This window comes from Macrosteles quadrilineatus, unplaced genomic scaffold (assembly GCF_028750875.1).
Source record: "Macrosteles quadrilineatus isolate MER2022 unplaced genomic scaffold, UCM_ALF_1.0 Scaffold_3__2_contigs__length_128488019, whole genome shotgun sequence".
Taxonomy (NCBI): domain Eukaryota; kingdom Metazoa; phylum Arthropoda; class Insecta; order Hemiptera; family Cicadellidae; genus Macrosteles; species Macrosteles quadrilineatus.
In genome coordinates this window covers 60,839,024-61,992,456 of record NW_026542596.1, presented here as the reverse complement: position 1 = coordinate 61,992,456, position 1,153,433 = coordinate 60,839,024, and the positions used below count along the sequence as shown (strand labels likewise).

General features: G+C 34.1%; 18 protein-coding genes across 24 annotated transcripts in view; 9 read left to right on the top strand and 9 right to left on the bottom strand.

Moving 5' to 3' along the window:
• Positions 1–10,494, bottom strand: part of LOC128989248 (uncharacterized) — a 16,135-nt gene extending 5,641 nt beyond the window's left edge. Inside the window, exons 1-5 of the mRNA XM_054411121.1 lie at positions 10,277–10,494; positions 7,573–7,967; positions 3,839–3,954; positions 2,432–2,512; positions 303–1,521 (exon numbers count right to left, since the gene is read on the bottom strand). Coding sequence (XP_054267096.1) covers positions 303–1,521; positions 2,432–2,512; positions 3,839–3,954; positions 7,573–7,967; positions 10,277–10,494 — 2,029 coding nt within the window. The remainder of the gene's footprint in view (positions 1–302; positions 1,522–2,431; positions 2,513–3,838; positions 3,955–7,572; positions 7,968–10,276) is intronic.
• Positions 10,495–93,197: 82,703 nt separating this feature from the next.
• Positions 93,198–204,713, top strand: LOC128988803 (ski oncogene-like). Of its 2 annotated transcripts, XM_054410459.1 has the most exons (7): positions 93,198–94,368; positions 142,577–142,624; positions 196,715–196,941; positions 197,973–198,126; positions 198,870–199,014; positions 199,680–199,861; positions 200,696–204,713. In XM_054410459.1, exons 1-7 carry the CDS (start codon positions 93,517–93,519, stop codon positions 200,807–200,809), a joined length of 1,722 nt encoding a protein of 573 aa, XP_054266434.1. In that variant the 5' UTR covers positions 93,198–93,516; the 3' UTR covers positions 200,810–204,713. The 2 variants fall into 2 exon arrangements, with proteins under 2 accessions (XP_054266434.1, XP_054266435.1); XM_054410460.1 differs by lacking the exon at positions 142,577–142,624.
• A 1,202-nt stretch (positions 204,714–205,915) lies between these two features.
• Positions 205,916–216,112, bottom strand: LOC128989907 (26S proteasome non-ATPase regulatory subunit 13-like). Its single transcript, XM_054412035.1, has 8 exons — positions 215,850–216,112; positions 213,218–213,331; positions 212,567–212,756; positions 211,025–211,161; positions 210,101–210,215; positions 207,803–207,991; positions 206,591–206,788; positions 205,916–206,087 (listed from the first exon to the last, which is right to left on the bottom strand). The coding sequence occupies exons 1-8, from the start codon at positions 215,966–215,968 to the stop codon at positions 205,989–205,991; spliced, it is 1,161 nt and encodes a 386-aa protein (XP_054268010.1). The 5' UTR covers positions 215,969–216,112; the 3' UTR covers positions 205,916–205,988.
• Positions 216,113–236,000: 19,888 nt separating this feature from the next.
• LOC128989654 (uncharacterized) lies at positions 236,001–265,112 on the top strand. The gene is made up of 9 exons (XM_054411620.1): positions 236,001–236,374; positions 245,218–245,490; positions 252,344–252,537; positions 253,572–253,740; positions 254,396–254,559; positions 255,475–255,611; positions 255,974–256,096; positions 256,635–256,772; positions 262,780–265,112. Exons 2-9 carry the CDS (start codon positions 245,219–245,221, stop codon positions 264,106–264,108), a joined length of 2,526 nt encoding a protein of 841 aa, XP_054267595.1. The 5' UTR covers positions 236,001–236,374; position 245,218; the 3' UTR covers positions 264,109–265,112.
• Positions 265,113–272,855: 7,743 nt separating this feature from the next.
• Positions 272,856–298,036, top strand: LOC128989247 (uncharacterized). The gene is made up of 12 exons (XM_054411120.1): positions 272,856–272,997; positions 278,809–278,871; positions 279,577–279,663; positions 280,455–280,615; positions 281,595–281,700; positions 287,336–287,424; positions 287,654–287,720; positions 288,535–288,618; positions 291,326–291,436; positions 293,172–293,296; positions 295,234–295,318; positions 296,941–298,036. Exons 1-12 carry the CDS (start codon positions 272,856–272,858, stop codon positions 297,051–297,053), a joined length of 1,233 nt encoding a protein of 410 aa, XP_054267095.1. The 3' UTR covers positions 297,054–298,036.
• A 5,571-nt stretch (positions 298,037–303,607) lies between these two features.
• Positions 303,608–667,285, bottom strand: LOC128988442 (potassium voltage-gated channel protein Shaw-like). The gene is made up of 8 exons (XM_054409725.1): positions 667,150–667,285; positions 367,866–367,951; positions 363,979–364,217; positions 343,648–343,765; positions 321,542–321,736; positions 318,670–319,636; positions 316,711–316,780; positions 303,608–307,279 (listed from the first exon to the last, which is right to left on the bottom strand). Exons 3-8 carry the CDS (start codon positions 364,185–364,187, stop codon positions 307,180–307,182), a joined length of 1,659 nt encoding a protein of 552 aa, XP_054265700.1. The 5' UTR covers positions 364,188–364,217; positions 367,866–367,951; positions 667,150–667,285; the 3' UTR covers positions 303,608–307,179.
• Positions 450,028–455,181, top strand: LOC128989246 (uncharacterized). Its single transcript, XM_054411119.1, has 4 exons — positions 450,028–450,178; positions 450,821–450,960; positions 451,618–452,789; positions 453,402–455,181. Exons 1-4 carry the CDS (start codon positions 450,028–450,030, stop codon positions 455,179–455,181), a joined length of 3,243 nt encoding a protein of 1,080 aa, XP_054267094.1.
• On the top strand, positions 519,920–526,924 carry LOC128988443 (uncharacterized). The gene is made up of 5 exons (XM_054409727.1): positions 519,920–520,009; positions 522,360–522,601; positions 523,661–523,792; positions 524,544–524,814; positions 526,565–526,924. Exons 1-4 carry the CDS (start codon positions 519,982–519,984, stop codon positions 524,637–524,639), a joined length of 498 nt encoding a protein of 165 aa, XP_054265702.1. The 5' UTR covers positions 519,920–519,981; the 3' UTR covers positions 524,640–524,814; positions 526,565–526,924.
• Positions 529,627–533,559, top strand: LOC128989244 (uncharacterized protein K02A2.6-like). Its single transcript, XM_054411118.1, has one exon. It carries the CDS (start codon positions 529,627–529,629, stop codon positions 533,557–533,559), a length of 3,933 nt encoding a protein of 1,310 aa, XP_054267093.1.
• Positions 598,931–600,166, top strand: LOC128989243 (uncharacterized). Its single transcript, XM_054411117.1, has one exon. The coding sequence runs from the start codon at positions 598,931–598,933 to the stop codon at positions 600,164–600,166; it is 1,236 nt and encodes a 411-aa protein (XP_054267092.1).
• A 7,674-nt stretch (positions 667,286–674,959) lies between the features above and the next one.
• On the bottom strand, positions 674,960–801,760 carry LOC128988804 (potassium voltage-gated channel protein Shaw-like). Its single transcript, XM_054410461.1, has 8 exons — positions 801,589–801,760; positions 750,826–751,056; positions 734,717–735,028; positions 732,833–733,042; positions 697,364–697,556; positions 686,611–686,715; positions 680,126–680,247; positions 674,960–675,082 (listed from the first exon to the last, which is right to left on the bottom strand). The coding sequence occupies exons 2-8, from the start codon at positions 750,982–750,984 to the stop codon at positions 674,987–674,989; spliced, it is 1,197 nt and encodes a 398-aa protein (XP_054266436.1). The 5' UTR covers positions 750,985–751,056; positions 801,589–801,760; the 3' UTR covers positions 674,960–674,986.
• Positions 772,075–775,119, bottom strand: LOC128989242 (uncharacterized protein K02A2.6-like). Its single transcript, XM_054411116.1, has one exon. It carries the CDS (start codon positions 775,117–775,119, stop codon positions 772,075–772,077), a length of 3,045 nt encoding a protein of 1,014 aa, XP_054267091.1.
• A 91,280-nt stretch (positions 801,761–893,040) lies between the features above and the next one.
• LOC128989241 (potassium voltage-gated channel protein Shaw-like) lies at positions 893,041–976,542 on the bottom strand. The gene is made up of 4 exons (XM_054411115.1): positions 976,436–976,542; positions 956,862–957,090; positions 893,627–893,759; positions 893,041–893,046 (listed from the first exon to the last, which is right to left on the bottom strand). Exons 2-4 carry the CDS (start codon positions 957,053–957,055, stop codon positions 893,041–893,043), a joined length of 333 nt encoding a protein of 110 aa, XP_054267090.1. The 5' UTR covers positions 957,056–957,090; positions 976,436–976,542.
• A 45,649-nt stretch (positions 976,543–1,022,191) lies between these two features.
• LOC128988924 (disks large homolog 5-like) lies at positions 1,022,192–1,076,993 on the top strand. 3 transcript variants are annotated; one of them, XM_054410707.1, is made up of 31 exons: positions 1,022,192–1,022,489; positions 1,032,900–1,032,980; positions 1,034,055–1,034,169; positions 1,034,407–1,034,605; positions 1,035,082–1,035,249; positions 1,036,219–1,036,392; positions 1,049,436–1,049,678; positions 1,051,901–1,052,085; positions 1,052,450–1,052,604; positions 1,053,878–1,054,094; positions 1,054,212–1,054,347; positions 1,055,378–1,055,508; positions 1,056,924–1,057,074; positions 1,058,404–1,058,526; positions 1,059,602–1,059,781; positions 1,061,196–1,061,431; positions 1,061,890–1,062,086; positions 1,062,814–1,062,836; positions 1,064,155–1,064,306; positions 1,064,899–1,065,078; positions 1,066,999–1,067,143; positions 1,067,720–1,067,843; positions 1,068,212–1,068,389; positions 1,068,835–1,068,996; positions 1,069,778–1,069,902; positions 1,070,081–1,070,303; positions 1,071,112–1,071,332; positions 1,072,017–1,072,087; positions 1,073,653–1,073,817; positions 1,074,127–1,074,346; positions 1,075,584–1,076,993. In XM_054410707.1, exons 2-31 carry the CDS (start codon positions 1,032,938–1,032,940, stop codon positions 1,075,697–1,075,699), a joined length of 4,758 nt encoding a protein of 1,585 aa, XP_054266682.1. In that variant the 5' UTR covers positions 1,022,192–1,022,489; positions 1,032,900–1,032,937; the 3' UTR covers positions 1,075,700–1,076,993. The 3 variants fall into 3 exon arrangements, with proteins under 3 accessions (XP_054266682.1, XP_054266681.1, XP_054266680.1); XM_054410706.1 differs by lacking the exon at positions 1,062,814–1,062,836 and having other exon boundaries at positions 1,036,219–1,036,380; positions 1,061,890–1,062,337; XM_054410705.1 differs by lacking the exon at positions 1,062,814–1,062,836 and having other exon boundaries at positions 1,061,890–1,062,337.
• A 662-nt stretch (positions 1,076,994–1,077,655) lies between these two features.
• Positions 1,077,656–1,079,578, bottom strand: LOC128989240 (ATP-dependent DNA helicase PIF1-like). The gene is made up of 2 exons (XM_054411114.1): positions 1,078,342–1,079,578; positions 1,077,656–1,077,684 (listed from the first exon to the last, which is right to left on the bottom strand). The coding sequence occupies exons 1-2, from the start codon at positions 1,079,576–1,079,578 to the stop codon at positions 1,077,656–1,077,658; spliced, it is 1,266 nt and encodes a 421-aa protein (XP_054267089.1).
• A 4,079-nt stretch (positions 1,079,579–1,083,657) lies between these two features.
• LOC128990369 (protein spaetzle 4-like) lies at positions 1,083,658–1,090,969 on the top strand. The gene is made up of 5 exons (XM_054412715.1): positions 1,083,658–1,083,960; positions 1,086,725–1,086,879; positions 1,087,496–1,087,966; positions 1,088,518–1,088,640; positions 1,090,059–1,090,969. Exons 1-5 carry the CDS (start codon positions 1,083,928–1,083,930, stop codon positions 1,090,291–1,090,293), a joined length of 1,017 nt encoding a protein of 338 aa, XP_054268690.1. The 5' UTR covers positions 1,083,658–1,083,927; the 3' UTR covers positions 1,090,294–1,090,969.
• A 3,266-nt stretch (positions 1,090,970–1,094,235) lies between these two features.
• LOC128990368 (ATP-dependent DNA helicase PIF1-like) lies at positions 1,094,236–1,119,911 on the bottom strand. Its single transcript, XM_054412714.1, has 11 exons — positions 1,119,783–1,119,911; positions 1,108,516–1,109,091; positions 1,105,568–1,105,673; positions 1,105,069–1,105,203; positions 1,103,933–1,104,066; positions 1,099,926–1,100,167; positions 1,098,948–1,099,087; positions 1,097,980–1,098,086; positions 1,097,095–1,097,176; positions 1,096,260–1,096,405; positions 1,094,236–1,094,480 (listed from the first exon to the last, which is right to left on the bottom strand). The coding sequence occupies exons 2-11, from the start codon at positions 1,109,017–1,109,019 to the stop codon at positions 1,094,253–1,094,255; spliced, it is 1,824 nt and encodes a 607-aa protein (XP_054268689.1). The 5' UTR covers positions 1,109,020–1,109,091; positions 1,119,783–1,119,911; the 3' UTR covers positions 1,094,236–1,094,252.
• A 1,380-nt stretch (positions 1,119,912–1,121,291) lies between these two features.
• On the bottom strand, positions 1,121,292–1,153,188 carry LOC128988709 (uncharacterized). Of its 4 annotated transcripts, none has more exons than XM_054410272.1 (8): positions 1,147,498–1,147,701; positions 1,135,036–1,135,140; positions 1,134,333–1,134,489; positions 1,129,201–1,129,326; positions 1,126,603–1,126,758; positions 1,125,305–1,125,422; positions 1,124,456–1,124,713; positions 1,121,292–1,123,810 (listed from the first exon to the last, which is right to left on the bottom strand). In XM_054410272.1, the coding sequence occupies exons 1-8, from the start codon at positions 1,147,593–1,147,595 to the stop codon at positions 1,122,264–1,122,266; spliced, it is 2,565 nt and encodes an 854-aa protein (XP_054266247.1). In that variant the 5' UTR covers positions 1,147,596–1,147,701; the 3' UTR covers positions 1,121,292–1,122,263. The 4 variants fall into 4 exon arrangements, with proteins under 4 accessions (XP_054266247.1, XP_054266251.1, XP_054266248.1 ...); XM_054410276.1 differs by lacking the exon at positions 1,147,498–1,147,701 and adding an exon at positions 1,153,117–1,153,188 and having other exon boundaries at positions 1,121,293–1,123,810; XM_054410273.1 differs by lacking the exon at positions 1,147,498–1,147,701 and adding an exon at positions 1,152,821–1,153,089 and having other exon boundaries at positions 1,121,293–1,123,810.
• Positions 1,153,189–1,153,433: the final 245 nt, after the last annotated feature.

The window sequence follows — 1,153,433 nt, the reverse complement described above, 5'->3', positions numbered from 1 at the left end:
GGAGAAGAGAAGAGAAAGGAAATAAAAATGGCTACGGCGCGTTTGCTTTTGCTTATGTGGAAGTTTTCAGAGTTTAGTACTGAGATTACAGCAAAACGTTAGTTTTGGCGACCCTTTAATTAAATTTCCCTTCAGAGTAAATCACATTTATGGAGGAGTAACACGAGACATCTTACTTGATAAGTTTGTATAAGTTTTTATGTTTAGTTACTGTTTATTTTATATTTCTGATTTTATATTTTTGGAGCAACTACAAATAACATACAAAATAATTGTGATTAGAGAAAACAGTATTATTTTACCTGCACGTTCAGCAAACAGGAGGTGGACATGGGGTGGTTGGACACCAAGAGCTTCAGCACGTTGATTGTTTTCCTCAACTATCTCTCTCATCATCATAAAAGCCTGTGAAAATGGGTTTTGACTTCTCATGACCTCCTCTAAAATCTGTATTAGTTCTTGATTGACGCCTTGATTCATTGGTTCATTCATACGTTCTGCAACGGCTGTTTCCGGGTCAATGAAGTACATTTGGCCATATCTAGGTCTTTCCAAATCACCCTCACTGTTGCTGACTGGCTGAGCCGCCAAATTTAACTTGTGATACACTTGTCCACCAGCAGTAAATGTATAAATACCTTTACTATTGAAAGTCCTGTCATCAGCAACATTGAATGAAGAAAAAGCAAAACAGGCAGAAATATTTCGAATTTTATCGTGGAACTGTTTGGCTAGTCTGTGTTGTTTTGTGTACAGCAATGCCAATTCATTGGGAAACTCTGGCGCAGGTTGTTCAATGCGACCATGAAGGCAACAGTCACCAAACGAATTAGGGTGAATTCTGTTCTGCACTCTCTCTTTTAAAAAATGAACAGCACCACAATGAACACATGCAATGTCAAACATTCCCAAATTGCTGTACTCTACGAGGCTTGAGGCAGCAGCTTTATAGGATTGAAGTCGATTACGCTCAGAATTCTGTCGTATTTCAGCTGTACGACGACGCTGTTCTTCAAGACGTCGAACACGCTCGTCATCGTCTTCGGCGGCTCTGCGAATAGCGGCTGCTTGCCGCAGTTCTTCCAGCCGTCGAACACGCTCGTCTTCGTCCTCGGCGGCTCTGCGGATAGCAGCAGCTTGCCGCATTTCTTCCAGGCGTCGCACACGCTCGTCTTCTTCTTCGGCGGCTCTGCGGGTAGTGGCTGCTTGTCGGAGGTCTTCGAGGCGTCGCGCTCGCTTGTCCTCCTCCTCAGCAGCCCTGCGGTTGACGTCTCTTTGCCGCTGTTCTTCGAGGCGTCGTGCTCGCTTGTCCTCCTCCTCGGCAGCCCTGCGGTTGGTGTCTCTTTGTCGCTGTTCCTCAAGGCGAGTGGCACGAACCTGGCTGTCTTCTGACATTCTTCTTTGCTCAACATAATTTACCTTTTCTTCCACCATAGACTGACTTATTTGAGCACTTACATCTGAAATTATCTCCAGAGCCCTTATCTTCGCACATCTAATGGGTTTGTTGGAAGTCATCAGCTGTACAAATAAAAAATCTGTATCAAGGTTGCGTTAATTTGTAATACTGCAACATTTGTATCCTAGTATACTGAGAGTAAAAATTTTAGCATCACCTGGTCAATTTTAGAATATATTCCTGTCTACACTTAATGCGTTATACTCTTATCATACTCCAATACCAGAATAAGAATAACTAATCATCATGGAAAATAAAAATAAATGTATAACAATTTCAACAAACAATAACAGTAGCTCTATTTGTTTACTAGCAACAGTAAAGATTCATGAAAATATATGAGTATCCTCCTCCTAACCACCATCAACGGTTACTTTGGGCAAACGTTACCTTTTCTATTGCGGTCTTTGGGTAGGTACATAAGCAATTACACTATCCGAAAAATCGAGTACAGTAATGCAATTTTTCACCGTATACAATAACAATAATGACAGATTTTTTTGCGTGTTTAGATTATTTTTTTTTTCTGTTTGAACCAAATTCATACTTTTCTACAGTATACTTTCTACAGTAGTTAAATTATTATTTCAAATATGAATTAAGTTAACCACAAAAAGAACGGTTCAACTTTTTAAAATTATTTATTTGTACAGTACCGTAGCAATGCGGTTCAGGTATAGTTACTCATACTCACATTTTCATCTGATTGATCATTCAACACGCACAATCCATTTGTGACCTGAAATTTAAATATTTGTCTTTTATGCTTGTTGAAAAGGTAATTTTCATTGTAGGCCTATCTAAGTGTAAGCTATAATTTTTCAATGATCGTAAAATTGGTGACTGTTTACTTACTTTTTATTGGTTATTGGTACCTATTATTAATTTATCACAAAATAATATTTATAAACTAAATAAATTAATTGTTTTGAATAATTTTACATTACGGTTGAGATGATAATAAAAACTCACATTTTGTTCAGATTGAACTTCTAAGACACATACACCAGACCCCTCAGGTCCTTCAGGTTCAGGTTCAGGTTCTTTAGCAACCTGAAATAAAAAAAAATGTTTTATCAAAGGAAGTAAATTTAAGCTTCTTTCTAAGGGTCGTAAAAAATGGTAACTAACCCTATAGCGTACCTCTTCCTCCACATGCTACTTACTTACTTTCCGTGTCCAGAAATCAGCTATCGATATGGCTTTGACATTCGCTTGTAAAAGCTCATCTAATAAATGTGCAAGACTGGTCTAGGTGTGGACATCAGTAGATGGCCGGGATCCTGAACAACACCACACGCACACAAGACGTTTTCTTCGTCTTGTAAGAGACCCATTTCTGCATGTTTGTCTTGCATTTTGGTACCTCGACCCTGATTCGATCTAGAGTCTTCCACACCGTGTAATGAAGGCATCCACCAGGAGCCAGTTCCTCTCTGGCTGGTATGGGAGGGTTAGTCAACGTGGCCCCCCACCTTGCCACCCGATTGCTTGAGAGTGATCCATCCAGAACTCGTGTCCGTGATATGAAGCTCTTTTTGGACCGAAGTATGACACTAAGATATATGTGTGTAGGACAATGCTCAAGACGGTCTCCCCACTATGTCACATTCAACTTACGGCCTGCTTCTCTATTGTTTGGGTGAAAAAGGCACAAACTTTTCTACTTAAAACACTCTTGCTACTTCAATAGAACAAATTCCTGAATGATATTAGATTTTACAAATTTATAATTAGATGATAGGCCTAGCTCATACAAAACCATTCTTATCTACAGGTTTTGAAGTATTGAAAACTTTCCTTTAAATTCCTCATGAGCTTGCCTAACTACTTAAATTTATTAGAGAAACTGACATCATTATATTTATTTAACCATAATGACCGGTAAGTTGTGCAAAAGTTAAGAATTCAAATTTTTTAATTAAACAAATAAGTTTATTCCTTAGTTATCCTACCTTTATAGAATTGTTTTAATTCATCCTAAACGAAATATGTAACTATTTCAATGTTAATAATGATGTGTACAAAATTGGAAAAAACTCACATTTTCATCTAGTTTGGACTCTATAACGGTTAGGCTAACCGGGTGTCCATTAGCTTTGTAATTAAATAAAAAAGAATGTTATGTTCTTTGAATCATATACCGTAGGCCTATTTGATATCATATATAATGAGGTACTGGATCAGTTTTAATTAGTTTAATTTTTAACTACCAGTACCAATCATAAAAATTGTCATCCAACTTTTTAACGTGCCTCACACAATGAGCTATAGAGAAATATTCCAATTTATGTATTCGTGGTGTAAGCTAGTAATGACATACCACACGAATTTAATGTATGTAATTAAATTAATAAATGTATATATTTTATAACTTACCTGGTCTTCATCAGCTTTGTGACTTTTAAAGAAATTCCCCAACTTCTTCAAACCTTTATTTGGTGGTCGTCCTCTTTTCATGATGATATCAGATTTTTTGTTGAGTACATTTCCATCTAGTAACGATTTTTTGAGGCAAGATGTTTACAAACAAAACTCTATTGTTGATACGTTAATCACAAACATGTGACTTTTAACCACATGTGCATAATGCAAAGTTTTTATTTCAGTATTAGTTTTGCCATTTTTTTTAGTATTAGTTTTGCCATAACACATAAGACATAATACAATCCAATTGGATTGAGTCGACTCTAGATTTTAAACCAAGTTGGCCACAATAAGAATAAAATATATTCGACTTTTTTCGAGCTAGTGATATAGTAATACACTTTTTACGGTTCTAGAGTTGAGATATAGTTACCAAAGTATGCGCTTGCATAAAGCTCATACAATTGACATACCACTTTTCCATAATTTCATACTACATAAATATATATATACTACCCTTCTCTTAGCATTTAAGCATTGATAGAACATGATAAAACACAGTCCCTTAGTAGATTTCCCATCCTTGTGGAACAGCTTAAGCCAATTTTATTGTTAGTTCTGTCCGGTTTTCTGTAGATGTCGTGTTTTGTTTACAATTTGTTTCTTGTTATTTCAGTCATTTAAACTCTCGTTTAGCCAAATCAAGCTATCTAATCATGAACATCAACTCGTCCCCTAGCTATATAACCTAAAAGTGAGACGCAAATAATGAGAAACTAACCCTAAAATAATAGAAACAAATTGTAAACAAAAACGACATCTACAGAAAACCGGACAGAACTATCAATAAAATTGGCTTCAGCTGTTCCATAAGGATGGGAAATCTACCCGTAGCATTTAAGTATTTTAGATACATTAATCCAACTGCAGCAGCTACACTCCGCACTGCTAGCCTTTACTACAAACATTGTAGGCCTATCCAGTAATCTTCAGTATAATCTTTGCTTAATAGTAACAACTGATGTTTTTGCTTTTGTACTGTATTTTGTAATTTCTAGTATACTGTGGGTAGATGCCTTAATGAACACATGTTTTAACTTACAAGAATTTTGTTTACTTTTCCCTTGTTATTTAATTCTTCCAACGTTCCAACATGGTTACTTAGCAACCCATATAAGACTAATGTTAAAAAAATGTGACTTTCAGTTTCATTTTTCTACGTAATTAGATTTTTGTTGGCAACTGTAACTGTAGTAAACTTGTTTTTAGGCCAAAATTAATCTATTTACAACATTTGAAGAAAATCGTCGGAGCCGTTTTCGAGATCTTGGTACAAGCAAGCATACATACATACAAACATTGCTTGTATTAGAGTATAGGATAGGATACTCAAAATGTGGAGGAAGAAGCAAATTAATACTTAAGGGTGATCTAAACTATGAATCCGCTAAACGTTTAAATAGACCTATTATGTAGAACTATAGTCAATCACGCCTTTAGGAGGAATACCACCACATAAACTTACACTAAAAGTAGTTTCTATTTTCATGTTGGCCAGAAACAAACTAGGGTCAAGTTTAGTCTATGGGATGAATTTACACTAATTTTGTTAACCTTTACAAAATCATTATAGAATTAGAAATAATAACTGGGCCGGCTGAGGGTTGGTTACCTCCCGCTATCTCCGCGTACCGATATCTCCGTGTCCCGTCATCTCCGAATTTCAGAGTGACCCTTTATAATCCTCGGTCACTACCTGCGTTAAGACTTTCCGCGAGGGCGAAGCCCCGCCTCCCTTAAACCCCGCCCACCACCACCCCTTCTTAGCCACTACCTGATACCATTGTCATACACCCCTTCATTCATAAGTTAAACCATGGATAAAACATACTCCCTTAGTAGATTTCCCATCCTTGTGGAACAGCTGAAGACAATGTTAACGTTAGTTCTGTCCGGTGTACTGTAGATGTTGTGTTTTGTTTACAATTTGTTTCTTGTTATTTTAGTCATTTAAAACCCCGTTTAACAATAACACATACTCTAGTTATATGGCCAAACAGTAAAGCACAAACCATGAAATTCACTCTAAAATAATAGAAACACAATTTCGTCGAAGCTAGCCACCAGTGTCGCATTACATGAACTAGACACGAAAAACGAGCTTCAAAATTTACAATGAGATGGGAAGTATACTTGTATTGGTTAGTCTATGGTTAAACATTTAAGAAGTGTATAGTCAATTCGTTAACCCAATATTGGTATTTTTATAAGTAAAAAGAGGAGTCGGCTTGTTTGTATATTGTTAGGCAGTAAAAACTGAGACGCTAGATATACATATAGAATTTCATAACAATAATTTTCATTACTAAAAGACTTATAAGGTTTGTAAACACAACTCTGTAGCAACATATTGAATCTTATTACTAAATGCTCAATGCACATTCATTTATCATTTTGGTTTGATTACAATTGTTTAACTATGGTATAATATACCAGAAAAGTTTGATCACTGTTTTTTCGTGTATGGAGTAGGTTTATACACCATCGATTTCGTGATAACCAATGTCAGAGATTTTGAAATAACTTAAGTTTTAATTTATAGTTTGTTTACTTTTTCTCTGAGTTTATATTTTGATCCTGCCAAATAATTTATAGCAAATATAGAAGAGTTTTTATAAAAATCAATAAGTACAATTGAGATCTGCCTGTATAATTCGCATGGTAAGTGTGTGTAACTGTTTTTAGAATAGATTTCGAGACCTACATATTCTCTAAATCATTCTTTAGAACAACTAGTACTCTAATATTTTAAAACGTAAAAATGAACCTTTTAGTTTGGTATCTTTTTTTATTTAAATCGAAAGTGTAATAATATTCAAATATGTCTCAAATAACACCAGTACAAAGGGAAAAAATCATAATAAAACAAACAAACAAAAAGTTGCATTTACATATATTGAGAAAAACCAAAAGATCTAACGTACACAGCAAAATGATACATACAAAAGAAAAGATAAGAACAAAATAATCTCAGATCGAAAAATAAACTTTGTGAACAAACAATACATAATACATACAACCATTGACTATTGATTGAAGTTTAAATAACACAGGTACAAGGAAAAACCCCTATAAAAACAGACAAAAACTAAAAATCACATTTATATGTTCAGTAAAACAAAAAGAATCTTAGGTCTGAAAGAAACATAATGATGTATACAAAAGAATGTTGGATATAAAAGTAAGAATAGTAAACAAACAACACAACAATAGGCACATACAACAAACGCACTACATACATACATACACACACATACATTCACACATACATACATAAATACATATACAAATGCTATAATCATAAATACATAGTACATTGTGAAGTCTAAAATAACACCGGTACAAAGGAAAAACATCTATTAAAAGCAAAAAAAAACTAAAAGTCGCATTTTTATATGTTGAGAAAGACAACTACAAGAAACATAATGACATAAAAAAGTAAAAAAAGACCAAAAGAATCTTAGATCTAAAAGGAACATAGTGAACAAACAATACAACAATAGGTACATACATAACAAACCTACACACACACATACATACATAACATACACAATAAACATACTCATACACATACATACATACTAACGATACAATGTGAAGAAATATACATTTCTTGTTCTGGTTTTCTACTTCTTAGTCCATTTTGATAACGTAGGACAAATGTTCTAAAAACATCCTTATATTGCCATCCGCATCGTACCTTTGCGTTATTCTCTTTATCCTCTCGTCGATGGAGCGGTACTTTCTCCTCCTCTTTGTACCCTCCAACCCCAAAAACATTCTCTCGATTTTGATGTCAGCCCATTCGGCCTCTTTCTTTAGTCCCATCACTAAATCCCTGATACGAGGATGCGGCCTCATCGCGTGATTTAGTTTTGAATTCCAGCCTTCCACTGGATTGTTGGTGCGGTGACGCCTTCCATGACAATTCCACATCTCGATTGGGATGCTGGGATTGTCAAGCCATTGCTCAACGAAGTAGTCCATGTACTCTTGGAGATGTCCTGGAGCTTGGCTGTAGATTTCCAACCACCCCTCTTCAACGTCGTCAGGCTTGAGAAACGCGAGGGCCACGCACATTCTAAAAGAAAAAAAACCCTTTTTTATATTAAACGTGTCATAATTCAATCAACATTCAATATCTTATATTATACTAGCAGAGTAAAGGTCCTTCGTCCGGTCGTTAGTTTATAAGTCAGTATATGTAGTCAGGCTATGTACTGTATAGTGGTGTTAGTCTACGTGTGTATGTTACTAAATCACGTAACACTACTGAATCGACTGGGATTCAATAAAAATAATTTATAAATAAAAATACTTTTTAAAAATGCCACGTTTTTAAACGCACTAAAAAGTATAAAATAATTTATAAAATGTTGAGAGAATAAATATTTGTAAGATTTAAAACGAAAAACGTGGGGCGCATGCTGATTTACAATTAACTTCACCTATTGAACTATTATGATCCATTGCATGCGCCCCACGTTTTTCGTTTGAAATCTTACAAGTATTTATTCTCTCAACATTTTATAAATTATTTTATACTTTTTAGTGCGTTTAAAAACGTGGCATTTTTAAAAAGTATTTTATTTATAAATTGTTATCTAGTTTTCAGTCTTTAATGTGTAAATATGTTAATAGTTATTTGTGCAACTAGTGAGAAAAGTGAGCAATTGTACTTTGAACTCGAGTTGCACATTATACTTTTCCTACAGTGGTTCCATAAAACAAATAAATTGGTGAAGAAACATAACCTATTTTTGCACAGAAGTGAACTTTTAATATAACATTTAACGTGAAGTGACAAATACAACAGCACAACAGCTGACCAGCTGATTTACAGCCAGTGCTGCCAACGTATTTCGCGCGCATACGACGTTGCCTGCATGCGCGCTCACTAATTCGTGCCTTCACGTTGCAAATCTGGAGTGAGACAAAGTAATTAGAGTGAGACAATGTTAACATTGTCTCACTGATGAGCGAATTGGCCACTTTGCTTTCTCAAATCAGTGAGAGAACATGTACATTGTTAGGTAACTGTAGGAAAATCTATTTTATATAGCCTCTTAATACATAACCAAACCCAAAACCTTATTTTCTGTAATCAGATGTTTTATCTATACTTTGAAATGATTGTTTATTTTAAGAATATATCGGGAGCAGAACCTGTACCTCTTAACCTCTGCTCTTCTAACTGTCAAATTTAAGTGTTTACAGCTGACTTAAAATAATTTATATGTTTACATTCTTTTCAATGTAAACATGGAAAATTGGGAAGCCAAAAGGGCGTAGCCCAAAGGAAATATGAAAATTAAATGATATAATATTGTATTGTCATCCATTTGTGAGCTATGTTTCAAGTTTAAAGTCTCTAGCTCATCGGGAAGTATCAAAATTTGGAAGAAAGCGATTTAATAAAAACAAGCCCATGGGGCGTAGCCCAAGGGAAATATGAAAATTAAATTATATAATATTGCATTGTCTTCCATTTGTGAGCTATGTTTCAAGTTTCAAGTCTCTAGCTCATCAGGAAGTTAGTATAAAATCGATTTCAAAATTTGTACTTGTCAAAATTTGTATTTTCAATGGAAATGTTATAATGTTTACATTAATTGAATAATTAATTATCATATGTTTTCGTTCATAATATTAATATTTTAACATATTTTTGGATTAGGGCACATACCTTTAAAAGTAAAATATCGCTTTCTTATCAATGATATAATTTTATATTTTTGCCAAATCAAGATAAGTATTTTTCACTACATTTAAAATGTTGGTTAATTTTAAATCAATTAATTAATGTTGGTTAATTTTCCCTGAATTTTATGAAATTTATTTTTCATTTGATATGTCACAAGGGGTACCATGCTACATATTTAAAAAAATTAAGTTTTGGGCAGGGGGGAAAGGGGAATGAATGTGAATGTAACGTTGAATTCAAGAAAATTGGGCCCCTACGTCAATAGATGATTCCCGCAAACTGCATATTTCTATCTATTGCGGATTTACATAAATAAAGATGCAAGTTAAAAAAAAACATACTGTATATATATATATGTGTGTGTGTGTGTGTGTGTGTGTGTGTGTGTGTGTGTGTGTGTGTGTGTGTGTGTGTGTGTGTCTGTTAGCACGATAACTCGAGCAACAATGATCCGATTTTGAAGTAATTTTAAAGACAAAACTCCAATATAACGTGAGCGAAGACGTGGCCAAAAGCTAGTTATGCAGTAATTTAATTTACCAACACTTGTTTGGAAACCTGTAAAGATTAGCTTGTAAACTTGTTGGTAGAATGGCAAATATATATTTTTAGGAGTCCTCATATTAATGATAGAATAGTAAGAGAGTAAAAGTGAATAGTAAAAGGTCAGGACTCTATGCACTCACCTTACACACTGCCTCACGTCCGCATTGTTCTTGTATTGGTTCACCAGTCCTAACTCTTGGATCTTCCTCCAGTTGCACTGGGCAAAGTGGAATAAGCATCCATGAAGTGTTGCATTCTCAAATTCTTCACGTATTGCTGCTATTGCTCCCGCTTCAAAATCCAGTGAAATTGTTGCAGGATCCCACGTAGGCACAGCAGTTTTTATTAATTTGAGCATTCTTGTGTACGTTTCCTTTGTTTTGCCTGGTAGAAGAGCGAAAAGCACTGGCGCAACGTTCGTCTCTTCTTCCGTACTGCCTAGGTCCGCATGGATGGAGTAGATTTGCTTGAATTGTTTTGAACAGCTTTTAAAGGTTCCATCGAAAAAAAAGTGTTGCATGAATGCAGGGTATCTCTTCCTTGTTGGCTAGCAAAAATGATGATTCTGTCCCCTTGGGAGTCATCTGCTAAGAGGAATGTTGTCCCATCAGCCATGGATAAAGTTGCAGGGTCTAGGTTGATGTCTTCTCTCCTGGCAGGTTCAGCTTGACCACCCTTCGACTCATTCCGCGCTCTATGTAATGCCGTTTTTAAGTTGCACAACTGCGGAACTCGAGTTACAAACTCATACCCAGCTTGTTGGAGAGGTTGAAATTCTTCTTTGTATATCTGAAAAAAAATTTTATAGAAGTAACGGAAATGGTGAAATTGTGAATTTTTTTAGGTAATGCGAGGGATAAACCCCATTCCACGGTCTGACCGTGCTGGTTCGTGAACAAGATTTGATAAGTTAGGTTATACAATCGAACCAAATTGCATCGAAATCAGGTCCGTGTTTACGGTGTTATTGTTTGGAGCATTTAATAAACTGATATTTGACGTAAGGAATTACATTTCCTAAAACTTTTACATTTGAATATAAAATTATCTGTTTAGCAGAATAATTTATATAATTAAGAAATCGTAAAAAGTAGGTACAGGTTTTAAAGAAACTCTCCACTAACGCTGAAGTTTAAAAACTGTAAACAAACAACTAAACTAATCTTTCTGAAATTTTTATGGCTTATTGGTAGGTTTATTGTTATTATTTTCACGCATTTTCAAAATGTTATTCACAATATTTTGTATGATGCTGTTAATTTTTAAAACGTATGCTAAAATCGGTAATAAGACGCCACATACTTCGTTCAAAAAACTGAACGTGTTTGTCGTGTTTGTCGAGACACAAGAAATAACAGCGATAAGTCAGATTTTAAATGCGTTTGATTAAAAAATATAGGTGGTTCAACACACGGGTAAAAAACCCGATGGTATTTTGAACGAAGTTTGTAGCGTCTTACTGCCGATTTTAGCAGACATTGAGAATGCGTGAAAATGATAACAATAAACCTACCAATAAGCCATAAAAATTTCAGAAAGATTAGTTTAGTGGTTTGTTTACGATTAATTTTTAAACTTCAGCGTTAGAGGAGAGTTTCTTTAAAACCTGCACTTTTTACGATTCTTCATTTATGTAAATTATACTGCTAACCAGTTAATTTTTTACTGTCACCATGTTAAACTAGCTTATATTTAGTTTATGTTTCAACAAAATAAGATAATCCATCTCAGACATATTTGAACTCAAACTCGAGTGCACATATTTATTTCGCCGGCATTAGTCTGCAAGTTTGCTGCGGCGGGGGTATTTACTATCAGAATCAGAATCAGAATCAGAATATGTTTACTATATGATTACTATATGTTTACTATGTTATTATACGTAATTTTTTTTCTAGCAACCCCTTGCATTTTGATACTATCGTGTAAACCCACATTTATTGGAATGAGTTCGCGAACCAGCATAGTCGGACTATAGGAACGGTAGTTTGTATGGGGTACAAATCAGGTTTTCTCGATTTAACCCTAAAAACTTAAAGAAAATTGCAATTCCTTTCCAATATATTTTGTAGACCTTACAAAACAAATAATTTAGTATATTTCAGCGTTGTTGTATGCCTAACGCTTCCGAAAAAATTCTAAAAAAGTGTAAAATTTAACTTTTTTATGCTATTTGAGTAAAAACTAATCAACTTGCGATATTAACTTTTTTTTAATAATGTTTATAAAAGTGTATTGTGTTTCTATGTTTGGTTTCCCAAAGGATAATGTCTGAGCAAAGAGTAGCCTATTAATACTTCTTAGTGGATTACTGATCAAGTCAATAACTTGGATAAAATGAACTAATATTATGTATGTGAAAGTTTATAGTTTACCAATAACGTTAAAACTACTTTACCAATTAGGGTGATTTTTGCCATGAGTAGTGGCAAACATGCAGACTAAGCGAATTTCCATTTATCTTATTGGATTTTCAATGTAATATATTTATATAGCCTAACATTAGGTTGAAGAGGTACCTTCGATTGCTGCTACAGGAAGGGTAGTTAAGTGTGTTTTTAGTAAAATATGAATAGCTTAGTATAAAATAAATAAATTTGTCAAGTAAAATCAACATCACATAAGAGGGAATGAGAGATATGCCAAATTTCAGCCTAATCCGACCAGTAGTTAATGCGTGATTTGTAAATCCAATGATACATACCACAACCATATAACCTAAGGGGGTATGTTTTATCAATAGTACTCAACCTAACCATTTTAGCAAAAATGTAATTTTAATTCAAAATACAGTATATGTAATAAAGTATTTAGTATGCATGTCAAAGTTTTGATTATGTCAATAACGTCAAAAATACTTGTCCAATAAAGCTCTTTCTTTATTCTTTTTTTATTTAGATACTTAATACTGTACTGTGACTATACTGTGACCTAGACATAAATTTCGAAATCACTTTAGTATAATAAAGTTATTTTCCAGGGTACTAACATAGAGTATGGTATCATTTTATTAATGAGGAATGAAGAAGTAGCCCTAAGCAATGAAAATACAGTTTAACGGCTCCCCTTGAATCCAAGTGAGATATCTGTTTCGCCAAAATATATTATACAATATAAATTATATTTAACGTATTGTTTACATACCTGAGCAATTGTTGCGTTATCGTCTTCCCGAGCCCTCTTCTTGGCGTTAGCTATTGCTTTGGTCACTTCCAACTTGGCCACGTCTGGAACACATTGATGTTCCTCTTCTCTCAACACTTGGTCTTCCTTCACTACAACTTTTCCGCGGCACGACTTTTCTTTAACGCACCACCAAACCACTTCCCCCGACTTGTTCTCACGTTTCTTGTAATACCTATAACCATTGTGGATTAGGTTTCGCGCACCTTTTTTACCCGTCGTGAACTCCATGTCGATGTTTAAGCGTCAACAGATCACTCGAAAATGACACTTATGCTAAAGGCTACTCAAAAAGTAAATAACATGCAACTACCCTTTCCGGGAAAGGAGGAAGTCTATGGAATTCATCCCCCGAGATTTCGTGCAGGTCTTAATGCATTCCTAAAAACCCATACCACTGGACGCTTCTTGGCCTTTCCAGGTCAACACCCCTCATAATATTCCAATGCCACCCTCTTTTGTGTCGTTGGTTATAGGACATGGGCAATGGGTAAATGATATAACTCACAAATGAATAAACTATAAAAATAATATTACAGTTATTTTATATCGTCATATATAGTTCGCTAAACGTAAGCTACCTCTAGAGTATTACTTAAGTGGATGCACCCTTTACCCTTTACTATCCAAACTATGCATGTTAGATATTATTTGAACCATTTTTCCTTGGATTACCAGATAGTAACTGGTTGAAATCTCCTCCAAACAATAATATTTTTCCGCCAATTCGAACTCATCATAGTAATTACTTAATGAAAAAATATAGATTGCCAGTATGAATCCATTTCATCTTTATTCCAAAAGTATTTCCTAAGAATAGACGTTAAGGTTATTCACAGAACGATTGTAATCGAAATTTAGTATAACATCATATATATTAAAACGTGACAGGGTTTTTTTTAAATTTTTTATTACATGATTCTGAATAACCACTTAACGGATTTTCAAGAGTTTTGTGTTGAAAGAAAGATCATTTTGAGAACTAGGGAATGTCGAAGCAATAATGTTAGTTTAGGAATTCCGTTTTTTACAAATTAAGTTTTAATTTTTTTAAAGTCTAGCAGCCGACGCTAACATTCTAGACTAAAGCTTTTGCTATAATACCATTTGCTTAACGTAGCAGCTGTAAACATTCAGTGTTTTTTACACATATTCAGCATTTGGATAAATACCCCCGCCGCAGCAAACCTGCCGACTAAGCGACTTTCCATTTGTCTGAATTGATTTTCAATTAAATATATTTAAACAACATTAGGTTTAACGAGTACCTAGGTTTGCTGCTACAAGGAAACTAATAAAGTGTGTTTTTTAGAAAATTATTGATAGCTTAGTAAAAAGTAAATAAAATTGCCAAGTTTTATCAAAATATATCCATAAACAAGCAAACTACAACATTTTACAATATTCTCCATAAGAATAACATGGGAATTTTAAATTTACAATTTCTTTAATTTTCTCCGTTACCATATTGTCTTGAAAGCGTTTTCTTTACAATACATTTTGAACTGCTTAAACTATTTGCTTGGATTAGGAATAGAAATATTGATAAACTATATACAGTTTTAGTGGACTACTCGATTAGGAGGGGCCAACAGGTCGTATTCCTTCGAATTCTGAATAAAATGGGTACAACTCTCATTGCTATAAAATTACTGTTGAAAAGTGATTGTAACTTAAAACAACAGAAAATAGGATTTGTCAAAAAGGCTTGTTCTGATTAAAATCAGCTTTTATCGTCCATATTATTGTAAACATAATAGTGTAACCCCCATTGCTGTAAATATTACGGTTAAAAAGCTATTATAACTTTGTTTTTTTTATTACCAGGAGTCGCAGACAAAGCTTGTGGTACTTATTGAGCCGCACACGGAATTATAATTTTTCAAGGGGGGAGGGGAGGTAATAAGGAGGCGGGGCTTCGCAGCCGTGGATGCAATGACAGCTACCAATGCAGGCAGTGACAGGGGATTATAAGGGTCACTCAAGAATTTGGAGATAGCGGGACAGATTTGGGCTCGGGGATTTCGGTACGCGGAGATAGCGGGAGCACACGGGCTGATTTAGCGGGTTTTACCAAGAACTAAACTTATCTCAATGCACCGGTGTGCAGGGATATATGGACACGGTTCTGAGTTTGTGTAAATCGTTTAAATATTACAATAATTTGATGTACAGTTGAGCTTTTTAGGGACCTATGTCCCTACAAGCCACTAGTATAGTATTAGTTACATAATATCACAATTCGTCAGTGTAGTCAGTACCTGACCAGCGGATACATGAATGTTGAAGTGGCTTTAACAATGCACTTTGAATGCCTTTGACAACGTTTTGAGTGGTTGTAATTGTAATATCACTAATACCAACAGTCCTGTGGGGTAATCGTAAAAGCTGTGGTGCGGTCATGTACAATCTGGGGGCGTCAACACCGCTGAATAAATTGTCAGTAGTACACAATTGAGCTTTCTGCGTCAACAGAGTCAACATGTGAAATTAATTCGATTATCAACCGATATTTTTCGTTAGATAGCTCTGTGGTAAAAAAAATTACCAAATAACTGGAGATCTTTTAAATACTTAAATACTTTTGAAATACTTTTTATTAAAATGGCAACCATACAAAGTAGGTATTTTAAGCCAAGGATGAATGGATATGAGTGTAGTGAATGGCGCGATCTTGTAGTCTTGTTAGTGACTAAAGGCCGACATATTCCTTAGACACAGCTGTTAATTAATAGCCCATACAGCTAATCTATATATTTAATACACAGTTGTAACACTGTTTTCTCAGTAATTACTGGACCGATCTACAAGATTTATGTCTCAAATTAAAGGGGATAGTGTGTAGATTTGCCGAACTTCCTTAAAATTTACGTTTTTTCTAAGGGCTACGACCTACAGCCCTTTAAAGGTCGAGTCAATACAATTCTTATTGAAGAATATAATACACAGTTTATAAATTATTCGTCAGCTGTTTAATGTTTGTCAGACATTTGTTATTATTTTTATAACCTCACTTTCAGTATGCAATTATTAAACTTGGAGTTTCTGTTTATAAACACACGATTTTGATCAAGGAAAGTGTATTTGTTAACTTATTTTTGAAACGTTTTAGTTTTCCTGCAAAGTTATCTGAAGGAAAGTGGTAATTGAGTTTATGTTTGAGTATGGAATGTGAAATAATACCCATAGTCGGGAACTTATTGTTTTTATCAATATAATTTATTCTCTACGGCCACCAGAATAATCATGGGGAAATCCGCTTGCAAGTTGTACATATAATTGCTAATGAGTGGGAAACATACAAACATTTTATAGTAGGTGACGAATCTTACTCAAGATCAGTGTTAGACGGTCAGTGGTATCAAACTTTACCTTCTCGAGATGGCGAGTACGCTGGGATACGTGGAACTACAATATATCAGTGATTTTTTTTTTCAAGTACACAGGGAAGTTGCTTGAGAAACTGTGACTTACCATTCGGTTCTGGCGAAGAAGTATGTATGTGACTTGATGTTTAATGGCAATGTTGACTCGGGTTATTGTAGCGTTATAAAACTTTATCATTAACCCCAGGGTGTGAAAAGTACAAAAAGAAAAAGAAAAGGTAATCATTAACCGGGCGTAAGGAGACATACAGAACGAAAAAAAATTAGAGAACCATCGAACTAAAAAGGTAAAGAGCAGTGTTGGTGTTAAATGTACTCTGGAAGTCCCTACAAAAAAATACCAACTCTTTTGAATTGGGGTCGTTAGATTGGATTTGTCACTAGGCTACTTCAAATCTATGAATTTCGAGTCAGAACAGACTAACTGGGACACAAAAATGTTTTAGTTTTCCTGCAAAGTGATCTGAAGGAAAGTGGTAATTGAGTTTAAGTTTGAGTATGGAATGTAAAATAATACCCATAGTAGGGGACGGAAACTTATTATTTTGATCAATATAATTTATTCTCTATAGCCACCAGAACAATCATAGGGAAATCCGCTTGCAAGTTGTACAGATAATTGCTATTGATTGGTAAACATACAAACATTTTATCGTAAGTGATTAATCTTACTCAAGATCAGTGTTCGACGTCCAAATTTTACCTTCTCGAGATGGCGAGTACGCTGGGATATTTGAAACTACAATTTATTAGTGAACTAGGCCTATACACTAACTATATTTGTTCGAGTAGGCCTACACAGGGAAGTTGCTTGAGAAACTGTGACTTGATTTCGGTTCTGGCGAAGAAGTATCTGACTTGATGTTTAGTGGCAATGTTGACTCGGGTCATCATAGCGTTATAAAACTTTATCATTAACCCCAGGATGTGAAAAGTACAAAAAGAAAAAGAAAAGGTAATCATTAACCGGGCGTAAAGGGACATACAGAACAAAAAAAAAAACATGTAGAGAACCATCGAACTAAAAAAGTAAAGAGCAGTGATGGTGTTAAATGTGCTCTGGAAGTCCCTTCTAAAAATTCCATTTTTTAATTGGGGTCGTTTAGATTGGATTTGTCAGTACTGCAAATCTATGAATTTTGAGTCACAACCGACTAACTGGGACACAAATATATTTTTTCCATATATTGTCACAAGGGGAAGGTAAAATGAACACCTTATCAACATTTTGAATTTAGGCTATGGAAAATCTTATCAACAGCGACTATAAAAAAAGTATTAAGGGTCAAAAGAGACAAAAAACTATTTGAGTAAAATATAATACAAATCTGCATTTGAAATGGCCAGTTTTAAGTCTCACTTGAATCAACATCTTTCTGGTAGTAGTAGTCTACACAGTTTTAAAATCCACTCCTTTTCCTTCAAATTGGACCGTTAATACCCTCTAACATTGAACAAAGTATGCCCAACTTTATATATACGACGTAAACACAGCTTATACTCACAGTATGGGTCAAAGATTCGTGAAATGCGACCAACTGCTGATGCGTGATTTACATGTAGGCTAAGTGACTATCTTTATTCCATACAACAAATGTAATGAAAAAAAAACAACGACGAATATAGGAATATACTTGAGCAAATTATCTTAATATCATAAATAGCTGCTTATTAGGTTATCAGCATTGCCCAGTTCGTATACTATTTATTTTTCAAATGAAACTCGAATTAATATAAAACATTCATTTGGTTAAAATAATATATCGGTTTGATTAACATAAAATAGTTTATACAGGCAAACTATCAGTTCTATTTCATGTAAAAAATTAAACAACCCCTAAATAAAATACAAAGCTAAACAGTATTTGTTAATTATTATTTCTTTTATTGCTGACAATATTCCCGTGGCGGTTAACTAGTAGCAATTAAAGGACCTACAATTTAAAGTGGAATCCGAACCAGATTTTTGCATTGGTATTAACAAATTGGTCTGATTATCAGGATAGTACTGCGGATAGTCGTAGTACTCACTAGTGCGGACGTTAATCCACACCAGGGAGTATCGCATCCACAGTGCATGCCTATAAATATCCACAATTCGTGACGTCCTAGTTCAGTAGCTGGATTACAGGACGACGCGATGGCTTCCCAGTGATGGTCCCAGATCGCAAATAATCCTAGAATCTTTCACCGAGTTAAAATTACTGTTACTTTGGGTAGATAAAAATAGGTAATGTTATCATAAATCTGAACCGATTATAATAATTATATTACTCCAGTAAGTAACGTTAACATAATTATTTGATATGAACTACATTGATCGAACGGCAGAGGAAATATTCAATAGGTGTATTAAAGTATTAAACCAATTAAATTTGCTTAAAAAGCTTTTGTTACGACCAAAATATCAATAAGTGGTTTTGGATTAAGAACAAGTTTAGTCAGAAACAAGGCTATGATGTTAATTCTTCAGCCATGAATGTATCATAGGTCGGCGTTGAATCGGATATGATATAATATGATTGATTCTCTTCTGTAAAAATTCTCTTAAATTGAAAAAAAATATCCAATTATCTACTAGAAACTTTATATTCATGCGAAACAAATCTTTTCATTGCACTAATTGAAGAATCTCTTAAAAGAATGATTTTTTATTGCAACTTTTCCTTTAAAATGCTCTTAAAATGAAAAAATGCGCAAAAACTACTAGAAACATGATATTTTTATAAACAAGGTACATTGCACTCATTGAAGAATCTCTTATAAAAATATTTTTTTAATCGCATATTCTCCATAAAATGTTATTAAACTAAAAAATGTGCAAAAACTACTACAAAACTTGATATTTATGCACAAGGTACGTTTTCATTGCACTCATTGAAGAATCTCTTATAAGAACAGTTTTTTTTTTTTTTTTTTTTTTTTTTTTTTTTTTAATGGACCTGTGATACTTCTAAAACGTTGTAACTGTAACATAGCTGTAACCAAACTATCATAAAATTAGGGACAAGCTACCTCCATGATATTAATGAAATTACTGAAAAATAAAGTTGCATTTCCCCATAGAACTTGTATAAAATACTTCAGTATTATGATATTATGGATATGTTACATCACATCCCAGATGCCAAATTGAGATTGTTATTTTTTTCAATAACCAATCAGCATTGTTTGAACCCTCCCATAATATAAGAGCGAAATATTAATCAGTGAGTGTACATTAACTGAGCTTACAAGGTTCTGCCACTGGGGTCAAGTTCTGTGGTTACTTCGCTTCTGCCCATAAATCCAAAATTGGTTGTCAGATTGGTCCTGAATTTTGGATAAGTGTGTTAGGCTAACTTTGTCTGTTTGGGTGAAATCCCTGATTGAATGTTCCTAAGTCGTAGGATATTAATAAGGGGTTGTTGTAGACATTTGACATCACTGAATAACACAAATAATAAAAATTAAAGCAAACTGCATTAAAATAATGTAATTGTACATATACAACATTATACAAATACAATACCTCCTTGATGGTTTTAACATTTGTTGTTGCAATCGTGTTCTTTCATCTTTTTCGATAGCCCAATTTATTCATCATTCCCTTTTTGATTGAATGATTTTTTTTTACTTCTGACAAATTACAGTAACAACAATGCATGACACAGTTTTCAATAATGCATCATCATCGTAAAGTATACAGGGTGAGTTTCTACTGACCGTGTTAACTTCGCCAGTGGGTTCTACTCACTAAAAGGAACAAAAAGGTTCCTATAAACCCATGTCCGATTTTTTACCTTTTGGCTGTAATAGGGGATTTTGTGTTTTTCTTATTTTATTAGACTTTGCTCCACAATTTATGTAATAAAAACTTAATCAATTACTTTAGAGAGTTGTAGTTAAAATCATTGGAAAGAACATTAAATTTGCTATAAATCAGAGGTTTCATTCAACAATTATACCATTACATAGTCCACGTTATATCCAAAATAAAGTAAAAATGTCATTCAATTAATTAATTACGATAACTTTCATGAGCCTCCTTTGATACATAAACCTGCATTTATGCAATGTTGAAATGCATAAAAAACTTGGCATTTTAATAATCTTTCAAATGATATGCTATTCAATACTATTATTGATATAAACCAGTGAGAAATTACTAATAAACTACAATAAAACACGGTTTACAGATTTTGTTTTTGCACAGTTTTACTGTTAAAAATAATTACTGTATTCATCATGTTGGCATAATCTTGATTGGTAAAAGGCTCCATATTTTAATAAATGTTGAAAAACTCTTAATTGACTTGGAAATATAAAGTTAAAACAGCAAATTACTCAACAAGGTATGTTCAAGCAGCTGAGTTATCTAGCTATAGATGACAAATCAATAAAAGCTGACTTAATCAAGCACAAGGTAAAACTAATTACACAGCATTTAAGAATCAAACACACTACATCTTTGAAAATGTGAAAAACCTTGAGTTTATACATTTTATTAATTCAGATAATTTTAATAAATATTTAAAAGTTAAAATAATGTACAAATTTTATCAGATAGTTCAATAAAATACATCATGGAGTATACAGTAATTATTATTAACAGTAAAACTGTGCAAAAACAAAATCTGTAAACCGTGTTTTATTGTAGTTTATTAGTAATTTCTCACTGGTTTATATCAATAATAGTATTGAATAGCATATCATTTGAAAGATTATTAAAATGCCAAGTTTTTTATGCATTTCAACATTGCATAAATGCAGGTTTATGTATCAAAGGAGGCCCATGAAAATTATCGCAATTAATTAATTTAATGACATTTTTACTTTATTTCGGTTATAACGTGGACTATGTAATGGTATAATTGTTGAATGAAACCTTTGATTTATAGCAAATTTAATGTTCTTTCCAATGATTTTAACTATAACTCTCTAAAGTAATTGGTTAAGTTTTTATTACATAAATTGTGGAGCAAAGTCTAATAAAATAAGAAAAACACAAAATCCCCCAAAACAGCCAAACGGTCGAAAATCGGACATGGGTTTATAGGAACTTTTTTGTTCCTTTTAGTGAGTAGAACCCACTGGCGAAGTTAACACGGTCAGTAGAAACTCACCCTGTATACAAAAAAACGTAAGTACAAAGGTTTATTCATTTATAACCTTTTAAAGATAATCGATCAAAATATGGGTCTTGCACATCTTTATTAAAATAAATTAAAACTACTAAATTTATATTAAAGCATTAATGTACTTAAAGAAATTATTTTCACAAATTTCAAGTGAATTATGACACTAATTAACAGGAGCAAATTTTCCTGTCTACGCTTTTTAAAGTAATATTTCAGTAATTATTTTAATTCTTTTATAATTGACATTTGACTATTCTAGTTAGTTGTTTTCATTTCAGTAGCAGTATTGGTTTTCCTGTTGTTACTTTGTTTGTATGATCTAACCTGTTAGTACTTGTCATAAAAATATGTTCTAGGGTTTTTATTATTTATTTAGTTTTTTATAGGTTATATATACCATATACACCTGAATACAGGGTAATAATACAGATCCAGTAACGGTGTATAGCCATGAACTTAACATTATAAGACAAATTAAACCGATATTCACCGATATTATTTCGATATTTGTTTGTTGGCTATTTCACATAATGCTTATTTTACCAACGTAAGACAGTTGTTCCCTTGTGAGACGTATGCGTATTGAGGAGTTTTTAGTTGTTAGAAAATAATGAGTATGAACATAAACGAGAGGTACGACCAAATTTGGATCATTATTTTACTACCTCAAAATCAAGCTTTGTCACAATTAAGGAAATAGACAGTTTAAGTGCTGGGGGTCTTTCAAAATATCTTATTTGTATAAGTTTTAATTTTTAAAACTGTAACGATTATTGAATTTTATACCCGGTATCTTTGTTCATTAAATTACATGTTCATTAAATATTAAAATTTTATATTTGAATCTTCTCTTTACTTTTATAAAATAATTATAAAATTACAGCATTAAAAACTTTGAAAACACATGCAGTTCGAAAAATTATGGAAACCACAAGACCAATTGTAAGTATAGAAAAACTAAAATCAACAACAAACTGAGACCAATACTTTTGTTCGTCTGAAAGACTGTCGTACAATCTACGATTACAGAACAGCTGATCCGGAGGAGGCCAATTCCAAAGTTATTTCGTCTCCAGCGACAAACAGGGATTGTTTGACCTTAATTGTCCTTGAGTTCCCTCAGAGTTGTGGCTAGGGATTAGGGATTAGGGAATTTGAATTGACACAGTCCATTGGTTCATTGGGGGTGGGTTTAATTTGACTTAACATTAACCAAAGTGTCCATTTCGAAGCCACTGGATATTATAGGTAACGAGGTGTTAGCCCGTCCTACGTACGGGAGTTCAGTAGTCAGTTAAAACCGTGTACAATTCAGATCAGCTAGTTTATACATATAAAGACAAAGTTTCTTGCAGTTTTAATGTGAAAAATCATCTTGTAAACAAATGTTGTGTGACCAAATATGTTTTTATTCCATCATTGGCCTATACGATATGCATTTTAAATCCGATAATTTTACAATAAAACAGCAATTCTGCAATTTTTACGATGTGAAAAGCGTTGAAGTGAGATTTGCAGCCGATTCGCACAGACGCACACTGATTATAAGTAGCCTACAGTAGTGTTGCGGGCTTAACGGGTTCTTTACAATAAAACTTGGCGATTTTATAATAACTATTTATTTACACTAATTATTCTATATTTACAGATATTAGAATTACCTAACACCTAACTAACCCTATCTAAACCTAGCTAAAGCCTATTATAATTTACAATGTTTCTACTTACAGCTAGCCTCTACAGGATTTATCACTTCTGTTACAACACTGTCACTACACTGTCACTAGAGTCACTACACTGTTACTCTCACTGTCACTACACTGTCACTGCCACTAGCACTAGCACCGGTCACTAACACCGACGGGCACTTGCTGCGACGATTCTCGGAAGGCTCGACTCAACTCAACTGCCGTGTGCCGGAAGACGGTCCCTTATATAAGTTTACCGTGGAACATTCTGGAGACTACTCGTAGGCTAGACAAAGCTGTTTACAGATCACCGTAGAAGCTTCTGGTGGATGTCAAAGACCCTATTGACGTAGTCCGTTGACATGGGTCTATTGTCTTTCACTGGCACGTACGGAGAAACCCGTGTAAACAAACAACCCTTTTGAGACGGCGCCTGGCTATTGTTGCGCGGGGCTCCTGACTTGTAACACTACCCCCTCCTTAAGACTGTTCTGCCCCAGAACAGATTTCTCTCGAAGCTTGAGATCTTCTGGACCAATGTCTCCGGTCCCCCACGGGTTGAATACGCAGACCACAATGTCGATGCCAGTGTCCTCGAAAAGTTCCTGCACCATATTTCTTACAATCTTCCATTCCAATCCGTCATAACCACATCCCAGCCTTGGAATAGCCAGCTTTTTGATTCCAATCCGAAGGAGCTTGTCTCGCAGGTCTTGCAGGCTTTTCTTCAAGGATTCGTAGGACGGCTTCTTGTTAGATGTTTCCTTCGTAACGAGGTAGAACAAATGCTGTCCATTGCGCTTCAGGTGAAGGGTTGTGCTAATGGCGGGGCTCTGACGCTCAAGATCTTCGGTACCTCCAAACTTTTTCCTGAAGACTGTGGCTATACCTCGCGACGCTCTCAGGTCTTCTGCTACGCAGTGTGCCAAGGCATATTCCACTGGCAAGGTGAAGAGGTCCTTGTATAACAACCTCAGTCCCTCATTTCCATGTCTCTCAGGCACGACGTCTCTTGGCTCGGTTGAGAGGTTCCGAACTTGTTGTTCCTCTTGTTTGCCGTGATCTCCGTTGTAGGGTGCAAGCCTGTTGAAATGGATTAAAATGAGTTTGCCGTCTGGTTGCCTCTTAATCCGGTAGATGACGTCATTTAGACGGGAAATAACTTCATAAGGTCCTTCCCACGAGTTCTGGAGATTTGGCGAATATCTACGACGCCTTCGGGGATTGTGTAGCCACACGAGGTCTCCAGGTGTGAATCCTCCTTTCTCGGCCTTCACGTCGTACCTCTCCCTCATCCTGTCACTTGCTCCAGATATGTTGTGACGGACTTTCTCGTCCATCATCTTCCCGTTCTTTGACAAGGGGGCCACATCCTGCCACGATGATCTTCCTTTATTGTCCATCTTCCACTGCATAATGTGCCTTAGGTCTGGGTCCCCCTTCCGGTCCTCTGAAAGCTTCTTCTCGTCCTTTTCGTCGTTAATGACGAACCGATGCACTGTAGTCTTCCTTGCGCGCACAATGATTGCCACTGTCTCCACATTGTCTTCTGAAGAGTGCATCCGCCTTCTTATGGCTCGGCCCAGTGCGATTATTTGACTCGAAGTCATACTCCTGCTTCGATCCTGGAGGGATTGAATGAGGCTTAGTCCGGGGACGCCCCATCTCTCCGCAGTTCCAACAGCGTGCCTGCCGGTGACGATTTTTGAGTGCCTCCAGAACTCTCTCTACCAGGTCCTCGATGTTCAGTGGAGTTGTAGGTTCTGCGTCTGCCACACGGACTCGAGCCTGACCTCTCACCGACTGTCGCACAGCCTCGAACTCCAGCGCCTGTGTCAGTGCGTCACTCCGTGTCTTTGGTCTGGCGAGCTTCACTGCCTGTTGAGTCTCGGGTTCACGTAGTCCGTCTAGGAAATTATCCACCGCTAAGCTCTCGTAGACATCATCCGTGACCGATGGATAGGCGTTTCTCACCAGGCGAGCAATGTCGGCTTCGAACTCCTGAAGTGACTCGCTGGGTTTCTGGATCCGGTTCCGCAGTTGAGATCGGTAAAGCTGGTCCATGTGTCGATGCCCGAAGCGCATGTCCAATCTTCTTACTAGTTCAGCGAAATTCTTCCGCTCCGTAATTGGCATAGCATGCAGAACAGCTAACGCATCGCCCCGTAGTGCAAGACACAGCGTCGAAGCCTTTGTTTCCTCGGTCCACCCATGGACCATAGCCGCTGTCTCGAAGAGAAGCATGTAGTCCTCCCAGGGAGTTTTACCATCGAAATGAGGAACGATGTTCTGAGGTACAGCGGCAGCAATGGTGGGCGCTGGCTTGGAGATCGTTTCTGGGGTGTTATCCTGCCGAAGTTCGTCAGTGCTAGCCGATGACGCAGGTGTGAAGCTCCCCGATGCAGCCATCTCCTGTCTAAGCTTATCAACTAACCTATCTTCTAGATTTTTTTCTATACAGTTAACTTTCTCATCGATTTCATTTATCCTACTTTCTAAACTATCAACTTTGCTAGAATATTCACCTAATTTGTTCAGCATTTTTGATTCTACATTTGACATTTTTGTCTCAATGCTAGTTTCTAAGTTTTTGTTATTTTCTGACATCTTTGACTCAATGCTAGCTTCTAAGTTTTTGTTATTTTCTGACATCTTTGACTCAATGCTAGCTTCTAAGTTTTTGTTATTTTCTGACATTTTTAACTCTAATGATTTGCTGTTTTCTAACATTTTAGACTCAATATTTGCTTCTAGGTTTTCTAACGTTTTACTAGTTTCCGACATTTTTGACTCTAGGTTTTTAAGCATTTTATTCATATCAGATGTTTCAAATAAAACATTATCTGGATCTTCACCTGCATCAGTCAAAGCTTGTTTAAGGCGTGCCTGAAGGGCTGATTTAGTTCCATTGGTATCTAGATCACGTTCTTCTAATTCTCTTCTAAGATCAGCTACTTTTAACTCATCAAGTTTCACACCTTTGAAAGCCATTTTTATGAAAAACAATTACAATTATTTTTACAATAAATTGTTATTTTTCAGATGATACAAGCTCAACAATAGCAATAAACTAATTTTTCCGTAAACAAATTTACGACACAAACTACTAATATGAAACAAAATCCCTGATTCTTACTAATCTCTAATACAACTAAAACAAAACTCAATATTTTACAATTAAAATCGCCAAAATAATGCCGCTTTCTGACACCAATTGTTGCGGGCTTAACGGGTTCTTTACAATAAAACTTGGCGATTTTATAATAACTATTTATTTACACTAATTATTCTATATTTACAGATATTAGAATTACCTAACACCTAACTAACCCTATCTAAACCTAGCTAAAGCCTATTATAATTTACAATGTTTCTACTTACAGCTAGCCTCTACAGGATTTATCACTTCTGTTACAACACTGTCACTACACTGTCACTAGAGTCACTACACTGTTACTCTCACTGTCACTACACTGTCACTGCCACTAGCACTAGCACCGGTCACTAACACCGACGGGCACTTGCTGCGACGATTCTCGGAAGGCTCGACTCAACTCAACTGCCGTGTGCCGGAAGACGGTCCCTTATATAAGTTTACCGTGGAACATTCTGGAGACTACTCGTAGGCTAGACAAAGCTGTTTACAGATCACCGTAGAAGCTTCTGGTGGATGTCAAAGACCCTATTGACGTAGTCCGTTGACATGGGTCTATTGTCTTTCACTGGCACGTACGGAGAAACCCGTGTAAACAAACAACCCTTTTGAGACGGCGCCTGGCTATTGTTGCGCGGGGCTCCTGACTTGTAACAGTAGAGAGAGTAATAGTCAATTGAGAAGTGTATAGACCTAGTCAACGATACCACCTTCCATAGCATACCTGCCTCTTCCACAATTATTTTCACAACAATACAACTACTATACACAATTTCCAGTAGGTCTGAATAGAAAAGACCTAAAATAAAACGATAATATCCAATGAAATTCACAGTACACATAATTTAACTTTGGTGCCCTAACATCAAAACTAATCGTCACACCTATCCTTCATATCAATTTCACTGCATTAATTGATAAATAAATAAGCGTAGGTAAACAAAGAAAAGAAAAAACAATAACAGATTGTTTTGAAACAGCTGTTTGGTTCAAATAACAATCATTTGAAAAAAGAACTGGTCACCTGTAGCAGGAATATAAAAAGTAAACACGTTAGTAAAGCTAATGACGTAATTGTCAATGTTTATTATCCATACCGTTATCAGTTCTATCGTTGATAATTAGCCACCCTCATTGAATAAATGTACATCGTAATTCCCCATATTAGTTAATTTAAACTACAGTTGAAATAAATTCACGTTTGGGGGCGCCTATATCAGCGCCCCCAAACGTAACCACAACTGAACACGATTTCATAAAAGGATTGTTTGTCTAATTGCAGTATCCTAGGTCAATGTTGACGTTGTGTTCAATCTATGTCATCCATCTGTTTTCTTTGTATAAACCCGGCTGAGGTTGTGGTGGTATTGGTGGTAATTTAAAATAGTGATTCCTGATTATTCTTGATCTTCTTTTTATGACATCAATATTTCCGGGCCTAATCCAAACAAAGTTAAAGCAGACAAACATTAATTGTAAACAAAAAGCTACCATGAAGAATTAAAACATGTAAACATTGTTATTTTTCTAATCTTTCCTTGAAAAGTGTAGCAGTAAAATAATTTGTATTTGTCCTTTTTTTATTAAGACTCGTGTACAGAGCCTCGATTTGTGCTGTGGTTTAGTTAATTTTGGTTAAAACTGTGGTTTAAACTGTGGTCTAATTAATTATCTCTACTAACCTTACTTATTTCCTATAATCAATGGCAAAATAAGAGTACATAAAATATTCTCATTGTTCCATAGTTTATATTTAACCAGCTGTTGGTTAAAACAAATTATATTGCACTAAAACAAATCGAAGATTATAAAGATTGCTTTAAAAAATAATTTGAACATCCTAGTATTTTACTACGTATATTTGATCAATCTGTCATCCTCTTACATAAGAATTTAACGTATCAATGATTAGCATTACACATAGTATAAATAAGTCAACCCTAAGTATGTCTTTACATTTTTATCCAAATTCTGAATTTGTGACACAAAAGCTGAATGTTTACAGCTGTTATGTTAATCAAATTATTTTATGCCAAAAGCTAGTTTAGAATCTTAGCGTCGACTTTTTAAAAATTAAAACTTAATTTCTAAAAAACTGGGACCCTAAACTAAAATTATGGCTTCGACATTCCCTAGGTCTCAAAATTATATTTCTTTCAACACAAAAATCATGAAAATCCGTCGAGTGGTTGATTCAGAATCGTGAAATAAAAAAACACTGTTTCGTTTTAATATTATAGATTTTTAAGCTCTTAAAATACTTCTAAATAATAATTAACTGGTCAAAATTCCCATGGGAACGCACAGTTTTATCATCAGAAGTTTTAGGTGGCCATAAAGTGGGTCCATGGCACAAAAACATAATAAATAACCTTTTGGTGTAAGAAAATCAGTATAAGGTACACCGAGGGAAAATATAAGGATATATGTGGTGAAAACAAAGCTGTTCTCATATTTATTAGCTTTATTAATGATTCCATAAAAGTCTTTCTAATTAAATAGCAACAGTTTCAACACCAAAGAATGTAAAAGATAGTAGTTCATAAATACAACACACCATATTTTCCAAGGTTACAGCTGTCTTTTATTATTTTTCCAAGGATATACAAAGAAATCAGAAACTTAAAAAAAAAACAATGTGAGCCATCGCAATATCGGTCTAACGACAACCATTTCCGTGAACCGTCGCCATCTCATATACATTGAAAATGCCCATGAAGAGGGGGTTGCCAGGCCACTTAATTGATTAAAAGTAGTTAGGTTTTATAGAGACTAACCTGATTCGCTGTCAGAATGAGTGTAGACATTGGAAAAACCATTTAGACTCTCTAGAAGTACCGAGAAAAATTAATTGTAACATTTTGCATTGTTGAAAATATATTTATTACTGTAAGGCTAAACCCTATGAACTTTTATGAACATTATGTGATTGTTATCTCACATTTATAAGTCAAACAGAGGTTAGGAGCCCTCGGATCCCTTCCTTAATAAAACTTGTCTAAAATTAACAGGAAAGTACAATTACTTTAGAGTTTTGTACCAGGTACAGTACCCTATCCTATCCTATATCTAATATGAGAAAAGTCTGTCCGTCTATCTGTCTGTTTGAAATATATATCTCTGTCACACAGTTATTTGATACATTTACTAAAACATATAATTTTAACATAACTCATGATCTACGTTCAGGTAAGACAAATGGGATTTTATTTTTTTAACTTAACGTCCAATAAATGTATACAATCATTAAAATGTTGTTATCTGACGACCATACTGTATAGAAATGTTTCAACATCACAAAACTCATAAACTTTAACCACTTGCATCTTACACCCCTTGTGTCGTGTTTAATGGTAATAAAAATCAGCAAATCATATAAAATTGCACGCTCACGCCCTTACAGGTTTTGCAGCCCCTCACCCCTAAACTTTTACAGCGTTCATTTTAAACGCTACAATTCTTTTCATCAGTAAATAGCGGCGAGGGAGCTTAGCAGAGTACGCCCGGTTTCCCACATTCTTGGCCCAGCAGTCAAAACTTTATGATCGCTTTAACACTCGCCTTCCCGCACGGAGTTATGAACTGTATTAAACCCTATTGTACGGTTATGTTTACCCGTTTGTTCGTTATTGTTCTCTGCTAAATAACAACTTTGTTATTACTGCAGTATTGTTTGATTATATAACATTTGGACCGTGTTTGCAACAGTGTTTTAGCTTCTAACATAGAGCTGTTGATTTATCGCTCTATGTTCAATGATGTAGCAAATTATAAGCAACATATAAACATTAAGTTATGAATTTTTTAAATTCATTAAATGCATCGTATTAGGTAGGCCTACAGTACAGAGGCAGCTCTCGGTACTGTAGATAAAAAATATTTGAGTATTAATATTTGTTCGACTCTCAAATATTATTACTCAAATATTTTTTATCTGGGTTATAAACTGATTATACTGTAGTTAAATAGGTGAAGCAAAATAATTTCTCTTGGTTCCACAAAACTATAAAAAAGGTAGTACGAAATGCATTCCCTTGATTAAGAATTAAGTAATAGTGTCGAAAAGTAAAAGTATGCCTCTTAAGACTACTACTCTTACAACGCTTAGCAAAAACGGAAAAGTGAGAATATATTTATAACAGTTGGTAAATGGTGAGCTCAATAATATATTTTGTACCTAGGGCCGAAAATGAGGTTTTGCCGGCTCGAGATAGTTTTTAAGTTCGAGACGAAGTTGAGATATTAAAACGATCGAACTGCAAAACCATTTCGGTCCGTGGTACGAACGCTATTTTTCACCACACTATACCCTATTACCACTATTCACCACAATAATAATGCACAGCACACTGATAGTCAACACAACTAAAGCTTTATGATTATGTGAAAAAAAATTAGAGGAATCAGAAAAATAAAAATGAATAGTTGCTAGGCAGAGGTGACATTAAAACAATTCCATTGCAATGCTATGGATACTGATTGTGTATATGCAATCATGTTTTAAGAAAGTAAGTGGGCAGCTGATTTTGCAGCCCTAGGGATGTAAAAACCTGCTCGGTCCCCAAATAACGATGACAGCTGGCACGGCCAGCAAAACGTAACTTTCAGCCACCAATTAACGTATGTAAAACAGCTAAAAACATCATAGTGTGGTGAAAAATATTTTATTTTATATTTTTTTAAATGTTGCTTCGTTTATAAACAATTTTAATGGGGGTTAACATTGAAAAAACAATACAAAAAGACTACTACAATTTGTTTAATGTATTATCGTCAATAAACTATCCCAGCACCATACATGTAGATCAAAGATATGTTTTTTGTAGATTGTTCTTGCTTATAAATCTGCCAAAGACTCTTTTAAGTAATGTTTTGTTGAGTGAATTTTTTCAACATCACAACTATTAAACCCAAAAATAACTATACTTACAATGCTTGTCCTTTGTTGACCAATGAGAAAAATTCCCAAACTGTAGATTGTAGAATGTAGAGTAGGCACTCTGAAAAAGAGAAAAATATTTAGTAAACAGCAACGCAAATAAACGTAACCACATATAAAATACTCACGAAAGCTTCTGATTCTACAGTTAACAATTTTAGTATCCAAAGTCAATGCCGGCACGCATTACGTTTTCTTGCACCCTCATGGTGCAGGTTTTACTTCAAACATACCTTAAAATTGGAATAGTGCGTCTAGTATCCAGCACATAAACTTGGGTTAACATTCCTGAATTTCTACCAATAAAAGAGTTGAAAAAATCTTCTTGCTCTCTGAATCAGCGACTCGGCATTCCTTTTTCTCGATCAACTCGCTACTTCTAAATAAGAGGTCGAGGGGTTGAAATGAAGGGATTAACAGGAAGGGAGAAGACAGTAGCCAGTAGCAATGCTGGTTTGGGGTCCGATTAAGTAGTCGGGTTTCTTTGTGATGTTATCTGGAAGTAAATAGACAGATCCGAGGTCGACCCTTTAGAAACTTTGCGGACTGTTGGATAAATGCGACTTAAACAAGGCTTAGGGGACCGGCGCTACTGGTTTGAATGGGGATTGAGAATAACTCATTTAACCTCGTTTTATATCAAATCATCTTAAATTACATCATAAGTTACTTTTATTGTATATAGCTATTTACATAAAATTCTTTGATTGTTTACTGATAATTATTTATATTGTGGATATAGAAGTTTCCAAAACACTTCAATGTGATGAGTGTTATGGGAGTGCAGTGAGAGTCTAGACTTTAAAAATTACAGACTAATTTCCATCATTTAAATTATAGAGCTGCACAATTTTGTTATACACATTAAGTTACTAAGACTAACATTTTGTATTTAATTATAACACAATCCCCCTTTTTTCTTTATCTCGAGTTCAATTATATTTTAGTTCAGTAATAATATCAGCCATACATCAGAAAAATATCTCAAAATTAATTGTTTTCCGAACCATAAAAATCAAGTAGTTCACGATGTATCGTAAAAAGAGCATTAAAAACTAACAATAGTATCGGCATGCTAGGCACGTTCCTTTTGGCAAACGTGTCCGAGGCGAGGTTTTTGTGGAGTCAAGGGCATATTTAATAGTGCGGCGAATAGTTTCTATGATTAGCGGCCCCGGCGGCTCCGTCGTCGTTTTTGTGTCCAAAAGTCAAAACTGGCAGTTGGTCTAACAAAGGGTTGTGGTCGGAGCCGACCGTGGACTCGCAAATTGTGAAAACCATTGACCATCTGGTAGGCCGAGGTTTTGCTGGTTAGTAATCACCTAGCTCTAGCTAAAGCCCAGTTTAAAACACGCTACGATAAAACGTAACGATTTGTCTGCGACGACAAAACGTTGCATGCAAAACTGAACGTGTAAACTGGAAGTCGTTACGTTTTGTCTGAGTTGGAGTGAGGTTGTAAGGTTGGTGGAAATCTCCACCAATAAGTAGGAGCTTGAACTTTATTTTGAATTGTTTTGTAGTGTATTTATCTGAAGATAAATTAGTGTTACACATGCTGTAGACATGACAAATTTTAGATGAACATGATTTCGTAACTGCCAACTCTCTTTGGTGATCCTTTGAGAGTTGTTTGGAGAATACAATAATCTAACAATACAGGGTTATGAGTGTATAATATACAATATTGCGGGAATCATTTCATTTACAATTTATAAACTTTTCAGTAATTTAGAAAATAATCCAACAATCTGACTAAAGGAGAGCTGTGTAAACATAATCTAACCACAATCCGTTGGTGCTGAAAAAGGCTGGAAAATCTTGGAAGATAATCTAACTGTTTGTACGAAATTCCTGATAATTGTGTAAGAATAATACAACCATCTGAACAAAGAACTAAGAAATTCTAAAGAGTCGTGTATAGAGAATTATGTAGGAAAATCCAAAAATCCGTGTAAAAAGTCTTTTATCAAGAAAAACGAGGAATAATCAAACTAACTATTCGTGTTAAGAAAGTAACAGAATCATCTAAGAATAATAAAATTGTTCAGTGCTGAGAAAGTCCATAAAACCCCTGAAAATACTGTAATCTAGTAACAATCAGGAGTTAAGAAAATCGAAATAATTGTTAGGATTAATCAACAAATCTCGTAAAAAATTATCTTCTATAACAATAGTGTACAAAGGGCGACTAGAGAGTCGTGTAAGAAATATATAGTAAATATTTATGGTTGTTGTTCAGCTCAAATTATAACAATGCTAATTTTCTTTAAGTATTGGTCAAGATTACACTGTCAAGTGTTAGCATGCTCAAATTACACCTTTACACACCATTAGGCCAATATAGAGAAAATTTGCCGATACATATATCTATCTGTATTTGGTGGTAAACAGTTGGAATTTTAGGTACTAACGGGTCCAATTAAAATTAAATTATTTTTTGTAACACAACACCTATGTTAAAGCAAAAATAACTACTGTATACACAAAAAGCAAGAACCCTATTTAAAATATGTTTCCCTCCATCACTTGACAAATTTCTCCCAATATGTCTCACACAAGTTAAGAATTGGGAGGCAAACAGATTTCAATCTTTTCTGAAAAGGGAGAAGCCAAGAAAAATGCGAAGGGTGAATATTGGCGATAAGTCTAGACAGCGGCGTATAAGGAAGTCTACGTCAGCGGTTTATGTCAGGGTGGGGAGGGGTGGGGGAAGTGATAAAAGTGCTGATAAGAGTCGTCCCTGATGACGAGACTTGAGTGGACCCATGGGTGGTGCTGGTGTGGTTTCCAACTTATGTTTTGTAAGGAAATGTGAGGACTTATCTGATTACGGAGAGAATTTATTACAGTTGAGATGCATACGAATCATTTAATGTGCCTTTAGAACATCTCGGTGTTTAAACTCTAATCTAACTTTTAGTTTGATTTTAAATACATTGTGTTTATAAATCTTTCATCTCGCGATCGTCATGATTGTAGCAGATAAAACCGTCTGTGTTATCTTATATGAAACGGGGTTTTCATCACACTATGATGTTTTTAGCTGTTTTACATATACGTTAATTGGTGGCTGAAAATTACGTTTTGCTGGCCATGCCAGCTGTCATCGTCATTTGGGGACCGAGCAGGGTTTTACATCCCTAGGGCCGCAAAATCAGTTGCCCGCTAACTTTCTTAAAACATAAATGCATCTTAAATACACAATCAGTATCAATTAGCATTGCAATAGAATTGTTTTATTGTCACCGCTACCTAGCAACTATTTATTATTATTTTTGCTGATTCCTCAAATTATTTCTTCACATAACCTTAAAGTTGTAGTTGTGTTGACTATCAGTGTGCATTATTGTAGTGAATAGTGGTACTGTAATAGGGTAGATTGTGGTGAAAAATAGTGTTCGTACCACGGACCGAAATGGTTTTGTAGCTCTCGATCGTTTTAAGAAAAAGCCGTTTTAAGAAAATCGATCGTTTTAAAAACTATCTCGAGCCGGTAAAACCTCATTTTCGGCCCTAGGTACGAAATCTTATATATTAAAAAAATTTGGTTTTTCTTTTCCGAGTTCGTTTGGCTCTTCTACCCGACCGATTTTCATGATTGAGGTCTCAAATTGAAGCTATGCACGCACAGATTTGCCATCAAGCATCGGCATATAATTATCTATAGTATCACTCGGTTTATACATAAACGAAATTTGCTCCCCATGTATTTCTTATGGGAGTTAAATTTGGTTTTTCTTTGCCGAGTTCGTTTGGCTCTTCTACCCGACCGATTAACATGATTGAGGTCTCAAATTGAAGGTATGCACGCACAGATTTGCCATCAAGCATCGGCATGTATTTATCTATAATCCCACTCAGTTTATGCGTAAGCGAAATTTGCTCCCTGTGTATTTCTTATGGGAGTTAAATTTGGCTTTTCTTTGCCGAGTTCGTTTGGCTCTTCTGCCCGACCGATTTTCAATATTGAGGTCTCAAATTGAATGTATGCACGCACAGATTTGCCATCAAGCATCGGCATAAATTTATCTATGATCCCACTCTGCTTATACTTAAACAAAATTTGCTCCCTATATATTTCTTATGGGAGTTAAATTTGTTTTTATTTGCCGAGTTCGTTTGGCTCTCCTACCCAACCGATTAACATGATTGAGGTCTCAAATTGAAGGTATGCACGCACGGATTTGCCATCAAGCATCGGCATGTATTTATCTATAATCCCACTCATGTTATGCGTAAACGAAATTTGCTCTCCATGTATTTCTTATGGGAGTTAAATTTGGTTTTTCTTTGCCGAGTTCGTTTGGCTCTCCTACCCAACCGATTTTCATGATTGAGGTCTCAAATTGAAGGTATGCAAGCAATGATTTGCCATCAAGCATTGGTATGTATTTATCTATAATCCCACTCGGCGTATACGCAAACGAAATCACTCCCCATGTATTTCTTATGAGAGTTAAATTTGGTTTCTCTTTTCCGAGTTCGTTTGGCTCTTCTACCTGACCTATTTTCATGATTTAGGTCACAAATTGATGCCATGCACGCAAATATTTCACATCAAGCATCTGCATATATTTACCTACTGTATTACTCGACTAAAAAACATAATTTGATTATTTTCGAATTCTTACACCAATTTTAATATGTATTTTACCAGTTATAATTAAATACTATATATTTTGGTCTAAAAACTTTCAGTGAAATATCGTCTTTCATTTAAGCGATTAAGATACTGTATTATTCAATCACAAATCATAAATTTGATTATTTCTCGCATATGATATTATATTTATTTTAACGCTGCGGAGCAGCATGGGTCCTCTAGTATACTATTAAATTGAAATTTGTTTCTCTAGTAAATACTGCTGCCATACGCAAATGACTGAATTTTGGTACCTAATTAAATGTTTCTTTGGTTAACAAGCTTTTTTTACTTTCAAATGCGTGCTGAAGATAAGCTGAAATGTGCAAGTATGTTGCTGGGTAATTGAGTTATAATGATTCCCATACAAGCGAAAAATCGACAATTCTATCCTGAAAAAAGACTTCTACTTTTGGACTGTTCCAAACTGGACCCAGCTTGATTATTGGGCTAAAAAACAGCTGATCAGTCAAAGTCAACGTCATATAGAATATCTTCTCTTTTCTTTCGCCTATTCTGATTCATCTTCGGTCTCACAATGTATAGGTGAGCAGCATTCGCATAACTTTTTAAAATAATAATAATATTCACAACAATACTTTCATCGGGTTCAAAGTGGAGATTACTTAAGCAGCGGCTACACTTGCCCGATTCGGTCCGGTCCGGTTCGGTTCGGTCCGGCCCGAATTTGTGAGGGGTGGCTACACTTGTACGAATCGTTTCGGTCCGGCCGGAAGAGGTAGCTACACTTGTATGATATTTTGGAAGACACACACGAGCACGGGGCACAAGTACAGCAATACAGAAAGTGTTTAGACAGGACCGATTAACCGAATAGGCACGGTAGTCACGTGCCTAGGGCGCGAGGCAATTGGCTTTTTTGAGGGGTGCCAAAAAATGAAAAATTAAAAGAATTGTGGTTGTACTTGCATTCAATCTCGGTAAACTTCCTATAATCCCTCGCGGCCGTGTAGACATTGTAATCGTCTCCGAATATTGCGACAAAATTCAGACTATTTTCAGCGGTCGTATCTTCTTCCATGATCGAGGCAATATATGAACATAATTGCCTAAATTCTTAGGCCTATATCCTACAAATAACTATTTTTCCTAATTAAGTTCATCACTTTCGTAGCCGAGTGCTCACGGAACCACCCGATCCTCATCCGAAATTCGGGAGTAGGTGGCTACACTTGTCGGATTCGGTCCGGTCCGCCCCGAATGCTTCCGCCAAAATGCGGATGAATGCTCCCTGGACGATTGTTCCGCGCCGAACCGGACCGTACCGGACCGAATCGGGTAAGTGTAGCCGCCTCCATTTAAAAACATGGGAAGCATTGTTCCGCATTTTGGAGGACCGGACCGAACCGGACCGAATCGGGTAAGTGTAGCCGCTGCTTTAGTGTTCGTTAGATCTAAGAAGGTTGTATTTAATTCCAACTGGTGCTCGAATTTTGTCATAACTGTTTAGTGTGCCACAAGCTCTGGCGGATCTACCATACAATAATGTGTAGCACAGAACATTTTGATATTCAACTTTTTAATTTTTTTGTAGCTTTTTAATAGCTTGCCAGCTATTAATTTTCTTATTACTAGGATAAAATTCTAGTTTAGTTTCCCATTTGAAGGAACTATTCCTTACAAATTGCTATAAATTATAGCCATTACTATTAGTGGGTTTGATCGAAAGTTAGTATTGTGCTTTTTTTGGTACTTTCGTATTATACAGATCACGCCGATTAATTAATTTCCAAATAAGATTTTAATTTGTTTAAATAACAAAATCTTCCTAACATAACCTAACCTAAAGGTTTTTAGCGAATTTCCCTATAGGGAAGTAGCTATTACCGTAGGTGGCACGGTAAGACCTAGACCCGGGACCGATTTACTTTTTCATTTTGATGTCCCCAGAGGCCAAAAACACTATTCGTTCAAATTTTTATATATGTATATATATATATATATAGACATATATATATATATATACGTCCGTGAACGCGATAACTTGAGTAATTTTTGTCCGATTTTGATGAAATTTGGTTTAAAGGTGTAAAGCGGGATAAACTTGAATGAGTTCGCGAACCAGCACGATCGGACCATGGGAACGGGGCTTTACGGGGGGTTTTATGGGGTAAAAATTGGTTTTTCTCACTTTTGACCCTCAAAACACAAAATTTCCCAATTTCTCTTTAGGCTTTTTTAAAGAGCTTAAAAAAACAAATAATTTAGTATATAAAAGTATTTTTGTTCAATTATTAGTAACGGAGAAAATTAAAAAAAATTTAAATTTTAAATTCCCATGTTATTCTTATGGAGAATATTGTCAAATGTTGTAGTTTGCTTGTTTATGAATATATTTTGATCAAACTTGGCAAATTTATTTATTTTGTACTAAGCTATCAATATTTTACTCAAAAACACACTTTATTAGTTTCCTTGTAGCAGCAAACCTAGGTACTCGTTAAACCTAATGTTATTAAAATATATTTAACTGAAAATCAATTCAGACAAATGGAAATTCGCTTAGTCGGCAGGTTTGCTGCGGCGGGGGTATATTTATAATACGAAAGTACATTTTTTAGGATTAGAAAGTGCAAAAAACTAAATAATTATGATCAAGGTAAAACAGAAACCACCCAATAGCCTGATCCAATCTAGAGGTAGTGACTTAGTCAGCAGTCAGCAGTCAATACCCCTGTGACATCTGCTGACTAAGTCAGGATGATTGCTTGACACAGGGCCGTGTTTATGACTACTTCACTGTCGGCTTCCGATTGGCTCTCGTCAACCACTCACGACAAACTACCCTGGCGTTCGGTCAACGGTTTAAGTAACTACACGTGTGTAGGAATCAATAAACCTCTTCACTGATGTTGTTTCTCATTGCAAACTTGATCGATGCTAATTAAGAGAATTTCACCGTTAAACAATTTCAAACAAACTTTGCATGTGGTTATTGAAGTATAGTAGTTACGGCCCTAATATTGCAGTTGTTAAATCTCTTCTCTTGGTTTTTTGGCTTAATTAGCGAGCAGATAGGGATTACTGTACGACACCTACACCTACATACCTGAGTGCATCTAAGCAAAGACGACTAAAGGATCGATTGTTGAATGGATTAGTATTAGATGACAGTTTTCTTAGAAAAAATCTTATGATTCTTTAGTTAGGACCATTGATTAGCCCAAGGACATCTGTGTCAAGTTTCGTACCATAAAACAAACTACACTTCTCAGAATCGAACTAGTGCCCTTCTGGACACAGAGTCAGGCAAAAACTATATCCCCTCATCTACCCACAAATCTTATAATTTAAATTGTTATTTATTTATTACGTTGACAGACTCCTATAATTTTAATTATAAAGAACCGGTTTAAGTTTAATAAACAATGTGCAATATAAAATACTCTCGCCATAGAGCAAGTGAAATTTTCCTTTTGCCTACTGTAATTGTATCTTCACTAAAATATCTTATTTAAAAACCTCTTATTTATTCCTATTAAAATAAACCTTATTTAGTCAGTACTTCGGATTCTTGCTACAGGGAAGGTAATAAAGTCTGTTTTTTTTTTATTAAAAATGTACTTAGAAATTAGCTTAGAATAAATAAATTTTCCAAATTTGATCAAAATACGTTCATAGTTCAGCCAACTACAGTACAACAGGTTACTAATTCCCATAAAAATTACACGGGAAATTCTAATTTTCAGTTTTTGAGAATTTTCTCTGAAACAATTTAGAAGTACAACAACTATTCACTATACCAATCTTTTTAAATTTTAAGCTCTTTTTAGTTTGGGAAAACTCCATTTTCACCCCCATGAATCCCTTTTCCCATAGTCCGATAATGCTGGTACACGAACTCGTTCGAATCAACGTAGGTTTGCACGAAAATTGCTTGTAAATTACTTATAAATTTCAGCAAAGTTGGACGAGTTTTACTTGAGGTATGCTAACATAGGCCGGTTTCACACGAACCACAAAACGCCCGACAATCGCGGAACGCCGCTTCTGACTGTTGTGGCGCGCTTGTGGCACGAGAATCGCAACCTGACGCAGAAAAGAAGAGCCCCATTCACTTAAGAGTCTACCGTAATGGAAGCCATGTTGGATTTCTTCCCCATAAGAACAATGTTAACTTTGGGTCCAAATATCTCATCAGCAAATTGTCATATAATGATGGATAAGGAGTTAAATTTAAGGAATTGCGGTCCTCTAGAGATTGACGTTTTTTATTTCACAATTTTTAATTTTTATAATGAATGATTGATTATTAATTAGCTTAAAATTAAGCTAATTATTGAAAGGAAATTAAAATGGATTTTCGAAATTCAAAAACCTCAGTCACGAGTCTATTATGTTAAAAATACAAATTATAAATTTCAAAGCTATATCTTAACAAATAACGCCGTTACGTGTCCACAAAGATGTAATGTTCTAACATTGTTCTTATGGGGAAGAAATCCAACATGGCTTCCACTACGGAAGACTCTTAACATTGGAACGCGGCGTACCTTTCACACGAAGTGGCTTCTTTTTGCGTTTGACGCTAGAACGCGCTGCAATCGCCGGCAGTGGCGCTGTGCTCGACAATTTTGGCGTTTGTAGCTGGTTATTGCCACTCAGACAGTTAAAACAACCAGTCACCCTGTTTTGTTTTGATTTTTTTTACTTTTATAACATTAAGTTATGTATGACTTTGACACAGACCATTTTATCGTAGAAGTATGGTGTAGGCCAGTGTTGTGGGACCAAGAATGTAAAGATTACTCAAATAATTATTCTATGACGTCGTACCACGTCAAGCAATTTAAAAAATAAGCCTTCTTCATCGTCCATTGTAGCACTAAACTGCACTAGTAGTCTTCCCAAGCGGACTGGTGTTTTGGTTTATTTCAGGGAGGTGCGGTAAAAAAGGCGATACACTGATGGAAATCGCGGAATCATGCTTTTGCCATCTGAAATTGAGAATGTAAAAAAAGAATACATTGAGATTTTGATAACCTATGGGGCAAGCCCGAAGAATTTTATTACATACATTGGTGAAAGGTCTATACAAAGTATGCGTAATTTTTAAACATCGTTTGTAAAAATCCGTCCGGAGGAGTAGCGTTTCGTAGAAATCGCCTTCATGAAGTATATATTAGGATTATATTAAAGATGATATTCTTTTTAACCCATAGTTAATTGTAATAAATTATCACAAATAGGAATACAAAAGAGATGTATCAAATATAATATTGATAAGAAACACATTCTAAATCAATACCTTTATTTTATTCTTTTTGCTTGGTAAATGTAAGGACTATCGACATGTGTGACCAACTTAGACGTACACAACTATACTATACATTGTTTTAGTCTTTAACTTTTACAGCACAATAACCTGGTTTAATTTTACTGAGCATATTAAGTAGTATTTCAATAACTTTCCTATTTATCTTTTGGGAATATTTTTGCCCTACTTCGAGTATTCTCTTCTCATATCCCTTACGTTACTTATCGTTGATTTTTACCTGTCCACTCCACACTTTTGTAAAAAGTTTAGTTCATTTCAAAAATTAATATTATTAAATTTTGTACTATTTTAAATACTAAATATCCTAGTTAATTTTAGATACAAAAATATTAATTAATAATTCGTTCTCGGTTGTTTTTTAACATATTGTTTATTGGATACAACAAGTAGTAACCCGTGCAATAAAGATTGTGTATTTTCTGTCAGCGTACCACCACCTACAAGGAATCTGCAGTTAAGTCTTGCTGCATATTTCAATGACTTCTTTACTAGTTGTAACTTTCGAACCAAAGTCCCAATTTATTTTGCAAGTACTTTAGGATAAAGAATTCCACGACATCGCAGGAAACTTCTGGCAGTGAAAAGGGACAGTCTGGTGGTACTCATCAGACCTGTATTGTAGGCTACGAGAATTCCTAGTGCAATTGCTGGTTGTATGCTATGAAAATGGACCATAGCTATCGTTTCCTTCTCCTTCTCCTTCTTCTTCTTCTTCTTTTTCTTCTCTTCTTCTTCTTCTTCTTCGAGATTATCTAGCGGTAATTTCACAGAGTCCCTGAAAGTTATCCACTTGATCCGACGGACTTGACTCCCACTCCTCGCCATGGGCTAGAAAATCCACAGTGATTAGTAAATTGTACACTTATATGAGACCTATGTAAAAATGCATGTAACAAAACTAATTCCCTATCTTGCAATGTAGCCGGAAGAATGGTAACCAACAAATACACAACCTCCTGATTTGAAGCTGAATTTTTTTTGGAAGCTGATAAAATTGTTGGCTATCAGTGTCTAATACTAGAGGTAATTGTCTGGATAACTGACAAATGAACAATATTTTGTTCTACGACGCTGGTTCTTAATATTGCACATGTTGTCAGTTAGCCAAGACAAATGTGTTGACTGCGTTATAATTAAGTGTATATGTGTGTGTGTTCTGATTTGAAGCTGCATTGTTTTTGGAAGCTGATAAAATTGTTGGCTACCAGTGTCTAATACTAGAGGTAATTGTCTGGATAACTGACAAATGAACAATATTTTGTTCTACGACGCTGGTTCTTAATATTGAACATGTTGTCAGTTAGCCAAGACAAATGTGTTGACCGCGTTACAATTAAGTGTATATCGATGGTTATAAGCACAATAGTTGTATGTCCATTTTGGTAAACTTTCGGAAACCGCAAAAACAAAGTTTGTATTATGGGGGAAACTTAAACTAAAACTTTTAAATGTTTGAAATAAATAAATTTTATTGGCCCCATTTATTAAAAATACATCTACATAAATAGTTTTATCTTTATTCAAGCCACATTTTTACAAATAATTTGTAAATCAAACCATGTTGGACATACTATATGTGTGCACTTCTGTACGCGCAGATTTATGGACATGCTACGAGTGTGCAATACAAAAACTGCCCCTAGATGGTTTTAGTAAGGAATGAAAAATTTTAAAAACTGTTATCATGGGCGCCCCCTGGCTAAAAAAATTAGAAATAAATTTAATACACATAATGTTCTGTGATCACTTGGGTTTTAAGGAATTTATAAAAGTATGTTCAAAATGGTCATGTCTAAAAAATGTTTTAAATTGATGTTTAAATCAAATAAGTAGTTGACTTACAGATGTAAAAATCTTTTATACTTTGTATACTTTCATACTTTAACAAAACTATTCAGAAAACAAAACATAAACTTTCTTGGCTGTTATCTAGGCTTTATTCAACTATAATTTTTTTTCTTTATAATTGTTTGGTTAGTTGTTAATGTTGGCATAAAAAACGACGACTCCCTCAGGTGACCGTCCTTGATGCACAATGTACTATTTTGTTTTGGTTGGTTTTATGTATTACAAAGTAGCGTAAAAATATGTTTTAAAACACTATATTTTCAGATTTTTTCCCGGGGAAGGCCCCGAACCCCTGGAGGTTCGTTAGACCTATATATTGCACCCCCTTGTTCCAAATTCTGCGGACGCCCATGACCGTTATTGTCTTACATTGTAGACTACTTTTATTTTTAACATTTTAAAAATAAAAATTACTTGGCCTACCAGCTATTAGAAACTTAAACACAAATAGGCCTAAACGAAACATTAAACTAAGCACGAAATAAATCAGGTAGTGCCTTTTGTAAAATGGTACCTATACAGTACAAACTGTATTTTGTTGAGTCAGTCTTTATGGGGTTTATTCAACAGTGCTGTCCTTTAGACACATTACTTTATTTTCTTATGAAGTTTTAATTTCTTTTATTTTCTCTGGTTTTTTTAGCCTCCTTGGTTTTCTTAAACTCTCTTTACATTACTTCTTTTTCTGGTTTCTTGCCCTATAACATCTCTTCTACTGCGCCTTCCTTCTTTCTTTTTGGTAACTTCAGTGAGAGATTTGTTTCCTTCTTCTTCCTCTATGACGTAAAGTACAATATCTCTTGCCGATGCGGAACTAGGGATTTCAGTGACAAAATGCGTGAATGCTTCTGGGATTACACCCGCTTTAAGTAGGTACATCAAATCCTTTTTCTTGGCGCTGGAAACCGGAATAGGCTCGGTGTACAGTACTTTGGACTGAGAAGTTGTTGTTCCCAGACAAATGGCGTCTCGGAATCCATTCGTACATCAAGAGTCAAAAACTCTATTTCCTTGTTAAGTTCGTACTTGTATAGAATTTCAAAGGGGTTTGCTTTTTAAAACCCAAACCACTTTACCTTTAGCCAATTCACGGATTCTTTTTTGGTGTTATGTTCTGTTGTGCACAGATGCTGTATGTCCTAAACCTAACCTAATTGTAAAATAAAATGTGGACATACTATAAGAGTGCACTTGAGATCATCAGATTTTTGGACATACTACAAGATGAAAAACAAATACCAGAGATAGTAGGCCTTGTATTTTCATGCACAATCATTGCAAGTCCAAAGATACTATATCTGTGATCTAAAGGAGTTTTTCTCTGTTCAGCTGGTACTGCAATCATTGGACATGCTACAAGTGTGCAGGATAAAATTACATCATACCGAAGTGAACACTTTTATTTTGAGAATTTATATTAATTTTTCCTATTGTAATATGGACATACAATATGTGTGATCTGAAAGATGAAGACTACAGCTTTCCAAATATATAAAAATGTCAAAAGTGAAAAAAATTGGACATACAATGTTTGTGCATATAACCATCGATATGTGTGTGTGTGTGTGTGTGTGTGTTCTGATTTGAAGCTGCATTTTTTTTGGAAGCTGATAAAGTTTTTGGCTACCAGTGTCTAATACTAGAGGTAATTGTCTGGATAACTGACAAATGAACAATATTTTGTTCTACGAAGCTGGTTCTTAATATTGCACATGTTGTCAGTTAGCCAAGACAAATGTGTTGACCGCGTTACAATTAAGTGTTGTGTGTGTGTGTTCTGATTTGAAGCTGCATTTTTTTTGGAAGCTGATAAAATTTTTGGCTACCAGTGTCTAATACTAGAGGTAATTGTCTGGATAACTGACAAATGAACAATATTTTGTTCTACGACGCTGGTTCTTAATATTGCACATGTTGTCAGTTAGCCAAGACAAATGTGTTGACTGCGTTACAATTGTGTGTTAATAAAGTTACTTAATGAAAGAAACAGATGAATGCACTTATCTTTCGGCTGTTGCTCCTGCCAATGAACAATTCCCAGCTGAGTTTGGTAATCCTTGACCAACGATGACGTTCAGAATATGGAGTTTCCCTTCGTTGTATCGTTTGAGTGGAGAATCCTCATAGTCCTTTTCCTTTGTATCCGATACACCACCGAGTAGGGTTCTGTGGCCTCTTTGTAGAGCGTGAGTCCATAGGCGTGCTTTGGAATGATCCTTTAGTTCAAAATCTTGATTTCTGCTGTCTTGCTTTTGTATTTGACTCTTTATTTTTCTATTTTTATCAAGAGCAATTTAGTTGTGTCAGTCGTGAAAATTTTAGTTTTTGGTATTTTGTTTCCATGGATACGAAAAAGATTGTTATAACTAAACGAACGTTTCATTGGAGATATTCACTTTAATCCACTAAGATAGATCATGAAGAACCAAACAACACACAATATTGTAGTAATAAAATCAATAACTTTCTATTTTTGTACCTTACCTTTCCGCGATGTTAAGTGATAGAGATGTTCAGAATATTTATTTTATCATAAGAAATGCCTAGTTTTGTATAACAAATACGTCTCTCGATAACTTTTATCGGAACGAATTTGGGGTCCCACGCGATTGAGCGCTACCAGTGGTGCGTTTCTGTCGACGATTGTGGCACGTTTGTGGCTCGTGTGAAACCGGCCTAAAACATAAGGTTACGTGGCGCGAGCGCCGAGTGGTCCGAGCGCCGGGTGACGCGAGCGCCGCGCGGACTACCCGCTACGCTGTGACTGATTTGACAGCGCTAATCAAGTATATACTGTACACTTATAATCGTCAAATTATCCATGTTGTAGATAAATTGTGTCCGTATATGCGAGCTTTTAAAACCTGTTTTAAAACTTTGTGTTTTTAGAGCGTTCTTATACCTAATTATAATAGCATAAACGTTTGCTATTAACCTAACCTAACCTAACCAAACCTAACATAACAGCTGGCTCTCCCTACTTGGACATGTGCCGCGGGGAACCCGAAGTGACCAACGCGTGGAGTTAGGATAAGCCCTTCCACAGAGGCCCATGTTAACCTCGTCACTTCTGCTTCATTGAGCAGACCCTTACAAGATTTATGGCTTCGGCGCTCGCACCACTAATTTAGCCGCGGCGCTCGCGCCACCCGGCACTCGAAGCACGACACCAAAGGGTCGCCGGAATGGTCGCCCCCGGAAACATCACCCCCCAGGCTAAACGTGACGTCACGAAACCAGACAACCAGCTGGTATAAAATCTATGTCCGCGACCGGAATCGTTCCCCCCCAAGGGCTTGACAAGTAATTTATCAAAATCTAGTTGATATGAACTAATTATGTTATTAATTTTAATTCAAACAAGTAGAAACGGAAAGGTCTTCCCCGGCAAGGCATCCCCTATGTACACCCCGGAATCGTCCCCCCCTGAAACACTACCCCTAGTAGGGCTGGGCTGCTCGGCAGCCTACCTGCTGCCCGTCCTCCTGAGTCCATTGTTCTGAGGGTCGGCCGCTAGTTCATTATTATTGTCGCTTGGACAACAGCTTTTCCACAGAAGAAAATTTCAGACGCTGTGGTTGAATATCAATCAGTAGATTTAGATGTGTATGAACTTCAAAGACAACTAAATAATGCGAGCAAAGATTGACTTTAAAAAATGATTCTTTTATACTTAATTCATAACCAACGATAATGCGTAAAGTATAATTTTTTTCTGTTGCATTAAATGGTAGTTATACTTATCAACATCAGTAAATTTACCTTACACCCTATGGTAATTGTTAAGCAACACATTTGTTAAAAATAGAATAATGTATAAATGTATTAAAAATGAATCGCATTGCTTTAGGTTTGGCCCCGATTTAATTAATAATTTGAAAATTAGAAACAGATTATTAAATAAGAATAAACATAATAATATCTTTTAGGGGATTAATCCCTTAAACTTATCGAAATAATTAATTGTTAGTAATTACAAATATGTAAATGATAGGCTACTATTCTAAAGGTTATGCCAAAAAGTACCTTAATTCAGAAACAGCCTAGGCTAGTTTCATATCACTGGAATAGAGTCAAAATATAATGAAAGTATAATCAAAATATCAGAATCACTTTAAATCGAGAAGAGGACTTGCAATCAGTGTTGATATACCAATAAATTAGTTTTGTTATAAGATGTATATGTTTAGAACACCTTTTTGCTACTGAAGTTTGCAAAATTATGTTTCATAATTACTAAAGGGAAAATATACGTGAGTTCAAATTTTTAATATGTAATCAAAATTTGAAATGTTGAGCTGTAAACTTGTATTACATCGCTTAAACGATAGTAACATTCGTATATACTCCAATTAATGTATCACAAAGTGTCAATTATAATTAAAAATACCCCCGACACAGCAAACCTGCAGACTAAGCGAATTTCCACTTGCCTGATTGGATTTACGCTAAAATGTCTCTGTAAAAATATCACATTTATTCCCTATTTAAATAACATTAGTTCAATATATATCAATATCAATATCAATTGATATGGGGACGCCACCTAGGTGCATATTTTAACCCAAATATGAGTGTATCATAGAATGGTGTGAGATGATCTGTGTAGCTTTGTTACTGACTAAGATCAGCTGTTTCATTAGCCAGGACCATTTATTTAAAGCCCAATGATCCGGAACAGCTGGGTCCAGTTTTGAATCATCAAAGTTTAACGAGTACTTAGGTTTGCTGCAACAGGGAGGGTAAAAAGGTGGTTTTTTTTATGATAATAGTTTAGTATGAAATGAATGCATTTTCCAAATTTGATTAAAATATGTATATAAACAAGCAAACTACAACAGTTTACTTATTCTAAGTATAACATGGAAATTTTAAATTTACAGATTTTCGGAATTTTCTCCGTAACCATTAGGCGCATAATTAACGCTTCAATATACTAAATTATTTGTTTTTAAGCTCTACAAAATGGTTTATAAAGAAATTGCGAAATTTTAAGTTTTTAGTGTCAAAAATGGGAAAACCCAATTTTTACCCCATAAACCCCCGTTCCCTTGGTTCGATCATGCTGGTTCGAAACGTAGGTTTACACGCGTGTACCAAATTTCATCAAATTTATGAATTTGAACGGATGGTGTTTTTGGCATCTAGGGACCTCAAAACGAAAAAGTAAATCGGTCCCGGGTCCAGGTCTTACCATGAGTACTACGGTAATAGCTTATTCCCTATAGGGGAAATTCGCTAACACAAATTTAGGATTTTGTAACAAAGTTTGGAAGACAGGTACTTAAATTGAGAAATAAATACACACAATGAGTACTAAATCGTCTATTAGGCCTATACATTTTAATTGTGGAAAGAAAATACAAAAATATACTTACTTACTTGAATACTTGATTCCTTCATCTTTGACCAACAAAAGTTGGATAGACTGCGTAAAAAAAAGAGTAAACTTATAAAAAACTATAAACATATATATATATATATATATATAATTTAATCTGAACTGGTTACAATTACTATAACTGAATAACAATTTAATATTCTACAAAGTGTCAAGGAATTTATACAGTACCGATACAAACTTCATTTACAATATAATTTAAAACAATAAAATATATCAAAATCAAAATCAAGAGCACAAAAAGAATAAAAAAGCATAAAGATATTTTTTTTGTGTTACGCACTTTAAATTTGTGTGTTTCGTTTCTTATTCTTATTTTTATTTCTGTTTATAAATATACATTTTGCTACTGTAGTACCTTTACCTATTTGGTAATGTTTGGACACCTTCTTATATGGGAAAAGGTTGAAAATAATATGTTGATAATATTTCAAATTATCAAATCAAATACTTAGTCATTTTAACTACGTAAAAAATAATGTAAGTAAATAATTAAATATATTTTCTTAAATTGTTTTTGGCAACAAATAAATCATTAAAAACCTGGTAAACATTAAAGACCAAGAGCACAACAAATAAAGAAAGCAAAAAGAAAAATCATTTGTGTCCTAAATGAAAAATGGCTTTAATACAAAAAATAACGTTTTACTAAGTTGTTGAATATGCCTACGGTTATCTGTAAATATCAACCTATGCTCTTATTTAAGATTTCCTTCTGACTCCTTGCGGGATGTCCCCATTATGTGACAGAAAACTGACAGTCTTTAAAACGTTGTTTTTAGGTGTGGTGTTTATGTACCAAATCTTATTGATTTATCTATTGCCGTTTTGAAAATATTAAGCCCATGCGGGACTTTATAAATACACCCTAAATATGTGACCGTGAGCGCGGTAACTCGGGCAACAACGCTGCGAGTTTGATGAGATTTGTTACAAACGTGTAAGCCTAAGTTTATTAGAACGAGTTCGTGAACCAGCATAATCGGACTATGGGAACGGTTGTGTCTGAATTGCGAACACCTCCAAAATGCTGGAGACTGAACATAAGTCGCCAAGATTGCGCACAAATATTCGGAATCGGGGAAAATGGATGAGTCACTATTTCTTGTAATTTATGGAAGATTTAATACAATTGTTTTAAATGTAATGTTTTAAGACTTGACTTGGCATGTACAAAAACGCAAAGAGTGGAAAAGTAAACGGATAAGCAAGAATTCATGTGGGTGGGTTTCATCGATTTCCACTAGAGTGTGCAATTAATTGTGATTTATTATATTTTTAAACGTGACAGAGTTTTTTTTTTCCATTTCAGGATTCTGAATCAACCACTTTCGCGATTTCGTGATTTTTGTGTTGAAATAAATATAATTTTCTAAGGAAGGGAATTTCAATGCCATGATTTCATTTTTTAAAGTTTAATTTTTTTAGTCTAGCAGCCAACGCTAATAATTTAAAGTCGTTTCATTGCTGTTTTAACTAACAGCTGGTTTCAAACTGTCATTGACGTTTTTATGTTACAAGTAGTTTACTTAAATATTGATCGTCGGTGTTTGCCCGCATACTGTTTCAATTTTAAATGTTGTTTTTTCCTACCGTAACGGATCTTCGTATTCAGGATATCTGTAGATTTGATTTGAACTATACATCTACCCTTGGGTAAAATCAAGATTTGTCTGAAATCAAATCTGTGTAAGTAGGCCTATAAGTTTATGCCATGAAAGTTATGTCATGTTTGTAGAATGTGTGTAGTCTATATCGATATACCAAAATTTCGAGGGTTATAAAAATGTGAACCGGTGTAGCAGGTCTCTAGAAAACACTGGGGAAAATCCCCTACAATATTTTGAGCTGATTTTATTGTTAGTGCAACTTTAGAGTATACTTTTTACAAATTACATTAACATTTTCAAAATCTGTTTAAAACTCAATGAGGCGTTCTGTTCACAAATTAACCCCTTCCAAATTAATTAAGTACATAGGCTAGATAACACTGATAAATTATGAATTATATTAATGTACGAATTATGGTAAAAAGATGAAACTGACTTTAGTAAATAACTAACTAAACTTTTCCTTGACTATGTTAAACAAACGTATTTGGCTCAGGTATTCTTGGGAGGGATACCTGAAATGGGGAAGTCTAAGCTATTTTACAAAAAAATACTTCCCGCTATAAATACAGTTGTACTCTACGAATTAATAGTCTGCAAATTACAGACGAATTCCATAAATCAATACTCTGAGAATAGTGGATACTATACTTAGGATTATGTTCTCTTGCAAACTTATAAGTTATACGTATTAATATTCTGCGAACTATAGGTAGATTTAAATGTGTAACTTTCAAAACAATGGGCGACCGTTCATGGAATAACTGTACTACTTCAATGTCAATTTAGTTATTTAATATCAGCAGTGTGAAATCATGAAATAAAGTGAATGTGACACTGTTGCTTGCTTCTCTGTCAACGCAAACGTAAACAGTGTGAGCTTTTTCCTGTTTATTGCCGAAGAAACTAACCAATATTTACTTTCTAAATTCTTTTTACGGGAAAGAGTCCTTCACCAATATCAAAAATCAAATCAGGAATATTCTCAATGCATTTATTTTACCATAAAATCCAGACAATTATTTAAATGTATAAAAATTATATACAGCATTTATTGCTCAATGTTAAAAATTTAAGAATTAGGAAATGTGAAAATATGTTTGTCAAGTGTGTATTGACTGTATTATGATGTTGAGTGGTTGAAGCATGCTCATATTAATACGAGTTGATTCCTTACTTAATTGTCACTATTACTATAAACATTTTATTTCATTTCCACGTGTTTCAAATACATTTTATACGTTGACGGAAAAAAACTATATGTAATTTATACATCATTTGATGTATAAAATTAAGGGGAAATGTCTAGAGAAAGCACAATATCAAAGTGTTAATTTGTATTTATCTTAATATCCACAACATTTGCGTAATAATACCAAATCCTTCCCATTCTTGCGAGTTCAGTCGAGCGGTGGTAATATGGGACAGTCTCTACCCTTGTGAACAATAGCTGGCTCGAGTCACGAGCCCAAGCCCTACAGCAGGTATACCGGGGGAGATCATGGCAGGGGGGGACCGTGTGCTCCCACTATCTCCGCGTTCCGATATCTCCGAACCCAAATCTGTCCCGCTATCTCCGAATTCTTGAGTGACCCTTATAATCCAGTCACTGACTGCGTTGTTAGCTGTCATTGCATCCACGGCTGCGAAGCCCCGTGGATGGAAGATTTGATGAAAATTTAACCCGTGGGTTAGGTTAGGTTAGGTCAGGTTAGGTTAGGTTAGGTTAGGTTAGGTTAAGTTAAGTTAAGTTAGGTTAGGTTAGGTTTGGAAAGTCTAAAAGCAGGAAGTGACCGAGGATTATAGGGGTCACTCTGAAATTCGGAGATAGTGGTACACGGAGATATGGGGACGCGGAGATAGCGGGAGGTAACCGGGGGGGACCTTTCCGGGGTGTGAATTTTGAAAACGATCGGGGTTAACGTATCCGGTTAACACAATCAATTCTAATTAGAAAATCTGGTAATTGTATATGATAAGTGAATATAATTATCTAATTAATGCGCAAACTCAAAAATAACTCGTCATATCGACGAGTGCATGCTGCAACTGAAATTGAGTGTCCGCGGCCGGAAACATCACCCCCCGGTCTCTGACGTCAATATGACGTAGGGGGGTGATGTTTCCGGGGGCGACCTTTCCGCGTCCCCACACCAAACATAAATATGAATTTGAACTGATGGTGTTTTTGGCCTCTGGGGATATCAAAGTAAAAATGTAAATTGGTCCCGGATCTAGGTATTGCCATCAGATCTACGATAATAGCTTATTCCCTATATTGGACATCTGCTAAACAAAACATAGTAGAATTATCAGGAATTGAATATTTTTCAAGATATTTATCAGCCTTGTAAAACAGTTCAAGTACATTTTTTTATTAGTTTATATTCTATACACTTAATTTTACGGATATTGTCTTCGAAGGTATTTTTTAATAAAAAATACAACTAAATAACAACATAAATGTTTGTATACTAACAATTCTATGATAAACAAAAAGTTTAGCACACTATGATTTTTACTTCTATATGAAAGAAACATTAAGTTGACAATGTACTCAAGTTATACATTCCAAATTTTACAATGAGATAAGTCTACAAATATCCCAAATCTATAGTATATATGTTTGGGCAAAGTAAACATCTGAACGTGTACCACAAGGTTTGACAGTAGAGTCTAGGTTTAGTTTGACCCAACACTAAACAGCCCTTGTAACTTTGCCTGCCTCGTGCTGGCATATGTCAATAACATGCAGCCTATTTCAAACACGTGTTTAATTGGGATACGGTAATTTCGATTAATAGTAGGATTTAATGTTGGTTTTACCATACATGTTTCAACACTATTTGCAGGATTGCTTTTAATTAAACGTGCAAGTAAATCCCTGGGATACATAAAAAACAATTGAAAGTAATTGTTTGCATTTTAATTTAGACTAGAGGTTGTCCAGTGGTAGAAAACCCGACCAAAAATATATAATTGGACTTCTCTATTTTCACCCTACGCTGTAAATAAAACATTTGATTGTAATGCCTTCCATTTGTTTTGATATTCTGTTTATATTTTGTCGTTATTTCGTCACCACCATGTCACCTCATAAAGCCCATGTAAAGTTTTTAAATTTAAATTTAATTTTTGTGCTTATTTTTTAGCCTATTAGGGATTCTGCACATCTACAGGAAAATATCTTTCTAACAGTATGCGTACATTTTCCCTGCGATGCACTCGAGCTAAGAAAAAATGATTAATAGAAACATGCTTATAGACGCCTTATAGTAACTGTAGGAAACATATATGTGTAAAAGCGAGTGCAAACTACCTTTGCTGCACTCGAGAAACTTTCCACATTCGCGCTCGTCCGTAAACATTTCCCTCGTGTGCAGCAAAGTGCCACTTCACCCACTCACTACACAAATAACTATACAGTACCAATCAAATTTAGTGAGATTCCATGAAGAGAAAGTAATTCAGTGAACCAGTCAAGTGAACAGCTGTTTAACTCAAGATCTCAATCTCAAGACGTGGTGTCAGTCCCATTGTTTACGTTAGTGGTCTCAAAGTGTCTCAAACATTTCCGTCGTCCAAGACGTCTCTTATCATCGTACGCCAACTCACCGCCCCCCCCCCCCCCACCCGGCTTCTTCACTCTAAAACATCCCTTAAAAAAACTGGCGACTCGTGCAATCAAACCTACAAACTATTTGCTTATTGTGACGCCAGTGCGATTAGAAAATTGTTCGTATTGACACAGTTTAAAAAATCTATAGAATCAAAACTATACTTCTGTTTAAAATTACATGGCTATAATCGAAAACAGTTACTCCGATCCTACAGAATGCAAATGTAAATAAAAACAGTTTACACACTTTCTCTTGGAAACTAAGCACGTGTATAAGGAAGGAGTTTTTAAAAAGTGTCTAATTATTCTTATAAACTGTTGCACTATAACTATGATTAATCATGCCCTTGCGGTATTGTAAAATTATGTGTTGTTATGTTAAGTTTTTTTCTTTCGAAAGAACGAGGTGAGAATAACGAACATTCCAACATCGAATACTGAGTACTTCCTCATTACAATAGGAAAACCCTGTAGACGTTTTCATCATAATCTAAAATTGTATTACCGAAAAAAATTAATGTTAGACATCCCTAATTTTTCGACACATCTAAAAAGTTGATAAAGAATAATGTTTTGAGGTTGAATAGTGGTTCCAAGGAAGCTCAGAAGATAGTTTTAAATACTTGTAAAGATGTCGTGGTGCTTGTGCGTCTTGGCTTCATAACACAAAAAACGTTTTCAAAATAAAATCTGTTAATTCAAAATGCGTGAGTAAATTCGACAAAAGTAGACTGTACAAATTTAGTCTTATTTCATAGAATAGTTTAGTATAATAACTGTTTAAAAACATAATATCGTTTTTAATATTTATCGATTGTATCATTAAAGCTAAGTTTTTATTTTCTAAATTATAGGTGCATCACGTGTCACAAAAAAGGCTTGCATTTTTCAATCCTTACAAGGGCTTCAATACTTTCTCCATTGTTTGGATTTTAAGAGTTTGATACTTTCCTGTACAGATTTTGAGTTAATATGCAAATCATGCGATCATTACAATCTCGTAAAATCACTATAAAATTAAAAACTTATTAATTATTTTCTTGTATGTAATATGATGTAATTTTGATGAGGAAACATTTTGTGGCTTTTTTTGGAACGCAATCATATCCAAAGTCTGCCCCAGCGTCCGCGAAGTGTCTTGTCATCAAGGACGACTCTTATCAGCACTTTTATCACTTCCCCCACCCCTCCCCTCCGTGACATAAACCGCTGACGTAGACTTCCTTATACGCCGCTGTCTAGACTTATCGCCAATATTCACCCTTCAAATATTCCTTCTCCCAGTTGTCCTTTGTCCGGGACAGTACGAGACTGTTTTCCATCTTTTTTTGTTGAAAATTATATAACGAAAGGAAAAGAGTGTGTGTTACTAGTTATTTTGTGATTTTGTAGTGAGATTTTTTATCTATGTTCACTTTATTTTATGTCAACTTGGATAACGTGTTATGCTCTTTAAATTCTCTTCAAAATCTCTCAAACTAAATTTTGGTTTTTCTGAAAGGGATTAGTTGCAGTTTTGATATATTGGTACGGATAAGATAAAACCATGTCCTCTAAGCCTACTTACATTTTTAACTATACATATTTACAAAACTGTAATGATTCCGAGTTGTAGGACTGTTGTTTACTGAGTCTGTTGATGACTCACGACTGGTTGAATTCTGAACACCGATGTTTAAAACCAATTCGTATTATGCTAGTCAAGAGGTTATTTATGTACATATTGTCGTGTAACACATAATAGTTGTCATTTGCCTATTCCTAAAGATAAATTAATTGGTTATACAAACAATAATACCTCCTCGACTACGAGGACTTGGGTTTATTCTGTGGGCTGTTCTACGCTTCATAAGAGATCTAAACCCCTGTGTCGCTGAAATTGTGTAATTTAACACACACGACTGAACTTGACCATTGCAGGATGTCACCTTTATCGTGTGGTAATGTCAGGCTACATTGTTTGGCGAACATATTTGGCGGGAGATGGCTGAAACTCAAAATGCTAGACAAGTGGCTTCTAGAGAATCTATAGTCGAGATGGCCACCTAACCGTTTGTTTGCCCAGAAGTCCAGTAGATAATCAGATATCACGGTCTTTGCTATAACCCCGTGGAGAGATGATTTACTACAAGTACAACTATGGTGATTATAGTGATCACCACTCGTAGAGGAACAGTCTAGGCACGTGCCAGATAACCATCTCTAGGCTGCACACTCTGGCCAGATACACTGGAAAAGTTCTATCTCAACTAACAGGAGTGTCAATAAAATTCTTAGCACACTATGCAGAAGCAGATTCTACATACCGAAATAAATAACTAAGGGTCGGGTAACATATTTAATAGTATAGTCTATTCGTAATCAGCCGGCATTGTATTTTACTAACAAATACCTTTAATTTGATGTGCACATTAATCTATGCTTACATTTAAGATTTTCTTCTGACTACTAGCTGACCGTCCCCCTGAAGAGGTAGTGCATCACTGAATAATGTGTTACAATTATTCTAATTAAATACCAAGTAACCGTGTACAAAGTTTTGAAGCACTATCTTTATTACTTTATGCAATATTTAACCTTCCCGGGACTCTTTTCCACCCTGTATAGTGTGTTGCTTAGGCGTATGCGTTTCGGACTTAGGTGCAAGAGGGAAGAATTCGTTTACCGGTTTATTCACCAACATTTGAGGCATTTGGATAGCTTTCCGAAAGAACATATTTAATCATGAGTTGTACCTTTGAATATTAATACAGCTTCATATATATATATTGGATACTTCAGTATCCAATAGTCAATTGTTGTACTTTAGCTAAGACTATCAAAACTTTTCAAACACAAAATCAGTTCAAAGTTACGTTGCGTCCTCCTCCCCTCCCCTCCAATGGCTAAGTGTTGCGTTGTGAGGTAATAGAAGCAGCTAGGAGTGTAAGTGACAGGACAAGCGGCTCTGGCCCTTCAAAGTGACACGGAGGGGGATTTATAACTCCGCGATGACAAGGCTCTACACACCGTGGACTCCTCGTGTCATTGATTATACATCTTGGGATATATATAATCAATGCCAGTGCTGTGCTAATGACGTCAATGTGAAGTAGCCTGTGTGTTTTCAAAGTGACACCGAGGGGGATTTATAACTCCGCGATGACAAGGCTCTATACACCGTAGACTCATCATGTCATTGATTATACATCTTGGGATATATATAATCAATGCCAGTGCTGTGCTAATGACGTCAATGTGAAGTAGCCTGTGTGTTTTAACAGTGACACCGAGGGGGATTTATAACTCCGCGATGACAAGGCTCTATACACCGTGGACTCATGTCATTGATTATACATCATGGGATATATATAATCAATGCCAGTGCTGTGCTAATGACGTCAATGTGAAGTAGCCTGTGTGTTTACAAAGTGACACAGAGGGGGGTTTATAACTCCGCGATGACAAGGCTCTACACACCATGGACTCCTCATGTCATTGATTATACATCTTAGGATATGTATAATCAATGCCAGTGCTGTGCTAATGACGTCAATGTGAAGTAGCCTGTGTGTTTACAAAGTGACACGGAGGGGGGTTTATAACTCCGCGATGACAAGGCTCTACACACCATGGACTCCTCATGTCATTGATTATACATCTTAGGATATGTATAATCAATGCCAGTGCTGTGCTAATGACGTCAATGTGAATCAGCCTGTGCGTTGAGGCTATGGAGTACGGATACATGGCTATGAAGAGAGGATAATGTATTGATAAAAGAATACATACATATTTTATGGCCTTCACATCCTAGGACGCTAGGCCCTAGCCAGGATGACGTTTTGTTGCGTATTATGTATCTAATTATTTAACCAATTTTAAAAACAATGTTACCAAAACAAAAAGATTTTTTCAATCGATGAGTGGATGGATGGTGGTACAATATTACAACTAAAAGAGCAAAATTTCTCAAAATTGTGTTAAAAAAGAGACGATTCAGTTTTTTATCATTTCACTAAAGGTGAACAACATGAAGCACGATGAAAACATGCTTTATTTTTACAATAGTAGAAAATTTAATTGCACAATTAAAAGGTGGTAAAATGCAATCCCCGTATGTGCCTGCCTGATAATTATTTTGAATCGTGCTGATCTCAACTTTGATTGGCTGTGATTGACGATTTTTAGTGCGTACTGATTCACTTTTAAATAATAAAAAAATAATCCAATTAATAAACAATATCACCATCACCAAATGTAGTAGAGTTTCATAATCCTACATGGAGGGTTTTTTTCATTTAATGTATTCATTTATAGTAAAGTTTATATCCCTAAAATGTTTTTTGGATTAAATCTCCCTAATTTACGATATAAAATCGCATACAATAGAGTAATTACTATAATAAGTGATAAACTAAATGATCCATTAAAATGTACACCACTTTGAAAGATGTATATCACATAGGTGGATAAATGGTACAGACTAGGGAGGGTTAGAAGAGACAGAAAGGGAAATCAAGAGGTGAAGAGTGAAAATGATAAAGAGGATCATAAGAGACTTTTCGAGTGGTCGTGGTGACGTCATGTGCATACAGGGGATGATCCACAGGGTGAAAAATCGTCTGTCCAATGTCAAGCTTAACCCTCTGCAAACTCCGTTGTAAGCAACAAAGCATTCTACTAATATTATAAGTGAGAAAATTTGGATGGATGGATGTTTGTGACAAGTAAACGCAAAAATACTAAACCGACAGGGTTGAAATATTTTGGTATGATGATAGCTCACAATCCCGATTAACATAGAGACATATTCTTACCTCAAAAATCCATTCGGGCTCCGTTCCAGTGTTTCAACTACACAAGTTGGTTCTCTATGATATTAAATAGCATTAAAAAGTTATAAGGCTTACCAACAGGGTGCAGCACCATTATTCTGTGCATTTATGACAACAGCTAATTTGAACCAACTAGCAACAAAAGGTTGTGGTACACAATGAGAACTTTACTTTTTTCTATGGTTTAGGTGCAGTGGTAGAACATTATGGCTATGGTAGATGGAAGTTTTACTGAAACGTTTCCTGTAGAGGGTTTGTTTTAAGCATGTTACAATTTACTAATAAACAATACAGTAGAACCTTGATAACAAGACTCTCACATGGATCATAAAAAAGACTTGTTATCAAGGTTGACTTCTTATCGAGGTTTGCAATAACATGTGATTAGGGGTAAAATAATTTCAAGGGTATTTGAAAATGACCCTTGTTATCAAGGGTGATTTGTTATCGAGGGTCTTCTTATCGAGATTCTACTGTATTACTATGCCATTTAAAGTTTTTTTTTAGAGAAACAAATTTCCCCAAAACAGAGCAAAGCTCAACATATATTGTTTTTAGAAGAAAAATATATATTTCTAGTCCAACAATTAAGTGAATGGTCATTCGCCTAGGGACTTCGCCAATGGATTGTATCTAATTGCTAAAGCCGTAACCCCTAGGTCTAGCCTGAAGTAATGTGAAAAACAATCACGAGCTCGTGCCTAACGTCCTAGGACAAAAAAAATTAAAAAATATTAAAATATTAAGAGGTAATCGTTGGAGCAGTTTCTTAAATCAATAACGTTACTCGTTTTATATTATAGCATATATAACAATACGCTTCAAATGTTACAATGTAATGAATTTACTCGCATGTCCACAACTACACCTCTGAAGTGTACACTTGGTAGAAATCAATTCAAACCAAATTCTAAAGACAAAATTAAATACTGCCCCCTCAAGCTCCGAAGAAATATCGAAACTATCGAACACTTGTAAAAACTACTGCCTACTGACAGGGGGTAATTGGCCACCAACAAGTAACAGATGACCATCTGTGTGGTGGGGGGTAGGGAATGATTTAATGAAACTATCCAGATTATAGTTATTAGGGAACAGATTGCGAATACGAGCACCTGGACTGGGCAGTGGTAGAGGCGCGTGGCGGATATCTGCACATGGTGGAGTCGAAAACAAAGGATATGTGGTCGGTTTCGGAACAGTAACAAAGGTACAATGGCGATATCCTTTCTCAACTTGGTTGAATGAGAGAAAGTAGCAAACATAGATATTATGCAAATTATAGGATAAAATTATTAAATTGGTGAGACGGTAATGTTATACATTAGTGCGTCAACTTGCAAGCCAAGTCACCGTAGGTTTTTGGTTCTCTACCCGATTTCACCACTTAAAATTTGCTATCAGAATCTTTATTCAATGATAGATCTTCAAACGTAGTGCAATAGTTTTTTTTCTTTTCATTTTCCCTCACAATCTTAATTTCTCTCACCAACTGCAATACCTCAGCTAAAAAATAATCCATTGTCAACCCCTGTGGGAGATTTTTTTATGTTTAAACAACCAATCTAACTTACGAAATTGTAATTTAAACGACTCTTGGTATGTTTGGTGTTTCTTAATTGATTGGTTTGGTAATTCAGAAACTCATGGTTTCAAGATTATTTAGATCGGACGACTACGTACAGAATGTATTTCAAAACTAACGTTAAGTAACTCTGTAGCATTTAAATTACCTAACTCGTTTTCTTTTAACAAAAAAATACCTTTTCGCCAAAGACACAAACCCAATCTATTTCAAAACCAACTTAAATTCCACCCTCGTATTTCCTCGCCGAGACTTCCCTTCAGGAGCAGAATGGGAATTAACATTTTCTTCTGATATCGTAATAAAATGTGGACGAAACCCCCAAAACCCAGAGCGGCTTGTCCAGTCCTGCCACGCACAGTTTATCTCCAGCTCCAAAGACCTCTAAACAACGAGTTGCTGATTTGTGGTCCTTGCTTTGATGCAAAGACCGCTAAACCCCACCACGTGGTGTCATGTTACAGATTTCAATCATGGCGGACATGTTTAAGGTGTACATCTCGGGGACGTGCTTACACTTTTAATGGCCGATTTTTGACGACGCGTCGCATTCCCGCGTTTTATGAGTTCCTCGCACCCGCCAAAGCCAGTCTGGTCTAGATGACGTCTGAATTACATTTACTGGGCAGGGTGCGTTTGCTCTAAAATTTTTAAGAATATAATGAAATAATGGGGTTATTTAAATCATCATTGATTTTAAACATTAAATTAGACAGCGAATATTATATTACAAAACTTGATATTATTATTACCAATAATAATAGTTTCAGCGGTTTTGTAAACACTAAAATGTGACTAGCCTCATTCAATGCGAAATCGTAATCGTGTTTGAAAATATAGTTTTTCGCTTGTATTTAATGTCTAGTAAGTAAATAAGTAACTACAATAATTACAGTAAATAAATACGAGTCGGCGTGATCAACGCCTCCTAAGACCCTCGAATGTTTCTGACGTATGCATTATTATACAATCTATATACTGCAGAATACAATAATTATTAGAATTTTCAACTGACTAAACTTTCTGACAATCAGTCAGACCACGTGGAGACCGAGTTATCAGCGTTCAGCAGTATTTCAGCGGAAACAGAGACAACCCGAAACTGGCGCGAGTTGAATTATTTATTTCCCAAACATGTGAGATAAGTGAAATAGGCCTACAGATACGGGTAAATCAGACGCTGCTGCTTTGATCCCTGAGGAGGCGCGCATTAATTCAATCGACCCGATTTATGTGACAGCTGGACTACTGGAAGTATATTTAAGCTGATGTGATCGACTCAATATGTTTCCTTGAGTGTCGGTTTTAGTGTGGTGGAAATTCTTTGTATAAACACTGTCTATCTTGTGTGTAAACACTAATAACTGTCGGGTGTAAATTCAAACTAGTCTAAATGATACTCGTATTATTTTAAGTAATAAATTTGTTTCTTGAAAGGTGTAACGAAATAAAAATATTAATAAATTTTCAAATTCTTCAAAAGGTTTCAATTCTTGAATATTTGAATATAAAAGTAATAACTGATTCCAAAAAAAGTGTAAAATAATTTTGAGCCTGGCATAATTTTATTGCATTATCCCCTACAAGAGACTACGGGATTCCTGTCAATGCATGCCTGGAGGCTATGCGTTTATTTTAGTCTATGATGAATGCGAAGAGGTGATTTGTATGCAAGCTTCCAAAAATGCAATTTCTTAACTGACTTAAAAGGTACAAGAGTTAGATTTATTTTTTAAGTTACCTGTACAGATAGGAAAATCTAAAGTTTTTGAATATCTATGTAATTATAATCAGATTGAAGCAACACACTAAAAATGTAAAATATATACACAAATATTGGGACAGAAATGGGAAAAATTACTATTGTAATTTTATTTTCTTTGTTGTGTGGGAATAATAAATCAATCTAAGGCATTTCCGAATAATATTACACAGAAAACCCCCAACTAATGGGTATTTTTAGTGTGCCTATAGAACGTCGAAAAACTACAGTATTTTTCTGATTATGCTATGATATTGTAACCTAAACATTAAGTTTTTACATTTTAATCAAATATGTCAATTTTTCAACTACATTAATAATTTCCTGACAAAAACAATTCTATACATCTTTTAATGAATATTTTGATCCATAATCACTTGATTATTGTCTTTTGCAACGTTTATTATGTTTCACATTAAACAGGCATGAGTAGATTTTGCCGTCTAAAAAATGTTGAAGTTGTGTTATAAATAATTAATCTACCACATTAGGAAAATAAATATTTTTAAATTATTTTTGAGCCTCTGGATTCTTTATATACAATTGGTATAATGAGGTCTTGCCTTAGCAGTCCTAATGTTGTCGATCCAACGAAATCGATTTCAAAGAAGGTTCATCAGTCGGGATCAAGGTTGACCAAATTTCAAAAGCTGTATCCACCCGAAGGGTTTCGTGTAAGATGAAATTATACTGAATATTGTCTTAAATAAATATTTTGGATTTGACTCGGAACTGGTTTAAAAATTCGGGTTCGATAACAGCTGTAAATTTGTGATTCGGATTCAATGCAGGTTCGATAACAGCTGTAAATTTGTGATTCGGATTCGGCCCGGATTCGACTTGGGATTAATTAAACTATTCAGATTCCATACGGATTCGATATCTGTACAGCTATGATTACGGATTCGGATTCGACCCAAAATTTCTGGATTCGCACAGCTCTTCTGAATACTTTACAATAAAACGAATTTGGTGGAACCAAGGTTTTGTCCCTAATTTATATGTCAAATTGGTATTTGTTGTAAAGTATTCATTGTTTTCATCTTCTACTAAACACTTCGGGTGGGCAACTTTTGAAATTTGGTCAACCTAGATCCCAACTGATATGAACCTTCTTTGAAATAAATTTCGTCGTATCGACATTAGGATTGCAAAAGTAAAACCTCATAATTTCAAATATTTTTTGTTTAAATCATGTTAATGGTATGTTTTAACTTCTACAGGGTGCGTTTCTACTAAGTGCGTTAATTTTTACCAGTTATTCTACTCACTAAAAGGAACAAAAAATGCCAAACGAAAATTTTCCAACCCTACCCGTTAGACTGTAATGGCCGATTATGTGAATTTTTAAAATAACCTGTAGTAGCTTCACTAAAACGAGCATAGAAATCAAACCAATACACGTACATCATTATAACTTAAACCAATGAAAAGAGCGTTAGATTTCCTACAAAATCATTGCAACATCTTTAACATACAACCATAATTTTACCGTCGTATGTCTCACATAACATAAATAAAGAAGTTTGTAAATTACTTCTTTACAACTTCAAAGTGGTGTTACAACTATTAACACTAATGTGATGTTTTGTCAAATTACGTAAAAAACTTTCGCATTTCATGCCCTTTAAAAGGATGTAACCCATAAGGTGATTGCTGTATTTAAAAATCTAAAAATTAGATCAGAACTGCGTCAAGTTCAGTGTTTTCGGAATCAAAACATTGAACCCAATACAGTATCTGTTAATGTCTTTACCATCTTTTAATCAGCTGAGATCTGATCAGCTGGGTGTTACACTTTGTTTACAAAACCATCTGATTTCAATTGTTGGCTTGTAAACATTCAAATTATCAAGAAGTATGTATCTTGATATGATTTTATTTCATGGGTTCTGTTCTCAAATGCGGCTGTATTCTGGCCTGAATACAGTCGTCAGTTTCCTAATAGGTGACTTTAAAATTAACGAAGATTAAAATTAACACCCTGTATACTGAAACACAATTTCATTTATTGATCATTGTTGTACTACAACTTTCAGTTATTTGATGTGTATATGATTGTTTATTGGATTGCGAGGCTCTGAAACCCCGAGTTTTACTGCCACGCGTGATAGATTTACCCTTGTATGGCGTTGTAGTACGTAATAATCGCAGATGCGATAGTTTCGACATCGAGTTTTTGCCGTAACATCTGCATCAAGACTTGTCTCACGTTTTTCCTCGTCTACACAGCTGTTCGTCTCCAGGCGCCAGCACATTATGGCTGTGTCATGGCCGTACTGTGTTTACCAACAAACATACCATCAAACTTACTTCATAGCACGTTTTACACTTATGGATTAGCTGGACTCAATTTTAGGGTATGTTTCTGCATTGATACACAGAAGAGACTTCTCGTCCTCGTGTAATGTAAACATTTGAAGCCTAGAAAATATATGAAGTTCAGGACCTTCTCACCAGGATGCTACTAGTGTATAGTATCATGGCAAACAGCTGATTGATTTATTAAATATTGTCATTGTCATTGGTCGGTAGACCATCTCAACAAATTGAATCAGGTTTTTTGGCTTCAAATGTTTACTGAAACTGTGGGCACTTTTCTGTCTGGTTTGTCTAGGGGGTGTTGGTTATAGTAGTATGTTTTCTGTGGTGTTTTGATTTTCACTATAGTTTTTGTTTCTTGTTATTTTAAAACATTCACTACCGCGTGGCACGATATCGTATACAGACCACAGAGAAGTTTGACGGTTGTAAGAAACGTGTTAACATTATTAGTCTAATAATTAAATTAACAAATATAGTATGTACTATTTTTCCATAAGAAAAGTTGTACAAGATTTTTGTAAATTATTTTAAATAGGAGAGTAACAAAGGACTTAAGCACACTCAAGAGTAACCAAAAAGAAACACTCATTATAATAGAGTTAAGATTTTACAAAAGTATAAAAGTATACTTGCACTATTCAAAGTCAATGGTAGTAGATACTCATTAATCCAACATGTCCAAGACTTTTACAGAAAATATACATAACCTGATAAATGTCGTGGACACAAGATTCCAGATTGGTGGAAACTAAAACTGCAATATGAGTAGTGATAGGTTTATTACTGTTATGCTTGGCAATGATAAGGAACACACACTTCTACGAGTGTCGTTAACACTATTTCCGCGAGTTGTGTACACTACTTTAAAGACCTACGACAGTGAATTAAAAACCACTACTCATAACTTCTAAGAGAGGTTATGTTTTCGTTTTCTCTCATTGTCACTGATAGTGATGCAACGAAACATTGTACCAAACTTTAATTAAGTGCACCACTCAAATTAATTAATTTGATTGGTCAAATTAATTTGACCTGAACAGCTGATTAGTTGAAGTTCAAATGATTACAATTTACTTCTTCTCTCTCAGACCTTAATACTTTAAAAAACGGTCGTAGGTAAACGATATTTACTATCGGTTTATTGCTTCGAAGATTGGGTCATTAATTTTTGTTGTGCTCGCCTTAAAATCTGAATGTTTTTAGGTTAAGTTAGGTTAAAATAGGTTAAGATAGGTTAGGTTAAGATGCCACGTAAACAAGTACCTTTCTTCTACCGACACCTCACTTCTACCTGACTTGGGATTGACGCAACTAAGCAAAATTTGTGAGACCTTTTGAAGGCTTGTCGCAATTCAGAAACTCTTTGGCCTAAATGCACCGCGGGTCAACGTCCAATAGATCTGCAGGTGTGTCACGAGCTAATGTCCGCAGTTACCTTATCTATCTGATGACTGACCAATGGTCTGAGACAGGTTATAGACCTCGACGACGTCACTCTCTCTTGTTTACTACCCTTATCACTTGATAGCGCCAAGTCCCTAAGTATGTTAAGGTCGTTGACTCCGCACTAGGTTTGTTTACATTCATTGTTAACTCACTGAACAATATTCGTCCGGAAAAAATAAACATTGGATAGAGGTTATTGCAAGTCGAGTTAGATGTGTAAGAACTTTTGTGGATAAGGTTGAGGGACTGTTTACCATTTTTAATATTTTATAACGGTTGTTTGTACACAATGCGCTGAGTGGTCAGTGCTTGCCTTAAGGTCGTTCTAAACCACCAGCTGATCTAAAAAAAAACAACAATAAAAACAGCTGATCCTAGTTGGTAAGAAAACTATTCATTGAAACTACTAAGCTTCCATCTTACTTCAGCCTACCCTCATCTTTCGGTCATATTCTGATGACCCAATGTTTATTGTATCGTTGTAGTAGTAATCAATTATTGAGTAACTGTTGTTGACTAAGGTCAATATGGGCAAAAAGCCAAAAACTATTTTGACAGTTGTAAACCAAGCATGGATGATATAATTTTATTCAATGCTAAGTTTTTGTCTGTTAATTCACACCATTATGAAGGTCAGCCGCACTCGCTGAATAATCAAAGTATTGAATATTGCGTTTTTTAACGGAATACCCAAATCCTGGTCTTTTACTAAGGTCAAAATATCATTTGGGTAAAAAATCGTTCCCTCTTAGGATCGAACCAGCCAACTTCACATTCGAATGTAATAACTACCAGAGTCACTCCGATATCCAAATATCCATGAAGCAAGAGCCTTAAAGCTTCTCACACTTAAAATCGCCTTTGTCCACTCACAAAAAGCGGAGCCAATCGACAAAAGCGGCCGCGACAAAGGCCGCCAATAAATGTCAAAACCAAAATCACAAGGTGACAAAATACACGCTTTCATATGTAAAGTACTTTAAAGACCCAGAAAAAACGGGGTAGCCACTGCATAGGCGGGGCGCTATGCTAATATGGGCGTCCGTCAGGGTAGCTTCATATTTATCCTCTTGTTTATCAGAATCAACCCCTTGCTGGATCATCAGACGTCACAAATTACAGACTTTACGAGCTGGGAGGAATTTGTTGAATTGAACGGCGAGCGTATACGAGCGAGTACCCTGTTTACGAGTGTCTAACCAGCTGTCATAATTCTATTTAAATGGCTGACCTCTGCCCAGCTGACTGCAAGCTGCTAGGTTTTATGACTAACGAAACTTTTAAGTAACGTATTCGGAGTACAAAGAAACTATTGACTAGAGATTTTGTACAGTGAAACTGTTTCAGAATTTAAAACAACATTTCATTAACGTTATCACTAATTATAGGACAGCAACGAAACCTAGGTGCATATTGAAAGCTGATTATGATTACAAGAGTGTAGAGAAGAGTTAGATTATGAACTGTATGTGGATTTCATAATAATCATCTGTGTTTTTTGTCTGAACCATTAAATAATCTATATGGTTTTTGTGTTATTTTATGCGGTCATTTTGGTACAATAAGCCATTTACGAAATTCTTTTGAAACTTCCGTTATTGTTAATGGCTTTTTGCGAATCTCGTCATCATATCTTGTAACTTTTACCATAATTTTATTAAAATAAATCAACATATAATTATGTGAGTTTATTTTAATAAAGACACCTTATGAACTAAGTAAGAAGGCACAAAACCTAATGATTAAGGACAATTGTGTACCATCAAAAGCTAGAGGCTGAAGTAGAAAATGTACTGTGTTTATTTTGAAGCAGAAACAAATAGGTTATTTCTGTTATGGTTTTTAATTTCTCTGGTCCGTTGGAATTTCACATTCTCAAGTTCGCTGTACCTAAGATCTAATAAGCTTTTGACTCCATACAGTAGAGAAATTTGATGTTTTCAATACATGCCTTGAGGGGCGAAAGTAGGTTTGTAGCAGTTAGGGGGGATCGGGAATTTTCTCTTTCTTGAAGGCTTCATCTGCTTAAAATAAGTAACATTATATTTTAACGAGGTGTTTATAAATAATCACCGCCTTCTACTTATTCTGTCGCTTGTACTCGTTCAAGTGACAATATTTGAAACGTTTTTCTCGGAATCAGAAGCGAACGTATCAGAAATGTGATCCGTCAGTGTTGAAATGTTCGATTGTACTGTAAAACCTTGCACGTGCCTTGAGGCCCTTTTGTGCTACAAATTCCAAGAACCACCATGTGAACGAACCTTTGCCAATCAATTGCATTGCCTCCTGCCTCGCAATCTGACGATATTTTCCTAAGAATCTCAGAATTGGTTTATTTATATCTTCACGTTTCAAGTCCTAAGGTGTATTTCACCGGTTTCTTTGAAAATGAGATGCGAAACGATATTGAAAATAAATAAATAACGAATGTGGAAATATTTCTTTAAAAACTCGAGAAATGTTTTTACTTTGGAGAGCTGTTATTGTAAAACATCACCTAAATTACAATAGTTGGAAAATTCAGTTTGCTTCTTGTTTTGAAATACAACTCGGATTGACTCATAAAACAGTAACGTTATTATTGTATTTAAGTTTTATTAATTTTATTGTGACGTTTTTATATTTTAATCAATTAAAAATTTATAGAACTCAGTTTTAAACTCTCTATTAATTTATTTGTTAAAAGTTACAACAAGATTTGTTACTCCCTAACCAATGCCAACAACTTTAAAATACCAATCTTGTGATACAAAAATCACCCTTTATTGATTTGCACAAGAACTCGTCCCTTAGTCATTGAGGGATCTTAGTAAACTCAGCCCGTTGAATATGTGAATTTAGAATAAATCGTTATTTTAAAGGTTGAACCAGACGAAACATAAATAAAAGCTAAAAACAGTCGGATCCAGCCAGAACAAGCAAAGCCCTTTTTCGCAGTAACCGAAGGCTACGTTACCATTTGCCCCATTTAACCGGGAAGATTAACGAGTTTCTGTCAGCGGCAGCCGCAACACAGCGCAACACCTGACAGTCGTGTGTAGCGGGTCTGCATCACTCAGCGTGCAGGCGCAGCCCCTGTCCAACACAGACAATGGTTACGTGGACAAAACTACGGTACATTATTGCAATTTTAACATTTTTTTATTAACATAGATGTTATCGCGTGTGGATATAGAGAGCAAATTGATCACGAGAAAAATCGCGGTTTTACTATGTCGTACATCGTACATCACAACGGCGAAGTTCTACTATTCCGCACATACCATGACGCAGCTCTACTGTGCCGTACACCACCTCGACGCAGCTCTACTATGCCGTACACCACCTCGACGCAGCTCTACTATGCCGTACATCACCTCGACGCAGCTCTACTATGCCGTACACCACCTCGACGCAGCTCTACTATGCCGTACACCACCTCGACGCAGCTCTACTATGCCGTACACCACCTCGACGCAGCTCTACTGTGCCGTACACCACCTCGACGCAGCTCTACTATGCCGTACACCACCTCGGCGCAGCTCTACTATCCCATACATCACCAAGACGCAGCTCTACTATACCGCATATGCGATGGCGTAGCTCTACTATGCCGTACATCACCAAGACGCAGCTCTACTATGCCGCACATTCCATGACGCAGCTCTTCCATGCCGTACACCACCTCGACGGAGCTCTACTATGCCGTACATCCGTATATCACCTCAACGCAGCTCTACTATGCCGCATATGCCATGACGCAGCTCTACTATGCCGTACACCACCTCGACGCAGCTCTACTATGCCGCACATCCGTATATCACCTCAACGCAGCTCTACTATGCCGCATATGCCATGACGCAGCTCTACTATGCCGTACACCACCTCGACGCAGCTCTACTATGCCGCACATCCGTATATCACCTCAACGCAGCTCTACTATGCCGCATATGCCATGACGCATCTCTACTATGCCGTACACCACCTCGACGCAGCTCTACTATGCCGCACATCCGTATATCACCTCAACGCAGCTCTACTATGCCGCATATGCCATGACGCAGCTCTACTATGCCGTACACCACCTCGACGCAGCTCTACTATGCCGCACATCCGTATATCACCTCAACGCAGCTCTACTATGCCGCATATGCCATGACGCAGCTCTACTATGCCGCATATGCCATGACGCAGCTCTACTATGCCGTACACCACCTCGACGCAGCTCTACTATGCCGTACACCACCTTGGAGCAGCTCTACTATGCCGTACGTCACCATGACACAGCTCTACTATACCGCACATTCCATGACGCATCTTTTCCATGCCGTTACCACCTCGACGCAGCTCTTCCATGCCGTACACCATTTACATTTTACATTACATTTACATTTGTTGTCATGAGAGCCGAAGCCCCCTGACTGCATACCCGGTACCTATCCTTTAGGACATACCCGGGCCCCATGATGTAGGCCGAAGCTTACGCATCAACCTTTAGCACATCATGGGCGGATGACTTAAGGTCGTCAGGCTCGCCGGCTGCCGAAGCAGACCCTTCGGAAAGAGGGTTGCCCCTCAATCCTAACCAGGGATTCCGGCTGCTTGTTTAAGCGTCACTCCACATGGGTTCCACTAGGTCGGAACCTAGAGGTCCATGGTAGAGCGCCCCGACGCATTTAGTGCAAGCAACACTCGGGACCTATCTAATCCCTGACAGGCAGAACCCGCCATCGATAGCCAGGAGGAAGGGGACCATCAGCACGCTGACGGGGGGAACCCCAACCTCCCATTTACACCGCTGCCCGATCGAGGCCTTACCCATTGCTGGGAAACCAGAGATAACCAGAGCGATAGATCCCCAGATACCCCTGGCGGGCTCGGACCCAGCACCCGATCTACTTCGTTTGCCCGTCAGACCCAACATCACTGCCAGGCCATCAGGGTTTCCCAAAAGGAGGCAGGTATAGAAGTGGGACCCACCCGGATGAACCTATCCACCAGAGGTGGCGACACCCTTGACTCAATTGAGGTTCCGGGAAGAACCCCCCACACTCAAGATAACCATACCGTCCGTGCTCAGAGACAGGGATTGGTTTGCATAAGTACCTACAAACCGTTGCCCTCACACTGCGGAAAGTTACGTTGCCCTTGAGTGTCCCCGTGAGCTGCGGGTACTTGCCCGTTTTCACCTCCAGGAAAGGTTACTTCCAAAGTCGAGGATTTGCCCACTGAATGCTGGTCGCACACAACAAGCAGGCCGAAGCCCAAAGAACCACAGACACAGGTAGGTTAGAGATTATGATGTACTTCCATCTCTCCTAGAGCTAAACACCCCTCCATCCTGGATAAAGGAATGTCACTGGGACCCGATGCCCAGTCGTCCATGTCTGTGGCCAACTTGAAAATGCCGATACCAACACGGAGCATTTACCTCCCCTCTGGGGGCTAGGTATTTCACCTCCCAGGACGAGGCTACTTCCAAAGTCGAGGATATGCCTCACAAAATGTCAGTCGAACACAACAGGTAGGACAGTGTCACAACCACAGTTACAGGTAGATGAGGAGAGGCGGAATTAACGGCGTCACTGAGAGCTAAACACCCCCCCACCCTGAATGGAGGGAATGTCACTGGAGGCTCCCCCTAAGGGGCTGGCGCTTACCAGTCGTCCATAACTGTGGTCTACCTGAAGTGCCGGGTCTGACACCGGGCAGTTACCTCCCCTCTGGGAGGTAACCATGCCGTACACCACCTCGACGCAGCTCTTCCATGCCATACACCACCTCGACGCAGCTCTACTATGCCGTACACCACATCGACGCAGCTCTACTATGCCGCACATCCGTATATCACCTTTGACGCAGCTCTACTATGCCGCACATGCCATGACGCAGCTCTACTATTCCGCACATGCCATGACGCAGCTCTACTATTCCGCACATGTCATGACGCAGCTCTACTATGCCGTACATCACCACGACGTAGCTCTGCTCTGCTATGCCGTACATCACCACGACGCAGCTCTACTATGCCGTACATCACCACGACGCAGCTCTACTATGCCGTACATCACCACGACGGAGCTCTGCTCTGCTATGCCGTACATCACCGTGACGCAGCTCTACTATGCCGTGCATCACCAGGACGCAGCTCTACTATGCCGTACATCACCACGACGGAGCTCTGCTCTGCTATGCCGTACATCACCACGACGCAGCTCTACTATGCCGTGCATCACCAGGACGCAGCTCTACTATGCCGTGCATCACCAGGACGCAGCTCTACTATGCCGTACATCACCACGACGGAGCTCTGCTCTGCTATGCCGTACATCACCACGACGCAGCTCTACTATGCCGTGCATCACCAGGACGCAGCTCTACTATGCCGTACATCACCACGACGCAGCTCTACTATGCCGTGCATCACCAGGACGCAGCTCTACTATGCCGTGCATCACCACGACGCAGCTCTACTATGCCGTACATCACCACGACGCAGCTCTACTATGCCGTGCATCACCAGGACGCAGCTCTACTATGCCGTGCATCACCAGGACGCAGCTCTACTATGCCGTGCATCACCACGACGCAGCTCTACTATGCCGCACATACGATGGCGCAGCTCTACTATGCCGTACATCACCACGACGCAGATCTACTATGCCGTACATCACCAGGACGCAGCTCTACTCTGCCGTACACCCCCTCGACGCAGCTCTACTATGCCGTACATCACCACGTCGCAGCTCTACTATGCCGTACATCACCACGACGGAGCTCTACTATGCCGTACATCACCAGGACGCAGCTCTACTATGCCGTACATCAACAGGACGCAGCTCTACTATGTCGTACATCACCAGGACGCAGCTCTACTATGCCGTACAACACCACGTCGCAGCTCTACTACGCCGTACATCACCAGGACGCAGCTCTACTATGCCGTGCATCACCACGACGCAGCTCTACTATGCCGTACATCACCACGACGCAGCTCTATTCTGCCGTACATCACCGCGATGTGCTATTGTCGTTAGTGGCAACTTGCAACGCCACATTGAGTCTTCTTGGAACCCTCCTATCTGCATTGTTCCATTGTTCTTGCCTGCATTCGCTCAAGATGCACCGAGCTATGCACCGCCCCTTTAATGCACTCCTAAACCGTCATGAGTTAGGTACTTTGCGGTCGATATTTATGGTTTGTTATTAAGTGAATGCTGAGTTATTGAGGCGCTTTTAATTAAATTATGTGCTGTTAGTGTTATTTAATCACCATATGAATTCACTACTTTTCTCAACACTAGAATTATATTTACTTTGAATTATGATGTGAACGAATAAGATTGTGTGTTATGTGTGTACGCCTAAATTCAAAACAAGCTTAAGTAGGGCTATTAAATTGCTTTATAAATCATTTGTTTGGTATTATTCTCTCCGTCAATGAGGTAGCTGAAAGTCTAAAATACAGGTCTAAATCTAATACATTCATCGAAGTTAATACTTGTGCACACAGGTTATTTCCAACTCTTTTAACATTGAAAAGTTGTTAAACCCTGCATTGAAATGAATAGATATAAACAATTCTGCTCTTGTCAGATTCGGGGAGATTACAACATTCTGTATCGACAATGTTATATTGCAAATGACACTGTTATTGTTAAAAACTTCCACGCTGATATACTCATCACGATTGTGAACAACGGCCACTAAGCGTTATTCTATCCGGTGATGGGACAACAAAAGCTTCATTTGGATGTATTATCGAATAAAATCGTTGATGTATCTAGACGTTTTAACCCTAGCAGTGGCTAATGTTAGAAGTGGGGAATGGCCAACCCATTTTGGCGATTTTGCAGACCTTTTTTTGAATAATTTATATGCTGTCACTATAACTGTCACCTATAAATAGACAACTTATTATTTAATGAAGGCTTTCAAGAATGTTTAAAAATGTATTTTCTATTAAATAGCTCTAATGTATAAAAGGTTTATCATGAAAATAATTATTGTAATTTGACACAATAATGCTTCTTGTAAACTGAAGTTGAAACTCAGCTCGTTTTCATCACAAGGAAAATCCAAGCAGAAAATATATTTACTTCTGTAGATGTACAGAATCAGTTCATAAATTAAAATAGGCTTAAAAATAAGCACAAAAAATGTATTTAAAAAATTAACAAATTAACATGGGCTTTATAGGCTGCTATGTTGGTGACGAAATGTAAACAGAAAATCAAAACAAATTGAAGAGATTTCAATCGCATGTTTTATTTACAGCGTGGGTTTAAAATAGAGAAGTCTGTACATTTGACAACTACATTTCAAATTAAAGAGAAAAAAACTAGAGGTTGTCCTGTGGTCGAAATTGAACGACCTCTTAAATTTAAACTGGACTACATCTAGTTTTTTTTTTTAGCTTCCCAATAATTTCTACAACCATTCCAAATCGACCCACTCCTTTCAGCACAGAATAAGGAGGAGACAAAAGAGGAGAGCTTCTTCTATTTATTGTTTACTTTCAAGCAAATCACTGTTAACTACTAGCACTACACTCGTATCTTGATAAACCAACTCCCGCCTTATTCCTACTAATATCCAGTACTAATGCACAAGAGTTCCTTAATTGCACCCTCAAAGGGTCCAAAAAATGTGCCTTCGCTGTGCCAAGACCAAGCCAGGTAGGGGTGAGTTGCCGGCAGAAGGAATGTCCTTCTTGGTGTCCTCCTGATTGTGAACAGTCCTGATTGCGAACAGTCCAGACTGCGAACATGTTTGGGTCTACGAGGAGGGGAGGATTCCTGATTGCGAACACATTTTGAGTGGTCGGGGTTTTCAACCCTTTCATAGAAACCCTTAACAGAATGATAAAGCCTAAATCCCAACTTAAGACTGGTAATATACATAATGGAGAGGATGAATGTTCTTGAAGACACATATATTTATGAGACGTAGTATAATTTTACGGTAAGTCGCTTGTATATTAACAGACAGATTCTTCCAATCTCACAACTCCGTTCAGATAATATTTAAATTGGCTGTTTATTTAAAATTAACATATATGTTTGACTTGAACAAGCAACTACAATAACTAAACAATCTCAGAGTAAAAGAAATAAAACAATCATTTCATATGAAAATTACAGTTTAACATAATTAGCCGAAATAACATGCATTTGCCAATATCACATTCCAAACTCAATCATTACCTAAAAAATAAAACATTGTCAACGAGTAATTTAAATAGCAACTAAAACAAATACAATACTTACATATATCTAATATCCGAAATAACATGTTTATGCATTACACAATACAACATCAATCATTCAATCACATTCCCAACTCAATCATTACCTAAAAACATCAAAAACGAGCAATTAAAACTCACGTTCAACAACGGCGACTAAACCATCTTTACATATAGGCCTACCAAAATATTTGTTCGCAATCTGGACGACTCATATTCAGGTAGTCCACAGCATTATTGAGGTGTTCGCAGTCCGGACGATTTTACCCTTGTTCGCAATCTGGACTGTTCGCAATTAGGACACAACCTCCTTCTTTACGTGCCGTCCTAACATATCCTATCCTAACCTAATCCAACCTAACTTAACCTAACCTAACCTAACCTACTCAATTATACAGTCAAAGAGGGCCACCACTTGGTCCAGTTAGAACGTATTGGGTGGCTCCCTGGAGTAGTTGGCGCAATTCAGGAATACCCGACTACCTGACTCGGTGAGTGCAATTAAATGCCCGCCCGTTTTCATGAACTGTTTCACTACAATTTATATGTGTCCCAATCACCACATCCTACGATGCACTCTTTACATTTCACATAACCAATCCCATAACACGCCTCTGCAGCCTATTTGCATTATTCACAGTGTTAACAAGCCGACAAAGCCACAGTAACCATATACACTGAGCAATTGCAATAAGCACCACACCTTCCGTTGCAAGCAGTTGCAACACGACGACCGACCCACGGCACTTTGCCGAGATAAATCTTCTCCAGGACACAGGCCTGACCTTGCACTTGACCTTGGCCTTGGCTGATAGCGTTATCTGTTATCACCACGTGGCGTAGATAACGCAGTTGTGACGAACGCTGTTAAAATCGCATAAACCGCGGGGAAAATCACCACTCATTGTTGCGTGTTGCTTGGACACGCTCAGTTGAGTGTGGAAAATTGCAGCCACGTGACAATAGATATACAAATACAATGGAAATATTTGTAAGTTAGTACTGTAATTGTTTTATTGATTTAACACTTGGTATGAAATTGTCTGACTACATATTTTAGTACGATAGGCCTAAGAATTAATTTCAATATTGAAAGTTGACATTTTGATCTCGTCCTAATAATGAAATGTGGCCTCTTTTGTTTCTTCGTGAGTAAGAGTCCTTGAAGGCTAGCGGTCATCTTGGATAGTTTCAAACAACTGCCGAGGAGTTATTTATCATCCAAAAGTATTTTTTTAAACACCAGAGTAATTGCGATTTAAATATCTAGTGCACTGTGATATTATAGATTTTCTTTATAGTTTTTAATTGTTTTACGAGTTAGAACGCTAGGCTCCAAGGAATCTTGAGTGTGTTGGAAAGCTCAACGAACACAGTTCTAGATAACCAGAGTATCGCCAATTTAATTAAGAGAAAATCTGTGTCATTCTTTAATGACGCCATCAAGAAAAGTGATGTTGAGTTTGGTATCTTTGTTGATTATTGGGTTTGTAATATACGGTCCTGACTAGAAACAGCGGATCTTTTTGTACTTTTTCGAGTAGAAGCGTTTACAAACCGGTTAAAGAGAAGTCAGTAGGTTGATATCTCGAAAATGGGCCCAGCCGTTCTACTACATCATTCATTGGTTTTAATCAAATATCAGCTGATTTTAGTCAGTAACTAGCTGTGTGCCCGTTCTACGCACGGGGATCTTATAGTAGTCAGTTGAAACCTTCTTATATTAAGATTAAGAGCAGCAATTAGTTTGCATATTTGCAGATATGCTGGCAAAACTATTATATATAAACCTTCGCAAATACAGTATCTGACAGTTCAAGCCAAAATAAATGCTTCGCAATTAAATGTCGCCCGGATCGTGTTGGTCCATATGTCCAATGATTAAACTTAAAAATGTTTTATAGATCCATGAAGCGTAGCCCTAAAGTAGGCCTATAATTGAAAGTTACTTTCCACATCGGTTAACTTAAACGTATTTAAAGTACTACCTCAACCTCACCATTTAACACTTTATTCCGGTTGACATTTTCAGTATCAAAGGTGCTCTTGTCCATTCCGTGAAACACTGAGAAATAAGGACATTAATGCGTTACCAACATACAACAAAACAACACAATACAACAATCCAACAAAGGCCACGAACTATTGATACATAAACAATATAAAGGCGTAAACAATTCATGATGGTTTGCCCAACAAATGTTTTACTCAAATAGGTTATCATTTTCTTAGCATACCGGGTAAGCTAAGATTTGGAATCCAGACAGAAAAAGCAAAACTTATACAGAGTTAAGACATCACTTAAATTGAATACGGACGGCTCTAATAAATAAGGTGCAACACCAACGATATCTAATTTGTAAACTACCGGTTCTAAGGAAAAGAACCAGTACCTACGTAAGAACCTACCTAAGAATTACAGTAAATCGGACCAATTAAATACATTAATATCTAGCTTCGAGGTTATTGATCTCTTGCTTTTGGATTTTCTCGTAAAAAGTTATAGCGTAAACTTATCGGTGTCAGTTTGAAAAAAAAGCAACCTTACCCAAACAACTTTTTGTTATTTAATAGATTACGCATTCTCTAAACAATGATTAGTATATCTATTAACATTAGAAGGAAATGTGACGAAAATCACACAATGTTGGGGTTTTGGTCATTTGTATTTTTATTTTTTAAGTAGGTAGGCCATGTATTCTATGGAAAAGTACCGGTATCAAGGATCGTCGTCAAAAAGGTTGTTATGAATAAATATGTAGGCTTACGTACCCAAGATATGAGCTATGGGCCTATTGGCTGTATGGTCCAGCGATTGCATCACACGGTGAGTAGAAACAGAAAGTGACACATTGGAAAAGCGAGTTTAGCACTTCCTCTGTTAAACCTCTGTTACAATCACCCACTGCAGTTGTGATTTTTTACTTTACACTTAACACAACCGCCATTGAAGCGCCGTCAATGAGTGGAAACCTTTTTTGTAAGCTATTGGCGACGATCATTTCAGTGTCACAGCCCTATACAACACTGATTCAAGGTCTTCTTCTTTCTGGTTGTCAAAACTCAAGAAACATTTTATACTCAAAGAATTTCTGGTTCCGATTTGGACGATGTCTAGTTATTTAATTTCATTTACGGTTACACTATTAGACTATATTATTGCACTTGCGATTAATTAAATCAGTTATGTAAGAAAAACGTTTTTAATCTCACTTGGTTGGGATTTGCTTTCAAAACGTGATTCGAAATAGTTGCGGTATTTGTAAACAGCATTTGTAAACATGTCATTGACAGCTAGAAAAAATAATCTTGATCCGAACAGCTGTTCGTTATTTCATAGACGATTCTGTGATAAAAATTGAACGAAAATTTGACAAAAATTGCACAAAACTGCATTTTTGAACGTCCATAATTTTATTTACAAAGTAGTGAGGCTATATTTAAATCACTAAATGCACTCTCGCCAATCCAGTGAATACATTAAAATGGCTTGGATCTTGATATGTACTCTGGTTTTCACGGAGAAGATTGCGTAAAATGCCATCTTGAGTGTTACAGACAAAGGGACAGACAGACAGACAGAAATTGAGATAAGACTCGTTTCTGCTTCTTTAATGTATAAAACGTAAAAATAACCTAAAAGTATATAATTCTGAGCAATGTACAGACAAAACTCTAATTTTATTTATATAGATGAGGCATTTCATTCATCTCACGAAATTCTTCGTATTCAGGTTAAAATATGCCTTAGTTCCGTCTCCATATTATAAAAATGATAAAAAAGGAATACAGTATTCAATGTCAAATTGTTTTAGATACACATGCCATTTAGCTATCTTCTATCATGGATTCAGGAAAACTAAAAAAATAACAACACAAATTTCAACTGTATTCACTTCTACTGTTAGCATTGACTTTCTACAGCTGTTAGTTAGCCTCTTCAGAATACATACATTGCAATAACGATAAACACCGGCGTTAAACGATGGCTGGCTGCAGCATTAACGATGACGAGTTTCTCAGCACCTCTTGTGTCGTTTACGAGCTCGGAACAGCTGATTTCAGCAGCTCCCATCGAGAATGGCTCGTAATCTTTTTATGTGCCTTTCTTTTACGATAAGGAAAGTCATCGACAAAAACTCCACGTGCATAGGATGTTGTAAAACTGCAAGTAACATATGTTTATCATGATTATTTTGTATTTGGTGAAATATTTATTTACTATCTTTAATATACATCTCATTTAGAAATGTCACACACTGTAGCCACTACTTTTTATCATATAAATACCCCCGCCACAGCAAACCTGCAGACTAAGCAAATTTCCATTTGCCCTTTGAATTTTCAATTAAATCTATTTAAATAACATTACACAGACGAATAGTCTACTTGGGAATTATTTTTCCTGTAAATAACTTACACAATCTGTAACAAACATGTAAAATTATTCAGGAATAAAGAGATTTTGATTTTATTTGATTTATGTTTAACAGGTACCTAGGTTTGCTGATACAAAGAGGGTAATAAAGTGAGTTTTTTAGTAAAATATCAATAGGTTAGTATAAAATAAGTTAATTTGCCAAGTTTGATCAAAATATATCCGTACACAAGCAAACTACAACAGTTTAATTATTTCCTATAAACATATCATGGTAGTTTTAAATTTACGATGTTTTTGAATTTATTCCGTGACCAATAATCGGTAAAAAGCTCTTTAATATACTAGGCTAAATGATTTTTTTAGCTCTTTAAAATTATACCTATTAAAAGTGGGGAATTTTATTGTTTTGAGGGTCAAAAAAAGAAACAAAAAATTCTTACCCTATAAAACCCCATTCCCATGCTGGTTCGCGAACTCATTAAAGTTTATCACGCCTTGCACCTTCGAGCCAAATTTAATCAAAATCGGACCAAAATAACAAGTTATCGCGTTCACTAACACACATACAGTATATACAAATATAAAAATTTGAACGAATTTTTGTTTGCATCTAGGGACATCAAAATGAAAAAGTAACGCACTCTAGTGTGGACGGACATATGGCCGCCAAACTCTAAAAAAACGTAAATTAATGACACCAAGACATAAATTGTGTCTATAATAAGTTCTAACTTCTAACTAAGATTACCTAGCATTAAAAACATGAACAAAAAGAAATGGTGATGAAATCAAACGTTCCTGTACAACATGAGAAAATCTGTAAAATACTCGGTCTTGGAGTCATTTATGTACAAAATCAATTGTAAATTAAACACGATTTATTTTCAATCCGAAAATAATTAATTTTCTTCACTGAAAGCTGAAAGGGCTGGCATTAAGTTGCAGACAAAGAGTGAGCCGTTGTTTTCTAAGCGGCTTACAATGCTCATTACATTGTTGATAGAACTTTGCCAAATCATTAGAACACTTCATCTGATAACTCTATATTACATTAGAGCTGAGTTTGTAGGTATTTTATTAAATAGCATCTTGTCACAAAGGCATTTTATGCTGAAGAACCAGCAACACAAAGCGAACAAATCAAGTTATTTATTTTAGGATTGTTTACAAATTCTGAGAACATTTGAGTGTTTCGGAGATTCAGTTGCTTAAAGCTATTATACTTTGATTCCCGGTTGACTGAATATTCAAAGTTGAATTTTTACCCATTAGTTTTAAATGGAAAAGGAATTAAGTTAAATTGTGCGCTGGAATAAATGGAAAATGTATCCGATACGTAATCTTACAGTATTGGATTCCTTTGGTCCTATAGGACATTTGAAAATTCTTTAAGACTTGGTGTTTTGCAGCTATAACATATATATATACTATAATTACTACTCTGCACATATAAACCGTGTATTTAGGCTGAACACTGTATATGAACTGTATTTACATAATTGGTGCTCACCCGCGTCGTGGTCATAGCCCGAGTCTCCCGACGAACCACACTATCGCGATGGCAACGCGGGAAACCGATAGGTGAGCATTATAAAATGTAAACGGAGCGAACAGGGGGGAATTACACTTGCAAACGAGTCCAGCCAACAAAGAAACACACGATAGCATCGCAGGAAACGGGTCCGTTATATATGTTTACGTTTACATCAAAATGCAAAATGTGCATAGTGACACGGCACGGGTGCATCAACTTTCCCCACAGAAACGTTCTGCAGGTTTGGCCTTAGCCATAGATTAAACATTCACGGATTTTACACACTTGTAATATTGATGTATGTTTTTACTCGTGTATGTAATGTTTAGTTACATTATGTTAAATTACCATTCACTACTTTGGATTCCACAGGATTTAAAGGTACTTACGATTTAATTGGTCTATTTGTAACCTATTCATTGACCTCTGGTAGTGCCAAAGAGTAAATAGAACAATAACATTAGACATTATTTTCTTAATTGATAACTTCTTATGGTTCATTTTTACAATGCTTATATTACGGTGTATTATTTTTCAATTAAGTTGTACAGAATGTTATTATTTGAAGTATAAAAATATTCCTCACAAAATAGAAATCTACCTGCTATTATCAAACAATAAAGGCAGAGGTTACAGAATCCGTGCGGGCTTATATTAAATATGCCTGTTAATTCTGTGCGGGATGTGTATTAAATATATAGTAAACATCGACACACTCCAACTTATTTGACAACAAACGATGAAACAGGTATCGTATTTTTAAATAGAATGACAAATGTAATTAGTCTAGTCTGACGTGATCGTTGGTCTAGTCCCAATATAGGACCCCTACCCATGGTTGAGCCCTGTCTTGATGTGGTAGAGGGTTGTAGTCTGTCATGGGAATGTCTTTTATCATTATTTTTCTTACCTCGTTATCAGCTAGGAAAAGGTTGTCTTTGCTGCCCTCCAGTCTTCGACGATTTGATATTTAGCATTGCCACAACATTGTACTCTATTAACTTGTTATGTTTGATGCAAAATATTTTGAACGTGTAGTGTTTGAACACAAATATTAAATGTTGGATTTGATGCCACAAATATTCTCTCGATGTAATAAAAAAAGCAAGCATATTGACTCAATCTGTTCGAAATAAGCCTATTTTAAACTGTATCTAACATAACAATGCTAATATCACTAAAAAGTAAAAACGTAAATAAAATGTAGATACACATTGTATACCTACTTCTTTTAAACCTAGTACAGTAGTTTGTATTCACGTATCCTTTGAATATTAACAATTCGTACTTTGAGTGATGTAGTGAACAGAAAGGGGACGACATGTATACGAGAGGAGATGACAAAAGCTACTTATGTTAATAGACAGCCGGGGGCCAAGACCACACACACGCACACACACACACACACGCACAAACGTATATACGCCCCATTGACTACAGATCTGCCGAGACGCCAAGATTGCACCTGCACTAAACTGCATAGTTTGGCGACCTCCGCTCAGACACTTTGGGCCCTCTCGGAACCGTTTATACATTCTGAACATCTTCATATCTTACAGTTCTCACTTTGAATATACAGGGTGGTTGATCGCCATTGTTACAAGATGCCGTGCATTAATTGTGCCAAAGAGTTCCTTAATTGCGCAAAATCCTCCAAGGATCCCAAAAAATGTTCCTTAGTTGCCACTTGGCTTAGTTAAGGAACGTATAGGGCTACCTGGGGTAGTTGTTAGCTTCCCAAAGAATTATTTTCGTTATTCTAAAATAACCATGTTTTAAAACACAATTCACCAATTTATCAATTACCTGCAAACGGATTTAATTATATACAAACCTCAATAGTGTAGCATATGGTTGGAAAAATTATAAAATGGCTCAGTTTGACAGTTTTCAACATATCTTGCCACCTTCTTGTATGCAGGGTGTATAAAATGCAAGAAAATGTTTGTTGATCAACGACCTTAATGTTAATCTTTGGAACTATTTACAATGGAGTTTTTATTATTTACCCTCCAACATTTTCAATGATTATTATTCGAAACTTAATGTGGAACACGAAAATAACCTACTCAAATCCGTTTGCAGGTAATTGAGAAATTGCTGTATTGTGTTTATAAACATGGTTGTTTTAGAAACAATTAAAATAATTCTTTGGGAAGCCAATTTTACATTTGGAACCTCTTATATGCATCATCACACTTACTAGTAATTTACTTGTACTTACACAAAAAATGTTGTAACACTCGTGACCAGCCACCATGTTAGAAGTTGTCAGTTATATAGTCAATGGTATTATATACAGCAAGTGATATAGTTTGAATCAGCTAACAGCTGTTATATATTTTATTCTTTGTACTTTTCCTTGCTAAGATTCAATTATGATTTAAATGCTTATTGTTATGAGTTCAATTGTAAATAAAGGTGTTGAAAGTAATAGCTCTCTGTTTTAACGTTATTTAAGCTTTTACCAACATAAATAGAATTCAACCTAATATTGTAGTGAATTCCAACACACCCTGTATACAGTGAATTAAACATCCAAAGGCATACATAGGCCTATCATACCTGTTACTGTGTATGTATATGGTGGCAGTTGTAGAATTATCATATTTTGGATACGTTATCGGTCATCAAACCACGACATTGCGTCTTAAAAAAATTGTTTTATATAAATTGCCAAAAACACCACGGTTGAGAAGTAATGCAGTTCTTCACTCCATAAATTCGGCGCGATTCATTCACGCTTTTGGCGCGAAACACCGAGATTTGTGAAGCGTCGATAATCATGACATATTGCGTGGTTTATTGCAACTCGACGGATAAGAATTGACTTGTTTATAATTGATTTTCCTATATAATAATAGGAGTAAAATTACTACACAGTATGGTTTCTAAAGTCCATAGTGGAAGTAAAGTTTATTTACAACAAATTAATAAACATAGCAATCACATGGCATATAATTAACACATGACAGCTGCTTCTAACTTAGTACCAAGAAGGCAATGAGGAACAAGATTATAAATAAATTCCAACACCCCTCCTTAATCTTGATCCTTCATTGGGGTAAGACCAAGGTCGGTCATGAAACCATCATACTTGATTTTGCCAAGTGATTTTGTCAAAATGTCCGCTACCATCTTGGAAGTTGGAACGTAATTCAGCACAACTAGTTTTCTTCTGACAAATAACTGTTTACGAATTATATGTTTGGTCTTGGTATTCAAGGTTCTCTTCTGCAAAATCTTCATTGCTGGCATGTTGTCACAATGCAAATTTACATGCTCAAAATGTTTCTGAACCATTGCTACAAAATCTGACTCTGTTGAGGAATCAGGCATACATCTCTGTTTCTTACTTCCCCAAGACACAGGTCCTTCACTCAGTTTAAAAACATGTCCCGTACAACTTTTCCCATCGAAGTAGTTTCCATGACTGGCATCAACAAAACCATGTAGAGGTTCTTCATCAGCTTGCTCCTCCACAGCATGCTTCCACAAATTCTTATTCGGATCTTCTATTGCCTCTTGATAACTACTTGGCTCTAGATCCTCACAGGTAACCATGTAGGTAACAAAATCAGGAAACATTTTAGGTTTTCTTACTCTTAGAGGGTACCTACTCCCAACATTGATTTCAACAACTTCCTCATCATTTCCCGAATCCCCTTCAGCGGATCCTCCAGTTCCAACATCGTCACCATCTTGCTCAATGTCGATATTATCAAGAATGAAGCTCTCCTCTTCTGCCTCAGGATTCCTGCAGGGTTCATCGAGTTTGGCGGTCTGGATGCTTACTATGGTCTCGACTGGTTGTATAGTTTCATCACCATTATTTTCTTCACGCCCATTATAAAATAAGTTTTCAAAAAACTTTACATCTCTAGAATAAATCAATCTACGGGGAGACTTAGGATCGACCAATTTGTAACCTTTGACATCCTCACTGTAACCTACAAAAATGTGAGGAACACTCTTATAGTCCAATTTGGTCATTCTCTCCTTAGGCACATGCACATAGCCTATGCACCCGAAAACTCTAAGGTGACTGAGGTCCACTTTCGATCCAGTCCATTTCTCCTGTGGAGTGACTCCAAAAACAGCTTTTGTAGGACTTCGGTTCTTAAGATAAATAGCTGCCTCCACAGCATACTGCCAGTAATCCTTGCTCAAATTTGAGTCACTTAGCATGCTTCTAGCCTTTTCAATAATAGTTCTATTTGCACGCTCTGCTACCCCATTCTGCTCAGGACTATATCGAGTAGTGACCTGGTGCCTTATTCCAAATCTATTACACACTTCTTCTAGTCTCGCATTCATGTAATCCCCGCCTTCATCTGACCTAACAGTTTTTATAGTCTGGTTGGTCTGATTTTCAACTAAAGTCTTAAACTTGAGAAAACAATCAACTACTTCACCCTTTGATTTCAAGAAATAACCAAAGGTCATTCTGGTGAAGTCATCAACAAATATTAGCATGAAGCGATTACCTTGAAGAGACTGAACATTCATAGGCCCACAGACATCCATATGGATTAACTCTAGTTTTGTCTCAGTTCTCTTACTTGGAGTGGTTGGGAAAGATTCTCTCGAGTATTTCCCCTCTACACAGGGAATGCAAGATTCTGGCCTCTGACTAGGAAAATCAACACCCAAAGCCATCCCCTTTTTCAAAACACCCATGCTAACATGATTCAAGTGACCCAACCTTCTGTGCCATAAATTGTGAAGGTCCACACTAACTGACTGGTAAACTTGAGTAGACATAGCTAAATTTCCATCATTTGGATCAATGTTGCATTTACTCTCTGTATCCAACCGATACAGTCCGTTTACATTTGTTCCAGTTCCACAGATTTCACCTCTTACTGAAAACCCATCTTTTATGTAAATATTACACCCTTTGTCATCAAAAACTAAAACTTGCCCTTTACTAGCTATTTTGCTCACAGATAGCAAATTTGTAGATAAATCTGGTACATACGTCACATTCGATATCACTCTCTCACCAAAGTTTTTAAGGTTCACAGAAACTTTCCCAGAACCCGCAGAGTAAATTTTGGTATTATTAGCGACAGTGACCTCTTTAACACCCTCATTCGAGTTAAACGTTTGAAAACTTTCTTTACTTTTAGAAAGATTGTCAGAACAACACGAGTCTAAGTACCAGCTTTCAGGTTCTACCTTTACAGTCAGAGCAGTTATCTAACTCACATTTTTATTTTTGTTTTCACCATCTGACTTACCAATTTTGGAAAATGACCCTATCTTTGAGCTATTACTAATATTAGCTTCATTATTTTCAGGACAATCCCTTATCATATGGCCTGCCTTTCTACATTTGTAACAAGTAGGAATAAAAGGCTTCCTTGTCTTTGAGCTTTTATTAAAATTAGGCCTAGCTTGATTAGTATTTGATTTTGATAGAAAAGGCTTCCCAGTACTGCTTTTAAAAGTTGAAAATACTACAGAGGACTCAGTGGTATCCTTTTCAGCCATGCTATTTAATTTTTCTAGTACTTTACTATATTCTACTTTATCTGTACTCTCGACTGCCATCCTAAATGCCCTGTAAGACTCAGGCAAACCTCTTAGAAGTAGACACGCCTTCATTTCATCGTCTACGGGTTTCTCTATGTCAGCAAGTTGAGCATTGAGGTCAAGAAATTTAGAAATATACTCACTCATGCTGTTGCATACTTCCAACTTCAAATCTAAAAGCTTGTCTAGCAGAAATATTCTCCTGTTTGTGCTCTTGACTTCATACTGCTTTGCTAAAATGTCCCACGCTTCCTTCGCTGATGTGGCCGTCCTGATATGTAGTTTTGGAGCTGCCTCCAGGTGCATGGCAATCTTGGCGAGTGCCCTCTCATCTTTGTCTGGATCCACAGTTAGCGGTGTCGTCTCTGTAGTAGTCCTTCGTGGTTCAATGCAATTCCACAATCCCTCATATTTTAGAGCCATCTTCATGTCAAATTTCCAACTGGCATAGTTGGCTGACCCTTTCAACTTAGAAATTCCAGGGGCTGATGTGGAGTATATAACTTTGTCTCCCATCATAGTAATTAATGTGTTCATCCAATGAAATTTACTATAATATTTCTTAAACACTTCTCTTCAAAAATTAAACTGTTCAAAATAGGCCACAGAGAACATGTTACAGTAAAAGTGAAACTGGGCCCATAACCACTTGTTTATAATTGATTTTCCTTTATAATAATAGGAGTAAAATTACTACACAGTATGGTTTCTAAAGTCCATAGTGGAAGTGAAGTTTATTTACAACAAATTAATAAACATAGCAATCACATGGCATATAATTAACACATGACAGCTGCTTCTAACTTAGTACCAAGAAGGCAATGAGGAACAAGATTATAAATAAATTCCAACAAATTGTCCTTTTATCGACTTTGATTTTAGCTAAATTCCAGCTTGTGCTGTGACTGCTTTCAAGTAGACAATTCGACATTTCCTCCAACTGCTTATTCTGTAAAAAAATGTATTTTGTGTTAGTTTTCCGTCCTGGTGACGTTTTAGTGCGCCACAGAAATATTCCACCCCGCCACAGCAAACCTGCAGAATAAGCGAATTTCTATTTACCTGGCTGGAATTCTACTAAAATATTCCGTTAAAATTGTCAAATTTATTTCCTATTATATTATTTTTTTAATAAGTACTTAGGTTTGCTGCTACAGGGAAGGTTTTGAGATATGTTTTGTATTGAAATGTTGGTAGCTTAGTATGAAATAATCAAAATTGCCAAATTTGATTAAAATATATCGTTAAACAAGCAAACTACAACAGTTTATTAGTTCTCCGTAAGAATAACATGGGAATTTTAAATTTACAATTTTTTAAATTATCTCCGTACTTGTTGGGCATACATAAAACGACGCTTCAATATAGAAAATTATTTCTTTTTTAAGCTCTACAAAATGGTTTGAAGATAAATTATGAAATTTTAGGTTTTCATAATCTCTCTTAATATCTCCCTTAATATTCAACATAAAAATATTTCTTATATATTTGTATCTCTAATTTTTAGTATAATTTAACAATAACAAAAAATCCGAAATCAAATTTTCGACCAAACATCCTTTATAAATTTAGGGGCCAAGGGAAATAAATTACTTTGTGTTTCAGAAACTACAAAAGTTGTATCAGACAAAACGTACATGTTTGGAATTCGGATAGCACTAAACAATGCCACACGGAAATCCACTTCACTTGGTTCAATCAAAAGCTAGTTTTCTCTGATGGCGTCGCCGTCGAAGTCAGCTAGTAAAGTGAGCAAGTGAGCGCCCTAGATTAGCTTCTTATCAACCCCTCCCCTCCCCACCTTCGCCAAACCCCTTCCACTTTTCCTTTCAATTAACTTTCCCTTATCAACTGTAAGATTCCCTCTCTGCTACTTCTTTGTTCTCATCAAATCAAGTCAAACTGTAGACGCCTTGGCACTTAGCTTCCGTATTTATTACAATTATCTGATGGAAGTAAATGGTAAATTAAAAAGAGTTGATTAAGATTAGTAATGCATTAAGGACCCAATACATCATTATCAGGGCACTCCGCTAAAAATAAAATAAAAATGTATTTATGTATGAAATATTTTAGTTTTTACACATTAGTTTTAAGGTAAAAAAAGAAAATTGGGGTTTTATTTTTACCCTTCTTACCCTCCCCCCCTCTTAGGGATGATTTTACTAAATATAAAAAAATATTCACGGGAACAGATCTATCTTAAGAATCTTAATGTAGGTATGAGATATCTTGATGATGTAAATTTTATTTTGTAGAGCACATGTATGTTCAATCAAAAATTATATCTTGATCCACTAGTTATAAATGTAAAAATTATATCACACAATATAAGAATTAATTTTCCAAAATATCGTTTTATAATTAAATGAAAAATATTTCAATACTGAATATGTGTAAATACATGCTACAGTTTGTAGAATACATTATGACATTCGAAATAAATAAATGATTGATTAGATTATCTCACATAGAACCTGAGGTGCATTCGTTTCTGTAAATTAAAATATGTGAAAATCAAACTTTAGGTAATCACCCCGGAAACAAAAGGAAACTCGATTCTGTTAAAGGAAACACCACCAAAATATAAAAATGCTATTACATATTCAACATTTTTTTATTGTTAAAATTTAGAAGTAGGCCTACACCAAAAATAAAATAATAAAATTTTAACAATTTGGCCAAACCTACTTATAGTTACTTCAAACTGTTTAGGAAGAACTGTACGTGTAGAACACTTTTTGGTAAATAACTGAAATTTGATATATTTTTTTTAATTCCTAGTTTTTGTGTGGAGTGCGGACGCAACCTATAATGATATGTGCGCATTTCCAAATATGAGCGAAGGATGAGTCTAGAATGGAGTGTGATGGTCACTGACTGACCAACGATATAAACAACTCTAATACCAGCTGTTTAATTAGTCAATGACCATATAACAATGCAATAATCAAGGTCAGAAAGGTCTAGTTTCTAACCATCAAAAAGCTACATAATTTATCTCGGGGTCAAATCGGCAACCTTTCATGAACCTAAAACCAAATGTAGCAACCAAGATTTTCTAAAAAAGTTTTCTTTCTAAAATTGTATTACGGTGCTTGTAAAACTGATCATAAGACTATGAGTGGCGGGCATTAATTGCACCAACCGACCTCAGACAGGTATTTGGGTATTCCTGAATTGAGCAAACTACTCCAGGGAGCCACCCGATACATTCATTAAATCCACCAAGTGGCCCTCTTTGCCTGTATAATTGAGTAGGTTAGGTTAGGTGATTCTGTTTAACATATTTAAAATGGTTCTAAATGATTGTTTAACATTTCGTAATTTCTGCCGAAAGATCAATACCCTACATTTAGACTGCAATAAATTATCAAACGCCATAAACATCACTGTAAACATATTTCATCGATAGCAAATTCGGGAATAGATATTTTGACGTTTAACAAACTATCCTCCTCCATTGGGGTAAAAGATGGTAAGTTGAGACGTTTTCCGTCTCCCTTTCATACATCAAACCACCTGATATATATCATTTCCAATGTCGAACGAGAGCACAGTTATTTCTCTGACTTTTTATTTGTGCAATGTCGTAAATTGTGATTCACGATTTTGGTTTTCTCTTCATTTGCCAACCAACGGAGTGTGCTCCTGAACCTCAACGGCTGAATTTCGGTATGACTACCTTTGGATATGGATCACTATCGATATGATAGACAACGTACAGTTTCATCGAAGATTTCTAAGGCACTTACGATGTTTTTGTTCTGAGAAGCTTTATGTGGAAAGGATACCAGTGAATTACAATATTTAGTACCTGAAAGTATATTTAGTACGGTAACTCAAGGAAGCACCAGATCTAAAAAATAATAAATATATAAAAAACAATTGCCCGTAGTTATGTAGTGACTATGGCCAATTGTTTTTTATATCTTTTATGAAAGAAATAATATTCCTAAAAAAATATATCGAAGCATATTTTTTTACAGGTAATACATAAGTGATTTATTAGCACAATCTTCATACAGTAATCATATCAATATTAGTTGTTAGTTAACTATACAGATAAGAAGATACTAAGCGAGCTACAAAACAACGATGCTAAAAAAACTCGTTTGTTTTTTTTATTTCCATCCACACAATTGTGATTGTATAAACTGTGTTCCTAAAAAGTGCCAAGATATTAAAAATTGAAATTTTGACATCACGTCGTTTAAATCTAAATCGTCTTTGTGGCGCCTTCAAATCGTGAATACAACCTCAGCACAGACATGTTCGGAGGTAATTGCTTATACTCCGCCTGCAATGTCAGCGTTTATATTTATAAATCTATAAATGTACAATTTATTATTTACTAACAATAACTAATAACTATCCCATTTATAAATCTGCATATTAGGATCCATACAAGAAATCTTGCCCAAACATTTAGTTGTACATTTAACTTTTTATGATTAGTACTTACATTTTAAGGCTATATATATCATACAAGCCGTAGTGTTACGTACAAAATATTTACTAAAACTAAATCATTCAAATAAAACAATATAGTCCATATACCCCATTAGGTCTACTTGTTAAGTAGTCGACCCGTTGGCGCCCGGTCCCAATACATTTGATATAGTGCTATATTTTGTTATTCCGCATAATTCTACTACTCTATGGCGATACACATGATTTATCCCAGCCATTTCCCGCCAAAATGAGCTGCAGGCGCCACCTAGCTCTACTTCCGGAATTACCCGACCCAAACATCCTTTCACTGTCTGTATGTGTGTTGGTTTATCAACAGTACTATTATAGACCTAATGTAATTTATTTTGTGACTCATTTATTCGATATTAAAATACCCTCGCCGCAGCAAACCTGCAGAGTAAGTGAATTACCATTTGATTGGATTTACACTAAAATTTCTCCTTAAAAATATCACATTCATTCCTTATACAAATATAATTACTTAACGAGTACTTAGGTTTGCTGCAACAGGGAGGGTAAAAGTGTGTTTTGTTGTAAAATGTTAATAGTTTAGAAATAAATGCATTTTCCAAATTTGATCATAATATGTTCATAAACAAGCAAACTACAACAGTTTACTTATTCTCCATAAGAATAACATGGGAACATTTTTCTGGAATTTTCCCCGTAACAAGGCGCATAATAACGCTTCAATATACTAAACTATTTGTGTTTTTTTAATCTCTTCAAAATGGTTTGGAAAGAAATTGCAAAATGTTATGTTTTTTGGGTCAAAAATGGGAAAAATCTATTTTTATCCCATTAAACCCCCCATAAACCCCTGTTCCCATGGCCCGATCATGCTGGTTCGCGAACTCGTTCGAATAAAAATGTAGGTTCATACGTTTATACCAAGTTTCATTTAGAAACAAATTTAAACAATCGCGATTGAAAGTCTTGATTTTTTTATCAGTTTTGGGTTTTTACACACTTAGAATATTCCATACGATAGACACAATGTGGGATGAAATAACATTTGTCCACACGTTTCAAATTTCAATAAACTCTCAGTGGAGCTCGGTGGATCTCATTTGAATTTATAACCACGAACATTAGATCACGTTTCGAATCGAAGAATACCTGGAATCTCATCCCGTCTGCATACACTATCCAATTTGGAATTTTTCTCGACAGTTGAAAAAAGGTGTAACCTAGCTAGATCACAAGTGGACGTACTTACAGTAAACAAATGTAAACATTCATTATACAGTGTACTTAGCTGAATTCATCATAGCCATCTATAGTGCAAAGTGCAAGGATAGCCATGGCCATAGCCATTGACTATAGTATAGTATAAAGTCAATGACTTTCTCAATGGCACCAGCACTTCTATTCCTAAACGAATGTGCAATGAACTGTGTATGATTGTGACATGACAAGGACTACGTTCTCGTGATTTCAATAAGGTGAGTGATGCCCAACAAAAATATTATCATACCAGCACTTCTATTTGAACAAGTCAGTAGGTTTACAAAGAAACAGTTTGGATTTTCTGATTACTGTAATCTTCTCCAATTGCTAATATTTAGATATCAGAGGACGAATTCATTATCGCTGTTTACGTGGATTACTTGATCGGTTTCTAGGTTCAACGCGATAGCTGCGCTTCTTAGGGCTGACGTACAATCAAAATCATGTATCATGTACTGGTCTTATTACTGTTACAATAGATTATGATATATTTATGTACAGATGCTGTGTCAGGATATTACATCACATAGAAGTCTATCGCTGAAGTGCTGCTGTAAAGGCCAAGGTGGTCGTGCAGTGCAACGCGTGTTTAACCCAATTCCGCCGACCATACTTGGCTGATCGATTCGAAGAAAGTTAATAAGGTCAACGTCGTCTCTGCTCTGCGGTGCTAGGTGCTACTGTGCTACTGTGCTGCTGTGCTGCTGTGCTGTGCTGTGTTCGGCGACGGTGACGGCGACAGGCAGTTATTTTGACGCGGCTCGCGGTGCCGGGGGGAGGGGTGATGGAGGGGCGAGGGAGGGGAAATGGCAGACAAGTCTGAGAGCGACGTCTGGCGCTGGCTGGCTCAGCCTCACTTGAGTGTCGCGTTCTCCCTGGGACGCACCCTCGGTGTGTGCAGTACGTGTAGTGTCGAGTGTCTAGTGCTTGTGCGGGTGATCGATAGTTCACCGAGAACCGTAAAGCTAGTAGAGCAGTGACGGTGACGCATTTTTGTGGGTCTAGGATCGATCGTTGTGAGCGGCGAGCGCCTGTCGCGCAGTCGCTACCAGCGCCGGCCGCGAGAGCGCTCTAGTGTAGGCTCGGCGGCGGGCGGCCAGACATGTTGTGTACGCGCGCGGTGGTGGCGGGCTGCGAGCCTTGCGTGGTCTGACGTCCCTACGACATGGAGACGCTGATAGGTCAGCAGTACAACCCGCACCTCAAGAAAGTGCTCAAGACTTACCAGCTCAGTGCGGTCAAGAGTCTGCAGGGTCCGAGTACGGTGCTCTCGGAGGAGCCGTCGCGGGTGAAGGTTTCGACGTACTCGCCGGAGCCGACACCTCCTCTGCCGGTCCAGCAGCCGCCCATCCTCACCACCCCGGACCGTTCTCACAGCGAGAGGTCCGAGACCGTACTCGAGGGAGAGAGGATATCGTGCTTCGTGGTCGGTGGCGAGAAGAGACTGTGTTTGCCTCACATACTCAACAGTGTGTTGAGAGACTTCAGTCTGCCGCAGATCAACCAGGTGTGCGACGAGTTGCAGATCTTCTGCTCGCGGTGTAACCCCGAACAACTGGAGGAGTTGAAGGTGTCCGGGATCCTGCCGACGACGGCTCCGTCGTGCGGACTCATCACCAAGACTGACGCCGAACGTCTGTGTTCCTCACTACTGCACAGACAAGCTCCTTCAGCTAAACTACTAGCGGCGGACAAGAGGATCACAGTGCAGATCAAGGTGTACCACGAGTGTTTCGGCAAGTGTAAGGGCGTGTGTATGCCGGAGTTGTACACGGACAGCAGTGCCCGGTGTATAGAGTGTACAGAGTGCCATGGACTGTTCGCACCTCAGACATTCGTCTGTCACGCTCACCGCTATCTGGAGAATAGAACGTGCCACTGGGGCTTCGACTCGTCCAACTGGAGAGCGTACCTGCTGATGGTGGAGGACCAGCCGGACCATGAGCGGAGGGCGAAACTCTTCGAGTACTTCAAGGAACAGTTCACCGAGCCGGAGCTCACAAAGAAACGGAAAGAGGTAAGCTTTTGCCTACAAATACTTACACAAAACTATCTTCTATGAAAGTCTACCGTCATATCTACGCAATACTGTTTGACGTACCGTTTGAGTAGGCCTACGGTGGCAAAATACGAACAAAACTTAACTGTAATCAGTTTTATTTTAAAACAATCATCCTATTTCTATTATGGCCGAAAAAAGTATATCGAGAGAAGCAAAATAGGTATTTCAACTTGTACATGCGAATAGTTGTACAATGTTCAGTAAAAATAGCATATTCGTTTTAACACAATTGGGCAAATGCAATGTAAACATCATGTTGTTTTTAATAATTATGATTAAAAATAATTTCTCGCGATATAAATTTATATTCTACGATTTAAGGATGATTCAAATTAAAGTCACAGGATCAAATTAATTAATACAAGGTACAAAATACATTTCTGTGTTCTTCGTTACAATAGGACTACAATGTGAATCATTTTACTTATCTCCTTGTGTATATCGTAGACGTACGATAACAATCTAAACCAATCCCAAGAGCGGCTCGTGGTCAAAAATATAACTACCCTAGGGATGATATTTTGGCAAAAACACAGGCTAGCAAAATTAAATTTCAAATATGCGCGTACGCGATAAATCGTATTATTGTAGGTCTGAGTGTTTATCCTACATGGAATTATTATTGCAACATAATATTAAAGACCAGAATAGTGAGTTTTAATTATACCTAAGACTTCGAACATCGTAGCGCATTTTTCGTTTACAAATTTGACGCAATAAAACTTGGTCGTTTTATTTTTTTTTTATAAAATGGCATATGCTTATATTTTCACTTATTTGTTTCTAAGGGAGCAAAAAATTTTGATTTACGTCATTCTGAATTGTTTTCAAGTAAGGGCCCACATAATATTGTAGAAATGAAAACCTTTAAAATTTACAATTGATTAGCATTGTTGCTTTGTTTCTCCTAAAAAGTAGTCCTACAATATCATCTAACCAAGTATGTACCTTATGGATTGTGAAGATTTAAGCTTTCTTTAAATTACATTCATAAGATTGATAAATTACACATCACTAAAACATTATTTTTCGAAGTACGCTTTGCTTAGAGCATTGTTTGAAAAAAAAACCTCCTCGAGTCATCCAGTTAGAACATTTCTCCTTACGAATAGTACATTATTGAGGTAAATGTAAAGCATCGGGCTAATTACGCATCTAAGTTGTACGGATTGACGAAATTCCCAACAAGATGAAATTAAAATACTATGAAGAAAAACATGTAGAGCTATTCCGGGGTCGTTGGGATACCCTTTGACTCATTTTACACAAAAAAAAAAGAAGTTGATTAGGGTTTCTGGAATTGAAAAGGTGAACACTAAAACAGTGCAACGATAGCGTAGTTTGCGCAACTGTGTACTATAGCCTACAGTAGAACCTCGATAACAAGTCACATTTGATAACAAGGGTACTTTTCAAATCCCATTGAATTTATTTTACCCCTAATCACATGTTATTGCAAACCGCGAAATAAAGTCAACCTTGATAACAAGTCTTATTTTATAATCCCTATGAGAGTTTTGTTATCAAGGTTCTACTGTATCTACTATCTACTGCTGTCCGTGTAAATGTTACTCACAGTATTGTTGGATAGTCTCTTGTACGTAGTTTATATAGTCACTTATACTTTATGCAGAGGTTCCGTGACCAGCTCACAGACAGCTAATTGTACATGAAATATTCACTCTCGCTTTATAGAATCGCCTCAACTAGGCAATGTCCTTTGTCCTTATCAATTAATCATAATGGGAAAACGTCTGATGTACCTGAGTAAAGGAATTTTCTTGTAAGTTTTTTTTCGAATTAATTACCTACCGGTAAGCGTTTGTGATGTAAGATTACCTGAAAGTTTTGTTGTACAATTAGTTAATTCTGGAGTAGATCCGGAGTAATTGTATACAACTTGAAAATTAAAGACTTCATAGATGAAAAAATGAATGCGCGATATCATAAACAAAAATTCTGAAATAAATAAATGGAATTCTTGATGTAAAGAGGCAGGTAATCTTTGAATCACGTCACTTCTTTCATACTTAATGTACGTATTTTAATCTAAATGTGAGAGGGGTATGCCTACCAAGCTTTGTTACCGACAAAGATTAGACCTTTCTTTAGTCAAGATCATTCTTTAAGCCCAATGATCTATGGCAACTGGGTTTAGTTTCGAACAATCAAAAAGCTACAGACTAATTTTTTTACAAAGACCAGTGATCACACCGTTTTCATACAAAAACGTTAAAATGCGAATGGCGTAAGAAAACTCAAAAACTCAAATTTATGCTACTGTACCGGAGACGAGAAAATTCAAAAGGGGCAACTATATGGTTTTCAGATTCGCCAATCAAATGTCACAACTCACTAAATTTTCCTCCGCAACATTTCCCACCTGAAAATTAGTTCAATAATTTAAATTATTGAGTCACACCTTGTTTGTTATTCCAACGATCGGATTTCAGCTTATAAATCCTCGGTTACGAAATGTAGGCTGTAGATGTCGCATCCGCCTACGGTAGACGACAGTATTGCCCAGTCAGAGTCCGATAGTGGGTTTTATAGGTGCTAAATCAATCTGTTTAGCCACATTCGAAAACCGGTGTATTTTACCCACAGCACAATCGACTTGACGGGACGATTCGAATATAACTCTGTAAACATATAAATGTCGGGTGTATAAACGTAACGATTAAATATCTTTTATGGAGGTGTTTGGTGAGGCGCGCCTAGTGCAAGCCACGCGTCTCCATCTTCTATTGCTATCAAATGTAGAGATCAAAAAGTTTTTTTGTTATTTGGAACAGTTGTGTTTGATTTAATGGGATAACCTGCAAGGTAAAGTCATTAAAAAACGAACTGGTAAAAATATGTCCAGGATTCATAAACCTAGCCTTCTTGAAAATTCGGTAACAATTGTGTAACTTTTTCAACATACTTAATTACTTGGCAAGCGATATTCTTCAAGCACAAACGTGTAGAAGCTAAGATGCCGCACTTGTCTTTGCTAAGGTTACACTAAAGATGATCAAATTTGTTCCCTAGTTATGTTATTTGATCGTTTTATTTATTTTTGGTAGAGTTGGTTAAGGGAAATGCTTATTACCGTACTGTAGTCTTCTATAAGACCAAGACCGAAGTATTTATATAGACTCCGAAAAGCTCAAATAAACTTCTCACCATGATTTAAAATTTAAAGCTCGTTTTGTTTCTTGTTCGAATCGTTTACTTAAAGTGATAGTCCACAATCGAATCATCTCTGATTAGAAAAAACACCCTTTACGGTTTAATTGCAGTTTAGCACAAAGTGGTGTGCAGTAAAACAGTAAACTCTCAGAACTTTAGTTGAAATACAGACTGAAGTGTCAATGAGACTAAGAAATGTTGAAAACCAAAATTATGATAATGAATCCTAATGAATTGTGTGTGAACATTTTGATAGCCTTACACGTTTACATGATACGAGACACAAAACATTTGCAACCTTCTGCATTAGCATCATATAGGTTTTGCATTGTATTGAAGGTTATAAGTAGTTCAAATTCAGAGAAATCTAAATCACTTTACCAACCCTGTACATCTTGCTATTGGCCGAGCAATCTTCGCATTCCGCAGATTTGACTTTGGGGTCGACCCAGCTGCAATGGAGCGGTATTTCTTTTTCTTCGTAAACCACAAATAGCCTCACAGTGGGCCAAAATAGCTGTCATTGGTGTATATTTAACTTGCCCAACTGAGCGCGTGCTCAAGCCAGGCTCTGACAATTAACTTGGAAACGAACACGCTAAATAAATTGGTGGTTTGCAATAACTTTTGACAATATAGAGTCTGAAAACAAGGAAAAGGAAGACTGTTCAGTTTTTGTTAAGAAAACAATTAAATTAGGGTAACGTATACGTGGTTTAAATGAAAATTGGATTACTTGGTGATGCAAAACGTTATATTGGCAATTTGACTTAGCCTACTGATTACTTCAGAAAACCGTAGGCCCTACATTTAAAAAAAGTTTACAAACGTATTTCGATGATTGGGGAAAAATATTACGGTATGCGTAGCTATGAAAAGTTCTTAGGAAATTGTATGACTAGAAAAACGACATGTAAACGTTTTTGAGTCTATCAGCATCTTTACGTGACAAGAATTTGATTTAGGCTATTCTAAAAAATCTATCCATGCAATATTTCTTTAGTTAGGCTAATAAAAAACACACAAAAAATCTCACAAACATAAATATAATTTTTAAATATATCATATATTGTTTTCCCAGCATCAATACTGGTAATGTAATCGTTTAAGTATTTTAGATTCTTACAAGTACCTGAGTATTAAGTCAATGTTTTTACCCTAGCTACATAAGGGTCAGTAGGATACCTTGTTATTAACTGAAAGAAGCCAGATTGAATTAAGAAGGTGCCTCGGCGATTACGGATAGTTGGGCGCACACAATATGGGCAAATAATCCCCCCAGGACTCACAGACACAGGACGACCGGGAAGTGAGGACTGACAGTAGAATCAGCTGATGTCAGATAAGCAGTGACAACAATTACAAAGCCATCACAAACAGCTCAGCTGTGGTCTGTGATATCAATTACGTCGAGATTATATGTAGATCCCATGATTGTCGACCTCGGCGCAATCTCAAACGTGTAATTAAGAAATCATCATGTACAGTTATTGCGTTCAACGTATATTGTCGACAACTTTGCGTTGCTTAAAATATATCTAGATTTCAAGAGAAGATTGTATACTTCACTGCTAAATATGTGAGAATAAATTAAACTGTAGCTTGGTTTGTCTACCTATTGTCAGCATTCTTAACAAAGTGGGTAGATGCTACTGAAAATTCAAGGGGTAAGTCCTGGAAATGTCTGATTGTATGACAGTGAAAGATTTGGGCGGGCATTAATTGCGCCAACTGACCTGAGTCAGGTAGTCGGGTATTCCTGAATTGCGCCAACTACCCGAATTCCATGGAGCTACCCGATACGTGCAACTCACCCCTGCCTGGCTTGGGCTTGGCGCAAGGAAGATTTTTGGGGCCCTTTGAGGGCTTGGTGCACTTAAGGAATTCTTTGGCGCAATTAATACAAGACCAAAGACTTTCCTTTGCGAACTCAAGCAGCAGTGTTAGACTCCATCATCCAGATGAAACAAAGCATGGTGACCTAGGGTCTTTTAATTGCCTGATATGCCTTAGTAAATCTGTCTTTCTGTCTATATTTATTCTGAATAGCCTGAATAAAATCAAATGCCTTCAGTTACCAATGAAAATAAAATTTTCAAGATCCCTGACATTTCAAATCCCACTAAATATTCGATTTCTATGATCAAACTATCAAACAGAGAGTTGTGTCTGTGTTTTAGATCTACGAAAATCGACGAATAATTATTTCGTGTAGAGAAATCCAATACATATTTCATTGAGACTCGAGTGAATCGGCTTATTTACAAATAATGAAAGTGTAGACAGTGGGTGACCAAGCGTGGTCATATGAAGGTCAAACTAATGGCCAGACATGGGACTAGTGTAAACACGACCCATGGCTACTGAACTGCTGTCAACAAACAATATTTATCTACTACTCACGTTGTCAATGACAGTGCTATAAACACTGCACTGGGACCAATCAATGGAACTACGCTCTTCACAGAATAACTTATTTTAAAACACAGTATTGTTAACTTTAGTCAATTTAAATGTATAAAAGACAAGTTGAATAGGCCTATATAGTGAAATAAGCAAAATAACTGTTCGATTAATTGGGCCGATAATTATGTTCTAAAATATTGGAAGTTGTTTTTAGAAATGGTCAGTTCTATTTTTCAGTTTAAGGTACACGAAAGTATTTATTGTTGAAAATGTATTTATGGCACTATCTTGTTAAATTATAGTTGGGGTATGGGTGACTATTTTGAAATATAGAATTTATAGGCCTAACATTATGGAATTAGGTTTCTGTCTATCACGTAAAAATAATTTTACGAATTAACTGAAATTGCGTGAAAGTGAAGCTATTCAAGGAATTTTAGGCCAATAGCAGTATTGTCGTTGAAATATTTTTACTAAGGGCTTATGGGACTTGGTAAAGCAAATATTGAAAGGTCTCCATGGCAACGAAAAGAAAATCGCCATTGTAAGCCGGACGACGTTGGAAATACAAAATCGAACTACAACAAATAAATTAAAAGTATTTATATTTACAAAAATAGCTTAGGCCTATTATGTTGGGAGAATATTACGATTGAAATTGAATTTTTCACAACCACTGATATTAAACATCATCGTTCATTACTTACGTATTTCATACAAGTTTTGGTTACAAATTAAATTAAATTATTTTTAAAATTAGTTTTTTCTGCTCCATGTATTTTGCTACCTAACATAAGTTTCGATCATAATAAAACAATTACTTGCAAATGTAACAGAGTGTCGGCAATAAAATCCTATGTTTCATGATGAAATAATTCAACTTCCTACCCCTAGGAACGTTGGTTGATGCTAGACAGTATTTATCATACAAGCAAATCAAAATATAAATCACATCTTATTTTCTACTACAAGATTTCTCCATTTACTCCAACTGTCTTCGCCGAAGGTTCCATCTCAGGTCGCGGTATGCGGACGGTTGTGAGTTTGTGAGCGCAGAACAGGTTTTGAGCGTAAAAACCAGACATGGCGACAATGACAGAGCCGCAATTAAGGACAATAAAAGTTCGCCCCGCCTGCGTGCGTGCTGGACCAATCCGCACGTCCTCGAGCTCGCGTACACCTCGTGTTGTGATAGAAAATAATTAAATCTATCAGATTGCATCATAGAGTCGTTGCAAGCTGGACACTGGGATTTTCCGTACGTGCATTAATTGTGCCAAAGAGTTCCTTAATTGCGCCAAACCTCCTGGATCTCAAAGAATGTTCCTTAGTTGCGCCAAGCCCAAGGTAGGGGTGAGTTGCCGGATGAAGGAATAACCTTGTTTACGTGTCATCCTAACCTTTCCTAACTTAACCTAACCTAACTTAACCTAACTGAACCTAACCTAACTTAACGTAATCTAACTTAAAACCTATCCTACTCAATTATACAGTAAAAGAGGGCCGCCACTTGCGGCCCCGTTAATGACCTTACCGAGTGGCTCTTTGGAGTAGTTGGTGCAATTCAGGAATACCTGACTACCTGACTCAGGTCAGTTGGCGCAATTAATGCCCGCCCTTTTCCGTGCAAGCACAATTCATATTGAAAACATAAATCCCGAATATTCCGGGAGAAAAAAGTATTAAAAAAGATGCACTGTGTAGCATCTTGTAAAAAAACCCGCATCTGCAGTGTTTCACTTTTGAAATGTTTAAAGGTCTAGAAGGCGATGTTTTGCTGCTGACCGGCGGAAGTCAACATATGGCAGACTGTTTCCGGCACAGGATTGCGAACCATCTGCCGTTTTGACTTGAGACTTGGCCACCCTGACTCTAATGGATTCCCAACCACCGGGTTGTCTCACATAGGTTGTAATCATCTTGTGATGATACCAGTCAAATTCCAATATGTTTGACCAATTATGGGATCGACGGGCCAACCTTTTGTGCACTGTGATGGTTTAACGTTTTGCAAAATCGCGTTCTTCGTTCCAATTTTTTATATTCCACCCATTTGAACATTACTTTGAAACAGTAAACTAAAATTCAACAAAATACTTTTAGCAAAGAAAATGAATGAGTTTATTGGTTCGGTAATAGAATAATTTAATTTTTCTCTATTATACTCAATGATGTAATTCAGAAAGTCCTGGTTAAAGATTTGCTCAAACTCATACGATCCCGTTGTAATTAATAAGCAGGTTGGTGTCAGAGTTAAAGTTGCCAAGTATCACTTAGCTGAGTTTGAAACTCGAGTTGGACTCTCCAACAATCCGGAATATAACTGGGCCATCCGAATGACAGAAATTCACGAGTATGGTATGGAAGAGCAATAGATTCAAAGAAAATGCTTGAACCCAAACCCTTTTGTTAGAGTCTTAATTATTATGAATCGGTGAAAAATCCTGCTTAGCTATATAAAAAGCAACAACAAATTAATTTTAACTCGACAACACTGTAAACATAAACACGATCCTGTAACCTAGTAAAAATCCTAACCGACAACATACCATCTCCAAATTAACGTAAAAACTTTAATTAGTCACTAACCTTATCTGTAATTTGGAGTTACAATATTAAAAGCTCTAATGAATTCTTTACGACGTCGCTAAAATAGTTTGGTTTACGACTCGACAGCTAACTGCTAAAAGGTAGTAAAACATAGAGTTACGAAGTTTACTACTAGCCATTGGCGGGTTATGGCCTGGGTTTCCACACAAATGTGGTTTGGTACACGAATACGCTACATGCATGCCCGAACCGGCTGATTAGGTCCACGTGTAGTTTTATGACGACATGCTCTGTGGCAATTAAACTAGAGCTGTAAACAAAACCCGAGTCTCTTTATGTCCCGTAGCAGAGGGCGTTCAGAAAACAATCAATTTCTCATCTTCTCAGGAAAAAGAAGTAGTTTTCTCATTCGAGGATTGAAGAAAAAGCTACCGTTACTTACCTACGTATCTAAATATGGTTTTGCACTCGAGTACAGCTTGGGTGGAAACATAATTAAAAAGATCTCGTCACTTGAGGCAGTTTGAATGCCAGAAAGGCATGTATGCGCATTATTCCTTGAACTATCATTTTGAGATCAAGAAGAATAGAAGAAAGCCGTCAAGATCTCGTGGTCCATTAATGATATGGGATTTTGTACGATTGTGCACAATGAACTGGTACAATCAACAAGGGATCCTGGCCATAATAGAAAAGTCGAGAGATAAACTCAATGAGTTAAACACGATCATAACATCAAAAGAATATCTCCTCAGACCCTGTGCATTCTTTAATGTTTGATTCCCACAGTGTTTTGGAAAGTCATTGAAAAAAGCAAACACACCGCTAATAAAATCCGACAATAGATCGGCCCAGTTATAAACAACCGGCATTACAATAACAACAGGAATGTCTGCGACCGCCAGCATTGTGTAGAGCCGTAAAACGATTACTAGACTACCCTGGACCCCGCCGAGCGGAGCGAAAAAACAGACAGGGGCTTCTAGGAACCTGAGGCATGTGAGAGGGAATGTTTGCGCCTAGTTCTAGGAAGGGCTCCCAGATGCCGGTGATCATTACTAGGCCCGTTTATCTTTCTCTTTGTCAGGGTGACGGAGACGCGCAGAGGACTCTCCAAAAAACCAACAATCCGCTCCAGTTTCCGAGAATAGCCCCTCCCCCCAGGTACCGTCCGAAATATCCGCAGCGCTCTGCTAGGGGCTAGACGCAGACAGGTCGATGTCAATAAACTACGTCGATTTGTTTGGGTTCGAGGCTCGTCTGCGATCAACAGATACAAAGCTGCAACCTTCGATGTGTTTTGGTTTATGTGCTTATTGGGACCGTTGTTTTCGTCAGTATTCGTTAGAGCCATGTACGTGTACATATTGTAAGATTTCTTGTTTAAAACTTACTATATAGTCGGGTAAAAATAGGATATGACCTTAAAAAAATTGCAAGAAAACGTTTTATAGTTTTATTTTGTAGAGTTGGGTTTGCAGAATGACATACTAAAAGTTGCCAAAAATCGGTGCACGAGAAAACCACTAAAATCACAATTTAAAATGGCGGCTTTTTTCAACATTGGACAAATTAAAAAAACATATTTCACATGTATTTGTTATGCACATTTTTCGAGATATTGACTTGGGACCACCGCCTGTATTTATTGAGTGGTTAGTACTTCATTTTGATAGGGAACATGTTTTTGGCCGCCATCTTGGATCCGCCATATTGGACATAGATAATTTTTATTCAATGTAATGATAGTGTTGTGACACATCATTACCAACTACATTTTTACACTGATTTCAATGCCGAAATCCGTTTTTAAATATCTTTATTCATTTAGAAGATATATACAAAAGAAAACTCTGCACCATACATTTCTTATGGACGTTTCGTAGTTTGATATTTTTTTTTAAATTATTTTTCTTATATCTGCAGTTCTTATTCACGCTTGTAGTTCGTTCTAAGCTTAAAATATTCAGTAATGTAAGGGCTTTCATTTGAGCTCTTGATCATTAAAATCAGACGAGTTAAAGACCTGCTACGAACCTCAGAACAATATTAAATTTAACTTTTTAGAAATATATTTTTATTAAAAGATTTATAACTCGGGTTGTTAATACGTCACCGAGTTCTTTCTGGTCTCAAATTACTCAGTAAATGTTTGGCTTTAATTTTATTTATCATTAAACAAAATCTGACAATTTTAAAATGAGCCATGGACCACAATTTAACATAAGAATGTATTTATATTGAAATTTGTCTTTAGTTAAAGACGTATATTCCTAATTCTAAATAACTCCCAAAACTCTTTATAGTCTTAAATAATTCGCCAAAATATTGACTTTTATTTTAGCTATGAATTACTTTCCAGGAGTGATTAGGGTTTGGGATATATGTCCTTAACTAAAGACAAATTTCAAAATAAATACATTCTAATGTTAAATTATGGTCCATGGCTCATTTTAAAATTGTCAGATTTTGTTTAATGATCAATAAAATTAAAGCCAAACATTTACTGAGTAATTTGAGACCAGAAAGAACTCGGTGACGTATTAACAACCCGAGTTATAAATCTTTTAATAAAAATATATTTCTAAAAAGTTAAATTTAATATTGTTCTGAGGTTCGTAGCAGGTCTTTAACTCGTCTGATTTTAATGATCAAGAGCTCAAATGAAAGCCCTTACATTACTGAATATTTTAAGCCTAGAACGAACTACAAGCGTTAATAAGAACAGGAGATATAAGAAAAATAATTTAAAAAAAAATATCAAACTACGAAACGTCCATAAGAAATGTATGGTGCAGAGTTTTCTTTTGTATATATCTTCTAAACGAATAAAGATATTTAAAAACGGATTTCGGCATTGAAATCAGTGTAAAAATGTAGTTGGTAATGATGTGTCACAACACTATCATTACATTGAAAAAAAATTATCTATGTCCAATATGGCGGATCCAAGATGGCGGCCAAAAACATGTTCCCTATCAAAATGAAGTACTAACCACTCAATAAATACAGGCGGTGGTCCCAAGTCAATATCTCGAAAAATGTGCATAGCAAATGCATGAGAAATATGTTTTTTTAATTTGTCCAATGTTGAAAAAAGCCGCCATTTTAAATTGTGATTTTAGTGGTTTTCTCGTGAACCGATTTTTGGCAACTTTTAGTATGTCATTCTGCAAACCCAACTCTACAAAATAAAACCATAAAACGTTTTCTTGCAATTTTTTTAACGGTCCCTATGTAAGTTTGTTTAGTTTGCCTGGACTAATAATTGATTATCTCCTTCGATTGCATTTGAGTTGTACAATTCTATAGTGCAACAACAGTTGTTGATGATACTTTGCAACAAAACAACGAAACGAACACATCAATATTACGAGTGAAAACTGCCGTTTCAGCCTATCATATATTTCAAATGTAGGAATTAATAACCTCAGTGAAAAAGTTTTACAATTTTAATTTAGCCATACACAATTTATCGTCCGTAACGTTCTCAATATGTTTTCCATTTCAGTTACAAATTCCACAAATACGCCTGATACAAATAGCTGATAAAACACAGACCCGTCTAAATACAAATTATTCCACATGCGATTACTCCATACGGCGCCAAAAATACCTAAATGGCGCTATTTTTCATCCACGACCCCGTTTCTGGGCTACACGCGCGCCCGCTCGGTTGAAGGTCATTTTGGGCGGTTATGAAATCAAAAGCGCGAACACCTTGCCCCCGCTTCCCCTACGCTCATTTTCATTCATACATTTTTTACGATGGCCTACAGTTCATAATGCCATTCAAGGAAGGAAGTCTCGGTCTCAGCTGCAGCGCGTTCACACACTCGACAAAAACTCTTCCTTTGTGTTTTCTAATTGTCAATCTAGTCTGCTCACTAGACCGTTTTCATAGCACTTGTTTCGGCTGTAGACACATGCACCTGCTGAAACGCTCACTGACATTGACAAGTCTAAAATCACTATGTTGTCTTACACATTGTTATGAAATTAAAGCATCGATAGTGGAAAAGATTCGACAAAGATGTGTGCAATTGATACACAAGACATTAGACCAAAAGGTGTCGTTTTGGCGGGAGAGTAGCCAAATTTTATCTCGCATCGGTGAGGCGACATTCCCCTTTGATAAGTCAACAAATGGACTCAGCGATGTGATTCCCGGGAATTACCCAAGTGTTGGCCAGCGTCTAGTTTGGACCCAAGCTGGCGACCGTTCAATCCACTGTGAGATCAGCAGATACTGTTCTGTGACGTGAACTAAAAAATTTCTACATAATAAGCATTAATTTGTAATTTACAATTCTTTATTCGTTAGTTGACCAGAATGAGATTTATTATTTTAGGATAAGGATATTCTATAGCTGAAAATAGTTTTCGGATTGACTGTTTGCACAATTGTTTTAACCTTACAACCCGCTATAGTTGGATTCAGAAATCTGAGCTGAGCCTTTGCCTTTCATTCTTTGCGGGGTCAGAACATACTTTTTGTAGCAAATTATTCGTTTCGAAGATATGCCAGATTGAACACGCATTCGAAGCAGTGTCTTTTGGAAATAGGAATAATGTATTTCAGAGCAGGGAGCAAAGCCTGGCATCGATTTTCACGTAGCTCCGTGCTTAAAAATGGTCATCAGCAAGGAGCCAAGGAGGTAATCATGGTCAGCAACTCATCATGTTGAACTTGTTGATGTGACTTAAGTTTCCCTGATCATCATGACTGTTGTGACAGTTTCTGTGTATTTTCTTTTGATGAAAGGCGCGATTGCAGGCATTTTGGAACAAATTTCAAATTAGTCGTTTAAGTGTTGGTTGGTTTGAATACACCCATTCCAATCTTGAATGAACATTCTTACCAAATACTATTGAAGAGTCAACCTTACTTTTGGCTATGCCAACATCTGTGCTTAACCAACATCCAAGATATTGAAGCTAACAGAGTCATCTAATATGAAGGAACAAATATTTTTTACACAAGTAAATTTAATTTGTACTTAAATGTGGCTGTGTTGAAACCTCGGCGTGATTCAAATCCAGGCTCCTGGACATTATTCCAAACTCTCCCAGAGGCTTGCCCAACGGACCGTGGCGGGACAAGAAAGCGTAGACCGTGGTGTGTATGTCCCTTGGACAGCAGTGGAAGCTTCGTCACGGAGGCTCCTATTACACCCCCGCGCAGGGCTACGCCCACCATGGATATCATTACTGCTAATTTACTGAGGCCCGTTTCCTCGAAAATTTTTGTTTTCTGGTTTCGAGAACAATGGCCTCTCGCGTGAGGCGTGACCTCCGCTAAACAGGCCGATGACTTTGGGTCGCCCTGGATGTTGAATGTAACCAGCTTAGAGAAACTTTAGACCTGGTAGATTTACTTTAGATACAGTCGTAGTGGTAACTAAAACCATAGATAAAACATGGTATGTTATATCTATGCTAAAACTATGTATTCTTGTTACTTACGTTTTATGTCGTCCTATCACACCACATAACTTTGTGCTGAGCAATCCAAAAAAATCCATAACTCGTTAGCCTATCCTTAGAAAGGTATTTATTTATTTTGTGGCTAACTAAAACCCCCTGAAATATAATTATTTGTTTGAAACTTAACACACTTAGGCAATAAATCGTGTTGTGTACACCACTAAATTGTACTGCACTTTTTACCAGCAATTCATCAGCATACAATTGATTTTGGCTTAACGTCAAATTTCTTCTCCCAGCACTTATCGCACTAGGTTCCTCCACGTTTTATCACTTGCTCCCCGGCTTCAACACCCCCAGCCCATGACCTAACCGCACAGTACACAACGATGGCATTCCTATTCCCCAGTGTGCGGTCTCCGATCCTGCGGTCAGAACGAGTTTTGCCAGAGGCGTGTTTATTCAAAGGGTAATTACTCAGGTCGGATTAAAGAATCATGTTTCACCGCAGCCTTGGGCACCCATCATGAGACATTTCAATTTTCGTCGACAGACCTGTCACCTACGTATTGTCCGTCTCCACCCTTTTAAATCCTAACTGACGTTTATTTCATTTGTTTCGTTTCGAGTGGAGGGCCACCGCAACGTTCGGTAATTTAAACTTCCATGTCAACGAAGACGTCAGGACTGGTTTAACGTTTCGAGTTGGATGTGAATAAGGGTTGAATTAGTTTTAATTAGATGTTAATTCCACTACAGAGTGGAGTTACGCGAGGAGGGTGAATTTTGTGTTTCAACTTTATCGCGCTTTTCCAATTATGTAATAATAATATAATCTTTCGTATTAAAAGATAATATATTTTGGCTTCCTCTTAAGATATAAAACTTTTAGAAATTTTGTACACACGTATTGGATCAGCCAAATTTTAGAGGATATTAATTATAAATTAAAGAATCTAACTTTTTAACTTTTCAAGTCTCCCAACCTTTCAAGTATTGGGAAAATAAATAAAATGTATCAGCAATCTGGCACATGCTTTCTCCCATAAGCTTGTCCACAACCTTTATCATGGGTGGTGGGAGTAGCAATGGTATTCAGTGGAAAATCACGTTGCAATAGCTTTTGAATCGTAATTGTTACAGCAATTATTATTGTTGTTACATCTAGTGACTATAGTGTTTATATGATCAATGGTTGAATTAATTGGTTTAAAACTGTATAACACATTAATTTTAATCAAAACCTTTTCTTTCCCTAAAATCCAATTTTTGTTATTTTATGGGGGTTTTAATAGGAAAATAACATAAGTTACAACAAATTTTGAACCGTAATTTATCAAGTCTACCCAGAGTATTGGAAAAAGATGTATATAATTTTAACGAGTATAGAAATGTAGTATGGTGGTCCAATGTCAATGCAACACTCTTCCAAATATAAAGAATGCGTAAGAATTCAGTAGAAGTTACTTTTACTGTATTTACAACTGCTACGGTCCATGCGATAGGATTTCTATGTAAATTCCATTGGTGATTGGCGGGATTTAACCCGGGATCTCGGGGACCGAAGTCCCGCGTTCTAACCACTAGACCAGCTCGCTCCCCCGATGACGTGTTGGATTTAGATTAATACACAAATTTCAATGTGTGGTAACCACTAAACAATTTCCCCAAACCTCAATCCGTATTTCGAAGGCCCAGTTGCCTGAGTTGCGCAAATCCCTTCACATCAAATGAAGGAACCGACCGCTGAAGATAATTAACAAAGTGTCATGTGCAGACGAAGCCACTTTTTTCAACCCCGGGTTGATTATACCACCCGTGAGTGTTTACGTTAATTAGCGCATTGTTTTTGTGCCCCCCCCCCCCCACCGAGACCACCAGGAATTTACTTTGTGAAATCGAGTTGTTCGCGGTGGATATCACGAACCGTCACCGTCACGAGTAGATTAAGATTTATTTACGTTTTAACGAAATTCCTATAAATAAGCTATTACCGTAGTACTCATGGTAAGACCAAGACCCGGGACCGATTTACTTTTTCGTTTTGAAGTCCATAGAACCCACAAACACCATCCATGTGTCTGTTAGCACGATAACTCAAAGATGATTAGATTTTGATGACATTTTGTATAAACGTGTAAACTTACATTTATGAGTTCGCAAACCAGCATGATCGGACTATAGGAACGAGAGTTTATGGGGGTTTTATAGGATAAAAATGGGGGGTTTCCCATTTTTGACCCTAAAAACATAAAATTTTAGTCATATCGTACACCAACCTATACAAGGTTTAGAAGTCTCACTTAGCTGTAAAAAAATAACATTTCCAATGGTCATTGGGCTACGGTAGATTAATGACTCGGAAAAGTCAGCACTAAGTTAGGTACATCTTTGATTTCGATATTATAGCTTGTCCTAACAGGCTATTGTTGTTGTAATTATATGGATTTTAGTTGAGTAATAAAATAGTAAAATAGTCTTATTGAACGCCTTCTACGTACATAAACCAGAGAACTAATTTAAATATTTCACCAGTTTTACGATGACGAATCTGCAAAAGACAATTTAACGTGGTTTTGTGATGACCGAACATCAGAACCCAGTCCACGTCACGGGGTTTCGTTCCAAGTCCGATGACACTTTTTACTGCAGTACTTTTCTTCTCTCCCGCATTCAGATCAAGCTTTTATTTCCTTATTTGCTCGCGACGCGAAAGTCCCCGTAAACAGGTTTACGGCCGAGTCGTTGCCAATTCCCGCGTATAAATTCGGAACGGCGTTTCCAAAACGCGCTGGGAGGACCCTTAAAGTCTATCGCTAATCCGTTTGTTTACAGTCTTGGCTGTTGCACTTTCAACCCAAGAATCTTGTGTTATTTACATCCTCCATGGATTAGGATTAGCGTGTTAAGGTAGAAGGTTATTAGTGTCAGTAATTTACTTTCGCTCAAACATAGTCTAGAAATTTCCCAGGTACGTAGTACAAATCAGACGTTTTAAACAGTTGTAAATTTCGATTGTGAAAATCGTATCGATCAAAATAATTCACCGATTTATTTATTAGGCAACGTTTTAAATATAGTTCACCACACGGGCAAAAGTGTTTTTTTTTACTCTAGCTAATATTCCGACCTCGACTTTGCCTCGATCGTAAAACTTGACCTCGGGTCAAAAAGAGTCAATTAAAGCCCTAGTGACGAAATAGTATATACGAAAACAGTAATTGATCACACCACTCTGTGAACTAATATTAAATAAACATGTATGCATTGAAATTTGAAATCCACCAAAGACCACACTCACAGTCAAATGTCACCCACAATGAAAATGAGAACCGACCCACTTAGCAATGGGGTCGTACTCCCTTCTCATTGTGGAATACAAACTCAATTTGGTATTATAAAAATATTTACCCCAAGTAGCACCTTGTGGTCAACAAGAGAAAGCGTAAAAACACGTGTAGAGTCAACAGTAGGGTCCAGTAGGGGATGGTGGCAACAATAGAGAGTGTTAAACGATTGTTGGGGTGCCTGAGAGGGTGTCAAGCCACAGGATGAAAAACCAATTGAATTAACTTTTTATGTCTAGAAATACAGATACTTCTTGGTGACTGTAAAACTGATGAATTTTAGAGCCTGTCTGTCAATGGGACAAAACAGCAATTTGGAACCTAAATTGGGTTTCTGTGCGTAATTAAACCTGATTTTGCTTGAAGACTGTCTGTCTGTCCACATGAAGAAAAACCAATTGTGGATGTGATTTGAGTATTTGTGAAAGTGGATGCCGATTTAGTTTGCAGACGTGTAAAACAAACCCGTTTTTTCTGAGGGAGTCTGCCTAAGGGATGAAAAGCATTGTGAATGGAAAACAATCTTAATAATCCTTCAAACAACACAAAAAATAAACAAAGCCAAAAATCCTTGGTTAACGTTGCCAAAAATGAACTTCAAACAAAGGAAACGTTTACAGTTGGACAAAAGTAGGGGAGCCTTTTACATCTCATTGACACTATCAACTATTGACAACTCCAACTGGTTACCGCTAACCGGTTAGGGAAGATGCATTGTGTCCAACTATCTGTTTGCCCCCTTGGTCCTCTCTAGGCCGGATCGCCAAAAGAGTTCATTAAAGTGTGCCCTTTCTTTGTACGGAGCTTATCCGGTACCGGGTGAAAAAATATTTGCAAAGGAAATAAATAGTAGGGGTTCGCATGCATGCAGTTGCATCAACGTCTATGCGCCTTTCATTGCCCCCTTCCCTCCACTCCCCTCGGGCTATTCTGCTCTCAATACTTTTGTGCGACGATTGTGATTTTGATTGATGTGGAGGATTATGGGTCGTGGTCTAGTGTGGAATCGTCGGTTGCGTTGGAGCCTTCCCTGCAGCGTAAGGATTTAAACTTCCCAAATCATTGTCGCTTCTGGGTTACCATTTAATTGAATGACATGACTACTTAAATATCATTTACTGTAGAATTCTTGTAAACAAATAGATTTGACCTAAGAATATTTTTAAACTATGGACATCCCCTCAGACTTCAACTCCGCCATAGGTATACACTTTGAACTTGTCCATCGGCGATTCTCTCCTCTTTAACATTTCAAACCCTCATACTTCAACCTGTCCTTTGGCGAGCCTCTCCTCTTTAACATCTCAAACCCTCTGACTTCAACTTGTCCATTGGCGAGCCTCTCCTCTTTAACATTTCAAACCCTCAGACTTCAACTTGTCCATTGGCGAGCCTCTCTTCTTTAACATCTCAAACCCTCAGACTTCAACTTGTCAATTGGCGAGCCTCTCCTCTTTAACATTTCAACCCTCGGCGATTCTCTCCTCTTTAACATTTCAAACCCTCAAACTTCAACTTGCCCATTGGCGATTCTCTCCTCTTTAACATTTCAAACTCTCAGACGTCAACTTGTCCATTGGGATTCTCTCCTCTTTAAGATTTTAAACCCTCATACTTCAACCTGTCCTTTGGCGAGCCTCTCCTCTTTAACATCTCAGACCCTCAGACTTCAACTTGTCCATTGGCGAGCCTCTCCTCTTTAACATTTCAAACCCTCGGACTTACATTGTCCATTGGTGAGCCTCTCCTCTTTCCCATTTCAACCACATACTTCAACTTGACCATTAGCTAGCCTCTCCACTATTCCACCCTCAGGTATAATGTGATGTTGTGACGGTATCCACACCCCACAGTGACGGCTCAGGCTTGGCCACGATCCACGGCTAAATACAGACGTTGCGTAAATCTTGCTCTGGCAGACGCTTCTGCCCAGTGCCGTACATTCTTTACACAATTCTGGACGTTTCAAATACTCTGGTGGAAACAAGTAAATTAAACAATTGCGACCACTAGAGGGATAGATCCGGGTGATTAATAATACAGTCAGGAAGGTGAGACTCCATACTGTGTGTATGAAATACAGAAAATGGCACTCCACCAAGAACGGAGTTTTGCGGTTAATGTACAAGTACAACCTTATTGTGAGTATATGTATTGTGAGCATTTTTTATATCGATTTTCAATATCGAAATATCAGTTTTATACTTAGAGATTTCTAAGTATATACCAACAGAGCAATATTTTCGAGCTTTTCGCCCCGCCATTCTTACTCGTCGATTGAGATTTCTTCGCCCGTCTCTCTCGATACCAACAGAAACTGTAATCTCCATTTCTGGACGGGACTCTTTTTCCTCATTCGGTTTCAAACTGCCAGTACTTTAGAACCTTGCATTCGAAAGTTAATGTTAGGTCGATTGAACAATCAAAAGAATGACTACCTTTATTTACATTGCGATATACTCTTGAGAATAATTTTGGTTTTAATTAAAACCGAGTTTTCTCTGTACCACATTGAGACACGCATACATACTACGTAATTAATGACGTAGAACTCCTCGGTGTGAGGTTGTGTGATTGGTCAGGTCGGTTGCAGTTTCTCCACGGTGAGGTAGGTTGAGGTTGATGACCAGAGATCTGTTTACCCTAATATAGCGGCTTCATCCCACGTTATACAATGTACAACTCCGCAGTCTATTCATAGAACTCCATACATCGTAAAGAGTATGTATTTAGATTTTAGAAAATAAGTTCGTACAAAAAACTAACCTCGCATACACGCGTATAAATCACGGCCTCAAAAAACGCGGGAAGCGACGCACATCGGGATGTGGTCAGCCGTAACCGCAAAGTCAATGACACCGTACGAGACGAACCCGAGTGTAACATCAAAGCATCGAATCTCGTCCATTTGCAAAGATAAATGGGGGTAAATGGCAAGTGTCGCGGCGGGCCGTTTGATCTGTGACGTCATTCAAGATGGCGACTCTAGGCCAGCTGGTGCAATGAATGAGCCGTGTGGGACTCAGGCCCAATTAGGCCAATAACTGTTGGAACGCATCTTGCGAAATGGTGAGTACTCGGTGCGGTGTAATACACCCATGGAATTGAAAGCCGGCGCTATGGGTTGGGGACTCACGGAAGAGTATCTCTTGAAATTTGGGGGGTAAAAGTATATAATCTATCTGGGGTTGTGTAGTGCCTGAGTTCTCATAGGTTACTGATCAATACGATCCTAAAGATGTCAGTGCATTCATCGCTATAGGCTTTAAAAAATAATGACTGATACAAATCCTAATTAGCCATGCTAAGTTAAGCTAACAGGGGTTGTTAGAAGCCTTAGATCGGTAACCAATAAAATAAAATTATACACAAGTCTATGGACTAGGGTTGATTGGTCACTTAACAACTGCTCTAAGTGGTGACCCTCTTCGACTGTATAATTGAGTAGGCTAGTTTAGGTTAGGTTAGGTTAGGTTAGGTTAGGTTAGGTTAATTTAGGTTAGGTTAGGATGACACGTAAACAAGGACACTCTTTTTGCCGGCTACTCACCCATACCTCACTTGGGCGCAACTGAGGAACATCTTTTGGGATCCTTTGAGGGCTTGGAGCAATTAGGAACTCTTTGGTGCAATTAATCCACCACCGACTGAAAGGCTGCCGAAGTGAGTTGTACGTGCACGTCAGCGGTCAGTGTTGCTGAATTACAGACGCTACCTCAGAATTTATCACGCGTGTGCCGTGTCGTCGCGCAGCTCGTATCCCGCTATACATCACGGGCCACGCGTCGGGCTATACGTTATTTTTAATGAATTCATCTTGAAAATAACAACGCGCGAGTCCGGTGCGAATAAATCAATAACCGGAATTGATAACAATTTTAAATTATGACCCGGTTTTACAGAAACCCTAGCGATAGCCATCTACGAGGCGAGGGTGCGGTGAGTTGTGCCTTGGCCACATAATGATATGACAACGCGATTTATGAGTTAATTAACCCATTTTCTAACAATTGATTTGTATGGTTTTCCCTGGAACGGCCTGGAGTCATGATTTGGATTTTTGACTCTTTAAAAAACCCTTGATAATTTCAAACGAATCCTTTATGGTTTGATAAAAGTGGCCATAAATAAAATACGTGGTTTTGACTTTTGACTGCAACCCATCCAACCAGAAACCTTACATGGACTTTTCGTCTGAATTACCATTAACCACCATACAACTAATTACTATCCAAAAGACATTTTTTCATATATCTTCCCGAACGGTGAATGTTGAGAATCCTTCATTTCTCTCCACGCATCAACCAATGTACCTAAAGCACCATTAGTAAAAGGAATTAATTAATCTTAAAGTGTTTTCCTAAGTAAAACTACTTGTTTGAATTCATAAAGGACAACTTTTTCATTTACTCAGAAGGGCGAATGCTAAAAACCTTCATTCGATAACCGATGTATCTAAAGCGTCATTCGGTGTAAGTGAAAGCTGCCATGAGTACAGGGACAGAAATAATGGGTTCGAAGTAGGAGAGGAGACGTATGTGTGTGTACGGGCGCGTATGTGTGTGTGAGGCCAGTGACATCGGCATTTGAAAACAAGATATTTTTGAGACGCGATGAAATTGGCTACGCGAAAACGATACGCACCTACGTACGAACGCGTGCGTACGACGACGGTGACCGCACGCTGAGTGTCTTTGTCTAGCAGACGGCTGTGCTCGTCCCTGGGCTATTTCAGGGGCGAAGCGACGTGTGGGGTAGTGCTTGGTCCTATTACTGTCGAGTATGGAAGAAATTACCAATTAATTAAAACTATTCCAACCAAAATACCGGTTTTTATAATCTATTGATTGATCAATGGAAGGGTAAAGACATCGTAGAATCGACCCTGAAATAATAGAAAAATACAAACAAATATAGTCCACACCAACTCCAAACCCTCACTAATCATGAAACTAAAATAAAATAGGCTTCAGACTTTTCAATAGGATAAGAAGTATTCTTGAAATATTTCAAGTACAATAGATAATTAGTTAACAAAGTATGTTTTCCCATACAACGTGAAAAGTTTTATTTAAGTATGCTTTATTGCACATTGTATACCTTGACCTGGTGTGTACGTCTATAACACTATCACTATAGTATTGAGTTGTACCATTACATGTTTCTTCAATACCATCAATCAGTCTATTTATGTAATAAATATATTTTCTCTTTTACAGGTAAGCAGAACCCACCTATGTGTCATTGGTAAATATACAGTATTTTATATCAACTACACTAGACGTAAAAGTAATTTTACCACAACTCTTACATACTTTGGCTGAAGCCACTCAACATAATCTACGCAGACAAGATAAAGATGAGGCAAGGTACTTGACTATACACCCCTTAACCTACCTCAATGTCTGATAACGCTAGTTAATGCAATGTAGGCGGACCTCTCCCACTACGAGTGGTGCAATCACCAACAGCGGGTGTGGGACTCGGTGTCCATTGTCTGTCAAAGGCTGTCTACGAGCTCAAATGAAAACAGAAGTCGATGTGATGTTGCAGTGGCGATGTTGGGTAATGAAAGTGCGATGAATACTTTGTTAGTCCTTCGAGTCGGATTGAATATTTTGTTTCCATACTTAAAATAAACGTGTACTACCGTTTTATAAAAAATACAATTATGTTGTATAATTTAATGTTAGTCATTTTGTAACGTTTCTTGAGTGTACGTAGTTCAATGCATGTCATTTGCGCATCCTTTAAATGATCAAATGAAAACGTGAAGTGTGTGATGTTGAGTAGTAAAAAACTGTAAAGCACTGAAGGCCCGGGAAGTCGATATATTGTGATGTTGCATATAAGTGGAGATGTTGGGTAATGAAAGTGCAATAAATACCCCCTGAACAAAAAAAGTGAAAAATGGTCCTTTGAGACGGATTCAATATTGTTACATATCTGTAATACCGTTTTACAAAAACTACAATTATGTTGTATAATTTAATGTTAGTCATTTTGTAACTTTTCTTGAGGGTAAGTGGTTCAAGTATGTTATGTTGAGTAGTAAAGTTGTGAAACTGAAGGTCCTTCGAGCCGGATTGATTCTCTACCGAATATTGATGTTTCTGTTTATGAAATGAAGAAAATGAAGGAAATATAGTTAGAAATTAATTATAATTCCTGTTTGGGTTTTACAATGTTTACAGGCATTTTAGAAGGTTTCGTTGGAGGTAACTGAATCCTGAAGTGACTTCAACGATTTAACCGGGTTTGTAGGAACAGTTCATGATAAATAGAACTCTTCTGGTATACAGTTTTACCTAGGTACGACACTGGCGTTCTTTATTCTTCAAAAGTATACTTGTAGTCTCTACTTGACACTGCCTCTACTTGAATACCTATTCAATTTCTAAGGTACAATGGGAGTATGGAACTATGGAAACTGAAATTGTATCGGAAAAGATCAACTTTCTGCATCCCCGCCCGTGAAGGGAAGATCATTTGAATCTCCACTATATCTATTCCTATTCTGCTGCCTCCTCCAACTAACCTACTTACATTCACCGTAGATCCTTGTCCCGATAGTCCGTGTGACAAGAGATAACTCTGCTGTCTCTGGCGCCACTCGTCTGACCCCTCTCTCTGCCTTATCTGATAACGGACAGAATTAGGTTAAGTTTACCTCCAAACTCCCAATTTATCACCTGGTGCTGATTTTTCTTCAACACCGTTGTCCATTAAATTTGTCCAGATTAATTTAGAACTACTAAATTAGTCTATGAATATATATATATATATATATATATATATATATATATATATATATATATATATATATATATATATATATATTAACTTTCGGAGTAAATTTTGAGGAGTGGCTGTATTTTACGTCTTATAATCAAATTTGTGTTATAAATGTTTTAGAATTATTTCAATATACAGGAATTGGAAGAACTATTAATGTATAATACACTGATTTGTTACGTACGAAATTGGGTTTCTTATGGACTACCAAACACTAATAATGTGTACGTGATAAAACCAATTACGCTTGTAAATGAATGAACGTATGTTCGCTTCATTATGCGTTGTCAAACCACTGATCCGATCGCCAAACGTTAGGAAGTTGTCCTAAGCGTCCGGGGATGTTTGTGTAAAATAAATTGTTGAAAACTCTATAGGTTTTAAATTTTATATTGCTCCACGTTTATAATATTAACCTTATGGGGAGTAAGTTTGGAGTTTGTTTACAGGCGAAGTATAGGAAAACAGTTCAGAGTTATTCGTTATGCTTTGTAGACGAGTTTTTAACCCTAAAGGTGCAATTCTCCCTCGTTAATACATAGTCTAGCTTACCATGACAGATTTCGAATTCACCTAATATTTTAATATATTTAACTAAATTCTACACTGACCTACCCTACAAACCCTTTTATCAATCTAGCTGTGACAGCAACACAACTTTTTGAAGAGTTTACTATCCTCAAAAAACATCCAGTACTACCAAAGCGACTGTGTCAGACAGTTGTGACATAACCAAATCATTCACGTAAGTGGTGGTCGGTTTCCATGGATTGGCAGAATTGGACCTCAACAATTGGCGGCGCGGGCGTCCTAGCGTGATACGTCCAATTATTGTCAATTTGAGAGCATTGTGGCGGCGGCGCGGGGTCAACGGCCCCAGAAAGGTCACGACCTTAGCCTTGACCTCAATGTGTACCGGGCAATACTATGGATCTGCGATTGATGTTTTATTGCTTCGGATTGCCTCGTGAGTTCCTTGTTTCTTATTAGTGATTCTCGGTTATTAGTGTGTAATTGAATTTGCAATTTGCACAACAATGGAAATCCCAGAACAAACTCGTAGGTTTTTTTTAAGAGACTTTTGGCTGTTGACCACCTAACTAGTCTACTTTTGTATTTTAATTAAAGATTATTGAGTCGGTGGGTCAATTAATTGGTAGTGCACCAGACTGTACCAAGGCAGCGATGTCGTGGGTTCGCATCCAGGAGTCACTATCAATTTATCAGTACAACTTGAACGTACCAGATCACAACTTGTTTATTTTGATTCGTTTCCCGCAACGATTCTTGAGACCGTGAACGGGTAAATACAAGGAATGAAACAGATTTAAAAAATATATCTGGCAACGTGGCAACTCACTCGCCGACGGCATATGCCGATCTCTCAAAAACTATACCGAAAAATCTTCATAGGGGGCCAATAAAGGAAAAACTAGTCTATTATTGATACTAGAAATTGCTGCCACATTCTGACTAGGTTACTCCTCTTAAACAGAATAACTGTTTGTAAACCATTAACCAGCAAAAAATCACTCCATAATAATACTGTAACGTTGTAAAATCCTTCATAAATCTTATTGGCTTTTAGCCTACGGTTCGTTGTACATGACTCATCCGTCCACTGACTAGAGACTAGGGATTAGTGACTAGTGACTCCTGACTAGTGGTTAGTGACTAGTGACTAGTGAGTCGCTGCGGTTGCGGGTGATGAATGAGCGGGAGTGTCGGTTTGGCAGAGGTCGACAGCAGAAATAGCTGCAAGGGTCTGCGAATAGCCGCGCGCCGGGAGACCGTCCCTGGCATCCGCAGTCTGCAGTCCACCGTCCACTATCGTCCACTATATCCCTTTCACCATCCGTCCACAATTCTACGGCCCACGATGTATGTATTTCGCCATCCAACCGACGTCCACCATCCTCTGTCTACTATCCGCAGTCCACCATACAACAATCCGCCGTTCATCTTCCATCATGCAAACCGTACTGTTTAGATTATTAATTTTAAAATCCATCTTCTCGTTATTTTGATCGTAATTTAAGTGATAGTGAAGATAAATTCAGCGTGAGTTTTTATTTAATAAACACACGAAAACTCACTTACGCAAATTTAAAACAAAATCAGTAAAAATATCGTTATCGCTACAATTCACTTGAGAACCTATAGGTACGCCTTTGAATTTTTGATGATTTCCTTTTGCCATATCGTCTGTATAACCTTATCCAACTATCGTCTGAATCTATAATTTGTAAACTTAAAAATCCCTAAACGTCTAAAAATACTACAAACAATAGTTGATTAAAATCCAAATATTCAAAACGACTTAATAATCCAAAACTATCCTTTCTTAACAAAACAAAACCCGACAATATCACGATTGATCACAACACATGTTATGTGCGCAGTCCACATTGTCGTTCCCCAGAGAAGCAAAGAAATGTCAACTCCCGTGGTGAGTTCGCGATGCAGTCTCTCAGAAAGACGAAAGAGCACCACCAAATGTTAATGACTTGGTAATGTTTAACAGTAATGCCAAGGAAATAACACCTTGGGAGTCTTTTAGCGTTAGTGTTCGTCTAAGTGTTAACTTTATGACTCTTTTACTCCACCTCTGAAATGTGCGTTAGGTAGCTTGAGGTCTAATGTGTTTCTTTCCTTAGTTGCCATGTAAGATCGTGAGAGTGCACATTAAACCATCGATGCAAGATATCCAAGATAACCATTTATTTAGTTAACCTGAAAACTGACGATTTAAACCTCTAATTTTAAAATTGTTTAGATACCTACTCGGAGTGATTCTTGGTTGCTGTAGTGGCAAGTTTCGGTTCATGGATGAAATTTTACATATACAGTACGAAAAACGAACACATCACACAAACGCAGTATAGGCAAACTTCAGGCCGGTTGCATCACTATTATTACGTCCTCTTCGTTTTTTATGTATAATTTTATTCCGTTCGTGTGTGTTTATGTTAGTTTTTGCGTAATAGTTTTTAATTGGTGCTGATTCCTTGCAGGCCTGAAGATGGTTCAATGAACCATATAGGTAATTAAACCACATAAAACTTAAAACAGTAATACGAAGGCTACACAACTATTTTGAAAATTACGATTTAAAATCCCTAATAATTACATTTCTCTAATACAAATTGGAGAAATGTAATTATTAGTAGCGCCAATTAAAGTTTTCTCACCCCAAACAACACACAGACTCCAGATGTGAAAGTCCGCGACGGCGGTGTCTGGGGCCGGAGCCAGGCGGGCGAAGACCTTGTCCAGCGCTCGCGGCAAGGCTGCTATTTGGGAGTGTATCGGGGTCGCCTTGCTCCATTATAGTGATGCGGCTACCTCACTGGTTAGATCTCCATTCTGCTTCTATTGCCTTTGGTTTGAGGTCAGACCACGTGGCGTTGTCGGGTTATTGTCCTCAGAAACAGTTAGTTCAATCATCGGCAGTGCGTACTGCGTTTCGATACGATCCATCGAGGTGAACACTTTTTGTGTTCCACTGCGCAAATATGTTTTGATTCTATTATGTCGTCGACGTTTGATAGCGTACTTAGTTGCCTAATGACAATGTTTCTGGGTCCAGGATCGATCTTGCTTGGAATTGAACCAGTTACCTTCAGATTTGCTACTCTTAATGAGAAACAGTTGTCTTCAGATTTGGTCATCTCAGTCAGAAACAGTTACCTTCAGATTTGGTCCTCTCAGTGAGAAACAGTTACCTTCAGATTTGGTCCTCTCAGTGAAAAACAGTTACCTTCAGATTTGGTCCTCTCAGTGAGAAACAGTTACCTTCAGATTTGGTCCTCTCAGTGAGAAACAGTTACCTTCAGATTTTGTCCTCTCAGTGAGAAACATTTACCTTCAGATTTGGTCCTATCAGTGAGAAACATTTACCTTCAGATTTGGTCCTCTCAATGAGAAACAATTACCTTCAGATTTGGTCCTCTCAGTGAGAAACAGTTACCTTCAGATTTTGTTCTCTAAGTGAGAAACATTTACCTTCAAATTTGGTCCTCTCAGTGAGAAACAGTTACCTTCAGATTTTGTCCTCTCAGTGAGAAACATTTACCTTCAGATTTGGTCCTCTCAGTGAGAAACATTTACCTTCAGATTTGGTCCTCTCAGTGAGAAACAGTTACCTTCAGATTTGGTCCTCTCAGTGAGAAACATTTACCTTCAGATTTGGTCCTCTCAGTGAGAAACAGTTACCTTCAGATTTTGTCCTCTCAGTGAGAAACAGTTACCTTCAGATTTGGTCCTCTCAGTGAGAAACAGTTACCTTCAGATTTGGTCCTCTCAGTGAGAAACAGTTACCTTCAGATTTGGTCATCTCAGTGAGAAGCAGTTACCTTCAGATTTGGTCATCTCAGTGACAGCCAGTTACTTTCAAATTTGGTCCTCTCAAACAGTTACCTTCAGATTTTGTCCTCTCAATGAGAAACAATTACCTTCAGATTTGGTCATCTCAGTGTGAACCAGTTACCTTCAGATTTGGTCATCTCAGTGTGAACCAGTTACCTTCAGATTTGGTCATCTCAGTGAGAGCCAGTTACTTTCAAATTTGGTCCTCTCAAACAGTTACCTTCAGATTTGGTCCTCTCAGTGAGAAACAATTACCTTCAGATTTGGTCATCTCAGTGAGAACCAGTTAACTTGTGTTTGTTCCAGCATTGCGTTTCGATATGATTACTCATAGAGATGGACACTTGTTGTGTTTGTAACGTTATTGAAATTAATTGTTAGGGAAGAATCCAAATCCTTCTCGTTGGGTCTATTAACGTTTATTATTTGATACATTGCCCAAAATCACGCTTGAAAATGATCAATCTACCAGATTGGAAGGCACTATTGCCACTTTCCTTCCAGACAGTGAGTCTTTGAAAAGAGTTGTTACACAATTAAAATAGAAAACCCTCCAACTAATAGTTGAGGTTTTGGAAACGGAAAGGAGCCTGATACAGTGTTACCCAGAATGGGAATTTTATTTAAGAATTCTTTATTATTCAATTTTTACAATATTACAAACAGAACAATTGACAATAGTCTGAAAGTATACAGTTGATGTGTAGTACTAGAACAATGGAAATTCGTAAACCCTATATGACTTTCGATTGTACGTAAAGGTCTGCTTTTTACAAGGAACTAACCTCGGCCAGTAGAGTAGAGGAATAACCGAAAGGCATACAACTATCTAGCGTCTAGCCCGATCTCTGTGAAGGTAGTTGCCCTTGGAAGTTCTAGCGTGGGCTAACAGGGCAGGTCTAAATTCTATGCCATTCTCTTCACGCGAACTCACCTATTGAACGACCTGTTGCCTGCCGCCTCACACCGTGTTTGCCATCTTTATGTTTAAATTATGATACCGCTAGTTTCCGTACGCTTGTTCAGCGGCAAGTTTATAGGTCAATGCTGTTTAGAATTGATAACCGATATCGAGCAACTGTGGCGGGTGGCTCCCGTCGTGTGAGACCTAGAGAATCGTTTCGACTAAACGAACAAAAAGTGCACTTAGATGAATGAGCTTAAATCATTCATGTGTATTGCAGTGGGAGCAATTGATATAGGGTTTACAGGATTTATTTTACAGCTATAGAAATGTTGTATAAGTTAAAGCTAACGGGAATGCTGTATAAGTTGCGCCTCATCACTGTTAAAAAGAGAAAATTAATTACTATAGGTTCAATCTACATCTACGTGCGTTCTACAATAGTTATATCTTGATGTTTCTTGTGTAGGATTGCAACGTCTTGTCCTCTTAACCGGGAAAGTTCATGTGAGAAAATCAGTGATTACTAAACCGATTGATTGGAAGGGGAACAGGTTAGGTTATCTTTTAGGCTCGTTTAGGTTCGGTAATGTTAGGTTTGGTTAGATTCTTTTAGTTATCGAAAGTGCGGACTCTTGTGTCCAAACATGGCAACCATAGCTTAATGTATTCTTGATTGGAAGGGGTACAGGTTAGATTAGGCTTGTTCACAATTACACATAATCTTTATCATATTTACGCCACCTTTCACCCTTTGTATCGGGTGGCCCTCTCGAGTGGTTGAATGTTGTTCATAGTAGTGGTGTAAGACTAGTTATTTGTAGCAGTGAGTGTGGGGCCAGGCGGTCTGCCTGTTTCTCGTACTATTGTCATCCTATCAGGCTAGCCAAGTGGTCACCAGCCAACATCTTCTGGCCCCAGGTTACACTATACACAAGCTTCGCACGGATGTCTTACCAAGGTTAAGAACGGTAGATTTGTCACAAAAATCGCCTAAAATATTGTTCACGTAATTAACAATTTTTTCACAATATAAAACGAACTTCTAGTTACATGAAAAATTTAACACGGTGTGGTTGTATCAACAAAATATAGCAGTTAAACATTTGAAAACAATTATTTTTTACTGTTTAATTGATTTAAAATACAGAAATCTTGTCACGGATGCTACAGGAATTGTTATATTTCATACGTTTTTACCTAGAAATCGAATTTTAAAATTACTTAGAATCAAACTTTCCTAACAATCGGAAATATCTGAAAAATGCATCTGTGAAATTAAGAATAAAATTTCATGAAAAAATAACACATTAAGTTAAATTTTCAGAGCTTATCAAAGCTGCATTTCCAATACCAAATAACTTTAATGCTCCCCAAAAATTAATCAAATGTTGTTAAATCTACGCGTTTGCTCAAGAATATTAACACATTTTACACAAAGCAAAAATAATTTTCCGAAGTGGCATTCATGAACGCGGAAGTACAATATCTTGACCTGGGACGATAAGGAAGTCATATTTTACATTCTAGTCTGCATTCGACACTTCTATTATCAGTTTACCCATAAATTAAACCGAGTGTATATTCCATACATAATCCAGAAATATTGCAGTCTTTGAAAGGCATTTTCCAACTGTTATATTGAGTTACTGTTCGACATTACCACAAGCTGATCAGCAAGTCTCTTTAGGGCAATTTGTTATTCTTTTTGTTTCCCTCACAAACCACACAACATGGTCGATTTGCTACTCGTTTTGTCTGGTTTTATTGTTGGTTTCATTGTTCTATCTGTTTGTTTTCCAAGCAGAGTTGTGGTAGATACTACAGCACACATCATTGCATGTACAACTTACTAATCTATCCCTACCGGAGAGTAGTTTTTTTTTTCTGCTTGCACCGCAACACACTTAATTGGATGTTGTAGGCTACGACTACAAAGCGTTACTTTTTAGTTTATTTCTCCAATTTTCTTCCTCACCAAACTACGTATGCAGTACATTATTGGAGAGTGGAATGTATCTATTCTACAGCGTAGATCGTCCAAGTCCAATGACATGTTTCCCCCCTCCCCTCCCGCCAGCGACGAAGGATCAATACGAGTCACCTGACCCAATTTTGGGCCTGAACCCAGCCAGACGTCGCTACCGCCAGGTGTGTAGACAGACAGACAGACAGTGCTGACGTCACTGTCACTTCAACTGCAGACAATCTGCAGTGTGTCATTGGATTGTGTGACAAAGAAAAATTATATTTTGATGAAGAGGTGCAGTAGTTAGTACTGAAATTTCGATCTGAAAAACCCGTACTTATTTCCTTTGTATAGCCTATAGTGGATAATGTAATGCTAATTCAATTTTGTTTTTTATTCAATTCTGTTAGTGTGATAGTTCTGCAAATTTGTGAAGGTTTCCGCACAGTCTTACAATTTGAAGGGAGTGGTTATGAACCAGCGAACGCGTTAAATTCATTTTTAACCTTGCCAAATATTAATGCAACATTTCTAAAATTAGTGCGTGCCTACATTGCGGGCATCGCAGTCAAATTGGCTGAACTTGTATGGAACGAACCTTGGTTAAGCACTGAGTGACGCAATGATGAATTTTGCTTTTACCGACAACGAAAGGTCACATTGACCCGTACCTCGTGTAGATTTTATATTCACATTATACATAAAATAAGGGGTCGACCTTCTGTCAGGGAGCTTGGAACCTGTGCCCTGGAGGCCTTTGTTCGAATCCTGCCAATCGCCAGTGGTTTTTATCCATATGATAATTGCATATAGTTCGAATGCCACCCGAAGTTTTATGTCCACCTAGCTAGTAACAAAAAGATGGTCTTTCGGGATATTTTATACAAGGGAACATCACGTTGGAAGGTCTACAAAGCCTACTACAGTGCTATAAAAGTTTTGTGTACTCTACTGTATATACTCCCGGTTTGTCTGTTTTCTGTAGTATGTTTACTGTTGTCTGCAGTATTTACTCTATGTACTGTTGTCAGTAGTCAATGTTCTGCTGTCTGCAGTCTATACCCTGTTTTCTGTTGCCTGCAGTATTTACTCTGTGTACTGTTGTCAGTAGTCAATGTTCTGTTGTCTGCAGTCATTGCCCTGTTTTCTGTATTATGTTTACTGTTGTCTGAAGTCTTCAACCTGTTATCTGTACTGTTGTCAGTAGTCAATGTTCTGTTGTCTGTAGTCCTTACCTACCCCGTTCGTAGTATTTACCCGCCTTTCTGTTTTCTGTAGTATGTTTACTGTTGTCTGAAGTCTTCAACCTGTTGTCTGTAGGTCTACTGTTGTCAGTAGTCTATGTTCTGTTGTCTGTAGTCCTTACCTACCCTGTTCGTAGTATTTACCCACCTTTCTGTTTTCTGTAGTACTGTTGTTGTCTGCAGTCTCTGCCCTCCCTGTAGTGCCCGTCTCCACCAAGGTAGGTTTAGAAAGTGCGTCAATGTGGCACACGTTGCCGTTGCTGGTCCGCGTCTCTCCCCAGTCTAGACTCGACAGTTCGCTAGACCGTCAACCTTGGCCTGGTTCCCTTATCAGATCTCTCTGTCTACTCACCACTCACCGTGCGGTCTTTGACTACATACGACTATGATCATCTGATTACAGCATATGCCCGAATATGTATAGTTAAACCACGCCACAGTCACACCATTTTCAGCACTGCGTCACTATGTTCTGTTATTATTTATTTTCCAAAACAGTACAACCAATTTTGTTTGTTTCAACGCCATGGTGTTTTATTATTCAATGGTACATCGATCTGTATGGCCATAGTCTTTTCCGATGATAAAATAAACTAAGAGTATTCGTCAGTCGCTTATCGTTCAAAAGTTACACAAAATTTCGCATTACATACTTTTATCAACCAACATTTTTTTCATATTAAAGCCTAACCTTGTTAAACTCAACATTCTAGGTAGTTTAACGATGCGAACGTGTGTTTGGACAGCCGAAAACCGAAAAGAACAAAGTAAACGCCCAGGCAATTTTCCTACCGTAATGAACTAACTGTAAACTCGGACTGTTTTCTTCTCTGGTGATGAAACTGTTCCCTAATCATCATTAATCAACAGACCCAAATGTCAATTGAGTTTATATGAAACTAACGCCACGGTTATTTTATTCGTCTGTATTTGTTATTTCACCATAATGACCAGAAGAGTTGAATAAATCTCCTTTAGCACAGAGTTTATTTAAATCTTACTGCTCCATTCAATGTTTGAACACCTAGCAAGGTTAACTAACCACATTGAGAAACCCCTTGGATAGTAACCGCTCTGTGGCACGTTCAAGTTGTTTTGACTGAGGTTATTTTCGGCTGTTATCACACGTTATCAAACTCCCGACTTGCGCAATCGTAACAGCCTTGGCAGCCTCTCACACAAGGCACTCCAGGCCGACTGTTCAGTGCTCAGTGTCGAAACTGTTGCTACTGCTTGCTGCTGAACACACGGTCGTGCATTAATCGCGCCAAGCCCTCAAAGGGTCCCAAAAAATGTTCCTTAGTTGCGCCCATCGATGTATATAACCTGAAATATACATCGATGGTTGCGCCAAGCCCAAGACACTAGGGTTGAGTTGCCGGTGAGAAGGAATGTCCTTGTTTACGTGTCATCCTATCTTCTCCTATCATAACCTAACCTAACCTAACCAAACCTAACGTAACCTAACCTAACGTAAACCTAACCTATCAAAACCTATCCTAACCTACTCAATTAAACAGTAAAAGAGGGCCGCGACTTGGTGTCTCCCTGGAGTAGTTGACGCAATTCAGGAATACCCGACAACCTGACTCAGGTCAGTTCCATTACACAGGTGACTATAGTATCAGCTGTTCCCTTATCATTTCACCTACGATTCACATTTTAGGACTTCCATCACCAAAACTTACGAAAGAAATTATCAGCTGATTCAACCGGCAAAGCCTTTAAACCAAGTGATTTACTTTACTGGGCCAATGTTGCCCGGAGTGTACAAGATTAGCCGTATCTTGTGTGACGTCACGCCAGAGCTGGTCGGTGTAGATGAAAGTGCCTTTTGTTTGACGAGATTAGGCACGTAGTTGCATGGAGTATGTTTGTTGGGAGTCTCTGCCTTTACATCTGAGATGCGCGCCTTTTCCAACATTCTATTTTCCTATTTTCATAGAGAAGTTCGTTGTTTTTTTAAGGCTTAGCCAGTATTGCGACTGATAAATTGAAGGCAACTACGGCTTGGGTTTACTTCCCAATGCTGTCACTTGTCAATAATTGTACAGTTAATTCTTGTACTGTACCGGCTCATCTCTTGCTCTGCGTGATTCCTTCAACACATAGACGTGGGTCCCATGTGGACAAGCGAATCTATTTCCAGAAAATAAACTTACCCTCAGAAAATATTAATTCACATTTCAGTCCAGTTTTTCTCGGCAGTTTACACGTGATAATTTATTCCACGGAGTCTTCGAACCACCAATTGGTCCCCGCCTTTTCACCCTAATTTCACTCTAATTCTGTTATCAGCTGCCGTGTATTTAATCTTCTAATCGCCACTCTTCGTCACGGCATCGCTGGCCGCGTAGTCTGTAATTTGCGTGGCGCTCGTGCCCGCGCCGGTGCGTGCGTCGGTCTCTAATTTCACCTCTGGAATGAAGCTAGAATCGCACATAGTGGTGATCAAAGACTGACCTCGGAGAAATATCAAGAGTTTGCCTTCCGTGATGATCACTGAGTTTATTTAGAAACATATTTACATTATGAACTTGCCTCGCAATGCTCTGCGTGAAAACGTCATAACAAGACACCACAGTCACGTGACCTGATGACGTCATTGTCTTTGTGTGTGACACATCAACAGAGTCGGCACCGTCGCTGTCAAAATTGCGCCAAAGAATTCCTCACCTCAAAGGGTACCAAAAATGTCTTTTAGTTGCGCCAAGCCCAAGCCAGGTAGGGGTGAGTTGCCGGCAGAAGGAAGCCTTGTTTACGTGTCATCCTAACCTAACCTAACCTAACCTAACCTATGATTATTATTATAATTATATTTACCAAAGACGCAGCCAAAGACGGCCGCCACTTGGCTTGAGCGGGCTTGAGTTTAGGAACGTATCGGATTCCCTGGAGTAGTTGGCGCAATTTTTAATGACCTGAGGGAAGGTACAGACTTAAAATCAGGCATGTTAAAATTTAATACCAGAGTAGTGAAGCGAAAATTCAAAAAGTATGAGATTTGTGTTTGGGATTATATAAGGCAGTCTTTGTGTCATAATTATGTTTGTCTAACTAACAGAAAATTTAGAGATATTTATATATGTAGGCATACAGGCTAGGAAAAGTAAGAATATTATTAATTTTAATAATCTTCACATGTATCTCTAGCTTTGAGAGAATGGATTATCTAAATAGTTTTTGTAATTTAAATACCATTATTCTTTTGTCATTGTCCCAAAAAATGATTCCATCACACAATGAATTTTAAAATCTCCGCAGTTAAAATGAGTCCGCGTTTCTTGATCCCAGGGAAGGGTGAGTGTTCGCAAAGCGGGATTTATTTGATATAAAACTCGGCAAACGGATCAGCAAACGTAGAGAACTGATATGATGTATGCTAAGCGTCGAGAGGGTGAGGGGAGGGGGGGAATCAGGTGAGATCCGTCTTTAGGCGTTCCTATCTCCTGTACATTTGTATGCTTAGCACGCACCCATCTGCTTGGATCGTGTGTGTTGTGTGTACATTTGGATATGTACCAGATGACAAAAACCTGAGGGATTTGTCCACGAAATTTACAAAAAAAATATTTAAGTTTGCGTAACAATAAGAATAGCAATTGGGCTCAAGCATACGACAATTTAAATATATTTTCTGAACGCTTAGCCGATGCTGTAATTAAATAAACTGTAAGTTAATAAAATAAAAATAAATACTACACTCGGTGAGTATTTCGATTTGGCATTGGATTTTAAATACTGAAGTAGGTATCCCATTTATGAATTAGCTGTCAATAATTTTGTAATAAAAATAAATTAAATAAGCCGCCCACACTGTATGCTACGATTAAAAATTACATTTCAGCGAATTTCCCATATAGGGAATAAACTATTACCGTAGTACTCATGGTAAGACCTGGACCCGGGACCGATTTAATTTTTCGTTTTGAGGTCCGTTTTGTAGAGCTTAAAAAAAGAAATAATTTAGTATATTGAAGCGTTTTTGTATGACTAACGGTCACGGAGAAAATTTTAAAATAGTTTAATTTAAAATTCCCATGTTATTCTTTTGTAGAAAATTTAAACTATTATAGTTCTCTTGTTTATGGATAGATATTGATAAAATTTGGCAAATTTATTTATTTCATCTTATACTATTGACATATGGTCAAAAAACATATTTTACCTTCCCCGTAGCAGCAAACCTATGCACTCGTTAAATCTAATGTTACCTATTTAAATTGGAAATTGATATGTCTTATTTATGGAAATATTTGTGTAAAAATGTAATCAGACAAGTTGAAATTTGCTTAGTCTGCAGGTTTGCTGCGGCGGGGGTATTTTTTATTTGCTTTGTTTCGTGGTGGAATGTGAAATAATAATACTTATAGTTTACTTACAGGTTGTCCTTAATTTTTGGTGGGAAATTTGACATATTAGAGAATTAAGTATTCAACATCAGCGCAGTCAGCTACTGAACAAATAATTTACCTATGTTCATTTTTATTCTAAAACTCTTAGCATGATTCCCATAGTAAACGGTTTTACCACAGTTTCACCCTACATTAACTAACCCCAAAATGTTCAACAAAACTTTCCCCGTTAATGCTCACGCGACACATAAAACATGCACCAACACCGACGCACGCTAAACTCGTCGCATTACAAAAATATAGCGAGGGCACGGGTAATTCCCAAGAAATAAAAAGTTGAACGGCAGAGCTGCATGGGCACGACATGACGCCTAGACAAAGCTGAAATGTTTCTTTGCCCACCTACCCTGTGCTAGTGTGCCTGGCTTTGTTGTTCCACTTTTCATCTATCGTTCCCTGTGATTTATGTAACCGTTCCTGGAAGGGTTGTAGATGTCGTTGTAGCCGTGGCCACTATTTCACAGGTGTCCTGTTCACAGGATGATATATAGAGTGTGAACTGTATTGTAGTTCCCTTGAAGATAGACGAAAGCAATTACTAATGATGTATTGGTTTTGTTGTGCCATTTGTTACAAAATTACGTAATTATACTAGTATTTTATTTATATGATGAATAGATGCACGATAAATTTTATATTTTCTTTTTTAGTGTTATCTTTTAGAAATTCCATCCCATGTTAAGTTTGTAGCCAGATTTTTTTTCAAAATCATCGTAGTTGATGTGAGCCACCTACAGATTGCGCTGATCTAAATTACTAAATTCTTTCGCATACACAAACTGTTTTACCAAGTCAAGCTTAGGGAACGACATATGGTTCTATAGCAACTGTTTTGACCCATCAACCTGGTCAGCAACAAAAAATAAGGTATAAAGTATAATTTTACACACTAGCACATTCTGTGACTGGCTCACACAATTACGTTATTTGTTTTTTTATTGGCTGCAGCTGGTCCATATAGATGGGAAGTGTAGGTGTTATTTACAGTGAAAATAGAAAAAAAATCAAAGCACACACATAATACGACACAAGCCACTAAAATATTGTAGTTAGCACACATCCAATTGCAATTTGTTAAAGACACTTACTTATATAGGCCTACTCATGCTGTAACTTCTTACTTCTTTGGCATTTTTATCAATTAGCATACATCTTATAGTTGTTAAATGTAATTTATCGTTTCACGTAAAAATGTATGAAACCATAAATAACTATAAACTATAACTATAAATGGCCAATACCGGCGAAACAAAATTAATTGGCCCCACTGCGGACGCCGTCTTGAGTACCTATTAAATATTAACCGCAAGTTAATAGATGAATCCTATCGTCAACAATTTTTTGTCTCAAGGAAAAAAATACGGACGTTTTAAACATTTACGCATTTAACATAGTGCTCAGAAAACGCACTACGCATTTATCCTAAGAGTTCAGCCATACGAAAAAAATCGGACATACAATTAATTGTTCCAACATTGCGCTAATTCGTGTAAAACATACCCTCACTGTCTCTGTAATGCATGGGCATACTTTACCTTAGTCATAAAGCGCGTGGCGTCAAAACGCACAAACGCATGTTTTTATGCGCGCACGCGTTCGCCCAACAAAGATGTCGCCCATTGGTCACAGACTCGCGTGGCGGATCGCACATGCTCTGACAAAGAGTGCCTTTTCACTGCACCCAGATTTGAATACGAATAGGACGCCCCACAACTGTCGCAACTACCCCACAACTCTTTGTAAAAGGGTCATTCGCAATTCTTCGCCACGTGGAATCTTGGTAACTATTGCTTTCCGTTGAGTGTCTTCGCCCTTTACTACTTGTTGTGAAATATTTGGAAGGTGTATTTCTATGTACGTATAAGTAAAGGCGTTTTTAATAACCATTGACTTTGGGTATAGTCATCTCTCTTAAGTGGACCAAATGTATGTTTTTTTTTATCAAACATGTCATAGTTGTCCTCGCCCTTTCATATTTGTTGTTTTGAAACTCTCGTGAAGATTGGAAAGTAAATATATAATCAATGAATAATTGAATTTTGGTACTAAGTTGTCATTCCATAATGAACTACATGCAGCAGCTTTTATTGAGAGACAGTATATTTAAAAGATTCTCGTTCAGTATACTTCTAGGATTGATCAATTATTTATTCATGCAAGTTGGAGGAGATGTAAGTTGCTATGGTTTCCAATTCTAATAAAAAAAGTAGGGGTTAAAATTTTATACAGGGCGATTCTAAATTATGTTTACACTTTTCAAACTCTATAAATGAAAAACCATACAACCTATCATCACAGGGTGAAAATCAATTAAAGAGGAGATTCTAATGTTTGACACCACTTTGGTAAACATGGCTGAAAAATTAGCCTCTACAGACATTTTTAGATTTTAACTACGATTTAAAATTAATTAAATTAACACACTTTTACCTCTCCTCTGAATCTCTAAGTTATGTGTTTTAGAGTTTCATTTATGTTAAATGATGTAGTTAATTTAAAATCGTAGTTAAAATCTAAAAAGTCTGTAGATGCTAATATTTAGAGTTTCATTTATGTTAAATGATGTAGTTAATTTAAAATCGTAGTTAAAATCTAAAAAGTCTGTTGATGCTAATATTGCAACTGTTTACCAAAGTGGTGTCAAACAAAACTTTAGAAATTCCTCATTCAATTTATTCTCATCCCGTGATGATAGGTTGTACAGTTTTTCATTTATAGCGTTTCAAAAGTGTAACAATCATTTAGAATCACCCTGTATTGTGTATTTCATAGAATCAGCCTTCAAACAACTAAACAAAATCGTATTTTTCTTAAAGCTTCCTACTATCGACTTGAAAGTAAGAACATTCGGGACAGAATCACACTGCAATTGCATTTCAGCTGATCTAGAGTGACACAGGGAGTGGATCTAAACTTTAACATGGGAATTGGTTTACCTCACGATGGTGTAACTAAAGTTAACCAGTCGCAAATTTCCACAATGGACACAGTTGTTTAACAGCCAAGTCCCAGCTGATGTTTCTGTCGTGTTCATGTTCTCTTCCCCAAGCTCGGCGGACCCACCCAAGCATGAAGCACGCACCAACCTTATTTCTTTTTACGCAAACACCTTTACGTGACACACACTCCTTACTCTCTTTTATCTCAGATTTTCTTTTATCTAATTTCCTTTTTCTCTCGTACACGTTCACTCTGTAATACTGAGATAATCCCAGTTAGTTTTCATTTGTTGACATAATGTTAGCAGTGTATTCTCTCGAAACCTTTTTATGTAACTTAAGCGTGTTTTCTATTGATCATAGGCCTTGACTACTTTTTTTCCTAGGACGCTAGACACGAGCCCAGAATTGTTTTTCACATTACTTCAGGCTAAAATATATAAAATCCATTGGTGTTTTGGCTGAATTTGAAGTCCCGCGCTCTAACCACTAGACCAGCTCGCCCCCCCCCCCCAGCCCTTGTTTACTCGGTATAATTTGTTTTTAAGAAGAAAAAAAAACACGTGATGCGGCATGGATTACTGTGCATAAAATATTATAAATACATTAGGTCTAGCAACATTATCTACATTAATCATTATATTTGTTTACTTAACGTGCATATTATTTCGCAATTAGTTCATTTCGTAATTAAAATGTATTGGATAATTTCCTTTAACACCTAAATGAAAAAAATAATGAAAACACAAGAATTTTTCAAAGAAAACGCTTGCATGTATACAGTGAGATTCAAAGGATTCTTGTGTAATGAATTTTTTTTTTTTTCACAGTTTATTGCATGTTTCTGTTTTGATAAAATTTATTCATTTATTTTTTATTTTAACTCTAAAATACATGTATCGAGAAAAAAAACAAATATCCACCTTCGTCAAAATAAGTTTTAATAATTCACTTAACAACGCATAAATTCACCCGCCAAAACGGACAGATATGATGTTACAACGTCATAAACCCCAGATTTACCCGCAGAGGCAGATAAAGCGCGGGAAGATGGAAGCGGGTAAATGTATCCTGGAGGGAATACAATTTGTTGCCAAGTGTTATTTGCCATATTCGCCTCTCGCCGATCCAATTTCTTCCAATTTAGTTTTAGAATATTCCTCTCGTAACAGTTTGATCCTGAGCCAACCCCCCCTCTCCCCCTCCCCTCTGTAAACCCCTGACTTATGTCTCGGGCTTCCTTTCATTCCATAATCTACCTGATTGCAGACGCCGACACCTTGGGTAAATTGAAAATCGTTGTTTACGACTGCCATATAAATAACGTCGGCGTCGATACCGCGCCATATTTAATGAACTTCATCCGGGAAAGTGCATTGTGGGAATTTATTTCTTCGGAAATATTGCTTGGAACATGTTGCCAGGTTTTCTTTAACTGGAAATACTTTTCACCGCGGTTTAAAAGGCCTGAATCAGGAAAATCTGTTTTGTGTTTTCTTGGTTGCCAATCCACGTTTTGTATGCACTTTACATGAACCTCGTTACGATCTAGTGAAGTGAAAATTATTTTCCTGGTCCCTCTCAATTTATTTTTGAGAAAACGCAGTTAGTAATAGTTTGTGGGTTTTGCAAGTTTATCAATTTAAGAAAGCCCCTTTTTACATTAACCAACCACCTGTTTTGCACTCTAAATCTTAGTTTGTGAACACCCAATCCCATATTTAGTGAACACTAAATGATTGATTAGGTTAGGATAGGTTAGGATGACATGTAAGCAAGGACATTCCTTCTGTCGGCAACTCACCCCTACCTGGCTTGGGCTTGGGTGCAACTAAGGAAAATCTTTTGGGACCCTTTGGGGGCTTGACGCAATTAAGGAATTCTTTGGCGCAATCAATGCGCGACCACCTAGCAGTATGATTTGCAATACCACTGGGAGTAGACTAAATTAAACATTGTTTTAATCCAGGAATTCCATCTATAAATTGTTCCCAAATCCACAACACTATTCACCACTGTAGACAAGAATTATTCGCAAACTCACTTCAACATTATCCAAATGCATAAATGCATGTGACAACAGACAATGCGTAATACATCTACAGTGAATAATGTGACTGATTTTATTTAGGTGTAAATCCTGACAAAACACCACTGCTTGCCAACCGAGTCGAAAATAGCCACTGAAACTTACAAGCTCATTAGTGAGCGATGACATTGTTTATAGTTATTCAGCGTGTTACATACATTCAGCGTGCTACATGCATTCAGCGTGCTAATTTACTGGAGATAAAGGCGGTCGAGAATAAGGTGATAACTCAATATACCAATTATAAGGACAACAGAGTGCAGAACCTGAGCGCGATAAATCTGAAACGCATTTGCAATTTGCAACTTCTGCCAAGGAGTGCCTTAGAGGGTCAAGATGTATGGGCTGTGAGGACAAAGTTGTGAATCTTGCCTTCTGAGTGGTCGTGTATTAATTGCGCCAAAGAGTTTCTTAATTGCGCCAAGCGCTAAAATGGTTCCAAAAAATGTTCCTTAGTTGCGCCAAATCCAAGCCAGGTAGGGGTGAGTTGACGGCAGAAGAAATTCCTTTTTTACGTGTCATCCTAACCTATTCTAACCTAACTAAACCTAACCTAACCCTAACCTAACTTAACCTAACCTAGCCTTACCAAACCCAACCTAACCTAACCTACTCAAAGATGACCGCCACTTGGTGCAGTTAATGAACGTATTGACCGTCTCCCTGGAGTAGTTGGCGCAATTCAGGAATACCCGACTACCTGTTTCAGGTCAGTTGGCGCAATAATGCTTGCCCGCGCATCTTAACTACTGTGCTGCTTAATTAGAAATGACGATTTAGAAAATCAGGCATTATCCAACCTAAACTCACTAACGAATAAAATCATCACTCTGATAAAAAGTTGAATAATTTAGAACAGTTTTTAAACAACTGACTAATAAATATAACATTTCTAGGTACTGTTGACCGATACTGTATTTAAATTATTCTTTTAGACCAAAACAATTAATACATCAAATTCTAGTCCGAAGACTGAAACCGTATTATAAACATAGGAATGCAATAGTTCTACATTGTTCTAAACCTTTACTATACCATCATACACCTCGTTTAACATATTTTATTGCCGGTTTCTACGTTTCTCTTCTTAACATATTTTCTCTAATCTTGAGAAAAGCCTAAAACTTTTCGATCCCATCAAACTGGCACTGGACACTCTTTATCATTGGGCCCACTATTCAAACGAATTAATTAATTAAATATCAGCTACAAGCAAATGTCCTCCAATCGTTCAAAGTATCATCACAACTCAGTTGTCTCCAAGGTCAATCATTACTGTAAATAATTTTCATAGCCTAGTTGAATATAATCGTAAACTAAAAATTTTACCCTTGCCAATTCTCGTCCGAAACGCACGTTGCCAAGGCCAACTATAAATTCAAATTAGAATTTATCGCCAGCATTGAGACGTCCACTATCATCCAATCAAAGAACGGGATTGATACAGACAATCGCGCTGCCCGCCAAGCCTCGGAATAGAGACGCTGAAACGGGGGAATTATTGGAGGGAAAGGTCGTTGGTGTAAATCAGCTGGGAATGTGTCAAAACCGCAAGGCGCCACTATTGCACATTGCATACGAGGAATCTGCGATCATTTACTCGCTGAGTTATTGCGTTTGCAAGGCTGAAGACGCTGTTGCCAGTGGAGTGGTGATACAGTGGGTCATTTATCTGATGCGTTTGTATATCACCGGAGACGCAGAGATGGGAGTAGACGGTTAAAATAGGACTGAGGGGGATACGAGATATTAGGTAATCTTGATCGTCAATTAGATCTTGAGGTTTTAATTTCATAGGAATTTCCTATAAAACTAATCAACTAATTACTCAGTGTGCATGCGGAAAAACCTGCAAATAAAATTAAAATGACATTAACACATTCACTAATGTCTCATGTTTCAATTTGCAGATCTAAATCCCAATACACCCGTAACAAACCCGCAGAAAATCCAAAAAGAAGTTTCACACCTTTGCAGTTACGGCAGAACTTCAACGAAGGGGTCTAGAAACCTTTTTCGAAAGTAAATCAACTTCACTTAATAGTTTTCGGAATAGTTGTAAATCAGTAGTAGGCTATATGTTGGGACCGCCAGATGATTAGTCTTTTAGGCGAAAAACAGTTGCACAAAAAGGAAAACACAGTTAATGATTATATTCACCACGTTTCTTGAGAAATTGTTTAATCTGTAACATAATTCAGGACATCAATGGCCAATTTGGAAGGTCTTGAAAGTGCACTAGTTTTAATTTCTAAAGATCAGCAAAAAAGTAACGTAACTGCAACAATTTCTCATTCCCTTCAGACGTAGTTTGTGTCAATGTACCCGAACTGCGCAGACAACGCATCAGCTGAGTTTGCAGCAGCCACAGCCAGAGAGAGCCAAGGGCACTGACAGGCGGAAATGACAAAGCATCTGACAGACGCATCTTGATCCTCCGGTCTAGACCAGTGACCTCGCAAAACAAACAACTCAACATGCCTGCCTCATCTTTCACAGTCACGAGCTTCTCTATGGAACTTATCGCGAATAGTCTTGGTCACTTGATGTATTTTTTCAGGTCATGCATTAATTACGCCAAAGAGTTTCTTAATTGCGCCAAGCCCTCAAAGTGTCCTAAAAATGTTCCTTGTGCCAAGCCCAAGCCTAGTAGGAGTGAGTTGCTGGCAGGAGGAATAACCTTGTTTACGTGCATCCTAACCAAACCTATAACTTAACCTATCCAAACCAAACCTAACCTAACTTAACCTAACCTAACCAAACCTTTAGCCTAACTTCTCAATCATACAGTCAAAGAAGGGGCCCAGTTATTGAACTTATCGGGTGGCTCCCTTTAGTAGTTGGTGGTCAGTTGGCGCAATTAATGCCCGCCCCTTTTTCACACACGTGTACCGGTTAGCAGTAAAATTGCGTTGGATATTTAAGTTGGCAAACCGGATGAGCAATCAATGACTCTTTTCGATGGGATACAGTTTGCTAGAATGAAAGTTATATATTTTTCTTCTGTGGAAGGTTACAGTGACATGCCAGTTCGCCAAAAATAATTTCCATTTCACACTGTCACGTCACGATTATATAATTTTGTATACATGAACATGTTAGGCCTACTTGGTATTTTTGGTACCGTATTTTGCTGTACAGTATTATTTTGTTTCTAAATCTAGCTACGTGTTAGTATAAACGAACTTGTACTATTATCTACCCGAAATACTTGTACCAACTATCATTAAAATTCTACCTCCAATCCAAAACACATCTCTATAGAAGTAGGACAAAAAAATCATTGTACACCAAATTCCACATTGTTCAAAACCAACTAACATATTACCCGAAATACCCGCACCAACAAAACAAGTAAATTCAATATACAGTATTATAGTTCGTCTTCCTCCCAAAACAAACACATGTGATGGTAACGCTAAATGTAGAGAGATTTGCCGGATGAATCGCAACAATGGGAACTGAACACAAAGTACGGAACATGAGCCACATGAGCACACACACGGATGGTTCTATTCACAAACTCACATTACACGCGGGCCAGCGCGGCCGAGTTCTAATTTGTTGAACGCATTCTGGTTGAATTGCGCATAAACAATGTAATCTAATTCCCGATAACTCTGTTGGGTTCAAGAATTACTCGAAATTGCACTCTTTCGCCCTTTGTTATTCATATACGAAATTAATTTCGTTTTGCAGTATCGTTTTCGTATTGGAATTTGTGTGATTTAAAAGGCGGGAGCGATTGTGGGTGGATACCTCATGACCAACCCTAGTCAGAAAGGCTCTGCTCAGAAAAAAAAAAACGGAGGACTAAAGAATGTTGAAGATAAGCCATATCTTCAACATGGTCAATGGATCATTTCGGCATCATGGCTCCCAAAGAATATGTTAGGTGTATCCTGAGAAAAGTCAGTAGCTTTTGATAGCTCGAAACTTGATGATCATAAATGATCCTGGTCAGTTTTTTGTCCTGATTTTAGTCAGTAACAAAGCTACACAGATCATATCACAACATCCTACACTCATGGGGCCTAGGTTGCGTCCCCAACTCAACGATTGATAATTGATATCTCGGGGGGAAAATATACTTTTCTGGAACGCACTTTTCTGAAGATGTCTTTTAGCCATTACCTTTCCTAGCAAGGCCTGGATTTCAACCAATTAGAGGATCCCTAGATAATAAGGAGTACTTTTTCCATACTCATTATTTTCTTACGTCACTTACAACGAAATGCGATGGAACGAAAAGTTGAATGGACACTTCATGTACAGAAATGAATTGATCGTGTCCTATTCCATTCCTGATTGGAATCGTGAAAGGGGTTCCAATTTTGGAAATTGCAATTTTGACACGTGTGGCAGCGAGCGTTAATAGAATGACGCGACCCGCAAGTGCTGAGATAAGCCTGATTGCAGGTAAGCTGATTATCGCGTTACACGTTACAACTCGCTTACAACCTGTGACGCGTTACATGTTACAACTTTGCTACAAAATGTTTACACTAGCCTAGTGAATATGTAAAATATAACAATCAATTAGTTTGAGCCAACTGATAGCATTCCTGTAATGATTGCATCCTAGACAGGGTGTCCACATTCTGGAAAGTCATGGAAAAAAATTCTGGCCATGGAAATAGGCAAAAGTCATGGAAATCCCCACCCCAAGGATTTGAGGGGACTTTTCAATGCTCTAGTCGGCCGTAGCCCCTACTATTGTAGCATTTTTTCAGGATGTTTCACAAATGTACGACAATTAAGTTTATCACAGTTGCATTAGTTTATGAGTTTTGGGTTTGTTTTAGTTCATTGTTGTACATATTGTAACTTCATTGTTATCTGTTAATACATATTTCAGTATTTTCAGTTAAATAACTTGTCTAGGCAGTATTATTCGTGTGTGTGTGTGTGTGTGTGTGTGTTATATTATAATGTTTGAATAAAGTTTGTGAGTCATGGAAATCAATGGTAAATGGTCATGGAAAGTCATGGAAATTAATGACAAATTTTCTGTGGACACCCTGAAGAAGGATTTGCCCATTCTCCAGAGTTTCACATACCCAAAACATCCCCTAGGTGGTTAAGAGTTAAAAGTAAAATTGCACGTTGTTCCAACCGGTCTTCCCCTCGCATATCATATTTCGGATTACCAAGCGCCACTTTTGTCTGCTAAACAGGAGGATTGCAAAATTATAATCCTCCCAGCGGGGGCCTGCGGTTGCTTTGACGAGACCTGTCCAGTGTCCATCTTGCGTGGTAATCATATGCTAAGCCCCATTATCGGTCGAAATGGCCCTTTTGATGCCCAGGATGCTATCGAGTGCCCTTGTCCGTTACAATGTGTCTACTGGTTTCTGCATTTGTTGAATGTTGACCCACTACGATGACTGGTTCTCGGAAATATGGGTTATTTAAATATCCCCAGGGGGTTTTTCGGTTCGTTTACTTGCGCACTAGTTTTTTAGGGACTTGATTCTCAGCAGGTGCATTCTCTAGAGAGAGCTACTGTAGTAAATTAATTGAGCTATGTTTTTTTTCTGCGAATTTGTTTGAATTGTGGTTCGTTTGCGTTCGAACTAGATTTTACAGACTATAATCTTTCCATCCCCATGTAAGATTTGCAGCCAGCTTTTTTTTTATCAAAATCGTCGTAGTTGATGTGAGCCACCTACAGATTGTGCTGGTCTAAATTACTAAATTCTGCCGAATACACAATCTTTTTAAGCAAGTCAAACTCATGGAATTACTTATGATGAGTTATAGCAGCTGTTATGACCCATCAACCTGGCCAGCAACAAAATACAAGGTATAAAATAAAACATTAGCACTTTCTGTGACTGGCTCACACAACTACACTCTTTTTAAATAAAAAATTGGCTACGGCTGGTCCATATAGACGGGAAGTCTACTTCAGTATCCAATAGTCAATGCTATCATGCTACAGATTTGAAAGAAAAATATACACGTGTGAAATTATTTTTTAAATTTCAACCATAACAAATACTTTTGCATTTTGTGGCTCGTTTACTTTTGCCATAAGAAGATAACCCTTGAGGTGATCACATTACGGTATCTCAGTAGTTAAGGCAGTTTTTAAGTTAGTTCTGTCTGCTTATTGTCAGCAGTTAAGACAGTTTTTAAGTTAGTTCTGTCTGCTTATTGGTTTTGTAGATTGAGTTAATCAAAGGCCACCTTCAAAGGCGATTAATTTAATAAAAAAGCTACTGTATGTTGCTTGTTTCTGTCTTACCCCAAAGAGTAAAACATAAATTTCAAATATATACTTTAAAAAGAGTAGTTGTTATAACTCAATATATTCGCCACTTTCTCTTCATTTTTAAGTTACCGGTGGTTGTAAAATAACCCTTCACAATTTTCCACCATTTAGTGTAAGCTTTCAGTTTTAATAATTTATCCCACCACGAGTTTTGTATATTATGTTCTATATGTATTTTTGTTTATTTTCCTTATTGTATTATTTTTTTGTGTTTGTTTGATTTTGAGTTATTCTGATTTTTTCTTGTTTTTGTTACCAGATACAACCCACAAACCCCCAGTGTGGGGTGCGACTACCTCGGAAAAAGGTAAACTACCAAATGTTTACTATAATAGTCTAAATTTGTAGTCAAATTCTACGCATGATCGTCAAGTTGAAATATCGACTTTGAGTTAAGTAGAAGTTGTAAAAACCCCAACCGAGTAGTAATTCCCTTTTCCAATTATAAAGAGCCCAGAGATCTAATTAGTGCTAAGGTTGTTATTTTTTGTTTGTCCTGTTGAAAAAAGAATCGTCGGTTCAAAGTTGTATATAAATTAGGAGGAGATATTTTAACAAACTACAGATACATTTAAATTAATTAGATTTTAATTTGCATATCTAATCCTTATCCGACTCTGTCGGAAACGGTTTTAATGCTTCGTTAGTGTTTAACAACGTCAGTTGGAGTTAAAATTCCACTAAATCTAGCGTATTTTGTCAGTTAGCAGCAGGTACGTTCATTTTCACATAGTCCCTTCAAATTCATTATTACGACATTGCCAGCCTCAAAGCATAAAATTTTAGCACTTGCTTAGGGAATGGTATTTTGCGTATATTCAAGCATAATTTTTGTACCCGTTTACTTAGGTGGTTTTAGTGATAACCGATCATAATTAGAAGGCCGCAACTTGATCATGAGATATATCTGACGTTTTTTGATGGTTCGAAACGTGAATTAATGACAAGTAGGTCTAAATTCTATAATCTAGTAAACTCGAAAGGTGTTGTAGTAACTTTGTTCTAGTTATTTTTATGATATCTTTCATTTTAGACTAGTGTCCTTCAGGAGATGTATAACATAAAAATATATACTTATATATTTGACGTATATTGGTCTATAGAGTATTTTACATAGGTCTGGGTTGAGAGTAAATGTTTGGTTTGGTATACATCATGTGTAGACTTAAACTTTGTTGTTGTACTTGTATTTGGGAACTGACATATTTTTGGGGTATCGAAGGACCATAAACGTTATTTACGCAGAAAATCGACCAGTACGTAGGTTTGCTGCAAGACCACTCCTGTATTCATCAAAACATCAACACGACCGCAACGCAAAGCGCACACTAATGCAATTTACATAGGAAACGAACCCGGTACGACTCACAAATTATTAATTATCCCACCACCTCGGCCCGCTAATTTGTTGATATCTCAGGTCCGCTGTGCGCAAGCCCGGCGTAGTATGCTCCATTATACTAATCGTGCCGAATATCTTAATTAGGTCGGCTAATGAGGGCATTCTTATTCAATTCGTGTCCGCAGTTGATGTTTGGTTTCGCGGAACGGTGAAAAAATGTGTCGGCAAAATTAATGGGCCGAGTTTGAATTAAGATGTGATTCGAGGGGAACGTAGCACACTTTATGAGGGAATTATTTGAGACGCCGACAACGCGGTAACGCTTCGCGACGCCGCGTAACGCTGTGTAACGCTCGGACAACGCGTTACGAACCTACGAGGTTAAGTTGTAACCTGTAGCACAGTTTCTTTGTTTTTCCGTTTTTTGTTTCTTTGTTCAGGGTGGTGGTTGACCGATCGTTGGAATGGATAAATTATATAACCGTAGGTCTCGTGGTAAGACCTAGACCTTGGACCAATTTACTTTTTCGTTTTGAGGCTCCCAGAGTCGAAAAACACACTCCGTTCAAATTCATATATGTGTCCGTTAGTGGAATAACTCGAGCAAAAATGATCCGATTTTCATTTACGTCAAAACCAACGTTTACTCAAACAAGTTCGCGAACCAGCATGATCGGACTATTGATTGAAACATGGGGGTTTTATGAGGTAAAAAAGGGGTTTCTCATTTTGTCACTATAAACACAAAAAGGGAATATTTTAGTAGGATTCCAATCAGGTAAATGGAAATTTGCTTAGTCTGCAGGTTTGCTGCGGCCTGGGGGACTAAATATGTTTATAACTTCTCCCACACATTTTTCACGAGTCACCCCCGACGTTTCCCAAGAGTCTCATCCTTCACCCAGTAACCGACTCCGACACCACCGCCGCTGACTGATTACTAGCCATTAGGGGTCGCTGACGCAGGGGGTGCTACTGCCCTAGAGCAGCTAGTGCGATTATTTACCTTTGTAACCCGATACGGCAGGAACCAGTCCCGCACTGCCCCACTTAACCTAATGGGCCCGGTTCACCACCACTAGTTCAATGTAAATAAACAAAGGGGGAGTGTACGGTTTGATAGTTTCGTCAAGTGATTCAGTGTTGCAACGGACAGGTTTGAATACTTCCCTTCAGTGAGAATTTAGAATGCGGAGTTTCTATAAAGATCTATTTCGTGTATGGGCAACGACCAAAATCAGGACCAAATTTTTGCTTGGGCCTAACGTTAAAAAAATCAGTATAGGATACAATGTTTCTTACTTAAAGAACTAGCTGCTGTACCCTATCTTCGCAACGGGAAGATGTACTATACCGCCTAATCCAAACACTTGTTAAATAGTTTGAATTTATAAAAGAAAAGCCACAAAATTTATACAAAAAAGAATAACCTACATTGTAGTTGTCCTACTGTTTACATGAAAATATATCAATATTATTTTCATAACTTTAACACTTTAATAAATTGAAAGCAAAGTGGGTTTATACAGCAACGATAACATGTTTTTCCATAACCAATGACATTATTTTAGAATAAATACACCTGCCACATAGTTGTGTATATATATATATATATATATATATATATATATATATATATATATATATATATATATACATTCATTTTAACTATTTATTTGTACGTAAGTTTTCTCGTCTACATCAGAACACAGAGCGTGCTGTGGTGTACTGTATAAACAAGTTAGTTTGAAAAATATTTCACACATTTTCAAAATTATTTATTAGCTTGTAAAAAATACTATTTACATTGTGCCATAACATTATGTTTACTTTGTCACCTGGCGTAATAAATGTCTACGGCTGGTTCTGCCGCGTGCAAGCGCTATACATTGTTTAACCAAGTGTTCTGCTGTAAAAATAAAATAACTGAATGATGACTGGGTGATTATTAATAGAGGAAAAATAGCAAAAACCATTTTTAATCAAAAATGTGGTGTAATTGTAAATGTTTGTATTTACAAATGCTAGAGTATGCGTATTCGACAGCATTTTATTGCAAGAAATTAAATCGAAATAATTTTTACACGTCTTACATACTAAGTTTGTGTAAATACATACCTAGTTAGAAAACTAGTAAAACGACTGCAAATGATAAATACTGTATATGTATGCCTAAACAGGCAGCTTTATGGAACATACATCTGTTCAACTTCTATTGCGTATCTACCTATTTACAATCATTAAATCATCAACTTTTCAAAAGTAATTTTTAAGCAATCTACTCCAATATTTGTGGGCTATACAACTAAAACATCAAAAAGGTTCCCCTTACGAAACTAGATCTAATGTAGTAAACTAACATAGTGTTAACAGAGTGTAGTAACAAGTCGTAACTGCCACACATGTGTACTGTAATATATACCAACAAATTCTCTAAACAAAAAAATAATTTTCCATGCGCTTTAAAGCTGAACTTAAGATAGGTGTTTGAGTCAATTTTTACGTTTTTAACGACAGTTTTTTAGCACGTTTCATATCGAATACGAACAAAATCACTGGCGTATAAAAATGTTACGATACCGAATCCGAACAAAATCACAGGCGTATAAAAGTGTTACGATACCGAATCCGAACAAAATCACAGGCGTATAAAAGTGTTACGATACCGAATCCGAACAAAATCACAGGCGTATAAAAGTGTTACGATACCGAATCCGAACAAAATCACAGGCGTATAAAAGTGTTACGATACCGAATCCGAACAAAATCACAGGCGTATAAAAGTGTTACGATACCGAATCCGAACAAAATCACAGGCGTATAAAAGTGTTACGATACCGAATCCGAACAAAATCACAGGCGTATAAAATTGTTACTATACCGAATCCAAACGAAATCACTGGCGTATAAAAATGTTACGATACCGAATCCGAACAAAATCACTGGCGTATATTTTACGATACCTAATCCGAACAAAATTACTGGCATATACAAATTTCACGATACCGAATCCGAACAAAATCACTGGCTTATAAAAATGTTACGCAATATTTCAAAACAGCTTGACTACGAGTTATGACTAGACATTATCCACCCCTGACTCCCACACCTTTCCCACCCTGTCAATTAGACGAATAGCGATGTAGGTAACCCGCTGCCCTACTGTAGTAACATGATACAGCATAGACCGGTACAACCCTGCATCCACTTGCTTGATGGTGATGGATCTCCACAAACAAACAGGGGGTTGTACAATGTACACACAGCGCACTATGCCTCGGGCGTCATTTCGTATTCAAAACCTTTCCGCACCGTCATTTTTACTTCATTTTGACGATGTTGAATCGTGCGTGAAAAATCTGACGTGTAGACATTTTTTACCCGTAAAAGAGAACTTATTTGGGTTTTCTTACATTTGTAAATGATTTGGGAGAATGTTTAAAAATGGTTATCGGTGCATTTGAAAAAAAAATCGTCATCTCTCTATTTTGAAATTATTGGGTTAAAAGTATTATTCAGTATGGTATTTATTACAATTTTCTTCCGATTAAATTTTTTTTGCAGTAAGTAAAAATTAATCTGGGTATAATTTTATTTTTATTGTATTTCACAATTTGTAATACTGTACATTTATTTATGTAAAAGTATATTACAAAGTAAAATCTTCCTTTTATGAGAATTTTGGCAGAGTATTTTACAATTTTTTTTCTAAAATACTTAAAGTATATATTTTTCTCGACGAAACCCGTTGTTTCATGTCATTTTTACAACAGATAAAAAAAATCAATGAAATGTAACTCTTACTATTAATTTTAGTCCGAAAATAAAGTTTTTTTTATATTTGTGTAACTAGACAACACCTATATTTCACACACACTAGAGACACCTTAGAGTCTCACGCATACTTAAATACTTTAACAAATATATTCAACCCCTTCAACTCACACTCCAAAATCCCTCAAAAAAACTTGACATGCCATTTGTCGTCACGTCTGTGACTCGAAAAAAACCTTTTGAACGAATTCACCCTTTCACGCCGAAAAAAACGCCCCAGTTGAAATCCTACCCGCGCGGAAATGTACTTGAGGGCTCCCGACTGCGGTCCGATTGTGGAATGACGAATGACAAATGCATCTGATTGACATTGCGGCTGTGAGTGTTGCAACCCTTAGCACAAGCCATTAGAGCCTTACAATGGCCCACCCCTGCACTCTGCACCCCATTTACCCGTTTCGCCCAGGTTTCCATACCATTATCATACTTGCGCAAGATTGACCGGTCACTTGTCCGGATGGTTGATGTATCCCAAATTATCGCGACAGATTCACGCTTTGTACCCCGGACCTATGCAAATCGTGGCAACGGCCGGAGGGTCGGCCTCGGGGGAGGGCCTGTTTTGGAAACTGGGGCAGCTCGTATGTAGGACAACGGTTTTATGGTTTTCCGGAGTTGGAAAAAATGTGCCATAGTGGTGGCTCCATATATTTAGGACGGGCTTTAATTTTTTACTAGAGTTTGACACTACTGTAGGGAAAAATATATATTTTGAAGTTTTAGCAACGTTGTTTTATAATTTTCTATTTAGGTCATTTAGCTGTTTAAATTGATTTCTAATTGTAGGCCTATATCGATTATCATCAATATTACCAGATGGGGTCAAAACGAAGCATTGTTTAGGCAGATGCCTTGTGTAGCTTTTTTAGTTATTCTTATTATTACAATTTAAACATTATCCTGACTATGTTTTAAGTTAAGGACGAACAAAAAGCTACTATACTGTAAAGTAAAACTTGAGTTTAAAGGTCAACTGTATACATATTATTATTCATTACATAAGCAGATGTTTTGTCAAGCATATTTTCTTTTTGAGTTAACAATTTGTTTACATTTTATACTTAACAAATTCTTACTCATCTAACTATAAGACTCAATCCAAGGTAAAATTGTGATAATCCCATATTTATTATTTTAAAACACATTTCCCTAAGAAGGCACATTCTTTTAAAAGATGCAACGATTGTAGACGTTTGTTTAAAAGCTGCAATAGCTGAAGGGGAACCTTGCGAAAAGTGTCCAAGAAAGTATAGAATAAATGATGAATTCAGAATTTACAGCACATGGATAAACATAATCATAGCAAAAAGTGTGCCCCTTTAAAAATTAATTGTTCGTCATCACTATAATGCTTTATCCCATGCTTTTCTACAAAACTGCCTGTCCTGTCGTAATATAGACTATAGAGGACCAGGGGAAGCGAGCTATCCTAGAGGTTATAGAGCGCGGGACTTCAGTCACTGAGGTCCCGGGTTCAAATCAAACCAAATCACTAATGGATTCTATCTAACTGATAATGCCTCAACCCCTAGGTCTAGCCTGAAGTAATGTGAAAAACAATCCCAGGCTTTTGCCTAGCGTCTTAGGAAAGATCATATATAGAGGACCAGGGACCGCAAAGTAAAATATTAAGATCATAGAGAACTTCAGTTTTGCTTTTGAGAGCTTTAATATAAATGCTAATAACTACAATTGTGCGTCGTAACAAAACGTCTGAATATGAATGAAATATGCACAATGATAAAACTCTCGCTTTTACTGCCAACCTCCCTTATGGAGATTATATAGACGCCCAAACGCAGAGATAAACTTTAATGAATAAATTCCCTATCGCAAACCATTTGAAGTTCCATATTCGTCAAAAATAAAATTATTCTCAGAACCTAATAAATTACCAATGTCTGTCATACGATTACATCAGATGTAGATGAATATTTACTAACTGCAAACGCTTTGTACGACATATTCAACCCACTTCGAGTTTCTTTGATTGAAAAACTCGGTTGAGTCCATTATATTGGAAACATGCCATGTGACACAAGCACAAACAACGTCAAAACTACAAATCAGGTCCACAATGGTTATTTGTATCGAATATTTTTTTTTAATTTATATTATTAAACCATAATATTAAAATTGCACCATAAATTGTTTGGTTAAGTAGTACGAACTAATGTCAAGAATATATTGAAGTAATTCTTTTTCATATACTGAGTTGTAAATCATAATATATGATATTTAGTAACTTATTTAATGGCCAGGATTTTGAAGATGCCATTTGATCTACATTCCTGGAATTAAATCGTATTTTTTTGTACAAAATTCTAAATACAGTATACAGTATTATAATCATAGCCACCTCCCACGTGATTTGGAATTAAGCAAAACCAGGATTATTATGTACAGTATTTCATTTTTGTAACAGGACAAATTTAACCCACACTGAATTCTTAAAAGGTAAAAATTAATCCTCCAGTAGGGCTAATTAATTTTGTTTCATCCGTCAAAAAGATCTAAAGATTCCTCCCATAGAATTTATAGAATAAAAAGGCGGACATAAAACCCGGGCAGTTTTTTCGCGGGAAAAGTTCGTTGCATAAAACCCTTCTTATAAATATTCATGTGTCTCGTCGCCGTTGCAGTCAATGTTCTGTGAAATATTTCTAAGTGTGAACAGTCGCTACCCTATGAGTCGTCACCTAGCATGGGGTAGTGCCTGGGGGTGAGTTAGTGAGTTAGTCAGTAGGCCGGGGGCGTGTAGTAGCAGTTGCGCCGAGTAGCATTTGCGCCGCGGATTAAATCGTGCTTCCAGCGCCGCGGAGTTTGATTAGTTCAATGATGCAGAAGTGACGAGGGTCATAATTACTTACACATTACTTGACTGTGTTGCTTGCAAATAGTGTCGTTTTCCATACTCCTAATTAACTTGTACTAGTAGTGCACTATTGCACATAAAAAATGACTAAACACTTGTATACCACCACATGCAGTATTGAGTTAGTATAGATATTTTTCCTGAGCTATAATTGTTATAACCAGTAGATATTTTCTACTTATGACATTACTAATTTAGGAGAAAGGGGGACTTGTGTTTTCCTATGAAATTTTTAGAAAATAGTTGCACCAGGATAGTCTGCGGTGCTATGTGGAATGCAAACAGCTCGTCATATTGGTATTAGGGGGATTTGCTAGGCGTATATATCCCCATACCTTTCGGAGTAACCCACTCCCTTATGTTACTCCTTGGTCACTCAATGGTGTTGTCCGTTTCGAAAAACATTTAGCAGAATGAACATCGTAGAATCCACACAGGAGGGCTCAATTTTCAATCATTTCGTCTACTACAATTAACCTACTGTAGCCTACATTATGTCATCAATAAAAACCTTTCTGAAACCTCTAACCGAATAAATGAATCGATAAATAATTTCGAACCATGCAATTGCTTACAACCGACATTTACAACTGTTCACAACAGTTGACTTGTACTCCCTAGGGACTAAAAAGGCTTTTTACTACTGCTGATTAAAAACGTTATATAGTTTAGACCCATATGGTTTCGTCTTTTGTTTGCTACCTAAAGGTTATACATCGAAGTGAAGGATCACGGGCGCATACATAAAATCCCATTATAAAATTAAAGGTTTGTTATAATTATGGGATCTAAAAAAGTTAACCATGTAAATAAATCAATAACTTGAGGGGGGGCAAGCCCAAAATGACACTTTCATTCGTCCCTCTGCTATATCATAAGATGTACAAGGACACTTACATCGAAAACATTGGTTAATCAAAACGGGTTAAAAGTTATTTCACAAAAAACCTTATGGTATCAGGTACACAGTTTCATAGTGTGATAGCACTTAGCCAAACTAAACAGACACTACCCCCGCCGCAGCAAACCTGCCGACTAAGCGAATTTCCATTTGTCTGAATTGATTTTCGATTGAATGTATGTAAATAAAATTAGGTTTAACGAGTACCTACTAGTAGGTTAGCTGCTACAAGGAAACTATGCAAACTAAAATTACTCAAGCTATCGCGGTCACGGTCGTATATAAATCTATACAAAATGAAAAAGTAAATTGGTCACGGGCCTAGGTCTTACGGTGCCACCTACGGCAATAGCTACTTCCCTATAGGGAATTCGCTAAAAACATCCATTTTTCCGAATTTAACATTATGGTACAGAAGACGTAAGTATCGTTAATTTATTTATATTATACCTATATGTGTAGGTAAATAACAACAGGTTTCATTCCGATATCGGTGGTTCGTGATTCAACCTTACACATTCATGCCAAATTTAGTCAAAATCGCACGAGAAGCGATAAGCATAGGCCGGAAGCACGACCGAGTTCACGTGCAAACCTCGCACTGTCAAGTTGATGATTTTTAAAATATTCGTGGGAATGGATGGGAATTTGTAATGTTTATTGAGTTGTATAATAGTATTGAACATTTGCATGGGCTTGTATAGGCCAACAGCAGGGTCTTTAAAAAATGGCTAAAAAACTCACCCATGTTATTCTTATGGAGAAAAAGTGCCTTAAGTGAGGTCATATTACTATATTATACCTACTTTACATTTAATGGGTCGATAAATGAAAGAATTAGCTTTTAAGCTTGATTTCGAATATAGTATGTGAGGATTATATGTAGGGATATGTAGGCAAATATCAGGATTTTTGGAATTAGTGGCTAAAAAATGATCACCATGTTATTCTTATGGGGAAAAACGGCTAAAGTGAGGTATCTTTGTGGTAATTGCCACTACACGTTTTAGACAGTTATTTTGTAAACTTAATATGTACTTGTATTTCTATACTTAAGATAAACTTAAATTGATATAAGGCCTGTCTTAACTCCCAGGCTTCACGAAGCGCGATGTATACAGTAGGCCTACTGCCAAACCTGGTACATACACAAACAATTTTTTTTAAATTTCCTCTCTTTTGAGTTATTGGTAATTAATTGGTTTTAGGTAGCCTGTATACTGAAACGGCGGAGTGTACTGTGTATTGTTGTCAACCAGTGAACAATATTCGCAGATATTTTTGGTGGCATCAATTTTGCAGTTATTAGATTTAAAATTATGTTTAAAATTATGACCCATTAGCATGGGTCACGAGGTGACTGCGTGCAACCACTTTACGCTGAAAGTAAAATGTGGTAGGAACATAAGTCCTCAATAATCATATTAGTGCAATTGATTGGTTCCGCCTTTGTTAACCTGTCAAAACTGCTAACCCTCATTTAATTAGCTGGCGCGGCGCTCGTGCTACGCGGCGCAAATACTACTCGGCGCAAATACTACTCAACCGGCCGGGGGTGAGTTAGTGAGTCAGTAGGCCACCGTGTTACCACCACCCTTACTTGCCGGATTAAACTCCGCCAAAACTGTTTAGGAGTTTTAATATAAATGCAAATATCATCATCATTGCTCCCTTTATGACTCCCTCGGTTTATGAGCGATAAGCCTCCCACAACTTGTTCAGGTTGAAGCGGTTAAACTCGAGGAGTGTGAAATTTTGCTAGTTTGGTTTTTGGTACCACCCTCGAGACGTTACTGGTTAGCTCCGAAAAACCGCGGAGGAACTGTTAAATATTAGTAGGTGTTGAATACAACGGTGGCATTTCTTGTTCACCTTCTTCAAGTTACATTGACAAACCCGTCCATAGTGTTGTTTATGTAAAACTGTTCCTGTGAAATGTAAAATATACATTACGTTCACGTAATTCAGGTAAATAAACAACGATTACTTTTTATGGACTTCAATCCACTCTTTGTGAACTTATATTTCACAATGCTTATGAATTTTCCAGCTAAAATTAACGTATTCTTTCAAGTAAATTACATTGTCAGTACTTTCACTCTCATTTGGTACAATACACAGTAACTAAATGGTTCTGGTGAAAAACAACAATACCTGATATTTATTTGGAAAAAACATTCGGATTTGTTTACAATTGCATAAAAAACTATTGTACACACCTAAACAAATTCATACAAAAGATATGTTGTTCAATACAAAAAGCAGAATTGATTAGATACACAAAATTTACACCTAGCAAAAACTAACCCGGAAAATCATTCTATGGTTATCAGCAGTGGGGTGAAAGTAATCAATCATTTCCTGTGAAACCATAATAGCAAAAAACTAAAGTAATTCTAAATTAGGACAAAATAAAGGATACGGTTATCACACGCACTCCCCAATCCCCAATTAAAATTATCTATACATACATCTCTTATTAAAACCACGAAAAGTATTTCCAAATTGGTTTAAACCCCATCTCAATCAATCAAACATTCCCGCACGGTGCACAAAGTACAGTAGTTTGCACGTGCATACTGCATAGTGCAGCTAGTCTACTCCCACGGAGCTAACTGCATTACCCAATGTTGACTCGGGCCGGTTTCGCGGAGGAAAAGTATGATTTTTGACGGATTGGACCCCTCCGAGCTCGCTAAGCCGTCATTAATATTATCCGACACGTCGAGGCGTCCGCTGCACGACTAGACGAATTCACCATTATAACGGACGCAACCGTTTTCGCGTTCGCTACGGTTCGATTTCCCCACGCAGAAAAAGAGTTTTGCTGCCGCGACAGTGGAAACTGGTGAACAATACTTGGTGAGAAGAAATGTACTTCTTGTTTGCGGTAAAGGGAATACAAAAAGATTCTACCAATGTAATACAATATGTTTACTATTACTTTTTGATACTTTACAATGAATAGTGTAGGATGAGTGGCATGATCTTGTAGTCTTGTTAGTGACAATTCCTTAGACACAGCTGTTAATTAATAGCCCATACAGCTAATGGCAACTCAGGGACCTACAGTTTATAGTGGAATCCGAACCACATTTTTGCCTTGGTATTAATGAATTGGTCTAATTATCAGGATAGTACTGCGGATAGTCGTAGTACTCACTAGTGTGGACGTTAATCCACGCCAAGGAGTATCGCATCCACAGTGCATGCCTATAAATATCCACAATTCGCGACCTCCTAGTAGCTGAATTACAGGACGTCGCCAGATATATTTACACATTATAGGTACTAGATAATATTTGCAAAACAATATAGAAAATGTATGTTGCATTGACGATTTATTTCGACAGGTCGTCATCAGACAAAATGCCCATAGATTTATCTGAAAGAGGACTCAAATGTTGACCACCGTGTAGATATTTACAGCATAGGTTATGTTTCAAAACTGATTTTATGTGTATTTTATTGAATTCTTAGACCAAAACTACGGACTAGAAAAGATCATCTTCTTTGTTTAGTGTTTCAAAACTTCGTTCCAAAGAGTTTTTACCACAAGAAACATATAGGTCATTGGTTATTTAATCTCATTGGAACGGAGTTTTGAAACACTAAACAAAGAAGATGATATTTTCTAGTCTGTAGTAGTTGTATAACGTCCATTAACACAGATCAGCTGTTTACCAACCAAGTGTCTGGCGGGTTATCATCTGTCTGCCGATAGTGTATCAGAGATACGTCATGCTGCATCTGCAGTGGAAAACACTACCGTGGATTATAGAAAACAACTCACTTATATCAATGTCTCTGTAGACGTGAAGCTCAATAATATAGCTCGCTTTAACCACAATTCCTTAAAGTTGGTCCTGATTTTAATTGTTATTTCAGTAACTTATAACATTTCTACGTAAACTTTTGCTTGGCTTCTGGTTTTTAAACCGAAATATAAAACATTGTACAGTTTTTCTTCAAATAGTATATACATTTTTAACGTCCTAGATGCTTACTCAACACACCGAACGTGCATATAATTGTACTGTATTTGTTATTTCAGAGCAAGTTTTAAATTGGAATCAAAATGGAATTAAGTTGACGAAATGACAAGTAAATTCACGCTGACAATAAAACGTATACCAACCAAAAACATATATTAACATCCCTTTAGCAGCTGATTTTTATGTACAAGTATACAACTTACTAAAACCCCACCTTTTTTTTACAAGAATATGAAGGACAAAATGTCAAATCAAAACTCCTCCTAACGTACATTTTCCGCCCGAATATTTAAATTATGCGAAACCCAAATTAAATAAACGTGCGTTACACTTTCACCCCCAACTTGAAGGGTTGACAAGTGCTCGAGCAAAGTAAAGTAGGTTGGGGAGGCAATGGGTGAGTAGCTATTGTACATCAAGAGCTGAAAACTCACGAATCGATAGTGAGCTTGGTGCATTAGCAAATGCACTGGGAGAAACGATGAAGGGGGGGGGGGGGGAGGATATAAGAGTACTTCACCTTGCAGAGCATGTACAAATGTGCATGCTGCCTTTCCATTTACAACATGATGACTTGCACCGAACTACACTGTATAAACTCGTGAACCTTGTTACTATTTACGTGATAGTTTGCATCTTTATGTTTGATACTACTCAAAGTGTTTTGTACCAGCTGCCAATCTAGAAATAATTTAAAATATGTCTACATACCAAGTAGACTATTTCATAGTAAAACGAACCTGTTATATAGTAAAAACTATTTATATATAGGGAGAAAGCTGTTTGGTAAATCTATTTCGATTTCATAGTTACATTTTAGCGAATTTCCCTATAGGGAAGTAGCTATTACCGTAGGTCTCATGGTAAGACTTAGGCCCGGGACCGATTTACTTTTTCATTTTGATGTCCCCAGAGGCCAAAAACACCATTCGTTCAAATTTTTATATATGTATATATATATATATATATATATATATATATATATATATATAGATTTATATATATATGTGTCCGTGAACACGATAACTTGAGTAATTTTTATCCGATTTTGATGAAATTTGGTTTGAAGGTGTAAGGCGGGATAAACTTGAATGAGTTCGCGATCCAGCATGATCGGACCATGGGAACAGGGTTTTATGGGGGGTTTTATGGGGTAAAAATTGGTTTTTCTCACTTTTGACCCTCAAAACACAAAATTTCCCAATTTTTCTCTAAACCTTCTTAAAGAGCTTAAAAAAACAAACAATTCAGTTTATCAAAGTGTTTTTGTACGGTTATTGGTTACGGAGAAAACTAAAAAAATTGTAAATTTAAAATTCCCATGTTATTCTTATGGAGAATATTTTAAAATGTTGTAGTTTGCTTGTTTAAGGATATCTTTTGATCAAACTTGCCAAATGTATTCATTTTCTACTAAAGCAATAATTATTTTACTTAAAATACACACTTTATTAGTTTCCTTGTAGCAGCAAACCTAGGTACTCGTTAAACCTAATGTTATTTAAATAGATCGATTGAAAATCAATTCAGCCAAATGGAAATTCGCTTAGACGGCAGGTTTGCTGCGGCGGGGGTATTTAATTTGTTTTTATGTTTTGTTGTATTTAGCGTATGGTACCAGTTACCAACAGGTATGCAATTAAAAATATCTATGGCCTATATACTTCATAATCCAGCCCAAAAACAAACAATTTGTAGAGACATTCATGTTGTTTTAGTCCTAAATCAAGCTATCTACCCTAGTCAGCTCTTCTTTAACTGGCTTCTGTTGTGTTTAAAGATCTAATGTAACCTATGTTAATCTGGTAACGTTCGTATCATTCATTAAATAGCTCACTATCCGAATTTCAACTCTTCAGTTACCCACAACGTCTCGGTTCCAAACCACCCAGATAATCCCCAAAAAGTTTCTTTTCCAAAACACAACACCCCCCAAAAATTCCCTTTAATCCCCTTTTTTGAGAAAAACACGGTTTTTTGGCTATTGCTGGAAAACGGTAAGAGCTAGCAAAATTTTGAACACATTTGTATGGTCAGGAATTACATTTTCCACAACACTCTCACCCTGTATACAGAACAAGCTTGCCTTTTGCTTCACTCGATGCAGACCGCGCACAGATCTGAGACCTATGTGGACGAGAAGAAAGGTAAAAACCACCAACTAAAAATAAACTTGATGCAAAGTAATCAACCACGTTCGATTTCCATTTAGAAGTGTATCTGTCCAAAGTTTTCCTCAGTGATTGAAACTGTCTCTAAACGCCTGACGCGGGGAAATAGAGTTGCAAGACAGGTAAGTGAGGGGGGGGGGTGGCAAGTGGGAAATGAGACTCTAATGCGTTTACAGCCCTTATTGCAATTTCCCCTCTCTCCCCTGTACCCTGTTCATACCTTCCCAAATTGTACATTCCTGAACGTTTAACTTATTTTTATTTTTGGATTCAACGATACAATTTAAATGTGGTGATTGCTGACATGTGGAATTTCAAAAAAACTTCACCTATGATTTTTGTAACTAGCCTATATACATTTAGCTCACAGTTATATTGATTTAAAACTTAGGATATTACTTCATACAATTAAAAGTTTAAATTTCTGTTAACGTTGTTTTTTCCGGTAATTTATTGATATAATATGTTTAAACTGTAATTGGAATGGCAATAACTCGATAATAAATTGACTGATAGCCAATAACGAGGTAAACACATTTTGTTTTAACGATATAATTATATTCAACATACCCCAATTTTGTTAAAAGGTTTTATTAATTAGTTAAATTTGCAAATCGATAATGATCTCTACTTTGTATTCTCTCTTTAAATAACTTCGTAGATCTATTTCATCTTAGCTGAAACTGTATGTCAGCTAATCTCAATATCCTGTATGCCTAGAGTATATATACTGCACATTGCATACACGTACAAACGTATGACACAGGCACCAAGCTAGACTAATCCGACTATAGTTATCAATTCCGCCACTGTGTCATTATATCTTGGTGTGATTGTTTCTACTGCATTGTTACTGTAGGCACAAAACTAGACTAATCCGACTATAGTTATCAATTCCACCACTGATTGATTATATCTTGGTGTGATTGTTTCTACTGCATTGTTACTATAGGCACCAAGCCAGACTAATCCGACTATAGTTATCAATTCCGCCACTGTGTCATTATATCTTGGTGTGATTGTTTCTACTGCATTGTTACTATAGGCACCAAGCTAGACTAATCCGACTATAGTTATCAATTCCACCACTGATTGATTATACAGTATCTTGGTGTGATTGTTTCTACTGCATTGTTACTATAGGCACCAAGCCAGACTAATCCGACTATAGTTATCAATTCCGCCACTGTGTCATTATATCTTGGTGTGATTGTTTCTACTGCATTGTTACTGTAGGCACCAAGCTAGACTAATCCGACTATAGTTATCAATTCCACCACTGATTGATTATATCTTGGTGTGATTGTTTCTACTGCATTGTTACTATAGGCACCAAGCTAGACTAATCCGACTATAGTTATCAATTCCACCACTGATTGATTATATCTTGGTGTGATTGTTTCTACTGCATTGTTACTGTAGGCACCAAGCTAGACTAATCCGACTATAGTTATCAATTCCGCCACTGTGTCATTATATCTTGGTGTGATTGTTTCTACTGCATTGTTACTGTAGGCACCAAGCTAGGCTAATCCGACTATAGTTATCAATTCCACCACTGATTGATTATATCTTGGTGTGATTGTTTCTACTGCATTGTTACTATAGGCACCAAGCTAGACTAATCCGACTATAGTTATCAATTCCACCACTGATTGATTATATCTTGGTGTGATTGTTTCTACTGCATTGTTACTGTAGGCACCAAGCTAGACTAATCCGACTATAGTTATCAATTCCGCCACTGTGTCATTATATCTTGGTGTGATTGTTTCTACTGCATTGTTACTGTAGGCACCAAGCTAGACTAATCCGACTATAGTTATCAATTCCACCACTGATTGATTATATCTTGGTGTGATTGTTTCTACTGCATTGTTACTATAGGCACCAAGCTAGGCTAATCCGACTATAGTTATCAATTCCACCACTGATTGATTATATCTTGGTGTGATTGTTTCTACTGCATTGTTACTGTAGGCACCAAGCTAGACTAATCCGACTATAGTTATCAATTCCACCACTGATTGATTATATCTTGGTGTGATTGTTTCTACTGCATTGTTACTGTAGGCACAAAGCTAGACTAATCCGACTATAGTTATCAATTCCACCACTGATTGATTATATCTTGGTGTGATTGTTTCTACTGCATTGTTACTGTAGGCACAAAACTAGACTAATCCGACTATAGTTATCAATTCCACCACTGATTGATTATATCTTGGTGTGATTGTTTCTACTGCATTGTTACTATAGGCACCAAGCTAGACTAATCCGACTATAGTTATCAATTCCGCCACTGTGTCATTATATCTTGGTGTGATTGTTTCTATTGCATTGTTACTGTAGGCGCCAAGCTAGACTAATCCGTCTATAGTTATCAATTCCGCCCCTGTGTCATTATATCCCGGTGTGATTGTTTATACTGCATTGTTACTATAGGCACCAAGCTAGACTAATCCGACTATAGTTATCAATTCCGCCACTGTGTCATTATATCTTGGTGTGATTGTTTCTACTGCATTGTTACTTTAGGCACCAAGCTAGACTAATCCGACTATAGTTATCAATTCCGCCACTGTGTCATTATATCTAGGTGCGATTGTTTCTATTGCATTGTTACTATAGGCACCAAGCTAGACTAATCCGACTATAGTTATCAATTCCGCCACTGTGTCATTATATCTTGGTGTGATTGTTTCTATTGCATTGTTACTATAGGCACCAAGCTAGACTAATCCGACTATAGTTATCAATTCCGCCACTGTGTCATTATATCTTGGTGTGATTGTTTATATTGCATTGTTACTATAGGCACCAAGCTAGACTAATCCGACTATAGTTATCAATTCCGCCACTGTGTCATTATATCTTGGTGTGATTGTTTCTACGCAATCTCAGCTAGAGGCGTGACGACGCAGTAAAAACAACAGCCATAAAACTAATCTGATTATAATGCTTCGTTTCCAGGAATCGTCCGTTTGTCGTGCTTCTGCCCTCACGCCATCTATTGTTTACATGAAATTCGTGCTAAATTCAGCATAATAGCGTCATTTAAAACACTTCTACTCCGTCGTGTGTGAATTATTGCGAAATATTTACATCTTTTTCATTTCAAAGTACTTAAACCAAGTTCAAAACGTTAAAAATATTAAAATTGCACTCTTCTTCGATTTTGAGAAAAATGAGGGTCGATTAACGGTATTTGTTTGTTTTTATCCAATAAGTGCTTGTGTTTCCTTTATTGCTTTTAGTTGCGGTATTCCTCTAATAAAGATGGCGTTATACTCATTTAGGTACGAGGTCTTTTGATAACAGAATCTATAGATTATGTTGGACTGCGAACCAGCGGGGTCATGGCATGATCTAAACTAAATCCAGTTAAACAAAAATATACTTTTCTCTTCGAAGGATTTGTCCAAATCAGACTAATTTCTCCCAATGCGTATTTTTGTTTTCCGTTAAACCGACCTAGCTCCGAACACCACGTCACACAATCGCATCGGTAAATTTCCCTTGAGTGGGATTTGAACCTCCAGAAGCCAAGTCCTGTGGCCCGACATGCTCTCACACATTATCGTCGATTACAGCTGGTTCAATGTTACATCTGGTACAACTAGTGCAGTTTACACCCGGCGGGTGGCGTGGTATGCACTGTTAGCACACTATTGATTGGTTGTACTGTACCAGCGTTGCCAGTTCTCAGACCAGTCTACGAAAACCTATTTCTTTCGCCCTTTTTGCTTGAATGTATAGTATTAAAGTACCTGAGAATAATACGACTAAATAGAATTTGTCAAAGACCAGTTAATAGGAAAATATCTTTTACCAACCAAGGATTCATTGTTTCACGAACTGTTGTGTCAGTTCAAACACTGAATATACAGCTTATATACAGCTACTGTAGTTACGTAAAGTCAAATAGCCAGAATTTTTGGTCTCTTTGCAGAAAGTCTTCGGATTCTTTGCAACAATAAATATAAACAGTGTCTGCAATAATTTGTTGCATACTGAATCATCAATATTCAATTTATGAATTTATTAGATTTTTAGTTAGATTACTTTTGTTAATTTTCTTAAATTTGTTTTATTTTTCCACCTCTTTTCAATTACAGTGGAGACACTTTTTTATTAGATTTTGTAAATTTTTTTGCCATAGAACAACTTTTAATGATAAATAACGTTCTAAATATAGCCAAAAACAAACCGACAACCCAACAAAAGCAAGGTAAAATTATAATTATTCTAAATTATTTGACAGTAGGACTAATCCGCAATAACCAAGGCGTTCAGAGATCCGTGGCTTAAAACAATTAGGGTTATCTGAATTAATGGGGCTCTGGCAGGATAACGTAAGCCATCATTGTTCAATTATCCCATGTAGGGGTTGGGCTTAGGCGGGGGTTTACGTGTATTTTATTACATCGTTGTGGGTGTCTTGAACCCAGCTAAGTCTTGGTAGACATTCCAATTAACTTGTTAATGGTTTTTATGTTTGTAAAATATTTGTTTGTTATAGCAGAAAATACACAAGTAGGATAGAAATGTAGTTGAATGTTTTCTGGTTTGGAAGGTTATTTTATTTTAATTATTCTCTAAATGCATTTCCTATTCAAAACATTGTGCATGTTTGATGAAAAAAGACAGGTTTGTAATTTTCCTTCCGAAATGTAGGTGAAACATTTATATCTGTTTACCACATGTATACAATGGGACTAAATGATTACGTGGCAAACATATTTTTTACAAATCTAAAAATACTAATAATTTAAAATAATCGGATTTCCAAAACTGTATTAAAATTTGCATCACAAAATAGATTTTTGAAACGGCTCTCATAACCAAGGAGAATATTCCGTAGTATTCACGACACACAGTACCAGAACAAGAGCTCAAAGAGAAAACAGTCACAACGATCTTTTCTGCTCAGAATAAAAAGTCTACCTATTCCAGAAGAAGGTTCCTAGCGTTTGCTTCCAAATCATAAACATACCATTGGTGTAAACGAATTTTGAATACAATTAAAACATTCATGCAATTGCTCTTTACTCCATTGAAGAGAGTGCTCTTTCTTCCTTTATTTTTTTGCACATTATTATAGTCTAATAAAACACCATACTCCATACTAGTTTTAGAGTACTGTACTGACACTACATATTGCATGATATGCCATAGACTAAGTATTACATATTGCTTTGTCTGTGGATGTATTGAAAAGAGAGATTGAAATGTAATAAACTATTACACAACAGAGCGAATCTCAATAGTGTTTCTTGACAAACTCCCGCAGCAGGTTTCACTGTTCTAGCGAGTTGGAGCAGAGGAACGGGAGAATTGGCGGTGGCCCGACAGCGGACAGACGGAACGGCGGAACACCGCGCCGCGCGGGCCAGACAGTTACGGCCTTGTCCCTATTAAAGCAATGCACACGGCGCACGTCGGGTGCGTTGACCTGGGGAAAGGTAGACTTGAACTGCGCCCCCCCTCTAGCGGCGATCTCACTAAATATTTCGCCCGTCTGTCGCCTAGCCGGGACATGCTGCTAGTCTAGTGGTAGAGCGCGGGACATCCCTCCCGAGGTCCTGGGTACAAATCCCGCCAAACACAAATATACATCCTGGTCGGAACCCTCTAGGCCTGAAAGGAGTATTTCAAACGGTCCCGGGCAAGAGCTTACGTCCGGTGTTAAGGTGGGGCATACAAAATAAAAGTATCCTGGGTAGGGGTACGAGTAAAATAATATGACCAATTTAATCAGTTCCAGGTTCCAGGTTTAAAACGGCAACACGAATATGCCATTGATTTTGGATATTGAAGAAGCAATATAAGTTAACCTCTCATAAAATGCACTGCCAATGTAATATGGATATTGGGACATATTTCGACATTCATAATTATTTTAACATACCAACATATGTACAAAACTGTGTGGAAGTTTAGTTATTTAGCCTAGTATCTACAGACATTGGTAATAAGATATACGCCGAATACATGTCCAATAAAAATATTCAATACCATTATTTGACTAATTTCCGTGTTGTGCCAAACCAATCACAGCCAACCACGTTTTGTAGCAAAACGAAATTCATAAAAGTAAATTCCTGAGTGATCTAACTTTATTCCGAAGATTTGTCTCAGAAACGACAACGCCATTCTTAGAATCTATAATTGGTGGCTATTATTCTGTGACTATCCGTCCTTCTTTGAAAGAGGCCGTAAAAATGAAGAGGTCGTGGAATATTTTACTGGTGATATCGGATCAAAGCTCCTTTTGTGGGGTAGGGAACGGAACTCATTAAAACCTGAAAGAACTCTGTGTTGACGAAACCCGGGCTATGGTAAACACTGTTGGGAGATTGGAGAGTCCCTCGCTTTTCAACAACCACTAGACACAGCACCACAGCTGGCCATGGCTGTAGACAAAGAGTTGCATACTGAGCTGCAACCAAAGAGCAAACCCCATACACATCGATGAGGAAATTACAATCTTGCAAAGTGTTTCTTTTGTCTCACGTTGTGTGGGTATTTTACAGGTGTAGTAACATAAAAAAAACGGTCCAGTAAAATTTCGACAAAAATCAAATTTCTTAGAAAAACAGTAACACTTCGTCTCACTCGCTTTTACAGTTGAAAATAAGCTAATGGAGTAACATTTCGGCCCGACGAAAAATTGACAAGGGTTGAGGAAAGCAGTTCAGGTAGTAACAGGTTCATGATCTGTATACTTTGCAACATACTAGTAAACCTGACCCAACCTAACCTAACCTTACATTACCTAACCTAGTTTTTGTGAGTCAATTTTAAATCTAATGTAGTTTTCTCGTTATTAATTGTTGTCAGTTTTTTACTATCCTTTCAAAGACCTGTCAACAAATTTTTGGACGAAATGTTACTATTGACACAGAAAACGTACTACTATACCCAGAATGCCAAACCGCATGGTAAAAAGCATTAAGCGGTTTGAGAGAGCTTTGCCTGTCAATCCGTAGGCAGCGCCACCAGCGTTGCCATGCAATAGCATAGCATAGTATTGCATGGCAACGCTGGTGGCGCTGCCTACGGATTGACAGGCAAAGCTCTCTCAAACCGCTTAATGCTTTTTACCATGCGGTTGGCATTCTGGGTTATAGTAGTACGTTTTCTGTGCTATTGAACAGGTATAGAGTTGGACCGCAGGAAACATTTGAGGATTTCGGGCCGAAATGTTACTAGGCCGAAATATTGCTGAGCCGAAATGTTACTAGGCCAAAATGTTACTGGGCCGAAACGTTACTTGGACCGAATCGTCCGAATCGTTACTTGGGTCAAAGTGTTACGACACGATTTTACATAATGTTTACTGTTGAAGATTTAGCTCACACATATTCTAATCAACATACTTAAACATTTAACGTTTCCTTTAAAATATCCAATTAGACATTAACAATACCAACTCACCAAATGTGCTTCATAACACTAAAATCATATAATCAAAGAGATACATCGCAACCAGTCGAGTTGAAGCCCCTTGCGATCCTTGTTAGTTTACGCCGAAAATTCATTTATATAATTGAATATTCTCTCATTGCTTGTTCAATTAATTAACTCAGATCAAGGGCTTCTACCGCCGCAGCAGGAACTGGCGATAATTGCCAATTAATTTCGTACTGATTAGTTAATAAATTACGTAAGATGACCACACTTGACTTGCAGACGCTAACGAGTGTGTATTCCCCCCAAACTACGCTAACTCAATACTCCCCAATACTCCCCTATATTCCACCAATAATACCCAATACTCTCCTATACTCCCCGTATAATACCCAATACTCCTTATACTCCCCCGATAATACCCAATACTCTCCTATACTCCCCCCCTATAATACCCAATACTCCCCTATACTCCCCCCTATAATACCCAATACTCCCCTATACTCAACCAATAATACCCAATACTCTCCTATACTCCCACTATAATACCCAATACTCCTTATACTCCCCCGATAATACCCAATACTCTCCTATACTCCCCCCTATAATACCCAATACTCCCTATAGTCCCCCCTATAATACCCAATACTCCCCTATACTTCTCCTATAATACCCAATACTCCCCTATACTCCCCCAATAATACCCAATACTTCCCCTTATAATACCCAATACTCCCCTATACTTCCCCCTATAATACCCAATCCTCTCCTATACTCCCCTCTATAACACCCAATACTCCCCTATAAAACCCAACACTCCCCCTATAATACCCAATACTCCCCTATACTCGCCCCTATAATACCCAATACTCCTCTATACTCCCCCCTATAATACCCAATACTCCCGAAACCTAGTTTTTGCACTAGCCTTTACACCTTTGTTAGCCTTTGTTTTTTATTGGTATTTTGTGTTTTGTGTTGTATATATATGTTGTGTATATGTTGTTTGTTTGTCCCCTATACTCCCCCAATAAAACCCAATACTCCCCTATATTCCCCCCAATAAAACCCAATACTGCCCTATAGGCTACTCCACAAAAAATACCCAATACTCCGATATACACTTTGTGTAATAGTGGGCGACGCTATGAATTATACTAAAATACAATAAAATACCTTTACCGCCTTTACGGAAATTGAAATTTTATTAATAATATACAGTACCTATCAATCAGAAAGTTGCCGGTTCAATATTGAGAAAAGCCGCTTTTTGATGGTTCCAGACTAATAATTAGTCCTAAGCTGTCCTTAATAATTAGTCTCTAAATAACAGATCCTTTTCAAGGAAACGTGTGATCTCAAGTCAGTAACAAAGCAAGATAGGCCTAATCTCCCTCCATTTACACACATCTTGATCTTGCATTAATAATCAGCTTAAAACTAGAGTGAACAGTCTTTGTGAAGTGATTAATTGATATTTTAAACTTAGTTACTCATTGTATACAAGTTTTTCAGGCTTGAGTTTTTTTAACACTCGATTATTTAGTTTCACTTTCAGTCATCAGAAATCACACGCAAATTTTATACATACAGTTTGCAGATTGTGGAAAACAAGACACAGGCAGAAAAATGTTCGACACTGGTGACACTTGTAAACCCATCTTCAGACTACAGTACATTCTGTATGTATACTATATACACAGTGCGTAGGATGTCTGTCGACTCAATAAATATCACGACGAAGACAAGTAGGATACTGCCATACAATGTTGCCAGCTTAGACACACCTTTATGTCCATACTTACAATCGAGTTAAAACCAACGATTGAAAACCCCGTTCAAAATAAATGTAAATTCAATAATCTAATGATTGTACGTGCAATAGTTATTTGTGTAACTAGTGTGCAAAGTGGCACTGAAGTTTCTCGAATGCAGCAAAGGCAGTTTGCACTCGCGTTACACATAGGCCTAATATTTTTTCTACAGTTACTATAAAGCATGTAAATATTAGTCTTTCAAACACTGTACAACACGTTTTTAGGTTAGGTTAAATCTAAACGTTGAGCGAAATGGGAAACATTCAGCTGATCGTAGTCGTAGTCAAGTGTTTGTTGCCAACCTATTACAAGCGTACACGGACTACGTCATTACGTGCATATTAAAAGTTTAGTGTTGTTTGGTTGGAATACTGGAGTGCGGCAAAAGTAAGTATAAATGCCGCTGTTAGCAACTTTCTGTACTACTGTAAAATCAGTGCAAGGAAGCCCACTTTGTCAGGTGACTGTATGAAAAATATATGTAATACAATAATCTAATAATTCATACTGTCTTGCAATTCAAGCCCTTAAAACTAAATTCTAAAATAAAAACATCTCACATAAACATTACTAAGATCCAAATATCATAACACATCTGGCAATTGCAATGTAATTCTAAAACACGAGTTTATAAGATACAAAAATCATTAACAATCCCCACTGCGTAGTTGTGTGCATCGTGGGTGTGACGGGGTTGGTGCCGCCCTCCCTTATCGATTTCTCATGACCTTGAACTTGAGCGAGTTTTCCTCCTCCCCCCACTTTCCACCCTCGTGCTCGCCTCCTGCATTACAATTATTTTTACACTTTACGTACGCCAAGTTGAATGCTCAGCGCTACCCTTCCTACCAGTCCACAAAGTACGTCGCTTGTTATGGATTTTTAAATCTCGAAAGCCAAGTTACAGGGACTTGTGCAATGCTATTACGCGTTCAAACTTTGCTTCAAATTTTGTTAATCGTTAATTTTGTTTATTCGTGTTTACTTTATGTTAGTATGTTGTTTGGTTGGATTCACTAGCCGACATTTTTTGTCGTGTTCAATTATTTTTTGTGAGACCTTCTTTATTGTTGTTCTAATTATTTCCTTGGATTAGATATATTGTATCAACTTTTGTTTTTTGCTCATTTGTTTGTTTGTCGTTGTCGTTAGTTGTTCGTTGTTTTTGTTCGTTTGTTGTTAAGGATATGTCCTCATGTTAGTGTAATCTCTTCCATTAGCTATGTTGTTTGGTGTATATTCTTTGATATTATTTCACTATGTTTATTAACTACATCGTTAAGTTTTGTTAATTGGTGTACATCTGTATATACTTGGTACTTAAAACAGTTTTATTCTATTCATTGCTGTATAAACTTTTTCTCCGTGCTCAATTTACTCATCGTCTAATGTTGATGGTTTATTTTTTGTAGTTACGCTTATTTTCTTGAGTTCTTCCTTTAAATTTCAGCAATGATTTTTGGTTGTACCGTCTTATAATATTATTTTTAAAGGTTCAGGATATTTTCTTGGCTATGTTGTTTCCTTTTCTTGATTTAATTTTAGTTAAGTTCTTCGTGTTCAAATTTTTTACTTCGTTGTACCATTGTTGTACCTACCTTGGTTGGTTTTTATTTATTGTTAAAATATTCATTGATCTTCTGGGCTGTGTGGTTGTATTTTTTTTATTTTATTCGCTGACACTGATTCCTATAGCTAAGTCCATAAACTAATAATACCGGTACTCCGTAGTTCTGCCATATTAGCATTATACGAGTTGAAGGGGCTTGTAATAAATCAATTATCAATAAATTTTCCATAAATTAATTACCTATGCAACAAGAATATGTGCAGTGGTTATATTATACAGCACATACATTATTTATGCTAATTCTAAGCTACCCGTACTTTTCCATAGTTTTTATGGCTGCATTGTTCCATAAAGTTCTAGAAGTTTGGTTCGTTGAGTGTGTATGTTGTATATACCAAGTTTTGGGGAGCGAGCTGACGTAGTGGTTAGAGCGCGGGACTTCAGTCCGTGAGGTCCCGGGTTCGATCCCCGCCAAGTCACCAATGGATTGTATCTAAGTGATAATGCCGCAACCCCTAGGTCTAGCCTGAAGTAATGTGAAAAACAATCCCAGGCTCGTGCCTAGCGTCCTAGGACAAAAAAAAAATATACCAAGTTTTAGACGATACTTTGATACGATAATACGATACTTGTAGTTTTATTTGTCAACTTGGTTAGATTGCCGTATCTGTTGGCTCAAACAACCGAATGGAGATATCGATCGATATTTCGATTATTCGATATATGGTTTGGTTAGTTAGGTAAGTTTAACCTAACTAAACTAACCAAACGATATATCGAATGAAACAATCGATTAATCGATATTATCATTTGGCTGTTTGTGCCAACAGATACGGAACTCTACCCTTTATTCTTCTAATATATAAAATTCTCGTGTCACAGTGTTTGTCTGCAAACTCCTCCGGAACGACTTCACCGATCATTATGAAATTTGGTGTGTAAATTCTGTAGGTATGCGAATCGGACGTAAACTATTTCCCGTTTCGAAATTCTTAAAAGGGCTCCGCCCCAGTGGCTCTGGAGTTTCCCATGTTAACCTTATGAGAAATGGAATTAATGAATCTTAACAGCTGTTTCAATTAAACAAGTTGGTTCTGTTCTATGATGTTCAATAGCATTAAAGTTACAAGGATTACCAACAGGGTGCAGCACTATTATTTCTTTTACATTTATGACAACAGCTAATTTGCAACCAAAAGGTGAGTGAGCGTAGCGAACGAGCTCCAACCCAAAGGTGAGTGAGCGTAGCGAACGAACTTCAACCTGGAGGCGAGTTAGCGTAGCGAACGAGCTAACCTGAAGGCAAGTGAGCGCAGCGAACGAGCTCCAACCTAAAGGTGAGTGAGCGTAGCGAACGAGCTCCAACCCAAAGGTGAGTGAGCGTAGCGAACGAACTTCAACCAGGACGTGATTGAGCAATGCGAACGAGATCATCTTGAAAATTAAACGTAACAGTACTTTCTTTCTTAGGGGAAACCTATAACTTAGGCGATACGAAGTTCGCCGGGTCAGCTAGTCTTTTATAAAGTTGTGTTTCGCCATTGACTTTAGAAATACATCTACAAGGCGGCTTTACTCCACTTGAAACACAAAGGAACAAAAACACGTTTCCTAATTTCCCTGAAACCCCATGTTGGCTTCGCCGGCAATGCTTTTATCGATTATTCTTTACTCATAAATTGGCGAATCTTTACAATGAACAAAATCTAAATCTAATGTTTATAATGTTGTATTCTTTATTTTAAGAATTACCATTTTTGTGTTCGCTCAATGATTAGCAAGGTTGAAATTGTTGTCAATTTTTCAAGGTTACATCAATTTTGGTAATTGAACTACGAGTAAACAATTTTGCAACGATAGTGCGCATGTTTTGCATACATCTGGGCTCATACGTTATACAGGTGCTCACTACATATTTGCGAATAACCTAGCTCAACATGTAATACTTGGTCTAGGCTCATCTACCATGTTTTGCAATCGTAACTGATGATTGGTTGCTGCTTACGTCATGAGAGGGCAAAAGTAGACTATATTAAAGATTTAACGAACAATTATTCGTAATGATGTGTTAAATTATTAAAATGCGTTTGTCTTTTACTGGAGGTTGTTCTCGAAAATCATATTCACCGAGTCACGACAATCTATTATGCATTGGTGATTAGCAAGATTTCAACCCGGCTTCCAAAAGGCAAAAGTCACGAGACAGGAATAATTTGATCTCAAACTACCTCTACACGAGATACTTTCTTTCATAACGTGACAAATATTGCTCTGGAAAAATATACAACACCGACCATATAGTGTGCAAGTTATTAGCCCTCCAGAGGCAAAGTTTGATCGATAAAACGACATCTAGGCTTACATGCGGGACGGAGAAATGGCATTGCAGCCATAATCAATAGCGGTTCACCGATTTTAGCATTGGCTGGATCGCACTCAGTCATAGTTTGGAGCTCTTGCAGCCATAATAAATGGTGATGCATCGAAGTTAGCTTTAGTTGGAGCAATGTCAGCCATAATCAAGACAGATGTACCGGTGTTGCATTAGGTTGAAGCTCTTGGAGCCATAATTAATAGCGATGCACCGATGTCTGCTTCGGCTGAATCTCTTGCAGCCATAACCAATGGTGATGCATCGAAGTTAGCTTTAGTTGGAGAAATCTCAGCCATAATCAAGACAGATACCGATGTTGCACTAGGTTGGAGCTCTTGCAGCCATAATCAACAGTGATGCACCGATGTCAGCTTCGGCTGAAGCTCTTGCAGCTATAATCAACAGTGATGCACCGATGACAGCTTCGGCTGAAGCTCTTGCAGCTATAATCAACAGTGATGCACCGATGCACAGCCTCGACTGGAGCTCTCTCAGCCATAATCATAAACAATCTGTCGAGCGAGCGACAAGTGGTAATAACTCTGCGCTGATTATGCAACAGACCTTGAGTTGAGCTCAGTCTTGTCTCGACCTTGATCTTGAGCCGCTCCTGTCGTCCTTGACTTTAACTTACGTTTGACCTAGAGACTGCACTTCCCGTAGCCATCGTTACACTTGATTTCATCTTATTTCGTGTCTAATGGTATGGTCTCTAGCAAAAAAGTGCCTAGATTTCTTATAACGTGTAGGTACATTTTCATCAACTAAAGCAAGCTAGATTTCAACTTCAAACTGTTGAAATATCGCGAGAATTCCGAGTATAACCAAGGAAAGTCAAAATTCACACAGTCGTGTTGTCACCAATTGAATAATGATTATCCATCTTGTCTTATTTTCTTATAGGACCTACTAGTGTTTTTTCTCCAGTTTGAGACAATCCGAACCTTTTGATTTGAAGCTGGCAATCATGGGTACATAGACAAAACTTGGCGTCTGTAGTGCTTTCGGGCATTATTTATATTTGCAACACAATGACTTGGATTATATTTTGTTATAACTTTGAACAGGGGAGGCACGCGCTGTTCTTGAATTACCAATCAAGTACAGTAGCTGCTTCCATGACTAGATTTGCCACGATTTCAAATACCAAACTCCACACTACTATTTGCTCTATGCTACAGACTCGCTATACTGTGTGCGGTGGCGGGAAGAGCACAACCTTGGCCTTAATTCCCAGACACCGCCACTGGGGCCTCGCCACGTGCCGCGCCCGGGATATAGGTCAGGGAAAGTCAGGGAAATTGGGGGAAATTCTGCCATCACCTCCCTGTATAAGTACGTCAACTGGTCGTGATCTATTGAATGCTGCGTAGTTTTTAACGGTTCAAGCAAAAAAACAACTGTTCATTGGTTTTTGTAAAAATTTACGAAGTAATACTTGTTGTAAACACTTAAGACACACTTTGATTAAATTTGGCTTATCTATCTATTTTATCAATTTGTTATACCAAACACATTTATTTCCTTCACCGTAGCCCAATGTTATTTACATAGGGAATAACTCAGACATTTTCAAGGAAATATCTTAGTAAAAATCTAAACAAGCCAATTGAAATTCGCTTAGTGAACCAACAATCGATATATAGACGGTAATAGAATGACTGACTGTAACTATTTCACTAGTAAAACTTATCATGTTTTCAGCGTTTTCAGTCACAGATTCTAACATCATTATGAGCAATGATTTTTCTTAACCAAACTTAAGATCTGTAATTCGTATAAAACATCAATAATGGAATTCTCTTGCAGTCTACTGCGACAATATCACAAATAAAGTCCGTCATTTAATTTTAAATTTGTGTCTTTTTTCATTGGGTCTTATGATGATTGGAGTCTCCAATCGAAATCGATCATCACTTACCAGTACCACCGTTTACAGTAAACAGTATTAGTCTAAATATATTAATAAGTGTTATTCGACGTATTTTTGTGCTTTCAGTTATTTTTCCCAAACTTAAATTTATAACTAAACTGTTTAAGCAAAAAAATTTAATCTAACACTTCGTAATGTCTACTTCCTTCGCTCCACCATCATCTGGATATGTTTGCAGTAATTAACTCTCGTGGGGGATGTTGTGGGAGGGGGGGGGGAGATAGGGGTAAATGAGTTTATAATGTCAGAATTAAAACGCCCCCGGGACCCAGGTAAATGTCAGCGGCTCGAAGCGGCCCACACACTGTCAAACTGTCAGACTATATAGACCTGCCCTCTTGAGACGAGGCTGACTATATCAAAATGTAATTTTGAAATTGTAAATTTTATCCAAGCATTTTCCTTGTACACTTTAATAAAACAAGTGATCTCCTTGATATCTGAACGACGCTGTTTCAATTTGCCAACGTTAGATGGTGACAAGACAAGGGTTTGTCCTTACAAATCGTTTATAGTTCCATAGACGTTTAAACACACTACACATTGAAACATGTACATTAGAAACGCTTACGTACAATCTTAACGCAATTTCTTGTTTATGTTGTATGCTTACACAGCCTGTACAATAATAAAGTCAGGTTGTAAAAATACAGAATTTACGTAGTAAACCATATGTATCGTAAGTCTTACATAGCCTACGTGTAAAGCATATTGGTACGTCATACATGATTATGTATTTGTTTCTGTAGTAAAATGTTGTTGTATATTTACTAACATTTTTTCTTTTTTTTTGCAGGTATGTTCCAAAGCAAAGATTACATTTCGTGTAAGTACGAGTATATCTATTTTGCAACTGAATATAAATAACCCTAGTGTGTGTTTGCGTTGCTTAAAAGTTGATTTTTTGCATTTCCGCCCACATGTAAATTTCCCACTTTTTCCACCACATAACCACTAATCTCATATTGTTCGTGTTGGTTTTATCGGTGGCTACCGAGCCCCGGCTGCATTGTACAGTCGTGTTATCTTATCATAGACACTGTACAGTCAGTGTGCGCATGCGCCTCCGCTCGGTTGCCATGCAAGTGCAAGGTCATTGTTGCATACAATTGGTCGGCGTTTTCAGTCACAGATTCTAACATCACTTTTGAATACAATCGTGGAATCATTTATCTGTGATCCGTACAAATTGAACTAGATGTAGCTTTATGCAAAGAGAAACATAGCAGAATATGTTTATATACACAAAATGAAAACATACTTTGCGAGACTACTGAGATGAATGTACATTTCTCTCATTTAGGAAACAGCACGATTCTGTATAGACTACGGAACATAAAAAACGGTTTCATAGAAACATTTAAAAATACAAGATTCCTGCAAACACAGAAAACCTACTACTCTGCAAGCTGGGCTCAGGTTTGGACTAAAAACGTATTTTGTCTAAGAGTATGCTATTGTATAAAATCAATATTATCTCATAGTGTTCAATAGGCGACACTTACGTTTATGAACATAATACAAAAAATACCCAAGTATTAAATTAGTTTCCGTTAAATTATGTTTGGTTAAAGTCGGTGAGAATAGAAAATAATAACTGACAGTAGTAAATTGTCGGTGGCGTAATTTGAAATGTGTTCTTTTTGCATCAAACCAGGCTTCAACAAAATATGGAAATGTAATATCAGTCACTCCTTTAAGATGCAACATGCCAAATTTGAAGTTAGACAAAAATAACCACAAACTGTTAAATTCGTGTGAACAGCTTATTTTGGCGTAGAAAACTATACACAATTTTATAATTTGATCAAAAGATAATGAATAATATGTTCAAAGTAATTTTTTAATACTGTACGGAGTCAGTACAGTATTAAACACGAGTCAGAGCACAGAAAACATACTGTAGTATGTTCGGAGGAGCGTCCTTATAACAGTTCAACACTGTCACAATACACACCAGTGATTAAATAATTGTTTAAACATACTTTTATTAACGTGTAAAAAGTAATTTCCAACATAATTCCCAAGGCTCATTCTAGTAAACACAATGAGCCATTTAATTATTAGAGCCACGCCCAATTGACCAAAGCGCTCCGGAGCCGATAATTATTTTCAAAGTCTACTGAAGCCCATGAGCAATTTAGGATACAAGGGGACATAAAAGAAAACATTTTACATCCGAACGAGCTTGGAGCGGAGGCGAAATGGAGTGGGACTGCGGCGCATGTCACAATATCATTATTTTTTTTATAAATTACTCTACCTCTTTTAAGATTGGTAGATGCTACTTTCGTACTTAAGTAAAACCCCACGAGTTATCATCAAATGACGTTGAGGCAGAAACAAGTTACACATAACCTCAATACGAGTAAATTATGAGTGTAGAATGGAATTGTTAATCTATCCTTTAACTGACTAACCAGAACCATAGTATTTAATCAAACACATTTCAGCGAACTGACGGTGCTGCGATTGTTAAATGATGACATTGCGGTTAAAGTAGTCGGTAGCGCGAAGACTGGGATTGTTTAGATTATATCGCTCGCTAGCGAAGCGATTAGTCGATGATGATATCGCGATATCAGTAGTTGGTAGTGTGATCAGACTAGGACCAATGAATACACAAACTATAGTTTGTGTATTCATTGCTAGGACTGTAATTCGCTCGCTAGCGATGCGATTAGTCGATAATGATATCGCGATATCAGTAGTCGGTAGTGGGAACAGACTATGACTGTAATTCGTTCGCTAGCGATGCGACTAGTCGATGATGATATCGCGATATCAGTAGTTGGTAGTGTGATCAGACTAGGACTGTAATTCGCTCGCTAGCGATGCGATTAGTCGATAATGATATCGCGATATCAGTAGTTGGTAGTGTGATCAGACTAGGACTGTAATTCGTTCGCTAGCGATGCGATTAGTCGATAATGATATCGCGACAGCAGTAGTCGGTAGTGTGAACAGACTTTTTTACTGTGTACAGTAGTTCGTTTGCTAGCGATGCGATTATTCGATGATAATATCGCGATAGCAGTAGTAGTATTATGACCACCAAGGTCGCTTGCTGGCGAGCCTAATTTACTGATGCTGTTATGACTACGAGCGTGTGTAGCAATCAGCTCAGTCTCAACTGCCCTTGGATAACCACAGAGGTTGAATAATTGAATCACATCTCGTGAAAACATTCCCAACTTTTGTGAAGATTGTATCTTATTTTTCGAAATAGCAAACAGTTTTTTTTTCTTATCGACGACAAAAATTTCACCAACCCAACTGAATCTTTTCCACATCTGTCTTTTCGTATAGGCTACTGTGTTTCCGATACTGTATTTACACGTCTAGTCTTAGCAAGTGCTGCACCCTATGGATATTCTCAGTCATTTCAGTATACTCGCCAACATCACCACCACACCAGACAGATCTGCAAGTTTCAGCTGTCTCATCATCCCGGACGTTGACCTCGACCCGTGCGAGTCTTCGTCGTCGCGGACCAATAAAATGGAAATGCCGCCGCCGCTCCTCGCCTCAAATTATTTGCATTTAATCACAGTCTAGTAAACAAAGGCGACTCTGCATAATTACCTCCATTCATTACCGGTATTTGCATTTTTACAGTGATTTGTGGGACCGAATCGTCGCCTTGCCTCGCCTTTGCGTCGTCTGCTGGGCAATTAAACTCTTAGGATTATTACGGGATTTAGAAATTCAGACGTGAGGGATTCGGTGGTATTTTAAAACCGTGATGAAAACAGAATTTGGGAGGATTGCTTCGTTTATACTTTTGAAGGTCATTTTTGGGCAGGAAACTCTAAAAGTGCCTCTAAAAGATATTTATCTGAAATAATGGTAAAACTCCACATTATCTTGATCAAATAAATAAATGCCATATAGAAGCCATCCGTGATCTCTGTATTTGAACCTGAAGCTAGCGCTCCGACACCTCATGAGCTCATGAATTAAAAGGACTTGAATAATGTTGAAAATACACGCTTGTAAAATCACCGTTTGATTGTTGTAAACCCCATTTCATCATCCAAGATTACTCTGAAGCATTATCGACCCTTTTCAATCACACAATCAATTTTATACAAAAACAATCCCCACCTCCAATATTTGACCAAGATGCATTCCCCCCCCCCTTTTTCAAACCCAACATGTTTGAGTGGTGGATGGGATGACTTCAGACTCGACTGTGGGCGTCAGCATCTGCATGTCCTTGACCATGACCTTGGCAGAGCCTACTGCTCATGCACACTCGGTTGGCCAGGCAACTAAAACAACCTGGGCAGTAGTAGCAGGGTGTTAGTGGCCGAAGTTGACAACATTTTTTTCTTGTTTCGAAGAAAGTTCAGCCAACAATGGTCCTTTCACATTGAAGATTGAAGTGCAATAAGAAATGGATATCGTATAATTTCACCAGACAACAAATTACTGTAGCAAAAACTATTCACTTTAGTCTCATTTAGAATAAACTAAATTTTCCTACCAATATCAATATATATTGAGGCTTCAATTTATGCAGTGTTTTAACCCTAGGAGTGGCGATTTTCTAATGGTATAAGATTCATTTCGGTTTTAAACTGTTTCAGTATTATAAAAATAGAAAGTTCCAAACTATGTCGTTCTGGTCCCTAGCGGACCACCGCCACTGAGAACTCAACATTTTCTGGTCCCCTAGGGACCAACGCCAGATCAAGGGAAACTGTATATTGCAATCATGCGAAAACATAAAGGTATCATATTTTTATTTTTATAATAACGAGTCTACCCACAAATCATAGTTAAATTTTCAACTACTGTGGAAAACCTATGTACATTATTGGTGTGAAGAGAGTACATTCCGATTGAAACCGGCAATCCTATATAAAAATGCTGTACAGTATTCTCCTAATAGCCTATTTAGGCACCGCAGCGTCAGGTTTAGAAACCACGAATTTTAAGAGTTCGCTAGAAAATTAATGATAACCATTGAATCTTTTCGAATAAAAAATGTTATCCATTGCAGTGATGATACTTTTTATCCATTACGTTTCTCTCAATTCTAGTAAACTCAGTTGTATGTAGTGTAGTATTCTTTGTCAATATTTTATTTAAATTCCTAACAGAACATAATTTGTGTACTGGCGGCACGTAGTTCTTTACGTCGTTGACTGGCACAGTCGGTGGTTATCACTACAATGGTATCAAGAGCTGCCCAGTGAAGCCATGTTCGCTTTGTTGCAATTCCCCCCCCCTCCCCCCGCCACGGCCTTGGAGGCTAGACCGCGCCAGTGTTGCCACTTCTGCGCTCGCCGCCTCCAGTGTTGCCATACCTGCGACTCTTCTGCACACGGAAACGTGGAACGGAAATCGCAATCGCAATATTTAATTTCCACGGTACATCAAATGCGTCTGTGTCTTTGGCATCGATGTATAACTCCCTAATGTATAATCGTTGACTGTAAATCCTTCTGTAAATCCTTGGATTTACAGCCAACGGTATAATGTAGAGTTATTATATGGTCTTTGGTACTCGTATGTTTAGGGTAATCGCAATCGCGGTTGGTGGACATTAAAACCTTTCTTCTCACTTAAAAAATGGTAAAGCCCACATTATAATATTTAAAACTGTATTCATATCCAATTATAATTCAAATTTCCACTGTTACGAACCAACTGATAACAAAATAAAATGAAACCGATCTGAAAAGGGAAAGGACCCGTCGTAAATGTAAAACGAATCTGAAATGCATAGAGTACAGTTTTAGTAGCTTTATCCGAGCGAAGAATCTGATGAAATTGTTATGTTTTTGTTTACACGAGATTTATTACTCTATGGCCTATCTCAGCTGATATTATCCAGAGCCATTCCAAGCCGGGGAGGCCCATTAAACCGCAATATTTTCGTTTAAGGGTAGCTTCACAAGGGATAGTCATCTCTGTGTTTGTTATTGTATATTTATAATGGCAATTAAAGCTAAATAAATTGCTTCTTTACCTTAAACCGCTGACTCGTTGGAAAAGCAATTTTGCTATTTGTTATCCGTATTGTTTAATCTCTCTCGACGTATTTGGTCTATTGTTTCATTAATTTAAAATTGAATCTTGCCTGTTGAGACAGCGATGCACTTCGTTTATACAATTGTGTGTGTAGAAAACTTTGAGTGGTAAAGTACACTTTTCATCATATCGTAAATTATTTGGCTTGTTTCGACGTGTTACACGTTTTTTAACGTTTGGGTTTATGTAAATGGTTTACAATTAGTTTTTAGCTTTAGCCATCATTGGTATAATTATAACTGTTTACATATGGATTTGGATATTAAGTTAACAAAAATTGTAAAATTGGTGAAATACATAAAAATTGTAAACAATATACAGTACCATAAAGAAACATACTTTAACAATCCTGAGCTAATCAATTGTTATTGTAAATATGCAAAGAGATTAGTTGAAATATAATACAGTTAAATTATCTCAAGACTATTATTGATAATTACCACCTCCACATCTCTCGTCACTGCAAACTACAAAGATGACCAATTTTATAACATTACCAAAGTGGTTACTGACAACGCCAACAGTCTGGTTGGGAACAATGATAACAAATGTCCTGTCTTATCACATCACATCCTTCCCGCTCGCTCTCAGATGTCAAAGACATTTAAGTGAAAGCAATTCCATAAATGCCAAGTGTCATATCCACGTGACGCGTGTCACATTTTCTCGTTTTTACTCTAACATTTGCTTCATGAAGTCATTTTGGGCCACATAATTTTGTTTATCAGTCGAAGGCGTCAGATAGTCGGGTATTCCTGAATTGTGCCAACTACTCCAGGGAGCCCGATACGTTCCTTTAAGCCAAGTAGCGGCCCTCTTACTGTATAATTCAGTAGGTTAGGTTAAGTTAAGTTAGTTTAGGTTATTTTATGTTAGGTTAGGTTTGATTAGGTTAGGATGACACGTAAACAAGGACATTCCTTCTGCCGGTAACTTACCCCTACCTGGCTTGGGAGCTTTTTTGGGACGCTTTGAGGGTTTGGCGCAATTGGAACTCTTGGCGCAATTAATGCTTCACCAGAGTCGGTAGGAATCTGTTAGTTAGGGCCAAAAGGTGGTTTCACATTGGAAAGGTATCATTTTAAACCACAAACTTGTATAATTTTAATAGAAGTTCTATTTTTGGCTACAACATGTAGTTTAAACGAAGGCCGATAGGGCAGTAAGTCAAAGAAGGACTTAACGTTTGAAAGGTATCATTTGACACGTCAAACGTCGTTTGAAAGGGTCAAACGCAGCCGAGACTCTAGCTGAGTAATTACAGCTTAAAGCCTCAGAGTAAACTGTGATGATTACAGCCTCTCTTCCACTGTGGCTATTGAAGGCTTTCTTTAGCTTCCTTGATTAGGCTCGAGAAACGAAAGTCACCAAAAGGTTTCAATTGTGTCTCTGCAATTTTATTAAATAATTAATTTTTTTTAATAGAAAATTTCAATAGAGAATGTGTAGTTTGAGATAACTATGTCTGTATAACTATTTATTACAGTACAACACAAAAATGTATATGTAGATAGACAATATAGGAGCGCCTGCAGTAAAAAAGCCGCAATCGAGACACACTGTGTACTGCGTGTATAGTATAGCCCGGTTTGCAGGCGCTGTGGTCACTGGTAGCAATTAATTGCATATATACATAATACTAAGTACCCCAGCCGCAGCAAACCTGCTGACTAAGCGAATTTCCATTTATCTGGCTGAATTTCTACTAAAATTCCCTTAAAATTGTAAGATATATTTCCTGTTTAAATAACATGAACTTAAATGAGTACTTAGGCTTGCTGCTACTAGGAGGTATTGAGGTGTTTTTAAATGTTGATAGCTTAGTATAAAATAAACACAATTAATTGCGAAATTTTATGAAAATCTATAAGAACAACATAGGAATTTTAAATTTACAATTTGTTTTCAAGAATTATCTAAATAACCGCTAGGCATACAACAACGCTTCGATATACAAAATTATTTATTTTTTAAGCTCTACAAAATGGTTCGGAAAGAAATTGTGAAATTTCGTGTTTTTAGGGTTAAAAATGGGAAAACACAATTGCTACCCCATAAAACCCCCCGTAAACCCCTGTTCCCATAGTCATGCTGGTTCGAGAACTCGTTCGAATAAACGTAGGTTTACACGTTTCTACTAAATTTCATCAAAATCGGATCATTTTTGCTTGAGTAATCGCGCTAACGGACACACACACATACATATATATATATACTAGCTGTACCCGCGGGCTTCGCCCCGTTTAACTTCATAAGTATTCGCATGGCTCATTCACGCCCTGGTTGAAGTTCGTTCGCTACGCTCACTCACCTTTAGGTTGGAGCTCGTTCGCTGCGCTCACTTGCCTTCAGGTTAGCTCGTTCGCTACGCTAACTCGCCTCCAGGTTGAAGTTCGTTCGCTACGCTCACTCACCTTTTGGTTGGAAATTAGCTGTTGTCATATATTTAAAAAAATTAATAGTGCTGCACCCTGTTGGTAATCCTTTTAACTTTTATGCTATTGAACATCATAGAACAGAACCAACTTGTTTAATTGAAACAGCTGTTAAGATTCATTAATTCCTTTTAAATATGAAAAATCATAAGATTAACATGGGGAACTACAGAGCCACTGGGGCGGTGCCCGAAAGGGTTTTTGAGATAAGAATATGCTTTAATGTTAATCGGGAATGTGAGCTATCATCATGCCAAATTTCAGCCCAATCCGTCCAGTAGTTTATGCGTGATTGAGCAACACACACACAAACACACACACAAACATACACACAAACATACACACAAACTCACAAACTTTCAGATTTATAATATTAGTAAGATATCTCGTCGGAGGGTGTTTTTGGCCTCTGGGGACCTAGAAACGAAAAAGCAAATCGGACCCGTTTCTATGTCTTACCATGAGACCCACGGTAATAGCTTATTCCCTATATGGAAAATTCGCTAAAAATACCCAAAACAAAGTAATTAACAAGTCATAAGCCTCCAGAAATCCCAGGGCCATTGTATTGGGTGGAGGGGATAGTTGAAACTTGGCTCATTTGGTAGATTGATAATCACAGTTCCAATGCCTAATGCCCCTCTAATGGACACAGCCTTCCATTTGTCTTTATTCCCCAAAGTCTCGCTTATTTCGCCCATTTAGTTTGTTTAATGTGCAAATAATTACCCACTTCCAAATGAAAGTATTGTTATTCTCTATGACGCGACTTTGATCAGTTAGACTAATGTGTAATTTGGTTTTGTTAAATTTTTGGTATTGTGTTTCACCAGCGTATGTGTTTTGAGAAAATGGGTTTGTTTTAAGAGTCTTCCTTAGTGGAAGCCATGTTGGATTTCTTCCCCATAAGAACAATGTTAACTTTGGGTCCAAATATCTCATCAGCAAATTGTCATATAATTATGGATAAGGAGTTAAACTTAAGGAATTGCGGTCCTCTAGAGATTGGCGTTTTTTATTTCACAATTTTTAATTTTTATAATGAATAATTGATTATTAATTAGCTTAAAATTAAGCTAATTATTGAAAGGAAATGAAAATGGATTTTCGAAATTCAAAAACCTCAGTCACGAGTCTATTATGTTAAAAATACAAATTATAAATTTCAAAGCTATATCTTAACAAATAACGCCGTTACGTGTCCACAAATGATGTAATGTTTAACATTGTTCTTATGGGGAAGAAATCCAACATGGCTACCACTAAGGAAGACTCTTAAGTTTATAGTTATTCCGTATGTAATACGGCAAATACAGAACATTGCTGGTTTTGTGGCTATGACGTAGGAGTACTGTCTTGGTAGTTGGGTTCGAATCCCCCAAATCGCCAGTGTCCTTGATAAGGTGGGTTAGAACCTACCATTTTAGGCTGTAGAGTTTAATCATATTGTAAAAGATTAATGTTTTGGTACAATGGCTTGCGTTTTGACAAAACATATGGATACAACCCTGTTCTAATAAATAAGGTATGGATACTGTTCATAAACTCCTGAGAAATGGCAAAACTTTATGGCTGATACAGTAAAATAACTTTGTGTAGAACGTGCGAGTTTTAGACTAAAATCGTATTCGGACTACTTACTTAAGTTACATTACTATGACTATTAACAAATTGTAAATGCCGCTGCCCAGGCAACGCAACTTCTATATAGGTCAGATGTGATTCAGACAAGTATGGACTGAACTGAATAATCATCAATCAAATAACACTGATTTGTACACCACTTTGATAAATAATTAAATTTGAGAAAATTAATTATGATAATTTATCAGTTTACTACGTATTCCAGCCTATTAAAAAAAACAGTAAGTCATTTAATATTCACAATTACATCAGCTTGTTATGAAATATTACGAGGTTTAATGGAGAAAATACTGTAAAAAATTTACAATAACTTAGAACAGTAACTTTTACAACGTTCAGGATTAAAATGATTTTATACGAAATTTTAATCATAATCATTCGAGAAATTTTGTGTAAATTAGATTTGACCGTTTTTATAGATTCAATGCGATAACCGCAAATTAAATAAAAAATTAAAATTCTTAAAATCACTTTGTGGAGTTCAGAATGGGGACCAAAATGGGGACCACTCAAAACTCAAATTCAAAAATGTTGTCGAAAAAAGTTACTTTCTCTATATGTTTAGGAGGACATGGTACAAAAAATTAGAACTCTACGTTCAAACCCCAACATAACCACAAATATCATGTCTAATTTTATCCCTCTATTCAGATAGGTCATACAACATGCCCTGCTGGTGGGGAGGGGGATAGAGCAACCCCTTGTTATCTCGGGTCACGTAGACGTTGGTATATCTTTATCACCGTTATCAAGGGCCGGGGATGTTGGGGGTGTTGGGGGTGGTGGGGGGGGGGTGCGTCGCGGCGGATCAATAATGGCTGCCTCGTCGCGACGGCGGGAACTAGGCCAAGCGGCGTGACGTCAGACCCACCCCCTTCACCACCGTAGCGATCACGTGCGATTCACTCTAGACCTACGCTGTGACCCCGAGCTGTATGGATTAGTTCACTTGCAGTTTCGGAACAAAGAGAAGGATTAGTTCACTTGCAGTTTCGGAACAAAGAGAATTCTATGGATTAGTTCACTTGCAGTTTCGGAACAAAGATAATTCTACGGATTAGTTTACTTGCAGTTTCGGAACAAAGAGAATTCTATGGATTAGTTCACTTGCAGTTTCGGAACAAAGAGAATTCTATGGATTAGTTCACTTGCAGTTTCGGAACAAAGAGAATTCTATGGATTAGTTCACTTGCAGTTTCGGAACAAAGAGAATTCTATGGATTAGTTCACTTGCATTTTCGGAACAAAGAGAATTCTATGGATTAGTTCACTTGCGGTTTCGGAACTAAGAGAGTTCTATATCCTCAATAGATTGTAGCCTACAATTACAGTAAGACTGGGTAGCTTGGAGGTTATAGTGCTCACCAAGTCGAAAGATCACAGCCTCGATCTTAATCTCAGGAAAGTTACTAGCTTTTTCATGGTTCAAAGTTGGACTACCATACTACTCTTAAGGCTAGGTCCTATTAAAATTGCGTAACCAAATGTAGAAAAATACTGAAAACTCGGTTGTTTGTCATTAGATATTAACAAACAAGGTCTCATTTTATTTGGATTTAAATTATCTATCTTTTTGATACCAAACACAGTTTTTTTTTTAAATATTTAACGACTTCATGAGATTTTGCAATAAAGATTTTAAACCGCCACATTGAAATGGCTTGTGATATTGGAACCACATTTTTAAACACTTTTTACCTACTAAACTACACATTTATACACGTTTTTAAATTTCTATCTTGAAAAATGCCTAGGTTATAACATATTAAAATCACAAATATACCAACAGACAGAAATCTAGACATTTTATGTTTGTCTTAGCCCAAGGAACAAGTCCAAAAATATGTCCAGACAATTTGGAAACACCCTGTATATGAATGCAGAACAAGTACTGTACTGTATGCAAATTGTACTTAGAATCGCGGTGTTTCAAGCACACGAGTCAATCAATGGTTCGATTTATCGACATAAACAAGAACTCGTAGAAAATAGAAACTAGATTATGATAAAGCATATAGCCTACTATGATTAAACACTAAATCGTCGCCTCGAATAAATCTACCCCTTGAAGCCCTCTGAAGACAGTTGCTGTCTCTGAAACCACTAAAAAGTGATGAGTAGCAGCGTTAACTGCAGTCAATAAATTGACGAAACATACACAAATAAAGAGAAAGCATTAATCTATCGAAGACGAAGCTAACCTGGCGAGCCTTCAGCTGTGTTGACCGTAGATCTACGTTTCAAACCGTTTTGCATATCGACATTTGGCCTGCTCTTCCTAAAATATCGTCTCGGTTTCGTGTTCTGGTCTTTGTTTTCAGGCTCGCTGTTTCGACGTCTACATTCGTTAGTCCAAGGCCAACTGGAAGATTTACAACACGCCCTGAATAGATTCTAAAAGTAAAAGTATTCTGTGGTTCTGAAACGCTGCACATTCTTTTGGGCGAAATTCATTCAACAGGTCCGCTTGTTCCGTGTAGAAAGAAAATTTAGATTTTGTAGAAATATTGGGGTTGTCAAGTAGTTTACACGTCGATACTGTATTCAGTTTAATCGAAGAAATGGTCTGTAGTCAATACTACGAGTTAGAACTCGGTTAAGACGCGAAAATATATTGATGAATCTTTTTTTGGCTAAACGTATTTTAGTTATTGAGTTACATTCTGAGGTAAATTATTTAATTGATGTCTTCAGTATTGTTTCAAATGGCCCTAACGTGTTTTTCATTTCACCACACTACCAGTCATATCAACAACAACAAAAGACGATATGGCTACAGAAAATACGAATAGGTTACGGGACATTATGTAGGACAAATTAATAAAAGCCCACGACGAAACTTTGACGAAAGAAAAAAATCACAGGGTAACCTTACAGAAAAATACATTTAAGAGATATAATTATTTGTCATTGAATTCCATTGAATTGTTTTGATGAAATATAGGAAGAGAATAATGTGAAAAACATTCTAACCTTAAAACTTTCATTGCGTTGGTGCGTTCAGACCTCAGCTTTTATGTGCGACTAATTCATGTTCTGGACGGTTCACAAGTAGTTTCATACCTACAATTACACACAGTAAATTATACATAACACACGGTAATTGAATATAAATTGATCCACAAAACACAAAACACGACGCAATTGCCGGAACGGCGACGGCAACTGGGTCTACTAAACACCGAAATATTTCTATGAAGTCCACAGCTGACTTGATAACGTCAACAGTGTTGCCAATATTATCTGTGAGCGTTGATCATTCTTTAGACAGCAGAGATAGATGTAATATAGGCAAATATGTATATTAGAGATATAATATATAAAGTTTCAATTACGTTTGTACGCTAATTTAATGTGGTATTTTTTTACTATTCCAAATTAATATAACTTATATTGGAGATATTTGCAATGAATAATGAAATGCATAACTAAATTTAAAAGTTCAAAAAGGTCAAAATATAATAAACTATTTTAATCCTCTGTGGATTACAATAATTTATTATATATTGGCCTTTTTGAACTTTTAAATTTAGCTATACATTCCACTGTGGATTAAAATAATTTATTATATTTTGGCCTTTTTGAACTTTTAAATTTAGTTATACATTTCATTATCCAAATTAATATGTTTAATATATTTCCAATCTGAAATTCTTTATACGAGTACTATTTTTTTATAGGCTAAGGAGGGAGATTTATTTTCCAAAATACATTATACAGTAGGTACCATAAATTGTCCCCTCTTAATAAGCCTTATAGGAACTGAAACATATTGGATCCGTCGAATTATTGCGTAGGTTCCTGCGGTTTCCTGTTTACTATGCATTTTTGAGTCTTGTCATTTAACCAACTTAAAAATTATTTTAACTGAATAGGCATTGCATTTATGTGAAGCAAATTAATATACCATTGAATTTGGATATTGAAAGAAGACATCCCGTTGGCGTGAACCAAATGTACCATTTACTAAGGATACTATATTAGCATTGACTCTGGATACTGCGAGTAGACATCCCATTTACGTAAAGTAAAAAAGATGTAGCATTGACTTTGGGAAATAATTAGATTAATTTGCTTTTTCTCAATATCGAAAGCAGATAACTGCATTGTACACCTAGCTATGACCCACTCGTTTTTTATCGCTGATTGTATAGCCAACGACATGCAATAGAATGTGCCAGGTCCGGTGCAGTTAACCTCTCCATGTATCCGAAACGAAAGTCGTCTCACGCGTTCGTGCAAGTTGACGCCAAGTTCCCAACTTGTTTACTCCTCCCACGTGTTGTGGTGGAATAATTTCCACATTTGCGCGGAGCATCGTCCTCCAGACCGAGAAAATCTTACAAAGCCAGAAAGTCCGCAGCAGCTCATACGTGTCTTATTTATGTGGGGGTTTTTGTTGACCGCTATAAAATGAGGCTCGAACTCCAAGCTAATAACCTTATTGTACCCAGTTTCGGACCCTCGTAAAATCGGCCCGAACTCGAGTTTTGCGATTTATCCTTTCATAAAAGTTCATGTTCACTTTCCACTCGCAATCTTCTCGGCCATACTTTTTATCGCTTTATCTTTATTGTTACTGTCGAAGTGTAGAAGATTATGACGGAGAGTTCATCGCTTTCAATTAACACTTTGTGTTCTTGATATCTGCGTTTGTGGTTAATTTAAACTGTTTATTGCTGAGAATTGGGTTTATATTTTATTCGTAAATAGTTTATATTGGTCCCATTACTTTAGTTTCGCGCATTTAGTTGAACGTGAGTGCAAAGTGAGTATGGAGTGAGGTGCATTGTGTAGATTTGTTACTCTTGAGATATAATTATGAAAAACTCAATGGCTAAATAATAGCTTGGTCATGTTTTGGCCGTCTCAGAATCGAACCGGCTACTAGTAGGCTACTCTAGTAATATGTACTGTACTACCATAGATAAAACATAGAAGGGACTATGTTTTATCTATGGTACTACTAAAATAATATAATTGCCAAAAGATGAATATTTTTGAAAACGAAAATAGCATTTCCTACAAAACAGGGGTAACATCAAAAGTTAGGCCTATCCCTATTTGAAAATAAAAAGATCATCTAATCATTGGCATGTACTAATTAATGCAGTTTAATTTGAAATATTGGTAATTTCATCATTCTCAAGCATTAGTTTTTCGAAATATTCCATTTTGTCTCCATTAAACCCAACAAAAAAGACGCAGTGAACGCTCTGTTTAATTTAACAGTGCTCCTCCTGTTGTGAGCAATAATTAAAACAGAGGAAGCTGTCTTAATTTGCCCCCGAAAGTATAATTTGTAAATATAAAACACGGAACGCAGATTACTCGAGTTTATGACCACTTAAGAACGCGTTTTGGCAGGAATCGCCCATTTTGCGTTATTTGTACTTTCCCGGTATGGTTAGTTCCACCCCATTAGTTTACAAACTACCCGCGAAAAATTCACTCGACGTTACCATTATTATTTAATTTTTTTGTGCTGTTTCCGAGTAAATTAAGTATTTAAGTGGCCGAGGACAATGTAAACATAGCGTTGTTTAATTGCCAATTAGGTTGGGTTAAAATTGGTGAATTAGGCGAAATTACGGGAATTTAAAACAGTTATTGACGGAAAAGTTCGAGTAGGTTATTGTGTATAGGGATTGAAACGAATGTCCTAATGCTTTGGTTGATAACTTTCTGTACTATAATCAGTGCAAGGAAGCCCACTTTGTCAGGTGCCTGTAGGAAAAAATATTTTCTTAAGCGAACACTTAAAAACATTGATCCAAAGATCTTTTTTCCTCTTTATCTAAAACTAGCTGTAACCCGCGGGCTTTGCCCCGTTTAACTTCTTAATTTTCAAGATTATCTCGTTCGCATGGCTCAATGACGTCCTGGTTGAAGTTTGTTCGCTACGCTCACTCATCTTTAGGTTGGAGCTTGTTCGCTACGCTCACTCACCTTTTGGTTGCAAATTAGCTGTTGTCATAAATGTAAAAGAAATAATAGTGCTGCACCCTGTTGGTAACCCTTGTAACTTTAATGCTATTGAACATCATAGAACAGAACCAACTTGTTTAATTGAAACAGCTGTTAAGATTCAATAATTCCATTTCTCATAAGGTTAACATGGGAAACTCCAGAGCCACTGGGGCGGAGCCCGAAAGGATTTTTGAAATAAGAATGTGCCTATATGTTAATCGGGAATGTGAGCTATCATCATGCCAAATTTCAGCCCAATGCGACCAGTATTTTTCGCGTTCACTTGTCACAAACATACATCCATCCATACATCCAAACTTTCTCATCCTTATATATAATAGCTGTAACCCGCGGGCTTTGCCCCGTTTAACTTCTTAATTTTCAAGATTATCTCGTTCGCATGGCTCAATCACGTCCTGGTTGAAGTTTGTTCGCTACGCTCACTCACCTTTAGGTTGGAGCTCGTTCGCTACGCTCACTCACCTTTAGGTTGGAGCTTGTTCGCTACGCTAACTCGCCTCCAGGTTGAAGTTCGTTCGCTACGCTCACTCACCTTTTGGTTGCAAATTAGCTGTTGTCATAAATGTAAAAGAAATAATAGTGCTACACCCTGTTAGTAATTTTTGTAACTTTAATGCTATTGAACATCACAGAACAGAACCAACTTGTTTAATTGAAACAGCTGTTAAGATTCAATAATTTCATTTCTCATAAGGTTAACATGGGAAACTCCAGAGCCACTGGGGCGGAGCCCGAAAGGATTTTTGAAATAAGAATATGCCTATATGTTAATCGGGAATGTGAGCTATCATCATGCCAAATTTCAGCCCAATCCGACCAGTATTTTTCGCGTTCACTTGTCACAAACATACATCCATACATCCATACATCCATACATCTAAACTTTCCCATTTATAATATTAGTAGGATACGTGAAGGCGATTTCTTGAAAACACTACTCCTCCGTTAATAATGGACGGATTTTTACAAACGACGTGTCAAAATAAAATATTTTTTGTGTACACACCCCCTTTCACCAATTCATGTAGTAAAAATCCTCGGGCTTTGCCCCACAGGCCATCAAAGTTGGAGTTTCTCCCATAAGATTAACATGGGGGAATCTAAATATTTGATTGGAAACTTTGTCCCCACTAATTTGAGAGAACGGTTGGGCGTAGAAACTTGGTAGAGGTGTCCAAAGAAAGGTCTTGGTCTGTAGATGAGTTATGAAAAGAAAAACTAAGCAAAATCCCTTAGGACTCTGCCCCAGAAGCCTTTAAAGATCCCTCCACAGAGTTGTTTACATTTTGGCCATGAGAATAATACTTTTTAATGAAACAGCTGTTCATTTTTAAATTGTATTTCAAACAACACATATTTATTGGGAGTTGAATTCTACCAAATAAGTATTTGCAATGTTATTTTCTGATTTTAAAATTGATTTTCTTCTTTATCATGCCATGTTTTGCAATATAACGTTCCATTACGAAATCAGTGGAAAATCCTTTTATCACAGCAATTCTTAAATTATATCTTATTGAACTATCTTATATCTATTGTACGGGTTGGCATGTGCCTTTTTCGCCACTTTTGCCTACATTTTATCATATTATTCTACAAAATATCAAATATTTATTTAGAAATATCTGCTCTTATAGTGTCTAATAAAATCCAAACTTAGAAACATTGCCTAAAATGGTACCTATCTTGACAAATAATTTGCACCTGCCTATATTACGGACTTTGGCGCACTGAATTAGTAACATTATTGAAAATAACACGACATTTTGGCTGTAAAATATGGTACAAAGAGAAAATACTATTTAAGCAGCTACTGTCATGACAGAAAGGTCATATTCCTTTTAAACTAGATCACGTCATAATCCTTTGACTGGGACCGATGGCGTCGTCCTGTAATCCAGCTACTAGGAGGTCACGAATTGTGGATATTTATAGGAATGCACTGTGGATGCGATACTCCCTGGTGTGGATTAACGTCCGCACGAGTGAGTACTACGACTATCCGCAGTGCTATCCTGATAATTATACCAATTCATAAATACCAATGCAAAAAAAAAATTGGTTCCAATTCAACTATAAACTGTAGATCCCTTGGTTGCCATTCGCTGTATGGGCTATTAATTAACAGCTGTATCTAAGGAATGTCGGCCTTAGTAACTAACAAGACTTCAAGATCGCGCCACTCTTCCTACACTCATCTCCATTCATACTTGGCTTACCTACTATGAATGGTCGCCATAAAAAAAACGTATTAAAGGATTAAAGTATTTATCATATACGTTGATTAACAATATGTAAACGTCAATATATACGTAACAGCCATTTTACAGTATTTTTGCTTTTTGGAAATGTTCAATTGCTATGTCATTTGCATTATTTATTGCCAATGAAGCCGCCAAGATCATATGAACTAGGAGGCCCCTAACAGTTCAAGAATAAAAGCCAACTTTACTTCATGTATTCCACTACACCTAACATTCCGTAGAGAGATTATATTGACAACTTTATGTTATTGATAAGGCCGAGCCGAGACAACTAACTGACATCCCCCATGTCAAGGAATTCCAGCTTTATCAGTAACCCCACAGTCAATTTCTCAAAACTATGCTAGAGGGTTCATTCATTGGCACAGAAGTACGATATGAACTGACGCGACGTGACGAAGGAAAATCAAACTAACACTGTAACGGATATACCTCCCTTTGAAGTTAAGAACGTGTCTTCTCAACAAACATATATTTTTTCTAAAACACTGATGAAATCACGGAAGTGTTTAGCTACAAAAGATCCACCAATACGATTTAAATACTATTTAAAGGTTCTACCAAAGGAAGAGATACCATATAACATACTAATAATAACTCCGATGACGTACAGGATAGGAAATATTTTAATCATTGAATGAACAACCAAATTTGGCAACTAAATATTGCTTAGCTAAATTGGATAGCTAAATTGTGCAAAAATATTGTTATTATTTTTACACTTACTCTTTGAACAATGTTAAATGCTCAAAATATGTATATTTCACCCAATTCATCGCAGTTAGATGAATTAACGTAAGCCTTGAAAGTAACCGTCGATTTCGACGGGTTTCCCCTAGTTTATAATATTAGTAGGATAAACAACTATTACTGGATGCATTTTTTACACCTACATGACTTAATCTTTAATCAAACATTCTAAACCAATAATCGATACAACGCTAGGATTGCTAGGAAGTAGTTTCTGCATTTCGTAACCTCGCGATGAGAAATTTACGGTCTCTGCTTCCAAATCTTGGAGCGGTCAAAAAAGCGACGGCGAAGAACAAAGACCTAACCGCCACCGCAGGCTGGTCCTTCGATTCTATGATTTATTGCTTCCGTTGAAAACCGCAATGACCAATGACGGACGATGCCTACTGTTCATTCATCATTGGTTCTGGCGGGAAATACAGCGTATTGTACAAAGTTAGCATGAAGTTGCGGTCGTGCAATTGCACCAAGCCCTCAAAGGGTCCTAAAAAATGTTCCTCAGTTGCGCCAAGCCCAAGTAGGGGTGAGTTACCAGAGAAGGAATTACCTTGTTTACGTGTCATCCTAACCTATCATAACCTAAACTACTCAATTATACAATAATCAATCAATAATCAATCGTTGAGATGGGGACGCCACCTAGGTGCGTATTTTAACCCAAATATGAGTGAAGGATGAGTGTAGAATGGTGTGTGATGACCTGTGTAGCTTTACTGACTAAGATCAGCGGTTTCATTAGTCAGGATCATTTATTTAAAGCCCAATAATCAGGAACAGCTGGGTCCAGTTTCGAACCATCAAAAAGCTACTGACTTTTCTCAGGATCGAACCGGTGTCCTTTTGATTAATAGGCGAGCCCTATAACCACTCAGCTACCCAGCCAGTTATATAATCAGTGCAAGGAAGCCCACTTTGTCAGGTGGCTGTAGGAAAAAATATTTTCTTGCGAACACTTAAAAACAGTCAAAGACGGCCGCCACTTTGCTCAGTTAGGGAACGTATCGGGCTCCCTGGAGTAGTTGGCGCGATTCAGGAATACCCGCATACCTGACTCAGGTCAGTTGGCGCAATTAATGCCCACCCAAAGTTGCAGCTTATAAGCGTGAGAAACTGACTATGACGGTCATTGGGGAAGATCAGCCGGTAATGTGTGACAAAGAACCAAAGCAATCTGCCCAGGTCCTTTCGATGGCACTGAAAAGTTATCAATAAAAATGGGGCTTTAATTAGGCCCTACTTATGGGAAAAAGTGAAAATTCTGGAGTTTATTCGAAATTTAGATAAGCTTTATAATCAAAATTATTAGAATGCAGTCGAATCAAGAAAGGTGTGTATCTTTTGGAAACTAGGCGTTGTCCCTGTTGATAAGGCTTGTCACGGTAATCTTTGGCCACTTCTGACTTAAACTCTGAGTATTAACCTTTTTATCAACCCTGCTCTCTTTACTCGCTCTAACTCTCAATCCAGAATTCTACATGTTTTTCAAAGAGTGCTCACATTTGCACTTACTTCTTCCCAAAATAAAAACTAATGTTTCACTTATTCCTCTAACACCTTAATAATCTTCTAGACTCGCCCTGCCATGTGCTCGCAATATTTTAATTAGTGGATCAAGCTGCGCCGATGTGATAACCTCACTATAAATAGGCACACTGGTAATCTACGAGAGAGCCTAGGCCGCAACTTGGCGGGAACTCTTTGCCAGATTCGAGGCGACGCTTTTAGCGGGAACACCCATTACGGGATTACTCGCCTTTGAACCTGGCTCAAAACTTATCACAAAGGTCCCTGGACACGCAGTGTTTCAATGTTTGTAAAAGGTTGTGCAGAATTGCAAAATGGGTATTAAATTACTAGAAAATCCCATTCTTAGGAAATTTAAAGTGCAAACAAAGGTTATAGAAGACCTAAAATTTAATTTGAAGGTCTAAGTTAACGATTCTCTGAGCAACTCATTAGAGAACAAAGTTATGACCGAAATATGTTTATCGAATACTGCACATAGCCTACATAGCTACAACTGCAAGGCGGTAGCATCGATTTATAATAAGTATTTATACATCTATGGTCGGTAGCTGATTATTTCTGTTCAATGGTATCGCATCGAATTACCGTACAAATCCATGACAGCGATATCTAGGTTCGAATCCTATTGTCCCTTATAAATCTTGCTACAGTACTAAATATAGTTGAAGACTAATGGATTTCGTAATTAAATATTTGATTTCGCCCGATAACAATTATTTCAGTAATTCCAGTAGCAATTAAATAAGCGCGAAAATGAAACCAAATCTAAATTAAAAACATAGAACACTTACCAATAATAAAATAATAATTATTACAAATTCATTAGTACTGTTCATCCTACTGTTACTTGCTCACCAAGTTGCTCAGCCAAGTGGTGTTACTGGCTACTTGCTCACCCCTTGCTTTGCTGGATACGTTCCGGGGCTATGTGGACAGGCAAATTTAAGGATAAGAAAACCAAACAATAAAGGGATCGTCATAACCTCAATATAAATGTAAACGTCTTAATTTTTATCAGAGAGACATGTAGCAATTGCATCGTAAAAAAACCTCCCTCGCTCGGTACAAAAAGTCAAAACAAAACACGCATCGAATGGGTAAACTAGCTTTCAGAGGGTGGGGGGGAGGGGGGAGGGGGGCTGTGATTGGATGAAGTTTACGACACAAAGTTAACAAAAGCCGAACTTATAGTCCGGTTTACTGTCCGCTGTACGGTTTTATGAGCCCGACTTTTTGATTATAGTTTTGTTCACTAAAACATAATTTGAATTTTATGCAACGGCAGTAAAGTCGCAGACGACGGCGTCTCGCTATATTGGTCCTCTGGGCCCGCTTGTCTAATTAAGGCCTTTTAACAGAAGGTATAAAATAACATTTGGGCAACGATAGCCCCCTAATTACAAATCCTATCCCACTCGAAGGGTTTCGAAATCAGGCGGAATTCGTTTCGGCGATGTCAGTGGATGCTGGTTTCTAGAATTGTAAAATAGGTAAAAAGTAAACTATACTGAATTTGAGGACCTTTTCCATTAATTCACCACCTAGTTTTGGAGCAATAGATTGTTAGCAATAGAAGTGGTAATGAATTTAAGTTTAGTTTTTGAAAAACCTCCGAATTTGAAACCGGATAAGATGAGGTAAGCTACGTACTTTAAAACATACTGTATGAAAGTTCACGAAACCCCTTTTAAACTCGGCAAAAATAAGGAAAAAAGAGAAACATGTCCTGACGCCCCATTCATGTAGCTCTTAAGGAGACGTTATTAATTCTTCTTCTTATTTATTTACTGCACTGACACTATGTTGCACTCAAAATCGTAACGATGTTATTTTAGATCGTCCACGTGGCAAGTGTGTAGGGACTTACATTGTAAAGCCAATTTGGCCCGCGCTGCAACATTCCCCGCTACCAGCCAAGCTTATCTGCTTAATTTATTGATAAAGAGCTACGTAGATTTGGCAACTTAGTAGTATCATTTTAATTTAGTTCTACACGTTCAGGTGCATATTTCCCATTTAATGGGCGCTGTAATTTCCCGGGTGACAAGTCGTAATTTTAGACACGCGTGTGAAACACGAGTGATTTATTACTCTCGGATTTACTTTTTCGTTGGTTATGCAAAGTGTAGTAGATTTTTTATGTGTTTATCAACAAGTTCTATCGTCATGATTCTTTAAGGGGACACGGAGTGTATGTTTACCAAGTAACCAGAAGATTTGATCATGAAGTTAATGGTTTTCATTGTGTGGAACTGGACCTTCCCCTGAAATTTGGCCTTTTAAGAAATCGTGCTAGCTAAGGAAACATGATCTTCATCAGTAACACAGCTTCACAACAAGGCATCTGAATACATTCAATCCCCATCCTTCAGTTCTATTCAGGTTGAACATACATCATTGCATCTCTAACTCACTAACGATCAATAATACTTAAAACAGAACCGTTTCCTTGCACGATTTTGATACCTTTCTAGCTACATTACAGTCCCTTAGAAAACTTGCTTAGCTGGGTTCTATTTGGGGTAAACTGTCCATGTGTGTCAACTTACATTATGAACATTTGGTTTCGGTTGGATGTCCACAGTCCGAGATATATGTATCTCAGTAGCAGACAGCCGCACCTGCTATGCAGTCCCGGGGTGGCGGGAAGCAGACGTCGCGTAGGGGTGGTACCAGACCGTCGTCATGGCAACCATGAATGAACAACGCGACGCGGGGAGCTAGCTGCCCTTGACCTAGTACAGCCCCCTCCCTCTCATAACAGCCCTGATATTGAGCTTATCACCCCAGACTTACCTGGGACTGGGATTAAGTCCTGATAAGCAGTCATTGCTGCAACCTACATCTTGTGTGAGGGGAGTTAAGTCCCAAAAATCCATGTCGAAATGTCGGGATTGGAGTAATTTTTCAAGTTAGGATGTGAACTGTACTGAATCATTTTTGGAGCTAAAAAGATATCGAAGTGGTCAAAATCCAGGTGTATTAGTTGTTGGAATCTCTGGATTGGAATAGTTGAAATCCTAGGATTGAAGTGGTCATAACCCTGGGACCGGAATTGTTTGATTGATATCCTGAGATTGGAACTGCTAAGATGGTGGTGAAATAGTACACTAGGAGAGTTGTTAAAATCTTGAGATTTGGATCAGAAAAATCTTGGGATTGCAATTGACATAACATCTGAATTAGAACTATCAAGCTTGAATGCACTAGTTAAACTTTAAATAGAAAATATTAATTATAGCCTATCCATCATCTAAATTTAACAATCTAATAGCTCATTGCAGTCTAATTAAACTCTCAAGGAAATCGATAATATCACTTTCATGTAAAAGATTTTCCAAATTTAGTAAGTCTATGTGATTTGACAAGTTGTGGAGCTATTATCAACCTACTTTTATTGAACTGCCCTGGCCAAAGAAACCTTAAATCTTTGTCAGTAATCTACTTATTTCTTTTTCATCCTCTGAATATAGGTGTAGCCTGGTGCTCTTGGTAACAGTCCATGTATTGTTACAGATCGAGGAGTGTCTGGAGGTGGTGGGAGACAAGTTGATAGAGGAGGATGAGGTGGTGTCTTGCAAGAGAGCTAAGCTGGAGGACAGCGGGCTACTCAGTCCGTCAGCGGCGGCAGTGTACCTGCAGCACTACGATGCATTCCACTACTACAACAACTGGTACGAGAGCTGGGCCAGGAACATGGGCGCGTGGAGACCCTGGCCCTCCTTGAGCAAAGAAAGCAAACAGTGAGTAGACAAAAGAGTTCATAAAATTTGGTAAAAAAAAACTTGGTCGTGCAATAATTGCACCAAAGAGTTCCTTAATTGCACCAAGCCCAAGGTAGGGGTGAGTTGCAGGCAGAAGCAATCTCCTTGTTTACATGTCATCCTCTCCTAACCTCCTATTCTATCCTAATCTAACCTAACCAAACCTACTCAATTATACAGTCAAAGAGGGCCGCCACTTTGCTTAGTTAAGGAACGTATCGGGTGGCTCCCTTGAGCAGTTGGCGCAATTAATGCCTGCCCAAAAACTTTGATCCCGAGTTTCTACTAGACCATACAAGTTAAGTAGGAAAACAAAGGACAATTTGTATATCTTGTGAATGGCAAATTACATTTTCTAATGGTAAACATAAATTTGACTAGCTTGAGTGAAGTGTTGGAATAAAAACACAATGATATTATTTCTTCCATTGTAACAACTACTCAATACGACGAAAACATTTTCTACTTTCTTAGTGTCTTCATGGTCATATAACGAATTTGAGATTCAAAATTAGATACTAATATTATAAGGACCCACTCTTTAAATGGGCTGACTGAGCTAGCCCAGAGTGCCACATTTGTAAGGGCACTGACTTCCCAACAAGTTTGTATGCCAATATTTTTTTGATTAATTTGCTAAAAAATATAAAATACACAATTCTTAATCAGTATTATAACCTTCAAATGGCGTTACACTAGTTTCCAGATACTTTAATTTCAATAATTTGCCCAGTAAGGAGGATTTTAGTTAGGAGGTGCTATTTACCATAAACCTTGGCCTGGATAGTATTATTCATAAAACAATGAAACAAACATTTTATAACCCAAGGATTTTGCATACAGACAAAACTGGAACACAAGATACTAAGGATTCAAAATGTATATTTCAAACCATTCGTGATCAGGTGATAAAGAATCACACTATCAAAACAATGCTTTAGCCCAAATCCAACAAAGTTTATGAGAATCATGTTTTGTTGTTAAAGACTTATCTGATGGTTCTGTTCCAGTGTTCCAGCGTATTTAAGCCACGACCCGCCTGTCCTGCTCCATCCTGAGAGAGTTGTTCCGCTGTCCCAGATGGAACAATTTGAGAGCAACTTCCAGCCCAATGTTGCCCTAGCACCACCAGCTCATAGGCACGACTCAGTTCCAAAGCAAGAGGTTAGTTTAGCTGAAATATACAAGATATAATATTTGCCTGGTATTTAGAAGATTGATGGTTTTATTCTGGTAAAATATTTCCTTTTGAAACTGGACCCAGCTGTCATTTATGGGCTTTAAAATAACTAGCTGTTACCCACGGGCTCCACCCCGTTTACTACATAAGTATTAATAAAACTATCGATTGGTTAAGCTGAAATAAACAAAGCAGAATACAGTAATGGTAATACAAACAAATAATAACAGCTGAGATATTTTTAACATTAGGTAAATGGAAAGTTCCCTTTGGAAAGCAATTACGACTTTATAGGGCAATTTATAAAATAATGGTTAATTTTGCGCAAGGTTTCTCGTCATGACGAACATTTTAAGTATATGGTTTATGGGGGTGTGACTTGTAGTTTTTTCACCATTTTGATCACTCATGTTAGTGATGGTGTGTCAGCTCTCAGCTGTAATCTAAAGATTTCATAGTACCATTGACTATTGGATACAAAAGTTGTATTAATAGTCAAAGATAGTACTTTCAACAGAGTATTCCCATTGGATGTCTTATAAACTCGGTTATTTAATTGCAAGCAAAGAAAACAATTGGAATAAGGATAGTTTAAATCATTTAATCAAATCCCCTTGCTAGTTGAAATTGATAAAATATTTTTTGCAGAAATATTTTGAAATTAATGTTGACATCTTTGAATTGATTGTTGGTATGCTGTTTTCCTCACCAGACTATTCTTTTCCAGCCAGTCACAGAGGGGAAGGAGAAGAGGCCGTTGTTAGCGCCAAAACAAGAACCACCCGCAACACCCACTGCATTATTCAACTCCGAGATAGAGCTGAGTACGGACACCGAGGACAGCGCTTCCGAGACCAACAACCACGAGAATGGTGAGGAAAATACCTTTAGCGGAAAACATGACGTTTTTATTTGCTGAATACATTCAATTAGAACATTCTTGTAGATTTTGTAAAGATTAAAACATTCTACAATACAGAGAAAGTTATGCTCATTTTAGAGAGCTATCATTCTTTTTTCTGTATGGATGGGAGTGAAGGTGAGCTGGGTTACAACAATTTCACATAGCTATAAACATGGCAGGATTGAACCCTTAATGCTGTTAATTTTGCTTTTGTGTGTGGCTTTTCATAAAGGGCAAGTTTTATGTAAACGAATGGTACAAACCCTGGCAATGTCAGTATCAAACGTCGACCTTTTGCTAAAAGGTATCATTCATTGATAGGTAGCCGACAAAAATCAGCCAGGTCTAGAATCCATCCCACTCTGGATCAAAATGGCAGCCCGTTTTAGCAGTAAGCCGTTGGCAGTAAGGCTGCTGGTTTAGTTACAGTGCATAACTACTGTGCTGGGGCTCAGATAATGTTTCTTGTGTAAAAAACCCCTCATAGCTCTTGTGCTGTGTTACGACGCTTCTGTAGTTCAGAGATAGGTAGCCTTAAACTGTATGAATTAATGAGCTACCTCATGTAAATTTTATTGGTTGATTAAAATGTAATAAAAAGAGTAATCAACAATTTGACATGTTTTTGTTTAGCGGTCGGTAGCGTGGTGGAGCAGGTGGCAGCCGTACTGGATGCGCTGAGTGACGCGAAGGAGGCGACGAGACAGCGAGTGATCGGATTGGTGGAGAGGTTAGCCGTGCGGTTAGACCGGGTAGAGGCGGACAATCGCAGACTGAGAGAAGAGAACGACCAACTGCGCAAACAACTGCAGAGGGTAAGTCAATCACCCTTCAAAAAGTTAGAAATGCCCTCCTGGCTTTGTAAAAAGGAAAACGACTAGGCTTGTATCCTCTTAACTGATTTAGTGCTTATATGAAATTACATTATTTAAAGAAAATTGTTATCCAAAATATTACTCAAATTTATTAAAAAGTAAACATTGCTTTAACTGAGTAGTCAGTGGGTGAAGTTTTTGTAAAATAATTTAAGGTTACCGTTCTGATCCTGATAAGTCAGTTTTGATGGTTTAAGACTGGAATCGTTATCTGTAGTGATCATTTGCTTTATTAATGCCCCTGGATAAATGCCAGCTGATATTAATCCGTAACATACATACAGCTGTCATGTCATTCAATCAACACTCATCCTTCACTCGTAAAATACACACTGTTGTGTGTCTGGGCTTTTGAAATCTAATCTAATATATACATCCTAACTGAGAGTCAAAAAGTTACCTTTTCGATCCTGTTGTGAATGTTTTAGTAAGATTTTAAATAAAAAAATAATTACGTAAAGCCACCATCACTAGTGAATTGGTGTGAATTACTGATTTGTTTGGAATATACAAACTTTTTAACCAAGCTTAGCAACTATAGCATACCGGTATTTTGTCGTATAAACTATCAAAATAACAAAAACTTAGTGCAAAGACAGTAGCACACATTTTGGGTTGTACAAATATATTCTATTAGAATATAGAATTGGCTTCAATATGTCCACTGGTACAAATGGTTGGTTGGATTTTCTACTACAGTATGTATAAGACAAAGATAATATTCACCTTAACAGTTACTTTCCTCTCTAGCAGTCAATTTGTTGCTTGTTGTAGTTCACCAAGGAGTGTGAGGAGTTGAAGAGTTCCCCCGCAGTACCTGAGCTGCCCCGCAGTAGCCCCGTCTCTGTCATCACCTCCCCCGCCATAGTCAAAACTGAACCCCAGTGAAGTTCCTTCTCACTCATCATGTTTTCTACTATTTCTTAATAACGTGTACAAATGTGAACTTTTCTAAATGTTTGTTGTTAACTTGTCAAATTTCCTTCCATTTTCTTATCTACTATCCCAGTCTGTGATAGCATTGCTTAGATAAGGACCAGTTAACAACAGAACATTGATTTTATTTCTTCCGCAAGACTCTTGCTTGACTTTGGATCCTTACTTTTGTTGTTGGAGACATTTTACTGCTATGTCGCAGATAACATTTCTTTTTTAAAATAATTTGTAATATGTTTCTACATTTTTTTGTATAAATTATTTATTGAATCTGCTAGCAGTTTATAGAATTAGGCTAGAAAAAAACCCTCTTTGGACAAACTTTTGATAAGTTCCTTATTTTACCTTGTTGCTGAAAAATGTAAGGACCTTAGATCTTGAGCAAAAGTCTTCAAACTTTTCTTATCATTTTAAGGGTAATAACTGCCATTTTTCTTTTATAAAAATTACTAAATATTGTCATTGTATTATACCTTGTAATTATATATTGTTGTCATTTTTATTATTTATCATTTGACTCTTAGAGAAAGAGTCGAATGTAAAACTAATTTACCAGAGAATAGTCACATATTATTATTTTATTACATTCAATGTAATTTACTTTAATATTTTATTTAGTTGGTATGTACGAGACTTTAGGAGCAAGCTTTACCTAATTTAACTATTTCGAGTTATTTTTTTGTGCCCAAAGATTACTCTGGGTAGAATAATGTGACCTTTAAGAAAAAAATTATAAATCCCTAAAATTATGAAAACCGTAAGCTTATTATATATCCATTTATATAAATCAAAATCATGGTGAGTAAGCTATCTAAACCATCTTAGTGAGCCTGCCAAAATTATTATAAAAATCATTATTAAAATGCTTAGATAAACCGCTCAAATACTTTTTTGTGCCTTCCAATAATTAATTATAACTTTGGTTTTTTGTATTCTCAAAAATGTAATAATTGAATGTACAATAACGATATATTTTAATATATGTAGATTTTTTATCAGATACCTTCTTTGAAAAGTTTAAATTAAATTTCCTTGTAATAAATTTGTAGTTACACATTTATTGTGATTAATTTATTGACTTAGAGGATTTTATTGATATCGTATAAATTGCATCCAGACAATTAACTAGAAATTATGTGGTAAATGTTATTGGTATTCCGTATTCTTTGCCTTTTATCAGTGTTGACTAAATGCAATCTTCAAAAGCTTGTAAATTAATAAGCATAAACATAAGCTTAGCCAGCATACTGCCAAAAGCATAAGTTTGTTTAATTAGTATTTTAATCGATACTGCCAAAGTTGTAACATTGTAATCAGACATTTTGACTTATTGTGTCATTGTATTGTTAATTATTATCTGAATGTTGAAATATTATGTTTATTGTTTGTGAAGCAAGAGTAGCTTGTACTGAAAAGCCAATGAAATGCTCAATAAGTGCTCAAAGAAAAATTTGATAACCAATTTATTTATTTTTAATTAATTTTTGCACCTTAAAAATCGGTAACATACTTTACTTACATACTGTATAACTGAATTACCTGGCTGTTTTTAAACACCAAAATCAAACAGCATTTCTTTGAGCACTTTGAAGTAGTTTTGTATGTGACAAACATTGCTGACTTGGTCACCAATCCATACAACATAATCAGTACGATTTACTTTTTTTAGACGAATCAAAGATGTGAAAATTATCTAAATAGAAGAAAAATGGCTACATTAATGTATTTTAATTGAGAGTACAAATCTGCATAGGTCGCGGCCTTCCGCACTTGTGTTAATCTTTGTAAATATATAAGTAAATATAATATTTATATTTGTCTCATGACATACGTGATGACGAGACATTGTCGTAGCATTGCTGGTAGCTGGCGTCATATTATTTGTGATCTCAGACCTTTAGAAACAAAAGTCAATTTATTTTCATTTCTTCAGCTTTACATCGGTGCTATTTGAACTGCGGTCTAAAGTTAAGTTGGGTTCAATCAGCTTGTTTGTGTATATATCTGTAGATACTGTGTACCTGAGGTAGTCGTTCACTGCCAACCGGTCATAAACATGACGGGTTTGAACGGTAAAGTCGTGTCCGATCTGTGTACGGTTAGTTAATCGCTAAATTTATTGATTTTCCCTTCCGAGTTTCCCGCGGCTCAGATAAATGTTCAACGCTTCACTCCCATCATGTATAAATTTCTCTTAAGTTTTTTGCTGAAAAGACAGATCCAAAGTAGATTGCCCGAGCTAGACTGTGTATAATCTAAACCCCAGCACCACGAGAAATAGCCACAGATAGCTACTAGCCAATAGCCATGCTTCCCACTCAACTCAATAGCCACAGATAGCCACTAGCCAATAGCCATGCTTCCCCACTCAACTTGTACCTGACCTTGTGTTAGAAGTTAGAGTTTGTACTTTTGAGTAGCAATTCACCGATTCAATTTTTAACCTTTTGATTTAATAAATTTAATGAAATTGGGTTGTTTTATTTACAGTTCCTCACAGATTGTTAATTGCTGACTTTTTGTAGAGTTACTGTAATTATTTTACATTTTTACCGAGTTTTTAAACTGTTTAGCTACAAATTAAAATAGTACAGATTTTTAATGTAAACAATAATGAATTTTTGGGAATTTAGTTGTAATTGGTGAATTGGCAGCTCAACAGCACAAACAGAAAAAGATTGCTGTAGTATGTTGTAGGCAGATTATCAGGTATAGTTATTAGTAGCTGTGGCAAGCAGCAAGCCGTAACTGTAACGTAGCATTAACCATAACAGGTAGAGTGGCACGTATAGTCCGGACCCTACTGAAGCCGTTGTTTTATGTGTTAGTGAATACAGATCTTGCTTTGTTTTGTTTATGACTATTGTGTACATAAAGTTGATTATTGATATAAGAATTCTTAGTATAGAAATGCCCTTTTTGGGTACGTTGTTTTTATATTGTTTATTAGTGTTGACCCTGTAAATAGCAGTTGAAGACGACCCGAGTCAGCCGGTGTAACCACTCGTACCATAACTTTATATCTTTCCAAATGACTAATCGTTTTTTAGTTTTCATTTATTTATTTCCGAGCGAGGTTCGAATGTAGAAGCGACGGAAAAGAGAAGTAAGCGGGCTGTGATGGAATTTTTACGAGGGGTATTTTTGTAGTTTAGGGAGAAATTTGAGCTTGTTAGTATTTGGTGGGACGGTCATTCGAAAGTAAGCGTCAGAATGTTACGAGTTTGTATCGAGCGATGCATAAATATTGTTATCGAACCGAAAGTCAAGCCTTTTTTTAACGCAATTAGAATGTGACTGACTGAGCCTAATTTCCAATCGGAAATCTCTAAGAAACCACGTGTGTTCAAGTTTCCGAGTCTCGTTCTTTTGTGAAAACGCTGTTTTTTTATTGTTGTTGTATAGTTAAAAACTTTATATGATTAGTATATATTTTTAAAGAGACACTGCTATTGTATTATTTGTGTGTTAATTTCATTTGTCTGTTAGTTTGTGCCAATTCAGCTTTTGACGCTTGCTAGCGAGAGGGTTGACTATGTACATATTTATTAATTTATATTAATAGTAACGATTTTTACCCATAACGATGGGCATAAAGAAATGTAAAGAAATACCTCAATAACGAGTTTTATAGTACGATTTGCCATGAAGGTTAAGTCATAGAACGATACACGATTGACAAGCAAACTTTACTTCAGTTTTTTAATATTATTTATTCTTCTTTCCAAAACTAATGAATTGTTTAGTTTGTCTAGTATTTTATGCAACCAAAGTTGTTTTTAGTGAGGACCTCCCCGTTGTGGTACCTGTGATACAACTTAATTTTATTGAATTAAACTTTGCCCCATTTTGAAAACCGTCTTTCATTTTACCTTTTACCAGCATCATTGATAGTTGTAGAAAAGGTTTGTATCAAGGTCTGTATGCCTTTTCGATATGGTTAATTGTTTTTGTGATGATTCTATTAAAACTTTAGATGGCCATAATTTTCAAATGGATACAATAAGTTACTGAAATAATTATTTTTATTTGCGAAGACCTTCAAAATATAATGGGATTTTCCATTAACAATGAACAAACTTATGTTGTTTTTTTTGTGTTTTCTACGCCAATGGCGTTGTTTTTTTGTGTTTCCTACGTCAATGGCATTATTTTTTACATTTGAAAGGAAACTGGTCTTGTTACTATCTACTGTGGACCTTTTTGTTAGATGGCATCATTAATTCATAGCCCAATGACAAATGGGATCTTGGTCTGGAAAACATCTTGCTTGGAATCAAACCAGCAACCTTCAAGGTTTTCAGATTTTCACAATTATTTTGTGACCAGGATAGCTTTCACGATTTATCAGAGACCACACATTCAAGATGTACTCAATTTTGCTGTGACTGAAGAAAATTAAGTGCCATGACCGCTGTAGGTGTTCTTGATTTATCAGTGACTACGGAGGATATTCTTGACTTTGTCCGTGGAAGACGTTTACGATTTCGCCGAGACTCCAGAGATGCTTTAGATTTCACCGAGTTTGCTAAAGATGTTTAAGATTTTATCGTGATATGGAGGAGATTCATCACTTAATAAACTTAAGCTTTCAGGCAGAGTAAAAAGAATTGTTGTATTGTTGTTATTGGAGGGAGACCTCAAATAGAGACACATAACTGAAAATCTATGATCATATCTGAACTGGGGTTCACCTAATTAACCTATATATTTTACTTGATAATTTCAGGGAGGGTTCAGAACTGTATGTCGTTGACTATCAGCCACCCCAAAGTCGCAAACTGGACAACGGCTAGTTGCGTCAAGTCTTTGAATTGTAAGTGTAGCCGGCCTAGTGTTCCGAATATATGTATTTAAAAAAGTATTACGTTCACCATGTTGTAGGAGTACATGACCAAGACATTTGTCAAATTTTAACCCTCTTCAATTCAATGTTAAAATTGATAATAAGCCATTTGATATGAAAATAGCAATCCATTGACTCCTCAAAAGAGATGAAGGTTTACCAACTTTCATTTCTCAGTCTTGTAAGTAAGAATGATCAAAACTCCAAAAGGATAAAGAAAATAATTTTACATTTTATTTATAGTTTAATAACTTAGCAAAATTAATACAAAAATATTTTGGGACATTAAAGCGTAAGAAAATCATGACCTTTGTCTTCTAGAAGCAACTCCATTTTCTTGACATCCCTGCACCAGAAGTTCAATCTGTTGACCATTGAAGAAAGCTGAAACACATTGAGAAAGTCAGGAGTAAGAAATAAAACAAGTGATTAGTTTTAACTCGTTTGTTGATCATTTAAAAATTAAAATTTATTATGTATCTGTTAAATTAGACTATTACAGATACATGCCTAACGTCAGTGGCGTAACTAGAACGTGGCTTTGGGGGGGGGGGGGGATGGATGACGTCAAGGTCTGCACTCATGAGGGGGGTCTGCGAGGTATGTAACTGATTGCTGACTATCAGCAGGGGGTGGGTCCGGTGGCCCTCCCCCCAGAAATTTTTGAAAAACTAGAACTCCAAACTCGCGTATTCAGGCATTCCAGAGGTGTAATCACGTTCAAAAGAACTACAGCATTTTTTAAAGGGATTCTGTACATCTACAGGAAAATATCTTTCTAACAGTATGCTAAGATTTTCCCTGCGATGAACACAAGCTGAGAAATAAGGTTTTAAAGAAACATGCTTGCCTATTAATAATATATAGATGTTTAGCCTACAAATTACCTGAGTAGTATCAAGCACTCTGGGCTGTACCCAAGTCATGTGCACACTGCTGGACACCTGGTCTATTGCGCCGCGCACCAAACCCTGCGCTAGAGCCTTCATCACCAACAACTCAACCTCCTTGACAGGCAGTCGGGTCTCACGGGCGATCTCAGCGAACGTCAACTCCCGGTCATTGGCTGGCCTCTTGAAGGTCATCTGGGGAAAAACATTATCTTCACAATTTACTATCAAAATATTACAAAACTGAAGCTGGATTATGTACTCTGATCTCAGTAATTTTAACCAGACACTATCGCAAAATTTGTTTTAACAAACTTGTATGATATTAATTTGCGAGTTTGACTTTCATAAAAAACGTTTATTTAAGTCAAGGTTAGAGATTGGCATATTGGTGGTTAGTGAGGTTCACATTCCTAAATTAACAATTAAGGATTCCCAAAACATTAATTGGTACAATAATTTACTAAGTTAAAGATTTAAGGAGCTTTCCAAATCAAAACTTCGGGCTCAAGGCAGCGATGTCATGGGTTCGGATCCTGGTCATGCCACAAGCATTTTATCAGTACAGTTCACCTTTGTACTGTACCGGCACACCCCTTGCTTTGCTGGATACGTTCCACGCAAAGATCTGTAGTCTATGTGGACGGGCAATATGCAAGGTTAAAAGAGGCCACCAACCTCTTAAAAAAAAAAAAAATAATAAAACAGATTAATAAAAAACTAATCTGTAGAGATGAGTAATAAGGTCGAACCCCAAAATTCGTGTAGCTGTGTGGTCAGACATGTTCAAAGCAGTCGCTGTTTTTAGGTGGGGTTACGAGGACTGTTTTCGACAGCAACACTAAATCTATCGAATATTAGTTGTCCGGCGTCCGGTCAACTTATTTTTGAACGCAGATGCCATTGTTGTAAAGTTATTAATCCACCACATGATTGTGCTACCGACAGAACTTCTCCATGTTGACTTAATTGAAGGAATGCACGGAACTGCCTCTGAGTTGCAATGAATGAATCATAACTTTTATTAAACAACTTGATAACAAACCCACGTAGCTCAGGCGACAATTGCTCTATGACTACATAATAGCAAAGTATAGGTTTTCCAACGAGCTTACCCCCGCCACCCTCACATGACCTGTTACTGAACAGTGTGCAGTAGAAAATAGATTGGTATTTTCAATTTTGCCGCACCCTGTATAAGTAAGTTACCTCCATGAGACACAACAGTGAGATCTTCTGACGTAGCTTGATCTCCTGAGCTGCCAAGTCTGGAACGGTTTCCCACTGCGGTTTCATCTTCTCAAACTTTGCAATGTCTCCTGTGTTGAACGCAAACAACAGTTCCACCAGCCAAGCGTTGGCCGTCGTCTTCAGCGTGTTCAAAATTGGGTGAGCAAGCTGACAACATAAAAGTAACAGATTTAACAAAATACTTAACAACTTTTAGGTTAAGCGTCAACTGAACACCTGAATCCTATTCGTCAGAATCAATTGGAACCGGACTCTGTTCGAATTAGGTACCAAATTGCTTGGATTAAGTAAAGCATACAGTATCGTAATTTTTAAGAATGTAAATGGTAGTGATGGGAGGATTCAAGAAAATTGAATCTTGAACTAACACGTAAAGTTAAAAAAATTTAATTTTGAATTTTTATTTTCTCAAATTTTCTACAGGGAGCGGCAGAAATATCTGACGGTTTTCAAGCGAGTACAGTCCGGCAGCCGAGTGGAGGAGGGTGGTGGGAAGCGGCTCATTCTCAAGGCCAAGTGACCCCATTTTAGTCGCCATGGAGCAGTGGACCGGTATACATCGCGCGTTTGTCGTTGAGGCGTATTTTAAAAATGGTGATTCTGTTGTTGATATGCAACGTAAGTTTCGAAGGCATTTTAATGTGGCTCGTGGGGAACCTATCCCATCCCAAAACACCATCAAATTGTGGGTGGATACCTTTAGAACCACAGGATCAACTGCGAAACGTAGGCCTACAGGCAGTTCAAGGTCAGTGAGGATGCCGGAGAACATGGAGCGAGTGCGACAAGCTGTGCTAACGAGCCCGCATCGCCCGGCGTGTAGACAAGCTGCTGCTCTTGGCATGTCTGAGCGCTCTATTCGACGAATTTTGCACTCAGACCTTCACTTTCACCCATATAAAATAGCAATCGTCCAAAAACTACAGCAAAATTCGTCGAATAGAGCGCTCAGACATGCCAAGAGCAGCAGCTTGTCTACGCGCCGGGTGATGCGGGCTCGTTAGCATAGCTTGTCGCACTCGCTCCACGTTCTCCGGCGTCCTCACTGACCTTGGACGGCCTGTAGGCCTACGTTTCGCAGTTGATCCTGTGGTTCTAAAGGTATCCACCCACAATTTGATGGTGTTTTGGGATGGGATAGGTTCCCCACGAGCCACATTAAAATGCCTTCGAAACTTACGTTGCATATCAACAACAGAATCACCATTTTTAAAATACGCCTCAACGACAAACGCGCGATGTATACCGGTCCACTGCTCCATGGCGACTAAAATGGGGTCACTTGGCCTTGAGAATGAGCCGCTTCCCACCACCCTCCTCCACTCGGCTGCCGGACTGTACTCGCTTGAAAACCGTCAGATATTTCTGCCGCTCCCTGTACATGGATTGATTTTGATACTTTAACAATCCCAGTTTATACGTCTTTAACACACTAAGTAATTATGGGCATTGGAGTGATTTAAATGGATAGGCCTACAAGCAAATTTGAATTTAAACCCCACTAAAACATTGAATAATGTCATGTAAGAAGTAAATAATGATCTTACAAAAAAATATTTAAAAAAAATCTGAAATACCAGAATCAGTACGATAATTTTGTGTCGACAAGTTACTAGTCGTCTGACATTGGGATTCGACTTTGACACATTGACTTGCTATAAAATGGCTATATTGCTCCCACTATCACAACACACCATGATTGTCTTCTGCAATCACAGCAACATCGTGTTAATTTCCCACGATCACAGCACTACCCACGTTTGTCTCCCTCTAACGTAAAAATATATTTTCCTACCGTAATTGTGGCAACACATAGGAGCTTTTTATTGTGATCGCGTTCTTTTTATCATATTACACAAAGATTTCGAAAGAAAACCAATGAAATTCAGCTAATAAATAGACGTTTGGCTGTAGGTTATTGTCAATTATTCCAAACTTCCCAGAATTCACAGACCTTTTCTCTATCATCAAAATTCAGGTAAAATTCCCACCTTTCTTGGTTTCCCAATTGGATGAAAAAATAATTTAGAATACATTTAATTGTTTCACATTTAAATACAGTTAACTTTACACCTAAACAAATGGTTCGGATTAGCCATGTTGGATTGGCAAGACTCCTAGGTGTACTGTTAAGTTTTTAGAAGTACCAGTATACAACTTTTGTTTTGCAGCAATCTATTTTCTAAGAGAACCGGTTTGTAAAGGAAGTTATTAATTGTATCATAAAACTTTGATTATGTACAACAGAGATCTTACCAACTCCCCGAGGTTGTAGACTCCTTCGCCCAACAACGCAGCAAGACCGAGGAAGAAAGCATGTTGGACTTGATCACTGTTGGTCAACTCAGAGAGCTCCACACATCCCAAGTATCTAACAAAAACAATAGAAATATGAATGGAAAATATCTCTACTGGAGTAAACTGTCCAGTAACTTTCTTCAATTCTTTTCTAAAGAGAGGTCAAATATTTTTAAATACTCAAACTCATGCCTCACATGTCTAGCATTAAGCTCAGAGTACTTAGGGTGCTACAAGAAAGATACAAAATGTACTTTTAAATTGAATTTTAAAAGATTAACATACAAATTCTTGAATACATAAACTAGTAATCAAGATCAACTGATATATTCTCCCTAATTTGGGAGAAAAAAAATGTTTTCTGAAAACAGTTAAAACTTAAATAGTAATATGAAATAATATTTGTTAGCCTATAAGGAAGTTCACGTGCAGAATCTTTAAGCCAATCCCTTTGTTGGGAAATATTCATATTCATTAGTAATGGACATTGAGCATGAAGGGACCTAAAATATTTATAGGAGTGCCTGAATGATGATTAGGAACAAGAAATTGAAGGTTAATAAGATGAAGTTTAAAGCTTTTTAATGTACTACTGTATTTTTTAAATATTATAAACCTAATATCCCTTAGAATGCTCCAATAGATCATTGTAGAACAATGATAATTGTTCAAAAAATACAATAATATTATGGGAGTGCCTGAGAGATTGAGGGTAGTTGAGATTCAATTTTGAATGGGTCATGAAAGATGGTTTAAATCAATTACCTACTAAATTTTTTTTGGAATATTTACACCTCAATATCCCAGATAACAATCCAGTAAATGATTGTAGGATACGATTTGGTTCTCAATTATTAGAGGTGATGTGAAGAGACTGCATACCTGAGAGCTGTGCGGTAGTATTCAGCATGTTTGCCTTGCAGCCTGTAATACTGACTGGCCAAGAGATAGTATCTACCATGGACAGACGTTACACCATCAGCATCGTCCAAGATCTTCTCAACATCTTCGATTATTTTCTGACAAAACATACAAAAATTATAGAAATATACCTATATTATCAGCAAAATAAAACAAACTTTCTCACATTAGGTTGTCATTAAAATTGAACTGACCATACAATTTGTATGACCAAAACAATTATACTGGGTAACCAGAGAGGTTAACTCAATGGCAGGTTTATCACTAACCAAAAGGAGGATGCAGATAAAAACAATTTTTTTTAGATATTTGTGAGCTGATTGATTTTTTAGACGGGTCGAGCCTAGCCTTAAAGCTCAAGAGAGCAAGAACGAGTACTAAATTGAAACATCAAGACCAAGACTGAACCGATTTTTTAAACGCTAAATTATTGTGATTGTAGTACACAGCAAAGATTGCGCAACTGGGGAGGAGGAAGTACAAGTTAATTAATATTAAAAATTTACTTGATCCTCTTACAGCTAATAAGAACATACATTTTTCTTAGTTAAACAAAACCAAGCGAGTGGAACACTTATATTTAACTTCTTACATATATTGATGCAAGAGAATACTATAATACTAGTGATAGAAACTATAGTTGGTGTACATTGGCTTTTTCCAATCTAATACCAACAAAACCCCTTCCTAAATTGCCCAGCCTAAATGTAGGCCTTCCTCTATAAGACCTAGAATACACTGAAGCCTATAGTCTACGACAAGCTTACTCCGGACCACTGGGGAGGGTCGGGTCTGATAATCTGTCTATTTTCCACCCCCGAGGCGGCTCGACCCTCGTTATTGCCGCTCGGCCGCACTCAGTGGGAAACCCAATACCATAAATCAATTTTTTTAATAAAACCAAAATAATTGAAAATAATTATTTTATTGAGATTCACCTTCAAATTTCTATAAATTTGATGTAAAATTTGTCGTAAACCGGGCAATTTTTACCGACCATTTGATTACCAATGTAGGTACTAAATTATTAAAAATCGGTTTTTAAAAAATTTGGTAAATCTCAATATAACAATTATTTTCAATTATTTAGGCTATATTCATTAAAAAAATTTATTTATGGTATTGGGATCCCCACTGAGTGCCGCCGAGAGGCAATAATGATGGTCGAGCCGCCTCGGGGGTTGGACAATAGATGGATTATCAGACCCGACCCTCCCCAGTGGTCCGGAGAAAGCTTATCATAGACTATAACACTACGCTTCCTATCTAGGGCAAGTTTGATGAATCCAAAGTTCACAATGCATGGCTAAGTTTCAATATGTAAGAAGACGCTGTTTTCTTAAACCAAGACCTATTAAAACCCTATGTTAAGGACAGTTGGATACCCTTAAGACAGCAGTGAAATTCTCAGTGTAAATCAAAACCTCCATAAACTCGCTCTCTGTATAGCCCTTATACACATTAGCCACGCAAATCTATTAGAAAGTGTGCTGTTTAATCTACCTTTGTCGCCACCTGGTCCTTCAACTTCTCCAGAAATATCTGGCCTTCGAGGACCTTGCATAGTGAGACGGCTTCACTGTTCTGCTTGACTTTTGGCTCAGTCGTTTCCAGGAAGGTGATTGCTTCTTTAGGGTCAGAGATCTTGGGAACGATGAAAGCGATGATTTCTACCAAAGCCAGCGGATTGATCCTTGAATAATAAAAGTAAGATTTAGTTTGACACCAAAAACAGTAGGCAACTAAAACTACAATGTGACTTCAGCCTAGATATTTGGCCAAATACTTCTGTTATGTGGCCAAATTGTCAATGGTTTCTGTACGTAGTGTAGCATACATAACCAAATGACGCAGTCGACCCTCAAGACCAAGATTGTATATATACTGCAGTTTTTTGCAAAGTTGGAGTTTCATTGAGATTAAATAAATCTCCACAGTTTGTAAGGTTGTATAAATTGGCAAAGGTTAGGCTAGTACCAAAATTATTAACATAAACTTCAATACTTATTACTGGCAAACAATTCAAATGTTTTTCTCAAAACCATTAAAAATATTCAATTGGGTTTTACAACTTTAAATAAGTTAATCTGTGTATAGGTAGGCCTAACCCATTCTTTAGTACGGGATAACAGTTATGATTTTTACCACACTTACTTGTTTTCAAATCCCTGAATAAAGTTTTGGTATAGATCGATGAGTTCATTTCCCTTTTGCAAAGCTGGGTTCATGACAAAACTGCGAAGTTTCAATGTCAGTTGATGCCATAGCCTGTAATATAAGAAGTAACAGCTTAAGTTATAACATCATTGCTATTACAGTAATTGATAGTACCAAACTACCTAAAGGCTATAATAACATAACTAATTACATCAACTAACAAAACAACTACAGTAGACACTCTATTATCTGGCACTGCTCCACTCCGTCACTCCAGTAATCCAGTAATTGGTGTCTTTTGATGGGTGTAATCTTCCGCGATCCAAGTGGCCGTGTAGACATCCTCAATGACTCCCACGGTCATGGAAACGTCATCGTCGTATGGCGCGATCGCAGCAAAATCATTAACATCTCAGGCAAGTTTTGTGTGTTTGAAGTGTTTTTATTGATGACATTCCAGTAATCCGGCAGTATCACGGTCCTATATCTGCCAGATTACTAAGAGTCTACTGCGTACTTTCCTGTTATTATGAGAGAACATTCATTATTATTGATGATTTTTTTCAATATAGGCCTATCAATATTTTATTTTTTGATATATCAATACTATCTTAATAAATGATATATCAGCGATTGGTACAACAAGTAGTAAACATTTTTTTATTTTTTTTTTCATGAATCAAAACTTTATATTGTAAAATACATTAGGCCTACTTATACCTTAGCAAACAATAACGAAAACAAAATAAGAATAAACAAAACTAATAGGCCTATATCTAAGAAAAGGCCTAAATGGCGATATCAATCAATCATTTAAGATGGGGACGCCATTCGCCAATTTATTTATTTTAGCAGTTAAGTTATTTAATGTATGATACAAATCCTATTGTACATTTTGTATTGAATGGTGAATAAAGCTTTTAAATCTTTGAATCAATATGTAGGACTATGTATTTTAACCCAAATGAGTGAAGGATGAGTGGCGCGATCTTGTAGTCTTGTCAATGACTAAGGCTTACATATATTCCTTAGACACAGCTGTTGACTAATAGCCCATACAGTTAATGGCAACTAAGGGACTTAAAGTTTATAGTGGAATCCGAACCACAGTTTTGCCTTGGTATTAATGAATTGGTCTAATCATCAGGATAGTAGGCTACTGCAGGTAGTCGTAGTACTCACTAGTGCGGACGTTAATCCACACGAGAGAGTATTGCATCAACAGTGCATGCCTATAAATATCCACAAATCTCTGATAGTATATGTTAATATCGATATATGAGATAGAAAAATAAAACTTCGATAAATTACACCATCAATAAAAAATTTAAAAAACAATCAAATGAAAAAAATTATTGATAATAATGAGAGTTCCCTCTAACAGGAAGTGTAAGTTAATACGTTCGCTACCGTACCACAATAATTAGGCCTATATGGAATTTGCATGGACCAGCAACGCATTTGTGCGTCTAATTGTTTCTCACAGTAGACCACCGACGCGTATTTGCATCAGCTGCTCACATTGAAATATAGCATAGCCTACTGATAACGCACATTTGTGTCGGTGTTCCATTGGTATTAAACAGCTTTTTTCTTAGCAACGGTCTATTTTAAAACCCTGATCTCTTTGTATCAGTCCAGAGGGATATCTGCCAAACAACTTGTGCATTGCTTGATCATTGGCTATGACGATTGGTTCGTCACACAACAGTTAGCAATATTGTTGTTTACATTGAAATTTCCGCGGCATCACTGAACTGCGATGTATAAGTGCTAAACTTTGTAGTTGATACCAAAACAGTATTTAGCCTAAAATATTTGTTTACTCTCTACCTTTAAACAAGTCTAAACAAGAAACTTTACGACCCACAAGAGCGTCGCTTGGTCTATTGAAACAGAGCTTCAACCTTTTTTACAGGTTTTTATTATAAATAAGTACTTACGGTAGACTGACCGACATGTAGATATGCAGTATTACAAAAATTGCTCAAAACAATAGGTGAAACAATATTTAGGCCTATTGCTTAGCCTACTAATTAAATTTAGATTGATATGAAATGAACTAAGTTAGTACATTTAACTGATGATATTTCTTTTTTGGACTGTCAGAAATGTTATTCCTTTATCAGTTGGGCTGTAAGCAAAGTTATGATGATTCCTTTTGGTCTGTGAAAGTTTCCAAACCGACGCAATTGTGCGTCGCTCGGTAGTGAGCGTGTTATTTTAGTTGTAAGGTAAATGGGAGAGTTTAGTAAGAAATGTATTAAACTCAAGTTTGTTAACAATCTACCTACCCACTTAGATTTGTGGAAGACAACCCAACACCTTTGGGGGTCGCAACACCTCAGCCGGCGCAGAACCTTGGTTCTTGTTACACAGTCTGCTTTAAAATTTTCTTTTCATGTTATGCTATTTATTGGGGTTAAGATTATTTAGATTTAATTCTCCATACATGCGTAGGCTAATCTTGACTAAACTTATGCTAACTTATTTAAAGCCATTTGTAATAAGTTACAATCTACAAACTAAACTAGGCCCCTACGTCAAACAAGATGGCATGGCGGGTGAATAGTATTTTAGGCCTAAATACTAATCATGCATAGGCATAAGTAAAGTTATTGTTTCTTACTTCTTATTGTGCAGTTCTTCCAAGGCAGCCCATTCAGCAGATAGTTCTTTGTCGGCCTGAGCTTGTTTAGCAGCAAGGTATGCATTAAAATCTTTCGCTCCAGTAGATGTACTCGCCATTGTGTACACCAAGCAAGGAATTCTCAAGTAATATAAGTTATAATTAGGTATTTCGATAGAATAGAATAAGAAACTTCCAATTCAATCCAAGCAGTAGACACTTACGACGATGACAAACAAATTTCGACACGACAAGTTAGGTTAGTGTCAGTCTCTCTTACTCTAAAAACAAAAGTACAACGAAAGGAAGAAGAACTGTAATGAAAAAAAAATCACTAGCTCAGCTCAGACATCTGGACAAACGTGCTAGCTAGCAAGAAGCATAGATTAAACATACTACCAACATAGGCATCAACATAGATTATAGTTGGATCTTTAAAGGTGGACCAAGGACCAAGATGAAAGTAATGGCTTGACAACTGCAGTAACGTCAACGGGAGACGCCATTCGGCGAGGTGAAAGTGGGGCGCGCTCAGTCTGACCCTGACCCAATAAGCTAAAAATTTAACTGGAGTGTATTAGCGAATTTCCCATATAGGGAATAAGCTATTACCGTAGTACTCATGGTAAGACCTGGGCCCGGGACCAACTTTTAGTAGACGTAGCACAGATTGCGGACAAAATTGACCTTGAGATGATCTAGGTGTAGATAGGGTACTCTCAGCTGATCAGCTGGATGTAATCTAACCACAGCTGATTAGCTGACGTCAGTAGGTATTTGTATTAAATAAATTATTAAATTAAATATTAAATTATGGATAAAAAGTGTTGGCTTGACCGGGTTTCGAACTCGGTTCTTTTGAATGGTAGTCGGGTTCTTTACCATTGAGCTACAACAGCTGTGTTAAGGGTATAGGTTTTATATCGGTAAACGACACCTTAACTTATAGAGTGTGTCAACTTACAGGGTGTGTAAATATTGGAGTTTTAATCTTAGCCTATCATTTGGAGGTCTATGGGTTCAATCCTAACCAATTATTTAGAGGTTCATGGGTTCGAATCTAACCAACCACTAATTGTATTATAGTGAGAGGTTCAGGGGTTTAATCCTAACCCTATGCTAGAGGTTCACGGGTTCGAATCCAACCAACCCCTAGTGGTATTATAGTGGGAGGTTCACGGGTTCAATCCTAACCTATCATTTGGAGGTCTATGAGTTCAATCCTAACCTATGCTAGAGGTTTACGGGTTTGAATCTAACCTAACATAAAATATATCATTGGAGGTTTATGGGTTTAATCCTAATCTATGCTAGAGGTTTACGGGTTTGATCTTAACCTATCATTAGAGGTTAGTAGCGAACAAACTTAAACCAGGACGTGATTGAGCTATGCGAACAAGGTAATCTTGAAAATTAAGAAGTTAAACGGGGCAAAGCCCGCGGGTTACAGCTAGTGTATAATAAATGTGAAATAAACAGATGTTAAAAATAGCTGAAAGAGGGATTAAGTTTACCATTGAGTATAAAAAATGGCCTTTGTAAAGGCCACCAAATATATTATGTTAAATTTACATTTTATAGATGTTATGTATATTTGGGGTGTCTAAAGGGTAATGGGGTGTGTAAATGTTTTTTTCTAACGGTTGGTTGTGTATGAAGCTGTGTATGAGCTAGAGGTTTGCGGGTTTAATCCTAACTATTCACCAAATACCAAGTAACTATTAACAAACGTTTTATTTCTAATTGGGGTATTTTTAGGTATAGTGTTATAACGTAGTAGGAGTGGTGGGAGTCCTAGAGGTTCACGGGTTTGACTCTTACCAATCACAAAATGTGTTATTTTCGGTGATATGTTGCTTCAAGGTATAGTTAACTGTTTGTATATGAGTCTAGGAGGTTTGATCATGTGATCTCTTGTATATGTAACATAACCTTACTTTTATCCAAACCAGTCTGTTAATTTACCATAGTTGATGGTATAATTATAATAATGATTAACTTGATATAAGATTCATCATAACAGATTACTCTGAGTTGAGGTATTAGTTTAAAAATTCTCTATTAGGTAGCAGCACCAGTGTCTTGCCAACTACTGTTTACATAACTTTGTATTGTTTATGTGATATAACCTCATTTTATGTATTCTACTGGCTGTTATAGCTGGCGGACTGCTTCCCCTATTAGATGATGTAATTTTAAAACCTGTTGGATATTCAGTTGAAAGAATAATGAAAACAGTTGTGAAAGCTAAATATGAATTTATTTATATATACAAACTTATTACTAAATACTTAATAATGCTAGTAGAGGAGGAGGAGAGGGGCAGCCATCTGAAACAAACAATAAACATAATTAGTATAAAATAATTATATAGTATATAATATTAAATATAATTAGTACAATGTCTACATCCTGTGTGGTATTGCATCATCCAAAACAGCAACTATCACTTCCTGTGTACCACATTCTGATAACCACCTTTGATAACTATTTTGTGGTATTGCATCATCTAAAACAACAGCTATCACTTCCTCTTGTGTACCACGTCACCTTTGATAACCACATTTGTGGTCATTCTTGTCCCTATATAAACTCTTATCGCAACCCTGCCATTATTGCATCACTTTGCTCCCAGTGCTTCAAGATGATGGATGTAAGTAACTCTGCTCCAGTAGATTCCAATGAATCTATTGATAGTAATGAACCTGTAAATGTTGTAGAAGATTCTGTTGAAGTAATTGTCCCTGTAAATATTTTAGATAAACATGAAAATTATGTAAAGAGATTTAGAATTCATGGAATTAATACTGTTTTTAAGTTTTCTAACCCCCCACCAGAAACTAGTGAGATTGACTGGCTAAGACAAGGGTTTGGTCAAATTGTTAATGAAATGAAAGAAGTTTGTCAGGAGGGCGATCAATTGGGATTCACTCTGCGTTCACTTAACCTAAAAAGTAAAGAGCCGGGGTTTGTTGCTTTTCGCCCTGCAAATGAAGTTAACGAGGATGTTTTGTGGCAAATATTTGGGGGAATTGTACAATCAAATGCTGAATCAATCAAGTCCACAGATACGTTTCAAGTCGAATGTACCCGAGTTAATCTACCTGTAGGTTCAGGGACCCGTAGAAGACCAGGCTTGTACAACACCTTTGATGAAGAATGTAAAGCAAGAAGAGGGGTTGTTGTAATTAATAATAAAGATAACCTGTGTCTTCCCCGCGCTATTGTAGTGGCTATAGCTAATATAACTAAAGATCCTGAATATGATTTAGTAAAAAAGGATAGGGCAAATAGGCAGATTGTTAGGGCTCAGGAACTTGTACGTAGAGCTAGAGTCGTGATGCCTGAGGGTGGTGCTGGCATTCCCGAACTTGAAAAATTCCAACATCTGCTTAAAGATTATAAAATAACTGTGTACAACTACAACGCTAAAGGCCGCGATGTATATTTTGAGGGTAGTGTTGAGAACCCCAAGTTTAAAATTAACTTGTTGTTTCATAACCGACATTATAATGTAATTACTAGCTTGACAGCAGCCTTTGTTTGTAAATATTTTTGTGAGGCCTGTCATATCCCGTATGATCATAAAGGAGCTCACAGATGCTCAAACATTTGTCCTTGTTGCCAAACCATCTCACCTCCTTGTGTAGAGGAGTATGGGGGAATTTTGTGTCCTAAATGCAATCTAACTTATAAAAACCAACGCTGTTTTATCGCACATCAGGTTGATAGGTGTAAACATGTGAAGAAATGCCTTGACTGTGGGAAACTAGTTTTGCTTAAAGAGAGGTCCAAGCCTCACAAGTGTGGGGAAGTATTTTGTAAACCTTGTGGGGAGTATAAAGATCCCAACCATAAATGTTATATGAAGCCCAATGAGGGAAAACCTAAATCTAAAGATTATGCTTTTATTTTCTTTGACTTGGAAACCCGCCAGGATGAGCCTCTGCCCTCTGACCCTGAAAGTAAATTGCATAAAGTAAACTTGTGTGTGTCTCAGCAATTTTGTTACCAATGTATTGAGGGGAAATTCTGTATTGCATGTAAAAATCGTACACGAGTGTTTGACTCTGACCCTATCAAACAGTTTATGAACTATGTAATGTATGTAAGGAAACAGTTTAAAAACGTCTGCGTAATTGCACACAATGGGCAGGGGTTTGACTTTCAATTTTTGCTAAAGTACTTGTTGGAAGAAACAAAATTTACACCAGAACTTGTAATGCGGGGAACTAAAATCATCCTAATGGAAGTCGACAATGTGAGGTTTGTCGACTCACTTAGCTATTTTCCTATGGCTCTGTCTGCTCTACCTAAAGCCTTTGACCTACCTCCAGAGAAAAAGAAAGGCTACTTTCCCCATCTTTTCAACACTCTGGCAAACCAAGATTATGTAGGCCCTATGCCGGATAAAAAGTACTACTGTCCTGAATCTATGTTTGAGAAATCCCATAATGACTTTGAAAAATGGTACAGTGACCAGGTGGCAAACAACTATGTGTTCAACTTCAAAAACGAGATCCTAGCCTATTGTATTTCAGATGTTGATATCTTAGCTCAAGCCTGTCTAAAGTTTCGCTCAATTTTCCTAAAAGAGTGTAATGTTGACCCGTTTCTCGAGGCTGTTACCATTGCAAGTGCCTGCAATCTAGCTTTCCGCCGTAATTTCCTGAAACCTAACACTATTGGACTCATCCCTAAGAATGGCTATCGATTAGTAGACAATCAATCAAATATAGCACTCCAGTGGCTTTCTTGGGTCGAGGAAACCAACGGGATTAGGATTGACCACGCAGGTCGAGGCAAAGAAGTCAAAGTCAATGGAATGAAAGTAGACGGGTTTGATGGCAGAAATATCTATGAATTTCATGGCTGTTATTTCCATGGGTGTCTTAAATGCTTTCCTTACAACCGTCACGCTCCTTTGAAAGAGGACCCTTCTGATAGCCTACATCTTCGCTATGAGCGAACTAAGGCTAAAAACACAAAGTTTACAGAACACACACTAGTAGAGATGTGGGAATGCGAATTTCGTAAACAGAAAAAAGATGAAAATCTCAACCATCTGGACAGTTTGCCTATCTTAAACAATCTTCCACTTGATCCGAGACAGTCTTTCTTTGGAGGTAGGACAGGTAATGCGAAATCTTACCACAAATGTGTTGAGGGGGAAACTATACAGTATGTTGATGTTTGTTCCCTGTACCCTTATGTTTGTAAGTATGGGAAGTACCCTGTAGGTCACCCAACCATCTATGTAGGAGACAGGGAGTGTCGTGAAAGAGGTATGGGTGTAGAGGGTTTGTTAAAATGTAAAGTATTGCCGCCTCTTGATCTCTACCATCCTGTACTCCCTACAAAAATGAATGATAAATTGATGTTTGTGTTGTGTAGAACATGTGGGGAAATGATGTATCAGAGAGAATGTAATCATGACAGTGATAATAGGGCATTAGTTGGGACATGGACAATGGATGAGATCAGAAAGGCAGTAGAGAAAGGGTATATTGTATTGGATATGTATGAGTTGTGGGAGTATCAGGTAGCGACTTATGAAAATGGGGGTTTGTTCACCGATTTTATCAATAAATTTCTTAAGATGAAACAGGAAGCTTCGGGCTATCCGGAATGGTGCAAAACTGAGGAGGACAAAAATAAGTATATTGCAGAGTATTTGGGACATGAGGGAATCATGTTGGAGAAAGATAAAATTGTTAAGAATGGGGGTTTGAGATCTTTGGCAAAATTAATGCTAAATAGTTTTTGGGGAAAATTTGGTCAGAGGGAAAATCAAACTAAAGCTACTATCGTTAGAGACTCGAAAACATTATTTCAAATGCTCTCTAGCCCCGAAATTAAAGTAAACAGAATTCAGATTGTTAATGATGAGGTTGTGGTAGTTTCATGGGAATACTTGGAGGAAGTGGGGGAACCTCTTAGTAATGTAAATGTTTGTATCGCGGCCTACACTACCTCGCAGGCGAGACTCAAGCTCTATGAACACCTTGAGGCCCTAGGAGCTCAAGTATTATATTATGACACAGACAGTGTTATATTCTACCACCGCCAAGGCCTGTATAGCGTTCCTACGGGAGATTACCTCGGTGAAATGACTGATGAATTAGTAGATTATGGGCCCGGCTCTTATATCACTGAGTTTGTCTCTGGGGGGCCTAAAACTTACGCGTACCTTGTCTGGTCAACCAATCAACAAAAATTGATCCCTATATGTAAAATCAAGGGCCTCACCCTTAACTTTAAAACTTCAAAAATTGTAAATTTTGAAAAATTAAAAGAGATGGTTCTGAGTGAAGCAAAACAGACTATTGAAATTGAAGAAAGTAGAATCAGAAGAGCTAGAGACAGAGACATCATCACCATGACTGAGAGCAAAGTGTTCCAAATAACTGGGCCTAAAAGAAGGTACGAAGGTCAATATGACACTCTACCTTTTGGTTACAGAAAAGTCCAAAGGGCCACATAAATTGTATTGTAAATTGTAAATGTAAACTTCTTTGTAAATAATTTTGTAATTTTCACTGTATATTAATGTATATAGCTCTCCTAATAAAAAACAAGTCTATAGATATATACTTATGTAACCTGACCAGGGTGTGAGTGTGTGTACATTGAGTAGTTCAGATTTAGAAGAACCTGTGCTATGCCTTGTACTTGTGTGAATGTGTGTACACTGAGGGGTTCAGATTGGATAGAACCTGTGCCCCTCTTTGTATTTGTGTGAATGTTATTGGTCACTGGCGCGGCCAACTAAACAGCCCGTAAACCATGAGTGAAGGTCACTGGCATGGCTGACTAAAAAGCCTGTAAACCTTGATTGTTAACTTTCTTGGCAGGGTTATATAACTAAATCTATAGACTTGACAAAAAAAAGCTTTATAAATAAAGGAGAGGACGTTAAACGACATCAACCAATATAATATTATATAATATTATAAACTGGTATATAATATTATAAACTGGATAGGTTGTATAACGTTTAACTTGGCCTCACTTAATGAGGGGATAGTCTCAAACCCTATCCAATATAAAGCTAAAAGAGGTGTAAGAATACATCATTTCCACCATTAAAGAACTATACCAGATGTAACAGATCTATATTACTCGTTAAGCTCCTTATATTATACCACATAAAATACTAACATGACCGGAAATTAGAAGATTTGAACCCTAGTCTCATATACAAACATAACACTACGATACAACACTAAAAATCACTCCAACTTGATATAATACAAATGGTAGCTAGTAAGGATCGAACCCACAAACCTCTAAGAACAAGGACCCACACTATGATACAATACCATACTAAAAACACCCCAACCAGAAATTATCGGTGATTGGTAAGGATCGAACCCGTAAACCTCTGAGATCAAACATGCATACACAAACAAGAGACTACAACACAACATCATACAAAAAAAACCCCAACCGGAAATGAAACGTTTGGTAAGGATTGAACCCATAAACCTCTGAGATCAAGGACTCCCACTACAATACAAAACTATACCAAAATTAACATATAACCCCAACCAGAAATGAAACGTTTGGTATGAATTGAACCCGTAAACCTCTGAGATCAAGGATTCACACTATGATACAATACCATACTAAAAACACCTCAACCAGAAATGATCGGTGATTGGTAAGGATCGAACCCGTAAACCTCTGAGATCAAGGACTACCACTACAATACAACACCTTACCAAAAACCAATGTATCACCTCAACCGGAAATGAAACGTTTGGCATTAATCGAACCCGCATACCTCTGAGATTAAGGACTCACACTACTCCCACTACAATACAACACTATACCAAAAATCAACATATCACCCCAACCAGAAATAAAATGTTTGTTAATTGGTAAGAATCGATCCCGTGAACCTCTAGGACCATAGGTTCATATAAAAACGGTTAACTATAATACAATACCATACCAAAAATCAACATATCACCCCAACCGGAAATAAAAATTGGTAAGGATCAACCCGAGATAAGGTGGTCTAGAGAAACAAGTAGGCAAGTAAAATTTAAAGAGTTATGTCTCAAACCGCAAATGTTACATGAATGATGACACTATGTAAGACACAACCAACAAGTTGGTGTTATAAAGGGAATGTGATTTTATGTTAAAATTAAATACATGTTATTAGGATATTAAAATCTAAAGATGCTCTTGAAATAGTTTAAAATCACTAAAACATCTAATTTTATCCTATGTGATTATGTATTAAAAATTAGAGTTTTGTCTATACATTGTTCAAAATTACATAATTTTTGGTTATTTTTACGATATATTGACCAACCAATTTGTGTTATCATAATTTCTATCCATTGTAATATGATACCACTACTTTGCAAATTCTGCGCTATTTCGTAAAGTTTCTTTTAACATTTACCATTTATGAAATATTCATCTGTTCGGAGATCTATGAAGTAATAAACATCTGTTTGGATGGATTTATTTTTTTTGTCACTTATATTTTTTATATTAAATGTTGTTTACACATAACCGTTACCAAACATGTTTTGTAAGTACACCCAAATGAGATTAAAAACGTTTTTTCTTACGTTTAATTAATCACAAGGGCTATAACGTGTAACCATAAATGAAATTTCTATGCATCATTTGGGTTGCCAATTGGAGATTCTGTGTTTATCAAATTGTTTTTGAGCTTAACCAGAATACAGAGTTTAGCCTACATATCCGGAAAAATGCACACTAAAATACAAAAGACTGTTCCGATTGTGAGAAGATCAATATGATTCTATCCGTACAAAGCTATTTGTACAAAAAAATGAAGATAATTGAATATTTTAGGAAGAGAGAGAGCTCAATTAGTTTACATCCAAAATGAATGCATGCTGCTTAATGAGTATGGTCACAAAGATTACACTAAAAAGACAATTTAAACAATTCAATGTAATTCAAGTACTAAGAACCTTCATTTAAATAAAAAGCTAGACCCAAGAGCATTGTAAATTCCTATAATACAAAGATTTACTAATCTGAACGCCCCACAATACAGTAGTTCTTTCTAGGCTATATGTATATATGCATCATAATGGTTAATAATGCTAACCAAATAGAGTGTTATTTATACCAACTATAAAATACTACATAGTTCATAGAATGTTTTGTCAGTGTAGAAGGTTTGAGTGTGTTTGGCGGTCATTAGATACTGCTATCTCATTTCCTGTAGATACTGTTGCATAGTCCTTAAATTACATCACTTTCATGCTCTGTATTTGAACATGTTTTCTGTCAAATATTTTTATACGTATCGGTAGTTAATTAAAAAACCTACATTTAAATTACCGATCACCAATAACATATTACTGTAGTACAACGATTATAGCTAAATCTTATAGATTTATCTAGAAATTTGTATGCGCATAATAATATGTGAGATAGTATAGTCATCATAAAAACATCGTCTTTTACAGTCACGAAAACGTAGTCTCCCGCGCTCGCAAAAACGTCATCATTGCCTTCGGTGTCTGATTTTTGGAGACATGTTTTTTTATTGATTAAATTCTAGCTATTAGGCATTTTCAATAACCCTATATCCATCCTGAGTCTGGTAAAAGTATGTTTGTATCAGCCAATAACCCCAAAATTAAATACTAAATTCTATTTATTTATGTACTTTTTCTAAGCTACAATTAATAGTTTATTCCAGGTTTTAATAGGTGGGCTTTTAACCCGTCTACCATAATGGTTGTGAAGACTATTATAAACATGTTTTCTTATAGCAATCTCTACCCAAATGTTCCATATTGCTCCTAGCTATGAATGTAATGCAATACCTATTGTCTACGACTCTTTTAAGTTGACACTGTGTTGAAAAAAACTTAATGTTAAGTAATAGTTTTAATGGAGATGTCTTTTAGATTGACATAAAATAGATACACTTGAAGTCCTAAGCTCCTTTTACTGTTATCAAGATTCAACATACTGTGAATAAATAAAAAAAACCTGTTTTATGACACAAAAACTACTGATATTCAACTTATACTATAAATATGTAAAAACTGCTAATCAACTAAATTACCTAACACTCCAACATAGTGACCAAACTACATCCACGATACGTGTGGCTACGTAATAATTGTATGATAAGACCTCATTTACTCTAAGTCAAATATACCTTCCAGTTTAGTGTTTCTGGTTTGTACTTATGTTTGTTATGACTAATAGTATAATTACTGTGTATGCTTACTTTGTTATACATTTACAGACATATGATCTTTACCATACATTTAACACTAAAAACAATAGTGTAAATGTTTATCATTATTAGGGTGTAGTTATGCTTATTATAGTTCTTGATTCAACCTAACCCTACACTCATCTCTAAAAACCTACATTTGTATGGTTGCTATTTCAACATAATATCACTAGAAAAGTACAAAGTTACTGTGAAATACCATACTTTAATTATAACATTAAAGTGACAAGAACGCTGTGCTGCTTTGAGTGCGTTTTGCATAGGTTTTATTTAGGCTGCTGTTTTCTAAGGAATCCCAGAATTTCCGCTCTCATGCTCTGCGATGAGAAAAATACGCTAAACTCTTCAGAACGATACAGTAAATAAATATCCTATCTCATAACAGAATTATTGCTTACATACTTGATTTCAGCATTAAGCTCTGTACTGTATTATGATGGAACTGCAGTTTATTAGACAACAAATGAGACACCAAGTGTAGGAGAATATACCTTTCAAAAACATAGAAAGTTTGATGGCGGAAAAAAGCAAAATCAATTTTAACAGTGTGATTAATTTTTCATAATTTGCAAATAATCCAATTCTGCGCTATTTTGTCAAAGTTACCTTAATAATTTCACTAAACATTTTAATCTAGTTACAGTACACGCAATAAAAGGACTGGTAATTATTTTTATCCAAACAAAAGATCAACTGCTTGTATTTACATTATGTCTTATAACCAGTTGTTTGCATTTTCCTGATTAAAGGCTGTCTGCTATACAAGAGCTAACACTTAAAGGTGATATTTAAAATTATCAGTACTAGATAGTTTTTTACTGTATGCAATTTATATTCAAACAAGTTACTACAAAAAACGGTAAAATTATTTGTATTGCATAATGCCATATACATATATCATTTTGCCGTACTGCAGTCAGTTAAATGATTGTATGAATAATGCTTTACTTTTTTAATTTTCTTAGCTATTAAAATGTTGATACATGTTGTCTAAACATACATTTTAACGTTAGTTTGTACGGAATCGGCCTAATAGCAGCATTTAGAAATTAACCAAGGATTATAACAAGCACCTACATATGTTTGGTAAAAGCTACCTGTTTACTTTACATCTCATTTCAGTCATAACTTAATTGGTTACATAAGTATGAAGTTCAATTTAGTAATCAATACCATTTATGTAATTATCTTTTTTATAAGTTAATAAATTTATTTGTTTTTAATGTATTGGAGTAAGGTACTATTTTTATCAAACGAGTAAAATAACGATTGGTTTAATGTTAAGTAATATTTTGAATACATAGACAGACTCTTTAGACATCTCCTTTTTTTCTACAGGATAAGTGGTTTTTAAACTCCTTGGTACTATTATATATCAACGCTAAATAAAAGTGTTTGGACACCTAAAGCAAACCTATAGATATATCAATGGTTTAAATGGTATTTTAAAACTTTTTAGTTAAAGGCCAGTTGTTGGTGTTCAATGTTTTATCTATGTGGGTGATAATAATTAAGATGCATCTAAGTCTACTATGGAATACAACACTTACCAGTCCTTCACCTTGTGAGCTGCTTAACTTCAGGTGTGCGACCATAGACCTCTGCCGTAGACCTCTGCCGTAGACCTCTGCCGTAGACCTCTACCGTAGACCTATACCGTAGACCTCTGCCTTTGACTCTGCCGTAGACCTCTGCCGTTGACGCTCGCTGACTCTGTCATAGAGTTTGCATCTGTCAAACACATAAAAGAGCATTAAACTCTAAGCTTGTTAATTGTAACAAAGACCATTTCCTAAAAATCAATACAATATATTTATCAATGACTGTGTTAACAAAAGAGCATAGCAACATTTTTGCGTAAACTTTTACCTATTATTCCAAGTAATTAATGAAAACCCCTGTTGATTGTTTGCAGACGTTATAGGCTGATTTCTAGATAAATCCTAAAGTACCTATGAACTTTTGTAAGAACCACACTCTTATAATTAAATTTAGAAACCTTGTGCAAAACTATCCATTAAGGCCGTGTAAAGTCGTGATTCCTATATACAAAATGTTAAAAATACCTCAGTTGTACTTATTAGTACCTTAATAAACTCAGGTGTCATTACTTGATTGTTTTACTGTATACTTAAAGCCCAATGTTAACAACAGTTACTATCTGTAATAGGCCTACTATATGCTACAATCTTAGAATATTTACAGCAATCAGCTGTATGCCTAATAGATCAAACCCAAGAAGTTAAACTTATTAATTTATTATTCACATTATTGTTTTTTTTTTTACTTTTTACTATAGCCCAACTTTGTAAATGTGTAATCTAATTTGTAGGTTTAATTAATGACTTACCTATTTGATCCCAGATGTATTTCCCTCGCCGGTGTTTCAAATAACCGGACCAAAGAGAAAGCTGAACTTAAACGTTGACCAAGAATAGCTATTTATTAATGTATCCTCACTAGTAATGTTAAATGACAAAAATATCAGATAACCACAACAAAGTTAAAATATTTTTCCAAGACAAGATATAATTTAAGCAACAAGACCTATATCCAAGAAAGAAGACAGAACCTACACTGAATGCAGCCTGAGCATACCAAAACGTCTAAACTGAACTAACTACAACCGCAACAGGCTTCTCACGCCTGATAAGAAGGGTGGGGCGCGTTGTTATCTCCATAGTTTTCACAGCACTGTAAAACAATATTCCTGAGCAATTAAAACATGAATTTTCTAACTTGTATACGGCTTTTTTAATTAAGAAACTAAAAACATATTTGGGATCTACATAATTTACGATATCATAGTACTAGGTATATAAATGCTAAATTCCAATCAACAAACATGTAAAACCATAGTACCTAGAAGTAGAGAATTTGCATACATATTCCTCTCATAGTATCAAGAATCAATTTTACACAATTAACAATGGGTCCTACTCTACAGGAGGTTAAGGTGTTAATATAAAAAAAATAATTTTGTTTTTTACATTATCGTAGATGAGAACTATTTGAAAATTGCTGTAATTTATTTAATCAGAGTTGTTAGAAAAAATAGATTTACTAAGATCATTTTGACCTTACATCATAGTTGTATGTCATTGAAGTCATAAAATAAACCTAGTCAACTTCTAGAATGTAAGTAGAATTGAGTCTAGTTTTTTTCCTTATAAGGACCTATGGTATAGTTATGTTAATATTTTTTTAGTTGTTTAAACCTTTCACACTATTAAAAGGTGTTATTGAAGGTGAAGGCGTGTGTTGGTATACACACTAAAGTTTTATCTGTGGGTTCGTGTCACATAATATCATTCAAATCGGAGGAGCTTATATGTTTATTCATTATCATCTACAACAAACTATCAAACTACCCTGTTCAAAGCAATTGTTGTAGGGAGTTAGGGCTACTTTCCAAACCTACAGATGTAATGGAAACCTTAATTCCTAGAATACTTGTATGACAAACAGTTTACCTTTGGTTTGCTATGTGAGCTTATTACAGCTTCACAACTATTCATATTTGTGTTTATTGGTATGGTGGGTTATATGTTGGTTTGGTGATAAACATAATCCGATATTCAATCAGGTCCTGTCTAGCAGGCATTTTAACGTTTTTAAATCACAAAATGAATGAGATTTATTTTACTAATATCTGACGCTTGTTTAAACCACTTTTAAAGTTTCCACTAGTTTAAATATATCATAATCATAGTAAACTCTAGACATTGTATTAATAAATGTGAAAGTTTGTATGTTTGAAGTTCAATCACGCCCTGGTTAAATTGGGTTAAATTTTTGTATGATAATAGCTCACATTCCTGATCAAAATATTCTTACCGCAGAAATCCTTTCCCAAACGGTTCTATAGCCTCCATGTTGGACTTAGGCTATCAATATTCATGTTTAAAAGAAACTAGCAGTTACCCTGTTGCTGCGCTCAACAATTATTATTTTAATCGGTAATTTGTTAATTACATTAAATAATAGAAATGTATACCAAAAACAGAAATAGAATATTTATTTTACTTGATTGTCTATGGAATTAACAGATTTTTCAAGCTTATTTCAGACTAGCACCTTTTACGTATCAGTCACTTAGAACTACGATTCAAAAAATAAAATATATTATTTACTGAAGATATTTTCTCCTTTAAACTTACCACTGATAGTTTTAGCTTCAATCAATTTTGGTGAAATTTTTTAAATTGTCAGTCTGGTAGCGTTGCACAGCTTCGGCGGGGTTAAGTTTCACATTATTAAAGTTCCTTCTTTTAATGGTAGTAATGTGGTGGGTTAATGACAAATTGAGAGGCATTTGAATACCTGAGGTAGCACAAACACATTTATTATTCACTTAATAATTTACGTTAAGTTGTGTGGGTATAGAACAAATATTAAAGCAATTCCATCACTTTGATAAAGGTTTTTACATCTTGTTTTACTTTAATAGTGGGGGATTTAAGCTTTGTTGAGTGCACAAGTGTGCCGCGGTTGTACTTAACCAGAAATAAAATAGTTTTATACTGTGGGGACGTTGTAACACTATTTCAAATCATAACAGAATGATGCAGTTATTCAAACCTACAAAACATCTAGTGAAAGTAAACATCTGCTTTAAATTATTTATAAACCTTGTAGTTACTAAAATTCGACATTGGAGCCCTCTTGACAAATCTACACAAATCGTCCTTAAATAATGCCTGAATGATTCATACATTCTGTTTTGGAGTCAATAACATAGTTCATATTTTATAGATTAAAGAGTTTTTCTAGCTAGTTCAACCACACAAGTTGGTTCTATAGGTTCAGTTGTTTAAAAAGGTTTACCTACACAAATAACTATTTTTTATATTTATTACAACAATAATTTAAACTAAGCAATAACAAAAAGCAATAAGAACATTGCTTGTTTAGGTGCTATAGTTTGGATATATTATTGTATCTCTAACATATCTTTCAACATATTGCTTAATAATACGAAGTGGGGGTATTTGCATCTTAGCAGTTATCAAGCTTCCGGTGCAGACATCGTGTTATCATGCGTGCTTGGTCCCCGCTCGCTACAAAGCTGAATAATCATAAATAACTAGGTATTACCGGTATTACATACATACCTTGGCAGAGGATATGAGTAGTTGGGGTCAACACTTCAGGTCTAACATAGTCTCTTATAGAGAATAGAAACCTAACGTAAATTAACAGCTATTTTATCCCTGCATAAATTTTCATCAGTAACTTTGAGTACATGTATAGTTGTTGCTATTTATTACCACAAGGATGACAATATACTTCTCCACATACAAATGCTACATTTAGTTACATTTAAGTGGACATTAATTTTTCCACAGCCCCCATCAGAACTAAATTGTTTTACAGATTTGTTTCTGGTGGATAATTATTTTTGGAAAAGTGACTAAAATTTCTTCTACACAAGGAGTCGAGATGTGACAACATAGACGGATGCAATGCTCACCCTCATTATAGAAATATATTATTATGTTAAACACTTCACAAAAGTATACTAAGCTTGTTATAATCTTGCAATAAACAAGATTTTCAGCTACATCAAAACATTCCAACCCATAATATACACAACACACATGTTCTATTAAATTATACCTAGGTACCACACAGTTATTTGTTTTGTTAATATAATGTTTACCAGCTCATAAGTACTGAAGATATAATTCATCAAATTCCTATAAAAGATTACTCAACCATTAGACATAGGTAATTTAACTATTGTCTTGTTACATAGTTATTTCTCTAAGTGTACCCAGAAATTAAAAGTTGAGGTAGTACATAAATATTGTTTTCATAAAAAAGTCAATAAAAGCTACTCTAGACATCACTCGCATATCTAATGTTGGTGTAATCCATTATAGTGAATCTTCGGTTAGCTAGTTACAAGTAAGTTAGTATATACATTCATTACTATAAAATAATTTTTGTCAGGTGATCTGCAGATGCTTTGTTATTCAATACATCAATAAAATTGCCTAAAGCATATTTCATTAATACTCCAGTGTCATTTTATAACACATAATTAGAGAGCAACTTTTTGTTAACAAGTAACTTATCGCTGCACAGGATATGGTTAGATAAAGATATTTGAATCACAACGTTTTCCTCGGTTTTGTTATCTTTCCTTTAGGATAACAAGATATAGGCTGATATAGGCTGCACATTATTTCTTGTGGATACCACTAGTTAGCTATTTCCATTCATTTAAACACCACTAGTTAGAGGCCATCTTTCCCCAGACATAGGATATGGGGCCACTTTTTACCCACCATAATCATTACCTCATCCATAATAACATAAGCTATTAGTTGTGATCATAGCTCTATGACTAAGACAATTTGACCATTACCTAAAATATTAAGGTTTTGATACCCAATCAAAGTACACACTTTTATTCATAATTTAATACTTAATTTACGTACATAGGTATGATTATGTTACTAAAGCAGATAACAGCTCCTAGGTAATGCCAATTTGGTGGAAAGGTCACATTATCAGATGACAACTCCTATGTACTTAAATAAGGTTATAGCAGAAAACGTTAGCGGGAAAACAGACAACATACATACACAGTACATAGAGTGAGAATATATTAATTGGTGGAATGCATATACAATACAAGGTCATGAAGATCATATAACCAACTAGGAATCGAACCCATGAACCTCTCACTACAAGGAAAAAACAACCCAAAATAACTCATTTAGCATAAAGTCAAACATACTACTGTATATTTGGTAGCTTTTAATGGTAAATTTAAGCCCTCTTTCAGCTGTTTTTGACATATGTTTGTTTAACATTTATTATACACTATTGCATATATAAAATAAAATGTTTTTTTTTACAAAGGATTGAACCCGTAAACCTTTAAAACTCCCACTATACCAAAAACACATTTTTACACGCCTCAAAACACATAACATCCAACATTTGACAGTATTTATGCTCAACGGTAAGGTTCCGCTTAAGCATTATACACTACAGCATATATAGAATAAAGTGTTTTTTTTACAAAACCTGCTGGGTTAGAATCAAACCCGTAAACCTCCAACCAAGACAGAATTAAACCCGTGAACCTCTAGCATAGGCTAGGATTGAACCCATAGACCTCTAAATGATAGGTTAGGATTGAACCCGTGAACCTCTAGCATAGATTAGGATTAAATAACCGGAAATGATATATTTTATATTAGGTTAGATTCAATCCCGTGAACCTCTCACTATAATACCATTAGTAGTTGGTCGGATTCGAACCCGTGAACCTCTAGCATAGGGTTAGGATTAAACCCCTGAACCTCTCACTATAATACTATTAGTGGTTGGTTAGATTCGAACCCGTGAACCTCTAAATAATTGGTTAGGATTGAACCCATAGACCTCCAATGATATATTTTATGTTAGGTTAGATTCAAACCCGTAAACCTCTAGCATAGGTTAGGATTGAACTCATAGACCTCCAAATGATAGGTTAGGATTGAACCCGTGAACCTCCCACTATAATACCACTAGGGGTTGGTTGGATTCGAACCCGTGAACCTCTAGCATAGGGTTAGGATTAAACCCCTGAACCTCTCACTATAATACAATTAGTGGTTGGTTAGATTCGAACCCATGAACCTCTAAATAATTGGTTAGGATTGAACCCATAGACCTCCAAATGATAGGCTAAGATTAAAACTCCAATATTTACACACCCTGTAAGTTGACACACTCTATAAGTTAAGGTGTCGTTTACCGATATAAAACCTATACCCTTAACACAGCTGTTTTAGCTCAATGGTAAAGAACCCGACTACCATTCAAAAGAACCGAGTTCGAAACCCGGTCAAGCCAACACTTTTTATCCATAATTTAATATTTAATTTAATAATTTATTTAATACAAATACCTACTGACGTCAGCTAATCAGCTGTGGTTAGATTACATCCAGCTGATCAGCTGAGAGTACCCTATCTACACCTAGATCATCTCAAGGTCAATTTTGTCCGCAATCTGTGCTACGTCTACTACTTTTTTTCGTTTTGAGGTCCCTAGAGGCCAAAAACACCATCGGTTCAAATTCATATATATATATATATATATGTGTGTGTGTGTGTGTGTGTGTGTGTGTCCGTTAGCGCGATAACTCGAGCAAAAATGATCCGATTTTGATCAAATTTGGTACAAACGTGTAAACCTACGTTTATTCGAACGAGTTTGCGAACCAGCATGATCGGACCATGGGAACGGGGGTTTATGGGGACTTTTATGGGGTAAAAATGGGGTTTATGGGGACTTTTATGGGGTAAAAATGGGATTTTCCCATTTTTGACCCAAAAAACATAAAATTTTGCAATTTCTTTCCAAACAATTTTGTAGAGCTTAAAAACCAAATAATTTAGTATATTAAAGCGTTATAATGCACCTAATGGTTACGGAAAAAATTCGAAAAAATTGTAAATTTAAAATTTTCATGTTATTCTTATGGAGAATAAGTAAACTGTTGTAGTTTGCTTGTTTATTAACATATTTTGCCCAAATTTGGAAAATGTTTTTATTTCTTACTAACTATTAACATTTTACATAAAAAAAAACACTTTTACCCTCCCTGTTGCAGCAAACCTAAGTATGTGTTAAACTGATTCTATTTAGATAGGGAATAAAAATGTGATATTTTTAAGGAGAAATTTTAGTGGAAATCCAATCAGGCAAATGGAAATTCGCTTAGTCTGCAGGTTTGCTGAGGCGAGGGTATACAGTACTACTATATAGCAGGGCCTAGAGCCTTGAGCCTTTCAGTGCGTGCGTAAACTTGCGTAACCCCCCCCCCCTGAAAAAAAGGATCAGGGTTGTGAGCTTATTTTGGGAAGAATTCACCCAATTGTATAGTTTTTAAAAATATTTGGGAATTTCAACACTAAATCGTGACTCTTTGTATTGTAACTAAAGAGAAACACTTTGTCAGTAGGAGCTAATGATTATACAGTAGAATAATACAGTGCATTCATGAAAGATGCTATTTTGTGTACAAACTTTGTATCTTGTATCAGTTCTGTTTTTTTCCTTCCACCACGATGACAATCAATACTGAAAGCCTGTAACATATTTTGATTATTGTTACATTTTAATTATTTGTTATAATTCGTTACATTATTATATATTTAGCTAAAAAATAATAGAAACCCGGTTTTCTTTCACGTATATTATTAGACTCAGGTTAATCAAATCCATTTATTCCCATCAACATTAAATACTTGTAGGCTATAGTAACGTCACAGTTTTCATCACATTATTTTTCATCCCTTGATATGATCTACAAATTCTTTGATATACAATATTTTGCCAAATTCACTAAAGTTATTGATTGTGATCATAAAATAACATTGGTTTGGACGGAGAAAATGTGTTTTTCAGAGTGCGCGGATTTACACGTATGTATTGTGCACGGATTTGTGAGGGAACAACGGAATTCTTATGATCGTGAGGAGGGATTCCTTCCGACGGAGGTGTGTGGCAACACTAAAAAACGAAAAAATAAAAGTCAACAAATGAAAAATTGAAATGGAAAAATGCAAGCTATGGCCACCATTACTAAAATTTTTAAAAGAAACAGGAACCCAACTTTTAGATATTATGAAACATAAACGTTAGATAATTAAACAAGACATTCAAATTTAAAATATCTATCCACGCTAACTTTAAGCTATGAACCTCGGGAAATTCTAATTATTATAAAAAACAAAAGCACCATGCATTTTGAAAAAGCCCAGGAAAATTGTATTGACGAAATAATGCCGCTACATGGTTGTTAAATCAAGCCAGCTTTCTGAATCAAACGAAAAAGTAAGAAGAACAAGTAAAATAAAATGATTAATAAATAATAATAATGGTGGACGGTGGACCTGTCTAAGCCCGACTACTGACCGAGTCCTGTAAAGTTTTTTATTTTCAGTTTTATCTTTATGTTCAATCAAAGTGTTGTAGTGTTTATTGAATCCGTCTGTTTTAGATTAGTCAGCCAGTAACAAATATTTCCATTATTCAAATTCAATCAGTGGTGTTCGGTGTTGGCGGAGTGCGGACGCGAGGTTCGAAACGAAAAACTAGGCCTAACTTAGTGAGATTAAGAATGGGTGTCAGTGAACTGGTTGGTTATTGTTGTTATGCTGAGATAAAAACAGCTTCGCTTTCACAATAGTCTAGTAAGCTAGACCCAACTTAGCCTAGTTGCCGTTGAAGTAAAATTTCATAAAGGAAGATTAACTCAAAGGTGATTATTATCAACGGCTGCATTGCGTGTTTAGGCCTATACATTTTGACACAGGCCTAGCCTAAGTTATTTTTAGGCTAAGGCTAGGCCTACTCTTTAACTGTAACAAACAGGATCATTATTTAGTTCCAGGATATAACTTAACTTAAGTACTTGTGAACCTGTCAATAACTCACCAATAAGTAGTCCCTAAGTTACGGGACTCCCTATTTTGTTGACCCGGGTCAACAAATTCAATATATTAAGAAAAAAAAACACTTGGAATGTAGATATTTACATGAAACTTGGAACAAAGGTATATAAACATGTATTCTACTCGTATGTAAAATTTGGTAACGATAAAAAAATATTTATCTACTTTATAAACTAAAAACCGCCCAAAATAGCTCATTTTATTTTGTTGACCCGGGTCAATCGCCTAAAAAAGGTACTTATAATTAAGCTATATACATGAAACTTGGAACGAAGGTATATCCACATGTATTCTACAGGTATGTTAAATTTGGTAACGATTAAAAAATAGTTACCTATTTTATTAACAGAAAACTGCCGTAAAAGCTAATTTAATTTTGTTGACCCGGGTCAATCGCCAATAAAATGTACTTATAATTAAACTATATACATGAAACTTGAAACGAAGGTATATAAACATGAATTCTACACGTATGTAAAGTTTGGTAACAATTAAAAAAGAGTTACCTATTTTATTAACAGAAAACTGCTGTAAAAGCTAATTTCATTTCGTTCGACCCGGGTCTCTCGCCAATAAAAGGTACTTATAATTAAACTATATACACGAAATTTGGAACGAAGGTATATAAACATGAATTCTACATGTATTTAAAATTTGGTAACAATTAAAAAATAGTTACCTATTTTATTAACAGAAAACTGCCGTAAAAGCTAATTTCATTTTGTTGACCCGGGTCAATCGCCAATAAAAGGTACTTATAATTAAACTATATACATGAAACTTGGAAGGAAGGTATACCCACATGTATTCTACTCGTATGTAAAATTTGGTAGCCTAACGAGAAAAAAATATTTATCAATTTCATTGACTAAAAAACTCTAAGTACCTTTTATTGGCGATTGACCCGGGTCAACAAAATAAAATTAGCTATTTTGGGCGGTTTTTAGTTAATAAAATAGGTGAATAATTTTTTAGTGTTACCAAATGTTACATACGTGTAGAATACATGGAGATATACCGTCTTTCCAAGTTTCATGTATATAGTTTAATTCTAAGTACCTTTTATTGGTGATTGACCCGGGTCAACAAAATGAAATTAGCTTTTACGGCAGTTTTTTGTTAATAAAATAGGTAAATATTTTTTAATTGTTACCGTACCAAATTTAACATACATGTAGAATACATGTGGATATACCTTCGTTCCAAGTTTCATGTATACAGTTCAATTCTAAGTACCTTATTTAGGCGATTGACCCGGGTCATCAAAATAAAATGAGCTATTTTGGGCAGTTTTTAGTTAATAAAATAGATAAATGTTTTTTAATCGTTACCAAATTTAACATACGTGTAGAATTTGTTCCGAGTTTCATGTATATAGTTTAATTCTAAGTACCTTTTATTGGTAAATTAACCCGGGTCAACATAATGAAATTAGCTTTTTACGGCAGTTTTTTGTTAATAAAATAGGTTAATATTTTTTAATCGTTACCAAATTTAACATACGTGTAGAACACATGTGGATATACCTTCGTTCCGAGTTTCATGTATACAGTTCAATTCTAAGTATATTTTTTAGGCGATTGACCCGGGTCAACAAAATAAAATGAGCTATTTTGGGTGGTTTTTAGTTAATAAAATAGGTAAATAATTATTTATCGTTACCAAATGTTACATATGTGTAGAATACATGTAAATATACCTTCTTTCCAAGTTTCATGTATATAGTTTATATTCTAAGTACCTTTTATTGGTAAATTAACCCGGGTCAACATAATGAAATTAGCTTTTTACGGCAGTTTTTTGTTAATAAAATAGGTAAATATTTTTTAATCGTTACCAAATTTAACATACGTGTAGAATACATGTGAATATACCTTCGTTCCAAGTTTCATGTATACAGTTCAATTCTAAGTACCTTTTTTAGGCGATTGACCCGGGTCAACAAAATAAAATGAGCTATTTTGGGCGGTTTTTAGTTAATAAAATATATAATTATTTTTTAATCGTTACCAAATAAAACATATTTGTAGAATACATGTTGATATACCTTTGTTTCAAGTTTCATGTATATAGTTAAATTCTTAGTACCTTTTTTAGGCGATTGACCCGGGTCAACAAAATAAAATGAGCTATTTTGGGCGGTTTTTAGTTAATAAAATAGGTAAATATATTTTTATAGTTACCAAATGTTACATACGTGTAGAATACATGTGGATATACCTTCGTTCCAAGTTTCATTTAAATATCTACATCCCAAGTGGTTTTTTCCTAAATATATTGAATTTGTTGACCCGGGTCAACAAAATAGTCAGTCCCCTAAGTTACCCCTTCTAAAAATCAATAAACGGCACTGTTTTTTCCGTTTTGCGGAAAAATACGGCCGCACACAGTACCCTATTACCAATATGGTCACGAGGTAAAGGACACCTTAACGCACAAGTCCGTAGCATGGTCATAGCCTATACCAGGAATACAGGAGGGTCATAATAAGGGCTTAAAATGACAAACTGGGCTTTACTTACTTTATTTACTAGGCTTTATTTACTTGGGCAAGTTGGGCTTTAACTAACTTATGCAGATTCTTGGCTGTAAATGTTTTGAAGTTAGGTAGGTTAGATTAGGTGTTTAGATGTTGTGACATGGTAACCTGAGCACTCTTAAGTTTGTTTGCTGGCGGAATTTCACCCGGTGGCAGATTTGAGAGTCAAATGAAAATAGACAGAGCGTGATAAATTGTGAATTTTACCCCTTGTCCATATAACTAGCGTTCAGGCAACTGTAGATGTAAGGCCTAGATTATACCCCCGGAATTTTATCCCCAGAAATTATACCCCGGATTTATACCCCCCAATTTTTTACTCCTCCCCGTCCCTCCCAGAATTTTTCTCCTGGATTTTTAGGCTACCCCTTGGAATTTTCCCCCTGTGCAAATAACTTATATAGGAGTTGTGAGATTAGGCTATTTAATTTTCTTATTTCAGGTTTGATTGAATAGTAGGCCTAAACATTATAAAAACAGATAATTAAGTAGCCTAGACCTATTTCAATATATTTGTATTCTCAGGTGCTAAAGAAACAGGTTTCGATGTTTAATTTTGACATCGAGTTTTGGGATTTGACTTTTGGGGCCAACTGTTAGTTAATATGTATGTAAACAAACTGGGTCTAGCCTATTTGAATGATAATTGGGTTAAACATTTCTTAAATGATTTACTATACGACCGTGGAAAATCAATTTATATTTAAAAGATACGCAGAGGATACGCGACCGGTAACCGGACGTGGATTAGGCGTCCGGCAGTTACTGTCATAACCTAACCTAACCAACCAAACTTGCTGATAGTGAAAAAAATCAAATCAAGGTTCAATTCTCTTCATACCATAAAATTATAAATGCCGAAAATTATAACAAAAGATGTACAGTTAAGAAGAAATTACATTCAAAGCTAAATCTGTGACAAAAAGTTAAAGATACTGATGGGTTTCGAACCGGGGACCTCTCGCATATCAGCCGAGCACTCTATCCACTACACCACGAACACTGATGGCTGAACATCGTATCATTGTGGTAATGGCGTTCCGGGACCCCCTACCGGACGCCTAATCCACGTCTGGTTACCGGACGCCTAATCCACGTCTGGTTACCGGACGCGTATCCTCTGTGTAAAAGATAATGGATTATTCTCGAGCACTGATTTCTATATCTGGCCAGAGGGTAAAAATCTGGGCCGCAGATTAGGTACATTTTCAGCTGACTTCATTGAGCAGTGGCCAATGTTAGAAGTGGGGAATGGCCAACCCATTTGGGCGATTTTGATTTTTTTTTTGAAATTTCAAAAGCGGCTTCGGTATTATTTTTTCTACAGATTTTTTATGGGGAATTCATTATATACATTTTGTTGATAATCTAATTCCCTACATAGAAAAATATAACATGTTAGGAAAATATTTTTTTTTTTAATAAGTTTATGGGGCGAAATACCTATAATAACAAACGGAGAACCGAAAAAATTGAAAACCGTACAGTGTTAGTTTGTGTTGTAAAAAGTTATATAATATATGTGTATACTAATAATGATATATACATGTTTGTAAAGCTAATGAAGTAAGAAATCAAAAAAAGTCATAAAGTTCATGGTAAAAATACTTTTTATTTATTTAAAATCATGTTTTTGTATTTTAGCAATTTTGTGAGAAAAAAATCATAGTATTTAGTAGGCCTATACAACTTTTGTACCAAATGTTTTTACTTCAAACCAACATAAACATCTTTTAGTGTATTCAATTACCTAGCCCACATAAAAATGTATAACATGTTGGGTAAAAATTTTTGTTTTTACTTGCTAGGGGCATAATAATATAAATAGGCTAAACGGAAAACCTCGAAATACAACCAAAAGAAAATACAACAATTTATAAACACAATTTGACACTATTCAGTAAATATTCATGCATTATAAAATACATGAAGATTACTGTTATATAGGCCTACACATACACATTTCTAAAAAAATACGAAATAATAACGAATTTAGTAATCAATCGCGGATAAAACGAGAGCGAAAACTCACCAGCAACAACACGCAATGGTGAATACAAGGCACTTTGTGCATGAGATCTTGACAGTAGTGACGCACTTTCGTCGTCTTAGTGAGAGAAACCGAAAATAACCCTGAGCGCAAGGCTGCCATTATCACAAGCTACATTTCTTCCTCTTCAAAATGACATATTATATGACTAGTAATAATAACTTACACTGTAGGCTATGTAATTTGTACTAGTGGCCTGTAGAGGCCATAGCCCCTAATTTAGACTACAATAACAAAAACCATATATAAAAAGACAAATATTCTAAATATGTTTCTAAAATTATCAATTTTATGTTACCGTACTTAAAATAACAGTGTTTCTTGTTTTATATATCTTGGTTTTCCTTCCGTTGGAGTTGTATGTGTCAATGAAATAGCCTACAATCTTACTAGCCTAATATTATAAATGTGAAAGTTTGTGTATTTGTTTGTTTGTTTGTTTGAAGTTCAATCACGCATAAACCACTGGACGGATTGGGCTGAAATTTTGCATGATTATAGCTCACATTCCCGATTAACATATAGGCATATTCTTATCTCAAAAATCCTTTCGGGCTCCACCCCAGTGGCTCTGTTATTTTCCATGTTAACCTTATGAGTATTCATATTTAAAGTGAATAAAATAATTTAGTCAGCTGTTTTACCTTAAAAAGTTGGTTCTATGGTATGCACAAGCATTTAAGTTACCTATAAGATTTACCAACAGGGTGCTGCACTTACTTTTTTGCATTTATGGAAACAGCTAATTTGAACTATACTAAGCAACAACAAAAAACTATAACATGCAATGAGAACTGTCAAAGTAGGATTGTTTACAGTTACTTTTATGTTTTTAATTTCATGAATCATTTGTGATATTTTGCGAATCTTTAACAATTTATTTTTCTCTACTGTTTAGGTGAAGTGATAGAATATTATGGCTATGGTAGATGGTAAATTAGCTATAGTATACCGTAAATTTAAAGAAGCAAATTTTATCAAATCGTGTCCTCCCCAATTGCAAACACAAAGCTTGAGTATAACTGCAATAATCATTTTATACTTATATGCCAATCCCGTACGAAGGACGGGTACTCTGCTAGTTGTAAAATAATGATTAAATCAATAACACAACATATTACAAATTGAAACGTGCACACGGTTGGCCTGAGCCCGGAGAGCGACGAATCAGAGCTGAAATCATACAGCCAAACATTGCACATCTTTTCTAATTTAAAATTTAAGGTTTGTTTTGTAATCTTACGAACTCTGTTATAGTTTCCATTTTGAGAACCAAATGTAAAGGTTAAAATTATTATTAATTATTATGAAGGCAACTCCCCATTTGGCAGTGGTAAGTCAGAAATATATCTATGAATTTGTCCCTGAATTTAAGACAGTTAGGCCCATTTCCCGGAATCTCTTTTTGTGTAGCGGAAAGCGACGCAATAGCCTAGCATTGCACTGTTGTGCACTAGTATTGCCTTATGTTTTTTTATGAAGTTCGAATTATGTAAAAACAGTTAGTTCGTCATTTACTTGTGGTTCTGGAATGTCCAACATGCGTTGAAATGTCCATTTGTGGCCTCCTCTGCGAAGTGAAATGCGCCACAATGCATGCAAGTGCTAGAGGACCTAGATTGCGAGAAACAACTCAACTCATTTTCCAGCGTTCTTCTAAAGACAGGTTGTAAAACAGCTTCTGGATTTCTTTCACAGTTAGGCCCTACATGGCGTTCTCTTTTGTATTTCTTAAGTCTGTTGAATTCATGGACACTCTTCCACGTCTTGCAGGTCTTCCCCTACCCTGACTTGTTACGTCACTCAAAAAACGGAAAACAAAAAAAATAAACACAATTCATTTTGAAACATTATTTACCAACATTGACGTTCGGAATAAATGTAAACATTGCAAATAAATAAGTAACAGCTGATAGAATGCAGACGTTTTTCAGTCCCCATGCATTTCTTATGGGGGATATTTTACGTTATATCTCGTTTTCTGGTAACTTTATGGGAATTCTGCTATTTTTCCCGAGTCCCTGGGGTCAAGACCTTTAACTTTAGACCCCCCCACGTTTCTGCGACTTACCAGACGGCCACAATTTTCTGGTAAAATTTTGGTCTTACAGAATTATATATATAGATTTTCCATACAGTCTCCTGACGACGGTTGGCCATTTGTTATAAATTTTGAAAACAGCTGTTTTCATAAAATCGTACCGGTTGTCCAATCAATATTTAGTTCTAAAATATCACTACCACAATGAAGATAAAATCAATGGCTATCCAGTGGTACCACCCGCAACATCCCAAGACGAAAATTACCCGAGCAGGGTAATGCCAAACAAGACGTGTTTTGCCAGTTCCCAAGGGTCGGCTGCTTAAGTCGTTCCGCGCCAAAAATTCATTTGATTTCTTATCGTCGTGGCACTGTTATACCTGCTACAGGGTTTGTTTATGCAATAAAACGAAAGTTCAGAATGTGATCTTTCGAATGGTATATATATTATTCTCATCTGAGTTGCAGTTGATTATAAGTGTTTTTTTACCGTTAAAATAATTTCGGCCCATACCGTCACCAGACGACGGCTGGCCATTCTAAGCATCAACGTCAAACCGTCACCAGACGACGGTTGGCCACTGCTAGGGTTAAGGGGGTAAAATTCAGGGGGTGAAATTCCAGCCCGTACAATCTAGGTTTTATCTTTGATGTGTTCTGATTAAATTCACAACCGCATAAAAATATAGCCTACGGTAAGTCAAATTCCACTTTTAATTTATTGATCTGATGTTGCGCAACTCAAAAGTTCACGCCCGGAATTTTACCTCATGGTTTGTGACGTCAGGTTTGCTCAGGGGGTAAAGTTCCAGGGGGATAAAATTCTGATTAGGCCTAGGCCTGTATAATTCCGATAATATATTACTTAACCTAATCCCGATCCAAACAGTAAAAGAACCCTTGGTAGCTTTAATAACCAGTATGCTAATTTAACATATTCCTAATTTAAGAACACTCATTTAGGAACAGTTCCGTAGAGAACCTTCAATTTGTCTGTATTACCGTTCTGGATGCAATTTTTGATTGTCGATTATGTAAATCTTTACGGAAAGTAAATAAAAGAAACGTCTTAGCCTATAACACTTAAAAAATTTATTTACGCTTACAGTAGGCCTATACTGTTACTCACAAGACGGAAAATATGCAAAAAAAGATGGTAAGTTTCAATAGCCTACAGGACTCAGAACACCATGAGTAAAATACTGCATCCAAAAATAGAAGATTGTAACAAATTTGACGCTAAGGGCATCTATAAAAACAATTGTAACGATTGTGATAGCTTTTACATTGGACCGACTGTGAACTTCGTGAACCGCTTCATAAACCGCTTCATAAGCCACATCTCTTGAAACCATCTTTTTTGTATATTTACCGTCTTGTGAGTAACAGTATAGGCCTAAGCGTAAATATATTTTTTAAGTGTTATAAGACGTTTCTTTTATTTACTTTACGTAAATTTAATAACACGTACAATACTGATCAAGAAGTTATTTGGTAAATCAATTGTAAAGTAACGAGTTTGGCTAAGTTCGATATTGTTTTTTTGCCACGACTCTTTTCAAGAAGGCCTTTACAGTAGCCTACTGTACCGGTAATGTAACTAGGCCTAATTGGCTATCCAGGTGAAAGTCAAAAGTTCTAGCTGCTGTAAGATATGTTAAACATTATACAGTATTTGATTGGGTGCCGGCTAGTGATAATTTACTCCCAAAAGGAATTTCAAGCTATAGGCTTATAAATTGTGTTTTAAGTTAAAAGTTATCAAATGGTAGTTAAAATGTATCAATGGACATGAATGCTAGGAAACTCATCTTTAGTTTGATTTGGTATAGCCTAGCAATTGTTTTTTTTTTGTTTGTTTGATGATGTCAGATATACACTTACAAGATTGGGACATCAATGTGTAGCTATTGTTAAAAACGAAACTCAGCAATCCAACTAGCTAGGCTCTATGGCATTTACTGAACAAAGTCCTTTTTATACTAAATTAGATACCGTAATACTCTTGTTTTGTTTTCAGAATGTTTCGCACACCAAAATCGGCCACCCAGTCCTCTAAAAAGAAAAGTACAAACTTTTTACCTGAGCGTGTGGTAAAGAAACCTAAACGTCAAGGACTATGTAAATATTCTCACAGAAAATGTAATCTTATGTGTCTAGAAGGTTATGACTACTGCTTGAAACACATCTTGGAAGATAATAATTCACCTTACCGACCGTGTATGTATCTTTACACAGTCAGTGGTAAAATATGCGGCAAACCTGCTCTGCGACAAGAACGAAAAGACACATGGTTAGTATTGCATACAAAAGTGATTTTATTTTAATTTAGGTTTTTTAACACGTTTGCTACCGCAATAGTACAACATTTTTCATTTATATGGAGCATTGACCATTTTGCATTGGAGGGTTTCGGTCAATATCTGTTACGTGCCTATTATAGCATGAAAAAGTCTAAGTAAATTAATAATGGATAATTTATTAACTGATAAAATTACAGGAACGATCTTAAAGTTACTCGAACCCAAACTCCAATAATGTTCATCATCTATTGTTGGTAAGCATCTCCTTATGCATTCTAAATTAAATCATAACAAATAACAAATCTTATGGTTATACATATGTAACATAAATTAACTTTACAGCTCCTTCCAACGTAAAATAAAACAAAATATATATATATATATATAGAGACAAGGGAAGGAATTTGTTTATAGATCTAATTTTGCTGGCATTCTGCAGGTTCTTTGAGAGCGTCGAATGACAGCATCTGATAGTGTGCAATTGTTTGTAGTAAGAGGGATATTGGTTGATGAACATTTGGGAGATATTGGTCTGGTATGTGATGATGGAGATTTTGCTGCATCGTCATGTTGTAACGTTATCTCTTTATGACGTGAATAGATTTCTCTTGGAAATTGTAATGTACCTAGTGATATCGTACTCTTCTTCCTCGCTTTTCAAGTGACTTGTTCTAAGGTGGTCAGTATACGCAAACCTTAAATCATAACAAATAACAAATCTTCTGGTTATATATATGTTTAACATAAATTTGCTTTACAACAGTGCCCACAACTCTATTTTTTACAAGTACTGTACTTCTATAACAAATTGTTAGGAAGTGTAGGTGTTAAATAAAGATAAAGACACACTTTCTTTATAGTACCGGTAGGGTTTTAATTACACACAATATAAATTGAAGGAAAAAATCACACACATGGTTAACCCTCCGAGTGTTATGTGTCGTAAAAGCGACTCATAACACATCCGCTGTAGTGTTATGTGTCCCTTTTGCGACTCACAAACACTGTTTACGGCGACGGCTCTGGGACTGACTGAATCGGATTGAACTGGATCGAGTTAGGTATCGTTTTTTAAGCAGATTCAGAGCTTTCTCCTGATGTCTGTTTCTATACGCTTTTAATTTTAGTTCCGAAAATATTGTAGCAGACAGCTGATGTGCGTATTTGTAAACAGCTTGGTTAACCTGGCACCGAAGACTGATGTGTTTTATTACGTTTATCATTGTTTTAGTGTTAAAAATCAAAAGTACAGTGGTGATATACATGGTGCATTATAAGAAGATTTAAGTGATTTTGAAGGGCTGGTTGATGATCCTGAAGAAGTAGGTAGTGATATTGATGTAAATTATCAGCCAGATTCCTAGCTATGGTTAGGCTATGCATTCTTAGCTAAACGCTATGTACCGAAATCTGGTTTTTGCACATAACTTATTTATTTGCAAACCTACTTCCTTATATTATTATATTTTTGGAATCCTCATAAAATTCTGAACAAAGTGGCTATTTTAAAATATTTGTAGACCTATGAATTATAACAATTTATTGAGCGCAAACAAAAATTTTTTTTTCATTTTTTTATAATTTTTGAGAAATGTTAACCCCACAAAAATTGTTGAAAATTTTAATGTTTTATATGTTACATTGAAGCCCATAATTTTCCAAACAAAATGATATATAAGACAGTATACTTTACATTGTTTTTAAGTTTCTAAGATACATTTTAATAAAACCCTGCGATTGCGCAATAAATGGGCGAACATTAAGACCAAACTACAGACACTTGGAGGGTTAAAACTCACGAGTCTATTGAGGTGGACAAAAAGCAGCAATGTCTCTCCCAGCCAGATAAGATCAGACCGACAACCAGTGGCGTAACAGTATTTCCCCGGGCCCCCCCGCAAAAATGTCTGTGGGCCTCCTACTACCCCTCCCATTCCCCACCACAGCACTATATACCACAACCATATCACCACACCACAACTATCACATGACGTAGGTGACGGCAGGCCTACGGCCACGGCCTACACGATCAGACTGGCAGAGGATGGTCTCTAGCAATATCAAGTATTTACCTATTCTTCAACCACACGACCAGAGTCGTCCTTGAAACATATTTTATATTTTGTCACTGTCATAGTGATAATAAACTTGGGAGATATGTCCGTGATTAATATATATGGGCTACTCCATTACTCCACCATTCACATTCATTACTAAACTCAACCAAGCTTCCAACTATAATTTGAGTCGGGACCACGAAAGTTTGCAGTTGAGGGAGTAGCCTATTTACCATTTGACTTCAAATGAGCCAATGAGGGCAGTGCGGTGTTGCCAAATCGAATAATACCAGCTGTTTTAAAAATATTGTTTAGTATTTTAATTAGTGTCGTCAAAGGGCGATATGGCAACGTCGCACTAGTCTTGTGATTGGCTGCCGCCAACTGCAAACTTTCGTGGTCCCAACTGTAAATGTTAGTGCTTCACTAAATTAGCCCAATTTAATGACATGACACCTGATTGAGAAACTCTCGCGACATGCACTACTGACGAGTCACTCGCAATCCGCATGGAATGGATCTCCAAAATCAGGTGATCTACGGTCAGCTGAGTACACGTGAGCGGTTAGTGGTGGAGGGGGGAGGCGGAGGGGCTGGCTCCGAGTGTGTGTCGCCACGGCGCGGCGGCAGGCCGGCAGGCAGGCACACAGCTCCTAGCGCTAGCATGAAGCTACACAACCACACTGACAATACACATCGTCGGGTGATCGTAGTGAGCGTTGGCGTTTCGTTAACAATATTGTTAATTAAAAGATAAAACTTTAGTAGATTTGGCAGAATAAAAGTATCTACCAACACATCGTTTTTTATTTATAATTTGTCAGGAGAGAAAAACATCCGTGAACAAAGGATCGGTTTTACGGACGGTTTTATGAGAAAAGGGTATCTTAACCTCGCGGGCCCCTAAACTTCGCGGGCCCCCCCGCACCGCGGGGTCTGCGGGGGCGGCTGTTACGCCACTGCCGACAACAATGCCGTCGTAAATACCTGGAAATGACTGTTTGAGAAGTTTGGTTGGTTAGGTTAGGTTAGAACAGTGTCATCTAACCTAACCAACCAAACATCTCGAACGTAGACGTGTAATTGTAAAAAATATAGCTGTGGGTACGTAACGGATTTTGACACCGGTTTCTACTCATAGACTGCCACCGCTTTTATGTAGGGATGGACGAGATTGGATTTTTAGTTCGAGACGAGACGAGACGAGATTTTTTATTTCTCATAAAATTTCGAGACGAGATCGAGACGGGATTTCCCTTCTCATACACAACGGGAAATGCACGTTCAAAATTTTTACCTGATTTTGTAACATTGTTAGATGACTGTTTAAATACAAAAATAATGATAATAGGCAAGAATATTTACAATCTTTTATTAAAAAACATCAGCATAACATTTTTTTATTAATCACGCCTAACTTATTAAAAATGCCTACAATTAGGAAACATAAAGATATCAGTTAGGATTAGAGTTCAACTTATCCTAAAATAAAATAAATCATAAAATTAAAGCAATATTCATTTTTATAAAATAGTTACTTGTTTTGACTTTTTATAGTAATAAAACATTCCTCACACTGCTTACACTTAACAAAACTTCTCAAATGTTATTAGAGTAATATTATTAAAATAATTAAAGTAATATTTACATTTAAAGAATTAATTAAATAAGAACGCCTTCGCAAAGGAAACGCAACTACAACACGCTCCTGTATTGCGGGTATTGCATTTACTTTCTGCAGGCGTTTTTAATTTTTTAATTTTTTATTCTCGTCTCGATAAAAATCTCGGCCAAAAAGAAATCTCGTCTCGTGTAACAAGATGGAAAATTTCCCGGAAATTTCCCGAAATTTCGAGACTTGACCATCCCTACTTTTATGCAACTGCTATTCACATTAAAACAGACTTATGTCGCATATTTGCGTCGGTGTGACAATGTTATTAAAAATAATATATATGAGGTTACATTACCTTAATCGCCAAGTGATCCATGTAGGCCAAAAATAGGATTACATATGTTTTGACGTCAATGCGTCATTGTCAAATCTTACAAAAACTTGTCTAAACCATAAGGGTCACGTCATAGTCTTTCCGACACACACATACAAAACACAATTTTTGTCCGTTATTGTGTTTTGTACGTGTGTGTCGGAAAGACTATGACGTGACCCTTATGGTTTAGACAAGTTTTTGTAAGATTTGACAATGACGCATTGACGTCAAAACATATGTAATCCTATTTTTGGCCTACATGGATCACTTGGCGATTAAGGTAATGTAACCTCATATAGGTATATTATATCACAGTGATTCAGAAAAAACAACATACAACATGACGTTATTAAAAAGCTTATGCCTAAAAAAACTTGTGCCTAAAGGTCTATTTTAAGGCCCTGAATTGTCTGCAGTGGTCTACAGGGATGTCTGTCTTATATGTGCTGTATATCTGCAGGGTCTTGGTCTGTAGATATGATGATTTGTGACGTAATTTGATGGTTGGCAAAACTGTTTTTACTTTGCTGCAACACTGGACAGTGGTCTGTGTGTACTGATAACTAACTGACACCCAGTCTATGTGTAATATTAAAATGTGTACCTCGGTGCGTGGCGCAGCATACTGCAGCGTCGCATGTACATGTGGGGATCGGTAGCAAATGTTTTAATAGAGATCCCATGACATTATCTAGATTTTTGTGCTGAAGGACCAAAGTTAATACTGATTTTTTTAAATCAGATCCAATTTGTTGCTAGCCAACTATTGCTTTGAAGTCTACAGTAGACTCCCTCTTATCCGGACACCTTTTAACCCGACAACACTCAGCGGAAATGACATCTCTTTAACCGGACAATTCTTATCTGCACGTTGGTTTAACTGGACTAGATCGGCAGGAAGTGTGCTGTACTAAAACGACTGTTCTCGTGGGAAAGATAAATAAAATATTTGGGTTACATAACGAGTTTTTGGGGACGTTGGTTTAACCAGAAAACCCGTTATCCGGACTGGCCTCGGTCCCAAGGAGTCCGGATAATAGGGAATCTACAGTATTACCTTCTTTGTCAGTTTTGTTTTGCGATATAGCATAATGCTTTTGTTAAAAATCTATCACTTCACTTCCCAAAATATAACACAAACACTCATGTTGCATGGTATTTATTGTGTACAGTAGCTATCATTTTTGTTCTCTGTAGTTATTTTGTTCTTGTTTCTTAAAATCTATTTTATTTGCTAGTTATTTATATTGAATCATTATTTTGAGGTTTTCTATATTATTTATTGTTCTTGACCACACATTGGAACGTAGCGTCCATCCGCGGATGCAGAAATTTGTCCGTGGACGAATGGTGGAATCGCTCCGGGAGCGATTTTTCTAAAACGTCCGCGGACATCCAAGCTTTTTGCATGCGCACTGAGCACCAAAACACTTGTAGCGCAGCGCGGCATCTGTCACTCACCTCAGTCTGGTGTACAGTATTATAAAAATGATTATTTATGCACCATTTATATATATTATTTTCATATTTAATTATTAATTGTTGATTAGCCAATATGCATGACCAAAATGGATTATACAAGGTGTCTGTAAAGTCCTTTGCCAAACTTTATAACATGGTTTATTGGGTCAAAATAAGCAAAAAACGATCCTGTGGACAAAGGTCCTATCTCGCTTCATTTACCGTCTGTCGGTACTTTTGTTTACATAAGTTCTAATAACTTTAAAACCAGTTGAAGTACCAACTTCAAACTCAGTAGTAAGTAAGGACTAACAGGTACTTTTTTTGTGGAGTGTCAAGTTTCCGTCTCTTACTATTTAAAAATGGCGGCGATTTTTGCACTTTTTTTACCACATTTTTATTTAGTTTTTTTACTAACACGTTTTTACTTCCAAGACTTGAGTTAAGAAATAAACATCATTGGGACAGTAAACAATGTGTATAAACATTTCAACTAACATAAATGTATTTGTTGACAAACATGAGTGGACGTTTGAAACGTAGCTCACAATGTGAAGTGCATCCATCCGAATCATTTTATCCCCGCATTCATCATTTTATCATTTTATTATTATTTTATCGTCCGCGGACGCCAGTGTGAAACCGCCTTTATTTGTCACAAAAAAATTATGTATTTTCCTGTAAAAATGGTGCACTCTTAAGTAAATAAATAAAAACACTGTTATAACCCCCTAACCATGTCCTAACCTAAAGGCAGGAGTCAATTTTTGTGTTGAGAGTAGTTGTGACCTTTACTTGTGCCACAGTGACTTCAGTATAAATGGGTGCTACAGTAGATATATATATATATTTTAAACAACGGTAATCACATTACATTGGACATGCAATTGGATTGAGGTTCCATTGTATAAATCAGTTTGTCCAAACATTTTCTGCTCTAATCATGTTGATTAATATTTTTGTGTCAGATATTAGATTAACTTTTCCATAGATCAAACATAGCTTAAAAGTTCCTTATAGACTTGTCATCCTAAACTTTTAAAGCTATCTAAACAGTTAAGCTATGAATAAAGTCTGTGATATTTTTCAAATAACTTAAGTGCATTGTACAACTTGAAATCGTGACTAAAGTTAAAGAATAGTCCACTTATAAACTATTGAATGTCATCCGGTATTGTTACATGAAAATTTAGCTTAAAAAAGAGAACAAAAATCATTAAGTATTACCGGACATTAAAAGCATATAAAACAGGCGCTACGTTTTCACTGATAAGTTTTCTGGCTTATCCTGGTATCCATCAATGTTTTAATCTGTACCCTCTTCTCTGGTTTAGGTTTTGTGGGCCACATAATAGGAAAACTCAACTTCAGAAAACAAGAGCTTCATGTCGCCATGCCCCTCCTAAAACTCAGGAAACGTTGTTTGCCACCCTGGGACATTATGTGCCTCCAGAACAACCTGCTGTTAAGAAGGAAGTTGGAGGAGGAGATTCGGCAGAAATACAATCCAAAGTTGTTGATCCATTTGGTAAGTATTCAATCTTGTCATATCCACTTCCTACTACTTAGGACTGAGACACCAGTCATGCTTTTAGGCATGTGATTAAGGCTTAAAACTATAGTAGTATAATTCTAACACAAGATCAATTGATGAAGTAAGGTACAGTAGAGTCCCGTTAGTCCGAAATGGTTGGGACCGGGCCCATTTCGGATTACCGAATATTTCGGATTAAACATTTTTATTTTTTATTTTTTATTTTTTTGAAATTTTTTTTTTTGAAATTTTTTTGTCTTATTCTTACTACTTTTTTTCGGACGCAGGCACGAGCCCGGGATTGTTTTTCACATTACTTAAGGCTAGACCTATTGGCTGCAGCATTATCACTTAGTATGTAAAATCCATTTGTGATTTGGTGGACAAAAATGTAAAATGTTACAGTAATAACAAAAATGGTGAAATATTAATCTACTAAAATAATCTACAAAAAAAGTCTATCTCGCCCAGCCGCTACAGAATTCTTTGACGAGGTACAGCTAACTGTGTCAAAAGTTAAATAAAAAAATTCAAAAACTTTCCAAAAAACTTCAAAAATTTCGTAAAGAATTTCAAAAAATTTTGAAAAAAATTTCAAAAAATTTCGAAAAAAAATTCAAAAAATTAAAAAAATTTTTTTTTTATTACAAAAAATTTAAAAAATATATTTTTTGGTTTCGGATTAAGCGGACTTTCGGATTACCGAAGTTCGGATTATCGGGACTCCACTGTATCTATATATATATTTAATTCCGTTAGGGAATCGGTCCCTACGAAATATCTCGTGCTAGGCAAAAGGTAGCATTGCTGTTGGGGATCCATTTATAGCGTAACGCCCAAGGACGGTGGGAAAAATATCAGTAGTGTCAAAATTACCCCTGCTCTGCCCCACAGGCCGTCTGTGATCCAGTCATTTTCTAATGGAAATACTGCTGCAGTGTTTCTACAAGCTGTTTTAAATATACCAGCTGATGTAAAGATTGGGTATTTGTTTTTTTGGCCTTCAGCTCAATTTTGTGTGTGTTTAGTGAACATAGATGCGAGCAAGGTGAACAACAAAGTCAACCAAGTGTTGGAGTACGTCAGTGAGTCGGATAGTGATGGAGAGATGGCCATGCTGGACAGTGTGTGGAGAGCGCAAGATCAGGAGTCGTCCGACGCGGAGAGTGTGGATAGTCAGAACGAAGACCCACTCAAGTAAGGGATGCCTAGCCAACAATAGAGCTAACTTTTAACGCTTAATGCGGACATTTTCCATCCCTGCCGAGTAAAAACTATGTTTCAGAATTTACAATCTGACCCCCTTTTTATGTGGGAAGATGTGAACTCTTTAGGGCCTTTGGTTGGATTACCAGATATTTTTGGTTAAAGATTTTTTTTTCATATCTCAGCCCAATTTACTTTTCTTAACATGTCCTAGATTATCCCACAAGTAAAGATACATGATTCTAGATCCTTTCTGAAAAAATTCTGAAAGTTCTGTTTTACTGATCTTTCATAAACAATTAATGCAATAATCCTTAAACAATATAAACTCTTAAAAACAATTAATGCAATAATCCTTAAACAATATAAACTCTTAATTACCAACAATACAATATAAACAAATAAAGTAAATCATAGTCGCCACTATTCAACATAACCCTGCTGCGGCAAGGTAGGGTAACATAAAAGATAATAAAAACAAACATTGTAACAATTTAAAAGCTGCTATTCAATTGATTAAGATTCTTTGCTGTCTGTAAAAGCTCAAAAATCCATTTATCTTTTTGTTTTGAATTCATTATTACAAATTACATAAAAATAACAGACAAAGTGAAAAGTGAAACTAATTAATGCTTCTCCTTATCAGGCATGCTGGAACCTACACTGCTGAAGAAGTGACTATCATTATCAAGGACAAAATGTTAAGACTGCAGTCTCTATACATTGACCAGTTCAGACGGCTCCATCACCTATTGAAGGAGAAAAGAAGAAGATATTTGCACACTCTGAAAAAAGAAAAAGAAACACTATGTAAGTTAATTTCTATTAGAGCTTTGTGTGGCCAATACGCATTGTGTTATTCAAATCACTCCCACTTTTTCAATCAGTTTGAAATAGGCATATTCTACACTGTAGGCACAAAATAGAAAGAGAAAGGCAAAAACTAGTTTTGCTGCGTGTTAAGCTCATAGTGTGTGTTTACTGCTGAATAAATATAACCTCGTGCTTCTAATTTGTGTTATTATGTAGGTCTGCTTTTATTTATATTTAAAAATAATGTTAAGAAATAGAACATTTTAAATTTTACTGAGGTCTGTTGTTTTGTGTGTGAGTATTTCCATCATGGTATGTTTTAAAGTTATACTAAGACATTTTGAGATAAAATGGGGAGTCATGCTTGGAAACTATTAACAGTAAATTGGGTTCTTTTAAGTATATTTAACCCTTTGGCCGCCGCGGTTCGATATATTGGACGTCATCTAACGGTTTGTTTCCAAAAGCCACAAATGACACACCAATCGAATCAGCATTGTCTGAGCTTCATGTAGCAAGAGCTTTGACTGCCTTTGTTAGTGTTTTTTTCTCGTCGTGGAAGAGATTTCCCCAGATGACGTCGTCTGATGTTTGTCAATAATCAACATCTGTATGATCTGTGTTTTGTAAATAACTTCTCAATACTTATAAGCTGTTCTAATGCGTTTTTAGTTAGTAAATATGACGAAACTTGGTCGAAACAAGTCGACAGTGAGTTACAGTACGACACAATATTTCATAAAACACTAACTGAGAGCTGAGTCGTGTAAACTTGGCTTAAGATAAAATAGTTTACTTAACCCACTACTTTTTCTCACTCTGGATGACAACTGAACAAAGCAACATTGCAAAACTAATTCTAGTGACCAAAATGCCACTTTGTTTGACAACTGTAGTAAAATATGTTCTCAGGTAGCATCCATGACCAAGAGAAACAGACGGCTAAAGAACAGAAGTTGTATCAGAAACTCAAAGCTTTAAATCGTTACCATAAACACCACGGTGTAGAAGCAATTCTGCACAAAAAGGCTTTGGAGTTGAGGGCTCAGGTATGTATATTTCTTTTGTTTGTATAGTTAACATCTAAAGGACTTTCACAAATTTTTAATTTACTGAAAATAACTTTGTATTTAGTTGACACTCATTATTCTGACATCTTTAGGTCTTTGGCTGTGTTGGATTTATGAGTGTCATCTGAAAGTGGCCATTATTTTAAGGATAATGGAAGTGTTATTCATTTTTATATGATAATTTTTTTAATTGTATTAAGTATATAGACTACCTATAGTTATAAAATACATCCTGGGGTACCTCGGTTGCACCAATTTTGACAATTTTTGTTTAATGTCATTAAAAATAATTCCTCTGGTGAAATGTTAAACTTTTCAAAAGGTCTTGATTTAATTTCTAGGTGACTGAAGGGCATCAACTGCGAACTTCCCACAAAGGAAAGTGTGCTTTTACTGAAGGTGGAGTGAAGTGTGGAGCCAAGACACTTCCTGTCACCAAGTATTGCCGTAAACACATCTTGGAGGTAAGTCTGTGAAATCTAGATTCAACCCAAACAGGAGTGAAGTCGTAATGTTACTTTTTTTGCTGTCCAGCCCTTATCTCATTACTGTCTATAGTGTGTATCTATTTCACAGCATTGATAAATATTACCTAATGGTAAAGGATCTAGAATTGTTTTTTAATTACCAAACTGATATCAACCCATATGGGCAATCCAGTTAGTTGGGATGTCTACATCAGTATTCAAGAGTCAATATTGTAAAATCCAGGGAAAAACTATTACCTAGATAAATACTATCAAGATTTGATGAGTGTTTCGGGTGAGGGGGGGGGGGCAGGGTACTCTGAATCTACAGTCTTTCTCCTTTCTGGAATCTGATGAACCATACATGAGACCCAACTATCTCCATAGTTCTAGTTCTGGGCTATACTTGCATAAGCGTTTGAGCATTAGCTTCCTACTTGTACAATTGCGAGAGATTCCTTCATAAAAATGTCGAACAACTATTGCATGTGAACAAGTTTAAAATAATCATCAATGTTAAATGTTAATGTTGTAGGACACACATCAAGTGCTGTTCAGGTCGTGTGGTGTCAAGAGAGATGACCATATCTGTAAGGAACCCACCTTGAATGTGTTTGAAAATGCTACTTGTGTCTATCACACTGTTCTACCCACTCGTGGTGAATTAGGAATGGTAAGTTAGCTTAATTCTTGCAATTTAAAGCTCTCCACTGTAAAAGTCCTATGCCAGGATGCAATTTTGTTTTGTTGCGTGAGCCCTTTTGTTATCTATTAGCCTGTGGAATCATCAGAAATTCTATTAGCAAGCTAAATTCTATTCCTTTGAACCAAATCCCTAGTTTTGAAAGAGAGCCAAATTGAAAAAGTAAAGAGGGTGAGCTAAGCTCTGAGATTGTGGCAAAATTTTCATTATCTCCCGCATTAGCAGTAACATGAGTGTTTACTTGACAAACTTTGCAGATGTCTTCTGCAATTGAAATACCAAGTTATTTCAGTTAAAAAATTTAAATACTGCCATTACTGCCTGAATAACTGGAATAAATTCTATCTTTGGGTCATGAAATATATTTTCTATTGACGAATCTCTTGAAATTGGAATGAATGAAAAACCATTCATTGAAAGAATATAGGAAGACGCTATCAATATGAATTGTGAATCACAGACAAAATTTTACTATTAAAATATTTTTGAATCGCGTCATTACTTAAAAATGTATTTGGCATAAAAGTGAAATATTTATTTTAACTGAAGAGTATAATTTCAACTTTGTTTGGTAAACAGTTTATTTAAACAAGTTTATAGTTAGTGCCAATAGTGCAAAATAATGTCTTTTTACTTATAAAAGTAAATTATTATTAAGGATTTTTTGAGAGGATAGCAGGCATACCTGAATGGGAAAGAGTCCAGACTGGCACAGGAAACACAAAACAAAACTTTATTACACTATATACACAAAACATTAGAATATTTCACTGTCACTGACAGCATTTTCAACTAAGGAAGAGAGAGTTTTCTAGATGTCCAAAATGGTGGCCAGTGAGTTGTTGAGTCAGTGTTGCCAATAGTATGAATTCAAAAAACATAGTTTCAGTTTATCTTATATGCACTATATATATATATGAATAATATGTAAGCCTGCTAGTTGGGTTGGATATTGAAGTGGAGTGGGTTAGATTAAAGGTATTATCTCAGGTTTAGGTTTGGGGGTTGTCTAGACTTAGTAAACCATTGATAAGACAATTCCCATCTTCTCAGTTGTGACTGGTTACATTGAGGAGGCAGTGATTTGACTATTTTGGTTGTAAAGCAGTCATTGAAACTAGGGTTGTTGTGGCTCTGGGCATGTTGTACAACTGGTTTGTCTTTGTATCCAGTAGATACATCTTGTCTATGGCCATTCATCCTGGTTCTGAGGCTATTGGTGGATAGGCCTATATACTGTGCCTCACATTTGTTACATTGTAGTTGGTAGATAATGTTCTTCGTTTCACAAGTGTTGAAGCCTCGGATGTTGTAGTTTTCTTTGGTTGTGGAACTGGAAAATGTTTGGCTGGGTTGATTTATTTCACATGTTTTACATCTCTTGTTGTCACAGGGATATAAACGAAATAGCAAAAACATTGCTCTTGTCACAGACTACCACCAAGGACTACATTCATTGAATGACATTTTAAAAGAGGGCTTCAAAATCCTCAAGGCCTCCAACCACACCATCAATTTTTTGAAAGATCCACCAAACATTGTTTTTAGACAACCACCCAATCTCCGAAAAATACTAGTCCACCCAAAAGTTCCTGACCCGGCCAACAACAACCCAAACAACGCACGCCCTAACGGTTCATATCCCTGTGACAACAAGAGATGTAAAACATGTGAAATAAATCAACCCAGCCAAACATTTTCCAGTTCCACAACCAAAGAAAACTACAACATCCGAGGCTTCAACACTTGTGAAACGAAGAACATTATCTACCAACTACAATGTAACAAATGTGAGGCACAGTATATAGGCCTATCCACCAATAGCCTCAGAACCAGGATGAATGGCCATAGACAAGATGTATCTACTGGATACAAAGACAAACCAGTTGTACAACATGCCCAGAGCCACAACAACCCTAGTTTCAATGACTGCTTTACAACCAAAATAGTCAAATCACTGCCTCCTCAATGTAACCAGTCACAACTGAGAAGATGGGAATTGTCTTATCAATGGTTTACTAAGTCTAGACAACCCCCAAACCTAAACCTGAGATAATACCTTTAATCTAAACCAAGGTAGATTCAAGAATATATCAATAATGAGTGCCTACGCTCCTACAGAGGACACAGACGATGACGTCAAAGACGCTTTTTATGAGCTGTTAGAAGAAGAGTGGGGAAAGTTACCAGGATATGACACAAAATTACTGATGGGAGATTTTAACGCAAAGATAGGCAGAGAACAGATATGGAAGGAAGTTGCAGGACTAAATAGTTTACACACAGATAGCAATGATAATGGAGTAAGGCTACTAAGCCTAGCTACTGCTTGCAACCTGAAAGTTATGAGCACATATTTCCCGAGAAAAGACATCCACAAAATTACATGGATCTCACCAAATGGTCAGGTAAAAAATCAAATAGATCACATATTAATAGACTGTAGACATTCTAGTCATGTACAAAACGTACGTAGCATAAGAAAAGCAGAGTGTGGGTCAGACCACAGCCTAGTTCTAGTCAAATTATACCAAAGAATACAAATAGAGAAGAGGAAAGGAGTACCATCAGTAGAAAATATAGATATTGATAGACTTAGAGATAAAAGAATCCGGACCGAATTTAAGCTTAAATTGTCAAGCCGTTTCCAAGCCTTAGACACAGTGGAGCAAGAGGCAGAAGTGGAGGACTCAATAGAAAAGAGATGGGAAAATATAAAGAAGACCGTACGAGAATGTACTAAAGAAGTTTGTGGCAAAAAAGAAAGAAAAAACAATAAACCTTGGTTTGATGAAGAATGCAAAGAGGCAGTTTTAAAAAGAAGACAAGCAAAGGGAATTTGGCTAAGAAACAAACAAGATATAGATCGAGATAGCTACCAAGGGCAAAGCAAGGAAACAGTTAAACTATTAAGAAAGAAAAAACGAGAATGGATCAATAATATTCTGGAAAGAGCAGAACAAGATCGAACAGCAAACAACTCAAGAGAATTTTATCGTGCATTAAGATTTTTCAAAAAAGGATACACACCTTCACCTGTGGGGATCAAAAATAAAATGGGACAAGTTGTAATCCAAAAGGAAGACGGACTGAGAGTTTGGCGAGAATATTTTAAAGAGCTACTAAATGGTGATCTGCAGCAGGAAGAGGAAGAACAGGAAGATGTCTATCAGACCGTACACCCCTGGATTCCAGAACCACCCATACAAGAAATAGAAGAAGCAATCAAGAGCTTAAAAAATAATAAAGCCCCAGGAGAGGATGGTATAACTGCAGAGATTTTAAAAGCAGGTGGCTTTTGTCTAGCAGAAAGAATCCACAAACTAATACTCAAGGTCTGGAGAGAAGAAACAATACCCAAGGAATGGAAGGAAGCCCTAGTTGTACCAATTCACAAAAAAGGAGACAAAAAAGACTGCAATAACTACAGAGGCATATCTCTCCTAAATGTCACCTACAAAATACTTTCCAAAATAGTTCAGAGAAGACTAGAGGAATACACAACAGATATTGTTGGAGAGCATCAAGCAGGATTCAGCAGAGGCAGATCAACGACGGATCAAATCTACATTCTTAAAGAGTCAATAGCAAAGTATTATGAATTCAACAAATCATTCTGTTGCCTCTTCATTGATTTTTCAAAGGCTTATGACTCCATAAATAGGAAGAAGTTGTGGATAAACATGGAGCATCTAGGTATACCAAGAAAACTTATAGAACTAGCAAAATTGAGTGTTTTAGGTTCTAAGTGCAAAGTTAGAGTAAATGGAGACGTATCGGAAGACTTTGAGGTGAACACGGGTGTGAGGCAGGGAGACGGGGTATCTCCATTGCTGTTCAATTTAGCCATAGAAACAGCTCTTCAGGAGATAAGAAAAACAGAAGTAGGGATTAAGATAGGAACAAACATAAACTTGCTAGTTTTTGCAGATGACATAGTATTAATTACACATAATATAGAAGAAATGAAAGATGTAACAAAAATGCTTATTGAACATACAAGAAAAATGGGGCTATACATAAATGAAGAGAAAACCAAGTTTATGACATGTGGAAGAAAACAAGATGATGACCAACCAAGATACCAAAATAACAACTACATTGAAATTGAAAAGTATAAATTTAAAAAAGTAACAAATTTCAAGTATTTGGGAGTCATCCTCACCAGTGATAATGATGAAGAGCTAGAAATTCAAAATAGATTAAACCTAGCACAAAAAAGTTTTTCGGCCTGTCACAAGTTACTGACTTCAAAAATAATATCCCACACCACCAAACTCAGGATTTATAAGACAATCATCAGACCAGTTCTCCTGTATGGTTCAGAAAATTGGATCTTAAGCAAGAAATCAGAAAGGAAAGCTATTGTATTTGAGAACAAGATTTTGAGGAAAGTGTACGGACCGATTTTTGAGGATGGACAATGGAGATCGAGACATAATTGGGAACTTAGAGAATTATTTAAGGATCCGGATATTGTCGCTGAGGTACGGAGCAGAAGACTGAGATGGGCAGGGCATATTCTAAGAAAAGATGACAACTCCCTATCAAAGAACATCTTGAGGAATAACCCAGAAGGTAGAAGACCCCTTGGAAGACCGAAACTTAGATGGTTCGACCAAGTGGAGAAAGACCTGAGGAAGCTAGGGAGAAGGAAGGAAGATGCAAGAAGCAGAGACCTATGGAGGCAGTGTGTTGGGGAGGCCAAGTACCATCTAGGGTACCAGTGGCCACAGCAGTAAGTAAGTAAGTAAGTAATCTAACCCACTCCACTTCAATATCCAACCCAACTAGCATTCTTACATATTATTCATAGATATACAGGGTGAGTTTTTTTAAAGTGATCCAATAGCTAACTTTTTAATTACAGGACTTAGCACCTCACTTTAAATTTGAAACTTGCTCAGTTTTAAGTTTCACTCAAGAATACGATTTCAGATTTTTTCATTGTGGCCGCCATTTTCCAATATGGCTGCCAACTTTAAAATTTCTTATGGAACACCCTGTATTTTATTTTGTTTTTAGATTTTACTCTAAAAAATAAAACATTTTTGTTCTTGAGATTTTTTCAATATCTCTAACGGTTAAGGAGCTACGAGGACTTAAAGTTTTCATACAAAGTTGCATGAATTCTAAAGCATGTTTTAAAACAATGTTAGTTTTAAGTGTTGTTACTGTTTAGTTGTGTGTGAACTTTGTATGTGTTTTGTTATTATTATGCGACTTAAATAGACTAAAAATAAATCTCAAGAACAAAAATGTTTTATTTTTTAGAGTAAAATCTAAAAACAAAATAAAATACAGGGTGTTCCATAAGAAATTTTAAAGTTGGCAGCCATATTGGAAAATGGCGGCCACAATGAAAAAATCTGAAATCGTATTCTTGAGTGAAACTTAAAACTGAGCAAGTTTCAAATTTAAAGTGAGGTGCTAAGTCCTGTAATTAAAAAGTTAGCTATTGGATCACTTTAAAAAACTCACCCTGTACAGTGCATATAAGATAAACTGAAACTGTGTTTTTTGAATTCATACTATTGGCAACACTGACTCAACAACTCACTGGCCACCATTTTGGACATTTAGAAAACTCTCTCTTCCTTAGTTGAAAATGCTGTCAGTGACAGTGAAATATTCTAATGTTTTGTGTATATAGTGTAAAGTTTTGTTTTGTGTTTCCTGTGCCAGTCTGGACTCTTTCCCATTCAGGTAAGCCTGCTATCCTCTCAAAAAATCCTAAAAAATCTAGGCCCTTGTGCTCTATGCTACACCCTTAAATTATTATTAATTTTAAGGGTGTAAGGGGGGGGGCTAATCTTGCAGCATTGAAAATTAGGAGCATGCAACATGAAGATGCAGTCATAATTTAGGCTTAAAACTTGTGACACATTTTGGTGCATAAAAGTTATTGCTGTTATTTAAGTTAAGTTAATTTGGTTTGATAGCATGTTAGTTTTATCTTTGTCAAATTTGGTTTCAGTTGGCTCTGAAAGAAAACCAGGCAAATGAAACTCAAGAATCTCACAACGACAGAGTTGCATTTGTGAGTGATGTCGATTCAGAAGAACTCTTAATCAAAGACATTCTAAAACCTACTGGCATTGGTTCTGGAAAATCGGATTCTGTTGATGCCTTAGAACTATCAAGAACAGTTAGTGACATTTTAGCGTTAGCAGAGGCTCACTCCAATCCCACTGACTTAAATCAAATTACTGCCAAACCTTTCATTGAACAAAGTTTTGAGGCACCTTGTAATGATTTGCCAAAATCAGTTTTTGACGAAAACACTATAACTTCATCCAAAGAAATTGTTAAACAAGTTTCTGAAATAATTAATGAAACATCACTCGATGAAACTAACCAACCACTCAATAACCAAAACTTAGACACCACTTCTAGTGAAACTAGTGAACCAACTCAGCTCAGAGTCAACTCGGAGGCTAAAATCTCATCCTCCGAAACACCTGAATCAGCCATCGAAAAAAATGTTGATGTTTCATCAAGTGAAATTTTAGATGCAAAAGATTCTGGCCAATGTGAGAAAATGGACCTAGAAGTAGAAGAACAATCACATTCTCCAAATAAAGAGTCTTCAAAGCATGAAAGTTCGCAAGACTTGATGATGGTAGATATGATAACTGACGTGGGTGTGGTTGAAGAAGTATTAGACAATGATCTGGTAAGTGATTCAGTAGAAGTGGTTAGTTCAACACAAGAAGTAGAAGAAGAAAGTTACAAACAGGAATCAGATCCTGATCCTCAAGGAGAAGTGAGCAGACAGCAAGTGAACGAGTCTGAACGTAAAATTATAGGACCTGAAGAGCAAGAAAAACTTCTTGGTGAACAAACGGTTGAAGAGGAAGATTCAGAAGAGAATACTAAAGGATCAAATCAGCAAAAAAGAGTGTTTGAATATCAAATAGAATCTGAACATCAATATGCGGAAATGAGTCCAGAGAAAAAGAAAGTAATAGAATCTGATAGTCAGGGTGTATGTTCGGAACATGATGCAAAATGTATTAAAGATACAGTATTTATGCCTGATGACCATTCAACCTCAATGCTTCAGACTACAAGTTTACACTCTGAAGAAAAATCCAAAGAAGAAATACCAATGGAGAAAGTAATAGAATCTGATAGTCAGGGTGTATGTTCTGAAAATAATGCACAAGGGATTGAAGATACAGTATGTATGCCTGATGACCATTCAACTTTAATACTTCAAACTACAAGTTTACACTCTAAAGAAAAAGCCGAGGAAGAAATACCAATGGAGATAGATGATGAAAGCAAAACAGAAAATGGATAAATGCATTTTACTGGAGATTCAAACCACTTAATTTTTGTTAGTATTTGATTAGTAGTTAATCATGATGTAGGTTTTGTATTGAAATATATTGTTAAGTAGCTGTTTTACAGGAAATAAAAATAAAGATATTACTTTTTTGTAAAATTGAAACTTCTCAAAAATGTTAGGACAAAAAATGGTCATACAACAATTTTGTCTTTCTTAACATTTTCCATTGCCTATAGTTCCCTCAGTGTTTTAAAACCTGTGCTAGCAAGCAAACTTATATTTGTTTCATAGAGATTCAAACTCATTTTTTTCACTTTCTGTATATATATATATATATATATATATATAAATAAATGTAAAAATAAAACTAAAATCTATCGTCTCCCCTCATAGTTAATGATAAATTTTGACTAATAATAAAATAAATCTGCGGTTAGGCCTAATTGATTGTCCTTGTAGATGGACATGGTATACAATTTTTGTGATAAAATAAAAGTGTCTTTCACCAGAACTTGCAAATGGTTTGTTTGGTCAGACAAGTTTTGTTTACAATTTTGCAATGACATGCCTGTTTCACATGATAGTGTGTTGAATGGCAGTGATACAAATGTTTACAATAGAACAGTGCAGAATTCAAACTGCATGGTCAATTTAAGACAACCCCACTGCACCTCAGCATGGCATTCCAATTTCATGTGGCACTTAAATTTGTTTGATGTCTATGTGTTGACTTTGTGATATTGTTTTATTTATTACTAATGAGATTAACCAGGGTGTAATATTAAAATTTCAAAAGTAAAATTGTTTTTCAAACCTGATGATCACTTAATAGTAGATAGTATTCATCGTTTTGCTCTGTATACTGTAACTAAGAAAGTTCTTGATTATGTAATAGTGCCTAAAAATTGTAAATAATGTATGTTAAACATGTAGAGAAGTATAACAGACAAATATGAACTCATATCTGTCCAAAATAGTTGATAAGAGTTATCAAATAAAAAATCAATTAAGTTAAATTGGGTGTACTTTTCCTGTAATGTTTTATTAATCCCTATCCAGGCTAATTATTTGGAATACAAACTGTCTAGATAATAGAAGTCAGGAGTAAATTAAATAATCATCATATGATTAAGCCAGCATTATTCCAGGGTTATTTTAATACTCTTATATAAAAATATAATGAAACACTTCTTACAAGAAAAAGCTGAAATATTATATTCTGAATGTTCTAAAACACTGAAACTGTGCCACAAAACTTTGAAACTGTGGCAAATTCCAAGCATAGTTGAATGACACAACCTCTATGTACCAAAAGGATAACTATATCGACCCCCAGATCTCACCCAAAATTTAAAATTTGTTTTCCAAAATGTCCAAAATTTCACTCTCATTCCAACAATGGTTGTCGTTTTTCTCGGAGACCCGGAAAATAGGAAAAAACCCCGATACTTTTTTTTACAGAAAATGACATTTTGGGTACTCAAATTAACCGGTAGAGCGAGCTGAACAAGAATAATCCAAGAATTTTCAGGATCCGATGGATATAAACAGAGATACGGCCGGAAAAGCCCCGGACAAACGAAAAAAGAAATGTGCGTAAATCTTTCATGTGGGTATTCAAATTAACGGGAAAACGAGCCGAATATGAATATGTAAGAGTTTTCAAGATCAAATGCATAATAACGGACTTACGGCCGGAAAAGCGGCGGAGAACCGAGTTAGCACCAAAATGACCAAAACTAGGTTAGGATAGGTTGGGTTAGGTTACTAACAATACCCGTGTTATTGATAACCTAACCTAATCTAATCCAACGTAATCTAACCTAACCCATCCTAGTTTTTGTCATTTTGGCGCTAACTGGATTTTCCGACGCTTTTCCGGCCGTATCTCCGTTAATATCCATTTGATCTTGAAAATTCCTGCATATTCTTGTTCAACTCGTTTTCCCGTTGTTTTGAATACCCACATTTTGAACATAATTTACGAGGATTTATTTTTTTGTTTTCCGACGCTTTTCCAGCCGTATCTACTGTAATATCCATCGGAAAATTTCTTGCATATTCTTGTGCAGCTTCCTTTACCGGTTAATTTTAGTACCCATAATGTCATTTCCCGTAAAACAAAGTTTTCGGGGGTTTCCCCGATTTTCCAGATATACGGGTCCGCGAAAAATGACAACCATTTTCGGAATCAGCGTGAAATTTCGGACATAAAAAAAAACAATATTTCGGGTGAGGTCCTGAGGTCGATATAATTACCCCCAAGAGTAAAAAAAAAAACAAAGTAATAGAACATACTTTGCATTAGAACCGACATACTGAGAAATGTGAGCATTAGGAGTACTTAGTAGCTGTGCATAGTAATGAAATTTTATGGGGGAAATAAAAACCATTTGAATAACTTTAGAACAGTTGTTTATACAGCGTGGTTGTGCCATTTTTTCAGAGTCAAAACAACTGTAATATACTAAATTTCGATCAAAATCGTTTGAGCCGTTTTAGTGAAAAACATTTTTATGTTAATTTATGGACCTCTCTATTAAACTTTTTTAATGAAAAAAAAAACCGCCTGGATATACAATGGATCTACATACCACTTTACATCAAAATCGGACTACAGGGTGTGGTAAGTAGTTCTGCTCACATTCACTCACCGATTTCACTTCAACAGCCACGTTTTTCGTCCTTATTACCAAACTTTATTGCCAAAATCTATCTTAAAATCAAACTATTTTTTAAATTTGTTTTAAACAATATACACAAATCTATATAAATAAAATTAGAGTTTTGTCTGTACATTGCTCAGAATTATATACTTTTAGGTGATTTTTACGTTTTATACATTAAAGAAGCAGAAACGAGTCTTATCTCAATTTCTGTCTGTCTGTCTGTCCCTTTGTCTGTAACACTCAAGATGGCATTTTACGCAATCTTCTCCGTGAAAACCAGAGTACATATCAAGATCCAAGTCATTTTAATGTATTCACTGGATTGGCGAGAGTGTCTTTAGTGATTTAAATATAGCCTCACTACTTTGTAAATAAAATTACGGACGTTCAAAAATGCAGTTTTGTGCGATTTTTGTCAAATTTTCGTTCAATTTTTATCACATAATCGTCTATGAAATAATGAACAGCTGTTCGGATCAAGATTATTTTTTCTAGCTGTCAATGACATGTTTACAAATGTTGTTTACAAATACCGCAACTATTTCGAATCACGTTTTGAAAGCAAATCCCAACCTAGTGAGATTAAAAACGGGTTTCTTACATAACGGATTTAATTAATCGCAAGTGCAATAATATGCTAATAGTGTAACCGTAAATGAAATTAAATAACTAGACATCGAACAAATCGGAACCAGAAATTCTTTGAGTATAAAATGTTTCTTGAGTTTTGACAACCAGAAAGAAGAAGACCTTGAATCAGTGGGCGCGTTCAGGGAACATGTACCGGTGCACCGGTGCAGATTAACCGGTGACTTATTCACCGGTACCGCCCCGGGGCAAGAGTCTTGGTATCCCAGAACGGTTATTCACCGGTTTACGGTACACATCGGATTATAATTTACACATTCACCTATTATTTACTTTATAATATTTAAACCAAACAAACTTGTCCTCACAGAATAAATTATTTGAAAATTATTAACTTAATACGTAGTTTAACCCCCTCATAGATTAAATTATTCACTCATTACGCAACATAACCTATAAAACTGATGAACATTATTCGATGGACCCGCCATCTTGCCGTAGCTGCATGCTGTTGTCCAAGAAATAGACCAATCAGAGGCCGCCGGTGTATTATGCACCGTACAATTTCTCCGGTGCATAAATCTTGCACCGGTGGAGGAAAAAGAGGAATTAGCTGTCTGCTAGGTTAACTCACCGGTCTCCCAGAACGACACATTTTTTGCACCGGGGCAACACCGGTGCACCGGGGCAACACCGGTGCACCGGTGCATGTTCCCAGAACGCGCTCAGTGTTGTATAGGGCTGTGACACTAAAATGATCGTCGCCAATAGCTTACAAAAAAGGTTTCCACTCATTAACGGCGCTTCAATGGCGGTTGTGTAAAGTGTAAAGTAAAAAATCACAACTGCAGTGGGTGATTGTAACAGAGGTTTAACAGAAGAAGTGCTAAACTCGCTTTTCCAATGTGTCACTTTCTGTTTCTACTCACCGTGTGATGCAATCGCTGGACCATACAGCCAATAGGCCCATAGCTCATATCTTGGGTACGTAAGCCTACATATTTATTCATAACAACCTTTTTGATGACGATCCTTGATACCGGTACTTTTCCATAGAATACATGGCCTACCTACTTAAAAAATAAAATTAGCCTACAAATGACCAAAACCCCAACATTGTGTGATTTTCTTCACATTTCCTTCTAATGTTAATAGATATACTAATCATTGTTTAGAGAATTCGTAATCTGTTAAATAACAAAAATTTGTTTGGGTAAGGTTGCTTTTTTTTCAAACTGACACCGATAAGTTTACGCTATAACTTTTTACGAGAAAATCCAAAAGCAAGAGATCAATAACCTCGGGACTAGATATTAATGTATTTAATTGGTCCGATTTACTATAGTTCTTAGGTAGGTTCTTACGTAGGTACTGGTTCTTTTCCTTAGAACCGGTAGTTTACAAATTTGATATCGTTGGTGTTGCACCTTATTTATTAGAGCCGTCCGTATTCAATTTAAGTGATGTCTTAACTCTGTATAAGTTTTGCTTTTTCTGTCTGGATTCCAAATCTTAGCTTACCCGGTATGCTAAGAAAATGATAACCTATTTGAGTAAAACATTTGTTGGGCAAACCATCATGAATTGTTTACGCCTTTATATTGTTTATGTATCAATAGTTCGTGGCCTTTGTTGGATTGTTGTATTGTGTTGTTTTGTTGTATGTTGGTAACGCATTAATGTCCTCATTTCTCAGTGTTTCACGGAATGGACAAGAGCACCTTTGATACTGAAAATGTCAACCGGAATAAAGTGTTAAATGGTGAGGTTGAGGTAGTACTTTAAATACGTTTAAGTTAACCGATGTGGAAAGTAACTTTCAATTATATGCCTACTTTAGGGCTACGCTTCATGGATCTATAAAACATTTTTTAGTTTAATCATTGGACATATGGACCAACACGATCCGGGTGACATTTAATTGCGAAGCATTTATTTTGGCTTGAACTGTCAGATACTGTATTTTAAAAACTAATTGCTGTTCTTAATCTTAATATAAGAAGGTTTCAACTGACTACTGAGTGAAAATTTAAAAACGTACGTTTTCAGGAAAAGCACTTTGCAAATTCTTTTCCCCTTTTTTCAAAACTTTTATAATTTTTTTTATTTCATTAACATTTGAAGTTTCATAAAATGTCCATGGTAAAGCAATGTCTTTGGTAGTTTTTTTTTTTAAACATCTTTAGTGGAAAAACACAAAATCCTGTCACGACCATAACGGACGTTTAAATGAATATTAAAAATAGTTAATATTATTTTTATAACTATGTTTTGCTATAAACTAATTTACTTTTATGACCATTATACAATAAAAAGGTCACTGAGCTTTTGGTATATTTGGTCTTTCTAGAAAAAAATAAAAAAACTCAAAAAATAGAAAATAAGGCAATAAAATCTTTTTAAGTTTGTAAAATTCCAAAAAAACTTACCTGAGACCCGAAAAATCGTTATGTTTGTATAGAGGTGTGCTTCTTTTGTGTATAAAACATTGAAATATGACGATATTTTAAGTTTTTAAATTTTTATGATAGAAATCATAAACGTGATGGTCAGGGGCAAGCAGTACGGTCGTGAATTGTCTGGAATAATCTAAATCTTTCCAAACAATCCTTCAATTATACTGTTATTTATAATAAAACTATGTGTTTCAATTGAACTAGACTGCTCAATTTACAATTATATTAAAGTTATTGTCACGACCAAACACACTATAATCCATAAGGCTGGATTGGTCGTGAAAAAACCCGCGATGGTCGTGAAAATTTGGTCGTGACATTACGTGTTATTTGGTTCTGTTCTGGCGGTAGCCCTGCACCTCATGTTCGAGGATACAAAGTGGACTTCTAGGTTAATATAGCAATTGAAATATCTTATAAACAAAAATTAACACCATGTCTACTTTATCGAATGACTACGTACGGTCATGGACACACCAAAATTACAAAAAACACAAACTTTCCTTTATTAATCTTGTAATTCCTCCTTTCAACTCGAAACGACCGGCACTACAATTCTGACGTACACCCCGAACTAGTCTCTAAAACCAACTGACTCCATCGACGCCAGGCTTGCCACTGTCGTGCTCCAAAGTAGAAAAATTTTCCCAAATGGTCGTGACGCCAAATCGAGGGACAGACTTATTTTGTCATGGTAGTCAGTTTGCAATGACAATAAAATTATAATATGCTCCTTTTTTGTAAGTTTAATAACCATTGATGACATAAAAATATGGCTTTATATATTTCGGCATGAATAATTAGTCTAAAAACAGCTTGAAAGTTGGAAAATGTACCCTAGGGACACGTCATGGTCGTGAATTTCGAGACTTTAAAAATACGAAAAAAATACCTAGAACCTATTAAAAACCAAATAAATGTGTGTAACATGTTGCCCCCAAAAAATATTAAAACGCATAATAATAAACTACAAATCCAGTATCTGAAGTAAAAGGCCAGGGACATGAAAACGTACGTTTTTAAATTTTCACTCTACTATAAGATCCCCGTGCGTAGAACGGGCACACAGCTAGTATAAACTAAATTCACTCACGAATCCTGAATTGAACAAATTGTCGGTCTTGCCATAGTATCTTACAATACTATTGTATACAATCTTACAATAGTATACAGGGCGAATCAGACCACACGTGCACATACTTTAACGGGATATACAGTCGCTTGTGTAACCATTGACTATATACCTCTCAATATAGTCAATGGTGTAACTCTCACTGATCTGGTACGGTATACAAATGTTTACCCACTTCTAGAATAGCTAGGGATCTTAAATTTTTTGTGGAGGTACATCTCGGTCCCAAAACCCTTAAATCCTCCTTTTTGAGGTAAATTCGTTTTTTTAACGGCTATAGAAAACTGTAAGAGCTAGCAAATATTTTAAAGAATTTTCAGAGTCAGGTATACAATTTTCTACAAGACACCCGCCTTTAGCGTTTTTCGAAAATCACACTCCTTCATCTTCACTTCTAAAATTTCCCAACATGGAAAGAAAAATTCCTAAAGTGACAATTTAAAATTGTAACCCATAAAAGACATTTTAAATAATGAATTTTCAGTAAAAAAGGTAGTTTTTTTACGCTTGTTGGGACAAACTGTTGTGCACGAGTGCTCTATTGGTGGGCTATTGCAAGATCACCATTAACCAATACATTTGTGTTCAAATAACAACTTTATATGTTGGGAGATGGCATAATCATTGAAGTTTTCTTGGTGTGGCGAATGTGAATATTATCATGTCTTAAAAACGGCCGAGTTTCTGCTGCCGAGCATGGCTACGTTTTTTGGTACTACTTGAATACACAAGGATCAAGCATAGGGGTTTTTATAACAGCCGTATTTAGAAAGGAAACCCCAGTGCCAGCTAAGGGAAACCAGCCCTTAGTGGTTTCAATGGAAATATGACAACGTCAGTGGAAAAACTTAATTTATTTATTGATTTCAAACAATTTAGATAGGTTTTCCTGGCTCGATTCAGCATAGCCGAATTAACTGAGAATGTGTCAATGCGTGCGCTAGTCTAAAGCCGCATTCTGGCATTCATTGAGCATCCCACCATAGACTAAGCCTTAGTCTATGATCCCACGGAGCATTTATTATGCACTAAGCTTTCCTGGTCGAATTCGGCCACTAGAAAACACCTTACTCTACTCTAGTGTGCTCATTTGGTGCCGAAAAACTCCTTTACTTGACTCTAGTGAGTTCAGGGGGTGCCGAAAACGCCTTTACTTGACTCTAGTGTGCTCAGATTGTACCGAAAAAACGCATTTACTTGACTCTAGTGTGCTCAGTTAGTACCGAAAAACGAATTTACTTGACTCTAGTGCGCTCAGGTTGTACCGAAAAACGCATTTACTTGACTCTAGTGTGCTCAGGTGCTACCGAAAAACGCATTTACTTGACTCTTGTGTGCTCAGGTGCGACCGAAAAACGCATTTACTCGACTCTAATGTGCTCAGGTGCTACCAAAAAACTCATTTACTTGACTATAGTGTGCTCAGGTGTTACCGAAAAACGCATTTACTTGACTCTAGTATGCTCAGGTGGTACCGAAAGCGCAGCCGTATTCTGCCTTAACAGCGGTTTTGTACAATTTTATAGGTTATCCGACCATTCCGCTATTCTGACCTTGTTGCTGCTTCAGGTAGGCTAGCCGAAACTGTAAGCGGACATTCGGGAGATATTTTTTAATTTGTATATTGAATACTTACAATTTTAAACTATAATTTACCCAACCAGCAATAATATCAACTTCTTTGACCTGACTCTTTCAATCCACCATATTAAACTTTCCGATACTCCATCCCAAACAACGGATCAGCACAGAATCTCTCCAGTAGAAAGGAGGAGCGTCTCTAACCTTATTTTAACAAGAGATCGCGACGTCATGGAACCGGAAATTCCCGGCGTGCGAATGACAAAACACGACCCAGATGTGAACTTGACCCGGTCAGCGCAGCGTCAGTGCTGCTAGCGCTACAGGCGGAGGATGGTGTGTACTACATTGTTGCTGGTCCTGTCATGGTCCTATGTGCCGTTGGTGGTGTTATGTTGGCCGACACCCTCACCACTTCCTCTGCTACCCCGACTGTACAACGCTACGTCTAACCTTCTACAAAGGACGTCTAGAGGTAAAAAAGACACTTGACATACAAATAAAGTATTGATATTAGAGTACGGTTCACTATTTAGAGCAATTAAATTTTAATAATTAAATAGGTAAGAGAAGGGAGAGGCATACACTTTTTAAATATTTTAATGACAGATGTATTTAAACACTAAGCTCATTGTCATTATCTAAATATACAAAATGTAAAAGAAAAAGAAAATATAATCTAGTTGTTTAATCTAACTAAGTTCAAAGTTGTAACATACGCTATGTTTCATCGTTCATCATCTTAATTGATTTGCTCATTACTTGGGTAAAAATTTTAGTAGTTGTAAAATATTTAGGATCTTATTTTCATTTTCGTAACTTCTCTTTCACATTCGTTTTTTTTTATCCTTTTGTTTAAATTCCAAAATTATAACTTCTCTTATTATGCTACTAGAGTTATGTGTTAATATGTGCTTTGCATACTTCATTTTTTAAACGTTCAGTTGTTGGATTTCACCACTTAAATACGGCACGTTATATAAATCGACATTACATTTAAATTTAAATGTTTGTCAAAAATAAAATTAGAACAATCTTTACGGTCAATTTTTATCTTCCGCGTGTTCTAGCGAATTTCTCAAACAGAAAATTAGCTATTACCGTCTTATGGTACAACTTAGACCCGGGACCGCTTTACTTTATAGTTTGGATGTTCCCAGAGGCTAAAAGAACATAGTTCAAATTCATACCTATTAATTCGAAGGAGTTCGCGAACCAGTATGATTGGATATTGGGGCGGGTCTTTGATATGAGAATGGTGTTTATGGTCAATTTTTTTCTAAAAAAATTAAACTTTGTAATTTTGAATCCAATCCAATTGTACAACTTAAATAACAAATGATACACCGCATTCAAGCGTTTTTGTAGCTGCATGGCTACACATATAACTAAAACAACATCGAAACTTTAAAATTCTAATTTTATTCTTATGAAGAACTATTTTAGTTTGCTTGTTTATGGACAAATCTTGATTGGAAAATTCAATTATTTTATTCCAATCTTTTAACAAAAAAAAAAAACTCTTTACTATCTTTCCTGCAGCAGCAAACCTAAGTACTTAAAAAACAAAATGTTACCTATATAAATTGGGAAGAAATCTGAAAATTTTAAAGAAATGTTTTAGTGAAAATCGTACTAAAATTGACAAATGATAACAAAATTGATGAATAAACGAAAAATCTAAACTCACTAATACCAGATTGTGTTGCTTGGATAGAGAAAACATGTTTGGTAATTTTAAATAAAAAATAAAGCCACAAGAGATGGCATGTTGTTGCGGCTAAGTAGGGTAAAATTAATCAGCGTGGTTGCTACAGAATGGAAAAGCTGATGTGTGCAATTCACGTAGTCATTAATTTACCTCATATGAGCAAAGGTTCATCGTTCTTTTGTTCAACAATGTTCAAGCGGGCGATTCGTGGAACGTACATTTAATTTGTTATTCTATGCCAATTATACGTAATTTTAATTCATTTTTATGAATTATTGCACTGTGTATCTGTAAAAATTGCATCAGGCCTATATGTAAACTTATTGGCAAGCATGTTTCTTTAAAACCTTTTTTCTCAGCACATGTGCATGCAGGGAAAATCTAGGCATACCATTAGAAAGATATTTTCCTGTAGGTGTGCAGAATCTCTTTAAATTAAAATTGGCTCAAAAACAAGCACAAAAAATCAAGAAAATGACCTTATGGGTTGCTATGCTGGTGACGATTTAACAACAAAATATAAACAGAAATTCAAAACAAATTGAATAAATTCCAATCACATGTTATATTTACAGCTTGGGGTGAAAATAGAGTAGTCTATACATAACATATATTTTTGGTCCGAGTTGTCGATCACAGGACGACCTCTAGCTTTATCTAATGCCTATAAACTAAACAATGATTACCACAATCCACAACTCATGTTTTGTTACTATAAAAAAGGTACATAACGAAAACCCCTTTAATAGCAAACTACTTTTGAATTGTGGCTTGCTTTTGCTACTGTTTCCTTTTTACTTACTTTTTCTTTAAACAAACTGATTGATTTACGTACATACATTATTAAACTAGTGAAAATAATAGTAAATAATTGATTTATCTGGTATAGGCTAGGTAAAAGTAGTATAAATGCCTAACTAGCGAGTTACTCAACAATATAAGACATATTGTCAACAACCTCTAAAACCGTTTATTGTTTTTTTAGACCATGTTATTTTCTGGAACACAAAATGGTCATGATATAAGATTTGTAGCACGGATTGAATGATGAAATATTCTATTTAATTTCGTCTTCAAACAAAATTTTTCTGGAGTACACCGATGAAAACCTAGTGTACAGTGAGGAATTGACGATGGTCATATGAATAAACAAATCAATAAATTGGCCAGACATATGAAATTTAATATTTTTTTTGTTTATTTTTAGGTAAGAAAAATATTTAAAAATCTCAATTAAATGTAGTTATTATAATTGTAAAAACTATTATGCCGACATAACATTTTGTATATAGTTTTTATATTCAAGTATAGAATAAATAGTTGATTATTCACAAAGCTGATTAATACATTAGTAACTACTGTTTTTTAGATCTGTAGGTACATCAAAACTCTTAATCCTGATCCTAATTTAACAATGAACACAAGTGTTATATTCTGAAGTAACCAAAAACTCATTTACAAAAATTATAGTTTCAAATTCATGTCGTATTTCAAATCAAATCGTGTTTATTACAATAGGATCACAAAGCAAAGTTTATTATCAACGTAAAAAAGAAGTAGAAGAAAATAATTTAAAATTAATAAAATAAAATATATACAATTGAGTTAGCATAAAAGTTATTGCACACATCGACTGCATAGTAATGATCTTTATTTGACAATTTTTCACAAATACAGTATAGTGCCTTATTTATAATGCTATGGGGAATGCAGGTGAGACAAATGAGCCATTAAGTCAAATGATTATCGATTTGAAGTTACCTTAGGCCTACACAATATATTCATACATTTAGGAACGATTCAACAACCTTGAAACTCGAGAGTTCAGTAACCGTACGCAAATTGAGATTCTGAGTACTGATCATTATAAATGGGCCTGGAGAAAACTGGAACCTGTCATTTATTTGGAACTCGCACCTATCAACTGATCACTTGTCAATTATAACTTGTTTCAGTTATTTTGTTTTTCTTGCTATCTCTCTTACCATTCATTTGGTTGATAACATTTATTCCATTTTTACTAATTTTTTTCCATCACTATTGGTATTTTTTTTTTCGCAAGGAAACTGTTAAAATCGTGATCTTTTTAATATCTAACATAGATCTTTTGTTGATAGCATCATTATTCCAATTACAACATTTATCTGGGTCCAAAATCGATTTCGCTTGAAATCAAACCAGTGATTTCCTTCTAAGTAATTTTAATTACCGTAGTGAATATTAATTAATATTAATCTTTTAGCGAATTTCCCTATAGGGAAGTAGCTATTACCGTAGGTGGCATGGTAAGACCTAGACTCGGGACCGATTTACTTTTTCATTTTGATGTCTCCAAAGGCCAAAAACACCATCAGTTCAAATTTTTATACATGTGAGGTCTTTTTATATATTATATAAGAGATCGAAATGCAAAGTCTTTAAAAATATTTAAATAAGGTACTATGGTTTATTTTTTATTAATATAAATATTAAGTCCGTAAATGCGATAACTTGAGTAATGTTTGTCCAATTCTGAAGAAATTTGGTTTAAAGGTGTAAGGTGGGATAAACTTAAATGATTTCGCAAACCAGCATGATCGGGCCATGGAAACGGGGTATTACGGGGGGTTTTATGGGGGAAAATGTTTTTTCTCATTTTTGACCCTCAAAAATTTCCCTTTAGACCTTTTTAAAGAGCTTAAGAAACACACAATTTAGTATTTCAAAGTGTTTATGTACGGTTATTGGTAACGGAGAAAGTTAAACAAATTTTAAATCTAAAATTCCCATGTTATTCTTATGGGGAATATTGTAAAATGTTGTAGTTTGCTTGCTTATGGATATATTTTGACAAAACATGGAAAATTTATTTATTTTATACTAAGCTATTAATATTTTACTAAAAATACTCTTTAATAGTTTCCTTGTAGTAACCTAGGTACTCATTCAACCGAATGTTTTTTTAATAGATTTAATTTGAAATTAATTCACACAAATGGAAATTCGCTTGGTCGGCAGGTTTGCTGCGGCAGGGGTATTTTAACAGTGCATAGTAAGTGCAAGTTACGCCAAGTCATATATCATTTTAAACCTTATGAAAAGAAGAAAATGTTCCAATAAAAACGCTTTATTAATAATAATTATTATAGGATCATTATATCTTAATTATTCAGAATATAATGAAAAAATAGTGTTTTTATTATGGAACATAGAAATAACTAGTAAAATAACCACAACACCTAGGTAACTAGTTTTTAGACCGTAAGTTTAAGAATCTAAAAACAGCAAGATGTTAGGTCAATCTCAAATAGTTACTGAAATATGAGTGGTTTTGCAAAGTACTGCATTTATCCACCCTAAAAACTTTGGTGGGCTGTAGGGGAAAAAGCAAGGGGGTAGGGATGGGGACTTTTGGCTAGAGACTTGTCTACATGTTAGTAGTCGATGGGAAAAAAATCCACCCTGATGGTATTTTTTTGTCGATTTTAGGAACAGATCTACAGTATTGGATTATGAGGGGTGTATACACATTAATCGAAAAGAGTATTTATCCAATTAATTGTTTGAATTGCATTTTTTAAATCAATGGCTTATTATTAAGGCATTATATATACGTACAAGATAATCAAATAAAAATGTATACTATTAAGTCGATGTTTCAAATTAATTTTTTTGTAAACTCATTATTTTCTTCTATTTTTTGTGTTGGGGATAAACTGGTCTGTTTTGCTATTTGAATAAACACAAGTTGATTTGAAATATGTCATGAATTTTCACTTTGATTATTTTTAACAACTCTCGTTGAATTTTATTTCCTAAGGCTATACAGGGTGTTCATAAAGGGGTGTCACAAACTTCAGTGGCTGATAGTAATAATAAATCTATACAAAAAAATTACTATAAACATAGGTCAAAAAATTGCGTTTAGTCCCTAGCCGCCATTTTGTACTTGTATTTATATCTCAAGAATTATTCAAGTTACGGAAAACAAACTTTGAACATACATTTATTGTGTCGAGAGGCAATAAAAAAATAGTGTGATTGCATTTTAAATCAACAAAATGTCGGCCATTCAAAATACTTAGACTAAAATTACTAAAGAATGGATACCAAGCTCAAAAAGATCGATTGAAGAATACCTGAAATATCATGATTTTTAGTTGTAAAATGGGACAAACCTGACTAGCTTAGCCTTATTTTATCCCATTTTACAACTAAAAATAGTAATATTTCAGCTATTCGATCTTTTTGAACTTGGTATCTTTTGATAGGGAATTAAAAATGAAAAATAAAAGTGTTCCTGTTTTTTTATTTTTTTTTTAGTTTTTGAATGTTGTGACACCCCTTTATGAACACCCTGTAGATTACACGGCACACTTAAGTGTATAACAAAAGTAAGCTTGGTAGGCGAGTGTTTACCAGAAATCAGATCGTCACCTTGAAATCAGTTGATTCGATCCCAAAATTAATTAAGGAGCTTGGTAAATCTGCTAGTTTTATTAGTTTTAAGTGATTTTACTCTAGTTTTGTTGCAGTAGGGTTTGTATATTGATTATTTGTTGTTGCACTTTAGTTAATTGTTGTATTTTGTTTCAGTGCTCAACTTCTTCCCCGTACCTGTCAGCGAAGAATGTCTAGCAGACGACGGCCGAAGATCAGGTACGGTAACGTCAGTAAAAGCATAGACTGACTCTGACAGCAGTACTGTATTTAGCATAAGGTCTGGCGTCCACCGCTTGGAGCGCAGTGTAGTTACGTATCTCGTGCGCCGCAACTACACGGCGTTCCTAGCGGTGGACGCCAGAACTTAAGCTAACTGCAGCACTATGTCTATTGTAAAAGTCTTAAAATGTTCACATAGTTTATTTCGAACTAGATTAATAACATGGGATGATATTGCGCTCAAGTTCAATTTGTCTTTTATCGGTGGAAATCAGTCGATTTAAAAATGAACAATTATTCGTGATGTCATATTAGATGGTTTACATAACTACATAAGTAAATTAATGCTGATAAATAGACGAGGTTACTAATTAATTGTTAGAAGACGAAATGAGCTGATACTGACTGAAGTCTGACATTTAAGATCGTAAGAAAATCACTCTACAGACTAATATGAAAACCCTAAACATGAAAAAACGATAGGGGATGCTTTGAATATTTAATTATTTCATTTCATTTCGAATATATATCTTTGGGAGACGGCCATTGAAAAAAAGGTACACACCCGAAAAGTCTGATAGTATTTTTATTAGTTGGATAACGCCATCGCGGTTATCTCTTGATCATCAAGGTTAGGCAGTCTACTTCAGGAGGTTAGGTGAGAGCACATTTTATTGGACTCAAACGTGTTTCGACTTGCAGGAACCTGCATGAACACGTACGAGTGCCGGATACAAAATGGCCAGTCCCACGGACCATGTGCTTTGGGCTTTGGTGTCTGCTGTGTCTGTAAGTAGAACGTTTCCAGTAACTAGAATATTTATAACCCAGTAACAACGTAGTTTTGTAGTTAAACAACTACAATGTAGCTTCAGTTTTAAGAATTTCCTTTCAATTTACAGTGTTTTTCAAAATACGAGTGTTATTATCTTTTTGCAAAGCTTGACTATGAAATAATGTTTAAGTACTCTTACTCCTTAATTGCATATTGTACGTATTGTGTCCATCTAGAGAACGATGTGCTTCGTCTAATTTAAAGAAATATAACATGTACAATAAGGTACTGTAGTGGTTTTACAATAAGAGCAGAAAATGAAGTTTTGCAGGCTCAAGATCGTTTATTGAGCTCAAATCACAGCAAAGAACTTGAATATATACAATGTTTATATCCTCTGAGGTGCAAACATGGGTTTCCCTCACTAGAAAATAGAGGATAAATTCTGCCAAATATTTACAGAGAAAATTCCATAAAATTTTAAATTCCCATGTTATTATTAAGTTATGTAGTGAACTGTAGTTAGTAAATGGATTTACTGTATTTTGATCAAATTTGGTAATTTTTTATACCAAGATATTAACATTTTGCCAAAAAAATTTATAACATTCATTGTATCAGGAAACCTAAATACTCATTAAACGTTATGTTAATAGGGAATAAATCTGATTTGCCAAGGAAATATTTTTGTGACAATCCAATCAGGTGAATGGAAATTCGCTTGGTCCACACTTTTATAAAAATTCTCTCTAACACCATAAACATTTAGCTCAAACATTTAGCTCATAACACCTTTTGGTTGCAGTCACGGCAACGTGTGGGGACGAGATAGTGAACAACATCACCTACTTCATGAGTCCAGACTTCCCTAGTCTGACCAGAGCCAACCAGACTTGCTCGGTCAAGGTGAAGAAAATGGACGCAGAGATCAGCCAAATACGACTAGACTTTGTGCATTTCAACCTGGTACGGTCTAAACACTGTAGCAACTAACAATGTGTAAACACTGAATAGAAAGTAGTTAGAATACACAAATTATCGATGACATTTCGTTTTTGGTTTCTCAATTTTGGAAATTAAGGATAGTTCACCTTTAGCAAGTTTTTTTTCGGAGATATTATTTCACCAGTGAATGTCAAATGTTCCTAGTTGTACTGTATTATGCACCTACACTAAATTGCAATACGGTAGTCGTCTTCCACTTAAGACAGTATGTGAATCTGTAACTCTTCAATATCAATGCGGTTTGCGACCTAGTTAAGGCACATTTTAATATCATTCTAAATATTGGCATTTAGTAGGTAGTTGTAGAGCCCTAGGGAGAAAAGGGCTGCTTTTATAAAAAACGCACGTATAAAAAATGGGCATTCCTGCTGCAATGGATGAAAATACTTTTTATGATCACTGATACAGGGTGTCCAGCTTCAACTAGGACAAACTCCAGCAAATGGTCCTATGTGCCAAAATAAAGAGAAACTCAATAATGAAACTTTTCCAAAACCACGTAATCAACCGGTTATCCTCTATTTTGTGCTTTTTACATTAACAACAAACGACACCAAGTTAATAAAGATCGGGTAAAAACTAGCTGAGAAATTACAATTTATGTTGTAAAACTAGGTAGAATAAGGCCTAGTCAGATTGCACCTTATTTTCCTAGAATCGTCATATTTCGGCTATTTTTTATTTGATCTTTTTGATCCTGATAAACATGTTTATGTAAAAACACAAAACGTCGGATATCTGGTTGACGAAGCGATTTTGGAAAACGTTTCATCCTCGATTTTCTCTTCATTTTGACCCATACAACCATTTCTTGGAGTTTGTCCTAGCTGAAGCTGGACACCCTCATCCTGTATAGTATTTCCTCCTTAATATATTTTCTTTATGGTGTGTTTAATTAGTTCTCGACTTGTTTTGTTTATCACCACTGTTGTAATTGCAGGGTCAGCCGAACAGACAGACTGGCGTGTGTGATACAGACGTGTTCTACATGTTGGGCGGACAAGGCCGATCAATGTCCATCTGTGGTCAGAACAGTGGTCAACACGGTAAGATAACATACAAGGATCTACTCTCATACTGTACAAGACGTACACCATCGTCAATGCAAGTAGGCATGCCTGTACAATTCCGTTGAATCTTAGGTCGTGCATCAATGCGCCAAAGAGTTCGTTAATTGCGCCAAGCCCTCAATCCCAAAAATGTTCCTTAGTTGCGCCAAGCCCAAGTCAGGTAGGGGCGAGTTTCCGGCAGAGGGAATGTCCTTGTTTACGTGTCATCCTAACCTAACAAAACCTCCTACTCAATTATACAGTCAAATCGGGTGGCTCCCTGGAGAAGTTGGCGCAATTCAATACCCGACTACCTAACTCAGGTCCGTTGGCGCAATTAATGCCCGCCCGAATCTTACTCTTATAGAGATGACTGTTGAATTTCCCAGGATGGCGGTTAGTTGTTGAATTTTAATTCTCCCCAAAGATGGTTGAGACGCATCCGAAACATCGACCGACGTCTTCTTAAAGGCCGATGGCTGTCTGTCTTAAAGGCCCGGGTCAGTCCTAGCTAGACGAGGCTCAGGAGACAGGCTCCATCTTATAGACTATAGTATAGTCATTTCCCGAAGACCAAGTTGCGATCGGTATGTCTACTTATAGATAAAAAGTTAAAGTTATAGTTAGATAAAGTTACTTATAGATAGTAAGTTTAAAATCACCTTAAATATTTAATTTCTTGTAACTTTTCACTTATATAACAGTATTTAATTTTTTAATAGTTTATAAACGCTGATTACATGATAATTATGAACCCACTGATTTTTAAACCACAAAGTATCCGCACTAGCATAAACCTGAGTAATTAGACTCCTAACCCAAATAAACTCTACCAATTGTCTGTGTTCATTGCAGTATACAGTTGTATACTGTAAATGGAAACATGCAATGAAGCCACCGATAACCTGTGGAACTAAAGGTTTCAGTTTAATTGTTTGTTTAAACTTGTATGCCTTTGTTGATGAGAAAGCCTGTCATTAAAAGCAGTAACCACAATTATTTGTTTTCCCTAGTTACTACATTGGGTGGAAATCAATATATCATTTTGTTTGGACAGCTACTAGTGGTTTTGGTCAAGACAAATTATATTTATGCTACAGTACAAATTAATGGCTAGTTGCTATAGTTGATTGGAGGACTTTGGATTTTTGCGTTTTAACACAATCCTCCAATTTGCTATTAGTTTTACTAGGAAACAGTGCAAACACGAGTAGAGTTCCATAGAGGACCTGCGAATATTTTCGGCTTAAATATCAATATTTATCAATTTTAATTTGTTTTGTATTAATATTGCATCTCATTTAGTTTTAAAATATAACTACCAACCAGCACCACTTGCTTCAAAATAAGAATCCCGATTGTTGTACTTGACATATACAGTAGTTGATATAAAGGTGAACACAATAGTATGTTTTCTGTGCTTCGAGGCATCTTAGGAAATTAAAATTACAAATACTAATGAATACTAATTAAATTCAATAAAAACACAATATATATAACGTAAGTAATTTTCTTCTTTACATTTTAGACAAATAACATAACAATATTTTACTCGAATTCCCTGAACATACCAAGAAAACACAAAATCCTCCAACAACACAATATCTATAACTTAAGTAATTTTCTTCTTTACATTTTATATAAAAAATATTACATAATTTTACTTGAATTTACTGAAACATCACCAACTACTACAGATAACCTTATTTTCGTATGGATCCATACCAAATTTTATTATGGCCACCTGTTTTGATAAAAAAAGTGTAAACTTGAAAAAGTTCAGATGATTGACAACAGAATTCAGCAAAAACTATGAAATTTTAAAAGCCTATAGGATGAAGGGATTTCACAGGGTATAATCCAAACCCGCAAAAGGCACATCTGGAGCATAAGAGCTTAAAATTGATACCCAATATGCCTAAAAAAAAAAAATAAGTCAAGAGAGTAAATAATAAAGTAAATAAGTAAAGAGTAAATAAGTCAAATAAGTCTTAAAATTGCATCCACATTCCATTAAGAACATAAAATACACAGTTTTCCACTTTTCAAGTTTGCCGCCATTTTGGAAAATGGCCGCCATTAAAAAAAAAATTTAATTAATATTTTTAACGAATTTTATGGACTTTTTGGAATGTGGATGCAATTTTAAGACATATTTGACTTATTTACTCTTCGCATTTTCGCTATAAACCTACTTTTTTGGAGCTAAATGATGTAAAATGTATACCAGAAGTCATTTTTCCATAGGCTGTAACTCCTAAACGAGTGGGTTTATCGAAAAAATGTCAAGAATAAAAAAGTTTTTAAATTGCATGTTCTATCCGAAAACATGAAAAAATACAGGGTGTTTCATAAGAAATTTCAAAGTTGGCCGCCATTTTGGAAAATGGCGGCTGAATTTTGAAAAACTAAAATCATATTTTAACTGCCACAAAAAATAAAGGAATGTTCCCCATTTAAATTTTTCTCTAATTCTTACCGTTTCCGATATCCCAAAGGTGGCCTCCTTGAGTTGATCACCCTGTATATCGATATCTAAACCGATAATATACAGGGTGTCCCGGAACTCTCTACCAATATTTTAGGGCATTGTTCCTGGGTAAGAAACATATTTAAATATCATATTTAAATTGTCCGGAAGTCCTTAGTTACTCAGATAGCCGCCATTTTGTTTTTTTTCACTTATTAATTTTTTTCTGAAAATTGGTTAAACATACGAAGTTGAAACTTTGCACAAACATTTATGACAACTAGACAAAGCTACAAAAAAATTATGACGATTTTTCAAATTCATAAAACAAAATGGCGGCTGTTTAAAATTTTGTTTTTTAAATTACTCGAAAACCGTTGATTTTACAAAAATTTTACAAGAATAACTTTTTAAGGCAATTGTATTACAAATCGATCAACACCTTAATCTTTAAGATCGGACGAGTATTAACTGAGATATGGTAGTTTTAGTGATAAGTGACCGCCGGATATTAGTTGCAGCGCATGCTGAAAGCGGTCACGTATCACTAAAACTGCCATATCTCAGTTAATACTCGTCCGATCTTAAAGATTAAGGTGTCGATCGATTTGTAATAAAATTGCCTTAAAAAAGTTATTCTTGTAAAATTTTTGTAAAATCAACGGTTTTTCAGTAATTTAAGAAACAACATTTTAAACAGCCGCCATTTTGTTTTATGAATTTGAAAAATCGTCATAATTTTTTTGTGGCTTTGTCTAGTTGTCATAAATGTTTGTGCAAAGTTTCAACTTCGTATGTTTAACCAATTTTCAGAAAAAAATTAATAAGTGAAAAAACAAAATGGTGGCTATCTGAGTAATTAAGGACTTCCGGACAATTTAAATATGATATTTAGATATGTTTCTTACCCAGGAACAATGCCCTAAAATATTGGTAGAGAGTTCCGGGACACCCTGTATTACAGGTTTTCTGCGTAACTGTACCCCCAAACCCTAGCCTTGTTACCATCCAACTCCATACTTTTGTTAGGTACAAGTACTGTAGAGTTTTGATTATGATCAAAAACCGTCGTGGCAACGTCGAATAGTCAGGAAATTAATGCTAATGAAAACCATTAACATGTAAAAATTGTTGACATAATTATTTTATTATTTCGACATTCGAGACTCTATACTGTAGCATAATTAATTGCTGGTCCAATAGTAAAACGCATCTATTTCTGGATTCAACCTAGAATCGGAAACAATATCCCGATCCTATATCGAGGTAAAATGTGATTATAAGGTAGTTATGCTGCTATTGTGATGTACATCATACGATCTTTGGATACTAGACATCCCATTTACATGGACTAGTTGTAGCAATATTAGTGTTCAAATTGACAGTTGAAATAGCCTTTCACAAGCGTGTTCTACTATTAAAATTCCGTTTTCTATTGGACATCGATACGATAACTTTTATACCATAAGATGTTTTGGTTTGTTTTAGGCTTTCATACTTAGTTCTAATGTTACTTAGTTAAAAAGTTAAATCACTGAAATCAGAAATCGAAAGCTGCAAAAGTTGTCAGAGGTTTAGTTATTTTACCTACGACCGTTTTTAAAAGTATCCGTTTGCGATTCAATTCAGTTCTTGGAATTGAAAAGTTTCACATAAAAGCACTTTTTACTTTCATAACAGCATAGTTTTACTCATAACACCACAAGTAACGGACCAATCAAATTGTAATACTTTATACTTTATATACTTTTCGATTTGAACTTCAACTAATCAGCTGTTCAAGCCAATTTAATTGTTGAGTGCAATTAGTGTTTGGCACAATGCTTCGTTGCAACACTGTCAGTGGCAATGAGAGGTTATAAACGAAAACATAACCTCTCATAGAAGTTATGAGTAGTGATTGTTAGTAATTAAAACACTGTCACAGGGTAGAGTAGTGTTACGCAACCCGCGTAAATAGTGTTAACGAAACGAGTAATTTAAGGTACGAGCCTTTTATATCGTAGTGTGTATTGTAAAACTAACATAGGCTGCTTCTTATTCATAGGTTCTCCCCATAGATAGTAAACTGATTAATTGTGTTCATATGTCTAAAAGCATTACGGTTTACTGTAAAATAAATAACAGGGTAACCAAAGCCTTATGATTTTTATCGAAATTTATACTTTTAATATAAATAATGTTCATTATTATCATTATGTCATGGGGACGCCACCTAGGTGACAAATATGAGCGAAGAATGAGTGTAAACGGTAGTAGTTATGGAAATAGATTGTAACTTTTGGGAACGTCAATTTATGACTTATATCACAATTTTATGTCTTAATCATATCGAAATTGTGTGTGTAGCCAAGAGGTTATAGTGCAGTCAAAATTTGGACATTAGATTAACAGGACTAGGTGTTCAAACTTTCCTGGCATAAATAACAAGATAAAAAGAAAATAAAATGATTTTTTTAAAAATCCTTTTTAAGTTAAGTCATCAGTGAATTGCTATATTTATGTTCTATGAATAAAAAAAATCTTTAACTTCACAAGAATACATGTATATAATGTAGAATTAAAAAGACACAATACAACTGCCTGGTCATACATGTATTGTAATACCAAAACGGAAGATAACTTTAAGCTTTAACAAATACTTAAGTTAAAATTGAGTTATTACACCATCACCAAACATTTATCATTTTTTTAACACAACAAATTTTGAGACCAAAAGGAATAATGTTGCCTATAAAAGGGAGGTCCTAGTAATCACAAGAAATCATGTTTATATTCTGTTTTTGGTCTCTTTATATTATTTATCAGAAATACCAAACTGGTATTAGACTAAGAAACAACTTTATATTACTTAAATGCTACGAGTATTTCGTTCGTGAATGATTTTCCTTATTGAAGTAAATTTCCGGATATTACTGTTTAACAAAAACAAAGACAAAAAGAAAATAAAATGATTTTTTTAAATCCTTTTTAAATTAATTTTATCCTTTTAAGATCTTTTGCTGTTTTATTGCTAGGAGGATCCTTTTAGAAAGTAGTTTGCTCGAATTGCACATTAAGAAAACCTTACGTGCAGAATCTTCGTAGGCAATATGGTACCTAGTCAATAATTAAAGTGACTTATGCTTATGGAACTAGCAAGTTTATTTCCCCGTGTTTCAGTGTATTACGAAGTGGACAACAACTCAGACACTGTAGAACTCGTGATGAACCTAACTGCAGCAAACCTGTTTCGCCTCTGGGAAGTTAGGGCAAGTAATTAGAATAATTTAATTAGCGAATAATTTCCATCTAATAAACATATGAGTCTATGTATCTGTAAATGCTAACGACTCTGAAAAAATATGCGATTATTACTACATTACTACAGTTTTTTACTTTTTCTCAATCTTCCGTGTAAGGTGTTTTATCATTAAACATAGGTCTTTTAGCAAACTATAATTATCATTTTCGATATTCAAATTAAAACTTATTTTACAGATTTCTCAAATTGAATTTGGAAACAGAGTTCCTGCAGGGTGTTCTCAGTTCTACCAAGGAAAATCAGGTATGTGGCGTCATTTAGTTCCAGTTTTATTATTTTAGAAATGGTTTTACTATTTTTGAAATAGTTATTTTCTGTAATAAAAATTGGAATGAAATATTCTTCATTAGTAGCCTAGTTCAACACATCTTTATTACTATTATTTTTGTAAAAAATATATCAATGGCGTTAATTTTTCAATATAAAATTGTACCAAGCCTTATGAAATACCAAACCTTTAAAACATGTTTCTCTTATACCAAACCTATAGTCTAAATACTCTTAAATAATTAAAGTTCATAATCAAAATGAATATACCAAAAAGTCAGCTAGCAAAAAAAAAAAACAACGCCGGTTAGATGGGACGCACCAACCAAGGATATACGATTTTTTTTACTTCAAGAACAAGGGAAAACATTTTTATGGAAAGAAGGAAGAGAATCTGCTTAAGTTTGGTATCTTAAGTTTAGTATCTGGTTAAGCCTTGTATTACGTAATATTCTTGATGAGGCATGAAAGATACATGTGGAAGAAAAATAATTCTTGAACTATTAAGTCACGTTCAAAATACTTTTGCTAAGCTATTCTGTATGAACAACGTACAACAATATTGTTAAGCCTTTGATAGTTTTGTTTTAATATTTTTTATTCTGTGAAAAAATACAACACTGCCCTAACTATTCTAATGCAAAATTATGTTTCATTTATGCCGTGGCGAAGGCAAAACTGCAATTTTGACCTGAAATACAAAACTAGAAAATCCTGGTAATCCAGGTAAAGTTATGTCATGTAGTGTTGATTCATCTTACGGTTTAAAGATAATGTAATATTTTTTCAGGAATCATACAAACAATGAACTATGCAATCAATGGACGCCATCTTGCTAACCAAGACTACAATATCTGCGTGCGATCAGAAGAAAGTGAGTTAATACTGTTTATATTATTAAGAAATTTATTTTAAACTAGAGTACGCCCAGTGATTGAAAACTCGACCAAAAATATGTAATGTACAGGCTTCTTTATTTTCACCCCACGCTGTAACATGTGATTGTAATTTTGTCCATTTGTTTTGATTTTCTGTTTATATTTTGTTGTTATTTCGTCGCCAGCACAACTCATAAGGTCCATGTTAATGGTTTAAAATTTCAAATTAATTTTGTGTGCTTATTTTCGAGCCTATTTTAATTGATAAAGGGAATCTGCACATCTACAGGAAAATATCTTTCTAACAGTGTGTTTAGATTTTCCCAGCGATGCACACGAGCTGAGAAAAAAATGTCAAAGAAACATGCTTGCCTATTAATATAACAGAAGACTAGAGGTCGATCCAGTGACTCGTCCAAAAATATGTTACGTACCGGTACAGACTTCTCTATTTTCACCCCACACTGTAAATAAAAACTGCGATTGGATTTTCGTCCACTTGTTTTGATTTTCCGTTTATCTTTTGTTGTTATTTCATCACCAGCATTGCAACCCAAATGGCCCATGTTAATTTTTTTAAATTTTAAATTCATTTTTTGCTTATTTTTGATCATATTTTAATTTATAAAGTAATTCTGCACATCTACAGGAAAATATCTTTCTAACAGTATGCTTAGATTTTCCTAGCAATGTACACGAGATGAGAAAAAAGGTTTTAAAGAAACATGCTTGCCTATTAATATATAGATTACGTCTTGAATGTTGTAATACCAGTATTCCACAATAATGAAATGGTTTTAATTGTCAATGAAATAATTTTAATATAATATAAACTAGAGATCGTCCAGGAGTCGAAAACTCGACCAAATATACGGGTGAGTTTCTACTGACCGTGTTAACTTCACCAGTAGGTTCTACTCACTAAAAGGAACAAAAAAGTTCCTATAAACCCACGTCCGATTTTCAACCGTTTGGCTGTAATAGGGGATTTTGTGTTTTTCTTATTTTATTAGACTTTGCTCCACAATTTATTTAATAAAAACTTAACCAATTACTTTAGAGAGTTATAGTTGAAATCATTGGAAAGAATATTAAATTTGCTATAAATCAAAGGTTTCATTCAACAATTATACCATTACATTGTCCACGTTATGTCCAAAATAAAGTAAAAATTGCATTAAATTAATTAACTACGATAATTTTCATGAGCCCACTTTGATACATAAACCTGCATCTATGCAATGTTTGAATGCATAAACAACTTGGCCATTTAATAATCTTTCAAATTATATGCTGTTCAATACTATTATTGATATAAACCAGTGAGAAATTACTAATAAACTACAAGAAAACACGGTTTACAGATTTTGTTTTTGCACAGTTTTTACTGTTAATAATAATTACTGTATTTATCATGTTGGCATACTCTTGATTGGTAAAAGGCTCCATAGTTTAATAAATGTTGAAAAACTCTTAATTGGCTTGGAAATACAAAGTTAAAACAGCAAATTACTCAACAATGTATGTTCAAACAGCTGAGTTATCAAGCTGTCGATGACAAATCAATAAAAGAATCAAGCACAAGGTAAAACTAATTATATGGCATTTAAGAATCAAACAAACTACATCTTTGAAAATGCGAAAAAGCTTGAGTTTATACAATTTATTAATTCAGTTAATTTTAATAAATATTTAAAAGTTAAAATAATGTACAAATTTTATCAAATTTTTCAATATAATACAACATGGAGAATACAGTAATTATTATTAACAGTAAACACTATGCAAAAACAAAATCTGTAAACCGTGTTTTATTGTAGTTTATTAGTAATTCCTCACTGGTTTATATCAATAATAGTTTTGAACAGCATATAATTTGAAAGATTATTAAAAGGCCAAGTTTTTTATGCATTCAAACATTGGATAGATGCAGGTTTATGTATCAAAGTGGGCTCATGAAAATTATCGTAGTTAATTAATTTAATGCAATTTTTACTTTATTTTGGACATAACGTGGACAATGTAATGGTATAGTTGTTGAATAAAACCTTTGGTTTATAGAAAATTTAATATTCTTTCCAATGATTTCAACTATAACTCTCTAAAGTAATTGGTTAAGTTTTTATTACATAAATTGTGGAGCAAAGTCTAATAAAATAAGAAAAACACAAAATCCCCTATTACAGCCAAACGGTTGAAAATCGGACATAGGTTTACGAGACCTTTTTTGTTCCTTTTGGTGAGTAGAACCTACTGGTGAAGTTAACACGCTCAGTAGAAACTCACCCTGTATGTAATGTACAGGCTTCTATATTTTCATTCTGTCGTGTAAATAAAACATGTGATTGGAATCCCTTGAATTTGTTTTGATTTTATGTTTATATTACTTTGTTATTTCGTCACCATCATGGCAACCCATAAGGCCCATGTTTGTTTTTGTGAAATTTTTTAATTGATTTGTTGTGCTTATTTTTAGCCTATTTTAATTTACAAAGGGATTCTGCACATCTACAGGAAAATATCTATCTAAGAGTATGCGTAGATTGTCCCTATGATGCACACGAGCTGAGAAAAAAGGGTTTAAAGAAACATGCTTGCCTATTAATATATAAGATGTTCACCTTTTTTACACTAGAGGGCATGTTTGGAAATGCAATTTTGTTTAGTTACTTATCTGTTTAACATATGTTTTTCTGATTCTAGATGTTTGTTCCATTGTATACGAACCTTGCGATGACAACTCCTTTAAAATTGGACCCTCCATATTGAGCAATGACATTGGAACTGGTGGCATGAGCCCGGCGATCTTCGCAGGTAAACATTGAAATAAATTAGTGGCAACAGTTAATACAACCACTGCCAAATGATTGCATGCTCTTCAATATAAAACATGTGATTATAAGAGGGGAAACTTAAATATATGGAAAGGTAAATACCCCCGCCGCAGCAAACCTGCAGACTAAGCGAATTTCCATTTGCCTGATTTGATTTTCAATTAAATCTATTCAAATAACATTAGGTTTAACGTGTACCTAGGTTTGCTGCCTACAAGGGAGATAAATCGGTCCCGGGTCCAAGTTTTACCATGAGACCTACGGAAATAGTTTATTCCCTAAATGGGAAATTCGCTAAAATTGTTAGTCATAAATGATTAACAGATAAAATAAAAATAAATAAATAAATAAGGTCTTTATTCGTAAGTGAGTTTCAGTAACAACTGTTTTTTTTTTTTTATAGATAGATTTAAGTTAGGAGTAAACCAAACAAAAATTCTCATAACTACAAAACAAAATAAGATTAGTTCTAGACACGAAATAAGAACCAGTTTTTGATAACTTAGTCAGAAATCATACATTTAAATTTGGTTAATATTTTGACGACTTTATCCTTTAGTTGTTCTTTGATCCATACATCTACTGTATCTATATTCTATTTATATATACAGGGTGTTCCACGGAGGGGTTTTAACGTTTGATTTCATATTATTACTTTCCCATTTGTGCACCTAACATTTTGAAACTTTACACAAGTTATAAAGTTGGTTTTACAAATATTTTGGGAAAGTTTCAGCTCCCTAACCCTTGTAGAAACAATATGGTAAATTATTGGAAAAAAAAATGTTTCTTGGTTTTGTAAAATATTTGTATAATCACATTCTAGGGAAATAACGTTTTTTTATCAGGAAATTAGAACATAACATTATGAAAACCCTAAATGTAGAGTACAAAATGATTCAAACTGTGATACACCACCAGTTAGTAAATAATAATAAATAATTTAATTAATTAATTTAATATAGTTAGTTAATAATACATTTTCAATATGCCACCATTTTGTTTCTAGAAGGATTAGGGAGCTGAACATTTCCAGGTATAATTCTAAAACCCACTTTATGAATTGTGTAAATTTTCGGTCTATAAATGGACAAGAAATATTAAATTAAATATTTTAACCTCTTCCTGGGGTATCCTGTACATAATACAATAAGGGGTTTCTCCGTAATATTCTCTTTTTAGCTTTTATTAGTTTTAATTTATTTTAACACTCTTATTAGTTAATTTAGCGTCAAAAAACATATAAAAATACATTAGCGTCAATATACATAGAATAGAAAGTTGTTCTTACTCTACAATATTTATTTGGTTTTCTTTATTGAGTACACTGATTGATTTACGAGCCAGTACCAAAGTTTCTTTTTCAGTTTTATCTGATAGGTTTTTCACAGGCTGTAAGAGAGAATTTAGAATTTCGCAGTCAATATAATGGTATCTTACGGAATTTTGTGGTGTGGTGAAAGGATGTTATTTGATGTGTCTGTAGTCTCTAGCTGCTCTAGTACGGTGATTGTCGAAATCTTGATTACTAGGAAGATTTAGCTGGCTTGTGTACATTACGTTTATAAATGTACAGTGCTGAAATTGTTATTACAGTAACTCTATAGTAAATTTATTGGAAATTTCTAAAATCCCTTCAAACATGTGCCTTCCAAACTAGAAAAATCATAATTGAAAGATATACTCAAGCTAAAAGTGAAACAACTCTAAAATAGGTTTGGTTGTAGATCCTGTTGGGTCCGGGGCCGGTCCTCTCCCCCTGAGTGACTCCATGGCAGCAGCAGCTCAAGGTTGTAACGACAGGGTCATCATGCCTTGTGACAGCGAAGACTTTCTGACGGTAAGTTGAGGTGGGTCTTAGCTCCGCGTTCTAAGGACCTCTCTCCGCATAGGTTGTGTTTTCCTAGCTCTCAGCAGTGCGCTGCAAAGGTAGTAGTTGTTTACTAACAAGTAGTTAGACTGTATGTTATATCTAACAAGTAATTAGACTGCAAAGTGGTAATATTATGATTTTTGGGCGGTAATAGAAGAGCTGGACTGAGTTTCTTGAAAGTTTTGGAATTGGTTTTCAATTATTTATATTATTAGATGACATTTTATTCAATTGTTCATCTCTTCAACTTTGAAATCTTAGGACCAACAAAGCCCAGCAAAATTCCAAAATCTTTAGAAATAATCTTTAGAGGTGATAGTCAACCTCGTGAAGTTCCTAAATCCTCCACCTAATCTGAAGGTCTGATAGAAGATTGTGACCATAGTACGAACCATGCTCGAGAAAATGTTGGGTTCATCATTGTCTTTTTCTAGATTCATTAGGCCCATGGTTCAGAAAAATGAAGCCCGCACAGGATATAAATACGTCCACCTCGGTCACCATACCAGCAAACATGGAAACACTGGCTGGCTAGTGTGGACGCACAATACATCGGAAACTTGTATCCGAAACTGTGTTGACATACTGTCTGCAGACAGTCGGCCGACTCGGACTAGGCTTGAGTGAACATGAACTCTCGTCCTCTGGGTATAAAAAAATAGCGTTGTTGATGTTATAAGAAGAAGAAAAAAAGAAGAGATCGAAGACGAAATTGACTTTATGGTTGGCACCAAGTTCTTCTTGCCAGTATTTTTATACTGCTTATCGGTCATATTCCACAAAATTCTATGACCACCGACTAGCACTATAAGTTGTTGCACCTATATATAATACATATCCTACTAATATTATAAATGAGAAGGTTTGGATGTATGGATGTATGTATGTTTGTGACAAGTAAACGCGAAAAACACTGGTCGGATTGGGCTGAAGTTTGGTGTGATGATAGCTCACATTCCCGATTAACATATAGACGCATTCTTATATCAAAAGTCCTTTCAGGCTCCGCCCCAGTGGCTCTGGAGTTTCCCATGTTAACCTTATGTGTAATCATATTTAACAGGAATAAAACCATTTCGTCAGCTGTTTCAAATACACAAGTTGGTTCTATGATATTAAATGGCAGTAACAATTTATAAGGTTTACCAACAGGGTGCAGTACTATTAATTTTAATATAAAACTTCATTATAGAATATTTTTTTCCAATTTATGTCAATAGATACTAAAGTGCAGCCGAATTTTATTTCTAAAAGCGTTGGTGGATGTGCAACTTTTTTATACAACGAATGTAAAGATCAAAATGTTTCTATTTTGTGTCCTATTCCCGTTGCAAAGCACGGGTACAGCAGCTAGTAATACTATAAAGGGGAAAACCAATCACAACCAAAAACATGCATTCTCTCTTTTCTGCATTTCTCCTATCAAATCTTCTTATCTTGCCTCATATCGTCTTGTTTGTTGGTGATATTCTTGTATTAACTCCAGAGTTATTTTCGTGACATTCATGGTTTCCCGAAAGTAGGTGCAATCAATTTGGAAATATGTTTACGAGTCAATTGAAATGAAAACACAACATAAATATTTCGATAAAAAACTTATGGACATCTCACTAACAAGGTGTTTAAATTAAATATTCTAGATTTTTGTTGTATTTTAACTTACAAAACTTCTTCCTAAATTATTTTTGCCTCCTTACAGGACAATCTATGTAATAGAATAAATGGACTTGCTGATATATCTTTATGAAAGAACATCAACACATTTTTAAATACAAAAGTCTTATTGCTGACTTAATCGAGTACAAAAGCAAAACCTGGCGTCTGCGGCCCCCTACGGATAACAATAGCATTACAATGTCTGAAATTGTCTAATGAAAGATGCCAATCAAGTGTTGTTGTTTTAGCCCCAAGGAGGTCCTGGGATATGTGACCTGCTTCACTGCGGGGACACCCTGTGTACGCCCGGGGTCTCGCCGTGTAGGATAGAGAGTGAGTAGAGCAATGTAGCAATGTAGCAATGTAGCAATGTAGCAATGTAGCAATGTAGCAATGTAGCAATGTACAGTAATCTGTAGACACCCAACTAAACAAACATAAAATAACAAGAAATCAAAATGTAAAATATCTTGACAAAATATTTTTAAATATATTATTCCTACAGTTACAAAACAAAGCGGGGTTGCTTGTCCTGATTATAACACGCAAAGTAGCTAATTGCTGCATTTACTTAGTTTTGCCGCACAAATTTTATTGCTGCATTCATGTATTACCAAACAACCAAAAACGTATGTTTTTACTAGGCAGGTAATCCATGTACGCTTGAAAATATGTTGGCAACACCTAAAGATCACCTAAAGACTACGATCAGCTGGGCACTGTTTCCCATTTCGTTCAACGATTGGATTTCACCTAACCAACACTTTGTTGCTTGGTGTTTGAACGACTAATAATTTATATGATTTATAGTAACTGTATAAAATATTTATTTGTGTAGGCCTAACTAGTGGGGAACTTTGCACTCGCGTTACACATAATATTTTTCCTACAGTTACTAAAAATCATACATTAGTCTTTCAATCACTATACAACACGTTTTTAGGTTTGGTTAAATCCAAGCATTGAACGAAATTGGAAACGCTGCACCAGCTGATCGTAGTTGTAGTATCTTTAAGTGTTGCCAACTTATTTTCAAGCGTACACGTATTACGTGCCTAATAAAAGCACATTGTTTTGTGTTGTTTGATTGGAATACTGGAATGTGGTAAAGTAAAATGAGTGTGGGAAAAGTAAGTAAATGCAGCAATTAGCTTCTTTGCGTGGTATAATCAGTGCAATGATGCCCACTTTGTCAGGTAACTGTAGGAATAATTTACAGTAATGTGTAACGCGAGCGCAAAGTATTCTGCTCCGCAACATCTTACACTAGTTACACAAATAATTATTTCTTATTGCTGTATATCCTAAAATATTCTGTGGTTGAAGTAGATTTGATCTTCGGGGTATGGTGAAAATTTAGTACTAATTTAAAATGTGTTGCAACCATCCATATTAGTTGAAATCTGTTCGCTTTAAACATGGTTCGTTGCACCCTTGGTCAGTAATTTTGCCCATAAAGTGACGCGTTCATGACGAAAAACCTGCCAAGCTATTGCACTGAGATTAAACTAGGAAGCTCACTGTTGTAAGATCTGGCATACATTTGAAAAATCTTTCCTGCTGCAACTGATAAATAAAACTTCATTTTAGGAGAATTAACCACATATTTAATAAGTGTACGAAAATCAAGCTGGTCGACCCCGGAGACAAAGACCCTATTTTTCCTTTCACATCTTAAAATATAATAGCAAATAACTAGGGTAGACTTCCGTATCTGTTGGCACAAACAACCGAATAAAAATATAGATCGATATATCGATGTATCGTTTAGTTAGTTAGGTAAGGTTAACTTAACCTAACTAACCAAATGATATATCAAATGAAACAATCGAATAATCGATATTTTCATTCGGTCGTTTGTGCCAACAGATACGGAAGTATACCTAATAACTTATGACTAATTAAAAATTATGTTACACTATGATGGACTTGTAAATTTTCTTTTAATTTTCCAGGTAGCATAAAACCCTTCAATATCAAGATACAGTTTGGTCCAGGACTGAGAGCGGAGAACCCTGAAGACAACCTGGGAATGTGCCTGAAATATGAACAAGTTCCTTGTAGTTAGGTAGAAGTAGGCAGATAGTATTTGAAAGTGGAGAGAAATGCGTAAAAATAACACATAGAATTGTAATTAGTACTGTTGTTGTACTACCAAAACCAACTCTGTAAGTTGACTATATTTAAAACCAATAGTTTGAAAAAACTTTGATTTGCTAGATGTGCTGCACTCAAAGGCCTCTCAGGCTCATACCAATGTCCCACCAACTTAAAATATGTAAAATTGAAATTGCTGTCACAATATGTTTCATCGAGTGACCCATAGACTTACTGTGTATAGTCAATGATTAAATCCAGCAACCCGAAGATTAAAATGGTTTGCATTATTATTTAAATTTTACATTAAAATATAATTGAACGGCTAATAAAAACCCCCTTTACACTTGTATTGTTTATTAAGTTTACAAACGTCTGATATCTGGTTTTAAGGAAGGGGGGGGGGGTTTGGTCGTCAACATTTACCCCTAATATTATAACCATATAATCAAGAAGCAATGATAAAAATGATCTTTTTGAGTCCTTTTTGATAGCTGTACATGGACCATATGTTGATAGTTTATTGTTCAGATCATGAATCCTAGATATATTTCGATGTGAAATGTTCCAAACCGAAATCTGATTCTTGAATTCTCTTTGAACTGTGCGCGGGTCAATAGCGAAACCACAGTCGACAGTTTTTTCCATTTCGATATTTATGGTAAAACCTGACACCTAACAGCAAAATATAACTCTCGTACGTTTTAGAACATTTGACAGAATGTATTGCAATAGTGCAATCCATAGGTTATTTCTGTGCCACACTGGATAACATTTTTTAATTATTTACCGTACATTATTCATAACATTAAAGATATTTCGTGTGTTATGAACTTTTCAGACCTCGATTAACTTTAAGTACCCGTAGAATTTACATTACGTGGATCTATAAGCTTGTATGTATAACGTGTAAAACTACGAATTTTTAATTATATATAGTTAATTTATTACTTACTTACTCATACTTACTTACTCCTGTGACCATTGAAAACCAAGGTGGTCTTTGGCCTCGCCAACCATGTGCCTCCAGGATCCTCTGTCCTCTGCCAGCTCCAGGTCTGCTCCCATACTCCTTAGGTCCTTTGTAACCTCGTCAATCCATCTCATCCTTGGCCTTCCCAATGGTCTCATTCCCTCCGACGTACCTCTTATCACTTGTTTTATCATCTCCCTCTCACCTCTGCGTTGAATGTGGCCCAGCCACCTCAACCTTCTATTTTTTCAACCTAGGAGAAGGCTGTGGTAATGGCGAAAGGCGAAGTTGAGAGCAAGTGCCCGGTGTGTTCTAAATTGTGTTTAAAAACCCTTCTCTGCGATGGTTATTGCGTTTCGTGGCACCACGCTAGATGTGTGAATATATCTGCGAAAATATTTAACGATATCAGGAAGATTGAAGAGCATGTTAAGTGGTTTTGCAGTCCCTGCACTAAAAGGATCAAGGACCACATTGTGCATGACGAACCTCCGCTGACAAACTTGATTGGTGAACTTAACGACATGAAAAGTAAGGTAGCAGCTTTCCATAAAATAGGACTAAACCTTGAGAAGAAAATTAATATTCTTATAACGAATAGCATTAAGACTAAGGTTGGACTAAATCAAATTATGGATTTACACAAAGTTGAGGTTAGTTCTATGCAGGAAACAGACATGTTAGATTCAAGTCAGAGAATAGAAGTTACGATGACGTCACCAGCAGACATCGACAACATGACAGCTACAAATTTGCCATTGGTGGATGCAAACGAAGATGAAATTCAAGTACCAGTGAATCTACAAATAGACTCTGGACGGGAACTGAAGGAAAAAAAGGAACCGAAACGGACTCATGTTTTCGGAACGGAGTGAAGCTGAAGTTGTAGTTGAAACCGATGTTGGACAGATAAAAAGTGGAAATGGAAATGAACCTTTACCAGGAATTGAAACTGAAACTGCAAGTCATCGTCATGAAATCGAGATGTACGAAAACAGTGGAATGAGGAATATCAATAATGGTAATAAATCAGTATCGACCAATTCTCGAGTCTCCTATTCTAATGTGGTGAAAAATCATCTTAAATCAAGACCAACTGATTCTGAAAGAACTAGGCCTACGCAGAACCTCAACCACGGAAACAAGCAGAAGCTAAACTCTGTAATAATAGGGACGAGTGGCGCTGCTGATAACCTCAAGTCTGTGCGTCAGAAATCATTTTTCTTTGTTTCAAGAGTTTCACCAGATGTGTCATGTGACTCAGTATTGAACTTCTTGGCTTCTAAAAGTGTTTCAGACAGTGAATGCATCCAATTAAAAACTCGCCACAACTCCTATTGCTCGTTCAAAGTGGGAGTTCCTGTAGATGTAGCTGGTGAGATATTGGACCCTAGCTTTTGGCCTAGGGGAGTGTTGGTGAGAGCATTTCTGCCATCGAGTCGGGAGCCTAGGGGGGAACGAGTAACTAGGAATCATCCTTTTTTAGGACGAACATTTCACCGAACTGTGACAACATAAGTCTAAGCCAGAGAGGTTTAGGCTTAGACATTAAGCAACCTAGGCCTAATGAAAATTCTAGTGTAAGCCTAGGTCCACACACAGACAATATTGACTCTAACCTACACCAACTTTCTGTGACCATTGCAAATCTGAATGTCCAGTGTCTTAGGACTAAGTCTGCCCTAGTTTCCTTATTTGTCAATGAAGTGGATTGCGATTTTTTGTGCATAACTGAACATTGGTTAGATAGAGTTGAATGTGACTTCTACAATTGCCTTGATAAACTTCAATTAGTAAGTGCCTACTGCCGTACAGAACACAAAAATGGGGGAGTGGCAATTTTTGCGACTGCTGCTTTCACTTATAAAAATATCGATCTGACCAGATTTTGTGTTGAGCTAGTTCTCGAACTGACGGCTATTGAGATTGTGGATATTTCCACCATCCTAATATGTGTATATAGGTCTCCTGACGGAGCTTTTGAATCTTTTATCTACCAGCTTGAACTCTGCCTCGACTATCTCAGCAGACTCTGTCCGAGGAAACTTGTTATCTGTGGGGACTTTAATGTTCACCTAGAGCGCCAATCTAGGGAGGAAGCTACTTTTGTCAACTTATTGCGAAGCTACGGCCTCTATGTAACTTCGAGACTTCCAACCCGTGGACTGGCTTGTTTGGATGCAACAGCCACTAACATAGACTCCTGGGACTACGAGGTAAAGGTGGTGAGTTCTGTGGTTGCCGACCATGATGGAGCAGTTCTCTTGAAGATCAAGGCAGATGAGGTAAGGTCAAATACTTCCTATGCAGATAAGAACGTAGCCACTAAGAGACTCCCAGTTGAGAGTATTACAGCTGGTTATCTATTTAAATTAAGATAACAAACCGATAGCTAGGTGTAGATACGGACCTGTTTAATAGCTTTGTTTACTGTAAAGTTTGAGAGTATACAGCTGATTATCTATTTAAATTAAAATACGAAACAGATAGCTAGGTGTAGAAACGGACCTATTTAATAGCTTTTTTTACTGTAAAGTTTGAGAGTATCACAGCTGATTATCTATTTAAATTTGAGATAACAAACAGATAGCTAGGTGTAGATACGGACCTATTTAATAGCTTTTTTTTACTGTAAAGTTTGGAAGTATCACAGCTGATTATCTATTTAAATTTGAGATAACAAACTGATAGCTAGGTGTAGATACGGACCTATTTAATAGCTTTGTTTACTGTAAAGTTTGAGAGTATCACAACTCACAGCTGATTAGTATTCTGTTGAGCTAGGCAAAGCCGTTATGTATTGATGTCATGATACTGCGGGATAACAGTTGTAGCTGTATCAATACATGACTTTATCCTGTCAGATGTTCAATACTATTGAATGGCAAACTGTAAAAAGGTTAAGAATTTAACACTTATTTACCTACGACAGTTTTTTTTAAATTGGTTTTTTTGATTCAATTTTTAGAATTACAAAGATTCTCGTACACATAGCTTAATATAAATTTCTACTTGTGTCGTAGAGACTATTTCTACACCATTGTTGCGTAAACTACTAAAGATACTCCCAATTTGATTTAGACTAGAAGATTTTTTTTTGAAATTTCCATTAGAAAATGTTATCCTTTTAATGTTTTCAACCTTCTTTAAAACTCCATAGATTGTATAAAAATCTCTTAGAAGTTATGGGTAGTAATTTTTAGTAATTAAAGAACTGTCGTAGGTAAAGTAGTGTACGCAACTCGCGTAATTAGCCTTTAAGATACTCGTAGAAGTTTTAAAGACACTCGCCAAGGTTCGTACCTTAAATTTTCTACTCGTGTCGTTAACACTATCTATACGTGATCATTGGGTAAACTACTATTACTTAAACCTTCGAAATAAATGGATAAATGTGGAAGTTAAAATAAGAAATGACGATACTTCATGTACCTGTGGAGTCGAGTGTCAAACTATGAAAAGGTCAACAATAGTCCCATGATGGCTCTCCCTAGTGAACCGCGCAGACTCCATAGCACTTAAGAATGAAGCTAGACATAAATGGGTTACAGTTGTGAATACCTCTTTGAGATAAAAGGGCAGATGTCCTATTTTTACTTTATTACCAAGTAAAAGTACATTATGCTAAAGTCTTTTGCAATTTTACTTTCTCTGGTGGCTTGCCCAAAAGAGATAGAACAATATACATATGGCATTACTGGAAGATGATACTGGAGTATGAAACACTTGACTTTCTAGGGTAGACTTCCGCAGAGAACCTACGATATATTATTGTATGAATAACGATATACATCGAAACTTATTAGGTTCGATATATCGATTATAATATTTTTTGTATTGCAACCATCAATTTCAAAATTGGTTTGCTTACGTTTTATTGATATGTAATAATTAAAGCTATCAATATAAAAACCCCTTATTTATTGTATGAAAAGTAACAAACAATAACTGAAACATAAATAAATTATAAAAATATTAAGAAATATGAACTAAAAACCTAAAAAAATTTTTTCCAAATTTAATCTTTAATATTTAAGTGGGAACCATGGAATAAAAAACTTTGTTAATGTTATTGCTATTTTCTTTCTATCATATGGTAAAATTAAAATCATAGATATATTCATATAGAACCAGATAAATATCGATATTTATCGTTATTCATCCGATAATTTATCGTAGGTTTTCTAGAAGTATACCTACTGTCCATTGTCTTGTTAATTGAACTGTGGAAAGGAATAAAAACAGTCCAATAATATACGATATTTGCTTTTATTTCCAAAATTTAATATACAATAACAATAGACGCACAACCTACGTTCGCGTGAGAATTGGCAGCCAAGATGAAAACTTTGACTGGAACATAACAACAGGTAAGTGATAAAGAATAAATGTGATATGACATTCAGATCTGTAATTGAAATAACCAGCAAGAATAAATGGGTAGACTTCCTTATCTATTGGCACAAACTACCGAATGAAAATATCGATTATTCGATTGTTTCATTCGGTATATAGTTTGGTTAGTTAAGTTAGGTTAACCTTAGCTGAATAACCAAACGATATATCGAATAATCGATATATCGATCGATACTTTCATTCGGTTGTTTGTGCCAACAGATACGGAAGTCCACCCGAATAAATCTCCGTTTTACCTAAATATTTAAACACAGTGAAAGTATTTTAAACCCTTCCAAGAGCTTTACAACTTTTAAAATAGAGACTTAGCTATCGTTATTATATTTTACCTATATACAGTAAAGCTATACAAAACCGATATTATTGCAGTTTAAAGCGATAGCAGTATTTTATGCAAAGTTATACTCGCATAGTGTGAACTTGGAGGCTTTGATTTCTGTACATCCGATAACATTCTTTACAATGTGTAACATCACATAAAATTTGTCTTTATATAACAACTACCTCCAAAATAAATTGAAAAAGTTGATATCGAACAAGTTAAAGCTAAGACAAAAACTTAAAGACTTAATTATTTAAACATAATGAACCTAAACCATAATGGGAAAAGGCTCGAAGATAGGTTTAGTAATTGATATAATTATTATTACTAGTTATCAATAATACAACTAGCAATATTCATTGAATGCGAAAGAAAATTACACTAGATTCGAAGATAACTGGCAAAGCATCAAAATGTTGTTTATTTGCTCCAAACATTTTCTTAAATAGAGTTTTTAATGACTTTAAGTAGATAAATATATTGCCGATGTCTAAAGTATGTGTGTAAACATACGAGTACTACTTTTTTATAAAAAAAAAACATGAGTTGGGTAAGGGGTTTTCCCAAAGATAGTTCAATCTGCAATGGGTGCTAGCTTTGTATTTTTTTAATATTATAGGATCCGTATATTGGTTTTAAAATTTTTTTGGTTATGTAAATCAATAAAAAATAGTTAAAAATAGTTAAAATGGATAAATGTTGTAATTTTGTAGCACAAACATGTTTTGTATGTTAAGAAATTACAATAAAAGCAGCAAAATGTTATAAATTTTCACTAGAATAGTTGATAAACATATATGACTAGAGCAATCAACTATAAATGCAATGAAACAACAAGAGGAATGTATAAAGTAAAATTACTCTATTCTTACTCTAAAAAGGACCAGACAATAGATAATTTATATTGTTAAATTGTCAAATAACTATCAAACAATCTTGGATTGACTGCGAACTAAGAATATTTGATTAAATACGAGTATATACCATTCATAGTGGGTTATTTGCATGGCAAGTAGTCATTCGAGATTTAATCATACGTTTTAAAAACATTGTTTAGATAAAAGAACACATACGAATAGCAGGGCAAATGCTAATAAATAAATACATTTTGAGAGACAATAGTCAATATAACTAATGCATCTATCATGATGAGAAGTATTTTAGATAGAATATTTATAATTTTCAATTCAAACAGGTTTACGATTTGAAACGGAATGGTTTTAAGAATTTTCAAAACTCATGAGCAAACTCAAACGAAAACATTTCATCATATAAGCATATCTGCTTCAGCGTAATTTTAATTGAACTACATCCAACCTTTCATAAAAATGAAACTCTGACCAAACTTTATTAAAAAAAGCTAACCACCACTTATGTGTATGTTCTCATACCTTAGTGCACTACAGTTCACATTCTTACACCTAGATAGCACGGCAATCACAGAGTTGTAACAGATAAAACTGCCATCTTGATCCCATTTTCTTTTTCGGTTGTGTTTCTTGTTTATAATTTTACACTTTTAAATTGGTGACCATTGCATTTTCGTAACTTTATGACTAAACTATTAACAGATAAGTGTTTCTTATTACAATATGGTTTCTAAAATTTCATTTATTTGGAATTAGTTGGAATTAATAACCTATGTTTGTATCTTCTAGTTTATCATTGAATTATTTATGAATTAAAGTTTTTGATATGTATTCGTACATGGGAGTGCGTTATGATTCCTTAAAGCTTATACAGTATGTTTACTGCATAAACATTTTCAGTTATGATAATTAGATTCAAACAAAAGGGAATTTTTAAGTTGCAGTATAAAATCTTAACAAGACTCATCAACTTGTTGCAGTATACGAAAGTTCTATAAGGTTTTTCTAAAATTCAACATAATATTTAACTATGAGGTTAACAATTAAAGTTTTACTATGAAATTAAAGGTTTTTAATTATTCTAGCTGACTAGATTATTGCCATATTAAAATGCATTCATGAAGGTTATTACTCAATTGGCCTGAAACAACAATTTGGTCGAAAAAATCAATAGTTTATAAGTTAATAAGATAATTTATCGAGTACTTTTTTACAAGAGGGTTTGGGTAGATTTAATAATATTAACTTATAGAGAAAAGTCAGATGTAAAAATTTAGCAATACATTTTCTACGCTGTTTCTATCTCGTCAGGTGACATAGATTTTTTAAATTATTTTACTAAAGATAATCACAAATTTCTTTCCCTTTATAATATCTTCCAGTCGATTTGACCTTTGCAAAGAACGTTTGAACCGTAACCGACAAAGGACCGATGTACAGTTGACTTGACAATGTCTTTAAATATAAACCTTGTCTACACTAGCATTTATAAACTCCAAGAGAGAAGAAGCAATAATGAAAGTGCAATTGAAAGACATCAAGTAAAAAAATAGTTTCGGGAAGCATGTGAACTACAATAGTTAACTGTCGCAATTCTCACTAAAACTCTGGTGTAACAGTTAGTTTATTGAATGTTTTAATCGTAACGAATTTAATATCATAAAATTAATTTTACCCTATTTTACATAATGTTTGATTTACATATAAAACACTGCGGAGGTTCGTGCTGTCAGAGATCTACACGGGGTCATGTGCTAGGACTCAGCGGACAGGTAAAAATCGATGCTTAATATACATATGAAATATAAGCCTAGTATTTATAAACAGTGTTTAGAACATGATATTCGTGTCTCTAATGCTAAACTGTTGTGAATACCCTCCATGTCCCCTACTCTAGTCGCATCGTCTTGGTCGAGTTGAGTTGCTAACCTAAGCTACTAGTGGTTGCGAGGCACTCGTCCAATGAAAATCGAATAATTTTCAAAATAATTACTCATTTGTCATAATGTTTTTTTGTTACGATTTTATTTTTACATGGATCGTTAAGATAGGCAATGTAGGAAATGTTATAAACTTACTCGTATGATACCACTAATATGTGATAGTGGCTGTTGCACTATTATTATATTAGATTTATGAATGCTTCAGGACAAAAATGTGTATATAAAAAGGACAAAATATGAAATCCATGTTGTGGTTCTACCGCTGGATGCTAAGGTTTCCATTCTCTACGGATAAATCCCCTTTAAGATATTGTGTAGTCCAATTGGAGAAAAAACGTAAATGTTTGGACATTAAGAGCTTAACACTCAATAGGAAATTCCTTGAGGCTAAATAATTTGTCCGAGTCTTGTTGAATAAATCATTAAAATGATCCTCAAATTTCTGAAAGGTTACGGTTTTGTGAATTTTGAGCCTTAATATGAAAAGGGGAGGTGCAAGAATGCAAGCAGTTTTGGAAAACTGACACTTAAAACCGTTCATTTAACTGCACGTATGACTTGTATTTAACCCAGGGAGTTTCAAATGCACTGAGTAATCATCTAAATTCTAAACTTTCTTACACAAAACGTTTTTGTTTTTATATTAATCCGAAAAACCTTGCTTCAGACTAAAACTGCAAATGTAGATGTATTGTTAAGAGCCAAAAATCACGATAAAATCATTTTAATTTTTAGGTAAAATCATTTGCAAAAATATCCCTCCTGTTATTCTCCGCATGATGATAATTGACCACACATAAACCAACGAACTAAACAAATATTATTCTAGTCCAAAAATTAATTTAGATTTATATGTTTGATTCAGTTTTTCACAAATGGTAATCAACGTCGACGATTTTGAGCCTATTTATATTACGATGTATAATACGATGCCTTACGGGATACGAATCCGAACACGTTTTGAACGCTCGTATTACTTTACAAAATTTACATTGAATTTCTCTTCTGATGTAGTATAGTGTGTTTTTATTTCATGGCTTCATGTGATTGTGTATTCAGGTGAATGTTTTTATTTCAACATTTGTAACACTCTGTAAAACGCTATTTAATTTGTAAGGTACAATATCAAAGCAAAAGTATGCTAACCTCAAGTCCAGATTCAAATTATGAAGAATTATAGGTTGCCTGTAGGGCGTATATGTCTAAAATGAATAATCATGGATTTAAGTTTTATGAATAAAGAAGCTTTTCTAGAATAACATCTGAAAATGCTATTATGTGTGTTGCTAATAACATTGTTATACGTTTTTGTGTTTATGTGTTCATTTTACAAACTTATTCAACAAGCACTACGTGCCCGCAACCACTTTTAAATCTAAAATCTTCCACTCTTAATCAAAAACTTTCACACAATTGTCACATTCGCTCGTAAATTCCCTCTTAACCACTAATGTGTAAAACGTCTGAGCGTGAGAAAAATATAAACTTTAGAACTCATTTCAACATCGAAGAAAAAATATGTTAATAGAATTTCAGCACCTATTTAGTTAATAGTTTCTTAAGGTACACACAACCTATGACATCAAGCCTGAAGTATCGAGGGTCCGAGGGCGCTCTTGACGGGTTCGACCTTCACTCCTACACCGTTGGGGTTCAAGGTCATGGTCATACCCACTGAAACAAGACAGAAACATACAATTAAAACAGTATTTGCAGTAGTAGACAATTAGTACCAGGGGCTACAGACGAAAGGTCAGAAGCAAAAAAAAATATTGTGTAGAGTTTCAGGACAATAAGTCAAAGGGTCTACAGGAAAGCATTGTGTAGAGTTGTAGGACAATCAGTCCCAAGGTCTACAGGAAAACATTGTGTAGAGTTTCAGGACAATAAGTCCAAGGGTCTACAGGAAAGCATTGTGTAGAGTTGTAGGACAATCAGTCCCAAGGTCTACAGGAAAACATTGTGTAGAGTTTTAGGATATTCAGTCCAAGGGTCTACAGGAAATCATTGTGGAAAGCTGTAGGACATTCACTCCCAGGATCTATAGGAAACCATTGTGTAGAGTTTCAGGACAATCAGTCCAAGGGTCTAAAGGAAAAAAATTGTGTAGGGTTGTTTGTATGACAACCAGTCCCAAGGTCCACAGACGAAAGGTCAGTAGTTTAAAAACATTGTGTAGAGTTGTAGGTCAGTCAGTCCCAGGATCTACAGACAAATGATCAGTAGTTTAAAAACATTGTGTAGAGTTTTAGGACAATCAGTCCCTAGGTCTACAGAAAAACATTGTGTAGAGGGTGTAGGACAATCGGTCCCAAGATCTACAGACAAAAAGTCAGTAGTTTAAAAACATTGTGTGGAGTTGTAGGTCAGTCAGTCCCAGGATCTACAGGCCAAGAGTCAGTAGTCAAATATTTTCACGGTACATAAATAAATTACCAGTCCCTGTATTAGCCCTGGGACGGTTTGTACAGTTAAAAAGCAGGTAAAGATAAGGTATACGTACCTAAATGCACTATAAACAAGTTAATATATATGTTTCAACATTAACTTTGGTTAAAAACTAAAAATTTACGTAAGATTTTTCTTAGTTTTTTAGGGTTAGGCTCTAAACTATCGTACACCAATTTATAATTTATCTGAAAAATCCTTATCACTCTTCGTAGTTTTATCTGCACTTCAAATATTGGACAATCAGTCCCACCCTCATTGCTGGGACTTGACTGTCCAACCTCGCCTTAACAGGTAATTCACATAGTGTACTACTGTAAAATACAATTTGCTTTCTCTCTTATTTGCCTGATGGTATGGTTATTTTTTGTTTGAAAGAAGAAGCATCTTTGTTTGTTAGCTCAATATAATTGTTTTTTTACTGAAGAGTTTTTTTGAACTATCATAATTAGAGTATTATCAACAAAATATATATGTTCCCACAATATTAATATAATTTATAAAAAATGCCCCCTGCTGCTAGTCGATTTGGTTGGTATGTATAATTCAGTATCCAAAATCAATACTTATACTAATTTATAGTAAGTGCACATTCTAACATGCCATGCAGAAGGGAACAACAGAACTATTTCCAATCATAACATGCACAAATGCAGTTATCAACCAATGCTTCTATAGTATACTGTTACTTAAATGTAGTGCTCAACGTGTTGTGTGAAAAGTGAAGAATACGAGGATAATTTATTAAAGATTACAGATGAACATTCCTGTGAATGTAGTTAAAAAAATAAATAAAATATGGACCGTTTGTTTATTTTATATAATCTTAAACATTGGTTCGCTCTTAATTATCATCTTTTAGCATAGTAGTCAAATATTTCTATTTATCCATAAACGTCATTCGTTGGAATTTTTTTACTCCACCCATTTATTATTAAAAAAATAATTCCTCTTTTTAGGAATTACTAGTTGTATAAACATATGCATGTTCCTGTGAACAGAAGAAACCCCTACCTATACAATTTACCTAAAAATCTCTCTTTTTTTAAACTTTAATTAATTTTATTAGTCAGATATCACTCTACCTACTCGTACATCATAAATATAAACTTTTAAGACTTAAGCATCTTAAATTCCGTTTTCATGGTTTTGAATCAAAGGCAGTTTTCACCGTTCAAATTGAGGTATAATGATAACATTTAATTTTGAAAAAATCCAACTAGAGTATGTTGTTTTAAATCATTATCCTTTTAAAAGCACACACAGTTTTAGAATCCGTAAAGGTATAAAATGATTAGATCTGATTATATGAAGCTATGGAACATTTAAGCATTCCTGTTTTTTTATGCGTTAGATGACTTCATGTTTCTCATATTTGTTTTTCAATGCAAATAATCTTTAACCATAAGTTTTACTGAATTAATATCAAGCTACATTTGAATTGTTCATTCGTATTCCAAGAAGTATAGCAACACTTTAGATTTTAAATAGAAATACTTTATTTGTACCCAAAATACAACATACGTTGTTGTATGGTTAACTTCAATAGCTATTTGTGTACTAAGAGCTAATACACACAGCTTTTTTCCTACCACCATAATTAACTTGTAATAACACACAGGCTAGTTATGTTATTTACTTACTGGTTGTTAACCAACGTACCAGATCCACGGCTGTGGTCGTAGAACGTATTGGTGTAGAAACGGCAACTGTGTAAACAGCTGGTTAGCGAGCGGAAATGATCCATTCCCACTCTAGAGCGTAAATGATCCATTCCCACGCTAGAGCGTAAATGATTCATTCCCACTCTAGAGCGTAAATGATCCATTCCCACTCTAGAGCGTAAATGATCCATTCCCACTCTAGAGCGTAAATGATTCATTCCCGCTCTAGAGCGTAAATGAGCTATTTTGCGTACTTATTATAGGTATGGAAATGTGATCATTTCCATGCAGTGGTAGAAATATTTTTACTGTCAACTTTTGGTGAGGAAAAACCAACAATCGCATTTTAAATGAGTTAATGTGCTACGCAATGGGGTATTAAAAAATCTTATTATTCCATCAATGTATAAAAGTACTACTAAACAACTATGCAACTAAAGATATCGTTGATCATTGAATGCTTGACGTAGTCTAAAAAGACTACAATATGTACAGTAGAGCATTTTAACTAAGGCTTTGAACGGTTTGTAACTAAAAATTCACAAAGCAAAGAATAAAATAATATTGCGTAGGATGCTGTCGATCAAATAAAACTCTGAAATAAATAAACGCAATCAAGGAGACTCTTTAATCTCTGACGTTTTCTTGATTCAAAAGCTGGAGAAACAAATCGTTGTAGTTAGGTGAAGAGAAACTTTCAATCAGAGGGATTAGGCTGTGATTGGATTGGATTGGCTCTTTCAGATCTTTTAATTAGATAACGGACAAAAATAATAGTTTATGATATCATTTTTGTTTGTGATGGTTTTACCACTTTTGTAAAGTTCATTCTAATGTAAAATATTTTAGGCAGAATTTAAATATTTTGGATCCTCTAATAAGATAATGAAAATAACCCTACATTATAGCAACAACCTATTGTAGATAGTTACGGTACAAAATTTATTAGTTTGAATACTTAAGCTTTTACAAAATATCAACAGTTGAACCATTTTAGGCATTTTAAAATTTGGAATATCTTAAAAACTAAGAAAACCAAACTGAATCTCCGCTTGTCAAAATATCGTATAAGAAGAGTTTTCCTTGCTTCAATTTGAAGATTAGAAAGGAACATTACAATGATGGTCTTGACAATGACAATTATTGCAACTTCTGGTGGTTGTTGGCCTAGAAGCTTGTTGGTCTAGAGTCTCTGGTGAGGTTACACAAAGAGTGGCGTTTACCTCTTTTGACCCCCCAACCAATCACCAAAATTATAAATTCCCTTCATCCGCTGAGGATTATTATTTTTACTCTCTACACCTATACCAAGGCCCCACTACCTATACATTGGAGTGCATAGTACATAGTATAGTATTATGGAGAAAGTATTGTTTTCTTCATTAAATATTCGTTTTATAGTTTGATTTTTGGGTAGATATCTCCGTTTTTTGCAGCCTGAACCAAACAATTTGGGTTTCGATGTGATGATGTGTGGATGTTAATAGAGCTACAGACTGCACCGACTGCGCCTATGGTCTGATTTTGGTAAAATTGTGTACAGTATTACTACCAGGCATTTTAATAAATTTTGACCTTTTCTAAACATTGACAGCTTGGTATAGTTTCGAACTGTTTTTTACTCTCCAACCGTTGCCTTGGCAAGTTCAAACACTGATGGCATATTAGTAGTAGCATAGATTAGACACACTCCCTAAGAGAGTACATGGTATGTAGTAGCAAAAATTAAAAATGAAAAATGGCTTGAGGTAGTATAGCAAATGAAACACCGCCAGTAAGATTTAGGTTGACGGTTACATCATCTAGTTAATAGCCTCCCCAATCATCACTTACTCCGACCTCATTCTAGCAGACTCGCCCTTCCGTATCTGCAAATCTCGACATGCATCGCTGTTATGATTGTTATTGACTTCGGATGCTATGAATACTTCTCATTCTTCCAACGTTTAAAATATTTTTTTATGCATTATCCATGTTCTGTTTTGATTGAATGTGTCGATACCAAATAAGCATCTTTTATATTTTAGAAAGTTTGAAGTTTGTGCTCCTTTGGTTATATTAACATAAGATCAAATATATTATAAACAAAGTTGTATCAGGTCGTTCAAGGGTGTGAAATTAAAAGGAAATAATACAAGAAATCAACAGTTTTATTAAAGTGTTATTGAGCATAACTAACTTACAAGCTACATAAGGATGAAATCTCTAAGGGAGGATAATCTACGATGGTTTGTAGCATGAAACGCCTGCCACCAACGTGTAGTATAATGCCTATATTTTTAAACCTTTAAAGATGAATTAGCTACGATCTGAGTTAATCCAGACCTTTGATACAACGAACCTCAAACCATAACTATTTCACAAAAACGTCAGATAAATTTTCCGCTTTACAATTCAAAGTGGTGGTTTTGGAAAGATTCCCAGTGCTGCGGTCAGGTATCTAGGGGTAGAAGAGTTCTAATGTTGTGGCCAGCGAGGTTATTGAGTAGAGGTGAATACAAGCGGCAAATAATATCAACTAGTGGTCAGTAGGACGTAAGGTAGAGGGGGGTTGGTGGAGGGAGAGGGTAGGTCGGATCAATACATGGGTGGGAGAGAGAGAGAGAGAGTAGTGGAGGAAATACCGCGCTCCCAACCAACAACCAACCTTGGCTTCATTCAAGATGATGAATTCTACGCGAACCACACTTTTTGATATTTTATAGGTAATATGACGAAAATATTCATATACTGAGTTGCCAGCCAAGGTTTTTCCTGAGGTTACAAATTCTCTATTTCAAAGCTCTCTGCCTTAACAATTTAATCGATTGTAGTTTGTAGTGCTATTTACTGCACATCATACGAAAATAATACTTGATTCCAAAACTTTCCACCGAGATCATAAGCAGACAGTTTGTAAACAATGAAAAAGTACATAAATTGAAAATTGTAGCCTACATGAATCTAGCCTTCCATTGTTATAAAGAATTCACATCTAATTTAAAAATCAAAAGGCATTTTTTAAAATAAAACTCTAGTGCTGTGTTTTACTTGTAAGCAAAGGATCGTAAACTCAGGCAAACCATTGCGCCAGAAGATGATTAATTTGCTTCTGCCTTCAATCAAATGATTCAACGTCGACTGAGTGCTTTACACAACAGCTGTTGTTTCCTTTAAAAGCTGGATTGATTATTCAAATAAAGAAACAAAATTGCAACAAAACTAGAGTATAAGCAAACTACAATAGTTTACGTTTCTCCGTAAGAATTTCACAAAAATTTAAAATGTACAGTTTATTTTAATTTTCTTCGAATCATATAATTGTATAACAACGTTTTATTATTCAAAACGTATAATTCTTAACGAATGGTGTTTTTGGCCTCTGAGGACATCAAACGAAATAAATCGGCCCCGAGTCTAGGCAGCTATTTTAGCCTACGGTAATAGCTTGTTCCTCATATGAGAAATTAGTCTCGGAGCTCCCAGTATCGGTGATAATTGATAATCAATTTTATTTAGGAAGGGGTTCAACTACAGTATATCTATAGTTCTGTGACGCTATTTTAGAACAGGATACACCTTCACGTGTAAAATGAATGTTGAATGGTTAAATGAACAAGCCAGTGGTGGTGAAGCCAGTGGTGGTGAAGCCAGTGATAAGACACGTAAATATCCAGCCAACGGCGCAAACCCGGAGGTATACCGTTTTCGAGCTTTATAGCAAAAAGTCTGGGTACACTTCCACAGATAACTTACGATATATTGTCGGATGAATAACGATAAATATCCAAATATATCTATATTTATCTGGTTTGACATTCATTTTGCAAGGATTTTAATTTTACCATAAATTAAAACAATAACATAAACGAAGCCTTTTATTTCTAATTTACACTTAAATAGTTAAGACTAAATATGGACGAAATTGTTTGTAGGTTTAGGTTCATATTTCTCAATATTTTTATCATTAATACATGTTTTGGTTATTGTTTGTTTTATTACTTGTCTTTTCATATGTTATAAACCAGCTGTTAGTTAAACCAGCATTGAAAATACTTTAAATTGCTAGCGTCGGCTGCTAGACTTTTTAAAAATTAAAACTTAATTTCTAAAAAACTGAAACCCTAAACTAATATTATGGCTTCGACATTCCCTAGTTCTCAAAATTATCTTTCTTTCAACACAAAAATCATGAAAATCCGTCAAGTGGTTGATTCAGAATCGTGAAATAAAAAAAACCCCTGTTTCGTTTTAATATTATAGATCGTGTTTATGTTTTTAAATTGATAGTTTTAAGATATTAAATATAAATAAAAACGCAAACAAACCAAGTTTGAAATTGATGGTTACAATAAAAAAATATATGTAATCGATATATCGAAGTTTCAATATATATTGTTATTCATCCGATAATATATCGTCAATTTTTTCGGAAGTCTACCCAAAAGGCTAATACTGACACAATAGTTCATTTAAATGGTACATTGGTTAGATAAAATCAATAATTTTTAAAATTCAAAACTTATTGTCCTGGTTTAAGAACACATTCGAATAATGGTGGTAGGTTTACACTTGTGTACCGAATTCAATTCACTGAATTCATTGAATTCACTGAATTCGAATTGAATTCATTACTCGCGTAAATGGGCATATGGTGTTTTTGGTCTCTGGAAACATCAAATCAACCAAGTGAGCTAGTCCCTGGATATACTATGGGGTGACGCCTACGGTAAAAGAATATGGGAAATTTTCTTAAAGAAAAACTTAAAGTAAATATGAAATGATATTAAACTGAATTTTTGAGCTTACTCAAAGCAGAAACATTCTTTGTCTTTCAGCAGAAATTCTTTGTATTTATATTGTCGCCTTTTGATGTCATTAACGTTGATTAATCAATTACTTTTCTTCAGGGTTAACAAATAATTATTGTAGGTTGTTTATTTTAATTCCATAAGATTATAAATATTGTGGATTGTGAGCATTAATTTGATCCGTAACCTATTTGATCCATGTAATTTAAAATAGGGTGCCCCAGAACTCCCTACCAATATTTTAGGGCATTGTTCCTGGGTAAGAAACATATCTAAATAGCATATTTAAATTGTCCGGAAGTCCTTAGTTACTCACATAGCCACTAATTTGTTTTTTCGCTTATTAATTTTTTTCTGAAAAGTGGTTAAACGTACGAAATTTAAATTTTGCAGAAACATCTATGACAAATAGACAATGCTACAAAAAAATTTTGTTTTATGCATTGGAAAATTGTCATAATTTTTTGGTAGCATTGTCTAGTTGTCATAGATGTTTCTGCAAAGTTTCAATTTCGTATGTTTAACCACTTTTCAGAAAAAGATTTCTAAGTGAAAAAAAACTAAATGGCGGCTGTGTGAGTAGTTAAGGACTTTCGGACAATTTAAATATTTAGATATTTAGATATGTTTCTTTCCCAGGAACAATGCCCAAAAATATTGGTAGAGAGTTCCGGGATCCCTGTATTTATACATAAAACTATCCAAAGAAAATTTAATATTCAGCGATATCATTATCACCTTAATTCCAAAACATCACGTTTCGCATATGAAAATCATCCATGTAATATTAATATCGGAGAGGTTTTCCGAGCAATTCTTACATACAGCCTTTTTACTCCGGCGACACACTCTAAATCCCTGCAAGGGACAAATTGAATTTCATATCAACATAGTTTACAATATATTATTCACTCTGGGCTGTTTTCAAGCTTGGAGTTTTCCCTTTCAAAGGCAGCGTGATTAAGAATTAACCTGTCCATCGCTGTACGCCTTGTCAAACAGCATTTGTTATAGTTTTTATCTGGAAAATATTAATAGAAGTTTATTTCCACAAATATCGACCAATTAAATAAATCTATGAAACAAAGATAAATAGGCCTATTTAAACACGATTGTTGAAATTCTTCAAATGATTTTTAAAATGCATTTTGGGAGGTAAACATCACTGAGCTATTCTTTTTTCAAACCTATTTTTCGAAGATTGAGTTAATTTATAACTATTGATATAGCCTATGTAAATCAAGGGTGTTAACCGTAGTAGTTTAAGAGAACCAAATCATTACTTTGCTACTACAAATTAGGTAAATGAATTAGTTTTTAATTAAATTGATAACATCTCTTATTTTACAAACAAATCTTGAAAATTTATGTCGTTAAAAATCGTAAGTTGAATTCTAAAATCAAAACTATTTCGAAAGGGTACCATAGGTATTATTGTTATTTATATAGTTTTTAAGTAATAAAGTTGTCAATGGTAAGTCATGCTCACTAAAAGTTATGTAAAAATAACGTCCAACCACGTCATAGCCAGCTTTGAAAAAAATGCTATACTTCTCAAACAATCATAACTGCTGCAGTGTCAAGTTTATTCTTCGAAACAATGAATTATCAAGAAAGAAATACCTTAACCGACACTCAAGCCTAACAAACAATTCCTCGACGACTAAAAATAACCTAACCCAACCAAACTAAAATCAGTTTTTAAAACACACGTCGTATTAATGGGTGTTATACAAATCAATATCCGATTAAAATAATCCTTATTATTCACACCCTGTTACCAAAGCAGCTTAATGGATAACAACAAAATCACCGATTCAATATTAAACAATACTGTATTTGGTTGTTTTACCTCTAACTAATCATGATCTGGTTATTTTATTTGATAATATTTTAACCTAATTAGAAATTACGATTTTGTGCAACAGTATTGTAATGTGGTAAGTGAGCATTCAGGCCATCGTGCGTGTCACAAAATATATCAAAAGAGACCTACCTCAGAGACGAGAAACAAACATGCGTAACAGCCACGAAGATACCTCGGTTTTCCAAATGAGTAGTTAGAAAATGCGGAGCCTGGGACAAAAGAGGAGGGGGTAGCGAACTAACTACGTAGCGGAGCATGCAACGGAGGGGGCGCTAGGCTCTAGCTAACATAGATAAGTGACTCTATACTGTATACCGTGGTGTTGTGCTTGCTCACTTGGAATCCCCGACCAATTGCGCACTTTTCGTTCCATTCGTACGAAAGTTTGAGTTTCGGCGCTCATTTTCTGCAAACAAGAAAGCAAGTAAAAAATCCTGCAGTTTAGGTCTACAAGTGCTCGGACGGGTTTTGTGATAATAATGAGAACAGAAATAATTTAGATTAAAAAGTTTTTAATAAATAAAATAGTACGTTTATGCTATTAATATTTTTTAATAAAAACTGGTTAATTTTTTCATTATGTGATAGAGTAAAATTAACATGGATTTTATTCCATGGTTAAAATATACATTTACTTTGTAACATATTTTGACATTTTAGGTTCTAGAAAAAAAAAATATGATTAGCGTAATCTAATGACAAACCAATAAAAATCTTTAATATTTTTAACAGATGGTATTTTTGGTTCAACCACGAACCAAACATGAAAAGAATTAACGGTGTTGTCTGTCCGTTTATTGTAGTTGTGTTATGTTGCGGATAATCTTTAATGCAACACCAGAATGCGTATTCATTGTTAAAATGTGTATTATAATTAAATACTTCAATATTAAGAAGAACTAGATATTATTATCATTTAAACTATTATATTTATATACGAGACTTATGTATTTACGGACTTGTACTATACCCCTAACGTAATCGTAAAGAAGTTCATAGATATACTGAACCGTTAGGTATAGGTTTTTATTAGGTATAGGTATATAAGTTAAATATTTCATTTTAACAATTATCTTGAACATTTTATCTCATATTATTATTTTGCATGACGTTTATGTCTTCTAACAACAGTAATTAGATCTAACAAAAATTCATCCAAGAGTTTTTTTTTTTGTATTAGAAAGAGATAATTTATAAATTTAGATATTTTTAGATTATAAATTTTATGTATGTACATTGTACATGATGAAAACATTTAACAGAGTTTTTCGTGTTTATTTTCTTATGCGAATTTTATATGTACTTACAAAGAACTGTATAAGAATTTATTTAATAATTTTTTATTTGAATAATGCTCATAAGTTAATTTGCTATTTTTGCATTTTGTAACTTAAATACTTATTCATACATACTAAAATTACTACGGACACTTAAACTATGATTTGTGCGAACCATTTGTGCAACTTATAAATTTAACACTGTTAATTATTTTATCAATTGTGGTTTAAAAATTTTACGGATATTGGTTAAAACGTGGTTGTTGGATACAAAATGAACCCGTGTGGCTACAAATAAAGACTGCAAAATTTCTAAGATCCACCTTTTTTAAGTCATAAAGTTTAATAAACGTTTGTAGATTGAATACATTAAAAAATTAGTAAAATGAAGTTATAACCAGAAATTTTCGCAGCAGCTAAGAGAAATAATAAATACTGTATACTAAAAGAATATGCAAATTAAAATATTTTTATAAAGGAAGATCTCATGAAATCAGATCAAATGTAAATCGATGACTTATTTGCAGAATAAAACACAATACATAGTGAATGCAAGCGTGTTGCAAGCGCAGTTTAAACAAGTAAAACTTGATATTGTGTTGAGAAGTTATGAAGCATCAAAACTAAAGTAGTTACATGTTTTCTTTTTTGATATTATTATCAACTATTTGCCTATTTCATATACGTACTGTCTAAAAAGTGTTTTTTACGAAACAACTAAAAAGAATTGATCAACACAAGTTACATGACCTTATTATTTATTTATTATATTATAAGATAGAAATTAGCAATTATTTTGCCGGTTTTTCAAAATAGTTGATCCATTTTAAGGCATTTGTTTTAAAATAACGATGGTTTATAAAACTTTACATCCCAGCTGATATCACCTGATCTGTATCGCGTTGGCCTAGATTTATGGAACGGTAAAGCAGCATGTTACAGCTACAGCCGTCAATCAGCGTGGCACAGCGACTACAAGCAGCCGAAGCTAAAGCACATCAAGCAACCAAGCACTTACCCATTTTTGGTCCCATAATGTCTTTCGGGTGATTCGCTTTAATGGCATTCATCCGTCGGTTTTGCACGGAGACGGGGCCCCCCGTGGGGGTGGTGCCGGGTATGCCGGGGCCCCCGGGCCCTCCCGCGGGTGTGGCGGCCTGTCCGGGCAGTCTAGGGCCCCGTGGCTGCTCCACCGGCAACACTCTACGTCTCTTCTTGGGCAGCTTGGCCCTCGCCTGCGTGTGCGAGTAGTACATAGCGAAGTTGGAGACGATGACTGGTACGGGCAGCGCTATTGTCAGCACTCCCGCCAGCGCGCACAGAGCTCCCACGAACATTCCCACATACGTCTTAGGCGCCATGTCACCGTAGCCCACCGTCGTCATGGTGACCAGTGCCCACCACAGGCCCAGCGGGATACTATTAAAGTCGTTGTGGGGGTTCGCCTGTATCCTCTCCGCGTAGTAAACTAAACTCGCGAAGATCACTATACCCAACACTAAGAAGAACACTAAAAGGGTGAGTTCTTTCGCCGACGCGCGAAACGTTTGTATGAGTATCTTGAGACCCGAAGAGTGTCTCGTGAGCTTGAACAGTCTCATGATTCTTATTATCGAAAAGAACTCTAAAATGTCCGCGTTCTCGAGGTGCGACGCGTATCGCTGCAGAGTCAGATCTATGTAGAAGCTGAGAGTTGCGATGTAGTCTATGATGTTGACGGACGCCTTGATGAAGTCGCACTTGTTGGGAGAAGCGACGAATCGTATCAGGATCTCCAGAGTGAACCACGCGTTGCAGACACACTCGATGTAGAAGAAGGCGACGTGCGCGTTGGTCTGTGTCTTGTCCAGGGTCCAGCCGGCCGTGTTGTGAGACGTGTTGACCGTGATATTGACAATCACTGGAACCCTCATGTCGGGATGAGTCTTGAGACAGAACGACAAGATCGACACGCAGATGAAGAACACCGAGATTATCCCGATCATCTGAAACATTACCGACATAGTATTAACATTTTGTCTCATTGTGAGCATTACGGACATTGTGGTAGAGTCAGTTGTAACATTACAACATCATGTTAAGGTCAGTACCTATATTGTGTTAAAGTTACTTGTTAACCATACCCTAAATGACTGAAGCTCTTTAATAGGGATTATTATCATCATTGATCCATTTGATCATTGAGTTTGTAACTTTTCTAACTTTTTTAAAAGAATCTTGTACACATATAGGTAAGCTATTTGAAACTACTCTAATGGCAGTAATATACGAAATACATATAAAAACCCATGAAATAGTGATTTGACGACATAGATAATGTTAGACACTTTGTTGTGTTTTGTTGACAAACAACACCATTAGCTGTATTGAGCGTTTCGTATTAAAGAACGCTGAGGTTGAGTTGGCATCAGCAATAACGCGATAGCTGAGTTGGCATCCACAATATCTCCGTTGTCCCGCAATACCCGGCCTCAAACACAGCACAAAGCTCATCGGATCTGAGATATTGAACTGTCACAGACTTAGTAACGGTTCAAATTTACTCTTCAAGACCACTATTTGGGAAATTTCACTTATGTCACCTATGGAACGCGTTAGATGCAGTTAAAATAATTCCAAGCACATTTAAATATTGTTTTGAGCAGTAGTACAAACACTGTAGCGGTGTGTAGTATTATGGAGTACATTTTAATACAAGAAAGAGTGTTTTAGGGTGTATCTAGTAAACCTTTGTTATATAAATGTTCCTTACAGAGTAGGCATATATTTGTGAATTACTACATTCGTTTCCCCAAAAATTTAGATTTACTGTAAAATGACAAATGCATTAGTGATAACAATAATTTTGTTATTTTCTAACAGTATAATCAATTCTTCTTCGTTCACAGACAGTAAAACCAGATAACACATATTTCAATTATTACTATTTTGCGTATTAGTCTAAAACATAATTATTTTTAAAGAAAAGTACGAAAATGGATCGATAATCTCCCAGCACAAGGAGTTTGAGCACACATTTGGAAAATTAAAATTAAAAGCAAATAGCAAACAACGCAAACATAACAAGGGAAAATAACAGTACGCGATTTCAAGATCTCTTGCAACCCTAAAGTTGTGTATGAATTGCGCCAAAGGGTTCTTTAATTGCGCCAAGCCCTCAAAGGGCCCCAAAAAATATTCCTTAGTTGCGTCAAGCCTAAACCAGGTAGAGGTGAGTTGCCGGCAGAAGGAATGTCCTTGTTTACGTGTCATCCTAACCTAACCTACTCAATTATACAATGAAAGAGGATCGCCACTTGGTTTACGTATCGGGTGGCTCCCTGGAGTAGTTGGCGCAATTCAGGAATACCCGACTACATGACTCAGGTCAGTTGGTGCAATTAATGCCCACCCAACTCTAAATTTGACATTATGAATATCGGGTTTGATCCACATAACATATCTTAAAATCAAAATTAAATACTTACTTGTAGCTTTACAAAATTATACATTATGACACATATTGCCATTCACTGACCAACAGTGATTGGTACCATGACTATGGATATAACTAAGACACTCTATTTCCATGTTTATGTTAGTTTGAATACGATGTCAATTGCTAATTTTGAAAATAAAACATATCTACGACTTTCTTGGGAAAGTGTTCAAAACCCAACTTTTTTGGTGATATTTGGAATTTATTTTTTGATTTTGGTCGAATGTGCCATCCGTTGATCCAAGCTTAGCTGAAAAAAAAACTGTAGCATTCATCCTCTATGCCCCAGCAACAATCACCGTAACAAACTGAACGATATAAAACAAAGACTGTAACACACACATGAGCTTTTAACTACAGGTGAGTTAAAAGGATGTGTTATTTACGTACAAAAGTCAAACCTGATACATACTTTGGCAGTGTTGGAGGAGTAAGGCTCATCAAAGAGGGACCAAAGTTGCGGCTTGAGCCTCTGCCACCAGGAGAGTGTGCCCTGGAAGTAGTCCTCCTCGAACCCGAACTTCCTGGCCATCTCCTCGTCACTCGGCTTGTCTGTGTCCAGGTCCAGCCTGTCCAGAACAGCAAGGGTCTCCTGGGTGTCTCGATGCTGAGGACAGAACATGGGTCAGCTTGGAGTCTTTGGTAAATGCATTTGTTATGTCCCACCTTCACCTAGGCGCTGGATGCTAGCCCGGAACTGTTCTATACATTACTTCAGGCTAGTCCTAGAGGGCGTGGCATTATCGCATGGGTAAAATCCATTGGTGATTGGCGAGATTTGAACCCGGGACCTCAGGCTCTGAAGCTTCGAGCTCTACCTCTAGACAAGAGTAGTATAATTCAAGACAATACCAAGAGTATTCAAGAGAACTTTTCACACAAACTAAAAAAAATATCCTAGATAGGTTTAATGAAATTCAGGATATAAAATTTTATTCATTGCAAATGATTCTTAAATAAACATTACCCATACTATCGTGGTATTTTTGTTGTTGCCAACAACTATTTAAGCGTTTTTAAGCATCACTTGTTTAAAAAAAATGGTACTACTGTATCCTAAAAAAACATTCATAACTCATTTGAGAGAAAAAATCTAAGACAAAAGTCTTAAGATTTAAAATTCAAAGCATAAAATGTCAACTGGGAGGTAAAACAAGTGCCGTAGAGACGAAAATACTGAGGTAGTTAACGCTGAAGACATAACCAAAAGATTAGTCAATTTCATAATTCACTCTTACAAAAACCACAAAGAGTAACTTTTTGATTCCTTTGGAGAACAAGAATAAGGCAAATGAGATAATCCAATTTCAGCGAACTTCCTTAATTGTGGTATTTGTAAGTCTCCGAGGTCTCTTTTAACAGTGAATTGAGTTGGAATAATATTTGTCTACTATAAACCTTCCACTCTATTTAACATAATATACAAAGCTGTGAGTTTTGCTCGACAAATTTAAAACTCTTGTGACTGATTTTAGTAAATAAAGACAATGAGGGAAAAGTTGTACAAATTGCGCACTTAAATAGGGCTCAAAACATGTTGCATAGGTATTAAATTTGTTCGCAATTTCGGTAAGGTAGATACACGAAATTCCAAGAAATTCAAATAAATACGAACAAATACAATATATGCAATAATTGTATATAATATTGGATAATTATGGTCATTGTGTACTGAATAGTTTGGTTTTACTTCAATTTTTAGTTGGCTTATGATACTTAAACCTTTTCCCTATCTCAATTTGAAATACTTATTAAAATAATTACAAATACGTTTTTAAATTTTCCTAAAAAAAAACACACCATAAAGGGGGGTTACTTTACATAGTCACAAATAAAATCAATAACTTCATGGCTAAGCTTCAAAATTATTAAATAGTTTATTTAAAACCATGTTTGAAGTGCATGATGTATTGAGCACTGTAAAGGGTCGAAAATATGTATAGACCCACTTTCACTCCTGTTTTTAACGTTAATTTTCGCTACACTAAAAAGACTAATTATTTTCTCAGTTACAACAGATATTGGATATTCATTGCAGTTAGGAACATTACAAAACTCATAGCATTTTTTAGGTTGTGACTTCCATTTAAATATTTACATTCCTTGTACAGTTTTAGTTGTTGAAAATTGAAACAGTTGTAAAAACAATAACAAATCTTCGTTTACATTGGAAAATTCAAAAAAAGATAGTAAACATTATTTTCGCATAGTAAATATTCTTTTTCCGTAGAAAACAATGTAATGTTGAATTTTCGCAGGTGATAAACATGTAACGCAAACAGAAATTTCACAGTAGTTTGGCGAAAACTACCTTTTTAAAAGATGACAACTAACCACAGAGAGATAAGATGTAAGACACCAGGTTATCGTACCCCAAACATGTATGTGTGTTAGAAATTTCCCTTTGTTCACCGTTAAAAATACATAACGCACCATCGAAAAAACTTAGGATGCAAAAGAACAAAACAATGTTTGCTGGGACAAGAAGTCGTAAAGGAAATTCACAGAAACCACCAGTAATTATGAAAAGACAAATTTGAGCCCTCCATTTACCTTCTTACCTCCAAATAAATACCCGAGAGCTTTAAAGTCGTTTAGTAAGTGTAAACAAAGCTGACGTTTTTGTGATTGCGAAGCTTTGCCTAAACACAGCGACTACGTTTAATTACTGTAATAAAGTAGAATCACCCTTGCCCCTTCACCCTTAATGTCGCATCATCACCACCGAGTGATGGGGGGGGGGTTCGAGGGGGGTGTCGAGGGGGGGTCCTGGGGGGGGGTTATAGAGCTACCCTTATGTTTGATTACCTGTTACAATGGTCTTTTGTAATGTAAGGAAGTAATTCAAGAGAAACTAACACAAATCCGACTTTTAAGATGTTGGAAATTAGTCATTAATGATAGATTTTCTCACACTGTATGATATGAGTTATATATTTTTTTGTGAGCTACTCAGCATATCTTACATCAAATTTTTTTACGATAAAAAATTGTTGATCTTTAAACAATAGGTCAACTTCAAATTATATTATATAGCATATTATGTAAGAACAAAAATGTATGTATAACATTCGTGTGCTACTCAGGATGATTAAAAAAATCATACAATGACTTCATGACAAAAATATTAACAATTATATAAGGAATCAGTCTACCATTCTGCCAGCGTGTATAGGATTGATACCTGCAATGGAATCAACTGTTTTCAGTCAAAATATGAAAATTTTAAATGGAGGATCTCCAATAAAAACTATAAAATTGTTGTCCATACTGCATTACCCCACTATTCAATGCCATATTTCTGTTACTGGTTATATTTAACCAATACCCCAATTCTAATGTTAACTCATTAGACTTTCCAAAAACATCATTTTGTATATTACAATATAGCCTGTCTATAATGGTGCATTATTATACTCATCCTACATAATCCATAATTGACGGATTTCGTTCATAAGAAATAATAAAATCTATAAAAATATGTTATTGATTTTAACAGTCTTTTGAAGAGTCAAGGGCACCCACCACTATGTAGGATTTTTTCAAAAATGTATTTGATGCAATAAGATAGTTTGAATAAAGGTTAAAGGAAAAATATACAGAGGAAATTTTTTTTGTATATTTATATAGGATTTTCAAGTTTTCCTGTTGTTTTTTTTTACAATTTATTATTTGTCTTATAATTTTTTATTTATCAAGATAATTCTTTCTTTCTTTATTTATTCTGCTTTTAATGATGCACTGCAACTTTGCCGACATTTAATCCATGTTAGCTTGTGTACAAAAATAAAATAACGCATAGTTTACTAAACCTAATTTTATTAAAATATATTTTTACAACAAACTTTTGTAAATTACAAATGCTTACATATGGTTGCCGATGGGCACCTACAAATCATTTTTATACTAAATAGCAACTGGTAAAATTTTAATAACCTTGCACATAATAGTCCAAAAGTTATATGAGAGAATACGTCTTGTAAAAACGCGAAAAAATTAATGTTCGGTAAACGGCTGGTAAAATTTGCTAATTATCTTACTTGTGCTTAAAAACCTCCTGATGTGCTTAAGTCGCAAGAAAGTAATAATCAAAAGAAAAAGTTAAAATAGTTGTCAGGATTACCTAAGATTTGGTACATGTGTTCTTAAATGTATTTACTTTAAAAAAACATAGTAAACAATTATAAAATTAAAAATAAAATAGCAAAAGATAGTGGACCTTAAGTGTTTTAAAACTTCAATTACGTTTATATTGATAAAATACGTAAACATGTCAAATAACTAATTTGTAATTTTGTACATGACAAATTATATAATATTTGTTTAATAGCAGTATTTAGTTTTCCCAGACAAAAAACAGGCTTACCCTCAGTAATATTTGCTAAAAGGAAAGCCAAGCACACTGAAATTTAATCTCCTAAACATTACCGAGGTACGTGTTTCTAAACACTTTTTATGTTCCATTTCCCTTTTATGTGATGAGTGGGAAGAACAAGGACGTTATTGTTGAAATGTTTCCCTTGAATCGTCTTACATGAACCGTCTTGGTAACATCCATCAGTGTAAGCGACATTGCTTCACATTTGCGACACGTCTTGTCTTCATCTTCATCAGTCACATGGCGACACGAATATTAAGGCTACATCTCTGAGCTACCGGGGAAACCTATTATAATGCCTTGCAAGATTAGCTGTGAGAGCTTACTGAAATAATCACAGTGTGAATTTTAGTGGAGCAAGTTTTCCTAAGAAAAGGTTTCCTGAAAGCACAACAAATACGTCAAATAACACTTGTAATAACTTGTAATAACACTTTGTAATATATTTACACTTATACTGTTTACTCACAAGATAGTAAATACATCGAAATCGATCCCAGCTTATCATCTTTTATATACATTTACCGTCTTGTCAGTATACAGTATAAGTTTAAATATATTATTAAAAGTGTTATTTGACGTATTTTTTTTGCTTTCAGGTAATTTAACAACACGTACGATGCTGATAAAGAAGTTATTCAAGAAAAGTTCTCACCAGAAAGACCTAATCTTATTTAATTAAATGAATAATTTAACCAATTAGAGGTATGGTGATTCTGTTTTTGGTGACGACTAAAGTTTTTTTTATCCTTTAAGGCCACATAAATGTGGGAACGTTCAAATAGAATACCGGGTACATACAGGTACATAATTTTATTTAGCTTTACACACACGGAGTGTAACGGAGATGAACATATTTTATTGATAATAGGAAACCTATTATACTGCTTTGAAGATTAACTGTGAGAGCTTACTGAAATAATCACCGTGTGGATTTTAGTGGAGCAAGTTCTCCTAATAAAAGGTTATCACTGGAAAGACAAATTTGTTCAATAATGAATAATTTAACCATTCGTAGTACGACAAGGTGATTCTGATATCGGTGATGACTGATGTTTTTTGATCGTTTAAGGCCACCTAATGTGAACGTTGAAATGGAATACTGGGTACATTCAGGTACATAATCCTATTAGTGTAACCCTCACGAAGTAATGTAGATGAAAATAGTTACACACATTTTCATTTGAATAGTGTTACGTTATTAAAAAATATACTTGCAAATGTCTCAGCTAGTTTGTATTAGGAAATCACGATTTAAGAAAACGACCCTAGGAGAAAGCGGCCCTATGCCTTCAAATATTTGTGGTTGGTTGGGGATTGAATTCCTTCCTCTCGCACTATATCTACGCTAACCCCTAGGTTAGCAACACTCCAAATAAAACACGTAATTCTGTGTCTGCTCTTTAATTATTGTAACGTGTAAAATAAATGTACATAAACTATAAAATATAAAAAAAAACTTACTTTAGGGCTATGCGTTTGTTTAAACTGCCACTTATTCTATGTGATAGTCTTATGTGGTAAGTAAAGAATAAATCTGCGATATGAGCTGTGCTCACTTCCTTCCACCGAGTAAAACAACTCGGGTAAAATATGTCGGTGGAATGGAACATGTGTCAGAACGGAAAACAAACTTCCCCAATCTGTCTTATAACAGGGTGTATTTTGTTTTGACGTTGAAAATGCATTTTGACTGGAAACATGTAATTTTAAAAACTGGAATGTACCGACAATGGCGTTTTCTCATACTCAAAGACCTAGGTTAGGTTAGTTTATGTTAAGTTATCTTAGGTTAGGTTATGTTATGTTATGTTATGTTAGGTTAGGTTATGTTATGTTAAGTTAGGTTAGCATTAGGTTAGGTTATGTTATGTTAGGTATTTACTCAAGGGAGGTATAGAAGAGGCTACGATGACAGCTGAGGGCTTCTTATTAGCTGAGGGAACGCCATTACCCCAACAAAACGGAAGATAGCCAACAGCCTCGGTGGTCTAACGGTTAGCGTGCCGGGCTGATATACTGTAGGTCCCGGGTTCGAATCCCACTGGTGGCATTAACTTTTTGTCCAAGATTTTTTTATTATCAGCAAGTTTGGTTGGTTTAGTTTGGTTATTACAGTTTAATTTTATTATTAAGTCATTATAAAATTTTAATTGAGCAATTTCTAGTTTTATTTAATAAACAGAATTATTTTTCTGATTACTAAACTTTTGTTATATTATTTCTTTATCAGCAAGTTCGGTTAGGTTATGATAGTTTAATTTTATAATTAAAAAAATAATAAAATTGAATTTTAGGCATTTATAATTTTATTTTATGAACAGAATTATTTTTGCGATTAGTAAACCTTCATTGCCAAAGTGTTCTCTACTACAGCGCTGTTCATGGAGGAATTTTGAACTAAATGCCTCATTTGTACCTCCCCTAAGTCAGACCCGTTATGTTACGTTAGGTTAGGTTATGTTAGGTTAGGTTAGGTTATGTTATGTTAGGTTAGGTTATGTTAGGTTAAGTGGGGATTCGTTTATATATTTTTTAATAAGTCTGTAGTCTCTAATGCTTGTGTTTCATTATACAAACCTACTGTACAAGGGTTGCAAAAGTCTCGGTTTAGATTGATCAAGAAAAGCAAGGTATGAGCCGGTACCGAATTGCACTGATCAATTTTAAGTGGAGCACCGGAACTAGAAACCCATGAAATCGCTGCATTGCTAACATAGTCCGTTGAGCTATATGAACAATGTGTTGAATAACAATTTTTACATTTCGGAAACAAAATAAAATTTTGGTATGGATAAAAGTACACAGTTTGTCCTGAGTTCTCTGGTCCACTTCAGTGGCTTTGTTCCTACAAAGACAATTATTGTATGATTTTAAAGTATAAATCTGAGCTGAAAGCGTTACCTGTCTGCATAAATGCGATATACACGTATGCATATAAATATGTGTAATAAGATATGTATAATAAACTCTAAATATCCGTTTAAACTACAAACCCAAACTTTCAAATCATGATTATATTTTATGATACGTTTCTCTAGATTTAAATTCTCTAAATGCCTCCATCGATAGCCGAGACACTCTGTATAACCAATGTTCTTACTGTATTATATTGATTTAAGGTGTTCATTTTAATACTTATAACCTAGATAATAGTAAATTTATACACAATGCTTAGTTTCCTCAAAAATACCAAATAGTCACTCTTTGCAAACCAAACACGATTAACCAGTCCAATTCATTCACATGCCTCTTTTAGAAACCTAAAATACTCAAGGGGACAGATTTGAAATTCATAGTAGAATCTAGAGAGTCTGTAGGTAAGAGAGGGTGACAAAATCTACTTAAAACCAATTTCTACTCAAATATATTCTTACTGCACGGAACAATACAAGTAAAAAGTACAATTTATTCTGCAAAACGAATGCATGTACTTGAAAATAACGGAAGAATTCCTTTATTATTTGTGTTGTATAAAGAAACATAAGTATTACACAACTTTCTTTTGGTAAGAATCAATCAAAAACAAGGGGTCTATCAAGGGGTCACTCTGTGCTATCTGCATGATGCTTTTCTTGTGATTTTCACGGGCATTTTCAAACAGACAAATAATATCAAAATTAAACAAAAGTCAGTGAATTTTTAAAACTTACAATCGGTAACTTGGGTTGAATTCTACTGAGCTAAAATCGAAACAAATAGATTAAGTTATTACAAGTAAATGTTAATTTTTATCAGTTTGCCTGAGTATTTGTAAATGGGCCTGTTATAACTATTCCTATATTAATCAACGATCAATAAATAAATATATTTTTTTGTTGGGATAAAATTGTAGGACGTTACAACGTACTGTTGGAAATATAAATAACAAATAGAACATATGTGCTGATATTTTTAACATAAAATACAAAAGAAATAATAAAATACCTAACAGGAGTATTTAGATTTACTTTCCGTAAAAATAAAACTCCTTAAATATGACGAACCAACATATTTATTGGGCAATAAATGCAAATATCAATAAAACTATTTGCAGTACCTCTAACTCATACTAATGTATTAATTGCAGAGATGGTAACTCAAAGTTGTTGTAATTAGTGATGACAAAGCATTGAGTCTTCTTTAGCAGAATAAGTTTCAGTTTCCTGTGATGTCTTTGGAAGCAACACACTTTAATTGTATTATATGCTTAGCTTTGTTTGAGATGTGGGAAGGTTTACACAACTTTTCACAAGCTCTGTGGTTTAAATATTTTAGTATCGGCAATTGAAATGTCAAAGCCGATAATATTCTTTTCATATGTATGTTAAAGTGGGAAATTGAATTTAAGGTTCATATACAACCTTTTCAGCAAAGTAGTATGGTTGGTTTACAAAAAATAATGATAATAAATTTTGGCTATAAAAACTAAAGATATCTATAAACATTAACAACCCATTAAAGGCCTGCAAAGTATTTTACAACAAAATTAACGGATTCTTTTTTATTACAAAGTACAATAAAGTACTCCGAAGCCGTTAAAAACTCGTGATGGTTCTAAAGTAATACATAGATTTATGTTGTTTTAATATTATGGTTTACTGTTTTTAGATATGAATTAAGTGTGAAGCCCCATTGTTTTAAATGTCTGTTGAAATAACAACCAAAGGAGTAACCAAACGTAAGAATGCCTTTTTTTTCAAACGATGCCTTACTATTTTGTCTCAAGATTATTAAACTATTTACCAATCTAACAAAATATATTAAGGTTTACACTTTTATTTATGATATTTTTATGTAGTGTTCCAGTTTAATGTTGTGTGTTTGTTGGTTTGCCTGATAAAAAGATAAATCGATTTGAACTCAAAACATTCGGCTGAAAGATAAATTTATAAGGTAACATCAACAACACTTTTCATATTATCTACTAACACCTCTACAGGTATTCCCGGATAAAACTATGTAGCAAGAAATCGTTTGAGATACACTATCAGTAGTGGCAATATACGGGTCCTATGACACTTTAGGCACGTTTTCCCCATAAGAATAACATAGTGAGCTTTTTTTAGCCACTTTTTTAAAAATCCAGCTCTCGGCCTATACAAGCCTATATAAATGTTCAATACCATTGTATAACACGATTACTATTTCAAATCCACATCCATTCACAAAATCGAGCGAGGTTTGCACGCGAACTCGTGCGCGCTCCCCCATATAAAATGCATGCTACCCATATAAAATAATGTTAAATTTTTTTCTTACTTTTTGATTTTTTTATGTTGCAATATTGTTTATAATCAAAAGTTGACACCCACTACGTTTGCCAGAATTTCAACCGTTTTGCCGTATCTCAAGCCGTTTTCGAGATATAAGCGTTTTTAGATAGTTTTACGGACTTAGACGATTTTTCATGGTAAATTTTATTTGTACCCATATAAAATAATGTTAAATTTTTGTCTTACTTTTTGATTTTTTTATGTTGTAATATTGTTTATAATCAAAAGTTGACACCCACTACGTTTGCCAGAATTTCAACCGTTTTGCCGTATCTCAAGCCGTTTTCAAAATATAAGCGTTTTTAGATAGTTTTACGGACTTAGACGATTTTTCATGGTAAATTTTATTTGTACCCATATAAAATAATGTTAAATTTTTTTCTTACTTTTTGATTTTTTTATGTTGTAATATTGTTTATAATCAAAAGTTGACACCCACTACGTTTGCCAGAATTTCAACCATTTTGCCGTATCTCAAGCCGTTTTCGAGATATAAGCGTTTTTAGACAGTTTTACGGGCACTGTCACAAGGGCCAAGTGAAGCGGTCACGAGACTGGGGAATCCTCAGGTGGTGACGTCACCGGGGACGAGCCTATATATAGAAGTGGCATCCGGGTGATATTTCATTCTCGAGCGTGATGCCGACCTGTCAACACTGCTCCGCCTCGCTGTCCAAGAAGAGCAATTTGGTCCGCCACTACAAGCTAGTACATCAAATGAAGGTGAAACTGTGCAAGGTATGTGATTTAATCTGTGATGATAATGTGGTTCTAAAATCGCATATATTACAAAGTCATAAGAATTGTAATTTTTGTAAGAAAAATGTGGTTGGTCATTTTTAAAGACATGTCAATTCTTGCAATAATTGTCCATATACAATGATTGAATTTGTTGGTGAATCGATTAGAAATGAACTTAAAAATACTCTTCAGTCTTGTCCTCTTCCAATAAAATGGACTTTAGTAAGGAGAATTAAATTTATAAAATATTCAATGGATCAAAATGGGCAATTAGTTAATGAAAAAGAATGTATTGCAGATTTTAGAAGCCTTACCACCTTAACTTTTGAGAAAAGAGATTTAATTCACCAAATTGAAAATGCACTTTTAAAGATTGATGCTTCCATACACAAATATCAAGCCCAAGGCAGTGGATGGATTTATGACCATACTAAATATTGGCAGTTACATGTTTACAAGTATAAGCCCCTAACTCCAAAGTCATATATCCCTACACCAGAGAGTGTTAAATTGACAAAAGCAGTTTTAAATATAAAAAATGATGATAATAAATGCTTTCTTTGGTCGGTATTAGCAGCTTTACATCCAATGAATAATACACATCAAAATGTTAAAAGAGTCTCTAGCTATGCACCCTACATAGGTCAGTTGAATATGACAAACATAAAGTATCCTGTGAAATTAGCTGATATAGATAAATTTGAAAGACAAAATAATATAAGTGTTAATGTTTTTGGAGTTGAAGGTCAGAAATGTATATATCCATTAAGAACAACCAAACTAAATAGTAATACTCATATAGATTTATTATTATTACAAGAAGGTCGTAAATCACATTACTGTTTAATTCGTGATTTTGATAGGTTAATGTTCCACTCTACAAAAGATAATAATAAGAAGCATTTTTGCAAGTTGTGTTTACAACATTTTTATACTAATGATAAATTAGAACGTCACATAACATATTGTAAAAACTTTAATGCCCAACGAGTGGAAATGTCTAAACAAGATACATTACAATTTAAAAATTATAAATATCAACTTAAAGCCCCATTTGTGATTTATGCAGATTTTGAATGCTTTATAAACTCTAACAACCATACTCCATCTGGATTTGCATTTGTTGTAGTGAGAGATTCTAAGATTATTTCTGAAGAGTTATATAGTGGCGAAAATGTTATGGATGTGTTTTTCAAAAGGTTGTTTGAGTCTTATGACTTCATTAAAAGTCAAATGGCGATATATATTCCTCTTGTAATGACTCCTGAACAAGAGGCATCTTTCCAAAACTCAACGCATTGTCATATTTGTGAAAAGCCCCTATATTTTGATAGGGTGAGAGATCATTGTCATTCAAATGGTTACTACCGTGGAGCTGCCCACAATGATTGTAATTTAAACTATAAAGTAACAAAGAAAATCCCAGTATTCTTCCATAACTTAAAAAATTATGATGGTCATTTAATAATGCAACACTTGGGAAAGTTTAATCGTAAATTAAATTGCATAGCCAAGGATATGGAAAAGTACATTTCATTCTCAGTTGATGATTTAGTATTTTTGGATTCCTATAACTTTCTGTCCCTTCCATTATACAAATTAGCTTCCAATTTAAATACATTTAGATTCATAGATAATCCACTACTACAACGGAAAGGCGTATTTCCCTATGAATATATGACGGGACCAGATAAGTTTGCAGAGTCTCTACCCCCAATTGAATCATTCTATAGTACTCTAACTAAAGAACATATCTCTCCCATTGAATATGAACATGCTAAAAATGTATGGACCCATTTTAATATAAATAATTTACAAGAATATCATGATTTATATCTTAAAACAGATGTATTGCTACTGGCTGATGTCTTTGAGACATTTAGAGACCTGTGTTTAAAAGATTATAAACTTGACCCCGTACATATGTATTCACTTCCTGGATTAACATGGGAGGCCTGTCTTAGAATGACTGGTATAAAATTACAATTATTTCAAGATATTGACATGCATTTGTTCATAGAAAGTGCGATTAGAGGAGGAGTCAGTATGATTTCCACACGTTACGCTAAAGCAAATAATAGATATATGGGTGAACACTATGATTCCAATCAAGAGAGTGTCTATTTAATATATTTAGACTGTAACTCACTATACTCTACAGCAATGTGCGAGCCACTGCCTGTGGATGGATTTTGTTGGACGAATGAGATAGACTACAAATACAATCAAAATGATGAGTTTGGATACATTTTAGAAGTTGATTTAAAATATGATAAAAGCTTACATGATTTACATAATGACTATCCATTAGCACCTGAGAAAATGAATGGCAAATTAATACCAAATTTAAATGACAAAACTAAATATATTTTACATTATAAAGCATTACAAAAATATGAGGAATTGGGTTTGATTGTTACAAAATACCACAGAATTTTAAAATTTAGACAGTCTAAATGGCTTGCGCCCTATATTAATTTTAATATTGAAAAACGCAAATGGGCTAAAAATGATTTTGAAAAAGACTTTTACAAATTGTTAAATAATAGTCTCTTTGGTCGAACAATTATGAATCAACGAAAGTTTCGTGACATTTATCTCAAGGATGAGTCACTATTAACAAAATATGTCACTAATCCAAGGTTTGATTGTAGCAAAAAGTTCGATAACAATTTACATGCTATACATTTAAATAAATTAGTTGTTAAGTTTAATAAACCAATATATTTAGGCATGACAATTTGGGATATAATTAAAGTAATAATGTATGATTTCCACTATAATTATATGTCAAAATTTAAGAACAAAAGATTTCTAATGACAGACACTGATTCTTTAATGTATTCTATAGTTACAGAGGACTTTTACAATGAAATAGAATGTGACTTGCACTATTTTGATACCTCTGGATATAGTAAAGACCATTTCTTATACTCTGATAAAAATAAAAAAGTCACGGGCAAGTTTAAAGACGAATTAGATGGTCATATTATGTATGAATATTGTGGTTTAAGACCAAAGTTATATTCTTACATTCCTCTAAAATGGTTATATGAAGAAGACAAGCAAGCTTTAGAGGTGAAGAAAGCTAAAGGAGCTGATGGTGCCACAGTTAAACATCTCCTAAGACATCAACATTATTTGAACTGTCTTGCAACTGGGCAAGATTACTATGAGAATGTGACAAGAATTAAATCTACAAATCATCATCTTCAGACCTTAACCATGAACAAGAAAGTATTATCCTTTGACGATGACAAGAGGTTTATTCTGGAAGATGGCATCAATACTCTTGCGCTTGGTCATTATAAAATTGATCAAACATAGTTAGGTTCTAAATGTGTAGATATATAATAAATGCAAATGTTAAAAAACTCCAGTCTTTTATTTATTTACCCTTACCATCCTCTTGATAGAATTGGTCAAACATATATCTATATTTGCCATTATTCTTTGACCTTTCTTTGTCTATTACGAAAAAGCCATATTTTGTTTTATCCCAACATTGATGACAGAGATTTTTAAATTGGTCAAATGAAAAGTCATTACCAACATGATTGTGATATACATGTTTTAAATTTAAATCATCTTGTTTGAATAATATTAGGAAATTTACATTATCACGTAAATGTTTGTGTACTTTGCTGTAAGATTGACACAAGTAAAAACAGTTAATATTTTTATGTCGACCCATTGAGAAAAATTGTGTAATATTTGGACTATTTATGTCATCAAATACAACAACTGACTGTGATTTTACATCATTTGGTGTGATTTCACAGTCAGTAAACGTGTGTAATTTCACTTCATCACACAAACTAAATATTTCAATTATTTTTTTATATTTTTCTTGTTCTAAAGATTTAGATATTAAATATAAGTTTGCAAATTTTAATCCTTCCTTTCTTACAATTAAGTTATAAATTACAACCGTCTTCCCACTTCCACTTGGACCGCAAATAACACATCGAATATTGGTAGGAAACAGACCCAACTTCTTTGGTATATTTTCCTTAGTATGTACTATTTTAAATTTATGTTTTTGTTGAATAAAAGACATTTTTTATATAATAAAAACGGTAAAAATGATAATAAGAAAACATGTAAAAAGGGCAAAGGTTTATTCCTAAAGCCTTACAGGGGTCGAGGGTTATTGAATACTCTTATAAATAACCTTCCATTTCCACTTCACATACCATCTTATCAGTACTGTGGACCTGGGACGAATGTACGTGAGAATTTAGCTAAAAATGTACCTCCAAAAAATAAACTAGACTCTTATTGTAAAGAGCATGACATATTCTACATGAATAATCCCGATTCCGCTGCTCGGAACAAAGCAGACATGAGATTAGCAGACTTAGCTTGGACTAGAGTAACGGCCAAGGACGCAAGTCTTGCTTAAAGAGCAGCTGCTTATGCCGTGACAAATTTGATGAAGGCAAAAGCAAAAATGGGAATGGGATTAAAATTTAATAAAAAAGATGGACAACTACCAGCTGTTAGAGGCCGCAAAAGACGTGCCTCACTTCAGGGGAGTGTACCTAAAAAGCGAGCTAAAAAATCTAACACCAAGAGTAAAAGAGTGCGGAATAGTTAATTTAGATAGCTCATCTGGCACACATTGGACAGCATATCGTAAAAATAAAGATATTGTAATTTATTTTGACCCATTTGGAATCCAACCTCCAAAAGAAGTAATTAAATATTTTGAGGGATATAAAATCTACTATACAACCGATCAAATACAAGATTTAAATAGTTCAATTTGTGGAATTTTATGTTTATCATTCATAAAAAATATTTTTTAACAAAAATGGATTCATTTACTATAACATTTTCGGGTACAGAGCCAGAGCTAAAGTCAGTGTTCTTTCCTCCCATAGAATTAAATGATGATTATGTAATTGGATTAGTAGATTTTCAAAGTTATAATTCTATAATTAATGTTAAAAAACCTCTAAATACTTTAACATATTACAAAGTAGAGAAAAAAACATTACCAAAGGGAGAGATCTCAGTTGATGATTTAAGCCAGTTATTAAATGGTAAACTTAAAGTTATAATAGATAAAAATGGAGAAGCATTAATTAATACTAAATCCAAACTTTTATTCAAAGGGCTTATTCCAAAATTAAATCAACTTAAAGGCAACAAATTAACCATTGGAGAAGGTGATGATGTTTTCTATTATGATCACAATGCTCCAGTTACAATAGAAATTTCTGAAGGAACATATGAGGTGGTTGAGCTTGCAAAGGAAATTCAAAAGCAAATCCCAGACTTTTTCCTTACAGCTAATAATAAAACTATGAAAGCGACATTACTTTCTAGCCACGTGTTTGATTTTACAAAACCATGTTTAGGGTCTGTTTTATTGGGATTTAAAGGTATTTCTACTCCTGGTGTTCAGTTTGAATCTACAAATAAAATAAACATTAATAATGTAAATGTGATTAGAGTAAAATGTAATATTGCAAACGGGTCCTATTTAAACGGCAACAAATCACACACCATACATAGCTTTTATCCAGAAGCTCCTCCTGGCTACAAAATTATTGAAGTTCCAAGAAATATTATATATTTTCCTGTAAATAAGAGAAGTTTAGATGTTGTCAGTATTACATTTGCCGATCAACACGACAAGGCAATTGACTTTAACGGAGAAGAAACTACAATTACTTGTCATATAAAAAAGATATGAGAATTTATAACAATTTATCTATAAGTGTACAAAATGCTAGGTTCCTAAAATCAATAGGACTAAAGTTAAAATTTTCTATTAATAAAAATGGAAGATTTTCTAGACGTTACAGGGAAATCCCAATTCGACGATAGTGTGGTTAAAATTACAAATCACTCATATGTTCCCCACAACACTTTGGCAATAAATAATTCTGATGAAATTCGAATATGTATTAATAATCAAGATTTGCTAACTCTCCCATGTAGAAGTTATCTGTATATTAAGGGAGAAATTGAGAATCATGATAAAGGTCATTTTATAAATAATGCATTTGCGTTCTTATTTGATGAAATTAGATACGAAGTTGCAGGTAAAGAAATAGACATTGTAAGAAACCCAGGAATTTCTAGTCTTATGAAAATATTGAGCTCTTACAATAAAACTACTAAATTGTCAAATGTGGCATTTGATTCTGACACAAATTTAAAAGAGTTCCATAAAGGTGGTAAGTTTAGTACATGTTTGCCATTAGAGCTGTTAATGGGTGTATTTGAGGATTTTAATAAGGTATTAGTAAATGTCAAACAAGAATTGGTGTTGAAAAGATCCAAAAATGATTTGAATTGTATATTAACAACCACTAGTGCTCCAGCCAGTGGCACTGCTGATACAATTCCTAAAATTACACTTAACTCAATTCAATGGGTGATGCCACATGTGATACCATCAGATGGGGAGAAGTTACAATTACAAAAGATGTTATTGCAAAATAAAAATTTGCAAATTGCATTTAGAAGTTTAGAGCTGCATGAACTTCCATCATATCCCAATACCACAAGACATACGTGGTCAGTAAAGACCTCTTCAAGTTTGGAGAAGCCTAGGTATATTATATTTGGTTTTCAAACAACTAGGGATAATAGTGCACGAAAAAGAACTGATGAATTTGATCACTGTAAGTTAAAAAATCTCAAAGTATTTCTAAACTCTGAATATTATCCTTATAGTGATTTAAATCTCGACTTTGAAAATGGAGATGTCTCTAAAGCTTATGAGATGTTTATGAGGTTCAGAGAGACTTACTATAATACTATCCCAGATCCTATGATTAGTAGGGCTGAGTTTATGAAGAAATATCCACTAATTGTAATAGATTGTTCTAGACAGAACGAAACAGTGAAGGAAGGAATTGTTGATATTAAATTAGAGATTGAAACTGCAGAAAATGTACCAGCAAATACATCTGCATATTGTTTGATAATACATGATAAAGTGTTTGAGTACAATCCTTTGTCAAATGAGATAAATAAAATGTAAATAAAAGATGAAAAACATTCAACAAGAATTGGTTGACTCTGCAAATCAAATACGAGAGAAATATAGAGCTTTAAAACGTGGCAAGTTTCTAGAGGCTGAAGAGAGGTTCCAAACATTCCAACCTTTAATAGAGCCATTACAAGAATTAAAAAAAATCACATCTATTGGTAAAACAGAGAGACCTCGAATGGAGATTCTCCCAATGACTCCATCTAGAATACCAATAATACCAAGATTACAACCATTACAACCATTACAACCATCCACCCCACAGAAATTAGATTTTGGTCTTTTAGCATCAGACTATGTAGGAAATTACCTCAGTAAAAGTAGTATGACAGACACTACATATGGTATTAGACGAGAAGCAAATAAATTTTTTATTGGAAATAAGGAAGTTGATATTGCCAATGATGATGTTACAGTTGCAAATAAAACCTACAAGGGGACAAAAGGCTTGTGGCAGTTGTTAACTTTAAAAGAACCTGAGGATTATACTCAGGCTGATTTGCAAAATTATAAAGACATTTTGGAAGCTACAAATGGGCATTCAAAGAGTTACAAAGACGGTGCACCAATTTCAAGTAATAGACATACTAAATATCTTAATATAATTAAACCTCTATTTAAATCTGTTGGTGAAGGTTTGAGACAAGTGACTGGTAATAAAATAGACTATATTTATTGGGATGATCCTAATGAGCTTGTAGATAGGTTAAGACTTCTTTGGCTAAGTCGCCAAGCCGGTAACTCAGGAGTGGATAATGAAATAGATTCCATTATTGAGGAATTGAGAGAAAGTGGTATTATTTATTAAATAAAAATATGTTTATAGATAAATTTTATCGTTTATATAATCCATATAATAAGCCTGCAGAACCCAGGGCTAGTCATGAACCTACTTTAAATTTAAAAGACGATAGTTGGAATTGTTTAAACCGTAAAATTGGTAATGTTAAAGATGGGGAGTTTGTAGATGATGTATCAACTTTGGGTCAGACATTAACTAGAAAAGGTGATGTATTTTTACAAGGTAAAACTAAATATGAGTTTTTAGAATCTAAGAATAAAAATTGGAATGCTAAAAAACAGAAAATTACTAATGTGGAAAAGGGTGAAAGTTTAGATGATGTGCCCACTTTACAACAGACTTTAATACGAAAAGAAGATGGTAAATTTGTACAAGACAATAATAATTATGAATTTTTAGAATCAGAAAATGGTGTTTGGAATGCTAAGAAACGGAAAATTACTAATGTGGAAAAGGGTGAAAGTTTAAATGATGTGCCCACTTTACAACAGACTTTAATACGAAAAGAAGATGGTAAATTTGTACAAGACGATAATAATTATGCATTTTTAGAATCAGAGAATGGTGTTTGGAATGCTAAGAAACAGAAACTTAGCGATTTGATGGAAGGTACAGATAGTAAAGATGCTGTGAATGTTTCACAAGTTCCAAAAATGGAAGCAGGCTATTGGGATTTTAATAATAAAAGGTTAGTATGTGTTAAACCTGCCATTGATGACACTGACTGTGTTACAAAAGAACAGACTATAACTTTTGATAATAAAGAAAAATGTTGGGATGCCAAAAAACAATATATAAGAAATCTACCAATGGGGGAATATTTAGATGATATTTGTTTAATGTCACAAGCTATGTATTATGATGGATCAAAATTTGTATATGCAGGAAGAAAATTTAATTTGATGGAATACAATCCTGATTTATTAGTTGCCGACCCTACATCTTTGAGCGGATTTAAGTATATAGATAATAGACCATATATACCAGAAAACTATGTATTTAAAAGAATGGAAGATAATCTATTGATTGGGGCTAATGGTTATATATTTACAGTACAAGGAAAGAGTGATGTTATAAAAAATGAATGAAATTGCATACGAACTTCATAAGCCTGCAAGAAAGAATTTCATTAGAAGGTCTTTTAAAGTATTAGGTATAAACGAAACTGTACAAATAGATTTAATTGATATGCAAAACTATGCTAGAGAGAATTCTGGCAATAAATATATTTTAACTTTAATAGATACATTTTCTAAAAAAGCTTATGCTGCTCCACTAAAGAATAAGACGGGTTTGGTGGTTACAGAAGTCATTAAAACCATTCTACCAAAGGGGGTTAAAAACATTCAATCTGACAATGGAAAAGAATTTTTTAATCAATATTTTAGCAAACTAATGAAAAAATTAAATATTAATCACTATCACACGTTTTCTACAACTAAGGCTGCAATTGTGGAGAGGTTTCAAAGAACTTTAAAGAATTGGTTATATAGGGAATTTAGTGCTCAGGGGAGTTATAAATGGTTGGATTTTCTTCCAAAGTTAATTCGAAAATATAATAATAAGGTCCATAGATCTATAGGAATGAAGCCTAACCAAGTGAGTATTAAGAATAGTAAATACGTGCATGAGAGGTTGACTTCTAAAGTAGTGCAAGTTAAAAAGCCAAGATATAAGGTAGGTGATAGTGTGAGGATTTCCAAGTATAAACATGTTTTTAGTAAAGGTTATACTCCGAATTGGACAGGGGAACTATTTACAATAGCAGAAGTTAAAAATACAAAGCCTGTGACCTATATCTTGAAAGATGAAAATGGCAATATAATCAGGGGAGGCTTCTATACAGAGGAGTTGTTAAAGACCAAGTATAAAGACATGTATTTGATAGAAAAAGTAATTAGGAGGAAGGGTGATTTATTGTATGTCAAATGGCTTGGATTCCCAAGTAGCCAGAACTCATGGATTTCCACTAAGGATGTCCAAGGGAGCGCGCCATGAGTCGGGAGCGCGCACGAGTTCGCGTGCAAACCTCGCTCGATTTTGTGAATGGATGTGGATTTGAAATAGTAATAGTGTTATACAATGGTATTGAACATTTATATAGGCTTGTATAGGCCGAGAGCTGGATTTTTAAAAAAGTGGCTAAAAAAAGCTCACCATGTTATTCTTATGGGGAAAACGTGCCTAAAGTGTCATAGGACCCGTATATTGCTACTACTACTATCGATTAAAATTAAATTCTACTATGTAATTTAATGGAGAGAGATTTCGAATACACTGGAATTTTCCTTCGCCTTAGATACCTATCGATTTAAATTTCGAGATAAGTAGAGCTACAAATTATTGAAAGCTCCAAACCCTCAGGATTATTATGTTGTCAAAAAGCTATGTTGGCGATTGGGAGAATTTGAACCCAGCCCTCAAAGACAAAAATACCACGCATTAACCGGACCAACCTACTTTACGATGGTTCGTAAGTTATATGAAACGTCAAAGTCTGATTACTTAGTCGCCGAGTCGAGTTGTATTCCGGAGTGGAAGCTCAACTGTAAATGACTAATGAGTTGTCATATTCATAAATAATGATCCAACAACAACACAAACATTGCTGAGAACCTAATTATGTATTATTAACTTAATTACCTGCAGCTATTGTAAATTGTTTAAATAAATAAATGAATGAAAGAATGAATGAATGTATGAATGAATGAATGAACGAACGAATGAACGAACGAACGAACGAATGAATGAATGAATAAATAAATAATAAATAAATAAATTACCAAACAGCAAATCAAACGTATTTGAACACAGAAAAGATAACAGTAAATGGTTTACTGGTAGGAGAACCAATTAATTACAGTATGATGTAAAAATAAAGATTTAGTAGGTATTAAATCCAAATTGGTAGCTTCCAGTCGTATAATGTTTTTCGATAAAATGCTTGGTGTTAAACCAATCAATTACTGTTACAGGTACTTAAATACGGGGTATTCAAAAGGATGCCAGGATTTTAATGGTAAAATTGTATATTGGTGTATACATTGTGTACACTAATTTCTAAACTCTGTATATGTGTATACTTTATGTTTTACAAGATCATTAGCAGTTTTTAAAATAGCAAGATTCATTCAATCCTTTTTTGTTTACAAAAATTAAATTAGTTGTCTCGAAATTTAATAATAGTACTATACATTTTTATAAAATTGCGATCTGAATCGTTTCAATTATTGCAACTAGTTTCAACACGACATTGGGATAATCATAAGTGCTGGATGTTTTCTTGTTGCAAAAACACATCCAATGTTGACCTGATTGTTGAGTTTAAACTAGCTGCTATCCCCCAACAATTCAGGTAGCACCAATGCTAAGTTTTTACGATGAATTTTAGTATTTAATTTCGACCAGGAGGGTAAATTCAACAAAATTAAGTATAAATAGTAATTGGGAAGAAAAAGAATGAAGCTAAAGCAGTTATATTGTCTAATGTGTTACTAAATTACAAACAAAATTGAGACATGTTTAAAAATAAACTCTTTTTATCGATACATTTTTTATAGCTTCTCACAGATTAAAATATGATGGTTAGATTACAAGTCCAATGAACATAAATATATAAAATGTAGCTATACATTTTACAAATACTGTTCTTAATCAGTATTAAGAACATAAATGTTTTGCTGCAGAGTCGCTAAACAAGAAAAACAGTTTGTATGGTTAGGCCTACTTAAAGCCAGACAGACAGTTTGCTTAGTGCCTTCAAACGTCGCACTGCAATTTGGGTGCTGCTATAGAGTTGCCTACCTTTAGATGTACGGAACTTATCAGTGGGCCAGTTTCAACACATTCACAACTTACATTTAATAAAAAACCCTGTTGTATTCAAATGATCAATTATCATTTTAATAATGAACTCTTAAACTTCTTTGATTTATATAGTGGAAATAAAATGTGATTTGACTTAACCTACTGAAAAAATTGTTTTAAATTACATGAGTCACGCGTTAATGTACTGTAATAGTTTTAATTCTTAACATTACCTGGATTTTAGGACATAAGGTACATTTTCTCCATTCACATGCTGATTTCACCGACAAAAATTGTTCCGACCACTACTGTATCTTTTCTAAATGCAAATGAAGTATGTTTTATGTATTTTTACAGCCTTTCAAATATTTATATTACCAGTGTATATGGTTTGTACAGTTCTGGAGGACAAATTTCATTATACTCGTACGGAGATGCCATTAGACCAATACAACAGCTGTGTAAGGTTGTTTATTAGTAAGACTTCTGTATTTTGTAATATTCAAGTTTTTTATCCAATTACCTGCGTGTAGGTCATCCAACAGCAAGGCTCCACCTGGTTGGCATCCAACCCCCAGAACTCCAACTCTTCCTCGAACAAGGGTCCGCACACGTCCGTTGGATAGTGAAGCTTCCCCGTTCTGCGACAAACAAAAGTTGCAGAATATAATAACAGCTGTTAGGACTTTTAGTAGATGATATTGTCCAGTAGGTCGTGCATTAATTGCGCAAAGAGTTCCTTAACTGGCCAAGCCCTCATAGGGTCCCAAAAAATGTTCCTTAGGATTGCCAAGCCCAAGCCACCTGAGGATACTTTCCTACGCCGTAAACCATCACCATGGATTTCTATCCTAATCTAACCTAACGTAACCTAACCTACTCAATTACACAGTCAAAAAGGGCCACCACTTGGCACAGTTAAAACTTATTGGGTGGCTCCCTGGAGTAGTTGGCGCAATTCAAGAATACCTGACCACCTGACTCAGGTCAGTTGGCGCAATTAATGTCCACCCTTCAAGTACATAAAACGTTCTGATCCCATGGGCCACCAGTATCTTTTTTCCCCTAAACGGATGAACCTTCAGCTCAAAATTAGGCTCCAAACCACTTTTACGATCATAACATGGCTAGTGCAGTTTGTTTTATCTGTGACTGGCAAAATCTGCAAAATTTTACAACCAATTGGTGTTTGGATTTTAGTGGAAGTTCTACAATGCAGAAAAGTTCTCTCCTGAAATATAGAAAATGATTATGTTTTCTAGACTTATAAACCTATAACTTTTATGGTGGGCTACGGATAATCGCTTAAGGCATTACCACACAGCTATAATTATTAATTAGACAGAATATAAACACGGTCTACAGGACAGAAGACCCGATTGCTAACCATTGGAATAGCCATGCTATTTCAGTAGACCATGCAATAATATTTTGTATAAAAAAACGTAAATATAAAATTTAGAAATTATGACAAAATACGTAGAACTATGGTACTCAATGGATTACAGACACTTTACGTTTAAACAGTAATGTTATTGTTTTAATATGCTAAACTCTCGTAATTAAGGTGAAATAATAAACGCGATCGGTTCAAATTGTACAACCAAGATACATAATCTATTTAACATATTTTTATATTCCTTGCATAGAAAAGTGATCTTTTTAACACGGGAAAATGAGTTTAATTTTTCTACGTTTTTAGAAAAACATTTTGAGAAGTGCATCCCACTTGAGTGAAGTCTAAGGGATAAATAATTTCATGTGACGCTATAGTTTTTTTTCTTTCTTGTTAAAATTGCCAACATTGTAGTAATGATTTTTGTTTAATGCAAAACGATTTCAGTTTGATGTATGATAAGAATATGTAGGTATAAAAACATGAAGACTTCATTATAAGTTGTCTTTGAGTTTATTAGATTTTAAATATAAAGATAATTTCATTCATTCATAATGTAAGAGTACCATGTATATTAACGTGGTTTGGTACTTCACTGATGTAAATCATGAATATTGAAAGTATGACTGTAATGTTACATCATAATAATCGAAAATACTGTTTAATACTTTAAACCACACTCTCATTCTGATTCATAATTATCATAATTATGATTTACCAACTACAAACAGTGAAGCTGTACAAGCACAATTTTCTGTTAAAAGTAATTACAATCATCACTAACGTTGTTTTATCCAGCTTGGGTCATGACTATGCAATGTGCTGCGGGTTGTGTGCAAGTAAACAGCTATGTGTGTAAACAGAATTTAATATGGATGGAACGCCCCATTGACAACTATTCTCGTCAAAACTGTATGAATATTTATAAACAATATACATTTTAGATTACAATATTTGATGGCGTCAACCAAAAGAGGCACAAAATGGATCACCCCAGTTGACAATGAAATGAAAATGATTAAGTAATTACAGTAGGGATTTATCTGGGTAGTTGATGGAGTGTGGTGTCTTCTATCTGAAGGTTGCTGGTTCGTACCTAAACGGTGTTAATTCTGGACGCAAATATTTTTTGCCCTGTGATATTAATCTTATTCTTTTACGTGTGTGTCGTTACACCATTATTTGACCTTCACCCCGAAAAAATCCCTAAAAGTTCCGAAAATGTGAAAAAATTGATAAAAACCGGAAGATAAAACATTATTGTGCCGGTCTGAAGACAGCTCGTAGATCGACAGTTCCAATCCCACGACACTACGTTTATAAACGTTATAAACTTGTGATGTGTAAAAATGCTTGTGCATTAATTACGCCAAAGAGTTCCATAATTGCGCCAAGTCATCAAAGGGTCCCAAAAATGTGCCTTAGTTGTGTCAAGCCCAAGCCAGGTAGGGTGAGTTGCCACAGAAGGAATGGCCTAGTTCACGTGTCATCCTAACCTATCCTAAACTAACTTAATCTAACCTTCCTAACCTAACCTAACCTAACCTAACCAACCTAACCTACTCAATTATACAGTCAAAGAGAGCCTCCACTTGGTGCAGTTAATAAACGAATCGGGTGGCTCCCTGGAGTAGTTGGCGCAATTCAGGAATGCCCGACTACCTAGGTCAGTTGGCGCAATTAATGCCCGCCCATAAAAATATACCTGAAATGATCGAAAATTAACGTATCAAAGCTAACCAAGAAAAAGTGTTAAGTGCCGATAAAAAACGTAACTAAGCATTCAGATGGGTTTAATTAATTATAGAAATATACATTCTCTCTCTGAAGTTGTGATCTCGTCTTCAAACGGATCTCACCAAAGTAACTAGGAGAGATTACTTCGTCCTTTAAGTTTGAGCTTGGGGAAATGAAGCTAATGTACAAGGGTATTACTTCTGTAACGTACCATTTGGAACATCGCCTTTATACAAATAATTAAATGTATTGTTTTCCAGGTGTAAAAGAGTTAGTTTGAACTTATATGGGTTGGATATTAAAAAATAAACTGAATTCTGCCCTGGAGTACATTATTTTATATATATATAGTGTAAATTAGGGTTCTTTTATAAACACAAAATATGATAATCTATTATTACTGAAACACAATAGGGCCTGATAAAACTCACAAACAAGAGTAAATATTAATTAAGAGTTCTTTGAGCCTAGACGTCCCAAGTCGTAAAAAAAATTAAAAACCTACATCGAAAATTTCTAATACCACAGTGTACTAGACATTTAAACTTCAATCACTCTGGTGTTTGAACAAATATTTTGAGAGGATACATTACTTCCCAGCGGCTGTTTGAAATTGACGAAATTAACATTGCTCTTATGGTTGGCAAATCCAAGATGGCCGTTAGCTTCAATGAACTCCCTTCGAGAACAGTTCAAAACTACAACCAACATTTCTCATCTCACAGTTTACATATTTAAATTATAATCACTTTGGTGTTTGAATAATATATTTTTGGACGATAAATAACTCTTCAGCAGGTGTTTGAAACTATCCAAGATGGCCGCTAGCCTCAAAGGACTCTTAATTAATAATACCACTGGAGATAGCTCTTTAATAGTTAATTTTTTGATCTGGTATCTTATGCTGATATAGGTTATAAAAACATATCAGAATATAACTTTTTGATTTCACAGAGTTTTGTGGATTTTCTCAAATAATTAGTTTATCTTTACTAAAACTTCTATGTTTGTTTTCCACTTCACAATTATCAATTATTTAAGATGGAGACGCCACTAGGTGCGTATTTTAACCCAAATATGAATGAAGGATGAGTGTAGGATGAGTGGCGCTATCTTGTAGTATTGTTAGTGACTAAGGCCAGCATGTTTCTTAGACACAGCTGTTAATTAATAGCCCATATAGCCAATGGCAACTAAGGAACCTACAGTTTGTAGTAGAATTCAAACCACATTTTTCCTTGTAATTAACGATTTGGTCTAATTATCAGGACTGCGGATAGTCGTTGTACTCACTAGTGCGGACGTTAATACACACCAGGGAGCATCACATCCACACTTATAGACGGTCCAACAATTCCGTCACATCAATCCGCAACGACCTATAACAATGCAAATCAGTTTGTAGCGGAGGCGTCAAAGAAGCAACTGAACCGATTTTTACACTTGACGCCTCTGGAACCTTAATGTTTGATGAATCAGTTAACTTCTTAATTGGTAGTAATTACTCAAAATTACAGACCATATTCATAATAATCACCGTATTACTAACAAAAACCACTACTGAAACCTATCAATTCTTTAAACGTTATTAATTCAATAAAACGTCAACTTTTAAATTCATGATAAATATGATCTGCTAACTTTTTTGAATACGTTGATTTATAGAACCGTGTTCTCAAAGTCTGATACATTATTGTCGGTGATAACAAATACACGCACTTACATACTAGTAAGATATCATCTTTAAATATGATGATAGCAAGGCTCGTTTCGAACAATCCCAGATATGAACCGTACGAACTAATCGTATATGTTATAAAAAAAAAAAAAAAAAAAAAAAAAAAAAAACACACACTTACATACATGTTGTTTAAAGGTTTATTGCGGACATTTTCCATCTCGATGGTAAAAAACAATACACAACGTTTCGAGATCTGGAATCTGATCCTCAGGTGAAAAAAAAACTTAACCAACACATTACAACTAACAATAAACAAAAGCCCAACCTAAGCTGAAACACATTACAAAGGGTAGCAGTAAAAAATTATGCCCTGGTGAAAATCAGCCTCATGGAGTCATTGCGAACGGTGCGATTAGTGTTCCACTGTGTGAGCTGTTCACACTACACTTTTTATAGACTAGTGTTTTGCGATTGGTTATTATTTGCATGTTGTATCATGACTTAACTGCTATACAGTGCATAGTTTTTTACTGCTACCCTTTGTAGTGTATTCCAACACAGGTTGGGCGTTTGTGTATTGTTAGTTGTAATGTGTTAGTTAAGTTTTTTTTCACCTGAGTACGCTATCAGATTTCAGATCCCGAAACTTTGTGTACTGTTTTTTACCATCGTGATGGAAAATGCACGCAATAAACAATTAAACAACATTAACTCACCATCACCAACAACGAACTTCAAACAAAGAACTAATATACATATCTTAATGCTCTTAATTACTTTCTCGTTTCAAGTTGATTTCCTTAAGGTAGGGTAATGTTGATCCTTCATTTAGCTGGGAGAAGGGAAATAAAGCTAATGTACACGGGTATTAGTCATCGGCCACGCCAAATGTTTAAGAGTACTTTTTAACGCAAAAATCGTATTACAGGTTGACCTGTGTAAATCATAGGTATGCTTTTTTAACAGACAAACACCGTTAGTTGAGTATTCCTATACTCTAATACGAGCTATGTTTGTTTGACAGTCTGTCTGTCTGTCTGCTGTAATATATATAGAAATCCAGGGGAAGGATTTTGATAAAATTTTGAAATTAGGGACTTATAGGTTTAAAGTCATGTTTGACAAAAGAAAAATTCTACACAACACAACTCATTTCAAAATAAAAAAATAAAAATTTGCTTTATGGGTTGCCAAGTAACTATGTTGTTTGAACAGAATAACAAGGAAAAAGAAAATGGTATTTACTCAGGGGAGGTATAGAAGAGGCTACGATGACAGCTGAGATCTTCTGATTAGCTGAGGGAACGCCATTACCGTAACAAAACATTCAACAGCCATCGGCTTCGCTGGTCTATTGGTTAGCGTGCCGAGCTGATATACCGTAGGTTCCGGGTTCGAATCCCGCTGGTAGCGTTAACTATTTGTCCAAGATTTTTTTATTATCAGCAAGTTTGGTTTGGTTATTACAGTTTAATTTTATTATTAAGTCATTATAAAATTTTAATTGAACAATTTCTAGTTTTATTTAATAAACAGAATTATTTTTCCGATTACTAAACTTTTGTTATATTATTTCTTTATCAGCAAGTTTGGTTAGTTCGGTTAGGTTATGATAGTTTAATTTTATAATTAAAAAATAGTAAAATTGAATTTGAGGCATTTATAATTTTATTTTATGAACAGAACTATTTTTGCGATTAGTAAACCTTCATTGCCAAAGTGCTCTCTACTACAGCGCTGTTCGCGGAGGAATTTTGAACTAAATGCCTCATTTGTACCTCCCCTAAGTCAGACCCAAAGAAAATACTTGTAATTTTATCTGCTGCCATTGGTGAGCGTAAAGGTTGATCAATGGGTTTCAATGTCTAGAGGGAAGAAACATCTGTGCGAGTAGCACTTAAACTTAAGAAAGATTATAAAAGTGTATTTTTTTTTTGTATTGCCTACTTTTACATTAGAGAGTTATTATTATTTCAGCGATAAATATGGTTTGCAACAAAAATGTCTTTCGTAATTTATAAAATGTCTGTTTACGTCATTTTTTACAATTAAACCCAATTAATCGCAACCAAACAAGGCTCGGTCCCCCCGGTACTCATTATCTCATATAGTAATTAAGTCTGAACAAGAAATTCTGAATTACATTTTTATTCTATATTTTCACAATATACACAGCCTAGTTAAAAAATAACAGTTTTTTATCCTTTTTATTTAATTTTTGTTTTTTAATGTTAAAGTTAATTGTTTATTTAAGTAGCGACTTTTTACCACATAATACAATCCAAAACCTTCCACGTTATAAACTGTCAGTCAACTAAAACTCAGCCAACCTAATGTATTAGAACTGCGCTTGGATGAAAGACTAACTGAAAGGCTAACTGGCTGAAAATGAGAAAATGCGAGGTTGTTAAATAATGATTTATGATCACCCCAACTATTTTTTTAATACAATCCACAAAATACCTGCCTGGGTATACGAGTGGGTACAGAGCTTACTTTTTATTTGGGATTGGGGTCTATTTTGAAGCCAGTTGCCAATTGCCAATGCCTACTTTTAAGGATTATTTTGCACACAAGGTTAAATTAAATAGGATCACGACTAGGGTCCAACCATTCTCTAGCAATACAAAATGGTCACTGGCGTGAAATACAACAAATGAAATACACATTTTGTATAGTAAATTTAGTAAAATTTGCCGCGCCAAAAAAATTGAGTTTTGTCTGTTGGTATGTAAAATAAAATAAAATAAACACCATGCGTACGTTTCTGGATCATAAGGTAACGACCATCTCACTCGGAACAAGAGAGATGTCCACGGAACAAAAGCAATGTTCTGGTCAGACCCAAAATCTACCAGCTGACCCCCGGAACAAAAGTGGTTTAAAGAAATTATCCTTCAACCACGGATCAAAAGTGAAACAGCAAAACAATGCTCTCCCACTTTATGTGAACTTATATTTACTCTACTATCCACCCATTTAAGAAGTAATAAACCTTGGTTAATTGTTATAATAATTGTTTTGGTATAATTAGTAAAAACAAATTAGGATTTTTAATACTTTATAAATTTTAATTATAGCGTTCATTAACGTATTCAAAAAACAAATCCAGTAAATACACCTATAGTAAACTTATGATTTAAATATACTTTACTAGCTGTTTGGCCCGCTCTTTGCTCGGGCAAATCTTTGTCAAATAAATTAATCACATATGAAATATAAAGCTGAAAAAATTTAGATTAATCATCGGACGATGGAAATTAACTGCCAATTAAAAGGTATACATGCACTTGTTAGGTGTTGAATTCAACTGTTTTATATGCCAAAATATTAAAATATAGAGTAGAATCATTAACTATGGATTTTATGTATTAATTCTATCACATTTATATGTATTAATGTATACAAAGGTAGAATGTAAAATTGTACTACATACCAGAATTGTATATAGTGTACTACGTTTAAATATATGCAAAAGTTCATTAACCGCATGGAATCAAGAAACAAATCCTCATACTAAATATCAGAACAAAACCTACCATTAATTTACATCACCTTTTTTAAATTTTACTTTTATATATTTTGTTAGTAAACAAATAAAACTCAAATTCTTTCAAAACCGTTGACATGGGTACCTTTAAGAAGATCCCAGGGATAAGCCCTGAAAGATATCACAAAATTGATGGTGTATAAACCTACTCCATGAAATTCTACATGTATGAACCAAGTTTCGTGGCCATCGGTCCAGCGGTGTCTGAGTTTATTACTGCCAAATATACAAATTAACATCCTCTTTTATACTTATAGTTTTATATTAAGGTATTTAATTTGAAAGGTGAAATAGTAATAAAATTGACTGCCCTTGGTCCAAATTAAAGAGTGGTTACTACTTACAAAGCAACATCTGGTTATATTGCCAGTGTATACTGTCTAAGTTGTTTAGAGCTGCAATAAACTTGCTTTTAGAAACATAATATTGAGGTTGTGTTTGATTGTATTATTGCGTAATAAACAGCTGTATTACCCAACAAAGTTTATTGTGGTTATTTAACACTGTTATTAGAAACTAATAACATTGACTAAGGAAATAAAGTTTTTCATTTGTTTCCCTTGTCTGTGCTTTTTATTCTGGTTATCCTGTAGTTATAAGATTACATGGAATCTATATTATTAAAAGTATTTGAAATAATACACAATCAGTACCCATTTCATTACAACAGACATTGTCAGCGCTGCCAAGCAACGATTTATTATTACTAGAGGTCATCCAGTGGTCGAAAACTCGACCAGAAATATGTAATTTTCACCACACTTTGATGTTCTTAGCTGTTGATTGAAATTTCTTTCATTTGTTTTGATTTTCGGCTTTTATTTCGTTGTTATTTCGTCACCATTATGAAAAAAAATAAGGCCCGTGTACATTTTTTGTACATTTCAAATTAATTTTGTGTGCTTATTTTTGAGCCTACTTTATGTGATAAATAGATTCTGCACATCTCCAGGGAAATATCTTTCTCACAGTATGAGTAGATTTTCCCTGCGATGCACACGAGCTGAGTAAAAAGGCTTTAAAGATAAATGCTTGCCAATTAATATATAGATAGATAGTTTAATTTATGATAGTGCAATATTTTGTCAAAGTTATTAACACTCGAACCGTTACCAAGCGCAAAATACACATAAGGCAGGCTCCTTACACTAAAATAACAAGGAAGTCTACTTTCACTACTTAATTTTAATTGTAAAAAATATACCTTTATGTAATCATTGATATATTTCTTTGTAGGAAACAAAGGCCCGAATCATCTGTTTTGCAGTAAAACAAGACAGAACTGTTCATCACGACCAGATGGTAATAATTAATTTTCATCTGCAGTGATACATCATTGTACAGTCCGGGCTTGTTTTTACTCACTAAACAGTTGCTGACTCTTGGAAAACGATACAGTACTTTTAAATTATTATGATGAGCAAAAAATCAATAATGGTCCACTCGCTATGTATACAAAGCAATTATAAGATAAATACAATAATGATAAATTTATATAGAATAAAAGGATAATTATTAATTTTGTTTTATATTTTTATTTGGTGTAAAGATATTTTTTGTTAGTACATGTTAAAGTGCATTGAGGTAATATTTAAATGTAAATACTATTGCATAAATAAACGCAAATTTCATTTTATACCGTATGGCTAATTTATATGATTGTTAGTTGGATTGATTTTCTAATATTTATGCCCTTATTAAATTTATATTATTAGATTAGCGTTCCAGCTTTATAGCTTTGAATAGTGCATTTAGACTTACTATCCTATTGCAAAGTCTTATAATCCTTCTAGTTCTTTATAATCTTTTGTAGTGTTGATGAATGTGTAAAATTTATTTCTTGTCCATTTTGTAATTGTACACGTTTAATGTGGTTTGGTTTAATTTCTTGTACGTGTTTGTTTGATTTAAATTTGTAATTTCTTTGAGTTGCTCTGTCATTTGTTAGATCAGGTCCTAACATCAATGCTTAAGCAATAAATTAAGCTTTGAAATTAATTCGCTATTCAAAGCGTCTAATGAAACAAACATATATTTTCCATAATAATAATAGTTATTGTGTTCAGCTTATCAAAATATATTAAAAATTGTAGATTGTACTATTTTGCATAACATCAAATTGCTTTTAAAGAATTTTGATCAACTATATAACGATATTAGAGTTGGTTTATACAAAGCTGGCATACGAGAGTACGTATTATATCACAATTTTAATATCATAATTTATCATATTAAATTATAATCATAATGATAATTTTATAATTTTGTATGCAACTTTTAGGTCTTTCAATTATTAATAAAGGCTTAAATACTAGGAAAAGAAATAGTGAGTATTCAAACTTATCGCATATGATTTTTACTAGCATTTTTTAATATTTCTCAACCACGGATGAGACTGTGGGGACTCTTTTAACCCTTGTTTTTTGCTTACCTGGGTCCTGTGATTGGACCGTAGAATCTAACAAAGCAAGGGAAGTAGGTAAATACAAAAACGAACTGTACCAATAAAATTTAGTGGTGAGCTTTAGAACACATCACAGTCATGGATTTGTAGTCAGTAATGTTACTCAATGTGTCAAAGTATCGTATTGAATCGAACATGTTTATTGTCTCACTTTTACTGCCTTTGTATTTATTTAGCATAAAAAGTGACAAATTTTATGAACACAAGCATAATTGTGTCAAAAGTTACACCACTACTTTTAGATTTTTATTTAAAATACAAAATGGGTATGATATGCTTTCATCATGGTAAACAATTACGATGAAACTCAAGCATACTATGAAGTATTTAATCATATTCAATAATTCTATTGTGACCTTGTTTGAATTAAAACGCATGTAATATCTATGTGAGCGTTTATTGTTGATAAATTGATTATAATTAACACACACAACTCCAACATCCACTCAGCTTATAATTACACAGAAATAATGTAAGTTGGAAATGGAAGCTTAGTGAAGTAAAGGGGGACAGAAATGTGTAAAACAGGTCAAGGCATCTTTAATCTCGCATTTCTGAAAGGAAAAAGAAAATTGGGTTAAGAAGCACAATTAACTCAACAAACAACGCCTTTTGTGCTCAAGTTTGGAAAGAAAAGAACATCATTTGAACGACTTGTCTTTTCATCTGTATATTTAGGGGTGTCATTTTTATTTGTCGTTTTATATACGGCCAGTTAAAATTCCTAATAAATATATACATACAACTAAGAAGAACCCTTTGTTTTGTTTGAAATTCGTATAAAGAAAAGGTTCGTAGGATAGTAAAACGAATATAAATTGCACTTGTAGTGTTACAAAAGATTGTACAGCAATAATAATATAATAATTTATGGTGAAAATGCTATAATTGTTATATATTTTTTTTACTATTTCAAATTTAAACATTTAAACAGCTAAGCAGTGTAACCAATTACGTAGCAGTGTGTACACGTAAATTTCTCATAAAAATATATAACGTGGATAAAAATTGATGTATGCGTATTAAAAACCTCTGATAATAACACATTTTTAGTGTTATTTTAATTAAAATGCATTTTAAGTTAGGAACTCTACTTCAGAAAAGTATTTTAAGAGTTTGGTTCTTAGATTACTGTATAGAAAACGTATCTTTGTTCGAGTTTCAAAATTGGAATTTTCGGTTGACTTGTGTAATTAGTATCATATATTTAACTCATTAGAAGAATTTTCAGCTATATAGAAAAACACTATAAGAAATGTTAGTGGTACTGCAAAGTAAATGTATTGGTGGTTGGCGAAAGTAATGTAACAAAACCTTCACCAAAGTAATGGGGAAACATAAAAAAACCCTGAACATTAAAGTTTTATAATTGTTGTCATAGCTCGACGATCGATCTAAGTATAAAATCAATACATTTCATTACGCTTGGGGTTAGTTAAATATTCATACAAGCAGAGTGGTCGACTGGGTCTGACACCTTCTATACATATGAAATGTGTTTACCACATAAATAATTACAATACATAGTCAGTGACAGTGGCGTCGTCCTGTAATCCAGCTACTTGGAGGGGGCGAATTGTAGATATTTATAGGCATGCACTGTAGATGTGATACTCCCTGGTCTGGATTAACGTCCGCACTAGTGAGTACTGCCATAGACAAATATTTATGGTACTACGACTATCCGCATTACTATCCTTAATAGACCAATTCGTTAATTACAAGTAAAAATGTGGTTCAGATACCACTATAAACTGTATAGAAATCACTACTAAAAAACTGACAAATTTGACCATTTTTCAAAATCAAGGATAAAATCGCATGAAGTACGAAAATATAAAATACTCACAGAAAAAATGAATAGTACTAAAAACTGACTAAGTTGAATAAACTAAACGAATTTTTCACAAAAGAGAGTAATTTTAATATACAAATTAAACTAATTAAAATAGGTCCCTTAGTTGCCATTGGCTGTATGGCCTATTAATTAACAGCTGTATCTAAGGAACATGGACATTTTCCGTTAATTCACTACCCCTAGTTTTTAGAGCAATAGATTATTAGAAATAGAAGTGGTAGTGAATTAAACTTTAGTTAGGTTAGGTTGGGTTTTTCTAACTCTATGACTCTATACTAACCTAACCTAACTAAAGTTTAATTCACCACCACTAGCTTTTAGAGCGATAGATTATTAGCAATAGAAGTGGTAGTGAATTAAACTTTGGTTAGGTTAGGTTAGGTTAGTATAGAGTTATAGAGTTAGAAAACCCTAACCTAACCTAATCACATTCCACTAGAGGAAGTGAATTAACGGAAAAGTTCGAACAACTTGAACCAACACTATCTTTTGTCGTGTTATAAATACAACTAAATAACAAAACACAAGTAACGGATTACCTGAGTAAAGGTAGTGGACACAGTTTGTAAGAATATAGCTTATCTGAGATAAAAATCGAGTCATCAAACTAATATAAAAGCTGTGTTCAAATGTTTTCGCAGATTTTGTTTGGTGTAAAAACAAATACAAACCCTATAATACGAACGAGATACAACATCCGGCTTTGTTTGTAAAATGATCATCACGCTGTTGTTTTGTCTTTCTACGCAGCAACAAAAGGCTTTTGTAATCACGAATTAAACCTCAAAATATAGTAGAATAAATTCTAGGTATTTCATTCACTCTAGTCATTGTTTGATTTAACCGAATTGTTTTATAGAAATGTTGGTTTCATTGGATTATTTTGCTATGCCAACGTTTTTAACTTCTCTAAACTCTATGTAATTTGAAACTAAAATACTGTTAATTCAGTTTGTTCAATTACTACTAATTTACACAAAATAACTTTTACGCCACACTACATTATTTTGACAAACTTTCCACGCAAGGATTTAGTCCAGAAAACAGCTGTTTGCCACCAGCTTATTCAAATGGGGTTTCATTGCGTACTACTATACTGTAATGAGTTTTACCGGACAACAATCAGCTGATTATACTGTATTTAGGTAGCAATGAATGGGTTATAAACAAAAACATAACCTCTCTTAGAGGTTATGACTAGTGATCTTTAGTTCTTTAGTTGGTGGAAATATATAAGGATTTGTACAGATTTATGAGTATGGCGTAAACTATTGTACGTAGCTCGTCCAAAATGTGTGTACCGGACTCGTATGGTAATCCCGTACTCGACTTCGTCTCGGGAACGACCACACTCGTCCGGTAAACACTTATTTTCAGGACTAGTAACGTAATATACTATTGTTCCACTACTTTCAAAATAATAAAAATGTGTCCATCGGTTGCAATTTATATTAGGTAAATGATGTATATAGATAAGCTAAAATTACTATTTTAAATAAGAAAATATTGTTAAAAAAATTGCGTTATGTTTTTTTTTATTGAACGTAAAAGAAAAAAAAATACGAGAATATTGATGTTATTCAATTGTTCCATTTAAATTAAATCATAATAGGAAATGGACAGGATTAATATTTTCAATGGTCTGTAAAAGGTCAAAGAAGTCCACCAAACAAAGTCCTGTAAAATTTTTAATTCGTACGACTTATCATTCGGACTAGTTGACACATAAGGTAAAATATTATATTTTACGAAAATCTAAAGAGAACCTATTATGAACCTATATACAGTGTATTTAATTACCCGACACGTGGTAATTAAATAAATTAGTGTTTAAAGAGTCTTGTACATTGAACCCCTCCTTAGTGTATTATGTAGACCTAATTAGTAATTATCATATTGGCTTTATTTCCATAAGCCTGTTTGGTAAAGTGTATTATTATTAACATTTTAAATAGCAAACATAGTAAAGATTAATAGTGTTTTATGTTAAAACATAAGTACGTTAAACTGATGAATGTAGGTTTATTTTGTATAAAGAATTACATTTTTAATTGTCAACTTAGTATTTGATTTTTTGTCATAATTTATTCAAGAGAGTAAAACATTAAAACTAAAGTCCTTGAACCTTCTTAAAGTTGTTATTTCATGAAACTTAAGTTTGAAGATCTTGATGGAATATATGTAGTTATTTGTCTTGCAGTTATCCTTTGCTTAAGTTAGCTAAGATCTTCATTAATCGATAGTACACCCTACTAAATGAGCTTGGTATTCATTTTGGCTGATTTCCGCTATAAGGAAAAGCTATTTTCGAAGGAGGCATGGTGAGACCTAGACCCGGGACCGGGTAACTCTTTGAATTCTTTGAATTGGTTCACAAAAACTATTAGCTAAAAGTTTTATGCATTTAAAAGTTCTTAAACGTGAAAGGTCAAGCAAGTATGTTCACATTTTGATGAAATTTGGTATTAATGTTTATAAATGGATGGATTTGAATGAACTAGCAAGATAAACTACAGGGTATCGATAAGCTCCTTTAGTTAAAAAATTGGGGATTCAGTTTTTTATTTAAAACATTAAAATTCTCAGTTCCATTATGGATACCATTCCGGAGAACTTGAAAAATGCATAAAAGTTACCTGGAAAGACCCACAAACCCTACGTATAAACACCGCGTGTTATTCTTGAGGAGAATAAGTCAACTGTTGTAGTTTGCTTATTTATTGATATGTTGTTGATCACATTTTGTCGATTTTATTTATTTAAAGAAAGCTATTCTATTATCATCGAAAAATTTTCCTTCTCTGTCAAAACAAACCTAAGAAATTGTTGAATTGATGTTATTTAACTAGGGAATAAATCCGACACGTTTAAGGCACATTTTAGAAAGAAATTAATGAGAAAAATTGATTTTCACTCAGGCTATGGTTTACTATTTCGGCGGTATTTAGTTTTTAACACAATTTAAATGCTTTTTTTACAAATACTTAAGTTGGGCTTTCTGCTTGTGTTTGTGAAACTATTTTTGATGGTCGTAGTTTACATCTTGCTTCACAAATAAATATTTACTTACATAGTTTTTATAATTAAACCATTTCCTTCAAGTTATTTCGCTTAACAACTAACTGTAGTTAGTTTTTAAGAGTAAATAAAAAACAAACATAATAATATTCTTTTAAGCCAGCACTGACCAGTCTCTATTTAGCTTATAACACAAAGCTTCTTAAAAAGAAAATAGAAGATCCAATAAATTAACTTAACGATCCAACTACCTATAAAAATTGTATTAGATAACAAATAGTCAACAACTTATGTAGGCTAATACTTTGAGATGAAACCGCAATTAGGCCTACAGTTTCAGGGAAAACTCGAATGTAAATGTAAAGTCTGGGTACAATATTACTGCGAGGTTAGTTTTTATTTATTCAAGGACACAGGAGACATCGCATACGCTTCCAACATAAAACATGCTGCAGACCTAATCACAACCAGCTGATGTTATTGAAGTAGAACCACAGTGATACGTCATTCGTTGTCAATACATCCTCAGCATGAATACTTTATATTGTTAATGGTAGGCCTACTTTCAGTTTTAATTTTTATTCTTATTATGAATTAAACTACGAACTTTTATAATTTATGGATGGCTGACTAGCATGGTTGTTGTTGATCGGATATTTTTGAATCATCAATTGATCGTTTTTAAATTGCAATAGTTATATAAACATTTAAACAAGTTTGTGTACAAGTCATGTAAACAGTATTTAGATTCGGTTGTTACACTCGTCACTCCTAGTGTTCTTCTTTAGAATACAGCATTTTAAAAATAGGGGTTTTTAAATAATTTATTTATGTATGGCAAGATGTAGTTATTAAGTAAACTTTTTCACCCATTACTTCCCAAAAAATGTTTAGAGAACTTAAACATACTTCATATAAAGTTACAGTGTATTGGCAGGTATAGAACAAAACTAAATAAAACTTGCTAAATTAAACTTTATTTAAACTTGTTAAATAAAACTAAATTAGGTTCAATATGTAAAATATTGCCAGCAAACCCACCCACAAACAAAGTTAACGAAAAATGTAAGCAAATTAAAAAGTTATTTTATCAATTTAATGTTTATCAAAATTGAACGTTGATAAATAAATATCTGTTTTGCGTCATAAGTAGGTGTAAAAATATATATATATATATATATATATATATATATAATGATCATACTATACTTTTTTCACATTCTGGGTCAGAGTTGTTACTTTACTTCCTGCTGCGTCTTTTGTCATAAAAGAATAAGCCATAACGTTTTAAGAAGAAAGGTCTACAATAAAAAGTTTACCTTTATTAGAAACGTGCCCTGCCCTGTATTTACGCAACCCTAAAAACCTGCAAAAGTTCTGGCAGAAAATGGTTACGTCAAGAGATTTAATATTGATAGAGGAATTGTAGTAATTGGTTGCGATGATAAATAACTGTAAGATTGATACAGGACAGTTACAGAGAACATGTTGATCTCAATGAAAAAAATCCAGACCGCATTTTAGGCAATAAGAAAACAAATTAAAATAATCATCAATCCATAGCTTCAAGTTTTTTTTAGCCTTAAGAGAATTGTCCAAAGTCTATTAAGAACTTATAATGACGTTTAGACCAAAAAACTTATTTAACGACCCAATCATATTGTTTATAATAAAGCTTACTAAAATTGTAGCAAGTTTTTTTTTAAACACATAAGTAATACATTTTTTGTATGTGATGTGTACATTTTAAAAACAAATACATTAGTAATTTTTAGTTTGGTTGAAAAATATAGTCTATACGGTATAGCTTAGATTTAAAGGCCCTTTATAGTGCAAGACATGTTATTAACATTTAACTTATGTTAAGGAATTAAGTCAGAGCTTGAAATCACCAGAGTCATTATGAGAAAGATTGAAAATAAAATCCCTGAATATAAAAAGATTGGAAAAATATAATAAAATAAAAATAATAAGAATAATAAAAGATAAAAATAAATCAATAATCTTAATAAATAAATAAATAAGTAGTAATAAAATAAATAAAATAAAAACATTGAATATAAGAAGACCAAAAATAATGCCACTGCTAGGTTGTTGTTATTTAACAAGGTAAGGTTATTTGTTTTTAAGATAAGCAATAAACAAAGATATTAGTGTCAAAAAAGTCTCTGAAATTTACAATTATTTGAGTTCATATGCAAATATAAATAGTTTTTTTATGTCTTTATTGTTATGGATAAAATATATAATTTAATGAGATTGAAATCAAATTTACCAACGTAAATAGAGACAATGAATTTTTTATACAGTCACAATTATAATTTTTTTTTGTTTTTTTAGAGTTTTCTTTTAGTTTCTCAGCTACCCCTCAACCAAAAACAATTCGTATTTGCTATAGTATATTTCGTACCTATGCCCAAAAATTAGGTTTTGCCGGATCAAGATAGTTTTTTAAGTTCGAGAAGAAGTCTAGGTTTGTTTGACAGAGGATATTTAAATGCAAAATAAATAAAAACTTATAATGAAGATTACAAAAAGTTTGCTGCATTAGTCTGGTGACGATCCGTCCTTAAGCACAATGGCCGACACATTACAAAGAGATTGCAATGCTGTATGATTATAATAAGATTTCTCATTTCCAAGACGTCATCTTCACAGAAGCATTGTGCTCACAGTTGTTAACCCAATGTTTTCGTGGACTCTTGTTCTCGTCTCACAACACTGTTAGGGGTTTCTATTATGTAATACCATCTAGCGAAATGGGGTTAGATAATAAGCGGTGATATTATGAGAAAATTTGTACCTTTTCCTTATGCATTGTCATTTTTTCAACTTTCTACCAAAAAGTTCACAATCTCTCTTAATTATTCTCGTCAAATTATGGAAAACCGTATCTTGTTTAAATTTGTACTTGTACTTGTAATGATAATACAGTTTTCTTATGTTATGAAATGAATTATACATTTTCTTTACATAGTTTTCATCTTGTATTCAAGCAGCAATAACAAGCAAAATAATAGTCAACACTTGATCTAAATAATGTAAACCATGGAATCAAACACTCTGTTAAGTTTAAGCTTGTCACAAAGATTATCAACAGTTTAATACGATTGTACACATTGCACGGGGGTGGTATACTTAGTCGTGCTCCTTAAAATTCCAAACAGACAAAACAGCGATTTATAAAATTATAAAATACTATTGTTCAACAACTTTTTTCATTAGCCCAAGTGAAAAAATAATAGAAATTAACCAAACAGTTTTTTTTTTTAATTTACCTGAGTAGCGATTTGATTAAATCATTTTATTGTTATGCTGACACTGCTATATCAACAATTTACTCACTGAAAATAAACAAAGATAGTGCTAAAATAATAAAATACAGCAATGCATATAATTTTATACAATAAAGTTTTTCGGCGCTGATAATTTTGTACTGAAATTGGATTATAAGTAGGAAATTTGCTTTAAAAATGTTGTTTAGGTATGTTGAATGTTTGTTTTAGGTATGTGACTACCATATATTTTAATAAAGTTGGAAAGTTAAAATATTTTTGAAAACGAAATCAATATTTCAATCGTTATTCATCATTCTGAGTATCAAGTGGATTTCAACGAGAAGTTTTGTAAACATGAATTCGTCATTTTCCACCGAATATTGTGAATAAATACATTTTAAATTGAATCAATGAACAATTAATTGTCACAAGAACTGTCGATAGGCCCTTTTTGTGTTTTTGTAATTAAAAACGAGTATAATACAAATTAAATTTCTAGGAAACTTTCCAATTTAAAACATGGCTACAATAATTAACATTGACAAAAGTAATTGTGTAACAAATTTAAATCGTAACCAGCGTTATTAGAATAATATTTAAACATACTATTCTGCTTATGAAAAGGCTTTCTAATTGTGAATTGATAAAACTAATTAGGTACTATTGAAAGAGAAGGATGTCCTTCGTAGTGAAATTTCGCATTTAATTAATTTTGTTATACGATGTGCTTACATTTTACGATTCGAATAAAAAAAATATTATATGCTGAGTATATTAATTATTATAATTCTAACCACAATATGGTCTTGGAAAAAAAACGTAAACTATAAACCTTATGATAACTAAGTATATCAAACGCACACAAAAAATATATCAAACTAGGTAAAAAAACTTCCTCAACAATGGTCATGTAGTGTAACATAGATCCCAATATAAGTATTGTCTATGATTATGTACTAATACATTAGTATTTAACTATACTATTGACTTGGCTATATTTGTTATATTGCACAGTAGGTAATTCAGCACTACCAGTCACAGATCCAACGCATTTAGTAATAAGCTGAATCCATTTTTGTGGCGTTGAAGTAAAGTCCTAAGTTGTGAGCATAAACTAAGAGTTAGAAGCAAAATTTAAGTGCTCAAAAGCTTAAACTACTACTTAAGAGTGGGGTGGTGATTTTTGAGACTTAAATATGGGGTCAAAGTAGATAGATTCTTTCAGAATAAACTTTCTAGTTTAATCTTGAGTTTGAACGCATTAGTAAGAATTCGCAGCCTAGATGACTCTCCAGGGTTATTGAAAAGGTACTTGTTGAAGATAGGGGCGTAGAGGGCTAGATCTTTATTATCCTGTGTACTTCAGGGCTACGATCATAGAAGATCTAACTAAATTGGGGTTGTAGTTGGAACTAGTTGACCTACAAATCCAACAGACTGATGTAACACACTATATTGTACAGGGAGGTGCAGCAAACTAACCTGATGTGGTCTAGGACTTAGGTGAAGACTTGAGTCGTAGTTGTCGAGGTATCTAAACTACATATCTTACAGTAGGTATGTACCCACTAACCTATAGTAGTTAAGGACCTTGGTGAAGACTTTGGTCGTAGATAGCGAACCTACATATCCTACAATGAGATGTACACACTAACCTATAGTAGTTGAGAATCCTTGGCAAAGACTTGGGCCGAAGTTGGCGATACATCTAATCTACACATCCTAGATTGAGTTGTAACACACTAACCTGTAGTAGTTGAGGACCTGGGCGAAGACTCCAGGGTGGCGGTCGAAGAAGTACTCGTTGAGGATGGGGTCGTAGTTGGCGATACATCTAACCTACACATCCTACAGTGATATGTACACACTAACCTGTAGTAGTTGAGGACCTGGGCGAAGACTCCAGGGTGGCGGTCGAAGAAGTACTCGTTGAGGATGGGGTCGTAGTTGGCGAGCGCCTCCGTCAGCCTGGACAGCCGCGTCGCCGGGATCTTCTTGAGCGTCGCCTTGTATGTCTCGTGGCGGATGCCCCCGACGTTTAGGACGACGCGGTTCTCCGCGTCCATGTTGATCAAATTCATGGCGGCCAGCTTCGTAGCAGCTAACACCTCCTTTAACAGGGAGATTGGTTAATAAGGTAAGTAAATATGAGGTAAATTAATGAAGTGAAAATGAAACAGTTAGTATGCACAGAAGAACATCTTCAGTAAGTTATGTTTTGTGTGACTTTGTTGTTTGAAACACGTCTATGTACCTTTGGGTTTGTTTTTTCCAATATTTAATCATGATTTTGTTAAATAAAAAAAAAACTAAATACAAATTTTTCAATTGATTCTTTAATATTTAGTTTGATGATTACGATAGCCCTAGTAGCACAAATATGTATTTTATAAATATTTTATACATTTAAAGTTGTATTTGATAGAACCTCGAATAGAATATATAAATAATATATCTTTAATAACAGTTTGATATATTCAAATATATATTTAAAATATTACCAAAAAGCAATGCAAAATATAAATTAAATATAAGTTTTGAATATATAAAATAGATTCATAATATAATATTGATCAAATAAGTATAGAATGTATAATATAAATATTTTATATGTATATTTTTCCTATTAAATATTTTAAAAAATTATGTGTTAAGAATATTTTAAATATATATATAAAATATTTTTGAAACTATATTATATATTTAAAGTATTTATAAATACATTTTGAAACACGTCATTTATTTTTATTAATAAAATAATAATATATTTGTAGAATATAGGCTATAGCCTATAATCTTTTGTAATTAGCAAATAAATAATTTGCATCTTTTTGTTTTTTATAGTGTCTATCAATTTATACATGCATTTTTTATATGATAATTGCTATTATGAAAGCGTTAAAATTAAGTTAATAATAATACGTACTCTGAATGGTGTCACTCTATCATGCACGTAAAGAAAAAATTACGCATATGGTTAAGAGGCAGTATACATGTTCGGCAGCTACATTTGGGTCAAAAGAGAAAAAAGTGTTGATGGGTTTTATTTTTTAAATTGCAATATGTGACAATGAATGTGATCATAGAAATCTCTAATGATTGGCTAGAAAAGGGTGCTAGCGACTGGTGACCGTTTAAGAAACGAATTACGGAAAAACAGATTAACAGAATCATATTATACTGTTGTATCAAAAAATTTTCAAGTATTGCAAGCATTGCAACTGACGGCCGCTCTTTCACCATTTTAAAACAAATGCTAGCAACAGTCACAAGTAGCTCAGAGGTAAGGTAAGAGGCTCACAAGTCGAGGGACCCAGGTTCGAGACCCACCCGGGTCAAACATATTTTATCCAGTAATTTTTTCAAAATTTGTTTTTATTAACTATTTAATCAATTTACTCAACTGATAATTGTGTTTTTCATACTAAATCTTCATTATTTTATGTTTTTATGTTTAGGCCTCATGAGATGTTTAGAAGAGATATTAAATACATTTTTTATTTAAATATTATTCACTAAAATATATTATTGGAACATATTTTTTTAATATTTAATAGATTCAAAAACATATTTTATATGTATATAATATATTTTAAATATTATATAAAATTGACATTAATACACACTTGAGATATATAAAATAGATTTTAAATATATTTATTGATATGTATTTAATATATATTTGTGCTACTAGGGAGTAAGTAAATCTTAAAAAAGTTTTGACTTTTTGCATTTAAACAATTTTTTGATAGGTAAAATTTATTGAATGCTGGTAAATGAAACGCATATTTTTATACCATTGTAATAAACATGTATTGATGACTCAATCATTGCAACAAAATTAATTTTCTGCCAGTTGTGCCTGTAAATTTCACTACAAGTTAACCTCATAATAATTTGTTTACATGTAGATGTAGGAATAAACAATCATAGCTCTATTTAAAATGGACTACTACATTTTTCTCTGAATTAACACCCAAAAGCACATTCCACTAGTATTTGACTTACTAAGAAACATTATATTACGAAATCTTCTTACATAAAATATTGTAAAATAAGAAATTTTTCAATTTAAAAGTAGGAATTAAACCGAATCTATTCTTATTGTATATTGGTAAATATGCTACATTCTACACGAGGCAGAGAGTTCGTATAAATTACCAAAGTTAGGTACAATGAGAGCGATCCACTTTCAATGTTAGCCAATTTGGTCCAATCACTGCCATTCACCAGCAAACCTCGCACCCATGCATTGGAATAAAACACATGCGTTTTATTTGCCAAATCAATAAATAAACACACTGCTATACTGTACTCCTCCTGAATAGATAAATTAGGATTGTAATAACGAATAGTTATTGAGAAGAATGTGAGATATTTAATAAGTATATTTTAAATTGAAACCAAGAACATTTTATTTCCTATAGAGTTATTCTAAAATTACTAAAAACAAGAGTTACCCAATTATAAATTTAAAATTAAGACACATACACATTAACTTCTTGCGATCAACACCAAAAGGAGTTGCTCTTTGAATATTAAGAAAATAATTATTCACACTTTCAGTTTAAACATTATCTAAGAAGCTAAATTGATTCTTGCTAAGAATTTGTGACCTTTTTATTTGCCAGCCTTTGAAACTAGTTTCTGTAAATCAAGTTTGCACGAATAGTGCATGTTAAGAAGACACCAAGGTCAATAAGCTTGAGCGTGTTTGTGAACGATTTGGCTTTGATTTATTTCAGGTAATTGTTTTGAATACAAAGGCTATCGTGTGGCTGCGATTTAAGCAAATAATCATGTAACTATTAGAAACACTTTCGCCTTTCTCTTATCGATTGGTGCTTAAGGAAACTGCGAGTGAATTGGTGCTCTATTTAACAATGTACAAATGTATCTGTTCATGCACAAATTTCATTTCTACTTATGTGGAATACAAAATAGTGTGAGAATAGTTTACTACGGGTCAGAAGTTTATTAATTCTATAGTTTGCCTGTGATGTTTCGATCAACATCCAGACATTGTTATATAACATGAAATAGCGATTTATATTTAACATGGTTACCATGTTTCGTTATATGTTTGGAACCATTGAATATATAACGTATTCACTGACAACCTCTTTGATCCAGTTGCATCAAATAGGGTTATTCGACTCAACTGGATAAAAGAGGTTATCAGTTAATAGCTACAGCCTAAAAGCGATTAAATATAATAGTAATGCAAAATTGATTATATTTATTGCCAAAAACAATAGTTTAATTATACCTTCTGCTTTAACAGATTTGATTGGAAGGAAATTTGACAACAACTCTGTAGTTCCTTTTTATTTATTTTTAAATAATCATTGGTATCACTTTGTATAACCCGGCAAAATATTATAAATCTTTCTGAAACTTCATTAAGAACAAGGATATATATGAAAAAAAGTATATAGGATAAAAAATGCAAAAGGAAATCAGAGAATTGTTAAGCTTTCAAAATGTACTTGTGCAAATAAAACAAAATAATTCTGCCAGAGTTTAAATTTTAACATGGATTTAGTGGTTGGTAGTTGGTTAATCACAAGAGAAAATTCTTGACTTTCAAGAATTTTTACGATTTTGGTAGAGACAACTCATAGTGTTGAATGAGGAGACTTATTTTTATTTTCATAAGCTCCTCTTGAATCATAAACTAACGTACAAAATTAAAAATAAATAGACATATTCGTAATATCGAAAGGCGTGGTTGGAAAGATTTACTTAAAGATGCTTACGCATAGAGTAGACTATGTTCACTGAAAGGCAGTCCTTCTTTGATATGGGCGTAGCGCCGCGGCCGCCTGCGGGACCCCAGCGCACCCTGAAACAAAAAATAAAATAAAATATAAAACAAATCCAAGCAAAGAAACACAACACAAAGAATGATGAAATTTATTACGTTGTGATATTTGAGGGAGGGTTTAAACTTAGGTGGGTCAGTAGGTCAGTCGGTAGTGGTGATAAAATAAATCAACTGTATCAGCAAACCGACAAATATTTTCTCCTATTAGCTTGACACTAAAATATTGGCACGTTGTACATTTTGGGTGTTGGTAGCATGGTGATTTGCTTCTCAGGACTTCAGGGACGGGTTAAATTCCCGGCTATCCACCAAAAATGGGTTTGCACCACTTGCCCTAAAAGCGTACTCAATTAATAACACTGTACTCAATTTCTCCTGTAAAAAATTCCACCAGCGTAGAAAACATCAATAATATAAAAATAAACATCATACTGTACTACTTAAAAATGAGGACCAGGTAAAATAATCATACTGGGTAACTTGGATGGGGTATATGCAAGGGACCGACAAAAACAAGTGACCTAGAAGGTAAATACTTAGTACATTTCATGAAAATTCATTAGTTTCAAAGCGGAAAAATTTATAAAGCTTTGATATTTAAAGGGAGATGAGTATTATTTAAGTGAGTGGATCAGTGGAAAGTCGAGAATACAAGAAATTAAATTATGAATTTTTATTCTAATGATCTAATAGACAACTTATAGCAACGGCAAAACCTTGGTTCAGGTAATATTAATATGTAAAGAATTATAATGAAAACTAATATTTTACAGTTATATTTGGTAAAAGATATACAGCAGTGTATATGAACAACTAATTATTTATGATGACTAAGTCATTCTCAATGGTAAACAAAATAAACGTTTTAAGCTCAATGATAAAAAGTTGAACAATATTCAATTCATGGCCAAATTATTCTGATAAAATTAACATTAAATGACATGCGTAGATTTCTCATTTTGTGACAGTGCAAAGATGTGCCATGTTTAGAGTTCCATACCATTATGTTTTGACCAAGTAATGGACTGTTACGTAAAGGAGAAATAGATTTTAACACATTTAAGAGACCATTAATTAAATAAAGATACTGAGAAATAAATAATTATACATAAGTTTTGGTGTTTTGGTTTTGTGGTGAAGTTTTAAATTTCACTTGCACTCTTTTTGGGGAGTTTTACAAAATCCCTACTTATTTTCTCGAAACACAACCACAAGCGTGAAATGCAAAAAAATTTAGTGAAACAAAAAATCACGTAATCTACTGTAACAAAGTTCAACTAACGGAAAAAGAGCTTTTGTGTGAGGTAATATTGTGTTTAATATTTATCATCCATGGTGCAAAGGTATTGTGTCTGAGACTTGGAGGCTATTGTGCTCATTGTGTGTAATAATAAAGCACAACGCATTGTGTACTAAAGCACCGGTCAGACGCTAATACACATTCCCTTAATAAGTTTTTGCCTTCAAAGTAAGGATTTATAAGATGCCGATGTGGCTTAATGGTTCACACGTATGTTTGTTGATTGAATATTTATGAAATTAAATTGTGAATGAACAGTAAATATCTTTTGAATATTTATTTCTTGCAGTAAAAATTTTTCACGTTTAAAAGAAAATATTTTTGTCACTAGGATATTTTTAGTGGTCTTCGAAACACAATTTGATGACACATGGTTATGTGAGTTAGCCGAGCATCAAGGGAATATGAAAAGTTTAATTTGATCTGAGATTCTGAATTTAAATTCAGTAGTTTTGTTGTCATACAAATTATACATGGTTTCCCGGAACTGCCTTTTTTTAATTTGTTCCTTGCATCTAGGCAAACATATTTTGCTAGTTTAAAGTTAATTATTGTAGAAGGTCAGTTTATTTAAGAAATTATTGCAGACTTAATCTTAGTTTTATAGTGATTTTTTAGCTTTAGCTGTATTTAAGAGCCTATCTTATTATACTTTTGGTACTTTCTCAAATGAGGACGCAATCAGATTAGAAAACTCTATTTGTTACTATTCTTGATGGATAGTGTCGACAATGTTTGTTAAATAATACAAACACATGTTTCAATACAAAAATAGCCTGAAAAACCATAGTTGCCAGGCCTCATCAGTCTGTAAGTGATTTTCAATCAACAATTCACTATTCAACATCCGTTTGGAAAATGAAACATAATTAAACCAGGTTTGAATAAAAACACCCCTGGAAATTCTTTTATTGCAAAGTAATTTTTTTATGCCAAAATATCGAGGAAGAACAAACTATTACAGAATATTTACAAGTAGTTTTTTTTTTTGAAAACCTTGTTAGCCGATAGCATGTATGACAAGGTTTTGGTATTTTTTGGGGGCATTCACAAGCTGGAATATTAAAATTTAGGCCTCTAATGTAAATAATATATTATTTTTAATAACGAATAAATATATACAGGGTGTCCGGTCATAAGTGTTAAATAAAATTTAGCATTAAACTACATGGTAATGGTGACAGAATGTCGCAAATTTGAGGTTCCCAACTTCAACAGTTAGAGAATAAAAAATAAATTAAGATTTTTCAAAAATTATTGTAGTTGTTATGAAAAAGGTTATTTTACTCTGTTAAAAATGCACTTACTGTCAATTTCAATGTCATTTTCAGAATCCTCACAAAATTTTAAACAGATATAACACATAATCGTTGGGGTGCGGAAAAATATTCAATTTAAAATTCTTCATAAAACAAATTATTTTTATATCGACGAAAATGTAAATAACATTCAGCAATTTATTTCTCGGTTGTTGAGTTCCGGCGAGGTTATCAAATATGACTAAAAACTTCCTTATTTAAAGCGCTTTACAATGGTGTATAATAGTTTTTACCGTATTTCAAATTTCCTAATGTAATTCGATCATTATTGTGAAAAAACATGGTCGGGCAAAGAAAATCTATTGTGAAGAATAATACATTTAAGTGCAGGCAACAAATAATTTGATTTTTTTCTCGCATGCAACGCTTTGTTTATAACTACCAAGCTAAGAAAAGAAACATAGTAGTAAAATGTTTTTGTGATAAAGTTACGGTAATCGTATATTTTTCATATAAAGTTTAAATTATCTCCCGGAATTTCTATCTTGTTGAATGGATTTAGTCAATAGATTCAGGTATTTTACTGATAACATTATCCAAGCGATAAGAAAACAAAGCGAACCAGTAGTCATATTTAAAAAAGATCTATCAGTCATATGTGGACAGTGATCGGTCAACTATGTCTTTTTCGATTCGGGAGTATGTTGAAATGCATTTTGTTTATGGTTTGTGTAACGGTAATGCGTCGGCTGCTCAGAGAGAGTACCAGAATCGGTATCCTGATCGCACCACCCCCAGTACTCAGGTGTTTACTAGAGTGCATCAACGTTTGCTGGAAACAGGATCGGTTGAGAAGAAAAAGAAAGAAGTAGGACCTGTGCATGATGTTGCAGCTGAAGAGGGTGTAATTCAGAGAGTTATGGATAATCCTACTACTAGTGTTAGGCAGCTTGCCCTTGAAACTAGTATGTCCCGGTGGAAAGTACATAAAGTGTTAAAGAGCAATAACTTCCATCCGTATCATTTTACAAAGGTCCAAGGATTGGAGCCTCGTGACTTCGAATCCAGAAAGGAGTTCTGCCGCTGGCTTCTTCAACGTGATATTGTTGAATATCACTTCCTTAAAAAAATACTATGGACTGACGAATCCCGTTTTACCAGAGAAGGTGTGATAAATATTCACAACATGCATCTTTGGAATAATGAAAATCCTAAAGCCTCCAGAGAAGCTTCTTTTCAAAAAAGGTTTGGGATCAACGTGTGGGCAGGTGTGATTGGAGATCGGTTAATTGGTCCTCATATCTTCGAAGGAAATCTGAACGGTGATTTATATCTAGATTTTCTTCAGCACTCTCTACCTCAGTTGTTGGATGAAATTGATCCTCAACTAAGAGCTGAAATCATATTTCAGCAGGATGGTGCTCCACCACATTTTACTGAAAGCGTTCGGTTGTGGCTATCCCAAAACTACCCGACATGGATTGGACGTGGAGGAAGTGTGACATGGCCTCCTCGATCTCCAGACTTGAGCCCGTTAGATTTTTTTGTTTGGGGTTACATGAAAAGTCTAGTTTACTCAACTGTTGTAAACTCTGAAGTTGAGTTACGGGAGAGAATCTTTGAGGCTGCTGGGAAAGTAAGGGAAAAATTGACGTATGAGGTCACAGTTGGCGCAATCCGCAAAAGAGCTAGGGCCTGCTTGCGGGAAAACGGTGGGCACTTTACACCCAAACTGTGATTTGTGCTTCGGACAAAGTATGTCATTGATTTGTTTAATGTGTTAACTATCCTTTCATATTTAAATTAAAGTGTGTATTGTATTTTTTACTAATGTGTTGTGTTTTTTAATTACAAATTTTCCAAAGTCTTAAAAAAAACTCTTTAGTTTGATGGAAGTGTAGTCTGGTCAATCATAAATTATACACACCCTCATCATCAGTGGTCAGCTCATAAAATAGTAAGTAAAAGTTTATTATTTTTTACAATATCTGTTTTGGCTTTACCGTGATTTTTCACAATAGTGCGTAAAATTCACCATGGATTTGACAGTAGGTAAATGTTGTTATACATCATTGTAAAGCGCTTTAAATAAGGAAGTTTTTAGTCATATTTGATAACCTCGCCGGAACTCAACAACCGAGAAATAAATTGCTGAATGTTATTTACATTTTCGTCGATATAAAAATAATTTGTTTAACGAAGAGTTTTAAATTGAATATTTTTCCGCACCCCAACGATTATGTGTTATATCTGTTTAAAATTTTGTGAGGATTCTGAAAATGACATTGAAATTGTCAGTAAATGCATTTTTAACAGAGTAAAATAACCTTTTTCATAACAACTACAATAATTTTTGAAAAATCTTAATTTATTTTTTATTCTCTAACTGTTGAAGTTGGGAACCTCAAATTTGCGACATTCTGTCACCATTACCATGTAGTTTAATGCTAAATTTTATTTAACACTTATGACCGGACACCCTGTATAGTCAGACACAAACAACTGGTATGTAAACTATTTTTATGATCGTTTTATTGTTTATTATTATTGTTTATTATTTATCAACCCTCATAGTTTAGTAATCAAGCTATTTCGCACTTGTCCTTAGCTATTAAAAAAATCTAGGCGATTATAAATGTGTTTAAAAATAAATGTCATTTAATGTATAAATCTTCACAATCCCAACAGCTATACTTCAAAATTTATAAGTGAACACCCTTTGGCTTTTAAACACTTGGAAAATGATGTCCCCGAAGAGAAAGTCTGTTAAAATATCAATCATCAGCTGAAAACAGCGGGATAAATATTTCATGAGCAGAGACAAACCATTTCTTGTCGAGTGGTTAAAGAGGAACTAACCACTCCAAGAAGAGAGAGTGGGGGTGGATCAATGATCAGTGGTAGAGCAACAAAAACAATGTCATCCCTTTGAGAGATGGCATTATAAGCGGTACCACCCCAACCGAACTGTTGCTGTGAAAACAATAAATTCATTAATATGACTGATTCTGTGTGTTAGGAAGGGATTCAATGGTGAACATTTCAAAATATTCAAGATTTTTTAAAATATAAACACATTTTTTATACGGGGTGAATCAGACCACACGTGCAGAACGGTTTGGCCCAACAAGCGTGCAAAAAATCATTTTTTCATAAAAAATCTGCCATAAAATTTTTTGTATGTGACAAATTTAAAATGTCACTTTAGGCAACAAACTATCTGGCTCTAAAACTTATCTGCCACAAGACTGAATTTGAGATCTATTCTTTCTTTAACGCAGCACATCGACATTAATTTAACTAAACGTTTGAAATACCTCGCTTTACAAAGCTGAAGTCAAGGCGGTTGGCTAGTAATCTCAGCCTTGCCCTACAAAAGGTAATTAATTCCCTAGGGAAAGCAGTCAGAAGACAGTCATTAGCTGTGTTGAATCTCATGGGCATGTATTGACACTTTCTGTACACCGCTAATATAGAATCTTCATAACCATTCAGTAATTCTTCTCCGTTAAGTGAAAATTCTATACAAAGAGTGATTGACCAGTGGATGTTACTAGTTTGTAAAACATTGTCAAATAGTTAGTAAAATATAACGAATATATGTTGTAAATAGTTTTGTTTCAAGAAGCAGTTTTTGACTGGCCACCTTTTGAGGAATTAGGATAATGCAGGATAGAAATTTCAATTAAAAACTGGAGGAGTTGATCCACCTCCAAGAACGTTGTTGTTTTAAACACAGAAACGTTGAAGAATTTCGAAAATTATATCAATATAAAATATTACATAGTTAAAAATCGCAACATAATTAAAATCACTTTAATGTTCTACTGTGTCTTTAACTGGCATATTTTGATTAACGATTACTATCAAATGGGTAAATTTTAGAGTGGGGTATGTTTTTACCCTGTGACTTCTATGTTCAAACAGCAACTTACTTTGTCCAATTATTTATAACTATGGGACGTAGGAAGTTCTGGATGATTCAATAAGAATGGCTGAAGTCTATATCCTAGATTATGCACAATAAGTCTAATTTATTCTACCATAACTATTGTTGGTATAGTAAAGTTTATTAAGTACTTTTCAAGCTTTATAGGTCCCCAATTTGTCTTAAATACGGCCTTAATCTGTAACAAGGCTTCATGTACTCTCTTCTACAACACTCTAATCCATTTATGTAATCTACTAAACCATCACTCACGTCACTTACGGAAGAAATGATTGATTGATAGTTTCACGTACTACTTAATAAACTAATTTGCTAAAAGCGCTATTTTACTGTCAAATATAAACATATTTTTCATCCAATGTGGCTTGAATATAGCGTTTTTAAAGCTAAAAAAGTAAACCATATCTACTCATATGTAGTTAGCAATAATATCAGTATAAAATGTAGAAATACTAAGAAATAACGAATTTAGTTACTAGAATTTTCCTGGACATGGACAAAGTGACATAAATAAATTAGGGATGCTGTTATGTAATGTACTAATATATAAAGATCTAAAATATGTCAGAACAAAAGCAATAGAACTTATTGTATTATTCTCAAAATCACAGGGACTGGAGCAAGTAAGATAATTAAAACATCATATAATATAATACACACGTTAGGTTGTAGTACCAGAAAGCAATATCTATTATAAATAAACGATAAATATTTTGAGCTTCTTAGCAAATTAGAACGAAGAGACCCTCGAGTCGCCTGTCATACTCAATATAGATGTTGATTAGAAAAGTTCAATATGAGAGAGTTGGCAAACTCATTCCAATAAAATTTGTCCAACACTTTTAAACCCCCTTTTTATAATGAAACTATTACGATCTTGCTGAAATCAAAAGGTGGGCATTTTTAGTATAGGGAAAGTAAAATTACTGTAAATAGATTTATTTGCAGTTAAATTAGAAACATTAGGAGGTTGAAATAACCAAACCAATGGCTGTCTTTCGATAATTTTGTTTTAAAGTTTAACATTCATAATTGTGTACAGCATAAGTGGCAATTTTCATGCTTTATTAGAATTTTAGGAATCTAACTTAATAACTACTTAAAATATGTCGAAAATAACTGTAAAAAGTGATCAACTATTAGAAACATAAATATCTTCGTTAAGGTTTGGTCAAAAGACAAAAAACGTGTCTTAAATCAACTGTTAAATAGGAAATGACGTAAGAGAAGGCAAGTCACTAGGCGATATTATCTGAGTTGTTGTTTTTATCATTTCAAGGGATTTAAGAGATTGAAATTTGTTTTTTTGTTTCTATACACTAGGAAAAAAAATGTCAATGGTGTATTTTTTAATTTTAAGCAATAACCTCCTTAAAATAAATAATTATTTAACAGTAGGGCCAATACCTGTATAACATTTCCTATAAATACCCAAAAAATTGGCTTTATATATTTGAGTCATGTCTTACATTGTATTTTGAAAAGGCAAACTAACAGAATAGTACTTAAAAGTTGGTTATTCATATAATTAATGCTTACGTGATGTTTTTATTTTCAAAGCTATTTACTACGGTACTGAATTGATCGGTTGGTTCAAGAGATAGTGGGAGGGGAACATCCATCATTTTTTACCACCACTAATGGACGACTTATCGGAATACTTTCAACTCGTCTTTCATCTAAGACGGCTGCTTTCATCTCAGCTGTAAAAGAAATCCTTAAGATAAGTCTAATTGAATTACCAAAGCTGCTATGTAGCTGTTTAAAAGTGTAATGGCCTATAATAGGTATAGTATTATGTTTAGTCGTACTCGGTGAATTTGATGCATTAGAAATTTCCTAACGGATTTGTTTAATATCAACTTGAACTGTAGTAGTAACCACAAAATATTCCTAGAAAACAATACTCAAGCAAATAAATAACGCATTACAACAAGTTTCTATGTGTGAAAATATTTCAATAGCATGTCAAAATATGACAAAGATGATACAATTAACACATTACTACATAATAGATTATATTAAAACAATAATTAATAAGTATTCTTTACTGCATGTCATTGTGATGCATGCATTTGAAATATTCAGCTGTTGATGTTTTTGTTGTAGCCTAAATAAATCTGCTGATGAAAATTCCACTTTCCCCCTACCCTTATCTGCCTTTCATTACGAAGTTAGCTTAATTTTGATTGAGTAAATTCCATGTTAAACATCTTAGTTACATCACTAAATGCATAGTGGTATTATTATAGCAATATTATGGATATTTATAGTAGTTTACGCAATGATTGCGTAAACACTATTCACGCGAGTTGCGTACCTACACTACTTTACCTACGACAGTGTTTTAATTACTAAAAATTACTACTCAAAATTAATTTTAGAGAGGTTATGTTTTCGTTTATTACCTCTCATTGCCACTGGCAGTGATGCAACGAAACATTGTAACAAACACTAGTTGCACCACTCAACAATTAAATTGGCCTGAACAGCTGATAAGTTGAAGTTCGAATATCATTACAATTTAACTTATTCTCTCTCAAGTCTCAATCCTTGAATTGGTCCGTTACTCGTGTTGTAATGAATAAAACTATGTTGTTATGAAAGTAAACAATGCTTTTATGTGAAATTTTTTAATTCTAAGAACAACTGAAACGGCTACTTAAAAAAACTCTCGTAGGTAAAAGTATTAAAAGTTACATCAGCTAGTGTAATAACAAATCCCATAATAGTGTATAATGACAAATCCCAATAACTGTAAGTAGTGGAAACTAACAAAGGAATGAAAAACATGATATTGTTTAGATAAAAAGGGTTGCTGCGCTTTTCATCCGATAGTATTCGCAGATCCAGAGGGTAGTTAATTGTCGAACGATATCACACCGACGATATATTTCAGCTGAAGAATAGCATTGTCCTACGTGATACATGACGTCACCCGGTGTGACCTGGCGAGTCGAGTGTTGTGGCTTTGAATGAAAGAGGAATTTGTTGAATGCAATTTGGTCTAAAATATAAAACCCTCAGTAAAACTGCATTTACAAGAAATATGTAAGCGTTAATAGAACTTGGACTTTATAAAACTGTAAAAAAAATGATAGAACGATTCTGTGCCTGATTACTTTTCCAGCTCGGCATTCTTTATGTTGTGAGTGATTGTTAGCCCTTATTAACTTTTTCCTCTTCAGGAAAACGGCTGTCTTAAAAACACGTGTTATAGGACTACATATTAGCCATCACAAACTTATAAATTTGTTGTGGTGTGAGTAGCCTCCGGATTGCGAATAATAACTATGATAGTGGTTTAAATACCTTATTCTTGCAATCCAATTGTTGTCTTCACAACTAGTTTCAACCTGCTAGGAGGTCATCATCAGGTGAGTACAAGGATGATATTACTTCATATGAAGGTCGTCAGTAACAGTTTTTTCACATTCACACAAACACACGACGAATAAACACATAGTGCGCACACATATACGGCCGATAAAAACATTTAACTCGACAAGCGGACCCGTGTTGATAATGCGGAAGTTGCGTCTAGACTGTAGGGTAAACAGCTGGTCAAGCATCACGCGCATTTTCTTATCGCTCGTCGGTTCCATTCCCATTGTCTCTGCCCTCCCCTTCCTTCTCCAGTATTTCTATTGCAGTGTTGTATATGACGTTTGAATTAAAATAAAGTTGGTCGTTTAAAAACATTATCCATGTCTGATTTGACGGCTCTATATATCTCGAATTCTTCCAGGGTGTTAATTTTAAACTTGTCCTGTGACGTATGTAAAATTTCCATGTTTTCATTAATGCTGCTGTAATTATGCTGATGAGTAATTAAATGTTCGGCAAAGGTTGAAGTTTGTTTTGAGGTGGTCTTCTTTGGTACGTGCTCCTTAAAGCGTTTGGAGAAAGAGCGGGAAGTTTGGCCTATGTAATACTTATTACAATCTGAACAGTTGATTTTGTAAACACCACTTTTTTCATATTTAAGTTTAGTTGTATTTGGTCTTTCTTTCAGAAGTGGTCCAAGATTGTTTTTTGTTCTAAAGGATACAGTTATGTTATTTTTCCCCATTAATGATTTGAATTTATTACTAAGACACGAATTATAGTCAGCTGATAAGAACTTTTTATTTTGGTTCACTCTTTCTGTTTTGTTTTGGTGTTTCAAAATTAATTTATCTATTAACGTGGTCGTGTATCCATTGGAGACGGCAATGTGTTTTATGATGTTTATCTCTTCGTTGTAATCGTCCGTGCTCATTGGAATTGATAACAATCTATTTACAAAACAATGATATGCGGCTAATTTCTGTGAAAATGGATGGTGTGAGTCTGAATGTATTGTTTGGTCGGAGCAGGTGGGTTTCCGGTAGATTTTAAACTGTAAGCTGTCATTATGTTTTGATATGGTAAGGTCCAGAAAATTAATGGAATTATTTTTCTCCTCTTCTAATGTGAACTTAATATTATTGTGAATATGGCATAAATAAGCATTTAGAAGGGATAGCTGTCTGTTGTTACCATTGAACAGGACAATGGTATCGTCTACATATCGATAGTAGAAAATTATTTTGTTCTTATATCGGTTGGAGTCAGTAAACAAGTGCTGGTTCTCGATGTGGTTTAAGAATACTTCAGAAAGAATGCTGGAGAGGGGGGAGCCCATGGCTAGGCCGTCATTTTGTAAGTAGAACTTATCTTGAAACTGGAAGTAGTTTTGTTTTAATATCGTATTTAATAGTGAAATTAACTCATTGATGGCGTTGGGTGACAATTTGGAATTTTTTCGAAGGTTTTGTTCAAGAATCTGCACGGTTTCTTTGACGGGTACATTCGTGTATAAATTGACAATATCAAAAGATGCCAACTTATAATTTCCGCTAATTTGTTGATTTTTTATTTTTTTCAACGAGTTCAATACTGTTCTTAACACTGTGATTATTTTCCAGCACAATTTCTTTCCTTATAATTTTATCTAATCTCTTAGCTACTTTATATGCTGGAGAAGGCATGAAATTTACTAAAGGTCGAATTGGGACATCTGGTTTGTGAATTTTCGGAAGGCCCCTGAGGACCGGTGCTTGTGGGTTCGTAACTTTTAGAGAAAATATATCATTAACTGACAATAAGTTCTTGCTCTCGGATATTGATTTATTGATTAATTTGGCGTAAGAGGTTGTTGGGTCTTTGTTAAGAAGTTCGATGTTATTGTTACTTATAAAGTCACAAACTTTATTCACATAAATATCTTTATCCATTATGACAATTGAGTTGCCTTTATCGGCTTTTGTAATCAATGCGTTCCCCTCAGCAAGTTTGTTCCTGATGCTAGTTACAGCCTGTCGCATTGACTTGTACTTGTTGTTTAGTTTCCTTGTGCCTATCGAGTTCCTCATAACCTGTTTGGCTTTATTCGCCATGATGAATCTAGTGGATTCACGAATGTTATCGTCTCTGATTGCTCTTATTGACGATTCAATGTTCAATAACTCATTGAACAGACTGAATTTTTTGTTATTCGGGAAATTGAAATTGAGACCTTTGTTCAATAAACTTAACTCAATGTCATTAAATTGTATGTCTGTATTGTTTATAACCCTCTTAAAAAATGTGTGTGTGCATTTTATTATTTCTTTAACGTGTTGAGATTCCAATAAATTTTTGATTTTTTTATCTTGACTTTTCTTTTTAGTAAAAATCTTTTTACTCACTTGTTGATTAATTTCATTAAGTACATTTGTCTGTTGGCTAGGATGTAATTTATTTAATAGCTCTAAGTGTTTCGTTAATAGAAGTTTGTTCAATCGGCTTTTCTTGGAATAAAGATGTTTTACTTCATTCTTAATCCATGTGGATTCAGCGGACTTTTTGGCTTTTAAGGCAGCTTTAGATTTACCACTAACTTTTACGTTCACATAATGTGGCACTACGTTATTGTCTAAACATGTTTTGTTGAATCTTATGTTCTCTATTGTTTTGCATAATTTTAGTTTTATATCCTTGTACTGAAAGGCTAATTTTGCTTGATCAGCTTCTAACTTCATTGTGGTGTGAGTAGCCTCCGGATTGCGAATAATAACTATGATAGTGGTTTAAATACCTTATTCTTGCAATCCAATTGTTGTCTTCACAACTAGTTTCAACCTGCTAGGAGGTCATCATCAGGTGAGTACAAGGATGATATTACTTCATATGAAGGTCGTCAGTAACAGTTTTTTCACATTCACACAAACATACGACGAATAAACACATAGTGCGCACACATACATGGGCTCCCCCCTCTCCAGCATTCTTTCTGAAGTATTCTTAAACCACATCGAGAACCAGCACTTGTTTACTGACTCCAACCGATATAAGAACAAAATAATTTTCTACTATCGATATGTAGACGATACCATTGTCCTGTTCAATGGTAACAACAGACAGCTATCCCTTCTAAATGCTTATTTATGCCATATTCACAATAATATTAAGTTCACATTAGAAGAGGAGAAAAATAATTCCATTAATTTTCTGGACCTTACCATATCAAAACATAATGACAGCTTACAGTTTAAAATCTACCGGAAACCCACCTGCTCCGACCAAACAATACATTCAGACTCACACCATCCATTTTCACAGAAATTAGCCGCATATCATTGTTTTGTAAATAGATTGTTATCAATTCCAATGAGCACGGACGATTACAACGAAGAGATAAACATCATAAAACACATTGCCGTCTCCAATGGATACACGACCACGTTAATAGATAAATTAATTTTGAAACACCAAAACAAAACAGAAAGAGTGAACCAAAATAAAAAGTTCTTATCAGCTGACTATAATTCGTGTCTTAGTAATAAATTCAAATCATTAATGGGGAAAAATAACATAACTGTATCCTTTAGAACAAAAAACAATCTTGGACCACTTCTGAAAGAAAGACCAAATACAACTAAACTTAAATATGAAAAAAGTGGTGTTTACAAAATCAACTGTTCAGATTGTAATAAGTATTACATAGGCCAAACTTCCCGCTCTTTCTCCAAACGCTTTAAGGAGCACGTACCAAAGAAGACCACCTCAAAACAAACTTCAACCTTTGCCGAACATTTAATTACTCATCAGCATAATTACAGCAGCATTAATGAAAACATGGAAATTTTACATACGTCACAGGACAAGTTTAAAATTAACACCCTGGAAGAATTCGAGATATATAGAGCCGTCAAATCAGACATGGATAATGTTTTTAAACGACCAACTTTATTTTAATTCAAACGTCATATACAACACTGCAATAGAAATACTGGAGAAGGAAGGGGAGGGCAGAGACAATGGGAATGGAACCGACGAGCGATAAGAAAATGCGCGTGATGCTTGACCAGCTGTTTACCCTACAGTCTAGACGCAACTTCCGCATTATCAACACGGGTCCGCTTGTCGAGTTAAATGTTTTTATCGGCCGTATATGTGTGCGCACTATGTGTTTATTCGTCGTGTGTTTGTGTGAATGTGAAAAAACTGTTACTGACGACCTTCATATGAAGTAATATCATCCTTGTACTCACCTGATGATGACCTCCTAGCAGGTTGAAACTAGTTGTGAAGACAACAATTGGATTGCAAGAATAAGGTATTTAAACCACTATCATAGTTATAAATTTGCTCTTTTTCTTCCACGGGAAAATAAACCGCATGTTTCATAGTTTTAAAATTCGTCCGCTGATTTCCCCGATGAGAATAGCCCAGATTAGCAAAAATAGTATAATTTTGTTTTTGATATTTCCCACGATTGTTATTAAGTAATATTATGAACTAGCTGGCTCGACAGACGTCGTCCTGTCCTAACGTGGTTTTATGTCAAATGCTTGTTCATTTTCAAGATCCTGGTTGAAGTTCGTTCGCTATGCTCACTCACCTTTAGGTTGGAGCTCGTTTGCTGCGCTCACTTGCCTTCAGGTTAGCTCGTTCGCTACGCTAACTCGCCTCCAGGTTGAAGTTCGTTCGCTACGCTCACTCACCTTTTGGTTGCAAATTAGCTGTTGTCATAAATAAAAAAAAATAATCGTGCTGCACCCTGTTGGTAAACTTATTAACTTTTTAATGCTATTGAACATCACAGAATCAAATTGTTTAGTTGAACCAGCTGTTAAGATTCTTTAATTCCATTTAAATATGAGTACTCATAAGGTTAACATGGGAAACTCCAGAGCCACTGGGGCGGAGCCCTTTTGACGGATCTGCACCAAACTTCACACAAACCATCCTTGAACAAAGCTTAATAAGGCCTGAAAGTTTCATTACAATCTGTCAAGCGGTTTCGGAGTCCATAAAGGACAAACAAACATACATACAAACATACATTGGATTTTATATATATAGATTTCACTAAAATATATAGATCATTAACGGAATTTAGATAAATATATACATACGTATTAAATCATTTTAGAAATACATTTGAATGCATTATTGTGTTAGTAGATTTAATACGGATTGCATCTAAATATAACTAACATTTATTTGTAAATTATGGCAAAACAAGAAGGAAACCATACTGGTAGCAAATTAATAAGCGTACAACAAAAAAATGGCCAAAATTCCTTTTTTGTGATGTTTTAGCTAATAATGAAGTACGAGGAAAAATATACACACGGATCTACAGTGTAAATCTTTTTGATCCTCGAGCCAAATTTCTGCTTTTGTCGATAAGAGTCACTTTTGGTTATAGCGATAAAAGATATAAATGGTGCAAATGTTGTTAAATTATTGATTGTTGATTTTATACAGCCTAGAAATAGTAACTGTTTCCTACAGTCAATGATCAAATTAGTTCTGTAGCCAATATTGTGACCTAAAAAAGAGCTTTCATTATTATCTTATTTTCCATCAAATAAAATATTTATGATATCGTTAAAGGTTGTTATGGAACATTACTACTGTCCATAGAGTTTTTTAATCAACAAAAACGCGAATGTTTAATGAAATTACTATCGAAATAGTCCTACCTTATAACACGTTTAACGTGACATTCTTGTTGTGATTACTAATTCGTTACACAATTTTAGTCTCCAATGTGATGTTTTAATTGCTGATTTCATAATCACCTACAATCGATGAATAATACAATTTATTTTCCATAATGCAGAATAATTATCGAAGCACGTATTGGCTCAGTAATTATGATATTAAATAATTAAGGGGGATTGATTTGGTTTGTTTTAATAATAATATACTTTAGGTAATAAATGAAATAGTCAAACAACTGGGTAGCCGAGTGGTTAAAGTTCGCACCTGGTACCCAAAAGGTCACCGGTTCGATCCTGAAAAAAATGTATTTTTTATGGTTCGAAACTGGACCCAGCTGACTACTGTAAACCGATAAAGTAAAATAATTTTTTCATAGATATATGGAACATATGAACAAAGGTTAATCAAAAATCCTTTATCCGATTGCAATTGTAAACAGATAATTTTATTGATATTCTTACATAATCGCATTTTTGTCTCTTATTGAGATATTATTTAAATTTTCTAATTTATTTTTCAGGTAATCGTGAAAAATATAAAAACACTATACATGTTAAAAATAAATTATAATACATTTTATATAATTTGATTGATCAAGAACAATCATTTGATAGTTAATTACTTATGATTAACGATTTAAATGAAGTTAAATTAAGTACTATTTGTAACCTAACAAATAGAATAAATCAAACGTACAAAAAAAAAAGTATCGTACAAACGTACTTCCCGGCTAAACTTTCGCTCTAAGTTCAACAGTTAATTTTTGGTATCTGAAAGATGTAAAATATTGTACATTCAACTATGATATTTAGTTTTTAATTAAACTAAATCACTTCTATTGTACCTATGTCTATAAGAAAATTAATAGCACTTCAACTGTTTATTAACTTAATCAAGCTTTACTTTAGTTACGCTATCATATAAGCAAAGCAAACTATACTATCAAAATTCTCCCCTGGAAATTATTGGTAACTAAAAGCTAATTTGCTTGTGAATTATGTAATGGCTTTTTCCATCATAGGATCATGCATAGTTGATTGTTTTCATTAAATTATTTAGTAACTAAGGTACAAATACATAAACAGTTAAATAGCAGACTAATTAATAAGTAGGTATAATAAGTAATTCAATTTATTAAGTTCTTGATGTTTTGTACTGTTGTATGCATATTTAGCCATCTTGTTAACATTGTATCAATTTTTGTAAACTGGTATAAACTGTTGCGAAATGAATAAATAACGTGTATAGAACACTATAATATTGTAGATCATATCGACAATGTATTGTTGAAATAAATATTGGTAAATATATGATATGTATATATATAAATATAATATAAAACAAAATGGAGGCCATTTAAAACTTGTAAAATCAATGGTTTTTGAGTTATTTAAAAGAAACAAAATTTTAAATAGCCAAAATTTTGTTTAATGAGTTTTTATAATTGTCATAATTTTGTTGTAGCTTTGCTAATTGTCATAAATGTGTGTACAACGTTTCAATGTCGCATCTTTAACTACTTTTTAGAAAAAAATAATAAGTGAAAAAAACCAAAATGGTGGCTGTGTGAGTACTTAAAGACTTCCGGACAATTTAAATATGATATTTAGATATTTTTCTTACTCAGGAACAATGCCCTAAAATATTGGTAGAGAGTTCCAGGACACTCTGTATTTATCATTTATCACTCTCTTTGATTTACATAGTGCAAAAATCTTATGACGACCATTCTATGGAATAAATCAATGCAACAATTTGACCTGAAGATGTGTTAATATTAACATCAAACATCTGTATTCAACAAGCTACGAACCAGGATCACTTGACGGATACAGGCAATTTAAACCTTTTACTGTAAAAAATCAGTGATCCAGAGGCTATACCATAAAAATGAAATTATCAATGTGGTCATAGGATTCAGTGTGTAAACCAATGGTTAGTTTAAGAAATCAGTTTTCAAACTATCAATTTTTAATTTGTGCGATGGTAACATATATTTAAGTTATTAAGATGTAATGATTCTGCCACTAAATAAACTTTAATTCTATATTATTTACAACGAGACATTAGTCAAAAAGTAATTTGACCATGATAATACTAACTATGAAATTTTAAACACAACAATTATTTGAGTGATATGTTTAATACAAAGGGAATGTCTTCAGAGAATAAATTTGAATAGTAAACACTATATAATTAGGTTAACTATTAATTACATTAGTGGTTAGGTAGTATACCCATGATAACATTATAATTAGAGTTGTCATTTGACCCCAAATCAATTAAATTAGTCTGTTAGATCCATTTTGGGAAATTAATTTATTTGATCAAGTTCCTTTAGGATAAAAAAAAAAACATGAATACTACGCATTTATGTTTAATTTTGATACTATATTTTTTGTAAATAGTATATCGTATGCTATACAAATTATTTAACGCACCTATAATTTTCAGGGTTTCATTTTTTGTGTTATGGGTGAATCTTTTTTATGTACTAACAATCTGGTAAAACGATAGTGGAAACAAACTTCCAAACAAAAAATTAAAAATTAAGTTTTTAGTCCATAGAATGATATTCAACTACACGCAAAATCTGATTTCTCCATTTTGTTCACTATAATATTTGCTGAAGATCCAAGACTAACAAAATCTATATCTATTATAATACTAGTTCAAATATTTTTGAATATTTTATCCCATATTTTGAATAATTTTTTTCATAATCTAGAAAGAGCTTCATTCAGTACAAGTAAAGGGATGCCTAGATGTCCTCTAGGTGTCTCAATGTAACCTTTGTGATTCATCAGGACCCAAGATACCCGGTCTAGGCTAGAAACCATACAATAAATCCTATGGCAAATTGAAGTTCCTTCCTGGTTCCCCACGACCCGTAGAGATTTTTAGATTTTTTCCCTTATCCCTTAGATTTTTTTTGTAAATTCCAAAGTATTCTTGTTTGGATGGTTGTATAATGCAATTCTTCAACGTTAGAACAAAGCCTAAAGGCTGGAAATATTCACTTAATTAATATAGTAATAATTTTAAAATAGGATAATGCAGTGGCCTAAAATTTTACTGTGACAGGTTGTCAAAGCAAATGAAAACCATTAATAAACATTTTCCAAAAGTTGAATAAGGTATAAAAACCAATAACAATCTAAACGTAGTTGAAGCTCAATATTTGGTCGATTATCCAACCAGCCCAATTACAACTCTGGAGAGCTCTTCAGATAATCGGTCGAGACGAGGAAGGCAAATTTTATCCGGGAAACGTGCTCAATACTCGAGAAAATTTCTTAACTTCGTTATTAAACCATTTATAATAGTGGTTACCATGATAAACAAAAATCACCAAGACTCGATAAATATTGACTGTTCTACAAAACAGCACAAATCTGAGTTGTTCAAAACTGTTGCGTTTACTTTAAAGATTTTTTTTTTATAATGAAATTTTTTTTACGCAATAAGGCGAGTGCCTTAAAAACTTCTAGGAGTGTCGTTAACACTATTTACGCGAGTTGCGTACACTACTTTACATACTAAAGTGTTTTAATTACAAAAAATCACTACTCAGAACGTCTAAGAGAGGTTATGTTTTCGTTCGCAACAAAACATTGTATCAAACACAAACTGCACCACTCAACAATTAAATTGGCCTGAAAAGATGATTAGTTGAAGTTCGAATAATTACAATTTTATTTCCTCTCTGTCAATCCTTTAACCTCATCGGTTCGTTACCCTTGTTGTTATGAGTAAAAAAATGATGTTATGAAAGTAAACAATGCTGTTATATGACACTTTTAAATTCTAAGAACTGAACTGAAATGGCTACTTAAAAAAAATGGTCCTAGGTAAAATATATTGTACATTTTCATAGCAAGTTAGCTTAGGAATTTTTAAATCCAGTAACTTAGGGTTTATTTATCTGTACTACAGTCAATCTATTCAATACATTAACTAGTGGTTGCATTAGTTTCATAATGAAGTGGCATTCCTTTCTAAAAACTGCAGGTAGTGTTTCCCATCAAACTTAAATTTACTAGAGCTTTGATGAGAAACATTAAAGTTATAAAAATCCACAGACAGTACGGAAAAATTGGCACGTTAAACACAGTCATGGTTAACCACTGCACAGATAACAACTGTATTAACTGTACAGTTTAATTTGGTATTTTCCAAGTTCATTGCTCAGTGAGCAAGCTATTTATATATAGAACTATAGTGTAATGCAGTACCTCGTGTTGGCTTTGGCATTTTATTCAAGTTTGCCTTCATCAATATCTGAGCGATTTCGTTTTGTAAAGATAAATCCATTGGGAGGTAACTCTGCACATCAGTTTGAAATTACATAAATGATTCATTTTACATCCAGTTTCGGTGTGTTGTTCGTACTCAGGGGAAGACTGGTTAAGTCACAGTCGTTGTAATGTGGTAATCATTACTAGACCACCAGGGGAGAAGAGAGGAAAGGTAATTAACCTTTGTTCATTAATTTATGTACTTATACTTTTAACACTCCATCCTTACGGATTGGGAACGTTACTTCCTTTCAGACCTTCTTTCCTTGGTATGGTTTATTCGATTTGAAAACATATTATAATATTGGTTTAGACGTTTGAAAAAAGAAAAACCCAAATTCAAGTATATTTACATGGTTTGGATTTAGAAATTTTAATTTTATGATAAGGATAGTATTTAGTATTTTAGACCAATTACAGTAAGATAATACAGTATGTAAATAAATTATTTTTATAAAAAAAAATCATTTGTTGAAACTTTTTAAAAAATGAATGAAAGGCGTGTATTTTGGACCACGTAAAATAAAACTAACTGTTTATAAGCTTTAGAGTGAATAAAAAACACTTGCTCCGATGAAAATTGATCGTTGAAATCATGATGTAGCGCTAACGCGCATGATAGAGTGCTTTCAAAAGTTCAAATGCTGTGGCAGGATTGACCCAATCAGCAATACGCAGTCAGATCTGTTAGTAATTAATTACCATTATCAATTGAGTTTCAAGGGCTTAACCTACCTGGATTATCATGGCCTCGACATCCATCTTGTTGGAAATAGATTGAGATAACGGTAGATTTTGTTGTAATATATCTTATCTTTCCTTATCTTTCCTTATATAGTTTTAAATAATTTAAAAATACTAATTATTTAACGATTTCAAGACTTTACGAACATTTTTTTTACAGGTTGGTAATAATGAATTTGCACGCACACGTACATGAGCGTGGGACATATCTTGGTAAAATGGATAGAAACAAATATGTTACGTATACAGTTTTGTGGTAGCGTGGAATAGAGGTTTTAGTAATATAAAAATAACAATCAATAGTTATAATAAACTATTACAATAATTATCAAAACTGTTTGGTATCATAAGTAAGACATTACATAGAAGACACTTAATAGTTTATTTCGCATTCATATTGATTATATAAAAGAATATGTTCAGGTATATAGAATAATTAATTATTAACACATTTTAAGTAAACTGAATCATTAGTATTTATTTAAAAAAGCAATATACATGTAAACATACCAAATAGCAGATGATTCATAACTTCATAACTCAGCTGATAACAATAATCCTAAATTTCTTCCCACCGAAATTTAAGCTGAGTTTCCGAAACTATGTATATCATAATTTTCAGGTTCCATTTGCATTTTCCATTGAGGTGGATCAGTTGCACCTCATCTTGCTCATAGAATATTTAATTATTATTGCACTTTTAAGTAAACTCAATCAATACCTTTTATTTACGAAAGCAAAAATAATGTAAACAAACCAAATAGCAGATGATTCATAACTTCATAAATCAGCTGATGACAATGATCCTACAAGGTATATTACCTCAGTCTGGTATATGAAGATTGTGTTTTAATGTTTTAATTATTTTTCCTCAAAACTTTGTCAGGTATAATATTATTTTACACAAATAAACGATTTAAAACCAACATATATTTTTTTAATTTTCTTTACTACGATTAATTCATATCAATGCCCTCTAGGTTCAACGATATACGGACAAAATATGCTACTGAAAATAGGATAAGGAGGCTACAGTACTTGCAATATCCAAAGTCAATGATACGACAGACCAAAATACTATATTGGCATATAATATGAGAAATCTTGACATTAATTACATCAACTGAAATACATTTAGCAACCATCACCACTAAACTGAAAGTAACTATTCTACGAATGTTTTCATAATCAATTGAGACAACAACTTTGCTATTGGCAAATGTTAACTATTTTCTCCTACCAGTCACCTCTTTACAGTTGACCTTTCTGTGTTTGCTGTTTGGTAATTAGGTTCTCAGCAATGTTTGTGTCGTTGTTGGATCATTATTTATGAATATGACAACTCATTAGTCATTTACAGTTGAGCTTCCACTCCGGAATACAACCCAGCGACTGAGTCATCAGATTTTCCTGTTTCACTTGAAAATAATGTAATAATATCATGAAGGGTTCTTGCTATTTTATTCTGCTATTATCGGTATTCCAGAACAAAGAAGTGTTTAACCTAATGTAACAACATAGAAACTTAACCTAGTTTGTTTGCCTCAGTGAAACACTCATAGGAAATAAAGAGATAGGAAAAATCAGTCGCCATTGAAATCTAGGGTTTAACTGTTGTATTTTTCCTCATACGTTTAAGTATTTCCTTATATCCCTACTGTGATGATATAATATACCCTTCTTTGGTATTTTGTATTAGGGTATTTTTACAGAATAATGGTGAATCAATACGTTTTTATAAGTAATAATTACGAGTAATAAATAGCCAGCGTGTGGATATATTTTGATTATTAATAGTTAAGAAATATTACATACATTGATAGTGGATTAACTAAAGAATGCTGTCGGTAAGTAGCTGTATATATTTAATTGAATTACGGCAATAAATAAATTAGAATTTAGTAGTTTTACTTAAGGACCATTTCTGCATCTTATGTGAGAAATGTTGCGTAAAACTAATCGCACCCTTAAAAAGGTAAGGATACAATATATTTAATGCGTGATGTTTCAAATACAACACAGAAAACTGAAACATTTTTGGTTAAGAAGAGAAAGTGTTTTGTCATCCCTGACAAAACTGCTAATTACTTTTTTATTCGTTGTGACCTTTGGTTGGAATATATTATTGGTAAAATAAAAGGATTACCTTATCCAACCACAGTTGCTGGTATGACAACTAGTTTCGTTCTTAGAACATCGTCAGGTCATTGTATGCAACCACATCATCAATGTATTAATCCATCGTGGTATGTCAAAAGATTCTTTAAAATACTGTCAAAATCACAATAGTCAAAACTAGTCATGTTGATCAAATGATTAAAATGGAATAAAAATGATAAAACTGGTTAAAACTGTAAATTCTGGCCAGCACTGTCTTATCACTGTCACTGACTAAAAGTGTTTTATTCAGTCTTTACAGTTTTAACCAGTTTTATAATTTTTATTCCATTTTAATACATCAATGATGTGGTTGCATACAATGACCTGACGAAGTTCTAAGAACGAAACTAGTTGTGATTATAGCAACTTTGGTTGGATTTTATCAATAATTACTTTGATTGTGAAATATGACCTCTTTGACTAATGATCACAAATATAGAGAATATAAGAACGGATTTTGTACTACTGTATTCATATTTTAACATTCAAATATTAATTACGAACCTAGTTTGGATCCAACAAGTAGTTTGAAATGTTATGTAGACGATTGTGACGTGTATTAATCTAGTTTGTCAATCTCTGAGGGATAATGTTTTGTAGTTGAGAAACTGTCTCGGTAACTCTGCTAATCAATTTGATATTGCATAATGATTCATTTTACATTCAGTTTCGCAGTGTGGTAACACCCCCAGGAGAATGAGTTAGAAGTTGGCATAGTCCACGTCCTTAAGTGTTGACAGCTATCAGACATGTATGGGAGGAGGGAAAATAAATTATTTGTTTTAAAAATAAAATATTTCCTTTTTGGTAAATTTCAAATTGGAAACTAACTATTCAAAATATTAATGGGAATATATTTAACTTGATGATATATAATGTTAAATATTTTATTATAATGTTTTTGGTCTAATTGCTTACATTCTACGTGCTTAAAGTACCTTAAAACTATTTTGATAAAAGTAAAAGGGTAATAATTCAAAAATGAAACATGACTAGGAAAGTTTGTAAATAATAATTACGATTGCATAATTGCTTGTATAATTGTGATTGCGAGCTTAACAGGGGCTATAACTCATGAAATGTAACTAATACTATGCAATTATGATAAAGAGTAGTCAATTATTTAGTTAGCAAAATACAGAACCTAGTTTATACTATAACAATTACTAATCATGTGTCGACAATTATAGTCTTTCACTAAAATAAGTAGTTCAGAATAGATAAGTACAACAGATATAACCGTAGGTATATTAGGTAAATCCTTTCCATTTCTCATTTTCATGACAACTTAAGATTGAATGTATTTATGTTTGAAAAAACATGTATCGGAAACGATAATTTTTGTTTTGTCCTAAGACGCTAGGCACGAGCCTGGGATCGTTTTTCACATTACTTCATGCTAGACCTAGGGGTTGCAGCATTATCACTTAGAGAAAATCCATTAGTGATTGGCGGAATTTGAGCCCGGGACCTCAGGGACTGAAGTACCACGCCCTAACCACTAGACCAGCTCGCTCCCGTCACAAATGATACTAAGCGTAGGCAAATTTCAATGTGAAAGATACATAGCTACTGATCAGTTTAAAATATTAACATCCTTAATCAGAGTTATTAAGTATTTTTCGGGATGTACTTGTGATTTAGAATTGTGGTCAGTGAAGTAACAATGGGCAAGTTAGTTTGTCTGAAAGTGGTGTCTATTGTGGACATGACAGTTGCCCAATAGTCTGTTTCAACTTACTTAGTCTAACTTGTAGTTTATATTGTTCTAACATTTGTAAATGACAAAGAAACTGAAAAGGATGTCCGGAAATGCCGTTTAATTAAGCATAATAATTTTTTTGTCGATTATAATTTGTATAAATTTAAAACAAATATTTTATAATATTATTAAATACAATTAAAAACTTTTCTGGTAAAGGATTTCATTTTTAAAATGTAAGCCAAATAAAAAACGCTTTAAAATATTGCAATAGATCAAGAGTGCATGTTCAGAATCAGGTCATTTGTAAAACTTATAATACAGACAGTAAAACACAGGTTTTAAACGTCTATTTTAACTATGTATCAATATAAAGGCATGAATAAATCAAAGCTGATAAGAAAAACACAAGTTTTACTACTCTTTGGGAAATGGAATCTTCTAAATTGATTAAAACTTCGTTAAACGTGTGATGGGGTGTAAAATTAATCAGTAATGGAAGGTTTCTACAATGAGCCTTTAGTCACGACCCTTAAGTCTAGGTCTTTTCCTTTTCAAGTTATAAATCCTTGCAGGAGGGTGGATTCATGCACGTGGGCGAGTTGCGTGATAACATGTCGTAGGAGACGTTAGAACCTCGTCCATCCTCGTGGTGGATATGATAACTAGGCCAGACTGTACTCTTGGGTCTGGCGAGGTCTACAGTCATAAATATTGACTGTAATGTGACCAACAATTACATTTCAAACCCTCACAACTGTATTCATACAGTTAAAATCAAACTTTTACCCCCAATGCATTTAAATCGTCGCACTGTAATCCTAGGAGGTCACGAATTGTGGATATTTATAGGCATGCAATGTGGATGCGATGCTCCCTGGTGTGGATTAACGTCCGCACTGGTGAGTACTACGGCTATCCGTGGTACTATCCTGGTAATTAAACCAATTCGTGAATTTCAAGGCAAAAATGTGGTTCGGATTCCACTAATTGTAGATCTCTTAGTTGTCATTAGCTGTATGGGCTATTAAGTAACAGCTGTGTCTAAGGAACATGTCGGCCTTAGTCACTAACAAGACTACAATATCGCGCTACACCTACACTCATTTCCATTCATACTTGGCTTAAAATACCTGCATTCGTATGGTCACCATTTCAGATTAAAGGTATAATAATTATTTAGTCAGGATGTAGGGAGGTTTACTATGCTTGACGCTAGTGGAATTTAAGAAAGAGAGCATTGAGCAAAGAATAGAAAGTCGTCTTCCTGAAATATTCGTGGTTGAGCCGGGAATTGAACCAGTTTCCCTCACACAAAAGTCCGATATGATAACTACCAGGTAAATAATTCACTTGATCTAGGTTGGGCCCAAGTCTGCTTTTTAATCCAAACACAAATTCAGAATGGCCATGGTTTTTATTTATATAACAGGATGTATACATTTTTAGCTGACAAAAAATGTGCATACTAAGTACTAATAAAACTTTCCTACACATCGACGTGAAAACTTTCGAATCACCTGCTTTTTTAGAACAAGAGTGTTTAGTGTATGCAGTGTCAACGTTGGTCGTGCTTTGATTGGTGCTCTAGCATCAATAGGATATTTAGGCAATTAACTGCAAGTGGACAGAACAGAGTGTTTAGGCTAATCTCGTCTAAACATGGGAACTATTACCCTTGTACACAGGGATGTAACCGCTGTTGTTGTTCACTAGTCTCTCGTGAAATTAGCAAATTTCACAAATTTCCGGGTGGTGTTTTGGAAGGTAAGAAGAAAGCTACTTCTGTGTAAATAGGGTCACGTAAGGCCTCGCCTGCATATTGCAAAACCTAGTTGTGCATTAAAATTATTAAATGTTGGCGCTGAAATTGGATACCAATAACAGTATTTTGTATGTTAAAACTAACACAAAGGATTCCCCATTTTAAGGAGATTGTCAAATGTATAAATGGACAAATTTAAGTTCAATGCTACTGACTGATGTCAGGTAGTTTTTTAACTACTAAAATTGGGAAAAAAACATTGACGAAGATCACGGGTTCTAGTCTCATTACATTAAAAGTCTACTGAACTTTCTGAGGTAAAATAAATGATCAGTTCTTAAGCTTTTAACAGGTGTATTCTACAGGTGTTTTCCAGAATAAAGCTGACCTAGATGTGCTTATTTTCCATGAGTAGTACTAGTATGTAGCTAGATCAACACGGTTGATCACCAAATCAACTCAGCTCCTAATTCTATTTCCTCAGGACAAGACCTTAGAAATACCGATTATGTTTTATAGCATACATTTAACATTTTATGAATTTTTCTAGTGGTTTATAAGAAATTCCCATCACTAAAATACTTCATCTCTGACCCCTTACAGGTGTAAAATAGCAGATTACTTATATAATGAGTGCTTCTACAACCTTTGACATATATTTTTTGATTCAGGCAATTGGCTGTGTTATAATAGAGACAGTTGGCCACATGGCTTAATAATACTAATATACACACCATAGTATTGTAGTATTTGCACCAAGAATTTGACCAAATGTAGAAAAACCCGATCAAAAGAGATGACTGAAGTAAAAAAATACCAACAATGCAATATGTTTATAGAGTTCACTATCATATTGTCGAACCACCCAACAATAGGCCAGTCAGCTGTTATGACATTCCATCTAACCTTTCCCATTTCACTGTTAGGTTACTATGACATTTATGAAACACCGATTGAGTAATTGTAAAACCGTACTCCACATTTCATCCTTCGTTACAGCTGAATGTAAATAGCGGCCAAGTGGTTTGGAAAGTTGTAAGGGCTTTAAATGGTTATACTTGGAATAGCTAGAATGCTTGTTAAAACTTAATCAATTAGTGCGCGTAATATATCGGCACCTGGGGTGGTTTAAATTTAATCTTGGCAGAGTTGGAATGCCTGGAATGTTTTTCAGGCCTAGCTTAAGAGATGTTGTAAAATCTTTTAGAATTGTCGGTAAGAGAAAGAAACAGGCATATGTCCAAAATAAATAATAATATTCAAAAATAACATAATTTATTTATCTAAAAACAAGGGAACATAGTATAATTTTGTCTAAGAAAGGCTTTTAAATGGTTTTAAGACCATCCTCTTTGAGCACGGTAGTTATTTTTAATACTGTGCCTTTAATTTACGGTACTAATCTTAGAATAAACCACATTACAATGCAAAGAAACTAGAAAAGTATCGCACAAATTTACTCTAAAATATCTTTTCCTTTTTCACCTGTACATCTTAACCTATTTTTACGATTTAAGGTTTGTTTTAAAGTTTATCATCAAGCACAGAGGCGAAATTAAACATGTAATTACCTTCAGGGTCCTTAAAGGGGGGGGGGTCCATACCCTTTAATTTATTTTTAGAGGGTTCTACTGAACTACTTGCTTTATTTTACTTACTTACTTGCTTTACAGTAAGGAATTTTTTGTTATTAAGATGTAATGAATTTATTTTTCTTGTACTGACTTGGCTAATGCAAGTATTGTCAATTTGGCGCAATAAATGACTTATTGACTTATTAACTTATAACATTTTAATTGGAAAAGCAATATTTTATGTGAATTGCATAGATACCTTTAGTACCTTTAGTTAGGTTTTTAGCCATATTCAGATTTCAAACAAGAAACGAAACAGTTTTAAAGATTATTTTGAAAATGCTCTTTTATTGATAATTACAGCCTGATCGACAAAGGTAAATCTCGATTCGTTGTTTCTTCACAAAATGGTTATTTTATTTTATGAATGTAAATTTTCATCAGCTACGATTAAAAAAAAAATAGTAGCCTATTGTATTATTTGTCAAGCCTCTGAGACCGATTGTAAACCTGGCACGTGTGTCTCGTTGTTAAATATTATACTAAAATCTTACATCCATATATTCTACAATTGAACCTCATCTGAGGAATTACAATGTTGATGTGAAGGCAGCGTTGTCGTGAAGGTTTAATACACAATATAGCTAAGACGTTGACGAATTTTGCTTCATAACTGCCTCCGTGCATCGTTAGCATGATTAGCGAACGAGTGAGATATATGAGCACCAAACAGCAACTGTTTGTAATAAATAAATATGAAACAAAGTAAAATTTATCAATGCTTAATTATATACATCTTTTCAAATTATTTTACGTATTTATAACGTGGCAAAAATTGGTTCAGGCTGTCACGTATCATGTAAATTTTTCCTTCGGTTGGTTTTTTGTGTATGCCTAAAGTTGTCATAATGTATGTTCATCATCAAACATATTATTTTACTTTCAATATTATTTTATAACAAAATTAATATTAAAATGTAGTTTTAAATAATTTAATATTTTAAAAGTATTACAATTACACACGTTTTACAATTAAAAACAATTTAATCTTGGACTAAATTTAAGATTTAAGTTGTTTGAGCATTTAATACTATTCATAAATAGTTACTATCAGCTATGCAAGTGTGTTACCTATGTTTATTTCGCCTTTAATTTTTGAATTTCATAAAATTTTGTTCTAAATGACTTTTAACGAGCTCTATAGTATTCTACTTGTAGTATAGGATAAGTACAATACAATTGAGCATCATAGTGAACTGTGTCGTATTGTACTATGGTGGAAACTTGATAACAAGACCCTTGATAACAAGTCGCCTTTGATAACCAGTGTCATTTTCAAACCCCCTAGAATTTTTTTACCCATTAATTACATGTTATTGCAAACCTCGATAAGAAGTCAACCTTGATAACAAGTTTTTTTTAAATCCCCACATGAGTCTTGTAATTAAGGTTCTACTGTATGCCATTACTTTACATTCTATTGAAATCAAAAAAATGCAATCGCTTAATTTCAGCAATGTAATAGCAGAGTAGAGCTTGTAGAAATCATACGAAAAATTATAAACCAAAGGTTCAGAACACTATTATGCTTTTTTACACTTTATGGGTTTATATTTACAAAATATATTTAAAAATAAACAACTCAATCATTTCTATAAATTTAGACGAAATATTACATTTGGATGCAACATCAGTTCAAAGTTTTCCATGCGAAACAATTTATTCATTAAAATAGACCACTAATAGCTTAATAAACATAGAAAATATTCAACAAACAATACAGATTCGATTTCCGGTCTCTGTGTCGATACTTTGACAATGAATGGTTGAGAGAACATTAACATCCAGCAAGGTTTATCACCCAGTCCTGTACAGTTGATGTTGGTTCTAACGATATATGACTGTCAAATATCAAACAAGTCCATTCAAACCTCTTGTTTTACAACGACGATCAGCAACAAGATTTATAAGCCAAATAATATTTCAATTTGTATGAACAGAGTAGTATAATAGGAACGGTCATATTTATAAAATAATTTGTATCTTTTATAAGAATGCATTTTGACAACATTCATCAAATAATTTTTTAAGTTGTTTCAACACTAAAATAATATGGATGATTTTTTAAATCGAGAAAGATTCCAATTTGTGAGCCATAACAGGATTTGATGATAATATTTTACAAAATCCAAACATTCGATATTAAATATCCAGTGGAATTTAAAATAATACAATTATATGTAAGAATATCCCCTGTTAAGAAGGCCTCTTTGAAAACAAAAATAAAATTAAACTAAACAGAAACATTTCTTTATAGAACCCATTAACCGTTTGTTTGTAAAATGGGTTTCGTGAGAATCACATCAGCTGTCATTGATTGGAACGCTTTCTGGTGTCGAACATAACAGAGAAATTAAATTACACTAATGCATAGGAAAAGAAGTGTACAAACAATTAAATATAGAGGTCCAAAATTACATATATGAGCTTTTGCTTATTCCAATCAAATCAAAACCATAATCTATTTGGTTATAAGGCTGAATACAACTATACCATCTTAAATATAAATTTTATGAAAATATTAAAGTGTAATAGAGTTAAAGAATGACAGGGTAAAATTAAAAGAATACATACCTAGATACAAAATTATTGATGATAATAAAGAAAATAAAATCGTATGTAACCTTGTTTAACAACATGTTCAATTCTTTTCAATACATCTACCCTTGCACTGTAAACATTGACAGAATCAATGGTATGGTATTCTAAATGTTTAAATTAAGACAATAGTACAAAAAGGGGTTTTTGATATTATAACAACAAATTATTCCCTAATTTTTAAATAAAAACGTGTAATACTCTATAATTCCATGGAATATCTGAAATTTTCCAGCTCAATTATTTGACAAGGCCATTTACAAATTTCTAGAGCCTTTGAAGTTCTCAGCGGTATCGAAATTTTCCACAAGGCAATTAATACTTATATTGTATACTCATTAATTAAACTTGATCAAATAATTACCAGAGCTAATAAATTCATTCACAGGACACTTTTGTTAAATCTTGCTAATGTTTCAAGGTATTTCAATTGTTCAGATGGAGTTATTAATTACGCATTATAATGGTTTGTCACTTATAAAAAAAGTAAAATAGAAAATGATGAAGTTTTAAAAACTAATAACTGTTTTTCCATTAGTTACCAATCAAAATAAGCATAAATATTTTCAGCGTAAAACAAAACAGCGTTATAAAGTAACATAGATAATTAGCAAACATTATTTGGCATGGAAATAAACTTGTGTGTATTGAAGCCATTTAGAAATATTGTAGCTGTATCGATTATTGATTAATTGATATGTATGTTTGGTAGTTTTTTCTTTTGGAATCTACACATGCATATTGCGTACTGCTCATATAACCAATTGTATTTAACACAAAGATTGCAGACTAAATATTTATACAAAGTGAACTACTTATTGAACTTTTCGTAGACATAATTTTACCTGAGGAGCAAAATTATTACTTAAACATGTATCATTGAGCTTTCAACAATATATAATAATATAATAATACATATTATGTATTTTTTTAATCCTCCTCAAAATACTTGTCACCAAACTCAAAAGTAAGACTTTGTTTAAAGTTTTATTTGTGAAACATAAAAACCACCAATATACTGCAAGATTTAGGCCATCTATCGTAGTTGGATCAATCCAATTATCAATACACAGTTGGGATTGTTAGTAATTAATTACCACTATCAATTGAGTTCTAGGGGCTTAAGTCCCGTGCTTGGATTATGTCAACCTCAACCAACATCTTAAGACCAGTGTCTATCTTCTATAAGATAACGTTAAGGTAAAACTAATATTATTAATAAAACATACTTTTCGACATATATTTCTTTCTTATGCGCCAACTGATGAGAATCGCAAGCTCGTTGGTTATTACCTGTAGTGTGCACTTAGTGTTTATAATGATTTTTACTCCACTAAATAGAAAACAATTTTCACTAATTTAAAGATTTATTAGTTTACTTTGGAATTTATTGTGATGCGTCAACTAAAGAGCACATTTTGTAAAATTAGCCCTAAAATGACAGTTATAAATTGTATCAACATAAAATACCCAGTTAACTGGGCTCTAAACAGATATGTTTTGTTTTTTTCGATTGTTTAAGTGCGACCGTATTTGCTATGAATAAACCACCATTAAAAAAACTGGTTTGGATCTTATCGTAGACCATCTGTGGTTTGCTGTGTTATTTGTTTATAGAAAGATCTTCAACCATACAGTTTTAATGTGAGTTGTTTGAGTGGAGTTTTAGGTAAGTGTAAGAATATAATAGAATGGCTGCCATAAACAAATTTTACTTTCTAAAAAAATCAACCTCAACGTCGAATAGGAATTTTCTATATAGGGAATAAATTATTACTGTACGCCTCATGGCAAGGTTTAGACCCGGAAATCTATACCTTTTTTGTTTTGACGTTAAGAAAACAAATTAATGACTGAACCAGTTTTTAACAATGCAAAAATGAATGTCACAAAAGAAACCTTTTGTTTGGTTAAAATTCCGACAATTAATCTCCCAAATCAGCTGTGGATAGATTTGCGTTCAGCTGATCGATGTTATAGCCAATTAATTACTGAAGATGTCATAATTAATTGGACGAATAATAAAATGACCAACGCCTGGTGCTGTTAGTGCTTCATAAACAGTTCAGTTAAATTGGTTTTTTCTCAAATATTTCAAAAAATCATTGATTAAAAAAATTACTAGAATGACTTTTTTTATGGCAATTAAATTATAAATCGATTGACACCTTATTTTTGAGATAAGTCAAATATTAACTGAGTAGAAAAGGTTTAATAAGTGAAAAAACAAAATGGTGGCTTTGCCTTTTACCTTTTACCTTTTACCTTCGATGTCTTCTCCACAATCTGGTGATTGGGGAATCGTCAATATTTGATTGAAGTAGCTTTGATGGGCCCCATTTGAGGTGTTGGTATGTATGTTCTTCAGTGTATTCTGATAGTGAGTAGTAGGGTCTGACTGTTTAGTACTCTTTTAGTGACTTTATGAAGATGTTTGGCTTGTTATTTTTTTTTATTTGTTGTGGCAGGAGATTGTAGAGGGATGATCCTGAGTGAGGTGGTGATTTACTGGTTTTGTTTAGTCTGTGGCGTGGAAGGTGAATGTTGTTTTTGTTGCGGGTATTGTGGTTGTGTTGACTGGATCGAAGGATTGGATTTGAATTTACTATGAGGATTATGGTCTCCAGGATGTATGTGGATGTGATGGTCAGGATCTTGTTGTTCTTGAAGAGTGGCTTGCAGTGTTCTTGGTAATTTTTCCGGAATATTGTTCTAATGACTTTCTTCTGGATCACGAGTAGTTAGTCTAATTTGTTCTGTGCTGAAGATCCCCAAGCCACAATGCCGTATCTAATTTGACTGGCAAACAGTGCATGATATGCCATAAGGGCTGTTTCTTCATCCGTTATGCTTCTTATTCTTCTTATTGCAAACAATGACTTCGAGAGCTTCTTGCAGAGGTGGTCTATGTGTTGATGCCAGCTGAGGTGTTGGTCAACTATGATGCCAAGGAATTTCGTTGAGTCTGCTCCTACGAGTTTTGAGTTGTTGGTTTCTGGCTGTGTTAGTAACTATGGACTTCCGTACAATTTAAATATGATATTTAGATATTTGTTTTTAGCCAGTACCAAAAAAATATTGATAAAATATAGCTTTAGAGTTCTGAGACACCCTGCACATGTGTAATATACTTTAGTATCCAATTTCAAAAGTAAATTAAACTTTTAATCTTAGTCAAATACTATTTATAAGTAGTAATACAATCAAATTATTATTTGTCATTTAAGAAAAAAACACCAAGCATACCAATATAAACAAAAATACACAATACAAATCTCTAAGAACCAAACAAAGCCCAACCAATATAGACGAATATACAATTGAGTGATAAAGTTACAGTCACCATTACTACCTAAAGCTGTGTTAATTTCAAGTTGGCAACAGAGTTAGGGACAACCGATACTCGAAAGTGGCCAAACTCAATGTATTAGTTTGCATCAGACTGATCAGATAGCTAACTTAGATGTCAGTAACAACGTTATATTAACACCTGGTAAATAAAGTAATAAATTAATTGTCATCATCCTAAGTTTTATTTATATGATTCTGGTTTAATGCTAAACATGTTTTTGTCATAAGTAGGGAAGATATTTTTTACTACAGTTGGTAAGAAGGATTGATGATAATTGATGATAAGAAGGATGTTTAGCTGGATAAATAAGCTCAATAAAAAAAAAGTTTAAATTCAAGACAATCTTTAAAAACTTGAAGTAACGCATGACGAGTAAGCTGGTTAGTGTATAAATCAACAACGGTTTCCTATTTTAACTCTGTTTTCCTTTTTTACAAAAATGCGAACAAATTAGCTGACATTTTGATCCAGACCGATTTACCGATTTCTAATTTTAATATTAATACATGCTATTGAAATATTAGGGAACCATGTGATAACCTACTAAAGAACGTTTCTCAATTAAACATTAACCACAAACTTCGTCTTACAGATTCTATATTTTTAATTAGGAATTGGGAATTAATTGAGGGATTTCTATGGTGATAGCAGAATATAACACAAAGATTACAATTGCTAATTTACGTTTCACTCAATAATATAATATTCCCAACCTTCAAACATCAAAATAAATGAGTTTGTAGATTTAATATCTTTTGAATTATGTAACTAATGGAGCCTAAAGTATTTTACAAGCAGCTTCGATGAACTCCCTTTTTCTATTTGCTATCATAGGCCTACCTTAGCAAAGTACAGGAGGAAAGCTAATAGTAACATGATTAATTCCAAAATACAGTAGGGGTCTTAGATCTTTGCAAAACCTTACTTTCTAAAATCAAAGCAATTATTCATAATTTAAGTCTCAAAGTCTCTATATTTAAACAAATTGAAATCATTACACCACGTTCGTAACGCACTTCATGCGAGACTATTCATAAAGGTTATGAAACAACCGCTAAACGTGTACACTACAAAGTATGAAATCGGTGGTCAATAAATGTCAGAACGCCGAGGGAAATGTCAAAGGTAACTCTTGGAATGTGTTCATTACAGCAGACTGGTTAACAGTAATGAGTGTCTGAAAATATCAGAGAACTTTGTAACGAACATTCCATAAACGTTACAATAACTATTGTTCAAAAATAAAACCAACGTCTATGTTTACAAATATTAAATGTTTTAAAAGGAAAAGAAAATACTTGCAATTTTTTTTGGTAAATATTAGTGTCGCCTTAATAATTGTACTGACACTTAAGTTTTTTATAAAATACAACAGGTTGCAATCACTTTGAACTACACTAAAACCAGCTTAAGTGAATGGGTTTAGCAAGAGTGTTCCAGAGTTATTTTCGATTCCTTATGGATGTGATATTGATTTTGAGCTTTTTCATTTTGTTTTGTAATATTATTCTGTACAATCATACAAGCTTTTTACAGCTTGGGTGTTTTAAGTAATGTTAAATCAATGTGCATATTATATTTTTTACCTTTGATTATATTCTTTCTTAAATTGAACAGAGGTGAGAGGGAGGTGATAAAACAAGTGATAAGAGGTACGTCTGAGGGAATGAGCCCATTGGGAAGACCAAGGATGAGATGGATTGACGAGGTTACAAAGGACCTAAGGAGTATGGGAGCAGACCTGGAGCTGACTTGAACATAAATAAACATTTGATAAATCATGTTAAGGGTAATACATTTTCTCAAGCTCAATCTTTTTCCTGGTAAGTAAAGGATGTGACAAATAATTTTTACTTCAACTTCATTCGAATTATTTTTCACAGGCAATTTTATGTAATGTATGTTGAGTAGTTTTACTTATCCGAACGCATTATGTCAGCTTTTTGGAAAACTTAAGTACCAATGAAGCGCCAGATTGTTTATCACGTATAAATCATTTATTTATTTTATTACCAATGGCATGAATAATTTTACACTATACTACAAATGTAACATCAAGGTGTAACAAAAATAAAAAAAGCTGTTGATTAACAGATATAAACCAAGATAACGAACATAAACAATAAGTAATAGCTATTTACCTAACCCGCCATGTTAAACTTCCCTATCCTAAGCGTGATGTATACAACTTCCTTAACGATCAGGTATATCTTAAGCTTAATCACCATGTAATAAAAAATGGCAAAAAACATCCAAATTGTGTATTTCCTATTGTGATTAATGTAAAAAGAATCTCGTTATTTTTAACAAAACCTAAGAAACAAAGACCGAATGCAAACATGTTCCTAGTTTTTGTCCATTCCCTAATAGACCTAATAGTGATAGTACAGACCTAAGTAGGGGGTAATAATAGTTTCGTTGCACCATAAATAATTATCGTAATTAAAATCGAACCACAACAAAGGGAAACAAATACCGTTGGGTGGAAGTTGTCGAAATTTACAACCAGCGAAGTTCAATACTTTGACAATGAATGGCTGAGAGAACATTAACATTGACAGTGAGGTTTATCATCCATTGGACGTTGTGAACTGCTTTTGGTTCAAACGATCCATGACTGTCAACCATCAAACATGGTCATCAACACTTTTATTTATATTTGGTCTCTTAAATCATGAATAAATTATTAATTTTAAATGAAAAATATCTATCAATTGCAAATCAGCATTGATGATTAGCAATTACTGGTATATTCAGAACAAATTTCATAGAATGCTCTTATTTAAACATTTTGGGAAATTGACCCTATCGCTTAAAAATTCAATTGGGACGGTGGCGTCGTCATGTAATCCAGCTACTAGGAGGTCACGAATTGTGGATATTTATTTAGAGATGCATTGTGGATGCGATACTCCCTGGTGTGGATTAATGTCCGCACTAATGAGTATTACGACTATCCGCAGTACTATCCTGATATTTGGACCAATTCGTTAATACCAAGGCAAGAATGTGGTTCGGATCCCACTATAAACTGTAGGTCCCTTGATTGTCATTAGCTGTTTGGGCTATTAATTAACAGCTGTGTCTAAGGATTATGTCGGCCTCAGTCACTAACAAGACTACAAGATCGTGCCACTCATCCTACACTCATCCTTCACTCATCCTTAACTCATTTTTGGGTTGAAATACGCACATAGTAGCGTTCCCATCTTAAATAATTGATTGATTAATTACTTGATTGATTGATAGTACTTCAACTTTAGATGGCTTGGAATTAATTGAACGAATTTTAAGTTGGATGATAATAATTAAGGATGTTAAAAACTTGAGATCCAAATAATTTTGAAACGGGTCAAATAATAATAAGTTTATCGGGTCAAATGAAACAAAATAGCTCAAATAGATTTAGCTGATGATTGATTGAATAAAAATGTGCATATGAATTATGCTCGGGGAGCGAGCTGGTCTGGTCTAGTGGTTAGAGTGCGGGAGGTCTGAAGTAGCCTGAAGTAATGTGAAAAATAATCCTAGGCTCGTGCCTAACGCCCAAGGACAAAAAAATATTTTGAACTAATTTTAAACCAAACAAAATTTGTTTAACGTTGAAGCGCTGAATTGCAGAAAACATGTGGACGGTGCATGTGTATTTATGTAAAAGTATGAGGCATTTGAATTTCAAAGCCTTGCCGATCAGTTTGGCCGATGAGGCGTCTATACTGCTTGTTCAATAGAATTCATGAGGATATCGCTTAGGAAAGACTTGTTTAAAGTTACTGATATATATATATATATATATATTTCTATACACAATTATTTTTTTAAATGAGATTTAATTAAAAAGGACCATACAATATTACCTTTTTTAAATAAAGACTCTATGAATTATTGATATATTATGTAGCTTATTCTTAAAGGGGTCTAGTGTAGTATTTTTCAATTTAACGATTAAATTTATTTGAAAACCTTTAATGATTGGTTTTTACAAATACAAAATACAGTACAATATTTAAACATACCATTGTGTATATATTCAGGTGTATACTCAACGACACTTCTTCGAATCCATTATGGCCATTTTATTTGACGCTCAATTCCGTGAGAACATCGCCACGTGCTTTTGATTGGTTCAGATACTTAACTACGACGTTTTTGGAAAGAGACGTAAACCTGGCTATTGAAACTACCTGTTTGAGAGAGATTCTGACACAATTAGTAACCTTACTTGGGCCTGAGTGAGATAGGTAAAGAGGAATGGAAATATCCCAATGAAAAAAAAAAAATTCATCGAATATTGTATTGAACTGGTATTGTTATTGTATTGTATTGGCAACTATTCAACCACAACAATCATTATAACCATCCAACTTATAAAAAATAGTTTGTTCATGTTTTGGGAATATACTGCCTAATAGTTCTAGGGTAAAAGGAGTAGTTTATTTCATGATAAACCATTTGAGTGGTGAGCGCAAAGGTGATAATTGATTGACCGACCAAGCGACATTTGTGACAAGTGACTCTTGGAAGTATATTATTTTCTTTAAATAAAATCTATGAACACTAGGGGATAAAAACGAAAATTTCGTTCACAGAAATGGCAATAATTGTACGAAAACGAGCAAAAGTAGTCGACTTTGAAATAAATTGAGATGTTAACCATCCAGAGGACCGATAATAGACGAGAGAAACACCCATAATGAAGGTTTAATGGTCTAGAGTGCATAAAATATTGTTCTTTAATTTTTAAATAAGAACCTAATAATAACCATTTAAAGTCATGATATCACAACGGGCTTATTTGTCCAACCCAGGCAAGAACGAAAACATGTCTTTAAGTGAAGCCCCCAACTAGTATGCATATTCAATACACCAGGGCATTGCTTCTTTTTTAGCACAAAAGAAAGACATTGAGTTGACCCTATTGTTTTACAACTCAAGGGCAGATATATTGTCCAGTCGTTTATTTTGTGCCAACAAACAATGATAAGTGAAGACCACTCTTAAGGTCAATAATTATACATTTTTTTACACTGAACTGGCATCCGAAATTTATCAAAGGTGCATATACGTATACATATAAGCCTATATAATAAAAAGGTCATTGTTCTCATGTATTTTGACCTTTTATACTTTAAAATACAGTATTACATTACATATAAGCCTATGTTCATATTTACAAAAGAGCTACATGAAAATGGCTACAAAAGCAGGAAATAATCGAATAAAACTTAGATATTAGATTTCGTAGTTATAATAAATCGAGCGCAGATTAAACCGAGGGGTCTTGAATTGCACCGAAGGCAAACCTCCAGCAAATTAACATGAAATTATTTTAGGAGGTTGGCTAAAACTACTTTCCCTACATACACACACACATTGTGATTCAATGCTACATACGCTTTAAGGATATTCTGTCACATAGATAATTTATTTATTAGTTCGTTTAATTAACTATATTGCTTTTCTCATAAGGTTTTTAGTAGCTTTGTCCCTAAAACTAGTTTCATTTATAAATAATGTAACAACTAATGTTTTTGCTCGATCCAATAATGCTAATAATACAGAAGAAGGAAACAGCATTATCTGCACAAACGATACGACTTAAAATCTACTCGCAATATACTGAACAATCTTTTCAAGAGTAAAACGGCAAAAAAAAAAAAAAACGAAAACAAAACGTTAATCCCAGTTTAACAATTATCCTCCAACACTTACAATTGTCGAGTGAGCTAACAACAAAACTGGACTAATGTATGACATCATCACTGGACAATGTGAAGCTATTTGACTGACTTCATTACATGGTTGAGCTCGAGACACATAAGGCAATTGCCATTTAACATTATACGGTCTAATTGTAGCCATTTGTCCGTAATGTCTTTGCTTAAAAGGACGAGAACCCATCACAATTACTGAATAGTAACTTGCTCTCAATCAATTGCCTTAGTAATAAATGTTAACTCTTTTGTGAGATAACGAGTTTGCATAAAAGAATATGGTACCGGCTACAAACGAAATGCATTTTGAACCACCTATAATGGAGTGGTCTGTGTCAAATCGTTATAAGCCCAATGAAATAACTGTAATATTTTGCAAAACGATTGGTCTTGATGTAAAGCCAAACTAGCTATCGAACCCAATTATTGCTGCTTCATCTGGATGTAGTGGAGTTTCTAAGCGACCTATGCTTTTAAAGCACAACTGTTTGCTTTATGGACATTTAATGGTCTGAGGATTTGTCTCAAAATCACACGGATGATCTAGAACCTGTTTTCAAGTAGCTGAACCAAACTAGTCTGAAACTGGTTCAAAATTTACAATACTCATGTTCTTCGGGAGCTGAATGTTTTCTATTGGGGTTTGAAATGCGATAAAGAGTTTGCTTATACCAAAAGCATGTAAGCTAGTATTTTCGTTGTACAGTACTCACCTTTGCGGTGCTTGATGCTAAAATATTTTTGGTAGATAAAAACTAACATTTTTGAGCTAAGCTGCAGTTTTTAAAAAGGGATCGTTGTACAATAAATGAGATTAGTGAGTTGTATAAAGGATTAAAAAAAACAACTAAATCAACAAATAAAATGTCAACTAAAAGCGGTTTGTACCAAACTTGAAATAATGAAAAACGTAATAGGGAGCTGCCTCTCACGTCCTATAAAGCTGTTCCAACCGAATGATGTAATGCTCCTGGAAACACTGACCATGACACTTCCCTCGCGCAAAGTTAGGGTAACAACATTCCAAAGACTGGCCAGGGAGGCCCATTCCGGGCTGTCCCTCCGTAGAAGGAGGGTGTATACGAATGTGTTAAAACCCTATATACGTATTTTAGACATAGCTGAAGGAATGTTTAGCTATGTGTTTGAAAAACAAAACGCTAGACTAAAAATATGAAATCTGACCATGCTAAGTAGTCTGCTTACAAATAAATTATATTGGGGGGGGGGGGAGGTTATTCTCACCATCAGTTGAAAATGTTTTAAATGGTTAAATCTTTTTAAAACAATCCGGGGAGTATAATATTTGAGAAGGTATAGTATTAAATTTAAAATAGAGATAGTAAAAGGGACTATGCAAAGCTCAGTTCACACAGGGTGTTACGGCAATGTAAGCAAGTGGAAGGATCATACAGCTGCCTACACACAGCGTACAAACACGGTGAATTGTCTTTTGTACATTGACCCTCTTGCACTATTACACACACGTTAATATTTAACTAGTCTCTAAACTTAAATTTACATTCAGTTTTTTACTTTTCACTCAGATTTTTTTATGTGTGTAGGTTTTTGGACTTGTTTTTGTTGTGTGTTTTAGTTTAGATGATTCATCAGTGACATTGTTAAGGTAATTTTTGCGAGAAATGGTTCAAACCCTGATCCTGTTACATAATGAGGACCTTTCGTTACATCGCATCATAAATCCATAGCTCAGTTACATGCGAATGGAAACTGGATATAGAATTGGCCACTTTTGGGACTGAACTAGATTGAAAGGTGGGCACTATAACCATCTTTGGTTTTGATCATATTCACCACGTTCAGGTTATTAAGACGTTTTAGATAAATTTTGAGCAGAATGAATTTAATGTGAAGGTAAATAAGGATAAAAGGCCAAAGTCCCTCTCTTATATTAGTATTTTCTTAGGTTTAAATGGTTACTATGTTTTTATGCTGTGTTACAATGGCAAACATAGCTCCAAAAAGTATTTTAAATTCATCTGTTTTTTTGTGATATCACTAAATATCACTTATATCTAATTGCAATGGAATTTTCTTACTGTGCAATAATATTGTTTAGCTATTTTAGTGTCGTCTTGCACATCATCTCCATCAACTCCAGCTGTTAACTCAACCAAACTCTCAACCAAGGAGTAAACGAATTGCTAATGGGTTCTGTCAACAACTTCTCGGAGAAACGATTTCTTATTACACTTCCTAGTCCCAGCTTTATCTTGCATCGTTTGATGAATGCTGTAAAGAGGTATGTTTTAAGTATTGGAAAGAAATCATTGACATTTTAAAATAATATTTTTAAGAAATTAATTTTAGTTTAATCGCTTGAAAAAAAAAAGATTCTTACCAAATGTTTCTAAGCCAATAAGGCAATAGAAATATGCAATTCATAATTTGACACATGTCTATTGATATTTATTTTTTTTTTCAAAATTCAATAATAGTTGGTAGAAGTGGTGGGAGGCTGATGTTTGAAGTAAACTTAATAATGATCAGGTTAAATGTAAGAAATAACCACTTTTCCCTCTTTGCCTGTGAAAATAAATACATTTTAATTTCATTTTTTCATTATCTCTATTCGGCTATTTGAAAGACCTGAAAGAGTAAATTTAAATTAACTTGTGATTTTAACTGGAAAAACCCCAATCTCTTGGCTGTAGTGTCGAAATAAGTATTACTATTTAAAATATTACTGGAACAACTTGTATAAAAAAACAAGCTGTTCGCTGTATTGTTTGGTTATATGCTAAAAATATAAAATAATGGGTGTAGGATGATGTGTTAAGGAATACCAAACATAAAAGTATTTTCCTACGATAAAGTGACAAGGGTGAATAAAGAGAAGATATCCTTATCCATCATCTTTTGTTGTAAAACGAAACCGTTTCTCTTTATCGTCTTCAATCTCAGCAGTCTGCTTTATAAAGCATAATCATGGTATTATTTACCAATTGAATTCCTTGATAACATCCATAGTGTGGGTTAAGTGATTCTATTTGAATGTTTACGATCTCGTTCTCTTCTTTTATGTTGAAATTCCACGTAGAAATCTTACCTGCTTTAAAATACGTTTCCCGTAAAGCTATTTTTATTTATATGACTAATTTAAACTATTATAAAAATATTTACGTCATGGTTTAATCGTAACAAGACGTTACTATGCAGAGGCCTATATAAAATGGGTAACTGAAACAAAAAAACTCGTCGAAACCCAACTGTTATTCAAATAAGTGGACTCCTTTTTCACTAGCTTTAATTTGCATTTATTTCTCCGAAATGACTAGGCTACAGGTCTACTAATAACATTAACGTAAAAGCTTTGACTAATGGTAAAAGCTTGAAATTCCTTTAAAATCATGCACATTGATATGAGATAACATAATAAAGTACACACTTTAATACTTTACTTGAAATAGCGACCATAGGAAAGTAGGTGTTTTAAGCCAAGTATGAATGGAGATCAGTGTAGGATGAGTGGCACGATGTTGCAGTCTTGTTAGTGACTAAGGCCGACATGTTCCAGACACTGTTGTTAATTAATAGTCAATACAGCTAATGTCAATAAGGGACCTACAGTTTATAGTGAATTCCGAACTACATTTTTGCCTTGTAATTAACGAATTTGTCCAATTATCAGAATAGTACTGTGGATAGTCGTAGTACACACTAGTGCGGACGTTAATCCACACCAGAGAGTATCGCATCCAATATTAGGTATCGGTGTTGGTGAAACCATAAAAATACTTTACTAACAAAGCTTGGATGTACATTCATTCAGTAAAAAGGACATTTAAATTTCAAAAGAGAAGAGATTTCTCTCCTTGGTGTCACATTGATTTTCATGAGCCCAAAACTGGTGGAAAGCAGACTTTAACCTTCGCGCGAGAAATATATTGTTAATATTTGTTTCTATTTCAGTAAACAAAATTGAAGAACTATAAGAATTTTTAAATAAAAAATAACGAATACTGATTCCCATAAACAATTCACAAAATCTTTGATGTCCGTATAATTTAATTCAGAGTATTTGTGGTTTAGAAACCTCTACATTTTGTGGCCTCAATCTTAACCTCAACTCTTAAAGTGACTTATTGGTTACCTTGATGACAACCTTTATTAGTGTCATGGTCAGAACATAAAATTAGAATCCAATATTATTTTGATTTGTTTAATAATTGTTCTTAATTTATACTTATTTGGTTCAAGTTTGCATTACTAGTTTTGATACTTCGTCAAATGCTCATGGAGTATGTTAATAAACTGTTTTGCAGTATAATATTGAATATAAATTATTCAATTTGCCATTACCAAATATATTTAAGCCACAATGGTATAAACACTACGTGGTATTTTTTAATAGTAACTGCTTTCACAGGGGTTTTTAACATAAGGATTGTTATGAAAATTAGGTAAACTCTTTACGTTATAGATTTAGAGTCAGGCTTGTTAAAATCTTATAAACTATATTTAAGTACCAATTCGTTTATTCGCCATTTGATTACTGTTGATTAACACTGCAATCCTTTAGAAATATTATTGGATAGTGTTTACGAAACGCTCGTGAGTTTGGCTTATTAGGATTATTTCCATTTTATATCAGAAACAATCCACTTTCAGCCATTTTAAAAATAAAACCAAGCGAATGAATCTAAATTTAAAACAGTCAATCGGAATCGGAATATTTTACTTAGCATTTGTTAATCAAAGTGAACCTGTAGATCAAAGCTCTTTGAGAGTTCTGTTTTATGTTTTATAGCTTTGGTTTATGGTTTAATAAAACTTTATGCTGATGAAGCTACTTTTGACTCCTATCATCATCGTCAATGATGTTAATGCACACATTAAATTGCAGCAGTTATTCTTTTATGGTTTTTAATACAAGCCAGTTCAGTTTTATTTAAAACACTCTTAAAGTATCATCAAAGATTAATCTATTTTACTTTAAAGGGTTTAGTTGAAGGCGGAATTTGAAGAACATACCATGGAACACACACCGATTAGACATAAGGGTAAAATCCATGTAGTGGTTTGCAATATTTAAATTTGAACCTTGATATCACGATAGAAGCTCCACATTAGACAAGCTCTTAAATATATAAACTAAAACTAAAAAAACCTTAAACTAGATTTTCCAATTTGTTATGCGTATACGGTGTGTAAATCAAGTATGGGAATAAATCTGTATTATTGAAACAGAAATAATCTGTTTATGACATTGTTTTAAACAAAGGTTCCTCAATCTTTTACATCAAAACTATTTTTTAAGCCCCTAACATAGTTGGAGGTAGGGGGTGACTTTGTTTTCTTCAAATAGCAACCCCTTTAAAATATACATAGCAACCCTAAAATGTTTTTCGTCACACTGCAGCAAAAACAGCCGTTTTTAATGCATGTGTTGTGGGTCTAAAGTAGCATTTTTACTCTCTAGGAAGTAAAAATCAGCTGTTGTAAACAGTTGTAAATTTCGATTGTGGCAATCATATCAATCGAAGTTATTTATCGATTGATTTACCGGTATTAGGTAAGGTGTTACCTGTCGTTGTCGATCTATCGACATATCGATGGTATAATGTAGGCTACTTAACACAATCTTAATAGATGAAATGATTACTAAACAGCTGCTTATTTACATTAGCAGAATTGAAAACAAGCTGGAAGTCGTTTTGAATGGTTATTTTTACATACAAATTATTTCGTTTTCTAGCTAAGTTTGATAATTAATGATACAATACGACGAAAAATATAGCTAACTACTCGGTCGAAAAGTGTCAGTGTGTGTGTTGCGAAAAGTGATATAGTTTTGAGAGGCCCTAGTGATGAAATATACTATATGATATCAACGGTTTCTACTTTGTCACACGAGATGGTAGTTTAACCCCCCTCTCCCTCCAAGAAAATTCATGCATAACATACTGACCTTAGGATGAAATACAATATATGAATATATTAAAGGTTTATCATCATTTAAACATACACTATAACGTAAACATGCCATTGAAAGTGGTTCCAAGTTTATAAATATTTATTTATGAATAGATTGACATGTATCAAACGTTGCACCCTTAAATTATCACAGAACAATTTATCGAATGGCACACACGTTTTTTAATATAAAATTAAGTAATATTTTAGACGTATAAAATCCTGTCTTACATGTGAGGGAGAGCAGAGCGTCTCCAATGAAAAGGTTTCTCATGTGACGTCATTTAGTGGTGAAAGGGTTCATTCACCAGCTGATGGAATATTTTATGGCACTTTTGTTGATTTAAACGAGAATTCAAACCAAGATTCTGTGTAACGAGAATCTAAATTATACAGGGCGATTAGTATAAGTGTGCCAGCTGTTTTATTCGAAATTTGTAAGAGATATAAAAATGTTAAATTGTAACCGTGTTGGATATTTTTAAATATTGGACGGATTAAAAAAAAAATATTTTAGCCACCATTTTTCTACATGGTCGCCAACTTTGATTTTTCTTATGGAAGACCCTGGATTTTTTAAGAAAGTGAATGCAATTCAAAATATTTTACTCTTGTCATTTTCTTCTCTAAAGCTACTCGTATAGGAGTTACAGCGTGTTACAACTAAGAAAAAATGACTTGCGGTGTACATTCTGCATCCTGTAGCTCCTAAACGAGTAAGTTTAGAGAGGAAATGCCAAGAGTAAATAAGTATTAAAATTGTATCTACATTCTAGAAAGGCCATACAATACCAAAAAATTGTTTCCATTGTTTAAAAATGGCCACTATTTTCAAAAATGTCAGCAAAATTGAAAATAGGAAAACTAGGAAATTAGGAAAACTGTGTGTCAAATTGTTGAAAAATTTACTAATGTGTAGGTACTAGAACGGTTATAAATTTTCAATAAGCTAATTTAAACTTGTTTGGAAAATTATAATATAATTTTTAATACATAAGGTAGTATACAAATTAAATAAGATAGTTGTTTTTAAGTACGAAGGAACAATAATGGAAAAAATAATAGGGACGTGAAAGAATTGTATAAAATATTTGGCGAAAAGTGACAGAGACACTCTTCTATATTGGGCTGTCAAAACAATATGCATTTCATCTTGTTGTATTGAAAGCATTATCGAAGGGAAATATAGAAGTCCGGAGGTTTAAAGTAAGTATATGTTCCTCTGAGAGGAGAATTTAAAAGTCTATAGTAAATATGAGAAAAACATTGACAAATAATGTTGCAATAACATTCAAACCATAATTTTTCCACCAATAGGAGTTGTGCCATTTCGTTTAGAGTTAAAAGCTAATATAATACACACGATTTGAATCAAAATTGGCCATGTTTTTTTAATCCTATTTCCCCGTAAATTGAAAGGCTTTTTATTGGGTAAGTAACAAAAGTTGAAATAACTTTTTAACCGGAATTTTTACAGCAATGGTTGTTTCATGTTGTTCAGAGTCCAAAGGAGTATAACATACTAAATAATCAAAATTATTCAGGCCAATATTGGTAAAATTAAATTTTGTCGTTATTTAATTGGTTTTAATGGAAAATCACGTTTAAAAATAAAAATATCAAAAATAAGTAAAGCCTGGAGATACCAGGATTGGTACTTACACCCCTAATTTCATCAAAATCTGGACCACATGTAGATCTGTACACATCTACACATACAGGAAGACGAAAACGAAAACCGTAAAGTAATTATAAACAAGACCATGATGTTTCTCACTACACTGAAAATAAATGCTGCAATGTTATAAGTTCTACGCTGAGAAACTGTAAAAGCCACATCCATCAAAGTCATATCAACCTTGTCATAAGTGATGCCACAACTATTAAGTTAAATCTTTTAAAAAGTAAAGCTGTAACGACTTTTAATGTTTCTGGGTTTCGTGAAAATGCTGCTTGTTTTATAGTTTGTATTATGTTATTCTTGCAGTAGAATGTGTGTAAAAACGACCTAAAGGATAATCATCAAGTTAGTTATTAAAAGACAAATTGCATGGTTTAGTTCAATGATCAGAATTGAATAAATGTATCACAGAATACCATCTTTCTATGATTAAACAAACTGTATTCATTCTGCATTCAAACGTCAAAAAACATCTTAACAAGCAATATAGTTTAAGGACGGGACTAATAATTATAGATATTTAGTTCATCAACCGTTTATAGGTCTTAATAACCTCAAACATTAAAGCGAATTTTGTATAGTTTAAATTTGTAACTTACGTTGGTTATGTGAGTAAAGAGTAGTTATGGACATATTGAAATAAATTACCATCAAAACCACGACTGCCATACACAACAGTGGGTGAAATCTAATAAAAATATAATAATGATAATAGGTGAGTACAACGTGAGTCGGTGACTCAGTCGGTAGCGTCGCGCACTTTGGACCCAAGGCAGCGATGTCGTGGGTTCGGATCCTGGTCACTGCCGCAAACATTTTATCAGTACAATTCACCTTTGTACTATATCGGTTCACCCCTTGCTTTGCTGGATACGTTCCACGCACAGATCTGTAGTCTATGTGGACAGCCAAATGCAAGGTTAAAAGGGGCATCCAACCCCTTCAAAAAGAAAAAAAAAACAATAGATGTACAGGTTTAGCTAATTGTCAAAGATTGTGAAGAAAGAAGATGTTATTTGTTAAAACTTGAAATGGAATTCAATTAGTGTTTCCAACGATTTTATGAAACCTCAATATTATTTTGAAAGAGACATTTTTAGTTTGCGTGAGAACCATTCTCGTCACCGACACGTGGTGTAATGCCTCAAGTGTGGTATTCGCGAGTAGATTGTTTTCATTCAATTATATAAGTTTTGATTAAACCTAATGCTAGTTAACAGTTTCTTTGCTGATTTCAATTAAAATTTCAAGGAAAGTTAAACTATCTTAGGTATACTTTATCTTCAATAACCTTTTCAAGCTACATATTTTTATCGGAGCAGCATTTTTCAAGTAGTTAAAAATGTTAAGCTTAGAAATTAAAGAACAAAATGTGGTATTATTGTTAAATATGGATAGCAAAAGAAGACTTTGTATTGAATAGCAAAATTTGTTATTGCTCCAAACACGCTTCTATTGCTTCTATCACTGACCTATTGCTTCTATCACTGATCTATTGCTTCTAACACTGAGATATTGCTTCTATCACTGAGCTATTGCTTCTATCACTGACCTATTGCTTCTATCACTGAGCTATTGCTTCTATCACTGACCTATCGCTTCTATCACTGAGCTATTGCTTCTATCACTGACCTATTGCTTCTATCACTGAGCTATTGCTTCTATCACTGAGCTATTGCCAACATCACTGGCAATAGCTGATATCATCCAAAACTGTGAGTTGGGCTGGAATTCATAATATTCAAATAAGTATTTTTAATAAATACCTGACCGTCACAGTAGTAAAAACAAAATTCAAGCTAATAAATGTTCAAATACAATTAGCAGTTTTGTAATGGAACATTGCAGTGTATAAATATACTGACAGGTGTTCACTTTGCTGACAGCGCTGTCGTCATATGAACCTGCTTTTATTGCAATGTGTTTCTCCAAATTGCGTTTACTTCTGATCACATATTGTACGCAATGTCGATTGACGTAAACTGATAACTGAAGAGGAAAATCATGCATAACCTTTTTCAAAAAAGTTTTACACATGAATTTTCTCTGATTGTATAAACACTTACAATATACTTACTATTATGTATTACACTGTATTACTAGTGCACCTGTTGCTCGAATTGGAGCAATTACCAAGTATTACAGGTGTTATATATATTTTAAAACAAATAACAGTCAAAATTTCCGATGACTTAATAGAATCAACTCAAAGATAATGTAATCAATTACTCCACTCCAGTTATCGCAACTGGAAACGAACTCACTCTAAAATCGAACGCTCAGTCCACTCCAGTTATCGAAACTGAAAACGAATGCTCTTGTGTGTATCATGTGCCTTTACTATAAACAGCTGTAATTAATACAAATTATTCGTCTGTTTAAGTAAACAAAATCTTTTCTTCATAAGAAATACATTGGGATTTTAAAGGCCTGAGGGGCAAAGCCCGAGGACTTTTATTACATGAATTGGTGAAAGGGGGTGTCTACACAAAACATACTTAATTTTGTCATATCGTTTGTAAAAATCCGTCCATTATTAACTGAGGAGTCGGGTTTCGTAGAAATCGCCTTCACGTATTATATATAAGGATGTGTCTGTGACCAATTGAGTAACTTTGGTCCGATTTTTATGAAATTTGGTTTGAAGGGGTAGGGCGGTGTAAATTTGAATGATTTTACGAATCAGCAAGATCATCGGGTCATGAAAACGGGATATAATGGGGTTTTCATGTTTTAAATTTCTTCCCCCGAAATTGTATTCTTAATACATAGAATTGCCCAATTTCCCTTTTAGCCAACATCTATAGCTTCAAACAAATTAGAGTTGATTTACAATTATTCATACGTTACGGAGGAAATAATAAAAAAATGGCACATTTAATATTCCTATTTCATTCATATGGAGAAAAAGAATACTACATATTGTATTTTGCTTGATTGCGAATGTATGTATGTAGATCAAATTTTGCAAATTTATTTATCTAATCCTATACTACTGTAGTCTATAAACATTTAGACACAAAAACTTTTACCCTCCCCTTAGTAGCAAACCTCGTTTATTGTTATTCAAATGCGTCCCAATTAGAAAAATTGGAATTCGCTTAGTCTGCAGGTTTGCTGCTGCTGCTGCTGCGAGGGTATTTAACTAAGCGTGCGTGAAATGTTCTCATAGAAATTAACTAAGCACTTCGATCAAACTACAGTATTGGTTCTATAACCTTTCGGCACTTTAACCAACCAGCTGAAAGAGTTAGAAAGCTAGGGGAGGTGTGACAATGAATACTATAGACCGACTCAGGAATGTTATCACTTCATCCCTTCTAGAGGCTGTATTGACCCTTCGAAGCAGGGAAAACGGCAAACCTTGCGAGCGTTGAGAATATTCTAACCTAATGTGTAATGTTTAAATAAGACTTTTCTAAAAGAATATTTTTGGAAAGACACTTGATTTTGTAATGTCAAAATTGGATTAGGATTTCAAGATGAATATTGATTTTATGGTTTTTAGGTTTTATAATTAACTGAGCCTCTCCCCCATACTACTGTACTAAAATAACTTACCTTAACATGGATTTTGAACATTATAGGTACTAAAGTCTAGTTTGTTGAAAACTTTATAATAGTCAATAATTGTGATTGGATCTTATTGCTCTGCAATCTGTATTAAGCTCTCTCACAATCTATACTTTATGATAAGCTAGCTGTTATCCACGGGCTTCACCCCGGTTGACTTCATAAGTATAAAGTATTAATAAAACTATTGATTAGTTAAGTTAAGCTGAAATTAACAATACAGAATACAGTAATACAAACAAATAATCACAACTGATTTTAATTAGGTAATGAATTTAAAGAATAACATACAAATAAGAACAGCTGAGGTATTTTTAACATTAGGTGTATAGAAAGTTCCCTTTAGAAAGGAATTACGACCTTAAAGGGCAATTTATGGAATAATGGATAGTTCATGAAATAGTCAAAAAGTTCATTTACTTTGAGATTTATATATGGATAAAAAAATACAACTAAGTAACAAAGTATTTCTGTGATGATAAAGGATACTGGTCTCCTTGTATTGACTCCATTTCCTATTTTGTGTAAATATTGTATATTTTTAACTTTTAGTTGGTAGATAGTTTTACGTTCTTGGCTTGCGTTACTTTTTACATTATTTTTGCTGAATATGCGTTCAAGAATAAATGCGTATTAATATTTATCTACCGATATTTATTTACCGATATATTGTGTGATATTATCAACAAACATGTAGTTTGAAGTTTGATAGCACTAATCTATATATTATCTTCCAGGCAATTTAATCTAATCTATATATTAATTATTTATTATTAGGCAAGTCCATATATTAATAGGCAAGCATGTTTCTTTAAAACCTTTATTCTCAGCTAGTGTGCATCGCTGGAAAAATCTACGCATACTGTTGGAAATATATTTTCCTGTAGATCTGCAAACTCCCTTCATTATTTAAAATAAGCACAAAAAATAAATTTTCAATTTAAAAAAATCTATAAGAACCTTATGAGTTGCCATGCTGGTGACGAAATTACAACGCAATTTAAACAAAAAATCAAAACATATGGAAGAAATTCCTATCAAATGTTTTATTAATAGCGTAGGGTGAAAATAGTATATATGTCCAGTTTTCGATCCCTGGCCGTAATTCTAAGTAATTCTAAATCTTTGGTTTCCGCAATTCAAACAGCTGTCTTTCTTGGTATTTAATACGTTAAGAGTGACAGACTTGTGAGAGAAATTTGGACCAAACACTTCGTCCCTCTTCACTCTCTAAGGACTCAGTATACACCGACCAATTTCGTGTGACATGTACTTAACCCACACTAGACAATTAAACTCATTCTCATTACAAATCCGTCTCTTGCTTGGATCTTTATTCATACACACGTTTCAATACGGACATATAGGATGGATAATAAAGTTTCATAGGATAAATAAACGGTAATTCTTTTTACAAGTATATCCAATATATTTAATTAGAAAACTCACAAATAATAATTGTTGGAGTTTTTATAGATTGGCAAACTATACTCAGCTTTTTCGAGCAACATTGCTGTGTTTAGTAACACATCGAAATACATTATTTTACTATACATCCCAGAATTTGGAAAGAATTACCAGCTCTTTTAGTGGATTTTCTCAAACCTGCCTTATGACCTTGGACCAAGGTTTCCTTGCATAAACCCTGATTCCTGGTCCTGCTTAAATGACACAAGCCCAAAGTGCAGTAAAGAAACAGCTTTGGTGAAAAAGTATTATGGATTTGATGTAACTTAATGCCTGAAGTTTAAACTACTTGAGCAGCTGATCAACTGACGAACATATTTATTTGTATGTATGAAATGGTCTTCGTTCATTCTCATGCGTGACTTCGGAGCGTACTCCTAGTTAGAAGTATATTTAAATATTGTATAATAGATCTATATTAATATGGACAGAAAATATTTTTTTATTAAAGAGAGAGCTGTAACCAGGACCGATATTCTTTATCATTTTGGTGCCCCAGAGGCGAAAAACACCATCCGTTCCATTGTGAATGGTTTAAATACTCATTGTTGATGTCGTGTTTTAATATTGGGTATATGGGGAAATAATATATTCTTTGAAGAATAAGTGAAACAATTTTTGATCGTCGTATATTCAATTGTAAAAAGGGGTTTTGACTATTTTATTTGTCTTTTATAACAACTAGTACAATGCGAAGATAGTTAACGACATATTTTAATCAATATCATTAACCATTTCTTGTTGTCAGTACAGAATCTGTTGGTTCTATAAGCTAAAAAAAAACTGATAATAGAAAAGAACTGACCTTCGAGTTGTCTCTCGTAGAAAGAAATAATGAAATCTCAAGTCTCTTAGAAACAAAAACATTGTCTGGATTTATAAAACACGTAGAAACAAAGGATAAATAACAGACATCAAAAAAAGAAACTGGATTGTTTTTTCAGAGTCCGTTTTATTTCAATCGACAGGTATTTAAAAACTTATCATAGTCCTCATCAAAGGTCACATAGTTTTTGGAAAAATGTAGCTCCTCAAGTTATGTCTTTTATTAAATATAGCCTATCTTAATTTCATTTCTAAATAACATTTTTCTTTTCTTTTTAATGAATGTGATTATATACTTTTACAGTACATGCATATTTTTCAAATCAGATTGTTTTAGTTAAATATCATGAAGATGGACTCTTCGCCAATCGAATAATCAATTAACAATCGGATAGAACTGGGCTACTAAAAAATGCATGGCGAATTTCCTGTTATTTGTTAACCTTGTTGAAAAAGGTATCTCAGGACACTTCAAACCCCTTTATTTGTAGATTTACACTTAAATAATATTAAATGTTAAAACAAATTCCTTAATCCAATAACAGCACTATCCTCAAGTTCATTACTCTTTCTTAATCAATAAACCAATTAAAATTAAAACTATGGTACTTACAAAATATTTTGAAGCAACGCTCACCTGAAAAAGTTAATAATGTTATTAAATCGTAGGTAAATATGTAGCATTTGATAAACATTGCGTAACTTGATTTATGAAATTCCTACTAAATTGTAAAAATCTTACAAGGTTTTTATTAAGTATTTAACATCATACAGTAATTTCGTCATGACCATCTCATACCCGCTGCTAAGCATGGGTAAAACTCGTACATTTATTGCATCCATTTTTGAACAAAGTGGTTGTAAAATGTTGGTTACATGCACAAAACGAGATATAAATTAATTGTTAATCATCGTTTCCAATACAATTTAGTTTCTAAAATAATGATTTTGTATAGACCTTATTATTATTAATGGACTGGATGACGGGGTGCATATCAAGGACGTTACGAAAACGAACTATGTTATCAGCTTCAAGAAAACTATTCAGTATTTCTGATAGTATGATTCAGCATAGTGTGTACTCGCTGGAGAGGGCAGATAGCCAGATTGAATACAATGTCACTTGGTTGACAATGTTTGGGTTACGTGTCACTTGAGTATGTTGATACATGACACTAGAACACACCCACGCACACTCACACACACACCCCCACATGCACGCACACAAACCCATATACTTTCAGTTATAACTTTGGTGTTATCACAGAGACGTCATCTGTTCTAAATTTTGATAATCTTTAAGTGCTTCAAAATGTATTTTTCTTTTTGGAGTTAGTAAAGGATCATCTTGCTGGTGCATGGGTTTTAATTAAGTTTGGCTTATATTTTTAGTTGACCCTCTTGACTTTTTACCCTCCTCCTTATCGATAGTGTATAGGGAAGGTATTTTTTGTCAAAATCTTTGAGTATGAGTTTAGAAAGAAAATATAAGCTTTTTTATAGGAGTGGAAATTTTTTCCCCAGTAAAAAAGATGGATTTCATAAATTGAGGGACGAAGTGGTAAGGTATGGGGCAAAAAATCTTTAAGAGAATATAACTTTTGATGAAGAAAGCAGTTTTTCTGTTTCAAAATCAATATATCAAAATCTTCTCAAAATCAAAATCTTATCAAAATCTGAGGATATTTCAAAATCTTCTTTCATATGTTCCTTCCCTAAGATAGCACACAGTTAATATACCATCCAGATCTTGAATTGAACTACGCGAAGTAGTAACTGAGATAGTTTGAAAGTTCTTTTTTAAAACCTACGACAACATTATATAAAATAAACTGTATAATAACTCGTAGTTAGTTGTTTATCAGTAAAAATACAGTGCATTCAAAATGACAACTTGATTTTACACAAATGCTCAACCTAGTTCGGTGAAGATTCCAATTTCAAACTTTTACAACATCGGTTGTTAGATTCCAAGTTACACCATTGGGAACGACCTATCAACCTGACAACTGTTCATTGACAGTAGAGAAGTTGGGAATGTATTGTTCTTGTTTACATGATACTTTCTATGATGCCGTTTTCACTCACGACATGATATTTTATTGTTTAGGTTACAGTTGTGGTACATATACAGGATGTGAATCCTTCTGACTCTCCCTAAAAATTACAAAAATCCTCATATAACCTGTGTATAAGAACAACAGCAAACTTATACATACGTTTTTAACTACTACCTATAAAACATAATCTGAATAAAATAATACAGATCTTTTTAGTATAACTCATTGAACACTGAGGTTTTATTTGGCTTTAGTTACTTTTTTTTAGAGTCTCTCTTTATCCTAAGTATGTTTTCACTTAGAATCACTATTTCATTTTCCCTTGATTTTCACATTTAATTTATGTATGACAGACTAACATTACTTTTCATTTTGGTACTTTGACAGTGTCCCTAACTATTATAACTATGTCTAAGTGAAAACAATTCATTGCTTAACATTTAATTAAAATTATGATTTTAAAAATATAACACATGCTTTTGCGTCACACAATATATTTAGTAATCCGTATAGATTGAACCTCATTGACAATTGAATATAAATATCACACGATTGCTATTCAATTGTTTTGCATGCTAACTCGGATAGTAGCATCAAACCTATCTTTTGATGAAGAGTAGTATAAATCCAATTAAAACAATATTGCAATTGAAACAATATTCATTGGTATACTAAAATACTACTTAAGAATCTATTTGAACTGAAACCTTTTTCTAGTATGTCGTAATTTTTGATGAAAGTGTTTTTATGTTCCATTTTGAAAATGAAGTAGGCTATGTCAATTTTTTATATTTTACATACGGCTTGTAGTAGTCCTCTGAAATCCCACCACGGTGGATAACAACTATTGGAATATAGTAAATAAAAATAGATATAGACTTAAAAAATTTAAATTATATTTTTATCATTTATACATTTTTATACATTTTTTTATACAATTTTTACTATAAGTTATTTTTATCTAACTTTAACTGAAAATCATCAAACACCATACATTTTTTTTAAATTGAAAATGTACAACAATATATATCTTTATTATGAAAACCTATTTTATGTGATTATGATTATAAATACTATCATTCCCTAGTGGAACGAACGAATAAAATAAATCCAAACATAATTCCTTGATATTGCTTGCATATTTAGTGATTTATTTTCGGTTGATATTTGTTTAAATGCTTGATTTCAATTAATTGTACTTTTTATTTTAAAGAACCGATCGTATAGCTTAGTGTCTATCAAGTGTATATTTAGTGTTCGACCAGTCTAATGTACAAATAGTTATAGAATAGACCCTAATCTTTCGCATGGAAAGGTAATTAAAAAGGTAAAATAGGTATGTCAAATTACCTTACTGTTTTTGGATCCAAAGTTACGTTAATTCATGAGTAAAAATAATCAACGGAAAAAGATATTGTGAACAGTCGTAAGGAATCGACACACTAACGCTTTAATTCAATTGAGATATCTTATACAAAAAAAAACTAGGTAATTGAATGGTTAAATTGTACAACAAACTCCCAAGTCCCAAGATAATTAAGAAGTGTACTTCAAGTTAAAACATTTACATCCCGAGCTAATTAAATCGTACAATCGTGCAAAAAAACTGTCATCTCATGGCAATTGAGTTACAAAATACTAACATGCTGAGGCAATTAAACAGTATAATTGTACAGAAAAACACAACATCTTCTCTTGGTAATTGAGGGTTTTAATTAAAACAACACAAAACATACACAATACACATGCTGAGCAAATTGAATAGTATAATTCTACACAAAAACTGACATCTCATGGTAATTGGGGTGTTTAGTTAAACACAAAATACTAACATCCTGACGTAATTAAACAGTGTAATTAAACACTAAATACTAACATCCTGAGGCAATTAAAAAGTGTAGTTTAACTCAAAACACTAAAATCCTCAGGTAATTAAAAATAATTTAACAATAAACCTTGACATCCCTTGGTAATTGAGGTGTATGATTAATTAAACACAAAACATGTTGCGGTAATTAAGGTAATGGAACACTTTGCGTATAGTTTGTTGTCTACTTGATATATTGCCCGCGCATGAAGACATGATTACTGTGAGTAGACAATGCGAATTTCCGAATATCATTTGTAGCTTGACAGCCTCGGAACTAGGGATTAGTCACAGGAGCGCATTTGTTCCCTGATATCTCTGTTTCCTCTCTAGCTGCAGAACATAATAGAGCTGACGAGTTGCACACTACTTCAATCACTCATCTTGAATGTCCGTAATTTAAAAATGTCTCCTTTCTTTATACTATTCAATCTAACACATGTATGATACGGCTTTAAATTTAGAATTCAACGTAACTATTGTTTCATTAATGGTTTTGGGATATATTTTTACCCGCGAAAGTTAAATGCAAATGGTGCTTAACCTTCAAGGTGAAGTTGATCTTTTTGAACTTTAAAAAGGTAATTAAGGTTAGTGAGAGTGTTTATAGGAATATAAAATATGGTTATAAATTTGTTTCATCATGTTGAATTAAGTAAAATAGCACATGTTTATTTTTTGAATAGTTTTAAACATGTTTGATGTTTCGTTGGTTTTTAAATTGTTATCGCAAAGATTTATTATAGACTAGCTGTACCCGCGGGCTTTGCCCCGTTTAACTTCATAAGTGAGCTCGTTCTCATGGCTCAATCTCGTTCTGGTTGAAGTTCGTTCGCTACGCTCACTCACCTTTAGGTTGGAGGTCGTTCGCTGCGCTCACATGCCTTCAGGTTAGCTCGTTCACTACGCTAACTTGCCTCCAGGTTGAAGTTCGTTCGCTACGCTCACTCACCTTTTGGTTGCAAATTAGCTGTTGTCATAAATAAAAAAAAAAAATTATAGTGCTGCACCCTGTTGGTAATCTTTGTAACTTTAATGCTGTTGAACATTATAGAACAGAACCAACTTGTTTAATTGAAACAGCTGTAAGATTCAATATTTCCTTTTAAATATGAAAAATCATAAGGTTAACATGGGAAACTGCAGAGCCACTGGGGCGGAGCCCGAAAGCTCGATCAAAATAAAAACTACTTAGTTTTCCTATTCAATGCCCAAAGAATCGGTGTACCGAATTTCAGCCTCCTAGGTAAATGGGAAGTGGGAGAATTAGTGATGAGTGAATGAGTCAGTCAGTCAGTGAGTCAGTGAGGGCTTTGCCTTTTATATACTACTAGCTGTACCCGCGGGCTTTGCCCCGTTTGACTTCATATGTGAGCTCGTTCGCATGGCTCAATCACGTCCTGGTTGAAGTTCGTTCGCTACGCTCACTCACCTTTAGGTTGGAGCTCGTTCGCTGCGCTCACACGTCCTGGTTGAAGTTCGTTCGCTACGCTCACTCACCTTTACGGTTGGAGCTCGTTCGCTGCGCTCACTTGCCTTCAGGTTAGCTCGTTCGCTACGCTAACTCGCCTCTGAGTTAAAGTTTTGTTCGCTACGCTCACTCACCTTTTGGTTGCAAATTAGTTGTTTTCATAAATTAAAAAAATAATAGTGCTGCACTCTGTTGGTAATCCTTGTAACTTTAATGCTATTGAACATCACAGAACAGAACCAACTTGTTTAATTGAAAAAGCTGTTATGATTCATTAATTCCATTTAAATATGAGTACTCATAAGTTAACATGGGAAACTCCAGAGCCACTGGGGCGGAGCCCGAGAGTCCGATCAGAATAAAAACCACTTAGCTTTCCTATTTAATGCCTAAAGAATCAGTGTACCAAATTTCAGCCTCCTAGGTAAGTGGGAAGTGGGAGAATTAGTGATGAGTGAGTGAGTCAGTCAGTCAGTGAGGGCTTTGCCTTTTATATATATAGATATAGATTTAAAATTTCACTATATCAAATTAAAGCGTGGTAAAATTAAAATTAGTCTTGTTAACTTAAAAATAATTTTGATCTTAAAATGTAATTTGAATTTTAAAGAAGAAGCTTAAGGATAATGATATCTAGGAAGGTTGTCCTAGGAAGCCTTCTAGGACAACGACAGTTTTGTAAAAATTAGGATTGTCGTTAAAACGATTAAGGCTTGTTTAATGTACAATCTCCTATTTCAAAATCGTACTAACAAAACTTTCTTGTTTTCTAAAAGTAATTTACATTCCCTTATAGCTGAACATTTAAATTGTTTAACTGATTCATTTAAATAAAAAAACAAAAAACATATACTCTTCTAAGTGCACTTTATGTTTATGCAATATTAACAAATCTAGAGGTTGGATAATATACACTACTAGATATGCTACACAAACAAACTTTGTCACATTGAAAGTTTGAACCCACAGAATATTATGTTTGCAAAGTTTTAATCAGGTCCTTGGGTCAAAATTGTTTGCCCGAGTACCTTTGTGAGCAGGAGGCAATTGTAATATGAATGCTAATTGCTATAATGCAATTTGCTTTTACTTCTTAACTGAGGAGCAGTTTTGACAGTCTACAGTTCATTCGACCATTTTGTAATATGGATGTATATAAAAAAGAATTGTTGCAAGTAAATACATTTTTTAAATGAAAATATTGTTCAATGCCATGGATATTGAGTTAATATTTTATACGAAAGGAAGTACTCCTATAATATTGCACTCTTATCTTATCACTGGAACTAATTCACTAAATGAAGTAACGTATAGTATATAACATGAGTTATTATGGTTACATGTTACAACTGAACGCGCTAAAAGTGGTCAAGAGAGTTTTTATACAGTTTTTTGGACATCGTCAAGCACATCTGAGACTATCGGCCTCAAACCAGTATCAGCTACTGAAAATAATCTACTCACCACTTTTACAGAAAAAATCATAAAAAAACTTTAAATCATGTCTTATAGATAATTTAAAATGTTGACAAGGAATATCGTCGAGGAAATGGATTTTTTATGATTGTTTGGTAGATTTATCGCATATTTAGTAAACTAAAATGCCAGTTTTAACAATATAAACAACACATACAATACATTACAATACAGTGTGTAGGCACCGAATGAGATAACTGGGAGACTTGGCTACCATTCGTACTAGGATATAAAGTACATTGTACCTAGTAATAGGATTGTGAGATTGTACATATAAAGCCATGAGCCAATGAGCGGATTTCCCTTGTTGGAGTTAACCAATAACTCTTTGTGTTTAAGCTTATAATTGAACATATTAAAAAAAATTATAGGCAAAAAATAAAATACATGCAAATGTTTGGAAGAAAACCCCCTTTTTAAATGTTAAACAGCTGCCCATATATATTTAGTTCAATATTTGTAATGGTATAGTAGGAAAAATGTAAAGGAAGAATTTAATTTTGAAATCCATGCATAGCCAAAGAACTGTATTTTATTGACACCAAGGCTTTAAGTATGCAAACTCTTAAGTATGCAAAACCAAGACAAATAGAATTAAAAATGGGCTATATCCTTTCAACAGTCAAAAGACAAACTGGAAACAAATCTAAGTGCAAAGTTAAGTATTACGGTATAATGATTTGTGTTGAGTGGTTTTAAAGTAAATTCCAAACGTTGGTTTCATACAGTATATTAAAGCGAAACTTTAAAGTCGGCTATTTCTATTTATTTCAGTTTAATTAGCATTTAATGTGATTTGACTCTATTTTAAGAAATACTGTACTGCTAATGTGCAGTAAATACACTAAATTAGTTACTTTTTTGCAAAGTGTGTAAAATATACACGTAAAGTAGAATATTACACAGTAGATTTTGTTTTAACCTTACAAACGATTGAAGAAGTAGCTTTTAAAAGTGATATAGCCTCATGAAATATTCTTTAGGCTTAAGCAGGTCATCGATCCAGAGGTATACCTTAGCTAGCCTACCTGTGGCTGACATAATATTTTACAATCTATTCCCTAAGAAGAGTGACAACGAAATTGGAATTGAAGTATTTTTTTTACATTTTTACACAATTTCCTCTTATATACAGCCCTTTAAAATACATTTAGATATTTGTGAAACTATTATAGTTACTTTTTGTAACATAATCACTATTTTTAGCGATGGCCAATTTTATGATTGTTTGGTGTTTATTTCTTATTCATTTGACATTTTGTTAATATTTTTATGGATAAAAACATCATATTAACACATGAAACATTAGTTTTCCTTACCATTAAATAGCAGTTTGATTTTATAGGTTTCTAATGACAAATTATCACTAATCTATTGCCGGTGATTGAAAGTAAAGTAAATAAATAAAAATATCTATACAACTTGTTCTATGGATAATGAGCTTACTTACTATTCTTAACCTAATGTTATCGCTATAAGTTAACTCATTTAGGAGTAGACCCTTACTATAGTTTGACAAATATTTTGCATCATAAGGTAATAGTATTTTAAATTACCTACATTATATTACAGTAGAAAACTTTGTTGATGAAATTTGCCGTAGAGTGTATTTAAACAAATGCATGCTTTTTGCCCAAGCCCTGCATATGCAACGAAAAAACAAAAGTATAGTTTTGTACAAGCTAGAAGCATTATTTAAACTAAACCAACTCTTGCAGTCAGAAAGAGAGTTCAAACTTTCCTTGCATGCGGTTTAGGAACATAATAGTTTTCATTCCTACAAACTTGTGTCATATTCATCCATGTTCGGCCCTCATGTAGAAATAATACAGCCTTAGTCCAACCCAATAGCTATTTTTTACATTTAAAAACTTAAATATAATTTAAGAACAAAAATGTTGTGCGGATAGCTATTACAGTTTGCTATAAATACAAATTTTCCTTTATTAAAATGTGTATGTTTTACGTTATATAAAAGAATGCTATGGTATTTTTAAGCATCATGATTTATTTTAGGAAAGAACTATACAGAAAATAACCCTTGTACAAGAGCTTAACCAAACTCTCCCACATGAAAACCCACAAATAGTTAAAATTAAGTGTTTAAAATATTACATAAACAATACTTCCTAGTTAAGTGGGCTACGTTAAGTGTTTAAAAATTCAAGTTATTGTCAACGTAATTTCTTTTTGTTCTAGGACGCTAGGCACGAGCCCGGAATTGTTTTTCACGTTACTTCAGGCTAGACTTAGGGGTTGCGGCATTGCCACATGGATACAATCCATTGGTGATTTGGCAGGATTTGAACCAGGGACCTCTGGAACCGAAGTCTCGCGCACTAACCACAAGACCAGCTCGCTCCCCCAATGTCAACGTAATAATACTATTCTCTAATTCAATAGCACAGTTTTGTAGGCCTAAAATGTTCTATGACGATAACAGGCTCAGCCAAGCAGCAGTTTTTATGACGAATCGATACATTTGATAGCAGCAATGTCAACACTTACACAGCATACGTGCTGATAGTAGAGTATAATGTTTATAACACAGTAGGACTTAGCAACAGTCGATTCATAAACAGTTTATTGGGGTCTTTTTTAGCGTTGTTATTTAACACGATATTAGTATGTTTAAAAAGATAATCGCGCTATTCTAGATTGGGTAACTAACCTTCTTTGTTAAAGGAAAAAAAAATTGAAATGATAAAGTTTAAAAACAGGATGTTGAGCTATTAGGTGTAAACCGTTAATTAACTACACATTAGAGAATGTAATTTGCGATTGAAGCTTAATTTAAATTGAAATACATTCATTAACATGTCATTGTGTATTTTAACGATGTCAATAACTTTGATTGAATTTAAATCCCATTATGTTTAAATTTACTACCAACAGAAATGAAAAATTGAAAAATAAAATCATTTCTACTGTCAAGCTATTTCACATGGTAATTGTGAAGTGTAAAATTCTATTCAGCTCCATTTCAGAAAAATATACTTTTACAACTCGTTGAATTTTTACTACATAAAATAAGCCAAACGTAACATAGTGTATTTACTTCTACAAAAAAAAAGTATTTATAACTCTTAGGATACTACTAATAAATATGTTTAGACTTTTCTTTAGGAAATCATATCAGTGTGTTCAATGTGGGTACATAATTTACGTAGTGATTCCTTGGGTCAAAATAAAGAGAAAATCAAGAACAAAACTTTTTCCAAAATCGCTTCCTTAACCAGATATCTGGCATTTGATATTTTTTACATATACATTTTTATCTTTAGATTGTTTCAACCGATCTTTATGAAACTTGTTATGTATGTCAAGGTAGAATAGACCGATGATAGAAAAAAAACTCATCTTGATTTAACTTAAAATAAAAAAAAATGGGGCCATTAAAATTTTTTAAACTTAAACGACTTAAAAACGACGGATTTTTATGAAAAAAATTTTCAAGGACAATTTTAATTAGAATTTTTACTTTCCTATCAAACAAAATTCTTGGCCTAGATAAAGAAGCTATTTCTTATTCGATCTTTTTGAACTTGGTATTGTTTGGGGGAAAAAGTTATAAACACCCTGTATAAGAATTTTATTTTATCTTCTTGTTTGTAAACATAGCCAAAATAATTTTGTTTGATTCTGTATTCTAAAAGGTTTGGTTCGATTTACACAAATGATAGTTATAAGAAAGCAAATCGTAGAATAGAAAGGTTCAGAGCCGAAATTCTACTGCTTGATTAGTCAAGGAAATGTGATTTCTAGCCGGAACCCTTCGGTTCCTTCGGAAATTAAGATGATGAGTCTATTTTACAAGGAAATTATAAAAGACATAAAAAGTCATATTCACCTAACATTCAAACAAAGTTTATCACAGATATTCAATACAACCTAATTATGTTAACTTTATGACAAAACACCCAAATAATAATAATAATCTATAACTCATTAACTAACGTGTTTTAATAATTAGCTTTTAATTAAGTTTTTCTTGATAAAACAAATAACTTTATGCTATAAGCTATAGTCGAGGCGCTGAGGGGGTTTGAGCATGCATAAAAGTGTAACGAAATTTGACTTTTGATTGTTGCTATGGGTACCTAGTAGATGAAGAAAATCGATGTTGTCGCATTTCTAGGTGGTTAATAACATGGGGGGAGGGGGTGAAGTTGGGGGGCCGCCCGGGGGGCCGCCGCGCACAAAATAGCTTATATCTCAAGAACCAAAAGTCATATGAATACGTTAGACATGTCAAACTGTGCAGAAAAATGCATTCTACAAAGAGATTATGTAGTAGTTTCACGGAAATTGACAAGAAGTTACTAAAATTATATTTTTTAAATTTACGATAAGTATAATCAGGAGTATAATGGTTTTTGTTGTTGTTTAGAACCACTAATTTTTTTATTGACAACTTTTGAGAGTAGTACACAATAGGTAAATAGTATTTCTGTATAATGAAACTATTGCGGTACATAACTTAACAGCTATACAATCCTCAGATCCAATAAACATAACACAAACAAATGCGCAAAACGCGTCGCGGTCATTGTTCCTGCTGCCGTAACTATTAATGGCGAGTACAGTTCAAGCTGAGACTTATATTATACTTTTAGAAAGATGGAGATTCTGAAGATTCATTTTCATATATATAAAATAGTATTGAGTGACTATTATGTAGCGAGAAATATAGTTTGTAAAAAAGAGAGTTCAAAATCAATTTTTGTGGTGGATCGTTTCCATCACGATCTGAAACTGCAATAAATTCTCTACAATTTATATATCTCCGAATCTGTGGTTGGTTATAACAATTTTATGTAGTTTTGAAAAGGTCATAAAAATTACATTTTCGTAAAAAAATGTTAACATTTCACATTCTGACGTAAATTACTCAGGAAATTTCGATTTCAACTACAGTTAACCATATATTTTTAGAAAGAGCTTTTACTCTTTAATTATGCAGTGTAACCAGTGTAAGCTAGGAATACAATGGAAACTCCATGTACAGTATCTAAACTTAAATTTATTTCATTACAATACAAAATTGATGGTAAAAGAAAAGAAACTACGGGTTCACAATAAAAGTTTACAAAGGGTGGCAAATGATTTTACTAATTTAAGCTTTAGGCTAGGCCTATTACAATAGTTCTAATTTAGGTTGAGGGGTTATATTGCATGGATCTCAGGTGGGGTGATCGAGCGGCGTTTGAATTTAATCTTGTGATTATATATAGCCTAATTAAATTTTGTTTTGAAATATAAATTATGTTCGAATTATTTTCTGATAGGTTGAATTAATTAATGTTCTGAATAAGCTTCTATTAGTTTCTTGACTTTTAAATTCTGGTACAAAAGTTCAAAAGTTAGGCTTAAAAATGTTCTAATGGCTTCGATCCAAGGAAAGAAAATGTCTACTGGAGTGATCTCACCAAAATTGATGTCTTCTTCAAAGTTAAATTTCTTGATGTTGTGTAGTTATTAACGTTTGTAACAAGGACGGATCTTCTTTAATCAAATTTCACTAATTTAATCCAAATATATGCACTTTTTTATAAATTTTTATATTAAAATATGCAGTTTTCAATTTATATCTTCATACTAACTCAGCACTCTTGGTGAGGAAGGTTTAATGCATTGTTGCATTCACATATGTCAATGCTGACTTTATCACGGAAAATTGTAGGCCACTGTTCACACATAGGCCTATATTATAACAATTTCCATTTGCTATAGAGCTAAATTTGAATTTTGTCAAGTTATTTAAGTAAAATTATATTGAATTTGAAGCAATTTTGTTACAAAAAGATATAGGCTATTATATATTTACATGAAATAAGGTTATTTGAAAATGTTCTATATTATATTGTATTGAATCAATTACCTATTGGTCTGTTTGGCCATATATTATACACGGTTTGATAAAGGGAGATAGATTGACATATTGATAAAAATAAAAACATATGGTAAAAATTAAATTATTGTATTGAAAATTTTTGTGAAAATACTGAACTGTTACAGCAGTATAATATTTATTTACTGTGGATGCAATAAATTTATTTCTTATACAACAATTAAATAAAATTTGGTAATTAAAATAGTTTTGTATTTTTTTATAGTTTTATTTTTATGCGTATTAAAAAAAAAAAAAACATTGATATTTCTACGTAAGGATTCATATTTTACACAACCTTAACATTTGGATAATATGGATAAAAACCTTATTTTTATGATTTTTGCGGTTTGATTTGGACATTTCTAATTTGTATAATCCAAAAATTTGCCAACCTCTTGCTACTACGCCTAAAGCATTGCTGGAAAATATATATTTTTATATTATTATATTCTACATTTATCACTGAAACATAATATATAGTACATATTTACTTATACGGGCATGTAACTGTTCTCTGGTAAAATATGTGTTACCACTACAAAAGGACCAAAATATAACCACCACTGGTACCCAGATAGGGTCAAGGATTGAGAGAGAAGAAGTAAAATTATAATGCTTCGAACTTCAACTAATCAGCTGTTCAGGCAAATTTAATTGTTAACGATTGGTGCGATGATTCGTTGCATTACTGTCAGAGACAATGAGGGGTAAAGAAAAAATAACCTCTCTTTTTAAGTTTTGAGTAGTGGTTTTTGGTAATTAAAATACTGTCGCAGGTTAATTAGTGCACACAACTCGCGTAAATAGTGTTAACGACACTCAGAGAAGTTTTTAAGGCACTCGCCAAGGCTTGTATTTATCATTTTCTACTCGTATCGTTTACACTACCTTTACGCGATCGCCGAAACAGCTGTTGCACCAATTGTGCTGCCTGGGGCCCTATTTTTGAAATGGTTGACAGTTGAGTCAATCGTCAGCACTCAACTCAACCAACAACATGATTTGGTATTTTTGAAACCCAACAGTTGGGAAGCGAGTTGGGAATCACTAGTTGAGAGACTCGTGGTGGAAATGTAGAGCATACGACCGTCAAAAATTCAGATGACGTCATTTTGAACCAATCACAATGCAGAGTTCTTGCGAACTTCGATTTAACCTCTTCTTACTCTAAAATCTGGCAGCTAATCTCAACTCAATCTGCCAAGTGCCATATTTGGAGACACTGAGGTAAACTGTCAACTCCGTTCTTGAGAGATTGAGATTGAGGTTATGTCTTGCTTAATCTTAGATCTTAGTGATTGCAAAGTACCTTAACTTAAGTAATTAACTAAAGTAAACTAAATAAAGTAATAAACTGAAGTATAAAAAATAAAATTTACTATGGATGTTTGTTTTTGGGTGTAGCTAATTATAAGTTTAGGCATAGGCTGCACTTTACTTTAGGTCCTACACTCATCCTAAATACATTATTTGCTTTCTTCGTCTCTATTTCGGAACACATCACCTTATTTTAGTTTCCTTCATCGGTTTGTTTTATGTTATTTTTAATTGTTTTTTATTTAGGTTAAAGCGGCTATTTGCCATTGCACTGAAAGCATATTGTAACTTAAATTAATTTGATCCCTTTATTAGGTGAATGGTATTGAAACAAACTATGATATTGTTCTTCCAACAACAATATTGTTCTCTACCACAATCTTTAATACCTTAAATCATAGGTCTAATAACAATAATTATCTTATAATAAGTTCAATTAGTATGCCTAGTCTATTTCAAACATTCCATCAAGAATAAAACCCTTGATTAAATAGTCTAGTATTGACACAGTAAATAAAATTAAAATGCGATTATTCTACAGAAAACAATCGCATAATTGGGTGCTAATACATTGACAACAAATACATAACCTCTAAATCGCAATTAGTAAATTAAAGCAATAACAAAACAATATGGCGTCGTCTCAAAAAGAGTAATTTTTTGCCGAAAGAGAGGAAGAAGAAAGTGCAGTCAACCTCCACTCAACAGCTTGATAGGTGTTGAGTAGTTTTGGTTGTATAAGTCCACCGTCAACCGTTTCAAAAATACGAAACGATTGGAAATAGAATGACTCGACACTCAACTCAACAGTCAACCATTTCAAAAATAGGGCCCCTGGTCAGGTGATGGAAACGTTCAACCACCAAAATTTATTTTGAACTCTCTTCTTTTACAAACTATATTTGTCGCTACATAATAGTCACTCAATACTATTTTATATATATGAAAATGAATCTTCAGAATCTCCATCTTTCTAAAAGTATAATATAAGTATCAGCTTGAACTGTACTCGCCATTAATAGTTACGGCAGCAGGAACAATGACCGCGACACGTTTTGCGCCTTTGTTTGTGTTATGTTTATTGGATCTGAGGATTGTATAGCTGTTAAGTTATGTACCGCAATAGTTTCATTATACAGAAATACTATTTACCTATTGTGTACTACTCTCAAAAGTTGTCAATAAAAAAATTAGTGGTTCTAAACAACAACAAAAACCATTATACTCCTGATTATACTTATCGTAAATTTAAAAAATATAATTTTAGTAACTTCTTGTCAATTTCCGTGAAACTACTACATAATCTCTTTGTAGAATGCATTTTTCTGCACAGTTTGACATGTCTAACGTATTCATATGACTTTTGGTTCTTGAGATATAAACTATTTTGTGCGCGGCGGCCCCCCGGGCGGCCCCCCAACTTCACCCCCTCCCCCCCATGTTATTAACCACCTAGAAATGCGACAACATCGATTTTCTTCATCTACTAGGTACCCATAGCAACAATCAAAAGTCAAATTTCGTTACACTTTTATGCATGCTCAAACCCCCTCAGCGCCTGGACTACTAACCCTTACGGTAAACAAAATCATTTTATATAACAATAATCCAACTTTTACTCGAATAGTGTTGTGGTCATAGTGTTATTCAATTGTTTATTTGATAGTTTTGCAAAATAAGTCCTCAATTTGCCTCTAAGGGAGAACGCTGTTTAACCTACATGAAATGTATTTTTCAGAACAGGAAGTACATAGTTCCTGTAGAGAGTTCCCCTTTGAGTTGCGGCCTGTTTAATATTTCAACATCCCTTCCAAAGGTAGTGTCACCATTTTATATCCATTGAACAACAAAATGGAGTTTGAAATAGGGAAATCTGTGTCTAGGCTGCACTTAGGGACAAGTGTTACTCGAGTCTTTGAAAAGTATGTACATATTTTGTACAAGCACTAATGAATTTCGTATGGAGTTTGTAGAAGAGCTTTTAAACGACTTGAAAATTTGTATATTGGTTATGTTACGACAACTGATATTTTACTGAGTTGCTTCATGTACTTATTTACTGTGCTGAGAACACACACTTATAAAAAAACAAAACAAATGTGTTAAAAAAGATCAGGATTTATAATGGGCCAAATCAACACTCATAATCTTTGTGTATCATCCAAGACGAACAAAATAAGTATATTTACATGTTTATGAATTGATAAAAATTGTAATTACTTTTTGGTACTCATATAGTTAATATTAAAAATAATGAAAAATTCATTGAACCATATACAACGGCGAAAATGGCATTACAAGTTGATATAGGAACTATCCAGTTACTCTTAATGAACATGAAATCAAGATTTCTACGGAGGTATCTTTTAGAATTCACTGATCACTCTTTCAATTTTCCTTAAGTGGAGTGGCAATAGGAAGGAGGAGGCTTCTACTTTCTTGTGATATTCTAAAATCACCTCTCATGGGAACAGACTGAATCTTCCAGCTTTAAAAGAAAACTGAAAAGTCAATGCATTTAGAACTAAAAGGATTATATTGTGAATAAACTGAGGATACAGAGTTAAAATATAAAATATACAAATTATAAACAAACCTAGTGTAAGGTTTTTTTTTGTGTTTAAATAATACAAGAGCAGTAAACGTCGTCTTTCCACAAGCTATCGTCATGAAAAGTGTGATTTAAATTTAATATAATAAAAAAAAACATAGACAAATATTTTACAATTTAAATACTGTATTCCCTAAAAAAAGCTATAATTAAAAAGGGATCGTATGATTAAATGGTCCCAAATTAAAAAAGCTAGTTCCTCATCATAGTCTAACTGTAATATTTATAGAATTGTAAATATTTTTTAGTGTATCACACTCAATAATTGCTAAAAATCAGGTTAAAATGTAGTAATCTAAATAAGATTTATTAAATAAACATCTACACATGAGCAATTAGAAACAATGCCCTAACTACAATTTGAGATTGAATGAAGTTTTACCACAAACGTTTGTCGGAAATTTAATTAGCCTAAACGTGACTTTCCAACTTCACAAATTACTGTTACATCGACGGCTCTTCGTCTGAAGACTTTAATTGGAAATCTAAAATACAAGTTTCGAAAATCACATCCATTACACCCTTTGTAGTGTACGAAATAAGATTTTATTATATTTTAAAAAAAAACTTTGGGTAAAATGTTAACTAAATACATTTTAATAAATTTTTTCCGAATTTAAGTTTATCTGTAGCATTAAAAGTCTCTAAGATATTTATAGGTCACTGGTGATACTAAACAAAGGACTTTTGGCTACTAAACTGTAAAACATGTTACTTCCTACTTCCTACCCACGACAGCTGTTACACAAAATCCAAACGACGCTTTTCATGGCCAGACTAGAAAAGCAGGTTGAGGTATAAAAATCTTTGAGTATTGTGCCAAGGATATTTAGCATCTCATGTATAAGTGTTACCGTAAGTAATATTGTGAAGAATTACGTTAACATTCTAGCTTTCTAAGAAAATAACATTTAAGTATTTTTAAGTAATTATGTGGTAAAATATCTAATTTAATCTCGTAGAAGATATTGGTCTGAGGGAGGGTAGCTTTTAAACGTAATTCTTACGGGGCATTAAAGAAGTGTAAGTCATCCACAAAAGGTAGCTTTGTAACTTATGTTATTATAATAAAAGTAACAGAGACTAGTCTGCCCAAGTATACTTAAGATGCCAAACATATAATATACAAACAATATTCCATAAACATCTTAAGCCAAAAGTTAAACAGTTAAACTCCCCAGAAAGCTGGACTGAAAATCATAAAATATTTCTTATTTCAGCTCTTCAGCTGTCATCGGTCTTCGCCATATTTGTGTTTCGCCTCTTTTAATCGATTACAGAAGTATTATTTTATTTTTATTGTCTTTACATAGGTTAACTATAAATCACAGGCTGGTAATAAGATATATTTTCCCCTGGTCGAAACACGACAAAGCCGATTGGGAATCATTCTTTGACATGACATTTTAGGCCAACACACCAACAGTGATACAAGACTAGATTTTTCAATTATTGTTAAAGCGGGAAATTCTTAAAGCCATTGAAAAAATATTCATATGAATACAGTGAAGAGTGAAAAGCTAAAGGATCTAAATTGCATACAAGGATGTTCAACAGCTAAAGTAATCTTTACTCACAGCAAATAAAAGAAAAAATAGTCATTTGATCACCATTAAAATCGCGATATGAAAAACTAGCTTTGGGTAGATTTGCTGCATATGAATCATCATGATTAAGTATACAGCATTAAATCAATAACCCGTAAACCCTGCTTTATTTTAGCAATAAGTCTATGTTATTAATTGCTACGATATTTTTTTTACTATTGGGATTTATTTTTTATTACAATTCATGCATTCCACGCATTCCATTAAAACACAATGCAACACAAAATAGATTTAAAGGTTAATAAACGTTTGATATAAAGATATAAATATTACATAAAGACAAATGCGACATAAGGCTAGCCTTGCCCTAAATATCTAGGTTTTTCACGTGAAAGGGGTTAGATAGTGTGCATATAAACTAGCTTTAATTAAATCGAGCGCAAATATTTGGTGTAAATGTAATTAGTTGGAGGTCTGAAGGGGCGTGCTTTTAATTTATCAGCTCTCAGCTTGCAGATCCCCTTGCTCTTGAAAATTTATAAGGGTAGTGGAAAATTTTTGTATAGTAACTTATATAAACAGACCTCTTCAAATTAAGATTTTTATAAATTGTTTACTACTAGACTGATTTCAAAATTAATTTTATGTTTTTAGAAGACCTAATAAAAGATAAATATCGGAAAACAAGTACAACTAGTTTTGAAACTAAACAGTACATGTTTCCTCGGTTGTTTTGTTGCTCTCAATTATGTTGAGCAATTTTATTTTAGGTTTGTATAGGCATTTTTGGTGGTCTTTGGAGGTGAAAATAAAACACTATAACGCTGAATGCTTAACAACAATGGATTTTTAGTAGACAAACAAATCTACTAAACAAATATCACAAATAAAAAAACGTAAAATATTGCAACAGAATTTTAGAAATTGTTTAACGCATCCAGATTGTCTAACCCGTTAAAAAAATTAATTTCCTGATGGAAATTAATTTTTAAAACGGGTAAAACAATATGGATCTGCATCTCCTATTGTAAAATATTCATTGCTTATATAGTATTGTATTTTGAAATGTATGCTTGAAATATATTGATTTGGATTTTTCCTCACGAATATCTAAAAGTCCATCCAAGGTTTTGTTAACTAAAATTTTATAGGCCTAAAATGTGCTTTTAATATTCTTATGTCTATGGGAAATTGAACATCAATAAAGGGAAAAGGAATTTTATGCTAAATAAAATCAAATAAATTATTAATTTAGATATCCGAGAAAACTAATATTGTATACTTTAAAATTATACTCAAATAAGGTGTAACTTTGCTTCTGAAGAGGTGAAATTTCTCAAGGGGAAGAATGGCACCCAATAAACTTAATAACTTCGTTAAAGGCATACTTGTAGTTCGACAAGGGACGACTTCTCCTTTATTGAAGTAGTTTAAGGTCTTATATGCTTTACAAATTTAAAAGGACAGTATGTGTGGTTTAGCATATTTAGGTTGGTTTTTTTTTACACATAAGGTCGAAATAAACACGTTGTTTTATTAGCTTTGAGTAACTTTTATGTTAGCTACATATTACCACCTATGGTCTATATGTAAACTATGTTGCAGGTAATCTATGTGTTTTGTTTATAAATATTGTCTGAACCAATTAGATTTTGAATTTTATTTCTTTAAAATATCTGTGAGAATAAAACTCGGTATATTTAACTTATTTTACCTAACCCGCCATGTTAAACTTCCCTATCCCAAGCGTGATGTATATAACTTCCTTACTTCTCGAGTGATGTAAAGTATTAAAAACTCACTCGGTGATGTAATGAAACCCATTTAAATAGCATTGAGTGATTAACTTAATGGACTCTATGGAGCCAACGACGTTCAACGCTAGAAATCAGCTGCGCTCTTGAATTTTATTGTTATGTTTTGAAGAATTTTCCTAACCTAGCTTTTGTTTGTGAATGAACGTTACTGTTAGAAGATGAGTGAAATGGATAATGATTAATATTGTTCGTAACCTCCTGTATATTGTCGGGTCAGGTAAAATCTTGTACGTTACACGTTACGCAAGAGCGTGTTTACATCACTTAGGTAAATTATGCAACTCGCTTCCGCTCGTTGCACAACCTTCACCTGCGTGATGTAAAAACGCTCTTACTACACTTGTAAGGTAAATAGCTATTACATATAGGACATGCCGTTTCAACCCTATTTCCCCGGATTAATGGGAAATATGAGGATAATAAACATATAATGGGATTCAGTATATGCTTTAAAAATAAATCTAAAAGCACTTGAAACAGATGTTCACACTCTATACTGATAACTCACAGGAAGTTAAAAAGATAAAAGATATAAGTGGATCATATAAATATGTATTTACCTTGCAAGTATTTACCTTTATTGTCTTTAGAGTTAACAGTATGATTATAAATATATGTTTTAGTATTATTAGATGTATTTATATTTAATTTCCGTACATTGAATAACGCAAAAAATGCCAATCGACAAATTATTTAAAATTTCATGTTTTTTTACTATACATACAAAAGATAATAATTAAAGTTTTCATAACTAACTGGTCTATATGGAACATTACATTAATGTATGCAAGATTACTGGCAAAACGTTTTACAAATAAATGTCTGTATACCATTATTTTCTTAAAAGTAGTTTTAATGTAAAGATAATTTTAAAAACCGGAGTGAGAGTTTTAGAACAGTAGGAGATATAAGGGGAAAAGTGGTATTTTACAGTAAAATATTTAATTTTCTTAAATGTTATTTAGTTTAATTTGGTATGGTCATTTACCTTTTAGATCTGAACAAGCTTAATCGCAGTAAGCTTATGGATTTGGATGTGTGGTATATATACTAGACTTAAATTACTCTTATTGTATAGCATTTCCATATGACAGTTGCCATAACATTTTAGTATATATCTATATTGTTCATATAGGCCTAAGGGGTGTATATGTACTGGACTTATTTGTAATTACTTTTGATATATTTTACAGCATTTCCGACCATACTACAGTCACCATAACCATCTTATGTTAATTTTACATTATTACAGAGGAAAATATTTAAATAGAGCATTTTATTTGTCGGTGCAAGTAATCTACAATAAGTATATTAGAAATCAAAACACCATCCACCATATTACACATTATAGTTGAATAAATCAAGTTCTAAATGCCTTTTAAGTGTGTGAGCTCTTTTCAAAATATACAAATTTTTAATCCGTTTATATTTCATGTTTAATCTCCTCCCGTATAAGTTGCCTAATCCGCTCAGCGCTCGCTGATGCCTCGCTACAAGAGACATCACTTATGCACCGCCACTCTTTTTATCAAATCTACCTCCAACCACTTAAAGCTTAGTCACATTATAAAATCTACCTTCCCTCACTTAGGCCCCTAGAGACAAAAAATGTAATTTCTGATAAATACCCGTATATTCTGAAATATGTAACAATATACCCCTACCATAGGGAACCTGTTGACTAAGCGATTACACTTGCCTGATTGGATTTACTCTACAATACATCACATTTATTCCCTATTTAAATAGCATTTTTTAACAAGTACATTAATCTCCATTCATATTTGGCCTAAAATACCTTCTTCATATGATAATTGCAATTAAAAAGTATTAAACAAAGTAAACTTTGGTTAGTAGGTTAGATTAATACACTCAAAACACAATAGGAAAAGTTACATTGATACAAGAGATATTGCTCAAGTTTTCACGAACCGACAGGTATATTTAATATTAGTTCTTTTTTGTCCCAATATCAACTTCGTATTTCAACCTCATTTTGCAGTAAAAAATGAAAATAAATATAGTTGTTCTATTACTGTAAAATATGTAACAGTAATTATATCCTAAAAATAGTGTAAATTATAGTATCAAGCTTCCCCAAAGAACTCCTCATAAATTAGCTTTTAGCATGTACTGTTATCTCAGATTACTTAATTAATATGTTTCCATTTCCCTGATTGCTAAGCTAAATAATTTTCTTGATACACATCCTTGATTTGCATTTGGTAAAGGTAATTGTGAATAATGTTAGCAAACTTAAAAGGTCCATTTCCTGACTCTAGCCGCGCGTCTAGAGCCGTACGGCTGGAGACGCTTGTCTCAATTCCTATGCCGCGACTCCTACGACTCCCACGACTAGTGACTAGTGAAATTGCACTACTGACCGTCATGGAATAAGCACAGTTGGCAGCGAATATATTACTTGGAGAAAAGGAGGAAAAGGAATTATTAATGTGCATGGTAAAAAACAATGAACAACCTAATCCATTGTTCATGGTACAGTGAAAATAGGGGTTTCAGAGTATTCTTATTCAGAGACATCTTCTTCAAGTACTGCGGGTGAACGTATGGGGGGCGACAAACCAGTTCCATCAACTTTGAATCATCTATGAAGGTACACACCTCAAAATTCGTATGTATAAACTATAAATTCGTTACAGCCGCGCGGCTGTAAACGCTCGATAGGAAACGGTTGCATTCACTTTGCATTAAAGCAGTCAATTTTTTTAGCCACGCGGCTGGAGCCGCGCGACTAGAGTCGTAACAGTCGCAGGATAGGAAATGGACCTTTATGGCGTTACTAAACACCTAACCTAACCAAAAAGTGGGACATTGCTCAAAACACTCCACACTGCTAATATTTGAACCTAATTGGTCAGAGAGAACAGAAGAATATAATATTGATTAGTTCATAGCGAAATTGTGTTGTATTGCTTAAAATGTTCATTAGAGTGAATGTTTGAATGTGCTCTACAACTAAATGGGTATGAATGAAAATATATATATCAGAAGCAAAAAGACCGATAATACTAAGATAGGTAAATATATATTGTCAAAAGAAGTCAATTAATTTATTATTAATGTTTTGGTTCTTTATATTCTCCTATGTTTAACATTGCTGATTGGTCCATTAATGACAAAACTGTGTTGGAAAATTTGAATATTTTGCCAGAAAAAAAAACCCACAGTTTTCTATTACAACATCTTTGTAGTAAGATAACCTGTACATTATAGTTTTTTACTTTTAGTATAACAAATAAGGATATGTATGAACTATCCACACTTAGAACGGAACAAGTCGTTATTCTTTAAGAGAATCGCCACGAAAATTATAATCCATTACTAAAATGTAAAATATAAGCGCATAAAATGTATAGATAAACAAGAAATATCGAGAGATGATTTTCAAGATAAAATGACATCTACACACTGACTTATTGTTCTGTCAAAATAGAGCGTCAGATATTTGGTATAGGATGATAGTAAAGCGTTGTGTTTTCTTTGTATTTATCGTTCAAACAGTAAGGATACCGGAACCATGTCTAAATGTGTTGTTATATGTTATGCTAGTAAATCGCAAACGTTAACAATTTAAGTTAAATAAGTCAACCATAAGTAAGACTATTGATTAAAGGTGGAAATATTCACACTCATTGTAATGTTCCTAGCTTGCATGTCAAAGCTGGATAAAACCATGGCGTGAGCTTTATCTGTCAATAAAACAAAAATATTTATTTTGCCTCTGTTAAAGCAGAAAATAATAAAATTCCTAACCTGTAGAGCATACTTTTACCTATTTACACAGAGTGTGTAACTCTTTTCTTTCGTACGCGTTTACCTATTTTTATTATTTTAAATGATTAGAAAATGATGAATTTTTATTCTTTTTGTTTGATGTTTTAAAATAACTTGAACACTAAGTGTTTACTATAACTTGGTAATTTTTATTGGACTAATTTACCTTAAATTCGCCTTACCACATGGGCCCAGATTTTTGGTTGGACTGTAGGCCATCCAGAAAAGCAAGGGCGTATGCAATTCAGTAACTTATATCGCGTCAGGACTATTCTCGCGAGTTGCGTACGCTACTTTACCTACGACAGACAGTTGTAAAATTACTAACAATCACTTCTCATAACTTCTAAGAGAGGTTATGTTTTCGTTTATAACCTCTCATTGCCACTGACAGTGATACAACGAATCATTGTGCCAAACACTAATTGCACCACTCATCACTCAACAATTAAATTGGCCTGAACAGCTGATTAGTTGAAGTTTAAATCATTACAATTTTACTTATTTTCTCTTAATCATTGAACCTAATTGGTCCGTTACCTGTGTTGTTAAGTAAAACAACAATGATGTAAGTAAGTAAACAATGCTGTTAAATTAATATTTTCAATTGTAAGTACTGATCTGAAATGGCTAGTTTAAAAAAAACAGCCTTAGGTAAAAATTAACAGTACCAAAACACATTTAGGTACTCCACCGCTACGGGAACCCACGATATTGCTGTAATGGTTTTGCGGCCCGCCGTGCAACCGAACGAGACACAAAATCAAATAGTCTGGAATTTGAGAGATAAATTTAACCTACCAAATCCTTTACAAAAGCTAAGATTTGTTCAATCATACTTAACGATGCTAAATGAAATACTCAAAGCCCTGTTTGACAAATCAATATATTTACTAGCAATCCTGGAGATTTGTTTATACGTGTTCGCAACTTTGGGTAAAACTTTAATTTTTAATCTACGAAGTTAATTTTCTGGCATTCTTGTAATTTTATCATTTAGTTAACGTAACATACATTGCATATTAACAATTATTCTACACTAAAATTTTATCCCAAAATTATAAATTGATGCCACTGGCAGGGACACTTTTGAAAGTGTTATTGCAATATTAAAGAAGGTACAAGTCCAACAGTTCCAAAGCGAGCACTTGGGGAGAATCAATGTCCGCCTGGTCGTACGGAATATTTCATGAAGGTTACATCAACTGGACATCCATTTTGTAAGTCGTCGTTGGAGCGATTTGTCAAGAAAGCCATTCCAGCGAGTTTAGCTATCGTTGTATATTTTATCAGAAGCACGGAGTGGTTATTTTTAAATCCGTAGAGCAACTATGGCAATTTAAATCCGTAGAAACCACATTTTACGGAGAAAAGTTCCTAAATGATAAAATAAAACTATAATGAATACAATGTGTTAACTTAAAATGTATTTGTAATATCCTTGTAGAGTATTTCTTTATTTGAATTGTTTCGTTTTTCATGTAAATAGTGGTTAATTTTATGTTGGTATATTTTAAACAGATATTGCATTACAATGTAGTGTATTATAATGGACTGCTCTGTACTGTTTAGCACGATATTGAGTCTCATTCAACTGTATTACATGATCTCTTCTATACTATTCCATACTCTATTATTGTATTGTACTGAATACTGTAGGTTTTGTGGGATGTCATTTTGTATTGAATTATAGTTTCTAGTATTGTATACTACCATATCACTGTGCCATGCTGATCTCATAATTGCCTAATACAGTAGTTTTATTCGCTATAAATATACAGGGATAATCAGACTACCCGTGCACATACTTTAACGGGATATACAGCTGCTTGTGTAACTCACTGACTCACTGATTAGGTATACAAATATTTACCCACTTCTAGAATAGCTAGGGGTCTGAAATCCTTTGTGGAGGTCCATCTAAACCACTCAGAAAAAAAAAATACATTTCCAAATTACAACCACCCCAAAAAGATTTTCCTTAAATCCCAATTTTTTTAGGAAACACGTTTTTTTATCGGCTATAGCTCGAAAACGGTAAGCAAAGATTTGAAAGAATTTGTATAGTCGGGAATAACATTTTCTACAAGATATTTCGAGGGTTTTTCGAAAGTTGCGCTCCTTCAGCTTCAAAAAACGCCCTACTTAATTTGTTTTTTAATATCTTGGATTTTAGACGTGTTTTAAATTTTTAAAATAAATTTTCGGACATAAATTTGTACGTTAAATGATCCCAACATATAAATAAAAGTGCCTAAAGAGACATTATACAATTGTAACCCACAAACAAGTTTAAATGTCAGATTTTCAATTAAATAGGTCCTTTTTTTTACGCTTGTTGAGTCAAACCGTTGTGCACGGATGGTCTGATTTACTTTGTTTAAACAATATTGAAACAAAACGCTTTATGAGTAAAATGAATACTTAATTATCAGTAAGCAAGTAACCTATTAACACGGTCCTTAAGTCCATGCTATAACTACTAATCAGCACCATAAAATAATTCTGTGATATTCCTCAACGATAAAATAATGTTACAGTCCACTGCTGTAGTCCACTTAGAATAAATTATGTAAATAAAATTCCAAACGACACGTCATAAAGGTCCAGAGAGGTTGATTACATCAGTTTTATCTCACGGTTTTTAATTTGAGCCAAGTTGGTTGTAGTGGCACGTATCACGGCCAATGTTGACACAGGAAAACCGCAGAGGCTGCCACTCTTGTCATCCGGCTATCATAAACACAGCTACTAAACCGAGCCCACCTCGTAAAAGTCCTTTGATAAGCTGGAGTTAATGAATATTAAAAGTTGATTACAGGTTTGAAGGGTGCTGTGACATGACGAAATATCGTGCGTGATTTACAGTTACATTTTTTTACAAGTGGTTGTTTTTTGACGATGAACTTCTTTGATTGTAGTGTAATCATGTGTTAATACTTGTACAATTTTTTAGGTCGATAAAACTGTTACAGCCATGGAACAGTTAACAGCTACATTAATTATTATTGTCCTAGGACGCTAGGCACGAGCCCTGGATTGTTTTCACATTACTTCAGGGTAGGCCTAGAGTTTGCGCATTATCACTTAGATAAAATTCATTAGTGATATTACAGGATTTGATCTCGGGACTGAAGTACCACACTCTAACCACTAGACAAGCTCGCTTGTTTAAAAATAGCTGTTTTACTTTCAAGTACTCGTAGAAATAATTATTGATTTGAAATCAAGTAATGATTAAAAGGTGTTATAATTAATACAATTTAATCAGTATGTATATTGATCAGATCAGCATTTTATGAACAAAAGTTTTTAAATCTAGCCCTACTGAATACAATAGATTTTTATTATTATCTTGAAATAATCATTTCAGTTTTATAACATATATTAAGTTATCGTTTGCCTTGCAATCGGAATATGGCTGACAATTTATCTAACCTTATAGTAGTATGTTAGCTTTTATTGTATAAATACAAGGTGAGCTCTCGGTGAACACGATCCAATCTTCGAGAGTAAACAATGTTTGGTCCCAAAGATAACCTGTTTCTGTGACGACACACATTACAAATCGTTTAAGAACTTGTAATGGCTTAAAAATGGTTTCATTATTTAATGAAAACAGCATATGTTTGCCTGAAGCGATGATTCATTAAATACTATATTGTTGATGTAAAGAAACACAAAACGTCCGTAGAACCATCGTAGATATTTGTTTCATTGTATTTTACTAATAATTACATGGACTACTGCATTTCACTTTAATTTTATTTCATACCATTCTCATCTAATAACTCATAACTACGAAGTTAGTGTTATTGTAGCTGTCACTTTGAGTTGGAGTAGTGTATAGCATATGATAACTGTTCGAGAATTAAAATAGCTGTCTAGTTTGCAATGTAATTTACTTACTTTTAATTTTCTTCCCTATGCCTAAATCACTACATGGCTGCTTCAAAATGGGATGAACTCAAACCCGTTATTATCAATTTTGATAAATAACAGCTGTACAATTATTGGGAAAGGTAACAAACCATAATAGCCAGGTGAGGCCATTAAATACCTACACCCCTATGGATATGAGTTATATGCTACTGTGATGTATGACCGCTTATCTCATTAACACAGTTTAGGAAGAGTAATTATCCTACTGAATTAAACGCCGTAATTTGTGTTATTTGAACCAACTATTCTTTTTACTTATTAGGAACTGAAGACTTAACCTTTGATTATGTTAATGTTTTATTCAACTGTTTATGTTGTAGCTAGGTTTTTAATAAAATAAACCTACGATCATGAGTCTTAAATCAACTAAGCTATTTTAAACAGTGTTACTATGAAGAAAACTGTAGGCGAATGAAATAAATTACCAGTAATTCTTTGTCGAAATTACGTCTTACCGTTTAAATCTTTATACAATTTACAAAATTGTAATGTCCCTAGCAACTATTTCGTAAAACTAGCGGTTTAAAAAAAATTTAAAATCTCGTATTTAAAATAGCTACCATTTGAAACAATTTATGTGTTTTCATTCTTATTTTACACAAAGGCTGTCTATAAGATGAACATATTCGCATAATCTCAGCGCTGTAGCTTAAACCGGGAGTTTGTAAAAAAACATACATACAGACGGACGATAACCAAAACGAGATAGGACATACAGTATTATTATCTTTATGTGAACCTTTTTAATTATTTTGACCCAAGGAATTTTGACATAAACTATATCTCCACCTTTTCGAACAAGCCGTATAACATTAAAAGATAGATTACAATTGTTTAATATCTGTTGTGAACTTTATTGAATATGTTTCCACTTCATTGATTTTCCTTTTGATCTGACTGTTATATTTGTTCTAAAATACTGTGTTTTGGTTTAACACATGTTAAATATTTTGTATTGAATTAATTTAATTGTTTGAAGATTCAGTTAAGACTTTGGAATAAATAAAAGAAGCCTACTAATCTGTTTGTGAAATAATTATTTTATCATTTCTGGTAATTATTTCAAGATTCAAAACATTTTGGCGACCGTGACAGGACATTTTCTTTAATTTAAGACATCTGGGTTATTTAATAGTTATAATAATATGGAAAGCCTAGAAAATATGAAAAAGAAAAGATCACAGATTAGAAGGCTATTCACCAAGGTTTATAATGAACTGGAAGAAGCATTTAATAATGAAGACCTGTCAATGAATGATAAAGAAACTCAAATAAAAGTAAACTTTTCTCAAATTGAAGACAAAATAACAGCATTAATGGCAATGGATGGAAAAATCTCTGATGAAATGCTGATGAAAGATGCTTCTGATGCTGATCTGGACAATGAACTGGACACACAAGAAGAATACAAGAAGAAATGGTACCTGATGAAGGCTAAGTATGAAATGTTTCTTAAAACACCTACCAACAATGGTGAGTCAAACATTATTTACAAACCAAACCGTAACTTTCATTTGCCTAAATTGCAATTACCTTCATTTGATGGGGATGTTAGGAATTGGATTGGGTTTTGGGGTCAGTACAAAAAGATTCATGAAGATAGTGAAATTAAACCTGAAGACAAATTTCAATATTTAATTCAATCCTTGAAACCTGGTTCACCAGCTAGGGAATTAATAGATTCTTTTCCTCCTTCTGGTGAAAATTACATCAAGACTATTGAACAATTGAAATCCAGGTTTGCACGTGATGAACTTATGATTGAAGTTTATGTAAGAGAATTACTAAATTTAGTTTTGAAACAAGCCAACAAACAAAGTATCATGCCACTTTCAACCCTTTCTGATAAACTTGAGACTCAACTTCGTGCCCTAGAAACACTCGGGGTCACATCAGATAAGTATGCTGCCATGCTATACCCACTGGTTGAATCTGCTCTACCAACTGATACTCTCAGAGCATGGGAGCGGTACAGAACGACAAACAAAATAGGCTTAGGTGAATTTATAGGTAGCGAGTCATCTAATTCAAATTATTTACAGCTATTGTTGAATTTTGTACGTTCCGAGGTCGAAAGCGAAGAACGTTTAGCTCTTGCTCGGAACAGTTTTGCAGTGGACAGAGACACTACAACAAGTGACACCCAGCCACAGAAGAGATACCATCACCAACGTCCTGGTATGAAAAGTGGGTTTGAGAAAGGACTACCTTTACCTACAGCATCTACAATAATTGCTACAGACAGCTCTTCAGTGGTGAGTAAGCCTACATGCTTATTTTGTAATAAAGGAAATCACAACACTCAAGACTGTTCTGGGTTACAAAAGCTTACTTTAAAAGATAAGAGAGAGTTTATGACAAAAAAGGGAGCTTGTTTCTCATGTTTAAAGTTAGGTCACAGCAGTAATAAATGTAAAGTTTTTGTATCCTGTGCTATCTGTAAAAGGAAACACTACTGCTTAATGTGTCCTAGTTTAGAGAAAATGATGCACAGTAATACTCATGATTATGGCAAATCAAATGTGATTGAAAGTGTTCAAATTAATGACAAATCTGAGTCCTTGATTGCAAATCAGAATAAGGAAACCTTATTACAAACTCTTCTAGTAAAAGTAATAGGACCTGACCAGCAATCTTTACTAGTAAGAGCATTGTTGGATTCTGGATCTCAAAGGTCTTATATCTCTAAGGACTGTGTAGAGAAACTTAAATTAATAGAATCTGGTGAGGAATTAATAGTTCATGGTTTGTTTGGAGGTATTAAAACTAAAGAGACTCCACATAATCTTTACCAAGTAGAGTTACGTGACACAAAGGGTAAATTTGGCATTTCAGTTAATGTGCTTGATCAAGACAAGATTTGCAATTACATACCCAGATTAGATACAAAAAGGTATTTTCCCATTTTAAAGAAGAAGAATATATACCTTTCAGATATTGGACAAGATGCAGCAGAAGAAATAGAGTTACTACTAGGAGCTGATATCTTGGGCCAACTGCTCACAGGTAAAATTGAACAGCTAGATCACACTCTGGTTGCTGTTCAGACTGTGTTAGGATGGACAGTAATGGGACAATGTGGAAAAAGTTACCAGTCACTTATTAGTATTAGTTGCTTTGCTAAAATGGACATTTCAGATCTATGGCGTTTAGATGTTTTGGGCATCACTGATCCATCAGGTAGTAAAACAAAGGAGGCGAATGCATCAGATGTTTTGAAGCATTTTAACAAAACTATTGTAGTAAATAGTGAAAATAGGTACGAGGTGACTCTTCCATGGATTGAAGGCCATCCGGAGCTTATGGACAACAAAGTTACAGCCGAGAAGCGACTACATGCAGTGACCAAGAAGTTGATTAAGTTAGAAAAGTTCAATGAGTATGATCAGGTATTTTCAGAGTGGTTAAATTCAAACATTATTGAAAGGGTTGTTGAGTCCTCTGTAACTGATAGACCTGTACACTACTTACCTCATCACGCTGTGGTCAAAGAATCCAGTTTGACTACTAAGGTTCGACCAGTCTTTGATGCTTCTGCTGTCGATAGTAGGGGGAATTCTCTTAACTCTTGTTTGGAAAAGGGACCTAATTTAATAGAACTAATTCCAGCTCTTCTAATGAAGTTTAGAAAACACCCAATAGGCGTTATTTCAGATATTAAGAAAGCTTTCTTGCAAGTTAGTTTAACAGAAAGTGACAGAGACGCTTTAAGATTTTTGTGGTGGAAGGACTATGATTCTAGAGAAATATCTGAGTTTCGACACTGTAGGGTGGTATTTGGAGTTTCTTCTAGCCCATTTTTGTTGAGTGCTACTTTAGCTCATCACCTGGAGAACTCTCCTGAAACTATGAAAGATACGGCAAATAAATTGAAAGAGTCTTTCTATGTTGATAACTGTGTAACCAGTGTAGAGAGTGAATATGAACTTCATCGATTTGTAGAAGAATCTCAGCTTCTTTTGTCAAAAGCCAAGTTTGAGCTTCATAGTTGGGCAAGTAATGTTTTGCTGCCAGAAGAAATATACAAGTCTGAAGAAAAGAATATGTATCTCTCAGACAACTCGGTTCCTGTCTTAGGATTAATGTGGGATGTAAAATCAGACGAGCTTTACTGTAATGTGAATTCTGTAAGCATTTTTGATAAACCAATCACAAAAAGAAGTTTATTGTCGATATCTCATCGTATATTTGATCCGATAGGATTCACTTGTCCATTTACTTTGATCCCCAAGATGTTACTGCAACAGGTTTGGAAGCTAAAACTGAGTTGGGATGATGAACTACCATATGATATCTTACAACAGTTTGATAAGTGGATAAAAGACTTGCACTATTTGTCAAGTTGTAGGATTCCTCGAAGGTTTAGTGATTGTGTAGGTCCATCATTGTACATAAGTCTCCATACATTCTGTGACGCGAGTAAAATGTCATATGCAGCATGTATCTTTATAAGAGTTGAAGTAGGTGAACATGTCACAATCCAACTTGTTGAGGCCAAATCCAGATTGGCACCTGCAAAATCCCTGACTATTCCACGTTTAGAATTAACAGCAGCACTGATAGCGTCAAGATTGTTCGTTTCTGTAAAGTCAACCCTGAATATTCCTAATTGCAAATACTATTTTTGGACTGATTCAATGGTTAGCCTGACATGGATTAAGACAAAAGGAAACTGGAGTACTTTTGTGGGAAACAGGTGCAATGAAATATCTCTTAATACCAATGTTGAAGACTGGCGTCATATCCCTGGTGCTTACAATGCAGCAGACATTCCCTCAAGAGGCTGCAGTGGAAAATCCTTGGCAGAAAATAAATGGTGGTTAGGTCCTGAATGGCTAAAGCGTTCAAAAGACATGTGGCCACGTAGTGAAGCTATAGCAACAGCAGATGAAGTAGATCAAGAAAGGCGAAAAACTGTTGTTTCATCTGTTTCAGTTAAAGATCCTAAGTTCACTGATCAGTTGAATTATTTTGATCGATTCACAAAGAACGTCAGGGTAATTGGTTGGATATTCCGTTTCTATAACAATTTAAAAGGAAGCAAGACTTCTGGTGAACTAAATGGATCAGAAATAGAACATGCGGAAACAAAATTACTGTGGTGTATACAAAAGGAATCGTCTCAAGAGTTAACATCAAGAAACAAAATGCAGACTTTTACTGATGAAAATGATTTGTTAAGAGTGAAATCAAAATTGACTTTAATGAACGATGACGAATATTTTAAGTTTCCAATATTGTTGCCCTCAAACCATGAGATGACGAAGAAGCTTATAGCAGAAAAGCACCGTCTACATCTTCATGCTGGGATCAATACTTTGGTGTCAATTTTACGTCAAACATTTTGGATTTTGAGGTGTCGGAACTCTGTCAAAAAGATAATATCAAGATGTGTCATATGTAAGCGACACAAAGGAAAACCTCTTCAGTGTCCACCCCCTCCCTTGCCACTTGAAAGAATAAGTGATTCAAAAGTTTTTGAGACAACGGGTGTAGACATTGCCGGGCCATTGTTCTTAAAAGAAGGTATAAAAGCATACATAGTTCTGTTCACATGTGCTGTGTATAGGGCGATCCACCTCGAACTTACAACTTCTCTGTCTACAGAAGCTTTCATTTCTGCTCTTCGTCGGTTTGTAGCGAGAAGAGGTCGTGTTGTCACAATTTATTCAGATAACGGGAGGAACTTTGTTGGAACAAGTAATCTTCTCAGACGGATCAACTGGGATGAAATTGAAAAGTTTTCATCTATCCAGAGGATTAAATGGAAGTTCAACCCTCCTTCAGCGGCATGGTGGGGCGGATGGTGGGAGCGACTTATTGGAGTGGTAAAGGAAATTTTACGACGAAACTTGGGAAATTCATCAGTCACGCAGGAAGAACTCTCAACAATTTTGTGTGATTGTGAAGCAACTGTAAATTCAAGACCTTTGACTTATCTTTCGAATGATGATGACTGTTTACAACCATTAACTCCAGCCCTATTCTTACAACCAACATCAACAGCTGAATTACCAGATTTGGATGAAATTGAGTGTCTAAGTTTAAATAAAAGAGTGTGTTATATAAACAAATTAAGAAGATCACTAAGAGACAGGTTTAAGAAAGAGTATTTGGCTACACTCATTCACAATGGAAAAAACAAGAAAAGTAGAGAACCCATTATTGGAGAAGTTGTATTGATAGGAGATGATAACACAAAACGAATAAGATGGCCTTTGGGGTTGGTACAAGATGTATATCCAGGAAGAGATGGATTCTCCAGAGTCGCAAGACTAAAAACTGGAAATGGTATTTTGACAAGACCACTACAAAGACTTTTTCCATTAGAAATCACAGCTTGTGAAAAAGAGTGTTTGAAAGAAAATAAACCACTTGAAGAAGAAGATGTTATAGTTCAAAACGAAGGCTTTGATTTCGCTAAGAAGAAAACCAGATGTGGAAGAGAAGTCAAAGTGCCCGAGCGATTTTACTGATTTAAAATTGCACATGTTTGGTTAGCAATTTTAAATGGGGGGAGGATGTTGTGAACTTTATTGAATATGTTTCCACTTCATTGATTTTCCTTTTGATCTGACTGTTATATTTTTTCTAAAATACTGTGTTTTGGTTTAACACATGTTAAATATTTTGTATTGAATTAATTTAATTGTTTGAAGATTCAGTTAAGACTTTGGAATAAATAAAAGAAGCCTACTAATCTGTTTGTGAAATAATTATTTTATCATTTCTGGTAATTATTTCAAGATTCAAAACAATATCATTTACCATTTTAGTTTTGATTGTTTTAAATTTAATGAAATCAACAAACATTCCGTATTTGACCATAGAAAATTCTGTTGAAGGCTCATTTTAACCAAGTTCATTTATGTTCCAAAACTTGCGAGCATATTATTTGTAATTTATTTATTTATTAATTTATTTATACATGGTAATAACTATTTAAAATTTAGACTTTCATGATGCTTGATGCAAATATAATATGTAACATGCATGGCTTAATTGATTTGACTAAAACTAATATTACAAGAAGCTAGAAAGATATACAATAGAAAGATTCCAGTAGATTATTTTATTTTATATTTTAAAAGAAACTTTTACAATGTAATTTCCAAATAAAATGGAGGGTGAAAGTAGCTTAATAAGTTTAATATTATAAAATAATTTTTGAATATACATAGAAAGAAATCAAAATATTTTTGACAAACTCGTCTTACGGTTATACTTTGAAACCTATAATAATTTATAAACTGTACATAAAATCAGACAATAATACAATTCCAAATGAGTGGAATCATCGTTTTTAAAACTTTAATTTGGGGAAAAGTATTTAGTACAAACATTACATTAAGGATTAAGGTATGTATTTACATAATATGGATACACAACCAATTACATTCTCAAATACGTCCTTTCTATAAGGAATTTCAATAAAAACACTAAATTGTTGTACATTTCTTACTCAACCATAACCATATCAGATTTATGAGAAGGACGCTTGGAGAGCGGAAGAGTGTCCAACCCAAGTTGGACAGTCCGTTCCTATCATCTCTGACAGTTGGTTTCTGGTTCAGTTAGCTTCACTTGGACTGCGGAACAACGTAACATTAGTTTAATGTCTGACTCCATTTTCATCTGACAGTTGATGGTTGTTAATTTAATATAACCAAGTTGCGTTGTTTTACCTTTTAGATTTCGTAGTTGTGTCTTAAATTATATTGATAGGGTTTTTGTGAGGATAGAAGGCTGTGAAATTTAAGGTAAAGATAAAAGGAATATTAGTAGGCTTTTATTTGTACACAATAATATTTGTTTCATAAAACATTCTCTGCTTATCCTGTTTTTGAATGATATAATAAAGTATTTAAACAACTTCTTGGTCAGCATCATACGTGTTATTAAATTAACTGAAAGTGCAAAAACAGGTAAAAAATAAACACTTGTTATTATACATTTACACAAATACTGTTTACTCACAAGACGGTAAATACACATAAAAGATGGTGATCGATTTCGAATGGACAATCCAACCATCATCAGACCCAATAGGCGTAACACTCATTTATATGCTTACCATTAGTTGTATTTACCGTCTTGTGAGTAAAAAGTAGTAAATATATTATTACAAGTGTTATTTGGCTTATTTTAGCGAATTTCCCATATAGGGAATAAGCTATTACCGTAGGTCTCACGGTAAGACCTAGACCCGGGACCGATTTACTTTTTCGTTTTGAGGTCCCCAGAGGCCAAAAACACTATCCATTCAAATTCATATATATATATATATATATATATTTATTTATATACAGGGTGATTGATATGAGTGTGCCAGCCGTTTTATTCGAAAACTATAAGAGATATCGAAAAAAGTTAAATAGTAAGTGCCTCGGATTTTTTATTAAAAAAATTGTAGTAAGGTCAAAAAAAATTTTTAGCTGCCATTTTTCCAATATGGCCGCCAACTTTGATTTTTCTTGCGGAACACCCTGTATTTTATGATATATTCTGATAGAAAAAGTGATTTTAAGACGATTTTATTCTTGTAATTGTTTTCATAAACCTAACCGTTTTAAAGATAATAATGGTTAAAGTTTTGAAATTTCTGCATGAGAAAGAGTTTCGATAAAGGCCTAAGCAAGCATGCCAGCTGTTTTGCTCGAAAACCATTCAAAATTTCACAACTTAAACCATTATTATCTTTGAAACGGTTAGGTTTATGAAAAAAATCACAAGTATAAAATCGTCTTAAAATTACTTTTTCTACCCGACTACATCATAAAATACAGGGTGTTCAATAAGAAAAATAAAAGTTGGTGGCTATATTGGAAAAATGGCGACAAAAATAATTTTTTTGACTTGACTATAATTTTTTAAATAAAAAATCCGAGGCACTTACCATTTAACTTTTTTCGATATCTCTTATAGTTTTCGAATAAAACGGCTGGCACACATATATCAATCACCCTGTATGTGACCGTTAGCGCGATGACTCGAGCAAAATTGATCCAATTTTGATGAAATTTGGTACAAACGTGTAAACCCTCATTTATTCGAACGAGTTCGCGAACCAGCATAATCGGACCATGGGATCAGGGGTTTATGGGGGGTTTTACGGGGTAAATTTCTGCATGAGAAAGAGTTTCGATAAAGGCCTAAGCAAGCATGCCAGCTGTTTTGCTCGAAAACCATTCAAAATTTCACAACTTAAACCATTATTATCTTTGAAACGGTTAGGTTTATGAAAAAAATCACAAGTATAAAATCGTCTTAAAATTACTTTTTCTACCCGAATACATCATAAAATACAGGGTGTTCAATAAGAAAAATAAAAGTTGGTGGCTATATTGGAAAAATGGCGACAAAAATAATTTTTTTGACTTGACTATAATTTTTTAAATAAAAAATCCGAGGCACTTACCATTTAACTTTTTTCGATATCTCTTATAGTTTTCGAATAAAACGGCTGGCACACATATATCAATCACCCTGTATGTGACCGTTAGCGCGATAACTCGAGCAAAATTGATCCGATTTTGATGAAATTTGGTACAAACGTGTAAACCCTCATTTATTCGAACGAGTTCGCGAACCAGCATAATCGGACCATGGGATCAGGGGTTTATGGGGGGTTTTACGGGGTAAAATGGGGTTTTCTCATTTTTGACCCTAAAAACTTTAAATTTCTAAATTTCTCTCTAGACCATTTTGAAGAGCTTAAAAAACAAATAATTTAGTATATTGAAGTGTTTTTGAATGTTCATTGACTACGGAGAAAAATTAAAAAATTGTAAATTTAAAACTCCCATGTTATTCTTATGGAGAATAAATAAACTGTTCTAGTTTGCTTGTTTATGGTTATATTTTAATCAAATTTGGCAATTTGGTTTATTTCATACTAAGCTATCAATATTTCAATTGATAAAACACACCTCAACATCTTCCCCGTAGCAGCAAACCTAACTACAGTACTCACTAAAATTAATGTTATTTAAATAGGAAACAAATCTGAAAATTTATAGGGAATATTTTAGTAGAAATCAAGCCGGGTAAATGGAAATTCGCTTAGTATGCAGGTTTGCTGTGACGGGGGTATTTGTACTTTTAGGTAACGGTATTTGTGAAAATAAGAAGTACATTTTTTTAATGACACCATTCATTGCATGCACTTCCTAACTTTCCTTATCTCCGTGACCACCAAAATCTTTTAGAGGTTTTTGGCCTCACCAAAATATAGTTCACCTCCATTCCCTTCTCAACAGCAAATTATAACTTAAACACCAGTCTACAGATGTCTTTCATTACCTTGTCTTTACCTCTCATTCTTAAATTTCTCAGCCACGTTCTAATCTGGTGTACCTTCAAGGGGTTTTCCGGCTAAAAATACAGTAAAGCACATTTCCCGACGCTTTTTGACCTACATTCTGGATTGTACTTAATAGTTTTACTTACATTACAGTTTTAACAATCACAGCACTTTCAAACAATTTAATTATAGTGCTCGCCTGGTAATCAAAAGGTTGCCGGATCGATCGCCCTTGAGAAAAGACGATACCTTGTTGATAGTTCGAAACCTTGCCCAGCTGTTCCTGATCATTGCGGTTTAAATAAATGATCCTGTCTGAAACAGCTGATATTAGTCAGTAGCATCCTTTTAAAGAGTCTTAGTCTCCTTTTGTCTTCTTTTGGTGCAAATCAGAAACGTAAAGGAAACGTAACAACAGGCTACACTCAAGATGAGCCTGATATATAAAGCAGCTATGGAAGGCTAAGTAAGTTGTTGCAACCAAGAGAATTAGCTTAATCAATTATTCATGACACACAACACAGCTGGAATTATCCTCCTGAGTAGGGATCATCTCATTACGTAGTCATGATCTCTATATTATGTGACTCAATTTAAACATCCAGTTTCTTAGAAACTTTTCCTCATATAGATTGAATATCCACCTAGTCAAATACACAAAACAGTATCGTGAAGAGTAAACAATATTTGTATTGATACACACATTCCACCGATTGAAAAAGTTGAATAGAGTTTAAAACAAGTTAGTTTTCTTTTTTTCTTTTTTCCCCTACTCATTGTTTAAGGAGAAATTATGTTTTTGATAAACTTTTCGAGTTTTGAGTTTTTCGGTGGAAATATCCAATATGGGTTTCCATAAACTCAAATAGTGGTTTTTGATGGTATGTGTGCGTGTCTGTATGTGTAAATGTGGGTGTAGAACTATAAACTACCCCTGGTCTATTTATAATGAAATTCGGTATGTTCGTATCCATGGTATCCCTAGGGTTTTCATAATTTTTTAAATCTGGTTTTTAATGATGATTTTTTTCCTAACACCCCATAAAATAACAGACAAATAATATTTTTGCAAACACGGCTTGAACAATTTCGATTGGCTCTTTTCAACTCTTAACAAAATGGGACAACCTTAAATGCTGGAAATTAATTAAGTTCCAAAGTCTGCAATTTGTTTAATAACTATCCATAAATTAATATCATAGTTACTCCTACCACCTATATAAACATTTAAATGCTAAGGGCTGTTGACAAACTAATTAGAGAAAGTATCAGTTTGCTGATATCGTTTGTTAGTTTTGCAATGTCCTTGTGATAAGTAAATCCTCAAAAGCTAAAAATGGTGGAAATGAATCATCATAACAGTCATATTTTCCATTTTTGAGGTAATAAAATAAATAAAAGTTTTGAACCCATCATTCTTCGACGCTCTGAAACTGTAGGAAACAATATTTGTGGCTAAATACTTGGTTACATGAAATATCCATACAGTAGTATATTATAAAAAGTATCTAAGTGATAAATTATCATTCTTCCTTTACACTAATGATATGATTTAACACTTCATGCATTTGGATATTTGACCTTAAGAGTGCATTTTCATAAAACGCAATATTGAGGACATTTACTTTTAAGTTAATTTATACGAAAAACTAATGGAAACCCCATTATTTAAAATCATGAATGAGTTAACTACACTATAGTTAAGATGTATTAAAATTTTTCCAGTTTTAGCTATTTGCATTTAACCCAGTAATTTACAAACATTTTATGACCTTTCTTTTGCACACTGGATTGGGTTTATATTTTTTGAGGGATAAGGTCACAAAATTACTAGTTAAATATAAAAATATTTTATTTAGGTAATTTATTATCTATATATCCTTAGTAAGTGTTTATAAAAAAACCTTGCTGTCTAAAACTTTGTACTAAGTTTGATTTTAACAACTAGTAACCCTAACCAATTTTATCCGAATTGGCCTTTATGTAATTTACCAGTTATACTTGATGAAAATCAAACTAAATTATAACAAAAGTGAACACAGAAACTAAAAATAGAAACAATTTATTGCTATGTTTCGATTTAGATAGAAGAAACCTTTTTCTACAATCCGTTAAAGCAAAAGAAAGTCGGAAAGTAGATTTTCTTGATGAATAATTCATAAGACATGTAGCAAATAGATTTATCCCTGGAATATTCCTTGGAATATTGCTACTCTCAGTGTAGAAGAAACAGTCCTTAATTAAATTAGCATATGGGTCTGTAGTTTAGTAAAGTCTGGTTGGTATCTTTGTAGGGCCTTGTTAGTATTTATATTATATATTACTTCTCGCTGTATTTTATAGTTCTAAGTTATAGTTATAGCAGATAGCTTTTAAAACCCTTTACTATTTGTGGTCTGATAAGAGTGGCTGTAGTTATATAAAAGAAATTCAATTTAGAAATAATTTGAAGTTGTTTAACGTTTGGATGTTTAAATATATGTTTGAAATCATGATACCAACTGAGTAATATCAATTTAAGTTAGATATATTTAAAAAGAAATTTAAAAATGCCTGGGAAATAATGTTTTTTTTTATATTTTAAACCTACAATGATTCATAAAATAGTATCCAACAAGTATATCTCGTATTGGTGGCCAGTAGTAAAATAGTATCATATTAACACCAAGGCATTAATATGAGTACCAAGCAAATATTTTCATCGAAACTAAAATTTGAAGTTTTCTATTAGTCTGGTAAAAGTAGGAAGAAAAATACATGTTACAATATCCTTTAATATGAAAGGTCTGAAAATAATTTTGTTAGTCACACTTCAACTTATTTAGGAACTAAATTTAGTAACAAAAAGTACAACAATTATGAAATTTTACACTTTTGTAAATTATTGATAAACAAAAAATAAACACTCGTGCTTTTTATCGTCAAAATTTAAAAAAAGTCGTTAAACAAAAAAAAATCGTAGCATATGGTCGTTGACTGTAAATCCTTATCGTCAAAAGTTTCTACGTCACACGTAAACAAACAATTTTAATTTAACAGAATAAAAACTCACAGTATACAGATATAGATTATATACAACCGTGTGTTACATTTATTTGTAGGATTCAAATAGAAGTTAAAGCCCTAGTTGTTCAATGGTATTGATTTAATGTCGACAAATGTCAAGTTGCCTGTCTTTAATTGGTTGTCAAGTAGGACAAGTACTTGATACACCGTCAAATTTGTGACATGTTTGTCATGATAAGAAATAATTTTTTAGAAATAAGTTCAACATGTTGCTTAGTACTGCTTGATCAGAAAATACTTTATATTGATTTGTTTGTATTGGCGGAACAAATGAAATGGGCAATAAAATTGCTTTTGTGGAGTTTAAGAAACATTTATCTCACAAACCAACCATTGTAACAGGAAACTTAATCCTATTTTTTATGTACGTGTTGGGGGCGTAATGGGTGAAAATGAAAATAATTAATAACTCGAAGGACCAGAACTAATTAATAGTTCAAGAGAAAAATAATTAAATTAGAGAAAATGGCGAATCTGCAATTTGAAGGGCACTGAGGTCCCGAGATGGAATAAAATGTCTTGTGAGGGGCAAATGAGATTAGTTTTAGAGTCTAATTAAAACACACACAAAACTTTAAGGTTGTACCTTGAGTCCAATTATCCAAAGGTGGAGAGTATGGCAGCGGCGTCGTCTATGGTGGAGCGATGGCGGATGGCGGAGTCCTTAGACCGAGTGCTTCTGTTTTGTAAAATTTTGGAGAACGCAACGCACCCAAGTTCATAATCACAAAGAGCTCACTAATACGCGGAAGTCGCGGTGAAAACGTACGGAAAGTCTAGAAGTAATACACGGACGCGCACACACTGCCTTGAGGTTTGAAGAGTCTGAAAGCACTAGATCACAATTTAAGTAATTTAATCACAAACAAAAGGGGGAAATTAAAATGTATATATAGTTAAATGTACTATAGAGGAGAGGGAGGCCAGATATAATTAATCTATAGCCTAAAAATACGTTTAAGAGAGGTAAAATGGGCAATTAATGTCCCGAGATACGAGAAACGGAATACACCGTGAGTTATGGACGCCGACCGTGGACAGACAGACCCCGATCGTGGACTTCACACTTTGAAAAATGCAATTGCGGTTTAGAGGGGTCTAGGAATTCGATGGCCAATAGGAAATGCGATTGAAGCAAACACGGCGTCAGGTGATTCATGGGTATGTAGTACAGGAAAATAGGCCTTACTGTGGCGGGAAATTCGAGCAGGCTTAGCAATCTCATTTGAATATTGAAAGCGGGAGTCTCTTTACAATAAATTGTTACTGAGACTAAATAATATTACAATAAATGTGGTGATTTATATACACATTAGCATGATTAATTAACCAGTGACTTAATTAACATAATGATTAATTTCTAAATACTCTAAAAATATGAATACCGAACATTCCGGCCCCCTTGAAGCATTACAGCTTCAACAGACAATTAATTAAAAAACACAAGAGCAAACGTAAACCACACTTAAATCTAATATGTACATAGAGTAGGTTTCTTGGACTTAGTCTTCATTGAATGGCAGAGGGAAGACCTTGTGAACAGGCCGTGTGAAAGTCCCAGAAGCTGTCTTCACTGTGACGACTCGAACTGTTCCATCAGCGCCAGGGTGAGTGGAGACGATGCGTCCAAGAGGCCAGGTGAGTGGAGGTGAATTGGAGTGAATGAGCACCAAGTCTCCGGTCTTCAAATTCTCATGAGGGGTGGTCCACTTGGATCGCTGCTGGAGGGAGTGGAGATATTCAAGCTGCCAACGCCTCCAGATACGCTGGTGAAAAGCCTGGACAAGCTGCCACTGACGAAGACGATTGAAGGGCACTTCAGACAGGTGAGGTTCCGGCAGGGCAACTAATGGAGCTCCGATGAGGAAATGTCCAGGGGTCAGCACAGAAATTTCGGAAGGGTCTGAACTAAGAGCTGTAAGAGGGCGCGAGTTTAGCATTGCCTCTACTTGAATGGACAAAGTTTGAAATTGGGTTAAAGTTAAAATGGTTTCACCAATTACCCGTTTCAGATGGTATTTTGCACTTTTAACGGCACTTTCCCATAAGCCACCTTGATGAGGTGCAGAGGGGGGGTTGAAATGGAAGTTAATTCCTTTGGGGGTGGTGAAATGAACAATTTTGTCCTGCGAATCAGGTGTAAGGATGGTTTCACGGATTACCTTGCGTAATTCCGAGTTTGCACCAACAAAGTTGGTTCCGCAGTCAGAATACAGATCGGAACAGAGTCCGCGTCTCGACACAAAACGTGTGAGAGCGGCAATGAAGCCTGAGGTGGTAAGATCGGTGACTACCTCTATATGAATAGCTTTGGTAGCCATGCAGATAAAAATACACAAATATACCTTAATCTGTCTAAGAGCTTTGAGACTGCAAACGCGAACACTAAATGGTCCGGCGTAATCTACGCCTGTAGATGAGAATGGACGAGTAGGATTGACCCGATGAGCAGGTAAATCACCCATTAGAGGGATTTTGTTTCGTGGTTTATTTTTAAAGCACACAAGACACTTAAATATGCGCGAGCGGATAACGCTCCTGGCCGATAGAATCCACACTTTTCGGGCGAGTAGTGATTGAGTTAGTTGCGGACCTGAGTGCAAGTGTACCTGGTGGTAAAAGTCTATAAGCAAATTCACTACAGTATGAGACTTGGGTAGAACAATAGGGTGACGTATGTCATGAGCAAGCGAACAATGTGACAATCGGCCACCGACGCGTATGAGACCATTAGGGTCGAGGAAGGGGGTGAGTTTCTGTAATTGTGCAGAACATATTGAGCCTTTGTTCAATAATTTAATATCCGCACTGAAATGGAGTTTTTGCACTAGTTTAAAAATTGTCACTTCCGCTAGATTTAATTCACTGAGTTTTAAGTGTCCAGAGAGTTTGTTTTTAGACCTGGAAGAGTTTATGAATCGTAGTACATAAGCTAGCACACGGGTTAGTTTCAACCAAGATGAATATTTAGACAATAAGTCCCATTCCGAAGGGGCGACTGTTGCACTAAGTACACTAAGAGGAGTTTCTTTAATTTCGTCCGTGGGAGTGAGTTCAGACGGCGAAAAACATGAGGGGGGCCAGTTGGCCGCAGGGAGCTGTAACCATGGTGGGCCAGTCCACCATAAGGGATGGTCAATGAGAGATGAGGCTAGAATTCCTCGTGAGGCACAATCAGCGGGGTTTTCCGTCCCTTTTATGTGCCGCCACTGATAACTGGGAATGATTTCTTGCACTTGGGCTACACGATTAGCCACAAAGGTCTTTAGTCTGTATGGAGGGGTTTGTAGCCAAGTAAGAACTACAGATGAGTCACTCCACAATACAGTGGTATTCGTAGTAAGAGAGTTAAATTGTTTTTCACAATAATGCACTAGTTTTGATAAGAGGTGAGCTGCACACAATTCCAAGCGGGGTAAAGTTACCTTTTTTAACGGGGCAACACGAGTCTTAGACAATATTTGTTTCACAATGACTGTTTTGTCACTAGATTCACACCGGAAATACACTACCGCGGCATAACCGCATTCCGATGCATCACAGAAACCGTGAAGCTCGATATCAGAGGAGTGAGCGAGCGGAAATGCTCGGGGGATCTTAATTTGACCGAGGTGGTCTTTAGTGTTACTAGTGAACACATTCCACTTATGTGCGAGATCAGAAGGGAGATGGTCGTCCCAATCAAGACCTTGAGTCCATAGTAATTGCATGAAGCATTTTGCTACCATGATTAATGGGGACAAAAATCCGCAGGGGTCATATAGTTTGGCAATAAAGCTGAGCACGGAGCGCTTAGTCAGCTTTTCAGACGGGGGGTTGAAAGCGTAACAGAAACAGTCTTCTTCAGGAGACCAATGGAGACCTAGGATGGAGTACTGGGGAAGCTGAGCGTCTTGCAGGAAACTTGGAGTCTCTAGATGTTCCGAAGGAAATTTTTCTAGAAGAGCAGAGGAGTTGGAGGCCCACTTGCGAAGTTCAAAGCCACCACGATGTAGAAGTTGGATAAGTTGGTCCTGTAGTTCAAGAGCAGCCTCAACGGAGTCAGCACCCGTGATAATGTCGTCCACGTAGGTGTGATGACGTAGAGAGTGAGAAGCCTGAGGGAAGGCATCACCTTCGTCTTCCGCTAACTGCATTAAAGTTTTAATAGCAAGGTAGGGGGAGCTGTTCATGCCGTAGGTGACGGTAGTAAGTTGAAACGTAGAGATTTCCTTTGAAGGGTCGTCACGCCACATAATCAGTTGAAACTTTTGATCGTCAGGGTGCACTTGTATTTGGCGGTACATTTGCCGAATGTCACATGAAAACACAATTTTATGAGAGCGGAAGTTCAAAATTACGTCACAAATGTCAGTTTGTAATTTACGTCCTGTCAAAAGAATATCGTTTAAGGAGTGACCGGAACTGGTTTTGCTACTGGCGTCAAACACTGTCCTTAAATTGGTCGTGCTAGAGTCCTTCAGTACCCCATGATGAGGTAGGAAGTAGTGTGGGTGTATGTCTTCAACAAAATCTAGTTTTGTCATATGGCCGAGAGTTTGATATTCAGACATGAACGTCTTATACAAGTGTGAAAACTGGGGTTGAGCTTTAAATTTCTGCTCAATAGACAACAAGCGCTTTTCAGCAATGGGCCTAGATTGGCCTAGAATGGAGGGGTCCGTCTTGAACGGAAGTCGCACAACATAACGACCTGATTGATCACGAGAGTGTGATTTTTTATAGTATTCATCACAAAGAAGCTCTTCCTGTGACTTAACCTGGAAGTGAGGGGGTTCCTCCTGTTGCCAGAAACGTTGAAGGGAAGAGTGTAGTGAATTATCACTAACAGAGAGAAGAGAGATTGCAAAACCTGACACGGGTTCCGAGTTAGTTGCACAGGGAGCTTTACCCATCAGAATAAAGCCAAGATGAGTACCTATCACATGAGGCATGTGCGTGCCGAGGGAGTAACTTTCATGAGTCCAGAGGAGGGGTAGCAGAGAACTACCTATAAGCACGTCAATGCCACCAGGCAAGTGAAAAGTAGGATCAGCTAGAACATAGGGCTTGATTTTTGTTAGCACTTCCGGTGATATAGGGGAGCGAGGTAAGTCGACGGAAATCTTATCAAGAATATGGAATTGATGGTCAGTGGCTATTACTCGACCTGAGAGAGTTTCAAGATTCAAGTAAGTTGACCCTTTAGTACAGGAAGCCATTTGAGAAAGACCAGATATTTTGAGTTGAGAAGACTGGCGTTTTATATTCAGGAGATTCGCAGCGCGTTCTGAGAGCAGATCACACATACTGCCAGTATCTAGTAGAGCACGAAACACATGAGAGATACCCTGAGGGGAAGTCAACTTGACCAAGGCGGTGCCGAGTAATACAGTATAATTACCCGAAGTCGTACATGAGTTATTTTGGGCAGAATAATTGCTTACATCCGCGACAGTGGCGGAGATAGAGGCTTGTGAATTAACATCACCAGTCTGAGTGTGAGATGGACCTGAAGTGGTCGGGGAAGTTCTTTGACCTTGAGGTCGAAAAGACATCTGAGAGGTTTGATTATTATCACCAAGGTGTAAGAGAGAGTGGTGTCGCTGTTTACATGTGCGACAAGTGAACTGAGAGCGGCATTCTTTGGAGCTATGTTCACCCAAGCAAGAAAAACAACGATTATGTTTTTTAACAATGGCGTGTCGCTCTCGAGGAGATTTATTTTGAAATACGTCACAAGTGTAAACTTTGTGATCATTTTTGTTACAAACAAAACATTTGTTATAGACAGGACTATTTTTAGTCTGAGAGCTATGAGAGGGGGGAGCATTAGATCTCGAAGTAGCTACCATGGCTAGGCCTACGTCAGACCGGAAATGCACCTTTTTTGGTATGGTTTTGTGAGGTGAAGGTTGAACGCTTCTGTGGGCCGATGACATCTTATGTATGTTAGCATCTTCTGTCTGCGAACATTCTTGGTTAAGAAATTTTATTATTTCACCAATTTCTGGTAATGAATGAGTAACTGGATCTTCGGTTTGACTGGAACGGAACGATTCAAGTTTTTTACGTAGTTCCTGGTCCATTTTACGCAAAAGGAGTGCGGACAATAGGGGGTTGTTGTCACTAACGTCACAATTTAATGCCTTAAGAGCTTGTGTGTGTTCCGTAAACAGGTTTACAAATTGGCGCAAACCTTTGAGTGAAGTTGCCGTAATGTTTGGCAGGTCCAACAATTGGTTAAGATGCAATGATTGCAATCTTCGATTGTTGTGATATCTGTCACGTAACAATTCATAGGCGACTAGATAATTAGGAGCGGTGAGATTTAAACTCCTTATTAAATTGAGAGGCTCTCCATTTAAGACAGAGAGTAAGTACTGGAATTTCATAACAGAGGATAATGAAGCATTACGGTGGATTGCAGTGTCAAAAAGATTGATAAAACTTGTCCACGTTAATGGATCGCCAGAGAATTTTTGTAAGTCCAGTTTAGGTAATCGTACTTGTGAGCTTGGATGAGTTTCTGAAACAGAAAACGATTCACTGAACGCGGAAGGGGTTTTTGGTGGTTCTGAGGGAACCAGAGTTTCAATCGTAGCTTGAATGTGAGAGAACATGTCTTCAATAGCATCTTGATCATTGGAAAGAGTCTTATCATCGATCCCTTCATCTTCCAGAACGAAGGCACGTTGAAGGTTATTTTCAAATTCACTGCGTTTCTTTTTTATTTCCAACGCGTAAGCGGATAATTTCTTAAGTTGTAATGGTGTTAGAGGGTCGATTTGAGTTGATAATTCATCTACTGTAGCCTTAAGTTTTTCAAAACGTGATTTAATCAGCGCCGTAGAACGGGTGTAGATTGCGGACTTAAAATCAGATGCTTTAGGAGGCATTGTGAAGTGTTCACTTGAAAGTATTCACACGAAAATGGAAGTTGTGGGTACACAAAAGGCTTGTAGCTAGGCCTATGAATGGTATTAGCTTAACAATGTAGTAATTAATTGTCCGCTGAATAATATAGAGATAAAATATTATAAATATCTAAAACATATATCCACCTACTTTGTAGCTTAATTGAGGCAAATAGTTAAAAACACTAAGTTATCAACACGTTAGATAGCAATAAAATATTTTTAAATGAGTGTGGCAGGTTTAATTCAATTTTCAAACCATAAATCAACAGTTGAGCTTAGTTGAAAATATTCAAGTACGGTAATAATAATGCGCAATAAAACAAGAGATATGATAGAACAAATGAATGAGTCACATGAAAGATCACCGTTATTTACAAAAATAATAAATGGATCTAAATAAGTTTAATGAGAGTAGGCCTTATTAATGAAACAGTGTAGAATAATCCTTAGTAAACAAGAATTGCAACATAAAGAGTAAGTTATTACCCTAATAAATGAGAAAGGAACATAAAATTATAACCATCAATGAAATATGAATCACAATACAAATACGCTAGCTAACAGTTTTGTTTATATGTACAACACTAGTAATAAGAACCAGTAAAAACGGTTATTTTGAACTATTTATTAAAATGTTAATTGACAAGATAAAATTACCTTAAATATAATATCGCACGTTTGTCAACCAAAATTACAGAGATGAACTAATTTAACTTTACTTCATTTAAAATCAAAATTCAGAAAGCATAAACAATGTTAAATAACAATGACAAATTATTGTTTATTTAGTATGATATTCAAAAGAGCAATATTGATTCAAAGAATAATAGTAAATACCTAATAATAACCTAATAGTTGGTTATTAATAATATCAATCAACCTTATTACACAATACACCTTAAATGAGAAAATGTAAACAACAACAAACGCTGTACAGTGAGTGACGGTTGAGATATGCGTCTGCTACTAGTGTCGGCCGTCTGCACGCGACTAAATCCCGCAACTAAAACTAAATCCCGTTTTCGGGATAAAAAAGCCAAGTAGGGAAAAATTGTCTACTACTAGAGAGAACAGCAAATTGTACATGATTGTGACCTGCGCAGACGCGCGAGTGGAGAGAGATTGCTAAACCACGCCCACGAACGGAACGAACGCGAGCCGATATTTTACCAATATGGCAAAAATTGAAAATTGCAGATCGCTAAAAATAAGGTTGATGGTGAATAATTGGCTGAAATTAATAACCACAGGACTGGAGACAATTAATCCGGCTCGAAGGACCAAATGTTGGGGGCGTAATGGGTGAAAATGAAAATAATTAATAACTCGAAGGACCAGAACTAATTAATAGTTCAAGAGAAAAATAATTAAATTAGAGAAAATGGCGAATCTGCAATTTGAAGGGCACTGAGGTCCCGAGATGGAATAAAATGTCTTGTGAGGGGCAAATGAGATTAGTTTTAGAGTCTAATTAAAACACACACAAAACTTTAAGGTTGTACCTTGAGTCCAATTATCCAAAGGTGGAGAGTATGGCAGCGGCGTCGTCTATGGTGGAGCGATGGCGGATGGCGGAGTCCTTAGACCGAGTGCTTCTGTTTTGTAAAATTTTGGAGAACGCAACGCACCCAAGTTCATAATCACAAAGAGCTCACTAATACGCGGAAGTCGCGGTGAAAACGTACGGAAAGTCTAGAAGTAATACACGGACGCGCACACACTGCCTTGAGGTTTGAAGAGTCTGAAAGCACTAGATCACAATTTAAGTAATTTAATCACAAACAAAAGGGGGAAATTAAAATGTATATATAGTTAAATGTACTATAGAGGAGAGGGAGGCCAGATATAATTAATCTATAGCCTAAAAATACGTTTAAGAGAGGTAAAATGGGCAATTAATGTCCCGAGATACGAGAAACGGAATACACCGTGAGTTATGGACGCCGACCGTGGACAGACAGACCCCGATCGTGGACTTCACACTTTGAAAAATGCAATTGCGGTTTAGAGGGGTCTAGGAATTCGATGGCCAATAGGAAATGCGATTGAAGCAAACACGGCGTCAGGTGATTCATGGGTATGTAGTACAGGAAAATAGGCCTTACTGTGGCGGGAAATTCGAGCAGGCTTAGCAATCTCATTTGAATATTGAAAGCGGGAGTCTATTTACAATAAATTGTTACTGAGACTAAATAATATTACAATAAATGTGGTGATTTATATACACATTAGCATGATTAATTAACCAGTGACTTAATTAACATAATGATTAATTTCTAAATACTCTAAAAATATGAATACCGAACAGTACGCTTTAAGCGTATTCAATTATTTCTAGAATTCAATCTCTGATAGATTTTGTTAGGTTTGTTGTTCTTAAATTTGTTTTATGCTTCAATAAAAACACAAAGTTCAACAAAGCAATACAGAACAAAGTTCAATATCACACAAATAAAATCTTGAATAGTAAACTATAGAAACAATGGAAGATAATAAAGAAATGCTTGATTTTACACATTTTTTCTACAAAGGCATGAAAACCTAAACAAAACACACAAAACAAAGGGTTGTAAAACCGTTTGTTTGTTTGGAACAATGGTGCAAGTGAAATAAAATACAAAACATAAAAACAAAGCTTTTTCGTTTACATTCTTAGGTATGTTTTTAACATGAAAAAATAAAATATATTGACTATATAAAAACATTAAATGCATATTTAATACTGATAGTTGGCAAATATTTATCCAAAATAAATAATTATCAAAATAACAGTGCACATGACGGTATGGCTGCTCTTAGATCTACTAGTGTGATAACGAATTCTCGTTCAGCATTTTAAAAAGTAAAGCCTATCGATCTTAAGACGGTAAATTAAATAATTTATTATTAGGATGTGTAAAATTACCGTAGTAAAAAATAATTACATGATTATCTTTGGCCACCATTTTAGGCTAGTAATTATAATATTACTATTTACATTCAAACGAAAGATACAATAGATCGATATTCATGCCTACAAGACCAGGTATACACGGGTGTCGATAAAGTGACATTCACATAGGCATAAATGTTTTTGGTGCCGTGAGTGTTATATTTTAAAACGCTATAATAATAATTAAGTTGTAAAGGTTATTTTAAACTAATTTACTCAATCATATTTCAGGGACAAGCAGGTTGACTGGTTTTTGTTGGATTAGATTGATTTAAACTTTCCCAAGTCACTCTGGAAGTAGATCAAGCCAGGAACACCGACCGTGCTTAATTTAAGGAGATCTACTGAGTGAAGAGGAGTTTGAAAGTAATCTAGTTTCACGCGTGGAGGAGCTCTCCCACCCTTACCAATCTACCCCTGTGTTACATATCTCCGAAATAAATTCCAATATTTATTAGCAAGACTCAACGATTTTGAAGACAAGACTTTGCAAGAAAAAAAGTAAAGCATGAAAATCGTTAAATACGTAACTCATCACTTGGATGACATAAAGTAGGGTAAAATGTCAGTTGTTTGGTGTATCAAATATATCAATAATTTAAGATTACGCCATACTATGTGCGTATTTTAACCCAAATATAAGTGAAGGATGAGTGTAGAATGAGTGGCGCGATCTTGTAGTCTTGTTAGTGACTAAGGCCAACATGTTTCTTAGACACAATTGCAATCAATAGCCCATACAGCCAATGAAACTAAGGGACCCACAGTTTATAGTTGAGACCGAACCACATTTTTCCTTGTAATTAACGAATTTGTCTAATTATAAGGATAGTACTGCAGATAGTCGTAGTACTCTCTAGTGCGGACTTTATCACACCAGGGAGCATTGCATCCACAGTGCATGCTTATTTAATATAATATCCATAATTCACGACCTCCTAGTAGCTGTATGAACGACGTCATCGTTCCAGTCGTTAAGATAAAAGGAGGTTAACAACTTAAATTATACATGGTAGGACACATTTTCGTCATATGACACTAAAGTAACCCTATTACAAAGTACAGAACATCAAAACTGGAGCTAAACTATTTTATAAGACATACGACACTGTCAACACAATCGTAGTCTAATTCCAAGTATTGTACTTGTTAAACAATTTTTTAAATCGCTTAGTTTTATACTCACTGCCATATTAGATTAGTTGATGCAAGTAATAAATATTGATTGAAGGAAATTAGATTATCAAGAGATGTTTCATTACTCCGATGAATTATTGACGTACCAAAGGAGTACAACTTGAGTATGTTTTCATTAAATCAAATATTGTACTTAATGTTAAAGTCGTTGATTGAGAAATTGTTTGGCCCAAGAAAACAAAAAAAAAGTATGATACAATAGTTATTTGTGTAACTAGTGCGCCAAGTGACACTAAATAGTAAATACACGAACATTAAACTACATATTGTACACACTAAACATTATATTTTTCCTTCAGTTAATAAATATAAATAATTTATCTTTTACTAAACAATACGTTTTTAGTTAAGTTAATATCCAATCGAACAACAGATCTATAGTTTAAGTAAGTCGTAGTATCAATAGGCAAATGTTGGAAAACACTGCACCAGCTATCGTAGTCATATTATCTTAAAGTTTTGCAAACATGTTTTCAAGCAAACAGCTATTACGTGCCTAATACAAGCACATATTTTGTGTTGTTTGATTAAAATACTTCAGTGCGGCAAAGAAAAATGAGTGCGGCAAATGTAAGTAAATGCAGCAATTAGCTACTTTGCGTGCTATAATCAGTGCAAGTAAGCCTGCTTTGTCAGGTAACTATAGGGAAAATACAATTTGTTGAAGAAATAGAGAGACGTCGCATGCAATTAAAATATGAATAACAATAACTACTAATAATATGAAAGTATAAAATAGTCTTATGTTATATAATGACAAGTTTAAAATTTAAAACAAAAATTGTGTAAAACGATGGTGTGTTATCTAAGACAATGAAGGTATGGTAGAATTAACAGTGGATTACTCATCGAAATGATGATAAAAGATGTATCCCTCATATTTTATTACCCCAATAATTCGACGTTATTGGTTTCGTAGATTTATTTACGTTCCAACACAGCTTTGCTGTTACTGTATCTCATAGATTAGTGGACCACAGTTTAATTGTTTTATTTTACAAAAATAATTTAAGTAAATAGTTTATGGTCTGTATTATCTAAATATATTGAAATGTATCTTAAGCTTAAGTTTTTCAAAGCATGTAAATATTAAAAAAAAATAAACATTTACGAGTGGGTATTATATTGATTATAAAATCAATTTCCATTTAGACTTTTATTACATTTATTGAGGTAACATACGTGTCTTTTCATACTATCAATAGGTATATGCGAATTATTATTACAATAATAATTGATTCTTAACATTAAATTTACCGAACAATAAAAAGAACTATGATTATTTACTTTATAATTCAATAAAGTTAGTTTTTTTGATTAACTTTAGTTATTTAGACAGCATGTGCAAAAGTCAAAACTTATAAGAGTCCCCCATATTATCTATTATTGTTGATAAGTCCTCCATATTACGGGTTTTTTTTTTAAATTTCATTTTAATTAAGTCCGATAAGTTGGGAAGAAAGAATAACAATAAAGTGAAAATAATATCTCCTTTATAGCGGCCAGTCTGCAGGATCATCTACAAAGGGCAGAAATAAGGATCAATGAAGATTTATAACTGGCAGACAAAGCATTACTTATGGATTACTAGTCTTTATAAGAACTGCGTCTAATTCTTCTTGCTTATTACTTACGTCTATTATACTCGATTTAATAAGATCTCTTGGACTTTTCATGAGGCACTGATTAAAATTATTATTGATTATAAGTTCTGAATGAATTATTCATAATTTCTTTGGAATAGTTATCTTACTAGTTGAAGCACATAGGTATATCTAACAGTAAAACAATAAACAATTCCCAATACATTATTAGCTTGAAGTAAAATATTCAAATGGTGTTACAAGAACATTCTGTGCCACACAAAATAAAAACGCGACACAAAAACATATTTGGGTCTAACAACACACTTGGTTGTAATAAATTTTGCTTATATGTGTGGTAAGACTTAGGCCAGGGACCGATTTACTTTTTCATTTTGATGTCTCCAGTGGCCAAAAACACTATTCGTAAACATAACAAAACATCAAACATTCGTAACATCAGCAACATTTTTATTACTTGACGAGGTAATTATTGGTAGAAGCAAATATAGGTTAGGGCTCAGACAGACTAGGGTGGTTTCCAGTCTCTACTCCATCATCATACTATTTAGCCACTGATCTACTCTCAGCGCCCAATTCCAACAACCAGTAAGCTATACACCATAAACACCACATATAATACAAATATACATATACACCACCCTTTTATCATCATACACTACGTATGATTACAGTAGCATCTTTTTACACCAATACAAGGTAGCAAACTACTTTTTTCGCCTCACTCCATAAATTTAAAAAAGCAGAGTTTGAAGAATTATTTGAAGAAATTCCCCATGGTTGGAAAATAATCATTTGTGTAACTAGTATGCAAATGCACTTTTCGTCACTCTGTATACGAAAATAGCCCATTTCCATATAGCTTAGATCTTCGAAAATCGTAAATTTAAAAAAAGTCAATAAGCACACGGTTTTTTGTTGTTTTGAGTGTAGCAAAAGTAAGAAAATCTGCAATTAGATACTTTGCTGTCTATAATCAGAGCAAGGAATCCCCTCTGACATGTAACTGTGGGAAAAATATAATAATTGTTCTACGGGATTAAATTAAAAGTAACTATGTTTCATATCAGTTATCTAAAGTTAGCAATACTTTGACTGGAAGATGACTTCTTAATACACATTTAAATACTTTCAGAATTGTTAGTGAAAACTGGTGAAAACTACTAGAAGCGTTTAATTTAGTATATTATATTTTTAAACGTTTAAAAATAACAGTGAGTACCTCTCAACCAGTCAACGATAAGATAATAACAAGGAAATGTTCCATGGAGGAAGGAATGCAGTGTATCTAGTGCGCAGAATAGTGGGCCAGCCGTATTGGTCTAGGATAGGATAGGAAAGGATACAATAACGTTTTGCGGAGCAAAGATTGGTCATATCCTATGATTATTTTAAGATGGTCACATATTTATTTCAAACTGCACCAATAAAATGTTCTTGATGGCTAAACCCATAAAAGAATGTTTTCTTTATCTTATACATAAGATATGGCTTCCACTGAAGTTTATCTTTCGTCTAAAAGTTTAACTGTTCCAAACAAGAGTTACATTACGTATGCCTACATGAAACGTTTTCCTCTAAATTCATTCCTGTAAATTTTTCCTAGCTAGGAAAAACAATTCGTGATCAAATTTGTTTCATGAAATGTTTTGGCATACAAATAGTGAAGTCAAAAGAGGTATGTAATACTTTAATAAGAAGTATATTTCTTTAAAATATTAAATATAATGTATTTTTGGAATTGGACTAAATTAAATCACACGAGTTTTACCAATTACATTGTGATTGATGGACATTACTAAAATTGTTCGATTTATTAATTTAGGTATCACGCTTTCAAACTTCTTATTGGTGGTTATTAAAAATTGTCAGTCATTATATTAAGAACAAAATGTTTTTAAGTATTTAATTTATGATTATTTTATTTTTAATTGATTTCTGATATACGTTTTACTCAATTACTCAGATATTTGGCTTACATACCTTTTCAGCCTAATTGTCGTAATGAAACAACGATATGGCTTTATTGTTTCTCGGAGAGCTCGTAATGGCGCTGTAAAACTGAAGTAAGAGGTCATCTCTATACGCCTATTAGCTGCAGAAGTTAATGCGTTTTGCAGAAGGTGTAACAATTAAAACATTGTTCCCAAATTAAGGTCTCATTAGAGATCAGGACATTGAAATATCTATTTATTTTAAATAATGATTTTATAAAAGGATTGAGTAATGTATATATTCTAGAAAGCAAGAATTCTTTACTTGAACATTAATTAAAGCAAAGATACGCAGCTGTATTTCAGTAGTAAAATGTAAAAAGTTAGCCAGTTACGCGAGAGTTAAGTGCCACTTTGCGCACTAGTGCACAAATAACTATTCACAAACCATAGTTTATTAACTGATTTCAAAGGTAACAGTTTAGTTGTAATTTAGAGTAACATTAATTGTATGCTAACAACATACCAAACTAGTTATTAGTATTTATGAAAAAGTATCTTTTTACTTCAAACATGAAAATCTGAGAGGAAAGATCTTCTATGTGATAAATGATTGGTTATACTAGGAATGGGTGTAAGGAAATGCCATGTTGAATTGATCAAAATTAGGATCACTAAACATCATGAACATATCTATTTCATACTGATAGTGTGGTGCAAGAGAATAACAGCCACTTACAATATGGTTTAATGAAAGCAATCAAATGACTAAATGGTCAGAGCAATAGGAATCGGACACCTTGAAATACAATCCCTTTAAGCAATGCAGTCACTATTAGTTTGCCGTTGCTACGGTGTTTTTATTCTTAAGTTACCGCAAAAGCCCCGTAGTTTTTAGCTTAGTTTTAGATCAAACCATTAGTGGAACATTGTAATAGAGAACATTTACGTTAAAGCTATCAGAAAAATTTAATTTTTTTTGGATATGTCACAGATATGTCACCTTCCCCCTAACACCAAAGTGGTGCTAACCAGCTTGCTAACGCTATCAAAACACCTAAACAACAAGCACAGTCAAATTCTAGGATTAACCCAAGAACCTGCGAATGCCCCCAAAGTCACAACGTGATTATTACAAATCAATACAATATTAAAATTGTTACTAAAATGTTGAAAGGCAATCGGAATTAAAAGGAATGAGTTTTGAGGGTGATCAGATTTTCAAGCACCTTAATTGAAATATATAATTTATCTGCTCGATTTAAAAGGGTGTTGGTGCGCCCTATCCTCATCCATGTTAACATATCTCCCTTTTTCTCAAAAGCTATTAAAGATAGTTGACTTCGGTTTTTTTATATATGAAAAATCTAGTCTTTCTACACATGTGGAATGTATGAAACATAACCTTTTGTGTTTTTTGGAGTTTGCTTATGATTTTTACAAAATATATACAGGGTGATCAACTCAAGGAGGCCACCATTGGGATATCGGAAACGGTAAGAATTAGAGAAAACTTTAAATGGGGGACATTCCTTTATTTTTTGTGGCAGTTAAAAATATGATTTTATTTTTTTGAAATTCAGCCGCCATTTTCCAAAATAGTGGCCAACTTTGAAATTTCTTACGGAACACCCTATATTTTATAATGTTTTCGGTTAGAACAGGCAATTTAAAAACTTTTTTAATTTTGACATTTCTTTTATAAACCCACTCGTTTAGGAGTGGCAGCCTATGGAAAAATGACTTCCGGTGTACATTTTACATCATGTAGCTCCTAAACAAGTAGGTTTATAGCGAAAATGCGAAGAGTAAATAAGTCAAAGAAGTCTTAATATTGCATCCACATTCCATAAAGACCATAAAATACACAGTTTTCCACTTTTCAAGTTTGCCGCCATTTTGGAAAATGGCGGCTGAATTTTGAAAAAATAAAATCATATTTTTAACTGCCACAAAAAATAAAGGAATGTCCCCCATTTAAAGTTTTCTCTAATTCTTACCGTTTCCGATATCCCAATGGTGGCCTCCTTGAGTTGATCACCCTGTATATATTTAAAATTTCAAATACAAATTAGTGTATAGATTTTAAAGCTTGTTTTGTTGTTAATTGTGATACCTTTATTCATTCCAATTATGAATATAGGCAACATTTATAAGCACGAAAATGTCAAATTGATATCTTTAGTAGTTATTGAGAAAAAGAAACATATGTACATCTTTATTGAGGAAAAGGAACATAGGCTATGTGCTGAAAAAAAATAACTTTTCGAAAACCACAAAAAAACGGAAGTCTCTGTCCCAGCTAAAGAACAACTGACATACTCTTAAAAAAGAATATTCATAATATACTTAAGGTCAATTACTTACTTACCGTTGTATATAAAAGAGGCATTTCAGTTGTTGTGGAAATGGGACATTTCAGGCTACAAAATGGTAATATAAAATATATAAAAAAAAGAATTATTGGACCAACCCTCATTTAAATATATCAGCGCATGGTTTCTACCACGGTGGGTCTGAATGCTATGAAATGTAACGTACAAAGCCTGATATGTGTATCATCCGTGATACTCTCCGTATCTGTCTACAAAGAGCCAGACACTGAGGTAAAGGTGGGAGGTAATCCTGTTTCACGACTGGTAGGACTTCTCTCCCATTCTCCCAACGCTCTACCCGCTGAAGTAGATACTTTCGTCAACAGGTGTGCATTTAATTTGAAGCTGTTACCAAAACTTGACATATGAAATGGTAGTTTACGCAACGATTGCATACCTACGACAGTGTTTTAATTACTAAAGATCACTACTCATTACTTCTGATAAAGGTTATGTTTTCGTTTATAACCTCTCATTGCCACTGATGCAACGAAACATTGTATCAAACACTAATTGCACCCCTAAACAATTAAATTGTCCTGAACAGCTGATTAGTTGAAGTTCGAATCATTACAATTTTAATTCTTCTCTTTCAATCCTTGAACCTCATTGGTCCGTTGCCCGTGTTGTTATGCGTAAGACTATGCTGTTATGAAAGTAAACAATGCTGTTATGGCAAACTTTTAATTCTAAAAACTGAACTGAAACGGCTACTTAAAAAAAACGGTCTTAGGTAAAACTAATTTAGCTCCGAATTGTAAATAAAAATACTGAGAAAATACACTAATCTTAATCTTCCAATAAAATAAATAATCATCAAAAGTATCCAATATGTATGAATAAAGTTAATAGGTTTTATGAACATCACTGAGTCACAAGCATCTTTGAATGCTCGAGTCATTTGTGTATTTGGAATTTACTGTTCAACTTATACTCTCAACTCTGTAAGGGATTTTCTTAACCACAATAATCATCCAGTTTCATCAGTATACGTTGTACCATTAGTGATGAATAGTTTTATTTGCAGGATTTATAAATCTTTTAATTTTATCTTGAGTCAGTTTCCCTTATAATCAATAAGCTATGCTTAATAATTGATTAGATTAAAATATTCTGTGTGACACTGAACAGTTTTACGTTAATGAACACTTATAGTTATGATTGTACTTGTGTTCATTTTAATTGGTGCATTTGAAGCTTAAAGTTAACTAATTGAAACAATCCTTAACTGATAAAATTATTAGTATAGCAATAAGGATTATCTTTTTAACTCTATGTTGTAACTATTAATGCCCCTGGAAAATATACGTTACCTTCGACAACAGTTTAAATAAAATTCTCCTATATTTAAATAACATTCGGTTAAATTAGTACCTAGGTTTGCTGCTCCAGGGAGGCTAATAAAGTGCGTTTTTTGGTAAAATATTTATAGCTTCGTTTTAAATAAATAAATTTGCCAAGTTTGTATATAATATATCCATAAACAAGCTAACTAAAACATTTGACAACATTCTCCATGTAAGAAATAACATGGGAATTATAAATTTAAAGTTTACGCATTTTCTCCGTAACCAATAACAACACCAAAACACTTGACTATGCTAAATTATTTTTATTTTAAGCTCTTTAAAATGGTTTAGAGAGAACTTTGGGAATGTTGTGTTTTAATGGTGAAAATGAGAAAAGTGACTTTTTAACCTATAAACCACCCCGTAAAACCACGCTCCCATCATCCGTTTATGCTGGTTCACGAAATCATTCAAGTGTATACCGCCTTACACCTTCAAATAAAATTTCATCAAAATCTAACAAATACTCAAGAAATCGTGTTTATATATATCCATATAAAAATATTTTAACGAATAGTGTTTTAAAAAAGTAAATCGGTCTCGGGCTCAAGTCTTACCATCTACGGTAATAGCTATTTCCCTATAGGGAAATTCGCTAACAAAACTGTTTCATAACTTTGATGCCATACTGGTATCCATTTAAAACCAAGAATATTATTATTCATGAAAGATGTTCTGTGTTTTCAGGCAATTTTTCACTTAAGCAGACGTTGTAAATATCTTGACATCTTGCATGTTCCAGTCTCATTTTATTCTACTTGTTATTCTTGGGCTGAGAAAGTTCATATTTTGTTTCTTGTTGGATGTTGTTCCTTAAATTACATTAATCTATTCTTGTGTAACCTTGTATAATTAAATTCAATTATTTTGTATCTTCCAGCACAGGATTATAACACAAGTTGAAAGCCTTTAGCACGTACTTTGTGTACGTATTTAAAAATGAATATAAATGCTTGTTCGAAAACTCGACCAAGAGTATGTTTTGAACAAACTTCTCGATTTTCACCCCACGCTGTAAATAACACATGCGGTTGAAATTTCTTCCATTTGTTTTGGTTTTCTGCTTATATTTTGTTGTTATTTCGTCACCAACATGGCAACCCATTAGAGGCACTGTTCATTTTTTTTAACTTCAAAATTCTTTTTAGTTTAGGCTAGCTTTCGTAAGTTTTGCAAAAGTTTTTTAGTATATAAGATTGTCAAGAAACCTATCAAGCTGTTGTCAGTGTTTAACCATGGACCTTGGGATTAAATTTAATCACTTAAAAGGTAAAATGAGTTTTTCCCACATTAACTTTAGATAAACTATTTCCTTTTATTTTGGACTTTAATGACAATGAAATAAACAACATTCACTTAATATGCATACAAAATCTAACTCAGTTAAAGATAATGCCTGCAGTGCCATTATTTTCTTGCCAAGAAAACTTAAATTACATTTCCTCATTAAAACAAATATCAAGGTAAGCGCCGCAGGAGCATAATGGCGTAACAGTGCTATATTAACTGTTGTTACTCCGTTTTAATTGTTTACTTTGTTACTTCCAAAGAAAATTAATGTTATTACAACCGTAATGTTGAACCTTTTTTACATCTACTACACAAATATTTAGATTATAATTGGCAAAATGACGTTTCTTAGCGGATGGATGTTTTAATTGCTTTAAAATTGTATGTTCATAGTTTTAATTCACTAGAGAATTGATTATATGTCTCATTTTTCATGATACTATTCTACTGATAAGAAATTAATACTGTGTAAATACCTTCTGGCAACAATCCTTAAAATTTCACAAAGCACCTAGTTTTGCAATTAATTAGTTCATGTGAATGAAGACGATACATTTTTGAGACATAGCCTAAATAAACTGTTTGATGTATTTTAAAAGATCTCCATAAATAGGTAGGTATCTAAACTATTTTCAATGCACATTTTTTATCAATTTAACCAAACTTTATTATTTTTTTATGTCAAATAGACTGTTTTTCCCTAGGACGCTAGGCACGAGCCCGGATTGTTTTCCACATTACTTAAGCCTAGACCTAGGGGTTGGGGGAGCGAGCTGGTGTAGTGGTTAGATCACGGGACTTCAGTCCCTGAGGTCCCGGGTTCAAATCCTGCCAAGTCACCAATGGATTATGTATAAGTGATATTGCCGCAACCCCTAGTTCTAGCCTGAAGTAATGTGAAAAACAATTATTCCGGGCTCGTACCTAGCGTCCTAGGACAAAATAAAGACCTAGGTGTTGCGGCATTATCACTTGGATAAAATACATTTGGCAGGATTTGAACCCGGGATCTCAGGAACCGTTGCCCCGTGCTTTAACCACTAGAGCAGCTCATTCCTCATGTAAAATATAGTACTGTATAGGGATGTCAAAAATTAAAACGGCTCCCCTATGCAATGTACATATTGTATTCAATCTGTTTTTTCAACATTTTAAATCATAATCAATTATATCCATCATTACGTGGTCAATGGACTTTTCAAATTTACATCTGCCCACTACTTCTAAAAAGAAGTAGAAGAAAGTATAAATTTCCAGGAGAAGCTAAATATGCTGAATTTTCCCTAAACTGGTATTAAGTCTTTAAATACAACCAAGATTAAATTATATGAGATTTAATTTGGTGTGTTTAGTTTCTTAGGAGGATTATAAACTCCAAGTTTCTGATACGTAGCCTGATACGTTACCTCTATAGGGGATGCAACGAGAGGTAATCTGGTTTTACGCTTGGTGGAACTGTTCCCCCCACTCTCCCTCTTCACAATCTATCCTTCTTAGTTGTTATCAACAATAATTACAATTGAGAGTAATCAGCTTTATTGCAGTTCAATCACTCATGTGACTTAAATTGTTTATTGGATTATCTCACTATAAGAAATAGATTGTATTACAAGCTGTTATTGAACTTTGTTTGTTATATATTTTCTTAGGTAATCTAGACATTGCCTAAAATGAGTCAGGCAAAGTATGTAAGTCTATTTTATGTATACTTTGCCTAGTTGTGACAAATAACATTTAGTCGATTTAGTAATAACAATAAGAATTAAAAATAAAAAGTCCATATAGTAAAATTTACATTGCTTATACGTTTATTTAGAATACACTGTAAGTTAACTTTGAAGAACACATTACCATACAGTTGTTGAGGAATATTAAACTAAAGTTATGATTCCATGGAATTGTACAGTAATAAGCTCAGGTGTTGAGTATTTTTTTAAAAGGTTGAAACATAAGTATAAATAAGTTACTAATAAGTTAACCTGGCCAATAACGACTAATAAATAAGAAAATAAAACCGTATTCAGAAAAAAAAACTCTTATTTCTGATTCATATTCATTCACATAAGAACTCACTTTGTACAAACTTCCTGAACGGGTAAACATGCAGTTTAGTGTAATAAGAGCAGATAATAGTTATAGCCTGAAGAAAATTCCACAAGAAATACTTGGAAAAAGATATTTTAATATTGAATACTATAAATTTAAACAAAAGCTTCCTGTAATCTATAACAACACTCATCCTAATCTAAGTCAAAAATCTTTATGTACATTTTTACAGAAATGTCTACCGAATTGCAAGATAAGAACTGGTGTAAAACCAATTACTGTTACAGATCACTTAATCACTTTATGGACGGCTGGATCATTCAAGTAGTGACGTCAACAGGTTCTTGAGACAACTTAATGGTATCATAAACATATTTATGGCTTTGCAATCGCTCTCCTTCCTACTTATTACGTAAATCTTTTAGAGAAACGTGGCTAAAAAATAATCAAACTAAAATTTACTTAACTGGGTAGATGAGTGGGTATATTGCTGCGTTCAAATAGAATACCTAATTAATCTTGAGAAGTATAGCTTCTGGACCTAGTTGCCTTTATTCAATTAATCCTAGTTACTTTGAAATACGGCCATTCTGAAGCCGAATCAATAAAGCCTATGAACTTGCAGACAAAGCAATACTTATTAATTACCACCCTTTATAACCGTCTTTAATCTCAATTGTTTCCTCCATTAATTATCTAAATTGAAATATATATTTTCTTAGTTATCCGTAGTCTAGTCAAATATAAATTATATTCACAAACAAACAATTGATGTAAACAAAAAATAAAAGTAATTACCATTGGTAGGGGTGATTAAACAACAAATTCTTTGTGGTGTTCTTTAATTATGCATAAAACTAATTCGTCGTGCAGGATTGAATATTTTAAATACACTATTGCTATTATTTAATATCTTAAGCTAGTAGTATATATATATATATATATATTTTTTTTTATAGAAATGGTTTATATAGTTATTAATAATTTTTTTGGTTTTAATAGAGGGTATTATCTGATGCAGACAAGGTTTTACTAAACTGAGACTTAGCTAAAGGTCTTTTGTTTTATGAAAAGGCTATATTTTAGACAACCCAAAGCTTCTAGTGTTAGATCTGCAGCTTGGTGTAGACTTCAAAATACCCTTTTACAAAACAATAAACATCTTAACACTATTAGCGATTGGTTGGATCTAAACCTGGGTCATCTGGACCGAAATCTAACGTTATAACCACTCAGTGCTATAGTCCTTATAGTGTCATAGTGCTCTTCTTAATAGTAAAAATTTAAGTACCGATTTATTAGTAGTAATTAATAAAATATCTGTTGAACCTGATCTAATTAATAATAATTCATAACAAATTTCAGGCACGATTCATTTCTTAGTTTTTTAGTTACATAATTGGAGATATTTATTATTATATACACATATACACATATAATATACATCATTTGATGCATACGTAATTTTCATTCAATTAAGTAAATGACAATGTAATTACACTTAAGAATGACCTGATTGCCGAAATGAAACAACGATAGAGTTTTATTGTGCCCAGAGTGCTTTTAATGGAGCTATAAAATCTTAAGTAAGTGGTCATCTTAGTGCTAGACTTATTGCGTTTACTGAGAAAATTGACACTTACTGAAATTGTGTTGCATAAAATTTATACGGTACATTTTATTATCATATTGTAAATAGCTTCATTGGGTTATAAAAAATAAAGGGTAGACTATAAGGTCGATTATTTTGTTTTATTTTACATAACATTCCCTAAACCTTGATTTAAAGTGACTGATATTTATATTTGTACCTAAGTTTTCGTTTTGTCCTGAGATTATTCGGCTTGGAACAAATTAAAATACTTCAACTGGTATTTTTAGGTTATACTGAACCATGGCTTTGAACAACCAACAATGGTCAATTAACTTTTCGTTTGTACTTTAAATAGCCAAAATTAAATAGGCCCCTAGTGAAACTATTTATTTCTTGATAAATCCAACCTGGACACCTTATATTTATATGTGGTAAATATAATAAAAAATAAAAATAAAATGTAGTATTTGTACGGTTGATTAGTAATGAACTAGCAACCTACATTAATTTGCTTTCTTTTTTAACGATATAGTAAGTGACAATAAGCAATGACGCGTTTGGAGCCTTACTGGGATTAGTCTACTTTAAATGTATTCTTAACTTAGGCATTTAATAAAAACAAGATTAAATTCCTTTTTTAAGGCCAGAAATGGGACAAATATTGTCACTCAAATTAATAGTTGGAAAAAATAAATTCTCAAATTTCTTGCTAAAAGAATTTCTACCCTTGTCTCTTTCTCATCGTTTTATCTAGATTTTAGGCAAACTAATCTCTTTCTTGTAACATACGCGTGCATAATAAAATAAATCGAACTGTATTATTACCATCGAATCTCCTTAGAATTCAAAAAAAGTTTCAACAAATATTTGTATTTTCCATGTTGACTTGGTTAAAGCTATTAAAAAACACAAGCGCTTTTCAAACTAGATTGAAACTGGACCGAAACACAAATGACCTCAGGTAGGTTTCGTTTTGATTCATAAACGAATAAAGTGTCTGTCAGCTCAATAAAAACGGCGCTGCAGTGATAAAAGTCTCTCAGGGGAGGACATCAAACGGCGGGAAAACGATCTTCAATCACCGACGGTTTAGAGGTGTGCGATTTGATTTCAAGTGTTAATAGACCATTTGAAAGACTTTTGATACTTCACTGCCTGTTGAAGGGAAAGGTCGTGCAATAATAGCGCCAAAAGTTCCTTAATTGCGCCAAGCTCTCAAAGGGTTTAAAATATTGTTCCTTAGTTGCGCCAAGCCCAAGCCAGGTAGGGTCGAGTTCCTGACAGAAGGAGTAACCTTGTTTAAAGCGTTATCTTAACCTATCATAACTTAATCTAACCTAACATAAAATAACCTTACTTAAGCAAACCAAACTTAACTTAAAACCAAACCTAACTTAAGCTAACCTTACCTAACCTAACCTTACCTTACCTTACCTAACCTAACCTTACCTAACCTAACCTAACATAACCTAACCTAACCTAACCTAACCTACTCAATTATACAGACAAAGAGGGCTGCCACTTGCGGCCCAGTTAATAAACTTATCGGGTGGCTCCCTGGAGTAGTTGGCGCAATTTAGGATTACCTGACTCAGGTCAGTTGGCGCCCCTAATTAATGTTCGCCGAAGGAAAAACATAAAAAAAAACTAAATTGAAACCCTATTTATCTCCCTCAAAAATCTAAGGAAACCCCTTTCTATTTTGTTTATATTTAATCGAATTCATTTGTGCGTAAAAATCTATCAATGCAATGGAATTGTTTAAATGAAATGAAATGATTGAATGAAGTATGTTAGTAAATATATTTACTAGATTAAAATAGTCCATCTTGTATTCCTATTGAATGAATTCACATCTACATATATCGAACACTTTACAGAATGAGTTACATGAACATCATATATAACGATTTCTTTCGATTACCACCAGTTATGACCAAAGCGTGGAATACCACCGACACGCACAATGCTAATCAAAAAGTTATTTTAAAAAGTATTTCTTTGTGTACGTTCTCGAGATGTAAATGCTACAATTGAAACATGTACTCAAAGTGTTTATTAAAGCCTAATAGAATTTTTAAATGAAAACGAAACCATTTTCCGCTATACCTAACAAGAATTCCATAATTCTATTCAATTTCCGCTATACCTAACAAGAATTCCATAATTTTATTCCATTTTCCGTTGTAACTAACAATAATTCCATAATTATATTCCATTTCCGCTATACCTAACAAGAATACCATAATTATATTACATTTTCCGCTATACTTAACAAGAATTCCTTAATTTTAAGGGTGATCACACAAGGAAGAAATATTACATTGTCAAAGTATAAATACCAGAGAGTACATTAGTTACAACGGAATATCCCTGGAGGAAATCACTATATTTTATGACCCTACGAAATATATAGACATTTGGGGTTTGAAAGTGTTTCATCGGCAAAACCTCCGATGCCAGCAGAAAAGCTCCCCTTAGGGTACACTCTGGCGTGGTTAAATGGCGACGATCTCGCTTTTGTTCTTTGTGACATAAGGATTTTATAAAAAATATATATAATGGTTTGCCTAAAAATCAAAAGCTCTAAGTAAAAATAGTTTGGCACAAGAAACAATAGTTAGTTTTGCAAATTGGCACTTTTTGTTGAAAGGAAAATGTTCACTCACACCGCCTTGTGTGTATGTAAATGTTTATCGAGTTTAAAAGAGGTAAATCGTATATTATATTTTGTTTGATATTTTGAAATGTGATATATATAATGTTATTGAGCTCAACAAATGTACTTACAACATTGAGGTTGAGATGTTTTGTGGCTGAGCATCATTATTGAGGCGACGTGATATAAAAATGCCATGGTGTCAACTTAAAATACCGTTAACAAAAATTATCAACAGTTACGTACCTAGAACCACTTCAGTATTCCAACAAAACAACATAAAACAGTGTCTTTTTAGGCACGTAATACGTGTACGCTTGAAAATAAGTTGGCAACACTTACAGATACTACGAATACGATCAGCTGGTGCAGATTTTCCCAGCATTTGACTACTGATACTACGACTTAACCTGTTGTTTCGTGTTAACATTCTATTTTCGTTAAACGCTTGTATTTAATATAACCATAGACTAAACACAAGTAGAAGACTTGTCATCCCATTGTAAATTTTGAAGCACGTTTTTCGTGTCTAGTTCATGTACGGTGACACTGGGCGCTAGTGTCGACAAAATTTTGTTTCTATTATTTTAGGGTTAATTTCTTGATTTGTGCTTTACTGTTTGGTTATATAACTAGGAGACAAGTTATTGTTTATAATAATATCGTATTATTAGGTTAAACGAGGTTTTAAATGACTGTAATAACTGGAAACAAATTGTAAACAAAACACGACCTCTACATAAACCGTACAGAACTAACAATAAAATTGTCTTCAGCTGTTGCATTAGGATGAGAAACCTACTTGGGGGAGTATGTTTTATCTATGATATAACCTAAAACGCGTTGTTTAGTTGTTGAAAGACTAATTATTTATATGCTCAGTAGTCACTATATAAAAAAATATAATGTGTATCGCGAGCGCAAAGTGTCACTTCATGCACTAGTTACACAGATAACTATTTAATCTTCTGGGCAGCCAAATGGTATTCATAGTGTTCATTCATTCAATTCAATTCACTTACAAATATGGTGTTTGCTACTTTGTTTATTTCAACCGGGATCGATTCTGGAAGGCTGCAATTATCATTTGACCATAAAAAATGGCGAATTTGAACAAAATTTTGACATTAGGTAGTAAAATTAAGATTGAGAACGTCTTCTTAATACGTTAAACATGATATTCGCGCTAAACACATTGAATAATAATAAAACTACTTTAGCTATGTGATATCAAAAAAATCATCAACATAGTTAATTTAAGAAATGCTTAATCCATGATGAGTGATAAAAGTTAATACAAAACCGCAATTACTTGGATAGTACAAAATACCAAAGCAGTCAGCAAAGAGATGATTGTAGAATATAACCATGGATAAATATTCATCTTCAAACTAGTTATGCCAATTTAATCAACATTAACTAATATTTGAATAAATATTTCTCCAAGCTTTAATGAACTATATATTATAAAAGGTGTGTAGGATAATGTGGATTTAAAACATACACTCATTTTCTTTATGCTCAACGCCTGGTTCAGACGGTTAATTTAGCACCCTTGTGAGGGCAGCGGTCTTTTATTCGTTGATGGAATATTTTATAACGCCTTTATCAACAGCCAGAGTTCAAACTTGCTGAAAAACTAGTTAATATTACACACTGCGCTAAGGTTTAAAAGAAAAGGGTGTTTAATAAATTAGTATGTACAATACTTTACAATGCTGTCTAGTATAAAAAAAATATTTAATAATTAGGCCTACTAGAGGAATCATTGGGAAGCTAAAATGTTGTGTATTCAATATTGATTTATGTCTGATATCTCGGTTTAGTTATTATTGATGGTTTAAAATTTAAATCGTTATACTTAATATCGAAACATTAATGATTTAATCTTAATTTTCATAATTTTAGTACTAAGCCTCTATTTGCATGGCATACTTTAATCGTTGTTGTATAGTCTGCAAATAGACCGTTTATAACACTAAGAAAAAAGATTTATCTGAAACATTTATCAAACTACAAGTATCAATTAACATACATAATTTTGAAATATGACATAAGCTTATATGTTTGATTGTACTTACTTTGAGCGAATTTCCCTTTAGGAAAGTAGGTATTACTGTAGGTCTCATGGTAAGACCTAGGCCTGGGACCGATTTACTTTTTTCATTTTGATGTCTTCATAGGCCAGAAAAATACTATTCATTCAAATATTTATACATGAGTGTGCCCGTAAACGCGATAAGTAGAGTACAAATATATTACAATATCAAAGTGTTTTAGTAGTTTAGTGTGGTGTGTGTGTGTAGTTTAGTGTTTAGGCTATTCGCAACGGAGATAGTAAAAAAAAAATTAATTTAAAATTCCTATGTTATTCTTATGGAGAATATTGTAAAATGTTGTTATTTGCTTGTTTATGGATATATTTTGATCAAACTTTGCAAATTTATTTATTTCATTCTAAGCTATTATTATTTTACTAAAAATAAACTTTATTAGTTTCCTTGAGGCAGAAAATCTAAGTACTTGTTAAACCTAATGTTATTTAAATAGATTTAATTGAAAATAAATTCAGACGAATGGAAATTCGCTTAGTCAGCAGGTTTGCTGTGGTGGAGGTATGTTGTCTTAAGACGTTAGGCACGAGCCCGGGATTGTTTTTCACATTACTTCAGACTAGACCTAGGGTTGCGGCATTATCACTTAGATAACATCAATTGGTGATTTGGCAGGATTTGGACCGTGGACGTCAGGGACCAAAGTCTCGCGATCTACGACTAGACCAGCTCGCTTCCTCTAGAAATTATACTATACTGGTACTGATACTGCTGAAATACACCTTTTAAAATAAATTAAATACAAAAGAACAAGCAAGAAGAAGCACTATCAATGTTGCATTTCATTCAGAAGACTAGCTTATATGAAACAAAACTTACCTACAGTAAAGTTTTCGCATGAAGTAATTTAAAATGTATACCTGAAACAAAAGAAAAACATTACACTGTTGGTTATAACATTTAAACCATTTGAATTATTATGAAGTAACTTTTAAGTTAAGAAAATAGTTTAAGTTAAGATCTCTAGGCCAAAAAAGTCCATAATCGTAGTTTTGTTCAATTTACGGCCCTCAATCATTTTGTGTTCTGAAATAATATTTAAGGCAAAGATGCAAATTAAAATTTTAAGGAATTGAATTCAGATTTAAAGTTGAATTTAATAAAAAACTTATTTCAAGTTTGAATTTCGATTAACATTTTAAAACGTATTTAACATCGTAGTATTTAAAAAAACAGAGTATGAAAATAGTTTTACTGACGAAAAATGTACGAGGTATCGAAATTGGTCGATAATTTATATATTTCAACATAAAACAAGTGTTAAGATTTTTAATCCATCCACAGTTCTGGGTTGGAAGTAGGGTTGGCTGTCCTACTTACTCGCTCCAAATGTCTTTAATGTTCCACTGAGGTCAACGCTCGTTCTTTTATTCCTTGATGGAATATTTTACGGCGCTTTTATCTAACACAGCTAGAAGCCATGTTGAAACTTGCCCGCGTCAAGATTTACTTTGCCCTAGGTCATCCATATGCTCGTATAAAGAAAACCTTACTACTATAATACTGTCATATTTTTGTTCGCAAATATTTAAAATCATATATTGATAATTTCTAGTTGAGCTATTGAATTTTTAGAATTTTATCGACATGATGATGTAAAGATTATAACTTTTTTGGGATTAAGCTCAATACTATAACAATTCTTGATCAAGCAACATGATAAATCTTCAGTTTGGATCTCATACAACATTTATTTATTACGTTCACTTCATTACGTAATTTTTCCATGGTCTCAATAAAGCGATAAATCACAGTTTTTATAGAAAAATGTGAAAACTCTATAGGAATTTTATATAAATAGTAATACATAGCTCACGTACGCTTAATCCGATTTTGAACTCAATACCATGTAATACGGATTAAATTATACCTACCCAGGTTTCCAAGCGGATTTTTGTTTGATGCTCTAAACTATAAGAGAAAAGCTTTTTGTATAGTCCCACCATATCCTAGGTTCTAGTTCGGATTCGATCTTCACGTTACTCCTGGCTATATGGATGTGTCGCTGTCTCATCACTTAGATAAAATCCATTGCTGATTGGTGGAATTTGAACCCGGGAGCTCGGGCACCGAAGCCCCGCGCTCTACCACTAAAACAGCTCGCTCAACAATCTAAAATGTATTAATGATTAGTGGGATTTTGACATAAAGTACCGTGCTCTAGCTACAAGACAAACCGTGAACTATTTCATCAAAATCATTCTCCATACTAAAAATGACACTGTAACATAATTGTACATTTTTTGGAAATATACAATCTAGGATAATGTATGTAGTACCAGAAATACCAATAGTTTACCCACAGTATTGTTTTAAGTTTTTCGCTCCTCACCAGTGATAAGGTCCAAGACTAACTACATGTCTAGCAGGACATCATTAACCAAAAATGGGAAAGAATTTACCAAAACACCGAAATCTGAGAGGTTTAATTAAATACATAATTAAAGGTAATACCATAGAGTGGAATAATAACTATGACATCACATTATTTAAACTCAAACCAAACTTTGCCCGAGTGTGGGGCATATTTGCCTTGCTTCAACAAATAAACATCTGTTATCGGTGTTTTCCAACTGGAATGCGTAAATGGACAATACTTTCCCGACTGTTGAACATTAGCATTCTGTGTTTCACTTTTGTGCACGCATTTCCCAATTTTAGTGTTTTATATTTTTGTAACGTCATGTCACTATTAGTTTTAATAGCTGAAGGGTAACTAAAATGTTTATATAGGAAATACCTTATCTTGTGCATATGGTTCTAGGAATCAAATTGCAGCTAAACCTATAGTAGTTCAAAGGTGTATTTCCTGGTTGATAATCATGTCAAATTGCTAGCTTATTTGTTCAATATCTACATGCGTAACAGTTAAGTGATTGAATATACTAAGCCTAAGTCTATGTAAATGTAGCGCTCTAGGCAATAGAAAGGCCAAAGATTAAATCCTCAGAAAAGTAATTAAGTAGATTAATAGATTTATTAAGATTTATAAATTAGAATAGATTTATAAGATTTATTTATAAGATTTATTAAGTAGATTAATAGCTTTTGATCGTTCAAAAAGAGCCCAACTGTCATTGATCTTTTGACTTTTAATAAATGGTCCTTGATGAAGAACCCTAATAAAAAGCCCTCATACAAAGTAAAAAGCTACACAGATTTTATACTCAATTTTATACTCCCCCATTTTATACTCATCCTTCACTATTCCTTGCTGAAAATGGACACCATATTCTATGGGCGACTTATAAAACTCATCTAAAAGCTACGACGTCATTTCAATATGGTTTACTAGGACTTGGCTTCAAAAGTATCTTATTTTGTTACCATAATGCAACCGAAAGCACGGAGCCGTTGAAATGATAAGCAATATGATAAAGGTGGCCCAATATCCTTGAGTAGATTTACCCCGGGTCATAACCTGCTAAACCCACAATCTAGCGATTTTGCAATATATTTTACGTAAAACGTTACTCAATAGTCTGTAGGTGCGAGGTATTCTCCTTTTACTTGTTATTTAAAGTATAGTTTACAAAAATCCGTTTATAAACTAGTTGATCGCTTACATACTGATTACTTTAAACATTTTCATTTCACCTTATGATCCTTTATGACCTTTTCACCCTTTATGATCCTTATGCTTAAAAAAATTACACGATCAAGCTAAATATAATTGTGGTATGCAAATCTAGTTTCGTAAATTTTAAATTTTGGAACTTTCAACAACATTCATAAAGAACCTAAACATCAATTAAGGTCAAGAAATTTAGGGTAGCTATCATGAATGACTCTTTAATTAACTTGGACAGTAATAAACTTAGTTAAAATCACATTGTAAATAACTTTTTAAGATAAATTTCAGAATATGTTAAAATTACATATTCTACATATTAAAACTACTCAAACTATGTTAATAATGAAGGAAGCGTGCTTGTATATACATATTATGGTTGATTATTATTTAGTTTTATTTTTAAAAGACCTCTTTAAAATTAAGTGAGTGTTTTCATTACTGTGAGTGTTTTAGATGATATTTTGACTTTTTTCTGACAAATGTAGCTACATTGTCTTTATTTCCAAGTATTTAATGTAATTATAACGTAATGTCATTGATTGGTATTTTCTTGATTGTAATTATCATGTTTTTCAGTTGTTAGGGGGTTACCTTGGTGGCGAATTATCTCTGGAACCTCTTGAAATACTAATTTTCTATTTCCGATCGGCTGTTTTCCTAAAATTGAGCTTCAAAATCGATGAGGAGTGGGTTTTGGCATGACATTCTCTGACAGTAGTAGAGTAATGAGACAATTTGAAGCAACATTATTGGCCAGATGGAAAGGGAGAGTTTCGTAAAGGCTACACATTCAGGTAAACTTCATGATGATAATGCATTTTGATTGGCTGGTTGTAATGAGTGAATTATGGAACAAGGGCCTTTAAATAATTTTGGAAAGATTCCTGACTTTCTACAGATAAATTAGAAATGTAAAAAGTTATTTTTGAAATGTACGTTTAACATTAATGTGTAGTCACTGAAGGTCTTGTGTAGAGATTATTAGCTATTTCACTAGTTTACATTTTTCCTATATACATATTCGAGAAAGGTTCAGATGTTTTAAATGCTAAAACACGTAGTAAATAACGTTTGAAACTATGACATTTCAGCTCCCAAATGTAAAGTGTCATATCTAATAAGCATATAAAACCCACGAGTGAGCATTGATGGCACCATCAAGTCGTTTGATGACCTCATATACTGCTCGAGTGGCATAAAACGATTGATTTATGTCAGGTATAGGCCACGGATAATGGACATAAAATACAATCCTCTTTCTGAAAAATCAAGTCTCTGTCTCCTCTTTAGAATTTTTTTTATGTTTTCGTCACTTCCTATACAAAGTTCTTCTTTTTTTTTAAAGCAATCTGGAGGTAATGAAGGTTTCCCGATTTTTGACCTAGATTTGAAAAAAAAAATGTTTGGGGATATTTGCCCTAAATTTGCTTTTCCTCACACCAAAATAAGTTTCCAATACCCCACGATGCTATCGTTTGCTTTTAATGTAAATTTTTTTTATTGTAAACAATATTGTTTACTGGTTAAAATATTAGTACAGTCAGCAATAGAAAAATCCTAATTTTTGGCTCGGTCATAAAATTAAATGCTCATAATTTCATTGAGAGTGATTTTTTTGCATTTATTTTTTATTTATTTTTATTTTTTTTAACCCAAAGCATTTTTTACCCCAAAGCATTTTTATTGTTCTGCCAACATCAAATCAGAAGACTATGCTAAGGTGTGAGTTTGCCTTATGTGGTTTCGGTGGTTCATTGTTTATTTTCACACTCTTAGTGTGAGCTGTGGCCGTGCTGAATTGAATTTCAAAATATAAATTACAAACTAGGACTAAAAATAAACATCTTTTAAAACCGTTGCCATCATTTAGCAATAATGAAAACGCATTAAAAACATGATGGTATCAATGTTTCAAATTTAATGAAATGAAATATGTTTATTGTCTGTTGAATTTATAAAAATTATTGACAATGTCATAAAACAGCTATAATCATAGCAAAGTCAGTTAATGAATACAATATAGCTAACTACACACAAAGAGACATGTTACAATACGTATATTTTAAATATTGCAACCAAATAATCGCAATGTTAAGAAAATGTCAAGGCATTTGGAATAATTTAAGTTATTAAAGCCCATAACCAACTAAATCCAACATTAATTTGCTAACTCTCCTTAAAAATTAATAAAAGGCATTTCAAAAAATTTTAACGAATATTCCATAGTACAGTAGTACACATTCATCTACAGGCTTTTTGTATTATTAAGATCCTTTTCAGTTTTATAACTTTATTGTGCATTTTATTTCAAATGTCTCAAACGCTACCTCTAATATTCGTTCTTCACATAAATGTAAGGGTCCTTCGAAACAATATCCTTAATCTGAAAACCCCCATTTTCTGCACTTATTAAAAATATCATGGTACGGTAATTAAAAAAAGCTTAAACGCAGTTTCTTTACATGGGAGAATTCAAAGTTTTTTATACCACTTCCAATAATTATGTTGAAGTCAATTCACCAGTTGGTGTTATTATATCTATAAAAAAAAATTAAATTTTAAATATGATTAAACTGTAATTAGAAAAGCAGCGTATATTTCGTTTTGCAAACCGTTAGGAACGAATGTTGATACAGTTTTAACTGCAATCATCAATTACTCGATGGATTAATTAATTAAATCGAATAAACTCTCTAAAATTCTGAACCGACGGTAACTAATTTAATTGCCTGAAATCATCAATATTCGTTAATCTGGGGAAATATATTCGGGCCAATTTTATCATTGGGGATATTTTATTCCGATTAGTGTCATGTTTTTGCACGCCAATTATTATTTGTAGTAATTTAATCATTGAACATGTTCCATTTATCATATGTATCTTCGTTTAAGTAAATTTAAATATTGAATATGCAAAGAACAAAAAAAATATGCTATCCAAAAAAGTCAAATCTGAGTACGTTGTTTCAGAACCATCAATTTCTAGACAAGAGCAGTCTGCAGAAAATACAGAGATAACCGTAGAAGTTGTACCTGCCTCATAATAATCTGTCTGTCTTGAATACGTGACAGGGCAGTCAATGTCTCGTATTCTCGTATTCTACTTATCATCCATGTAGCCTACATATGTATGCAATTATTTTGTAGTTTGTAAAAAATCACTAAGGACAATTCTGATTAGAACTGTCGTTAAAATTAAGTTAGATTATCTACACATTTGTAAAGCGATGTGAAAGTTTATATTTTGCAATATTTCACATGCTAACGGAATAAGCACTAATTTTAACTTTTGAAAGCAGTTGCAGCTGAAATTGAAAGTACAGTGTATTCATTCTTTTTTCCCACCTTCACATCCTTTCACGCAAGTTCCAGCCTGGAACTGTTTTACACATTACTTTAATCTAGCTCTGGAGGGTTGCTGCTTTAACAGATATATCAAATCCATTGGCGATTGGCAGGATTTGAACCCGGGACCTCAGGCACCGAAGCCCCGCGCTCTACCACTATACAAGCTCGCTACCCGCGTAAAGTGTAGTACGTGTGTCTATGTACACGTTAGTTAAGGGATACCATGAACCGAGCAAACTATTCGATTTGGAGCTCCAAAATTATTTTTTTAATTTTTTATGGAAAAGAAACAAATTGCTAAGTACTGATGTTTACCGTATCGTAACCTGAGTTGACCTCCCTATCAAGTGTAAGACTGCTTATAAGTTTTACGTGAATCTTATGTGCTGTAATAAGACTCGTAGGAGTCTAGTAACATCCATTCCGAAATGTAGATGAAAAAAAAAACAGGTGTAACATGTATAATAGCCTGCTTACGGTGCTCTAAATATATGCCTCAATAGAGCACTTGCCTTGGCTGCACCTGGAAGCTGATGAGAAGCTACCTCCACCAACGCAGCTTCAGCGTCCGAGTCGACCAGACCTCCTCATCCATCAGGCCCATCTCGTCCGGTGTGCCACAGGGATCAGTGTTGGGCCCGATTCTGTACCTGTGGTACACTAACGACGTCCCACTTGCTCCCAGAGTCCAGCTGTCACTCTACGCAGACGACGCGCTGTTCACCGCCACCTCCGCCAACCTGAGGATGTCGCGTGTCTACGTTCAACGGCAGCTGGATCTTCTTCAACCCTGGCTGGAAAAGTGGAGGATCAAGGTAAACGCTGACAAGTGCGAAGCCATCAGCTTCACAAGGACCAGAAAGCAGGCAGATGGACACCATCTTTCCATCGATGGCCGACCAGTACCATGGAAGAAGACAGTAAAGTACTTGGGAGTTCTACTGGACAAGAGACTGACGATGACGCCCCACGTAGAGAGAGTCTGCCAGCTCGCCTCCAAAGGCATTGGAAGTCTCGGCCCGCTGTTCAACGCCAAGCGACTGCCCGTCCGGACGAAAATCAGACTATTCACGGCCCTACTCAGACCGGTGATAACCTACGCGGCACCGGCCTGGTATCATCTTACCTGCAGAACATCCCGCAGGAAACTACTTACAATCCAAAGCAGGAGCCTCCGGCGCGCCACCAACTCTCCTTGGTTCGTTCGGAACATCGTCATCCGGACCTCAGCCCAAATCCCGACTATCAGGCAGTTTGTCGACACCCAGACAGCGAGACTCCAACAGACAGCAGATGTGACGCCATGGGACCACATCAGGGATCTCCTCCAGCAGCCCACTCCTCGACTTCGCCCCCAGATGATCGACTGAGACACCAAAACAAATCAACCACTGACAGGTAGCTGAACTACCAGGGCAGATGGCCCAACTAGTCCATGAGCCATGACATCAAAAGACGTCGAAGCTCTTCAAGTAGTGGGGAACTCCCCACAGTCAACAATCGGATCGATATTGACGAGGTCTTTTAAAATGTATCTATCAAAACTTGAATATCGCAAAACGACCCCAGCTTCACACCAATTAACGTTAAATAATTAAACGAGTGATTAATTTCTAACACACAATATTTCAATCAATCAATTATTTAAGATGAGGACGCCATTATGTGTGTATTTAAACCTAAATATGAGTAAAGGATGAGTGTAGGATGAGTGGCGAGATCTTTTAGTCTTGGTAGTGACTAAGGCCGACATATTCCTTAGACACAACTGTTAATTAAAAATACAATGGCAAATAAGGGAACTACAGTTTATAGTGGAATCCGAACCACATTTTCCTTGACATTAACGAATTGGTCTAATTATCAGGATAGTACTGCGGATAGTCGTCGTACTCACTCGTGCGGATCTTAATCCACACCAAGGAGCATCGCATCCACAGTGCATGCCTATAAATATCCACAGTTCGTGACCTCCTAGTACCTGGATTACAGGACTTCGCTATTCACGTGCCATCAAGAGTACTATAACTTGTTGTTTCGTCAATGTTTGGAGACAACGTTCATCACTTGCTGGAAGATCGATGAGGCTGCTGAGGACGCTTTGTTTACTGAATGTCCTCCACAAACAACTTTATATACTTGGCGACACAATAACACGTCAGAACCAAACTGCAATCCATCTTTAGGTACGGGGTAAGAAATAACTGATATAGTGATGGTCTCGTATCATTAGGCGTGCAATAACTATTTGAGCACGGTAGTATGATAATTTATACTATCAATGGCTGTTATAGGCCATTGTGTTTTTGAAATGTCGTCCTGGTTAAAGGAAATTATGATCTATTCAGAAACAAAGATACACGAGTCATAAGCTGTCATTTTACTTTTATCATTCATTTTCATTGTTAAAAAGTCACTTGTGTCATTTCAACTCAATGGTGATAAAAATAACGATCATAAAAAATGTAATAAGCATGACAATGTTGTTATTTGTTCTTAAGAAATATTTTAAGTACCAGGCCAACGGATAAAATAATTAAATTAGGTATGTTATGAATTGTTTTTACAACTACATATGCTGGTCTATTATTATGGAACTATTCATTATTTAAATAATTAGACATTTTTTTACTACACGGTGAAAACATTCATCAAAACTATAACTCTAGAAAATAAAATAACAAACATGCATGACAGAGAATGATATTGAAACAAAAACGTATGTTATGGTTCTCCTGTAAACATTTGCAATATTATTCCGATATCTGTTTTTAATAGTTCTAACCAAAATCGATTTGAAGCTATTGACATATCTAACTGATGTTTAAGAAAACACAAAAATAGAAGATTCTAAAGATGTAATAATGTTTTTGGTTAATATCATGCAATATCATGACTGTGTTTTAATTGCCAGGTAATCGATGTTTGTGTGATAAAATTAGCTATGTATTATCGTCATAATTTTTAATTTGACATAAAATCCTTTTTGATACATAATACCTTGATGATAAAACTTGTTACTATTCTTGGATTAATTTAAACGTAAAGGTATGATGGACATAGAGTCAATAATGTACTAAAGTATTTTTATACTGGGTTTTTGCATTAAACGTGTTTCTAGTTGAAAGTTGTATCGATTTAACATCATATTTTACCCTTCGTGTACAGTTAATCGTTATATTTAAAAATCTAAACCTTTCATCTCTCATTCACTTCTCTTTTTCGTTTTATGCTTCGTAATATGCATCTGATTCTTAGTTTAAATTGAATATATAAGAATAGTATGATTTATTTGCCGTCGTTTCCACTCCTAAATATTCTGAACTGTAGGTTGATGGCCTCAAGAGGTATACAATCCATTCTGTCGTTACAGAGCTTAATCTATTGCGCTAATCCAAAGTAGATCTACATCGCTTGGATTATGGTGGACAGCTATCAATTCTCAAGGTAAGGGTTACCAAGGGAAATTGTTTATTATGGACCATTTTGGGAGTTTAAACCACCAAAGTCATCAGTCACATTCAAGGCATATCAAAATTTAAATTTTCACGAGTTTGAATCAGTTTGAAATCGGTATTATGAATTCTTACGGAATTGAACTGTACAGAACACATTTTCTCAATTCACTTATTTCAATAGGTTTCCTCGTTTATTGGACAATAATCGATCTTATAATAACTGGTTTCCAGTTTGCAAAGGCTATTTTGTTTGGAAAACTCAAAGTTCGTACCATGAGGTGGACGAGTTTCCTGATATTAATAACGACTACCCTGTCCCCTCTAACTGATGTTTTAGAGCAAACTCAAAAGGAGGAAAATATATCAGCATTGGAAACCAAGGAATAGGAAAAGACATGTTGTGTGCCACTTACTGTTCTGGTAAGGCTAAATGGATACTCTCAGTATGGATACTTATATTAAGCCATACAGGGGTGCAATAGTCTCTGCCAGAGAATTTTAGTCTGCTATACGGTTAGTCTGTTCCCTCACCAAGATGAGGCAGCTAAATGCCACAAAGGTTTTGCTCAAAGGCCAATTTATTTGGGGAGCGATCTGATCTAGTGGTTAGAGCGAGGGACTCCAGTCCCTGAGGTCCCGGGTTCAAATCCTACCAAATCACCAATGAATTATCTTAGTGATAATTCCGCGACCCCTAGGTCTAGCCTGAAGTAATGTGAAAAACGATCCCGGGCTCGTGCCTAGCATCCTAGGACAAAAGGACAATTAATTTAGAGCACGATAGCTACGGCATAGCTGGCTCCAGTGCCAATCGTTAAATTACTGCATTATTCAGGATTGAACCTTTAACCGATTGCTAAGCAAAAACTAAACCCATCAGCTAACTAAACATTGTGTACCATATGCAAAGATGCAAAGCTTTACACATGTAAGCAGGCCACTTTTTATTTGCTAGTGATAACATTATCACTGAAACATAAATCCTGTTAAACAAAAGTTTATACAGTGTGATTGAAAAATCCCGGAACGGTTAAATATTTTAAAAAATAATGCAGATATAGCTAAAATACTTGGTACAAAGTTACAGGGCATAAAACTCTATTTTAACACATATTCTGTGATTTAGTAACTCTTCAGGGGGACGGCCCACAAGGAGTCAGAAGAAAGTCTTAAATGAAAGCATAGGTCAATATGCACATCAAATTAAAGGTTTTTTTTAGTAGAATACAATGCCGCAAACCGCACTTCAAAAGGTTGATCCTGCGCAAAATGACAGTTGTTCAAAGGTTATTTTAATTTACATTGCTATTATACGCACAGCCCTAGGAATCGGAAGAAAATTGTTAACGTAAGGATAGGTCAATATGCACATCAAATTAAAGGTCTTCATTTTTAGATTACGATGCCGTAAATTCAAGCTCAAAAGAATGCCTGAGTAAAAAATGGCAGTCGTTCAAAGATTCAAAATGGCGGATTCAAGAAATCTTTGAACATCTGCCATTTTGCGCAGGATCAACCTTTTGAAGTGCGGTTTGCGGCATTGTATTCTACTAAAAAAGACCTTTAATTCGATGTACATATTGACCTATGCTTCCATTTAAGATTTTCTACCGACTCCTTGTGGGCCGTCCCCCTGAAGAATTATTGGTTCACTGAATATGTGTTAAAATAGAGTTTTATGCCCTGTAACTTTGCACCAAGTATTTTAGCTCTATCTGCATTATTTTTTAAAATATTAAACCGTTCCGGGACTTTTCAATCACATTGTATCTGAATTAATCGAACCTTTAATATTTGATTAGCAAATTAGACAAACTACAAATAAATACTTTCATTTCTAAAATGAGTTTTATAAAAATTATGCTCATGTAATACTAGATAAAATAAAAGTCGATAGTAATAGATGTGGAATGGGTTATGGAAATTTTTCGAGTTTTTTTTTTATCTCACTTACATTATTAGTGACTTAAGTCTCAAACTATTTCAGCTCTACGCCAAATGCTGTGTCAGTGACGTCCAAGTTTCCTTCGGTGTAGAATATTCTACGACACTTTTGTCAAGACGGAAGTAAGTTTACAGTAGCCCGGGGCAGTCACTAAATACTTCAAGTTTCACCTGCCTCAAATATTTACTTAGCGTTCCTACCGAACGTGTTCTCAGTTAAAGAGAGTGGAGCTAAATAATGATTTATTTGATCGATTGCCACCAACAATAACCTACAGTAGATGTTTGTTTGTTTTTTTACCAAACATTCTAAATCTATGAGTGCTATAATTAATTTAAAATGCACAATTATACGATGCACGATTTGACAGAAGATCACTTTTTAGGATCAACCTCATTTTATATTTGCTTATATTGTTAATCAGTCTGCATAATAGTTTCAAGGGTGGTATATTGCATGCAGGTGAGAAAACATGATTCAGAGAGCTGGAGGGAACTTAGGACGATATTAGATGATTTTAGGTTCGATTAATTAGTTTTTAGTATCTCATCTATCTCTCTAAGATCTGTTAATAATCATCATAAAAGTAGTCCTCACTTATTTTAACTGATGCTGATACTTAGGAAAAATATGTTGATAGAATATAGGGTGTAAGGCTAACCTATAAAAGCAGAAGTATATAGTACATAAATAGTTATTTCTGTAACTAGTGTGCAAAGTGGCACTTTGCTGCACACGAGAGAAGTGCTTAGGCACGAGCGACAGGCGAGTGTGGAAGTTTCTTGAGTGCGGTAAAGACACTTTGCACTCGTGTTACGTACACTAATATTTCCTACAGTTACTATAAAGCATTGAAAAAAATTAGTCTTTCAAACAGTAAACAACACTTTTAGGTTAAATTCAAGCGTTGGGCGAAATGGGAGACAACTGCACCAGCTGATCGTAGTCGTAGTCAACATGTCAAGTATTGTCAACCTATTTCCATACGTACATGTTTTACGTGCATAATAAAAGCACGCTGTTTTGTGTTGTTTGGTTGGAATACTGGTTTGTGGCAAAAAGCATGCGGCAAAAGTAAGTAAGTGCAGCAATTAGCAACTGTCTGTAGCCTACTATAATCAGTGCAAGGAAGCCCACTTTGTCGGGTGTCTATAGAAAAAAAAATTATAAATAAAAACCAACTGTGGACCAATAATACCAATACTACTAATATCAGTTCTTATGAAATATTTTGTAAAGCTTTAATAACAAAGCTTTAGTTAAAAAAGAAATTGTATTGCTAGTATTAGTCAGATGAGTAATTGTAATTGTTTTTTATAATACAATTTAAACGAAATTCCACGTAACAAATGAAAAGGAAGTAAAACTTTTATTTCTGTTCTCAGATGAGTTTCGGTTTGAGTTAGTTACCTCTCAAATCTTCAATCTAAGCTTATATCGTTATCAACGAAACTTTTCTCCTTCTACAAATAACGGAATACCTGTTCTTTATTTCATTTTTTTCAAACTGAACCTTTTTGTTCTTGATACCTATGCTAAGACCATTTACGAGTTCTTAACCACAAAATTGTTATGACGAAATAAAAAGTGAACAGAAGTTTATCTTTTTTTTTTATTTATTTAGGCTTTTGATTTCTAAAAGTATATTTATGTGTCCCATTAAGATGGATTATATTATATTATTTTAATAACCTTATCGATAAGTCCAAAAATTTTAAAAAAGTTTTCAAATTATTCTTCTATTTTACGCACATTTTTGGCATATCGACAATTTTTGCTGGGTTTCAAAAATATAATCTGTAAAATTATCTTTAAAATTACTTAACTATATTGGACAGGTATTATATAAAACAAGTGTTACTTTTAGGTCGTAGGTACTGAATTTCATATATCTATTTAAAAAATATATTATATTTGCATTTGCATTTGTATTGCATTTGCTTATTGTATGAAGCTAGTATAAGTAACAAAAGCTAAATAGATGAATTCGTACCTTATGGACTTAATTTATTCTATACATTACGTTTTACATTCATTCACTAGCAATGGATGTGGGGAGCGAGCTGGTCTAGTGATTAGAGCGCGGGACTCCAGTCCCTGAGGTCCTGGGTTCAAATTTTGCCAGTCACCAATGGATTTTATCTAAGTGATAATGCCACAACTTCTAGGTCTAGCCTGAGGTAATGTGAAAAACAATCCCGGGCTCGTGCCTAGTGTCTTAGGAAAAAAAACTATACAAACGTATCAATGCTGTTATCATATCATTAACGAGGTACAGTTAATAATAATTATGATGGTTGGTAGGTTGGTAGGTTGGTATACGCTGAACTATAGATCACAACCCGGACTAAGCTTAAAAATTTTTGGAAACTTTTTTGTTATATTGACCAATTTTAAACTCTGCAAACTCTAAATTACAAATACACAAACTGTCCATTCGCAAATATGAAGTTTAGCAATGTAACAAAATAAAATCCAAAACCTTTGGTTAATGTCTAAAAGTTAAGAAACAGATACAAAGCAAAGTAATCAGTAAGAAAGTCCTGGCCCTCGTCTTATCTTTTATAAGTTAGTTTGAAAGATGACCCCATCCTTACAAAGTTTCTTTTTGACGTTTTTCCAAAAGAACTTTTCTTTTCTGAATACTTTTAACTTGAGATAATGGTTGGAGAAGTATAAAATAATTTGCAAAGGATTAGTCACTTTGTCTAAAATCATAGTCATAGCTTTTGAATTCAAAGGGTTTGTACTGAATCGATACAGCCCGATGTGTTTATTTGTACCTAATGTTGTTTCAAAAACAGAAAATTGTTGTTCAGGAGAGCTAACTCTATAGGTTTCCCTAGATTACTCAAAAATTCGAATATTTTAGGAGTGTTGATCTATTTAAGCATATAATTTGTTTGTACCACATGACTTTTCGATCATTGTTTGGTACACACCAAATAAAACAAAGGATGAGCTGATATAGTACACACAACAAAATAAAATTAACCGTACAGTTTTCTCACGACCTTCCCATGTCGCTTTACTGACTGAGCCATATACTCATCAAATCGTACAATTTCTTTACTAATGAACGTAAAATATAAAAACTTGAATAATGAACAAGATACTTATAAAATAAAACGTCAAATAATTTTTTATCACCGTGTAAGAATAGTCTTACTGCATACTTTGTCGGAAAGTCATTTTAAGATTTTCCTTAGTTCTTGAAATAAATATTTAATTTGACGACCTCTTTTAGTCTTAAACTGAAAGTGCGTAGAACTGATTTAACAAAGTAATGGGTGAGTCAGTATCGTTTATAAAGAATTGTAGTCCCAACCACAATATTTAAACCACATGAGCCACTAGCTCAAAACGTATTAACCATAAAATAAAGGATATGCACAAAGTTTCACATCAAATTATGCAAATTGATACCCTCAACGTAAATCTTCACACATAGTATAAAAGTCTCTACAGGTACAAAAGATTTTGTATGCGATACGTTACTTGTCATTAATTACCTAATTACCAATTTTGAGCGGGCCCTGGACATATATGATGAGCAAATATGTATTTTACAACTGCTATCAACCACACGATTCTCATGTGAATGCTCCAATCAAACAGTAACCAGAATACATGTTTACCTTTCAACATAATTGTTTTCAGAGACCCCTATGAGTACCAATACATCTGCATTTAACAACGATCTTCAGTAAATTGTTATTTAAAATTGTGTTAAATTTTGTTCGATATTTAGTTGTTTAAAGGAATCAAAAGAATTTTATTTAATGTTCTTACTATACATATTATATGTTGAGAATAATCTTTGAGACAAAAAGCCATGGAATGATATAGAAAACAACTCTAGATTTGTAACCATAATTAATATTTATTTTGAAGTAAATTGTAAAATATTATGTTCAGCAAACATTTTTACATTAAGCTTAAATACTTACTGTTTTCTTTAATATGGTAAATAGGTTTACCTGAAACAGACAAGAGTATGTTAATTTATAGTAGTTAAACGAGACAATAACTGTGAGTTTTTAAAATAAATATAGGGTGTTTCCGAATTGTCAGGACATATTTTGTGGGCTTGTTCCCTGGCCTAAGATAAACATAAAACACTTTTTTTACATTTGATAAAACATTTGATTTGTATTGAAATTCTCTATCTTTTTGGTAAGATAAAGAAGTTTCTTAATATTTACGGTTTCATGAAATTTGGCGTTGAAATTTTTAAATAGCCGCCATATTAAAACGTCTTGAGATATTGGAACGAAACTTTCACATTTCTTTTTACTTTTAGAACTACACATTTATACCAAATTTTAACCAACAGGCGGAAATCTAGGCACTTTAGACCCATACTTATATGGTGTTTTATGTTTGTCTTATTCCAGGGAACAAGTCCACAAAATATGTCCAGACAATTCGGAAACACCCTGTGTAATGGGGAAACTTTTAACACTATCGTACTTCAATTGATCGATTGGAAGATACCCATATCTTCAAAACACCACTATTGAAAATTAGGAAAACAGAGTCCAATAAAAATCGTATTCTAACAGAAACATGGATACTTTGCTAAGTTAGTTAAAATCTGAAGCTGAAGATTGACAAGTTTGAAGCCTAACTTGATGTGTGCAAACTTACATACTTAAACTAAAGCTATTATATTTTGTTGCATAGTTTATAGGTCGGAAAGCCATAAATTATAAAGATAAGCTTTTGTGGCTTAAGCATTGCCGTCAAAACTTATATGATCCTTGTCAGAATATAGGATAGTCATTAGCAAAGTGGGATTACTACAAGGCTGAAATTTGTCAATTAGTTTCATATGACCAGCCATCTTGATAAAGCAAATTATTCGAAACCCTCAGAATACTTTGAATTAATTAGCATAAGACTCTTAAATACGAAGGTATTTCAACTAAGGTTACTCTATTATTTAAATTTAAATATACTTACATAGATTGTATTTATAGATTGACATAAACAATCGTAGAGGCTAATTATTTGGCGGTCTGGGAGGGCAAGTAAATAAAATTAATACAACACCCCGCCACAGAAAACCTGCAGACTATGGAAATTTCCATTTATTTAAATAACATTAGTTTTGACGAGTCAAGTACCTAGATTTGCTGCTACAGGGAGGGTAATAAAGTGTGTTTTTTTGTAAAATAATTATAGCTTAGTATAAAATAAATAGATTTGCCAAGTTTTGATCAATATATATCCATAAACAAGCAAACTACAACAGTTTACTTATTCTCTATAAGAATTACATGGTAATTTTTAATTTAGCTATTAGGTGCATAACAACGCTTAAATGTACTAAATTATTTGTTTTTTGAGCTCTACAAAATGGTTTGGAATGAACTGCAAAATGTTATGTTTTTACGGTCAATAATGGGAAACCACTATTTTTGCCCCCCTCCCCTAAATTGGGTTCACATAGTCCAGTCATGCTGGTTCGCGAGCTCGTTTGAATAAATGTAGGTTTACCCGTTTGCACCAAATTTCATCAAAATCGGATCATAAACGATGAATACTCTGTTTGACATTATAACAATTAAATTGCCGGGTTACCAAATGGCTAGCGTCCAGCTAGCCTTCAAATCTGAAGGTCACTGATTTTATTCCAAGCGAGACTGTTTTCAGACCCAGATAGAATTTGTCATTGTGAATGATTCCAACTAACAAATGTGTAGATAGTAACAAGACCAGGGTTTGGACCGTTCCCTTTTATTTATTTTTTCATTCCAAATTTGTAAATACGAACAACAGCTAATTTTGTATAGATTTCATAATAAATAATTAACTAATATTAAACTAGCTGGGTTTAGTAATTTTAATACAAAATATAGAATACACCTTAGCCTTTCACGAAGGGGAGCCATAAAAATGATATTAGTGTCATATCACCTTGAACTTTACATCAAACCTCACTTCGTGAAGGAAAACATGGGAACACTATTTACAAAATGGGCAAACTTCCATTTTAGTTGAATATATTGCTGTAATTTTTTTCATGAAAAAACTTGTTTGTAAGAGTGATGTTGTAAGAGTGATGTTTAAGATGTTTTTATGTACAATTTAGAAGAATTAACATAAACAATTGACTTAGTATTAACAAGTTTCGCTGCGAGTTTTAAAATGATATCATGGCCAACTTCAATGGCATCTAAAAATATTTCTTTAGCTTGTGTAATTTATTTAAACAATGCTAGTAAAGCTAGTAAAATTGTCCATAAATAGAGAATAAACCTGATTATCTAAAATAATTAAATGCCACAAATTTCATAATATAACAAATATTTTCATAACACATTTGAGCCTATGATTACAATAACCTTAACTGGTACCAAATTATTCATATAGGCAAGTAAATGTTTTCCACATCTATTGCCTATGGTTATAGAGAAAAAATATTAAACCTGGCTTAGTATTTTCTTGTAAAAAGGTTCTTTGCTGAGTTTTATAAGCTTACATAAGATGTGATAGAAAGATTTTCCAGTGTTAGCCTAAACTATGTAGGAAGCGTATCAACACTTAAGCCGTCGACAAGCGCTCTTGATGATAAGGGCGTCTCCAGTAGTTAGTTACACTTAAGTCTATCGTTAAAGGTGATTGTAGAACCCTTCCCGATCTGTCTTCTTTACCACCATCAGTGGCCTAAAGTTTAATTATTTCCATTCTTTGTCAAACTGTTAAGTTTTTTCCAACTGGAAAAGTGGCTGATTTTTTTACGTTGTCTTTTTGTATGAGTCCCTGGTCTGTGGATTGAACTGATTAAGCAATAGAAAATAAGAAACGGAACCAGATTGCAGATTGAACACATGCATTTTTGTGGTATAATCTGGAACCAATCGTACATTGCAACTGCAATGGTTTTGCAGTTTATTGCACTACTAGTACACCACTGAATCTCCAATGTTAACGAATAAACAGATGATGGCTTTTAACTCTTTGGAATGTATTGATATTCTACTTTACTTTGGTTATTGTGAAAAATAGATCTTATAGTTAAAGGCATTGCCTATTAAAGGTCTATGATCAAAAAACTATATTTATTTTTAACCATAGACCGCGCATTTTCCTTACATTATAATACTCCTATTTCTTTACTAGGAAATTGTTATGATTATATCGTTATCCAAATTGATATCGCAAGTTTTTTTAATGTTTTATGTTATTTTCACTAATATTATTAATGCTTGTAATCAGTTCTGTTAAAGATAAAAACCAATAAAATAAGCGTATTTAAAATTATTTGTTGTGTTACTTTTATTGTAATATATCGATATAAAAAGTAAAAATCTATTTCCGATGTCACAAACATTTACACCACAAGTCTTTTGATTACGGAAGTATTTAAACACATTTATTCAATGAGATTTTTAGCATTGATCATATTAAATGCAAGCAGACTAAAAACCTTTAAACATGTAAAAGAACGTAGTTTTTTACCCCGAACTTTTAAAAGACTTTTAGAGGAAATCACTCCTCGTTGTGTTATAGATCTTCAGCGAACTCATGTTGAAGTTATAAAAGCTTTAAAAGCCATGTTAACATTCAATAAATCGGAAAGTGACATTTTTCCCAAACTAAAAGAATGAAAATAAATCAAATTTGTTTCATAATTAATCATTTTTGTTAATTACCTGTTACATCGTTAAGATAAATTCCATAGAAAATCCATTTGTTTTAAATTTGATCATAAAGACGTTTCTCAACGGAAAATTTTATATTTGACTATAAAAATGGGTTTATATTAATGGGGTTTACTTCTTGTATTGCACAAATAATAAAGATGTTTACTAATTTAATCGTAAAAATGTAATAAAAGGTAGGTTGATAGACTACCTTAATCTATTTGGCTTTAATTGCTCTGTTGGAACATTCATTATGCATTCCCTTGCAAGCCAGATTACTAGAATGGAGCGAGTAATTAACATATGGAATCTCCCTTCGTGACTTTATCCCGCAGATAGAGCTAAGTTCAAGGTCGTTCAAATTAAGACTAAGCCCTTGGCTTTCTACACCCCTTCCCTTAAAACAAGAGAAGGACATTTTGGATAATAATTGTTTTAACTTGTGTTAATATGTCACCAAAGTAAATAGTTGTATCTGTTTTATATATTTAAATTATGAGGGTAGCCGAGTAGTGATTTTACTCCCTTCTGAATCTAAAAGATTGCTGGTTTAATAAGAAATTGGGTCGATTAACCAGAAGAGTTTTGTTATTGAGATATCAAATAATCAATGGTGCTTTCTAACAAAGGTTTGAGAGTATTTAATCCTATTAGGCTATAGTCTTTAGGAGCTATTGCATTGACAAAACTGAACACGTCAATAGTTTTTAAATAAACAGAATCATTTATTCATTGGTTTTTGCCTTTAACCTATTAATAATCATTCAACATATAAAATCTAGAACTACCGAGTTGAAAGGCTTATGAAACAGCATTCTATTTATAATTTACTATGTAGGTTATTAAAATATAAAATAATCCTAGTAAATTAAATATCCCTAAAACTACACTGATAAAATCCCTGCTAATTTAAGATACAAATAAATCCACATAAGTATCATCTACAAGATACAAGAATGTCGGTAAAAAATGGTAATAAGAACAAGTAGATCTATTGATCAATGATGAAACAGATTTATTTTTTTATTATTCAATACTTAAGGCTAAAATTCAGTAATAAATCTAATTAGTGTTAATTTAACAAACTAAAAAACCTTAGAGGGCTTAAATCTTATGGGTTTTATCAAAAGTTATAAAGCTAGGAGAGTGCTAAGCCCCTCTTCAACGCTATCACGATCGCAATATAGCCGCTATATTACCTTGGGCTCTCCAGCCTTCCTGGCACTTCACAAAATATAAATTTCCAGCAAAAGTTGCACATTTAAAAATAATATCTTGGTACATATTTTACAAAATAAACTTTGAAAATTGTATGTTGTGTTTTGAAATCAAACATGAAATATACAAGCAATGATGAAACAGTTCTGGAATGTGCAACGATATGTAGGAATTTTATTTGTTGATGACTAAACACAATTTTACAATGCAACAGTTATAAATGGACAGAAATATGTGCAGAGATACCTTCTGCAAAGCATGACAGGAATATTTGGAATTCTCATTTGTTTTCACAGCACATTTAATTTGACTACAAATGGAGGTAAACGTAACAAATTTTCCTCCCCATTATTTCTAATGATTTTAACCTTGCAGATTCAAATTTTGGTATCTAATTTGTAGATTTTAGATTAAAACAACATGAATGTAACCACCTCCCCTGTATCTGGCAATGATAGCATTATTATCGTAACACTAGTTTCTTTAATTAAATACAAGACAAATATATTCTTGTATATACTTTCTAGTATCAGTAAACAACAGAGTAAAAGTTTAATCGGTGTTAATTAATTGAGATATCCAATTAAATTAACTCCAATTTATTAAACATCGTAAATCGTCTATCTATGTGTAATTCAATAGCATAGAGTCAAGCTATATTCTATGCACAATTAAATGAAAATACAGATTATTGTTAAGGTCTTACAACATTTAATGTCGGAATGAAGAACCGGAGGAAAGAATTCAATAATGAGATATGCCAGGGAAGTAATGAAAACTTCTAGGCAGTTTGTAAAAGTTCAGAAGATCAATTGAAACAGACACTCTTGTTTTAACTTTTAACTTTAGAATCGAAGTTCTCAATCCTTCGCGTTTTTAATAGCATTCCTTTGTTTCAATATTCGGTGTTTATCAGTCCTTTCAACATTAGATAGTAATCAGTAGTACAAGAAATACTGCAACCATAATGACAAATCAAATGACACCTAGTTTTTAAAGATCAAACAACAAACAGCTGAGTTAGTAAATTTTTAAATAATTAACTATAATATGTTATTGCTAGGAAACCAAATATTAAAAACATTATTTTTATTATCATTATTATTATATTTAATTTCTCAGCTGTTTATTGTTTGATCTTTAAGGTCTAGGTGTAATTTGGTTTGTCATTAAATTGCCTACATTTGGTAATTCATGTGTTTATTTTATAACTCTAATGGTTTTCTTGCAATCTGATGGCAAAAGTTTTAGATGGCGGCCATTTTGAAATGACTTTAGTCAGATAGATGAAATGGTGCATGCCTGTGTACCACAGCAGGATTTACAAGTGTGTTGAGATTAAAGTTTGTACCTCAATTAAAACTGGAGTTATAAGGTTATTTATAAAAATCACAAACAGGCGGACAGCCGGAACACGAGGCTCCAACAACCCATGTTTATGATGTAAAATATTGTTGTATTAACCCAAGGAAAAATCGCGCAAAGTTTTCGAGAGAGTTCACAAACACACTGTATATTTGCATGTTGTGTTCTTGACCTTTTTTGTATTAACCAGGCATTAAAATGTTAGAATTGAGCAGACGGCAGAAGTCTCAGTAAATATAAAAAAAATTACAGTATGTACAGTTTATTGTATTAAGATGTTCCATGTAATATTTCATCAGGATTTTGCTAGGATAACTGGCAGAACATTTGTGCGTTGTAGAATTGCTACAATTATTATTATTGTAGAATTATTAATTAAAACTGGCTATGTTTTGTTAATGCTTCAAATAATTTCAAGCTTGAGTATTGCGTACCTGATAAAGATAAGAAGTTAACCAAACTTCTAACAGAGAGAAAATTGGGTGCTAACACCCTGGATGTGATTTAAGAGAAGTAAAAAAAAAACAGAGAGAATTAAGCTATTTACAATGCCTTTATTAATTACTAGTGTGAATTTATTAGTAATGAGACATGCTAGATTTTATTGCATTACGATGGTCTAAGTTCTATACAGTCGGAGTCTAAGTTCTAAACAGGTGGGGCACGAACTAGAGCAAAATCACCAATGGTTCAGATGTTAGTTGTGTAAAGGAAAGTTTAATAGTAATTAATTACTACATAAGTGCAGTTTTAAATATGTATACAAGTCCTGAAAAACAATTGTAAATTATGAAATCTGTGCTTTAAAAGCCTAGTTTAACAGATGTTACTAATAAATACCAGTGTTTAAATACTAACATATTTTATAGGCAATTTGGAATTTAAGTTACCCAAAAGGCAAAATTAAGTAGTAAAATCTTGGATCCCTTAAAACGTTTTAATCCTGAACATTTAGTGATCCCTTAGAATCCAGGATAAGGAAAAGCTAATGCGAGTGGCTTAAACATACAGGATATTTAGGATTTCAGAAAAGTATTATAATATGTTTACACATAGTAAATTTGCTTATAATAGCACTGTTAGACATCTTAATGAAGTAAAAAAAATTAAGGTCAAAATCTTAAACACCAAATACTTTCCTCTCTAAGCTCTATGACAAAAATCTTATGTACGATATATGCATGGTTAGAGTTTATATATAAACATTATAATTGCCATTTTAGAGTAGAAATATAAAATATAGTTTCAGATATGTGGGTTCCAATGTCACCTGAGCTGTCTGATAAGCCTTACATATGACGTCATCATTCCTTACCGATAACAATTTCGAAGTGCTATAATGGTTTCCCATATAACTGAATCTATGAAAAAACTTCGTATCTTTATGAACAAACTCGTACCACAACAGAATATCTATTGCACTTCAAATAACAAAAAAAGTATTATCTAAGTATATTCTAAAGGTAATCCATTTAAATTTCAAAACGCTACAGGAGGTTGGAGTAGATTAAACATACTCAGTTAATATTTTAAATAAATAATATGTTTTACTAATTGTAGTGGGGTCTTTTCTGTTATTACACTTTGAGTTATTTGAGAAAAAAAAAATTAATTTGCAAACATTCGTACACATTAAAACTTTTGTAAAACTGATAATTGAAGCCAAAAATATCATATTCCACAATAAACTACTAAACTTACCTTAAAAAATCCAGTTTGCATGAATAATATTGTATAAGTACTTAAGTTTGCGAAACAAGTGTGGAACCTTATACATAATAAAACATTGTAGGGTTCCTTAATCTCAATATTAAACACTTACGCCGTGTAAAGGTATTTCAAATTATATGTTTTCTTAAGGGTGAAAAAACAAAGTTTTCTAATAAGACCATTAAGACGTATTTAAGTGTAAAGTAAACTGTAGAGAGAGAAAGCTTTGAGTATGTAAGCCTAAAGTATTACCTGTGATTCGTAAACAACATTGTTTTTGACAAAACCTCACGTTTCGGTGTAACAAGTATTCCTTGGAACAGAAATTGAGTTTCCTTGTTTACCATTGAACCTAAGAACAGTCTTTGGTTTATGCACATTGGCAGCTCTAACAACGAAATACATGCAAGTATAAGTCGCTTACCACACTCTTCCATACTTTTATCCATATTACTTTGGAACTTATAAGGTAAGATTAACAAATCTTTTTTTGTATTTTGTTAACTTAAGGCAATTTTGTAAAAAATAAATAGATGAGACGTAATTCTTCTTTAAAGATTTTTGTCGAAGATCTTTGTGGGATGACGCTATTATATTTACAAGACACAGTTGAGCCTAGAAGGAAGACAGTAATAAATAGAAAAAGTAAAGTGGTGTTTTAAAATAAATAATTTAGTTTCCAATTATCTAACGTTCATATACAACATCGCGCTGTGATTTTTAATAGCTCTCACTAACACCCAGTTGCAGTGAAAACGAACATTTAGCATGCGATATCGGAAACGATTTTTATCACTCGTGACGAAATGTACGATGAAGTAGTCAGTCATGAGCTTAGTATTTTCGTGTGTTAAAGAAGGTTTTAGTAAAAAACTAAATAATTAATATTTATTTTAAGCTCCAATGTTCAAACAACAAACAAGTTACATAGCTACTTTCCATCGCTTATACTTGATAAAGATGTTTTTTTTTTCGTGTCAAGTAAATAAACATAAAAATACACAATTGTTGATTCACAACCTTATAAGATCAATACATTTCATTGCCATAATTAAGTTCAGCCACTTCCAACCCAGAATTGTGAATTGAAATCGGTTTCACGATAGGCCCCTACTGTTAGTTTTAAGCTTCAAAGTTAGAACTAACACAACAACACCATAATAACAGCTATTTTGTTTTGGTTATACTCGATTAAGATATTTAATTTTGTATAAAATTACAAAGAATTTTAACAAATTCGGGAATGATATTTGTTCAACTTCAAAACTTTTACAAAACCTAATTAGAACCAAAAACAGCCCAGGAAACTTGAATTAACTCTATTTGAAGAAAAACACATTAAAATACAGTAATAACAGTTATTTGGTATCAGATATAGTGTAGACACAATTTTTGTCGTAACGCCTTTGTCATGCAAGTTACTAACAACTAAAATAAACTATTGGTAGCTTTTAACATTTGTACACTAAATTGAACGCTTACTTACCCGGTAAAGTTAAATGAAGTTGAATTTAAGAGAAAAACACTGAAATGGGGCAGAGTTACTGTTTTACCTTTCTTCTTAATGCTAGAAAGGGTCGGTTTATGTATATTGGTGGTGTATACCCCTCTGTGATCCTACCCCCAATGGTTTACAAGAAAACTCAATTTCCAAGCCATGGAATTCCTCTCTTACGTAAGATTTTGTCAAAACAATGTTTTTGCATTCCGTATAATACTATATGCCTACATTCTTACCCTCCTCTCTTTTCCTTCTGCATGAAAGTTATACTTCTTACATATTCAATTTTTTTAGTCGAATATTTTACAAGCTTGAGTGTTTAGGGACCTTAATTATACTTCTTTTACGTTCTATAGTTTCCTTTGGGGTTATTTGTCTTCTAAAGTTAATACAAACGCTTTTAATTATAATAGGCGTAATCTGCCAGTTATGTACAATTCTCTCTGTAGGACTTAAAATTACCGGTTATTAACAAATAGTTTAACAAGCAGGACAGTTGTGGCCCATAGTTATAATTGCCGGTGATGATAGTTGGACCAAAATATTGAAACAAAACCATTTAGGTCTCAAAACCACAATCTTAAAACTATTAACTAAATAATAGGCTAAATAATAAATAATAATATACAAAATATTTTTTTCCTATATGATAAAAAAAAACTTTCAAACCACGATCTTAGAAAATAATTTTATGAAACCATTATTTTGCAAAACTAGCTATTTAGACATCTAGACTTTTACCTAACAGAGTGTTTCTAATATAGTCGCAGATTCCAAAACCAAATTTAAAAAGATTTCCCCCAAAACATTTATAGTTTTCAAATATTTTAAAACATTATAGATTTTTCTAATAAAAGCTTGGCGTATGGCAAATTTCTTGAAACCTTTGAACGGCTGCCATATTTGACTCGATTTTAGTATGAGTTAGGGTTTGCTGTGGTCTCTTCCACTCATAAATATCTTTAATTTGACGTGCATGTCAACTATGTTTACTTTTAAAATTTTGTATTAATAAAAAAAACCTCTTTGAACGGCTGCCATTTTTGACGTGGCTTCCGTTTCAGCTTGAGTACTCGTCATTATATTCTGCTAATAAGAACCAAAGTATTGATTTGTATGTCCACCTATGCTTACTGTTAAGCATTTTCTTCTAACTTCTACTGTGCCGTCTCCTTAGAAAATAGCGTATGATGTGGAGCGTGTGATGATGTGGAGTACTATGAGTGTAAATGAAGATACCCGGGCCCTATATATCTTCCTCTGACCACTACCAAATCACGCACATTTCCTGTCGTTGCTCAACTCTATTGCATGGAAACTGTCTACCTCGTCAAAGTGCACAATATTACCTTAGCAGCCTATCACATCCAGCTTTTATGTTATTTAATATATCTAATTATAATATAGTGAACAGAGAAATAAATATATATATCTGGAATTATTCTAATTCGTGAATAGTAACTAGATTTAGCAAATGTGAATTCTAAATTTGTGATATTGATTGCCAGACCACGACCATTGAAGAACCTAATAAATTACATAATTAAATTAAGTTTGCCCTTGCCTACACCCTTCCCCGACCCCTATATCTATTAGCTAGACATTCTTCTGCTATTATCCGGATAAGTTGATCTGCTGCTGGCGCTCACACTACTACTGTACTGTGACGGCTCGCACGCGTGCTTGCCGCGGGGAGACGGCGCGCGCAGCTAAGTCACGTGACTTGCGCTATTGTAGCGATTCGCTACAGCGTATTACTAAATAATGTTTAGTTATGCTTTATCTACCCAGTAACTTTGATTCAAGTTTTGTAGCCTAGCCTTACGATTTTTCAAAATACTTATGCGTCCCGGAACTGTTTTGCCACCTTGCAAAATTTTAAGAGTGATTTTAAATCCTCAATTATTCCCTATTTAAACTTAAAAAGAGCTACTAATCAACAATTAGTTCTAGAGACCAATAATTAAGCATATATTATTCTTTTAAGTAAAATTCGATAGAACACATCTATCATTTTAAAATAGAAAACTGTATAATAAAAGTAGGATACGTAATATACTGTATTAGGCACGTAGCACGTACAAAATGTTAGATACTACATTTTTTAGAGTAGAAATAAACCCTTTGTAGATTTAACATCAAAAAAGTTAATTTCATCAGAGTATTGGTTAACCATTAGTGAGGAAGGATTACTACAAAGCTCGAACTTAGCAATTAGTTTTACTCAAACTTTAGATGCTACGGAATTGACGGTATGCCATTCTTGATTAAACAAGCAAAGTGAAAATGGGTATTACTAGTTATTCAAGTATCATAATCAGTTTTTTTGTAACTATAAATTATAATGAGACGATTTGTAGCAACACGGATTATCGTGGGTTTACATAATACCCCGAATGTACTAATAATTAAAAAAACAAATAACTTCAAGTGTAGACTATTTCTAGAAGAAAACTGCTTTTTTGAAATTCATTCACCTCATAATTCTCAGATACAATAAAAACTGTTCACCATGAAATCAGAAACAATTAGTAACAAACCAAGCCATAATAAGTTCAACTTGTTCAAAAATGTATTTAATATTTTTTTTACATTTTATTTGTAAACATGTATTTGTTTATAACTACCTATGAGTCCAGTTTAGTGTGTAACATAATATTTGCTTTGAAAAGAATAACGAATAGTTCACTTAATACAGAAATAAGACAAAGAAGACATGTCACATGGCATTATTGGACATCAGTAGACAAAAGGAGGTGAAAATTCTGGCAAAGTTTTCTTGAAAACAAAAGACCCAACATTTTATCAATTACATACTGAAAACCGCTTTTAAACGACTCTCCTAATTTTATATACACTCTCAAAATAACAGGAACTATCTATAGCTTTTACCTACTAGAGGAAATAGTTATTTGTGTAACTAGTGGTGAAAGTGGCACTTTGCTGCACACGAGAGCAATGTTTACGCACGAGCCGCAGGCGAGTGCGGAATGATCTCGAGTGCAGCAAAGGCCTTTTTCACTCGTGTTACACATTTTATTTTTCCTACAGTCACTATAAAGCATATAAATAATTAGTCTTTGAAACACGACACAACACGTTTTTAGGTTCAGCTGGCAACACAAATGGTGCCCTAGAGAAAGTAGTACCCGCGGTCCGTATCACTCCGCTATTTTTCCTCGGCAAGAAATTTGCTCCACGTTTTGAGAATATAGTTCCGTATGTTTTTTGTAATTTGAAGTGGTTTCCGCGCCTAGTAAAATGCTTTAAAGGTATTTTCTTGTTTATTAAGATCGTAGGAATGTTTTAAAAACGTTTAAAAGAAAAGTCCAGAAAGTTCAGAAATACCGAAACTATAAACACGAAATGACAGGTTAATCGTAGTTATAATAGTCAATCAGCTGCTCATAGTATTATTATTTTTAAGTGTTGCCAACCTATTTCCAAGCGTACAGGGATTACGTGCATAATAGAACCACGCTGTTTTGTGTTGTTTCGTTGGAATCCTGATGTGCGGCAAAGTATAAACCGTACGGCAAAGTATAAATATGCAGCAATTAGCAGCTTTCTGTACTATAAACAGTACAAGGAAGCCAACTTTGTCGGGTGACTGTAGGAAAAAGTATTTTGTATGTCTTGAACTGTGATTCAATTTAATATCAAACATTTAAGTATTTTCCTATTTTGATTCTTAATAAACTTCTTTTAATTCAAACCCCCGAGTTCCGACATTATTACAAAACCAAAAGCAATTAATAATTGGTAGGATTTACACCCGGAGGCATTAGAAAAAAGTTCCAAAATGTGAATACTGTTAATTCATACTATAAGAAGACACATATTTCAGAAGAAGATTTAAAACAATTCGACTCAATGGTATATTTAATTGCATATGAAAACAAGACTGTTCAAACCTATTGAACTTAGCACTACATTTAATTTAAGTGTATGCGCCATTAGTTGATGAACATTACATAGTAATAACTTCTTTATAACGGTAACCATATTGGAACAAACGACAACTGAAGCGTCATTAAGTAAATTATCTTCAATTGTTTATTCGCTACGCATACAATTAGAGATAAAGGTTATTTATCAGTATAGTTATATTATTCAGTATAGTTATAGAGTGCGTGAACTAGGATGAAGTTAATATTATTGTTACTAAGTGGTAAGAATTCTGCTTAAAGTTATTATTGTCGTCAAATTTATTTAGCTTCAATTAACCACGCTTTCATCGATTACTAATTAAATAGCTCTTAGTTTAGAGTGCTCGCCTGGTAATCTAATGTTCACTGGTTCGATCCTCAGAAAGGTGTATAGCCTTTTGATGGTTAAATCTGTACCCGTTGTCCTTGAATAGGCTTTTAAGAGTCCTGACTAATGAAACATCAGGTCTTAGTCATAAAGCTACCCATGGCATCACACTCCATTCCTTTGGGTTAATATACGCACATAGGAGGCGTCACCATCTCAAATGATACCTAAATATTATTTTTTATTTTATTTATTTTTTTTGTCCTAAGGACGCTAGGCACGAGCCTGGGATTGTTTTTCACATTACTTCAGGCTAGACCTAGGGGTTGCGGCATTATCACTTAGATAAAATCCATTGGTGACTTGGCGGGGATCGAACCCGGGACCTCAGGGACTGAAGTCCCGCCCTCTAACCACTACGCCAGCTCGCTCCTCTACCTAAATATTATTAGTATATAGCAATATAATAGTTATTTCATACCTTAGTATATAATTATTATAGTATGATTGCTAGTATCTATATATTAATAGGCAAGCATGTTTCTTTAAAACCTTTTTTCTCAGCTCGTGTGCATCGTAGGGAAAATCTACGCATACTGTTAGAAAGCTATTTTCCTGTAGGTGTGCAGAATCCCTTTATAAATTTAAATAGGCTCAAAGATAAGCGCAAAAAATGAGTTTAAAAATTTGAAAAAATTTACATGGATCTTATACGTTGCTATGCTGGTGACGAAATAACAACGAAATATAAACAGAAAATCAAAACAAATGGAAGAAACTCCAATCACATGTTTTATTTACAGTGTGGGGTGAAACATTAACATAAGTGAGTACATTACATATTTTTGGTCGAGTTTCGACCACTGGACATTACTCGTATTGAATGAATGAATGGTTTTACCAGATCAAAAATATCGAGGGCAGTTTCTCGATGTTAAGGTTTCCAAGGGTTTCGTTAGGACGCATCAATTAACACACAGACACTTCTGACAGTACTTTATGGTGTGTGGAAAATTAGCTTTTACAGCACACATAACTGTTATATGTGTCATCTCATTGAATGAATTTGGCAGGGTCTCACCAAATGGATCGTTTCTTGAAGCAATGATAAAATTGTAGCGTACTAGGACCACGTGATCTAGTTTTTAATTAATATATTTTTATGTCTTGAGTTGTAAAAATTTGTGTAAATGCCAAAAGCAGGTAAAGATAATCTCCTCTTGAAAATGATTGATATATTTTAATATAATATACTTTAAAAAAACTTGACTTTATTTTAAATTTATAAATTCCTTCTTAATCATGAGCCCTAAAAAAAATAAAATGTATTAGAATCTTTGTGAATGAGATTTAATCAAAATCTGAAAAAGAGAGGACATCTGTTATCATATCTGAAATAAAACTAACTAAATTTAAAATTTTTAAAAGACTTACCCAAAACGTGGGGTAACTGACCAAGTGAAGTAACAAACTAATACTTTACTTTACAACTGGTTTAGCACAACTGAGCCCGGACAAGAAGGGTGATTAAGTTTTTTCTGACCAAGGTAACCCTGTGATTGGCTGAAGACTATGTGCTTCAAACAATGACTGACTTACCCTGGCCAATCAAATTTTCATCTCTTTTCCTTACAGGATCCTGCAAACTATTTAAATTTCTGGTTTAACTGGCAAAATTGAACTAACATGTTTACAATATTTCATGATTGAGCAGAGCTAAAAAGGGAAAATACTAACTTGAATTTTGTTTATAAAGTGTGACAAAAAAATACAAAATATAAAATGCAAAATAAACGTTAAATTATGATTAATTCTGAAGAAATTTTAAAAGCATGTATCAAGTAAGTGTAAAAAGTAGTTATGTTGACATAACAAATGGGGCTTATATAATATCTCACCTGTTAATTGAATCAGAATTCAGATTCTAACACGTCATTTAAATTAATTTTTCTTCATAATGCTGGAAACATATATAGGTAGTTAAATCTTTGTTAACTTCTCTATAGTTTGATGTGAGATTTATAAGTGCTAATTCAATGTAAAAAACGTTAAAAATCTTAAGATACCAAAAAAAGAACGCAAAAAATTACTTAAAATATTCAGATACTAGTAAATATTATTAAAGTAACAACTAAAAGATTTTTATGTTATATCACATTCAGGGTGCATACAGCTTATACACTTCATGTGTCACACTATGCATAACCCCTCTGACATTAGGTTGACGGATGTTTGACATGTTCTGTCATATTTGATATTTTCAGTCTGCTGGTTTTCCCTCGCTTCTTGGAGCCCTGTGTTCCGCAACCCCATCCACCCCAGCACCCCCATGCAATGGCTGGACCCCTGTAGCTGCGTACCTAACTGTACCAACCCGACACCATCCCCATGGTTAGAGGAGGGGAACAGGGAGCTGACCGAGGAAAACCTCATCATTTGGCTTGTTGACCTGCAATACTTCGCCGACGAGGCACGAAATTATTACGAACTTTTCCGCAATAAATTTGTAAGTATGGTTTGTATTGCTGATACTAAAGGAATAAACCTTTTCCCTTTCTTTGACGTTGAAAATAATCATGCACGTACTTAAACTCACGTACTCACGTGTATGTATTGATGTACTTATCTGTGGTATTCAGTGTAAAAACACTTTCTATAATAATATTGTAACCGCTAAATTCAAAAGCAAATTTCTAATGCAATACTTTATTTACTTTACAACCAAAAAATTAAATCCTTTACATTTTGTAAAAAGTATATGTATATTCAGTGGAAAGTAAAAAATTGAATTTCTATTGGACACATCAATCAATCTAATATCAAACAGACTAAAAATATGTACTCTATACAATGGTATTTAAAAATAAATAATAATAAACAATTATAATTAAATAATGGAGGACAGTAGTTAGATATACAGCAAATTTTTATAGGGAACATACGGAAACAAATATAGCCTATACTTCTAAGAAAGTGTTGGATGATAATGGTAATTCTTAGCCTAGTGAGCACTGATTTAAGAGGGTTATACCCGGTCAATTCAAGATGGTGGCTAAACATGCTAATTTTTAAAAACATACCTCTACGGTGCAAGCCCTCAACACTAAAACTAATTTGTTTCCAATGCTTGTGTGCTTTTTGTGCTCTTAACATATCAGAGCTTGTAATATATGGGTAAACACAATAACACATAATCCTAGTCACCTATTGACCATCAAAATTATTTGGGTGTTAAATCAAAATAACTCACCATCAAAAGCCCTTATCTCATTACCAAAACTATATCGGTAGGCACCCTCAAACGTGTATTCCGTTGTATAAGACGCATAAATACCATTTTTGAGTCTTCACTGTCTTTATTGTTAAAATGTATATATTTTGAACAGGTCTTAACAGTTTTCATTCAAAATTAAATGAGTTCCTCAACATTAACAAACAATAAACATAAAATGTTAAGTTGTGAAATGCTGTCGTTATTTCCAGTTTTATACTACTAAATACAGTACAAATACCTAGTTTAATGACGTGTAGCGATTTAATATTAGCCGTTATTTTCGTTTTTTAGGTTCGTGATGTGTTTCAAGTTGATTACAAGACACACAAGAATGATTGGAGCAATCTTGAATACAACTGGCTGCCAAAACCACCAAAGAAATTAGGAGAACCAACCAACAGAGGGTTCTTGGAAAAACTCGAGGTAACAGTTGTAAATTTTGCAAACTCAACTCTACTACATATGTTGGACCATATAAATGTACAACACTATTTAGAAAGAATATAAACTTGTGAATTGCCATTAAAACTGAAGTAATATACCAATAATTCGTTAGCCCATCATTTTTTTCTATGTTCATGTTTTTGAAACGGTGAAATGCTTAGTTTTGGTGAAATCAGGACTTTGCTTATTTACATACAAAACACTTATTCAAGCAGATTAAATACCAAATAGACTATGTTCCTGCAATTATTTGCCTATAGTATTGGCCAGATACTACTCACCTGACATATAACGAATTTCAATATAGACACGAGTATGTATTTGGAACGAAATATTGTGTGAGAGTAACAGTTGCAGCATGTTTCAGCTGGACCAGTTCCTAAAAGATACAAAGAGATACCTGAAGATCTTAGCTGTGGGTTTGGAGCAAGTGGTGTGGGACAATACACTGGACGTTGTATGAGAGTAACAGTTGCAGCATGTTTCAACTGGACCAGTCCCTAAAACATACAAAGAGATACCTGGAGATCTTAGGTGTGGGGTTGGAGGAAGTGGTGTGGGACCATACGCTGGACGTTATGTGAGAGTAACAGTTGCAGCATGTTTCAGCTGGACCAGTCCATAAAAGATACAAACAGATACCTGGAGATCTTAGCTGTGGGGTTGGAGCAAGTGGAGTGGGACCATACACTGGACAATATGTAAGAGTAACAGTTGCAACGTGTTTCAGCTGGACCAGTTCCTAAAAGATACAAAGAGATACCTGGAGATCTTAGCTGTGGGGTTGGAGCAAGTGGTGTGGGACCATACACTGGACGATATGTGAGAGTAACAGTTGCAACGTGTTTCAGCTGGACCAGTTCCTAAAAGATACAAAGAGATACCTGGAGATCTTAGCTGTGGGGTTGGAGCAAGTGGTGTGGGACAATAGACTGGACGAAGCAGAGGGAAATGTGCATTACAAAAAGGAGTTTTCAGAAATGTTTGACAGTAACAATCTGGTACGTCTGTAGCCTACATACGTTTACATACGTATACGTTTACTTCACGTTATTGCTACAAGATGGAAACATTTTAACTTCCAAGAAAATGATGCAAACCTAGTTTTAGACCGAAGAATGTCATTCTAATTAATATTAGTATGACATTCCTCGATCTCAATGACAATCCTGTGACAATCGATGACACAATCGATGACAATCCTCACATTTATATTTAAACTAGCTGGCCCGACAGACCTCGTTCTGTCCAAATGTGGTTTATGTCAAATGCTCGTTAATTTTCAAGATGAGCTCGTTCGCATGGCTCAATCACGTCCTGGTTGAAGTTCGTTCGCTACGCTCACTCACCTTTTGGTTGCAAATTAGCTGTTGTTGTAAATTAAAAAAAAATATAGCGCTGCACCCTGTTGGTACACCTATTAACTTTTTAATGCTATTGAACATCACAGGATCAAATTGTTTAGTTAAACCAGCTGTTAAGATTCTTTAATTCCAATTAAATATGAGTACTCATAAGGTTAACATGGGAAACTCCAGAGCCACTGGAGCAAAGCCCTTTTGAGGGATCTGCACCAAACTTCACACAAACCATCCTTGAATAATGCTTAATAATGCCTAAAAGTTTCATTACATTCTGTTGAGTGGTTTCGGAGTCCATAAAGGACAAACAAACATACATTGGATTATACACCAATATATATATATATATGTATATATATATGTATATATATATATATATATATATATAGATGTGAAAGTTTGTGTGTTTGTTTGTTCGTTTGTAGGATTGTTTGTTTAAAGTTTAAACACGAATTTACTACTGGCCAGATTGAGTTGAAATTTGGTATGATGATAGCTCACATTTCTGATTAACATATAGACATATTGTTATCTAAAAAAACATTCGGGCACCACCCCAGTGGCTGTAGTGTTTTCCATGTTAATCTTATGTGCAAAAGGAATTAAAGAATTTCGCCAGCTGTTTCAACTACATATAACAAGCTGGTTCTATGATATTTAAAAGCATTAAAAGGTTATAAGGTTCAGCATTATAGTGCAGCACTGTTAATTGATTTTGCATTTAATAAAGGTAATTGGAACCAAGCAGCTCAAAAAGCAGCTAAAAAAAGAACTTTACTTTTTCTATTGTTTTGGTGCAGTGGCAGAAGATTATGGCTATGGTAGATGTGCCATAATATACCGTACATTATAGTAAATCAAATTTTGTTTAAACGTGCCCTCTCTCTTATTTCAAACGCAAAGTACGAGTATAACTGCAATAAGCATTTACTAATACGCTAACCCCGTACGAAGGACGGGTTCTCTGATAGTACTTTTTATATATCGGTTTTGAAGGTGTAAATGTTGATCTTTTGCTATAAACAACTGAGGTGGGCCTTTACCTTGGAAAATCCTTATTGATTAAGAGCTTCTACGTTGTAGGTTTAAGTAATGGTTTGTAGTCCAGAGTATTGAAAATTAATGGCTTAAATTTTTAAGATTTTGTTTGTTGGAATCTAAAATATTCTTTAAAGTTTTAAAGTTTTAGGGTATACGTAGTTGATAGTATTTTCACGATACACGGCTAAAGTTGTTTCTATAATAATTCCTTTGGGCAAATAAATACAGTGATACTGAAAATCAATGCATCAATTCTACCATAAATTGTTTTATAAATAATACAAAAACATTCATCACAAGGCTAATAGAACTAACAACTATATCAATGACAAATATGGTATTTTTGCAGTTGCTGTGTGAAATCAGCGGCCTTTTGAATAGAAGAAAATTGGAACCATACCCAATGGTAAACAGAAGTATAATGGATCAAGAGTACAGAAACATTGAGAGTGAGATGCACAGATATGTACGTGACTGGATCGTATTCAGGGCTTACATGAATGTTGTAGAATACATTCTAGATGTGTCGAGTCATTTCTATGACATCACTGGTGCAGAGCTGCGCAAATAAAGAAATCAGCAATCAATAATCACAAGCTGGCCAAAGAAAAAAATGAAAAAAATTTCCCTCAAACGTTATACTCAAATAAAAATTATTCAAATGAAAATGGTTTAAACACGACCGGTATGGTGGCGTCGTCCTATAATCCTGCTACTAGGAGGTCACGAATTGTGGATATTTAATAGTCAATGTTTATAGTCATGCACTGTGGATGCGATGCTCCCTGGTGATGATTAACGTCCGCACTAGTGAGTACGACTATCCGCAGAGCTACCCTGATAATTAGACCAATTCGTTAATTACAAGTAAATTTGGTTCGGAGTCCACCATAAACTGTAGGTCCCTTAGTTGCCATTGGCTGTAAGGGCTATTAACAGCTGTTTCTAAGGAATATGTCGGCCTTAGTCATTAACAAGACTACAAGATCGCGTCACTCATTCTACACTCATCCTTCACTCATATTTTGGTTAAAAAACGCACATAGTGGCGTCCCCATCTTAAATAATTGATTTAATTGATTTAACTAATTTAATTGATTGATTGTAGTGCTTTAGTTTATATCTACAGGTTTATGGTTTACGGGTACAGTAATGTTTGGATAAAGAAATGTTTGGGAAAGTAAAGGAAATTCATTGGTTTCGTAATCACTCTGGGGTAATGCTAAATATTTCTGTATCGAATATAGATCTTGTATCTGGAATCAGGGAAGAACGCATCAAAACGTTATAAAAATAATAAACAATCCTAGCTGGGAAAATATTAAACTACTCATAGTACTCAAGTTGTTTCTCCAATGTTTGGAAATTATTTCTCCAGCTTTAGCTCGGTTTTTGTACTTTTCTAGAACTATTTTGGGAAATCTTTCTGAGCATAATTCTAGAGCCTTAAACGTTGTGAAAACTTCATTATTTGCGTTTCGAAATGAAAATGTTCACGGTTAGTAAATATCTCTCCATCACTAAAAATAAGTTGAAAGGTACAAATTTAATGGTAAAAGGGTAGCGTATTAGTAATTTACAGTAAATGTGTAGTAAACAGACTTTTACGGACAGATTAATAATGTAAAAACTAATCTGATGTACAAAAGAATTGTGTAGCTTCAACCCTTAATTTTTAGTTATGTAAGAAAGTAAATATTAAAATATAAAAAAAAACTAAGAAGTAATCAATGTAGTTTTAATCAGTGATGAAGTAACTGTAGTCGCAAATAAACCCTTTTCTGAAAATGAACAATTGTTCGGTTACCATAATAAATAACTAACAAAAGCCTTAAAACGTGCGAGCACATGTGCAGGCTTGTCTCAATAAACGTCAACATAAATCCTTAAAACCAACGCCACCTTATTGTATTAACGCCTTTATATTTTTCTCTTGTGAAGCCACTAAAACTTACTCATCCACTCTCAGTCCATCCAGTATAAGGAGTTTTCATTTACTTTTATTTCAACACATTGCTGGGAAGGTTTTTAGCGAATTTCCCTATAGGGAAGTAGCTATTACCGTAGGTGGCACAGTAAGACTTATATATATATACGTCCGTGAACGCGATAACTTGAGTAATTTTTGTCCGATTTTGATGAAATTTGGTTTAAAGGTGTAAAGCGGGATAAACTTGAATGAGTTCGCGAACCAGCACGATCGGACCATGAGAACGGGGCTTTACGGGGGGTTTTATGGGGTAAAAATTGGTTTTTCTCACTTTTGACCCTCAAAACACAAAATTTCCCGATTTCTCTTTAGACCTTTTTAAAGAGCTTAAAAAAACAAACAATTTAGTATATAAAAGTATTTTTGTTCGATCATTAGTAACGGAGAAAATAAAAAAATTGTAAATTTAAAATTCCCATGTTAATGTTTGCTTGTTTATGGATATATTTTGATCAAACTTGGCAAATTTATTTATTTTGTACTAAGCTATCAATATTTTACTCAAAAACACACTTTATTAGTTTCCTTGTAGCAGCAAACCTAGGTACTCGTTAAACCTAATGTTATTAAAATATATTTAACTGAAAATCAATTCAGACAAAAGGAAATTCGCTTAGTCGGCAGGTTTGCTGCGGCGGGGGTATTATTTATGTTTTTTTTTGTCTTGGGAGCTTTACAAAAGGGTAGTTCACACGGACTCAAAACCTGTGGCTTACTCAACGGCATAAGTAAAGGATAAATAAATATACCAATACATTTTAACGAGTAGGCCTATCTCAAGTCGAATGCAATTTTGGAAGCTCAAGTCAAAGTTATGAGGGAATACAGTATTACCTGTAGAACTGGATTACTTAAACACCTTTCAAGATTTATAAACACCAGTTGCTAAAAGATTTATGGTGATAAATTCAAAAAGAAAATTGATTAAAATACATTATACTGTATTTATATATTTTTTAAATTAACAAAACTAAAAATCTGATCTTATTAAGGGAAAAATTCAAATATGAATGACAATTTGTCTTAGGAAGACTGCAAGTTAATCAATCCATCAATTGAAATCTTGAGATAATTTAGGAGCTCCAAAAGTTCCTTATTGTCTTCATTTATCATATTTGTAGTAGAAGTCATTATAGTTTCATATATGAACAGTCATAATTATTAGTAACGGAAGAGTTATTATGTTTTGCGGGGTGGCTGCACTGTGCACTGGGCCCTGAAGTGGGATGATTCGTCACGGCTCGGTCTTCTATGTCCACCAACGAACGTAAGTGGTTCTCTTGCTGTTTTGTCCACTTTTCTAGCGTAACGTTAGGTTACGACATTTTGGCGCAGTCGGTAATAAACCTTTTTATCATAGTTAGGGTAGTACGCGATAACAGTTGTTGTTTTAGTGCGTATTATAGTTGAGATGATTAAAAATGGCGAGTATTAGTGTTGGCAGGATTTCTGAATTTAATCCAAGTGAGGAGGACATTGTGCCCTATTTGTTGCGCCTGAAACATTTTTTCAAAGCGAACAATGTTAAGAAGGAGAACGAGGTGTCGGTTTTAATTACAGTTATTGGTCCCAGGGTTTTATCGGTCCTATCCGATTTATTATCACCGGTAGAGGTAGATTCTAAGACCTATGATGAACTTGCAGCGTTGTTGAAATTACATTATGCGCCCAAGAAGTTGGTTGTGGCGGAGCGATATGTATTCTACTCTCGTGTGCAAAAGCCGGGCGAAAGCATAGCGGAGTTTGTGGTTTCAATAAAACATTTGGCTAGTTCGTGCAAATTTGGTACCTTTTTGAAAGACGCTTTGAGGGACAAAGTGATTTCCGGCATTTCTAATGAAACTGTCCGGCAGAAATTGTTGTCGGAGGAATTGGACTTTGACGAAGCTTATGCGTTAGCGCTCAGGCTGGAACAGGCCGAATCGCAGTCAAGCCTATTTGTGCAACCTCGTGGGGACATTGCGAAAATCAATGTGAAAAGTCAAAATAGGCCTAAAACTTTCATGCATAGGAGTAGTGAAAATCAAAATTCTAGAAACTCTTGCTGGAGGTGTGGTTCTGCGGGTCATTGGCCTAGTGCGTGTGCGTTCGCCAGTTACAAGTGTCACGGTTGTCAGAGAGTAGGTCATCTCAAGAAAGTGTGTAAAGCCAAGAAATCTTCTAGTTTCCATGGTAAAAAGTCGACACCTAGGATGGGGGTCCATCAAGTGGAGGAAGAGGTTGGCCTAGGCCTAGAAGTTCCGATGGCTGAGATAGGTTTGTACAACCTTAAATCAGGATCAGAAAACGGCTATAAGGTAGGCCTAGTGGCTAATGATGTATATTTAGAAATTATTCTAGATACAGGCAGTGCCTTGACTATATGTCCTTCTGAAATATTTTATGAACAATTTTCTAACCTCAAACTTAGGCCAGCAAATGTGTTAGGTCAGTTGAGGTTAGATTGGCAAAACGTGTTTTCATGTAAAGCCACTGTGGATCATAGTTATGATGTGGATATTGCTAAGTTGAAGAGTAAATTTAGGTCAGTTTTTCAGCCTGGAACGGGCGAAATTAAGGGTGTTAAGGCTCATATTGTCTTAAAGGAGGGGACAGTCCCTAAGTTTTGTAAGGCGAGACCAGTGCCTTTTGCGTTAAGGGAGAAAGTTGAGAGTGAGTTGGACCGCATGGTTCAAGAGGATGTTGCGTACAGAGTTACTAATTCACAGTGGAGCACTCCACTTGTGGTTGTCCCTAAGCCTAATGGTGTTAGGCTTTGTGCCGATTATAAGATTACTCTTAATCAGTGTATTGAAATGGAACATTATCCGCTTCCTCAGGCTCAAGATATTTTTGCAACTCTAGGCGGTTGCTCAGTTTTTAGCTGCCTTGATCTTTCAAATGCGTATCAGCAATTGGCGGTAGCGGATGAATCGCAACATTTGTTGACCCTAGCTACCCATAAGGGTCTGTATCGTTTAAAAAGGCTACCATATGGTTTGTCTTCAGCTCCTGCAATTTTTCAGTCAGCCATCGACCAAATTTTAACAGGTCTTCCAGGAACGGTGGCGTACTTAGATGACGTCTTAGTGGCGGCTCGCTCTAAGGAAGAGGGGCTCGCCCGTCTGGCGCAAGTGCTGCAACGCCTTGATGAGTTTGGTGTTCGAGTAAACCAACAAAAGTGTAAGTTTTTGCAATCTTCAATAGAGTATTTAGGACATGTGATTACTCGAGATGGTCTCCGTCCACAAGAAAGTTTGTTAACTGCGCTGCGTAAAGCGCCTGAGCCTAGTACTAAGGAAGAGTTACGAGCCTATATTGGTCTAATAAATTATTATCATGCATTTATACCTAACCTGTCTGCTAGAATAAGCTGTTTTTATGACTTATTACATAAGGATCATCCATGGGTGTGGTCGGAGGTGTGTTCTAACACTTTTCAGGAGAGTAAATCATGGGTGTTGGACTCAAGTTTGTTAGTTCACTATGATGTGAAAAAGCCCATAGTTCTGACGTGTGATGCGAGTCCCAGAGGGGTGGCTGCTGTTCTATCTCATCTTATCGATGGGCAGGAAAGGCCAATTGCCTTCGCATCGAAAACGCTAAGTTCCAGTGAACGGCATTATTCCCAGTTACATCGGGAGGCTCTGGCTTTGATCTTTGGAGTCAAAAAGTTTCATAAGTATATATATGGACGACACTGTATTCTACAGACTGATCATCAGCCGTTGACGGCTATTTTTGGCTCTAAAAAGGGCGTTCCTAGTATGGCGGCAGCTAGGCTGCAGAGATGGGCCTTGATTCTATCAGCATATGATTTGGAGGTTAGGTACCGGAAGGGGGTGGATGTCCCTCACGCTGATGCGTTGTCTAGGTTACCCTTAGCAGAAGCGGAACCTATAGAGCTGGATGCTAATTTTGTTTCACATGTAGATGTGTGTACAGAAGTGATGAACAATTTCTGTGTTGTCAAGGACATTGCACCTATTACTGCCTTGCATATAGGTAAAATGACGGATAAGGATCCGATTCTTTCGAAGGTCCGAGATTTTGTGATGTACGGCTGGACGAGCTTGGTTGAGCCGGAACTAGCTATTTTTCTAAGGAAGAAGGACGAGTTGTCCGTGGAACAAGGTTGTTTGCTGTGGGGTTCTCGTGTAGTGATTCCAAAGAAACTGTATTCATCTGTGCTTCAAATGTTGCATGATCAACACCCGGGAGTTACACGCATGAAGATGCTGGCGAGAAGTTATGTCTGGTGGCCAGGCATGGAGAAGTCGATTGAAGACGTGGTGGCCTCTTGTTCTGCGTGTCAGTTAACTAGGAATTCGGTACCTAAAGTACCGTTGCAGCAATGGCCTACAACATCAACTCGATGGCAGAGGATACACATTGATTTTGCGGAGGATCCGGAGTCGAGACAGCAACTTTTGGTTCTGATTGACACATACTCTAAATGGTTAGAGGTATTTATCATGAGTTCCATGAATTCTTCCAAGGTTATCGAGAAACTCCGTACCTTGTTTTCATCGTATGGATTGCATGTCGAACTGGTGTCGGACAACGGAAGATCTTTTACTAGTCAAGAGTTCAAAACCATTTTGCATAACAACAATGTGAAGTTCACATTAACTCCCCCGTATCATGCGGCTTCAAATGGATCTGCAGAGAGAAGTGTTCAGGAGGTCAAGAAAAACCTTTTGCGTCAAGTGATTGAGGAACATCAGCGTTCTCAGCGTACCACTCTTCAAATGAAATTAGATAATTTCTTGTTTGCGTACCGCAACACTCCAAATACAGTTACTGGCTTAACACCTGCAGAAATGTTCCTGTCTTGGAAGCCTCGTACACAGTTGGTTATGTTAAAACCCAATCTCCAGTCATCCATTGATCAAAAACACAGGGAACAAAAAGATGCAGCTGATAGGCTTAGGGGAAGAAGTAGATTTTTCTCAGAAGGTCAGGCAGTCTATGTCAAAACTGTCCGAAATGAAAAGATTTCTTGGGTTCCTGGCAAAATAATTATACAGAGAAGTCCGGTCACCTATCTTGTGAGTGTCATTGGTGGAAAACCCCGATTTTGTCATGCAGACCACTTGAGAGCTAGGTATGCAGAAGAGGAGGAGATTTTTGTATCACCCAAGGATCCCGTTGTATCACCCCAAGTACCCAAGAATTCGCCCCCGCCGGAGGATCGACCAACTAGTCCCCTGATGATGTCACCTGTACCTAGGCCTACTACCAGTCCCAGGGAGAGCCTAGGGCAAGCCCAGCCTCAGCCAACTCCTGCGTCGCCGCTAGCACAGTGCAGCCCACCACCCTCGCTGAGGAAGTCTGGACGGACTGTGCGAAAGCCTCACAGGCTGGACTTGTAAAATAATTAATGAATAATGGGAAGAAGAAATTTTTGTTGCATTATATTGAAAGTAAATTTATTTTATTTTGAGTTAATTTTGAATTTATGGTATTGACTTTTTTATGGGGAAGACGAGTGTAGTAGAAGTCATTATAGTTTCATATATGAACAGTCATAATTATTAGTAACGGAAGAGTTATTATGTTTTGCGGGGTGGCTGCACTGTGCACTGGGCCCTGAAGTGGGATGATTCGTCACGGCTCGGTCTTCTATGTCCACCAACGAACGTAAGTGGTTCTCTTGCTGTTTTGTCCACTTTTCTAGCGTAACGTTAGGTTACGACAATATTATAACATGATTTAGGGGTTTCTACCGATAACTAACATCAACAATTCATATTTGTTTAAAAAAAAATTCTTTTTGAAATTGATACGTTCATGTGAACTCTTATCATCTTGAAAAATTGATCATTTTATTTGTAACTAATTTATCCATGGTTCGAAACAAATATTCCGTTTTAAAAAAAGTTTCAAAAATCACGTTGGAGTTTTTAGCTAGGACAAAGTGGAGATGGATTTTTCAAAATGTTTGTACCTCTTAATACTTTTTCAGAATTTATCTCTACTCTTTTTGATTATCAATACAAATTCTATTTTTTCATAATGTTTAATAAATTAAGGGAAAAGTTAGAAGGTATTTAATATGTATTCATCATTCTTTAATAACTTTTTGTTCAGGTAGTATAACCTTAGAAGAATGGTATATTTAGACTACATAAAGTGGACTAAATCAATGTGGTAATGAATGCATAATTCTCCCTATATAAAAAATAACACTATTTTCCTAATCCTGTAGTACTACACAATTGTCTATTTATTTGCTCACTGTCTGAATGTAGACAAACCATTAATTTGAACTTCTGACAAAAGGTATTTTTGGTCAAATGACTTCTTGAAAGTATCTGACTTCATCAAAGTTCAAAACTTTGGAGAGAAGAGGGGACAACTCCAATACCTGTCGTTAAGTACGAGTGTTTTAAACTGTTTGACATTTAATCGGTTTATTAGATTGAAAACTAAACTCTTTAATTATTTTGATTACTACTAATAATCATATATGTTGAACATGGATCAAATTATGTTCTAAAAGATGATTAACAATATGTAAATACATTATTTGAAAGTATTAAAAGATACATATTGGAATAGATTTTTACAAATATTGGGCATCATTTTACAAGTATACTCGGGACCATAAAATCACCATATATCCAGTATTGGTAATTTTAAGAAAACTACTACTGTCCTTAAGAAATGCACAGAAATAGTATTACAATTAGATATTTTTAAATTGGTGTCGAAGTTGTTCACGTCATTTTGGTATTAATTGTGTAACTGGAATTCGTTCAAAAATAATTGAAATGGTAATAATTCAAATTAGAATTGCAATGTGGAAAGCGAGTTGGTCTATTGGTAGAGCGCGGACCTTAGGTCCCTGAAGTCTCGAGTTTAAATCCAGCCAAATGATCAATGGATTTTATCTAAGCGATAATGCCGCAATCCCTAGTTCTTGGCTAAAGTATTTTGAAAAACAATCCTGGGCTCCATAGGACATAAACAATTTTAAATTGAAATTGCAAAGTAGTCGGTTGGCTACAAATAAGAAACAAAGTAAAAACTGTTCATTATTATTCACCTAGCAAATTGCATACAAAGTAAGTCATGTTTTGGTTTAAGACCAAATTTATGCTTATGCTCAACAGATGTGTATCATGCCTCACCTCAGAGTCGCATACAAAACATCCGATAACATGGATGAAGTCAACTGGAGCGTCTAACATAGCAACAGGACTGAATGCATATTGTGACCGTTGTACAATAGACAAGGTTTATTTAAAATCAGTGACGGGCGAAATATCTAAATCCGATATTCCTAGAATAATTTATAACATTTTGTATACGACGGACGAAAGAATTTTCCCCGTGTTTAAGAAGATAATATTTTAGCACGTTTGTTTTAAAACTTTAACAGTTGTATGTCAATCTCACAAATTCAAATGAATTCCATACCTTGTTTCGGATTTTAGTTAAATGCTAATACTTCGTCCTCGTTAAAAACATTTTATTATTATCTGCTAAATGTTCTATAAACTGTCTGTGTTCGTGGTCAATTTTTGTTACTGTAGTCATGTTTAAAAAGTTATTGTATGCAGATTAAAATGTCTGAAAAATGATTGTGAAAATATAATCATAATGGTGATAACTTATATTAGAGATATTGACAATGCATAACGAAATGTATAACTAATTTAAAAGTCAAAAAGGCCAATATATAATACATTGTTTTAATCTCATGCGCTTACTATATTTCCACCGTCAGGCTGTGTTTAAACTGTTACAAAAAGTAAATATACAATAGTTATATATACAATAATTATAATATACAATGATAATAACAATAATTAATTAAACTAGTGTACCTGTTGCTCGAATTCGAGCAATTGCGAAGCATTACATGCGTTATTTTAAAACGAATAACGGTCATAATTTCCGATGATTTTATAAAAGTCGACTCAAAGATTATGGAAATACTCACAATGTACATAACAGTTAGATATAATCAAAATTGTTTGTAATAAATATCTTATGTTTTTTCAAAAGCTGATCTTGTTTTTTTAGAGTTTTCTACAAATGTTTCTCACTCATAGCTGCATTAGGTTCTCTATAATAACGATTATAAATTAAGAAAAAATCATTATTTCTATTTCTTCTACTTAGTTGTGTTCTATGAATTTCTTATGTTTCCATTATTTGCAAATCGGCTCTTTCAATGATTGCTTAAGAAATGTAGCACAGTGTTAATTCAGTTTTATTTTTAGTAGGTTATCAAATTGTCCAGGATTTCTCGCGATTTTCCATTGTAATAATTATACCAACCCAAGTATCGTCTACAGATGCAATACGCCAAAGAATGTAATCGCACAATCTCCAAGAAGTGAAAAAAGGCAGAAACCAACCCATACAATAGACATAAGACATAAGTTAACTCCATAAGAAATAATTTTAAGAGTTACTGTGATATTAGGATTTTCCACTGATTTGGTAATAGAACATTATATAGCAAAACATGACACGATGCAGAAAAAAATCTATTTTAAAATCAGAAAAAACAATTTCAAATCCTTCATTTTGACAAATACAGTAAATCACAATTTATATATTAGCAGCTGTTTCATTAAAAAGTAGTGTAAAATTATACATATGGTCATAGTGTAGACAAACCTTATGAGAGGACTTTAAAGGCCTCTAGGGCAGAGCCCCAAGGGAATTTACCTCGTTTCTCTTTTGATGGCTCATCTACAGACCAAGGCCTTTCCTTAGAGACCCCTACCAAGTTTCTACGCCCAGCCGTTCTATGAAGTTAGCTGTGACAAAAACCCGTTTTCCCCCCATAAGAATAACATGGGATAGGAATTTAAAGGCCACTGGGGCAGAGGCCCAAGGGAATTTACCACATTTCTCTTTTTATGGCTCATCTACAGACCAAGCCCTTTCTTTAGACACCTCTACCGAGTTTCTACGCCCAGCCGTTCTCTCAAATTAGCTGTCACAAAGAAAAACAGTTTCAAATTAATATATAGATTTAAGGTAAAGTTAAAATAGATGATGAAAAGGATAATGGAAAAATATACGAACAAAATTGAATTTTAAAATTTGGATATATTACAGTGTTTTTCGTAAGTGTTGTAAAATAATGGAATTATTTTAGGTAATATCGAGTTAGTAATTGGGCCGTTTTAGTTATTTAACAAATAATTTTGGTCTGTTTTTTTTATTCCCATGCTGTAATATATTCAAATTTCAAAATATTTTTTTTTTAATGTTTTTCCAATATCCTTTTCATCATATGTTTTAATTTTACTTTAAATTTATTAATTATTTTAAATATTTACTTTTTGTACCAGTTTAATCACAGCCTGATGAAGGAAACATAGTTTCCGAAAGCGCTTGTGATTAAAAACAATTTATCATATGTTGGCCTTTTTGAAATTTTAGTTATTTATACATTTCATTATGTTGACGATAACTGGAAAAAACCTGTTTTGTAAATAATACATTTTTATTAGAATCTTAACTGTTTGAATGCACTTACTTTTCTAAGACAAATATTTTTATCCAAAGATGCTATAACTTATCTTTTTCTATTGGTACTGTAGCCCCAATACATGCGTAATTAAGTAGTATAAATTTAATCCCTATCAAGAAGAATTTTATACAAACATAACATCAATACAGTTTCATACCACAATGAATATCTAGTCTTACACTTAGTATTCAGTGTTGAAAATTCTGCTCGGTTTAGTATGATAATTGGCTGAATATATGGAAGAAAACTACACGGGTGGTTGAACAATAAGTTATACGAACTTGACACATATAGCCTAGTCAAACTAAATTTTCTTAGACAATATATCATCATCTAAAGTGGCATAACAATGACAGTCAAGAATAATATTAATAGACAAATATTATTTGTAAAAACCAAAACATTTTCTTATTTATTAGCATGCTATAAAGTTAAGTATGTCAACATTGGTCATTTATGACAACCTGATTATTTTATAATTTTATCATTTATTAAGAGTACCTATCAAGATGCAAGTCATTTTAATGTATTCACTGAATTGGCGAGAGTGTCTTTAGCAATTAAAGTTTGGCCTAAATACTTTGTAAATAAAATTACGGACGTTCAAAAATGCAGTTTCGTGCGATTTTTGTCAAATTTTCGTACAATTTTTTATCACATAATCATCTATGAAATAACGAACAGCTGTTCGGATCAAGATTATTTTATCTAGCTGTCACTGATATGTTTACGAATGCTGTTTACAAATACCGGAACCATTTCCGATTACGTTTTGAAAGCAAATCCCAACCAAGTGAGATTAAAAACGTTTTTCTTACAAAACGGATTTAATTAATCACAAGTGCAATATTATAGTGTTACCGTAAATGAAATTAAATAACTAGGCATCATCCAGGTCAGGAACCAGAAATTCCTTGTGTGAATTGTTCTTGAGTTTTTAAAACCAGAAAAAAATACCTTGAATCAGTGTTGTATAGGGCTGGGACACTTAGTGATCGTCGCCAATAGCTTACAAACAAGGTTTCCACTCATTGATGGCGCTTCAATGGCGATTGTGTAAAGTGTAAAGTAAAAAAATCACAACTGCAGTGGGTGATTGTAACAGAGGTTTACGGATGATGCTAAACTCGCTTTTCCAATGTGCCACTTTCTGTTTCTACTCACCGTGTGATGCAATCGCTGGATCATACAGAAAATATGCCCATAATAGCCCATCTCTTGGGTCCGTACGCCTACATATTTATTCATAACAACCTTATCGACGACGATCCTTCATACCGGTAATTTTCCATAGAATACATGGCCTACCTACTTAAGAAATAAAATAACAAATGTCCAAAAACCCAACATTGTGTGATTTTTGTCACATTCAACTGACTACTATAAGATCCTCGTGCGTAGAGCGGGCACACAGCTAGTGTTTGATAAAATTATAAAATAATCAGGTTGTCATTAAATCAAAGTCCTAATGTTATAATCTTTTAGTGCATACTAAATATCTCCGACAAACATGATCATAAACCTTCAAACTAATTTTTTGTTCACGTTTAATCTTACTAGGCCTATATCTCGTGGAGTAAAATATAATTAAATTAGTTTAATCAAGAAATCAGGTTTTCTATTTACTTTATTGTTTATCAACGTCATCGTTATGATATCAACTTATTGACAAAGGTATTTCCAAAATCGATACCTCCCGGAATAATACCAGCAATATTTTTGATTTGTATGATAATACTATGACCACCTATCCATCTAGTCACTCAGAAATTGAGTTTGGTTAAAATGTGTTATTCAATTTATAATTTTCGAATCCTCTACTGCTATCTTACATTAGTTTTTTTTTATCGCGTAGAAATAACGAGCTTATGTTTGTGATAGAGGATTGTTAAAGTCAAAGTATAAAGTCAAAGTCTTTATTGCCACATGTTGGCTTTTATAGATGTGATTGCCATACTTCACGTACAATTTTATAAAGATAAGGATATGTATTTCGAAGGATTTCTAAACTTATTTCCAGTTGATGTTTTAATATTTACCAGTTAAACAATTTTAAGATTTAGTCCTCTTACAGTATATCTGTTAGGCTATTTTTGAGATGTCTATAATTGTAAAATATATAATCATATAATTAGATATTATAGTATCTAGACAACGTACTTATATCCCTCTTCTCATCTGTAATCACTCTGACACTCACAGACACACACATCTACACACACACATCTACACCCACACACACACACACACATCTTTGTATGAGGACCCCCCTAGTTCAGGACGTGTGTGCACACAAACCCGTAACGGCAGCAGCGAGGACTTGGCGCGCATTTATCACTCTACCGAGGACTTCAACTTTCATCCATTGGTTTAGCTACGGATAAAATATAAATTCGCCATGTTCTATATATTTTTGTAATCTCCTCCATTACCTTATCACTGTAAAAAAAAATCTAATCTCTACACCTAACTTTCAAAACTTGTTATTTATTGCACGCTAGCGAGGACCTGTAAACCCTGGATACAACAATCGAGAACTCAGGCGGACTGCCAAAAAACGTGCGCTACCGAGGACCTTACGCTAAGTCCTCGGTCTCGCCGTTGGGAGTTCGTGTGACCCACGAACTCACATTTTGACTACTGAGGACGTTAATACGAGACCTCAGTAGCAGCGTGAATAGTTTGTATATTCTACACACTCAGGTGGTCATAAGTGAGGACCAAAGTATGGTTTATAAGACTACGCTAGTGAGGTCTTGAAGCACATCAGATATACCGTGGTCATGGTCGTTAAACTACTGATATACCATATACAGTATTAGATGGTTTGTTATGACCATATGTTATGATTTTATTGTTTACATTTTCCTTGGTAATTCGTATAACTGTCATTACAGTTGAATTTCTTTTTTAGCTAGAAGCGGTTAAGGTATGGTGGACTAGCTTTGACAATGAACTTCTTTATCTGCAGTGCGATCATGTGTTCATACATATCACATTTGAGGTTACAAACAAACATAATGGCATATTATATTTTCTATTAGTGGCCGTGTTGTATTACATATACGTCTTCAAACTGCCCTCGGGATCCACCCCAGTTGCTCTGGGGTTTCCCATGTTAACCTTATGAGTAATCATATTTGAAAGGAATTAAAGAATTTTTTCAGTTGTTTTGACTACACAAGTTGGTTCTATGATATTCAATAGCATCACAAACTAATGCGAAAAGGGCAGTTATGAGGACTTAACTTTTTTCTATTGTTTAGGTGCAGTAAGTAGTAGAACACTAATTATTTATATAGAGTAGAGGGTTTAGGTAGAGGTGCTATACTATGGCATACAGTAAGTTTAAAGAACGAATCCGTGTCCTTTCCCAATTCAAACGCAAAGCACGAGTATAACTGCAATAAGCATTACATACTTATACGCCAATTTCGTACGAAGGCAAGTACTCAGCTAGTATTTCATAAGAAGAGTAGAAAGTGAGTCATTACATGTTTGAGACCACATGATTTATCGAGCACTTTGACTATGGTTGAGAATGTAATGACCCACTTTCAAGTGTTACTTTTTGCTACACTATAAAGCATAATAATTTGTTAAATTAATAAAAATAGACATTGGAATATTTCTTGACTAAGGTTAGGAACACGTTAAAACTAATACAAAAGAGTACCTCGTTGATTGTACAGGTTTGGTTGTTGCAAATTGAAACAGTTGAACAAATTTACAACGTAAAATGTTGTTGGATTAGTAAACAATGTAATGAAGAATTTTCGCAGGTGATCAACATGAAAACAGGTGATTTCACAGTAATGTAGCGAAAAAGTAGTGTTTACTATCTTTTTCCCACATAAACAAACAAACATTTGTTATAGTTTTATTAAAATTTTCAAATCACATCAACAAAAACTGTACAATCAATATAAATTTGATCTTTATATAGAGGACATAACCTAAAAAATGTATTAGTTTTGAAGTTTTTACTGTAATAATTAAATAGTCCAATGTCTGTTTTTTACTCTAGCATTCTATGACCAAAATGTAACACTAATCAACAGATGCTAGTCCCACATGTTTGGGAGCTTGCTTATCGCATAGATAAGATGGATCTGAGAGGCCCAAGGCATTTGCTTCAACGATTGCTCGCCTCTAGTTGTTTTGTTTTAATAAAAGATCACATTCTTAATGACTTAATGAACTTAATGAACTCATATTATTGAACATGTACAGTATGAAAACCAAACAGTAAACTCTATATACAGTGTATAAAGCTTACAAGGATCTGAACTTAAAAACCGTAAGCCGCAAACCTATCAACCGCATACTTGAAAAAAAGGTGTTCATAAAAATGAAACTTCCCCTCAAATTATCAGTTTTTCGATAAACCCTCTTCTAAGGCAGATACTTTGAATGAAGGTTTGTTTTTCATAACATCTAAAATATTGAATGTTAGTCAGCTGATCATTTTAGTACAATAAAAATAGGTTTTGAACCCAAAATAATTATCACAAGCAAGGAATTTGGTACATATGTTGGGTGTACCTTCCTTTTCAACATACTAAATAAAAGTCCCCTAAAATTGAAGCTGTGCTACAGCCTCCATATTGGAAAATAGCGTCATATTTCTGTACTTTTGGCTATAGTGACTTTATTATTAGACATACAGGAAAAATCTAAATATACAAAATGTAGTCCGTCTAGAACTACACATTTTTGTTATTTATAATTTTTCTCCAAACACCACGGTTTTTGAGTTACGGTATTTGTGATTAAGTATATTTAGTTTTTTTTTATTTATAAAAAATAGGTTAAGCCCGTGAAAATTTATGGTCATTATCAAGGTTTACGACAGTTCATCCCATTTAGTTAAATAGTGTGAAACTATAAAATCTTAAAATTTAACTTTATATAATGAGTAAAACAATTCCACCACAACTAACCTGCAGACTCAGCAAATTTCAATTTTACTGATTGGATGTTTTATTAAATGTATACAAATAAAATTAGGTTTAATAAGTACCTAGGTTTGCTGCTACAGGGAGGGTAATATAGTGTGTTTTTTAGTAAAATATCAATATGCAATGTAGTCCATCCAAAAATACAAATTTTTTGTACAGTATCTATAATTTTTCTCTAAACCCAACAGTTGTTGAGTTATTTGCCATTAGGCCTAAGTATAGTTAGTTTGTTTATTTATAAAAAATCTGTGAAACCCATCGAAATTGCCGTTTATTTCCAAGGTTTACGACAGTAATTCATCCTACTCAGTTAAACAGAGTGATATCATGGATAAAACATTCTCCCATAGATATTTTATCCTTGTGGATCAGCCAAAGTATTTTGGTGTTAGTTCAGTCTGGTGGACTGTAGAGGTAGTGTTTTGTTTACAAATAGTTTATAGTTATTTCAGTCATTGAAAATCTCGTTAAACCAAATAAAACGATCCAATCGTAAACAATAACTCTTACCCTAGTTATATAACCAAACAGTAAAGTACACATCACAAAATACCCTAAAATAATAGTAACAACATTTCTTCTCGTACTTGGTACGAGTTAATATTACTTAAATAACTTGCTCCATCTCCTATTGAAAACCCCTTCAGTTAGTATTCGAATCGTGGCAAAGAATCGCCACAACCACAATTAATTGGAAAATTTAAATTTGTAAATTGTTTATTTAAATTTCATTTAAAATCATAAACGTAAGCATAGGTTGATATGCACATCACATTAAAGGTATTTATTGGTTGAATACAATGCCGCAAACCTTAGCTCAAAACAATTGCTGAGTAAAAAATGGTAGGCGTTCAAAGATTCAAAATGGCAGATTGGACATTTGTGAACGGCTGGCATTTTTGACTTGGTTGTACGTTTGAGTTCGGGTTTGTGGTATGGTATTTTACTAAATAAGACCTTTAATTTTATAACAAACTTTACCTATGCTGCAATTTGAGAGTTTCGTCTTGGCCCTCGTACGCCGTCCCCCTTAAGATGGAAAAATGTAATAATAGCTTGAAAAAGGAGACATTTATAGTTATGATTGATTTACAAAGTGTCATTCCTTTATCTCTAAAGGTCAAAAATATATTTGACCTTTCTGTTCCGGGTCTTTTCAATCGCACTGTATAGATTTACACAATGATGTTAAGGGGACAACATTCATATTCAGTGCTGATAAGAGGACAGTTTTCTTAACATCCTTGTATACCTATAGGTACAATTTAGTGTCCTTTTAACAGCCTTGTGTTTGACAAAATAGGCATAGTAACACACTTGTAGGAGAATGAATTTCCCAAATAAATCCCATACATTTTTAAGGGGACTGTCTCCTGAACAGCCGTGTGTAATTCTGTCCTCACAACATCTTTGTGCAACGGGATTCCCCCTCTATATTTCTTATTCCGTTGCTTATTTAGTACAATCAGCTCGTCATTGGCCCTACCACAACCGGAGCCATCTAACCTTGATTCTCTGTCTATAGAACAATATCTATATATGTTGGTAAGCATATCACTGCACTAGCATAAAGATTTTCTAAACGTTACAGTCATGTAATGTTCTCTGTGTGTTGATTGATTTCAACACTGTATTCGCACATAATATTTTACCGCGGCTCGTTAATCTTGGTTTGTCAGGCCATCTGCTGATACCTTTGTTCATCTTCGTCTTCCTTATTTCTCTGCTTATTCAGTTGAATCAGCACATCGATATATTTGTCTTTTTTCCGTTTCGGCTACAGTGACCGTAACCACCTATGGTTTTTCGCCACTGTTGCCTTTACCACAACGAACGTGCATATGCTCCCGCAAACATGCCTCCGATTCCTCGTCCGTCACTCAGGTCGTAGGAGTCCTGTAGTTTTCTAATAAATGCCTAAATCGTTCCACAATTGTCTTTGGCAGTTACCCACCCCTTTTCATTTGTGAGGTGTTATATAAACAATTCAGCGCTCTCCGCTCCGCCTGACATCCATAAACCCGCACATATCTCAGGTGACAAGTGTTCTGCGAACTTCAAATTACTCTCTTTCCAAAGCTTACATTGCTATCCAACCGTAATTTAAGTTTCGTACACTTTCACAGTTGTCTCGAGGTGTAGTTAACATCTCGAGTCCTCCTTATTCGTTTGCGCCTAGCCGTGTATAAGTCATACTCGGTTGGTAAATGGATTTCTCACTTTTTCGCACACCATCACGCACAATCGAGTTGTAAATTTTATTGCAGTGTAGTGGAACAATTAACTTGACGTACCGGACCAGATTTGGTGATTGGAGTTGTGCCATAAAAAAATAAAAAATCACAGTCCTTACGAAAGTTGGAGACGCTTGTTGTAGTATACCTGCATTTGTCTCTCATATTCGTTCTCAGGTCGTAAAGAATCATGCAGTTTTTCAATATATGTCTCTTAATAGCTCATATTACCTTTTGTATTCTGTAAAGTGTATTTCACAGTCGTCTCGAAGCATAATCGACGTTGTAAGTCCTCCTTATTCGTTTGCGCCTAGCCGTGTATAAGTCATACTCGGTTGGTATTCGCACACCATCACGCACAATCGAGTTGTAAATTTTATTGCAATGTACTGGAACAATTAACTTGACGTACCGGACCAGATTTGGTGATTGGAGTTGTGCCATAAAAAAATAAAAAATCACAGTCCTTACGAAAGTTTGAGACGCTTGTTGTAGTATACCTGCATTTGTCTCTCATATTCGTTCTCAGGTCGTAAAGAATCATGCAGTTTTTCAATATATGTCTCTTAATAGCTCATATTACCTTTTGTATTCTGTAAAGTGTATTTCACAGTCGTCTCGAAGCATAATCGACGTTGTAAGTCCTCCTTATTCGTTTGCGCCTAGCCGTGTATAAGTCATACTCGGTTGGTATTCGCACACCATCACGCACAATCGAGTTGTAAATTTTATTGCAGTGTAGTGGAACAATTAACTTGACGTACCGGACCGATTTTGGTGATTGGAGTTGTACCATAAAAAAATCACAGTCCTTACGAAAGTTGGAGACGCTTGTTGTAGTATACCTGCATTTGTCTCTCATAATCAATCTCAGGTCGTAAGAGTCCTTATGATACTAATAAGGATGATATCCTATGATATTATATCATATATACAACCATAATAGTCCAGGAGCAAACTGCACATATCCAGCTTCCGTGGGATTTTTTGTGAAGGGAATGTGTGACTATGTGGAATCTCTTTATTATATGTCACATAATGGTGTAGTACCGGGTGTTTACCCTCAAATTGCGGGGTTTGGTTTTTATGACGTCTTAAATCCAAGATGGCCGCCATGTGTGACATCTGTTCAATAAATTAATAATAACTCTTTCCAGAGTAAAATAATCGAATTTAAATTTACACCATTGAATTCAGCTCAAAAAATCTAACAATTTGGTGCTTTGAATCATTGCTCTATGACCATTGGTTACCGAGATATTGAAGGCGGAAAACGCAGAACATTGTCCCCAAGCAAGACCCCACTACCCCCATGTTATCCTTATGGGAAGAAAATAAAATTGTATATCTAGTTTTTATTTGAATATCTCTTCCAAACGAAAAAAGATATTTAAAAACATATTTCAGCATTGAAATCAGCGTGAAAATCTAGTTCATAATGATGTGTCACAACACTAGCATTGCATAAAAAAAGTTATTAATATCCAATATGGTGGATCCAAGATGGCGGCCGAAAACACCAGCTTGGCCACACTTTCAGACATGTCATTAGCTAACTATTGCCAACAATCATACAATTGCTTAGTTCAAAATCATACAAAATTACATTTGCCTCACAACTATGGTCTAATTTATTTTATTTTCAAATACCTGTAATTTGTTTATAGCTACAATACCCCCGTAGCAGCAGACCTGTATACTCAACAAATTGCAAATGCTTCAATAAATAATTCAAATGGGGCCACACATTAACATTTCTCAACACGTATGTTCATAAACAAGCATGCAAAAAATTTTCCATAAGAAAACCATGGGAAGTAAATATGCAGGTTTGCTGCCACGGAAATGTAAAAATGGGGGATTTTAGGCCATAATCAAGTAGATCTCTACTAAATGAAGCCACATACCAATTATTATTAAGATATGCTGAGTAATAAGCTAGATATACAATTTTATTTTTTCCCCATAAGGATAACATGGGGGTAGTGGGGTCTTGCTTGGGGACAATGTTCTGTGTTTTCCGCCTTCAATATCTCGGTAACCAATGGTCATAGAGCAATGATTCAAAACACCAAATTGTTATATTTTTTTAGCTGAATTCAATGGTGTAAATTTAAATTCGATTATTTTACTCTGGAAAGAGTTATTATTAATTTAATGAATAGATGTCACACATGGCGGCCATCTTGGATTTAAGACGTCATAAAAACCAAACCCCGCAATTTGAGGGTAAACACCCGGTACTACACCATTATGTGACATATAATAAAGAGATTCCACATAGTCACACATTCCCTTCACAAAAAATCCCACGGAATACAGTTTGCCCCCCGACTATAACCTAAGCGCACGGGTAAATCAAATTAATAATATACAGTGTGTAAATTAAGTAACGAAACAAATCTGTATTTTTTTTAAACCGAAATAAATAGAAATATTCTGTTTGTGGCATTGATTCTAAACAAAGGTTCCACAATCTTGTACATAAAAAAAATATTGTTTAACCCCCCAATAGGGTAGAGGGTAGGGGGTGAATTATTTTTTAATAGCAATTGTTGAAGTGCTTGCTAGGATTAAATGTTCACGCCATAATAAGCGCTCATCAGATAGTTTAATATCAGTTACAAGCTCATTCAGGCTTTTTTATTAATCGATATGAACCAACTTTTTCATGAGGAACTGTCTGTAGCTTCATTTAAATGGTTTCAATCTACAGTCGTAGGAATATTATTATTATTTATTGCCTTCTATGCACAAATATAAACAAAATAAATGTTAAATATTTGTGGTTTTCAGCATTTTTACCAAAACAAATATTATGGTACCAAAGGCAAACTCTCCTGGTTATTTTGGTGGTGAAACCACACTGATCAATAAAAAAATCACAGAGAAATTGTTGAACATCCATAAAAAAAACATTGCCACAAACGAATTAAGAACCTCCTCCTTTTGTTGGTATTTGGGAAGTTGGTTAGAGTGATGACTCACGCTATGACCATGTAACACTATAATCTTAGCAACACATGGTTGGGAGTTTGCTTATCACATAGATAAAAGGAAGAATCTGAGACCCATTGTATTTGGAGTTTTTTATTTAATTGGATAATAGAATACCAAACATATTACTGACTTTCTTTAGGCTTACAATTTAAACAAACTTTTACTAAAAATAAATTTTATTTTTAAAGCTAGTTTTAAAACATTGTATGACGATTTGTTACTTTGGTGCCGTGTTTACTTTGGCATAACGTCAAATTAACAGTCAAAATTCATGTTATTTAAAAAATCACAAATTACGTCATAACAGCCAAACGGTAAAGGTCAGACAAGGGTTTATGTACATTTTTTGTTCCTTTAGACGAGTAGAATAAGCTGTTAAAATTGATGCACTCAGTAGTGACTCACCCTGTATATAGGATATAGGATATTCAAACTAAGTAGATTAGTTCATATTTCACTGATCTTCAGTTTTTAAAAGGGGGAGGATATGTTTTGACACCTCGGTCACGGTTACTCAACCTCATCAGTTGACGCGGTTGCTCGTTGTACGCGTCGGCTCCGATCGGCAAAGTTCGACCTCGTCTACAAAGCTAGAGTTGGCGCTAGAAAAAGGCAGTAGTCTTGAAGGGGGTTGACTGACAGGCAATAAAACCGGCACCCGTTGCAGATTTTTCCACGTCGAGAAGTCCAAACAGTCGATTTTAGCTTAGAAACTTGTCAATGTATTCCCATTACAAACATAAACGTTTAGCCACTTATATGAGTTATTCGATGTCAAACGACCAAACTGTATTAAAACCCCTGAACTGTAGACGCACCATGAAATTATATTTTCGTAATTGATTTGGAGTTATAGGCCTATTGATTAAGCTAAATGTCGGTAATTAATGGGTATGAAGAAAAACACAGATTTTTGAAAAGAATATAACCTGTTGATAACGCTAGTGTTGTTTTAGTGAAAATGAAATAACACTTCAAAGAATAATTTACACAACTTGGATGAAAAAATTGTAACATAAAAAATACCGAGTGATGCACAACAGAGACGTTCGGACGTTGACGTTGGTGCAAGACTACTTTACAGGTTAAGTGTAAGAGAGGGCCATGTGGCCCTAACTTTGCCTGATTAAATAAATCATTTTTCATTTCATTTCAAGACTGGCCTACATTACTCACTCCCGTCAGTGTCAAGGTTGTGGAATACCCTTGATCAAGTAGGGTAGTTGATCAAGACTAATTTATCAGGTTCTGACCAACCTCTTCAATGTCGATCAAACTTGAATCAAACACTTAGGCAGTCATGATCAAATGTGTTCATCAAACTTGATCAAGTCTGGTCACGGATGATATATACTGATCTAAATTGGCCACACAGCCAGGTTTCAGTAAAAAAATCTTCAATATTTTACTATAACTATTAAGAACAACAAAAAGTATAACGTTCGCCTGCTGTAGCTACGTAGACTCTGATCATTTTTATTAACCTACCTATACTAAAGTCATATTCAAGGAAAATTCAATTAACTAACTAATCTGTATACAGGGTGTCTCAGACCACCCGGCCGGCTTGTATAGCTCCAATATGAAAGCAAATGGAAACCTAATTGCAACTGGAACCCCCTATTTTGACCCCAAGGAATTCAGCTAAATTATTTTCAACCCCAAAAAAGCATGTTATATATTACGCCTTTGAATTTATACCATGTTCGCGAAATCTCTTAGCTTTTTTAGTGCTTACCCTAATGAGGTTAAATTTCTCGTGAAAATTCAATAAAAATAATTGATTTAACTATGAATTAATTTGAATATTACCTGAAATAGTAAAAACATTGTTAGAAATATTCAAAAAATAATTTTATTGGGATAACCGGTACTTCAATTAAAAAGTTAAATGATTTTAGATAAATAGTTCTACTTAAATACTTACAAAAATTAAATAACTTGGAATACAATTTTGTAACCACTCATGGCCGTACAGTTTTGATTGAAATTATTTTAACTATACAAGGTGTCTTGCAACCACACGAACAAACTTTGTCACGTTATTCAGCATGTCAAAAGTGGACCACCTGAAGGGTGGGACCATCTCAAACAGGTCAGCAGGACCGGGAAATCATAACGCATCGTAACTGACTCACAAAATAACAAAGTACCCTTTTACTAACTGGTTCAAATCAATAATGACAATTTTAATACACATATGACCAACCAAAGACAAATTTCTAAATAATCAATAAACCTGAAAAGTCAAAAAGTGAATTACTTATCCACTAAAACCTTTGTTGTTGGTTGTGGGTGAGTCGGTCACACATGGGATTTAAACAGAAATCACTCAAACATTTTTTAGAAGAAAAAAATACAAAGGACTTTGGTAAAAGTACAAGATTAACAAACTACATGTTTCTTCAGTGCAAGATGGCGAGGCAAGAGAAAGAGAAACCGGGACGCCGACTCAACTAACGACGGAAACCAAACCCGAAACTTAAACAACAGTAACACATTTAAACATAGTCAAACGACTGGAAAAAGTAACACAAAATTAATATCGTCCACCAACATGATTTCCAATACGCCTTAAATTCTAAAACAAAGTAATATTAAATATCTCAAACAAATAAACTTCCCCTTGATTTCCTATAACGTTGTAATTTTTCGGGGTGTCATTGCCAATGCTCCCAGTTCTACCACACACGCAAAATAAAATATCAGAAACTCTGGGTTCTCGCACTATAAAAGCGATTTAGAAAAAACTCTCACCATTGATTATGTTTACTTGAGACAAGAAAAACTGGTGACGGAAAAAATTCAAAATTCTTGGTGAATTTCCGGCACAAATGAAACCCAAAATGTAATATAACATGTGTCCTACCTCATTTAGTTTTGGTCTATCTGTCTGTTTGTGAATTTTACAAAAAACATTCATCCATATATAAATCACAAAGTACCCATGAACTTTTGAGAAAAACTACAAGTCACACCCCCATAAACCGTATACCTAAAAGTTCGTCATTACGAGAAACCTTGTGCTAAACTATCCATTATTTCATAAATTGCCCTTAAGGTCTTAATTCGTGTTTAAAGGGAACTTTCCATATACCCAATGCATTTTATTGAACGCCCAATGATCAAGGACAATCATAAAGCTTCTGTCTTTTCTCAGGAACGACCTTGTGGCCTGGTTTTTAGTTCAGCCCTATAAGCATTCAGATACTCACGGACACACACCAATTTACGGACTTCAAAAAAGCTTTTATTACAAAACAAAGGCATATAGATTTGTGTTTGGATAAGTACACCAATGGTGAGTTTTAAAAGAAGATTTACCACTGTGAAAATGATTAAATATCAATTATCAATTGAGATTGGGACGTCATCTAGGGATATATTTTAACCTAAAAATGAGCAAAGGATGAGTGTAGAATCAAGTTGGAATATTATCAATTGAGATGGTGACGTCATCTGGGTGTGTATTTTAACCCAAAACGAAGGATGGGTGTAGCATGGATTGAGATGATCTGTGTAACTTTGTTATTGACTAGGATAAGCTTTTTGATCAGCCAGGATAATTTATTGTAAAGCCCAATTGTCAGGAACAGCAATGATCAGCAGGAATTGCAATGATCAGGAACAGTTGAGTACAGTTTCGAACCATCTACAAACTACTAACTTTTCTCAGGATCGATCCTGCGAACAACATTGTTAGGCACTATAACCACCCAGCTGTCCAGCCCTACGTAAATAAGACATTGGTGCAACACGGTGGATTCAGTAATCTGGAATACCTGTCTGATGGAAAGCTCTTGCTATCAAATAGTGATGTTTAAGGCAGAACTGCCATTGAATGATCAACATAGAGATACGTCGTTAGTGCAGCAACTGTACGTAGTATGCACAACTTGTATGATGTGGATCTTCTCATAATTAAAATGTTGTTAAATGATGTTTATAGCAATTGTGTTCATTTGATGATTTTTTAAGAGCCTTTTACAGCCATCGAGTAATTCATTAGAATAAGTCGTTCGTTAGAATAAGTTTGTGAGATAACTGTCATTGAATGACCCACTTAGATAAGCCATCAATGCATTACAGTAATTGTAAGGAAAAATTAGGATGAAAAAAAAAATAAAATAGTCATGTTTTTAGGATAAATATCATTGCGACACCTATATAGATACACGAATAGTGCAGCACATTTACCTAGTAATTAATTTATAACGAAAATTATAAGTTGTGATTTCTGTAGGAGGCCTTCTGTTAAATGGTTCACTTATAAACGTCATTGATGAAGAACAAGATTTGGTAAACCCATGAATAAAGTTGCTGATTTAGAAAGGTTCTTAACGTGAACTCTAAAGAAGAAGAATTCATTAATTGGAGTCATACGTGAATGTTTTCATACGTCTCATCTGATGTGGATAGGATGTTCAATGAGGAAATTTGGTTGAAACTCCGGTGATCTTTGAAGGGATACAATTGGCATTCTAGTAAACGCAATGACATTTATAAACTATATGATGTGGAAACCGTTGTTTAAGAATATACCTTTTACTCGTGTAGAAATATTATAAGAGCAGCTCAGAAGTCGTACTAATGTAATATGCGTTTAGATGTCCTAATCATGTCCTAATTATTTCAATAGATCACATCAAAAGCATAGAAACTATGATGCCCAGTCCTATGCATAAATACCAACGTGACATCACAGTAATGTAGATGACATGAATGAAAAGCACATAGAACATGTGACATGTAGAAGGGAATACGTGAATATATTATAAATCCGTTTATAGGGTGTGAAATAGGAATAATCTAGTTCGTATATGCAGCATATAATTTCCAGACAGAAAAATATTTTGACATCCGTTCTACAAAATGTGTGATATACATGACGAGAAATCATGCAAATGTTTTATTCCGGTCCGTAGAAAGAGGAATTAATTGACCTAAATATACGGCACATATTTCACAGGTTTCATTTAAAACATTTTTAATTAAAACTTTTAATGGCATGTGTCATTCAGTACTCATCCTATATTCAAGTCTTCGAGATTAATATAGTGTAAAGTCTAACCGGTTGTTGAAATAAAACTATCCAATAATAGCTAGCCACGATTATATTTAATCTTGTTATTAAAATCTTTTCAAAAAATATATTTCGTAAGGAATTGTATTTTTATCATACAGGCTGAATCAGACCACCTGTGCACAACGGTTTGGCCCAACAAGCATAAAAAAGTACTTTTTTTTTATTGAAAATCCGCTATTAAAACTTTTTTTGTGGGTTGAAATTTCAAATGTCACTTTATGTACTTTTTACAATGTTGGGATCATTAAAAGCACAACTGTCCGAAAGGAAATTTAAAAATTAAAAACACTTCAAAAATTTAAGATATTTTACAAATTTTAGGAGTAGGGTGTTTTTTATATTATATAGGTTGAAGAAGTGTGATTTTCGAAAAACGCCGGGGAGTGTCTTTATAAAATTTAATCCTGACCATGAAAATTCTTTCAAATCTTTGCTAGCTCTTACTTCTTTTACTTTTCAAATTTGCATTGCCCTCTATGAAATTTTCTCAGAGCGGTTTTATGAAATCCGAAGAAGATATTTCACGCTGTCCAGATTTTGGGAGAATGTATTCACTCAATGATGGATGAGCAACCCTCGTCAAATGGTTCTGTCAAAAGCAGTGACACTAAGTCAAAGTTAGGCTGATTTTCAATATTTCATTACATTTAGGTATTCTGATACGAACACATTGTAATACTGTTCAAACTCTGGTGCGCGAGAAAATAATGTGAATCTTTGAGACCCTACCCAATTTTTCAAATTTTACAGAATATTTCAAAACCCATACACTTTGTTGTTGTATCATTCCATTGTTAACTATTATAGAATATAGCTCCATTATGGAAACCTGTCACAAGGCATAGTTAGTTACCATTTTGTGCGGAATTTGACGAAAAAAATATTCCAACCATTGGGACATAATCTTTCATAGGTTCATGAAGGAAAACTATACATTTACACAGTAGTTACTGTCCTCTGATATTATAAACCAAACACTAAAAGACAATTTGTAAGATGTACCCAAACATAGGGCAGAACAAACTGTCGAAGAAAATATGCTTGGTAAGGAATTGGTCTATTCTTGACCCATTAATATAAGATATTTGTTTCTATAACTTATTTTTCATATACAATTTTAAAGTAACTTCTTGGATTGTAGTGGTCAAATTACTACAACTATAGGAGCTGTTAATTAAACGTTACATAAATAATAAAATGTTTCTGTGTAACTTCGTGGTTTTATATACACTTTAATAAGAGCTTGCGGGGGAGCAAGTTGGTCTATTGGTTAGAGCGCGGGATTTCGGTCCCTGAGGTCCCGGGTTCAAATCCCGACTAATCACCAATGGATTTTATCTGTGATAACGCCGCAACCCCTAAGTCTACCCTGAAGTAATGTGAAAAACAATCCCCAGCTCGTTCCTAGCGTCCTAGGACAAAATATGATGTTGTACTTATATTTTACATTTTGCACATTTGATTACGTATCAAGGAAGTTATGAACATGTTACAAAGAGGCTTGAAACTGTAACATGTTTTGAAACACCAAAACTACTTTACGATTTACAATTAGAAACTAGTGAAGATTTACAAAAATTTGCTCAGAAAACAATGCTTGTAGGATTCATTTGTCTTCTTAAAAAGCTCATTTGATAAGAGACGTAAAATGAAGATTCAATGACTGGTGGTTTTATAGTTTACGTCTTATGTTAACTGGAGTGGAAGAAACAAGGAATAATATCTCTGTTGTATTTAGTGTATATCATTTTTTACATTGCTGAGTTATAGACGGTGTAAGGAATGTAAAAATCCAAATTATATAGGTCTAGTTAAAAAAACTTTGGAAAATGCATATGTTTCCTTAATCAATATAGTGGGTTAAGACTGTTTGTATCCATACAGGGTGTTCAAAAATGTGGGGATATAATTTACCTAGTGATTCATTGGGTCAACATAAAGGGAAAATAAAGATTAAAACCTTTGCCAAAATCGTATCGTTAGACAGATATCCGCAATACACTTGGTATGTATGTTAATGTAAAAAGACAAATTCTTGACAAAAACCTTGATTCAACATAACATTTCAAAATGGCTGCCTATTAATCAAAGTGGCGAATTTCTTTACCTACAGTTTTCTTCTTAGTACGTAAAAAATATTATTTCAGAAGCATGCCACGTAATTATTTATTTATCTACTTAATCTACGTCCAGTTAAGACCTACAAAGTGTCAACAAAGATATGCTTAATGTTAACCATGTAAAATTAATATACATGCATAAAAAACATCCCAATGATCAAAATTTATATTAAACGTATTAACAATACTTATGTCTTTGAAAATAATTATTAGGAATCTTTAAGTACGGTCTAACCTTTTCCGAGATTTCTACTTCCATCCTGACTTTTATATCACTAAGGAACTTGAATAACAAAGTGAACCATTCAAATTAATAATTTTAATTATTAAAATAAAGCTAGAATAGTATTAAAGCCAGAAGATTCTACTCACAGTAACTGTTTTGTTTCCATACAGTACCTGAAACAATGCATTTTTATTAAAGATTTAAGTCATTTTAAATGTACGAGAATATGTACAATTGAATATTCGTCGTCATTTAATTAAACATATATAATTTCAATATTGATCGAGATACTATAAAATATAGAGATACAATTCACTACAAATACCTTTAAAACTATACACTATACACACTTCAATATTTATTTATTTAATACCATTTTTGATGCAAATTACAACAAATATTTAAGATAAATTACAATAATATCAATAAACTATTTTTTTTTCAATTTAAATAGTATAGGAAAAATTGTAAATAGTTAGAAGAGTGTTTATTGTAGCTATAAAGAGTACTGAAATTGCATGGCTAAACCCATTACATAATAGGCGAACAATAAGAAAAATAAATTAGTCATGTTTATTACTTTAGCAATTAAACTTCACAAACCCAGCCAAACACCATGGGGAGTTTCGAAACAGGTTTTTAGATTATATTTTAACATAAACTATACATTTTTATTCGTTGAATCTTACCTACTTTTTTGCATTTAGCTGTTGAACACTCATAGTAACCACGTGAAGTTACTCAATTTATTGATCGTGGTATACAGTCCCAAGTCGGTAGTGGTTTACCAGATATGCAGATTAAGACCAAGTTCTTGCTCCGATCAAAGGCTTAAGAGAATATCGCAGCTTGTAAAGGGCGGGCTTCCCAGTTCTAAGCTCAAACAAGGCCAATACTCTTGTACCTGCTTTGTTAGTGAGTAGACTAATCCACTATTGATCTGGTTGGTAATAGTTTTCCTTTTACACTATATTTAGATTTAAATAGGTATACATTTTGAAGTTTTTTCTAAATTGTTATAAAATTATATTTGCAGTATCTAAAATTTTAAAACAAACAAATAAACATGCTTTATAAAACTACAGACATTGTCTCACAAGATACAATACTTAAAATGTATATATAATTGTAGAATAATTTCATTTTAAGAATCAACCACGAAAAACACAAACTACTGAACGTTTAGAGTGACAAGTTAAATATTATTTTTATTACATGCATGCTGCTCTTAATCTACTGTTTACTGTTAAGTTTCTAGTTTTCAAATAAATTTGTTGGCTATGAATACATTAATATAGGCAAGAATGTTTCTTTAAAACCTTTTTTTCTCAGCTCGTGTACATTTTAAGGAAAATCTACCAATACCGGTAGAAAGATATTTTCCTGTAGGTGTGCAGAATCCCTTTATGGATTAAAAAAAGGCTAAATACAAGCACAAAATATGTATTTAAAAATAGAAAATTAACATGGACTCTATGGGTTGCCATGCTGATGACGGAATAACAACGCAATATAAACATAAAATCAAAACCCACTGAAGAAATTCCAATCACATGTTTTATTTACAGCGTAGGTTGAAAATTGAGAGGTCTGTACATTAAATATTTATGGTCGAGTTTTCGACCACTGTACGACCTCTTGTACTTATTATTTTACTCACATGTGCAGTACTTACCTGTATAATGCTAATATTGTTTAAAGGTTAGGTTTTTCTCACATGAGCGAATAGTCCTTATATTATTTCTTGGTAGGACGGCCTTTGTCTAGCTTAGCCTCAAAATCCCCTAGGCACAGTATTATTTGATATTTTTAAAATGTTTAATCGGCAGAGTTTGACTCCGGGACCTATAGGGTAATATTCACGATTCATACCACTTGAATAACCACTCCCCTATTGCTGTTACGTAAGGTAGCCAAATGAATTATTCACTATTTTTATTTTAAGTCTGACAAGCCGAGTTGTTACAGTATAGTGATTCCCTTCAAATCTGAAGGTGTGCTGGTTGGCCCAAGCCAGATCTTTGCCAGACCAAAAGTTCATTTGTCCTTGGGCTATGAATTAATGATGCTATCTAACAAAAAGATTCAAATTAGATGGTAAAATGACCAGGGTTAGGGCCGTTGTTAATAATAAGGAGACCCAGTGATAGAGAATTTATGTCTTTAGTCATATTTAAAAACGTATTAGATATTAAAATGTGTTAAGGTTTTAGGACAACCAATACTGGGATATATAAAATAAGCTTAATTAGAAGGCATAACAGACCTATTGCAGCCACAACAAGACTAAGACCTAAGATCTAAAAAGCTCTGTGGAGTTCAAATACAAAGGACTTTTAAAAGAACACTAAATTAGTACTATGCTGATAAGAGTATCTCTAGAGATAATCATTTGATAAGTTTTTTTTTTTAACAATTACTGTTAGAACTGCAGGGAGGTTATAAAAAAGCTTTACAGCTTTGCCATCCTCCCATCCTCTATCCATGTAACATAAAGTTAAAAAAACACCGCATGAAAGAGTAGCTCAACAAGTTTTATCAGCTCATCGGTTTATATTGTTGCTTGGTAAACAATAACAAAAATCACAGCTCTTTTTAAAAATCACAGTATGTGGAGTGGTTCATTGAAACCAAGTCTCATGTTTTTGTCCAACGATGATTTTGGCCAAGGCACAATACGAATCCTCCTGTAAGACCTATAATTTGGGTTTGGTACAATAAGTTTAGGAACACCGGCAGTTTGCTTAACAAGAAAGTGTCGACCCCGAATCAGCGTTGAAGATGCATACATATGTATACATTTGTGAAAAGTCCGTGAGATGTGTGGTACGTGAGCTGTACACAATATGACACTCTACGGTGAAATCATAAAATTACTTAAATTTCGTGCTTACAAACTTGAAGTTTTGTTGAAATAAATTGTTTATTTTAGTTCATGTTTGGACTAAACTGGAGTTTAGACTTGAGAAAACGCACGTTGTGCAAATAATGGAAAAGATATTGAAGCTGGGTAATCTCTTCGAAGTATCAATACTTGAAACGATTGTCTAGTCTTTTATTGTTATTTCATCGCTTTAAGTAGAAAAACAGAAGTTTTATTGTTGTTAAAAGTTGTAAAGTTTAATACAAAAACCCTGTATATCTTATAGTAGTTGGTCGATGATAATCCATGACAAATTACTGATTCTGAACCACGAAGAAGATCAAACTTGGGAAACCTTGTTTTGTCCGTGTTCAACTGTTGTCACGTGACTGACTGAAACTATTAGGATGACAACAAACTTGGCTCAATAGTTTCCATTTCTTCTCGGATCCAATAAGTTTCTTTGTTCTCACAGCGGGTACTGTAATATGAAAACTTATCTTGTGTTATTATGGCTATATAATACTTTCGATGGCAACGATAATACCTGTAGTGTATATATTTAGATGGATATGATGTGATTGTAATGGAACCTTTAAAGGTTAACTTTCGATAGGTATAAAGGTAAAGCTGAACAGAATTTATCACAATATACATTTATCTGTCAATAAATAATTAACAAATAATAAATTCATAACTGGTAAATAATGCATTCTCCTAACTGATGCTTGATCCATACGTTATATCTAATCTCAATTAACATTAAAATATACATGTATGTATTTCAACAATGTAAGAAGTACAAACAAAGCAATCAAATGCATACATCTCAAGAAAGAGTCATAACAACAGAGAAAAACTATAATAGGCCAACCAGCTTTTATCAAAAGGTAGCAAAAAGATAATAATTAAGTGTCCTTCTTTTACTGATTAGGGACAATCTGGTCAGTGTGTCTGGTCCATATCAGTCCATTGTCCATTTTCCCAAAACGTTGCCTGCTTTACTCATTATCTCTCATAATCTTAAATTTTCTTCAGATGCATAGTTCCATGCTATCACCCTTTGTCCCGCACTGAACGTTTTCCTACTTTTATTCGTTCTTTTGCTCCTCGACTTTTAATTCGATCTAAGATGACGCTTTTTTCTGACATCTCTGTCAAACGTCATCTTGTATACAGATATATTCCAGTTGTAGAGCTTGGTAACTTCCTCAGCTGTGTGACTAATGTGTCGATCTTTGTTTGTATGTCACCTCTTTACATTTAAACTCAATAAAATTTTAACAAATAAATAAACTTTAACAACAGAAAATATAACAACGATAACATTATACAGCTGATATTGAAGGATAGTAGAAGGGAAACCATTTTGTGTCAGTTTAACTCAAATAATACCCCCGCCGCAGCAAACCTGCAGACTAAGCGAATTTCCATTTGACTGGTTTGATTTACACTGAAATGTCTACTTACAAATATAATATTTATTCCCAATTTCAATAGAATTAGTTTGACAAGTACTTAGGTTTGCTGCATCAGGGAGGGTAAAACTGTTTTTTTTTGTAAAATGTTAATAGTAAGTAAGAAATAAAAAATTTTCCAAATTTGATCAAAATATGTTCATAAACAAGCAAACTACAACAGTTTACTTATTCTCCATAAGAATAACATGTGAATTTTAAATTTACAATTTTTTGGAATTTTCTCCGTAACCATTAGGCGCATAATAACGCTTCAATATACTAAATTATTTGTTTTTTTAAGCTCTACAAAATGGTTTGGAAAGAAATTGCAAAATTTTATGTTTTTTGGGTCAAAAATGGGAAAAACCTATTTTTACCCCATAAAACCCCCCGTAAACCCCCGTTCCCATGGTCCGATCATGCTGGATCGCGAACTCGTTCGAATAAATGTAGGTTTACACGTTTATACCAAATTTCATCAAAATCGGATCATTTTTGCTCGAGTTATCGTGCTAACGGACACATATATATATATATATATATATATATATATATATATATATATAAACATACTAGAAGCTGTTAAGGCGACAGTACGAATAAGACGACAGTTACTGTCGCCTTAACAGCCTCAGGCGTGCCAACATACGTTGCGTGGCGGCTGATGACGTGGGGACTGGGATGGGATCTCTTGTTTCCCGCCGACTCTCAACTGCCGGCCTGCCACTCCTACCCTACCACCGCGGTGCTCACTGCGCACAGTCGTAATCGGACATGGGAAACAATGCGTTTCCGGGCTAAAAGTTGCAATCTAAAGGAGTTGCCACTTTAAGAATACATACTGTTTACTATTGTATAATTTATTACCAATTATTTTGATGGTTTGCAAAAGTTTTACACTTTGTCAACTGACGTTGTGGTATGGCTTTGTCGAAAATCTGTTTATTGTTAATCTTTTTTAATCTTTTTATTGTTAATCTGTTTTTGTTAGTTTTTTTTTGTAGTACAAAAAAAAAGTATTTTCACAAGATTCCATACATAAAATCAACTTCCAAATTCAATGTTTCGTAGCTGTGCAGATTAGTGTTTATGATTTCTTTTATAAAAATATCAAACTACTGTATTCATTTTTTTTTTTTTACTTTTGCTTAGTTTTAGGTAAGTAGCCTAAATAGACTCCATGTGTCAAATGTTGGGTAACAGTTGTATTCATATATTTTATAAGTAATCTACACAAAGGCCAACGTCTGTATAACTAATGCATTGCTAAATGTTTTACCACTGGTATTTAGCTTTATGGTTTGGGGGGGGGGGGGAGTTATGTGACTGTAATAGTGCCCACCACTGTCTCTTCTGCTGTCCATTGACGATTACGTGCTCGTACAGCGCAGTCTTATTGGAACGCCCGTCCGTCTACCTGCTCTTTACAGCCTGTTTAGGACTAGGATTACGAGTTCTGTCCTTTGTCATAATTTATGAATGGCCTTATTAGTCCTAATAACCCCAGCCCCAAAATCGTAGTTATTAGGATACAGTTTTACGCTTGATAAACAATGGCGCTTGAGATAGTCGACATACATGTCGCATTGTCATTCCTCTGCATTTTGGGCCCTCTGCAACGTTTGTATTGAGAACAATATGTTTAAGGTGATTGTTGGGTTTTTATTGTCAAACATTTCCACTTCATCTTTGTACGATCAAAGGTTTTTCTGTAATCAATAGTGAACACCTTACGTGATTCACCATGTATGCCTATATACGACAAGGCCGAAGAGAACAGTCCTAAAACAGAAACTGTAGGTTTTCAGGCAAATGTAGCTTAAGAAGAAGAAGGAAACAGCGTATTACGAATACGTTTTGCTATAACTATTTCGTTACAGTAGTTCAGTAAACTTCATGTTTATGTATATTTCATACTCTTTGGTTTAATTGACTACTTGAATGTATTTGCCTTCAAACATATGTTCTTAATCAAGTTAAATTATTCTCTATTTTTCACATATGTTGTATTTTAAAAATACAACGTCACAAATATACAAAATACAAAAATAAAAAAAGACAAAAATACAACTCTCACTCATTTTTCTCTTTCTTAACATTATACCTTCTGATCCTTCGAACTATTTCCCATGGCCCTTTCTTATTTCTATTCCTTTTTCTCAACCATTCCCTATAATATTTTTATTTACTTCTCTCTAATTCATCCATTGGTATTTATATCCTACTTCGAAATCTTTCAAACAGTAGTATTTTTAAACGCCGTTAATGTTTATAACTCATATACGCAAGCATTTTTCTTTTCACAGTCATGACTCGATAACGGCCTGATGGATTTTAATGTTTGAGGTATCAAATTAAAGGCATTTTCATGTAGATGTGCAAATACGTCTCAGAACATTAAGAAAGGGCATTACGTAAGTATAGTTAAGGGCTAAATTTTGGGGACGGCAGCGCTATCTGTTGACATTAGATCAATCTCAATTCCCTTTGTTTACAACTAAACATATGGACGAATAGTTAAATTGATTTACCTTGCATCGTATTTTATCATCGTATTATGCATCGTATGTCTTTAACCTTCAATACTTTAGAAATAAACTAACGAACATTCAAAAACCTAATTTGGTGCGACTTTTTCAACGTTTTCTCCCAAAGTTTTACATGTTTAATATATAGTTTAAGCACTGATCACCGATACTGTCAATAAGGGCTGAGTCAAGGTCAGCCATTATTAGCTCCCAAACTTCAAACTCCTAAAAATACGTTATTTGAAATTTTGTTAGATTTTCTTATATTGGCATACTCAAACATTTTGGTTTTCTTTTGGTTGAGTCCTAATAGCGAACAGTCCAGATTGCGAACAAGGGTAAAATTGTCCAGACTGCAGACACCTAAAAAATGTTAAGGTCTACGTAAAAGTCGTCATAAGCCGACAAATATTTATTAGAAACAATTTTTATAATTCTAGGAAAACATTGTAATTACAATCCATAGACAACTGTTTGCTGAAATATTAACAAATCTGTAACGTAAAATTTAGTAACTAAACGAAAATAAAAGAATTTGGTACTTTTGGAATTAAGTTTTTATGAAAGAAGGCTACAGTAATTTAAATAATTAGTATTTGGTCAGAACTATTTCCCTATATCGTCTAATCTTTGCTCAATAGTTAAAACCGATGGTTCCCTTTGTACTGTATTTTGTAATTTGCTAGAATACTGCGGATGGCTCAACATGAACACATGTTACAATAGGTATTTTATTCAACCTATATAGTTACTTAGAAAACTCATAAGGCCAATGATAAATTTTTAAATGATTTGCGTAGGAAAATACAAATCCTTCTGAGGTAGTGGCTGTCACCAATCACGTTTTTAGGGTCTTTTATGAAAGAATGTTTAGAGTACCTTTATTTGGCATTTTTAATTCCCTATCAACCGATACAAAGCTCAAAAAGATCAGTTGATAAATATTTGTAATATTACGATTTTAGCTGTAAAATGGGATAGAAGAAAGCAGAAGCTCTATTTTACAACTAAAAATCTTAATATTTTTCAAACTATTTATCATCCGATCTTTCTAAACTTGGTATCGTTTGATAGGAAATTAAAAATGCCGAATAAAAGTACTTGTCATTTTTTGATAAACCCACCCATTATTAGTAAGTTAATAATCAAAATGGCCGCCATTTTTAAGTTTTGAATCGAATCAAGATGATCTTTTTTCTAACATGGGTCTCTTTTACCATAACAACCATACTAAGTTTCATTAAGATCCGTTAAAATAATTCCAAAATAAAAATCTTTATGTAAAAAATACAAAATGGTAAATATCAGGTTAACGAAGCGATTTTGGAAAAAATGTCATACAGTACCTCATTTTCTCTTTATTGCGACTAGGAATCACTACGTAAAATTTGTCCCCACCTTTTTTGAACACTGTGCATACTTATTTATAAGTAATAGAACCTCATCTCATCTCATCAGTGGGCCGGTCTATGAGTGATTTTGATCTTTTCAAACCATGGGTCTTTCATATAACGTAACGCACTAAATGAAATTTGTATAGTCACTAACTAGACTACAAGATCGCGCCACTCATCCTTCACTCATCTCCATTCATACTTGGCTTAAAATACCTACTATGTATGGTCACCAATTAATGGAAAGTATCTATTTATAATATTAAAACGTAACAAGGTTATTTTTATTTCACGATTCTGAATCAACCAATTGACGGATATTCATAATTTTTGTGTTGAAAGAAAGATAATTTTGAGAACTAGGGAATGTCGAAGCCATAATTTTAGTTTAGGGTTTTAGGTTTTAGGAAATTAAGTTTAAATTTTAAAAAAGTGTAGCAGCAGACGCCTACATTCTAGATTGGCTTTTTGTATAAAACCATTTGTTTAACGTAACAGCTGTAAACATTCAGAGTTTGTGACACAAATTCAGCATTTTGATAGAAATGATATATTATACGCAGGATTGACTAATTTATACTATGTGTAATGCTTTAATAATTACATACATTTATTTCGTAAGGGGATGACAGATTATTTTAATATTCATTGCAAATACTTGATAAACTAATTTATTTTTTATAGCAGTCTTTAAACTCTTGGGTTTGTTTTAGTGCATTATAATTTGTTTGAACTAACAGCTGGATGGATATAAAAATATTCTATGGAATTAGGGGGTTATTTAATTTGGTCATTGAGTATAGGAAATAAGTAAGATTAATAGGGATTAAGTAGACAGTAGAGATAAGGAAGCCCTTTGCCGTATACAAATCGAGGCTCTGCCCACGAGTCTTCAAATAAAAGAAAAGCCTATATGAATTACTTTACGAGATTTATTCAGAGATAGACAAATGTATGACAGAGATTAATCACGATTTTATCATTGACCTAGGATACTGAAAGTAGGCCTATCCTTTTGTCAAATCTAAATTGTTGTTTGGCGTGTGTTCATGTGTGACTTGTTTGGCTACGTATGGGTGCGCTGATGTAGGCAAAATATATCTTTTAATTTTTAACTAATTATCGTATAGTTTGGATAAAGGAATATGGGAAATTATGATGTACAGCACATAGATTCAATGAGGGTGGGTAATTATCACAGATAAGAACGGATAATGGTATGGATAGTAAACTAATTACGTCACTAGCTTACTAGCGTGTTTACTTTTTCAAATTCCTTCTACAGATGACAAGCAATTTTTTTCAAACGAATGTTGTTTCAACTAAACATCTGTTTCAAAACAAACGATCTGTTATTGTTTTTACTTTTCTTTGTTTACTAATTTATTTAGAAATTTATGCAGTGAAATTGATTTAAAGGATAGGTATGGACGATTTTTAATTATGTCAGGACTATTTTGGCAAACCAAATTTTTGGTTAGTAATTCAAATGTCAACAGTTGTAGTAGGTCACTAGAAAACTCTCCAATAAGCTGCATGTTGTCAGTAGATACCAAATTGGATTCATTTGATATCATAAATGGTTCAGAAACTTGGGCACTGACCAAAGAACCAAAACCCGTATTGCTGAGTCTGAGAAATAGAGTGCAGAGAAAATATACGGGCCATTTGAAGTAACGGAGGTTGAGGTACGAAAAAACAGAGAGCTAAGAGGAATATTTAAACACCTAGATATCCTACCATTGTCAAGGGCATGCTCCCAAATTATTCATTTTCCCGCGCGCGCCAAATCGCCGACCTGCAGTGATACCACAACTATATAGTTACATTAGCAGTTGGTAGTGTAAGTACTGTACCCTGGGATCTGGCCATCTGGGTACTCACGAGATCAGCTGATCAGTTATCCCTCATTCCCTCCCTGGCTTCCCACAGGATTAGTTTTGAGTGTGTCGTATCTATACTATAATACGAGTAACGTTTGCGCACAATGATTTAAAAAACCGCTCCTAGGTCTTCCTCAAAAATTGTTAAATTAGTTTTCGTTATAAGCATTAAATGGAATTTTTTTATTTTTAGCATAGGTCTTATGAACTGTCAGATGCCATTATAGTTTTCGAAAATTTAAACAAAGGAATGTGACATAAAATTATGCTTTATGACAAACAATCTAGAGTACGTTAGCAAATTGCTAAATAGTATTAACTAATAAATTATAAGGCATTATTAAATACTAATTACTAAGGCAAAGGACTGGGTTAGTGCTGGTGTAGTGGTTAGAGCGCGGGACTTCAGTCCCTGAGATCCCGGGTTCAAATCCTGCCAAGTCAAAAATGGATTTTTTCTAAGTGATAATACCCCCCTACAACCCTTAGGTCTAGCCTGAAGTAATGCCTGAAACAATTTCGAGTTCGTGCCTAGCACCCAAGGACAAAAAGGCAAAGGACACTCCTTTAAATACTATTTAGCATTGATTACCCAATACCCTTGGGGTATATTACCTTTGTATTACTAAGAAAGGGGGATTACGACTATTAAAAAACGTAGAGTCTTTAAACAAGATACACTAATATTGAACTAAAACTCTCAAGGTGAATAAAATGATGTTTTGTAGTTTTTGACGATGCGCCACCGGAATGGGAAGGGAAAATTTCAGAACGCACTCTGAAAAACTGCCTGATATGTGTAAAAAATGAAGACGAGCAATAAGCACCCGAAACGCACGAACAGAAAACTAATGCTTTTCACAATTACATGTATGTTAAATGTACACAATTAAATAAAACAACCCTCATATAATGTATGGTGACGACTATTTGTCCAATTGTCTTAAAGCAGGCAAGTCTTTAAAAAGTTACATCTGCTAATTACATGGATGCGTGCAGGATTATTTCTGCTTGAATTGCAAAATCTGGTCGATATTGAGAAAATGTTCATTGGTTTAGTTTCAATGTCGGGTTCAACCAGAACTGTGGATTCCACAGATGACATTAGCAAGCAAACACAAAAAATACCAATACTAAGGTTATGTATGTAGTGTCCACAACTTTACGTATGAAACTTGTTATAGATGTTGATAGTTCTGAGCGAAACTTATAAGTTAAATTGATGAAACAGTTGTATTTTTTATTATATCTATAAACATTTTTAAATTATTTATTGCTTTATTAAAAACCATGAAACGTGATCGCTCCACTCAACTGGATTTCACTGCTGTGAAAGCAATCCTAGTTAATAAGGTTGCACACAACAGGTTTTTCCTGGTCATTCACTAGTACAAAGAACATGTGTCAATCAGGTAGATATACAAACGCTTTAGAAAATTATAATACTTTCATAAACCCATCAACAACAATCCTACGAAGGACGGGAAATGCCATCAGGTCCGTTTCGGATTGCCGAGGGTTGAAACTATTTGAACACCTGCTGCCTCCCGGAAAAGGTTACAGAGTACTTCGCGGTAAGAAAATGTAATTGTGTCTTCCAGAGTTTTGCGTAGAAGTTTGAATTATGTTCCATACTGATCATTGAACGCTTGAGCTGTAACTTGAATTATATTAGTGCTACAATAAATGTCCCATCCTAATTAAATGTTTATATTTGGTTGACAGAGTGGTGCTCGGGGGAAAATCAGTTTGATCATTTTGGATTTCTTAAATAAAGCATAGTTTATTCCATGAGCATTTTGTAATTAACTGTATTATCGCAATTTCAATTACACTCTACTTGTCTACTTGTCGCAGAGCCGTTTCCGAGATACGAGATATATACAAGAATTGCTCTAAGTATTGCTCTAGTAATAGGGTATATGTTACAACTAACTGTGTGCCCGTTCTACGGACGGGTTCATTTTGTCAGTTGAAAACTTCTTATAATCAGAACAGCAGTTCGTTTGCATATTTAGTGTGCATTTTTTCAGATATGCAGGCAAAACTTCGTACACAGCTCTTTTTCAGGGTCTTTTCCCGGTTATCAAAACTCAAGTTGAATTTGATTTGTTACAGACACACAGAATCTCCGGTTAACGACTTGACTGTTGCCTAGAAATTTAATTTAATTTACAGTTACACATTATTGCATTTACGATCTATTTAATCCGTTATGTAAGGCACCACGTTTTTACCCTCACTTGGTTTTGGATTTTCTTACAAAACGTGATCGGAAATGGTCGGAAATGCACTGGTCTGTAAATGATTATAGATTGGTTTTCAATTGTCTGTATATTACTTGAAATTTGCACTCGCAATGCTATCAATGGATGGCCCAGCTCTCCATCGATTGCATAGTGTTCTTCAACAGTAGTATTAACAGTGGGCCTAGTATTATTTTACATGTTTCATGAACAGTCTTTTTTTATTCGAGCAGATTCTATTACCACCTAGAAATCTAAAAGATGGGAACTACCTCTTGAATATAGATTGCACTACTGGTTTTAGGCGGGAAAGGCAGTGTTAGGCCTATTTGGTTTGTCACATGACTAGTTTTTCAATTACATTATTTAAGCAGACTCTTTCATTTTAGATACACAGATATATTGAAGTGGTTGGCTCTCTTGAATATCGATTATACTACTTTTTTATACAAGAAAGGCAGAGGTGTTCGAAACGTAACATAAATGTATTGTTATAAGGAGCTTGGAAGTTAATTCGAGCTTGATGAACTTTGGACCAACCTAATATCGAAGGGTTATTATTTGTTTAGGTCGTTTAAATGATTTTAAGTACGGTACACATTTCTCCAATTTACAAAAATACTGTTTTGACCAGAAAAAAAATAATATAGGCCTAGTTTAGTTAATTGCTATAGTAAAACGAAATCAGCGAAAAATAACTAACTGTTTAAATAAGTGTTAAACTGGAAATCTATTCAATTATTTATGATGGAACATAATGACACTGCTTGTGTTAATAGAAAAGCTACTGTATTTGAAAGAGCTAGAAACGCATTATTTTTTACTATCACTTTCTTATTTTTAACAATAAACCAGTGTTGTAGAAAGCTATGCCTAACTGGTTAGTTTAGGCACCAGCTACCTACGCACACCTCCGTCAACACAATGGAATGGAATAAGACGATAAATGTGGTATGGTAATAAAATAATATTCTATATAACTCAGAGATAGATAGTTGGTGTGGTGTGTGCACCCAATCGAGCCTCCCACTTCCTAAAACCTTCGTTTCCTCTCGGCTCCTGTTGTATTAAGCCTTTGACTAAACATAACTAGTACAGTACACGCAAATCTTACATGCAGAGAAGGTTACATCAGTCTAACCCCACTGGTGTAAAATATATGATTATGTACTAGCTGTTTTACCTTCTCTTCGTTCAGGCAATCTTTTGTAGAACAATAATATTAGAAATGCAGCTGTAAAAAACTTAGATTAATCCCCAGACGATGGAAATTCCAATTAAGTGTACGTGTCTTGTCACTTTGAAATAAGGCAATTGAACCATTGTTGACAGAGTTATAAGGGGGTGGAGGACAAAGTCAAGGATTATACATAATTTCCAATCACTATTTGCCACCGCCAGTCATTGTACTTGAGTACGGAGTTGAAAAATGTTAGTTTTGTAAATAACCACAGATTGCTATAGGTGTACAACCACAAATTAGCTGTAATCTCTGTTTTATAAAACAGTTTGCTAAACACCTCAAATTGGAAAAAAATTCTGAAATACTTCTATGTTTTGCATGTTTTTATAAATTGCAATACAAAATTAAATCAAGTAGTATAGGAATATTCATAAAACTTCATACTTCAACATAGACTTTAAATTTAATAACTCTACGTACAAAAGTTTCAAAATTCCAGGGCAAGTGAGACAAAATTGGCGGTTTTTAACAAAACATTAATAGTTGTAGAATCATATTACATAATACATATTTACATCAAATTAATCATCGTTAACATAAACATCGTTTATATTATTTACAAAACAAATTACGTAAAAAACAGTTCATTCTAATATCAAAACTAAAAATAACATACAAAATATGGCCTACTAAAATTGTATAAGTAAAATATTTGCAGGCTTAATTTTTTCCAAAATAGAGATTACAGCACATTTGCAGTATGTTGCTGTATAAAAAGGTAAAATCTGTGATCGCAGCACACAAGTGTAACGTAAAGGTCATGAAAACCACTAATAAAGTATTGTTAAATAATTGTGTACTGCGAATTTCGGAATCTGTCATACGTATTCACTCTTCGCACGGACGTGTTAAACTTCTTGCATAAAGTTCTTGTTTAAGTTTCAACTCCAGTTTTGAAATTCATTTTACTTGTATAGCGTATTTCATATATTAACTAAACATAATCTATATAATTAATACGCTACCGGTACATGAAACTTTGTCGGTTGAACTCCTCCGCCATTTCTTAACCGATTTTATCCATTGACGTCTCATTGGAAAGAGCGTGTCGTGTAGATTTGCAAACTGACCTTACATTTTTGAAAAAGTCCCTTGGGCTCTACCCCAGTGGCTTTTAAAGTTCCCATGTTATCCTTATGAAGAACATAATTGTTTACATTTTGATCAGCAGTATAATTTAATTACTGTTATTTATTTTTCAAATAGCTGTGTGCCCGTTCTACGCACGGGGATCTTATAGTAGTCAGTTGAAACCTTCTTATATTAAGATTAAAAACAGCAGTTAGTTTGCATATTTGCAGATATGCTGGCAAAACTATTATATATAAACCTTCGCAAATACAGTATCTGACAGTTCAAGCCAAAAATGCTTCGCAATTAAATGTCACCCGGATCGTTACGGTCCATATGTCCAATGATTAAACTAAAAAATGTTTTATAGATCCATGAAGCGTAGCCCTAAAGTAGGCCTATAATTGAAAGTTACTTTCCACATCGGTTAACTTAAACGTATTTAAAGTACTACCTCAACCTCACCATTTAACACTTTATTCCGGTTGACATTTTCAGTATCAAAGGTGCTCTTGTCCATTCCGTGAAACACTGAGAAATAAGGACATTAATGCGTTACCAACAGACATACACACAACAATCCAAAAAAGGCCACGAACTATTGAAACAAAAACAATATAAAGGCGTAAACACTTCATGATGGTTTGCCCAACAAATGTTTTACTCAAATAGGTTATCATTTTCTTAGCATACCGGGTAAGCTAAGATTTGGAATCCAGACAGAAAAAGCAAAACTTATACAGAGTTAAGACATCACTTAAATTGAATACGGACGGCTCTAATAAATAAGGTGCAACACCAACGATAACTAATTTGTAAACTACAGTGATGTGTTGGTACCTACGTAAAAATGATTCTAGCAGCTACCAATGGTTCTAAGGAAAAGAACCAGTACCTACGTAAGAACCTACCTAAGAACTATAGTACATCCGACCAATTAAATACATTAATATCTAGTCCCGAGGCTATTGATCTCTTGCTTTTGGATTTTCTCGTAAAAAGTTATAGCGTAAACTTATCGGTGTCAGTTTGAAAAAAAAAAAAACAACCTTACCCAAACAACTTTTTGTTATTTAATAGATTACGCATTCTCTAAACAATGATTAGTATATCTATTAACATTAGAAGGAAATGTGACGAAAATCACACAATGTTGGGGTTTTGGTCATTTGTAATTATATTTCTTAAGTAGGTAGGCCATGTAATCTATGGAAAAGTACCGGTATCAAGGATCGTCGTCAAAAAGGTTGTTATGAATAAATATGTAGGCTTACGTACCCAAGATATGAGCTATGGGCCTATTGGCTGTATGGTCCAGCGATTGCATCACACGGTGAGTAGAAACAGAAAGTGACACATTGGAAAAGTGAGTTTAGCACTTCCTCTGTTACAATCACCCACTGCAGTTGTGATTTTTTACTTTACACTTTACACAACCGCCATTGAAGCGCCGTCAATGAGTGGAAACCTTTTTTGTAAGCTATTGGCGACGATCATTTCAGTGTCCAGCCCTATACAACACGGATTCAAGGTCTTCTTTCTCGTTGTCAAAACTCAAGAAACATTTTATACTCAAAGAATTTCTGGTTCCGATTTGGACGATGTCTAGTTATTTAATTTCATTTACGGTTACACTATTAGACTATATTATTGCACTTGCGATTAATTAAATCCGTTATGTAAGAAAAACGTTTTTAATCTCACTTGGTTGGAATTTGCTTTCAAAACGTGATTCGAAATGGTTGCGGTATTTGTAAACAACATTTGTAAACATATCATTGACAGCTAGAAAAAATAATCTTGATCCGAACAGCTGTTCGTTATTTAATAGACAATTATGTGATAAAAATTGAACGAAAATTTGACAAAAATCGCACAAAACTGCATTTTTGAACGTCCGTAATTTTATTTACAAAGTAGTGAGGCTATATTTAAATCACTAAAGACACTCTCGCCAATCCAGTGAATACATTAAAATGACTTGGATCTTGATAGGTACTCTGGTTTTCACGGAGAAGATTGCGTAAAATGCCATCTTGAGTGTTACAGACAAAGGGAAAGACAGACAGACAGACAGACAGAAATAGAGATAAGACTCGTTTCTGCTTCTTTAATGTATAAAACGTAAAAATAACCTAAAAGTATATAATTCTAAGCAAGTACAGACAAAACTCTAATTTTATTTATATAGATTCAATGAAATGCATTGAGTACATTTCTTTACTATTTGAGTTTGTGTAAACATAACCCCCAAGACGGATCGTGTTAGTATGGTTTTATCTTAAATTTGTGTATTTATGGTTGTTTTGTGTCGCTATGACGGATCGCGTTAGCATGATTCTAACTTAAATTTGTGCATTTGGGTTTTGTGTACCTATAATTTGTTTATTTGTTGTTGTTTTTTTTTTTTAATGCCTCCGATGCGACGAAAACGAATCATAGACAAGAGGCGTAATCGTGATAACGACCGCAGCTACAGAACAGTGGCGCGTAAAAGGCTTAACTCATCACAGTCAGCACCTGACCCTGGACAATCTCAACTATTAGATTATAAATGCGCCCTAACACTTTAAAATACTTGAAGTAATATTAGATAATTAATATTTGAATAAAATATTTCAAGATGGTGTTGTAATGAGTCTTGTATTGAGAACAATGTTTTGATAAATACAATAGTAAAAACATCAGGAATAATAAATATTTAAAATAACATATGATTGTTGAGGAATGCAAATAGAAAATATATAACAGATTCTTCCGCACTGAGGAAGTGTTCAAGGCGTGTATCGTGTCGGTCGTTTGATCTTTCTTGATGTATGTCGTTGTGAAGGTGTTGGTCGATAATATACAGATGTACTTGTGTCTGGTTGATGACTGGTTGATGCATGACTGGTGGATGAATGACTGGTAGGCGAATAACTGGTAGTGTTGAACGGAGGAAAAAATGTCAAGTCTGCATTTTCAATGTTTTCAATAAATTCTTTCTTTTTGGTTGAAGACTTTTTCCAGCTAGTTTTTTCTGACACATATGTCTTCTGTGGATGATTTCGATCCTTTTCTGATTTCTTCTTACTTAGGTTGATTTGCAAGTGTCGTATCCATGTTCGACCCAAAAGAGGACTGTATCCGTCAGGAACAACAAATAACTGTTCGACGGTTGATGTCCCATTGCTTTTCACGCGTACTGAAGCAATGCCCAGCGGAGAAAATAGCTCCCCTGTGTAAGAGCGAAATTTGACAGATGTTGGGGTTAAAGTGTCCATTGAAATGTTTAAACGCTTTAAGTCTCCTCTAGGAAGTAGAGTGTGGGCGCAACCTGAATCAACCTCGAATTTTTGAGGCCGGTCATTAATAAGAACTGTCGTTATAAACTTATCAGTGTCTGACAGGTGTATGTCATGAATGTTTCCAACTTGACCTACGCCATATATATCATCAACATCTGACTCCACGAACTGGTTATCATTATCTAGATTTAAGTTTTTGATTGATTTTGAACCACTTTGCTTAGATAGTAGGGACTTGATACATACCTTCGAAATGTGGCCCTTTTTGTTACAGGCATTACAGCGGACTCGAGATCTGTGCAGTCTGCATTGATGTGACGTATGATTGTTCTTGCCACACCGAAGACAAACGCCATTCAAGCCAAGAGCAATTAAATCAACTTGTTCTTTGCGCCGACAATGTCCTTGTAGTGTAGCAGAAGAAATTGAGCTGTTGCGACTGCTGTCGGAAGAACGACTGCTGCTCTCGCCTGACGAACGATGTTTGAATCTAGCTGACGATCGGTGCCTTTTCGAATGTCCTGCCAACTTGTTGACGCCTACGTTGCTGTAATACGGTTGTGACTGCTGTGAAAACTCGTGTATGGCATTGGAATGCAGCTTTGAAGCTTCAATCGCTAAAGCTCGTGTTACAGCAGAGTCAAAAGTTAGATCCTTCTGTTGAAGAAGGTTCTCCCTTATGGAAGAATCCCTAATTCCTCGTATGAATTGTGCCCTGAGGAATAGGTCAGAAACAGAAGCGTTACAAGTAGAACAGGCCACATTACAAGTCGAAATTTGCTTTTTGAGGGACATGACATAACTGGAAATAGACTCATCAGACTTTTGTACCCGAGAAAAGAATTTGTGTTGTTCGACAATTTCGTTTTGAGCAGGAAAGTGATTTGTCATTAAGGCAGTAAGCTCTTCGTACTTCAGCTCATTTACCTTTCTTGGCAACGATAATGTAGACAACAAGTCGTAGCCAGAAGAGCCTAGACTGTTAATAAATATCTGGGCACAGAGATCTTTGTCTGAGAAAACGTTTTTCAACTTTAAGTAGTTTTCAAATCTCTCTTTGTATTGAGAAAACGTTTCTTGTGTACAGTCAAACTGGTCAAAATTTGAAATCAGTGTTAAATTCCTTGATGGTTGTGAATCAAACATACCTTGAAGAGCTGTTGTAAGTGTTTGTAGAAATATTTGAAACTGTTCCTGGTCCATTTTGTTTTTTTTTTATCTCGTCGCCACTTTAAAATACTTGAAGTAATATTAGATAATTAATATTTGAATAAAATATTTCAAGATGGTGTTGTAATGAGTCTTGTATTGAGAACAATGTTTTGATAAATACAATAGTAAAAACATCAGGAATAATAAATATTTAAAATAACATATGATTGTTGAGGAATGCAAATAGAAAATATATAACAAACACTACCCCAAAACGACTTTTCGTTCTCAATTAGCCCTCTATCAATGATCTGTGTTGCATGTAAGTTACAGCGAGGCATTTAGAGAAGGAGGAAACCGGCCGGAATGCTTAGGTTTATCAATAACGAAGATAAACATGGTCTGAGTTACACACCGGTAATCTTTGAGTTGACTTTTTTAAACTCATTGTAAATATGACTGTTATTCGTTTTAAAATAACTCCTGTAATACATTGTAATTGCTCGAATTCGAGCAACATGTACGCTAGTAATTATTAATAGCTAACATATAATTAATTAATTTATTTATTTATTTATTTATTAATTATAGCTAAAATATTCATTTTACATCCAATCAATTGGTGAATATTACGTCTATGAAGAGGGTTTTCATTCCCATATAGGGTGTATAGCGTAGGTCTCATGTAACTCGCGCGCCGTGCGGCGAATTCGCCGCGCGGCGCGCGCCGGACATGGTGTGAAAGGACTCACATACTCCCATAGCCCTACGCCGGATCCGGCGGGCGCCGCGTCGTGTGAAAGCTCCCATAAGAACCAATGCACCTTCACCAAGTGGTCCGGCGTGGACGCCGCGCGGCGCTGTCGTCCGGCTCAAGGTGCATCCGGCGGTAACTCGCGCGCCGTGCGGCGAATTCGCCGCGCGGCGCGCGCCGGACATAGTGTGAAGGGACTCATATACTCCCATAGCCCTACGCCGGATCCGGCGCACGCCGTACGGCGTCCGCCGTGCGGCGCTGCGCCGGACAAGCGTGTGTCTTCACACTAGTACGGTTTCGTGCGGCGCGCGCCGCACGGCACTCCTAAATATTTATTATTTTCTGTCCAGTTGTGGCTTTTAAATGAATACTCCACTTAGAAGTTCAAATAAAATGAATGGGCTAGTTTTAAATATAATAAACTAGTGCACCTGTTGCTCGAATTTGAGCTATTGCAAAATATTAAAGGAGTTTTTTTTTACGAATAATTGTCACAATTTCCGTTGACGTGTGAGAGTCAACTCAAAGATAATGTAACCAATCACTCCACTCCAGTTATCGAAACTGAAAACGAAAACTCTTGTGTGTATCATGTGTGTACTATGGACAGCTGTAATTAATACAAATTATTTGTCTGTTTAACTAAACAAAATCTTGTCTTCATAAGATATACATTGGGATTTTGATGGCCTGAGGGGCAAAGCCCGAGGGCTTTTAGTACAGGAATTGGTGAAAGGGGGCGTGTAACACAACAAATACTTAATTTTGACACATCGTTTGTAAAAATCCGTCCATATTCTAGAAGTTAAAAAAAAGTTTCATTGCGTATAAATTACTAAATTATTAATTTAATACTAAATATTCTCCTCTAGTTATTAAAGGAAAAATTTTGTTTTGATACTTTAAGTTGGCCGATTTGCATGGGATGAACATAAAAATATATGTTTTGTAATAACTTAATGTATATTATTAATAAATATATTATTTTCCGATATATAATTTCCGAGATAATAATCCGATATATAAAACGATATATAATTTCGATATATACGATATATAGTTTGCCTAAATTGAGACAGCGTAGGGGTTGGGCCGTGCGGCGCGCGCCGCACCGTGTGAAAGCTCCCATAAGAACCAATGCACCTTCACCGAATTGTGCGGCGTGGACGCCGCGCGGCGCTGTCGTCCGGCTGAAGGTGCATCCGGCGGTAACTCGCGCGCCGTGCGGCGAATTCGCCGCGCGGCGCGCGCCGCACATAGTGTGAAAGGACTCATATACTCCCATAGCCCTACGCCGGATCCGGCGGGCGCCGCACGGCGCGCGCCGCGTCGTGTGAAAGAGGCGTTAGGTGTTGAGCTGCGCATGTCGTTCTTATAATTCAGGGATTACCCGATTGGTCGTGTTGCGCATATAGCTTAGTCGAGGGTAGTCTACAAACTGCGCAGTTACCAAATCGTATTGTTCCAATAATGTAAATTCAGATACATGTTTTGGCTAAGATTTTTAACAGTAAGATATTAGTTGAAAACATACAGTATAAAACGTGATGTGTGCACTTTGAGTACAGCTTCAGATTGCAGATCCCAAAAAGTGTTGTAATGTATGTTTTAATTATAATGGAAAATGTTTGCAATAAACATTTAGTAACTGACCAGACCATCACCAACAATGAACTTCAAAAGTTTAAAAAATCGTTGGAGCCGTTTCTTTCAGCAATTTTTTTTTATCATTGTCCGCACAAAACACTTATCAAAATAAAAATAAGGCTATAGGATATAGGGATAGAGATTTGTTACAAATGTAGGCCATTTTTGGGTCATTCGGTTGCCTTATACTAAACTTGTTACGGACGTGTTAAGTCTATGCAGTTGGTACCATTTACAATATAAAACAGACTTCTTCAGAGGTAACCTATATACGGCTAGATGGTGTTTTATTTTCAACTCATATAATATTCATTCCCAACAGTATACAATCGCACTTTATACACAGTTTGGAGTCAAAGTAATGACAATTATGATAATAAATTTCATAAATGTATAGAGCAAGATTGACAATCGTGTTCGCAATGACAAAATCAAGGCAAGAATATTACATTCATTTTAAAGAGTAAATAAAAAATATAATATACACTTATGTGAATGTTGTATCACACAACCCTTTTCAATGTTTAACCTAGAGTTACCAAAAGGCCTGTCCGTTAGCAGGATAACTCTAGCAAAAATGATCCGATTTTGATTAAATTTGGTATGAACGTGTAAACCCACATTTTTCTTTGAACGAGTTCACTAACTAGCACGATCGGACCATGGGAATAGGGGCTTATGAATATATAATAAAAGTATAAAGTTTTGCTATTTCTTTTGACACCATGTATATGCTAATTACGTAAGCCGATTCTTTGCATCAAAATTGTAGGCAACTGGGAAGTCGTATAACGACGGGAGAGGGCTCAAATTAAAGGTCTCGATCTCGTGACGGCGAAAAAAATATTTAAATTCCCAAAACTTTAACACAAAAAATTGGGAGAAAACTTTACAAAAGATCACACAAAATTGGGGTTTTAAACGTCCGTCATTTTATTTACAAAGTAGTGACGCCATATCCAGTGAGTACATTAAAATGATTCGGAACTTAATAGGTACTCTCGTTTTTCAGGAGAAGGCCGCGTAAAATGGCTCTTGGGCCGTGACAGACAGGAAGACAGACAGACAGAAATTTAGATAAGACTTGTTTCGGTTTCTTTGATGTATAAAACGTAAAAATAACCTAAAAGTTTATGATTCTGAGAAATGTACAGACGAAACTCTAATTTTATTTATATAGATAGAAAATTATTAACACATATGTTTCAACTGTCGTGAGTTATGCCGTATTCAAAATATTACACATTTTTGCATATAAACAGCTGCCATTTTTAAGCTAATGAAGAGATCCAAATTCTGACTCACCCATTTGACAATAATTGTGATATTTGAACGAGATAACCTCTGGGTTTGGTACATTATGTATAAAAAACATTAAAGATATTGTTGTATTAATAGTCAAAGGTTATACCTTGGGGTTTGTTTAGTCATTTCATGACTGTGAGACAAACGGTTTGTCTGAAATCAATAGTGGACACCTGACTTGATACACCCTGTGTAGTACCTCATCCATATCCTTCTAGGAACGTCGGGGCAGTTCGCACCTTCTCGCCGAGACTACTTTCACTTTCTTCCCCATTCAGCACCGTCTGTATTTCTTTAACCTACTCGATTGATCTGCACCCCTCATGTACCGGGGAGGGCCATAAATCAGGGAATTAGATTTAACAACGATCGGGTAAAACTATGAAGAAACTTCTGTCTTCCTTCGACTGATAAACCTTTTTGGTTAAACATTCTGATTTACCCATTCGATGTCCTACTATTTGCCACCAGTGTCTTGCCACCAGTAAGGTCAGTTGCCGGAATTCTTGCCTGACCGTTTCTATGTGTCACAACCATGTAGTTGTACTTATAATTTTTTGTATATTAAATAAATGGTTATAACTCCAGTTACAACTGTGAATTGTGAAAATTAATTTTACCATCTTGTTCGGCTAAGAAGAACGCAAATTTTGAGTCCAAACTTCACATAATCACAAGTTAAACAGTATATGCCTATCTATGTTAAGGTATTTTAAACTATTTGAATGTTCCTTACATGGCCTGAGATTAGATAAATAATATAAAAATAGCATTTGTCACAGTATATGACGCATCAATAAGACTAAATCCCATTAAAATCTTGAAACCCCTCAGTTTAAGTGTTTAGTATTTTGCGAATATACAGGGGGATGAATTTGAATGTGCCACCATTGCCATCTCAGAAACTATCCGATTTAGAGAAAACATTATGTGGGGACCTTTGACTAGTATCTTATGACATACAAAAATATGAATCCTGGACGATGAATTCTTTCTGGATAAATGAAGACCAGGGTTGGGGCTGAGGGCTCACCCAGTCAGATATACAGTGGTGGCAAATGACACAAATCCTAGAGTGGTGGCAAATATCACTTGTGGCGATTAACACATATTCTGCCCATTCACGTTAGAGTCTTATCATGCCCCCATTGATATTTTAGTTATATGGTAGTTATATAGCTACATGGTAATGCTATTAATTTTATCCAAGACGACTACTTTTTTAATTGCATGGATGCTTTTTAAGTTTTCGGAATAAACCTAGATAGGGTAAAGGATTGTTGTATGACATTAAGTTTGCCCTATTAAAACATTTTTACTCTGATAAACCAAAAGTCAATTTTAACTTTGATGCGAAGCTGAACTATAGCCAGCTTGAAATGGACATGTTTACATTAGGCAACTTGCCTATTAAGATGTAGGGTTATTGGTTTCTTATTTGACATTTGCAAATATTCCCTAATGCGTTTTGTTGTAAATTTATTTAGCCGAAATACAGTTCTTAATGTAATTAAACATAAACATGTTTACTACATTTCAAGAAAATAAGCTAATTTAATACAAAAAGTAAATTTTGCATTAGTTTGTTTTAAGTGGAAACATTGAGTATAGTCCCTAAAATCTGTAGTGGATGTTTAATTATTTCGTACAGTACAGTATATTTAATGATCAATATTAATCTTTTCCACGTCTTTTCTCAACGCTCTCGATAAAAGCACGGGATTGAATTATAAATTGCATAAAATGGCGGGAATATGTGCAAGTACACTACTGTATAACCAGTGATAACAGCTATGTAAAACCATTCTTAAGCACATAGCCAACACAGACAAACACAGACAAAGCCAGGCCTACGAAAAGTCAAACTATGAATTTAGAACCATGTAAAGAATAAATCACTGTAAATGATTAGACGAAAGTACAGAGGTACACACTTTGCTAGACATTTACGCAGTAAAGGAGTGTCGTTTCCTGATTGGTCTAAACAACGTCATCAGTTACCAAATCAATTAGTTTCAGTCATACGCTTTTTTAATTTAAACTTGCGCTATTATCCTTGGGCAGTTTTAGTTTTAACATTATATATGTATACTTACGACAAGAGTTTCGACTAGTTTCGTCGACTAGTTTCGGAGATTTTGTAAAGTTAGAAATGATGGATGTAGAAAGATATGTGTAGATTACAATATTTTTTGATTGATCGATTTTCCGTGTTGATTATGTGCCACAGTGCATTGTTATTATTATTTTCCGCCATTATGCTTAATTCATTGCCAATATTTCTTTTAAGATATCTTGCATTACTTTGTATGTACTAGGTGGAAAATGCAGTTCTCTGCTTGCAATATTGAGAGGAGCTATTATTGTAATCCAATACGTTTTTCAAAGTCATTGCTTAATCTATTCACGTAATTGAGATGTCTCCTTACAGCTTTTAAAGAACCCAAAATACTTACAGTAACAGCACTGTACATTAGTGAGGTAATTATACTTGCAATTTCAACAAATAAAACTAAGCTCGGAGACTACCACCAATACAACACAATAAATGCTTCAGAATTCGCACTCCCGATACACCACCTCAGTTTTATAGAGAAGAAACCTACATGCAAAGAGAACTCTACTTCAACAATCTGCCTGATGAACTTAAACAAGACCCTGGAATACAGTTCATCTACGAAAATGGCTTGAAAATCACCCCTTCTATTCAGAAAAATAACTTTTAAAAATGAGAGTTTAAAGACTGTATATTTAATTTTCAATCCAATCACTAAAGTTCATGTTTAATTTCATTTTCATATTTTCCTACGTATTTTTAATTTTTAATTTCTTCTCTTTAAAACAGTACCCATTTTTGTTTGTGTAAATAATAAAGAATGGTTGTCTATTGTCTATTGTCTATTATCACTAGTTGCGGAAACTTGTTGCTTTTCATACCAAATGCAGTGACTTTTTCTGTCATCCACTAGTGGAGAGACAAGTTATCCACTAAATTTTGGCTATCCGCGGAGAGTCGGTAAAGATCAAAGAAAGTTTACAACAAAAGTGAAATCCTAGTTGCAACGTGCTTTGCGCAATATAATTATAACTTAATAATAACTGGATTATATTTTTTCATGCTTATTTAATCCTCCAATGGTGACGTGATTTTTCGGGTCAAAATGGCGACGTCCATCCGTGAGATCATCTCTTACACACTAATTTTTCATGCAAACTAGAAATCTACATATACAGGGTGTCCCTCGAGAGGTGTCTCAAATCGATTACTGGAAAACGGCTTAACGTACAAGGATGAAATAAAATTATTTCCAACTAAATCGACCCCAAGGAATAACGTAAAAATATTTTTAACTTTTTTCAAATACAGGGTGTGCCAAAAACTGAGGGTCACTAGTTCGAATCTCGGAATTTTCAAATGTAAACATATGTCATGTTATACATCATTTTAAAGGTATTTGATAGACAAACATTTTGGCGAAAACCAAAATTAGTTATCTTTTTCCGTTTCAAAATGGCGGCAGTTTTTTTGAAAGAAATCTATATTTATTTAATACTCTGTATTTCCTATACCAATGCATTTAGCACTTCTCCGGTTGCATTTTCTTACTCGTTATGAAATTAGCTTTACTGTGATATGCAACAAGTAACGGTTTTTTGAAATAATAAAAATTCAAAAAAAAATTATTTTTAAAAATTTACAAATGCTCATTGTTTAAAATTTTCAAATAGCAACATATGTCAAGTGGCACATCATTTTATAGGTTTTTCAATTCCTAACAACTTTGTAATTTACACTTACTTCGTATCTCTTTAAGTTTTTGTGTAAATAACAAAAAACCTAATTTTCCTATATCAAATCCATGTTATTTGGGTTTGACACTAAAGGCTTCATTTCATTTAGTGTTGAATTATGTCAAACCCAAATAACATGCATTTGATATAGGAAAATTAGGTTTTTTGTTATTTACACAAAAACTAAAAGAGATACGAAGTAAGTGTAAATTACAAAGTTGTTAGGAATTGAAAAACCTATAAAATGATGTGCCACTTGACATATGTTGCTATTTGAAAATTTTGAACGATGAGCATTTGTAAATTTTTAAAAATAATTTTTTTTGGAATTTTTATTATTTCAAAAAACCGTTACTTGTTGCATATCACAGTAAAGCTAATTTCATAACGAGTAAGAAAATGCAACCGGAGAAGTGCTAAATGCATTGGTATAGGAAATACAGAGTATTAAATAAATATAGATTTCTTTCAAAAAAACTGCCGCCATTTTGAAACAGAAAAAGATAATTAATTTCTGTTTTCACCAAAATGTTTGTCTATTTAATACCTTTAAAATGATGTATAACATGACATATGTTTACATTTGAAAATTCCGAGATTCGAACTAGTGACCCTCAGTTTTTGGCACACCCTGTATTTGAAAAAAGTTAAAAATATTTTTACGTTTTTCCTTGGGGTTGATTTAGTGGGAAATAATTTTATTTCATCCTTGTACGTTAAGCCGTTATCCCGTAATCAATTTGAGACACCTCTCGTGGGACACCCTGTATAAAGCTCAAATACCACTGACTCATTCACTCACTCATCACGAAATCTCAGAAACCATAAGACCAAGGAACCTGAAACTTGGCAGGCATCTTCCTTTTGAGTAGTAGACGCTCACTAAGAAAGGATTTTACCCTCCGACCTCTGGGCTCCGCCCCAGTGGGTCAGGAGTTTCCCATATTAACCATATGAGTACTCATATTTAAATGTAATTAATGAATCCTAACAGGTGTTTCAATTAAACAAGTTGGTTATGTCCTATGGTGTTCAATAGCATTAAATATACAAGGATTACCAGCACTATTATTTCTTTTACATTTATGACAACAGCTAATTTGAAACCAAAAGGTGAGTGAGCGTAGCGAACAAACTTCAACCTGGAGGCGAGTTAGCGTAGCGAATGAGCTAACCTGAAGGCAAGTGAGCGCAGCGAACGAGCTCTAACCTAAAAGTGAGTGAGCGTAGCGAACGAACTTCAGCCAGGACGTATGAAGTTAAATGGGGCAAAGCCCGTGGGTTCAACCAGGACGTGATTGAGCCATGCGAACGAGCTCACTTATGAAGTTAAACGGGGCAAAGCCCGTGGGTAAAGCTAGTTTAGTATATGCATTTAGAACATTTATATACAGCTGATCTTTTGGGAAAATAAAAACAATACATTTATTGTAAATAAATAATTGACAAAGTTTTTGTCACCTAATTGTTTATTTAAAAGCATGACTGAAGAAATAGATATAATATTATACACGCTTAGCCAGTACCAAACAATTATAGATTTTTCATAGTAAGAAATATCTAGCGAAGATGCTTTAATGAAAAAATAAAGTTGTTGTATGGACAAAAAAGGATTTAAACAAATGAAAAACCGTTTTTAGCTTTTTCACTACACCTTACTGTATTGACCACGGTCTGTAGGACCAAATTCTGATAAAAACAATATTGAATATCAGTCAGTATACATAAGTTTGTACACTTGTGTGTAATGTACACTCAACGTAACATTTTATATGTCCGGATGAAAAATAAAGTAAAATATAAACTTAAAAGCGGAACTAATGCATTCCTCTACCTCTCATAATCACCCCAGTAGTGCCAACCCACACGTCACATAAGCATTTTCGGTAGTTTTACTCATACACCCGTTATCGGGTTTCTCTCATGAGGGTACTGATGTTGGTTAGGCACGTATTTATACACATTTTTATTGAATTTTAGCACAGGAAAATAATTTTTATAACTAATTCCATTATAAATACTGTCCTAGAACGTGTTTTTTGTAAGGTATGAGTGACGACCGACTACGCACGGAAAACTAATAAATTTATAACGTCAGTGGTGACGCCGGTCCACCACAACAATGGCAAATCACGCCTGTACCTCGGAGCGTCGTAACCCCAAAAATTCAACGCCGACAACTGGAGGAACACTGAGGATAGGAGATAGTATAGGAGATATCACTTTACATTGTACTCGAACAACAATTTTTGCTCTTATTACATTACTCTAAAACAACAACCTGGCCATAATAAGGCCAGTAAATACTCTACGAATAATCTTTGGAATTAGCTCTATGCGTGTGAAAGCTATGTATAGATGCAAATGCGGAAGTAGGCGAGAGCACGTGCAAGTGCGCGCTGTTGATTAATTGAGGGAGAATTAGCGAAAAGGACGATGGAATCGGGAGTGACGGTAGTAGTTATTATTAATAAAAGCATATTTCATTGTTAAGTTTTTATAATACTAAATAATCGTTTTATTTAAAAACAAAGGCAGTAGGATTGAATTTCTAGGAATTTCGTTGATAGAAACGTGCATAGGATTAGATTTATATCATCTATTCAAAATTTTAGTCCAGCCTAAAAGAAAGGGGATGATATTTATTATCTACGTAGTTTTACAACGATTAAACTAAACGATTGGGTCAAACTTTACTTAAATTCTTATGATTTATGAAGAATATTTGACAAAAGACTACCAGAAAATCGATGGGAAAACTTGTTCCCAACAAAGAAGTTGGTAAGCCTGAATTTTACACGTGAAAAGCTGTTAAGAAGACAGTGAGTGTTATACCAAAAGCCTGTTAAGAAGACTGTCCTCTTATTAATAAGGCGACAGTTACTGTCTTCTTAACAGGAGTTGTGTATAAATTTTGTCCTCTTAACAGCTTCTAGCATATCTATATATATATATATATATGAATTTGAACGGATGGTGTTTTTGGCCTCTAGGGACCTCAAAACGAAAAAAAAAATCGGTCCCGCGTCCAGGTCTTACCATGAGTACTACGGTAATAGCTTATTCCCTATATGGGAAATTCGCTAAAAATGAACCTTTTTATACAATATTGTAATGCAATATTTTTCGTGTCATAAGTATGTTATTTCATTTTCTGTTTCAATACCATATTATTTACTGTATGAATATTATAATCTAACACAAAACATTTTCACATGAATATTATGTTCGGTCCATAACGGTATTAATTTTATGTAATATTGAAATATTATAAAATTTAAAGAAATAATTAACTAGTTAATTACTGTATAACGGCTTCATTTTGTTGAATACATCTCAAATGCGACTTCTTCAAACTAACCACAGAGTAAAGTCACGTCTTTTCACAATGTAAAGTAACTTACATTGAGTTCTACGTATTTATACGACATCATGCACGACTTAGTACAAGACACGCTTGTAAAGTCCGTGTAATTTACGCCGCTGTAGAAAGGCGTGGTCACAGATTTACTGTAACATGCCAACATCTATCTTGTAGATTTACAAACAGTTGTTGGCCTGGAAAACATGTGTCCGAGCTGCCTTCCTTGTTCGTTGAGTCCCTCATTGAAGCTGGGTGAAATAAACCACAACCCTGTACAACCCTGTATTGTTTCTAGGCTAGGTTCGCAGGGTTGGAACACTAAATACTCAACTGTTTCTGGTAAAGAATGAGACAAATCAGTGTTTAGCAAATTTCCCATATTGGGAATAAGCTATTACCGTAGGTATCATGGTGAGACCTGGACCCGGGACCGATTTACTTGCATTTTTTGTGTTTCCCAGAGGCCAAAACACCATCCATTCTAATTCATATATATATATTCGCGAACGAGGAGGATCGGACTATAGGAACAGAGGTTTTGAGAGTTTTATGGGGTAAAAAGGGGTTTCCCATTTTCACCTTCAAAACATAAAATTTTACAATTTTTTTCCAAACAATTTTCTACTAGAGCTCATTAAAAAAATATTTAGTATATTGAAGCGTTGTTGTATGCCTAATGGTTGTGGACGAAATTAAAAATGTTAAAATTTTAAATTTTCATGTTCTTCTTCTGGAGACGGTTATAGCTTGCTTTTTTATGGACATATTCTAATGAAATTTTGGAAATTTGCTTACTTCATACTAGGCTATCAATATTTAAATGAAAAAAAAAACTCAATTTATTGTCTTCCCTATATCAGTAAACCTACGTACTCATTAAAATTAATGATATTTAAATAGGAAATACATCTGACAATTTTAAGGTAATAATTTTGTAGAATTCCAGCCAATTAGATGGGAATTTGCTTGGTTTGCAGGTTTGCTGCAGTGGGGGTATTTTTTTCACTTACTCGCGTATATTGATTTTAAAATTATAGAAAGTAAGAATACAATATTTAAATTGAATTTTACAAGAACTAGCAACAGATCCCGTTGTGGTTACAACGGTCTCTAGGAAAATAATAGTTAGGGGATCCATATACCACTTTATTTAATAATTTAATGGTACAGGCACATAACTTAAGAAAAAAAAACAACAAAACAAACTTTAACCACAAATGAAAATTGTGAAAAACAACATGTAGTCAATGACAAATCAATCAAACAACAATACAACAATCAGCGTCTAAATTATTAAGACTTGTTTCATATGTTTGGATTATGCGTACCAGCAAACCTATTACTGCCATAAATATTTAAAAATATTAAACTTACATAATTATTTGCAAATTTACATGGATGTACCTTAACACTGTAGATTTAATTGTACAGAATTTAAAAAAATATGTATAAATCAGTATTTTATAACAACTATAGGTTTACGTGTTGCTTAGGTTTTTTTCTGCAAATAACTTGTGTGACAAGTTTGTGAACTTATTCATGGAAAGTAAATATAAAAAAAATATAAAAAAAATAAAAACTTCTTATAACACTTAAAACATATATTTACGCGTATACTGTATAAGCTTATATATTCACAAGACGGTAAATATACAAAACAGATGGTAAGTGGTAAATTATGTTTAACCACTTACCATCTGTTTTGTATATTTACCGTCTTGTGAATAACAGTATAAGCGTAAATATATGTTTTAAGTGTTATAAGACGTTGTTTTTTTATTTTTTTTTATTTACTTTCCGTAAATTTAATAACACGTACAATGCTGATCAAGAAGTTATTTAACTTATTCATTACACATCGTAGAGATATGCCTATTAAAAAGAAGATTTGAATTTCAAATGCTAAAAGTAGTAGGGAAACGCCGGTTCTGGATCAACCCCGTCAGACCAGGGATTCTCATCTGTTTACTCTTCCATTCATCGATTGGTTCTGGACCATACCCATGGGTCGTTTTGGTTGGGCTGAATTGGAGCTATCTTGTCTCTTGGCTTTTTTCCTCCTGGCTGTCGTTAGCGAAGAGGCTAGTCCTCTTCATGCCCTTGGTTGCTTCTTCCAGTATTATAAGAGGACGTGTATCGAAAAAGCACTGCTGCTTCTCATCCCTTTTTTGTGTATGCCCAGACTCTATATAGGACAACACTCGCCCGTGAAAATGGATGATGTGTATTTGGAAGCGTGCCAGTCCATGGACAGCAATACTTCGTTTTCCAACACCTCTTCAGAAAACGCAGTTTTCACTGCGACCCCAGAAAGCGTGGTTTTCACCGCGACACCTGAAAGCGTGGTTTTCACCGCGACCCCAGAAAGCATGGTTATCACCGTGTCACCTCTGTCTGTCGATTCGGATGACGACGTGAGATCGTTTGAGCTCACCGACGAGGAATCCGGTTCCGACGTTTCCCCTATTGTCGGTTCTAGCCTACCCGTTGACACTAAGGTGCAGTGTCCAATCTGTGGTGTACGTGTATCGAAGCCCTACTTAGGAAGACACAAGAAAACCAAGAAATGCTCTAACGCCGCAAGCGCACAAGAGACAAGAGCTGATATGGTGGTTGTTCAAGCTACTCCTCAAGAGAAGAGTTCACGTTACAGTGTGAAGGTAGCTTGTGACCGATGTGGAGATAGTGTGTCTGTTGCAAATCTTAAACGACATCAAAAGTCAAAGAAATGTCTAGCTGCAACACAAGCTGGTGAACCAGCTTTGGTACATGACGTTGTCACAGAACCCCGACGCCTGTCTAAGATTGAGTGTGATACTTGTGGTAAGCTTGTTACTACTTCGAACTTGGCCAGACATCAGAAATCAAAACGATGCCGTCCACCTGTGGATGTTCGCGAAAGCACTACCCCAAAAATGAAGACATGTTTGCTATGTGGAGTGTCTATGCTACCGGTTCAATGGAAGCATCATAAACTGTCAGATCGTCATATTAGCATGCTGAGACAAACTCAAAATATGGCAGGTGTGAGCTCTAGAAATGTTGTATCGATTGCTCCACCTATAAACAATCAACATGCTGTACCTTCCACGAGTGGTGAACCCGTGAAACAATATGTGTATCCTCGAGTTGGTTCAACCGATGTGGAGGTGTGTAGGATTTGTATCAAACCTGTAAAAGTGTCAGAATGGTCTCAGCATTCCAAACACCATCTTCGTCCTGAAAAACCTCAAAAGTCTAGTTTGGATATTAGGCGGTTGGTCAAGAGATATCCGAAGGTTAAAAGGAGTGTTAATGTTCCACACCCGATTATGAACAATGTTGATCTGAATGCTATGGTGAGAAAACCTACTAGACCGCAGAGACCTGACAAATTCCTTCGTATGACCCCTCAGAGCCCACTCCCATCGACATCAGCTGATGTTCCAAATGTTGTGGAGGAAATTACACATCAAAATCTCATTGATGCATTGGATGACATTCTAAAATACACTGATTTTGTGACAGATGAACAGTTTGCAGAAGCTATTGAGGATTTTGATTTTGAAATGATTGATGAACCACACTCTGTTGTAAAGAAACCCCGAAGACCTTCTCTTAAGCTCATTATTCCTTCTCCTTCAGAGCTGAATATACCAAACAGTCCTGTTTATCGATCTCCACTCCACATTCCTGACAGCCCATCCTATAATCCACTATCACCATTTACCTTTGGGAGCAATCCTCCTGGACTAATACTTGGGGAAACGTCTGAAAGTTCGATTGATTTGGTTGCTCCCCCGCCATCTCCAATTAGCCCACTTCCACCAACACCGGAAGTTGGTGTAGAGCATGATACTAATGGTGAGGCTGATCAGACACAAGAAGATAACAACGCAGGTGATGATGATAGTGGGTCATTGGAGGTAAGACAAATTGAGACAGCATTCAAGTCAAGACTCAGAACTTTTGTTATCGACAACAAGACTAATGTCAAGGATCCAACATTGTTTTTGAACATGTGCACGAATTTGGTTGAAGAAAAAATTGAAGAAATGGTCGTGGAAAGCAATATAAAAGTCAACTTTGTCTTTCATGCTGAATTTCAGAGAGTAGCTCAAGACAAGAAAATAAAACAACTAATGAATTTCAAGACTACTAATAAAATTGTATATCCAACAACAGACATCTCTGAATATTACAATGATGCAAAGGCAAAGATACTTGCAGAGATTGAAGACTTCCAAGCAACTGGCTCTAATTGGACTTTGATGAAGGTCATTGATTTGGAAATCAGAGTAAATAAATACACACCTCTTAAGGGCTCTAGTTACATGAAACTTCCGAAGAAGATAGAATCCAAGAAAGCAGTGATAAACATAAATAATAATGATCAGAAATGTTTCCTGTGGTCTATTCTTGCAGCTTTACACCCTGTGAAGGATAATGTTAATAGAGTGAGTATGTATAGAGCTTATGAACATGAACTTGATGATGTTTTCAAAGACATTGAGTTTCCCATGAAATTAGATGACATTACAAAGTTCGAAAAACGTGCCAATATCTCTGTCAATGTTTACACTCTCCACGGAATCGAAAATTCAGTTGTTCCTCTCAGAATCACTAACGAGGAGATGGAAAGACACGTAGACCTGCTCTACTTGAAGTCTGCAGACACAAACCATTATTGTTACATAAAGAATCTATCTAGACTTGTACAATCACAGATATCAAAACATGATCATATGTTATGGTTGTGTAAACGTTGTCTGTTACACTTTGGATCAAAAGAAGGTTTGGACAGACATAGAGAGGATTGCAACAGACATGAAAGTATAAAAATAAATCTTCCAGAAGAAGGGACGGTCATCAAATTTAATGATTTCAACAAGTCAATGCGAGTCCCGTTCGTGGTGTATGCAGACTTTGAATGTCTTCTTGAGTCCAACAGAACCATCAAAACTGAACAAACACAAAGCTACCAAAAACACTTGGCTATGAGTTTTGCATATTACATCGTTTCCAAAGATGGAGACTATAAACCTCCTGTCACATACTTTGGTGCAGATGCTGGAAGGGTCTTTGTGGAACAACTTGAGATGGAGTCTGAAAAAATAAGACATTTGTATTCTAGTGAGGCTATTAAACCTATGGATTTAACGGTAGATGACCAGCGTATTATATCAAACTCAACAACATGCCATATTTGTGAAAAACCTTTAGAAGATGATAGGGTCCTTGATCATGACCATTTGACAGGACAATTCAGAGGAGTTGCACACAACAAATGTAACATTCTGTACAGGAAACCCAAGTTCATTCCTGTTTTCATTCACAACCTCTCGGGCTACGACACACATTTGTTTATTAAAATGCTGGGTATGAATGATGAGGAAATAGAGGTGATCCCAAACAATGAAGAACGATACATATCATACACAGTTAAAAAGGCGAACATGATCGAACTGAGGTTCTTGGATTCGTTCAAGTTTATGTCCAGTAGCCTTGATGCACTCACCAAGAACCTTCAGAAAGATCAGTTTACACATACTGCTAAATACTTCAATGAATCCGAGTTGAACCTGGTTTTGAGAAAAGGTATTTACCCATATGATTACATGGACAGTGAGGACAAATATGAGCTAACTCATCTACCTAAGCAGGAAGAATTCTATAACATACTCACTAAAACAGATGTTGACCCTAAAGATTATGAACATGCTAAAAGAGTGTGGGATTCATTTAAAATGAAGGATATGAAAGAGTACACATTGATGTACAACAAATCAGATGTCCTCCTACTAGCTGACGTTATGGAGAACTTCCGTAATGTGTGTATGTCAACGTACAAACTAGATCCTGCATGGTTTTTCACCACACCTGGTCTTGCTTGGAGTGCTATGCTAAAAACAACGAACGTTGAACTGGAACTTATTTCAGATTACGATATGCTACTTATGATTGAGAAGGGAATTAGAGGTGGTGTATCGCAAAGTTCTAATCGCCATGCTAAAGCCAATAACCCCTACATGAATGATTATGATTCGAGCAAACCAACTGAGTATCTGGTATACTTAGATGCAAATAACCTATATGGATGGGCAATGGTTCAACACATGCCGTACGGAGATTTCAAATGGTGTGATACAAACATCGATGTCACTGAAATACCTGACGATGCCGACACGGGGTATATACTTGAAGTGGATTTGGAATATCCTAAAGATACCCACGATTTGCATTCCGATCTTCCTCTTGCCCCGGAGCAGAGATTACCACCAGGAGGAAAAGAGGTTAAACTATTGACAACACTTTATGACAAAGAGAAGTATGTTGTTCATTACAGGAATCTCAAGCTGTACCTCAAGCTTGGATTGAAACTGAAGAAGATCCATAGAGTCATTTCCTTTAAGCAATCAAACTGGATAGCTACTTATATTGACCTGAATACAAAACTGAGAACTCAGGCAAAGAACGATTTTGAAAAGGAGTTTTACAAACTGATGAATAATGGTGTGTTTGGGAAGACAATGGAGAACATACGTAACAGAGTGGATGTGCGATTGGCGACAAAGGAAAAACAAATTGTCAAATGGATCGCTCAACCTACATTCAAGGATCGTACAATATTTGCTGAGAATCTCTCCGCTGTGCACATGAAAAGGACAAAACTCCTGTTCAATAAACCCATATATGTTGGTATGAGCGTATTAGATGTTTCAAAGACTCTAATATACGATTTTCACTATAATGTGATTAAATCGAAGTACGGTAACAAAGCTCGATTGCAGTATACAGACACAGACTCCTTGAAATATGCCATTGCCACCTCTGATTTTTACCAGGATATGAAAGCCATGATAGATTACTTTGATACAAGTGACTACCCTGAGAACAATCCGTATGGGATGCCTAGAGTCAATAAGAAGGTCCTTGGTAAAATGAAAGATGAACTGAGTGGGAGGATTATGCGAGAACAGATTGCTCTAAGATCTAAGATGTATGCTCATGAAGTCGAGGATGGTAGTGTATGTAAAAAGTCAAAAGGAGTCAAAAAGTCAGTCACCGAGAAGGAAATAACATTTGACGACTACAAAAAATGTTTGTTTGAAGGTTTGGAAACCACTAAAACTATAAACATGATTAGAAGTTTCAGTCACGACCTCTATACCATAGCACTCAATAAAGTAGTGTTGTCAAACCAAGATGATAAACGATACATTTTAGATGATGGAATCCATTCCCTCCCCTGGGGTCACTATTCAATAAACCATTAGAAATTACTCTTTTGCAATTCCTTTTCATAAAACGAACCCAGAATCTCTTCTCCTTCACCATCGATGATTCTGTATGTTACCGGTGCTGTAGACTGAATGTGAGAAATTGTGAAAATCTCTGTTCGCCAGTTTCGAGCGTACTTGTTGGCAAACGTATCTTTCTTTGCTACTATTCTCACTCGGTCGCCAACTCTTAGTTTAGGTCGTGGACGTTTAACTGATCGAAATTGATCGAGGTACAAGCTACGAATTCCTGGTTCGACTTTCACAGTCACATCGACCGGCCTCATGCGAATGGTGGAGTGTAAACTTGTGTTGTACTTACTCAACAGACCCTGCAGTATGTCTATCCAACGGAATGACCCCCTAGCTTCAAAATGCACTTTCATTCGTTCATTGAGTGTGCGATTGAACCTTTCAACTATGGAGCTCTTTTCTTCATTCTCCGTATGATACATCTTTATACCATGTTTGGTGAGAAGACATTTAAAATCCTTGTTGACGAACTCTCTACCCTTATCAGTGTGTAATAGGTTAGGTGCTTTGTGACCATTGCCCTTAGCTCTTCGTATGATGGCTTCAAACGCGTTTGTCACTTCGATACCGCTCTTCCTGAGTAATGGTTCAGACCATGCATACTTGGAAAATGTATCAATCACATTTAGCATATATTTATATCCATCGTTTTCCCGGAAGAACTTGTCCATTATAACCAAGTCAGCAGCCCACAGGTCGTCTATGTAGAGAGTGACGATTTTACGTTTTGGAAACTTTTTTGTTACTGGTCGATGAAGCTCTTGTGCCTCTTCAAATTTGACATCAGTGATTCCTGATACAGGCGCTTTTGTGAACGTGCTCTTCTCGCGTAAGCATTTAACACATCGGCCTCTTAACCGCCACTTGTTGTTAACCGTCTTAATACGTTCCACATCGGTCGAAGTGGTTTTACTTTTACACTTGGCACAATAAAATACGTATACCATTTCGAGCTTATAATAAGAGTACTTATAGTGATATAAGCACAACATGAGTGATTTGCACAGGCACACCATTCGGCTGTCTGAAGGGCAGAAACGTAAGCTTCGTATCGCCTATAAGAAACGGAGGAGTACTATAATTGGACTGACAAGTGACGACATAGGTCGTAGTGGAACGGACCATATCCTGTTAGACAGTGTCCAGCATAAGGCTATTGAGAAAGCTAGACGAAACCAAACAGGCATTCGGCTGAACCTCAGCTACGACCAGCTATTGAAAAATAAACAGGGAGGCCTGCTGAAAGAAGTATTGGAATTTGTGGATGGTGCCGTTCCTGGTGGAAAACGTTTCATCACACCTGTTGTCAGAAGACACCTAGCACCGATGCTGAAGGAAAGGTTTATTCCATGGTTGAAGCATTTGATTGACAATGAGTTGGACACGATAATAGACAAGGATCCTAAGGGCGCTGGTTTGAAAAGATGCATCAACAGGAAATTGGATGCTTTACTATTACAAAAAAACGCATAAGCCCCTTAACGCTTGGTGACCTCGAACAATGGGCCAAAGTGTTGGGATTGAAAGGATTTCGAGGTGTCTTCATGCGTGAAGTTTTGCCAGAATCCCCATGGGAAATGGAATGTGGTATTTTGAATCTCGGTGACTTGGACTCGAATGGTACACACTGGACCTGTTATATCAAAATGCATAATGGTAAAAAGCTGTATTTCGATTCATTTGGCAACGCTCCACCACCAATTGAACTTGTGAAGTATTTAGGCGAGCGTGATTTGCTTTATAATGATATGCGAGTACAGGAGTTTGAAGACCCTCCTATTTGCGGTCATCTCTGCCTTGAAGTTCTGAAGCGATGTTCAAACGATGATACAAATTGGAACACGATCATAAACACTTTAAGAGATGACAAATACTCGTGGCAATCTTGGTGGAGCAAATTATAAGTGTACCATGCCACTATTAAAACTTAGAGGTACAAGCTCTCGCGTCACTCTCCACTTGGAACACCCAATCCATCTGGAGGAAAACGTGAAGCATCGTATGGCACTTGTTGCGTTTTTTACAGACAACAATATTTACAACGTCCGTGATGAAGCGAATATTTTCTTCTGGGATAGTGACATCCATGCAATACCGAATCCTCTCACTTTCACAAGAGGTTACTGGACGATTGAGTCTATGGAAGTTACTGCAAAGGACTACATAAAATCCTTGAATCTGAACATTGATCCTACTAAATTTAGACTGAGTAAAAATGGTGATTTTCTTTCTGTGTACTCACCATTGAAGTTCTATATGGATCAAGCATGCTGCAAGTTGTTTGGTTTTGATCCTCCAACAAAAGAAAAACAGAAGAGAGCCGACAGTAGCTCATACTATGTTGAGAATCAAACAGTGACAGGAAAAAGACCTCCAAAGTTGAGGGTAGTAGATACTATTGAGATACACTGCAATATAGTGCATAACAGTCTCGTCAACCATGACACACATGATCACAAACATGCGGAAACTGAACTGCTATACACGTTCTTCCCTCAAGTTCCACATGGGTATAAGATATCTGAACAACCGAAGGAAAGGTTATATGTTGATTTGAAACCAGGGTTGAGGACAATTCACTGCATAACAATCAACATACTTGATCAAGATAACAACCCGATACTCAATAGTAATGTTGAAAACCTGGTGTACTTGGACTTAGTATCATTATAAGAGCATCATGATGTCTATATTTAAATTCGATCGGTTCGGAGAAGAACTGGCTGACAGCAGTGCTAACCAAAATAGCATTTCAACAGATAAGTTAAATGAAAAACTTTCATCGTTGGAATTCACTTGCAGTCACGATACAGATTCAAAGATCAGTAACATGAAAAGAGAATTTATTTCTCAGGTAGATAACATGTTTGATAAGTTAAAAAAGGATCTGACCTCCATTATAAACAAACAAGTCGGGTTCGAGAAACATTATATTAGTGCCAAGAACAAAAGGATAGTGAAAGTTGCAAAAGCTATAGATAAGACTGATGTGGTTGTTAAAGAACAGCTTGAAGAAGTAAATGATAAAGTTGATGGTATTTTAAAAGGTCTCGAAGTCACAAAAGACTGTATTCAGATCAAAGGAGGTAGAAAGATCTGTGGCATCAGTCGCAGCAACAGTGCATATGACGCCATTAACGGAATTGAACTTCTAGAGCTGTCTAAACGTCTACACCGAGTAGAAACTTTGATTGGTAGGTCTAGAGCAACAACAGTCGATGTTTAAATCAACAGAGCGAGACATTAGGCTGTCAAGGAGTTTCCTATGAAACCAACCAAGTGGTATTATAAGTAAAGGCAATGGAAATAAACGTCTACTATAGAGATGGTGAAAGGGTGGAAGGTGGTGTCTTCCCAAAACCACTTCGTTGCTTGATCGTTGGTCCATCAGGGTGTGGGAAAACGAATTTACTGCTTAATCTCATATACAACAAAGATGGTATCACTTTTAAACATCTCTACGTGTTCAGTCGATCAATAGAACAACCAGCGTACCATGATTTACAAAAACACTATGAAAGAGTGCAGAAAAACCTCGGCTGCAAAATTGCGTTCTTCTTCTCTGATTGTTCCGACTTGGTTCCATTGGATGAATGCAAACCAAATTCACTGGTTGTGTTTGATGACTGTTTACTTGATGAGCAATCAAAAATCAAAGACTATTACATCAGAGGTCGTCACAAAAATATATCATGTATATACCTGAGTCAGAGCTATGGTCGTGTCGATATGCAAGTAATCCGTAACAACCTAAATCTGCTGTGTGTGTTTCAACAAAACAAGCATTACATGACACGTATTCATGAGGATTTTGTCGGTTCTGATATGTCGTTATCTGAGTTTGAAAAGCTCTGTCGTCGGTGTTGGCAGGAACAACATGGATTTGTAACCATCAATACCACTAAAAAAGCACACTCTGGAAAATATAAATGCATGCTGAAGAAAACGATATTTACAACGTCAATGTGAAATGTCACATCTTAAGCTAGAAATGATATATAACGTTTTTTGATTGAAATGTCGTTTTTATACTAGAAACGTTATATCACGTTTTTTGAATGAAATATCGTTTTTTGATGGATATGTCGTTTTTATACTAGAAACGTTATATCACGTTTTTTGAATGAAATATCGTTTTTTGATGGATATGTCGTTTTTATACTAGAAACGTTATATCACGTTTTTTGATTGAAATGTCGTTTTTCGACGATATGTCAATTTTATACTAGAAACGATATATGTCGTTTTTTCTGACGTTGTATAATATAAGTGAACACAGGTTATGATGGATGCAAAAGCTGCTAAGCGACTTGAAGCTATCGAGAGTAACCTGATGAAAAAGTTTCATGACGCTGAATTGGAAGAGCAAAAACAACGTGAACAAAAACTTAAAGAGATATCAGTTGTATCGTCTCCAACAAAAAGTCCATCCACCACAATCATTACAAGAGATGTCCAAAAACAACCGTTGACTGTCACCAAGGCAAAGCAACTAGAAAATGTAAAAAATAGACTTCAACAACAATTTGCTAACGTACACATTTTAGAAAGAGAGGAACAACGAGAAAGGGAAAAGAAATATCAAACCATTACCGATGCAATAAAAGAGAAAAAAGAAAAAGATGATCTATTAGAACAAAAGACAAAGGAGTGGTTGAAAAAGCAAAAATACAATCAAATGGTTGCTCGCTTTAGACCAAGAGTATACAGTACACCAGATCGTAAACAAATTCCCTTCGATAACGAAGATGAAGTGGAAACTGAAAACGTTCAGAACAAATCAATCAGACAGTTGGTGGACTCAAATGTAATCAATTTGGGCAGTGTTGGTGCGAGATACTTACCTCGTGCAAGTGATTCACAGTTTGGTATTTATTATGATGTGACGAGTGAACGTTTGAAAATTGGATCAGAACCAATCACCTTTAATTACGATGATATAGTGATGTCAGGTAAAAGTTTTGTCGGCAGTGAAGGTCTTTGGAAACTCTTGACGAATAAAGGTTTTGTTAAGTCTGATGAGTACACATCTGACGATTGGAATTCATACAAGGAAATTCTGTTGACATCCAACTCGTTGTATCAAAAGAACGATCCCTCGACTAGACGACCGAAATCAAGTCAGGGTCAAAAGTGGAAACAGATGATCAAACCCATTTGGGATGAGATGAATAAACCCGCAACCCCAATTACATCAACACCCACAGAGACAGTTGGGTCTGGGTTGAAACGGTACGATGACAAAACACCAATCGAATATCGGTACATAAAGGATTTAAACGAATTGATCAGTCGGCTCAATTTCATACACGCTGAGGAGGCTGCTGGAAACAATAACTTTCACAACGAGAAGCTATCAGTCGTGAAATTTATATACGACCGCATGCAGGAGCTAATCGAACGACCAAACGGATTGAAGTATCTCATATGCTGTCTGTCAGCGTTACCTGAACACGCTATTCAAGGATCGGGGTTGTTAAACAACTTAATCAACAGTTTACCATTTGAGCTACACGCTCCACGTAGTTGGAATCTTGATACGTACAATTATTGCGGACCTGGTACGAAGCTATCTGATCGCCTGGCTCGTGGTGACAAAGGAGTCAACCCCTTAGACGAGGCGTGCAAGAAACATGACATATGGTATCGGGATCATAGGCGTGCCGAAGACCGATGGGTGGCAGACAAGAAATTGCAAGACGCTGCTTGGAATAGGGTCACGTCTTCTGACGCCGATCTAAACGAACGCGCTGTCGCACTCGGTACCACCGGTGCAATGTGGATGAAACGCAAACTCGGTCTCGGCCTAGGAACGTCTGTATGTATATAAGTGAGAGAAAGAGTACAACATGGAAAACGCATGGACGATTCTTTCTCGGGAAGCGAAAGCACCTAAGGGTGTTCTAACAGACGAGTTCGTTATGAAGTACGCTAAGGAACTCGACTGGGGTCTCCTATCCGAAAACTACGATTTCAGCATCGACATGTTACGCACGTATTTCCATCGTGTAAACTGGTATGCCGTACTGAAGAGGACAAAGTTCGATGAGAGCTTCCTCCGGGAAATGGCTATCAACTTTAACGAGTGCTGGTATGTGGTCAGCAAATATCAAACACTGTCTGAATCATTCATACACGATTTTGCAGGCAACGTAGATTGGTACTACATCATAAAGTATCAAAACGTCTCCAAGGAATTCCTCGAAGAACACGAACGTAATCATGGATTTAATACACGACTCTTGAGTTCGCTACTGAGCATGAGGTCTAAAGAGTAAAATCGTAATGTTAACATAGTATATTTTTTTCGACCTTTATTAAGTAACCAACACAATGGATGCTACATACAATCAGTTTTCAAGCGGTGTGGTGAAGAGCGAATACCGCTCTGTCATGCCGGTGTCTGAACTCAATTTCAACACTCCAAATAATTACACGGTTTTTAAACTCGATCACGATGACACGTTTTACGATTCAGGAATACAATTTCACATTTGTGGTAAAGTCGTCAAGAAATCTGACGGGGCTGCTTATGCCGATAAAACAAACATTAAACTCATCGACAATTTCGTACCGTTTCTGTTTACTAGAATCGAACTCAAAAAACACAACACCACAATCGACACTGTCGACTATCCTGGTGTCACAAGCACGGTCAAGGGAATCCTCAACTATTCCAGTTCGAACAAGAACTCTCTAGGAAATTGTGGTTTCGTATCCACGTTCACTGGTGGAGGCAACTTCGAAGTAATCGGTACCCTTGCACACCTCGGTCTCGGCTTCTTCGATCATCTACGGTATCCTATGTACAAAGGCGGATTCGAAGTCGTATTCACTCGTGCTGAAGATAACGATGCACTATTCATTTGGAAAGGATCAGCCGCAACAGACACGATACCAGAGGATGGAAAAGTCGAAATCAAATCTTTCGTTCTTCGAGTTCCGTTAGTCGAGTATACGGCCACCAGCAAGATTCAATTGATAGATGGGTTGACGCGTTTGAGTGATCATAGCAAATTGGTATACAACTATTACCAGTGGCAGTGTATTGAGAAAAAAGGTGTTTTCGGGGCCTCGTTCAACTTCGATATCACTAACGTTTATAGAAATGTATACAACCCGAAATTTGTCATTGTGGGGTTGCAAACTAGCCGTTGGAATGACCAGAAGAAAATTCCCTCCCGTTTTGATAGTTGCAACATAAAAAATGTCGCAGTGAAAATAAACGGAGAACGTTATCCTCAAGAAATGCAGAACATACACATCACTGAAGGCAAATGGAGACTGTTATACGAACAGTTGGTCAGATATCGTCTGGTGAACTTTGGAGACACCAATGTGTTCGTATCTCCTTCAGAGTTCAAGAATGATTATCCACTGTTGGTGATAGACACTCATCTCCACCCAATGAGCACAGATCGCTCGAGAAGTGACATCCAGATTGAGTTAGATTTCGTAAATGCTATCGCGACCGCGCAAGCCGATGCCGGAACAACAGCATACGTAGTCGTGGTCTCTGAAACTGGATTCAGTTATGACATTTCAAGAAACATCATTAGACAACTATAAACAATTTCTAGATCGCTGTAAGAAAATAAAAACAAAAAAAAAATATAATTTTTGCCCCAGAGTGATGAGGCAAGGGTTGAATTTGATTTTGTGGGGAGGTAGTCCCATAAGAGCCCATATTGGATCCCCCAGTAGGACGCAGATATATATACTACTGGTAAAAGTTGTAATCGGTCTTCGTTACCTCCCGATTTTGACTCCCATAAGGGTCTATATTGGATCCCGGAGAAGGACGAACATATATACTCTACTGGCTGGAGGGGAGGGGGCTTGAAAATGGGCAAATCTCTAGTCTACTGGGGGCTGGTCCAGAAACGGCTTTTCAATGAGTGGAAGAGTAAACAGATGAGAATCCCTGGTCTGTCGGGGTTGATCCAGAACCGGCTTTTCCCTACTACTGCTAAATATATTTTTACGCTTGATTTAATACTGTATACTCAACACATTCGTTTTTACTTCATTTTATTATATGAAGTATGCATTTTATCACTTACATGTTGTAAGCCAAATTTATTTACAAAGGATTTGTGAAATGAAAATCATCTTTCAAACAATAGACAAAATGCTTTAGAACTTTATCAATTAATATCGTATTAAACTTGCTAAAGCAAATTACTCAATTTGCAGCATAACATTGAGGTAAATACCATATCCTTATATTAAATATTAGGCTACCTAATGATACCAATGCGAATGTTACAAGATGCTACGCATCTGAACATTGTACGCAACTGGTGACAATATAGAATGATTGCCTTATCAATAATTTATATCAACACGGACTGAATTGGGCTGAATTTTCCTTCCTCCTTAGGACAACAAAAATGACAATGCATTGACGCATTCATGTAACCCAGCATTTAACCACATTATATTTAGCTTCTTGTATGATTATTTTGTTACTTAAAAATATCCCGTATCATTAGGGGAAAATAAGCGTTAATTAATTTACACTACTTGTGAATTAGCCTACAATCAAACAAATGAGTAATTCAAATTTAAAGAAGAGAACTTATTTAACGAGTTTAACCTAACAAACACGACACAAAGTAACATTCCTTGTCGTAATACTTCTTGGAAGGATGCGGTAGTTAAAGTAATTGTAGTATTATCATAATTTAAATTTGGTTCTCTTAAATTTTAAGCTTGAGGATTATTTGCATTGTTATGGTTTATAAATTGTTTTACACCGAATACAAATGATACTTTTAAAATGATTTTTTTATTGATGTGGTACTACTAACTAGCGTAGATAACCCTCTGTTCCTATTGTATTCCTAAAACTTCTAGGTTAAAAAAAAAACTAATTAAATTTTTATCCTTGCTATAAATTCATATCAAACATTTCAGTGTACTTGGGAGTATACAGTTAATACGTAATTAAATAACACTTCAAATAGTTAATATATTTTTTATGAAATAAATATAACCCCAGAGGAGGCGTATTACGTCTAAATGATCAACTAATTTGAATATGGATATTTTTATGAATAATTTGGTTTTTTAAACGCCTAAGACGCAAGTAAAAAATGTTAGATTTACTGTTAGGCTACGGTAACTGTACTGGGCTTTAAGTGGTTGAAATGGATAAATTAACGACGATAAGTGATATAGTTGTTTTACAGAAGTTTTATAATTAGGTGTCAATTTATTCCCTTGAACAACCTTTTATCGTGTATTACTTACTTAGGATTAATTGAAAGAAGCTCAAATTTAATGGCCAAGTGCCTATTTTAACTTTGTAATGGGGAGATATTTTATTTTAAATTTAAATTGAGAAATAACTTATATAATTTGTACTGGAAACGCTTATAACATGATATATTTTCATTGATTGTTCTGAAAAATGAATATTATACTTGATTTTGTTTAGAATGTCACGGAGTCACTATCCTTCAATGCAGGATACAGTGTTAACATGAAACTACACATTATTCATCAAAGGTTTAATTAGACAAGATCATCATTACCATTGAAGATCAAAGCATAATTAATTAGTGTAGCATTTATATGAGTGATTAATTAACAAAAACGGAATGTATAATAGTAATTAGATAATTCATTCTCTACAAGAAGTAGGTCCATATTAATTATGAAAAAATAGACTACACGTAAAATAGTTTCTAATCATGGAAATTAACACCTAATATGCCCGAATTAGTTTAAAAAATTTAAATTCTTAAAAGAAGTTGCTTATGGTTCTATAAAATTCATATTTTTTTCCTTTGTAGTTTCAATTTAAGACTTTTTTAACCACTTCCAAAGGTCCAAATTCACAACTCCAAAATAATAAACATTTAAGATATTGCTCCGGTAATCGCAATGGAGATTTGGATGTTGGTGTTTTTCCACTAGTATTTTTCATTATGATTATTGCCACTATCTGTACCTATATAATAGTCTAAAACTAAGTTTCGAGCTAAATCCTAGGGGTCATGGAATGTGAAAGTGGGACATAACTACAAGAAAACGGAAAGGGAACTTCTGTATTAGCTTATGCCATTTTTGAACCTATGAGTATATTGTAAGACGTCTTAATAAGCAGCCAAGTCCTCGCGGCTGGTGCAAACAGTCTGAGCAATATAGAATGATTGCCTTATCAATAATTCATATCAGCTCGGATTGAATTGGGCTGAATTTTCCTCTCTTGAACAGGGAGGACAAAGAATTGAATAATTGTAACAATGAATACGGTATCAACAAAACATGGGTTAGTCACACACACTTTCTTTCTAATCAGTAGTAATAATGCAAGCTACAATGGAATAAAGTAATTAATAACAAGAGAAGAACCAATTTCTCTATTTTGATTCTTTGATTCCCAAACAGACAATTCATGTAGATTTTAAAAATATAAACTTTTATACAAAAATAATCGAACTTGTAGGTATTACTGTAGTAGAATTACAATTTAATACACTTTAGTAACACTCCTTATTTATAATAGCTCGACGTATCACCTAGCATTAAAAGGTACACGAAACACCAGGAACACCAGTTCGGTCCTTGGAAAGGTCATAAGCTTATTGATGGTTCAAAACCGGACCCAGTTGTTCTTGATCATCGGGTTTTTAATAAAAGAACCAGCTGGTTTTAGTCAGTCGCAAAGCTTTCATTCCAATCAACACCCATTCTTCACTCATTTTGCCGCAAAATACTCATTTTAATCTAACCTTTAATTGACATAAAATAAGTCAGCATCGTGTGGATCTGGTCTTGTAAATATCATTATAAATCATTACGGCTGTTAACTACGCTTAAGTTTGCATGAATGAGAAGCAACAACAACTTCTCCTGCCTTAAGGATACTACAAAAACAAAGTAATCAATTTATTGGTTTGAAAACTGTAAACTACATTGCACCAAAAGGATTTACTAATTGGTAAGTGTTAATTGATTCGCAGTTTTAATATGACTTAACATTTTTATACTAATCCAAACACTTTTAAAATTCATATTATGGTTCTATAAGTAAAAAAAATTAACTACAGAATCTTCATACCCAATAACAAATCTTAAATCCAGTCGTGAAAAAAACTGTTGAGAACCCGAAATTTTGGCTTATAGAAGAAAGTGAAACATTTTTCTTCGTTGAATTCTTTGACGCTGTGATAAGGAGGGCACAACAAAGAAGTCTCCAGTAATTCTGTTATCTTGAGTGTCGTCTGAAGGGCGAGTCTAATCTACAACAGCTGTTTTCTGTGGCCTCCTTTAACAGCCTCTTTTGTTTCAAGACAGATTTATATAGGACACCGTTACTTTTACTTTCCCCTTTTATTTGCACAGCCTTTGTTGTAAACCTTGGTTGAACTTTGTTGGGTCAAAATTTCAGAGTTGTTTTATATAAGTTAATATGATGTTATTATAGGTTGTTCACGTAAAAATATATACATTTTTCAATATAATGAACATGTTACAATCTATTTCGAAACTTAAATGTTTACTTCAATCTAGCTTGTAAAACTAAGGTTTTAAATTCGGTTGTATTGAATTTTCATTACTTTTTTTATTCAAAATGCCGCACTGAGAATAACGTAGGTAGACAATTAATTGTATATTTAACCATGATTACGTAAGCAGTCAAATTAAGTCGAGTTATTGAATGAATCTATTTAATCTTACATTCTTAGTAAAATTCATTCTTATACGGATGGACATTATATTTATCATTTTTAGGTTTATTGCAAATTGTAATATTTAACTTAAAACCATGCATACACATTCGGGGTTGCATTTAGCATATTCCAAATTGTTATACTAATGTGGTCGCCCAATATCTAACTTGTGAAATATAGTCTACTTATTAAACAGAAAGGTTCATTATTACTAAAGTAGATTTAGAAAAGGTATTGCCTCATTGTCCAATGAATGTCAAGGGTGCAAGTGGTATAATATTCCCATTATTATTCAATGTCATAATTCAATATGCTATTATTATACATATTATATATATATGATTGTATTATTAACTAAAAACTATATTAAGGTCAAGAGATACTATATCAAACTTTTATTGGTTTAAGCTAGAAGGTAAACCTAGTACTAATTTTGGATAAAACAAATCAAAACAGATACAGTAGCATTTAATACTGGTAATGACACTTACATTCAGGTTCAGGGTTTGGACCGCCCCTCGTAAAAATGCTAATAGCGTAGAAGAACAAGAACAAATAGGTAATATATATTGCGAAAGTAATGTTTACTATATTTCTTTTGATTTTCCGACATAAACAAACAAAGATTAGTTGTTTTGTCAACTGTTTAAATTTTCACCAACCAAAACTATACAACCAAAGTAAATAATAATTTTAAACTGAAGGCATAACCTAAAAATTCTATGAGTTTTGTAATTTAACAAGCTGTAATAAAGAAATATCCAAGGTAAGTTTTTAAGAAAATATTAGTCTTTGTAGTGTAACGAAAAATAACGTCCAAAACAAGAGTGAAAATGGGTCTATACGTATTCTTGAATAAGAGCGATACAATAACTCACCTCCTACTCTTGTTATGAAATATACTATTGAATTGTGGTGTTGAATTGATTGACATCTTTTGTAGCTATAGAATATAGCTCAGGAAATAAGGAACATGATCCCAACACAGACCTGTGCAGCATCACCTGACGACCACCGGAAGTTGATCCGAGCCGGATATTCGTCTGACTAGGATTACATTTGTATCCGATGTTCCAGAGGGTTTTTATTATCTAAGTTTAACATTTCTGTTGTAAACTACACACTATTTATTGCAGCCAAAATAGCCCAAATATATGACTTTATTACATGTAATTCGAATCGTATATTATTTACTACCATACACATTTGTACGACAAATAAAGTGCTGTAAGGAATAAGCAGTTCAAGAGGAAATATTTTCGAGAAATAAGGTTGAACACTTCTTTTGTATTTTCTTACGTTGAAAAGAAAATATTTATCATACAATTCTAATACATCAAGATAACCCTATAGTGTTTTAGCTAGTCTAACAATGTCTAATACTGTATAGTTAAATTATTACATATCTTCACTTATGTACAATAAAATATTTGATTAAAATGTATAATTATTAGAAGGTGGATCAAAGCTCTCAAACTAAACTTTTTATCTAAAGAATTTCATATTCAGGAGACCATCAGCTGAATTATAAATATGTTCATAGCAACAACCATATAGTTTTTACATGTTTTCCGTAAATATTTCCTTATATGGTAGATGATGAATAATTCTAACAATTAAATATTATTATTAATGATTATAGCAGAAACATTACGATTAGGCCTACTCTAATTATTATTGTTTATACATTTAATAATGCAAATTCTAACAAATATATTTGGTTTAATATATTACCAAACTTATATTACCAAAACTTAAACTGTTATTAAAAATTATGATTAAGAGTACAATAATTACAACAATGAGTCGTATTATTTATAGTAAATTAGTTATGGAGAGATCTTTTTGATAAGGTTAATGATAGTCGTAGAAAGAACTTAAATAGTGTTCATGATAAGGATTGTTGTTTTACTAACAATATATACATTTTAAAATAAAATTTATCCAAATATAGTCAAATTCATTGTTTTACCAAAAACGTGATCCAATACACAAATCTTAAAATAGTTGCAGGTTAGATTTTTAATCTTAATATGTGTGCAGAATTGTACCTTATCACGTTTAATGTGAATTAAAAATAATTTACTACAGTTTACTTTAATAGCCAATTTAAAATACACCAAACCTTGTTTGTAGGAGGCGCTAAAGAGAGGAGCTTGAAAATGAACTGATTGGAACAGTTCTTTTAACGTTGGATTTTTGTTTACCTACTAAAATAAAAGATCAACTAAGCTATGTTGGCCACCTTTGTTGTTGATAAACGGTTTTTATCTATGAGGTGCTTCGGACAATCAAAATCCTCTTGAGGCACCTCACGTATTATCTGATTGGCCCACCCTCCGATTAGTGTACCCCCTCTATAACGGCTCTTAAGGTCACCTAAAGTAAAGATCATGCGATGCTTGTTTTCAACCCTTGTTGAGATTCTCATTTTGTGGTATTTTTAAACAACTGTTTGAGACATTAAACATTTCAACATTGTTTTTGTAAATGTTAAATGCTATTACTCTATGCTCATCCCACAATTGTATGCATACATGTGAATAGACTAACACCTAAAACTTACAATTCTAACCTGTCCTTTTACCACACTAAATTATATAAAAAGATGATCTTTATGTTTTTAGAATAATGTTGATAATTCTAAACTTTAACTTATACACATATAATTTACACAAAATCAAAACTTAATTATACTAACACAACCTCAACTTATGATAACACTAACTCAAATAAAACCTTTAATATTTATCATTTTCAAAATCCATTCACCAAACTGACCATCGACTTATTTTTTTATGAACAAATTTGATAAAAATATTGAATATTTACAGCGATTGCTAGGTATATTCAAGTGTAGTAGGATAGGAGACTAACGGATTTTAAACATATTTTAACTAAACGATCTGCCCTTTGATGAGCTATTGGAAATTATAATATTCGTTTGTTTGGATATAAATTGTTCTTTAGATTTTCAACTATATGTAAAAATATTGCAAGATTGAGGTAGGCTAGTCAGAAAGACAAGCTTTGCATTAAAATATTATGAAATCATATAATCCTGGTTGCTGAAGAAGGATTAAAGCTCTCAACCTAAAGTTTTTAGCAAAAGAACTTTCATATTCAGGAGAGCTTTGGCTGAATTATTGTGACAGCCATGTAGTTTATATATATTTTCCGGAAATATTTCTTTATGTGGGACATATTAAATAGCCCTAACAATTAAATATAATTTTATCTTTATTTAATACGCCATATGAATTTTTGATAATTGTTTTGAAGATGCTACGTATTTAATCACCAAGTTTAAGGGGTCGTTGAATAGGTTGTGACACGTAGATTAGCCATCAAACAAAACATTTTTGAAATTCAATCAGGGCTCTATCCCAGAGGCCTTCAAAATTCCTGTGTTATACGTACTTATGGATAAGATAAATGTTTATATTTGAACACATGAATACTTACACTAACATTGAACAGCTGGTTATGATAAAATTGAAACTAGCGGAAACATGTGATATAAGGATTTAACAATTAGATTAAAATATCAGCATTTAGGCCTACCCAATTTTTGTGGTTTAAAACTTGTTGTTTCACTGCATTACAATTTTGGTTAAATAAATTTAAATATTAAGATACAGTAGTTGTACTGTTTGTGTTGTACTCAAAATCTTTGTTTTACTGATAATAAATAACAGGATATTATTTAGTGGGAGGAGGATATCAATGTCACAAGAACAATAATTTTTTGTAGAGTTCCAAACATTGTAAGGGATAGCCACTACATTCTCCTGTATCCTATATATAATATGAGTAAAGTTTGAATACTTGTTAATAATCATTGCATAAACATTATGATTGCTATATCTGTTATTTTATATAATTTTTAATAATAAATATTGTACAAAATATCTTTTGTTTCAATATGATATAAGCCCAGAATAATGCAAAAATGAGAGGATTTTCTAGAATAAAAGTGGAACGTATACTTAATCATTTATTTCGATTGAATCGAAGTGTTTCTACATAATAATGTGTTAGTCATCGAAAATATTTGGTAGGAATAAAATCATTCGAAGCGTTGAAGGATATATAATGATAGGGTATACCAACATTTCGAAAGGTTTGTATAATCAAATCCATGTCAGAAATACTGAGCAATAAAAGTGATACATGTTTAACATAATTTATAGACAACATTGTCTGTAAAAATAAAAAAACGCTTAAAATTCAAACCGTCTTTGCCAACCAAAGTCTACAACAAAACTCACGTTTACCATAATAAATGTTCTTACCCAAAATGTTAATTCATACGTTAGAATGATAAATTAAAAATATAATCCACATTGTGATATTACTTGAGGTTTTGCCATTTCATAATGTAGAGCGATGCTTTGCTGTAGGTCACCACATTGGCACCAAACTGTGGTGTATCATGCCCGGCGTGGTTCACCACAACACCACGACCTAGAGTATTAATTAACCATTAATCTCGACTGGTTCTAGTCAAAATGCAATTAATCATTTTTTTCAAACCAAATTGTATCCGTTACGAACGTATTCTATTTTAGCACAACAATTTATCCTAATGAAAATTATTTTTTAAATAGATAGAAATGTCTATAGTAATTTCTTGATGAGCAAATAATTAGTTAAATATTTTTTTTACGATTTCTGATAAATAAGTAAACAATAATTTTATGATTTCATTCAATCAAAACGTTTACTGTTACTACGACGCAATATTGTTCAGTTATCGATTGCAGGCTCGTAATAAATTATTAACCCCACAATCAATCAAGCCGTAGACAACCTCAAGCGTTAAACGACGAATAGAACACTAGAACTAACTTGCTAGTGCCTTTGTTGTGTTTTGCAGTATCGTTGTCTAAAACTAAATTAATCGTAAATGTTACTGTATAATTGTATAATGATTAGATTACAAACTATCAATAATTTAATTGTAGAATTACTTTTGGTCAACAATGTATTCATCGGATGACCTTTAGGGGAGGAAGGTTTCAAATTCAGAGAATATCCTTATCTTAAGCGATTTATTCTTTCTAAATACTTGCAGTTTACTTGCAGTTTGAGCTTCACAACTTACGCTTGCTGGTTGATGGGGTGTTAACTTAGGTATTTATGATATAAGTCCCAAAAAATCACCATTCCAGTTTTAGTCTAAAATTTAAAGGTTTCCTCGTGGCATGGGTTCAAATTCTGGCCAACACGAGATATATCAAGGCGGAGAAGATTTTAAGATGAACTATTTTTTTTTCTTCTCTAGATTATAGCACCGAATGGTTTCCAGATTACTACAGGCTAGATATACAGCAATTTAAATACATTTTTCAAAATAATATCGGGTTTTGGTTATGAAATTAAAACGAAACGAGAAAAGTTAAAAAAAGCAATTATTTGGTTGATATCCTGACATCAAAAAGATTTTAAGCCTTCAACATTTCAACCATTTCTTGCACTACATATCTCCTGGCGAAAATTTATTCCAGCGCACACGTTGTGCTGTTGAGCAACATTACTCTTGTTACAGTGCCCACTAAATCTCTGATTCTTACTCTTAGTGGGCCAAATTTAGGACTTTTAAGGACTAAACAATGTTTTTTTACATATACCCAAAGAAAAAATCACATAGAGTCAGGTCCAGGCTTCTTGGGGGCTTCTACTGGGCCACACCCGCAAATCCACTTGTTTGGGAACTTAACATTTAAGGCATCTCGAACCATGGTTGTATAATGTGTGGGCTCCATCCTGCTGAAAATGAAGACATTGCATTTCTCCATTCCATCAAGTTGAGGAAACTACAGTGAGAGAGGGATTTCTTTGGACTTTCAACACAAGTAAGTCTTATGTTTTAAACTGCCTGGTTCAAGACTGGTGGTCTACCATCAGACCTACTTCACTTTTTAACTGCACCGGTGTTTATGAACTGCTTACTCCAACGACGAATGTTATTTTCATGAGGCGGAGCTTTGTTAAATGTTCTTATAAATGTACGTTGTACTAGAGTCACCAACTTTTTCACTTAATAACATTACACAGTTAGTCTTATCTTGATCGGAAAACGTGTTTGTAAAGAAAACACAACTTGAAGTTTATTTAAAAGTATAAGTAGGTAATTGATTAGGACAACAATCAACACAGCTGTTTTAATTAAAGTAAACAAAACTGATTGAGCTACTGGGTGTAGGTGTACAAACAAGAAAAAAATAATCGTCTTATAATAATAGTTTTAGAGACACCTAAACCCGCGCCATTATTTTATGAAAACCCTGTACATTTATTGTTTTATTTTACTAAACACATGCACGCATGATTTACTTAAAACACGAAATAAGACAACAACTAAGCAGAGCAAGCAATTTACCTTTCCCCCGTTGTTTTGTAACATGTGTTTCTAAATCTCCTTTGGTAAAATTGTTACTTAAATAAGTAAAAAGTAAGTAACTTATAAGTATTGCACAAGAGTGCAATAATAAAACCGTGAGTTAAGAGGTGTTTAAGTGTTTTCTAAGATAATCTTAACAGTTTTTTTTTTTCATATGAACAAAAGCAGCCATCTTGGGAAGCATATCATGGAAGAAGCCACTGGGCGACATAGCCTACCTAGATTCACCAATGGTTTAAGGTTCCGCAGAATATACAAATTAATTGTCGATCCGGGATAGGCCAAAATAGGTGAGTTGTAATTGTGAAACAAACAAACAGTAGTCATACAAGTTACTAAGTGTATGAGAAAATTCTGTAAAGGCAAGAAATTCTTCCTAAGAACAAACTAAAACCACATAGCCCATATAGCCCTTCTGAAAATCATGGGATATATTGATAAAAAATATATATATATTATAGTATTGTTACTTCAACAAGGCTTGAATTTACTGGCGAGATCAAATTTAGCTCCATAAAGCCAATTAATTGAACAAACAGTTGGTCCTTTGAGAGCGGTTGTGAATACCAGGCGCGCTGATTAACTGTACAGCAACACTGCGGAATAATATATTAATTTATCAAAATTAATTAATTCCTCACTCCATAGAAACACTTCAAATTTTGCGCTAACTTTATCAGTTGCATTTCAATTAAACTTTGAAGCTATCTTAGAATCTTAGATCATTTGGTGATGTTTGAACTTTAGTTATTAAACGAAATGTTTGCTAAAATATGAAAAGATAATTCAAAATAAATTAAAAGTAGTGAAACGTGAATGTTACTTTAATTGGGAACGTCGGTGTGGAAACCGTAAAAAATCAACAGTAAGTTGTGCAGAATTGTAACTGTTGGTTTAGGAACCTTGTCAAGGAACTAATTGATTTAAAATAATTAATTCTTCTTGTGAATTGCCTAAAGCATTATTTATTTACTCCTTACCCAATGTTTTAATGATTTAAAGTTTTAATGGTCGTTTGCTTTAACCTATCTAGGATTATTTATAAAACATAAGACTGTGTATTTGAACTAAAGTCATATAAGGCATGTGTCTTAAATTAATTTAAAATTGTGTAAATCAAAATTTACAAATATCTCCTCTACTAACAAGTTAAATAGTTTATAAGACAATAGCGGCAATTCTTTGGATTTCTACATGGGGTTAAAGTTGTACCTCACTTGAAATAGTGGTAATTTAATGTTATCACGTTTGCACACATGGCACAAACCTTAATGGCGTACATTGTGTTCGTGTGATATCCGGAAGACGACCTTCTCTCATTGGTCCTAGACACGCGATTCTGTTAGGCTTTGTGTCTGTGTGTTTTGTCTGTGTCTGGGAGTCTATGTGTGTGTGAGTTTTGTGTATCTATACGCCTACATGACTGTGTATCATGTGCTAATGTGTTATGTGTTTATGCCATGTGTATGTCTTTGTTTGCGTTAGGTGTTTGTTTGTTAATTTAAGTTAATCTATTGGTATGTAAATATGGACTACTATTTTGTAAATACGAATTTATATGACTAATGCTTCAAAGCTGTCTTTGTAAAAATAAACTAAACTTACATTTGTGTTTTTTATAAACTTGGCATATCACACATTTTTAAATATTGGTTATGGATTTTATTTTAATTCATTTGCTAGATTAAACGTGATCAAAACGTCGTTATTATTTTTTTTCCATAATATATAAAGAGAAATAAACAAGCTAATATGGTATTAATGATGTTTTAGATAACCTATTGAGACTGGTCTAAAATATGAAGGGAAATGTAATATTCTTAAATTTACGTGAATGCAAATGTTGTTTTAATTTAAGATGGGCTGATACAAGTTATAGAAAATAACAAAAATAGTATCGTGGTGAAGTGGACATTATAGATTACAAAGTACACAACTCTTAGGAAGTTTACGTTTGACTCTGGCTCAAGGGAGTACTTCACCCCCATAACTCGATGTCTTCGAGAGCCCTACTTGCCTACACACTACACACAATCTCTTGTAGGAAGTTCCTTGACAAAAGCTTTATTAATCTTTAAGATGTTTTGTGTATGAAGTAGACAAAATACGCCATAAAATGTATGCAACAAATTATAAGTCGTCGAAATTCTTACCCTCTTGTAGAATGTAGTTTACGCATAGGGGATATTTTAACAACTCATTTAGTAGGTATTCTCGCCAAAGTATTTATAAAAACAGACATTTTGAAAAATTCGTGCAAATTAGTTTTTTGCTAAATTTTAATTCATAAATTAACTAGTGAACGCAATTATCATGATTATTTAACTTTTTGTGTTAAATATACTTTGTATAAAACTAAGTTATCTACTTGCTTACTATTGCATTCAATTTTAAATACAAAGTAATGAGTTTGAAACTATCCTTTTACTTACTTTTGTTACTTCAAATATCAAAGACATGACATTTAAATAACTGATGAATACTACATTTAAAATAAGATCTTGAAATGAGACTGTATGTTGTAAGGGTTTTATTTTTAGAAGGATATTATTTTAATTCGAAAGACGATTGTACAGTATTTTAGTTAGAAGACGATTTTATTTCATTTAGAAGGAAATATTGTTTTACATAAGGAGATAGTTTTATTTTTGTAAATATAAATATAATTTGAACCCGAAGGTTTATGTATTATTTCGTCAAGTATAAACACTTAGTTTATAACAGAAGAGTATTTTGTTCTTAAAACCAAGGTATATTTATTATTTCGCCGAGTATAAATACTTAATTTAAATCAATAGAATATTTTGTGTTTAAAGCCGAGGCGGGCTTTGTTGTCGTCGGGTCGTATCAGTGGTTAGGAGCGATAAGGCGCGGACGAACGCGCACCGACGAGTTGCCCGTCCAAGCGCGTTGCAACCTGCACTCCCGACCTTTGTGCTGAGGTATGGAAAATTCCTGCCCCACGGGAGGGTATATAAGGCCTAGGTACGGTGGGAGGACATTCAAGACAGATCACTCGTGCGGTACGGAAGTAAGACGTCTTGGTGAGTTAACGGTAGCTTTTAAATTAATTTCATGTGCATAAGAATATTTTGCACTGAAATTCGACCATTCGATAGACATACGATAATTTCATGTGCATAAGAATATTTTGCACTGAAATTCGACCATTCGATAGATATACGATAGTTCTAAATTTATTTCATGTGCATAAGAACATTTTGCACTGAAATTCGACTTTTCGATAAATATAAACTCGACCTGTGCTTAAGAATATTAAGCACGGTTACTCACGATATTTTCCTCATACCGGCACCGGCTCTAGGTAATCTACTTAAGTAGTTATCTAACCGAACTACCCAGTTGGAGTACCAGGTAAGGTTAGAGTTAGTCGGGTGTGGCAGTACATGGTGCACCACTAACCCAGAGTCAGGTAAGTATAAGGGAAACGTGTGCAATAGTATATATTGCACCGCTCGGGGTTAGAATAGGCGTTAGGGATTTCGGCCCGCGTCCATATTTTACCCATCGACGATATTCGGCCATCGAGGCACTAACTTAAGCGAACGGCAGGGAAACGTGTGCAATAGTATATATTGCACCGTACGGTTAGGTTGCGTGTGCAATAGTTGTATATTGCACCGCTCGGGGTTAGAATAGGCGTTAGGGATTTCGGCCCGCGTCCATATTTTACCCTACGACGACTTTCGGCCATCGAGGCATTATCCGGCTCGAAGGACCAATTCGGCCATCGAGGCACTAACTTAAGCGAACGGTAGGAAAACGTGTGCAATAGCATATATTGCACCGTACGGTTAGGTTGCGTGTGCAATAGTTATATATTGCACCGCTCGGGGTTAGAATAGGCGTTAGGGATTTCGGTCCACGTTTATTTTACCCATCGACGATATTCGGCCATCGAGGCACTAACTTAAGCGAACGGTAGGAAAACGTGTGCAATAGCATATATTGCACCGTACGGTTAGGTTGCGTGTGCAATAGTTATATATTGCACCGCTCGGGGTTAGAATAGGCGTTAGGGATTTCGGTCCACGTTTATTTTACCCATCGACGATATTCGGCCATCGAGGCACTAATTTAAGCGAGCGGTAGGGAAACGTGTGCAATAGTATATATTGCACCGTACGGTTAGGTTGCGTGTGCAATAGTTGTATATTGCACCGCTCGGGGTTAGAATAGGCGTTAGGGATTTCGGCCCGCGTCCATATTTTGCCCTACGACGACTTTTGGCCATCAAGGCATTATCCGGCTCGAAGGACCAAAATTCATTTCCGATCGATTACTAGGTCTGTGATAGCTGTGATGAAAAGAGTTGTATTGGAGTAAGCTTTTGCTTGACTCACACTCATTTCTGAGCTTAGACTTAGTATTTACGTAAACAATCGAACCTTGGACGAAATTACCCACGCTTCGACTGTTTTATCCGGCAAACTTTATTTGTGAGGTACGTTTTTCGACACCCCGGTAATTTTAACCTCACATTTTGGCGCCCGAACAGGGACTTTGATAGGTCATCGCACGATCGATATCCGAAACGATGGAGTTAGATATTTTGAAATTCTGGCATACCTTAAGGTACATCGTTGGTTTAAAGTTTATCTCGAGATATATAGTAGAGGGTGATGGCGCTGGTAAGAAATCAGAGGCGAGCCCTACGATTGATCCGACTACGACTAGCGAAACCCCAGTAGTAACGACTACTACAACGACCGCATCGACTGATCAAGCTCCGCGGGTTAGTTGGGTATATAACTTAACAAAGCCCCAACTACAAGCAGAGCTTTCTAAATATGGTTTACCGACTGAACGGCCTGTCACAGAGTTGAGGGCAGAACTCGTAAAACTTTGTCGTGATGGCATTTTGTCGTCGACGGTCCATAGTGAAGGGCATGAGATTACAGCCCAAAACATTAGCCAGACTCAAAACCCTTTAGCCTCGGAGGCGGGAAATATTCGAGAGATCTTAGGTCTACCTCCTACGGCTAGTTTTTCTGAGGTTCGTCAGTTACTAACTTCTATGCCTCGCTCAACGACCCCGCGTAAACGTACCGAAAGCAACGTAGACACAGTAGCAGGCGCCGCAGCACTATTTACGGCACCGACATTTGCTCTGCCCGACCAATACCAAGATACTTATACTCTGGGGACTCCTAAGAAATCCGTCTACGGAGCAGACCAGAGTCTTCACGTTCATAATACCTCAGTCAGAGACTCATCCGAGACGGCATCATTATGCAATATCGTTAGAAAATGGAATCTAAGATTTGATGGTCGAAGAGACGCCGACGATATATCCTTTCTCGAGCGATTACACGAGTTAGTCGAAGCATACGACTTGCAACCCGATAATGTTCTGAAAGCTTTACCCGAACTCCTAAAAGAAAATGCTTTGCTATGGTACCGAAATAACAGACATTTCTGGACGAGCTTTGCCGACTTTCTGAGGGACTTTCAGATACAATATTTACCTCCAGGGTACTGTCTTCAGTTAGACGATGAAATAAGAAAACGTACTCAAGGGGAGGGCGAAATGTTTCGTCACTATGCTATCGCCCTGATGACTCTGATTCGGAGACGAGGTGGTTTTACCGAGACCCAGAAGTTAGAGAGAGTCTATCAGAACATGCACCCCAGTTACAAACTGTATGTAAGAAGGCGGGACTTCACCAATCTTTCTACGTTAATGAAAGTCACAGAAGAGTACGAATTATATCTACGAGAAAAACAAAATTTCAGACCACCGCCGAATCCCGCACAAGCTCTTGTATCAGAGACAGCTTATCATGGTAGATATCGTTCTAACTATCGACAAAATTTTAATGCGTCTACAGTGAGTCATGCCAAGGGGTACTCTACTAACAGTCCCTCAAATTCCGAGGTACCAAGGGTACAGAATAAAGTAAATTTCCAAGACCCAAAGACTCCAAGCCGGGAGACCCCTACATCTAGAGATAGCAAAATGGGGAATTGCTCGGAGGCACGAAACTTTGATGGATTTCCACCAAAGGTATGTTGGAATTGCGACAGGGTCGGCCATATGTTTAGAGACTGCCGACAACCCAAACAACTAAGATGTTTCAATTGTAAGACCCCAGGTGTCAAAACGACTTCGTGCAATTGTAGGGGGACGGGAAACGACAAGAGGACTGCGGGAAAGGGAGGTCTCCGGAGTCCAGTAGAAGGTTCGCGTTAACGACCTCCACTGATTGGGAAGGCTGGCTTCGAAAGATAAAGGATTTTTGTAGCGTTAAAGGAGTAAACGATACGGACCCTCGACCATTTGTCGACGTACTAATTGAAGATCGGAAATTTAAAGCCCTAATTGATACCGGGGCGGTAGTTTCTTTAATTAACAATGAAGTAGCTAGTTATCTAAAAGAAATCGGAATACGAACCAGTGGCAAGACATATGATATAACAATGGCCGACAAGACGAGAGTTAAGACCGCAGAAATGCATCACTTTATGTGTAAAATAAATGGTACACGACGTCACATTTCGGCCGCTCACCTACCGAACTTGTCAGCGCAAATGATTCTTGGAATAGATCTTATAAAGAAATTTAAATTAGTCAACATCAACGTTGCTCCTTTGGATGGTTTTAAACGCTCAGACGAACTAAATTCCGAACCAACCAACGAACACGACACGGTGGAACATGAAGAAGTTGAGGACGAGGGGTTGACTGATACTCAGCAAAGTATATTACAAGGGTTCCTTGGCGAAGAATTGCCGAAGTTCAATGATGTCCCTGGACGCACGAATTTAGTAGAGCACAAAATTAAATTAAAGGACAAGGAACCAGTAAAACAAAGGTACTATCCGAGGAATCCAGCAATGCAACAAGTAATAAATGACGAGGTCGACAGAATGATCAATGAAGGAGTCATAGAGACATCGAGTAGCCCATGGAGTTCACCAATGGTTGTAGTAAAAAAACCATCGGGAAGCTACCGTCTATGCCTTGACTTGAGACGAGTTAACAAAGCTAGCGAACCGGATGCGTACCCACTTCCTCAGGTAAATGCAATTCTAGAGAAGCTAAGGGAAGCGCAGTTCATTAGTACAATTGATTTAAAACAAGGTTATTGGCAAGTACCACTAGCCCCGGAAAGCCGGCCTGTCACCGCGTTTACCGTTCCTGGAAAAGGGTTGTATCAATTTGTTGTCATGCCATTTGGGCTACATTCAGCGGGAGCCACATTCCAGAGGTTACTGGATAAGGTGATCGGGCCAGAACTAGAGCCGAAGGCGTTCGCATATTTGGACGACTTGATTATTATTAGTAAAACGTTCGAGGAACATTTAGAAATTTTGAAAGACGTCTTTAAAAGACTACGTGATGCTGGACTCAAAATGAACCCCGATAAATGTAATTTCTGCAAAAGAGAATTGAAGTACTTAGGACATATCGTCAGTAGCAAGGGAATTCAAACTGATCCGGAGAAAGTCAGAGCCATTCAAAATTTTCCTGTACCAACTTCTATAAAAGCCCTCAGGAGTTTCTTGGGACTAGCCTCCTGGTATCGACGGTTCGTAGAAAATTTCGCCAAATTGACACTTCCCCTTACAAAATTGTTGAGGAAGGATGCAAAATGGAATTGGCAACAGGCGCAGAATGACGCATTTGAGCAATTAAAATCAAGACTAATGACGACTCCAATACTCACATGTCCGAACTATGACGTTCCCTTCTATTTGCAAGTAGATGCTAGTAACGAAGGACTAGGTGCCGCACTCGGGCAAAAGCTAGACAAGCGAGAAGTAGTCATTGCCTACGCAAGCCGCCTCTTGACAGATGTTGAAAGAAAATACACGGTAACGGAAAAGGAGTGCCTAGCCTTAGTATGGGCCATTAAGAAATTTCGACCCTACCTAGAAGGGTACCATTTTGTCGCAATCACTGACCATCAGGCTCTTAAATGGTTGTTAGGCTTACAACAGCCCTCTGGACGCCTAGCTCGATGGATACTGGAAATTCAACAATACGATTTTGAAATACAATACAGGAAGGGTAGCCTCAATAAAGTAGCCGACGCTTTGTCCCGTTATCCTGTTAAAGAAAGTATAGAAGCCCAAGTATGCGCGAATTCACCACCAGACGAAAGTGCCGTGCAGGGAGCTTCTAGTTGGTATGAGCGAATAAAGGGGAAAATAGAGGCAACCCGGAAGTCCGTGGGAAATTATTACCTGGTTGACGATAAGCTGGTAAAGAAGATACCCAAATCTAGAAATAGCATCAACCCGGATGATACAACTGTGATAAAATACTGTGTCCCCGACCACGAAAGGAGAGATGTTTTGACGAGCTGTCATGACGATCCGATATCGGGCCATCTAGGTATCCGAAAGACAATCGCTCGAATAAAACAACGGTACTACTGGCCTAAGATGATAAATGACGTTAAACGCCACGTGAGGACTTGCCTTGTTTGTCAAGCCTATAAGCCTGAACAAAACAAACCTACGGGAAAGATGTTCTTCCGAAGACCCACTGGGCCATGGTACACAGTAACCGCAGATTTAGTGGGGCCGTTACCTAGATCCAAGAAAGGTTCAAGATATTTATTAGTTGTCCAAGACGTTTTTACCAAATGGATAGAACTAGCCCCGCTTAAGACCGCCACGGCACTGACCGTGTCGAATGCATTTCGAGAGTTAGTTCTGTTAAGATTTGGAGCCCCAGAAAGTATCATTACGGACAACGGTTCCCAGTTCACGGCCCGCTTGTGGAAAGACTTGTTGAACAGTTGGGGTATCGAACACCAACTGACTGCACCATATTCGCCACAAGAAAACCCGGTAGAAAGATCTAACAGAGTGGTAAAAACTATGATAGCCCAGTACATAAAGAAGGATCATACCCTGTGGGATTTGTATCTTAATGAGTTTCGTTTTGCGATCAACACGGCCGTACATGATTCGACAAAATTCACTCCAGCGTTATTAAATTACGGGAGGGAACTTAGGATGCCAAATGCCTTACATGGGGCCTTGATAGAGGGGTCGGATAACCGCAATGATTTTGAAACCTCCGTCGAAGATAGATTAGCCCGTCTGCATCAAATCTTCCAGGCGTGCCATCGTAATATAAGTAGGGCTTACCAAAGCCAAGCCAAGTATTATAATTTAAGGAGACGAGAGGCCCGGTTCCGACCGGAAGAATTCGTGTGGGTCCGGCAACACCATTTGTCATCCGCGACCGATTCATTCGCAGCTAAGTTAGCCGCTAAGTATGACGGACCGTTCAAAATCATAAATAAAATTGCGAACAATGTCTATGAATTACGGGATGCGAAAGGGGGGAAAGCCATCCGTGCCCATGCCCAAGATCTCAAAAGGTACGTAGCTTAGTATGTACTTGCAGAATATGCAAGGACCTCTGGAGCTGTCGCGGAATACGCAGATACTCCAGAGACTAAGGTAAGGAACACGTAGGTGTAAATTTTGAGAGTAGAGTAGTTATTGCTTAAATATTTCGCTTTGCATTAATGGGTGCTTTCGCTTGCAGGTGCATGTGCGGCTTGAAAGTTTGCTATCGTATCGATCATAATCACAATTTCAATAAATTCATCTAACTCATATTCACGCATCATCCACTATGAATACCCCTTTGAGAGCCGCGGAGCCCATGTTGCCCAAACAACTCACGTGCCTCGAGGAAAACGGATTGTTGAATGGTGACGTAATTTCGGCTTATTTTCGGCTGGTAGAACGAAGATCGGTCCTCAACTCAGCCGGGGAAAAGTTATTCGCCGTTGATACCTTCTTCTTCACCTGTCTGAACCGCCGAGGTTACGCCGGGGTGAAACGGTAAATAATCGGGGTTCCACTGTTACACTTAGACCACATTGTAATCCCGGTCCATGAGCCCGAAGTGGGCAAATCAGGACACTGGTATCTCATAGATGTAGAGCCAAAAAAGTGGGCCATCAGTGCGTACGATTCGCTACCAGGTCGCCAACACCGACAAGCATTGGGGAAAATAAAAGAGTTTCTCGACGAAGTTTGCGAGAGGCAAGCGGCGGCTCCTGGGAAATGGCAGCTGTGGGACGGGAGATCCGCAGCATCCCAGAACAACCCATACGACTGCGGAGTTTTTGTGTGCAAGTACGCGGAGGCGATCGGACGGGGTGTATCCGTTAAGAGCGTCGACGAAGAGATAAAAAGTTTCCGCCTCAGAATGGTCCGGGAATTGTCCACCGCAAAACTTGAAGTCGAAGAGGAAATGACGCTAGAAGAACTGATGGAGGAAGTCGCTAGGTTGGCCCCTCCTGTCCCAGAGATGATGTCACCGATCCCCAGCCCGGTACAGGAGCACCTGGACGAGAGTCTGCTAGAGGCGACCCTGGATGAGATGGAAAAGGAAGAGAAGAACAAGGAAGAGCCAGATGTTGTGCCCACTCAGCCACCCCCACCCCCGACCGAAACGCCCAGCCTAAAAGTAAGGATCCCACTAACCGAATCAATAGTGACCATTATAAATCAGTTCGGAATCCACCGTATCACGGACGCTCCAACGCAACCAATGGAGGACACGGAAGCTCCCCTTTCTCCGGCAATATCGTTGCATCCCGAGGAAGATTTAGATATCTCGTCGGACCGGGAAGAGGTGCTGCTACGAGAATCACGGATGGAAGCAGAACCGAACGAGGAATCCGCTCCGGGAACCTCCGTGCCCCAACAGCAAAAAACGGTCGGGTCAGAAAAGAACCCAGGAGAAGCAGATGCACCCCGTGATCAGAAAAGAATCCGAAGAGGTAGGAGGCGGACAATGAAAGTCTTGGTCCCCGGTACGACTACTTTCAAAAGGATAAACATCAAAAAATTGGGATTGACGCCAATGGAGAGGAAGTAAAGAAGGAGTTTTTTTTTTCTTTTTCCGTTTCTTTTTTTTTATCACTTACTAAGAAGAGAGTGTAAGGGTTTTATTTTTAGAAGGATATTATTTTAATTCGAAAGACGATTGTACAGTATTTTAGTTAGAAGACGATTTTATTTCATTTAGAAGGAAATATTGTTTTACATAAGGAGATAGTTTTATTTTTGTAAATATAAATATAATTTGAACCCGAAGGTTTATGTATTATTTCGTCAAGTATAAACACTTAGTTTATAACAGAAGAGTATTTTGTTCTTAAAACCAAGGTATATTTATTATTTCGCCGAGTATAAATACTTAATTTAAATCAATAGAATATTTTGTGTTTAAAGCCGAGGCGGGCTTTGTTGTCGTCGGGTCGTATCAGTGGTTAGGAGCGATAAGGCGCGGACGAACGCGCACCGACGAGTTGCCCGTCCAAGCGCGTTGCAACCTGCACTCCCGACCTTTGTGCTGAGGTATGGAAAATTCCTGCCCCACGGGAGGGTATATAAGGCCTAGGTACGGTGGGAGGACATTCAAGACAGATCACTCGTGCGGTACGGAAGTAAGACGTCTTGGTGAGTTAACGGTAGCTTTTAAATTAATTTCATGTGCATAAGAATATTTTGCACTGAAATTCGACCATTCGATAGACATACGATAATTTCATGTGCATAAGAATATTTTGCACTGAAATTCGACCATTCGATAGATATACGATAGTTCTAAATTTATTTCATGTGCATAAGAACATTTTGCACTGAAATTCGACTTTTCGATAAATATAAACTCGACCTGTGCTTAAGAATATTAAGCACGGTTACTCACGATATTTTCCTCATACCGGCACCGGCTCTAGGTAATCTACTTAAGTAGTTATCTAACCGAACTACCCAGTTGGAGTACCAGGTAAGGTTAGAGTTAGTCGGGTGTGGCAGTACATGGTGCACCACTAACCCAGAGTCAGGTAAGTATAAGGGAAACGTGTGCAATAGTATATATTGCACCGCTCGGGGTTAGAATAGGCGTTAGGGATTTCGGCCCGCGTCCATATTTTACCCATCGACGATATTCGGCCATCGAGGCACTAACTTAAGCGAACGGCAGGGAAACGTGTGCAATAGTATATATTGCACCGTACGGTTAGGTTGCGTGTGCAATAGTTGTATATTGCACCGCTCGGGGTTAGAATAGGCGTTAGGGATTTCGGCCCGCGTCCATATTTTGCCCTACGACGACTTTTGGCCATCAAGGCATTATCCGGCTCGAAGGACCAAAATTCATTTCCGATCGATTACTAGGTCTGTGATAGCTGTGATGAAAAGAGTTGTATTGGAGTAAGCTTTTGCTTGACTCACACTCATTTCTGAGCTTAGACTTAGTATTTACGTAAACAATCGAACCTTGGACGAAATTACCCACGCTTCGACTGTTTTATCCGGCAAACTTTATTTGTGAGGTACGTTTTTCGACACCCCGGTAATTTTAACCTCACAATGTAGAACACTTTTTTACTGCATTTAATTTAATTTATCCCTTTTATGTAATTATAAAATAACAATAAAATAACAAATGATATAACATTGTTTATGAAAAATATGTTTCAATTACTTTAATGTACTAACTTAAACAAAATTTATTGAAGTGTTTTGATCAGATTAATCAAAACAATAACTAAAACATCGGTATGTAAAATAATGACCAGTAGCGATGGATCGATAAGTTTTCACTTGTCGCGCTGAGTACCACTCATCTTATCGGATGCTTTGGTCTTATCAAACCTACTTAGCCTTTGTCGTTTAAGGATGGGTTCCTTACCTAGCTTATGCAAGAAGTTAAAGTTTTTATCACTTTTCAAACAAATATCCGTTTTAATCTTTATTAATTCCAGTTGGTTGGTCAACGCTTTGATATCAATTTTACTTATATTATATTTTAGTAGTTCTCTAGATGAAACACAATTTTCCATTAATGTATAATTTATTTTTGTAAAAAAATACAACCGACTTCAAACGCTCTAAAAAGAATGAAATAATTTCAATAAAGTACACTTTTGTATTAGGCAAGCTCACGTATTTTAAGTCGGCGCGGCTCTATGATGATTTTTGATACAAAATTGAAAGAGGGTGTCCATATTGCAGGTGACTATCTATAACTAAAGGTGTTAATCTGCATGTCTTTTCCACATGTGTTATTTTATTACCGTAATCAGAGATCGGCATTATAGTGGTATTAACGAGTATCTTTGAAAAGATTATAACGCATTTAAATGTTTCTAACTTGGAAAAGTAACGTTTTAATACGTAACTAGCTTCTTTTCCCTACATAATATCAAACTAAATTATTTTCCTATTCATATAGAACATTTGTGCGTGTTATTTTCATAATGCATTTATTCTGAAGTAAACATAAAATACAAGAAAATATTTCTTTTAATATATAAACAAAACAGTTCAGTGTGTTTTTTATATATTTATGTTATCCAGCTACAATTTATTGATTTTCAAAATACACACACAATATTTAATTTCAATCATATTTGCAAGTTTGAGCCGCGCCGACTTGAAATACGTAAGCTTGCCTAATACAAAAGTGTACTTTATTGAAATTATTTCATTCTTTTTAGAGCGTTTGAAGTCGGTTGTATTTTTTTACAAAAATAAATTATTTCATGATTTTTAGTGACTGTATAATTTGTTATACAGGGTGAGTTTTAATTGTCCCCCCCCCCCCAACTTTTTTCTACATTTTTTCAAATATCAATCCCAGACCACTTCCAAACATTGTTGGGTAGTAAGTACTTCATTTTGACAAGGTAGTCATTTCCGGCCGCCATCTTGGATCCGCCATATTGGATACAAATTTTTTTTTTCAAATGTAAAGGTGGGGTTGTGACCCATCATTTCGAACTAAAATTTTACCCTGATTACAATGCCACAAACCTTTTTTAAAAATCTTGATTCATTCTAAAGTTATGAGGGCTATTTAAAACTTTATTTTTAGCCCATTTTAACATTATGCATTTACAAACTAAGACCATAATCTCAAAATAGTGCTAGATAAAGATAAGTATACACTACCAGTAATTGTCAACCTATTTTCACTTGGTTATAACTGATGTATTTTTTTCGGCCGCCATCTTGGATCCACCATTTTGAAATGTGATAAATTATTTTAAATATGAAGGGGGTGTTGTGACCCATCATTTTGAACTCCTTTTTTAAGCTAAACTCAATGGCGCAATCTATTTTTTGTTATCAAGTTTTATTTATGAAATATTGCATTTTTTTGTTAAAAATGTCAATATTTCAAAATCAAAAAATGAAAATGAAAAACGGGTCACGAAATTAAGTTCAGATTAAAAAAGTAGTTCGAAATGATGGGTCACAATACCCCCTTCATATTTAAAATAATTTATCACATTTCAAAATGGCGGATCCAAGATGGCGGCCGAATAAAATACAGAATAAAATCAGTCATAACCAAGTGAAAATAAGTCGACAATTACTGGTAGTGTATACTTATCTTTATTTAGCACTATTTTGAGATTATGGTCTTAGTTTGTAAATGCATAATGTTAAAATGGGCTAAAAATAATGTTTTAAAAAACCCTCATAACTTTAGAATGAATCAAGATTTTTAAAAACTGTTTGTGGCATTGTAATCAGGGTAAAAATTTAGTTCGAAATGATGGGTCACAACCCCACCTTTACAATTGAAAAAAAAATTTTGCATCCAATATGGCAGATGCAAGATGGCAGCCGGAAATGACTACCTTGTCAAAATGAAGTACTTACTACCAAACAATGTTTGGAAGTGGTCTGGGATTGATATTTGAAAAAATGTAGAAAAAAAGTTGGGGGGGGGGGGACAATTAAAACTCACCCTGTATATTAATTACTTGAGGATTTTTGATAAGCAAAACTGTTTGAAACAATCAAAAGTTCCACAGAACAATCATTATTTTAAAACTGCTTGAGTCACCTGTTCAGGTTACATAATCAATGGGTATGAAAATAAACATCTTTAAATATTCCTTAAGAAAGAAAGAGTTGTCCATTACATTAGGCCTAATGAAAAACTAATTGTCTTCTCTAGATACATTGAAATGTCAGACATCATCGTTTCCTGCAATCGGTGTACTTCTACATTATAAAAAGAAATACAGTAACGTCTCAAGCCTTTTGGAACAATATGAAAGTTATTCCTCAGCTACCAGCACTAAAAAATCTCTCAAAAGTGGAAATTTGGTCGTTAACACCATAGTACCTTTCGTATAGTACCTTTGGAAAATATTATATGAAAGATTGGTTCAGCTAAAAGTGGTGTAAGTCATGTAGGGGGTTTTGTTTGCTCAAGATATAGCCTAGTCGAAATTGCAAATCATCTTCCTCTAGGACTTTCCGAAGCAGGCATAATAGTATTGATATGTTATAGTAACTGGGTAGAGAATATTAATAAGCATTCCATATCTGCAAATGAAATATGTATATGAAAGATTGGTTCAGCTAAAAGTGGTGCAAGCCATGTAGGTGGTTTTGTTTGATCAAGATATAGCCTAGTCGAAATTGCAAATCATCTTCCTCTAGGACTTTCCGAAGCAGGCATAATAGTATTGATATGATATAGTAACTGGGTAGATAATATCAATAAACATTCCACATCTGCAAATGCGTGTTTAGTAATTAAAATATTTAACACTTTTAAGACAATTGACGATTATGCACTGTCATACTTCTTAGGTCGTGTAAGGAATAATTGTATTTGATTTATATTAAGACCTGTTTTACGAATGCTTTGGTTTTCACAATACACCTTTATTTGTCAATATCATACAGCTATTCACTGAAACATATATGTTTTTGTAAGTCAGAATATTCAATACTAAAAACAGAATTACTGTATACACAAATCAGGTCAAACGTTAAAATACATTTTTTATAGTAACCAAAACAAAATGCAGTTTTCTCAATGTAATTCATTTAGGCTCCATGGCAAGAAATAGTTTATTGATCAATATGAAGCAACTGTTTCAAGAAGAATTGTCTGTAGCTTCATTTAAATGGTTTCAACTAACAGCTGTAGGAATGTTATTATTATTTATTGCCTTCTCTGCACAAATGTAAACAATCTGCACAAATGTAAACAAAATAAAGTTGAATATTTAAGGTTTTCAGAATTTTTCACCGAAACAAATATTATACTTAAACATAATATATAAGGTACCAAATAGAAACTCTCCTGGTTATTTTGATGGTGGAACCATACTGATCGGTAAAAGAATCGCAGAGAATTTGGTGAACATACATAGAAAAAAAAAACATCGCCACAAACAAATTGAGAACCTCCTCCTTTTGTTGGTAGTGGGGAAGTCGGTTAAAAATGATTGTCCAATGATACGAATGTTAAAGTAGGCGTCCATGAAGACGTTTGGTAATGGGTAAACTCACCATTCAAATTTTAAGTAGAACCATTGACTATATTCAATGGTATAGAATACAATAAAAAGTAATTTTATTTAGCAAACAGATTGAGTGTGTTTCTGTTAATTCTGGGTTATGTTGAATACGATTATTTTTTAACCAACACAACCGAGAAGGATACTTTGTGTTGGCCTTTGTATCTTATTTAGTGTTACAGTATTCAAATACTGTAGCACAGGACTAGATAAAGTTTTTACAGTATGATTTCAAACACTCGCTGTAAAGAAGGTCACGCAACTAAAACATTGCATATTTTTTACCGTTTCAGTTCAACTATTTTAACCACCAGGTGTAGCTTGTTAGCTTTGTACAAAGGGAACTCAACAAGTCAAAAGCCTACAGTATTGACGCAGTCCCTACGTGCGTGTAGTCTACCCCGAGTCGCACTTTAATTATCATATTTGTGAACAATGTTTCCATTGCAGTCTGCTTAACCACAACTGGATAACAAATCTTTGTGATTCAACTAATTTCTTTTAGTTTCATACGAATATATTTTCATTTAGATTAGATTGGATTGATTCTGAAAAGATAGAGTATGTAGACGTAGAAGGTTGAAGATTAAATCAGTGAGCGAATCGAGAACAAGTATAGAATAGGCAAAGTAATTGTACTCTAAGTAAAGGCTGATTTTGTCAGTTATAGATTAGAGTTAAATTTATTTTCACTCACATATTTACTATTTTTATGATAATTTTACCTAGAAGAGCTTTGGCCTTGGCATTACACTATCATGATACTACGTCATAGCAGTTTAAAACCCAGCGACCTTAAAAAAATTAATATCCATAACGAAACTAACCAAACGAATCAAATGTACACAAAATGTTAAAACGAAACTATCGTCGAGTCGACTACTTTAATCGGACAGTCGATTGTTTCCAGCAGTTTACAAGTGTTCGGTATCGATTGTCGACCTCAATATGAATAATTTAGAGAGCAATCACTTCAGACTGGAGACGCCAGGTGAACTGAAACAATAACTGCTTACAGTTACCTCGGGGTCAATTATCGACAGTTAATCGACTACTTTAATCGGATACTCGATTGGTTCCAGCAGTTTACAAGTGTTTGGTATCGATTGTCAACCTCAATATGAATAATTTAGAGAACAATCACTTCAGACTGGAGACGCCAGGTGAACTGAAACAATAACTGCTTACAGTTACCTCAGGGTCAAATATCGATAGTTAATACATACATTATAGTAGTATATACGAGACTGTACATCATAGCAGTTTAGTATTAAATTACTTAGTTTAGCTCATAAGACTCTGTATATCGTTATAGACTAATATTCAGTCTTCGTGTTCTGTATATTTTAAACGTATAAATGTATTTTCTTGTAACAACTTATAACTATTTTTGTTAATTGTTGTAAAAAGGGGAAAAATATTGTACTGAAAAAACGCTATTTACGACTTAAATTTTGAGTCAGTTCCTACTAAAACTGTACAGATTTTTATTTGTTACATCTCAGTGGTTCGGAAACCATCTTTAGGTGAAAGAACGGACCTAAAAAAGAAAGTAATTTTTAACATGGAGAACAGTTTCTTCCCCGGAGGTCTTCATTGGGAAAAATTGAAAGATAAATTTTATGGTCAATAAACTGTTTAAAGCTCTTATGCTAAACGATAGTGGTTGGGACTGTGGCAATTAATATCAAGTCAGTCCTTTGTGTTCTGTTTGACCTTTCAACTGATTGCCAGGATAGTGGCGTCTCTAGTGTTAAATTTGCTACCCACATCTAATTAGTGAGCCCTCAATAATCCAACAAGTGACCCAAGAGAGTGTATCGCTAAAATTGTTTGATTGAAATGTGATTAATCATAACCTATACTCTATACGTAATTTAACTAGCGAAGCCCTAAATACTCTTTGACTACTAAGCGTTCAAATGAATCCACTTTGAGGTTAAAACTAATTTTACTAGTTAAACTATTTAGTTGATTAACTAAGTGCTTAACACTATGCTATAGATTATATTATAGATTAGTATCACCAATATTCTAAATCTAATTATGTGAACGATGATGACCTCCATTACACAAGTGTAAATGCTAAAAAGCGTTGAAAAAATACTTAAATGCATTGTATGGTTCTAAACAACTTAACAACTGCTTTACCATACAGTATTAGTTTTGGTTTGTTCACTTATGTCTCCAAATTATTTCTTTTAATAAAGAAAAATAATAACTTCCGTCAGCAATTAAATTAAATATAACTCAAGCGAATATCCAACAGTGTCCTAAACTAGCAGAGGAGATAATAAAACAAAGGACCATTTGAACATTGCAGAAGTGTATTGAATGGTGACAAACACGACTACTCCGTTTAAGCAATTGCCTAAGAACATCAAAAGAAAAATCGGAAACCAAATAGGTAGTAGACAACGTAACTAAGCAAATGCCCCAAAAGAATTTATTTATTTATTAAGAAGATTTGCTTAGTCAATTATACACATTATTCAACGAGTAAACTATTTTAAGACCAATACATATTTTTCCCATGGGCAATTTCGCAGGAAGGAATTTTACATTAAACAAAAGCGAAAGAACAAATGAAAGAAAAATATAAACTCAAACAAAGTAACTGGGGCCAACAACAAAGTCTATATTCTATACGAAACTAGGGTTTTAAACTAAGTAAGAACTTAAACATAATTATGTCTAATGATATATCCTAAATTTATTAGGTGATCATACTTTCATACTTTTAATACCTTTCATTGAAATGGTGACCGTACGAAGGTTATTTTACCTGTTAATACTATACTGTTAATACTGTTCAATAAAAGGGCGAACATACATAGTAGGTATTTTAAGCCAAGTATGAATGAAGATGAGTGTGGGATGAGTTGCGTGATCTTGTAGTCTTGTTATAGTGACTTAAGGCGACATATTCCTCAGGACTGTCAATCAACAGCACATACAGAATGACAACTATGGGACCAAAAGTTTATAGTGGAATCCAAACTAGAGTACCATTATAAAATTCGCCTTCTCACACTTTTTGAGTTATCCATACCAATAATTGAACATTTACAAGACTGAAAATTGACATTAAATGTGTTGCAATGGCGACCGATTTAAATTTTCGAAATGTTCAATTGCGTTAGGTGTTGACCAGTCTGCCTAATCGAAAAGGATCTCGAACTATTGTAACATCTTTGATATATTTACCAAATTATAAATATTTATAGTGTAATAACGTCCGATGTGTTGAAAAGAGTTGGATGTCATTTTTAGTGGTTACCTGACTTGATAGCTTAGTGAAATCAGTGTTCGCCATACGATAAGAAGCTCCTTTGAAGAATATCGATTATAAAACAAGCAAGCCGTTAGATTTGGTGGATTAGCCGATATTAATAAGCAAAGTTATCATGCTTTAAATTTTACTTTTATCCCAGCCTTAAAGTGTACCCCCTGTTGTGTTGGATTCCTGCAAGTAATTTTTGAAACAAATACTATATAGGTATAAAACCTACTATATAAGCTGAAAGATTTCCTATCTAAATTCTTCCAAGCGGACTACAATTGAAACATTGTCAGCAGCAAATATGGTAATTAAAGCGCAGCTCAGGGTAGAGTACACGCACGTACGGGCTGCGTCAATACTGTAGGGGTGTGACTTGTTGAGTTCCCTTTGTACACAGCTGACAAGCTACACCTGGTGGTTAAAGTATTTGGTTAAAGTATTTAAATTGCAACGGTAAAAATTATCGATAACAAGTATGTTCCGTTCAAAATTAGAATGTTGACGTGATTCAATAATTGAAGTAAAAATATCGACTAGAGTAAGACACTTTTTGACTTTTCCTTGGCTAAGATCAGCTGTTTCCTTAGTCTATACCATTTGTGGAGAAGAAGGACCGAGGCCAGATGAATCTAGTTTCAACCGTTTAATAGGCTAGTATGGTATATTACGTTACTAGTCCTGAAAATAAGTGTTTACCGGACGAGTGTGGTCGTTCCCGTGCGAGACGAAGTCGAGTACGGGATTACCATACGAGTCCGGTACACACATTTTGGACGAGTTACGTACAATAGTTAACGCCATACTACTAAATCCGTACAAATCATTATATATTTCCACCAACTAAAGGTCTAAAAATCACTAGTTTAGAGGTTATGTTTTTGTTTATAACCACTCACTGCCACCTAAATACAGTATAATCAGCTGATTGGTGTCCGGTAAAACTCATTGTAGTACAGTAGTACGCAATGAAACCCCATTTGAATAAGCTGGCGGCAAACAGCTGTTTTCTTGACTAAATCCTTGCGTGCGAAGTTCGTCAAAATAATATAGTGTGGCGTTAAAATATTTTTGGAAGGAAATTACTTTGAGATGGAACTTAAAGTAAACAATACGCAAGTAAATTATTATATTCTAAGATATTGGAGTCAATCTTAGGGCATTAATTATCTTAATTTGCAATTTGTATTTTCTACTCAATTAGTAGAAAAGACAAAACAAAATCTATTGTATGGCCCACGTCTAGTGAAAAATAAAACTGTATGCTGGAAACTATATATGCTGCTTTAACAAACACAAAAATGTGTATTCATTGATCAATCCTTTAATGCTACAACGAATATTTTCCTCACCTCAAAATATACTTTTGTAAAATATCGATCTGAATTATTTAGTTATTTTTTTACCATGGTTGACACCGAACTTGGTTTCTCAAAGTAAATATCTCGGTAGATGTAAAAAATAGTATATCAAAATATTATATTGTTTGTTCCTAAACGATAGATTGAGTGATATAAAAATCTAGTCGTACCGTGTATAATACAGTATAGCTGAATCCCTGTTTGAAAAATCCATCAATTAGTAAATTTAACAATTTTATCACGATTTTACTTTGTAGTTTGTTAAAATTCCAAAACAAATTAAACAGGTTTTAACAAATGCTGTATTGTTTATGTCTCCAACCTCAAAGAAAGATCTTAGACTCATAAAACTTCGTCTGCATAGCTTTCAATCATCATACACGTCCGTGAGTAAATATTTACTTAAGTACCTAGAAGTGGAGTATTCTCTATGTAAGCAAGAACTGCTTTGCTAAACATTAGACAAGTGACCCCTGGGATCCTACTTTAAATAAAAGTCAAACAATCTCAAAGGAATATTATGTTTCAAAAATAAAAACCAAACGTAAATTCCTAGACAACAATACTTAGTTTTACAATTATTTCATCCTTAAAACTCAAAAGTTCTACTTAGATGCTTGACATTTTTTTTTCCAAATTAGTTGTAAAGTAATTACCATTTATGAAAAGTAACGTTATATGACAAATGTAAAATTTCCTAAAAATGTATTAAAAGTTAGATTATAGGGTTGTAATTGTGTGGTTGTATAAATTAAACAAAAGTTTGACAAATGAATAATTCAAAACATGACACAAACTAACACAACTCTTTCTTTAATCGATTATTAAAATTTCCAACCATAATAGAATCTTAAAAGGAATATTGGTATTTAAAAGTACAGGATTTGAAAAGGTAATGCTGCAACTGAGTAATTCACAATAAACAATTCTGGTGGTTTAGTCACGTGACACACTGCAGGTGACTTGTACAAGGAGAGTGTGGGTCAATAATGTACACGACATGTTACTGTTGTGTGACTCTCACTACACAATGCTGGTAGCTCAGTCACGTGACACACTGCAGGTGACTTGTACAAGGAGAGTGTGGGTCAATAATGTACAAGACATGTTACTGTTGTGTGACTTTCACTACACAATGCTGGTAGTTCAGTCACGTGACACACTGCAGGTGACTTGTACAAGGAGAGTGTGGGTCAATAATGTACACGACATGTTACTGTTGTGTGACTCTCACTACACAATGCTGGTAACTCAGTCACGTGACACACTGCAGGTGACTTGTACAAGGAGAGTGTGGGTCAATAATGTACATGACATGTTACTGTTGTGTGACTCTCACTACACAATGCTGGTAGCTCAGTCACGTGACACACTGCAGGTGACTTGTACAAGGAGAGTGTGGGTCAATAATGTACACGACATGTTACTGTTGTGTGACTCTCACTACACAATGCTGGTAACTCAGTCACGTGACACACTGCAGGTGACTTGTACAAGGAGAGTGTGGGTCAATAATGTACAAGACATGTTACTGTTGTGTGACTCTCACTACACAATGCTGGTAGCTCAGTCACGTGACACACTGCAGGTGACTTGTACAAGGAGAGTGTGGGTCAATAATGTACAAGACATGTTACTGTTGTGTGACTCTCACTACACAATGCTGGTAGCTCAGTCACGTGACACACTGCAGGTGACTTGTACAAGGAGAGTGTGGGTCAATAATGTACAAGACATGTTACTGTTGTGTGACTCTCACTACACAATGCTGGTAGCTCAGTCACGTGACACACTGCAGGTGACTTGTACAAGGAGAGCGTGGGTCAATAATGTACACGTTATGTTAGATTTGGGTGACTCACACTTTATGACGCTGTTAGCCTTGTTCCGTGACACACTGATTTTTATATCTATTTATATATACATGCATATGATGACTTTTACTACCTTTAGTGTAGAGACCGATTTAGTTTCCAGCTTCACCTGTAAAATAAGCACAGTCTAAACCAATGCTCACCAATTTGACCTCACAATTTAATAGATTACTCCGTAAATAAAAAATTATGTTTTAAAGAAACAGTAAGTTCCACTTGTAAACAAAAATCTGCCTTAACACAGTAAACTTACAATATTTACATGTATTAGTGTTCTGCCTTGTACTAAACGTGTAATTTATCTAGTAGTTTTGGAATCTGTTTGCCCTTCATTAAAATATATTTTAATTGTCAATACACATCAATGACATATGAAATTTACATTAAAGTAGAACTTTATATACATAGGTGGCGCATTGTCCCCAAAAAGTAGACCATTTAAAGCTATTTATAACGGTAACCCAAAAAACTAATGCATTTAGAATTCATAAGACTTACGCGTTTCCTAATGTTGTATAATGTTGCCATCCTTCTATATCAAGTCAACAAATCGGAGCAAAGTTTCGTGTGACTCGTGGGATCGCTTAACTTTCCGTAACTCAATTTCCAAATCGCTTGTTCACCAAACGATAAACAGATATCAGATCGACTTCTGACAAAAGGTGGTTTTATCATATTTCATTTTTAAACTATATTTTACTTAGCTTAGCACTACGTTTCTTAAGAGTATAACCGAAGTGAACATGAATTATTGGCTCAGTGATTTCGTTTCCAATGTAGTTATTAGATATTTTGTAGAGAAAAAGTCTGTAACTTATTTGATGGTTTGAAAATGTGCCAGCTTGACCACTGGGAATTAACCAATGATTATGGATGATATAAAAGCTTATATTACTTAGCACAAGTCACATATCTCCATTCTAGACTCATCTTGCATTCAGCTGAAAACAATTCGTGTTCTGTGTTTGTAATGTTATCTTAGGAATTAAATGTTCTACTAGTTAAAATAAATTACCCCCGTCGCAGCAAACGTGTAGATTAAGCCAATTTAAAATTACTTGGATGGATTTTTTTCTTAAAATATTACCTTAAAATCATCAGATTTATTTACAATTTAATCACATTAATTTAAATGAGTACTTAGGTTTGATGCAACAAGTTAATATTGTGTTTTTTTTTTATATGTTGAAAGTGGGTATGAAATAAACAAATTTGCCTAAATTGACCTAAATATATCCCTAAACAAGCAAACTACAACATTCTATTTATTGTACTGTTAATAACATAACAATTTTAAATTTACAGTTTTTTTTATATTTTATCCGTATTCATAAGTACAACAACGCTTCAATGTACTAAATTGTATGGTTTACAAGCTCTTCAAAATAGTTTGGAAAGAAACTGTAAAATTCTATGCTTTGACCGTGAAAATGGGGAAACCCCATTTTTATACCATAAACATACCCCTAAAACCCCATTCCCACGCTGGTTCACAAACTAGGGAACATTTGTTTTCCATAATCTTGGATGTATTTAAATTAAAATGTTCTTAATTAATGATTTTTTTAACTACTATAAGTCAATCTTTTTAGCTTCATACAAACTGGTTTCCTGTGCACTAATCTATTATCTTTAATTTATTTTATTTTTATTTTAATACCTTTTGCTTTGAACGAATAATGCATAATATGCACTTGTTTGAACAAAATTGATTGAAAAGTACCCTTTTGAATATAAAAGTTGTACATTAAGATATTAGTTACAATTAGTTTTTATAAGATACATATATAACAAGCATGAGGTCTGAAGTTAAAAAAAATTGTGTAGTGAATACTTGGCCATTACGAGCGTTACCCAAGCATTGGCTGTGTTAGCTCAAATCCACAACACATTTCATTCAGAGTTAAGATTGTAAACCTAGGCTATAGTTGGCTAACTCCTGAAATTAATATGTCCAGTCAAATTGCATTAGTTTATTTATTGTATTACATTCGATTAATTTACATGGCAGCTTACCATATAATTATTACACAATTATTCAGTAACCAACACAGAGAATAAATATTTTCATTACTTATAGATTGATCGAGCATTGTTTAATTAGAAGATTAGGGTTGCTGTGATCGTCAAAACCCTTTTAATACCAATAGAAATAAAAGCGGAATGATAACAAGCAATAAAGATTCAGTTTTACAACTCGATAAAATGTTATTGACTGGATCTTCACAACATCTGTCGCCAACGCCGCTCAATGTTTGGATGATAGAAACTTTGACCGCTTTATTTCAGTTGTATTGAATTCAGTAATCACCATTGGGGTCTTTTCGCACCAATATTTGACCGTCTTTACCTCTTAACATAAATTGGTAATATTATTATACTAAAATTAATTTTGCAAGCTAACTTGTTTGGTATTCTGTTTAAGGCATAACTAATATTTTAACCCAAAAATAATAGCACAATAGTAATCTATTGACTATAAATATATACAATGTATATAGCTAGCTTGTAAATGTTTATGTTTTTGAGGCTAACACGTAAAGTGCAGTTTACACGTCTAAAAAGGTAAATAGTGTCTATGATTATGGGTTTCAGTGTATTGGAGGAATATAAGCTGCGATTTCATAATTTAGTTGAAATTTTTCCAATTTACTTACATTGAAACATAATTAAAAACTAATACGGGAGAAAAAATACACTTGTCGTTTTCAAATCGTCGATATTCACTCTATTTAATCAAACCTTAAACACTCAATGGAATATTTCTTAACGAGAGCAGGAAGTGAGTCTCGACTATATTTAAAGTGGTAGATCGAACTCTCACTTCAAACATTTGGTCTCAAATATGTAATGATCTACTTTCAGTAGTGTTTTGAACGTTACTTTCCGCTACACTGCAAAGACTAACAATTTATAAAATTAAAAACAGACATTGGAATATTTCTTTATCACAGTTAGGATTATTTAAAAACAAATAGTATTTTTAGGTTATGCCTTCTAAAGACCATAACTAACAAAGGTATATGCAAGATTTATACCGGACCATAACTAACGAAGATAAATTCCAGATTTACACTGGACCATAATAAATGCAAGATTTACACTGGACCATAACTAACAAATATAAATGCAAGATTTTTACCGGACCATAACTAACGAAGATAAATGCCAGATTTACACCGAACCATAACTAACAAAGATAAATGGAAGATTTACACCTGACCATAACTAAAAAAGATAAATGCAAGATTTACACCTGACCATAACTAACAAAGATAAATGCAAGATTTACACCAGACCATAACTAACAAAGATAAATGCAAGATTTACACCGGACCATAACTAACAAAGATAAATTCAAAATTTACACCGGACCATAACTAACAAAGATAATGCAAGATTTACACCAGACCATAGCTAACAAAGATAAATATCAGATTTACGCCAGACCATAACTAACAAAGATAATGCAAGATTTACACCAGACCATAACTAACAAAGATAAATACCAGATTTACACCAGACCATAACTAACAAAGATAATGCAAGATTTACACCAGACCATAACTAACGAAAATAAATGTCAGATTTACACCGGACCATAACTAACATAGATAAATGCAAGATTTACACCAGACCATAACTAACGAAGATAAATGTCAGATTTACACCGGACCATAACTAACAAAGATAATGCAAGATTTACACCAGACCATAACTAACAAAGATAAATATCAGATTTACACCAGACCATAACTAACAAAGATAATGCAAGATTTACACCAGACCATAACTAACGGAAATAAATGTCAGATTTACACCGGACCATAACTAACAAAGATAATGCAAGATTTACACCAGACCATAACTAACGAAGATAAATGCAAGATTTACACCAGACCATAATTAACAAAGCAAATGCAAGATTTACAACTGATCATAACTAACAAAGATAGTTAGTTTAATTACTGACAATAGTTTATTTAATGAAATAACCAAACTGTAAAGTGACATAAAAAATTTGTCACATAACTTTATGAGTTAAATTACATATCGCTCAAAACGACAAAATACGATAAAGGGACCACACAACAAGAGACCCTGACAACGTATTCTACAGGTGCAATTCACCTTGAAAAGAAATCAACTCAATAACCTGTGGACGAGAAAGATTAGTTTCGTAACCGAGTTCGTGCTTTGAACAAGCGGTCACGACAAGTGGTTCTGCGAACCGTGTCTTCGTGATATTAACAAACATTGTAGGTGATTTACAGGTCACTTGGTGCCGAGATGATTATAAAACGTCACACCGAGCGGTGACTTTTACTTTTACTACTTTTGTTTAACATGAGAACGCTTTGAGTGTGAAATCACACAAGTGAATACTGTAATTTAATAAAAGAAAATTATTTAGGTTTGCCATAGTTTATTTATTATAAGCTGAAGAAGTATGATACAACTGGAAACTTAATCGTAAAATATTGGGGCTTTATTGTAATAATTCTTATGATATACTAAATTTTCATTTGAGCTGCAAATTTTTCATTGAGTTAAAATTGTAGTTAAAAAGTTAATACCTAAAAATACCTCGATCAAAATCATAGTTATAGAGTAGTTTCTTGATCATAAACCTTGTCAACGAATTAATTAGCTCACTAGTTCAGTCCTAGTTACTAGGTTAGGTTTAATAATTGTTTTTGGAAAACGAAAGCTTGTATTATATTCTACAGATTCCACTCTAAACTTACATTATTTATACATGAAAATCTATCTATATATTAATTACGTAAGACGATTCTTTGCGTCAAAATTGTGGGCGACTGGGAAGTCGTAGAACGACGGGAGAGGGCTCAAATTAAAGGTCTCGATCCTGTGACGGCGGGAAAAATAGTGGAATTCCCTAAATTTTAACACAAAATTGGATATAACGTAAAATGTTCTCCATAAGAAATGCATTAGAAGCCATTTACTGCTGATTTTTGTTTACTTCAATACAGCTTATCGTGATTAATCATCAAACCAGTAAGCAATATTACATTCGGATTACTCTTTTTCCAGTCAATTCTGCAATGTACTGTATACTATATAAAACCAGGGATAACTTTAGGCCTACCTATAAGAATAAATACTTTTTAGTTACGTCTTAGAATGTTGAAATCAATTATTTTACTGTGCAATTGGCAAACTTGTGTATTTTTAAGTAAACGAGAGGTCGTCCAGTGGTCGAAACTCGACCAAAAATACGTAATGTACTCACTTATCTATTTTCACCCCACACTGTAAATAAAACATGTGATTTGAGTTTCTTCCATTTGTTTTGGTTTTCTGTTTATATTTCGTTGTTATTTCGTTACCAGCATGGCAACGCATAAGATCCATGTTAATATTTTCAAATTTTTAAACTAATTTTTTGTGCTTATCTTTGAGCCTATTTAAATTTATAAAGGGATTCTGCACACCTACAGGAAAATAGTTTTCTAACGGTATGCGTAGATTTTTCCTACGATGAACACGAGCTGAGAAAAAAGGTTTTAAAGAAACATGCTTGCCTATTCTATAAGTACGAGAGGTCGTCCAGTGGTCGAAACTCGACCAAAAATATGTAATGTACTCACTTATCTATTTTCACCCCACACTGTAAATAAAACATGTGATTGGAGTTTCCTCCATTTGTTTTGATTTTCTGTTTATATTTCGTTGTTATTTCGTAACCAGCATAGCAACGCATAAGATCCATGTTAATTTTTTCAAATTTTTAAACTCATTTTTTGTGCTTATCTTTGAGCCTATTTAAATTTATAAAGGGATTCTGCACACCTACAGGAAAATAGCTTTCCAACGGTATGCGTAGATTTTCCCTACGATTCACACGAGCTGAGAAAAAAGGTTTTAAAGAAACATGCTTGCCTATTAATATATAGATAGATAAAAGAGGATGTTTGTGTATATATATATATATATATATATATATATATATTTGTTTGGCAGTGATAAACTCAGACACCGCTGAACCGATTGCCACGAAACGTGGTACATACGTGTAGAATTTCATGGAATAGGTTTATACACCATCAATTTCGTGATCCGTCCAATCGGCTCCGCCCCAGTGGCTCTGGAGTTTCCCATGTTAACCTTATGAGAAATGGAATTAATGAATCTTAACAGCTGTTTCAATTGAACAAGTTGGTTCTGTTCTATGATGTTCAATAGCATTAAAGTTACAAGGATTACCAACAGGGTGCAGCACTATTATTTCTTTTACATTTATGACAACAGCTAATTTGCAACCAAAAGGTGAGTGAGCATAGCAAACGAACTTCAACCTGGAGGCGAGTTAGCGTAGTGAACGAGCTAACCTGAAGGCAAGTGAGCGTAGCGAACGAGCTAACCTGAAGGCAAGTGAGCGCAGCGAACGAGCTCCAACCTAAAGGTGAGTGAGCGTAGCGAACGAACTTCAACCAGGACGTGATTGAGCCATGCGAACGAGATCATCTTGAAAATTAAGAAGTTAAACGGGGCAAAGCCCGCGGGTTACAGCTAGTAATATATAGATAGATTAGTTAAGCGTATGATAAAATAGGAGATGTCTCAAATCAAAGGAATTAAACTTAGAATGGCTGAAAAAAATTATGAAGTTTTTTTCTTTTAACTTAACAGTTATTGTTGTGTTGAAGGAATGTTCTACATGAAATAACTAGGTACATTGACTAAATAATAATCGATTCAAGATTGTTGAAAACTTCTGCTTTGTTTTTATTTCAAAACATTTGTTTAGATTTATTCTACACTTTTTTGTATACATTTTTAACATTTTTACATTTTTACATTTTGTAACATTTTTAATTTGAGATTTATTGTAGTGTTTACAAAAGGAGCATGCACTTAGAAATAATAACTGGGTCGGGGTGCTAATTTATCGGTTTTAACTATGAACTAAGCTTATCTCAATACACCTTTATTTGCCTTTTCATATATGATGAAGACAATTTACAATATTTTAATCAGGAAAGCCTTTTTATTATCAAAAGACCAAAGCTACCTTAGTAAACTAATATTTATTCACAAACATGTTTGCTGCCTTTAGCAGAGTTAAACCTTTGGAGTAGTTTAAATTATTTATTAAAAATAACATCAACAAAAGCAAACAAACACAAACAACAAAAGATGTTTTACACAAAAGATATGTTGTAAGTTACTGGGATATACATTATTTATTTATTATTTATTTATACATTAGATTTATTAAAGTTTGTTTATACTGTATTACAATTGTTTGTTTTACATTTGAGCTTTTCAGGGACTTATGTACCTTCAAGCTACTAGTTTAGTTTTAAATACACTAAAGCGTGTAAGTACAGGTTAAAAAACTAATAAGAGGTTAAGTTTTTATTTAGCAACAAAGAAATAAATCATTTCAACCGATTACAATGTGTTAAATGGTGGCGAGACAAGCCAAAAAAGTCGAGAAAACATTATTGAATGGATTTGAATTTAATTTACACGATTTTTTATGTAATAAAAATATAAGAGAATACAACCCTAAGCCAAGTACATCCATATTTTCATCCTTTTACTTGTATCGTGGAAAATATAAATTTGTAATATTTACTACAATTGTTATTGTGCGAAAAATTACACAAAAAAAAATTAATTTCTGAGAAGACATAACCGTCCTCTCTGATACATCTTGGACACCAAGTGAGCAGGGGTTGCAATGTATATTTCATGTTCATTTCAATATGTTCTTATTATTCACCTACATCACTATTACATTGTAAAATTCTTTTATAATACATAAAATTAACTTCAATGCATTTTTGTTATACGTCAATCCATTAAAACTGCATTGTTTTGTAATGGACGTATAAGGACTGTTTAAGAGTACTGTATCAGAAACAAAGCACACCTTACATCAGATAATGTATTAGGGTCAGTACCATAATTCTAGGCTATTTCTTACAGAGTTCTTGAGGGATTTGCATCGTTATGTAATTTTTTCACAAACTTCTTAAGAAATTGTTATGGGTAAAAATGTAAAACGTAAGGTTTTGGTTATGTAATTACCGATTTATTTGGAATAAGTCTGCGCTTTAAAGTATTACACAATTTATCGTCATTCCTGTTATTAGATATTAATAACAAATATCTTTTATTTTTAATTTTTTACTACTCATTAACACATTTTGTAAACACATTGGAGTGGGGAAAGGAACTAACAACCACTTTACCATCACGTTTATTGCTTATTGCTCTCCAATAACAACCCTAATAATTCAATATTATTCTTTCCCTGCATGCATATACAGGAATATTACTTCAAAAAACATATTGGAAATAACAAAAATTTATGTATACTTTAGGCTATTTATAATCACGACAAAAATAATTAAATATACACCGTCAGCCATGATGCGATAAGCATAGGTTCTAGCATCCACCACTGGGAGCACCGTGTAGTTACGTAGCTCGTGCGCCGTGATTACACGGAGCTCCCAGCGGTGGACGCCAGAACCTATGCTAACCGCAGCACAACTGACGGTCTATGTTTAATTATTTTGTTTATGTTATAATCCTTTTTGTAAGTGTAATGTAGTTTATTCTGTGCATCAATAATAAAATGGCATTATAACAAAAATATATTTGCTGGCGAGTGAATGAGTCTATAGAGCGATGCACCGTTATATAAATGCAGTTACTTCGTGAGTTCAGTTCACGGTGACACAACGTTAACATTATCAGTCCAGTCAATCATTGATCCAAACGAACTTACTCCTTTTTTGCTTGATACGTTCCACGCGTAGACTTAAAATTTATTGTCGTAAGCAAATCTTACATTAAAAGAGGGCACTAATATCCCTCTTTAAAAGAAAAATATATACTGTATTTGGCATTTCCATTAAACATAAAACAGTAAATTCACAAGAGAAATGTTATAAAACGCTTGTCGTAGGTTTACAGACTAGCTAACATAAGGTGACCAAAAAATCACAAGCTTAACAAAAAGATTGTGAAAGAGTTAAGAACAATATTAGTTGGTAGCGCGGTCTCCTTGTTTAAACACGTGCAGGCCCATGAGAGTACTACAGGCACCACTGTCATTAGTTTGTGTTTCTTCAACATTGCGAAAGAGAATTGTACTTTTGTGTAAAAAAACAGATATTATTACTCCTCTGTTTGTGTTTAACCCCCAAAAAATACTTTGTCGGCATTCTAATTGTTCCACTTTTTTATTCGACAACATAAAATTAGAGTGAAAATTAATGTAAAATTTTGTCTAAAGAATTGGTTTCAATTTTATTTAGAAAATATACAGGCGATTTTACTAAACATATTTTAGATACTGAATGATAGTTAATTACCAAGATAGGTAACCTTTAGAATGCATAAAATGGAAACAAATTGTTTTCACGGGATTGATAACATGCCTGTTAAAATCCGAAGATTTATCTTATGGAGCTAATGAAAATGCTTTACATGCATTGCAGACGGTTCTTTTATATTCTTACATAAACTAGTTCAATATGCTTTTAAAAAAGTTCCTGATACATTTCAATGTTTTTAATAAACGATACAGACCCCTTGGTGAACGTTTTATATTCTAAACTATTGGAAATAAGTTGGGAATGGTCAATAACATTAGTAGTTTAGTAGTTTCAGCTTTATGAATAACGAAAATCTTGCATGTTCTTTTCTCAAAGTTTGAAAAAAGAACATGCAATTTAATTTCATGTAGTGGATAAGTCTAAATTGTCTTCAATATCTATCTATATATTAATAGGCAAGCATGTTTCTTGAAAACCTTTTTTTCTCAGCTCGTGTGCATCGCAGGGAAAATCTACCCATACTGTTCAAAAGATTTTTCCTGTAGATGTGCAGAATCCCTTTAGAAATTAAAATAGGCTCAAAATAAATACAAAATACCCCCGCCGCAGCTAATCGAATTTCCATTTGCCTGATTGGATTCGCACCAAAATGATTCCTTAAAAATATCACATTTATTCCCTAATAACATTAGTTAAACGAGTACTTAGGTTTGCTGCAAACAAGGAGGGTAAAAAGGTATTTTTTTTTTGTAAAATGTTAATAGTTTTAGTACAAAATGAATGCATTTTCCAAATTTGATCAAAATCTATATCTATAAAAGAGGAACTATGTATGTATATATATGTGTATATACGTTATGGACTCCGAAACCGCTCGACAGATTGTAATGAAACTTTCAGGCATTATTAAGCATCTTTCAAGGATGGTTCGAGTGAAGTTTGGTGCAGATCCGTCAAAAGGGCTCTGCCCCAGAGGGTTTTAAGTGGGCCAATGTCAGACTTTTTGATCTAGAATGTTTACAAATAAATATAATTTAGTACCCCCGCCACAGCAAACCTGCAGACTAAGCGAATTTCCATTAGCCTGATAGGATTTACACTAAAATGCCTCCTTAAAAATATCATATTTATTCCCTATTTAAATAGAATTAGTTAAACAAGTACTTAGGTTTGCTGCAACAGGGAGGGTAAAAAGGTGGTTTTTTTACGTTAATAGGTTAGTAAGAAATTAATGTATCTTCCAAATTCGATCAAAATATGTTCATAAACAAGCAAACTACAACAGTTGACTTTTTCTCCATAAGAACAACATGGGGATTTTAAATTTACAGTTTTTTGGAATTTTCTCCTTAACCATTAGGCGCACAATAACGCTTCAATATACTAAATTATTTGTTTTTTATGCTCTACAAAATGGTGTGAAAAGAAATTGTAAAATTTTGAATTTTTATGGCCAAAAAATGGGAAAAACCTATTTTTCCCCCATAAAACCCCCCATAAACCCCCGTTCCCATAGTCCGATCATGCTGGTTCGCGAACTCGTTCGAATAAATGTAGGTTTACACATTTGTACCAAATTTCATCAAAATCGGATGATTTTTGCTCGAGTTATCGTGCTAACGGACATATATATATATATATATAAATATATGAAAAATAGAATAATAGGGCTACTATATATAAATAAAGATTAAACATTCATAAACTTAGTACCCAAGTAAAATTATTTATTAAAATATTTACTGACTATAGTTTCGGCTCTAAGGCCATTTCCTAAGTAAACAAAAATCAAAATAAAATATTTTTATTTTGATTTTTGTTTACTTTGAAAATGGCCTTAGAGCCGAAACTATAGTCAGTAAATATTTTAATAAATACTTTTACTTGGGTACTAAGTTTATGAATGTTTAATCTTTATTTATATAAATATATATATAAATATATACATATATATTAATATATATATATATATATATATGAATTTGAACGGATGGTGTTTTTGGCCTCTAGGGACCTCAAAACGAAAAAATAAATCAGTCCCGGGTCCAGGTCTTACCATGAGTACTACGGTAATAGCTTATTCCCTATATGGGAAATTCGCTAAAATTAATAAAAAAATTACAATGGGTTGCCATGTTGGTGACGAAATAACAACAAAATATAAACTGAAAATCAAAACAAATGGAATAAATTACAATTGCATGTTTTTTTACATTGCAGGGTGAAAATAGAGATGATCGTTTATATTAAATATTTTTAGTCAAGTTTTCTACCACTGGACAACCTCTAGTAAAAAATAATACTTAGTTACTTTCACACCTGCATTAAATGTATGCGTACTAAATTTTTGTACTCTAATTCAATTTCTTGGGGAACATTTAAACTCTTCGAGTTTTATAATTTCTATCTAGTTTCCTTCCTTGAAAGTAGATAGAAAATGTATTTAAATTTATTTTTGATCAAACTAATATTTGTATACTTCTAGGGCTATGGGTGTCTTATTCACTCAACGGATGATTATTGTCTTGTGCCAACCACAAAAGACGAATTTTATTATGTTTGAAGATTCACGCTTTAAGTCAGTTTTTTGAATATGTAAATGTTTTTTATATGTAAAAAATAAAGCATACATTTCTCTCTTTTCTATCTTTCTAAGCTTTTTTTCCTTATGCCAGTACAAACAGTGTGATAAATGACGATTCGATCATTTCTAACACAAGTTAAGAAATTATAAAATACATACATAAAGTATTGCTATTGATGTAGTGTGCTACACAGCATAAGAACTAATTAAACATTCTATATCTTGTTATGTTGACAATATTGGTATTGGCTTAAATGATTATACCAGACAATATTGTCGCCAATGATCGATCTGTATGAAGGTAACGGCCTCAAACCTGTCACCATCGTAAACAGCATCAATCATGTTTGGAAATATTACGCAAAGATCGAATGACTGTCGATATGGACCTCAAAATACATATTTTGCATACATATTAATCCTTAAAAATACTAAATAATAATGGGGAAATGTCTCTCTCTCTCTCACATCATATTGACTTTCATATAGTAGTTTATTAAAAGTTGGTATTAAATCAGGTTTTAATCAACGTAATTGTGTTTCGTAAAGCTTTGTAGGTCATGTAGGTCAACTGAGGTTTTTTTCTTTGCTTTTGCCTTGCATGGTGTGATGTTTTGCAGATGCTGTTTGCTTTTGTACTTTTTTCTTTGTACGCTATCATGTGTTTTTGTTATTATTTTAATTTAGTTCAATTTGTGCATGTTTTATTTTATGATTATGATTCTTGTGACTTATCCTATTGTACATTGTCTGTATTGAAAGTAGAATAAAAAAAATATTTGAGGTCTATTTCATCACTAGGGCCTAAAGTGACTCTTTTTGACCCAAAGTCAAGTTTTACGATCGAGGCGAAGCCGATTTTGGAAAATTATCGAGGGTTAAACAGTCACTTTTTGCCCGTGTGGTGAACTATATTTTTCGTCATATTGCATCATTCATTTACAAACAAAGCTAGAAAACGAAATAATGTTCATGTAAAGATAACCTCTAAAACCAACTTCCAGATTGTTTTAAATTCTGCTTATGAAAATAAGCAGCTGTTTAGTAGGTGATTCAATCATTGCGATTGTATTACAGTACAATATACCATCAATATGTCGAACAACATACTGTACAACAATACGCTAATACCCTACCTAATAAATCAACCGATAAATAATTTCGATCAATACGATTGCCACAATCGAAATTTACAACTGTTTTCAACAGATAAATTTTACTCCCTAGGGACTAAAAATTAATCCTACTTTAGACTTGCAACGCATGCATTAAAACGGATATTTTTGCTGCTGTACGATTAAAAAATATAATGTTTAAGATAGATATTTTAAGACAACATATTCACCTTGTATTTTCTTAATTAAGTCGGGATTTGAATGCAAGGTTTAGTGTAGAACAGATTAAGATGATCTGTAAAGCTTTGTTACTGCCTTAGCTCCGATTAAGCACTGACTAAGTAGACTCTTCAATTACTCAGGACCATTATCGAAAAGCCCAAAATCAAGGACAGGTGAACCCAGAATCGAACCATGAAAAGACAACTGAATTGTATCAGGTTTAACGGGACGTAAGTATAAGTACAGTTTTACTCCGCAACTTGCAATTTGATAGTTCAAAACTGGGTCTAATTATTTACTAGTTAATTGACCTAGAATAAATTAATCTTTTCATTAACAAAACTAATTTAAATTCGTTCATTTAATTCAACACTTCAACACTCAATTACACACACTGATGTGCTGGCATGTATTCTAATCCAATTTCATACAACTAATGTTTTTGAACGATTTTGTGTATGCAGCGGTATCTCAAATTAAATCGATGCAGGAATATTTCTTTCCGAACTACGAGGTAGTAGTAAATCCCAGGTGACAAAATGGGCGGTTGCTGGCACAAAACTTAGGATTTTGCTGACAAGACCCAAGACCCGGCCAAATAAAACGTCACGACCACAAATAGATGGACCCATCTTAATAATAAGAAGTTATAATGTGACAAATGGGTCCCAACTATTCAAAATCACTCAACCTATTCATTAAAACTTTCACAATTGACTATGAGTGAAAATGTGTTGTGCAGTTAACAGTTTTACCTATTCCGTTTCAATTAGTCATACTTTGTAAAACACGTTAATTTATTGTCAGTATATTTGTGCTTTGTTATTAGCCTATACCCTATTAGTTTTTAATCTTAACGTTATTACCTACTATAATTCGTTTTAATATGGTACTCTGAGAAACATAGTAAGTATTCCAAGACCCTTGAACCAAAAGCTATGAAAACCATTTTTTGTATGTCAATTTGAGGAATTAAACATTTGAACAAATTGAATTCAATGATGTGATGTTGAATAAGGACCTAATTTAAAATAACAGCTAGTATGACTATTTTAAATGAGGTGACCAATCAACGATTTAAAACGAAATGTCTTCAAACTTTTACTTTTACGGCAAAAGTTTTTATATTTTAAATTTAAACATAACCATCAAAAACCTAATTTTACAAATCACAGTGCAAAAGATAGTTTTATAGGAAGTTTTTATGAAACTTACATAGGCCTAATTTGGAAACAGAAAAATGCATATTAAGTATAAATGCAGTATTATAGTTTGAAAACCAATTTCAAAATCAAAGCAAGAATTTATAATTAGATCAACTGTTAAAAATGAGCTATTACAAAATGAAAACAATTTTTAAGAATACCAAAGAAGATCATTCCAGTAAAGTAATAAAAGCTGTGACAAGCCATTTCAAAATTTAGCTTTAAAAAGCATGGTGAATTGCACAGCAAAAAGTAAAACCTAATTTGTAAAACAACAAATTATATTGACCATCAAAATGTAGAATATATTTCCAAAAGGCATTGGAAAGAAGCTTATTTTGTACATTGCATTGAAGTAAAAGATACAGTAAAATACAGAATGGAAATAGAGTGAATCGATGGCTGAAGAGGCCGGTCGATCAGTCAATCTTTGACATTGAAGCCCTCAAAAACTGTCAGCATTATTAACAACATCAATCATGCATTGAAAGCATTAAACCAGGTCTGCGTTTTTGTAGTTTTGTCAAAAATGCTTTATTTTGTAATTATATTAACATTGCTTTTGGTTCCAAATGGTGTGAATTAAATGTATTTATATTATTAATACGGTACATGACACATTGTAAACGATAAGGATTTTTTGTTATAAGATTTAACTCCACTTGTTATACAAAAAAAATCATCTAGGTGTGCAGATTTGCAAACTGGCACTACCTTTATTAAAAAGTCCCTTGGGCTCTGTCCCAGTGGCTTGTATATAGTTCCAATGTTATCTATGATCAGCTGGATGCTTTAATTGCTGAAATATTTTTGTTGCAATTGAAGGAAAAGTAAGTTACAAAGAAATGTTCATATATTTATAGATTTAATAGTTCCAAGATATGTGTAGCCTACATCTATGAAAACATAAAACAAATTAATTCTATAATCACTTATTGTACATTTTATAATTTTACCCGGGCAAAACCAGGTTTTACTGCTAGTATATATTTAATAGAGTTAGAGCAACCCTCTTCACCTGTCCTAACAAACTTTTTTTTATGATTGAGGTGTAACTTAAAAGCTTATGATCAAGAGGAGGGGTGATTGGCAAGTAGAATTATAATTTTCTATAAGGCTTTGCCCCCACAGAGTTTGGTTTATTTATAGACTTCGCTAAAGATCAAGTGAGGCTGACCATCCTTTTAAAATGTGAATGTTAATTTAATATTCGGTCCTACGGTTAAATATTTCATCACAGTCAGATACAAGGGGTAAAACAGCTTATGAAAAAGAATTTAATTAGGCTACTGTCATTGATAGTAACCTTGAGGTTACTATTATAACCTGATTGAGGTAGGTAAAACCCTCTTTTTAGTATGGATCTACCATAAGAAATGTAATGAATTTTAAATAAAAGGTTGTATTCACCTAATAATTGTATTAAACAAACATAATCTCTGAAAGGTAAAAGGGTATTTTGTTCTTCGATCTAACATTTTCAATTCTATTAAAATGCGCAATGTGTGCAGGTGCCCTCTTGAAGTTGTTAAATAAGAATTGGTGCGCTGTTTTTATCTCGATAATTCCTTATTTGTTTATGGTTCGATATAATAATATTTTTTGGAACTATGCCTTGGTCGAACTAAAATGCATATTTCTTTAGTAAGGGTTCCAGATGTATACAAAGAGCCTGCTTTTTTACTGATTTTATATACAACCAATGTGAAAAATCTTCCATAATCTCTTGATTATTTTAAAATTCTGAAAAAAGCATCATTATTATTCGTAGAAAAATAGCTTCATACTTTTTTACTTCAAAATTTAAATATGTGACATTTCTAGGTCTATAATGACAGCAGAACAACCGAGGGAATAAAAATAATGTAAATAACATGTTTTTATAGTTTTAACAAGAACTTATTGTATAATGAAAATAAATAAATAAATGAATAAATTAGTTACTTCAAAACCTACAGCGAAAAAAACAACATGTAATGACAATGAAGAGAATACAACACTAATTACATTTGATATCATTGAGTGGAACTATTTAATTTTCAAAATTTAAATGTTGGTAATATCCATCTATCTATCTATCCATCTATACTATAATAAAACTGAGGTGGTGTCTGACTTTCAGTCTGTCTGTCTCTCAGTCTGGGCAGGTGTCTCAACTAAAATACTAAACCAATACAGCCAAAATTAAGCACAAATATGTCCACATCTAGGAATGTCATAGGACTATTCTCTTCTCTAAGTTCCTCTTGGGCTACGCCCCTTGGATATCCAAATTTTTAAGGCGAGGTTATCAAAGTAAATATTAATTTTTGGTCACCATGGAAGCATGAGAAAACTCACAATGTTTACCTTTGCGTTGACATTTTAATGTAAACAATCAGAACTGCCAAACGCTTATTTCAAGGTTTTTTTTGGACATCTGATCCCAACAAATTAAATAATATTTGTAGGTTAAATAAACTATGTGGTAGGTTTATTTATTCTAAAACTTTGTCATGGATTATTTATTAAAAAACTATATCATTGATTGTGGACATAAAAAAAATTATAACAGTTGCTATATCAACCTAGGCTTTGCTTTAGATAGCTAGGCTTAGCTTTAGATTTATTAAAGTGTCTAAGTTGGGTAATTGATATATTTGCATGTAACTGTAGGACAATTACAATGTAGGTTATATCTTTTTGTAGAAACTTAGTGGATTTTTTATTATAAACTCGAACTACTTAACACGTGTTTGGATTAGGCGGCATAGTACACGTAAGAATATTGTATTTAATCCATTAAATACAATAGTCTACTGCAGTGAACTAAACATGTTGCTTCAACCCGCTGCAATAACAGCTGATGCATACACATGTTTGCGTTCACATCACGTGACAGGGGATTTGTTCCAATAAATCACGATGCCTACATTCTCACTATATTCTATCAGATACGTCTTTGTGCTTGCTACTTTATCCTGAAAAACCTTTGGCCAGAATTTCTAGCTTTTAAAAAAATAAAATAATGTTTCTCGTTAATTTTTCTCGACAAATACTCTAACAATATTTTAAAATGTACTGATTTGTAAATTGATACTATAATTTTTGAGTTCTTGGTTGGATATAACTATTCTATTTACTATTACCCATCACGGAATTAGATGGACAAGTAGGCCAAAATAGGATATTTAAAATGTTTACTCCGTGATCTAAAATTTTATTTTAATCTGCTACACTATTCTGGTTAAAGTGAATGAATGAATTATTTATTCCTTTAAATTTACTACAACATTTTTACTATTTTTGACAACATAAAATAATCAAGAAAACAGAAAGAAAAAATATGTGAATTATTATACCTAAAGGTTACCAGGATATTTCCAAAAGGCCTTTTGGAAACAAATAATGTTTCTACAATAACTATTTAACGAATAAAGTAAACGATGAATTAAATATTTAATGAGACTTACACTAAATCATGTATACATTTGTTTGTAGTAAAAGTAGTCTTACTGGTTTTATAATTAACATCATACAGTGACCAAAAAATACCGCGAACGGTATTCCATTTCATAATAAAAATACGCTTACCATATACCTACTGTTATTAATTGTTTACCCTTTGAAGCAAATTTATACTTTTATCCTACTACTCCATGGAAATGGTCACATTGCCACACCTGTAAACAGTTCGCGAAATAGCTAATTTCCGCTCTAGTGCGGGAATGGATCATCTCGCACGCTAAATCAGCTGATTTCACTGTTGGCGTTTCTCACAGGTGCACAGCCGATACGTAAACAACCGGTAAGCTAATAGCATAGCATAAAAATAAATACTTCCCTATAGGGAAATTCGTTTAAAGCAAATATAATCAAAATTACATTTTATATACAACTAAAAGGGTATATTTATGTTATGATAAGTTCATTATGGTGGTAGGAGAAATCGTGTGTGTATTCCGAGCACTTAAACTTAAATAAATTACCGCAGAGTTATAGGCAAAAGTAGTTATTTAATTGAACAACAACTGGTTTAGATTAAATATTTAAAGAATGTGTAAATAAAATAATATGTTTATACCAGAAAGTTAGCTACAAAGAAAATAACTAAATCATACTCTTTGATATAGTACTATGAATTTTTTCAAGAAGCATTTATAAACTCACTAAGTAAAAAATACAACTCCTTGACATTAGATTTCTACAAACTACTTAAGAAATGAAATCATTTAAGATTACAACACCCTTTTGTAAACTTACTAAGATTTAATATTTTAGACCAGGGGATAATATTTGGCAAAACTCCCAACCCTTATAAAATGAATATTCAGACGATTACTTTATGAGTTTCATTAAAACGCAATAACTTTTGGACTCCCTCCCTGGCCAGTCTTATTTGCATAAACATTTGCAATATATTTGATATATTTCACATCACCAAAAACTTTGAAACTGTTTTTACATTTTTTTATTCAACACTTCAATGTAAACTTTGTATCCATACTAAACTATAATATGCATTGTAACCCATTATGACTTAAACTTACAACATAAAAGATTATAATGATGACTTTGCCTGAAATTAAATTACGAAATCAAAGTTTTATTATTAATAATTTGAGTTGTGTATTTTAAACTGTAGCAATATTATCGAGAAATTAGTGTTTGTTTGTACTTCAACTTATATTATTTGTCAATTAAATTAATACATATATACTGTATATATATTGTTTTTATCTTTAAATTATTTAAACCATGTTTAAATGAGTCTTTTAACCTTCTTTTCAGAAATCAATAACAAATCCCTCAAAAAAATAGCTATTTAATTGTTGTGTTGCTTACACGCTAACATTGTTCTCTTATTTGTAAAAGTAAACTTCATGTCCGATAAACAATTTGGTTACTAATATGGCTCTAAGTAAAAAATGATTTAATCGTTAGCGATTATCTTTATTGACTGATTTTACAAATAAGACTGGGATTAAGTTGTAAACTTAATTTTATTTGGCACGAACGGACAATTGAACTGGAATCAAAACATTTGTTTGCAGAGCCGGTTCTTAGCTGGAGCAGGGCCAGGCTTACTTAAGCAAGAAAACCAATATGCGTCTACAGCTGATACTAAACGCTGACTAGGATTAGAAAGCCAAGTTTACGGCGACTTGTCTCATAATCAGCTGTTAAATATATTACAACTTAAATTAGTAAAATGTGCACTAAATATCTATATGAAAAACGAATATTTAAAAAATACTAGAGGTCGTCCAGTGGTCGAAACTCGACCAAAAAGATGTAATGTACTCAGTTCTCTATTTTCACCCCACACTGTAAATAAAACATGTGATTGGAGTTGCTTCCATTTGTTTTGATTTTCTGTTTATATTTTGTTGTTATTTCGTCACCAGCATGGCAACGCATAAAATCCATGTTAATTTTTTCAAATTTTCAAACTCATTTTTTGTGCTTATCTTTGAGCCTATTTAAATTTATAAAGGGATTCTGCACACCTACAGGAAAATTGCTTTCTAACGGTATGCGCAGATTTACCCCACGATGCACACAAGCTGAGAAAAAAGGTTTTAAAGAAACATGCTTGCCTATTAATATATAGATTTTATTTTGATATAGGGTTAGTCACTCCTATATGTTTTTAATCAATATCTAATTTATATATGCAAAAGCTGGAATATTTAAAAATGTAATGGACGTGAATCAGATTAACATATTTACTTGTCTAGACTGCAAAAGGATATTATTTATAGTTTTTCAATTATCGTTAGCTTAGTTTTGAATAAGGTTAAAAATTGTTAATTCAAACTGTTGTTGATTTGTACTATTTTGTGACCTTTTTAATTGTTTGTTAATTTAGGTTTATCTGTTTCCACAGAATATTCACTTTTGAACACGTAATTTATCAGTGAATTATGATTATTTGTATTCTGAGCACTAACGTTTAATGTTTTGTTGTCATGGGAGCCATCGGAAAATGCTTTCATAAATTGTAGAGATGCAACGAATGCTTAAATGTCCAAATAATAGTGTTTTTGATAAGATTTTACTAATCGTACTTTCGATACAATTTCAATTTTTTGCAAACCCAAATATATTTTTCTGGTGAGCAAAAAAATAAAATATTAAGATTTTAGCTATCTTTGTGACCGTACTAATGTCCCCTTATTGCAACCGGATTGTAACAACAATTGAGAAAGTTTTCCAGCGTTTTCGTCATACCTGTGTGTTTGCTCCTTCCAATAAATCACCAAAATGGAGGTTTTGGCACATCACGTTCGGTTGATGAATTGTCCAGTGTTCCCCTTGAAAATAGTTTCCAAGGTGTTTCAGTAAAAAAGAGTATTTATTCGTTTTTTATAAAGGGTGTTTCGAAACGCCGTGGTCATGTTCCTAAGGTCAAAACAAACAAAAAATATCATATAAACATATGCCCTATATCGCTTCGGTTTCCGCCTGCGTGTGTATTTCTATATAACTTCCCATAAATTTGGAACCACTTGAGGTACCAACTTCAAACTTGGTACGTGTATGATGACTAATAGAACAAAAATTGTTGTAAAGCATCAAGTAAGTTTCTACTCTGTATAGTTTCAAAATGGCGGTAATTATTCAAAGCTTAATAACTCAAAATCCGTAAAAAAAAATTACAACTGACAAAAAGGATGGACGTATTTAATTCACTTTACAGAAATGTACAAGGTTTATATGGTCATAACACAACTAAAAGACAAAATTTAAATCTTATAAAGGTAATACCTACTATTTTATTGAATTCTCCCAACTTTGTGGTCTTAACTTCAGAAACATTTTTTTCTCCGTTATTTGTGTAATGAGCCTTTAAAATCTGTACATGTCTGTAAAGTAAATGGAATGTCCATACTTTTTGACATTTGAAACCCTTTTTATTAAATCCTATGGTTTTTGAGTTACCAAGCTTAGAAAAAATAGAAATGGCCGCCATTATGAAATCGTTCAAAGTAGAAACTTGATGCTTTGCAGAAAATAGTTACACTATTATTTATCATACCAAGTGGGTACTTCTAGTGTTTCCAAAGTTATGGAAAGTTATGTAAAAAAATACATACACACTGACAGACGGATAACGAAGCGAGATAGGGCATACGTTATTATTCACTACCACTATAAGGAAGATAATGCAATAAGCCAAGTGATTGATAAGGACTCAAGTAATCTTCGGTAATTTTCTAATGGATTCCATTTGTAGATCATTTGTCTTGCTATCGGGTAGGCTTCAATGAAAACGGTAACCGTGGCGATTTCTTTACAGCGGTTCGAAACCATTTATCAATGGATATTCTGGTCAGGTTATTTTATAAAAGAAAAACGTTTATGTCAGAGTAATTCTTGATCCCATTTGTGGCTTTAAAGTCACTGTTAAAAAAAAATCATAAAAGCCTTTTAAAAAAAGCTAAAGAGATTTAAAAATATCAGGTAAATGTAGGCATACACTCATACTTTTTATGACAATGACAAAAATGTTTAATTTAAATTATATTCTGGCACTAAACATTTTGTTTTTTGAATGTAAAATTGCCAGTTGTAGATAGACGAGGTGACCCGTGCACAAATTGTGCAGTTCAATAGGGTCAAAAACCTGTTTCCGAGGCAAAATAAATGTATTGCAATAGGCTTACCTAATTACCTTCTGAACATTACATTTGTTTAGAACAGTTATTAGATGAATATAACTACTAATATACAATAAATTTGTTTATTTTATATCTAGACTATAAAGAATGATTTACCTAACCCAATCAGGTAACAGTTGTTAAAATGTAGCTTAGATAACATTTTCATATAATTTTTAATCTCTTGTTTACAATCTGTGGTTAAACATTCAATTTAAGGAAAAACTGTTAAATTACAATTCATACAACCATTATGAAGAAAGTTGGTCACCATTGCTGGTTCTTTGAAAATTCGCTCTAGAAAAAGATTTTACTCAAGGGGGCGAAGGCCTGCAGTGAATCACCTTGTTATTTGCCATTCAGCAATTTTGCAGGAAAATCCCATATTTTATTCAGTATCTAGATAAAACATTGTGTTATGTATAGCAAATATAAAAATTTATTATTAAGTGTATCACCAGAATAAGGTTATAACCCTTCGACAAATAAATGGATAAAACCAAGATATACATGTAAAGGCGTTTGAGTTAAAACATTACACATTAACAGTAATTGTAGTTTACTACTATGTTTTATTGCAAAACATGAACATAAGAAGCAAGGGAAACAAGTGCTTAAACCTAAACAAAATTGGTCTTTGGTGTGGAAAACACTTGAATATATTCTATATTGTTCATTGATTCGCAGTGGTCAAACTACATAGTAAGAAAATGCTTCTAACTAGTCAGTCAACTTTATTTAAAATGTTATTTAATATATTTGAAAATCATTGCAGTAATTTAAGGCGAAATTGTATCAATGCTAAGTTGGTGCAAAAGTACCATTACGCCAGGCGGCTGGCGGTCTCGTCGTTTGGCAGTATTCCTGCATCACATTATAATGAGGCTCTTATCGCTAACTGGTTGTTTTGTTGGAGTTTAAATTTAAGCTGGATTTTCGTAGACCTAAATTAGTTTGTTGTAATTGGATAAATGGTAATTTGGCAGTATTGTATTTAAAAATTCATAAACTGTTTAATATTTTCATATGATTTTGCTTAGTATATTTCCTATAATTGTTGCTGACTACTATTTATATTGTAGTTATATTTTTAGTATGGAACAATAATTGACTGTTTATGGAACCAAACATTTCAATCATCCTATGCTAAAATTGAGACGTAAACTTGTGTGTTATTATAAACATTTTATTGATAAAGGGTATACGTTTCAGAATATAACTTCCTCCATTTGTATGTTAATAAAAAACATGCCGTAGTTCGAAATAAGTTTCTCGGCTTGAATTAATTTTAATGTTAGTGTAGCCAAAGACTTAAGTAATTGTCATCGAGCGCTATCCGCTGGTAATTTAATTCAACATCACTCCTTTTTGTCAAAAACATAGAGATTTAAAATGAAAAGAGGTAGTTTTATTGTATAGCAAATAAATGTTGTTCTGAATATACAGAGTGTCCCGTAAGTAAACAGCCCAGTACACGAATTGGTGTCATAATTTAACAAAAGGAGAAAAATCTAGAATCAGGAGCAACCTGACTACTTTAACCTATTCTACCCAATTTTACAACTAAATATCAAAACCTTTCAGCTATTGTTTTAACTTTTTTTAACTTGGTGTCCTTTAGAAGAAAATGTTATATCCTAAATGAAATTTACTTAATTTATTTTTTTAGAACTACTACCATTTTTAGTAATATAAATTTTATACTTTTAATAACACTAATAAAACCTTATGAGTGTTTACTACTAGGGTTTACTAGTGTTATAAGACGTGTAACTTATTGTTTTTTTCAGGTAAATTGATAACACGTACGATGCTGATCAAGAAGTTATGAATATAAATATTAAATATTTAAATGTCTGCCATTTTGAAATTTTATATTTGACCAAGTAATTTTTTTACATAAGTTTTTTTTCTATCTAAATAACATAACAGGATTCATAAAGATCAATTGGAACAATTACAGGCTATATAACGGATATCTGGTTGAAAAAGTGATTTTGGAAAATATAATTCTTAATTTTTTTCTTAATTTTCAAAATTTTTCGACGTTTGGCTGTTAATGACATGACACCCTGTATAAAATGTAAACTTACATAACATAAAATGTTATGTACATCTGTTCTTTCAAAGATTTTTTAACATGTCTCATGAATTTGTATATTTCTCAAGTTGTTTAGTAACCCAAACGATTCGTAAAACAAGTATTTCTGAATTGCCATAATTATGGTGATGTATACTAAAAAAGTCATACGAAAAACAGTTATATCTAATGCTTTCAATATGGGCTGAAAAAATATTCATACAGAACTTGAAAGACTGGAAATATCTCAAACGGTTAGTTGATATTGGCAGATTGAGCCGAAATACCATCGTCTGAGAAACTCTTGAAATAGAACACATCAGTGGTATTTACTCAGAAAGGAGGTGAATTTGTAAACAGAGCGTTGGATTGGAAACAGACTGAATTGGCTTGGAGACTCTAGAAGACCCACAACAAACCTGAACTGTCCCGTTGGGGGGGGGGGGGGGGCGTTGTGTGACTAAACAGATTAAATATTTTTTAAACACTTTGGACCTACGAGGGGGTGATTAACTTGAATGTAAAACATGATGTATTGTTCTTTCAATGCTATGTGTAATTTTAGTTATACTATTGCAACTTAGTAGTAGTATACAGTGCGTATGGTAACTTGTGAAACAGAAACTGTCAAGCTTTATCAATTGCGGGGATACAGGTAAAAATTAAAATGGAAAAATATGAACAGCGTGAAAAAATTATTTCTAGCATGTGACCCTTAGAAAATATACTGTACTATATATTTTATTGTTAAATATGTTAAACGATAGAGTGTTAAGTTGGAACAGTTTTATTTCTGCCATATTACAAAGTAAGCAGCAGATTTCTCGTCTTTATAGACAAAAAAGTGATTTAAAGAGCTTGGTAAAATCTACTGGAATGTTGTAAAACCAGATAGAGTGCGATAAACTTACGCGACAATCCTGAAAGGCATTTTTTCCAAACAGGCATAATATGAAATTAATTCTTCAAATAAATTAATTGTTTTACAGATTCTTTTTAACTTAATCTCGTTAAATCTACAAAATAAATATAAGAAAAGTCTAAAAAAAATACCCCCGCTGCAGCAAATCTGCCGTCAAGGGGAATTTCCATTTGGCTGAATTGATTTTCAATCCATCTATTTAAATAACATTAGGTTTAACGAGTACCTACGTTTGCTGCTTCAAGGAAACTAATAAAGTGTGTGTTTTAAGTAAAATAATTATTGCTTAGTAGAAAATGAATATATTTGCCAAGTTTGATCAAAATATATCCATAAACAAGCAAACTACAACATTTTACAATATTCTCCATAAGAATAACATGGGAATTTTAAATTTACAATTTTTTTTGTCTTCTCCGTAACCAAAAACCGCACAAAAACACTTTGATAGACTGAATTGTTTGTTTTTTTAAGCTCTTTAAGAAGGTTAAGAGAAAAATTGGAAAATTTTGTGTTTTGAGGGTCAAAAGTGAGAAAAACCAATTTTTACCCCTTAAAACCCCCCATAAAACCCTGTTCCCATGGTCCGATCATGCTGGATCGTGAACTCATTCAAGTTTATCCCGCCTTACACCTTCAAACCAAATTTAATCAAAATCGGATAAAAATTACTCAAGTAATCGTGTTCACGGACACATATCTATATAAATCTATACATATATATATATATATATATATAAATCTATATATATATATATATATATATATAAATTTGAACGAATGGTGTTTTTGGCCTCTGGGGACATCAAAATGAAAAAGTAAATCGGTCCCGGGCCTAAGTCTTACCATGAGACCTACGGTAATAGCTACTTCCCTATAGGGAAATTCGCTAAAACACGTTGCAAAAAAACTAAAAAAGCAGACCCAATAGGTGAATGACATAAATCTTGAGTGGAGTCTCCTTGTAAAAATACAATTCTTCCCAAGCATCCATTACATATATATTTTTTTTCTTTAAAATGCATAGACTATCCTCCGATACTTCTGTTAGCCGATAGGATACCAATTTGATGCTATACAAATTGCTAACTAACTATCAACTATTAGTTAGTATTAAAATAATTGTTAGAATATTGAGTTCTGGGCGCCATTCAAGATTCTTGTCCTTCGCCTATTGGGTCTGATGATTGATTGGAGTGTCCAATCAAAATCGAACACTACTTACCATCTTTTATGTATATTTACCGTCTTTTAAGTTAGAGATATATGTTTCAAGTGTTGTTAGACGTATCTTTGATTTTCTTTCCCTAAATTTAATAACACGTACAATACTGATTTAATAATTTGTACTATCAGATTTCTTAAATTTATTATTTAGATGATAACATGAGATATAAGTCCACTTATGCCACATTTGCATACATATTGCATGTCTTTGGTTACATATTGTGATTACCATATTAGACTTTGACAAGATCAAGTTACTGTGATGATGACTACGACAGTCGCGACTCGCTCTCACTTCTGCATGGTATAGAGATTGGTATATTATAGGTTTTCTATGCATACCGTGTTTATTTTCAGCAATTTATCGAATGCAATATCATCAATATTAACTTTAAGCATAAAAAGGCGTTGTTCATTTTTGTGTCCGTATTTTACATCACTATCCTTAAAACAATATCTTTTATGTTTACTATTATTTTAGCACTTAATCATTAGGTTTTAAATGAATTCTTCTTACGAACTATTTCGCTGTCCTCTTACTTAGTAACAAAATAACAAAAGCACTAGATTCCATTATACACATGACCTTCGTGTATTTGAGTTGAGTACGCCCGGTTGCATCCCCTCTTATTTAGTATTTAAATCATTAGATGACGTTTGAATGTTTTGTAATTTGTACTGTTGAAAAGATTGTTTTAGGATTATTCTAAAGACCTTTAATTATTCACTAAAAAGAAGCTGTTCGTAAAACGTATCTAGAATCTCATGTAATTGTAAAGTGCATAAATCAGTTGCATTTCCGAGATCAAAGTTTAGAAGAAAAATATATATTGGGGAAAAGTATAAACGTTTGCAAGGAAATTAGTTACTTTCTGATTAAAATCAGTTTCTACAAGCCTTAATGAGTTGAAAATATTACGTAATATTTTCTCCCATTAAGCGTGTTTAGTAATTAATATTTACATAAAAACCCGCACTACATTAAGGATTTAAAAATCATGGAACGTTTGGATTTGAATCAGTTTTTTTTTTCTCTACTAGTAGTCTTAGACTAATTTTAAAACCCGTCATTTTGAAAAATAATAAGTCCGATAAAGTTTGAATTGATAAGATCGATCATATCTTTTGGGGGAGAAGGGTTTTGAAAGGGAACTTTAGATTCCGAAAATGGTGTGTTTTCTAAAAAAAATCACAAATGAACTTTCAATATTAATTAGTTAAGAAATCACAAAATGGAGGATACAGCTAAACTAGGGAAAAATAAATAGAAATACACAGATAATCTACGACTTTGTAGTATCTGGTCATGCAATATCATGCTACGATGTTTTGTGACACCCTGTGTAGTGTTGATTACATCTTTACCAGGAGTACAACTAATCCTATTTAATTACTAAGTATTATTACAACGTGCGTTTTAACCCAAATGTGAATAAAAAATTGGTGTAGGCCAAATAAATAAGGTTTAAGTCCTCTTAAATATTAATCACGATGGTAAATTTACTTCAACCCAAATATATATTTTTTCAATATCAAGAGTGGCTGGGCCCTTTGAAATATAAATTATTTGTTTAAATTTCCTTGAAATCGAAAACGTGACACAGTTTTAACTATTTAAAATAGACACGATGTTTTGATTAAACTAAAGATTAGTATTTAGTCTCTACAAATATAATTGAATAATCGTCGTAATTGTACAAGTAAAAAGTTGTTCGGCATACTACAAAGTAAACTCGATCTTCTACTGCCCCATCTTGTTCCAGTATACAACTCACGATGGAAGAACGCGCGTATATCAGGCACTGTTTGAAATTAACTTCACTCTACCTTCACTTAAACTTCCACTCGTCTCGCCATGGACATCAAGTTAGTATTTCTGACCCTTAGTATTGCAAGTGCAATTCTATTTCAGTCTTCAGAAACAAAGTGTTTACTCGTCTCTACTCATCCTGAACAAATACCAATGATGCGTTCTATTCCGGATGCTCTGCCACTATTAGGACCAACTGAACTGACTCGTTCTTTTGTTGAAAGTTAAGTTGTACTTTAGTGATTATAGAAGTGTTTGGTATTTGAATATTCTTTCTTGAATATTCAGACAACACTGAGATTTAGTGGGGGTTTATACAAGATATTTCTATATTATTATACAAGATAAAATCTAACGGCCCAAAAACTCCAGTGTTAATTTAAGGAGTATCCTTGCAAAGAATAAGTCAGAGACGTCAAAAAATACATACAAAACAACAACAAAAAATGCGCCAATTAAAACAATTTATTTAGCAGCTATGCTTACTAAATAAATTGCTTTAATTGGCTTTCTAATGTACTAGTGTTCAACATCACTGCAATGCTAAGTTTTGTAAAATTTTCAATTAATTACTAGAGAGCTCTCAACACTGTACTCTGTAATCTATAAAAAGCTGTGGCGTTGTTACTAGGTTTGTAAAAAAAAAAAACTGTGGGAACCTAAAACAAACAAATAACATAATAACGTATGTGAAGTCTCTTTTCGTATATAACAGATTTCTACAACAACAAAAAGCATAATCGTTCTACTTATTAGCAAGCCTTTTTTCATTCGTTTAGTGTTATTTGTGGTGAGTTTTTGTTTCTTTAAAAATCTTTTTTGTATACTTTAAAACGATATGGTTTTTAAAACGGATTTGTATGGATTTTTTAGGTTTGATTATGTAATGCCAGTTCAAATGGAACAGTAAAAGACTATTATATACTATATAATTTGCATGGGATACCTAGGCTACTGTTTCGTTTTTTTTTATAGACAGGTAAACTACTAGACGAGGGGAGCGAGCTGGCGTAGTAGTTAGAGCGCGGGACTTCAGTCCCTGAGGTCCCGGGTTCGATCCCCACCAAGTCAACAATGGATTTTATCTAAGTGATAATGACACTGCCCCTAGGTCTAGCCTGAAGTAATGTGAAAAACAATCCCAGGCTTGTGCCTAGCGTCCTAGGAAAAAAACTACTAGACGAAGTGGAGTTTGAGCGTTAATGTCACGACATTATTACAATCTAATCCATTGGTAATTGGTATGATTCGAATATGATCATCCATATCAAAAAATTCCGCGTTTTAGCCTTTATAATGGCCATAACACTAAATAATGCAAAAAACCCTATGGGTGTGGTTCTCTAGATAAAACTTGTCATATTTTTTTTTATTGAAGAACTACTGTGTTTGACGATGTCTCCATCTTCAACATCTAAAAAGAGCATTACAATAATAGTAGTTTCGTTTCAATTTACTAACAAATACCTATATAATTCCTGAATCAAATCTTTTACTTTCATTATTTTCTACATAAACTATCCATTAATATTTTTTAAACTAGGCTAATGGGTTTTGAATATCATACATTCATTGTATAAGAAATGACTTGTAAAAATTATCTTTAGAAACTTTTCAAGTGAATATCCCATTTAATAGTTTACACCTTATGTTACAACATGGTAGGGTTGGAATGGGGAGTTCTGTAACCGTTGTATATCATGAGATAGCAGTTGATGGTGCACAAGATTTAGTGGCCGAGGTCACATAGCTGCAACCCCATACACAAACCTCCAGTATGATGGTGCTTTGTCATCCATAAGTTATCGCGATTATCTAAGCTACCTGCTCTATCTTTGGACTTCTTCGTTTAGCGATTTGTTTTATTGAAGGAACCTAAAAATAGTTTAAAACTGCATTAGGCTCGTACTACGTGTACGCATGAAAATAAGTGGGTACACTTAAAGATACTACGAATACGATCGGCTTGTGCAGCGTTTCCCATTTCATTCAACGTTTGGATTTAACCTAACCTATAAACGTGTTCCTAAAACCTAAAACCTAACCTAAAAAAGTGCTTGAAATACTAATTACTGTATTTATATTCTTTATAGTAACTGTAGGAAAATATGACGTGTAACGCGAGCGCAAAGTCCCTTTGCTACACTCGAAAAACTTTCCACACTCGCCTACGGCTGGTGCGCAAACATTTCTCTCATGTGCAGCAAAGTGCCACTTGGTACACAAATAGCTATAGATTCTACCTTTCCTTATCTTCTTGTTCCATTTATGTTTTAATTTGATATTTTAACAAAGATTATGTGTTATGTTAGTTGGCGTTTGATGTTTTTTATTTACGTTATACTCATTTGGTACAAACGCGTTTAGTACCAATGCATTTTACAGGATTCGGACAGTATAAAGCACAAAGGTCAGGCAGACACAAAGCAGCGTTCTGCTAGAGTGGCTCGGATGTTCCTCGTAGCGACCGGTGACCCTACAAATGTGCATGCGTCTATATCAATGTAATTACTGATCGGTAAAAGTTTAAATATTTGTATTCACGTTTCTTAGTAGTGGCATGATGTAGACTGTATACATTTTTAACCCCAAGACATCCAATAAACTGACTACATTTCTTTCGAATGCCTGATGCCCAATCATGTACGAAAACATAAGTCGCAAGAGTACGACAGTTGACTTGGAGGACTAAAGGTAGCCAAACTATTATTGGCAATAAATGTATTTGTACTGTATATTGTTTTAACTTGACGACATTCCATGGACTGATTACATTATATCATGCTGATGCCTGATGAAACGTAGGTGGCAAAATACGATAAGAGTTAAACTGGACGACTGGAGGTAATCAAAATGCTTCTGGTGTATTAACAATATCAGAGGCAATAACACTCATAATAATATAAAAACTTACTATCATACTATGTTAAAAATACCCTTTTTACCAACAAACTATTATCAATAAAAAAACATATAAAATTCAAAATAACTGTGAGCTTAAAAATGAAAGAAATATTTTATCTCGAGTTATATTTTAAGCTCAATTGTTTGTTACCATATCCCTATATGTAATGTTATGTTATGAAAATAGTATGCAACAAACTGTAACATTGTTTAGTAGGTCACAAGAATCATAATAGTAGCATTCGAGTTGGTAATTAGGTTTATGGGTGCTGTAAACCAAATGAATAGTTCGCTAGCTTGTTGCAGTTCAACCAATGTGTTACGAGCAATATGTTCATGTTCGCTCAAAATTGTTACCAATTTATTTGAATGGCTTATGGATCCTCATTCATAGTTTCAAGCCGTAGAAATTTACAATGTGAACCAAAACGCAAAAGCTGGAGGGTATTTTGATAAGCATGACATCTCAGGTTCACCAAAAAACAATTATGAAATTCCAGAATATGTTTTAACTATCATAGACACCGGTTTAAAACTGATATTATACAACTAATGAAACTAACCATTTTGTTATCATGCAATATACAAGAAACCTTTGTATACGTTCAAATTATTTTTACCACGGGATTTCAGCAGATTTAACGACTTAAGATTGTAAAACAAGTATGGTGGTTCTTTCATTTGGTAGTAATGACAACACGTTTTTAACCCAGAAGTGGATAACCTCAGGACATATTCAGTAGGCCTAATAATTCTAGTTAATGTTAGTCAATTGCATATATTATCTATTCGATTTAATGAATCCCTTGTCCATTCAGGCTAGTAAATTCTCGTAGCTAAATGGCCTATTGAACCGCATATAATGCATCTCTTTTCTGTATTTTCTTATACAGTAGTTCTCTTATCTAATGGTCTAATGAATCTACTATATATACATTCCAATAAATCTAAACTTTACCTGGTCTAATTAATCCCTTTTGAATAAGGTATAATTCTCTTTCCCTTATGGTCTAACAAATCACTTATCTTCATGGTCTATTGAATCTCTCATCTATAAGGTCTACTGAATCTCTTCTATCATATCTTCTCATTCAACAATCAATCTCAATTCAATCGCATTCATATCTCTTATTTATTTGGCTCAATGCATCTCTTATCTACATGATCTACTAATACGATTATCTATTGTATGGTCTTATGAATCCCTTATCATAATGATATTTTTAATCTAATTCCTACATGGTCTAGTGTATTATCTGCCAGCTTAATTAAATTGTTATATAAATTATTATCAAATCAGCCCTTTATTTTCTTAACACAATAAATATCATATCTTAAGGTATAATACACTTCTTGTCTAAACATGAAAAACATAATAAAATTAAAAGTTTTCGAGTAACCAACATATAAGTTTCTAGGACTTATCATATATTTTAATGTTAAGTCATGGTGTTAACTTAAATTAAAAATGACTTTCATCGATTTTCCCTTATACGGAATAAGCTGGTGTTTTGGAGGAGCTGTTATGTAGTTATACAGGTTTGCTGCACTGGGGGTATGTTATGTTTCAGTACAGTTTTAACTATCGTAAGTCATATTTGGTCAATTTGATGACATGCTCAACAAATGTTTGATTTTGATTTTGTTAAGGAATTAAGTGTACTGTACTGAGAATTTTTGTTTGGAAATATGTGCTTTTTTTAGTAATAAACTTTAGGGTCGAGAAATCTATTACCAAAATACATGCAAGTAGACCTCTCTGTCATGTCTGAGTAAAAATACGATATTAAAAAAAAAAAATATTTGTTATCAAATTTATTGGGTTTAAATAGTATACCTATGATGTATGTTTAACATTATAATTACATATTTCTGGTTCATTAACATTAGTTATAGTACCATGTATACGATCCATTTTAAAAAAAGGTATAAAGAAGAAAACTCCAGGTCTTCTCAGACTTCCAGGATCTAGCAAAGAAAACTTATAAAGTTATTACTCTTGACTAACTATAACTCGACTTTCTATAAAAATAAGAATATTTTTTCATTTGCAAAGATAAGTATAAAATAAAAAAATGCAGTATATAACAGATATCGAGTTTTAGTTAGGCCTAAGTGTTAATTAATAATTCAAAATCTAAGCATATACCAATTGTGGTACCTCAAATTGAATACTTAGTAATAAAAAAAAAACTAATATTACAAAAGAATCTCTAATACTGCTATTGCTGGTTGGTTTCAATTTCAATCCCTACACGAAGTTTTAAATCCAAAAGGAAACATTGCAGCAAAACTTAAAAAGAAACAAAGAGAGAATATTTCTAAGAGACTCCCTTGTCTCTCCCCTCAGCTTAGGAGTTTTTTAATTGGACACGTTTAACAACCCTAGCGTCGACCGGTGAATGGCTACCGGTGGATAGGGTGGGCGGTGGATCCAGCTCAAGGTCAACCTAGTGTTTAACACTATCATATATACCTTATTGAAATATATACGTATAGAAAACGTTGATTAGTGTACTACAAGTATAGAATGTAGATTGAGTGGGAGTACCCTCTACCTCCCGCCCACCTTTCTTTTCCTCATGTTTCCCGGTTCCTCGGCATCCGCGACGTTCTCTAGCAGACTCCTGAAGGTGATACACTTCACTCCACTTCACCACACACACTAACGCCCTCGTACCACTTCAGCTACAACATGCCCGTCCGCTAACGGCCAAGGATCGAAGCCAACTGCGCTCCCATGGCATACCCACTGCGCGCGCATATCCCGCCATGCCGTCTCCATGACGACGTTCAGATCCACCCTACGTCCGAGTTGAAAATTTTCATTTTCTTAGCCTACATATGACGGAAAATTCCATGTTTTCGCACCGAGGTGCCCGAGGAGGCTCTCCCGACGGCTTTAATCTTCCCGTCTCTTCTTTGTCTCCTCTTTTACGCTCCCCTGTGACGTTTTAAGCTTCTTAGATCTTAGTCTTCGAACTGAAAACATTTATACTGTATTTTAAGGTGGGTGTTTTTTTTTATCGGTGTGGTTGTGCTTTGTTATAAAGGGATAGGCGGTTTAAAAAATTATTTAGTAAATAAATTATTTTATAATGTATGTGAAGAACTCTCTAAAAAGATATGACACCATGGTCGTCAGAGATCAAGAAGCGGGGTTCCTTGATAGCGTAATAGGCTAATATGCAACTGGTTGTTTTTCGATGTCAAGTTCGATTCCCTTTATACAAAATAATGAATTTGAGCAACCGACGTTTTTGCATAAATTCAACAAAACGTGATTCTTGACTACCGCTCAGTATTAAGACAAGGTATAAGTCGTTTCACATTTTCTCTTCTATTTCTGAACCAAGTAAGAACAATTTTGAAGTTCTACTTAATGTGGCATTTGATATTTACATTTTCATATTGTTTTTATTTTCACCGGTAAATGTTTATTATACGTGAGCACGTTCCATTTCATAATATTAAATTACTTCTCTTATATTATAATTAGGATCCAGACTAAACGAAACCGTTACCATAATGTTAATACTTACCTAAACAAGTTTTATTGACAAATTCATCGTCTGGTGGTGTTATGTTTACAAAAATAAATTAGGTTGAATTACTTGGAACAGGTATTTCTTTTGCAGAGTTTACTGCAGATGAAATTATGTATTAATTAACTTCTCTGTGTTATACTAAATAAATGGTCGTATTATGTGTTTACCTGTTGGGTATGATTAAATAGTTTAATTCAATAAATTCAAATTAAACTTTAGAATAGAATGGTAGACAGTAACTCAAAACAACAGCTAAGACACCCTCCTTGCATGGGTGAATTATAAATTAATACATGAACGGCTAGTTAGGACTTCAACTATTATGAGTTTAATACTATAACAAATCAGTCCAAAAACACTGTATTTGACACTTTCATAAACGTCCTACCTATGAATAAAAATGTACAAACTCTGATTTAAAAAGGTTCTAAATGGCATTTCGTATCAAGTTGTTGTTGTAGCTGACTCATTGGAACTAACAATTGCACACCCAAAAAAAAAATGATGATTAACCAAAATATCGGCTTTTAAAGATAATTTTGAGGTATTGATTTATTTTATAGATGAAAAATTAGTAAATAAAAAGGAAATTCTAAGGTTTTATCAAACAGTTTCGAAAAAAAAAATTAAATTTTTATTAGATATTAAAATGATTTATCTTACCTTAACCGTTCAACTATTTTACGTTCAAATGTGGTCGTAAAAATTTGCTGCATTCAATAGCTCATATGACAAAAACTTTTGAAACTAAAATTATTTGTCAATAAAATACTAAGCAAAAATAACTACCCTCAAACCTAAGACCTTAAAAGAACCTATCTATGAAATAAGTAGAGAGGAACCATATATAACATGCACCTTCTTGTCTATAAAATATATGTTTAATCATAATAATTGACTATATTAATCAACGAATATTGTTTATATAATCGTCCGGGTTCTGATTATTAATAATCTCAAAATATAATTTAGTATTATTCAAGTTCTTATTTTACACATCATAATATGTTTTATTTCAAAATGATAAAAACAATCTGTGACTGAAATCTCATTTTTATGGAAAGAATTTTCCAAAATCAATTAGTTTCCAGTTTTGAGTTCATACAGTATTCTCTTAGAATAAGTAGATAGTAACTTAGATAAGTATTTAGGTTTTGTTTGCAGAATATGTGTTGTAGACAAACATTTAATTACTTATGACAGCCCTTAAACAACCCTTACAATAAATACCCCCGCCGCAGCAAACCTGCAGACTAAGAGAATTTCCTTTTGCCTGATTGGATTTACACTAAAATGTCTCCTGAAAAATATCACATTTATTGCCTATTTAAATAGAATTAGTTTAACGAGTACTTAGGTTTGCTGCAAAATGGAGGGTAAAAATGTTTATTTTTTTATAATATTAATAGTTTAGTAAGAAATAAATGCATTTTCCAATTTTATCAAAAAAGGTTCATAAACAGCACATAATAATGCTTCAATGTACTAAAAAATGAAAAATAAAAAAACAATTTTTTACCCCATTAAACTCCCCTTAACCCCCGTTCCCAATGTCCAATCATGCTGGTTCGCGAACTCGTTCGGATAAATGTAGGTTTATATATATGGATTTTAACGGATGGTGTTTTACCTTTAGGGACCTCGAAACGAAAAAGTTAATCGGTTCCGGGTCCAGGTCTTACTATGAGTACTACGGTAATAGCTTATTCCCTATATGGAAAATTTGCTAAAAATTGTGTAACCATGCCTTGTCTTAGATAAATAGTTCATTATCAAAATTCAACAACAAACTTAATTTCCACTGTTTACTTTAGAAATTTAAGTCACGTAACAAACATAAACGTTTTCACTGCTGTTAAACTTTGCCGGGCAAAACTGAGATAAAACGCAATGGCCTCGTATTATTCATTAGAGGTGGGTTTATGAAAGACTTGAAAATTTGATATCTGCAGTCTCTAAAGCTGCATTCAGGTCTCGCCTTTCACTAGACTCTTTAGGAAACCCTCTTCTCGGTCGCAAGTAATTATTTTCTGATTAAGACCTCAACCCCCGCCCTTTACATTTGAACTATAGCACCTTTCATTCTTTCATTTAGATTGGATAAATCCGATAGCTTCTCAGGTGATCATAATGATGAGAGTGAAAATGGAAATTTAATTCTCAGACCTAAGGAATTGTGATCATTAATGCTTAGGGAATCAACATTACTATCGTGTGAGTTAATACTTACATAGTTCACTTATTATGTTATTTTTTGCCTGTTTACCTTGTATTAAACTGTAAGGTTCACTATTACAAAATTGAAATACCACTCACACTGATCACTGTATTTAAAAAAGTACTAACCATAACAACTCAGGAATTAGCATGGAGATTCTAATTAGGCCCTAGGTGTGCATTAAGAAGCGTTTTTAAGAAATTCCGTCAGGACTCTGCCCCAGTTGCCTCCAAAGTTTCCATGTTATCTTTATGGGGAAAATATTTGTTTAATTTTAAACAGATGAATTAACTAAGGGAACAGCTGGTTGTATTTATTAGATTGAAATGACAATATTTTGCATTAAACTTATGTTGTGGCTTAAAAATTTGTGCTTTACTGCATAAAACTATTTGTAACTGTCAAATGGATTTAAAATTCAAGAATTTGTCAAATACTTTGTTGAAGTTTTTAAGATTTGTTTCTCAGCAACTAAATAACGGTATATCTTTTAGGGATTATGTATTCTGAATATCAATGTCAAAGGAACAACTAATTTGAAATCGATTTTTATCTAATATTTAAGGGATGGGCATCATGTCTTCTTATCACTAGTTTTTGATTATTTATAAAGGGTACTCAAGAGAGAATCACAGAAGTGCTTGATAAGTCCACTTCCATCTCTAGGATGATAAAGATTTTACTATCATGCAATTTCAGATGAGTATGTTGCTTTACAATCCCAGTACACGTATTTTGTGGATTATGTAAAAAGTATTAGCTTTTAAGGGATTTTTGTAGATAAATGCATGATATCGGTGTTAATGATTCTTTTTACTGGAGAGGTGATACAAACCACTTTTATGTGAGTACATTCCGTTTGGTGAAAACATCATAGACTCTGTAGACCTGCAATTGCTTAGGGCCTGTGAGGGTTATAAGAACCACAATAAAACATCGTGCTAGGTTTTTATGTTACTTAATTTTACTTTAAGATAAATTAAACTATCCAATAAGTTATGTGAGATCTGACAGTACTATTGGAAAGTTAGGTTTAAGGATGTAGTTAAACCTAAGTGAAAGAAGATTCAGCGGGAATTGTTTCTGTAACAAAAATATGTATTCAGAGTGAAAAGTCCGAAGCTAGGTAGTAGCTAGGTAGTAGGACAGTATTGTTGTAAATGGAGAAGTTCTCTCTTAGTTTAACTTAAGTGGTCACATATGTTTAACTTAAATTTTCGTGAGTAAAGCAGCCACGACGGGGTAAGCTATTCACTATAGTATTCGTATCTTATACCTGTGCAGCCGAGAGAACACAGTGCTCATCTAACAATGTAGGTCATTAGTTGATTCCTGAGGAGCTAGTGGTAGCCTTAGATATTACGAAACTATACCCAGCTGTTCTTGGTTAATGGTCTTTTAATGGCTGACATTGATATCACTCACAGGTAAAAAATACTTAAAATGATGAAAGAGAGTGTAAAGAGATGCACTAGCACATTAAATTATACAATTACACTTACTCCAGCTAAACTGTAATTAGTGCTACCAGTAAAAATAGGTATCATAGTTTATATAGTGTAAACTTAAGGTTATTTAGTATAAATGTAAAAGACATACAAGCCCAAGTAAATCAATCTGAGTGATTATTTATATGCCAATTCTAAGTGCGGAAAATGTCTTAAATGACAAAACGACATTAGTATTACCAACAAATATTTTTTACGAGGTAGAACTACTTTTCCACCCAACAAATTAAGCTTAAAACTTGAACTTTATTTTTGGACAACCGGATAAAGGTAAACAATTTGTCAAACTACTAATTTAATAACCGGTCAAATGTAAGTGGTGTATATTTTTGCGTTTTTTTTTTGAACGGCTGAGACACTTAAAAACATACAATTGAGCAATTGAGAAAAAGTAATATGAAGCCGAAAAATTACTCCCAAGATACAAAATCCACGCTTTTAAGATTCGACCCGCATGTATTTCGATAACCAGTGAACTAGTCCCAAACACAAAGTATTTTTTATTTGCCAAATATACTTTTTTTATTGGCAAACATGTGATGCGGGTATACAAACCAGCAGGTTAAATGCACAGAATCTAAACAATTACTTTTGTGTGAGGTTGTACTAACACGGTGGTTAGGCGTGCAATATATTTGTATAGCTTTAATGCTGCTTTTAATGCATTAAAAGAGTGACGTTAATAAAGATGAAACTGTCAGAACAGTGAGTAGAATTTCACCGCTTATTAACATTTATTAGCTCATTGACAATTAAATTGGTCTTAACAGCTGATTAGTTGAAGATCAAAGCATAAAAATATTTTACTTCTTTTTCTCAATCCGTAAACTTTATTGGTCCGTTACACGTGTTGTTTGTAAAACAATGCTGTTAAGTGAATCTTTTCAATTCTATGAACTGAAATGAAACTGCTACTGTAAGTTACAGTTTTAGGTAATAGATATTTTGTTTTTTAATTCCACCATAAGATATTTACACAACAGATCATAATATGTATTTGAGGTGATTAAGAAATGCCAAATTTCTACACAAAATAACCAATTTATTATTATTTAAAAACATACAACACCGCTCATTTCTTATCGTTACACTAAACAATTATAAACTATTTAACAACTGGCATAGCATTAGGCAAATTTAAGTAATACGAGGAAACCAACGTAGGACGAATTACAGGAATAGTCATCAAGGTAGGAAATCGTTTAACAAAGGTGGATACACAAAGAGCTTGAAATTATCATAACTAAAGATCTACTAAACAATGTGATTGTCATTAATTTATAATTCCAATAATCTACTGTAAAAGATTAAGTCGGATTATATTCGTATTAAATCAAAATGTTAGCCTAAATAAGGCTGTTTAATCTAACAGTAACTGCTAAAACCTGATTTCCCACTACATTTTAACAATATTTGAATATATTTTATGCTGCAAGATAAGTAGTATGAAGAGGTTTCAACAATTTAACCCCTAACATTTTCATGTTCTATATAAACTTATGATTTAAAATATTTGAATTTATAGGGGTTTATAGGTTAGATAATGTGTGATAGTGCTTGTATCAGGATTTTAACTTGGAATTTTGTATTTTTCTTAATATTCATGTTTTATCAGATTTATGAATTTTTCTAGGAAATTAAAAATATTATTTATGTAAAATTGCCATATAACCTTATATTTTATCACAACATAAAGTAAATAAACGTAGAAATGGTCATATTAAAAGGGATACTTAATTTGTATCGAAGAGGGTGTGCTTGAAAAACTTTATATCCTCAGAACAGAAGTCATCAAATAATATTATGCTGTAACTAAACATTATTTTTTTAACAAGTAAAACACTTTAAACAGGGTTTTGTTATTATCAAAAATGTTAGTCCTTGTCGAGATTTCTATATTACTCTCAACCAAAATATGACTTTTTCCCTCAGTATCCAAAGAAGATTTAGGAACGTGAACCCTTCTACAATGAGGTAATCTAACCAAGTCAGTGTCATACCACCTTTATTAAATGATAACCTACCAAAACCTGACATAGAATTACACAATGAGCAAGCATGCACAATGACCTAAGCTCGGACATAACGTATAAAAATATGCTTGAGCCAGTATTAAACCTGAATTGCACAATTGATATAACTCTGGACCCTTTGGATCAATCTGGTCAATTATTACACTATCATGCAAACTCTCGTGATTGTAGACTATGTTCTTAGGATATGTAAACCGTACAATTAACAAATGCTTAAAACCCTCGTCTTAAACTACACATACAAAATTATTACCATCTATGAAGGACAATGTACAGGGGCTACAAAATGGCATTTAGCACTTTCTTTACACAGCCAAAATCGTAATGTAAATGTATTAGGAATAAATGGAATCGTTGAAAATGTCTTTGAAATGCTGCTTCGTTTTTAGGTATTGTAAGGGTGTTCAATGTGTTTTAAGTGGTGTGAGATATTTCAATCTCAAAATTTTAATTAAGTTGAATAAAATATTTTTACAAAATCGTGAATTAACTAAATAATGAGTTTTGCTGTACATGCACTAAGTAATTGTAGTTAAGGCGAGAAAATATTTTTTTTACGAAAAACCTAAATTGTTTCAATAGTAAATAGCTAATGAATGGAATATTATGTTTCCTTAGACAAATAACACTTCATTGATGATTCAAAATAATTGATAACATCTTATTCAACAACATTTGACAATTGTATATGTATAAAAACTTATTTATAGACAACTTTAGAGGAAATTTTATAGTAAAACTAAAATTAAACTTATAATCTGACGTTCTAAACATAAACAATTTCAGGTAGTTACATAAACAAACTTCAGCATCGTACGTGTTATTAAATTACCTGAAAGCACAAAAAATGTGTCAAATAACACTTGTAATAATATATTTACACTTATACCATATCTTACCAAAATTTATATGGATTTACCGTCTTGTCAGTAAACAGTTTAAGTGTAAATATATTATCACAAGTGTTATTTGACATGTGTTTTGTGCTGTCAGGTAGTTTTATCAAAAGACGTACGCCAATATAATTTTTGACGTGGTCGTATTGGTTTGCGCGTTCTTGGTGGTCGTGGACGTAGCAGGTAGCACCTCTGGCGACAGTTCAGTTGGAAGAAGGATTGACGGACTCTAGTTGGGAGGGTTGTACATTCGACTGCAGCACTGTCCTCGCTCTCAAGTCCTCTGCCAGTAGTCGGGGCTGTAACAGAACAGATGTTTTACATAGGGTAACTTTAGGACAGAAAAATAAAAAAAACTTTAATAATGTTTAAGAATTTTTTTAAACTTTAAAACAGTAAAAAATAAAAAAAAATTCTAAAACTTTTATTTTTGTACACGAAAATTTTTAAAAAACTTTCAAAAAGATTAAAAACTTGAAACATTTTAAAAACTTAAAAGTGGTATTTCTACTGTTGTTCAATTTTTATGTAAATACAAATCAAACAAAAGTGGAAATGCCACTTTTCAGTTCTATAGGTATAGTAAACCTTATCTGTGCTCATTTTGTATATGCACCTTTCTAATAAATGTTATATTTTCTCAGATAGACACCAAAACGGAAATTATGCCAAATCTTACAAAAGATTTTCGTCTTAAATAAAGAAATATGCCAAATAAATATAAGACTTTAACCACACGTAATTCATATTTTTGTAGGTACTAGTATTTATTCTGATTTTATAATATACTACATATAGTTAGGCATGTTATCAATAGCAATTATCAGTACTAATGAGATAAGGACTCTACCAAGGTGTGTATTTTAACCAAAATATAAGTGAAGGTTAGGTGTAGAATGGTGTGAGATGATCTGTGCAGCTTAGTTACTGACTAAGATCAGCAGTTTCAAGAGCCACCATCATTTAGTTTAAGCATTTAGTTAGGATGAAGAACATCTAGATCCAGTGTTGAACTATTAAAAGCTACAAATTTTTCTCAGGATTCAACCGTCGACCTTTTAAATTGCTAGGCTAGCTCTATAACTACTAGGATACCCAGTCAGTTATCGTTTAACTTCAAAGAATATCTCATATCTATTTCTTTAAAACAAAAAATCTGGGGACATTTTACGCTAGGCAGTTAACTTAATCCAATAGTATGCAGCATCGATTGAATGAAAAATACCCCCGTCACAGCAAACTTGCAGACTAAGCGAATTTCCAATTGCCTGATTTGATTTTCACTTAAATATATCTAAATACCATTAGGTTTGATAAATACCTAGGTTTGCTGCTACTAGGGAGGGTAAAAATAGTTTTTTAGTAAAATACAATATCTTTTTAAAATTTTGTCAAGTATTGTCAAAATACATTCATAAAATAGCAAACTACAACAGTTTACTTATTCTCCATAAGAACAACATAGGAATTTTATGTTTGAAATTTTTTGAATTTCGTCCGTAACCAATAATTGTACAAAAACACTTCAATATACTATATTTTTTGTTTTCTAAGCTCTACAAAATGGTTTAAAAAAATCGCAAAATGTTATGTTTATAGGGTCAAAAATCAAAACTCATTTTTACCCCATAAAACCCCCCGTGAAACCCTGTTCCCATGGTCCGATCATGCTGGTTCGCGAACTCATTCAAGTTTATCCCACCTTACCTTTAAATTTCATCAAAGTCGGACAAAAATTGCTCAAGTTATCGCGCTAACGGACAGACACAAACACATACATAGACCTATATAAATATATATGGATTTGAACGGATGATGTTTTCGGCCTCTAGGGACCTCAAAACGAAAAAGTAAATCGGTCCCGGGTCCAGATCTTACCATGAGTACTACGGTAATAGCTTGTTCCCTATATGGGGAATTCGCTAAAACACACAAAAAAAACGCTAACTATTCACTGTACAAATTCTATCCAAAGTCTGCTCGTTAACCCTGCGTTTTGTTGCCTGTTACTCCCAGCATTAGTAGTGGTTTGGGTTTCTAGAGCTGCACTAACAAGCGCTTTGGATTGACCTCATTTTCAGTCATTTCAAAGGCTCCGTTCGAATGGTACAGCCTTCAGCCAATTAGACGTGATATTGTTACAACTGACTTTTTTAACAACTCATTAAAAAAAATCTTCTAATTACCAATTTAGTTGTTGTATTACGTTGGTTATTTAATTTTTATGTTTGGAATTATATATTGTGCCGAAGTTATTTCTAAGAGTTAGTTATTGCAATGTACGGTAAAAAGTAACATTCTCAGTTGTATTATGATGTTATTATAAGGCTACCTTTTTTTTAAACATTTAGTATAATGTATTAATTTTATGTTTAATTGGCTCCATAATATGTATGATACTGCACCATTATGTAAATTTAAACTTAATGGGTGTGTGTTAAAATTGTCATAAAACCACGTAGAAAAAATAATTTTACAGTTTTTTTTTATTGAAGTGAAAAATCTATCAAAATATTTGGAAAGAAATTATGGTCAAGAAAGTAATTTTCATTAATCTTCGTAGTATATTACATTTAATTAAAAGTGCCAATAGCTGTTTTTTTTTTTTCAATTTACAGTAAAGTTTTAGAATGGTCTCACCCAGGAATACCAAATTTGACGTACAAGTAATAGGGAATTTTGAAGTGAGTTTCATGTACGAAGAATATAAAAATATTTGAAGCAAGTGCTGGAGACTTTTAGTTCAAGTTATGAACGATACTTTTCATCACGCCGCAACAATGCCTGTTTTTGTTTGTAGTTGTTTCAACAATTAAATAGTTATTTGTGTAACTAGTGGTGAAAGTGGCACTTTGCTGCACACGAGAGCAATGTTTACGGGTGTCAATGGCAATGAGGAATGATCTCGAGTGCAGCAAAGGCCTTTTTCACTCGTGTTACACATTATATTTTTCCTACAGTATCACTATAAAGCATATAAATAATTAGTCTTTCAAACACTATACAACACGTTTTTAGGTTCAGCTGGCAACACAAATGGTGCCCTAGAGAAAGTAGTACCCGCGGTCCGTATCACTCCGCTATTTTTCCTCGGCAAGAAATGTGCTCCACGTTTTGAGAATATAGTTCCGTATGTTTTTGTAATTTGAAGTGGTTTCCGCGCCTAAAAAAATGCTTTAAAGGTATTTTCTTGTTTATTAAGATCGTAGGAACGTTTTAAAAACGTTTAAAAGAAAAGTCTAGAAATTTCAGAAATACCGAAACTATAAACACGAAATGACAGGTTAAATCGTAGTTATAATAGTCAATCAGCTGCTCATAGTATTATTATCTTTAAGTGTTGCCAACCTATTTCCAAGCTTACACGGATTACGTGCATAATAGAACCACGCTGTTTTGTGTTGTTTCGTTGGAATCCTGATGTGCGGCAAAGTATAAACCGTACGGCAAAGTATAAACCGTACGGCAAAGTATAAATATGCAGCAATTAGCAGCTTTCTGTACTATAAACAGTACAAGGAAGCCAACTTTGTCGGGTGACTGTAGGAAAAAAACTTTTAAAAAACTAGGGTGCGTAGTAGTCAAATGAAGAACTAATTGAGAGCAAGGTTAAGCAAATGAACTGATCGTTTTCTATTCCCTATATTTGAGTCCCTCAGAGTTATAAATGAGAGAGTTAACGTCACAATCCAACGTCAAATGTTTTGGATTCTCAAAAATAGCATTAGGCTTTAAGTGAGAAAATAGTTAGTAAATGCCTCATAAAAAATCCATATATAATATTCCTTAAAAAATTTCGTCCTATAGAAAAATTTTCGATGCATCTGGCAACCCAAAAATGATTTGAATATAATAGCTTCCTCAAAGCGAAGAAAACTTTGATCTATAAGACAAACAGAAGTTGCAAAAGTTTTAATATAGTCTTCAACTTTTTGTTCTTCTCTTGTTCTTGATATTCCTTCAGATTACATAACGGCTTACGACGGTTGATTTGGTTGAAAATTATTAGCTAATAAATATATAAGTAATATATAAGTTATTGGTAAAAGTCTAATAAATGTTTTAAGAGTCAAATCCAAAGTATTTGGAACGAAAAAAAATTTAAAAAGTGAAAAGCCATGCATTCTAATTAAGTAAAAATAAATGTTAAAAAAGCAATTTTATATTAAAAAATGCTTAGCTTAATTAAAGATATATATTTCATGCTCTGCTTTAGCTGTCAAATCTTAAACCTTTATAACAAGTAATTTAAAGTAATTGGTATGCTTTATATTTAACAAAGTAGTATAGTACTTTTTGTTTTGGATTGTGTTAGTTGAAGTAAATTGTAAATTTCTTCTTCTGTGCACACACCTTTCTTTCTTAAACCGTTCAGTGTTGATCACCACCACCTACCGTAAGTCTAGAATTTGAATTTTGAAATTCTGAAACTTAGAGACTTTTTAACTTAAAGGGGTCCCATAAATGATGCAAACTGTGTATCACTATTAGTATTTTTGTATTAATTAATTGGTATATTTTTGTATTAATTAATTGGTAATGGTTCAGTTCAAAAGGGTGAATCCCATGTTCAGGGTTTCAGCTCCCTGAGCTGGAACTTCAGGACGATGACGAGGTGGTTCCGATCCACGGACCCCTACTTAGGATGAAATATCAACAAATAGCTCTGATATACGAAATATCAGCTCATGAGTCTCTAAAATTCCAGTTCTACAGAAATAATAACTAGCGAAGTAATAGACAAACATTTCTTTACCAAACACCATTGGGTAGCACCGAGCGCAGCTAGTGCCATATTCCGATCTAACGGCAACTTAAGGAATCACATCTCACATAACGGAAAAAATTACATGACTTTTATTCCCGTCTGGCCATATATATGATGGATGAACACACAAAAAGAATTTTTCTGTCATCATGTAAACACATCACAATAGATTTTTTTTATTAATGTAAAAGTTTTTTTTAAAGATAGTGATAGTTGAAGATAGCAGTGGGATCATGATAAGAATACCATTTCAGAAAATATAATAAAGCAACTATCTTACTTTTGTCCGTGTTGCAAGAAAAATATAGTTCTGCACTCTTTTCTTAAACCTAGTAACTTAATAATCCTATTTAACACCATAGAAGCCACTTATTTGTTTGGCTGTCAAGATTCTTTGATTCCTTAAAACTTTGTGAGACTCCAGAGCTACTGAGGCGGATTTTAGGGGTGCGAATAGGCCTAAATGGGGAATATGAGCTATCATCATGCCAAATTTCAGTCCAATCCAACCAGCAGTAAATACATGATTGAGCCCCAACAAACAAACAAGCTTTCATTTGTATTATATCTGTACCTGTAGAGGCAGAAGAAGGTTTATATTGCCTATGGTGGCGGCACGAGGCTGTAGCGGGGCTGGCGCGACTACATTTCTGCTGGGTACCAGAGCTAGACTGGGTGGTGACGTCACATCGAGCTCTGTAACATAATAAGTGTCTTTAGCTGCTCTGCACAAAACCATGATCCTACATGCGACAGGTACAAATATTATGAAATACTACTTAAACATGTTACCTATGTACTGTAAAGTTGTTAACAAGCACAAGACGACAGATAAGTATAAGTTATGCCTGTAAAGAGTTTTAATTTTTAAGGACATAATTTTCATCCGATCAATATTAGTTTTTACTTAAATTTTTCATTGGTTTTCAAATTTGTATGTGCAATTGTGTTTATTTTTTTATCATGATTACGACCTTTAAGACGTTCAGCTCTAGCCAAAGATCACTTGTTAAGTCAAATATATTTGCCTAGTTGCAAAGTTCTAGTTTAAATTAATGAAGACCTAAGCCTATTAAGTGAAATCAGGATGGAAAAAAAATAAAAATAAACTTATCGTTTGAACGCTTTAAAAATCGTCCAGGAATACATCATTCAGTTAAATTTAAGATTTTCTATAAATTCATAAAGTGTCAGTTATATTAAAATTATTGAAGTTGAAAAGGTAATAAGGCATTTCTTGCTATTCTGAAGCCGGTTGTGATGTGTTCAGTATTGGTAACGTTTGAGTGCTTTAATATTGAAAACATCTTTTCCTACAGTCACCCGACAAAGTTGGCTTCCTTGTACTGTTTATAGTACAGAAACCTGCTAATTGCTGCATATTTATACTTTGTCGTACGGTTTATACTTTGGCGCACATCAGGATTCCAACAAAACAACACAAAAAAGCGTTGTTCTATTATGCACGTAATCCGTGTACGCTTGGAAATAGGTTGGCAACACTTAAAGATAATAATACTATGAGCAGCTGATTGACTATTATAACTACGATTTAACCTGTAATTTCGTGTTTACAGTTTATGCTCTCTTTTCGGTATTTCTGAACTTTCTAGACTTTTCTTTTAAACTTTTTTAAAACATTCCTACGATCTTAATAAACAAGAAAATACCTTTAAAGTGCTTTTTTAGGCGCGGAAACCACTGCAAATTACAAAAATATACGGAACTATTTTCTCAAGTCGCGGAGCACATTGCTTGCCGAGGAAAAAATAGCGGAGTGATACGGACCGGGGACTACTTTCCCTAGGGCACCTATTGGTGTTGCCTGCTGAATCTAAAAACGTGTTGTATAGTGTTTGAAAGACTAATTATTTATATGCTATATAGTGACTGTAGGAAAAATATAATGTGTAACACGAGTGCAAAAGGCCTTTGCTGCACTCGAGATCATTCCGCACGAGGCGCATTGCTCTCATGTGAAGCAAAGTGCCACATTGCTCACTAATTACACAAATAAATATTTCCTACAGTCACTCAACAAAGTGCGCTTCCTTGCACTGATTACAGTACTGCTAACTGCTAATTGCTGCATTTACTTACTTTGCCGCACACTTTTTACATTCTCGCACAGTTATTTCTTTGTCGCACAACAGCATTCCAACCAAACAACACAAAACAACGTGCTTCGCTCACTATTTACACAAATAACTATTATCCCTAGTTTATTATTTGAAAAATACACAGAATCTCAATGAATTTTCCACCAGGCAGAATTACTATTTCCACCATACACGAAATAAGGAACAACTAGATATACCACATCTCAGGCTAGCCATCACGGGTAATTCTTTCAAACTTAACTGTGAAATTCTATAATATGCTGCCTGAGCCTCTTCAGGCAGACAGCCTTTCTCTTCCTCTTTTTAAGTCAAAGATTATAATTGGATTGTAGCAAACCCATTCTACTCAGTACTTCATGAAACATAAAATTAAAGCGGAATCTTTCATACTGTAAATTAAGAATTCTCAATCGTTATTCTCAATCTTTGTTACCTATATGAACATATTTAGTAATATTTTATTTAATGTAATTTGACAATGTCTATTCCTATGTAAACTTGGTCAATGGCAATAAACTTTCTTATTAGCGAATTTCCCATATAGGGAATAAGCTATTACCGTAGTACTCATGGTAAGACCTGGACGCGGGACCGATTTTTTTTTCGTTTTGAGGTCCCTAGAGGCCAAAAACACCATCCGTTCAAATTCATATATATATATATTTATATATATATATATATATATTTATATATATAAATATATATATATTTATATATATATATATATTTATATATATAAATATATATATATTTATATATATATATATATATTTATATATATATTTATATATATATATATATATATATATATATATGTGTGTGTCCGTCAGCACGATAACTCGAGCAAAAATGATCCGATTTTGATGAAATTTGGTCCAAACCTGTAAACCTACGTTTATTCGAACGATTTCGCGATCCAGCATGATTGGACCATGGGAACGGGGGTTTACGGGGGGTTTTATGGGGTAAAAATAGGGTTTTCCCATTTTTGACCCAAAAAACATAAAATTTTGCAATTTCTTTCCAAACCATTTTGTACAGCTTAAAAAAACAAAAAAATTAGTATATTAAAGCGTTATTATGCGCCTAATGGTTACGGAGAAAATTCAAAAAAATTTTAAATTTAAAATTCCCATGTTATTCTTATCGAGAATAAATAAACTGTTGTAGTTTGCTTGTTTATGAACATATTTTGATCAAATTTGGAAAATGTTTTTATTTCTTACTAACTATTAACATTTTACAAAAAAAAAAAAAAAAAAAAAAAAAAAACAGTTTTACCCTGTTTGCAGTGCTCTCTGATGCAGCAAACCTAAGTACTTGGTAAACTAATTCTATTTAAATAGGGAATAAATGTTATATTTTTAAGTAGTCATTTCAGTGTAAATCCAATCAGTCAAATGGAAATCCGCTTAGTCTGCAGGTTTGCTGCGGCGGGGGTATTTTTATTCTTATTCTTATTCTTAACTAACCTTAAATTGTCTTAATCTGTTACATCTAATTACAAGGAGTAAATTTTAGCGATTGTACCAAGGTATTTCCTCAATTTGTTGTGTCCAGCCTTCAAGAAGAAAAGTTTGTTTTGCACTAAATTTTAAAGATCAGGTACCTTTTTTGTATGAGAAGGAAACCCCGTTTTCCACCATAACCTTAGGTAAATCTTATCTTTTTAGTAAGCGTCGTCTATGGTTTAGCAGCATTTTTACGCATTTGTATATGAAATAAAATTATGAATTACTCTGTGTACCAGTAGTGTGTTACCAGTACAGTGTATGAAGTCATCTTAGGCAGGTGTTTTGATTTTATATATACACACGAACACACGGAAATCGTGTGTATATATAAACTGTAAATAGTCGGCAAACATCGTTTAATGTGATTTTTTAAATTCAAGAATGCTGCTGAAGATGAGCTGTAAGTAGCTCGAAACATGTACAGCATATGTAAACATTTGACACCTTCAGGCAAAAGAAGGTAAATTTTACCTAAGTAAAAAATATTAAAGGTGTCAAGGCTGATATAAAATTAACTGTGCTGGTATTTTAAACAAATGAATTATGTATTTAGTCTAGTAATAAAACATTCTTGTACAATAAATAAATATATTTAATGAAAGTAACAAATGTTAGTTAGTACTAAGGCTTACAAAACAAAAAGTCAAACAATCGTACACGTAAGGGTCATTATTTCAACCCTGAAAGTTTGGAGTTATTGCACATAAACTGAGATAACACAAAATTGAAATGTCAATTAGTCTGTACACGTTTATACAGTTAATTGCAGTAATTCGATTTTCAACATAAATGTATTAATGTAAATTCAAATAAATATCTAAATTGCAGATGTGTTTAAGATTTCATTATCCGAAGATAGTTCTGAGTATGAGTTGTATTTGTATGCAGTGAAATAAATGTACGTCTTAGAATATTATGATAATATCATATTCAGTAGGAGTGAACAGATGCCATTTCTAATAATGAGATTACAGTTCTCTTATAATTTTCTTCTCTTTGCGTTCAATTTGTGTAAGTCTATGCTGCTAATATTCCAAAACTATTTTGTTATAGATAATGTAAATATGATATTTTGGTAAAAAATACTAAATACTAAAGCACATTATTAATATGATACAGTAAACTTTGGCTTCACATCATAGTTTGTGTATTGGAGGCCTGCCAAGATTTATAACACTCAGAAATATTTAAGCCTACTTATTTTAATAAAAAAGGGATTTTTTGTGTAAAATATACAAGTTTATAGAAAAGTTATCTTCTGTAATGTATATTATTGCAAAAGGCAACTGCATTTGACATGTTTAACTTTTTTATTTAAAGACAAAACAATATTAAAAGGTAAAAGGGATATTAGGTATAATAAACATTTGAACAATAAATATAATGCGAAATTTTTGTAAACAGTAAAACAACAAAAAGCTTCTTGGTAAAGTTGACATATAATATATCACGACTCATTAAATGTCCAATCTGAATCCACAGAAAGCAATTTGTACATGATTAAAACTTCTCTCCGAGATAATACAAAATGAATACTATGATTAATAAGTATTAAATGTCAAGATCTAACATTTGTCGTGTAGAAATGTCAGCTGATAATGAACAGACAGCTAAATAACAGGTGTTCTTATCCGAAATAGTATTGCTCTTTACAAATGAGATTTTGTTTCAAAATCTGAGAAATATTGATCAAATTTATAAAACAGTTAGCTTTATATTGATTATCATAATTTAAAAGCTGATGAACAGTAATTAGGTAAATTTACCTAATTTATAATAGACTAGATTATGTAATGATTCTGAATCGATGTAACAAGTGTATTACTTGAGTACTTAATTTATAAATATAATACAAGTATCTAACTCTAATAGCAAATTTAATAATTAATTTACTTTTAAAAAATACAGAAGATTCAACTAACTATAATTTTGGAACACAGGTTTCGGGTATTTGAGTACCTTTTTAACTTTTCTGAATAGATTTGCTAAATGCCGAAGGGGTGACAATTTATTATTGGACCTTAAAGATATTTAATCAAATATTACCTGTTGTGTAAATAATAAATAAAAAGGACAAAATCAAGTTTAATTAAAGTTTAGCCCATTTTGGCATACATGCATAAACACAGACTCATTACTAGTCATTCCTCTTTTCCTAGTTGGCAATCCTGCCAGTGACGTAGCATTACCTACTCCTTTTTCCTCTTATCTCTTCTTCATGTCAATGTCATTACTTACATTCCCTCCCGCTACCGCTTATCACTCACCAGTTTGTGCCTTGAACTTTCTTTATACCGTGATCGGTTTTAAATTCAATAATTATCGTGTCTCGCCTCCGGGATTCTTTTTGTGTCCGTGAAAGACGTTATCCACTACGGCAGGATGATCTTCGCTGGACCAAGGGGCCCCTGAGAATTCTACACTCCACACTCCAGGCCACCGACCACGCGGCGGAGAAGAAAGGATCGGTCGTGAGTGATACTTCAATTTTACTATTAGATAAGACTTCATTAATTATTTTCTTTCAAGTTTCAGATGTGTCATTTTACTGCTCAATTTATTCAAACGTCATAATACAATACAGTCCACTAATTAAATTACGCAACTAATTCAATTCTCAAACAATCCATAACATTACCCTTGCTACAAATTCACTTTTATTGCTATTGCAAATGTATTTATTTAACTATATTATAATTATATTCTTCATCCAACACACAATTTTTATTTTCCTGGATCCTGTACTCTTAACCTGACTTTTGTAAAACCCATATTTTGGCCTTTGGTAAACCATTTCACAGGGTGTCCCGGAACTCTCTACCAATATTTTAGATTATAGTTGCAATTATAGTTGCATTGTTCCTGAGTAAGAAAAATATCTACAAATCATATTTAAATTGTCCGGAAGTCCTTAGTTACTCACATAGCCGCCATTTAGTTTTTTGCTTAATATTATATTTCTAAAAAGTGGTTAAAGATAAGAAATTGAAACGTTTCACAAGCATTTATGACAACTAGACAAAGCTACACAAAGATTATGATTTTTTTTTCAAATTCATAAAACAAAATGGCGGCTATTTAAAACTTTTGTAAAACCAAAGTTTTTTGAGTTATTTAAGTTACAACATTTTAAATATCTGACATTTTGTTTTATAAATTTGCAAAATCGTCATATTGTTTTGTAGCTTTGTCTAGTTGTCATGAATGTTTATGCAGAGTTTAAAAACTTTTTAGAAAAAAAATTAATAAGTGAAAAAACAGAATAGTGGCTATTTGAGTTACTAAGGACTTCCAGACAATTTTATTTACATATTCAGATATGTTTCTTACTGAGGAACAATGCCCTAAAATACTGGTAGAGAGTTCCGGGACACCTTGTACAAAGCAAAAACAAATGAATTTGAATACATAAAAAGATTACTCACCCCTAGACACGAAGGGTGTATCCAGGCCTGGTGGAGGGAGTGCGATTCCTGGTATTGAAGGTCCTTGAAGAGCCAAACCTATCATGTTCACCCCGTTCACAGTACCTGTACATTTACAGCAAGTTAGTACATTTACAACAAGTTAGTACATTTACAGCAAGTTAGTACATTTACAACAAGTTAGTACATTTACAGCAAGTTAGTACATTTACAACAAATTAGTGCATTTACAACAAGTTAGTACATTTACAGCATGTTAGTGCATTTACAACATGTTAGTGTATTTACAACAAGTTAGTACATTTACAGCATGTTAGTGCATTTACAACATGTAAGTGTATTTACAAAGTTAGTACATTTACAGCATGTTAGTACATTTGCAACAAGTTAGTGCATTTACAACAAGTACTTTTAGAGCATAGAATTATACAAATTTTAATAGTAAAATTAACTTTTCATTAGATTTGTAAACAGAAGTCATAGGTCTCTTTGAGGTGATTCCAACAAATTATCACATAATGTATTTGTAAGGGTACATTTTTAATCATTTTATGAGTTTTTAAATTACGAGTTTTTGATTATAGGCCAACCAACGTCTTCGGGATATACGTTGCGTCCAACTTTTACGTAACGGATTTCTTGATGAAATTTGTTATTTGTAGAGCTCGGTGTAGTTTTATTTGTTTATATTTTAAACGTAAAACTTGAGTTCACAACTACTAGTAGAGAGATACTACTAAGAGATTTTTGTATTAAAAAAACTTGACAATTCGTAAAACATTTGTTTGAAACTTATTGTAGACTATTATCATAAATTTGAAATAATACCCAGCTCTAGTTTTACTGGCTAGAAGAAATGGTTGGAAAAACTGAAAGTTAGTGGATAAAACAAACTTTATTTTAAGAATATTTATCCATAGTTGAGTAATCCCAGTTATTAAATCATATACTGTTCATTTTATGTATAAAACTAAGGAAATTATATAACAACAAATGTTTAAGAAGTGGCTAAATTAATGTATAAATGTAAAACCGTTTTTATTTAACTAATCATGTTGCTACAACTAAACATGTGTTTTCGTCTTTTTGTTTAGTTTGTTTGTCTATTTCCTATGTCAATGGCCCTCCTAATTTTACAATGGCCTTCCTTAATGATTCTCATAAACACAAAAGCTGAATATTAACAACAATATTTCAATAAAGATATTTTAAATGTTACAGTAATATTGCACATTTCAAGGCACATTGGTCAGAAATTTCGGGTGATAAATTGGAAACGGAAATTGAAGTCTTGACGGAGACAGTCCTTAGGCAAGGCCGTGACTCCTTCAAGTTGTATGTTAAGACACTTAGGTCAAAGGAAAAACTAAATAATTAAACTATAACCCTTCTGGTCTTGCATTGGTTTAGCTTATTGCCAAGAACGTAAACCATTATATGTTTAAAAATGTATTGAGTAGACAGTTTTGTTGTAGAAAAATGCTTGAATTTGGTAGGCATTAAATACATCGCATATCTAAGTAACTGCATGTATTTTGTGTTGTCACAACGAGTATTTATTTATTATTCCTACGGTACAAAACAATTTTTACAAATTCAACTAGTTGCTGACAGATAGAGTTTGAAAAACAAAAGTTAATACTTAAACATAACGGAAAGTAAATAAAGATACGTCTTATAACACTTAAAACATATATTTACGCTTATACCGTTACTCACAAGACGGTAAATATACAAAAGATGGTAAGTGGTGATCGATTTCGATTGGACACTCCAATCATCATCAGACCCAATAGGCAAATGACGACTTAAACATAACAAAAAACAATGGCACTATTTTTCAACGACCTTCAATGTCAATTGATCAATTAATCAATCAATTATTTAAGATGGGGTCGCCACTAATGTGTTTAAATGTTCAAAATTTATGTGGTTTTTAATTGCAATTTTTCTACAGCTATCCAAGAAGCAAAAATGTGACAGTTAAATATTCAGAATAAGTTCTTCAACGTTCCCAACCTTGAATTTGTCTCTGTCGCGGTTAAAGAAGACTTTACCGTAACACATATTAATTTATTGACATGACCTGAGTATAGAAAAACTATATTTAAATTAATTTACTATGGCACCTCAATAAATAAATATAACATCGTTCACCATTTGTATTTTAAGTAAATATTCTGGAATTGTTTGAAATTAAATTTAAACTTAATATGATTTTTTAATCCAATTGCCTTTAATCTGTTACATGATGAATTGCCTAATGCTATGGAACGATGATTGAAACATTGAGTCATAGTTCATCACACCATTAATGACTCAATCAATATGGATGTTGAACCATTCTGATGGACATATTGACGTTTACTCGATACATGTTCTACTTGTTAAAGCATGATGAATATTGCCATTTTCCTTTTTTCCAAATGCCAAAACGACGAATTACGTCACATCAAGACATCTAAGCACACATATGTGAATATTGTAAGTTGATTATGATTTATAAATAAATCAAAAAGTCTTTGATTCCAAAAGTCTCTAAGCACAAGAACTGTTTTACAGAGTAAACTCAGATCAATATGACTAACAAAATATACAACAATTCAGGGTGAATGGTCAATTTAGTGGGTTACCCGTGCAGTTTTGCTACAGACATAAATCAGCTGTTTTTGCAAGGGCTATAGTTTATAATCTCAACGATTAGGTACATAAAGGTCTACTTTCTAACTATTGAAACAAAAGATTTTAGTTTTTAAGGGTCTAAGATTATTAAGCTTGGAGTAATTGGTAGGCTGAAGCTGTTTAAGATTACGTTTAAATAATAATGACACTAAGACATTCCATTTGTGTTGAATATCAAATAGATTAATTTTTTCTTTCTCCCCCTATACCATATACATGTATCTAACAAAAAACCACTAAGTGGTAACACTTTCCCCGCCAAGTCAGCAATCCAAAAAAGATAATAAATCATTACTTTTTCCGCCAAGAAAAACAATGTAATGTATGTAAGTTTGGCAACTTGGCGGCAGACTTTTGCTTGGTTTTTTAAATTTAAGTTACGTTCGTGGATAATTTCACAAATCAACTTCTCTAATTAATTAGTCCAACTAAGTATAATAATTTCGAGGTAATCAGTAAACTATAAAACCATCACTATTATGATTTTATGAAATGTGGCACAAATAAGGTCAAATTTTGTAAAATAAGCTCTCACCTAGCAATGAACTAATGGGAGAGATACTTGCTCAATGAAACTAGTTTTTATGGCAAAATAAAAATCCTCTTTTCTCTGATATATAGACCACGGCACAACTACATCTCATTTAATTTCAATAATATTGTTTGTGTAGAGCTAAATTCTACATTTTTGGTCTTATCTGCTTTAAACCGATTAAAAACTTTTTGACACACGTACCAAAATTACTATTTAACAAACCCCCTGGGCTTAAACTAAGTTTCAAATTTCATCAATGGTCACCTTGAACAACATAAAATGCGTTGATGTTACATAAGTGTTCTGATAATTAAACCCGTATATCTAAAGACTAGTATAAATTGAGCCCTTATTAGAGAAGTAAAAATGTGATCAAACAGATTAGGTTTGTTAGAAGTAGCATAAGGCAAAACAAATATTGAAAAACTCATTTATCCTAAATTTACCTATCACTTTTTAATTGCTTGTTTAACATACGTAGAGTGATTTTCCCGATTAATTTATTTGTTTTAGTGTATCAAAACATAAAACAAACCTTAGTACTGGTACTAAGTTTCAGAGTTCCTAGGTTTCATATGTTTTGATAAGTAGTATTAAACTTAAACTGTTAAAATGACGAGCTGCTCAGCTGTACCAGTGTACTATCGGTACACTGCATTTTTCAATGGAAAGTATCGGGGAATATCACTGCTCTAAGTAATTTTATATAGTAAGTACTTCAAATCATTCGGTATACCTGAAAAAATACTTTATTAAAGTTTTAAAATAATTTTTCAGCTGTTCTCATGAATGAATTTCTCTAAAATTTAAATTAATTGAGATTTAATCGCAGCTGGTCCTTCTTTTGTTTTGATTTTAATCCCATGTTATTTAAATGGGCCAAAATCGTACTTTGATGGCTTGCCAAGGGTTTATGGGTCTACGCACCGACTTGAGACCCTCAAAAGGCACATCTACACGTTAAGGGCTTTCAAACAACATAAAAAACATTAAAATTGAGCCAGTGGTTTGGGCTGTAGGTCTGTCAACATTCAAGGAGATGAAGGAGAACACGGAAAATTTGTGAATTTTCAAACTAGTTTTTCTTGGCTCAAACACAACTGTTTTTTAAATTATTTTTTTTATTTTGTTGAGAATGAGTGCCCCTATCCAGTAGATGAATAATTTTTTAATAGCTTTTGTTTCTTCAGAGCTATAGACGAGTAAAAAAGCCACTTTGTCACGTCATGTACATATACACTGCAGCAGCTGTGTACCGCTGGGGGACTTGGCGAGGCGGAACGCTGCCGCGTTCCTTAATATGGAAAAATAATTGCTTTAGTACAAATTTTCGAGTTTGAGTTTTGAGTGGATATATCCATTTTGGGTCCCACTGAATTTTAAAAAGTGGTTTTCGAAGTGATGTCTTTGTGTGTGTGGATGTGTGTGTGGATGTGTACAAAGCTACAGACCACTCCTGTAGTCCGATTTTGATTAAATTTGGTATGTGGGTACTAATCCATGGTATTTCTAAGGGTTTTTTCCACTTTTTTATTTTGATTTTTAATGGGGATTTTCTCTTAAAAACCCATAAAAAACGGGAAAATCAAATTTTCTCAAAAATAGTTCTAACGATTTTGATAAAAATGAAGTATGTCATAGTACTTTAGATTGTGAACAAAATGGTACACAACTCCATTTCCGTAAAATTGCGGTTCAAAAGTTATTGCAATTTTGTGATTTTTTCCTACAAAATTATCATAGTTACTCCTACCTTACCCATGATAAAGGTTGTTGACAATTTTATGGGTGAATCTATGTGTCAGATTGCTGACATTGTTCATTTATGTATATTTTCACCACTCAATATCCTGTTATATGGTCTAAAGGACCTAGTTCTACACTTTGCCGTTCTGCAGCGCCACTAATCAATACAAGGCCGGTTCCTCAATTTTTCCGAGAGATATCGCCCATGGTATTATCTGTATGGATTTGTCCATTTTGAGAATTTTGCTTTCGTTTATAGATGCAGGTGCTTAAAAATAGTTTTGGAAATTTTACGATGCAGATTGATGTAGAGAGCCAACTAAAAATTGGTTTTATGTTAAAAGAAAGTAATATAGGACCGAAATAATAGACAAGTATTAAAAGCTAGAACGAATATAAAAAAAAATTTAATACTGTACTATTAATCGTTCTTAACCTAATAAGTTCAATCAAATAGCATCGAATAAATATTTACTCTATTATCTTAAGTCACTCGATTGGCTTTATATTTTTTTAATCAATGTATCTTAGTAAGCCTACTTTTATGCCTTTAGTTTTTAATTTTCCCTTTTTACCTTATAGGTACTCTATTGCCTCATTTAATAGAATAATATATCCAACAAATACGCTATTAAATACGTTAATAAAAAAACGTTATTAAATACGCTATTATGATAAAAAATTTCAATATAAATGCTTATAATTCACTTTATAGAAATTCTAGTTTCAATAATTTTAGCTATTACCGATTGAGAACTATATTATTAATAATGTTTATGATTATGACCAATTGATTTTAACGTTGATTTAACGTAAGTTGTTTTTAAATAAAAACGGTATAGGATGTTTAAACATTATAAATTCATCCAAACTATAAATCTTACTTATCACTTAACGCTTTGACCAATCTTTTACTTTTTGATACATAATTGCTCATCGTTAGTAGGCCTAAAATTTAAAGTTAGTTATAAATTCTTTGGAATTTTTAGACTGCACTCAAACTGTTATTGATGTTATCGTGATTTCCACACAGCGATGTCGTTATTCTTTATAAAGGATCTAGATAAAATAATTGAAAAATGACTGTTTAGTTGGTACACTTAAAACTATGCTTAAATTCATCAAACAAATTCTAATAACTTTCAGAATAATTTGTTTTAACACACGTACTTTTGTAAGGATTTAATTTTCTTTTGAGTAAGACGTAAGATAGTAAAAATAATAATATGGTTTATCTAAAAACAATTATATCAGATGTTAGCAGAACAAATAATATCTTAATAATCATCCTTAGAAAATGAATTGCAATATTGCATACACACAATCATAATGAATTGACAGTTACTTTATTACTGAAGAGAAAGTAAATTTTATTTTTTTTCTGTAGAATCTTTCCTGTGAAGAAAATATTTTCATCAGATGTTTACCTTACTCACCGTAATCTTCATAAAACCTATGTAAAACAAAACCAATAATTTGTGTTTGGCTAAGGTTTTTCTTTTAGACATCCGTTGAACAAACCTAAACCACGTTTTCAATTAGATCATTAAGTAGGACCAACATTTAAAACCAGAAACGTAAATGTTTTGTCAGATAATAAAAAAAAAATTAATACATATATACAGCATATTACAACTATAACGGTGGAGAAACTAAATATTTAAATATACAATAAACGAATAATGATGTTATGATAACTGCAAGTGCAGAATATGGATAAACAGACATCATAACTATACTTTAAAGATGTTACTCTTAGTTAAAGTAATAACATAAAACCAACGTATATGTATAATACCCCCGCCGCAGCAAACCTGCCGACTAAGCGAATTTCCATTTGTCTGAATTGATTTTCAGTTAAATATATTTTAATAACATTATGTTTAACGAGTACCTAGGTTTGCTGCTACAAGGGAATTAATAAAGTGTGTTTTTGAGTAAAATATTGATAGCTTAGTAGAAAATAAATAAATTTGCCAAGTTTGATCAAAATATATCCATAAACAAGCAAACTACAACATTTGACAATATTCTCCATAAGAATAACATGGGAATTTTAAATTAACAATTTTTTTAATTTTCTCCGTTACTAATAATCGAACAAAAATACTTTTATACACTAAATTATTTGTTTTTTTAAGCTCTTTAAAAAGGTCTAAAGATAAATCGGGAAATTTTGTGTTCTGAGGGTCAAAAGTGAGAAAAACCAATTTTTACCCCATAAAACCCCCCGTAAAGCCCCGTTCCCATGATCCGATCGTGCTGGTTCGCAAACTCATTCAAGTTTATCCCGCTTTACACCTTTAAACCAAATTTCATCAAAATCGGACAAAAATTACTCAAGTTATCGCGTTCACGGACGTATATATATATATATATATAAGTCTATATATATATATATATATATATATATACATATATAAAAATTTGAACGAATGGTGTTTTTGGCCTCTGGGGACATCAAAATGAAAAAGTAAATTGGTCCCGGGTCTAGGTCTTGCCGTGCCACCTACGGTAATAGCTACTTCCCTATAGGGAAATTCGCTAAAAGGTCTCTGGGATTCAATGACAGTATAAAACAGCTCTATCTAAAACATCTTAAGCAAGAAAAGCACTAAAAGTGAATGTTTCTGAGCGTTTTTCCTCTCAATGGTTCACTAAAACTTATCAAACTTCTTTTACTAACTTCTCCAAGTGTTCTTGACAATACAAAAGGCTTTTGTTGAGAACTTTGTGTTGCGCTGGATAAGAGCACTATGTGGATATAAATCCTTTATTTTTAATTGAATTCTTTATCGTTACAAAATATTTTATGGCCAAAGCTGAGCAAGAAATATCTATAGATGACAAAAATTTTTAAATAGTTATTCTAGCATAGATAAAATACGGTGTATTTTATAAAGATACGAGAAAGACGAAAATTTAGTAAAATTATATCACATTTATAACAATGCTGTATGTAGAAGGAACCCCTAAACTTGTTAAAACTATTAGGGTGTCTTGCAGTTCCCTTGAATGAATCTTTAGACTTTTTATTGATCCTTTGCAGTACATAATCATTTGTAATAGGCGTATTTTATTACTTATAATAAGGAAATATAATTGTATTTCAGAAACAATATATTGAGCAAATCATCCCATATACTAAGCAGATCACTTAGTAAATTAAAAAAGTAGCATTTTTATTAATGGTTTTCTGCTTTGATCATTACAGCATCTATGAAACTAATGTTGATCTTTAGAGTATGATTTAAATCTCAGGGGAAGAAATTAAGTTAACTGTTTGAAACTCTATGGACCTTATAAAAATGAGAGACCGGCTTGGGTGGAAGTTGACGGCATTATTGAGGTTTGGGGATTGCACATAACACCTGTTTTGCTACTTTTTACATTAGTATAGAGGTGGGAGATATACTTTGTTGCTTTTATTTCGTTTTTCAAATGGGCATATCGTGTTGCAATACATATGTATAAAAGATATAACACAACATAACATAAAAAATAATAATATTTGTAGTAAATAGTATAAATGCTGATTTCTGCAGCTTTGCAATTTCAAAATTTTCACACAAATTCTCTTATAACCTTTTAACTTTAAAGATAAAACCAAGAAATTTAACTAATAAAAATAGATTTAATTAACACTTGTGACTTTTAGGTACATCAAACAAATTTAGTAACCGGTAAAGACCATCTTATATTTTTTTGGCAAAATATAACCAAAGAAAACTTTTAGAGTAAACAAGTTTTATGCTTTATAAGCTAAGACTACCTACTGTAATACTTTAGCGAAGACCTTGAATTCTTAATGATCAAGGACAGTTGGGCCCATTTTCATTAAAAAGCCACTGACATCTCTCTGAATTAAAACGTAAACTATCTGATCAGCAGGGGACTTTGACCAATGATGAACAAACAAAACTATATACAAGTATATTTTTCAACTTTAATTATATCTCTACTCGTTCCCGCAGAAAATTCAATTCCTCATTGAATGAGTGAGTATTGGTTCCATCGATCTGCTTTCCAATCAGTTGTTGCATCGTTGTTAATGGTTGTAGCCTCCAGTCGTTATCTATGTTGTAATAGGAGGTTGATTGAAAACCCACGTGTAAAGTGGAAAACAGAAACTAAATTGACTCGAGTTTTCGCAGTATAAACATGTGTTCAATATATCAACTGTTTATATAAACTTCTATTAGCGTTTTTGGTTAATTGACTGCCATTAACTAATCCCTAAACGATGGCTTGTTAACAAACTAGGAAAGATTATATTATCCACTCATCTATAAAATGCCTTTTTTATGAAATTATAAAAATTAATTTTCTCTTCTTTGTTTTATTTTTAGTAAAAAATATGCATATTATGGAGTTACTAAGTACGGCTACGGATTATTTAGAGTAGAAACCATAAAAAAAATAATTTATTTTTGCCAAGCAAATTTTTAATGCACGTTTTGTATTCTTAAAAGGGATTTACGAAATCCTATTTAAGTCCTGGTTGATAAACGTATAGCCGACATAATGTTATGGTGCTTGAGATGGAGGATTCTGTGATAATTAATTATTGAAATTTACATATTTGTATTAAGTAATTATTTATGCTTTCCTCCCCACTTGTATTGTTTAAAGCTATAATAAATAGGAATTTATTTTAATAACTAATGGCAAATGTTTGTTTATTTATAAAAAACCAAAACCATACCGTACCAATAAATAAGTTCGTCATCATTATATTTGAATTTTAAAAAATCTGAAAAACTAAACGATGTACCATAATAACTATTACTGAAGAAAGACTATGTGTTTACGACAGGAAAAAAATACAGTTTCTTATATGATTGATTAAAAACATACACACACACTCTTAATGAAACTTAAAAATGTTTTCAAAAAAAGAAACATAATAAACTGTTAATATAAGCGACGTAGACAAACTGACGGAACCCAAGACGTGCCACGTTGGAAGAAGTAACAGCTGCTCTTGTAAGTTGATTACAACAGTCAAGTTGCGGAGGCAACAGGTGCGACGTCACGAATCGATGATTGGCCACGTGACTTCCCCCACCACCGACCACACCGCCACTTAGGTGAATCACTGTTGCCAATCACTCACTGATTAAAATCGCCTGTTTACGTTCGTTATTGATTAAGTGCAGTTTTATTGGCAGTGATTTGTAGGATTAGTTTTTTTTATACATTTTTTACTTTACGTTTCCAATTACCCAGGATAGTAGTCATTTTATAACATTTCCAATTTAAATGTTTTTGTTTTGGAGTAAATATGGACTTTTTTATTTGACGATGTTGACAAAATCCACTATCTTTTGATGTGTCAAAAGTGGGCCTAGACTGTCAGTATTGGGCTTGAATGTCAAAAGAAAAATCTGGCCCATGTCAGTAGAAAGACTACACAAATATTCTCACCTCATTCTATCCTTACCTTGCGTTCATATTTAGCCTAAAGTACACATAATTAAGTGGCTATCTTACGTAATGATATTAAAAATTAGTACAAAAACTAAGTTCATCGAGCGTGTTTAAAACTAACATACTTGACATTAGTACAATCATTGACAAATAGAATTAAATATAGAACAACAACAGTGCTGGGGTTAGCATAAATTCTGTCGGCCACCGCTGGGAGTGACATGTAGTTGCGGCGAACGAGATACGTAACTACATGGCACCCCCAGCGGTGGACGCCAAAACTTATGCTAACCACAACACTGCCGCCAGTTTATATTTAACTCCAGTTGTTTATGGTACAATGCACAACAAACACCATACCTAGTTTGCTGGGCTGGGCCAGTGTTGTGAAGGCGTCCTTGAAGATGCTAGCAGGTTGGTTGGGATGCTTGATGGCGTTCATTCTACGGTTGATCACCCCCGCTGTGGTCGCCGCTGGGCACTCGCCCCTCTTGGGCCTCGGCTGCTCGACCGGCAACACCCTCCGCCTCCTCTTAGGCAGCTTTGACCTTGCCTGGACATGATACAAACATTTTATTACGTAATTTTAAACCGGTTATTTGTGTATTCCTTTGGTAAAAATTGTATCCTAATACAAAACAGCTGCAGAACAGCTGTAAACAGCTGTAGAACAATATTCATTGATAATTAAAATCGTTGAATAAAACACTCATGGAGAAGTTAACAATATGTAGCTCCTCAGTTACATACTGTGGCAGATGAGTTCATAAACTTGCTATAGCTTACAATAGGTTGTGCTTCAAGGTTGGCTTGGTAAAAAAATTGACGTTTAAAATCTAAACTAGTAGTTTCTACCAGTCCAATTTGTCGGAGTCTTAATGTAATAACGTTTATTTGAGTTTTAAAATCTGCAACAAATTTTACATGGGAATATAATGTCTAGATATACAAAGTCAAATTTTACGACAGGCATTGATAGTTAACCCGTTAAGCCATTGAACTCATTATTCCGTAAGATTTAAGATTTTCCGTAAGATTTTCGTTATGTGCTTCTTAAATAACTTATAAATCAGCATGGTACGTATTATTAAATTACCTGAGTGATTTTGACTAAACTCTTTCTTATTTTGTAGGTAACGTGTCACTGTATGAATTATATGGAATTCGTTACAATTAAAAATTACAAGCAATAGTTTTCACAAAGGTCCTATTTCAAGGTTGTTACCATTTGAAAGTTGGGGAAACCTTATCAATAATTGCTTCTAATATGCTACTGGACTTGTTGTTTTTAAGAATGTGTAACCAATGGTAACATATTACACTGAATATACACTGTTATCTATATAAACCCAGTATAGTTGAAAAGTATCGAGTTGAAGTTAAGTATTCCATTCGATGTACATTTTATCCTCATTGGTACATGTCAAGAAGAATTTGAGCGAGCTTACAACCAGAGGCGATGTCCACTCACTACCACGCTACACGTGGCTCTACCAAGTTAGATGTACCGAGAACACGCCTAACAAGCACACAACGCCGTTTCCCTGCCATGGCATTGAAGCTGTTTAACAAGCTGCCCTGACTTGAGAAACCTTGAGACCAAGAAGTTTGAGGGAAAAATGAAAGACCAACTTACTCAGTCGGCCTATTTCTCCATCAAGGATTTTCTTGAGGATAAACTAGTGAGTAACTGACTCAAACCCCTATTCCACCCGCCAAGTTTGTGAGTTATTTGTACATAATATTATTTGAAATTTGACAAGAACATTTTATTTTGCTATTTTAATTTAAAATTAAGAAAACTGACGCAGTTAATCCAGTAAACCTGGTCAAAAACGAAGAGATGGTATTAAGGTATTAAGGTATTAGATAAGTTTAATCAAGTCACAAAGCCTCATAGTAACAAATGATGTTATCTGTTTACCAGTCTTAATAAAAGTACACCTAAAATTTACTTTATTCAACAATTGAACATGTTTTTTTTATGATGAAAATAATAACATACCCTGAAAAGGTATTTTTGGAATAATTTAAGATACTTTAAACTGTACAGTAATAACTGTAAACTATGATGAACTGTAAATAAAAGGTAATCGTAGTTTACTTAACGATTGTGTAAAGATAGTGTTAACTACACAGGTAGAAAATTAAAGGTACGAGCCTTAGCGAGTGCCTTAAACACTTCTACGAGTGCCGTTAACACAATTTACGCGAGTTGCGTGCACTACCTTTACCTACGACGGCTTTTAATTACTAAAAATCACTATTTAGATCTTCTAAGAGAGATTATGTTTTCGTTTATAACCTCTCATTGCCACTGGCAGTGATGCAACGAAACATTGTACCAAACACTAATTGCACCAATCAACAATTAAATTGGCCTGAACAGCTGATTAGTTGAAGTCCGAATCATTACAATTTTACTTTTCCTATCTCAATAATTTAACCTCATTGGTCCGTTACCCGTGTTGTTATCAGTAAATCTATGCTGTTATGTGAAACTTTTCGATTCTAAGAACTGAACTGAAACGGCTATTAAAAAAAACGGTCTAAGTAAATATTTTAATATAATATCAATTATTGTCCTCTCTTTGAACGTTGATTGATTTGATCTAAGACGAAATAGACGTACAGTTAAACTCAAAATGATATACGTTTTGTAGCTATAACTCTACGAACAACTCTAAGAATTCTATGGACATCATGAGGATATACAGTACCTAAAAAAATAAAAAATATCACATTTAATTTATGCTTGTACAATACTGCTGAATATAAGAAGAAAATGTTTGCCGTATAAATCATCACTCATATTAATTTAACTTAACCAAAAATACCACCAACTTGTATTGTGATAATGGAAGGGTGACAAGAAGGAAAATCTACCTAAAATGCCTTCAATTCAATCCTGTCACAAGGATGTGGAACAATAAAGGAAAGGTCACAGAGGCTCAGAGATATATTTCTATCTTTATCTGAAAATCTTCTTTAGACGGTCTCAAGTGTGTTTCATATGGCTGAATATCTCTCACAGTATGCAAAAATATTATTTTCTTTTCAAACTAATGTAAACAATTTTTTTATCTTAGAACTTTAATAGTGTCACAAAATTGCCTAGTTTATATGCTTTCGTCATAGCACTTGTGAAACAAACTAATAACATAGTATTTATGACGCAGTGCTTAAAATATAAAAATTGATGTTTAAAAATATTTCATTGACAACTATCATACTAGCTAAGGTTTTGAAGGTCCATAATACGTATTCTAACTTTTTTAAGCATAACTACACTTGCACTTATCAGTTTTTCCAATTCGATCTAATGATTACCTAGAAATTGGTTGTCATATTTAAATATCGTATATTTCTGTTGCACTCCTTGTGTTCCGTTTGAATACATTGGAAACATTTAAAAGAGTTTATTTATTCCTTATAATGATAACACTACTTAAAATGAAATAACGTATACATACACTTTGAAGTTATGACTTATCTAATTACTGATATATTAAAAGTAACAATAGACTTTTTTTATGACACGTTTTTATACAAGAAAACTACTTCGCTCGAATTCTTTTTCCACATTTTATAAGAACTCTGAGATAAATTCGCTTTTGATGTATTGAATCCTAATGCTTTTTCTCGGTCGGTGACAATCCATTTATTTTGAGACCACCGATGATTAAGGATTACAAAAAGGAAAATAAATAAAGCGTGTAATTTATTTCATTGGTGCTTTTATTTTCCATGTGTGTTGATAATTTTGCCAAAATGATCCTCTGACAAGATGTTTTCAGTGTAATATGTATGTTACAATGTGTGATTCTACCTTAAAAATAAAGAAAATAGTTTGCTGTAGCTAAATTTAACGCTGTGCATAAGTGTATTATGTTAAAAAATAATCAATTTCATAAAGAAAATGAGCTTATATTGTTCTGTTGAAGAATAGTATTGCAAAAAGGTTGTTTCATTAGGCTAATTTAAAGTTAAAGCTAGCTATGTTAAATTTAATGAAAAATGCATTATATCAATACTACAATTAAAACTCGGTTTTATGTTATAATTTTTATTATTCACAGCGATATTGATTTTGATTTTTTAGGATTACTTAATAACAACCTTAAAACCTTGGCAGAAAAAAAGCAAGACGAACAATGTTTGATATGATACAACACTACCCTCTTTATCAAACATAGAATAATGATTCTACCATGTATATTCATTTTTAATAATTTACTATCTGTCAAAGAAAATCTGTCTTAGTTCCCAAAACGTAACGAATTTCACAATTATAATACAAGTAAATGTAACCAGCTTAATATTCCGATAGTAAGATTATCAAACATATACTAATAGCCACAAATTCCTCCAAGCACAGCTCTTTAAAGCTACCTGTACTCTTTCAAGAGCTTACCTTGGTTAAATTCAAAAATAAATTTGCTGATTGGCTTCTTGACAGAAGTTTTAATTTGGTAGAAGATTTTTTAGAATATCAAATATCTAACTTATGGTAGTTTCATTCCTGTTGTAGTTTAGTTTCTATCAGTACACTAGACCTAATCCATAGACTACTAGTATTTGTCCTGACGTTGTCCATTGTACACTTGTATGTAATGACAATGAAGATATTCTTTACATATCAATCAATTTTTTTACAATCCAGTTGATAGTGTTTGGAAGTCATGACGCTTGAATTATTGAAGTGTAGTCCATAAACTACAGGTAAATGGCAGAGTTCCAAACTTGGTTACTTAAATACGGATTTTGGTTTCCTGAATTATAATTCGTGTATATTATACTGGTCAAAAATGTCTGCTGACAACTCAATTGTCCGTATACTAATTAGAATCAAACCAAATAAATTTAAATCCGCTGCTAAAGCATGTAGACAGGCAAATGTGAGGAAAAAAAGAACTCCATTTCTTAAAAAAAGATCATTGTGTCACAGGAAAAAATAAATTTGAAAAACACTTAAGTTATTAAATATATTAAGCTTAAAAGAAATTAAGTTGCTACTTAAAGCTATGCTAGAAATTTACTTAATAAATGTTTTAGTTACTAACTATGTTAAAATTAACGGAAGAGCAGAATATTAAAGTCGAATAAGACGGTCTCTTGGGTAGAAACTTAGTGGCAACAACGCGATCCTTAGAACAAACAAACTTTACTTATTTAACTTCATAAATATTACTAGTTATCACTTATGTGAACCCTAGAAATGTTGCTGCAAAGTGGTGTTTTCTAATTATTTAAAATATAGTACAAATCTAAAAGGTTATAAAACATTGGTTCTGTTGTAACAAATGTAGCTTTGGCTACACAATAGTTACTCTGCGAAATGTTTAATTTTGTCAAATCAATCTTGTATCGTTTGATACAAGCCTTTTTGTTCAAGCCTAAATTAAAGTCTATTAGGTTCAAATCAGTAACACTCAGGCAACCCTATAATATTCGTGTCCGTAAATCTTCCTGACTATTGCTGTTCAAAATAGATTACCTTTTGTTAGGGAACACTTTTTAGATATAAAAATCCATGACAAATTCTATAATTTTAATCCTATATAGAGTGAACCATGGTTATTAAAGTTACTATTATACTTTGATTCGAGGGTACCTAGCCTATTTAAAGTTATTTTACAACTATCATTTCGTAATGGTTTGAACATTTAAAGTTCAGTGTGGTAAATATAGCGGAATTCTATCGTGATAGTTCAGGTAATAAATAGAGTTTAGTCTATATGTGTACTTTAAATAAAAATGGTACAGGCTCCCTGTACCAATGAAAAAGTGGATACAATCTTATAAGTATCTTTTTAGATCCTTATTACAGAATAAACGATTTCAATTATACTGAAAATTAGTCATCCATGTAATAATAAGTCAAATTACAATGGACAAAAAAACTATGCCTAGAATTTATCTTAAATCAAACATTAATCCTTTACACCCTTTTTCATTAATATAAATTACAATACAATAAAGTGAACCATTTTTAATCAAATTGAAACAATTCTTTAGAAACGTATTTAAGATTTATTCCGTTAAAACCGTTTAAGGATTTGGAACGATTTGGAAACCTCTACGTGATTTACGTTTTCCAGGCCACTTCAAGGTTGATGTATTATTCTCCCTAAAAGAATCTTAGAACCTTGAAAACTACAATGGCAGTACTTACATTGTTTAATATAACCAGAATAAAATTAACGTAAACCAAAGCCCCTATTTAATATTACATCTCTGATTGTCATTACGAACTTTTGCAAGTTTAATTTCAACTTTCTTTTACTGTAGGGTAAAGTCAAATGTAAATTCAAAACTTTGATTAACAACATTATTTAATAAGAATGTGTTACTTTTATGTACATGTAAACTAGGACAATCAGCCTTAAATATTTACCAAAACCTTTTATAAAGCTCACAATGTATTTTACATCTCAACTTTGGAAATCTCATTAAAACACTACTGTAAATACCAGCAAAAGCTATATTTACTTGACTTCTGTACTTAAATGTAGGAACAATGTAGGAACAATTTAATGATTAAAGAGTGTGCTCGTCATTGGGATGAATACATGCTTCTCTTGTTAGTGTACACAGCCATATAATTTACCAACGTCAAAGGCTTCAACAATAGTGTTAACAGTTGGACTGTTTGTTTGTTAGTAGAGCATTTAATTAACTATTAGCCAGTTGAGTATGTTAGCAACTAAGGCTGCTTGTTGTGGTGTAAACTATTAACACCAAGGGCTCTTGTGACAGTATTTGGTTATATACTATGTATTATTTTTAGAATGAAATATGGGTGTTTTTAGCCATAACGAGTTGTTGGCTTCATTTGACCATGCTTAGGCCACAAGGGCATTAAACACCATGGAACATATCAAACAAAACTAAGGATAAGCTGGATTATTACAAAAAAAATCTGTAAAAACAAATTTTGTAAGTGGTGGCACCGAGAAGCCACCGTCGGTTACAACAGTGGCTATCTCGGTTTTACAAATTGCGTAGATATCAAATAAGCCACCAACGTCAAAATCTATGAGTTAAACTTTAAAAATCAAACATATCTTGAATTTGATGGAAATCACTCATTCATACATCATAGCAACCGACCAATACCTCATCCTTACCATCAACTATGCGGTTGAAAAATGTGTGGCTTTCGCTTTTCTTAACAGTAAGGGTTCCTTATTACCATTATGTAGATAAAAACATTGATAGCATAATAAAGTGTTTTGAATCGGCGGTATAGTCTAAAAAAACCACTTTGGCTTTTAAAAGCTCTTTTGCATGGAATATATGAAATTTTTTAATTGTATATAATATATGAAAGATATCCTACTTGTATTTGCTTACAACAATTTTTGCAAACGGTTGGATGAAAAAAAATCAAAAAGGATAACAAATATGTATTTAATAAATTCCATTAATCTCACCCAAAATCTCGCTCCTATAGTCTGTATTTTTTTAGAGCGTTAGACTAGAAATTATTTTATTATTCCTTTACAGATTAAGATTTATATTTAAGCGTAGTAGAAATTATCATTGTGAGATCATCAAAATATACATTAATATTGGTTTAAATAACCAAATAATAATCTAAACAATACTATAAAAAATACAATAGGTTTTTAGACCATTTTATTGAATGTCCAATTAATTTTAATGGTTGAAGATGGAGTCTGGTACAATCGTTTCTCAATATCCAGTGAAGCATTCGCATTTTTAATTGCTTTCGGATTGACAATCATTATTGTTTAAGCTTCCACAAAATATTCTTCACTGAAATGGCTTTTATTATAATAATATTTATTAAAATGTTAAGGCCCGAATATATATCAGAATTGCCTTAGTGACTACAATAAATTCAATAGTACAGTATACTTATTGTTTTGTGTTGGTCTTGATCTTTACTTGTGCATCTATGCAAAAGAAAATTTAAAAAATGTTCCCATGCCTGTTGCTACAATTTAACTTGCCATGGGGACATGAGTCATTAAAAATATAACATTAAAATAGTCTTTAACATAAAAATTAAACAAACCGATAAAAGTAAAGTTTAATTTTAATCTACATGTATGTGTATTAAATTTTATAAACGTTTACTAGCATTCGTTTGAATAGTAAAGTATGTCCACTAATAATGATTTAATACATAAAACTCATCAATCTTCAAAATAAAAGTTATGAATGTATTTGACAGTCCGTCAATTCAATTTACGTCAAACAGGATGACAGCTGCTGGTGAATCTGCAGTTGGCACTTTTGTGACAACAAAACGTGTCATTCAATTCACAAGCATTGCTTTCAGTATGTTTATCAACATATTTGTGGTTTATTGAGAATTTATTTTGTAAACAATTATTTCTTCCATATTTTATATTAACAGTACTTATTTGTACTGTACCGGCTCAATCTTTGAACTGAAGTAGAAAGGTTTGTTGTTTAAGGTCCGATCCAGCAAAGCAAGGGGTGAGCCGGTACAGTACAAAGGTGATCTGTATTGATAAAATATTTGCAGCAGTGACCAGGATCTAAACCCACGACATCGCTGCCTTGGGCCCTAAATCCGTGATGCTACCAACAGAGCCACCGACTTACAAAAACATAAAATAAAAAGATAAAAAGGTAATCTGTATACAAACCTTTTTCTTGCCAAACTAACGATTTTAATATAGTGCGAGAAAAAAATACATATCTAAAGGCTGTCAGTTAATTCATAGGATTGGCTGTGGCCATAAGATGATTCAACTAAACTGATTAAAAAGAATTGTAAAAAACAATAAATTACTTCACGTTCTCGTGAAGGCGTAAGTAACTACTCGCAACTAACATACATTACTATATATTTTTTTTTTTAAGAGGTTGGCGGCCTCTTTTAACCTTGCATTTTTTTAACAACAGTCAGGTAACTTGCGGTAGGCGGTAGATTCTGGTTCTGGGCGAGCAGCACCGGAGGAGGGGAACCAAGTAGGACGGAGAGGGGGCCATAGTCCAAGATGCAGCCAGGTGTTTCGAACTTCCTCTCCGCCAAGGTCAAACAGGTCTAGCTCATAGTCCTCCTCACGGGCCCCATCAAGGTGCCGGTGGCACGATTAATTTACACCATGGTCGACAATAATATCCTCTTGAAGAAATGAAAGTAAAACCACATGTAAAACATACCACAAAATATAGATGTTGAAGGATAACAAAATATGCCGACCAAAGTCGGGAACAGCCACAGAACCTATGAATGACACTTGGCGGTGGGAGTAATAAAAACAAAACCCACAGCCTTGTTCGGGGTCGTGGGAAGTAACAAAACGACACACTAAACTAGCCTACCATACAAAAAAACACTTGGACCGTTGAATATGAGTCGTGACATTCGCCGGTGGAATTAGTCACGGCTCATACAGGACTACTATTACTTGCCTGTAAACACTTTAAGGATTTTGATCGACGCTATGTTTATTTTGTATTAATTAAAAACTGCATTTTATAAAAATCCTTATTATAGAATCCTTATGTTCTTGATACATAACAGTAGTATATAGAATCATTGACTGTACACTGAATGACATCTGTGTATAGTCAATAATTGTATGCAAAGTATTTTAAATATCTATTTTTTTACTTATGTAAATTTGTGTTCAATTCCTATTTAAATGGCTACACACAAGGTTGAAAAGGTTAACTCAATATATTCCTTTTAAAGTCTGATTTCGATATCTGAATAATTCATTACTAAAAATTCAACTAAAATGAAATTTAAAAATAAAATGAAATTAAATTAACCGTATAACTGATGGTTACATAAAACTTTTAAAGTTGAACTGTAACAGAATATCATACAGTTTGAGGCACAAATACCACAGTTGTCATTTCGTATGAACAATCCTAACTAGTTTAAAGCAAACTTTCTTTGTTATTATAACACGTAACTGTCGTGCGAATTTTGAAGAGTTTAAATTGATGACCGAACGTTCTACAAAAAATTTTTAATGTTCCAAAAAAGGGTAATCTCATGTACTTAATTTTATTCTTTGGTTTGTGAATAAAATATTTTGTGCGTAGAGAATCAGATGATTAAATTTATTATAGAAACATGATTATTACTTTGGTTAGTTTAACTACACAATGACTTATGGTTATCCCAGTTATTAAGTCCTTAAATGGACTTAATATCTCCAAATACTAATACTATATCAAATACTTTACACTAGTTTGCATTGAAAATAATGAATTGAATTCCTCTAATATGTTTAACAATTAATAACGTTTAAAAAATGTACTTTATATTTTGAGTTATACAATAAAAAGTATCAAACTTATGTTGTAAAAAACAACACCAATGTAATTAATTTTTTGAATTATTTCTTCGTTGCCAATTACAGATTTATTGTAACGTGACTAGCAGAAATATTGGAACAGAAACAGTATAGATGGTAAACATGAATACATTTGGCAGTTCCATTTAAATTTTAATAAAACAGGTTTAATTTCAGGACAGTGACGTAATTTATTTGTGTTAACTAACGCAAACACACTTATTAATACATAATAAATAATAATATTAAGTGAGTATCCTCTAAATATATACACTTCACTAATATATATCACTAACTTGTAAGTTGTAACTAGTCATTGAATTTGGAACTCCAAACGCATATCTGGTATGTTTCGTTTTAATATCCAATTAAAATGTCGTAGTAGGCCGACAATTCAAGATCTTTTCATTCCAAATATTTCAACGGCTCTTGGACTCACGGAATATTATCAAGAGTTGCTTGAGTGGCAATATCTTCTGCAACTGTTTCGCTTTTGTTCAGCCACGGTAGGAATGCTTACATTTTCTGCTACACTTAGGAACAACGTTCTGTGAATTGTAAACAAAAATACACACTCATGTAGTTTTAGAAGAAAAAAAATGTTATATTCAATGTGATTTAAAGTTGAAAATAGGGATAGTGGTAATATTGCAAACTAATGTCGGTACAAACTCAATGATCGTTTGTATTAAATATGTAGTTATTCCTATATAGCTTATGATATCTTAGCTAAATCTACCAACTATTCTGTAGTTCTTCATCCTCTGTAAAAATTAATTATAAAAACTTTCACTCATATCTAGTATTCTCATAATACAAAAATATAGCAAAATTCTTACCTAGTTTAAAAACTACACCAATACATTCATAAATAATTACTATGTTCAGTATTTAAAATTACTTTAATCCAGTTCATTGGGTGCATAATAATAAGGTTTAATCTAAACCGACTAAAGAATAAATCACCCTTATATTAAAATCAATTAGATCTCCTTTGTTTATGGATTTAAAAAATATTGGCGTACTTTATACCAATAAAGTACGCCAAAAAGTGTTAAAGTGTGTAGAGTGTTTTTTTTTGGTTTAGCCCTTTCCATATGGTTTATGTGTTTTTTGCATATGTTTATTGAAGTTTGATTTTTACTGCTATATAAATATTACTACCGATAACAAGTTTTTAAATTTATCTGAAGAACTATTCAAACACATGTTCAGTTAATAAAGAGCATCAAAGACATAAAGGTTTTCAAGTTTCGATGCAATATGTTGACGTAGTCCACCAATCCAATTCACCGTTTGACGTTTCCTCAAAATCTCGAATGATAAAATTGCTGCAACTGACATATCATTGACGAGCTATGCGATACAGGGTGAACAGCTTAACTGTGCTACCATTGTAATTGTGCTACCTTTGGCATCACAGAAACTATTAGATTTTGAGAAAACATGAAAATGGGGAACTTGAATTCCTTTTTATGACATTAAAAAATTTAAATGTCCAACCAAAATATGTTTCCAAAATGGTGGCGATTTTTTTAATGTCTTATGGTAACCCTTATATTTTATGGTGTCTTTAGAATGTAGGTGTAATTTTAAAACTTATTTTCACTGGACATTTCTTCTCTAAAGCTACTTGTTTAGGAGCTACAGCGTGTTAAAATTTGGAAATAACTGGCTTCTTCTGTACATTACGCATCCTGTAGCTCCTAAAAAAGTAGTTTAGAGAAGAGATTCTAATAATAAACTAGTCTTAAAATTTCATTTGAATTCTAAAAACATAATGAAATACATTAAAAAGTTAATTATTTCACTTTTTCATAAATGGTCACCAATAATGGCGACTTAGGAATTTCTTACAAAGTTCCATGTATTTTATGATGTTTTTAGACTTTATATGCAAATTCAAGACTAGTTTATTCTTTTCACTACCTCTCTAAACTTACTTAAAATCTAATACGAGCAATGCTCGGTCTCCTGGTACTATAGTTTAAAGACAGTTATCTTCACGAACAGGGATTCATGTTAAGCCATTGATTTTGGAATTTGAAAGTACGGAATGCCTTACTATTTTGTTTCTTTTGCAGACAATGACGCATAACTGTAGTGATAACTTCTTAACTATACCATAGACTAACCAACAACTAAGGGAGTATGTTTTATGTATGACTTTACCCACAGAATACGACTCTGGTATTAACTCTGGTTTTTATTCCTAAGTTTGTTTGATTTACTGTAATAATTTCACTTTAATTGAAATATTTTCCAGTCATTCGATGATCAGTTTTTGTTCGTAATAAAAGGAATATTTTAAAAGATAATTTTTATAAATTTTTCTTTCTTGTCTTGTGATGGGTTATCTGTCAATTGTATTGGGTGCACCCTTTGTCATATTAAAGAGGTAAAGCATAAGTTTACAGATTAATGGTGTTGTCTGTTGGTTATAGTAGCAAATAATTAGAGAACGGACAGTCGGACAAGGCGACAATACGTTTAAAGCAGTTTTATATGTCTTAATATAAGTTTGTCAAACTAACAAATATACAGTATTTGACATGTATATATAAATATTTTGATTGTTGACAATAAAGGTCGGTTGTCAGCAGCTAAATATAACCGTTGAAGTGAGTAATGGTTCACGTAAATAAATAGCTGAAGAACATATGGATGGAAATTCCGAGATGAAACGAAAGTAAAATCGTAGCGAAGGATATTGCCACTCAAGAAACTCTTGAAATATTCTGCTCATCCAAGGACCATTGAAATGTTTGGACTAAGAGTTCTTGAGTTATTTCACATTAAAATTATGTCAATTTAATCGTAAACGTTTTTAATAACAGGGATGTGCTTAATCCCAATGTATACAGGTATCTTTTAATCCCATAATCCCGTAAGGCCGTGGACGAATTATTGGTAATTAGTTTTTTTTATATAATTATTTCAATGTTTTAAAATGCCAAAAATTCTTAGTCTTAGTTTTTTTTAGATCAATGATTGTATCCTACTTTGTTGTAATAACTTCTACGAAAGTATATATGGGTTTCCAAGACAATTAGAAATTGTATTGACCCTTAAGTAATTACAAAATACAATAGGTGTTGTCAATTTTATAATACATAGCAAGCTACCTTCCCTCACCATGTTACGTATGGGCACAAGAACAAATTTAGAGTGCAGTTTTTCATTGAGTTGCGCAACAGTATTAATTGGGCAACTGTTGCTGGACTCGAAATCGCCTGTGTACGCCTGGCCTTAACTGTAACCAGATACCCATTAATTTGAAAGAAAATTCTAATTTGACCGTGTCTTTATAACATCCGACGGGAAAGCCTAGACAATTGCAGCACATGTCTACAGACCCTGAGTGTTAGAATCAACGAGCCCATAATATATAGAGAGGACACACAAGCGTAGTACAGCGGAGTGCCACCAGAGCGCCGTGACCCAACAAAGATGGCGACCGAAAGCATGAGCTCGTTGGTTAGAACACGTACTTGTGTGACCCATCGCCTACCAGATGAGTTCCAATAGAATATTCAACTGTTTCTTTGATGTGGTCCTGCTAAGCTTCATGGCATTAAACATTGAATGATAGAATGGATTCGTCTCTTTAGGTTGAAAGGGTTTAATGCATTTTCAAACTGTTGTCCATCGAACCAAGTAAAACGTTGGAAAATGGTTACAACTGTATTTTTGACAGACAATTGTGGGCAGATATGTCTAATTGTCTGTAAATTGCTAGTGTGTGTGTTTCCATTATGTAGATTATTTTATAACACGGTCCGAATGAGAATTTGTTTTATCTGGAAAATATAATAGGTTGGTATTTATTTTTTCAGGTTTTATCTACATTCTAATTAGCAAAATGTTTTTTTGTATTTCAAGCGGTACAAACTCTGTTCTTAGTTCCTTTAATAAAAAAAAACATCATTAATCGATTAATCGACCCCAATGACAAAATTACCTGGGTCCGGTGAAGACCCCGCTTATAATTTAAGATTAAAATTTTAATATTTTAAATTTAAATTTAAAATTTAAAGGTAAGAAATTAAAGCACTTGGCTACTCATGAATTATATTTTAGAACTTGAAACTTCCGTTTGAAATTGGTTTTGAAAAAGTTATAGTGTCTCTACAGATTCTAAAAAAATAATAAATAATAAATACTTACTATGAAAATATGTATTCCGGTTTTGTTTATTTTGACAGATTTTGTAATTTTGTAACATAGGTATAAAGTGTCCACTTAAAACTTTCCAAACTTCGCAGGACAGAGAGGTGTTGAAATAACAAAGGAAGTTTGGTGCAAACTAGTTAGGATTTGTTGTTACAAAACGACAACTCTGTGGTACCCAATCCTAACTTTGTTTGATTTACTATGATAAATCCACTTTAATTGATTGATTACTTTTCATCATACTGCAGGAAAAACAGCCATTTTTAATTAATGCGTTGCGGGTCTTAAGTAGTATTTTTAATCTTTAGGGAGTAAAAGTCGTTTTTTGCTCCCTAGGGCAAATAGATAAATACATTAAGATAAATACGTTAAGATAAATACATTAATCAAATTGTGAAAAACGTAAACGATTAGTCAACTCATGGTGACCATAAAAGAAACACTGTAAGACTTGTACTCGGAGGATTTATTAGTTAGTGTTTGTTGTGTAACAGGAAAAGAACAAAATAAGTTTAAAAATATATATTATTTGAAAGGCCTATATTTATTTATAAGGTAAATCAAATTTATCATCTTTAAAATAGACAATGTTTTTAGAATACGTTTTTTTTATTGAAATTTGTATTACATTTTTCTATATATAGTTTAATTAACCAGTGTACCCGTCTCACCGTTAATGCTCCATGTGCTACAGTAGAGACTCTGTGATTCAGTTTTGCCAACATCACGTCTGCTTGGTGGCAGCCTGTGTCTGTAGCTAATAGCCTATACTGCAATAATAAATGTTTACCTTAGTACTATTTGTAATGAAGCGTTGTAACTAAATAATATTGTGCATAATCATTGTGGGGTTTGAAAATAAAACAAACTACAAATTATAATATTCGAATTATAATAATTCAAATTATAATAATTTTAGTGTTTTGTAGTTTTTTATTTGACTTCTTGATCAGCATCGTAAATGTATTCAACTTACCTGAAAGTAAAGAAATACGTCAATAATAACACTTGCAATACATATATTTACACATATAAGGGACGCCATATTGAGTTTCTTGTCATTCGCCTATTGGGTCTGAATCTAAATTGATCACCGCATCTTTTATATGTATTTATATTATTTATTTTTAAACATTAGTGTAAATATATATTACGAGTGTTATTTGACGTATATTTGTACTTTCATGTATGTATTTGATCAAAAATTAATTACGATGAATACACTAAATTATGTTCTTGTATATTTTAAGGCTTTGTATTTTGTTTAGTTTCAAATCAAAATAGTATACTGCGTTAATATATATTCTAAACTCTAATTTGATACTGAGTAAGCTCTATTATTACAACTGAAAAGAGTAAACCTATTTTGTAAGATAAATAGTACTTGGAAATAGTCTGGATACTCCTCATGAAAAAGTATCATGTACTAGTTGTAACTACGCGTATGATATAGATTTTTAACTAGCATCGTAGGTTGCAAGGTAAATAGCAATGACAAGTAGTCCAGAGAAATCATCATTATAAGCTATCACAAAGTATACCTAATCAAATCTACAGAAATGTTTAAAATCTACTCAACTTTCCTCGAACATATAAACAAACTTTCTAACAAAGCTTGTCGTTGCCAACAGCTGCAATTCAGTATTTATAATATTTTTACTGAAACTCTTAGAAAGACTCGACATTTTGGTGGTTTTGGATCCAAGAACCAAGTCAACGTGAAGTGTTCACTTGTTATATTCTTACGCTTGACGTTGCTCGATTTGTTGTTCATTTTATTTGAAATACGTTCGCTGCAAAAACTTTTAGACCTGATCTGAAATTTCAGAAAATTAGTGAGGTTTTAAAAGACAGTTGTTTTCCTGTGTGATGAACTCATGTTAAAGATAACATTTTAACATGTCAAAGATAACATGAGTTCATCACACAGGAAAATAACTGTAACTAATTTTCTGAAATTTCAGATGAACAGAGAGGAAAATGTGTTAAACTGTCAACGGATACAATGTTGAATTAAACTTGAACCAAACCTCTATTTTTGTGTCCTTATAAAGAGGCAAGCAATTGTCTACACTTTTGGCACATACAATGTATTTACATAATCAACAGGCAATCCTATGACCTAAAATGTACCAGTTACGTTCCAATGGAATATGCAACTGTCTCTTTGATGCGGCTCAGGCAGGCTCCATGGTAATAAATCTTGAGTCGTCGATTAAGTAACCCACAGATCATTGAAATGTTACAAAGTTAACTGTTAAAATACATATTTCTATATTTTACAGAGCAACAAATGTGTTTTAGATAAAAAAAAACTAAGATTTTTCCCAATATGTCAATTATACAGTACTATTAATTTTTCGAGTGGTATATTGTTTTGACGTTCTAATTTGGATTATCAAGGTAAAATGTATCGTATTTGATTTTATTACAGGATGAAAGTATTAGCCGTGTTCCATTTAAAATAAATTCATTGGAAAAATCATTTTGTGATTGTATAATTTTGTACATGATGAGCTAGTATATTGTACAACGATTAAAATCGTTACAAAGGCTACATGTTTTGGCTTCATACAATTTGTAATGTTGAGTGAAGGCGATCACAAAACTTTACAAACTTCACACACACTGGTTACTATAACAACGGAAGTTTGGGGTGAATTAGTTAGAAATTTGTTGTTCCAATGACAACTCTAGGGGCTATGTGTTGATTTGCAATTTTATTTTCACCTTAATTGTTTTATTATAGTTCATTTTGTTAGAACTCGATGATTAGTTGTTGTAAAAATGTTAATGTTTTACTTTGTAATTTTAAAAAAATGATATAGAATTGAAATATGATATTGTGTATTGTGTAGCACATGCTGCAACTAGTCTAATATAAAATAATGTATTAAAAGTACATAATTCATTCATCTTCTGTATTAGTGTAACATGCACCAAAAAATATCTTTATTAAGGATTTTCACTTCTTATTCTGCAAAATGAATAAAAAAATACTACAACCGGTATCTCAGATAATATTCGAATTTCAAATGGTTATTGAAATTTAAATAAACACTAGTTGGTTGCTGATGCGTTTAGTTAAGTCAATAGCTCATTTATTTAACCAAAATAACATATACATGCATTGGTCATATCATATAACAAAACATACAGTTTCTTGATTTCAATAAGAAATAACTGTCTTATTTTTTTAACTTACAGTAAGAATACCTATGATCAAACAAGTTTGATAGTTTTTTAGCCGTCAGCCAGGAACTTATGGACGCTGTAATTAGCTTTTTTTAGAAAAGATTTTAGGTTTTTTTTTAGTTTTTATACTTAGCTTTTTACTATTAATTAATATAAAAAATTTTTCAAATTTAATTGGTTAGTGAAACAATGTCTATGTCTACAAGGGACAACATACTAAGTCCTAAACGTAAACCTAGACATTTGCAATTGAACTTCATGCTTCGTTTAAAGAGCTTAAGAAACACATTATTTAATATATTGAAGAGTGATATTTATTGTTTGTGTCTCTCCTAATAGTTATGGAATAAATCATACATGATCAAAAAATAATTTAGTGGAAATTCTTAATAAATCAGGTGAATTTATATTGAATAATAACTTAGTCTGAAGATTTCCTGGGGCGAGGTATTTATTAGACTTATTGATTTAATTTGATTCATAGCAATCATTGCTTAAGTATTTCTGTTCAGTGCGTTTAACTATATTATGCTTTTCGTACTCGTCTTTTGACAACGATAAATCTTTTTTTAAGGTTACAATACTAATTGTACACCAATATTGTTCATTTCATCTCAACATTGAGCACATTCGCTTGATAGACGTGTGACGAATACAGATTCCTCGGTCAACTTACGTCATATCTGGCGTAAATTGAATTGATAAACTGTCAAATACTCATTCATAGCTTGACTGAGAATTCAGGAATTTACTCAACTTCATTAAACACACACAACCTTGTATGAATAATATTATATGAGAGTTATAACAATAACTATTTGTTACTATGCCTGTAAATAATGATAGTTTTATTTTATTTGAAGATATACAATTTGTGAATTTTGAAAAAAAAATGCTGAAAGTAAAATTCATACCAATTCAAAATGCAAATTTTTATTCCTTATTGAGTGTTTATAATTCAAAATGAAATGTCCAGGCATTGTCATTAATAGTTTCTATTTTCAATACAATTATGTATAGATGAGATAATTTTAGATGGATAATTGTATATATAAATTCACATTAGAGCACACCATAATTAGAGCACCACATAAAAAAAACCCGTAAGAGTAATGGTAAATCCTTCTGTTTATTGAGCTGTAAGTACTTCAACTGACATTCAAGGACATATATACATATAAATATATATATTATAAACATTCTATCGAAATAAAAAAAGTTATACTTAACAGAGCTTTATATATATAATATATTCATATATATTATATTTATATATTCGTGTTATTGCTTACACGAAAAAAATAAATGTGCAAACGCTTCAGTGAACATTGGTGAGTGATTCAACTAAAAACTTGAATTGTTAATAATTGGGTGTTCAATATCAAAAGGAGTCGGAGTTGCCGTTGCCGACCGGCTTCATAAACTAAAGTTTATAGTATTTTTGATGCAGTGCATATTAGTAAAAATAAAACTTTCTATGTATGTGTTAAGTATTCCCAAGTGACAATTTGAGAAGATAATGTTTTGTGTTCTTTTAAGATCTGATGATTGGATTGTGATCCCAAAATGTATACATAGTTATTGTACTATAAATCAATTGCTTAGTCCAAAGGTAAACTACATTGATAACGTTAAAATTTAGCACGTCTGTAGGCTACAAAATTAATAGTAATTATATGAATTAAGGGGAAAACTATTGTTTTATAGAATTGCATTTTACAAGAAAGAAAATTATAATCCTAATCAAGATTTAACTAAACTATACCACACGTTTAAATAAACAGAATTCGTAATTGACTAATTTTTGTTTAATTTTCTGTCAAATATAACCAACAGATTCTTAAGTTTTTTAAGATATATTTTGTTTTCTTGTGGGCTAATTGTCTAATACGTCACATGAGGTATAAGATAAATAGATGCAAATCACTTTGATCGCTTAATTACCACCTTGTGTACATCTTTGCCCATTACACACTACTATTGACCTCTGCAGAACTGTACAGCCACTGTAAACAGTTGAAACAAATAGCTCCTAACTTAACAGAGCCTAATATAACCTAACCTAACCTGTGTAGAACTATACAGCCACTGTAAAAGGTTCAAACAAATAGCTAACGTTAGGTGAAAACGACCTGAATGTTATTACTGTAATGACTTTTGTTTGCTTAACTCTGTCACCATTACTGTGTTAAGTGAATTGAATACCAACACAGACATGAACGATTGAAAGGATCGTCTAGAGAAGAAGAAGAAAACTAAGACGACAAACAAAGTTTGTACAGAGAGGAAAAGTGGTAGAGACATTTGTAAATGCAACTGAGCGTTGATTATTGTTATCCAATCAGTTCTTATTTAGATATGTGAAGTAGGTAGGTCAGGTGTTTTGTGGATTCGTGACTGTTTAAGTGTTTTGAATAAGAGTCACAAATTAGTGGTAAAATAATACAATCAGTCTGGTATGTATTTCGTTAGTAGGACACCGAACACAGTAAATTTTAGTTCTACAAATTGCGCAATTTTATTTAAGAACGACCATGCACAGTTCAATAAATTTTTTTAAACCAAGGTTAAGTTAAAGTCGTCAATATTTGTTTAGTTTCAGAGCAGTAAGATTTTTTTAATTTTAGTTATGATTGGTGATTTGAATGCTGCAGCCTGTGTGGTCGCATTGCTGACGAAGCCGAAGAAGAGGTATGGACGAAGGAGTGGATAGAAAAGAAGGGCATTTTCTAATGAAAGACTACTGAATGAACTTTAGATAAATACATTCTCTGTCTAAACACAGAATCGTTTGATAATTTACAAAGTATAAACTTCTAAAAGATAGATTTAACACAAAAACTAATAGATGAACTGGCAGACTGACAGAAGATTGCACAACACTACATATTCCCGATTTAATATTTTGTAGATTGTGCAATAATTTTTAAAACTTTTTGTTTTCCCTCAATTATTGCACAAACAGATTTTTGCCTTTACCTATACACGTTCAATAATATTGTGCAATAAACAAATTGTACAATAATATTGACCGTGTTAATACTAGAATTTACTAAGATTTTTATCACTGGATGAGTACCCTCTCCCTTAGTATTGTCAGCTGCATGTAATTCAATTGACGTCACAGGATTACAACACAAGTGTTAACAGTGAAGTGGACTATGTGTTTGTTACTAGAGCATTTAATTTGCTATTTGCCAGTTGAGTGTTTGTATTATTTAATGTTAGCTACTAGCGCTGTTTGTTGTGGCGTGAACTCTTAACAAAAAAACTCGTGTGATGTTTAATTGTTTATGTTAATGTAAAGCCACATTTTTTATGGCATATGAACTTTTTTCTACGTCTAAGTTAGTGGCGTTTCTTATTACAAAACAGTATCCATCACCATAACAGATGACTATTTCTTTCTGAATAAAAAAAAACAGTGAAAAAGTGTTTCCCCTTTATTTAAAGAAATATATTATCATGAGCGTAAGCGGGGAAGACTTTAGAACTATGGTCTTAAGTATATTAAGTGTTGGGTTATATTGATTTAAACCTTTGGCTTAATATTTTAGTTTGAATAGTAAACAATAAAGTTTATCAACTAACTGACCTATACTTTCTGCCACTACCATGTCAATGACACTTAGATAGGGTAAGCAGTGGGAGTAACTATGATATTTTATGGGGAAAATAACAAATATTGCAATTGCATTTTAACGGTGATGTGTAATTGGGGTACAATATTTTAGACTTTAAAATCCCGTAGCATGCTAAATTTTTATAAAGAAAGTTCGTGCCATTTTTGTGAAACCCTAATTTATTTTTTATTTTTATTTTTACGAAAAAAATCTTAATGAAAGAAATGCCTGGAAATACTACGAACAAGTAGCCTCACCAGATTTATTCAAAATCTGATCGCAGGTGTAGTATGTAGCTCTGTGACCCCTTACCCACACACACACTAATATATATATATACAACAATAATATATATAATATATAATATATAATATATAATATAATATATTATATATATATATAATATAATAATATATATATATAATATATAATATATATAATATATATAATATATATATATACTAATATATATATACACACACTAATATATATATATATATACTAATATATATATACACACACTAATATATATATATATATATATATATATATATATATATATATATATGTATATATAGTATTAAAAATGCATCTGAACATTTTTGGCACGCAAGAAAAAGAAAGTATATCAACACGTTGTTACTCACATTGAAGCTTTTGTTGAATGACAACAATAGGAGTTGAAAGGTAAAGACTTATCTTATTTCAAATCTGAGTATATTTTAAAGTTAAATCAGTAAAGTTTGTTCTCAGACTCGCTGCGACAAAAGTTTCTACCAAAGTGACTGTCTTACCGGACTTCAATATTCTGGTATTTTTGTAAATTTTGCTAAAGCCTCTGAATCGGTAGTGGAAGTTCTAAAATTAGTTTTGTAACGAAAATTATCAATAGCCTACTGTAAAATGAGGTAAAAGTCTATGTTTAGAAAAACTACTTTTCTGTAATATTAGGATTAAGTTTACTCCTAAACATTTTCTTTTATTTGAAGATTTTAATTCTCATTTTGTTAATGAAAACCTAAGTTACACTTGAATATTCTACAGATTGTAATATTTAAATTTTGTTTTTATTTGGCAATTATACCCCTACCTTGTAGCCAATTAGGTAGTATACTTTAATTTAGGATGAATCTAATTTAAGCTGGTAGCAGAAGTGAGATAAATTAAAAGACAAAGTAGGCCAAAGATGCATTTATTTTACGGATGTCAAATTTCTCAAAATACACTTTCCAAATGAAATTAAATATCCAGTTGTTACTTCCAAAAATTATACTAAATAATAAAATAGTGGAAAGATCTTACTTTAAACAGAGACACTGGTTTAATGGTCAGAACAGGCACTAGCAGATACCATGCAAACTAGAAGTGGTGCAAAAACTACTGGACCAATCATAAGAAGGTGAACAAGAAGTGGTAGTACCAAGAAGTGGTTGATTTCTGTAATTTTCTACAGCAACCACAACTTAGATGACCATATTTCCAGTGAACTTAAAACTGACAAAGTTGAACCTAGTTATCACTAACCACTACCAACCCTACAAAACTAAAACTTCTAAACTGCTGGTCACTCTTTCTTAATCTTTCTAGCCAATGATTAAATAATATTGATTTTGTTTTGTTATTTCAAATAAAAACTAACTACCATCGGTACAGAATTTCCCCTCCTTAACTTGAAATTACATAAACAAAATTATACACTCTTTCTCAAAATTAATATTTACATTTCCTTTTAAAACAACAACTCTACAAAAGAAAATAAACAAACCTTTTAAAACAAATAATAAAACTCTAACTCCGTTTGACATTTCAACTAGCGCTACCTATCAACAAATTCTACAAACACTAACTCCTAGTTCAAATAGCCTCCACACGTTTACAGCACCTTACAGAACCTTCTACTCAAAACAACACTTCTATTTACACAATTTTTCATTTTGAACCATTTCATTTTCCTATGACAATTCAAATATTATCAATCTTATTTACAAAATTTATACCTTAAAATAAAACCTTTCTTTAAAACCCCCAATTACTTAAGCGATCTTAAACAAGCCTATTTAAATCTCTTTTGAACTCTTCACATCCGCTCACAGTTCACTGACCCCTCCCAACATCAACTCCAGACAAGACAAATAACTTTCACTTCTCCAGTTTAGTTTAGTTATGTCGTTTGCGTGTGCTGTGTTTTTCTTTAGTTTTCCCTTAATTTATTTATCCCAGTGTGCTATATTCCCTGTTTTTATGTTCCCTCGTGTATTTCGTGTGAAGTGTTTTGTGTTCTGTGTTATTTTCCCTGTTTACAAGTGCAAATTTAATCAAAATGTTATTGTGCGTCCTTTAGTAAAAAAATCCCACTCATACACTACGTTCAGACTCCATTTTAGATTCACACAGATTCATACTACCTTTTGCTGCCACAAATACTCACACATTCACCAATACATACACATTTATACACTCTCTTACTATAAACACTTTAAAACTTTGAAAAATTCTTAAGAACCCAAAACAACTCCCACAGTACTAATTTACAAAATTTCAAATTCCCTCTTAGCTTGCTAAAATCCCTTAACTAATTAATATTTCAACTAAACAAATCTAACTTCTACTTTACAGACATTTCATAAAGACCAATTTAGCTTCAGTCTTCCGTAATCTTCCATTTAATTCCATTTTTCACATTTCCTCTTCCATCAATACATTGGTTACTTTTGGTCCTCTTCACTACTTAACTCTTCTTTAAATCAATTATATGAATTTTCTTCACGTCTTCTAACTTGCTAGGATTTTGTACTAGTACTGTTGAATCACTCAGAAAATAGCGTATTACGTAAGGTCCAACGTATCTAGGTGCTAACTTCTTGCTGAATTTATTCGCTGCATTACTTAAATAATGTGTCTTGATGTACACTTCCATATTCAACTTAAATGGATGGTTTCTCCGAGGATAGCTATATCTCTCCCTTCTTTGATTTCTGGCAATGCTTCTTCTGACGTTATTTATGGCTTTCTCCAAATTTTCCCTCCTTTGATCAGGAGTTAACTTCTCCGAAATAATGTCATTAACATTCCATAAGTTTGTCAGTGCATTGTTACAAGGATGGGCAAACATTAAACCAAAAGCAGTCGATTTAGTCGAACTATTTACAGCAGTATTCAAACTTGTGGCAATCAGTCCCAGATCTGAATCCCATTTATCCTGTTGATTACCATAAAAACTCCGTAAAGCATTATTAGTCTCCCTCAAATATCGTTCCGACAAATTTCCGTTTGCTCTGTACGCAGCTAGCTTTCTGTGTTCCACATAGTTATTGAACATGAATTTCTTAAATTCCTTGGATGTAAAATAACTGGCATTATCAGACACAAGTATTCGGGGTACTGAGAAACTATCAAAAATTATCTTCAATTTTTCTATGATGAATTTTGTCTTGCAATCCTTCAGAGGGTACAACCATACAAAACGGGTAAATGCATCGACCACAATTAAAATGTACTGATTGAGTTTATTTGATCGGGGAAATGGTCCAGCTAGGTCAATAAACACAGTGTTTAGAGCTTGAGTAACAGGAACAGATATCAGTCGACCTTCAAACTTACGTTGTTCCGACTTTGACATCAGACAGATCTTACATTCACGGACTTTACCTTTTACGAATTCATTTAATTCAGGATGGTGAAAACTTTCATTTACTTTACTTTGAGTCCTAAAAATTCCCATATGACCACCAATTAATGAGTTGTGATAGAATGCGAATATTACACTAAACAGTTTCTTGGGCAAATAAATCTTCTTTTTAAACAATAAAACTTCATTTTTCAGGGTATAATTTTCATTATTAGTCTTATTCTTGATGCTTTCAATGATTTTCTTACACTCTTCATCGCTCTCTTGATGTACTTTAATGTCCTTAAGATCCAATGGTATTTCATTTAACACATTACAAAAATAGACTTCATTGTTGATATTGCTTAACAGATTAGTTTCGTGAATTTCCGTCTCACTCTCTTTCTCTCCACTAAACATACGTGATAACGCATCAGCTATTATATTCTCCGAACCTTTTACATGTTCAACTGTGAATGGAAGACTAAACAACCTTTCAAACCATCTAGACAATCTTCCACGGCTTTTTCGAGATTTGAGCATGAAACTAAGACCTTGACAATCAGTAACTAATTTAAAACTTCTTACTTCCAAGAATTGATGCCATTTCTCTACACACAATATTACACTATAAGCTTCCTTTTCGTAAGTGCTATAACGCATCTCAGTAGGTGTGAATTTCTTCGAATAGTAAGCAATAGGCATTAAATTCCCCTCCTCATTTCTTTGCAATAAAACACCAGCAGCTGCAAGGTCGCTTGCGTCGGTATGCAACTCGAATTCTTTAGAAAAATCGGCCATTTGTAGTATAGGCGGATTTGCTATCTTACTCTTTAAGGTTTCAAATGCATTTTGACACTCCTCATTCCACTTAAATTTTACACCTTTCTTTTTCAGCGCAAACAGAGGTAAACATATTTCAGCATATTTAGGAATATATCTAGACCAATAACCACACATTCCTATAAACTGACGCACTTGCCTCACAGTTTTTGGAGCAGGAAATTTCATTAATGAGTTAGTTCGCTCGGGATCTATTGTGATGCTATCTTGTTTAATAATATGTCCTAAAAAACTTATTTCCTTACAAAAGAATTTGACTTTTTGTGGATTTACCGTAAGTCCGTGTTTTGCTAATCTCTTAATCAATTCTGTAACGTGCTCAATATGGTTTCTCTTATCAGGGCTATACACAACTATATCGTCACAAAAGTTAATCATATACTGAAATTTGATGTCATTAAATATTTTGTCCAAATAATGTGATAGTACGCTACTGCCTATTTTCAATCCAAATGGAATTCTCTTCATACGGAATTTACCAAAAATTGTACTAAAAGATGTTAAATCTCTGGATTCTAAAGCTATGGGACATTGTAAAAATGCTTTGTTTAAATCTATGACTGTAAAATATCTAGCTCCTTTTAGATGCTGATACATATTCTGCATATCTCCTAGCGGGTAATCTACATTGATTAACTTCTTATTGAGTTCAGAGTAGTTAATTACAAGTCTGTCATCTTGAGTCAAAAATGCAGGGGCGCTATATGGACTAGTGGAAACTTCCGCGACATCTTGTTTTATCCAGTCATCAATTATAGCTTTCATCTTCTCTACTTTGGGTGGACTTAAAAAATAAGGGCGGATACTAACAGGTTTATCATCCGTCACTTTAAGCTCAATTTCCAAATCAAGTGCTGATCCTATCTTATCCGTAAAAACAGTAGGAAAATTCTTAATTAACTTCTCAGCTTCTTCACACATTTCAACATCTCCTACTTTAATACTACTTAAGCTTAATTCACTCAGGTTTGTACTTGGAATTAACTTAATTTCATCTTCAGGTTTAAATGTAAAATAACCCATTTGTCGATCCATATTTAGGTTTAACTTGCTTGCACACATAAAAGGGTATCCTAAAATCATGTCAAAATATTTTAACTCAACCACTAAAAATGTTTGTTTCCAGGTAAATGATTTTATCTTAATCAAAGTTTCACATTGCTTATTTATGTTCAAAGGTTCATTGTTTGCAGCAACTATGGTTCCCTGCCAAGTATTTTCACTCATAATTAATTTATTTCCCAATAATCTGTTGTATAAATCCAAGCTTATAAAGTTTTGACTAGCTCCAGTGTCTAACAAAGCTCCCACACTTAATTTGTTTCCTAAATCCACAGAAATACAGGGTAAATGTGTTACAGTTTTAGCTTTTACTTTCTTTAATCCAGGTGAATTTATTTTATTAAAATCCTTAACAACTCTTCTCAGTTCAGACTTAAAATTGGGACTATGAGAACTATATACAGGTTTATTATTTCCGAATTCTTTCTTGCCGTCCGGAAAAACAGATTTGTAGTCTAGGCTACGTGTTTTTCCTGGCTTAACCAGTTTTTTGGATCTGGTCTGTAACAATTACGAGCAATATGACCTACTCTTTGACATTTGAAACAAACAGGCCTCTCATTGTTACGATTTGAGTAGTGACTTTTAGGTCGTTGAACTCCTGGGTTAGGTTTATCCATCCTAGGCTTATTATCAGTTGATAGATAAGGCTTGCTAACACTACTATTACTAACTGGAAAACCTTGATTTCTGAGGTAATCATTGTATGTTACATTATTTAAACTTATACAAAGATGATCTAAGTCTAAAAATGTTTCAGGGTTCTTCTCAAATATTAGTTTGTTGCGCAAATCAGGATGTATTCCATTCTTAATAAAACTAACAAGTTGACTCTCAGTTAAATCACACTTTAATACCTGGTGGTTTATTTTTATTTCATGCACATATATAGACAAAGGTTCAAGGTGTTTTTGAGGTCGAAAAATTAAATCTTGTTTCAGCTTTTCCCTTAAGGTGATTGGCAAAAATGTAGTGATTATATTAGCATGCAACAAATCAATTGATTTTGATTCCCTTTTGAATTCTAATATTTTATTCACTAATGGTGCTGTAGAATAAATTGGTAGAATCTCATACAAATCTTGCTCAGATAAAGAAGTTTCATTACGGACAGTAACTAGGTTTCTCAAAAACTGCAACAATGTGTTTGTTTCTAAACCATTACACACAGGAAAATTTTTTAAATAAATTTCCAATGGGTTGGACAACTTTGTAAAAAGGCTACTAGGACTTAGGCTACTATTTACAACTGTACATGAGTTTGGTTGATTATTTATGACTTGACCCGGCACATTTTGTTGAAAACAATCCATTTCTACTTTTTGAGGTGTTGATGAAGTGAAGTTTTCAGTTGGTGGAACTACCGATTTAGACTGATTTAATTTTTCCCCAATTATTTCATTCTCAACTATAGAGTTATTCAGCTCCTCTTCAAAATCCCCCATCTCCTGGTATGAGAAGGTATGCATTGTTTTAAATTGCTCAAAACTATTTAAGATTTGCTGATTTAATTTGTCTAAACTAACTTTCTTATCTGGATCCAGCTTACATTGTAATAGATTAGTAGTCCGGTTTTGTACATGCACTAGTTTAGCCTTGATTTTAGCTATTTTGAGTTTAGTCACATTTTCCCTACACTGTTCAATTAGAGAATCAATTTGTTCACACTTTTCCCCAATTATAGTTATTTCCCCAGATAAAGTGTATGAACCTTTTAAATTTGTTAAATCGGTATTCTGGTTAATACAAGATCTTAAAGTTTTTCTTAAAGAGTCTACATCACTATCACTCGTTTCTTCCCCTCTTATTCTTATCTCGTACAGAAGTTCTTCTTTGTTTAGATAATTTAAATTGTATTTTGACATGTTGAAAATTTTCAGCCTCTATTTATTTGCTGTAGTTCTTCTAACATAGGCATAATCCTCAATAATCATGTAGGCCTATGTATTTCTCACTTTTACCAGCTTCTAATTTTAAATGATTCATTAGCAGAGTTGCGCACTTGTATACCCCTACCTTGTAGCCAATTAGGTAGTATACTTTAATTTAGGATGAATCTAATTTAAGCTGGTAGCAGAAGTGAGATAAATTAAAAGACAAAGTAGGCCAAAGATGCATTTATTTTACGGATGTCAAATTTCTCAAAATACACTTTCCAAATGAAATTAAATATCCAGTTGTTACTTCCAAAAATTATACTAAATAATAAAATAGTGGAAAGATCTTACTTTAAACAGAGACACTGGTTTAATGGTCAGAACAGGCACTAGCAGATACCATGCAAACTAGAAGTGGTGCAAAAACTACTGGACCAATCATAAGAAGGTGAACAAGAAGTGGTAGTACCAAGAAGTGGTTGATTTCTGTAATTTTCTACAGCAACCACAACTTAGATGACCATATTTCCAGTGAACTTAAAACTGACAAAGTTGAACCTAGTTATCACTAACCACTACCAACCCTACAAAACTAAAACTTCTAAACTGCTGGTCACTCTTTCTTAATCTTTCTAGCCAATGATTAAATAATATTGATTTTGTTTTGTTATTTCAAATAAAAACTAACTACCATCGGTACACAATCAAAATCTGCTTTATAAGCATAAGTTTGGAGACTCGCCAATACCTGTGGTTTATAGACCACTTATCATAAGTTAGAGCTTAAAGTCCTCAAAGTATTGATTTATATGCTTTACAGAATAAATAAATCAAAGTCTTCAAAATAAAAGATATGTCAGTAATTCATGGTGGATAAGAATATCTTTTAAAAAAGATACATCTACTAAGTACATCTTCACAGATTTAAAATGTAAGCTCTTTAAGGAAATGAAATACATATTCGTTAGTTAAAATGTTAAAATGAAGAGTAAATGATTTCTTAAAATTTATCTAGCCGTTGCAAAATGTTCCAATAATGTAACTTGAGGTCACGGTGGGTGGCAAACGTAGTGTATCTGAACGATATGTATGAATTGAGGGATATTATCAGTTTTGATTTTATATAAATGAGTTTTGATAACTGTAATCTTGGAACCATTATTGGAAAAGTTGTGTATATAAATCCATAAGGGTGGAAAAAATATTATTATAAACATAAAGATATATCTGTAGATGAAGGTTCGTATCTTAATAGTTATGAGAAATGTATGACATTGTCAAAAATATACCCTCATATGGTTAAGATAGTCGCTTTTAAGGCTTTACGCAAATAATAGTTAAGCTGTGAATTGGTGTATCCTGTAGATGTTACTATTTTTTATTAAGTTTAGTCTACGTGGTAAAAGTATTCTTCTATTTTACTGTATAGGCTATGACTACTATTTTGTATGACTTGTTAAATCCATTAATGGTTTATTGTGTATTAAATTAATTGCGATCTTAAAAATATAATATGAAATGGTGCTTGAAACGTTATACTTTTTAGAAACCAAAAACAAATAATTTAGATAAACCCCAATATTTAATGTACGATATCCCTCACCAAAATGGACAACCAGTTGGTAAAAAGTCTTCTAAATGTCACATACAAAATCTTCACTACGTCAAAACCAAAACTTGAGAGACAAACTCTGCCAAAGAACGGGGGTTTGCATACCCAAAAATCATCTGTTTTCAAGAGCGTTAGACGGAAGAATTAACGGGCTACAACTTTTCTTGTGAGGCTGCCTGCATTTTATTGACTTAAAATCGCATTAAACTTAACGTCTGTTAATAATTTCAGTTAACTGAAACGAGACTGGCTTCACTAGGAGCAGTTTTAAAGCATAACATGAATGTGTAAAACCTGTACTACATGTACTTTCACATATTGTAATAATTTTTTTTTAATTTTATTTATTTATTTTTTTTTTCAACGTCAGTGGCATTTTACGAGAGAGTTCTACGAGATAAATGTCTAGTGGATGTGCCGGGGATTGAACCCGTCCCTCCCGCACCGAAGTCCGAGACGCTAGCCACTAGGCTAGCAACACAACCAAATAGTGTACAAGATGTGTGTTTATTACAAATAGTGTACAAGAAAAAATATACACTAAAGTATAAACCCTATGCCGTTTAAACATTTGAAGAAAAAATATTCGGTTGGTAAAAATTACATCTTATATATTATTTTAACATTCAGGAAATTTGATCCGTTTGGTTAAAATAATAACCATTTAAATGAGTGAACACAACTACTTACTCACCCAGTAATCAGCAACAGAAATTTATTAATCACGTTTTTTTTTTGTATAGACTTCAAAGTTTGTACAACATATTTCAATTCTATTTTGTGTAATTATTTTGTCTATGGTAATATTATGCAGTAAGAGCCGGATAAAATGTTGATTAGTTTCTCTTATGGGGCACTTGAATATTTTAATCGTGCTTTGTAAAGTTGAACAATAATTACAGAGGTTGTTTTTTCACATTCTAATATGGAAATTTAAAACCAAAATTCTAGTTTATTACATTGGGCATATTGCAAAACATTGGTGAATGAATCCAACAATATTAGTTAAAAGGCAAAACGTTATTTCATTTTAAATCAGAGGATATTTTATAAAGTTAAATCAGTAAAGTTTGTTTGTCCCTAGACTTCGTCGCTGTGACTAAAGTTTAGACCCAGGAGACTGTCTTATTAGACTTTAATGTTCAGTTGTTACGTTAACAAAACTGAATAAATGATCAGTAAATCTCGTACTAATCTTGAAGACTTTACGTCTTTTTAACATTATTTGAAAATAATCTATATTAAAGCTAGGATGGATTTGAACTTTCGAGAATAACTGTAAGCCGTAAGCCTATTAACCGCATACTTTAAAGAAAGTTCTTGATGTCAAACTTCCACGAAAAATATCAGTTTCTTGATAAAACCTCTCTTAAGGGCAGGAATCTCAATTAAAGGGATGTATTTGACCACATTTAATATTAAAAATACACCAGCAAATGGATTTGTTTTCGTTTTAGTTTGTTTACTTTTTCTTTGCTTAACCTTTTGGTTATTCCATAGATTTCTGAATTGCATCAGTAAAAGTTACAGTACATTTTTCTTATAATGGGGGATGGTGTTCAAAACTTTGAATTCTCTTTCAATTGTTATTTATTAGTTTAGTATTATATATTTTGAAAATCTGTAATTTATGTTGCAGACAAATGTTGTGGATATAATTCAGTGACACAAGAACCATAGAGTTTGGAGGAGCCTTATGTGTTATCTGTTGAGTATTCTGCCTTGTGTCATGTGCATTGATAAAACTAATTTTCAAGAACAAGTGCCTAATAATCCAGTGGTTTGCATTGGACGAGATGGTGAAGAACCACCATACATCTATGTGTTATCTCCCCATGGCGAAGCACGGGCAGGGCAACTAGTATACAAAAAGGAGTGTTAATAAGACACTTTGTTAGTAGAATAATGTTTTTCCGTCATACCGCAGAAAAACTGCTGTTTTCATTTCACGAGTTGCAACATGACCTCCTCTAGTACGAGAACGCCCCACGGCAGAAAGATGTCTTCGGCCTGCTGAAACGATGGCTGAAACAGCTGCTTCACAAATTCATAACGTGGCATCTTGTTTGTTTACATTATTGTTATTACTTGTATCACCATGGTTGGGGTGCTAACTGTTCTTGTAGAGCTCGGGACCTCAGAGCCTGAGTTCCCGTGTTCAATCCCCGCCAATCACCAATTGATTTTATCTATTAGATAATGCCTTGACTGTTTAGGACTAGCCTGAAGTTATGTGTAAAACGGTCCTGGGCTAAAGCCTGTGATGGTGGGGACATAAAAAAGAACGAAGAAAAGAAAGAAGAAAATGGTGGGAAAAGAAGAAAGAAGAGAAATATTAATTAATGTTTCGTATAAATATAAATGTTTTGTGTGTGAGTGTATGTATACACGTGAACTTCAACAATGACCAATGCTATCAACAGTAATTTAACAAGACAAAAGTTTTGACAACGGGGCTGTTTGCCCCGAAACTATAGTCATCTTAAAAAACGATTTGTATTGAAAACGTAAATAAGTTATTTAACCTATTAATTAATAAATCAATAAAGACGGTATTACTATAGCAACAGGTCTGCCTGTTCGACGTCACCACACACCAACGCCGTGGCCTTCTATAAAAGGAGGCTACGGTGGCAGCCGTTGTGGGACTAAAGTAGCTCTTTTCTCCTTAAACAAAAAATAATTTCCTGAAGACACGGTCCCTTAATTTACATTTTCAGATCTATAATAGTCGTAAATTGATTTTTCCCGGGGAATTTCATCTTGATAAACAAAAATATCATCGTATCGTTTTTAACATTTGTTTGTGTTTATCGTCATTTCGTAAATAACTTACTTTGTTGCAAATTATACATTTTCATTAACATATACACACTACAATATATAACAACAATTTGAAATACAATTTAAAATAATTTAAATGGTGAAATATAACTTTATTTTTGTGTTTGTGTACTATTACACAATTTGTTTGTAAAACAGCTATTCATATATGATAACAAGAAGTAACAAATATTTGTACCTGATTTATTAAGTTAACTAAAATACAAAATTTATGTTTATGAAATGTGTACTAATGTTTTGTATATCATTATGATAAGTTTATCATTCAGACCTTAAGTGTATTTTCCACCTTTTTTCATTTTCTAACAACAGCGTCACTTTGGCTATGGAACTTGTTCGTACAGTGTTGATAATAATGTTAACAATGCTCGTTCAAGTTTGGGTTTTTATTCTTTTATGTTGTGAAAATCCAAAATAGGTTATACTAGAAAAATATACGGCTACTCATTTGTATAAAACCTGAACTTCAATCATCAAAATGAGCTTTAAGCTGACTTAAGAGATAGAGCCTGGAGTCCCGCCATATACCTGTGGTTTATGGACAAATATCATAAATTTAAGCTTTGGATCCTTTAAGTACAACTAGTAAACTAAGTACAATACTTTTAAAAACACCCTGTTTAGATCTATCAAACTAGATTATTCACAAATAAATCGAAACCATTCACATTATCAGTTATTGTAGTAATGATAGTCTTCTAAATGTCTTGTCATAAGTTTCTACTACGAGTAATAAGTCCATTTACGCAATATAAGATATATGCAGAGTATTTGAAAAACTACGCTTAATATGGATTAAAAAAATATTTATATTTTATTCAATCGTTATAATTTTGTTTATGAACTATGGCAATACATGACTAAACTAATAGGTTGAAATAAACAAACTTTTAGCAGTCATAAAATGATGTTAAAGAAAAACTTGAAGAACGAAATTGAGGCAAGTATAAAACAAATTTTTGAAATGTAGGATAATTTTAGCAAACGAAATTCCACTCTACGTCATATACCTAAAACATTTACAATTTTCTAACGAGCGAATAGTTTAGTTCAATACACATTATCAAAGATCAATACAATTAATTATGATCATTTTTCGATGATGTAAATCACTTTAGAATGCTATAACATCATGACATAGAACTTTTTTAACCGAGAAATATTTTAAATACCCACAGGTACGATACCAGTAGAGCTGTGCTATGCGGGTAACCATGGCCACTGATACGTCCCTAACTCACTTTTTCATAGTGCAGCTTCAAAGAGAATTTATGGTTCATATACAGCCTCGACCTTTTAATGAAAAAAAACTATCAATAGATACCTGCAGTTTTAGGTAAGACAGCAGTAAAATATTTTTTTTTGTTTAATTTGGTAGAACATACTTTCCTGAACACGTAGATACCAAATATTATGGAAGAAAATTAGTTTTTAAGTTTTACAGTGACTTTTATTAACTCTTACTTTAGCATGTCCAAGGTCCTTCTTGAAGGGGGTACTTTTGTCGTTTTCCCAAAGTCAAGTTTCTTTAGTAGGGTACACTTTTCTTCCTCAAGTATAATACAATTTCAATAAAATTCGGTGTTTGTGTCCCACATATTATAGGAAACACAATAGGAATCAGTTTCGATGAGAACCAAAAACATTTTTATAAAGAAATATTTTATGTTAAATTTTACAAAATATTTTATAAAATTTTAATGATAATACAAAAATGTATTTCTGTTAAAAATGTATTTTACTTCTTATTATAGTTAATGGGTAATGTATTAAACTTATTTAAAAATTTAAAGTTGGTAGGTTAACATTTTTAAATGTTATGTGTACCATTATCTAAAAACTGCCATTTTAACATGGGTTGGATAGGGACTTCTGTCTTACTGGTTTTGTAAATGTCAGGTGATTTGGAAAAAATGTTGGAAATATTTATTCTTAGCGTGTAGCACTACCTACGAATAATGCATTAAAGAATAAATAAATCACTGGGATTACGGTAAAACAATGAAAACAATTCATATATGTTTTTGGACGACTTCTAAGGCTCATAAGAATTACAATTCAAAGGCAGTTCAACAGAATACATACCAAGTTGGCAAGAGTAGGCTTCCAAAGTCTGGAATTATTCATTTCCCTCTTTTATCCTCTGCGCTCATTAGAATAACATGCAAAGTCCAAACTTTACGTTTCCTTTATGGCTGCTTATTTTCCAGCATTAATGATGCTTGCCAAAAAGTTAAAAAGAAACTCTGCCAGATCCATTAACGTGGGGTCTTAGTATTCACTTAACACTTAATGGTAAGCATTGACCTCAAATTAATGCTAACTTACTTTTAAATCTGCACTTAAGAACATTAGTAATACAATCAAAGCTTGTCTAAAGTATAACTTTGACAGCAATTCGATGGCCAATACCGATCCGAGTGTGCTTTTATTGTAAACATTAATTAAAGAGTTCGTCTTGATTCTCATTAATATAAGCTAGTTCTTTAAATAATTGCTTATGGCAAGTACGAGTTTTATTACAAAAGGACTGACCAAAATATCTAATAGCTTGGATATGCCAGTTCACGAATCCGGCCTACACACCTCGTATTTTTACGCAACCACAGAATGCCTACACATTGAAACTATTAAGTCACATTTTAGAGGGCAACGCAAAGTTTACCAAACTTTGACTTACCTGTGTGTGGGAGTAGAACATAGAGAAGTTGGATACTATGACGGGGACAGGGAGGGCGATGGTTAAGACTCCCGCCAGTGCACACAGAGCTCCCACAAACATACCCACGTATGTCTTAGGAGCCATGTCACCGTAGCCCACCGTCGTCATGGTGACGATCGCCCACCACAGGCCCTCTGGGATGCTCTTGAAGTCGTTGTGTGGGTTGGCCTACAATAACATGACAAATTAGTAGGAGTTAAATGTGGTGTTATTACATCCACAAATAATCTAATTAAAGCTCGTCGAGAACTACTAACAATGTTTGAACGCTCGTAGTCCTACAATTTGTAATTTTTGACCTAAATTTGTTTTGTGACGGCACTTTTGTTAAGTGAAATTGAAAGTTCCCCCAGCAAACGATTTTATAATGTTGTACTGTTTATTTCAGAAGAATTTTACTTGGAAGGGTTTAAAGAATAAATTATTTTGCCTTATCATAAAATGAAATACTAACTATTGTATACCGAATCATTACCTAAAATATAATTTCGCAAAGTATAATTTGAAATATTAAAAAAATATAAAATAAATATAATTTTTTCATGTTCCTTGAAAAATGGGATGTGATATGGACATATGATGTGTCTATAGCCAGGAAGGCCGAAAATTTAAAAAAGTTGTAGTCCGATGAAAAGTTGTTTTTTATTTAACATGCATACACTAATTGTTCCTACTTCAAAGTGTACCAGTATGTCTACCAAGTTGAGGAAAACAATTTTAAATTAATTACAAACAAGTTAATAGCCTTCCACCGTATGAAATATTATTAGTAGAACTACTAAAATAATTTTAACATATAAACATTGTAAATTATCACAATTAATTTTAAAACCAACACTAATCCATACACTAATTTTAAAACACTATTTTTATGCTTTTAAATTATTAATACATTAATTTCAATATTTTGTGAGTAGATTAATAATAGGTCTGTTGATATTTGCACTCTTGGAACTCTGACTATGAAGGAGCGTTTTTCTTTTGTGGGAAGGGCAGAACAATGTGTATTGCGATTTCTTAAAAAAATTAGGAATGTATAGGTTTGCTACCACTACCACCATTTGAAAATATATCCACTAATAAAACGTATCTGATCAATAGTGAGAGCTCTGGTTTGAGGAATATTTTAAATGTGTAAACGTTCATTGTTCTGTATTTTTTCCTAGATGTTCATAATTTTCCTAATTAAATTTTGGTAAAGTATTTGTTATTTTAATCTATGTTTTCTTAGTTTAACGAATTTTTATGACTAACTATGCACACAGAATTTAAGCTGTAATACAATCTTTGTGTTAAGTTACTTTTGAAGTATTTAAAAAAATATTACTGTAAGAAATCGTTAAGACCTCTAGCACATATTTTACCTTATTAATATATGTAAAGAGTACAATAAACCTTTAAGGATATATAGATTGTGGTCTATTACAAAGTTTACTTCTACACTATATGATGGTGGCACCGTCCTGTAATCCAGCTACTAGGAGGTCGCGAATTGTGGATATTTATAGGCATGCACTGTGGATGCAATACTTCTTGGTGTGGATTAACGCCAGCACTAGTGAGTACTACGACTATCAGTACTATCCTGATAATTAGACCAATTTGTATTACAAGGAAAAATGCGGTTCGGATTCCACTATAAACTGTAGGTTCCTTGGTCCCCATTTGTTGTATGGGCTATTAATTAACAGCTGTGTCTAAGGAACATGTCGGCTTTGGTCAGTAACAAGACTGCGAGATCGCACCACTCGCCCTACACTCATCCTTCACTCAAATTTGAGTTATGGCGTCCTCATCTAAAATAATTGATATAATTGATGTAATCGATGTGTTAATACTAACCTGGAGTTTCTCCGCATAGTACACTAAGGAGGCGAACACCACGATACCCAAGACCAAGAAGAACACAAGAAGGGTCAACTCTTTAGCGGAGGCCTTGAAGGTGTGGATGAGGATCTTGAGCCCGGGCGAGTGACGGGTCAGCTTGAACAGCCTCAGTATCCTGATGATGGAGAAGAACTCTAGAATGTCCGACTTGTCTATGTGATGAGCGACGCTGCTCTGTAGGAGGATGTCGGTGTAAAAACTTAACGTGGCGACAAAGTCTATAACGTTCACTGGCGACTTGATGAACTGCACAAGGTTGGGGCTCACCTGGAAAAGCATTAACAATCAATTCAAGAAATTCAGTAAGTATCCCCTAACTATTGAACTAAATAAATTGAAAACATATACAATACATCAGTAATCTGACACATACTTTTAGCCCAGGCAAATTAGACATATGCTCCCCAAAAAATCGTCTAAAGCTGGAAAGTGTTTTAATACCTTTTGGGGGTCCCAAATAAGAGTCCTGTGAGTTTGCGACGGATTCTGACGTCTGCTTAAGTTTTGGGAGTCGAAAAACTATGAAAATTTTGCACTTTTTTCAGTTTTTCGCTTATAACTCCTAAATAACGAATCCTACGGAAAATGTTGTTCAAAGGTCTCTTTTAGTACATTAAATTCTGCGTCGATTGGTGTTAAATACGTCAAAATCGGCCGAGCCGTTTAGCCACTTTAGCTTTTTAAATTTGGATCATTTTCATCAACATGGCCAAAAAGTTGATTATTTGACCAGTTTTCAGCTTACAACTCCTAATCGACGCTTGCTATACAAAAATGCACCTGTAGTTAGTTTGGAAAACACAAAATTCTGCGTAATATTTTTTTTTACCAATCAATAATGGTAATTGATTGCTACCTACTTTGTATGGTCGCCATTTCATTGAAAAAAATAATAAAGTTAAAGTTGGAAAATTTTACTAAAATTAATATACAATATTAATATTTTTTTCAATGAAATGGCGACCATACAAAGTAGGTAGCAATCAATTGCCATTATTAATTAGTAAAAAAACATATTACGCAGAATGTTGTCTTTTCCAAACTAACTACAGGTGCATTTTTGTATAGCAAGCGTCGATTAGGAGTTGTAAGCCGAAAACTGGTCAAATAATCAACTTTTGGCCATGTTGATGAAAATGACCTAACTTTATAAAAAGATACATCGGCTAAACGGCTCGGCCGATTTTGACGTATTTAACACCAATCGACGCAGAATTTAATGTACTAAAAGAGACCTTTGAACAACATTTTCCGTAGGATTCGTTATTTAGGAGTTATAAGCGAAAAACTGAAAAAAGTGCAAAATTTTCATAGTTTTTCGACTCCCAAAACTTAAGCAGACGTCAGAATCCGTCGCAAACTCACAGGACTCTTATTTGGGACCTCCAAAAGGTATTAAAACACTTTCCAGCTTTAGACGATTTTTTGGGGAGCACTCCCTATATTTGATCTAATTTGCCTGGATTATTTCTCCCATTAGCTTGTCAAGGACCTTTATCATGGGTAAACGATGAGAGTAACTAACTGTGATATTTAATAGGTAAACTCACAAAAGTTGCATTAACCTTCGAAAAAAAATTGCAGGGATGGGGGTTGCACTCTATTCGTTTGGATTTGCAATTTCCATAACATAAGAAACTTTTGAGCCGTAATTTTCACAGCAATGGGTGGTTGCACTGTTGTTAAGAAATATAAGGACCATCACATACTAAGTTCAATCAAAACCGTCTTTTTTAATCAGAATTTTTTTCTTATTTTATGGTTGTCAGCCGTACCTTTTACAAGAAGGTACAATTTTGTTCAGAATTTAGTGGGTACAACATACTACATTTGTAGTTATTTCAGAAGGTTTTATGTAAAAAAAAACACATTTAAAAACCAAAATGTTATCAAAATCAGACCATAGGTACTGTAGTTATGTATGTAGTTATGTACACATTCTCAAATACAGACAGACACGCGCGCGGACAGACATCACTTCGAAAACCAACTTTTTGGGTTCAGGGGGACCCAAAACTGATATATACACTCAAAACTCAAACTCGAAAATTTTATGAAAGCAATACTTTCTCCTTATACTATGTATAGGGGGAGAAAGTAATATAATTCAACAAAATGCATTGACAATTGCTAACCAACGGAATTTTACAGGGGAATAGGGACAACAAAATAACTATAGACTGCAAGAATACAAATAAAACAATAAGGTTGTAGTTAATCTTTTAACATTATTTGTTTTAGTAATAGGCCACTGTAGCATAAAGTAATGATTTCAGGCGTTAGGTCAGACGGTAGCGTAAGGTTTATATTCATCCATGTTGTTTAAACCGATTAGCTATGTTTATTCTTGGAATGCATCAGCTTACCCACATATTTCATTGATAATTTTAAACTATAAGCAGATAGAATTATAGAGCCCATGTGGATATGAAAAGTTAAGGCTAAAATGGGCTACCAACATAACACAAAAATCGCGATATTCAATCTTATTCCAAACCTCATCCTTATGACATTTAAATACGAATTTAAAAGAACAATTTGCTCTACCAATCGTTTTACACCACATAACTTAAAGTTATGTCCTGTTTATGTCCCAATAAAAATATTGGACGAGCATTACAATGTTAGTGAGACGTTAAAAAGAGTGTTCAAGCAATATGCTGAAGTCTAGTTACCGAGATAACTTTCATAAATGACAATTTAATATCTAGTATAATCAGCAATTTTTTCAGAGTCGAAAAAACAATTTATGGGTTCTTTTTGCTATCGTATGACTCTAGTTAATATTTATAACACTTATTTTCATTTGTTATTTATAAGGGTAATTACACGTTTTTTAATCATTACAAAATGATTTCACCGTCAAATAAGCTAACAAGCTTTTTGTTGGGGATCCAACATTTTGCTGTCTACATCTTAAAAAAGAGAAAAATCTGCATTTTTACCCTTTGTTGAAATATTTTTTATATGTTTATCTTATATCTAATATTTATTGGAGCTTAATACTTAAATAATAACTGTATTCAAAATACGTTTTATAAGCTTAGACCACATATATGTTATAAATATTATTAAAACTTCTTTTAAGGCAATTAATGTATATGGAATGAAAACGATAAGTATGTCAGTTTTAAAACTATTGTTAAGAACTTAGTTATTCCAGTGTCTTTGAGAGAACAATGTAGCAGTCTTCTTCATAGTTGTAAGCCTAGAAGAGAACTCTCGGTTAACTTTATGGAGCAATCTTCTCTAATCTTATTAGGCGGTAAATTATCGTTCTAAAAGCATCTCAGAGCAACTGGTAAGAATGTACATTACATGTTGTACTCCATTTACATCTATGAATCTATTATTAGATTTTTTAATAATTTAACTATTAATAAAGACAAAATCCGTGTACTAACCACGTAACAATTAAATAATAATGATGAGAACACATAATTTTTTTCTTACTAAAATCCCTCCATATTATGCCTATGGGGTTATCTATATTGGTATTTTCATGAATATTATTAATTTGATGAACGCAATTATTATCTCATCTCATAAGATTAATATTTGTTGTGTTTCATCGAAAAACATTTAAATAGCAGCCGGAAAGCACTACGATTAACTAACCTACACATTGAAATAGGAGTTTGAGAACTCTATTTACTCTAGAAGAAGAGGGAAGCTTTCTAAACAATAGAGAGTTAAAAGTATTTTTTATTTATATCTTTGTTTAATATGTTTTCTTAGGAACTCAATTAACATAAATTGTGTTGACTAGGAATGAACATTGTTATTCGTTGTGATAAATAATAACCAATAGTAGTACTAGATGTAATATACCACTTGAAATTCATACCTCCCAAAACAATAAACCTGATGAAATTTCTAATGACAAGTAATATTTTAACTAATTAATAGTCAATGATTTAAACAGTCTATGGTTTTTAAGAGGTGGAAAAACACACACACACACATATATGTGAATTCTTTACTGTATACGAGAGATAGTTCGAAAATTTCATAGTGACGGAAAATAGGATTATATCTACTTGCAAATTGTCTTTTAATAAATAACTTTTTTAATAATCTATATTATCAAAAGAAATTGTATCACATCGTCTTATATACTTAAAAACATTTGCAAAGCTTATGACAGCTAGCCTGACTATACTACTTTACCGAATTACACACGGTTGGTACCAAATTAAAGTTTATTTTCCTGAAGATGTGCAGGATCCCTTTATAAATTAGGCTCAAAATAAGCACCAAAAATGAATTTGACATTTTTTTATTCACATGGGCCTTATGGGTTGCTATGCTGGTGACAAAATGACAACAAAATATAAACATAAAATCTAAACAAATTCCAATCTAACTGTTAGCTATATTAACTCTTTAAATAATCTATATTATCAAAGAAATTGTATCACATTTTCATAACTATTTATAATTCGTCTGCGATTCAATATTAAAGCACAGTTTGACATCTTGGATTCTGTCTCCAGGGCCGCAATGCACTTGAGCACCTCTGTTTGAGGCTTGTTTACCAGCAAACTTTAAATGTGAGTCGCCAATGACTAACACTTTTTCAAATTGATTTGAATGACTTATGCTTGACTTATGTAAATATATTAGGATAGTTTAGATTTAGTGACTTGAGTTAGTTTGAAAACCATGTATTATGAAACTCGCTCGCAAATAAAGGCCTTTTTATTTATTATTTATTTATTTATTTGTACAATTTTACGATCATCTGATTATGTTTAATGCATTACATTTATACATAGTACTAAAATTAAACTCGCTTTGTGAAAAGATTTTTCAATATACAAACTCACTCAAGATGTTATAAAATGGAAGGTTATTACCCGTCAATTCAAGTTTTCCAAGAGGAAGCAATTTAATATCGGATCCATCACAACGTCAATTTATTTTTGCATTCTTTAACTTGAGGTATTCTTAGTTGAAAGCGAGGTTTGTGTCTGTCTTTACTTAGCCAATTTATAACGTCACAAATATTTTAGTATTTCACAATACTTATAACTCTCTAAATGTATAAGTAAAACACCATGTGTCACCACAACACACAATGTTTGTATAGTGTATGCATTAGGCATAAAAGGTGTATGTAATGGTTATAAAATATTATGGTATTCAGTTATGTGTCAAATCGAATCAAATAATTTTATTGAGCTAAAATTGGTGTGTAAAATCAACAATTAAAATACTAATTCCCACCATAAAATTAGAGTCAGCAGCCTGAACTTCAGGCCCAAGGCAGCGATGTCGTGGGTTCTGATCTCGGTCACTGCCACAAATTTTTATCAGTACACTTCATCTTTGTACTGTACTAGCTCACTCCTTGCTTTGCTGGACACGTTCATAGACATAAAACATGTTGTTATTTATGGATACGTTCCACCCCAAGAGAGTACTGTATGTTTAATCTATGGTTCCACGCACAGATCCATAGTTATGAGCGGGCAAATACAATTAGTTTAAAATCATTGATTCGTAAGATACTTATTCTGTTAAAATTATAACTTCATAAATGCTAAAATGAAATTATCTGTCAGGGAATGTTTTATGCGAAGTGAAATGACATCCAAGCTCTACTCACTTAAAAATATTTTTAATGTAAACACTAGAGCATAAAGTTTATTTAAAGTAATTTTTCATGAATTAATTATTAACCCTTGCTCCCACAACTATATTGAATCTCAAAGGACACGATGGTATCATGGAAGACTTTTAAATTAAACCGAGCTCCTCTTCAGTCAAAAGTTATAAAAATTCTTAAAAAAATGTGTACAGTTAACTGCACACTGTAATCAAATTTTTGGGGGTTAGAGACAAAGGAAAGGAGAAAAAATATTACACATGTGAGGAATAATAAATGATAAGTTATAAAACTAACAGAAGAATTTCCAAATCTGAAGGTTGCTGTTTCGAATCCAAGCATAATCGTTTCCTTACCCAGATTCCATTTGTAATTGGACTATGAATTGATAATGCTATCTAACAAAAAGGTCGACGTCAGATAGTAACAAGACCAGGGTTTGGACCGTTCCCTTTCAAAACATAAAAAATGCCACTGGCGTAAAAACACACGAAGTAAAATAAATAAATTTACCACTTAAACCCACTAAGGAAATCCGTTTTGTGAATATTATGTTATGACGTTAAAATGGGTCGTATTATAATGAACAAGGGAAACAATTATATTTCAATCAAAGTTGTCTTTAGGCCAAGCAGCCGATTGTTTTAGAATAACAATCCCAATTCTAATTTAACTTCTCCGTTTTGACCGGAACTATAAACTATCTAAAGAATTTTATTTAAATAAACCAATTTCAGAATGAGCTAGTAGCATTACCATATGGCTGGAGAAAATAAATCAATGTCATTCGTCTGTATTTAACTAAAAAGTTTACTCAACAAAAACCTTTAAATAGTTTAATAATTTTATTTGTCCTGAATGTACCATAAACACGTTTTTGGTATCAAATAGAAGTGCAATAAAAATTAAAGTTTGTGGTTTTTATGCAGAACAGGTCTAGTCCAATGAGCAGTTTGTTGTTATAATAATATTGATGGGGAAGGCAAGTCGTTCATGTTTTAGGTCAGATTCCCGTATAGAGCAATAATAATAATTTTTAAACTTATATCAATTTATTGAGGAATGGGTCAACAATACTTATCCTTCAATTAAAATTTGTTTCCTAGTATTTGTGAAAATTAGATAAAAACAATAATGGAGATATTTTTAAAAGAACTCTTGAATCAATTTATTTTTGACGCAAAGAGTTTATTTTGTTTCTGCGTTAAATGATAAAATCTCTAACTCTTAATGCAGACAAATTTGGAAAATTTCTTTCCCGAAAACAATTTGCTTATGAAACCTATGTACTTTACATTTTGTTGTTAAGACTCCATTGTTTATTACGTAAAAATTGACATTTAATGCTCTTTTATATAAAATGACAACAAACAAAATTACATTATTTTAACATTATTATTATATTATAACATTATTATTATTATTTCTTAATAATATGTAAGAATGGTAACATTTTCAGTCAAATAGTGGTATTTGTGACATCAACGCCTGGTGGAGAACGGCATGGAGACTGGGACGGGTGGCGTCGTCCTGTAATCCAGCTACTAGGAGGTCACGAATTGTGGATATTTATAGGGATGCACTGTGGATGCGATGCTCCCTGGTGTGGATTAACATCCGCGCTAGTGAGTACTACGACTACCCGCAGTTCTATCCTAATAATTAGACCAATTCGTTAATTACGAGGAAAAAATGTGGTTCGGATTCCACAATAAACTGTAGGTCCCTTAGTTGTCATTAGCTGTATGGGCTATTAATTAACAGCTGTGTCTAAGGAACATGTCGGCCTTAGGCCGTGAGCAACATGTGGCGCAGCTAGTGGAGCCGCCGGTGGAGCCGCCGATGGCCAACAGCGCTTTGGAACCTGGACACTAGTCGCGCGACACATTCGTAGCTCGCTCAAACCGCGGAATTCACCAAAACACTCTAGTGTCAAACATGACTTTGAGCAGTTCGGAGCTCCTTCTTCTCGTTCTCCTGTAAAAAAAGAGTTGCGATTTCTTCTACAGCATCCACAATTACCACGTCACTATTGGCACTAGACATTGTTTTTTCAAAACTAAAGACAACTAAAAACGCTAATGAATGACACAAAAAGGAAAGAATACACTGTTAAAAAGGTCACTGGTAAACAAAGTTGTAATATATTGGAATCAGCTGATAATTTGGTTTTATGTTTATTATGAACATGTAAACAAATAATGTTGTGTTTTGTTCTATGATTAAATGAGTTTAACTTAGTTCTTGATTTTATTTCACTGGCGACGATGAATAAAAAACGAACCCAAAGATGTGAAGATATTGGTTGGAACAATAAAGAAGAGGTGCGAAAGAGAATGGAAAAGTTTTCAATAGAACCCTATGATGAAAAATTGAACTGGGAGGATTATGAAGCTCACTTCCAATTGATGTGCAAGGTAAAGGGATTGTGTGATGACAGTAATGAAACTGAGGAGGCAAGAAGGGATCTTCTTCTAGCATATGTTGGACCTGTACCCCTCAAAAAGGTATCTAACTTCGTTTTACCTAGGCAAATTTATGACATACCAATGACTGAACTGATTGATACATTTCGGTGTGTTTATAAACCTAGTAAAACAATCTTTGCAGCGAGACTAGACTTTGAAAAATGTGTGAGAGGAAATGATGAGAGTTTTTCAAATTTCGTCTTGCGTTTAAAAGAGTTAGCCTCCTACTGTAAATACGACAGGTATTTTGAGGAAAGAGTAAGGGATAGATTTGCTGGTGGCGTTAACTTTCCACAGTTTGAAGTTGAAATCAGGCAAAGGTGGCCAGAAGGCATAAATAAAGATGGTTCACGTTTAACTTTAAATGAGTTGGTAGATTTAGCTGAAGCGATGGATAGAGCTAAGCGGGAAATGAATATTTTAGAAGAAGCTATGCCTGTAATTAACAAGGTACATAACTATGATAAGAAAAATAGATCTTTGGCAAAAGAAACATACAGCCATTCTACAGAAGATTGTAATCAGTGTGGACTAGTACACAGTGAAGAATTTTGTCCAGCTCAAAAGTCTAAGTGTTTTTCATGTGGAAAGCAAGGTCATTTCTCACGACAATGTGGAACCAAAAAGACAAAACAATGTCACTTCTGTGGAAAGATGGGTCATTTTCCGCGACATTGTCGTTCAAAAAAGGCCTATTTGAACCAAATCAACGACACAGACATAAAATCTGAGGAAGAAGAGGTACAGTTAGGAATTTCTGAACTTAAACCTAATAGGAAGATCCCAAGAGCACAAATTAATGTTACCCTAAATGAAGTACCAACAACCATGGAGTTTGATTCAGGAGCTAGAGCATCAATGATTGATGCACCCCTGTGGAAACAAATTGGATCACCAAATTTGAGGGCATGTAAAACAAAATTTGTCGCTTATGGAAACAATACCCTGGATGTTTTAGGAGAGTGTGAAGTTAATGTTAAAGTTGATGGACAGATTAGGAAACTTAAAGCGGCTGTGGTAAATGGAAACGAATCTCCTTTGTTTGGATTACCATGGATGCTTGCCTTCAACATGAAATTACCACCTAGTGTTACGATTCGTAAGTTGGATAACACCAATAAAGATGAAAATGCTTCTACAGTAACCGAAGAGGAAATTAACCAAGTTATTTCAGAGTTTAGTGACGTATTTAAGAAAGAATTGGGAACAATTAAAGGCTATCAGGCGAAGATACATGTTAAGAGTGACTCAGAGCCTAGGTGTTTTCCTGCTCGCAGAGTGCCTTTTCCACTAAGAAGTAGAGTTGAGCAAGAACTAAACAGACTGGTAAGTGATGGTGTTATAGAAAAGGTAGATCCTTCCAAAACTCCTATCGAATGGGCAACACCAACAGTAAATGTTGAGAAGGAAAATGGCACAATTAGAATATGTGGAGATTTTCGGGTAACCTTAAACCCAAACATCGTTACCCATACAACACTTTTGCCAACTTTTGAGGAAGTGACGAATAAAGTATCTCGAGGGAAGCAGTATTCAGTTGTCGACTTGAGAGATGCATATCTCCAAATGGAAGTATCGGAGGAAGACAGAAAATATCTGGTAATATCCACGCACGTTGGATACTATAGATACAAGAGACTACCATTTGGTATAACCTCCAGCCCAGGTATCTTTCAGGAATACATGGAGAAGCTCCTTGAAGGCATACCACAAGTGGGGGTACTTCTAGATGATGTAATCATTACGGGCCGAAACAAAGAAGAACACCTCATGAACTTAAAGGAAGTATTAAAACGAATGAGTGACGCAGGGCTAAAAGCGAAGAAAGAAAAATGTAGATTCATGCAGAATTCAGTCACCTATCTTGGACACATTATCGATGAACGGGGTATCCATCCAACAAAAGAGAAGATTGAAGCAATACAAAAGGCACCTAAACCTACAAATGTCAAACAGCTTAGGTCTTTTTTAGGATCCATAAACTATTATGAAAGGTTTATCCCTAGGTTGCATGCGCTGTGCTCAAGGTTACATCGACTTACCAGCAACAGATCGAAATGGATCTGGACAGAGAAAGAAGATGAAGTATTTACAAAGGTCAAAATGATTCTTTCGGAAGAAGACACAGTTGTTCCATATGATGAATCCAAACCTCTAGTGTTGGTGTGTGATGCGTCAGAAGACGGTCTTGGGAGTGTCCTAATGCACAAGTGTGAAGATGGTCTGGAAAAACCAATCGCGTATGCTAGCAGAACTCTTTCAGATGCTGAGAAAAGATACTCGAATATTGATCGAGAAGCACTTGCAATTTTATTTGCTGTAAGAAAGTTTCACCAATATGTATATGGACGAAGCTTCACACTTGTCACCGATCATAAACCCCTTCAAAGAATATTTGGAGAAAACCGGAATCTTCCAAAGGTAATGAACAATAGGTTGGTGAGATGGGCCCTAGAACTTAATCAGTACAATTTTCAAATCAAGTACAGGAAAGGAGATGAAAACGTTTGTGCTGATGCACTATCCCGTCTTCCCATCAGAATCAGAGAAGAAGCTACCGATGTAAGGGACATAAAGTTTTTAAACATGGATAAAGTTGAGACATTGGTGTCCTATAAGGAACTCAAACATAACAGCAGTTTGGACAAGGAGATAAAATTAGTACAAAGTTATGTGCTAAATGCATGGCCAGAGAAGGTACCAGATAACATTAAAACATTTAAACAAAGGAAAGAAGAATTATCAGTTGAAGATGGTGTTTTGATGTGGTTTGGTAGAGTTGTTGTGCCAACAAATATGAGAAAGAAAATCTTGAGAATTTTGCACTGTGGCCATCCTGGAATTTCAGCTATGAGATCAATTACCAGATACTATGTATGGTGGCCTGACATTGACAAAGACGTTGAAATGCATGTTAAGACTTGTGAAGCATGTCAAGAAAACAGAGGAAATATTGAAGAAGTCCCGGTCTATCCATGGAACATTCCTGAAAAAGTGTGGGAAAGGGTTCATTTGGATTTAGCTGGACCAGTTGATGGAGTAATGTGGTTAGTAGGGATTGACGCGCTATCTAAGTGGGCAGAAGTTGAATGTTTAAGAACAACGACTTCAACTGCCATAATTCAAAGATTAAGATCGTGGATGAGTAGGTATGGAATACCATCACAAGTAGTAACTGACAACGGGCCACAGTTTGTCTCTACTGAAATGGAAGCATTTTTCAAGAGACATTCAATTCGACATATAAGAACTACTCCTTATCATCCTAGAAGTAATGGCTTAGTTGAACGTCTAATAGGGACTTTGAAAAGGCGTTACAGAACAACAAAACAAGAAATTAATGATTCTTCATTGGCATTGCAAAATGTGTTGTTCAGTTACAGAAATGCCCCACAAAAAACAACAGGACGAGCCCCTGCAGAGTTGTTTCTTGGTCGAAGAATGCCAACTATGTTGGACAACATGAAACCAAACCTTAGACAACAATTAGATCTGAAAATTTGGAAGGAACAACAAAATCCAACTCAAAAGAAAACCTTAAGAGCATTCAGTGAAGGGGAAGAAGTATGGATTAAAAAAGAGAATAACCCTGGTTGGATAGCAGGAACCATAGTCAAACGCAATGGCTTATACTCGTATGAAGTCATGTGTGGTGGAGTGATAAAAAGAAAACATTCGGATCAACTGCGAAGAAGAGAAGGTGCGGTAGACGATGAGGAGGGAAAAGTGTAATATATTGGAATCAGCTGATAATTTGGTTTTATGTTTATTATGAACATGTAAACAAATAATGTTATGTTTTGTTCTATGATTAAATGAGTTTAACTTAGTTCTTGATTTTATTTCAAAAGTGAACAGAAGTAACTAATCAATAGACCAACAATATGGCGATGCACGTCTCAATCGACTCAAACCACGATGTAGACGGTGTGGCATGCTCCGTTTTCACGTTTTTAACGCATGCGCGAGCAGTCAGTGGCGTCGCATGTTGCCCACGGCTAATAGGCTCCATATACTGCAATGCCCCCCGACTGCCTGGACACTAAAACGGTCGCGACACATGTTGCCGGGCAAAATCACTCCCGGCAACACCTCGGGCAGCTTTTTCGGCGGCGCCACCGGTCTCTCCACGGCTAATAGGCACCATTTGACTCCATGCCTCTCTACACGTCCGACACCGGCGGCTCCACTAGCTGCGCCACATGTTGCTCACGGCTAATAGGGGCCTTAGTCACTAACAAGACTACAAGATCGCGCCACTCATCCTACACTCATCCTTCACTCATATTCGGGTTAAAATACGCACATACTGGCATCCCCATCTTAAATAATTGATAATTGATATTTTGAAATTTATTATTTATAAATTGTTTAAGCAAATAATTTCTTTATATAAAATAACTGACAAAACGTAGTTACAATGTCAAAATTCGGGAATCATCTCTATTTTTTTTTTGTAAAAGGTTTACTTATTATTTAATTTATTAACTTATAAGATTGTTGTCAATATTATATATTCATGCATATCCTTAGATTGGAGTATCACGGACGTTGGTGTGTTTTTAAACAATTTTTCTTTGAGGAATAACACGTGAATTTACGAAGAATTTTAAATTAGTTGTCTGACCTACTGCAAGGCAGCATAGCTGTGAATTATAAAATTTCCTTTGCGAAAGCTAAAGTACAAGAGCGTAAACTAGAATTTACAGCCTAATAAAGTTAAAAGAGATTGCTTCATAAAGTCAACACGTACTGAAGGCTTTATGTACCACCACTACGTTAATGTCAATGGGACTTAGACAATTCTCATAGGAGCTATGTGTAGATTTAAACCACGTTCGATCATCTTCTTGCTATACAAATAAAGCACTTTCCTGTCTGACCATGGTAATTAATTAATATTCTTTTAGTTGTTTTTGCTTAGGATGAAGCTCAATATTAACAGAACTTCTTGGTGTTATTAAATTACCTGAAAGCACAAAAATACGTCAAAAAACACTTGTAATATATTTTTCCTACAGTTACCTAACAATGTACATGTTCTCTCACTGATTTGAGAAAGCAAAGTGGCCAATTCGCTCATCAGTGAGACAATGTTAACACTCTAATTACTTTGTCTCACTCCAGATTTTCAACGTGAAGGCACGAAATAGTGAGCGCGTAACATGCAGGCAACGCCGTATGCGCGCGAAATACGTTGGCAGCACTGGCTGTAAATCAGCTGGTCAGCTGTTAGTTGTACTGTTGTATTTGTCACTTCACATTAAATGTTATATTAAAAGTTCACTTCTGTGTAAAAATAGGTTATGTTTCTTCACCAATTTATTTGTTTTATGGTAACTGTAGGAAAAGTATAATGTGCAACTCGAGTTCAAAGTACAATTGCCTCACTCGAGAAACCATTCCTCACTCGCCTGCGGCTCGTGAGTAAGGATTTCTCTCGAGTGAGTCAATTGCTCACTTTTCTCACTAGTTGCACAAATAACTATACACTCATACTGTTTATTTACTAGACGGTAAATAAATATAACAAATTTGCTGTGGTGATCGATTTCGATTGGACACTCTCTAATCACTCTCTTATCATCAGAGAGAGATTCGCTTATTGGGTCTGATGATTGGAGTGTCCAATCGAAATCGATCACAACAAACAGTATGAGTGTAAATATATTATTACAAGAGTTATTTGATGTATTTTTTGTACTTTGAGAGAGTATGTCAACATTCTTTCTTTAAAGAATAAATGCGAAATATATTTTTAATAAACACTTAAAAAAGCTGGATTGTACTCGTATTGTTTTCCTTTGAAAGCTTATGTTTTCAACACATTTTCTAATTTAGATATTAAAAGTTTGTTTCGCCATTTGCATAGCCATTTTCCTAACTATGACTTTTGGATCCTATTTTATAATTCGTCCATGACATTTAAAAGCGAATACTGTATATTGTTAGACCCAGATGTTTAAAACAATTATTTATTTTACTGGAAACTCATACAACTGGTAACGTTAAGTGACATAAGCTGCACTGTTTAATATGGCTTAATTTTAAGGGGTTTTATCATGTTAAATTAGGCAAAATATAAATTTATGTTTGTATATAGGCTACGCGTGTATGTTTGAAAAAAAATCATTAATTTTGTGAATGTTGACCTATGGCAATCTATCCAAACCTGTAAACTAATGGATTCCGAACATTAATTTTAGTCTATACCATATACAGAGTTAGACCATTTACTACACCAATTTTAGAACCATTGGCTAGTTAGTAATAATATTTATTTATTAGTAAAAAATTGTAAGGAACCAAAAGTAAAGTTGTGTACTATCTTCATCTTTCCCATAAAGTTTGAAATTAGTGATGTGTTATTGTTTATTTTTTTAGTGTTGTTGTAATTTTGTAACTCAGTTTTCTATTTTTTTTATTTTTTTTTAATGACTAACCGTAAACCTATAGCAAGGTATCTAATCAACTTCGCTCAATATGTTTTAAGTGAAAGGTTATTCCTTTCCGATTCAAGATTTTCAAATGACAGCAATTTACTGTAATATCGGATCCATCAAAACGTCATTTTTTCTTTCATTACTCAAGGTGTAAGTAGATTACAGTAAAGAGTACGTGTTTATCCTTTTATTTATTCCAATTACCTGTGGTGTAATAGTATGCATATTTTATCACCTATAATATTTATAGTGTTAGTCGTGCATTTCATCCAAAGGAAATAACTATGTTCAATTTTTATTATTATTAAATTTCGAGGTTGCATTCAGTGATTTTGTTGTTGTTTACTATTATTAATAAAACAACCAAAGCGTTCCTAAGTAAGCCTATACACAGGGTTTTAGTTTTATGAAACTCGTATAGCCATGAAACTGTATAGTTGTACATCCTGTTTACCAATACAGTGACTGAACTATTTTTCTTAAGCGGAACAATGCCAACAGTTAAAACTACTCGATATGTCAAATTAGGGGTTAAAAATACATCTGAACAAATTTCCATTTTTGAACTATTATGAACATTACTAATTCAATTGCAATATTCACTGTCTCAGTCAACAGAATCAACTGTGAATGTTATAGTTGACTAAAGATAATCTCATTCAGAGGTAATCGCTGGAAATGATTGCTGAACTTAACATCCCTTTGATTGGCAAACTTAGTACAGTAGTGAATTCACTTGTGGAAATCATTTGTAAATGTTAAGTGATACTCTGAATGAAATATCTATCACGCTAACAAAAACAAAATCGAACAAACATAATTAAAACACGTTACCTAAGAATTGTGAGTAGTTCATCTACAAATCTATATTGACTCCTTAAGGATACTTCATATGTTGGAAAAATAAGCCTATAAACGAGGACGCGAAGTAAATTTATCAATTATAATTTTAGGTTGTAATACAAGTTTTTGCATATTTAGGTAGAAATGCATATTTGGTACCATTTTCCTGAAACCTTTTACCTCTATTTGTGGGAAAAGTAATTTCATCATAATCATAACGTGACACATTAATCAGTTGCAAATAATAACCAAACTTTCGTCCTCAACTTCATTACACTTTTCCATTCAACTCATCTCTTAAGATCCCTTAGAGCCTAGAGGTTCTAACTTATAAAACAATTTGAAAAATACAATGAAAATCTCACAGTATACTAGATAATTATTTAAATTACAATCTCTTTGGTATTTGAAAAAAATGTTTTGAGATGGTAAATAACTCTTCAGCGGCTGTTTACGAATAACTAAATTAACATTGCTCTTATGACGGTCAAATCCAAGATGGCCATTGGCTTCCATGAACTCCCTTGGAAATCAATTCAAAACAACACGGACAATTTTTAATCTCATGGTATAAAATATATTTAAACTATAATCACTTTGAAGATTGAAATACGATTTTTGGATGATAATTAACCCTTCAGCGGCTGTTTTAAGTTATCCAAGATGGCCGCTAGCATCAAAGGACTCTGAACTACTCACCACAGAGCGGACGGCAAGTTCGAACGTGAACCATGCGTTGCAGGCAAGTTCGACATAGAAGAAGGCGTCGTGGGGATCTGTGCGCTCCTTCTCCAGGGTCCAGACGATGGTGTGGTTAGGCATGGCTATGGTGCGGTTGCGGATAGTAGGAACCCGCATGTCAGGGTGAGTTTTGAGGGCGAAGGACAAGACGGACACGCAGATGAAGAACACCGAGACTACCGCCACCACCTGTAACATGACCGGTGAAATTGGCGGGAAATTATCAGCTGATGATGCTAAAAAGTGTGTTTACATAAAACGCAGTAGTAATACAAATGACGTTACAATACAAAATGAAACAGAATGATTAAAGCTTCCTTGGTGCAAGAATATCAGTTGAGATCAATGAGCTAAGACCTCAAATTGAAGAAGGCGTCCGTTTATTTATTTCAATGTATGTCATTGATTTCAATGGGAAATTATACAAATAAACTGTAAAAAAATATGTGAATATAAGAGACAGCTTAAGGTGATCAGTTATAAAACTGACAGAAGGATTTATATCAAATTCTTGAAGCTCTAGAGATCGCGTGAATCTTTAAGTAATAAGACCAGTATACTAAGGCATGGCTACATGTTAACTATATAATTATATAACTAAGAAACAGAGATAGTATAACTATATAAATTTAGGGAATTAATATAGAAAGATAATTTTTGGAAATTTTAGGTATTAAACATACTTAATTAAACTATACACTTTAACTGATAATGGATTTGCATGTATAAGTAACAGAACTAATAATTTATTTCATTGTTTTGTTATAATGTTCAGTTATATATTGTATATATTTATATATATATAATTATTATTATTATTATATATTATTATTTATATATTCATATATATAATTCATTTATATATTGTAATACTCTGTAAAGTTCTTTTTACATGATTAATGCTACAGAGTAATTGGCATGTGCTGTTTTGTAGCATTGGAAAATAAAAAAAATAAATAAACAAATAAAATAATATTAATGCTTAGTTATGATCAATGTTCGTTGTTTTATATGTGACAAACATACTAGGTAATTATTTTGTTACGGTAATTTTAGATTACCGTGGATAATAAAACAATCATTTAATAGTGTAAATAAGGAAAAGAAAAAGCCAAAATAGTGTTTTTGCTGAGTTTGGCGGTGTTAAGGCTATGATTGGAAGATCAGACTAAGCCAATTACTGGGGGTTATGATTAGATCTTACTCTCGTAGGACTGCTGTTGCCCTGTTGTCGACATTTTGACCCACTCTGACATTTTTCTGACAGTTACAAAAACTTTTCTCTAGGTCTATTGGTATATTCAGTGGTTAATACTCACTTGATTGGTTTTGAGCATTACAAATTTACAAAATATATTTAAATGCTCCGTTTATGATTTTGAATACATTTATTGTTTAGGGAAATAATTCCTGAAGACTATCAAATTATATTATAGTTGATTTGTTTTGTATAGCTATGTTTAACAGATTTCAAAACTGTGCGTGTCGATGTGGAATTAATAGTTAGTTAGTAGTTTCTTAACCTCTTCTTTGGGGGGGGGGGGGGGTTGGTCTAGTGGTAGAGCGTGTTACTTTAATGCCAAAGGTCCTAGGTTCAGATCCCACCGATCACTAATAGATTTATTCTATGTAATTATGCCGTGACCCTGAATGCAAGCGTGCAATTATCTTTGAAGCTATCTTTAAATTTCGACCTTAATGTCTAGGATGTAAAAGCTTAAATTAAGGAACGGAAAGATTTTATGAAGTATTCAATGGCTTCAGGTATGATACATATTTTTTTCATATATATATCACACAATTATGTAATTACCAAATCATAACAACGGGACAATATTGTTGAAAGATATATTTAACTGTAAGACGTAGGTTCAAATATTTATAAATAAGAAAACATTTATTAGGTGAGGAAAACGATCTTTGTATTAGAATCCCCATAATCGGTAACAACAGATAAAAATATAAAATGTTTGATATTTCAAACAGATCAAGTCTAAACACTTATACAAATGTGGTATGAAACAAACTTGTATTAAAATTGAATTGCTAACTTTATTTATATGATTGGATTAAATAAATAAGTGTCAAATCATGTCTGGCCATTTTAGACTATACGGTTACCTTCTTACCACATGTACTTACCACATGGTACATGTAATTTTGCTTATATTAGTTAATTATTTGGAGGGGGGGGGGTTTAGAAATCAAACTAATACACCCATTAGGGCATTAAATCACGTAAATGGATTTCGTAAACATATTTTCCCACCAGGTTGTCTAGAATATTCTTAAAATTTTTCTCCTCTGCCGATATTGAGTGACGGAATATTTCTGCTGACAGAACAGTATTGTAAAGTATTGGTACACATTTATTGGAAATTTTCAGCTACCTTTAACCTGGCTTCCAAACATTCTTTTACTAGAAGCATGTTTTAATGTGCAGTGCTAAACTGGCTTTTAAAAATAATTTTCGTAAAAGTGCATTGATCATTACGTATGAGAAGGAAATATGGGTATCTTTTTAAATTACTAAAAGAAACACGGAGAGAAAATTTTTCCTCTGATTGCCTTACTTTTGAACTACTGTGTTCAAAAAAAGTATTCTCTTTAGCTGATATTAAACGAACATTAAATTTTGAAAATGTATGCCTTGTGGTACAGGATGCTACAAATAACGCAAAGCATGGTTTCCAAATATTTAATAGATAAACCATTGTATATTTTCAAATAAAAAATAGGCAATTTAAAAACTGTCCTCATCCAAAAACCAAAATAACCCTTAATTGCCAAAGATACCTAGTATAATTTCATAAAAATAAAATCCGCCTCCCATTCATAGGAGACTATTCATCAACGGATTCCTTTAAAATACAATGCATGGTAAATAAATATTGAATGTAAAAATAGTTATTTTTATCCTTCGCCTTGGATGTCATGTTTTTTCTACTTATCCATTGACCAAAATGCGTATAATACTGTTCTGACAAAACTCTAAGCTAAATAAATGTTTTACAACGATCGTTAAAACATTAAAATTGCATACAAGTAAATCAGGGTTATAGAGAAAATATCGATTTGCCAGCAAGAGTCATTAATCCCAGCAAGTGTATACAATACTGGAGTAAAAACTGCTTTATGTGCAATAGCTGTCAAAACGTCATTTGTATTCGATCAAAATCTGTCATTCATTTGAAAAACAAGTTCGTCGCATTTATTTGGCTGTCTTAAATCAAATTAAATGACAATCGTGACATTGGTTCTTTCATAAAATAAAGGGGATTCTATTATAATTTATTATCGTTGCTTTCATTGATAGAAGTTAATTACTCATCTTTATTGTAAAACATTTCATACATAAAATGGTAAATATATTTGAAATGTTATTGATTAATTTTTATGGACACATTAAATAAGTTAACACAACATATCTGGTTGACTTTAAAGTCTATATTAGTGTAAGATACGTTACAATAATTCAATATATGAAATAAGTAAAATGCAATTTAAATTCATCAAGTATGTGATAAAATGTTGAACTGATAATTTTTAGACTCTGGTAAGTATTTTTCAGTCCAACTATAATAAAGAAATAATTGCTAGATATTTGATTTAAAATTATTTAGTTGTTGGTACGACAAATATGTTATAGCTACTACCCAGAGTATAAATGTGAATAAGTACGGTACCATCATAATAATTATAATGGTACTGTACTTATTCACAATTGACTAATTATTTTAATTAATAACTAATTACTTATTCATTGACTAAGTATTAGTATGTTTAATCTATGGTATTAGCCAATTAAACATCCTGTACTATTAAACCATATACCCTCAAATGCATCCTGATACCATCTCTTGTTGTTTGACGTGGTCTAAGAGCTATCAAGGCAGTTATACAAAGCACCATCCTATATAACCAGACTAGATGGTTATAGCATGTACTGTTGTATGTGTGATTGGTACTACATCATGACTACAGCATATTGGACATCAATATTTAAGGAAAAATCAAAGTTGGGAAGTTAATATTACGTCTTTGTGCTATGAACAATTCTTGTAACTAGTTCATGATCCATGTAGAATATTTATTTTGATGAACCCACATGATGTATGAGTAATCATGCAGTTAGTTAATGACTGTTAGTTATATCCTTTCAGGGCTGATCTGGGTTTTGATCAGGAATTGAAACATAAAGAACACCCATATTGGCTTATTTAAGCTACAATTCTGGTTTAATGTAACTTAAATATGCAAAGTTTTATTTTATAAATTACGCTGGTTGGAAATGTTATTTTAACTATCGGAGACATGTTTACACCATACCTATTTGTGCTCTAGCCAAATTTTACTTTATAGCCTTTTGTGTTTTATAATATATAAAAATATTACATGGATATTTTGATCGACGAAGATCTGCCCATAAAATAAATTAGGGCAATTATTTAAACAGATCACAAATATTTGTTTACAGCCTCTATTAGTTCCTAATAAACACTTAATCAGCAATTATAAGCTAAAGTTAACAGTTAGTTTCTAAAAAACTAAGTCTCAGGGACATATTGGAAAGATCTCTTATAGTTAATAGCATACAGTTATCTGGAATACTACTGCAATAACTATTTTATTAAATTTCACCATTATTTTAATTTGGTATTCATCGTGAGACTTTAATTTCTTTCAATTCAGTTATATAAATGGAGCTAATGTATTAGGTTTATTCAGAAGTTGTCAGGACTGCAGTAAAATGTTAAGTAACTTTAGATTCAACGGAATGAAGTTATTAAACTCATTCCATTCCAAGAATAACTTTCTTTTCAGCCCGAGGTGTCGAAGACAAGTTAAATGTCTTGCTGATTGCTGTTCATTCCAAATATTAATGTTATAGATATTAATATATCAATGCGAGTTAGTCAACCTAAGTTTGAAAGATATCGTATGACGATATCAATTTAAAGAAACGAATCTTTTCACTTTAGCTTTTAGTGTGGTTGTTGTTGTTGTTCATATATGAAAATATTTTCGTTTTTAATTATTTTTACTAATGTATTCACTAATAAATACAACAATATACAAAATAGACGATAACATGTTATTTGTTGTTACAAGAACATATTATGTTCATGTTATTTGGTAAATCTAAAACATATCCTTAATCGAACAAATGTTAAAATAAAAGTTGTGAACTTCAAGCAATCTTACAAAACCAAAAAGACAGTTTACGTTATAAATAGCTTGTAGCTTATCACGCAATTTATTAAATAGTGTTTCAAGAATGCTGCAGCACTGCTTCAATTGAATGTTTCGTTATCTTAAGACAGTTTAAAATGCTGACTCATAAAAGCGGTAGATTTGACGTTTGAAACAGTTATTGGATTCTAGCAGAAAGACTGCTATACTTGACTGTACTTGAAGTGAAGTTCATCTCACTGGAAAGACGTTTCAACATACTCTTAAACTTGACTGTTCAACATATTTGCTGCAACATGTCATGCAATATTATATAGTTGATATGGAATGTATTAAAACATTTTATCAAATGGTGCTGCCCTAGTTCACGCGTAGCTTTTGTAGTGAATATTATTTTTCCAACCACAAAAATCGGAATTAGATCTAAGGATTGGCATTAATTGTTGTACGATAAGCATTTTAAATTATCTATTACGTGTGATAATGAGCTAGGAAAAGTAACAAGACTCCTAAAAAAAACCTATTTTTAATGATTTTGTTAAGTAAATTGTAAAAAGAAAACATTTTAATAAACATATAACTGTTCTTTTGTTTTTAAGTGACTCGTCGGCTTATAAATCAATTAAATTGGTCTGGTTTATCCGTATTAGATGTATCAGATCTTCCGGGATAGGTTTTGTTGAGTTTCAGTAAATATATTATTCAATCTAGCGGAGTACAAAACTATTTTCTTTGGTAGTATCTTAGGTATGCATTATTTTAAATTTCGTCACAATATATTCGTGAAAATGATTCAGTTAAGTTGTTATCGCACCCTACCCCAGTTTTATCGTGAATTCACGTAGGATGATTACACCAAAACAGTTAATATTAACGAGTATCATAATAGTAGCTCGTAAAACAATTTAAACAGTTTAAATTATTTATTTACATGTATTATGCTCTTATGGTCAATATTTGATGAACTTGATTGAACTTGGTTGTACAGGTATCGAGCGGATTTTTTTTATATAAAAAAGGAACAAGGAAGACCAAAAATAAAGCCATCTCTAGGTTTCCTAGTAGGATATAGTGTAAGTTGTTTGTGAGGAGTTAACCGATACATTGTGGTTGCACAAGTTGTTAGAAGGGTTGAGGTTGTAACAGTAGTAACTTAGTGTTGTGGAGTAAAGTCTTAAAGTAATCATTACACTTTAACACTGTTGCTTAAAATTACATCGTTCACTTACTCAGGTAGTAAACTGCTATAAATGGCTTTTTTATTGTTCTATCCACCAAATAGTATCTATAATTTTGGAGGAGCGAGCTGGTGTAATGGTTAGAGTGCGGAACTTTGGTCACTGAGGTCCCGGGTTCAAATCCCGCCAAATCACCAATGGATTTCATCTAATTGCTAATGCCGTAACACCTTAAGCCGTTAACACCGTTAGCCTTAAGTAATGTGAAAAACAATTTCGGGCGTCCTAAGACAAAAAATAGTCTACATAATTCTAGTTATAGTAAAAGAGGTTAGGCTACCGTTATTGAAAAATAGATCTAGGTAAATGGTAATGAATTGTTCTTGTAAATACAACTGAAAAAAATCATAAAATGTATTTTATTAAATTTAGTGGAAAGAACCACGTTTAAATAAGAGAAATAACTTAAATGAGGTCTAGAGATTTTCACTAAATATGGTAGTTTTAATTAAATAAAAAATTAAAATTAAAATTAAAATTAATTAATTAAATTTATATTAAATTTAAATTTTAAATTAAAATTTAATAAATAAAAATGAATCACTTTTGTTGGAAAAGCCTAAAAGATTCCTCTTATTTATATTTATCTTCTTAGTAACCAAAAACATCTGTCAGCTGATGAATCTGTCAGCCCACTACAAAATTAATTGTTTTGGACCAGGTTGAGCACATTTTAAGGTCAAGGGAGTATTGAGATATCAAACGTTTGTACTAAGGATTTAATTATTATTGCTTTGTAGTACAACTAGTAATCATTATTACACAATTAGTACAACAATTAGTAAAATTAATTATAAATAACAAAGTCCTCAATTAAAAGTTTCTTTGGTTTTTTTCTTAATTTTCATCGTAAAAGTATGATCTATTAACAATGTTTGTACTTATTTTTACAAGAAAGAGAAATTTGAACTTAATATACAGTTCCCAGAGAAGGCTAAAATGTTTATTTCAGTACCGATATACAATTTAACATAAACAACACTTAAATAAATCAAGAAAGTTAAATAGTACTTATATTTTAAGAACTTAAATCTTTTTTAGCCTAACTTACTTCAAAGTTTTAGCAGCTTACTGACGACAGGAGTTTTACTTCGTAAACTAGAAACATCTTCTCGACATGTTCTCACCCGTGCAAAGATCTTTAGTAGAATAAATCATGAGTTAGTTATTGCATATTCATGCAGTTTATACTTCAAACAGCAGACCAGAGCAGCAAGAAACATAAAAACTATTACGTAAATAATACAGGGTGGTTATAAATTATTGGACACATTTTAAGAAAATATAAACAAATAACCAAGCAACTTAGAAACATGGGAATTGTTTCATTGAATAGCGAATTTAAAACAGTTGTATACAGCGCAACTGCAAAACAATAATTGTATAAATTTCAGTAATTGTAAAAAGTGGTTATAAAAAATGTGCAACAATCACTCAAACAGGGAACGTAAGTTGTTTTTGTTATGACTTGTGTTGTGGCCTAGTCAGCATAGATAGCATGGCATAGTTAGTATAGCAAAACCAACGTGTATGACATTTGGTAATCAAACCTTGAACCGAATCAAGTAACAAAATTACTAGTGTGCAATAAAAAGCAACGTCTTTGGTTTCATGAAAGCAAATCTGTAATAACTGTTCAAAGAAGGCTTCGTTTAGAGTGTATGTGGCCGTAATTCTCTGTGTAGAAATTCTATAAAATGGTGGTACAAACAATTAGAACGAATGGAAAGTGTCCAAAATATAGTTTAAAGGGTCATCACCTCAGATGAACATAACTTACAATAACAGTTTAGGTGATTTTTATGGTCTTTTTATAACTACTTTTCATAATTGCTGACATTTTTATAATTGTTTTTTTTTTTGCAGTTACTGTATAAAACTGTTTTAAATTTGCTATTTAATGAAACAATTCCCATGTTTCCAGGTTGCTTGGTTATTTATTTATTTTATCTTAATGTGTACAATAATTTATGACCACCCTGTATAACTTTTCATCATATTATTTGTTATTGTTCCTTTGTACGTTGAAATTGTAATTATAAATTATTTTTAGGCAACATTTAAATAAATTAATAATGGTTTTAAAATTTCACTATTTTATTAATTTAATTTACATATGTACACCACAATTATCAATTGAAACCACAGCAAGCTGTCATTAAAATTACTCCTACTCGTCAAGAAGGTGATAACTAACAACCCATGTACATCAATATTTTTTCGTGTCAGGTATTTTTTTCTTTAGTTTGACTATTGTTTTTTGCGGCTTAGGAACGATAACAATACATATCAGTATTTTAATTTTAAACTACTTTTAATCTGATTAGTGTAAATCCCTGGATATAATGGTGTTTGGCCCATATCACAATTCAATCTACATGTTGTCCCTAGGGTGTAAGCTTGGCAACAGGGGTTTTGGTGTGTTAATGACCTCTCTTAGAAGTTATGAGTAGCGATTTTTAGTTATTAAAACACTGTCGTGTGTATGTAAAGAAGTGAACGAACTCACGTAAATACGCGACACACTATCTTTACACAATCGTTGCGTAAACTACGATAAAATCTAAGAAAAACGCCAATTTTAGCCAATGTAGAGCAAACGTAAATGAAGTTTGGTCAAACCATATAAAATGAAAACTTAAACAAAATATAATAATTTCACTGCAAACGATGTATTTCTTCAAGGAAATATTCTTGTATACTCAAACATCAAAGTTTAAGAAGTTTTTTGTATTTTTAGTACAATTTTAAATGAAGACTATTTGTTTTTAGCGAATTTCCCTATAGGGAAGTACCTATTACCGTAGGGGGCACAGTAAGACTTAGGCCCGGGACCGATTTACTTTTTCATTTTGATGTTCTCAGAGGCCAAAAACACCATTCGTTCAAATTTATACATATATATATATATATATATATACGTCCGTGACCGCGATAACTTGAGTAATTTTTGTCCGATTTTGATGAAATTTTTTTTAAAGGTGTAAAGCGGGATAAACTTGAATGAGTTCGCGAACCAGCATGATCGGACCATGGAAACGGGGTTTTACGGGAGGTTTTATGGGGTAAAAAATGGTTTTTCTCATTTTTGACCATCAAAACACAAAATTACCCGATTTCTCTCTAGACCTTTTTAAAGAACAAATAATTTAGTATATCAAAGTTTTTTTGTACGATTATTGGTAACGGAAAAAAATCAAAAAATTGTAAATTTAAAATTCCCATGTTATTCTTATAGAGAATATTGTAAACTGTTGTATTTTGCTTGTTTATGGATATGTATTGATCAAACTTGGCAATTTTATTTATTTTACACTAAGCTATTATTATTTTACAAAAAAATACACTTTATTAGTTTCCTGGTAGCAGCAAACCTAGGTACTCATTAAACCTACTGTTATTTAAATAAATTTAATTGAAAATAAATTCAGACAAATGGAAATTCGTTTAGTCGGCAGGTTTGCTGCAGCGGGGGTATTGAAGTCCCACGAGGGTAAAACCTAATCATAACCGCCAGTGATTGGTTCAGTCCGATCTTCCAATCAGGGTGGATTTCAAACACCACCAAACTCAATTCCTAAGTTGGTTTTTTATAATTTGCTTGCTGACGTTTTCGTATGACAAGCTATTTTGTGCAGTTATTGTATTGCAAATCATAGACGTTGTTGTATCCATATTGCAATTAAAAAATCAGATACATTTTATATTTTTTCATCCAATACATGCGTGGCATTTTTCTTTGTTAAAATTAAAATAGTGTTCGCAGCTTATAAAGCAACATCTAATGACAATAAATCGATGTTTCTTTTGAGGTGCAAAATTATGGACAATGTATTAAACAACCTGATAGGAAAATACATTTCGTAGCAGGAATAAGTTACTCTATTTTAAAACTGTAAGCTTAATTCAAAATGCAATAACCTTGAAGTATATTTTTTAAAGCTGCTATTATTAGAGTATACTAAAAACGCATATCTATAAATCTAAAGTTTATTTAGATTTGTTTTACATACAACTCTTGCTCCTAAGTGGCTGATCATGTGAGGCTTATCTTGATTATTTTATTATTTTAAATTAAAATTGGCTTAAGTCCTCAAATCAAATCAAACAGTCAAAAGGTCGGCGATTCAATCCATAGAAACGTATTTTTGATGGTTCGAAACCATACCTAGCTGTTCCTGATCATTGGGATTAAAATAAATTATCCTTACTGACGAAACAGCTGAAGATAATTGATAATTTATTTGAATAGGGCTCAAAGGTTTGTAAGAAACAGCTATTAATTTTATCGTTTGCCACAAAGGTTACGGTCAATGTCATTTAAGGGATTTTGGAAAATACTTGGTTGCTTTTTAATATATTGTAATGAAATTGTGATTCAAACAAGCTGCGTGTTAGTTAATAACTGAAACGAAGTCATCTAACATATAAAAAACCCTAAAAGGTATAGTGAGTTTAAAAATGTATGTGTGTGATAAACTTTGTTATAACAAGTTTTAATTTTAAAAGAACAACATGAAGAACTTAATTGTAAAAACTAGAAAATTAAATATGTTTAGCGCATTATGTTAAGTCATATTTAATTTTTTTTTTTGTTGAAAAAACATAATGCTAAAACAAAATGATATTAGTTGTTGTATTAATAGTCAAAGATAAAGTTAAGTTTATAATAATTGTGTACGAGAATTAATCGTATTCATTTGATTAGATTTAATTTTTATTATTCATCCACAAGATCCAACCATACCTATCACTGTAAATGCAAATATTATCTTATGAGAATGGTGATAATCTATCAAAGTCTTAATTTAGTATTCTATTACTCGTAAATTGGGGCAGTCCAACTAATATTAAACTAAACTATCAACATTTCGATGACAGTTCTTATCTTATTTACTTAATTGTAGATGTTTTCTATTTCTGTATAAACATTGGCAACAGATGAAGTAGGGTTGTGAGGTCCGAGAATGAATTGATTTACTGAACACACAGACGCCCCTGGTGTTATACCTGCACCCTGTGACAACAAGTAGATTGGATTGTGATCTGAGGTAAACATACAGCCACTTAATCTTCGTTGGTTCACTCTCCCAGGTTGGCTTTAGTTTTGGATTAAAGTGTATATATTTTTCAAACTAAATAACTTGGAAAATTTTATACGAAAAAAAATTCAATTGTTGCTCTTGGAATCTTTGTTTTGCCTATCATGATGAATAAATGTTGGAAGTGGCCTGCAAGCGTAAACATTTATATTTATACTTTCGTTTTTTGACATCGAAAAGTTTTGAACTTCATCACAGAGATCCATATTTATCAATTTGAAAATGTATATACAAGGTGTTCCGGAAATCTCTAGAACCCTTTTGTATATTTTGTTCCTTAGTTCATAAGAATGGAAACACGATAAAAACAAAAGTGTTTCAGAAAGTGGCGGGACGCCCTATATTAAATTAAGGCCTATTGATAGTAGAAGATTAGAAAGCATATGATTTATGAAACCATTATAAGGTTAAGTAAAATGTGCACAATGCACAACTGACCTATGATTAAATTTGTATTTTTCATCTTTTTTACAATAGGGCCAAAATTAAAAACAAGAAATAAAAAGATTAGAACAAAAACATCGTTAAAACATTCATTTTAAGATTGAAACTATAGGACAACTAGTTATTAGTGCAGATTTAATTGTGTTTCTGTTAACATATTAACTGTGCAACAATATATGGAAATATTACATAGTTTACGCCATTACATCTATCTTATTTATTAATAATATCTTTATTTATTATTTTTCTGTATTGAGTCATATTGTTGTAAAGTATTTTTAAAACATTACAACTGTTCCAATTGCGGTAGTACGTTTTGAACTTAACTGTTTTAAGTATTATTGTTCGTTGTGTAAGTATTTATCTTTTATTTTTATATAAATTGAGAAATCGTACGGTATATGATTCTGATAATAAATAATAACAACTTTAAGATTGAAATAGTTTTTACGAGAATTATGTCTGGCTTTACTTCAAGTTTCACGCGGAGTTTAACATTTATTTATATTAACGAGACAACATTTAAAGCAAAAACGACCAACTTTGCACTCTGAACAAACGATAACTCCAATTAGTAAATTAACGTAGTGTTAATTGCTTTTGTTTGTGATACTGCTACTTTATACATTAATAACAACTTAACTTAGTCGTAGACATATAATGCAACTCTATTTAGTAGGTTTTCATAATTTTCAGACACTATAAAAATACTTAATAGGTTTTATAATTATTATACTATTAGGGTTTCAAATAATGGCTTGGTAATATTATTAATTATTCAAAATATTTATTTTAAATATAACTGAAGATTTTTAGCTATATTTTAGTAAAATACACAGTTCTTGACAAAAAAGTGTTTTGTTATCGAAAGAATTAAGTGTGGGATTATAATATTTTATCTGAGAATCTAACACGGACGAGAATTTACTTTGCTCGATATGTTCCAGACCCAAAGCCCGAACACGCAAAACAGATTCCCGATAAATACCTACCCTTCTAATAGCTATTCCAGCGACCACCCTTTGTTATTTAATGAAGAAATCTTACTCTTAGCATCTTGTCAATGTATATACTATGGGAAACTAAAGGCGAAACAGTGTGTCATCAAGTGACTTGTTGATAAAAACTATAATTCTTGTGTAAAAAATACCCATTACCACAGCTCATAGCTGTAACTACACTGTATTTGCACTATGTTTATTATTTATTTCATAAACTCTCTTTAAGGAGAGATTTTTTAAACCATGCCAACATCTTTAATTAAGTACATATTTTAACATGTCAATTACTAAAATATTGATTGCACTAAACATGCACTTTAAAAACTAGGTACTTTCCTAAATTAAATCAAAACGTATACAATTGGCATACATTTGCAAACAACAAGTTTTCTTATAAGTTAAAATTGAAGTTTTGCAACTTTTAAAGTTTGTTAGAAGCTTACTTCAAAACTAATCGTATTCGAATCATAGCAGTATATTTGTGTTGAAAACAATAAAGGGATCAACTCAACCCCCGAATGATCGGCTGCATGGTGGAGGTTTTAGCCCACAATCACTCTATATTTGCAAATCCATACACTGGTGAGAAAAATATTTCTCTATCGTGGAAAGAACCTACAAATATTTGATTTTACCTATTGACCACTGCTTACATGTATAACTTGATATCATATTGTGGTTTAGCCATCAAGAGAAAGTATTGAGCTTCTTAGGGACTTATGTCCTACAAGCCACTAGTTATAAATAATTCTTAGAGGAATTGGTGGACAAGTTATGTTTCAGTGGAGAAAGTAACACCCCCCCCCCTCCAACTGCCACCAATAAACACATGAAGTTGTCAACCACATTAAGAGTTTAGAGATGTTTTTACAATTTTCTTGCCATAATTTCTATTATAGATTTTCTTATGTTGGCTGAAGAATGAAGAAAGTCCCAAAAAGGGATACCAAACAAAATATAATAAATAGTTAATGAGAAACGTTCTTGTGATCCTTTAAAAAAATTAATAAACATTTGTATTTTTAAATATTTTTAGAATTTAAAAGATTATTGGCTTTTTGCATTATTTGTTTTTGTATTGTTTTATGTTTTCATATTCCATCACAATAAATACCTCCGAAAGTCGATGATAGATATCTCTTGTGACAGAATAAAGCATCTAAAGGCTCTATAAAAAAGTGGATTGGGAAACTTTAGCTAGAAAATCACTGTCAATCCCAGTTAAAAAGAAAATGTGAATTACTCAATCGTTAAAGAATCTTTAAGAAATACTTCTGACCAAGTTTGTTTTGACATCAGTTAATCAAATGTGGCTTTAATTTTATTAACAAGTTTATATGATCGAATACTTGTACAAAAGTTGCAAGATTATTGGAATTCTTGAAAATTACCAACTTATGGAACTTGGAGCTATTAATAACGATTTCATGGTGAATTTAGGAAGCAACTAACCTTTTAAAGTAAAGTTATGCTACAAAAGCACAAGTCAGTTATATAATTTTTCAGTTAGAAAAGCATTTATTACAAAACTAATTAGAGTGTTTTTAAAAGTGATGTAACCATAAGGATTGTTATTATGATTAATCCATTAAAAACATAATTTGTCCACATGTTGAATAGTTGTGTACAAAATATATGTGCTTACTAAAACTGTTGATAAATATCAAGGAATGGATAAACATTAAGTTTGCTTCAAAAATATTAACTTTTTACATATTATTAATATAGATATTCTTTCCCTACTCAACCAGTAAAAAAAACACAGTTAAACACATGTGGGATCCTAAAAATAAAACCAGATGGATAAGTTAATGGTGAGTAACCACGCTAACAAAAATTGCTACATGGCTATATAATTTTAAACAAATAATACCGGTACACATTATGTTTTATAACGAATAAAAAACAAGAATTGACGTAAATTCAATGGAAATAACAAATAAGAATATTACAATAATATGCTGATCCGAACCAATCTTTACACTGGCAACAACAGGTTGCTTTTTAATACTTAAACCAAGCTAAGGTGAGGTAAGGTGATCTTTGTCTTATGAAAACCAATATCTGGTAAGGACCTTAAATAAATCGATCTAGATGGTATTGCAACAGACCGACAGTTTATCTGATTGTCAACCTGAACATTTTTTCAAAGGTGTTTTAGCTTCTCAATATTTGTTAGGCAGGTGTAGGTGGTGTTAATAGTTATATCAATGTACAAGACCGTTTAAAACATTTGATTAAAGAGTAAAAAGAAGTGAAAAAATTTGGCTATTTCGCAGTATATAGCAAGTTTCATATAGAGTGGTGATAATTTTTTTTATACAAACGTAGGCTATAAAATAATTTTATTCTGACAAACCTTTTAGCCGAGATTGTTCGATCTCCTAAACTAAGTACATTAGAAGCCATTAAATATTCTTTAAAATAATTCCTAAAAAAATTTAGGGTTGCCTTTATCTAACATTAACTGATGTATCATTTTTGTAAATATATTTGCAACCTATGATTAATTTCCGAATTCACTAAAGCCAGCTGAAAACAATGGTTTAATTCTATTTTTAAGCCATTGTTTTGCTGTAATGTAACACAACAGATTTGTGTACACACTATTTAGAGATATTTTTGTGTGACTACACCTTATAGTAATAAAGTTATTGTATCAACATTAAAGTTTAGGAAAAAGTTATAATCTATTTTGTTTCAGCAGCACTATAACACAAATCTATCTATATATATATAATAGGCTAAGCCGTTTTTTGTTAATCAAACTCCTCTGTTATTATTCGCCCGATTTTGACGTTTGAGTTCTCAAAATAAAGGCTAAAACGTGTAGTTGTGCCCAACGATATTAGATTTTTTATAAAGTTGTTGGTAAGGGCGTCAGAGGCCCTTAAAGTCAGTTTTTTCTCCATAAGGATAACATGGGAGATAATTTTTATTTATAAAAACATATGTTTTTGGTTGAAAATAGTCAAAGTCTACTACATAAGAAATCGGTGTGTATTATACCTGTAAATGTATATTAAGTTTAATCATGTTTTGGATACCTTAAAGTGTACTCATAATGGATCATACTACTTTATTTTAATGTGAAGAATAGTAAAATTTAGTTGAGAATAAGTTACCATGATTTACAAAACTGTACTGTAACATTCAAAATCACAAATCTTTGACAATCATTAATTTGACATGAAACAACTGAGTTTTTAAACAATATAGAGGTCAGTGGATTGCCAAGGCACAGATTGATTTTAAACAAGGGGGCAGTGTGGTTTTATTGATGAGGAATATCAATACACCAAAGAGCCTCATTAATGGAACAAGGCTCCAAGTGACCAAAATGGTTACCGGTAACAATTTAATAGAATGTGTGTGTTTGAAAGTCCTAACTAGAATAAGTGCGGGGGGACATATTTTGATTCCGAGAATAAAAATGTGCCCGTCGGAAACAAACTTAACATTTAAAATAGGAAGATGCCAATTTCCATAAGCTTTGTCATTTGCAATGACAATCAATAAAGCACAAGGGCAATCACTTAAAAGAGTAGTACTGTTCTTGCCCAGACCAGTTTTCAGTCATGGGCAACTATGTGTTGCTTTAAGTAGGGCTACATATTTGGTCGTGTACACCTATTCATCACGGAAAATTCTGACCAGGGTAATCTTCCTGAAGGTGATTTCACATATAAAAACTTAGTAAGTTAATTCAAGGAAGTACTGTTGTCAATAAAATAGGTTTTTTTGTGTTTATTTTTAAAAGGGGTTTCTTCAAGAAGCATTTTTATGTTCTTCAAATATGCTACACATTGGTTTTATTAAAATGTTTTATTAAATGTGTTATAAAATCTTAAAATAACTATGAAATACTTGATAGCTTATTAATTTACTAAATATAAGACATATGGAGCTAGAAAATTGATGGACTGCTTTCCTTCTAAGGCTTCATTCATTACTGTATTTTATTTTCGACTCAGAGTCAATATATGACAGTATGAATTTGTTTTCTAAATTCATGTATGTATTTTTGCGGCGCGTTGAGCCGCAGTGGTTCACTGGTATTTTCTAATAGAGTAACACTAATAATTAATCATCCTAATTGGGTTTGTCAACACATTCAATTGTTCAACATCATAGCAACATTATCATCAGCACAGAGCCCTGGGACATCACAAGACATCGTGTTGTCTCCGTTGATGCAATGCTGCTCCCTTGATACTTTGAGAATGTAATTGCATCTTTGACCTTTGTCGTACTAGCTGTAGCTTTATGATATAACATAGCAGCATAATAATGATACTCGAGTAGTATTGAGTTTAATTTAGTAGACCTCAGAGGGATAGTCCCTCACACGTTACCCAATGCTGAGATTGTCAAAATAGTACATTTCTTACCTACGGTTTGATAGGTTTGTGTTCACGATAACGGTTTTTATGAAATGATCGAGAGCTGCAAAAGAATTTCGGCCCGTGTTACGAACGCTATTTTTCACCACACTATACCCAATTACCACTATTCACCACAATAATAATGCACACTAAATAAACAGTCAATACAACTAACTACTAACTCAAGATTATGTGAAATATTTTGGGGAATCAGCAAAAATAATAAATAGTTGTTTGTGTATTTTAATACACTTTAATGTTTTAAGTAAATAAGCAAACAGCAGGTTTTCGGTACTGTTGATGTTAAATGGACAACAATTTTCGGCCTTCAATAAATGTTTGTAAAACGGCTAAAAACATCATTGTGTGGTGAACAAATTTAATTTCATTTAAATTTGTAGAAGGGTAAACTGTTATCATATTCTGAAAATATTTTGTTACATTTATTCATCAAATCTAGCAATTTATCCGCAGGAAGCTGCAAGAGTCTTTGCCGTTGTAGTCTCTGAGCTTAAGTGGATTTAGACGCAAACCTTATGAAATAGGACAACGCAACACGGCTCTCTACTCACGATTTCACGTGTGTTTCTCGTAGTAAAACTAATATTAAAGGGAAACTGGATCCAAGCATGTAATAGTTAAATAAAGATTATTAATACGTTGTGGAAAAGTATTTAATTTAGAAGGGATTATTTTATGTAAATAAGGTGCGCACATAAACGCTTTAGGTTTTAATGATTATCTAAATATTCACTGTAGCTTAAATACAACAGAAATATCCTCAAGATAATTTAAACAATTTTTAATGGTACCAATTTAGTCTTTACGTACAAATTGGCTCGTTAAACTTCCTATGTGAAAAACCCAGTAAATACTCAAGACATTGTTATTGTTTTTCTAATAGGCCAAGGTAATAGTGATAATCTTTGCGTAAAATGTCAGACGATGAATAGCATCAGAGCTGAAAAGTAGCTAAGCTCAACGGGGAGTTATAATATACAATCTTCATTCAGCGTTACTTAGTACAATCGTTTTAAAATAGTTAATACAGTACGCTCCAAGAGAGACTGCAGTTTAGGGAGGAGCCTATTTACCACATGACTTCAAAGGAGCCAATGAGGACCCTGTGTATCCAAATTATACCAGCTGATTTGAAAATATTGTTTAGTATATTAATTCGCGTCGAAAGTTAGTGAACGGGCGATGAGCAACTCCGCGATAGTCCAGTCTTGCTATTGCTGCCGCCAGCTCCTGCCCCATAGAGTATATACTGCAGAGAGACAATACAAAAAATATATACTCTTAATAAGAGACAATATTCAAGTTGCATAGCATCCTTAAATAATATAAACAATTTTAAAAACGATATTTATAAAGTAACTTTAAATGATCTTTAATTATCAAAACTAAAATAGCTCCGTGTTCTAGATTGGAACAAATATTTTTTAAAGTTAGGCTACCTAACCAAATCAAATAGAGTGAAACTTTATCTTAAGTCTTCTTTGAAGCTAAGTAAATCTCTTTAAACCACAACTTGGAGGGTTCCTACAAAGATTTGCATTGAATTTATCAAGTAATATTTTTATTAAGTAGTAATAAATTAAAAAACAATTCTTGATTTATCTACAAAATAGAATGCATTTTTATACAGTAGTTTGCCTAGTTATGTTTATAGTTTACATGAATTAAACTCGACTCGTTCGAGCAACTGCGAAGTATTATAGGCGTTATTTTAAAACGAATGACGGTCATAATTTTTTAAGACATTAAAAGAGTCGACTCAAAGATTATGGAACTACTCACGATGTACGTAACAGTACGATATACACAACATTTCTTGTAAATATCTTATCATTTTTCAAAAGCTGGTCTTGTTTTTTTTATTTTTTCTACAAATGTTTTCCACTCATAGCTGCATTAGATTATCCATAATAACGAAAATAAATTTTAAAAAATACATAATTTCTATTTCTTATACTTGGTGGTGTTCCATGACTTTCCTATGTTTCCATAGTTAGCAAATTTGCTCTTTCAATGATTGATCAAGAAATGCAGCACTGTGTTAAATTCAGTTTCCTTTTTACTATATCAAATTGTCCAGGATTTTAATTTTTAACTTTTCTCCTTTGCAGTATCTACGCCAACCCAAATTCAAATAGTAAATATTTCATTTCAACCAAAATAGCAATTAAATTAACCAGCTGATCATAATGTAAACAAATATATTCTTCATAAGGATAACATGGGAACTTTAAAAGCCACTGGGTTAGAGTCCAAGGGACTTTTTAAAAGATTTTAAAGGTCAGTTTGCAAATCTACATACCTAGACGAACATTTTGGTATATAATATGTGGGGTTAAATCTTAAGTCAAAAAAGCATTATTGTTCACAAAGTTTCATGTAGCGTATTAATAATTTAGATTTAACCCCATCTAGAAAACAGGTGATTAATTAAGTGTTAAGCCAACAATGCATAGCCACAGTACACATAATAGTTTCGTCCACGTCGGCGAACCACCTGCATATTCTCTCACCGCTTAATTACAATACGATCTTGGTCAATACCTCAATCCAATCACTAATCGGTTGAACAGAAGGTATTGTTCTCCCTATTAGTATCTCCATTGTTTGTGGAGACTAAATCTATTGAATTAAGATTTTGCAATTGATCTCCTCATTTTATTGAAAGTCAGAAGTTTGTTTTGACACGTGTTTCATGTTTTATTATGTTTGATTTTGATGATGTCTACTATAGGTTCCTCCCAATATCGGAGTATATTTTACTATACGTGCTTTACTTTTTGATTGTAAGTCCAGGGAACAAACAATTGGTTACTGATACGATTTAAAATACGATTCGAATAAATTAGAAGTAGGTAAAACAACTAACAATCATTAGTAATCATTCCAAAATGTTACAGTAGAATGGACATAAATGTGCCAAAAAATACTCCGATGTTTCTTTAGGATCGCAAGTTTATTTCTAAGTACAATTAATCAATGATTATCGTACTAAGTAATATTCAGTTAGCTTTGCTTTCTATTATATAGCTACTAACTACATGTAGAAATTATTTATATTGATTGAATCTGATAATTGTATAGATTCATATTTTTCATGTAAGTTGTCATGTATTTTTGGCACTTAAGTTAAGAATATTCAGTCTTTAATATTTTATTCAACTATGAAGCGTTTTTCATGGATACATAAAAATTTTGCAAATATATTGCAACTATTTAGACATTGAACTTGGCGCAAAACTATATTTCAGCCCCCGTGTAATGAATATTCAGTTCTTTACAGGAGTTTCCAGTGGCTCAGAAAATCTTTTAATGTCAACCTTATTTAAGTAATTTATGATTATCTACTATAATAATACTGTGATTCTACAGTATTATTATAGTAGATAATAGTAATTCTAATATAAGAAAATGATATTGTATAGGTATAAGAATAATAATCAATATTCTATATTAAAGCTGAGTAGATAAATGTTCTTTTACTGTAGACATTATTCATTATACTCAAACATTTAAACAGATAATTATTCAATATGTAAAGTAAGTTTATTTATATATAACAACTACCCCTATATAAATATTCTAGAGTTAAAAATATATACCGTAGGACAAAGATCAAACATGATTAATATTAAATACAAATTAATACAAATTTATATGAACACAACTCTTGATACATGTTTATTTCATAATAATAAAAGGTAAACATTGAATTATTTACAATATGAAATTATTCCAGTCATATGATTAATATTAAAGTAAAAGATAGATTCTTGGAATATATATAACAATTCCTCCCTACTTATTTAAGAAGATCGTTCATTTACAAGTTCATCCTTTTAATCGGTTTTCTGATTCTCATTGAACGGCGAATGTTAGGGACATCTGGTTGTGAGTTTGCATTGGACCCTTCAGCGTCTTGTTGTATGATTGTATTCGGCTCTTCGGCATCTTGTTGGCTGCTTGTACGATTGCTTGTACTTGACGCTTCATTGTTAGTTATAGGGCTTTTTGTCTCACTATCAGGCATTGAGTTTGCTGTAGGACTCGATGTTTCAGTGTCCGTAGTTCCTTCAGAGCTCGGGGTGCTACTTGAGACATTTTCTGTATCATGTGACCTTTCTGAATTGCCTTTTGATTTTCTTAACATGCCGTACCTTGTATGTCCCACGAATGAAGGTTGTCTTGAACAATTTTGATTGGTATTTTGGAATATTAAAGTTCGATGAGTTTGCGTAGGTGGTACTTTGGCTATTTGGTCGCATCGGTTGTTTGAACTTTCTTGCCTTGTTTGCTTCAATGAGCTAGGTAGATGGCTTTTGTAATGAGTAGGATCTTTTGGCACTTCACAAGCTCGAAGCTGATTGAAGTGACGTTTTATCACATACCCATCATCAAGTTCCACGAGGTAGTGAAGTCGCCCCAGCCTTTCCACCACAGTTCCAAATTTCCACAGAATGGATCCTACGTAATTTCTTGATTGTACTCTCTCCCCAATATTGAAATGTTTGTTAAATATTGGTTGTTGGGCCTCATTTTTGTCATCTTCACCAGGCCTTAAGAGATCTAGCTTGGTTCTCAAGTTCCTGCCAAACATTAATTGTGCTGGGGATGCACCAGTACTCAGTGGTGTAGCTCGGTACCGAAATAATAGTGCACATAGTTTTTCATGTAAAGTGCCCTGTTCAAACTGCATGCACCTCAGTTTTGTCTTGAGTGTTTGGCAAAATCTTTCCGCCTGACCATTAGTAGAGGGGTTTCCTGGTGCAATGTATCGTTGTCTTATTCCTTGGCGTTTGCAGAATGCTTGAAACTCTGCTGATTTGAAAATTGTAGCATTGTCACTGACCAATATTTCTGGTATGCCATGGTGACTGAATATTTCTCTCAGGTGATGAATAGTACTGGCAGTTGTTGGCGCACTTTTTATTGGATATATTTCTGGCCACTTTGATCTGGCATCTACAACAATCAAGAAGTTGTGATTTAGAAAAGGTCCTGCATAATCCATGTGGACTCGTTGCCAGTTGCGTTTTGGTATTTCCCAAACATGGGTAGGGGCCTTCTCTGGGTTTTTCTTATTCTCACAACATGCCTTACAACTTGCCACCATACTCTCAATATCTGTATCAATGTTTTTCCAGTAACAGTAGTTTCTTGCCAGACTCTTCATCCGCACTATTCCTACGTGTGTTGAGTGTAATTCTTGGAGGATTTTAGGTTGTAGCTTTTTCGGAATGACAACACGATTTCCTCTAAAAATGATTCCGTCTTGAAGTGATATTTCTGGGTCAGCGACTTCTCCGTTTAGGAGCTTTTCCTTTAAACAAGAGAGTTCTTCATCAAGTGACGTTTCTTTTTCTATGTCTTTAGCCATGATAGTATCAGTTGTTATGCAGTGTATTGTCTCTCTTCGAACAGTGTAATCTTCGTCAACCACATTGATATTCTCTTCTTTTATTGGCAAAAGATGTCTTGAGAGGTAATCTGCATTACAGTGGTCGCTTGACTTTTTGTGTACAATCTCATAATCAAATCCTGAAAGAAAATGAGCGTATCTAAGCATCCTGGATGAAGTTAACAGTGGTAGTTTCTTGTCTGGGTGAAATATGGTCATTAGTGGTTTGCTGTCAATGGCAAGAGTAAACTTCCTTCCGTATATATAATCAAACATTTTTTTACACCCCCAATATACAGCAGTTGCTTCTCTGTCCAATTGGCTATAGTTGCGCTCTGCAGCAGTGAGAGATCTGCTGGCAAACACAATAGGCTTCTCTTCATTATTTGGCATTTTATGAGAGAGCACAGCTGATAAGCCAACAGGGCTAGCATCTGTGGCAAGTATCACGGGTAAGTCTGGGTCGTATGGAGTAAGAACTGTGTCACTTGCTATCTCTTCTTTAACACGAGTAAAAGCTTTTTCACATTCCTGGGACCAATGAAAACGTTTGTCTTTCCTTAGAAGCTGGTGTAAGGGATTTAGCACTGTAGATGCATCTTTGATGAACTTTGAATAGTACTGTACTAGTCCAAGGAATTGACGCACTCCTGTGATATTTGATGGGCGGGGAGCATCCTGGATTGCCCTCACCTTTTCTGGTGATTTCTGGATACCATCTTTGCTGATGATATGACCCAGATACTGCACCTTTCTCTCAAAAAACTTGCATTTTTCAACATTCACATGTAGATTGTGTTCTTCCAATTTTTCTAAGACCTTTATGAGCCTGGATTTGCACTCTTCAACAGTGCAGCCTTGTACAACAATATCATCAAAATACGCCACTGTCCCTTCAAGATTTTGTACAACTTGGTCAATAAATTTATGAAATTCATTTGGAGCTGTCTTAATTCCGAAAAACAGTCTTTTGGCTATATATGTACCCTTATGTGTGGTAATTGTCTGGATTTTAGAACTTTCAGAGTCCACTGAAAGATGTAAATACGCCTTGTAAATGTCTAACGTGCAAAAATAGTTTCCATTCCGCATTTTGTTCAGGATGTCCTCTATTCTTGGTATTGGGTAACGACTGTCATGTAGTTGTTGGTTCACAGTTACCTTGTAATCCGCGCAAATACGGACTGATCCATTTGCTTTTGGAATCACAACAATTGGTGTTCCCCACTCAGATTGGTCCACTTTCTCTATTATGTCTTCCTTTTCGAGTTTTTCTAGTTCATTCTCAACAGCTTCTCGAAGGGCATGAGGTACTGGTCTGGGTTTTAAGTACACAGGTCTTGAATTATCCTTTAGTTTTAAAGAGCATGTAAAGTTGGGGGTTTTACCAATACATTGTTCAAAAACGCTTGAGAATCTTTGCTTGATGGATTTGACAACAGTGTTGGTATCAACCTCTTGTTTCTTCATACTAACAAGATTAATATTGTGTAGGTTAATTTTCAATTTTCGAATCCAATCCCTTCCAAGAATAGCGTTTTTAGGTAGATTTACAATGTATAGGTCTTCTCTGCAAGATCTCCCTTCGTAAGATATGCTTAGGGTACAGACCCCGATTGGTTTGAATATTTGTCCAGTATAAGATCGAAAAAGAGCACTTGTTTTGCAAACTGGAACATGTAAGTCTAGTTTCTTGAAGTCATCATTATTTATTATGCTGACACGGCTTCCAGAATCACACTCAAAACGTTGCTGTTTACCATTTAGAGATACGTTAATCACCATTCTGTCATCTCCTTCGTCATTCTTCAATACATTTATGATTCGTTGAACGTCGTATTCATATTCAGAATCAATTTCATCAATTCTTTTTACATTTTTCTTTGAATACTGTAATTCCTGTATTCGTTTCGTGATACAAACCTTTTCTATGTGTCCATCTTTATGACAATACCTGCAATTTAGCTCATCTATCAATCGGCAATTTTGTGTTTCATGGTTATTCCTTCCACAGTGCAAACAGACATCTGAAAATCCCAGTTTTTGTAGCCTTTTGTTTTTGTTGTCTTTCTTTTTGCTTGAGTCATTATTGAAATAGTTTATGGTTGATAAATTCTTGTTTTTAGGTCCAATTTTGTTCTTTGTTGTTTTACTGATTTTGTGAATGTCATTTTGATTATTATTAGTATATAAAATCTGGTTGTCAAGTTTTGATGCCTCTATAGCCAAGGCGATTTCTAAGGCTTTTTCAAATGATATTTCACCTAGTTGTAAGAGTTTTTTTCTTATGTCTGAGTCATATAAACCTCTGATGAATTGAGCCCTCAGCATAAGATTTATAGGTAACTGATTTTGTACATTTTCCTTCATTACACCCAGATTTGAAATCTGCTGAACAAGCCAGTTGTTTGAGGTCTGTAACATAATTTGTGATTGATTCACTTCCATCTTGTAAACGTGATAAGAATTTGTGCTGTTCTGTAAGTATGTTCTTCTTTGGGCTTAGGTGCTCATTTAGTAATATCAGTAACTCTTGATATGTTTTTGAGTCTGGTTTGTCTGGAGATGTTAGACTACAGATCAGATTGTAGTGCTTAGCACCTAAGCAATTGATTAAAAATAGACCTTTCAATTGTTCTGTCTCTGAATCATTGTCTGTCAATCCTTTAATTTAAAAAAATATTTCTAAACGCTGAGTGTAGCTTTTAAACGTTTCCTTACTTTCATCATAAGCATCAAACATCAAGGCATTGCTCTGTAGTAGTTCCTTGGTACTATATTTTGATCTAGGCTGTTCCGTCTGTTGAATTGAATGTTGTGTCATTAATGTCATAAAATTGTTCAAAGTAGATATAAGGTCCTGTATTTCAGTCATTTTCTTCCTCGTCGCTAAATTATTAAATACAAATTAATACAAATTTATATGAACACAACTCTTGATACATGTTTATTTCATAATAATAAAAGGTAAACATTGAATTATTTACAATATGAAATTATTCCAGTCATATGATTAATATTAAAGTAAAAGATAGATTCTTGGAATATATATAACAATTAAATATCCGAATTTCCCCTTTCATTTTATGCCAACTGGTTAATCTAACGCCGGGATCTGATTTCTACCGTTCTACGAATAATCATAAAATTTATCGTTGTAAAAAGAGCAAGCTAAGCTTTACTTTGTTGAACAACAAACATCAATCTGAACGAAACAGCACACTCAGATGAAAATGAAGTATTTCCAATACCCACTCTTCTTAAATGGAAGAAGAAACATGTCCTGCTATATCCATCGATTTCAGTATTACATTGTGTCCATACTTACATCCTACACGAGAATTTATTTCGAACAAATAATGTTAAAGTCGCGGGTGTAAAGCAGTGAGATTAAAATCATTGTTTGCTGCAAGCCGAGCACCGGAGACCTCTGTGTAGGGCAAATAAAATGTTGCACGGACCCCAATATACTACTTTCATTAATGTTACAGTTTGAATTGTAAAAATATAATTCTCTATTTTCTATCATTATTCAGCATTTAAACACATTTATTTCATAATTTATAACATGTCACTTTTTAAGACAGTGTAGTTGTTCCCATGCCAAGAATTAATGTTCAGTTAAAAGTTCGTAATTTTATAATTACTGCTACACTAACGTGAATAAGAGAATAAGGCAAAACTTCTTAATTACTTTAGTTTTTTGGCAAAAGTCACGTTTCGAATAATCAAAGTTTTTCCATGTGTCGCTCTTGTAATTCTGTCATGAGATAGAAAATTTTTAATTTTTCGTTTTCAAAATGATTTATCATATTTTAAAACTGCTAGTGAACATGTAGTAGTCCATTAGTGACCAGTAAATAATAGAATGATAGGCTATAAATCCCGAGGTTGCTTTATAGTAATTAATTATTGCAAAACATATTAATAGCTGATTACCCGTATTTGTAAAGTTTATTTGTAATTAAAATTGTATTTGATATAAAACAGTTTGTTTAAAAAATAAATGACTTTTTTCATAGATGAATGACAGTTTGACAGTTACTGCAGATTTGTCACAAAACTGTATTTTACACAGCTCGTATGTATTCATGAAGTCTGTCTGAGATTATGATTTAGGTTTAGGTATAATCATTGAATATACGAGATAAATGATAATGAATATATTATAAATAATGAATATATTGTATTATTAAATATTTTGAATGTTTTTTTGTTCTTGTGCTTACTTGATCTAACCCCAAAATTTATGATATTTTTTTTATAAAACAAAATGAACATGCAGTTTCACACAGTCACATACCATATAAATTTTATTCAAAAGTGTTTCTCACAGGTCTGCAAAGATAAACACCTTCATTGAAATAACCACTACCCTGGAAAGGGCAAAAATAATTTGGATCTGCTGTAATGTAAGTAAATATTTGAATTATATAATTACGAAAATGTTTAGGTGATTGTTAATTTTTTTTTGTAATTGTGTATAATTTTAATTAAGTGATAAGTAGCCAACAAACCAAGAATAACAGTGATTGTTCCATCCTCTTGGTCGACCATTTATTTAAGTAAAGTATTTTAGAATCATTCGTCTTCATTAGGACAAAAATATAAAATTGTCTATAAGTATAAGATAGTCATATTAGGTATCTTAATACATGATCACAAAGATTTACTTAAATATCAAAGTGGAAAATAATACGGCGATTCTATGACCAGAACGGTGAACTGCAAATGAAGACAAACAGCTAACATTAAACCATGAACGTTGAAATACATTCCTGTTGATTCAGCAGTCTGGATATACTTTGAAAACACCATTCTAGTAATTCAAAGATAACATTTCCACCTTGGCAGTCAAACATTTGTGTATCTACAGATATAAAGTCAACGCGAAATGAGGAAAGGAATCAATCAATGTAATTCTCCTGTACTATTGTTACAAGTAGCTTAGAATTAATTATTAACATTATTTGGATTGACCGTAAAACAGAGTGAAAAATGATTAACCAGATTTCCCAAATAAAATAAATTTACAAACTGGTTTTACAATCGAACTTACAATCGTACTAATGATCTTATGAATTTATTTAAGAAAAATTAAATTTCGATGTCTGTGTTGCAAACAGAAATAACAGACCCAAAATAATAGTCGTTATATCTTTACTACATAATTTATTTTATAAGTTGTATTGTAAAACTACTGCAGTTCCATAGGAATGACAAGGTTATATAGAAAATAAATCTCTTAAAAAAACATATTATAATGACTTAGCTAAATAATTCTTCACTGAAAAGCTCACAAATTGATGTGTTCTCCATTGAATACTATACTTTACAAGTGAAAATAAAATAAGTCATGTCCCTCGTAGAGTGCAATTTTTGTGAATTATAATTGAATATCAAAAGTTAGCAGGTAACATCTTGATCTATTATCAAAAGTGCAAAAGAACACGTCAAAGATATGATTTAAAAAGTAGTTGTCCTAGCATCGATTAGTGATTAGGTAATTCAACCAACGTTTTTAAACTGAAGTTGATGGAAATTGGCTTTCTAACCAAAGCTCGTTGATCCACTTGATGACATAGGCTTCGAGCGCTTCATTCTACCACAAGAGCTGTCGATCGTGAACCGAATTGAGATTTTAGATTCTAATTGAAAAAATCTAAATACACAGTTTTCAATATAACTGGTAAGTAGAAAGGAATTTTAACCTAATGTTACATACACTACATGTATAAAACAGGTTGGTAGACTCTGATGACTTGAATTTGCCAGTCCAAATAGGTCAGATATAAGTATAGCAAGGCCATATACGGTACAATTAAATAATAAACGATAGCTATGTTTATGGTAGAAACGGGAAGGGGACCATTCCTGCCTTGTCACCAGTAAATTACTGACATTTAATAAATAGCATTTATTTTTCATGTTTGATATATCTAAAACTACAGAAATGTGACAGCTGTATGTGTAATAACTGTTAAACCTTTCCTGTTGCTCAAATTAGATCAATTGCGAAGTATTACAGGCGTTATTTTAAACATAATTTTTTATCATTTTATCATTTTTAAACATTATTTAGTTAGCAATTTTCTAAGAGGGGTGATTAGGTATCAAAAATTGTGTAAAAAGCAAAATATCAAATTTTCTAAAACAATTAGTTAACTTTAAAGTCATTAAAGCGGAGTTTAATATTAAATACCACGTCGACACAAAAACAAATAAACAACGCACCCATGATATTATTTTAGTCAAACTTTTTGGGGAAACAAAAAGTAATTAAGAAGTTTGTTACTTCTTTTCTTTAGGTCGTTAACATGCCAGTAATTATTAAACATCAAACTTTATGCAGAAAAAAATTATGTGTTAAAAAACGTGTTTTATTAATAATATATGCCATGAGTTTGTTAGATGCAGATTTTCGAATGCTAACTAAGGACTCTGAGTAGTGTGTAGAGTTTTTATCTTCATACTATGTGTCCAATTAAATAGTGTAAAACGGTTGTTTTTTGTGGGGGAGGAGGTTAAAAAGCCACTGAGAGCCCACTGAGAGGCTCACTACCAGATAAAAACCCGCTTAAAATAGTAGTTTACTTAACGATCGCGTAAAGATAGTGTTAACAATACGAGTAGAAAATTTTAGGTGCGAGCCTTAGCAAGTGCCTTAAAAACACTATTTACGCGAGTTGCGTACGCTGCTTTACCTACGACAGGTTTTTATTTACTAATAATCACAACTCAAAACTTCTAAGAGAGGTTATGTATTCGTTTATAATACCATTGCCAATGTCATTGATGCAACGTCACATTGTTCCAATCACTAATTGCACAAATCGTTAACAATTAAATCGGTTAAACAGCTGATTAATTAAAGTTCGAAGCATTACAATTTTACTTCTTCTCTCTCAATCATTGAACCTGATTGGTCCGTTACCCGTGTTGTTACGTAAAACGATGCTGTTGTGAGAATCTGACTACTTAAAAAACCGTCGTTGGTAAAAACAAAAACCTATACAAATCTTCTAGGACATAAGGCTGGAAATGTTAAGCACATTAGTTCAGGCTAGTCATTTAACAACTGATATACTGTAATTTAAATACATATTAACCTGGTTCTTAGCTTAAAACCCTGTGCCCCTGTGTGTAGTATATTGAATCACAACTTGAGAAAAACATAATAATATTATTTTATCATCGGATTTTCCCGCCGCAATCTTTAAAAATATTCATTTACAGTTTTTTTTCATTATAATTTTAAGAGTACGAAAATCAAACACTGTTGTACTTGAAAGAGATTGATATAGCAGCACATGCCATGTTTTACTTCCCTTTATGAAGACAGAATATTGGAAATATTTCACTGTCATCCGAGTGTTGGTTTCAATTTAGATTTATGATTGTTATTGAAGTAGGCACAGTTTTGCAAATCAATATCATTGTTGGTAAATATCATGTTTATTCCTAAAGCGTAGATAGGCCTTTGTTTTATTTTACCGTCCGATATGAAAGTAGAAAAATATAATACATGAACATATCAACATATTAAAACTTATTTTTTCCTTAAAACATAATATACTTTTCTAGTTTTCCCATTCGAACGATGAACCCTTCGGCATTATTGTAGGCTAATAAATTGTTGAATAACTCACGGATGGTTAAAGAGTATATTATTAACATTATTAAGGTTATTGAGGCAAAAGATTAGGTAAAAAGTGTAAGCTTGAAGTAACACTCTTTATTCTACGCGATAAATACATAGCCTATCAACATTTAACCTTTTGTGTTTAAGGCTTATACTTAGAGTCATCAAATGAAATCAATCAGATGTTATTTCAATTTTTATACTTAAAATAGTCTAAACAGAACATTATTCTCTGAAAGGATATTTTAATATAACCTGTATGTTGGACTCATAAATTAAATATATTCACAGTCAGCAATGTTTTCACAAAGAAATATCTATAATTTAGTAGTACTAACTTTGCTATTAGCGTGTTATAATATTTTTCTAAAGGGATATACAGATTTACACAATCGTTAGTAAAACGTGTACTACTCTGTGAATTGTGTTGGTCAAAATACGATCAGGAGAAGTGTATTTCAATATTAAACTAATCTCCATTCACAATGTTTGAGTTTGTAAAACAATAGAGGAATCAGCAGTATCCATGAGTGATCGTTGGTGATATTACTTTCAATCCTACATTGTATATTCCTGCAATCACTGGGCTTAGAGTAACAAATTGATACTGCAATAAAATAATATTCATGTTGAAATATAAGAATGTATTTTAATTGTTTTTTTATAATCATATATTACTAGACTAGTAATTAATACAAAAATACTATGTTGAGGAAATCAGTTGCGTATAAGTTTATAGACAACTTCTTGATCAGCATTGTACGTGTTATTAAATTTACGGAAAGTAAATAAAAGAAACGTCCTATAACAATTAAAACATATATATTTACCTTATACTGTTACTCCCAAGACGGTAAATATACAAAAAAGATGGTAAGTGGTGATCGATTTCAATTGAACACTCCAATCATCAGACCCAATTTTGTTTTCTATAAGTTTATAGATAACGTGAAGTTTGACTAAATTTAGATACAAGTTGAGTTGATCGATATTTTTATGAGTTAACAATATAACCTGTATGTCTCTGAAATTAAAGTTATTACATTGTGACTACTCATTGAAACTGTTGATTAAAAAGGTTTTTAATAGAATTTTACACTTAATTACCTTAATATTGCCGCTGTTGGTTAATCATTCATTGTTTGTGTTGATGTGAAACATCATTTTAAAGATATCCTGAAAAAAGGGTATCTTCAAATGTCACAAAATAATAAAAAAAAAACTACATCCATGCACATTCGTTAGATACTCTAGATTCATACCCGAAATACTTCACAGAATACATTTTCAATTTAAACTTGGTTGGTTACGAACATGAATCTCATTCAAAGTGGAGCCATCCAACGGCTAGACACCAAGCATCACTCTCTTTTACAGAGTGAGCGAGAGCGAGAGAGAGAATGAATACCGTTCCATATGTGTTTCATGTCACGAATTCTCATTTTACTAAATACAAATCAATGTAAATGTTTATGTTCTGAAGGCTTTTGAATGAATTTGAATAGAAAAATACAAGACATCTGCATATTTTTTAAACTCATAACTTATTATTTCAACAATTGTATAAACAATTTTTTACTACACTAAAAAAGTATTTAATAGTTTTATAGGATTATTTGACCAATCATAAATATACAAAAACTCCTACACCAAATGTTTTACAGTCGAATAAAAAATTAAAGAAAGTGATTCCTGGTTTAATTTGTTTAAACCAATAAATATTGAAAGTAATTTGCAATATTCAAGATTTCTATTTCATTTGGCAGTAAAACGTTTTTTAATTCAAATTTGAATATAATTTATATCTGCTGTCATGTATGCTCAAGGAATAAACACTTTAGAACTTTTATTTAATGAGTTCAGCTTTGCTAACAGATCCATTAGTTTGAGTTTAACTATCCAAAGTAATCTCAACAAATAAGTAACCTATATTTCAAGTTTAATAAAGAACTACTGTAGTGCATTATGTGTCATATTTGGTTGTACAGAGTAATAATATAACACTTAAAATAAGAAGTATGCATGATTATCAAATACCTCAGTGACTTAGCGATTTGATTTCAATACATGAACTTAAATATGAGTAATAACAAAAATGTATAGTTTTCCTAATTGCAGTGTGTGTTGACTTTTAATCTATGACTCCACGATCGTTCAACTGTTAAAGTAAAACTTGTGTGTTATCTTTGAATTACTACTGCGGTGTTGTCAAAGGATACACTGTAGGGCTGAATAAAAAAATATATATGTGAAAGTTCATAGTTCCATTTAAAATGTATAATTTATAATCAATGTTAGCTTAGTGTATAAATCAAATAAATCATTTTTCGATACAATAATAATGGTAGGTGAAACATGCATCATTCTAAGGTATAAAAACTCACTAATATGGCGAAACGTAATAGCATGGTATGATATAAATGTTTTTGGGGTTCAAATAAATGACTTGGCGATTTGGTGAATGATTTTGGAAAGTTTTTTTGATAGTAAACAAATGGCTAAATATTACAAATCACCTTTTAAATACGGTTTCAAGTTAATGGGGTTTACATTCGTATTTTGCATACATCGAATGTTTGGTGTAGCATTTTCATATCGTGGTTTTGATATGATGAGTTGTAAACTGTAACAAAACTTATTTTTAAATGAAAACTGCGTTAGGTGTTGAAAAAGCTTAAAGATCTACCTTAGTTTGATGTACAAGATGTTTTACAGAATATGTTTTTCAATTTAAACCTGTTAGATTACAAACATCAATTTCATTCAAGCACAGTCGTCTGACAGCTGTATATCAAGCCGTCATTCTCTTCTACAAAAGAGTTGAATATTGCACGTAGTCTGTAAATTTATACAAATTCTTGTAAAATAAACTTAAACTGAACGTCCATATCGTATTTCACGAGTTAATTAAACAGTTGATTTTGTTCATTTTGTTCAAATATGGGAGGGTAAATAATTACAATGTTTAGGTCGGTACAATAGGTATAAAACAGTTCTTTTTAAATTCAAATAATTTTTCCTACAGTCACCTGCCAAAGCGGGGTTCTCTGCACTGATCATAGTACATACATTTTCTAATTGCTGCATTTAACTACTTTTGCCGCACTCTTTTTTTTCTGCACACCAGTTTTCCAACCAAACAACACAAAAAAACGTGCACCACACAATGCAAAACAATATAACAACGCACGTAATCCGTGTGCGCTTGGAATTAGGTTGGCAACACGATACTACGACTACGATCAGGTGTCAGCTGTTGCAGTGTTTCTCATTTCGTTCAACGCTTGGATTTTACCTAATTTAAAACGTGTTAAAGATTTCTCGTGCGTAAACATTTCTCACGTGTGCAGCAAAGCGCCACTTCACCCATCAGTTAAACAAAAACTATTAGGCACCTAATGCAGATTAATATGTGGGTATAATACCCCCGAACATAGCATATTATTCCATGAAAATTAGAAATACAATGAGATTTCCTCTCTACGTTTGTGTTGCCTTGAAATCTAAGGTCCTGCAAAACGCTTAGCTTCAATGTTAAAACGTAAATGTTATCTTAACATTAGTACCGTGGTGGTACCACTGTATTTAACAACTGAATCAACCAATACTGATATGAAAGTCATTGGCGGTGTTATAACGTAAAAAATGTTTTTAAACATATATTTGACTAGATAATGTTGTAATCTAATTTGACTCTAAGTATATCTTTACGTCTTAGTCTTACTTTAGTAAACACCGATAAGTTAAGAGCATGAAAGACCTAAACGAGGGCATTTTTACGATTCCTTTACTTTATAGTGGTTTTATATTGAAACGAAACTTTTTATTGACCTTGGTATGTGAGACTTGCAAACATCATTCGCAAGCCTTTATGGCGACTGTATATGACTTCACTTTTATTGATATGTTTTCCAATGGTAAATCTTTATTACAGCACATTTAGTGGCCACTTTACTCTGATAGGTAATTAATTTTCATTTGTTGATAAGGTGAAACCATCTTGCTAAATATGAGAATGAATGTTAAATTGAAAACGAAGCTTTAAACATTAAGCACTAAGGAATAGCGAAATAAAGGGGTAAAAACCACTTGAATATAGAGAATGTGTTAAAACTAGCAATTTTCCATTAACAATCAAAATAATATTTTTGTAAATTAAGTAAATATGTTAGACCTAAGAGATTTTTGTGTGTAAAAAGCTAAGAATTTTTGCAAAGAGGAGAGTTATTAACACGAAAAAATGTTTTTGTTAAAATGTAAACATAAATAACATTAGTTTTAAAAATTTACATTAATATTTAATATTTTTTTATGGTCTTTCATGAAATGGTTCATTGAAGAAGGTATTTATTTCCACTACTTAGTGAATTAACCGCAAACATATTTTGTTGCTCTCTAGGTAACCATAAAGTGGGTTATAGCAAGACCTAACTTTACTTTAGTGCTACATAGTTACTAGGGCAGAAGTGCCTTTGAGGGGTGCGAACTCAGGGTTTTAGGCACGTCAACCTAAGTTTATTGTGCATATGGGGCACCTTTATTTTATTGTTTGTCCTTCAGGATATATAAGTTATGTACTTTGACAGTTGCTATTTCCATAAGTAAATATCCATGATAAATAAAATACCATAGTGAGTCAAGGGAAAAATAAAAATAGCATAGAATTGAAATGGTTTTCTTTTTTTAATATTTACTTTTGTATTCAAGAAAAATTTATAAATAAACTTACAATCAGTAAAAAGGAAATAAAGTCTTACAGCTCATTTCTACAGCGGTATAAACTAGGTGTTAAACAACTTTAAGTCCATTACTTTTATGAAACTCAAACTTTTACATTAAAACTCATATAATTATTGTTGGCTTAGCTCCTTATAGGAATATTTCATACGTGGTTTTATTTTTATAGAGTAATAATTTAATTTGTATACTATTTTCAACCATCCTACTACGAACCGTAAACATGAATTTAAAACTGTAAAATGTATACTGTTGATTAATATATTTAATATATTTGAACTTTAATTGGTGGATTTAAAGGATTCTGTTAGAGAACCTATTTTATTAAAACGCACCTAAAAGCCCTTTTTCATGTAAAGCAAGCAAGCTCATAGTACACATTTGCATTGAATTTTTAAAATGTTTAGCTCTACGCATTGAATACCTCTCAATCCTCGATTGACAGCCCTTGTGGCAGAATGAACCACTTAAAGTGTCTGTAATCAAGTGGGTCGATGAGCTTTGGTTAAAAAGCTCTTTCAATCACAATTTTAAACGATAATTTGTTTGTCAAATACTAATCTATATCAGGTTTATGGATTTATTTCATTGTTTTATGACAAAATCAAATGCGAAATATTACGAAAAATTCTAACCACTTAATTTAACGCTACAGCTCCATTGTATAAAATGATATCACAACAGTTTCCATACTGAATGCGACAACCCAAGACACCATGATGTCTCTGTTGGTGTTTATAGTTCCCTTGATACATTGAGAATGTAACGTTAGTCCTTGACCTTTTCCTGAGAAGTTTATAGCTCAAACACGCAATAAAATCCTTATCGCTTTATTACCTTAACACTCAATATAAGAGATAAATATGTAAATTACAAATTGTAAATTATTAAAGATACTGTACCAGATTTGTGAAATAACACCTTTATACATTAAGTTGCAATATTTGTTAACATGCGTTGTTATAAACAAACTTAAACAAATTTGTGTTAAAAAATTATATTTAATTAGTTGGCTTATCAAAATTGTTATTACATCTCATTGAATTGGACATCTGTTTGTATTACATATGAAAATGAGTGGGAAACTATAATATTTAATGTTAAGTAATTTATACTTTACGCTGGCAGTTGTGTTTTTTTATCAGATAAAAGTTCAATTACACCCAAACAATAAAATAATAGGGAAACAAAATGTTGAAATATAATCTTCCATTTTGAAATGCAGTATAACTTCTTATTATTTTTTTATTAATAAAACATTTAGAATTAAGATTTACAAACGATCCCTAAACAGGCAAATAATAGTGTTCCATAGTGATATTATCTAAAATACTAACAATTAATGATCTTTTCCTATTTTTACAAATAGATAAGTGCCACATTGTGTCAATATACTTTGCAATAGCTCTGTGGGAAGCGCCCAGTGTTTCTGTTGTTGTAGTCTCCAAGCTTAAGTGGATTTAGACGACAAACCTTATGAAGTTGGACAACGCAACAAGGCTCTACACACCATCTCTGATAGCGAACCCTTCAATTTTAAGATCTAGCCATTTTTTACTACTTTCCATAATATCTCCATAAACTTACAGCATATTTATTTGCTCAATTTAAAAGATGAGTAACACTAACTCCCCAATAATCTATTGTTTTATAAAACAAGGTTATTGTATCGATAAAACATAGGCCATTTTATAATGAGCGTGTTATCTTTGATGTTGTTAAATAGATTAATGTTATCTACACTTTATTTCAATGCCATGTTTTACATACAATAAGTATACAATTGGCCAAATAGTTTCTTTAATTGCGAAATGACTATTTTTCAACAGGCAATTATATTAATTAAGTTGGAATTTCCGTTGTAATGTTTTAACTATAATTAGGCCACGACTGATAATTTGCAAAACCTGACCTAAAACGAAGTATTAAAACTATTTGGTCAACATCCTATTACTAAATGCAAATAGGCTAAATCGTTTAACAAACTATGAGTTTTAGAACTGTGATGTTTTCTTTTTCTCTAAGTAAATTGTAATATTGATTTTATAATGCGGGTATTTTATTAAAATAAAATCTCATCTACTAATACTGAAATATTTTCAAAGCTGTGGCCATGATCTCTTAAAAACAATTTTGATAAATTTCACTTTTATTGATCATTTGTATTTTTCATAACTAATCAACTTTAAATATATAAAGGTCTACATATTTATTAAGAATTATTCACACAGTTACCAAATCTTTATACGTCAAACCTTTTCAAAGATAATGTATCTACAACGTAATAAAATCATCATTCACTATTGTTGATGACAGTAACACTCTTCTCACATAAAATATTTAAAAAGTTTATATAAAAACATCAACTGTAATAATTCCAAGGAAAGTGAGGAGACCACGAAGCTTGGTAATAGCATAATTTGGAAGGCAAATAAAATCCTTGACTAATGGTTGAAGTGTGACTGGCGTCTTCAAACACGGCTTCTCCTGTCTCGGCGGAGTCTTTAATTTTAGTTTCAAGAAAAAATTAAGCCAGAAGAAAAATAATATATTTACGTAATAAGATATTTAATTTATATTTACTTTTATCACAGAAAATACATTAACATTGTTATGGATTGTTTGAGAATTGAATTAGTTACGTGTTATTTAATTAGTGGACTGTATTATATCATGACGTTAGAATAATTGAGCAGTAAAATGACACATCTGAAACTTGAAAGAAAATAATTAATGAAGTCTTATCTAATAGTAAAATTGAAGTATCACTCACGACCGATCCTTTCTTCTCCGCCGCGTGGTCGGCGGCCTGGAGTGTGGAGGGTAGAATTCTCAGGGGCCCCTTGGTCCAGCGAAGATCATCCTGCCGTAGTGGGGTTGTGGATAACGTCTTTCACGGACACAAAAAGAATCCCGGAGGCGAGACACGATAATTATCGAATTTAAAACCGATCACGGTATAAAGAAAGTTCAAGGCACAAACTGGTGCGTGATAAGCGGTAGCGGGCGGGAATGTAGATTGACATTGACATGAAGAAGAGATAAGAGGAAAAAGGAGTAGGTAATGCTACGTCACTGGCAGGATTGCCAACTAGAGGAATGACTAGTAATGAGTTTGTGTTTATGCATGTATGCCAAAATGGGTTGAACTTTAATTAAACTTGATTTTGTCCTTTTTATTTATTATTATTTACACAACAAACATATTAATTGAATTCTATACACTGATTCTTTTCAAACGTACGGTTTGATTAGGTGCCAAATACGGGTTGCCGTGGTGTTTTTACAATTTAAATGTCAAAGTCGAGCAATTCTTTTTTACCAAAAAACACTATAGTTAGTTTAAAAGCTCGTATGAAAATGTTGGTCTAGTATACTAATTCAAACTATTAAAAGTTTATCAATTAAACAAAGTTAATTTATTACTAAAAAATCTGAAGTTTAAAAATGTGTTCAGTAATATGACTTAATTATAAACTATTTCTACTATTTCTATTTCTTCTTGGTATAGATCTCCCTGTTTACTTAATTGTATTGTCTTTAACATTAGAGCGTACACCATGTTATGAAAGTATAATCAATCATGCATTAAGGAAAATTCCAATCTTGCAGTTAACGTATTAATGTACTCAAAGAAAAAGTTCTATTTCTGTTTCTGTTCCTATTTTCAGTTTTCTGTTTGTTTTCTGTTTTCTGTTTCTGGAATTTCGTATTTTGTATTTGGTATTTTGTATTTTGTATTTTGTATTTTTATTTTTTATTTTGTATTCTGTTTTTTTTCATTTTGTATTTTGTATTCTGTGTTTTGTATTTTGTATTTTGTTTTTTAGATATACATTATACACACTGATTAAAAATTGCATCTGGTGTGCAGGAATTCAGCGATTGTTATCCAAAGTAAATCTCGATTGGATAAAATGAGAATGGAAAATTAACTAAACCAAACCGATTTTATAAACAAGAAGGGGAAATTGTGAGGGGAAACTTACCCATGGGAAATCGTGCGAACGCTCAAGATTGCAGGGCTCTTATGTTTTCATTGATATGAAACAGCACAACAACGATAAGTAAAGGTTTTCTTCACGAAAACTAATCAACACAGACTAGATATAAGAAGAGGTTATGACAGTTAAATTAAACAGCACATTATTTGTAATATTATAAAAAAAAAATAAATAAACAATATGACATATCTTAAAGTATTTCCCCTGTATACCATTCGATATTGAAAAATTTATTTTACTCTGGTTCAAAGGTTTACGAAACGTAGCAAATAGCAGAAAACAACAAAGAATCTTTTAAGGGCAGGACAGACGGGGATTAAGTCACAAATAAAACAATTCCGCACACATTATTAACTAAGATCCTTGTATTGTGTGGTTAAATCGATGTTATTATTTATTATATTGAGAAGTATATCTCGTCAGTTTTTATAAAAAAACTGCCCGTTGTTCAAAGATCCCATAAGATTTTTAGAATCATACGAGAGGCCCCATTGCTCCAATCACAAAATTTTTTATGGATATAAAAAATTATGAGATTTGTTTAGGATATTATATAGTGTAATATACATATAGCAATTATAGTAATCAACTACACCTTAATATGAGTTTGAGATAATTATTAGAAGAATAAAACTACATACATCAAGTTACAATATTAAAAAACTATGATTGTAGATCTATTCTATATCATTAGGTGTGAATAACCTAACTGAATTTGGTTACAGCCTATTAAAAATCTAATTTCATAAAAAGTCCCTTCTATTGTTACAATCTTGGTTAAAAGTAATCTAAGTGTAATAAGGTGTGTAATATAATTAAAGTTTAAAAAAAGTAGTTGAAAAAATAAGTTGGTCATTAGTTCTGGACCTTTTAAAGCACCCTCTAGAAATAAATCAAAGAGCTTTTTTTCTATCAATTATTTTTTTTTCCTACAGTTACCTAACAATGTACATGTTCTCTCACTGATTTGAGAAAGCAAAGTGGCCAATTCACTCATCAGTGAGACAATGTTAACATTGTCTCACTCTAATTACTTTGTCTCACTCCAGATTTGCAACGTGAAGGCACGAATAGTGAGCGCGTAACATGCAGTCAACGTCGTATGCGCGTGAAATACGTTGGCAGCAATGGCTGTAAATCAGCTGGTCAGCTGTTGTACTTTTGTATTTGTCACTTCACATTAAATGTTATAATAAAAGTTCACTTCTGTGTAAAAATAGGTTATGTTTCTTCACAAATTATGGTAATAAATTATGGTTTTATGGTAACTGTAGGAAAAGTATAATGTGCAACTCGAGTTCAAAGTACAATTGCCTCACTCGAGAAACCATTCCTCGTAAGGATTTCTCTCGAGTGAGTCAATTGCTCACTTTTCTCACTAGTTGCACAAATAACTATTTCCTACAGTTACCTAACAATGTACATGTTCTCTCACTGATTTGAGAAAGCAAAGTGGCCAATTCGCTCATCAGTGAGACAATGTTAACATTGTCTCACTTTAATTACATTGTCTCACTACAGATTTGCAACGTGAAGGCACGAAATAGTAAGCGCGTAACATGCAGGCAACGTCGTATGCGCGCGAAATACGTTGGCAGCACTGGCTGTAAATCAGCTGGTCAGCTGTTGTACTGTTGTATTTGTCACTTCACATTAAATGTTATGTTAAAAGTTCACTTCTGTGTAAAAATAGGTTATGTTTCTTCACCAATTTATTTGTTTTATGGTAACTGTAGGAAAAGTATAATGTGCAACTCGAGTTCAAAGTTCAATTGCCTCACTCGAGAAACCATTCCTCACTCGCCTACGGCTCGTGAGTAAGGATTTCTCTCGAGTGAGTCAATTGCTCACTTTTCTCACTAGTTGCACAAATAACTATTCACCATTCTTCTTTGCACTAGATCATAAGCCAAAAAATGGCTTCTTAATCATAAAAATGGCTGATTTCAACGTGGGAAAATGGATTTTAAAGAGTAAACCTCAATTTTATTAGGTATAAATATATGATTTAAGGGCTGAAAAACTTCCGGCTTCTTGCTACATAACTGTATCTTACAAGAACAGGGAAATTTGAGATTACATGTGTATCAAAGGGGAGTAGGGAGGCTGGTTCTTTTGTCCCACTTCATAAGAATTTCGTCTAAATCCACTTAAGCTTGGATACTACTACAGCAGAGCACTCGAAGCTTCATGGAATTTCAAAACCTTTTCTTTCGCAACAATAAGAATTATGAAACAGTGAAATAAAGCAAACTGTTGGCAAACGACGTAATGATTAATAAGTATGATTAATAAATTACTAGTGTACCTGTTGCTCGAAATCGATCAATTGCGAAGCATTACAGGCGACTCAAAGATTATGGAAATACTCACGATCCACACAACAGTTAGATATAATCAAAATCTTTTGTAAATATCTTATTTTTTTCAAAAAGCAGATCTTGTTTTTTTAATGTTTTTAGTGTAAACGAAACGTTATTTCCATTTCTTCTACTTGGTTGTGTTCTATGACTTTTTCTATGTTTCCATTGTTGTCCATTGGTTATTTCAATTATTGCTCAAGAAATGTAGCACAGTGTTAAATCAGTTTTATTTTTAGCCTTTATCAAATTGTCCAGGATTTCTCGCTCTTTTCCATTACAATTATTACACCAACCCAAGTTTCGTCTACAGATGCAATATGCCAAAGAATATTACCTACGTACAATCTCCAAGAAGTGGGATAAAAGGCCAAAACCAACCCATACAATAGATATAAGTTAACTCCATAAGAAATAATTTTAAAAATTACTGTGATTAGGATTTTCCACTGATTTGGTAATAGAACATTATATTGCAAAACATTACACGATGCAGAAGAAAATCAATTTTAAAATCAGAAAAATCCATTGCTAATACTGTACTTAATTTTGACAAATTCAATAAATCACAATTTAAATATTAACAGCTGTTGCATTAAAAAGTAGTGTAGAATTATGCATATGGTCGTAATGTAAACAAATCTGAAGAGGCAACTTTAAAGGCTTCTGGGGCAGAGCCCCAAGGGAATTTACCTCTTTCCTCTTTTGATGGCTCATCTATAGACTAAGACCTTTCTTTAGAGACCCCTACCAAGTTTCTACGCCCAGCCGTTCTCTCAAATTAGCTGTGACAAAACCCCCGTTTTCCTCCATAAGAATTAAATGGGATGGGAATTTAAAGGCCACGGGGGCAGAGCCCCAAGGGAATTTACCATGTTTCTCTTTTGATGGCTCATCTACAGACCAAGACCTTTCTTTAGACACCTCTACCATTGACTTTATACACACCGAGTTTCTACGCCAAGCCGTTCTCTCAAAATAGCTGTGACAAAGAAAAACAGTTTCAAATTAATATATACAGGGTGTCCCGGAACTCTCTACCAATATTTTAGGGCATTGTTCCTGGGTAAGAAACATATCTAAATATCATATTTAAATTGTCCGGAAGTCCTTAGTTACTCAGATAGCCGCCATTTTGTTTTTTTCACTTATTAATTTTTTTCTGAAAATTGGTTAAACATACGAAGTTGAAACTTTGCAACAACATTTATGACAACTAGACAAAGCTACAAAAAAATTATGACGATTTTTCAAATTCATAAAACAAAATGGCGGCTGTTTAAAATTTTGTTTCTTAACTTACTCAAAAACCGTTGATTTTACAAAAATTTTACAAGAATAACTTTTTTAAGGCAATTTTATTACAAATCGATCGACACCTTAATCTTTAAGATCGGACGAGTATATTAGTTGCAGCGCATGCTGAAAGCGGTCACGTATCACTAAAACTGTCATATCTCAGTTAATACTCGTCCGATCTTAAAGATTAAGGTGTCGATCGATTTGTAATAAAATTGCCTTAAAAAAGTTATTCTTGTAAAAGTTTTGTAAAATCAACGGTTTTCGAGAAATTTAAGAAACAAAATTTTAATCAGCCGCCATTTTGTTTTATGAATTTGAAAAATCGTCATAATTTTTTTGTAGCCTTGTCTAGTTGTCATAAATGTTTGTGCAAAGTTTCAACTTCGTATGTTTAACCAATCTTCAGAAAATAATTAATAAGTGAAAAAAACAAAATGGCGGCTATCTGAGTAAATAAGGACTTCCGGACAATTTAAATATGATATTTAGATATGTTTCTTACCCAGGAACAATGCCCTAAAATATTGGTAGAGAGTTCCGGGACACCCTGTAGATAGTAAAAATTAAACTTATAATAAATGTTAGTGTCTAACTATTTATTTTGGTGACTTTCTATTTGGAAGAATAAAAGATCAAGACTAAGAAAAGTGATTTTTTTGTCAAGTCTAAAACAAAAAAAAACTGTTGTAAGTTAGTTGGCTTTAAAAAATGGCCAAAACGTTTAGTTTTGTGTTAATTAAGCTATAATAAATAATAAAAAAAAAACACTCGCCAGTGAGCCAATATCGTAGTAATATTTAAATATGTTAAATCCTGATGTAACTACATTATTTACATATTTATTTTGTATTTTGTTACGGTGGTTTATTTGTTAAACAAACTACAACTTACTAAATTTAAAATGTTTTGTTCGATGTAATTAAATATAATTAAGATGTTAATAAATGCAGTTAGAGAGTGAAGATGATATTCCCTTTTATTTTGGTTTAAGTCTTAACATTGTTAGTAATGAGAGTATATAGATATGTTGTTTAACAAATCGGGTCCCAAATAAATGTTTTCTTAAAATAATAAAAAAACAATCTTTCGTACTAAATTTAACATTCTTACTTGGTTAAGCTTTTACGAAATTGGAACATAGTGTCACCTTGATAGTAGTTTGGAAATGTTAATGTATTTTTGATCCTCCCATATTTAAGTAACTTTTTCACATGTTTCAGGTATTTACGTTTGTTCAAAAGAGCGAGAAACCGTGAAATTATCAAACTCTGGCTGGGTATACAAGGGCCTGGTTTATTCGAGCGTGGACCAGAGGGCTTTGTTATTTCAGCTCTATATTAACGGTAAAATCCAATCCAGCCATTCTAGGTTTGGACCCACCCAGATACTCGCTCCAATTTTGCCAACATTTGGCACTATAACAATACAACTCAAGGTTGTTTGTTGGAAATAATATCAGGAATTGCCTTGAGCATCAATTTATTTTCGGCTTATTCTTGTCAGTTGACATTGTTGATGGTAAAACCCGTTGTATATTTTTTCAGTATTTTATTAAAGGTATTCTTATTATAGAAACCTACAGTGATTTATTCTACATTAGTCAGCATAGTAGGGCTAATTGTCGTCCAAATAATGTTTCGTTTGGGTTTATATTTAGTTTAAGGTTTAATGATTTTTGTAGTATAAAATCATTGTTGTAATATTGTCAAAAGGGAGTATTTGATTGTTAAATTCGTAGGGGTTAGCATAATATTTGCCATTAGATATAGAATATTTAGAATTAATATGATGATTAAGTCTTAGACAAATGGCTATGTTTTGGGATTTGTTATCTTAGCATATTTTAATAAACTCATGATCTTCATTAGACCCACAAAAACTCAATTGAAAGAATGGACGAATGGAAATGTCTTTGTTGTCTATTGTTTATCTGATACATTCCATTTTTAGAACACCTATTTATATAATATTTATACAAATACAAACAGTCATCAACAGTAAAATCTTTTGAATCAAATTTTATAAAACCTTTTACAATATTCATCTCGACGATTGTTATCTAAGTACAAAACTACTAAAGCTGAGCTCCTTAAAAGCCATCAGACTGGAGCTGGTGAGGAGAATCAACTTAACAAGTTTTCATCCTCCGAAGAGATTCCTTTTAAAGCAGTGATTAAAGAGCGGCTAAATGAACAGTTTTCCTTCTTTCTCAGCAAAAGAACATTTAAGCTGTTTATTTCAGAAATCGGATTTCAATTACTTCAATCACATGAAGTTATAGTATTGATATAAACCGAAGAGTATTATACACTTATAATATTATATTACACTTATAGTATTATAGTGGTGTTTTTGTTTATAATTAGGATTATAGATGTTTTGAACACTATTTGATATATTTACATGTATTGTGTAATAATAGTAGGACGGTAATTGCATACAATAATTTAGCACAGTTAAATTATTGACTATACAAAATCAACGATTATTAGTCTTAATCTAAGACTTCGACGGGTTACTCATATTAGGACCTGGTGATAACCAGTAGTGTTTGATTAGAAATTATATATTTAGATACATTTAATGCGTTCTGAATAATTATAGTACACATTTAGATATAGGACGTAATCTAAAATATACCGAGTACGAAAAACACACATGATAATAATCAGGAGTTTTGTAATTATAAATTGGTTTTGACAGGAAAATTTTACAGTTTCATTTAAAAAACTCACGAAATTGATGTCATTTTATTTATCTACACATTTAGAAATGGCATTATGAACTTCATATCACCATTGCACATTGGATTAACAATAATATAACTAAATTTTTTTACCATATAAGGTAATTTTATTCCCCTGTACTTTCAAAAATATACACATAAAACTCCAAAATTAGGATGTTCAATGTTTAAATAAACAAATTTAAAATAAATAAAAAATTAAAATATATTAAAAGTATTTGGTGTGTAATAGAAACAAAAGGTTTACTTGTGAGTAACACAGAAATCATTGGTGAGGGAATTCGGCCAACCGAAGAGCAAGGCCAGTGGTAACGCCTGACAACATCGGTTAGACTACCCGCATAGTGTGTAACCCTGTAAATCTGGTCTGGGAATACTCGGTCTGTGACACAGATAATCATCCGAGCATTCAGCTATATTACAACCATATAGTTCAATGGTTATGATGACGAAACAATAATAAATATATATGTCGGTTGAAATAATTCATGTGTCAATTCAATGTCTTATTATTGGAATTGATAGTGATTTTTAAAGTCAAATGATTGTCTTTTAATACTAAAATAAGAAATTAAAACCTTAAACGTTGTTCCAACAAGTCTTTTTCCAAACCAAGTGATTACCTGTGAGTTATAAATGGGAAGGGTAATATATTGTAGAAACCTAATTCAAATTATTGTGTTCGTGGTTACGACTTTTTTTTATCTCTACAGAATAGCATTAGTGCAATTAAACTAACTGCGAAAGAATTTATTTAGGTAATAAAGATGAATTTTTTAAATCGATTGGGGAATTTTTCATAGCAATGCAGAATTTAAAATTATTCTTTAGGCTTTTACTAAATATATTCAACAACCTTTTATTATAGATAAGGTAAGTTATTTTCTGAAAGTATTAGAGAACCACTTGGTATCCAGGCTTACGCCCGATTTAAAATTTTCTCCTAACTTTTTGAAACTTTAACAGTTACTAACTTGTCTGATAGTAGCAAATCTACAGGTTGTGGCGCACAGCGTGATACAATACAAACAACAGAATAGGGCAATGTTGATTGTTTGACTTCAAACACAACTGCTAAACCAGGTACACGACACAAGACCATAGCTTAAACACGCGAATGTTACTTTGTGTCTAGCTGAACTGTTTATAAAACAACAGAAACAACATAATCGAATCGGGCAACGTTCAAACGTCAAACACTACTGTGCTAAACCAGTACACAAGACAAGATCATAGTTTAAACACATGTATAGGTCATCATAGAAACTAATAAGTTGATGTTTGCTTGGTTTACCGCATGTGTACTTGAAGTAGTACAAACAAAATCTGACAACGATTGAGTAGAGATCAATATCTATTGACACAAGTGCGATTTGAGTACAGCAACAAACATGGCGCAAAGAGAGGCGTATTTGGTGAACCCAGTTGGGTCGGCCACAACAATTTATGAACCACAACATGATAGGCCATGATCCACAACATTTTTGGGTAGACTCCCGTATCTGTTGGCAAAAACAACCGAATGAAAATATCTATTATTCAATTGTCCACCCCAATTTTTACAGAAGTTGGTGTTTTGGCATGGCTTATAGACCAGGTGAATACCTTAAACGTAATCAAATTATAAAAATTATTATTCAATACCTTTTTGGCTTTTCACGCAGTAAAATTGACCTGCTTCAGTAGGGTCACTCATTGTTATTTAGAAGCACGGTGTTATGTGAGATATAATAATTATCATTGCCCGATTCTGTTTGTGTTGTTTTATAAACAGTTCAGTTTGACACAAAGTAACATAATATTATGTTACTTTGTGTCAAGCTGAACTGTTTGATTCCAATAATAAGACATTGAATTGACACATAAATTATTTCAACCGACATACATATTGGTTATTTTTCCGGCAGCATAACCATTGACTATAAATTGAACTATATGGTTGTAATATAGCTGAATGCCTAGATGATTATCTGTGTCACAGACCGAGTATTCCCAGACCAGATTTAGAGGGTTGCACACTATGCGGGTAGTCTAACCGATGTTGTCAGGCGTTACCACTGGCCTTGCTCTTCGGTTGGCTGAATTCTCTCACCAATGATTTCTGTGTTACTCACAAGTAAACCTTTTGTTTTTATTACACACTAAATACTTTTTGTCATCTCGTATATGTTTTTCATTTGTTGAATAATGATGTATAATAGTTATTATTTTATTAATAACAATACGCTATGTGGATAGATTGATGTGATTTTGAAATTTAGATAAATAATAATCATCTCTTGTTCAGTATAATACAAAAATACTACTATTATTTTTTTGGTCTTGTACACAAGTTTATGACATTTAAGACCCTTGTTTTTTGGGTACGTGCCTTACTTTTCTATGTTTAATTCATCGTTATAGTAAATTTGTGCATTATTTCCAAATTATCCGATTGAAAACATAATGTAAAGGGTGTACTGCAATTGACAGACAAATAAATGAGCGTTTTATACGTTAAAATAATTACTTGACAAGTTGTACGGGGTAACGTTTGGTGCTTGTTACATAAAAAAAACTAAGCAGGTTTAAAAATATATGACTTACTATCCTAATTTGCACTATCTATAATTTTTGAATTACTGGTAGTGGTAACATTTTCATTGATCAAATTAATCATAACATTATTTTTAGGAATACATATGAAAGAACAGTCGTTTGCATAGAAAAATCACCGAGACAATTAATTATTGACATACATTATTATTCTATGTTAATCACTATCCATTTTAATTTTATGATGAAACAAATTTATTACTTATCTATTAAAACTATGTATTGAGGTAGACTTGCATCCTTAGATAAGTTCTGAGCAACCAAGCCACGGCATTATACAAGCGATTTATCTGGATTTATTGTAAATTAGCTGCGGGATTAAACGTTTCAGACCCAGGTCATGCTCCATAACAGCTCACCTCATTTTGTGTAGTCAGGGTGGTGTTTATCCTCGGAATATCGTTTTATTTAATACACTTATACTTACAGAGCGCTTGGTGTTATTGTATTATATGTGTTTATACCAAGCACCATGGTACTATTCGTTCAATAGTAGCCTAATATAAAATCGGTATCGAAAAATCAATTGATAGATCATATTTAATACAAATAAGCAAGTACATAAATTGAATGAATAGTTAGGTAGCTTATCTTTGTTTATCAATCTATAAAGCATACTGGGAAACAAATAAATTATTAAAATCTGTATAAATATAATTAAAATCTAAATATAGGCAAATTTATTTAAAGGGTACATGAAAATAGAGAACAGAAAGTATGCTGTCATATGTTAGCCAATAAGAAATACATTTTCCACATTTTAGAACTAACACTAGCTTGTGGATTTGTGACAAAATCTATTAATCTTAATATTGCATACATTAATTTTAGCCTCTTACTTTTAATGGCTAGATTTAATGGGAAGATTTCTTAACAGTGTTAAGATTTAATTCAGTATGCCAATAATTAATTGTCTCGGAGATTTTTCTATGCAAACGACTGTTCTTTCATATGTATTCCTAAAAATAATGTTATGATTAATTTAAACCTACAAGTAATGGATAAATACTTGTAAGACAAATATTTTGTAATCAACAAATATGGAAACTCATATTGTATATATCTACCACATATTGAAAAACTAAATTAGGCCTTCGTCGATCCTCTTTTTAAAGTAATGGATAATGTAAACACCATGTTGAACTATTAAGAGTTCTGATTACTATAAAGACGTCTTGTAATCCAGCTACTAGGAGGTCACGAATTGTGGATATTTATAGGCATACACTGTGAATGCGATATGAATGAGATGTGAATGCCCTGGTGTGGATTAACGTCCGCACTAGTGAGTACTACGACTATACGCAGTACTATCCTGATAATTAGACCAATTCGTTAATACCAAGGCAAAATGTGGTTCAATTTCCACTTTAACTGTAGGTCCCTTAGTAGCCATTAGCTGTATGGGCTATTAATTAACAGCTGTGTCTAAGGAATATGTCGGCCTTAGTCACTAACAAGACTACAAGATCGCACCACTTATCCTATACTCATCTCCATTCATACTTGGCTTAAAATACCTTTAATGGCCGCCATTTTATTGAAAGGTAAAGTAAAGTAAGTAATAAACATTTGAACTAATTCTACTTGACAATTTCTCACGATGGTTCTTTCGACTATTATGAGAAACAATTGTTTTACTTAGATTCGTTTAGCTAAATAAATAACTCAAACAGGCTAATAAAACCTTATAACGTTGTATTTTTGGATTTGTCTCATTTTAAGAGTTTAAGTTATCGTTGCTATACAGACATATATGTCCGATATATTCTGGGTGGTGTATCATAAACAGATATAGAGCTAGCCAGGATTATAGGCTTGGCTATCTCAAAGGATTTAATTGCATACCATAACAACGGAGGGGACAAGTTTCACATTGCTTTGATGCTCATCTTCCCTTTATGTACTTAATAATGCTTTATATCATAATATGGTTTGCTACCAATCTATTTTCTTGATATGAAATTTTCATTTTTCATTTTTTAATTCACAGGTAACTTTGTGTGTGGTACAGAATTGGTGCTAAAATATGTGATACCTCTCGAAAATCAAGAGAAAGCTATAACTGCTGCGATCCATACATGGTATTTATATCGCGACTCATGGCTAAATTTAATTTGCAAACTTATTTTCTTTAAATATGTTTTTGTATTTACAAAACGAAGTTTTTTTTACTAACATGTGAAACATATATACTATTCAAGGTTGACTAAATTCTGAAGTATTTTCTCTACGCATTCTCTCTGGTGGAGATTATTTTTTGCACTGCTTTGCTAAAGACTCTTCTAGGTTCCTCTTCCAGGTCTTCATTTCATTCATCCTAACCTAGCTAGCAATAGGATCATACATAAATTATGCCATGCTTTTGATATTTAATTTGATAAGGATATAAGTGATAAATTTAGTGTACTTTGAAACTGTTTAAACTTAAGTTTAACAACATAAAGGAAGCTGCTTGCCAAGATCAAGTGATTTGTTGATGTATACTATATGACATATGGGTAATTTAATACTTAATTAAGGGATGAACATTTTTTTTCAATTCTAACTTACCTTTGCTCCAAGGGATGAGTAAGGCTCGTCAAACAACGACCAGACCCGCGGTTTTAGCTTCTGCCACCAATTGAGTCTTCCCGCCAAATATGCCTCTTCGTAGCCAAAAAGGCGCGCAATCTCTTCCTCATTGGGCTTCTCCGAGTCAATGTCAAGCTTGTCCAGGATGGCTAAGGTGGTCTGAAACAATGAAAAAAACTTTTTAACCCAGACTGTACAGAACAGTTGGGACTATCTTTATACTATATATTATTCATTTTTTAATATATTATTATCTTTTTTCTATATATTACTATATATTTGATCCCCCGAAGCCATTACTACAGTAGAGTTATTGCAACTTGCTGTTATCGATGCCATTACACACCTATAGATAACCTGTGCAATAAATTTTATGCCCTACACTGACCCTGCTAGATTGCTTTTCCCGCAGTCATTACTCTTTTTCTGATCCCCTAAAGGCATCACTACAGTAGAGTTATTGCAACTTGCTGTTATCTATGTCAATACACAACTATAGTAAGATAACGTTTGCTATACATGTTAAACCCTACACTGACCCTGCTAGATTGCTTTACCCGCAGTCATTACTATATCTCTGATCCCCTTAAGCCATCACTACAGTAGAGTTATTGCAACTTGCTGTTATCGATGCCATTACACACCTATAGATAACCTGTGCAATAAATGTTATGCCCTACACTGACCCTGCTAGATTGCTTTTCCCGCAGTCATTACTCTTTTTCTGATCCCCTAAAGGCATCACTACAGTAGAGTTATTGCAACTTGCTGTTATCTATGTCAATACACAACTATAGTAAGATAACGTTTGCTATACATGTTAAACCCTACACTGACCCTGCTAGATTGCTTTACCCGCAGTCATTACTATATCTCTGATCCCCCGAAGCCATTACTACAGTAGAGTTATTGCAACTTGCTGTTATCGATGCCATTACACACCTATAGATAGCCTGTGCAATAAATGTTATGCCCTACACTGACCCTGCTAGATTGCTTTTCCCGCAGTCATCACTCTTTTTCTGATCCCCTTAAGCCATCAGTACAGTAGAGTTATTGCAACTTGCTGTTATCTATGTCAATACACAACTATAGTAAGATAACGTTTGCTATACATGTTAAACCCTACACTGACCCTGCTAGATTGCTTTATCCGCAGTCATTACTATATCTTTAATCCCCCGAAGCCATTACTACCGTAGAGTTATTGCAGCTTGCTATTATCGATCGCATTACACAACTGTAGATAACCTGTGCTATAAATGTTAAGCCCTTCACTTACCCTACTAGATTGCTTTTCCTGCAGTCATTACCCTTTGTCTGATCCCCTGAAGCAATTACTACAGTAGAGTTATTGCAACTTGCTGTTATCTATGTCAATACACAACTATAGTAAGATAACGTTTGCTATACATGTTAAACCCTACACTGACCCTGCTAGATTGCTTTACCCGCAGTCATTACTATATCTCTGATCCCCTTAAGCCATCACTACAGTAGAGTTATTGCAACTTGCTGTTATCGATGCCATTACACACCTATAGATAACCTGTGCAATAAATGTTATGCCCTACACTGACCCTGCTAGATTGCTTTTCCCGCAGTCATTACTCTTTTTCTGATCCCCTAAAGGCATCACTACAGTAGAGTTATTGCAACTTGCTGTTATCGATGCCATAACACAACTATAGATAACCTGTGCAATAAATGCTAAAGCCCTACACTGACCCTGCTAGATTGCTTTAACCGCAGTCATTGCTCAATGTCTGATCCCCTTTAGCCATCACTACAGTAGAGTTATTGCAACTTGCTGTTATCGATGCCATAACACAACTATAGATAACCTGTGCAATAAATGCTAAAGCCCTACACTGACCCTGCTAGATTGCTTTAACCGCAGTCATTGCTCAATGTCTGATCCCCTTTAGCCATTACTACAGTAAATTTATTGCAACTTGCTGTTATCGATGCCATAACACAACTATAGATAACCTGTGCAATAAATGCTAAAGCCCTACACTGACCCTGCTAGATTGCTTTAACCGCAGTCATTGCCCAATGTCTGATCCCCTTTAGCCATCACTACAGTAAATTTATTGCAACTTGCTGTTATCGATGCCATTACACAACTATAGATAACCTGTCCAATAAATATTAAGCCCTACACTGACCCTGCTAGATTGCTTTACACGCAATCATTACTCAATCTCTCATCCCCAGAAGCCATCACTACAGTAGAGTTATTGCAACTTACTGTTATCGATGCCATCACACAACTATAGTAAGATAACCTGTGCAATAAATGTTAAGCCCTACACTGACCCTGCTAGATTGCTTTACCCGCAATCATTACTCAATCTCTCATCCCCAGAAGCCATCACTACAGTAGAGTTATTGCAACTTGCTGTTATCGATGCCATAACACAACTATAGTATAGATAACCAGTGCAATAAATTATAAGTCCTACACAAATGATAAGCCAAACACTGACCCTGCTAGATTGCTTTACCCGCAATCATTACTCAATCTCTGATCCCCTGAAGCCACCACTACAGAGTTATTGCAACTTGCTGTAATCTATTACAATAACAATCTAGATTAAGATAACTTGTCTATTAAATACTTATCCAGATATACTGATTAACCTATACTGAGTCCTCCAAAATGCCTTATCGCATTTATGCCTCAGAAGTAACACTTTGATCACAAGGTTAGATTTTATTTAAATTTGTTCATTCTACACTAGAATATCAGCACTTTTCTAGTGGTACACTTTCCATATTGTTTTAGATTTTCCTATAAATTATGTTCGCATAGATTTAGTCCACTTTGATAATTAATAGTTTACATTTACGGGCTTATATGGAACGCAATAATTCATTAGATGATTATATCATTATATTTAACACATTTTTGAATATTATTTCGGGTTTTTATTAGTATACGCTAATTTGCACTGCTTAAGCTCAACATATTCCGTGATTTGTGCCCACTTTACTATCGTTTATTGTTATTCTTTACCTGTTTTAAATTACAATAGCCCAAGTTTTAATAATTGATAATTTAATTAGATCGCGATTGATTTTGACTTAAGAATCTTTTTAGAATCTAGTCAAATGAAGCAGCGTAAAGATATCAGACTTTGCAAGATTGTATCGTATATTTTGTTGGGAAGGGTAGTAAAAATATGAGGTTTATGTTTTAATCAACCCCCAACATGTGAGGACGGACAGTAATGCAGAGTTATGTGAGGCTATGGGAGGTGTCTGGATGACTTTAGCTAGGCTGCTTTCATCTCACCTTACACACTACCAGAGTATTGCTTGTGTGAGTTGGTGGATTTTTCCCATTTAGATGAAATAGTGATAAAGGAACCCTGATAGTTTCACTTTGAAAAGTGAAAAAACCTCAAGAAAACCACTGAGTTTACCTCGAATTTCATTCTCCATCCCTTTACCCATTTTAGCATTAAGGCAGTTTTTATTTACAATAGTAACACTTATTAGTATATTAGGTTAGGTTGGGTGTGAAGTTAGGTTATGTTAGATTAGATTAGGACTATGTTCACGGACCTTTGCCGTTAACATAGTCCTAACCCAACCTAATATACTAATTGGTGGTAGTCAATTAACGGAAAAGGTCCGGAGATTGTAGCATGAGGACAATAATATCTGACTACTTAACAAAACTAAAATGGAAAGAAAGTTAGTATAAAAAGTCAACAATGTGATTACTCCTAGTTCTATATAACAATGACTTTAGGAGACTTATATACTTCTTTGATGGTTGCAGTCTTGTTATAAATCTAGTTTATTTTTTAAGTATACTATTTTACTGAAAACCAGGTTAGTGGAAAGCTCGGTGCCCAATAAATATAAACTAAAACACTGCACCGACGTGTATTTACAATTTCCAATTTACATGTAAATTGCGTTTACCAAAACAACCTCTTCATCGTAATTAATAAATCAGAATGAGGAGGAGCTACTCCACGTTCGTAAGTGTTCTCAAGGGGAAACGACGTCCTGATAAAACTATCTCCTACCTTCAATACACTTAACAAATAGTATATCAACAAACACTAGTTATCCATCCGCGAACAATTATCATTGATAATGTTAGTTATTTAAAATAACATTATTATATGTACGCAAGCTTTACTTATGTGTCTATCGTTTAAAATAGTAACGACTGTGTAAACCACATTTCCTTAGCAATAATTTGAAAACTCCTAAATGAATTTTATTTAAATTCATACTAGAAATATTTTACAATTCGTAACAACATACATTTTTTTCAAATCATCAAATTTAATCAGGCTAGTCTAAGTCGGTCAGATTTCTAATTCAGTGTAATTATAGACTAGCCAACAGATTAAGCTCTTGGTCACTATTTCTTTATTCATTTGTGGGTTGATTGCAAAACTTACAGATTTTAACCGTTCATTGCAAGCTTATTTCTATAAATAATGTGATTCACTAAAGTAGATAACAGTGGTACCTAAGACATTCCAAATTTGATTATAATTAAGTTGTTTTATGATTATGGGCAAATATGCTGCATAAACAGATAATATTAGAAATTTTTTATCAAAGTCTTTTCCCATCGTTCCTAAAAATTACCAATAGAGCCTTTTTATGACTGAAGTGTGATAAATAAACAACTATAAATTATTATTAAATCACTGAAGTTACTGCAAACAATCAATTTAAGTTGAATCAAGATAAATAAATCATATGAACAAAGTAGATAACAGAAGGGAAGTAATTCAAACCACCATTTGTTAGAAATCTAAAACTCAAACTCTTTCGTCATGCGATGTAAATATGAGAAAAGTTATGAGATGAAAAGTGAGCAAAGATTTCAACCGTAAATATCCAGCCCTTCATTTCCCTAGAGGTTGATTCTTTATACTTCATATAGTTCACGTCTCCCTTTATTTGTGCAGGTAAAACTTAAGTTATTAATTGAAAAATAAAAATAAACTGACTTACACCTTAAAACCCATGGTAGGTCTTAGGTTATGTAACGTTGTCCACTTAGGCATGGTAAAGTGGTACATCCATCAGAAGTGTGGTTCGTTTTTAAAAAGATTCTCAGTTGCTATTTGGTAGGTTGGCAAAATCTTAGGCTATAAAAATAATATCCTTCAAAAAATAGTAGCTTCGATTATTGTTTTATTTATATTAGGATTAAGATATAGCTGGAGGAATTGGTTTATTTATTTTTACGCTAAAGCATTGGGATTATCTTTATTAGAGAAATGTCCAAATTCCACCCAATTATTGCAATGGGGTAATTATAGAATAGAGTTAGTCTTTAAGGAATTGAAATAACTGGAAATAAAGCTCAACACTTCAGATAAATGTATTAGACTGAAAGCTGCAATTAAAATAATCCTAGGTACAGCTAAATAGGTACTGATGCATAATAGTTCAAGTATATATATAATGAATTTTGAAGGTGAGTTTTTTATCGACTTAAGCCCAAAGAAATGATTATTTTCTATTTGAATACAATCTTTTCTCAGTACACTATTGTGTGGATTTAAGAACTTATGTAGTGCTATGTTATATGAAAATATAATAAAAATCTAATAACTATAAATGAAAATACTCTAATATCGACTAAATAAAGTGATTAAGTAAAGTAAGTATCTCAGTCGGCAACGCGACCAACTACAAGTCATTAGCGATGTCATGGGTTCGAATCTAAGTGCTTACCCTAATATTTATTAGAATTGTCCATTCTTGTACTTTACCGGATCACCTCTTGCTTAGCTTTAAACGATCCTTGAACGAATCCGAGACGCATTCAGACGAACAAATATGGTTTATAAGGGCCACCATACTCTTGAACATGATTTAGTTTAACTTAAACTAAATCACTTCAACTAAAACTAAATCATGTTTAAGAGTATGGTGGCCCTATAAACCATATTTGCTCGTCTGTATGCATCTCGGATTTGTTCAAGGGTCGTTTAAAGCTAAGCAAGAGGTGATCCGGTAAAGTACAAGAATGGACAATTCTAATACATATTAGGGTAAGCACTCGGATTCGAACCCACGACATCGCCTTTGACTTGTAGTTGGTCGCGTTGCCGACTGAGACACTTATACTTTACTTAATTACTTTACTTAGTCAATATTAGAGTATTTTCATTCATAGTTATTACATTTTTATTAAATTTTCATATATAGCATTGCATAGGTTTTTAAATTTACCCAATAGTGCACTGAGAGAAAATTGTATTTAAATCGACAAATTAATTATTTCTTTGGGAAGTTGATACAAAACTCACCTTCAAAATACATTATATTTCTACTTGAATAATATGCATCAGTACCTATTTAGCTGTAACAAGGATTATTTTAGTTGCAGCTTTCAGTCTAATACATTTAACTGAAGTTTTGGTCTAAGGCTTAATAACGATCCAGAGGCTATATCTCCAAATGAAGTTTTGGGCTTTATTTTTTATTTCCAGTTATTTCAGTTCCTTAAAGCAGATAGTTCCAATTTTGTAAAGATTACGAATTATTACTACTGGAGAAATAGCCTTAAAACAAACTATTGTACATTTAAATTTGTGAAAATCATCTTTTAAATCTTAAATAATTAATTACAACGGGATCCGGAATTTCAGAAGGTTTATAAGGATGACAATTCCTCAAGTTGGATATTAGATGAGAGTCTTCAGCTGTTCGTTAAGCCCACTGCATTTTCTCTCACAACTCAGGTAAATTCGCAAAAGATTTCCAACAATCTTCTTTTCCTACTGAAAATGTATTTACTATAATTAAATACCAAAATATTTACTCAAGGTAACATTGTTCTCCATAATCATCATTTCTCATACTATTACGCCCAAATGTACTACTAAAAATTAAGGCAATGAAAAACTAAAATTGGTTATCAGAGTATATAAACTACTAAGCATTAATAAATAATACATGATTACAGTCCACTATTGCACTGTATTGGCTCTCACTTTACTAAGCTTGATAGGTTCCTCACTCATGCTTGTGGCCTATGTGTACTAATTGTTACAGGTCTCATCCTAAAAAACCGTAAAAAGGCTTAATTATAGATAATAAACGGTATAAGCAATCGGCCACATACTTTCTCCCATTAGCTTGTGAACAAACTTTATCATAAATGGGTAAGCGGTGGGAGTAACTGTGATATTTTATAGAAAACATGTCAAAAGTTGCAAAAAAATGTGAACCGTTATGTTTCAGCAATATAGGGGAGTAGCACTATCTAATATATAAAATTCTCGTGTCACAGTGTTTGTCTGCAAACTCCTCCGGAACGACTTCACCGATCGTTATGAAATTTGGTGTGTAAATTCTGTAGGTATGCGAATCGGACGTAAACTATTTCCCGTTTCGAAATTCTTAAAAGGGCTCCGCCCCAGTGGCTCTGGAGTTTCCCATGTTAACCTTATGAGAAATGGAATTAATGAATCTTAACAGCTGTTTCAATTAAACAAGTTGGTTCTGTTCTATAATGTTCAATAGCATTAAAGTTACAAGGATTACCAACAGGGTGCAGCACTATTATTTCTTTTACTTTTATGACAACAGCTAATTTGCAACCAAAAGGTGAGTGAGCGTAGCGAACGAACTTCAACCTGGAGGCGAGTTAGCGTAGCGAACGAGCTAACCTGAAGGCAAGTGAGCGCAGCGAACGAGCTCCAACCTAAAGGTGAGTGAGCGTAGCGAACGAGCTCCAACCCAAAGGTGAGTGAGCGTAGCGAACGAACTTCAACCTGGAGGCGAGTTAGCGTAGCGAACGAGCTAACCTGAAGGCAAGTGAGCGCAGCGAACGAGCTCCAACCTAAAGGTGAGTGAGCGTAGCGAACGAGCTCCAACCCAAAGGTGAGTGAGCGTAGCGAACGAACTTCAACCAGGACGTGATTGAGCGATGCGAACGAGATCATCTTGAAAATTAAACGTAACGGTACTTTCTTTCCATCGGTCTGTCTTAGGGGAAACCTATAACTTAGGCGATACGAAGTTCGCCGGGTCAGCTAGTTTTATTATAATTATAAGGGCCATAGCAGATTAATTTTAATCAAACCCGGCCTATTACCTAAAATCTAAACTTTTGTTTTTATGGGAAAAAGCGTAAGTTACAATAACTTTTGAACCACCGTAAACGGTTTTTGTACCATTTGGTTCAGAATTTAAACTACCATAACATACCAACGTTAATCAAAACCGGTTTTTCCTAAATTCAATTTTTTGTATAGTTTTTTAAATGGAGAAATATTATAAGTTACGATAACTTTTGAACCGTAATGTTGACTATACTATACTTAATTCCCATCAAAATCATTCAGGCATATTTCGAGAAAATCCTATTTTCCATTATTTTATGGAAAAATTACAATTAAAAAACCAAATAAAAAAACATGGAGATACCATGGATTAGTGCCCACATAGAACATTTTATCAGAAACCCACGCTCTTGTAAATTAACACTCGTTCATCGTTGTCTGGTGGTGACTGAACCAATCAAGATCCTTGTCATCTGATGAACTGATTTTCAATCGTGGACCGGACCCTTGAATCAACCCCAATAACGAATCAATCACTACATAGTACGCCCACATTTCATACTACTTCAGGTGTATAGGTCTACAATCAATGCAAACATTTCTTACTGACCTATTTGTAGAATATTGCTTGGCCGGATTGAAACCAGTGAAAACCTATCTCAAAATACAATTTTAAAGGTAAATTCGTAATGCTACTTTTATAACATTTAAATTTACTTTTACACAACAGTAAGCCCAACCGAAACATTTGTTTGCCTACGCTATATTCTGACGTGTAGTCAGATTGTTTTTCTTCCATTTTATAAAGCATGGATTTTTATATAATTTAGCTATAGTTATAACTACCTTAAAAATATTTAACAGTCTACAAATATCATGTAAAAACAACTACAAAATGAGAAAAAAGGATGGTCAAGTCTACCTGATAATTAAAAAGGTTGTAAAATAGAAAAGGAAATCTGTTGTTACCATTCCTGTTGCAGCAAACCTAAGTACTCGTTAAACTAATGCTATTAAAATAGGAAATAAATGTGGTACTTTTAAGGATATATTTTTGTGTAAATCCAATCAGGCTAATGTAAATTCGCTTAGTCTGCAGGTTTGCTGCGGCGAGGGCATTTAATATTTGTCGTTAAATATTTGCATTGAAATATGCACCGAAAACTGACAAACTTCCAGCTATTATACAACAAAAACGTCCAATTATTCCAGTTTCTAATTCTGATGCCAGTAGGGAATTGACACTAATTACATTTACCTGATTGAGATTGCCTGTCTAATATTTCATTCTATTCAATAAAATTAACAAAACTAATCAAAGTACATTGATTTAAATGGTCAAAACTGAGATGTCTAGTTGTAATTTCAGTCAATAATGTCAATCTCTGTTTTCCAAATAGTTATTGGTCTGTCAGTTTTTACATTGTTCTTTATATTATTTTTGCAACTACAGGTGGTTACTGTATAAATATATATTATATTTTATATTTCGACTAAAGGCTACATTTTTAAGTCTATTGACTAGCCTATACCTTCATGTTATATAGTCACTGACAAGCTTCAAAGTTAGTGAGCATTTAATTGGAATATTATGCCGAATTTTTTATTTTTTATTATGTTTTACACATTCCTGCAGGCTAGTCTAGACGGTTGTGGAATTATCACATAGATAAAATACATTTGTTATTAGCAGGAGTTGAACCCGGGACCTCTGGCTTCGAAGCCCCGCGCTCTACCAATAGACCAGCTCGATCCTAAAGCTAGGGTGGAGCGATGTCAAAAGTAGTAAACAAAATCTAGTTCTAAGTAATTTTAAGTCTATATTTGATAATAGTTTAAACATTAATATGTGAATAGATTACTATACAAGTACTATTTTTATAACAGTTAAAATAAAACTGTTATTGTTAATTAAGTCAACATGGGAAAATTTAGAAATAATAGTTGGCTCTAAGTAAGTTATATAATTTCCTCGGGGTTTCTTAGAAAATGGATACGATCTACCAAAACTTCGCTCTCACTTCTCTTACAAGTTGATAGCTTTGTTGCTAGTTTCAACATGATTTCCCAACTTACATCTTTCGATATAATTATACTCATGTGGGACGGACCAGTTTATACAGATCAGTACTTTTTGGTGCTTAGCTACTCTGCTCTGGTTTAAAATCATTGATTAAATGTGGACTTACATGGTCATAAGTATAGTTTGTATAGTTCCCGCAAACAGTTTAGCTAAAATAAAGTAAAAAAGACTAAATGAAACCACACTTAATAAATTGTAAATTTTGAATCTATTTCAGGGTTTAGTATTTTATAATTTTGTAACTATTTAACCTCAGATAATTTGAGTGTTGAAGGCAATAAAAAAAGTATGACCTTGGTAAATGATGACTTTATAACTAACAGCTGGTCGACTATTCATAGAACCCTTAATGGAAAGAATCGACTGCTAGTCCTTTTTGTGCAAATCGGTTTATCTTCATTAAATGTATTTGCTACAAAATGCAGATCAAGATGTTAACGCGATAAGTTGAAAGGTCACGGAAAATGTCACAATTAGTTTACTGATTAAAACGTCCCTTGTTCTGCAGTGTAAGAAATTAACGTAATCCCTTGAACATCTCAAAATAGGTAGTTATTTATATTCTTCACATAACTCTTTTCAATAGTTATAGTAATAAAACATTTTTAGCTCACTGGTATCAGAGATGTAGTTTATTGATGAAAAGGGGTAATCACTTAGATGACATACGGCTCCTCAATCAAAAGCCTACAAATAATGTACAAACTTAAATATTCTAGGTTGGGGTAAGTTGTTTTGATTTACTCTCTTAATAAGAAAATACAGTACTATTTCCCGTAAGTATCATAGGATGTAGTCTTCAATTTGTTTTTAAGTAAACCGAATAAACATAAGTTGTTAAGATAACATTTCAACAATGTTTTTTTATTATTTTAATAATGAGGGTTGTGACGTCTTTTAACCTTATATTTTTCCATCCATTGGGCCTGTGAGTAAAACGTATCCAAGCAAGGTTTCAGCAAAAACAGTAAAAGAGTTAAACTTTAGGCTACTAACAAAATGGCGTAATGGCAGGTACAAGAATCCGAACCACATCACTGTCATGGTTCCGATCTCCGTAGCGCTACCAACTACAGCTCCAAATCATTTGAGTTTAAAACTTAATCATCATAAATCCGAATACTGCACTACCGTCATAATTATTCGTCTATGCATTTCGTGAAAGAACGGTATCCAACTAGGTTTAGATTTTGATAAAATAGCAATCGACAGTAGCAATTAATAAGGTTTGAAAGAGTTGACACTAGATCAGTTGCGCCCAGTTACTTACACACTACGATATATAATGAAATGAAGAATGTTTTTATTGTCAAAATCTCTAAAACTGCAAGTGTAGCATTCGCAACAACGAGAAATACATCTACAAGCAAAGGACAGTTGTGTGTGTCAGTTTCGATATATAATAAATCGTACAATCACCCTGATTCCTATTTCTGCCTCCAATTTACTCTAATTGGATCCAAACTAATCAGGGTTGCTTGTGTTAAATTTACAGCCAGGATTAAGGGATGGTAGAAAATCAAAACCAGGATATCCGTGCATTTGTAACGACGCCAGTGAGAGTAGTGTCAACGTAACAGTTGACCGCCAACAGCTGTCGGGCAGATGTTAGCAGATGTTACAAATTTAATTATTTTAAAGGGCATTCGGAGGAAATTACGTAAGAGCAGGTGGTTTTGGTCGTACGTCACTTGTGACGTATGTGGGTACTGTTTTAATTGTTTAACGAGCGAAACACAGTTTATACAATTAAATGATAGATTTAGATGAGGGTGATCATATGATGTTCAAGGTCATTTGTTTGTGTTTTAAAAAAAGGAAGCTACCCTACACTTACTTATAGTGTAGGATAGCTTCCTTGTTTTGTTTATTGTTTATTTGTATAAAACATGAGGGATGACAATAACTTATATACTATTACAATTAATAAGGAAAACATGTGCGAACGTACGTATCTAGAGTGAGCGTCTGCTAAAGTGTAAAACGAATGAGGTTATTGGTGGCCTTTATAAAGGCCGTTTTGTGTAGCTCGGCGACGCTTGTGTATTTGGATGTTTACTTCTTCAACTCCTCTATTGTATTATGGAGCTCTTTCCATCTTGCCATGTCTGCATTGTGCTCGGCCCATTCGATGTTGTCTCGAGGCTGAGCGCACCAAACACGATCAAATTTGCGGCGAATCTCTTTCTCCTCCTCTAGCAGTTGAAGTAGTTTTTTTTCCTTTCGTTTTCGCTCTTGCTCTTCTGCTTCGATGCATGCTTGGTGTAGGTCAGAGTCTTCAATATCGCTTGTCCACTGTCGTTGTTGTTGTTGTAGGTTGGCCATCTTGTGCAAAGTAAAGGAGAAAGGTTGAGTTGACTGGTGAAGAGCTGGATGCGAAGTGACTGTTGCGTGTAAAGAAGTGCAGGTCCCTGACGAAGTGGGCGGAGCTAAAGCAGTAGGGGTGGGGGAAAGTAGTAGAGGTGGGGGAGAGCACCATGAGGGTATCATTCCATCCGTTTTAAAAGTATTTTGATTCTACGTCCCTTGTCTTGTGAGTGATGTTTCCGTTTTTCTTGATACGTTTTACAATTACATTGACAATAGGAGAACGATTCACATTTTTTACAAGCCATTCCATCTACTTGACATTCAGGTGTTTTGAAACACTTTAGATTACAACAATAGTATTTTAAATCGTATTCCGATTTGGGATCAAAAGATGAATTTGAATTACACTGTGACATGTTGCTCGACTGAATTCTAAAACAAGAATGAAAAGCAATGTGTTGTGAGCTGCTATTTATAGTGCAAGAGTTAGCAGCTCTCATGCATCTGCCACAAGTTAGTCTACATTTTTCCATAGTAGGTTAACCATTTGTGTTAGATCGTGTATGTAATTTTGATGCTTGTCTTGATATGTTTTACACCTACATTTGCAATAGCCAACAGACTCACATTTTTTACAAGCTTTTCCATCAACTTTACTTTCAGGCTTTCTAAAACATTTTAAATTACAACAATAGTTATCCAAATCGTATTTGGATTTGTAAACAAAAGGTAAATTATATTTACGCTGTGACATGATGCTCGGTGAATTGTTGAAACAAGACTGAGAGCAACTGCGTGTAAGACCTGTTATTTATAGTAAAAAAGTTCAAGGTCATTTGTTTGAATTTTAAAAAAAGAAACAACATATCAGCATATAGAATTAATTATATGCTGATATGTTGTTTCCTCTTTTAATTTATTTTTTTAATGACATAAACATTTTACAAACATATGTACATAGACGGTTATTTACAGAAAAAAACTTAAAACTAACATTGATGGGTGATGTGTAGAGATAGTTCAGTGGAATTGTTTCCGCAAACTCCGTGTGATACCAAATAGAGGGATCCTGGTTGAATACCTCGCAGGTCTTCGTTTTGTAGCTGCTGCACAAATCGTCTTGGAAGATAAACTTGAAATTTCGGTTCATCACCTGGTGAAAACGGTGCCTCGCTCAGTGATGCTAAAATTGCGTCTCCATGTGAAGTTTCTGTCTTCTTCAGCTCGTGAACGATGTAGTGTTTGTGTTCCTTCAATTCGTGACATTTCTTAGTACTTAGAATGCTGGATTTGGACTGGGTGTTGAACTGATCCACCAAAGACTGGAGAAACTGTTGTGAAGCCATTTTCTTGATTAGGACTACCCTGTGAGATGTTGCCTCTGCGATGTCTGGAGTAATACTGATGAGGATCCTGAGACTGTCCACTGTATTTATAGCACACGTTCCCCCCTCCACTGCTATTTCCTTCGTAATACTTCCACTGTTGCTGTTTGAATTTATTTTTGTCCCAATAGTGAAGAACTAGAAAATTAGCTAATCGGTATGCGTTTTGTAGTGCACATTGTGTTACTGTGCGATAAGAGTGATCTGTTAAAGTACAAATAGGTCCATAATTAATTTGATGATCCTTGTCCATTCTTATGTCGAAAACATCGTGATATGTGTATTGCTGTATCCATTGTTTTTTTTCCGATCCTCTTGTATAAATATGGGAAAACTTGTTAGAAAAATGATACATGATATTGTTCAAGTGCTTATAGCTTATCAATCCTTCGTTCCACTGAATATGGTGAAAATGTTTGGTTATCCATTTGTTTGTTCTTCTTGCTTTGTCATTCAATTGGTTTACTGAAAATGGAGCTTCAAATATAAACGGGTATACGACATGTGTAATCAAATCTAAAATCACTAATTCTTTTATCACAAATTCATCTTTGTTATCACGAAATGCTTGAAATTCTATTACACAGGGTTTTATATCCATAATGTTTAACCCTATCTACACACCACCATGTATAGTGTTCAACTGAATTCACACCGCGCCTTGGTCACTCTTTTATACTGTTTTTCTTTAATTACACTTCTTGGGTTGCTGGTTCTTCTTGGTTTATAGTTTCATATTCTTCAACAGCTTCTATCGCTTCTTCATGTCTCCACATACCAACTTCATGAGGCAATCTATTAAAAATAGATGTATCCACGTGTCCGTATAATATGGTGCTTTCCGGTTGTTTTTCCAGTGTATCAATTAAATACTCCTTGATGATTGAACTTGAGAATACAAGTTGTTTCATATATCTAGAGATAGGAGACGTTGCATGCATTAAAATGTAGAATTCTTCACGTGAGAGTAAAATTTTACTTTCATGTTGAGTTAAATCTCTAAATCGTACTTGTAGTGTTCCACGATTCTTTACTATGTCAATTTCATTGTCAGAATCCAAAAGTCGAATATTAGTTTTCCTTCCGCAAACATTAGTATTTAAGTAACATTCAATTAGATTTAAATGTTTTAGAAAAGATTCCCATGCCGTTTCAGAAAATAAAACCATTTTTGTACCATGCTGCAAGATTACTGTGGGTGTATATTCCGATGATTTCATTAGTCCAGCTGTTACACTTTTACCCAAACATAGTGAGATAGGATAGTAAATGCGTAGGAAAACTTCTTTCAAAATATTTATTGGTATTGTATCTTCATCTTTCCGCTTCCTCTTAGTGCCATTTTTTTTAGTTTTTTCTTCTTTTTCTTCCTTGTCTTCTTTGTCTTCTTGTTTTCGAAACTTTAAAAATTCTTCTATTTCGTTTACGATTTCTTCATGGTTTTCTTCTTCCAATAATGCTGCTTCCTCTGCATCCTTTTGTACGACTGATGGAGAACTCATTTTACTCATGATGTAGTGTAGGATGTTACCCATTCAACGAACGAGCAAAGACTGATTGGTGGTGTGCGAAGCTCCTCCTTTTATAGCCGACTGGTGGTTGTGGTGAAACTCATTTACAACACTGTTTTGACTAATCCCGTCAATGGTGTGTACGTTACAATTTTATCATGCAAAATTAAACAATATGCAGATGTTGCATCAGGAACGTTCTCTTCAAACTCCATTTCTATTTTTATATCCACACTTGATGACTTTACAGATTCGTTTTGTTTTGAACAATCTATTACAATTATTGGAGCTTTTGATTCGTACTGCTCGGGAGACAGTATCGGGGTGTTTGTTTTCCCGTAGTATGAACTTTGGAATCTAGCGTACATATCATACAAAACGGTGTACCTCTTCTTAGTGAAAGAAATATTAAAGTTGTCGTAAGGGAAAAATTGTGAATTAAGAAACACTTTACAATTTGTTAGTTTGCAATGATCAAAATGACTGGCATTAGCTAGTATATTATTCCTTTTTTTTGTTTGTAGTGCAAATATTATATATCTTGCTTTTTCCAAATGAGTAGATGTTTTTACAGTCCATGTGTGTCTTTGTGTTTTAGGTAAAACTGGATATTCATGAAATTCCCAACTTCTGAATGGTATTACAATATCTCTATCTGATTTCAGTTGTCTCAACAGTGTTATTCTATGTTCATCATTTAATCGCACATGTGGTACTCTCCAAACGACCTTGTCCAAAGTTAAATTCCAGTCTAAATTCGCATCAGTGGTTCCAGCTGCTGCACAAATAGTATCCTTATCATTTGATGATCTTAATAATACTAATTCCTGTTTCACATTTATTATTACTCTTCTGTAATCTTCAGCAAAGCCTAGAAATAATTTCAACGGTATGTAGAAATCAAAGTTCCCTGCAGAATCAGGGGTGATTGTGTCTTCATCGGGTGCAACCCATCCTCCAATTCTTAACAAATTCTTCTCGTTTTGTGTCAAAGATGCTAATCCTTTTAATGTGCTTGTTAAACCTACTTTCTTTGTAGAATCCACAGTTACTCCCGATATTTCATATCTAATTTCATCAAATAAAAATGCCATTGGATTATTGATAAAAGGAACGGTGGTTCCAACTGTTCCATCTTTTTTTGTTACTCTTCCTTCAATATATAGATAACTTTCACACGGAAGAGTGTAAATATCCTGTTGTTGTATTGGAATTCTAATTTCATCATTATTATTCAATTTTGACGAAGCGTAGGGGTTGTGCGTGTGATACTCCTTTTCCCATAAAGTCTCGTCGAATGTCGGTCCTTGTGCTATATCCAGTATTTCCATTTTCAATGAGTTTTAATCCAATATCCTGTAAAAACCGAATATTTTCAGTAGTTAATCCTTTTGCAGATGATGAGCTAGTTAGGTGTTTACCCGACAACTCTCTCTTCTTGAATGACAATCCCATGGTTTAGGTGGATGCTTTTATGTGAATCCTGATCGTAATACGTTCTTCTCTGAAGTCTATGAGGTTTCCGTCTTGATCTAGTATGTTCAACACGATGTCTGAAACAACACTGGTGTTTAAGGGAAGGTACACCAAGTTTTGTGGCTTTTCTACAATCTTAAAACCTGGGGCGACTGTCGGATAGAATGTGTGCAATATATGACTATTCTCTCCATCTCTGTATGATCCTTGTATAATGTTACATGTAATGTCTATCGTATTAACTTTCAGTATTGTTACAGTTTTATCACCAGAATAGGTCTTTTTAGGTTCTAGTATTGGAGTTGTTTCAGAAAATCCCAATAATCCTCCAATTGAATGTTTTTGAGTAAAATCAATATAATAGGAAGAAGTTATTTCAGCTTTCATGGTATTGTTATTTCCTCTTATTGTTATGTATTCTTTTTCTGATTCCTTTTGAACAAGTTCGTTAAGTTCTTCGTTTTTCATTTGTTTTTGTATAAATTCGTTAATATGGTCTATTTCGTAAGATCCTGTCGGTAAACTAATTTCTTTCATTGGTGTTAATTCTCCTAAATTATTTTTGCTTTTGTAATAGTGTAATTTGTTATTGACTCCTTCAGAAATATTTGGAATAGAATTGTATGTTGTTAAATCCAATAATGCAGCTTCCCATAATCTTCCTTTTTGCAATCGTAGAGCTGGAAATAGAATACTGCGCAGAGTTGATGAAGTGCCGGTCAATGAGACCGTATAGGAAGACATCTTAAAGTTGACTAACGCTTCTAGCTAAAAAATCTAAACATAAGTGTCCGCAAATTGTTGTATCGTCAGGTTGTTCTCTGTTATAGTTGTAAAATACTTCTTTTGCTGTGCGAAAGTAACGTTGAAGCTCTTTAGGTGGTGGCATATTACCGTAACTATCGAAATAATAAATAATTTGATCAAGTTTTTTATAACATATCCAATGAGTGCCAGGACCTTCACTGTTTTCTAAATTAACTATTCCAGTCTCATTTTTCCATATTTTACCGGGCAATGCATCTTTCATAAACACTCCTCTAAAAAATGGTATTTTCATACAAGAAGCGTATATAATTAATTCTTTATTTGTCAACTCTTTGTTTGGAATTAGTATTTGTTTTTTCTTGTTTAATACACACGGTATGGTCTTAAGTATAATCCTCCTCCTTTTTTTATCATTGACCATATTGTTGGTTTCTTGTTTTTTTTATTTTGATTATTCCTTCTTTTCCTTTTAATACTACCTCCTTGCTTTTTAACCGTTCGTTTTCGGCCTTTCCTCCTCTTTCCTCCTCCAAACGTAGTTTTTGTCTTCATTGCTGCTGTTACTGCCAAAGCTGCTGCTTTTTCACCAAAACTTGCGTCACTAGATTTTACTCTTTGCCAAGCCTTTTCAGCAAGCGCTCTATCCGCTATGGATCTATTTTTTGTATCTGCAAACTTTGAATATGCTATATCGTGCTGTTTGCAAGCTTGATCTAGTTTATTTATTCCAGAATCTCCTCTTTCCAGACGTTTTTTCAATTTTGTTCCAGGTCCACAGCATTGATATCCTCCAGGCAAATGCAGTTCTACTGGTAGTAAATCTATTGTTTTGTTAACAATTGCTCCAATTGGTTTAGATAATAGAGAAACTGCTGATGATGTCAATCCTCTTCCTCTCTTCAAGCTCTCTATATCACGACTGATGTGCTTAACCTTTGACATCTCTATTTATAGGGGAATGTACCCACATCGGCTTCACTCCTCAAGTGTTTGACAATGAATGTTTCATTTACGAATTGATTTCTTATTATGTACCTTTATCAATCCATATTATATTTTTTGTATTTTCATCTTCTTTGTTATATTTTGAATATGTTGTATCATTACATGTGTGTACTTCTTCATTTTGTTCATCTTTTATTAACACTTGCTTTTTTATATTATCTTTCATCTAATCCAAAGTCACCGCTTCGTGAGGTAAAACTGCATTGTAAACATTTTTCTAATGGTGAAATCTTTCTACAGGTTTAGTTCTAAGCATCTTTGTTTTGCTAGACATAAAATATTGCTTCATAATGACCCTATCAATCCATTGATCTCTATTATCTGGATGCACTTTGTTATGTCCTGGATGTGCTGGTATCATATTGTGAAAATCAAACATTACAGTACCCAAAAGTCTAGCAAGATAGTTTACATTGACAGCATTATCCATTTGTTGCGGATCTTCAAGATTTGTAATTCTTTTATTATTACATGTGTATATTTCTTCATTTTGTTCATCTTTTATTATACACTGGCTTTTTATATGATCTTTCATCTGATCCAAAGTTACCGCTTCGTGAGGTAAAACTGCATTATGAACATTTGCTAATGGTAAGTTTTTACAATCAAAAGTGGTAGTCTTTATATTATTATGTTTATATTCATCGGTTATTACAGGAACTTGTTTAACAACTACCACATCTTCAGGATTTACTCCACCTTTTACATTAGTTATCTTTTTGTTCTCAGCATGCCAATTTCCATTCTTTTGTAACATGATTTGACTTACAGTGGCAGCATCTGTTGGTTTTAATCCTTCTTTAACCTTATGTAATATTTTACCTTTGCAATCAATGTGTTCATTATCGTGAATAATACAATTATCTTTAACATATTTGAGGTTAACTGCATCTGCATCTTCTTTAGGGTATCCTATATCATTTATAACAAAGTTATAAAAAGAGAATCTATCTTTTTTCCTTTCTGGGATTATAGAATGTAAATATCCTTTATTGACTGAATCTTGACTATCGACAGGATCAGCTAAGTTTGTAACTCTTCTGTTTTTAACATCGTAAACTTCATTATTAACTTGTAAAGTATCTGACAGTTTTGAAAGTAAATAATCTTTGGTGACGGAATCGGAGTTTTCTATTGGTTCACCAACATTTGTTATTCTATGAGACTTAGCATTATAAGAGTCGTTTTGAAGTTGTAAGCTCAATAATTTTTCACTTTTTAAAGTTTTCAAATTTATTGCATCATTATCATCTTCTGGATCTTTTACAAACTTCAATCGTTTGCTGCTTATGTTATAATCTCCTTCAGCTGTTAATGGTAAACTATATCTTTTACCATTGGATTTTGGTTTTTCTCCAAAATTGGAATACCTTCCAAACTTGTCCACGCTCATGATTCAACTGAGTTCCCTCGATTCTTGTCCTCCTTTTATGTGCGATGATTAAGCAATAATCCTTCGATTTCGTAGTTCATCGATTAAAGCTACCCATTCATTGTCCAATCCGGTATGACCGGCTTCCATGGCTTCATGTAATAATCTCATTCGATCAACCAGCTTATTGACATCATTATAATATATTATGTTGGTATTGTATAGACTTTTTAATAATCCTTTCCCTGAAGATGTAGGTTCGTTGGTTCTTGGTCTTTTGTGTAACACATTTAATTCAGCTGTAGATATAGCTCTTCTTTTTAGTTGAGATTTTTTCACTTGTGTTGGAAAAAGATCAGCTATGACACTTGTGTATTTTATTGATCGATTTCGATAAATGGGCAAATCTTTGGAATACTGCTTTTTATGTGCATTTGTATCATTTAGTATATTTTTAAACACTGATAGATCTTTTTTGGTATATTTACCAGGTTTGTTTTTAAAAATAAGTTCAAACAGTCCTGTTGTACCTTTATATTTTTGGTTACCAATAAGGATGTTATCGTTTTCATCAATATCCAAATTACTGTCTCCAATCATAATACCATTGTCTTCAAGTCTAGCTCCATAAATGTGATATCTTCGATTAGCCTGTGTTGAATGTAACATTTGTAATAAATATTTTCTGCCCAAATTCCCTTTGAATGCTATGTTTGTGCTTAATGTACTTAAATTTGTAGGATTAGTAGATCCTTCTTCTGAACGTGCGGAAAATCCTTCCTTTTCTCTTGAATTTTCAGTTTCTTCAGTTTCTTCAGTTTCTTCTGTTTCTTCTGTTTCTTCACTTTCTTCGCTTTCACCACTTTCTTCAGTTGATTGAAATTGTTTATATTGTTCATAACCTCTTGATTCTTTTTCATACTTAGAAATTGGTAGAATAGCATCTCCTTCGAAAGGTTTTTCAATATTTTTAACTAATCTGTTTAAAGGATCAGTAACAGGTTTAAATGTTGATTCTATAAACTTTTCTCTTTCGCTTATACCTAGCTTCAGAGCTCTGTTTTTATGTCTAATAGAATCACTAAGTGATTTTATTTCTTTTAAGAGCTTTTCTTGACTTGCCATGTTTACAGTACGAAGTGTTGATTTGAAATAGTGATATTTAGTGAAGCAGAACGTATTTATCAAACCCTATTCTATATCGTCCGTCTTTTATGGCTTGTTCTTTCATAATGACCAAAAATCCATACTTTTCTGCCCATGCTTTTCCACAAATTTGTTTAAACTTATCAAATGACATATCAGCATTTACATGATCGTTATATACGTGTTTCAGGTTGGTTTCATCTTGTTTGAACAAAATTATAACATTTGCATTATCTCTGATAAGCTGCTTTGGAATTTTACTGTATGTTTGTCCTATATATATGCTGTCAATATTATTATGTCTTCCCATGGCGAAATAGTTCCTAATAGTATCATGATTTTCACATGAAACGTCATCAAATAGAAATACTGAATATGGTTTAGCTTGGTTTGGTTGCAAAACTTTATCACTGGCGTTAAATTTATAAAAGTTAACACCTGACACCTGCGATATGATTTTCTCCAACAATTGATACTTTGGCTGATGTAGTGACTTTGAAAATATGTATAAGTTATTAAACCTCAATCCTTTAGGATTTGTAATCAAATTAAATACGACATTAGTTTTTCCACAGTTTGAAGGACCACTTATAATACATCTGACTGTGTTTGGAAGTAAACTACCATGTTTGCCAATGTTGATTGTGTCGTTATCAACAGTGTAATCATCAATATTACTAATGTTGAATTGATCTTTATGATGAACAATCTCCATCTTATTCAAAATCCAATGATACAATGAGCTGTTCCCGTTAAATTAGGTCTTTTATAGGTATCCAAGAATCTTCTTTTTTGTTAAAACCTAGCCATCGTACTTTAACTTGGTCTTTTTTCCTTTGTAACACTTTTTCAACAAGATATACATCACCTACTGTAGATTTCAATAGTTCATGTCCGTAGAACGCACCTTGTAACAAATTGCTTTTATTATCCTTTAATATGTATGTTTCTGGTATAGTCGGTTGCACTTTGTATATGGTAAATACTTCATTTGTCCAATTAGGTAGATATTTTTTAGTAAATATCGTTTTATACTTACTTATTCGAACTTTATCATTTACATTGAATTTTCTAGGCTTCTTTATTTCAACTTTAGGTTTTGTATTGTGCTTTATTCTTTTTAATACAAGTTTAGCATTTTTCTTGTTTACTTCATTTGGCGTCATTCCAATAGTTCTGTGAAACCTGTTGTTGTAATCACTTATTAACTTTGGTAAAATATCAATCCATAAGTAGGCTCCTCTGTTTGAAAACATTTTATACATCGCTCCTTTTAACGTTCTATTAAATCTTTCAATTATAGCCGCTTTTTTTCAGATTTGGTTGAGTAGTGGTTTATGTTGTATTTTTTCATTAACTCTGAAAAACTTTTATTAAAGTATTCTTTGCCATCATCAGTTTTGTAAATGTTTCATTTTGTTTTTATCTCTCTTTATAGCGATTTCCATGGCTTGTGTTACGCTTTTACCAGTTTTATCCTTTAATGGTAATGCATCTGCAACTTTGGTAAAACAGTTAATCACTGTAAGTATATAATGATGTCCTTTATTTATTTTACTATATGGCCGCATTTCAATTAAATCTGCTTGATACAAATCATTTATTCCTTTTACAGTTGTATTTCTTCTTGGAAAGTTTACTCTTGCAGGTTTCTGTAGCTCATTTACAATGTTTTCTTTAAAAGCCATTATGTTGTTTTCACTGTCAATGTTGGCAAAGTAATGATTTTCATTTTTTCGTGCATCTCCTTATATAGTTATGTTGTGTTTTCACTGTCAATGTTGGCAAAGTAATGATTTTCATTTTTTCTTACATCTCCTTATATAGGTCAAGGTCATTCAAACCTTGTGTAAAAAGGAGAAAGGATAAGTGGTGTAGGACGATGAAAAGGTAATTAGTCGATAGGGTTAAGGGAATAGTGACCAAATGGAAGTGTGTGGATCCGGTCTGGTAGGATGTGTCGTTTGTCATCGTTGCAGGAGAGCGCCTTCTTAACTTCTGTCACGCTGTACAGTTGATGATTATAACTCCTGATTGTGTTAAAGTGTGCAGTTAAAACTTTATCTTCATACAACACTTGCTTGTAGTCTTCAAAAAGTACATTTTTCTTCAAATACAAATTCTTTACACCTTTTGCCTTTTTTATAATGTTGTCATCATGTAGTTTCACAGCATACAATTTTGATATAAGTGCCACGATTTCTTCAAGTAACACTCCGTTAGCCTCATCTTTAAATTTCCCTAATACTTTCTTGTTTCTGTCTTGATCGTAGTTTGGATGATCTTTAGGATAGTCAGAAAAATCAAATTCATCTTTATATACAAATGTGCGAAGATCTCTATACATATCTTGAGTAATTATCTTGTAAATAAAAGCATCTGTATCCATGTAAGTTATAACTATGTTCTCTCTTCCATAATGTGCAACCATCTTGTTGTAGTGAAAATCATACATGTGCGTTTTTGATATATCTAATATTGACATTCCTATATACAAAGGTCGATCCATTTTTATACTAGTTTTCTTCATAGATACGGCAACAAGGTTTTCATTAATGATTACTGATGATCCAAAGTTGGGCTTCTGTACAAGTTTCTCCAATTTCCTAGCATCTGTTACAAGTTTTACATTTTTGTGTTTCCTTTTATTTTCCAGAGTTTTACCGAATATGGCATTATTCATTAATTTAAAAAAGTCCTTCTGAAAGGCTGACGTTGCTGCTGCTCTTCTTGTAGTGTTGGAATCGATGTAGGGTTTCAGCCAGCAAGATTGAGAAAATTCAAAAACTCTGTGTACTTTGGTTAGACGAAGTCCTAATTCAAGTGCTTGTTGTACAGTCCAAAAGTGCGCTACATATCTTTGCTTGTTATTTAAATTCATCATTAATTTAGGATGTTTTCCAGTTGGCGAGATTTCAGTTTTTGGTAAAAGAGGAAGATCGTAGTGAAGGTCGTGTAGATGTTCTGGGTATTCGAAATCGCAGTCTAATATATATCCTTTGTCACCATGTTTTGGAATTTGAACAATATCTCCAATTGACTCTGGGTCTATCCATTTAAAGTTATCATATGGAAGGGGGTTGGACATTGCCCATCCATACAAATTGTTTGCATCAAAATACCCAAGATAAACTGATGGTTCTTGCTGGTTGTAGTTTGGCAGATCTTTATTATTGGCTTTTACATGTCTTACAACGCTTTGAGTCAATCCTCCTCTGACACCGGACTCAACCATAAGCACCATATCAATATCTGTTAAAAGTTGAAGTTTGCAATTGGTTTCTTTTAACATAGCCTGCCAAGCTAATCCTGGAGAGGTGTAAGAATGAAGAGGGTCTAATCCGTATGCTCCTAAACAGGTGTTTCTGAATTCCTCCATCACATCACAAAGCAAAGTAACATCGAGTTTAACATAAAAATCTGAATAATCCCCTAATGTTTCCATATCAAGTTCGTTCCAAACTCTGCATGCATGTTGGTAATCTTCTGGTGATATTTCTGAATTGTTCAGCTTGTTGCTAAAGGCTTCTGGTGGAGGAAGTGATGTCTCGTCAAATCTGTGCAATCCATCGATGTAATCATAAGGGAAGACTCCTTTTCGAAGAACTAAATCCAATTTGTTGTTGTCTACTATTTTACTTGTTTCTATTAAATTTTCTCTTGTCAAATTTTCTGATAGTTTCATAAGACTAGAAGGCATAAATCTGTAGGAGTCAAGAAATCTGAGTTTCATTTTACCAACCTTTTTTGAAAAACTTATAAACCTTTCCATCGTTACGGCTAATACATCAATTTTACCATTGTCCCTTCCTAATTCAGGTATTATAAAATGTCCATCATAGCCGCTTAAGTTGTGCATTACAATTGGAATATAGTTAGGAATTTTATAGTTTAAGTTACAAGCGTTACACGCAGCACCTCTGTAGCTTCCAGTCAGATGGTCATGGTCATGCACTTTATGATTATCTTCTGTAAATGTTTTCTTGCACAAATAACATGATGTTGATAAATCGTATTCTTGAACTTCATCGGGTGACATAGGTGTCATAGGTTTTACCTGTGTATAAATTGCATCTACTTTTTCAGCTATATTGTACAGCTCGTCAACAAAGTGTTTAGCTGCATCTTCACCGCGATACACTTTTGGTTCAGCTGTCAGTCCATAATCTTGTAAATATTCTTCGGAAAGCGTTGACTTGATGAGTAGACAAAAACTGTTGGGTGAATGTAGTTGGTACTTGTTTCTTCTTGACGTATCCTCTTCTTGATGTTCCAACGGTAGTAGAGTAGATTCAAAATCGGCATACACCACAATAGGAATTCTATATTGATGAACTACATTATTGAACTGTACAAATGCTCTATCAGCTGGTGGTAGGTTAATCTTGACTTCTTCATTTCCATTGCATAACCTTTTATGTTCCAACAACCATTTAGAACCTCCTGTTCTCAAAGGTTTATTCACATGACAGAAACATCTTTTGCAAATTGTTTTACTTCTATCCATCTTTGACATTTGTGATGAAAGTAGTCTATTAAAATTATTAATATAAACATAATGTGATATTTTACCCTTGGTGATTAATAATAAGTCGGTGTGATTATTTAGTTCGTGTGAACTTATACGTAGAGGATATACATTGTTTGATGAATCCAAACCATATACATTTACAGAAGCAGTTGGATTTTGTTTTTCAAATTTGGCAATATCCTTAATTTTCACAGGGTAGCTTATTCCTTGAAAATTATAATTGTGCTGCACCTCTTCATATTCTCTTCCTATCCTTTCTGGATGATTATTTTTTATATATTTCACCAACATTGAATATTTAAAACACTCATTATCATCATTTTGTATATTAATACATGATTTAGTGCCTGCAATTGTCTTGGGTAGAGGAATATAGCTACTACCTCTCATTCCATATCCATGTTTATGCACTCTTACATCCAAGCCTGATATGTTCAATACAGTCCATCCTGATCCTCTACCTTCATGTTCTTGCAATTTCGTCAAAAGTTCTTCAAAACATTCATCTACAATTAATTCAATATCTGAAGCAAACACAATGGTTCTGTTTTTTGTTAAAAATCCTCTAGGTGATGTTTCATTTTGCATGTTGGTAAACATAGCGTCCAGCAATAGTCCAAACTTTATAAAATTTAATCTTTGTAATTCATTTTGCAACGTTTTAATTACTAGTCCTTTTGCACTAAACATAAATTCTTCCAGTTTTAATGTGGCATTGTCAATTTTGAAATGTGTTACCACTTTACCTGGTAGAGCATGAGCGTGTAGTTCCACATTTGTTGAAGATGTAGCGGTTGAAGGTGAAGTTTCAAGTTTAGGTGCGTAATGAATAACACTTGGTCTTGAAGTGGATGATTTCGGGTCTTTTTCTTCTTGGCCTCTTGAAGTCGATGGTCTTGGTTCTTCTTTTTCTGTATTTCTTGAGGTAGATGGTTTGGGTTCTTCTTCTTCTCCTTGTCCTATTTTATACAATTCTTCAATTAAGTCTTGATATCCTTCCAATTCCTCATAATTTGTAGGATGATCGACTATTTCATGAAGTAGAAGATCTATTTCATCCTCAAACGTGGCTTGACAAATGGCACAGCGTAGCATGGAAGTAGATGGTTTTGGTTCTTCTTCTCCTCGATCTCTTGAAGTAGATGGTGTCGGTTCTTCTTCTTCTCCTTGTCCTATTTTATTCAATTCTTCAATCAAGTCTTGATATCCTTCCAATTCCTCTTCATTTGTAGGATGATCAACTATTTCATGAAGTAGAAGATCTATTTCATCCTCGAATGTGGCTTGACAAATGGCGCAGCGTAGCATGTTGTAGATGTTCTCTATTCAAGAAGCAGCAGCATACTGATGAAAGGTGTGAACATCCACCCCTATTTATACTATTCCCTCCCCTCTCTCCCCTCTCTCCCCTCTCTCCCCTCTACTACTACTATTAAATTAATAACATCACCCCAATCCCCAATTTTTTTTATAATCTAACGTAAATACAGGCTATTCTTCAATTTTCACGTTTGTTATACCTTTATGTACTGGTTGGGGGTGAGGGTTGGGTTTAAACCAACCACCTTACTTTTAGTAGTGGGGGAAATTGATATTTTCATTATTTTAAAATATTGCAGAAATTTCTAAGTTTAAGAAGTGGGTCAAGGTCATTGTAACGTAATAAAAAAAATGTGTGAACAATTCATTTAATTCTGCACCATGTTTTTTTACACAATGATGTATCAGAATTAAACAAATTGCTCACACATTTTTTTAAGAATTTGGAAAAATTGAATTTACTGTGTTAATCTTTTGTAATGTAAAATGTTAAAAGGAAAAAATTACCGTGTCTTTTTGATCTTGGAAATTGAAGATTTCCAAGACAATCTTCCTTTAGCATCCCGAATAAGGTAGTCAGTTCTTTTCGGATGTTCAGGGTTTACAACATCTCTTGGTAATCTAATAGAAAAATGCTCTCCTGTATCGTTACGTTTTATAATGATGTTATTAAACCATACACATCTGACAAAGAAATATTTCGTACACCTTTTCATTCTTCTTACCCGGATTGCTTTGGGAAGTTCTTTAATTTTATTGGAAGACTCTGTGCTTTTATTGTGTTTTGAATGAATGGAGCACATATCACTATTCAAAACACAAACCTTTTCACAGTGTTCCCCCTTACTAACACCCTTTTTAAAAACATATCGACACTTGGAGAGGGTGTGTGCAAATTTTCTCCTCCTGTCAGCAATTAATTGTTTACACTTATCTGAAGGAGAAGTGTGTAAGTGGCCAAAGGATTTGGAAGTGGCTGGTAGGGAGTCGTTTAGGGGGGATATGATGGGTGGTGGGATAGTGAATTGTAAAGGTGGAGTTGTTAAGGAAGAAATACATGGTGTAGAAGTTGGAGGTGGAGATGCAGTTCTAGTGGCAGTAGGTGTTAGTAGAACATCAGCAACAGTGCAGTCAGAGGATGAGGAAGAGCTTGTAGATGCAGATGAATCAGACGAGGTTGACTCCGAAGTAGATGAACAAGACAAGCTTGATTGTGAAGATGAAGATGAAGACAATATATCTATCAGCGGAGGAGATTGATCACCACTGGTCCGGAAGGTGTATTGTTCTTCTGCTCCAGGACTTGCACCTTCTGACTGTAGTATTTCTCGAAGAACCAATTTTGGATCTGACGCATGCGATGAAATTAAAATAGATCGAGGAAGAGACTTTGAAGATGAAGAAACTACTTTCGAGGGTCTAGTGGGAATTCTAAGGTAAGCCATGATAGCAAATGAAACAGTGAATAGTAACTGGAGCTGACTCAGCTAGCTAGGACTACTTCAGACCATTGAATGATGATTGCCTGCGAAGCAAACCTCCTTTTATAGCAAAACTCAAGTGGAGGGGGGAAGCTTGTGGGTGGAGGGGGGAAGCTTGTGGTTGGAGGGGAAATGTTGTGTCCGTTGGTGTTAACTTAAAAGAACTGTTCTCGGTTCCCAATAATGTACTATAAGGAAGCTTTCTAAGTCCTGTAAGTAGGTCAAGGTCATTTAAAAATATTGCCAAAAGGAGAGATGGAGCAAAAATTGGCTCCATCTCTCCTTTTGTTGTAATAGGAGAACTTAGTGTTTGTTATGTATTTTAAGGGAAGCTTTCTAAGTCCTGTAAGTAGGTCAAGGTCATTTCAAAATAATGCCAAAAGGAGAGATGGAGCAAAAATAAGCTCCATCTCTCCTTTTGTTGTAGTGGGGGAACTTAGTGTTTGTTTTATTTTCGTGTTTGTGTGTAAGTCTGAATTGGCTAAAGACCAATGTATCAGTCTTTTTGATCAGAGGCAGCGCAGCCAAAGGACTGTCCTCATGGTATTGATCAAAGACTCATTAGCAATAGCCGGAGCAGCGCAGTCAACGAACTGTCCCCTTAAAAAGGTGTGAATGTCATCTATCTCATTTTGTTGTAGTGGGGGAACTTAGTGTTTGTTTTATTTTCATGTTTGTGTGTAAGTCTGAATTGGCTAAAGACCAATGTATCAGTCTTTTTGATCAGAGGCAGCGCAGCCAAAGGACTGTCCTCATGGTATTGATCAAAGACTCATTAGCAATAGCCGGAGCAGCGCAGTCAACGAACTGTCCCCATAAAAATGTGTGTATGTCAAAGAGAACTCTATGTCATGAATTTACTATTGGTTTCATGTTTTTGTTTTGTGTGAACGTTTTCAACTTACTAATGTCACTTAGAACTTTGTAACATACAATGATCAACTCAAATTGAAAATAAAATTACTAATAGGGACTTTATTATTTTGATACCTGAAATAGAACAACACATAATTAAGAAATACAACACCCTTACCAAAGATACAAATACGCAAAACACCCTCTAACTACAAGCCAACAAATACTACAATCAACATGCTTCTAAAATAACTACTAAGTGACAAGAACCTTAGGTTAGAGTGGTACCAACTCTAAACTAAGGGTCTCGTCTTTAGCCAGTTTGCCCATCCGGTCAGCTTCACCGGTTGTGCAAGACTGACAATCATCCGTCTGCTCGCAGCCCTTTTATACGCTCGGGTTGAGTGGTGGGGGTAGAACAACGCTGCACCTGCTTATGTAAATTAACTAGCGATAGTAGGTCCCTAGCTAGAATATATGCCCGGTCGGATTCAAACATATACAAGGCAGATCCATTACTACCGTTTTTATATTTTTTCCAAGATATTTTCAAAGTCCTGTAAGTAGGTCAAGGTCATTTAAAATAATACCAAAAGAAGAGATGGAGCAAACATGCTCTATCTCTCCTTCTGTTGTAGTGAGGAAAGAGTCTGTGTTTAGGTATAACAACAAAAGCTTAAAATTTAATTTAACCAAATGCAGAATAGTATGAAGGCCGTTGGACCTCTCAACTAATTACAAAATGGTCAACTTAAATTTTAAAATATAGAATATTTACAGTCACAAGAAAGTGTTCATTGTTAGCTGACATAAGTTAACTACCAATGACAACGAAAAGTTTAAAATTTAATTTAACCAAATGCAGAATAGTATGCAGGCCGTTGGACCTCTCAACTAATTACAAAGTGGTCAACTTAAATTTTAAATATAGAATATTTACTGTCACAAGAAAGTTTTCATTGTTAGCTGACATAAGTAAACTACCAATGACAACGAAAAGTTTAAAATTTAATTTAACCAAATGCAGAATAGTATGCAGGCCGTTGAACCTCTCAACTAATTACAAAGTGGTCAACTTAAATTTTAAATATAGAATATTTACTGTCACAAGAAAGTTTTCATTGTTAGCTGACATAAGTAAACTACCAATGACAACGAAAAGTTTAAAATTTAATTTAACCAAATGCAGAATAGTATGCAGGCCGTTGGACCTCTCAACTAATTACAAAGTGGTCAACTTAAATTTTAAAGATAGAATATTTATAGTCACAAGAAAGTTTTTATTGTTAGCTGACATAAGTAAACTACCAATGACAACAAAAGTTTAAAACTTAATTTAACCAAATGCAGAATAGGATGCAGGCCGTTGGACCTCTCAACTAATTACAAAATGGTCAACTTAAATTTTAAACATAGAATATTTACAGTCACAAGAAAGTGTTATTGTTAGCTGACATAAGTAAACTACCAATGACAACAAAGATTTAAAATTTAATCTAACCAAATGCAGAATAGTATGCAGGCCGTTGGACCTCTCAACTAATTACAAAATGGTCAACTTAAATTTTAAATATAGAATATTTACAGTCACAAGAAAGGGTTCATTGTTAGCTGACATAAGTAAACTACCAATGACAACGAAAAGTTTAAAATTTAATTTAACCAAATGCAGAATAGTATGCAGGCCGTTGGACCTCTCAACCAATTACAAAGTGGTCAACTTAAATTTTAAAGATAGAATATTTATAGTCACAAGAAAGTTTTCATTGTTAGCTGACATAAGTAAACTACCAATGACAACGAAAAGTTTAAAATTTAATTTAACCAAATGCAGAATAGTATGCAGGCCATTGGACCTCTCAACTAATTACAAAATGGTCAACTTAAATTTTAAATATAGAATCTTTACAGTCACAAGAAAGGGTACATTGTTAGCTGACATAAGTAAACTACCAATGACAACGAAAAGTTTAAAATTTAATTTAACCAAATGCAGAATAGTATGCAGGCCGTTGGACCTCTCAACTAATTACAAAATGGTCAACTTAAATTTTAAATATAGAATATTTACAGTCACAAGAAAGTGTTATTGTTAGCTGACATAAGTAAACTACCAATGACAACAAAGGTTTAAAATTTAATTTAACCAAATGCAGAATAGTATGCAGGCCGTTGGACCTCTCAACTAATTACAAAATGGTCAACTTAAATTTTAATTATAGAATATTTACAGTCACAAGAAAGTGTTCATTGTTAGCTAACATAGGTAAACTACCAATGACAACAAAAGTTTAAAATTTAATCTAACCAAATGCAGAATAGTATGCAGGCCGTTGGACCTCTCAACTAATTACAAAATGGTCAACTTAAATTTTAAATATAGAATATTTACAGTCACAAGAAAGGGTTCATTGTTAGCTGACATAAGTAAACTACCAATGACAACGAAAAGTTTAAAATTTAATTTAACCAAATGCAGAATAGTATGCAGGCCGTTGGACCTCTCAACTAATTACAAAGTGGTCAACTTAAATTTTAAAGATAGAATATTTATAGTCACAAGAAAGTTTTCATTGTTAGCTGACATAAGTAAACTACCAATGACAACAAAAGTTTAAAACTTAATTTAACCAAATGCAGAATAGTATGCAGGCCGTTGGACCTCTCAACTCATTACAAAATGGTCAACTTAAATTTTAAATATAGAATATTTACAGTCACAAAAGAGTGTTCATTTTAATGGGGGACTTCTTTATCCTTTGTTAGCTGAAATATCACATGATTAGAAAAAATACAACACTCTGCGCAATTCAAGTACCAAAGACACGATGCACTCCATAAAGTAAAACCATCTAAGATACAAGCTAAAAAAAACAACATGCAGCACATGCTATTTGACTAAAACATTAAGTTAGATTGGCCAAATCTAACGAAAGGTTTTAATCAAAAGTCAGTCAGTCTACACTCAACCAGTCAGCTGTGCCAGTTGGGTGAGACTGACTACAGTCCGTTCGCTGCCACTACTTTTATCCGCGAGCCAGTTGGGAGGGGGCCGGTCGGGAGGTTTACCCTGCTTCGCTGGTAAATTTCCCTACTGTCGGGTAATTCTACCTACTAAGTAAGGAAGTCTCCAAACCTCCAACATCACATCATTCAGTGTCGAACCTTCAACGAAGACTGTTCACATATGCTAGCTCTGTTCTGATGTTAACTATGGATAAGCCAAGTACAATCACACAAGATAAACTAAAGAGAATAAAAGAAAATTTAAAGAAATCTACTACTTCTAAAACTAGCAATTTTCGCAAGTCAATGTCATTACGTCTAAAGTTTCAGAAGCAAATTAAATTACCACTACATTGGAATGCATCAGGATCAAATTATTCTAATCAATTATCACCCGAAGCCATATGTTAAGAAATGAAGCTTCCTCAAATAGTAAGTCCAATAGAAACAGAAAAAGTAGCATTTAAATATCTGTTACAAAACAAACATTATCAATTAGTAGAACAAAGACAAAACGAAAATGGTAAAACATTTATTTTCTTTTATGACAACAAGTTTTTAGAGGTTTGCTTTCCGACACAATTAAACGTATCAAATCCTCCTGACGTTGAAGATGGAAAGCTAATTTATTTGATTCACACAAGTCAGGACACATGGAATTGGGTATAATTTACGTACAAAAGGTATCAGTCTTTCTAAAGACTCCATTATATAAACATATTTTGACCACAAAGGTTAATCTGTCAAACTATTTAACAAAATATAAACATGGTCTCCAAAACCCGTGATATACTACTACTACTAATTTTTCTAAAGATATATAAACAATATTTAATTTTACGTTATTTTTTTAGGACCTCTAACATAAGATAAGAATTATATTTGGTTTTACATTAGACCTACCTCATTTGTGGGTACAAGATAAAGCTGCTATATCACATAGTTCCAAAACACACGCGAGCACACGATACAGCTAACGGTAGACACAGCACCGTACAGATAGCAACACTCCGCCACTACGTCCAAACGCGAACTGTGTGGATACGATCCAAATCTGGGTACAGCTCCGCGAAGGTTGAGTAACAAGGCCGGGCGTGGCCGCGACCCTGACCAAACTTTCCTCCGTCCAACTAACCCAATTCCGCGGCGAGCAGTGAGTCACCCATGCCGCAACGCGCCGCGCCCCGCTGACCTTACTAGAATACTACACAGTACTGTTGACTATGAATTTAACTAAATCCATGATTTAATTGTATAAACTGTGTTTCGCTCGTTAAACAATTAAAACAGTACCCACATACGTCACAAGTGACGTACGACCAAAACCACCTGCTCTTACGTAATTTCCTCCGAATGCCCTTTAAAATAATTAACTTTGTAACATCTGCTAACATCTGCCCGACAGCTGTTGGCGGTCAACTGTTACGTTGACACTACTAGTGAGGTTTTAAAGACCAACGTAGTTGTTTTTTTATTTTTTTTTAGCTTGAATACAAAGTATATGATGCGGATGAGAAACATTAAGTTTTAATACATTTTTACGGGGTTCAAGGATTTAGGAACGTGTTTTAAGAAACGAACGAAGACAGTGAATTGAACAAAATCGTGTAAAATATAAGATTGTGTTAAAGTTTACATTATTAATATGTAAACTAATCAAAGATAACTGAAGGATTCCTATTCCTGATTTGAAATACGCAAAAGTACATAGCTGTTTATAAGAATTCATAAATACATTGTCAGGCTGTTTTCATTTTTAATTTTTCCATCATTGTTCAAAGAATGAAAAACTGCAAGAACAACCCCTAGTATTGGAAAAGCATTAATGTTCTGAATAATTTCATTTTTCACTGGGAACTATGTTGGTAGTGTGACTGAATATTTACATGATGTGAATTATGTGTGTTTAAATTTATGTTTATCATCGACCTATATCTAGTTAAGTGAAATAAACATCTATATAAATAATTACTTAATAAATTTAAATATAATACCCCATTTTCAAAAATGAAGAGATTTATCGTTAGTTATGTTGATGTCAGAGATGATAATCGCAAATAAAATAAGGACGCTAAAAGTTACATTTAGTCACTATACTATTAATGTAATAGAAACATAAACTACACATTATACCCTATACACATTTTTCAGACTTTCCGTACAAAAAAGATTTAATCTTGACTTGAAAAAGTATTGTACGATTTAAATTATTATTGGTCTTTCCGGGACCTTAAACGTTTATCATTGACCTCTACACATATGAACTTCCGTCACGTCGTGCTGTAAATTTTCTAGTCATGAACGTTAAGTGTTCGTTTTGTAAGTGTGTTTAAAACAATATAAATATATACTTATAAAGTAATTTTTGGCTTTGTGATGCCTGTAGATGAATCTATGTGACCTAACCTATGTGAGTCGGCATTACATTGCATTACCGGTAATACATCTAGACTACTTTATTTGATTTCAAATGTACCTCAAAGTATATATCAGACCAAAAATGAATATAGACATACATATAAAGGCTTTTTCATAATATTTCATCAATGGTCATTTATCAAATCGATCTTTTGGCCATGTTTCAAGATGGAACAAAACACAAAACTAACGAGGTGTAACTGCTTCAGGTGTGCAACTGTGATTTGCAACTGTGATAATCGGATTTCTTACAAGACCGAGACAAAACATTGCTGTAACTCATTACTTCTTCACTAATACCGTTGTGATATATTAATAACACAGTTTTTAGCCCAAACTACAATTACTTTTAGATTTGTTTTTACCTATTGTATTTATCCTTACTCCGTGGCGGAATAACATAATGATTATAGCCTATAATTTTAAAGTTGGTAACTGTTATTGTGCACAGTGGTCTGAGTGTATTGTAGATGTATTAAAAAAAAAATTAAGAGCGAATAGTTACCTGTGTAACTAGCGTGCGCACGAGCCGCAGGCGAGTGTAGAAAGTTTCCAGAGTGCAAGAAAGCTACTTTGCACTCGCGTTACACATTATATATTTCCTACAGTAATTATAAAGCATATACATAATTAGTCTTTCAAATACTATACGACACGTTCTTAGGTTATGGTAAATCCAAACGTCGAACGAAATGGGCCACGCTGCACCCAAAATCAAAAATTTTTTTTTTGCATCTTGTCTAATATGGTGGCTTAAAATGTACGGGTGAATTAAGTCTGAAACACATTAAAAATTTTTCAGACACATCGTTAAATTTGTCTTCTAAATACCTTTAAAATGAGGGGTCACAAGATGGGGGTTGTCATTTGAAGATTTTTAGTTACCCCCCACCCCCACCTTACCCTTAAGGAGAATTTTTTTCAAAATTATGCCAAAAAGTGCCAAACATTTGTTCTTACTCAGTCCCGCAAATTAATTCCTTCTAATCTACAAAGAGTAAAAAAGATAAGAAATGTGTGCTATACCTAATTTACCCGTTCAACCCTAAGTACATTTTAAACCGCCATCTTGGATAGGGTGCAAAAAAGATTTTCCAGACACATCTTTGGATTTGTCTTCCAATGACCTTTAAAATGAGGGGTCACAAGATGGGGGTTGTCATTTGAAAATTTTTAGTTACCCCCCACCCCCCCCCTTGCCCTTAAGGGAATTTTTATTTTCAAAATTTGTAAAAAGTGCCCAACATTTGTTATTGATCAGTTCCGCAAATTGGTTTCTTCTATCTACTATAGAAAAAAAGATACAAAATGTGTGCCAGACTTAATTTACACACTGTATGTTTACTGTGCTGGACAGCCTTGGACTGCTGTGGGCAGTCAACCATTTATATGTGAAAGAGACCACGATTATTTGTATGTGTATGTAAATGGATAGTTCCGAGATAAATTTGGTTTCATTCAAAAATACTATTGACTAATTTATATTTGTGGAATTTGTTTCCGGAATTATGTGTATTTGATCATGCTTAAACCAATAGGAGGTTTAATTTGGGAAGAGCCGAAGTGCAATTACGACTTCAATTATCGTAGGTAGTGCAATTACAGTGTGATGAAGATTGTATTTTAGAGTTGATTTTTCTCATCATAAACCGCATATACATTGTACATTGGACGAGAGAACAACATATAAAAATTCTACAAGTACGTTTGAAACCTCCCTTTATTAAGAACCAAATGAAATTATATTACAGAGTTATTACCTGTGTAGCAATATATGAAAAATGTATCTCACTATAGTAAAACGTATTAGCTAAGCATAAAGCATTTGTAAGTATAATGGCTTTGCGAGGTGGATTTTGCTTCTGCCAAAGTTGAAACTGACATTGCTATTCATGGCAAAGGATAAAGTTTGGTATCGGAACTTGTGAAAGGAATATTTCCCCAGAAAGTAAACTGTCTTAGTATACACTTTATGGGCGTATTCTCAGTTGCTATATTGGTTTTTCAGCCTACTAAGGATGTTCTTAAGACATGCCTCATTATAGCTTACTTGTAAACTCGGTTTCAATTTTAAGTTAAACGCTGTCAAATTCCCACTTTTGTAACGAATTTACCTTGTATGTGGCTAAATGTTTGAATACTTCACTACATCAATATCATACAACAAGTTCCAAAAAACGGATTATGTCCTATCGTCAATGTGGGTTGGATAATTTAAGAAAGCAGTTAAAATCCAGGATTTGGGGTTACTTATAGCACTCTGAAAGTGTAATTAAACCCATGTTTAACATATAAGTTAAGCTCATAACCATATAAGAATGTTTATACAATTGCAAACTGACAAAAATGACGTCGTCAATAGTAGTTTACGCAACGGTTGCGTAAAAATAGTGTTAACGACACAAGTAGAAAATTTACGGTACGTGCCCTAAAAATTCTACTAGTGCCATTAATACTAGATAGTATTAATAAATAATAAATAGTATCGCGTAAATACGCGAGTTGCAAACACTACTTTACCATCGACAGTGTTTTAATTACTAAAAATCACTACTCATAATATTACTTCTAAGAGAGGTTAAGTTTTTTATTATAACCTCTAATTGACACTGACAGTGTTAGTACCTAACACTAATAGCACCAAACTCAACAATTAAACTATCATAAACAGCTGATTATTAGAAGTTTGAATCATTATAATTTTACTTCTTCTCTCTCAATCCTTGAACCTCATTGGTCCCTTACCCGTGTTGTTATGAGTAAAACTATGCTTTTGTGAAAGTTAACAATTCTGTTATGAAAAAATTTTCAATTCTTAAACTGAACTGAAACAGCTACTTTAAAAAACGGTCGTAGGTAAACATATTAATGAGTCAAGAATATTTTGTCGACTGAACAATACTATTAATTTATGTTGATTACTACATTTAACTAGTTTCAAGTCCTCGAAAGACTCCTTAAGGCAATCAGAACATCGGGATGTTTCAAAGTTGATCGTTACAATGTTACAAATGGGAAAACAAGTAGCTTGCCAAACGATTAAGGAGGAATACTGGTGTTTAACCTTTTGAGCTAATGTTGTTAACTGATACTATGCATTACCGTACATATTACTGTTATCCACTGCACTGACATTAAGTATTATGTCAGCGGATATTGTAGGTGACAGTGGTGGGCCAAGTTTCTAAATGTATCTAATAACATGTTTTAACTAATAAACAATTGGTTGTATCTGTTTTTTTTTTCTTTTAGCAATCGTAATTATTCTTGGCACACAGTTTTGTTACTCATCAAATAAATATTCTAAAGTAGATGACATTATTTGATATTGCAACAGCTTACCAATAAATATACTTGAATGTTCATCTACGTTTTAAACCAAATGTCAAAATAAATTTAAACGTTGCGATTTTCAACTTTTTTACTATTGAAAAACGTACGAATATTTTTAACGAATTTCCCTATAGGGAAGTAGCTATTACCATAGGTGGCACTGAAAGATTTGGAGCAGGGGCCGATATACTTTTTTCATTTTGATGTCCCTAGAGGCCAAAAACACTTTTCGTTCAAATTTTCATATAACCATAAACGCGATAACTTGAGTAATTTTCCCCCGATTTTGAAGACATTTGGTTTTGAAGGTGTAAGGCGGAATAAACTTGGACCGAGTTCGTGAACCAGCATGATCGGACCATGGGAACAGGGTTTTTCGGTAGGTTTTATGGGGTATAAATGGGTTTTCTCCTTTTTGACCCTCAAAATACCAAATTTCCCAATTTCTCTCTAAATTTTAAAGAGCTTAAAACACAAATAATTCAGTATATCAAAGTGTTTTGTACGGTTATTAGTTACAGAGAAAACTTACAACAATGTGATTTAAAAATTATCATAGAGAATATTGTAAAATGTTGTAGTTTGCTTGTTTATGGATAAATTTTGATCAAACTTGGCAAATGTGTTTATTTTACGAAGCTATTATAATTTCACTAAAACAAATTTAATTAGTTTCCCTGTATTAGCAAACCTAGGTACTCGTTAAATGTAATGTTATTTAAATATATTTAATAATCAATCCAGGCAAATAGAAATTCGCTTAGACTGCAGGTTTGTTGTGACGGGGGTATTTATTTATGTCTTAGCACTATTTCATTTTCAACTATTAGCTTGCAAAATCTGCAATCCTGTGATAATTTTAACAATGTTTGCAAAGTTTTGAAGAAAGTAGTCATAGTTGTCTGTTCGCTGTATCATGCCAACTCTGTGGTCTCCATGTAAGTGAGATGGACAAGTATTGAGTTACACACTGTGGGCAACAAAGTTATCTGAGTGAACTCACCGAGAGCGAAGTTTGACAAGATCGTGTCCGATTTCCAACCTACACCTCAAGTATATCAAATAAAATAAAGTTCAGAAATACCATTACTTTGTTGTTGAGTATGATCACAGACTATAGTTTGGACAATACCCCCGCCGCAGCAAACCTGCCGAATAAGCGAATTTCCATTTGTCTGAATTGATTTTCAATCAAATATATTTAAATAACATTAGGTTTAACGAGTACTTAGAAGCTACAAGGAAACTAATAAAGTGTGTTTTTAGTAAAATATTTATTGGTTAGTATTAAATAAATAAATTTGCTAAATTTGATCAAAATATATCCATAAACAAGCAAACTACAACATTTTAAAATATTCTCCATAAGAATTACATGGGAATTTTAATTTTTTTTTAATTTTCTCCGTTACCAATAACCATCATCATTCATTCATCATCACCATATCATTTTTATATGTATTTTTTATATACTGTATGTCTTGAGAGTAAACAGTATAAGTGTAAATATATTATTAAAAGTGTTATTTGACGTATTTTTCTACTTTAAGGTAATTTAATAACACGTACAGTGCTGTTTAAGAAGTTATATATGTATTTTTACGAATGAAAATGTATATATCTGTCTGTCTTAGTCTCTTTATACATTATAATTTATTTTTGATACTCATAATCAACACTTTTCGCACTCGAAATCACATCGGGACAAACGAGGATTTAAGTACTAAAACATTATTTGTCAATTAGATAACCTCTGACCTGTTGAAAGTAATGAAGCGACAACAGCGCCACCACCAGGCACTGCTGGGGACGTTATTGGGTTTGTTCCAAGAAGATCCAAAAATTTACCAACTCCAGCTTTATTCGCAAAAGTATGCAACAAAACCATTTGAACTAAACATTTATTTAAGTAAATCTCCCAGTTGTCCTTGCAGTTGAGATGTTTGTGATATGACACTGTTAAAAGTAAATGATGTATTTTTCGTGAAATGCCGTAAAACATCTGAGTTTTATTTTTCGTGTCTAAATACGCCAATGGATTTTTAAATTTTTAAAAATACAAATGCCCAAAACCTCGTTTTTCTCTTATCTAACGTTAACCTCGATAGCACAATTTGAAACTTGACTCCTCAAACAATTAATTATTAAGAGTTATTTAAATTATATAATTTTCAATCCAAGCATAAACGACTAATTGTTTTTCATGTCTTCCAATGTTTAAAATACATTTAACCCTAGAGAATAAAATTAGAGTTGCATTAAGTTTATTAAATATATCACCGGTTTAACAATCAAAGTTGGTCTACAGTCTGAGTGGATGTAAAAAAATATACAGCACATTTAAATTTGATGTTTGTTAAAAACTTGATATCTTCGGTAAAAATATATCGGTTGGTGTTTTATTGCATTACATTTTACTACGTTTACGAAAGGAATGTAAGTTTACTGGTGTTAATGAATGATCATGCATAAATGATCTTTAATAGCAAAATTAATCAATAATGTCCCCAAACCCGTGGTTTCATATCACAAAAACCTATTTTGGAAAGGATTCAGAAAAAAAGTATCTGGGTAATCAATCACTCTAATGCCGCAATAAACTGCATGAATCGGGCAACCCTTCGAATAGCCTATTAGACATGATTGATGTATTATAGGCATTGATCAAACTCTTATTAAGTTTTGCGTATATTTAAGATGTTTCATTTCAAACAACAGTTACGTTAAAACATAACTTTTATAGAACTACCACTGTCTGTCAATGCCCATTTACATAATTTCATTGTGTTTGTGAACAATTCTTGGTTTCATAAAGCAGTCCCAGGTGCTGTGATATTAAACTGTGTGAACGTGTTCAATTATAGGCGGCCAAGCGTTGACAGTTGTTTGTAACCTACTAGATATTGTGCGGGACTCATACATAACTGGAAATAATAATGCCTTGAAAAAACCTTTAAAAATGCTTATACTGTTTAGATGTAGGTTAAAAGTATACTGGAAAATATAACAGAAATATATTCGGATAATAGAACTAAAAAATTGACTTTCATCTGTACAAATGTTGTCCATTAACTTATCGCATTGGCTTTAAAAGTCACTGGAGTTTTCATATCACCCACATTCAAAATGCAAAAACCAACGTTATATAACGTTAATTATTAATTTTATTTCAATCCAAACTAAACATAACCTTTTTATTGAAAAGTTTGAGGTTGCAGAGGAATTTTATCAATGGTTCATACTATACAGAGCTATTATTCTGAAACATTAAAAGTTTTATAATCATTAGAACAGGCTAAAATTGTTTATACTGAGCGTGTATCAACATGTTAATCCTCCTTTTATGGACCAGTGTTGAATATAAACTCAACAAATGACAAAGATTTACTTATTTCCCTAGATTCATTATGACGAAGGTATTCTCTAAATTGAACTATATAATACTGAAGCTCATTGTTGTCTGATGGAGATATATGGATAACTGGATAGCTAGATGCAATAACACATTCAATCCATATAGTCTATTGATGGTCGGTGCTATGACTAAATTTGGGTAGATGAAAGTAGATAGCATATTGAGCATATAGAGCGAGAAGTTTTGCTATAGTTCCAACTTCTATTATATATGTTTTTACAACCTTTCTAACGTGTTTCTCTGTTATTGACTACATAAACCTGTTTTTCTGGAATATATATTTGTATCTTTATAGGTTGCACATAATTTGTATTGAGTAAAGAATTCTTTTCAATATTATACAGATAATAAATGTAAGATGGTAATTTATAGAATAAAAATTACATAAGAACTTAGTTAACTCGCTGTTCAGACTATGGGTTTGGGAAAACATTTACCTATGTTAAATACCGATATTCGTGGTATTTGATATAGCCTATTTAATATTTTTCCTACAGTAACCTGACAAAGTGGGCTTTCTTGCACTGGTACAGAAAGTTGCTAACTGCTTCACTTACTTACTTTTGCCGCACTCTTTACACAAATAACTTTATTCTTACTGCAGTGTATGAATTAATATAGTGTAAAATATATTATATAAAATATATACCTTACGGCCAATGATTGGTGGATAAGATTGAAAGGTTTTAAGATTGGCAACGTGTAAAATAAGGATTTTAAGCGTACTACATAGACTGATGGATGATGAAGATAGCAACGAACATAGTAAAAAATACCACAAGTTTCATTGCATCAGTTCATATAAAAAGTTTACTCTTAACAGGTAAAGTTATTTAAAGGCTAAAACTTGTTTTGAAATGTCACCACTGCAACGAAACGTGATTTAAAATACTGACGGTTGTTTGATTGGGGAACTGAGGGTGCTTCAATTCGAAGCCAATTAATGAAGTGGGTTCTGAGTTTGTTTTAAACGCACTTTCATTCTTTCCTTCTGTAAAGTTTTTATTGATTGCAAATTATCTACCAATGCCTCGAATTTACGATTCTAAATGTTTACTTGATTTTGCACTCTGCGGTCACGATTTATTCAGTATATTCAACTTCTCTTTAGGTATACCATTTAATTAATCATGCAATGATTTCTAATGCTTTTAACATTTTAAGTTTTAGAAATAACATTAATCTATATATTTTTTAAGTGCTCAGAAGGGTTTACAGCCATAATGTTGATTATAAATCAAGTAAAATAAATAAATAAAGTCAACATAAAACAGTTAATAAACCTGATATTAAACATTAATTAGGTATTGTGGGATTTCCCTCGGCTTTAGCACAGTTTCTGTAATCTGATGAGATCTTCACTTTTTTGTACTTAAAAAATTCATAAAGCTATAATGTCAAGATAATAAAACTGTAATTAGCGCACTCAAATGCATAGTAACTACCTCAAAGACATCAACTTTTTAAAAATTTGTAGGCTATTTATATGTATTTTATACATTTTATAAGGGGATGGCCTTGAGGTTGGTACAATGCATTTGGATGAGCTAAGTACAGTTGACATTATCTTGTCATGAAATTAATCTTTACAAATTAAATTTATATTATGTGTCTTATGATATTTGAGAAAAAAGGTAAATGTTTTATCATAATGATAGTGTTAAGATAAGTTTTACTGTCAGTGTATCCAGTACAATAATTTTTAGTCATTGAAATTATTGAAAGAACAAAATTATGTACAAACACTACGTACTACTTATGTAAATTATGAGTTATGTTTACAATGAATTGTATGAACTTTTTACTAATGTTTTTAATTACCTATTGTTGAACCTCTCTCTTACAAATATTTTAATAGATGCCAATGGTGAAATAGCACAAATCAAAAGTACAAACTCAGACTACATATGTAAAAAATGCAGCAGCATTTCAACATTTCAACTGGTCATAAATATAGTACAGCCAATACGGTATATTATTGGTATTTGATCGAAATAAGACTAGTCAAGTCTAAACCTATAATCGAGTTTTATTGGAATGGTATTGGGCAGATTGGTTAAAGGTAATGCGGCCGGTATAAGCCACTTTTATTGCCTCTATCAGGGTCTCCTTTGCCCATTCGGGCGATTTGTGGCCTGTCTGTTAAAAGGAAGATTACGGTCATTATATTAGCTTATTTGGTTCCAAATTTTATTTGAATATTGTCTAACATCCCATGTACTCTATGACGTGGATTTTGGATCTTAGAGCAGACTATTTGATACTAAACCATCCGAAATGGTTACTCAAATAACAGTTTAATTTTAATGAAATTTGAATCAAATGAGAGGAGTAGGAATTTAAAGTGTGCTTAAAAGAATACACACATCAGGTCTCAGGATTTTCAATGTTTACTTAAACTATTTAATTTTTTAGCAATATTTAATATCATTGAGAGATATTTTTTACTAATGTAGTAGAGGCCTAAAAACATTACGTACATATATTTTGCGTGTAATGAATATCCTCATGAAGTTTGGCCATAGTTATTTAAATTTAACATGAAAGCACAGATGTAAATTACTATATGTATTAATTTAATTGGTTAATATTGGATGATGAACCATACGGAAATTCCCATAGGACTCAAGTTTCCTGCACTAGAATTGTTTTCTTTGTCATCGAATCTGTGCTGTTGAAGTTAATACATAGTACTATCTTGAATTCATTTATCTTCTTTCTAATTTACACTGTCAAAAACACTCAACCTAAAAAATAGAAAACATTACACCAAACGTTTTATAAAGTGGTTGCTTGAAATTATAGGCACAAACCAACCAATTACGATGGAATGCGAATTTAATCATTTTGGAATGACTTTACAATCATCACTTTTTCTTTGTCTATATAATAGTGATGGAGTTATAATAGTAAATTATAACACTACTGAAATATATCCAAGCAGAGTTAAAATGACATTATATAAATAAAAGTGAAATGAACATCAAATTAACATGTACGAATCATATTCAGCAACATTGTATGTGAGGTATCCTTTGATATTAACAATAATATAATAGAAAATTGGTTGAGAAACTATAAGCTATAACTATAAGCTATGTTAAGCCGAGTCTATATTAAAACTTAATTTTGTACATTTTTCAAACTTACATAAATGTACGCAAATTTTCTGAATCAATTAAAATATTTTGTATCAGTATATATTAAACCATTATGGAATAGGTTTATTATGGAGGGTTTAAGCATGAATTAAAAAAGTAATAACAATTCAATTTACCTCAATTAATGACAAGATTCATGCTTTCTATTCAAAGATCATCTCCTAATTATTGTAGTAATAATAGTTTTACTACTTGGTTCCTATCTTGTAAATAAAATACCTTCTGTATTACCACGAAATAAATAACCTGTACTAGATGTATGCACTTTACATCAAATTCACCTTATAGTAAAAATAAAATCCCAAAATCCTGTAAATATTATAGGAAATGAACGATATTACGATCCTCTCAGCAGTAGGGGATTTTCACTTCTGCTAAACGTGGATTTTCGTGTAGTTTAAACAAGGAAAGTCGAGGGGGTGAGATAATGAAGGAATAAAGGATTTTCTTGTTCAAATATCTTTAGGCCCTTTAGTGTTTTAAGAGATCCATTTTTTTCAAAACTGAAAGAAGAACCAGTAAAATAAACATTTCACCAAGTCAGTATGAAATACATCTGTTTGGTTTCTCTTGGAAAGTAATACCATCCTACACTGGATACAAAACTACACAAAATTATGTTTCTTTATATTCTTATACATATTTATACGTATTAATGCTATTCACTTCAGTAGAAATAAAAATTTACATTCTTAAAATACTGTTGACATAGTGTTCTAATTTCACAGATTTGGCCTACACAGGTAATTTATTATTTTTTATAAGGTATGGTGTGGTGAAAAAAAAAGTTCGTACGAAGGACCGAAATGGTTTTGCAGCTCTCGATCGTTTTAAGTTCTCGACTTCGACTCAAACTTAAAAAATACATCGAGCCGGCAAACCTAATTTTCGGCCCTAGGTACGAAACATACAATTACATTCACTCACAGAGTTACAAATGGGTGTTGCGCAGCTCTTTTGTAAGTAAAAAAACAGAACTAAAATACTCGACAAACACACTCCTATTAAAAAAACTTAATGTTGTTGTCCAGTTCTAAAAAAATCCAATAACTGAAATAAAAGTCAGTTCGAGAGCAACTCGTCAAGGTAGGATTATTTCATTTTCTGGCCGTCCTGATTGGTCAGACCGGGCTCTGATGATTTACGTTTGAACTTCAACCAATTACCATTCATTACAGGTTTACACCTACTATCATCTGATGTTATCATTTGTAGATTTTTACTTAGTTACTATTATGTGGGCTAGCAACATATTCCTGGCAACATTTACTACAAAAATTACGGTATTTAAATACGCTAATATGTACTAGTATACTTCCTCAATAGGTATATCAATAGTATACAGTACTCTTCTAATATTAACATAGTTTTAACATTTTACGATTAATGAGTATGTCCTCATCGACATTTTTGAAATCACCAAAGAGATTATTATTTCATTTTATTGCAAAAATGGCTTTGCACAACCTATCCTTGTGACTACAACCTATAAACCCATTAGTAATAATAGGTCATTCTCCTGCATTGAAACCACACTCATTGCTCTGACCTAAGGTATTACAAACAAAATATGTTCAACGTCGGTATTGCGAAATATTGTAGCACTTTTGGCTGAACACGGTCGTAATTGGTTAAGGTTTAGAATGGTTTTCACACTGTAGAATTATTTTTGAGAGTGCATACACTAAATACTTGAATTAGAGTATTTGGTAAATGCACCAAATTTTACAAAGAGTTAGTTGTTTGTATATCAAGGTCCATTACCACTAATTTCGTTTCTTTGTATGGCATTACAATGTTACAAAAATATAAACGCATACGTAAAGTAATGATATTACAAATAATTCAAATCCTTAGCTTGGTTATGTTAGTGCTATTTTCACACATGAATACCATTAATACATCGATATATTTACATTTACCTCAGATATGGTGTCATGAATAATTTTAGGTCACATGTATTTTTTCATGAATATATCATAAATATTTTCACATGAATATTTAATACATGTTGTAAAGGTTAACAGTCAAACAATTAGTTTATGTTGTATTCAATATGAAACGCCAAAATAAGATAGTGAAATATTAAGTATACAAATTTTACTAATTCATCTTCGAATAAAATGATGCCATGATGCCTATTACACGAATCTATAATATACAAGTATAAATAATATCGTATACAGAATTAAAATAAACTGAATTCTTAAGCATGAAACACTTGTGGTTTCCCATAACTGGTTGAATTTGTTTTAGAAATAATAAAAAAAATACTAAATTGATTTATTTATCACAAGCTTTGATATAGTCTTATGACTTTTGGAGGGAAAATTTATATTAAGTATCAGGATGCTTCATATAGGTTACATTTCTAACCAGTCAGAAGATGGAGGTGACCTTTAACTTAACCTTTTCAACGCCCTCTAACATCATTGTCTAATCAGACTCATCTATTGAACACCTGATACATAATCTTGAAAATAGAATTTTCTCTATTTAAACAATGTAAAAAAGTAGTTTTAACGATTTAACATTGTCTACCTCTTATGAAAACTGTAGTTGTAGCGAAAATATTTATTTGTGTAACCAGTGTGCGAAATGGCAATTTGCACTCGTGTATACATTATATTTTCCCTACAGTACTATAAAGCATAGAAATAATTATTCTTTCAAACACTAATCAACACTTTTTAAGTTAGGTTAATCCAAGCTTTGAACGAAATTGGAAACACTGCAAAAGCTGATCGTAGTCGTAGTATTCAAGTGTTGCCAACCTATTCCCAAGCGTACACGGATAACGTGCCTAATAAAAGCACAATGTTTTGTGTTGTTTGGCTGGAATACTAGTGTGCGACAAAGAAAAAACTGTGCGACAAAGTAAAAAGTGTGCGGTAAGTAAGTAAATGAAGCAATTAGCAGCTTTGTGTACAAGGAAGCCCACTTTTTCAGGTGGCTGTTGGAAAAAAATATATTTTGTTATTCTTTGTTCAAACTAAGTTTATAAGATGACGTTAAAAGTTGCATAACGTTTACTTTTTGTTTACTTAGTTTTTGTAATGATATTACAAATAACACAAAATTCACTATCATTTCATTGAAAAAATACAACATGGTAAACATTTTAATATTGCATGTTCACTGTTATTCGTGTAATGGGTGAAAAATTAGTGTAATGAATGACTGTTTTCCAACTCAAAATAATGAAACAGCAGGAGTAACATAATTTTCTCGCCCCACTCCATAACAACGAATTTTCTTGGTCGGACTACATTTGCTACTTTTGTCATCGTCAATATGCGTGATTCGATCAACTCGATATCACGGACGATCAGTTAATATAAAATATCAGATATGACAAATATAAATGTGAACAAAAACCATCTTCTTTATTTCATTCCACACTACAACACACTAAAACTATTATTTGTTTTTAACCAAAAACAATTTAAAAACATCTGATTGTTTATTTATCTATATAAGAAAACAGTCTTTTGGCAAACAAATAAGAATATTATATTGAGGTGTTTTCTTTATCAATGATTAATCATCGTACGTCACTTTTAGATTGAGTAAATTTAACGAAAAGAAAATTAATATATACACATAACATTGGGCAAGCCCACTAATGCTCGATTATAAAATCCCAGGGTTAAAGTAACACGTTGTGTGTACGTATTCCAGACACAGTAGTTTGGTTGAATATAATAAATAAATTAATATTCATTAATTAAATATTCATTTAATTACTGAAAGATTATTTATTCTAAAACGTGAAACTGATTATGTATTAAATATTGATATTTAATCGCCCTCATCTCATTGGAAATAATAAATTGCTTTGAAAATGTTAATGTTTTGATTGTTGTTCACTACTTTAGTAATTTAAAAGCAAACTCTTTGTTACCATACTAAAAATGAGGTAGTAGCCTATTTGCAAACAATTCATGAATTCATAATAATATATATTGGTCTTACAAAATCATTATATGGTATAAAAAAGGTAGAGTGAGTTAACAACATATTACAACTTGAATCATATTAAGACTGGCATTAGATTGGGCTTTTTGAGTCCAGTCCAATTAAGGGAAGCAGCGTTAGTATTGAGTTACCCAAACGGATAACTAAGTTTCCACCGAGTGAATCGTCAAGAGCTAAGTTTGAGATGATCGTGTATCTTTACTGTCAAAATTAAAAAATACAGCCTGTACATAAAACATAATTAAATCTTTTTTATTTGTGATTTTATTTATAATGTAATGGTTATTTATATGCCGAGCGATTAAATGAACTAATCTTTTATAATATTCAATTATGATTCGGTTAGTTGTATATAGCTTTACATGATAAAACTTTATACAAAATTAATTTTACATAAGAAAACTATGTTATCCTGACTTATTAATGGGACATATCAGTCATTGGTAATATATAGTATATTACGTTACTAGTCCTGAAAATAAGTGTTTACCGGACGAGTGAGGTCGTTCCCGTGCGAGGCGAAGTCGAGTATGGGATTACCATACGAGTCCGGTACACACATTTTGGACGAGCTACGTACGATAGTTTACGCCATACTACTCAATCCGTACAAATCCTTATATATTTCCACCAACTAAAGGACTAAAAGTCACTAGTCATAACCTCTAAGAGAGGTTATGTTTTTGTTTATAACCAATCATTGCCACGCAAATACAGTATAATCAGCTGATTGGTGTCCGGTAAAACTCATTGCAGAACAGTATTACGCAATGAAACCCCATTTGAATAAGCTGGCGGCAAACAGCTGTTTTCTGGACTAAATCCTTGCTTGGGAAGTTCGTCAAAATAATGTAGTGTGGCGTAATAGTATATTACGTTACTAGTCCTGAAAATAAGTGTTTACCGGACGAGTGTGGTCGTTCCCGTGCGAGACGAAGTCGAGTACGGGATTACCATACGAGTCCGGTACACACATTTTGGACGAGTTACGTACGATAGTTTACGCCATACTACTTAATCCGTACTAATCCTTATATATTTCCACCAACTAAAGGACTAATAATCACTAGTCATAACCTCTGAAATGTTTTTGTTTATAACCAATAATTGCCACGAAAATACAGTATAATCAGCTGATTGGTGTCCGGTAAAACTCATTGCAGAACAGTATTACGCAATGAAACCCCATTTGAATAAGCTGGCGGCAAACAGCTGTTTTCTGGACTAAATCCTTGCGTGGAAAGTTCATCAAAATAATGTAGTGTGGCGTAAAAATATTTTCGTTAAAGACAACCGTTAAAACAATTCAGGATAAAGCTTTTATCTAAACGTATTTCGCAATTTCTGAATCCCGGATTACAACGTTTAGAATGCTGATTGGCACCCATTTGATTAAATCCAATCAAGATCCCTAATTTACTATGAACACCGTCACACAATTGAGCTGAATCTGGTTTATCAAGGAAATAATATTTATTTTATTTAATAAAGAATTTCTTATCGTACAAAGATTATATTCATGTTATTTGTGCAAATAATTTAGGTAGACATGACTGGTAAATCATGTTATTGGTGTAAAAAAAAAGTGATTAAATTATTAATATGAAAGGAAATAGGCTAAGTACTAAAGTTTTCATAATGGACAGTAAGCTCTTAATCATCAAAGGAGCAACGAAACCTTGGTCATCATGAATTTAAATCGGTTTTTTTTACGTATAAAGCAGTCGATGTAGGTATTCGTCTGCTAAAACGATAATCCGAAAACTGTTCAATAATTAATTTATAACGTTCAATCAACAATAGGTACATTCAATCGATCTAATGATTTTCAAATTGAAAATCGAAGATTAATTACAATACATTGTTGTCATATTTCAAAAATGTTTTACATATATGTTTCAATAAATGCATTGTTTTTGGTTGATTGCTTCATGTGGTGTTATTATGTGCTTCATGTGTCCATTATTTACTCGATCACTTGAAAGCAAACAATTGTGTAATAGGGAATAAAACCTTAGGACTCTTGACTCAAATATTATTTTGTACTTTTCCAAACTTGTACAACTATAAAACTTGATTAATAATGGAGAAACAATCTGAAAACTATCCTAACCTGCTGATTTTCTGCCATAGGGGAGAAAATATAATTTTGACTAAGTAAATAATAAGTTCTTAGTTTCCAACAATACGAGTTAAATTGGTGGCATTGCTTACAAGCGAAAAAATGAGCGTAATATTTAACCAAATCTTGTTCAAATATTAAGTTAAAGCTGATAAATAATACTTATAAAAGATAAATTGTTGAGCAATGTTTAGATGGATCAGTTTATTTATAGACTAATAATATGTATTTAAATTGTAATTTTTTTTAACTAAGAATATTCAAACAAACATAGCAGATTTATTGTCAATATCGTTTTAAACGTATACTATTGCTGGTTTTGAACACTTATAAGTCAATAAAACGCAAAGCACAGGTGGTGGGCGATATTAAACTTGGTGTGAACGTGTTCAATTAAGAGCACAAGTGTTGACAGTTATTTTTTGTAGTCTGAATGTCAAAGAATAGTACACCACACTGTGATATAGGAACGTGGTCAAATTAAATGCATAACGCAATAAATTTTAAACATTAATAATGTTTAAAGTACTGATTTTGATTAAATATTATATATTTCACATATAAGCATTTGAATAACGTTTTATAACCCTAGGATGGATAAATATACATCGTACATTATTTGGAAAAAATGTTTGTGATACATCATTGCAATTTTATTTTTATTCTATTTTACCAATACAAAATAAATTGCGCCACTTCAAATTAATAAAGGAAGTGTTCATTCGCACATTTAAAAAACACTCCCGTGATATGATATTAGATATTTGAACCATAAAAACTAATTACACCCTTACCCAGAACAACATTCAAAAGTTTGCATGTTTGAGTTGTCATTTTTATAAGTGAATGTTTGTTATCAAAATATAAATTCCTTAAAGCTACTTGCATGAGGGACTATAATCCTTTAATCCCAGAGCCTTTACTCGCTTGACTTTGCTTGTTCAAGACTACAAGAAAATCCCCGTTTATCAGCAGTGAAAATCTCCTCCAATTTTCTTACTTAGGCAAGACTAATTTTATAACATTTTTTACTTACTTTTGATTTACTTCCATATTATTATTTTGAATGTTCCTATTCAATTGAATGTTATATTTTGTTATTTAAATTTATTCAACAATTCCAATCATCTGCATAAATCGGCATAAAGTGTTTAAATTATTAGTACACATAAGGACAGCAAAAAAAGAAAATTGTTGTTGCTTTACTGTGGACGGGGCTTGAATATACTACTGAAGATCCTTTTAGAAATATTCATAAATATACTTTTTATATAAAAAAAAACCTATTCCCTACTTTCAACAGAAACTAGGTTTTGACGTTAAATTACGATTCCAAAATTACTCTACCCTTAGAAGTTTTTACGGTTTCTTTTGTACCTTTTGTGAAGGGGAGAGAAATAGCGAATCTCCTATATTCCATGTGTTAATTTATGTTCAGTATTATCAAACAAAAATTATATATCTATATGTCATCTATATCATTAATACATCATCAATATATCATCAATATTATTTTTTTTTTTACTAGTTTACATGTAGGCCTATAACGTAGCTGCAAACGGTGTACTTTACATTTGCTGTAAGCCAAGCCACCTACTCCCAAAGCTCAAAAATGAATTGCAAAGAAAAAATTCATATGACATTTTTATTAAATAATACTTATGATTTTGGCTAAAAGGATGTATAGATAATAAGTCAGCTTTTACAGTGTGACTTAGACTTAATTTTTGTTCATAAATAAATTATCAGTAAAAACATTATTTGCTAACCACTATTGCTACAATCCCCTAGATGTTATTGACATCAATTCAAACAATTATGCTTAATGTAAATTCAATAATATTATGATGTCTGACAACGTGTTTCCTATGTTAATGTGCCCCCCCCCCGCTGTAGATTGTTGAATTAGTCACACGGTGTTGGATTTTAAAACGATTATTGTATTTAAATTTGTTTAATATGCATTTTATATTATGTTTCAAAGTTATAATCCAATTTTTAATATATTTACGCTAATAAATGTATGCGCTTTATTTAGCAAGTCAATAACAGATGTCATACTGCAATTTAAATTTTTACGATAAAAAACATAACGTTAATGCATACGTACCATGAAGGAAAATTAACCATGCTTTGTGTAAATATACTTTCGATATTAAGACATAATTATTTACAAATCGGAAGGGCATAGCTCCTCCATTAATAATTAAAAATAATACTAAATTTATAGTATTCGAATCCTAAAAAATATAGTTTGTTGGACTGTCCTTAGACACAAAGTCAAAAACATTTTAATCGTGTATTTATATAGGCAAGCATTTATAAATATATTAGACATATCGTGTATTTATAATAGGCAAGCACGTTTTTTAAAATATTTTTTCTCAGCTCGTGTGCATCGCAGGGAAACTACTCACACTGTTAGAAAGATATTTTCCTGTAGATGTGCAGAATCCCTTTGAAATTAAAATAGGCTCAAAAATAAAAGAAAAAATAATTTAAAAATAAAAAATATCACATAGACCTTATGGGTTGCCATGCTAGTGACGAAATACATCATATTTTACGAGAATAATCTTTTGCTTTTAACTAAATAAATCCACGAATTTTTATTTCATTACAAATGAGCCTACACAGGTCCATACGTAATTTCATTTATTTTTTTTTATTTTGGTTTTTTATTTGATAATTTTTAAATCATGACCAAATTTCCAGCAATTGAACACTTAAATCATAAAGATTAGTCCAAAATTAAGGCGTTGGCGGCCTCACAAAAACCGCATTATTTGCAATAGTTTCTTAAATAATTAAAACTTTTTCGTGTGCTCACCCTCGCCTTAATTTTTGACCAATTTTTATTATTAAAGTGTCAAATTGCTGGAAAATTTGTCAATATTTCAAGAATATCGGTTATATTAACCTTAGGTGGATAGGTTTTGTCACGTTTAGCATTTATTATACATACAAATTTACATGTATTTCTTATGGAAGGAGTATTTGAATAAGTTATTTATTATATCTTGTAAATGGTTGAACGGAAATAGTTACATTATATACTTTTCTTGTAGGAAATTTAATCTTCTTTAATTTCCTAATTTAGTATAGTATACAAAAAGTTGATAGTTTTTGAGATATTTAGGAAAAACCTAAAAATGGTACCTAACAGCGGCCATTTTGGACGCCATCTTGGATTGGAAAAAATTATACACTAATTTTTTTGGAGATTACTATATCATCTTTCAAAATATATTAAGTTTTTGCCTTTAACAAAAAAAAAAACACGAATCTTTATTTTATTACAAATGAGCCTGCACTATAAGGACATCCGGACAATTCAAATATGATATTTAGATGTTTCTTACCTAGGAACAATGCCCTAAAATATTGGTAGAAAGGTCCGGGACACCCTGTATATCATTTTGAGCTTCATAGTCTTCTGAGTTCTGGTGTAATGAACGCATTCTTCACTGCCAACTGACAACATGACAAATATAACACACATACGAGGGACCACACCATCTGACACAATATGTGATTCTCTATCTCTGACAGTGTTTTACAGTAACTCTTGTAAGATCCATAGAGTCTTCTGTGTCATGTAATGAACGTATTTTTCACTGCCAACTGACAACATGACAAATATAACACACATACGAGGGACTACACCGTCTGACACAATATGTGATTCGCTATCTCTGACGGTGCTTTACAGTATATCTAGTAGAATTAAATTTCTCATGAATTGTGGGTGTTCTCAAATATAAGGAAATTCTTTCTCTCTTGAGAAACCTTTTCCTGATGTAGTGAACCTACCTTAGGTATTCACGGATTTCTAAGACTTTTAATTCAACACTCTCATCAGCCATAGGGCTAAAAACTAATAATTATTCGTAGAATTTAAGGCCAGGTCCCCAATACAAATTTTAACCGCTCTAACTACTAGGTTCTTTAGTTGTTTCTTTTGCTCATTCTAAAAATTGATATATGTATTTTTGTACAAAAGTATAAACCCTTAATATACTATGTGAAAATCCCCAAAATTGTAATTATGTTTTCGAACATACTGCCTTTATGGTAATTCTAGCAGGGTACCCGTTTTACGTATAGGGTTGCAGTTATACTCGTACTCTACGTTTGCAATGGGGGAGGACTTGGTATGAGAAAATTTGGTTTTTTAATTAACGGCTTACTGTAGTATAACACATCTACCAAAGTCATAATTTCCTACCACTGCACCTAAACAATAGAAAAGAGTAAATTATCAATTATTCGCACAATATAACAAATTATTTATTAACTTAAAAGCATAAACACAACTGTAAACAATCCTACTTTGACAGTTATCGTTGTGTATCACAGCACTTTGTTGCTGCTTAGCTCAAATTGGCTTTTGTCACGATTTCAAAAATTGTTTGGTGATGCACCCTGTTGGTAAACCGTATAAAATTTTAATGCTATTGAATTTCATAGCATTTTTTTAGTACGTAGAGCTTAAAAGATTCTTTAATTCCTTTTATATACAACTCATAAGGTTAACACAGAAAACTCCAGAGCCACTGGGGTGGAGCCCGAAAGGATTTTTGAGGTAAACATATGTCTATATGTTAATCAGGAATTTGAGCTACCATCATGCTCAATCTGACCAGTTGTTAATGCGTGATCGAACTTCAAACAGACAAACTACTCTAACATTTATAATATTAGTATGAAGTATGATACCTACATTGATAGTCAATCATTGATGAAATTATACCATCCAAAAGTGAAAAGTTATCAACAAAGAAGGTTTGTTATAAGTGGTCAGTTTGTCAGTGAAAGATACCTTTAGACGTAAGTGGGAAGGGGTAGGGAAAATAACTCTATCAACCCTCCAGCCTAATGAAGTCTTTTACAATCGAAAGGGCGAATGAACATATATAAGCCAGTAATTTTAAAACTTTTTATTTTTACTGTTATTCATCGTCAACTCCTTGTAAATCCAAAAATGTTCTCTTATATTGTGCTTAACAGTTTAATTATGAGTAAGTATAAGCATAAGATGATACATTTATACTTAATGCGAACAGTGAATTATTTAGCCACTATTTTCAGCGTAAAACCCAATAAAGAATTATTATTTAATATCTAGCTAAATATTAATACATTTTAAAATTAAATGTAAACAAAACTTGAATTATATGCTAATCTAAATTGATTTAAGTTGTAACTAAGTTGATAAGGAATAAGTGTATAAAAAATTTACTTTCTGTTGTAGTGTTCCCTGATTCTAAGATTATGGAGGTATTGTAGTTGTGAATAGAATTTAAAATGAATAGAATCCAATAAATGGAGAATATCAAGCTGCTTCTAATATCACAAAGGACACTTTTACCTCAAGAAAACGAAAACTAAAAGCAAAAAGCACATACAACGATATCAACGTAAAATATATGTCATAACAACTCAGTAAAATTACAAAGGTATTTTTATTTGTTAAGATTGTGTTACGCGTTGAAAATTAAAGCATGTAAAATTTTTACTTCTTATTCTACCATTTCAAATTACAGTCAATGGCATTTACGTAAGGCAAAGTTTGCTTTTGGTAAGAACATAATTCTCAAACGGCTTTCCGTAATAAATCAGGCTGTATGCAAGCTTTCCAGCTTAGGTTTTATTTGTTTAACCACTGAGTATGATAAAGTTATAACATGATTTTATTATTAACACACACTACGTTTGCGGTAAGTGTTTATTATAATAAATTTAAATTAATACGCTTAACATTAACTCATTATATACAAGGCCCATTTTAATATATCATTACATCGAAATACAGATGACATTGATTCGAAAAATACATCGAAATGACAAATGTACATTGCCTATTATGGCAATGAGATTATCTTATGCATTTTTTTTAGTAAAGGAGGTTCTCCAATGCAGATCGAGTTATTTTTTATCTTTTTTTATATACATAAAACAATATAATCAAAGCCGGCTTCGACACGGTCGAATCATAATAGCATAACTAAAATCAATCAGTCAAGATTTGCAATTGAGCCTTTAAGACAGAAATCAACTTTAAAATCAGTTTTAGCTACTAGACGTACAATCTAGAACTCAAATAGGTGGGAAATAAAACAAAATGTCATTGAAGATTTGAATGTAAATTACTTTGTATCCCAGTGTTTAAATTTATGTTGATCAAACTATTTAAACTATGTATACATAGAGAACCATAATGACTATCAAAATCTATCTTTCCTGAGGAATAACAGGTGGTGTAGCAGATGTTCCAAGCACTCAACTAAAGTAACTCAACCTGAACTGTGCCTTTAATTAGCTTCAATCTACCTACAAAGTGAACTAGTTAGCAAGTGAAAATTTGCCAAACTGACTTCAACTTAGTTAGGGACCGTCACACACAATGTATGTACATAAGCCAATTTCTGTGCAAAACTTTGTTGACGTGGGATATCACTTACCTTAAGTCTGTTGTCAGTGCGATTAGCCTGATGTTTTATTATTAAATTAAAAGTCAGCCAAATACAAGTAAGTACTAGATACATTTTTAGTAGTTATTTTCTTATGAAACTTACGTTTAAAACAGATATTACTCTCGTTGTGTAACCTTTTAGCAAAATTTATCTTAACTCAAGGTTTACCATTTGTTTGCGTTATTTAATTTTGCACACTTTACCCATTTATTGGGATCATGTAACGTTTAAACTTGCAGTCTAACACTGCATAGGAAATGAGATTATGGAAGAGCCGCAGTATACTGTATAAGTTTGTCATAATGTTTTACAGTGATAATGAGATCATATTACATTTACAAGTTATTATATGTATAATTCACTAATGTCACACATTTGAATAAATGCAAAATACTAACTACTTTGGCCCATCGATGTATAATAACTCCCCTTTGGCCCGACTTACTTAGACCACTAAACATGTTCTACTCCGTTCCGAAAGTAGCTATTTTCGATAACAGCTGATATCAAAGATAGTAGTTGTTTCCTAAGCTCTAATTTAGAGTGAGGGAAAAAGATCAGATGATTTACCTTCCCTCGTTTTCGATTAGTTCCCCATTTACACACTATACATGCTAGTGTTTTATTACGGTTTATTTTAATAATTCAAATCAGCTGTTTCATTGTTGCTCAGTCTAAACGTATACATAAACCGGCATTAATTTATTTTGCTGTGTTTTTTGCATAGTGTGGGATTGAAATTGCTATTATAACTTTTTTTAAGAAGATAACTTTTGTAATACAACGACGTTTAGATTTACAACACATATTTCTATCGTGTTAGGTTTAAGAAATTTGAGCATTGTTTTAGAACGTCTTTAAAACACTTCCACACTACTTCTCCCCTCCCACCCAGTTATACACCTCCTCGGAATGCGACGACATCGTGTTTTGTCATCTCCAAGATGCCCCCAACAACAATCAAAAGCTTTACATTTTCAGTACATACTCAACTCCCTCCCCATAGATGCTGGACTATTAGACTTGACAAACATTAATCTCTTTGTCATTAATGTTGTAAATTTTAGTTAATTGGAATTAAGGGGTTTCACAAAGTTTTGGGGTTGAAACACATTTAAATAGTATCCATTCATAGAATATTGTGTAAATGATATTGTAATGTATTATGGTGTTACAAAATCCTTTATCTGCATTTATGAAGAACTTTTTATTTTAATATGTTACTACATAATTATATTCAAAATATAGAGATAAAAGTGTATTTTATTCTGAATTGGTCGAGTGGAATATTCAGTCAAATGGTTAACACAACACGTCATGGAACAACCCATTATCAGCTGATCAATGCTTTTCCGATACGGCGTTCACGGTTCATCGCCTGATTATAACAATGGTGGGGGAATCGAATAATAACGGCACATAATGAATGTACTTTTAGTTATCAAACTAGCTACAAAGAGTAAATGAAATACGTGATTTAATATCATACTGAAATATTAATTCTCGTATTATGTAGGCTACAAATGTTACGGTGAGCTGACTATAAAAATAAGTATCATTAACTATAATACATAAATATCTAGCAGCAAATAAATAGTTATTCGTGTAACTAGTTTGCACTCGCGTTGCAAATTATATTTTTCCTAGAGTGACAATAAAACATATAAATAATTGGTCTTTCAAACACTGTAAAACGTGTTTTTAGGTTAGGTTATTAAAATATTGAACGAAATGGGAAACGCTGCGCCAGCTGATCGTAGTCGTAGTATCTTTGTGTTGCCAACCTATTTCCAAAAAAGCACGCTGTTGTTTGGTTGGGATACTGGTGAGCACAATGTAAATAGTGTGCAGCAAATGCAGCAATTCGCAGTTTTCTGTACTATAATCAGTGCAAGGAAGCACACTATGTCGGGTGACTGTAGGAAAAGTTGGATTTGAATTTTAATCGTTTGTCATAAATTGTTGGTATACTTGAAACGTAGAAACGAAAATACTGTACGATATTTAAGTTTACCAATAACGTGATATGTAGGATTTAAAATTTGAAACTCCTAGAAATTTCAGAAAATAAATATTGATGACAATAACGTTATTGAAATCACCTAAAATGCTATAAAATCCCGTGATTAAGTGTTTTGTTTCTTCCCAAACTCATTGATTTTTCTATATTGTTGGAGGAACAACTAATGGGCTGCCCTATTCCATAGTGCTAATGGCTATAATCAATCAGCTGATTTATTATAATTGGCTATTGATGCCACACACACACTGCTGTCCGGGCTTATCAACTAGCCATTACAATGTATTGCATTATAATGTTGAATTATTGATACCTTACATTGAGATAAACATATGCACTGAATCAAATATTATAAGGACCTATTTATTACAATATAACATTATTTATAGGGGTTACAGCCAATTGCAGTACGCCTATAAAATATTCATCTTTCACTTCAACTTCTAAAAATATGTTTTTCTTCCATCGGAATTCTCTTTGAACAGACATCGTACTGTTACAAATTTTTAAAATACTTAAGATAGCCTATAGTATTTCTTGTATTAGGCTAGTCTCCAATAAATTGTTTTTATTAGCAACTTAAACTTATTTTTATACGTGTGCACTAGCATGAACTTAGTTTCAAAAAATCCGTGAAAACAATTATTTACAATAATAAATAATTTTTATGAAACCCTGAAATAAAAATATTCAGTAGCAAAATAAACAAATATACAATTTATTTCATCAACTTATACATTATTAGTCAGTTTTTTCTCTTATTGCCTATTACAAATCCTACTACAAGTTATTTAATGATCTAATAATCTAATAACCTTTACGTGCCCTTTTAACCCCCCCCCCCCACCTACCCTAACATTATCTCACATCTTATTCATAAACAATTAATCTTCAACTAACTTTTCCTATTGAAAAGTATTTTTTCGTATGTATTTAGTGTTTGTATCCAGTTATTTAACGTATACTTCAATAAACTTTATATCATTATTTTCTTTGGGTACTTGTATAGACACCATATATAGCGCAAGATTATGTAATGTTTTTTTTTTTTTTTAAGGGAGAGGAGGTAAAAATGCTTTTACGCACACAGGTAGCCAGCCTGTAGTGTGAGACTCCTGAGCTTGTCAGACTACTCACAAAAAAAACCCCTCTACTCTGTTGGACACAGACCTGGGATTGTTTGTCACATTACTTCAGGTCACCCCGTTTCTAGCATTCAATTTCTTTATGACCTAGACTGCATCTCGGTCAAGCTCTAGCTTCTTTGTGCGGAGAATATCCTGGACGAAATGTGACATACAGGTCCAATTGTCCTTACAAATCAACGGTCGACCAATTGTCCTCACGGTCATCATCGGAATGACCGTGTCCACCAACAACTGCCCTACATGTTGTTCAGCCTCCAGGCGGGAACCTTCCCAACGCTGGCAGCGGAAGAAGGTGTGCTCCGCGTCGTCGGGAGTGCCTGGGCAGTAGATGCAATCGGGTGACACGGCTTTGCCCATCCTGAACAGGTACGACCGAAAAAACCCGTGACCTGTCAGAAACTGGGTAAGGTAATAGTCCACCTCACCATATCGTCGGTCAACCCATGGTTGGACTTGCTGAATCAGTCTCCTGGTCCAGCGTCCCCGCGACTCCTGTTCCCAGCTCTCCTACCAGAGCTGGTAGGTGCGGTTGCGCTCCTCCATTTTTACATGGTCCTCTCCACGCCGCTGATAAATCGCTTTCCTCTCCGCCGCCAAAGGTTTGACGGGGATTACTCCAGCAACCACCAAGATGGCAGGTTCAGACACTGTTCGGTAGGCGGATGCTACCCTGAGTGCTGCCTGACGCTGCACTCTGGCAAGCCGCATCCTATACATCTCCTTATTGAGAGCGTCTGCCCACACCTCCGCACCATACAGGAGCACAGACTGAACTGTAGACATCAACAGCCTTCTGTGACTGGAACGAGGACCTCCGACATTGGCCATTAACCGGCTAAGAGAAGAGATCACCTTAGCGGCCTTGTCCGCCGTTCGGAATATATGGTCCCACCAACTAAGCTTAGAGTCCACCATGACACCAAGATACTTGGCGGTATGAACGGACTGGACTTCGACGTCCCCCACCCTCAACGGCACAATAGTGTCAATCCGCTTTTTGGTCAGAATCACGATCTCAGTTTTGTTCAGCGCGAGTGAGAGACCGTGATCTGTCATCCATGCGTTTATAGTTCGCATGACTCGGTTTAATTTAGCTGGGCCAGCTCAACACTACGAGCAGCTATTAAAGCTGCAATGTCATCTGCGTACCCAACTAAAACGGTTTCTTCAGGCATTTCAGACCTAAGGAGGCTGTCGTAGGCAACGTTCCAGAGGTCCGGGCCGAGTATGGAACCTTGGGTAGCACCAGAAGTGACACTCATCGTCCGCGGGCCTTCTGTAGTATCATACATGAGGAGGCGGAACCGGAGGTAATCCTCTATAATGCGCATGAGGTATGCCGGGACGTGGAAGTTGTTCTCCAGAGCGTCCAATATATCGCACCATCTTGCAGAATTAAATGCGTTTCGCACATCGAGTGTAACGAGCAGCACAACCCTACGAGAGTAGTGATTAAAATCCTCAGCTCTCATCACGGCTTGCTTCACCTCCTCAATAGCGTCGACCGTTGGTCGCCCCTTCCTGAAGCCGTATTGGCGAGGGCCCAGGTCCCCCGCAGCAACCACGGCTGAATTCAGTCGGGAACGGATCAACTTTTCTAGGACTTTCCCAGCCGTATCCAACATGCAAAGAGGTCTGTAAGAGGACGGCAATTTTGGGTCTCCTTTCCCCTTCCCTACGAGAACGAGCCTAGCTTTTTTCCAGCACAACGGAAATACCCCCTCTGCCAGATTATGTAATGTACAGTATAAACAAAACTAAAAATATTAATGGTGTCATTATATAATTTTTCGGACTAAACAGAGTTATATTTCACAATGCAATTGATTTATTTAGTTATCTGATAATAGATTTTACCAGTGGCTTGTCGTTGTTGGTATTGTGATACAGCTGTGATCCACACAATTTATCTCATCTAACACAACAACATTGATTTGCGTTGTTGGTCACACTAAATTTCCTGCCGTCAATTGAGTAGATGAAACACATCGTAGTTAATTGTAATCTACATAGTCAGTTTTAATTAGAACAAACACATGGTAGTTACTACAATACTTACTTTTCTAATGTTAACCGTTTTACATTATTTTACTAAGTAGTTAAACATTTAACCCTTTTACACAGTTATAAAAATAGGTAAAAATTCGAGTAACATATATTTTACTAAATCATGTAACATTAAAAATATATACATGACATCCACATTTCAAAAATATGTTGTTAAACATTTATTCATAAAATGTGTACGATGTTTTTTGATTTGTGATAGACTATTGAAAAATTGGCCACTTTAAACAAATCGTAAACAAATTTTATCTTCGAACTAATCTACTTTTTAAGTTTTAAGTCACAACAGTTATAAAATAGCAATATGGTCGCACAGCAGTAGCATAGTTTTACCATCACTAAATCTTTTTGAAATAAATATAGATTTCAGACAGTCATACCAAATTATAATGGATAAGACATTAGTGTTTAATATTGTAATATTTCTTGAATTTTCAAGGGAATGGGATCACATTGGTTTTTTCACAGAAGTAAAAAAAAAAAACCGAGTAATAAGTTATCCACTGCAGCCAGCAAAGATAGTACTGCGTGGATCCTCAAAAGCAAAGTTTGATAAGATTTTACCTAGTTTACCACAAAATATATTCAATACGTGGAAAACATTTTAATACGATATTCAATAATTTTAATAACATAACTGAGATTCATTCACTTTTATCTGGCTTAGTTTTTCATACGCTGACTCACTTTCGAGAGGATTTAATAATACAAATGTATACACTTTCTGGGCTTAAAAAAATATATTCTCAAAATATACGCTTTGTAATGGTATTTAGATAAAGGTACTCATTTAATCTTGGAGCCTATTTACCTTTTATTATTCAAGGCTACGTATAGCAACAGAGAAACTCTCTTTTCGTTTCCTCAATAAAACAAGATTAACTATTAAGTTTTTCAAGAAGAAGTTTTAAGATTGTTTTGATCCAATTTCTCTCAATACAGTTTCTAAAGGTAGAGTTAGTTTATAGTCTATATATCATATTACAAAACTAAACTGATTTAATTCAACGATTTACCCGATGAACGCAGAATATCGCTGACGAAGCGTTTAAATGGATTTGTGATTATGCAGAAATCACTAAGCGTAAATTTCATGGTTCAAATAATGTCACAATGAACTCAATGTTATCAATTTTGTAATAAATTATATTCATCTTGAATTTCATTTTATTAGGATATAAAGGTACCTTTATTAATGTTTGGACTGATTAAACCGTATGAAATGTACGAAATTCAGGGTACACTTCCGTATCTGTTGTCAAAAACAACCGAATGAAAAGCAATTCGATATTTCGATTATTTCTTTCGATATAAGGTTTGGTTAGTTAGGTTATCTAACCAAACTTAGGTTACCTAAATTAACTTACCAACAAGTTAACTAAGCAAACGATATATCGAATGAAATAATCGATATATCGATCGATATTTTCATTAGGTAGTTTTTGACAACAGATACGGATGTCCTAAAATTCACTCACGACAGTTAAATCCATTACACGGCCACCAACCTGCAGAGCGACGGCTTCGGTCCAGAAAGAGTTTTTTATCACGGACACGAGTCCTGGATGGATCACTCTCGAGCAATCGGGTGGCAAGGTGGGAGGCCACGTTGACTAACCCTCACATACAAGCCAGGGAGGAACTGGCTCCTGGTGGAGGCCTTCATTACACGGTGTGAAAGACCCTAAATCGAATCAGGGTCGAGGTACCAAAATGCAAGACAAACATGCAGAAATGGGGTCTCTTATACAGAACGCGGCAGACGAAGAAAACATCTTGTGTGCTTGTGGTGCTGTTCAGGATCCTGGCCATCTGCTGATCTGTCCACGCCTAGACCAGTCTTGTACATTAGATGATATTTTACAAGCGAATGACAAAGCCATATCGGTAACTAATTTTTGGAAAAGCGAAGTCTGATTTCCGGACACGGAAAGTAAGTCAGTTCAATTCAAATGCAGAAAAAGTGCTGATGTTATGAATAATATATTCAGACATTCTGAACTATTCACTAAGTGATTTACAACTTCAATTTGAAATAGAGCCAGACAATAAGTACAGTGGTTGTCAAACAGTTGGCAGTTAAAAATAAACATAAATGTGTGTAATTCGTAAAAGAAATACTTTCAATGTTGGATCTGAAAGCCAACAACACAATCAGCTGTTTATACAATGAGCATGTCAAATAAGGTTGAATTTCAAAAACAAATATTCAGAAAGTGTAATACTTTTAAGGTAATCTTTTTAAGAGTATGTATCTTACTGGGTATTTCAATTAGGTAAAAGTATTCTTAAAAATCTAACATCAGTCATTCGTTTTAAAATTGTTTTAAAATTATATTGTAAGTAAGGCGTATCCCAAAGACATAAATAATAAAGAAGTTAACGCTATGATGTAAAGAAAATGTTTTAAACTAAGCCATACCTCATTTTGCTATGCGTAATAAATATTAAAAAATTATATGAGGTATCACAAAAACAGTCAAGATCAAGTGACTCTTTTAATGGAAGGTTAATTAATTCTCCTTGAGGAAAATCAATGTTTTATCTTAGTATAGTATAACTGTGCTACTTTCATACTACTAAGTCCACCCTCCTACCCTCCTGGTTAATGTAAAGCCTAGCTGTATATTTTGCCAAAATAGCGGTGTTTTGTCGTTACGCAATTTGAGGTTATCTTGTTCGCACATATCCTTAACCATGCACGTTATTTACAACACTGGCATTAACCAAGGAGTCAACTATACTGCATCATTCTAACTTGTTGCAATCTATTATACATATCGGATGATTTTATACCCTTTCCTATTCTGCGACTTTTTTAATTCTCACGTTAATCACTATCATATTTTCGCTCAAAATACCTCTTGGCTTATTTTGATGAATTGTCTAGAATTATCTAAGCCAAATACCACGGTGAAATCACAGCTATATAGAACAAGCTTGGAGTAAATATAATTTTCATCAAAATTTAATATTGCACCAGTGTTACGATTAACTCGACATGTGGTTAGCTAAGATCAAAATACTAGTATTTTCTTAGTTACTAGTAAGTACAACCGAACACCAGTAAACGATTTTATGGGTAAACATAGGAAATCTATGATGAAGTTTTTTAAAAGTCCAAACACATTAGTCTTGGTACTCTCATTTTTCCTTGTTTTATCACTAAGACTCAAGTTTCAGTTTAACAACAATTTTTAAAACAACTTCATAACGATGTTGTATATTTTAGAATTTTGTCTGATATTATCGGCCGGCTAAAGCAACTTTTTACACTCTAGGACCATATTAATGTTTAAATGCTTGTCGTAACTGCTACTTCATGGTTTACTCATTACTTTTATTATAGAAATTTATAATATTAATTATCATATTACCAAAGACAATGGATGGATATTAACCTACCTTTACTATTAATATACGGTGTCCACAAACTCTTGGCCTGAAGGAAACTGCATGGTATGAAAACGAGTGATAGTAGGCTGAAGATCTATTTACAGATATAACAGGCAACTTAGAAATACAAAATTGTGTATATCTAAGTTAAAGACACTTTTTGGAAATAAAATCATTCTCGATTCACTTTTTATTTTGACCTGTAAAACCGCTTTCCGGAGCTTGGCAATTTTTAATCTAAAAGGCAATTCGATACTATGTATGTAAAGGCTAACAAAATATTTGACTAATCAACTGTTATACAAATGAGAGGATACAAAGCTCAAAGGATTATTTTAACCAGTTATACACACATTTATAGCTATGTGTTTAGTATACAATGTCTTTCTGTGAATATATTTTAACTCTGTTGTTCTTACTTTACAACATAATGACTCTTAGAATATCAACTTAAACAACTCAACTTAAACATATTAAATTTACCGTCTGATCTGGCTTCCTAACTGATCACTTCCATCTCTCTAGTGTAATGAACGCATTCTTCACTGCCACATGACAACATGACAAATATAACACACAGACGAGGGACTACACCAGCTGACACAATATGTGATTCTCTATCTCTGACAGTGTTTTACAGTGTCTCGAGGATTAATATTTATCGTAGAATGCTGGTGGAATCCTCTTTAATAGACAAAGATCTCCTTAGTCTGGCAGGTCTATCCACGGTTTTCTAGTATTTTACCCGCCAGCCAAGTGAGCTACGAACCTTTCAATTACCACATCCTGATCACAAACTGTTTGAGCAATATTTTACTTACTCTTTCCCATTAGTTTGTCAACAACCCCTTATTTGGGGGGGGGGGGTGATAGTTTATGGGGAAAGTTGCCAAAGTTGCAGCTTTTGAACAGTTCTTCGGGATTCTAAGCGTAAATTTTAGTCACTTTGGCTTAAGTTAAAGCAGTAAGCTATATTAAAGCTAATAATCAATAATTATTATTTTGTTTTTCCATTCGAAAATAATCTACAAAGTAAGTACACCACTTTGTATCAAGTAAATACTTAATAGTTTGTTCAAATATCAATATAATTGAACATATGTTCTTAATTATTTAATGTTAATATAACCTAAATTAACTGTGTCGTTTATGGACTTCATCTATCCAAGAGTACAAAATAGTCTTTATAAAGAGGGCTTGATATCAGGTCCACAGTAAATGATACCCTCAGACGTAAGTGGAAAGGGTAGGGAAATTAACTCTATCAACTCTCCACCCTAATGAAGTCTTCTTCCAACCAAAAGGGCAAATGAACATATAAGTTGGCTGCTACTTTTAAATCTCCTTATTAACTGTGTTGAAAATGTATAATATTTTTTTCTGCTTAAAACAACCTTTACGATAGATATTTAAATAGAGATAAATTTTTAAGCTTCATATTTGTGTAGGATATTGACATATGCATGGTTTTACATTTTAGTTAACTAACATTAGCACATTCTTTAGCCGTAGATAAAGTTTATAAAATTTACTGTGGTAATATAAAATAAATATGATTACTATTATGAATAAAATGGTTTCATTATTAGTTTCTCTATGAACATCGTATTCAAAGAGTTGATAATAATTAATCACGTGGCATATATGTTCCTTATACATTAAATGTATATTTTTTTATTTGAAATTTTATTCCTCCAACGGTTTTTGCCAATAAACCAGAGTGTACAATCTATCCGTTTTAGTCCATTGTATTTGTTGCGATGATTGTTACTTTAATTAATGGTTAGGTTAAAATTAAGTGATGTTATTTATCAGCCATCCAAGCAAAGCTTTGGTTTTTGTCTAAAAGTGACTTTAATATAAAAGCTAGTCATAAAATATCAAAAACTGTCCGTTTCATAAGAGGGCAATGTTTTGAAATAATTTGTTGGCAAAATTTTCAAATTAGTTTCATCAACATATTGTTGTGAAAAACTACCTTTTTTCAACATCTATTACCGGGAAATATAGATTTTTTTAAGTTTTAGCGAATTTCCCTATAGGGAAGTAGCTATTACCGTAGGTCTCATGGTAAGACTTAGGCCCGAGACCGATTTACTTTTTCATGTCCTTTGATGTCCCCAGAGGCCAAAAACACCACTCGTTCAAATTTTTATATATGTATATATATATATATATATATATATATATATATATATATATATATATATATATATGTGTGTCCGTGAACACGATAACTTGAGTAATTTTTATCCGATTTTGATGAAATTTGGTTTGAAGGTGTAAGGCGGGAAAAACTTGAACGAGTTCGCGATCCAGTAAGATCGGACCATGGGAACAGGGTTTTATGGGGGGTTTTATGGGGTAAAAATTGGTTTTTCTCACTTTTGACCCGCAAAACACAAAATTTTCCAATTTTTCTCTAAACCTTCTTAAAGAGATTAAAAAAACAAACAATTCAGTATATCAAAGTGTTTTTGTACGGATACTGGTTACGGAGAAAACTAAAAAAATTTTAAATTTAAAATTCCCATGTTATTCTTATAGAGAATATTGTAAAATGTTGTAGTTTGCTTGTTTATGGATATCTTTTGATCAAACTTGGCAAATATATTCATTTTATACTAAGCAATAATTATTTTACTTAAAACACAAGTAGAGGTAATAGGACAATATGACCCCACTTTCGGCGTTTTTGGACCCAGGACTTTTGAAATTTTTTGGCGAAAAAACACCCAAAATAGGTAAAATATGATGGTTTTACCCTATTTTTGGCGTTTTAGAGGCTATATGGGGGCATTTTTTGGTTAAAAAATGTTATTAATACTGAAAAAACAAGCCTGGAAATGAAGAGCTTTTTTTGACCACTTTTTTTAAAACCCAGCTCTCGGCACGTGAACTCGGACGCGCTCCCGACCCATAGGTTACTTCTGATCCCCAGCGATGACAAACTAAAAGTCTTATGAAAAAATGTTAGAAACAAAAATTGAGGAACATCTAATCATCTATACTTCTTCCACTGAAAGTTTTTCTCTGACCGAAAAATAAAAAAAATCCTCGCTTACTTACTTTTTCATGTTTGCTTTGAGTAACCTTTTTATATTTTCCTTAATTAATAATTATACAGTGGCATAAATTAAATTATATTTATATTGTATTAAACAGTAGTTTATGAAGAATTTTAATATATAAATTTTATGCTATAAATATTTTTTTTAGAAGCTAGACAAACATGTAAGTGATAGGAGGCGCATCACTTTGAACATCGTCATGCCCCCGACAGTGCCGTGCTGGTAATACCTAGAGTTTGAAACTATTGCTATTGTTGAAATTATATTATTATAACACATTTACATACAAAAGAAACTGGTAAATGGTTTTAAATTGTTTAACTTTTTATGCTGTATTATTATGTTGAAGGCTATTTTGGTTGCTGGAATTTTAGCTGTTTTGTTGTATATCAAGCCTTTTTTTTAGATATAAGTATTTTTAAACAATAAAGCAGACCTTTATTTACTAATGCTGATATTATATTACAATGCATTGGCATACAAATGAAAACGGTTTGATTTATTTGTACTCATATAAAATAATATAATTCTTTTGAGTTATAGGGATGTCTGGTGATTAAATCACAAATTTAGAACATTTATAATGGACTTTTAAAATAATGGAATTAAGTATAGACTTATAACATTTTCATGATAACTGTTTGATTTATTTGTACTCATTTAAAATAATGTTAAAATAGTATTTGATTTTTATGTTGTATTATTGTTTTTTATCAAAAGTTGAAACTTATGTAGTGTGCTTAAATGTTTATTTACTGTTTTTCTGTATCTCAAGCCAATAGATAGAATAGGACAAAGAGGTGTTTTTGGTGTTTTACCTATGAGAATAACATGGGGAGATTTTAAGCCACATTTAAAAATCGTGCTTACTCTCTATACATTTCTATGCAAATGTCCATCTCCAAAAATATTTCCAATCCCCATTAATCTTTGTATCATGTGAGATTTGCACCAGTTGGTTTGAAATATTTATAAATATAACGTGTTGCTGGAATTGCCTTAAATGGCAATAAAAATGTAGTCTTGGGACCTCTGGTAAAATATTGGATTTGTCCTAGTTTGGACTAAATATTTGTGAAAAATTGAAAAAATATGTTTTATACTCAACTATTTTAGGGTCTTAAAACATGTATTACCGAGGAATCAGGCAAATATTTCGTGCCGAAATTATATTTTTACCTTATGTGAGGACTTGGATTTACTATTTAAACTTAGTCCTGCTCCACAGTATTATTGCAGGCTTGCTTCTCGTCCCAAGTGGTGAATTGTATACAGTTTATGCGTGGTGCAAAGACTGGGTTTTCTTTTTAGTTGTGACCAGCTCATTCCTAAGATGCTAGATGGTATCCACTTTGCCTCTGAACATAAGCAAATTGTAATCTTCAGTTTAGGGCTTAAAATTAATGTCGGATGCTATGCCTCTTTAATCGGAAGTTTGGGTTGTGATGAGCTCAACCCCTATCACCAATATCAGCATAGATCCATTGAACTATTATGTGTTATTGTACTTTGTGCTGATTAATATGTGTTTGGTAAATTAGCATGGCACAACACACAATCCCACATCTTGCTAATCGTAGTTGGTAGTTTAACTTAGCAACGATAATAACAAATTATTATGTCATTGCATTATTATGTCATGTCGGGGGTCTATTTGGTGGTCAAAGTAGAAGTAGGGAGCATTGACTTTCTACAATCATGATGAGATATCCAGCCAGAGCCTCAGACTGTAATAAAAAAATAGATGAAAATGCAAACTCTAAAGGCCCTGACCATGTTGTATACTTCCAGGCTGGAACAACCTTTACTTGGAATATTGTATATAAATTGTTTGTATACATAAGACTCTTGTAGTGAATGTACTCTTTGATGAAAATACAAAATAAAGATGAAAACTACTTTATGCAAAGAAGAGAAAGTAATTGTGAAGGGTAGCTACAAACAATTGCATTTTAGTGAGCAATGAAAGTTGCTATAATTATTGGGATTGTTTTGGGTAAGTTTATAGATGTGCATTGTGTTTATAGGAATTAATCATAGTGGGGATGCCATTTACATCGAGACATATCGATTTAGTTAAAGTGATAAAACGAAGACCATGATAGTGGTGGATAAAGATTTTATTTGTTGAGCAATCGATATGAGAAGGAGTTTCTTGTTAAACAATAACCTGGAAAACCAATACAACATAATGCACTGTCATCCCTCATTGGTATTGTAACTTACAAGCTCTGTTGTTCTTTACTCATTTTCAAAAACATATAAATTATAAAATAAGCTATTTTGTTGTTTATTTTACTGTTATGTATTGTAAGTGTATATATTGAAATAAATGGTTAAATAAATGTAAGTTGAAAAATGAGCCTTATTTTGTCACTAGTTTATTTACATTGATTTGAATCACATTTTTGAACTAACAGATGATTAAATTATTAATTGCATAACATTTGAAACATAGAGATACAACATTTACATTATTAACTGGAAACTATAGATCTATATTATTGTATGAACATAATTTCTGTATTTCATATATGTAAAAGCAATGAGACCATGCTAAATTACAGGATTCAATAACAAAGGAAGCTGATATTGTGCTATATACCTGAGGGTGTAAATATAGAGGTGGGTATTTCCATAGAGGCCTAATGACGAATTAGAATGTGAAAGTTCTATGGTAGAAATATCAAGTATGCAAGAGTGATCATCAGAGGTAACATGGTCATCAGGCAATTCATAGAGAGGGGTCAGTCAGGTTGAACTAGTATATTGCAGTGATTCATCCAATATAGAAACAATAGTTACAAATAACCAGAACCAATTACTGAATATTGTAGTTACCAGTTTTCCTATCCTACTGTTAAAATATGAACCTCATTTTAATATGAGTTGGTGAGTTCATGCCCGGTAACATGAATGTAATAATGGTTCTAAATGTATTTATCTTATTTTATGGTAGATTTCACTATGTGTGCTTACTCTATGGTAAAATTCTTTGAGATCATTTAATATTTAACACACTTAGATTAGTGAATAAATCATCAAAGTGCGATATAAATATGCTGGGTGAAACGTATTAAAACTTGCTTCCAGTTTATCTATTAAAGGATTGTCAAACGTCTTGGTTTTGCTAACTATGACCTGGTGTCCCGAAAAGGGCTCTTAAGACCATAAGATGACAATACATAAAGTTTGGACTATTGACTGTGATGTGAATTTATGCATACTTTGTCATACAAATTTTACACTATAGTATTTTTACGAGTTCTGACTGTGACTGTGATGTGAATTTGTGTGTATTTCATCACATAAATTTCACACTATTTTCACTCATTTTATACCACTATTATGATGTGCTGTGCCTGCATGAGTGTGTTGAGCCATGAATATCATAGACTACCAAGCTATAAGGACGTATGCTAGAACTGATCTAACCTCTGCCAAACCCTGAATACGAGCCTGGAGGCACAGACTTTGGACCTAGGATCAATAATTGTAAATAGACAAACCTGTGTGATAGGATATAGAACACTGAAAAATACAAATGTTAGAAACTTTAGTCTTTTACTTATTTACCCTTATCACCCTCTGTTTTGGAGGAAACTGCCTTACAACCAACATTATGAAGATTGCATTAATACTCATGATCTTGGTCATTATAAAATTTATCAAACATAAATCCGTATTTGCCATTATTCATAGACCTTTCCTTGTCTATTATGAAAAAGCTATCCAACACTGGTGGTAAAGACTTTTATATTGATGAAATGAAAAGTCATTATTAATATGATTGTTAAATATAAGGTTTAAAATTTATATTGCCTTGTTTGGATAATATTAGAAAATGTACGTTATCGCATAAATGTTTGCGTACTTTCTAAGTAAAAGCAGTTAATATTTTTATGTTGACCCATTGAGAGAAATTGTATACTATTTGTACTATAAAAAGTCTATTCATGCATATCAGTCCAGTAAAAGTTCTGTTACAATCCAGTCATAGGTCAGTCTCAATTACATCCATAGTTTCTCAGTCAACCTGTCAGTCATTTGGTTACAGTCTGTTTTCTAACTCTTCATTAACCAATATTGCATAACATTTTTTATTTAAAACACAATATTCTATAAAATTTTCATTGGCCAGTTGTTGTTGATTGTTATAAACAGTACTTGATATACAAACACATACGTTGTCATCAGTCAGGCGTCCAAACAATTAAAAAATATCGTTGAGAAGAAATCGGTTGTTGTATTTAACAACATAAAGGTCGATTCACAAATGGTATGTAATAGTTTAATCATGTCACAGTGTATACAACAACTGACTGTGACTGTGATGTGAATTTGATTAGTTGTGTGAAATGTGTGAAAATAGTGTGAAATTTTTGAAATTGCTTCCAGTTTATATGTTGTCATTAAGCAAGCGTTTAAAAATCCAACAATATCGTTGAGAAGAAACCAGCTGTTGTATTTGACGACATAAAAATCAATTCACACATAACACGTCACAGTTCAATCACATCAGTTACGACACCGTGTATACACCAACTGACTGTGACTGTGATGTGAATTTGTGTGTACTTCGTCACACAAATTTTACACAAATTTCACACATATTTCACACATTTCACACAACTAGTTGTGTGAAATGTGTGAAATATGTGTGAAATTTGTGTAAAATTTGTGTGACGAAGTACACACAAATTCACATCACAGTCACAGTCAGTTGGTGTATACACGGTGTCGTAACTGATGTGATTGAACTGTGACGTGTTATGTGTGAATTGATTTTTATGTCGTCAAATACAACAGCTGGTTTCTTCTCAACGATATTGTTGGATTTTTAAACGCTTGCTTAATGACAACATATAAACTGGAAGCAATTTCAAAAATTTCACACTATTTTCACACATTTCACACAACTAATCAAATTCACATCACAGTCACAGTCAGTTGTTGTATACACTGTGACATGATTAAACTATTACATACCATTTGTGAATCGACCTTTATGTTGTTAAATACAACAACCGATTTCTTCTCAACGATATTTTTTAATTGTTTGGACGCCTGACTGATGACAACGTATGTGTTTGTATATCAAGTACTGTTTATAACAATCAACAACAACTGGCCAATGAAAATTTTATAGAATATTGTGTTTTAAATAAAAAATGTTATGCAATATTGGTTAATGAAGAGTTAGAAAACAGACTGTAACCAAATGACTGACAGGTTGACTGAGAAACTATGGATGTAATTGAGACTGACCTATGACTGGATTGTAACAGAACTTTTACTGGACTGATATGCATGAATAGACTTTTTATAGTACAAATAGTATACAATTTCTCTCAATGGGTCAACATAAAAATATTAACTGCTTTTACTTAGAAAGTACGCAAACATTTATGCGATAACGTACATTTTCTAATATTATCCAAACAAGGCAATATAAATTTTAAACCTTATATTTAACAATCATATTAATAATGACTTTTCATTTCATCAATATAAAAGTCTTTACCACCAGTGTTGGATAGCTTTTTCATAATAGACAAGGAAAGGTCTATGAATAATGGCAAATACGGATTTATGTTTGATAAATTTTATAATGACCAAGATCATGAGTATTAATGCAATCTTCATAATGTTGGTTGTAAGGCAGTTTCCTCCAAAACAGAGGGTGATAAGGGTAAATAAGTAAAAGACTAAAGTTTCTAACATTTGTATTTTTCAGTGTTCTATATCCTATCACACAGGTTTGTCTATTTACAATTATTGATCCTAGGTCCAAAGTCTGTGCCTCCAGGCTCGTATTCAGGGTTTGGCAGAGGTTAGATCAGTTCTAGCATACGTCCTTATAGCTTGGTAGTCTATGATATTCATGGCTCAACACACTCATGCAGGCACAGCACATCATAATAGTGGTATAAAATGAGTGAAAATAGTGTGAAATTTATGTGATGAAATACACACAAATTCACATCACAGTCACAGTCAGAACTCGTAAAAATACTATAGTGTAAAATTTGTATGACAAAGTATGCATAAATTCACATCACAGTCAATAGTCCAAACTTTATGTATTGTCATCTTATGGTCTTAAGAGCCCTTTTCGGGACACCAGGTCATAGTTAGCAAAACCAAGACGTTTGACAATCCTTTAATAGATAAACTGGAAGCAAGTTTTAATACGTTTCACCCAGCATATTTATATCGCACTTTGATGATTTATTCACTAATCTAAGTGTGTTAAATATTAAATGATCTCAAAGAATTTTACCATAGAGTAAGCACACATAGTGAAATCTACCATAAAATAAGATAAATACATTTAGAACCATTATTACATTCATGTTACCGGGCATGAACTCACCAACTCATATTAAAATGAGGTTCATATTTTAACAGTAGGATAGGAAAACTGGTAACTACAATATTCAGTAATTGGTTCTGGTTATTTGTAACTATTGTTTCTATATTGGATGAATCACTGCAATATACTAGTTCAACCTGACTGACCCCTCTCTATGAATTGCCTGATGACCATGTTACCTCTGATGATCACTCTTGCATACTTGATATTTCTACCATAGAACTTTCACATTCTAATTCGTCATTAGGCCTCTATGGAAATACCCACCTCTATATTTACACCCTCAGGTATATAGCACAATATCAGCTTCCTTTGTTATTGAATCCTGTAATTTAGCATGGTCTCATTGCTTTTACATATATGAAATACAGAAATTATGTTCATACAATAATATAGATCTATAGTTTCCAGTTAATAATGTAAATGTTGTATCTCTATGTTTCAAATGTTATGCAATTAATAATTTAATCATCTGTTAGTTCAAAAATGTGATTCAAATCAATGTAAATAAACTAGTGACAAAATAAGGCTCATTTTTCAACTTACATTTATTTAACCATTTATTTCAATATATACACTTACAATACATAACAGTAAAATAAACAACAAAATAGCTTATTTTATAATTTATATGTTTTTGAAAATGAGTAAAGAACAACAGAGCTTGTAAGTTACAATACCAATGAGGGATGACAGTGCATTATGTTGTATTGGTTTTCCAGGTTATTGTTTAACAAGAAACTCCTTCTCATATCGATTGCTCAACAAATAAAATCTTTATCCACCACTATCATGGTCTTCGTTTTATCACTTTAACTAAATCGATATGTCTCGATGTAAATGGCATCCCCACTATGATTAATTCCTATAAACACAATGCACATCTATAAACTTACCCAAAACAATCCCAATAATTATAGCAACTTTCATTGCTCACTAAAATGCAATTGTTTGTAGCTACCCTTCACAATTACTTTCTCTTCTTTGCATAAAGTAGTTTTCATCTTTATTTTGTATTTTCATCAAAGAGTACATTCACTACAAGAGTCTTATGTATACAAACAATTTATATACAATATTCCAAGTAAAGGTTGTTCCAGCCTGGAAGTATACAACATGGTCGTCAGGGCCTTTAGAGTTTGCATTTTCATCTATTTTTTTATTACAGTCTGAGGCTCTGGCTGGATATCTCATCATGATTGTAGAAAGTCAATGCTCCCTACTTCTACTTTGACCACCAAATAGACCCCCGACATGACATAATAATGCAATGACATAATAATTTGTTATTATCGTTGCTAAGTTAAACTACCAACTACGATTAGCAAGATGTGGGATTGTGTGTTGTGCCATGCTAATTTACCAAACACATATTAATCAGCACAAAGTACAATAACACATAATAGTTCAATGGATCTATGCTGATATTGGTGATAGGGGTTGAGCTCATCACAACCCAAACTTCCGATTAAAGAGGCATCGCATCCGACATTAATTTTAAGTCCTAAACTGAAGATTAGGCCTACAATTTGCTTATGTTCAGAGGCAAAGTGGATACCATCTAGCATCTTAGGAATGAGCTGGTCACAACTAAAAAGAAAACCCAGTCTTTGCACCACACATAAACTGTACACAATTCACCACTTGGGACAAGAAGCAAGCCTGCAATGATACTGTGGAGCAGGACTGAGTTTAAATAATGATTCCAAGTTCTCACGTAAGGTAAAATATAATTTCGGCACGAAATATTTGCCTGATTCCTCGGTAATACATGTTTCAAGACGCTAAAATAGTTGAGTAAAAAACATATTTTTTCAATTTTTCACAAATATTTAATCCAAACTAGAAAAAATCCAATATTTTACCAGAGGTCCCAACACTATGTGTTTCTTGCCATTTAAAGTGATTCCAGCAACACATTATATTTATAAATATTTCAAACCAACTGGTACAAATCTCACATGATACAGACATTAATATGGATTGAAAATATTTTTGGAGTTGGACATTTATATAGAAATGTATAAATAAGCACGATTTTTTAAAAAGTGGCTTAAAATCTCCCCATGTTATTCTCATAGGTAAAACACCAAAAACACCTCTTTATCCTATTCTATCTATTTGCTTGAGATACAGTAAATAAACATATTTAGGCACACTACATTGATTTCAACTTTTGATATAAAACAATAATACAGGGTAAAAATTTAAAAATCTAAAACTTATATGAGTACCATTTGGTAAATAAATTAAATGGTTCCATTTGTATGACAATGTATTATAACATAATATCAGTGTTGGTAATGGTTACAAACTCCATGCATTACTGGTGTGACTTTATCGTTTTAAAATGCTTATTTCTCAAAAACTGCTTGAGATACGACAAATGGTTAAATTTAGGTACACTATATTAGTTCCAACTTTTAAACAACAAAAAACAATAATACAACATAAAAATCAAATACTATTTTAACATTATTTTAAATGAGTACAAATAAATCAAACAGTTATCATGAAAATGTTATAAGTCTATACTTAATTCCATTATTTTAAAAGTCCATTATTAAATATTCTAAATTTGTGATTTAATCACCAGACATCCCTATAACTCAAAAGAATTATATTATTTTATATGAGTACAAATAAATCAAACCATTTTCATTTGTATGCCAATGCATTGTAATATAATAATAGCATTAGTAAATAAAGGTCTGATTTATTGTTTAAAAATACTTATATCTAAAAAAAAGGCTTGATATACAACAAAACAGCTAAAATTCCAGCAACCAAAATAGCCTTCAACATAATAATACAGCATAAAAAGTTAAACAATTTAAAACCATTTACCAGTTTCTTTTGTATGTAAATGTGTTATAATAATATAATTTCAACAATAGCAATAGTTTCAAACTCTAGGTATTACCAGCACGGCACTGTCGGGGGCATGACGATGTTCAAAGTGATGCGCCTCCTATCACTTACATGTTTGTCTAGCTTCTAAAAAAAATATTTATAGCATAAAATTTATATATTAAAATTCTTCATAAACTACTGTTTAATACAATATAAATATAATTTAATTTATGCCACTGTATAATTATTAATTAAGGAAAATATAAAAAGGTTACTCAAAGCAAACATGAAAAAGTAAGTAAGCGAGGATTTTTTTTATTTTTCGGTCAGAGAAAAACTTTCAGTGGAAGAAGTATAGATGATTAGATGTTCCTCAATTTTTGTTTCTAACATTTTTTCATAAGACTTTTAGTTTGTCATCGCTGGGGATCAGAAGTAACCTATGGGTCGGGAGCGCGTCCGAGTTCACGTGCCGAGAGCTGGGTTTTAAAAAAAGTGGTCAAAAAAAGCTCTTCATTTCCAGGCTTGTTTTTTCAGTATTAATAACATTTTTTAACCAAAAAATGCCCCCATATAGCCTCTAAAACGCCAAAAATAGGGTAAAACCATCATATTTTACCTATTTTGGGTGTTTTTTCGCCAAAAAATTTCAAAAGTCCTGGGTCCAAAAACGCCGAAAGTGGGGTCATATTGTCCTATTACCTCTACTAACACAGGCTTTATTAGTTTCCTTGTAGCAGCAAACCTAGGTACTCGTTAAACCTAATGCTATTTAAATAGATCAATTGAAAATCAATTCAGCCAAATGGAAATTCGCTTAGGCGTCAGGTTTGCTGCGGCGGGGGTATTTATTTACAAATGAGTATTACATGGAGGATGGATATACTAGTTGTTCATGAATCAAGTAAGGTTACTTTAACGGTTTTTACGGCAAAAATCTAAAGTTTCGTTTTTAATAAGTAATAATTAAAATGATTGTTAATTGTATTATATTTTTTTATGTAAAACAGAACGTTTTATCTGACGCCGGCAAAATAAAGGCGTTATAGTTTGATAGTGTTTAAATTTAATGGTACTTATAAAATATACTATAATCATTTTGGAAACGTTTACTATAACTTAATTGGCTCCTCTTATAGCTAAGATAACTTTCTAGAGCTTCGGTTTAACAAAACACGGATAAACACATTATGGAATAGACATATTGTCCTATCTGAAACAAAGTTTTCGACATTTGGAATATATTTCTAGTTATAGCACAATATTATAGCCTGCGTGGAATCGAACTTTTAACATGCCTTTAATGACCAAATCATTCATTGAACCTCAAACAATCAGAACTTTAGTAAATCCTCTCGAATACTTCACAAATATATCTTATGCTAAATATATTGGTAATTAGTGAAAACATTATGAACGACAGCGTATAGCATTGCGCACGACATAAATACAAAATAACTAGACCATATCTAAGCTAAATATTCTGCTGAACGTGAAAAATATACTGTAATGACACGTAGAAGATAAGACTATAAGAAGATTGGCACCCCTGAATCAGGTACTATACGCCGATATAATGTATAATGATAGTGCGGCAGATAAGGTTAATATGTAATGTTTAGTGCCAGCCAACAATATTAGCTCAAACTGTTAAACATCGCATATCGTCTTGTATCGCTGGGCAGGCATTCTATGTATTCCACATATGTTAATACTGTATTACATAAGATTATTACATGAAAACAGTTAATGGATTTCTGGGATAAGTATGTGACCAATCTTTAACTCCTCAAAATAATAGTGACCCCCAAAGGGTAGCCTACATGCATTGCCTAAAATTTTAAGTGACATTTATTGAAGCACTGTTTTTGCTATAATAAACATCGTATCGTTTCTAGTGTAGAACATTATTCGGAACAGAGTGATTCATTTATCAATTGAAAGAGGAGTTGCGGCATTATCACTTCGATAAAATCTATTGGTGACTTGGCGGGAATCGAACCCGGAACCTCAGGGACTGAAGTCCCGCGCTCTAACCACTACGCCAGCTCGCTCCCCAACTTGTATTAACCTTGCTATTTATTAAAGTTTTTGCACTGGTTTCATCATAAAATAATGCCAAAAACATTCATGCACGGTTATTGGGATTTGCACTCAGCTGTTTTAAAAAAAAACGTCCAGTGCATTCACCACTAGACCAGTTACATTCTAAATCAATCGAGTGGACTTAGAACAAAGCGAAGTGCAAAGTAATAGTATATTTCATTACTAGGACCGAAAGTGGCATTTTCCGTCGCGCGCCCAAGTTTTTGTGTGAGGCGAAGCCGAACACAGGGAACCCCAATTTCACGTGCGAGGCGAAGCCGAGTATGTGAGAGCTATTTTCACGTACGAGGCGAAGCCGAGGACGGGAATAATGGAGCAAGTGCCGGATAATAACTTTCGGTACGAGTTATGAACGATAATTTTCATCACGACGCAAAAATACACAAACACAGAATAGCAGACCTCAGTATATTAAAACAATTTGATTTCTCAATTAATTTGATTGAACATCAAAATAAAATAAAATCTTCTAAAAAGAAACCTACGTATATTTCTCAATAAATTTTGTTTAAACATCAAAATAAAAGAATAACACAACTTTTAAAAATACATACAGCTGATTAAAATCATTAAATTAAACCGTAACAAAACACTGGCGCGCGTAGTGAATAAATGGAGAACTAATTGAGAGCGAGGGAAAGTAAATTTAGAGCGAGGGAAAATCAGCTGATCGATTTTCCCTCGCCCTAAATTAGAGCTTGGGAAACGACTACTTTCATTGATATCAGCTGTTATCGAAAATAGTTACTTTCGTTAAGGAGTGATGAAAAATACATTTATTTCTGACAGCACGTAATAGACTCCTTTATAATGTCAAAACATGCATGGTACTTGCAATGTGTAACTTAAATGTACGTTTTACCTTTAACACTCAAGGAAAGTAGCTCAACCTGAACTGTGCCTTTAATTAGCTTCAATCTACAAAGTGAACTAGTTAGCAAGTGAAAATTTGCCAAACTGACTTCAACTTAGTTAGGGACCGTCACACACAATGTATGTACATAAGCCGATTTCTGCAAAACTTTGTTGACGTGGGATATCGCTTACCTTAAGTCGTTGTTAATGAACTTGCCTTGTTGTTTCACTATTGAAGGGGAAATCTGATCAAACAAATTGGATATTCCGTTTTCTTTAAACGTTTTTAGACATTACGGGTTCATAGACAATAAATATGTGTACATAAAACTACACGTAGCCTATTCTATTATCGCAAGAGCCACGTATTTTTTCGGTTCACGGTACCAACGACACTGGTATTCCTTATTACATTCTTTTATTGCGGAGTGTATTGGATTAATTTTCTTTAAGGCCACACCAATAATGATCGGAAATATAGATCAACACAGGGTGCATAACATAACTGTGCCACCATTGGTATCTCAGAAACTATTAGATTTTGAGGAAACATTCGACGGGGAACATCAATTATCTTATTATGACATTGAAAAATATAAATTCCAATTTTTCTAAAACATTTTGTAAAATAGTGGCTAACTTTAAAATTTCTTATTGTAACCCTTTGTATGGTGTTTTTGAATGTAGATGTAAAATTTGTTCTATAAATCAAAATAAGAAGGTTACAATACCTGCAGACTGCCTTTAGTGGTCCTTAAATATCCAACAGGATTACGCGTTTCGGTATTTGTTATACCATCATCAGATCCATGTACAAACTTGAAGTTTTTTGACTCATGATGTCACGTCACAGTTTTAAAAACACAGTTACAAAACATTTAAACACGAAAAACTATTTACAGTAGGCCTACTAATTAAAAACGAGAGACAAAAGTGAAGCAATGCATGCATTTTCAATGTCGAGTCTCAACATGACATGTTGAGTTGTCAACGTGACATGAAACATGTGAGTTGAGACTCGACATTGAAAATGCATGCATTGCTTCACTTTTGTCTCTCGTTTTTAATTAGTAGGCCTACTGTAAATAGTTTTTCGTGTTTAAATGTTTTGTAACTGTGTTTTTAAAACTGTGACGTGACATCATGAGTCAAAAAACTTCAAGTTTGTATATGGATCTGATGATGGTATAACAAATACCGAAACGCGTAATCCTGTTGGATATTTAAGGACCACTAAAGGCAGTCTGCAGGTATTGTAACCTTCTTATTTTGATTTGCATGAAGTGGCCTAGAAAAACAACTAGAACATGAAATTGTTCTATAAAGCTCCTCGTTTAGGAGCTACAGCGTGTTTCATTCCGGAAAAGTGGCTTTTTCTGATTCCTGTATTCCACATCCTATAGCTCCTAAACTAGTAAGTTTAGAAAGGAAATGCAAAGGGTAAATTTGTCTTAATATTGAATCTAAATTGTAAAATCATCATAAAATAAATGGAACTTTGTAAGACACTTTTTAGTTAGCCGCCATTTTGGAAAATAGCGGCCGTTTTTGAAAAAGTGGATTTTATATTTTTTATGTCATAAAAAAATAATTGAAGTTCCCCGTTAAATTTTTCTCACGATCTAGTGATTTCTGAGATACCAATGGTGGCACAGTTTGGTTGTTCACCCTGTGTACACCGTATACACTGTATTGGCTTACTTTCTAAAGAAATGCCCTTTTCACAAGTTCCAATATCAAACTTCATCCCTTGCCATGAATAGCAATATTAGTCTCAACTTTGGCAGAAAATATTCGTTTAGTAAAAGCAAGAGATAATGTTTTATTTTTGTTTTTAAGTAATTATAGATATATGTCCGAATAAAAGTCAGGTAATTATTGTTTAACGACACTTTACTTAATTTACATTAATACGGGAAAACCGATATCATAACTTCTTAAAATTAGCTTCTTATGTTCTGAAAATAGACTTATTTCACAAAAAAATTATATGATTTAGTGACTTCTGTATTACTTTAACAAATGTGTTAAAAACAACTTCATAACGATATTGTATATTAAGGAATTTTGTCTGATACTCGATCGACTAAAGCAACTTTCTACACCCTCGGACCATATTAGTTTTGTGTGGTTGTGATTTATGATATTAACCATCATATTACCGAAGACAATGGATGGATATTAACCTACCTTTACTATTAATGTATATATTTACCACAATTCAATGCTAGGTTAGTATTTTGAAATATTTTTTATGAATTTTTTATTGTATCTAGTAGGCCTAATATTAACCACAGTCTCAAAAACGTGCAAATAAATATCAATGATGTGTTTCCTTCAAAATAAACAATGACACGAAACATTTAAATTTAATTTTAAATAATATAAGATAACTTGAGTAACTTTTGTCCGATTTTGATGAAATTTGGTTTAAAGATTTAAAGCGGGATAAACTTGAATGAGTTTGCGAACCAGCATGATCGGACAATGAAAACAGGGTTTTACAAGGGAATTGTATGGGGTAAACATTGGTTTTTCACATTTTTTACCCTCAAAACACAAAATTTCCCAATTTCTCTTTAGACTATTTTAAGGAGCTTAAAAAACAAATAATTTAGCATACCAAAATGTTTTGTACGGTTATTAGTTACAAAAAAAAAATCAAAATATGCAAATTTAAAATTACCATGTTATTCTTATGGAGACTTTTTTTAATGTTGTAGTTTGATGTTTATGGAAGTAGTTTGATCAAACTTGGAAAATTTATTTATTTTATACTGAGCTAATAATATTTTACTATAAAACACACTTTATTAGACTCTCTGCCTCCCTATATCAGCAAACCTAGGTACTCGTTAAACCTAATGTTATTTAAATAGATTTAATTTAAAATCAATTCAGACTAATGGAAATTCGCTTAGTCTGCAGGTTTGCTGAGGCGGGCGTATTACAAGTAATCGTTTGCTATATTCTATCGATTGATAAACACAATGTCTCAAGGGACATCACATTATCAGGAGAATCAATGCTTTTTCAATATGGTCTGTATGGTTCATTGCCTCGTTAATGTAATCGTAAGTATCGTAAATGTAAGTATTGTTAATGAAAAAACCTTAGTCTATTTAAAATGCAAAAAACATTTGGGAAATTCTACAATATTACGATTAACATTGAACAGAAAAATAAATACATTTACCACATAAAACCAAATAACAAATAATGTGAAAATAGATTTTATAAAGGTTTAGCAACGCTAATTGAGTTAATTAGAGTCATGTGCTCAGAAGAGAGAAAGGAACAAGACTGTGAAGTTTGTAGAGCCACACCTGGAGGTAAAAGTCCATCGGGAAGGCCGAAATTGAGATGGACTGACCAAGTATTGAACGACATCAGGACAATGGGTGCAAATGTCAACTTGGCAGAAGACAGAGAAGGGTGGAAGAGGCTGGTACACGAGGCGAAGAATCAACTGATATTTGTGGAGCCACGGCAGTAAGTAAGTAATTAGGTCAATTTCATATTTGACTCGTTAATCGAGAAGCACAAACAAGCCAAGTGATTAAAACCATTGTTATTTTAATTATTTAGAGGTGACCAGTAGAAAACCGTAGAATATTCAGTTTAATTAATACACGTCATCACATGGGACATCGCATTATCAAGCATAACTGATGATTTCCCAATACTGGCTGTACAGTTCACTGCACCGTTATAACAATGTAGAAAACATGCGTTTTAAAATTGTCTAAATAAATAGGAGTAATTAGTCCCTACATTTTAATGAGTTGGGAGCAAAGTTTGGTTTAATATATTTGATACTTGACCTATACACTCTGGTGAAATAGTTTTGCTGCTAAAGTACTTAAAAAGTTTAATAGTAGGTCTTATGTCGGAACAAAAGTTAAAAAACCTAAAAAATGATTTTGCCAATTTGCTTTAAATATTTTCTTTATGATTCGTAGAATAGATTATATTAATTCTTTCACGGTTCTCATGTTTGACAAGGTATTATAAACGTAATTTCTCAGCAACAATTGCATTTAATAAAAAATCGAATCCAAACAAAAACATTTTCAGCCAGTAAAATTAAAATAAGTTGTAGTCAAATCATAAATGAATGTGTATTTGATGAAATATGATATGTTTAGAATACTAATGAAACAGATGATCTTATTAATCATATTTATATTGAAATAATACGCAAAAGTTTTCAGTCCAAACTATAATTGATAATATTAATATTAACTTATTTTTTAAGTGCTTCTTAGAAAAGCTGGCCGCAATAGGTGGTCAGCATGGACACCGTTGTTTCTAGTACTGAGAAATTCGATTGTCGTTCATACATCTTATATACTAAAAAACTTTTTCAACACTTATGACGCCAGCGACCATACTAATGGACCGAATTACACGCGGTTGGTATCAAATGAAAGATAATTTCCTGTAGAGAGCAGAATCCCTTTATAAATTAAAATGAGATCATAAATAAGCACAGAAAATGATTTTAAAAAGTTAACATGGGCCTCATGTACCAAGTTTGTGACGAAATAACAACAAAATATAAACAAAAAACAAAACAAACTGAAGAAATTCCAATCACATGTTTTATTTACAGCGTGGGATGAAAATAGAGAAGTTTACACAACACATACTTTTGGTCGAGATTTCGACCATGGGACGAGCTCTCGTTGTAAAAAAAGCACTTTAATTAAATTCATTTGCTCGTTTATTCATTCATCTTTCATTCAAGTACAGTTCGGTCAAGTTAAAAACCCAACAAAGTTTTAAAACAAGTCTTATAAGACTTAAGTTGACCTTAAAACTCAGTTGTATAGTCATAACGGTAATTTAGACTGAAAAGTACATATCTACTAGCCGACTGCAATTTCTAAGAAACTGCTTTATTTATCTTAGTTTAAAACCCTTCTTGTCAGGTAAGACAAATAGAGCTACTTTATTTCACCAGGAGATATACAAGCTGTCAGCTCGCAGACTGTAGGTATCCACAGCACGGTCATTTGTGTCTTGTCGCCTTAATGAACAAATTCTTCATTGTCACTCTTATTAAAACGTTGACACGGACGAACTGCCTCAATTGAGTTTGGTCTAGCTAACTTTGAATTGGTATGTTGTATTTTACATGTGAAAACAGAAAAGTTATCTCAACCAATTTAACTGTATCAAACGCCTGTATTTTTTCCAGTTAATTGAATTTAAACTTATTTAAATAATAAATCCGGTCAGTATAATAATATGAATATTAATGAATGGGTTAAGACTAATCAAAGTTGATTTTTTTTCTATCTGTTTCTTTGAGTGTAACCTTTACACCTTACTTCTTGCGTTAAATATGCTTAACGTGATTTAAAAAAAAAAAAACTTATAACTAATCTATATAAATAAAATTAGAGTTTTGTCTGTACTTTGCTCAGAATTATATACTTTTAGGTTATTTTTACGTTTTATACATTAAAGAAGCAGAAACGAGTCTTATCTCTATTTCTGTCTGTCTGTCTGTCTGTCTGTCTGTCTGTCTTTCCCTTTGTCTGTAACACTCAAGATGGCATTTTACGCAATCTTCTCCGTGAAAACCAGAGTACCTATCAAGATCCAAGTCATTTTAATGTATTCACTGGATTGGCGAGAGTGTCTTTAGCCATTAAAATATGGCCTCACTACTTTGTAAATAAAATTACGGACGTTCAAAAATGCAGTTTTGTGCGATTTTTGTCAAATTTTCGTTAAATTTTCATCACATAATCGTCTATGAAATAACGAACAGCTGTTCGGATCAAGATTATTTTTTCCAGCTGTCAATGATATGTTTACAAATGTTGTTTACAAATACCGCAACCATTTCGAATCACGTTTTGAAAGCAAATCCCAACCAAGTGAGATTAAAAACGTTTTTCTTACATAACGGATTTAATTAATCGCAAGTGCAATAATATAGTCTAATAGTGTAACCGTAAATGAAATTAAATAACTAGACATCGTCCAAATCGGAACCAGAAATTCTTTGAGTATAAAATGTTTCTTGAGTTTTGACAACCAGAAAGAAGACCTTGAATCAGTGTTGTATAGGGCTAGACACTGAAATGATCGTCGCCAATAGCTTACAAAAAAGGTTTCCACTCATTGGCGGCGCTTCAATGGCGGTTGTGTAAAGTGTAAAGTAAAAAATCACAACTGCAGTGGGTGATTGTAACAGAGGTTTAACAGAGGAAGTGCTAAACTCGCTTTTCCAATGTGTCACTTTCTGTTTCTACTCACCGTGTGATGCAATCGCTGGACCATACAGCCAATAGGCCCATAGCTCATATCTTGGGTACGTAAGCCTACATATTTATTCATACCAACCTTTTTGACGACGATCCTTGATACCGGTACTTTTCCATAGAATACATGGCCTACCTACTTAAGAAATATAATTACAAATGACCAAAACCCCAACATTGTGTGATTTTCGTCACATTTCCTTCTAATGTTAATAGATATACTAATCATTGTTTAGAGAATGCGTAATCTATTAAATAACAAAAAGTTGTTTGGGTAAGGTTGTTTTTTTTTTCAAACTGACACCGATAAGTTTACGCTATAACTTTTTACGAGAAAATCCAAAAGCAAGAGATCAATAACCTCGGGACTAGATATTAACGTATTTAATTGGTCGGATGTACTATAGTTCTTAGGTAGGTTCTTACGTAGGTACTGGTTCTTTTCCTTAGAACCGTTGGTAGCTGCTAGAATCATTTTTACGTAGGTACCAACACATCACTGTAGTTTACAAATTAGTTATCGTTGGTGTTGCACCTTATTTATTAGAGCCGTCCGTATTCAATTTAAGTGATGTCTAAGTTTTGCTTTTTCTGTCTGGATTCCAAATCTTAGCTTACCCGGTATGCTAAGAAAATGATAACCTATTTGAGTAAAACATTTGTTGGGCAAACCATCATGAATTGTTTACGCCTTTATATTGTTTATGTATCAATAGTTCGTGGCCTTTTTTGGATTGTTGTGTGTATGTCTGTTGGTAACGCATTAATGTCCTTATTTCTCAGTGTTTCACGGAATGGACAAGAGCACCTTTGATACTGAAAATGTCAACCGGAATAAAGTGTTAAATGGTGAGGTTGAGGTAGTACTTTAAATACGTTTAAGTTAACCGATGTGGTAGTAACTTTCAATTATAGGCCTACTTTAGGGCTACGCTTCATGGATCTATAAAACATTTTTTAGTTTAATCATTGGACATATGGACCATAACGATCCGGGTGACATTTAATTGCGAAGCATTTATTTTGGCTTGAACTGTCAGATACTGTATTTGCGAAGGTTTATATATAATAGTTTTGCCAGCATATCTGCAAATATGCAAACTAACTGTTGTTCTTAATCTCAATATAAGAAGGTTTCAACTGACTACTATAAGATCCCCGTGCGTAGAACGGGCACACAGCTAGTAACTAACTATAACGTTAAAGTTATACAGGGTGTTGAAAATGTCTGGAACCAACATTATATCTCGTGAGTGGTTAAAGAAAAACAAATGATATTTTGTGTACGGATATATTATGGTTTTACCTATCTTTTAGTGCCTTATGAAAATTTTTACCACTTATAGGGAACGTCCTGTGGAGGATGCAGTAAAAAGTTTTAATGGAAGCCTATGGTAAATGATACATCATTTTAAAGGAAATTTTTTTCTGAGTAAGGAGCCACAAGTTTCATCTCAAAAGGACCACCCTAGCAATAATGGCGACTGTTTGAAATTTAAAAAACCACTTATAGGGAACGGAATTTTTAAATTTCAAACAGTCGCCATTTTCGCTAGGGTGGTCCTTTTGAGATGAAACTTGTGGCTCCTTACTCAGAAAAAAATGGCCTTTAAAATGATGTATCATTTACCATAGGCTTCAATGAAAACCTTTTACTGCATCCTCCACAGAACGTTCCCTATAAGTGGTTATTTAAATTTCAAACAGTCGTCATTTTTGCTAGGGTGGTCCTTTTGAGATGAAACTTGTGGCTCCTTACTCAGAAAAATATGGCCTTTAAAATGATGTATCATTTACCATAGGCTTTCATTTAAACTTATTACTGCATCCTCCACAGGACGTTCCCTATAAGTGGTAAAAATTTTCATAAGGCACCAAAAGATAGGTAAAACCATAGTATATCCGTACACAAAATATCATTTGTTTTTCTTTAACCACTCACCAGATATAATGTTGGTTCCAGACATTTTCAACACCCTGTATATTGGATAAGTAAACAAGAATACAAGAAATGTCAAACAGGTAACGATTAAATTATTGGTAATTAGAAGAGAGAAGTTTTAAACCTCTATATTATTACTGTACATGGGTATACAGGGTGTATATAAAGTCCCGCACGGGCTTAATATTTTCTAAACGACAAAAGATAAATTAATAAGATTTGATACATCAACACCACACCTAAAAATCTACTTTTTCAAGGAACTATGAATTTTCTGTCATATAATGGGGACGTCCCGCAAGGAGTCAGAAGGAAATCTTAAATAGGAGCATAGGTCAATATGTACATCAGTTTAAAGGGCTTGGCCAGCAGAGTTCAATGCCACAAATTTGAACTCAAACGGACAACCGAGCCAAGAATGACAGTTGTTCAAAGATTCATTTAATTTGCATTGCTATTATACGCTTACTCCTCAGGGGGCATAGACCTAGGAATCGGAAGAAAATTGTTAACGTAAGCCTAGGTCGATATGCACATCAAATTAAAGGTCTTCACTAGTAGATTACAATGTCGTAAATTCAAGATCAAATTAAAGAACACCTAAAAAATGGCAGTCGTTCAAAGATTCAAAGTGGCAGATTCAAGAAATCTTTGAACGGCTGCCATTTTGAGCATGATCAACCTTTTGAAGTAGGGTTTGCGGCATTGTATTCTACTAAAAAAAACCAATCATTTGATGGGCATATTGACCTATGCTTCTATTTAAGGTTTCCTTCTGACTCCTTGCGGAACGTCCCCATGATATGACAGAAAATTCATAGTTCCTTAAAAAAGTAGATTTTTAGGTGTGGTGTTGATGTACCAAATCTTATTGATGTATCTGTTGTCGTTTAGAAAATATTAAGCCCGTGCGGGACTTTATATACACCCTGTATATACCAATGTATTATACTTAATTTACCATCAAAAGAGTGGTAGCGATCGTGTTGAGTGGACAATGTTGACTTTTAACAGGTTTTTACTTTTTTCTATATTTTTTTTTAATACTCAAAGCAAATGTAAAATCTTTCAGATATTGTATCTAATATTAAAATCGTCGTGATCTTAGGCTCATCTGAATCTAAAAACGGATATGTATTTCAGAATCTTTGACATGAACTCTTTAGCATTCCTCACCAATGCTCATAAATATTTGCTCATCAATGGAGTTAATGGACTTTTATCTTTGATGAGCAATGCTTTATGTTCCACCGTCACATTCTAGGACGCTAGTTCTAGCCTGAAACCGTTCTACACATTACTTCAGGCTAGTCATTGACGCCATATGGTAGGGAATAATTTAGGTGTGTTTTCACACAAAATACGAAAACTAAAATATGCACATTTAAAATAAATAAAAAATTTAAAAACTTAAATACTTTAAAAAGTTGAATAATATTTTTATTTTTTTGTGTTGTTTATTATAAAAAGGATTTCGCAATACGTGAAGAAGACTCAAATGATTAGGAATATCTTAAAACCTTTTGAACATTTTTGAGTAAACTCGCGAAATAAAATAAGCTGGTGAAAGCAACAGGTGCAGCTTGCAAAGTAATTTTATTTTCTGTCAGAGATGACAGAGCAGACAAAATACATTCTCTACTTCCATCTTAAAAAACAACAATGCGTCAAATTTATTTAAACTTTTATGAACTCCAGAACGACAAAATTATTTACGGACATTGAGATTTTATTTCATAGTTAGTTTCCGATTTCAAATGTGGAAATATTATAAATTTTTACTGATTCTATTTTAGATCAAACTAAGGATTTTAAAATATTTTAAACTTTGAATACATTGGACTTATTCTGTTATAAAATAAAAAAAACTCACTATTTGTGTTTCATATTTGGTTACGTTTCAATGATTTAATCTGTTTTATTAGATTTTTTCCCCTTAAGGTTTTTTTTTCACACAGATCACAGCTTTTATTATCATTATAAATCAGTGAAAACAAAGTTTTATTAATAGATCGCTTTATATTTTAAATTGTATATAAGAGAAGCAAGTAAGTAACAGGAAATAAATGGTAAGTATCGAAATTCACAATACATACCGAGCATGTCATACCTAGAAATTCGCAAACAAAAAAACATACCTTGGTCACAAATCACAATCATATAAAATATATAAAATGTTTGTATCAATTGTATTTCACTTAGGAGACTTTGCAACTTACAACGCAACTGACAAGTTGTTTAGTTTTATTAATTTAAAACTAGGTTGGATTTGCAAACATTTGAGCTAAGAAAAGTTTGATTTGATTTATTCAACTTCTCAGATTTTCGGACAAATATGTTCAAGTAAATTTTCATCTTAAGTGGGTAAGTCTATTGGAAGTGAAGTAAAAATGTTGTCTATTCTTAAAGACTACTTTTATTTAGAGCATGCAAAAATATTATGTATGTAATATATTTTTCAAAATTTACTTATTAAATAACCTTTAAAATTTAGTCACCAGTCACCTCATTCTATGGTTGTGGAACTTATTGGGATAATCGGATCACAGCAAAACTATGGTTTGTTCAATCTTACATGTGGAATGCAATAAAGTGAACTGGAAACATAATCATATATATCGTGAAGAATATAAGAACGACCGATCAATAAAATAAACATATTCATAAGTAAACAGAGTGTAAAGGCTTGCCTGGGTATCCCTATGTATGCTGTAGGTAGACCAACAACAAGGCTCCACTTGATTGGAGTCCAACCCCCAAAACTCCAATTCCTCCTCAAACAGAGGACCGCAAACATTGGTCGGATAGTGCAGCTTCCCCGTTCTGAAACACAATAGATTAACTGAAGAAAACCATAGGTCAAAGGATACAAAATTTTACTATGTATTTCTTTAAAATTATCACACGCCTCGACTATCTAAATTTAATACATTTTAGTAGTTTTGCAGCTTCAAGAAATTTAAAGTGTCAAAAATAAAGAGATATATATAAAGGGAGGTGAAAGTAAATCATTTATGTAAAAATGTTATTTGAAAAATTGATAAGATTTTACATATCTGCCTACACAAGATGTAAAATAAATCAATACCAAAATGTTGGTTTTCACTACTTACAGTTAAAAAAGCCATAAATGTATCTATAAAGGTTGAATTTTGTTTGTAAAAGCGTTGGAGGATGTATAACTAACTTATACAACAGATGCAATGATCAAAATATTTCTATTTCGAGTCCTCTTCCCATTGAAAAGCACGGGTACAACAGATAGCAACAGTAATAATAAAACAAACATACAACTATGGAAGCCAAAGTGGTGGAATCCAAGTAAAGTTTTAAAATAAAAATATGCCTTTGTCCATCTGTGGTGTATTGACTTTAATACAGTAACGTTTCCACCCAATCGGTCCACTACTTGGGGACATACTTGCAAATATCCAAACGTCCACATCTATAATATTAGTAGGATAAAATAGCAAAAGGTTATTTAAGTTAAGCTGAGTTGTAGTCGTAAAAATGCCGATTTCATGTTGTTATTCGATTGGTTTCTTAGATAAATCCTCTCTAAACAGTTGGTTCACTATTTTATTTTCCTCTAACACATACAAAATATGTAACAAATAATTTTCCCTTCTTATTTATATTTCTTAATCCTGAAGTAGAAAATCTGATAAAAATCATTTTATATTTATATAGAAACTAAATGTTTTTATTTTAATATCAAAGGCGTTCTTTCTAAACTGGTAGCAACATCTTAGTATTGGGTGAAAAATGCCACTGCAGGTGTGTAGGGGCTCCCCAGAAGTAAATAATAAATGAAGCCCGCAAACCAGTAACTTACTTACCCGAACTTGTGGCACATATGACTGTTTGTATTTGTAATGAAAGAAAACTTAGCCAAGTATAAACCTTGTAATACCAATTTTATTTCTTTTCACTTAGATGTAATTTGCTTTATTAGTTTGAAATCAAAGTTAAATGAAACAATAAACTAAAATACTCTTACTATTTCCAGTACCACATATTATTTGTGTATTTTCAAGAAACTTTCAACTCTTCTTAAACAGTTGAGACATGTGTTTAGATTGCTTAAAATTTATCTATATCATTATATACTATAATTATTAAGGTTGTTATACAAACAAGATTACAAAAGCGTAAACTCCACTATTTAGCTTATATTTAAGAAACAGTTGTATTTTTAATTTTGTTTTTCAACAACTTCAAAACTAATTAAACAATTAAAAGTTTTAATTGGGAAGTTTAAACGTCATTAATGTCTCACACCAACTATAAAGCTACACAAAGAGGGCAACGAGTCGGATAATAGAGCGTCTGGAGAAATGGAGTGAATTTTATTTATAAATGAGGAAACTTTTAGACTTATAATGACTTGACTAAATGATTATTAATATTTGCAACAGAGATTTCTCACCTGTAGTAAGACTTTTGTATTTCTTTGTTTCAAATAGTTGGTTATTAATTCTAGGGATTCGTTGTGTACGTACTTTCATTTTAAATAACCTTGAAAAGGAACATGAAAGACATTTCATTATTTGAGGTCTACATTTACCAACTAATAGAGCAAAAATGTGTTTTGAGTAAAAGTGTTTAGTTATCAATGATAAAGCACTTGTTAAGTGGAAAATTGCGTAGTAATTCTAGATATAAAGGTTACGGATTTCGTGTAGAATAAAACCTAAAGTATAGCAAATTCAGATTCGACAAATTTTAGCTAAATACAGACTGTAATTTACATGCTACATATACCAAAACCCGTGATGGCAATAAGGCCACCGCAGACTGGCAATTGGCTTTAAGGGCACTAAATTGCCGTTAGTGTGTGACCCAAATAGTATTCGAAGCATTAACTGAACAAATAATTATGAAACAGAGTATAAATACAGTGAATAAAGAATGAAATAAGTAAATTGTGCGGTAATAGTAGTTTACGCAACGATCGCGTAAATATAGTCTTAACGACATGAGTAGAAGTTTAAGGCACGATCCTTGGTGAGTGTCGTTAAGACTATTTACGCGAGTACCGTACACTATTTTACCTTAGACGGTTTTTTAGTTAATAATCGCTACTCATAACTTCACAGAGAGGTTGTTTTCGTTTGTAACGTCTCATTTTCACTAACAATGGTGCAACGACACATTGTACCTACCAAATACTAATTGCACCACTCAACAATTAAATTGGTCTGATCAGCTGATTAGTTGACGTTAAAAGCATTACAATTTTACTTCTTCCCTCTCAATCCTTGAACCTCATTGGTCCGTTACCCGTGTCGTTAAGTAAAAATCAATACTGTTAAGTAAGTAAACAATGCTGTTAAGTGAGTATTTTCAATTCTAAGAACTGAACTTAAATGGCTACTATAAAAAACTGTCATAGGTAATAAAATTTTTATGACCTATAAAACAACTAATGGGCAAATAAAAACAATATTCACCTTTTCTTCTTAAGTAAAAAAAATACAATCAATTTCGTCTGAATATTGAGTATTGTTATAAATCAGCTTTGTTTAAGCAATTCAGGAAAAACGCGATGGCCGATAGTGCAGCACAATAGAACAGTCGATGCACATGATTATTGACCAAAGAAGTGCAAACTCTTTGATGTTCCGATATCAAAGATATTTAAAGAATCCTTCATCCCAGGACTGCACCTTGAAGGTTTCACATTATGAAACTCTGTTAGACCTCTAGTCAAAATGTGGTACCTAAAATTGTACCATAAGGATACTCGTCGCAGCGACAACATAAGAATGTCATAACTATACATATTATGAAGACTTTCGTTTCTAATTGTTGGTAAGTTTAACTGCAACTCAAGCTGGAACTAATGATCAAACCCTATAATACCGACCCAAAGATATCAGCCAATTAGAGAATCTCTTATATTAATACGTGAGGGCTGTTTTTGTAAACAAAACTCCTTCATTATTTCTCAACCGATTTTAACATTTTAGGTGTCAAATAATTCGTCTCAATTTGTACTTTTGCGTAAAGGTTTTAGAATTTAAAAACTCTTACTAGACGCTCTCAAAGGCCGCATTTTCCCCATAAGAATTACATTGAACACAAATGAAAACAAAAAGAGCTGTAGGCTATATAAAAAGAAACTCACCAGCTTTTTGGATGTTGTTTTGGATTGATGTTTGTAAAATTTAGGTGGTTATATACAAATCTAAACAGTCAATCAATTTTTTTGGAAGAACAGAAAATTTCTTGAGTATAAAGGAGAAATATTGAAACAGGAGGAGAAATCTTATACATATGAGAGAGTAGAGGAGAGGCCTGGTCTCACAGTAAGGAACCAGGTACACAACCACTTGGGGAGATGAATCATTTTTGCCAGTTATGCTAAGCAACTTATTTTGGAAGTAAAAAAAACCATGAAGAATATACACATCATGTTGTCTCAGTGGTAAAGTAAACCTACCTAAAGTCTGAGCATATAAATGCATGCATGGAATGTTCACTGGTAACAGCTTTAAGTCGGGAAACATTTGTAGAAAACACAATAAAATTAGGCCGGCTCCATAAAATGCTACAATATTTTTACAAGAAGCGTATTATTTCAAAGCGCTATTAAATAGCGTGAGTATTTAGATTAGTTACATAAGCGTTAAATCGGGTCTTTTAAACTCATCGAAAATTATGACTGGTATTACTGTAGTTTTAAAATAACTTCTGTATAATATCGGTACTTGAAAATTGCTCGATTTCGAGCAACAGGTACACTAGTTTTGTATGACGTTCTGTACAACACACTAGAATATAAAACTACGAATTTCATAGACTATCGTAAAAATTTTGTTAAGTGGCCATTTTAAAACCATAGGCCTATTATTAGGGGTAGTTAAGAACCCTACAAAGCTTACCAGGCCCCGTTCCGTGATTTATAGCCCTGATACTGTTTCCGGATCATTAGGTTAGTAATATCACGACCAATATACCCTCAGTAACCTACCTTCCGCCTACAAATTTTGCATAAAATTTACATTTGACTTTTAAATTAGACACAATTTCGTAACAAGTATGCATGGTAGTCAAACAGTCTATACAGTATAAGGGGATTTAGATTACCTTTAAAAGACATCTTGCCATTGGGGCGAAGTAAATCGCTTTATACCGGTATATGGTAGTCAATAAGCCATAAAACTAACACCCTTGTAGAATGGGAGCATTATTTGTAGCAAGTGATCCGATTCTAGATTGCTTCACTGATCCAGGCAAGCTCACTAGTCACTGTACGTTTTATGTTTCATTTCTCCATATCGTGTGATGACTGCCAAAATACGCTTTAGAATTAGATAGCTTATCCTTAAAATCTGACGAAATACATTGAGATATGTTAAAAAAATATAACAATTGTATAGTGTAGTATAGTGTATGTTCTGTCATTAAAATATAATTTCACAACATTTCTTTATAAGTTTAATTGGCATGTCTTAAAATTGGAAGAGAAAAACACTAAAAACATTTAAATCCATTTTATACTCCTCACAACATGTGGTTAGACTAGCGAAATTAATCATATACATTTTTCTGTTTAAAGATTGTACCTAGGTCATACAAATATAATGTATATAATCAACTATTTCATTGGGAAGGATGCTATTAAGACACCACTTTCAAGATTCTCATGCATAATAATGTTCCTCATTGTGTTCTAGCTTTTCAATCTTGGATTTTCTACTAAATAATATTAGACAAGAAAAATGTTAAACTGAAACAGTGTCGCCACTACACTATTTTAATTATAATAGGTAGTGTAAGATGGTGAAGTGAGCACTGGACTTCGGTCCTCGAGGTGCTAAGTTCAATACCCGTCAATCACCAATGGATTTTATCTAAGTGATGATGCCACAACTTCTAGGCTTAGCCCGGAGTAATGTGAAAAACAATCCGAGTTAGAGCATAGCGTAAAAATTTTGCATTTTTAAATGATCATCTTTATGTGTTGTGTAGATATTTATTTAATGACGAAGCATTTTATCGTATTTAAAATGTCTATAAATTGATGGAGGATTAAATTTGACGATAAGTCTATCAGTTATTGAAGTCTTCTCTGTAAATATATTTGCCTAACTATGTGTGGGAATATACGGTATTAACATAGTATTTATTTTGTAAGCATCAGTTCAAATATCTAACATGCAAAATTTCCATATCAGTGAAACGAAAGTCAAAGCACAACCTGAGGGGTTTCGGATGCAATTTATTTCTACAATGTGTGTTGCCGTATCCTTTTGTACTAGTGTGAAAACGTTTACGGGGTTGATATTATCAGGAGGGTAGTTTTACTGAATGGACAGTTTAATTATTTACAAGCAAAGAAAAACTGCACTGAATTGTGTACACTTTTAAAGTAATATAATAAACACAAGATATATTTACAAATTATTTGTATTGAAACAATGGAAACTATAAGTGTTGTGATATTATTTATATCTTCTTTTACCTTAAATAAACTCAACCTACATTTACCATATTTCAACGTTTAACAAGCATCACAAGGAAACCAGGATCAAAGGAGATGGATTTAATTACTTCCAGACTATTTAGGGAAACCTTCCCTAAACGGGGCTTTTGACCGTCATTAAGCTTTGTTAAATTGATATTTCTCTAGTTTTGCCTGTCCTATGTACTGTAGTGAAACAATTATAACTAATTTGTAATAATCCTCTGCATTTGGTACTAATATTAGAACTCCTAATAATGTACTTATATTTTACAATACTACAAATATAAGAAATGAATTCTTTTGTCCTAGGACGCCAGGTACGGGCCCGGAATTGTTTTTCACATTACTTCAGACTAGACCTAGGGGCTGCGGCATTATCACTTAGATAAAATCCATTGGTGATATGGCGAGATTTGAACCCGGGACCTCAGGCACTTAAGTCCCGTGCTCTAACCACTAGACCAGCTTGCTCCCCCAATAAGAATGTTATACTACTAATATAACAAATTAAATAATATTATTTATTATTTAGATGAAACTTTGATTTGTTAAGCTTTTTTTCATCTAGAATTAGTTATAAGTTCTTTGATTCTAATTTAAATGAATACAACCTAAAATGAGCAATGCAACGAAAAATTAGTCCATACTGCCTCTATTTATTATCTGTCATTTATATTTTCAGCAAATTATTTTTCGAAGTTGCTTACAAACAGATGATTAGGCAGTGATAACAGGGAAACTTATGTTCATAGAGTTACCAACAATATGATTACCTAACAGTTTAGAGCATTTTCCTTATTTTTCTGTTCGGGAGGGAGCTGGTGTAGTGGTTAGAGCTTCAGTCCCTGAGGACCCGGGTTCAAATCCTGCCAAGTCATCAATGGATTTTGTCTAAATGATATTATTATATAATATAATATATGCCATATTATAAATGATATGGCAACTCCTAGGTCTACCCTGAAGTAATGTAAAAAACAATTCTGGGCTCGTCCATAGCGTCCTAGGAAGAAACAAAATCCTTATTTTACAGATCAGTCTTATGCAGTATCTTCTAAGTGAAATGCACAACAATTAAAATTTGTAAAATTAGCTTCAACAAATGAACTTACTACTGTTTTGCTTTATATTAATATCGTCTTTTAATATGTGATTAATTTACCCATCAAATCCAGATCAAGTGGCAACATCCTAGTGTTTGACGATGTTTGGACACAATGACACGGATAAAGTCGTTTAGACTCCGGGGAACGTTGCAATAGCAATGATCTCAGACCATCACGCCTTATGACGTTCAACAATAACATAAACTCGACATTTGGTTTCCTTCCAAAATCATTCATGTTTATGAATAGCTTTTACATTACGTATAATAGTACTAGTGTACCTGTTGCTCGAATTCAAGCTATTGCGAAGTATTACAGAACTTTTAAAATGAATAACAGTCATAATGATGACTTTAAAAGAGTTGACTCAAAGATTATGGAAATACTCACAATGTACATAACTTTTCAATATTATCATCATTTCTTGTAAATATATTATAATTTTCAAAACCTGAACATGTTTTTAGTGTTTCTACTAATGTTTATAAAACAACTAAAGGCAGGCAATTTGATTAATGTTAACGTGTTAATTAATTATTAACACACTAAATAAAAATAGTCAAAGTCTACTACATAATAATTGCTGTGTATTATGACTGTTAATGTATACTACATTTCCATCAATGATTGTGTGCCTTAAACTTTAGTCATATTGGATCTCACTACTTTATTTTCATGCTGGGAATAGTAAAATTATATTAATTAACTATTCTTAAATTATTTACTTAATTAATGTGTTATGAAAAGTTTTTTTTTTATCGTGCGTGTAATTCGAGAGTACTCAACAACAATTCTGATTGCTATCCTCAGATTTTTTTGTGAAAATATCATTCAATTATTTGTTAAAATGTATGTAATTACTATATAGTTAAAATGTACATTTTTTTATTTAGAAAAAAAAATAATAATTTGACTTTTGAGAATCGACTGTGTTTCATGTTTTTAACGTGCGTAACTTAAGGGTGAAAGATTTGTTTTTTAAGGTATTGATTGTTATAAGTTAACGATATTTGTAGTTGTATCTTATCAATATATTTTAATTTTCCATTTCGATCCTTTAATCTCTTTCATATTTTATTCTTCCCCGGTTTTCCAGTATCATTATTTTAGCCTTTAATATTTTACTTCAAGCTATAAACATTACTAAAAGTTTAAAATAATGAAAACGGTAACTAACAAGAAATAATTGACAAAAAGCAACTGTAAAAGAATAAATTCTAAACTATGACATACCAAATTCACAAAGTGAAACTCAAAGTTTAAAGAAAAACGTAGCGAAACGTTAGAAAAGGTAAAAACTCAGAAGAGATGTAAAGGTGTAGATGCAAAGCGGAAACTTATTTCTAAACGTCTGATCCCTATCTTGGTTTATGAGGGGATCTGTATCCATTCCAGGATACATTTTCCAAATATATTCATGTTAATGCAGTCGTTTAATACATCTTTGTAGCTATTCAGTTTTACACTTGGGGAGTTTTAGGGTTTCGTAAATCATTTCTGGAACATTGTACCAACTTTGTATACTGGCGGATATATACTATTGAAATTCTTTAACCATTATGTTATTTATATTACCTACAACCGTTTTTTAAAGATGCTGTTTCAGTTCAGTTCTTTCAATTGAAAAGTTTCCTATAACAGCATTGTTTACTTTCATAACAGCATAGTTTTACATAACAACACGGGTAACGGACCAATGAGGTTCAAGGAATGAGAGAGAAGTAAAATTGTAATGATTCGAACTTTAACTAATCAGCTGTTTAGGGCATTTTAATTGTTGAGTGGTGCAGTTAGTGTTTCGTACAATGTTTCGTTGTATCACTGTCAGTGGCAGTTAGAGGTTATAAACGATAACATAACCTCTCTTAGAAATTATGAATATTTTCAGTAATTAAAATACTGTTGTAGGTAAAGTAGTGTACGCGACCCGCTTAAATAGTGTTAACTAAACTCGTAAATCTTTTCAAATCACTCGATAAGGCTCGTGCCTTAAATTTCCTACTCGTGTCGTTACATTATCTTTACGCTATTGCTGCGTAAACTACTATAAAATGTTACCTAGAGCTTAGGTTACCTAGAGTACATTCTCGTTTGTTATTAAGGCAGCCCGATGGATACATATCGATACGTATTTGCCAGAGAGTACTAACAATTTACATGAGTAATAACGAATAACATTTAAGTTTACTGTCATCCAAACATAGTACGACTATACAATTGTGTCACCTAATTAGTTACTTGATCGGTCACCACTGTACTGTAGACAATCGATAATAGGATGGTCCGAAACCATTGTCAAAGTTATGGTTTCTCTCTAGTCAGAGAAGTTTGTCTAAACAACAGTTCTGGGACAACTGTCAACTCCCTTACCTGCGGTTGACATTGTATACTGAGACAGACATTCAAATAATACGGTTTAGCTGTAACCAGATTGGTTTATAAAGAGGTAAAGAGTCTTTCATGAAGTATAATTTCCCTTGTAGTTTTTATACTATCGTACTTCATACATAAGACAACCGTTAATCGAATTAACCTTCGTACTGTACCGGCTTACCCATTGCTTTACTATATAATGATCAACGCACGGGCAGTTAGGCTATGTGGACGGCTAAATGTAAGGTTAAAAGAAGCCGCCAACCTCTAAAAAATTCTACTTCTAGTTAGATGCTTATTATTATTGTTTCTGAAAATGAGCAGCTTTTTCCTTAGTGGGAAAACCAACCTCTGATGAGTCTTCAAAATATGGAACAGACAAAAGTAAAATTTAGAATCATCTTAAGTAAATTTCAATTATATCGATAGAAGTGTGATGAATAAGGTTTGGTAATAATTACAATGGTTATCTGTGTAACTAGTGGGCAAAGGCAGTTTGCACTCGTAATACACATTACATTTCCTTACAGTTACTATAAACCATAAATAATTAGTAATTTAAACACTGTACAACACGTTTTTAGGTTAGGTTAATCCAAACATTGAACGAAATGGGAAACGATGAACCACCTGATCGTATTCGTAATATCTTTAAATGTTGCCAAATTATTTTCAAGCGTACACGGATTACGTGGATAATAAAAACGCGCTGTTTGGTGTTGTTTGGTTGAAATACTGGTGTGTGCCAAAGTAAAAACTGCACTCCAAAGTAAAAACTGTGCACCAAAGTAAGCCTTTCTGTACTATAATCTGTGCAAGGACGCCCACTTTGTCGGGTTGTAGGAAAAATATATTTATTTGAATAAAATTATTATTTTTACAGAGTTTTACAGAAACAACATTATTAGACTGCCACTTTGCCCCCTTTTAGTAAAAATGTTGCCCAAGATGAATAAGGTTTGGTAGTAATTACAAAATAAATTTATTTGAATTAAATTATTATTTTTATAGAGTTTTACGGAAACAACATTATTAAACTGCCACTTTGTCGCCCTTTAGTAAAAATGTTGCCCAATATCTTCGTCACATAAATCGGACCGTTAAGGGCAAACGAGAAGTACAATCTTCCGCAAAGGTTCTAAGTGTCAGCTGGAAAAAGTTACACAGAGAAAAGTAAAACTGCCTTTTAGTGTGAAATTTGTAACTGTATTATTCTGTATTTTAAACCCCTAATAAAAAATAAAGTTACACACCACTTTGCTAAATATTTATTTAAATTTCAAATACCGTTTTGTTTTCAGATTAAACGTGCTCTGTAAGTTAGGGATATAAGAAAATCATTTACGTAATATTTGTATATTTCAAAACAAAAAATGTAATAACTTCTACATTATAAAATATTTGCCTTCACTGAAAAAAAAAAAAAACTAAACGTACTGATTGTCCGCAACTTGTTCATGAATGGTAAAGACGTGGTAATAAGTACCTGTTGAGTATTATTTCTGCGAAATAAATTTCAAATCTATTGTGTTTTTTATCAAATTTTACGAATTACGAACATACAAAGGGGTGCGTTTCTGTGATGCGCGTTGTTGAAGTGTAAATAAAATAAATCCAAACGCTTCTGGTTCAGTATTTGTTTGTCTTTGTTGTCACGAAAATGTGTTCGAATTACTGTATTTTAAGCTCTGTAAATTATTGTTAAAATGGTATGATTGCAAACCGATTGAAAATATTAAAATAATAATCTACATGAGTGAGTCATAGTAACTCAACAACAACAAACTTAGAGCCATAAGTTTGTGGTTAACTTAATCTAACTAATATTTCAGCTAGTGTTAACCGTAAAATTAAGATGTCCATTGGGGTCTCGTCATGGTCAATTGTATTCAAAATCTGAGCTGGACTTAAAACTTTCTAAACCATATTTTGTACATATTTTCGTCCAAACACATTTCTACAAACCCACCTAACATTTGGGGGATGATTTTAATACTATTTGACCCCCTTTCCACAGAAACCTAACTACAGAACGCAAGTTATTGGATGCAGCGTTGATTTTCCCTCAAATCGTTTTCAAAAACCACGAACACGAACCAATCGTTGGAATGGGAACCAAATAGAATAGTAGTAGACGAGAGCTCGTCCAGTGGTCTAAAACTCGGCCAAAAGTATGTATTGTGCAAACCTCTATTTTCACCCCACGCTGTAAATAAAACATGTGATTGGAATTTCTTTCATTTGTTTTGATTTTCTGTTTATATTTTGTTGTTATTTCGTTACAAACATGGCAACCCATAAGGCCCATGTTATTTTTTTTTAGTTTTAAATTAATTTGTTGTGTTCATTTTTAAGCCTATTTTAATTTATAATGGGATTCTGCACATCTACAGGAAAATATCTTTTATTTGGTACTAACCGCGTGTAATTCGGTCCAGTAGTATGGTCATTTTGGCTGTGATAAGTTTTGCAAAAGAGCCTTGGTTTTAGATTTAAATAAACTCACTTGATCGTTCTATTAAAAATATAAGACAAATAATTCGTTGGCCAAAGTAAAATATCAGATAAATAATTTCAAGAAGTCTCTACATCTTGAAGTAAAAAGTACCAAGTAAATAAAGTCAATCGTATTGTTACACATAAAACTCACACAATATAAATATGTGATCATCTATTTTTATGACTATTAGTTAGGATATGCTGAACCATTTATTGATGTTGAGCTAACAAAATGTGTAAATGTAAAAAAACTACATCAGTGAAAACAAAACAAACCTGAGAGTTTTTGACGCTTTCAATTTAAGCGCCAATGTATGATAACACCCGCCTTTGTACCGGGGCAAAAGTTGGCAAATGCAACGTCCCAGAGGTCTCACTGTTGTGAAAAACAGCTGTACACTATATTATTCAACAAACAAAACATGAGTACCATTTTACGGAACAAAATAACGGATGAATTCCCTTTAAATCTTTTGATCTTTGCGTTTATACAATACCGTATTGAAAAAAATAATAGCAATATATCAACAATACATCAGGGTATCCATAAAAACATTTCAAGACTTTGGGATATGAATCCTCATACTAAACGGAAGGATAAAGTTTATGTGAAGGTATTTCCGAAAATGCATATTTACCTAGCTATCCACCATTTTGCTTTTTCTACAAAACTATTTTTATTTTGAAGTTTTTTAACCGATGATTATGAAACTTGTTAAGCATGTTAACGTACACAAGACCTATTATAGAACAAAATAAAGTTGGTCTAATTAAATTTCAGAACTGTTTTAATTTTAAAACTTTAAATAACTCTAAAATATCATTTTATCAAAAAATGTCAACACCATTTCTAGAATTTTTTATCCCCCATCAAACGACATGAAGATCAAAAAGATCGGACGGCAAATAACTGAAATGGAACGTTTTTGGTGTAAAAAATAAGGCAAAGTTAGTCAAGGTGCACTTTAAAACCTTATCTTACAACTAATAAACGTTTAAACTAAAAAAAAAAAAAAATAAAAAAAAATAACAAAACAATGTATTCAGTTTTTTATTCAAGGAATCTATACTTGATCAATTCATATAATTTAAAAAAACACCATTGATACAGAAAAAAATTTGTTTGAAATTATCAGAAACGGGATTTTTTTTTAAATCGTGTGGAAAGTGTAAAAAAATCGCTTTATTATATGTTTAGTACATTTTTAGACTCTATAAAATTAAATTTTACCTTAACCATCTTGGTTTAACTAACATCACAGGGAAGCTTTGTCAAAGGAGTTGAGATTTAATTACTCCCTGGTCAGGTAGAGAAACCATCCAAAAACGGAGCCTTTGACCTTCATATCGCTTTGTTAATTTATTATATTATATTTCAATTTTGTATCTACATGTTCTTCATAAAAGATAGACTCATATTAGTGTTTTCATGTATGAATCTGTTTTGCTATTTATATCGCTTTCATTCTAACTTCAAATTTGTTTTTTGAACGTTTACCAACCACTTGTAGCCTGTAAAAATCGTGGGTGTAAATATGTGGAATTTTTATTGACAGCTGTGGTTCCATCTAATCATATTTTATACCAATTATGGTATAATTTTAAAATTCTTCCTTTAAATTATTTCAAATAACTTGAGGTAAACAAATATTTATACATTGAAACTGTAAACATAAATACGCTTATTGATGGTGAAAAAATGTGTGACTATTTAAATTACAATCATCATTACATTGTTGATACAAATGATATAAATACAGTATATAGTTATTGACAGAGGGTGGATATTACAGTGGTAATAGGCAACTTTCACCCTCTCTGTCAGGGTATTGTAGCCTGCAATATGAGTAAAAGTTTCGAACTTCCTGCAGTGAACTAATATTGGAGAATACACTACACGATCGTACTGCACATCAGAAACTTACTGGATAAAGCATAAAACCACTGAATAAGTGTGAAACTATGGAATTCGTTGATCTTAATTGTAAAAAAGAATAAATTAGTACCTATAAAACCTTTTTTTAGCTCAGAAATACAGGGTAAACAGCTACAGTGCCACTAGTTGATAACTAGAAGGATAAAGTTTATGTGAAGGTATTTCCGAAAATGCATATTTACCTAGCTATCCACCATTTTGCTTTTTCTACAAAACTATTTTTATTTTGAAGTTTTTTAACCGATGATTATGAAACTTGTTAAGCATGTTAACGTACACAAGACCTATTATAGAACAAAATAAAGTTGGTCTAATTAAATTTCAGAACTGTTTTAATTTTAAAACTTTAAATAACTCGAAAATATCATTTTATCAAAAAATGTCAACACCATTTCTAGAATTTTTTATCCCCCATCAAACGACATGAAGATCAAAAAGATCGGACGGCAAATAACTGAAATGGAACGTTTTTGGTGTAAAAAATAAGGCAAAGTTAGTCAAGGTGCACTTTAAAACCTTATCTTACAACTAATAAACGTTTAAACTAAAAAAAAAAAAAAAAAAAAAAAATTAACAAAACAATGTATTCAGTTTTTTATTCAAGGAATCTATACTTGATCAATTCATATAATTTAAAAAAAACACCATTGATACAGAAAAAAATTTGTTTGAAATTATCAGAAACGGGATATTTTTTTTTTAAATCGTGTGGAAAGTGTAAAAAAATCGCTTTATTATATGTTTAGTACATTTTTAGACTCTATAAAATTAAATTTTACCTTAACCATCTTGGTTTAACTAACATCACAGGGAAGCTTTGTCAAAGGAGTTGAGATTTAATTACTCCCTGGTCAGGTAGAGAAACCATCCAAAAACGGAGCCTTTGACCTTCATATCGCTTTGTTAATTTATTACATTATATTTCAATTTTGTATCTACATGTTCTTCATAAAAGATAGACTCATATTAGTGTTTTCATGTATGAATCTGTTTTGCTATTTATATCGCTTTCATTCTAACTTCAAATTTGTTTTTTGAACGTTTACCAACCACTTGTAGCCTGTAAAAATCGTGGGTGTAAATATGTGGAATTTTTATTGACAGCTGTGGTTCCATCTAATCATATTTTATACCAATTATGGTATAATTTTAAAATTCTTCCTTTAAATTATTTCAAATAACTTGAGGTAAACAAATATTTATACATTGAAACTGTAAACATAAATACGCTTATTGATGGTGAAAAAATGTGTGACTATTTAAATTACAATCATCATTACATTGTTGATACAAATGATATAAATACAGTATATAGTTATTGACAGAGGGTGGATATTACAGTGGTAATAGGCAACTTTCACCCTCTCTGTCAGGGTATTGTAGCCTGCAATATGAGTAAAAGTTTCGAACTTCCTGCAGTGAACTAATATTGGAGAATACACTACACGATCGGTCTGCACATCAGAAACTTACTGGATAAAGCATAAAACCACTGAATAAGTGTGAAACTATGGAATTCGTTGATCTTAATTGTAAAAAAGAATAAATTAGTACCTATAAAACCTTTTTTTAGCTCAGAAATACAGGGTAAACAGCTACAGTGCCACTAGTTGTATATAACAAGTAAATAAAATAAAATTTAAAAACTATTGGTATCTAAGAAAATATTATATTTGGAAAAAAACATTAAACGGAGCACTAGGCTGTTTACTAATTGGCACCTAGATTTTAGCATCAAAAAACACGATTTGCGTTCCTCGAATTTTTAAAAAAATTTTAACGTTTCACTACAAAAAAAGTTACTTGTTTCGTTTTATATGTTTTGTAAAAAGAGGTAAGCTTCACCATTTTACAAAACGGAACGTTTATTTTTTGTTAAATATTTTACATACGACCATCTTTTTTAAGTAGCCGTTTTAGTTTAGTTCTTAGAATTGAAAAGTTTCACATGACAGTATTGTTTACTTTCATAACAGCATAGTTTTACTTAACCGTGGTAATGGACCAATGAGATTGAAGGATTAAGAGAGAAAAAATAAAATTGTAATGATTCGAACCTCAACTAATCAGCTGTTCAGGAAAATTCAATTGTTGAGTGGTGCAATTAGTTTTTTGTACAAAGTTTCGATGGATCACTGTCAGTGCCAATGGGAGGTTATAAACGAAAACATAACCTCTCTTAGAAGCTATGAGTAGTGATTTTTAGTAATTCAAACTCTGTCGTAGGTAAAGTAGTGTACGCAACTCGCGTCAATAGCTTTAACGACACGAGTGAAACATTTAAGGCCTTGGCGAGTGCCTCAAAAACTTCTAGTCGTATTTTTAGGCAATCGTTGCGTAAGCTACTATTCTGCTTTGTACAGTTGACACCAGACTAGTGGATGACCTGATGATTTTTTTAGTTCTATACTCTTGAGTCGGGAGAGAAGTTTGTTGTAACAACCAAGAGTTCTACAGTCAACTATCAAATGACCTGTCTCAATTACTGTTGACACAACTTTTAAGTAGGATACAATAGTACCATTGGCAATAGATATCGAAGTTTAATATAATTATATTGGATAGTTGTAGCCAGTGTTCCCATTAAAGAGAAACAGTTAAAAAGTCCACTTATTGAGTACCTCTCCATCGAGCTACCCCTAAAATTTATTTTCTGAATACGGATTCTGAATAAGAGGAACAACCTACAGTACGGCCCACGAGAGTCTGCAGTTGAGGAAGGAGCCTATTTACCACGTGACTTCGAAGGAGCCAATGAGGACAGTGTGGTGTTGTAAAATCTAATGATACCAGCTGTTTTAAAATATTGTTTAGTATATTTTAATTAGTATCAAAAAGTAGTAAACTGGTGATGTTGCAACGTCGCGCTAGTCCAGTCTTGGTATTGGCTGCCGCCAACTGCAGACTCTCGTGGACCATAGTATGGTTTAGTATAAGGTTTAAATAGTGGTAAAAATTGAAAGTTTACTCACCATCAAAATTTTTCAATGTACGAGTAATTATTGCGTTATTTAATTTGCAGCGAAGGTAACAAAATGTATTGCCTTGTAATCAAAGAAGTACAATCACGTTAAAACTTTAAAAAATACCAACAAAGAAACATAAAAATAATCTAAAGACTTACAGTGTTGATTATGTTAATTTCACAAAAAGTACCAGATACAATTAAAATACTTTAAGCACTTATGAATGCTGGAAATCAACAAAGACGTATCAAAATATGATGCTATAAGATTTCAAACTGATGTACTTGCATACATAACCGTCACCTAACACTCTAACACTTTAACATATATAACACTTTAACATGTATAAACTAAACATAGCATAATATTATCAGTTGGATCCTAAGTGTTTTCGAAAGAAAAGTGTTTTAACTATTGCATTCACCGAAAAATTCAAATTATTAGATTAACTAATGTGTGGAGTACAACTTTTTTTTCTTGTAAACTTATTATTGTCACTAAATAAACTACATGAATCGTTTATTTGTTTAGATATTTATTACTGTTCTTAAATCCGCTTACAAAATGTATTATACTGTAAATGTTTTGAATAAAACAATTTTGTGTAGTTATGACAATATTTAAAACAAGATCTGAATTTGAAACGTGTTTATTTATTTTATTTTCGCTCCATTGGAGCACGGCATACACATTCCTTTGAGTTTACAACACAAAGGAATGAGTTCAAAATAAAAAATAACGAGTTTTTTATTGATTGATATTTTTATAACTTGATTCATACTCATACACTGGATTGTATTCTGAGGGGAAATTGGTTAAACTCTGAATATTTAAGAGGACAGTAGTACCATGTGCAAAAAGATCAAACGTAGGTTAAAGATCAAACCTATTCACTTGTTATAAAATCTGTGACGTTCGCCATTAGACTAGCATAGCAACCATATATACCTTCAATCACAGAATACAAAGTTTCTGTAAAATAATCAAGAGATTCATATTTATCGTAATATTGTATGGTCGCCATTTGATTGAAAAGTATTAAAAAGTATTAAAGTATTATATCTCATTTTAAAATCGCAACTGTAATTATCTAGACAAAAAAATAAAGTTTTGGCTAGCATAAAACGTAAGAATATCTTGCAGCTCTAATACAAAAGTTTACTAAATTGAAATTATTTCATTCTTTTTAGAGCGTTTGTAGTCGGTTTTACTGTTTGTTATATATTAATTACTTGAGGTTTTTCGATAAGCAAATTTGGTTGAAACAATCAAAAGTGTCACAGAACAATCATTAGTTTTAAAACTGCTTGAGTTTTAAATTTAAAAAAGTGTTAGTTTACATTTAGAAAAGTTTGAGAACATGATAGGAAATTCTACTAGCTACTATCCCCGGCCCTGGGTGGCTCAGTCGGTAGCGTCGCGGACTTCGGGCCCAAGGCAGCGATGTCGTGGGTTCGGATCCTGGTCACTGCCAATAACATTTTATCAGTACAATTCACCTTTGTACTGTACCGGCTCACTCCTTGCTTTGCTGAACACTATCCACGCACGGGCGCTTAGTCTACGTGGACGGGCAAATGCAAGTTAAAAAAAAATTAAAAATAAGAATAAATAGCTATGGACCTGATGTAGTTTGATTATGTTTGCGCTACTTACAATAATGCGTTACCAGGGACTGACTATAAAATACCTTAAAACTTCGATACTGCCGAGTTAACAATATTTAAATATTTTATTATTTTATTATTTTTGTTTAAATAAAATAATGTCGACGTATTAAAAAACGTTTATTGCATTTTGAATATGTTTAGTATAAAGTTTTAGCTATTGTTAAAAAATTTCAAAGTTTATGTTCTTATGAAGTAACTATATCGTGATAATATTATATTTGATCATCAACGCAATTGGAATTTCAGTGGAGTAAGTTCTTTTATACAGAGAAGGCTCTCACCCCCATGGGGTCATACCTATTTGGTTTTCTACAGCGATGGTTCAACAGCTAAAGGTGGGCTCCTAACCAGCTGTCACGGCGGTCATAAATAAATCCTATTTAACTGATCAATCCATCAAAAAGTGTTTGCAGTTCCTGAAGTTAAAAGCTAGAGTAAAACATGCTATTAAAAATAAGGATATTTTCTTTAAAAAATCCATCTGTCAAAGAAAAGTAATGGCTTTTCTAAGTCAACAAAGAAAACATAGTGAAAAATGGACTTGGAAATGGTAAAGAATAATGATTTCACAAACCCCGTTCTGTTCATCAGTCAAACTTCACTGTGTAGGTTGAGTATGTCTTTTATTGTTTAGGGAGTCAAAAATTTAAATACAATAATTAAATTATCCTACATTAATTAAGTATTTTTATAATACATGTGTTGTTTTAAAAACTTTTGTATCGTTGTGGATTTTTTTAAATTTCAAGGAACATGTTCATAGGATTTTCAGTATCGCGTTGAAAAGTGTTCAATATCTGTGCATGAGTGTTTAAACGTGTGGAAATGAGTGCAAGAAAGTGAGAAAAACTAATTAAAACAAGTCTAAACAAATTTAGTATGCAAAATTTAATTTTGGGTGTGTGTAAAAAAACTTCAGTTCTCTTCAAACTTCAGCTAGCAAACTTAGTGAGGCTTATTTAACTGAGTTCATTTTCAGTAATTTCATAAAAGCTGATTGTGTTTATTTTTTTAAATTATTCTGGTGAAACCTAAAATGGCTTTCATAACAAAAATAACTTTCTCGTAATGTTCCTATCAAAATCTTCCCCTATCAACCAATTTATATTCCATGTCTGTATTAGCCAAAAGCTTATTATTAATTTCCACTGCAAAATGAAGATATCGAGACGCAAAGAGTGACACAAATAAAGTCGTTTAGTCTAGGGAGAACGTTCCAATGGCAATGATCATCCTACCATCGCACTTATGACCATGACGTTCAACGATCACGTCCAACGTCAAATCGGGTTCACTTATCAATGTGCATACTTTTGTTTTTTAGTTTACATATGTAATTTTCACAGTCGGGTCACAATCGGGTTCACTTATCAATGTGCATACTTTTGTTTTTTAGTTTACATATGTAATTTTCACAGTCAATTCACAAGATTATTTCAATCCTGTGATAGCGACGTGGATGAATGATTTCAAATTGTAAATGTTATAAGCAGGGTTAAAAATGCACACACTCATACAAACATACGCGAACGAATGCGATAGAGAAGTAATTGTATTAAGTAATGTATATTTTATTTAAAGAAGCACAAACATTTTTAGAACAAAATATATTATTCTGCAACAGTGGAAAAATATATACAAGGTGTTCAAAAAAGGTAGGGACAAAATTTACGTAGTGATTCCTTGGGCCAAAATAAAGAGAAAATCAATAATAACAACCTTTCCAAAATCGCTTCATTAACCAGATATCCACCATTTTCTATTTTTTACATACAATTTTTTATCTTTAAATTTTTTCAATGGATCTTTATGAAACTTGGTATGTATAAAAGAGACCCATGTTAGAAAAAAATCTTAATTCAAATTGCCAAATGGGGTCCGTTTTATTTTTCAATCTTAAATTACTCAAAAATGGCTGATTTTATGAACAAATTTCCAGAACACTAATATAGCATTTTTAATCCCCTATCAAACAATTACCAATATCAAATAAGAAATAGCTGAGATATTATGATTTGTTATTGTAAAATGGGATAGAATAAGGCAAAAGCTATTCAGGTTTGTCCCATATTATAACTAAATATCATATTATTTCAGTTATTTTTTATTCCATCTTTTCTTTGATAGGGAATTAAATATGCTAAATAAATGTATTCTTAAAATATTTTAATAAAATCAGCCATGTTGAAAGATTCCAGTTTAAAAAATTAGCTGCCATTTTTTACTTTAAGTTGATTTAAAATTACGTTTTTTCTAGCATGGGTCTCTTCTACTTTAACATACATACTAAGTTTCAAAAAGATCGGTTGAAAAAACCAAAGATAAAAATGTTTATGTAAAAAATACAAAACTACGGGTATCTGGTTAACGAAGCGATTTTGGAAAAATGTTATTCTTGAATTTCCCAAGGAATCACTAGGTCTACTTAAATTATGTCCCCACTTTTGTTTACACCCTGTATAATACAAGCATAGCACATTACATAGTCTCTCTATATTGAAATTGGAATCAAGATATAGAAGGACGTAGGCCTACGCATACTAAACTAGATCGTATTTTCTGCGCGTTGATGAATTATTGATCAAATGAAATACACCTGACCGCGCATAAAATATCATAGTTAATAATTAACGATGTCGTACGAACCTCACGGCAACAAAAGTTTCGTTTTTGGTCGCTTTTTTGAAAATCTCCTTAAACTTCCTTAATTTGGAGTAACAAATTTAATACATGGTAGAAAAAATATGGAAAAATGTTTACGGTGAACTAGTTTCATAGATGTATGCATACATGTTGCAACAAAAATTTACTCAGCCTTCCTCATATAAAATATTATAAAACGTATAAAAATTGTAAATTAGATATTCCTTCAGTGAAATATTCGAATAAACACATAAAAATATAAAAAAATTAGGTAAAACTAATGCTGCAGTCAAATAATGAGTTTGACATTTTTTATCCCATAAAAGTTTAACTTTTGTATTTCAACAATTTCTTAAACAATGCTTCGATTATTGAAAAACATTGCCTGCACACATATAGTTTTACGAAAAATATATGAGCTATGTAAAGTTGCATGTCATAGGTCTAGTCGTTCTGATAAGATTGCCTGTCAGTGACGAGATGTTCAATCCATGTTCAATAGAAGCAATGCTGGGCCAGTTTAATGCTGACGGCGGTGAAACATAGACCATTTACCACAAACTGCTAAGCTTACTGGGTAGCTAGACTTATCTGGTATTACTGATATTACACCCTTACACCCAGTGTAAGAGTTATTTTATGGAAATATTTCGGTTTATCAGGGATAGAAGATGACGCACCCTATGGTGTAATGCAGTGAATGTAATCGCTTCAAAACATAATTTTACATTTTATTTAATTTTGTAAACTTATATACAAACTTTTAATTTTACTTTCTCCCCCTATTAGTATATGGAGACAGTATTGGTTTCGTCAACATTTTCTAGTTGAAATGTCCGTTTTCGATCACCCTGGACCCAAAGAAGTTGTTTTCGAAGTTATGTCTGTGTGTATGTGTACAGAGCTTCAGATCCTACCTGTACTCCGATTTTGATGATATTTGGTATGCTGGTATTAATTTATGGTATTTCAAATTTGTTTTAATTGTTTTCAACATTTTTGTTATTAATGGTCATTTTCCCATAAAACCCTATATAATATAACGGGAAAATCGAATTTTCTCGAAAATGGGCCAAACGATTTTCTTAAGAATTTAGTATGTTATAGCCCTTTGAATTATAAACAAAATGGCACAAATCCCATTTCCGTAAAAATTACGGTTCCAAAGATATTGTAACTTATGTTAATTTTCCATTACAAAACCCATAAAATAAAATAAATTGGATTTTAGGAAAAAAGGCCGGTTTTGATTAAAACTAATGTGTTACGGTTCTTATAATTTAAACAATATAGTGCAAAACCCCATTGCTGTAACAATTACGTTTCAAATGTGTTGCAATTTTTTGTGGTTTTAAATATCGTAGTTACTCCCACCGCTTACTTATGCTAAAATTTATTGACAAGCTTACGGGAGAAAGTATGTGTCGGATTGCTTATACCGTTTATTTTAATAGTAGAATAATTCACAACATTTGTATAGTTTACAAATATAAGATTTAGTAAACAGATCTAAACATGTGAATACAGCAGTATCTATTTTATGTTTCCATTCGGGTTTTATTTCATTATTTAGCTATATAACTAAAATTTATATAAAAGCTGGCTTTATAAAATATATTTGCACTTATGCATATGAACAAATAGTCACAAATTGTATGAATGAGGAATAAAAAAAGTCATTAAACTATATGAAACAGCAATCATGTGAACTTTCCACGCCAAAGGTCTCCTGCGTATTAAGAAATCGCTAAACAAAATGTTAAATTAAAATTCCCAGGAGTCGTGAAATCCACGGGAAACCTCGTTGATTATTATTTTTTTTTCAGGTGTTATTTTTTTAACTCGTTGAATATACAGTAGGATTTCTCTTATTCTCATTGCAAAAAGCAACGAACTATCAATGAGTTTTATATTTTATATCAATGAGTTAAAAAATTAATACAATTTGCTCTTAAAGATTTTATACTGTATTGGTTTATTCGTAAATAGGCGTTTTTCTTTTTAATAAAAACATAAAACACTATTTTAAGGACTACGATGAAATTGGAAATTAAATACATGACGAAAAACGGGGAAAACTTTTGTGATAATAATCACGCTATTGAAATATTTGTGTGTGTAATAGGCCTCCACGTTCTTTTATGTTCTTAAAAATATCAAATAGAATTGATTTTCACAAATAACCCAAAGAAATAGTAATTAATTGTTTACGTATAAGTGAATTTATCTTATGTAAAAACAATGATTATCAGGCCTATTTTTACGATTTCAAAGAAAACTATTAAATATGTTTACCAGGTATAGTGTTAATATTAAAAAATGTGGTTTTAAATGTGAATATTTATGTTTTAACAGTAAAATATAGCTATGTCAGTTATACAATCTTAAACAATGTGCTAAATGAAATTGGTATTGATAAGAATGTATGTTAATAATCAATTACATATCTGTAATCATTATTGTTAATGTTTGCGAATGGCAGGATTCAAACTTTGACTCCAAGGACAGAGGTCGATCTAATCACCAACACGCATTACGCAAACCTCCCTTTATTTTACTGCCTTACATATTACAGCAAGCATCTTAGGGCTTAGGGTATAACTGCCAATGTTCGCCGATAAGGCCTTACAACCTTATAATTACTCTTGGAATGGTTGTTGGATCTAATAAACGCTATTGCTTTGTACATCCAAGTCGTTTTATATTTGCCATCTTGCATTACTTATAACACAAGGACCCAAATATAATAGCGTTCTGAAAATGTATATCTTTTTTTATAAAGTTGGTCTACATTATAAAACTATCTTCGTAAAACATTCTGAATGGTAAAGTTTTTAGCGTATGATTAAAATTATGTAATCATGAATTTTTTAATACATAAAGCCCTAAACCTAAACAGTGTTTTAATTGTTTAGGTGCAGTGGTTGAACATTATGGCTATGGTAGATGTGTAATACTATAGCATGCCGTAAATTTAAAGAAGCAAATTTGATCAAACCGTCTCCTCCCCTATTGCAAACGCAAAGCTCGAGTATAACTGTAATAAGCATTTTTTATACTTATATGCCAACCAAGATAGTTTATACATAGGGAAAAGTAGTTAAAAACTATACCTAATCCTTAAGTCATTTGTATACTTCAAGTTTTGATTTGAAATAGGTGTACACAAAAAAGGTAATAGAAAGCATGACTTCAAAGATTTTTTAAATTTTCCTCAAAATAAATGTTCCTAAGTAACTAACGCTGTCGATGTTCTACAGCAAGAGACCAGACAATGCCTACTCCGGCTGAGAATAAATGATTCAGTGGACTGGCGAAGATTGTCAAGAATACAAAAACTACGAGTTATAAATTACAAAACGCTAACATGGTTGTAAAAAGGATTGGGACTTTATATCCCCTATATTTAAAAAAATAAAAAAAAATAAACATTGGCACTTTATCAAATATTCTTCATTAAATTTAAATCATAAACATAACTGAAAACAATCGTACTTTGACAGTTTTCATTGCGTATCACCGTTTTTTTTGTTGCTGTTTAGTTCAAATTTGCTGTTTAAAAAAAACTGTGTTGCACCCTGCTGATAAATTTAATAGGTTTTTAACGCTATTGCATATTACAGAGCCAATTTTTTTTAGTTGAAACAGCAGACTAAATACTTTAATTCCCTTTAAATATGAGTACGCACAAGGTTAACATGGGGAACTACAGAGCCACTGGGGCGGAGCCCGAGAAGATTTTTGAGAAAAGAATATGTCTATATGTTATTCGGTGATGTGAGCTTTTACCATGCCAAATATCAGCCCAATACGTCCAGTAGTTAATGCGTGATTGAACTTCAAACAATTATTACTTCCATAGTTTTTCCCCTTTATAAGCCACCCTCAACATAACACTACATACAGTATATCAATTATAGCTAAGTACAATATAATGTATAATCACTATTTTAGCATAAAGGTGCGATTAAGTGTAAATTAACACTTGACACTTCATTGTAAGACAATGTTGTTAGTGCAAACGAGATTTAACAAGTAATTTGCAAGGTTCGGGTGACATCGCACCATTCACGTCAAGATTTGTATTCGTAAGAGCTTTCTTTATATGAGCTGAGTCAACAAAGATAAGGGCTTTACCTTTACTGCTGTTCGACCGCTCATTTCATAGTCTGGCCTGCGTAAGTATTGTGAGCATAACAAAGCATATCTTCTGATGAGTTTTTAACATATTTGGTACTTTCCAGGGATTATTCCATTATTACGTGTTATCAAACTACATTACCATTCAGAAAACGAAAAAATTATATAATACCCACCTCATTTAATGTGTAGATGGGCTTCACCCCGTTTGACTTCATATGTATTAATAAAACTATTGATTGGTTAAGTTAAGCTGAAATAAATCAAACAAAACACACTACCACGAATAAAAAATCACACCTATTTTAATAAGGTAATAAATTGAAAGAATAACATACAAATAAGTATAGCTGAGGTATTTTTAACATTAGGTATATGGAAAGTTCCCTTTGGAAAGCAATTGCAACTTTATAGGGCAATTTATGAAATAATGGATATTTTAGCACTAGGTTTCTTGTCATGACGAACATTTTAAGTATATGGTTTATGGGCGTGTGACTTGTAGTTTTCTCAAATGTTCATTGGTATTTTGGGACTTATATGTGGAAAGGACGTATACAATCACTGACGTATTATTGTATAACCTAACAATAATAACCGGTGGGAGGTTAAGCTTTTGTGATGTGTGTGACGATGCCCATAGCTGGCGAAAGGTGCCATAAAGAAAGTTATTAAATATTGGTGCAGTTTCTATTTTAAGTTATATTGAAACCAACGTTAAAAGTTCTATTTGAAATTTTTTACCTTTCTTCAATAATTAGGAAAGTATAATATGTCTAGAAAGTATAGAAAGCTTAAAGTCATTAAACTAAATGAAACAGCAATCATGTGAACTTTCCCCGTCGAAATAGTCTCCTGCCTAAGACGAAAACTAAATAAAACACTTGATTTTTATTATTTTTTTTATATATTTTAATCATTTTTTAAGGAGACGTGTCACCCTTACTGTGTAAAACCTTAAGTCACAGTGATGAGATTGTGTGGTATCTCTTTGTACTGCGCTGTTTCAAGAACTTTTTTCTTCACGAAGAAACATGTTTACTACACAATCAATAGGCGAAACAAAATTCTATCCCAATTTACGACGCTAAATTGAAATCACATCACAATTAGTCAACAGCAGCAATAAAACACAGGAACCATGTACGGTAATTTTCCACACCTAAGTGCAGCCGATTCAACACTTTCCGATATAAAATCCATTATCACTCAACCATTGGTTTTAAATCAAAATTCGATTACCTAACTGTTATACAGATCAGGCGAGCACCTAAAAGATACAATTTGAAACAGTATTAGTGACGTCAGCCCTTTCAAACTTGTGAATCCGTAATAATCAAAACACTTATTCTGTGTTTATCCTTTTTATTTATTGTATTATAATGTAACATATATTCCATAGTTTATAAAAATACATAATGATAATAGCCAAAATAATGACTATAACTTAATACCTTTTTCTATGGTTAGGACACGTATGTAATACATGTTTGTATATAAAAGTCTAATCGCAAAGAGGTCAATCATCAACGATCAATTACTAAGAAGTAAATTAAATTTACCCTAGATTTTACATTGTTGATATACTCAAAGTTGATGAGAAATATATTTGTTTCTTGTCAGTATAACCATAGGTTAAAGGAGTAGACACTGTCTCTTTAATCTATGGTATAACCTATAAAATCTACTGCGAACTTCCATTATGTTACTGGTTGAAAGAAGTTACGGACAATTAGTGAGTCCATAGAATAAAATATTGAAACACATTATAAAAATCACTTTATGAAAAAAACCCTTTGTTAAAAATAAAAGTTATTCATTGATGTAATACTCTTCAAGCATGTTCCAAGCTTGTTCGACGACAAAAAGTCAGCCGTGTTAAGTGTGACATCATAATTATCTACCGCTAAATAGAGTTTGATTAGAAGAACCCTCTTTCATTAACTCTAATGACTATAGCTAAGCATAATATGTCCTCATAAACGAACGTATCAAGACATACGTATGCGATTGTCGTTTTATAATTCTACGGGGGGAATGTTCTAATTACTACACGTTTTCATTACCCTACATAATTATGGTAGAAACGTGAGCTTTCCTTCTTAACTGACCTAATTTACTTTAATTAGCAACATGATATTTTTCATGTTATACCACGTTATTTTAATTTTATATGGTATCGTCTAGGATCAATTATGTTTGACAATATTTTTATTTAAGGTAAAATGGCTGCGTTACAACCCAAATCAAACCAATAAATATTCGCATTATGATAAAGCCATAATACATCCTCGCTCATTACTTACACTTATAACCAACTTTCGCATTATTAGTAACAAAACAAATCAAATACATGAGGAAAATACACAGCCTTCATTAAGACAAATAAAATTTAACTGTAAATACATTGTCGTTATAATCAAGTAATGTATTACTAGTGTAATTACTAGCTACTGTATTACTAGTGTAATTTATTACAATTGCTCGATTTTGAGCATCAAGGGATGCTCAAAATCGAGCGATTGTCATGTACTAGGAGTTATTTTAAAATAACAGTTAAAGACTCGACTAAAAGCTTATGTTATTGGGAATGTACTCGCTGTTAATAACAGATTTCAATAATAAACACTCCCTGAAAATATTCTATCATTTTTCAGAAGCTGGCCTTGTTTTTTAGTGTTTTCTACAATATGTTTCCTGACTTACCCATAGCCGTTACCAGTAAACATTTATTGCATGTATTCATTTTATCTGACAGACCGATTAATTAATTAATTGATTGATTGATTCAATACTAGATATTTAAACAGCTAGTAAAATAGGTCATAAACATTGAATAAAAATCATCTAAAATATTATTATCAATGTCAAAAATTATGTTCTGTGACGTTTAAAGCATTTGCTCATTAACAATGCTTTTTTTAAGTGAAACATAATATTCTAAATCTTTCAGTAAGACTTGAGAATACGGTTAAACAGACCACACATAGTTAGTAAAAATAATTAAATTATTAGTATCAGTACCTCATTCTTTAAGAGTTTATGCATTCATAACTTAAAAGGATGGTAAATATCAGTGGTAATTACTGAAAAACTATTAAGCAAATATATATGGCATTTTCACATGGTTATACTGTTAGATCCCATGAATCTTCCGCAAAGATTTATATATTTATTAATATACTATTTATTGTTTAGTAACATTATTTATAGATCATCAATGATTCAACAGCATTTAACGTATACTAACCCCAACATAAATTACTTATGTTTACATTTTGAAAGTTTAAGTTAAACGAAGAGAAAATAATGGTTTCCTCAATTACAAGTGTATACATGAACTTGTTAACAATTTTGTGTAGTCATAAACACTTTTAAAATGGAGTATAATTTATAATAAAAAGTAAAACTAATATTTTACAACAATTCTTTTTTTGCTTCAATTCACTTAACCTCATCTGTACTATTGACATTGTAATCAACTATTTGGACCGCATAAGACCGCTTTTTGTATAAAGTAGTACCAGTGCTTTGGTGGTCAGAGGTATTTACGTTTTATTACAATGCTGATCATTCAAATCTTTGGTTGAGATATTTATTTTGGTAGGAGGTATATTATCCAACGATCATATACGTTGAGATATCTAAAATATTGTTGGAAATATAAATGTATTTTAGGTAATGAACGCAGTCAATGCTGCACAGCACGATGCCAAGACGACAAAGGATCACCCGGGGCTGGGAATAAATCATTCAGTAGACTGGCACAGATTGTGAGGGATGAAAACACTGGGGTCAAATAGTATCTTATAATACTTGAGAAGGTTTGGGGATTAGAGTCATCTAACGGAATTTATTTCAAATTAGGTATTGGTCCCTCGCACTGTTTTAAAGGCTTCAAATACTCATCATACTAGCGTATAACCATCTTTTGTAAAAGGAATGTTTATATTACCATTATCGAATGAGAAGAAATATTTCGTGAATTCTTTTGCCTGCCATGACGACAGTTTGAATTCGTGATTTTTACAGGAAATCCCTACGTAAATAATAGACTTTTTAAATGAGTATGTATTGTGGTTATGTAAGAGAGTATGATTCTTACAGTTTGCTCAGTTGATATAAAACGAGACATTGAAGTGCTACTGCCCAAAAAGTCATAAACATATTTTACAGTTCAGGAATTTTGGTTTATTGGTATACCCATGCAAATATACTGGGCAGCCCAATAAAAAGGTACTTATCAATTCACAGCAATTAATTATTATTTATTAGCTGTACAAACTTACTCTAACTTAAAACTAAGTGCTCTACATGTTTTCCACCATTGTGTATTACATATTCTATTCGTCTTAGCATGTTTTCAATTATTAGATAGAGTAAATTTTTACAGCTAAAAAAATAATTAATTGCCGGGAAATGATGAGTACCTTTTATGGGCCACTTTGTATCTTAGACGTAATATTTCCTATTTATTAATATTTCCTAAATAAATTATTTTAGAAGATTGGAAAACACTACAACAAAATGTAACACAGTCACAATGTTTAAGTGGATTCAGGTATTTCCACTTTATTGGCTGAGCCTCTATGGTGGACTATATACGAGCACTTAGAGGAGGAGTAATATGGTAGACCAATTGACCTAGATTGTATCTGACACATATCAAGTATAGGTTTACACTGAAGTAATATATATGGAACCATCTTGTTACACATGTAATTCATTTTACTACATAGCCTTAATTAGCATACTATGAAAATATGATTCTGTGTTTGGGACTCATATTACGATGTTATCTAACTTGGAAGTTACAACTCATTAAAAAACTGAAAAGTTCTAATTTCATTCTACAGACTGTCCTGGAGTTCTCTAGTTTATTATTAATATTTTAGGACATTGTTCCTGAGTAAGAAACATATCTAAATATCATATTTAATTTGTCCGAAAGTCCATAATTACTCACACAGCCGTAATTTTTTTTCACATATTATTTTTTTAAGTGGTTAAAACAAAATTGAAACTTTGCACAAACCTTTATGACAACTATACAAGGATACAAAAAAAATTAGGAATTTTTTTTAATTCATAAAACATAAGGACAAGATATATAAAATCTTGTTACTTAAATAACTCAAAAACCGTTGATTTAAACAAATTTTAATTACCACCATTCTGTTTAACAATTTAAAAAAAAATCTTATTTTTTGTAGCTTTCACTATTTGTCATAAATGTTTGTGTAGAGTTTCAATTTCGTATCTTTAACCACTCTTATAAAGAAAAAAAAGAATAAGAGAAAAAACTAAATGGCGGCTGTGTGAGAAGGGTAACTAAAGGACTTCCGGACAATTTAAATATGATATTTAGACATGTTTCTTACTCAGGAACAATGTCCTAAAATATTGGTAGAGAGTTCCGGGACACCCTCACCCTGTATATCATAAGTGTTTAACGGGCAGGCTACTTTGTCTGCTGGTAAGGGTATTAAATTATAAGTGAACCATTGGTTTTGCACTCCTTGTTAGAAAAGCGTTTGCGTGCACTGTACACTTTTTGTAATAACATCTTCGTAGACAACAAGAAACCAAAAACATCCAACTAACATTAGCTGTGGCTCCAACTAGACATCCAACTAACACTCCATCGATAGTAATACGGGTATTTTATCCCCTTGTGTTCAATTTCAAGTTTTCCAAGATACTGTAGTCTTATCATTTGACTGACTCTCTAATTAATGTCTTAATGAAGCCAAGATGAAACGAGTTCTTTCCTCGACAAGGCTAAATCATTCACAATGAGGTAGGTGATATTGTTTGGCTTACAAATAGGGGAAAACACAAGTAATAATTTTTTTTTGTTAGAAATGTTAGAATTTTGTTGTTAAATATTGTTGACAGTAATATAAACATTCTTTTCTAACAAATGGTTCTAGTATGACGAGTATTCAAAGCCTTTCAAACCGTGAGGGATCTGAATAATACTTAATTTGAAATAAATTCCGTAAGAAGTAATTAATCCCAAAACCATCCCGAGAGTTAGGAGTTTAATAGACTGTATATTTTCTTGTGTCAGATAGTTTTCAAATTAGTGTATTTTGGGCTCAAGATCCAAGTGTTTTCTCTTTGGGAGTTTATAGGATCAAGTGTATTGTAATTAATTGATAACAGTATCATTGGAAGAAGCACCATGTACTTGATGTAATAGTTATGTAACTCTCAGGCTCAATACAAGTCTAAACCATAATTAAGCTATAAAGTTTGTTTTAAAAGTAATAATAATATTTATGTGTCATATTATTATTATTTTTTATAAGGTGAATGGATTAAACTACAAAAACAGATAATATAATATAGTAGCATTAGTATAGATTATAACGCCAGACTCTTATTAAAAGTAAATTTAAAATTATTAAAAAATTATATTCAGAAATGTATTAAATCGTTTAGGCTTATTAATAATTCGATCGTGATATTAAATTATTAACGAACTAAATTTAGCTGATTAATGCATCGAATTTGATATAATATTTAGCTCTTTAGTGACTGTATTAACCTTAAATTTTTTACTAGCTGTTACCCACGGGCTTCGCCCCGTTTGACTTCATAAGTATTAATAAAATTATTGATTGGTTAAGTTAAGCTGAATTAAACAAAACAGAATACAGTAATACAAACAAGTAAGTACAGCTGAGGTATTTTTAACATAAGGTATATGGAGAGTTCCCTTTAGAAAGGAATTACGACCTTAAAGGACAATTTATGAAATTGCGGATAGTTTTGCACAAGGTTTCTCGTCATGCCGAACATATTAAGTATATGGTTTATAGGGGTGTGACTTGTAGGCCACTCCAATAAAAATCTGAGGATTTTGGAGACTGATTGGGACTGATGATGATTGGAGTGTTCAATCGAAATCGATCACCACTTACCACATTTTTTGTAAATTTACCGTCTTGTGAGTAACAGTATAAGCGTAAATATACGTTTTAAGTGTTATAAGACGTTTCTTTTATTTTATTTCCGTTAATTTAATAACACGTACAATGCTGATCAAGAAGTTATTTAGTCTTTTATTGATCCCATAATAATATAAGCTCTACGTTATCTTATGTAGTTCTCTCTACTATAACACATTGTGCAATAGTTTTATATTTTTACCTATGAATTAAAGATTATTGAAAGCTTAAAAACTATAAAAAATCTTCATCCTTTAAGTTAATGTTAGTATTATGTTTATGGCATTGTATATTCCAAAAATCATTTCTAACGCTTATTATGTGTACAAAAACTACATATTTTATACCCTTAAAATTTCATATTTAGAATGCTTCATCCATGATTGTTATCTAACTACATGGTTGAATTTCTTGACTTCTTGCTGAGCTTATTAATAAAAGTAAGGCAATAAGCGGTAATCAGAAAAATAAGATCATATCCCCGACTTTCCCGAGTTATATAAGATACTGTTTGACCCCAGTGTTTTCATCCCTCACAATCTGTGCCAGTCTACTGAATGATTTATTCTCAGCCCCGGGTAAGCCTTTGTCGTCTTGGCATCGTGCTGTGCAGCATTGACTGCGTTCATTACGGAAAATATATTTATCTTTATAACAAAGCCATCATATTTTAAAGAAACATTATTTTAAAAGAATAAATTAGTATACAGTATGTAATGTGTAAGACTCTATTACGAGATAAATGCTATAATTATTTATTAACCCTTTTCGGCTTACCATACCGATTCGACAACTATTCAAATATTTTTACAATATTACAAAACGTGCTATGGCAAAAGCTCCATAATCAACGGTGGTTCTTTTCTAACAAAAGACAAAGTAAAACAATCGTAATTGTGAATTGCAAAAAGCAAACAAAGGGTTAACCCAAAGATAAGACAAACCCCAGCTCACACCTTCCCCTGCGTTACACTTGAATTGACGTTTTGTTTATTCGTAGGCCCCTTTTTAAATGGGGGAGGGGGTTACGTGGGATTTAATGTACGATGTATTTACAAAATACAGAGTGAACAATCAACATTTCCTATTTACGCTATTTCAAGAATCCATTTATGGTGATTAGGCATTATCTAGATAAGAAGCGTTCCTAGAAAGCTTATAAAAGTAAAAAAAGGATGTGGTAGAGTCAGGGACTCAAGTAAGGCTAGATGTGAAAAATAATCCAGGCTCGTGGCTAGCGTACTAGGACAAAAAATACCTCTCCAATTAATGTTTTGTTTTCTAATATTGATCAACAATTTCTGCAATTATTTCCTAAGTAACATCAACTGTTACTCATCAACAACAACAAATATTTAACAATATATAAATACATACATTTGCTACAGTAGAAATAATTTTTCAAACCAAAATATACTGCACCGTCCTTACTATTCATTATTAACTCAAAACCGCAAAATTCTTAACACTAGAGTGGTACGAAATAGTGATTTAAAAACATAGCCGTGACATTAGAAGAAACATTTAATATGAAATGTGTTGAAGTTAATTATTTTTCTTATTTTAATATTTTCAGAAAAAATATAAAGTATATTCTAAAACTAAATAATCTTTAGTAATGAACGTAAATAAATGCTTGGTCAGCAAGTTACGTTTTATTAATTTCATGGAAAGTAGTGATAATTTTAAACTTTTGGCATAAAAGAAAACAAAATAGATGATTTTTTCTTAGTTTTATGATATTAGACAAAATATAAAAAAGTTAATACAACTAAATAATCTGCAATTGACATAAATAAATAACTGTCTAATCAGCATAGAACGTTTTTTTATTTTACGGAAGTGTATTTTTGTTTACTTTCCGTAATGAACACAGTCAATGCTGCACAGCACGATGCCAAGACGACAAAGGATCACCCGGGGCTGAGAATAAATCATTCAGTAGACTGGCACAGATTGTGAGGGATGAAAACACTGGGGTCAAATAATACTTGAGGAAGTTTGGGGGTATAATCTTAGGCTGTAGGTTTGTTATTATTACTGTTGATTGCTTTACTATTTTTATAAGCTCAGCAAGAAGTCAAGATGAAAAACAAGGCCAATGTCAGCCCGTGTGAGCGAATAAGTATATAAATAACAATAAGGTCAGGATCATTAAAGGAGTTTGGTTGTTTTACAAAAGTAAAATTGTTTATAGAATTTTTCCCTACATACTAAACGACGACAACCGTTGTGATATGTTGATTTTCCTTTTAACCTAATGAATATTGAAAACGTTATTTAAGTTTTATTTAGTGAAAAAGGGTAATCTTTTTCACTAAATAAAATTTAACTATTGTTTCTAGAATAGATTTTGTCACAAGCAAGCTTGCTTCTCTAAAGTTAAGACTTGATTGCAAAATAGTAATATGGGGTTTAACTAATTATCCAGGGTATTTCCAACCTGTCTGGACTCTTAAGTTAGGCTTATTATTCGCTATTTTATGGAGAAGTATGGTAGTCCTATTAAAATACGTAATCGAATGTAAAAAAAACCTAATAACTTGGTTGTTTATCATCCGATTTTAACAAACAAGGTATCATTTGATTTGAATTTAAATTTGCCATGATTTTGATCTTGAAAACAAGTTTCTTAATGTTTACGGGTTTCATGAAATGTTGCATAAAAGATTGTAAATTGCCGCCATATTGAATTGGCTTGAGATATTGGAACGAAATTTTATAAGCTCTTTTTACCTTCTGAATTTAATATTTATACCAGTTTTGAAATGTCTATCTTAAACAATGCCCAAGATATAAAACAATTCTTAAAAATCACAAACAGACCAACAAATAGAAATCTAGGCATTTAAGACCCATTGCCTTTACGGCATTTTATGTTTGTCTTAGCCCAAGGAACAAGTCCACAAAATATGTCCACACAATTTGGAAACCCCCTGTATAAATCATTAAATACTAACCTAAAAGAATAACAAAAGCCCACAAACAGTTGTCACGAAACTAATTAATATATCAATACGGTATAAGAATATTGCAAATTTTAGTTACATTTCAAGATTACCAAATTAATTTAGTTCTGCCTTGCAATTCGGTTACAACTTACTAATTAAAGGCTTGGCAAGAAGCTAAGATGAAACAAAGCTGCCGTCGGCTGCAAGGGTAAATCATTTACAATACGGTCGGGGGAGGCCGAGCAGACTGTTAAGCTTGCATAGAGAAAAATCAAACAAAGCACTGTAGTTATGTTTTTACAATATATATTATAATAAAACCATTAAGGTGGGATATATTCTTGAGTAAACTCCAAAACAGCGTTGTTTTTTACTAAAACGTACAGCTTTTACCTTATCCTCCTATACACAGTTTGAGGTTAAGGTGGAAATATACGTTTTGGATACCCCTAAGCCCAAAATAGTGGTTATCGAAGCTATGTTTATATTTGTGTCTAGGTGTGTGTGTATGGGTGTGCACAGAGCTACAGACTTCACCTGTATACCGATTTTGATGGCATTTCGTATGTGAGTACTAATATGTATCCAGGTGATTTTTAATTTTTTATGGTAATTTTTTCCTATTAAGTCCCATAAAGTAATGGAAATCGGATTATTCCAAAAACTGCTCGAACGATTTTAATCAACATTAAGTATGATATAGTCATTTTAACACAAAAAATACAACCCCCAACGCTGTAAAAATTACGGTTTAAAATAAATGGAAAAATTTTTATCTACCCCACAAAAAATAAATGTTAGACCGATCGCTTACCTATTATGAAGTTTGTGGACGAGTTTCTAAGAGAAATTAGGTGTCATTTTGCTGATACCGTTTATTTGTTTATTTAAAGTTTTAACGTTATTGTAATTTTAATATTTTAGTACCTTTAACCAAATGCACCCAGTACTTTATATTACATTAATTGTTGTTGGTAAAATATTTAATTATTTAAATGTAAACCCTGAGACTATATTTGTACAGTTTTAGCATGATGCAAGAAAAATAATTAGAATAAATTTTCTGACACAAAATGGTGAAACATGGGGATAAACATAAAAAAATCAACAATAATTCCAAAAGCTGTTAAAATGTAAAAATAAAATAAACATTAATACGGCTGTAAAGGCGCACTCTGTGTTATATTATACTAGCTGTAACCCGCGGGCTTTGCCCCGTTTAACTTCTTAATTTTCAAGATGATCTCGTCCGCATGGCTCAATCACGTCCTGGTTGAAGTTTGTTCGCTACGCTCACTTGCCTCCAGGCTGAAGTTTCTTTCGCTACGCTCACTCACCTTTTGGTTGCAAATTAGCTGTTGTCATAAATGTAAAAGAAATAATAGTGCTGCACCCTGTTGGCAATCCTTGTAACTTTAATGCTATTGAACATCATAGAACAGAACCAACTTGTTTAATTGATACAGCTGTTAAGATTCATTAATTCCATTTCTCATAAGGTTAACATGGGAAACTCCAGAGCCACTGGGGCGGAGCCCAGAGGTCGGAGGGTAAAATCCTTTCTTAGTGAGCGTCTACTACCCAAAAAGAAGATGCCTGCCAAGTTTCAGGTTCCTAGGTCTTATGGTTTCTGAGATTTCGTGATGAGTGAGTGAATGAATGAATGAATGAATGAATGAGTCAGTGGTATTTGAGCTTTATATATATAGATAAAATAATATTTTGATAATTAATCAAACATTCAATAACGTTATAAAATAAACAAATTTTAAAAGCTTTTTGTACATTTTCAAGTTATATCTTCATTATTCCCAACGAAAAAAGGTATTCATATGCAGCTTCTTTTTAATTTACTAGAACCTCAACTACTAAAAACCCATTCTTTTGCGGTCCAAGAAGCTGGTCGCAATTTCAAGAGTGCAGCTGAGGCTAAGTGAATTAAAAGCAAACATACTTTGGTTTGTTTTATACAACTTTTCAAAGTGCATGACAGAAACAATCAACTCAACATTCTCTATGCACCTTTATTAAAATATAACGTCTGCATACCATTGTTTTGTAAAACTTGAATTTAAGTTTTAAGATTTGAAATTCTCTATTTAACTGTGACACAAAAACTTTTTTTCGTCTAAAATCTTTATTTACAATAATAAAATTGATATTTTTTCATATTTTGTTTATCAGCGAACACAATATTTTCATGCAATTAATCTACAAGAAACCCATAATATAGTAAAAATATCATAGCATCAATCATAAAAAATATGTGATTTTCTTAATTATCGTTTAATGTGTTTACGTTATCCATAGACATTTCATTATCAGAAATAAATTTTAAATAATGTTTATTATTGTATATCCAATTAAAATAAATTAAAACAAATCAATTCAAATTGTATACACTAGCACTTTTAATTAACTTAATAATTTGCACACTATTTTGATCCTTCATGTAAATTATTAATAGGCGACACTAATAAAAAAATCATTTACTCGAATTAACCGCAAACTGTAAATTTTAATTTGAAAAAACTGTGAGAGAAAAATAGACTTATACGACACGCGGAGGGACACGCAGCCAAAACATATATTCACATTATGGCTAACTCTACAAGCGCTACATTGCTTTTTCATCCAATAAACGCTCTCTCCATGTATATTGCTGTGTAACGGGTATTTATAAGCCGACGTGGATGTTCATTACGCAACTAAACAATTGTTATGTAATATTAAATATAGCCGAGTGATGAACGAATCACTAATCAGCTGATTTCACTGTTGGTGTTATTAAAAGCGTTATTAAAAAAGGTCTGGAGAAAAATTGATATATTTTTTTTGTTTTAAGGGTAAAAAATAGAAAACCCCATTTTTACCCCATAAAACGTCAAACCCCGTTCCCATGGTCCGATCATGCTGGTTCACGAACTCATTCAAGTTTATCCCGCCTTACACCTTCAAACCAAGTTTTATCAAAATCGGACAAAAATTACTCAAGTTATCGTCCGGACGGACACACACACACATACAGGGTGTTGAAAATGTCTGGAACCAACATTATATCTGGTGAGTGGTTAAAGAAAAACAACTGATATTTTGTGTACGGATATACTATGGTTTTACCTATCTTTTGGTGCCTTATGAAATTTTTTACCACTTATAGGGAACGTCCTGTGGAGGATGCAGTAAAAAGTTTTAATGGAAGCCTATGGTAAATGATACATCATTTTAAAGGCCATTTTTTTCTGAGTAAGGAGCCACAAGTTTCATCTCAAAAGGACCACCCTAGCAAAAATGGCGACTGTTTGAAATTTAAAAACATTGCTATTTAAATGGTCCGTATTTGTTTCCTTTAAATGCTATTACAAGCCAGTTACGAAGTACAGTAGTTTATCACGTGGTGAACTGAAAAATGACTGAAAAAAAACATTTAACTAAATTGTTTGTGTTGTTTTACTAAACTTATTTTTAACAGAAATACCAATTAAGCTTTCAATTATTTTCAAAAACTTCAAACAGTCGCCATTTTCGCTAGGGTGGTCCTTTTGAGATCAAACTTGCGGCTCCTTACTCAGAAAAAAATGGCCTTTAAAATGATGTATCATTTACCATAGGCTTCTATTAAAACTTTTTACTGCATCCTCCACAGGACGTTCCCTATAAGTGGTAAAAAATTTCATAAGGCACCAAAAGATAGGTAAAACCATAGTATATCCGTACACAAAATATCAGTTGTTTTTCTTTAACCACTCACCAGATATAATGTTGGTTCCAGACATTTTCAACACCCTGTATATAGGGTGTCCCACGAAGGGGTTTAAACGTTTGATTTTATCTTACGCACCCATTCATGCACCGAACTGTTTGAAACTTTACACAGTTTACAAAGTAGGTTCTAAAACTATTCTGGAGAAATTTCAACTCCCTAACCTTAGTAGAAACAAAATGGCGGCATATTGAAAAACGTTACTTTAAAAACATTAAAAAAGGTATTTTTGGTTTTATAAAATATTTTTATTGTTACTTTCCAGGGCAATATGACTTTTAAATAAAAAAAACTAGAACATAGCCTAATGGAAAACTAAAAATAATTCAAATAACTAATAAATAATAATAATAAATAAATAACTAATAATAAATCATTAAAGTAGTTTTTAGCGAATTTCCCTATAGGGAAGTAGCTATTACCGTAGGTGGCACGGTAAGACCTAGACCCGGGACCGATTTACTTTTTCATTTTGATGTCCCCAGAGGCCAAAAACACCATTCGTTAAAATTTTTATATATGTATATATATATATATATATATATATATATAGACTTATATATATATATATATATACGTCCGGGAACTCGATAACTTGAGTAATGTTTGTCCGATTTTGATGAAATTTGGTTTAAAGGTGTAAAGCGGGATAAACTTGAATGAGTTCGCGAACCAGCACGATCGGACCATGGGAACTGGGCTTTACGGGGGGTTTTATGGGGTAAAAATTGGTTTTTCTCACTTTTGGCCCTCAAAACACAAAATTTTCCAATTTCTCTTTAGACCTTTTTAAAGAGCTTAAAAAAACAAATAATTTAGTATATAAAAGTATTTTTGTTCAATTATTGGTAACGGAGAAAATTAAAAAAATTGTAAATTTAAAATTTCCATGTTATTCTTATGGAGAATATTGTCAAATGTTGTAGTTTGCTTGTTTATGGATATATTTTGATCAAACTTGGCAAATTTATTTATTTTGTACTAAGCTATAAATATTTTACTCAAAAACACACTTTATTAGTTTCCTTGTAGCAGCAAACCTAGGTACTCGTTAAACGAGATTTTTACCTCGTTGGTAAATATTAAAATATATTTAACTGAAAATCAATTCAGGCAAATGGAAATTAGCTTAGTCGGCAGGTTTGCTGCGGCGGGGGTATTATAGAAAGCACATTGGTAAATATGTTAATATGCCACCATTTTTGTTTCTACTAAGGTTAGGGAGTTTTTCCAGAATATTTTTAGAACCTACTTTGTAAACTGTGTAAAGTTTAAAAAAGTTTGGTGCATGAATGGGCATGTAATATAAAATCGAACGTTTAAACCCCTTCTTGGGACACCCGGTATATATATATATATATATATATATATATATACATATATATATACATATATAACAATTTTTACGAATGGTGTTTTTGGCCTCTGGGGACATCAACGTGAAAAAGTAAATAGGTCCCGGGCCTAGGTCTTACTATGAGACCTACGGTAATAGCTACTTCCCTATTGGGAAATTCGCTAAAACCTAATCAAATTTCTAAAACTATTAACTACTCCATGACTGATAACTACTGTACATAGCAAAAAAGGGTCATTCCATAACTTTTTTCCTTATACGAAATCGCGCTGCCTTCGTTATCAGAAAACCCTGCGCACTGTTTAATCCGTTTGATGCAATACAAACATCAAAATTGCGGTTGAGGTAAAAGGTTTTTAGATTAAATCTATTAAATTAAGATTGCCCTAGAATGCACAGCAACTGAAAACAGCACACAGCTGTGTTGCTGAGTGTTATTTGTTTGATTTTTGCCTCTAAACGCTCTTCTAAATATGTTTTATAATTTGCTTTTAAATGGCTTCTCGTTTTGAAAACTTGTTTTCCTATTGTATGGCTGAACTAAATCATTCCCACATTCACTGATTAAAATTTCGGAGGTAAAAAACTATTTCGATATGATATGACTGTTTAGTTAGGTAATAAATCCTAGATAACATTACCATAAATTTATTTTTGCTACACTATTGTGAAATGACCTGTTTTTACTACCTGTTTATCACCTGCGAAAATCCATCATTACATTGTTTACTACGGCAAAAAATGTTTTCAATGTGAAAGTAATGTTAACTATCTTTTTTTTTTATTTTACGACGTAATTAAACGAAGATTTGTTATTGTTTTGTCGAGTGTTTCCATTTTTAACAACCAAAGCCTAATGATATGCTATAAATATTAACAATAATCGTAACGGGCTATACAGGATATCTTGTAATTAAACCATAAAACCATAAAATGTACCATGTATTAATATCTTGTGTAATTGTATTAAACCATAAAGGGGTGGAAATAAATTAATATTTTGTTTATTGAAAGTACTTTGCTCATTCTTTAAATTGTTGAGGATGAGGAGTTAAGCTCTTCCATTAAAGTGCCAACAGTCTTTAAGAAAGTATTATTTTTAAAACTCAAGTTAACGTAAATGGATTCAAGAAGTAGATATTCATGTTTAAAACTATAACGACAATTTTAAAATATTACAATGCAGGTAAAGTATTCTAGGATATTTGTGTTGTGTTTGTGTTCATTTTGTGTAAGGATGTGTTGGTCTGAAACAATGTTTATAAAAATTTATTACACCGGTTTCTGCACCATCTAATAGTATTACATAACACCATGTTTAAATATTTGTTAAGGTACATATCTTTAAAGTTAATAAATATCCATAAAACAATTACAACCATATAAATAGCTTTTGGAAATAGGTGTTCAATTTAATCCATGATAAATTAGGACTAAAAAGTAAATAAAACACAATAAATCTGTGGAAAAATTTACATTAAGTCAGAAAATGTTCGCTTGGATATAAATTTTTAACATTAATTTGAGATAATTTAACATCATTTTTACAGTCTCATTGTTAGTTACAAAATTAATTCCAATAAACAAATGTGTAACAAGCAACGCAGTATATGGAAATGGTAGTGTATGATGTTTGTTTGTAGAAGGTTATATTACTCAGGATAATTTAAAATAATGGAAGTAACTTAATGAGGTCAGCAAGAAGTCATAATGAAAATGGGGTTACCCTCCGTACACAAGTAAATCATTCCACTAAGGGCGAGTGGAACGAGGAAACGGGAACTGCGAACTTGCAATGTTGTAGATTATTTACATTTAAATTCTTTAAAATCATTTTAATGAATTTTGGTCCTTTACAAAATCTGTTAACATTTACATTTAAAAGGGGGCAAAATCTGTCTTATTTTAATCTTGGTATCAATGTGTTCATTGCTCCTGTAATAGTAGTTTACGCAACGATTACGTAAAGATAGTGTTGAAAAAATTTAAAATGTGTAGAAAAACTTCTATGAGTTGCTTACACTACTTTATCTACGACCGGTTTTAATTACTAATAATCACTTCTCAAAACTTCCAAGAGAGGTTACGTTTTCATTTATAACCTCTCATTGCCACTGACAGTGATGCAACGAAACATTGTACCAAACACTAATTAATTGCTCCAATAGTTAAAAATTATTTTGGCAAACAGCTGATTAGTTGAAATTCGAAGCGTTACAATGTTACTTCTTCTTTTCTCTCAATCCTTGAACCTCATTGGTCCGTTACTCGTGTTGTTATGGAACTATGCCGTTATGTAAATAAACAATGCTGTTATGTGAAACTTTTCAATTCTAAGAACTGCACTAAAACGGCTACTTTAAAAAACGGTCGTACGTAAAAAGTGTTAAACTAGTCGGTCATATATTTCGCCTTAACTTCTGAGGGTTAGAGTTTAAACCAGGAGAGAATAGATTTTGCATTCAAAATTCATTTTTCTATATGAAATCAATTAATTAATGATGCTAAGTAGAAAATATGGACAGTAACTTGACCAATGTTTTCTCTTTCCTTACAAAATCATAAAATAATCCAACGGCGTCGAAAATCATCCAAGCTCACAAACTATAAAAACACGATATCGTATATGTGTGTTTTGTTGATTGTATGGCACTTATTTTTCATCTCAAATAAACCCTCTTGACCGGTCTTGTACAAATACATCTGTGCAGGTTTCAGTTTGCGTTTTATGGTTATGATAAGGTTCTATGAAAGGCAAACAGTATTGCTCAACGTCTGAAGGAAACTAGCCTGAGGCTTAGGATAAAATTTTTAATGTAATTTCCGCAGATAAAAGTCTGAGAATTGACCTGCATTTTTTGTCAAATCAAAATTCGATTCAAAGACAGTAGACACAAGTTAAAATTGTATCATGTTTTAAGGGCAAACATTTCTGTTTGAAAATCTGACAATCGTTTGATACTCTAGAAATATGTGAATATTTTCTATTCTAAGAACTGAACTGAAATGGCTAATAAAAAAAACGGCCGTAGGTAAAAAAATATAAATGAATTGATGTTCTAAGAGACGTGTTATATACTCAGCTAGTATATAACCTGGTCTATTAAATTCACACAGCACATAATTCAGTTCAATGTGTTTATTGCTAGAGCGGTGTTTTCAAGTCAAAACACTATTTCATCTTGAAATATTATTTGCAGGAAATTGTAGTTATTTCTAATGCATATTTCTGAAAGTGTATAACTTATTTTCCATCGAGGGTAAAATAAACATAGAAGTCTGTAGTGGAGGTGGAATAGCTTCGGACTAAATTGAGATATTTGCATTCACTGTGTAAATACACTAAAAACAGTCTATAGATCCATGAATATGTTTATGATTTAAGATCTTCACAAATGTTATTTTCACGTTACAACATTTATTCACCTTTACGATTATTTACAGCCACTTTAAATTTCGAGTTATTTAAAAACACTTTAGTAAGTCAATTATTTGATTCATTTTAATATAGAGAAAATATTTCTAAATATTTATCGTATAGTAATTGATTTTATTCAATTAAATTGTGAAAGGATCATTCAAATGACCTTTGTGTATAATTAATCCTATACTATTAATAGTTTACGTAGTAATTTTAATTTACAACTAGTAAATATATTCCTTTATTTTTTTTAAATTTAGTTTTTTTTTCATTGTATTTGTAACTATCGCATTATCAAGATAATAATTTCTAAGAGTTTTGTCATCGGTAGTCCCAAGTTAATGATTTACACATCTAAACTCTTGGGTTATTGTCGTTCAGTTTCGTTGAATTAATTTTTTATGAATTTGGAAGAGTTACAAATAACTTTGTTATCCGAAAAAATGTAATTGTTTCAAATTTGTTAAATTTGTATGTGTTCCATGTTTAAAAGTCTAGGTACAGTAAATATGAAAATAGTAAAAAATGTCTACTAATCTCCCTATATTCACAGCAGTTGTGAACAGCCTAATAGAGATTAAAATATAAACAATGGTCAATCTTTTCTATAACACTCTACCTCAAATGTGTATTAAATATTAACGTAATATTTCAAAAATAGATATTAAGACTAACACAACTCGTGTAGTCAAAAACACAAGTTATAAGAAACTCTAGTGGCATACAATCCTTTGAAAGGATTGCATAGAGAGCGTGGAAATTGTTTTTACGTAAATCGCTCTTCCCATTCGCTAATCTGATTGGTAAAGATGAGGCTTTAAACTTCCCCATTCGTAGGGAATTCTCAATTACAGTTATCTCTGGAAAACTCGATTCAATCCTAAAATAATAAAAATGTACATCAGTGTCAGTTAATTATTGACAATCTCATTTCGTGAATTAGGTTTCTGGTTTCAAACAAAATAAATAGTATTTAGAATATATTTAAACTGGAAATTCATACCATTGCATTAAGATACAGAAATAGCAAATTAACTTTATAAGACTTAAGTAATTGCTATTAATTTAAATGAACCTAGATTTTAAAATGAGTTCATACCAACTAAATATGATATCTTACACTAAATGCAATACTTTTTAGTTGTGAAATAAGGTAAAATAAGGCCATCATGACTAGCTCAGCCTTATTAATGTTGCATTATTTTACAACACAAATCGTAATATTTCAGTTTTTTTTACTTATCATTTTAACTTGGTGTCGTTTGAAAGGGTGCTTCAAATGTTAAAAAGATGTTTTTGACGATTGTTTATAAAATCAGCCATTTTTGTCATTCACGTTATTAGTTAAAATGACAACCTTTTTTTAACCTCAAGTTGGACCAAGGGACTTTTTTCTAAAAAAAGTTAATCTTATCTTAAAATACAAAGATCAATTGTAAAGATTCGAAGACAAAATTGTTTATGTAAAAATTAAAATGGCAGATATCCGGTCAACAAAGTGTTTTTGGAAAAAAACTTCATTTATAGTTTTTTTTCAACCTGTAAGACCATTTCCCAGGGTTTGTCTGTTAACTTACTGAACTACCCGTATAGCGGAGTAGCAGAATAGTTAAAGTGCTTGTCTAATATTTAGCCGGTTTTCAACATTAATAATTTATTCTGAAATGGCGACCATACGAATGTCGAATGTAGGTATTTTAAGCCAAGTATGAATGTGGAGTGTAGGATGAGTGGCGCGATCTTGTAGTCTTCATAGTGACAAAGGCCGACATATTACTTAGACACAGCTGTTAATTAATAGCCCATACAGCCAATGGCAACCTACAGTTTGAACCATGATTTTGAACTGGAAAAATATTTTTTGAGGTTCGAGGCTGTTCTCAGCTGTCTTTGACTAAAGAAACAGCTTAACTTAATCGAGAACAAAGCTTAACACATTTTACCCAACTCATGACCTATTTATAACTTGAAATACGCACCATAATCTAGGTCGCTGCCACAAAATAAACTTAATTAAATTGAATTGCATTCATTAAAGTGTATCAATAGCTTCAACCCCTATTCATCGGAGATTGTTAGTCTAAGTCCAACCAGAGAAGGCTTAGCAGTATTGTGTGTTCAATGAAACACTACTATGAGGGATTACTTTACAAAGCACCTTACTTAAAACAGTGTTAGAAATACATGGGGATTATAATGTGTTTAATCAAGTCTAAATATATGTTTCTATGTTTTGATTGTATTATTCAACACAAATCAAGACTGTTGACGAAGTTAGATTGCTATGATGACCAAGCACAATCTACTGTATAGTGTATAAGACTGGGACGGTGTATGGGACGGTGGCGTCGTCCTGTAATCCAGCTACTAGGAGGTCACGAATTGTGGACATTTATAGGCATGCTCTGTGGATGCGATACTCCCTGGTGTGGAATAACGTACGCACTACGACTATCCGCAGTACTATCCTGATAATTAGACCAATTCGTTAATACCAAGTCAAAAATGTGGTTCGGATTCCACTATAGACTGTAGGTCCCTTAGTGGCCATTAGCATTATGGGATATTTTAAGTAACAGCTTTGTCTAAGGAATATGTCGGCCTTAGTCACTAACAAGACTAAAAGATCACGCCACTCTTCCTACACTCATCTCCATTCATACTTGGCTTTAAATACCTACTTTGTATGGTCGTCATTCCAAATGAAAAGTATTTAAAAAATGTATAGAAACTATCATAAGAAAGTATTAAAATATAAAAGTAAAGTAAGTTTTAAAATACTTTATGTTTTGCCAACACTCATACGACACATTTAAATCTCATTAAACTATTTTCTAACTAAAACTATACACAAGAGTCCTATAGTACTGAAGTTTGCAGTTTGGGTAGTTTAGCTTGGGCTAAGAGTGTATTAAATTTCTCTTAACCGACAGTAAGGTTTTGTCAACTCGCAACAAAGGCTGAGAGCTTTTTAGGTTTATGAGTCATTTACCCTCAACCCCAACGATAACTGACGATAGTCACGTCCGCTCTTGCTACTTCCGCTTCCGTGGAGTCTAAATGTTTAAATACCTTGCAGTTCCAACAAGGTTATTAGCCTAATTTATATTAGAATGTTTTGAAATTCAATACTATACAAATTAATATAATATTACGTGCTTTTCGTATTTTATAGGTCTAATCCATCCTCCATAAGTAAAATCAACTTACTACTGAACTTGGTAAGTTTAGTAGTAATAACTCCCTTGGTTGGGGAACGAGCTGGTCTAGGGGTTAGATCACGGGAACTCCCACTAAACCACAAATGAATGTGATCTAATTGATAATGCCGCAACTCTTCAGGTTTCCTGAAGTAATGTGAAAAGCAATCCCGGGCTTGAGCCTAGTGTCCTAGGACAAAAAAAACCTACTAAACTTGGTAATATATTTCATTCTATTTTAATCCTCAGTGTGGTATTGCATACGTTGGTTGTTGAAGAATTAGCAACCATAATGTAACTATTTTACCATGTTACTGTTTCTAATGAAATAATTTTCAAAATCTTAAAAAGTTTAATACCTAAACTTTGATTTCCAAAGCGAGATTTCTAAAAAGTTGTATACGAAATGTCATGCTTTTTCTATGATCAGCAGCATAAGAATCTGAAAAAAAACATAACACATACTTTTAATAGATTTAATTTTGTTTTAACCAGCGCCAATTTAAGTGTTGTAGGCAGTGTGAACTTAAAGTCGTATCTGATAATTTCAGAAAACTAAAGATACCAAATTATTTTCTCCTGTTTCTATAGAAAGGCTATGAATAAGTAGTTTTGAAAAACTAACATAGTAACTTTATAGTTGAGTCCCAGGAGATTTCAAAACATTAATAATACTAAAACCATCCAATGTTAAACCGTTTTTGATTCAATTATATTTTCATTCGTGGAACGCAAACCTAATTAATATCTTCAAACTTTACACTGTATTGGGTTTCTTAGTGTCAAAAATATATATAATCACAGCAAATACGTTCCTTAAATTATAGTTTTCCATTATACACAACGAGTCTATGTATTTTAACGTGTTTTTACTGTTAATTGATTTACTAAGTAATGAGCTAAGTAAGAAGCCAAGTTGAAACGAGGTCGCTCTAGGCTACGAGAGTGAATCATTCACAATAAGGTCTGTAAAGTCGACGAGATTGTTTGGCTTACAAAAAGAAAACACGAACAAAGCATCGTGTTTTTTCAACCCAAATACATTTGCAATCATCATCGTAAAAGCACAAAGTTTTTTATTTAATTTTGTTATTTTGTAAATGATTGTGTGCCACTATTCGTCAATTAATTACTATATTGGTGAGTTGACGAAGATTTACCTAATAATTTTTAATTAACTACAAATAGAGTTATTCATATAAAATGGTAATCAGGAAAATTATTCTCAAACGTTCTTAGTTCCTACAAAACTAATTCTGAAGTAAGAGAGGAAAATATACGTGAAAGAAAATGTGTATTTTTAAAACACAAAAACTAAAAAGATATTGAAAATTGACCCAAAGTATGAAAACATTGAAAGTAGTAAGTTCAATTAATAATGCAAACCATAAGCAACCATATTGTTAAAACACGATTAAGAAGCTATTTAAAGTAACATGTAGGCTACCACCAGTCATAATAGACAAGGAAAATATATATTTAGTGAAAAGTTTTATGTATAATTATATATCATTTTATATGTTTACACGTTTTGATTTTGACATTATAAGGACTATGGCTACTGTTGTAAATAAGAAGAGATTTAGCCTAAGTTATATTTGAACAATGTAGAGTAGCAAGGACAATTAGTGAACTTTGGAACCTGGGTTTGGAGATAAGCCCCCTCCCCTACGAGAGCAAGACGAGGCTTCAGTTCGAGCTGAGATCCAGGTATGACTAGACGTGTTGTAATCTGTTCCGATCTAGGCTATTACAGTAGTTCGTTAAAGTTAGTAAAACTCATGAATTTAAACATATGTTTTCCGGGGTAAAACAAGTGGCGACGAGGTGTTTTTTCGAAATCCGTTCGCGTTTTTATCAGTATTGAAACTTAAAAGTGCGTTTTTACACTTTGCCAGAAGTTGCAATTTCGTGCAGGAAAAGTGCGTAGCGTGTGTGGGAACAGTTCCAAAGTAACAGTTACCGTTCCGAAATAATAGGTTCTACAGCGTCACCAATTTCGGCAGTCACGGTTCCAAAACCTGTTCCAGACCGAGTGCAACTGTTCCAAATGTAGCAGTTACTAGTAACAGTGACCGCTTGCCCGCTTTCGTTCGTCATCCTTCAGGTGATGACTCATCATTAAGACAGTTTTTAACCTGCAAGTTGCAAGAATCTTGTCATTTTCATGTCACGGAAGGAAAGTTTGGGAATTGTGAAGATAAATGATTTTTGAGTTTAAAATCAGTTTAAAGTGTGCAGATAATTGTTTCTACAATGAGTAAACAACTGATAGGTAAAGTCAGTGAGTTTAATGAAGAACTGGAGACCTTTGAAAATTATTCTGAAAGGCTAAGCAATTTTTTCACGATTAATAAAATAAAAGATGAGGAGAAATTGTCATATTTCATATCAATCATGGGGCCAAGGCTCTATACTACGCTTAAAGACCTACTTCATCCAAAGAAGGTAGGTGAGGTAGAGGGTAAGGGGGCAATGGAAGTTTTGGAGTCACATTTCCTGCCTAAGATTAACACGACTTATGAGCGATTTCTGTTCAATAAAAGGTCACAAAAGGAGGGAGAGTCAATATCAGACTATTGTATGCAGTTAAAGAAACTTGCTGCTTCTTGTAAGTTTGATAAATTTCTTGATGAGGCACTCAGAGATAGGTTTCTTTGCGGCCTAAAATCGGCAGCTATCCAAAGTAAACTTTTGGCAGAGGGGGATTCCCTAACCTTATCTAAGGCAATGGATATTGCATTGGTTATTGAAAATGCAGATCGTAATGTTAGATCTCTCCACCCTGAAAGAAATGTGGGTGAAATCAATTTTGTTAAGCCTACCCCAGGCATTAATCGGAAGGGGCAGGGTGCATTTAAGCCTAGGCCTAAGGGTATGTTTCAGCAAAAATGTTACCGTTGCGGTAAAACACATGACTCCAAAAACTGTCCTTATGTTGAATTCACATGTTTCAATTGTCAGAGAAAGGGTCATCTTTCTAATATGTGTCAATCAAGTAAGCCTTCTAGGCCTAACAACAAATATGGTAAGCCTAGTAATAAATTTCACAGTAGGCCTATGGGCCGTGTAAATATATGTGAATCTGGCAGCGAGGAAGATGAATCACCCGCTGGCCAGCCAGACTTGGATTATGAATTAGGCCTCCACACAATAGCCTATGCTAACCAGTCACAATCTAAAGTAAATAGTTTTGTGACAACTGTTATGATTGATAAGGTCCCGATTGAGATGGTTGTGGATACTGGGGCTGTAGTTACAGTTATGCCTGATAATATTTATTTTGAAAATTTTTTTAGAAAGGAAACTAAACTGGAAGAGTATCATATAAAGTTGAAAACCTACACTGGATAGGATATAAATGTTCTTGGGAAGTTTCAGGCTAATATTAGCACCAACACAGGAGACAGCCAACATCTACCGATTGTCGTCATCGAGAGCGCCGGAGTGCGCCAGCCATCGCTACTGGGACGTAATTGGCTAGAAAAGCTTAAACTGGATTGGAGTTCAATGGGACCTAGTGATCAGGTTGCTGCCAGCGCAGAGACGAATGTGCATCAGCTTAACGGTAAGACCGTTCTAACTTCTGACTTAGGCCTAGTTAATGAATTGAAGAAGAAATATGCTTCTGTTTTTGAGAACACTATAGGAGAAATTAAAGATATTTCGGTGGATTTAGTTTTAAAAGAAGGGGCTAGGCCTGTTTTCTGTAAAGCCCGAAATGTCCCATATGCTCTGCGCAACGCAGTTGAAAATGAATTAGACAATTTAATGAAAAATGGTGTGATTTTCCCAGTTACTCAGTCAGATTGGAGCTCTCCAATAGTAGTAGTTCCGAAAAATAATGGAGGAGTGCGCCTATGTGGCGACTTTAAATCTACTGTCAACCCCTGGTTAAGAACCGACCACTACCCTCTCCCTAACCCTGAAGACATTTTTGCAAAAATATCAGGATCCAAGTGTTTCTCTAAGTTAGATCTGACGGCTGCTTATAGTCAACTAAAAGTTAGCCAAAGCTCACAGGAACTTCTAACTATTAATACTCATAAGGGTCTTTATCGATATGCTCGACTTCCATATGGTATTACGAGCGCTGGGGCGCTATTCCAAGCTACAATGGACAAAATTTTGTTTGGGTTAGAGGGTACAGTATGTTACCTGGACGATATTTTGATTTACAGTATAAATACACAAGACATGTGTACTAAGGTAGATGCGGTGTTGAAACGCTTGTGTCAATATGGCGTTCAAATTAACACGTCAAAGAGTGAATTCTTTCAGAAAAGTCTGAAATTTCTTGGGTATCGAATTGATGAAAAGGGAATTCATCAATCGGATGACCTTACGAAGGCTATTGCAAACGCTCCGAAGCCTGAAAATGTTACGCAGCTGCGATCTTTCCTAGGCTTAGTCAATTTCTATGGCAAATTTTTGCCGAACCTGTCAACTTTGCTCCATCCTTTATATAGGCTGTTGAATAAGGATGTACCGTGGATTTGGTGCAAAGAATGCGAAGCTACATTTTTGCAGTGCAAGAATCTACTCGTTATGGACAACGTTCTAATGCCTTACAACCCTGAATTGGACATTATTGTAACTTCTGACAGTTCCAGCTACGGAATTGGATGTGTGATTGCTCATAACCTACCTGACGGGGCAGAACGACCAATCGCATTTGCGTCAAGAGCCTTATCCAAGTGTGAGGTTAAGTATAGCCAAATTGAGAAGGAAGCACTGGCTATCATCTTCGCAGTGAAGAAATTCCACAACTTCTTGTATGGTAGAAAATTCACCCTTGTGACTGACCATAGGCCACTCACTTTTCTCTTAGGTCCAACAAAAGGGATACCGACTCTGGCTGCAGCACGGATAAAACGATGGGCTCTAACTCTTGCGGCTTACGACTACAATATTTGCTACAAGAGAGGGGAAGAGATTTCGAATGCCGATGCACTGTCGCGGCTGCCATGTGAGACAACTGAGGAGGAAGGTGAAATTTCATTCTTTTCAGCTTCATACCGACTACCAATCACTTCCAAGGAAATTGCAACAGCAACTAAATTTGACCCAGTTTTGTCGAAGGTATTGGATTTTACTTCTAACGGTTGGCCTAATTTTGTAAATGATGAAACCGTAAAACCATACGCCAATAAAAGTTCTCAGCTGTCTGTGGAAAAAGGTTGCCTATTGTGGGGAAGCAGAGTGGTGATACCACCCACCCATCGTAAAGAAATCTTGATTTTACTTCACTCTGAGCACCCGGGAGAGTCTAGGATGAAATCTTTAGCCCGTAGCTTTGTTTTCTGGCCTGGAATGGACTCAGAGATTGAGAACATGGTCAAGAGTTGTTCAGTTTGTCAAAGCACTCGCAAGTCTGCTCCTCTGGCCCCACTACAACCCTGGGCGTGGCCCAAACACAACTGGCAGAGACTACATCTCGACTTTGCCTCATTCGAAGGAAAGGAGTTCCTAATCTTGGTCGATGGTCACTCCAAATGGATTGAAGTCTTTTACATGCCAACTACAACAGCTAGGCAAACCATAGAAAAACTGAGGCATTGTTTTGCAACGTTTGGCTTACCAACTACTATTGTAACTGATGGTGGTCCCCAATTTACATCCCAAGAATTTAATGAATTTTTAAGTTCTAATGGAATCCATCATGTCTTGTCTCCGCCTTATCACCCAGCCTCAAATGGACTCGCCGAGAGAGCAGTCCAGACAGTGAAACATGCTCTTCACAGGCAATTGCTGCATGATGCGAAATACAACCAATCCCGGTCGCTTCAGCATCGAATAGACTCATTTTTGTTCTCATACAGGAATACCCCACACACCATAACCAATTTGACCCCATCAGAGGCTGTGTTTAAATTCAAGCCCAGAACTCAACTTAGCTTGCTGAAACCTCATTTAGCAGACCAAATGCTTAACAAACAAGAAAGTATTGTCAAGAGTGCCAATGCTCATCGTGGAAAGCAACGAACATTCACACTTCAAGACAAGGTTTACGTAAAAACAGTACGTAACGAGAAGATCAATTGGCAGCCTGGCGTTATCACTAAAGTAATAAGTCCAGTAACATATTTGGTCAAAGTCGACAACCGAAGTAGATTTGTACATGCTGACCACCTGAGGGTAAATCTTTCGGAGGGGGAAGATGGTGACAGCGATAGTGATATCTTGGTACAATTTCCGAGAGAACTTTACCAGAGCCCGGCGGAACATCGAACATCGCCAGCCAAACAGCAAGGATCACCAGCGAAACCAAAATCACCTCAAGGAACCCGCACATCACCTATGGCAAAACCAATAGTATCACCCAACGGCACAAATCAAGGAAGCCCAGCCACACTCCGTCGCTCTAACAGGACCATTAGAGCGCCTCGGAGATTGGAGATGTAAGAAGACGTAAGAAGATATATCTCCCCCAAATTTTGTGTACATAAGTTTTAAAAAGGAATTATATTTGGTTGGGAGGAGATGTTGTAAATAAGAAGAGATTTAGCCTAAGTTATATTTGAACAATGTAGAGTAGCAAGGACAATTAGTGAACTTTGGAACCTGGGTTTGGAGATAAGCCCCCTCCCCTACGAGAGCAAGACGAGGCTTCAGTTCGAGCTGAGATACAGGTATGACTAGACGTGTTGTAATCTGTTCCGATCTAGGCTATTACAGTAGTTCGTTAAAGTTAGTAAAACTCATGTATTTAAACATATGTTTTCCGGGGTAAAACAGCTACGATATAAAGTGTAGAACGTATCGGTTCGTAAAAATATAAAAAAGGATGATGAAATGTATGAAATAAAGTAAAACAATAACCTTCTGCATAAAAATTGAGCGAAAAGAAATTATAACTATCTTAATCTAAAAATATTCAGCTTACATTTTTTTCATTGAAAATTTACAAAAGATTTCTATAAAGTACATTAACATAGAGTGTTTTCCTTCAGGGAATAACAGTGTACAAGACCGAGTTGGATATAAGGTTTAGATTAAATTGAGATTGGCATCCTGAATGCATAGAGACGCAAAACAGTAAACAGTTTCTACATGTTTATAGAGCTGAGAGCTATGTGTGTTATTTCTCGTGAGCCAGTCTACATTTCCACTTAAACATTCTTTAGCACATAGGCGTGTAACATCTTTTCATATACATTTTTAGTTTCCGTAATTGAAATATATGCAATCCGATGGTTGTTTGTTAACATTTTTTAGGCCGTGAAAACGTAAAAGAGTTTAATGCAAATACGGCAATTAATGGAAATAAATATAAATGGAGAGTTAAATTGTCCAGTAATGAGACTGTGATTTGAAAATTACAAAAAAAAGCTTATAATTTTGTTTTACAATCGCTATTTCCTCATTTAAATCAGTTTCAACATAAATTAATAAAGTGGAAACTTGGTAAAGAACAGTTTCATAGCAGAATTTCAAACCTTTGATGATATTCAGATTTTTTACTTAAAGAAGGGGTCGCAACGAATAGATTTATATGCTAAACGCCAGGTTTCTGACTTTAAAACATCTTAATTTTTGTTCAAAAGATTTTATAATTAGATAAAAATATGTTTCCCTTTTGTAGCTGAAGTTTATGTTTATTTTATTACTTTAAAGTTTTATTATTAAAATTAATTATGATTCTAACTGATTCTTGATTTATAACTGACTCCATTCTGTACAAAATGTGCAATATGAATGAAGTTATCTTGATTGATTGATTGATTCTTCTTTTTTTGTTTTTGGTAGGCCTATAGTTCTAAATTGAACGTCATCGTGTCTAAAGAAAGCTATTTTAAAATGTGTCTATAAGTTTAAATACCTCCATAGCAGGATTTCTGAATATGGGCTAACTTATATATTTGTAAACAGTTTAAAAGGGCATTCACATAAAATATTCAACAAAGACAAAATGCCTCAATATACAAAATAAAGTTTTTTTTTATGATTGTATTGATATATTAAAGGGTGAAAGCTATACTTAACCTTAGGAAAATCGCAAGAAACATCAACATGAATTTATTTATTTTATCTATTAAAAATATAAAGTAAAAAATCTTATAAAAACCCATCAATCTACAGTATTTTACTTAACTATGTTGCCTGCTTTATTTTGTATAACCCCTCATTAGAACCTTATTACATCGACTTAGTCCACTTAATTTAACTTATGATGGATATGAGGACTTAAAATCCATTCAAGAAGCTTAGATGAACTTATTTTATTTTATTATTTTAAAGTGTTTAAATTGTCAGTATCTTTACAATTCAGTACTCAATCTCAAATTTCAGGCTTCTACAACAATTCTAGCAGTCTTTCATTTCATTTCGATTGATCGTGTACGTATGCTGATCAAAAAATATGTGCCCCACAAAAATATAAACAGAAATTCCAACTATATCAGAATAATATTAGCAGTATTTTCCATATCATGTTTTTCTACTTTGACTGCACATTACACATGAATAAATTGTTCTAAAGCTCAGTTTGTTGTGATTTCACACCACTGAGTTACCACAACCTTTACATCCATATATTTACTTTACAACTCAACGCTACTGTATTACTTTGCTTTTTTACTACTGTTTCCACTTACTAGTGTGTTTTCTTTCATAAAACCTTGAATGAAACAAACAGTGAAATTACACATAGATAAATCCAAGATTAGCTTTAACAATGTTTATGTTGAATGAAATTAATGAGTGTGTATAATAATTGTTAAACTATGTTCGTCCACACAAATCACTCTATGGAATTGGTTTTACCTGTTGTGCCTAACAGTCATTGTTGTATGATTTCATTCAGTTTTACTTAATAAACAGAAAATAGAATATTTACTTCGATTATATATTTGAATAATCTAGGAATGAGCTAGGCTCATGTTGACGGACAAACTAAATGTTAAGAGTTACCTTTGAAATCGTTTTATTTGCATTAGCACTTTTAAACAAAACTACAAACGAACTTTTGGAAATCAATGGACCACTAATATGAGTTTTGAGGCCAGTGGGGTATACAAAACACAAAACAGTGGGATATTCAGTGGGGACTTCAAAAAGGAATGTCCGTTGAAATATAAATAAAATACGAGTAAAATATTGTAGCCGATGGCCGTTTGAGGAGGGGGTGCGGGGCTAAGGTATGGGATGGAGGAGGGAAATTCGGGTAATCAGGAGGGAATAAACAGGGTAATGCTAATAGGTTAGGAAAAGGTGTGTCTGGACCAAACTTAATTTCAGCGTGCTGAATCTGCTACCAATACAATTAGGAAGATTGCTGGGGACCAGAGGGACGGAGACCTTTTACCCAGATCAGAACACTTGCCTAGCCAGCTTTGATTTGAACTAATGGAACTAACTATTTAAATATAAACCTATCCTTCCACTATGAACTGAACTTGGGTAATTACTTACTTATTATTGATGAGCAAATGAGTGATATGTAATTGAATACTGAATGAGAAATAAGTATGAATTGATTTAAACTATTAAGTTACATTCTGGGAACATGTGGATTAGTATTCATGTTTCGAACGGTTGGTGGCAGAGTGCCACCAACCGGCTAAGTTGTCAATTCCTACATTTCCATAGTCGGGTGAGCCAGAAGGGCTCCCCGCTAGTTACCTGACTTAGCCAGACATTTTCCCTACTTTATTTCTACATATTACTAACTATGATAACTTATCCCAAACATCGAAGAGAAGTCCTGGATTTTACGGAGAGGTTTCCTGTGTGGAAGCCGGTTGTCGAAGAAGGAGGACAAGACTAGGAAAGGTGGGGATAGAGCATTGATGCAGTCGCGGCAGGCAACGAGATGAACATGCAGCCCGGCTTCGCGAACTGCACACACTATAAAAAATATAGCGTGCCGCTATGCGTCACAACCACCCCCCTTACGACGAAAGAAAAGAAAAGAACAGAACAGTTTTTTTGAAGGTTGGTGAAAGGGTTTGGTTTGGTGTGTTTTTTTTTTTTTTTTTTTTTTTGTGGGGAAGTTTGTCGTTCGGTTTGCTTCCAGATGTGGAAGGTTCTGACCAGCCTGGCTGTAATAGGCACCTCGGACCACCGGACTTTCCCGAACCAACCACGGCAGAGAGCGGGATCCACCCCCCCTGCGAAAAGAGGAAGGCATTGTGGGGACGACAGTTTGTTTCCCTAACCTAAAATTGGAATTGAATTGCTTTCTGTTGTGAAATAAAAAGGGACGGACAACTGCACGCACAAAAGATTTTTTTTTTTATTTTTTTTTTATTAGGTTTTCTTCTTAAGGCATTGCTGGTGCACTGTGGGGGAATTTGAGATCAGCTGGTGTGTCTTCTGGTGATGCAGGTCTTGAGAGGTGCTGATGGTATGGGCTAAGTGTTGAGGCAGCAGGCTGAGTGTAGGCAAAGAGATGTTGTGTGCTGATGACTCATGCGGACAAGGCCGGAGCATCGCAGGCTGCGCCCAAGGTGTGTTGGCTGATGACTCATGCGGACAAGGCCGGAGCATCGCTGGCTGCGCCCAAGGTGTGCTGGCTGATGACTCATGCGGACAAGGCCGGAGCATCGCTGACTGATGATGGGGGATGTAGAAGGTAAATGTCTCTTGTGGTCCAAAACAGATGTGCACGATATTTCATGATTGATTGGTATGCGGGAAAATTGTAGAGTTGTTAATTGAGTTTTGCTTTTTTATTTGATTTATTTATTATTTTTTGGTTGCTTTGATTGTGCAGTTGTCTGGTTTCTATTAAATACTGCTGGGGGAAATGAATATTTAATCAGATCGCAGATGATCATAAAAAAAAAACTTGTTCAAGGTGACTGTCGTTGTGGAAATGAAGAAGGGTTGGTCGCAAGGTGGAGGTCCGATCACTGACGGGTTGGCTCGGACTCAAAAGGTGAACCATGGGTTCGTTGGGGCCGAGCTACTCAAAACCAGACTGATGGAACTCGCGGATACCGTTTTGGGGTCTGTGAGTTGAAGGGGTTTGGAAGGATAGTAAACTGTACTTGTTGAAATTTTTTTTTTTTAACATTTCGCATGCAGAAAATTACGCATGCAGAATAGGTGCGTGCACTAAATTGCGCGTGCAGAACATTGCGCGTCGGTAAGCGCTAGAAAAAGGTGGGGATTGGTATTCTTGGGATTCTGGAGGTTGTTTCCTTATCAAGTATTTCCCTTGAGAGGCAAGGTTTCCGGTTCATTTGTTTTTTGTGTAAAAATAAAAGTACTGAATTTCTTAACTAAACTGGTAACTATTTTTCCCTAAATCTAACTACCTCTACCTTAGTGACTAATTAAGCTAAGAAGTATGAAAAGAAAATAAGGGAGGTAAAGGAAAGAATAGAAAGAGAGTTTGTCTCTAAACACTCGACTAGCTAGATCGCCACAGAAGGTGCCATCACTGAGCCCTTTCCTACGGGGGTAAAATTAAGCAAAATAAAAAATAAAATTAAATCTCCCGTGGAAAGTAATCACAAAAAAGTGATTCAATCAAAAAAAATTCTTTACTGAACTCAGTGAGGGTGCGAGAGACGAAGAGGGAGGGGTGAAAGATTTGGCCGACAACGCACGGAGGAAGACGTGTAGGGCAGCCCATCCTAAGGAAGGATACCCCGAGACTCACTTTCCCCCGGGCGTTGGCGGGGACAGCGACAGATTGAGAAGACTTAACCTAATATCACCTTAGCAGAGTGCTCCGATCTGGGTAAAAGAGGTTGATTTGGAATGTTTGAGGCGAGGGGTAAATCATTTCTGCGTCAGAACTGGTGACAGAGTGTTTTCTATTGATGGAATCAATGTCGCAAATGCGTCGCTATTTAAATGAATGTCATCACGACGCATTGACCTTCCATAATAGGCATGAAAATATTGCATGTGATTCAATTCGTCGGGGATGTCTATTACCTTAGTAAACTCTGAACGTAAAGTCAGCAAAAATTTGTTTATTTGATGCAGACGGTTGATTGCTGAAAAAGAATTCCTTATCCTTGGATAATGCGGTAACGTCGTAAACACAACTACCATCCCAGGATAATTCCGACGTAATAATCTCAGAAAAGACAAAAAGGAGTTCTTAAAAACTGTAATTCCAACATTTGCCAAAAAATCATTATTACCTAAGAAAAACAACAGTGGCATGTGTGGCTGTATCGCAGTACTATTTAACTTAACAAAACTCTTGAGCTCGGATATTTTTGCTCCAGAAATGCCCTTGACTAAGATTGGCTGTAATCTTCCAGTTGAGTGACGATTGGTTTGACAAAAATTGTAAAATCGAGTGGCATAAGAGTCACCGATTACCTGAATATTTAACGAAGATTTTTCTTGGTTCATGACCAACTCTTAAATTCACCTAACCTAATTGCAACTCGGTGAAACCCAAAACTGCTCAACCGACTACGAATAGAAATGCAGATTCGTCGAATTTACAAAGGTGATCGCTTAAAAAAAACCCACTTAACAAAATACAAGTGTAAATAAACTGGTACAAGCCTTCCTAAATGCAGGCCTACTCTAAATTCAAACTCTACTCAAAATGTTGTATCAGACACAAAACAAAAATATTCAATGAAATTGCAAAATGCATTTAAAAATCTAATTTCTTGGCTTCGAAGTGAAAGATATTTGTCGTAGGCTATGTCTCGAATTTCCAGCTAAAATGGGTAACCAAATTGTTATGAGTATACACACTAACTAAAATTATTGTATAGCTAGCAGAAAACCAGATATTGCTGTTGGCTCTACTTGACAGCGCTTACTGTAAATGGCGTGGATTCTGGCCTAATTCGAGCGTCAGCCCAGACAAAAACCGAGTTTTGGCAATAATAAAAACAAATTAAATAAATGAAATGGTAACCATAAGATTCCTGGTAACCTAAACTACTATTGCAGAACTTAAAAAACTAGCCTACTAATCATTAACAAATTTTAATAACCAAAAAACTGTCTACTGTAAAAGGTAAAGTAGGCCTAGCCTAGTAATTTTTCCCAACAGATTTGCTCTACTGAAAATTTGGACAAAAATGACTAACTAAGGCTTACTAGGGATGACCAATAGTGTGACAAAATAAGTAGTAAAGACAATTCATATAACACAATACATTTGACAAGAATAAATAAGGCACAGGTGACAAATAACAACAGCAAATTACACTAGAACAAATTGGTGACAAATAGGCTATTGCATGAAAAATGATTTATTTAATAGGACATAGAGCACATATAACACTGACTCTACACTGGTTCACAAGGTGCTGATTTTAATTTAAAATAATCTGGTCATTAAGCCAACAAAAACACCTTGTGTTGGGCAAAGTACCACTTTAATTTAACAAAATTGGGCTGTAGGTCGTTTTAATACCCTACCTTGTACCTTACACCCACCTAATATTACAGACCAGCTAATGCCTCTTGCTAGGCTTAACTTTAAAATCGAAATTCACAACACTTGTTCACTAAATCCACTGTCCACTGCCTAGGCTCGAAAGGTGGTAAGATCTCCTGTAACATAAAAACAGACAAAACACACACAGCCCTACCAATGTCACACTAATCCTGGTTGGTCAACCTAGCCTAACCAATTTACACTTCCCTACCAATTTACTAACCAAAAACAGCTTAACTACTAGCCTACCTATCCGTGTCGGTTAAGTCAGGGAAAAATGCACTTTACTTTTTGCCAGGAGAGAAAAAAATATCCCCAGAATGTACACTTAACTTTTTTTACCTAAAAATGAAACTGAAATTGCCTAGGTTAAGTACCCTGATCTAGGCCAAAGCCTGCTACCATATGTAGCCGATGGCCGTTTGTTGAGGGGGTGCGGGGCTAAGGTATGGGATGGAGGAGGGAAATTCGGGTAATCAGGAGGGAATAAACAGGGTAATGCTAATAGGTTAGGAAAAGGTGTGTCTGGACCAAACTTAATTTCAGCGTGCTGAATCTGCTACCAATACAATTAGGAAGATTGCTGGGGACCAGAGGGACGGAGACCTTTTACCCAGATCAGAACACTTGCCTAGCCAGCTTTGATTTGAACTAATGGAACTAACTATTTAAATATAAACCTATCCTTCCACTATGAACTGAACTTGGGTAATTACTTACTAATTATTGATGAGCAAATGAGTGATATGTAATTGAATACTGAATGAGAAATAAGTATGAATTGATTTAAACTATTAAGTTACATTCTGGGAACATGTGGATTAGTATTCATGTTTCGAACGGTTGGTGGCAGAGTGCCACCAACCGGCTAAGTTGTCAATTCCTACATTTCCATAGTCGGGTGAGCCAGAAGGGCTCCCCGCTAGTTACCTGACTTAGCCAGACATTTTCCCTACTTTATTTCTACATATTACTAACTATGATAACTTATCCCAAACATCGAAGAGAAGTCCTGGATTTTACGGAGAGGTTTCCTGTGTAGAAGCCGGTTGTCGAAGAAGGAGGACAAGACTAGGAAAGGTGGGGATAGACACTGAGCTAAAATTATAACTGGAGGTAGCACTGCCATGGCAGAAGTCTGTCAAAAGCGAGTCGCTGATTTTGTTAGGTTGGTATAGCAGTAAGTTTTCTTACCATAGCAATAACATGGCTTCTTATAACTAGGTTGGTATAGCAGTGAGTATTTTTGTCATACTTGAATACTTTTAATACTTTAATAATTTTCTTTGAAATGGCGACCATACAAAGTAGGTATTTTAAGCCAAGTATAATAATAGCCATAGCAATAATATGGCTTCTTATAACTCACACCTCACGCAAACATGGCGGCTGGCGACACGCATCTTTGACATTCAGTGCTACCTCCAGTTAGAATTATAGCTCAGTGGGGATAGAGCATTGATGCAGTCGCGGCAGGCAACGAGATGAACATGCAGCCCGGCTTCGCGAACTGCACACACTATAAAAAATATAGCGTGCCGCTATGCGTCACAATATACAAAATTAATCAAGTCTAGCCTAGTTCACTTCGAAAACCACCGTCTCTCTGTGGTAGCTCTTATACATAGGTCATAAAAGCGATATTTTGTAGTGTTATAATTGTATACGTTTTGTTGCTATGAATTGCATTTAGTAAAACTAGCCGGATAACTATAATATGGGGTGGATAAAAAAAATTTCATCCATTGAAAAAGCGTGTTATACATTTATTCCCAGTAAAACCGTAATTAATACTGAACCTCTGAAATAAAAATTCTTGCTTGCATAAAAAACTCAAGGTATAAATAATATTGTTTATCGTTTCATCAGGTCTAAATACATTACAACCATCACATTACTTGTGATTTTATTGATTTATTTATATTGATAGGGCTCAGTTTTTTTTCTGGAATTAAATTTATAAATATAAATTTGATTCAAAACACAAGTATAGGTGAAATTGTCAAAACAACAAGCAAACAACGCAAACGAAACTGAACCAACAGAGATAAGGACGGAAGCGCCCAAGCCCAAATGACCTCAGCGTTACGCTTGAATTGTCAATTTGTTCATTTATACCTAGCGCTGCCTCATTTCAAGTTGGGAATATCTCTCTGTCCCGAATACTACGACTATTGAGGAGCAATGAACCCATAGTTTTGCTATAACACAGTCTTTGTCTTTATTTATCTATTTTTGTACTTAGGGGAAAACTTGTAAACATTCGAGCAGGCCCTTTGATTTTACTATTGAGAACCTGCTTGCAAAGTGTTATACACAAGACTTTAGTTGAGTCTTAAGATAAGCGTTAATCATATTGTCAAAATCGGACGTATGAACAATAAAAAAACAGATTACTTTACGTCAAACGGCACATTAAGTCCACACGTGGGGCTGCTTGAGAAATAAACCTTTGGAGTCTGAAGAAGCGTTACAACATTTTGTACCTATTCAACAATTTATTGTAGTTTACGAAACGATTACGTAATGGTGTAAACGACACGAGTAGAAAATTCAAGGTACGAGCCTTGGCGAGTACGCTACACTACTTTACCTACGACAGTGTTTACCTACGAAGTTATTAGTAGTGGTTTTTAAAACACTGCCGTAGGTAAAGTAATGTACGTGAACTACTATTTAGTAACATAGTAGGAGTAGACTACAAAGTTACTCTCAAGCGAGTACTTCTTGTGGGATTAGCTGGGTTATACCTGATAGTATGTTAGCTAATAATCCTGCATTTAGATTCCAGGGTGGCGGTCGAAGAAGTACTCGCTGAGGATGGGGTCGTAGTTGGCAAGACATCTAACATACAATATGTAACACACTAACCTGTAGTAGTTGAGGACCTGGGCTAAGACTCCAGGGTGGCGGTCGAAGAAGTACTCGTTGAGGATGGGGTCGTAGTTGGCGAGACATCTAACATACAATATGTAACACACTAACCTGTAGTAGTTGAGGACCTGGGCTAAGACTCCAGGGTGGCGGTCGAAGAAGTACTCGTTGAGGATGGGGTCGTAGTTGGCAAGACATCTAACATACAATATGAAACACACTAACCTGTAGTAGTTGAGGACCTGGGCGAAGACTCCAGGGTGGCGGTCGAAGAAGTACTCGTTGAGGATGGGGTCGTAGTTGGCGAGTGCCTCCGTGAGCCTGGACAGCCGCGTCGCCGGGATCTTCTTCAGCGTCGCCTTGTATGTTTCGTATCTGATCCCGCCAACATTCAGGATGATTCTGTTCTCGCCATCCATGGCGGCTTCGTCAGCTCACCGTCATGATAACTTTTCTGTAAAAATGTGTTTTCAGTTAACTTTAAACTAAAATGCAAAGACGCAAAATTGATTTTTTTCGCTGTGAGGAATTTTCTTGAGAAATTATTTAAGAAAGAAATTTAGGAATCTGCTTGTATTATTCTTCGTCCTTGAAGCTAGGAACGACCCCGGAAATCGTTCACATTGCTTCAGGCTAGACTTATGCGTTGCGACATTATCACTTGGATGGGATTTGAACCTGGGACCTCAGGGACCAAAGCATTCTAACCACTAGACCAGCTCGCTCCCCCGTACTAACACTATGATCATAAGTTTGTTGACAAACGATTGGCAAGTTTACCTAAAGAAATAGCATATGATTTATTCCAGTGAGCGCTTCGGTAGTTTTATTTGAAAATTACAAATCTTTGAATAAGCAACATTGGAATCAAATGTTCTTCCAGATAGTTTAAAATTGTCTTTGTACATATACATATTACTAGCTGTAACCCGCGGGCTTTGCCCCGTTTAACTTCTTAATTTTCAAGATGATCACGTTCGCATTGCGTCCTGGTTGAAGTTCGTTCGCTACGCTCACTCACCTTTCGGTTGGAGCTCGTTCGCTACGCTCACTCACCTTTAGGTTGAAGCTCGTTCGCTGCGCTCACTTGCCTTCAGGTTAGCTCGTTCGCTACGCTCACTTGCCTTCAGGTTAGCTCGTTCACTACGCTAACTCGCCTCCAGGTTGAAGTTCGTTCGCTATGCTCACTCACCTTTTGGTTGCAAATTAGCTGTTGTCATAAATTTAAAAAAAATAATAGTGCTGCACCCTGTTGGTAATCCTTGTAACTTTAATGCTATTGAACATCATAGAAGAGAACCAACTTGTTTAATTGAAACAGCTGTTAAGATTCATTAATTCAATTTCTCATAAGGTTAACATGGGAAACCTATTCCACGAAATTCTACACGTATGTACCAAGTTTCGTGGCAATCGGTTCAGCGGTGTCTGAGTTTATCACTGCCAAATATATATATATACAAACATCCTCTTTTATACTTATAGATTTAGTGACCTGATCTAAACCACTTGATGACATATTCCGCGTAAACTAAATGTAATAATTTAAGGCCCGAGGCACTTTAAACCGATATCAAGTCGGCAATACTTCTTTATGTTATTCTCGTGTGAAATTGTGACCCAACCATCCAATACTTGCGAAGTTGAGATATAATAAACGGTATCAGCATTCTGACACATACTTTCTCCCATAAGTTTGTCAACAACCTTTATCATGTGTAAGTGGTGAGAGTAAATATACGGAAATGGGATTTGTACAATTTTGTTCAGAATTTAAAGGACTATAACATGCTAAATTTTTATCAAAATCACTCGGGCCATTTTTGGGAAAATCCGATTTTTCTGTTATTTTATGGGGGTTTTAAGGGAAAATGACAGAATTTACAATAACCTTTGAACCGTACTTTTTACAGAAATGGGATTTGTACCATTTTGTTCAGAATATAAAGGACTATAACATACTAAATGTTTATCAAAATTGTTCTGGCCATTTTTGGGAAAATCATATTTTTCCGTTATTTTATGGGTTTTTATGGGAAAATCCCCATAAAAATAAAAATTTCTAAAAAATGAAAAACTATCGAAATTGTAAGGACCATAACATAAGTACTATGTTAAATCAAAGCCGGATTTTTGTCTAAAATCCTATTTTTTGTTTTTATGGGGTTTTATTGGAAAATAACATAATTTACCATAACTTTTGAACCGTAATTTTTACAGATATGGGATTTGTACCATTTTATTCAGAATTTAAAGGGCTATAACATACTAGATTTTTATCAAAATCGTTCGGGCCATTTTTGAGAAAATCCGATTTTTCCTGTTTTTATGGGTTTTTATGGGAAAATCCCCATTAAAAATGAAAATTTCAAAAAAATGAAAAAAACGCCTGGAGATACCATGGATTAGAACCTACATACCAAATTTCATCGAAATCGGACCACAGGTGTGGTCTCTAGCTCTGTACACATCCAGACACACAGACACACACACGCACACACACACATGTTTCACACACACGCACACACACACACAGACATCACTTCGAAAACCACTTTTTTGGGTCCAGGGGGACCCAAAACGAATATATCCACTCAAAACTCAAACTCGAAAATTTTGACGAAAACAATACTTTCTCCATATACTATGGTATAGGGGGAGAAAGTAAAAATGCAAATACTGTTCAAATAGAAACATTCGCAGTCGAGTAAGGTACTGTTGCGTCAACATTAAATATCCACGTGGATTAAAATATTTGCATTTTTATACTTAACAAATTATAGAGCTACTCAAGGAACAAGCAATTTATTTGTTTATTCATGAATATCCTTGAGACGTGATACACATAAATTCCCACAAATCGAAATATAAATGTAATAATGTTATTTTAAATTAGATCATCTATATTTATGTCTCAGGAGGGTATATTTTCTAATACAGCGTTTTACTTATTGGGTGGATATGCTATGAATATTATAAAGTTCGTCTTACCACACTTTTCTTTGTATTTACACTTGCTGTTAATATTTCAAACATGCTAAATACATAAAATAAGAGACAGTAGTTACGAACGACGAGTCAATTGGGTCATCTGCAGGCTTAACCCGAGACTCGACTAAGAGTAAAACGACGTTCTAAAAAAATAGGGTATTGTGTAATGGCATTTCTATTCCATGTAAATACAATATTTAAACTATTCTGATGAATGCCTATCTGGACAACTCTATGAAAATTCCGAAAGTTGTCGAAGATATTCACCGCCAGCTCCTAAAGTTCAACTTGGAGAAATTCTCAATGGGCGTAGAATTATACTGTGATCTATAAAGTCACTACAGACGATAAATACCTTGCCTCTACCTAACTCAACTTGTAAGCAGCATTGCATGTATTTAGGTTTGAAAATATTCGTCCAGATCCAAAATTATTAAATTTATACACAATGTATTGTATTAAGTAAAATTTAAAACAAAATTCTTATGAAACTTTGCTTAAAATAGGATTCTTAGAACCTAAGTTTCTGATGGGTTTATAGTTTTCAGCAGCTATGCTCCTCAGCCATCGTAGTTTACTGCAAGCGAGAAGCTGTTAAAACTTATATTATGTTTCAATTAAACCTGGTTAAAATCAACCAATCAATGTGGTTTGAGTCTTTACATGTTTAAAGACCGAAAGAAGAATAATAATATGTTTGGTACCCTCTCAGAGGCATTTTTATTGAAAAAAACCTCTCTTCAAACTTGTCAAAAGAAAGTAGTTCAAGTTTGTCCCCGATCTCCGGGGATTGAACCTGGCACCCTCACACTTAAGTATGAGATACTAACTACAAACTCAACTTCTCAAAACCCTGTGCGTATATTTATTCGTAATATATTTTCACATAATTACTTTATAGCTTCATTCCCAAATAATGTTCTCGTTCATCAAAATTTTTATTTAGTAATATTTTTACAGCCAACGCCAAGCCCCAGGCGTTCATCTTTCAGCCAGCTGATGTTTCTCTAATGGTGTTCTTCCGCTTCCAAGCAGTCATGATTTAACAACAGTTTGAGTATTTTATGAAAGAATTATGTTAGCACATTATGCTATATAAATTCAAATCGAAAAGTTGTAAGTGACAAATGAAAAGAAAAACTGTTTTTTTATTGTCTGATAAAACGTGAAGGTGTGCTATAGCTGTAATCTAAATACAATTTTATTAATTGAAACAAAACATTACATCTCAAAAATAAATTATAAATAAGTCAGTTTTTAAATAAGTCAGAGTGTGCTGTTGTAAAGTCTCCTACTTTTTAAACGTTTCTAACTTAAATACCCTCACCGCAGCAAACCTGCCGACTTAGTGAATTAAATCTAATTAAAACATAAGGTTTAACGAGTACCTAGGTTTGCTGCTACATGGAAAATAATAAAATGTGTTTTTGGTAAAATATTAATAGCTTAGTTTTTAATAAATAAATTTACCAAGTTTGATAAAAATATATCCATAAACGAGCGAAATACAACATTTTACAATATTGTCCAATAGAATAACATGGGAATTTATATCTACAATTGTTTCTATTTTCTCCGTTACCAATAACAGTACAAAAACAATTTGATATACTAAATTGTTAAAAATGAAAAAGTAAATCAGTCCTGGGCCTAGGTCTTACAGTGCCACCTACGGTAATATCATTTTTTTTCTACGCCAGTGGCATTTCACGAGAGAAGTTACGAGAGATTAAATGTTTAGTGGATGTGTCGGGGATTGAACCCGTCCGTCCCGCACCGAAGTCCGAGACGCTAACCACTTTGCTAGCAACACAACCAACACTGACTTTATATCTACACAGTATAGATATAAAGTCAATGGTAATAGCTACTTCCCTAAAGGGAAATTCTCTAAACATAGCTACTTAAAAAATAATAAAAATAGTATTCATACATCTTACTAGATGTATGAATACTACTTTTATTATTTATCATTTTTTTTCTACGCCAGTGGCATTTCACGAGAGAAGTTACGAGAGATTAAATGTTTAGTGGATGTGTCGGGGATTGAACCCGTCCGTCCCGCACCGAAGTCCGAGACGCTAACCACTTTGCTAGCAACACAACCAACACTGACTTTATATCTACACAGTATAGATATAAAGTCAATGGTAATAGCTACTTCCCTAAAAGGGAAATTCTCTAAACATAGCTACTTAAAAAATAATAAAAATAGTATTCATACATCTTACTAGATGTATGAATACTACTTTTATTATTTATTATTATTTATTTTACGCTACACTTGGTGGCGTGAAATACGTAACGAGAATATAACAATAGTAGCACATTCAAGATACGTAAGATAATATGAAACATTTCACCTACCTATAATTCTACCAACTGTTGCTTTCCACTTGCCAACAACAACTTGGAAGATCTTAAACTCGTTTGTTTATGTCTACAAAACTTATCAACAAATTGAAGTCAACCTGTTGCTCAGAATATAGCCTTGTATTTGGGTTAATATAACTCATTAATGTTCAATAAATTAATCAATTTGAGAGATTAGTCTTGTTTGTTTATCTAAAACTATTTATCTTTCAACGGCTCATTACAAACTAATTTAAGAAGTGAATGTTGACAAATTGATGGTTTAGTTTAACTATAACTTCTTGGGATGAATATAAGTTTTATGGTAGCCAGTTTGACGAAACCATATATCTTTCTATATCTTTAATAACCCACATGAAACTTTTTAAACAATAAGATTTTTTTTAATTCCCTACAAGATTACATGCAAACTTTGCAAATATTTTGATTATAATCGGGGAACATACATTTTAGCAGTACAAGTTACACCACATTTTCACTCCGATTAATGTATAAGCACTATAAAAAGTTAAAATATTCATGCATTCCTTAATTTAAGCTTTTTAATGTTTTTTCATTGTATCAATAATTTTACAGAAGCCCGTGGGTAACAGCTAGTTTTTAGCAAGTGTTAAACACATTGTTCACGCCGCTGAAATGACAGATATTCACATAATGCCTTGAAGGCTGCAATTGTCACGAATGCTAAGGGGACTGTTTGAGGAATTCTTCCAAAACAGAGTCATCTGTCACAAAAATTGTTATTATCTAAGTAGAGGCAATATGCCGGTTTAACATCACTTTAGGCACGTTTTCCCCATAAGAATAACATAGTGAGCTTTTTTGACCACTTTTTTAAAAATCCAGCTCTCGGCCTATACAAGCCTATATAAATGTTCAATACCATTGTACAACACTATTACTTTTTCAAATCCACATCCATTCACAAAATCGAGCGAGGTTTGTATGCGAACTTGGGCGCGCTCCCGGCTCATGGCGCGCTCCCTTGGACATCCTTAGTGGAAATCCATGAATTCTGGCTACTTGGGAACCCAAGCCATTTGACATATAATAAATCACCTTTTCTCCTAATAACCTTTTCTATCAAATACATGTCTTTATATTTGGTCTTTAACAATTCCTCTGTATAGAAGCCTCCCCTGATTATATTACCTTTTTCATCTTTCAAGATATAAGTCACAGGCTTTGTATTCTTTACTTCTGCTATTGTAAATAGCTCCCCTGTCCAATTCGGGGTATATCCTTTACTAAAAACATGTTTATACTTGGAAATTCTCACACTATCACCTACCTTATATCTTGGCTTTTTAACTTGCACTACTTTAGAAGTCAACCTCTCATGCACATATTTACTGTTCTTAATATTCACTTGGTTAGGCTTCATTCCTATAGATCTATGCACCTTATTATTATATTTTCGAATTAACTTTGGAAGTAAATCCAACCATTTATAACTCCCCTGAGCACTAAATTCCCTATATAACCAATTCTTTAAAGTTCTCTGAAACCTCTCCACAATTGCAGCCTTAGTTGTAGAAAATGTGTGATAGTGATTAATATTTAATTGTTTCATTAGTTTGCTAAAATATTGATTAAAAAATTCTTTTCCATTGTCAGATTGAATGTTTTTAACCCCCTTTGGTAGAATGGTTTTAATGGCTTCTGTAACCACCAAACCCGTCTTATTCTATAGCGGAGCAGCATAAGCTTTTTTAGAAAATGTATCTATTAAAGTTAAAATATATTTATTGCCAGAATTCTCTCTAGCATAGTTTTGCATATCAATTAAATCTATTTGTACAGTTTCGTTTATACCTAATACTTTAAAAGACCTTCTAATGAAATTCTTTCTTGCAGGCTTATGAAGTTCGTATGCAATTTCATTCATTTTTTATAACATCACTCTTTCCTTGTACTGTAAATATATTACCATTAGCCCCAATCAATAGATTATCTTCCATTCTTTTAAATACATAGTTTTCTGGTATATATGGTCTATTATCTATATACTTAAATCCACTCAAAGATGTGGGGTCGGCAACTAATAAATCAGGATTGTATTCCATCAAATTAAATTTTCTTCCTCCATATACAAATTTTGATCCATCATAATACATAGCTTGTGACATTAAACAAATATCATCTAAATATTCCCCCATTGGCAGATTTCTTATATATTGTTTTTTGGCATCCCAACATTTTTCTTTTTTATCAAAAGTTATAGTCTGTTCTTTTGTAACACAGTCAGTGTCATCAACGGCAGGTTTAACACGTACTAACCTTTTATTATTAAAATCCCAATAGCCTGCTTCCATTTTTTGGAACTTGTGAAACATTCACAGCATCCTTACTATCTGTACCTTCTATCAAATTGCTAAGTTTCAGTTTCTTAGCATTCCAAACACCATTCTCTGATTCTAAAAATTCATAATTATTATCGTCTTGTACAAATTTACCATCTTCTTTTCGTATTAAAGTCTGTTGTAAAGTGGGCACATCATTTAAACTTTCACCCTTTTCTACATTAGTAATTTTCCGTTTCTTAGCATTCCAAACACCATTCTCTGATTCTAAAAATTCATAATTTTTATTGTCTTGTACAAATGTACCACCATCTGTTCGTATTAAAGTCTGTTGTAAAGTGGGCACATCATCTAAACTTTCACCCTTTTCTACATTAGTAATTTTCTGTTTTTTAGCATTCCAATTTTTATTCTTAGATTCTAAAAACTCATATTTAGTTTTACCTTGTAAAAATACATCACCTTTTCTAGTTAATGTCTGACCCAAAGTTGATACATCATCTACAAACTCCCCATCTTTAACATTACCAATTTTACGGTTTAAACAATTCCAACTATCGTCTTGTAAATTTAAAGTAGGTTCATTACTAGCCCTGGGTTCTGTAGGCTTATTATATGGATTATATAAACGATAAAATTTATCCATAAACATATTTTTATTTAATAAATAATTCCACTTTCTCTTAATTCCTCAATAATGGAATCTATTTCATTATCCACTCCTGAGTTACCGGCTTGGCGACTTAGCCAAAGAAGTCTTAACCTATCTACAAGCTCATTAGGATCATCCCAATAAATATAGTCTATTTTATTACCAGTCACTTGTCTCAAACCTTCACCAACAGATTTAAAAAGAGGTTTAATTATATTAAGATATTTAGTATGTCTATTACTTGAAATTGGTGCACCATCTTTGTAACTCTTTAAATGTCCATTTGTGGCTTCCAAAATCTCTTTATAATTTTGCAAATCAGCCGGAGTATAATCCTCAGGTTCTTTTAAAGTTAACAATTGCCACAAACCTTTTGTCCCCTTGTAGGTTTTATTTGCAATTGTAACATCATCATTGGCAATGTCAACTTCCTTATTTCCAATAAAAAATTTATTTGCTTCTCGTCTAATACCATATGTAGTGTCTGTCATACTACTTTTACTGAGGTAATTTCCTAAATAGTCTGATGCTAAAAGACCAAAATCTAATTTCTGTGGAGTGGATTGCTGTAATGGTTGTAATCTTGGTATCATTGATATTCTAGATGGAGTCATTGGGAGTATCTCCATTTGAGGCCTCTCTGTTTTGCCAATAGCTGTGATTTTTTTTAATTCTTGTAATGGCTCTATTAAAGGTTGGAATGTTTGGAACCTCTCTTCAGCCTCTAGAAACTTGCCACGTTTTAAAGCTCTATATTTCTCTCGTATTTGATTTGCAGAGTCAACCAATTCTTGTTGAATGTTTTTCATCTTTTATTTACATTTTATTTATCTCATTTGACAAAGGATTGTACTCAAACACTTTATCATGTATTATCAAACAATATGCAGATGTATTTGCTGGCACATTGTCTGCAGTTTCAATCTCTAATTTAATATCAACAATTCCTTCCTTCACTGTTTCATTCTGTCTAGAACAGTCTATTATAATTAGTGGATATTTCTTCATAAACTCAGCCCTACTAATCATAGGATCTGGGATAGTATTATAGTAAGTCTCTCTAAACCTCATAAACATCTCATAAGCTTTAGAGATATCTCCATTTTCAAAGTCAAGATTTAAATCACTATAAGGATAATATTCAGAGTTTAGAAATACTTTGAGATTTTTTAATTTACAGTGATCAAATTCGTCAGTTCTTTTTCGTGCACTATTATCCCTAGCTGTTTGGAAACCAAATATAATATACCTAGGCTTCTCTAAAGTTGAAGATGTCTTTACTGACCATGTATGTCTTGTGGTATTGGGATATGATGGAAGTTCATGCAACTCTAAACTTCTAAATGCAATTTGCAAATTTTTATTTTGCAATAACATCTTTTGTAATTGTAACTTCTCCCCATCTGATGGTATCACATGTGGCATGACCCATTGAATAGAGTTGAGTGTAATTTTGGGAATTGTATCAGCAGTGCCACTGGCTGGAGCACTAGTGGTTGTTAATATACAATTCAAATCATTTTTGGATCTTCTCAACACCAATTCTTGTTTGACATTTACTAAAACCTTATTAAAATCCTCGAATACACCCATTAACAACTCTAATGGCAAACAAGTACTGAACTTGCCACCTTTATGGAACTCTTTTAAATTCGTGTCAGAATCAAATGCTACATTTGACAATTTAGTAGTTTTATTGTAAGAGCTCAATATTTTCATAAGACTAGAAATTCCTGGGTTTCTTACAATGTCTATTTCTTTACCTGCAACTTCGTATCTAATTTCATCAAATAAGAACGCAAATGCATTATTTATAAAATGACCTTTATCATGATTTTCAATTTCTCCCTTAATATACAGATAACTCCTACATGGGAGAGTTAGCAAATCTTGATTATTAATACATATTCGAATTTCATCAGAATTATTTATTGCCAAAGTGTTGTGGGGAACATAGGAGTGATTTGTAATTTTAACCACACTATCGTCGAATTGGGATTTCCCTGTAACGTCTAGAAAATCTTCCATTTTTATTAATAGAAAATTTTAACTTTAGTCCTATTGACTTTAGGAACCTAGCATTTTGTACACTTATAGATAAATTCTTATAAATTCTCATATCTTTTTTATATGACAAGTAATTGTAGTTTCTTCTCCGTTAAAGTCAATTGCCTTGTCGTGTTGATCGGCAAATGTAATACTGACAACATCTAAACTTCTCTTATTTACAGGAAAATATATAATATTTCTTGGAACTTCAATAATTTTGTAGCCAGGAGGAGCTTCTGGATAAAAGCTATGTATGGTGTGTGATTTGTTGCCATTTGAAATATAACATTTTACTCTAATCACATTTACATTATTAATGTTTATTTTATTTGTAGATTCAAACTGAACACCAGGAGTAGAAACACCTTTAATTCCCAATAAGACAGACCCTAAACATGGTTTTGTAAAATCAAACACATGGCTAGAAAGTAATGTCGCTTTCATAGTTTTATTATTAGCTGTAAGGAAAAAGTCTGGGATTTGCTTTTGAATTTCCTTTGCAAGCTCAACCACCTCATATGTTCCTTCAGAAATTTCTATTGTAACTGGAGCATTGTGATCATAATAGAAAACATCATCACCTTCTCCAATGGTTAATTTGTTGCCTTTAAGTTTATTTAATTTTGGAATAAGCCCTTTGAATAAAAGTTTGGATTTAGTATTAATTAATGCGTCTCCATTTTTATCTATTATAACTTTAAGTTTACCATCTAATAACTGGTTTAAATCATCAACTGAGATATCTCCTTTTGGTAATGTTTTTTTCTCTACTTTATAATATGTTAAAGTATTTAGAGGTTTTTTAACATTAAATATAGAATTATAACTTTGAAAATCTACTAATCCAATTACATAATCATCATTTAATTCTATGGGAGGAAAGAACACTGACTTAAGCTCTGGCTCTGTACCCGAAAATGTTATAGTAAATGAATCCATTTTTATAAACAAAATTTTTTTATGAATGATAAACATAAAATTCCACAAATAGAACTATTTAAATCTTGTATTTGATCGGTTGTATAGAAGATTTTATATCCCTCAAAATATTTAATTACTTCTTTTGGAGGTTGGATTCCAAATGGGTCAAAATAAATTACAATATCTTTATTTTTACGATATGCTGTCCAATGTGTGCCAGATGAGCTATCCAAATTAACTATTCCGCACTCTTTTACTCTTGGTTTTAGATTTTTTAGCTCGTTTTTTAGGTACACCCCCATGAAGTGAGGCACGTCTTTTGCGGCCTCTAACAGCTGGTAGTTGTCCATCTTTTTTATTAAATTTTAATCCCATTCCCATTTTTGCTTTTGCCTTCATCAAATTTGTCACGGCATAAGCAGCAGCTTTTTCAGCAAGACTTGCGTCCTTGGCCGTAACTCTAGTCCAAGCTAAGTCTGCTAATCTCATGTCTGCTTTGTTCCGAGCAGCGGTATCGGGATTATTCATGTAGAATATGTCATGCTCTTTACAATAAGAGTCTAGTTTATTTTTTGGAGTTACATTTTTGGCTAGATTCCCACGTATATTCGTTCCAGGTCCACAGTACTGATATGATGGTATGTGAAGTGGGAATGGAAGGTTATTTATAAGAGTATTCAATAACCCTCGACCCCTGTAAGGCTTTAGGAATAAACCTTTGCCCTTTTTACATGTTTTCTTATCATTTTTTACCATTTTTATTATATAAAAAATGTCTTTTATTCAACAAAAACATAAATTTAAAATAGTACATACTAAGGAAAATATACCAAAGAAGTTGGGTCTATTTCCTACCAATATTCGATGTGTTATTTGTGGTCCAAGTGGAAGTGGGAAGACGGTTGTAATTTACAATTTAATTGTAAGAAAGGAAGGATTAAAATTTACAAACTTATATTTAATATCTAAATCTTTAGAACATGAAAAATATAAAAAAATAATTGAAATATTTAGTTTGTGTGACGAAGTGAAATTACACACGTTTACTGACTGTGAAATCACACCAAATGATGTAAAATCACAGTCAGTTGTTGTATTTGATGACATAAATAGTCCAAATATTACACAATTTTTCTCAATGGGTCGACACAAAAATATTAACTGTTTTTACTTGTGTCAATCTTACAGCAAAGTACACAAACATTTACGTGATAATGTAAATTTCCTAATATTATTCAAACAAGATGATTTAAATTTAAAACATGTATATCACAATCATGTTGGTAATGACTTTTCATTTGACCAATTTAAAAATCTCTGTCATCAATGTTGGGATAAAACTAAATATGGCTTTTTCGTAATAGACAAAGAAAGGTCAAAGAATAATGGCAAATATAGATTTATGTTTGACCAATTCTATCAAGAGGATGGTAAGGGTAAATAAATAAAAGACTGGAGTTTTTTAACATTTGTATTTATTTTGCAACATTAAATATATCTACATACATTTGAACATAACTATGTTTGATCAATTTTATAATGACCAAGCGCAAGAGTATTGATACCATCTTCCAGAATAAACCTCTTGTCATCGTCAAAGGATAGTACTTTCTTATTCATGGTCAAGGTTTGAAGATGATGATTTGTAGATTTAATTCTTGTCACATTCTCATAGTAATCTTGCCCAGTTGCAAGGCAGTTCAAATAATGTTGATGTCTGAGGAGATGTTTAACAGTGGCACCATCAGCTCCTTTAGCTTTCTTCACCTCTTAAGCTTGCTTGTCTTCTTCATATAACCATTTTAGAGGAATGTAAGAATATAACTTTGGTCTTAAACCACAATATTCATACATAATATGACCACCTAAATTCATCTTTAAACTTTCCAGTGACTTTTTGATTTTTATCAGAGTATAAGAAATGGTCTTTACTATATCCAGAGGTATCAAAATAGTGCAAGTCACATTCTATTTCCTTGTAAAAGTCCTCTGTAACTATAGCATACATTAATGAATCTGTATCTGTCATTAGAAATCTTTTATTCTTAAATTTTGACATATAATTATAGTGGAAATCATACATTATTACTTTACTAATATCCAAAATTGTCATTCCTAAATATATTGGTTTATTAAACTTTACAACTAATTTATTTAAATGTATAGCATGTAAATTGTTATCGAACTTTTTGCTACAGTCAAACCTTGGATTAGTGACATATTTTGTTAATAGTGACTCATCCTTGAGATATATGTCACGGAACTTTCGTTGATTCATAATTGTTCGACCAAAGAGACTATTATTTAACAATTTGTAAAAGTCTTTTTCGAAATCATTATTAGCACTTTTTCGTTTTTCAATATTAAAATTAATATAGGGTGCAAGCCATTTTGATTGTTTAAATTTTAAAATTCTATGGTATTTTGTAACAACCAACCCCAATTCCTCATATTTTTGTAATGCTTTATAATGTAAAATATATTTAGTTTTGTCATTTAAATTTGGTATTAATTTCCCATTCATTTTCTCTGGTGCCAATGGATAGTCATTATGTAAATCATGTAAGCTTTTATCATATTTTAAATCAACTTCTAAAATGTAACCAAACTCATAATTTTGATTGTATTTGTAGTCTATCTCATTAGTCCAACGGAATTCATCCACAGGCAGTGGCTCGCACATTGCTGTAGAGTATAGCGAGTTACAATCTAAATATATTAAATACACACTCTCTTGATTGGGATCATAGTGTTCACCCATATATCTATTATTGGCTTTAGCATAACGTGTGGAAATCATACTGACTCCTCCTCTGATTGCACTTTCTATAAACAAATGCATGTCAATATCTTGAAATAATTGTAATTTTATACCAGTCATTCTAAGACAGGCCTCCCATGTTAATCCAGGAAGTGAATACATATGTACGGGGTCAAGTTTATAATCCTTTAAACACAGGTCTCTAAAAGTCTCAAAGACATCAGCCAGTAGCAATACATCTGTTTTAAGATATAAATCATGATATTCTTGTAAATTATTTATATTAAAATGGGTCCAGACATTTTTAGCATGTTCATATTCAATGGGAGAGATATGTTCTTTAGTTAGAGTACTGTAAAATGCTTCAATTGGGGGTAGAGACTCTGCAAACTTATCTGGTCCCGTCATATATTCATAGGGAAATACGCCTTTACGCTGTAGTAGAGGATTGTCTATGAATCTAAATGTATTTAAATTGGAAGCCAATTTATATAATGGAAGTGACAGAAAGTTATAGGAATCTAAAAATATTAAATCATCAACAGAGAATGAAATGTACTTTTCCATATCTTTGGCTATGCAATTTAATTTACGATCATATTTTCCCAAGTGTTGCATTATAAAATGTCCATCGTAATTTTTCAAGTTATGGAAGAATACTGGGATTTTCTTTGTTACTTTATAGTTTAAATTACAATCATTGTGGGCAGCTCCACGGTATCGGCCAGATGAATGACAATGATCTCGCACCCTATCAAAATATAGGGGTTTTTCACAAATATGACAATGCGTTGAGTTTTGGAAAGATGCCTCTTGTTCAGGAGTCATTACAAGAGGAATATATATCGACATTTGACGTTTAATGAAGTCATAAGTCTCAAATAACCTTTTGAAAAATACATCCATAACATTTGCACCACTATATAACTCTTCAGAAATAATCTTAGAATCTCTCACTACAACAAATGCAAATCCAGATGGAATATGGTTGTTAGAGTTTATAAAGCACTCAAAATCAGCATAAATTACAAATGGGGCTTTAAGTTGATATTTATAATTTTTAAATTGTAATGTATCTTGTTTCGACATTTCCACTCGTTGGGCATCAAAGTTTTTACAATATGTTATATGACGTTCTAATTTATCACTAGTGTAAAAATGTTGCAAACACAACTTGCAAAAATGCTGCTTATGGCCATGTTTTGTAGAGTGGAACATTAACCTATCAAAATCACGAATTAAACAGTAATGTGATTTACGACCTTCTTGTAATAATAATAAATCGATGTGAGTATTACTATTTAGTTTGGTTGTTCTTAATGGATATATACATTTATCATCTTCAACCCCAAATACATTAACGCTTATATTATTTTGTCTTTCAAATTTATCTATATCAGATATTTTCACAGGATACTTTATGTTTGTCATATTCAGATGACCTATGTAGGGTGCATAGCTGGAGACTCTATTAGCATTTTCATTAGAGTTCCTTGGATATAAAGCTGCTAATACCGACCAAAGAAAACATTTATTATCATCATTTTTTATATTTAAAACTGCATGTTTCGATTTAATACTCTCTGGTGTGGGAATATATGACTTTGGAGTTAAGGGCTTATATTTGTAAACGTGCAACTGCCAATACTTAGTATGGTCATATATCCATCCACTGCCTTGGGCTTGGTATTTGTGTATGGAAGCATCAATCTTTAAAGGTGCATTTTCAATTTGAGGCTTTAAATCTCTTTTCTCAATAGTTAAGGTAGTAAGGCTTCTAAAATCTGCAATACATTCTTTTTCATTAACTAATTGTCCACTTTGATCCATTGAATATTTTATAAATTTAATTCTCCTTACTAAAGTCCATTTTATTGGCAGAGGACAAGACTGAAGAGTATTTTTAAGTTCAGTTCTAATCGATTCACCAACAAATTCAATCATTGTATATGGACAATTATTGCAAGAATTGACATGTCTTTTAAAATGACCAACCACATTTTTCTTACAAAAATTACAATTCTTATGACTTTGTAATATATGCGATTTTAGAACCACATTATCATCACAGATTAAATCACATACCTTGCACAGTTTCACCTTCATTTGATGTACTAGCTTGTAGTGGCGGACCAAATTGCTCTTCTTGGACAGCGAGGCGGAGCAGTGTTGACAGGTCGGCATCACGCTCGAGAATGAAATATCACCCGGATGCCACTTCTATATATAGACTCGTCCCCGGTGACGTCACCACCTGAGGATTCCCCAGTCTCGTGACCGCTTCACTTGGCCCTTGTGACAGTGCCCGTAAAACTGTCTAAAAACGCTTATATCTCGAAAACGGCTTGAGATACGGCAAAACGGTTGAAATTCTGGCAAACGTAGTGGGTGTCAACTTTTGATTATAAACAATATTACAACATAAAAAAATCAAAAAGTAAGAAAAAAATTTAACATTATTTTATATGGGTACAAATAAAATTTACCATGAAAAATCGTCTAAGTCCGTAAAACTATCTAAAAACGCTTATATCTCGAAAACGGCTTGAGATACGGCAAAACGGTTGAAATTCTGGCAAACGTAGTGGGTGTCAACTTTTGATTATAAACAATATTACAACATAAAAAAAATCAAAAAGTAAGAAAAAAATTTAACATTATTTTATATGGGTACAAATAAAATTTACCATGAAAAATCGTCTAAGTCCGTAAAACTATCTAAAAACGCTTTTATCTCGAAAACGGCTTGAGATACGGCAAAACGGTTGAAATTCTGGCAAACGTAGTGGGTGTCAACTTTTGATTATAAACAATATTACAACATAAAAAAATCAAAAAGTAAGAAAAAAATTTAACATTATTTTATATGGGTACAAATAAAATTTACCATGAAAAATCGTCTAAGTCCGTAAAACTATCTAAAAACGCTTATATCTCGAAAACGGCTTGAGATACGGCAAAACGGTTGAAATTCTGGCAAACGTAGTGGGTGTCAACTTTTGATTATAAACAATATTACAACATAAAAAAATCAAAAAGTAAGAAAAAAATTTAACATTATTTTATATGGGTACAAATAAAATTTACCATGAAAAATCGTCTAAGTCCGTAAAACTATCTAAAAACGCTTATATCTCGAAAACGGCTTGAGATACGGCAAAACGGTTGAAATTCTGGCAAACGTAGTGGGTGTCAACTTTTGATTATAAACAATATTACAACATAAAAAAATCAAAAAGTAAGAAAAGAATTTAACATTATTTTATATGGGTAGCATACATTTTATATGGGGGAGCGCGCACGAGTTCGCGTGCAAACCTCGCTCGATTTTGTGAATGGATGTGGATTTGAAATAGTAATAGTGTTGTACAATGGTATTGAACATTTATATAGGCTTGTATAGGCCGAGAGCTGGATTTTTAAAAAAGTGATCAAAAAAAGCTCACCATGTTATTCTTATGGGGAAAACGTGCCTAAAGTGATGTTAAACCGGCATATTGCCTCTACTTATCTAAATACTCGTCCTCGAGTAGCTGGGGGTTTTAAACAAACATAAATTAATAAAACATCAAGAAAAAAACCGGACACTATGACTGTATTAAGTTTAGTGGCTGTCTTCAAAAACACCCTGTAAATAATAATAATCTGAATAGTAACAAGTTTAGTGTATATTAATATCCGCTCGTGTTGAACTACGTTACTCGTCAAAAATATATTTTACTTGTATTCTGTCAAGAGATCCTTGAATCTATCCACCGTAGAGGAGGTTATAAAATGGCCTGACAGAATCGAGAAAATATACTTTTTATTTATACCGTGTTATAAATATTTTTAAGTGCAAATAAGTAATTTTCCCTACTTGATCGAATTTTTTTTAGAGGGACCTTTTAACCTTGCAGTTGCCCGTCTACATAGACGGCTGTTTTGTGCGTGGAACGTATCCAGCAGAGCAAGGGGTGAGCCGGTACAGAACGAATGTAAACTGTACTGATAAAATGTTTTCGGCAGTGACCAGGATCCGAACCCACGACATCGCTGCCGTAACGCTACCAACTGAATCACCGACTCACCTAATAGATAGTTATTGTAACATATGTATGTAATTTAACGACTCATACATATTTAGGCCTACAGTATGAGTTAATATACACACAGATATTATCTTACATCCTTATTATTGTCAGATAAATCTAATAAAAATCTTAACTAAATAAGGTTAAATATACTAAGCCAAGTGATACACAGGTGACATTTATTATACTTTCCATGCTCTAGATCCATAAAACCAGTAGCTATCACATAGTTAGGCTTTTTTAATCAAAGCTTTTTAATTTGAATGCCTATTTTAGATTTTATTAAACAGTAAATGCATTGCCTAACTCAGCCTTGTTAAATTGGTCGAGGCTAAGATTATGAATTGCCGATATATATTTCAAGCAAATTTGTTCCTATCAACTGGCAAATCAAAGGCTGTGTTTGTCATTGCTTGATATAAAATCATTTAGCCTTGATACCTAATAAATTTAACAATATGCTAGTACCCTGTTCTTTGTCCTATTGCCGAGATCCGAGATCACTAAACATATTTCTTGTTCCAATTCAGCATATCATATTGAAGTTTTAAACACACAACATTAAACACTAATGATTTTTAATTTTTTAACATTATAATGAATAATTGTTTGTGGCATAGAATACACTATACATTTTATATGTAAAAACTGTTCGAAAGACCAATTAATCACACAGTAAGAGTGTTGTCATTACCTCGCTAAACAAATTACCATCATCCAAAGATGATGGGATCAAATTGTCATCCTCAAGGTACAGTAATTAACGAACCACCCCCTAATGAACGAGTTGGTACTGAAATCTTTAATCATTTCTGTGCTTTATTTTGCAAATTTAGTATTGACAATATTATATCTAGGAACTAATCAAAATACTCATATTTATTTTAGAAGTAAATAGAACCCCTGTTAAAGAACAAGTTTACCATTTTACCCTTTTAAGTAATCGAAATAGCTTTTTGTCAGTTAGGATTTCATGTGTTTTGCTCAGCTGATATTATTAGCTTCTTTGCATCGCTTTATGAGGTTCGAATGCTTTTCAACTCGTTCATGAAACAATCTACGTTAGAATGTTGAAATTACTAAATATAGACTAACTCTTCCTGAATGTTATGAATAGGTAAATAATCCTCTATTCAAAAGCTTTGTGCTTGATAATCATCTACCTGTAGATTAAGGTTTTAAAGAAACTAACTAATTAAGGTACCTATGTTTTATTTTTTGCTCGCCTTAATTTCCTGTCTTATTTTCGCCTAGGTAACTTCCGTTTACTTTGTCCAACCTGTATTTATCTTATGTCATCTGAGTAAAATCATTTTTTTCAATAAACTCTCCGATTTACTGGAGGAGATAGTTAGCAGGAAGATCATGGTCAATAATAAACCTCACCTAAATAAACTAGCTGTTGTCAATTACGTCAGAACTAAGGAGGGTGAGTTAGATTTTCAAATTTTCAACACCTCTAGTAAATTATGTTTTAGACCACTTTCGGGGTGTAAGATTAACAAAATAGCCCACAAATCAGATAAACTTACAGGATTGTTTATCGAATAATTGTAGTCTACTTTGCACAACATCCATATTGTTTAATTTTGTAAAATCCTTCATCATAGTAACAATATACACACCCAACTCTAATAATTTCCACATTATAAACAGCAACTCAATACCATACTTACAAATTAATTTTAATCCATTATCCGACCGGCACTAGTTTTTTTTTATCGAAACGAATTAACTACATGACCGCACTACAATACTACCCTTACGTTAAGCCACTCCCTCGGCAATAAACGCACTATATAAACCGTGACGTCACACCTCGGTCTTGGACCACCGGACGGCACCGACTGACTCCCGTGGATGCTGAGCGTCCCGTCGTCATGGCAACCGTCTGCGCACCTCCCTCGCCCCTCCCGGCATCCCCTTGCACTACACCTGCATGTAGGGCTGGACCATCAATAGCATAATAATTAACCTAATTCTTGATTAGCATTTGCGTTGGAGGGTATGGTAGGAATTGAAAAATACCTATGAAATGTTTCGACGCTTTTGTAAACATGTTTCCAAGAAGGAAAGCATATATACAATATTGTACAGTGGTGATTGGTTGTAACGTACGAAGGCTATCATCAGGTCCAATCGGAGGGAGACAATTGTTTTAATTAGGTGTAAAAATTACTTGACTCGTCAGAACTGTAAGAGTATTGTGACATATTATACTTGAAAGTGCAAATATCCGTCAAAAACACTTGTAATAATATATTTACAGTTATACTGTCTACTCACAAGACGGTAAATACATATTATAAAGATGTTAAGTGGTGACCCATTTTGATTGCACACTCCAATCATCATCAGACCTATTACTCCAATCATCATCAGACCTATTCGGTTGGAGTGTCTAATCGAAATCGATCACCCCTTACCATCTTTTATATGTATTTACCGTCTTGTGAGTAAACAGTATAAGTGTAAATATATTATTACAAGTGTTATTTAACGTATATTTGTACTTTCAGGTAATTTAATAACATGAACTGTGCTGATCAAGAAGCTATTTCGTTTGTACTTATTTTTGCTACATTTTAGATGTTTACATTATGATTTTAAATATATCAAAATGTGTGGGGTGACTTATTTTCTTCTATAATCCTTCCTTTATAGTTAACTTTGCATTATAAAACACATTTTAATACATAGATTTAATATTTTAAATATATTTGTGCACATTTATCAATCAGTATATTTTTTAATTATAGCCATTTATTTAATGCATTTTGAATGTTCATAACTTGACTTGCAAATCCCGTAGATGCACTTTCATCATACAAAACAGTGAACCAATTATACAGTCATTAGTTGTTTTTTAGTCGAAGCCGTCTGTTAAATCCAGATTATCAAGGGATTTATATCGAGTATTGAACGTTCAATAGCTAAAAACCTTTAAGATTGAACCATGAACCCAGTTGTTGAGTCGGTGGCTCAGTTGGTAGCATCACGGACTTCGGGCCCAAGGCAAAGATGTGGGTTCGGTCCTGGGCACTGCCGTAATAGCTATTGACCTTACGAGTGTAGTAAGAGCGTTTTTACATCACGCAGGTGAATACTGTGACACGAGCGGAAGCGAGTTTCATAATTCACCTAAGTGATGTAAACACAAGAATTTACCTTACCCGACAATATACAGGGGGTTACGTACAATATTTTTCATTATCCATTTCACTCATCTTCTTTTAGCGAATTTCCCATATAGGGAATAAGCTATTACCGTAGTACTCATGGTAAGACCTGGACCCGGGACCGATTTTTTTTTTCGTTTTGAGGTCCCTAGAGGCCAAAAATAGCATCCGTTAAAATTCATATATATATATATATATATATATATATTTATTTATATATATATATATATTTATATATATGTGTGTCCGTTAGCGCGATAACTCGAGCAAAAATGATCCGATTTTGATGAAATTTGGTACAAACGTGTAAACCTACGTTTATTCGAACGAGTTCGCGAACCAGCATGATCGGACCATGGGAACGGGGGTTTATGGGGGCTTTTATGGGGTAAAAATGGGTTTTTCCCATTTTTGACCCAAAAAACTTAAATTTTTGCAATTTCTTTCCAAACTATTTTGTAGAGCTTAAAAAAACAAATAATTTAGTATATTGAAGCGTTATAATGCGCCTAATGGTTACGGAGAAAATTCAAAAAAATTGTAAATTTAAAATTCCCATGTTATTCTTATGGAGGATAAGTAAACTGTTGTAGTTTGCTTATTTATTAACATATTTTGCCCAAATTTGGAAAATGTTTTTATTTCTTACTAACTATTAACATTTTACATAAAAAAACACTTTAACCCTCCCTGTTGCAGCAAACCTAAGTATGTATTAAACTGATTCGATTTAAATAGGGAATAAATGTGATATTTTTAAGGAGACATTTTAGTGTAAATCCAATCAGGCAAATGGAAATTCGCTTAGTCTGCAGGTTTGCTGCGGCGGGGGTATATTTTTTACATTTTATTGAATTTACAATCTGTTCAACAAAAATAGAACAATAAGTAAATATGATAAAGTTTTAATACAGGAGTTAGTCTTTATCCAACAATAAAGCTAACACACAAACTTTGCATATTGATACAAAGTTTTAAGTCCATAAATTTCTAAAAACGACAACTTAGGTCCAAAACATGGCATCTTTTCAATCTATATACGCAGTGATGTAAACACGCTCTTGCGTAACGTGTAACGTACATGATTTTATACAGGTGGCTACGTACAATATTTTTCATTATCCATTTCACTCATCTTCTAACAGAAAAGTTTTTTTTGCAATCAAAAGCTAGGTTAGGAAAATACTTTAACGCATAACAATAATATTCAAGCGCACAGTTGATTTCTAGCGTTGAACGTCGCTGGTTCCATAGAGGTATATTTTATTAAGTTGAGCACTCAATGATATTTGAATGGGTTTCATTACTTCACCGAGTTAGTTTTCGAAACTTTACATCACGCTTGGGATAGGGAAGTTTAACATGGCGGGTTGGGTAATAGCTATTTACCTTACAAGTGTAGTAAGAGCGTTTTTACATCACGCAGGTGAATGTTGTGCAACGAGCGGAAGCGAGTATATTTTTTTAAGTTAAGCACTCAATGTTATTTAAATGGGTTTCATTTCCTCACCGAGTGAGTTTTTCTCAACTTTACATCACTCGAGAAGTAAAAAGTTGTATCCATCACGCTTGGGATAGAGAAGTTTAACATGGCGGGTTGGGTAAACATTTTATCAGTTCACCTTCGTACTGCCCCGACCCACCCCTTGCTTTGCTGGATACATTCCAAATAAATAAAGCAGTAAGATTAATAGCTTCGTTAATCTTGTCCAGATTCACCTCATCATACTAAAAATGTAGTATTGACTTTTTGGATACAGAAGTTGAATCAAGTCAAAGATTGTACTAAGTTTACGTTATTATAACGATCCAAAACCATGGATAGTGTTTTAGCCTCAAATAATGTTTACTGCACCATTATTTTGGTTTAAAAGATGGGTTTGAAACATATATAGAATTAGATATATTTGATTGCATATAAGTTTAATGTATGACAAATTTAGTTAATTATTAGTATAACACTACTATCAAGTAGTTTTATCTCGTCTAACTTATTGATAAAACTACTTCGAATTTGTATCCATTCGATAAACGAACTGTGTAATTTTATTACAAAATGTACTGTTGAACAAAAGATGGATATAGAGGAGTTAAAGATTTACGAAAGAAACAAGAAGAGTGGTAGAACTGATGGGGGTTTTGCAAGGAATGACTTTCTTTATCATTGGAGACTCCATTTCACATGAAAAATGTCTTACTATAACCCTAAGAACACACAACACATCTCTGCCAGAAACCGAGTCTCCTACGTTGTTATATTTCATGTAGTTTCTTAAATGATGTCTTCCAGCTCCCAGTTGAAAATAAATTGGTTTGCTGATAACGAAATATTTTCCATAAAAATTCAAATTATTGAAAGTTTAACTTTATTTATAACAGGTCTTTTCATATTTTCAAGGTATCAAGAAGGACTGAAAGATATTAATGTTTTAATTGAATATTAAAATATTTATTAAAGAAATTACCTTATTCACTGTATGAAAAAACAAATACTGTACGTAGCTTTGGATTTTAATTTTTCCAAAGTATATATCATACTAGCTGCTGTACCCGTGCCTTACAACGGGAACAAAAATTAGTTTCATAATCATTGAAATAGATTTAGAGCAAATAATCTATCATAAAGTTTTAGATTAAATAATCCTACCACATAGTTGTGTAAAATATATTTTCTTTGGATCAGCTGTCTGAAATTCTATGAGCATTTGTCAGTTATCATTGTTTAAATTTCAATATCAATGCAAAGGTAAACATTGTGAATTTTCTCATGCTTCCATGGAGACCAAATAACATTTTTACTTTTGAAAACCTCACCTAAAAACTTTGGACGTCAAAGGGGCGTAGCCCTAGAGGAAATCAGGTAAGTGAATAGGCCTATGACGTTTCTAGATATGTGGACCATATTTGTGCTTAATTTTGGCTTTATCGGTTTAGTATTTTAGTCGTGAGAGCTACACACAGACAGACACCACCTCAATTTTATAATAGTATAGATGTTTTATTTTCAAAGCTATAATCGAATTAAACACAATACAGCTTAAAACTAATTTTGGTGTTCCAATAAACATAATGCTTGATCAAAAACTAACTCTGCGAATATTAATCTTACAAAGGTTAAATTAATCCTGTATAAGCCACACACACAACGGTCTCCCATGTTTTTAAAATTGTTATATAAATAAATAAAATTAACTGTGTAATATTTGATGTATTTAGTTTGAGCTACTTCCAAATCATTTTTAGCTGCCATTTTGCTATTAGTTGTCAGATTTATATTATCTTTATGTTAATTGTTTAGTTTTTATCAAGACCTGTAAAATTACGAGAAAAAGTTTTTAAAGAAACATGCCTGCCTATATAGATTCGTTGTTTGTATATGCTATTTATTTATAAAGTATATTTTAATTTTGATTATTTTTATGTGTTTGTTAGTCTACTTATTTTAATTGTTTATTTGATTTATTTATTTTTTTATTGTGTTTACTTGAATTATATTATTTATTTTGTGTATCATATATATATTTCAGCTGGTAGGGTGTCCCGCGCTAATATCCTCCCCCCCCCCCAACTATCCGTCTGCTCTCTTCTGTCTGTTTCAGTCAACCAATGACAAACGACCTGCCGCAGCCGCAGCTATCTCACGTCAAGTGCAGAGATAAATATTTACCTCGTACCATCCGCAACGTCAAATAGTCCGCTCATTATTAACAGTTTGGGTTGTCAAAGTTTATGATAAATTACTATAAGTTTTATGACAACAGATGATTTATTGGTGTTTCCATTGGACAAATCAACTAAAATTAAGAGTTCAAATCAACTGCTGACAATTAATAGAGGTTTGTGTAACCAGTGTGCGAAGTGGCACTTTACTATACACGAGAGAAATTTTTACGCACGAACTGTAGGCGAGTGTGGAAAGTTTCTCGAGTGCAACACAGACAGTTTGCACTCGTGTTACACATTATATTTTTCCTACAGTTACTATAAAGCATATAAATAATTAGTATTTCAAAAACTGTACAACACGTTTTTAGGTTAGGTTAAATCCAGACATTGAACGAAATGGGCAACGCTGCACCAGCTGATCGTAGCCGTAATATATTTAAGTGTTGCCAACTTATTTCAAGCGTACACGTATCACGTGCCTAATAAAAGCACGCTGTTTCGTGTTGTTTCGTTGGAATAGTGGAGTGCGACAAAAGTAGAATAGCTTATTCCCTATATGGGAAATTCGCTAAAAGAGTGTGGCAAAAGTAAGTAAATGCATCAATGAGCAACTTTCTGTGCTATTATTAGTGCAAGTAAGGCCACTTTTGCAGGTGACTGTAGGAAAATTTTATTTATTTATCATTGCATTTTTTATACTTGTTCATTAATTGAAATATTAATAATAACTTATTGTAAACATTTGAATTTATAGATAGAAAATAGGCTTTAAAAGGGGTGGCACTACACTATCATGTACAGTATCACAAATCAGCAGAGATACAACGTCAAGATTCTGTATAAGCCAGGACGAGCCCTCTTGTATCACTGACATCACTACTTCACATGAGAAATGTGCAGATATGTTGAGCACGACAGGGCCACTTTACCATTTTACATTTTATTCCTCTATTCGTCCAACGAATGAAACTTTCACAGCTTGTCACACAAACATGTGAAATTCCATAAAGGTTATTTCGCTATACATATTTGTGTGGCATCGTATGTCTCAATCATTCATGTGTTCACATTGGTGTCATATTTGTACATATACTTTTTAAGTATTTTCATGTTTTGTTTAGCTTGAATAAATTTCAAGTTTATTAACGTCTTGGTTTATCCAACATAAAAAGCATGAAAAATGGTTAGAACTGCAATATTTTAACAAAGCATGTTTCTTAATTTTGTATCTGTGTATTTTGTTTGTTTCGGGTGAACGCCGAAATGAGTAAAGTGACGGGAACAAAGTTGTACAACATGTTATATCATGACCTAACCAACACATAGGCTTTAATGAGACGCCTTAAAGAATAAACGTCACACACGTCAGTTCTGGCACGTCACAGTCACAGAAAAAAAAATCTTTAATAGATTTTCTATTGTGCTAACTACACTCATCCGGCTCAGTTCCGTCAGTCGCTCTGCAAACATCTGTCAGTCAATTTCAGATTTTTCCCACCCATATTTTTGGATTGTTTGGATGCTTGACGAATGGGTCTAAGGTTAGAAACAAGTTTTTCCCATATATTTTAATTATTATGTTTTAATTAAAAAAAGCTTGACTGTAAGACAACAATAAATTAAATGAAGGAATACTGACTGAAACCAAATACATGACAGTTTACTAAGAAATTGTGGATGCAACTGAGACTGAACTCTGACTGGACTTTACCGGAACTGAAGTGTGTGAATAGACCTTAAGCTATATTTAGATTTTATATTCAACATGGCCAATTATTAAGGTGGGGACGACCATGCGGTGTCTAAGCAGTTTGAATAATGACCCTCATCATTTATTTCAGGCACTAATTCCACAAACGCAGCAAAAAATAGCTAACGTAGGTGAATACTTTTTTCCATTATGATATTAATGTTCTACTAATATTTTACAATATTGCCCCTCAAAAGATTCATCTTGAACTTACTAGATGATAAATCCTAATCATTAACTGCTGCTGTAATCCATACAAGTTATTTTTTCTGGTTTCAGTAAATTATAGCACATTAAGATGCATGGACGTATAAAACACGTCAAACATTTTATTAGTAGTATAAAGAAAAATAGTTTTGTAACATTTTAAAAGTGCCTTAGTAAAATTTAAATTGGCGGATAAATACGAAGCATTGAAAAAGTTTCTATCTACGACATTTCCAGCCACGAGATTCTTTTACAATCCCTTAGTCTAGGACTCTCATAGATAGGCTGAGCGTCTCGTTGCTATGACAACCGTTTACCCCCTCCACTACACCCTTGATATACCTACAATATGTTACTGTCTTAACCACTTGTGATGTAATTAAGCTCATTATTAGGTAACTCTAACTCTATTTACACACAAATCATTTAGGGACAGCTAATTGAAGAAGTTTATACTGACAGATTTGTTTCCTTATTACGTTTGTTTTTTCAACATTTGTTTTGTTACTATGACGGAAACAGTCTAGTCTTATCGTAGGTGTATTATCTTCTTACCTTCAAAACCCAAGCCTCACTCTTGGAAAGTGAAGCTGGAGGGTGCCCGCCATGGAAGTCTTCACTTTCCAAGAGTGAGGCTTGGGTTTTGAAGGAGAAGCTTCTCGTACTTCGGCCCAAAGCTGTACAACAACCTACCCTCTGGCCTAGTCTATTTCAAAGTATTGCAAACATACCAACAAGGATAAAACCCTTAATTTGATAGTCTAGTATTGACACACTAAATAAAATAAAAATGTAATTTTTTTCTCCAGAAAACAATCGCATAAAGTATTGCATCTCAATGATTGACAATTGAATTGGGTGCTATGACATTGACAACAAATACATAACCTCTAATCGCAAATCGCAATTAGTAAATTAAAGCAATAACAATTCTGGCGTCGACTCAAAAAGAGCAATTTTTGGCGAAAGAGGAAGAAGAAAGTGCAATCAACCGTCCACTCAACAACTCGATAGGTGGTGAGTAGTTTTGGTTGGATAAGTCAACCGCCAATCGTTTCAAAAATACGAAACGATTGGAAATAGAGTGACTCAAACTCAACCATTTCAAAAATAGGGCCCCAGGGGTGTAAATCACCATTTGGTTTTCGATACAACATTATGCAACATTTCTGTGGTACGAAATACTTTTTCGTTAAATGTGTTTAACCAACAGCTATGAGGTTTTTACGTCTTTTTTAAACCAATAAGATATAAATTTATTTTATTTTCTCTTAAAATACCTATGGTTCTGAAAAATTATCAAGGATAACTCTGTATTGCATATCCCTTACTACAAAAATCTATCCAACAACTAATGTAGGAGCTCATAGTTTATTAAAGCCTCTTAACATTCAACCAACACATTTACAAGATACGTGTGACGAAAGCGAATGCAAATTGAAGGCAACACATCCCTTCATTTCAGGGTGACAACTCCTAAAGCTCGGGCTTTTCCACGGAGCTCTATGTAAACTTAATTTGAGTCACAACCCATTGCTCTCTGAGAAGCGATTAAGATCTTATTTAGACTTTCGTCCTCAATTTTCACTGTTTCCTTTAACTTGTCATTACGTTTATTTCATTACGATTCTAACAAGACACATCAATTATTTGTTATTGTTTAAAAAGCAACAATATGAACCAATCAGCTGATAAAACTGCTACTGATTAAAACTTGTTGACTCACTCTTTCATGTGGTGTATTTAGAAAACGTTTATGATACATAGAAAGAGGTTGGGAGAATGGTAAAGTTGTAAAAATTTTTTTATAAACACCCTGTATTATCTGTGAATCTAAAAGATTTTTACTACAATGGTGTTTAAATCAAAAGGCACTAAAAGTAAATTTTGCAATTTAAATGTTTTTCCTGTTGTGTGTGAGTGGCAATAAAACGGTTTTAGCGAATTTCCCATATAGGGAATAAGCTATTACCGTAGGTCTCATGGTAAGACCTTGACCCGGGACCGATTTACTTTTTCGTTTTGAGGTCCCCAGAGGCCAAAAACACCATCCGTTCAAATTCATATATATATATATTTATATATATATATATTTATATATATATATATATATTTATATATATATATATTTATTTATTTATTTATATATGTGTCCGTTAGCGCGATAACTCGAGCAAAACTGACCCGATTTCGATGAAATTTGGTACAAACGTGTAAACCTACATTTATTCGAACGAGTTCGCGAACCAGCATAATCGGACCATGGGATCAGGGGTTTATGGGGGGTTTTATGGGGTAAAAATGGGTTTTTCTCATTTTTGCCCCTAAAAACTTTAAATTTCTAAATTTCTCTCTAGACCATTTTGAAGAGCTTAAAAAAACAAATAATTTAGTATATTGAAGTTTTTTTGAATGTTCATTGACTACGGAGAAAATTCAAAAAATTGTAAATTTAAAATTCCCATGTTATTCTTATGGAGAATAAATAAACTGTTCTAGTTTGCTTGTTTATGGATATATTTTAAGTAATCAAATTTGGCAATTTGGCTTATTTCATACTAAGCTATCAATATTTCAATTGAAAAAACACATCTCAACATCTTCCCCGTAGCAGCAAACCTAACTACTCACTAAAATTAATGTTATTGAAATAGGATATAAATCTGTAAATTTTTAGGGAATATTTTAGTAGAAATCAAGCCGGGTAAATGGAAATTCGCTTAGTATGCAGGTTTGCTGCGACGGGGGTATTTTGTTATTAAAACGGCTTAAAAGCTATTAGCTCATAGACAAAGAATGTTTCATTCACATTACTTCATTAAATGGTCTTATTCTTAATGTGATTGTAAATAGTACTGGGCTAAGAAAGTTGAAATTAAAGTCAAACACAAATATAATTCAGGTCAAAAAACTGCCTGAGTTAACTCGTATTTTTCATTCAGGTTAAACCAAAAAAACATAAAAATCCGCTCTAATTTGTTGAAGTTAACTTTAATTTAGGAGCTTAAGTGAGCTAATTCTGAAACATCGAGCTCACAATGTTGCACCAATAAATAAATAAATACCATGTACACCATAAATACGTAATTAGTTTTTTATAATACGTCACTTTAATTTCACATTGACTTTTATTGACATAAAAGTAGTATAGTACTGATGTTATTGTTAATGTTTCTGAGGGATATTTTCTTTCTGTGGGAGCAACACTTCATGTGATTGATTTGGCAAGTTTGTTGTTACAATAATGTCCAAACCATGATCCAGTTACGCCCGACATGTTGGCAAGACTTTTCTGTATCAATATTGTTGCTTCTCCACACGTTCCCCTCATGTTTGTATATTCTCACCATACGCGCTTCCCCGCTCACAGAATTTGTATCTTGCTGATAAGAAGCTTACTTCCTCTCGCCTTTTAAGAATAGCTGTGTGTATCTTCAAAACATAATTCACCTACGATACTTGATTTAGAATAAAAATAAAAATCTATGTTGAAAAACGGACGATTTTTAGACAAACTTTGTTTTTTGTTGATTATTATGATAATTTTAATTCTTTTTGTTTTCTTTCTAGAGTTAAAATAGCGTTCAGGTACTTGGCTCGACATCAGATTGTGAGTAGATTGGACTAGCTGATATTAAAAGATTTGTTTATTTTTTTTATTTTTTTTTTATTTCCCAACGGCATAGCCACTTTGCAATGAAAAAACATTCACAACTTAAATTTAACAGTTTAACACAGTTTAAATGCATTGGGCTTAAGTTTTATTAAAATAAATTTCGATCTGGTGTCAGGCTTGGATTTACAACAGTCATAAACACTAGAAACAAACTGTTTAAGACTGTTGTTAACATTTAAGTTTAGGGTACATGAAATCATGCTTACTCAACATGATGTATGATTTATGTTTGGTAAGCGTTTGTTTGTTTACGTAGGCACTTCACGATAAAAGATTTAATATGCACAACGGTATAAACACAGTAGTATGCAAAATACATCTACAGAACTTAACCCAGTTGGTCATTTGTCAAAAATGTAGACAAATTTGATAGAACAATTTAACTTCGGCAAAGAACATAAAACAAAATATGTGATTACGATGTTTGAAATTGCAAACCATTCGTCTCTTTATAGACAATAGACAATAGATTGTGGATTTGAAATCTCAAATCCACAATCTATTGTTTATCACAAAATTTGTTTATTAAAACATATATAGTTATAATATTGTTGAAAAAATATTACTGTACGATCTAAACAGTAGCCTTTTGCTTGCGAATCAGTAAAATATGTGATAATGTAACAGAAATATCACATCCTTCCCCCACAGGTTGTTTTCACGATGTGCTCATTACACAAGGTATTTAATCAAGCAAACTCGTATTTCAGTTGTAAAGGAATGATACTTAGCTTGGATATACAAAGCAAGGACTAATGCTAAGTTCTCTTTAACAACAATTTGCAGACATAACGACGTGGCGTTTGTGCTGGAAATAATAACTTTGAAATGTATCTCAAAGCCAACCCTTTGTGATGACAATATACCTTTGCAGGCTGCTGCAATAAGAGAAACTGAATGAATGTTGTTTCTAAAATTGGGTTTCACAAAAAAACTGAATATATCACGCCTCATTTTTTTTAAAGAACATTTTTCAAATATATAGTTTTCTATCAGATGTTTTAGCACTTCTTTATTATTCCAAGATTATGAGTATATGTTGGTGTCGAATGGAGTCGAATGCCTAGTTACTGAGCTAATGATACAACTGGAGGTAAATTAGAGAAATACGAGACGCTGACCGCCATTTCTATTAGGATACGAAGTATATTGTACTTAGTACATCTGAACTAGGGGATTATGGTATTGTACCTACATAAAGTCATGAACTATTTATATGATCCCCCTGGTTTGGTACCAACATAACAAAATTACAGCGTCTCGATTTTCTAGCATGGTTGCAGCGTCAGTGCTAACTCCAGTTGTAGTTGTTTTTTTTTTAGCCAGGACCATTCAGATACGACCAAGGATAGTTGGGTCCCGTTTAGAAAAGCTATTGACTATTCACTCGATTGACGTGTAAGGTTTGGAATAATTAGGCTAATACTATAACTGTTTAGCTATTTCAGCTGTCTAACATCCAAATTAGGTTTTCACAATTAACTTACATTATTGTATCCCTGGCTTTTCATCGACGTAATAAATATGAATTGGGTGATACAGACACGTTTTCTTGTTCTTACAAACACTATTCAATATTTAAAAAATATCACCCCTACAATGTTTTAATTATTTTCTATATATTAACTCTCTATTGTTATAAATTTACAAATCCATTACTGTTAAAGTAACATGAGTGTTTTCACCAAGTGGAAGATAATCTTGTTACGAGTAGTAATTGTGTAAAACGCCCTTCGTGCGTGTTCCTTGATGAGAAACCCACCCTAATTAATATACTTAGTTAGGGTAGATTCTTCACTCTGGGTGGTATATTACGATAGTTAAAGATCATATGAGAGTAGTGGAAATTCCGCATATGCTGCGTTAATATATTTTCCCTTCGACCGTTTTTAAAAATAGCAGTTTCAGTTCAGTTCTTAGAATTGAAAAGTTTCACATAACAGCGTTGTTCACTTTCGTAACAGCATTGTTTTTCTTAACAACACGGGTAACGAACCAATGAGGTTCAAGGATTTAGAGAGAGAAGAAGTAAAACTGTATTCGAGCTTCAACTAATCAGCTGTTCAGGCCAATTTAATTTTTGAGTGTTGCAATTAGTGTTCAGTGCAATGTTTCGTAGCATCACTGTCATTGGCAATGAGAGGTTATAAAGTAACACATAACCTCTCTTAGAAGTTATGAGTAGTGATTTTTAGTAATTAAAACACTGTCGTAGATAAGGTAGTGTACGCAACTCGCGTAGATAGTGTTAACGACGCTCGTAGAAGTTTTTAAGACACTCGCCTTATTTCGTGTTCTAACAATCAAGCCATGTCCAGAGGAGAAAAATTACTATTTAAAGTTTTCAAAGACTATCAATATTGTTGGTATTATTAGAGGAACAAACAACTTTCTAAATATTATTTGTAGTCTTTAATTCACAAAACGAGCAACAGCATGTAACTTAAGTATCAATAACCTTAACCTGAAAGTCCCAATATTTTCCGAATCTGACTCATTAAAAAATGTATATCATGAAATTACACTTTTAAAATAAAATAACTGATGTTCAAAATATATTTAAAATATCCTGTTCCGGCAAGTAAAGTCTACGAGCTTTTAACCTTCCAATCACTACAAAACCAACTGATTGGGCGGTGAATTACTCAACCTCGAACGCTTTTAACTTAAAATTTCGACATGATGAAATAGAATTTTACTTCAAACTTCTGGTAAAATACGGATTAAGAGTCATTGGTGGACTGGCCTCAACATACCTTGGCAACAGTTCAAAGAGTGAAACTGGACATCGTCCGTGATTTCCAATATTTCACTCTCAGTGACGCACAAGCTTTGGATTCAATAAAATGTATTATGTACAATATATTTTTTTTAATTTGTCATTGTAGAAAACGGTTACAAACTCCTTTTTGAGAATATGCCCCTTACATTTTCCAAAATGTACAAAAGTAAAATTTGATATTGTAATGTTTAGATTGTTTTTCTTTTGGTAACGTACTATCAGAAAGTTAGCCATTTTAATTACAAGCGGCATTTCCATTTCACATTCTGAAAGATCAAACCTAGAATAAACAACTTCCAATTCTTTTTTACAATTACCTATTTAGTATTTTTTTTAAGTAGGTACATAATCACTTAAGATAGTTTTAATGAAACAACATCTCACTATACACACGAGCTTTATCATAAACTGTGAAACTAATTTTGATTCAGTAATCCACTTTTAAGAAACAAATCCGAAACCTTAGGTGAAGCAATAGGATAGTGTCAATTGTATATTTTTAAAATTCAATTGTTTGTAATTCAGGGAAAGATCAACGTTAAAACAGTTTAAATACTATCCTGAAGAGTTATGTTCACCCATACCATCACTATAATATTTTCTTTCTATGTTCGTCATGTTTTTTCACCCTCATAATATGAAACAAAAACATCGTTGAAGTACGTCCGCAAAACCAAATATTAATCTTCCCCATCACTAACTACACTGTTATATGTTATTTTTCTTTTATGTTCCAACAAACTTTACTTTGGTTACTGTAGTTTATTTGGCTCCGATTTTCACAGACATAGAAAAATACTTTTTTCATAAACTTTTGAACTATACAAAAAACTAACTAAAAAAATAACACTCGCGTTCTCAGCGCTACTATATTATACACTTAATCGTATAAATTTGCAAAATAGAGTGTATTTTTACAAAATACTGTAGGCTACTGTAATTCTTTGAAAACATTTCCAAACTAAAGATAATTTTATACTTGTGATTTACGTTGATTTGTAAATCAGCCACTATATTACTGCTACAATTTTTTAATTATAAGTTCACTGCAATAAGCACCATAAAATTTGTTTTATATTTATTCTGAATCATTGTTGTGATTCATATAGGTGAAATCTTATAAAAAAATTTAATATTTACAAGACTAAAAAACAAAAACGTTTTTTCCATGTTGAACGGACCTTCCACCTCATAGAACGAAACGAGATCAGAACTAGTGATGCAAACATTCAATATGTAACTTGGCAAGGAACCGAGGATCTAATAAATGCCGTCAATTCTTATCAATTGACTAAAATAAAACGAAATGCATATCCTATCGTCATCCCACTTAGTTTTCCTTGAAGGAAAAAGGGTGTTGTCATAAAACAAGCTTATTTTCAGTTGTCAAAATGTGGATGATTTTGTGTATTCATGTACCTACTATATTGTTTATTAAATAAAAGCTAGTAAACTAAACTCATAAAGGAATTAATGTTTATTAAACTGGAAATAGTTATTTGTGTAACTAGTGAGCAAAGTGGCACTTTGCTGCACACGAGTGCAATGCTTACTCGCCTGCGGCTCGTGCGGAATGATCTCGAGTGCAGCAAAGGCCTTTTGCACTCGTGTTACACATTATATTTTTCCTACAGTCACTATTAAGCATAGGCCTATAAATAATTATAGTCTTTCAAACACTATACAACACGTTTTTAGGTTCAACTGGAAACACAAATAGGTGCCCTAGATAAAGTAGTCACCGGTCCGTATCACTCCGCTATTTTTTACTCGGCAAGCAATGTGCTCTGCGACTCGAGAAAATAGTTCCGTATGTTTTTGTAATTTGAAGTGGTTTCCTCGCCTAAAAAATGCTTAAAAAGGTAATTTCTTATAACATCGTAAGAATGTTTTAAAAACTTTTAAAAGAAAAGAAAGTTCCAGAAATACCGAAAAGAGAACATAAAATATAAACACGAAATGACAGGTTAAATCGTAGCTATAATAGTCAATCAGCTGCTCATAGTATTATTATCTTTAAGTGTTGCCAACCTATTTCCAAGTGTACACGGATTACGTTCATAATAGAACCACGCTGTTTTGTATTGTTTCGTTGGAATCCTGATGTGTGCCAAAGTATAAACCGTACGACAAAGTATAAAACCGTACGACAAAGTATAAATTTGCAGCAATTAGCAGCTTTCTGTATTATAAACAATACAAGGAAGCCAACTTTGTCGGGTGACTGTAGGAAATAGTTATTTGTGTGCAAAGTGGGCGAAGTGGAACATTACTGCACACGAGAGAAATGTTTACGCACGTATCGTAGGTGAGTGTGGAAAGTTACTCGAGTACAGCAAAGGCAGTTTACACTCATGTTACAACATTACACTTTTCCTACAGCAACTTTAAAGCATAAGAATAATTAGTCTCTCAAACACTGTACAACACGTTTATAGGTTAGGTTAAATCCATATTGGACGAAATGGGAAACGCTGCACCAGCTGATCGTAGTCGTAATATATTTAAGTGTTGCCAACCTATTTTCAAGCGTACACGTTTTAACGTTTTACGAGCCTAATAAGTGTTTTGTGTTGTTTGGTTGGAATAATCGTGTGCGGCAAAAAAAATTGCTGCGAAAGTAAAAATTGTGTACTAAAAGTAAGTAGATGCAGCAATTAGCAACTGCCAAATAATAATCAAAAAGGTTTATTGAGCGGAGCGAGCGAAGCGAGCGAAGCTCTTTGAGATCGGACCTTATGCAAACTATGTAATCAATTAACTCAATAACGGCTGAACATATTGAATCCAAACTTACCAGGGGTATTTCGACAAATATTTTTGATGTTTCGAAACAAACAAATTTCAATTTGATGATACCTGTACAATTTATGACTGACATAAAATTTGCAATTTTTAACATGAGTCTTATGAGTTGCCATGATGGTTACGAGATAACAACGTAGATGTAAACAAAGAATCGTAGCGTATGCGACTCGACATTCTGTACCCACGGGCACCTCAGCTTGCACATGCACATATGGCCAATTTACAAAAGACAGTACAAAAGAAAAAGAGTCCGATGAATACCATTAAGCGTTGATTAACATTACACCGATTCGCATAATTTCTGGCGGCCTTACCGAATTATTCCAAGCAGATTATTTCTTTTAATTGCTGTTATTAGTTTTGTGGTAAATATTAGTCCGGAGTGTGGTAACTGTTCATGGCGATTAGATTAAAGTATCTGTTATCCTAAAATGCTATGGGAAGGGAGGGAAACAGGTCCGCAACGTAGGAAGTCGTGAAGGAAGCAGTAAAGGTGAGCGGTCCGGAGTGTGGGAACTGTTTATGACGATTAGATTAAGGTATCTACAATCTTAAAATGCTATGGGAAGGGAGGGAAACAGGTCCGCGACGTAGGAAGTGGTGAAGGAAGTAGTAGAGGTGAGTAGTCCGGAGTGTGGGAACGGTTTATAAAAAAGGTATCTACAATCCTAAAATGCTATGGGAAGGGAGGGAAACATGGTCCGCACCGAAGGAAGCGGTGAAAGAAGTAGTACAGGTGAGTAGTCCGGAGTGTGGGAACTGTTTCTGACGATTAGTTTAAGGTATCTAAAATTCTAAAATGCTATGGGAAGGGAGGGAAACAGGTCCACGGCGTAGGAAATGGTGAAGGAAAGACGAGTAGTCCGGAGTGTGGGAACTGTTAATGACGATTAGATTAAGGTATCTGTTATCCTAAAATGCTATGGGAAGGGAGGGAAACAGGTCCGTGACGTAGGAAGTCGTGATGGAAGCAGTAAAGGTGAGCGGTCCGGAGTGTGGGAACTGTTTATGACGATTAGATTAAGGTATCCACAATCTTAAAATGCTATGGGAAGGGAGGGAAATAGGTCCGCGGCGTAGGGAGTGGCGAAGGAAGTAGTAAAGGCGAGTAGTCCGGAGTATGGGAACTGTTAACGACGATTAGATTAAGGTATCTACAATCTTAAAATGCAATGGGAAGGGAGGGAAACAGGTCCACGACGTAGGAAGAGGTGAAGGAAGTAGTAAATGCGAGCACTGTGGAGTCTAGGAACTGGAAACCAATTGTAACAGTTCGATTTCTGTATCTGAAATTGAAATACTGAAATGCTATGAGATGGAATGGAAAGATGTCCAAGACATAGGAAATGGTTAAAGAATTAGTAGATGCTAGCAGTGCGGAGTGTGGGAAATGTTGTTTGCAATTAGATTAATAATGTATTTAAAATACTAAAATGCAATGGAAAGAGATGACAACACGTCCACGACGTAGGAAGTAGTAACGTTTAGCATCACAGAGTGTGGGAACTGTTTGTGGCAGTTAGATTAATGTATCCGTAATACTTAAATGCTATGAGAAGGGAAGGAAACAATGACGTAGGAAATGGTGAAGGAAGTAGTAAAGGCTGGCATCGCAGAGTGGGGGAATGATTTTCCCCGAGCAAAGCTCGGTCTCCAGGTACTTAGTTTATAAACAGTAAAAGAGAGTATTCAAATTGAAAACTATAGAAACTGTATATCGGAAGCAGGAATTCAGTATTTTCAAATATTATTAACGGTAGCCTATCCTAAATAAATACAGTGATTTGCTGGGCTTGCACACTAAAGTCCAGTTGCGACTACAATAAATAAATAATTACCTAAGATTTTATAGAAGTCCACTTAAACTAAGGCGTGTAAATAATTGGTTAGGCTTGTACAGTTACGATTACGATGCGTAGGCCTAATGCCTAGACTACTAGGCCTATACAGAAGTTCAGTTATAGCTATTTATTATAATTAAATATTTAACTAAACTTGTTAACTTGTGTTGTCCAATTTATAACTTATAAGTGTGGAAACAATTTTCTCTGTGCAGATATACAGACACTTACAATTACACATGCCAATGTTGTAAATATATGTTCAGTAATTTACGTCTGTTTGTTTAAATGTATATTTTTTTTATTTGAAAGTCTGACGCCATCAATCCCTTTTGGGTAAAAGATGAAGATAATAAGGTAATAATTACAAAAAGTAGGGCCTATACTGCTTGGCCTGTACGGGAGTTTAGTTATAAAATAAGCGTGATATAATATTCCTATTTTTTCCGTAATACTATAAGATGAATTATTACAGCTAACAGAACAGCATGTTGGCATTTTTATGTCAGATTGACAATTTAGTACAACCCAATAAATAGGCTTTACATCAACACAGTGCAGGTTCTCAAATTAAATTGCATATTTGATTTTAATAATTTTGTTGTACAGTAGTTTATTATGCATATACAGTATTTTACTTAATCATGCTGTAATTTAGCATGAGGAATAAATATATTCTTGTTTAATTAATCAATTCTCTATCCAGTGCCGTCTTTAAAATCTAATCTATTTATTGAGTACAGTAGGCCTATTTTGGCAACGGGGTGGAGCTAGCGCAAACGTCACCAATTCAATGCCACTAGCGTCGCGGCAACCACCATCTTTTTCAGGGTATCATCAGCTCGTGAAATTAGCCACGCCTTATTTCCTGTGGTGACCATTGACTATGGTATTGCTATATATAGTCACCTTCTTCTGTCATTCTGTTCGCTGAGCAAAGTTTACTAATTGGCTAAATGTTTTAGTAGGAGAAAATGAGAAGGAAGCCTATGGGCCTATTACATAAATGGGAGCTAAACAAACATTAGGATATTGACAAAATAATACTTATCTTTATGCTATTACAAACACACAGTTTTACAAGTACTCATAGTACTTGTAAAACTAACTAACTAAATCAGCGACAAGTACTCATATATACAAGTAAAAATCAATGACCTAATAGAAACAGCTGACTGGATTCATATTTTCTTTAACTCTTCCAACCAACCACGAGAATTCAATTGGATTGTTGCTATGGTGACGTCATCATGTATTCAATTTGAATCATGAAAACAAATTAAAGTTATTTGTTTATATCAAAGCTTGCTTACTCCGCTCAATTGGCGGACCTGAGGCCGCATTCCTAGTAATAAGATTCTTTAATACTAATAAATAAATTGAATTACTAACATAATTCTGGACATGTAAAGACCTGTGCATAAACACAATAGATCATGGAATGGCTTTTAGTGGGGAAGTTTTCAAATGCTGAGATTTTTTTAATACATTTTCTTTTTTTCTATACAAGTGGTATACAGCTAAATTTGGCCTCCGAACTATCGGGTCACGACATAATGATATCCTAGGTTAATCATAATCATAGCCTTTGATTGTTGGTGAACTCTCTTTTCCAGGGTAACTACTATACCAGCGAAGTCCCTACTAGACATTAAACTGTTATTTAGGACATACAGTATAAAAAGACAATAGTGTATGCACAACTATGATACTGATGTTCTTAAATTTATTTTATGAAACCCACATACTGAAGTTAGAATTTGAGTTGTGTGAACTTAAATAGGTACCTTATAATTATTTTTTCCAAATTCAAAAGCTTTTTGCTTCCAGGCAGACTACCTTGAACTCTTTGAGGCTTGTTACTTTATTAAAACGCAATATAATGGACAAAGGTTGCTACAAAGCATCAAAGGAAGTTGCTTTTGCCAGAAACATACTTTGAAAAACAACGCTGACTGGAAGTCTTTAATTACCTACATTTAGCACTGTTCCAAGTTCAGTTTTTTTATTTAACACAAAAGCCTTGAAGGTGCTCTGAATCACAGAAAATGCTGTGATAAAGTTTAAGTATTATAAACAAATAAATCTTCCAAAAAATACAATCAGATTGTTCCGTCTATGATGACATAAAATGTACAACTAATATTGAAAATTGCATAATATCCGTATGCTAAGTTTCTCATTTTATGTTATTTATTATTAAATGTCAAACCAATTGCGAAGGCTTTACACTATTTATTTGTAATGTAAAAAACTAAATTATTTGAACATTTTCAGATTTTCATATCTTTAACAAAATAGTAACACTGGGTGGCGACGTCCTGTAATCCAGCTACTTGGAGGTCACGAATTGTGGATATTTATAGGCATGCACTGTGGATGCGATACTCCCTGGTGTGGATTAACGTCCGTACTAGTGAGTACTACGACTATCCGCAGTACTATCCTGATAATTAGCCCAATCGTTAATTACAAGGGTAAATGTGGTTCGGATTCCACTATAAGCTGTATGTCCCTTAGTTGCCATTGACTGTATGGAATATTAACAGCTGTGTCTATGGAATATATCGGCCTTAATCACTAACAAGATAAGATCGCGCCACTCATCCTACACTCATATTTGGGTTAAAATACGCTCATAGTGACGTCCCCATCTTAAACAATTGATAATTAATATAACACTTTTGTTAATAATTAATTTAGGTATGTCCTGAACGTTTAACCGAAAACGAATGGATACGTATCCAGTTCAAGCCTAACGTGAACGTTAGGTTTTTTTATCTAAGTAACACATGGATTGTGTTGATATCAGAAACATTTCAAATATAATACACATAATTTTGTTTTCCTACAGTCAGACAAAGTGGGCGTCCTTGCCCTGAATATAGTCCAGTACAAACAGTTGCTAGTTACTGCATTTACTTACTTTTGCCGCACTCTTTTTTTTGCACACCAGTATTCCAAACAATCAACACTAAACAGCGTGATTTTACAATGCACGTAATCAGTGTGCGCTTGGAAATATATTGGCAACATAAAGATACTACGAGTAAAGCTGGTGCAGTTGTTTCCAATTTCGTTCAACGCTAGGATTTAACCTAACCTAAAAACGTGTTGCAAAGTGACTTTACAGCACTTCGCACACTTGCTACACAAATAACTACTGTATTGTGCTAAGTTCACAGATCTTAGGTGAAGATCTTGTAGCTTTTGAAGTCAGACATCACTACATATTGTAAATTTTGTTTGATTTTCACCAGACTAACAGTATTTATCCGACAGTAGGCCGTGGGATCATCAGTCAAGAAGTGACAAACTGCCTTCACAGCGATTGATCGTTCACCCCGTCGAGCTCTGCTAACTTTATGTTACACTACTAACGATGTGGATTTGTAGCTATTTCAATAATACAACTTCCATTAATCTTACAATTTTAATTTTTTTTTTTTTTTTTTTCAAAATAAACTTATCACACACTTTTATAGAAATTTCTATATTTCGGCATTAGCCTTCTTCAGGAACAAACACAATAACAAATAGAAGTGTTTACCACTCTGAATCATATGGTTTTAGCATAAATCCAAAATACATATAATTTATGAAGAAGTAAAAAAGAAAATGTTTTGATAGAAAGAAAGAAAAAATTTTATATATATATGTGTATGTATATACTATCTCAAATTTAGACCGGAAGGTGTTTTAGATTTAAGTATTAATTGATGAGCTTGCTCAAGCTGTCTTAATTTCAAGTCTGGTGCGTCTTTTGCCAATTTTCTTATTCCTTTTAATGAATAACATTGTTCAAAATTTTGAGAATGCTCTCTCGCATGAATAGCCACAGGTTTTAGTTTATCAGGATGGTTTACATCATATCTGTGGCCATTCATACGAACTCTTAGAGCATTGGATGAAACTATAAAACTTTTGAGCCCTCTAAATCCAAGAACACCAATTTTTTATCTTTTACCTAAAGTCCACAAACCCATTCGACCACCACCTGGAAGACCTATCGTATCTGGATATGGATCACCCACTGAAAGGATCTCAGCATTCGTTGATGACACCCTCCAACCATTAGTGAAAACTTTACCGTCATATATAAGAGACTCCAAAGACTTCCTTAATAAAATTAAGAACTTAAACACCCCACTAACGGACAATACTATATTGGTGACAATTGATGTAGTTTCACTATATACTAACATCCCACATGAAGAAGGAGAAAAATCTGTAAAGAAATACCTAGAAAAACGTCCAGTTAACTCCAAACCTAGTGCAAATTTTATTATAAACTTAATTCATTTTGTTTTAACCATGAACAATTTTAAATTCCTTGATCAAAATTACCTTCAAGTGAAAGGGACAGCTATGGGCACACGTATGGCACCTTCTTTTGCAAACTTATTTGTTGGGCATGTTGAAGAACTTTTTCTAAATTCACAAATGTTGAAACCTTCAATTTGGTATAGGTTTATTGATGACATTTTCATGGTTTGGGAACATGGACTAGAAAACCTGCAAACTTTCCTTGAAAATCTAAATCAATTCTCAATCCTTAAATTTACCTGGAATTTCTCAGAAGATATTGTTACTTTTTTGGATGTTGACGTTTTTGTTAGAGATGGTATGTTAAAATCCAAAATCCATGTAAAGGATACGAATACAATGGATTACTTAGCTTACTCAAGCTGTCATCCTGCACACATTAAAAAATCCATACCAAAAAGCCTATCAATACGAGCAAAAAACCTTTGTTCTGAAAATCGTGATTACCAAAATTATATTGAAAAACTCAGCAATTCACTTAACAGAAGAGGTTATCCTAAAAATTTAATAGACAGTCAAATAAAAAGCTCAAAAAATCCTAACACAGATAATTTCAAAAAAGATCCAAAATTCATCACCCAATACTTTCCTGGCCTTTACAAAGTTAATAATGTTTTAAGAGTGGCACATAATATTCTTTCAAATTCACCTCTGACCCATAATTTGTTTTCCAAACCCCCAAGACTAATATACAAAAAAGCTCCTAACTTAAAAGACATTCTTTCAAAACCCAAACTACCTCCCACTTCCCAACCCTCAGCAAAACCTTCGGGCTGTAATCAATGCAACAAACCACGATGTGCCACTTGCAAATTAATCATCCCATCAAAAACTTTCACAAGCAGGCAAACAAAAAGATGTTATAACATAAATAGTAACATCACCTGTGAGTCTACTAATGTAATTTACCAAATTTCATGCAAAAATTGTCCTAAAGACTACATTGGCAAAACCACCAATGCTCTAAGAGTTCGTATGAATGGCCACAGATATGATGTAAACCATCCTGATAAACTAAAACCTGTGGCTATTCATGCGAGAGAGCATTCTCAAAATTTTGAACAATGTTATTCATTAAAAGGAATAAGAAAATTGGCAAAAGACGCACCAGACTTGAAATTAAGACAGCTTGAGCAAGCTCATCAATTAATACTTAAATCTAAAACACCTTCCGGTCTAAATTTGAGATAGTATATACATACATATATATATATAAAATTTTTTCTTTCTTTCTATCAAAACATTTTCTTTTTTACTTCTTCATAAATTATATGTATTTTGGATTTATGCTAAAACCATATGATTCAGAGTGGTAAACACTTCTATTTGTTATTGTGTTTGTTCCTGAAGAAGGCTAATGCCGAAATATAGAAATTTCTATAAAAGTGTGTGATAAGTTTATTTTGAAAATGATTAAGCCGTTTGGCAATTTTATGAAGAAACAATCTTACAATTTTAAGTAACTGGAGACCAAGGGGGCTCGGTGTAGTTTATTTTCATTTTAAAATCAATAGGAAACACACTAATATTGGCTTTTAGTATTTACGTTTCAGAGGAATTTCATTTTATTATGAGAGGAATTTAACCTGACAATATACAACACATTAATTTATTTTACAGTCGATGGTAAAACAATCACTCGTTTATAATAGCGTTAATAGCCTATACTTGTATAACCATTGTTTTGACAGTTTGTTTAAATTAAAACAACTAATTAGAAATGTTAGTTTAAATTAAAATAAGCATAATCTTCTATATTAAAAACTTTTGTAAAACCGATGACCATACTACTGGACCAAATTACACGCGGTTGGTACCAAATGAAAGATATTTTCCTGTATATGTGCAGAACCCCTTTGTAAACTAAAATTGGCTCAAAAATATAAACAAAAAATGAATTTAAAAAACTAACATGAGGGGATGGTCTTATGGGGTTGCCATGCTGGTGACGAAATAATGAACAGAAAATCAAAGCAAATGGAATGAATTCCAATCACATGTTTTATTTACAGCGTGCGGTGAAAATAGAGAAGTTTGCACAATACATCCTTTTGGTCGAGTTTTCGACCAAGGGGTGAGCTCTTTATTAAATATTTGTTTTACTGTTAAAACCAAAGTTTGCTAAAAATTACCTCAGTACTTCGGGGATTAAGTTTTGGTAGGAGAGAGCCAAGTAAAATAATCAGTATTTGATCGGAACTATTTTCACCTATATCGAGTAATCTTCAGTGTAATTATAATCTTTGCTCAATAGAGTGACAACTGATATTTCTCCTTTGTACTGTATTTTGTAATCTGCTAGTAGACCGTGCATGGCTTGTTATAAACACATAAGCTTTTTGTTTACTTTTTCCTTGTTATTTTGTTCAACCAACGTGGTTACTTGGTAACCTTATAAGGCCAATGTTAACAAAATTTTGACTTTCGATTTAATTTTTTATGTAATTAGATTTTTTAGTTTTAACTGCATTAAACACGTTTTAGGCCAAAAATAAATTATTTACAACATTTGAAGGAAATCGTCGAAGCTGTTTACAAGATCTTTGAGCAAGCACACAAACATAAGCAAACATTGCTCATATAAGATTATAATATATTTAATTTGTTTCATTCGATGTATTTAAGCACAATATTTCAGGTATCACGTTAGGTTAAATAATACCCAGTAAGCATTGGAAATGTCTTTAACACATTAACTACCAGCATTGACTTTATATCTACACTTTATGTATAGATATAAAGTCAATGCTACCAGTCACCCTCCTCTGTATCCTGTAGGCTTTGTGAGAACTGGTAGTGAAGGTGTTAAAACATATGGTTTCTATAAATCGTACTGCAATATCACTGCATGTTATTTGCATGTATTGCAGATCTTTCTATTGGACCTCCTAGTAATGTAGTGTACCTCAAGCATAAAATTTAATCCACACTATAAGCTTGCACTCAATTCTCAGTTAACAATTAATTAAAAAATGTGTTTTATAATTATGTCAGAGATGTAATGTAATAAAATAAATCTTCTTCGTGATTTTTAATCAATCGTTAATAAAAAGATTCAGTACCTGAAAGATGTTTTAATAGTATGCAGAGTTTGCTAAATTTGAATACTTCATCCGTATAAGCTTCAGCATTTCCTCCAAAGTAATGATCTTCCGCTGTCGAGTGAGTGCAATATTCAGTTTCATAACATATTCTGCTGCTAAACCCACGCAATCGCAAACACCATTATGCCCTTACAACGTTAATCCATAAAATAACAAAAAATACATGATGAAAATTGGGAAAAATACTGTAAGTTTTATTAATGAAGGACAATAATGTAGTTAATACTGTTTATTAACTTTCGTGTGTTAAAATTGTCGGTTCAATTTAGTAAGTATTTTATCAGATATGATTTACATAGTAGTCGCAAAAATTTCAAGGATCCATAATCATCTCGGAAACATGGACAACTTTTGTAAATTCAGATATCGATTATTATTTTTATAAGTTCATGCTGATTGGAAGAATGTTTTAAGTTAACTATAAGGCCTACGGCAGGTGTTTACGCGAAACAGTTGGTACTAAAAAGCTTCAATATCGCTGTAATAAAACATATAGAGACGCCAAAAAACTACACCCCCCCCCTCCGGAGAACTACACCCCAAGCAGATTCCTACGTCATTATGACGTCAGAGATCTGTGGGGGCAGTTTTCCAGTCACGAGCACTCAAGTTTCGTTGTCAAACTGTTCTAAACTAACCTAACCTAACAAAAACTTGCTGTAACATTTCAAAATTCTGTTTGATATTCCCCACATGTATTTTCTGTTGTCAAACGGAATCGATCGAATTAAAATTACAATTACATAACATTCGTTTTGCTAGGGGGGGGTAGTATTCCAGTGGCGGACACGGCTCCCACATTGGTTAGTTGGCACATTTCGTGACGTCACGTTTCATCTGTGGGAGTGGTTTTCTGTGGGGGGTATTCCGCATCCCCAACATATACATAGTAATGGACAGTGTATTTTAAAAAAAGTAAAGCAACACTTTTTAAAGCTAAAAAATTTGACAATATAAATTAAACAGAAATTGCTAAATCATTAATTATATTTCTACTACAATCATGATATTTTGACTATTTTACGCTTTTGTTGATTAAGGTTTAAGTTTTGAGATACAAAGCCTGCACCTTGTAGTGTACAAAAACCAGCTTACTTCACAGCAATATGTTGACCAACTAATTTACTAAAGGGTTCCTCGTGCGTGATATTTTAACAGGATGAATGACCTTAATCGGCTGCAATATACAGCGTCTGGCCTGCCCCAAATTAGGCTTCAGGTGATGCTACCTATATCACATCTTGTATTATGATGCACATGTTTTATCATTATGAAAGATATAAGTTAAACATTATTAAATTACAAGTATCTAAGTGAATTATAGTGTTTAAATTGCAAGGGAGTGAAATAATGATATAATCATGTTGTATCAAGGAAAATAAGTTGTATAGTTTACTAGTAGAGTACCCGTCCTTCGAACGGGGTCGGTGTATTAGTATAAAATGTTTATTACAGTTATACTCGTGCTTTTCGTTTGCAGTAGTAGAGGCAGAGGACATGGCTTAAGAATATTGGATCTTTTAATTTACGGTATATTATAGTATAGCACATCCTACCATAGCCATAATCTTCTATTACTGCACCTATAGAGCTCGCCCCATGGTCTAAAACTCGTCCAAAAGTATGTATTGTGCAAACTTATCTATTTTCACCCCACGTTGTAAATAAAACATGTGATTGGAATGTCTTCCATTTGTGGATTTTCTGTTTATATTTTGGTGTTATTTCGTCACCAACATGGCAACCCATAAGACCCATGTTAATTTTCTTTTTAATTTCAAATAAAGTTTTGTACTTCTTTGTTAATCTATTTTAATTTATAAAGGGATTCTGCACATCTGCAGGAAAATATCTTTTCCTACAGTTACCTAACAATGTACATGTTCTCTCACTGATTTGAGAAAGCAAAGTGGCCAATTCGCTCATCAGTGAGACAATGTTAACATTGTCTCACTCTAATTACTTTGTCTCACTCCAGATTTGCAACGTGAAGGCACGAAATAGTGAGCGCGTAACATGCAGGCAACGTCGTATGCGCGCGAAATACGTTGGCAGCACTGGCTGTAAACGCACTGGCAGCACTGGCTGCATCAGCTGGTCAGCTGTTGTACTGTTGTATTTGTCACTTCACGTTAAATGTTATATTAAAAGTTCACTTCTGTGTAAAAATAGGTTATGTTTCTTCACCAATTTATTTGTTTTATGGTAACTGTAGGAAAAGTATAATGTGCAACTCGAGTTCAAAGTACAATTGCCTCACTCGAGAAACCATTCCTCACTCGCCTACGGCTCGTGAGTAAGGATTTCTCTCGAGTGAGTCAATTGCTCACTTTTCTCACTAGTTGCACAAATAACTATTTATATGGTACCAACCGCGTGTAATTCGGTCTAGAAGTATGGTCAGGCTAGCTGTCATAAGTGTTGCAAAAGTCTTTTATTAGGCTATATAAGATAAAAATCTTACAGCTTTTTATTGCTGCTTGGTTCAAATTGTCATAAATGCAAAAAACAATCGCTGCACCCTGTTGATAAACCTTATAACTTTTTAATGCCATTGAATATCATAAAACCAACTTTTGTAGTTGAAACAGCTGACAAATTCTTTAATTGCTTATGAATATGAATACTCATAATAGTACAGTAAAAATATGTTTTGACCCAAAAAATTAGCACAACCGGGGAATTTGGTACAGATGTTGGGTGTACCTTCCTTTTGAACATACTAAAAGTCCCCTAAAATTGAAGCTGTGCTACGGCCGCCATATTGGAAAATGGTGGCATATTTCTGTATTTTTCGCTATAGTGACTTTATTAATAGAGATACAGGAAAAAGCTAAATATACAAAATGTAGGTCATCTAAAAATACACATTTTTATACTTACCATCTTTCTCTAAACCCAACGGTTTTTGAGTTATTTGTTATTAAGTATATTTAGTTTTTTCTATTTATCAAAAATAGGCGAAACACATGGAAATTGACCTTTACTTTCAAGGATTATGATAATTTATCCTATTTAGTTAAATATCGTGATACTATAAAATCTAAAAATTTAATCTTATTTTATGAGTAAAACAACTCCGCCACAGCAAACCTGCAGACTCAGCAAATTTCCATTTGATTGGATGTTTTATAAAAAAATGTATATAAATAAAATTAGGTTCAACAGGTACCTAGGTTTGCTGCTACAGGAAGGTTATTATAGTGTGTTTTTGTTTTTAAATATCAATACCTCACTATAAAATCAAATGAAAGCTGGTATTTCACTAAAGGTTTTTAGACCAAAACATATAGGGTTATGTAATTAGAACTGCTGAAATACACATTTAATTGAAGTAAAAAATCAAAAAAATTAAATTTACATTTTTTCGTGGAGTAATACATTAGATAAATTAATAATGATGCTTGATGACAAATATATGCTTGCATAGCTTAATTTTTTAAGACCAAAATTATGAAAATCAGGCTGGTAGAAGAGCCAAACGAACTCGAAAAAAATTTAACTCCCATAAGAAATGTACAGGGACGCATTTTGTGCATAACTCGAAATATACGTCAAAATGAATGCTGATGATTGATGGCAAATCTGTGGTGCGTCCATATTTAGTTTAAGGCCAAAATTATGAAAATCGGTCGGGTAGAAGACCTTTAACCCGACTCAGAAAAGAAAACCAATAATTTTTATAGATGGCAATAATTTGTTTACCAGTATGCATAATCTAAACATACGAAACATGTATTAATAATTTAACATCTTATTGTTAAATTGTTATTTAATTGATTTTTCTTTGATTAAATGTTGTTGTTAACAATTTGCATTTGTGTTTAAAGTGAGTTCCTTATGTTAAGTATGCGATTCTAATGTTATGTGCTTAATCTGTACCATTAATATTAGTGAGTAAAGTGGTGTATGGATTTCACAGCTATTATTTTACTAGAGACCGTTGTATATAACCACAACGGGCTCTGTAGCTAGTAAAATAACTAATTTTCCAAGTTTGATCAAAATATATCTATAAACAAGCAAACTGCAACAGTTAACTAATTCGTAAGAATAGCATGGGAGTTTTAAATTTACAATAAACAAATTTGAATATACAAATTTTGGTTGTGTTTGGTTTTGTTGATTATTCGTCACGATTAGAATATTAACCAAATGGGTTTTCAAAAAGAGATGGAGCCTGTTATTTAAGTAATATTAATTCGTACCAAGCACCGAAAATATTGTATGCAGTAAGGTAATCTACCATATTTTGTAAAGTACGCAATAGTCATATTAATATTTTATCTTCATTTTTTATCCATTTAATAGTTAACATTTTAGTATTTTGATGGCACCACCACACTAACTAACTATACTTGACATCCCATTGTAAATTTGGAAGGGTGTTTTTCGTGTGTAGTTCATGTTGGTGACTAATTAAGCATGGTATAGTTAGTTTTATTTATCAAAAATCGGTGAAACCCATCGCAATCGACGGTTACTTTCAAGGTTTACGACAATTTATTCATCCCACTTAGTTGATATCAAAGTGATAGTGGTAGTATCATCAAAATATTAAAATGTTAATTTATTAAATGGGTACAAATGAGTATAAAATATTAATATGACTATTGCGTAGTTTACAAAATATGGTTGATTTCCTCACTCCATACAATATTTCCGATACTTGGTACGAGTTAATATTACAGTACTTAAATTACTTGCTTCATCTCCTTTTGAAAACCCCTTCGGTTAGTATTCAAATCGTGACGAATAATCGCCATATTTTTAGTAAACACAACCAAAATTTGTATATTTAAATTTGTAAATTGTAAATCTTAAGCTCCCATGCTATTATTATGAATTAGTTAACTGTTGCAGTTTGTTTGTTTATAGATTTATTATGATAAAACTTGGAAAATTTATTATTTTATACTAAGTTATTGATATTTTACTAAAAAAAAACACACTATAATAACCTACCTGTAGCAGCAAACCTAGGTACCTGTTGAATCTGATTTTATTTAAATACAATTAATAAAACATCCAATCAAAAGGAAATTTGCTGAGTCTGCAGGTTTGCTGTGGCAGAGTTGTTTTACTCATAAAATAAGCTTAAATTTTAAGATTTTATAGTATCACACTATTTAACTAAATAGGATAAATTATCATAATCCTTGAAAGTAACGGTCAATTTCCATGTGTTTCTCCTATTTTTGAAAAATAGAAAAAACTATCTATACTTAATAACAAATAACTCAAAAACCGTTGGGTTTAGAGAAAGATGGTAAGTACAAAAATGTGTATTTTTAGATGACCTATATTTTGTATATTTAGCTTTTTCATGTATCTCTGATAATAAAGTTACTATAGCGAAAAATACAGAAATATGCCACCATTTTCCAATATGGCGGCCGTAGCACAGCTTCAATTTTAGGGGACTTTTAGTATGTTCAAAAGGAAGGTACACCCAACATCTGTACCAAATTCCCCGGTTGTGCTAATTTTTTTTAGGTTTATGGAATTTTTCTCTTATTTTTACTGCACTATAAGGTTAACATGGGAAACTCTAGAGCCACTGGGGAAGAGCCCGAAAGGATTTTTGAGATAAGAATATGTCTATATGTTAAACGGGAATGTGAGCTATCAACAAAATTCTACCAGTAGTTAATGCGTTATTGAATTTAAAAACAAACAAACAAACACACAACCTTTCACATTTATAATATTAGTATGATTACCGAAGTAATTTATTATCTCCCGATAAACTTTAGACAGTTTGAGAAACTCTTGATCTCTAAATAATTTTTAACAATAACTAATTCTTAAAATGACTTGACAGATATAGGCGGGGGAAAAAATTTTATCTGCAATTTCCTTTCGTTCTTTTGATATGTTTTACAATCCATTTTTAAGATAGGGCAAAACATATTTTATAATAATTACTTTTTTGTTGCTATTTAAGATAACTTTAAACAGAGACCTGAAGAGTCAATTGTTATTTCTTATCGAGGACAACAAGTTATCTCTGTATTTTTTTACAAAGTTAAAAAAACTAGTTTATGTTTTTCGATAAATATACAGGTCAAAACAACCGAACAAAATAGGAAGTCAACAGCTAAAATAACCATGTCAAAATGCTTTATAGATTTGATCTGTATTGTTAGATTGTATTGTGGCATAATGGAATTCTGAAGTTATAAATGTCCCTTGCCGAATCATGTGAGTTACACAAAATATTCTTGGATACGTTTGAGGCCGCGGTTACTCGCTGCAAGAGCAACAATATTTGACTTGGCATTTGTCCATTCCTCTACTCAACTTCACGTGCTTTGAAGACCTTTTGGATCCAGACAATTCCAATAAGGCTAATAATAATTCAGTACAATGTTGCAATAGATTGTTTATTGTTGGATACCTTTTTACGTGGTTGTGTTGAGATTCTTACAAGAAATAGCAAAGTTAGGGTGTGTAAAAGTATTGGTAAAAGTTTGGGTGATAGACATAAATAGACTACCAGTAAATAGCACAAGCACACTTGGTATTAAATTAAATTATGTTCATTTCCATTCTGAGACCAGTTGCAACTATAACGTTTGAATGCAGCTTTTAGTTTGATCTATCTATATATAACGTGTTTCATGTGTAAAGAGCCAAAAGGGAGCAGAAGGGAATTATTACACTCACAGAAAAAATGAAAATAATACAGCTGCAGGAAAATAATTACCACTGAACAGATTATGACTTAATTTGTAAAAGTAAGTCAATTTGTAAGACTAGACAAATCTGAAGTGTGCCATTTCAAACATTTTTATATTTTATTTTCGACTTAGGTAGTCAAGACTGCACGATTATTCAACCATTTCATTTGTTCCTAAATTACACCTTTGAATAATGTTTTTTTTTTTTTTTTTTTTTTTTTATCATGTTATGCAGAGAAACACACTTCAGGGAGATCCAAGCAAATGGTGCTAATATTGGAGATACTTTAAAACTTAATTGAATTTGCTAATAATATTTTTGTTAAGAGAGACATATCACTTAAACTTAACATAAACTTATTATGGTTATCTACATAAGGCCAGGTTTTCCTAGACGCGGAAGAGGAGCACGGAGAGTGGAAAAGCGATTAACATGGTGCCGCTTCTAGGGAAACAGTAGCATTTACCTAAGACAAGAGTCCGCTCTCCGCGTTCCTCTCTTCACGCTCCGCTTCCGCGCCTAGGAAACCCCAGCTTTATACTATTTATCTAGATACACCTTAAATTCACAACAACGTGTACATTGTGTTTGTCAAATCCGTAAAACTGTTTTACGGCCTCTTGATTTAGTGACAAAAACTTACTAAATGTTTCGAAGGGAAAATGTGTTGTACACAATCAGCCATAAAGAAAAACATGAATTCTACAAGTATATGTGTGTAGCAAACAAACAGGTAGGTATGCAAATATGAAAGTATCCAAAACCAGCAATTCCCCTTGGACCAGTATTAGCATAGAGACTAATCCTTGTGTTCCTCTGTTTACTGTTAAGCTAGATCTGATTTGTGTTCTTGTACAAAGTACTGTTGTTTCAGCTATGACAATCTATGATTAACAATCTTAGATAAATTAACGATCTCGACATGCACTTTATAGTTATCCTTGTGTAAATAAACAATTCTTCAATTCTACTTTCCGATCTTTCATAATTAATTTTGAGAAACGTTGCCTACTGTTTTCGATGGTAATTTGACTGTTGACAAATATACCCATAATACAGTAGTTTTTCAATTTAATATTTTTTTGTAATACAACCAAACAATATGTCATAATGCAAATTTTCTATGTAGATTAGTTTCTAAAATGTATTTTATGTGTTGACACATCAAATACATGGCCTCACCCGTGTTTGAAATCGTCCTAATTAAAAATGAGTTTATTATGTATATTGGCTTAGCATTATCTACTGATTAAGATACTAGAGGTCGCCTCGTGGTCGAAAACTCGACCAAAAATATGTATTGTGCAAACTTCTTTATTTTCACCCCACGCTGTAAATAAAACATTTGATTGGGATTTCTTCCATTTGTTTTTATTTTCTAATTATATTTCTTTGTTGTTTCGTCACCAGTATGGCAACCCATAAAGCCAATGTTAATTTTTAAATTTATTTTTTTGTGTTTATTTTTTAGCCAATTTTAATTTATAAAGATATTCTGCATATCTACAGGCAAATATCTTACTAACAGTATGCGTAGATTTTCCCTACGATGCACACGAACTGAGAAAAAAGGTTTTAAAGAAACATTCTTGCCTATTAATATATAGATGTATACATCTTGCGTACTAAGTTATTCAAATCATCAGTATTTATTAAAACATAGAAAAAGGTTTGGTTGAAAATCCCAGCTAACTTTCCCCGAACACGCGTTTCAACGGCTTGGTTGTATCCCAAAATCCTACGTTGAGAGTAGCTATCAATCTTTTAGTTTAAGACTAGCCTGTACCCGCGGGCTTTGCCCCGTTTAACTTCATTAGTATTCGCCAACGATATACATACAAGACTCCGTATTCGCATGGCTTAATCACGTCATGGTTGAAGTTCGTTCGCTACGCTTTAGGTTGGAGCTCATTCGCTGCACTCACTTGCCTTCAGGTTAGCTCGTTCGCTACGCTAACTTGGCTTCAGGTTGAAGTTCGTTCGCTACGCTCACTCACCTTTTGGTTGCAAATTAGATAGCACATTCGTTTAGCTTGAGTATTTTTTACAACTTAATTTTTAGTTTATATGTTAAACAATCATTTAAGGGTAGTTCTAGTACCACTCAATTTTACTGCTGTATGTTAAAGTGTACAACTTAGGCTCAAACTTTTCGACTTATATTCCCCTGCATTTGTGTTTATTCATAAGCTTTTGAGTTTCAATAAATTTAGCTAAATTAAGTTGTTTTCGTCAAAAGTAAACCAGGCTCAAAGCAAGAGGGAGCAAGACTGTCATAGTCGGTTCGGTTGACACGGGACCATCCCTACCCTTTGTAAAGTGATTGTTTGCTTTCTTTAGTCTCTGCTTCCCTTCATGATCAAATATTTTTTCTAGGAATCAAAACAGCCTTGAAATTGTTAGAACATTCATAGAAAACTCTGAACTACATATTTAGACAAGAGTAAATATTATTTACCCCTACTTTTTATTGCTAATAATACATTTAAACAAAAGTTTGTACGGATAGAAACTTTTTATTAAGAAAAAACACTAAAAGTATAATTTAGTGTTTTAAAACGTAAAACGCTAATGGGTGTTTCAAAGGTGTTTTGTGGATCTATTACGATTGAAGTACTTAAATAGTAGAGAACGAAAGAACAGTGGATAATTTGTAATCGCCCTTAGATTTCTATAAATTAACAAACACGTGCTTTAAACCTGGCACATTTATTGTTTGAGTCTTTATTTTCCTTAAATTTCTCTAGAATTTGTTCAAGCTAGTAGTAACATTTGTTGAACTTAATATCTGGAGTGAAGGCAAAGAAGCTACTTAAGAACAGACTAAGCAACTTTAAGAAGCTCTGCAGAATTGTTTGCACGTAGATTGTGTAAGATTGCAATTTGCGCGTCAATGTTTGTTTAGTCTTATTTGTAGAGACGGCCTTTTCACAACAGTATCTTAAAACGTGTATAACATATTTACATGTTTAATCATAACTTGTGATTTGCCAATTATTTTGCAATTAATCAATTAATACTCAGGGTTGGTAATCATTACTTTCGTTTATGCGTAGCTAATTATTTTGAGTAGGTATTTGGAATATCTTAGGTCAATGTAAGCTTTCTTAAATTGAAAAACTTAGATTAGTATTCTTATTCCGAAGTCATGTTATAAAACAGGTATAAAATATCAAAATCCGTTTTTATGTTTCAGGCGGGACACTTATTTAACATGTTCACTTTTGGTTTAAGAAATCTGCATGCTTGCTTCTACCAGATTACAATGATCATCTGAGGTTCCGGATTCAAATCCTGCAAATCGCCACTATTTTATCCAAGTGATTATGCCGTAACCTGGCTTAGCCTGAGCTAGAACATAGTTTAAAAAAAAAACTTCCCTTGCCTACTGCCTGCCTAAGGCCTACTGAGGATTTATTGTTTATATTTGTACAGCTTCATGTTTCAATATCTGGCTATTGAATTGGTAAGATAGATTTTCGACAGTATTTTGTAACTTGGTTTTTGTTTCTCTTTATTGTATGACTTAAAATAATACGAACATATGTATTGCTCTGTGGTTTGTTTCTGTGTAAAGTTGACCATTTTCTTAAATTGTTAGTTAAAAACTGACCGGACTCATTTTAACATAAAACCTAAACTATGTGTCAAAAACTAACAAAGTATAAACATTTTCTTACCGAGTATTTAACTATGCGTTTTCAATGTTGTCTCGTATACCAAATTGTGCATCAACATTGACCACCAACAAACCTGATCGGGAAAATTTGCTTTCGGCGGAACACTTGCTTAATATTAAACCTTTGTTTACAATAGGTACTTTCGTGTAACTTCAGTGCTGAAGTTTAACCAAAACTTCGAGCTCATAATGCCATGGATAAAATGAATTTCCTCGTTGATTTATGATATTTTTTTTTATTTTCCTTTTTTATTGTTAGTAGCAGGAGACCGAGCATTGCTCGTGGTGTTTAATTTGTTCGAGACGTTAAAAACAATATCTAAAGGTGGATAGAAATCCCGAAGTTGGTAATCCTGACAAAGTACCAGCAACCAATTATGGCTTTTAAGATGTCATCACTGCCACTGCCGCCACACAAACTTGCGGCACGCCGCAGGGGCAGAATAGAGGGACCAAAGACTAAAGACAGATTATACAGGGTGGCTGAAAAGTAACTTGCACCCACCCCCCTTAACTTTTCAACCATTTGAGATAATTGAAATCTGTTTGCGGCAACCTTCTAAGCTATGAGGGGCTACAATAATAATGGTCAATTTTGAAAATTTTTCCCTTAGGTGTAGCGGGGGTAGAGGGGTGGCTCAAAATTTTCAAATGACAAGTATAGTCGAGTTTGGTATCATTTTACAGGTCTTAACAAAACATAACAATTGGCATAAAGAAACCCAAAATCACCCCACTAATAACAAAATCGCGCTCTAAAACGTTTAAGATCCAAATAATTACAGTATGAGGATGGCTGAAAATGAACTAGCACCCCCCTTAACTTTTCAACCATTTGAGATAATTGAAATCTGTTTGCGGCAACCTTCTTAGCTATGAGGGGCTACAATAATAATGGTCAATTTTGAAAATTTTGCCCTTAGGTGTAGCGGGGGTAGGGGGGTAGCTCAAAATTTTCAAATGACAAGTATAGTCGAGTTTGGTATCATTTTACAGGTCTAGACAAAACATAACACTTGACATAAAGAAAACCAAAATCACCCCACTAATAACAAAATAACGCTCTAAAACGTTTAAGATCCAAATAATTATGAGGATGGCTGAAAATGAACTTGCATCCCCCTTAACTTTTCAACCATTTGAGATAATTGAAATCTGTTTGCGGCAACCTTCTTAGCTATGAAGGGCTACAATAATAATGGTCAATTTTGAAAATTTTGCCCTTAGGTGTAGCGAGGGTAGGGGGTAGCTCATTTTTTCCAAACAGCAAGTACAGCCAAGTTTGGTATTATTTTACAGGTCTTGACGAAACTTAACAATTAACATAAAGAAAATAGAAATTGGACCATTATGTAATAAGTAATCCAAATGTTAAAATTGCTTAGCAAAATAGCAGTTCAAAATTACTTTTAATAACCATTGTAATAATGTTTAGCTGCCATTTCGTTATCAATGGTCCAATTTCTATTTTCTTTATGTTAATTGTTAAGTTTTGTCAAGACCTGTAAAATGATACCAAACTCGACTATACTTGCTGTTTTAAAAGATTGAGTTCCCCCCACTACCCCTAAGGGCAACATTTTCAAAAACTGACCATAATTATTGTAACCCTTTATATCCAAACACGTTGCTGCAGACCGATTTCAAATCTCTCAAATACTTAAAAAGTTAAAGAGGGTGCAAGTTAATTTTCAGCCACCCTCATGGTTATTTGGATTTTAAACGTTTTAGGGCGCCATTTTGTTATTGGTGGGCCGATTTTGGCTTTCCTTGTGTCAATTTTTATGTTTCGTCAAGACCTGTAAAATTATACCAAACTCGAATACACTTCTTATTTGAAAATGTTGAGCTACCTCCTACCCCCACAACCCCTAAGGGCATTTTTTTTTATTGACCATAATTATTGTAGCCCCTACCGACTATCTAAGAAGGTTGCCACAAACAGATTTCAAATATCTCAAATGGTTGAAAAGTTAAGGGGGGGCGGTGAAAGTGAATTTTTAGCCCCCCTTTAGTTCATTCTCATACACGACTTCGGAGCGTACTCCTAGTTTAACATTCTATTGCTAATTCTGTTGTGTTATGTAAAAACGTAGTCAGTTACAACTTTTCAACGTAGATTAAACATATGGTCTTATAGATTTCTCATCCTTAGGGATAAGCTGGAAACCATACGTTTTTACAGTACCAATTATCACTTGATATTTCGCAAATGTAAGATGGTAGTTTACCTCTAATATGATAAACAATGGGTAAAGCTCACGCATCCACCCTGAAATGGGGAAAAATATATTGTTTAATATCACAGTATAAAAACAAGGTTCAGATTGAGCAATACACTATGAATATTTTCATTAAAGTCAATGTGTACACTTTTGAGATGGTGGAATGGAATCAACTCCATGTTTAACTCACAAACGTTAAACACAAAAATGATAGGTAGTGCAAATTGGTCAAGGAAAAAAATTATGTATAGTTGAAAAAAAACCAACAGGGTAATTAATTGAATTATGATTCTAAATGTTTTTCATATTACCATGGAAACTACTCACTAAAATATCAATTTAATCTACAAAAAGACTATAAACTCTCAGTAATCCAATCCGTCTCATTAATCAAGAATAATGCAGACTTTCCTCAAAAAATTGCAAGAGGCGTATCGGGAATGTGAGACCCAGAGGATGTTAAAGCAAGTACGTAAGCAGGAGCGTGAGATGAAGCAGATGCGTAATAGGCAGAGTTGTCCACCTCAGCCCCGTAGAGATGTGTCTACGTCTACAACGCTAGCTGGAGTTGTGTCGAGGAGGGCGTGTGTAGGAGTGCTTGGGCTGATCTTCATAGCTAGTGCGTTGTACCTCATGTGGTGGAGTGATTAGAAGGACCACAGTGAGAGATGAGGGAAGTTTAAAATAAAGAGTTAGGAGCAAATTGTTTAAATTTTGGTACGTTTAATATCCAATTGAATTCCATTGTTCGGTGAAAAATAAAAATCAATTTGTCATAAGTTGTTATGTCTTTGTTCATAACTATGCACCCAAAGTTGTCTTGTAAGTATAAGAAAAATATGTAAATGTGACATGATATCAAGTAACTCAACTGTTTAGGAAAATACGACATATTTGGCTACATGAAAGAATAATGTTCCTGAATCAATATGATTTGTACTATCATTAAAATGTATTTTTAGAAATTTAAATCAAAATAAAGTCATACTTAAGATTATTTATTATTATCAAAGTCTACAATTTCTTAATCATAGGCCTAATATCATTACAAAATGCCCTTTCAAATTAGTATATAACTGATAATGAAAATTAAGTTATGTTATATGATTTCACAGAATGTTATTGAAAGCTTTAAAACCTATCAGAGAACTACAAAACAATTGATTAAAATGTATAATTAATATTTATAGAATTAAATTAATTTATTAAACTTATCACAAAATATGTATAATGAAGCTATTAACATTAAAAAAAACACTTTTTTACCCTCCCTGATGCAACAAAGCTAAGTAATCGTTAAACTAATTCTAGTCCTATTGAAATAGGGAATAAATAATGTGATATTTTTAAGGAGACATTTTAGTGTGAATCCAATCAGACAAATGGAAGTTCACTTAGTCTGCAGGATTGCTGTGGCGGGGTATTCATTACTATTAAAAAGGCTTTTATTTCATCAGTATTTTCTAGTAGGAATACGCATGACAAAACACATCAATTTTATTCAAGCTCGAGAACGTCTTAATAACTAACGTTGTGACTTCAGTACCTTCCCTTTAAACAAAAATAGTAGGCTTTGGTATTTGATATGTAAAATGAAGTAATTTCATAGATTAAACAGTTGGTCCATGGTAATGTTAGGTAATTGAATATCACAATTTAGCTTGAGTATTAGTGCAGCCGATTGAATGGGCGTTGTGTTATTAGATTTCCCTCTGCCAGATTAATCAAGCCTGAACAATAGAGTGGCCTCATTTTAAACTGTTGTTGGACAACTCAGAAGCCAAACTTACAGCTTCATTTTGAGTTATCACTTTTATTTTTATTTTTGATTAAACATTTATTTGTTCAACATCAACTTAATTTATTCCAGTGAATACAATTTTAATTGGTTGAAATTGTAAGGGATTTGTGAAACAGGAATTTGTGTATTTTTTATATTACTAGTGTACATGTTGCTCGAAATCGAGCAATTGCTAAGAAGTACAGGAGTTATTTATAAACAAATAACTTGTTTAAAAACTAATAACAGTCATAATTTCCGATGATTTTAAAAGAGTCGACTAAAAGATTATTAACTAATGGACATACTCACAATTTACATAATAGTCCTATTCCAGTTTAAAGGGTTAATTTTTAACTACCAAAAGGCTGTCACCTTTATAATGTACCGTGTACCTAAGTTATTTAGCCAATTTGTAGACAGTAAGGTGTAGGCTACTTTACTCTACAGAACGGATTTAGGCAAACTCTGAAATTGTGTTATTTATCATAGGCATACTCATATGCCAAATCCTTAAAATAAAAATTCAATAATTAATAACGTTTATCATTAAACACAAACCAACATCCAAAACTATACACATTTTTAATACAACATAGATAATTTAAACCTTGACTGTTTACAATTAACATATGTTCTTCTTCTCACTTTTAATTTTTGCTTTGCAACGGGAAAAATCAGTTTCATAATCATTGAAAAAGATTTATAATAAATAATCCATCATAAAGTTTAAGATTAAATAAACCTACCACATAGTTGTTTTACTTATTTTTGATCAGCTATCTGAAATTGTGAAATAGGCATTTGACAGTTCTGGTTGTTTACATTTAAATGTCAAAGCAAAATGTAAACATTGTGGATTTTCTCATGCTTCCATGGAGACCAATTATTAATATTTAATTTCTAACAACAGCTGGAGTTTCAAAACAATGTTTGTTTCCCATGCTAATCTTATGGAGAAATACAAAACTTTAAAGGGCTCCAGGGCCTCACTCTCCAATTATTTATCTAAAAAGAAAGTTTCCTGCACAACTTCACGTTACGCTCTTTCCAATGACACCAAAAACATGTCAATCAGTTCAGTAGTTTTGGAGGAGTAATTGTCACAAAAATCCTGCTTGCGTATTAAATAAGTACTAGTGTACATGTTGCTCGAAATCGAGCAATTTCAAATAAGTACATGAGTTAAGGAGTTACAAATAAACAAATGACTTGTTTAAAAACTAATAACAGTCATAATTTCCGATGATTTTAAAAGAGTCAACTAAAAGATTATTAACTGATAAAAATACTCACAATTTACATAACAGTCCTATTCCAGTTTAAAGGGTTAATGTTTAACTATCAAACTGTCCATGGACGGGAAAAGGTAAGCTTACAATTTAAGTCAAAGTAAAAAGGCTGTCAGCTTTTATAATGTACCGTACCTAAGTTATTTAGCCAATATGTAGGTGTAGGGTGTAGGCTAAACTCTACAGAACAGAGTTATGCAAAAACTGGCAGAACTCTGAAATGGAGTTATTTATCATAGGCATACTCATATGCCAAATCCTTAAAATAAAAATGCAATAATTAATAACTTATATCATTAAACACAAACCAACATCCAAAACTATACACATTTTAAAACAACATAGATAATTTACACTTGACTGTTTACAATTAACAACATGTGTTCTTCAGGCATTTGACAGTTCTGGTTGTTTACATTTAAATGTCAAAGCAAATGTAATATTTAATTTATGACAACAGCTGGAGTTTCAAAACAATGTTCGTTTCCCATGTTAATCTTATGGAGAAATACGAAACTTTAAAGGGCCCCAGGGCCTCACTCTCTAATTATTTACCTAAAAAGAAAGTTTCCTGCACAACTTCACGTTACGCTCTTTCCAATGACACCAAAAACATGTCAATCGGTTCAGTAGTTTCGGAGGAGTAATTGTCACAAAAATCCTGCTTGCGTATTAAATAAGTACGAGAGGTCGTCCAGTGGTCGAAACTCGACCAAAAATGTCCAATGTACTGTACTCACTTATCTATTTTTACCCTACACTGTAAATAAAACATGTGATTGGAGTTTCTTCCATTTGTTTTGATTTTCTGTTTATATTTCGTTGTTATTTCGTCACCATGGCAACGCATAAGATCCATGTTAATTTTTTTCAAATTTTTAAACTCATTTTTCGTGCTTATCTTTGAGCCTATTTAAATTTATAAAGGGATTCTGCACACCTAGAGGAAAATAGCTTTCTAACGGTATGCGTAGATTTCACCTACGATGCACACGAGCTGAGAAAAAAGGTTTTAAAGAAACATGCTTGCCTATTAATATATAGATAGATATAGATAGATTAGGAAGTTATAAACCATTGATTTATATCTTTATTTTAGAACATTCACGAACATGGAAAATTAATGCAAAGTAATCTACCTACGAAGTAATTCATTTCCAGTAAGAGTGCATATTTTTTTTCTTTTTTATAATTTTTGAACACATTTTTATAGCTTTATTGTTTTTATTGGTTCTCTTTATAGCGATATCAATTTTTTCAAACTTGAATAAAGCACGAACATATGCCTATGCGATAAAGATCCTGATGCATGACACATATTAGAGAACGATATATAAAATATCTTTTACCTATTCATAAAGTACTTTGTAGAAATGGTATATGCAATTCTAATTGATCCGTTTCCAACTTCCAAGCTTAGTTGACGAGAGTTCCTGAACACAACTTTGAACAAAGGTTAAATTTATCGTCCTATTTTTATTATTATTTTGAAGCATATTATTGCGACGTTGTTGGTAGCATTTGAGTGCAGTTCCCCCATAAACTGTTTGTCGTTTAGGGTTGATTATGCCGTTTGTGCTATTTACTTCTGTTCTAATAGATCTTCTAATAGATATTACTAGTGCCTTGTAGGGACATAAGTCCCTAAAAAGCTCAATAATATAAAACAAATTATTCTAATATTCAAACATACTAAGAAATACATTACCTATGTGTCAGAATAGATATCCCTGTATGCCATATCTTTTATGTAAAAAACAGTTGTTGTTTGTCTTTGTTTTCCTTTGTTGATGTTATTTTCAATAAATCATTCAAATCACTTAATAGGTTTAACTCTGCCAAATGCAGCAAACATATAATTGTTTTTGAATAAATACTGGTTTATTAATGTTAGCTTTGGTCTTGTGGTTAATGGTGATAAAAAAGACTTCCCTGGTTGGAATTTTGGAAATTGTCTTCGTCAAATAGCCTATGAAAAGGCAAATAACCTGCTAGCTGTGTGTTGAGGCAAAGCTTAGTTCTTGACCAAACCCGCTAAATTAGCATCCCTACCCAGTTAATATTTCTAATTTTATACTGATTTTTGTTAAGGTTTAACAACATTAGTGTAAAGTAAAGGCATCCCATTGACCAAACTTAATCCTAGATTTGTTCTGATCAACAACAAAAAAACTACAATATTAGTGTAAGTTTATGTGGTTATTCCTCTTAAAGGTGCGATCTACGTTACATATATTCTATCAAATTAAGCATAATCATCGGCTGATTCTTAACTCTTTTGCGAACAACAGACAGTACCGGTTTATAATCTCCAAACAATATTGTTTTTCCTCCCATTGGAACTTGTCATAGTACTTACTTAATTAGCAAATATATATTTCCTGTACGAATCTAATCCATATTTATTCCCAGGTTATTTTCTAAGAGTATCCGTTGAGGTTATTCCACTTCATACAAAATATTAACTAAACAGTACAATAAATCTAAAATTTAAAATAAAGAAAGTGTTGAATAAATTTAGGATATATATTTTGAAATAAAAACAAAGCAGAAGTTATATCTATTTAATTTTGAAACGTAAATTATTTAGTCAATGTGGTTATTTCATGTTAAACGCAAAAAATACACATTTTTGAAAAGTTTCACAGTAAAATAATTAATTTCCACATTCTATAACGTAACAAAAAAGTCTTCATTATTATAGGTAACGATATCCCTGTTTTATATAGTACATTGCAGAATTGACTGGCAAATAAGTAATCCAAATGTTAAAATTGCTTACTGGCTTCATGATAAATCACGATCAGCTCAGCTGTATTGAAGTAAACAAAAATCAGCAGTAAAATAGCTTCTAATGCTATTCAAAGCCCCCCACACACTACCAGACCAGACCTCCAGACCAGACCGTCTGGAGGTTAATTATTTTTTTGTGTAGAGCCATCCAAGACGGTCTGGTTGCAGCCAGACGGTCTGGTCTGGAGGTCTGGTCTGGTAGTGTGTGGGGGGCTTGGAGAACATTTTACGTTATATCTCGTTTTCTGGCAACTTTATGGGTATTTACTCAGGGGAGGTATAGAAGACGATGACAGCTGTGGGCTTCTCATCTCATTAGCGAGGGAACGCTATTTAGCGTAACAATACGATCTGTCGCGCTCGGTGGTCTAGTGGTTAGCGTGCCGGGCTTACATGCTGAAGGTCCCTGGTTTGAAGCCCGCTGGTAGCATTACATTTTTGTCCAAGATTTTTTCATTATCAGCAAGTTTGGTTGGTTTGGTTCGGTTATGACAGTTTAATTTTATTATTAAGTCATTATAAAATTTTAATTGAGCAATTACTAGTTTTATTTAATAAACAGAATTATTTTTTCTATTACTAAACTTTTGTTATATTATTTCATCATCAGCAAGTTTGGTTAGTTCGGTTAGGTAATGATAGTTTAATTTTATAATTAAAAAATAATAAAATTGAATTTGAGGCATTTAAAATTTTATTTTATGAACAGAACTATTTTTGCGATTAGTATTGCCACAGTGCTCTCTACTACAGCGCTGTTCATGGAGGAATTTTGAACTAACGCCTCAATCGTACCTCCCCTAAGTCAAACCCCAACTTTATGGGAGTTCTGCTATTTTTCGCGAATCCCTGGGGTCAAGACCTTTAATTTAAGACTCCTCCCACTTTTCTGCGACTTACCAGACGTCCACAATTTTCTGTTAAAAATTTGGTCCTACAGAATTATATATAAGGATAAGTAAAGTAGTTTACAGATAGATCGTTTTAATTTGCTAAAATGGTTTTGAGGTCGGTAAATCAACATGAAACGAATTTTAAGCATTTTTTACAGTCACCTGCTTTGGCCAGCGAGTACAGCAGACCAGACCGCTCTCCATATATAAAACATACTCCCTTGTTTATAAAATATTAACGTATCTCAATGAGCTCAGACTCTATACAGGTTTAAGCTGTATGTTTGACTATTGACATTGGTGTAGTATACTCAACGCTATTGAGCAGCAGGTCTACCAGTACTAGATTTTAAGGTTGTTTTTCGTGCGATTGCCGATTATTGAGGCATTTGTGGTTTTAAGATGAGAGGACAGCACTAACAAGTGGGTAGCTAGTTATAGTGCTCACCTAACAATTAAAAGATTGCCGGAACGATCCTGAGAAAAGTCAGTAGCTTTTTGATGGTTCGAAACTGGACCCAGCTGCCCCTGATCTTTGGGCTTTGAATCAATTCTGGCTAATGAAATAACTGATCTTATCGCCAGTAACAAAGCTAGCACTTCTTCTTCAAAAGGGCATATACAGTACAATATACCTAATACGCTTTGTACTGCATACTCTATGCCTTGATTTTTCTGCAAGTAACGTTACCAACAGCTGATGAAAGTTGATGGTTGGTTATTGAGTTTCGTTCGTTTCGTTGAGGAAATGCATTTTAGGTTTTAGATTTAGGCAGAAAATGAGAAAATAGAGAAAGTGTCTGTTTGGTTTACGCGAGTTGAGAACGTAGGCCTATAAGTGTTGACGTAATTTGTTTTTTAGCTGTAGAAGGACGAACACCTCTCCATAGTTTCTGTAATAATAATTAAACAGTGTTTGATTTGAGATTAACATTCAGAACATTGTTTCCAGTAACAATTCAAAGTGGAATTATGAACAGACTCATTATTTCACGATTTTTTGAGAGACGATTGCAAAGTGTCAAACGTTTAAACGTCATTTTACGTGAGTATTTTTGTTGTAGTTCATACTTAAATATTTTAATGAATTAACAGTAGGCTTAAGCCTATATCTTAACTTTACTATCTCATCGTAGGTCTATTGTCTTGACCCAGTCCATCCACCTTAGGCAATTAATTTTTAGGGTTAGGCTTAGTAAGTTAAGTAATTACCTAAATTAGTTTTATTTTTGCATTAAGTTATTATTTGTGGTAGGCCTAAAACAGAGGCTGGTGTAAGTTATGTGCCTAGGCCTATTCATCATTCAAAAGGCAGATAAAATCACAGGTCTATGACTGATTAACTTACCTATACGGATGTTTCATCTTACAAGCCCCTGTAAGTCATGCTAAGTAAACTGGACCTAGCTTACATTCATTTTCTTATTGGTTTGAAGACCATGTGCAGAGGGAATAAAATTCAATAAAGGCCGAGTCGAGTTTTAACAATAATTAATTTATTGTTAGCCTAGTAAAATTAATTCCGAATAACTTAGATCTAACTTAAATTAATTTCCTATTGTTAATCACTTTAATTTTTCCAAAAGAATTTGAATAGGACATGTCTACCCCATGGACGATCTTGGAGAGGCTAAGATAAGCACGGGTCATACCGGTAGGCCTACTTGGCTAGCATCAGACGTGAATTTAAGAATGTGCTACTTAACCCTCCGAGTGTTAAGCGTAGCGTAATCGACGCACAACACACCCGCCGTAGTGTTATGCGTCGCTTTTGCGACACACAAACATCGTTTACGGCAAAGACTCTGGGACTGACTGAATCAGATTGAACTGGGATCGAGATTGGTATTGTTGTTTTCAGCAGATTCTAAGCTTTCTCCTGATGTCTGTTTCTAGACGCTTTTCATTTTAGTTCCGAAAATATTGTAGCAGACAGCTGACATGCGTATTTGTAAACAACTTGGTTAACCTCGCACCGATGACTGAAGTGTTTTATTACGTTTATCATTGTTTTAGTGTTAAATATAAAAAGTAGTGATATACTTAGTGCATTATAAGAAGATTTAAGTGATTTTGAAGGGCTGGTTGATGATCCTGAAGAAGTAGGTAGCGATATTGATGTAAATTATCGGCCAGATTCCTAGCTAAGGTTAGGCTATGCATTCTTAGCTAACTCTAAGTGTACGAAATCTGTTTTTCACCCATAACTTATTTATTTGCAAATTTACTTCCTTATATTATTATATATAGCCTATTTGTAATCCTTATAAAATTTAACTTAGAACAAAGTGGCTATTTTAAAATATTTGTAGACTTATAAATTATAACAATTTATTGAGCGCAAACATACATTTTTTTCATTTATTTTATAATTTTTGAGAAATGTTAACCACACAAAAATTGTTAAAAATTTTTTTTGTAGCCTAATGTTTTATATACATTGAAGCCCATAATTTCCCAAACAAAATGATAGGTACCCTATATAAAACAGTACGGTAGACTCCTACCTACTTTACATTGTTTTTAAGTTTCTAAGATATATTAAAACCCTGCGATTGCGTAATAAATGGGCGGACATTAATACAATACTATGGACACTTGGAGGGTTAATGTGAACACAAAATCCGCAGCTGGTACCGCCATTCCATTGTGAAGTCTTGTGCTCACCTGGTGACTAAACCTCTTATGCCAATAATTAATAAATCTTTTATGGAAGGGAAATTCCCGGACAGAATTAAAACTTTTAAAATAATTCCGATTCACAAGAAGAACGAGAAAGATGTAATTAGTAATTATAGACCAGTTGCGATCCAGTCAGTCTTCCCTAAAATAACTTATTTGAAGTGGCCTTTTTAAATAGACTCCTGCCATACCTAGAATAAAACAAAATTTTACTGCAAAATCAATTTGGATCCTGAAAAAAAGAAATCAACTATAGATGCTATATTCTCTTTATTGACCTTAGTTCATGACAAGATTGATTGCATGGAAGATGTATACCTAGCCTATTTGCTTTGTTTTATGACATGACTAAGGCTAATGATTGCCTTAATCATAGCCTAGACTTAAAAATAAATTGATAAAGTTTGGTATTAAAAACCAACCATTGGATTGGATTATGTCATTTCTGAAAGACAGGTCACAGGTGGTAGTGGTCAAACACCTTGGATCATGTAATAAGAAGTCAGAGATAAGTCAGAGATGCAACACGATGTGAATACCGGCGTTCCGCAAGGTTCGAACCTGGGTCCTATTATTTTCTTGCTCTTTGTTAATGGTCTATTGGAGGATGTGTAGCATGGCGAGGTGTGGCTTTATGCTGATGACGTCGGCCATATAGTGTCCGACTCAAATTCAGCTGAATCAATCAAGAAGACTCAGTCCGGAATAAATAGCTTATCAAACTGTTGCCATAATAATAAGCTATCATGGAAAAACTGGATTTCTACACTTTTATAACAGGAATAAACCTGACTACAGCCCCTTAATTAAAATACAGGGTGACCAAACGATATCATAACCACATTTGGTATACCGTTACTGGAAATTGTAAGCTACTTTTCTGTGTACATGGTGGTCGGATATCACCTTTGGGGGACGGCCCGTCGGGGGTCAGAAGAAAATCTTTAATGACAGCCTATGTTGAGTTGTACATCAATTTCAAGGTCTACTCCAACTGAAAACAATGCCGCAACCCGCACTTCAAAAGGTTGATCCTGCGCAAAATGGCAGATGTTCAAAGATTTTCAAAATTAGCCAATTTCTTTAAATTAAAACACTTTTTTAAATCTTTAAACAACTGTCATTTTTTAACGGATGGTCCTTTTGAAGTACGGTTTGCGGCATTGTATTCTACTAATAAATACCTTTAATTTGATGAGCATCTCAACCTATGCTTCCATTCAAGATTTACTTCCGACTCCTTGTGCGCCGTCGCCCCTATTTATGTCCCTATTTATAATGTAATAGAGAGACTGGTCGTGGTCTGCTGCCTGGCTCGTAAGCTGAGGAATGGTGTAGAGTGTTCTGATGAAGGTGTACTACGGGTGTTCCCATAGCATTATAAGTTAGGGAGTTACATTTTGGGGAGGATGTAGCGAGACAAACAGTTTTTCTTTGGCGAAAAAAGAATCATAAGAATTATTTGCAGAGTTCATTACCTGGAGCATTGTAGTTAGACGCTTGTACGTCAAAACAAAGAATACGTACAAGGTTAAGGTCAATGAAGCCAAGAAACTCGATAATATAAGTAAGATTGAAGGTGCACTAAATCCATGTAAGGCGGCTTGGTCGTTAGTTAACAGTAATAGAAGCCTCTCAAAGCCAAATACAGCCCTATGTAAAGCTAGCCCAGATGATTTCGACAAATTTCTGTTAGGTAACGTTGAGAAACTGGTTTTGGAGATTCCATCAGTGGCTGACGATCCTGCTGAAAATGTCCCTCGTTCAAATGTCAACCTTGTACGATGGCAGAGTGTAACTCCTTTGAGATAGTGAAGATCGTGTCGGGGTTTAAATCCTCACGTAGCCCAGATATCTACGGCATGTCAACTGTTGTCCTCAAGGCCATAGTGGATGAAATTGCTCAACCTCTATATCCATGATTATAAATGATTGTCTGAGCATTGGAATTTTTCCCGATCTTTTTAAAGTTGCACGAACGGTCCCCATTTACAAAAAGGGCGATCCTTCCAACTTAAACAGTTATAGGCCTACTAGTGGCTTGTAGGGGCCCCTATATATATATTCTAGTAATTATTTTGTACAAATTATTAGTCTCATGAGTTACCCTACCTTGAATTGTTTAACATTTTTATATATATGTTAGGATAGTTATTATATAGCTGCATAAAGAATTTTGATGTCTGCTCTGTTAAAAATAAAAATTCCAAAGGACTGTTCATGCAGTGTGTTTATAATATAAACTTTCTAATCATAGTACAACTGAGGAACATTTTCAATAGTTATCTTCATGACTATTAATAAAAGATATGTACATTTCTTTGAATATAGACAAATTCACTTTGAAAAACACATAGAGATAATGTCATCTTCCAGCTTGTAAAATGGAAAATCTCTCTGTTTTACAGTATCCATATTGGTTAGTTCCTTGGTCTTTATTTAGTTCTAGTAGTATTTTAACATCATCTGGCCGCTTTACCCAGCTAAAAGCAACATAAAGTTGACCACTGGGTAGGCCTAAACACTGGGGTTTTCAAATAAATGTCAACTTTTGTGAAGCTTTGGCCTTGCGCTTTATTTATACCTAGTAATAGCGAAAGCTAATCTCAATGGGAATTGAATCCTTGTAAACTTAAACGGCATATTAGGGTCTTATGATATTAGTTTTATTTTTGGCATGAAAAATATCCTGTAATTACTTCTAACTAATCGTGCTCCATTAACTAATCCAGAACCTTAAAATTGGGAAAAAAATCTATTTCAGCTTTACAGTACATATTACATATTACCATATGCTTTAAATAAAGTTTAAACCACATGTTTTAAAGTAAACAAAGCAGACATGACATAGATTCCCATGCTATTTAAATGTGAATTATTTTATTCCGTAACAACCTTTTGGTACATAATTAAGAAAAAATGAATAATTTTCCCCAAAATTTCATGCCCAGACCTTTAAAATGAGACCTCTTCCAGCTTTCTACAGCCTCCCGTTCGCTCACAATTTCATTGTAAAATTTTGGGCTTACGGAATTAGATATATAGATTTCTGTAATTCCTGTGTTTAGTAAAGTAATAGAAACCATCATTAGGAATCAACTAGTAAATTTTTTTGAATCAAACAACCTTTTTTCTGGTCTTCAACGTGGATTCAGGCGTAATAAATCCACGGTGACTGCGATGGCCGAACTTGTAACCAGAGTGCAGTATGCTTTTGAATCTTCAGACATGTTGTCATTGACACTTTGCGACCTGAGCAAAGCATTCGATTGTATCTCCCACAAAATCCTAATTGACAAACTCGAACGTTATGGTGTGGGTGATGTCGCCCTACACACATTAAAATCCTATCTTGGAAATAGAAGGCAAGTGTTTTCTTTGAGTGGTGCAAAATCCCAAGCCATGACTGTAGCCCATGGAGTCCCCCAAGGTTCAATTATGGGGCCTGTACTGTTCCTTGTCGTCATAAATGACCTCGAGTTAAATGGTATGGCCCTTAGATTTGCGGATGACACTACCATTTTCTCGTCTGGTGCAAATCCTACTCTTGCACTTGAGACAGCTGACATCCAATTTGAGGAAGCGAAACACTGGTTTGCGTCCAACAAATTAAAACTAAACGAAGACAAGACGCAGAGACTTACTTGTACTCTCAGTCACCACATACAAGATGTACCCAACGTAAATCTTCTTGGTTTTGCAATTGATCCAAAACTTGCATGGGATAAACACATTCAATCATTTGGTAAAAGACTGTCCAGGGTGGTCCATCTACTTCGGAAGTTGACTAGGTTTGTCAGTAAACCTTATTTGATTATAGTGTACCACGCTCTGTTCCATAGTTTTTAAGCTATGGTCTCCTTCTCTGGGGCCATGCACCATCATGTCATGAAATTCTCAAGTTGTAGAAGAAAGCAGTACCTACGTATTTTAACTTCTAGTAAAAGAAATGACCATTCTGTTTGTCAGCACCGGTATTTTAACTATTGTCAGTCATTACATTTTTTTGTCAGCCGACCATGTGAAGGCAAACCTACATAAATTCCCTACAAGAAATACTGTTCATAGCCATGGTACAATACATCGCTCCGACCTGGACATATCTTTCTGCCGGCTGTCTAAAACCAAAAACTCTTTCCCAACGCTTGCCCTGAAGATTTAAAACCAGCTGCCTACGTCAATCAAAAACCAAGGGGAAACGGCCTTTCGTACAGCCCTGAAAAACTTGTTGAGGGAGAAACCATACTACAGCCTTCAAGACCATTTTAATGAGAAACTTTAAGTCAATAAGCCTGCGGCAAAATCATCCACCGCCAAAGTACTTTTAATATAGTTCATCTTCAATCTATGGAAGTTTTTATGTATATAGTGTAAATAGAAAATTGACGCAACCTATCCGGCTCTGCTGGTCTCGGTCAAGGAGAAGTTTTGTTTTGTTGTAGGCCTAGAATATTAATAATAGCCTAAGTACAGTATAAAATAAATGCATTTTCCATAAGAATAACATGGGAATTTTAAATTTACAATCTTTTGGAATTTTCTCCTTAACCATTAGGCGCATAGTAATGCTTCAACACACTAAATTATTTGTTCTATAAGCTCTACAAAATGGTTTGGAAATAAATTGACAAATTTTATGTTTTTTTGGCCAAAAATCGTTTGAATAAATTTAGATTTAAAAAACACGTTTATACAAAATATAATCTAAATCGGATAATTTTTGCTTGAGTTAAACTTTTCGTGCTAATGGACTAATATATGATAGGCCTATATATATATATAGGCCTACAAACTTTCACATTTATAATATTAGTTAGATAGGTACCTATATATATAGGCTATATGAATTTGAACGGATTGTATTTTTGGCCTCTAGGGACCTCAAAATAAAAAAATTATAACAGTCCCATCATGAGTACTACCGTATTAGCTTGATAATAAATAACCACAAAATTTTTATTGAATAGAAAATGTAGTTCCGTAAACTGTTTGTGAAATTACTTCTATGCCTTTTATAAGTTAAATGGTTAAAAAACTTGAAACTATATTTATTGTACGGATTGTCACCAATATATTACTAAACCCAAGATAGTAGGAATTTTTTATACTTAATAGCCTACCAGAGACGTAGCCTACGGGAGATGTTGAAAGGGGTAGGCTACCTTAAATTAAGCCTTGAATTAAATCTTACAGTCTATTTTTTTCAAGCTCTTTGTAAAATTATATTGATATCATACAACCAAATAAATAAAGGACTGGGTCTAATTTAGCTACAAGTTAAACACTTTGATTTCATTTTTTTTTATGAAATTATCTGAGCAACAAACATTTGACTAACATAATTTGAGTACATTTGAAATTACTTAAGTATTGATTTGAGAACGTTATCACTTTAATTTGATGCCCCCCTTCCCAATAATACTATTAATGTAAATACAAGTATATTCCATTAAAGAATGAGTTATGTAAACTGTTGTAACATTTAAGACTGATTTAAACTCTAATCAGGTACCATAGTCTGTATATCACAGGGTAGGCTTGCCATTTAAAAGAAGCTGGGTCAAAAAGCTTACAAAAGAGGGTCTTTTCATTGAACTTGAACCAAAGGGATGGTCATTCATCCTTACTCTCTTTATGCTAGATCATAGCTTCCAGTAGTCCTCAGCCCCTCATACCTGAAACAGGGGAGGATTTTTATTTTTGTTTTAGATTATTGTGTTTGAACTAACAGTGCCTGAAGATAACCTTGGAGCTCTTTTTAGTGTTTTATGATGTATTGTTATGTGTCAGTGTTAAGTTATGCATGCTGTTAACTGATGGTGCATTTGTAGTGTAATCAGCTTATGTATTTAAATGTTTCTTACATTTTATTTGGGTAAAAAGCTATACTGTGTGTTTGTTAGTATATGTAGCCTTTAGATATTGTGTAGATCTTATTAACACGGTATTTTTGAGTGCAATATTGTTCTTTTGTAGTTTCTGGAATTATTTTGATTAGCAGAATCGAGGACTTAAGGTACAATTTTACCGCCTGTCTCTATATTATATTAAGTTTAGGTCATAGATCAGTTTGTTGTGAGGTTTTGTGTTTTTTATTAGGCCTACATGAAAATTTGTATTTTTTATCATAGCCATCGTGTATATCTTAAGAATACAAATGTTCCACAATTAAATGTTACCGATAAGATTTTCAAACAAATTTAGGACATATCAAAGTATTATTTAATTTTTAGCCTATTTGGAGAAAAAGTAAACAGTTATAGTTTGTTAATGGATATTTTTTTATCAAATTTATCAATAGGTTTTTAAATTTTGCCAATCAAATTTTCCTTCACTGTATCAGCAAACCTATGTAGGTTCTCGTTAAATCTAATGTTTCTTTTTTTATTGGGAATAAATCTGACATGTTTAAGGAAATATGTGAGTAAAAATCCAATCAAGGCAAATGGAAATTCACTTTGCAGGTTTGCTGTGGCGGGGTATTATAAATATCTTTCATTTAAACACTTGAACCCCTGTGCGTAGACCAGTGTAGTCTGTACAGTATTGGCCGGCTAGAGTGTGTGGTTGTAACATAGGTTTTCCTTGCTCAGGCCAGTGATTGTCATGCTCTGGTTGGTTCTGTTTGCAACATCACAGAGTTGCCTGAAAATCAAGGTGAAAGTTGTTGTGCTACAGCTAAAGCCAACTCATATTAGTCTGTTGTTTCAATTATTGCCCTAAAATGTTTTGTATACCTTTATTTTTAGTTGAAACACGTTTTCTGGAGCTTATTCTTAATCAATACTTTTTAGTTATGTGTCTGATGGTTTTATGTTTCTTTTATTTGGCATAGCTTTTGTAAGAAAACCCAACTCTTAATCCTCAGGGTTTAGTTTTTTTTTTTCCTATGGAAGATTTATATTTACGCTTTCTTTAACGTGTTTTGTTAGATGAGCCAATTCATAGTCTTACAGTTGTTGCTTTGATATAGTTTTCTGGATTTGACATTACAAGTTTTGTTTGAAGAACAAATTTGTGATCATTGGTTGTAGTTATTACTCAAGTCTAAGTATCTTTTTTCTTTGACGAACCCAGTTTTCTATGGAGTTGGGACAGAGGTTTTTAAACGAAATTACTTAACATTTTTGTATTTATTGTTTTTTGTTAAGTTCTGTTGTGACTGAAAAAGTAACTTTTTCTTGATACCACCTTATTAATACTTGTATTTAGCAACACAACAGATTAATATGTCTAAAATAAAATTAAAAACTGTATTCAATTTAGGAAGCTTAATTCTTTACAACACAAATAAAGTCAAACCTACTTTTACCAATAGGTACGCTACAATTTAAATATTCAAACATTTAAGTAATTTGATTTCATTATGTATCCAGTAAACCTGTTGGTATCCCCAAAGATAAATTGAGAAATAATGTAGGCAGAGAGTCTAAATATTTATGTGTCTAAGGAATATGTCGGCCTTAGCTACTAACAAGACTACAAGATTGCACCACTCATCCTACACTCATCCTTCACTCATATTTGGGTTAAAATACGCACATAGTGGCATCCCCATCTTAGATAATTGATATAATTGATTTTTGACATATAAATTTGGTCAATTATTTCACTGCATTTATTACTTTCATAGAATAGCCTCTGGATCTTTAAATGAAGCAAAGATTTATAGTGCCTGTGCTACTGTCAAACAATAGTTTGTAGTTAGGGTGACCAACTACAGTAGTTTAGTACAAAGTACTTCATCAGGTCCAAATCATCAAGCTTCAATATCCCTCAAAGTTGAGCATGTTTGGACACAACACATAAAAATTATAAATACCCCCGTCGCAGCAAACCTGCAGAGGAAGTGAATTTCCATTTTACCTGATACCTGATTGGATTTACACTAAAATGTCTCCTTAAAAATATCACATTTATTCCCTATTTAAATTGAATTAGTTTAACGAGTACTTAGGTGTGCTGCAACAGGGAGGGTGAAAGATTGTGTTTTTTTAATGTTATTAGTTTAGTAAGAAATAAATGCCTTTTAATTTTCTCTGTAACCATTAGGCGCATAATAACGCTTCAATATACTAAATTATTTGTTTTTTTAAGCTCTACAAAATGGTTTTGGAAGACATTGCTAGGTTTTATGTTTTTTGGGTGAAAAATGGGAAAAACTAATTTTACCTCATAAAACCACCCCTAAACCCTGTTCCCATATTTCATCATACTGGTTAGCGAACTCTTTCAAATAAATGCAGGATTACAGATTTATACCAAATTTCATCAAAATCGGATCATTTTTGCTTGAGTTATCGGGCTAACGGACACATATATGTATATATATATATATATGAATTTGAACGGATGGTGTTTTTGGCCTCTAGGGACCTCATAACGAAAAGGTAAATCGGTCCCGTGTCCAGGTCTTACCATGAGTACTACAGTTAGCATATTCCCTAAATGGAAAATTCGCTAAATTTAAAATATTTCATGAACTTGGTTTGTCTAATTGGTTTCATGACTACTTTTGTTTCAGTCATACCTTTTAGTTCTGTAATTCTATGGTATATATTTAATTAATATATCCTGTTTCCCTATTCCATTGCAACAAGTTTCATGGAAACCTGACTAACTAGCCAATTAACTAGTATTACTTTTCCTTCCCCATCGTTTTAGATTGGTGTGTTACAATTTACAATATTTATAAGGCCCATTTGTGCTTATATACCTCTACCTCTTGGATTGACTTGTATTTAACCATTTTGGTACTTTTGTTTTGTTGCAGGTAATCAGTGCTAATGGAATTAAAGTAAACATCACAAAATGGCTTCGGGAAATAGTTCCATGGACGGTAGTATCAACAATGGTGAGTCTTGTATAGGTGGTTATCTCTTCCAAATGAAACTGTTTGAAATTAGGATTAAAAAGTAATATCTTCAGAATATAAGAATCCAAATGTAGTTCAGTTTTCCATAATTTATTAATTAATTGATCTTTGTTGTTGTCCTTGTAGATAAGGAATTTGTGCAGTTCTCTATCTTTTGTAGAATTTTATGGGGTCTTCTTGAATTTATAGTCTATATTTTTACAAAAATATTTACACACATGCATTTGTGTGTCTCGGGTGTCCGAGCAGTGTGTAAGCTCTGATTTGATAACATGGGTTGGTTTCACGTATGCTTCGGACACAAAAGACGTAACGAGCCTTTCAGTGCATTGAACGTAAAGGGTTCAATTAAATCCCCTGAACTGCGTGGTAAAGACTAAACTATTACGTACCTCGTCTTGCAGTTTAAATATAGTGTTTGTTTGAAATCCACTACATATGTTTAGCCAAACATGGCATTCACAAGTAGAACAGAAACATTTGATCCAAATGGGATTCGTCAAGATGTATATTTCAAATACAAAAATAGGCTATGTGCATTGTGACAAGCAAAATAAATTAACAAATAAAACATTTAAAAACTTGTAGGCCTACAACACTTAACCCGACCAACGGCACTAACTGAGACAGAGTAAAGGGTTTGTCTCTAACCATGAATTCCACACGGGTTTTTTTATGTCCCACTTACACATCAATAAGTCTATAAGTCGTTTATTTGGTTAGATTGACAAAATTGCATTAGTCGGGTCAAATATACAGTACTAACTAAAATCATAACTTATCATAACATAGGCCCTGATACCTAATAAAAGAACGTCCCAAGACATAAGGCTCTAGCCCCGAACTGTTCGTCTCGGACTTAAGAACATTAAGAGTGTGATCCCTGAGATGGATACAACAATTTTAGAGGCTGTCAGTATTTTCCCCCCATCAAATTAAAAACCGTAAAGATGACAGCGTTATTTTCATTAAAAGACAGGCTATACTAAAAAATTAGTTAGGCCTACTTTTTAAACATTCCTTGTACGTTGTGTAACGTTCATGTGTTGACAGACACCATGTCCCGCTCGTACGGAGGAGGGTCGGGTGAGCGAGGACGGGACAGAGATTACGACACTATGAAACAACAATGTGAGAAAACTACCAGTGAACTGCAACTGCTCAGGAGGTAAATATTATGCACACCAACTATTTTTCAAAATTATGGTAAGGTACAAGAAAATTGTGATAGTGGCTTTTAGATAACCAATAAATATTGAAAAAAATTGTATAAACAGCTGTTCATGGTAAGACCTAATCACACCCCCCCCCCCCACCCTAAAAAAATGTTAACTTACATTTAACTAAATTTCCCTTTGGTTTTTAGCTGCTAACATAGTATTAACTTATTTTGTCGACTGTTCAGACAGCACAGTGAGACAGTGCGCAGATGTGAACACACCATGAAGGACCTGGAGTACTACAGAGGACAACACCACGCAGCAATGACACAGTTGGAGGCTGCGGCTGCGGAGACATCCACTCTGCGCAACAAGTACGCAGACCTGGCTACAGACAAGCAGCGGCTGGAGAGAGAACTGTCGGATATGAGGGCTCACCACCAGGTACCATAAGTTAAATTTCTTTTTGCCACCATATGGTCCAAGTATTGTTCTTATGGGTTAGATGTCTAGCCTGGTAAAATAAAGATTTTTTTTTTCATTTAATTCATTTACTTTTACCTCTTGAGGCAAGATAAATGTACGACGATATGACAACTGAAGAACCAAAATTTGTATAATTCTTAAGGTCAAAACTTGGCTCACAAGGCGACAACAGGTAATTTAACGTTTTATTTGTCAAAAACTGGTCCAGAAACAACACAAAAAAATTAACTACAAGTTATATTAAACTATTAATATCTAATGGAGATATTTGTTTATCGTAACCTTGTACGACTGAATGTAAGCTAACAACAAACTGCGTAAAAATCATAGGTCCTGGTGCCCCAAGTTCATCATTCACCTTAAAAATTTTTGGAGTTGTATCCTGTTAAAAACATAGCAGTTGACAACTTGATAAACTTGTGATTACCCTACAGGATGGCAACTTGGCGGAGGCTGGAAACACTGACACCATCAACCAACACTTTATGACGATGAGAAGCAAGTACGAGGCAGTCAAGGAGGAGTACGACTCGCTGCGGAAACGCTACGACGACCTCATAACATCTCACTCATCTACTGTGGACAAACTAGAGCTGGCTCAGGTCTGCAATGTTATTTAGCTTAGCTACTTTGAAATGTTTTGTTGTGAAGAGGTTGGTCGGGGGTATCGCTAAACCCAGAAAAAAGTATTTAACCACTTGAGTTGCCACTGTACCATTTACCATTAAAATTGCCAAATACTTTCTTTTCTGTGACAATCTCCAGCTAATTAATTGTTTGGGCTTTGTAAAATTAATGGTCTTGTTATGTTTTGTTGTATTTTATGTTCTGCATTCACACTAGAAAACTCATTATTAAATTCAAAGATGCAATTTACGTTGTAAATTAACCTTCTGTCTCTTTGGCTAGATTTTTTTATATACTGTAGATTTTTACTTTAATTACTAACTATGTACAATTCAAATATGTACAGAATCGAGATTGCAGCTCTTAAATATTAAATATATTTCGTTCGAAATTTTTTTCCCTAAAGGAGTCCATTAACCGCATTAAAATGTGTCAGCAGGTGCCAATCTCTGAAACTGATGTTTTGGAAATAAAAATTGTTACTCCTAATTTGTTCTCATCGTTTTATGTGTTTGGTTTATTTTACTTTGTTTGTCTGGCCAGGTATGTTTTGTCATTATTTGTCAAAAAACACAATCACAAGGGACTCATTTAGGGGTTTATATTTAGGCGGAAGGAATGGATACACAACTACTAACTTGCTTTTTTTAAGTGGTTGATTAAAAAGTAATGTGTTTCCAGACTGATTTGGTTAGTTCAAACATTGCCAATTAGTAATAATATTATAATAATTACTGCCATTATACTTCTTTCTTCTGAAGAAGGCACTTTTAAGGACAAAATATCAACATTGTAGTTGTGTGATCTTTTTGTGTGCTTTTAACTCCCTGAAACATTTTTGTTGTTCAAGTTACTTGTAAACCCATACCCTCTTCGTAGTTCTTAGCCAAGTGGTTTTTCCTCCTAAAACTAAACGCAGGTTTAAAATTGTCAATGTTATGTAGGAGGAGATGGGTAGGATGAAGAAGAAGTGTGAGGAGATGATACAAGAGCGCAACGTAGCCATCAGAGAACGTAACGGACTGAAGCAGCAGTGTACAGCAGCTATACGACAGTGGGACATCGCTTTGAGGGAACGCAACGAGTACCAGGAAGCCCTTACCAAGGTTAACTTGACTGTATGTCCACAATATTACTGTATGTGTGTGGCTTGCTCAGTGTTCAGCACATTGTCACGAATCATTTGGTCTTTGGTGTTTTTGACTCGTTTGGAACTAAGTTTGATTTCAGAGTGTGATTATTCATGAACTTCTGAATCAGTTATCTCTGTAGTAATTTGGATTCTATTGGTTGGTTTTTTGGGTTGAATGACTTCTGAAATAGCCCATTTCTTTTGGTTTTGAAACAACCTTAGTGTTTTCTAATCTAACTAGGTTTGCCTGACATAACTCCTCATGTTTTAACCTTTTACTTGGTATAGGTAATTATTATTTTTAGTCAGGAGTATTTTATTATCCGATTTTAAACTATACTAGGGACATGTAGGGGGGACTTACATAAGTCCCTAAAAAGATAAAAATGTAAAACAAAATATGCAATTATTAAACACACAAATTTTCAACATGTACAATAAAAAATTTATTTCAACATTCTAAGACGTTATCCCTGGTTAAATTTATATAGTATACCGTACATTGCAGAATTTACTGGAAAATGAGTTTAATCCAAATGTAATATTGCTTACTGGCTTGATGATAAATCATGATCAGCTGTATTGACAACAAAAATAAACAAAAAGCAGCAAATGGCTTCTATTGCTATTCTTATGGAGAACATTTTACGTTATATCTAATTTGATGTTAAAATTTGGGGAATTTCACTATTTTTCCCGCCGTCACGGGATTGAGACCTTTAATTTGAGCCCTCTCCCGTCATTCTACGACGTCCCAGTCGCCCAAAATTTTGACGCAAAGAATCGGCTTACGAAATTAATATATAGATTAATATATAGATAGATATATGAGATGTTGTAATAATAATGGAAGACAATATTCCAACCCCACCTGAAATCAAATTTATTGCATACTGTGTTCAAATGTAAATAAGGTCACAAAAATGTTTATTTTTTATTTTTTTATCACCTTTTTCAATATTGTAAAACACTTCAATCACTTTCCTTGTTTTGTAAGCGATCAACACAATTACATTACATTGAGTTAAACATATTTCTCCACTGTCAGTTTTAAAACACTTCGTCACTTAGATTCGTAATACAATCTGACTAGCTATTTAACTATTTATTTCACTTGAAAGTTGTTTCAAAATTGGTGTACTACACAAATAAGCAGCTGTTATTTTTAGGTTTCTGATTTGCAGTTTAGCTTATTCATTTGAATATTGGAACAAATTAGCAAGCCACCACACAATCCACACTCAAGATGCATGTTCACTATAACACTCGCCGTTGTCAATAATAGACCTTCATCGCCTTCATGATAACTTTTCTCTTTTTTGTTGCATGCATTTATTTTTAATTCCAATTTTGTAGTGTCAATCGTTAAACCCGGTAGTTTGAACCCAGTGACCTATTTTCTTAGAGCTTTAACCCCCTCCTGAACATGGAACGAATATAATCACGTAATGTTTGTAGAAGCGGGTATTTCTGCCGATTTTGTAGATGGACTAGTTTTGTGTTTGTAGAGTAATCAGATGATTCACACTACTTTACGCTCTTCAGAAGCACCTCGGCCTTGAAAAGTCTACACTATTTGTAAAAAAAAAGAGAAAAGAATAAAACATAAAACATCACATAATTTATATAGAGGATCAAATTAAATTAAGAGTACGAAGAAAATACAGGGTGAGGCAGTGAAACGGCACGATTCCGATACCAGGTGACAAGGAATTGGGGGCTATTAGAGTACGGGGAAAATGACCATAAGCGTCTAGACAAGTGGAAATTTCAGTAGCGATGGAGCGTTGCACGAGTGCACAGCACACGTTTGCTGTAAAAGCGTATTACAAAAACGTGGATATTATGGTTTGTGTTTAGCGCACTTTCCATTGCGAGTTCGGTCGATCTCGCAAAATCGATGTGTGCAAAACCAAATACACCATTTTACTGTCACTGTATTAAAAAATGTAATTATTTTTAAAGTGAAACATTAATTTCCACTCTTGTACTTAGGATTTATGTGAATACAACTATCCTTCTTTTCAAACAGAATTATTTGTGATTTTTCAAAATCGTGCCGTTTCACTGCCTCACCCTGTAGAAGCTTCAATTTCATTTTATTCATTCAGCCTCTCAACTGTCATAGAATAATTTTTTTTAATTATGTTTATCTGAATTACCTGTGTGAACAGAAACTAAAATGCTTTAGTTTAGTGATAACTGCTCAAACACAATACAAAAAATTTAACCTTAGTATAGTTAATGGTGTCCTGGTTCTTAAATTGCCGGTTGAAACTGCATCTAACAAATTTTCCGCATATCCTTTCTCATTGTTTCCTTCCATATTTAAATGACTCAATTTTTTTGTAAATACATTTTTAACCTCTGTGTTTGCTGAGTGTTTTGTGTGTGTCTGTATTCACCGAATAGTGGCATCCTTCACAGGCACACGGCCGTACTGTGGCACCTTCAAAAATTGTGGCACCTTTTTCAGGGTGCCACAGCTAATTCGATCATTTTTTAGGTTTTCCAGCATTATTACGTCGTTTAAAAATCACATGCCACAATTGAGTATTTTTGAACTCGTTGATGGGAGTTTAAGTAGCGCAGGTACACGCCGAATTGTGGAACACGAAACCATACAGGTAGCTAGCGCGCCTCGCGCCGTCTGCCGGAACTATAACTTTCCTAATGCTACGTTGCCAATTCTCGCGCCAGCTTACACTCTAAATAGTGGCACCATGCCACAATTCAGTATATATCAACAGTGTGTGTACAGGATGCCACTTAATGAGTTGTAGCGCTTGAGCAGTGTGTAGAACAGTGCAACAAGCAACTAATAAACTAATAATACTGTACTGCCACGTACTATAAAACAATTTAAGTACCATAAATAACATACTTTTGCTCCGAGTGGTGAACAATGTTTTATATTAAAAATAATTTGTGTTGTAAATAATTATTTAAATTGTTTTTATGCCACCATTAAAAAATGTATTTTTGTTTACAAACATAAATTGGTAACGTACCGTAGTTACTTTGTATCAATTGAATTTTTACATTGAAACAATAACAATGTTTTAGGTTAGAACACTATATAAGTTGTCCTATGCTGCAATTTTTTTTCTTACAAACTATTTCGTGCTGACATCTGTTTTATTAACATTCTAGTCATGTTGACAAAAATTTTACAATTACATTTCTGAATCACTCAGTAGAGGTAATTATTATTATTTTTTTATCATTTTATTTAATTTACAATCTGTTAAAAAAAAAATAGAACAATAAGCAAATGTGATAAAATTTAAACACAGTATTTAGTCCTTATCCAACAATAAAGCTAACAAACAAACTTTGCATATTGGCACAAAGTTTAAAGTCCATAAATCTCTAAAAACGACTACTTAGGTCCAAAACATGGCATCTTTTCAATCTATATATACAGTTGCTGTTGTTCAACAAATTCAAAGCGAGGTAGTTGGTATGGTACTCTAATTTCTTTAAGTATTTGGCACTTAACCTTGAAATTTCTTCTTTGATCGTTGGGGTTCGACTGTCTCTATGGAGCACTTCGTTGTTAACGAACCATGGTGCCTGAAGAATGTGTCTAAGAACTTTAGATTGGAATCTTTGGATGATGTTCAAATTGGATTCACTGGATGTCACCCACAGTTGGATACCGTACGTCCACACTGGGTTTAGAATGGTTTTATATAAAAGCAATTTATTTTCTGTTATTAATTTAGAATTTTTATTTAATAGGCAAGAAAGAGGTAAATTTCGATACAGCATTGCTGAAAGTTATGTTTTGGTTCTCACTCTCAGAGTATTCCAAAGACATCTAATGTTTCAATCCATGTTCAAATTTTATATGAGGTAAAAATATAACCGAATCAATTAAAGTACGGTACTTAAATTAAAATACATATTATTACTAGGGTTGCTTTCAGAGAGGTGAAAGCCAGTTGAGCGGAAAAACGTGATTTGATATTTGTATAAGTAACTAAATGTAAAAACTCAATAGATGTACTAATGCTGGTTTTATTGGTTAAAATTATAATAATTCAAATTTGTTTTACTACATCTTGTTATTCAGATACCTCTTCCAGAAGTGCATTATGGTAGTTTTGACCAGGAAAATATTACAGTAGTTGGAATCTGATATTAACATCCAAAAAGGGCATTAAAGTATAAAAAAGAGAACGGAAATTTAACATCCAAATTTAACTGTAGCCCACAACATAAACATTGGGCTTCATTTTTCACCCTTACAATCGGTTAAAGTATTGAAGTATAAAAAAAAACGTAATTATTAAAAAAAACTAGTATTAAAGTATAACAACAGGAGGGGAAATTTGACATTTAAATTCAACTGTGCAACATAAACATTGGTCTTCATTTCAACCCTTGCAATCGGTTAAGCTCAGCGTTCTTTGCTGGAAATAATTTATGATTGGTAATACCAAGTATTCTTGATATGATGGAGGATATTATTGTAATGTAACTAGAATGTACGCCTTCTACCATTATTAGGACGATTTAGAGACAGCATTTTTAATATTGTTCTTAATAATGGCCATTGGATACAGCAGATTTTGATGAAAAAGGCTTGCTACAAATTCAACATGGGGATGGAATGTCTGTAAGTTGTATTGATAGTCAAAGATAAAACATAGGCCTACGAAAAGCTTAGGGCTATTTTAACGTGAGACTCAAATGTAACACACCTTTAAAAGACTAAAATGAACTGAATTATCAATTATATATTTCAATGTGTAAAAATGTAAAAAATTCAAAAAGACTTACTTATTGAACAACAAAATAAGATGGCTGAAATGTAGGCCTAAACATAAGTAATAAGTAAACATCGCATTCAGCTGATTTAAGTGAAAACAGAATAACAATAAGAAGGGAAGACATGTCTTAAATATACAATGTAGATAATATGATTAGAAATTCGTAGCCTACTTCTGGACAGGCCTAGCCAATTATCCATACCGTGAATAAAAGTGTACTTCTATTAGCCCAGGTAATTAATTATTTACTTATTACGGTTGTAACTGGACGTATGTATAGTCCGTGGCTTGGCAATCAAATAACAGTATTTAAATAGGATAGGCTACTGTTATCAACTTTTGAAATTACTGGATTGTTACCAAATTACTGTTTCACAAAATACAGATTCCATTTTCAACCGAGCCATTAAAATGAGGATTTGCCGAACAATTATTAATATTACAGAATAGTATTTAATGCTATACAACTTTTCACATTTCATAAATTATATGTTAGTTTTGTTATGGTCAAAGGTCCAAATTCAAAAATGTTCTTTTCATTTGGTTTTTATGTAGTAATTTGCTAGAATCATTGACTTTATATCAAGTCAATGCTAGAATACTGTAGATGGCTTGTTAAGACCATAACGCAAGCATTTTTCAAATCGTTTACCCGTTTAACCAAATATTCCAAAAGATAAAAATTATTTGGTGCAAGACAAATAAACAACCCGATCACCTATCTATAACCTACACTTTACCTCCCTAATCCAACCTTACTTTAAAACACTTAATGTAGTCACGAATACTCATAAACCCCGACCTACCTTCACCTACCACCTACCACATGCCTAAATTAGATCAGTGTTCAATCTGCGTTTTAAGTGTAATAACTTACTGCACCGTCGATGTAATTCAACATAATATAACCTGTGAGGTATTATCGGATTAAATATCGATTTCGATGCGGTTAGATATATCGCTTATTTTTTATCAGAATTTATTTTACAATCGGTTCAAATATGAGGACAATAAGTAAAACATATATCAAAACAATGTCAGGAAACATTAAACAAGCACCTGTTCATCAACAAGCCTTGCCAAAAATTGGAACAATCATTTAAATATTTACAGAAATCTGTAGCTTAGGTCCAGCACATGCACAACACTTTATAATCTCGTAATGCATTGACTATTGTCCAGCAGATTAACAGCAAGACTGTTCGAAATCCTGATTTCTAACATTGGCTGTTTCTAATCAGCCGGCAACACAAATAGGTTCCGAGGAAAGTAGTCACAGGTCCGTATCCCTCCGCTCCTTGTTAAATATTGGAAATTTTAAGTTCGATTTAAATTGCATTAGCATTATCTAATTGAAATTTGTTTGTTTAAAAACCATCTCACTATTAGTCTAAAATTTTGTTAAGTTTGGCTGAAATGCGTTCAGCCGTTATTGAGTGATGTTTCTCTATTTGTTGCATTGAAGTTGATCCCAAAGAGCTTCGCTCGCTCCGCATTGACAGTAGCTGCTTAAATAGTATTTTCTCTTTGTACCATTTTTTACAGCCAAAATGTCGTGTTATTTTCAATAATGTTACCAAACCAGTGCGCTAAAGTCCGTAATATAGGCAGGTGCAAATAATTTGTCAAGGTGGGTACCATTTTAGACAAAGTTTCTATGTTTGGATTTTATTAGACACGATAAGAGCAGATATTTCTACATAAATATTTGATATGTGTAGTATAATATGATAAAATATAGTCAAAAGTGGTGAAAAAGGCAGACACCAACCCGTGCAAGTGATATAAGATAGTTCAATAAGAAATAATTTAAGAATTGCTGTGATAAAAGGACTTTCCACTGATTTCGTAATGGGACGTTATATTGCAAAACATGACATGATAAAGAAGAAAATCAATTTTAAAATCTGAAAATAACATTGCAAATACTTATTTGGTAGAATTCAGTAACTCCCAATAAATGTGTGTTGTTTGAAATACAATTTAAAAATGAACAGCTGTTTCATTAAAAAGTATTATTAACATGGCCAAAATGTAAACAGCTCTGTGGAGGGATCTTTAAAGGCTTCTGGGGCAGAGTCCTAAGGGATTTTGATTAGTCTTTCTTTTGATACCTAACTCATCTACAGACCAAGACGTTTCTTTGGACACCCCTACCAAGTTTGGGTCTCTAAATCCAACGTACAAAAATAGTATATTTCGTACCTAGGGCCGAAAGTGAGGTTTTGCCGACTCGAGATCGGGTTTTTAGTTCGAGACGAATTCGAGAACGTAAAACGATCGAGAGCTGCAAACCCATTTTGGCTCGTGGTACGAACGCTATTTTTCACCCAAGTATGTTTTGCAATATAACGTCCCTCTTATTTATGTGAAATATTTTGAGGAATCAGCAAAATAAAAAATAACAATAAATAGTTGTCTAGGCAGCTGTGACAAAAAACAAGTCTATTGCAATGCCATGGATACAGCTTGTGCATTTAATATACATTAATGTTTTGAGTAAATAGGCGAACAAGTGATTTTGCGGCCCTAGGGATGTAAACCCCTGCTCGGTCCCCATATGACGATGACAGCTGGCATGGCCAGCAAAACGTAACTTTCAGCCACCAATATAAACCAGCTAAATGTATGTAAAACAGCTAAAAACATCATAGTGAGGTGAAAAATTCGTTACGCATACTTTTACATTACCATGAATTAATTATATTATATACCCGTTTAACCAAATATTCCAAAAGATAAAAATTATTTGGTGCAAGACAAATAAACAACCCGATCACCTATCTATAACCTACACTTTACCTCCCTAATCCAACCTTACTTTAAAACACTTAATGTAGTCACGAATACTCATAAACCCCGACCTACCTTCACCTACCACCTACCACATGCCTAAATTAGATCAGTGTTCAATCTGCGTTTTAAGTGTAATAACTTACTGCACCGTCGATGTAATTCAACATAATATAACCTGTGAGGTATTATCGGATTAAATATCGATTTCGATGCGGTTAGATATATCGCTTATTTTTTATCAGAATTTATTTTACAATCGGTTCAAATATGAGGACAATAAGTAAAACATATATCAAAACAATGTCAGGAAACATTAAACAAGCACCTGTTCATCAACAAGCCTTGCCAAAAATTGGAACAATCATTTAAATATTTACAGAAATCTGTAGCTTAGGTCCAGCACATGCACAACACTTTATAATCTCGTAATGCATTGACTATTGTCCAGCAGATTAACAGCAAGACTGTTCGAAATCCTGATTTCTAACATTGGCTGTTTCTAATCAGCCGGCAACACAAATAGGTTCCGAGGAAAGTAGTCACAGGTCCGTATCCCTCCGCTCCTTGTTAAATATTGGAAATTTTAAGTTCGATTTAAATTGCATTAGCATTATCTAATTGAAATTTGTTTGTTTAAAAACCATCTCACTATTAGTCTAAAATTTTGTTAAGTTTGGCTGAAATGCGTTCAGCCGTTATTGAGTGATGTTTCTCTATTTGTTGCATTGAAGTTGATCCCAAAGAGCTTCGCTCGCTCCGCATTGACAGTAGCTGCTTAAATAGTATTTTCTCTTTGTACCATTTTTTACAGCCAAAATGTCGTGTTATTTTCAATAATGTTACCAAACCAGTGCGCTAAAGTCCGTAATATAGGCAGGTGCAAATAATTTGTCAAGGTGGGTACCATTTTAGACAAAGTTTCTATGTTTGGATTTTATTAGACACGATAAGAGCAGATATTTCTACATAAATATTTGATATGTGTAGTATAATATGATAAAATATAGTCAAAAGTGGTGAAAAAGGCAGACACCAACCCGTGCAAGTGATATAAGATAGTTCAATAAGAAATAATTTAAGAATTGCTGTGATAAAAGGACTTTCCACTGATTTCGTAATGGGACGTTATATTGCAAAACATGACATGATAAAGAAGAAAATCAATTTTAAAATCTGAAAATAACATTGCAAATACTTATTTGGTAGAATTCAGTAACTCCCAATAAATGTGTGTTGTTTGAAATACAATTTAAAAATGAACAGCTGTTTCATTAAAAAGTATTATTAACATGGCCAAAATGTAAACAGCTCTGTGGAGGGATCTTTAAAGGCTTCTGGGGCAGAGTCCTAAGGGATTTTGATTAGTCTTTCTTTTGATACCTAACTCATCTACAGACCAAGACGTTTCTTTGGACACCCCTACCAAGTTTGGGTCTCTAAATCCAACGTACAAAAATAGTATATTTCGTACCTAGGGCCGAAAGTGAGGTTTTGCCGACTCGAGATCGGGTTTTTAGTTCGAGACGAATTCGAGAACGTAAAACGATCGAGAGCTGCAAACCCATTTTGGCTCGTGGTACGAACGCTATTTTTCACCCAAGTATGTTTTGCAATATAACGTCCCTCTTATTTATGTAAAATATTTTGAGGAATCAGCAAAATAAAAAATAACAATAAATAGTTGTCTAGGCAGCTGTGACAAAAAACAAGTCTATTGCAATGCCATGGATACAGCTTGTGCATTTAATATACATTAATGTTTTGAGTAAATAGGCGAACAAGTGATTTTGCGGCCCTAGGGATGTAAACCCCTGCTCGGTCCCCATATGACGATGACAGCTGGCATGGCCAGCAAAACGTAACTTTCAGCCACCAATATAAACCAGCTAAATGTATGTAAAACAGCTAAAAACATCATAGTGAGGTGAAAAATTCGTTACGCATACTTTTACATTACCATGAATTAATTATATGCATACAGAAAAAACGGAGTCATACTTATTGCGTATTTTAATGTAAACTAGTGGCTTGTAGGGACATAGTCCCTAAAAAGCTTAAACGGAAAAGGAATTATTGTTGGAATATTTAAACAAACTCAGAATCAAATTATCTATATGTCAGGATAGGCCTAGATATCCCACAACAACATATCTTTTGTGCAAAAAAACAAAACAGTTTGTTGTTTGTCTTTGTTTGCTTTTGTTGATAACGTTATGTTCAATAAAGAATTTGAATGATTCCAGAGGTTTAACTGCTAAAGGCAGCAAACATATTTATGAATAAATATTGGTTTATTAAGGTAGCTTTGGTTTTTTTGTTAATGCTGATAACAAGGCTTCCCCGATTGAAATACAGTATTGGAAATTGTCTTCGTCAAATAAGAAAAGGCAAAAAATGGTGTGTTGAGATACCCTACCCAGTTATTATTTCTAAGTCTATGCTCATTTTGTAAAGGTTTAACAAAATTATTCTTAAGTAAAGGCATCCCATTGACAGAACTTGGACCTAAATTTGTTTGTGATCAACATTAAAAAACCACTATTAGCCTAGTGTAAGTATATGTGGTGTTAATCCTCCTAAAGGTGCGATTGATTTACATATTCTACCAAAAAAGGGCCTAGTCAACGTCTAATTACTAACTATTTTGCGGCTAGTTAGGGTTCCATTACCCAGTTATCGAAACTAATCACGACATAAATATTTTTGGTTCGTTTAAATACCTGTACGAACCTACTTCATCTCTATTCCCAAATTGTTTTCTAAGAGTAACCGTTGAGGTTATTCCACTTCATACAAAATATTAATTAAACACTCTAATAAATTTCAAATATAAATGTTAGTAAATTAAAAAAAAAAATTGGAATAAATCTTTTACATATGTTTTAAAATAAAAACAAAGAAGATCTTCTTTTAATCTTGAATCGTTTCTTAAATCTTGAAAACAATTTATTTCAACTGTGACATAACTAAAAAGTCTTGATTATTAAAGGTAACGTTATCCCTTTATATACCTAGTTGGTTTTATATAGTATACATTACATTGCAGAATTGACTGGCAAATGAGTAATCCAAATGTAAGCTTACTTGCTAATGATAAAATCACGATCAGCTGGATTGAAGTAAACAAAAATCAGCAGTAAATGCCTTCTAATGCTATTCTTATGGAGAACATTGTACGTTATATCTAATTTTGTGTTAAGATTTTGGGAATTTAACTATTTTTCCCGCCGTCACGGGATAAAGACCTTTAATTTGAGCCCTCTCACGTCGTTCTACGACTTCCCAGTCGCCCACAATTTTGACGCAAAGAATCGGCTTACGTAATTAATATATAGATAGAATAGATTTCTTGTATATTCCCATGAAACTGATAATTTACCCAGCACATTAAGGCCTTTATTCCAAGTATCTCAGCTCGTAAACCATACATACAATGTGACTATAAAATATCAACAAAATGGCATGTAGTTTTATGTAATCCTCACGACATTTCATTTGGTCCATTGACTTTAAATCCAATAATTGTAAAAATTATTGGAGCTTTGAAAAAAACTTCATGTAAAATCCTTACACTAATAAAAGACGACGTCATGAGCGCGGGAAATGAGCTACAGCGGCTAGGGCATAGAGCCACATGAATACAGAACGGAATGAAGGAACTAGAACGGAGAACTGGCAACAGCGCACGCGAGAAGTAGGGGGCGCGCACACACCGCTCAAGCACTACAACGCATTAGTGGCATCCTGTCCACACACTGTTGATATATACCGATTTGTGGCATGGTGCCACAATTAAAAAACTGGAATGTTAGATGTTAAAATGGAGTGTTCATTAAAAATATCGATGCAGACATGTTTCTACCACCTTCCTTCATCCACTGGTGGCCGCAGGTTGAAAGATGCCACAATTAGGTGTTTGCGAGTATTCGGTAAAACCCCGTATGTGTGTGTATGTGTGTGTATTATAGTTTGTTTTTTGGTAAATACAATTGATTTTCCGGTTACAATCAATTGTAGTTTAAAACACCTTATCCTCACGGTTTCAAAGTTGGACCACAAAATGTTGTATCAAATACTTCATTGATCGTTTTATGTGATAGGCAGACCTACCTGCTTATATAAGCAGACTTCTAACAACTGATTAGTTAATAGACATTGAAGTTACGTTGTACTTGTACTCAAACTTTGAGGATAAGAGTCATTTATATACTTTAACAACTAGGCCAGTTGTGAATTCTCAAAGCAATGGTGATGAAATTTTAGTTTATCTTAAATTTGTAAAGAAAGACAATAGTGTGGGCTAAATGGTTTGAGAAACCACTTTTTGTTTCAATCTACTAGTTGCAGAGTTGGCAAAAGCAAATCTACCAAGAGATCTGTTAAAATTTATGTGAACAATTCAATTAAGTGATGATATATAATCTTTGTAGTCCATTTAGAAGAGGCTATAGGCTGTGAGGCAGGCGAAGGACTCTGAAAGATTAACGTCCCTTCCACTAATGCACGCACACTTGCCAGCGCTCAGGGTCCTACCTTCCCACAGCGCATGACATATTGTGTGTTTGTGTAGGAGTGTCTGTGTGTGTGTGTGAGGGTTATAATCCCTTAGAGTCCTTCACCTGTCTCACGGCCTATTAGGATTTACGGGGTAGGAAAGAGGGTGCTCCCTATTTAAGTTGGGCTGTGACTGTGGTAGGTCTAGGCCTACGTGATTTAATTCGTTACATAATGTTAAGTGTACAAGTTGGTTATTGTTGTGTTTTGGGTTTAAAATACAGTTGACATCCACCACTTGGGCGAAAAAGGTATTTTCTTATTGTGATTAAACCTGATGGTCATAAATAGCACAATATTTTCTGACAAACTCGTCTAAGTGTAATAATTGGAAGGCTGAGTTTGAGAAGTGTCGGGTTGCAGGAAAAAGGGTTAACAATTTAAAAAAATACATGCACCATGACATTTTCTTTTCTTCTGTGTGGAAATGCTACATTAAAACTTTACAACGCCATAACATTGAAATGTTGAAACTGATCTTGGTAAAGAAAACACTCGTACATGGCATTAAAATAAATCATAAATGTGGTGCTGACAGGTTAGGCTTATTGTATTCACTCACAAGTTTTGGTCATAACTTCCGCAAGTAACAGTGGCAAAGGCAGTCTACTGTATTACTATTGGAGCTACTGAGTTTTTAATTTCACTCTAGCATTGCTTAAAAGTTCTTAAATAACATCTTAAGAAAAAAATTCTTTGATGATTTGCCAAAAAATCTGGATTGTGCAAAATTTGCAGGACATTAGTAAAAATATGGTATGAATCATCTTGCAAAGGAACTTTTAAATGAGGCAATCATATTTTAGTTTAGTTTCTAATTCTGTTATAAACGGTTATAAATCTACAATATAAATTCTAAAGTGAATTAAGCAACGCCATCTAGATAGTTGTGATGTGGCAGGTGCAGCAGCAGCACGAGGAGGCGGTGAAGGAGATCAACCAGGCGATGGCTGTGCGGATGAAAGCCAACAAGGATCTGAAGCGGTTGACAGAGGAGCGCAACGCAGCGATGCAGGAGTATTCGCTAGTGATGAGTGAGAGAGACAGTGTACACAAGGAGATGGAGAAACTGACTGAAGACCTGACGCAGGCGTACAAGAAATGCAAGGCACTGGAGATGCAGACTAAGGAGATGATGGATGAGGTAAGCTACGTTTGTCATGTGGAGCTGTGTTTGGTCAAAAATTGAATTTTCATTTGATTAGGAATATCTATTCTATTCTATCTCTGTATAAAAGGCAAAGCCCTCACTGACTGACTCACTCACTCACTCATCACTAATTCTCCCACTTCCCATTTACCTAGGAGGCTGAAATTTGGTACGCTGATTCATTAAATAGGAAAACTAAGTTGTTTTTATTCTGATCGGACTCTCGGGCTCCGCCCCAGTGGCTCTGGAGTTTCCCATGTTAACCTTATGAGTATTCATATTTAAATGGAATTAATGAATCTTAACAGCTGTTTCAATTAAACAAGTTGATCTGTTCTATGATGTGCAGTAGCATTAAAGTTACAAGGATTACCAACAGGGTGCAGCACTATTATTTTTTTTAATTTATGACAACAGCTAATTTGAAACCAAAAGGTGAGTGAGCGTAGCGAACGAACTTCAACCTGGAGGCGAGTTAGCGTAGCGAACGAGCTAACCTGAAGGCAAGTGAGCGCAGCGAACGAGCTCCAACTTAAAGGTGAGTGAGCGTAGAGAACGAACTTCAACCAGGACGTGATTGAGCCATGCGAACGAGCTCACTTATGAAGTAAAACGGGGCAAAGCCCGCGGGTACAGCTACTAGTATACCTATAAAATGCAAAGCCCTCACTGACTGACTCACTAATTTCTCCTACTTCCCAATCTCCTAGGAGGCTGAAATTTTGGTACACTGATTCTTTATACATTAAATAAAAAAACTAAGTAGTTTTATTATGATCGGACTTTTGGGCTCTGCCCCAGTGGCTCTGGAGTTTCCCATGTTAACCTTATCAGCAGTTACTAGGTTTACCAACAGGGTGCAGCACTATTATTTTTATAATGTATGTATGCAGCTAATTTGAATTGTTTATAGCAGAAACCTCATAGCCAAATTTTTATTTTTATTTTGACTTTTTAGAATATTAATCTGGGAAACGTATTAGTGTGTTAGTAATTTTATTGCATTACTGATCAAGTCAATGACTTGAATGGAAGGAACTAATATTATAGATATGAATGTTTTGAGTATGTCAACTACGTGAAAAATACTTGACCAATTGAGCTGATTTTTTTCCATGAGTATCCAATATAACCACAGGCTTAAAGGACTTAGTCATCTTTTATTTTAATTAAAATTAATTTCTATTCTAGCTCCTGAGCTGTTATATTCAATATAATAAATAGGTTACATACCTTATAAATCTGACAAACAGCTAATTTTTTAATTGAAGGTAGTTTACATGTTTCGGCTTGTATCGGCCATTGTCAACGCAATTTTTATTTTTATTTTAATACTCTTCTAGGGCTTCTGACCTGACAGCTTATTAAGTCCTACGTTGTTCTTCAAAGTAACCATGAAAAGCCTTTCAAAATGCCACCCAAACCAGTACGGCAATCAATAGTTTTATTAATATTCATGATGTCAAACGGGGCAAAGCCCACGGGTAACAGCAAGTTAAATTATAAACTAAAGTGTATGGTTGTAAAAGATTCTGACAATAACGTGGGACTTAAGGCACTTGAAAGTGGCCATTCTGTAAAAAGTTGATACAAACTGTTAAAGGTGGTAGGTACAGACCACAGTCTCAAAAAAGCAAATTTCTGTAATTATATCCTATAAATTATGCTTGAGTAAATTTCATTTTTGAGTTATTTTGTCTCGGCTCACTGAACAAACTATATAAAGTATAAAATTACCTGAATGCTGCCAAAGTGAACTTGTGTAGTCCTTACAGATTACGCGTTTTGAGGACCTAAGTCCTCATCATCAGATCTCGTATGAGAGCATATAACACTGTCACTTCGAAAAGGTCGTCAAGAGTTTAAATACGAAACACAGACACATACTATATACAGACGTAGACGTATTACGAACAAAAATGAGTAGGCCTACCGACAAAAATTTGGTGTCAGTAGGCCTACACTTCTTACACTTCTTATTGCTAAAGAAGAGGAGGATGATTCAGATTGTTATATGTTGGCTTTTATTTTGGTTAAATATTGTCATATCGTATTGAAATACTCATAAAAGGAAGTAACCTAAAAAAATACATACAATGGGGAAATAAAGAAAAATATACCTGCATTAATGGGTTGGATAGTTGTATTAACTTTCCAAAATATCTGGTCAATTTTCCTGAAAGCGTTTAAACCTCAAACAATTTTTTTGTTGGCAGAAAACCGCACTGACATACCACATGGAGACGCTGAAGAGAGAGATCCAGTCCGCACTGCATGACAGAGACAAGGCGTTAAAGGAGTGTTACGATCTTCAAGAGAGGTTCGGAGAGTTCACAGCCAAGGAGGAGTCGCAGAGAGAAGGCTACAAGTCCAGGTTCGAGTACGCCTACAACAGGGAGAGGTGAGTAGATATGAATATATAATTTAAATATATTTTGTAAGAAAATGCAATCATTTTTTATCTATAGATTGGTTACTGCTGGATGCTGGTTCATATAGATAAAATAGATTCTCTACTTCAGTATGTAAAAGTTAATGGCTGTATATACATTTGCTCTTTGACTTATGGTTGGTGAAAAGGTCACAAGTTTTACATTGTTCAAAATTCAGGTGTGGATTCTAAGTAACAAATCCAGAGCGCAAAATAGGATAAAATCTATGAATTATATTTTTCGATCGTTCCTTTGATAGAGAGCCCAAAGATTTTTTTGAGACATAGAAACGGCCAATTTTTGTTTGACCATTATTGTTCTGTGGTTTTTCAGGGATGTTGGTGTGAAAGACCCTCATGAGCTGCAGCCAACCACGATGGATCTGTTGGGTAAATGTCACAAGGAGAGGATGGACAATCTGGACCAGGCCAACCAGGAGTTGGACAAGCTGCGCAAACATGCTGATAAACTACAGGCTGAGTTGCAAGGTTGGATTTACGTTAAGATTCTAGTTATGATTTTTACAAGTTTGCGATACTTGTTTTTTATTGCAGATTGGAAAGAGGAGTTGAATAATCCTTCTCTTCTGTGATTTTAGAAAGAATGTATGGTACTTTCGTGTTCTAAGGAGGCCACTTACTTTAGGGGGATATTTTTACCGGAGACCAAAAATAACTACATAGTTGGAAAGAACACTTAAATTGACTTACTGCTGTCCAAATTTGACATGATTACGATTATTGGACTTTGAGTTCTGCCTCTAAGAAGGCAGCAATGAAGACGAGGATTGAATTGAATGCGACGATTATGTTAGGTTAGGTTATCATCATAAATATGTTTGTGGGACTTTACTCGTTTCGTCTTTAATCGAACAATACCAGATTAGTCATCACTCAGGATACTGACCCAAGTACAGGCGGTGACAGGTGATGCGCCCGCTCCGGTCAACGACCTGACCTTGGCCTCCTTGGAGGGGATTTATATCCCCTCCAAGGATAAGATATAAGATAAGATGGTGGGGGAAAGTATGACTCATCTGGTATTGTTCGATTCATAACAAAATGAGAAATGTCCTACCAGGTTATATTTTTGATAACCCAACCCCCAACCTAACATCACCGCCGCAGCGCGCTGTATAAGGGTGGCTTCCGTATAATACGAAAGTACCGAATTTATTTACTTTGCTCATAGACTATGACAGTTGTTATTCGTCAAATCAATAGTCAATCACAATCTTAAATCTTTTGGTTATTTACAATGTCATTGATTATTAGAGTTTAAAATAAGTCAAGTAATTTCTAAGATTAAATAAAAAAGTTAATAAAATATTTTCCATTTTTTAAATATAAAAGTTAAAGGTAATTTGTCACTTAAGACTATCAGTATTTGATTAAGAACTGTAATGTAATCCTAGTTATTTCCATCGTTGAAAAACAATACCATGACACATTATTTCCTTTGTAAAGAAAAGTTCGCTGTGGAAATGTGTTAAAATATTTTCAAAGAAAACTACATGTATGGTATTAAATTTTTGGAATATTTTACTGGTTTGAATTAGGAAGATACAAGATCAATTTAAATGTAACGAGACGAGAATAGTTTCAGATGATTCACATATATTTTTGGAAGAATCACTAAAGTAAGGTTGTTAGGGGATTTTCACTAATGTATAAAAATTAATTGTGTCAGCCCTATTTATGTTAAATAGTGCAAACAATGACAATTTGAATATGTGTTGTAATGTTTGTCCTGTATGTTCAGAGGCTCTCCAAGAAGCAGAGGTTAGTAAGCGGAGGCGAGACTGGGCATTCAGCGAGCGGGACAAGATTGTGCTGGAGCGGGAGAGTATCCGCTCACTGTGTGATCGACTGCGACGTGAGCGTGACAGAGCAGTGTCGGACTTGGCTGAGGCGTTGCGGGACAGCGACGACATCAAGAAACAGCGCAATGAAACCACCAAAGAACTCAACGTGCTTAAGTGAGTATTTTGCATGAGCTACAACATTTGTCTCGATCATAAAAAAATGTTTTGAACAATAGTTGTTTATTTTTTTTAATTTAAGATTTTGAAAACTCATTGCTGTTTCTTGTATAGAGAGAAGATGGAGGCGCAGTTAGAGAAGGAGAGTCGCATGTTACAGCTGCATGCGACCAGTCACAACTACAGCCACGACTCAGCTATAGACACGGACCTGCAGGAGTGGGACACTGAAGTGCTCGACATTGACTTGGTAAATCAAATCATTGTGTCAGTATGCATGTTATACAAGTATTGGAAGCTACAACTAGGGGTCTGCAATGCACCGAAAAAGTTGGTACGGTACTAATTCGGTTTGGTACAGCCTATAATAAATACTTAAATTGCTCTCATTTCACTACCTTAGTTGGTTAGGAGCACATAAAAGGTTTATCGGATGTTTGTTTATGATTTCCATAATTTATTCCAAATACATTAATATTTCATCAGACAATAATTGTTGTACTCAATTCATCAAAATCAATTCAAGTACTTCCAAGAACTCGATTGAGTCAGTAGCTTAGCTCATTAAAGTAATTATGAGATCTGAACCTATTAAATCATGAAAATAATAGTTTTATAATGGCTGTTAAATTTTACCTCTAACACTGCAGTATTTTCATCGTGAACATTCAATTTGCCGCTGGCCAATGCCTACTGCTATAATAATTTAACTAATCTATAGTCTTTATTTTATAAGTAAATATTTTTCATGAACATTTTATCTTTTTTGATTGTTGTTAAAAAAAACGATGAATGTAGTTTACTACCCATTTTCAATGCCAATGTATTAAAAAAATTAAAATAATGGTTTAAATACAGTTCTGAGATGAAAACGGCAACAATACTGGTAGGCGCATACCGTAGCGATTTTGTGCCGTGAACTGGGTTACAAAATATTGTACCGTACCGACCTTACATTTTCTGTACCCCTAATTACAACTAATAAATACATTACAAAACCACATGAGTGCAGTTCTACAGTACTACCTAAAAAAATAAGGGAATGCAGCAAAAATATCGATACAGACCGAACATCACTCTTGGAGAAGAGGTTGTGAACAAATGTTTGCAAGGCGAGACAAAATGGTGTAAATGTAAGGGTCACACAAATTTTGTCTTAGAACAATCCAAAGTCCAAACCTAACAGATTCTAATGAAGAAATCTACCGTAGTGGAAATTTAAATATAAATGCTCCGTGGGTATTCACTCGGGGTACTGATTATATCATTTTTTGTTGTAGGGAGATCTAGCCTCAGACGAGGACCTAGGTCTAGACCTGATCGGAGGCAGGGATGATCCTCAGTATCCTAATGACAGTGGTATCTATGTGTCGAGAGTGGCCAAGGGGAGCATTCTTGACGGAAAGCTCAGGTATGTTGTGTGTGGATTGAATCTATTTTAATTGTTGAAAGTTGGTACTTACGACTCAACCTTAATTTATTATATTTCTTCAAGGCAAGCAAATATATCAAGGATAACTGAATCTTCTCTGGAAATGGATAGTTTTGGGATAGCAAGCTTAACTGAATTGGAAAAAGTCCATCCTTGAGCAAGAAACAAAAACTTGAATCACATTACTAAGACAGCGATGTTCTTAGTGCAGTGGAACCCCTCATATCCGGCCACCATGGGCCCCTAGCCGGATAACGATTTGGACGGTTGTGAAAATGACATACCTAATAATAATAAAGGGTGGGAAAAAAGTCCTGGGAGGGTTAAATATATCAAAAAGTAATAAAGCTAGAGCTTTAAAACTTGGTACACAGTTACTGGGCAATCATTTTAATACATTATTCAAAGATGCGCAACCTTCTCAGGGGGAAAGCCTGCTAGGAGTCAGAAGAAAATCTTAATAAAAAGCATAGGTTGATATGCACATCAAATTAAAGGTTAGGGATGGTCAAGTCTCGAAATTTCGGGAAATTTTCGGGAAATTTTAAATCTCGTTACACGAGACGAGATTTATTTAAAAACGCCTGCAGAAAGTCAATGCAATACCCGCAATACAGGAGCGTGTTGTAGTTGCGTTTCCTTTGCGAAGGCGTTCTTATTTAATTAATTCTTCAAATGTAAATATTACTTTAATTATTTTAATAACATTTGAGAAGTTTTGTTAGCAGAAGTGTTAGCAGTGTGAGGATGTTTTATTACTATAAAAAAAGTCAAAACAAGTAACTATTTTATAAAAATTAATATTTTATTTTATGATTTATTTTATTTTAGGATAAGTTGAACTCTATCCTAACTGATATCACTATGTTTCCTAATCGTAGGCATTTTTAATAATTTAGGCGTGATTAATAAAAAAATGTTATGCTGATGTTTTTTAATAAAAGATTGTAAATATTCTTGCCTATTATCATTATTTTTGTATTTAAACAGTCATCTAACAATGTTACAAAATCAGGTAACAATTCCGAACGTGCATTTCTCGTTGTGTATGAGAAGGGAAATCCCGTCTCGATCTCGTCTCGAAATTTTATGAGAAATAAAAAATCTCGTCTCGTCTCGTCTCGAAACTAAAAATCCAATCTCGTCCATCCCTACTTTAAAGGTCTTTGCAGCTTTATACTCGGGTATACACAAAAAATTGGAATATTTCACTGTCTGTCAACATTTTCAAACAAGACAGATTTAAGTTGGAAAGAAATAAATCCTCTGAATATTTTTCTCTTTTGAATTATTTTCTCAGGTGACCTAGCCGCACAACCCCATTAAAACAACTTAGTGGAACTAATCATCAACCTTGACCTTGATTTTATTTGTATATTGTGTTTACTGTTTAGACCAAACGACTGCATAATCCGAGTGAACAACCTTGACTGCAGCAGTGTCAGCAAGCGGGTGGTGTTGGAGACCGTGAGGTCTAGTGGAGGCACTGCCATCATAGTGGTGAGACGACGTAGAGTGGGCGGACGGACTCTCTACACCACTCAGGTACGCAACATACAGCTCTTGTATATTGTCAGTTACCTTGAGAAGACCCGATACTGCATGTCCCTGGTACACTAATGTCCTAGATCTCCTCAATATATCAGTTGAGTTTTGGATGTGCATAGTCTCTAGAAAAAGTTTTCGTTGCATTAGTTGGGCACCAGATGTCCATGATCTTCAGGATAGTTCTTAATATTTAGGTTGGGTTTTGGGTGTCCCTCATCTCCTACAAAAATCCCCAAAATATCAGTTGGGTTTTGGGAGTCTATGAACTCCTGGAAAAGTTCTTAATATATCAGTTGGGTTTTGAATGTCTGTTATCTCCTTGAAAACTCTCCAATATATCAGTAAGATTTTAAATGTCCCTGATCTCGCAGAAATGTTTTATACATCAGGTAGGTTTTGGATGTCCCTGATCTCCGAGAGTTTTTTTAGTTAAATTCCTGATGTGTGGTAAACCTTCAAGGTTAGCCATTTGTTTTAGCAAATTTCCCATATAGGGAATAAGCTATTACCGTAGGTCTCATGGTAAGACCTAGACCCGGGACCGATTTACTTTTTCGTTTTGAGGTCCCCAGAGGCCAAAAACACCATCCGTTCAAATTCATATATATATATATATATTTATATATATATATATATATTTATATATGTGTCCGTTAGCGCGATAACTCGAGCAAAATTGATCCGATTTTGATGAAATTTGGTACAAACGTGTAAACCTACATTTATTCGAACGAGTTCGCGAACCAGCATAATCAGACCATGGGATCAGGGGTTTATGGGGGGTTTTATGGGGTAAAAATGGGTTTTTCTCATTTTTGACCCTAAAAACTTCAAATTTCTAAATTTCTCTCTAGACCATTTTGAAGAGCTTAAAAAAACAAATAATTTAGTATATTGAAGTGTTTTTGAATGTTCATTGACTACGGAGAAAATTAAAAAAATTGTAAATTTAAAATTCCCATGTTATTCTTATGGAGAATAAATAAACTGTTCTAGTTTGCTTGTTTATGGATATATTTTAATCAAATTTGGCAATTTGGTTTATTTCATACTAAGCTATCAATATTTCAATTGAAAAAACATACCTCAATATCTTCCCCGTAGCAGCAAACCTAACTACTCACTAAAATTAATGTTATTTAAATAGGAAATAAATCTGAAAATTTATAGGGAATATTTTAGTAGAAATCAAGCCGGGTAAATGGAAATTCGCTTAGTATGCAGGTTTGCTGCGACGGGGGTATTTCTCTTATCAAACTACCGCCAAGCTATTAATTTGTATAACAAACTGAAATTCAGACATGCATTTCATGTTGTTATTATCAGTTGCAGCTGAACAACTATGAGCATGGCCTGACACTGGAGACTGGCATCTACATATCTAAGATCAGCCCAGGGTCTTTGGCTGCCAAGGAGGGTAACTTGGCTGTCGGTGACAGAGTGCTCAGTGTAAGTGATCAATGCTGTCTACCAGTCTGAGTATTACAGTTACAAAGTCTTGTCAGTCACTGTTTCTTATCAAAGCCTTAAAAATTGTTTCCAGTCAGCAAAAACTTGAAACAAGAAATTTTAACCACAACAAAAGTTATAGTCAAATAAAATATTGTACAATGCATTTATTCACTCTAACTATTTACTTGGTTTTCAACAAACTGTCTACGGATTTTAAAGCTTTCCCACAATGACAAATAATTTTCAAAAATACAGTTAATATAATGTCTCTGCTAATCCAGCATATTCAATAACCCTGATCGGTCCTATTGTAAGGGATTTTCTACACTATATGCCTTCTGAAAATGTTTGATTCACTTTGGGCTTATTTGAGTTTGCCAAAGCTCAGTCTATCTCAGTTGTGTCTGGCAGTAATAAAAATCTATTATGTATCATTATGTGCTCACTTATTAGTGCTACAATATAGTGACACTTATGTAGACAATAAGCAGTAGACAAATTTCTCTAAGAGATAAAAAAAAATCTTTGGTTAAGTAAACAGGTTCCACCCTGGTCTTGGAGTCCCTGTTTTCGTGCATGTTCTCTCATAGTCATGGCGCAAGTCTTGGGATTTTCTTACTTAGCAAAAGTCGCAGTAGAACTATGAAATATGACCTGATAGCTACAATAGCTTTTTTGACTTTCTAATGTGTTGTGAATTCTGCTGTCTTGATAGTAAAGTTCATTTTAAGTAGTGCTCAATAAGTTAACATTTACGGTAATCCAGGTTAGCTAGTGTCTATTGTACATGGTGATTTAGTCAGTATCGCGACGGAGTGAGAAACCATGCCAGCGATGTAGGTTTTGTACTAATGTCACCTCAAATTTATCAAAACAGTTCATTCTGTAATGTACCTCAACCCTTGCTTTGCATGGATATTTCCATGCACAGACCTGTGAGACCTATATGGAGGGGCAAATTCCAAGTTTAAAATAAACAACCAACCTCTTAATAGAATAAATGTGTGCATTAAAGGATACACAGCCTGTAAAGACTGTGAATAACTCTGTCTTATCTCTGGTCCCTCTCCAGATCAACAACAAGACGATGGATGGTCTGAAGAGTGCCAGAGATGCGATGGCTATTCTCCACGAGCCCAGTGATGTGCTGATGATCACAACACTCAAGTGGGGGAGTGGCAGTGGATCGATGGACTACAAGAAAACTCTGCACGCCTCCACACAGACGGAGAGTCTGCTGCGAGACAACATGGTGGGTCTCTTGTAGAGATGGGAAATACTGTTACTTTTCAGTGATAGTTAGGAACGTTCCTTAGTTGGTAATAGGTGAAATAACACTAGTATTTTTGTCACCTATTATTTCCCCTTCCAGCATTATTTATTCGGGTACTATGACGTTATAAAAATAATAAGATTTTTAGTAAACTATTACCTAGCGCTCGCTGTTAATTAATATGATAATGTGGTGATTATTTCACTTGTTTGTACTACGATGTTACAAAAATAATATGATTCTCAGTAAACTATTACCAAGCGTTATTAATTAATAGGATTACACGGTTACTATTATTTCACTTGTTCGACCTACCAGTTCAGACGACGCTGCAAAAAATAATATGACTCTTAGTAACTGTTACCAAGCACTCACTATTAATTAATAGGATTATATGGTAAGCAATATTTCACTTGCTCGTACTACGAGGTTACAACAATAATATGATTCTCAGTAAACTATTACCAAGCGTTTACTATTAAAATTAATTAATAGGACGACACGGTCAGCGTTATTTCACTAGCTCGTTCTAAGGGTTCAGAAAATGTTACAAAAAAATAAAAGGGTATTCTCAGTAACCTGTTACTAAAGGTATAGGTTAATCTTCAGTAATAGTGTTATTTATCCTATTACGTTATATAACGCCCACCACTAGTCCCTTGGCCATCCAATCCTGTTTGACTTTGTCATTAGCTCTGAACGTTCTCATGTTTTTGGTTTCTTCATCTTTCCATATCTAGGGCGTCAAAGTAGACTTGTATATGTGGTGAATTTCCCATGTAGGGAATAAGCATTACCGTAGGTCTAATGGTAAGACCTAGAATCGAGGAATTTTTTGTTTGATGTCCCCACACTCCAAAAATTCAATGTAGGGTAAATGTATGTGTCCCTTAGCACGATAACTTGAGTTGAAATATGAACCAATTTCAATTAAATTTGGTATAAACATGTAAAACTATGTTTATTCAGTTAGCGATCCAGCATGATCAGACTGTGGTAGCAGCGTTTTATGGGTTTTCCGCATTTTTCACAATCAAAACATAACATTTTGCAATTTCTTTCCAAAATCATTTTCTAGAGCTTAAAAAACAAAAGATTGTATAATGAGTGATGTTGTAAAAATGTAAAGTTACGTATATAAAATTTTTAAAAATCATTACTTTTGCTCTTGGTAAAGATAGCTTCAGGCCAGGGTTGTATAAGGGTGTTGTGGTTCAACAACAGGCAAATATATGATAACGCTCAAACAAACACAAGAATACAGTGATCTTATTGGAGTTTTCAACCTAGAATTAGTTGTACATCTAACTAGATTCAAATACATAATGGATCTTACTTGGATATTAGTTCAATTCCCTGTGTCTTACTCTTGATAAGCTCTATCCCTGTACAGAACCCAGTCCAAGTGAGATATTCGCCCAAGCACGACGCTCCGCCAGTGTTCAAGTGGAGCAGACGAGCCAACAACAAGTGTACTGTCAACCGCAACTCATCACCTGTCACCTTCGAACAAGAACAAGTCGATGCCATCGCAGAACTGGACAGTGTCATAGAGAGCTACCATCCGCGAATACATCGGAGGGAGAAGAAGAACATAGAGAAGAATGGTGGCACTTGGCCGAAAGCTAGGTAGGTTGAGAGACGTCAGGTCTTGGATGTAGATTTTGAAAAAGGCTGACACTATACGGAGAGTAAAATATTACAATAAACACAATGTTCTTTTTAGGATCTTATGTTTTTTATTAATTGTGAAATCCAAAATTGTTAACCTTATAAATACTTGCTTTTGTACTTGCTTCTGTAACTTTTTTTTGGCTATGCAATTCTTGTATCAAACTAGTAATACTACTAAAATTTTGTTTGGGTACTTGCTGCTGTTACTTGTTAACCTTGGTTTATAATGTTTGCTATGTTGTGGTGTAGGCCTATCTTAGGTTGAATTCATATGTTAAAGTACAGTAAACCTCCTCAAGTTTATAGTGATAATGAATGGATTTTAACATATTTTAGACACTTTATTATTTGTTATCTTGTTTGTAACTTTGAAATTGCTACAAGGTCACTTATACAAATAAATAATCTTGCAGAGTCGGCCCAGTGATAGAACATGCAACGGGAACGATTGTTCATCCCCGCAAGAACAAAGAACGGCTCCCGTTGTCCGTCCTGCTCAACAACAGCCCATCGTACACTCTGCCGCCGTGCTGTAACGAGCAGTCTCGTCGCAGCGTCATGACGCCGTCCGACGCCAGCATCGATCTGTCGGTCAAGTCCGGAAACATTGGTAAGGAGCTGTTGGAATACTACGTGAAGAAGCGGCCTAAGTATCCGACGACGGAGGCGGAAAGTAGCGCGGAGCACAGCCGCATCCACTCTCAGCTGTACGGGTCTCCTCACTACCCGTTCACTCCCTTCCTACACTCACATCCTCCACACTCTCATACTACGCCTCCCCTACGCTACCCACTCCCTTCCTCCCAGAGTGGTGACTCCGTCAACTCTAGATCATTCAGCTTTGAGCCGTCCTTCACTCAGGTATAGTAACACTAGCGTGTAATGGTGAAGGGTTGGAGGTAATAATTCATAAGATGTACAACAAGACGGTGCACCTATTACTATGTTTTGTAGCATCAACTAGTAAATAAAAACTCCTAACCTTGAATATTAAAAGAACTAGACATTTCCATTTTAAGGTTGTCGCCAGTTAAAGAATAAAAAAGGACCTAGTTGAATCGAGCCACTGTCTGAATGTGCTCATTAATTCTTCTTGTATTTGCCAACCTTTAAAAAAAGTAAAATATCAAATATGTCTTTATCCAATAAAATCATCCCTATGTGAACAATTTAATTAGATTTGAACAAAAATATCGTTGTTACTGTAATGGATTTATTGAAATGTCAAGGTAAGTATACAATTGAGTCGTTCAATTGTGCTGGTTTGCATCACAATAACAATTCTTTTCTACAATTTCAAATGTAGCTGAAATAACCATACCGATTATTTATTTCAGCCAGAAAGGAAAGAAAAGCTAAAGTAAGTGGAACAGGCCTGTTTGTTAAAAGACTTAACAGCATGTTCCTGATTTTTTTTTCATGTCAGTTTTCTTCTTTTTCATTTATTATGGATAGAAATATTTATTTTCTGTTCTCATTATTTATTACGATACCCGAGTTTTACTCTTTATTATTCCTGATTACACCTGCATGACCAAAAGTTAACTAAGTTAGTTATCAAAGAGTTGTTAAGCCTCCGTATTACTGTATTATACTTAAAATGGTTTAGAATAGCTGCATATAGTAACCCTTTGTTACTGTTTTGGCAACTAGTTTCGGTTCTTCTAAACCATCAGGCCTCAAGGTGGTTTTGAGTCTAGATATTACTTCAGTCCGGTCACATTTGATTTTGTCAATGTCCCTTCGTGTGTTTAGCATTTTTTGTAAACTGGCGTCCGTTCTATGTTATCGTGTGTCGTATATGTTTTATTTATTGAACCCTGTTTGTTAACGGCCTTCGAATGAAGTGATTACCTGACACCTTGAGGCCTGATGATGGTTCAGAAGAACCGAAACTAGTTGCCAAAAACAGCAACAAAGGAGTACTATATGCAGGTATTTTAAACCATTATTTTAAGTTAGTTATGTATGAAAATTATTATTTAGCAATTAAATTAGCAGTTTACTTTCAAGTTGATAGTAATCAAATTTTATAACCACTTTTTTTTCAAATAAAACCTAAGAATTAATTGTTTTATGGTCAGGAGACATAATATTAGATATAAAAAGTAATAACTGAATTTGTTCTTTTAGGGAAATTATGGGGATTTTTGGTTCTTTTTACAAAAATCCTCATACAGTGTGAGGTTTGTTAAATGGAACATAATGAATTCACTTCTGTGTCAACACATTACTTTTTATCCGTTCTTTAGGCATCCTTGCAAGATATTGTATCAATTGTAACGAACCCAATGCCCAAAATGGTTGGTTAGCAAAGTACTTCAAGTTTTTATCCATGTTAATAAAAAAATAAAGCTGTCCTTAACATTCAAAATTAGTAATATCTGGGAAAATATACTGTTTCTGCAAAAGCATACTCATTTTAACTCGTGAGCATTTTCGGTTTCAAGCAGTAAAAAGTTGACAACTCGTTATTCTGTTCAAGCAATATAACTTAATTCAATTTTTTTCACTCAATTCTGAAGATGTCCCTTGAAGAAGTGAAATATCAGGTTTTAAGGTGCTCAATTGTTTGTCTACCGGTGAAACTCAAGTTAAAGTGAGGTAGTTTAGCATATATTACAATACCAGAAACACCAAATCAACTTAAATAAACTAAGATTGTGTGGATGTTTCAGTTCCACCACACACACTCGCCCTCAGTAGACTCCCATTATCACAAGAACGCTCGGTCCATCCCCTCCGCCCACTCCCACCCCGGCTACGAACACGAGAACTACACCTACGAGGGTGGCACCTTTCCTCGCAAGAAAGAAAACCAGCGATTTAGGTACAGTAGAACACCCTTTAATCACTTTCAACCAAAACTGTGTGAAAAACTAACTAGAACATGTTAATGTATTGGTGAATGGTGAGATTTATCAGAAAAAGAAAGGGAATTAACAGAACTAAGAGGTGTAACAATAACTCAGTGAAGATATTGTCTTGGTGTCGCCATGTAAACAGAACAAAAAAGATAACAATGAAAGCACAGTGCATTAAAGACTATTTTTTATTTAAAGTTTTATTGATGTAGCAGTACCAATTATTTTTAGTATGTTCCAAGTTGTTAAATCTGTTTGTGTATTATTTCAAGTTTGTTCAAGTTTCATGAAGTTTTTTTTATTATTAGGTAGATTGCTTTACGATTTGTAAAATGTTTGGAAGAAGCTACAGCAGCTGATGATACCAGTTTTTTACCTTTTGGCTATCCTAAATTACCTTCCCATTATTTCTGTTTTGAAAAGTTAAACTGTATTGTTTTATTATATTTACCCTACATAACAAATATGTACTTTTCTATTAGTATTTTCCTAATTTTAGTCTTAATTTCCTGCTACAGTTCTACTATTCAGATAGTCTGTAACACATGTTTGTTACAGAATACCCTCCAATCCAAGTGTCACCAGTAAGAGTAGCGGAGGCAAAGTGTCCACAGGTAGCATAGAGAAAGCATCAGACCGCGGCAGTCCGATGCCCACCTTCCATGTAGAAGTGCTGAGCCCCGGTCTGCGTCAGAATAAAAGGAACTCCTTGCCAGACTACACCTGGTCCCATCACAAGTAAGCTCATTAACTCAGTAGGTGAGGAAAACTTCAGAGTAAACCGGTACCGGTACATAGGTCCATCAGCGACACAGTGGGGGTTAGAGCGTGAAACCTGTTTTGAAAGCCGAGGATGAAATTTTAACAATTGCCTATCGTTTTAGTTTTAGCTTATCTTATCTTCTTATCTAACAGAGACCATAAAGAACTTCATCCGAAAAGTCGAATTTTTGCGCACCCCAGACAGTTGTATTGGTAGACCCTACTAAATTTAGGCATCCGATGAAAGCCTGTAGTCTTCCAACTAATTCCTCCTCGGGAAGGTGTCTTACCAAATTGCCAAGAGTTTTCCTTCTAGCATCAGAGAGGTTTTCACAATCAAAGAGCAGGTGTCGGCTGTCTCCTCAGACCTACCGCAGTGCTTACAGATCGGTTCACCATCAAACAAGCCCACCCGCTGTAAATGTTTCCTGAATCGCCCATTGCCAGTTCAAGGTTGTTAAAAGAAAAAGAGGTTGCCTCAGTCGCACGTATGACGTCACCCGCCGACCCGGACGGTGCTGCTTTTAATTCACACAGCTGTCACCTGTCAAGTTCTTTGTTATTGTTGTTTGTTTTTCATTTATTTATTTGTAAACAGATTCACCATTCTTACTAGGAAAATAAGTAATTTCTGAGTGGCAACTTCAACGTTTTTGTGCTTGTTTAGTGCGATTAAGTAACCTTATTCTTTCTTGATTTATTTATTCTGCATTATATTATTTTATTGTTTAAGTTTATATTTTCAGTCCGGTTTTATATTTGTTGTGTTTTATATACAACAAATATAACCGCTAGCTTACTTTAACATGGTTTTACTTAATCGCACGGAACTTACACAAAAACAAACAACAATAACAAAGAATTTGACAGGTGGCAGCTGTGTGAATTAAAAGTAGCACAGTCCGGGTTGGCGGGTGACGTCATATGCACGACTGAGGCAACCTCTTTCTTTTAATAACCTTGATGCCAGTTATCAGTTCCACTGTTAATTTATTTCTTCGCCTGTCTAGCCTCAAAAAGTCAGAGACAACCCATTTAGAAGGCCTAAACAGAGTGCTAACCCTAAGAAGGGGTATCAACCCAACGTTTGCTGTGCTTTTCATTGGCCCATGACACATTAGAGTTTTACAGACATTCCATCTCCATGTAAAATTTGTAGCCAGCTTTTTTATCAAAATCGTCGTAGTTGATGTGAGCCACCTACAGATTGCGCTGATCTAAATTACTAAATTCTGCCGAATACAGAATCTTTTTAACCAAGTCAAACTTAGGGAATGACTTATGATGAGTTATAGCAACTGTTATGACCCATCAACCTGGTCAGCAACAAAAATAAGGTATAAAATAGAATTTTAGACACTAGAGCATTCTGTGACTGGCTCACACAACTACATTCATTTTTAATAAAAAATTGGCTACAGCTGGTCCATCCATATAGGATGGATTCCATATAGATGGGAAGTCTACTTCAGTACCCAATAGTCAATGGTTTTAGCTCTAGGAAACAAAAAAAGGATATTTCTCTTAGGCAGACTTATTTTATTTAAGAGGTCATTCCACCTAAAACAAAAATATAAAAAATGACAATCTTAGTTGCTAAATTATACATTAAGCACTTATACAAAGTGCTCATAAAGTGGTTTTTGTCTTTCATCTAACAATTTTTCAGTAAAGTTCTTCCAAAACTGTTAAGAATGTGCTAACCATTAAATCAAGCTTAATGCTGGTTAAAGCGAATTAAATTGGTAGTGCTTTGAATATTCATCAGCCTTTTTGGCCTCGACTATGTGGTCAGATTAAAGGTAATGTCATATTTTAGCGTGAATAGTAAACATTCTAAATTGAGCATTTCTCCAGTGTGAACACTTTTTTAAGGTTTACTGTGCTTGTTTGCAGACCGTCGCCAGGTGAACTGCGCCGTGTTCACATTGACAAGTCAGTAGAGCCTCTGGGCATCCAGATCTCCTGTCTGGAGAAGAGTGGAGGAGTGTTTGTGTCTACAGTGAGTGAGCACAGTCTGGCCTCTCAAGTGGGATTGCAGGTACAGTCTGAAAATTGTATATGAGCCTTGAATTTGTGTGCTAAGTCATAGAATAGGGATGGATCTGATTCTCGTTATCTTCAATCTTTCGCAATACTCGTGAATTGAATTGAATCGAGATTCAATAACCGGTTCCGGAATTTTCTGTGATTGTGGAAAAACACAATTATATACCACCTTTAGAGTAAAATAATGATTGTCTCCCACATAATTGTAACGACATTGTGAATTTTCGAACAGTTCAATGTACAAAAATTATTCTACTGGAAAAAATCAAGGAATTTAAGTCTCCTGGGTTTTGAGGCTTTAATTAACGTAATTTTAAATAATCTGTTAAATTTTGAATGCTACTACCCTAGGTTATTTTATCAAATTCTCCACGTATCTTAAGTTGTTCTGAAAGCGTAATTGAATGGCAACATCGCTTATTATTGGAAAGATAAAAATTTGCTCAATAAGTACTCTTTTTTTTCAACCTGGTTTGGAGCTGTTAGATACAACTAGCTGCAGTAATGACTTTATCTGCTCCTTTTTACACTTGACAAATGACATGTGTTGGTGGTATGTTTGTCACAGGTTGGAGACCAGCTGTTAGAAGTGTGTGGTATCAACATGCGTAGTGCTACTTACCAACTAGCTGCCAGTGTGTTGCGTCAGTGTGGCAACTCTATCACAATGCTTGTCCAGTACGCTCCCGACAGTAAGTTTTGAAATGTTTACATGTTTTATTTATTTACAAATATTTACTGCCAATTTGATAGGATGGCAATTTTTATATGACTCATTTACTCCTGTAGCCTACCATTGCTGAAAACTGTTGGCCGATAATTTCAGTACTAAATCTAGGCATGGTGACGTTAATTTTGTGTACCTTTTAGTCGTTTGTGTTCTCAATGTTTGAACTGAACGGCTGAAACTGATAACTCACCATGAAATGTAGCGATGAAATATACTAGTAATATGTTGTCAATGGGTTAAGCCCATAACAGATATATTTAAAGCTTGATAAAAGCCAAAATAGTCAAGCTGTTAATTTGTTACACTCTACTAATTGCGAGTGATGTACAGAGTACCAAGAGCTGGAGGGAGCGACCAGTTCCAGTAGTGGAGGTCACACAAGGTCAGGGTCACCTACACCTCGTAACTCTCCTCGGACTACACGCAAGTCTGCTACAGCACAACTGACTCAACATCAGCTGACACAAGCCATCACTACCATACAACGCCAGCACCACACTGCTGAAAGGTAAGTGTTAGCTGCTTAGTGCCTCAAAATCTGTCAAACTTGAGTTCGATGAACTGTCCAGCGTGTCGTCTACTAGCTCGTCTTTCAGATGTCTGAAGATTCCCATTGTTTCAATATTCCATATGTGAGTCAGCGGCTGATTTAGTAGCGCAACTACGATTTTAAGGTGGGGATGTCTTGAGCTTGTTGACTGACATTCTTTTTTATGGACAAGTTTATACACAACAGTCTCAAAGGTTTTTTTATTGTCAGTTTTGCTGACAAAGTGTTAATTTCTGGAGGATGCAGTATTATCTTAGGATTAGAATTACAATTAGACTTACAATTTACGATCAGTCAATTACCTTATTAGTGCTCAGGGAAGGGATTAAAAAAAAGGGTAAGGTAGTTACTTTGCAAAACTTTTGTACATGTTTGGCTGATTGTCATGTTGTGTGTGCTGTAGAGGTGATGATGGTGTCAAGTCCCCGGTGTACGACCCTCGCTATCTCATGATAGAGACACACAAGTGCAGCAACCTGGGCATCAGCCTGGTGGGAGGCAATGCGGTGGGGATATTTGTACACAGTGTGCAAGTCAACTCTCTTGCCTACAACTCTGGCCTCAGGTAACGAGCTGATTCCAAACCTTCAACATTTTGTATCAAGGCGTCGCTCATTATCGATATTTTGTGACTTTCATTTGATACGAAATTCCAGGATCTCTACGATTGTGGAAAACCACATGGTGATTTCAAAATCAAAGTCTACAATATAGAATTGGAATCAAACATTATATTAGAGCAACGGCAGGCACAAGGGTTGCCAGGGGTATCACTTTGGGCCTCACAGATTTTTTTGCTTAAAACTGAATTTTATTGATGAAATCTATTAGGTAAATTTTGAGCCGAGCTTTTATTCGTCGGCGATTGCAAGAGCGAATAAACACACAACAATAAACACAATAAATTGCCAGTGATTGTGAAAGATGTTCACAATTTCTCCACAACCACCAGATTGTTAGTGATTTTGCTGTGATTAAGAGAGACGAAGATGCCATTAACGCTAATGCAGAGCAGAAGACATTCACAGTTTCAATTTTTTTATTTTTTGCTTTGGTAATACCTATTTTAAAACAAAACAAAATTGTACCAAACAATTACCATACACAATGCCTATAACATTTTTAATTTATTTTTTTTATGTCACAGACAGTGTAAAACGTCCTTGTTTGTTTAAAATGTGATTTTAAATTTTCTTGTAGTTAATTTCCCACAAAATTATATCTTGTAACTTGTACATATTGTAAAATGTACCTTGTGTGTTGTTAGTGTAATAATGTGCTCATGCTACATTGTTTGACCTTAAAATTAGTTTCAATATTGAATGTGTGTGAACATTACCTTGCAGGACCGGTGACCAGATTCTGGAGTACAATGGGACAGATCTCCGCCAAGCCACGGCAGAAGAAGCTGCCTACGAACTGGCCAAACCAGCTGACAAAGTCACTGTTCTAGCTCAGTACAACATTGATCGTAAGTTTCAAAGTTTCGACCTACCTCGATCACGTTTGTCCGTAGGTAATTTAAATTAATTTTCCAATCAAACCTTTACTTGTCTTATATTTAATGTCTAAACCACACTTCCAAAAAACCTTTTTAATTAGGATTTTAATTTTTTGAGGTAATCATAAAGCAAATGTGCTTATAACAGGTTACAATGACATAAAGGACAAGCCGGGGGACAGCTTCTACATCAGAGCGTTGTTTGACCGACTTGACGAGGTGACGGACAGTTTACAGTTGAGGTTCCGCAAGGATGACGTGTTGTATGTGGACAACACAATGTTCAACGGAGTGCCTGGACACTGGCGCGCTTGGCTGGTGGACGAGGACGGTAACAGACAACAGTGCGGCATCATACCCAGCAAGTACAAGTGAGTAAAAACTACTGTATAGCGAAATCCGTTAAACTATTCCTTGTCAAACAATACTTGACATGTAGTAAACATACCTTTGTATCTATTTTTTGTTATGTTTCTTATTTTGTTGTTTGTGTGTCACATGTTTTATTCTGACAACTCCTTAAGTTGTCTAATGATGATAAAGCTCGAGATAAGCGCTGAAAAGTTGCAAGTTTACTAAACGCTACTTAACTACGTGTCATGAATTTTTATTTGCCAATTTTTAGCCGTTATTTGTTATTTGGTTGTAATTTATCCCTTAAAACCAAAAAGCGCTTAAGGAATACTAAACGTGCATTTTTTTATAATACTTTTTAAATAACTTAATGCTCATTAATGAGCTCACAATTGTTTTGTAACCTACCAAGAGAATAAAAGTATTATATAACCACAAGTAAGTAAAGCACACGAGAAAGATAAAAAAATTGGGCATTCTAGAGCAAGTTTAATTTTCCATGAGGATAAAATAGAAGAATAAAATAAAGAAAATAAAATAGGTGTGGTGTTAAGTATTTTGAATGTTCTCAGTAACCAATATGTGTAGGATAAAAATTGTAGCTAGTAAATTTAATGTCTTGAAATATTCTCTCATTTTCAAGAAATTTTAGTCCTGAGGCCTATAGATAATGTTTAGTAATTTCTCAGTGAGGTGTTATGTATTGTGACTCATCGTTAGTTGGCTAAAAGCTGTCCCTTTTTCAAAACAAATCTTCAATCACTAGCCTATCAGTCATAGATTGCTTTATTTGTATTGGAAAAGTACATCAACTTTAATGTACAGGGTTGAAGAAGAGCTCTTACGGAGGCGAAGTTTAGGTGATCTTGAAGGGGATGCCAGGAGAGCGACCAGAAGGAGCTTTTTTCGTCGCAAGAAACACCAGCGAAGTGACTCAAAAGAGCTTGCCAGCTTCTCAAACATCAACCTAGGCTGGTACAGTGACTCTGGCACACTCAATGAGGACACTGCGCTGTCGTCCTACCAGAGGGTGACCAGGCTCAATGGTGAGTTCAACATCTTCACTTGATTTATTTCTGTTGGCTACGCCTTTATCATACCATTCTCTCCCTTTAAATAAGCCTTGGTTAGTATTCTTTTAATTAACCCCTTCTAAGGTTTAGTCTACTCCTCCTTTGAACTCCAAAGACTGACAGTACTGAAAGAGTAGATTTACTAAACTTAAACTTACAATTATCTATGCTAGTATATATCTGGGAACAAGTTGGTTTATTGGTAGAGCGTGGGACTTAGATTCCTGAGGTCCCGAGGTCAAATCCCGTTAATCACCAATAGATTTTATTTAAGTGAGGACACCGCAACATTTAGTCCTAGCCTGAAACAATGTAAAGAACAATATCAGTCTAGAGTCTAGTTAAAAAAAGTTAAAAGAAATTCAACAAAAAGGGTGGAAGCTATTTAACAGACATATCCAGCAACCTAGGTATCAACTTAAGAACTACTACACTAGGTCTGGGGTCGATCAGTGTTGTAAGTGCTAGTGATAGACACCAGTGGCTAGTGCTAGATACCAGCAGATAGTGCTAGACACCACTTAAGCGCACTATTGAATGTTCCCTCTGTCTCTTTGTGTTGAAAGTAAAAAAAAATTGAATCGAGAATCGATTTTCAGGTGTTGGTACTGGTATCGAGAAACAATAAATCTTACATAGCCTATTTTTGTTTTACAGCAGAGCCAGTGTACAGGCCAGTGCTGATTGTGGGCCCACTCAGTGACTGTGTGACAGAGAAACTGATCCAGGTATGTTGAGCGTCAACTTAGTTGTTAACTCTTGTATACATTTTCAGCTCTCTATGTTTTACCTCTGTCCAATGATAATGTATACTTTGAGATTAGGAATCAGGAAAATAAAAGTTACATTTTTAAGTTTGGGTAGCTAGCCTAGTTGTTAACATCTCCAGCCTTCAGTGTGAGAGTGACAAGTTCAATCCCCACCTTTCCAAATTTGAGAAATTATTTTATTTCTGTTAGTGTAAAAACATACAGACAGCGTAGTGTAGTACAGCGCAGCGCATGTTTTAAATCAAAACCGTACATTGAAATGAGGAATGACTATGACATACTGGTAGCGTATTTCGGCGTAGTGTAGCGCAGCGCAGCGTACGACCGAGGAACAAACTGTTTTGTTTTTCTCAGAGCGTATTGGAGGGCATTCGACTGCAGACACGCTTAAAGTCAATACTCTCTTTCTCAATACTCTCTCTCTCTCAATGCTATCTTTGCTGCACCAATTGGTCCCCTCCTTCTCCCACCTTCTCTCAATCATCCTTCACCAAACTATATATGGAATCGAACGTCGTAGTCGACATTCTTGTATCTTAAACCGAAACTCGTGTTTCCTAAGGATTGGAAATAAGATGTATTCACCATGTTTTCCCCTGACTTTACACACTTCATGCACCCCTACTCTTCTCCTACTGATCAAAAACTGCCACCTTAAGGCATTTTCGAGAAAACCAATACGAGCCGTCTTCGACAGAGCCATCCTCTATACTGATGTACCTTATCAAGTCCGTCTACAACCTATGTTGCGCTACGCTACGCTACCCCTTCTGTGTGTATTGGACAATGCTGCGCTCGGCTACGCTACGCTGTCTGTATGTTTCTACAATTAAGAGCGTTGAAGCTCCTCACTCAACAAAATTCTTCTACTGTGTGTTTCAAATAGGTTAAGACCTGTTGGGATGTGTTTTTATTTCTTTGTTTTTACTGTGTACTTTTAGATTCCAAAGTATACATCTCGTATATAGAAATCAATCTTTTAGTCAAATAGAAAGTAGATTAATGAATCTCTCATAAAGTGAGCCATTGCAAAATATATTTTCTCTATTAGTAAAAAAAAATGAAGTAACAGAAGATACTTTACGCTATAGTTGTTGTAATTGACTGCAGCACACTCTTGTCAGTTGCTCAGTTCAACTGCGTCAATTGTTACTGTAGCCTAGAGCGTCTATTAACCACCCGATCATCCGAAACATTAGTTAACCAAAAGGCTGATCACTGGTGTTACTGCGATCTTGAGAAATATTCTAAAACTGAAAACTGATATAGCAATTGGATGGCTCATTCTGTTGAGTCAAAACATTTACTAATCATAACACTGTTACTGAGTAGAAGAGATGCATCCAAAAGTAATTTGGCAGTGTTCCTTTACTGTTATAAATACTATGGGGGAAACAATGGAATCCAAACTCAATCCCACATTTGTTAGAAAATGATTGTAAAATTGTCCAGTGTAAAAGATTTCTATTATTATACTTAGCAAATTACCAATTGTTTTAAAAGCAGTGTTTGTGTGGTTGTAGGATTTCCCCGATGTGTTCACCCGGCTGATACCAGAAGTGATGCATTGTAGTCAAGCCACCATGGAGAAGGGGATATCAGACAACTTGTTTGTTGACTACAGAAAGAAGGGCAGCTTCTTTGAGTGCACCTCGGTATCTGCTATCAAAGACATCATGTGTGACAAGGTAAGAAAGTTTAACTCAAACATTTTCAGTTGCTGAATGCAGTACAATTGTAGCCGATGCTAAGAGAAAGAGCATAATAAAGCATTTGCTGCTAAATACATACAATCTAGAGTTATATTCATTGAAAGAAAGAAGATGTCAATCGTCACCCCTACAACCGTAGTAAGTGGTTTTCGTTAAGATTTTTAAAAGCTGTCACCGGCTTGGTCACATACTGATTGAATTAGATAAGGTTTTGTCAGGTGCAGGACACTTAGTAATAATTTAACTGGAAAGTTCTTAATTGCAATGTTTTATGGCTTGTTGCAGCGTTGCCACTGTGTGATAGATATCGCTCTGTCGTCTGTCGAGAGATTACACAGACACCAGGTGTATCCGATTGTGCTGCTTATCAAGTTCAAGTCCACCAAGCAGATAAAGGAGGTGAAGGACACACGCTACCCTCCAGATAAGGTGACGGCCAAGGCTGCCAAAGAGATGTATGAACACGCCTTGAAGCTAGAGTCCGAGTACAAGCACCACATCTCAGGTATTGCTGTTTTAAAGGATTGTACTTTAGAAAAAGGATAGATTCCCACTTGCGTTCTGTTGAAAGTTAATAGTCCAGGAACTTGGAGATACACAAGGTAACATTTTGTGTTTCTCCAAAATTTTGTTTGTAAAACTTCTTTAGAGCACATTTTAGGTTTTGAGTTTCCTACTAAAGATCCATTGTAGTAAGCATATTGTGTGAATCGTAACAAAAACAGTAAAAACTGTAACGACGCAGATCTGCTATTATTACATTGCCTCAGGCAGAAAGTAAAAAATTGGCAAAGCCTTTGCTATTGATGGTATGTTAACAAATTGATGGTATGCAGTATATGGGAAAAAGTAATGATTGTTCCCTAAATGAATGCACTTGGAATTAGTGAATATAAAACGCCAACTGGTTAAGTTTTTAACCAAACGCTCAATAATATTGAATCTGATAAACTGAGTTGCTAATAGCACTAAAATTCTAGCTCTTCCTCTACTCGACTCATAAATTTACCATTGAATCTTTTTTAAACAATATTTTACTGTAGTTAAGTTTTTCAATTTTTTTGTATTAGGTACTTATGTACTACCGGTATATCATAGATATTTACTGACTTCTATAGCCTCAAGAACAGTCAAACCTCTATAAGATGAATTTCAAGGGGCAGGGGGAAAATTTGTATTATCAAGGTATTCTTAATAAAGAGGTTTGTTTTATCAAGGTTTAATACTGCCGTTATTCGTCTTATAGAGGTTTCTCCTCTGAGATAATGTCTGAGGAAAGAAGAGGGATGGGTGGGGGTTTCATGTTGAGACAATCTTCTGTTGGTTTTGAAAACAACGTACTGTGGAGGTTAAGATCATGAAAAATTGGTCTAATAGAGGTCGCATTCCTCTTGTAGAGGTTTTGTGCTAAGATTATGCATTGTATAAAGGTTAATCATTCCTAGCCCATGTCGTCACAAGGAAATTCGTCTTAAGGAGGTTTTTAACCTAATTACTACGTTGTACAGAGGTGTTTTTAGCATTGACCTATAGGAAAGTTTCAAGAGGATTTTTTTAATTGTCTTATCGAAGTATTGGTTTTACCGAGGTTCTTACTAACGAGGTTCGACTGTAGCCTAATTGAGACGCACACACTCTAAAACACTGATTCCACTCAGCATACACACTTACGGGCTTTTCCTTTTCTGTTAGCTGCTCATCATTGTCGCAGCACAGCTTATATGATTGTCTGTATGTTGTAGCTGTGATACCAGCAGGAGTGAATGTCGCGTACATGTGTACACAGATCAAGGCAGCTGTGGATATGGAGCAGAACAAGACACTATGGGTGCCCTGTCCCGACCGCTCTACCATTTGACCTAGCGCCTCCTCCCTGACCATATAGTCCACCACTAGTTGTTACTTTGATTTAGCTTAGGAAGGGTGCAGTTAACCACTATTGTTATTTGTTGTAGCCGAATTGTACATATCACATCTTTGATTGAGGGAAGTGTTGGTTTGTATATTTTGCACGTTAATTGGACGTTTGTGAGACATGGTTTTAAATTTTAACAGCTGCTACCAATGGTTGTGTTATGTAAATTGTTGAAATTTTGTGAGGGGAAATAGTACTGTAGTTTTTTTGTAATTTTAATGTCTATCACTCAAATATGTTTGAATAAATGTAAATAAAGTTTGTATAGAAACATTCAGTCCCTGACTTAGGCCTTAAATTGTTTCCCAGGAAGGGTTTATGAGCTAGATTTTCTACCACGTTTATACTAAGTGTGTACGGGTTACGTCTTTATGTCACTGGTTTCCTGGCTTTGGATGTTGTATACTTTTTTAGACAAATCTAATTTTTATAAGTCTGAATTACCTTGAAAATTGATTTTTTAATTTTTATTTTAAAGAAAAACTTTATTTTAAATACTTTTGTAACCTAAAAAAAGTGATAGAGATGTTGTGATGATACTGTTTTAAATGTAAGACTTTTTAGGCAGCTTAATACATATTTGTGGTACACTGAAGCATTCGTCTAGTTATGTGCTTTAAGAATTTCAACTTAATGTTGGCCCTTGTTTTTTATTGATACCAGCTGTACATAATAATGTAAATAATATTAGTGTTACAATTTTGTATGTTTGATAATAGGGCAATACAATAAAATATCCAATCTTTAGGGATGATATTAAGAATAAGCTTGATATAAATAATATTTTGTATTTTTGTGGTATTAAATTTGTGAGTTAAGTTTGCACTTTAGTTGGTGTCTATACCTTACTTAGCACACATACTTTAACCCACATAGTAGGTAGAGTATTTTTAAAAATATTTTAAATCAACGAAGTATTGATAGTCTAGCCTTCTACTACGGTTGTGCAATATGTAATCTGTAACGTAACAATAATATTTGTGAAAAATTACCTAGCAATATTAGAAACTTACTATTACTCATTTTCTAGTTACATTTTTATTTTTGAGTTTGATTTTTAAAACTTAGACTTTTCTGTAGTTTCTTGCTTTGGTTTCATTATTTACTTCACAAGATTACTTCACAATTTTTAACACACTTTTTTGTAATATAGGGTGCATATCTAGTCTTATCTTCTGTATTTTCTGTTGTATATTGTATTGTTTACTGCTTATACACGTTATATAGAAATATATATTTATTACCATTATAACCTGAATATTTTTATTGCAAAGCCTTCTCTGTTATTTTTGTTTCTATAATTCTCCTGGTTGTGGATTTTACTGACATGAAAAATCAAAATTCAAAAGACATACAAAAAGTTTAGTACAATCAATATATTTGTATCAAATAATAATGTAATTTCTAAAAGTTAGTAAACATCAACAATCATTTAAGGCCCCTTGATAATAAATGTTTGTAATACCCATAAATTTATTACACGTTGGATAATTTACAGTGAATGGAGATATAAATAACATGTGTACAAAGACGGTCAATAATAATTACAACCCTTAAATCTACACATCAAATGAAAAAGCAACTCAAAGAGTTTATGTCTTCCAAAGACAGATTATTTAACAAAATCGATCCAGTAGAACTGTAGATTTAATTGTTCAAGGTTAACAAGTAATCTCCAGCTTTTTTCACCACTAAAGATTTGAGGTTGCTTGACGTTTTTGGAAATAACTTTTAAATGGTGAGGAAATCTACCAAAGTGGAAGGAAATATTCCGAAAGAGAATAAAATTTCCTACAATTATAAGAGATATGAAAAAGCAGTATACATTCGATTTTCAAAATTTTTAGAACAATTTAATCTTTTAGATAATAATCAGCATGGATTTTTCGGAATGGAATATCAGTTGTGAGTGCTGCTGTATCTCTTATCTAACAAAAAACCACTAAGTGGTAACACTTTCCCCGCCAAGTCAGCAATCCAAAAAAGATAATAAATCATTACTTTTTCCGCCAAGAAAAACAATGTAATGTATGTAAGTTTGGCAACTTGGCGGCAGACTTTTGCTCGATCACTTTAAAAATACCATAAAACTAGTTTCATTGAGCAAGTATCTCTCCCATTAGTACATTGCTAGGTGAGAGCTTATTTTACAAAACTTGACCTTATTTGTGCCACATTTCATAAAATCATAATAGTGATGGTTTTATATTTACTGATTACCTCGAAATTATTATACTTAGTTGGACTAATTAATTAGAGAAGTTGATTTGTGAAATTATCCACGAACGTAACTTAAATGAAAAAAAACCAAGCAAAAGTCTGCCGCCAAGTTGCCAAACTTACATACATTACATTGTTTTTCTTGGCGGAAAAAGTAATGATTTATTATCTTTTTTGGATTGCTGACTTGGCGGGGAAAGTGTTACCACTTAGTGGTTTTTTGTTAGATTTTATTTATTTTTGTAGAAAATTAACCGTTCAAATAAAAATACTCTTTTCTCTGAAAAAAAAAATAAATTTTAATGCTAAAGTTGACTGAACTCTCGATCTTCCGGTAGTCTTTGCAGAGGGTACCGGTTTTGTACTCTCATCCTGCACTTTTTCGACATTTTTGGTCTGGCACCACTTCCTGTCTCTCACATAAGGAGCCGAAGAGGAGTCACAACTTGTGTTGTAAAGTGGAAGGTCAGACCTGTACTTCTGCCTTAGTCTGTTGTATTCGAGAATGGCGGATTTCTGAGGCTTCACATCTCTTGGGTTAAAGTTAATAAGATGAAGCCCTTCTAATGAAGTCACTCGTGACAAGGCAACATATGATTGGCCACATGTAAATATGGACTCCCCAATATCAATTATTACGCTATTTAAGCTGAGGCCCTGGCATTTGTGAATTGTAACCGCGTAGGACATCGATATCGGGAATTGCTCTCGATACACAAATGCGTTATCCATCACTTGAAACTTGACGTTTACTCGCTGTAGGTGATGGGTAATGCCACAATCAAAGTTAATTGTCACTGAGTCTACGTCATCAGAATTGTCTGTATTAAACCTCAACCCCGTTACTGTTCCAATGGCGGAGTTAACTAGCCCCACAGTGACGTCAATGTTTCTAAGCAACATAACTTTAGCACCAACCTTAATAGGAATAATTTTCTCCATACCAGCCGTTCTGCTGCAGTCAGAGTTGTAAGAGGACAGTATCTTTTTAACTTTGTTTTGTTGACGAGGTAGACAGTCAACTGAGTCTTTTGCAACCAAGTTAACGACAGGACCACTTATTCTATTGACCATTTCATCATTTATTATGGAGCATTGGTAACCAGTTGAACAAAGACACACAGAATTGTTGGGAAAAGCAGACAAGTAATCTCCTAGAGAAAGGTTTTCACAAGCAGTTTTTCCATTAAGATGTATTTTCTTGCTTTCAATTAGACGGATGTCCTCAACGGTCATATTGCCTACTCTGACTTTGCTTAACACATCAGCAAACTTAGAATCTTGAGCTTGTCGCATGTTTGTAGTAAGTTCATCATAAGAGAACTGTTCAGACCAGATGTTAACACAAGACAGAGAGCCAACAAAAGAACTAAGTTTGCTACTGTCAAGTTCAATGAATGGGGAGTCTTCGTGTACTGGTGGAAGTTGTAAAAGGTCTCCAAAGAGCAGTATATGTTTTTTACCAAACCAGCCGTTACTTTGGTCTGAGGTGTTGAATATTTCACACAATCTGAGATTTATGTACATCAATGTTAGATTGGAGACCATGGACACTTCGTCTATTATGAAGAGCACCACATCTTTCAGGTTGGATCTCAACATTTTTAAAACATCATCAGTAAGAGCTTTGTACTTTGGAGTTTTTCCATGCTCAACTGGCAGCTGAAACACTTTGTAGATCGTAGAACCATTGATGTTGTAAGCACTTAGTCCTGTGGGAGCTGATATTGATGTAGAGGCTTGAAGACATTTTTTAGTCCAAGAGCTATTAAAATGCAATTAAAACATAGCCATGGTATCTTACCAAATGGTCCTAAGAAATGTTCTCAATGTTCTTAAACTAGATCTCTTCACTACACATAAACAATGCTGCTCTTTTTGTAAACATGAAAAAGACAACAAACACGTTTTATTTACAGCTGTTAAAATTATTAATACAATGTTAAAAGACTTAGTTAAATAATTTAGCTAGTATCCTAGTATATAATTATATAGAAACATATGTATAAAATGTGATTGCATCTGGTGGCCTACTTAGCACCAATTTATAGTTGACTTAAAATTCGGGCAGATGAATATATTTTATTCTTTGTACTTTATATTTCATTGCTAAGATTTAATTATGATTTAAATGCTTATTGTTGTGAGTTCAATTGTAAATAAAGGTGTTGAAAGTAATAGCCCTCTGTTTTAACGTTTTTAAAGCTTTTACCAACTTAAATAGAATTCAACCTAATATTGAAGTGAATTCCAACATTACTGGCAATGCGTTGGTGTTACATAAGTGTTCTGATAATTAAACCCGTATATCTAAAGACTAGTGTAAATTGAGCCCTTGGGTGACTTTCTACAGCCAGTTTCAACGTCTAGAACTGTGTGCAAAACCTCCCATTTCCCCATTTTTATTTGTCATGAATAAGTAGACATTTTAATACTAACTATGACGATTGCATTCATAAAATCTCAAAACATATTGTAGGCTACGGCAATATTGTCCTAAAAGCTGTTTACTGACTTTCTAAAGCCATATTAATGTATATAATTGTGTCCAACTAACTAACTTTCAATTGCGTAATATTGTTTTATTTGCTGTGCTATTGTCCACAAAGTTGATCTATGTGGAAGTTAATACTACTCCTGCTATCGCTTATTAAGTTTAATAAAATCTACATTGATGTGTGTTTAAGACATTGCGTGTTTTAAGGACGAAATGTACGTTTAAATTTATTTTTCCAGGGTCCAAGGAGGGGGGGCTTTAGCCCCTGTAGCCCCCCCCCCCCTTGGAACCGTCACGGGGGGGAATATCTCTTCTCTAAGTAATTTTATATAGTAAGTAGTTCAAATCATTCGGTATACCTGAAAAAAATACTTTATAAAAGTTTTAAAATAATCATCAGCTGTTCCTATAAATTTCTCTAACATTTAAATTTATTGATATTTAATCGCAGCTGGTCCTTCTTTTTATTTTGATTTGTTTTGATTTTAATCCCATGTTATTTAAATGGGCCAAAATCGTACTTTGAGGGCTTGCCAAGGGTTTATGGGTCAACGTACCGACTTGAGACCCTCAAAAGGCACATCTACACGCTAAGGGCTTTCACACAACATAAAGAACATTAAAATTGAGCCAGTGGTTTGGGCTGTAGGTCCGTCAACATTTAAGGAGAAGAAGGAGAACACGGAAAATTTGTGAATTTTCAAACTAGTTTTTCTTTGCTCAAACACAACCGTTTTTTAAATTCTTTTTTTTATTTTGTTGAGAATGATTGCCCCTATCCAGTAGATGAACAATTATTTTAATAGCTTTTGTTTCTTCAGAGCTATAGACGAGTAAAAAAGCCACTTTGTCACGTCATGTATATATACACTGCAGCAGCTGTGTACCGCTGGGGGACTTGGCGGGGCGGAACGCTGCCGCGTTCCTTAATTGAAACTTTAATTGAGTCGGTTGATAAAGGAAAATGTACAACTGGTATTTTCATGGACCTATATATGGCATTCGACAGTGTTAGGCATTCTACTGTACTCTACTTGAAAAACTTCAAAGTCTAGGAGTAGCAAAACAATCTCTTTTGGTTTACGTCATATCTCACTGAAAGATCGCAATACGTAGAAATCACTCACTTGACAAATTACAATAGAATTAATTATTAAATCATGCTCAACTTATAAGCCAATAGTTTTTGGAGTGCCACAAGGCTCAATATTAGGGCCCCTGCTTTTTTGTGCTATCTATGTGGAATGAAAGATTCTTTAATATATAATAAAAAAATTCAACAATATGTCTGTATGCTGATGACTTGAATTTGGTCATATCATCCATCTCAATAGAGCAAACAGAAATGTTCGCTTGTGTAGAATTGGAAAGTATCTGGAATTTTCTTAATAACCACAACTTGATGATGAATTTACAAAAAACTAAAGTTATAAATGTTAAAACAAATCAAAATAGACAGAAGGAGCCAACAACAATAAGGTATAACGTACAAAATATTGTTGAAGAAATTAGTAACAATTTTTTGGGTTAACACTAGATCAGCACTTGAATTGGGATAAACATGTCCACAAATTTTTAAATAAAATTAATTCCAGAATTCATGCTTTATCAATTATGTTTTTTTACTGTGATTTAAAAACTTTAAAAAATATATATTTTGTATGTGCATTCACATATCTCCTTTGGCATAGCACTCTACCGCTCAACAAAAAAATGTAATCTAGTTAGCATTTTAAAGGAGCAAAAAAGAGCGGTTAGAATCATGCTTAAGCTGCAGCGTGATGAGTCAGCTAAAGAACTTTTTAAGGATCTAAAAATCTTTATTGTTTACGGGCAGTATATATATGAATCAATAATAATTGGGGAAAAACAAGAAGTATTTTTGGAACCAAAAGAAAAATCCCATTCCTATAATTTAAGTAATAAGAACGAAAATGTACAACCACACAGGGCTAAATTTTTTTTAAAGAAACCATCTTATGCAGGTAACAGTATTTTTTTTAAATTTATTCCAAATAATATAAAAAAAGAAATAGATCCAAACAATTTTTAAAAATATTGAAAGAGTTTTTAATAAATTTGGCAATTTATTCTTTTGAAGATTTTTCTAACTCCCTCAGTCGCTATGATAGTTGAAATTATCTTACTAGATTTATAATATGTATTTGTTGTTTTTATGACCATTCCTCATGTTTTGCTGTTTTTATCCTGTTGAATTATTTTGACACTATTTATTGAAATGTATTTTGTACATAAAAATTAAAAATGAATAAAGATATTTGAATTTAATTGAATTTATAAAAAAAACTGATATTTTTTGGAAAGTTTCACATAAGGACGTTTCATTCAAGTATGTGGTTGACAGGTTTGCAGCTTATGGTTTCATCATAAGTTCATAATCTGTATTAGCTTTATGTATATAGATCTATAATGAGAATCATAAAATAAGATTAACACAGGGAAAAAGTAAACAAACTATAAATAAAAACAAATCTGATACATCTTCAATTTTTTAATGTTAATAATATTAAATACAGCCCTGTAATTAAGTTGTCTGTCCTTGGGAGAGGTTTGCTGAAAAACTGGTACTTTTTGGGAAGTTTCACATAAAGATGTTTCATTCAAGTATGCGGTTGCAGGTGTGCGGCTTATGGTCTTCTCAAAAGTTCATGACCCTAATTAACTTATACCTTTGACTATTAATAGATAAACTTTACGCCTATGGTATTTTGTAAATACATTAAACTATTTTCTGTGAAAGTAGTCAATACCCAAACCCCTCAATTTTCCATGAATATGCCTAGCTCAAACCTGCTCCCTTGTAACAAATTCCAAAAAGCTGACCACTGGGTTAGCAACACTAACACTCCAGATTGTTTAGTTCTTTAATGCTTTCTTATGAAATGGCGACCATAAATGTAGGTATTTTAAGCCAAGCATGAACGGAGGTCGGAGACGAGTGTATAGGATGAGTTGCGCGATCTTGTACTCTTGTTGGTGTGTTTTCAAATTTTTTTCACCAAACAAAAAACAATATTAACCACGTATGCATAAACCTATCACATACAAAGTTTCAACCAATAACTGGGGTAACCGACCATACAGAGTGCGTTTACGCATCATAAACCTCAACTTTCATGAAGCTTTACGGTGGTCCAAGACGTGACGTCACGTTTCACGATTATCTGGAGGCTGGACATTTGGCGACACGAGACAATCTCGAAAGAGCAAGTGTGTTCCAGCACGTAGACGAAACAAAGGGGGAGTATGCAAACGAGAAAGTGTCGCTAAAGGGCGGTCGTGTGAAATGTGGGTCGTATTATTGGAAACTGGGCAGTGGGCAAATAAGAGAAAGTGATGACACGGCGCAGGTAACGGTGCGCTGGCCTAGATACAGCGCCGTCGCAGTCAGTAGTGTGTTCTGAGGCAGGCAGCGCGGAGCATGTAGCCTACAATGCCGTCAACGCTGCCACCCCTCCCCCTCCTGGTAAATAGTCTACTTGTCATTAGCTAAATTGATATCTTATACTAGTTTGCCGCACTGTTTCGCTACTATGTTTCGTGTTTATTATGGTCGACAGTATTGTTTTCCGCTAGTGGTTTTAGGAAAGGGTTAATTTTTTTTTTATTTTAGTTGTACAGTATTTGTATTCCGCTAGTACAGTATGTATTTTAACGTTTTGTTTTGGTTCCAAGGAGAGTTTCTCTCCTTGAGTAGAACTTGTGTAAGTCTCGTAAAGGAAGTTAAAAATCTGTGGTTTAAGGGTAGTGAGACACCGTTATATACAGATCTAAATAAACGACGAGTGATACTGCCTAATCAGATACTTTTAGCAAATTTCCCATATAGGGAATAAGCTATTTTAGTTTTACATCAGGATTTAGCTTTTTGCGAGTATTTTTTAGCAAATTCCTTAAATTTCCTTAATTCGAACATTTTATGTTCGGTTATTTCAGATTACCAACCATTCAATCTTTAAAATTGTCTACATTTCATGATTTTATTTAATTATTTACCTATCCTAATTTATGTATCTAGTTCCATGTACTTTTTTCCTCCATGTCTAGCTTATTTGGTGTAGAAATGTAATGAATAAAAACGGGTTTAGAACAAGAATCGCGTCTTTGTTCGTTTCTCAAACTTTTATAAATTTTTTTTTACCCGATCAAACTTGGTTCATTACTTAGGTCACAATTAAAAACGGAAGGGCAAGATGCTGTTACAAAGAGTGGTGACACATTTATACTGACAATTACCATATCTTTATTAGTCAAATTGTAAAACTGTTGAAACCCCGGCAATTCAAAACCTCCAAATTTAACAGTAATGGTACAATCTGATTAGACGACCGCGACGCGGCACTCAACGAAAGTGTCGTCTGCCGGAAAAAAAGGTATTGTGCAACACCGCACCCTGTAGACCTAATAGGACTCGGGCATCGATGGCAGTGAAAGTGTTACTTATAAAAACTGTCACTAGAGAGAGACTCTCACTCGCGCTTTTCCCGGGCGAGCGGTCAAAGACCTGCACCCACTCCAGTACACTACATACGGTTCTTTATCTCTCTCGCACTCCCGGTAATGTGTGTTGTGTGTGAGAAACGGACCGGCTGAACAGCTGACTATCAGCTGTGATAACTGTAAACTTGTATGATTGTTGTAAAATCGGTTTGAACAATGAATACAAACCCTGAAGCGAAATGCTTATAGAGAATAGTTAAAATGGAATCGTATTCATTGGTTTGAATTTGATAATAAAATAAGTTAATTTTTAGCAGTGCAGTGCATACCATTATCGGATTGTTCAAGATGATTTCTAGTTTTTTTTTTCTTTTTTTTTTCTTGAAGTTCAATAGTCATGAGACTTAATTTTGAAATTTAATTACCGTATTCCAACTTGAGGAGTTAGATGGATATATGGAAATGTTTCCTCTAGTTCAAAAATTAAGTGAAAAAGGGTTGATAACTAATAGTTTGTATCTGTATCAAACTATTTTGGTTAAGTCAAATTAAATTTGGACTTATTAATTTATGAATACCTGTTGGTACATAATGTCTTAATTGTTATAACTTCTTCCTTAGAGAATAGTGCAATTTATTAACAAGGCCTTGGAACTGTTTTGTGAGAAGTGTAAATGGGGTAAACTATTAGGTAAACTTGGAACTCCCTGTGCTGTGTAACCTAAAAGTTCTCAACGCCAAAAATGTTATAATCCATATTTTTGTTTAAGATTTTTACCATTAAAATATATTGTAAAGGTGGAATCTGTTAAGCATGTGTTCTAAATCTTCAAGCTATTGGAATATAACTTTTAGATTCAAAACACAGATTTATGTTCAAGGATAGCTTTTTCAAATCCCCCCTCACTAAACCTTTGTCATTGGCCCTTTTTATTTTGACAACGTATGGGAATTTAAAAACTCTGCTCTCTAGTAAACCAAAACATATTTTATGTGGTTAAAAATGAATTAGGAGAAATCAATAATCACTTAAACATATTTGCCTAGATCTATTTAGGCTCCAAGTATTAGTAATTATTGATATAGCTTTGTACATCATGAATTCTTTAATTCATGGTCTTTAAAAAGTGTACATGAAGAGATAAGTATAAAAAAGTGCTCTCATTCACAAACAAGTTATTGTTTGTTGTTCATAACATTATTGATAGCTGTCTAAGATTCAGAAGTATCATCTTTAAAACAATTCAAACATATTTAACACGTTCGCTACCAATCACCACATATTTGAGACGCTGAGGTCATTGCCACGGTCCGAGGTAGCATACCTATACATTTTAATATCACACATAGACCGGGTGTCAGTTTGTTAAGAGTACTGTACACACAGACCGAGGGCCGATGCAGCAAAGTAAAAATCAGTTTTGCCAACTATCATTTGACGTTACTAATCATCATATTCACAGACAAAGCACATATGCGATAGACATCCTTGTAGACCACTGCACAGAATTCAAGGCCTTCAAACTTGAAATAGACCGTTACAAAAGATATAAGCTTCTTAATAACATTTCACACCGACGCAAATATACAACGTCAGTCTATTTTAATGTGACCAGTCTATGGGTGGAAACAGACTGTCGCATATGTGCGTCGCTGGTCCATATGAATGAGAAATTTTGTACTATTGCGGTAGCAAACGTGTTAAAGCCTTGCAGAGCATAGTGAATTTTAATTTAAGTTTTTCTCAGGGAAGCGATGTTTAAGATTGTGTTGTGTGTTTGCATCTGAAGCTAGTGCTGAGTCTGACAGCAGGACCAGGTAGTGGTTATGACTCCGGATACACGACGTGTTCCAAGCCATTCAGGTCATCCAAGAGTCGCAGCGAAATACCGTGTGACTTCCGCAACCAGAACTGGTGCACTATACCTGGCACAGCCTACCCCTGGTGAGAATAACAAGCAGGGTAATTAGTGAAGTTGTTGAGAGTTTTAACTGTTTTCTAAATTTAAAAAAATAACTCTTTTACAGATGGTTAGTAAAACCGTCATGATCTTCAGGATTTTCAAAATTAGTTATATTTGGATACTGTTCTAAAATCGGCCATTTGAAAGATTAGCTGCAAAAATGTGTTAATACAAATTAAATATTTTTCATAATCTTTGAGAATGGGAAAAATAGTTTTTTATTAAACGTTTGTCCTCAAGGATTGTTTTATATGCTGCCAATAAACAAAACTAATTTTATATAATAAGCTGCAAAAAAAATAGCTTCTCAATACAAAACATTTATGAAGTTTTAAAATGTTTACTGTTTTATCTCCATAACTATTCAAACAACAGATGATAAGAAGAAATTGAGAAAAATATAAGTTTAGTGGAAATTGACTGTAAGGTGCTGACATAACTAAATAAATTGTATTTTTTCTTTCAGTAAAATGTTGTAACCACCTCTAAATACTCACCTCAATGGAAATATAAGACCTCACCACAAACCATGATAGTTTAAAGGTTTTATGTAAATTAACAGTGTACAAAAACTAAAACTTTGATCACCGCTTTTAGGAGAGCTGTTCGTCGGTTTGTCTACGAGAACCACGGACTCATGAGAAGAATGTACGGTGATGAAAGACATATTTCAGTGCTTCGATCAGAAATAGAGTCCAACGACGTTGAATACCAGAGTGAGAGCGGTTGGTCGTTTCATGACGGGATTTTGAAAAACTACCATCCGAGGACTAGTAGTTCCTCGGCACCGACGAAGCCGACTCCAACCACAACCACGACGACACCGGAACCGAGCACTCGATCGTCTACAGCGGAGTCTGTGACGGAAAACACCAACGCAACTGAAGACCCGTATACTCTGTCTAGTGAGCAGTTCACGACAGAGGCGAATCTAGAGACGACAGCAGATTACGAGGCAACGACTGTCAACAGCTCAGAGAGTGAGCAGAAGTCTCAGCCGCAGCCACAGCTGTTTGAGAAAGACCAGACAACGACAGAGGAGACTCAGCTGTACAAGCTGCGAGGAGTGTAAGTAGCCTTTTACAACAAATATTAGGCCTAATTGTGAGTTTATTCAAACCACTCACATTTTTCTGTGTTTAGAAAGGTTTTCTCAACCCTAATCATGTTACTCTATAATATAAAATGGCCCAATGACAAATCTGGCTACATGACGCAGATTTCATCATGTTAAGGGTAAAAAAGAATACTTTGATTTTAAGATGGTTAAAACTTGTATTCTGAATTTAGAGAACAGTACTAATAACCATGTTCAGAGTTGTATAAATGGTAACAAATATTTAACCAAGTTAAAACTTTTGGTTAAACATCGGGCTATTGTTTTATTTTCATGAGCAAATTGTGAATACATGCCTTTTTTATGAAATGAAACTTGCAACTTTTATTATTGAACACCTACTTTTTTTAAGGCTATGTTTTGAGAGACATATTTTAATGTAACAAAAAAAAAACTATAACATTAGTGAGGGGAATTACCTGATAGTTTTTGTTTTCAAACTGTTGTATTTAAAGATAAAATGTGCAAATTTTAAGACTCAGTGTTTTTTTTCTTTTTTCAGAAATGCATGCCCGGTGAAGGAAGAAGTAGTTGCGCCATTCTGGGCCAATAATACGAGAGGGGAAGTGCTCGCTTTACTCAATCTCTACCCCTTCGAGCAATATGTTCACTGGGAGAGGTGTACGTAAGTATTGGAACAACTGATTATTTGTTTACAAGTAGCAAAGTAAAGACTGTCATGTCCTTTCAATACTAAAATGTTACTACTACATCATAATACATAATTTATTCTCTTCTGCTCTGGTTATTTCTGGTGTAGGGCATCGAGTAGACCTCTCATTTCATCAATATAATCATAATATCTTCTTCACACCCCTCATCTACCTTCTACCAGGTATTTTTCCTCTAGTCTTCTTCAAATGTTCAGATTCAGTTTCTTCCAGAACCAGTGGCGGATCCGCAGAGGATTTTCTCCCTTAAAATTCTTAAAATAACTATCACAAATCCTAAATAATAACTAATTACAGTACATAGGTATTATCCGGAGGCCACCCTTATACAGCGCGCTGCGGCGGTTATGTTAGATTGGGTTATCATAAATATGTTTGTAGGACTTCCCTCGTTTTGTTATGAATCGTACAATACCAGATGAGTCATACTTTTGCACACCAAATCCCCTCCAAGTAGGCCAAGGTCAGGTCGTTGACCGAAGCGCGCACATCACCTGTCACCGCCTGTATCTGGGGTATTTGGCGGGCGAAAGTATGACTCATCTGGTATCATTCGATTCATAATGAAACGAGAAAAGTCCTACAAACATATTTATGATAACCCAACGTAACATAACCACCGCAGTGCGCTGTATACCTACTTGGAGGGGTATAGCGGCGGCGACGCATTCAACTCAATTCTCGCCGACATTGCAGCCTTATAGGAGGCAGAACTCAAAGGCCGCTAATCGTAATCGTCAAATTTGGACAATAAGTCAATAAAAGTATGTTCTTTCCAATTATGTAGTTATTTTTGGTCCCCGGTAAAAAGAATCCCTCCAATATAAGTGGCCACTGGATAATACCAAAGTACAGTACCCTATTTACACATAGCACAGCTTTGCAATTTTATCATCAGCTGCCTCAAAACCTTCTCCTTTGGCCGTTGTTTGTTTGGTTGATTAAATAAAGGATGACCTAGTTCCTATGCACTGCAGCCACTAGTGGGTTTTTCTAAGCTCCCCCGTTTATTACCTCAGAGTCCGTCAAACCTGAGATGTTTAATAAACTCCATCCAGTCTATGAGCCTCCTGAAGAAGGTGTTTGCTTCTTGTCATGGTGAGAGTGCTTTCCCTTACCTCAATCAGAGCTGTGCCGTCACAAGTATATGGTCTGAAGTCTCCTCGGACTGCCCACATACCTACTTGTGGTGTCCATTGTAGAACCTCAAGTAACGTACATGTATTCTTGAGAAAGCTATGACCCATATGCTTGTGATCTGTCTTAGATGCCTCCTAACTTATCTTAGAACATTGTTGGCAACTTCTATGGGCATCCAAATTTTCGAATCGGACAAGTAAAATCATGCTAACTTCCTCTTCCGATTTTCCAGGTTTGAGAACAAGCAGATGTTCTGCAGGCAAGGTTGCCGTTGTGAGCAGCAGTACAGACTGCACCGTCTGCTTGCTTACGACCCAAACAACGACTGCCGAGGGATCTTCTCCGATTGGTTCAAGTTTCCCTCGTGCTGCGTCTGCCGTTGTTACGACTTACCGAGCGAGCTGAGGCTGACTTCACGGAGTCCACGGTTCTCAAAGCTTGCAAAAGAAGACGACGAAGAAAGATAGTTTCTACTCAATCCTGGAGATTTCGAAATGTGATAATTGTTGGTGTGAATTTGCTTTGCCTAGTTTTAGTATTTAGCGGCTCATTTTGAAACACAATGTTCAGAAATGTACAAAAACCAACAATCTCAAGACTGACCATTTTGTAGATTTAAGTTTAATGTAATTGATTAAGTTTTTCAGTTGAAGGAATTTTATACGTTTTTTTATTGGATGTGATTACAAAAAAACATTGTAAAGGATTTATTTAAGTGTTAAAGCAATAATAACCAAGTTTAAGTTTAATTATACAATAGGTACCCTATGTTCAATAATAATTTCTTTCTTATGTGTTTTATTTTCTTTTGTAAATTTTTTATTCTTAAAATGAATAATTCTTATTCGTTATAGTTTTTAAATTTTACAGTTAGAAAGAGATGGTATTGATAGACACGTTCAAATGTAATAATAGTCTATATGGGAGATTTTATTACATTAGAAAACAAAACACTATATTTCATTTTCATATGATTCAAAGTTTCAGTTTTTCTTTTGAACTTGCTTGATAAACATTACAAAGAAAAATACATGACATTAATCATGTCCATTGTGAATTAATGATATTATGTAAAAGACAAACTAAATTATAAATATCGTTGTAAATAAAATTAAGTAAGAAATTGCTGTAATATGTGTTGTAAATGTGTGTGTAGATATGTATGTTTTTATTTTTTTGTAAAATATAATTGTTACAAATATCGACTGTATTTTTGATCCCTAATACCAAAGAGGATTGCACTTTTATAACTTTTAATTGAATACTCTACTTAACATAAAAATGTACTGCATGCTATTTACCAACAAAATTTTTTTTTAAAGTCAACCACCACTTTTCCTCCAATCCACTTCAAGGGCAAGATATTTATGCTCAACTGTAGCCAACCGTTCACATAACAGATCTTCCTAACCTGAAAAGCATCATGTCCGACCATTCTAGTTCTAAAAAATGTTTTTAAGTGTGGAACTGGTTTACTGCACCAGGGGCTTCACACTATAACACCTAGCTATCTTTTTCTACAGAATTTTGGGTGTAGAATTGCCTTAAAGGTGACACTAAAACAGTTAACTCTGTATTGATAGTTGATACAAAATGAAACTCAATTAAATAAATGTATGTGCTACTACTACTTAATCAACCAATGGTTAGGATTTAAATAAATAAAATGTTTTACTGAAGTAAAAATGTTTTATTTCAAATATATTACATGATATGAGATCAAGTAATGTGTCAATGAGTTGCTTAAGCAAACTTTTTTCCAATTTTCACAGTTTTTTGTAAAATCACGATTGATTATTCAGCCTATCTGCTTTGTTTGAATACACTGTACAGTTTTATTCAAATTTGTAAGCAAAAATTACATAATCTTATATGAACATAATTGGTTGTAAAATATTAATATGTTAAATATTCACAACAAAATACTGTTAACAGCTTGGCACTTATAATACACAAATGTATCAACATTACGATGGAACTTATCACATTTCACACAACTAGCTTAATAAATAAGTATAAAAGTAGGCCTACTAAGTAGTCTATTATATCACAAAACAAAGAAATTAAGATAGGAGGGTAAAGAAGACGTTACAGTTAAAAATCAAGCATATCGATATCGCAAATAAAAATATGTTAAATTAAGTTTAAATTGTAACCTAATTGAGCGTATCCGAGGATTCATGGATAAACATAAAAAAAAGATAGTTGTGACTAGGACATAATACAAACAAGCTTTAAATACTTTATTTACTACACATATTTCGCTTTAAGAATTAGCGCACAAAGATAAGATTAGGCCGTCCATAACAGACTGGAGCAAATTAAAAAATCTTATTTCATCGCAACTCACAACATTAGGCTACTTAGCGACTTTGTCACCGCGACTTTTTTTCTCGTGGTCTGGTAGCTGGAGGTTATTACCCCAATTAGGTCTCATTTTTTTAAAAAGTAACCTAAAAATCTGTTTTATACACTTCTGCGTCTTGTTTACAATCTCACTGAGGTTAATCATTCAACTGAAGAGCTGTTAAAATACAATTCACATTTCAACCGTTAACCGTTATACAGAAAGTTGGTCATCATCACTGGTCCTTTAAAGTGAACTCTAGAAATAAATGGAAGGGAGGCAAAGCCCTAAAGGAAATTATCATTTTTGTTACCATTCTCACCAACATGATCATAAGCTTTAAAATCGTAAAAATCAGCTAAGTAGGACAGCTTCAAGGATGTAACAGACAACCCGTTTATTGTATTAAGTATAATATATTAGTTGAATAAAACTACTAATAATTTATAATAAATTAAATTTGACTATGGTAGATTTATACCATGAAGTGATTTAGCTACCTCAATTAGGTTATCACCGAAAGTAGCCTAGGCACACAATTTTTTTCAGCTGCGGTTTGTCGATACGGACGAACTGAGAACATTTTATAGGCTGTCATGGCGTGACATCACTCTCTTCTCTTGAGGGTTGAGACGTCACTCTTTGTTGTGTTTGTTGACTCAGTTAGATTTAAATAATCTATATTTTTAACAATAATTATCTATATATATCAATTATAAAAGTAAGTAACCAAACTTGCTGATAATGAAAAAGTCGAATGAAGGTTTACTAATCAAAAAAATAGTTCTGTTCATAAAATAAAATTAGAAATGACTCAAATTCCACCAAAAGATGTACAGTTAAGAAGGAATCACATTCTAAGCAAAATCTTTGAAGAAAAAGTGAGTGTTACCGGTGGAATTCGATCTTGTTGTACCTCTTGTATATCAGCCGAGTACTCTATCCACTACACCACGAACACCAATGTCTGAACTTTGTATCGTTGCGGTAATGGTGTTCCCTCAAGAAAAGAGAGTGACGTCACGCCATGACAGCCAATAGAATTCTCTCATTTCGTCTGTATCAAAAACCCGCAGCTGAAATAAAAATTCTGCAGTCTAGACTATTCAAAGTCCATGTTCATAAACTGTTATCTTTACTTTGGTTGAATATTCAACTAAAGGATCGGCTGTTATTAAATTACAATTAAGATTTAACCCCGTTATAAAGAAAGTTAGTCAGCATCATTGAGCCATTGAAAGTGAAGTCTTTAACACTAAGGGGAGGAAGCCCTAAATTAAATTACATTTTAAGTGACAGTGTTTAAATGTTCTTGTACAAGATCTGATGATGAAGACCTAGTCTTTGAAACGCATTATCCGTAAGGAACAAACAGGATCACTCTGGCAGTACTCAGGTAATTTTATACCTTTTATATTACATTTTAGTTACAATTCGTACCTCCAATAAATAAAACGCTTAAAAAACACCTAAATTGTAAAAATTGGTTTAGGAAGGCAAAAAAAGGATGTGACAGAAAACGAGAGAATATGTATAACAACTTTGAACATCTTCAATACTTATTTTTGCTTAGAAAAAACATGTTATTCATAATATTTATTTTGGTTTTAACAGCCAAAATGGTTTTTTAAGAGTCAATTAAACCAATATAAAAGAGAAGGAGCACAGTAAAAGCCAGTTAAATTAACTTCTTAGGTTAAAACACAAATACTAGAAAAGACCCGGTATGGATCATAAACATAAACAAATTACGTTTTTGGCCCGAAATTAAACAAAACCATATGTTAAATAATGCTATTAGTATAGGGGTTTTGTTTACTTTCGGGCCAAAAAACGTCATTTGTTTATGTTTATGATCCAAACCGGTATTTTTCTAGTATTCGTGGGTTCAAATCAAACGTTTTGATTCATAAATAAAAATATTTCAAGCAAGCTAAATTAACTTCTTAAGTTCAAAACAAAAGTTTAAATTCATAAATATTTCAATCACGCACCTAACTAGCGAGTAATACTGTTGTTAAATAATAAAATAAAACGTTTAACATTACCAATTTTTCCAGACTTTTAGTCTCATTTTCACTACTTTCGCTTCGGACCTAGAGGAATGAAATGATTTGAAAGTAGTTTAGCTCTTTGTCCTTCTCTGTGGTAGAAGTTGAGAACGTCCTTGTCCGCCCAGACTTGTTTTGGATCAAAGTTGATGATCCGGAGAGACTCGAGACTCTTGGCCCGGGACAAAGCGACGTACGCTTGACCCGCCTCAAACACCTTGGACAAGGAGATCTCCACACAGTCCAGCGTCAGGCCCTAGCACAATGAACCATTAGTGATAGTCTGATCCAACAGTTAAAACTTAATTCCAAAACCTAAATGTTGCTTTGGATTCTCTGTGAGGTACCAATTGTAAGAGGGAAAAAATCTACCTTGGGTTAACACTAAACTTAAACATAAATATCCGTAAACTTAGGATCTTAAAATCCATGTTTTAGCCCCTGAGCAGTAACGTAACTATAAATAAACTTCACCTTCGTCAATCCAGCTCAAATGGGGCAAATGGTTTCGGCATCACAACACCATCGTCAGCCACAAAATCTCGGCTAAAGCAGCGTTGTGGGAAGTCATATGTTTTGTACAACACACACAAACATTAAAACAAATAAAATTTACAAATACAAACAGCTCAAAACAGAAAATGTCAACCATTACAGTTTGTACGACAGGCCTGTTCGTTTTTGTAAATATTATTTGTTTGTTTAAATGTTTATGTGTGTTATGTGTTTTGTTGATCCTAAGCCGAAACGGCCGTAACCAAGGCAGTTGCACCATTTGAGCTGGATTGACGAAGGTAAAGCCTATTAATGCTAAGGATCTAACACAATTGAAGTATAAACACACATTCATAGTGACGAAGGCAAAGGGTCAAGAAATTTATGAGTAGCATGAGTAAATGATAGAACCATTCCAATGTCATATAAAAAGGCCAAAAGGGAAAATACTAAATTAAAACTTTTGTGTGATATGTAGCTTAATAATCTTAAATACCCGAGTGCTTATAAAAAATGCAGTTATAAATACCCGGGTAGTTTTAAATCTCTACATTTATACACTGTTTATTTATTTAGAATAACATTCCATTACAAATCAACCGTATTACTCTTCAATTTGACACAGTTGACACCAATAATGACAAAATAAAATGTTCTACATCAACACCAACGTAAGATAACCCAGAAGTAGTGTTTGTTTACGGACAAGGGCCTTGACCTTTAGTGTACTAGCAGCTAATTTATTTTTAATTTGATGTCCAATGTTATTTTTATTGTTGTATTTGTTTTCTTAGTTTCTTGAATGAAGGTAGTTGTACATTTTATTGTTAAATATTATTCGGCACTGCAACAGTTAGACCAACAGATGAGTTTCCGATCAGCTCAGTCGGCTGGTATGTAAATTTGCCATACAGAGCGTACACTTCAACCGAGCTGGGGAAATGGGAAGACAAAATTAACATTGTTTCTACGCTTATCCGAAAGTAGCTATAATAGTTTTTCTTTTCCTATATTTCATATATTTCAACTATCTCACATACTCCCAATCTACCAGCGCCAGCGGTAAGTCTTGCTAGTGTTCTGATTTGAGTAATTCTGAATAAAAGCAATATGAATTAATTTCAGTTCTGTGAAAAGAAATTTTTTGTTGTATAGTCAATGGTAATATTAAACAAGCTTAGGCCCTAAAAGTCTCTAGGAATTTTTATTTTTCATCCGCCCTCCCATTTTCTTTTGATCCTTTTTTATTGATACCTATTTACAGATAAGTTATAAAGCAAATCAAAACAACATAGAAGGAAGTTGTTTTCAAATTCATTATAGAGTCCTAAGAAATTTGTGGAAAAAATTAATGAAAAAGTTAAAAATTAGTTATGACTCATTCATAAATAGACAAAATAATAGTAATCCATTCTTTTCTAAATGTTAAGAAACATTAAATTAAATCAAGTTTTTTATAAGTAGAAAAAAAACAACCATACTGTCCAAGAAAAAAATAACAACCAAATCATTGACAAAATAAGGGAGTGCGCAAGTTTACCTGTGACTTGTGGATAGAGAACGCCCACGCAAGTTTCAGGGGAATCTGTTTCCGAGCGTAGTGGGTTCCACTCGCTGACTTAGCAACCCACTTGTCCCTCGGCACTGTGCATTCCAAGCCTGACATGAACCGCACCACTGGCAAGCCTGTACATAGAAAAAATGTGGTCAAAAGTTAATTTAAGATCGTCTATAACTGGCGTATTTTAAGTAGATTATTTCTTTCAAGGCTTCAGTCCCTAAGATCCCGGGTTAAAACTTACCAATCTCCAATGGATTTTATCCGATAATGGCGATAATGCTGCAACCCGCTAGGTCTTGTTTAAAGTAATGAGAAAACGGTAACATGCTAGAACCTAACGTCTTTGGCTATTGATACAACTAGACATTTTATCCCTATATTTAAGTTGTCGCCAGTTATTTTATTTAACCAAAACTATCGTAGTTAATGTGAGCTACCGATAGATTGTGCTGATCTAAATTACTAATTTCTATCAAACACACAAACTTTTCTACCAAGTCAAACTAAGGGAATGACTTATTGTGAGCTATAGCAACTGTTACCGCCCATCAACTATGTCAGCAACAAAAGTAAGGTAAAAAATTTAATTTTAGACACTAGCGCATACTGTGACTGGCTCGCACAACTATGTTCTTTTTTAGGAAAAAATTGGCAACAGCCGGGCCATATAGGATGTCTACTTCGGTATCCAATAGTCAATGGATGTGTCAATCCTAGGATGTGAAGAAGGTGAAACAAAAATAAATAAGACTTAGTAAAAATTGTTTATTACAATGAATGGATTTGTTTTTATTAACGTTTCCTTAACACTCACCGTCTTTGGAGAACTTTGTTATAACACCTCGTGCTCCGTTAACCAGGCCTCGAGCTACGCTGATATTCTTGAGTAGCATCACCTGTCAACAGAGATTTATTTATGTATTTTGTACATGAAAATCGAAAAAATAATTATAATTTTAAACAATTTAGGTGGATATGGATCTGTCAGGGTTCTTAAGGATTGTTTTTATGTAAAGGTTTAACAGCAGGCTTACCCTACTGAAGAAAAATTATGAAAATTTAAAAATATCATAGAAACACTAAACTTTTAGAGCTACTAAGCCTGCCTTTTTCTTCAGTCATTCTTCTTGTATGGTGTTTCCTACAAATACAATGCAGCAAACCTGAACTTGGAAATGGAAAACCGAGCAAAAAATAGCAGCTGTTCAAAGATTTCTTGAAATTGGCAATTTTTTAACCTTATTGGTATTGGCAAAATTCTTAAATTCAATAAATCGTTGAACAGCTATTATTTTTGACTCGGTGTCCATTTTGATTTGTGTCATTGTAATCAACTAATAAAGACCAATAACTTTATGTGCATATCAACCTATGCTTACATTTAAGATTTTCTTCTTCTCCTATTGAGCCGCCTCCATAAGGAGATAGCGTATCACTGAATAATGTGTTCAAATGATATTTATAACTAACTTTAGTAACTTTGTTCCAAGCATTGTACCTCTATCAATGTTATTTTTTTCCGCCCTGGGACTTTTTTCCACTCTGTATACAAATTTCAATTTGATAACTGGTAAACAGCAAGAGCCAATGACTTTGGCGCTTGACTTTCAAGAGAAAAGTCTTGCGCTCTCACAGCTTTGAGCTTACTGACGTACATCCGAGTCCTTGTCCGGAAAACAATATATTCTTCAGAACTCACCTGAGCTCCAACTTTGAGCACCAACACTGCTTCCACGGGTGTCTGGTCGTCCAACAGTTTACGAGCAGTTGCACAGCTGTCTTCTGCTTCAAACCTTCTCTCCTCACCTAAAGAGAAGTGATAACGTACGTTAGTGATCTTGTATTCTCAAAAAGAGTGTTTATATAGTCAGTGAAGTATATCAACACATTCACTAATTTTTTTTTACTCCAGTGGCATTTCACAAGAGTTACGAGAGATTAAATGTTTAGTTAATGAGTTATAAAAGCAAAATATTCATGTCAATAGTCAATAGTCATTTATTCAGTCTTTGAACAATACAGTATTGTTATTTGACAACTTCATTATTATTGTAAAAAGATATAAGATGCGATAATTATATAGCCTAATTAATAAAATTAGACATGAACAAAAAATCCAAAATATACGAAAAAACTATATGGTGGGTCCAGTCTGATAGGGAACTTTTTAAAGTTCAGAAATCTGAATAAAGAATTAAGCTCTTTCATATTAAAAGATCAACACTAAAGGAAAAATATAACTTATAACTAGTGTACGTATTAAACATATAAATCGCCAATCTGTAAAATAAAATTAAATACCAAGAGTAGGGGGTAGACGTTAATGTCCAAAATCAAGATCATTAAATCATCAGTTCTTACCAAGAGTAAAAATTTCCAATGATAAAAAACACAAAAAACACTATATTTTGAGTAGTGTAATCACATCCATTAAAATGGATAATAACATAGGTAGTACGGTGAAAAGACATAATCATAGATAGCCTTATTTTGACATTAAAAAAAAAAAGTTTGAACCGAGTGACTCTTTGAAGCAGGGTTTCACTGCACCTAAAATACAAATGAAATATAGCCAATTACGTTGACTAACAATGATGACAACAGTTTGACAGATACACAACAGGTAATGCTTACAATACCTATACAATAGGTGTAGGACGTAGGTACCTGGGAGCCTGTTAAGCTCTGCGTTGTTGATGGACGTAGCCTCTTGATTATGACTACATAGTTTTGTGGCTACAATGTTGTCCTTGGTGATCGTCTGTGATGCTGTCCGTAACAGTTCTTGTGTCATCTCCTCCGTCACCCTGCACAGACAAGTGATGGATTAAAAAAAAATTATTTGGATAGCTCTAAAATTACTTGTAGAATTTCTAGATGTTTGCCACTTGAAGTTTTGATTGAGTTACAAAACATACTCTCTGCATAGACACGTGACACTGGAGCACAGTCAAACCTCTATAAGAGGAATTTCAGGGGGTAGGATAAAAATTTGTATCATCGAGGTATTCTTCATTATAGTCTTCGTTTTATTGAGGTTTAATACTGCCGTTATTCATCTTATAGAGGTTTCTCCTCGCTCTGAGATAACCTCTATAGGCCTACACTGACTGAGGAAGGAAGAGGGATGGGTGGGAAGGAGGATGTTGAGACAAGCTTCTGTATGTTTTGAAAACTACGTACTATGGAGGTTAAGATAATGAGAAATTTGCCTTTTAGAGGTTTTGTGCTAAGAATATTCGTTGTATAGAGGTTAATCAATCAGTCCTAGCCCGTGTCACAAACAAATTTGTCCTATGGAGGTCTTTAACCTAATTACTACGTTGCATAGAGGTGTTTTTAGCATTAATTAATCTTTATGAAAGTTTGAAGGGGATTTAATAAATTTCTTCTTATCGAGGAATTAGTTTTACCGAGGTTCGACTGTAATTAATACATAGTAAAAAGAATCAGTGAACTTTTTCTGTTTCCTTGAATATTCATACAAAATACACCATTGGCGTTATTTAAAATTGTTTTCAGTTTTTTGTAAGAGGACGCTCTCAACCATAGTCTAGATGATGTGTAATATCGACCTTTTCTTCGACAGCATCGTTAATTGATTGCCTTGATTAAATATTTTACAATATTGAGTGTATTACTCACCTCCCCAATCTGATATTGTTGAGTATATCGATGAACTTTGTGTCGTTCTGCCGATGAACTTTGGCTAGATTGTACACTTGGAATTCACACTGCTTCCAAACTGGGTATTGGAAACAGAACTTTGGTCGCTGGGAGTCGCGGACGACCGGAGGAAGTTGAAGAAAGTCCCCGCAAACAATCAACTGGATCCCCCCAAAGGGTTTGTCAACACCTTTAATAATCCTGGCTACCTTCTCAACTTTCTGTGGGAAAGACAATGTGAACATTAAACCACAAGAAAATTATAGTTCTGGAGAAAATATAGGGTCCGCGGAATTGGCTAACTCTGGAACTCGCTAACCCCATGTTAAATCCCCTATCTTCAAATTTGGTCGATGAGAGGAACTCGCTAACTTGTTCGGTTTCGGAATTGGCTAACTCCGGAACCCGCTAACCCGCTCTAGAGCCGGGTTAGCGAATTCCATCCTCGCACGGAAGTCGCTAACTCGGTCCCTCGGCGGAACTCGCTAACTCCCAATCAGAAGCCTCGCGAGCCGTCCAATGGGAGCCAAGCACGAATATTTTTGGCCAGTGTTGCCGAAAGTGTAGTACCTATATCGTATCGGTACCATAATGTCGTATCCTACGATTAATTAGGAGTTTAAGAGCAACGTAGTCGATAAAATAAATATATTTAGAAGTATGTTTAACATTATTCCTATGATTATTATTGTGGAAAATGCATTATAGTCTTACCATAGACTAACCAACACAAGTAAACTTGACATCCCATTGTAAACTTTGAAGCTCGTTTTTCGTGTCTAGTTCATGTCCGGTGACACTGATCGCTAGTGTCGACAAAATTGTGTTTCTATTATTTTATGGTTAACTTCATGATTTGTTCTTTACTGTTTGGTTATATAACTAGGGGACGTGTTATTGGTTGTGATTAGAACGTTTTATTTGGTTAAACGAGGTTTTAAATTACTGAAAACAAGAAACAATTGTAAACAAAACACGACCTCTAAAGACAGTGCACCGGACAGAACTAACAATAAAAGTGTCTTCAGCTGATCCATAAGGATGAGAAATGTACTAATATAAGGGAGTATGTTTTATATGTGGGTTTCTTACTTAAATAGTAGCATAGATAAAACATACTAGTCTATGATGGTAGCTTATTGGTATGCAAAAAGATAAAAATGCACATTTAATTTGGATCTATTACATGTTATGAAATATCTATTTTCGTAGTCCACCATTTGTTTCTTTTATTCGAATAAATACCATTTTGTAAATTTCTGCAAATAAAATTATTGAGTTCGTATTTTATATACTAGGCTTGTAACCTTGAATCATAAATCATAATAAAATTTACACGTTAAACGTCACTAAAGAATTACATTGTAGTGATAATGTATTTTTAAATAGAGCTATTGAATTTAAATAAATATTTATCAATACATTATAAAGTGGTAGGCCTAATGTATTCATGGATTGCATTAAAAGTTAGTCTATGCATAAATACAACTTGTAAATTTTTTTTATCGTAGGCTATTAGTGTAGACCCGGGGTCATCCTCTTAATTTTGTTGAATTACGTCTTTCAGTAGGCCTACTTTTTAAAAGTCTGGAGTTTGTCTCTAGGCTGATTCTAAATGGACGCAGGCGTTCTTGTTTGTTACAATTCTATGAATTGGTGGTCATAGCTAAAATTACTTAATGTTATCCAAAAACAAAGCTATTGTCTATTGTGAAGCTCAGTACTGGGGAACGGTGAACCAAGCAATGGCTTGGTATAGTTTATATCGATTGTGAAAGCAATATAAAGGAAACCCAACACTCAAATCAGGAAAATCCGTCAATTCGTTTATTAAGAATCGTGAATTAAAATTACCGTGTCACGTTTTATTATATGAATATTATATCTTCTACTATTTTTTACTAGTGGTGCTTAGGTGTACAATCTAAAAACGGTTTTATAACATGTAACATACATCTGTTTCCGTATTTAAGAACTTGCGTGTATTTTAGCTTAGTTTCGTAGAGGTTTAATTATTTAGTACCAATTAAACTGAAATTTCAATATTTTTCATATCCTATTATTTTCTTTTATACTGATGGCATTTATATTTAAGATCGAAATCATAAACATTTAACTGGCCATTGTACAGTTTAATAAAAAAAAAAACACTTTTTCATGATTTTTTAATTGTCTTTGAATTACTTGGGGCTAGTTATCTGTTAAAAGTGGAATTGATAACAAAAAACAATAACATTTACTGTATCTTTATTGACACTGACATTTTGAAATACGGCAGTGTACGATTATTTTGTCGTACATGGTTGGCAACGCTCCGTGCAGTGGGCGCGGCCGGGTTAGCGACTTCCAGAGTTAGCGAATTCCGCCGCGAGACAAAACGAGTTAGCGGGTTCCGGAGTTAGCCAATTCCTGACTGAGACGGTTAGCCAGTTCCAGAGTTAGCCAGTTCCGACACACGACCGAGTTAGCGAGTTCCTGAGTTAGCCAATTCCTACGTCTCAAAATATATATATAGAAAATAAATTAGCTACAGCAATGGTTTGCATTCAAAGATTGCTATTGAGCACTTAAACATAACTAGCTGTAACTGTGCTTCGCAATGGAAAGAAACTTCAGTTTAGAAGTTCAGGTGTCCCCTTAATATCATAGCATATCTTGATAGTTAAAAATATCTCATAAATGTTAGCCTTTCAATGATTACATTTAATTTAATCTTAAATGATATAACCATGCAGAACCTGTGTTGATACAGCATCGGTTGTGTAAAATAGTATATTTAATTTGCTTGAATCAGCTGTCTGAATTGTGAAATAAGCATTTGGCAGTTCTGCTTGTTTACATTGAAATGTCAATGCAAAGGTAAACAGTTTGAGATTAGGTACTCCTCGTCCAGCCATGGAGACCAATCAATATTTACTATAAGTCATATTTATTTATTTATATACAGGGTGTTGAAAATGTCTGGAACCAACATTATATCTCGTGAATGGTTAAAGAAAAACAACTGATATTTTGTGTACAGATATACTATGGTTTTACCTATCTTTTAGTGCCTTATGAAAATTTTTACCACTTATAGGGAACGTCCTGTGGAGGATGCAGTAAAAAGTTTTAATGGAAGCCTATGGTAAATGATACATCATTTTAAAGGCCATTTTTTCTGAGTAAGGAGCCACAAGTTTAATCTCAAAAGGACCACCCTAGCGAAAATGGCGACTGTTTGAAATTTAAAAAACCACTTATAGGGAACGGAATTTTTAAATTTCAAACAGTCGCCATTTTTGCTAGGGTGGTCCTTTTGAGATGAAACTTGTGGCTCCTTACTCAGAAAAAAATGGCCTTTAAAATGATGTATCATTTACCATAGGCTTCAATGAAAACTGTTTACTGCATCCTCCACAGAACGTTCCCTATAAGTGGTTATTTAAATTTCAAACAGTCGTCATTTTTGCTAGGGTGGTCCTTTTGAGATGAAACTTGTGGCTTCTTACTCAGAAAAAAATGGCCTTTAAAATGATGTATCATTTACTATAGGCTTCCATTTAAACTTATTACTGCATCCTCCACAGGACGTTCCCTATAAGTGGTAAAAATTGTCATAAGGCACCAAACGATAGGTAAAACCATAGTATATCCGTACACAAAATATCATTTGTTTTTCTTTAACCACTCACCAGATATAATGTTGGTTCCAGACATTTTCAACACCCTGTATAAGTCATATAAAGAGAAAAGAAGAAGATTCTTTGCTAAGAATGGTGTCTAAAAATCTCCCTCGGGGAAGATGACCTCGGCTAAGATGGACCAGGTGTGAAGAGACAAAGTAAAGCTAAGAGCAGAGACAGAATGGATGGAAGACAGAGAAAGGTGGTGACAAGTTGTTGGTGAGGCCAAAAACCTACTGAGGTTTGAGTGGCCACATAGGTAAGGTAAGAAACTGAACAAATAATTGATTGTAATTTTACTTTACCTAATACAACACCTACCTCAAAGTATTTCCCGTCTACCATGGATATTTCGTCGATTATGAGGTGTTTACACCGCTTCCAGTTAGACAAGACTTGAGGTCTTTGAGCCAGCTGTACACTGCGGTCCAATGAAGATTCACCATCTCCAATACCTGAAATGCAGTTGAAACTGTCAAATTTGACTACAAGTTAAGTAGCTATTACATCCCTGAGTAGTAAGGGAATTAGTTATGCTGCCATAGTTAGTCCAACTAGAGATCACTTTCAATAATGCACTGTTTGATAACTAACAACATGAATACAAAACTCTTTAATAAGCAAAATGCTTATGGAGAATAGTCAGACTGGGATTTGTCCGTTGAAATGAGTTTCGAGCGGCCGCCGTCAGGATCGCTCCTGCGGCAGTCGTGCTACTCTATCTACCTATATCTTTCTCTCTCTAAGCCAATTCTTTGTCTCACTAGGTTAGCTGACTAGGCTGGGCGCTCACGATAGTCTACCTAGAGGTTACCACGGGAACTATCTGAAATTCAAATATTCCCAGACTGTATTTTTAACAAAGGTATTGTGCTTCTTAAGGGGTTTTGTATTCATTGCTAACAACCCTCTTAACCAACAACTGTTAGTTGTACCGGTAGTTGTGTCTGCATGTATCGACACACTGGGTTCAAACTAAATTATGTGAAAATAGTCTACACCAAGATAAAAAACGTCCACTGACTGACCTTCTATGTGGTTATAATTTTTTATCATCATTAACTATAACATTATTTTCAGTATAAACTGACTTATTGTTTGAACATTTCTAGAAAAAAACAAAAATTCTCTAAAGGGATAGTTTATTTTGTTAAATTTTATTCATTCTCAATTGGGAAAAATAGAACTGTCAAGTGAAAACAATGAAAGCTAAATGTGAAATTAAGAGGTAATATATTACATCTTTTAGGTCCAGTTAATTTTTAATTGATTTCATTAGAACTAGAAGTCAATTGAAAAAGTGTTCTTTTTTTGTCTTGACAAGTATATTTTGTACATTATGTTAACCTTATCTACCTTGGCCACATACATTAATGTAATAATTGGAGTACCTAGCGATGATTAAACGGTACAAAATGGTTAATTTGGCAACAGTAATAACTGATAAGTTTAGTTACCAGCAAACGAGTGTAGAGTGGTGCCGTTGATGAGACAAGCCGCTGCTCCGGTGCTGGCTGTTGCCACAGTTTTGTCTGGTACCAGAGCTCCGATTATGTGCCGCAGCAGGAATGACTTGCCTGTACCAGCACTGCCTGGACAACAAGTCAGTCAAATTACAAACCAAACAACAGGGGTGAAGCCTTGTCAATAGGAAAAACTCTCAAATAAAAGAGACACATAGAAAAATCCAACTTGAAATAAGTGAGAATGTAATAAATTCTCTGACTGCTTATATTTACGCTGTTCTCGGTTGCATACCTTCTAAACTTGATCAGTCTCTGAGATCAATAAATCTGATTTATTTTGGTCCAGTGGCTTTTATCTTCTGAGGCGGAGCCACAGTGGTGTGGTGACCTAGTGTTTTTTTTTTGTTTTTTTTTCAAGGTCGAGCTTCTTGAAGCGGTGACCTAGTGTGCAGTGTGCCTTATATTTAACATTATTCACTAGCTACCCTACCTGTAAAGAATATATTTTTCCCTCTCATTACAGCATCAACAACTCTTTGCTGTTCGTCCGTAAGTTTCTCAGTCAGCAATGATTCAACACATCGCTTTTTGGCAGCCTGCAAAAAATAAATTTGCTCTACATTTCTTGTACACGACATTTAAATAAACGATATGACTATGGCACTGTAGCTCTTTTTAATCAAAGTTTCTTCTGTTTTTTGCAATTGGTACCTAGCCTACTTAACAACTAACCTTAAAACCCTTTTACTTTAGTTGCCAGATAAATAAGTAATATCCTATAAAAATGTAATATCCTTTATTGTAATAGATAATCAAGAGCTTCAATCAACGTGGCAATTGTGAAGCCATATGCCATTTACGTTTTAAGTTAACAAGACCACAGTTCGAACGAATCCTTAAAAAAAATTTTAAGATGCAAGTGGCATCAAAACACGGACAAAATAAAATTATCCCCTTTAAAAAAGTTTAACTTTAGCTCCAGACAACAAAATTCTATGTTATCATTAGCTTTGAATTCTATTGTTCCTAAAAAATGGTATAGCTCTAGTTCTAGGTACAAGACAATACAGGGTGTCTACCAGATTTCTCAAATGGAATTCCCGACTTTTTCCCGACTTTTCATTACCATTTTTATATAAATCCCGACCAAAAACTCGGTCCCTTCTTCATGTTACTACACCTTTTTCCATCTCGCGGTCACGGTACCTTCGTCAACATATGTTGTCACTCGCGACGCAGCGAAATCACTGACGATCGAAACGAATCACATGCCGAGAAAATCCCGTATTAAATGTAAGGGTGTGTGAAGCAGCAAAAAATTTCAATTCAAAGCAACGATTCGATTTAAAAAAAATGTTGATGTAACTCGATTCAAAGCCATGGAATTTTTCTATTCATACTTGTCAGTGGAGTGAAATATATGTTTTCAATCATACATTAGAAGAACCAGTGTTTCTCAGTGTATGCTATGTACTTCAGTGTATGCTATGCAATAACCTGTATGGCTGAGCAATGTCTCAGTGTATGCCATGTACTTGGATGGCAATAACCTGTATGGCTGAGCAATGTCTCAGTGTATGCTATGTACTTGGATGGCAATAGCCTGTATGGCTAAGCAATGTCTCAGTGTATGCCATGTACTTGGATGGTAATAACTTGTATGGCTAAGCTATGTCTCAGTGTATGCCACGTACTTGGATGGCAATAACCTGTATGGCTAAGCAATGTCTCAGTGTATGCCATGTACTTGGATGGTAATAACTTGTATGGCTAAGCTATGTCTCAGTGTATGCCACGTACTTGGATGGCAATAACCTGTATGGCTAAGCTATGTCTCAGTGTGTGCCATGTACATAGATGGTAATAACTTGTATGGCTAAGCTATGTCTCAGTGTATGCTATGTACTTGGATGGCAATAACCTGTATGGCTAAGCTATGTCTCAGTGTATGCCATGTACATAGATGGTAATAACCTGTATGGCTAAGCTATGTCTCAGTGTATGCCATGTACATAGATGGTAATAACTTGTATGGCTAAGCAATGTCTCAGTGTATGCCATGTACATAGATGGTAATAACTTGTATGGCTAAGCAATGTCTCAGTGTATGCTATGTACTTGGATGGCAATAGCCTGTATGGCTAAGCAATGTCTCAGTGTATGCCATGTACTTGGATGGTAATAACTTGTATGGCTAAGCTATGTCTCAGTGTATGCCACGTACTTGGATGGCAATAACCTGTATGGCTAAGCTATGTCTCAGTGTATGCCATGTACTTGGATGGCAATAACCTGTATGGCTAAGGAATGTCTCAGTGTATGCTATGTACTTGGATGGCAATAACCTGTATGGCTAAGCAATGTCTCAGTGTATGCTATGTACTTGGATGGCAATAACCTGTATGGTAAGCAATGTCTCAGTGTATGCCATGTACATGGATGGTACTAACTTGTATGGCTAAGCTATGTCTCAGTGTATGCCATGTACTTGGATGGCAATAACTTGTATGGCTAAGCTATGTCTCAGTGTATGCCATGTACTTGGATGGCAATAACTTGTATGGCTAAGCTATGTCTCAGTGAATAACTTATATAATTAATGTCAATAATTTGAATAATGTCAATAAGTTGTATGGATACTGATAGTCAAAGTAACAGTATCAATGTAACAGTCAACTACGTATATGGATACTGATTCAATAACGTATGGACACTGATTCAAAAAGGTATTTGGATAATGATTTAATAATAACGTATATGGATACTGATTCAAAAACGTATTTAGATACTGATTCAAAAACGTATATGGATACTGATTCAATAACGTATATGTGATTCAAAAACGTATTTATGGATACTGATTCAATACCGTAAAGACCTATAGATACTGATTCCATAACGTATGGATACTGTTCAATAACGTATATAGATACTGATTCAATATCGTACGGATACGGATTCAATAACATATGGATACTGATTCAAAAACATATATGGATACTGATTCAATAACGTATATGGATACAGATTCAATAACGTATGGATACTGAATGCCCATGATTCAAATGGTTATTTTAATCATCACTAAAACGAATTGTAATTACAATGCATTTTCGATTCATCCCACACCCCTCAAATGTAATCCCGTCCCAATGATCAGGAATATAAGATCCAGAACATTTTTTTTAGGTTTTGGGACCCGTTCATCCCTAATTTTGAAAGGTTAGATTATTCCCGACATTCGGCCGAAATTCATGACTTTTTCACGACTTTTCCCGACCTTTCAAAATCCCCGACTTTTTCCCGAATTTCCCGGAATTCCCGACTGGTAGACACCCTGCAATAAGTTCACTAGTTTTAGTTTATTTTTTCATAGACTACTAATAGAAAAAAATGCCTAAAATTAAAGTAAATGGTTAATAGTTAAAAGGAACTTACCTGAACATTACTAGTACTATGTTTACTTTTTTGTTTAGAAGCACGTTTGACATCTACTTGAGCACCAACTGTAGTTTTGACTCTTGTAACATCTTTAGCGTTTATAGGGCTAATTTCTTCAACGTTTCTGCCTTTACTCGTCAACAATTGTTCTCGTAGAGGAACTTTAGGTGAACATTTGAAACTGCTCATCTTGACAAATAATGTTTTCAGAAATACTAATAACTGAGAAGCTGGTGCATTAGATATATATACTTTAGCAGGATGTAACTGGAAATGTATCGTAGCTTTACCCTCCGAAACAAATTTTTTATGAACACTTATATTTTGAAGCAGGAATCTAAGGCTAGAATCAGAAGCTCTAACATCGAGATAGATTTCTCTAAATTCATTGCGAACTAAGGTCAAAGTAGATGTTCTCCATTTGGCAGTTCTTGTAACTGATTGTTGCTGATTCAAATATTCAATTGTCAAACCACATGTAATTGTGCCTGCATCAGCCATGTTGTTGATCTTTTATTCACTTTTCTTCAAGTGTTTATAGTACCGAACTATGCTGTTTCTTTAGAGTTGAACCTAGGGAGAATACAAACATTATTATTGTTAAGCCTACGGTATAACTTAAGTTACCGGTAGGTCAAACTTTTCCATTTAAAAAAATAATGGTAGGCCTATTAGTGTAAAAAAATATTCTTTCATAATGCTCTTACTCTAAGAATATTGTGAGAAAAACGTAATAAGTTATAGCCTAATGTCAAACACCATCAACCAAGTAAGTTAGTGTCTTTTATATTTTTGTTCACTTTATTTCTACAGTACCTAGGCTATACAATTTTTTTTATCTTTCTAGATAACTTAGGCCTAGTAATGTTTGCTGTATTATTTATAAGAAAACAAAAAACAATACAATATACTGATGTATATATTTGATGGGAAATAAAATTATTTCATTTAATACCGCTAACTTAATTAAGGGTAGCCTACTTTGGTATAATTCGAAGGCCACCCTTGTACAGCGCGCTGAGGCGGATTGTTAGGTTGGGTTATCAGTTATCATAAATATGTTTGTAGGACTTTCCTCATTTTGTTATGAATCAAACGATACTAGATGAGGCATACTTTGCACGCCAAATCCCATCCTAGTAGGCCAAGGTCAGGTTGTTGACCGGAGCGTGCGCATCACCGGTCACAGCCTGTATCTAAGGTATTTTGCGGGCGAAAGTATGACTCATCTGGTATCGTTTGATTCATAACGAAACGAGGAATGTCCTACAAACATAATTATGATAACCCAGCCTAACATAACCGCCCCAGCCAAGTATACCTACTTGGCGGAGTATAGCGGGAACGACGCATTCAACTCAATCCTCGCCAACATCGCTGCCTTCTGGGAGGCAGAACTCAAAGGCCGCTAAGTTAGGCCTTATCGTAAATTAATCATGTCAAATTTGGACAGCAAGTCAATTAAAGTATGTTCTTTCCAATTTAATTATGTAGTTATTTTTGGTCTCTGGTACATAAAAAAAATCTCTCTAAAATCAGTGGCCTCCAGATAATACCAAAGTACTTTTAAGCTACCCTAACCAAATTATCAATAGCAAACACTCGTTGATGAATGAGGTCTTTAGCTCAACGTAGGGTGTTTTTAAAAAAAGGCCTAATGCAGTTTTACTGCATGGGTTTGAATTAAGGTTTTAAGAGCATCTATAGTCAATGTTTTTAAAATATTGATGTTTTTCTATTGGTTTTTTTACAACGATGGTAGATTACCGATGTTTTTGACCAAGTATTGAAATATTTATGGGTACTTACGTATTATACGGAGGCCACTTATTTTACAGCGCGCTGCGGCGGTTAGGTTAGGTTGGGTTATCATAAGTTTTTATGACTCATCTCAAATAGTTCGATTCATAACGAAACTAGGAAAGTTCTACAAACATATTTATGATAACCCAACTTAACCCAACCGCCGCAGCGCGCTGTAAAATAAGTGGCCTCCGTATAATACGTAAGTACCTATTTATGTTTTCTGTATTAGGTTAACTTAAGTTTAACTTAGGCCTAATGGTTGCTGTACAGAGGGAAAACAAAAAAAAACATAAATTCTTTTGCAACGATGTTATTGTTAAACACCGATGGTAACTAACTTATTGATGTTTATTATATCCTGTACATACAATCAGCTGATAATATTAAATTAAATGTTCTTTATTTATTATGAATGAAAAACAAACAAAATAAGACTTCAGTTAGAGTTACTACATCTTTACATTATGAACCTTGTTAAACTTGTTAATAAATAACTGTTCTTAAAGTTGGTGTTTAATATACAATAATGGCGACGACTCAAAGAGAAATAAATCAAGCATTACTGTTATATCTACAAGAGAAGTTTAGTGAAGAAAAGGAACAAAAGATTCGTCCCCCACTTCAAAAGTTGGAACCTTATGATGAAGGTAATGAAACATTTACAACCTACTTACTTAGGCTCACTAACTATCTTGAATTGAATGGATTAGGGGGAGAGGATGATGACAAAACACGCGTGCAGGTGTTAATTAGCTGCCTCAGTCCAAAGAATTTTCAACTCTTAAATGATTTATGCGCCCCAGACTTACCAAATACTAAATCGTATGATGAACTGGTCAAGCTACTCAAAGATTACCTTTGTCCAACACCAAATGAAGTTGCTGAACAACATAAGTTTTACATGTGTTCACAACAATCGGGTGAATCTATTTCCACATTCATGAAAGAACTTCGTAGCATGACTCTACACTGTAATTTTTCCTGTTCAAAATGCAAATCCAGTACGATTGACACCCACTTACGCACCCAGTTCATTAGAGGGTTGTACAGCAAAGAGATAAGAGAAAGGCTTCTACAAGAAGATTCCTTGACTTTACAAAGGGCGTATGAGTTAGCATTATCTTTCGAGATATCGAAACAAGGTAACAATGATATGTCATCACCAGCTATTGTAAATAAAATCAGTAAAACCACAAAAAACCCATCAAAATCCAACAGCTTTGTATCAATAGATGATTTGAAAGGCAAGTGTTTTAGGTGTGGTAAATCTAACCATAAAGCAAATGAATGCAAGCTACGCAATGCCACTTGTTTTACATGCAATGGTAAGGGTCATACTGCTGCTGTTTGTTTGAAGGCGAGTAAAATGAACAAAGGTAAGGCATTTCAAAAACAAATGGACTCTACGGATAAAGATTATTCCAGTGACAATGAAGAAACATATGGTACAAGTAATTCTTTCACTATCACTGAAGACAGGGCTAAGAGCATTTGCTCCAATCAGGATGAGTTAAAGGATGAAATTAAGAAAGTAGAACAGGATTTGGCTAGTAACGGATACCCTCGATCCATTATAAACAAATGCAAGAAAGATAGGGCTACGCGTGAACCTTTACAAAATCGCAAGGAAAAACTCGTCCACATGTCAATCCCGTATGTGTCAGGACTGTCGGAAAAAATCAGAAGGGTTGCTAGGAAATTTAATGTGCAAACAGCATTTAGGACACAAAACACACTTAGGCAGAGTCTCGTCAAAACAAAACCCAAAAATGACACTCAGGATACTAAAAACTGTGTTTACAGAATAAATTGCAATGATTGTTCCAGGCCTTACTATGGCGAGACAAAAAGACCGTTGAACATTAGAATCAAAGAACACAGAGAAAACACCAAAAAAGGTTTAGTGGAAAAATCTAAGATCGCTCATCATTGCTGGTCCGAAAATCATCGTATGAATTTTGAAGAGGCAAAAATTGTCCATAAGGAACCTCATTTTTTCAAACGTAAACTCATTGAAGCCTCATACATTAAATTAGCAGACCAACCAATCAGTCAGTCATCGGTTGAAATAAGGCCACTTTGGCTACCCATTTTGAACAAGGAACTAAAGGATAGGGAACTTAATTGTTCAATAAATAGGGAAATGACGAGTTCTCCTCAAAATTCGCACGTTATGTTAACTCGTAGTAAAACTCGTGATATGAATAAACATAATTAACACCCATCTTGCGGCATCGTACATCGCTCCGCCATTTTGTTGGTTTTACTTTTCCAGGGACCGGAAGCCATTTTTGTTGTCTCCGTGTTTCCGATTGGTCAGCCATGTTGGTTCAGTCTCATTGGTGGAGTCATAGCGTACGGTGTTGTTAGTGTTCCATTGTGTGAGTTTTTTGTACGTAAACCTTTTATAGATTATAGTGTTTTGTGATTTGTTATTAATTGCATGTTGTATCATGACTTGACTGCTATACAGTGCATATTTTTTGACTACTACCCTCGGTAGTGTATTCCAACTTAGGTTGGGCGTTTGTGTATTGTTAGTTGTAATGTGTTAGTTAAGTTTGTTCACCTGAAGACGGGATCGGATTCCAGATCCCGAAACGTTGTGTATTGTTTTTTTACATTCGTGATGGAAAATGTCCGCAATAAACCTTTGAACAACATTAACTCACCATCACCAACAATGAACTTCAAACAAAGAATTGATTCTCGGTACGGACCCGGAGTAAGTAATCAAATAAGTGAATTGGAACAAATGCATTTAAAATTGGCTAATCACACAAACCATTTGACCTTTCTTGTGAAATGCAAACGTGAAAATTTGATACCTAAAGGTTTTTACCTAAAGCCTCCTTACAAAAGTTTCAAAGCCAGCAAAATAATGTCTTTAGCTTCTAAATCTCTAATCAATGAAAGAATTGAACACCACCGTTTAGAAAAAAGACTTCTGAAAAGCTCTATTGAGAACAAAAAAGCTGAATTGGCACTAATAATAGGTTCTGATTTTCAAAACATTTTTCAAAGCATACAAAATAGGTTCAACAAAGAATCGGAAAATGTGAAGGCTAGGCAAAAGGCTAAACTACAACATCTCAGACCTCCCGATAACATTGATAGGAATACTCAAATTTCACAGTGTGATGATGCAAAAAACCAAGTTGTGAATCTGTCTTCTAAAGTTCTAAACCCAATTGAGATTTCTGTTTTGAGCAGAGGGCTAAATTTTTCCGTTGTGCCTAAATCAGTTAAAACGCTGGATTTTGTGACAGGGATTGAGTCTGCTGTTTCTCAGTTACCTGAGTCTCAGGGGGATCAGTTCCGTTGTGAAGCTAGTATTTTACTAAAGAAAATTCCTACTCCTAAACCTAATCTTAGTAAAGAGGAAACCAAAGCAGTATCAGTCCTTGGGAAAGACGGTACTGTAAAGATTTTGCCCGCGGATAAAGGGAATGCCACGGTAGTTCTTGATACTGTGACATACGAAGAAAAAATGTTAGAAACTTTGCAATCTGGCCAATACACCCAATTGAAAAAAGACCCCACAGAAACTTTCGAGCGTAAAATCGCTAGTACTCTAAGAAAACACAAAAAGTTTTTTAGCGACAAACAAAGGACTCGGTTGACACCACACCATTCCAAAATTCCACACATGTACGGGTTACCTAAGATCCACAAACCTAACGTTCCTCTGAGACCAATAGTTAGCTCCCGTGATTCTGCTTGTAGGGAATTGTCTAAAGTCCTTCTGGACATTTTAAAGCCTTTAGTAGGAAACACTGATTCGTTTATCAAAAACTCCAAAGATTTTGTAGAAAAGTCTAAATCTATCGTACTGGCTGATACTGACAAGCTGGTCAGCTTCGATGTTGAAAGTCTGTTTACGAATGTCCCCGTTTCGGAAACCCTAAAAATAATTGAGACCCGTCTCACAAACGACGATACTTTAGCAAACAGAACTAAACTCCCTGTTAACGTCATAATGGAACTTTTGGAGTTGTGTACTCAATGTAACTATTTCCAATTAGAGGGTAAATTATACCGTCAAGATGAGGGTATGGCCATGGGGTCACCATTGTCACCTATCTTTGCCAACATCTTTATGGAGGAGTTTGAGCAAAAAGCTTTGGCTTCAGCTCGGCTCAAACCGAGGATATGGTGGAGATATGTCGATGACACTTTCGTGGTTTTCCCTCATGGAGATGATAAATTGAATGAGTTTTTAGAGCATCTTAATAGCGTTTCATCCTCCATAAAACTATCCATGGAGGTGGAATCACAAAACAAACTCCCCTTTTTGGACGTGTGCGTAGAAAAGCATTTGAACAGTCTTAGAACATCTGTTTATAGAAAAAAGACACACACAGGGCAGTATCTAAACTTTCAATCAAACCACCAAATTTCTGTCAAGGAGGGGGTTGCTTACTCTCTGTTTGACAGGGCTAAGAGCATTTGCTCCAATCAGGATGAGTTAAAGGATGAAATTAAGAAAGTAGAACAGGATTTGGCTAGTAACGGATACCCTCGATCCATTATAAACAAATGCAAGAAAGATAGGGCTACGCGTGAACCTTTACAAAATCGCAAGGAAAAACTCGTCCACATGTCAATCCCGTATGTGTCAGGACTGTCGGAAAAAATCAGAAGGGTTGCTAGGAAATTTAATGTGCAAACAGCATTTAGGACACAAAACACACTTAGGCAGAGTCTCGTCAAAACAAAACCCAAAAATGACACTCAGGATACTAAAAACTGTGTTTACAGAATAAATTGCAATGATTGTTCCAGGCCTTACTATGGCGAGACAAAAAGACCGTTGAACATTAGAATCAAAGAACACAGAGAAAACACCAAAAAAGGTTTAGTGGAAAAATCTAAGATCGCTCATCATTGCTGGTCCGAAAATCATCGTATGAATTTTGAAGAGGCAAAAATTGTCCATAAGGAACCTCATTTTTTCAAACGTAAACTCATTGAAGCCTCATACATTAAATTAGCAGACCAACCAATCAGTCAGTCATCGGTTGAAATAAGGCCACTTTGGCTACCCATTTTGAACAAGGAACTAAAGGATAGGGAACTTAATTGTTCAATAAATAGGGAAATGACGAGTTCTCCTCAAAATTCGCACGTTATGTTAACTCGTAGTAAAACTCGTGATATGAATAAACATAATTAACACCCATCTTGCGGCATCGTACATCGCTCCGCCATTTTGTTGGTTTTACTTTTCCAGGGACCGGAAGCCATTTTTGTTGTCTCCGTGTTTCCGATTGGTCAGCCATGTTGGTTCAGTCTCATTGGTGGAGTCATAGCGTACGGTGTTGTTAGTGTTCCATTGTGTGAGTTTTTTGTACGTAAACCTTTTATAGATTATAGTGTTTTGTGATTTGTTATTAATTGCATGTTGTATCATGACTTGACTGCTATACAGTGCATATTTTTTGACTACTACCCTCGGTAGTGTATTCCAACTTAGGTTGGGCGTTTGTGTATTGTTAGTTGTAATGTGTTAGTTAAGTTTTTTCACCTGAAGACGGGATCGGATTCCAGATCCCGAAACGTTGTGTATTGTTTTTTTTACATTCGTGATGGAAAATGTCCGCAATAAACCTTTGAACAACATTAACTCACCATCACCAACAATGAACTTCAAACAAAGAATCACTGAAGAGCTACAACTCAATTCTTTGTCATCCAAATTCAATGACAAATACTTAGTAACACCGCTTCTAGATGGAGTACAATGCTCAATGGAGTATGATACGGGAGCTGCTGTATCATCTATGTCATTAAGTACCTTCAAACGATTATTCCCACACAAGAAAATTACAGAAGTCCCAAATGTAAAGCTAAAAACCTACACAGGGGAATCGATTAAGTTAACTGGAACAAGTGAAGTTAAAGTTCAGTTAGGTTCAAAAACAATGGTAGGTAGAATTTTTGTTGTACAAAATAATGTTGATAATATATTTGGGCGCGAATGGATTCGTAACTTTGACATATCTATTCATGACGTAAATCAAATGGCGAGTCCTAGTTCTTACAAGCAAAACACCCTAAAGGAAAATAATATAAAACAAGACATTTTTGACACATATGAATCCCTATTTACAAAAGAAGTAGGAATTGCACCAGATAAACAAGTCAATCTTTCATTAAAGCCTGATTCAAGACCCATTTTTATTAAATACCGTGTCCCTCCTGTTGCATTAAAAACTAAAATAGAAGACGAATTGTGCTTACTAGAAGAAAAGGGCATCATTTCGAAGGTAACCAATTCAGAATGGGGAACACCCATAGTACCTATATTGAAAGAAGATGGAACAGTAAGAATATGTGCTGATTATAAAGTAACTGTAAATTCCCAACTGCAAAATGATCACTATCCTATTCCCAGGATTGAAGAGATATTTGACAAGTTAAATGGAGGACAATACTTTACAACCTTGGACTTACATAAGGCGTATTTACACCTTCAAATGGACGATGATAGTGCCAACCTTCAAGCCATAAGTACCCATATGGGAGTTTTTAAGGTAAATAGACTTATGTTTGGAATAAAAACAGCTCCAAACATATGGCAACGCTACATGGACTCAGTTTTAACTGGACTGGAAGGTACTGCTGTTTTCTTTGATGATATAATAGTTCAAGGAAGGAGTATTGAAGAAACAAAACTACGCACGATCAAGGTGTTGGAACGTTTGAAGGAAAACAACTTGCACATAAACAAGAATAAAAGTAAATTTTTTCAAGAGTCTGTGAACTACTTAGGATACAAAATTGATGGAAAAGGATTGCATAAGAGCCATGATAAGATAGAAGCTGTTTTGAAATGTCCCATACCCACTAACATTACTGAATTGAAGCAGTTTCTTGGGCTTGTAAACTATTATCACAGGTTTCTACCCAACCTCGCAACTAAGATACATCCATTATATGAACTGCTACATAAGAAGAAAACCTATACATGGACAAAACGATGTAATGATGCTTTTGAGGGCATTAAGAAGGAAATCACAACAGAGAGGGTTCTTACAACATTTTCACCAAACCTACCACTGATACTGGCAACGGACGCTTCGCCTCATGGACTATCTGCTGTTTTATCTCACAAGATGCCGGATGGAACCGAACGACCTATAGCTTTTGCTTCAAGGACATTAAGTAAAGCAGAACAAAATTACAGCCAAATTATTAAGGAAGCGACTGCGATCTACTGGGGTGTTCATAAGTTTTTCCATTACTGCTATGGTCGAAAGTTTACACTTATAACCGACAACAAACCATTGTCTTCTATTTTCCATCCCTCAAAATGCCTACCACCCTTAACCGCCACTCGAATGTTACACTACGCTGTATTTCTGTCAGGTTTTGACTACGAAATACAGTATCGTAAAGCATCGAATCATGTCAACGCAGATTTCCTATCAAGGTTTCCTGTTAACAATACATGTGATCATCAAGAATCCTTAGATGAAACAGTATCAGACAAATACCTTTTACAAGTACAACTGAATTCCCTTCCTGTCACAAGTAATGAAGTAAGAAGAGAAACTATGAACGATCCAGAATTAAAGTTGGTATACAATGCCCTAATGACATCCTCTTACATTACGAAGCCTGAACAATACAAAGGTTTAGAGGGAGAACTGTCAATTGAAAACGGATGTTTATTTAGAGGAGTTTGAGTTGTAATCCCATGTACTTTACGAAAAACTATTCTGAAAGAACTACATGAAGCTCACACAGGCATAACAAAAATGAAAGAACTAGCCAGGCAGTATTGTTGGTGGCCTACAGTGAATTCTGACATAGAAAACTATGTAAATTCATGTAAACCATGTGCATTGAATAAAAACGATCCTCCAAAGTACCATGAACCATGGCCAAACTCCAATATTCCTTGGGAAAGGGTGCACATAGATCATGCAGGACCATTCAGAGGTACATACTTTTTCATAGCAGTAGATTCATATACAAAGTGGTTGGAGGTAAAGGAAACAAAAAGTATATCTAGTTTCTCCACTATAAGAATCTTAAGAGAAATGTTTGCAAGATTCGGCATTCCAAGTACAATTGTTAGTGATAATGGTCCTGCGTTCATTTCACATGAATTTAAACATTTTATGGAATCCAATGGTATTCAACATAAACTGATGGCACCATATCACCCAGCTTCAAATGGACAAGGGGAACGTTATGTACAAACTCTAAAAAGGAAACTAAGTGCAATGGCTGAAGAATCTGGAGACATCCATACAAACCTATGTAGATTCCTTCTACAAACCCGTAAAGTTATGAACATAAGCACAGGAAGAAGCCCTGCGGAGATGATGTTCAAACGGAGTATACGTACGAGAATTGATCTGCTAAAGGCGAAAAGGATCTCTGACACAGAAGGCGTTGGTACCTTAAGATGTTTTAGCACTGGCGATAACGTTCAAGTTCGAGACTACAGAAGTAATCATCCTAAATGGAAATTTGGTAAGGTGGTCAAAATATTAGGAAACTGCCATTATGGAGTTGAAGTTGAAGGTTTAATGGTTAAATGCCATGTTGATCAAATGCGCTCTACACTAGTATCTTTAAATGAACAGTCCGATGAAGCCTCAGAGTCTGAGTCACAGAAACATGCACAAGTGGTAAACAAACCAAATGACTCTCCACAAGCATCACACAGGACGAAGAATTTTTATCCATCATCTGTAATAAGAAGATCTCAGAGAATACTGAAGAGGCAATAAGCTGATTCTTTTCCAGGGAAGATTATTATATCCTGTACATACAATCAGCTGATAATATTAAATTAAATGTTCTTTATTTATTATGAATGAAAAACAAACAAAATAAGACTTCAGTTAGAGTTACTACATCTTTACATTATGAACCTTGTTAAACTTGTTAATAAATAACTGTTCTTAAAGTTGGTGTTTAATATACAATAATGTTCATCCCTAGTTTTGATAATTAAGTTTAGGCCTAAATAATATAGATTTAAAAAATGATGTTGGTTAAATGCAAAGTCTTATGGAATGCCTGCCACAAGGTGAATGCCTACCTGTAAATCGTGAAATAACACTGGTACGGTAGCAAGATAACTTGACTATAAACCATATTGTGTACTGTTTGTAATAGTTTTTATGGTTACCTAGGCCTAAGTTACTCAAGAAGTTATTAGGCCTAACTTAAAGTGTGTTGAATCATATCAATGTTGAATGAAACCCATTAGAATGAAGGTTAAGTAATGTAGTAGCTTTACAGAACTTGAACTCATAAAAAACGCTAGCTTTAAATCTGGGCTGTAACTATAAATTAACTAATATTTTATTCATAAATAATTATACCCATGTCTAAAAATCGTAAACACATCATTCCATTCCTCAGGTCTACAGACAGAATAACTTTTCTGACACAATAAATAAAACGTGTCTATTTCGTCAATATTTCTATCTTACCTGTTTGCGTTTTCCTATTAAGTTTACACTATAGATTTTACAAAATAAATGCAAAGATGAGATGAGTGCAACAGCATTGTTTGTATATTAATCACAAATTTAATTGGATTTTGAATATTTGGAATTTTGGAGCAGACCAGCGACCAGCAGACGGCCACGGCGGCGTAACGGCACTAACACTAACGGCAGCTGAGCAGCAGACAAACAAAAGCAAAAGAGAGAAGAATCAGTACGTTTGAATTGAATTGAACCATTGGTGAAAAACGACCAACCAGCAGATTCCGATTCCCGCTAAAATGCAAGCTGTCTGGGGAGAGAGCTCAGTTGAACAACGAGCTGACAAATTTTATTTTATAAGTGTATAAATGCACTGAAACTATGCTGTATGGATTTGAGTTTATCTTTCAACGATATGTATATAGTAGAATCCTAAAGCTTAGCTTATCTTGTTTTATCTATGCTTATATCCAACCATGACGGGGCCGAGCTATGGTTGGAATATTAATATAGATGGGTCGGATATCGGGAGGAGCATATCTTGCGGTCTCTGTGTCACTAGTAATGTTTTCATAATCCTATTGTCTATTTTTTAGCCTTTTAATTAGATGTCTTATATGTGTTGGCAACACGCCACACCGCACTTCCTCCATTATAAGAGAAGCCATTGTGCTATAGATTTTTATGAGGTCGACACACGAAAAGGTGCATCTTTTAAGCTGAAGATTTGTGAAGCATACCGGTATAAGATTTATTGAAAATATAACGTGTTGTTATAGTGACTAAGATCAGCCATGGCTCATATCAGGACCTATCAGGGCCTGTTTGCAACTTTCCACGATTCTAGTGACTAGCGCCACATAATGCTTGACAATTACATTTTAAAAATCATGATTTTTTTGCTTTATTGTCGGAATTGTTAATATAGACTAGCAGAGTATCCGTCCTTTGTACGGGGTTCTTTCCACCATGGGGTTAGCGTGTAAGTGTGATGTACTTTTATTGCTAAAGGTACTTGTAAAAATATAGCAGCTATCGCTGAGTAAGACCCATCAGGATTTATGAAATGGGTAGTCTAAGATTAGAAGTATGGATTGAGAAATTGTATTAACTAAGCAAAATGTATATACTTATATATATATATATATATATATATATATATATATATATATATATATATATATATATATATATATATATATATATATAAAATTATATTTTTCTGAAGTGTTTTTTGTCGGTGCGCCGACACTGAAAAAATTACGGTGAGTGCCCCATAATAAAGTTGACTCTATTTCTCTTTCTCATGATAAAAGAGTTGGCTAATGGTTAACTTATTTTAGGTGAGACACCCTGTGTATGGGCTTTTAAAATCCAAGCAAGAACACGTTATTTGTGTATATTTTTTGTGGCAGCAAACTTAAAGTATTGTTGGTTATTGTTTATATGGGAGGATATAACTATAAAAAATATTCATATTAAATTTTGTTATGTTATGAATCCTGAATGTTTATTCAATTAGGCAAATGAAGATTTGCCTATAGTATGTGGGTTTGAAACAACCATAGATTCATATAAATAAGTTATAATCTATTATCTACAATAAGAAGAAATGTAACAAAAGGCCATAAAGCTAATCCATAATACACTTAATTAAAGCAATTATTTAGTTCAATGAGTTTTATATAGGATCAGCTTTGTGGAAAATTGTTCATACAAATAGTTTGGTAAAATGAAAGTAAATCATGCCTTGATTTTTAAATAACAGAGTTGTATATTTTTCTTTAGATAGGTACACTCTTTGTTTTATTTAACTATTTATTTTACAACCAACTCAATTAGGTGTGCATTAAACTAAAATTGAAGTATATTGCACCCACTTGAGGGTGAATTCTGAGCTGGACTATTTAACAAACAAAAATAGAGGCCTTCTTTAAAAAACGTATAGGTAGGCCTACTATGGAATTCTATCAGGCTACTGCTACATAATATCAAGTACACTCATTTGTAACAGAAAATGTAATCACTGTAAGGTATATTTTACATTTTTTACCATGTTGTATATTAAAAAGTTATGTTGAACATTTTACGTTAAAATATCATATTTTTGTACTTTTTATCCAGTATACACAGGGTTTTTGTACTTTAAATAAATTAAAGTTATGATATTGTCACAAAAAATTTGTGTTAATACCTCTGTATTCATGATATATACGATCTGGACCGTTGCAAATAAATACCATACTGCAACGATCCAGATCGCATGAATGCAGGTATTTACATCAATTTTTAGTATTCAAATATGACCAGGAGGCTGAAATTCAATAAAATTATGACTATTACACAATTTTGAGTTCTATTAAAATTTAACATGACTTAATATAAGCTTGTAGAAGTTTGTACATTTAAAAAATTAAACTAGTTAACATATAACAATTAGAAAATATATAAAACAAAATTTACAATAACATTTTTAATGACTAATCAATGTCTCGTTGTTGTCAGTCTTGGTGGTGTGATTCTGATCATATTTGGTTTGTCATCTTCTTCCTCAAAACTCATCTGTGAATGGATGCATTCTAGAGAGTTGTTTTTCTTCTGTACTTTGGGGGATCTTGAGAGACGAGGAGATTTCGTGATGACTCGAGGAACCCTTTTGTTCATCTGCTTTTCTACCCACCTCAACATTGTCAGCACAGAGTCTGGACCTGCCAGTCTAGAGTCAGCTGCTGTCCGCACTGTGGGGGACGAGTCAACTCTGAAAGTGAATGCAATACCTTGCAAAGCCTGCATCGCATCTTCATTCCCTGCGTAAATGATCCTGACACGCTCGGACCAGTCTACTCCGTACATCGTCCGAAGGATGTGAATAGAAGCCCTGCCTTGATCCCACTTGACTGGAGGTTTAGCTTCGATCGCCATGTGCCCGAAATGTGGTTCAAACCCTGCTTTCTTAAAGATTTCACTGGCTCTGTTCACAATGTCCTCTCGAATAGCGGCAGGCGTCTCTCGGTAGTGGAAGGTCAGAAGGACTCCTTTGTTCTCCACCCAGGCTCCGTCATGACAAACTTCATCTTGCAATAACCTCATCAGCTCTCGCAACTTTTCAGCGTACTCGTTGGGAACAGGATGAATGAATTTGGTTCCATCGGGATGCAGAATTTCTAAACCGTGACTTCCTGCATATGTAACTTTCTCGATATTGACCATGTTGCTGATGTTTTCCAAACTCCTTCCAGAAATGATAGAAATATTGACATCCGACATGTTTGAGAGTCGCTCTAGAACCCGTTTAGTTTCTTCAGACATTATGGCTAGGTCAGGATGAGAAGTGAGAGGAGTGAGGGTTCCGTCATAGTCGAGAATCATACTTAGCTTACAGACATCATCGATGTGGTTAATAAAATATGAATCAAAGTCTTCCAATGTCAAAGGCAACATTTTGTTAGTCAAAGGATCTTCTTCGTCATCATTGCACAAGGCTCCCATAGATGACAAGAAAGAGTTCATCCAGTGGTTAACGTTGTGTAAAGCTTCTCTATGGCGCAGTTGTGTCATTCTCAATTCTCTCTCATCAAATGGCATCTGCAAGGCTCTGTGGAGGGTTTCTGCAGATTCGTCAATCTCGTATGGGTTAGCTAGAAGAGCTTCGTGCATCATTCCTCCAGCTCCTGCGAATGGTGACAGTATGAGCACCCCAGGCTCTTTGATCTGACATGCGACGTATTCTTTTGCTACCAAGTTCATACCATCTCTGAGAGGAGTTACTAATGCTACAGCAGAGTCTCTGTACAGTGATGCGAGCTGCTCTTGGCTAATGCATCCATAGATGTACCTGATGGGTGCCCAGTTAGGCTTAGAGAACTTTCCGTTAATTCTTCCTATCAGCTGATCCATTTCTTCTTTCAGCTGTTTGTATTCTCTCACATTGGTTCTTGATGGGACGGCTATTTGAAGGAGTGTAACATTTTCTATGTATTCTGGGTGTTTTTCCAATAACCTCTCAAATGCTCTAATACGATGAACGAGACCTGAAAATGATGAAAGTTGGTTAAAACCTGACCCAACAATAAACAGTGTTGGGCAGTTATTTACACGATTCTATAGCTGAAGGATGCTAGAGATCATATATTGTCCTACAGTAACTTTAATAGGAGAAAATGAAAGTGCAAATCATCCAGTAGCATCTCAAATGACTACTGGAACTTTTGCACTTCTTAAAAAAATGTCAACACAATACGTCTTGGCGGTGCTTGATTTGTAAAAAATGAGGTGCCGGAACTGTAACCTATTTAATGTGATTAGAAATTTATATACCTATTTATGCCAATATTTTTATCTTTCTGAAAGAGAGGTACCGGAACTCTGTTCCACAGCGTTCCTCCCCAAATCAAGCACTGGACACGCTTTCAAAATTTGATGGAATTCACACCGTTTTCGCAGTCTCTTGAATGTTTGGACTAGTAAAATCAATATTAGTTTTTTTCATTCAATAGAAACTCTCAAACACAACTAATCAACCACCAGACTGTCAAATATCATGTTGTTTTTCCAATGGTTCAACATATTTTGAATGAACTTGAGTCTGAAGTCCTAGTTGATTTTAAATTTAACTATGACTCTGTCACTGAGTAAACCTGTTAATGAGTAATCACAGACATTCCAATGCTAAATACCTTTAGTATAATCCAGCCTGTCAACTCCCAGGATGACTTTGACTTTGTCCGTGTCTTTGATGAAGACAGGAGCATTCTCTGCCAGCTGGACGAAGCGTTCGAAGGGGATGCCAATGGGGAGAGCCTTGATGTGTACAGTGCGGCCCGCAAGCTCGGCCAGCATGTTGTTACGGTCCACTCGGCAACCAAGCCTCCTACTGCAGCAGTCTATGAAGTTGGAGCAGTAGTCTTCAATGTGGAAGCCCACAAAGTCACACGCTGAAAATATTCAAATCAGAATAATGCCTCTAAATTATTTAAAATTGGGAAATAATAACATTATTAATCCTATATCCCATGAAGAAAGTACCTAGCCAAAAATCGGGCTATTCATTTGTCAATAGTATTTTTATCCTCTCCTTAAAAAGGCAACAAATTGAATACATTGCTAGACGATGTTTCAATATTCTACTTCTAGTTGATTTTTCTTATTCAGCAATGTTTCTCCCAACAAAAAAAACTGGAACAACTTGGCTTGAAGTGGGGCTTGGGGGAAAAGTCGTCAGAAAGTTAAATGTGAGTTGTGTCTTAGCACTACTGTTGATCAGACCATCAAAATGGCCATCAGCTAGGTGTTTGGAATAGATTTAAAGAAGAAAATACTTAAAAAAATAAAGAGAAGTCGACCCATCCAAAACCCTGACTAGCCAATAATCTATTGATTTATTTTTATTTTTATGGATCTAAAATAAACAAGTGTCTTAGACTTAATGAATTTTCTTCTCAATCATGTGACATTGGGGTAGAACACCTTTTTGAAACCCTTGTTACAACTCATTGGTGATTATGATTACACAAAACTTTTCTTACCAAGCATTCCTTGCAAAATTTGATCATCCCACGGAAACAGCCTCATAATGTCCCATGATGGAAAAGGAATGTGCAGGAAAAACCCAAGTTTACATCTTAAATTTTCTTCTTCACAAACCTGTGAAAGGAAAAACTATAATAGAGTTGTTGTTACCAAGAGTTGTTGTATTTTTATTACCACTAGATTTTTTAATAATATACGAAAAATATTTCTCCAAATGTAAAAGACAGGTAAAATGTGCAACTTATCTAAGCCTACAGTAATATTACATTTTTCAATTACAAAATTAGTTGCAATCTGGATTGCATATTTCGTCATGAGATCATAGTGATAACTGATGTATTAATTGCTGGCCATTAGCGATTAGTGAGCTCAGACAGAAAAACATCGGAATGGGCTTGTGTCATTGACCTATTAAGCTTATCACAAAATGCATGAAATTACATCAGAACCTAATTTTCTTGATATGCATTCAAAACAATCCAACGTATAAATTAATTAACTTATAAATCCAATTTATAAATTATGTAGGAACTAGGTGCTGCACCCGTGCTTGGCAACTGGGAGTGGACGCAGAGGAGAAAATTTTGTTCTTTAAATTTGTTTTACTCTTTAACAACCCTTGTAAAGCCAATTGTAAGAAAGAGTTTATAAAAGAAAATAATAATAATAAAGGGGTTGAAATAGCTACACATCCACCATTAGTTGTAGAAAAATGCAGTGTTTTCTTATATTTTTCCCATGAAGAGCTCATAAAGAAAAAGCAACACTTCATCTATTAGACTTCAGTTAAATGACAACAGAAAACTATATTTTGAAAATTCATATAAAAAAATGTATAGTACTACTCTCTGTTGTTAAACGCTGTAACTTTATACTGTAATTCTATTGAACACCATAGAACCCAACTTATTTGTTTAAGTTGAAATAGCAGCAATGATTATTTTTTTAATTATTGCCTATAAGGGAGGTCTGCAGATTTCTATCCATGAGACCACGATGTTCTCTGTGGTTGTCCTTTAAGCATCATGTTTCCTTTTCAAAGGAGATTAAAAATGTCATTAAAGTTAAGATAATTTTGGTCTTTGATTCTTTTTAAATATGAATACTCTTCTAGTAAATATTCAGGGAATTTTCTAAGAATATGCAGAGTTGTATGTGCCATTGCAATAGAAACGTACAGTAGGGCAATAAACATGTTGATCAATATACGCCAACCCAGTATTAAGAATACGTACTCAGCTAGTTTCACAAAATTTTTATTGTAATTATTATATGACTTATGTTTAATTCTCACCTGTCTGATGTAGGTAGCCGCAGTGAACAGCTGATAGTCATGTATCCAGACCACAGGTGCTACATTGGTCCGTCCTTCCTCGTCCAGATCTTTGATCACCTTGCGCAAAGCTTGGAGCGTGCAACGTGCAAACTCCTCATTAACTCTGCAGTACGCCTGTGCAAAACAACACCTATTTAAAAAATATTATCATAAAGAATCGGTTATTTTGTAAATCCGAGCCTTCCACAATTAGTTTACTCAAATAGTGATTGTTAATCAAATGAAGAGCATATGAGGCACATCACTTTTTATATTAGCAAAATTTTAGTATTTTTATATGAGTTTATTTGTTTACTGCATGAACATATTTTGGAAAAATGTATGGCTCGAAAACATAATGTAGATAATTGGTAAGATAATTAAATAGATAATTGATAATTATTCAAACATCAATTAGGTATCAATAATTGAGATGGGGACTCACCTATGTACATATTTTAACCCAAATATTGAAGGAGTGACTGAAGCATAGACACAGAATAGATATAGATCTATATGACAGTCGACTGTCAAAGGAAGGTTTTGTGATGTCCCGCTAGAGTGTGCTCAGTGTTGGTCGATAATGGTGTTCAGTGGTGTTAATGTTGTTTTGTGTGTCTCAGTGGTATTCGTTGACTCATTGTCTGGTACCAGCACTACCACCCTTCAAACGAAATGCTACCAATGTACCAGACCCATACTTTTAAATATGGGTAAGGTAAAAAATTATGAAATCCCGTAATTTTAACGGAAAATCCATTTTTTTCAATCCCCGGAAAGGTTTAAAACACAGAAAAATAACGGAACAAACTCCTACACCCCGGATTCCGGGGAATTCTCCAGAAGTTGGCAACCCTGTCTTTATAACTACTGTACCAGTTTGTCATGGCAACGCTCATCGCTAGCGCTTGACGCTGCAGCGGAGTGCGCCGAAACTACACGGCACTCCTAGCGGTGGACGCCAGAATATTATGCTAACCGCAGTACTGCTCTCAGTCTGTATTTCATTATTTTGTCTATGGTGAAAGATAAAGTTTGTGTAAAATGGAGGGTAATAAAATGTGTAGCTTTGTTACTAAGATCAGCTGTTTCATTCGTCAGCTGTTATATAAAAAGAAATACACAAGACTTTTAAACAAAACATAACAAAAGTCAAAAGAACGGAATGTACATCAAGATCAAACTAGATCATGGCCTTTGCTTTGAGATAACATTTTAGGGTTAAGCACAATCAAATCCTGATTGTAGGAATTGCTGAAATAATCATTTGTACAATGAATGTTAAAACTCATACTAATTAAAAGTGTACAATCTGTAAGTTGATTGCTTGTGTAACAAGTCATAATGAGCATGTACAAAGTTTTAGCGAGAATCTAAAACTCAATGTTTATGTTATGTTTGTTTAGTGTCTTTTTTCAAGTAATGAAAAGGAACGTAATGGCAATGAAAAAAAATAGTTTATTAGTGGAACTAACATGCAAAGTGGTACGGAAACATGAGATAAATGTTTCCGCAAGAGCCCAGGTGAGTGTGAAAAGTTTCTTGAGTGCAGCAAAGTCATTATATTTTCCCTACAGTCACTTTAAATAGACCTATAAAGTCTTTCAAACACTATACAACAACACATTTAAGGTTAAATCCAAGACCAAGAGTTGAACGAAATTGGAAAATGGAAAGGCTGCATCAGCCACCAGCTGATCGTAGTCTAGTATCTTTATCTTTAAGTGTTACCAACTTATTTTCAAGCGTACATGTATTACGCCTAATAACAGCAACACTGTTTTTGTTTGCTTGGAATAGCAAAAGTAAAAGAGGTTGACAAAAAGTCGGTAAATGCAGCAATTAACTACTTGGCGTGCTAAGTAGATCAGATTGATTTTATTGTTAATATTTTCTTGTTGAATAATGAATCGAATACGTGATACGAATTGAACACTTTGTATTAAATAACTCTGTTATGAATGAGGAGGTGAATGCAAAATATCTTACAGAACGTATAACTTAGATAGCAACTTTCCTGTTTGTATTGATTTGGTAATCTTGAGCAAACAAACTAGTAAATAATAAGTTGTCCAATCTTTGTTCAAACGTAAAAACAAATGCTGCATCTAAACAGGGAAATGAATTCCCACAGACGACCTTCGGTCTAGACACCATAGCTTTATTTGATTAGGCTAATTAAAATGATGTGGTATTAGTAAATTTTGAAAATTCATAGTTTAATTTTTAAGTATTCGTCCTAAACTGAACACGGGAAATATTCTTTTAAGGCATTTTTGTACGAACGTAAACATCACCAAGCCTATTAATTCTGTTCCCTTGATACATTGACATTTCCTTGATTTTTTGCGTCAACCATTTTGTCAGATGAAATGAGTTGCCAAATGCTCGACGCCAAAAAAGGATTCAATTATGATTGATTCTTTAGATGCGAAAGCCTAAGCATACACGTTGTGATTTCATATTGAATTAAAAACATTTCCAGTTATTAAGTTCAAACATGCAGTAACACGATTTTCAATTTTATTACAAGGTGACCGGCCCTGATAAAATATTCCCTGTATGTATATAACCTACCTTCCATGTGTCTTTCTTGAAAACAGCTCTGTCAGGCATAGAATGGAACAGGGGCCAGAATGTTCCGTTGCAGCAACCATTGTAGTAAGCCTCAAACTCCCTTTCATCCACATGCACTGGCACTATCTGCAAAATTGCAAACATTTTTCAAATTCATCGCAAATCTAGATTTTGGTGAGACATTTAGAAAGAAACAGATTTCAGATAAAAAAAAACCCTTTAGCTCTCAAGTGATTTCCAGCAATGATAATTAATTTAATCAAAGACTTGTGTCTCTAAAAAAAAGAATAATAAACTAGGTCTAAATCAACACCTAGGTTTTAAAGTTATGAAAAAGGAGACAAAAGGTTATGGTTTGGACTACGGCCACCTGGAGTTAAAGGCGGCCGTGTTTGGACTCAAACACTGCTGAACACACGGAAAGCTAAATCTTAAATCCGCTGTCAACAATATTGACATTATTCTTATTCATGTCTGTAAAATCCTCTTGAGGCTTTGTTCCGTTGAGTCCACATGGACGTCAGAGATTGGATGTAGATTTCGGAAGTTAATATTAATGGACAAAAAAGAAAAACTCTACTTTTACATCCTCACATATAGGATACATTTACTTCAATCACACACCAATAAGTTATTAATTTTATGTACTCGTAGCTTACCACGCAGCAGACAATTAAAATTAATTAAAGAATATTTTAAAAAGAGGTACAAGAGAGATTTTTCTATAATCAATGGTGTCTGGGTAACTATTTTCTCTAATTAGTTTTAAAGTCATTAGCCTACAGTATTCTCTGCTGTATTCTACCGGGTGGTGAAGCACTGAGAAAACAGTAAATTGTACCACTTTAAAAAAATGTAGGCAAATCTGTTCAAGACTTACCCAGACGGAGGGAATAAGAGTTCAAATTGCTTATTTTGAAATAATCAGTAGTATTACTGTAAATTGGTTTATGCCTGTATGATTTCATAATGAGAAACCACGGCCACCTTTAACTCCAGGCCGCGGCTTGGTAGAATTGGCAACGTCATAAGTAAGATGTTATTAAGCGCCAGAGACTTCCCGATAACATGAATTGGCAACACTCATTAATTCACGTATTATTTAGTAAAATTAAAATTTATGAATTAGTCGGGTAAATATAGGATATGACCTTAAAAAAATTGCAAGAAAACGTTTTATGGTTTTATTTTGTAGAGTTGGGTTTGCAGAATGACATACTAAAAGTTGCCAAAAATCGGTGCACGAGAAAACCACTAAAATCACAATTTAAAATGGCGGCTTTTTTCAACATTGGACAAATTAAAAAAACATATTTCACATGTATTTGTTATGCACATTTTCCAAGATATTGACTTGGGACCACCGCCTGTATTTATTGAGTGGTTAGTACTTCATTTTGATAGGGAACATGTTTTTGACCGCCATCTTGGATCCGCCATATTGGACATAGATAATTTGTTTTCAATGTAATGATAGTGTTGTGACACATCATTACCAACTACATTTTTACACTGATTTCAATGCCGAAATCCGTTTTTAAATATCTTTATTCATTTAGAAGATATATACAAAAGAAAACTCTGCACCATACATTTCTTATGGACGTTTCGTAGTTTGATATTTTTTTTTTAATTATTTTTCTTATATCTCCAGTTCTTATTAACGCTTGTAGTTCGTTCTAGGCTTAAAATATTCAGTAATGTAAGGGCTTTCATTTGAGCTCTTGATCATTAAAATCAGACGAGTTAAAGACCTGCTACGAACCTCAGAACAATATTAAATTTAACTTTTTAGAAATATAATTTAACCATAATTTAACATTAGAATGTATTTATATTGAAATTTGTCTTTAGTTAAAGACGTATATTCCTAATTCTAAATAACTCCCAAAACTCTTTATAGTCTTAAATAATTCGCCAAAATATTGACTTTTATTTTAGCTATGGATTACTTTCCAGGAGTTATTAGGGTTTGGGATATATGTCCTTAACTAAAGACAAATTTCAAAATAAATACATTTTAATGTTAAATTATGGTCCATGGCTCATTCTAAAATTGTCAGATTTTGTTTAGTGATTAATAAAATCAAAGCTAAACATTCCCTGAGTAATTTGAGACAAGAAAGAACTTGGTGACGTATTAACAACCCGAGTTATAAATATTTTAATAAAAATATATTTCTAAAAAGTTAAATTTAATATTGTTCTGAGGTTCGTAGCAGGTCTTTAACTCGTCTGATTTTAATGATCAAGAGCTTATCAATCAATCAATCAATCAAGAAATTTATTTACACAATAATTGCCAATACATAGGATACAAAAGTGCAAAAACCACAAATGGTTTGTCTGCACTAAAAATATTGTTTCTTATCTACCATACAGTTTTTGTCAGTTTGAATCAGTAGCATGCAGTTTTATGAGTTCTTAATTGTCTCTTGAGTAATTAATAACAAAAAAAAGACAACAAAGACACAAATATCTGTAAAAATTCAACAGTAACAATAACAAATAAACTATTGGAATAAATAACAATAATATATTACTTTAACTTCAACTAAAATGTAAATAAATTAAATGCATAATTGTAATAAATTAAAATTGTAACAAATCATTCCAAACAAGTTCCTTTAAATAATGTTTAAACATGCTATAACTATTTGCAAAAACCATATGATTTGTGAGGTTATTAAAACATTTGGGAACAAAAACTTCAAGTGTTCTACTTCCATACTTATTCCTGTGCTTTGGTACAAAATAATAATTCCTTCTAACATCATATGGGTGATTATTGACTATTTTCAAGCTGTTATCAAATAAATGATCAGTGGATATCAAAAAGATATATAACTTACTAACAGGTAGCAGTATAACAAAATGAAAAATCTTTATAATTGGTAACTGCTTAATGTGCACTGGAACAATACATTTGAGCGCTTGCTCCTGCAGATGCTCAATTTTCCTCAGAGAAGTCTTTGAAGCATTGCCCCATGCTCTCACACCATATCTTAATATTGATTCACACAATGACTGGTAAATCACCAATAGCACATTAAATGGCAGGACACTTTTTAAATAAAAAATTTTGCAAACACATGATCTGATTTTTTTACAAACATAATTAACATGTATATCCCATTTAAAATTGTGGTCAACATGAACCCCTAAATATTTAAAATCATGCACATTCTCTAAACTCTTACATTGACAACTTTTTGGGATAAGTGAGTAAGTATGATTATGTAAACAATCAAAATTATGGTAAGTAATGCTTACATTAGAACATTTAAATGCAGGTGAATGCACATGCATGACCTTGGACTTTTTGTCATTTATTACCAATCCATAATCATGACACCATTCTAAAAGGTTGTTAACAGCATTCTGCATATTTTTTCTGCCTCTATTATATTTTTGTTTGATACGACAATTGCAGTGTCATCAGCGTACATAAAAACCGTGTCTTCTTTTATATATTTTGGGAGTGTATTTGCATATATTATATATAAGATTGGGCCCAAAATACTTCCTTGAGGTACCCCAGAAAAAAGTTCTGCCTCTTCACTAAATGTACTATGCACTTTTACAATAATTTTTCTGTTTTTCAGATAGTCTCTAAACCATTCTAAAAACCTGCCAGAAATTCCTATGTCCTTGAGTGCTGTCAATATTTTATCAAACTGCAGTGTATCAAAAGCTTTAGTAAAGTCTATAAAAGTTACTATTACTTGATTGCCCTGCCCTAATTCTTTGTTAATATTGTTAGAAAAATCTTTCAGCAATAACTCTGTACTTTTGTTTTTCTGGAAACCATACTGACTTTTATTTATAACATCATTTTCTGCTAAGTATTTATTTAAATGGTGTGCAATGTACCTTTCCATTATTTTATCTATTGAAGAAAGAATAGATATTGGGCGATAGTTCTGGTATGAATTGTGGCAACCTGATTTATAAACAGGTCTTATAATAGCAGTTTTTAGCAGAGTCGGCATTCTGCCTTCATCAAGTGATGCATTTATTATATTAACCAGCACTTCAGCGGCTTCTAAATTACACTTTTTTAAATCACATTCTCTTATTCCATCTATACCGGGGCTATTTTTCTTTAATTTTACAATAATATCTTCAATATCTTTTCTATTGGCTTTGGGGATGTACAAACTCTTAATATCTCCTAATTTAACCTCAGCACTGTCGAATCCCATTAGCTCAAATGAAAGCCCTTACATTACTGAATATTTTAAGCCTAGAACGAACTACAAGCGTTAATAAGAACTGGAGATATAAGAAAAATAATTTAAAAAAAAATATCAAACTACGAAACGTCCATAAGAAATGTATGGTGCAGAGTTTTCTTTTGTATATATCTTCTAAATGAATAAAGATATTTAAAAACGGATTTCGGCATTGAAATCAGTGTAAAAATGTAGTTGGTAATGATGTGTCACAACACTATCATTACATTGAAAACAAATTATCTATGTCCAATATGGCGGATCCAAGATGGCGGCCAAAAACATGTTCCCTATCAAAATGAAGTACTAACCACTCAATAAATACAGGCGGTGGTCCCAAGTCAATATCTCGAAAAATGTGCATAGCAAATGCATGTGAAATATGTTTTTTTAATTTGTCCAATGTTGAAAAAAGCCGCCATTTTAAATTGTGATTTTAGTGGTTTTCTCGTGCACCGATTTTTGGCAACTTTTAGTATGTCATTCTGCAAACCCAACTCTACAAAATAAAACCATAAAACGTTTTCTTGCAATTTTTTTAACGGTCCCTATGTAAGTTTGTTTAGTTTGCCTGGACTAAATATATTTATTAAAAGATTGAAAATAAAACATATAGAAAATTGAAAACCAAAACAATATAAATATAAAATCGATTTCTGTGTATATTTAAAATGGAGTAAATATTTTCATAACGCAGTAACCAAGCTTTCTTATTCTTGAAACATACACAAATACCATTAGCTGCCTCCAAACAAAACAGCTGTATCAACCCTACTAGTGACGTTGGCCACTTCGATGGCCGTGACCAGGAGATGGAACTTGGTTACCTACAACAAATTTAAACCCATCCCTCACTTCCTTAACCACTATCCTTGTGATGAATTTTTAGCCTGTTACCTGTTCTGAGAGCAGGCCAGCAGTAGGGGCCTTGTCGTTAGGGTTAGCCTCTGGTATCTTCTCGTCCTTACCCAGGTCGTACAGGCCGGACCATCCAATCCACAGTCCTTTACACTCGATTACTACGGGGGCCACGGCTGTTACCAAGCCACCGGCACTGTACAACACATGGGTAATTAGTTTATTGTTTTAACCTGATATTTTTTTTACGTCATTTGACCTATGATTCCAGGAGGTTTTGACCGGCTTTAAAAGATAAATATTTGAGCAGAGCCTTCTTCGTTTGTTACCACTATCTAAGTATCCAATGCATCAGTTAGATATTGAATGTATAAAATAATACATATAAAAAATTATAGTGGAAACACCAAATGGGTTTACAATGATAGACATTTTGCAAGGGAAAACATTACATTAGAGTTGAGAGGGCCTTATCGTTATCAGTTAGTTGTATAGAGCTTTGTTTGACCTGTGAAATTTTGAAAAGAAATATGAAATTTTTGAAAAATGATACATAAAGGCGATTTCTATGATAAATTATTAATAATGTTTCATGAGTTTCCTCACTTACTTTACCACTTGTTGTTTTAAGCACTATTTTTTTCATTCTAAAATTGTATACGTCTCTGATTCATCTTCATGCTGGATCATTATAATGATAATCAAGGTTTGAAACCTAACAATGAATTAGAATGATATTTACCTCTGTTTGCGCTCCAATGTGCCGTCGTCATGACGCGCCAGGACGAAGGGAAGGCGATTGGAGACCACGATCAGCGGTGAACTGACGTCCTTCCTTGGCCCCATACTGCGGACAAATGTATTGGTCAGTGACAGACTGACAGCTACAGACGACACACGTGTGACATTGGCACAACACTAGCTGTGATCACACTCAGGACGCGTGCTACTTGCGTAACTCACACACTTACCTGACTGATGCTGTTAACTGGAACTGACGTCCTTCCTGGGCCCCATACTGCGGACAAATGTATTGGTCAGTGACAGACTGACAGCTACAGACGACACACGTGTGACATTGGCACAACACTAGCTGTGATCACACTCAGGACGCGTGCTACTTGCGTAACTCACACTTACCTGACGGATGCTGTTAACTGATCCTGGGCCCCATACTGCGGACAAATGTATTGGTCAGTGACAGACTGACAGCTACAGATGACACACGTGTGACATTGACACAACACTAGCTGTGATCACACTCAGGACGCGTGCTACTTGCGTAACTCACACTTACCTGACGGATGCTGTTAACTGATCCTTGGCCCCATACTGCGGACAAATGTATTGGTCAGTGACAGACTGACAGCTACAGACGACACACGTGTGACATTGGCACAACACTAGCTGTGATCACACTCAGGACGCGTGCTACTTGCGTAACTCACACTTACCTGACGGATGCTGTTAACTGATCCTGGGCCCCATACTGCGGACAAATGTATTGGTCAGTGACAGACTGACAGCTACAGACGACACACGTGTGACATTGGCACAACACTAGCTGTGATCACACTCAGGACGCGTGCTACTTGCGTAACTCACACACCTACCTGACTGATGCTGTTAACTGATCCTGGGCCCCATGCTGCGGACAAATGTATTGGTCAGTGACAGACTGACAGCTACAGACGACACACGTGTGACATTGACACAACACTAGCTGTGATCACACTCAGGACGCGTGCCACTTGCGTAACTCACACTTACCTGACTGATGCTGTTAACTGATCCTGGGCCCCATGCTGCGGACAAATGTATTGGTCAGTGACAGCCTGACAGCTACAGACGACACACGTGTGACATTGACACAACACTAGCTGTGATCACACTCAGGACGCGTGCCACTTGCGTAACTCACACTTACCTGACTGATGCTGTTAACTGATCCTGGGCCCCATGCTGCGGACAAATGTATTGGTCAGTGACAGACTGACAGCTACAGACGACACACGTGTGACATTGGCACAACACTAGCTGTGATCACACTCAGGACGCGTGCTACTTGCGTAACTCACACACCTACCTGACTGATGCTGTTAACTGATCCAGGGCCTCATGCTGCGGACAAATGTATTGGTCAGTGACAGACTGACAGCTACAGACGACACACGTGTGACATTGACACAACACTAGCTGTGATCACACTCAGGACGCGTGCTACTTGCGTAACTCACACACCTACCTGACTGATGCTGTTAACTGATCCAGGGCCCCATGCTGCGGACAAATGTATTGGTCAGTGACAGACTGACAGCTACAGACGACACACGTGTGACATTGACACAACACTAGCTGTGATCACACTCAGGACGCGTGCTACTTGCGTAACTCACACTTACCTGACTGATGCTGTTAACTGATCCTGGGCCCCATGCTGCGGACAAATGAATTGGTCAGTGACAGACTGACAGCTACAGACGACACACGTGTGACATTGACACAACACTAGCTGTGATCACACTCAGGACGCGTGCTACTTGCGTAACTCACACACCTACCTGACTGATGCTGTTAACTGATCCTGGGCCCCATGCTGCGGACAAATGTATTGGTCAGTGACAGACTGACAGCTACAGACGACACACGTGTGACATTGGCACAACACTAGCTGTGATCACACTCAGGACGCGTGCTACTTGCGTAACTCACACACCTACCTGACTGATGCTGTTAACTGATCCTGGGCCCCATGCTGCGGACAAATGTATTGGTCAGTGACAGACTGACAGCTACAGACGACACACGTGTGACATTGGCACAACACTAGCTGTGATCACACTCAGGACGCGTGCTACTTGCGTAACTCACACACCTACCTGACTGATGCTGTTAACTGATCCAGGGCCTCATGCTGCGGACAAATGTATTGGTCAGTGACAGACTGACAGCTACAGACGACACACGTGTGACATTGACACAACACTAGCTGTGATCACACTCAGGACGCGTGCTACTTGCGTAACTCACACACCTACCTGACTGATGCTGTTAACTGATCCTGGGCCTCATACTGCGGACAAATGTATTGGTCAGTGACAGACTGACAGCTACAGACGACACACGTGTGACATTGACACAACACTAGCTGTGATCACACTCAGGACGCGTGCTACTTGCGTAACTCACACACCTACCTGACTGATGCTGTTAACTGATCCTGGGCCTCATACTGCGGACAAATGTATTGGTCAGTGACAGACTGACAGCTACAGACGAATTGACACAACACTGGCTGTGATCACACTCAGGACGCGTGCTACTTGCGTAACTCACACTTACCTGACTGATGCTGTTAACTGATCCTGGGCCTCATGCTGCGGACAAATGTATTGGTGAGTGACAGACTGACAGCTACAGACGACACACGTGTGACATTGACACAACACTAGCTGTGATCACACTCAGGACGCGTGCTACTTGCGTAACTCACACACCTACCTGACTGATGCTGTTAACTGATCCTGGGCCTCATACTGCGGACAAATGTATTGGTCAGTGACAGACTGACAGCTACAGACGACACACGTGTGACATTGACACAACACTAGCTGTGATCACACTCAGGACGCGTGCTACTTGCGTAACTCACACACCTACCTGACTGATGCTGTTAACTGATCCTGGGCCTCATACTGCGGACAAATGTATTGGTCAGTGACAGACTGACAGCTACAGACGAATTGACACAACACTGGCTGTGATCACACTCAGGACGCGTGCTACTTGCGTAACTCACACTTACCTGACTGATGCTGTTAACTGATCCTGGGCCCCATGCTGCGGACAAATGTATTGGTCAGTGACAGACTGACAGCTACAGACGACACACGTGTGACATTGACACAACACTAGCTGTGATCACACTCAGGACGCGTGCTACTTGCGTAACTCACACTTACCTGACTGATGCTGTTAACTGATCCTGAGCCCCATACTGCGGACAAATGTATTGGTCAGTGACAGACTGACAGCTACAGACGACACACGTGTGACATTGACACAACACTAGCTGTGATCACACTCAGGACGCGTGCTACTGGCGTAACTCACACTTACCTGACTGATGCTGTTAACTGATCCTGGGCCCCATGCTGCGGACAAATGTATTGGTCAGTGACAGACTGACAGCTACAGACGACACACGTGTGATATTGACACAACACTAGCTGTGATCACACTCAGGACGCGTGCTACTTGCGTAACTCACACACCTACCTGACTGATGCTGTCAACTGGAATTTGTTGAGCTAAGAGACTGGTAGATGCAACCTGTTCTTTTAAGGTTTAGTTTCGGTTACTCAATGCATGCTTTTCAAAACATATCGGTGATAATTTTGACAGATATACTGTACTAAAGTTTGATTCATTCCCGGACTTCCAATCACAAAACCTGTCCCTTTCGGAACAGTCCAGGGAAATAAATCGTTGTTAAAGCTAGGTATTACTCGTCACCTATTATAGCATCATAATATATGTTGTAGTGATCAGCTAACTTGTTAACAAATCGTATTCGGTATTTATTTTTGTAATTGTATTAATTTCAAATCAATTGTGACAGTATTTATATCACCTTGGGAAAACAAATTACAGTACAAATAATGTTCGGCTTTTATATGCACATTAAATTGATTACATAGATATATTTATTAGCTTTATTGCGCAGCTTCGTAACACCCATTAACAAACTCACAATCTACAAATTCGACCAATAATGTATTAATATAAACCTTACAGCACTTAATATAGTAATCAATCAGCAAGTTAGTGTTTTTTCGCGCCCAAGTTGGCAATGCTGGCAGTGTCCGGTTCCGGTCACTCGCACTCACGTGAGCAGCTGATGCTCAATTAGCCGGACCTGATAACCCGCTGGCCGCTACACATCCCCACCACCACCTCCTTGTAACCTTTGTTAAACGCGTAGTAATGAGTTGAGCAAACCGATAACTGTTTGTAAATATAGCAAAGACCTTGCCGTTGATCATCTAAAATAACTCAGTACTTTGAATATTATATGAATACTAGAGTTTATTTGTGCGTAAACAAAATTATTTGTGCAGTCGACAAAATCTCATTTTTCTAGGTTACGCGGTTGTTAAAAAATACTTTTCTTATATATATTTTATAATAGAGTGAGTGGTTAGCTCTACGTTTATTAAGATCCGTAGGAGAAAATATAGCCATTGGACTTTATATCTACACTATATCTATGACTATATCTATCTATATGTGTAGATATAAAGTCAATGATATAGCTTAATATGTCAAATAAGCAGTGTTTTAATTCCTTGAACACCTTGCAAGGACTATGATTTACAGTACAAACGAATTTTCCAAAGAGAATAAAAATTGATCCTTGTTGTTGTTATGCATAATTTTCACAAAGTGAAACATTCGAATGAAAAATAAATTCGAAAGGTAAAAACTACCAACCCCACAAACTCGTTTCAATGTTATTTGAGAACCCACGTCAAGATTTGTTGCTGAATTCTATAAATTTGATCAGGCACCATGTACGATTACGTGCGTAACTTACAGAATTACAAATTATAACGCCTTCAAATACACACTAGTGTACCTGTTGCTCGATTTCGAGCAATTGCGAAGTATTTTGTATTAAGTACAGGTGTTATTTGAAAACGAATAACAGTCATAATTTCCGATGACTAAAAGAGTCGACTGAAATATTATGGAAATACTCACGATGTACAAAACAGTTCGATATAATCAACATTTATCTTAAATATATTATCATTTTTCAAAAGCTGTTTTTTTTTTAGTATTTTCTACAAATGTTAATACACTCATAGCCGCATTAGGTTGCCCATAATAATGAGATTTAAAATTAGATTATAAAAAACACATTATCTATATTTCTCCTACTTGGTGGTTTTCTATGACATTCATATTATGTTTCCAGTTTGCAAATAGACCCTTTCAATGATTGCTCAAGAAATGCAGCACAGTGTTAATTCTGTTTTCATTTTAGTATATCAAATTGACCAGGCTTTCTCGCTTGTTTTCATTGTAATATTTACTCAAACACAAATTTAACTGGTAAATATTTCATTTCAACCAAGTCAGTAAATGTTTTTAGCACACGTTTCCTCAAATTGTAACTCAAATACTAACAGCAATTAAATTATCCAGCTGATCATAATGTAAACAAATATGTTCTTCTTAAGGATAACATAGGAACTTTAAAAACCACTGGAGCAGAGCCCAAGGGGCTTTAAAAAATGTAAAGTCAGTTTGCAAATCTACACACCTAGGCGAACATATTGGTAGCCTATATAATATGTTGGGTTAAATCTTAAAACAAAAAAGCCTTATTGTTTACAAAGTTTCATGTAGCGTATTATAACATAGATTTCCAACGCATCTAAAAGAATTATGCTAGAAAAGATATACATATACACAATAATAGAGTTCTACAACAATATGTTTGAATAATTTAGAAGTCGATCAGCTGATGTCGTATTTAAACAAAACAGGAGATGATTAATCATGAATGAACAATGAATAAGATGACACGAAGAACAGGTGATACTTCAGCTGATTATTTACGCAATGATTGATTCACGTTGACAAAATAAGTTGCAATTCTTGCAGAATGATATTCACGCATATAATTTATTTAAGATTTGCAATAAATTAAAACTGTGATTTTAAATGTACATTCGAGTGTTTTGTAATTGGAAAATGTGTTGAATGAAAATGATTACTTTATTAGGCTACCGCGTTTATAAAGGTTAATTAGCTTAATTTACACTTAACTTTCTTTTGTATTCTTTTTACAAAGTCCTATTTCCTGATTAGTGGCGGTCTGTTTGTACGCAAAAGTGCATGTAAACAAGTCCCAAGGACGTTTATATACGCTTAGGATTGTATTTCAAGAAAGTTATACCCTTTTGTTCGTGGTTACTGAATCATTTCTTGGATGAGGCATTGAGCTTCTGGTAGTAAACAACTATTGCATGTAAAGGTAAGTTGCATAATAACTAAACACCCTCCTTTGTAAAGTCATCGTATACATCAGTTGAACACAGTCTTAAGGTGTGTTTTGTCCGTTTTATGTAGGGTGCATTATGTTGTTTGTTGATTGTTTTCGTTATTTATACCACTTAAAAACCAATTTAACTAAACCATTGCTTGTCCTATGGCAATACAACCAAATGAAGAGTTAATTGGAAAAATCCGCCCTAACATAAGAATGATACGTTAAGTTTACAAACGCACAAAACGTGACCAAAACTAAATAATCATCAAAATATGCATCATACTGTATTTTACAATAGGGTGAGAAGACCACTTGTATTATTAAAAACAACTACTGTACTAAACAGACTTTCTCGTAGATATTGTTGTGAGGAATCAGCCAAAGACAGTTTCAAGCTTTAGGTACGGTAGGTTATAGAGTAGTTAGGTAAATGTAGATGAATTGTTAGTCACTTGAAAACGGGAAAAGTTTCCTAATCTTCCGAAACGTAGTGTAGTCAAAACATTTAGCGTGGGAAAAGTCTATAAACTGATATTAAAAACAGAAACATTTCAATAACAACTCTCCCTGATGTTGCCGGACAGAAAACAAATGCCAAAAGCATGTGATTCAACAATGGGTGTCTTCTTATAAAATAAAAAAATAATAAAAACATTATAATAATAATTTAATAAAATCAAATGTGTTTTGTTAAATAGAAGTTTTATAACTGTATACAAAAAGAAAATTATATGTGAACTAAATATGTTTTCTGTCAACAACTCCTACCAATATTCCTGCTTAAGAACCCTCAATTAAATAAAACTGATGAAAATCCCGAAACTACAAGAAATCCCTTCTTTTGACGTTTGAAGTCAACATCAAAATATGTTTCAAACCATCCGTGTCCATATCTAGCCAGCCACCAAGACGTCTGAATTAAGCATGCGGCTAAGGCCGGCATGTTTCTTAGACACAGCTGTTAATTAATAGCCCATACAAATGGCAAACCTAAGCGACCTACAGTTTCCAAATGTTTTCCTTGTAATTAACGAATTGGTATAATTATCAGAATAGTACTGCGGATAGTCGTAGTAATCACTAGTGCGGACGTTAATCCACACCAGGGAGCATCCATACGGTCCGAAATTAATATCGGATCAACAACATAAGGATTGCTAAGGCAAGCCCTTGAAATATCAATTATTTTGTTAATGTAAACTAAATAAAATTTTAGATGCACAGTAATCCAGCATGGTATACACAATTAAATGAGTTATATTTCAATGTCTTGATAATTGTGGAGCGAGATGGTCTAGTGATAGCGCGCGGGACTTCGGTCCCCTATCGATCCCGGGTTCAAATCCCAGCAATTCCCAATAGATTTTTGCGAAGTGATAATGCCACAACCCCTCAAGGCCAAGCCTGAATTAGTATCAGCGACCACAGAATTAAAATTTAAAACTAATTAATTAACTTAATTAACTAATTAACTAATTAAATTAAAATTTAATTCTGTGGTCGCTGATTAGTATGCACGATGGTCCGGGCTACAGCTTCTAGAAAGAAATTGCTTTTTATACATCGACTTGTTTTGTTTTCACGCCGAATACAGAAAAGAATCCGTACGCCAAAAAAATCTTTAGATCTTTAGATTTTTTTGTATATTATAGACGCTCTAATAAATTCTTAGTGTAGGCACTCGACTTTCCAAACAGATTTATGCGATTGAAATTCTCAGTATTATTTTTAGTGAAATAGACTGAAAATAAATTGTTTATAAACATAAATGAAGGGTGAGTATACCACTGAGCTAAAATTATAACTGGAGGTAGCACTGCCATGGCAGAAGTCTGTCAAAAGCGAGTCGCTGATTTTGTTAGGTTGGTATAGCAGTAAGTTTTCTTACCATAGCAATAACATGGCTTCTTATAACTAGGTTGGTATAGCAGTGAGTATTTTTGTCATACTTGAATACTTTTAATACTTTAATAATTTTCTTTGAAATGGCGAACATACAAAGTAGGTATTTTAAGCCAAGTATAATAATAGTTATAGCAATAATATGGCTTCTTATGGACACCCACCTCACGCAAACATGGCGGCTGGCGACACGCATCTTTGACATTCAGTGCTACCTCCAGTTAGAATTATAGCTCAGTGGAGTATACGCATTGAGATTAGGCCCCTACCTATGTAGCTTCGTTATTGATCACCTGGCTTTTAATGAATTGACAAAACAGCTGATCTTGACCAAGATCAGCTGTTTTGTCAATTTATTAAAATCCAGATTATCAAGGGCATCCGAGTTCAGATTCATAGTAACAATAATAATACAACGTCAACAAAAATAAAATAGTATGCAAATGATCACATAATTTCCTACTGTTTAATAAAACATTTACAGTAAATTTAAATAATAAAATTGAGTAAATTAAGTTAACAATATACTACCTAGCTGTTGGACGCACACTCATGTTCAGTTGTCGTTTAACACTACACGGTCATGCCGACAATGTCAGTTGTTGTTTAGACTTTGTTCTTTCTAATCATCGAAGCCCTGCGAAACAAAGAGAGAGTTCATCACTCACTCTCTCGCCGCCTGACACCCCTGACGCGGCAACCCTGCGTACTCGACAACAACAATTTTTAGCGAATTTACCATATAGGGAATTAACTATTGTCGTAGTACTCGTGGTAAGACCTCGACTCGGGACCGATTTACTGTTTAGTTTTGGGTCCCCAGACGCCAAAAGCGCCCTCCGTTCAAATTCATATATATGTTTCCGATTAACTCGAGCAAGAATGATCCGACTTTGATGAAATTTTGTGGAAACGTGTAAAACTACGTTTATTCGAACGAGTTCGCGAACCAGCGTGATCGGACTATAGGAACGGGGGTTTTATGAGGGTTTTTATGGGGTAAAAATTGGTTTTTTCCATTTTACTCTAAAAACATAAAATTTCACAATTTCTTTCCAGACTATTTGCAGAGCTTAAAATAATTTTGAATATTGAAGCGTTGTTGAATGCCTAACGGTTACGGAGAAAGTTTAAAAAAAAACTTTAAATTTAAAATGTTTATGTTATTTTTATGGAGAATACTGTTGTAGTTTGTTTGTTTATGGATAAATTTTAATCAAATTTGGCAATTTTGTTTATTTCATACTAAGCTAAACCTAGGTACTCATAAAAATTAATATTATTTAAATAGGAAATAAATCTGACAATTTTCAGGGAATATTTGAGTATAAATCCAGTCAGGTAAATAGGAGTTCGCTTAGGTTTGCTGCCGCGGGAGTATTATGGATATTCAACGTTTAAAAAATGTATTGGTTGGTTAGTTTTTGTGGGCCAAACTGCGGGTAGGTCGTGATTTATTAGTGGGTCTGGTGAAAAGACTTGATCAAGTTTTGGCCCGGAATGAGGACTTCAACAAGTTTTGCAATTTGTTAGAGTAGGTTAAGCTAAATTGAACTTAAAAACTTCGTAGAGTATAGACTAATCTATGGTATGGACTACATATTTTAAACATTTTAGGGGTGTGTTTACAGTACCTATTCCATTGGGGCACGGGCATAATAAGTCTAGGAATTAGGACTTCTGTCGAATGTTACCGGGATCAAATCCCTCCTATCGCCAACGAGATTTTGCTGTGTGATAATGGTGAATTCAGTGCTTAGAAGCATTGACTATATAACACTATAGTGTTATATGGTCAACGTTAGAAGCCTTCCTCAAGATAAGTAGGTCTACTTATCTAGTTAAAAACATTACGTTACATTCCACGTAAGAAATCCTTTCCATGTTATTATTATTATATGTCTTTATTAAGTTTATTATTTAAAGGAAGTTTGTTACACAAGCAATTTCTCGAAACATTAACAGTGTCATCTTATGCAGTGGTTTAACACTTGCTCATATCATCCTGGTTAGCCATTTCCGTTATCAATCACATTTCGCACTGATATGGATTCAATTATGTTTTCGTTTATTGGCAACACTGTTGTCGTTAGACAAACCTGAATGAATATTACACAAAAATCGCAAGCAACAAAAAAACGTACCTATCCAAGATGTTTATACAAATTTAGGAAAAGGATTGTTTTTTCTAGTTAAAAATCCCCTTAAAATAATTGGTTAACCGTATATTGTTGGGAAATTAATAAATACTTGAAATAATCAGCTGACTAACAAGTTTACTGTTTAATTGTTGGGATAACAGATGTTACCCTCTTAAAGCCCGGGGGGAGGGGTTGCTATACAAGCTGTAGCCTATGGGTATGGGTTGAGCCTGGATTGAATTGTGATTCATAATCGAGAATATGGCTAGAATATTTTTAAAATCTTTAAGAGAAGATTACTGCTTTGGAAATATTATCAGCTGTCTGACAAATACTTTCTACCATTAGCTTGTCAACAATCCCAATATGGGTAAGCAGTTGAAGACTCGACACAGCTAATTATCTGTATAGACTCCACACATGTTAAGATTTAATTTGCACTGGCTACTAATGTGACGACTGTGTGAAAGATTAGATTCTTATATTTGATTCGGAAACCTGGTAAATATTTGTACAAGAGTATTTGAAGATTCCTCACTCATAACTGTAGTAAATAATTATATCAGTTAGCATTGTAATGATTTTGAAAGTACAGAATGATAAACTTTACAAACATTAACATGACAAATAATGTCTTGTTTGTTTTAATTTTTGCCGTAGTAGTTTTGATACATAGAAGCATCGGTCTACCCACGCATGGGTGTAATATTCACACAATAATTCAAATAAATAGTTTCTTTAAAACACTTCAGAACGCGCAGAAGACGCACGCAGGTTTGAACTGTGACAAATCAGGAAAAACAAGAGTGTCGGACCAAATGTGTGTTGGTTTGAGTCAATTAGTTCACTCATGACATCACCGATAGGCAATATTAGCTATGGTGTACACAATTCGTCAGTTTGTGATTCAGCTTCTGAAATCTTATTTGGATAACGGAAGCGCGTTTCATTGGCAAAAACACTGCAAATTAAGTTTCCAACCTATTTTAGAATATGAAGCATGTTCTAATGAAATCCAGTAAACCTAGTGGCATTGATGTAAATGTATTTTTACTTGTTCGAGGGTTAGTTTTACAACGTGTTGCTACCCTTTTCTACATTTTACTATATAATTATATAATAAACGGGCAAGCGGCTTGATAATTCGTAAACTAGTTTATAAATACAGTAGATTGTATAATATTGTCAAGATGGCCTTTCAGTTTAAAAATTAAGAAGTAGGTAATAAATCTTAAAAACTAAAACACAATCTGACGGAAAATACCTTAAGACTGTCTTCAGCCGATTTAGGATGCTGTGTAAAAGAGAATATGTTTAATCTGTGGTTTTAAGAATTCAGATGCACAAACCCACGTTTTTGGCTGTGTTATTCGTCGAGGCATCTGCTCAGTTTCATCTTGTGTTTATCAGCTGAGAATGGCTCCACTAGCAACTTGGCTATATTTGGAGCATGTTTAGTAAATGATTATTACTTATACACTTTATTGAGACCGACGTAGTTTTTGTATCTATTTTAACCTTAATGTGAATGCAGGGGTTTAATATGGAGTGAGGAGATCTGTGTAGCTTTATTACTGGTCAAGATCAGCTGTTTATTAATCAATTTATTAAAAGCTGGATCCAGTTTCTAAGGATCAAAAAGCGGCTGACTTTTATCGTGATTGAACCGAGGCCTATTGATTTTCAGGCGAACACTAAAACCATTCAGTTCAACTACTAAATAAGAAAAGTTTCAGTCTCTGATTTTATAGAAAACGTTAAAGAAAACAAACCAGCTAATGAGAGAGTTATCATAAAAGCTTAAGATAGTTTACTGTTTGTTCCCTCATTAAAAAACCTTTATAACAAAAAAACTTTGTTTAAACTATAGCCTGCAAGGCATTAAACCAAGGAGAAAAGTACACATAGAAAATTATACACTAAAAAGGAAACACTGTTATAGTCGACATCAGCGTAATCAAATTTCACCAACACGAAAAAAAGCTCAAGATTTTATCACAGAGTGAAAAGTGTACTTGTATGATACAAAGTCAATCCTTAAACTGTACGACTTAAGCTAACAAAATTCATAGCTACATAAACTCCGCATAAATTTACTGACCTGGCTCCCATTATAGGCCCTGTAGGCGATACCGGACGCCGGTTTTGAAAACGTCCACGACTCATCTGAGGACTCATATCGCCAAGAGCAGCTCGCATGATGTCCAAATGTCACACAATCAGGGAATATTGCAACCGAACACAACAATGCAACAGCTGATCAACAATGCCACAGCTGACCGATAGTCCGACTGTCCGCGAGCGCGACTCGTGCGGATGTGACAAACCAGTTTACCTGTCTTCCCACTTGAACCATTGCCAACTTGGCGGCAACTTTCTTGAAAAATCGGACGAGAAAACCACCGCTGACGCTCTCTTCGCGATACTGAATTTAAATAACCGTTTTAGGTTCGTTCACCTTGCCAAGTGCCAACCTGTAATAATTTTGATGGATTTAAATCGTTCACACATTATCATATAATGTGGTTTCGACATAGAAAATGTCAGGTGAAAAATTATTCTTAACGCTGAATTTTGTATGAATTATTAGAATTTAAATACGTTTAGAATGTATCTTGTTTTAGCTTAAGTAATTTGCGAACTGTAAACCCGTGTTCTGTTTGAAAGAATTAATGTTGGGAATTACTGTGGAATTATTTTATTAAGAGTAACCATAAAACGTTTTGTATTCGTCATGGTAAACGTAGTAAAATTTATTGGTACAGAAAACAAAATCAGGCTATTTGTAAAAGTTCATAAATTTACGTGATTTGATACGTTACCAATAGGCCTACATTCTCTTTAACATAAGTTTTTAGCGAATTTTCCGTATAGGGAATAACTGAATAAGCTATTACCGTAGTGCTCATGGTAGGACCTGGACCCGGGACCGATTTACTTATTCGTTTTGAGGTCCCCAGAGGCCAAAAACACCATCCGTTCAAAATTATATGTGTGTCAGTTAGTGCGATAACTCGAGTAAAAATGATCAGATTTTGATGGAATTTGGTATAAACGTGTTAACCTACATTTATTTGAACGAGTTCGCGAGCCAGCATAATCGGACTATGGGAATGGGGATTTATGGAGAGTTTTATGGCGTAAGAATTGGTATAAGTAAACTGTTGTAGTTTGCTTGTTTATAAACATATATTTTGATCAAATTTGGAAAATGCATTTATTTCTTACTAAACCATTAACATAAAAAAACACTTTGACTCTCCTTGTTGCAACAAACCTAAGTACTTGTTAAAATAATTCTATTAAAATAAGGAATAAATGTGATGTTTTTAAGGAGACATTTAAATGTAAATCCAACAAATGGCAATTCGCAGTCTGCAGGTTTGCTGTGGCGGGGGTAATTATATAAAATCTTGTTATATAAAATTCTCTGTACAAAAACAAGCGGTGTTGACACATTGACGTCATCAGGTTTGTTTACAGCGAGTTGCCTGAAGCTATCAGCTGATTATTTATATTGTTGCTCACCTTGGACACTTCCTAGGTTAGGAGGGACTATCCAATCAATAAACTGTCTTCTCAACATACTGTCACAACATATGGTGGGCCCACTCATGTTTGGTGGATTTATGGCGAATGAAAAGAAAGAAAACTACGAAAATATAAATTAATTCTTGTAACAGCTGATTTATTATACCACTGTGTTTAAAAACATTTTTTTAATTTTAAACACCGTTATTTTGTATACAAAATGCTGTACTTCAAGTTAATCTGACAAATCTATCTCTATTGTCCACTGTATAACATTTATATACAAATACTTTACTATTTATAATTTTTTGTAACATCCAAGACGATTGCGTATATATTTTGTAAACAGAAAGATTATAGAATGTGTTCCTATGAAAACTGTAAGAGTGTAGACGAAACTTTAGCATTTGCCGGTTAAAATAAAACTGTTGGACATGTTATAGTGTGCATTTGTTTATTTTCTAGTTGTGTTTGTACTTGTTCGTTGTACTTGTTTTCACAAAAAATGACACCACCAAAATAATGTAATATCTATTGTTGAGCGAATTCAAATGATCCTAAAGCTAGGTTTTCCTATGCGCGGAAGCGGAGAGCGGAGTGACGAACGCGGAGAGCGGAATAGAGATTAACATGGTGTTCCGCTCTGCTTCTAGGAAAACAGTAACATTAAATTACCTAAGACAAGTGGAGTCCGCTCTCCGCGTTCCTGTCTCCGCTCTCAACTTCCGTGCCTAGGAAAACCCGGCAATATACCTATACGTATAAGAAGTATAGTTTCCAAAGTACTTTTTTGTTGGCAGGCTATAACTACCTCAATTCTTCGCCAATTTCCATAAATGAGGTGTCATTTTAAAGCTCTTTTTATCCATGGGGGAAATATACAAATCACTCATTTTCTAATATATATATTTTTTTTTTGTGAAAACGATTAGTTGTATAATTCTGCAAGTAATTTAAACTTGAAATGTTTATTTGCGTTATTCGATCAGCTGAAACATGTGAATTAAATAAAAACAAACTAATATTTTACTTCCAAAATCCGAGTGTTTTGTTTTTACTTCGTCTTTGACGACGAACAAACTTAAAGTCGGAACCACGTAAGTTTGCAGTTGAGGGAGGAACCTATTTACCAAATGGTTTTGAATGAACCAATGAGAACCGTGCGGTGTTGCCAAATCTAATAATCCCAGCTGATTTGAAAATATTGCTTAGTATATTTTAATTCGTGTTTTTAACGGGCGAGTAATTTCTACGATAAGGGTTAACAAATAAAATGATTTGATAACTTCCATTAGTCGCCATTGCTCACTAACTTTTTGTTACATTTAAATCGTTTCAAATTTTTGTAAATACTAACCAAACCGATAGCAAAAGCTAAACGAAAATAATATATTTAATTTTTTTTACCAGATGACCAATCTGGTTAAGATGTAGTCAACGAGGAAACAATCATTCTACCTTGACTGTGTAGAAAATATAAAAGTGACTTTGGACCTAATGTAAATTAGAAGACTTTGTTTTCACTACTGATTACTGATAATTTGAATTAACAGCTGTTATCCTCTGTTATACAATTTGACCAAACAAGATTACAGCGCATTCACACCGTCAATGTGTGCATAGTTACACAACTGATCGGGCATATCAGTTACATGTTGCATGATAAGATGAAACTATTCTAGAAAGATATGGAAACATTAGTTGCGATGTAATGGTTGCGAAAATGTAGTTAGGTTGTTAAAAAAGTACAATGTGCATTACACATACAAAAATACATTGTCTCAATATAAAAATACTTTGTTTTCAATACAAAAATAAATTGTTATAAAATCAATCTTAATTAATTTATATTATACTTTTACGTATTAACGAAACTCATTGCTTAAAACATTACAACGTTCGTAAAGCGTAATCTTTGCTTTCAAATTTGTATACCAATGACTGCAGTAGATCGGGTTTGCACCAATATAAGAATACAGTACCATTCTTTTACTAACGAACGAACATGCTTCTAGAAGTCAAGCATGGTAATATATTTGGTTAGGAACTATCATAGAACGATTTAAATAGTATTTATAAAAATGTTGGGCCTGACAAACCAAGTTTTTTACCTCAGCATGTTAAAAGCCTTTATATATATACAGGGTTAATAAAACCTGTGGAGACCCCCTGTTAATCTTTTAACGGCCGATACTAGAAAAATTAAACTCGGCACACCTTTATGGCATGCTATGAAGTACTTTTTGGGCATAACCGCCCCTTGGTGTACATCCCCAAAATGGGAGATTACTCTAAATTTTCAAATAGTAAGACCCATCGAGTGACCCCTCATTTTGGAGGTCCCGATAAAAGGAAACTAACAACGCAAACTAGAGGTCTCAATCTTAACACAGTAAAATATGGCAGCTAATTGAATATAAAATTGCAAGTTAATTCTGATTTCTAAAGGTTTCAATCAATAGTTTAGATATAAAGTCAATGGTATAATCCTCCCTAGGTTCCTAGAAATAAGTGTGCAAAGTTTCAGAACTTTCAGATTATTTCGGAGGTTGGGGCATTAACTTTTTTATTTTGACTGGACTTTAGTTTAGGTCAGATTTACTTAAAACATAGACCAAGCATAGGCATATTTTCTCGTAGTGTATAGTATAGTATTTAGATGTTCAGTGTTTAGTTTTAATACTTATAATGGCGAATAACTATGTAGGCCATGTTTGATAATAGATTCAATATCTTTGATCTTTGTGCACCAGCTAAAACAACCTTAAAGTGTTATCAATAAAATTATTTTGGAGATTCTCCAAACACAATAATTAGTAAAAAACAAGGAGGTCAGGACGTTTCCGGATCTGAAATCTGATCCCGTCATCAGGGCAGAAAGTGACTAAATGATATAATTATGTTTTTGGTACTTCGCCTGCCTACGGGATAGGAATCGAGACCCCGTGTCGTAATAACTTTGTAACGCGGTGTAAGATTTTATAGATAATTAATTTCGTAAATAATAACAAAAACTCCCCAACAATAGACTTCTAACAAAGAATCTTGTGGTGTTTACGTCCCGTTTATGTGTTACCGTAGAAAAAAACAGCCGTTGACAAACAGCAGTTAGTTCTATTTGGTCGCAGCGACTTTAAAGTTCGTAATCGTAACACAAGGAATAAATAATAAACTTTAAACCTCTACAAACACTTTATGGAAACCCTGTATTCAGCTTACACTAGAATAAGCAAGATATCACTACATCAAGAACGTATGTTTGATCTATGATTAGTAAAGCAAATTGTTATATGTTATGGTTTTGTGTTTATATTAACGGAAGATTGTTCTGGGCTCTCTTAAATGCTCAAAATCATTACTACTTCAAACTTTACAAAATAAGCTACTAACTATCAACTGTGAATTATTATAAACTAGAGGTCGTCCAGTGGTCGAAAACTCGACCAAAAATATGTAATGTACATACTTATCTATGTTCCGGAAGCTGTAAATAAAACATGTGATAGGAATTTCTTTCATTAGCTTTGATTTTCTGTTTATTGTTTTGTTGTTATTTCATCACCAGCATGGCAACCCATAAGGCCCATGTTAATGTTTTTATTTTAAATTCATTTTTTGTGTTTATTTGTTGCCCATTTTAATTTATAAAGATATTCTGCACAACTACAGGCAAATATCTTATACTACTAAATATACTAACAGTAAGCGTAGATTTTCCCTGCGATGCACACGAGCTGAGAAAAAAGGTTTAAAAGAAACATGCTTGCCTACATATAGATACCCGAGACTAAAAATAACAAAATGTAAATTGTTAATCGGATTGAATGAATGAATTATTTTAACTCCTTAACTCCTACAATACATGTAAAGCATAAATACACATAAATACTCACCTAAAACTGATCTTCTCTATCATATTGAAGCTGTGATTACGATGTTTTGGCTACAAGAAACTGCAGTTCAAAATAGTCAAATCCCATACGCTACAACCTATCAACTCCACACTTGTAACCCTAAAGAAAACCTAAACTCAGACAACAGTGTTAGACCTACCACGTTCTTACATTAACTAACAGATAATCTATAACAACAAACTATTTAGCAACAAACACTACCAATAATGTTTATTCTACAGAAGGTCATGCAGATAACGGCTGTTAGGTCTAACATGGACTGTGGTGGTACTTACTCTGTCACTAGTAGTGATCAAATGGCCTCTGTTCTAACATTGAGCTTCCCATAGGCTATCAGAGGTCCATGGACTTTGTTATCTGCTCGATATGTGCTCAATAAATGACCACTGGCCTACTTCCTGACTGCCAATGGGCCGTGCCACAAGCGTGCCAATCTGCCATGTGCGGGAGTCTGAATCAACCGGCCCTGAAAAAGAGCGGAGTTTTTCGCAGCAAACGAAACGTCAACGGATGGCCATGTTTCTCAGTTCCTTCGAGTTGTATCCAGATACCTAGATAAACTATCTTCATAGGCCAACTAGAGCCAATTCTC

Bases quoted from the DNA above. Each gene is read 5' to 3' on its own strand.
- LOC128988803 (XM_054410459.1), top strand. From the start codon at position 93,517: ATGGAGACGCTGATAGGTCAGCAGTACAACCCGCACCTCAAGAAAGTG. The intron at 94,369-142,576 runs GTAAGCTTTTGC...TTTTGTTACCAG, and splicing joins TCACAAAGAAACGGAAAGAG to ATACAACCCACAAACCCCCA. The intron at 199,862-200,695 runs GTAAGTCAATCA...TGCTTGTTGTAG, and splicing joins TGCGCAAACAACTGCAGAGG to TTCACCAAGGAGTGTGAGGA.
- LOC128989907 (XM_054412035.1), bottom strand. From the start codon at position 215,968: ATGGCGAGTACATCTACTGGAGCGAAAGATTTTAATGCATACCTTGCT. The intron at 211,162-212,566 runs GTAGATTAAACA...ATGTTTTGTCAG, and splicing joins AGGACCAGGTGGCGACAAAG to AAAATAATCGAAGATGTTGA. The intron at 207,992-210,100 runs GTAAGATCTCTG...TTATGTTGTCAG, and splicing joins TCTACAACCTCGGGGAGTTG to CTTGCTCACCCAATTTTGAA.
- LOC128989654 (XM_054411620.1), top strand. From the start codon at position 245,219: ATGTTTCGCACACCAAAATCGGCCACCCAGTCCTCTAAAAAGAAAAGT. The intron at 245,491-252,343 runs GTTAGTATTGCA...TCTCTGGTTTAG, and splicing joins CAAGAACGAAAAGACACATG to GTTTTGTGGGCCACATAATA. The intron at 254,560-255,474 runs GTAAGTTAATTT...ATATGTTCTCAG, and splicing joins AAAAGAAAAAGAAACACTAT to GTAGCATCCATGACCAAGAG.
- LOC128989247 (XM_054411120.1), top strand. From the start codon at position 272,856: ATGGTGTGTACTACATTGTTGCTGGTCCTGTCATGGTCCTATGTGCCG. The intron at 272,998-278,808 runs GTAAAAAAGACA...ATTTTGTTTCAG, and splicing joins TCTACAAAGGACGTCTAGAG to TGCTCAACTTCTTCCCCGTA. The intron at 288,619-291,325 runs GTGAGTTAATAC...TTCTGATTCTAG, and splicing joins CTGCGTGCGATCAGAAGAAA to ATGTTTGTTCCATTGTATAC.
- LOC128988442 (XM_054409725.1), bottom strand. From the start codon at position 364,187: ATGAATTTGATCAACATGGACGCGGAGAACCGCGTCGTCCTAAACGTC. The intron at 343,766-363,978 runs GTTAGTGTGTAC...TGTTTGTCGCAG, and splicing joins CAGGTCCTCAACTACTACAG to AACGGGGAAGCTTCACTATC. The intron at 321,737-343,647 runs GTAATTGGATAA...TTCTGTCCTCAG, and splicing joins GTTGGATGACCTACACGCAG to CATCGAGACACCCAGGAGAC.
- LOC128989246 (XM_054411119.1), top strand. From the start codon at position 450,028: ATGGATGGAAAAATCTCTGATGAAATGCTGATGAAAGATGCTTCTGAT. The intron at 450,179-450,820 runs GTGAGTCAAACA...ACAGTTTTGCAG, and splicing joins TAAAACACCTACCAACAATG to TGGACAGAGACACTACAACA. The intron at 450,961-451,617 runs GTGAGTAAGCCT...CCCATTTTAAAG, and splicing joins CTACAGACAGCTCTTCAGTG to AAGAAGAATATATACCTTTC.
- LOC128988443 (XM_054409727.1), top strand. From the start codon at position 519,982: ATGAAGTTAATATTATTGTTACTAAGTG. The intron at 520,010-522,359 runs GTAAGAATTCTG...TGATATTTTCAG, and splicing joins AATATTATTGTTACTAAGTG to TCTGCTGGTTTTCCCTCGCT. The intron at 523,793-524,543 runs GTAACAGTTGTA...AACGTGTTTCAG, and splicing joins GGTTCTTGGAAAAACTCGAG to CTGGACCAGTTCCTAAAAGA.
- LOC128989244 (XM_054411118.1), top strand. From the start codon at position 529,627: ATGGCGAGTATTAGTGTTGGCAGGATTTCTGAATTTAATCCAAGTGAG.
- LOC128989243 (XM_054411117.1), top strand. From the start codon at position 598,931: ATGGATGCTACATACAATCAGTTTTCAAGCGGTGTGGTGAAGAGCGAA.
- LOC128988804 (XM_054410461.1), bottom strand. From the start codon at position 750,984: ATGCGGGTTCCTACTATCCGCAACCGCACCATAGCCATGCCTAACCAC. The intron at 686,716-697,363 runs GTATGGTGTTTG...GTAAATGTACAG, and splicing joins GGCCCAGCCCAGCAAACTAG to GTACTGTGAACGGGGTGAAC. The intron at 675,083-680,125 runs GTACAGATATAA...GTTCTGTTACAG, and splicing joins ACCTTCTTCTGCCTCTACAG to CCCCGACTACTGGCAGAGGA.
- LOC128989242 (XM_054411116.1), bottom strand. From the start codon at position 775,119: ATGAAGAAACAAGAGGTTGATACCAACACTGTTGTCAAATCCATCAAG.
- LOC128989241 (XM_054411115.1), bottom strand. From the start codon at position 957,055: ATGGATGGCGAGAACAGAATCATCCTGAATGTTGGCGGGATCAGATAC. The intron at 893,760-956,861 runs GTTAGTGTGTTT...ATTGTGTTTCAG, and splicing joins CAGGTCCTCAACTACTACAG to AACGGGGAAGCTGCACTATC.
- LOC128988924 (XM_054410705.1), top strand. From the start codon at position 1,032,938: ATGGCTTCGGGAAATAGTTCCATGGACGGTAGTATCAACAATG. The intron at 1,055,509-1,056,923 runs GTATGTTGTGTG...TTTACTGTTTAG, and splicing joins ATTCTTGACGGAAAGCTCAG to ACCAAACGACTGCATAATCC. The intron at 1,067,144-1,067,719 runs GTACAGTCTGAA...TGTTTGTCACAG, and splicing joins CCTCTCAAGTGGGATTGCAG to GTTGGAGACCAGCTGTTAGA.
- LOC128989240 (XM_054411114.1), bottom strand. From the start codon at position 1,079,578: ATGTTGAGATCCAACCTGAAAGATGTGGTGCTCTTCATAATAGACGAA. The intron at 1,077,685-1,078,341 runs GTACAAAACCGG...GTTTTTTGTTAG, and splicing joins CGAAAAAGTGCAGGATGAGA to ATAAGAGATACAGCAGCACT.
- LOC128990369 (XM_054412715.1), top strand. From the start codon at position 1,083,928: ATGCCGTCAACGCTGCCACCCCTCCCCCTCCTG. The intron at 1,086,880-1,087,495 runs GTGAGAATAACA...CACCGCTTTTAG, and splicing joins CCTGGCACAGCCTACCCCTG to GAGAGCTGTTCGTCGGTTTG. The intron at 1,087,967-1,088,517 runs GTAAGTAGCCTT...TTCTTTTTTCAG, and splicing joins CTGTACAAGCTGCGAGGAGT to AAATGCATGCCCGGTGAAGG.
- LOC128990368 (XM_054412714.1), bottom strand. From the start codon at position 1,109,019: ATGGCTGATGCAGGCACAATTACATGTGGTTTGACAATTGAATATTTG. The intron at 1,100,168-1,103,932 runs GTAGGTGTTGTA...TCTTTCCCACAG, and splicing joins TAGACGGGAAATACTTTGAG to AAAGTTGAGAAGGTAGCCAG. The intron at 1,099,088-1,099,925 runs GTGAGTAATACA...TTGTCTGTGCAG, and splicing joins AACAATATCAGATTGGGGAG to GGTGACGGAGGAGATGACAC.
- LOC128988709 (XM_054410272.1), bottom strand. From the start codon at position 1,147,595: ATGCGAGCTGCTCTTGGCGATATGAGTCCTCAGATGAGTCGTGGACGT. The intron at 1,125,423-1,126,602 runs GTGAGAATTAAA...TTCCTTTCACAG, and splicing joins CGGCTACCTACATCAGACAG to GTTTGTGAAGAAGAAAATTT. The intron at 1,123,811-1,124,455 runs GTATTTAGCATT...CATCATTTTCAG, and splicing joins CAGGCTGGATTATACTAAAG to GTCTCGTTCATCGTATTAGA.